General features: G+C 35.8%; 2 long non-coding RNA genes across 3 annotated transcripts; both read right to left on the bottom strand.

Annotated features, from left to right (window-relative positions):
- Positions 1–426,621: 426,621 nt before the first annotated feature.
- LOC123580776 lies at positions 426,622–933,673 on the bottom strand. 2 transcript variants are annotated; one of them, XR_006703452.1, is made up of 5 exons: positions 933,140–933,673; positions 682,996–683,088; positions 588,708–588,834; positions 515,822–515,926; positions 426,622–427,082 (listed from the first exon to the last, which is right to left on the bottom strand). It is a non-coding gene; the product is annotated as an uncharacterized LOC123580776 (long non-coding RNA). The 2 variants fall into 2 exon arrangements; XR_006703453.1 differs by lacking the exon at positions 588,708–588,834 and having other exon boundaries at positions 933,140–933,665.
- A 54,474-nt stretch (positions 933,674–988,147) lies between these two features.
- LOC123579695 lies at positions 988,148–1,151,300 on the bottom strand. Its single transcript, XR_006702901.1, has 3 exons — positions 1,151,241–1,151,300; positions 1,072,750–1,072,933; positions 988,148–988,231 (listed from the first exon to the last, which is right to left on the bottom strand). It is a non-coding gene; the product is annotated as an uncharacterized LOC123579695 (long non-coding RNA).
- Positions 1,151,301–1,153,433: the final 2,133 nt, after the last annotated feature.

Below are 1,153,433 nucleotides of genomic sequence, written 5' to 3'. Positions count from 1 at the left end.
TGATGCCTTATTATTGTTTTAACTTGCTTTTCCATAATTACCAGCAAATTTGAGACTCTCTTTTTTATTGTCATTTCATAACATTTGTTCATCTTTTCTATTCAATTATCAATCTTCTTGATTTAGAGAAATTCTTAATGTAATTCACATCAGTTTGCTACTTGTTTTTAGTTTTACAAATGGTATCTGTAAAATTTTTTTAAATTCCTTTATTTAAATTTATTTTTTAATGTTTATTTATTTTTGAGAAAGAGAGAGAGTGAGTGAGCATGAGCAGGGGAGGGGCAGAGAGAGAGAAAAAGGAAGACACAGAATCTGAAGCAGGCTCCAGGCTCTGAGCTGTCAGCACAGAGCCTGATGCAGGTCTTGAACGCATGAACCATGAGATTGTGACCTGAGCTGAGTCAGAGGCTTAATTGACTGAGCCACACAGGTGCCCCATTTATTTTTTTTTAAACTTTTCTTTTTGGGAGACAGAGAGAGAAAGAATGAGCAAGCAAGGGAGGGGCAGATGAGAGGAAGAGAGAGAATCTATTTTTAAAGTTTTTTTAATTTTTATTTTATTATTTTTGAGAGAGAGAGAGAGTGCGCATGAGTTGGGGAAGGGACAGAGAGCAAGAGGGAGACACAAAGTCTGAAGCAGATTCCAGGCTCTGAGCTGTCAGCATAGAGCCCAATGTGGGGCTTGAACTCCTAAATCATGAGATCATGATCTGAGCTGAAGTCAGACACTTAACACATTGAGCAGCCCAGGTGCCCTGAGGGGGAGAGAGAATCTTAAGCAGCCTCCATGCTCAGGGTGGAGCCCAATATGGGCCTCAATTCCATGACCTTGAGATCATGACTTGAGCTGAAATCAGGAGTCAGACACTTAACCAACTGAGCTACCCAGGTATCCCACAAATGGTGTCTTTTAAACCTTAAAAAATCAAGTCTTCTTTGGAGTTTGTTTTGGGTATGGCATTAGAGGTCTAGGTATAGATATTATTTTCAGATGTGATTATTATTAAGTATGCTATGTTTTGTTCACAGGTTGAGTCTAAAAACTAGAATCCAATAAGCAGGTTTTACAATATTATGAGTATGTGAATGTGGTTTACTGTAGAACCAGTATATTTGGGCTCTTAGGAAAAGAAATGCCATCTGTTGATACTAACCTCATGCCTCAAAGGAACATGATATTAAGTACAAAGGATTCTGTCTCCCCCTCTCTCTCCCTCTTTACAATACTACAACACTTGCTCAAGAATGGTACTAGATTTTAGTTTGCTTTGTAACCATTAATTTTTGTATAATTGTTTTTTCTTGGTGTTTTTAATTGTCTCTCATAAGAAAACACTACCCTGGTTGTCAGTAGGAAAGAAAAAAAGATGAGTCATCAATATTAATGAAACCTAACTTTGAGATACCTGACTTTAATCTCTATATGCCTAGCATTAGGATTCAATTGGTAGATGTATACAGAGTATTTTATTTGTGAAGATGTTAAGGAATTTAGATCTGGAGGTACACATGGAGCTGGCATGGTTAAAAGGCCAAGATCATTGGTTCTTCTTGGTTTCATTTCAAGGACTTTTTAAACTTCCTTATCTTTACATGCGAGCACATTGTCAGTAATTCTTTCTGAAACCTAGGGTTTGGGTGGGAACTAAGTCTGGCATTCCCAGTGAAAGGTGAGCTCTCAATTGGGTGGGACCTCACAGAAACTATTTGCTTCTTCTTGGTGCATGAGGAGAAGGTACTGGGAAATGTACATTCTCCCCAGATGGCTCAGAAAAACAAGGAGGACATTTTCGAAAAAGCCATTAATCTCTGAAAAATACTTGTTATCAATATAGCAATGTGGCTATTATGTGGCACAGAATAACATATAGTAAGGCGTTTCAAAATCAGGCAATTGGCACAGAGTTATTTTAAGATACTGGAGACTTTCTTAGGTTTCTCAATGCAGCATTATTTTTAAAATGATAGATTACATGTTTAGAATAGGGGCAGGTGAGGAGAGAAATGGAGCATATATTGAGTAGAAAAGTATTTCTTAAAAGGTCTGCCCTAAAAGATGAAATGAACTAACATGCTGGTTGGGTCATTTGCTTCAATTTTCTCCTCTGGTTTCCTGCTACTGAATGGTGTACTAACCCTCTTTCCTGCCTGTGGGTTAGAAATCTTTGCCAATACTTGAACACAGGGGTCAGCCCTCCCCTCATTTATATCCTTTTTTTTTTTTTTTTTTTTTTTTGCTTAAAACAAGCAAGCCACAAAACCTGAATTCAAACTCATTCTCTTTTGGATGGGTTGGGAATCCTATGTCACATATCCATTACAGAAACTCACATGTCCAGCCTTGATATTAATGTCTACCAAAAATAAAGCATGGATCCTAAGCTTAATTTTGGTATATTTTAACTCTGCATGATTGTTATCATCCGCTGTTAAGTAAATCTGCAAGCCATGCTGAGGCCTGGGTGCACTTGAATAGCAATCATAAAAATTAGACTTTATAAAGCTAGAGTAATTGTCATGGTTGTCTCTGTTTATATACTTATTAAGTCCTGAATAAGATACCAATAACTGTGTGCCTCTGCCTTCTGAAGTAATACCAAATTAGTAATCTAGGGGAGGCATAGATCGGGTTGATAATACACTTTAGTTAATAAATAGTTCATTTCTGCATGTCCTCGGAGTTTAAATACTTGGGGTTGGCTGTGATTGAAATTACATAGCAGCAGGAATGAAAATATTTTCTGTAAAAAATGAGTGGCTGTGACCATTAAACTAGTTTTTTATGAGAGAAAATGTGTATTCTCTCACAGAGACCACTGTTGAGCACTTTAAGAACAACCTGAATAATGGAATGACTTGTCAAATTTTTATAAGTTGATATTTAGGGGTAGTTTTGATTCAAAGATGACAATTGAAAGGTGGTTTAATGCCATTTTAGGAAAAAATGGAACCTTTAATCTTACGCTATGCAGGATTACAGTTATGGAAAAGAAAATGACTTGAAATTATAGAACCAATTATGTTTATTTTCAGATGCTCTCTGGGGACAAAAGAAAAGCAAGTATTGGAATTGTTGGGTTTGAATAACTGAGAACCAATACGTGAGAATTAAAATGACTGATTACCATATATTTCTCTCCTTCAGGGACTAACCAGGCTTGGCCCTGCTTAGCTTCTGAGAGCAGACAAGATCAGACACGTTCAGGGTGAGATGGCCATAGACTTATCATATATTTCTACTTAAAACTTGCACACACAATTTTTATCCCTTGAAAGACACTTAAAGTTACCTGTAGGCTTAACATAGAAGCAGAATTTATTTAGCCTCTGATAATCAAATATTATTGCAGCTGTTTATAACATTATTATAGCTGTTTACAAAAGATGCTTGTCTGTACAAGGTACCTACTCATTATTGTTGATTTGACTGCCCTCAAACTGTGAGGTGAAACGTGTGCAGTCACATATGGAGGCTCTGGTCTTCTTTTCCTGATAGACATGTGTGTGAAGTCACTCACCTTTTAGGCTTTGGATCTGGCTGTTGGTTGGGTTGATGTCTGGGGTGATGGCAGCCATCTTGTGATCTTGATGTGACACACTTGCAGATGAAAGCAACATTCTGGAAAAGGCAAAGTAGAGAGAGCCCTCAGGTCCTTGATGTTGTCATTGTGTTACAAAATGAACCAGCTCTGGACAAATCGCTCTACAGATTCTTGTTTGTGACATAATAAGTGGTTTTAGCTTTTTAAAATTTTAGTTGACATTCAATGTTATATTAGTAGGAGTACAAAATGGTGATTTGATAATTTTGTACATTACACATTCCTCACCATGATAAGTATAGTTACCATTTGTCATTATATATGACATTATTATAATTGTCTATGTTCCCTATGCTGTATTTTTCATCTCTGTGCCTTAATAAATGGAAGCTTGTATCTCATAATATTACTCATCTATTTTGCCAATCACTCACCCCTATCTCCTCTGGCAAACATCAATTTGCTTGATGTATTTATAGGTCTGATTCTGCTTTTTTTTATTTATTCATTTGTTTCACATTTTCAATTTCACGTACGAATGAAATCATATGGTATTTGTCTTATTCTGATATATTTTACTTACCATAATATCTGCTAGGTCCATTCATGTTGTCACAAATAGCAAGATCACATCTGTCTTATGGCTGTGTAATATTCCACTCTATGTATGTATGTATGAATGTATGTATGTATATGTATGTTTCTTATCCATTTATCTATTGATGTTTACATGTTTGCTTCCATATCTTGGCACAATAAACATAGGGGTGCATACATACCATTTTGATTTAGCATTTTCTTTTTTTTTTAAATTTTTTTTCAACATTTATTTATTGTTGGGACAGAGAGAGACAGAGCATGAACGGGGGAGGGGCAGAGAGAGAGGGAGACACAGAATCAGAAACAGGCTCCAGGCTCTGAGCCATCAGCCCAGAGCCTGACGCAGGGCTCGAACTCACGGACCGCGAGATCGTGACCTGGCTGAAGTCGGACGCTTAACCGACTGCGCCACCCAGGCGCCCCTGATTTAGCATTTTCATTTTTCTTTGGGTAAATACCCAAGAGTAGAACTATTAGATCTTATAGTATACTAAAACCTTGGTTTGTGAGCATAATTCATTCTGGAAACATGCTTGTAATCCAAAGCACTTATATATCAAAGCAAATTTCCCCATAAGAAATAATGGAAACTCAGATGATTCATTCCACAACCCAAAAATATTCATACAAAAATGATTACAATACCATAGTGCAATACAAAACAATAAATAAAATACAAAATATAAAGAAATAAATTAACCTGCATTTACCTTTGAAATACTTCATGTCTGCTGTGAGGGAGACGAGAGAGGAGGGTTATTGTGAAGGATGACTTTCACTATTAGTAACAGAATCACTGCTATCTATTGGCTCAATGGAATCTTTTTCTTTTCATGTAACAAGGAACCTATCCAATGGTGCTTGTTTTTGCCTTCTTTTGAGGATTTCGTGGAAATGTGACATTGCATAGTTATTAAACAGATTCATTGCTTGCACCCCTACAGCCTTATCTGGTGGTGCTTTTCAACAAAATTTTGTACAGTTTCCCATGTTTTACACATCTCCCTAATCTCATTTGAAGTGAGGGATTCCTCCACCTTTTTCTCCTCTTCCTCCGCAGACAAGATGCAGATGTGGACTTCTTTTAAAATCTTGCAATTTCGGCCACTTGCATATCTCGTTCATTTTCTCAATGATTTCCTTCTTAACTTCTATCGTGATCATTTCCTCCTTCTTACTGCCTTTCTTTTCAATCTTTTTCTTCATGAGGGCCATTGTATACTCTTGCATGGATGTTGACTACAGTACAGTATTAATAAACTCTTGTCATATACTGTATTTAATGTAACTGACAATAAGGCAGCAGAGGAAAGGGTCTATATTTGCAGGCAGCCTGACCTAGAATGAAGCAGAGCATTCCTAAGCTTACTCTTACAGGAAAAGGACTATCCATAGGTGCTTTGAAGTGACAAAAAATTAGTGCCAGTTGTGGGTACCTTCCAACATTCTGAAAAATCACTGATTTCTGCCAAACACCGTGGCCTGAGACCAAGCTTCCAAGCATGGGAGACAATCACCCACAATCCCAACAGTGAGAGAGGGAGGGAGGGAGGAAGGGAGGGGGAGACTGAGAAAGAGAGAGAGAGAGGGAGAGGGAGAGAAGAATCATTGATTCAGTTGTGATCATGTGACATTTGGTGTCACATACTTGTATTTAAAGACATCGCTTGTTTATCAAGTTAAAATTAGAAATGTTTGATCATCTTGTGGAAGACTCACAGAACAAGTTACTCATAATTCAAGGTTTTAGTGTATTTCTATTTTTAATTTTTTGAGGAGCCTCCATACTGTGTACCAATTTACATTCCTGCCAACAGTGAGCAAGGGGTCCTTTCTCTCCACATCTTCACCCTTGTTAATTCTTGTCTTTTTAATTCTACCATTCTGACAGGTGTAAGGTGATAACTCATTGTGGTTTTGATTTGTTGTTCCCTGATGATGTGTGATGTTGAACATCTATTCAGGTGTCTATTGACCATAAGTATGTCTTCTTTGGAAAAATGTCTATTCTGGTCTTCTGACCACTTTTTTTTTTTTTTTTTTGAGATAGAGGTGGGGGAGGAGCAGAGGGAGAGGGAGAGACAGAATTTTAAGCACACTGCATCCTGATACAGAGCTTGATCTCATGAACATGAAATCATGACCTGAGTCTAACTCAAGTCAGACACTTAACCTACTGGGGTGCCCTGATCCTCTGACTACTTTTTAATCAGATTTTTTGTTTGTTTGGTGTTGAGTTATTTCAATTCCTTATATATTTTGGATACCAACCCTTTATCAAATAAGTAATTTACAAATACCTTCTCCCATTGAGTAGGTTACCTTTTTGTTTTGTTAATGGTTTTCTTTGCTAAGTAAAAGCTTTATATTTTGATGCAATCCAAAATGTTTATTTTGTTTTTGTTTCCCTTACCTCAGGAGACATATCCAGAAAAATATTACTAAGGTTGATGTGTAAGAAATAACTGCCTACTTTTCTAAAAGTTTTATCGTTTCAGGTTGCACATTTAGGTCTTTAATGTGTTCTGAGTTTATTTTTGTGAATCGTGTTAGTGGTCCAGTTTCATTCTTTTGCTTGTAACTGTCCAGTTTTCCCAGCACCATTTATTTGAAGAGGCTGTATTTTCCTCACTGTATATTCTTGGTTCTTGTTGTGGGTTAACTGACCATACAAGTATGCATTTATTTCTGTTCTTGCTATCCTGTTCCATTGACCTATGTGTCTACTTTTGTGCCAGTACCACACTGTTTTGATTACTATAGTTTTGTATCTTGAAATTGATATCTTGTCATAATTCCTGCTTTGTTCTTTTTTCTCAAGATGGCTTTGGCTATTTAGGATCTTTTGTGCTTCCATATAAATTTTAGTACTATTCTAGTTCGATAAAAAATAGTATTGGTATTTCGATAGAGTTTTGATAATTGCTATTACTCTTTAAGATCTGTTTATGTGGCTATAAATTTTGTTGCTTGTTACTGAAGACATTTTAATTGGCACAGTGAGCATTTTATCTTTTCCCTCTGCCTATGCTAATTTTGTCTTGAACATGATTATACTCAGTGTTGTTTATACTGCCAGCCACTGGCATGCTTTGGAATTCAATTCATTTGGAACTGGTTTCATACATTTGAGATGAGAGGATAATATCACTGATAGCACATGAAAATATTACAACATGAATTTCCAGTCTTGTGAAACATGTGTTCTAATTTGTTTTTACCAGAGGCAGCTTTGGTGCAAATGTCAGTTTGCAGGATCCACTTTCCTTCCATGAGGTGCACACCATGCCATAGGAAATAATGACAAAGATACATTTGGATTTTGAAATTTTACTTGCAACTCCCACATGAAGTCTTTCCAGTTCTATGAGGTCAAAGAGCTTCTTTAATCTCTTCTTCCAGTTGGGTAATGTTCTCATTAACTAGAGCAGCTCAGATTGTATATGATGGAAGGTCAAAACCAAGCTGATTTTCTTATTTTTATTCCTCCCACATTATTTTTCAAACAAAATTGGATCTAATCATTTTGAGGAGTTTGATATGTTTTAGCAATAGTTTTGACTTACCAGAGGTAATCAGGGATTTATACATTGTCAAACTCTACAGTTGACTATGATTATATAGCATAATTAACACAGTCAGTCATCATCTCCTAATTATTAGGAAACTTTTAAGTTTATGTAATGTTAACAAAGTTATTTATTTATTTTTTAATTATCTGAAGATTTTGCTATTAGGGATTAAAATGTTGGTCAAGTAGAGATGTAGATATGCAGCCTTTAAAAAAATGTTGATTCCACATTGTGTTGAGTTACACTAAACTATCAGACCTTAAATAATAATCCTTTACTGAATGTGATCTTTTATTTTTTAAACTCCCTGTTGTTTTTACCAAGGAATGTTCTCTTGAACTGGGTCCAATTGGAAATGTCTTATTTATCCTTCATGACTCAACTTCGGGTATTATCTTTTAGATGGAGATTCTACCATTCCCTCCACCCCCATTTTATTCATTGATATTTAATAGATACTTTACAAGTATTTGTTGAATAACTTAAGAAAAATGGTCTTGTATGGATCAACTTTGGATTCCTGTAACAAATATACAAAATAATTGTGATGAGTCAAAACAGCTATCGTGTTCAGTTGTGCACACACCATTCCCTTAAGTCAGGCAGTAGTGTATGTGGGTGGGATTAACTTCTGGACTGGTGGAGAGTGAACCAACTGGTAAACTTAGTCTCCCACAAAAACAAAGGAACATGTGGCAAAACAACAAAAACAACCATTTCAGAGCTCTGGAAATTAACCAAAGACATAGAAGAAACCATCAAGCATATATTTAAGAGAAACTATTGGCTTTAGGTAAGATAGGCAGGTCCTTGATGTTTTAACTTTAAGCTATTCGCATCCTCTCTACTTTCTTAGCTTAGTGGCATAGTAGTGGCTGGTAACCTTGTAACCACTGAGGACTGACATCTTTTAGAGCTCTATTAAATGCTTTATCCCCAGTAAATATATATATTCTAAATTTGTGGCTTCCTGGAAAACCTCTTTTTTCAGGATATTATGGTTTTTTTATTTAACTTAGTGTTCAGTTTGGTGGGAAGGCTCTGCCCCCAGAATTTTACTGAAAATAGTAATAGCTAGCAACATCACAGCTGCTTAAGGCTGTGGTTTTAGTACGGATAAATGAGATCGTGAGTGGGAATTTAAAAAGATTATAAACTATGACCAAGTGAGATTTATCCCAATAATGCAAGGCTGGTTTAACATAAAATCAACAAATAAATAGAAAAAAGGACAGAAACTACATGGTTATCTCAATAGATAGAGAAAAAAAGCATTTGATAAAACATAACATTCTTTCATAGTAAAACCAATGAGTAAAGTAGATAGAGAAGGAATTTTCTTAATCTGATAAAGGATATCTGCAATAAACCCCAAATTAACATCATACTTCATGTGAAAGCATAAATTCCTTCCCACTAGGATCAGAAACAAGATAAGGATGTTTGCTCCCATCACTTCTAATCAACATTGTGTCATAGATTCTAGCCAGGGAAAGTTGGCAGCAAAGGAAATAAAAGGCATCCATATTGGAAAGGAAGAAGCAAAATTATTTCTATTTGCAAGTGACATAATATCATATATAGAAAATCCTAGAGAACACACTAAAAATTGAACTGATTGGCAAGTCCAATGACGTTGCAGAATACAAAATCAATGTGCCAAATCATTTTTATTTCTATATGCTATTGATACACAATCTGAAAAAATTAAGCAAAATTGATTTACAATAACATAAAAAAATCTAACAAAATAATGGCAAAAGTTGTACAGTGAAAGCCACAACACGTTGAAAGAAATTTTAAAAAATATCTAAATAAATGGAAAGATATTCCTGGTTTGTAGATTGATAGGCTTAGTATTGTTAAATGGGAATGCTCCCAAAATTGCTCTACACATTTAATAAAATTTCTAAAAATATCAGTTACCCCACCCCACCTTTTTTTTTTTTTTTTGCAAATACTGGCAAGCTGATCATAAAATTCATATAGTATATAAGGGGTCCAGAATGGAAAAGAACAAAGCAACTTGAGAAGGAAAAACTATCCTTCAAAACTCACCCTCTGTGAATTCAAAACCTACCACAAAGTTAAGACATTGTGATGCTAGAATAGGGATGGATATAAGGATTAATGGTGTAGACTTGAGAGTCCAGAAGTAAACCTTTTATATTTATGGTGAATTAATTTTCAGCAAGAGTGCCAAGACATTTAAATAGGAGAAAAAACAGACTTTTCAACAAATGGTGCTGGACAAGTGGATATCCATATGCAAAAGAATGAAGTTGGATCCCTACCTCATATCACATATAAAAGTTATTTCCAGTGGTACCTGGGTGGCTCAGTTGGTTAAGCGTCCAACTTTGGCTTAGGTCATGATCTCGCAATTTGTGGGTTTGAGCACTGCATTGGGCTCTGTGCTGACAGCTCAGAACCTGGAGCCTGCTTCAGAGTCTGTGTCTCCCACTCTTTATCTGCTCCTCCCCACCGCACACTCTGTCTGTTTTTCTCTCTCAAAAATAAACTTTAAAAAGAGGTTTTTTTCAGTAGATCAACATCTTAAACACATGAGCTAAAACTAGAAAATTCTTTGATGAAAACATAGTAATAAATCTTTAGAACCTCTGGTTACACATGATTTCTAAATTATAACACAAAAGCACATGAAACAAAGGAAAATATTTAAATTGCCTACCTTACATTAAACTTCTGTGCTATAAAAAATATCGTCAAGAAAGTGCAAAGACAGGGGTGCCTGGGTGGCTCAGTTGGTTAAGTGTCTGACTTCAGCTCAGGTCATGATCTCATGGTTTGTGGGTTTGAGCTCTGCCTTGGGCTCCAGGCTGATTGTGTGGAGCCTGCCTAGGATTCTCATTTTCTTTTTCTGCCCCTCCAACACTCACTCTTTGTCTTTCTCTCAAAATAAATAAATAAACAACAACAAAAAAGAAAGTACAAAGATGACCCATAGAATGAGAGAAGATATTTTCTCATCATGTCTCTGATAAGAGGTTTATATGAAGAATAATAATGAATACTTAAAACTCAATAATAAGAAAATCCAGTTAAAAACTGGGCAAAGGATACAAATAGACACTTCCCTAAAAAGATCTACAAATAGCTAACAAGCATGTGAAAGGTGACCAACATCATTAGTCATGAGGGATATGCAAATCAAAACCACAATGAGATACCAGTTCACATCTATTAGCATGGCTGTCATCAAAAAGACAAAAAATAGTTAAGTGTTGGCAAACATGTAGAGAAATCAGGACTCTCTCTTTTGCTGTTGAAAATTTGAAGTGGAACAGCTGTGTTGGAAATCATTCTTTCCTTGAAATTTTAAACATAGGGTTACCTTATGTTCCAGAAATTCTACTCCTGGGTACATTCTCAGGACAAATTAAAACCTATGTCTATCCAAAAACTTGTACAAACATGTCCTTGGCAGTATTATTTATAATTATTAAAAACTGGAATTATCCCAATTTTCTAAGAACTGGTGAAAGGATAAACAAAATCAAATATATCAATGTAACAGAATATTATTCAGCCATAACAAGTAAGTTTCTTCCTTAACACATACTACAGAATAGATAAACCGTGAAAACAGGTTAAGTAAAAGAAGCCTATTACAGAAGACCACATATTATATGATAAATCTGTATGAAATTCCCAGGGTAGGCAAATGTATAGAGATGTAGATTAGTGGTTGCTTGAGGCCTTAGGGGGTGAGGGATGGGTTGGGATAGAACATGGAGAATGACTGCATATGGGTACGGGCTATCTATTGAAGTCATGAAAATGATAAAAATTTAGATTGTGGTCATAGTTGCACAAAGCTGTGTATATACTAAAAAACCATACACTTCTAAGTGCGTAAAGTTTTTAGCATATGAATTATATCATTAAATCCATTAAAAATAATATATGGCTATTTTTTGTGCTACAGTGTTGTTCCATTTCAACAGTGGCAATCAGGCGACAATACTTTCTGTCTTTGATTTGAGTGTTTGGTGAATCTTCAAGCAATGTAGTTGAAAATCACTTCTGTGTAGTTTTAGAAGATTTGTCCATTAGGGTTTAAAAATTCAGAGGGGAAGGAATATCCTTTTCAGCTTACAAACCTCTCTTCACTCTGGATCTTGATTGGTAATGCTTTTTCATACAGCTTCTTGTGCTTTAGAGATGCTATATTATGCAGAAAAAGTAACATATATCAAAGAACTGGCAAAGAGATAGATCCTCTTTCATTTCTGTATGAATTTTTAAGATTTTAAGTGTGTGTGTGTGTGTGTGTATGTATGCATTGCAAAGTACTTGTGGGTGTTTTTTAAAAATTTTATTTCTTTGTGGTGTTTGCATGGAAATGATGAATAAAGGGAGTCTCCCATTCTCTCATCGTTTATATATTTATTCAAGAAGCATTTATTAAGTGCCTCTTAGGTATTGAACTAGACTTTGAGAAAACATAATACTATGTGAACTGAGACTTTGGGAATTTCTTAATCTAGTGTTATCACTCTATTTGTAATTCGGCAAGACAGATCTGATGAATACTCACTGCCAGGTTAAACAAAGAGAAACTTGGTGAAACTTGTTGGTCACTCTACTTAAGCCACTTATTTCCCAGGATTCTTAGCACTTTATACTGTCTTTGCAGTTTTGCATTGATGAGACAGTGAAATAACCTTTGTTAGAGATTCTAAAATACTCCCCAAACCCCTCAGGATGTAAATGTAGAACACTCATCAAATGTGATATTATCTGTTGACTATGAACTGAAAACAACTAATCTAGTTCTTTGGAACTAGAGACAAGGTAGTTACCACAAGTCAGGGGGTCTTAATCACAGTATTGTAATTTATACAAGGCTTCTTGACTTGTGCTTCTTGGTCACTTACCATGGAAAGGTGATGTGCTGACCGATTGTAAGAAGTACCATGTATGTACTATGTTCTTTCACATTTCCTCAATCTCAAAAATCTTCAGTCATAGTTTATTTTTTAAAAGAAATATTGACTAGATACTCATATGTGTATTCATACCTGTATTTATACCTGATGAGTCTGCTGATGTATCATCTTTATTAAATCACTTAAGGACTTAAGTGAATGCCCTGAGTGATCTGACCCCCCACCCTAGGGGACTTAGTAAATCAGTGGTTAAGATCATAGGGATCGTGGTAGAAAACTTTTTTTAAAATTATTTTGGGAATTGTTATCTTATTCTGTGTTTTCTCTTCCATGTGCCAATATTCTTGCTGTGATAGGTATCTCCAATGCAGCCAAATAGATGCCAAATGAGTCACCTTCATGCTAGTGAAACCCTTTGCTGCCTGCTTAAGGTGCACTGTAGGAGAGGGGTTGTAAGATTGAAAGAGTCAATCCCAAGGGGTGAAGTGTTGTAGGATATTGAGAAGACATGACTTATGGTTGACTGATGTGCTGGATCTGGGTCATTGAGGCTTCTCACCCTTTCCACTGTCCTTGGGTTCTCCTTTCCATCCATCATTCCCACAGCTGGAGCCTTTTTCAAAAACACAGACTTGAGAGAGTAATGTGTTGTTGAGATGATCTGGATGGGTATATGTGAACCCTGTTAAAGCCTCTAAACAAAGGCTTTTGTGGGCAGGTGCAAACTTCTACTTGTCTCATGGCCATTCAAGACAAGCCTTGTATATAAGTTGCCTTATTAAAACTTTCATCTACAAAAAAATAAGGCATGTCTAAGACTTTTGTGCCTATTTTTAAGTTGTGTTGGTTGTCCTCCTTTTTCTTACCTTTTTTCTCAGTGATTGGCAGGACTTTTTTAATGCATTCTTTAAGTGTTCCTCTCCTTGATGGTGATTGGGAATATAATCTCCTGCTCTCTGGGTTGGCTTTTTATTATTCTTGATTTTAATATTTTTATGCATATAAGAAGTTCTTAACTTTAAGGTAGTCAGATTTATCAATATTTAAATTTATTATTAGACCTTGTGTTTAATAACATCTTCTTTATCATGAGGTCATAAAGATATTCTTCTATATTACCCTATAAATTCTGTACAGTTTGCCTTTCATATTTAGGTACTTAATCCAGTTGAAATAGATTGTTTTGATTAGCATGTAAAGTGTGGGTCAAGGTTTATTTTTTTCTGGATGTACACCCAATTGTTTCAGCATCATTTTTTTTTTTCAACGTTTATTTATTTTTGGGACAGAGAGAGACAGAGCATGAACGGGGGAGGGGCAGAGAGAGAGGGAGACACAGAATCGGAAACAGGCTCCAGGCTCTGAGCCATCAGCCCAGAGCCCGACGCGGGGCTCGAACTCACGGACCGCGAGATCGTGACCTGGCTGAAGTCGGGCGCTTAACCGACTGTGCCACCCAGGCGCCCCTCAGCATCATTTTTTAAAAAATCTGTTCTTTCCCCAGAGTTTGGCACTGCCGTTTTCATATGTCAAGTGTTCATATATGTGTGATCTCTCTATTCCACATATTTTGGGTGCTCTGTTCTACTCTTATTTATTATTTTTATATTGTTATTTAAAAATGTTTTGCTATTGAAGTACAAGCATTAGAGTACAAAACATAGTAATTTGACAATTCTACACATTACTCAGTGATCCCCACATTAAGTGTAGTCACCATCTATCATACATTGTTACTATACAATTATTGACATATTTCCTCTGCTGTGCTTTTCATCTCATGACTTAATTATTTTATAACTGGAAGTTTGTACCTCTTAATCCCCTTCATCTCTTTTTCCCATGCATCCAGCTGACTCCCCTCTGGCAAACATCAGTTTATTCTCTGTATGTTTCTGTTCCTGTGGTTTTGTTTGTTTTTTAGATTCCACATATACATGAAATCATATGGTCTTTACCTTTCTCACTCTGACTTATTAATTAGCATAATACTTTTCAGACCCATCCATGTTGTTGTAAATGGCAAGATTACATTCTTTTTTATGGCTCAGTAATATTTGATTTATATTATATTATTTTATATTATATAATAATAAAATATAAAAAAGCCTATTACAGAAGACCACATATTATATGATTACATCTGTAGGAAATGCCCAGAGTAGGCAAATGTATAGAGACGTAGATTAGTGGTTGCTTGAGGCCGTAGGGGGTGAGGGATGGGTTGGGATAGAACATGGAGAATGACTGCATATGGGTACGGGCTATCTATTGAAGTCACGAAAATGATAAAAATTTAGATTGTGGTCATAGTTTTATATATATATACATATATATATATTCCATATATATGTATATTCCATATATATGTATATTCCATATATATGTATGTTCCATATATATGTATTATATATATATACATATATATATATATGTATATATATATATATATATATATATATATATTCCATACACACACATGCCACATATATCTTGGCTATTATAAATAATGCTGCAATGAACATAGGGGTGCATATATCTTTTTGAATGAGCATTTTTGCTTTCTTTGGGTAAATACATGGTAGTGGAATTACTGGATCATATGGAATTTCCATTTTTCATTTTTTCAGAACCTCCATGCTGTTTTCCGAGAGGCTGCACTAGTTTACATTTCCACCAGCAATACACCAAATCCTTGCTAACACTTGCTATTTCTAGTCTTCTTGATACTAGCCCTTCTAACAGGTGTCCATTGGTATCTCATTGTAGTTTTTTTGCACTTCCCTGATGATTAGTGAGCATCTTTTCATGTGTTTGTTGGCCATCTGTATGACTTCTTTGGAAAAATGTCTATTCAGGTCCTCTGCCCATATTTTAATCAGATTGTTTCTGTGGTGTTGAGTTGTCTGAGTTCTTTACATATTTTGGATTTTAACCCTTCATTAAATATATCATTTGCAGTTATCTTCTCCCATTTGGTAGGTTGCCTTTTGTTTTGTTGATAGTTTTCCTTTTATATGCAAAAGTTTTTATTTTGATGTACTTCTAATAATTTATTTTTGCTTTTGTTTTCCTTGTCTGAGAAGACATATCTAGAAAAAGAGTGCTAAGGCTGATGTCTAAGTGATTATTGTCTTTGTTTTCTTTTAGGAGTTTTACAGATTCAGGTTTCACATTTAGGTCTTTCATATATTTTGAGTTTGCTTTTGTATATGGTACAACAAAGTGGTCCAGTTTCATTCTTCTATATGAAGCTGTACAGTTTTCCCAACACCTATTATTGAAGAGACTTTTTCCACTGTATATTCTTGCCTTCTTTGGCATGGATTAACTGGCCATATAAGTGAGAGCTTATTTCTGGGTTCTCTGTCCTACTCCATTGATTGTGTGTTTCTGAGAATTTATCTATTTCTTCTAGGTTATCCAATTTGTTGACATACAATATTTTTTAGTAGTCTCTTACAATCTTTTGTATTTCTGTATTGTCTGTTGTTACTTGTCTTTCATTTCTGATATTATTTATTTGAGTTCTCTCTCTTTTTCTTGAGGAGTGTGGCTAAAGGCTTATCAAATTTATTTATCTTTGAAAAAGACCAAGCTCTTGGTTTCATTGAACTTTTCCTTTGTTTTCTTAGTCTTTATTTATTTCTATTCTGACCTTTATATTTTTCATTCTTCTGCTAAATTTGGGTTTGTTTATTCTTTTTCTAATTGCTATAGGTGTAAGGTTAGATAGTTTACTTGAGATTTTCCTTGTTTTTTGAGGTCCCAAAAGTTTTAGACCATTGTATTTTCATATTCATTTGTATCCTTGAATATTTTTAGTTCTTTTTTGATTTCTTAGTTGACCCACTGATTATTTAGTAGCATTTATTTTTTGTCCTACACATCTTTGTGTTTTTTACCAGTTTTTTTCTTGCAATTGATTTCTAATTTCATACTGTAGTAATTGGAAAATCAGCTTAATATGATTTCAATTTATTGAGGTTTGTTTTGTGGCCTAACATGTGATCTATTTTGAAGAATGTTCCACGTGCACTTCAAAAGAATGTGTATCGTGTTCTGTGTATGTCTGTTAAGTCCATCTGGTCTAATGTGTCATTCAAAGCCATTTTCCTTATTGGTTTTCTATTTGGATGATCTATCCAGATAGATGTAAGTGTGATGTTTAAGTTCCTCATTATCATATTACTGACATTTTCTCTCTGTATGTCTGTTAATTAATTTGCTTTATGATTTAAGTGCTCCTATGTTGGGTGCATAGCTATTTACAATTGTTAGATCTATTCTCTTGTTGGATTGATACCTTTATCATTATGTAATGCCCTTCTTTGTCTATCAATGTCTTTGTTTAAAGTATGTTTTGTCTAGGGGTGCCTGGGTGGCTCAGTCAGTTAAGCGTCTGACTCCAGCTCAGGTCATGATCTCACAGTCCGTGGGTTCGAGCCCCGTGTCTGGCTCTGTGCTGACAGCTTGGAACCTAGAGCCTGCTTTGGATTCTGTGTCTCCCTCTCTCTCTCTGCCCCTCCCCTGCTCATGCTCTGTCTCTCTCTCTCTCTCTCTGCAAAAAATAAATGAAAACATTAAGAAAATTTTAAAGTCTGTTTTGTCTGATAAAAGTATTGTCCCTCTGACTTTTACTTATTTTTTTTTTTTACTTCCAATCTCATGGAATATCTTTTTCCTTCCTTTTCAGTCTGTATGTGTCTTTAGGTCTAAAGAGAGTAGAGAGTCTCATAGTTAGGTGTGTTTTTTGTCCATTCATTCATCCTGTGTCTTTTGATTGGAGCATTTAGACCATTTACACTTAAAGTAAATTATTGATAGGTATATAAAAAATTATTGATAGATGTATACTTACTACCATTTTGTTGATTGTTTTATTTTTGTTTTTGTAGTTCTTTGATGTTCCTTTCTACTTTTCTTGCTGTTCCCTTATTATTAATAACTTCCTTGAGTGTTATGCTTAGATTCTTTTCTCTTTATTTTTTGTTTATCTTTTTTAAGTTTTTGGTATGTGGTTTATATATAATATCCTTAATATAAAGCAGTCTAAAGTTGATGGTTACTTAAGTTAGAACACATTCTAAAAACACTAATTTTACTACCCTGTCTCCGTGTTTCATGTGTATGATGTCATATTTTACATTTTTAAATTTTGTTAGTGTCAGCTAATATTTACATATAATTGAATTCACTTCTTTTGCCTTTTGACCTGTTTACTAGCTTTATAAGTGATTGATCTACTACCTTTTCCTTCATTTTAACTCATGAGTTTTTTTCTTTCATATGTGTATTTTTTACTCTCATTATGGCCTTTCTTTTCCACTTAAGGAAGTCCCTTTGACATTTCTTGTAAGTCTGGGTTGGTAGTGATGAACTTCTTTAATTTTGTATCTCTGGGAGGCGTTTTAGAGCTCTCCTTCAATTCTAAGTTATAACTTTGCTAGGTATAGACTTTTTCTTTACAGTGCTTTGGATATATCATGCCACTCTTTTTTGGCCTGTAAAATTTCTGCTGAAAATCTGCTTATAGCTTTGTGGGGTTTCCCTTGTCTGTAACTAGTTGCTTTTCTCTTGCTACTTTAAGATTTTCTCTTTATCTTTAAGGTTTAGCATTTTAATTATTTTGTGTCTTGTTTGGACCTCCTTGGGTTCATCTTATTTTAGGCTCTTGTGCTTTCTGGCCCTGAATATTTATTTCCTTCCTCAGATTGGAGAAGTTTTCAGCTATTATTTCTTCAAATAGATTTTTTGCCCCCTTCTCTCTTTTATCCTTCGGGGATTCCTATAATGTGACTGTGAGTCTGAATGATGTTGTTCCAGACATCTCAACCTATCCTCATTAAAAAAAAAATTCTTTTTGTTTTTTAGGTTGAGCACTTCCCATTACCCTGTCTTCCAAATCACTGATTTGTTTTTCTGTATTTCTAATCTGCTCTTGATTCCCTCTAGTGTATTTTCATTTCAGTAATTGTTCACTTCTGATTGCTTCTTTCTCATATTTTCTATCTCTTTGTTGAAATTCTTAGTGAGTTCATTCAGTCTCAAGTCCATTAAACATTTTTATGACTATTACTTTGAACTCTTTATCAGGTGGATTGCACACACATCTCTGTTTTGTTTAGTTCCTTTTCTAAAGTTTTGTCTTATTCTTTTGTTTGGAGGATATTCCTCTGTCTCCTCATTATATATTTTTTTCTTTTTGGTTTGTTTTCATGAATAGGCAAAAGAGCTACTTTACCTAGTCTTGAAGGAAAGGCTCCATGTAGACTACATGTTGAAAACTTTGGATGGCTGGAGCTGTAGGGGGTGGAGGCTGGGGGTCCTGGGATACTTTGTACTGGGGCTACTCTGGTGAGATAGCTGGAAGTAAAGCATGGGGCGTGGGATCCCAGGGTTCCCCACACAGAGGGCACCCTGGCAGAACAGCTGAAGCTTAATGAGGTGCAGGCTGGGGTCTTAGGGCATTCACAGGGGGCCCCGTGGCAGGATGGCTAGAGCTGAAGCAGGCACCAGCCAGTGGTCCTGGCACAGTCTACTCAAGAGGCACCCTTGTGAGGAGACTGGAGCTGAAGTAGGAACTGGCTGGGTGGTCTTGATGTGATCCATGCAGAGGGCTCCCTGGTGGAACAGAAAGAGTTGAAGCAGAAGCAGGTCAGGTGGTCCCATGGTGCTCCACACAGGGATGCCCTGATGAGTCACCTGGAACTGAAGTAGGTGTGGCCTGGTGTTTCCTGGGGTGTTTTGTCCCTCTGCCACCTTGGCAAGATAACTGGAACTGTAGTGGATACTGCTGAGGTGTCCCAGAATGTGCTGAACTGGGTCTGCCTTTGTGGGATGGCTGAAGCTCCAGTGGATGTAGGTGATGGGGCTACCTTGGGAAATTGTCTAGGGCTGGTGTGGCCTAGGGACATATGGCTTGCTGAGGCAGCAGCCTGGCTAGGACACCAGGACCTTGCTTCCATCTATAATATCAAGTGAGGTGGGGGTCATAGACAGTGATGCTTTCCTGCCCCATGACTCCATATCTCCCTTTAGGAGATGTTCTGGGATTTTCCTTTATGTTCTAGTTGCCCTTTTAAACTGTGGCTTTTTTTTCTATGCCCCAGGGCAGGTGGATCTGCTCAAGATCCCTAAGTACCATCCCTCCCTACTGCAGTTCCCATGGTGGGAGGTGGGGTTCCCATGGTTACCATAATTCTGTTTTTCCTTCCATTCTCTTTGTGGTCCCTCTGTCCTTCACGTTGAAGTTGTTAAGTCAACCCTCAGTTCTTCTTCATAGGATAATTGCTCTATATGTAGGTGCAGACTCAGTGTGTCCATGTAGGGGGGAAGAACAAAGTCTTCCTACCTTGTCATCTTGCACCCTAAGATTTTTTTAACTCTGTGCTATTCTTTTTAGAGTTTATTTATTTATTTTGAGAGAGAGAAAGAGAGGGAGCCCACTAATGAGGGCAGGGCAGAGAGAGAGGGAGAGAGAGAGAAAATCCCAAGCAGGTTCTGCACTGTTGACATAAGCCCAATATGGGGCTTAAAATCATGAACCATGAGGTCATGACCTGAGCCAAAGTTGGATGCTTAACCAACTGAGCCACCCAGGCACTCCTCTTTTTAGTGTTTTACTTTTTGTAAGGTCAATAGCAATGTTCCTTCTTTTATTCCTGATTTTAGTAGTTTGTATCTTTTTGTTTGTTTGTTTTGGTGAGTATATTAGTATCCTGTGGCTACTGTAACAAATTACCACACACTGGGTGGCTTAATAATATTTTATATTAATTACATGTTGAAATGATAATTTGAGTATTATTTAAATTAATTTCATTTTTAAATGTGGCTTCAAGAGTCAGATGCGTAATTGACTGAGCCACTCAGAGGCCCCTAGTGTGGCCCCTAGTGATACTATTATACTTTTCTGATCACTATAGTTTATTTTAATGTTTTGATATTATTAAAGCAAGTCACTGAGTTTTAAAATTTTAACTATTATGTTTGGCATTTCTGGAAGTACTTCTAACTTTTTTTTTTCTCAGATTTGCTAGTCATTCTTTTGGTCTTTTGGTGTTTGTTTGTGTTTTTCATAATTTTAAAGAACATACTAGTTATATGTTAGATGCCTTTGGGTCCAATTCTGCTCCTGTTTCTGTTGGTTTTCACTCATGGTGCCCTTTTTCCTGACATGTTGTATGATTTTTGACTTTGGTCTCATGTCTCCAAGAATTTAATCTGTGGGAATCTTTTGAGGTTTGTTTTGACGGTGGGTTTTTCTAAAGATTTGTGTCATTTTTCTCATTTCTCTATTTTGTGATTACTTTTAGTTAAGGTAGCATGAACTGGGACTGGAAAATCATTGGGATACCACTTCAAGGTAAAAAAGGACTCAGCACCAAATTTCTATTAGGGTTTCCTTATATTCCCTGGTGGAGTAGTTACTTTCTACTCAATATTGAATGGTGGCCCTGGCACGCTTTTGGGAATACCTTATCCTATTAAATTTTATATTTCGGTTTTTTCTCCAGTCCTTTGTTTTCTGTGAAATTGAAAACCCAAGTTCATTTAGTTTCACTATTGCCCTCTAGGTAATGACCAACTTTTGTGAAGAAAGACTTTAAAACTATTTTTATCTGGTACTTTTTTTTTTCCATCAAGTGATTCAGGGTATCTGGTCTGCCTGGCTACATGAAACAGAAACTTCCATATATAGATTTACCAATACCATCATGAAATTAACTTCTTTTTAAATGTTTTTTAAAAAATTCCAGTTAATTAACATATGGTGTAATAGTAGTTTCAGGTGTACAATTTAGTGATTCAGTACTTTCATACAACACCCAATGTTCATCATAACAAGTGCACTTCCTAATCCCTATCTCCTGTTTAACCCACTCCCCACCTACCTCCCCTTTGGTAACCATCAGTTTGTTCTCTATAGTTCAGAGTTTGTTTCTTGGTTTGCCTCTCTCTCTTTTTCCCCGTGTTTATTTTTTTCTTAAATTCCACACATGAGTACAATCATAGGGTATTTGTCTCTCTGACTGATTTATTTTGCTTAGGATAATACTCTCTAGCTCCATCCATGTCATTGCAAATGGGAGAATTTCATTCTTTTTGATGGCTGAATAATAGTCCATTGCATGTATATGCCACTTCTTCCTCATCCATTCATCAGTTGATGGACCTTTTGGCTCTTTCAATAACTTGGCTGTCATAGATAATGTGGGTATAAGCATCAGGGTGTATGTATTCCTTTGAATTGAGTATTTTTGTGTTCTTTGGGTAAATGCCTGGTAGTACAATTGCTGGATTGTAAGGTTCTATTTTTAATGTTTTGAGGAAACTTTATACTACTTTCCACAATAACTGTACCTGTTAGCATTCCCACTAACAATGTTACCCTTTCTCCACATCCTCACCAACACCTGTTGTTTCTTGTATTACTAATTTTAGGCATTCTGAAAGGTGTGAGATGCCATCTGATCATGGTTTTGATTTCTATTTCCTTGATGGAGTGATGTTGAGCATCTTTTCATGTGTTTTTGGCCACCTGGATGTCTTATTTAAAAGTCTATTCATGTCTTCTCCTTTTTCATTAAAGTTATTATTTATTTTGAGAGAGAGAGTGCTGGGAAGAGGCAGAGAGAGAGAGGGAGAGAGAGATTATCAAGCAGGTTCCTTGCTGTCAGTACAGAGCCAGACGTGGGACTTGATCTCACGAACACTGAGATCATGACATGAGCCAAAATCAAGAGCTAGACATTCAACCGATTGAGCCACCCAGGCACCCCTTCTGCTCATTTTTTTAAAATTGATTATTTATTTTTTGGGTGTTGAGTTTTTACATTCTTGATATATTTTTAGATACTAACTTTTTATCAGCTCTGTCGTTTGCAAATCTCTTCTACCATTCTGTAGGCTGCCTTTTAGTTTTGTTGATTATTTTTCTTGCTGTGCAAAAGCTTTATATCTTGATGAAGTGCAAATAGTTTATTTTTGCTTTTGTTTCATGTGCCTCAGGAGACTTATCTAATAAGAATTTGCTATGGCTGATGTCAAAAAGGGTACTGCCTGTGCTTTCCTTCAGGATTTCCCTGGTTTCCTGTACCATATTTAGGTCTCTAATCCATTTAGAGTTTATTTTTGTGTATGCTGTAAGAAAGTGGTCCAGGTTCATTCTTCTGCATGTTGCTGTCCAGTTTTCCCAGCACCATTTGTTGAAGAGACTTTTTTTCAATTGGTTAGTCTTTCCTGCTTTGTTGAAGATTAACTGACCATATAGTTGTGGGTTCATTTCTGGGTTTTCAATTCTGTTCCATTGACCTATGTGTCTATTTTTGTGCCAATACCACACTGTCTTGATCACTATAGCTTTGTAATATAACTTAAAATCTGGAATTGTGATGCCTTCTGACTTGTTTTTCTTTTTCAAGATTACTTTGGCTATTTGGGGTCTTTTGTATTTCCATATAAGTTTTAGGATTATTTGCTCTAGCTCTGTGAAAAATGTTGTTGATATTTTGAAAAGGATTTCATTAAATGTGTAGGTTGCTTTTCCTAATATAGACGTTTAACAATATCTGTTAATGCATGAGCCTAGAATGTCTTTCTGTGAATTTAATTTCTACTAGGCTGCACACAGTTATTGAAACATAAAAAATAGCTCTCATGAGTAGAGTGACCATTAACTTTTTTACCATAAATAGAATGCTCTTCAGAGTGAAATAAGCCATGTTTAATAATTACAGAAGAATCATAGGCATAATATGGGACTATCATAGGCCACCAGGACATAGTTCATCTCCCTTATCGAGAGAAGTCAAATTGTGGGGTCAAAGGTGAATTAATTTCTTCAACTGTGTAATTTAATGCAGAATCTGTGGATTTGAACTACTTAAAGAGATGAGAAGCTGTCCAATGGAAGTGATAGAATATAATCATTCTAGAGTTTTACACGTTTTAAATTCTGGTTTTGCCATTGACTACTTGTTTGTCCTTAGGTGAATTATTTAACTTTACTGAGGTTTAATTTTCATGTACATTGTATATATAACATAAGAGTAATAAACTATCTCAAGATGTTATTGTGAGGATTATGTAACATGCCTGATGGGGTAATTCTCACCCTCAATAATAGTTGCTATTACTTTACAAACATGACTTTTTAAAAAATAAGAAATGGCTTCCATACAGGTGATGTAGAGTAAATGATTCATGATCTTGAATGTGAAAGAATTAAGAAAGAAGATACAACTGCTTAAAAAGACATTTGTGATCAGCACCACAAGTTAAAGTATGTGTAGAAATAATTTTAAAAGCTCTTGATTTCTGTAATAAAAACTTCCCATTTATAGGAAGTCATCCCTTTCTGTATATCATTGCTTTATAAACTACTCCTGGGTCCCAGAAGGAATATTATAGTCTTGAGACAGCAGAAATTTACAGTTTAAAAAATCGTGCTTCATCAAGATATTAATTGGATTAAAATTTTTTTTTTTAAGTTCATTTATTTTTGACAGAGTCAGACTGCGAGCATGAGCTGAGGAGGGGCAGAGAGAGAGGGAGACACAGAATCCAAAGCAGGCTCCAGGCTCTAAGCTGTCAGCACAGAGCCCCACATGGGGCTCGAACCCACGAACTGTGAGATCATGACCTGGGCCGAAGTTGGACGCTTAACCGATTGAGTCACCCAGGCACCCCAAGGTTTTAATCTGATTTAAAAAAAAATTTACATATATTTTCCTTATATCCTGAATATTCATGACTTTTCCTAGACCTAGATGAAGCAAGTACTTTGAGAAACTTACTGTAGTACATATTCAGGCCCCTTGGATTTTCAGTGCTTCTTTATGAACTTTAGGATAGAATAAAAGAGTAAGAATATCAGAAAGAAGTTAACACCAAGCCCTTCAATATGTCTCAAAGCAGTAATTTGAAACATTAAGTTGGAATTAACAATAGTTCATTTAAGTATTTAAGAGAGTGTATACTGCTATCATTGGGTACTTCAAAATTTTATTTTGAAGAAAATATTGTATGAACACTATTAACAAGAATTTTAAAGTGAATTTATTCACTAATAGATTAACATACTTATGGTTTTTTAAAATGTTTATTTTGTGCGCATGCAAGAGAGAGCGAGCTGGGTTGGGGGGGTGTGCAGAGAGAAAGGGAGAAAGAGAATCCCATGTAGGCTCTGCACCATCAGTATAGAGCCTGATGCGGGGCTTGAACCCACAAACTGTGAAATCATGACCTGAGCCAAAATCAGGAGTCAGATGCTTAACTGACTAAACCACCCAGGTACCCCCATATTTATGTTTTTAGTAACATTTACAGCCTTTGTACACCCCTGTGTAATCTTTAGAGGTTATAATTAAAGGGTAGATACAGTTTCGTATTTCATACTGTGATACAGTATAATTTCTAATTACCATGTGGTCCTTTCTCTATTGTGAAAGGAGCTTTATCACTAACAGTGCCTCATCCTCACCACCAGAAAATGTAGCATGTCATTTCAGGGAACAACTAGACTTGGAACAACCACCCTGCCTTAAAAATGGAAATGATTGGGACTAATCCCATAAATCTCTGTAAAATAAAACCCTAGCTCTCTCTCTCATACACACATGAATGGCAAAACAAAACAATGCTGTGTCTCTGGCAAGGAACAAAAATACAAACTTTGCAATACAGTGCATTTTGTGTACATACTATGCTTCCTGGCATCCCTGTTGCAGAATCAGGAAAGAGAAAACTCACTAAATCTTTTAATTTTTTTAAACAAGCAACTGGTTCCTAAGATCTTGATTGAGTAGTAATGTGATTCAAAGTGACCACAAGGGAGGAGAAATGGCTTGCTTTTCTCATCTAGTTTTCCATCCCAACTGGCAATGTTGAATGCCAGATGCATCTAGGAAAGGCTTAAAATTCCATCAGTATACCCACTTGTCCAATCCTACACAACAGTAATGGCTGAGGTATATAGTGCTAATGATAAAAATAAAAAATAGGCTAGTAATCTCTGCATGAAACCTGAGGCTGAGAAACAATGCTCTTCTCAGTAATGACCCCTTGGAGTCTGTAGCAGTTGAAGGCAAACCCAGTGCATGTGGTTGCCATATTCTTTTCTCCATCACTTCCTCTTTTAATATCTAAGGATTCTACCCTTATGATTTTTATCTTCTTTAAGCTCTCAAATGCATTGTCTTAATTTGTATGGAAAGGCTATTCCATCTTGGGGGATTTTTGTGAAGACGCTGTAATACCCAGTGGGTATGGTAAGGCCCTCACATTAATGCATTGCATTACGAAGAAAGGTTCTTTTTATTGTTTTTAAATTTAATATCATTTCTACTCTTCTCAATATAGAGACAACCAGGGAAAATGTTAATACATTACTTGCCCAATATTTTGAGATGAACTTTTTCATGTCATCGACTGTTTAGCTTTTGTGAGTAAACAATCAGTAGTTTTCTAGTAAATCATTTATTGCCTTATTGTCTCAAAAATAATACATTTTTTTCTATCAGGTATCTCTTGCTACAGCAAACTACTAAAAAGTTAGTAGCTTAAAACAATGATGAGATAGTTGGCGATTTAGGCTAGGCTGAGTTGGTGATTTTTCTTATCTGGGCCTTGTATTTCATACTGTGCACAGCTGGTTTGGCTCATGGGTCTAAATTCAGCTCTTGCGGCAGCTGGGGCTAGTTGGTTTCCTCAGCTTGGTTGGCTGGGATGACTGGGGTTCTCTCCATCTGATGTTGTTCTCTGGCAAGCTAGCCCAAGCTTGTTCCCATGGTGACCAGCATGCAAGCATGAGAGAGTGAAAAAGACAGCAGAAACTCACAGTCTCTTGAGGCTGAAGAGACCTCAAATGGTATAAAGATTACTTAAAACTGAAGAAATCTGAGGTATAGCAGATATAGAAAGAAGCTTTTCCTAAGCCTGCCTCATCTGATTAAATACAGAATTTTCTGAGAATGAAACTGCCATAAATCCTCTCTCTGAGGGAGCTTCCAGCCAGGAAGGAAACTGACCATTAGCACTGGGATGAGAAATTGCATAAACAAACATTATCAGAAGCTTCCATATTCCATTTGGTTCCCCCAGAAGTGTTTATGTTTCCCAAAGAAGCCCTATCTCCCCTAACGTCCCCTGTAAAGCTGGTATATAAACCTTTAGGTGATCCATTCCCTATGGAGTGATCCCACATGGATGTGAGTTAAATTTTTCTCTTGTTAATCTGTATGTTGTCGATTAATTCTCAGGTCCCCAGTCACCTTAAATTGGTAGAGAAAAAGTTTTCCTCCCTACAAGGCCTAGATTTAGAAGGGACACAATGTTACTTTTGCCACATTCTCTTGGTGAAAGCAAGTCACAGGCCAGCTTGGATTCAAGGAAATAGACTTCATCTCTCGACAACAAGAGCTGTACAATATTATTATTTTCCAGTCCATGACCCTATTTCTAGTGTAAGGATAAAGAGAAACAAAATTTCTTGAAAAAAGAAAGAAGTCGGGGCGCCTGGGTGGCACAGTCGGTTAAGCGTCCGACTTCAGCCAGGTCACGATCTCGCGGTCCGTGAGTTCGAGCCCCGCGTCGGGCTCTGGGCTGATGGCTCAGAGCCTGGAGCCTGTTTCCGATTCTGTGTCTCCCTCTCTCTCTGCCCCTCCCCCGTTCATGCTCTGTCTCTCTCTGTCCCAAAAATAAATAAACGTTGAAAAAAAAAATTAAAAAAAAAAAAAAAAGAAGTCTATACTTCTACTCACATTTAGTGATGATTAATGTCTTTGTTCATTAAAGGCCCTGTCTTTTTCTTGCTTATAAAGATAGGATGATGTGCATAGCATCTTTACTTAATATATAGTGAGAAGTGTTCAATAACAAAATTTATCCGCAGTTTCATATTTAATATGGCTATTCAATAATACATACTAGAATAAATTGAACTGTTGTCCTGTTTCTGGATATTTTGACTATTTTTTGTTTGCTCCTATAATAAATAATGCTAAAAGGAAAACATGACTTTAGGTGTACTTTTGTGTTTGCCTTCATTTTTTCCCCATAAGATAATATTCAGGAAGTAGACATGAGCCTTAAAGATTGCATCCATTAGGAGTGCCTGAGTGGTTCAGTTGGTTAAGCATCCGACTTCTGCTCAGGTCATGATCTTGCGGTTGGTGATTTGGAGCCCTGCATCAGGCTCTGTACTGACAGCTCAGAGGCTGGAGCCTGCCTCAGATTCTGTGTCTGTCTCTCTCTGCCCCTTCCCCCCTCACCCTCTGTCCCTCAAAAATAAATAATACAACATTAAAAAAAAGGTTATGTCTGTTAATATTCTTTTCTTAAGGTTACCAAAATACATAATTTTATAAAAGTTAAATAATTATAGAATTCTTCTCTCAAGGCTCATTCCACAAAAGTAATTACTTCTAACAGTTTTATATGTTTGGTCTGGAATTTATATTTCTATTTATTATATCTCTATTACATAATATGTTCCTATTCCTATTTCTTGATTTTTTAATATTTGATTTTATTTCTATGAAGTCATAATTATTTTCAAAATAAATTCCTGGAAAGAACTCTATAACACCTTTATTGTGGTTATGGATATCAGAAAATCTATCAGTTACAACTTTTTTTTTTTTTTTTTGAGTACATTCTTCCTGGAGCTCTTGAGGTTTTCTGTACACCATTGTCATTCATTATTCTAGCAACCCCCTTTGACTTGAGCTTGATACAGATTCCTGGTATTCTAGATATTAGATATTTATCATTATTGATTTATTCAACTTTTTTGAATAGAACATACTCTCCAATAATTTTCTAAGAAATTCAGAGAAGATAAATTTGTTGAAAGCCTCTCATAATTGAAAATATTTATATTCTGTGCTCAAATTTGATAGCTGGCTTGATTTGTTATGGAAATGTGTTGGAAATATTTTTTTTTCTCCGCAGTTTAAAGTTGATTTTCCATTGTCTTCCAGCTTCTAGTTTTGTTGCCAAAACTTCTTTTGCCATTTTGATTCCTAATCCTTTGCACATTTAAATCTTTCTTTACAAGCTTTGAGAATATTCCCTTTATTCCTAGTGCCTTGATATTTCACGATTATGCGCCCTGATATAGGTCTCTTAAAATTTATACTTTGGGTCACTCTGTTGGCTCTTTGAATCTATAAACTCATGACTTTCTGATCTGGGAAACGTTCTTGAATTGCTTCCTTGAAAAGTTCTCTTATTTTTTCTGTTCTTTCTATAACTCCTGTTGTTCGAAGATTGGACTACTTGTGATATCCTTTTGTATTCATATCTTTTCACTATTTCTGAATATTCTGTCTTCATATTTTTCTTTATGGGAGACTTTCTCAGTGTTACATTTAAATTTTAATTAATTTTGTTTTATAATTATCTACCATGATATTTTGAAATTTCTTGGAGCTTTCTTTGTGTTTTTAACTCTTCTCTCTCTCTCTCTCTCTCTCATTTAGTCATATTATGTTGTTTTCCTGACTATAACACTAGTTTTGCCCTTTAAGTTTTCTTCTGTCTTCGCTGCCTTTGTGTCATCACTGTTATTTTTGTTTGTTTTTAGTTTCTGCCTTATGTGAGAAGTGTGCCTCAAATGTCTCCTGATTCTAGTTTCCATTGACATTTAAGAATGGAAAGCTCACTGTTCGGGCAAGGCTGGATGATAGATGTATTTCTTATAGAGTGAGTCTTGTGTGGGGTGCCTGGGTAGCTCAGTCAGTTAAGTGTCTGATTTCGGCTCAGGTCATGATCTCACAGTTGGTGAGTTTGAGCTCCGTGTCAGGCTCTGTGCTGACAGCTCAGAGCCTGGAGCCTGCTTTGGATTCTGTGTCTCCCTCTCTCTCTCCACCGCTCCCCTGCTTGTGCTCAGTCTCTGTCTCTCCCAAAAATAAATAAGCATTAAAAAAAATTTAGATTTGTAGGGTGAGTCTTGTGGGTCAGAGTAACCAAGCTATTTTGTTAAGGAGTATCTAAATTTTAATCTCAATATATATATCTTTAGGTCAGTCATTTCTCTTGGGAAGACCCCTCAATCTCCTTTATGCGATAGTAACCTTGGGGAAAATTTTCTAGGACTCAAAGGGGTCAGAGAAGTGGAGGATTCACTGTTCTGAATGCAGATTTGTGATTATCCTCTTTTCAGTAAGAGACCTAATTTGTATATCCAGCTGTATTCCTTGTACCCCAGCCCAGAGACACAGTTCAATCCCACCATAATGCTACACCAGAATGTTTACATTATTATTTTTTAAACTGGAGGTACCTTTTGGTGTGAGGATTCCAAAGAACAGTTGTATGCATAATCTTTTCATGCAAGATATTGAGGTCAGCCACATAAAGGATGTATTTTGTAGGGGGTACACTAACAGTTATCAGGGTCCTATTATGGTCTGATGTTTGGACAGTGACAGATTTTCTAAATTTAGATTACGCATATTCTATCACCTTTGCATCTGGCTATATATAAATATATTATGTAAAATATTACATTTTATGTGAGGGCAGTTATTCTATCAATGTATTTATAACTGTACTGCTATTCTGAAATTCTCAGTTGGTAGAGCTCATTATGAGTCCTAGTTTGAACATGAATGGGACATGTATTTTGAAATAATACATTTAAGGAATCCAGATGAATTTGGACCAAAGTTAGCAGTATGACTGGAACACTGAGGAGGTACATGCCTCAATCTCCACTGGCTGGGCAATGGGCACCTGAGTCACGCTGAGGAAGAAGTTCTATTTCTTTCTTTTTTTTTAATGTTTATTTATTTTAAATAATAAAAATAAAAATAAATAAAAAAAATTAAGAATGAGAGAGAGGGTGAGCAGCGGAGGAGGACAGAGAATCCAAAGTGGGCTCTGTGCTGACAACAGAGTCCAATGCAGGGCTTGAACTTGTGAACCCGAGAGCATGACCTGAGCCAAAGTTGGCGGCTTAACCAACTGAGCCACCCAGGTGCCCCAGAAGTTGCTCTTCTGTTCCCTTTCAGTTGTGAGCAGAGATAGGAAGAATATACCTGGGAAGTTTATGATTTTGTTCAGATTATTTATTTAACTTACTTTGTTAGGATCTACTATGTTTTGATCAAAATTAACAATAATTTGAGACCATTCCAAGTTTGTAGATTTTTACTTAAACTTATTTATATATTTTGAAATGAGACTTGAGTGCCAGGTTTGTGAGAAGCTTGCTTTATTGAAGGTCCACTCTGGACAGTTTTGGGGAGCATAGTCAAGTTAAAAAAAAGAATATAAATATGGTTGAATAATACTTTTAATAATAGAATGAGCAAGATAGCAGTTTGAGTCTAGTGTTCTGGACCAACTCAGCCCAGTTTCGAGATGTGGGTTGTTTGTAGTCAAATAATACCACTTGGCTGGGACATATCAGGAGAGATGTTAGAAAACAAAGTAACAGGGAAAGCTTATAATCTAAGCTACAGTAGGATAATATATGTAAATGCAATCAAGTACTTGAAACTTTTAACCAACAAACATTACTCAGCATTGTTTGGTCTATTCTACACATAGTACGTTTGGCCTATTTTTCATGTTTCTGTTGTCTGGTTTTTCATTCCATTGAACACCATCTTAATCCTAAAAGACCAGTATATTATGAAAGATGCCATTCATTTACCAAAGGTGAAATTCACAGTGTACCTCTTTCAAATGCTGCCTTTCCAAGAAAAGATAAGATTTCCATCTAAGCAAACTGTAGAGGAGTGTTGCCACTGTTTTGTTGTCAGTGTTACTATGTTGACTTCATGATGAAAAGTAAGTGTCTGTCCAGCATTATAGACTTGGGTGGGAACTTTCTCTGCAGTGGACTGTGAGTGTGTATGTTTCTCTAACGTGGCAATTAATGACAATGTGAGTTGTTAAGAACAAGACCTGGTATGGTCTGATTCAGAAAGGGTCAAATGAAACTTTATGCATATTCCTTATTTGGACTCAATGTCTAGGTTAGATTTGGGGACTTTGATGGATGTGACTCTGCAAAGGCAGATTTGGTCTGCAAATGATAAGGCTGAACAGTATTTATGAAAGCTTCACTATATAAAGACTATGATTATCAACAACTGAAATGGAAAGATTTTAGTTGGATGCAAAAAACCTCTTGGGTCTGCTTGAATTATTTTATGAGTACGATTTAGTTTTCCAAGTTGATATGGCCTTTTGCGTGAAGATTTGTGCAAATCAGATCTTCAGACCAAGTTAAACTTGTCAGAAATTTTAGACATTGTTTTCATTAAAATTCACTTTTTCCCCTCTCAACTGCTCTTGCAATGTGAGGATGATGTGGATCATACAGGAATTTTTTTATATTAAAGAATTGGCTCATTTTTTTTCTGACCTGATCTGTAGGATGATTCGGAATAATGTAAATAGAAACAAGAAATAATTTTGTCATTGCAATGAAATCAACTCTTCTGTGAGGTTGGGCTTCTATAAATCCAGAAATTAAATACACCATCACTAGATAATGGTCATATCAATTTCCTTGGAATATTAAATTAAACCTATTTATAAATTTATGAAAGGTTTCATCTACTTGGGCTTGTTGTAATTCATCTTACTGGTTTTTTTTCCTATATCATGAGCTTAACAGATCATGCTTATGAAATGATAGTATTTAGCAATTGTCATGAAATTGGGGGAAAATTAGTATTTCTTACACCATTTATTATTTTCCTTGCCTATCTGAGACATACAGTGAATGAACAAGATGCAGAAAAATAATCTGAGGAGAAATCAGGCTGTCATTTGGGTTTGCTGCAGATTGTCAACATTTAAAAAAAACACTTCGGTGGACTCGAGGGTAGACCTTTAGAAGAAACTCCCTGAAAAGCACTAAGACTATTAAGAGATATATTACATTTTCCTCTGTCAGGAAACTGAGGAATCAGAAAACTGCTCATTTAACTTCTGACTGCAGATTCAAACCAATTTAGTTTCAGTCCAGAAATCAGGAAGTGGTAGATAAACTGCTGGCTATAGGCCATCCTTGCCTTAGCTGCAATCTACACGTGAGCCCACTACTATTTTCACCACGAAAACTTCGATGCTATCTCTATGCTCACATAGCACAACTTCAAATGCACTTTCCATAAAAGCATATCCGATTGGTGGAATGTAATTCACATCTACAACCCGAGACTTAAGGGTATATTGAAATGTAGTCTTAAGTTTTCCATCCTGTTGGCATACATGCTGAACAAACCAGCATGTATTGGTACTCTTTATAATACTTGGTATTCTTTATAATACTTAAATTTTGAACTATGAGATTGAATTAGTTAATTAAAAATTTAAATAAAAAAATCAAAGTAAATAAACAACCTGATGGATTTCTGCCACTGGCCATGATAAAGAATCTAGTACTAAACTGAGCCCTACCATCATTACAACTAGAAAATTGGACAAAGTGTATGAAATAACTGTTTTCAGATACTGATCAACAAGCAGTACAGGACTTTGACCCCTGAGGGAATATAATCACATAAGATTAGCCTAACTTTTGCCTGGAGTCAGTTTCCCAACTGTGGCACGAGGCAGTAGAGTCCAAACAGGGTTCAGTGTCTTAATAAGGTAACAAGACAAAAATCAGAGTCAGGGCTGCTGAGACATTTGGAATTTATGGGCAGAATACCGGAGGAGAGGATGTTACTTAGTAAAGAAACTGGAAATCTTTGCTGAATCCCTTTGGGTCTTTAGGAAAGAAATCATACTAATAAAAATAATAAAAATAAATTTAGGGATAAATTTAAAGATGTAGAAGACTTACCCTGAAAATGACAAATGTCTTTTGAGGGAAATTAAAGAAGACCTAAATAAATGGAAATATATTTATGGCATGGAAAATTCATTATTGTTGATATCAATTATATACAAATTGATCTATAAATTTATACAGTCTCAGTCAAAATCTGATCAATGTTTTGTTGTTGAATGACAAGTAAACTCTCAAATCTATTTTGAAATGCAGAAAACCAAGAGTATATGAAACTATTAAAAAAAAACCCCAAGTTTGAGTATTTTCCTTTACCTTATTTTAGATTTATTATAAAATTACACTGATTAAGATAGTATTGACATGAAAACTATCAAACATCATTGAAAATGAAATGGGGTCTGGAATTTATGCCAAAATGTGTGGAAAAGAACAGTTTGTTTATTTGTTTATTTTTTAAAAATTTTTAATTGCTTTGTATTTATTTTCTAGAGGGAGACAGAGTGTAAGCATGGGAGGAGCAGAGAGAAAGGGAGACATAGAATCTGAAGCAGGCTCCAGTCTCTGAGCTGTCAGCACAGAGACCCATACGGGGCTTGAACCCAAGATCTGTGAGATCATGACCTGAGCCAAAGTCGGACTCTCAACCGACTGAGCCACCCAGGCACCCCAAGAACAGTTTATTTAACAAATAATGAGGGAACAACTAGATATCCAAATGGAAAAATATAAACCACAATCTCAATCTCATATAAGGATTAATGTGATATGAATCATACACCTAAACACGAAGTGCAAAACTATACAACTTATAAAATGAAACATAGGAGAATATTTTAAGCCTTAAAAATTTTCTGAACAGGACTCAGAAAGCACTAGTCTTTAAAAGTGATAAATTGGACTTTGTAAATATTTAAAAAGTTTGCATTATCAAGAAAATGAACATGAAAGCCAAAAATTAGGAGAAAGTATCCACAATACATAAATATGGCCAGGAACATATATCATAAATATATAAAAATTTTCTACAATGCAATAATAAAAAGTTAACAACATAATTAAAAATGAGCAAAAGACTTGAGCAGACATTTCACAAAGGATGCTGTAAAAATGATAATGTGTCCATTAAAAAAAAATGCAACATTATTGATCATCAGGGAAATTAACATTAAAGTTACAAAAAGACATCAATATAAACAGCCATTGGAATGACAAACAGCAACAAAACAACAGTACCAAGTATTGGTGAATACATGGAGCAACTGGAACTCTTATAGAATTAAAAATGGGTATTTTTAGAAATTAGTTTGGCAACATCTTATAAACAAATTCATTGTATAAATTAGCAATCAGCTTTTAAGTATTTATGCAAAAGAAATAAAAGCACATGCCTACAAACGAACTCGTCCAAATATGTGTCTAGTATACAAATTATAAAAGAAGTAAAATTATCTCTTTGCAAATAACATGATAGTATATAAGAACACACTAAGAACTTCACCAAAACTATTAGAACTAATCAATGACTGCACCAACTTTGCAAGACACACATTCAACATACATGAATCAGTTCTATTTTTATAGCCTAGCAATGAAAAATGTGAAAATGAGATAAAAAGAACAATTCCATTCATAATGGTATCAAAAATAGTAAAATGCTTAGAAATAAATTTAACAAAAGAAGTGCAAGATTTATACCTTAATAAATTCCTAAACATTCCTGAAAGAAATTAAAGAAGACTTAAAGAAGATAGCATGATCATAGACTGGAAGACTTAATGTTGATAAGATGCCAATTTTTCCCTTCAGATACAATGGCATACCTATCAAAAAAAAAGGCATACCGTTTTTGCCTTGGTCAGAGGAGGGGGAGCATATAAATTGACAAGCTAATCCTAAAATTCATATGGAAATTCAGAGGCCCAGATTAGTCAAAACATTCTTGAAAAAGGACAAAGTGGGCATACTCACATTTTCTGATTTCAAAACTTATTATAAAGCTACAGTAATTAAGGCAGTGTGGTACTATCAATATGGTACTATCATGACAATATGGTACTAGGATCTAAGGTAAATAGACATGTAGATCAATGGAACAGAATTGAGAGTCTAGAGAGAAATCCTTACATTTAGGATCAATTAATTTCAACAAAGATACCAAGAACATTCAATGAGGAAAGAATAGTCTTTACAACAAATGATGCTGGAATAAGTGGAAATCCACATGCAAGAGAATGTAGTTGGCCTCTTCATCATAGACACAAAAAATTAACTCAAAATGGAGCATGAGCCCAAATATTAGAGTTTAAACTATACAACTTTTAGAAGAAGGGCTAGTTTAAGTATTTACAACCTTCAGTTAGGAAATGGTATTTTAGATAACACATCAAAACACAAGCAACAAAAGATAAATGGATAAATTGGACTTTATTAAAATGAAAAGCTTTGCTCAAATGCTACCATGAAAGTAAATATGCAGTTCAGATAATATGAGAAGATGATTTCAAATTATATATCTGATAAGGCACTTCTATACAGAGTATAGAAAAAAGTTTTACTTCTTCTTACCAATTTTGATATCTTTTATATCTTTTTTTTTTCCCTTAATTGCTGCAGCTAGAACTACCAGTACTATGTTGAATAAAAGTGGTGAGAATGGACATCCTTGTCTTGCTCCTGATCTTAGAGGATCTTAGAGGAAAACCTCTTTTTTAAATTTTTTATTTATTTTTTTTACTATTCAGGATGAGGTTAGCTGTGGGACTTTCATATATGGTCTTTGTTATTTAAGGTGTGTTTCCTCTAAACTCATCTTGTTGAGAGTTTTTTTTGTCATGAATGGATGTTATACTTTGTAAATGGTTCTTCTGTATCTATTGAGATGTTCACTCAGTTTTTATGCTTTCTTTTGTTAATGTGATGTATCACATTGATTGATTTATGAACTTTGAACTATGCTTGCATCCCTGGAGTAAATCTCACATGATTGTGGTGAATTATTTTTTTTAACGTATTGTTGAATTTGGTTTGCTAATATTTCGTTGAGGATTTTTACATATGTGTTCATCAAGCTTGTGACTTATAGTTGTCTTTTTTTTTGGTAGGGTTTTTATATGGTTTTGGGATCAGGGTAATTCTGGCCTTATAGAACAAATTTGAAAATTTCCCTCCTTCTTCTATTTGTTTGGAGTAGTTTGGGAAGAAAAGTATGAACTCTTTTTGAAAGGTTTTGTGGAATTCACATGTAAAGCCATCTGGTCCTCAACTTCTCTGTTTGTTAGGAGTTTGTTGATTACTTATTCAATTTTGTTACTAGTAAATGGTATGTTGAAATTTTCTGTTTCTTCCTGATTCAGTAATGGAAGATTATATGTTTCTAGAAATTTTATTCATTTCTAGGTTGTCTAATTTGTTGCCCTATAATTCTTCACAGTATTGTTATAATTCTTCATATTTCTCTGGTGTCAGTTGTTACTTCTTCATTTCTGGTTTTATTTACTTGAGTTTTCTCTTTCTTCATGAGTGTGGCTAAAGGTTTATCAATTTTGATGATCTTTTCAAAGAACTAGCTGTTAATTTCATTGATTTATTTTTATGTTTCTTTTTTGTTTTTGTTTTTTGGGTTTTTTTGGCTTTGTTTTTACTTCTTTTTCTAGTTCCTTTAGGTGTAAGTTGAGATTGTTTATTTGAGGCTTTTCTTGTTTCTTTAAAAAAAAATTTTTTTTAACATTTGTTTATTTTTGAGAGAGAGTGTGAGCTGAGAAGGGGCAGAGAGAGAGGGAGACACAGAATCTGAAGCAGGCTCCAGGCTGTCAGCACAGAGCCTGATGTGGGGCTCAAACCCACAAGCTGTGAGCATCATGACCTGAGCCGAAGTCTGGCACTTAACTGACTGAGCCACTCAGGCACCCCAGCTTTTCTTATTTCTTGAGATAGGCCTGTACCACTATAAATTTCCCTCTAGGATTGCTTTTGCTGCATCCCAAAGATTTTGGACTATTTTGTTTTCATTTTCATTTCTCTCCATGTACTTTAAAAAAAATTTCCTCTTTGATTTCTTGGTTGACCCATCTGTTGTTTAGCCTCCATATGTTGTGTTTTTTCCTGGAACTTTTCTTGTAATGGATTTCTAGTTTCATACCATTGTGGTTGGAAAAAATGGTTGATATGGTTTCAATCTTACTAAATTTATTGAGACTTGTTCTATGACCTAACATGTTAACTATTGTGGAGAATGTTCCATGTGCACTTGAAAAGAATGTGTATCTGCTATTTTTTTGATGAACTGTTCTTGTATATATGTGTTAAGCCCATCAGGTCTAATGTGGCTGTATTTCATTGTTTTTCATTGTATTTCATTGTGTTTCATTGTGTTTCATTGTTTCAAGGGAACAAGCAATTATTTCCTTATGATTTTCTGTTGGGATGATCTATTCATTGATGCAAGTAGGGTGTTAAAGTGTGCTACTATTACAAAGTACTGTCATTTTCCCCCCTATATGTCAATATTTGCTTTATGTATTTAGGTGTTCCTATGTTGGGTGCCTAGATATTTACAACTCTTAGATTCTTTTGTTGGACTGATCCATTTGTCATTATGTGATGCCCTTCTTTATCTCTCATTACCGTCTTTGTTTTAAAGACTATTTTGCCTGATTTTTTTTTGTTTGCTTTAATTTGCATGGAATATCCCTTTATATCCCTTCATTTTCAGTCTCTATATGTATTTAGGTCTGAAGTGGATCTCTTACAGGCAGCACAATGTCACATAGATGGGTCTTGTTTTTTGGTTTTTGTTTTTGACCCATTCAGACACTGCATGCCTTGTGTTTGAGATACTTTGTCCATTTGCGTTTATAGTAATTATTATTATTATTTTTAAATTTTTTAATGTTTATTCTTGAGAGAGAGAGAGAGAGAGAGAGACAGCATGAGTGGGGCGGGGGTGGGGGGGGGAGGCAGAGAGGAAGGGAGACACAGAATCTGAAGCAGGGTCCAGGGTCTGAGCTGTCAGCACAGAGCCTGGTGCGGGGCTTGAACTCACTAACTGCAAGATCATGACCTGAGCCGAAGCTGGATGCTTAACCAACTAAGCTACCCAGGCACCCCTGCATTTATAGTAATTATTAATAGATATGTACTTACTGGAATTTTGTGTATTGTTTTTTTTTTTTATTACATTTGTAGTTCACTGAATCTTTACTCTGTTGCTTTCTTCCCATATGGTTTGACAGTTTTCTTTAGTTTTATACTTGGATTCCTTTCTCATTATTTTTTTTTGTGCATCTATTACAGGCTTTTGATTTGTGGTTACTACTTGGTTCACAAAAAAGATCCTATGTAATAGTAGTATATAAAAGTTGATGATCAGGGTGCTTGGCTGGCTCAGTTGGTTGAGTGTCCTACTCTTGATTTTGGCTCAGATCATGATCTCACAGTCATGAGATGGAACCCTGCATCGGGCTCTGCACTTAAAGCACAGAGCCTGCTTAGGTTTCTCTCTCTCTCCCTCTCTCTGCTCTTCCCCACCCCCTCACTTTTTCTGAATAAATACACATTTTTTAAAAAAAAGTTGATGGTCACATAAGTTCAAACATATTATAAAATTATTAAATTATTCCTCCACTGTCAATGTTTTGTGTATATGATGTCATATGTTTTGTCTTTTTATTCTGTGTATCTAATTTTCATATAAAATGGATTTTTCTAATTATGTGTTTTAATCTCTAAACTGGCTTGATAAGTAATTGATCTAATGCCTTTATTATATTTTAGCTTCTGTCTGTGATATTTTTTCTTTTCATAATCTTCTTACTTCAAGTTATAGTCTTTTCTTTGTGGTTAAAAATTTCCTTTTAACTTTTTTTTTTTTTTTTTTTGGTAAGGCTGATTTAGTAGTGATTACCTTTAACTTATGTTTGTCTGGGAAACTGTTCATCTCTCCTTCAATTCTAAATGATAACCTTGCTAGTACAGAATTCTTGGTTATGGGTTTTTTTCTTTTTAGCATTTTGAGTATATCATGCTACTGCCTTCTGGTCTGCAAAATTTTTGCTGAAAAATTAACTGCTAGCCTTATGGGGGTTTTCCTTGAATGTATGTCTTTTCTTTTCTCTTGTGCTGTTAAGATTCTCTCTTTATCGTTACATTTTATCATTTTATTTTTTCTTTTTTTTTTTTTCAACGTTTATTTATTTTTGGGACAGAGAGAGACAGAGCATGAACGGGGGAGGGGCAGAGAGAGAGGGAGACACAGAATCGGAAACAGGCTCCAGGCTCTGAGCCATCAGCCCAGAGCCCGACGCGGTGCTCGAACTCACGGACCGCGAGATCGTGACCTGGCTGAAGTCGGACGCTTAACCGACTGCGCCACCCAGGCGCCCCATCATTTTAATTATTAGGTATCTTGGTGTGGACCTCCTTGAGTTAATCTTTTTCTGGACCTGGATGTATGTTTACTTCCTCAGATTAGGGAAGTTTTCAGCATTTATTCCTTCAAATAAATTTTCTGCCCCCCTTTTTCTCTCTTCTCCTTCTGGGATTTCTATAAAATGAATGTTATTATGCTTCATGATGTCACAGAGTTCCATAATCCATTCTTACATTTTACTATTCTTGTTTTGCTTTGTCGGTCATCTTGGTTGCCTTCCATTGCCTTGTCTCCCAGATTACTGATTTGTTTTCCTACATCCTCTAATCTTCTGTTGATTCTCTCTAGTGTATTTTTCATTTCAATTATTGCATTTTCCTGCTCTGACTGGTTCTTTTTAATATTTTCTTTCCTTTGTTTTTAAGTTCTCAGTGAATTCTTTCAATTTCCTCAAGTGACATCAATGTCATTATGGACATTATTTTGAGGTCTTTATAAGGTATATTGCTTATTTCTGTTTTATTTAGTTTGTGTGTGTGTGTGTGTGTGTGTGTGTGTGTTTGTGTGTGTGAGTGATTTTGTATTGTTCCTTCATTTGGGACACATTCCTATGTCTTTTCATTTTGTCTAATATGAGGTTTTTTTAAAAAAATTAAATCTTTATTTATTTTTGAGAGAGAGAGAGAGACAGAGTACAAGTAGGGGAGGAACAGAGAGAGAGGGAGACACAGAATCCGAAGCAGTCTCCAGGCTCTGAGCTGGCAGCACAGAGCTCTAGGCAGGGCTCAAACTCAGGAACCACGAGTTCATGACCTGAGCCAAAGTCAGACACTTAACCGACTGAGCCACACAGATGCCCCTGATCTGAGTTTTTAAATTTGTGATTTGTGGTGTTCATATATACAGTATATGGTATTGACATTTTTTTCATATTGGAGAAAATTTTTCTGTGTGTGTGTGTGTGTGTGTGTGTGTACATATGGGTGTGAATGGGTTAACAACAGTCTTGATCATTTTCCTCCCCAGATCCAGGAATGCCTTCGAAGATGAACTTAACTTACTGCGATACTGTTCCAGGAGTTAAAAGTTAATATAAATATAAAATGTTAACAATATCAGCATCTGGTTGTTGCCTTTACTAAATTTACAATACCTGATTTATGAACTGCAACTGTGTGAATTGACACACAGACCTGGTTAGGCTGCATGACTAGTGTGTGTAAAAACAGTTGGGAAAAATGTTGGCAGATTTTCTTTGTGGAACTTGTCTATCCATGTCAGCCTTATTTATCTCTTGCAACCAACTGTGCCCATCAAGGAATGGAGTCAAAGACTTCTTGATGAAAATGCCATTGATTTACATGATACTCAGTACTTGGCTAAACCAATTTTACTGTGTGAATTTTCTTTTTATGTCAAGTATAAGGTAAGTGTTGATTGTCACGCATGGAGTATTTTAATTACATCATTATGTCTTTTTCTGGTTATTATACAGGGTGTTGTCTTTCCAGTACCAGCAGTAATAGTTAATTCTATTGTAGGTTGGTAAGGGCTTGGGTTTATTAAGTTTCTTAGTTCAAGCTACCTCTTGGTTGTGTTCCAGATATGGCTGCATAACCAACCCCCCAAATTCAGTGACTTCAAACAATGACAACATTCCTTTTGCTCATGAGACTGCAGTTTACATAAGACTTCATGGGATAGTTCATTCTTATTTTACTTTATGTTAGTTGGGGCAGCTCAAAAGTTAAGGCCGAGAATCAACTAACAAATTTCTCAATCACAAGTTTAGTGTTGGATGGTAACTATTGCCTGGGATCTCAATCTTTGCCAGGTGGGTTTTGTGTGTGTGTGTGTGTGTGTGTGTGTGTGTGTGTGTGTGGTCTTTCAGTATGAGCTAGTTTGGACTTTTTCAGATATTGGTGAATGAGCTCTAAGAGCAAGCATCCAAAAACAAGAGTGGGTCGAAACCAAATAATCTTTTATGACTTAGCTTTGGAAGTCATTCAGCATTATTTATGGCACATTTTATTCATTGAGGCAGTAATAAAATTCTAACCACGTTTAAGGACTGAAAAAAATAAACTATAACTCTTGGTGGGGAGTGACAAGGTTCTAGAAAGCATGTGGGACTGGAAATACTGCTATAGCCGTTTTGGGAAAATACATGAGAGGAAGACCATCTGGAATTCAGAGAATACAAACAAAGGTAGGAAGTTGGGCAGGTAAGCAACTGTGCTTCAAATGGATGAGAAGTTACTGAACTAATATCTCAGTGAGAATGTATGGTAGGAAGCCATGAAAAACAGTAAGGAAAAAGTGAAGGAAGTGGGAGATTTTAGAATAAAAATTTAAAACATTCAGTGTTTTCCAGGCACTCATTTTTTTGAGCAATTAGTTTACTGTGATGAAAATTATTGTGCTAGTAAGTCCTTCTAAAAGGAATTAACAAATTTGGATGAAATCACAAAATTGGCTTAGAATCTAGAAAAATATTTCTTAAACTTCTATCTATAGACTAAATAATGGTCATAGTGTATGTTTTAATATACAACCAAATCACCAATTTTGGATAAATTAAAAAAAAACAAGTTTAGAGCAATAAAAATACATGCATAATATTTATAAAATAAAAATAATTTTTATTTAGTTACTGGGATGATATTTGAGTCATTGAATAATGTATATATTATTAAATTATAGCTACCTGAAGCCATAGATCACATTTCACATCCAGATATTTTTTTCTCTTACTCCTTTTATTCTTCTACATTAGAAAACACTAAGTATTAGAGATCATCGAAAAAGGCGACTGTCATAAGTTGGCATTGTCAGATAGTTCAACTTTTAGGATAGAATATAAATCTAAAAATTATGGGGAGATGTGTAAGCAAAGACCTCAGCTTTGGGTTAAATGCTCAAAATGAACATATCACCTTTGAAAGCAGAAAGATTGAACGTTTCTTAGAATAGATGGTGAATGATAGTCAGCATTGGTTTCATTCAGCTTTGGAAAATTTCACACTCTTTTGAAATGTTTCGTTTTGCCTACAAAATATGCCCAAGAATGCACTATCATCTTCTTTTCCCAATGGGTGAAACACAGCAAGTGTTAGGAAGGAATGAAATTATCTTAGTTTGAGACACTCATATCATAGATTTGTCTTTTTAAGAAAGTATCTTATTTTCAACATATTATAAAATCATAATATTTTAGAAACCTTAGGTTCAACCTACTAAATATTCTGAATATATTACTGAAGTATGCTACCTAATCAAGTCATATAAGGTAATAGAATTTTTTAAATTATTGCTGTAATGAAGGAATACTATTTTTTCTCTATTTTTTAAAAAGTTCATGTAAGTACATTTCCACTCAACAGCCACTATAATCCAGTGTTGACCAGCAGAGTTGTGCATTGATGTTTATTTTTTCCAAAGCCACTGAAATGTCATAGACTCAGTGGCTTCAATTTAATTCTATTTGTGTCTATGCTATTTCCTTTAATACTGAATTAAGAACAGTGGACCAAAACCTGTTCTTTGAAAAGGCTGTGTACGGAATGACATTCAGGAAAAACTATTTCTTCCCTTAGTAATATTATTCCATGCTGTATACATAGTAGATGCTGATCAGTACTATTTCTGATGTATCTTTCCTCAGTCAACAAAAAGTTACCCGGCACATTTCCCTTGTACATGAATTATATCTATGTCAACAGCAGATTCATACTCTGAGCGTAAGTGATTTTGTATAACTCTAAATTTAAATGTCTAATGGCATACATACCATATTGGGTCAGGGTAGATTGAGGGGAAGGGTAGTAGATCAGGTCAGAGAGATAATAGGGGGCAGATTATGTACAGTTTTGTGGAGCATGATAAGGAGTTTTGGAGTTTCTATTTTATTCTAAGTATCAAGGGAAACAGTGGGGGAGGGGCTTGAGGAGGAGTCACATAAACTGTGTTACATTTTCAAAAAATGACTTGACCTGTTATGTGAATAATAGTCTGCAGGAGGCATGGGTAGGAGCTATGTGGTGTCTGATAGGTCTGTTAAGCATAGTTTAGATTAAAGTTGATGATAGTTTGGTCTAAGGCAGTGTTTCTCAAACTTAAGCTTCAGAATCGCATGGGTCCTCATTAACACAGATTACGGGGCTCCATCCTCACAGTTTGGATTTGATGAGTCAAAGATAGTAGGATCAGTGCATTGTCATTCTCAGTGTGGATAATTTTGGTCCTTGAGGGGGTGAGGTGGATTGATAGGCGGGATTTTGAAATTGATGTTGTAGAAAGTGTTTGGTTATGAGTACAACAAGCTTCAAGATACAGTAACAGAATAGGTGACTAAGGTGTGATGGAGGGTAAGATTACTAAAATAATGTCAGTGAATTTACAGGGCAGGTTATTGTTGTGACAACTTATGTGGATGCAGAAATAATAAAAAATTAGGACAGGAGTAGTGGTAGAGAGACAGTGGGAACCAAGAGCTGGAGTCTTTAGGGAAGGAGAGAGAATTACTCTGATGTCTGTAGTTAACAGCAGTAATGAAGGGTTGGTAGTGCTATGATCTGATGGAATGAACCTTTAGGAGGATTTATGAAGATTTTAGGAAACTATAAGGCCTCATGTCATTGAATATGGAAAAATAGTAATTACTAAAGAAGGTTGTTGGGAGACAGAAAGATTTTGTTTGGAGCAAGAAGGTGAAACATGTATTTGGGGTGAAGTGGTATGATAGACGGCATTTTGCTGATGACAGGTGATTACTTAGATGATCAAAGGCTTTTAGAATGTTTGGGGTAGGTGGCTGGTCTATGGTAGGCAGAGTATAAAACTGTAACCAGGTGAGAGTTCAGGTGAAAAGGGATAGCCTAGAGTCTAGGGCTTCTCGTGATAAGAAGTAAATAGGGACATAAGGTATGATTTAGGTGGGATGGTAAGATTCATGGCTATGGCTTTGACAGCATCAGCAAGAGCTCAGAGTCTTCTGTAGAGTGACTCTTGTAACAGGGAATAATACTCAGCTCCATATTTCATGGCTCCATGTGGTAAAATATTCCTGGCCTTTCTCATTACACTGTACTGACTCTCATTTCTGTTAGGAAGGAGAGGACTATGTGATTTGGGAGTTTGAAGAAGGATATGGGTATGCTCATATCAGCCCTGTTTTTTGTTCTTTGGAGAGCTGCCCTCAGCTCTGCTCCTGCCTTATAAGAATGGCCTTGCCTCTTCCAGGGAGACCTGTGGCTGTGCAGCTTTGGAATAAGAGAGGTAATAGGTCTAATTTGAGAAGATTGTTGTCTAAAGTCATCATCTCCAACACAGTTTTTTCAGTAATAACTTTGATAATTTTCTACCTAGATCTCTTAACTCAGAGAAGGAGAGTGTTTTTTTTTTTTTTTCGCATTAGCATCTAATGCAGAACCCCCAGGAATGCTTTTGTATCAACCCATTTTCAAGTCTATTTCCTCAGGCTGTACTGATTCTTTACTAAGCTCTTAATTGTCCTTCAAAAAATCCCCATATACTTATTATAGACAGAGTCAGTTTCTGTTGCTTTAAACCAAGCACCATAACCAGTACAATCATTTAGTCCTTGTTCTGGACATACTTAATTGGTTTGCCGGAAAGGTTGTCGTGCTTTGCTTGAAAATGGCTAAAATGGCTACATGTTACTCTTTGACATTTCAGTACAGACAATGCACAGTGGAATGGATCATCAGTCCAGGAAAATCCAATTTTCAGATAATTATCATTGTACTTTGTATTCCTACTCTGCTGTTTTGACTGTTTATGCTAAATCCTCATACTTACAGATAGATTCACTTGACTGAGCATGTACAGATTCACTTTCTATGGTCGTTCTGAAGTCAAGTTCAACTATGTTCATGACATTCTTATGGGTTACACTTTTTACATTATAGCTTTCAAACTTAAGTTTATTCATCCACGTACAACATTAGAGCCATTGTTCTATTTGGGGAAATTGGTGGCATAATGATGTACTATAGTACCAATGAAAGTATAAATTTAACAACTGGAAACAATTACAGACAAATGTGAATACTTTGGCACAGACTGACTGTATACTGTCAACAAATATCAGCCAAAATAAACTAACCAGTGTCCTCTTTGAAGCCCTTCTGTGACTTTTACAGACTTAATGATTGGTAAGAATCTCACAGGAAGTCTGTGAAAATCATTACTAATTTTATTGTTCTGGATATCTAGTGCTAAAAAACTATCTCCAAGCTCAGTGCCTTTAAACAACCTCAAACTACATCTTACAGTTCTGTGACTTTGAATTTGAGCAGCTTGGCTGGTTGACTTTCCTGCTCCACATGGCACTGACTGGGTTTATTCCTTGGCATTCAGTGATGATGGCTGGGCTGGGGGTTCCAAAATGCTTCACTGATATGCCTGGTACTTTAGTGGGAGTGACTAGAAAACTGGGATTAGATGGGACCTCCTCTTTTTCCAAGTGTCATAAAATCTTTGCTTGTGGGGTGTATAACAGAGTAGGTCGGTGGTTTCTAATAAAGTGGTTTAGGGACCCAAGAGTGACTGTTTCAAGAGATGCAGGTGAAACATTTAAGACTTGTAGTATTAACACAGACTTAAAGGTCCCTGATAGTCAATTTTATGTTCTATTAATGAAATAAGTCACTAAGACCTGGCTGGCTTCAAGGGCAGTAGAATTATACTACCTCTTAGTGGCAGAAATGTCAAACATGTTATGGCCATCTTTTATGCACACTGTGAAAGTAATTAAATGAATGTGAACAGCATTGTTCCATTGCTTTGTCTATGAAATAAAATTGCCTGAGGACTGCTTGACCCTTGGAACTACCACTACTCTGTGGAACACATTTTGAGAAAAAAATTGTCTAGAAAATGAAGGTGGCCTAAAAAAACCATAAAGCTCCTGAGTACAAGTGCTAATTAGGACCATGTGATATGATCTTCAGCTCTCTTAGGGAGGCAGTGGAGTGTAGTGGCTAGTGTGGTCTTTGGAGGCAGATTGTGTGGAGCCAGGTACTAAGACTTTTTAGCTGTGTCATGTGGGCAAAGATCTTGATTTGCCTTTTTTGTATCTCTCATTTTCTTCCTCTCTGTCTGGAAATAATAATATCTCTCTCTTCAACAGGTTGTTTTGTGAATTAAATGAGAAAAGAAAAGTAAAGAATTAAGTACAGTGCATGGCACATGGCATTACTCAATATATGTTAATTATAATTATTAATATTGATACATTTATTTAGGCTCCTGAGTCTCGCTGAGTTTTTCCTTAAGAACAACAGATACTTAGGGTATGAGCTATTGAAAATGCTAGGCTTTTCACTGATTGTTTTGTGTTGCCAGTTAGATTTTGTTCTCTTGACCTCTGTAGCAGGGAACCAAGATAGAGTTAGGCTATTGGGACTCCTGGGCTGATAGAATACAATGGAGAGATAGATATAATGGGTGAGAGATAGATATAATTAAGAAACAAAAACCCTTGATTTCTTAATTTTTAATTTGTTGTTTTGTTTTAAGTAAGTTCTATACCCAACTTGGGGCTTGAACTCAGGACCCTAAGGTCAAAACACACATGCTGTGTGCACTGAGACAGCCAGGTACCCCAAGAAACAAAAAACAACTGAAACCAAATAAAAACAAAGCATACTCTAGTGTTTTAGGAAGATTCTGTGTATGATCTTCCTTTCTTCTAACTTGAATTTGTTCATGGACCTTTTTCTGTGCTGAATACTTTGAGCATTGCATGGGTAGTAAAAAATCCCATATTAAGGTCTCAAAGCTTTTGTTCTAGGGTTTGCTTTATCACTTGGTTTTGATTTGGCTCTGTATATGACACAAATCTACACAAATACTGGCTTAAGCAAGATAAAATTTCTTTCCATATCATATAGAAATAGGCACTTGAGAGCTAGTATGGCAGCTTGTAGTTTATAGACCAGGTTCCTTTCATCCTATGAGTCTGCCACATATAAGTTATAGTCCTAAGGACAGGCTACAGAATGACTTCTTGAGCTCCAAACATTATGTTTGCTTTCCTGGCATCAGAAAAGAGGAAAGGATAATGGTGTGCCTCCTCACTTTAAGAATACTTCCTGGAGGATTCAAAAGATACTATTCTTTTTATAGCCCTCTGAAGTTCTTTCTGACACCAAATATGTGGTGTCTTATTACACTAATTCTCAAATTCTTGGACGCCAAGGGTCTTAAAATTTAATTCACTTTAGACAGTATCTACCTGGAATTAGTATCAAACCTCACAAGACTGCCTTCAACTTCAGAAGCCAGCTGCAAAGGGTGTGCTAGGCTACCCACATGGAAGTGTGTGAAACTTAGGTCTCACTGACTACAGATTTGGAGTTTCCCATAATTCCCCCCTAAGATATACTAATTAGCTAGAATACTCACAGAACCCAGGAAAATATTTTACTTAACGTTTACTTGCTTATTATACAGGATACAAATGAACAATTAGGTGAAGACGTACTTCTTAGAGTGGGCTCTGGAAGGGTCTTGAATGCAGGAGCCTTTGTCTCCGTGGATATGGGGTATATCATCTTCCCAGAATGTATATATGTTCACAAATCCAGAATATCCCCAGTCTCATTGCTCGAGAGTATTTGTAGAGTTCAGTCTTCACCCCTCACCTTGGGTGTCTCAGTGGTGCTGGAAGTTGCAATAATCCTACTGGATGTTTGGTTTTTCTTGTGGTATTGAAGCTCAAATGGAATATTAATAAACAATACTCAAAAAAAGGTACAACATGCCTTTTAGGTCCTGGTTTTGGTAATATGTAAGAAATGAATTTTTGATGTATTACCATAAAATTTTATTAATATATACCTCTAAAATGTATATACACTTGTTCACTGCTCTAAGACATATCTCCTCCTTTCACCAATTTTGACATTACTAAAAATGGCTTCATGTCATGTTGTAGCTTAATTGGAAACATGTTTTATTTCTCAGTAGTACATAGAATAATGGTGCCCCTTACATTTGATGGATTTTTAGATTTGATAAGATAATATATATGTATATACAGATTTAAATGTAGTAGTAGGGTAGCCAAAGACAATTCTAGCTGCCTAGTTCCCTATAATACAAATTTCATCCCCAAATAACACAGAATGGTAAAAAAATAAAACTGTACAAAAATGACTTAAAATAACTTGAAGTCAGAGAATGCCCAAATTTCAAAATAACTAAAAGGAAAAAGAAAAAAGGAAAAAAAAAGAGAAAGATCAAATCCCAGTGAGTGATCTCTTATCTTCCTGCCCTCCTGCAAGGCTTTGTGGCATTAAGAGACAGGCTTTAAAAAACTGCAGGAAAGAGGAGAGAGGAGCTAGCAATTGGCCTAAGGTTGGTTTAAAATCACCTGCAGAAAGAGCAAGTCCATGCTAAATCTGAAAATGAGAAAAGAATTTGGGGCATATTAGGGCATGGTCTGCAAGGAAATGACTAAAACATATATATGATTTGTTTCCTTATTTCCTTCCCTCCCTCCCCGCCCCCACCCCCCGCTTTTTTTTTCTGGGTCATTGCAAAATACAACTATTTCTTATATCCAAAATTAAGAAATTCTTTGAGAGACAGGAATCTTGCCTTTTATTAAAACCCCTTAATTGATAAAGACAAGTTTAAGTATAAATGCTTTCATGTGTAGTAAATGGATCAGGAAAACAGACTTAAGGGCATAATTCACAGATGGTTAATGAGCTCAAAGTATTTAAAATTAAGTCTGGTGAAAAAGCAACAACTTTCACAAAGAAATGTGGTTGCATCTTTGGGCAAACTGAGGTACATGGAATCAAATAGTTTAAAAAACTAAGTTTTGGGGCACTTGGGTGGCTCAGTCAACTAAGGATCTGACTTTGGCTCAAGTCATGATCTCATGGTTTGTGAGTACGAGCCCCGCGTGCGGGCTCTGTGCTGACAGCTCAGAGCCTGGAGCCTGCTTAGGATTCTGTGTCCCCCTCTCTCTGCCACCATCCCCACTCACCCTCTGTCTCTCTAAAAAATAAACAAATATAAAAAAAATTAAAAAAGAAAGCAAGCTTTTGACACAATGTATATAGCCAAAAAAAAAAAAAAAAAGAAAAAAAAAAAAGAATCCTCTATCTTGTATTAAAGGGGCTGTGACTATTCTAGGTTTAAAATAACCTTTGAGCCTCCAACATTATACAGGCAAGAAGCCTTGTAATGCTCCTCATAGATGTGATCAAGAAAAAAAAGCAAGTGGAAGGATGTACCAAAGTGTAAAGCTAAGAACCACAGACAACAACAGATTATGGTGATAAGACCAGGATCTAAAAGGGAACATTTCTTATTTCTTACCCCTAGAGATGGACTCTGAGGACAAAATTACCCTATTTTGATTTCAAAACTGCTGTGGGTCAGGAATAGCTATGTGACTTGCATTCTCTTTTCTTTTTAGAAAACCTTATTTTACTTAATTATTTTCCTGGCTTTGTTGAGATATAATTGACATATAACATTGTGTAAATTTATGCTGCTCAACATGATTTAATATATGTATATATTTAAAATTGATTACCACAATAAGGTTAACTAACACATTCATTATGTCACATAGTTACTTTTGTGTGTGTGTGTGTGTGTGTGTGAGTGTGTGCGTGTGTGTATGGTGAGAACCTTAAAGATTTACTCTCTTAGCAAATTTTAAACTTTGTGGATGCCAAAGGGAAGTCTTCAACATTGGTGTGTAAGATGATGGATTGTAGTGAATTGTATTATTGACTCCAGTCATTTGCTGACTTTCTTGAGAAAGAATTGTGCATATTCACTGTTTGTAACATAATTTGCATTGCCTCAAATTTGTAGTGCCTTCTGTGGGAGGTGTACACTGTTCTATCCCACCGATGAGGAGTTTTCTTAATGAGGCTTTCTTTAGGTGTGGAGTATAAGTACAGGAGAGTTGAGGATAAAAAAAGACACATAGAGCGGAGAAATTCTGACTTGCAGCTGACATATAATTGAGAAACAAATCTTTTTTGTTTCAAGCCATTGAAATTTTGGGTTGTTACTGCAGCAAAACATAGCAAAAGCTGACTTATCATGTATGATAAGATTTAGGTTTTTGAAAGAACACTCTGGTTGACATGTGGGAAATAAAGGATAAAACTGTGACATTGGAAACAAGTTAGAAAAACATTTTAATATTCTCTGAGAGATGATTGTACCTTGAATTTGGGTAGCTGTAATGGAATCAGAATGGGAATAAACAGGACTGGGTAATGATTATATGTGATAATAATGAGAAATGTATCAGAAATTAATTTTATATTTTTGGCAGGAATGACTAGATGGATAGTGGCAAGATAGCAAACAATGAAAGAAGAATAGAAAAGGAAGAGGAGAAGCAGTTATGAAGACCTAAGTTTAGTTCTAGTTATTGATGGGATATCAGTGCAAAAGTGAATAGGAAGTTAAATCCATAAGGTGAATTCAGAAGAGAGGTCTCAAAGATATCCAATTGGAATTCATTTAGAAAGAGGTCATAGAAGTGGTTGAGACATGACAAGGAAGAGAATATAAACAGAGAAGTTAAGATAGGCTATGGAAAGATCCTCCAAAACTGTAACTTTTAGAGATCACGGGACCAGTGGCTCCTAAAAAGTGAATAGAATAAAAGCAAGAAACGTTCCTTGGAGAAGTGGCTGGTTGTAGGAAATATATGTGGTGAGCCTGGAGTAATTTGTAGTTCCCTAAAGTAATCAACAAAGCTGGATATTTGAGCAACAAAATAAATATAGTGGTATTGGATTATAATGCCCCAAAATAAAAAAAAAAAAACTATGAGCCCGTAGTAAGAAGAAGGAAGATAGGAAGCAAGGAAGGAAGGAAGGAAGGAAGGAAGGAAGAAAGAAAAATTTTAGTGACTGTAGCCTAGAATATCCTTGTCAAATAGAACTTTCTGCAGTAATGGGAATGTCTGATAACAGCTATCCCACACTGAGCCCTTAAAATGTAGCTATTGTGACTGAGAATCTGAATTTTACATTTTAATTAGTTTAAATTTAAGTACCAACATATGGCTAGTGGTTACCATATTGGGTAGTGGCAGCCTATAAACCAACTATAGTTTTATCTCCTAAGGGGAATATAAACATATATTGAACACTAAAATCTCAATTACAAAGAAGAACAATACCTTTGTGTTAATAATATAGATTAATATAAATAACTACGCCTTACCAGAGTTATTCATTCATTTCATTCATCTTTTCCTTCCTTCAATAAATATTTATTGGGCACCTACTATGTAAAAGTTGATGGCTGGGTGCCCAGATCATTTTATTAAGGTAAATAAAAAAGAAAGAAAAAAGAGACAACTCCCCTGTGCAAAAGAAGTCCAAATAATATATGTAGATACTCTGCCATCAAAGACATAGAACATAATTCCTCACTGCATAAATGTGGCTTGTCCATGGTGTTTTCCTTCCAAAGAAGGAGGTAAATAAAATGAGTAATTTTACAATGCAGAAACTTGACAAACATTACTTTAGCCAGGTGATAAAGGTCAACATCAATAGTGACAAGTCATGTTGACAGTACATTTGATACAATGTGATAAAAATGTCACTTAAATTCTGTAGTACTCCTCCTCAAAACACATAACCCAAGTCTAATCATGAGGAAAACATCAGCAAAATTGCAATAGAGAGGCATTCTAAAAATATTCACCTGTACTCCTCAAAACTGCCAAGGTCATCAAAAACAAGTAATGTCTGGTAAACTGACCTTATGTAGAAGAGCCTATGGAGGCATGATATCCAAAATGCATGTGATAACTTGGCTGGGACTTGGGACAGAAGAAAGACCTGAGGTAAAAACCAAGGAAATCTGAAAAAAGTATGAATTTTAGTTAATAATAACATATCAATATTGGTTCATTGATTATAACAAATACACCTGTTTTTTTTTAATTAAAAAATTTTTTTAGTGTTTATTTATTTTTGACAGAGAGACAGAGCATGAGAAGGGGAGGGGCAGAGAGAGAGGGAGACACAGAATCCAAAGCATGCTCCAGGCTCTGAGCTGCAGCACAGAGACAGATGTGTGGCTCAATCTCACAAACTGTAAGATCATGACCTGAGCTGAAGTCGGACGCTCAACCAACTGAGCCACTCAGGCACCCCTATACCTGATTAATAGTAAGGGAAACTGGATATGTGGTCTATGGAAATTCTCAGTACTGTCTTTGCAATTATTATACAAATCTAAAACTATTATTTAAAAAAGTTATTAATGAACAAGCATATAGTGAATGTGAAAGATGAAAACCAAGATAGGGTAGCCAAATAAAGAGAGTGGTCCTACAATTACAAGTGATAAACTTCTGGCCTAAAGATTATCAGTGATCAAGTAAGTTGATAGAAACTTGTTCTTTAGATTTAGTAACATGGTCATTTATGACCTGAACCAGAGTAGTTTCAATGGAGGTGTGTTAATGGAAGCAAGATTAGAGTAGGATGAAGAGCAAATGTAATTTGAAGGAGTAAAAGCATTTCGTTGAAACATTGTTAAGAAAGGTGGCACAGACTTGAAGGAGAAAGATAGTAGGAGAGCTGGGGGATTCAGGAAAGATGAGCTTTTTCTTTTCATAAATTCAAGATGGATGGGAAGGTATATGAGAAGTATCCAATAAAAAGGCAAAAAGTGAAAATACAGGATAGTGGAGATTTAATAAATGGATTAATGAGGAATAGGATCAAGAGCGCACTTGAATGGATTGGTTTCTTTAGGAGGGTGGGCATGATTTCTATTACAGCAGGAGACAGAAAGAAAGCTGAAAGATGGAAGCTAGTAGAGTTGATAACTCCAGGTTAAGGGAATGTTTGGGTTGAATTGTATTTCCCACAAAAATGTTGAAGTCCTAACCTCCAGTCCCAGTGAATGTGACTTTCCTTGAACGTAGATGATGAAGTTGAGATCATTAGAAGTGTTCTGATCCCACATAACTATGTCCTCATAAAAAGGAGACATTTGGACCCAAAGACATACATACAAAAGAATGTTCATTTGAAGATGAAGGCAGAGATTGAGGTGATGCCTCCATAAGCCAAGGAACACTACAGATTGCCAGCAAACAACCACATATGTGAGGAAAGAGGCATGGAACAAATTATTTCTCATAGTTCTCAGAGGAACCAACTATTCTGACACCTTGATCTCAGATACTGGGCTCCAGAACTGTGAGACAATAAATTTCTATTGTTATCCTACCCAGTTTGAGGTACTTTGTTATGGCAGCCCTAGCAAACAAATACACTACCCGATGGTTTTTGTTTTCTCTATGAAATATTTGACAAGAGCATCCTCTGGAAGTAAAGGGAATGGGGATGGGTGTGGGGATGGAGTTGGAGGTTTAAAGAGAGGAGAGAAAATATAGGAAACACAGTTTTGTAATTCTTTAATAATAAAAGGTTTGAATAAGACTTTAATACAAACCGATATTTCTTCTAAGCATTGACAGGGTTGTGTGAAACTCAATTAATATTTTTATATCACTCTAATGTTTATATTCCATTGGAACCATAGAGGATTTAAACCAGTGTGATGGTTAATTTTCTTGACTAAGCTACAGGGTCAAGATATTTGGTCAAATACTATTTTAGATGTTTCTGTAAAGGTTTTTTTTTTTTTTTAATGAGATTAATTGGTGGCTTAATGGCTGAGTAATTTGAGTAAAGCAGACACCTTTGCTTAATGTGGGTTGGCCTCAACCAATCAGTGAAGGTTTTTGTAGGAAAAGTACTGATCTTTCCTGAAAAAGAAAGAATTCTACTAACAGTGTGCTTTTGGACTTGACCTCTGACTCTTCCCTGGGTCTCCACCCTGCTAGTCTAAATACAGATTTTGGAGTAACCAAGCCTCCACAATTCTTAAATTGTGATCCAGTACTTTAAAATAAATCTCAATCTCTTTCTCTTTCCATATGCTGTTGGTCCTATTTGTTTGGAGTGGCCTGTCTAATACAGCCAATAAGCATGTGTTTCGTTCTTTCTTATTTGTGAACACAGTATTATGAATTTTGAAGAAAATAATTTATCCTAGATATAAAAATTCAGATAATGCAGAGAAGTAAAAGCAATGTGTAAAAACTACCCTAAGTATCACAACCCTGTGATAACCACTGTTACTATTTTGGTGAACATCTTTTTGAAACTTTCTCTTTCTCTCTCCACACTCTTTATGGCCTACTTTTTTTTCTTTAGTCAACAATATATCATGAGGTGTTTTTTTTTTCCTATGATAATACATACAGGTAATTTAAAATGAAGTATAGCATTTCATGGACGTATAGGTTCTTTCCAATTTTTGATAGTGTACACATGTGGGGCTACTATGAAATCCTACCCCTTAAAATTACATTTTCTTCTTATGCGGTTTTTTCTTCTGCTGAAGTCTCTTAAGTGGGATTTCTAGATAAGGTTATTTCTGAAATGAGAAAACTCAGGGTCAGAAAGATTTTTCAGGTGTCACTAAAGAGTATAAGTTTGGTAGAACTCCTAGCCAAGGTCTCTCAAGTTTTTCGTCTAGACTACTAAGTAGCTTTTTTCTTAATACATGTCTCACTGGAAAAGTTCCATTCACACAGCAAATTTATATAATCTATTGAGGCCACAGCTTTGACAGAGCCTCAAATTTTATTTAATCACCTACTAGAAGAGCGAGGTAAATCTGCTGGTGGAGTGGTTTCCTAGAGCACTTTGTATTTATATTTCAAAAGATGATAGAAATCCAGAAGGATTGCTTATAAGCCTCTTTTAGACTGAATGCATGTGGAGCTACTGGGTGTCTCCTTGTGAACATTTTAAGATCTGATCACCAGTGCTTGTTGTTGGGAAGTAAAATTTTGTGAAACAATAGCATTAGTATGGAGAAAGGTCATGGAGTCTTTAAAGAGAAAAACTGACATATGTGGGTAATAAGCAAGTTTTCTGTCTTAATCAGGATTTTGATGGTATTGAATAGAATATTTTGCATTTCATTCAACCAGATAATCAACATGTCTTAAAATTTTAATCTACATACTTTTACTTCTCTTAACAAAATGATCTGGGTGCCCGGCCATCAACTTTTACATAGTGGGTGCCCAATAAATATTTATTGAAGGAAGGAAAAGATGAATGAAATGAATGAATAACTCTGGTAAGGCGTAGTTATTTATATTAATCTATATTATTAACACAAAGGTATTGCTCTTTTTTGTAATTGAGATTTTAGTGTTCAATATATGTTTATATTCCCCTTAGGAGATAAAACTATAGTTGGTTTATAGGCTGCCACTATCCAAAATGATAGCCACTAGCCATATGTTGGTATTTTAATTTAAACTAATTGAAATTTAAAATTCAGATTCTCCGTCACAACAGCTACATGTTTGTTGTTGTTTTTTTTTTTTTTTTTTTTTACTTTTTTTAAATGTTTATTTATTTTTGAGAGAGAGAGACAGAGCATGAGAAGGGAAGGGGCAGAAAGAGAGGGAGACATAGAATCTGAAGCAGGCTCTGGGCTCCCACCTGTCAGCACAGAGCCCCACGCGGGGCTCGAACCCATGAGATGTAGGATCATGACCTGAGCAGAATTCAGACTCCCAACGACTGAACCACCCAGGTGCCCCACAAAAGGTATGTTTTAAGGGCTCAGTGCAGCATAGCTGTTACCAGACATTCCCATTACTGCAGAAAGTTCTATTGGACAAGGATATTCTAGGCTACACTCAACAATTAAAACTTTCCTTATACATCAAATAAAAAGGCATCAAATAATAAAGCTATTTTAAATAGCTTTAAATAATGAATTGCCATTCACTGACGATGAGCTGGGGTTTTTTGTTTGTTTTTAATAAAAAAAAAATGTAAGCTGCTTCCATTGACGCTGTAGATCTTTACATCTGTGATTAATTATTTTTAGATCTGGCAAATTTTTGTTTAATTTCCCCAATTTATACCATGTCTCCATATGCTTGTTACCATTTTTCTCTTTTATCTAACCAGACTGTTCCCTTAAGCGTATGTCTACAGTGAGTACCTTTCAAATTCTGTGCCCCACCCCCGAAGAGTCCAGCACAGCTACAGAAGAGACTAAGCTCTTTAAATAGCACGGGCATCCAGAAACTGAGTTCATGGGGTCTATTCTAATCCTCTATTATAAGGTTCTTTTCATGTGGCCTTTCACAGTTACCCAGTTTGAAATGTAGCTTATTTATGCAAGTATAAAAAAACATTTTCTTCACCCTGGATTAGTCATTTTAAATGGAAGATTAGACTCATAATTGGCATAGTCAAAAAGGATCCAAGAATGTGAGTTTATTTGAGATTTTCTTCTTAATTATAGATGAAACAACACTGGGCTTCTAACTAGACCCTGGCACTCTCAGTGTATCCAGGTAGACAGCTATTATCTACTTTGCCCAAGATTGCATCTCCTTTATTTTTCTTTCTTATGTAAAGAAAAAGATTTGGTTGTAATGTTAAAGGCAGTTTATGAATACTCTGTTCATAAGAGCAAACAAAATTCATAATGTTTTTTGAATTAATTTGGAGAAGAGTTCATGCTTTATAGCTGACATGTTTTTGTCCTTCCTCTTCCCAAGTTTTTAGTACAATGAGGTTATTCACACTAAATGTGTGAAGAGAAACCATTTTAATTCATTTATATACTTTATATTTTATTTTGGCCCAAACAAAACAGAAGCCATTTGTTAAGGAATAAAAAAGCAAGGAAATTAAAATTAGCTTGCACTGTAAGCAAGTGGTAATTAAAAAACTTCTTTGCTTGAGATATTTGTACTTTTTTTTTTTAACGCTGAAATTCTCATTCAGCTATTCTCATTCCCTTGTGGAGTTTTTCAGAAAGCAAACCTCAGGAAAGTGTTGATGAATTTAAGTAGACTCAACTTTTAGTGGGAACCATTTTATTGTGTTGCCAGAATTATTTTCCAGTTTGAATTAGAGACGATGAAAATGAATATTGATAGAGTCACTGATTGACTGATTTTGCCAAAGTCATTTTGAGAATTACTTTGTTTCTGGGAGCTGAGCTTATTCCCTGCACAAGGTCCCAACTGAAATTAGGGAAAGAGTGAACATGTTATTTCATTCTAAATTTGTCTCTTTGCTTATATGAACAGGAGTTGGGTATGCACAAATGGACATTGGTGTCCCAGGATACTCTTTGTAATACTCCATCTGCCACAGTGGAAAGAGTGTAGCCTTGAAATCATAGACTTGTTTTGCTTTTTACTAGCTGTTCAACCTGGAAAACTAATTTAATTTCTTTATTTCTTTTTTTTTTTCTTAATAGGGATGGTATATTTACCTTGTAGGCCTGGTGTCAGGATTGTGCATACTAAATAAAACATCTGAACAACATCTGGCCAATAGTATGTTCTCCATTAAAAAAAGAAAACATGTTGCTATTCTTAAAGAGATTACACAGTAGCATTGAGCTTATAGCAGTACAAAAGATTAAATTTTTTCCCAAATGTTTATTTTTATTTTATTTTTTTAAATGTTTATTCATTATTGAGAGACAGAGACAGAGCATGAGCATGGGAGGGGCAGAGAGAGGAGGAGATACATAATACCAAGCAGGCTCCAGGCTCCAAGCTGTCAGCACAGAGCCCTACGCGGGGCTTGAATTTCCAAACCGCGAAATCATGACCTGAGTCAAAATCAGACGTTCAACCGACTGAGCCACTCAGGCACCCCTATTTTTAAAAATTTGAAATGCTTTCATTATGATGGCAGGAAAAATGTTTGAAGCACACAAAAACATCATTTTTTGTGTCTCTTTCCAAGCATCTGAAGTTACTATTTTAAGCTTGGGAGAATAATTAGTGATTTGAGGCATCAGGATGCTATCTATACATCTATTGTGGGAAACATCAATTTGTTAATTTAAATGAGATCCTGTATAGTGATTACAATCATTCTTACATGAAAATATTGACTGATTCTAGGTCCTGGCTGACAAGTGGAATTGAGGCACACTAATATAAATTGATGACCACTGAAGATTGAATAAAAAGTATAGAAGTATTATTTAATATAAATGAGGAAAGTTGAAGAGCAAAGTGTAAATAGAATACTAATTAATGTATTTATTGGTCATTTAAACTTCTAGCTATTAGCTTTTAGCTATGTTATAACTCTTTGAAAAATATATCTTAGGTACAGGTTAATAATTTTGGAACAACTATGCATATATACTGCAACTGAAGAATTAAGTAAGTGGCTGGTGGATTCTTGCTCTCTGTTAGAGTAGAGGACTGCAGATAAGCAATGGGAACAAGGCTGGAATGATGCAGGTGGTAAAAGATGAGAGTTGGAGAGGTCACAATGTACTTCTCTTTTTGTTTAGTAGATACTTATGGACAGATATTATAGATAAGTGTACATACACAGTTTAGTATATACACATTTGTATCCTAATTGTCAGGAAGGCCTTAGAAGCAATGACAGCCCATCAATAATGAGCACACTCAGTGCCCAGACCTTCAATTACCATTCTCCAGTAAAAGGAATCAGAGCTCTTTTGGAGATATAGATGATTCTAGAACTGGAAAAGGGATATACAAGATGAGCCAGGATCATCTTACAGTTCCGGAAAGTAAGGAATGCCCAAAAAACAAAGGAAAAGAAATGAACAAACAAAAAACCAAAATGACACTGATGGAGGTATGTTAGAGTCATAGGAGCTAACTGAAAGAGCTTGCAAAGGCCAAAGCTAAAAAAAAATTGAGCAACTAAATAGTAGTGGATTCTATCCCGAAGTATAAATAAATATCCCTGTGCCTATACTAATATCAATAAAGATTGAGTGAATGAATGAATGAATGAATAAATAAAGAAGAATTGACAAATCTCCTCGGTACAAGAATTCCGAGCAAATATGCAGATAACTCTGCTTTAAGACGTGGAGTATAACCTCACAGGCTGTACGCATGGGCTGTGCTTAGTGACTTCCTCCCCAAGGGTACAGTAAGGAAGTAGGGGGGAGAGTAACTTTACAGTAGAGAAACATGACAAACACTACCTTATCCAGGTGCTGAAGATCAACATTAACACTAAGTCATGTTGATAGTACGTACTCTTGATAGGATGTGCTATAAATGGCATTTTGTCTCTGTGACCTTCCTCCCCCAAATCCATAACCCTACTATAGTTATGAGAAAAACATCATACAAATACAAATAGAACGATATTCTACAAAGTACTCATCATCACTCTTCAGAACTGTCAAGTTCATAAAAAACAAAGTTTAAGAAATTATTTTAGTCTAGAGGAGCTTAAAGAGATATGATGACTAAGTGTACCATGGTATCCTGGAGCAGAAAAGGGATATTAGGCAAAAACTAAGGAACTCTGAATAAATTAGGGACTTTAGCTAATGATAATATATGGAATTAATTAATAATACTGTATCAGAGCCAGGTCACTAACACCCAGTCATATCACAGAGTTAAAACTGGTGGCCATTTGGAGAATGTAGCTTGCATACTTGAACTGAGAACTTAAAAACATTTTTTTTACTGTTTATTTATTTTTGAGAGAGAGAGAGAGCACACAAGTGGGAGAGGGGAAGAGAGAAAGGGAGACAAAGAATCCAAAGCAGGATCCAGGCTCTGAGCTGTTGGCCCAGAGTGTGGTGCGGGGCTCAAACTCATGAACTGGGAGATTATGACCTGAACGGCAGTCAGATGCTCAACTGACTGAGTCACCCAGTTGCCCCTTGAACTAATAACTTTTAATTGAAGTATGGCCTTTTGTAATTTTTTTCTTAAAGTATCTTATATTTTCTTTGGATTTTTTCAAGTTTTAAAAAGATGAATCTTTGTTCTCTTTGGTTCTAGATAATCTAAAATAAATTATAATGACCTTCTTGATGGTGTTTTGTAAAATTTTAATTTTGCAAATTTTGAGAGAGAGCATAAACATGGAAGGGGCAGAGAGAGGGAGACAGAGGATCCGAAGGCTTTGCACTGACAGCAGCAAGCCCTAAGTGGGGCTTGAGCTCACAAACCAGGAGATCATGGCTTGAGGAAGTAGGATACTCAACTGACTGAGCTATCCAGGTGCTCCAAAACCTGAGCGTATTGGTAACTTTCTTACTGTATGTTTTCTTTGCAGTTATGTTACATACTTTTGCAAATTAAACACAGACTGAATGTTTGTGTTTACCCTATCCCCGAATTCCTATATTGAAATTTAATCCCAATGTGATGATATTTCAAGGTGGTAAAGACTTTGGGAGGGCTCTACCCTCATGAATGAGATTAGTGCCTTTATAAAAGGGATCCCAGAGAGCTCCCTCACCCCTTCCACCCTGTGAGGGCACAGAGAAATGGCAGTAGTCTGTGAACCAGGAAGTGATCTCTCATCAGACACCAAATATGCCAGTACCTTGATCTTGGGCTTCTCACTATCCAGAACTAGAGGAAATAAGTTTCTGTTGTTTATAAACCACCCAGATATGGCATTCTAAGAGCCTAAACAGACTGACACTAGCTATCTATATGTTCCATATGTTCCATATCTATATAGTCCATGACACTAGCTATCTATATGTTCCAAGTTAGAAGGAATCCAACTGTACCACTGAACTCAAAAAGCTGAATTTAATTGAAGAAACTTTATGAAATACATACAGAGCTAGGCATTTGATATGGCACAAGACAGAGTTAGTCCCTTTTCTCATGAACCTTCCGTTATAATTGGGAATAAGTCTTCCAAAAACCAATTATAATTAAGGTAAGTATTGTGGGTTAGCAAGACTGGATGCCAAAGGATCTTAACTTTGTCAAAGGATCATCCCTTTGAGGGATGAAGATGGGGCAGAATCTAAGCCAGTCTAGAGAATCTATCCTTTTTTCTTATTTAAATTTTTCAAATGTTTATTTTTGAGAGAGAGAGAGAGAGAGAGAGAGAGAGGGAGGCATAGAGAGTGAGACAGAGGATCTGAAGCAAGCTTCGCATTGATAACAGAGAGCCTAATGAGGGGCTTAAACTCAAGAAACGTGAGATCATGATCTGAGCTGAAGTCCGATGCTCAACCAACTGAGTCACCCAGGTGCCTCTACAGAATCTATCCTTAAAGAAGTAGTAACACTCCATCTGATGATGATAGGCATTAACTAGGTCAGTGGTTCTTACCAAGGTGTTTGGGAAATTTGTGGGAATGTATTGGTTGTCACAATAATGGGAATTACTACTAGGATTTAGGGTGTGGGTTCAAGGATGATAGAAGTACTACGATGTGAGAGATGGTCTCCCATAACAAAATCAACTCCTGTTCTATATAACTTTCTAATTTCCCACTGGATGTTTTCATATAGGTGTACAGCTTGTTTTCAGAAATACCATAGTACTTCATCTTTTCTGCTTGGATAATCTTGCTCTTAGGGATGGAATGTAGGACAATAACAAAAGTGTATTAGGACAGGCTAACAATTATAACAAGTAGCCCTCAAATCTGTGGCTTAATACAATAAAAGGTCATTGTTCCCTCACTCCATAGGCCAATATAGTTGTCAGGGGGAGGCTTTATATCAAATTGTCCTTTAGAGATTCATGCTCTTTTTATAATGTGATGATTCAATACATGGCCTCTCTTTTTGACATTCATTTCGATTCAATACATGGCCTCTCTTCTATGAATTTTTTACAGAAACCTTACCTTTGCTCTTTCAGACACTTACTTCATTTTTCTCTTTTAAACCTCAATATCCCCCCTTTTAAAAAATTATCATTAGTGCATATTAAAACCAAGATTCTTAGAACTGCCCAAACATGTTTAGAAATAAAGGCATGTATATTAAAAGGTCAATAACAGGAAACCTGAGGTTGGAGAAGAGTATTATAAAGTAGGAGTAGTAAGAAAGGGGATATTATAGTCAATGAAACTAAATTAATTGCAAACATGTAATTGAAATGTGAGCAAAAAATCCTGGTCATTTGTGGAAATACAAAGCATAACAAATGCAAGTTTTTTGTGCAGTTCCCATCATTTCTATTTTAAGATGTATAGAGTTATTTGACCAAATGGTGATGTTGCTTTACTTTAGAGAGTAGAAAAATGTATATTATGACTGTTAGAATTTCATCTGGGATCTTGTGGCCTATCGCTATTTCCCCCAAAACACATTTCATCTTTCAACTGCCAATTTTCTACCATAGGAATTATCATGACCCTAACCCTCAAGTTTGTGAATAAGTAATTATCTATATACTCTGTCAAAGCAGTCACAAAATTAAAAATGGTTCATAATCTAAAAAGTCAGCTAAAATCCAGATAGATGTTTGGAATTAAACATAACTAGGGGCAACTGGATGGCTTAGTCGGTTGAACATTAGACTCTTGATTTTGGCTCAGATCATGATCCCAGGGTTGTGGGATGGAGCCCCCATGTGGGGCTTCATGCTGAGTGAGGAGCCTACTTAAGGTTCTCTCTCTCTCTCTTTCTCCCTCCTCTCTCTCTCCCTCCATTCCTCCCTCCATCTCTCTCTCTTTCTGCCCCTCTTGCCTCTCTCCCCTGCTTGTGCGCTCTCTCTCTGAAATAAAAAAAAAAAAAAAAGCATAGCTATAAATAAGATAGCAAATCAAAACAGCCCTAAAATGCTCATTCAACACCCACTAAGGAAATAGTGTAAGTTTTTTTCTTTTTTGGAATCAGAAGAAAGAAGAGAAACATGTCCCCCCACCCCCTTTATTTTGTCACATGCCACTAGGAAACTTTGAAACAGAAATTCTTTCAGATACCTTCCCACCTTCCTTCTGTATTCCTCTCCCATCTCCTGGTATTCCTCATCTCATGCACCTGGATCTCATCCACTGTGTTGCCTTATGTTCCCTATGGGGACATTCTATTGAGGGATTCTTCACTGCCCCAGAAATAGCAATAAGTAGGAGTCCTGAATTGGCTTCCTCATTTTCTATTCCCCTTCTTCCACCCTTCACAAAACTTAATTATGTTTGCAGGACATAATGGGTGGACAATAAGGGCTCTATTCTCTCAGAGGAGTTTGTGTTTTAAAAAGATGTTTGATAACTCCAATGTGTGTCTGTAGTGGAAGATTATATTATTAAATTAAAAAACAAAAGATACATAATGTACTGAGCACAACGCCTGGAGCTTCCTAAATGTTCATTCTCATCCAATTTCTAGTATAACAAAGCGAAAAATTTTAAAAAATGCATTGTGGGGAAGATACTATAATGCATTAGGATATGTGTCATATTTTAGATCATGTGAGGAGCATAGCATCATGGTGGAAAAATAGCTGTATGTAGGGGGAAGGTGGGCCTCAGGTAATGGAATTACAGTATTTGGATTTCTTTATAAGGTGGCACTCAATCTTTCCTTGTTTCTATTTACTTTTTCTTTTTTTTAAAAAACTATTCTTTAGTTTTCAAATATTTTTTTTTATTATTTGTGTCTATTTTCTTTAAAGAATAGAGCCATGTATTATTACATAGCTGTTTTTATGTTTCTGACAAAATGTTTGTATGTTTGTTTGTTTATTTATTTTGTATTTCGGAACATTGTGCAAGAATATTAATTGGTGTTCTAGAGCCCTGGTATTCTTCCACATTTTACTCATTCCTTACAGTTTACTAAAAGTTTAAACTGCCCACACTTTTTGGAACCCATAGAAATTTAAATTCCAATACTCACTGTCAATCTTTAATAGGTTTAAGTGGAGATGGGAGGAGCCATTTTTATAAGTTATACCTAATTTGGAATTGTCATGTATTTTGCGTATGGTTTCATTCACTTTCTTGTGCACAGTTAAACATCTCTTAACCTTACACCCAGTTGATTAAAAAGTATGTGAATTGAGAGAAAACAGTTATACACATAGTTGTGCACAATGTGTTTTTTTTTTTTTTTCTTGTGGTCATGATTCTACCTTGTGATTTCTTTAGAGGATACTCCAGCGTCTCTGGATAAGTTGGATTTTCTTCTCTACAGGTTTCTTTTATGGATCTTAAGATGTTTTAAATGTATTGTTAATAAGTAGCACAATTCAATATTTATGGGTCCTCCACGTTATACTAGTCAGAATGCATATCTTTTGTATTTGCAGTTTTATAGGAAACAATTTTAATTTTTCCATTTCATGTATTCTTTCTCAACTGCCCATTAAAAGCCATTCTATTAAGCTTCATTCAATTTTCAAATATAAATCTCACTCTTCAAAACTTTTCCTGCAAAGTCCATCATTTCTCATGTTGTTGCAGTTTCTACAGACACTCATCAGTATTTAAAAGCTGTTATATTATGAATTTTGGCCGCCTGATCTTTCCAACTTAGATATCACATCTGGTCCATTTCTAGTTATAAGTGCATTTGACTCTTCTGACTTTTCAACAGTCTGGGTAAAAAGAAATCTTGCATTAGTTTCATAAAAACAGCTTTCCTTTGTTTTTTTTCCCCCTTAATAATAGATACCTGCAAATTACAAAATCATTTCTTTCTTTTTTTTTTCAATATATGAAGTTCATTGTCAAATTGGTTTCCATGCAATACCCAGTGCTCATCCCAAAGGGTGCCCTCCTCAATACCCATCACCACCCTCCCCTCCCTCCCACCCTCCATCAACCCTCAGTTTGTTCTTAGTTTTTAAGAGTCTCTCATGCTTTGGCTCTCTTCCACTCTAACCTCTTTTTTTTTTTCCTTCCCCTCCCCCTTGGGTTTCTGTTAAGTTTCTCAGGATCCACATAAGAGTGAAACCATATGGTATCTGCCTTTCTCTGTATGGCTTATTTCACTTAGCATCACACTCTCCAGTTCCATCCACGTTGCTACAAAAGGCCATATTTCATTCTTTCTCATTGCCACATAGTACTCCATTGTGTATATAAACCACAATTTCTTTATCCATTCATCAGTTGATGGACATTTAGGCTCTTTCCATAATTTGGCTATTGTTGAGAGTGCTGCTATAAACATTGGGGTACAAGTACCCCTATGCATCAGTACTCCTGTATCCCTTGGGTAAATTCCTAGCAGTGCTATTGTTGGGTCATAGGGTGGGTCTATTTTTAATTTTTTCAGGAACCTCCACACTGTTTTCCAGAGTGGCTGCACCAGTTTGTATTCCCACCAACAGTGCAAGAGGGTTCCCGTTTCTCCACATCCTCTCCAGCATCTATAGTCTCCTGATTTGTTCATTTTGGCCACTCTGACTGGCGTGAGGTAATATCTGAGTGTGGTTTTGATTTGTATTTCCCTGATGAGGACCGACGTTGAGCATCATTTCATGTGCCTGTTGGCCATCGGGATGTCTTCTTTAGAGAAGTGTCTATTCATGTTTTCTGCCCATTTCTTCACTGGATTATTTGTTTTTCGGATGTGGAGTTTGGTGAGCTCTTTATAGATTTTGGATACTAGCCCTTTGTCCGATATGTCATTTGCAAATATCTTTTCCCATTCCGTTGGTTGCCTTTTAGTTTTGTTGGTTGTTTCCTTTGCTGTGCAGAAGCTTTTTATCTTCATAAGGTCCCAGTAATTCACTTTTGCTTTTAATTCCCTTGCCTTTGGGGATGTGTCAAGTAAGAAATTGCTACGGCTGAGGTCAGAGAGGTCTTTTCCTGCTTTCTCCTCTAAGGTTTTGATGGTTTCCTGTCTCACATTCAGGTCCTTTATCCATTTTGAGTTTATTTTTGTGAATGGTGTGAGAAAGTGGTCTAGTTTCAACCTTCTGCATGTTGCTGTCCAGTTCTCCCAGCACCATTTGTTAAAGAGACTGTCTTTCTTCCATTGGATATTCTTTCCTGCTTTGTCAAAGATTAATTGGCCATACTTTTGTGGGTCTAGTTCTGGGGTTTCTATTCTATTCCATTGGTCTATGTGTCTGTTGTGCCAATACCATGCTGTCTTGATGATGACAGCTTTGTAGTAGAGGCTAAAGTCTGGGATTGTGATGCCTCCTGCTTTGGTCTTCTTCTTCAAAATTACTTTGGCTATTCAGGGCCGTTTGTGGTTCCATATGAATTTTAGGATTGCTTGTTCTAGCTTCGAGAAGAATGCTGGTGCAATTTTGATTGGGATTGCATTGAATGTGTAGATAGCTTTGGGTAGTATTGACATTTTGACAATATTTATTCTTCCAATCCATGAGCATGGAATGTTTTTCCATTTCTTTATATCTTCTTCAATTTCCTTCATAAGCTTTCTATAGTTTTCAGCATACAGATCTTTTACATCTTTGGTTAGATTTATTCCTAGGTATTTTATGCTTTTGGAGCAATTGTGAATGGGATCAGTTTCTTTATTTGTCTTTCTGTTGCTTCATTATTAGTGTATAAGAATGCAACTGATTTCTGTACATTGATTTTGTATCCTGCAACTTTGTTGAATTCAGGTATCAGTTCTAGCAGACTTCTGGTGGAGTCTATCGGATTTTCCATGTATAATATCATGTCATCTGCAAAAGGTGAAAGCTTGACTTCATCTTTGCCAATTTTGATGCCTTTGATTTCCTTTTGTTTTCTGATTGCTATGCTAGAACTTCCAACACTATGTTAAACAAGGGCGGTGAGAGTGGACATCCCTGTCGTGTTCCTGATCTCAGGGAAAAAGCTCTGTTTTTCCCCATTGAGGATGATGTTAGCTGTGGGCTTTTCATAAATGGCTTTTATGATGTTTAAGTATGTTCCTTCTATCCCGACTTTCTCGAGGGTTTTTATTAAGAAAGTTGATGAATTTTGTCAAAGGCCTTTTCTGCATCGATTGACAGGATCATGTGGTTCTTATCTTTTCTTTTATTAATGTGATGTATCACATTGATTGATTTGCGAATGTTGAACCAGCCCTGCATCCCAGGAATGAATCCCACTTGATCATGGTGAATAATTCTTTTTATATGCCATTGAATTCGATTTGCTAGTGTCTTATTGAGAATTTTTGCATCCATATTCATCAGGGATATTGGCCTGTAGTTCTCTTTTTTTATTGGGTCTCTGTCTGGTTTAGGAATCAAAGTAATACTGGCTTCATAAAATGAGTCTGGAAGTTTTCCTTCCCTTTCTATTTTTTGGAATAGCTTGAGAAGGATAGGTATTATCTCTGCTTTAAACATCTGGTAGAACTCCCCTGGGAAGCCATCTGGTCCTGGATTCTTATTTGTTCGGAGATTTTGGATGACTGATTCAATTTCTTCGCTGGATATGGGTCTGTTCAAGCTTTCTATTTCCTCCTGATTGAGTTTTGGAAGCGTGTGGGTGTTTAGGAATTTGTCCATTTCTTCCAGATTGTCCAGTTTGTTGGCACATAATTTTTCATAGTATTCTCTGATAATTGCTTGTATCTCTGAAGGATTGGTTGTAATAATTCCATTTTCATTCATGATTTTGTCTATTTGGGTCATCTCCCTTTTCTTTTTGAGAAGCCTGGCTAGAGGTTTATCAATTTTGTTTATTTTTTCAAAAAACCAACTCTTGGTTTCATTGATCTGCTCTACAGTTTTTTAAGATTCTATATTGTTTATTTCTGCTCTGATCTTTATTATTTCTCTTCTTCTGCTGGATTTAGGCTGTCTTTACTGTTCTGCTTCTATTTCTTTAGTTGTGCTGTTAGATTTTGTATTTGGGATTTTTCTTGTTTCTTGTTTCTTAATCTATCCATTTCTGTAAGTGGAGTGTTAAAGTCCCCTGCAATTACCACATTCTTATCAGTAAGGTTGCTTATGTTTGTGAGTAATTGTTTTATATATTTGGGGGCTCCCAAACAATTGTTTTTGAGTAATTGTTTTATATATTTGGGGGCTCCTGTATTCGGCGCATAGATATTTATAATTGTTAGCTCTTCCTGATGGATAGACCCTGTGATTATTATATAACGCCCTTCTTCATCTCTTGTTACAGCCTTTAAACTCTAGTTTGTCTGATATAAGTATGGCTACTCCAGCTTTCTTTTGACTTCCAGTGGCATGATAAATAGTTCTCCATCCCCTCGCTCTCAATCTGAAAGTGTCCTCAGGTCTAAAATGAGTCTCTTGTAGACAGCAAATAGATGAGTCTTGTTTTTTTATCCATTCTGATACCCTATGTCTTTTGGTTGGTGCATTTAGTCCATTTACATTCAGTGTTATTATAAAAAGATATGGTTTTAGAGTCATTGTGATGTCCGTAGGTTTCATGCTTGTAGTGATGTCTCTGGTACTTTGTCTCACAGGATCCCCCTTAGGATCTCTTGTAGGACTGGTTTAGTGGTGACGAATTCCTTCAGTTTTTGTTTGTTTGGGAAGACCTTTATCTCTGCTTCTATTCTAAATGACAGACTTGCTGGATAAAGGATTCTCGGCTGCATGTTTTTCCTGTTCATCACATTGAAGATCTCCTGACATTCCTTTCTGGCCTGCCAAGTTTTAGTAGAGAGATTGGTCACGAGTCTTATAGGTCTCCCTTTATATGTTAGAGCACGTTTATCTCTAGCTGCTTTCAGAATTTTCTCTTTATCCTTGTATTTCGCCAGTTTGACTATGATATGTCGTGCAGAAGATCGATTCAAGTTACGTCTGAAGGGAGTTCTCTGTGCCTCTTGGATTTCAATGCCTTTTTCCTTCCCCAGATCCGGGAAGTTCTCAGCTATTATTTCTTCAAGTACCCCTTCAGCACCTTTCCCTCTCTCTTCCTCCTCTGGAATACCAATTATGCGTATATTATTTTTCTTTAGTGCATCACTTAGTTCTCTGATTTTCCCCTCATACTCCTGGATTTTTTTATCTCTTTTTCTCAGCTTCTTCTTTTTCCATAATTTTATCTTCTAGTTCACCTATTCTCTCCTCTGCCTCTTCAATCCGAGCCGTAGTTTTCTCCATTTTATTTTGCAGCTCATTGATAGTGTTTTTTAGCTCCTCCTGGCTGTTCCTTAGTCCCTTGATCTCTGTAGCAAGAGATTCTCTGCTGTCCTTTATACTGTTTTCAAGCCCAGTGATTAATTTTATGACTATTATTCTAAATTCCCTTTCTATTATATTGTTTAAATTATTTTTGATCAGTTCGTTAGCTGTTGTTATTTCCTGGACGTGTTTCTGAGGGGAATTCTTCTGTTTCGTCATTTTGGATATTCCCTGGAGTGGTGTGGGACTGCGGGGCACTTCCCCTGTTCTGTCTTGAATAACTTGTGTTGGTGGGCGGGGCCACAGTCAGACCTGATGTCTGCCCCCAGCCCACCGCTGGGGCCACAATCAGACTGGAGTGCCTTCTCTTCCCCTCTCCTAGGGGCGGGATTCACTGTGGGGTGGCATGGCCCATCTGGGCTACTTGCACACTGTCAGGCTTGTGGTGCTGGGATCTGGCGTATTAGCTGGGGTGGATCCTCGAGGTGCACAGGGGTGGGAGGGGTAGCTCAGCTTGCTTTTCCTTCTGAGATCCGCTTTGGGAGGGGCCCTGTGGCACCGGGAGGGAGTCAGACCCGCTGGAGGGATGGATCCGCAGAAGCACAACGTTGGGTGTTTGCTCAGTGCAAGCAAGTTCCCTGGCAGGAACTGGTTCCCTTTGGGATTTGGCTGGGGGATGGGCGAGGGAGATGGCGCTGGCACGCGCCTTTGTTCCCTGCCAAGCTGAGCTCTGTCGTCAGGGGCTCAACAACTCTCCCTCCCGTTGTCCTCCAGCCCTCCCATTCTCGGAACAGAGCTGTTAGCTTATAACCTTCCAGATGTCAAGTCCTGCTTTCTGTGGGAACAGTCAAGCCCCTCTGCTTTTGCAAGCCAGACTTGGGGCTTCTGCTTGGCCGGAGGGCCGCTTTTCCGCCCCGGCTCCCTCCCGCCAGTCCGTGGAGCTTGCACCGCCTCTCCACCCTTCCTACCCTCTTCTGTGGGCCTCTCGTGGGTTTGGCTCTGGAGACTGCGTTCTGCTAGTCTTCTGGAGGTTTTCTGGGTTATTCAGGCAGGTGTAGGTGGAATCTAAGTGATCAGCAGGATGTGCGGTGAGCCCAGCATCCTCCTATGCCGCCATCTTCCCAGGCCATAATCATTTCTTATGGACTTTTCATGAGGAAACACTTTTTAGAGTTCTGGGTGATATTTGATAGCATATATAATAACAATCTGGAAATTAATCTTGTTAAATTTAGAATGTAGTTCACGTTAATACCTCATTTTTATCTTTTGGTGGTAATGGTGATGGTACTTTTTTTTTTTTTTTAATATACTGTGTAAGCTACATTAATCTGAACAGCAATCTTATTTTTTTCTGAAAGGTTTTAAAATAGTTACTAATATATGTCCATTGTAGTAAAAGCAAGAAACAGAGAAAACAAAAGTAAGAAATTATTTCCCTTCCAGATAAATAATAGTTATTAAAATTTTGTAGTATTATCTTCCAAAATTTTATGGACATAGATAAATATTTTTTGTTGGAAAATTAGATCATATTGTGAAGAGCCAGTCTTATTTAATTTAGAAATCTGTCACTATTTGTATTTGTAGCATAGATGTTCTTTCAATTTCTAAGATGGAAATGACATTAAATGAGTCAGTGAGGAATTTGATTAGGGAAGAAGTAGATGGTGTTAATATGAGGTTAGAATCTATGACAACTCCATTATGCTTCAAGGTGTCAAAAAAGAGGGCTTGCTATTTACTGGTGTCTTTGGTTTTGATGTAATCTAAAGTGAAACAGAATATCTAGAAAAGGTGAGATATATAGAGAAGATGGACTGTGTGCCCATATGTCTGACTATGCAGGCTTGAGCTAAATCCTTTGAAAGTAGCATATAGGGAAGTCTATAGTGGTAGTAATATCACAAGAGAAGGTATTGGGGCAATGGATAGAGTTAACATATTTATTCTGTCTTAATAGGTCTTTTAGGCTTTATTTAAAAGGACATGCTCACTAATTTCTATTCAGTGTAAACAATCCTATACATTAGTCTTATTAATACTGGAATTTCTTAGTTCTGAAGAGCACTTTGTTCACACACAGCATTCATTATGGCAATCTAATTAGTTTTTATCATTTTCTTGGATTCTACTGATTAAGGAAATTATTACAAAGCTTCATAAGGATGAAGATTCTATTTTTTGCCATTAAAGATATAGAGAGAAAGGAGGAAATGAACATGGTCAAGCATATCTCATTTTTGTAAATCCTTTTTCTGTAGTAACATAAATAATCATATACATTTTTATTTTCATAGTTGTCATCTGATACATATTATGTCATTTGAGTAAATTTATGGTGATGCCATTTATGAATTCTCTTCAAAAATTTTAATTCCAATATAGTTAACATTCAGTCCTATATTAGTTTCAGGCATACAATGTAGTGATTCAGAAATTTCATACATCACCCAGTGCTCATCACAAGGGTACTCTTTAATCTCTATCACCTATTTCAACAATTCCCCCTGTCCACCTTCCCTCTGGTAACCAATAGTTCTGTATAGTTAAGAGTCTGTTTCTTGATTTGTCTGTCTCTCTCTTTTTTCCGTTTGTGCATGTGTTTTCTTAAATTCCACATATGAGTGAATTCATATGATATTTATCTTTCTATGACTTATTTTACTTAGCAAAATGCTTGTTTAGCTCCATCCATGTCATTGCAAATAGCAAGATTTCATTCTTTTTTATGACTAACATTCCATTGTATGTATATGTACCACATCTTCTTTATCCATTTATCTATTGATAGACACTTGGGCTGCTTCCATAATTTGGCTGTTGTAAATAACAGCTACAATAAACATAGGGGTGCATGTATCCCTTTGTGGGTATTGTTTTTAAAATTTATTTATTTTTTTAGAAAAAGAACACAGTAGAGGAGGGTCAGAGAGAGGAAGAGAGAGAATTCCAAGCAGGCTCGGCTGACAGTGCAGAGCCCAACACAGGGCTCGAACTCACAAACCATGAGACCATGACCTGAGCTGAACTAAAGAGTCAGACACTTGACTGACTGAGACACCCAGTGGCCCCTGCATATATCCCTTTGAATTAGCATTTTTGTATTCTTTGTGTAAATACCCAGTAGTGTTATGGCTGAATTGTAGGGTACTTTTAACTTTTTGAGGAACCTCCATATTGTTTTCCACAGTGGGTACACCAGTTTGCATTCTCATCAACAGTACAAGAGGGTTTCTTTTTCTCCACATCCTTGTCAACATCTGTTGTTTGTTGTGTTTTGGATTTTAGTCATTCTGACCCATGTGAGGTGATATCTCGTAGTTTTGATTTACATTTCCCTGATGATGAGTGATGTTGAGCATCTTTTCATATGCCTGTTGGCCATCTGGATCTTGGCCATCTTCTTTGGAGAAATGTTTGTTCATTTCTTCTGCCATTTTTTAAATTGATTGTTTGGGTTCTTTTTTTTCCTTTGGGGTCACTTATTAATTCCTAAAAACTGTACAAGAAGTATTCTCCTATTACCAGATTTAGCCAGTTCTTTTACTAAATAAGAGTGGAGCTAACATGAGGCAAAATCCAATTTTTTAAATCAGCTCTACATGATTCTACACAGTCGTGGTTAGATAACTCATGACAACTTTCTAGATAATCCTAGGGTAGCGACCGACTGCAATGAATTTAATTTCCACATGACATTTACCTTCTAATTGTTTAACAGTTCATTAGTAATATTCCTTACAAATGGCAGGATTTCTAGAAGAAGGTGCATAACTCAATGTAGATTAGTTACCACAATGTTTCAGTTAAAATGTTTCTGAGATATATGGAAACTGAGGAAATATTTGAAGACATTCAGCATAAGAAAGTATCAATAAGTAACAAATGCATCAAATCAATAGTGAAAATGGAAAATTATTTAGAGGAAAATGCATTTGTTGAAATATAGAATAAACCATTCTTTTTCCTGTCCGTTCTTTAAAGTCCTTCAGTTTACACGCACTTCTGAGCCTCTGTCCTTAGTACAACCTGAGTACCTTATAGTTGTCAACTCGGGGCATATTTCATATCCCCAAACCTTGCCTTGAATAAAGTAGGTGTGGATCCTTCAGTTGAGATGACTAGTTTTTGTAATCTTGAAAGATGTCTGGAAGAAGAAGGAGTCCTCAAGGTCAGGATTGGGTCTGGAAAATTTCTTATGCTTCTATGGTCTTTAAACTTGTATACAAGATAGATAAGACTTACTTGAGAATATATCATTAATAGATGTTGTTTATTGGGCACACCGTATGCATTTACTTCTACAAATAAAATGGTGAAGAAAAGATTTTATAGAAGAGGAGACTGATGCTCAGAGTGGTTAAGTGTTCTCTAAATGGTTTCACAGCTAGAAAGTAGCAGGATTGGGATCAAATCCATATTGAACTGAGTTCAAAGCATGTGTGTATTTTCATGTAAGTTGTATATATAAAGTGAGGAGGTATGTAAATTGGAACAGCAAATGCTCAAGAGGGAGGTAATAATGCATATTATCAAAATAAAGCAGGCTTCCTCTTTGGAGACTAGAATGACCTGAGTGTGTGTGCACCACCAAAGGTATTGTTAAATAAAAGCATGAGTTTGTGTGAAGAAGATACTTAGAGACCGGCACATCTGCCAAGCAGGCCATGGTTCATGAGTCAATGCCTACTCTATGCTGAGGCAGAGAGAGATACCATAATGTGACATCTGACACCCAGATTGTTTAATTCTAGAAAATGTGGCCCAGTTTGTCTAGTTCACCCTAATACTTCCTAACTCACTTCTGTAAAGTGACTTTAGACTTGACAGATAATGCAGACACCAATGCTTTGAAGATGTCACTGTGAAAAGCTCTTTTCGCAGTTTTTCCATCCACCAAAAGGTTTATTATTCTAATCTTACAATTGCACAATAGAATATCTTCTGCATAGATGGATAGAACTGTTTAGACATAGACAAGCTATTTTTTTTTTAATGTGAGACAGAAACTAAGATAGTTCCAAAAAAGAAGTTGACTCATGGGTTCACCTTCCGGTAATCGCACGGTCAGCATCTAGCTCTGCCAGGCAGACTGAGAGTGCAATTCATCTTGTTGATGCTAGTCCTGCCTTGAAACTTCTGCTTGTGCTTTGAGATGAGCCTTATTGGTCAGATAGCAATTCGGTTAAATGAATTCAATTTGTTTCTTACTCTACAGGCCATACCTAATTTCATTCTCCACAGAGAGGGAATTCTGGTAGGGGTAGTTTTGTAGCTTCACCAAAATGTCTGGCAGGAGAAATTTTCATCCCTACACTGAGGACAAAGGTCAAAAGGACAATGGTCAGTTATGTTCAGAAGAGATTAATGACTATGCACTTGCTTTTGTGCAGAACAAATTCTGTCACTGAGTGCATAGCAAGATAAGAGGGTAAGCAGGGCCTCTGTCCTCTTGTGGATATCTGGAATAAGAATTCCGACATTATGCATAGTCTTTAATAAAGAGTGATTTGCAAGTCAGTCACTCAAATTCCCCTCAAGTATTGATTGATTAACTTAGAACCCACCTACCCAGAATACTTTTAGGTTTAGTTTTATTCCAAATAATAAAAGTTTGAAACCACAAGAATAAATTGCTTTGTTAATGCAACAGAATTTTTAGGGGTACAGGCATTTTCATATATATATATATATATGTGTGTGTGTGTGTGTGTGTGTATAAATATATATATGTATATATAATCGCTCATGACTGATGTCTTCCAATAATGAAAAGTTTCTTGGAATTTCTAGACTGTAATTTCTCTGTTTATTTTCCCATTTCACTTTGATTTGGGGTCTTAATATGTCAGGGATCAAACTGGATTTATTATTTTTTAAAAAAAAATTTTTTTTTTCAACGTTTATTTATTTTTGGGACAGAGAGAGACAGAGCATGAACGGGGGAGGGGCAGAGAGAGAGGGAGACACAGAATCAGAAACAGGCTCCAGGCTCTGAGCCATCAGCCCAGAGACCGACGCGGGGCTCGAACTCACGGACCGCGAGATCGTGACCTGGCTGAAGTCGGACGCCCAACCGACTGTGCCACCCAGGCGCCCCAGGGATCAAACTGGATTTAGTTGAATTTTTACTTTGGCAGAAAGATTCCTGTAGAAATATCAAATAGATACGTGAATTTTGATTGTGCATTGTGCATTTTTTTCCTAAATATTTATCACACCTCTGCCTCGGATTCCCAAACTGGGTACATATGAGCCCTGATACACTGCAGTAAATTCACAGGAGTGCCTCAGCATATTTTAGATTCTTGAAGGAAACAGCAATACTCAACATCTCTTGGATACTGCATGAGCTGCTGAAACAATGAAGTTCACAGTTTCAACTTTAGCTTGTACTCATTTTATGTTGTGTATTTATAAACAAGTGGTTCCTATGATAAAAAAAAAAAAGCACCTTGGGGAAAATCACTGTGGGGCAGTGTCGGAGGAGGTCATTGAGAAATCCTGACTACTGGTTGAGCCATGAGCTGGACCCAGGCACTTGGAGGCTCCTCATCCCATCCCCTGTCCTTGAAACGTACATTCCATCCACCATTCCCGTACTAGGAGCTGTTTTAAGAAAGAGTCCCCGAGAGAGAGAGAGTGAAGTGTTATTGAGACCATCTGGGCAGTATACATGACTAAACTCAGTTAAGGTCTCTACATAAAATGTGAAGATACTGGTGGGCGGCCACAGATAGCCACTTGTCTTGTGGCTGTTCAAGACAAGCCTTCTTAAATTCCCTTGCTTATTAGACTTGTCACCTACCCACCCGGAGTGGCCTGCCTCTTTCTTTAGTCTTGCCTTGCCCTCCATGCAAGAGGGCCAATTTGTGAACCAACAAGCCACAAATGAGGGTGGCAGAGTCTGATCTGACTTCCAAGTTTGAGCAACTACGTAATTGCCCATGAAGTGTACACCACACATTGGTAAGTGTGGCAGTACTATTTTTTAAATTTTGAGTTAGGTGTATTAATTTTTCAAATGTCTACTGAGTTGTTAGAACATAAATGTTTGTTGTCATCTGGACCTAACCTAAATAAATGGAATGATTAGATACTTCTTTGGGTCTAGTGGTGCCATAAAATTCCTGAAACAGGAAAAGAGCTCAAGCAAGTTTGGGATCCTTTGATCTATACCAACAATATGGTGATAGATTGGGATGAAAATATCTTATGGAAGAAAGATAGTTTGGAGTCTTGGTTTCTTATTAACCTTTTAAGCATCATTGTTTTCTTGTGAGATTAGAAAATTCATCTTAGGGCACCCAGGTGGCTCAGGTGGTTAAGTGTCTGACTTTGGCTCAGGTCATGATCTTGTGGTTCATGAATTCGAGTCCCGCATTGGACTCTGTGCTGACAGCTCCGAGCCTGGAACCTGCTTCTGATCCTGTGTCTCTCTCTCTCTCTCTCTCTGCCCCTCCTTTGCCTGTGCGCTCTCTCTCTCTCTCTCTCTCTCAAAAATAAATAAACATTGAAAAAATTCATGTTAATATTCTTATCAAAGACTGAATTGGGAAATTAAACTCTACTTGTCTTTAAATGTTATTTAACTGATGGGGAATGAAACAATGTCAGGCATGTAATAAATGTTCAAAATATTTGTGGAATGAATTAACAAAAGTGTATGAATTATGTCTAATCACAAAATAATTGTTTCAAATTACCAGGCTGTTTTCAGTTCCCATTAGATTAGCTTTTATAATCAGAATATCCCAAAGAATTTAAGTATTATTCAAATATCTGAGTTCAAACAAACAACCCACCCCCTAAGTCATTAGCACATAGTTTTGATGGTCAACAAACAAGTACTTTGTATATGTCTTCACCTAATGCCAAAAGAAGTGGTATCTTGTGTCTGTGGAAAAGTGTTCATTGCATCTGCTTCTGTCCAAGAGGCAAAAACATCAAAATATACATTAAAAATAAAAAGTATTGCACACAAGGGATCAAAATTCAAATTAGCCAGAGAGATGCAAATTAAACGGGAAAAGCTTTCTCCTCAGAATCTATTGTTCTCCACCCAAAAGTATGCCCCATTAATAATTTTTTGTTGTGTTGGACTCTAAGATGGCCCCCCAGCGATCTCCACCTCCTGGAAGTCCTTCTGTACTCTCCACCTATCGAGTGTGAGCAGCATCTGTGACTAGCTTCTGAACAACACAATATGTCATACTTTTGTGTGACTTAAGATGGAAACTTCTGTCTTGCTTGCAGACTCAATAGATTTTCTCCCTTGCTGGCTTTGATGAAGTAAGCTGTTGTATGGAGAGTCTCGTGTGGAAGGAATTAAGGGTGACTATCGCCAACAGTCAACAAGGAGCTGGGCCCTGGCAACAGCCATATGAACTTGGAAACAGATCCTACCCCAGTGACCTTCAGGTAAGATTGCAGCCTTGACTGACAAGCTGATTGTAGCTTTGTAAAAGACATGGAAGCCAAGGACTCGGATAAGCCACGCCAAGATTCCTGACCCACAAAAACTGTGAGTTAATATATGTGTGGTTTAAAACTGCTAAGCTTGTGACAATATTGCTATATAGCAAAACAGAACTAAGATGCGTATTCTTCCAGGAATACTCACAAATCGAATCACATTGTATGAACTCCAGTAATTTGCCTTTATTATTCTTTGAAGAAGGGTGCTTTTTAATGTAAAGTAACAAAAAAGAAGTAAAAGAGAAAGTTCTTAGGAAATATTCTATTTTCCTATTTTTCTTAATATTTTTGGACAGCAATACTATTTAGTAGTGGTATGGGAGAGAATAAGGCTTCACTTTGCTCTCTGATCATACACTGACCTCTAAATCCTCATTCTACCATGTTTCTTGCTAATCAGTGATTTCAGCTGGGAGAGATTTCACACAACTCCACACCCTCCCCGACCCATCCAGGGAGAGATGTTAGGTAATATCTAGAGATATTTTTGGTTGTTACAACTGAAGGAGGGAGGGGGTGTTAACGGTGCCTAGTGGGTAGAGGCCAGGGATGCTGCTAATCATACTACAGTGTGCAGGACACCACCCCCCACCCCCACGAAGAAAGAATTATTTGACTTAACATATCAGTAGTGCTCAGGTTGAGAAACTTTGATCTAAATCTCTCTCTGGTTGTTGAGAGGAAACAGGAGAGCAGATGATACCTAGAGGGGAATGGGAAGGGAGAAGGGCAGCAAGTATGTATAATAAATGGAGAGGCTAGTAGACTGGTGATGTCTGGAGATGAGACACAAAAGGGAAAATGTGTGAAGTAAGGTCCCTGAGGGGGATGAAGGGAGAGAGACTCCAGAGGGTAAGTGAAAGCACCGAATTTGCTCAGAAGTGATTTCTCTTCGTAGTGAAGAAGTGTGAGAGAGAACAAACAGATGCACGTGGGTTTGCGTAGCAGAGGCCGCCTCCCCATGGGGAAGGAGGGAGAGGTAGCTGCTGTAGTCTTCCTTGCCAGCTTCTTTTCCCACTTACTGGACTTAACCATGGTGCCATTTTCTGAGACCTCAGGGGGAAAAGGTGGAGTTGGCACTGTGAACGTTTGAAATCAAATTCCAGTGGGGGAGGGAATCAATGAGGAACCATTCCATTAGCTTTCCTTTGTTTTCTTTTTTCTTTTTTAAAATCCAATTTGGCTTTATATTTTTTTAATTGAAATATATTTGACATATAATATTGTGTGAGTTGAAGATGTCCCACATGTTGATTTGATTCATTTATGCAGTGCAATGTGACAGCCATTGTAGCATTAGCTAGTACTTCCATCACCCCATATAATTAGCATCTCTCTTTTTGTAGTGGGAATAATTAAGATCTAATCTCTTGGCAAGTTTGAAGCATATTGATACAATGTTGTTTGTATCCCTATACTGTCCATTAGATCTTCAACTATCTGCTGGTTGCAAGTTAGCCTTTCTTTCTTCCTGTTTCCTTTCTTTCTTTGTTTCTTTTTGAGAGATTGCAAGCTGAGAAGGGGAAGAGAGAGGACAGAGGATATCTGAAGTAGGCTCTGCACTGACAGCAGTGAGCCTGACCAGGGGCTTGAATTTATGAACTGCAAGATCATGACCTAAGCTGAAGTCAGACACTCAATTAACTGAGTCACCCAGGTGCCCCAGCCTTACTTTCTTTATAATCTTTCTGAGTAGCTTCTGGGAGGCTGAGAGGAAGAAATCTGGTCACTCTCATTTACAAGCATCAGACTAGAAATTCCAGGCTTTCACATTCTATGGTCCCCAGACTGTCTTTCCAGATGTCAGGTAGAGGAGATCAGGGGGTGGGATGGCAGCACTCATGCCTTCTTGCTGCTTCCTTGCCTCCCATGACCAAATTTCTGGAATCATTATCTCGCATGTCTGGCTTTTCTCCAAAACTTAACGTTTCCCATGTGTGATGTGAATTAATCTTGCTGCCTTTCCGGAGCCGCCGAGACTCTTGGTACCTTACCAGAGAACCCATTTTAGACCCAGGTGCATCATTAATAGTGCCTAGATTTGGGCAAACAGTATCTCCTTCACTAGTGCTTCTGAAAGCGTGGGTATTAAATGTGATGTTGTTTGCAGCCCATGTTGTTGGAGTTTCTGTGAGTGCTTTAATGGCCCATAGAGACAACAGGATGGAACATTTGAAATTGATGTCATACTGAGATGCCCAGGGAAAGGTGGCCCTAAAGGCAACCACCTGCTTCACTTCCTTCTAAGAACGGCTTTAGAATACTTTGCTCCACTGACTTGAGTTTTTCTGAAATGATCAAAGTGCTCACCTCTATGCACAAGCCCGACCACAAAGGAAGCTTGAATGTTTTATTTGCATCTCTAAATTCCTGCAAAGGTTTTAAAGTTATTTTACCCACTGGTAAATGTAATAAACAGTGATATTCAGATAGTGCATATTTAAGCTTTCCTTTCCTCTCTACGTAAAAGCACATGCTAATGGTCGCTGGATAATTAAAATTAAACCACATTCAATAGATAAACAAATTAAAGCAGAGCAAATTGTGTGCATGCCTCCCTAAGCAGCATACACATTATCAGAAAGGGCAGCTCTAATTATTCAAGGATATAGCAGAGCTATTGAAGGAGCTATTGATTTTTTTTAAGATAAGAAACTGTCTTCAGTATTAATGGGTAGTATTTGTTTACAGGCCAAACTCTTTGTAATACTGTAGGAATTAAAAAGGAAATTGAATCAAACCTACCTAAACTTTACATGCTAATCAGGATTTACCAGCCAATAGATCATGATCTGCCAGTGTAATGTTTAACATTTAATTACAAGGTAATACATGAATTTATTTCCTTTGTAAAACATTACGTTACTTCTAGCCATTCCCAAACATCCATCTCTTCTTCACAGGTAACACCAATAGGTTTGGTATTGACACTTCAGATGGTTTCTAATGAATTTTAAATACATTTACATATATTTACCCATACATGTTTTACAATGTTATATTGTGGATTTTTTTTTTTTTTGTTGATGAATTGTGCTTTGTTGTCTGACATAAATGGGATCATTCTATACATATCTTTTCCTAAAATGCATTTGTCATTCAATAATATGCCTTAGAGATTTTTGATAACAGTACATACAAATCTACCTCAATATTTCTCCCCTTTCATTTCCTTTTCTTCTGAATATATTTGCATCAAAGCAATAAATGCCTTTGATGAAAAAAGGAAAAGGGACAAGGAAGGCAGATAATAAGATGCAACAATCTGCCCCATGAACACCCACTCATCAGAGGCAACCTCTCTGAGCAGTTGCCTATGGTTATTAACTCCCGATGTCTAAATAATCTATGCCCATATCAATAATCAGTTACCAGTTTCAGAAACTATACTGATTTCCTGCTGATGGAATATGATTACCCTTAGGCTATTGCTACCTTCTATCCCCGTCTTTCCCCAATACAGTTCTAGCATTACATTTCGTTTCTCTATTGGTTATCTGTATAATTAAAATACTTAGGCTTTTATTTCTTATCTTATAATTACATAAATTACATCTGGATTCCTGACTGTATAATGATGATGCTGTCTCTTCCTTCAGTTTTTTCCTTTCCACTCTTTCACCTTACTTTATAATCCTGTCCTTTACAGTGTTAATTTCAGTTATGTGCTTTGTTTATAAGCTGAATTTAAAGTTGACAACCAACAGTGTGCCATTTATATTACTGTAACTATGCAAATATACCATGCACCAAGAGTACACTATGATTTTCTTTTTATATAGTGTTCACTTTTTTTTTGATAGCATTTTATTTTCTTTCATTATTTGCCTTTATCATATCCCTAAAAAAACCCCACAAAACTCTTTTCATTTAAAGGATGTATGGATTCTTTCTTCCCAGAGATTTTCTCTCAAGGCCATCCATCCATTCTATTGTTCTAATGGCAACTATCGTTCTCTAGGCTTGTGGACCAGCTTTAACTTGGGACATCTCCTCACTGCTTCTCTGGAACGTTCCTCTCATTTCTTATTCCCACATCTTTTTGCTCCAGGATATTCTCAGGGAACATACTAAGAAATGGCATGTAAAGGGTAAATTTTCTGAACATACCTGAAAATAGATATTTTTTTGTACTGTCAAACGTGATTGATCATTTGGTTGCATAAGAATTCAAGTTTTAGGGGCGCCTGGGTGGCGCAGTCGGTTAAGCGTCTGACTTCAGCCAGGTCACGATCTCACGGTCCGTGAGTTCGAGCCCCGTGTCGGGCTCTGGGCTGATGGCTCGGAGCCTGGAGCCTGTTTCCGATTCTGTGTCTCCCTCTCTCTCTGCCCCTCCCCCGTTCATGCTCTGTCTCTCTCTGTCCCAAAAATAAATAAACGTTGAAAAAAAAATAAAAAAAAGAATTCAAGTTTTAAAATTATTTCTCCTTAAAATAATGAAGGCATCTAGTATTGTAAGCACTCTGAAGGCAATCAGTTTATTATTCCAGTGTCAGTGACAGTGCTTTTTTTAAAAAGAAAATTAAATTTGAGTCGAAACACAATGTTATATTAGTTTCAAGTATACAACATAATGATTCAACTTCTTTAAATGTTACGCTGTGCTCAACTACAAGTGTAGCTGCCATCAGTCACCATATAACACTATTACAATATCATTGTCTGTATTCCCTGTGTTGTGCATTTTATTCCTGTGACTTCTTCATTCCATAACTGGAAGCCTGTGTCTCCTACTCCCCTTCACCCATTCAGCCCATCAAGCCACCCCCTTCCTTGCTTTTAGCATCTTTATTCTGAGTAATGTAACACGGTACAGATTTTTGCCTGAGTGTGGGTCTTTTTCATTTAGAGTGGGTTTTTAAATTTGGAGTCTCATGACCTTCACCTACAGGAAATTTTCTTGTGTTCTTAGGTATTTTTTCTCTTTCTCTGTTTCCTCTGTTATCTCTGTCTCTTTCTAGATTTCCTATTAAATTGGAATGTCTGCTGCTTAGGTCATATGAATTAATTCTTCATTCACATATTTTTTCATTTCTTTGCTTTATATTCTCTTTTTGGGGATATTTCTTTGACTTTATTCCTAAACTTCACATTGTTTTTTCTTTTTTAATTTAATATATTTTCTACACATCAGAATTTTTTGGTTATTCACTGACTTTTTAAAGTAATTTCTTATTGTTTATGGATAAAATATCACATTGAGATTTCTGAGAATAATAATTAGAGGTTTTTAGAATTTTGTTTAATTCTCCTAAATTGTTCTTTCCCTGTGGCATCATTTTTCTTTTCTTTTTAAATCTTTATGTCTTCTCTTTGGAGATTTTCTTCCAATGTTAGGTGATCATAATGGTAAGGTCTCTCTTCATTTTTTTTTTTTTTTAATTTTTTAAAAAAAAATTTCTTTTTTCAACGTTTATTTATTTTTGGGACAGAGAGAGACAGAGCATGAACGGGGGAGGGGCAGAGAGAGAGGGAGACACAGAATCGGAAACAGGCTCCAGGCTCTGAGCCATCAGCCCAGAGCCTGACGCGGGGCTCGAACTCATGGACCGCGAGATCGTGACCTGGCTGAAGTCGGACGCTTAACCCACTGCGCCACCCAGGCGCCCCTATCTCTTCATTATTTTAAGATGAGGATATAAAAAGCTGTTTGGGGAACTCTGTGTAGGTGGGCAGCACTTGTCCACTGGAGAGCTCTGCTTTAGAACAGTTGTTCTGAGAACTCCAAATTCTAGAAGGTGCATATCTTTTCTTTGTGGACATTTCATGAGGAGACAGATGACTGGGTGTTCTGTGTGCAGTAAAGTTGGTGGGTTTGCAGGGATGGCTTCAGAGGACCCTTGGCTCAGAAGGGTCCCACCTTTGGTTTAATGTTTTGTGTTTCCTGTCTTGAAATGATTAATATTTTTATCTTTGAAGTTGTGTTTTTTAAGTCAAGTTCAATGGGGGCAATGATGCATATGTAGAGGCTTATAGCCACAGTTTAAGGGGTCCCACCTCCTCCCCAGGACAGGTTTTCAGAGTCTAAGCAAATGTCCTATGGACCCCTGGCTTTACCCACCTCATCATGGTCTGGTGACCCTTGGGTTGTATGTATGTGTAGTATGCATTGAAGGGGTTAGAAGAAATGGGTGTCTTTCTCTGTTGCCTACTACCCCCAGAGAGGTCCTGTGCATAGATGTGGGGAGGATTGGGGTTATAGCTATAGAAGTCCTATAGCTCTGTCATGCCTGCCTGGGCCACTCTGTGGGGGGGTGGGGGGGTGGGGGGGACTGACAATTCAGCAAAGTGAGTTGGGGGACTTCTCACCCACATACCACCTAGAAATCTAGCATATCTTAGCATGGACATTACAATTTTTGGGGTCACCAGTTCTTCCTGGACATTTCCTGCCCCTGGATTTAAATTTGTTTGCATTAAGTCTCCCAAATTATGTAGTCAGCTCTGAGTGGAGATAATGAGATAATGCGAAATGGAATCACATGTCATGTGTGTCTTTAAAACTCATGTATATACCTTTTCTAGGCTTTCCAAACTGGTAACTCTTACCTGCATTACTACTGGAATTTTCCCACACTTTCACCTCAGTCAACATTACTACTGAAAAACAAATTTGCCATTCCTATGCTTGAAAAATTGTCTCCTATTATTTTACATTACCTTGTTTATTAGTGAACTTAACTACCTTTTAATATATTAATCAACCATTCTGTTGGTTAATATTTTGTGTTCAATCCTTTATCTTTTCCTTTGTGGCCTGAGTAGTTGTGTGTGCATATATTTTTATGTATATTTGTATACATAGCTAATATTTACCAGACAGTATTTTAAGTTTACATATATTCATTTCATCATTGCAATCACCTTACAAAGTAGTTATTTTTAGTATCCTTACTTAACAGATTAAAAAAGTTAGGGTACTGAGAGGCTAAGTAATGAGAATGAGGTGATACAGCTATTATATCTATTATTATATCTATCTATTAATAGATAGATTATTGTATCTATCTATTATATGCATTGTAAATGTTTTCTCCCTGGTTTTTGTTCGTATTTTACTCTTATTTATAGTGTCTTCTGTCTCACTTGAAAATTTGAAATTTTGATCTTATAAAATTTATCAAATGTTTTAAATGTCTTTTGGTATTTCATGTGTTGATTAAAAGGATTTCCAAACGTGAAGTCATGTACATTTACTCTTTGATTTTAAGCATAGCTATAAAATTCTGCTTTTTTATTGAGATATTAAATTTTTCTTAAATTTTTGTGTAAACATTTTTACTTTTTTAAAAAATGAAGTCATTTGTTCTAATAGATCATAATTTTTGAATAGTCTATTTTTTTACCCATTGATGTAAATGATGTCCATTTCATATTCCAGATTCACATATTTTTTTCTTTTGTTTGGGAGATCTTTCTTTTCTTTCTTTTTTAGTTTTGCACTGTGAGTTATTTGCAGCTTAGGATATATTTGGATATCTGTTAAATATTTGCCTTTTATTTTTCTTTTTCAAAATTGCCTTGCGTATTGTTCATTTGGTTTTCTCTATGAAATTTAATATCAGCTTACCAGTTTTGGTGAAAAGTTTAAGTTGTGAATTCTAGGTGAATTGCTTTGAAATTAACATGTTACTTGGGGACTATTAACTTTATTTATTTAAATATTTATTTATTTATTTTGAGAGAGGGCACAAGTTGGGGGGGAGCAGAGAGAGAGGGAGAAAGAGAATCCCAAGCAGGATCTGCCCTTGAAGGAAGATTGATGTGGGGCTCAATCTCATGAACCCTGAGATCATGACCTGAACCGAAGTCAAGAGTAGGACGGTCAACCGACTGAGCCATCCAGGTGCCCTAACATCTTTATTTTTATGAGCATTGTATGTTGCTGTATTTACTCAGGTATTTTTTATTTTATTTATTTATTTTTTAAGTTTATTTATATTTGAGAGACAGAGAGAGTGGAGGAGGGACAGAGAAAGAGGGAGAGAGAGAATCCCAGGCAGGCTCCATGCTGTCACTGCAGAGCCTGATGTGGGGCTTGAATTCAGGAACCATGAGATCATGACCTGAGCCAAAATTTGGATTTCAATTTGCATTAAGTCTCCCAAATTATGTAGTCAGCCCTGAGTGTAGTCAGTCTAAGAGCTGGATGCTTAACTGACTGAGCCACCCAGGCTCCCCCTACTCAGGTATTTTTTAACATTTGGAAATAAATATAAATAATATAATGTTAAATATGTAACATAAAATAAATATACTAATATAAGCAAATTTAAATATTATAACTTTTTAAATGAAGATCATGTATGTATTTGTATAGTGTTACTTTTATCTAGGTATTTCATAGTAGTTGTTATAGTAAGTGGCATTTTTCCTATTATATTTTCTAACTGGTTATGGGTGGTATATAGGAAAACTGGAGTTCTGCTTGCAGACCTTGTATCTGACCACCTTTTTTTTCTGTACTTGAATTAATTTTTAAGCTTATTCCTGTGTTGATAAATCTTCATTGAGTGTTGTTACCCAGGTCTTTCTTTTCAGTGACTTGTTATGATTTCAAAAATAGGCAACAAACGCTTCTGAAATTTACCATCACTAGAATTGCCTTTCGAGGACTTCATAGTCAACATGGCTGCCCTTATGCCCAAATTGACACTTAATGTACTCTACTCAATGGCTAGGTTTGTCGTTGTACTGATATGGTAAGAGTAATTCAATTATTAAATTACATTCTGGAATAATTAGTTATCTATCTTGCCAAAGATACTTGAATAATGCTTTTTCCATGGTTCTTAACAAGTTAGTTGACGAAATGTTTTTACTTAAACGTGGCTTACTTGGGCTAAAAAACAGGGCCTAGTTTAGGGTAAGGGAGAAAATAAACTTTGAAATAGCTTCAGAAATGTTACATGAAGTTAATTTAGGTCAGCTTCTTTGATTAGTTGGTTATGGGAATAGAGTTGCCCAATAAAGTACAGGATGCCCAGTTAAATTTGAATATCAGATGAACAACAAATAAGTTTTTAGTATAAGTATGCCCTGTGCAATATTTGGAACATACTTCTACTAAAAGCTTATTTGCTTATATAAATTTAAATTTAACTGGGTATCTTGTATTTTTCTTTGCTTTTCTAGTGACCTTATCTGGGAAGGCATTGTGAGCAGACATGGTGTGCAGACACCAAGAGTATCAGTATGACCATCTGTTCTGATGAAGGAGGGAGCAGAAAAAAACAGGATAAAGTCTCATTCAGACAAAAAGGCTTTCAAGATTTTAATTGTATACTTTACTCTGTTCAGGGTTTGAAATGATTAATTTTTCAGGTTCTGTCTTCAACTTAAGCCCCTAGGAAAGTGTGTGTGTGTGTGTGTGTGTGTGTGTGTGTGTGTGTTTGTGTGTATACATACATATTCATACATATATATACATACAACTGCCACTTTGGAGTTAAACGTTGGCACTAGTTTCATTATAGTTTTTTATATGAATAATTAAAGCAAATGAAAAAACTAAAAATCATAGACCTGAATTTCAATATTACCTCTGTGACTATATAACTAAGTGACTATGGTAGTCATTAATTGGGACTGTTCACAAACATACTGGTTCTCCTTTTCCCAGGTCTGTGATGGGTTAGCACTTCCCAACCCAAAAGACTCATGACTTGGTTTGATTAATAAAAGATGACTGGAAACTTTCAAAGCCAAAGTTCCATTTATTATGTCTCTACCGCTGCTATAATGATCTTGGAAATGTGTTAAGACAGAATCTTGGATATCCTAAGTCTCTGAATGACTGTGATGAATAGAGGTAACTCTTCAGATCTACACTGAACATGTAGTGTGGGTGAGAAAATTTAAAGCAGCAATATAAAGGCTGTTTGTTATTGCTGCATAACATAGCCCATACTGACAGAAACAAATATTAGACGTTGAAATGGGGATTGCTGCGTCAAAGCCTATCAGATGTGGCTTTGACCTTTTGGTTGGGTGCTGGTTGGCAGAAAACTATTACTAGAGGCTAGACAAATGGTAAACTGTCTTCTGTGATAATTTGAAAGGAAGTTAATATAGCTACTGGTTTGTATCTCTAGAAGAAGAGGTAGAAAATAGAATGTAAGTAATGTGTGTTGGTTGCTGTTTACTGTTTGCTGTATCAAGATACTTCAAAAAAGATGAATTCAGATAAGAACTGACCAATTTGCAAGCAAGAAGAATAGAGAAAGTCCATAAATTCCAGGAATTGTAGGATTGGAAGAGGCAACTTTCTCCCAATATCAAAGAGTAAAAAATATACTTAAAAAGGCTTTTGGGGCACCTGAGTGGCTCAATCACTTAAGCATCTGACTTCATCTCAGGTCATGATCTCACTGTCCATCGGTTCGAGCCCTGCATTGGGCTCTGTGCTGACAGCTCAGAGTCTGGAGCCTACTTCGGATTTTGTGTCTCCCATTCTCTCTGCCCCTCCCTCTCTCATGCTCTGTCTTTTTGTCAAAAATAAATATTAAACAAAATTTTTGAAAAAAAGTCTTTTAATCAAGAAAGGCTGATTTAACTCAAGCCATTGCATTTGTTGTTAAGTCCTCTGAGTGGATAAAATTATCTGATATCCAACAAAGGTATGGCAACAAGTAAATCTTTTCAATTGGACAAAAGACCTCAGGAATAAAAGACTAATGTGACCAGATTCATCTGTTAAACTTAGTTGAACATGTAGTAAGAATAAAAAATAGTTTTTTCTAAGTCACTGAGTTCTTGGGCTGCCATGACCGAATGGTTGACTTTAACTTCTTGTCTTTTACTTAGTCTGTGAAATGGGATTAATTATACTTGTCCTGTGTACTCCATAAGAGAATTGTAAAAATCATGGATTTGTTAATTAGCATACATTTATTGGACATCTTTCTTGTGCTAAGCTTGTGCTAGGCTTTAGGAAATCAAACCTGATATTTTCTTATATACTGTGTGATCATTAAACATAGCAGGCTTTGGCTCACAAAGGAAGCTCAACTTACCCAACATTGAGAAGGAAGCTATCAAATAATTCCTGGAGGAGATGAGGTGCATTGAATACCTGAGAGGTATGTCTAGGCAGAGACCATAGTGAGAATGATGGAAGAAGGTATAAAACAGGGAAATCAGTAAGTGCTTGGGGGTAGTGGCAGTGGGTATGATTGGAGGGGAAGGGAGAAGACATTATTAGTCTCTTGTCTATTAAGTCAAGGAATTAGACCTTTTTAAAATCAAATTATAAGTCATCAAAGGATTTTAAATATGAAGAGATACAGAATAAATGTTTCCTTTTTAGAAATACCACTATGGTAACTATGGAGGGTAGTTTGGAGGGGGAGAAATTACTAGGTAAAAGTTTGTTGAGGTAATACAAAGAAAATAATGTGGTAGCAGTGGGGATAGAGAGAGAAAGAGAAATAGTTGAGAGATATTTAGGAAGTAATATCACCAGGATTTGGGCTCTGATTGACTCAGAGATTTTTGTTGTAAGTGGGGGTGGATGAGAAGCAGTGCTTCTGTGTACCGAGGATGGAATTTAAGAAAGGGAAGATTTTGAGGGAAAGATAATGTGTTCACTGTTGTCTAGATAGAGTTTGCTATTGTGTTTTCATCATATAAGAAGAAAAGTTCAATGAACAACAGGCTTTATAGGACTTGCTCCTAGACCCCAGTTCTGAGCAAGAAACAGAGCTGTTAGAGTCCTTATCATCTAAGAAATAAATGAAGTTCTGGATTTTGTTTAGGTTATCTAGAGAGTAGGATAAGAGCAAAAGGCCAAGGGTGAAGCCATGGGGAACATATTTAATCATATATAACAGCTGACTTTTGTGGGGTACCTACCATGAACCAGGCACTGTGTAAAGGATTTACATGCATTATTTTACTGAATTTCAACTATATCCTACAAGACAAATTCTGCTAACATACTTGTTTTATAGAGGGAAAACAGAACCTCAGAGAGGTAGCTTGCCCAAGGTCATGGAGCTGGTTAAGTGGTAGCCTAGGGATTCAAACTCAAGTGATGTGATTCCAGAATCAGTAGGCTGAATTACTACGTTTAGGGAGTGAGCCATAAAAACAACCAGGAAGGTGTGACCCAGACATGAAAGGAAATTTTGAAGGGGGGAGGGGGTGCACCAGAAACAAAGGGAGAAAGGAATTTCAAAGAAAACTTAGTGGAGCAAGGATTGAATGCTATGGAGATTTCAAGGGAAGCAACATGCCTAAATGTTTCTGATGGCTGAGGCAATACTAGTGAACATGCAAGAGTGGAAGACAGAAGTTAGTGAGCTGAGTGGGGACCAGAGAGAACAGAGTAGAGGTGTGGGGTGTAAACTGCTTTCTAGAACACTTGGAACCATGATGACGAGAGATTTGGGGTTGTTGTGATTTTTAGTGGGAAAGGTATGACCATGTTTAGAAGTTAATCAGTAGGCAAGAGGAAAGAGATAAAAAGATGGTTGACATGGGGAGGATGGTCCTGGAAGCAGGTAGAAGAACCATTTGCATAGAAGAAAAGGCACTTCTACTGAGAAAGGAGAGAAAGAAGGAATTTCAGAATCAGGAAAGTTTGCAGAGAATGAATAGAAAGTTGAAGTATTTCTCCTTCTGATATAAAAACATTCTGAGAGAAGCAAATGCTATGCATACACAAAGTAAACCTTTTAAGGACTGATAATACAAAACTTTTTTCAAGTTACTCAGTAGAGTTAGAATAAGAAAGTCTTAAATATTCGTGAGTCTCTGGATCTAGAAAGGAGGTCCAGATTTTTCTTTTCAGTCTGTACAAGGGTTTCTTCTTTATGGCTACAGGACAGTCATTTGAATATGGACTTGGTTATAGTCAAGAGGACTTGCATTTGCTGCTCATGTTATAGGTTTAAATGAAGTCAACAAAAATTTTGAAAAACAGTCAACCCTGTAAATCCCCTCTAGAAAGGGAATCACCTCCATGTTCCTCACTCTGCCTTCCCTGGGCCCTTTTAATGTTGAATTGATGCCTGATATAGGAAACCCTGTGTCTTAGCTTGGGCTGCCATAACAAAATACCATAGACTGGGTGGCTTAAATAACAGACATTTATTCCTCACAGTTTTGGAGTCTGGGAGGTCCAATATTGGGGTTCTGGCAAGGTTGTATTCTGTTGACACTTTTCCTCCTGGGTTGCAGATGATCACCTTCTTGCTGTGTCCTCACATAGTAGGGAGAGGAGGTGGGCAAGGGGGAGGGGAAGCAAGAGAGAACATCAGCTCTTTGGTCTCATAAGGACACGAATCGCATCACAACGTTATCTAAACCTAATTACCACCCAAAAGGGCCACCTCCATTTGCCATCATATTTGGGGTTAGGGTTTCACTATGTGAATTCTGGGGGGACACAAATATTTAGTCCATAATACCCTATGATCCTGGAAGACTTTTTCCATTAGAATAATCTCTGTTCCTTTTGTTTTTATATTATCCTGTTAAATCAGAACCTTGGTTGATTTATACCTACTCAAAAGGCTTTAAGTGGTTTTATACTTAAAAAAAAATTATGGTATGTATTTGCTAAACCTATGTGAAAACCCATTTGTCTTTTTAAATCACCAAACCTCTTTTCTCTGACCTAAAAAGTTGTGAGATACATACTTGTCTAAGTTTAGCAGAACACATGACATAATGAACATATGTCTCTTTTTAACCCTTAAGTCTTTTTTAACCATTAATATTTTGGGCAGGCTTTTTGTTATTGTTGTTAAAATTTTTGCTGTGCCCTCACCCAGATTTTAATTTTCTTCAGGCAAAATTTCCTAAAATCAGATGCAAGAGCTTTATTGGATACTGCTTGTCTATGTTTTCATTAAAAAGCTGTTTTTCAGTCTGTCGTATGTCAAAATAGCACTCTCAACAGCTGAATTATTGGAATGTTTGGGGGTGACTAGGGAAGTGGACAAAGTCCTCCAGAGGCCTGGTTGGCATTTGGGAGAGTGGCGCCTCGGGCTACCTAGTGACAGACAAATTTGCTCCAAATGAGAGCTGTTTTCCAAGCTTGTTGCTGGCACATCCAGAATGTCTGAGTGATCCATGAGGAGTACGTTCATGTCTCCAGAGGACAAGGACAGTGTTTGAAAATTCAATGGTGGTATTTGATAGGAAAGGCCATTTCAGAAGAGAATTTAGAGCTGCCTTTTCACCCACAGAAGTAAATTATTGTCTTTATTTCAGAAGAAAGCACTTCTTATCTCAATTGAGATGATTTTATATAAATACTTAAAAAATTAGGGCCATGCTTTACCCCTCCCTCTTGGCCAAACATATTTGCAGTTTCAGTGTTTCAATGTGCCCCTGGGAACCACATGTGACTCAGTGTGATGGTGTGCAAGGGCTTGGAGGGCAAAGCTGGGACTCCGGGTTTTGAGTCCAACTCTGCCACTAAATTAGCATGAGACCTAGCACACGTCATTTCACCTGTGTGGGCCTCAGTCTTTTCCTCTGTGGAAAAAGGAATTGGATTAGGCGATATTAAAATTTGCTTGCTCATTCCTGTATATCTAGAATATTTACTCTTAAGCAATTTACCAAAAAAACTGCAGGAATCTAACAAAAGTGATATTTGAGTTAATAGAAAGGTTAAATTTGGCTTCCGAAAGATTAATTACAGTAGGAGAACTCATTTGGGGGCCCTGGTATATTACATTGATTTTCTTCTAGGACGCCATATGTGGACAATGTCTGGATCACATAAGAATGCATATAATGGAATTAGTGTCACCAAAAAATACCAATTTTATTTTTTATCTGCGTTGAGACAAGTTGTTTGTTGTGTTTCATTGTAACGTTAAATTAGGGCAACTGGATGCCACTAAATTATGTTGGAATCTCCTTTCAAAAAACAATCATGACTCTAAGTAGGCTAATTATTTTGAGATGGGGTAGACATCTATTGAGATGAGTGATTTGTTCAGCTCCTCACCTGAGCCATGAAGATGCCAGCCATACATCAGCTGGTCTATTTGGAGGTCTCTGAACCTTTAGACAATTGGAAGCATTTAGTAGCTTTTCAATCTTACCATCATCATCTGAAATGAAGTATAACATAGAAGTTTGTAGCACAAACACTGGCGTTAGACTTTCTGAATCTAATTCTGGTGCCACCCTAACTGAGTGAGTTTGATGAATTTCTTAGCTTCTCTCTTCCACAGTATCCTCCTCTGAAAATTAGTGATAATGGTAAGGATTAAATGATTTAATATATTATAAGGATTAAATGTGTTGATATATTGAAAGGGCTTAGAATAAATTACTCCTGTCACATAGCAGGCGATATCCAAGTGTTAGCTATTCTTATTGTTAATGTTATTGTTAAATCATCCCAATCATCATTAATCTCCAGGATTTATTAATTATTAATTATAATATTATAAGTATAATTACATTATATTTACAATTATTTAAATTGAGCAAAACAATATTGAGAAAGGACTATGTGAAGGATTGAAAGTCTGTCCATTTTTTGAGATATTCTATATTCTGCCCCATTGATCAAATCACATCTACAGAGAGCTGGAATTGTACACCCTGTATTGATGGTGCTTGTTGTTTTAGCCAGGGAAATTAACACATTAAGGTTTTGTTGCTTGTTAACGTCATGGTCTAATTCAGGTTGAATGGCTTTCCTTGGAGATTCTTGTCTGAGCTAAGGATGTAGGTTGCTTGTGTTGTGTGGCACGGCCATTTTCAACACAAGCCTTCACAGTCACTGAAAGAACAAAGCAAGGTTTAGATGGGAGATGCACTGCTGGGCCCTGGCCAGAACCCTGACACATGGCCCCAACTTAATTTCTTATGGTTCTGAAACAGAGTTTCTGTGTCTACAGGAAGAGGGAATGAGGTTGTGGCACTCTCTGTTACATATGGTCCTGTAGACTCATTTTTACAGGGCTCTGATCAAGTCAATACAAGAAACAGGTCAAGGCCACATTATCTTATTTTTATTGTAAAAATGCTATTGATTAGTGTTTTCTTCATGTGAATCCCAGTGCAGTGCTAAGCCTGACCTTAGTTAAAGAATAGTTGTTCCTCTCCTAGGAAATGGTTAGTTTTCTCATGGAGAGAGACCAGATTTCCTTTTTCAAGTTGGCAGGCCACTAGAAAGTTAAGGGCCAAAATTCTTGCCCATCTGTAACCACTACACTCCTTGATTAGTCTCATGCCCCATAGCATTAGTTTTCTTATTTTTTCTTTCACAGTGAATTCATATTTTTCTTTCACAGTGAATCATATTTTTGTTGTATTTCATAAATCCTGATACATCACAGAAAATCTTTTTTCCTTTTTTGGAACAAGATGAGACGTAAGTAAATAGGTAAGCACATTTATTTGTTTAGAGGTATGTCACAAATCATTATCATATAGATTCTCTTCCTTAAATCCTTTGAGAGGTAAGATACTTGGCATCTTAAAACAATTTGTCTTATAATAATTTGATAGTGATTCTCATCTCAGGAGGTATGGATAGAGACCCCACACGAGGCTCATCAGAACACCTCTATTAGCACTGGTAGAGACAGATACTTAAATAGTAATGTAGTCCTTCACTGCAATATTATCATAGCTCTTTCTTCTCTTCGTATTCTCATAAAGTGTTTTATATTTATCTCGTGTAAATATTTAAGCAAAGGGAGGGCCCCTTCTTCTCAGAATATCAGGTTACCTTACTACAGTTCAAGTTTCAAATGGTGAAATGAAGAGTAGTTCTTGTGTTGAATCAGGTATCTTCTTGGCTTGAGAGAAGCCAGATATAAGCCTTCTATGGACAGTCTCTCTTTTCTTTTGGGAAAAACACTGATTGAATTATCCTAAGAAGATGTTATTTTCCTTCTTTCTCCCCTCCCCCTCATTTTCATAGGAAGACAGTGTCATACTGTCTAAAGAACGGCAGAGGGCTAGAGAGGGAATGTACTTTGAAAGGCAACCACTTTTAAAGAAATTGTGTCTTGGCTTTTTCACCACACTGCATGTTTGGTGAATGTACATTGGAAATTGGAAAAGACTAACTGGCTTAGAAAATGCAGTTATGCAGACTTCACTTCTGTAGAGGGAGGACACAGATTTACCTTAAAGATAAGAGAGACAAACCTGGGTGAAAGAAGGTGTATTTACAATTCATTTACCTTGTGCCCAGATCCCATCACCTGAGCCTCCAGCCTTTTTGTGGCCCCCCTGTACTGTTTTCTTGCAGATGTATTATAAGCCAGCCTCCAGCATGGCCCCCAGCATTCACTGCCTATGGTAGTCATACTTTTGTATAGTCCTCTCTAACATAGTACCGGGTTTAGTCTATGTGAACAACAGCATACGGCAGAAACAACGGTAATTCACTCTGAGATTGGATTATAAGTTTTTTTTTTTTTCCTTTTCTGAGAGAGTGCAAGCAGGGTAGGGGCAGAGAGAGGAGGACAGAGGATCAGAAGCGGGCTCTGCACGGACAGCAGCGAGCCTGATGTGGGGCTTGAATTCACAAACTGTGAGGTCATGACCAGAGCTGAAGTCAGACATTCAACCAACTGAGCCACCGGGTGCTCCTGAGATTAGATTATAAAAGACTTCGCCTTCCATTTTGGGTTCTGACTCTTGCTTGGATCTCTTGAAATAGAGGAAGTAGGATGCCATGTTGTAGTAGGGGCCAGCTGTCGGTGAGAATGTAAGACCTCTTAACAACCACACAGGTGAGATTGGAGGCAGATTCTCTTGCCTCATCTTGAAAGGACTATAGTTGTAGCTAAAAGTTTGATTGCAACCTAGTGAGAAAACTTGAGCCAGAACCACCCAGCTAAGCTCCTCCCAGATTCTTGACTTTCAGAATCTATTGGGGATAATGAATGATTGTTGTTTCAGTTTGCTGTTTTGTGGTGATTTGTTGCAAGAACTAAATAACAAATACAAAAATGAGATAGAATGAATAGAAATCTATTCTCCCAAATATCAAAGAAGATAAAATCATTGTTTTCTTAAACATTGAAAGATACCTGGCTTTTCTTTCTATTTCAGTTTCTTTGCTCTTTTCTGCCTTAATAAATATACTTATCACCTGGCACAGTGAAGGAAATTAGATTCTCTACTAATGTTGAAAGCCATTTGATAGGATCTTAGAGTGGTGATTGAAGAGATGAGATTGCTCCCAGTGCTTAATGTGGAGAGAATTTCCTCCAACAAATCTCGAAGTAATGGTCATTATTAATTATCATCTATACAGCTCCCTTTTCTCTCCCACCTTCTTTTGGAGAATGAGAAAGGCATCTCCTCAAGTAAACTAAGGATTAAGACAGGATCTGCTTCTGTCCTAAAGTTAGCTTTTTCTCTCCCCATGTTTTATTTTTCTCCTATAGTATTTAGGATAATGAACAGAGAACACCTTTCAGGAGCCAGACCTTCTGCCTTTAATTTTGCCGTGAGATGCTTCAAAGAATCAAAGAATCAGTTTCACTTCCTCTTTTTTTGACATACAAGAGCCAAGGAGGAAACTCCCTTGAGACAACTGGAGCCCAGTGTCCATATTAATGTTCTATTTAGGTGAAAACTCTTTAATATTTTACTAATGTTTTATTTCAGAATACAACTTCTTTTGTACAACATGGTAAAAAAAATTTTACTTGCATCATCTCAAATACTCAGAACATAGTACCCTAAATTTAAAAAGTGGGAAAGTACTAAAAGGATCTTTGATTTTCCCTAAGTTCACCAAATAGAAGCATTCGTGAGTAGACCCTCTCTTTCTCACCTTCATTCTAGGCTTTCTTTTTTTCATTAGAGTAAACAGTCACTAAATTGAATTCAAATACATTTCCTATGTTTGCAAGGAATGGCTTTCATACATTAAAGATGGATGAGGTAAAGAGGTCCTGTGGAATTTCTTAAATGGGGGGTCATTAATTCTCTGAAATTGTGATTATAGGTTTTAAACAGCATGAAATAATTTGGACAAGTCCATGCAGTTCTATTGCTATTTAATATATACACATTTTTTGCTCAAAATAACATTTCTGCTAAAACTGAATGGTTCCTCTTTATCTTGGACAATACAGCATTATCATATTGTCACATGGTACTACAATATTCAGAATATGTTTGAGAGTCAGCCATCCTGTATAAATGAAACAGACCCCCCAAAATCACTTTTATTTGAGTCTGCCTGAATTTGCTCCATCTATCTTCGTAGCACCTCTCCTGAAGTGTGTCTAAAGGGTCACACATTTTTCACAGGGCTGCAGTGTATAAACAGGCTCTACTTCCATCATGAGCATGGTGAAAAGTAAAGTTAATCTCCATCAGGAATTTGCCTTGTTTCTGTTCTTTTTGTCCATGGAAGACATTAATCAGGGCTTCCTTGGAAACAGTGTTCTGGTGTATGAGTTAAAATTATAATGAACCTAAAGAGAAGCAAATGAATAAATCTAAAAATAGATTTCTATTCAACAAAATCCATACCCCTCTGCCTTAGACACATTGGTTGAGAATCAGCTGGCAGTCAAGGGCATGGAGCTTTGCAAGGGCTTTGCCCCTTGCTTGGTGCACACATAGGATCCTGCAGGATCACTGGTCTCTTGTGCAGAACAATTAAACTGCCAGATTCCATCTGTGTTGCACCTTTCAGATTTTCCTAACATTAATTTCTACATGAGCCAAGGCAAATGAGCAACTGGGAAACCTTATTAGTCTTCTAAAGGTTGCCTCTGTGGACTATCTCATTTCTCCCCAATGAAAGGAGTGTTCTACTGTTCTGCTTTGTGCATACTAAACGTTCATTTATTATCTTAAGAGAAGGAAGTACTCCTAAATAACATACACGTAATTCCCAATTAGATAATTTTAACTTTAATCATTATGCAAACCTAATGAGCCACCTTTAATTTTTGTTGCTCCGTAAGTTGAATATCTTTCAAAAATATTTAAAGAAATATTATTCTAAAACACCCACAACAATATAGAATATATTTCCTCAAGAATGCTGACCAGATAGGTATTAAATAACTCCAGGGATTCCATCATTTATGAATAAACACAATTTGGAAGTGTAATGTGTTGAATTGAAAATTTGCCAAGCTCATTACTGTCATCATTGATTTGGTTAGGATATGCTCTAACTGAGGGACTTTCTTGTCTGTTTCCATACTAAATGCATTGAGTTTGCTGAACCATGACCATCTAGATGCATGCACACTGTTGTTCGTAGAGTAGTGGCATTTACAGCCTCTTTGGTTGCTCTTCCTGGCAAGATGCCCCGGCCCATGTGATGGTCACAAGGACCATTTCATTCAGATGCAGTCAGGCGCTACCACTCCACTCCTCATGCGTAGGTTTTGAGGGATGGCAGGAAGTAGACGTCTAGAGTAGGAACTTAGTTTATGTGCATTAAAGGAAAGAGTGAGTCTTGTGGAAGAGAGTTCAAGAGACAGAAGTGAATATTTTCCCAAATCTAAATCTATTAATAACAGTTTTCTGTTTCTGCTAAAAGTTCTACCACTTAGTGATGTGGGGTTTGTATGTCTTCTTGAGGCCTCCATTGTATTCTTGTCTTTCAGAGTGGTTCCTTCTTAGGAAAGAACTGGAGAGGGAGAAAGATTTGAGTTCTCATAGTAGGGGTATCTAAAAGAGCCATGAACTAGTGGGGCCCATGAGTGGACTTTGTGACATGTGTAACTCCCCTGAGATATCATGTAAACTTGGGGTATTTATCCATGTATGCATGTAAAAAATTTTTTTAAATGTTTTTATTTATTGAGAGATAGAGGGAGAGAGTGGGGGAAGGGCAGAGAGAGAGGGAGACACAGAGTCCAAAGCAGGCTCCAGGCCTCAAGTTCTGAGCTGTCAGCACAGAGCCTGATGTAGGACTCAAACCCATGAACTGTGAGATCATGACCCAAGCTGAAGTCGAGCACTTAACCAACTGAGCCACCCAGGTGCCCCTTTGCATATGTGTTTTTTTAAGGAAGAAGAGCCATAGATTCTATCAGATGCTCAAAAGGACTTGAGTTCCCACACTCTCAGGAATCCCTGCCATGGATGTTATCAGCAGTATTTGCACACAGATTCCATAACTGAACTATTAATAAAACCCTGAACTATTAACTACTGAACTATTAACTACTGGGGTTTTGCAAATGCAATTCTGAAAATGATGTATTAGAAATAGTTCACTGTTGGACACACAAAATGTTACTGGAGTAAAAAAGTCATGTTATCCAAATAATCAAGACTGTGTGGAATGCCTCATGGTGCAAACTTTCACTTAAACTCCGAGCTGACTGATTTTTTTTTTCAGATATGCAAGTCCTTTACTTGTTATGCTCTTGCGGACTCTGGAACAGAAGTTCAGTGATAATGGAGCATTTGCAAATTATGTCTTTCAGTACATTGGAGACGGAGATTTCATTTTTCATTCTTTTCGGTCTAGTAGAGCTCTGGTCTCTCATGCCTGAAATATATTTTCTTTTGGAATCTATCTTTTCTACTGACTCAGTATTCATGATAAAAAAGAACTTTCTAGAAGCAGAATAAGTTGAGCACATTGTGTTTCATCTTTATGATGAAATGCAGACTTTCCATTAAAAGCAAGTCCTTTTGAAAAAAGTTGAATAGAAAGGCACTTAAAAAAGAGGCTTATGGATGAAAGTTGGAGGACTAATAAAAAACTTATAAAATTAATGTGGTGAATGGCATAAATTTCCATTTATTTTTTTTATTTTTTTATTTTTTTAATTTTTTTTTTTTCAACGTTTATTTTATTTTTGGGATAGAGAGAGACAGAGCATGAACGGGGGAGGGGCAGAGAGAGAGGGAGACACAGAATCGGAAACAGGCTCCAGGCTCTGAGCCATCAGCCCAGAGCCCGACGCGGGGCTCGAACTCACGGACCGCGAGATCGTGACCTGGTTGAAGTCGGACGCTTAACCGACTGCGCCACCCAGGCGCCCCTCCATTTATTTTTTTAATAACTACACATGTGCACACACACAAACAGCACATAACACACAATGTAGTAAGAAAGAGCACAGAGTGCCAGGTCACCTAGGTTTTGTATAGAGCTTAATAAACTTTGTCTTGTTTTTACCAAAAACTTTTAATTAATAAGTGGTTTAGCAAACATTATTTGATTTGTTTTTTTTCATCTGCTCATTTACTCATTCAGCAGTAACACTTGAGTGTTGAAAAGGGGCTAGGGTCTTTGTTAATCTCTGATGTGAAAATATGAATGAGAAGTCATCTCTCCTCAAAAGCCTGTCTTTCAGCCCAGGAGACAGACCACATGCAACCCAGTATGCTCAGAGTCAGTATTGCCAGTGGAAGCTGCATAACAGGGAGGAATCTAATGTGAGATCTCCAGGTGTAAACTTGGTGGCATTACATGTTAGCCTTGTGACCATGGCCGGTCGTGGCACCACCATAGGTCTCAAAAGACTAAGCAGAATGCCCATAAATCCTGAATAAATGTTAATTGTTATAAGTAATTTTATTATTATTAAAAACACAGCATGAACAAAATGGTAGCACAGAGATGGGCAACTATGAAAAATGGCTAGAAAGATTCTGGAAAGCTAATAGAGAAAATGTACCATCTGAGTTAAGGTGGGCTGGGGTGGGAAGGATGTTCAAAGAAACACAGATGGCCCTTAAAAGCATGGGTGCTGGGGGGTTCTGGATGGCTCAGCTGGTTAAGCATCTGACTCTTGGTTTCAGCTCAGGTCATGATTTCATGGTTTGTGAGTTCAAGTCCCACATCAGGCTCTCTGCTGTCAACACAGAGCCTGCTTCAGATCTCTGCCTCATCACTTTGTGCCCCTCCTCCCTCTTTCTCTCAAAAATAAATAAATGTTAAAAAAAAAAAAAAGCAAGCGTGCTTATGGTGAGGGTGGGTGGGTAGGATTAAGATTATGGAGAAAGAGGCTTTCTAGAATGCTCGTATTGTTTTCCATCATATATTCAACTCAGTTCTTAAAAGTTCTTTTCTAAAACTATAATTTGCCTTTTAAAGTCTTTGTTCTTGATATCAAAGAATACTTTAAGTCTAAGGAGTAATTGTCACTTTTGAGCCTCTTTATTTCTAACTAGCTAGTCTCCCAATGTAGATTTAGTAACTCCATGATTTCCCTAATAAATACAGATTTTTAGTTAGAAATAAAATTTATTCTTTTTATTAGATATATGTTCAAGGCCAAGTTTTTTTGTTCTTTGTCTTGATTTTTTTAAAAAAAATGTTTATTTTTGAGAGAGCGAGAGGGAGAGAGACAGAGAGGGAGAGCGAGAGAGCAAACGCACAGGGGAGGGGCAGAGAGAGAGAGGGAGACACAGAATCCGAAGCAGGCTCCAGACTCTGAGCTGTCAGCATGTAGCCTGACGCGGGGCTCAAACTCATGAACCTTGACATCATGACCTGAGCCAAAGTTGGATGCCTAACTGAATGAGCTAACCAGACGCCCCCATCTTGATTTATTTCATAGTATTTCCAAAAGAGTTCTACTTTCTGTCAGTCACCTTTTATTGAGCATTCTCTATTTTATACACTGTGTTGTTTCATATGAAATTTGGTACTAAATGCTCTTTCTTATTGTCTACTTTGAATAGTGTTATTTCAGTCTGCTATACTGCCTTAGAGCAACAAGCTTGTGGAATTTATGTGTGAGCATGTGTGCTTGTTTACATATATGTATCTTACCATTATGCAAATGTGAGACTGAAGTAAAAAAAAAATTTCCTAACTCCCTGAATCTTTTGTGAGATATTAAAAGAAACAGGGTATGGAAGTAGCAATATGGCAGTGACTGGCTGCATGATTTGTAAGAAAAATGCTCAATCTCTTCACTTGACAAATTTGTGCTATCATTTCTTTTAAGGTATTTTTGCCTGTGACCTTTTTTCTTTTAAATTTAGCCTAAACTTTCCAAGGTCATGAACCTATCACTTTGAAATTTGAATTGATAGAGGTAATGTATCCAATGTGGCAAATAACAGTTTCCTTGTTACTTTGAGGGGCACATCCATTTTGAATAGACTTAGAATTTAAAATAAAATCCTTATCAGTTAGTGTTTTCAGAATCAATTCATATTGTCAGTGCATTCAAATGCACTGAATATATTTTAGAGAATATAATACTCTCCATACACAAGGGTACTCAGCAAGTGTTAGCCTTAATTTTCAGATATATTAAAATCCAATGTACTTGAAATACTATTATTTTAGCAATACCTTTTTCACATTTAATAAAAATCTTATCTATGAAAATGTCTGCAAAGAATTCAGTGTTATTAATCTAATTGAAACTATTTGATTTCATGGAGATGAATGTTAAAATGACTAATATTTTTTGGAGACAAATTTAATTTGCTTTTAAGTACTATAGCAAATGACATTCTTCTAGATGGTTGAATGGTATTGATGTTTATGTGTTCAGGTGTTGAGCAAATTAAGGAGCTAAATCATTTTCAGAGGTAGGAGTTAAATGTGGTAGAGAAGTCATTAAAGTAATTTACAGCTGATGATATGTCAAAGCAGTTTCCTATGAAATTCTACAGAGATGGGAGGGAGTATGAATCATTGAGAATTAAAGATTTTTCATCTCTAATTACTTTAGCTCTCTTAGGAACCACTCATAAATTTTTAATGTAAAAAAATAAAAACAACAAACACCAGAGATGGAATATTACACTTGATATTGCCTCCCCAAGTTTTATTTCTCAAGACCAGAATTCTGGGATCAAGCCGAATTTGTGTATTTGATTTTTAGTGCCTCCTCTCTTCATCTTCCCTAAAATAATATTAGCTGCAAATTGTTCTTCAGGCCTGTGAGATTGCATTCCTTTGTCCTACTTATTTGAAAACGAATGGGAGCTGTCTTGAAAGCTTTCTGTCAATATTGGTTTTTCTTTTATCTTTAATGCGAGTTAAATAAACGCTTAGGATAGAAAATGATTTGGGTATCCCTGAATTTGTATATGAAATGCAAGGTTATGTTAATTTCTTCTATTGTTTAATTTAATTGAGGGTTGCAGTGGGCATCTCTTGTTTTGGTTATGTAGCATCTACTCACCATTTTTTGGATGAAATCACCCTATTTTTTCTCTGGGAAACCCTCTGTCACCTATTCTTTCTGCGGGGGTGCAGCAAGTGTGTGGCCCAGATTTGGCCAGTCAAAGCATGATATTCCTACAGCCACAGTGGTTGGCTCAGGGATGAGTATATGGGCACAGCTATTTTGTTATTAAAAGGACCTTGAGAATAAAGTGAACATAGAGAAAAGTAGAATAAATATCAGGGGGAAGGGCCAAGTTTCAGTGACTTTTTGAACCTCTGAAAAAAAGATCTAGATTTTTTTTTTAGTTATTTATTCCAAGAAGTTTCCCTTTCCATTTCTGCCAGTTTGAATTGGGTTTGCTGTCACTTGCAACTGAAAGAATTCTGACCAAAATATGCACAGAATTTTTGAGCTGGAAATCAGTGAGTTGCAATCGTAGTGGGGTTAAAATGAAGTACGGCTTCATTCCTGTGCCAAATTCAGACGCAGAGCTTTTTTTTTCCCCCTCTCTAAATATCATTTCTTTCCAAATAAGATTGCTAAAAGTTACACCTAGATGTAGACATGTATAAAGAATCAATCTGGCAGTTTGGAAATAAAAATCCTGACAAAGTAATCCAACTTCTTTATATTTTCTGAGATAAATAATTTTTTTTCTATATTGTGCCTGTGAGATGAAGACAAACCTAGATTTCATTTTTTTTTAAGTAGTCACAGGGGAATGTGGCAGTATCCCTGCCTGCTGTGCCCAATGTCCAGAGTAGCAGAGAATAGCCTGGAGGCTGGCCCTGATTCGTTGCCCAGGCTTGATGGCATAGAGCTGGGCAGGCTGTGGCCATGTGCATGCCCTGAACACAGCTCTGGGGCAGCCTGGCCTGAGAAGATGCCCAAATTTGTGGTGACATGGAGTTGTGCATGCAGGCCTTGGATAACCTGAGGAAAAAGAGGCCCCTGGCAGAACTGGCCTCATAGAATCAGCTTTCTGGAGATTGTTGTGGGAATGTCTTACCATGGACACACTTGTTCAGCCTGCCTAGTACTTCGGGGTCTCTCTTGATGCTATTCCTTGTTTAGGCCATGCATTTAAGTATATGTTAATTTTTCCCAGCATTTATTCATGTTTTTGGTATGACCAAGGTTCTGTTAACTCGGTCTGCCAGACTCTGACATACTCTAAAGTCTGCAGTAAGATTTTAAGAATTAATTTTCCCTAGTAGTTTTGGTTGTACTGGGGTTATTTATTTTAAAAAATATTTATTTATTTTTCGGAGAGTGCAAGCTGGGGAGGGGCAGAGAGAGGGGGACAGAGGATCTGAGGCAGGCTCTGCAATGCCAGGCTGGCAGCAGCAAGCCCACTGTGGGGCTCCAACTCATGAACTGTGAGATTATGACCTGATCTACAGTCAGAACCTGAACCAACTGAGCCATCCAAGTGCCCTTGTATTGGGGTTATTATAAGATTGTCAGGCGATTGTAAGACTGTGGGAAATAATTAGCTCAGAGCCTGGCCCAGAGAAATGCATGTTGGTGTGGGAGAGGAAGGGATGGATATGCATGCAGTCGAACAGGTGTACAGCTGGCCCAAAATAACAAGCTTTCCGAAAAGGACAGCAGTCAGGAGGCTAGCAAATCTTCTCCATTTCCTGCTTGGAGGCAGGAACCTGTTAACCTCTGTCCCTTGGTCTCACAATCTCTTCATCACTGGGAAGCACTCCGAGGTCACTTCAAGGAGCTAAGAGAAAATAACAGTCAGCCTAGAATTTCATACCTAACCAAATACTTCTTCCAAGAATGAGGGCAAAATGAAAAGAATGAGACAAAGACTGGGAGAGTTTATCCACAGTGCACAGTGCTTTATAAAGGAAATAGATTACTCTATCAAGAAGAAAAGTAAACCCAGAGGAAAGGTCTAAGTTATAAATACAGTGGGCAGAAACTAAAAAAAAAAAAGTCATAAAATTAAACCATTCATGGTGCTTTCCCCCAGTACAAATAAGGTAAAACTAAATTTTAAGATTATAGCAAGATACATTGTAAAGTTCAAGGGTGATTAAATCCTATTTTCAGAAGGAGTATATAAAGTTGAAGAATTTTAGATTTCAGGAAAAACTCAAAGGTGAGAGTATATCTTAACACTTAAAGAGAGTTTTAAGAAAAAATTCCAACCTTTAGCATTCCAACAAAGATATAAAAAGAAGGAGAAAAAAAAATTTTATCAGTCTAATCAAAGGCAGGATAAGGAGAACAGAAGAAGCAGTGAAATAAATGATAAGCAGAAACTATGAAATAAGATGGCAGAAATAACTGCAAATTCACAACAAATAGTGCCAAATAGCATGTAAGTATTGTCAAGTTGCATCATGTTGATTTTAGGTTGTATCAATCTGGTACACTGAGCTGGTAGATACCTTGATCTTACCCGGAACACTGATAAATTCTGGAAAAAAGAAATACTTAAAACACATAACCCAAACAAATAATAGCATAAAGAGGGACCCCGAAGCTAAGCAGTCTCTGTCAAATAACAAAGATATTTTTGTCTCCACACTCCTCACATATGGATATCTCTTAAATGGTTTTGAACTCTGGTGGAGAAGAAAGGGTTACAATGTATGAGGTTTCCTCTGTCCCCAGTAGAACAGAATAGGAACTTAGAGATACACACCCACGTATGTGAAAATTTGATATATGACAAGCATATCATAAACCAGTGGAGATGAGGAGCACCTGGGTGGCTCAGTTGGTTGAGGGTCTGACTTGGGTTCAGGTCATAATCTTGAGGTTCATGAGTTCAAGTCCCACATCGAGCTTGCTGTCAGCACAGAGCTGGCTTCAGATCCTCTGTCCCCCTCTCTCTGCCCCTCCCCAAGTTTTGCTTTTTCAAAAATAAATAAAACAAAAGTCTATTCCTGGTAGAATGTCAAAATATCAAACAGCAACATGTCAAAAAAACTTAACAAAGGTAGATGGGAGAGTATTTTATAATCTCAGAGTAGAGAGGAACATTTAAAATGATTCACAAAAAACACAAGCCATTAAAGAAATAGCTAAATCTCACTAAATTAAAATTTAAAACCTTTTTTATAGTAATACACAAATAACATTAAAATAAAAGTCAATCTGGAAGAAGATATTTGGAGGACAAATAACTGTCAAAGAATTAGTAGCCCAAGAACATATAAAGTTCATTGAAACCCAATGGATGGATGTGGAAAAGAGGAATAGAAGATTCACAGAGGAGGAAACTTAAATGGTCTCCAGAGGTTTGCAATGATGTTCAACTGTTGTAGTAATCAGGAAATGCAAATCAAAACATGAAATACAACTTTACACTAATGTAATTGCAGAAATAAACATAACAATGTTAAGTTGATATCTGTGCATTTGTACGAACATAAAGTACAATTGAGGACACAGGGAAATAGGAATCTCACTCAATGTTGAAGGGCTAGAAACCAGCTTTGCAGGGAAATTTGGCACTATCTAGTAAACCAGAAGATTGCCTTTGCTGGCTGTATACTGCACAAGGAAATACGAACAGGAGCGTTTATTGCTAAGTTGCTTACAATGGTGAAAAACAACAACAGTCTAAATGTTCTTTAGAGGAAAATTAAGAAATTATAGCTGAGCTGTCAGCACAGAACCAGACACGGGGCTTGAACTCATGGACCCCGAGATCATATTCTGAGCTGAAGTCAGATGCTTAACTGACTGAGGGACCCAGGCAGCCCTCTAATTCCTTTATAAAACAACTTGATAATGTATAACTTTGAAGATAACTGTATCTTATGTACGAACAACAATATTATTCTAAATATGCCTTCATGCAGGTGCACAAAGTGTTCATTGCACTATTGTATACCTGGAAAACTAAAAATTAACCTAAATAAACATAAATAGAGGAGTGTAAATATTAAAGTCTATTCACATCATTGAATACTACATAGATAAAATAAAATGACTAGGTCTGAATAATGTATCAACATTGGTAAATATAAAAACTATGTTTAATAAGAATAAAATTAGTCCGATGTTACATGTAACTTCATACTATTTATATAAATTAAAAACATACAGACTCTCTATTCTGCTTTTAGATCTCTTTATCATTAGACCAAAAATGTACTATCCTAATTACAACTGTTTTATAATAGATCTTGATATTGTGTGAGCATCTCTCTCTACCATGATCATTTTTAGTGATATTTTGTTTATTTCTGGTCATTCTTTTTTCAAGTAAATTTTGAAAGTAGCTTCTGAGAATTAATTAAAACATGTTGATATTTTGTTAGAATTACATTGATTCTATTGCTCTGATAATTTAGAGAGAATTGATACCTTAGTAACAGTGAACCTTCCTACCCGTACAGATGATACTTCCCTCTATTTTTAAATCGTCTTCACCAATGTCTTTCAGTAAAGTCCAACTTTCTCTAAAAGTACACAGTGTATCGTTTGGTATCCTGGACACCTTATCTATTTGTTTGGTGCCTAATATCTCTACTTGCCCCCACATTTGCCACCCACCCAATTGTATATTGTGTTTTTGTTCCTTTTTAAAATGAAAACAGTTCTCATTTGGGAGGTGAAAGAAGTTCTCTAACTTTTCTCTATTATTAATGAAGTTGTGGGTGAATAGAGGACCATTAATATGTGCCAGATTCTACCACGAATGCTGGTCAGATATTAAGGGAAAATTAATTGCAAAGATAACACTTCTATGGTGAACGTGTCAGAAGCCATGATTTACTAGCTGTGTCTAGACGGTCTGCTCCAGATAATGGTTGGCCGGACAGCCTGGGTTATGACAGATGCGGCTGACTGATCATCATTTAAAGGCAGCATTAGTAACACACTTTCAGAGAATGTAAACAGAGTTAAGTGGAAGGTGGCTTGTACAAGTAAAGAAGTTGCAGATACTGCCCTGATTTTGCACTTCTTTCTCCCCAGTCTGCTTGCATATAGGCCATTCTAATGTTATGATTTAGAACCTGCCTAGTTTTAGGAGTATTTTCATATTACTGACATAAACCCACCCTTAAACAGCCATAAAGACTTGTATTCATAAAACATATCCAAAGAGTGCTGATTTATTACAGGTCCCAGTGTGGCCTCTTCCGTCATCTTCGGGTCTGCCTATAGGCTCCTAGTTACCAGCTAAAAATAACAATTACTGCTGTGCCTCAACTGGAGATAAGGCCAGCCATCCTTAAGACTCAGCATAGTCTAGACACTTCTAAAAATGATGTAGTTTTAGTGAAGCTTTGAATCTGGATCCATTGCCTATTTATCTGGGAGGGGAAGCCCATTTTGCACCTGGTGGCACATTTCCAAGAATGTTTAATTCTGCCCATTTGTACCACTAGCACCTTTGGGTGGTTCAGGACTAAAGAAATGACACTCTTTGTAGAAAACTTAAAATATCCTAGCTTATGTCTATATTTCATATCAGGCAGCAATGAGTTGGAGAGAGCTCAGCTTCTGGTCACAAGGTGTGAAGTAAATCCTAGTGGTTATTGACTTAAAAAATACATGGTCTTTTGCTTTTTGTCCATGCACAGTTATAGTACAAACAAATTATAAAATATTCACCCTACCTAATATGAATTCTATTCAACTATTATATGTTGGCTGACACATTCCCTTATGTTCCTCAAATGCATTTTATGGTTTATCTGGGTCTTGGGTTGTAATTTTCAAGAGGATAGCATCTGTGGTGGTGAATTGTTTTGTGCTGTATCATAAGCAGGTAGTTGTATAACAAATGCTGTTTGAGGACAGTCATGGTAGTGGTGACTCTATATACATTTGTCTTCAGTATTAGCATAATTGACGTGATTGGGAGTTTGATGCGATTGGTTGGACTATAAACCTGGAAGTGTCTTAACATCTTTCCATGAAATCAAATAACTGGTTTCTAGCTTAAAGGCCAGACGGGAAGTTATTCTTGCTGGAGAGGTACAGGATAAATCTCCTGCAGAGCTTTAGAGTGTCAGAGGATACACGTGCAGAAACACAGTCTCAAAATGTGGGATAGAGGCAAGGCTGCAACACCATGTGGTCACTTCTAGAGGAGGAAGCAAGGCCAACAACATATACCTTGCACAAAAGCTCTTCCCAGAGAAAAGCCAAAGCTCCTTAGCTGTACTTTTGAGGAAGGCTCTTACCTTAAAAGGAATTTTAAGTGAGAGAAATCTGACTGCATGGACTTTTGTTAGTAATAATGTATCAATATTGGCTCATTAGTTATGGTAAATGTATCATACTAATGTAAGCTGTTAATAATAGGAGAGGCTGAGTGGAGGGGTACATGGGGACCCTCTGGACTATCTTCACATTTTTTTCCCTGTAAATCCCAAACTTATTTTAAAAATAAAAAGTTTATTTAAAAAAAAAAGGAATTTTAAACAGAGCCTAGGACCAAGAACCTTTTGGAAAATAGTAATATGATGAAAGTTTTGTTCTAACACACAAAAATAAAGGCTGCAAAACTTACCAAGACGTAAGTTGTCAAAAAGAAGGGGACAGATCTGATGTGTTGGGAAGATGGGGGAAGTTGATTAATGAGAAAATAGCCTTGGCTTAGTGTACAGGGAGGTTGGGATGGGAGGATGGGATGGGCTTAGTGCACCTGGGATATAGGGATTCCTGAAACTTTGGGTGTGGGGCAGAGTTGGAGGTGGGAATGGACAGAAATCTATCCATGAGAATTTCATGTGTCTGGCACAGGAGTATGGGAAAGTACTCTGGTAGAAAGTTCCCTGAGTTGGTTATGACTGGCAGGGATCAGCAAAGGCAAGATCAGGTGTATCTGTCCATTTGCCATACAAGGTCTTAATCATTCTCCTTGCTCGAGGGCTTTGTGTGTTTGAAGTTATCTGAGGCACATGTGTTAGCTGTGGCAGCAAGGGTGACATCTGTTACTTTGGTGAGAAGATTCTCTGTGCTTTCAAGGGATGGCCAGTTAGGGATGGCAGTAATAGCCATGTAAGAAGTACAAGAACAGATATGAAATACCTCAGTAATCTCTGTCCCACCATCTGACTCAGCGAAGGGGAGAATTGAAGGGTCAAACTTGTCATATTTCTCAACATCAGGACACTAGAAGTCAGGGGAACTTCCCAAGAAATTGTGATGAATTGCCTGATCTACAGCCCATATTCTCTCCACAGATCAGCGCATCACTTGATTCTTCACTTAATGACCTGGGTGACCCCCCTTTTTTTGTCCCTTTGGATTTGATTTTGTAGCTCTGGTGTTTACTCTGTTGGAACCTCCATAGGATCTTGGTTCCATGCACTGAAAGGTGTAATGAGGATAACATTTGCAAATATTTAAGTCATGAACTTAAAACTTCTTGGTTAAGTCACTGACTGAACCAAAGGTTTTAATCTCCAAGGACAGGTACTAGAGTAGAACAGAACTGTGTGAGTAGCCTAGTGGTTTTCAAACTTTTTTTGATGACCGTGACTTGTGGGAAGAAATTCATTATGGGTCACGACCCCATACACAAAACTGTACATATAAAAAACTGAAATGTTTACTAAAACAATACCAACAATGTGCCATATACCATGATTTTCTTGTCCTCGCCTATTCTAATTTGCTTTTGACAATCCCTTTTGTAACTCACAAAACTTACTTTATAACATTGCAGAAGTTTGCGTCAAAAAAAAAAAAAAACAATGGTCAAGAACAAAGGACAGCAAATTATGGCCAAGTATACTGACTCTTTTTATAAAGATTTATTGGAACACAGCCATGCCCACTCATTTAGTTATTGGTTAGAGTCGCTTTTGTGTAGTTGACAGAAAGATCATATGACCTAGAAAGCCTAAAATACTATCTGTTCCTTTTCAAAATAAGTTTATTGACCCCACGTCTGGAACAAAGAAAGGTAGTTTATTTATATAAATGAGTATACATATAAAATACATACTCATATTTATAATTGACTTTCATATTTTTATACATATTTATATCTCTATAGGTCTGGGTATATTTTTCAAGGAATTTTTTTTGTTGCAGTCAAAATATGCTATGGTCATGTAGAGTATAGTGTCCACTGAAGACATGTCTTGGGAATGTTTAGTGGCTGCTGTCATTGAAGTGTGTGAAAGGCATGAACATTTGAGGGTTGCCTGTTGAACGGGAAATATGGATTCTTACAACAAACAGTGCTGGACAACTCGAAGAAAGAATGATAATAAAGGATTCCTAAATTTTTGGCTCAAAAGATAGACTGTGTTCAGGGACCTTTTATGCCAGGTAAACAAATGACAACAACAACAACAAAACAAGTCATACATTTTAGAGCTTTAGGACTAAGAGAAAACGTGTAAGTTTGATCTTACCGTTGCTGACGTGCAGTTTGAGTTCATGGCTTCTACTGTCTATAAGACAGAGCATTGGTTGTTGCAAATATTGTTGTAAATTGTAAAAAATACTATTGAGGGTCCATTTGTGCTCTGATCTTCTGATCCACATGGTGGTATTGGTCACATATATGATGAAAGGATGGGAGGGGACTGGCAGTGCATGGTGATTGTCAAGCAAATGCAATGGACACTTAAGGCCAGGGGAGATCAGGACAAGAGGAGGTCACAGCTGAGCTGGAGAAATCACAGGGTGTTATGGACTAGGAATTAGGGAGATGTGGGCCTGGGGCCAGGCTATACCTGCCTCTTACACTTGAGCAACTCACACAAACTTTCTGGAACTCCTGAGTCTTTATCAGTAAAAAAGGAGTTCAGTCACAAATGATTTTCAGAATCATTGTATTTATTTATTGCTGTACATTTTGTAGTTTCACAGTCACACAAGAAACATGAACTAAATAAAACCTTGAGCAATTTAGGATTTTGTTTAGAGTACTTGGTGTAGGACATTTCACAAGCTGGGAATCACATGAACCAAAGTGTGGAGCAGAAGAGTGCAAAGTTCCTGTTTGGAATGCAGAGGGGTTTGTCCTAAATATTATCAATAAAGCATCAGAAGACAGATATTTGGAATTGTAAATAATCAATACTACATAGTGGAGGAAGGGGACAGCATAATTGGATTTGGGCTTATGGTGAAAGGTGTTGATTTCGATCTATCCCTTTTTAACTGTGGTTCACTTGAATCCTTAAAGTTTCTTACTGTGGCCTTTGGTCAATATCATTCCTCAAACTCTAGAAAAAAAAGGCACAGTAGAGAATTATTTCAGTTCTTGTATTTTAACCTTAGAGAAGAGTTCCTATCCTAAAGACATGTTTTTTGTAGATAGGCATTATTACCCCATTATTCAGCTGCACAAGAACATGTGCCAGTGGAGGAGTACGTGGGTCTATGTCATGATTTTTTTTGTGCTTATATATTTCGGAGAAATATATTGATTACATAATATTTGGTGTCCTGCCAAAGTGAAAAATACACAAAATCTTGTAAATTTTCAGAGTCTGAGGGAGATGCAGAGTGACATTTCATCATTAGCAAATTTACGCAATTCTAATTTAAGCAAATTAGCAGTACTCTGTTTTAGGAGGTTAACAGCTTTTGTGAAGAAATGAGGTTAAGTTGTTTGTTTTGGTTTTGATAAGTCATCCTCACAAGATTGCATTTTTCTTATTAGCCACCTTTTCATTTCAAAGGCTATAAAATAGTATTAAAGGGATTATCTCAAATACTTGATGTTGCTTTCTATTTATGGTTTTAATCATGTTTCCAAATGATTTGTATTTGACATTAAATTTAATATAACATTGAATATTGGATATTGCCATCTTGAAGCTCCCACCATGGCCCTTCTTGCTGTTTTCTCTCACAAAAATGCTTCTAAAGATGATAGGAATTGTATATGAATAATCACAGTTTATATATTCAAGTGTCACTTTCCTCTTTCAAATTAAAGCCTTTATCAATGGAAATGGGATTAACTCTATAACAGAAGTGCTTGAATAAACACCATTAGTAAGGAGAATATGATTTCTATTACACTTCTCAAAGAAGTAACAGAAATAAAGAGTAGTATGGGTTATCATGAGTAATTGGTTATACCATTATGGAGTAACAAACTAGCTTTATGTGTTTGCTTGGTAATGAAGACAAGTTGCTATAAAACACTGCCTAAGGTTTTATATTAACTCCTTAACCACAACTATTTGTAATTGAATAAGACGAGTTGCAGGATGTTTCAGAAACTGGTCAATATAGTTTAGGTAGATTACATGGATTTTTACCCTGTACAAGTTAGATGTCTCTAAAGTCCTATATCAATATATTCTACTCATCAACCCACCTAGCACCCTGGCAATCTAGAATACGGGTAGTTTGTCATATAAGATGTGGTAATCAGAAGACTCATCTAGATGTTAGAGTTAATAGGTATGTAAACTATCTTGAAGTTACTATCTTTACAGACAGAAATGGAAATACTGTAATACTCAAAGAGCTTGTGAATCACAGCACTCTCTTCACTGCCTCCCATACTTGGAGATGTTAATTTTCCACTGTTGAGTAGTGTAGGTTGGGTATAATTTCTGATATTGTTTATAGGTATGTTACAATGTCAGTATGGTTGAAGCATGAACAGTCATAATGGGAAATGGATTTCAGGGATAGTATGAACTAAAAGGAAATTTATTGTGGATTATGCTTTAAAAAATTAGTGGTCCAAGAACAGGTTTGGTTGTTGAGTCTGACATGCTACAGAGGCAGCTAAAAGGAATATAATAAATGATTTGGTTCAAGACATCTCAAGATGGTGTCAAACTGGAGATATAAGAGGGCACAGTGTTGCTGCCTGTTGGTTGCTATTAGGGAGAAACTCATGAAGATGCCTTGAGCCTTGCATGAAAGATTAACTAGTTTACTTATTCACTATTTCATTCATTCATGTTGTTCGTTGTTAACCACATTTGTTAACTGCATGCCTTCCATGTTCTAGGCACTAGATATATTTAATGGAACAAAACACACAGAGTCTCCCACTGTGAAATTTAGGTACCAGTGAGGATATACAGATGATAAAGAAATACACAGATTCTTTCTCCATAGTGTAAGAAACACTATAAAAAAATAAAGGAGGATAGATGGAATAGGGTGTGACAGGGGAGACAGAGGTTTTATTGCCTTCTTATAAGACTGGTAGGGATTGGGAGGTTGAGAAGCTTCCTTTTAGAATGAGAGATATTGCACCATGTGAATACAGACAGGGATGATGTAAAAGAAGGAAAAATGAAAGCTTCAGGGAATCAAGGGAAACACTCTGAGAGGAATTCGTGATTAAGTGTGGAACATGGGGTCTAGTATGAAAGTGAAGGCTTGGGCTTAGATAGAAGTGTGGATAAATGGGATGATTAAAACTGAGATTAGAGGAGAGGCCCAGGTAGTGGTGATGCCATGATTTGGCCAAGGGAGTAAGTGCTGATTTAGGTCAAGGACAAGATCATTGAGACAGAGAAGTTCATGGAATAAGGACATGGGGAATTATGGATAGTTATGTAGTGATTACTGAAATCACCAAAAAATTATGGCAGCAGGGGTATTGGAGAGCATTACAGTGAATCAAATGTTAAATTGCACATGGAATAGAGGACATGATCTAGGGGTTCTGCAGATGACTGCAACAATATTTACATGAACATAAACCCTTCACCACTTGGGAGATGGGTGCTCTTGTCTAAGATCTCTTCACTGAAGAGAAGGGGAGGGTTTGCATTGGTCCAGTGGGATTATCCTTTATCTGGAGCTTCAGGGACTTTGAAAACCAAAGTGTATACAAAATTGATAGTTGATTGGGATGAGCTGAATCAGTCAACTGGAAAAATGTGTATGTTTGGTTCATCAAAATGAGGCAGTGCTGGGACAAGGTATGAGGCATACAGCCAAGAGATTGGAGGACCAGGATGAGGGGAGCAGAGGAGAGTGTGGGAGTCAGGTAACTAGAAGGCTGCTTGGAGATAGAAAGGTTAGAGCATGGATACAGGAGGTTGCTGTTACATTTGGGCTTAGGAAGGGTCCCTAAATTGAGTGTGACAGAGGTTGTTCAGCCGTATTTACTTAAAGGGCCAAGATCAGAGTAGACAACATCCAAGTGCCAAAAATACTGTCTCTGCTCTATAATGGCCTTTTTTTATAATTATGAACACACCAACCACACCAGAACCGCCTCTCTCCATTCCAATCATTGCCTCTAAAAGCTTGTGTTTTCATCATTCCAGCAGCCATTTTGATTTGGGCATATTGGGATAAGAAAGTTGAAAAGCATTTTTCTTGGATTAAGACTGTTAAATAAGTTTTAGTACAAGGACTGAGGGTTTTTGTTTGAGATTGCCCCATCTGAGGGCCTTGGGAAAAGCAAGGCAGCATCTTCTTACTACTTCAGGCTGGATCGATCTTAATTAATGTAAGCAGGGAAGGCTGGGATGTAGAGAGGTCCTGTTTACCCCACTGATGCCCTTGGGACCCCAGAGACCGCTCTCATTTGCAATGACATTTAAAATTCTCTCTGCTCTTTCCGTGTTGTGGTCTGCTTTCCTCATTGAGTCTCTTTATGTTCACAGGCTGTGTAAGATTTTCTCTTGTCTCAAAAAGCTGCTCAAAATGCAGAACCTGGCTTCTCTCCTCTTTTTCCTCCCTGCTGTTCTTAAAAATAATTGCTATATATAGTCAATCCACAAAACATGAGAATAGGTAGAACCTTTACACATTCTACATTATAAATTTAAGATCGCAATCTCTTCATTTTCACAAATGCCAAAGATGAGGGTCTCTGCTTTCATTTCGTTCTTGTCAAAAGGACAGAATTTAGTTGGTTGACTTACTTTTTATCATCCAAACATTAATTTTGCAAAGCAAAGAAACTTTTCCAGATGGACTTTAAAAAAGATAATTTATCTGATCCCTAAAGCCCAAATCAGAGGTAATACATTGGGAAGTTTTTCTGGGAATCTTTTTTCTTTTTCTTTTTTTAACATTCTCATGTATCATTCAGTAGATTTCCTCTCCATATGCAGAAATAAAGTGTGTGAGTCTGCATTTTTGTTATTAAAGTAAAACAGGTGTATATCTAGAATGTTCTACCCTAATGTTCAAATTATAAATGGATCCTTAGAACTTTGATTCTCAATCTTGACATGGAAATATTAATCTATTTTCTTTAATTTTTGCTGCCTGTTTTTGAGCAAGATGACTTGATGGGACATAAAAACTCCTAAAGGTTGTAAATGTGGGGGTAGTAAAATAATTCTGAGTTGGTGCATTGTCAAGTTCTTATCATGGTCCTAAAGTTACTGTCATTCATCTGTTTAATTCCCTAGGGAGTTTCCCAGTTACTGTTCCAACCCTTCCTCACACATCTTCAGCTTTCATCCACTCATCATCCCTTAGGTAACCCTGCTTTCTCTTTACTTGGGGAGATTTTAAACCATCTTTGAAACCATTTGACTGCCTCAATTTCCTCCTATATTAAACTCCTTTCACCTTTCAAGTTAAACCACAGTGTTTTAATGTGGTCATGGTTTTGAAATGTTTCTAATTGACTGCTGTACAAGCTGTTTTTAGGGCTCCTGAACTGCACTTCAACTGAGATTCTTATAGAGGAAAGTCTGTAATAAATCTCATTTCATCTTAGTTCTATATTTATGTTGAAATTTTTTTTACATTTTTGAATTTTTAACTTGGATTCGCTTCTTAAGATATATTTTGAAGGAGCCATGGGTGTTGTATTTGCTGATGTCTAGTATGCTTGGGACTGTGTATTATGTTGCAAATTAGATTTAAAATCAGAGTTTCACAAGATCTTTTATAATCTGTAAAGCAGGTAGAACACTGAAGATGTATAAAAGGAAAGAAGACAGGATGAAATCTTAGCAGTATTAACTGAAAATTTAGTTCACAGTTATCCTAAGGAGCAAAACACAGATTCATTTGTTAATTAATTTAACAAATGTTTATTGAATACCTAATGTGTGCCAAGCATTATTTTAGGTACTGAGGATACAGTAGTGAATAAAAGGTGTCAAAAATCTTTGTCCTCATTGAACTCATTATCCTCAACAATAAACCAGATTAATAAATAAAATGCAGAGTGATAAGAGCTAAGGACAAAGAAGTTGAAGGGGAAAGAGGATAGAAGTATTGGTTTAGAGACTGAAAATATGATGGGCTAGGGTAGTGTTCATTGAAGAGATGATTCCTTTTTATTATTGAAAAAAATTTAGTTTATTTAGTTTTAAAGAGAGAGAGTGAGAGAAGGAGCAAGGGAGGGTCAGAGAGAGAGGGAGAGAAAGAATCCTAAGCAGGCTCTGCACTGTCAGCTCAGAGCCTGATGGGGGGCTCGAACTCATGAACCATGAGATCATGGATCTGAGCGAAAATCAAGAGTTGGATGCTTAACCAACTGAACCATCCAGGTGCCCCTGAAGAGATGATTTTTTTTAAAATTTTTATGTAATTTATTTTTTTAATTTACATCCAAGTTAGTTAGCATATAGTGCAACAATGATTTCAGGAGTAGATTCCTTAATGCCCCTTACACATTTAGTCCATCCCCCCTCTCACAACCCCTCCAGTAACCCTCTGTTTGTCTGAAAAGATGATTCTTAAGTGAAAGCCTGGAGTATGAAGAAGGCAAATAACTTGATTTTTAAAGTGAAGGTTACTGAAAAAGTAACATACCTTATAAGCATGTGAATAGAGATTGGGACTTTCTTTACTCTGTTTTTTGCTGAGTTGGAGGCGGAAACTAAAGCAGCATAAGATCATCCCAGGAGGTTTTGAGTCAATGGAGTGTGTTCCAGGTTTGAATGTTTCTTGCACACGACCTGGTGTATGTTTGGCTTAGATAAATGGTGACTTAGAAAGTAATGTTAAAGATGGAAATGACCCTAGAAACAATGTGGCTTAACCATCTCATGGTGTAATGGAGAAATGAAATGGTCGCCAAAATGCTTGTTAAGTTGAATGAACCAAAATAATATCTGTGAAGACCCAGCACTAAACCCACATATCTTTTCCAGACAGAGTGTTTATTTATAACATCTCACTTCCCAGTTCCACCCAGTGCAGTGGTGGTCATTAGAGAAGTATTTTAAACCATCTCATAAGATGTAGCTAGGGAATGTGGGAGAGAGTAGCCAAACAACCATTTCCTTTTTTCTGTCATTCCTCCTCTTTAAAAGTGATAAACTTGGGCATGGCACTGAATTCCAGAAGACATTGACAATCTCATAAAATCTCTATAATGAAGTCTCTATAATGGAAGTCCCCATTTCTTTTCACAAGATTTTCTTCTAAGGTTTTTGTTTTGCTTCATGTTTTCCACCTCTCTTGAAGTGGACAGAATAGTGGAACAACTCCAAGCTATTGCTTTGGATTTGGCTGCAGTTAGTGTTTGATTCTCTGCGCATCATTCAGCTCTAGCCTGCTCAGCTCCTCAAGAGACATTTGTGGGTGAATGAACGTGTACACCTGCATTTGAGGAAAGACCTGTTTCAAGCACAATGCATCCTAGAAGCTATTCTACTTAAGGCAAAACACCCCCTAAACTTTGTAATTGTGCATCTGAATTTTTACTCTTTTGTACACCTAATTTCGTGGTTCCATAGACATTGGGGTTGGGATTTGTAACATTTTGGTTTGGTGAGCAGGTTAAATGTGTATGAAGTAAGCCTTTATTAGTGCAACAAGCTGCTTCCTCTGTCTTACATGCGCAGTGCATTATAGAGATGGTTTCTACAATGTGTAGTCATAGAGAACATTTTCAGAGACTGCTTTCTGCCTACTAAAAAATTGTCAGGATTTTATGAGATAAAAATCATTATATTAGAAGAGCATTTATGCTGTGATTCATGGAAGGCTATTTGCCTTGTCTGAGCGAAGAGGTGTGTGTGTGTGTGTGCGCGCGCGCGTGTGCACATGCATGCATGTACCTGAATAGTGCCTATTTACTTGGTTTTCCCTTCCTTTGTCTCATTGTTTCTAGAACTGTCTAATCCTCCATTACTATCCTGGGACTTTAATTGTTAGAGACAAAAAAAAGAATACTTAAAAGTACAAATACCCTTAAAGTAATTAAGATTTTAGAGGCTGACACTGATTTATTTTAACTTTTGAGATATTTTTTACATGACCAATCCTAGGGGAAGAATGTCTTTGATATGGCATCATCTTAAATATGCAAAGTGTGGCTTTTCTAGTTACCTGGAATGAAATAAGGTGGCAGTTATTTCTAGCAGTAGTGTTCTTCAAAAGGCTCAGCTAGCATAGTGCTACATATCTAGAAAATGTTCAATACATAGGTGGGGCTTAGTTGACTACGCATGTTGTCAGTTTCTTTTCATTCATTTTTAAGTTTCAGCTGTGCAAGTATGCATGCCAGTAGAACATAATAACAGCCTACTATGGGTCTTATGGATTAGTTTCTGAGGTTTACAGTGATAAACAAGAAATAGTTGTTACTCTCAAGAGATTCAGTTATCATAAGATGATAAACTTCTAAGGCCATTAGATAAATTATATATACTGTATTAAGCATGGTGATGATATGACCCCATGCATGGTTCTAGAGATACAAAGAAAATTGATAGAGTACTTTTGCCTCCAGGGAACTTAACAGAGCAATTAGAGGCAAGATATACACATACAACTAGGTAACCAGCAAGGTAAGGCCCAGTACGCTGACAGATGAGTACTTCCCATCTTGTTTCTTCCTCTGTGTGTTCCAGATGAATGGATGTCTCCCTCATACACTCCACAGAGCCTCTTAATTCTTCCAGGAACTTAGATTTCCACACTAAGAGTTCTTCCTTGCTTCCCTGTTTTTATTCACCTTTCATTTTTAAACTTGTTTCTCACATTCTTTCATAGTTTCAGAGGGAGAATATGCAGTCCCTCTATTCTCAGACTTCTTTCTGCTTGGAGGAGTAATCATTCACAGAAGATAGATTTTTTTTCAGGTATATTATCTCCACTGAACCATTTGAGTCCCTTTTGCTCTCAATTTTTTTTGATCATTTCAGATCGCATCTGCAGCAGACCCCATTATTGCCATGAACTCTTTAATCAACTCAGTGACCTTCATCACACTATAGGCAAAGACCCATAGAGGTAATTTTAGCAGAAGTGAATCCCTCATATTTGATTTGATAAAAGGATAAAATCACTCTACTCAACCTAAGTGACCCTATATGGACTTTTTATTTAACAAAATCCTGGATTAGCTTCGATTGTCAGTGACCATCCTTACGTAAGATAAAATATAATTACAGGGCAATGTTGATGTCTTGAATTTTGTTTTAGAGGGGAAAGAGATACAATTAGCTGGAATAAGCAAGAGAGGACAGGAGGGAAAGTGAGTTTTAGAGTAGATTGTATTTTTAGTTTCTTTATTGCAGATACTAAATTCAGATTTCTAAATGTGAAAACAGTATGTCAGACTGCTTTGTGATGGTGCAGAGCACATCATTTATTCTATAGATGACTGAACAGGGGAATGGTCTCAGATTTTATGACTAAATCAGAAATACATTTCCTTTCTTGTAGATGACTGAATAACATCTACCCCATTAAGCCTTCTGATCAAACTTTTTTTTTTCTATGAAAAAGATGTATAGTCTTGTAAAAGGATCGGTTGTTCTGGTTTTTGTTTGTGTACAGAGATAGGTTTTATTCTTTGTCTGCACAATTGGAATTGCCTTTGAAGTAGGTTTACCACCTCCAATTTCCCCCTGTTCCACTAAGGTTTTCATTCTGGTATTGGATTAATCTTTGGGAAACTCATCTCTTTTATACTCATAATGCTGAATGACCCCATGTTATTTATATCACAAGGTTCAAACATTTTATCCTGGGGTTCTAAAATATTTTAAAAATATTACTTATGGGGGCACCTGGGTGGCTCAGTCGGTTAGGCGTCCGACTTCGGCTCAAGTCATGATCTCGTGGTCTGTGAGTTCAAGCCCCGCGTCGGGCTCTGTGCTGACTGCTCAGAGCCTGGAGCCTGTTTCAGATTCTGTGTCTCCCTCTCTCTCTGACCCTCCCCCGTTCATGCTCTGTCTCTCTCTGTCTCAAAAATAAATAAACGTTATGGGGCGCCTGGGTGGCGCAGTCGGTTAAGCGTCCGACTTCAGCCAGGTCACGATCTCGCGGTCCGTGAGTTCGAGCCCCGCGTCGGGCTCTGGGCTGATGGCTCAGAGCCTGGAGCCTGTTTCCGATTCTGTGTCTCCCTCTCTCTCTGCCCCTCCCCCGTTCATGCTCTGTCTCACTCTGTCCCAAAAATAAATAAACGTTGAAAAAAAAAATTTAATATAAAAAAAAAAAATAAATAAATAAACGTTAAAAAAATTAAAAAAAATTAAAAATATTACTTATGAGAAGTATTGGTTCTGTTTCAATCAAACGAAACTATTTCTATTTGCCACATCCTCTACAAACTATTTCTAATCTCTTTCTTTAATTGTACTTTCCATTTTCTTAAAATACACCTTTTCTGATCTCCTTACACCTAAAACCTTTTTATAACTTAAGACTGAAAGGCCATTATTTTACAAAGTCTTCCCAGGATCTACTTTTGCTTAAACTCCCAATATACTTTGACATTATGATGGCATAGTGCTTTCTCTCCTAGTATATATGTACATGAATATGTTATGTGTATGCATATATATACAAACACACACTTACACAGTTTCTGTGACCTAATTTACTAAAGGAAATAATGGTGAATCTTCATTGTACCACTTCTTTTAGTACTTTATTTCATGTAGTAGATATCTAGTAATCATTCCTAATTTAGGATTTGGTGTGAGGCTTATCTGTATTAATCTGTGGCCAAAGGTATAGAATTATGAAAATCAGAAGTTAAGGGATCCTCAACGTAAATTATTTACTGTGGAGACTAACTATAGTGATTCTCATGTGTTTCATGGTGAGACAACAGAAGATGGTATGTGGTAGCTATTGGCCCATCCGTATCAGCAAGAATTTCAGGATGAGAAACAGACCATAAAAATAGCTTTTGCCAGTCAACGGAAATCTTGAAAAACTTACTGAAATGTGATACAAATAAAATATGTGGTTTAAATCCAAAAGAGGATGGGGCGCCTGGGTGGCTCAAGGGGGTAAGCGTCCACCCTCAGCTCAGGTCATGATCTCGCGGTGTGTGGGTTCAAGTCCCACGTCGGGTTCTGGACTGATGGCTCACAGCCTGGAGCCTGCTTCGGATTCTGGGTCTCCTTCTCTTTCTCTGTCTCTCCAGACTCATGCTCTGTCTGTCTCTCTAAAAAATAAGTAAACATTAAAAAATTTTTTTAAAATCCAAATGAGGAAAAGAATAACAACATGTGATAGAGTATAATATGTGGTCTTGATACTATTAAGGAGGGATAATGGAGTCAGAAACTAAAGGCAAGATATATATATATATATATATATATATATATATATATATATATATATAGACACACACACACACACACACACACACACACACCCACAGCTCAGGCAGCTAGATGACTTGATTCAGAGAGGTGGCTCTCATTTTTCATGGAATTTAACTGTATTCATTGTTCAAGAATTTGGTTCTTGAGCATATTTGGTTACCCCGAAGAAGAAAGCCAAAGGTAAGACAGAATGAATGTCAAAAAGCATATTCAAGAAAAGTTACAGAGAGGGAGGGAGGCAAACATAAATGACTCTTAAATACTGAGAACAAACTGAGGGTTGATGGGGGTGGGGGAGAGGGGAAAGTGAGTGATGGGCATGGAGGAGGGCACTTGTTGGAATGAGCACTGGGTGTTGTATGGAAGCCAATTTGACAATAAATTATATTTAATATAAAAAATAAAGCAAACAACAAAATATCATAAATAAAAAAACAACATTTTCTTGTTGCTTTACAACAAGAAACAGTGAAAACATTACTTGAAGGGAAAGGTACAGCTTTCAAATACTTACATATTAAAAAATAAAGTGTGGAAACTAAAAAAAAAAATTTACTCAAATAAATGAAATTTGAATCTATATATTACAAAGGTCATTTTGTACCTGTAAAAATGGACCCAGGATGATCATCTCCAAAACATAGCAAAGAAAGAAGACAGAACCATTAATAAAAGAACATAAGTAGGTTGACATAAAACTTAACAAATATTCAAAACAATAGGTAAAGAAAGGAGTAATATCTTTATGATACTCAAGAAAGGAGACAAAGGATGTTACTCCATTCAAGTTGTTCTCTGAGTCTGACAGCTGTAGGAAAAGTATGAAACATGCAAGAACTCAGGGGATATTGTCCCCAGAAGCTCTTCCTAAGGAAACTACTAGAAGATGAACTTTACAAAAACATGTAGGGAAGAATTTGACAAAGAGATTGGTGGTGACTATTTTATATATCTAACTATAGACTGACGATCTCAAAGTTGAGGACAAGGGCTGAAGTTTGCTAGTGTTAAATGCAATACCAGAGTTAGAGTACCACAACTAAAACATGGGGGAAGGTGGGAGAAAGGAAGATTAAATGATAACTTTGTATATTATTTAAAGCTGACAAAGAAATCACAAAAGCTTAAGCATATTTAAGAGGACAGAGATGAAGCACCAGGAAAAATGAGTACTGACTAAAAGGCATGGTGGAGAAGAAAAAGAGTGAAAAAGGTATCATAGTGGTAAAACATTATCATAGTGGTCAAACTTTCTTCTTTCGAAGAAAAAGGGGGGTTCAGGCATTACCAAAAATACTAATAAAAAGGCAATCAACAGAACAAAACAAACTTCCTTGATACTAAAAGAACAGAAAACAAAACTTAGTGGCATAAGGCTGAAGATGAAAGGAACAGCCAAGAAATCTTAAACATCATTTGGTAATGTTGTTATTACTAAGTAATATTGATATTGTTATTTTGTGTTTTCTTATATATTGCAAAATAATCCAATAATTAACTGAGTTTTTCAGTGTATGAAAAAGAAGTATTGAGTCAAAGAAATTACATGAAAAGTTTTAATGTTATATTCATTTTAGTAATATCATTTTTAGCTTTAGTTTAATTCATGATAATAGGATGTATTTTCTATTTCTGTCCAGTGACAGGGCATGGGAGCAATGGTGCTTTTTCAGAAATTACCATTTTACTATCCAAATTTTGTTTTCTAAAAAATATTCATCACAGAAAGGAATCAGGTTTCTTTGGAGAAATGGCAGACTGCAGGCTGGAGGCCAGGAAAATACAAAATAAACTTTAGGATACCATGTTGTGCTAAAAGCAGGGAAACACAGACTAATAGGATGGGTCAAAGGGTCATGAGGGCAATATTTAAGAAGTTCTCATTGGCCAAATTTGGAACATTTTGTTCATCTAAAAGATTATCGACTATGTTTATTGAAACGAATGGTGTACATAAGTATCTAAGAGGCCATAAAGATATAAAACAAGAGAAAGCGTTAAAAAATGAGTTGAATTTGAATCAGTAGATTGAATAAAGCTGATTGCTCTCCCCCCATGTGGGTGGGCCACATCTAATTAGTTGAAGACTTAAATAGAAGGGAAAAGCTGACTCTGGAGTAAAGGGAACTCCTTCCGCCTAACTGCCTTGAATTGATATGGTCTGAAACATGATACTTTGTTGGGTCTCCAGCCTGCTGGCTTTTGGACAGAACTTAAACCACAGGATTTCCCAATTCTCAGGCCTTCAGACTCAAACTGCAACTGTACCAATGGCTCTCCCAATGGCTCTCCCAGGCCTCCAACTTTCTGACTGCAGATCCTGGAACTTCTTAGCCTCCATAATACATATGCCAGTTCCTCATAATAAATCTTGTTCTCTTAGGAAAAAAAAAAAGAGTTGATACTATTGGAAGTGACTGTTAAGTTCACTCCTTCTGAAAGTTCATAATGAAAGAAAAATTATTATACATTTATCCTGGCTTTTCAGTGGGAAATACAGTTCTGGAATACTAAACAGTCCAATTCATGAGTACAAGCTTTCTCTGCGGAAGAATGTTAGCTAATATATACAGAATGAATGATAGTATTTAAAGTATACACAAATATTAATAATATATATTCATGTATATATTTCCTGTATTTACATATATTTCTAGGGAAACCTATTATTTTAGAGGAAAGTTTCCTGTTGTAAAAAAAAAAATTATGCCTGGGTGGCTCAGTAGGTTAAGCTTAGGTCATGATCTCAAAGTTTGTGGGTTTGAGCCTCGCATTGGACTCTGTGCTGACAGCTCAGAGCCTGGAGCCTGCTTCAGATTCTATGTCTCCCTCTCTCTCTCTCTATCCTTCCCCAACTAGTGCTCTGTCTCTCTCTGTCTTTCAAAAATAAATGTATGTTAAAAAAATTTTGCAAAGAAGCATTTATTCATTCAACAATCATTTGAGGACCTAATATGTATCTTTGGAAAAATTGCAGAATGTTTAATATTTTTGTAATTTGTGAAGCTAGATCATTTCTTTTTTTTTTTAAATTTTTTTTTTTTCAACGTTTATTTATTTTTGGGACAGAGAGAGACAGAGCATGAACGGGGGAGGGGCAGAGAGAGAGGGAGACACAGAATCGGAAACAGGCTCCAGGCTCTGAGCCATCAGCCCAGAGCCCGACGCGGGGCTCGAACTCACGGACCGCGAGATCGTGACCTGGCTGAAGTCCGACGCTTAACCGACTGCGCCACCCAGGCGCCCCAAAGCTAGATCATTTCAAACAATGGTTATGAATGCCATTAAATTATATAATTTCAGAACTAGTAGGACCCAAACATGTCATTTGGTCACTTCCTTCTCCGTGTCCCTTCTCATTTATAAACAGGAATACTTTTTGGCCTATCAATAACTGAGGGAATAAAAAGAAAGTTGCAAATCTAACAAACTAAAAAATCATTGCATCATATGAAGGTTTGGCTTACACTTGAAAAACACTGGGCCCTTCTTCCACTTACTTGTTTTTAACCTTCAGAAAATTAAAACACAGATGGCCAATCTGGATCATTATAATTTTTTCTTTCTTTGACCAAATTGATATTTCATCTAGATTGATATCAGACTTGAGCCGTGTGGCTGAGGTGGTAGTTCAGGGACCAGGGCATACCAGTGCCCTCTCCACTCAATAACCGGCAAACTAATTTGATGTTCCTATTGACTTGAATCTGTCTGCTTTATATCTTAAACCTATGAGTGTGTGACCTCTTCTGCAGAGATCTGCTGCTTCTGGGCATTTTGTAAAGAGCTGAAATTGTCTGGAAAACTACTCTGTGTGCTTTGCAAAATAATGGAAAGACAGAGTATTTCCTTTCTGCTCCCTGTAGCAATTCCCCAATAATACCATTGAAAATGTGTGTTTTAATTTTATATCCATGTAGTTTTGGAGCACCATCTCGAGGTATTTGGGTTTCTAACTAGTCCTCCTTATCTGTTATCTTTTATGATTCATTATTTCTCTCAGCTGTAATTTATATTAGACTCTGCTCCATAACAAATAGCTCCATATTTTCCCAAGTCCTTCTATTTTTTTTTATTGTTGTTGTTGGAACAAAGTGGAAACAAAAGATAATATTAGGCCAGAGTCTCAATCTTGAAATTCCATCCATTTCCTAATGTGTTTAGCAATCAGGCAATTACGAAACTGGCCTTTTCTTTCATCATCTCAGAAAATTAGAGAGATTTTCTTCGTGGTTAAATTGCATTTCTGAAAGCAATTGAGAAGGCTTTTTGTAATTTATGCAGAAACTTTTGTTTTCCTCGAGCTTTTGTTTATAATTAGTCATTAAAGAAACTTAATTTTCTCTTCCTCCACTCCCATCTCCCCTCCCCCCTCTTTGCTCTCCCCTCTCCTCTCCAATTGTCCTTTTGAAACCTGCCAGGGCCATGGTGAGCTATTTTAGCATTTTGGCAAATACACCATTTAAAGAACAGCACATGTGTGTAAGGTTATGGAGTATCTAATAGAGTGTTCCATGACTCTCATAGCAGCAGGCTTTCCTGGAGACCTTGAACCCCTTTCTGGATACATTTATTTCCCCAGGTCCTGGGTTTTTACGGACAGCAAGAAGTCTAAGATGGCTTAGAGAGGAGACAACAGTTGTCCTGGGGTTTGCCCTCAAATCACTCTCCTCCCCCTGCTAGGACTGTTTTTTCTGATTCCCTGACTAGAGTCAGAGATCTTGGGGCTCTGTGTTGACTTGCTCTGTCAGATGGCTTCTCTAACTGAACTTGTTCTCCAGACTCCTTCTGCTCACTCTACCCTTGTGCTTTCTAGAAGGTTTTGCTAAGACAGCGATGTTGTTGTAGTCTGATGCTGTGTCCTCTTCCTTTCCATATTTTCCAACATAGAATCTTGTGCAGAGTGGGGACTTGGGTAAATATCTGCGGACTGATATTGCTGACTATAGCACAGAGTGAGTTGGTTAGGGTGAGTGTAGTGTGCTGGATTGTTGAGATTTGTAAGGAATCCTAGTGTGAGAAAACCAAGAAGGATGGAGTGGTACCTGGCTTATTTTCTTGTACATTTCCTCTCCTCTTCCTCTTCAGTGTGTATTCACATTGTGCTTAAGTGAGTGTTGGTCAGTGTAGGACTGGAAATAGACCATGTCTCTGAATCATACTTGCCGTGGCTACCATACTTTTCCGGTTTCTACCCTTCAATCCCCTTATCAGAATACTAGTGGAGGAGATTCTCATTCTCCTTATTTTAAAGATATAGTGAAATGTCTGCATGACCCTGGGGTAGAGGGAGAAATATGGACCATGAGAATTTCAGAGCAAAATGAAGGTGTATGGAACATTCAAATCTAAACTTCTTTGGGACAGAATGGTTTGGGAGGATCACAAGGCAATAAACACAAATCCGGCCTTCAGTGCATGGGACTGAAGGGTCAGGGAACGAAGGAGAGAGGTAAGAAATGTGCTGAAGGTTGAGATGCCTCAGTGCTGGTGTTCCTGGGTTCCTAACTGGAGGCAGCTACTCAGTTCTGCCTGTCTGTAGGAAGGCCACAGGGGAGAGTGATTCCACATTTGAGTAACCGAAGGCCTTAGAAATTAGCTTTTGTGCCTATGCACAAACATTCCATTGGCACAGGGTTCCCTATAAAAACATGTATGCACTTAGCCAACTGCTTGGATGATGGACATAACTCTGCCCTTCTGTGACCACCAAGGATCCCTTCTGCGAGACTCCTTCAGGAGCCAGGAAATGTCTTTCTCTTTATACTTCCAACTTAAATGCATCGTGCAGATTCATGTGGCTGCTTTAAGATAGGGACTTGTTTTATTTTGCTTCTTTTCTTTCCTGCACCTTATCTCAGGTTAGCCTTAGACTGGGTAAATGAAAACCCCGGGGGCAGTTGGGAGCTGCTGCTGCCCAGACAGCAAGGCTTGAAGAGCTCTCTCCTCTCTGTTTTTATGTCCTTTCAAAATGTCAGTTAGCACCTTTAAAATAAAGTCTGCCATCAAAGACACACTCTTCTCCTCCCTGTCTGGTGTGCCAAAGATAGACATTACTCTGTCTGCTTCAGTTCTCAGCTTCCTGTCATGTTTGGCAAAAATTTAATTGCCTCTCCTTTCAGAACAACTTTTATTTGTTTTCTTAGCCTCAACATCTCCTCTACAGGAGAGTTTTTGCAGCAGGGAAATGTAGACGGCTTTTGTTTCTGCCTCTTCATGATTGGCTTCCCAATGTCTTTTAAAATGAAATTCTGTGCCCAGAAAGGATGCCACGGGAGCCAGGCAGTGTTGGTTTATTCAAGGGTGACAGTTCTCATAGGGAGCCAAGTTTACTCAGCTTTAACTCTGGGCTGTGTCTCCACTGCAGACAACAGCATTTCTCTGCTGCCTTAGAGTACATGTCGTGTGCTATCTTTGCAAAGTGAATAAAATAATAATTATAATAACAATAATACTCCTTCTCATTTGGCTTCTCTTATCTTCAGTTCTTTCTCTTTAGAAGGTTCTTGCCCTCTATCCTGGTGATTTTATACTAATTCTTTGAAACCTGGATCAAATGTCATAGGGAATGAATACGGATTCTTCTCTGTGGTCATAGCCGTTTTCACACCCACTGATCATAGGACTACTGCAGTCAGTGCATGGAAGAGTGCCAACATGCACATGTACAGGTACCCAACAGCTCAGCACTCCCAACTGTCCCCTGACCCTGTCCAAGACTGCGAGATGCTTAAGGTTAATGAACAGGTCATTTATTTTATTCATTCCCAGGTCCTCAACATTTAGCCAGGGGGTTGATACACAGTAGTCAAAAGATATTTATTAACTGAATGAACAAATGTGAGTGGTATTTTCATACACATATATCACAATTCATACTGTCCTCAAGTATTATACCATGGTATGCAAGTTGATATCCCAACAGGAGCAAAGATTGGAACTGTTCATGGATGTACTGATTATGCAAGTGTTTACATAGGACCAAAGGATAAAGAAAAAAGACAAGTTTAAGAAAAGAGAGGTGACTAGCTGTCTTCTTTGGAGTTGAGTGAGAGAACTAAGAATTTCTTGAGATTGGCAAACAACAGGAATGATAAGACTTCACAACTGAGGAAATTAGAGAACATATTCACAAGTGTAAACTGATACACCAACATGAACAAACGAACGTGACCTTCGGAGAAGGTATGGAGAATTCAGGGTTTCCCGATCAAAGTTTCTGAAGCAGAGATGACCCTGGTCTTTAACAGAAAGGCGTAATCTTGAATGTAGAAGACCACTTAGGGAGAAAACATCTGGAGAAGTTGCACCTAGAACTGGGGACTCTGAAGTTTTGAAAGAAACTAGTGGAAATTGAGGTGATGATGAGCTATGCATGGACCATGCTGTTAACACTCTCACAGATGAAACCAGCAAGAACAATGTATCCAAATTCATGACCCTGGCACATCTCTCATCATTACCCAGTGAGCCAGTGTGTTGTGGAAAGAAGCTCTTACATGGAAAAGCAGACATCTCACCCATTAGCTGTGTGACTTGTATAAGTCAGTAACCCTTGCTGGGTCTCAGTTGATTTGTTTGTAATACGATAATGGCATTTTATCTGCCTGAGGGGAAACGATTGCACTGAATGATCTATCAAGCTCTTCAGCTACCATAAAATCCATTATATCTCCCTGGAAATTTGACATTGTGTCACTGGATTTTCTTAAGAGTCTACTGTTTAAATGATCTCATTATCGAGGTTGATGATAGAGAGGTGTCACGTAGTTCAAACAGATCATGTTATCCACCCTGGGTGACCTAAGAATGACTACCTTGGAAAGGACTTTATTTTGGTAGTTTTGAAAACCTACATTTAAGCCAGATGAGCTTTCTATTTTAACAAGAGGGTTGAATGTTAAAAGTTGCCTTGTCCTGAAAATATGGAATGTATAGGGCTGGAATGATAACTGAATATTACATAGTAGTAGGAGTGTTACATGAATGTGATTTTCCTTTCATTTGAAGAGGTTTTGATACTTTGGAGCTCTTCAAAGATACGTCTAGTTTTCTGAAGAACTAGAAGTTCTACTCATTATTTTCCTTCCATCTTCTCCCCCATTCCATTAATTTTACATCATCAGCATGTTTGGCATTGTTATGTTGACCTGAAACCATAATTGTATTTCCTATGCTTGGTTTCTAAGTTGATTATACAAATTAAAAACCAGTGAAATAATGTAGTTGGTAAAAGCACAGGCCCTGGAACTGTGTCTCTTGGCTTCTGCTTTTGGTCTGGGTGTTTGTAATTTTGGATAAGTTATTTAATGTCTCTGTGCCTTATTTTCATCATATGCAAAATGCTCACATAATAGTATCTACCTGATAGTGATATGATGAGCATCAAATGAGTACTTGCTGAGCCCCGAGAATGTACAGTGCATGGCAAGTTGTAAGTGCTCAGTATTTCTAATATTTCTTGGTGATCCCCATACTATGAATGGACCCATTTCACTAAACCTGTGCCATTCAAACAAAGATGTCCTAGGAATTTAAGTGAAATCATTTTTCATCTTGTTAGTAGAAGAGAGAAATGCCCTTATCGCATTATTAACTTCTTTCAGGAACTTAATACATTAATTGAAATAGGGTTTGAAAATACAGCAACAACTGAAGAGGCTTTCTTCTTGAAAATTATTAAATTTGACCTGATGTCTGTCTTAAGACCATTGCAGAACCATATTTGATTCTCTGGGCCTCAAAGACCAACTCAACATGGCAATCCCAAGTAGAGCTGGTTGACGTTTTCTCTGTGGTGTATTCACCATCTCTCATTATTCTGGTTTAATGCATCACATTGGCTTGTTGTTACCCTGACTTCTCAAGAGTTTTCTTCCTTTGGGAAAAATTTCTTGGAGAAGTAAGGTAGGTGGCTTTTTGGAACTGATGTTGGTGGTTCAACTTTTATTATCTATGCACTACTCCTCTAGTACTTTATTCAAGGCCGAGGCTTCTAGACTGAATTTGGAGTTATTCAAATAGCCTTAGTGATGTGCTTCCCTGAAAAGAGCAGTGCAGAAAACCCTATTTAGAGGCATCCATGTGTAGATAAGCATTTATGTTTGGGGAACAGTAAACAGTTCAGCATGTTGGCAGTTACGGAGTGTCTGAGGGAGTAATGAACATGAGGATGGATAGGTAGATGGGCAGGGGGAGATGATGAAGAATGTTGAACAATTTGCCAATGAATTTTAAATTTATTCTGTGCTATCTGGAGGAAATAATGGAAAGAATTTTAGTAGAAGAACTCCATGATCAGATTTGTGTTTTCAAAAAAAAATCTTTTGTGAAAAGTTTCAGGATGATTACAACAACGAGACACTGGAAAGAGAGAAAGAACTGATTGGAGGCTATTGACTTAAAATTTTTGGCAGAGCAAACTTAACATCAAACAATTTTTTTGAATGTTTTATTTATATTTGAGACAGAGAGAGGCAGAGTGTGAGCGGGGTAGGGGCAGAGAGAGATAGGGAGACACAGCATCCGAAATAGGCTCCAGGCTGTCAGCCCAGAGCTCAACGTGGGGTTTGAATTCATAAACCATGAGATCATGACCTCAGCCAGTTGGACACCCAATCGACTGAGCCACCCAGGCGCACCAACATCAAGCAATTTTTTTTAAAAGCTTATTTATTTATTTTGAGAGAGAGAGAGAGAGAGAGAGAGAGAGAGAGAGAGAAAGTGTGAGCTGGGGAGGGGCAGGGAGAGAAGAAGAGAGAGAATCCCCAGAAGACTCCACATTCAGCATGGAGCCTGACATGGGGCTCGATCCCATGACCCTGGGATCATGACTTGAGCTGATATCAAGAGTCAGATGCTTAACCGACTGAGCTACCCAGGAGTCCTAAAACAATTTTTAGTGGTAAGAATGGGACATACTATTCAGCTAGGTGTGACAGATTTTTTTAAAAAAAGGAACTGAAGATAAGTTTATAATGTGAGCATAATAGCAGGTCTGGAGGAAGAAGATAAAGAATATTGATGTTTGTATGCATGTAAGATATCCAGACAGAGATGGATAGTTGGCAGTTGGAAACAAGGACTGGAGATCAACAGAGGGGAGGCCTGGAGACAATGATGTAAGACTCATCCATATGTAGGTTGTAGCCTGTGACACTGGATAAGCTCTTTTCAGAGAGACTCTATTGCATAAGAGGAGCTCTGAGGACAGGAAAAACCTATGGACCACAGATATTAAACAGATGATTATAGGACGAGGAATCAGTGGTAGGGGAAGCGTTTTTTTTTTTTTTTAATCTCTGTATACCCTGTGTCTAACATGGTCTCTCAATACAACTGCCTATTGGGGGACTCTATGAGACTAAAAAGAGAATTTAGGAATGAAGAAATGAAATCAAGAGTGCTAGTGACCTGGAAAGCAAAAGCAGAAATGCAAGCAAGAAGGAAACATTAAGCAAGATGATAACTATCCTTTGGATTTATACTTTGGCCATTTTCTCTACCTTAACAAAAGTGTGTGTTTTAGTGGGATGGTAGAGCCAGAAGCATGTTGCAATGAACCAAGTGGTTCTTGCTAGACAAGGAGAATGAAGAAGTTATCTGTGAAGGGAAGAAGGTGGTATTTATAAGATAAAGGCTAAAAATCTTTATCGATTAATAAGCATTTATATTTGATTATTTTTGTGGGGGATGGAGGGACCTGAGAAAGAAAGAAAAGACTATAGAATGGGGAGCAGAGGGAATGACCTGTCACTTGATACTAAACATCCATTGCCTGGTGTTGGTTACGTGTGTGTGTGTGTGTGTGAGAGAGAGAGAGAGAGGGAGGGAGGGAGAGATTTAGTGTAAGAAGACCAGCAGTTGTTAAGAGGCAAGGTCTCACCCCATACTTCTATTCTTCCTCAGCCTATTTAATACATGGCATATAGAAGGTTATTATTGCTTGAGTTATAGCCATTTAACATCACCATATAAGGAAATATTTGGAAGAAATTATCTGGATAATTCCTAAATTGTTTGCTTTTAAAATAGACTCAATGTTAAAACAGTGCCATGGATCTCTTAGCAGTCAGCTAAGACCTGGGGCCTCTTGCTATATAAGTTGGTATGTAGCTGTGCACTTGAATTGGCCCATCTAGTTTTGATATTTGAATAATGTCACCTCTCTTTAAATGGGAAAATTGGCTCCATTTAGGTAGGATTAGGGAGTTGCTAACTCTAGACTTTGGCTTGGGAACACATGTTCTCTCTACAAAAAGATAAAGAAAAGTATGACATTATTCCCATTTCTCTCCATTTAACCTGGTCTAAGTCTTTTTTTTTTCTTCCAGAGGCCAAGGACTTTCCTGAAGCTCCAGGCCCACATAAACTTTTATGATTGACTATCTTTTCAATCTCCTGCATATCTTTGCACAACCATATCTCTGCTTATATTTACGGCAAAGGGGAGAAATGTTTTACAATTATGCCTTGAACTTGATGATACCAGTAGATGTCACTCTGGACAGCAGGATAAAGTATCCCTATTCTTAGCTCTGGTTCAGAATGGACTGTGATATTCCTGTTCCCAACCACTTTGAAACATCTCAGCACTGACACATCTGAATTATGACATTCTCTGCATTGCCAGTTTTACTTCTATGTTGTGAAATAAGAGGGCTGGGAGAACTGCCATTTCATCTCGTTCTCATTCAGCTGGAATGCCAAATGCTTACACAGTTAAACCAATCAAGTAGCCAAGAAAAAAATGGTTCAGGGAAGAATGGAGGAAATATATATTTTAAAGCAGCATATCTGAATTCAGTGTTCAGGCACCTTAAATTCTGCTGAGACTTAAGGCAGGGGAGAAGCAGTAAATACATAATATACGTGGCTGGATCCAGACTAAGCTGACCTTAATCTATGTATATAATATCACTTTCCAGTATTGCCCCAAATCAGTGATTCTCAACCAAAGTCCTAAATTGAAGAAAAGAGGAATCTTCCTAAAATTCTCAGAAGTCAATAAAGATAATAAATAAACTTTCTTCAAATTGATCTTTTCCTTCCATACTCCATTCCCTCTCCACAAACCTTTGGAGTCTGCTTTAATACATAACAAGATCATTGGGCAAAGAGCAAACAGGAAATGTTGAGAAAAGGATGAGTCTAGTTGGATAGATTTATATTTTGTAGATATAGGTTTGTGGTTGTCATTCTGTAAATAATTTCATTTCATCATATTTTCTTTTAAAAGTGTTTCCATTCTGGGCATTTTATACATGTATATGAGATTATATGTATCAGTTTATGACATTCTGTCATCTGAACAAGAGTGAGGACTGTGCCGTACATGAACCACCCCCCACAATTAGTCTTGGATACTCATTTAACCCTGTGAGAGTCCTGCCCACATCTAGGTCAAAGTTCCTGGTGGAGCTTTAATCCTTGACTTAGAATTCCCTTCCACTTTCCTTACCAAATGTATATAATCCAACCACCACTTAGGACCCCTCTCAAGTTCCCCCCTTTACCCTAATGAAATGAAGCAATAGGAATTAAGAAATGGAGTAACAAGATGGTATGTGCAGGAATAAAAGACTTTTCCTTGGGAGGTAAATGTGTGACAGATTGAGGGGCCAGAGTTAATGGCTGAGCTCCTGGGAGGAAAGCTCACTTCTAGCAGGTGTGATAGGCCACATTTGATGAGGAGGTAGAATTAAGACTCAACTTCTTGAAGGCTTAGAAGTATGTGGCCAGCCAGTAAATTGGAGGTACATCCTCTAGGAAGAGAAGACGTAAAGAAAAACAGAGGTGGGCAAGGTTCAAAGGGGGATAGGTGATAGTGAGGTCCAATTATCTAGAACCCAGGGCTCATGACTCAGAGTTGTTACAACTCAGTTGTAATATGACTTTCTACTGACTACTTTTCTCAGCTGAGACTGAAGGCATGTGCTTTTTCTAAGCACATGTGACTTCCTTCTCTATGTCAGCTGTGGGTCCCTCCATCAATCCCATTTTCCATATGTTCTTTATGTTACCTTCTTGTATGTGAACCAATAAGAAGATGAATATTTAATAATAATAAATAAAAGATAATACTTGACTTTTCTATGTATCTTGTTAAAGTTTGAAAGACTTGGACTGCCACTGATCTTATAGTGTTGTATTAGCTCAAAATATGTTATAAAAACAGGTATATTGAACTCAAAAGGAAAGAACTCTTAAAGATATAATCTTATGGAGAAGGAAAAAGAGACACAGATAATGCTGCTTTATTTAAGTTTTTCTTAGGGATGCCTGGGTGGCTCAATTGGTTGAGTGTCTGAATTCAGCTCAGGTCATGATGTTACAGTTTATGAGTTCAAGCCCCACATCAGGCTCTGTGCTGACAGCTCAGAGCCTGGAGCCTGCTTCAGATTCTGTGTCTCCCTCTCTCTGCTTTTCCCCTGCTCACATGCTGTCTCTCTCTCAAAAATAAATAAAGATTAAAATTTTTTTTTTTAAATTAAGGTTTTCTTAGTATCTCCATTATAATTTCCCTTTTCAAAGGTTACAAAGGTGTTAAATCTGTGACATTGCACTGAATAAGTGAATGCCTTTAAATACTGGGAACAATATTCTCCCTAATAACTATGTTCTCAAGATGTTACTTCAATACTGTTGTTATTTTTTTTTCAAAGGCTAAGGACTCATTTCTGTTTTCCTATGTAAAGATGACCTCAGTGTTTTACAAAATGAGAATAGGTGTGCTTCCAGGGTGTTTCTTATAAGATTAATATTATTTAATCCTCAGAAATTAACATATTTACTTGAGAAATATCCTACAGACTAATCTGCAGTTTAGATCTGCAGAGAAAGAAAAGGATGACTTTCATTATGTGAAAAGTTTCAATCTAAATCTCAGTCCTCTCTGTTGACTATCCAGTTATATAATGCAGTGAAGTACTAGATTTTCTTATAAGTTATTAAATCCTTATTAGTCAAAACATGTCAGTAGAAATCAGAGAATTAATTATTTGCTTTGAAATTAAGAGCATACAGAAGACAAAAAGATATTAAATAGCATATTTCACTCTGTTCAGAATTAATGAGCATCCTGATCATCTTATTTGAATTTCTGACCTTTACCATATTATCAAAATTCATTATGTGCACAGAAATCTGTGGAGATTTCAGATACATTTGTTATGGATCTAGCAGACGTGAGAAAGTTGTGAACCTTTAGAAACTTTGTTATAAGGATTCTGTGATGTCATTTAAATTAGGGCACATGGGCAATATCTTTTAGTATTGAGTTGTACAGTATTGTTTGTAATACAAAGTTGCAAAATCATTTAACTTCAAATATTAGAAAAGATATAGGCACCCTTTTTATAGAGGTTATTTTATAGAAATATTTTTTCCTTTTAGAACCAGAGCACTTTGCACTTCTTACAATGAATGACAAGTGTCATCTAATATGTGAGGACAAAGACCATGAATTTTCCACCTTCCTATCACCAACACACTAAAATAAATTGAACTTAGAATTGGTAAATAAATGTTTGTAAAGGAAATGTCATGATCACTTGACTGTCAAGTATTTAAAATCCAAATGGCTAAACATAAAATTATATTTTGATCAAATGAAACCAGAATCACGCTGTGGAATCTTTTGTATTCTAACTTAACCCTTTAGGTCGAAACTTTTATCTTTAAAAATTGAAACCAGCACATGTAAGAATGCAGAAAATTTTAATTTCCATGCCTTCATATGTTAGTATATCTCTTTCCTCCCCTTCCATATCCCTTCTGCAAAAGCAGTACATGAGCACACACTTTACTACTGTGCCTCTGATTCTTTTTTTTCTTTCTGTGCTTCTGATTCTAATCTGAAATAGTTTTCTAAGATCCAAATATGAATGCATATTAAAATTCCAACTTCACAGTATATATGTAGGAAGGGGAAAAATCACCTATCAATTATATCAACTAGATCTAAATTAGATTCAATATTGTCAATGATTTTCTTCATGCAAGGCTTTAGATTGGGAACTTCTTGTCATGATGACCCAAGAGCAGAAATTCAGTCTTTCCTGACAAAGATCAATTTCTTAGGTAATTTTCTCTATAGGGCTTGTCTATATGAGCTAGAAAGGCCCTAGCAGTTACGATTTGAACCCTGATAATGCTCTTTAATGCAGCCACATCTATCAAGAATATTAATATTTTCTCTGCTGTTTTAGATGTACTTCTCAGGTACTCTCAGGATAATAATAATCCTAATATTCACTAATATTTGAGTCTTATTTATGTGCAAAGCACTGTTCTAATCTCTTAACAGATATTACATCATTATAGAAAACCAATGAGCTGAGTAATTGTATTATTTCATTCTCTGGATGAGAAAACTAAGGTGTACATCATCCAGTCTTATTGCTTCATGTTCTTTCAAAAAAGCATGTGTAGCAACTAATTACCCTGGCTAAAGCTAACTCAGGGTTTATGTGTCAGGGATTAGACTGACACCTTAATAGGACAGACAGATTTTAGTTTGAGAAAAATGGGGAAATTGTAGATTTTCTTAGGATGCTGATCTAATAGTATGGGTTCTTAATAATATCAACTTTTCTCTTTGCTCCAAATTGTAAAATCAGTTTAGTGTCATTAAGTACTCCAATCGTTAACTATAGATTATAAACTAAACTGTTCTTTTTAGTACTTATGCCTGCTCTTTTTATATTACTTTAATTTCATATGAAATTTATAGCACAGATGTAGTTATTGTGCATATTTTAAAAACAATGCTGATTATGTCTAAATAATGTAAACATTCATTTTTTTTGGAAAAAAACTAAATCCTAGTTCAAGCTTTGACAAACATATAAACTATATGACAACCTATAGATTTGATAGAGATATTTTTGTAAGTTATTTTTATAAGACTTTTTACATTTAAAATGATGCTTTGGTTTTGATTGCTGTTTGGACCCTGAAGTTGGTATAGAAACTTAAAGCTGTATATGATATATACAACTCAGATGTTTCTCATTAAAAAAAAATTGAGATTTAGAATCATCTGATTATAAGGAAAACTGAAGTAGGAATAAAATGTGAATTTGAGATTTCCTGTAAGATGCAGCTTGCATATGGCGAATTTCGGGGTAGACAACTGAATAAGGCCTCCTGATAATTCTTTGTGAAAGGACATTTCTGCTCTTAAAATTTTGGGAATCCAGAGTCCTGAGTTCTATTTCTGTGTGTGTCATGACTTTGGGAAAGTTACACTACCTGTGTTTCAGTTTCCTCAACCACAAAGTGGAAGGGAGGAAGAATTGGATGGATCAACATCTTCAAGGCCCTTTCAATAAGTGGACAATTTTACTCTATTCTCAGCCAAAAATGGCCCAGATAAGTTTTACCTAGTGTGAAAGGGAGCAAACCAATCTAAAATGACGGTGGTGAAAAAGTATGTAACATTTATTAAGCGTGTGGTATAAACCAAGTAATATTGGTTGTGAAGGCCTAGTTAGTATGTATTTACGGATCGATTCCTTCTACGGTACTGAGGTTTTGAGAGCATCTCGATTTAAAATTTAGAAAGTTGAGACACAGAGACATAGAGAAAATTGTGGAAGTTCTTAGGGTTTGTAATAAAGTGGTGAAGCAGAGATTCCAATCCACTGAGCAGGGTTCAAGAGGCCAGAGCCCAAGTCATAGCACTGCCATCCTAGAGGAATGAGAGGACCTCAGTGGAGAACGGTCCCTTCCCTGCATTTTCATCTTTGGTAGGGATATTAGAAAAGATGAAGAAATACTTAATAGCTGAAAAATCAACTCTAAATATCTTTGGGGACTCCTTTATCATTTTAAATTATTTTTGAAACATTCTTCTTTAATGCTTAAGCAAGATTCTGATATAGTGTATTGGCAGAGGTTGTAAAGTGTCTGTCAGGTTGGCATTATAGTGTTACCCTGGGCTTTTCCACTGTCCAACTCAAAGTAATATATATATAAAAGATCACAGAGGATGAATTGCAAAGCCTTTCTCACTCAGGCCTTGCTGGTGGCACTTGAATATATCAATTTCAAGCAGCCATGGGCCATGGCAAATAGGCGGGGAAACAAAAGAAAGTCTGCACAGATATGCTCATCTTTGATGGAATTAAAAGTACAAAAGCAGGTTTCTTTAAAACATTTTGTAGGAGGTATGTCCATGCGTTATAAATGATGTGTTAGTTTTAAATTATTTGCTATGTATTTTTTTTCACTATAGTGATTTCCTGGCACTTGTTCATCCTTGATTACAGATTATGAACTATTTTTAGAATGACATGAATTAAAATTTAAACGAGACATATATGGCCAACCAGAGTCAAAATCACTCAAAAGTGAAAGCTTGGCCCCACCAATGGCAAATGTAATTTGTCATTTCATTTAGAGAACCTCCTATAATATGTGAAGGGATGTCTACCTCCAACTGCTTCATGCCACTTGGCCCAGCACTCAGACGGGAGAATCTGATTTTCTGTGACATTTTCAAAAAATAGTCTAATCAGCTAGTGGTAAAAGTTTGTTCTAATAAATTGGACCTTTTGAGTGTCTGTGGTGGGCAGATCCACCCCTGTCACTAAGTTTTAATCTCCTCAGCTTTATTCCCCTAGTGAAAGAAGGATTCCCACCCTATGGCTATGGCCCAACACAAAACACCTAATCCTGGACAGGTGCGATCACCATCAGTTTACTGATCATATATTTACTGTCCAGGGGATCTGGACATCATATGCCATGCAGGGCCACATGCAGTTTGTACTTGGTAATAGAGTGAACAACCAGGGGCTGTTGAAAGCAGGTTGTCTAGTACTAAGAGGTTGGAATGACTCTTGGAATTTTTCTGAAACCACTCACATCACCCTATGAAAACCATGAGGTAGAAGGAAACTGAAACTCACTACTGAGACAGGCATGATCTGTGGGAGTGGAGTGAGGACAGGCACTTGTAATTAGTGCATTTGAGAACTTGAGAGAGGAAGAAATGGAGATGGGATGGCTAACCCATCATGTGCCATGAACTTAATGTTGGAAATTGGACTGAAACCTAAGGCTTCTGGTATTTATTCACATCTCACTGAAGCAGGTGGGCTTGTGTACATAATATATACCACCCATATATGAAAATGATGCTATTGTTTCATGGCATTGAAAATGAATTTAAATGTGTTGGGCTTTGTGAGCATCAAGGGCCAAATAATTTCTTCTCCTTCTCTTGTACTTCTGGTATTCAGAAATTAATGGAGGGGCCAGAAAAGATTGGGCCACCCTGCCTGGTATGTGTGCTTCTCAAAATTTCATCCCATGTTTTGTTCTCAGGTCAATTTCTGGGAACATGACTGATGAGAAATTTATAGGTTTATGAGAACAGAAATAATTAAAAGCCTCCAAATTCTATTAGAGATTAATTTTAGATAAGGGCCAAGAAGTATTTAGACACATTAATGGAATTTACTTAATGGAATCAACCAGATACATATGTTTTCTTGATGTGTATTCATTAAAAAACAATGTAGAACATTGAAACACAGACAATTATTGTTTTGAGAGCTCTAGATAATTAAAGAACAATCTCAATTTATTATTAGCACAGAAGTTTTAAAATTCTTTTTGTCTTGGTTATTGGTTATGCTAGATCATAAAACTCTTTTTTTTAAAAAAAGAGTAAGGGTTATCTTAAGTCATAGGATATTTCAAGGTACCCTTCAGGTAGAGAGGTACTTAGAGAATTCAAGAAAGGAGTTAAGTCAGTAACAAAGTCTTTGCATTTTGACATTAGCAATAATCACTCTCTCTAGGTATTCCCTAGTCTGTAGTGTTATGGCAGGCCAAGCAAACTAAATACAATTACAAATACAGTGATATTTCCTCTTCTTCCTATGTTGTAAGGATTTCAGAATCTCTTGAAATTTTATGTAAAATATTTATAAGCACGGGGCCGGCTACAAAATTTGGGATTTCAGTAAAAATGGAACTGTTGAGCCCTTTATTCAAAAAGTTTTTGGAAAAAAGTCCCATGTTTAGAAACTGTAGTATCTTTAAGGTACTAAAATATACATTTTTTTCCTTTCTCCCATGGTTTGTCTTTTGACTGGCCATGTTTAATTTCTAAGAAAAATGAAATAATTTTAAATTATTGGCATGTGAATCTCAAAATTGTATGCCTGACACTAATATTACATTGTATGTTAACTGGAACTTAAATACTAACTTGGAGAAGCCTAAAAAAAATTATTGACATGTATTCTACCATGGTTTGAACTGCACATTTTCCCCTGATAAATATGGTGCAGTGCTATAAATGTATTTCCTCTTCCTTATGATCTCTGTTTATATTTTTAACAATCATATACATCACTAAATGCTTACCATGGTAGGTGCAGTTATCATCTGTCACCATATAAAGTTATTACAGTATTATTAAATATATGCCCTATGCTGTACTTTTCAACTTATTTATAACTGGAAGTTTGTACGTCTTAATCCCCTCCCCTATTTTGCCTATTGCCTTACCTACCTCACTGCTGGCAACCGTTAATTAGTTTGTTCTCTGTGAGTCTGTTTCTCTTGGTTGTTCATTTGTTTTTTTTTAGATTCTACATATAAGTGAAATCATATGGTATTTGTCTTTGTCTGACTTATTTCACTTAGCATAATACCCTCTAGGTCAATCCATGTTGTTACAAGTGGCAAGATCTCATTCTTTTTTTTATAGCTGGGTGATATTTTGTATATATATGCCATGTCTTCTTTATCCATTCACCTATCAATAGACACTTAGGTTGCTTCCGTATCCTGGCTATTGTAAAAATGCTGCGTAAACATATGATACATGTGTCTTTTCAAATTAGTGTTGGTTTTCTCAGGTAAAGAGCCAGAAGTAGAATTACTGGATCATAGGTATTTCTATTTTTAGTTTTTTAACTAATCTCCATACTGTTGTCCATAGTGGTTGAACTAACTTACATTCCAACCAACAGTACACCAGAGTTCCCTTTTCTCCATGTCCTCACCAACACATTTTATCTCTCATCTTTGTTATTAGCCATTCTGACTGGTGTGAGGTGTTATCTTGTTGTGTATTTGCACTTCCCTGACAATGAATGATGTTGAGTATCCTTTTATGTGTCTGTTGGCCATCTGTATGTCTTCTTTGGAAAAATGCCTATTCAGGTCCTATTCAAGATCATTTTTAAATCAGATTATTATTATTTTTTTGGTGTTGAGTTGTGTAAATTCTTTACACATTTTGGATATTAGTTCTTTATTAGATACATAATTTACCAATATCTTCTCAGCTCACTAGGTTGCCTTGTCATTTTGTTGGTGGTTTCCTTTGCCATACAAAAGGTTTTCAGTCTGATGTAATACCAAGTGTTTGTTTTTGCTTTTGCTTCCTTTGTCTGGGAAGAAAAATCCAAAAGTATATTACTAAGGTTGATGTCCAAAAGATGACTTCCTTTGTTTTCTTCTAGGAGTTTTATGGTGCCACATGTTACATTTAGGTCTTTAATCCATTTTGAGTTTATTTTTGTATATGGTAAGCAAGTAGTCCAGTTTTCCCATTACCATTTATTTACTTGACTATCTTTTCCTCACACAGTATATTTTTGCCTCCTTTGTCATAGATTAGTTAACCATATAAACATTGGTTTATTTTTGGGCTCTCAATTCTGCCTTATTGATTTATATGTCTGGTTTTTGGCCAGTATCATATTGTTTTGATTACCCTAATTTTGTAGTATAGTTTGAAATCTGGGATTGTGATGACTCCAGCTTTGTTCTTCTTTCTCAAGATTACTTTGGCTAGTTGTAGTTTTTAGTGTTTCCATACAAATTTTAGGCTTTTGTTTTTGGTTCTAGTTCTGTAAAAATTGCTGTTGGTATTTTGATTAATCTGTACATAGCCTTGGGTAGTAGCAACATGTTAATCCCTCCACTTCCATGAGCATGGTATACCTTTCCATTTGTGTTGTGTTCAATTTCTTTTATCAGCATAGTTTGAGAGTATAGGTCTTTGACCTCTTTAGTTAAATTTATTACTAGGTATTTTAGTCTTTTTAATACAGTTAGAAATGGGATTGCTTTAATATCTCTTTCTGCTATTTCATTATTAGTGTATAGGAATGCAACAGATTTCTGTATATTGACTTTGCATCTTGCAACGTTATTGAATTTATTTATTAGTTCTAGATTTTTTGTGGACTCTTTATGATTTTCTATATATATTGTCTTGTCACCTGAAAACAGTAACAGTTTTACTTCTTCCTCACCAATATAGGTGGCTTTTATTTCTTTTTCTTATCTGAATTTAATGGGTAGGATTTTCAGTACTATGTCTAATAAAAGTGGTGAGAGTAGACATACTTACTCTTGTTCCAGATCATAGGGAAAAGCTTACAGGTTTTCATTGTTGATATTTACTGTAGGTTTGTCATATATTCATGATTAAAACTCTCAACAAAATGGATTTAGGAAGCAAAATAAAGGCCATATATGTTAAATTTTGTGAAATGACTTTTCTGCATCTATTGAGATCATCATAATTTTTAATCTTTGTTTTGTTAATGTGGTGTATCATGTTGATTGATGTGTGCACATTGAACTATATGTGCATCTCTCAAATTCCATTTGGTTGTGGTGAATGGTTCTTTTAAGGTACTGTTGAATTTGGTTTGCTAATATTATACTGAGGATACTTCCATCTATGTTCATCAGGGATATTTGTCTGTAATTTTTTTAAAAGTTTTTCTCTGGTTTTGATAATACTTGCCTCATAGAATGAATTTGGAAACATTCCTCCCTTTTCTACCTTTTGGAATAGTTTAAGAAAGATAGGTATTTAATCTTCTTTAACAGTTTGGTAGAATTCACCTGTGATGCATCTCATCCTGGACTTCTGTTTGTTGGGAATTTTTGATTACCTGTTCAATTTCATTATTAGTAATTGGTCTGTTCAGATTTTTGTATTTCTACATATTTCACTTTTGGAAGACTGTATGTTTCTAGGAACTTGTCCATTTCTTCTTGGTTGTGCAATTGTCTGGCATATAATTTTCTGTATATCTGTAGTGTCTCTTTAATTTCCGATTTTATTTCCTTGAGTCCTCTCTATTCTTCTTGATAAGTCTCACTAAAGGTTTCTAAGTTTTGTTTATCTTTTCAAAGAACGAGGTTCTAGTCTCATTGATCTTCTCTATCCTTTTTTGAGTCTATTTTATTTATTTCCTTTCTGGTCTTTATTGTTTGCTTTCTTCCACTAACTTTGGGCTTGCTTTATTCTTTTTCTAGCTTTTTTTAGGTTTAAGGATAGATTTTTTGATATTCTTTTTTTCTGGAGATAGGTCCGTATTGCCATAAACTTCTTTCTTAGAACTACTTTTGCTGTATTGCAAAGATTTTGAACTGTAGTGTTTCTGTTTTCATTTGTGTCTCTGTAGTTTTTGATTTCCTCTTTAACTTTTTCATTGATTTTTTTCATTTCGTTTTAATTTTTTCATTTTTCATTTCATAAAACATTGACTGTTTTTTTTTTAGTAACAGGTTATTTAGCCTCCACATGTCTGTGTTTCTTACAGTTCTTTTCTTCAATTGATTTCTAGTTTTGTACCATTGAGATTGGAAAAAACAGTTGATGTAATTATGGTTTTCTTAAATGTACTGACCTATCCTGGAGAATGTTCCATGTGCCCTTTGAAAAGAATGTGTAAGTCAAAGCCACTATTTCCTTATTGGGTTTTTGTCTTGTTGATCCATCCATTAATGTAAGTGGGGTTTTAAAGTCCCCTTTTACGGTTGTATTACTATAATTTTCTCCCTTTATTTTTGTTATTTTAATTATTAGCTGTCTGGTGGTTCTCCTTGGATTCATTTTGGGGCTCACTGTGCATCCTGGACTTGGATAGGTGTCTTTCTCTAGTTAAGGGAGGTTATCAGCTCCCTTCTCTCTGTTCTCCTTCTGGGGTCCCTATAATGTGAATATCATTCTTGATGATATTGCGGGGTCCCTTAATCAGTCCTCGTTTGTTATTCTCATTCTTTTTGCTTTTCACCCTAGTTGCTTTCTATTACCCATTCTTCCCAATCATTGATTCATTCTTCTGTACCCTCTAAGGTCTGGGGAGTATTTTTTACGACCATTACTTGGAACTCTGTCAGGCATATTGCTTATCTCTATTTCTTTTATCCTTTTTCCCTGTGATTTTTGTCTTTTTTTTTTTTCTTTCATTTGGGAGATAATCCTCTCTCTCCTCATTTTGTCTAACTCTCCATGTTTGTTTTTACCTATTAGGAGGTCATCTCTATCTCCTGATCTTTAAGCAGTGGCTTTATGCAAAAGGATTTTTCTCCTGCCCTATAGAACAATCTCTTCTCGTCACCAGAACCAAGTGCTCCATCCATGTCCTCTTTGTGGTTATGTGTGCCCTTCTGTTGTGGCTGAGCTGTGACTGACTGCTGGAGTCAAGTCATACTGGTATGTAGGGATTTCTGTCTGTGCAGCTGGCTGAGAGGCCCAGTTGCACAAACCCTGGGTGCACCGATGGGCAGGATTTTCTCCCATCCTCCCCAGGTGTCATGGAGGAGCTGCTTTGGAGTGTTGTCTGCTGGAGGTGGGTTGGATCAGGTAGGAATGTCAGGGCAAGGCTCCTGGTGGTAGCAAGGTAGATGGAGAGTGTCAGCACTGGTTCCTGAAATTGCCTGGTTATCTAGGCTGGGAGAAGGTACAACAAATGATACCTACCAGTGCTTTTGTTCCCAGAGAAAGATCCTGCAGATTCTGCCCCTATAGAATTTATGCTAAAATTAGTTAATAAATATCCTTCATGTATATCCCAGGAACTTTGAAAATTGCTGCTTTGGGGCTGTATCTTAGGCCAAGTTATTTAGCATGCTGGCTCTTTATTGGTGGAGACTCAGTTTCCTTTTAGGGGTTCCAGATGTGGGGTCTATTCTCCTTACTCCTTCTTGCTTATGATGTCCCTCCTATGTCTGAGTAGTCATGCCAGAGTGCTGATTCCCAGTCAAAGCTTTGCCTTTCCTATCTTTTCTGATGTGGCCTTCTCTCCGTGTCTAGCTGTGGAAGATCTGTTTGGCCAGTCTTCAGATCTTTTTCAGAGTCAGTTGCAATACATGTAGTTGTTGCCTTGGTGTGTCTATGGAAGGAGGTAAGCTCACCATCCTCTCACTCTACTATCATTCTCTGAGATCGCTCCCTTAGGATTTTCTTTTAACATTTTCTTTTCTACTGAGAACAAACTGAGGGTTGATGGGGGGTGGGAGGAAGGGGAGGGCAGGTGATGGGTATTGAAGAGGGCATTTTTTGGGACGAGCACTGGGTGTTGTATGGAAACCAATTTGACAAATTTCATATATTAAAAAAATAAAAAAATAAAAAGCTTAAAAAAATTTTTGTAGCTTACTTTATTGTAATAATACAGCATTTAATACATATTTTGTATGTTGTATGTGTTAATCAATTGTTTATGTTGTGGTAAGGCTTCTGGTCAACAGAGGGCTATCAGTAGTTATTAGGGAGTCAAAAGTTGATGTGGTGTTTGTTTGTTTGTTTTTTACTGTGTGTGTAGTGGGGAGTTGGCATATTTCAAGGATCATCTGTATACTGTGCAATACAAATATAAAAGCACTTAACCTGTATGCAAAATGACCAAACTTGCATAATTCTTATTTTGTAGTTTGTAATTATGTATTTTGTTCTCACCAGAGCAGCAAAAACACTGTACAAAACTAACACAACTGTTTTTACTTCACTTCTTGGTATAAATACACTCTGTCTACACTCATTACTTATGCCTTTCTGACATGTCAGGAAGGACTTAATGGAAAAGGGACTATGGGTTGCCCAATCTTTTCTTTCTATGTCATCTTTTTCAGTGTAGGTTATTGGTTAATACAAGTAAGTAGAAGAAACAAGAAAGGATACCACAGGGGTCCTGGTTAATTGTGTTTCTCAGAACACCATTGTCACCTTTCTGTATTTGGAGCAAGTTGTGGTTTGATTTGAAAGTTTGGCTTCTTGGCTTCCCTGCTTATCTGTAGTAGATGTACACATTTACCTTGTCCTCGATTTGAATCTTGCTTCACCCCACATGCTGTGGGTCCACTGGAATCCCATGCTTCTTGGGTGTTGGGTATTCTATATACAAATAGAAAGGCAAGCACAGGGGACACACCTACTTCCCATTCTTCTCTGCTCATGTTGCATTATCCCATTGGACTTCTTTTACAAAACACAAATTCAAAAGTAAAAGTTACTAAGAATTCAAGATAGTGACAGCAGATGTTAAAGTAAGTGTGAGAAACTAATGAGCAGCAGACCCTGTGTGACTGCAGAGATCACATGTCCATGAAGTCATCATGGGTAGGTATGCATGTATACCTATGAACATTTTTGACAGGAAGATGCAGACCATTTTTAGATTTTCAAAGGAGTGTTTAGCCACACAAAAAAGAAAATATAGTTCAAATAAAAAAACCCTCATCACTATTCAGGGAAGGTGGTAATTCTTATTTTTTTCTCTTTCAACAATCTAAAGAACTAATACAAAGCAAATGGAAAGGAAAGGAAATATGGGTATTACAATATCATAAGATATCTGAGTTAAAATATCCATCAACCCCCTTTTTATGTATGAGGAAAAGAGACTCTGGAAAGGCTCATTGCTTGAGAGCTTGTGACTATTTAAAAGCATGACCTGATCATTGTCCTTTAGGACTATAAAGCTAGAGGAAAAGGGTGCTCTAGGATGGCCAAAGGAAAGCTTAGACTCTTAAATTTTTGAAAATAATGCTTTTGGCAAAAGCAGTCGCTGTTCAGTGATGAGTAACATCTTGGGTTACATGTGGCTGGCAAAATAAATTGCCTGCATCCTGTCTCATCACCTCTGTTAGGCATTGATATCACACAGTGTAAAAATGGGTGTTTTATGCAGGGAAAGGACACTAACATTTGTGTGCACCATTCTGGAGTCTTTGCTGCTGGTGGATGCTGTGATAATTACACACAAATATTCATTCAGTCTGCCAACCATTTCTTTGTAATTGACAGTTTCTGACTCCTGGGCTCACTGGAGAATTGTACACTTGGTGCAGCCCAATAAAAGCTAGGAACGGGTTTGTATACATTGCTCTGTCAGGCAGACACAGTTCTGGGATGTTGGAGTTGTTCATTACAGCCTTTGCCGCATCATCCCACACAACTCCAGCCAGGATTCGGTTGCATGAAGAATTGCTTTCAAGCTTTTAAAATAAGATGGTTTGTACTCTGAGATAAAAACTGGGGGATTGTGATGGTAGCAATATTTTTCTTACCTACTTAGTGTGGAGGTTAAACAAAATTACTAGTCAATATTAGAGGTTAATTTAGAGGTTAATTGTGTAAAGCCTTGACTGATCACTTCCATTTTATATGCTTTATCAAATACTCCTTTTTCTTATGTGTCAGAAAATAAAGGCAAAGGCTATAGATGAGTGCATGCCTACAGTGGCAGGGAAAGAGAAGGACGACTGACACACTGAGATACCTAATTCTGTGTATGCATTGCTTCCTGCCTACTTAAATATTGGGGTGAATGAAAACTCTAAGGTCCTTACAGGTGTCTAATGTTACGATAAGAAGTGTATCCCTTGGTTACATTTTCAATCCCATTTCTTCATCTGCATCTAGAGACTTCATCTTCAACATAGAGACTAGGAGATTTGCATGGACTCCTGCACTCTGTTCCTCCTCTTTTTGGACACCAGGGTTCCATCTGTAAAAGGGTGTTAATATTTCATACCTCACAAGAATACTATGAACCTTACATGAGGGAATACATCCTTTGGACTCTGCTTGCTTCACATAATCAGCAGCTAAAATTATAGTAATAACAGGGACACCTGGGTGGCTCAGTTGGTTTAAGGTCTGACTTTGGGCTAGGTCATGATCTTGCTGTTCCTGAGTTCAAGTCCCACATTGGGCTGTGTGCTGACAGCTCAGAGCCTGGAACCTGTTTCAGATTCTGTGTCTACCTCTCTGCCCCTCCCCTACTCATGCTCTGTCTCTCTGTTTAGAGGATAATTTTTCCCTCTTAAGTTTCGAACTCAGTGTCAGAAACAGTCAACGTAATGTATCATTGCTATTCAACAAATGAAGCAGTCCCTGTTTATAATAAAAACATATGGTAATTTAGAAACATCAAAACACATGCTATAAACATTCTGGAATTAAAATATTTGTCTAAAGCCTTGTCTGATCACTTGCATTTTATATTCTTTATCAAATATTCCTTTTTCTTATGTGTCAGAAAATAAAGGCAAAGGCTACAAATGAGAGCATGCCTACAGTGGCAGGGAAAGAGAAGGATGACTGACACAATGAGATACCTAATTCTGTGTATGCATTGCTTCCTGCCTCCTTAAATATCGGGGTGAATGAAAACTCTAAGATCCTTACAGGTGTCTAATGTTACAGTAAGAAGTGTATCTTGGTTACATTTTTCAATCCAATTTCTTCATCTGCATCTAGATAAATTAAAAGGTCCAAGAACTACTGGCAATAACTTTTTCCTTATAGGGCTTGCCATTTCTACTCTACTTTTGTCCTATACTTCCAAGTACCCCTTTGATATTATAGCACAGTGGCTAAGAGCATTCACCATAGACACTAGGAGATCTGCATGGACTCCTGCACTCTGTTCCTCTTTTTGGACACCAGGGTCCCATCTGTAAAAGGGTGTTAATATTTCATACCTCACAAGATTACTATGAACCTTACATGAGTGAATATATCCTTTGGACTCTGCTTGCTTCACATAATCAGCAGCTAAAATTGTAGTAATAACAGGGACACCTGAGTGGCTTAGTTGGTTAAGTGTCTGACTTTGGGCTAGGTCACGATCTTGCTGTTCCTGAGTTCAAGTCCCACGTTGGGCTGTGTGCTGACAGCTCAGAGCCTGGAACCTGTTTCAGATTCTGTGTCTACCTCTCTCTGCCCTTCCCCTACTCATGCTCTGTCTCTCTCTCTCTCTCTCTCTCTCTCTCTCTCAAAAATAAATAAACATTAAAAAATAAAATTGTAGTAATAACAAATAAAAGGCAAAGTTTAATTTAAAAAAATCTTGTTTAAAAAGTTTTCCAAAGGTTTCAATTTGGCCTACTCCATCTTTGGTTGCTTTACTTTACAACTTCAGTCTATCTCTTGCTACTTCTGAAATTGGCCCTTGGCATCTCTTCCTCCATTATTATGTTTCTGCCTCCTTTCCTTGATAGGGGAATCCTTTTCCCTTCTCCTCAGATATTACATGATTTTGTTTAATGAAATTCAAGATGGTGCACTTCAACGAGTCTGCACTGCTTGAACGTTGGCAGTGATCCTTCATGGCTTTTTGTTCCCCAAACACTTTCTTATGTGCTTACATTTGTTTTGGCTTTCTGATATTTGCCTATGTGTAAGTTTAAAAGGGCTATTATTTTCTACTATCATCCCTGTTAAAATAGTGCTGAATAGCTATCTTCTATCCATACACACACAAATATGGTACTTAATAAATGCTTGTTTAATAATATACTTTCAGTATGCCTCATCTGGAAGTTAGAATAAAAGAATTCAGATTTGATGATCCCTTAGCATAATGCCTTTCACGTAGTAGGTGTTCAAAAACACTGTACTGAATTCAAAAGCCACTAATACCCAATTAGCAGAATTTTTCCCTGAGATCTTGTTGGTTCTTGAAAAGACAAAGCACAATCCTACTAAACAATTCAGTGAGAGCCTAAGGAGAAAGTTGACCCTTGGACAATGCAGGGATTAGCGGTGTCAACTCCCCCCCAACACAGTTAAAAATATACAACTACAAATAGCCTACTGTTGATCAGAAGCCTTATCCATAACATTAATGATCAATTAACACATATTTTGTATATATATAGTGTATACCATATTCTTACAATAAAGTAACCTAGAGAAAATGTTATTAAGAAAATCATAAGGAAGGAAAGATATATTTACAGTACTGTACGGTGTTTATCAGAAAAAAAAAAATCTGTGTTCAACTGGACCTGCACAGTTCAAACCCATGTTGTTCAAGGGCCAATTTTAATATGCACAATTAATCAAACCACTCTGACCAGGTACCAGTATGATGCTAAAAATGTAGCATCAAAGCATCAGCATCTTTTACAAGTATCTTAGTAAATTGAAAGCTAAGAGACAAACAGTTCTGTGCTAACATTTACTTTTCCCAGGATGTCTACATTTCTCTCCTAAAACTCAATGTAACACTTCACTTTCTGTGGAGGCTCCTTGACTAGAACCAACTTTCCATTTCATTTTTCTAATTATTTCATGGGACAATTCATTTTTGTACTGTTTATAGTTTCTATTTCCTACTTTTATGTTTTGACTTTTCTGGCAGGGGAGAGGCTGCCCCTCATAGTGCTACCCAATTCTTAAAGATAGCAAAAGGCTCAGCCTAGAGCGTGCCTTTGATAAGCACACTAATCTACCTCCTTTACCTGGCTGATAACCCAGGAAGCATTATTCCTCCCTCTGCTTTAATCATCCAAGGACTGGGTACCAGGCAACTAGACACTACACCTATGGATTAGAGCCCTCAGAAATTATTCATTGTAGCCAATCTTTAATGGTTTACTCTGCCTCAACTTTCCTATGGAAACTCCAGTAGAGACAGTGGCCAAGGTTCTCCCCTTGATCTTAACCCTAGGACCTGCAGGTATAACAAACTTTGTTTTTCCTGAGCCTCTCCTGTATCTTCTTTTGTGGTCATGCCTGACTGAGCACCACAAAAATGAACACAGAACAATTTCTAGTGGACAATTAACAAAAATGCTATTTAAAAATAAATACAGACTGGGGCGCCTGGGTGGCGCAGTCGGTTAAGCGTCCGGCTTCAGCCAGGTCACGATCTCGCAGTCCGTGAGTTCGAGCCCCACGTCGGGCTCTGGGCTGATGGCTCAGAGCCTGGAGCCTGTTTCCGATTCTGTGTCTCCCTCTCTCTCTGCCCCTCCCCCGTTCATGCTCTGTCTCTCTCTGTCCCAAAAATAAATAAACGTTGAAAAAAAATTTTTAAAAATAAATACAGACTTTGCTTTAGGTAAATATGACAATGGAGAATAGTTGTAGTTACAACACATGATGAATACCATAATAGAAGCATTTTCAAATGAGAGAGATTCATTACAGTCTGGGTAGTATCTAAAGGAGGTTTCTTGGAAGGGGTGATATGCTGAGCTTACCAGTTGGGGAAAGGATAATTCAGATACAGACAACACATTATTCAAAGCAAGGAAAATGAAAGAATGCTAGGATTGTGTAAAGTGATGGGAAAAGAGGACAGTAAGTATATAGAGAGCAAAGGACTCATTCAAGGCTTTTCTTCTTCTTCTTGCTAAGAAAATGTACTTTTATATTATGATCCTTAATTTTCTTTCTCTGCCCTGACACACATAGAAGATGGTGTTCACATGGAAAGAAAAAACAATCCCCTGGTAATATCTAAAATGGTTAATAATACACTAGCTACATTTTACCCTTTTCCCTAGCTCTCAAAAAATTAAAATAAAAATTGCCTAACCAAAACAATATTAGAGCATTATTCTAGTATCTTCTTTATTATATAAAACATGCATATTACTCAAAAGCTTTGTAGCTTTGTTAGCAGTAACAAAATGATCATGATATAGTTGCATCTTGACATGTAGTTTGAGAATTTCTGGAAAATAACATGATTGGGTGTGGGAGAACACTGAACATGGGATATCAACTAGATAATATTTGTAATTGTCCATTTCGTATTTTTGAATGACAGTGGGAATGGAGGCAGGAAAAGATCAAATATATCAGGGGACCATTGTCATGCAGGTTGAAGGAGAAGAATGAAATCACAGTGGTTAAAAGGCTTTCGCTACTGTATGGATGATGAAATAATTGTCATTTGAGAAATAAATATGAGGGGATTTAGAGGTGGAAAGAAATGTTGGAAAAAGGAAGATGAATGTATCATATAGGAATGCATTTAGCTGCAAATCACAGACTTTCCACTAATATTAACTTTATAGGGGCTTTTTTTTTTTGCTTTCATAAATGCTGCTCAGAAACACCTTCAGAGATGCAGACTCTTGTCATAATTTGAATCTATTATCCTTCCTATGTTTGCCTTTGCTCTTGAGATTATAACACAGCTACTACAGCTTCCTACACTATGTTTCTTTTTAAAGCAAGAAGGCAAAAAAAGGTTAGGTGTGCATATTTGGTAGCTTAAAATATTATCTCTGAAATAAATTATATATTGGGCACAAAGATTAAACATATATGTGACTAATTATTCTGTTTCTCAGAATAGTTTAGGGATAGAGAATATTAGTGATTAGAGGTATGGCAGTAGAAGCTATCAATTAGAGAAAGATTCCGGAGACAAAAGAGAGAATTGAGAGATCAGTAGGGTATACAAGTGTACAAGGTACTTGATTAGGAAGAGAACTCATGTTTGGAGATGAAGGAACAACAGTGTAAGAATTAGAAAATGAACTAGAAGACAGTGCTATTAAGGATCTAAAGGGAAATATCCTAGTACTACATGGTCAAGTGTATCATAGACCACACAAAGGAGGAAGCAGGAGACTGAACAGAGCTATGTGGTAAGATTGACTTCAGTAGCTGCTGTAAGAACTATTTTCATGAAGTCTGAAAACAGTTGCTAGTGTACTGAGCCATGAATCAGAAATGTTAAATAAATATGAGTGTGCACAACAATTTCCTAAAGTTTGGTAGTGAAGGGAAAGGAGGAGAAATTCAGAAATAACATGAAAGAGATGAAAACTGGGAGACTAGAGAACAACTGTAGACTGAGGAGCAGAAGTGTGAAGAAAACAATTGAAACTAGAAATAAGAATAATTTATCATTTTCCACAAGAATTATGAGCATTTGGGTCAAGAGCATAGGCAGGTTCTGGGTTTCAGAGAAAACTCTTGTTTTCTTCAAGTTCTCTCTAATGATCACATATAACAACTGTAATAGAGGAAGATTGTTGTTAAATCCAGCTCATGTTGAACTTGGTATCAAATACAGATCATACATGTACAAAGACCTGTGCAATGCTTGGCATGCATTCACATGGTTCCTCTTCCACTGAGATAAAAGAGAACAATACAGGGGTGGGTACTGATTTAGATACTTGTACAAATGTATATGAAGACTATAAATAGTGAATTCCTTTAATTTTCCACCTCTCAGAATACTGCTAAGCTTAAGAGAAGTAACAAATTTATTACTACACTCTCTAACCCTATTGAAGAAGGTAATCATCTGTACTTGAAGAGTAGCTGTTAAAGTGATGTTTATGATTAAGGTCTTGTGAGAATACAACTCAGCTCATAAACTGAGGAGTTGAAGATCTTGGATACAGAAATGAAACCCTGACCCTTTTCATCAGAGCTGACTACCCCCCAGGTTTAGAAGCTCAGATCTTACCATGTGAGAAAATACTAAAGCCAGAGACTACTGTATGTATGTATGTACGTATGTATGTATGTATTTTAACGTTTATTTATTTTTGAGACAGAGACAGACCATGAATGGGGGAGGGGCAGAGAGAGAAGGAGACACAGAATCGGAAATTTATTTTTTTATCCTGTAACTAAAAATAAACAAAATAATACTGAAATGGTTTTTGTGCATGATCTCCATGGAGTGATTTCCCTGGGAGTCAGAGACAGGTCATCTTTGGATATCTGAGAGAGATGTTCAAATTTTCTAACTCTAAACTTATTAAATTCCTAAAGCAAACTTACACAAAAGATTACAGACCATGAAGAATGTTATCACACAGATAGTGCAAAATACAACCCAACCACTTCAAAATGCCTCAATAACTGTCCATTATACTTTACACTTCAGACTCCAATTACCTCTTCATAGCTGCACAGGGTAAGTGTCCATTTACCTGAGAGGTATGGTACTTTTACATTCCCACATAATTCTATCCCTTCAGTGTGCTATGGGATTGCTAGCTGAAAATAGCTTTCTTTTTAAAGAAGGGAGAAATTTTCTTTCATTGTTACATCTTGCAGGTATTTATTGAATAGACCAGGGAGGAAGATCCAAGCTTTGTCTTAGCCATTTACTATATCAAATCTGTAGAGCACAAGTCCTCTACTGCTGGCTGGAGAGAAGTCATTATGATGAAAATCAAGGTAGGATCCCATTGCTGTCCCAGAGAAAATATTAATCATTTTCTGGACTGAAGTATCACATGCTACTCACTTCCCTTATATCTTTGTATATTTCACAATAGAAAAACCTCCAACTTCTCATATAGGACTAAATTAAGCAACTTTGCAAGACATTTTAAACTTTCAATATGGCTTATGTACATGATGAAATAAGCATAAATACCTCATCTGTGGCATTTGTTCTAGCACTGTTCAAAACCAATTAGGAAAACAACAGCAACAAGGGGATCTAACTGACAGGATTCAGGAGACAGGAGACAGACTGACAGGAGACAAAGAACTTAAGAACCATTTCTAATAGAAACTATGCAACTTTTCTAATTGTAAATCTAATCAACATATATCAGCTTAGACATACATAGAAAATAAGTGATCTGGCAAACATACTTCTGTCTTCATGTCAGCCACACTGGTAAAAGTAGAAATAGCTACCTCTTAATACACTTAAGTTCTTCCACAGGTGCAAGTGGGCCTTTTGGGAAGTAAGCACTAATGGAATCAAAATAGTTGCAAAAATATCAGGAAAAGATTGTTGGATAAAAAATATGAACATGGTTCTCAGGACACATTTGTCATTTATGGAAGCCCCAAATCTTTTGAATATCCCTGTCCACTTTGGTGGTTCTCCAATATCATGAATCTAGGCTTCCCTAGGTAGAATTATTAAATGATCATTCCCAGGTTCTCTTAGGTGTAGACATTTGGCCAGCATCCAAAAACAGACTCATCTGCAGAAGACATGAAAGGTGAGAGCTAACATTCTGTGACTAAGGAGTCCTGGCAAGCATGGCCTCATGGAGTTGTAGGGTTTGCCTCATTGGCTAATAAAAGTGCTGGCCTCTAGTTCCTGTTGCATAGACTCAATTAACCAGCAGAAAAAGAAGTGGGATTTCCATGGAAACAGTTTTATGGTATGATAGGCATTTTTCCTGTTTCAAGCTGTATAGCATCCAAGCTTGGTACACTGTCCCTGTAGACATTTTGTAAGATATCAAATAACTTGGAATAAATCAATTTTCTACTTATGTAGAATGAATTCTTTTGTCTGAAACAAAGCACTGACTGATAATTGGTTTGGAAAAGACTAACGTATGGCTAGGTTTCTTGGAGAAAATAGCTCAGACTAAACTATAGAAGTACTTGGTTCTAAGTTGGACCCAGTCTGACCCTGGACCCAGTCGGATTTTGAAGTTATGCCCAGCCTGATGGTGGATTCAGTACTGTTTTCTAAGTCAGACCCTTTGCAACCCCAGCCCCAGTCCCACTGTGGCCAGTTTCTGGAACCAGTCGGGTGAGGAGGCTGGAGGTAGGGGTGGGTAGGGGGAAGCTCAAATAAAGTCTGAAATTGCATAATGCAAAAGTTTTGGAACTAGGATCCAAAATCCATGAGTGGCTCACCTGCCAAATCCAGAGGCAACAAGAAAGCAGCAGATTTCAGGCATTACTTATGAGAGCCAAGCCATAGAGACAACCTAAGTGTCTTAAGAGATGCGTGGATAAAGAAAACATAATGGGGAAATGGAAAGAACAACTGACCTTTTACAAATGTGGCTAAGCTTCATAAAGGCTACTTCAGCAAACAAATCAAAGCACACTTGGTGGAGGGTCCAAAACATCACTATGAGTAGGGAGATAAAATAACCAGAGTCACAACAACTGAGAACAAGTGACACAGTCCAAAAAACCCCTCCTGAAGGGCCAGGCTGTGGAAAGTGTAGGACCCCTTTAATATAGTAGTGCTCATAGGTGCAGGACACATAACAAGCTTTTAAAACACATAAGGGGCAGAAAACTAGCCAAAATGATGAAATGGAAGAAGTCTCCTCAAATGAAATTCCAGGAAGAAATGACAGCTAAAGAATTGATCAAAACAGATATAAACAATATAGCTAAAGAAGAATTTAGAATAATAGTCATTAATCGCTGGCCTTGAAAAAACATAGAAGACAGCAGAGAATCTATTGCTGCAGAGATCAAGGGACGAAAAAATAGACAAAATAAATTAAAAAATGCTGTAAATGAGGTGAAAAATAAACTAGAGGCAGAGTGGAGAATAAGTAAAATAGAAGATAAATTGTGTAAAAAGAGGAAGCTGAGAAACAGAGAGATTAAAAAATTCTGGACCATGAGGGGAGAATTAGAGAACTTAGTGACTCAATGAAATGGAATAATATCTGTATCATAGTAGTTCCAGAAGAAGAGAAAGAGAAAGGGGCAGAAGGTTTACTTGAGATCATAGCTTTCCCAATCTGGGGAAGGAAACAGACATTGAAATCCAAGAGGCACAGAGAATTCCCTTCAGACATAATTTGAATCGATCTTCTGCATGACTTATTGTAGTGAAACTGGTAAAATACAAAGATAAAGAGAGAATTCTGAAAGCAGCTAGGGATAAAGGGGCCTTAACCTACAAGGGTAGACACATCAGGGTAGTAGCAGACCCAGCTACTAAAACTTGGCAGGCCAGAAAGTAGTGGCAGGAAATTTTCAATGTGCTGAATAAGAAAAATATGCAACTAAGAATCCTTTATCCAGAAAGCCTGTCATTCAGAATAGAAGGAGAGATAAAGGTTTTCCCAGACAAATGAAAACTGAAGGAATTCATCACCATTAAACCAGGCCAACAAGAGATCCTAAGGGGGACTCTGAGTGAAATGTTGCAAAGACCACAAAGGATCAGAGACATCACTGTAAGCATGAAACCTACAGATAACACAATGAGTCTAAATCCATATCTTTCAATAACAATACTGAATGTAAATGGACTAAATGCTCAAATCAAAAGACATAGGGTATCAGAATGTATTAAAAAAATAAGACCCATCTATTTGGGGTCTATAAGAGACCCATTTTAGACTGAGGACACCTTCAGATTGAAAGTGAGGGGATGGAGAACTATTTACCATGCTACTGGAAGTCAAAAGAAAGCTGCAGTAGTCATACCTGTGTCAGACAAACTAAATTTTAAGCTAAAAGCAGTAACAAGAGATGAAGAAGAGCATTATATCATAATTACAGGGTCTATCCATCAAGAAGAGCTAACAATTATAAATGTTTATGCACTGAATTTGAAAGCACCTACATATATAAAACGATTAATCACAAACATAAGCAATCCTATTGGTAAGAATGTGGTAATTGCAGGGGACTTTAATACTCCACTTACAACAATGGACAGGTCATCCAGACAAAAAAAATCAATAAAGAAACAATGGCCCTGAATGATACACTGGACAAGATGTATTTGAGAGATACATTCGGAACTTTTCATCCTGAAGCATAATACACATTCTTCTTGGGTGCACATGGAACATTCTCCAAGATAGATCACATACTGGGTCACAAAACAGCCCTCAATAAAGATAAAAGAATTGAGATCATACCATGCATATTTTCAGATCACAGTGCTATGAAACTTGAGATCAACCACAGAAAAATCTTGGAAAACCTCCAAATGCATGGAGTTTAAGAACATCTTACTAAAAAATGAATGGGTCAATGAAGCAATTAAAGAAGAAATTTTAAAATATATGGAAACAATGAAAATGAAAACACAACAGTCCAAATCCTTTGGGATTCAGCAAAGAGTCCTAAGGGGAAACTACTTTGTAATCCAGGCCTATCTCAAGAAACAAGAAAAATCCCCAATACAAAATCTAACAGCATACCTAAAGGAACAAGAAATAGAACAACAAAGAAATCACAACGCCAGCAGAAGAAGATAAATAATAAAGATCTGAGCAGGAATAAATGATATAGAATTAAAAAAAAAACAGAAGAACATATCAATAAAACTAAGAGCTGGCTTTTTGAAAAAATAAACAAAATTGATAAACCTCTAAGCCAAGCTTCTCAAAGAGAGGAGAGGACCCAAATAGACAAAGTCATGAATGAGCTGGATTTATCATAACCAATCCCTCAGAAATACAAGCAATTATCAGAGAAATTATAGGCCAACATATATGAAAAATTATATGCTAACAAACTGGACAACTTGGAAGAAATGGACAAATTCCTAAACACCCACACACTACCAAAACTCAAACAGGGAAAAATAGAAAATTTGAACAGACCCATAACTAGTGAAGAACTTCAATCCATTATCAAATATCTCCCAATAAGTAAGAGTCCTGGGCCACATAGCTTCCCAGGGGAATTCTACCAGACATTTATTTTTTTTATTTGTATTTTTTCCTTAAAAAAATTTTTTTTAATATATGAAATTTGGTTTCCATACAACACCCAGTGCTCATCCCAACAGGTGCCCTCCTCAATACACATCACCCACCCTCCCCTCCCTCCCATCCTCCATCAGCCCTCAGTTTGTTCTCAGTTTTTAAGAATCTCTTATGCTTTGGCTCTCTCCCACTCTAACCTCTCTCTTGTTTTTTTCCTTCCCCTCCCCCATGGGTTCCTGTTAAGTTTCTCAGGATCCATATAAGAGTGAAACCATATGGTATCTGTCTTTCTCTGTATGGCTTATTTCACTTAGCATAACACTCTCCAGTTCCATCCACGTTGCTACAAAGGGCCATATCTCATTCTTTCTCATTGCCACGTAGTACTCCATTGTGTATATAAACCACAATTTCTTTATTCATTCATCAGTTGGACATTTAGGCTCTTTCCATAATTTGGCTACTGTTGAGAGTGCTGTTATAAACATTGGGGTAGAAGTGCCCCTATGCATCAGTACTCCTGTATCCCTCGGGTAAATTCCTAGCAGTGCTATTGCTGGGTCATAGGGTAGGTCTATTTTTAATTTTTTGAGGAACCTCCACACTGTTTTCCAGAGTGGCTGCACCAGTTTGCATTCCCACCAACAGTGCAAGAGGGTTCCCGTTTCTCCACATCCTCTCCAGCATCTATAGTCTCCTGATTTGTTCATTTTGGCCACTCTGACTGGCGTGAGGTGATATCTGAGTGTGGTTTTGATTTGTATTTTCCTGACAAGGAGCAATGTTGAGCATCTTTTCATGTGCCTGTTGGCCATCCGGATGTCTTCTTTAGAGAAGTGTCTATTTATGTTTTCTTCCCATTTCTTCACTGGATTATTTGTTTTTTGGGTGTGGAGTTTGGTGAACTCTTTATAGATTTTGGATACTAGCCCTTTGTCCGATATGTCATTTGCAAATATCTTTTCCCATTCCATTGGTTGCCTTTTAGTTTTGTTGACTGTTTCCTTCGCTGTGCAGAAACTTTATCTTCGTGAGGTCCCAATAGTTCATTTTTGCTTTTAATTCCCTAGCCTTTGGGGATGTGTCAAGTAAGAAATTGCTGCGGCTGAGGTCAGAGAGGTCTTTTCCTGTTTTCTCCTCTAGGGTTTTGATGGTTTCCTGTCTCACATTCAGGTCCTTTATCCATTTTGAGTTTATTTTTGTGAATGGTGTGAGAAAGTGGTCTAGTTTCAACCTTCTGCATGTTGCTGTCCAGTTCTCCCAGCACCATTTGTTAAAGAGACTGTCTTTTTTTCTACTGGATATTCTTTCCTGCTTTGTCAAAGATGAGTTGGCCATACGTTTGTGGGTCTAGTTCTGGGGTTTCTATTCTATTCCATTGGTCTATGTGTCTGTTTTTGTGCCAATACCATGCTGTCTTGATGATGACAGCTTTGTAGTAGAGGCTAAAGTCTGGGATTGTGATGCCTCCTGCTTTGGTCTTCTTCTTCAAAATTACTTTGGCTATTCAGGGCCTTTTGTGGTTCCATATGAATTTTAGGATTGCTTGTTGTAGCTTCAAGAAGAATGCTGGTGCAATTTTGATTGGGATTGCATTGAATGTGTAGATAGCTTTGGGTAGTATTGACATTTTGACAATATTTATTCTTCCAACCCATGAGCATGGAATGTTTTTCCATTTATTTATATCTTCTTCAATTTGCTTCATAAGTTTTCTATAGTTTTCAGCATACAGATCTTTTACATCTTTGGTAGATTTATTCCTAGGTATTTTATGCTTTTGGTGCAATTGTGAATGGGATCAGTTTCTTTATTTGTCTTTCTGTTGCTTCATTATTAGAGTATAAGAATGCAACTAATTTCTGTACATTGATTTTGTATCCTGCAACTTTGCTGAATTCGTGTATCAGTTCTATCTGACTTTTGGTGGAGTCTATCGGATTTTCCATGTATAATATCATGTCATCTGCAAAAAGTGAAAGCTTAACTTCATCCTCTACCAGACATTTAAAGCAGAATTAATATCTATCTTTCTCAAGCTGTTCCAAAAAATAGAAAGGGAATAAAAAATTCCAGACTCATTCTATGAAGCCAGCATTGATTTCCAAACCAGAGACCCCATGAAAAAGGACAATTACAGGCCAATATCCCTGATGAACATGGATGCAAAAATAATTCTCAAGATACTAGCAAATCGAATTCAACAGAATATAAAAAGAATTAGTCATCATGATCAGTGGGTTCATTCCTGGTCTGCAGGGCTAGTTCAATATTTGCAAATCAATCAGTGTGATACATCACATCAATATAATAAAGGATAAGAAACATATGATCCTGTCAATAGATTCAGAAAAAGCATTGAGAAAATACAGCATCCTTTCTTAATAAAAACCCTCAAGAAAGTTGGGATAGAAGAAACATACCTAAACATCATAAGAGCCATGTGAAAAGCCCACAGCTAATATCATTCTCAATCTGGAAAAACTGAGAGCTTTCCCCCTGAGATCAGGAACACGACAGGGATATCTACTTTCACCACTATTGCTTAACATAGTGTTGGAAGTTCTAGCATCAGCAATCAGACAACAAAATGAAATAAAAGACATCCAAATTGGTAAAGAAGAAGTCAAACTTTCACTTTTCACAGACGACATGACACTCTACATGGAAAACCTGAAAGACTCTACCAAAGGCTGCTAGAACTAATACATGAATTCAGCAAAGTCACAGGCTATAAAATCACTGTACAGAAATAGGCTGCATTTCTTTTTTTTTTTTTTTTTAATTTTTTTTTTCAACGTTTATTTATTTTTGGGACAGAGAGAGACAGAGCATGAACGGGTGAGGGGCAGAGAGAGAGGGAGACACAGATTCGGAAACAGGCTCCAGGCTCTGAGCCGTCAGCCCAGAGCCTGACGCGGGGCTCGAACTCACGGACCGCGAGATCGTGACCTGGCTGAAGTCGGACGCTTAACCGACTGCGCCACCCAGGCGCCCCAATAGGCTGCATTTCTATACACCAACAATGAAGCAACAGAAATAGAAATCAAGAATTTGATCCCATTTACAATTGCACCAAAAACCATAAAATACCAAGGAATAAACCTAACTAAAGATGTAAAATATCTGTAGGCTGAAAACTATAGAAAACTTATGAAGGAAATGGAAGAAGACAAAGAATTGGAAAAATATTTCATGCTCATGGATTGGAAGAATAAATATTAGTAAAATATAAATACTACCCAAGCAATGCACATATTCAATGTAATCCTAGTCAATATTGCACCATAATTCTTCTCAAAGCTAGAACAATCTTAAAATTTGTATGGAACCACAAAAGACACTGAATAGCCAAAGTAATACTGAAGAAGAAAACCAAAGAAGGAGGCATCACAATCTCAGACTTTAGCCTCTACTACAAAGCTGTGATCATTAATACAGCATGGCAATGGCACAAAAACAGACACATAGACCCAGAACTAGACCCAAACTAGACCCAAAACTAGACCCAGAACTAGAACCCAGAACTAGACCCAAAACTAGACCCAAAAATGAATGGCCAACTAATCTTTGACAAAACAGGAAAGAATATCCAGTGGAAAAAAGACAGTCTCTCTAACAAATGATGCTGGGAGAACTGGATAGCAACATGCAGAAAAATGAAACTAGACCACTTTCTTACACCATACACAAAAATAAACTCAAAATGGATGAATGACCTAAATGTAAGACAGGAAGCCATCAAAACCCTCTAGGAGAAAGCAGGCAACAACCTCTTTGACCTCAGCCACAGCAATTTCTTGCTCAACACATCCCCGAGGCAAGGGAATTAATAGCAAAAATGAATAATTGGGACCTCATGAAGATAAAAAGCTTCTGCACTGCAAAGGAAAAAATCAACAAAACTAAAAGACAACCGATGGAATGGGAAAAGATATTTGCAAATGACATCGGATAAAGGGTTAGTATCCAAAATCAATAAAGAACTTACCAAAAACAACACACACACACACACACACAAAAACAAATAATTCAGTGAAGAAATGGGCAGAAGACATGAGTAGACACTTTTCCAAAGAAGACATCCAGATGGTCAACAGACACATGAAAAGATGCTCAACATTACTCATCATCAGGGAAATACAAATCAAAACCACACTGAGATACTACCTCACACCAGTTAGAGTGGCTAAATTAACAACTCAGGAAACAACAGATGCTGGCGAGGCTGTGGAGAAATGGGAACCCACCTGCACTTTTGGTGGGAATGCAAACTGATACAGCCTCTCTGGAAAACAGTGTGGAGGTTCCTCAAAAAATTAAAAAATAGAATCACCCTACGACCCAGTAATAGCACTACTAGGAATTTATCCAAAGCATACAGGAGTGCTGATTTATAGGAGCACATGTACCCCAATGTTTATAGCAGAGTTTTCAACAATAGCCAAATTATGGAAATAGCCTAAATGTCCATTAATGGATGAATGGATAAAGAAGATGTGGTTTATATATACAATGGAAGACTACTTGGCAATGAGAAAAAATGAAATTCTGCTGTTTACAGCACTGTGGATGGAACTGGAGGGTGTTATGTTAAATGCAATAAGTCAGTCAAAGAAAGACAGATATCATATGTTTTCATTCATATGTGGATCTTGAGAAACATATCAGAAGACCATGGGGGGAGGGAAGGGGAAGAATAGTTACAAACAGAGAGGGAGAGAGGAAAACCATATGAGAACACTTAAATACAGAGGGTTGATGGGGGGAGCATTGGGGGAAAGGGAAAATGAGTGACTGGTATTGAGGAGGGCACTTGTCAAGATGAACACTGGGTGTTGTACGTAAGTGATGAAGCACAAGAATCTACCCCCAAAACCAAACGCACACTTTACACACTGTATATTAGCCAATTTGACAATAAACTATATTAAAAAAAAAAAGTAATACTTGGTTGATGGAAGTACCTCTACCTATAGTAGTCTTTTACTATTTCAGAACCTATAAGTTTGACAGGCAGTGTTGCTGTTGTCAATCTCATTTTGATGTCCATTTGGTGTACCAACTGTGAGGAGACCTTTCCTTATCCTTAAATAGTGTATCAATGTAAACAGGATAAAATATGATAGGATTTTACATAGGCCAACCCTTTTTTCCCAGAGGTGCATTTTTACCTCTGGATAAATTGACTATTATTATGTTCAAAGTTTTTCACTGACTGCCATATATATTTCTATAATGACTTTTACTATGCCTTAGAAGTCCCATATCCTGAACCTGTATGAGCAGTTTCTTAGGACTTAATTTCTAATATCACACTACTACCAAGTGAAAACCTTGGTAGATTTTGGTGATACACCGCTCAGTAGCCCTAACAGCTCAAAAGGAAAAAATCATGGGAAAAGACCAAACATGTCCAAAGTATCTGCAATACTGCTTCTAATACCAGGATTTAAAATGGATTAGGTTTACTCTTTAATGTCTGCTTCAACATAATGTAAGTACTATGAGGACAGGAGTCTTCATGTTGTTTATTGATTTAACTAAGCTTCTAGAATTGTATTGAAACACAATTGAATGAATGTTTATTTAATGAAAAAGGGAACTGCTTTTAGCCTCCAAATAAGTGGAGAGCTACTATCACTGTGACTTTCAGTTTACAATACTCCACGTGATTAAGTCTTACTCAAAAGTAATCCCTGGGGTGCCTGGGTGGCTCAGTCTGTTAAGTGTCTGACTCTTGGTTGGTTTCATGGTTTCGTGGGTTCAAGCCCCCTGTCCTGCTCTGTGCTGACAGTACAGAGCCTGCTTGGGATACTCTTTGTCTCTCTCTCTGCCCTGCCCACACTTGTGCTGTCTCTGACTATCTCAAAATAAATAAACTTAAAAAAATAAAAGTAGTCCCTGATAGATATTGCATGGGCAATGCTGAGTTGTTTTGTGTGGTTTTTTTAAAAAAGTTTTTATGTAAATTCCAGTGTAGTCTACATACAGTGTAACATTAGCTTCAGGTGTACAATACAGTGATTCAACAGTTCCATAAATCACAAAGCTGAGTTTTCTCCATTCTCACAAAATAGACTTTGACTTCCTAAAGGGTCAAAATAGTAGTTGAATATGGGCCATCTTTTTAATACTGATTTTGTTCTTCATTTTTTCTTGTATTCCAAAATATTTTAATTCATTATAAGATAGAAGAAAGCTTTATAAAGTATGGGTATTTATTTTCTTTTTATTTAAAAAAATTCTGAGTATTTTGTCCTTTTTATGGAAGTTTGGAGTAGGAAATTTTTCTGACTGGTATAGGTTTTTTGCCCCCTTTACCCTATGGTTTGGTGTACTTTAAATGTGGGTTGGTTATTTTGATGTCTTTCAAGGCAAACTATGGTAGAGAGCAGATAAACAGGTTGATTTTTAAGCCCTCAAATAACTTATCTGTGGTGAAATGTTGTTGTAAAAAACCTGGACATATAAACTTTTTAAACAAAACTTAGTGACCCTATATCATGCACTTTTATGTGCATTAGTCTATTTAGTGCTGATAACAGTGCATTAGAATGATCATGGTAAGATAAAAATTTAGACTTACAAATGGTACTCTATACTTCACTTTTGCATATGTTTTTAATATATGCTCTAAAACATAAGACTAATATCATTATGATATTTTATTTACTCTAAATCTGAAGTAATTTTATTGGGTAAGACAAGCTGGATCTGTTATCATAAAGTAAGTCCATAGAGCAGTTGACAATGTGGAAGCTGGTGTCATCAGAGTTAGCAAACTAAAAAAGCCAGAGAGAGAATCCCAACATTACAGACGTTTTGGCATTTTGTAACCTCATCTTGGAAGCAACATTCTATCACTTTGACAATATTTTGTACATTAGAATTAAGTCACTAGATGCAGCTCACACTCAGAACATTACAGAGAATATAAATATCAGAAGGTAAGGATTATTGGGAGCTTTTTAGAAGATAATTTGGACCCTTTGCCTCCTAGAAAGACTTATGAAGTAGTTACGGATGTGGTTCCTATCTTCACAGACCAGCCTCAACTTCTTTCCTTTCAAAGGGAAATACAAGAGATGAGTTCAAATCGGATACTCCCAACAATGGAACCTACTATGTCCTCATGCCATGACTCCATTATTAGCTTGCTGCTCATACCTACTCTAGTTTTGGTTGTTCCACATCTCGGTTTTATGGTTACTGTGCCAGTAGATGGTTCTGTTTATACCCCACTCTATATACCTCAATCCATTTCTTCTCATCTCCCATAGACGTATATTTATGAAGGTGAATCACAAGAAAGATACACACTCTACCATTCACTGAGTGCTTTTTGTATGCTATGTGCTAGGAGATACTATCTAACTTAATACCAACAACCACTGATGATGTAGGCATTGTCCTCATTTTACAGATAAGAAAACTGAGACTCATAAAAGACATACATCAACATTGCATGGCTAGTGAGTGGAAAACTTGGATTCAATCACAAATCTCACTGAATTCAAAACTCAGGTCCTTAACCTCTGCTTTTTGTCCCAGTAAATCTCTCCACTAATATAATTTCCATATGCTGTTATTACATCTTATACACTGTATGATTTGCTTCTCATGCATTAAAAAATTATATTTTGATAAGAAATGTTTCTTGTATTTAGTGACTTCATTGGCAGTAATAACTACACCGAGGTTATAGTAATCCTCTATTTATGACCCTTTGCATTATATTTGGTGCTATAAAACATCATTACTTATAAATGGGAGGGAAAAACACAGAGGGATAAATCATTTGCACATTTCACACCATTATTATGGAGTAAACTGTCAGTTGTGCCTCACTTCTGTTCATTTGCTCTTTGCACTAATGTATGCTGTCTCTTGATAATCCTTTCCTCTTGCTTGTGAATTGTCAGTGTGATTAAATGACATATGATAACTCTGGCAACTTCAACTTGTTACCTTCCAATCCATCCTTCATTCATTACCTCTTTAATTTGCTAAGCAATCACATATTTGTGCTTACAATGTGGCAACATAATTGATGCCAACTTTTTTCCTTAGGGCTGGTGTGACCTCACTGCTTAATACAGCTTCCATCTGTTCCATTTCAGCCACTGTCCTGTAGTCTAAAAACTCCTTCCTCAGCTGTTGTTAACTGACCCCAGGGCCCCCTGCATAGACCATTTACCATATGCAGTGCCTTTCAGTTACCCTCAAAGTCAGGGTTTGAAAGCATTTCCATTACCATCCCTCTCCTATACTCCACCACAGCATCACCACCTGCCTACTAGTCAGAGACCCTTTCCTTATCTCTGAAATGTGAGTGTCCTGAGGAGAGGGCAAACCATACCTCTCCATTCTAGTCAGCTCTCTGGGGCCCAGTTCCCAGTCATCAAAAACTTCAACTTTATCTATTGAATCTATTAGCCACAAAGCACTGAGGGAATCCTTAGAAAACATCTCACATTGACTAATTTGCTCCCCAGGTAGCCAAAGAAACAGGGAAAAGTTATATATTGTCATGGCATTTATTAAGCCCAATGCTGTCCTCAGTTTGGAGGAGAGTATCATTTACGGTTAAGAATACCCCAAAGTTGCCATTTATCTTACTCTTTCTTAAAAAACTCTCATTGCTTCTTTGAGTTTTGTGGAATTGTTAGACTCTTTAAAAATATTATCTGTCCCCATCCCCCCACCCCCAGCCCCACAATGCTTTTTATCCCTGTGCGTACTATCTATCTATTATTCACTGATTGCAACTGCACCCAGCACAATCAGGGCATCTAAGGAACATAGTCAATACCAATGCTTCACCCTTCAGCTATCTGTGCAAGCCTGAAAGTCTGATTTATTGTCCTCTTATTTCTCTAGACTCCAAACATATGGCTTCATATTTTAGTATCATTGATTGTACCTGTGCAGGTTAAAGCTTGTGTGGGTGCAGTTTTGTTTTTTTATTTTTAAGGAACGGCTATAAAAAAGCTGCATTTTGTATTGCTATTCTCTAGGACAATAAGCAGAGGATATATACTTACCTTAGCCTAAAAGGTTCCATTTACCTAAGTAAAGGAGAATATAATGCAGTCATTATAATTTCTATCTGACAAATCAAACTTCAATGTCTTTCTTATGGGCACCATAGAATAACTGGTAATACTAGATGTTTGACTCTCTTACAAGGAATAACTTGTTCATGTCACTAACCACTATGGATCTCTATCAAGTTTACCACTGGATTTGCTTCACTTTCTTTTAATTTATTGTCGTCTTATTAGGGATGTGACACTAATGAATACAGACAAATGCAGTCCCCTAGGCAGAGCACATGGGCTAACATTGATGGACTTCCATTTCTGGAATACAATCTCTTATTCCCTGCTGGAGACCAGGGGCAAATTGAGCAGTTTTTCTGAGCCTCAGTGTGTTTGTGTTAAAAACAAAAAGTAATAATAGTACATTCTTCACATTGTTTTTGTGAAGATTAAATAAGCTAAATTAAAGAAAGGACCAAGTATAATCCTGTCACAAGTAAGTGTCCCAAATATATGACAACTTTTATTGTTAATAAAGGGGAAGAGAGGAACAGTGGAAAGCTTCTGATTCCCTAAAAATCTCTGTCTGGTGTTAGCTATGGCCGCTGAGGAAGTACTGGGAACATCCCCACCTATTCTGTACTGGTCTGTACGTCCTATATCACACAAGGCCAAGCAGTGCCTGTCTCCCTTTGTGCCTGCACTTTCAAGCAAGGGGCTGATCAGATCCAGAGTGTAGACTGCAGTGGCACTGCTAGCAGGTACTCACTCCAAGTTTGCATCAAATCATTGTAACAGGTGCTTTATATTATTGCCTTTTTCCTAGAGCAGAATATCAGGAAAGTGCACCATTTTAACAATCCGGTAAGTATGTATGGAAAAACCTCTTGACCAACCCCAGATAACGTATGATTCTGTATCTTCAGAGACTCACGAGATAGGCTTCATGAACTTATTTTCACTGGAGGGCTTGACAACAAGAAGCAATCAATATCTACTAAGTAGCCCTTCTGAAAATGGCTCAGGAATCAGGAGATATGGGTCACCAGGGCTTCTTGAACTGAAATGAGTGACAGCAGGGTAGAATGAAAAGCATTGGACCAGGGCCCAGCTTAACGACCAGTCAAGGCCTCTGATCTTCCAATTGCTTTAGCTCTAACGTGAGAGGACTATGTTAGTTCAGCATATTTCAAAGTGTGTTCCATGGAACATCAGCCCAAAGAGATGGGCCATAGACAGAGGGTTCTGTGGTTAAGTTAGTTTTGGAAATGCTGTATCTAAAGTAAGTTTTAAACAATTTTTTTTTGAAATCTATACTGTTTATTAGGACACAGTCCTTAAAGCTGTTTAAGATTGTTTAATTTAGTTAAACTAACCTGTTTGATGGCTTTTCCTTTTTGTTTTTCCTCCTATGTACTGCTGTCATTATTCATCATACCTGGTATCCACAGACTCTTCTTTGAGAGACACTGGTCATCTCTAGAGTATCATCCAATTGTTGGCTCCAAATTAATCTCTGCTTTATGAGATTTCTGATTCTGATTTAAACTAACCTCTGGGCAGAAGGATATGCAATTGGGGCACATTCAGTGCCTTGGCACTCATTTCAATCTTCCTGAAAGCTGCTTCCCAGAACTACTCAGCCTCTCTGTATCTGAAAGCTTATCTTCAGGTATGGGATTGGACCTACAAAAGCACAGAGCAAGCCCTAAGTGGCAGAGTTAATGTCCCTGGAATCAACTAAAGACAAATTACAGAAAGGGATTTGGTAGATAAAAGCTCCAGCTTTGTCACTTTTAGGTGAGATAACTCTGAGGCATGTTCTCCACTGACCCCCAGAATTCCCCTGTGGGATGTCTTAAACTCCAGTTGTCCTCAGTAGTAATTTTGTGGGTGAAGAATGATGTCACCTTATGTTTTCTTTCACTTATTTACTCTCCAATGATATTTTCTGGAATCACCTCTCAAATCAGCTTCTGTATTAGAATCCTTGTCACAATGTCTGCTACTGGGAAAATCCAAATAAAGACAACCACAGTTCATGCTGTATGCCCCAGGTTGTAAGGCTCCATTGACAAAGGTATGCAAAACAAATCTTAAATAGCCTGAAATCTTAAAACTCAGTTCAAAATCAGGTTCTACAAGCAACAAATATCACCAGAATTACATGAAATAGAAGTTAATAAAGAGAAAAGGCCCTTGGTAGATTTTTAAACATCCTATTAAACTTATGGGCACCAAGATAGCATGCAACAGGGTCCATGGGACTGTAGTATTGCCTATCTGATATTTCTGCTTCTCATAAATGTATACATGTATTGGAGGGGGGGTTGCTAAAATGAATTAAAGAAAATATTTAGTTATATAGGACATTCTGATTAGAGTCGAAGTTAAAAAGACTAGAAGGCAATGAAATAGAGATGCTAATGATAACTTTCCCATTTTTTCACACTTCTATCATCTCATTGAAAAAGTCTTAGGGCACCTGGGTGGCTCAGTTGGTTAAATATCTGACTCTTGCTCTCAGCTCAGGTCATGATCTCATGGTTTGTGAGTTTGAGCCCCTGAATCGGGGTCTGCACTGATGGCATGGAGCCTGATTGGGATTCTGTCTCTCACCCTCTCTTTTTGCCCTTCCCCTATGCCTTCTCTTGTCTCTCAAAATAAATGAATAAAAGTTAGAAAAACAAAAAAGTCTCTAAAATTACTCTTAACCCATTGGTGTTAAAAATAATCTGAAGTCAAGAAGGAAATCTCTTACATGTAAGTAATTATTATAAGGAATTTTACATCAGTAATTATTTATCAGAAAGGAAGATATAAGGGCACAATGTTTCCTGGGTTGTTGAGATTACTTACCATGAAGGCAACAATATTGGGAACATGGCATCATAGAGTTGAAAGGGTCTAATCAAATGTTACACACTAGAACCTAACCTCCCTAAAGCTTTTTCAGAATATATCTCAAGTGATGAGATGTTCACCATTTGACTAACACAGCCTATTTTATTGTTGAGTGGCTTTTTTTTATATTGAGCCCAAATCTGTTTGATAGCAAAATCATTTTCTTTTTCTGTGTAAAACGAGAGCTATTTTAATAATCTGAAAATTATAATTTATAGATTGCGGGAGTTTCTATTTTGATATTGAAAATACTATTTCCTCTTCTCTCCTGAGAGGTACTATTTAATGGACATTGCCTATTATAACCCATGACTGCTGATAGTATCATTCTAAACTTATCAGAGTGACTTACACCTAATTTTAGAGAATTCTGAGCAGACATAAAGGTATTCTACAACTTCACTTAGTCAGAGTCCTGAGCTTAACTGTATTATGGTGGTCTAACTTGTCTGTAATTACCTAATTTGATGCTTTGAAATGTGAGATTCCAAACAGGAATTGGGAATTATTACTAAGAACTTCATAGAAATTGAATCTGCAGAGCATTAACCAGGCATTTTAAACAGATGAGCTGACCTTCCACAACTTGCATACTTAAACTATGAACTTGATCCTCTAAGCTTCGACACATTTAGAAATTTTGGAAGTAAATGCCTGCTTGATAGTGTTGTGCTTCCATGACAGATTGTAGCCTGGATCCCTGCCAGCAGGGTAAGTGGGAAGACCACCAGAGTTGGTGGGGAATTTATAGGCGTCAATGTTACATGATGGAAAAGGGATAGCTTTTAATGATAAAATACATGAATATGAGTAACAATATTACCCTTCAAAATGTATGTGATCTTGGAAAATATGTGAGCCTTGGTTTCCAGATCTATGAAATAAAAATAATTAAAAAAATTTGTCTTTATTATTTCACAGTGACTTTTAATGCTTAAATGCCTCTATAAAAACCTTTCATTATGAAGCTCAATGCAAATACATACTATTTTTCAACTTAAAAGCCTTTAATATCACATAACTATAACTGGTCCTTCCTTAAAGAAACACAACAACAATTAACCTGATCCTGGACAAGAACTCTTTTTTATATCTGAAAATTATTAGTTTTGTATTTTGTACTCTCAATTTTTATATACCTTTTATCATCTTTCCTGACCGTTGTCTTTTACCAATCTCTGTATGCATACTGGCATCCCAGCATGTTGTGGATGAACATAGAAGTGAGGATGCATTACAGCCTTAGAGATGGGGTTTTCCCCTGGCATTGAAGGGCAAAAGACCAAGTGAGTTAAAGAGATGGGCTCCTTTTGGGTTCTTATCCTCTGAGAGCCCTTTGAGGAGAAATTAAAAAAACAAAGATCTCTACACTCCTGGTTGAACAATTAAGTTTGATAACGTTTAAAATAATACTGCTCATCTTTTATTTGGTAAAACATTGAAGGTGTCACCTCCCTCTCACATCTTCAAGTACTTCTATTTGCAAGGACCCAAGTCCAATAATCATGTGCCTAAGGAGCTAGCAGATTATAATCAGCAAAAATTGTTTGCAAAGTATACTGTGTTTGATATTTTAAGGTGAGTATGAAAAAGACCAAGACCTTGGGCATTCTTTCTCAGTAAGTATGCAATTTGGTCTGGGCATTGTTTTTTTTTGTTTTTGTTTTTTTTTTTTTTAATGAAACAAAACAAAATAAAACAAAAAAAATCCTCTAGATGATCATAATGAAAAAAAAGTTTAAGCATCACTGCTTTTGGTTAGCTACCACCATGTGTTTTGTTTTCTTTTATAGTCAAGTTTACTTCTCCCTGTGATTCAGATTCTTTGTAACAAACTTAATTGCTTTCCATTACTAGCTAGAAGGGCAAGTTTTTGCACAGTTGAGATAGGCCACATTTCTTCCCCTCTTTTAAACTTTATTAATTGAGAGTCTAGACAATGTCCAGAGGAAGATTCACCTAGTGAGAGACAATCAAACTGCTAAAACCACAGAGATCACTGACACTTCTAAATGTAAGGTACTCTGGAAGGCTGGAGAATTGATACTGAAGATAGGGAAGACATTAATTCAACCACAGTTAAAATTTTTAATCCTCCAGGTATAATTTCTCACAACTATTTTCTACCAATGCAAAACAAACAAGAAATACTCTAAGAAATTTAAATCAATCCTAGAGAGAAAGTAAAGACCTCTATAATCTAACAACGTAGGTTTCCATAGCACCATGGGTAACTTATTGTCTATGCAATCTAAGGCATGCCTACAAATATACAAGCCCTGAAAATGTATACAGATTCCCGAGTCAGCTTCTTTTTCATTGTCTCTTTCCTAAATATGAACAGATAAGCAAGTATCCGCTGATATTTGATGAAAGCCTAAACATTAAAAAGATTTAAGATGAATAAACAAGTAAAAATCATCCATAAAGCAGAGATGCATCAAGAAACATAGGACTTAAGAATCAAAATATTAAATGCAGAATAGAGACATCAAGAAATATAGAGGACTTAAAAATCAAAATATTAAATGCAGAACAGAGTGATGCAAGTAGACATTTTATTGATACAGTATTAAGGTCCTCCTGCCATCTGAAATAAATAAGAAGTGTATCTGGAAAAGTAAAACTAATCACCAAAGTAACAAAGCAACTGAAAATTAAGATGATTACTTAAAAAATATGGGGAAGATATTTGAATAAAGGCATAAAGATGTATACAGAGTTATAACTTATAGTAGGGATTCCAGTAAAGGAAAGCAGAGAAGTGGAAAGGAGAATTATATCACAAAAAATGAAAGAGAGATCATTTTTATCTAGATTAAAAGATTATACCAAGTGCCAATATTAATACACTTATTAATAATTAATATACTTAATAATTAATATATTTATTAATATTTATGTTATTATAAATATACTTACATGTATGACATATGTAATTTGGGACACTCAAGAGGAAAATTTCTTTCTGTTTTTTAAACTTTTTAAACATTTATTTATTTTTGAGAGACAGAGCATGAGTTGGGGAGGAGCAAAGAGAGAGGGAGACACAGACTCTGGAACAGGCTCCAGGCTTTGAACTGTCAGCACAGAGCCACACTTGGGGCTTGAACTCAAGAACTATAAGATCATGACCTGAACCGAAGTTGGACACTTAACTGACTGAGCCACCCAGGCTCCCCCACAAAGAAATTTTTTTTTTAAACTTGGAGGTAAGAAGGTTAAAGATTGGGAAGTCACTTCTTCAAAAGAATAGAAATAGAGGCAACAATGCTGCATACTCAGAAACAATGGCACTATTTCTTTAAAGTACTAAGAAAAAAATATTCTTAAACTGTCATTAACTCATTAAAATAATTACTCAGCTATAATGTTTTGAGATTGAGGAGTCAATGGATTCTATGTAGAAGACTGGGTACTGAAGACCTAGAAGGAGAGTTGTATGGTAAAGAAATAAACCCAGGCTGAAGCAAGAAGCTTAATGGTCCTGGGGCAGAGTCTCCACAATAAAAAGGCGAAGATAACAGTAAAATATTTGATATATTATGAGGAAAACCGCTGAAGACATATAAAAAACTGAAAGCATATAAGAAAAACATTAAAAACATGAAAAACAAAAGCTTGTACAAAAAAGAAAAGAAGAAAGTCATGGTATACAACTTACCGCTACAGTGAACCACAATTACATAATATTCTAATCATTGTTCATTAATTTGATTCAACAGGGATGTGACTGTACTGCAATATAGAGGAAGGGCTATAAGAGGCTGTGTAAAGTACTACAACTAGAGAGTTAAGGGAAGCTTATAGTGTAGGAGGTTCCTGAGCTTACCTCTTCTCATGGACACATTGTACTACAACTACATCAGTACAACTAACTCTGAAAATGACCTGAAGACTGGCTGGACAGACATTCCACAGTTAATCAAAGAGAGGAGGCCACAACAAATAGGGCAGAGGGACAAAGACGTAGTTGGCAACCAAAGCTCTGGGAATACTAACCAAAAATGGAAGGTACACCACAAGCATAGAGAAGGGACAGAAGCAGACACCACACCAGGCACCCCAGACACAGGGGACCTGTACTGGAAAGATGAGTTCCCATAAAAAGGGGCTTTGAAAACAAGTGGGACTTAACTGGAGTACTTTAAAAATCAGCAGGCTTAGCTCCAGGAAAGCAGGTGAGTCATAGGAAACAGATCCTGCTCTTCAAGAGACAACATAATAAATACCTCAGCCTGAGACACAGCACAGAATCAGCAGTTTGAAAAGTGCCAGGGGTATATATGAAGGAGATTATTTACTAATCTCAGAACACACTCTGGAAGGGCAGGGATCTTCAAATTTCTCCAGGAAGAAAAGTGTGAATGGGTGACATTACTCTTTCCCTCCCCAACCCTAGTTAACCACACACTAGTGGGAGCCAGTGCTAACACTCTCTACTTATCTTGCTGGCACTGTATGCCATGCCTTCACATTCATTTGTGAACCCATTCCATCCAACCCATCTGATTAGCAGGTGTCCCTCCAAAATGGCTCCTGCCTCACCACACCCTGAAAGCAGTCCTGTCAAGAACCAGACCAATCCAATGCAACTGTGCCTTAAGGAGAGAGGAAGATAATCCCACATACCAGTGTGCCTGCAGTTCCAGCAGCTGAGCCTTTTTGCTGGCTGTGCAGGAAGAAACCTCTGCTATTGGGTATGCTTGTAACTGTGGCAGAGAGGCTTTTTGCAGACAGCTAGTTTGACTGCTGACTCCGCCTACCTATGAGTCGGCTGTGGCCTCAAGACATGCCTCTCAACATCACAGGAACCAAACCCTGCCCAGTGTTGCCACAACAGACAAAGTGGGTCATTGAGGTTGACTGGGCTTAAGGCAAACATGGTTCAGCCACAATAGCAGAGTGCATGCAGCTCACACAGGAGACACTACTGGAGTGCTTGGCTCTAGTGACAAGGGGGATTTCACTACAGGGTACCACAGGACCTCTTCTACATAAGGCCACAACTGTCAAGACCAGAAGACAGGTGACCTAACTAATACATAGAAACAAGCACAGAGAGGGGCGCCTGGGTGGCGCAGTCGGTTAAGCGTCCGACTTCAGCCAGGTCACGATCTCGCGGTCCGTGAGTTCGAGCCCCGCGTCGGGCTCTGGGCTGGTGGCTCAGAGCCTGGAGCCTGTTTCCGATTCTGTGTCTCCCTCTCTCTCTCTGCCCCTCCCCTGTTCATGCTCTGTCTCTCTCTGTCCCAAAAATAAATAAACGTTGAAAAAAAAAAGAAACAAGCACAGAGAGTTAGACAAAGTGATGAGACAGAGGGATATGTCCCAAAAGAAAGAATAAGACAAAATCAAAGCAAAAGAGCTAAGTGAAACTGAGAGAAGCAACATACATGATAAAGAATTCACAGTAATGGTCATGAAGACACTCAATGAACTTGAGAAAAAATGAATGAATTCAGTTAGGACTTAGCAAAAATATAGGCAATATAAAAAAAATAACCAGTAAGAAATAAAGAATTCAATAAATGATGGGGTGCCTGGGTGACTCAGTTGGTTAAGTGTTCAACTTTGGCTCAGGTCATGATCTCGTGGTTTGTGGGTTCCAGTCCTGCACTGAGTTCTGTGCTAGCAGCTGAGAGCCTGGAGTCTCCTTTGGATTCTGTGTTTCCCTCTCTCTTTGCTTCTGTCTTTCAAAAATGAATAAATGTTAAAAAAAATTTAAGAATTCAATAAGTGAAATAAAAAAATACATGTGAAGGAATCAATTGCAGATCAGAAGATGTAGACGAATGGATCAGTGATCTGGAAGACCAGGATAATGAAAAACAATCAAGCTGAACGGCAAAAAGAAAAAAAGGATGATAAAAAAAATAAGGATAGGTTAAGGAAACTCAGTGACAACATTAAGTGTAATAACATTTACATTATAGGGATCCCATAAGGAGAAAGACCAGAAGGCAGAAAACTTATCTGAAGAAATGAAAGAGGAAAATTTTCCGATTTTGGGGAAAGAAACAGACATCTAGGTCCAGGAAGCACAGAAGACCTCACAGAAGATGAACCCAAGGAAGTCCAGACCAAGACATATACTAATTAAAATGGAAAAATAATGATAAAGAGAGAATTTTTTAAAGCAGCAAGAGAAAAGCAAACCATTACATACAAGAGAAACTCTATATGCCTGTTGGCTGACTTTTTAGGAGAAACTTTCCAGGCCAGAGGAAGTGGCATGATATATCCAAAGTGTTGAAAGGAAAACAAACAACAAAGCTGTAACCAAGAATACACAACAGGGTTCTCATTCATAATTAGAGAGATAAAGAGTTGCACACAAGCAAAAGTTAAAGGTATTCATCACTACTAAACCAGCATTAGAATAAATGTTAAAGAAAATTTTTGAGAGGAAAGAAAAGCCTATAACTAGAAGTAAAAAAAAATCATGAAAGAAAAAAAAATAGGTAAAAGAAAACATGTGGTAAATGTAGCAGATCAATCATTTATAAAGCTAGTATGGATGTTAAAACACAAAAGTAGCAAAAAATATAGCTCTATAAAAATCAGTCGAGGGATACACAAAATAATGTAAAATATGACATCACATGCATAAAGCATGAAGGGGGGAATAAAAACTTAGTACCTTTAAAATGTATTTAAACTTAAGTGACCATCAGCCTAATATAGACTGCTATACACATAGGGTCTTGTATATGAAGCTCATGGTAACCAAAAACCAAAAATCTATGATAGATGCACAAAAAATAAAGAGAAAGTAATCCAAGCATAACACTGAAGAAAGACATCTAACTACAAGAAAGCAACAAAGAAGAAAGGAACAAAGATACATTAAAACCTGGAAAACAACAAAATGACCATAAGTACATACCTACCAATAATTATTATTAATGTAAATGGTCTAATGCTCCAATCAGAAGACATAGGGTGACTAAATAGATTGGAAAAAAGAAGGGTGACTGGGTTGCTCAGTCAGTTAAGTGTCCAACTTCGGCTCAAGTCATGATCTTACAGTTTTTGAGTTCAAGCTCTGCATAGGGCTTTGTGCTGACAGCGTGGAGCCTGGAGCCCACTTCAAGTTCTGTGTCTCCCTCTCTCTCTGCCCCTCCCATGTCATGCTCTGTCTCTCTCTCTCAAAAACAAAAATTTCGGGGCGCCTAGGTGGCTCAGTTGGTTAAGCGTCCAACTTTGGCTTAGGTCATGATCTCACAGTTCATGAGTTTGAGCCCCGCATCAGTCTCTGTGCTGACAGCTTAGAGCCTGGAGCCTGCTTCAAATTCTATGTCTCCCTCTTTCTCTGCTCCTCCCCTGCTCATGCTCTCTCTATCCTTCAAAAATAAATAAAAACATTTAAAAAATTAAAAAAAAAACAAATAAAATTAAAAAAAATTAAAAAACAAAAAACCCCACACGACCCATTTATATATTGTTCATTGGAAACTCACTTTAGACCTAAAGACATGCAGATGGAAAGTGAAGGGCTGGCAAAACATACCCATGCAGATCGAAACAAAGAAAAGCCAAAATAGCAATAATTATTTCAGACAAAATAGACTTTTAAACAAAGACTGTAGCAAGAGCTAGAGAAGAACACTACATAATGATAAAGGGAACAGTTCAATAAGAGGATATAGCAATTATAAATATATATGGACCCAACATAGAAGCACCTAAGTACATAAAGCTCATATTAAAGACATAAAGAGAGAAATTAATGATAATACAATAATAGTAGAGGACTTTATAACCCCTCCACTTCCATCAATGGGTAGATAATCCAGACAGAAAATCAACAAGAGTGGCTTTGAACAACACATTAGACCACAAAGACCTAACACAGAATATTCTATCTCAAAATAGCAAAATAAAGATTCTTTTCAGCAGAGATATGAATTCAAGGCTGAGAAGGCTGCATAAATAAACCTTGTTACTGCTTTACTAGGTTGCTACCCCAAGCCCAAGTCCCTTTGTCTTATCAATTCTTCACAAATTTATTCTTTGTCTAAAAGGCATAAAAGCTGCCTGCTTCTGTCACTTTTTTTTTAGTCTCATGTTTTTATGGGATCTTGTACATACAGAATAAAGTAGGCTTTTCTCTTGTTAATCTTCTTTATGTCAATTTAATTATTAGACCAGCCAAAGAATCTAGAAGGGAAGAAGAAAAAAAGTTTTCCTTTTCTACAAGTGTCTACATGTTAGATTGGCATGTGTCATTTTAGGCTTATGCTTAGTAGCTTTGAAAGAGATTTATGTGGTTACTATGAACAGATATTTAAAAAGTTAAACATTAAAAAAAAGATTCTTTTCAAGAGCACATGGAATATTTTCCATTATATATCATATTTAGGCCATAAACAATTTCAATAAATTAAAGAAGATAGAAATCATAGCAAATATCTTTTCTGACCACAGCAATATGAAGTCACAATTCAATTACAAAAAAATCTGGAAAAAAACAAAAATCCATGGAATCCAAACATCATGCTGCTAAACAGTGAATGAGCCTACCAAGAAACTAAAGAGGAAATAAAAAAAATACATGGAGACAAAATGCAAATGAAAACACAATGGTCTAAATACCTTTGTGATACAGCCAAAGCTGTTCTAAGAGGGATATTTATAGTAATGCAGGCCTATGTCAAGAAATAAAATCACCTAATTTTAAACCTAAAAGAGCTAGAAAAAGAACAAAGCCCCAAGAGAGTAGAAGAAAGGAAATAATAAAGATTAGAGCAGAAATAAATGAAATAGAAACTAAAATAACAATAGAAAAGATTAATGAAACCACATGCTGGTTCTTTGAAAGATAAATAAACAAAATTGATAAACATTTATCCAGACTAATCAAGAAAAAAAGAGAGGACTCGAATAAAATCAGAAATGAAGGAGAAACAACTATGACATGACAGAAATACAAAAGAGTAGAAGAGAGTATTATAAAAATTACATGCAAAAAGTTGGACAGACTAAAAGAAATGGATAAATTCCTAGAAAGATATAATCTTCAAAAAACTAACCAGGAAGAGGCAGAAAATGTGAACAGACTGCCTACCAGTAATGAAACTGAATCAGTGATCAAAAACTCCCAACAAACAAAACTCCAGTACCAGATGGTTTCACAGGTGAATTCTACCAAACATTTCAAGAAGAGTTAATATTTACTCTTCTCAAACTATTTGAAAAAATGGAAAGAAAATTTTCAAATTCATCGTAAGAGGCCAACATTTCCCTGATAACAAAACCAAAGACATTACAAAAAATCTACAGAACACTATTTCTGATGAACACAGATGCAAAAATCCTCAATAAAATATTAACAAAACAAATTCAATAATACATTTAAAAAATCATTCACCATGATCAAGTAGGATTTATTCCAGTATACAAGGGTAGTTCAATACTTGCAAATTAATGTGATACATCACATTAACAAGAGAAAGAATAAAAATCATAAGATCATCTTAAGAGATGCCAGAAAAGCATTTGACAAAGTACAATATCCATTCATGATAAAAACCTTCAACAAAGTGTGTTTAGAGATAATGTGTCTCAACGTAATAAAGGTCATATATAACATATGACAAACTATTATAGCTAATATCATACTCAATGGTGAATAACTGAACGCTTTTCCTGAAAGATCAGGAACAAGACAAGGATGTCCACTCATCACTTTTATTCAACATTGTATTGAAAGTCCTAGCGATAGCAATCAGACAAGAAAGAGGAATAAAAAGCATATAAATTGGTAAGGAAGAAGTAACACTGTCATTATTTGTAGACGTGACACTATGTGGAGAAAACACTAAAGAGTTCATCAAAGGAAAAAAAAAACTATTAGAACTTATAGACTGAATGCAGGACACAAAATTAAAAAAGAAGTCTGTGGCATATCTATACACTAATAATGAAGTAGTCAAAAGAGAAATTAAGAAAACAGTTCCATTTACAACTGTACCAAATAGAATAAAATATGTAGGAATAAAATTATCCAGGGAGTTGAAAGACCTATATTCTCACAACTGTTAAACACTGATGAAAGAAACTGAAGATGGCACAAACAACTGGCAATATATTCTGTGCTCTTGGATTGGGGTATATTGTTAAAATTTCCATACTACTCAAATTAATCTCAAGATTTAATATAACTTCCATCAAAACTTCAACTTCAATTTTCACAGAACTAGAACAAATAATCTTAAAATTTGAATGGAATCACAAAACATCCCAAAGAGTTAAAGCCATTTTAAGAAAGAAGAACAAAGCTGTAAGTATCACAATCCAAGATTTTAAGATATATATCAAAGCTGTAGTAATTAAGCATTATGGTATGGACACACTGATCAAGAGAACAGAATAGAGAGCCCCAAAATAAATGCACATGCATTTTGTCAATTAATCTTTGATGAAGGAAGCAAGAATACACAACAGGGAAAAGATAATCTCTTCAATGAATGGTGCTGGGAAAATTGGACAGCTACATGAAAAAGAAGAATGAAACTAGAGTACTTTGTCATACTACAATAATAAACTCAAAATGGATTAAAGACCAAAATTTGAGATCTGAAACCATGAAAATCCTAGAAAAAACATAGGCAGTTATCTCTTGGACATCAGTCTTAGCAATATTTTTTTAAGATAAGTCTATTCAGGCAAACAAAAAGAAACTATCAGGACTACATCAAAATAAAAAGCTTTTGCACAATGAAGGAAAGGCACTGAACAGTAGAAGATATTTGCAAATGATGTATCCAGTAAGGGGTTATTATCCAAAAATACACAAAACTTATATAAGTCACTACCAAAAAACAGGTTAATTAAAAAATGGAAAGAGGAGCTAAACATTTTTCCAAAGACATACAGATGGTCAGAGACACATGCAAAGATGATCAACATCACCAATCATCAGGGAAATGCAAATCAAACCACAATGAGATATCACTTTACACCTGTCAGAATGGCTAGTAGCAAAAAGACAAGAAATAACAAGTGTCAGTAAGCATGTGAAGAAAAGGGGACCCTTGTGCACTCTTGGTAGGAATATACATTGGTGCAGGCACTATGGAAAACAGTATTGAGTTTTCCCAAAAAAAAAAAAAAAAAGAATAGGAATAACATATGATCTGGTAATTCCACTACTGGTCATGTACCCAAGAAAAACTAAAACACTAATATGAAAAGATATATGCAGCCCTATGTTTATTTCAGCATTATTTACAATAGTGAAGATATGAAAGCAACCCAAGTATCCATTGAACAGATGAATAAAGAAGCCGTGGTATATATACATATAAAATATTAGTCAGCCATAAAAAAGAGTAAGATTTGCCATTTGAGACAATATAGACGGATGCCAAGTAAGTCAGAGAAAGTCTAAAAACATAGGATTTTACTTATCTGTGGAATCTAAAAACAAAACAAATGAACAAAGAAATAGATAGAAAACGGACTCTTAAATACTGAGAACAAACTGGTGATTACTAAAGAGGAGGTGGGTATAGAAATGGGTAAAATAGATAAAGGAGATTAGTAGATACAAACTTCTAATCATAAAACAAGTCACGGATAAAAAGTACAGCATAGGGAATAGTCAAGTGACTACACTTATTGTGGTGAGCACTGAACAATGTATAGAATTGTCAAATCAATATGTTGTACATTTGAAACTAATTTAACATTGTATGTTATATTTTAAAAAAGCTAAAACTAATCTCTTATGGTAAGAAGTCAAAAAAAATCTTGTCTAAAACCATTAAGATAAAAAATATTGTAAATAGTACACAAGTTAAAAGGATCACATTTGGAGATGAAGCCTGGGAGATGATGGAAGCTTACAGAAGGAAAACCACTTTTCAGGAAAAATGTTTAGTAGTTTGTTTTAATCAAGTGCATTTTAATCACAATTATAAAAGTACATTTTGAAAAAAAAAGTATATATGACAAATCTGAAAGAATGGAGGTGGAGATGAAGAAAACTTCCAGAAGCTACTGCAGGTTTTAGAGGAAAATCTCTTTGTCATTAGTAAAGGACAGAGTTTAAACATCATTTAGCTGTTATTTACAAAAGAAGTTTTTATTTTTTTTCCTTCTTTTTAAAATTTGTAAATAGAAGTTTATTTGACAAAAAAAATATGGTAGTTTAATTCTTCTAAGACAGTTTACAGACAGGTATGCTTTGGGATAATTTTAGGTGTTTTTTTTTTTTTTTTTTTTTTTCAGGAAGAGAATTTAGTGATTCATCACTTACATATGACACCCAACGTTCATCCCAACAAATGTCCTTCTTAATACCCCTTGCCCATTTAGCCCGTTCCCCTACCCAACACCCTTCTAGCAGCTCTCAATTTGTTCTCTGTATTTAAGAGTCTCTTATAGTTTGTCTCCTCTGTTTTTATATCATTTCTGCTAGCCTTCCCTTATGTTCATCTGTTTTGTTTCTTAAATTCCACCTATGAGTGAAATCATATGATATTTATCTTTCTCTGACTGATTTATTTCACTTAGCATATTGCTTTCTAGTTCCATCTACATTGTCACAAATGTCAAGATTTAAATTTGTGATTGCTGAGTAATATTCCACTTTATATGTAAACCACATCTTCTTTATCTATTCATTAGTTGATGGACATTTGGGCTCTTTCTATACTTTGGCTATTCTTGATAGTGCTGCTATAAACATTGGGGTGCATGTGCCCCTTCCAAACAGCACTCCTGTATCCCAAAAGTTTTTAGATACATTTACTTCACTTATGGGATACATAAACTTGTTTATCTATGAAATGTGTCTTATTCCCTAGTTATTTGAAAATAATTTTAGATTTATAGAAAAGTTACACAAATAGCATTGAGCTCCCACATAACATGTCACCCAGCTTCCCCAGAAGTCCCCACTATTACTTCTTTTTCAGGCTCAGGATCCATCCAGATTCCCACATTACATTTAGTTGTCATACTCCCCTTGGTCTTTTCTAGTTGTTCCCCACCCACCACCCCCCTCAGCAGTTTTTCAAACTTCCTTTGTATTTTGTGAACTTGATTCTTTTGAAGAGCCAACTATTCTATAGAATGCTGCTCACACTAGGTCTATCTAATGTATTCTCATGATTACATTAAGATTATGCATTTCTGGCAAGAGTACCACAAAAGTTATATTATATCCTTCTCAAGGTTAGAATGGCGTCTGCCAGATTTTTCTACACCCAAGTTATGATTATTCCTGGTGTAATTAATATTTTATAGAGATAGGTCCTCAGCCTTTCTTAAATCTAACATTTTTATCTAAGTCATTAAGTGTGTAGTGCATAAAAATGCTAGTTATTTAACTATTATTACTTGAAGCCTTATAAATATTAAAAAATTTTTATGTTTATTTACTTTTGAGAGAAAGAGAGAGCATGAATAGGGGAGGATCAGAGAGATAGGAGACAGAATCAGAAGCAGGCTCCAGGCTCTGAGCTGTCAATAGAGAGCCTGTCATGGGGCTTGAACTCACAAACTGCAAGACCATCACCTTAACATGGTGTTAACATGGATGCTTAAACAACTGAGCCACCTAAGCTCCCCTTAAATATTTTTTTAAACATTCATTTATTGGAGGAGCCAAGATGGCGGATAGCATGGAAGTTTTTTTGCATCTCGTGTCCATGAGATACAACCAGATCAACACTAAGCCATTCTGCACACCTAGAAAACTGATTTGAGGATTCACACAATATGCACAACCTGAACCACAGAATACAGCAGGTATGAGGCACAGAGAGATGAAATGAGGGAGAGAGAAGCCACGGAGGGTAGGGAGCTGTTTTTGCTTGCAGAGAGAGGATGGAGATGGGGTGGGGGGGGAAGAGTATGGGAAAAGCACCCACCTCCAAAAGCAGCTGGAGAGAAAGTGGAAACAGGGACTGAGCTAAAAAGGGAGAAAGGAGAGGGTGTAAATTCCATTATGACTCTATAAACAGTGGGGAGCACAGAGTCTCAAACTCCACAGCTCGATACCTGGCTGTGCTCTGGTGGGAAGGGCAAATCCCCAGGAGCAGAGTAAGGTCCAGGGTCCTTGGGCCACACAGGGAGAGGCAGTTCCACTGCTGGGAGTATGTTGGGGAGAGGCTGTGTGACCACCCCATAGGCAAAGGTCCCAGTGGACCCCAGTAGAACAACCACATTTGCTGGTGCTAGAACAAGGTCACTGGGGGTGAAGCCTGGTGCCAGATGTGTGTTGTGATTTTCCATAATCCCTGAAACACCGCTGCTACATGATCACCTGAACTTTTTCTGGGGAGGGCTGGCACCCAGCTGCAGTCTCTGGGCATTGGCAGCAGCATGGTCCCACAAACGTTCCTGGGTATGGCCAGCACCTGGCCATTGCTCAGTGAAACCCTCTGCCAGAAGGCCAGAACAGGTCAAAGCTGCAGTCCCTCAGAAGTAAGGGGTTAGGAAACACAGCAGCATCTGAGATAAAACTCAGGAGGGAGGTGCCACCTGGCAACCTGACGGCTTGGTCACAGACAGTGTAAAAGTGGGGAGTGGATGGAAGCTGGAGACAACAGGTGTGCAATTGCTGACTGGGGAGAACAGAGTTCCAATACTAGAGACTGGATAGCTGGGTGACACCATTTTCACCCCTCCTATGCATTCACATACACACCTATAAGCACCGCAACAATCCACCCCAGTAATCTAAGCAGAGCCATATACTAGAGAACAGAGCTGTTACACTAAGCCCTGCCCAACTAGGCCAGCCTCACTCCTCAGGAACACCACAAGTCTCTATACCTGCTTAGTTTATGGACTATAAATTGCTTCATAGTTTGATTTCTATCAGTCAAAGGCTAAGTAAAAGGCAACCAAATTGGCCAGGAGTAGGTCAAACTTTCACTCTTTCCAGATGACATGATACTCTATGCGGAAAACCCAAAAGATTCCACCAAAAAACTGCTAGAACTGATTCATGAATTCAGCAAAGTTGCAGGATATAAAATCAATGCACAGAAATTGGTTGCATTCCTATACACCAACAATGAAGCCACAGAAAGAGAAATCAAGGAATCGATTCCGTTTACAATTGCACCAAAAACTATAAAATACCTAGGAATAAATCTAACCAAAGAGGTGAAAAATCTATATACTGAAAACTATAGAAAGCTTATGAAAGAAATTGAAGAACACACCAAAATTGGAAAAATATTCCATGCTCCTGGATTGGAAGAACAAATATTGTTAAAATGTCAATACTACCCAAAGCAATCTACGTATTCAATGCAATCCCAATCAAAATTGCATGAGCATTTTTCACAGAGCTAGAACAAACAATCCTAAAATTTGTATGGAACCAAAAAAGACCCCAAAAAGCCAAAGCTATCTTGAAAAAGAAAACCAAAGCAGGAGGCCTCACAATCCCAGACTTCAAGCTGTATTACAAAGCTGTAATCATCAAGACACTATGGTACTGGTACAAAAACAGACACTCCGATCAATGGAACAGAATAGAGAACCCAGAAATGGACCCACAAACGTATGGCTGACTAATCTTTGACAAAGCAGGAAAGAATATCCAATGGAATAAAGACAGTCTCTTCAGCAAGTAGTGCTAGGAAAACTGAGAGTGACATGCAGAAAAATGAACCTGGACCACTTTCTTAACACCATACACAAAAATAAATTCAAAATGGATGAAAGACCTAAATGTAGGACAAGAAGCCATCGCAATCCTCGAGGAGAAAGCAGGCAAAAACCTCGTTGACCTTGGCTGCAGAAACTTCTTACTCGACACATCTCTGGAGGCAAACGAAACAAAAGCAAAAATGAGCTATTGGGACCTCATGAAAATAAACACTTCTGCACAGTGAAGGAAACAATGAGCAAAACTAAAAGGCAACCAACGGAATGGGAGAAGATATTTGCAAACAACATATTAGACAAAAGGTTAGGATCCAAAATCTACAAAGTACTTATCAAACTCAACACCCAAAAAATAATCTGGTGAAGAAATGGGCAAAAGACATGAATAGACACTTCTCCAAAGAAGACATCCAGATGACCAACTGATGCATGAAAAAATGCTCAACGTCACTCATCATCAGGGAAATACAAATCAAAACCACAATGAGATACCACCTCACACCTGTCAGAGTGGCTGACATTAGCAACTGAAGGAACAATAGATGTTGACAAGGATTCAGAGAAAGAGGTCTCTTTTGTACTACTGGTAGAAATGCAAACTGGTGCAGCCACTCTGGAAAACAGTGTGGAGGTTCCTCAAAATTTAAAAATAGAACTACCCTATGACTCAGCAATTGCACTACTAGGCATTTATCCAAGGGATACAGGTATGCTGTTTCAAAGGGGCACATGCACCCTAATGTTTATAGCAGCACTATCAACAGTAGCCAAAGTATGGAAAGAGCCCAAATATCCATTGATGGATGAATGGATAAAGAAGATGTGGTGTGTATATATGTGTCTATATATATATTATATATATATATATATATATATATATATATATACACACATATATACACACAGACACATACACAATGGAGTATTACTCAGCTATCAAAAAGAATGAAAGCTTGCCATTTGCAACTATGTGGATAGAACTAGAGGGTATTATGCTCAATGAAATTAGTCAGGGAAAGACAAATATAGGACTTCACTCATATGAGGACTTTAAGACACAGAACAGATGAACATAAGGGGAGAGAAGAAAAGTAATATAAAAACAGAGAGGGAGACAAAATATAAGACTCTTAAATATGGATAACAAACAGAGGGTTACTGGAGGGGTTGTGGGAGGGGGGATGGGCTAAATGGGTAAGGGGCATTAAGGAATCTACTCCTGAAATCATTGTTGCATTATATGCTAACTTGGATGTAAATTAAAAAAAAATAAATTATATAAAAATGGGTTTAAAAATAAAACAAAACAAAAAAAAAGAACAAAAAAAAAATCATTTGTTGTTCCTTAAATGTGTTTTTAATTATTTAGGTCACTCATCATAAAATCCTGCCTTCAGGCTGTGGTCATTTGTGATGTTGACTGTGTTCTTGCCCAGACTAATATAAATTTGATCCTACTCTGCATAATGTCTGTAGATAGGAATAGTCATTTTAAACAGATCTTTTGGCCTTGCCTGTACTATGGGGATCTAGTTTATTTTTCCCTTTTCTGTAGTGATTGTTATGGGGGTAGGGGGGATTCACTGCTTTCAGAATGAGCTCTACATTATGAAATCCATGCATAATGGAGCAGATCAGAGATATGCAAACTCTCTTAGAATATTCTCAGATCAGCCTTCCTTGACTATAAATTGATTGAATACATTAACATACTTAAAGAAAGAATGTGTCAGTCAGAAAAAGATGAATCAGGCTATGGAAGCATAGAGAAGAGTCACTGTGCAAACACCAGCAGCATCTACCTAAGAGAGAGTTTTAGTCAGCTGTATCCAGGCTTGTTGCAATAAAAACTCCAGTTATTAGAACTAGGTCCTCTCATTTTGAGCGAGCTGACCAGTTGTGTGTTTGAGGACACCAACAATCCAAGATCAGAAAAAAAAATTGGTTTTGTAAGAATATATTTGATGTTTCAATGAAAGTATAAAAGCATTCATCATGGGATAAATCACAACTTTGTTGGACATTTCATATTTTTGTAGTTTTGTACTGTTTTTAATTTGAATAACATAAGGGAAGTGGGGAGGCATGCTAAAATGCTTATGGCGTCAAAAGGTCTTAGTCTTGCCCTGTTGTGATTTCATACTCACCAAGCAATTTTTGTGTTATAATTTAGCTTCCCAAGTAGGAGCTGTTATGTGGTTTTCTAGAATAGAATGTTGGCATTAGTATTCCAGTCCAGGTAGCAGCTATTTTTCTCATTGTAAATCAATAAATAGGCATTCTGGTTTTATGCATCGGTCTGTGAGCTTGTTTAATTTAAGTCTGCCCCTGAGATATGAGGTACTCTTAGTGAATGACAATATCAGGTCTCCAGGTCTGCCAAATCTCAAATCCGGAGTGTGGTCAATGTAACAAACAGAGACCTTTTGCAGAAGTATCATCTAGTGAATTCCTCCTAGGGACAATTTCTAATTAAATTTTTATTTATTAAACATCCATCTATGTTTGACAATTAACTCTTCAAAATAAATAAAAAAAGCTCTATATCAGGAAACAACATACGTTCATGTGCAAGGAAAGAGAAGAAATATCAATGCCCAGCAAGACAAAATGATGTGGATTCTAAGTCTATACCTTCCATATACCTATAAGGAAGAAGTGTTAACTAACCTTTTAGTAGCAAGCTTAATTGGGAATACAGACTTAGAAATAAACAACATAATGACTGAAGTTAACACCCAAAGAAAACCATTCACTGAATACCAGTAGTGGTTTTAGTGGACTTGATAATCTCTTGTTCCAAGGAGTTTAAAATCTAATAACCAAGACAACTACACATACAAAAATCATAGGGCAGAAATGCATTAGTATCTATGATGAAATATAGACTACGGAAGCTAGTTTCATGTAAAAGATACTTTTGAGAAGAACACAGATTTCAAGGCTTTTACGGGAGATTTCAGTCATGGAGAGTGATATTGGAGTCTCAAAAAATAATCTGGGCAGTTCAGAAATGGTGAGGTGTAGAAATAATCAGATGAAATTCATTATGTGTAACAGCAAGAGACTGCAAACCTGACATGTTACTGATGGATAATGAATAGTCTTGAAGCCATGTTTGTGTTCTCGATGTCTCCTGCACAGGTAAGTTGGGGAGGGACAGCAGTAAATTTTTGGATAATGGATGCTTGATGTATCGTAAGTCCCTTGTCCTTTCCCTCCAAAAGGGAAACTGCTAAGTGTAGAAACAAAGATAAGAAGGTTCAAAAGGCAGAGAGGCAGACTGGAGTTTGGTGAGTTTCATTTTTTTTTGAATAGTAAATATTAGTTTATCTTTTCTGAGCGCCCCAAATGCCTCTTCCTCACTTTTAAGAGAAATGTATTCCAGAAAGCAAGTGCCCTGCTCATCAATCTGCAAACTCATATTGAAAACCTATCATTTGGGCAATTAGTCAACATTGTAGAAGGGAAAGGACTGATAATGTGGAAGTCAACCATTTATTGTTTATAATCTGGTTGGAGAGACTAGATTTACACAGGTAAAATGTTAACTTGAAATGTAAAGAAGAATATAAAAAATGCTCAGTAAATGATATTATCTCTCTGGGCTTTATTTTCTTGATCTGTAAATTTAGAAGCTTTCTAAAAAACTATGAGGATTCTGAAGTATCAAAGGATTGTCTCAGGAAATTAGTGGTTCATAAAAGAGAGGAAAGTGTGGGCTGGGATAGTCAGATAATTTTAGGGGTTTAATAACAGGTGGACTGGGGTTGGGAAATATCAGGAGAGACTAGTGTTCAAGAGAATGTATAAAAATATTTTCTCTTTTAAAAGGAAAATTTATAATAGCCTTTTTAACATCCTATATCTACCTTGACTCAAATTTTCTCTTGAACACCCTTTTAAAAATAAACATGTCTGCCATCTATTTTTCAAAACCAGACATGTTTTCAAGGTCCCCGTCTGCAATCTCTCCAACAACCTGTCCACTGTTCCCCTGACTTCCTCTGCTCCTGCCATACTGCACTGCTCACTCTACCTTGAACTCCAGATGTTCTTTCCTGCCTCAACTAGCTCTTGCTTTGTGCTTCAAATGTTTCCCCACTTCACCTTTTTTTGTTTGGCAAACACCTTCCAAATTATCTTTCAGGGGACCAGCAGAAGACACTAGCTTCTCTATGAAGTCATCCCTCCCCTCCCCATTCCTCATCCCTTGGCAAGTTGATTACTTCTTCCCTTGGCCAACAATGCTGGTACACATACAGCATACTGGATCATGCTATATCCCATTACTCGCTTACACAGCAGCTCCACTATTCATCTGTGAGTTCTCTTATATTAGGTGTCATATATCTCATTTGTCATTGTCTCCTCAGTATGTAACAGAGTACATAGCATATAATATTTGCTCATTGAAGTAAATATATACAAATGAGGAAGTTGAGTGAAATAAGTGAATCTTTGGCGTGTCTGTTACTCATCCCTCTCTTTCTTGTCTTAGGAATTTAGACCCCATGACAAAGGAGACAAGGTGTCTCTTTTTGCCATACTTAAGTGTTTTGATACTGTGCGTGCTTGCCTTCAAAAGACTGTTTCAATAATAGATTGCTAACTAGGCATAAATGAAAGCAAAATGAGAGCTCCACAAAACCATGGCCTTTTTACAAGAAAGAAATTTTATGAATCATTGCCATTTTAAATTTATACCCCAGTATTTTCTCCTAAGGGCTTTCACTCACTAATGACTTGGAAAAAAAGACTGCAAAAACAAAGTTATCAGATCTATCAATTGTGCTTACCACTAAACCTATTGTCATTCCCCCCACCCCCAACCCCGCACCAAATGTTAAATAAAGTCCAAATCAGATAATAATTTAGCTAAAAATTTTCCTTTCAGAAGAAGTAAAATAGGTGCCAAGTAGAGCAGAAACTATTGCTTTTTCTGTTGTCTAATGGCCTGGTTACTGCCTGGGAGGGACTAACTAGTGTTTTGGAAACGACAACTTTCTCACTGCCCAGGACATGTCAGGCTTGATGCCATCTCTGCCATTTGAAGATAATGAACCATCATACTCTGTCAGAAACAAAAACTTACTTAATGAATAGTAAAGCTAGCAATCATAAGCAAGAAAAGTGCTTCAGTAGCATTTCACACCATTAAAACACATCTAACTTGATTTTTTTTGTCCTTTTGTTATATTCTTGCCATTTTTACAGGGCTCCTTCCTGATGCTTCTTATTTCAGTAAGTTTCTTTGACCACTTCTATCATGTTCTCCCTCATTCTAATTCTTTTAAATCCAACTTCCCCAACCCATGTACAATTTATAATTACATACATATGCATAGTAGTGTTCTAAACAATGGACAAAGGAACATTTTAGGCTCCCTCTCTGAGCTGATCTTAGAACTACTATGAAAATAGTACTTTAAAATTCCATCAAACTTACAAAAGCAGTATTGGGGCACCTGGGTGGCTCGGTTGGTTAAGTGTCTAACTCTTGATTTTGGCTCAGGACAACCTCACGGTCAGTGGGATGGAGCCCCTCATCAGGCTCTGTGCTAGGAGTGGAGCCTGATTGGGATTCTCCCTCTCCCTCTGTCCCTTCCCCCATGCACTCACATGCAGACACATGCACTCTCTCTCTCTCTCTCTCTCTCTCTCTCTAAAAACAAAACAAAACAAAACAAAAACCCAGTATTGCTCCAATATTTAGATGTCACTGTGAAACACTGCCCTATCTAATTTATCACTATTTGCAGCACCCTTTAGCAGGGCCTATTCAAATTTTGAACTAAAGATAATATGGGAAACAAACAAAAAAAGGTAAGACATATGTATATAACAATTGTTTTAAATTGCTAATTTAGTGTTATTGTATGTGATAATTTTTTTGCATAAGCTAAATAGGCTCGCTGTGACCTCTTATAAACCTTTAGAAGAACAATGTAATGAAGTTCTCCTGGAATACTGAAAGCCTGGAAATCAATCCTGATCCACCACATCCTAGAAAGACTCTCTAGAGCTTATTTATTCAAGGTAAAGTGCAAAAACTTTCAAGCCAGTCATTCAAGGATTAATTCCCAGCTCTAATGTGAACAGACTCCTTTGTGTGCTTCACTTTCATGCTCTGTAAGATGGAGATGGTAACTGTATCTATATCACAAGTTTGTTGTGAAATAATACATTTATAGCACTAAGAGCAGAACTTGGCATATGGTGAGCATATTATTAGGATTTGTTATTATCTGTGTAATGGTCATATTAATTCATACCACACAAGTTACATGTAACATACATTAAATTACAGCTAGGATTTTCATGGTGATTTAGTTTTCAGAGCACTTTTCACATGTCCACCAGGTATATATTTAACATTTTAATATCCCTCATAAATCAAATATTTCATTAATGTACAAACTGAAAAAACTTGAATGTGTCACCCTTTGTATTTATTTATATTTATTTATTTTTTAGTGTTTATTTTTGAGAGAGAGAGAGAAATGGAGAGGGAGTTACAGTGCATGAGCAGGGGAGGGTCAGAGAGAGAGGGAGACACAGAATCTGAAGCAGGCTGCAGGCTCTAAGCTGTCAGCTGGAGATGGGCACGAACTCATGAACCGTGAGATCATGACTTGAGCTGAAGTGGGATGCTTAACCAACTGAGCTACCCAGACGCCTCAATGTGTCACCCTTTTTAAAGAACCACTTATAGGGGCGCCTGGGTGGCGCAGTCGGTTAAGCGTCCGACTTCAGCCAGGTCACGATCTCGCGGTCTGTGAGTTCGAGCCCCGCGTCGGGCTCTGGGCTGATGGCTCAGAGCCTGGAGCCTGTTTCCGATTCTGTGTCTCCCTCTCTCTCTGCCCCTCCCCCGTTCATGCTCTGTCTCTCTCTGTCCCAAAAATAAATAAACGTTGAAAAAAAAAATTAAAAAAAAAAAATAAAAACTTCTAAAAAAAAAAAAAGAACCACTTATAAAAATCTATGCCCAATAAAATGTAAATTAATTTGTTTAAAATATATTACAAAATAATACTCATGATAATACTGAGTTATCTCTGTATGCCAGCCAGACATTGTGGTAAGTGTTGTATTTGCATTGCCTCATCTAAATGATCATATAAGCAAGCCTCTGAGGAAAGTGCTGTTAGTAGTTAAAGGATAAGTAAATGACTCAAGGTTATGCAATTAGTTTGTTGCAGACAAAGCTTTGAACTTAGGCTCTCTGATTCTAGTTCTTGTGTTAATAATGTGCCAACCTTTCAGAGGTCATATATATGGTCTTTAAAATAAACCATATTAATAATTAAAACCATGTGTGGTAGAATGATAATTGTGTATTTGAGTCAACTCGTTATGCTTGTTTCTATTATCTTTGATTTTCTGGCTTACTTCAAAATTATATGCTTTGTCTTTAGTTTTCTGTAGTTGGATATTATGATATGCCTAGGTATGAATTTCTGTTTACTTATCTGGATTAGGATTCTATGGAGTTCTCGAAGCCTTGGAATGGTGTCTTTTGTTTCTTTTGTAAAATTTCACCTTATTTAAATTCACCATATTCACCTTAAATAATGCCTCCATCCTATACTTTGAGCAGCAAAATTCTAGGTAACTTCTTCTGACCTATCTTTCTATATACTAATTGTTTTTTCAGCAGTGTTTAATTTGAAATTAAATCCATCAACTAAGTTCTTCATTTGAGCTACTTTGATTTTTAGTCCAACACTTCTATTTCATTATTTCTCATACCTATTTTACTTTTTATAACTTCCTGCAGATATTTAGAAGTGTGTCTTTGATTTCTTTAAAGACAATATTATAATTTGTTTTTAATAATTGTCCAATTATTTCTATTTCTCTTTTTTTCTGCTGCTTTTTGTTTCTGTGTGTGCTCAGTAAACTTTTATTTGAAAAATTATTCATGGGAATATTTTGAGGCTTATAATAAAGCTCCATTGTTACTGAGAAGATTGTTGTTTACTTCTGTCATTTGTCCAGGGCTCTTTACCAGTTTATAGACATTTCCCAGTTAATCCAGAGTGTGAGCATCTTGCCTTCAAGTTTATATAAGTTTATTTACAGTTTAAGTTTCTCCTGACAGTATAGCAATTCAGAAGCTTACTATTTCAGATAGACTCTCGGCTTAAGGATACTCTGTCTTTTAAGTTATGTCCTCTTAGTCTGATTAGACCACCAAAATGAAAGCTCAGTTTCTTCCTGTTTCCCACCCCCCCCCAAAAGGGAAAATGTCCTCAGGGAAAGGTCATTTGACCTCTGGTTTCTCATTTAGTCCAGGATTTTGTCCTGTTAACTCCTTGCTTTTGTAAAAATCTCTTTAGTGCTTTGTTAGTTTGTCCTGATTTGAATACTTGCTCCAAATTCTTTATTCTGTTGTAACCAGAAGTTTCAGTTCCATACAGTGGTATCTACTTACCGATTTTGATTTTTTTTTGTTTACTAATTGATTTTAAGAGAGACAGAGAGCGTGTGTGAGCACTTGCATGAGTATGCAAGTTGGGGAGGGGCAGAGAGAGAGGGAAAGAATCTCAAGCAGATTCAGCACTGTCAGTGCAGAGATGGGCTTGATCTCACAAAATGTGAGAAAATGACCTGAGTTGAAAAGAAGAGCTGGGCGTTTAACCAACTGAGCCTCCCAAATGCCCTACCAGTTTTGATTTTTATTCTCAAGTTCTAAGTTGTCTTTCCCTTATACCAAGATCTAATATTTCTTAAAAGAACATCTATTACTGGTGCTAATAGCCTCAACAACTTATTAGACATCATGCTTAGAATCCAGCTTTTGGCTTTGTGCTCGCTCCAAAGGAGCCAACACTTGTTCAACATTTCAGTGTCTTTGCCCTTTTCTAGCTACATTGCTCCAAGGAAACGCCAATAAACCCAAGTTAGAGAATTTAAGACAGGGAGTGCCTCTAAGAAGAAAGGGGCCAGAGAACATATGATCTTTAAAATCCCTTGAGAAGGTACTGATACTACTGGGGAACAGATAAAAGTTATCAATGTGACAGCATGTACCCAAACAGTGTGCCTATTCCCTGGTTCCTAGCAGCACTGGATTGGATTAAGGCCAATCTGATTCCTGACTCAGTTTTACTCTTTAGATATTTTCTTGATTCCTCCCTAAATGTTTCTCCTTTTGTCTTTTGATGAAGGAAAGTTACTATTAATGAGAGAAAATTCTGATACCAAAGGGTCTCTTTTATGTTCATCCTAGCAAACACTCAGGCTTTGGCTCTGCCTCAAGCCCCAGAGCACAAGGATACTAGTAGAATTCTTTCACTTGGTTATTTCATCAAAAATTTTAGCCATTTTACCAAGGGTCCATCTCATAATGAAGATCTTAATTCCCATTAGCATAGTTTTAAAAATAACATTATTTCGGGGCGCCTGGGTGGCGCAGTCGGTTAAGCGTCTGACTTCAGCCAGGTCACGATCTCGTGGTCCGTGAGTTCGAGCCCCGCGTCGGGCTCTGGGCTGATGGCTCAGAGCCTGGAGCCTGTTTCCGATTCTGTGTCTCCCTCTCTCTCTGCCCCTCCCCCGTTCATGCTCTGTCTCTCTCTGTCCCAAAAATAAATAAACGTTGAAAAAAAAAATTAAAAAAAAAAATAACATTATTTCATCTACCACTGATTAATCAATGCTTTCCTAGGTATATTGCCTTATTAAAAAATGTTTAAAAAGCAGTAAACACAATTTTTACCCTCATTTTTCTTAGAATGATAACATTTCTTTTTTTTTTTTTAGATTTCATTTAGCAACTGCTCATAGAGAAAAGTGCTTATCACATTATATAATTATCACTGATTTCATCAATTGTCTGTTGATGAACCCAAAATTTGATGGGTACTGAGACAGGTACAGATTTAATGAGTACCAAGACAAAAGGAAGAATTAAATCAGTGTTTGATAAATTGAGAATATTAAAGTACTCTTTTGTTAGTCAAATCCACATGCTTTGACCTGTCCATTGTTTTGACCTGAGAGCATACTCAGTATCATTTAACAAGGATTTACTGGACCACAACATTGTGCTTAGAATGATGGGGATAAACAAAAGGTATAAAATATGGCTTTTCTCTTCAAAAGATAAAAAAATGATTTATGTCTCTGGAAGGAGGAGATATACACAGGGCTAAAGAGAGAAGAGGTCAGAGGTGGCAGAGGTAAGGAGCCCCAGGAGGAATAACATAGTGAGCAAATACATGAAGTATGTATAAGTATATTGAAAGCCTATGCTGGAGAGTAGTGGGACAAAAGTCTGGATGAAAAGATCTGACATTACTAAGGAACAACATGCTTCATCTATGGAATTTGTAACTGACCCTCTACTATGGAGCCATTCTAAAATTTCCGGATAAGAAAAAGAAAGATGAGTAAGAGTTTATTAGAAATTTTCCCAGTATTTCCATTAGAAAGTAAAGAATGAGTTGTTGGGCAAATCTTGGAAAAGAAAAAAAACAATTTGGAGAACACTTTGATAACACATGCTTTTACTTAAACACACTCTGTCAAAACGGTACAAAGTTTTCAGAAAAAGATTACCAGCCTCAACTCATGGATATGCAGATTTACTAAGTCTGGTGCAGTACCTGGGAATCATGAAAACAACTTTTGAAATCACCAGTTGTGATTAAAAAAAAATACCAGTCTAGGATAATGATAGAAATGGAGAGGAAACTTATCAAAAATGTTTTTAAAAAGTAGCCTCAATGGTATTTAGATTCTAGACATGAAAAAGCAAAAGAGAGAAATGCATCAAAGATGATTTTGAAACTAGCACATAATAGGTATAAAACAAATCTTGATTTCCTGAATCAATGCCCTTAACATTTTAAAGTTAGATTTCAGTAGAATAATGGCAGGAAGAATTGAAGAAACTCAAGCTGTTAGTCCCTAAATATACAGTGAGACTGGGAAAAAGCAAAACTAGAACAGAATAACAAACCCTCAACCTCCCATGTGACAAGTGGTAATTTAATTATCACTGGCAATCAACTACATAGAAAAAAAAACACACCCTATAATCAGGGAAAAACCTGATTACATTTTAATTTCTCTAGCTGCACAGCTCAAAAAAGAGTGACTACTCAGATAGTATTATCAAGTGGAAATTATTCCTAGCCTGATTTTTTAAGAAAATTCTTTTCTTTTTTTAAAATTTTTTTTTTCAACGTTTATTTTTTATTTTTGGGACAGAGAGAGACAGAGCATGAACGGGGGAGGGGCAGAGAGAGAGGGAGACACAGAATCGGAAACAGGCTCCAGGCTCTGAGCCATCAGCCCAGAGCCCGACGCGGGGCTCGAACTCCCGGACCGCGAGATCGTGACCTGGCTGAAGTCGGACGCTTAACCGACTGCGCCACCCAGGCGCCCCAATTCTTTTCTTTTTAAAGGCAGTCTTAAATCATGTTAATCTTTAAAATGGGTCAATCTGGAAGCAGTGAAGGTAAATAGAAAAATCAGTTTATAGTACATGACTATGGTTCAGAACATTAGGCTCTTTTATTATTTTGGAATAAGGGATGAATATACAAATAATCTCACTGGATTACCCTAATCAAGTCTCTAATTTTCCTCAGTTTATTTCTTAATCTACAAGTGGGAAGAATTGGACTAGTATTCTTTGGATCTATTCTGGTTCTAACTTGGTTTCTGTGATGTCCACGGGATGACTGATATTCTTAAATTACCAAATATATTATTTATATTAGAATTAAATAAATATGATGAAGGCTCATAAAAATCCCAGGAAAAAGAATAATAGAACTATATCTATTAATAGTATTATCCAATTCTTACCTTTTCATGAACCAATGTTTATATTCTGTTCTTGAAAAAGCAGAGAGAAAGGATGTTATTATCATTATTACTATTAATATCAGTCATCATTTTTTGAGTGTGGCAATGCAGCATTTTTATTATTTTTAAAATCGCTATTGTATAAATTTCATTAGCACAAACAAATCTTGAATTTCCTCAGGGATTTCCCAGATATAAATTAGAGTTTCCCTATAGGATATCTGGTTAATCATTTGGTACAGCCACTGAAATGAGTTAATTCTATTTTTGAGAGGAAAAATATGAAAAACTATAATTAACATGGTATCCTCACTTAAACACCTATTAATTTCAGTGAATAAGTTCATACAGATATAATTCATGAATATGCATATGTCTTGCATCCATACATTTAATGTTACCATTACATGACTATGCACAAAGTCTATCTCTACTGATGGAAAGAGACATAAATAGATACTCCACAGATCCTGATAGTTGCTTGTTTTCACAGATTACCATTTCTTCCTCATTAGTCCTCCCCAGTGTCTTTCCTTCCACTAGTCACCTAATTCTGTTATTACCCATCAGAGGGTGATTCACCATCAACTTCCTTCCATCTCTCTTTAGTCTGTACACGTGTACCAGGAGATAGTCACATACAACTACGAATGTTTCGTTTTCAGGCCCAGTCAGTTGTCTTCAGTCATTTTGGATAACACATAAAACATAGAGATATACCTACTGATGAAAACTCATGGAACACACTATTTTTGCTTCATTTATACCAAATACTTGAGTTGATCCAAAGGTTAGATTATCAGAGAAAAGTGGAGTTAGGCAATTAGTTAAAAGTATTCTGTGTACTCTAGGTAGACAAATTCCCTAATTGCTAGAATCTTCAGGTTAATTCCTAACATTATTAAATGGTAAGGCACACTGAAGCACATGTCAGAGGTCCTAAGAGATCAGTTGGAAAGACTTTGAGACTGGTCCAGAAATGTTTTTCAGAGATTCACAGACTAGTCTGATGGACTAAAGAACCCCAAAGGAGACTGGACTGAAGGAAAATACACAAGAGTTTCTTGGACTGAAGTGCAGGAAAAAAAAAAAAAAGTGTGGTGAAGTGGACCACACCTATTATTAGGACCTAGCTAGTCAGAGGGAGCAGGGAAAGTTCCAAGTACATTATGAGGCTGGGCCACAGCTTGCCTTGGCATGTGGTCTCTGGAGGAAAAGCCCTTTGCCATAAAGGAAATAACTGTGTCACTAGGATTCAACAACTATGCCATCAGAATACTCTTAGAAAGAGCTGGTAAAAAGATGCTCACTCCTAGGAAATTAGGGAAATATACTGTCTTCAGGAGTCCTGGAAAGGTAGGCAGGGATGAACATAGGCAGTAGGTTTGGGCTCATTGCAGTAGGACCCCACAGAGAGCTCTGACTACACATTTTACACCCTTGAAAAAACCTTTAGTGTTGGGGTTGTTCAGTTATACATGTCATCTGTCAGTATTTTCTTGAGCAGAAATCACTGGAAAATATTACCTTGTTGATATAAGTGAGGTAAGGAAGCTGAAGGGACTCCATTTTAGAAAGTCTCCATCTCTGTTATTTTTCTGCTAGGCCCCATTTACCCACATTCTATATTTTCTTCTGAATAGGCCAAATAAGCTATGTTCCCACTTCGAGGGAAAAGTCAAAAAAAGATAATCATTCTCTGAGTTTTGTCTGAGGCTCCAAACACCTGAAAACATCTAAGCAGAGCCAGATCCTAAACATGTTCTAAGATGTTGGGAAACAAACCTTGGCTGATGCTGGCTTCAACACTCCCTACCTTCAGTTGTTGATAGAATGACATGTACTGTTTACCTGACACTCACCTTTGATTCGAACTTACCCCGGATTCCTGAAGGAACATGAACCCTAGACCCCTTTCTGATAAAAACCTCTAACCCCAAGTGATGACAAGACTGATTCTCCTTTCCTTTCCAAGTCTCCCAGACACTCCAACTGCTATTCTCTGTCCATCACTCACACTACTCATTAAACTATGCTTTGACTTTCTCTGGCTTATGTTTGATTTCTATCCTGCATGAAGCCAAGGACCCTCTTGGCTGATCCTTTGGGACCCCTCTCCTGGTCTGTGGACCCAGCCTGCCTGCATCATAAGGATTGGAAATGTTGACCCTGGGATACTGGGATCTACCTTTACATACCAATGGGTAATACTGGAATCTTGGTGACACATAATCTATAGCTTGATCAAAATATTAAAAGCTAGTTTTTGGAGATTTCATAATGTGCAAAGTTCATTTCTAAGTTTTTACATGGACTATCTAATGGAATACTCAAGATTAAATGTTTGCCTCTCTTTTTAAGTAAGGTTATTTGCATTTTACAGGTAACGAACCTGAGGCAGAGTGAGTTGAAGTAATTTGCTGAAGACCCAACAATTGCTAAGGGTGAATCAAAATATATCTCAAAACAAAAGAAAGAGAAAATGTAATATTCTAAAACCTATGAGATGCAGCAAAAGCAGATGTTAGAGTGAAATTTATGCTATAAAAGCTTGTATTAAGGAAAAAAGTTCAATAAAAAATATGACACCACAAGGAGATTTGCTGTTTGATTTCTTATTTGGCCCACTGCTTGAGCAGTAGTGTGTTGTTTAATTTTTTACATATTAAATATTTAATATTTACATTGTAGATTTTCCAGCTTTGTTTTATTGTTGATCTTCAGTTTTGTACCATTGTGGCTGGAAAATATACTTGGTATGATTTCAGTCTTCGTAAATTTATAATATTTGTCATGTCTCTTTTTTATGTGATTTAACCAGGGGATTCTTCTTTGAGTACTTGAAGAAAATGTGTATTCTATTTTTCTCGGATGGAATGTATTATATATATCTTTTAGTACCATGTATTCTGAAGTACGCTTTCAGTAAAAAATTTTCTTGTTAAAAAAAAAGTTTAACTGAAGGTACTTATTTAAAATAAAGCATATGAGAGGGGATGTGGGTGGGAGGATGGGTGAAATAGGTGAAGGGGATTAAGAGTATGCTTATCGTGACGAGCACAGAGCAATGTATAGAATTATTGAATCACTATACTGTGCACCTGAAACTAATAGAACACTATATGTTAACTCTGCTGGAATTAAAATAAAAAGCTTAATAAAAAAATAGCTGCTAAGAGTGGAGATAGAACATAAATGTGCACAGCCTAAATCCAAGGGTTGTGTTTTTATTCATAATACCATACTGCTTGGCAATCAATTGATTATTGTTTTGACTAAAAGAGGAAATTGGAATTATTTCTCTAAGACCACCATCTTTGTCTCTGCAGGTTGTATAGAGCAAACTATATGTGGTCATTTTTTTCCAAGTTCTTTTTCTAACTGCCCCTGACTACTGTTTGCTTCTTTAATGTCCAGTGAATACAAAAGACCATTGCATAATGTTAATGGCTCAGGCAACCGGTTCACTGGTGCAGAAAGGAAATATACCATTGTCTCATAGGAGATACAGTTGTTTACAGTGATAGAGTCCCTTTTTAATCTAGTGCCCACTGCTGTCCCAGGACATTTTGTAGGTATCTTTAATTTACAAGTTGCTGTCTTAATGTCTTCTATAGGAGCTCTCAGAGCTATGCCAGATAATTGTTTCTATTTAAAAAAAATTTTTTTAATGCTTATTTATTTTGAGACAGAGAGAGACAGAGCTTGCGCAGGGGAGGGGCAGAGAGACAGAGGGAGGCACAGAATCCGAAGCAGGCTCCAGGGTCTGAGCTGTCAGTGCAGAGCCTGACAAGGGGCTCGAACTCAGGAACCGTAAGATCACGACCTGAGCTGGTCAGCCACTTAACCAACTAAACCACCCAGCTGCCCCAAATTGTTTCTGTTTTAAATAGTTTGTCTTTTTAAATAGCAGTTAATTTAAGAAGCAATATGCTAGACAACTTTATTATACAACACTCCTTAGTACACATATTCCTTGGCATATATGTACTGTTCACTGTTGCTATCATTGCAAAACACAGAGTGGAGCCCAGGACTCTACTCAGCCTAAGCAACAATAGAATCTCCAAAGCTTTCTCTGACACCATTTACCCAAAGTGCAAGGCCCTGTCATTGAGGACATCAATCATCACCTCGTGTCCCATTTGCTGTATGTGTCTTTGGTGAAGTCAGTTGTAGCTATCTTTACTACTCTTAAATAGCTGGTTTACTCTGGATTCATAAAGATTAGAAAAAGATAGGGGCGCCTGGGTGGCTCAGTCGGTTGGACGGCCGACTTCAGCTCAGGTCATGATCTCATGGTTCATGGGTTCAAGCCCCGCGTCGGGCTCTGTGCTGACAGCTCCGAGCCTGAAGCCTGCTTCAGAATCTGTGAGTCCCCCTCTCTCTCTGTCCCCTTCCCAGCTCATTCTCTGTCTCTTAAAAAATAAATGAAAAAAAAAAACGTTAAAAAAAAAAGAAAAAGATAAACTTCTGCATTTTTGCACCATTTTAAGCCTTATTGACAAAAGGAATTAAAGACTTCCTAAGTAGACTAGGCAGGGAAATAATCAAACCACACTATAGCTGTTTTAATTTCACTTCCTCCATTTCTCTTGAGCTAGTGCTAATGTCTACATCATGTTTGAATTTTTAATACAGGTAAATTAGTGAATTAGAGCTCTGTCACTTTACCTTCAAAATCACCTCTCAATGAATCTATCAGTTATGTCTTTAATGAGAATAGTGAGCTCTCTTTTGACTTCTAAAAGGACAAAATCATATGGTCAATTTGCAATTCAGAGTTAGTTTTGCTGTTGCCTGCTGCCACATTCTTGACTGGCATTGATATATTAGAGAGAAAAGTTACTGAAGCCTTGTTTCAGGCACTTCTGCATCCATAGAATGTGAGCTGAATATATGAATTAGAAAGAAATCTCTCCAATACAAGTTAATAAAAAATACAATCTAGTATTGTTTCACTTATGATCAGGCAAGGCAGTAAGACCCTTGTATTACATTCCTCCAAGTTCTGTGTTAACTTATTCCAAGTGTGTGTGTTTTAGGTAAAAGACTGTTTTTGTATTTTCTATTGAAATGAACAGCTCCCTGCAAGGGATCAAATAGACAGAGATTTACATTCACCCAAAGGGGGAAGCTTTAAGTACAATGGTGTTACTATAATCAGTAGAATGCAAATTGTGTACTCCAGGGACCAGAAGGCACAATTCTAACTTCAGAGGTTTCCAAGTAAAGGAATAGCACTATTCATTTCCTAAGGTTTTCAGATAATATTATGGCAAATTTGGGAGAGGCTGTGATAGCACCTGATCCAGATAGATGTAAAGTTGTGAATTAATAACAAAAATACTGGGATATTGCTTTTTTAATATAAAGTGTTTCTATCCTGGAGAGGAAAATATAATTCAACACTGCTCAGAAAAATACAACTTACTCTTTTTAGTAAATACACTCCTATTTTATAGCACTTTGTTAGTGTTGTTTCCTTCTCTATATTTATTCTTCCTCTTTAAGTTTTTATTTAAATTCTAGTTAGCTAACATAAAGTGTATTATTGATTTCAGGTGTACGATACAGTGATTCCAAACCTCCATACAATACCTGGTACTCATCACAACAAGTGCACTCCTTAGTCCCCATAACTTATTTAATCCAACCACCTACCCACCTCCCCTCTGGTAACCATCAGGTTGTTCTCTGTAGTTAAGAGTCAATGTGTTGGTTTGCCTTTTTTCCCCTCTTTGCTTATTTGTTTTACTTCTTAAAATTCTCATATGAGCGAAATTATATGGTAATTGTCTTTCTCTGACTTACTTCACATAGCATTATACTCTCTAGCTCCATCCACATCATTGCAAATGACAAGATTTCATTCTTTTTCATGGTTGAGTACTATTCCATTTTATGTAAATATCATATCTTTCTTATCCATTCATCAGCCAGTGGATGCTTGGTCTTTATTCTCTCTTTAAAAATTATTTGGGAATATATCAATTTCGTGGGCCAATAGAAACCTTTTTAACGAATGTGGCCTAGAAACTGTGTTTGTTGCATGTGGTATAAGACATTATTAGATATATGGCATATGTTGAGCACTAGGTACTGTTCCAAGAGCTGTACATACATTTAATTATCACAACCCTGGTAGGCAGATGCTATTGCCGTCCCCTTTTTATGAATTAGGAAATTGAGGCATAGGTAAGTTAAATTGCTTTATCACATATTCAGAAAACAAAGGAACATGAATTTGAATACACACAGGCCAGTTTCAGAGACTGTTCTTCTAATTAGGGTGACTATATATAATTTATCATTCTGAGATAATTTTAAGAGTTAAAGGGTGTCCTAGTCATAATCACATTGGGACAATAAGTGTAAATGGAGATACTCAGGAAAACCAGGGCATATGGTTACCCTTTCTCAGTTGCCACTACAGGTGGAATATGATCTGCTATTAAGGGTTCCACTTTACATATTTTCAGGTGTACCCCAACTTCCTTCTCAGAGGAAATTTGCTGTATCTTGCTTGCTTCAAAGAGATTCCTCATTGTGGGAATGAAGTCCAACTACATAAATTGTTGTCAAAGAGTCTCCCATCACAAAATAAAGTGAGTAGTGACAAGTCAAAACAAATTAAGCAACGTCAGCTTTGTTAGTCTTTGGCCATAACAACATAGTTTCCAGAATGCAGATCAGGCAAAATGATCATAAAGGTAACAACACAATACTTCCTTTTGATGAAAATACATTCACTTATTTATAACTGAATAGAGTTACATGCTAAGAGGCTGATGGAGTCGTTCCCAAGGACAATGAGGATTTAACTGGAAAAATCTCATTTACAGACAAGAACTAAACCTCAGATAATGATGGCAGAATTCAACTACTCAGAGTATTTCTCGTACATGGGAAATTTTCTTCAAAGGGAACATATGAAGCAGCCATAAGTCAAATGCAGAGTCATCACGTGCACAAGTTAGTTTTGTAATAAGTAGGATTAAAGTCTCTGAACATTAAACAAGGCCATTGGAATCGACAGGCACATGAAAGAACTTTAAGACTAATCATTTACAGGTTAGTCTCTGTGAAAGCCTGTATATACTCAACCATCATTTACTTTGAGCTTAGGTGTCAAGATCTAGCATGTATCTTAGTAGTTGAACTATAAGAAACAGTCATTCTAGTTACATTGCCATTTAGTGGGGGTAAGGGGAGGGAAATAGGCTATTTGCCCTAGAAATTTTGTGGCACAGTCATTTGGTTATAGGGTAAAATAGTGAATGTTAGAAGTTATCAACAGGAATGGTGGAGTAAAGATGCCTGAAAATCTATACTCTTATAAAATCATGAGAACATTAGAAAAATTGTCAAAATTATCTGGATACTGAGATGTGCATAAAGTACTATTAAAAGTTCTGGCATATACTTGGGAATCTAGAAGTCATTGCTATGTACCTAAGAAGGCCCTAAACTCTCACCTCTCGCTAACCTTGAGGATCATGTGAGCAGGCAGTGAAAGCTAAGGCTGAACTGTAAACTGTGGGGTCAAGTGTTAAAGGGTTGGCCCAACCATCATAGGGAGTTCCTATATAGCTCTCATTTCTCCTTCTTTTTTGCTGTTGTCACAAATTCTATCTATAAATTGTGTGCCCATCAACAGAGATTTTTAAGAATTACCTTATATAGTTGTCTTTTAAGTTAGATAGGAGATAAAAGGTCATCAACAACAAAATATACACATACACACACTTTATTCTAAACTAAATTGTTATACACTAGGTGTGAATCATTAATCATAATCCTCTGGCATTTACGAAGAAAATAATTCTTAAAACACAGCAAATGAAAAACAAAATTAAAATAACACACTGAAATCCATCTCTTTAATACTAGTAAAGGCATTAATAGAGGAATACAGAAAAAAAATCCTTAAGACATACAGACAACAAATACCAAAATGGATGATTTAAATCATACCTTATCAATAAGTCCTTTAAATGGAAATGGATCCAACAGTATAATCAAAAGGTAGAGATTAGAAGAATGGATTAAAAAATACAATTATAGGGGTGCCTGGGTGGTTCAGTCGGTTAAGTGTCTGACTTCAGCTCAGGTCACGATCTCCCAGTCTGTGAGTTCGAGCCCCACGTCCAGCTCCATGCTGACAGCTCAGAGCATGGAGCCTGCTTCAGATTCTGTGTGTCCCTCTCTCTTTGCCCCTCCCATGCTCATGCTCTGTCTCTGTCTCTCAATAATAAATATACATTAAAAAATTAAAAAAAATATGATTATAAAATAATGAAACCTATATACCAAACAAACAGTAAACAAAGGGATTTGGAATGGCTATGCTAATGCTAGACATCAAGTTTAAGACAAAATACTGCTACTAGAGAAAAGGAAAAAAATAGTTCCTAATGATTAAAGTATCAATCCAAGAAAACATAGGAAGTATAAGCATATACAAATCTGACAACAGAGCTTCAAGATACATGTGGCAATATCTGACAAAATTGTAGAGAGAAAACATAATTCAACAGTGGTAGTTGGTAATGTCGATATCTCATTTTCAATAATAGAGGGTCTAGTTATAAAAAGTGCCAGAGGGTTAACAACTTGAACACTATAAACTAGCTGGACTTCAGAGACATTTACATGACACACCGCATAACAATAGCAGAGTACATATTGCTAAGTGCACGTGAAATGGGATCCAAGATAAACCATATGTTGTCCCATGAAATAAGTCTTAATATGCTTAATTTTTTTTAACATTTATTTATTTTTGAGAGACAGAGCATGAGTGGAGGAGGAGTAGAGAGGCAGACACAGAATCTGAAGCAGGCTCTAGGATCTGAGCTGTCAGCACAGAGCCCAATGCAGGACAAGAAACCAAACACCACGAGATCATAACCTGAGCTGAAGTCAGATGCATAACCGACTGAGCCATCCAGGTGCCCCTAATATGTTTAAAATAATTGAAATCATAAAAGGTATGTTCTCTGACCAAAATGTAAATAAATTAAAAACCAGTAGTAAAGGGAAATTTGGATAAGTCACAAATATGTGGAAACAAAACAATTACAATTATCAAATACTGAACTCTGCACATTGAATAAAACAAAGGAGAAAGAAGAGTTTAACACAAGGCTTTCGACCTGCAAGCGGGGAAAGTCAAGGTTACGAAAACATTAAATTCCCAGTTGCTCAGAGACTAAGGGATTTTTATGGAATAAATACGGAAGTTATTTGACTTTTCAGTGGATTGCTTGCCTCAGGGTCTTCTTTCTTATTTGGATCAGGGTCACTGTGTCTGGGGAACAAGGAAGTCCAGAGATGGCATGAAAAGACTAGGCATTTGGGGACTGGCTGGTATCCTATGTTGATTTCTAAGAAGGGCTATAAATTCTCATAAGGTTCTGTTTCCTTTACATGTGTGTTTTGATTGTTTCTACTTTGTTCCTAACATAAGTGACTCCATTTTAGTTAGGTTGCACAGACTCCTAAATAAGCATTGGATCAAAGAGAGAATCACTAGGAAAGTCAGAAAATACTTTGAGATGAATGAAAATAAAAAGGCAATATACAACACTTAATGAGATTCAGGGAAACGATTCCTGCCACATGAAGCTTTGATCGCAGTAGGTAGAGACAAACAATAAAAATAATAATAAATTGACTTATCAGGTAGCTTCCTTAGAGGCCATGATCTATGCCACGATGTGTTTTATCATATAGTTCCGGCCATTTTCCACTCTGTCACATGGTATGATTCGAGGAATGGACTTTTGGGGGAAAGGAAATACTGACAAGATTTTGTTAGTAAAACAAGAAAAGCATTGGATCTTTATCTTCCCTGTTTCCAGAGAGCCTGGCTAGGGCCAAGATAGTCTGCTGGATGTGCAAGACACATCCATATACCAAGGGAGGGATTCCACACCCTTGCATTCTTCCTTCTCATGGGTAAGTGTGGAAAAAGCATTGTTCTTACTGGAAGAATATTCAGAAACTTTTGATCTAAGACAGTCTGGCTTTTTGTGCCACCTGTTTAGTTATTGTCTGGGAAGCAGGAACTTGTACTTGGAACCCTTTCCTAGCGCTGGTTCTGTGTTCCCAGAGAGTAGGAATTACACTCACCCACCGTCCACCCCTTTGTGTCTTATCTGGGGTGGGGGTGGGGGTGCGGGAACCATCAAAGCATGGGAAGTGGACATGGGTACAAGGTCCAGAACTGTACCCTGCTAGCTCATTGTTCAGGCAAAATGGTAACTACTTATATATCTCTATTCTGGTTTTGGCTGAAGGGATTTTGACTATTAACTGAATCAATGTCCTCACCTTCATATTACTTCCTACTACTTCCTGTTACTTGTTAGCATATCTCAAAGATCTTGAATATCATATTTTAAAATAAAGAAAAATATAGGTAAGTGAGCCATGGGGCTAAGGAAACCTTCCTTCCATCTTGAAACGAAGGGACTGTTCATGTTGACAACCACATACTGACTAAAGACATTTCAGTCTTAGACTCTCACTCTCTCTGGAAACGCTATTTTCATGGTGCATTTAGCAAATGCTTTATTATAATTGAACTTCTATGAAACTACATATTATGCAAATAAATTAATTACCATTTGTAGCATTACAATGGCTAGTAAATCAATTCATAATTATATGACACTTAAAATAAATAGAATAACACTCTTTAAATTTCCCTGCTGAAGTGCTAATGCATAATATGCTCAGTAGCAAAGCAATAAAACAGTAAAAGGCAAAGCAACGTTGTATGCTGAATCATGGGTACTGAGCATAAAATGAAGCCACAGTGACTGCAAGCTTTGCTCTCCATCCCTCTACACAGAAGCGTTTTGAACACTCCAAATCCCTGAACAACTGCCTTTAAACATAACCAATATACCTTTATTTTCATAATCAGTAGCTGACATCTAAGGCCAGAACAGAGTATTTGTTGAGATAAACTTCTCAACTTTTATTGTTCTCTAATATCAAATACTGTTCATAAGTAGCCTCCTGTATTGAGAGCATTGCTTTGCCAAGCAAGAATTGATAAGGCAAAATTTAAAAAATAATAATAAAGGAAAACCCCTACCCTAGCTTTGCACTTGCAAAACACATAGGGGGGACACAATACTGCTAGTGGCATTCTCTTAAGCATTTCAGTGGAGAAAGCCTCTCCAGAAATCAAGATATAAGTCAGTTCTAAAGACAGGCATCACAAATCAGGGGCTCTGGAGAGACAGAGAGAATAAAGCATCAGTAAGGAATTATTCCTTATTTTGTGTTTCTTTATTTCCTTGTCAATATCTGAGGATCCTGTAATCCAAAGAATAGCTATGATCCAAATGTCTAGGGAAGCATTTGGCATATCCCAGAGGTCACATACATTTGAAGGCCTTCAACAGGTAAAAGAGCCAAACTGGCTTATTTTATTTTATGGCTACAATAGCAATTGCACATGTACATATACACTAGGAGCCATGCTTTGAAGAGCAAATGGAATGTATAATGAGATGTGGCTTTGACATGCTTGGTTGGCAATGTTTTCTCCATTCCATAGTAAATCACAAGAATGGCAGCAACATGCTGTCAGAATGTATGATAAATAATAATTTCCTAAGTCCCAGTCACTCTGAACCTCTAGATGAGAAGAAAACCAATTTAGAAGCAGTTTTATTTTGTGGTGTGTGGTCACAAGAGCACAGTCCTAACGGCAGGGGGCCTGGGCTCTCCAAAACACTTATCTGTGGCCTTGGAAAATTCACTTAAATCCTCCAGTTCTAAAATCTGTGAAATGTAAAGATTTGAAACCTTACCAATTCACCTCTAATAAGATGTCATAAGCTTGAAATTAAATATTAAAATAACGGTAATTATCATTAATTGACAGATGCAATAACATTGTAAGTAGGACTTTTGTTAATCAAATCTCATGTCCGTTGATTCATTACATAATTTTAGAAACACTCATGGACAATTGTTTCTAACACTTTTAATATTTGTCAAATATTCATGAGTAGAACTAATCTGAAATGCAGTAGAAAAGATCTCTCTTGAAGCCAGTAAAGGAAGAGAAAAAAGAAAAAACAAAAATACAAAAACATCTCCTTCTCTGCAGGGTGTCAGGAAGAAACTGGAGGAGGGTATTGGTGGAGTCCAGGAGAGTGGAAGTGGTGAGCCTGCAGGAATGGATAGAAACCTGGCTTGACTTTTAAAATTTGGGGAATAAAGAATAGCTACTTGTGTGTGCGTGCTCCTGTGGGCGTGTGTGTGTGTGTGTGTGTGTGTGTGTGTGTGAAAATATCCTCTTCTGCTGTGTGACCCTGGTTGCACTGGGGCCACCATCAAGTCAGAAGAAGTTGGAGGACCTCACAACTCAAGCACTGAGGAAGCACCATTAAAAATTGAAGCCCAAGGTGAGTGACAGAGAGTGTTTGTAAAGTTGAGGGAGCCTAATGCTGACCTGCTGCACTGAAAGACATGAATGAAATTCAGTCATTTTCATCCCATTTCAGAAATCAAAACTGAGATGAAGATACTCTTGCTCAAATTACTCAGCCCCTTTGTTGCCTCCCTTTGAAAAAAAAAAAAAAAGAGAGGTTGTGGCAGAGAAAGTCTATTGAACACACATAAATGCACGAAGGGTCAAATTTGTTTCATGGACTCATATTAGGTTTTTGTGGAATTTACTCAATGCTTTCTTTATCTAAAGTGAAGTGAAGGGTTTAAAGTAGTAATGATAAGAGCTATTTTACTAAAATCTCTGTGATTGGGCCCAAAGCAGTGCAACATAAAATTTGAGGAAGGCATTCTCTACAGAAGAGCCAGTATGACCTTTTAAAAAGTTGAAACTGAGCACATTACTACCATACTCAGTGGTGTCCCGCCACTCTTAGGGGAACAGCTTAAGTCCTTGCCACAGCCCAGATGCATGGCCTTGCCTGCCATATTTCTTCTGCCTACTTCTTGGTTTCCATTTCCTGGCTCACTGTACCTGAGGGGCACCACCTTCTTTTTCTCAGACTTGCAGACACACTTAAGCCTTTGAGACTCTGCCTTTACATCCTCTCATTGGAATTTTCTTCCTTTGTCTTATTCACATCTTTCAGATCCTAGACTAAATAGCTCATCCTGTGAAATGCCTTCTCACTGACCCGATCTAAAATGATTTACTCCAGTTATTCTACATGTTGCTTTGTTCACTTCATGGCACTTAATAATTATTATTCCCCACTAAAATCTTACCTCCATGATCAGGGGTCTCATCCTTTTATTTACCATGTTATCTTTAGTGCCTAAAATAAAGTTTTGCACATAGTACAGACTCAGTACTTGCTAGTTGAATGGAGTTTGAGAACTAACCTACCATCCTTATTTTACTAGAGATGAAATGAGATGTTATGTAGTTATCCCTGAGCCTATAGTTCTACTACTACCATATTACTGAAGGAAACATGTCCCTATAGAATTCTACTGGGTGAAGCATACATCTGTCTGGTCAATATAAATCTTTGGTGGCTTAACACCATGTATTATGAAGGTCAAGCATGTTATCAGCATTTATTATCTGAATAGAAAAATCAGCCTTGATCCTGTATTGTTCCTAGAAATAGAAGAAAATTTTCTCAACTGGTATCAGCAATTATCTAATGAAGTCACACCCCTTTTCTTATCATCTCTGGAAGTACTATTCAAGAACCCACTATAGATCACCACAACTCTAAAACATCAGAAGACCCAGCTCTTTTTTTAGGTTATATGCACCTACTGTTTTCTATAAATTTTCTGTTCCTCATGTGGAACAAGGGAGTAAGGCTTTGTATGTGTACAAAGCTCTAACTGTAGGTGAAGAGACAGAGGATGGAATTGTCATCACTCAGATGTAATTACAGTTGCCATAAACATTTGAAGTTGGACTTATTTACCTTCTGTGGACATATGAATAGAACTCACAGTTTATTTCTTTATTTTTCTTAGGAATGCTGCTGGGATAGACCTGGAATAGGAAAAAATAATGGGGATGTTCTATGCTACATGTATGTATTTAATTTCATATTAGTGTAATATAGTCCAACTGATAGATGGCACAGAAACTACTCAATCAAACCACATCAAAATTCCTGGATCACCAACACACTGAAGTCAAATACACCTGTATTTTCAACAATCTCCTCTTACCCTTTGTTTCTAGAACTTATCTTTTTCTCTTTTTATTACGCTTTCGTAATATATTTTTTCAGGTCACAACACTAGGAGAGATTTGGTTTAAATTAACATTTAACAGGGAAAATATTAGAATACAATGTAATATTTGGTTGAAATTAAATTTAATTATTTTCTTCATCAGAATAACTGTTTACTGCGTAATGAAATTCTAGTAATGCCATATAAGCTGAATTATAAAGACGAGCATAAATCACAAAATGGCATCAAATTTGTGTAGATTAAAATACTTTTCAATAAAACTCTGAATTATTTAAAGCTAGTATTTAGAATCCTATGAAGTTTCTCTTTAGAACCTTATGCTTGCAGCAGAATGAGATGTCTAGAGGTCAACTAAATTATCTCTTTTCCTCCAGACAGAATTCTAAAAAAATATAATGACCACATACAAACTGAACAAACATGTTTGGAAGCTTGAAGAGAAGGAAAGAGAACTTTACTACCTTCCTCAGTTATGCCTTAGAATATTGAAGCTTCTAATATCTAACTATAGAGCCTCTCACCAAGGCCATGACTAGTTTGGTTGCTGGTTATATTTAGAATCTTCCAATTACTTACATCACATCAAAATTGAAACCAAACGCAAGTTGAGATCAAAACTTTAAATGTTTAAACAATAGCAAACGGAGTTACAAACACATTTGAGAAATAAAATCATTAAAATAATTTGTGAGGTAAGTATGTTTAACATAGAAAAGTTATAAATTGGTCAATCTAAGCATAAAAAGAAAATCAAGTACAGAAGAGTTCTATGCACTTGGCTAGCACTGAGTAGTTGGTGTTCTCATTCACCGTTTCATATTCTGTAAAACTGTCTCTACGTGAGTAAGTATGCTCAGTGACTGTGTTTCCTATATAACAGAGCTTTTGTGAGGAATGCCCAATTAAGCGTATCAGTTAGGCAATGTCACAAAGCAGCCAAAAGCCTTTCATACATACACATATTAACTGCACAAAGCAACAAATTACTTTTAATTGCTTTTATTTCAACTTGTGGACAATTTTACAACATTAAAGATGTATAAAAGATGTGAGAAACATAAATGAACTATCTGTTGCTTACACTCTGTTTCTAGAAACTTAGAAAGGAAACCCAAGTCACATACTATTCTATAACTGAGATCACTCAGAAAACCAGTCTTTAAACAATTAAACTGAATGGTATCTCTTATTGCTACCCAAGTACAGATTTTCTGGATTAAGATATTCATGTATGTGATAGCATCTTTTTAAAAAACATTTTAATGTTTATTATTTATTTTTGAAAGATAGAGACAGAGCAAGAGTTGGGGAGGGGCAGAGAGAGAGGGAGATACAGAATCTGAAGCAGGCTCCAGGCTCTGAGCTGTCAGCACAGAACCCAACATGGGGCTTGAACTCACGGACCACGAGATCATGACCTGAGGTGAAGTTGGGCGCTCAACCAGCCGAGCCACTCAGGTGCCCCTGTGACAGCATCTTTATTTAACATTACATTCAGGTTATGGAAGAACCCTGCACTGCTATGCCATAAGGCCATCCTGAACTAGGAAGACTAATGGCTAGAATCTAGGTTTTTCCCTTGACCATAAGGATACCACTCTGACCCTTGCCTCCAACTTATCACAAGGTATTCTATTTTGACTCATCTCCACTGTAATGTAACAAATTAGCCTCAGTGGAACATTTGGCCATAGTATTCTTACAAGAAAGCTGGACTTGATTCATGTACACTTAAACCTGTGCCATTTTCTACCTATTTGCCCTAAGAATAATGATGGTAATGAAAGAATAGAATACCTATCCTCACTTATGGATAATCCATGAAAAGACACACAAAAAAAGCACAATGTTGACTTTCCACTTCAATGTGAAGTCTACAGTTCAGGAAGTAACCAGTGAGAGATAACATTTGAGAGAATCCAGCAAATTCTAGCATTTTTCTCTCTCAATTTGGCTATCCAAATGAGATGAAAAGAACTATTTGCCTCAGGAGAGATCCTATGAGAACATGGAAGATGTGGTTGTTCCAAGTATATTTTCAGCTGCTAAACACATCATCATTCAGTCTCAAGATAGACAGATAGACAGATAGATAGATAGATAGATAGATAGATAGATAGATAGAGTCTTTGGGGATATGCAATTCCAAAAGTTGGATGATGGACAGAATAGAAGAACAAAACCAGTTTTGTATTTCAGAGGAAAACAAAGAAATAAAAGCAGCTTAAAGTCATGAGAATTTATTGGTATAAAGTCACATGCATAAAGCTGGATTTCTGGACCTGATTTCAGGTATTTATCTTCTCTGGAAGCTCTTTGCCTTCAAATCTTCACTTCTGTCTCAAAAAAAAAAAAAAAAAGATAAAAGAAAGAAAGAAAGAAAGAAAGAAAGAAAGAAAGAAAGAAAGAAAGAAAGAAACCTAGCTCCTATTAGGTGGGAGAAGTACCCACTTAGTAGCTGAGATTTTTACTTTTACCCCATTTTCTTTTCACTTAATTCTCCTCCCTAAATAAATTCCCTGTATTGCTATTCCTTTAATTTAATAATGTCTGTGAGATGTTCTTTAGAATGCATATTACTTGAAGGAGGCAGAACTGGAATTAAATGTAATAAGAGCATTAGTCATTCTAGTGAATGATTATGCTCCCTGTATGGTCAGTTTTGTAGACATACAACTCAAATTAGCAGTGCCAAAGGAATGTACTGCTTTTATAGATACTGAGTGATCATTTCATTTTTACCAGAAAGCCTGAAATATTTCATCCCTGTGGGTGATTTCTAATAAACCTAAATGTTCTGTACCATCTTCCTATTATCACTAAAATGTAAAAACCTTCTAAAAGAAAAGGAACTTTTCCCTCTATCTCTTTGTGATTTCTCTTTTGAATCCCCTCTTTCTCTTTTGAATTCTCGTATCACTGGCAGATATCCTAGAACATATACTATCTTACATAGTCCATTTTTAATTGTCTTAAATTTACTTTTCAATTAAGTTATAAACTTCTTGATAGAGATTTTATGCACTCCTCCCAGCACCTTTTAGTATAAAATAGATTCATAACTGTTAAGTGGGTTATACCATTAAATTCTACTATCTTAGTCTTTATCCAACTTGCACTGAGGTTCTTTTTCAAGTTACTCATGTCCTCATCATCCGTCTAGCCCATCCTCCACCCATCTCCTTCTAACAACCTCAATTTGTTTTCTATCATTAAGAGTCTTTTGTGGTTTGTTTCCTTTACTGCTCTCTCCCATATTAGTGAAATAATTATACATATTAGTGGAATAATATAGATTTTTGTCTTTCTCTGAACTTATTTCACTTAGCATAATACATTCTAGCTCCACCCACGTCATTGCAAATGGCAAAATTTGATTCTTTTTGATGGTTAAGTAATATTCCATTGTGTATATATACAACATCTTTGTACATTCATTGGTTGATGGAAATTTGGGTTGTCGCCATAGTTTGGCTATTGTTAATAATGCTGCTGTAAACACTGAGGTATATATAACCCTTAAAATCTGTATTTTTGTATCCTTTCAATAAATATCTAGGAGTGCAACTGCTGGATCATAGGGTAGTTCTATTTTTAGTTTCTTGAGGAACCTCCACACTATTCCCCAGAGTGGCTGCACCATTTTGCATTCCCACCAGCAGTTCAAGAGGGTTCCTCTTTCTCTGCATCCTTGACAACACCTGTTATTTCTTGTGTTGTTAATTTTAGCCATTCTGACAGGTGTGATGTGATATCTCATTATGGTTTTGATTTGTATTTCCCTGATGACGAGGGATGTTATCCATCTCTTCCTGTTCCTGTTAGCCATTTGGATGTTAATTTGCAAAAGTGTCTATTTATGTCTTCTGCCTATTTATTAACTGGGTTGTTTTTTAGGGTGTTGAGTTTGGATAGTTCTTTACAGATTTTTGATACATTTATTAGAGTATGTAATTTGCAAATATCTTCTCCCTTCCTGTAGACTGCCTTTTAGTTTTGTCGATTGTTTCCTTCACTGTGCAGAAGTTTTTATCTTGATGAAGTCCTAATAGTTCATGTATGATTTTGTTTCCCTTGTCTTCAGTGACATCTCTAGTAAGAAGTTGCTCTGGCCAAGGTCAAAGAGGTAGCTGCCTGTGTTTTCCTCTAGGATTTTGATGGTTTCCCATCTCACATTTAGGTCTTTCATCCATTTTTAGTTTATTTTTGTGAATCGTGTAACAAAGTGGTCCAGGTTTATTCTTCTACATGTCGCTGTTCAGTTTTCTCAACACCATTTGTTGAAAAGACTGTCTTTTTTCCATTGGATATTCTTTCCTGCCTAATTGAGGATTAGTTGACCAAATAGTTGTGGGTTCATTTCCGGGTTTTCTATTCTGTTTCATGGATGTATGTGTCTATTTTTGTGCCAGTACCATACTGTCTTGATGACAACAGCTTTGTAATATAACTTGAAACCCAGAATTGTGATGCCTCCAGTTTTGTTTTTCTTTTTCAGGATTGCTTTGGCTATTCAGGGTCTTTTCTAGTTCCATACAAATTTTAGGATTATTTGTTCTAGCTCTGCAAATATACTGATGGTATTTTGAAAGGGATTGCATTAAATCTGTAGATTGCTTGAATAGTATAGACATTTAACCATGTTTATTCTTTCAATAAATGAGCATAAAGTGCTTTTCCATTTCTCTGTGTCCTCTTCTATTTCTTTCATAAATCTTCTATAGTTTTCAGACTATAGATCTTTTACTTCTTTATTTGGTTTATTCCTAGGTATCTTATTGTTTTTGCTACCATTGTAAATGGGATTTATTCCTTGATTTCTTTTTCTGCTGTTTTGTTATTGATGTATAGAAATACAACAGATTTCTACACGTTGACTTTATAACCTGCAACTTTGCTGAATTAACGTATTAGTTCTAGCAAATTTTTTTTGGTGGAATATTTTAGGTTTTATACATACAGTATCATGTCATCTATTCTGAAAGTTTAACTTCTTCCTTGCCTATTTGGATGCCCTTTGTGTTTGTTGTCTGACTGTTGAGTCTGAGACTTCCAGTACTATGTTAAATAGTTATGGTGAGAATGGACTTCCTTATCTTGTTCCTGATTATAGGGGAAGGCTCTCAGTTTTTCCCCATTGAGGATGATATTAGCTGTGGGTCTTTTGCATATGGTCTCAAATACATAAAGGTTAGAGGAGATCCTACTAAATAATGAATGGGTAAACCATAAAATTAAAGAAGAAATAAAAAAATACAAGGAAGCAAATGAAAATGAAAACATGACAGTCCAAACCTTTGGGATGCAGCAAAGGTAGTCCTAAGAGGGAAGTACATTGCAATAAAGGCGTATCTCAAGAAGTAAGAAAGGTCTCAAATACACAATCTAATCTTACACCTAAAGGATCTAGAAAAGGAACAGCAAATAAAGCCTAAATCCATCATAAGAAGGGAAATAATAAAGATTAGAGCAGAAATAAATGATATAGAAAGAAGAAATCCAGTAGAACAGATCAATGAAAACAAGAGCTGGTTCTTTGAAAGAATAAGCAAAATTGATAAACCCCTAGTCAGACTTATTAAAAAGAAAAGATAAAGGACACAAATAGATAAAATCATGAGTGAAAGAGGAAAGATCACAACCAACACCACAGAAATACAAACAATCATAAGAGAATACTATGAAAAATAATATGCCAACAAACTGGGCAATCTCTAAAACATGGACAAATTCCTACAAACACACCAACTACCAAAACTGAAACTGGAAGAAGTATAAAATTTGAACAGACCCATAACCAGCAAAGAATTTTAATCAGTAATCAAAAATGTCCCACAAAGTAAGAGTCTTGGGCCAGATGGCTTCCCAAAGGAGTTCTGCCAGACATTTAAAGAAGAGTTAATCCCTATACTACTCAAACTGTTCCAAAGAAATGGAAGGAAAGCTCCCAAACTTGTTCTATGAAGCCAGCATTACCCTGATTTCAAAACCAAAGACCCCACTAAAAAGGAGAAATAGAGACCAATATCCCTGATGAATCTGGATGCAAGAATTCTCAACAATATACTAGCAAATCAAATTCAACAATACATTAAAAGAATTATTCACCATGATCAAGTGGGATTTATTCCTGGGTTGCAGGACTGGTTCGATATCCACAAATCAATCAATCTGATACACCACATTAATACAGGAAAGGACTAAAACTATATGATCCTTTCAATAGATGCAGAAAAAGCATTTAACAAAATACAGCATTCATTCTTGATTTAAAAAAAAAACCCTCAACAAAGTAGGGATGGGGTGCCTGGGTGGCTCAGTTGGTTAAGCATCCAATTCTCGATCTCAGCTCAGGTTGTGATCTCACATTTTGTGAGATCAAGCTCCACTCTGGGCTCTATGCTGACAGCATGGAGCCTGCTTGTGATTTTCTCTCTCCCTATCTCTCTGTATCCTCTCCCCCTTGCACTCTCTTTCTCTCAAAATAAACAAACAAACTTAAAAAAATAAGTAGGGCTAAGTGGAACATACCTCAATAACATAAAGGCTAAATATTGTTTAACTCCACGACTATGTGACAATTTAATTTGGACATCAAATTCCATGAATTTATAGTTTGTATTTTATTATTCTTGTAACCAATCATGATAAAAAGAAGGATGCCAAGCACTCGTCTGGTTTATAACATTGTGACAAAGAGGTTCTGGAATAGGACAGCTTGGTATAATTCCATACAAATATACTTCTACCACTCATTTCCCATTAATTCTATATAGGTCACTGGAGTTCACAAGTATTCCACTAAAAACTAGCACTCTTCTAAAAGAAAAAGCCAATCCAAGAATTATTGGTATAACTAGAGTAGTGAGAGCCAGAGTCTCTTATTTGACTACTTACTAAAGCAAAGCTCCTTGGGGGTGGTAAAGAAAGAGGAAAATTTTATGTTATTAATATTCGTACCACCATCCTGCCCCTGTAGCACCTACCACCTACTGCTGCCCATTAAAGACTAAATGTGTAAATTAAAGAATAATTGATCTTGGGAAAATAAATTTTTCCCCCAATGTTTAACATAAGCTTAGCTAAAAGAGTAAATATCAGAAAAGGCAAGAGGGATCATTAGTCTACCTTTTTCTTTTTTTTTTTTTTTTTTGCATGACAAGATCTTAGATCCATAACAATTAGAAGACACCATACTAAAAATGTTCTGTACTTGTCTTAACTCTGGCATTCTGTAAGTGTTGTTTTCCAAGGCAATTGCAAATCAAACTCTGATGCAAAATCACAACACCTCACTCACAAAGTTCACATCAAATTACCAAGTAAGCACAATGTTTGTCCCTATGTGAGCCTGACAAATGACAAGTTGGAAACTGCCCATGGGGAAGATTCTGAGGTCTCTCCAAATGACGCCAATGCTGGATTGACATCACCACCTCTGTTATTGCTGATTAAGTGACCTATAAAGGTGTGGATTTTGCCTCCAGATATCTCTTAATTCAATATACATTAATTGTATTTCTATGATGTTCTAACAGATATGAAACTGTAGGAATTTCAAAGGTTATTAGGACACGATTCCACTTTTAGATGACTTAAAATACAGTGAAAAAGACATGCACACAACTATCTGTAATTTAGTGTGACTGGTTTATGAGATTAATGGTCTCATAATTTCATTTCCAAAAACTATGAAATACTAGGTAGGACTGATTCAATGACCAAGGCAGAGCTGAAGGTGGGTGCCATGACTTGGCATCAACTGGCCTCAGGGGAAAAAAATCCTGAAGTTGATAAACTGATAGGAAGTCAATGGTAAGAAAGCTCTATTGAGATAATCCAACAAATTGGTACTTTTGGCTATGATATTCCATATTTTTATTCTTATTGAAGTTAAACTGCTAAAAGCTGTGAAATAAAAAAAAAGTTAAACTTCTTGAAAACATTTTGGAAGGTCAGGACTTGTTCTCAAAATTCAAAAAATCAAGTTTGTGTTGGATCCTGAGGGAAAAGGCTTTAAGCAGCTAGTATAAGGTAAAGAAATTATCTGATTTTTGTCCTGCTTATGGAAGTTCTAAAGGGCTGTATTTTAAAGACACAGGGGCAAATATCAGAGCAGTATATTCATCCTCTTTTTGAGTATAATACCCCCAAGATGTGAGAAGAGTCTATATTTGAATGAGACATTTGTCAGTCACTGGCATCTTAACGCAGACTAAAGAACAGTATCTTAAATTTAAAAATAGGAAAGAAGATTTTCTTGTGATAGATACTGACCTTTGTTGCATTTTATTATCAATTCAGAGACAAAGAAATAAGACAAATGGTGGGCTACAATTAATAAAATCAAGACCATGATTTAGTTGGTTAATAAATAAGCAATTACAGAAAAATAAAAAAAGGACAATGATCTAAAGGCAATACATGTAATGAGAGCTTATAGGACAATGTTATTTTGTTATAGTGTTATTTAGTTTGAATACTTGATTTGTAAATTTTTAAGAGTTGCTTGGGATATCATAAGAATCCCAGATACTTAGAATTTAATACCACTTGAACTTTATGATCCAGCTCAAAGTGACTGTGACAGAAGGGAATACTGTAGAGAAACTGTGGCAGGCCCTAAAAAGACAATCACGAGAGTAACCTTGAGGGTTTTAAAGCAAAGTCATGCCTGCTTCTTCAAATAACTATTTGCTTTCAATAAATCACTCCTGGGTTAGAACTGAGGCTGCACAGTGCAGGGAGGAGTTAAGTGTGTAATCCTTAGAGCTATATTCTCTGAGTTTGAACCTTAGATCTCTCCCTTACTAGCTGTGTGACCATGGACATGACACTTAAACTGTGTTATATTTTCTCTTTGAAAAATAGGGAAAATAATAGCACTTACTTCACAGTGTCACTGTGATGACTTAAATAATTAATACACACAAAGTGTTTGTGAAAGTGTCTGACAAATAGTACATACCATATCCATGCTTTCCATTATTATTACAACTGGATCCTGGTAAAAACTCCATGTCTGCCCTTGGGATACTGAATGCAAACTGAGCTGTTCGACATAAAATGCATTTTCTGATTCTCCAAATGCTAACATGTTCAACCACGCCCCATCATCAAATGGCCATGATGCATACCCAGTCAGGCTCAGTTAAGGCCTCAAGGACTCACCAGCAAGTGTCATGAACAGGTGATTAATACTATCAGTGCACCTACTCTTGCTTCATTGCATTTCTTCCCTAACTCTTTTTAAGTTCCTTAAAACCAGTAAACTGGAGGGGCGCTGGGTGGCTCAGTCAGTTAAACGTCTGACTATGGCTCAGGTCATGATCTCGCGGCTCATGAGTTCGAGCCCCACATTGAGCTCCGTGCTGACAACATGGAGCCTGCTTCAGATTCTGTGTCTCCCTCTCTCTAACCCTTCCCAGCTCTCTCTTTATCTGAGAATATGAATAAAACATTAAAAAATTAAAAAACAAACAAACAGTGAATTGGAAAGGGCATATTTGAACCTGGTTTAAAAATGGTTCCACATGATACTCTGACCCCAGATGGAAGTAGAGGACTGCAACACATAAGATTGTCTTCTTTGACAAAGGTTGGTTAGGGAATAAGGAGACGGAAGCTTTGAAAAAAGGGATTCTTCAAAAGATACTTGTAGATAAGTTTCTCAGAATGGGTGTAGAGTGTAAGGATATCCTTATTCCATGTGAACGTTCATCAAAGAATAGGAACAGCAGAAAAGATTCTCACTAGTCCGGTAGGTAAATGATCTATTCTCTGGTTGTAAACCTTTTTACATGGAAACTCCCATCTTTGTTCAAAGGCTCACAAAGTGGTCATGATGGTTGAAAATAAGTTTTACAAGCGTTTAATAAAAAGGACTTCTTTACAACATAGCTGATCTGACTACTTTTACTGTTCACTGCCCAGTCTACCAAAGGTAGAGATCAATGTAGAGTCTGAGATGGCAGCAAGACTCAAGGGAACCTGGTCATAAGTTCATTACTTTTTGACAATATCACGACAATTCTTTCTTCCTGGACCAAATACCTCTTATGGGTATGTATATGCTTTCTTGCATACCATGCTTCTGCCAGCAATGTTTCTGCAGTGGTAGGTATTCAAATAGTATCCTGTATCCGGCTGGAGAATTTAATAGGAAAAGAAGTAAAGAGTGGGTTTATACTCATGTCATTCACAGATCTTAGCATATACTCAATCATTCAGACACCATAGCCTTTATAAAAAGTGGAAATGGCTTATAAAAGATCCAGTCATCGTGCCAGCTATGAAATACCATCTTGCAACATTGAATTTGGTTCCTCTGAAACCAGTATATGCTATTAATTAGGGATCTATATCCATTTTTTGTCGACTCTTAATCTCTACCAAAGGAAACCACTAAAATGAGAAATTATAAAGCTTTGCTGCTAAACAAATTTTTAATTTTTAAAAAATGTTTATTTTTCAGAGAGAGAGAGAGAGACAGAGTGTGGGCAGGGGAGAGGCAGAGAGAGAGGGAGACACAGAATCTGCAGCAGGGTCCAGGTTCCAAGCTTTCAGGACAGAGCCTGATGCAGGGCTCTAACTCACAAACCACAAGATCATGATCTCAGCCAAAGTCAGATGCTCAACTGACTGAGCCACCTAGGCACCGCAATGCTAAGAAAATTTTTAATTCTAGTCACAATTACCACTATCTTTTATATACTATATAACGTTGCTTTCCAAAGTGTATTTCACTGGTCAGTATCTCCCCAGGGTGTGTTGGTAAACATTCTATTTCCAAATTATTTTGGAAAATTAGAGAATAAGGTGAAAAATTTTATTATAAAACATGTAATATGGCAATATGCTTTATGAATTTCCAAAAGGAGTAGTATATATTAGCAGCATAGTCCAAATTTATTTGATCATGAAACTCCATTTTCTTCTTTAATATTTTATTATTGTGTTACAGGGAAACATTTAATGGAAAATTTGAGAAGATGTTTTAAATAATGGTATCTGGATAGGAGGTCGTGATGAGAAAATTATGGCTATAATGTTTACAAAGAAATTGTCAAAATTGGAATAAAAAAATCCCTGGACAAAGAAATTTGTTGGATTTTGTAAACACATAGTGTTTGGCCACATTCTTTAGCTTCAAGAAAGCCAGTACCTAGAGATGACAAATTATCGACCAAAGAGTAGTTGTATTCCTACATTCTCAGTAACTCCATATATTAGTGTGAACATCAAAGCAGAGAGAAAGATGCTGTCTGCTTGACTCACAGGCATTTATTCAAGGATACTTCACAGTTTATAAGAAGTTACTGGAGGCCTCTTTTCTCTTTTAGTCAAGCATAAATATATGCAATTTTTTTTTTGGTAAAAATTAGGAAGTATTTGGTCAACAGATTTGTCAAGCACAGTAAAGATACAAACATCTGCAATGGAAAGACACATTTGTTTTTATTTCCAGAACATTTTGAAACAAGGAGATGGTATTCAATTCTCAGAACCTGACAAGCTACCAGGTAAAGAAATGGAATTGTCAATCTCCCACCTGTGACAGAAGATACAAAAGCAACTAATTGAACAATCCTGCTTGATTGGTTTGTTTTTGTATTTCTAATGTAAGAGAAAAAACTAGGGGAAATTAAGTGATAGGCATGAAATGTTACTTACAAAAGAACAAGTACTTTCAAATCCATGTGTTGACAGGGGTATTTGATTTTTGTCTTTAGAAGAAGAAAATCATTAAACACTTAATAGTGCTATTTTGGAACTCATAAAACCTGACATCTTAAACAAGTGATGCTTGTATAGCCTGTTCTGTGATGAAAGTACCACATATTTCCTATTTCCATTTTCTCTCTTCTTTGCTTATAGAAGTCTTTCTTTCCAAGATCTGTTGACATTATTTTAAGAGTTAAATTGCATACTCCTTAAATATAACTTTTTGAGTGGGAAATTAAGTCATTTAAAATAGGCCATCAATTAATAGAAACAGTTACTTCATGTTGTTGCTAATGTTGTTGCTGGGTACGGTCAGTCCCTTAGCCAAAAACTTGAGTTTTTAGCCAATTAATAATGTGTCCATTTGTTAATTATTAAGCAATCATTATGGATGCTGCTTGGCCAAAATTTATCAGTTTGTTTCCTCAATGAAGAGAGCTAACTAAAAGGAGAAAACATATAGCTTCCTTCTAAAGTATACTTTTGTATGCCCCACTACAGAAAACCATGACATCTCCATCAATGACTATAGTAGGCCAAGCAAGGAATTTTAGCTGGGAGAAAGGTGACTCATATAGCCATACTATATTCAGCACTTTAGAAATTAGGCCTTTATCCTCTCTGGTTCAAATGAACACCACTCTGATTTAATTTATTTTAATTAAGAACCAAGTAAAATGAACTAAGGACAGACTGAGAGATAAAAAAAATAAGTAAATTATACAGAAGATTTTTTAACACATTCACTTATTTTATATTGTCTCTGCGCTCTTGTTTTCTTTTGTATTATTTCTTTACTCTCACAGATCTAGTAAAGTTAGTAAAAAAAAAAGTTATTTCTTCCCTTCTGTGCTACATAGCTTTCTAGGTTCCATTCTATAGCACTTATCACACTGTAGTGGAGTCACTTGTATACTTGCCTGACTCTCCAGTGGACTGTGAACTCTTTGAAAGGAGTCCTCTATTCCATCTTTTTAATGTCTTCAATACAAAATACTGAATGAATATATGAATGAATGAATAAATGGAATTTTCTTTCCTGTACTAGGTACTAATTTAAAAATGATTAAAAAGCAAGCTTTCAAACTCTCAAAGACCTTATAATCTACTAGGAAGAACAGATATAAAGAAATAATTACTAAGATATAATTGTATTAATACAGCACATAAGAAAACAAAATAAAGAATTAGTTGTAAAGTCTTTGGGAGGAGGGTATGGGGAAAGATCCTATTGAAGATGGCCTAAGTGGGTGATGAGAAATGAAGGGGAGACTGTGGGAAGAAAGAACACCCTAATTAAAGGAGAAAACATGAACAAGGTCATGCAGGTGAGAAGTGGTGTGCTGAATATGGCAAATAATAAGCAGTTCACATTTATTGGAGCATAAAGAGAAGAGATGTTTAGAGATGAGACTGGAGCAGTGGACCAGGTAGAGCTCCTGATCAGGAGGTTTAGATGATGGGAAACCCTTTTAAGTCTTTAAGCTGGGCAGCGACATGGTCAGATATGTGTTTGAGTGGGGACAAAGTTAAATAAGGGACAATAAGCTATTTTACTACTTCAGGTAAGAGATATAGACAGGCTAAATCTAGGATGGACATAGAAAAGAAGAAGGGGAAAGCCTTATAAAGGCAGAATACTTTTCTCTCCTCTGTAACGCATCACCTTCTATTATTTTATAACACATATTGCATTTAATTGGAGTCAAATTTGAAATTCAATAAGCTGTGGGAGATATGTGAATGGGACAAGTCAGGAATGTATCCCAGGTTTCTAGCTTGGTTAGCTGGATAAACAGTGATAATGAAATAGAAAATACAGAAAGATCAGTATATTTGGACAAAAGTTAGGATTCAGAATGAGGTAATGATTATTGATCCATTTCTGGACATGCTGAGTTTCAGATTTCTGTGGTATATTAAGGCAGACATGTTCCATGGGTAGTAGCTTATGAAGCTGGGTATGAATGTGAAGTGCAACCAAGTCATCTAGAATTAAGATTGAGATATTAGCAATATCTAGATGTTGAAATTATAGCAGATGAGGAGATGCAAGAACAAAGTATAGAGAGGAAGGTAAGCAGTCTGAGGAGATAGCCTGGAGAAACAGCTCTAGTTAAGGTGGACACAAAGAGAGTTTGTGAAGAAGACAGACATGGTAGGACATGGTAAGTATACATGATATGTTAAGACATATATAGTTAAGACATGACAGAGTTAAGATATACAAGACAATCAGAAGTGTTTGGTGTCAAGGACCCAATGGAATAGATAATTTTACTTGAAGCTTATTGATTTATTTTTTGAATGTTTATTTCTTTATTTTGAGAGAGATGGAAGAGGGAGAGAGAGAGCGAGCAAGTACAAGTTGGCGAGGAGCAGAGAGAGAGGGAAAGAGAGAATCCCAAGCAGGCTCTGTGCTGTCAGCATAGAGCCAGAGGTGGGGCTCGATCTCAGGAACAATGAGATCATGAGCAGAAATCAAGAGTTGGATGCTTAACTAACTGAGCCACCCAGGCACCCCCATTAAGTTTATTTATTTACTTTGAGAGAGATGGACAGAGCACAGGCAAGCAGGGGAGGGACAGAGAAAGAGATAGAATCCTAAGCAGGCTCCATGCTACACAGAGCCCAATGTGATGTTCACTCTCACAAACCATGAGATTATGACCTGAGCTGAAATCAAGAGTCGGAGGCTTAACCAACTGAGCCACCCAGGTGCCCCAAGGAATAGATAATTTTAATACTGAATGTAACAAATGATGTCCATGCAATACAATTCCAATAATGGCATCTTTAAAAATATGCCTGGATTTGGCAGGTTGGGAACCATTGGTGTCCTTCCTTCAAAATAGTTTCAGTAGAAAATTGAGGTAAGGACCAGGTTGCCATGGTAAGACAAAGAGTCTTGGAGGTTCTCACACCACTGTGGGACATGAAAGCCTCAAGAAGGACTGCGGTAGAAATCCTGCTTTTATTTATTTTTTTATCTGGCTTTTCACACTTCACCAACTCTACAAAAGTTTTTTCCATGTAACATGAATTAATTTAACAATGGATCTATGTTAATTAGAACACACTTTAAGAAAGATGGTTTGGAAGCTATATATATTTATCTCTAGGATGGACAAAATGATGCTGTGAAAGAAATAATCTGAAAGGGAGAACAGTGAAGAGTTTCTAATGAGGAATAAATCATTTCTCAAAATTAAGAAGTGATTATTCCTAAATCTCAATTTTTATGGGAATACTAGCATGCCCTGACATTTGGCTCAGCTATATATAGAAAACATTTGCTAAATAGAAGAGTGAAATAATATTGCTTTTGGGGGGATGTTTAGATTTGTTTATGTAGATTTGAACAGAAATTAAATAACTTCTTAGTATATTGTCCTCAGCTAGAGACCAGTGACAATGCTTGTAAGAGGAGTAAAAACACTATCAATCGCAGCCTTCTGCAACTTGTCAGAAACAGCTATTTTCTTTCTTATAAAATCTCTTTCACTAAATTGGCAAATACAATACTGTCAAGCAGCCAGGCACCTGTGTATTCGGAGTCCATTACACGGTTATCATGGGGCTTCTCACTCTGAGGTGGGTAGCTTAGAGACAATATTTTTAAATATATATATCATAATACATTAACAAGTAAAAGAAGCTAACAAGAATATTGGTTGTTTTTCACATCTTCCTTTCTTCATTTTCTTTTTTTTTTTTTTTTTTTTTTTCAACGTTTATTTATTTTTGGGACAGAGAGAGACAGAGCATGAACGGGGGAGGGGCAGAGAGAGAGGGAGACACAGAATCGGAAACAGGCTCCAGGCTCTGAGCCATCAGCCCAGAGCCCGACGCGGGGCTCGAACTCACGGACCGCGAGATCGTGACCTGGCTGAAGTCGGACGCTTAACCGACTGCGCCACCCAGGCGCCCCTCTTCATTTTCAATTATGAGTGTATTTATGTGTTTGTATGTGAGAGAAGGGAAGTCATGTTTTGTTTTACTTCTTTAGGAACAAAATAATTTGATCCCATGTCAAGAGGAAAATAGGAGAGACCATAACCAAAATCAGTGATATTAGTAATGCTGGCACCACAGTGAATTTACCACCAAATGAGATATATTTTTAATGTTATACAGATAATGCAGATTCTCCATACATCACTGATGCCCATTGTATTTCAAGGAACTTTGAATCTACATAATTTGCTATTAGTAGCTCCTGGAAGAAACTGAAGAACCTGGGAACAAAGACTGAGCAATTCTCCTCAGTCAAATGCATCATCTCTTCTCTCAGTGCTGGTTGAACCCTTCCTCACACACTGTTTCATAATTAAAACCAGAAGTACAACTGAAATATCAGATAACTGCTGTGACACGATATTCGCTCTGGAATGAAGAATTAGATTTTACACAATTATGGAAAATCACCCTTACATTAATTATTTCTTTACCTAACACTACTAAATAGTTCCCTCATAAAAAGCAAGAATGAGAAGTAATTAAAAATTAGTTAATGCATGTATAAATATCTATGAAGATCACTCACCAGGTGCTATGGGGAATAAATAAATAATGCAATAGTTCTCGCCATCAAGAACTAGAAATTAAATCAAGGCATGAATGCATAGATATGCACGTTAGAGTTAATTCTAAAACTGCATTTTCTCTCAAGCTCATATATAAAAAGTATTACCAGAGAACACTTAAGCTGTCATTTTTTTCTTTATTCCTGCAACAGCTAGCTCATAACAAATACCAAATTTTTTTTCAGTGATACCATTTAATCACAATGGGATTAAAGGGCAAGAGAAAAGCAAACAACAATGCATTTACCTTAATGAAAAAGGAAAAAAAAAGCCTGGTTATTTTCTTAATGGTAATAGGAGTGGAAATGACAGTGGTAATAAAAATGTTATCATTTCTTAAGCACTTATTATCAGCCAGGCAGGAGACCTGATGCTTCACAAACTTTAATGCATTTAAGCCTGTCAAGAACTGTTTAAGTCCAAAAAATCCTTATGTCACTAGCAAGAAAAACAAAGACAGTAACTATTAGGCAAGTAGTCCAAAGTTATATAGTTGGGATTGAGGGAAGTGTGGGCCCAAACCCACATTCTTAAATACTACACTTTACTATACAAAAGTAGGTATGCCACTCTACACTTTTAAAAATCCAAATGACATATTTAAACAGAGTCCTAAACTATCTTAGGTCTACTCCTGAAATCATTGTTGCACTATATGCTAACTAATTTGGATGTAAATAAAAAAATTAAAAGTTAAATTAAAAAAAAAATATCTTAGGTCAACTGCATCATAGAGCGAGCAATCCCCCTGTTGATGGTCTGTCATCTTCATCAGTAAAGCTGGATCATATTACTGCAACATTGCCTTTCCCAAAGGTGGCCAAGTCAGTATATCCTACTGAACAAGCTCTTTTTAAAATGCAATGGTGACTGTTTTTCAAAGAGGAGTGTGGTCTGTCCTTCCCTTCCTTGGATATAGCCAGGTCTGTCACAAGTGACCCTATGTGACTTCCAAGGCTAAATGATAGAAGGTTATTGGGCTTCTACCTTGTTCTCGTAAGATACCCACCCTTGGAACACAGCTGCCATGCTGTGAAGAAGTCGAGAAGCCACATGGAAAGGCCAAGTGTAGATGGTCTGGACCCAGCTCTAGCTGAGGTGACAGCTGTGTTCCAGCATCAACCGTCAGACAAAGAATGAGCAACCTTTCGATGACTTCATTTCCCAGCATTTGAGCTGCTCCCAGTGATATCTTGTGGAGCTGAGATAAGCTGTGCCCACTAAGACCTGTTTAAATGTCAAGTCAGTGAATGAAATAAATGTTGTCATTATTTTTAGCACTCATTAAATTTTGGGTATGTTATACAGCAATATATAGCCATAGCGTCTACTTTCAAAATATTGTGTTCTGAGATAACACATGCAAAATCATGTTTTAAAGAGTTAAAAAATTATGTGATTATTACTGCTTTTATTTGTCTTTAAAATCACCCTGTGGAATCACTTCAAATGGCTAAACATTTCCAAAACCTTCTATTCTTGCTACTAAAAATATGGTCCATGGATCAGTAGAATCAATGTTACTTGTGAAACAATTAGAAATGCAGGGTCTGAGGTCCCATCCTAGACCTGCTGAATCAGAATCTGCACCTTAATAATATCCCCCAGGAGATTTCTATGCATATTAGAGTTTGAAAAACACTAATGCAGACCTCCTGAGCAGGTCCATGATAGTGTAGGCTATGTCTACGATCAATCATATGTATTGGTTAGCCTGAGGGAGTCACTGCTCCTGTGGATAGACACTAGCTCCTCATCTTATACAGAGAGAAATGTTGAACCAGGAAGAAACCCTCTGCATTTTCATGGGGAAATTCATGAGAAATAACAGCCTTCAAAAGCTGTCTCTCTTTTAAGATGAGCGGAAGGCTGACAGAAGCGACCCAGCATGATCTGACAGATGGTGTATGTCAGATGGATGAGTGGAAAAGAAGAAAGAGAGTCTTTCAAAGTATCTGATTGTAGTTTTAGCTAAAAGCTGCCTTTAAGCCAATTTTCCAGAGTCCAGTAGCTTCCAAATGTTTTGGATCAAAGGTCTACTATTCCAGTATTTTGTGGGTAATTGGCTAGCTGCATTGCCAATTACCTGCATAGGTAAAAATGACCATCCTTATCTGTGCTTTTCCCTAATTAAAACTGCTGGTTTGAATGCTCACTTCGGTAGCACATATACTAAAATTGCTGGTTTGAGGAACAAATATTAGTCATTAATATGGTACAGTGAGAAAAGAGCCTTTTCAATTTTAACTTAATCTGGTGTGTCAACTCGAAATTTCCCATCCGATCTCAGTTTTTTTGTAACTCTTTTTGACCCTCACCCTTAATCTAGATGTTAGTTTATACATTTTTATTCAGAAAAGAAATGGATGTATAAAATTTGTACCACTGCTTACGTACTCTTAACATTATTAAAACCAAGAGAAAAGTACCTAGGGCTCCAAAAATAGCAAATATTTTTGAAAGTAGACTAAAGAAAAGCCAAACTCACATGTTTTCTTTAAAATGGGTTTTAAAACATGACATCCTCTTTAATCATCATTATTATAGTAATTAACTTCATTATTATAGGGTACTTTTCAGCTTTCTGGTTGGCCCTTCAACAGCCCTGTGAGAACAGTTAACCATCTATTTTCTCTGCTTTACAGATGAGGAAGGTGAAACAGAGAGATCAATACAGATGACATCACTAGTCCATTGTTTTATGGTAGAGGAAAAACTAATGTTTACATTTCCTTGCTCCTGTGGACAACTCTATCGAAAATAGAATAATTGCCTTCATTTTAGGTAAAAATTACAGCTAAGAGCCACATACGATAGAATAGAACCACAGTTTCTTGCCTAACACTGATCCCAGCAAGGCTTACTGTGACAAGAATTCTCTGTCTACACTGGCCAATATAATAACTGCTAGCTGTAAGTGGCTATTGAATGCTTGAAATGTGACTGTTGTGATTAAGAACCTAGGTTTGGGGGGGGCGGTATTCAATTTTAATTAAGTTAAAAAAGTTAAATTGAACTTTGCTCTCAAGATTAGAAGCATGAAGGGCTGAGGGACAGGCTTTGAAAAACTCATGTTCCAACACTGACTTCTAGCCATCTTCTTGCACAAAGAACACTATTATTACCTCTGCAGAGGCCCCAGGACAGAAAAGAAAGAAAAGTAGTAGAGTGGCCAAGGGCCAATGACATGAGAGCCCATGACTAGAGCTCTGAACCAGCCAGACTAGAGCTCTGAACATGGCTCTGTCTTGTGAACAGTAAGAAAATTGGAGCTCAAAAGTACTAAAGCATTTCTGATTATAAAATTATGTGATTTTAGCAAGATCTCAACTTATTTCTCCTAGTCCTCATTCTGATTCTTATTTTCTTTCTGTAATATCATCTTAAGATTCCTTCTCACCTCACCAAATTCAAGAACACCACTCCAATCTGCAATTTCACATTCTCTTCTCCTAAGCCAATTAAGTATAATTTCCCTGTATCATTTTCCACTTTAAAAGAGCCAGGTAACATACACATCCAGCTTCTGAGATATGGCGAAAGCAATTAATTCAAAGCATGACTTTGTTCTTCCTATTTTCTTGTCCTTTCAGAGTCATGAATCACAGTTATTTGGACTTGGTACTTAGATTTGCTTTGCCTTAGGATGTTCCAATCTTTTATTACAATGGTCTCTTCCACAGCTACGCTAGGAAATATGCTCTGTGCCCTAGGCAGCTCTTTTTTTTTTTCTGACTTCACATTAAATGCAAAAAAGAAATAGTGATATAAAATCCCCCATTTCCTGATAAATTCTCTTTAATTCTCCACTCTTCAATTTTACTAGGGCTATTTTTCTTTCATGTATGTTTCAAATACATTTGCAATATCTTTTCCTTAGTAAGAACCTGGTCTGAATGACATATATTTCTTTTCCCATCTCTAATTATCCTTTTAACTTGTTTCTGTTCACTCTCAATCTATCTCTTTTCCTATCAGCCTCTTAGATTAAAAATAAAACAGTTATTCATCAATTTCAATCAGATCTTTTTACTTTCCTATGCTATTCTGCTAACATTCAAATTGAACCCAATTTAAGAAAATTTGCATCTCTTCCCGTTGAAGAAATGTGCTTCAGGGTTTAGAGTAATTTTGAAGATGTTTCACTTTTTGCAAACAGATTTCCTACAAGATATCACATCCTATGAAACATATTTAGGGCATTAATTTTCTGAAAGTCAATATCAATCTAGTTCCTAGAGTTCTTTTTTAGAATCTTGGTCCTTAAAAGCAGGAAATAGGTAATAATAGGAATCCAAGATTCAGCTCATATACTCTTGATGGTTAGCGGACAGGATAAAGAGCATCTCAATTTATGCAGGCAGTTTCAAAGGGTTCTAATTGACCCTCATACATTTCCTGTCTGGAGAACTCTGGAAGAAATAAGATGAGTTTCAGAGGTCTCCAGATCAAGGTAGGCTTAAAAGGGATCTTCAGGAGAAATTCAGACTGACTCAGCTCCCTAAGAATCTTGAACCCAGCCTAGATCTGACTGAGGGAAACACTGTGTCTATGGACCTAGACTGGTTCTGGAGAGAGTAGCACAGGGGAGAGAGCTGTACCCAAGCTTTGAGCTCTCGCAATATGCCATACCTTCCTTTTTCTGAATGAGGAGTTCAGTCCTTTTCCTTTACCTTCCCTTTTTCTTTATGAGGACTTCAGTCCAAAGTACTGAAAGCCAAGAATTCCTGTGAATACTGCTTTAAGTCTGAATAATCAATAGCTATGTTGCTATGGCCCCACATTTCAGCCTCCCAGAATTCCAACTCTATTAGGAATTTTCTCCCTTCTCAATTATTTTTTTACTATTTTTAATGTTTCATTTATTATTTTTGAGAGAGAGGGTGCAAGCAGGGGAGTGGCAGAGAGAGAGAAAGAGGGAGACATATAATCTGAAGCAGGCTCCGGGCTCTGAGCTGTCAGCACAGAGCCTGATGCAGGCTTGAACCCAGGAAACAATAAGATAGTGACCTGAGCTGAAGTCTGATATTTAACTGACTGAGCCACCCAGGTGTCCCCCCACCCCCATTTTCACTTATTAAGTTTTCTCCGGTGCTTTTTGAATAATTAAGAAACCTACATAACCTTGTTTGCCCTCATAGTTCATCACAAAAACATTTCTGGCAACTGTCTTACAGCGTTTCGAATATGAAAAGCCTGCCACTTGTGAGGGCAGCTATTTTTATTGTTTTCCCTCCCAACCAGCTCTGCTTTGTCAGCTGAAGTATTTGTATCCTTTCATTCTGCGCTTTCAAATGGTATCACCTGCATCTTCTCCATCCTCCAGGCACAGCCTGAGGGGGCAGCTGCCCTTTCCCACTGCATTTGATCTAAGAAAACTGGTGATCACCACGTCAGTGAACAAGGGATTCTGGATCCACACTCTGGATATGTCTGTTCACTCCTCTTAGAGTTCCTCTGAACCATCCTCCACAAGCCTCATCAACCTGTTCCATCAATCACCACCCAGGGGCCAAGCTTCCTCAGTAACCCATTACCCCTGAAACTACGATCATGTACTGCTTCTGTTGCTCAATTGGAGCCAATGCCCCATTCTACCCAACTTCACTCCCAAACACTTCATCTGGATCTCTGGGACTTCTGTTCTCTGATTGCTGGATTTTAGTATATTTTCAAGATTTTTCCTGAATTTATGGTCCATCATCAACCCTCAAGAGAATACCTGTGTAACTTTTGGAAAATAATTCCCTATGAGTAGGTGAAAGCTGCTTTTCCTTTCAGGAGGTTGGCAAGGTTTCCTCCTTTCTCCTGTTTGATATTTATTACTCTTCCTGTCTCTTGCCACATCTTCTGTAAGACATGGTGCTTACAGGCACAGGTTCAAGTCCAATTGCTAGGTTTCAAGTCTCAACTCTCTGCTTGCTGGTAACTGTGCCCTTTGACACTTATTGGCCTCATTTTACCTCAACCTTTTTGTTTTTAAAGTAAGATGACATAAGTACCGTAGTCACAGGGATGATCAAACCTTGTATTATAATGATTAAATAAACTTGTGCAAAGAACTTAGAGAAGAGTTACTGACATAAATAAGACCCACTTATTATTTATTCATCATATATATATATATATATATATATATATATATATATATGGAGAGAGAGAGAGAGCGAGAGAGAGAGAGAGCGCGAGGGCATGCAAATGGGGGATAGGGGCAGAGGGAGAGAGAGAGATGGGAAAGAATCTTAGGCAGGTTGTGGGGCTTGATTCCATGACCCTGGAATCATTATCTGAGCCGAAATCAAGAGTAGGATGCTCAACTGACTGAGACACCCAGGCACCCCCAGATCTACTTTTATTGCTGAATTAAAGGTTTTGAGAAAACCTGGGATTAAATAAACACACACACACACACACACACACACACACACACACACACAGATCTATATCTATATCTATTTTTTTTACTTAAGTCAAACACATTTGAAGGCCTAAGAAAACCATTTTTTCTTCCTCATCTTTTTCTTTTTCTTCAATGTAACTCTTACTACATTTTCTTGAAATCCCTGTTACTGAGCATGCACTTTGGGAAACCCTGATCTTGAGTTTTAAGCAAAAACAAACAAATTAAAACCAAGGAAAGGTAAAATCACTTCAGTAATATTATGATGATTAATATGGACAAACCCTGAAATAGAATCCTGAACTCCTGGTACTTAAAAATGCTAACATTCGATCCATAAAAAAGGAACTTTAAAAAGGGAACTTTAAAAAGGGTTGTTGTGAGGGTTTCATGAGATTTCTTTTTAAGTTAGTCAGTGTTGCACAAATGCTAGTTTGTATCATTTTCAAGGAAAGAAATCATTGAACATTTCTTGCTTTCCAATTCTGGTTTTACTAAGTGTTTCTGTCCTTTTATCTTACAACTGACTGTCACAGTTGTTTCTTAGATTATATTATATTCATATATTACATACAGTAAATGGACATATGTATTATAAATGCACAAATATTAAGTGATATTTGACATTTACATACACTTATGAGTATAATCTACATTCCTAACAGATTACAGAACATACTAATCGTTTATACTACTTCCCCATCTATTCTTACGACCCCAGAGAAGAAACAACTTTTCTGATTTTGATTTTCTTTACTATAGTTGTGCCTCTTCTAGAACTTCATATAAATGGAATCATACAGTACATATTCTATATGTTCAGCTTCTTTCTCTCAGAATATTGTGAAATTAACCTATATTTGTTGTGATATGAGTACTTTCTTCCATTTTAGTGCTGAGTAGTTTCCACTGTGTAAATATACTGCAATCTATCTATTCTGATGTTGCTTGCCCTTTGGAGTTTCCCATTCCGAAGTCCCATGATCTTTAGTTGGCAAGCTAGAGACCCAGGAGAGCAATGGTTTATTTTTCCAGTCTGAGTCTGAAGGCCTGAGAACCAGGACAGCTGATATAAATTCTAATCCAGGTCCAAGTCAAAAGGCAGGAGAAGACTGATGTTCTAGCTCCAAGACAGGCAAAGTGAGAATTCTCCCTTACTGATCATTTGTTCTGGTAGGGTTTTCAATAGATTGGATAAGGGCCTATGTTAGGGAGGGCAACTTGCTTTACTCAGGCTACCTGTTAATCTTGCCCCCAAATACCCTGATGGACACACCTAGAAAAATGTTTAATCAAATATATGGATTATGGATATCTTCTGGCCAAGTCGACACATTAAAAAAAAAAAAAAAAAAACCATCACACCCAGTTTGGGGCTGTTAATGAAAAAAATGCTCTAAAATCCTTGTGTGTTTTTGTGGGAATACACTTTCCTTTCTGGTAAGTTCTTAACAATGGAATTTGTGGGATGCCCCTCTTTTTCATTTTAAGCATTCTAGTAGGTATATATTGCTACTTATTCTGGGTCTAATTTTCACTTAATTAAGTTTCATTTCTCTGATGACAAATCCTGGTGAGCACTTTTTCATATGTGAATTGGCCATTCAAATGTGTTCCTTTGTGAAGTATTTCTTTCAGCTTTTGCCTATTTTTCATTGGGTCATTTTTCTTCTTACTGTTGAGTTTCAGAAGTTGTTTTTATATCTTGGCTACTAGATCTTCTGACAGATATAGGTTTTGCAAATATGTTCTCCTGGCATGTGTCATGTCTATTCATTTTAGAATGGTGTCTTCAATGAGCCCACATTTCTAATTTTGATGAAGTGTCATTTTTAATTTTTCTTCAGTGATTGTTGTCTTTTGAATCCTGCTTCAATTCTTGATCCCAGGTTGTAATAATATTCTTCTGTGTTTTCTTTAATAAATGTTAGCATTTAGCTTTTTAGTTTAAGACAATGTCAAATTAACTTTTCTGTATCAAGTGAGGTAGGGGTGAAATGCCCTTTTTCCATGTGACTATCCTGTAATTTCAGCATTTGTCGAAAATTCTCTTCCCAATAAGTTCAATCCCAAATATATGTGGGATTGAACTGTATATATGTGGACCAATTTATGAATTCTCTATTTTGTTCCACTGACATCTTTGTCTATTATTATGTCAATACCACACTGCCATCTTAATTAGTGTAGCTCTATAGGTCTTAAAATCAGATGCTGTAAATTCTACCAAATTATTCTTTGTCAAGATTATATTAATTACTTGGTTATTTATTTCCATGTAAATGTTAGAATTAGCTTCTAAATTTGTATTAAAAAACTCTACAATGATTATTTTTGTGATTACATTTATTTCATAGATCATTTATCTTGTATTTATCTTTGTTTAATAAAAGAAAAGGCTAAATGTCTAGATCCCCATTGGCCAGAATTGCAAGAACCAGGATGTTCTTTGTAGTTATATGGTTTTATGGCATTTATCATGTTTTTTTTTTTTTTTTTTTTTTTTTTTTTTTGTAGTCCAGAATCTGAGCCCCATTCTTACTTTTCGGGAATTCCTCACATATGAGTCTTAGAAAATGGCAGAACTTGCCTTTAATAAACAACAGATGTTGAAAATGTCAGATGCTCATTTATTAATCTCCCTTGTCTCAAAGGCCTGAGTACTTGACCGAGAATGTACTACCTCTGAACTTGGAACCGGGAGACAGTCACCGAACGGGAGAATGCACCATGGGGAATATACTTTGATGCACATGGCAGTGATAGCGACAGCAGCAGCATCAAAGAGTTTCCAGGGGCAGCAGTGGAAGTTTCCAGGGTCAAGCAACAATATATGGCAGATTTGCAAGCTGAATGCAGGGTTTAGCAGCAGCAGTGTGCACACCATGCTGATTTTGTGGGCATGATTTTTTGCCCATGGTCCTCATTGTTGTAAAACTCCCTAATCCCCACGTATTATCCAGGCCAGGTTCAGCCACCTTTCTGGCAATTCTTTCAATACATGCATTGTCTTCTTAAGTCAGCCGTAGTTTTTGTTGCTTAAAAATAAGAACTTGACTGATTAAAAATTAGTTTCAGGTGAGCCTATATCTCTTCCCAGTAAGGTATGTGTATGTGAAGGCAGAAGAAAGAGGGCATTCTAAGAATAAATGGAATCTTTAAAGTCTTTTAGTATATAAAATGGTCACATAAAACAAAACCAAACTTTTTCATTTCCTTTTATGGCTCAGACCTGGCCTAGCTTGTGTCCAATAGGACTCTTAAAACCAGATATTCAGACAAGGACAGATGTATTTCTCAAAAGTATACCAAAAGAGGTGTAAGAGATATGTGAGAATAGATAGCTGTAAAATAATTCATTATATACGTATGTATACACATACATATATAAAATATCTGATATATGCAAGTTTTGCAAAATCAAAGTATTTTAACCACAAATGGTTACCGCTGCACTGTTACCTCTTCTCACTTCGTCTCTTCCCCATCGCAATTCTTTTTGTGTGTCAGCTGATTTTGGAGTAGCCACCGAAAGTATTTATGTGGTTTACAGTCACTTCCTTGTGTTGTAAAGTTATTACTAGTCCTGACATCATAGTTGCCATAGGTGGTTTCCAGGAATACTCACACCATACCCTGAGTCACCTCATCTGGCACTGTGAGACACCAGCAAGAAGACAGAGCCAAAGGTCCTTCTATCATATGAAGATATCGTATAGTGTCTAGCAGCAAAAGCACATGGTTATTGGAGCAGGAAAAAAAGGCTGTACATTTATGGACCCAGGAGCTTGCCTTCTCTGGAGAATTTTTCCATTCTTGAGATGTATGAAACTTTAAGATGACTATTCACCTAGTGTTCCTTATCAATACCCAATCAAAACTGAAATTCTCTTCTGTCAGGAATATACTTATAACGCAATATAGGTAATTATAATACACAACATATTTCTTCTTGTTGATGACAATTGTGCAAAGTAGACTTGTCAGAATTGCTGCTTTTGTAGGTCACAAACCTGTACCATCTCTAAAAATAGTAAATAGGTTTGCATGAGGTAAAAGATAAAAGAAACTTGAGATTTCTCCCTAAATTTGCCCATTAATGTAAGAATTTTAGATTCTTAATAATGGCTTGTGAAGTTAAAAGAAATTCTTCTATACTATCAAAATTGGTTTTGATTAACCATCCTAGAGAAACCAGTGACTAACCTGTCTATCTCTCTAATAACTAGTTATAAAATGATTGTCACATGCAAAGGAGATCAAAGAGATGTCAGACAAAAAAATGTGGGGAAACCAGTAAAATGTGTGAGGCAGTTAAGAAATAAAGAGGGTCGATGATTTGGGGGGGATTTTGTAATGTCTGGTATTTCTCAGCCTTTATTTAAAAGTTGTATTGAGAAGCAGGGCACCTGGGTGGCTCAGTCGGTTAAACATCTGACTTCAGCTCAGGTTATGATCTCATGGTTCATGAGTTTGAGCCCCACATCAGGCTGTTCTGACAGCTCTCAGAGTCTGCAGCCTGCTTAGGATTCTGTGTCTCCCTCTCTCTCTGCCCCTCCCCTGCTCATGCTGTCTATCTCTCTCTCTCTCAAAAATAAATAAACATTAAATTTTTTAAAAATTGTATTGAAGAGTAATTGAAGTACTCATATAAAGTGTAATCGTATAAAGCACTATCAGTTTTGAAGTATGATGTAGCTATAAAATTATTAGCATGATCAAGATAATTGTATTTCCATAATGCCCCCAATTTTCTTCATGGTTCTTTGTAATCCACTGTTTCCTTTCTCACAAACATCTCTGTCAAAGTACCACATGAATAAGTCGAGTCCTCTTGCTGCTTTCCTCCCAACTGAATACCATCAAGCAACCCTGGCAAGTGACATGTAGAACAGAAGAGCCAGTCATGTGAGTATTGCTCAAATTCCAGACCTATAAATTCATAAAATATAATACAATGACTGTTGTTACAAGTCACCATATTTTGAGGGTAGTTTGTTACACAGCAATAGATATCCAGGCTATGTACCACTTGTGTGTCAGCCAGAGGACTTACTGAGGTGCTATGTATTATAGATAGTTGGTAAGTATTTCATTATTATTTATATCAGCTAGTATTTACTAAGCGTCAACTATGTGCCAGAGATAGCACTTTGCATACATTGTCTCATTCAATCCTGACAACTTGAGTTACAAAACAGTGCCAATCAATTATCCATTGTCTCTCAACAATATGTATATCTTTAGTACCCTGTCTTATGATGCTAGGACTCAGCCATATTGTCATACTCATTTTCCAATAAAGTTCTGGTTAGATTCTGCCATGGGGAGGTCTCAGAGGAAGACTGTAAGGTGAGAGAAGGAAAGGATGCCCATTCTGTTGGCCATCCCCATCAGCTTTATCACGTCAGCAACAGCAACGGTTTCTAGCCTCAAGTGTCTGAATATCAGCACCTCCTAGTACCAGCCTTAGCATACTCCCTCAGAAGTACCAAAAGGAATATTCATTCTGTACCCTATCCTCAACATTCTGAGCACTAACCTGTAGTACCCTCCAGCAAATCCTGAGGTACGTTTTTCAAATTTGCTTTAAGCCACTCAGTAACAAAATAAATGATACCTTAAAGTTGAAGTTCCTTTTCTTTTCCAATACGATCTGCTCTCCAAAGGAACTCCTCCCTTCAGGTTAGCAGATATTCTTTATTTGATAACTATACTACCTGTTAAGTTTGTTTTTAGAAAGCATTTTATCAAAAAAAAATCTACGTATACATGATTCCATGAAAAACTCCTAGGTAAAATTGTGTGCTTTTAATGTAAGTAGTACAATGTATCCATAATTATCCTCTACATTGTTTTAAAAATTCTCACTTAATAAACATGTCTAATGGTTCATTTATTGCATAGGTAGAATTCCATTATATGAATGTACTCACATTTATTCATTTTGCTATTGCTATTTTTAGGTGCTTTTCACTTTGCACATCTAATAACTTGGTTTTAAAAAAATTCACTTTTTCTGAGACCAATGTGTTGTTTTAATTGGAAATAAATTTTGCTTTGCTTTTGCCATGCACTTTCCAAAAATGTTAAGAAATTGTCATAACCAAAAGCTTCTAAAATGTTAAGCTTTCTTAACTTGTTAAACAAAACATATGTCCCCCCCCCCCCCCCCAAGAAGACCCATCCGTGCTGCGAGATCTTTGTGGCATGTCTCAACTCACTGACTCAGTTATGGCAAGAAAAGTGTTCAAAAATGGAAAACCTCATCCATGAAGCAGACATGATCAACCGATTGCTTGTAGTGTCTTTTCTAGATTTTACTAATACTTGACCTACCTCCTAAAAGACACTATTGAACAAAATCTTCTATCAACTGCAAAATTTCTTCTGATACTCAATACTGCTCCTCTTTCCAGAGGGACTAATTATAAAGCTCACAAACAGCTGTCAACTTCAATTCCTAGAAGTTGGAGGTGATACATGAAAAATGTCTCATAGCAAATATATTTTCTTTCAGGTGGCTACTTATCCCAGTTTTCTCAGGAGCATGCTGATTTCCATAGGTTTGGACTTTATAAGTGCGGGAGAAAAATAACCTAAATTGGGATAAAAGATGAAAATCTTGACTTACCCCAGATTGTTTAGCCCTATCATGTCAATATGCCACATATGTGCTTCGTGTTCTCTATGCCACGATGAAGAATTACTTAACAGTTGACCGTGGCATTATTCTTAAAGAGCTCAAACAAGGCTTAATAGTTCTTTAATATAGCAAGGTGACTGTAAAATTCATCTTTCAGACCAGGACATTTTAAGAATGAGAGTGCTACTAATAATTGCACTAAGAAAATACAGGTGAAAAACGCTTCCCAAATAAATGTAGCTAGCTTAAAAATATTGAACATACCTGTCTGTGATAAAACAGCTTTATATTGTGTGTTATAATGAACTTAGTCAATCCTCACCACAACACTACAATGTACTATAAATATTATCTCCCTTTTACAGGTGAGAATATTAAAGACTAGAGGTGTTAAATAACTTGTGTAAAATCATACAACTGGTAAATAGGTTGTCTGTAATGTAAATCCATTTTTTCATATTCTTTAGCCTGTGTTTGAACTGCTACAGTCTGTTGTCACTTAAAATCTGCACCATGTTTCATCAGTGATTAAATTGCTAGTCATCTACAGGATGATTTCAGTGATTTTACAGGGAACTAGTCAAAACTGTTTTCCCCGACCAATTTGAAATGGTTCCATTCACCATGCTGCTTAGTAAGAATTACCGAAATTTCTTGATGAAGCAAAAACAACAATAGCAACGACTGGAAAAAAGAAAGAATGTGGCATCTTCTCTAAAATGGCTTGATTTAAAGGTATATATTCATTCATTTACAATGCTCATTACTCATGGATTCCATGTTTTCAAATTTGCCTATTTGCTACAATTGTAAGTCTAAATTCAATACTTGGGGTACCTGGGGTTATTTTTGGACATGCACATAGTGGTGGACAATTCGTTGCCTGACGCAAAGATTTTCAGGAGAGGTGAAATAAGGCAATGCTACTCCTTTATGTTTCAGTTCTTCAATTCTTACAAAGTCTTTTCCTTGGCTTGTTAAATGCTAATTTTTCACAAGATGTACTTTTTTGTTCTGTTTTGTTTTAGTGATTTTGCTGTTTTTTTTCTATCTTTATTTATTTTTGAGAGAGAGACAGAGTGTGAACAGGGGAGGAGCAGAGAGAGAGGGAGACACAGAATCCAAAGCAGGCTCCAGGCCCTGAGCTGTCAGCACAGAGCCTGACTTGGGGCTCAAACTCACGAACTGTGAGATCATGACCTGAGCTGAAGTCAGATGCTCAACTGACTGAGCCACCCAGACACCCCTGTGATTTTGCTGTTTTAATGGCCATGGGGCACCTGGATGGCTCAGTCAGTTAAGCATCTGATTGTTGATCTCGGTTTAGGTCATGATCTCATGGTTCATGACACTGAGTCCCATATTGGGCTCTGAACTGACAGCATGGAGCCTGCTTGGAATTCTCTCTCTCTCCTTCTCTCTCTGCCCCTCCCCTGCTTGTGTGCATTCATGCCCCACCCCCCCCCAATAAATAAACTTTAAAAAATGTTAAAAAAATAAAACAACATAAAATGGCTTCCAAGCACAGTGCTTAAGTTTTGTCTAGTATTCCTAGGTACAAGAAGGCTATGATATGCCTTATGGAGAAAATACATATGTTAGGGGTGCCTGGGTGGTTCAGTTAGTTAATTGTCAGACTCTTGGTTTCAGCTCAGGTATGATCTCCCACTTTGTGAGTTTGAGCCCCATGTTGTGCTCTGCACTGACAGTGTGGAGCCTACTTGGGATTCTCTCTCCCTCCCTCTCTCTTTCTGCCCCTCTCCCATGCTCGCTCTCTCTCTCTCTCTCTCTCTCTCTCTCTCTCTCTGTCACACTCAAAAATAAATAAATAAACTTAAAACAAAGAAAATATGTATGTTAAATAAGCTTCATCCCGGCATGAGTTATATAGTACTTTGGCCATGAGTTCAATATTAATGAATCAACAATATATATTAAGTAAGGTATCTTTAAACAGAAACACATAAAACAAGGTTGTGTTTCTCAGTCTCTGCTGTGACCAGAGGCTCTCAGGAACTTATCCCTACATTTCCCCTAGGAGTAATGTACAATATCCACTAATTCGGTATTTGTGGCGACTTTATAGAACATAACTACCATGAATAATTAGGATCATTTATCCATTTATTTGTTCATCATTCATGGTTATAAGGGAAGAGAACCAGTCTTCTTCCATGTTTGTATTGTGTAGTGAGGAGTTAGACTCCATTTTTTGATATTTGTTGACAGCTTTTTAGCTTCGCCTTCCTCCTTCCTCTTGTGTCCTACATCTGACAAGTTAGTAAGTAAGCCCAGGCTCCCTTTTGGGCCCGGGTGGCCGATTCAAACCACACAACCCTCTGCCCATGCATTGTAATCTCTCAAGTGGCCCCAAACCATAACCACAATAAGAAGCCTGACCAGCCTCCTTTCTTTGTTCTTTCAAGCCATTTGGATCTCTTTGCAAGGCCTACCCTGCTCTTGCTAGAGACTTTAATGAGTAAATAATAAACCTTTTTATACCTTCTTGGTAGGAATGTGGTCTCCTTGGTTCTGACACTGAAACCAAATTTAGGGTGGAAGGCCCATCTGCCTCTTCAGGTGACCATAATGTATTAATACACATTCACTTGTCCTTTTAATGATCTTATGTAACATGCTAGTTTATATAGCAAGGAGATCCTAATTTTGAGGGACACAGTATATAATACACACAATTCAGAGAATCAAAATGACATGTGAAAAGGCGAGGCTCTGAGTCAAAGACAGTACCATGGGGATTAGAAGTATATTTAATGAACACAGTATCAAAACACTCTGTTTAACCAAGGCATTAAAATTATGGCTTACCTTTTATTTCAGTCTCTATTTACTGTTCTCTATCTTTACAGCCCCTGATTTCATTTCTTTCTTTTTTCTGTTAGGAAGGCAGGTGGAAGTGATGGTCATTTAATAAGTTCCCCAGAACAACATGAATGTGTCAGAATGAAAACTTGGCAAATAACTTCCCTCAAACCATGAAACATCCAAATCTGTAGGGGTTAGAAACTAAACTCTTGAGCTAAACACATGCGGGTCTTTGTAATGCTCTTCAGGTAATGTGTTGCTACTTAGTCCCAAGCATGGATTTTACCAAAGCTGAAAACACTCACACCATACACAGAGGGGTCAGCTATCCTGAAACACCCTCCAGTTTATAGGTCAATTCTTGCAGTCTCTCTACACCATTAGGGCAAGCCTAACACTCAGAACTCACTCCAAATTGCAAAAGCTACCTACCATAAGAACCAAACAGGTGTCAGAATCCAAAATGTGTGTAAACACTTCAATATTACCCAGAAGGATTTCTAAATAGTTTCTGTTTTCATCAGAAAAAAAAAAGCTGGCATATATTGCTGCTGCCATTGGAGAGAACAATTAAGAGTTTGCTAAATGAGGGGAAAAAACCACCTCTCCAGATGCATAATTTAAAGCACTGGAATTAAGAGCATCATTATCCAATTTTTTAGAAAGAAGAATTGCTCAAGCTAGATGATATTGCTCACAAAGGTAGCAGGAGAGGCTTCTGCTGTCTTCTCCCACAGCATGGCTTGCTTCCTGGCTAATAGCATTATGTTACTTTGAGCCATTACTTTGCATTTATTACTAAGCTGCTTCCTGAAACATGATTAGGTATAAATCAAAAACACTTACACACTGGATTTGAACTTAGACAGGAAGCCTGGTGTGTGTGTCTCCTTTTTGTGTCCCTCAGATTTAGATCAATCATTTAAAGGCATGTTCTTCCCTGGGAGTGAAGTGAAATGTGGAGACTGCTTTTCCTTTAAAGGCATGTTGAGTAAGATACTTACAAGTCTGAGGTTCTGTGAGAGGTACAGGAGAAATTTTTTTCCCTTTTCTTGTAGACCATAGGACATGAAAATTATGGAGAGTTCCAGATATTTTCAAAACTACAGTCTCAACTATAGTAGCTATAATGCTTTGATTTTTTATAGTTGAAAGTTATCATAGGTCACAAAGATTGTAGCAATCTCCAAATGCCCCCTCATAAAAACTACCTCCTTCTTTATCTACACTAATGGTGCCCTCATATCATTCAGCTATCCAGTGGCTATGTGCTCCAGGGGAAACTAAGTTACTCTTCAACAATCCTAATATTATCATTCCTTTTCCTAGTCATGGTGCACAAGGATTAGAATTTAGCTATGAGACATTGGGTGCAAATTTCTGGTAGGGGGTTCTGGGAAACTTTACTCTTAAAAGTGATCAGAGGAAAAGGCAGCCTCCTTTCCGACTTATCACATTGGTGTATGAGGATAAAAGCCTTGGAATTGTACAGGAACTTTATGGCTAGGAGGGATAGTCTGTAAACAAGAAGCCACTCTGGGAGGATGGTCTAGTAGAAAAATCAGGAGAATCTGGATCCTTGATTGAGCTATGTGATTCTCTTTTTATTTGCCCTTTGATGATATTGCACTGATTAATAAATTTTCATTTTAGCTCAAGACGTTTTTAGCAAGAACTTTTCGTAATCTGAGGACAGAGCATCATAAATAATATGTCAGTTAAGTAACAAAACCACATCATATATAATTTATTAAACTTGATATTCAAAGTCAGATTTTTCTGACATCAGATTCTCTGTCTATTTTAATAATATAGTTACTTTTAATTCATTTTAGTGTGAAAAGGCTATTGAGAAGAAGGCAAAATATTGATCCAGATTTCCTTAACAACATGAAAGCAGAGTTCTGTGAATTATTTCTTTTTAAAGCTAGACACATCTGTTTATGTGATTACTATATGAGATATATCTTATTCAATATTCATTATAGATGATGAGGTTACTAAATTTATCATCATTAATTACAAGGGGTTTTAGAGATCTTCATTTAGCATTCACTTCTAATTTCATATTCTAGGTCCTCAATGCTTCTTTCTAACTATCTCTAGTTCTCAATTACAAGTTGTCTTAATTATCCTATTTTTCTATATACTCTTATTTTCCTGTATCATCTTATTTTCTCACTTCATGTGTGAGTCCACTGAACAAAGAAAAATCTCTTAAAAAATTCCTTTGCATTTTACTTCCTTTGTATGTGATTCAATTTATATCCAACAATCTCTTCTTCTTTAAACTGTATCTCCATTTTCCTTTCCTCCTTATGACATTGTTGCTATAATATCCCACCTCTAGGCAACTCTACATGGCTGTTTGCACAGTACTGTATCACAAATCACCTTCTCCACATACATTTTCCTGACCCCTCCAGCCCAGCAGGTACCATTCCTTAACATTCTGAGTGTAAGTCCACATGCCTCAGGATTTTCTGTGTCCCCATCATGGAAGTAAACACATTTAGACAAATACTATTTAACACGCTTCTCATTATCTCCCATACTTTTTTCCTCATACTTTGTTGATTTTATAAATATATATATATATGTATATATATCTGTGTGGGTATATGTGTATGTATAATACACAAAATCCAGAAATTGAACAGATTTCAATGTAAATAATATACAGTATGCACATACCAAAACTACTATTCTAAGAGCTTTATTCAAATATATTTATATAAAATCTCACAACAACCTATATAAGATAGGTAATCTTACTACTTCCTTTTGTAACAGGGAAAAAATAGAGGTTAGATAACTTGTCCCAAAATCACACAACCAGGAATTGGTAGAGTCTGAATTTGGATGCTTGCAATCCAGCTTGAGTCTACAAAACTGTTATGCTAATGCTGTCTTCATGTGAACATTCATCAGCTACTCCTATAACTCACGCTGCACTCATCCCTAGTAGTTAATAATGCTTGCTTCACTTAGTGAGAATCTAGTTCAGTAAGAAAGGAACATACATCTAAAAAGAACCACTAATGGGGCGCCTGGTGGTTCAGTGGGTCAAGAACTGACTCTTGATTTTGGCTCAGGTCATTATCTCACAGTTGTGAAATGAAGCCCAGCATCAGCCCCACACTGGGCATGGAGACTGCTGAAAATCCTCTCTATCCTTCTTCCCCTTCCCTGCTCTTGTGCGTTCATTCTCTCTCTCTCTCTCTCTCTCTCTCTCTCTCTCTCTCTCCCTCTCTCTCTCTCAAAAAACAAAATTAAAAAGAACCAGCAATAATTACTGAACATCATAGATCAGGTGAGTAGTTGCCTTCAAAATGTGTATTGTCTTCCTGAATATCTATTTGTTTCTGGGAGGTGACTATCTAACAGGGGTAACATCTCCCAGATAATCCCTGTACCTGGGTACAGCCATATACTAGTTCTCCTCAATGGATTCTGAGCAAAATTAATTTGCATCACTTGGGACCAAAATTTTAAAGACATTAGTGGTCTTCTTTGTCCTCCATTTTCCCTTCTACCAGCTAGACACAGATGATTATAAGACCTAATTAGATGGTAAAAGTAAATGATAAGCAAGAACATGGTCCTACAGGGGTCATTCATGGAGAGAAGTCATCAGCTACTCAGAATATTCACATCTGACTTTGAATCAAACACCACATAGTCATCTACTGTGTTTTAGCTTTCATTCAATTTCAAAGTCTTTTACAATAACTAGGTTTTCAGTAATGTAAGCATTTAATAGATACCAGGAAAAGCACATGTATTTGTTCACCTGATTGATACTATATTCTGTAAGGCAAGTAGTTTTGTTTCTGTAAAAACTATGGTTCATTTATATTAAGTTTGTCCAAAGTTATATAACTCAAGACTATCTGTCTTTGACATGTTTATCATATTAGCACAATGTGGTGTCTGTAACATGTCTCTTGTTTTTGAACTTAAGCATTACAAATTGCAGTACTCTCTACTGGCATATAGTCACAGCACTTTGAACAAAAGAACTTCCTAACATCCATACACCCCCTCCTGGTTAACAGAACCATGCTTGGTTTTAGTGCAGCCCAAGGTGATAGATTTTATTTGTCCTAAGCAAGTGATGACAAGGTGTTCTTCAGTTCCCATACTCCCTTGGCGGTCTAAGTAACTGTTCATCTACAGAAGCTTGAGAAACTTTCCTTACCTCATTTTGTAACCACAAAGGAAAAGCAAAGACGATTTCAGAGAGGCATGAGTCAATTACAGTAATAACTCACTTCTCAATAGCTTTTTGTATGAAATGCAAAAATCCCTATATGTGTATGCCATAGTGTGTTATGTGTTCCGTTACTGAAAACAATCCTCATCAGGAAAACGATCATTCAGAAATTATTTTTTTCAGTATAGTCTGTACAAAAATAAACCAACATCTCATCAGGGTATGTTATGGTCTTTTTAACATTCTAAATTACTTTTTATCAATACCGAAAAAATTTTATATTTACCATAAAGCCATTATTTTCTATAAAGTATCTTCATCGAAGGAATTTGATTTGTTAAATATAAAGAGTTTAACTTGTTAAATATGCATCCATTCTTGCTAAGTGAAATAAGCCATACAGAGAAAGACAGATACCATATGGTTTCACTCTTATGTGGATCCTGAGAAACTTAACAGAAACCCATGGGGGAAGGGAAGGAAAAAAAAAAAAAAGACGTTAGAGTGGGAGAGAGCCAAAACATAAGAGACTGTTAAAAACTGAGAACAAACTGAGGGTTGATGGGGGGTGGAAGGGAGGAGAGGGTGGGTGATGGGTATTGAGGAGGGCACCTTTTGGGATGAGCACTGGGTGTTGTATGGAAACCAATTTGACAATAAATTTCATATATTAAAAAAAATATGCATCCATTCTATTTGTGGCTTTTTGTATAATGAGAGATTAGGGAAAAACGTAAGAGTAGAGAAATATACGAGGTACGAAGTACCAAATAAATACTTCAATATTTTATATTTGAGATAGTGAATCAGACAAGTTACAGAATTCAAATAGAGCGATAGAGAACCTTTTCCTATTTATTAGCTTTTGCTAAGTTTAGCTTCCATGTCTACAGATGATACAAATGACAATAAGTATTGAGTTACCCAATTATGCAGTGTCATGCAAATGGAAAGCCCTTGATAAGTAAGAGCTGTTGTTTACATTATTATTATAATCATCTAATAAAGATAATGCTTCTGGAATGTCAAAATATCTTTGGCAAAGAGACTGATTAGAGTCGCTGAAGTGATTAAGGAGCATGGCTATGTTCTCTAATTTACTTTATGTGAAAGCTACATGGTAACTTTAGGATTAGCCGTTGGATTCATCTATTTACTTGGCTACCTTTTAACTTCAAAACTCACTTAAATTTCAAACTACATTTTAACTTCAATAAAAGAGACAAAAACAATGTGCAACTTATGGCACTGAACTAACAATGTGAATGTTAAGCAGCTTTCTTTCTACTCTCTCTGCAAAGTTACTTTAAAATATATAGCAACAAGGCAGCCAGAAAGAAATTCTAGTGGAAATAAGTTGGCAACTTTCAAAAGAAATTAGTCTATGGAGAATATTTGTCCTTCATATAAACTACTTTTAATTCCATGCTTTATCCTGCTAGGTTAAGGGTTATTTTAACCTCTATGGAGTATGAGAAAATCTAGATGGCCCTAGTCCCTTTTAAATTACTTTTCCTTGCTTTTAAAATAATAGAATAAAATTGATCCTTTAAATGGATAAGACATCAGGTTAAAACTTGATAAAATACTTTGAACTATTAAAAACAGACTCTGTAAAGTCATTTGATCTTTGCCTCTTTTGTAGTTTATTTTAATTTCAAGAAGTATTTTAAATGCCCTGCCTTTTAAATCAGTTAATTTTGTAACTTCAAAATTTGTGTGGGCCAACTTTCTATTGCTTACAAACTAGATTACTAAATATAATCTAGAAATAAGTTTATATCTAATGGATTCAAAATTATCTGCTTGGGGCACCCATGTGGCTCAGTTGGTTAAACCCCCAAACCTTGATTTAAGTTCACGGCATGATCTCCTGGTCACAGGATCGAGTCCCATTTCCTATTCTGCCCTGGCCCCTGGGCATGGAGACTACTTAGAATTCTCTCTCCCTTTGTCCCTCCCCTGCTCGCACATGTGAGCATCATGAACTCTTGCTCTCAAGAATAATTAAAAAAAATAAAATAAAGAGATAATTCTTTTTAAGTTTATTTATTTATCTTGAGAGAGAGAGAGAGAGAGAGAGAGAGAGAGAGAGAGAGAGAGAAGAGGGGAGGAGCCGAGAGAGAGAATCCCAAGTAGGCTCTTTACTGTCAGTGTGGAGTCCCACGCAGGGCTCAAAATCACAAACTGTGATATCATGACCTGAGCCAAAACCAAGAGACGGCCCCTTAACCGACTAAGCCACCCAGGTGGCCCTAAAAAGGCTCTTAAAAAATTATCTGCTTAATTTAGTGTGCCAGGCATTTAGAAATCCAGGTTCAATACCAAATGCTGTCACTAATTTCACTGTTGACATGTGGGAACACATTTTCCTTCTTCTTGTCTTAATTTCCTCCAATATAAAAGCAAAAGAATTGGAGTCTAACTCTATTGCTTCAGTTTCTTCCACCTATGAAACTCTATTTTTTTGCAATGCTTATATAATAATATATACTAGTATATATTATTATAATGTTACATATTATAGTATATAATAATACAAACCTAAGAATTCATACAGTCCTTAAAAATTTTTTTACCCATAGAAAAATTGCTAAAGCTAATGAATAGGCAGTTTACAGAAGAAACACAGTGAAAATACTCAGGTTCACTAGTAGACAAAGAAAATGAATAACCATAATATAGGTTTTGACCCATCAGACTGTGAGCAACTTAAAATATTATTAAGTATTAGTGATGCTGTGGTGACAGACATATCTCATACATTCTGGGAGGGCATACTGGCTTAGCTACTTTGGAAAATTTGAAAATATAACTTTGTAAAATTAAACTGCATATAGTACACCACCTATAATAATAACTGTAGTATATATATAATAACTGTAGTATATATATATCATGAAATATATCATGAATATAATAACTGTAGTATATATATATCATGAAATGCTGTGTAGAAAAGAAGGAGGTAAATTTACTGTGCTAATTTGCACAAACATGCAACATCTGTTGTTCATTTAACATACGGGACAATATAATAGTGATAGTATGTACACTTGTGTGTGTATGTTGGTAAATAATATTCCAGATTCTTTGAAATTTAAAGACCAAATTAATGACAATGTTTACCTCTGGGGAGACAGAAAGGGGGCTAGTATTTATGGTAAAAGGGCCTTCTTTATAGTAGCTACAATTTAGTTAGCATAATATAATCATGTATTACTTATGAAATTAAACATTACATTAAAAGAGGGTTTAATTCTTGTATGTTACCGTGAATTTTGTCAAAAATTTGTCAAAGTCAATTTTTCAAAAATAAATTACCATAGATTTAGGGGTATATTTATGGACTTTCGATTCTACTCCATTTATCTATACATCTCTCTCTACACTAGTACGACACTGTCTTGATTGCTCTATCTTTGTAATTCTGGTATACCTAGTACAGAAACTTTCAGCTTTCGATTTTTTTTTTTATATTATACATACTACTTTTTTTTTCTAAAGCAATATGGATGAATAGGTTTTTTTCCTCAATGAAAAAAAAAAGCCAAAGATAACAAATGTCAGAAGACATAGGGAATATGCTGGTCTATGGGACCTTTAATGGTGCCATATTTTTTTTCCCCTGATTTCATGAAATGGTTAAGTGGAAACTCCAAAAGACTGTCCAGGAATGTCTATCCAACTTGGCATCTCTTGTGAATTATTTGAATTTCCTCTCTCTCTCTTCCTCCTACTCTGTTTCCTCTCAGTAACTGGCCTCATTAATTTCTTCTACATTACTTACATAGATACACTTCAATTTGCCACTTAGTAAAATATTCATTCATTCAATAAGGACAATCGTAAGCCATCTATGTACAACACTTTAGAATTTACAAAGTAGTTTTAAATTTTATCCTATTTATTATTGTGTTATATCCAGGCAGCTGTTATAACTATTTTACACATGACAAAACTGAGAATGATTGCATAAACAATTTGAATGATTTTAAACAATGAGTATGTGACAGATAAGGAACTCAAAGGTAAGTTTTGGGTTCCAATTCCAATTATTTCTTCATTGTGGGCTTACTAATGGGATAATATACAGAGAAATAATTAGTGAACTATACACACCATAGAAATTGTAGGTGTTTTTTTTTAATTGCTATTAACTTCATTGTTGTCATGCAGAAGACAATTAATCTACAGTAGAAAACACATGCCTCTGGAGAAAACTGCATGTGCAGGAGGTCCTCCTGAAGCAGGCTCTAGGAGATACCACAGTGAGACTGTTTCATTAGGCAGGTGAAAGTGAGATACAGGAAAGCAGGAGCTAAAAAGCTGTAAGGCTATGGGTTCCATATGAATTAGGACATAATAACTATATTAGAAACAATGGTTACTGAGCAAGTGGCTTCACATTATTCAGATGGAGCCAATGTTTCCAACTATCTCACTACTGAATACAAAATATATTTAATCCACAAACTCCTGAGAGAACAGGGCACTTCATACAATGATGCAATCAACTACCAGTGAGACTAACACGTTTCTCAAAGGCTTAAAATACATCTCATTTTTACTGTATGAAGTGTAAACAACATCAGTCATAATATTGCCTATCTACCCAAATGCCCCTTTAATGGGCCTCTTGCTCAAGGAGCCACATGGCCTAAAGAAAGCCAATCCATCTGCTGCTGAGTGACCTGTTGTGGTAGTTATCAATTTATTGCCTCTTGGCTTCTAATCCATTCTTCATTGCCTGCTCTGTGAGAACACAGGCCCTGTAAATATTTCTCCTTATGCTTTTGATTTTAACTTTATTTCCCTCATTAGTAAGAAGGAAAGAAAAAATCTATCTTGTAGAATTGTTATTATGGTTGAATGATACTGTCTATGGGAAATAGTCGTTAATGTACTGACCACATTACCTGCAATTGTTAGTTCCTCTTCTCTATCCATGTCTACCTGCTCCAAGTCTTACTTACATGGATCCAGATAAAGTTCATCTTCCATATGAAAGTTTAAATTCAAATGTCATTTTCATAAAGGCCAAATAAGGTTCTATTGTCTAAGATTAGATTGCATAAATAATTGCATCAATGTACATAAAAGCACATCTGGCATACCAATATACTCCCTAATATGTACTAAATTAATTGATAAGTGACACCTTCCATACAATTCTAGACTTTGGTGATTTACTCCTATATATTATAATTTAATGTTGTTTAAGGGTATTAATTATTTTTCTTTCTCTTGGGCCCAGATAATATGACTTTTTTTGCAGTCTTCTAATAGCAGACACAGTGTAGGCAAAGAGCAAGCACTCAAAAAATACCTATTGATTAAATGATATTTCACAAATTCTCACATTTATTATGATAATAATACTGGATTTATTATAAAACTTAATTAAGCCTATCTCTTTTCTGGACGCATTTAATACATGAGATGCCACTTTTGCTCTGTAAAGGTTGAACTACAGTGCAATTTTCTTCTCTAAGTTATCTTTCTGTACCTCCTCCTGAACTTCTGACATTAACTGTCACTCACTGTCAGGAGAGCCGTCTCTAGGCATGAACCAATCTTTAAGCTAAGGATAAATATGAGCTGAATTGCACAGAGTAATGTGTCTCTCTACTTCCAAAAGGATTGCCTTCATGAGAAGGGAGATTCCCCTGAAAGAATAGTGTCTGAATTGTCAAGCCCATCTAGCAGTTCAATTTTCAATCAGCTGATCATGTGAATGTACACAGCCACAAAGAAGAAAAGTGAGTTCTCTTGGAGTTTCAAATATAGCAGTGAATAGCTAAGCATAATTCCAATTTGAACTTCTCATGACAAGGAGTGAAAAAAGAACAGGAAGGATTTTCAAGGGTGACATTAAAAGAAAGAAGAATTAGCACAGAACTTGGGAAAATGGTGATTGTAGAGAAAATTTAATTACATATAGCTTCAATGATAGGGATTTCTCACAAATGCCTATGAAAGCCTGAAATTGATTAAGTGTGTGTTAAATAGCCTTAAAGTGTGTGTTAAATTTAGCCAAGCAAAAGACAGGAAAGACAAAGCAGAAGTAAGTTGTTAGACATGAAGATAGCAAAAAAAATAAATAAAAAAAAATAAGAGACAGGCCAGATGTCCTATCTGGAATACACATGACATCACCTGCCCTGCCTCCCCCACCCCCACCCCCATATTGTCTTCCCTCTGGAAAACACAAGTGATTTACATCCCTTATCAGGATCCTGGTGCTAATGCAACACCATTGCCATGCCATTTAAATTCTACCTGTAAAATCAGCCACAGTCACCTACTGTATTATAAAAACAAATTATTTCACCACTTAGTTTTGGGTTGAGAAGTTCCTAATTCCCATTTACTGTTGAAAACCCTCCAAAAAGTGGCTATATCTAGCCCACTTGGGCTTAAACTAAACTATGATGGTCCAGCTACTCAGAATAAGAGAAATCAGGGATTTCTCTTAATATTACGTTTGAGTAAAATGGAGGAAGAGGGAATAGTTAGCCAGAAGCAGGAAGACTGATTACAGCCTTTAGTTGGTGAGACTGAAATTAGATTTGTCTCCACCTGAGAACTTAGACCCCCACCTGGGTAAGAGTTTGAGAGAAAATCATACAAGGCAGCATGATTAGTTTGTTTGTACATCTTGGTAGGATGTCTTACACCTTACCTCACACCTCTTTTTATTGAAGAGTTGCCCCTTGCTGCAGATTTCCCTATGTAAAGTGGAGATTCTTTTGCTTAATTTACAATGGACTAAAAGAGAGCATTCAATTCTCTATTAAGAGATGAACTAGTGCAGAAAATTAAGACTCTATCACGCTTTCTCTGCACATGGATGATCATCAGTTTAATTCTATCCCAATACTTGCAAGAGCAATCTGAAGCTTGAGGCAGCCTCATAGGGCAATGTAGAGGAATGAAATGAGGCTCTCATGGATAGAAAATAGGGATTTCTTGCCTTTGGAAAAATGCCAGTACCTGGATTAATATAATATTTTGGACATCAAGCTGATTTAGAATTGAGTTCTTTAAAAAGTTTGCATTCAACTCCCAAAAATCTATCTGCCATCCCAATGCCTAACCAAAGCTTGTCCAAGGCCCAGCATTGACACTATGTTCTGCTGAGGACTTGATTTCACTCGGTTTGCCACTCCCACAGCCAGCTGCCTCAGGCATGCCATAGCCCGTCAGGTTACGGTCTTGCCTTTTACAGGCAACAAGTGCAGGCTGTGGCAGTGCTAGAAGGGAGCAAAGTGGGGTGGGGGGAGAAGGGAGGGGAAATATAGAAAATGTAGCAGAAGAAGAAATAAACAAGAGAAAAGGAAAATAAGAAGGTTGGTATAACAGGGAGAAAATATACTGTAATTTGGATTAGAGCCATAAAAAAGAATGAAACCTTGTCATTTGCAGCAACATGGATGGAACTAGAGAGTATAATGCTAAGTGAAATAAGTCAGTCACAAAAAAACAAATACCATATGATCACACTTATATGGGGAATTTAAGAAACAAAACAAATGAGCAAAAGCAAAAGAGACAGAGACAAACCAAGAAACAGACTCTTAACTATAAAGTCTCCAGAAGGGAGGTGAGTGGGGGATGGGGATTAAAGAGTATACTTATCATAATGAAAAATAAAATAAAATAAATTAAAGCACAGGCTCCTTGCTTTTTAGGGAAATTTAGGAAAATCATTTACTCTCACTTGCTTCATGTGTAATTTAGAGACAATATCTGCCTGACCCACTTCCTAGGGTTGCTATAAGAATCAAATGTGACAAAGTAGTGAAAGTAATCTATGCCTTATAAAGAACCACTATCATACTTGCTCTAAGTTTTCATCTTTATCACATTCAAGCTATGCTGAGGCTGGGACTAGATTCTAGTTCCAGAATCAATGTGGGTCCAGAAAAATACTAATAAATAAATGCATACCTAGGTAAATATACAAGCAAATAAGTAAATATATAAATAGAGTAGAGGCAACTTTATTAAGGTTTCCTGGGAGTATAGAGAACTATAGAGGGAGCATGAGAAGAAGATAGAACCCTAGAAGCACAGGAGTGAAGCTCTCTCTGGAAGGGACTAATCCCAACAATTGAGTGACAGAGAGGAAATCTTTTTCACTAGCGTAAGATACAAACTGAAGGCCAGTGGCAGAATTTAATCTGTAGATGACTATTTTTATTTTATTTTTTTATTTTTTTTTTTAAATTTTTTTTTCAACGTTTATTTATTTCTGGGACAGAGAGAGACAGAGCATGAACGGGGGAGGGGCAGAGAGAGAGGGAGACACAGAATCGGAAACAGGCTCCAGGCTCTGAGCCATCAGCCCAGAGCCCGACGCAGGGCTCGAACTCACGGACCGCGAGATCGTGACCTGGCTGAAGTCGGACGCTTAACCGACTGCGCCACCCAGGCGCCCCTGTAGATGACTATTTTAACAATATTTAGGATTTGAGTAACTTTTTTTTTTTTTTTTTTTTTAATTTTTTTTCAACGTTTATTTATTTTTGGGACAGAGAGAGACAGAGCATGAACGGGGGAGGGGCAGAGAGAGAGGGAGACACAGAATCGGAAACAGGCTCCAGGCTCTGAGCCATCAGCCCATAGCCTGACGCGGGGCTCGAACTCACGGACCGCGAGATCGTGACCTGGCTGAAGTCGGACGCTTAACCGACTGCGCCACCCAGGCGCCCCAGGATTTGAGTAACTTTAAGCAAGCGTGTGTCCATTCAGTTGGTACTATCTAGCTATTTTCCAGCTTCACCAATTTGTTGTATATGCCTGAACTCTGAGAACATTCAGATTTTTTGGCCTCTGGTTAGAGACATATTCCAAATTATGGTAGTCTACAATTGGATCTCATTTGAAGTAATGTGGTAGTTGCTTATATGTTTGATCAAGAAAAAAGTGAGAAGGCCTCATAGGACATTCTTATCTGTCTGCTGCTTCCTTGAAGCCAGTCTCTGCTCTCTCTCTTTAGGTTAAGAATGGCTTCTGAGAAAACAGAATTCCCTCCTTTTGGTACAGGAGACTATAAGAGGATTCAAGCAGCTCAAAGAAGGGCAGCATCATAGAGGAGAGAATTCATCAAGAATAAATTTTGTCTACGTCACTATTTCTCTCCTATTTCCTATCTTCTTGTTCAGAGGTGATGAACCTGAAGAGAACATGATGGATTATCCCAGGATTACAGAGAAGAGAAAAGAATGTCTACATATTCCCTCCTCCTCCTAATCTTCTATTTCAAGTTCTGCCTTGGACTCAATATCCCGAAATTATAAGGCTTTTCAGGGCACATTTCTCTGGGTGCTCTCTAAATTGGAGAGTGATTTAAGAGTAAAATACAGTAAAATATTTAGGATTCCACTAATTTTTATTTGAGATAACCCCAGCATAAATCAGGATAGATATTTTACTAAGCATAGGCAGTTCTGAATTTTTTACAGTCTAATTTTTGAGAAAACAGAATAACTTTAAATGGCATTTTCAGAATCATAAAAGTGATTTTCAAAATCACTAAAGACATTAAGACTCCTTTTACATGCCTTCATTTTCTTTATTCAGCAATTAGTTCTCCATTGTTAACATGCTTTTGTATTTTGAACCCATATTTATGTAAAGGAGATCTGTTTCAAATTGTTATTTTCTCATTAACTTATCTCAATTTACTTATTAGTATACAATTATATGTTCTATGTGCTTGAAAATTAAAAAAATTGTCTTTGTAAATGAACATTTTAATTTTTCAGCTATTTACTAGGTAATTCTGAATTTCCCAGATAATAAACTAAACACCCAAGTCTTTGACCATATCATTTACTGATTTATTTTTTTTTATTCTTAGCACTGCCTTTACCCCTTTAGGTCACTGGAAAATCCTTTAGGCAATTGTTTTTTTTTTCTACCAAAGTACTGGGATACTAGCTGAGCAATAACTTCTCACTGGTTCCTGAACAGATGAAGATTTGACAGCTCCATGGCTTTGCACAGGCTGTTTCATGGGCCTGAAATGCTGTTCCCCAACTCCTGTCTCTCCCTGTAAAGTTCTTATTTATTTCTCTCTAATGCCAGCTCAATATCACCTTTCCTGGCAAGCCGTTATCAGTTTTGTGAGATTAAGTTAGCTGTCACCACTTTGGTCACACACTACGTCTCTTTGGTACCTTATAATTATTTCTCTTGTTTGTGTCCCACATAAACTGAACTCATTAATAACAGACACAGAGTCTAGTTCATCTTTTTAACCCATGAAAAACACTAACTATCCTCTTGGTGGTAGACTTTGAGGGACTATGATTCTGAGACCTTAGTTTTATGAAACCCCAAATTTTCTGTTAATTCATGAGTCTAAAGTACATGATCACTAGTGGAAATGATATATTTTTATTCTGAAAGAAGAACACTGCACTCTGAAAACAGTTCAGAGGTGGATGGAGGTTTTCATTGATGTTCCAATGTGCAGTTTTGGACTCTTCCCTCGTCACCTCCACGACTGATAACATTTGACAAAGGGTTTTAGTATTTGAAAAGAAAAATTAGCAAGATGAATGGAAGTTGGAGGTCAAAAGAGCAATATCTAAGGGCAAATTTTATTGCCTATGACTATTGCCAAGTTTGGTATGCTTAGGAGGAAAAGAAAAACTTTTGAAAAGGTATAATTTAGAAGAGACACAGGGAAGAAAGCACTTGTGCATTAAACACAAGTGTTTAGGAAAAAAAGAGACTATGTAAGTAGGTAAGAGGTCAGTCACAGATACTAAAACTTCCTTTATGAGCAATATAAGGGAAAAATAAGCCTCAGAGTCCTAATAATTACACAGAAATCAAGAGAGATTATAGCCCTTTGATCACCAAAACTTCATAAAATCACCTAATGCTTTTCTCTAGAGCTTGACTTTTAGTCAAGAATGACTAGAATTGGCCAGGATGAAAACACAAAGATTATAGGCAGACTGCAGACTTTATCACTAAACTCACTGGCACATGTACTCATACACTCACGTGTACACACACACACACACACACCATTTGGTTTCCCATCTCTTGCCATTGATGCTGTTTTCTCTGACTAGTCCCTCATTTTTTAATCAAAGTTAACATGGCACTGAAGTTCCAATATTCAGCTTGTAAAATCATTATAGAGATAAAAACACATACACAGCTGGGCTGTCAGATTTCTAGAGAGGAATCTTTTATGCTCTTAAATTAAATGATGCTTGCTTGCCTCTCTCTTTTTTCCTCCTACAACTCATTGCTGAAAAGTTTTGACTAATTCTAAGGAGTCATATAATTGGATATTCACTATTCATCTATTCAGCTGATAACCTAATCAGTCCTTAGGAAATGTCGACTTACCCATCATCTTGTTTTACTGGCTACATATTCACAATCCAATTATCAACCCACACCTTATGTTTGAATTCAGAAATTCACTAATTCTGTTCTTGACCATGATTCTATAGAACCATGATAAGCGTCACATCACATAGACTACTGGCTTTTAAATTGGTACTCCCAGTTTTCTTAAGGTTTGTAGATTTTGCATTCAAAACTTTTTGGGAAGCCTTAATTACTGACATAAAACAAACTGAAAAAAAAGACACACAAAAATTTGCCCCCCAAAAGGAAACATAAACACAGATTAAAGCCAGTTAAAGAAACTGCATTAGAAATAAAGAATGATTTCAATGGCAAATTTTAAAGATTATTGGTTAAGATTTAAGAACATAAAATAGATTGCACTTTTTCTGATAGTTTGTATAATAAACATTGAATTTGGAACTTATAATTAAATATCAGTAGGGCTTTTAGAAATAATGTATTATTTGTAATATAGGATATGTTTGTATTAAGTTAAAATCTTAAGGAATGGCTATACAAAGGCAGGACAAATAATATTTTCTTTAGCTCTTTGCCCACAACAAAGGCCAACTCACATGTGTTAAAAACAGTTGCACCTATATCAAAGCTCTCTAAAAACACTTGACATAAAGAATTCTTTTTTAAAGGATGAATTTTAAGCATAAAACAACAGGAAATGATGCTTTAAGTGTTTAAAGCAATGGAAAAATTAAGATGAAAGGAAATCATATGTTCAAGGCATTAATTTCTTGACTCAAGAACTCACTTTGGTTTAATCTGAAAAGTGCTTCAGTGAAAATATACCTCCCTGATTGGATGTCTTGAATGGGAGCAGAGGAAAATAGGAATAATTATTGAAGAGTAATCGTGTGTTGGTAATGGGGCTAGGACCCCTGCCTTCATCTCCAGACACATCTTGCATTGTTCTTCCCTCTTCTATTATACACAAGATGTATTGCACAGCTGTGGTTAACTGAACACACCATTCAACTTCATGTCTCCATGATTTTTACATACTAGTTTATCTACCTACATTCTCCCATGTTTCCAATGTCTGACGAGTTGGCATCTCTTGCTCTATCACACATCAGTCTTCATCTTTTATATTAAACCTTCCTGGAGCTCTAGAGTAATCACTCCCTCTACCAAGGTATTCCTCACACTACACGGTAATGTTTTGTTTATGTGCCCATCTTGCCCTCTACCATGATCTCCTTGGTAGGACATTCTAGACCTTTTGAATTGCCTATCACTAGAAGAAACATTTGTGCTACCTGTGAGAATACTGGCACACAGAAGAGCATCCAAGCTGGTTTCCATTTACACATGTCATCTCAGAATGCCCAGGACTTAACCTAAGACAGTGACTCAGTGACTCTGTCTATGCTTTCCTAAATAAACGTCTCATCCTTGGAAACTGTATTTGTTTATCAAGAAAGTAAAACATTTTAACTTCAGACCGATAATCTTTAATTTCCTGCATCATGGTATCTTTTAGTATGAAAGTGCATAACTAAACTTGATGTAAAAGATACACTTTCCACTTTAGCCAGAGGCTAGCAGGAGGATTCATTGTATGTTGGGCTTTTTTCTAGGCCCTTCTCATACAAGATCTCATTTTGTCTTTGCAATTACCTAATTCATTTATTCAATAAGCATTACCAAGTTCTCCTCTAATGTAGCCACTATCCTAGGCACTGCAGCTATATGTATAAGATATATGGTGTCTTGGCCCTCAGGATATTGACATTCATGTGGACCAGACATACTTCAATCAACTATACACATTTGTCAAGTATCATCAAGAAAAAAAAGCAGGGGGGTGCCTGGGTGGTTCGGTCAGTTAAGTGTCTGACCCTTGTTTTTGATTCAGGTCATGGTCTCACAGTTCGTGAGTTCAAGCCCCACATTGGGATCTGCGCAGCTTGCTTGAAATTCTTTCTCTCTCTACCCTTCCCCTGCTCATTCTCTCTCTCTCAAAATAAATAAGCTTTTGGAAAAAAAGAAAGGAAAGAAAGCAGAGTTGACTCACCAAGAAGTGTGTGTGTGTGTGTGTGTGTGTGTGTGTGTGTGTGTTATGTTATCAGGAAAGGTTCTATAGATAAAATGACATTTGAAGACACATGAACCATGAGAAGGCGCTAGGTATAAAAATATAATGGTGAAAAAAATGCCAGGCTAAAAGAACAGCAGGCACAATGGCCCTGGAGAGGACACAAGCTCTCTCTGTTTGAGAAATAACAAATATCATAGTAACACAATGGCATAGTAGCACACAGTAGGAGCCTGATGATGGAGACCTAGGAGATAATTACATGACATTTGATAAAGTGGAAATTGTATTTTTCAAAATCTACTCATGCTATAGAGAAGAAAGTGGGGACAAGAATGGAAGCAAGAAATTGACAAAATTGCATAACCAGATAAGGGGGGATGGAGGTTGTACTATAAATCACAGGATTCAAGATGCTTTTGGTAAGTGGGGCTGAAATGCTACTGGGTGGTTTGTGGAGTGATGTGTAAAGTGTTAGGGAAAACCAAAGGTGACTCCCAGGTTTTTGGCGTGAGAATTTGGGTACCATACTATGATACTGTAAGCAGGAGAAAGAGAAGCCTGATGAGAAGGGCTGAGAGCAGAGTAGTGAAAAAGTTGGATGGATGATCTTTGTTAAATTCTCAGTGACAATAACACAGACAGTGATCAGGAGGAAGAGAACAAAGCTGTTGCTTATATTTAAAGAATAGCAGGATACAGTTAAGTGGTCCATGAAGACAGCAATAAAGATACTTAGTGGGGCACAAAGTCCAATTGCACAAAACTACTATGCTCCCAATTTATTTTGGTTCAAAATAGAGGGGAAAAAAACCTATGTCAACATTTGGATTTAATCTATGAAAAAAAAAAGACCCTTAGACTTGAGTAGTTGGATTTTTTAAAAAGTGTTCTAATCACACAGTGTACACGTCAAAATACATCTTAGAGAACATACAATGGGTCAGCTTCTTTAAAGTTATTTCAAAGGGTCTTATATAGGCAACTTCATTTAACTTTATATAGGTGACTTCATTTACTAGGTAAGTGGAGTGTTCAGAACAAGATTAAATTGACCAAATGAACAAAGATTGGATTAGATGATTTCTGTCTGAGTTTCCCTTTTAATTCTCAATACAATGTGATTCTCAGATCATCTCAGAACAATAAACAATATCTGTGTAAAGGACAGATGCTAATGGCACAGATTTTATGAAAATAATGTTGGTTTTCCCTACACAGAATATGGTTTATGGCTCTGAACTAAGCAACACTGTATATGTAAAAACTGTGGGTATTACAACTACAACAAGGTTTGTTTAGAATAGTCCTGGTTGATGCCTATTTGGTTTAATTTGTATTAACAATGCTCTCTTATGCTTTCAAATTTGTTGTGGTTTGGCAAATAAAGTATATCGTCATGCCAAGTAAAACTGATATGTGGATCATCTTGCCAGTTAAGGCAAAGAAGCAAATATGAATGAAGGAAACTAAAGCATCTCAAATGCCAAAAAAATAGAGTATCACAGAGAATTTAATATGATCCTTCTGAACAAACACCTATTATCAAAATAGGGGAAAGAACCTGAAATAAGTCTGTTCCTTTCCAGGGATGAAGCAAATTTCCATCTGCCCCATCTATCTATACGCTTGATTTATGACAGAGAGTGTATAATAATGATTAAGTCACGTGCAATAATATCAGGGAAAACTGGATTTAAATCCAAACTTTAACACTTCATGGCTGCATGACATTGGATAAGTTACTCAACCTCTCTAAGTCTCACTTTGTCCTCTGTAGGTTGATATGATAGGACCTTTCTTACGAAGTGTCCCATTGTTGGAATTCCATAAATGAGAGATGGTGCCATTATAGTAATGATCATGACCGTCACTATTATTGTCATGAGCATGATTACGCTCCCACCTTCTCCAAGACCCCTAGTCAACGTTTCATCAGTTATTCCATCTTCTTTCTAAACCAACTATATCCCTTTCATATTTGTCTTCTCTTTCACAGCCAATGCAAATACAAAACAAAACAAAGAGAATAAAACTGTATAACCCAATCTGGTAGCTTTTGATCATCTTCCACCACCAGCAAAATAACTTCAGAAGAGAGCCTTTTCTTACTATCTCTTCTTTATTTTTTCCTTTCTTTCAATTTTCAACCCAATGCAATTTGGTTTCCACCCCTTCAGTTATGTTGAAAAAGTTCTCCAAGGAGTAACCAATGATTTAAAAGTTGTCAAAGTGAATTGCTCACTATCAGTTTAATCTTACTTGACATCTTCAATATTTGACACCACTGAACACAGGCTTCTGTTTGAAACTCCCCTGGATTCCATGACATTGCCAGGTTATCCCCCTATATTTCTGGTCATTAACTTTTGGTCCAATTGTGATATACCTATGTTTATTTGAATATTTCAAAAATACCTGAACCCCATGGATTTAAAGCCAAACTCATCTTCACAGACCTGCTCATTCTCCATTCTCTCCTATCTTATTAATGTGGTTTGAGATGCCCAAAAATCATCCACCAATTAATCGCACCAAGTTTTTCTCCTCAATCTATAGCCAATAAATCCCACCAATTATTTCTCAAATCCAACTCTTCCTCTTCATTTTTACTATAGTTGCCATATACCAAACTCTAATTCTCACTTGGATTATTGTATACAATTTCCTAATCTGGATCTTTGCCTCCAGACTTGTTTCTATGTTTATATATATTCTCCTAATTAGTGACACAACAATATGCCTAAGCTGAAAATCCTTCAAAATTTCTCACAACATATATAGGCCCAAGTTTCAAACTTCTTGGTATGGTCAACAAGAAGAACTGCCACTGCTCGTGGAGTGCTTTTGTTTAAATTAGAAAAGATTGATGTTCCTCAAATTAAAAAAAAGTAAGGATTTTTCTGTTGCACAGCCTGATCAATTCTATGCTTTGACTTAGAAATCCATGGGAACCACTGCTGTGGGAATCCTCCCAGCTGGGTCAGAGTCTGTCTAAGGAGCTTTCCATGAATGTAAAATGTTTCTACAACAGTTAGCTGTTCACCCACATCCTGGATGCCAAGATGCCTATACCTCAACATTCCTAACATTCCATGCCTACCCCTATATTTTTCTTGAAGATGAGGTGACCTTGTCAGGTTTGAAGTGGGGAAACTAGATGTTCCGGAGTGACAGTGGATGAAAGAAACCTTAGTGGATGTCCAGAATGAGTTTATAAAAGGCCCCAGTAGCACACACATACATGTGTGCCAGTGTGTGGTCTCTTGCATGCTTTTCTGAGTTTAGATATGGATAAACTATGTTGCTTCAGGTTAATATATGCCCACTCTGTCAATGTGTTCCCTTAACCAATAGTTATACAGAGTGGCTCTAAGCTTCACTCTGCCAGGGCTTTAACTTCCCATCTATTTTTCATACCACCTGCTGCCTTAAAATGTATGTGCTCATATTACTGAGCTGCTTGTACATTCAGCTCTTACGCCACAATTTAACAGTCCAGCATCTTCACTCATGCCTCTTCCTCTCTTAGCAATTCCCTCTTTCCTCATCTTTACATGCTTACGTTCTTTTTCATTTTGAAGATAAAGACCAGGAATCATTTGCTTTCGAAATTCTTTTTTGAAAATCACACACACACACACACACACACACACACACACACTCACTCACACAAACTTAACAGAGCAGACAAACCTCCCAGTTTCCTCTCCTACATTCCTTGGGAACTTGTTCCTATTTCTTCATGTTTATTAATTTAAAACTACCTGTTCATATATGTCCCTAGAACTAGTTTTATGCTATTTGGATAGTTTGGATGTATTACTAATTTTTATACTCTAGACCTTGGCACTATTTTTGTCTACACCGCACTTGGTGAATAAAAATTTGATGATACAAACTGAAAAGGCATCAGGGAATGGTACTTTAAGTCTAGTTACTTTGTAAATTGAGCTCAAGTGATGGGTATTGAATAACATACTATTAAATGAACTCCAGCATTAGTGAGGCCCCAATGAGGATAAACACATGCTTTTCCCATTTTTTTTGTAAATATTTTTCTATAAAAAGAAGTCTAGCATGTGAAGAATGCTAGAAACAGTGAAGAAACCCCAAGTTGTGCAACTTGATGAACTGCCAGAAGTGAACACACCAGTTCCCAGAAATGAACATTCTCAGCTCCCAGATAATTATATAGAATACTCCCAGTGCCAGAGTGGTCCATTTCATGCCCAATACCTTCAAAGGTAGCCATTGTTTTTATATCATATGATTAATTAGCCTGATTTTGAATTTCATGTGCTAGAATATTGTATATTTTCTTTTATGTCTGGCATTTCTTCACTCAAAATTTTATTTTTGAGCATTTGTCAGCTTCTGTTAAATCACGTTCAATGCTCTATAGAATCTCACTGTACGGTTATGCCATAATTTATCCATTTTATTCTGGATAAGCACTTTGTTCCCAATCTTTGGCTATTATGAACAGAACTGCTATGTGTATTCTTGCGCATGTCCTTCGATAAACAAATGTAACATCTTCAGGCAGGTATATTCTCAGGAGCTGGATTCCTGGATTAGAAAGTGCACATGTTGAGATGAGTCCATGTTGCAAACCATTCTCCAAAGCAGTAGTACCAATTTACACTCTAACCAGTGGGATATGAGAATTACAGTCTCTCCATATACTTACTAAGCCTTAATATTGTCAGTTAATTGTTGAAGATACTTTTTTTAAGTTTATTATTTATTTTGAGAGAGAGAGAGAGAGAGAGAGAGAGAGAGAGAACGCACATCACCAGGGGAGGGGCAGTGAGAATCCCAAGTGGGCTCCAGAGCTGGATGTGGGGCTTGAACCCATGAAACATGACCTGAGATCATGACCTGAGTCCAAGTAAAGAGTCAGACACTCAACCAACTGAGTGACCCAGATACGCCCAAAATACTTTTTAAAAGAGAAGCTGATGTTCACAGCAAAAATGAGAAGAAAGTACCGAGTTCCTGTGTACTTCTTACCCCCACCATTGAACACTATCTCCCCAGCTCCATAGTTTATATTAGAGTTCATTCTTAGTATTGTATATTCTAATGGTTTTGTTTTTTAATAGACCTCACTTTTTAAAAGCAGCCTTAGATTCACAGCAAAACTGAACAGAAGATACAGAGATGCCCCATCTTCCTGCACTGTCAAAATCCTGCACCAGACACAGCAGAGGAAACAATTAACAGAATGAAAATGCAAACTATAGAATGGAAAAAAAAACTGAGACCATATCTGTTAAGGGGTTAATATCCAAAATCTACATGGAACTCCTATAACTCAATAGCAAAAAAAAAAAAAAAATCAAATATCCTAATTAAAAATGGGCAAAAGACTTACACAGACATTTACCCAAAGATGACATCCAAATAGACAACAGATTTATGAAAAAAGTGTTCAACATCACTAATCATCAGCGACATGCAAATCAAATCCAGAATGAAATATCTAATAATAAATAAAACATAGTAAATGTTGGTTGGAATGTGGACAAATTGGAACCACTGAGTAGGAGTGTTGAAAGGAGTGTAAAATGGTGCAGTCACAATGGGAAAAAGCATGGAGGTTTCTCCAAAAATTAAAAATAGAAATATAAAGTCCAGCAATTCCATTTCTTTTTTTTCATGATTTTATTTATTTTTTATTTTATTTTATTTTTATATGAAATTTATTGTCAAATTGGTTTCCATACAACACCCAGTGCTCATCCCAACAGGTGCCCTCCTCAATACCCATCACCCACCCTCCACTCCCTCCCACCCCCCTACCAACCCTCAGTTTGTTCTCAGTTTTTTCGAGTCTTAGGCTTTGGCCTTCTCCCTCTCTAACCTCTTTTTTTTTTTTTCCTTCCCCTCCCCCATGGACTTCTGTTAAGTTTCTCAGGATCCACATAAGAGTGAAAACATATGGTATCTGTCTTTCTCTGTATGGCTTATTTCACTTAGCATAACACTTTCCAGTTTCATCCACGTTGCTACAAAGGGCACTATTTCATTCTTTCTCATTGCCACGTAGTATTCCATTGTGTATATAAACCACAATTTCTTTATCCATTCATCAGTTGATGGACATTTAGGCTCTTTCCATAATTTGGCTACTGTTGAGAGTGCTGCTATAAACATTGTGGTACAAGTGCCCCTATGCATCAGTACTCCTGTATCCCTTGGGTAAATTCCTAGCAGTGCTATTGCTGGGTCATAGGGTAGGTCTGTTTTTAATTTTTTGAGGAAACTCCACACTGTTTTCCAGAATGGCACCAATCCCATTTCTTAATATTTACCCTAAAGAGTTAAAATCAGAATCTTGAAGATGTGATTATTGTAGGACTGCAGTGGTACTCACAGTAGCTTTAAGATACAGAAATAATATAAAGGTCTATCAGTGAAGAAATAAATAAAATGTGGTATATACATACAAAGAACAAAATAGTAGAATAGTGGTTTCCAGGGGTGGCAGAGGGGGCAGGAAATGAAGAATTGCTGTTCAATGGATATAGTGGTTCAGTTTTGCAAGATGAATAAATTGTATAGATCTGCTGTATGACATCATGCCTATAATTAACAATATTGTGCTGTCGATTGAACATTTGTTAAGATGGGTAGATATGATGTTAAATGTAATACTGTAATTCTGTAATAATAATAATAATATATTACTCTCACATCAGAGTAACACATTTATTGTAATATCAATTTTTAATTTATCTATTCCAGTATGCATGTTTCTTAGTGCTGTGTAATTTGAATTTTTTTTATCATCAAGTTGACCATAATTTTTATGTGTTTATTAGCCATTTAGTTATACTCTTTTGTGATATCTGAGATTTTTGTTCAAATTATTCAATGGGTGATTTTTTTTCTGAATTGATTTTTAGAATTATTTGTATAACCTGGATATGAGTCTTTCTTGGATTGATGCACTGCAAATATTTTTTACTAGCTTCTGCCTTTTTTATCCTATAATCCAAAACATCTAGGGATAATTCTATTATCTGTCTTTTTTATTTTTCCCCATGAATCATCTAGTCCTGGTTTCTGGGATGGCTAATAATTCTTTATTGAGTGCTATACACTATGTATAAAAAAATTATAGCGACACTGGATGGCGTTATCTGCCTCTAGGGAGGGTTTAATTTTCTTTTAAACAGAAGATAGCAAATGAGCAGATCACTTTGATTCTGTGAAAGCTGGTCCATTTCTGTTTTGCCTTTTTCTCCTAGGGCATAGCCCTTCTGCGATTCTAATTGAATGCCTGGGGTGTATACCAGGGCTCTCTCCCTTGGCAGTCTCTCTAGTCTAGTTTTTCCTCTTCAACACCATGAGACTGCTAATTCTCTGCTAACACATTTAGCCTCTTAGCAGTTGCTCTCTGTTTAAATTCTATCTCATCCCGAGCATGTGTAACCTTGGAGTGTGCAACTGCCTTGAGAAAAAATGAAATGTGGGACTTAAACTTCACTTCTCACTTGTTGCCTTTTCCCCATGATCTTGGCTACCTGGTGGCCCTGAGTTTCTGTCGTCATTGTTCCAGCTGAGTGAAAGAGCTTCTATTTGTAGCACCCTACATTCGTTTCATCTTTATGCCCCACACTACAAATCAACAAATAGTCAAAGTGTCCCTCATTATGTATCAGTTAATTTCATCATCTTTAAGGTGAATTATACCATAGGGGTGCTTGGGTGACTAAGTCGGTTAAGCTTCCAACTCTTGGTTTTGGCTCAGGTCATGATTTAACGGTTCATGAGTTCAAGCCCTGCATCGGGCTCTGTGCTGACAGTGCAGAGCTGCTTGGGATTCTTTCTCTCCTTCTCTCTCCGCCCTCCCCTGCTTGCTCTGCCTCTCAAAATAAATAAGCTTAAAGAATTCTTTTTAAAGAAGGTGAATTATACCTAATATTTGTAGACATTAAAAGCATAGGAATTAAAAACATATAAAGGGCTTGATGTTTTTAACACTGAAAGATAATCAGACATAAATGTCGTTTCCTTAACTGAATTGTTCCTATCAAGATTCAAATTAAATGCCACGTGTCCCATAATTTCTTTTCAGATCCTACCAGGCAGTGTTCAACCGTCTCACTGTGCATTGTTAATTCTATTTACAGACCTGGAAAATAAGTGTGCCTTGCACTTTATAGGGCCTGTTTCTGGTCCTTTCCTGTGTCTCTAAGGGGCACATGCCTAAATCATGTGTACACATCTTCTAAATCATACTCTGCATACCCTAGATTACAGAACTGTATGTCAAAGAAGCCCCAAGATCATTCCAGGATTTGTGTGTACCTTTGATCTCCTCCATTCCAATGGCAGGTTAGAAATAGTCATGAGAATATGTATCAGTGGGCCTGAAGTGTGGCCAATGGGCAAATGCATATCGGTAGAGTTAAATACAGATTAAATCCAGAATACCCAGTTAAAGTTAAATTTCAGATAAACAACAAAATGTTACATTAAAAATTTTATACTAAAAATATATCCATCATCTTTGTGAAATTCATATTTAACTGGGCATTATGTAGTGTTTTTGTTGTTGTTTTCTAAATCTGACAATTCTTTTAGGAAGGAATATCATTGAAGATGATAAAATAATGTGTCTATCTTGAGTGTCCAAGGCCCCTCACATTCCAGGACAGAGACGAGAGTGGAAAGAGAAGGAGAGCAGGCTGTGAGTCAGGGGCCAGTGAGGAGTCAGGGAACCCGTCCTGGCTCTTCTCGAGTACCCTGGCTCAGGCATGAGACTCTAATGTGTTGGAGAACGCTAACTTTGAATTTGGACTTCCAGGTTTTTATGGAAGTATGTCTGTCAAATTAAGAGGTTAGAATATATCTTCATTAGCTTGATTTATGCATTTTAATCATGTAGAATGTAGACATAGGGCATGTGGGCCTGAGTTTGTACTTTTGCCTAGATATTAGGAATGTTGGAGGCAGGACTCCTGCCTCTGCTCTAGAACTTAATCTGTTTACTTGTGTGTTAGTTAATCTGCATATTCAGTTTCACTTTCCCTACTAAATCACACACAAACACTAAGAAGGTGCAGGGCAGAAAGTGACATTCTTTCCATTCTCTTTATATAGATTGAGATGCATTTTACCAATGATGAAATTGGGCCAGGAAAGTAAAGAAGCTGAACACACCTTGCCAGGGGTTAACAGGCTGGATTTAAAGTGCAGAGGGTGAAGGAGGTCCTAGAGGAATTACCTAAGTCATTTTTGTGTCTCAGTTACCTAATCTGTAAAATCAGAAAAATGAAAAGGACTTCTTCATCAGTTATCACAAGATTAAACAAGTTAGTGTATGTAAAGCATCACGAAAGTTAGTTGGACCATATTAATTGGAGAACAAATTTGAGCTACTTTTTAGGTTTTGGCTTTGAGGAATAAAGAGAATCATCAATTAGGTTATCCTGACCTACCATCCAGGCCCCTGGATCTAAAATATGGAGAATTCTAATGTATTCTTGTTCCTCTGCATGTCTCTTTCTGGGAAAGCCCTAGAATTCCCTGTGACTCTCAAAATGACAGCCCTATGTTCACCAAAATCTCAAGAACATTTTTTGGGGAGGGGGTTCACTTCTAGAGTGAGAACTGCCTGAAAGCAAGTTATAGGCACATAATCTCACAAGAGAAGGCAAAGAAGTTTGAAAATTTTGCATCTCAGTAATGCTGCTGAGGAAAGTGACAAGGGAGTTTGAAAATAGAAGATATGCTGCTTTACAAAAAAATGGCTTGCTCCCCCAGGCTGTGTTCTCTCTTATAATAGCTGTACATAGATATCTTAATGGGCTTCTTTGTACTTTGACTATAGCAGATTTCTAAATAAATAAAGCACTTATTTAAAAAGAGAAACAAATGACTTTTTAATAGACCCCTTTCTCTATAAAAAAAATCTTATAAAAAAAGTCACTGGGTAGTGACTGAGCTGTGCCAGGGTCTGATCCTCCCCACTTGGTTGATGTCTAGAGAAACACCAGCCTTGTTCTTATCTAGTTTTCTGTCAGTCAGAAGGGATCTTTGACCCTGGCAACTGTCTGCCAAATTCCCTGAGGGTGTAACTATTTTGCAGATTGCAGTTATTCTGAGAACACCATCCATGGGGAATTTTCCATTTCTCAAGGCTGCTGCCCTCCTCACGCCTGGTACCATGTTACATGTCAAGCAATGGAAATGGGGGATAAAAAAGTGTAAACAGCTGTTTTTACCCTCAAGGACCTTATGGTCTAATTGAAGAAACAAAAGATTTATACTGGAAAACAATTTTGACTGAAAGTATGATACTCAGCATCAGAAAATAGCATAGAAGGTAATAATAATAACCATAATGATTGCAATACATAAACGAAGTCTCACAGCTGTGCATTTATGACATCAGCAACTATTCTAAGCATTATGCATGCATTATTGCAAAGGAAGGTATAGTAGTTTCCTAGGGCAGCCATAACAGCTTATCATAAACTGGGCAGCCTAGAACAATAGATTTTTATTCTATCAGAGTTCTGGCAGGTATATGTCTGAGATCAAGGAGTCAGCAGGCCATGATGCTTCTGAAGGCTCCAGGCCTTGTCTCTTCAAGCTTCAGATAGATCTTGTATTCCTGGGCGTTCCTTGACTGGTATCTGCCATCACTGTAATCTCTGCATTTATCATCACATGGCTTTCTTCCTTATGTCCATTTTTGTCTTCTCCTCTTCTTCTAAGAACACTAGTTAATGGACTGAAGGTCCACCCAAATCCAATATGACCTCACCTTAACTAATTATAGCTGCAAAAATCCTATTTGCAAATAAGTTAATAATCTGAGATTCTGGGTAGACATGAATATGTAGGGACACTATTCAACCCATTGAAAAAGGTTAGACTGAGCCTAATTAGAAAAAAAAAAATATAACATTTTCATAGAAGTATGGTCCCTGAAAGATGAATGGCTTTGGGCAGAAGAGAGCTTGGACATCAACAAGCATTGAGCAAATATTCTATGCCAGGAGCCAATGGAGATTCAACACTAAGTCTGTGCTAGTATTTATTGGACTTGGCTTCATATAAATGAAAAAGGGAAAATCCACAGAAGCGTAAATAAGGTTTATTTTTCTTATCTCTTCTAAGTTAAAACAGTCCAAGGGTTGGCTGTCCAGGGCAGATACAGTGGCTCCAAACTCCATCAGGAACCCATAAACCTATCTCTTGGGACTGCCATCCTCAGAGGTGGCTTCTATGTTCCACATTCTAAATTACACACAGCCAAGCAAGGCTGAGGGAGCTCCAGCAGCAGAAAGAAGCAGGAGATAGACAAATCACTTTTCCTAGCTGAGTCAATCTGCTTGGGAAGTTTCCCATAGCACCTCCTTTTTATAATATAGTCACACGGCCACACTTAACTGCAAAGGAAGCTGGGCCTCCTGTATTCCTGAAAAAATGACTAGGATTCCATTACCAAAACCAAACAAGAGAATGGATGTTAGAATGCTGCTTCTTAGTCCTGACCTCAAGGAGCTCAAAGTCCATTTGAGGAAGATACTAATTTAATAAATATGTTAGTTTCCATTTACTGTTGTAACAAATTGCCGCAAACTTAATATCTTTATTATGTTATAGTCCTAGAGAACAAATTCAAAATGGATCGCACTGGGCTAAAATCAAGATGTTAGCAGGACTAGGGGAAAATCCATTCTGATGCCTTTTCTGCTTTTAGAAGCTGCCTGAATTTCTTTTTTCTTTTTTTAATGTTTATTTATTTGACAGAGACACAGAGAATGTGATGGGGGGGGGATGGGCAGAGAGAGGAAGAGAATTCCAAGTAGACTCCCTGCTGTCAGCATAGAGCCCAATGTGGAGCTTGATCTCATAACCATGAGATCACGACCTGAGCTGAAATCAAGAATCAGAGGGTTAACCCCTGACTGAGCCACCCAGGTGCCCCAAGCTTCCTGCATTTCTTAGCTCACAGTCCCCTTCTTCCATCTTTGCAGTCAACAAGGTTAAATCTTTCTGACCATTCTTCTGTAGTAACAGCTCCCTCTGACTTTGAACTCAGCTGGGAGAGGTCCTCCTCTTTCAAGAACTCATATCATTACACTGAATCTGCCTAATTAATCCAGGATAATCTCCTCATCTCAAAATTCTTAACATAGCCACATCTTCAAAGCCCCTTTCACTGCGTAAGAAAACATATACACAGGTTCCAGGAATGAGGACATAGACATCTTTGAGCTGGGCCATTATTCAGCCTCACCTAATAGACAAGTAAAATGTCATAAAAGAGGTGTAACGATAAAGGAAGCACAAATGAATTTGACAAAAACAAAAAAGGTCTGGCCTCATCGATGAGCATGATTTTTGAGGAGAGAAATGTTCCACGTACAAAATGCAGGCTTCATATAATATGGAAAGGAAATTTATGTTTGGATGAAAGAGAAAGAGAAATTGAGTGCTTTCTCAAATGTCAGGCCTGCCACCAAATGCTGACTTGTATACAATGGGAAAGTAGAGGCAATTATTTACTGAATGAGTGATTTGATACAACTGGTAATTTAGAAAGATAACTCTGATAAAGTGAATAGAAAAGAGAGCATTTAACAGATTAAGGGGCAACTACACAGATTTATGTGTAAATGAGAGGTTTTCAATTAGCCTGGAGATGGAGTAAAAAGGACAAATATTTTGGAAGAGATAGATAAGGAAGGTAAAGGCAAGTGAAAATTGATGATAAAGTTTTAAATTTGAGTGACCAGGAGAATGGGAGAGAGAAATAGTTCATAAAATAGGGAAAGCAACTTGGTGTATCAAATAAGTATGGTCTTTTAGCAAAATTAATTCTCATCTACTAAGCTTTATATTAAAGGACTGTCAGATAAATTTATATATATAAAAAAGACAAAACCTCCATTTTTGCATCTAAAAATGGGTAACAGTTATAATACCTTAACATTTTGTGTGTGTGTACACATTATCTGACCTTGGTTCGCTCATGCATTGAGCCCCCTCTCCCTGCTTGTTTTCTTCAAGATCAGTCCTCCTCTCAATAAACAACATACACCATGGCCCTGTCAACAGACATAGCCTGTGAATATATTAAAACCCTCAATAGGTACACATGGGAAAATAAAAATCTAAGTAAAATAGATAATAATTGCAAATCTGGTCTATAAGATAAGACAATACATGGGTGGAATAATTGATTAGCCTACTATCATTAAAATAGTTTATCTTATTGGCTACAGTATATTCTTAAAAATTCAACTGCAGGGAGCATTTATGTCAGGGACAAAACACAAATTCTTTATTTGATAAACCCTTGAGAGAAATTACGTGCATTAAATTGCACTTTGTGGAATCTATAAATTATTTGTTATGCTTTCAGAGAGAATTTTGGTATAATCGAATTTCAGTCATCTTGAAGTTAATATTTGTGGGATCATCTTTAAAACATGCTGTGCTAGGGTCTGTCAGGCTTTTAAGTCCCTGTAGGCTTCCGGAAACAATAGAAACATTTAAAGGAACTTCACAGGGAGACTGCAGGAAGGACCAGAAAGGAATGGAATTCTTATTATTGCCAAAGGAGGGAGTGCAATGCCTACAAGAGTAAAAACGAAGTCACCAGAGCACCTGATCATGCTGTTGAGCACTTCTGCACCATTCATCAAGAGCTGTGCAAATAGTTGAGCAGGAATTTCAATGGAACTCAGGTCCATTTACACCGATAGCGGCCATAAGCCAGAGGAACTGGAGCTATCAATGGCTTCAAAAGAAGCCATTTATATTCTTAGGCTGATACACACACAGAAATCTAAAGACCCACATACACAAACATAATAAAAGCAACAAAACAGTTCGAAATATGTGTTGAAAGAAGAGCACTTATGATCTTTTGAATGTGTGAGCCAAGTTCTCCTTAGCCATCCACCAAATAAGCCGAGATTCTTTCCTATTTCCATGTCAGAGCACTAAAGTCAGACATTTCTGCTTCAAGTATCAACCCTTGTATTAGAGATGAACTTGAGCAAGCTATTCAACTTCTCTAAGCCTCGGTGGCCCTATTTTAAAATGAATATAGTAGGAATATGTTCTTCATAGGGTTTTCATGAGAATTTAAAGAGATAATCCATGTACAAGAGCTTGGCAGGGGCTTGAGAGATAGATACTGCTTAACAAATGGTAAAAATGATATAAAAACTCAAGACAAAGCTTCCCAAAGAAAGATTACCCCCCGCTAAAAAAGGAGACATGGAGAGAAACATAAAATTGTAAAAAATACTTTTCTATTTTTATATTGCCATATTATTTCATTCAACTCAAATACAACTATCCCCAGCCAGCAGCCCTTGGCATTCTAACAGTTCACCACCACACTGACAGCTGGGAGACCGCAAGTTTGGAGCATCATGAAAAATGTTTTTGCTGTCAGTACAAATGGATATTTACCAGCTGATATCTGTTGCAGGCTTCTGGAAGGGGGTGTACTGGGGTAAATATTGGTTTTACCTGTAAAACTGGAGGCTGTAATTATAAACTAGGAGTCCACACACCTTAAATGAGGAGATTAATTAATGATAAGGCCTCATTAAAAGTCAAGCTACCCATTAGCTTAAATAGCTATCATATGAACTCTCTTGATTTATTGGAACTGAGAAATTCTAATAGGACTTTCTTTCTTTCTTTTTTTTTCTTTCTTTCTTTTTAAGTTACAGTGAAGTGACTAATTACCAGCTGAGGACAGATTATCCATTCTGGCTCTTACTCGTTTGTCTATTTGCCACTGGTCAAGAAGAGGAAAGTAAACATTTTATTCTTATGATTGGTGTCACGCTCTGGATCCAATATCCTCTTAGAGTTGGGAACCACATAATCCCATTACAATAAATCACTTTCATTTTTAATGAATCACTAGAAAAATAGGTGCCTATGATCAATGAGCTATTCCAAAAGTGAGGCAAAGGTCCTTTATCTTTGGTCAAGTAAAGAAACACTTGTGTTTCAAAGACCCAAAAGCTGTGCTACAAAAAGACTGGAGTGTTCAGTGAAGTGAGAAGTAGCAGAGTTTGCCACATAGAGGAATGGACTGAGAGCTGGTAACAAACTCAAAGCATTGCTCAATCAAGTTTCCTGCCCTCACATAAAACACTACCAAAGGCTTGCCCAATTTGGGAAAATCTTCAGTGTGATCTTGCAGGGCTTCTCATTCTATTCTAGATGAGTGAATTATGATGGATTTGAAGACTGGTATCTTCAAGAACCAGAACAAGAATGGCAAAGAGCCGAAATAGCGTGAAGAACTCCCACTTGCTCCCATGGGAAGATTCTTAGAGACTATCAAGATGCTTTTTCTGATTTAGAAAAAGTGGAATTATTAAAAACAATAATGATAATAATAAACAGCAACAGCAAAAGATTTATTTTTGCCTCAATATCCAACCACACCTTTTTTGTATTAGTGTCCTAATACCTCTTATCATTAGTTGACTGTAATATAGTCAACTGTGTACTACAGAGCCCATCCTTGTTTGTACCAGTTATTCCTGAAACAATATTAAGTATCCTTTCTACTCTTAAATGTAGACTTGTTCAAATAAATTATATGGCAACCTTACTTTTAGGGGACACCACTGCTCGTAGTCTTGATGCAAGAGAAATTTCCAGGTCCAGTGCCTTTTGCCTTTTGATCTCTCTGCCTAGGGCTATATTAAAAGAGGTGGCTATCAAATACAAACATAGCTGGTCAGATACTCTCAGAATTTTGAACTGTGAGCAAGTGACAACAATTTGGAAAGTACTAACGATTATATTTAATAGTTGGTGTAGAGGAGCGTATGATCATAAGGGTGCTGAGGTATGACCTGACAATAATTCTGACAGCCCACCCTCTAGAGGTCATGGGGTACCGCCCGCTCTTCACATCTGGTCATCCAAATGTCAGTACCAGGAGACTCCCAAGTTTTTCTAAAATAACTCCCCCTTTTTTGGTTTAGAGTAGTGTCTGTTGCTTACACAATAAAAAATATATGTTTGCCCTCTGCTAGCGGAAGTCAAGAAAGTAGTAGACAAACTACTAACAGCTAAGCAAAGAGAATATATACAGTGCTTGATCTCACAGAGCTGACATTCTATTGGAGGGGGATAGGTAATACACATAATAAGCAATTCATATATTTTATTAAAGGAGAAAGGAACTTGCAAGAAAGAAACAGAGAGGGAGAGAGGAAAGGAATGAGAAAACAATTAACAAGGGAAGAAAGGAAAGAAAAAGAGGGGGAAGAGAAGGAAAAATCAAGATTAGAAGACAAAGTGAGGGTAGGATAAAATTACACTTTCTATGGTCTATGTGGTGTTCACGGAGTAATTCTTATAAGTAGAAATGCTAAATAGTTCTCTCACAATAATAAAATATAAACAATGATTTAAATACTATCATGTACACTTGAATCTACACGTGGGATTTTCTCAGTATCGCCATTAATTTATAGGCATTTAAAAATATTTTGGTCTCTTAACTTTAGCTAAATTGATACTCAAAAATGTCATTGGTTTGATCAATAAATGAATAATTTGTAAAGACTTGAGATACCTATTGTGGACTGAATATTTATGTTCACCCCGGTCCAAATTATTTCTGTGTTGAAATTCTATCCCTGCCCCACAATGTGATTGTAGTAGAAGGTGGGGACTTTGGGAAGTGATTAGGTCATGAGGGTATAGCCCTCATAAATGGGATTAATACTCTTACAAAAAAACTCAGAGAGCTCTATAGCCCTCAGTCATGTGAGGACAAGGAGAAAATGGCAATCTGCATCCTGGAAGAGGGCTGGTACCAGAACTGCACCATGCTGGCACAGTGATCTTAGACTTAAAATCTTCAGAAGTGTGGCAAATATTTATAAGCCACACAGTTTATGGTATTCTGTTATGGCAACCCAAACTGAGGCAACACTTAAAAACTGAAGCAACACCTCATATTTTTTATTTTCCATCACAAATCATTTATCAAGATTCTATAGTGGGGCGCCTGGGTGGCTCAGTCAGTCATCCAACTTCGGCTCAAGTCATGATCTCACAGTTTGTGGGTTTGAGCCCCGCATCAGGCTCTGTGCTGACAGCTCAGAGCCTGGAGCCTGCCTCAGATTCTGTGTCTCCCTCTCTCTCTGCCCCTCCCCCACTTGCACTCTGTCTCTCTCTCAAAAATAAATAAAACATTAAAAAAATTTAAAAAAACCTATATTGATGGTGCCTTGTAGTCAGGAAATAATAAAAAAGAGTTATGTAGGGGACTCTAAGAAAATTACTTGCACTTTGAATTTAATGTTCTGAATAATTTGTTTTTACATGCTCTGAAAGTGTAAGTGACATTTAATAGCATGAGCATATTTAAGATGTATAATTTTTTTCATTTTTATCTGTATAACTGTGAAACTGTTATCAAAATCAAGATATTAACTCATCTATAATCTCCCTAAGTTTCCAAGCATCCCTTTGTCATCCATCCATCCATCCTCTATTTCATTCTCTCCCATCCCCAGGAAATCGTTGATCTCTTTTCTGCTTCTATAGATCAATTTGTATTTTCTAGAATTTTATTTAAATGGAATCATACAGTATGTACACTCTTATATTTAAAGGAGCCTATTCAGGCTCTATATTTAATAGAGCCTATTTTTCCTAGCTCTTTTTACTTAGCATAATTATTTTGAGATTCACTCATGTTCATACATCAATCAGTAATTTGTTCTTTTTTATTGCTGAATAATATTTATTTATATGGATATACCAAAATTTATTCATCTCCTCTCTTATTTACTAACACTTTACTTCCAGTTTGTATCTCTTGAAGATGTTATGATTATTTGTGCACAAGTGTTTGCATGGTTGTATGTTTTCGTAAATACCTATCAATGGATAGCAGTGTTGTACCGTAGCTGTATGATTGACTTTTGAAGAAACTGCTAAAATATGTTCCAAAATAGTTATGTCAGTTTACATTCCCACTGCTAGTATAGCAGAGATGCAGTTCCTCCATACACCTGCCAACACTTGGCAGTCTTTTAATATCTTCTCAGGTTCATTACGATATAATTGACAGATAACACTGTATAAGTTTAAGGTGGACAAGTCGATTTGATACACAGGTATTGCAAAATGATCACCACCATAGAGTGAGCTAACACTTCCATTATGTCACATAACGACCATTTCTTTTTGTGGTAAGAACATTTAAGATCTACTCCCAGTGAGTTTCAAATAAAGTATTATAAACACCATGTTTTATTTATTTATTTCTTTTATAACTGAAAGTTTGTACCCTTTGACTCACATTTCTTTATTTTCTCCAACTCCTAGCCTCAGGTAACCACCATTCCAGGCTCTGTTGATCTAGGTTGAGCTGTTTAAGATTCCACATATAAGTGCTATCATACAGTATTTCTCTTTTCCTGACTGATTTCACTTAGCATTATGCCTCCAAGGTCCATACTTGTCACAAATGCCAGAATTTCCTTCCTCCAGTCTCTAATTTTAGTTGTTGTAGTGGGTTTTTAATGGTATCTCATTTCTGGTTTTCTAATAGCTAAAACTGTTGAACATTTTTTTCATTTGCCTACTTGATGTTTGTACATCTTCTCTGGTGAAGTGTTTCTTCAAAACTGTTATCAGCTTGCTTTCATCCTATTACTGAATTTTAAGGGTGTTTTACATATTTTAGGCACAAGTCCTTTTACTGATATGTTTTGCAAATATTTTCTACTATTCTGTAGTTTGAACTTTTTAAGCTTATTTATTTATTTATTTATTTATTTATTTATTTATTATTTATTTGAGAGAGAGAGAGAGAGCAAGGGAGGGAGAGGGGTGGGGGGAGAATCCTAAGCAAGCTCTATACTGTCAGCACAGACCCCGATGTGGGGTTTTATCTCATGGCCACGGGATCATGACCTGAGCCGAATTCAAGAGTCAGACGCTTAACTGACTGATCCATCCTACTTTGCCTTTTCTTTTTAACAAGTGCCTTTTGAAGAGCCAACGTTTTAAATTTTGATTAAGTCAAAATTTTTTTCTTTTTATAATTCATGTTCTTTGTGTTCTGCTTAAGAAATCTTGGCCTGATATTACTAACATTTCTCCTGAATTTTTAGAACTTTTATAGTCAAAGATCTAGTATTTTGGTTTATAAACCATTTTGAATTATATGTATACAGCATGAGAAAAAGGTTAGGATTGTTTTGCATATGTATTAGTTTCAGCAACACTTGAAGAAACTGCACCTTCCTCATTGATTTGGCTTGTGTTATGGAAAATAAATTAACCATGTATGTCCAGATCTTCTTCTGGCCATCTTTTCCTGGATTATTGAACTATACTTTATATTTAAGCCAATGCCACACTATCTTGATCTTGGTAGCTTTATATTAAGTCTTGAAATCAGGTAAGTTCAGTGACTCTTCTTTTTTTCAAACTGTCCTGGTTATAGATCCTCTCTTTGCATTTCCATGTAACTTTTCTTTTAACTGTTTATTTTTGAGATATAGAGCATGAGTGGGAGAGGGTGAGAGAGAGAGGGAGACAGATGATACCAAACAGACTCTGTGTGAACACTAACTGACTGAGCCACCCAGGCACCCATGTAACTTTTAAAGTTAGCTTGTCAAGTACTACACAATCTGCTCAGGCTCTGCTGGGAGTGTTTTAAATCTATAGATCACTTTGTGAAGAATTCACATTTTAACAATATTGAGTCTTCCAACCCATGAACAGAACTATGTCTGCATCTCTTTTGAGGTCTCTGTTAGTTTCTTTCTGCAATGTTTCACAGTTTTGAATGCACAGGTATTGAACATCATTTGTTTATTCCTATTTCATAATTCTTGATACTATTGTTAATGGTGTTTTTAATTTCAATTAGTAACTGCTCATTATTTCAATAAAAAATAAAATGGATGCTTATGATTGGCAGCCTCTAAAATGCCTCCAAATGACCCTCACTTCCAGGTATTAGTGGCTTTGGGGGTCAGCTGCTTATAGTGACTCACGTTTAATGAAGAAAATGTGAAAATTGATGAACTATCACTTCCAAGATTACATTTCAGGAAGATTGTAATTTCCTTCTTGCCCCTTTTCTCTCACTCCCTCATGAAGCCCTCCCACTGAGGGAAACCAGTTGCCATGTTAGAAGCCGCACTGTGGAGACATTCCCACGACCAAAAAAAAAAAAAAAAAAATGTGAGTGTTGAAACAACATTCAGCAAGGAACTGGAGCCCCGGTTCACCAGCTCACAAGTATTTGAATCAAACTAACCACCACGGGGAAAATGTTTGTAATATCCTCTTTCTAGTCTTCTGGTAAAGCCTTCAGATGAGATCGCAACTGAGGCCGACAGCTTCATTGCCTCCTTGTAAGAGATCTTACAAAGGTGGCATCCAGGTATACCTGAGATTCCTAACCCACTGAGTGGTTAGATAATAATTGCCTACTACTAACACCACAAATTTTGAAGTAACTTGGTACACAGTAATAGTTAAATAGTAAGATGTTTATATATTAATCTTTTAACCTGCAATTTTGCTAAGCTCCCTAATCAGTTCTAGTTATTTTGCGGTTTCCTTATGATTGTCTACCTATGTGATCATGGCATTTACAAATACAGAAAGTTTTTATTTGTTCCTTTCCAATATGTAGGGGTTTTCTTTCTCTATCCATATTGGGCTGGTCAGAACCAATGGTAAAATGTAGAAAGAGGTGGTGAATATGTACATCCTTACTTCATTCCTATCCTTAGGGAAAAACATTTAATAATTTACTACCAGTAATGAATATTAATTGTAGATTTTGTGAAGATTTTCTTCTTCAGATTCAAAGATTTCCCTTCTATTCCTAATTTACTAATAGTTTTTATTTTTAATATTGAGTGGATATTCAATTTTGTCAAACGCTTTTATCATAATGACTGAAATGATCATGGTTTTGTTTTCCTATTTACTGTTACTATAGTGAAAGGTATTAATTTTTGAGTGCCAGTCCAGATTTCCATTCCCATGGAAAACTCCATTTGGTCATGTGTACTGTGCTTTTCATATACTGTTGAACCAGATTTGCTAAAATTTTGTCAGATATTTTCACATCTATGGTCATGAGAGAAATTGGTCTAGAGTTTCTTTTTTTCTTGAAATGTGTATTAGTTTGGGCCTCCATAAAAAAACATCATACAATGGGTGGCTTAAACAACAGAAATTTATTTCTCACACTTCTGGAGGCTGAAAAGTCTAACATCAAAGTGCCAAGCAAGGTAGATTTCATTCTGAGCCTTCTTGTCTTGGCTTATATGCTCACCTAACCTCTTTTTTGGGCAGGATGGAGAAAGAGAAAGAACAGTATCTCTGGTGTCTTTTTCTGCAAGGACACTGATTCCCATCATAGAAGCCCATCCTCATGATCTTGTCTAATCCTAAGTACCTGCCAAAGTCCCCATCTCCAAACGCTATCACACTGGGGGTTAGGGATTCAACATATGAATTTGGGGGGAACATAAAACATTCAGCACATACCATATACTTTGGCTTTCACAAGTGGGCTTCAGGGACAAACTGTTGGAGTTTACCTCCTCATAAATTTTTTGAAAGAATTTGTCTAGAATCAGTATTATTTTTTCCCTTAAGTGTTGTATAAAATTTATCAATGAAACCATATGGGCTTGGATTTTTCTTGTGGAAGATTTTGCTCTTTGTAAACAGCTTTACTGAAATACAATTCACCTACTATACAATTCATTCTTTGAATGATGCTTTTTAGTATATTCACAGATATGTGAATTCATCACCATACTTAGTTTTAAAACATTTTTATGTCAAGGTCAAACCTTGTATCTTACTTATTAGTTTTCTTTTCCCACACCCCTCCTAGCCCTAAGAGACCAATAATCTACTATATGTATAGATTTCCCTATTCACTTTCCTATGAATTGAATCATACAATATGTTGTCTTTTTCAACTGTCTTCTTTCACTCAGCTCAATGTTTTCAAGGTTCATTCATGTTATTTCAGTACTTCATTCTTTTTTATGGTTAAATAATATTCCTCTGTAAGGATAGACCACATTTTCTTTATTCATCAATGGGCATTTGGATTGTTTCCACCATTTGGCTATTGTAAATAATGCCACTGTAAACATTTGTGTATAGATTTTTGTGTAAACACATGTTTTCAATTATCTTAAGTAAATGCTTATGAGTGGAAGTGCTGGGTCATTTGGCAACTAGGTTTAATTATTTGAGGAACTACCAGTCTTTCAAAGTTTCTGGACAATTTTGCCTTCTGGCTAGCATTATATGAAAATTTTGATTTTTTCACGTCTTCTACAAGCCCTTTTATCAGACTTTTGACTCTTGTTATCTTAACGTGTGTGAAGTGATACCTCGTTGTTGTTTCAATTTGCCTTTCTCTGATGACTAATGATGTCATGCATATTTTCATGTACTTAATGGCCATTTGTATATCATGTTTGGAAAAACATCCATTCACATCCTTTAAACCCATTTTCAAATTTGATTGTGTTTTTATTACTGACTTTTAAGTGCTCTTTATATATTCTAAATACAAGTCGTGTCAAATATGATTTCCAAATATTTTTTCCCATTTTGTAGATTATGTTTTTACTTTATTGATGGTGGGTTTTGAAGCATAAATTTTTTGATTTTGATCAAGTCTAATTTATCTACCCTTTTCTTTTGTTACTCATGCTTTTGGCGTCATATCCAAGAATCTTTTGGCAAATCCAAGATTATGAAGATTTATCACTATATTTTCTTCTAAAGTTTTATACTTTCCTTCTTATACTTAGATCTTTGATCTATTCTGAATTAATTTTTGAATATGATGTACATAAGGGTCCAACTTCATTCTTTTGTATGTGCCTTATTTATAATTTAATTTTACTCTGGTCACAGATAATACTTGGTATGATTTGAAACTTCTGAATACTAAGAAATTTTAAGTTCAGCAAATGGTCTATCTTAGTCAAAGTTCTCTATGCACTTGAAGTTTGTTTCTGCTTCATGTGTTTTACTCTGCCTTTTTAGAGTCTTTTTTCTTCTTTGCTTTAGTTTTCTAAGTTTCTATTGAGAAATCCTCAAGCAGAAAGATTCTTTCCTCAACCATGTCCAGTCTACTAATGAGCTCACCAAGAGCATTTTTTTAAAAAATTTCTTTTACAGTATCTTTGATCTCTAGCATTTCTTTTATTCTAAGTATTTCCATCTCTCCGCTTATATCGTACATCTGTTTCTGCATGCCATCTACCTTATCCATTAGAGCCCTTAGCATATTAATCATAATTGTTTTAAATTCCCACTCTAATCATTTCAACATCCTTAACATATGGACGCTGGTTCTGTTGCTTGCTCTGTCTCATCAAAGTGTGTTTTTCTGCTTTTTAGTATGCCATGTGATTTTTTTTCTTGGTAGAAAAACAATGTATATGTATTTTTTCTTTTTTTTCTCTTACAAATTTTTTATTTTGTGAAATTTTTATTTTAATTAATACAGAGTGCAATAGTGCTTTTAGAAGCAGAATTCAGTGATTCATCACTGACTTACAATACCCAGTGCTCATCCCAAGAGCCCCCCTTAATACCCATCACCCATCTAGTCCATCTCCCACCCACCTCCCTCTGTCAACCTTCAGTTTCTATTTTTAAAATAAGATTCATGTTGAAAGCACAGGGTTAGGTCCCATTTTTAAATCCAATCTTTATCATCTTTACATTCAAATGATGCTTAGAGAATTTATATTTAAAAGAATTGTTGATGTGATTGTTGTTGTGATTGTGAATTGTTGGTGTGATCTTGGTTTTTTATGTTCTATTTTTCAGTTATTTTCTTTGGTCTCTTTTTTTCCTGTTTTTCTGACTTCATTGGACTATCTTTTATGATTCTATCATATGTCCTATTGGCTTAAGTATACTTTTTTTTTCCTTTTTATTGGTTGCTCATAGTATGCATCTTTAACTTACTAAGTCTATTTTAAGTTGTATTACATTTCTTAATGTATACCTTGTAAGTCTAAAATATTGTAATTTCATTTCCCCTAATCATTTTACCACTGTTCTAATTTAACTTATAAACCTCACATCACATTGTTATTTTTTATTTTAAACAATTATGTCATAAGGAGATTTTCAAAATGAGATAAAAGTTTTTTTGATATTAGCCATATATTCACCATTTAAAGTACTCTTTATTTTTTTATACAGATACTATTTTTAACTAGTATAATTTTCCTTTTGCACTGTACACTTCCTCTTATAATACTTTTAGTTATGATCTGCTGGTAGTGCATTCTTGCAGTCTTATATATTTGTATATACAATCTTGTATATCTTTATGATCCAGGAATTATGCTCTAAGTATTTAGTCAACTAATGTGAAAATACATGCTTCTATAAGAACCTGCACACGAATGTTTTTAGCAGCTTTATTTATAGTCATTAAGAGGTAGAAAACCAAGATGTTCTTCATTAAGTGAATGGAAAAACTATAGTAGATGTATAAAATGGAATATCATTCAGCAATAAAAATGAATGATCTATGAGCCACAAAGAGACTTGAGCAAATCTTAAATGCATATTGCTGGTTGGAAGCAGCTAATATGAAAAGACTGCATACATAATTATTCTAATTATAAGACATTTGGGAAAATAAATAAGGTAATCAGAGCAGTGGTTCTTAGGACTTTATAAGGAAGTAATGAGTTAAATGAAGCACAGCAAGTATTTTAGGCCATAAAAACTATTCTGTATGATATTATAGTGTTGGCTACATGACACTATACATGTGTTTAAATCCACAGAAATTTATAGAAAACATTGAATGTTAATGAATACAAACTTAAGAAAATGATTTAGGGAGTCAGAGGATCCCCAAGTAGAATGCAAAATGTGGCAATTGTGTCTGATTTTATAAAAAATGTATGAAACATTGTCCTTCATGGGAATGGGAGGGGAAAGCTGATGGTCCAAGTAATATTAAAAATGAGGCAAGTCTGTAAGACTAAAGGGCAAATAAACTGTAATAAGCACTTTGATGTTGATAGAGTTGTTTCCCATAGGTGTATAAATTAACTATCATGGAACCACTGTACACATATGCTGGAATTGAACAATTAAGTAAATAGATGTTTGATGGTAGATGCCAGAATTCTGACTACTAAGAATGGGAAGCTACAAATACCTAAGGGAAGGAGGCTATAACAATCCATGTGGTAGTACATTGGAGTTGGAGACATCAGTACAAATTCATGTTTAGCTTAACATAGATATAGTTAGTTATAACAGAAATAGCAATTATGTATATATGCACTTTTTAGTAAACACACATCTATTTCCTTGCTATGTCAGCTGAGAGGCCTAAAAAGCAATGACAACCCAGTAGAAACAAGCACACCTAGTACTCAGATCTTGGTATCTAATACCATCTAATGAAAGGAACCAGACCTCTGTGTTGAAATGGCTCATCCTAGACTGGGGTGGGAAATATACAAGATTAGTGTGGAGCATCTTGTGATACCAGGAAAAAATGGTAACAAAACAAAACAAAACAAACCCCTACAGTGATGAAGCTATGTCCAAGTGATACAGAAGACAACTGAAAGAGCAATCATGGTACAAGCTGGAACAATTTGATCAGCAAAAGAAAAATAGGAAAGAAGTACTATATTAAAACTAAAAGTATAGGGGCGCCTGGGTGGCGCAGTCGGTTAAGCGTCCGACTTCAGCCAGGTCACGATCTCGCGGTCCGTGAGTTCGAGCCCCGCGTCGGGCTCTGGGCTGATGGCTCAGAGCCTGGAGCCTGTTTCCGATTCTGTGTCTCCCTCTCTCTCTGCCCCTCCCCCGTTCATGCTCTGTATCTCTCTGTCTCAAAAATAAATAAACGTTAAAAAAAAAAAAAATTTAAAAAAGAAAACTAAAAGTATAAAATAAATACCCATGAATCTGTGCTGGTGTAAATAAGTGATTGAATATACAAGTATTCTTTTGTAAAGGAGTATGTATTTCTACAAAATAATTTGAAATAATTCTCTCATACAAAAGAGTTCTAAATAATTCATTTAGATATTATTCTCTCAAAGAGTAAAGCATAGCTCCCCACTTTTAAAATATGGGCTGAATATAGCAAATTCTTTCCAAAGAACACCTTATAAAAAATGGGGAAAAAAGGTAAATTTACAATGAAAAATTCTGACAAATGTTATCTCAGCTGGGTGATTAAAGTCAACATCAACACTGGTAGTGATTTTGAAATCATATACACTTGATAAGTTATGATAAATTTATCACTTTATCTTTGATCTCCCTCCCAAGAACACAAAACCTCAGTGTGTAGGCTGTTTTAACAAAATACCATTGACTGGGTTGCTTATAAGGAACAGAAATTTATTTCTCATAGTTCTAAAGGCTAGCAGTCTAAGATCATGGCACTGGCAGATTTAGTATTTGGTAACAGCCCACTTCCCAGTTCATACATGGCCATCTTTTCACAATGTCCTCACAAGGTAAAATGGGTGAGGGATTGCTCTGGAGTCTCTCTTTTTTTTTTTTTTTTTTTATTTTATTTATTTTATTTTTTTATTTTAAATTTTTTTTTAACGTTTATTTATTTTTGAGACAGAGAGAGACAGAGCATGAACGGGGGAGGGTCAGAGAGAGGGAGACACAGAATCTGAAACAGGCTCCAGGCTCTGAGCCGTCAGCACAGAGCCCGACGTGGGGCTCGAACTCACGGACCGCGAGATCGTGACCTGAGCCGAAGTCGGCCGCCCAACCGACTGAGCCACCCAGGCGCCCCTGGAGTCTCTCTTAAAAGGGCTTTAATCCCATGAAGACTCCATCCTCATGACCTAAATAGCCCCCTAAATTCCAACTTCCAAAACAATCACATTGGCAATAAGCTTTCAGCATATGAATTTGGTGGGGCAGCACAAATATTCAGTCTGTTATAGCCAGTGTAATCACGAAAAAACAAAAAACATCAAACAAATCACACTTGAAAGATATTCCATAAAATACCTGAGAAGTACTGAACATTGTCAACATTGTCAAAAACAAGGTAAATCTGAGAAAATGTCACAGCTAGAATATAAAGAAGGATATTTGGTGAAAACTAAGGAAACCTGGATAAAATATGTTTTTTAAATATGTCAATAGCAATTAATTAGTTGTGAGAAATGTACTATAATAATGTAAGATGCTAATAAGGCAAGCTGGGCGTAGGGTATGGGAATTTTTATTCTATAGTGGCAATTTTTAAGATAAAAGAAATATTATAAAAAACTAAAAATTCATTTAAAATTTTATTTCACCTTTCTTTTTTAAAGATATTTAGTTGGACATAGAATCCTAGACTGATAAAATTTTTCTTTCAGTACTTTAAAGACTTCACAGTCTTTTCTGGCTTGCGTTATTTCCTAGAAGTTGGCTGTCATGCTTATCTGTTTTATGTATCTATTTTTCATTTTTCTCTGGTTGCTTTTCACTGGTTTTAAGCAATTTGATTATGGTGTGCCTTGGTGTAGTCATATATGACACCCTCTCAGAATTCAATGGTAGGTATTTAAACTTGAATATTAACACACAGAGGATCATTTTTTTTCTTTTTATTTCTTTTTCTTAAAGTTTATTTATTTTGAGAGAGAGAAATAGAGAGGGGCAGAGATAGAGGGGGAGAAAGAATTCTAAGCAGGTTCCAAGCTGCCAGCATAGAGACGGATGAGGAGCTCTATCTCACATACCCTGAGATTATGACCTGAGCTGAAACCAAGAGTCAGAGGCTTAATGGCCTGAGCCACCCAGGTGTTCCAGAATGGTTTTATTTTTTTTTTTTAAACCATCAATTTAAGCCTACAGAATAAAGGATAAAACAAATTACTCAGGGAAAAAAGAACCAAATGCATTTTCATGTTCATGAGGGCAACACTTAAAATACTACCAGTATTGAGGTACCTGGGTGGCTCAGTTGGTTGAGTGAGGGACTTTGGCTCAGGTCATGATCTCACTGCTCTTGAGTTCGAGCACCACATCCGGCTCACTGCTGTCAGCGTAGAGTTTGTTCAGATCTTCTGTCCCTCTCTCTCTGCCCCTCCCCTGTTTGCGCTCTCCCAACAATAAATAAATCTTAAAAATACTACCAGTATTAGGTTAGACAGGAAGTTAAATTGCATGCGATCTCCATTTTTTACAAATAAACTTATGACCAAGGATGACTAAGCAACTTATTTAAAAAAATTTTTTTTTAAGTTTATTTTTGACAGAGTGCAAGCATGAGCTGGGGAGGGGCAGAGAGAGAGGGAGACACAGAATCCGAAGCAGGCTCCAGGCTCCAAGCTGTCAGCACAGAGCCTGACGCAGGGCTCGAACCCAGGAACTGTGAAAACATGATCTGGACTGAAGTCAGACGCTTAACCAACTGAGCCACCCAGGCGCCCCATAAGCAACTTATTTTAGATCTCACAGCAATTTAATAGCAGAATGGAAATTGAACTTCCTTCTTTTTGGTTACTAGATAGTATTCTTGCATCTGTAGCTCAGAATCTGTCCCTTTCAGCCTGGTTGCTGAATGTGGATCTAAAAGCAGATATGAGCAGCAGGACACCACCTGTGCTTGTGTCACCTGGGCTTCTTTCTATGCAATTAGTTTCACACCTCCAAGAACATAGGGAGTCAAGGACTTGGAGCATTCAGGTCTTCTTGATAAAGACCCATTGGCTCTCAGCCTTCCAGTCTTTCCTCTCTGAATTGACCCTAGATTGAGATTGTGGTATGAACCTCAGTTGGATTAATGTCTTCTCTTTGGACTCTGACCCATGCTGTGCTGCCAGGCTACAGTTTGACTTTTACTTAACCAGGGCCTTGATTCTAATTTTCAACTTTAACTCTGTATTAAACACAAACAGCCTTCATCACTTATGCCGCAGGTTCAGTTCTTATAAGGAATGTCAATGTGCAGCTCTGGCCATGAAACCTGACCTGTTGGGAACACTACTGGGAGGTTTCCCACAAAATCCTCTATCTTGCTGTGGGAAATAGCTCATGAAAATTACTGTCACTGGGGCGCCATGGGATTAGCTGCAAAAGTCCTTTTTGTCCACCAAATTTTCTGAAAATTACCTCTTTAGTCATAAAGAATAGCTATTTCATATAGAAAATAGGCTTTTGAGAAATTTAGCTAATGTCTATTCAAAAGAGTTTATTTATTTGAAAAAATGTATCTCTGTACTCTTGAACATGTACTGCCATTGCAAAATATCTCACGCATACTAGACACACAATAAAAATTAGTGAAATACATAAACCTAAGCAGACTAAGGGATGAGCAACTCAAAATAAAATATGCATGTGTTTTTACATAGTAGATGGCATACATTAAAAAAGTCAAAGCCATTCTTCATAGGGGAGCACCCAAAGCAAAAACTTCTGTGTCTGTTCCATACTCAAATTCAGTTTAGAAGCATGATACAGGTGGATTGATGTAGTTTGCATGGATGCAAAACATCTGCAGCTCTTAATAGGCCTAATGGTAGGAACCGTATCTGGAGATAAAATGTTATGGGGCCTCTGGCTATAGACACCATTAACCATAGATCTTTAAATTTTTTTTTTTCAACGTTTATTTATTTTTGGGACAGAGAGAGACAGAGCATGAATGGGGGAGGGGCAGAGAGAGAGGGAAACACAGAATCGGAAACAGGCTCCAGGCTCTGAGCCATTAGCTCAGAGCCTGACGCGGGGCTCGAACTCCCGGACCGCGAGATCGTGACCTGGCTGAAGTCGGACGCTTAACCGACTGCGCCACCCAGGCGCCCCAACCATAGATCTTTATAGAGGAAGAAAGTAAAAGTGAAGTTCACATGAAATATTACCTAAGTAAGGGTGTATTCACATACATATGCATTTACTTTTATAAATATTTCCTATGTTGCTCTAGCAAACTGGTGTAATTAATTGTAAAGTAATCCTCTCTGAGCTATGACTACTCATGCACCATAAAACAGAGGATTTTGGTTATTTTGGAGAAAGGAGTGGTTAAGATGGAGAGGAAAAAATAAAAGCAAAAGCGAGGTCTCTTTTTCAGCTAAGCAATTCAATAGCTGTCTATTAATGTCTGCTTTCTGCCCCATTACTAAATTCATAAGTACTGGACTCTGCACACTTGAAGGTTATCCAGACAAACACCTGTCTACTTATGTTTTACAAAACAAACAAACAAACTTCAAAAAGATAACCTATATTCTCTGTCCTGGAAAACCTACAGAAATAAGATGAAGGAATAGATTACTGTGGGACCTCTATCATAGAATTTTGAAACTGGGAATAGGCAGCATGTGTAGCCAAACACATACAAAGATATATGGATTCAAGGAGATTTATCCATGTTTCTGTATAGACAGCCTCATAAAGAGCAGATAAAAAAGGCTAAAGAAGTAATGCTTGAAGCAGCCTTCCAATTTTTAGCAAATTATCTCCCCCCTGTGTAAGAAATGGCACAACCAAATGGGAAGTCTTGCTGCCTAGTGACCATTTTTAAAGGCACACCACTAATCTGATCTATGTATTTTGAGTGCCAGAGTCATATACATTATGGGCAAAGCCCTCCCCAGTTGGGTACCTTTCAGTACCAATAAAATTGCTAGTATGAAAGTAAAATGAAATGCTATTTATTGAATATTTCTGGTCTCCAAGTATTCTGTTACTTCCTTTTGTTGTCCACACAAATTTTTCAAGATTATACAAACAGAAACTACATCTGTTTACTTAATAGGTGTAGCTAATGGTGTGACAGAAAAGCCATGCTTCTGCCCTCAGGGAAATATCTGCTTTCACTCTGATACCAATTAGGAAGTGATTCTCCTAATTTACTGAATATCTTCCAAGAGCACAGTCAACACCAGTGAATTGATAATGACATTTTATGATCGTGGTACAGATTCACAATTCCTTATTTATACTCTACACAATTGAAAAAGTTCTGAAAAACAAGTATTCCCCAACTGTTTTGGAAGCAGAACCTAACTTGAATCTGTATTTATTTATTGTCTTAAAAAAATCACCTTTCAAGGTGCCTGGGTGGCTCAGTTTGTTAAGCATCTGACGCTTGGTTTTGTCTCAGGTCATGACCTCATGGTTTTGAGAATCAGCCCAGTGTGGGACTTCGTGTTGACAGCATGGGGCCTACTTGGGATCCTCTTCTTCCCTCTCTCTCTTTGTCTCTCTGCCCCTTCCCTACTCTCCCTCTTGAAATAAATACACGTTTTAAAAAGCCATTTTTCCAAAAAAAAAAAAAAAAAAAAGAAAAAAAACCACATTTCATGTAACTTCACCCATTTAGTTGTAGAAATATTAATATATGACTATGGGACCCCAGACCCCACAAGAGCTATTACATAATATAAAGTTTATGTTTATAATAGTTTTCCAGTATCTGAAAAATTTTGAATGTTAAAACACTTTTGGGGCAAGGTGCCAATAATGGGTGGATCCTGTGCTTGTATGGCAGCAGTGGCTTACAGGAAATTTCTGTACCTTCCTCAGTTTTCTTGTGAAAATTAAACTCCTCTGAAAAATTAAACTAGAAAAAAAACCCACATTTGATCTCAGCAGTTTTAGGCAAGTGATTTTTTTAAAGTGTTTATTTGTTTATTTATTTATTTAGAGCACACGAGCAAGCACACATAAATGGGGGAGCAGCAGAGAGATAAAGAGAGAGAGAGAGAATCCCAAGCAGGCTCTTCACTATCAGCACAGAGCCCAATGTGGGGCTCCATCTCATGACCCTGGGATCATGACCTGAGCCTAAATCAAGAGTTGTAAGCTTCAACGACTGAGCCACCTACACCCCTCAGGCAAGGGAGCATCTACTGACAGGATCATATGGTTCTTATCCTTTCTTTTAAATACAGCATCTTTTCTTACTAAAAACCCTCAAGAAAGTCGGGATAGAAGGAACATCCCTAAACATTATAAAAGCCATATATGAAAAGCCCACAGCTAATATCATCTTCAGTTGGGAAAAACAGAGCTTTCCTCCTGAGATCAGAACATGACAGGGATGTTCACTCTCACCACAGTTGTTTAACATAGTGTTGGAAGTCCTAAGCATCAGCAATCAGACGCAATGAAATAAAAAGCATCCAAATTAGCAAAGAAGAAATCAAACTTTCACTTTTCCCAGACAACTTGATACTCCATATGGAAAACCTGAAAGACTGCACCAAAAAGCTGCTAGAACTGATACATGAATTCAGCAAAGTTGCAGGGTACAAAATCAATGTACAGAAATCAGTTGCATTTCTATACACTAATGATGAAACTACAGAAAGAGAAATCAATCCCATTTACAACTGCACCAAGAACCATAATATATCTAGGAATAAACCTAACCAAAGATGTAAAGGATCTGTATGCTGAAAACTGTAGCAAACTTATGAAGGAAATTGAAGAAGACACAAAGAAATGGGAAAAACATTCCATGCTCATGGATTTGAAGAATAAATATTGTTAAAATGCCAGTAATACTCAAAGCAATCTACATAGTCAATGCAATCCCAATCAGAATTGCACCACTTTCTTCTCAAAGCTAAAACAAACAATCCTAAAATTGGTATGGAACCACACAAGAACCTGAATAAGTAGTTGGAAAAGCAATGTTGGAAAAGAAAACCAAAGTGGAAGGCATCACAATCCCAAACTTTAGCTTCTACTACAAAGCTATAATCATCAAGACAGTATGGTCTTGGCACAAAAACAGACACATAGACCAATGGAATAGAATAGAGAAACCAGAACTGGACCCGAAAATGTGTTGCCAACTAAACTTTGACAAAGCGGGAAAGAATATCCAATGGAAAACAGACAGTCTCATTAGCAAATGGTACTGGGAGAACTGGACAGCAACATGCAGAAGAATGAAATTAGGCCACTTTCTTACACCATACACAAAAATAAACTCAAAATGGATCAAAGACCTAAAGGTGAGACAGAAAACCATTGAAACCCTAGGGGAGAAAACAGGAAAAAACCTCTTTGACCTCGGCAGCAGCAATTTCTTGCTCAACATGTCTTCAAAGGCAAGGTAATTAAAAGCAAAAAACAAAAACAAAAACAAAAACCTATTGGGACCTCATCAAGATAAAAGCTTCTGCACCGCAAAGGAAACAATCAACAAAACTAAAAGACAACCAACAGAATGGGAAAAGATATTTGCAAGTGGCATATTGGATAAAGGGCTAGTATCCAAAATCTATAAGGAACTCACCAAATTCCACAACCAAAAAACAAACAACCCAGTGAAGAAATGGGCAGAAGACATGAATAGACACTTTTCCAAAGAAGACATCCAGATAATCAACAGACACATGAAAAGATGCTCAACATCACTCATCATCTGGGAAATATAAATCAAAACCTCATTGAGATACCACCTGAAACCAGTCAGAATGGCCAAAATTATCAACTCAGGAAACAACAGATGCTTGCGAGGCTGTGGAGAAAGGGGAACCCTCTGACACTGTTGGTGGGAATGCAAACTGGTACAGCTTCTCTGGAAAAGAGTGTGGGAGTTTCTAAAAAAAATAAAAATACAACTACCCTACCACCTAGCAATAGCACTACTAGGAATTTATCTAAAGGATACAGGAGTGCTGATTCATAGGGGCACATGTACCCCAATGTTTATAGCAGATCTTTCAACAGTAGCCAAATTATGGAAACAGCCTAAATGTCCATCAACTGATGAATGAATGAAGAAGATATGGTTTATATATACAAAGGAATACTACTTGGCAATGAGAAAGAATGAAATTCTGCCATTTACAGCAACATGGTTGGAACTGGAGGGTATTATGCTAAGTGAAGTAAATCAATCAGACAAAGACAGATATCATAAGTTTTCACTCATATGTGGAACTTGAGAAACTTAACAGAAGACCATGGGGGAAGGGCAGGGGAAAAAATAATTACAAACACAGAGGGAGAGAGGCAAACCATAAAAGACTCTTAAATACAGATAACAAACTGAGGGTTGATGGGTGAGGGGTCAGGGGAGAGGGGAAAATGGGTGATGGGCATTGAGGAGAGCACTTGTTGGGATGAGCACTGGGTGTTGTATGTAAGCAATCAATCATGGAAATCTACTCCCAAAACCAAGAGCACACTGTATACCCTGTTAGCCAACTTGACAATGAATTCTATTAAAAAAAAAAAGCAATACTGAGAACAAACTGAGGGTTGATTGAGAGAGGGTGGGGGAGAGGGAAAAGTGGGTGATGGGCATTGAGGAGGGCACTTGTTGGGATGACCACTGGGTGTTGTATGGAAAACAGTTTGGCAATAAATTATATTAAAAAATAACAATACTTCTCAAGAATTAGAACTTAGAGAAAAACTCATAGTCTATATTAGATTTTAAAAAATTCACATCATAAAATAAATTGTAATCTAGAGATAGTTTACCTATCTGCCAAATCCTTTGTAATTATTTGTAAAATAGCAAAAACATTATTCACAAAATCAGAGACCTCCTAATCACATTATTAATATGAGCTTGCACTCTCGGACATCAAGTGGCTTGAGAGTGATTGGTTTATTGTCAAGAGCTGATTTTTTTTGTAGGCAGCAAATAGTCATTTGGTAAATTACTATTTATTTTCTTTGGGATGTAGGCACACAGGGACTGGAGGTCAAATGATTCTTAAACTAGGAATTATACTTCCCACTTAAAAACTTTGGCATCAAGGCTGTGATGCAGGATTATAGGCAAGTACCAGAGATCTCAAAGAAAGCAGATTTATACAGAGTTGTGATGGGTATGACATATCTCTAGAGGATCCCCAGTATTCGTAGAATACAGAAACAGTAATGATGTTGGCATCACTCTGTGAGTAAAAAGGAGCTTTAGGCTCTCAGGGGAGGACAGGGATGGCTAAATGGGCAGTGCTCTCTTTACCCTGAAAGGAAGAGGTCTGAGGGTGAGCCCTACCCTCTGAAAGACATCTGAAGAGCAGGCGTGCTTTACACTAATCCTGAGATTACACGGCTGTGACACCACACCTAGAGAATACAGTGCTGATAAAGCCTATCGATGAAAATATAAACAATTATCAACATTCTTACCAAATATAAGCTTGTAATGAAGTTTTGATCCTTGAACAGTCCTTTTTACTGACTTAAAAAATATAGATGGCTCATTTTCAAATAGCAACTTAGTAAAAAAGATAGCACAGGTCTCCTTTTCTGGATATCATTTCCCTGAAGTTTCAAAAGCAATTGTTAGTTTCTAAATAATTGATTAAATGTGAGTCACTGTAATACAGGCCACTGGAGTTGATGCTTATATTCTCTGGTAGCAGCCCTGTGGATAATGGGTAAAAGGAATGAGAACAGCTCTAAGTGTCTAGGAGCTCCATATGCCTTGAACAAACACAAAAGGAGATATCAGAGAAGAATCTGAATTTATCTCCACAATGTAAGTAATGACACTTACTGTTTCAAATAGCCAGATATTCAATCCCCCGTTTTATTTCTTCTTTTTAGATTCTGAGTAAGTACCTTTTTTCAGTCAGAATCTGAAAGACAGCTCTGAAACTCTCCCCGCCCCCCCCCCCCCAACCCCCGCCAGCCCAGTGATGGCTCCACTGTGATCTCAATATGAATAGGAGTTGTCCTTTGTGGTTCCCTGTGTGGCTCTTGGACCAACAACAATCATAGGAACCTCATACAATTAAGGATCCATTTGAGACCTAATGATTCTAGATATCTGGAGATAGAAACTAGAAATCTATAGTTTAAAATGCCTTTCAGGTGACTGAGGTACTGACACCTGAAACTTGATAGGAGACAAAGATGAAGATCAGGAAAACTACTGACTTAAGGAATTATTAGCTGGTTGAAGTTTCTGCCTGCAAAATAATCTACAAGATGTTAATACCTGAGCTGAAGCCAGTGTACCCTCATGCCTCCCTGACTACAGCCTCACCAGGTGAATAGCAAACAGGTGTTTCATAGAACTGCCTGCCTTCCTGCTCAGGATGAACACTCACCAAGCCATAAGGGAGGATCACTTTTAGTTTTTTGTTTGTTTTGCTTTATGCAGTTTTTTTTCCTTCCTGCAGGATCACGTAAATACCTGAAAGCAGTCAAGAGTAGGGGAACTTGATATTGTGCCTTAACATAATTAACCCAAGCCTTTGGTACCACACAGGTGGAGTCCCACAGTTTTGTTCTTCATTGTGTGTTCTTGCTGGTCAGAGCTTGTGTCAGAACATATATTAACATAGAGCTTTCATTATTGAGAATGTATTCCTACCATCCTTCTCCCCAAAATATCTACTGGATTAAAGAACACACTTAGAGACCATTTATTTGCAATATTATTTTGGGTTTTGGTAATAACAGTTTTCAGGCAGACAATGATCCATGGATCACACTTAGAATAGCGCTGCACAAAAGCACCTGTGCATCCCTTGTAAAAAAAAAAAAAAGCCCTACAAATCCTCATCTAGAATTTTATTTGCTTTTACTTAGATTTTAAATATGAATTGGCAGGAAAAAAGAATAGAGCAAATTTTCTCAATGGGTATAATCTGGCATAGAGTTATGGGTATATTTGGATATACACCCCTCTTAAGCACTGGGGTTGCTTGATGGGGCTTGGAAGACAATGTATAATGCAGACATAATCATCTTCTCTCTGAGTTAAAAAGTGAAAATGGTTGAGTAGCACTTGGTTAGAGATAATGAGACCATTCCCAAAAGATGATCCCAGTGAGGAGGTCTAAAAGATCCAATTTGTGAGTTTGCCTGGAGAGATGAGATGAAGAGTAGGAACTGGGTTCCGTGAGAATCCAAAAAGGCATACTTGGCCTTACAAGAGGATTCTAAGTGGAATGTATTCAGGTGTAATCTTAAGAAGAAGAGCCATATATATTAGAACCCCAAATACTGGTTTGAGAACAGCAAGCAGAAGCCAATGTTACTTTCTCCTGAAGGGAAGATTCTTATATGAGGAAAGAGACTTCCCAATACCATGTATAAATTGGGTTATGAGGAAGCTATGGTTAAAATAAAGTACAACGATTTTATTACATCATTGCAAATAGTTTAGGATGAAGCATCACTGCTTTGGACAAAAGGTAGGAGCCCTTCTCTGAGGAGGAAGATCATCGCTGATTTAATCAGCACATCAGGATGTCCTCCTGAATCTGAAACTGGACCTGATGAGATACAGGACTCAGCTATATAGACAACAAATTTCAGATGGGCCAAAATATCTGGAAAAGTGCTGTTGGCAAGTGGGGAGTAAAAGTTTCATCCCTTGAAAGATATGAGGTCTGTATCTCTGAAGAGCAAACTAGGGGGAATCCAGTATCTAATCTGCTAACTAAATGATGACAGTCTTTGTAAGTTCTGTATTTACCTCTGTTTAAAGGCCCACTAGTACTTGAAGTATCATTTTGATAGTTTCAGCCTATCTTCATCATGCTGAAGAGAAGTAAGGACCACAATATAAAAAAGAACTTCACCACCTGGGGGCAACATGGTAGTCAGAGGAAAACAGTCTCACAAAACCTCAAGAAAACAAAATTCAAGAAGGCAGGTGTCATGAACTGAGTGACTCTGATTAAGAATATTTTTCATCCTGTGCCCAACCTTGTCTGTTTTAAGTCTTCTCCTATTCAGCAGAACAACATTAGCTTATATCTGACAAGATCCAGAAAACCTGCATAGCACAGTGATGAAGGTCAAATCAGCTCTTCAATTCCAATCAGAAACTAGAATTCAGGGAAAAGGAATTTACCAACAAGTTGAATTCTGTGGTCTTATCCATAAGCAGAGAGCAGGTTAGGTTCCCATGATTCACCGTAAACACATTCCACCCCAAATCTATGACTACCTGATGAATGTCAGACCTTCCTGGATATCATCTGCCCTAGATGACTCAGAAAAGTAGTAAGATTGAACCCGCAGTGAAAACAAGCACAGAAAATAAAAGAGAAACATCAACTCAAAAGCAAGGCAGCTGGGGAATTCTTCCATTTGAGAACAGAAAGTTATCCTACACCAACAGAAACTTGTAATTTCATAGTATCACAGAGGAGCAAAGTGACACTTTGACAATAATATGATATGCAAATAAATGTATAACAATTTTAAAATTGCAGAGGGGGTACTATAAGTCAAATGTGGGTTCCAAATCAACTTATGTTCTAGGAAAGTAAGGTTAAAACCACAAGTAAATGTGGTCTTGGTATACATTGCATGTTATATCAAGGACTTAATATATTTAAAATTAAATTTTAAGTATCAATGTAAATCATTATGTAAAAGGACAGTTTTCCCAACTCTGACATTGAATTTTCCCCCAGCACATTATTTTTCTAGCTCCAGCATTAATACATATACACAAATTTGGTCTTTAATTCTATTTTCTACTAAAAGAAATCAGGGATCCTTATAGAGTAGCTGTTTCCATATCCCAGTAAGAGAAATAAAGATGATCCTGGAATATATTATTACTATCATAAGGTAAGTCAAGTCTAATCTGTTTGGAGAAGTGAAAAAAATGGGAAAAGAAAGTAAAATAAATGGACACCCACTGGACAACTTCTGATAATTTGAACATAAGCTTAGAGTACTTACCTTGCTTAAAAAACTATCAAAGTGATTAATAATACATACTCTACAAAAGAAAGGACAGGTTAAAGTTTCCAAAAATATATATAGAAAAAGTGGAATGCTATGTGATTCAATTATACATCCACACTACTCACTATTTGGTCAATACCTACATATATCATCATAGTTATATAATCCAACCCAGAAGCTTTAAATAATTCTGTTAGACATGAGGACAGCATTATATATAAATGATAGGACTCTGTGCCATAGATCTGTGATGAAATCTAAAACTGTATTTCAAAAAATAGAAATATGTGACTAACTGATACTAGGAAGGCCCAACAAAGAGTCATCACCTGAAAAGTTCCACTTAAAAGCTAAATTATTTTGCCATAATTACGGATTTTTTCTGCCACAATTACTATAGCACTGAGGATGAATGCATACACACATACACGCACACACATATGCACATAAATAAATCTAATGGCAATAATATTTTTATTCTAGGTTTTTGCATATGCTTTTGAAATTGCTCTGTATATTTATGTATGTTTTCTTTTCAGGTATTTGAGATACTTAAAAGAACGTAGTTTACTAGTTTTGTAAGACTAATCTATTAACTTTATGAAATATATTTAAATAGTCATAATTAATTTTAATTGATAATTTTGTCAGTTGATTTCAAGAGTTGAAGAGAATCTGACTTATGATTTTCATTTAGTACAGTCTAGTTAGTTAATTCAATAATAAGAGTTTAAATATTGAAGAGAAATTGATTCTTTAGCTACATTATAATGTTTTAATGATTCAACAATTAACTGTTTACTGAATCTACAAGCCCAATTCATTGACCATATATCAAAGTGCAAAGTGTTCATGAAGATTCTCCTGGATGCACAAAAACTCATGAGCAGTAAAGCACTCTCAACAGATCTGAATCATCAAAAAGAGTTTACATGCTTTTGTAACTTCAACTTAAAAAAAGATGAGAATATAAAACATATTTTTGAGAAATATTTTTGTAATAAGTGCTAAAAACAGATCTTTCGTCCTTAAAGGAGTACGTGTCCATCCTTTGGAAAATGCATGCACGTCAAACACTTCATTCCTTAAGTATATGGAACAAATGAAGTGTTGCTATACTCCTTGGTTAGTTTATTGAAGACATCCATCATATAATGATGCTTTCCTAATAGATTTTCACATCTGAAATGATAATAATTTACTACTTCTATAGCTATTTTCCAAATATAACCTCAATTTCCAGAAGACATGAGCCAATTCTGATAACCAGGAACAAGTTTGCTATTGAGAAAGAAGATGCCTTCTCCTATAGTTACAGAATCATACAGCTAGAAGAAACCATTTTAGCCCAATAATCTTGTTTTACAAATAAGAGAATCAGCTAAGGGAAGTTGAGTAATTTATTTGTTTCCACATTCATTAGTAGTAAAAAACCAAATGAACATTTCATGACTCCCAATCTTACATTTTTTCCCCTCCATTAGAAGCCCTTATTTTAGTTTCTATATAGTTGTCATTTTAGTTCACAAGTTTGTACTTAATGCTATTGACAAGAAAAAAAAAACTGCAGTGAGAAAAATATCTACTATTACAAAGATTGGAAGTTTTCAGCACTATTAAGCATAACTTCTTTACAGCTCTGTTCTTCTGAATTCCATGTCAAAATTTCATTAGAAAAGTGAAGTGATTTTGATTGTAATAGAGTGGTTATTACTATTCACTTCTACTGACAGTATGACCTTATTTTTCCTCCAGGCATTCATGTTTCTGGCATCTATCATCTGATTTTATCCCCTTCCCACACCAATATTGTAATTAGATCATTAAAAGAAAGCTTCATTATCCCAAAATTATTTAGGAAACTATTTAGGAGGGTGAGGGTAGCACTCTTTGAGGATGTTTACAAACTCTAATCCCTGTGGGGCCACAGAGCTAAAAAGAAATGAGAGGCAATGCCAGCTGAAAGAAAGGAGGAAATGATAAGACCATTGGGCAACTGATCCATTTTTACCCATGTAAAAGAAATTCAACTTAATTATATATGTGTATTATCAGGTAGAAAGATGGATATATCCAGTTCAAAGGCTGTAATTGTCCTTTTCACAGATCATCCTCACTTACATAGGATGTAGTTCTTGAATAGCAATTCTCAAACTTTGTGGTCTCAGGACCTCTTTACACTCTTAAAAATTATTGAGGAGCCCCAAATCTTTTGTTTACGTGAGATATATATCCTACTTATCATACCAAGTAAAATTAAGAAATTGAAAAAATAATTATTGATATATTTAAAATAACTTTCACATAAATACAAATTTTATGGTTTATGAAAAGTAAGTATACTTTCTAAAATAAAACATAATGCGAGAAATTGCAGTGTTTAAGTTTTTGCAACTCTCTTCAAGATTTGACTTAAAACAGCTAAATTCTCTTAACTGCTTCTGCATCCAGTCTGTTATTTTGATTAGTACATAAGAAAAAAAATTGGATTTGTGGTAGTAGTTGTATAAGGGGAGAATTCCTAGACCCCCTGAAATCTTCAAATCCCCTCAAGGATCCTCAGATCATGCTGTAGAACTATTGTCCAATAGTAAATAAGGAAACCAGAGAAGAACATGTTAGCTCAGACCAAGCTTCCAGATACTCATCTAAACTTATGGAATGGTCTAAATAAAAACAACAACTGATCGAGCACCATGTTGACTGTCTTTGACTTCCTGTTTTGGAAACATGTGTGCCAGAAGATTTCATGTTGCTGTAAGAGATCCATACCTACAGTTGTCTTTTTTACTGTGTTTGGTGCTGATGACAAATAGCCATTGTATACTTTTTGTAATTGTCTGTATCGCAGTCTCCACCTATCTCTCTTTCTGTATATATCTGTGTATCTGTATAAGTAAATATTTATATATATATATATATATATATATATATATATATATTTCTATCTCTGCATCTGTAGGTCTATCTATCTGTATGCTTGTATCTGTGTCTATAATAAGTGGCTAAAATCTATTTTAAAATAGATGTTTGCATGTATTTAAAACTAAAATGCTTCTCTAATATACATTCTGAGTTGTTTGCTAGTTGGTAATAACTCTGCAAAAGTGAAGATGTAACCAAAATGAAGAGTTGAAAAATGACAGCTTAAATACATGTCAGCAGTGAAGGCAAATACAGACTTTGCTCATCAAAGTCCAACACTGTCTTTAGGAGGATGGAGCAAGTCTGTGAAGACAGGCTAGAAAGACTTGGCTACCATGTCAAAAGCCAGGCAGGCTCATAGACTTGCTCTTTCCTTCAGGGCTTTATTATGACAACCACAATTACATGCTTTCTAGGTCTCAGTCAAGGCTGTAAGCCTTGCTGTAAAGATGAGCTATGGAAAAATCCAAGACTGCTCAGAGATTGAAACAGATTGTTCCAATTCCCTCCCACCTTCAATAGATCATACATGACAAATAGAATAGTGATGTCATTTCAAACCAAATACACACACACACACACACACACACACACACACATACACAGTTTCCCTCTTTCTCTCTCACACCACACACAAACACACAATCCTCACAGTTAAACAGCCTCGAGTCCTGTTTAGAATAGCAATATCAATTCCTTAATAAAATGTTTTAAATGCTACTCTAAATTTTGGACAACACTGGCTGGTATTTCAAAACAAAGTGTATTTGTCATCGTCAAACTTGTTTACATGAATCAGGCAACACTGTCACCATAGACGAAGCACTGTCATTTTTTCTTCCCTCCCTCTGCCCTTTTAGGTTTCAAAGCAAAGTCCACAATATTGTAAATACATTTTTTTTTACTTAAAAAGGACTGCTTTTTCTTAAAAAATAGGTGTAATTTAATGACATCCCCAATTCACAATCCCTCAGATCTGTAATGAGAATCATGTACCTCTATAAACAGAGGTGAATTGGGAAGTAGAGTGTTGAGTATTTGAAGACTATCTGCATTTCTGTTTTTTCAATTGAGCTGACACTTGATATTTTTACTTATCTTTGTTTCTTTCTGTATGTCTTCAGAAATACAAATAATTCATGCATGCAAATTTTGCAAGGTACTGCTAAAGCATGGTTACTAATTTGTTATGTCTTTAGGAAAATATTTCTCAGCAGGTTTGGATGATATGTAAAACCTGTTCTGCCCATGACCTTGTCTTCCTGTGGCTTTTTATAAGATCTATGATAATGACCATGAAAAGATTCAAATCAGATTTGTCTGCCCCAAAGTTTGTCTATTTGGCTTACGGTCTATAAAACCATCTTTTAAAAAATTTGAGGATGCATTCCAGAACTTACTGTCCAAAACTGTTTTTAGTGACAGAGACAAATGTTTCTAAAAAAGATATTCAGGGTGACATCAATTAAAAGCAGAGTGGATTTTCAGTTCAACCTGTCTTAAAAGCACTAAGTTATTTACAAACAACTAGAAGTTCTTAATAATCATTAGTTCATTCAACAAATAGTTTCTTGTTGCTGAGCTAAATATCTGTGACCCTGTAAGTTATTTAAGCTCTCTGAACCTCAATAGAAAGGTAATTAAAAATTGCTATGCTACTTACTAGGTGTTTGACCTCAGGCAATAATAATAAACTCAACAAGTGCATTGTGTTTTGTGGTAGAAAAATACATTAACATTCATTATCTTTACCTTTTTACACATTTTATCTGGCAAAGGCAGATAAAATACAGGTTGTCCAGTTAAATATGAATTTCATAAAAACAACAAAAATTATTTACTATAAGTATGTCCTAAGCATGGGCCTGTTGTATTGTTATTTGTTAAATCTGACAATTGTATCTCTATTTGGAGAAGATAGGGCTGAGAGAGGTAGGCAACTTATTTCACATTACCAGGTTTGGATCCTGTTCTTTTTACCTCAAATCCAGTTCAGTTTTGCTATACTACCTCTGTGCTCTTAGGCTTTCTGAACCTCAGTGTTGTATTTTCAAATAAATATAGTAGGAGTGGGTCTAAACCAGGTAACTGTGAAAATGTCTTCCATTTTTGAGAGGCTATGTTCACAGAGCTCTGAGGAAGGTAATATGAAACAATGCTCTACTGTTAGAGACACCATCAGTCAAAGTTTTTTGTGTAATCAAGAGAATACCTCTGAGCTCATTTAAGCCAAAAGAAATGCAAACATATAGGTAGCCTACAGAAAATCCAGGGGAACCAGACAATCAAGACTGGAGGCTACAGACCCATGAGCATTTCCAAATTCACCATTATGATTGCCCAGTGAAGACCATAGTGCCACTAACACTAGGCACAAGCACTGCAGGTTATACACTCAATGCTGGGAATGGAACTGTCCAGTAGACAACTGACCATGTCTCCCTCTGAAAGCTCCATGTCTCTTCACCACCCTCCATCATCTTCACCAGGAAGGATTTTATGCATAGCCTCCTACTTCATGGCATTTTTCTCTAGGTTGCAATCTCCTTTTTTGTCTAACTGGTGTTGCCTGGATTATTTTCTTGGGTATTAACTGCAAGACAAACTAGAAAAACAAGTGTCTGTGTATAACTCTGTACATGAATGACTCCTATAGTGGCCAATTCCTTCCATAGACATGATGTTCAATAAAAACTGGACAGCAAAGGAAGTATGCTGCAAGGTGACTTTAGAAACATGTCAACATCATACCTCTTTGTCCATCACACATATACCTGCATTAGCTGCCTTAACCCAAGCTATCTTATTTTCCTTCTTGTCAAATCCCAAGATAATACATATTTTATTTTATATTGAATCATCATCCATAATAGCAACCTGTCCCAAAGCACCAACCAATAATTGCATATTTCAACTCTATCCATCCAAGTAGCACTGAAAGTCCCAGAGAGTTTCTCATGTTTTTTCCAGACCCCTGGATTTTATTTCATTGTAGGGTAGAAACATACCTCTCTTAGTGAAATTCTAGTCACTTCAAATTCCAAAAATCTCCTAGGAGTTTTTTGTTTCTCAGTTAACACCCTGAAACACTAACAGTTGTTAATCTTTACTGTGAATTAAGACCTAAATCCGAGGTCTGTAATTTTCTTTAGGTATAGTTTTAATAAGCTACTCTTGGTACTCCTGTCATTTTATTACACCTCTAAAATTGACATTTTAAGTGCCACAAGAAAGGTCCTGAGAAGGATACACTTTAAAACACCAGTCCTATAAGGACTAGCAAAGGCTGGATATTCCATATGAAGTATTCAGCTAACTCATTTATTGAGTCAAACCCATTACCTTGCAGTTGTCCTAAACTACATTCCTCAGAAATCCCTTTCTTCCTGGTGCTGAAGAAAACAATCTTGGTCCACTGACATTCTAGGTGTTCTAAGCAAATTCGTGATTCTTCTGGGGTAAATAAACTTCAGAGAGAAATACAGGTATATTTTGAATTTTATCTATCTCTAATTTGGGATTCTCGGAAATTATATCCAAAGAAATGTGGGAAAAAGCAACTAACTGGAGCTGAAAAGAGCTTACAACTTTTTCCTAAATGCCTTCATTTCCCACTTAAGGTGTTATGTGGTCTTGTGCTCTGCACAGAAACAAATTTGAATTCTATAGTGTTTAAGGAAAACTCCAGGTTTTCTGTAGAGAATTATTCTATCTATTTCAATTTGGATATAATAGTAAAGGAATAGTTTTTTAGGGGATTTTTTTCTCTATGAATAAAGAGAAGAGTATCTTTCAGGCTGCCCCTAGTTAATACATTATTCCTTTTGGTAGCTCTGATTCAGTAAAGGGAATCTCCATTTCCTTCCATACAAGTGATTAGGATAATTCAATTTCTTGTAATAGCTCAAGTTTCTGCTAATCTCTTACCCAATAAAAATTTGACTTTTTTTCTATTTTCTTTTTCAGGTTAAGGACTAAAACATTAAGAAAAACCTGCAACATGTAAAAACTAGGTATATTCAATTTTCCCATTAATTAAGTGTTTCCCTATGATAATCAAGTATAGGGAAATTGACAATCAACATTTTTATTCTTCAATATCATCTTGCAGGTGAAACTTTGTTAAAATAAAAATCCAAATGAATCTTAAAGGCAAAACAAGTTCCTAGAAAGAAATTACTAGTCTATAACATATGACGGAAAGTAGTTGGTACTTTTGCTTGTTGGTTAGCAGAGTTTCTTGAAAGGAGGGAATGTGTGGTGGGAAGATGGTGGTAATGGTCTGATGATATATGCATTAACACCTAATGCCTTCCTTTCTTTTACCCAATTACTCTCCATCTTTCATCCATTTATCTGTATAAAGTTCCTAATAGTCTGACAATTTCTAGGGATGTCTTCATAAACTTCACTTGGACAAGGTGACAAATGGCTCACAATGAAAAACATGTATGTAAATTCATTTTCCTGCCAACATATGGCATGTGGTCTTCATTTGTGAAGTCATTTACTCAGAAGGAAAAACTGTTTCCATTATTGGCTCTGATTATGAATCCAAGTAGTATTGTAGAGAGTAGGTGTTCTCAATTAGCTTTATTTCTACACAACACAGGTAACTACAAACTCAGGTGTCTTTTTTGTTAGTATTTTCCTTAGATTTGCTGTATTTTCAACAAAATGCCACAAGTTTCTCAGAAAGCAATTAAAAACTCAATTTAATCACTCATACCTGTCAGTGTTAATTTTCTTATCACATGTGCCAGACATACTTATGGATATGACAATTATTTATCTCAACAAACCTGCTTCTGTTCAAAGAGCAATCAAGACTATGAATAAGGTTGTTGCATACCCTAATATGTAGTGACAACTAAAGCATCTAGGTACGCAGTGCTTAGGCACTAGGGGTGGAATTTAAATGTTGGAACAAACATCCCATTTCTTAAGTTTGGTATCTTGCTTGAACTTGTAAAGGCTTTACCACTAATGAATTTTCTTCATAAGTAATGGTAACAATGGGATATTTCTGTTCTGGTTGTTAAATATTGAATTCAAAACACATTAGCAGAAGATTCCTTTATTTTCTTTAAATATGCTAAAGGAGGTACTGATAGAGAATAGATCATGAGTGGGAAGTATATGCTATGTAGCTGTGGGGTATACAGAGGCATACAGGGGTATATAGAGATATGCAGCTGGTCTTTATTTAGCATGCCCATGAAGAATAGGCAAGGGGTGATTGATTTTTAACTGCAAAGTAATGATTTCCTTAGCCTCTCAGTCATTTGTCTAACTACTCTGGCTTGGTGTTTATCATCTCACTAGAAGCAGAAGACCTGATTGAATGTGCATTTCTGAAAGCTCCAGACATTATTAAAGTCCAATTGTCAGCCTATAAATCATTCTAAGTTTTTATATTACGTGACTCTGAGGCATCCATGCTACTAATTGCAGATTTCCTTCTAAGGCTTTTATGATAGCCAAAGTGCAATTCTCAACCCCCCTGGTGACTTAGTCTGCCATTTAAAGACTGAGTAATGTCACCATTGAGGCTGTAGAAAAAAATTTAAATTTTTTTGGAAGGCTAGTCAAATTATGGTTGGCTGAAACAATCTGCCCTCTGATTTTCTAGTAATTTATAACTTTAGCCATATAACTGCAACTTACATGATATTTCCCTTCATCCTTTATTTCAATTATTTCCATTTTTTTTTTTTTACATTTTTTAGTTTCCCTAAATTATTTGCTTGGCACTGATACTGTATTTGTACAGTATCCTCTTATTCAAGATAACTGGTATTCAAGAAACATTTCTTGTGGCACTACGATATTTTGGGATCTGTCCTAGGGCATCCCTGTTTGGAGGAAAAAGAAAAACCTATAATCAGCTGGACACACATAACTATGAAAGCCTCTCCTGACATAGTTAACCATAGAAAAGGAGAATTCCTCTTGGGATGCAAGAGATATAAAACACTTCAGAAGGAACATAGGCTAAATTTAGAGGAAAACAAGATCTATTTGGAAAACAATTGTCAAAGCAGAGAGCTTTATAGGAGGGAAAAGCCAGGATAGAAGCTTGAAAAGAAACCTGGGATAGGCTAAAGCCAATTACAGACTCTTATTGGTCCTTCCCTTTTAAAATTATCTCAGCCCTATCTATTCTCACCCACAAACCATACTGGGGCAATTATCTGTTCCCACGTTGCCTATTTTGACTGGTTTTCCTGTCTCTATACTTGTCACATGCTTTCTTCTCCATGCTCAATTTTTTTAAGCCCATGGGCAAAATGATGTAGCTATAAGGCATATATGATGATGGCACTCACTATACCTTCCACCTGCTTCAGCCTATGTGTCCTAGAATGTTATACATAGCCCTCTATGTTCTGACCCTTATCCCTTTTTCAGTTACATCTTGAGGGAATCTCCAGTTAACAATCCTTGAATTCATACCTCTGTGATTTAGCATGTGCTCCATGTCTCAATTTGAACTCTCCTCTACCCTCAGCACATCCCTGAAAGCTGCTGGTATTGTTAAGACTCAGCTCAGAAGGGCCTTCTTGGGGAATATTTTCTAGAATTCCCAATCCTGGACTAGCACTCAGGGTCAGCCTCTTCTTCCTCTCTGCTTCTACAGCACTGTGTATGTACCTTAATGAAAGCATTTATCACAATGATTACAATTATTTTTTATCCCTCCCTTAGCCTTTTAGTTATTTGAGGGGCAAAATAGTTCATCTAGCTCATCATTATTTTACCAGGAATGAGCAACAGTTCCTGTTCTATAACAAAGTGTCAGTATACACATAAATGAATCAATGATAATATTTAAGTCAAAGAAGATAAAATTTCAAGAAGGATTAAGACAATAATCATTTTATACAGAAAGGTCAAGTAGAATTAGGGTAGCAGTTTTTAATGATCTTTTTAATAGTAATTTCTCAAAAAATTACGGTGGTTTGAGAAGTAAATTGGTAATAAGGAAGTGCCAACAGGAGACCTTTTGTACAATATTTATAACTTGACCATATCAGTGAGACCAAGGAGAAGTAATTAGTAAAAAGGAAAGATAAAAAATACAACATAGATGGGATAAATTATGGTAAAAGTTTTTTCTTTTTAAAGATAATGAGTAAGATCAAACAGCATTTGGAGAGATTTATCTTGTAGGAGAGTATTTCTTCTTAGGCGGTAATGATATAAACTACACAGTGAAGAAATAGATAAGTTCAGAAGTAGGAGAAATGGAATTTAGCTTTTATGCATTTATCCTTGATGTCTTTATTTGTTTCATTGTCTGGCACATAATAAGAGCTCAATAAGTATTTGCTGAATAAATGTTAACTATTTTGAGAGAGAGAAGCTCACTATTGGTGTGTGAAAACAACAGAATCAAAGATTTAGAGAATTTAGAGTAGTGCATTCAAGTGGTGGCTTGGGTAGAATAAAGTTTTGCCTTTCAGAATATTTATCAAGTACCCACAAAAGTTAATAATGGCAATCAAAATTGATAGGGACTATGATTGGTCTCTCAATTCTAGTTAATGTGACTCAAAACATCTTCAGAAATTTTTGCTATTTTCCTGAATTTGTAATATACATACCAAATAAAAACACAATTCTATTATGCAAATACAGATTCAAAGGAAGTTCCCTAGTCTCCCTTTACAAACAGATCGTCAACCTTTACCCTTCCTGTAAGGAAATGCTAGAACTTCTAAACATTCATTATGGGGATCAACTAAGAAAATAAGGAATAATTTTTTTTTTAACAATTGAAGGACCTGGTTGAGGTAGCAGCTTTAAATCTATAACAACATCAACTGGTAATATTTTAAAGTTGTCTTGAATAGTCTTAGTGGGACAACTGCCAAGGCTCTCAAGGACTTAAGGGTGCTGCTAAGATTGTCTATGAGAACTCATGAGGAGAAAAAAAGAGCCAGAGAGGAACAAAGCAGGGTGGACAGGTGAAGAAACACAGTTAAACACAATTTGTTCTGCTAGAACTGGAAATTAAGGCTTTGAGTTTCTTTGGGCAGAATGTCAATGGGCAATTTAGATAATATTTGGGCAGAGAGCAGAATGAGTCTGATATGTTGTTAGGAAAAAGCATGTGTTTGGGTCTGTCAACCAGGTAGCTGGTTACTGTTATTTCCTATTTCTACTCATGCCACCCAGGCTCAGAAACACCTCTCATCATGGTTAGAAACCAAGATAGGCATCTAAAGGTAATTTAGAAATCCTGTGAATGCTTTGTCAGCATCCTTTCCTTTTGGTTAGATTTGTCCTAACTCAAGCATTTTATTGCTTGTTTATTCAACAATTTTATTTTTAGTTTGTATGTAAATTCCAGTTAGTTAAGACAGTGTAATATTAGGTCCAGGTGTACAATATAGTGACTCAACACTTCCATATATCACCATCCTTAATCCCTATTACCTATTTAATTCAACTCTCCACCTCCAACCTCCCTGGTAACCATCAGTTCTCTACAGTTAAGAGTCTGTTTTTTAGTTTGCCTCTCACTCTTTTTCTTCCCCTTTGCTTGTTTGTTTTGTTCCTTAAATTGCATATATGAGTGACATCATATGGTATTTGTCTTTCTCTGACTTACTGTGCTTAGCATAATACTATCTAGCTTCATCCATGTCATTGCAAATGCCATCATTTAACAAACAATTATGTACAACTGACTTTATGCCAGGCTTTGTTTCATGTGCTGGGTCATAACAGTAAACAAAGAGGCAAGATCTCTGGTCTCCTGTAAGTTAATATTCTAGACCATGGAAAAGAGATCCTCAAAGACTACACAGATACATGAAAAGAAAAATAAAAGGTAATTTTTGTAGATTACTGTAACAGATTGAAAAAAAATAACAAGTATAAGGTGGTGGTAGAAGGGGACTGCTTAGGTTGAGAGATTAAGACAATTCTGAGAGGTTCAAATGTGAGGTAAGAACGGATGGATACCAAAGAACTAGCTATGAGACAATCTGAATTTAGAACATTGAAGGCAGAGGCAAAGGAGGAACAAAGATCTCAATGTAGGGATGAGCTTGTCACATGGTTCAAGCCCAGGAAAGAGATTTCAAGAAAAGTAACATGCTTGAGTCACAATTGGCAAGGGAGAAAGGACTAGTAGATGAGAGCAAATGCAAAGACAGAACAGTGGTCTTTTTTGAAAAGCTGTGCAGGCATTGGTAAATGGTCTGAATATTATCCTAGCTAAAATGGGGAGCTGCTAGATAGTTTTAACAGAAGTTAGACATGATTTGATTTGTGTTTTAAGCAGCACTCCAACTTCAAGTAATGATTTAGAGAAAAAAAAAATGAAGAAACTGTTTAGGAAGCTATTGCAGTAGTCTGAGAAAGAGAGAACGGGTGCATTGTCAAAGATAGCAGGTGTACAAGTGGAATGGCGATAAATTCAAGATGTTCTTAGAGATAAAACTGGTAAGACTTTGTCACTGGTTGATGTGAAAATGAAAGAAAATGAGAAATCAAGCATCAGTTCTAGGCTTTGAGTGTCACCGAAAAGCTGGGGGTGCAGTTTATCAATATGGGAGAAGATTTCTCCAGTTCCCCCAGGCTAGAAGGTAAGCCCCAAAGAAGAGACTATATTCAACCATTTTAAAGACAGAAAGATCTATCTGAGACTCAGAGTTTGCAAATTACAATTGTAAACCGAATTCCTTTTTCAAACTCTTCCTCCTGTGTTTATCTCTTTAGCATGACCCTAAGATCTAAGGACCCCAGTTGGAAATGTTGTAGCCATCTATAACTGTTCCATTTCCTTTACATACCAAATCCAGTCCAACACTAAGTCATGTGGATTTTAGTTCTAAAATATTTCTTAAGTATGTATCTTCTGCTACATTGCTCTTGACACTGTCCAGATCGGCTCAGATTCTTCAGTGGACCATTTCTTAACACCCCAAGTCTCTGCTCTTCCTACAGTTTTCTTCTTCTCTGCCCACTCCCTTCAAGCTACAATCTGCTGCCCCAATTGTCTTTAAAAATCAAGGATTGATGTAGTTATATAAATATGTAGAACAGATAAAAATGTGGTAACTCCCAATTTGTAAGTTAAGGCTAAGTTTCTAGTCATGTAATTTAATAGACTTTTCCAAGGGTATATGATTAGAAAAGTGCCTATCTCTGATAAAATTTTAAATAGCCTAAAGAATGAAAACATAGACTTCTACATCTACATGTATATAGTTTTTTCAATTTAGTGGTATGTATTTACCAATTGTCCTGTCTTGAAAAGGATTATACATTATTTTGATAGTATGTCCTTTGGATCTGTTTAAAGATGTCCCGTCATTGGTCAGAAGATACTTATTAATACATGTCATACCAAAGGGAGTTAAAAGCATTTGGGACATCACTGGGGATGAGTGATCAGAAACAATGACAAGAGTTCCTACTCCAGCTACAAGTGATGCAAGGGAAAATGATGCAAATCAGTAGAGAATAATTCATCCAGAGGATGTAAACAATGCTGGGGAGGAGTTTTTGTAAGAAATTGAGACACCAAAACACTGGAGACCACTATGTGTTTCTGCTCAAGAGATCTGTTATCATTTGAAATCCTGTTTTGATAACACTTTCCTTTACGAAAGCTGGATAATTAGGCTTACCCATTCAATGAATGCTTGGGGGTTGTGGTTAAATGTTTAAGAGTGAATACATTACTATAAAATAATTACTATATTCTATGTCACAGGTTACTAACTTAAGTGGCATAATTTTATTATATTCAGTTGTATTCTTGCATTTTGATTTTTTTCATATGTCCAAGTCCTAGTTCTCAACAATTGGTAAACTTGTTTTTTAGGGCATAGATGTTGTCAAATACTAATCTATTTTTCATAAACATCAGGAGACAATTAGGGCTATTTTTGAACATTCACTGAGTTTATGTCAGTTGCTTGCAGGGTCAATTAACTTAACTATTTTCAGCTAAAGTCTTGTCTGGAATTAGCAGAGAGAAAACACCAGAAGGAGATGGAAGGAGGATGTCTGAGTTCTAAAAAAGCTTCCAATAAGAGGAAGGTGAAAGAAAATGTGTCAAAGATAAATTTGTCTTACTGGACAAACTAGTAAGGGGTAAGCCTTGGAAAGAGATATACTGCTTGGTCTTTCTGAGATGACAAGGCATCAAGGAAGCTTTATAAATTATAAACCTGTAAGAAATTACAAAAACAGCTTGCTGAATTTAAAGCAAAATGGACTTTGAGCCCTCACGAATCTGTTCCCAAGTTAACCTCAAAAATTACCCTTAATTTAAAATTTCACAGTCACTCCCCTGATGGGTACACATTAGAGGTGCATTAGGTAATTACTTTTTTTAGCATTACATACAGTGTAGACCAGATTCAGGCAATGTGGTATTAATTCTTTCCCTTGAATTTGACCTTAACCACAAAGTCTAATTATCTAACCAGGGCAGTTAGCAGGGCAGAGAGAACCTATTATCTAAAGCAGGTTTTTGCAAAATACCAGTTCACTCATCATTTATTGGCTAAAAAGCAATCTGACCTTGGGTATGAAGTCATTTTGTAAAATTCATCTTGGAATCCAGTAAAGCCGCTAAAAACTTAGCAGGAGTTGAGATTATGAGCACCAAACACATGTTTCCCAGACAAAGCCTGATATGATAGTGCAGAAAACATTTCTAATGTTAATATTCTGATGCCAACAACCACTGCACAAGTAGATTTGCATTCGCAATGTGCAGTCACAGAAGCAACGTGATCTAAAGGCTTGTCGTGAGTTAAATGGCTCACAGTGTTTTGCAGAAAACAGGAAGTTTCACTTGCACAAAGTCCTAGAATTAACGCGTCAAGGTAGCTGACAAGCTCTTAAGCTGATACATACATCAAGGAACTGCGCTCCTCATAACCAACCTGTCATACTTGATTATGTTCTGGGAAAATGTCCCACATACAAATGTGACTTTGTTTATTAAATTTAACACATTAAATGCAGTCTGCTGCTAAAAATTACTCCCATTTTTATCTGGGAGAATGTATTTCCATCAACTATATAATAGAGAATAATTTAAACAACATTAACTAGAAAGAACTTGGAGAAAATATTGTTGTAGCTTGCATTAAAATGTCATGAGATCAGAGAGGCTTGGAACAAAAAATATGGGGTCTTATTTTATTACAAGTCCACTTTATTTGAAGTGGGTAAATACTGCCCTAAAATATTGTCCTTTGTGAACAGAACCCGATTCTAAGATTTCCTAATGCAGATATTCTGAAATTGTTTATTTAGACTAATGGTAATAAGGAAGTAAGAGAGAATCATGTGTGCCTCAGGCAGAAGAAATTGCCAGGTGCTTGCTCTCTGAGGAGCTGCTTATTCAAACCACCTTGACAGTGACACCTTTCCAGGCTCAAGGGAATGGTGATTTGCACACAGGCAATATCAAAGACCTCATGGTAATGTGAGCCAGCATCAGCAGCAGGTCCAGTGTCCAGTTACTCTTACCAAGGAAAGCAAACTGACTCATGCAACCTAAGCGAGCTACTAATAGTCAGGAATTGGCGTAAATATTGTGGCAGCATCTGGCTGTGGAAGGCACAGAGCAACAGATGTGATCAAACCTTGAACTAGTCAAGTCCAGAGGGGTGGGAGGTGTGCACTGGGGATGGAGAAGGGATTGGGGAGCTGTAATGACCAACTAGTTACTCTCTGAGCCACTCAAGAGAGTAACTTTATTCTAAGGATCAAATGTTGGGAGTGAATACAGTGTTTGGATATAGGAACAGAGGTTTTAGTGTCAGGAGAATATTAAGCTCTTCCATGCATTACTTCAATGACCTTCAGCATGTTACTTAACTTTTCTAAGCCTCAAGTTCTCCATCTGTAAATGGGATAATACTTGAGATGGGGTTGTGATAAAGAAGCTCATAAGCACTTAGTGATGTAAGTAGCATATAGTGAGTATACTATTTATACTTTTATTAGTATTACTGTTGTGCTTTTTACATCACCAAAACTTACAGCAAATAAAAACAAGATTGATCCCAAGCCTGGAATCAGACTTGGGTCTATGGCCTTAAACAGGCCCCAGCTATGTTTAGTGGCATGTTGAGTGGCCCAAGCAATTGCTAGATGTAAGGTTTTTGTAGGTACAATGAGTCTCCGTATTGATTGCATTTTGCAGAAACCTGGGAAGCTTAATTTTTTTTTAAGTTTATTTATTTTGAGAGAGAGAGAGAGAGAGAGAGAGAGAGAGTATGTGTGTGCGCGCGCACAAGCAGGGGAGGTGCAGAGATAATCCCAAGCAGGCTTCACCCTGTGAGCACAGAGTTCAGTGCAAGTCTCCATCACATGAACCAGGAGATCATGATCTGAACCAAAACCAACACTTGGAGGCTTAACCGATGGAGGCACACAGGAGCCCCTGGGAAACTTTATAAAAACTGATTCTGTGGTCCCAATCTCAGAGATTCTGATATAATTGATGTAGGGTGCGACCCAGATATCAGCAATTTTAAAAGCTCCCTAACCAGGTTATTCTAATGTACTAGGAAGTCTGGTGTTACAATCTTGGAAGGGAAGGACATCTGAAAGACTAAAGATTTCTCTAAAGGAGACTTTGGCCAAATAAACATCTATTGAAACCAGCCCAGATAGGGAGATGAACTTAAAACTGACTGTAAATTGAGTAGAAAAGGAATAAACCAAAAACCAGTTAGCATCTTATTAACTGGAAAGTTTAATTTCTTCAATATCCTGTAGGATGGAGGTTTATGAGTAAAGTACAATCACTTGAAAGAATTTAAAATGTGTATTTTATATAAACACCTAATGGCTATATATTAAGAGAGAATGAAAGAGAAAGAGAGAAGAGAAGAAGGAGGGGGATGCAGAGAGAGAGAGAGAGAGAGAGAGAGAGAAAGAGAGAGAGACAGAGACAGAGACAGAGACAGAAAGTCAGCAGTCTGGAAAATGGCCTTGTGAATATTCTGTAACTCCTAGGTGCAAACGTTTCAAGTGCTGTATCTGATGAATTATACTCCAACCTTGGGTATCTTTCTGAGTTTAGAAGTAAATTTGACAGAGAAGTAGCAAGAGGCCTGGCAGTATTTGATGCAGAGGGAAACATGAAAGAAAGAGAAAGAGGGATGTTTAGAAATAACAATAGCAGCATTAGCAGAGGCAAGAATGACAGATGAGTAGACTAAGCACTGAGAAAACAATAAAATGATGAGGCTGACACGTAGAGTACAGAACGAATGAACTTAACATTTTAGAAGGAAGGAGAAAAAACAGAAGGCAAAGTGGGTAAGTGGCAGCACAGGTAGAAAATTACTTGTTATTTTCAGAGGACATTCTGATTAGGATGAGAAGTCTGTCCTCTCTCCTTGCTGAGAGGCCGATGCTACTAACACAAGTGTCTTCTTCATTATTAGCAGGTGCCGGGGGACTTAGCAGTCCATTCCATGTGTTCTTGTCTTTGAGTCTCTAACCAGAAGCACTGATATTAGAAAACAATAAGACTTATAGGTCAATGTTCCCCTAAGAGCAAGTAGAAGGGCTGAATCTGAGTCTTAGTTTTCAACAAAGAAAGAAATCTAATCACTTCTTAATCTCTGGTTTTGGCAGCTGGGACTTGTTTTCCCTCCCTTCTTCTGCAAATCTCAGAGCTAAAAGCCTTAAACTGCTAACAGCCTTGCCTTTGCAGTCCATTTTATAGCCTCAAGGTCATCTGTGATTTACATAATTAGCAGTTCTCATTTATTTTATTTCCTCAAAAATCAGAGTTGTAATAAAAATAGAAATATAATATTCTTGTTCTTCCAATAGTTTTCATTGTGGTGTGCAATTGTTTTTAGGTACTAGAAGAGTATTATAATTAGGATCCATTATCAAGATGATTGGAACACTGAATCACTATAATGACCTCTGTCTATATAAATCATGGTGGCATGTTCCTATAAATGATCGTTTTCTGGTCATTTCTGGAATCTAAATGCAAGGAAAAAATAATCCTGTCTTGCTGAGGCAGACTCTACCCCAAGAATGTTAAGTGAACTATCTTTTCTAGAAAGAAGTTACAAGTATTTTCCTTCAGAATATCAAGTGGAGGGTGATCACACTCAAACAGGGTGACCAGATGGTAGGCCCCACCCCTGCCAGATGTTCCAGTACCCCTGGCACCTATTGAGAAAGCAGAGAAGGAATTTTGTACACGGTTTACCAACTTTGCCACTAAATCACCAGCCTCTCAAAAACCACAACTCATTGTGTCTCTCCGGGGAGCAAGTGAAAAAGAAAGCTTGTGTAAGAAATGATCTTTCTTCATCTTTTTTAGAGTCTGTGCACAGAGACATGAGGGTTTCCATATGAATATTTTTTCTCACTTACTGACTTCCCTGATCACTTATTTCAATGTTTTCACCTTCATATTTCATGTAAAGATGACGTCCTTCAACATATTTTTCCTCCACTTTTATTGAGATATAATTGATATACAACATTATATAGATTTAAAGCATACAACCTAATAAGTTGCTATGTGCATATACTGTGAAATAATTACCACTCTAAGTCTATATAATATTCATGATCTCATGTAGTTATGAATTTTTGTCTTTGTGAAGAGAACTTTTTTCCCCATTTTGTGCAACCCTCCATCTCCCTCCCATTTGGCAATCACTAATTAGTTCTCTGTATGAGTCTAGTTCTGGTTTTTGTTCATTCTGTTTTTTAGATTCGACACAAGTGATATCACATGGTATTTTCTTTCCCAGACTTATTTCACTGAACATAATTTCCTCTAGCTCCAACTGTGTTGTCACAAGTGGCAAGATCTCATCCTTTTTTTATGGATGAGTAATATTCCATTATATACATACATATATGTGTGTATATGTATGTATGTATGTATGTATATATATGTGTGTATATATATATACATACATATATATATATATATATATATATATATATATATACACAGACATATGTGTGTATATATATGTATATTCCACATTTTTATCCATTCATCTACTTAGAGACACTTGGGTTGCTTCCTTATCATGGCTATTGTAAATAATGCTGCAAGGAATATAGGGTTGCATGTATCTTTTCAAATTAGTGTTTTTATTTTCTTTGGATAAATTCCATGCAGCAGTGGAATTATTGGATTGTATGGTATTTCTAAGTGTAATTTTTTGAGGAACATCCCTACAATTTTCCATAGTGGTGACACCAATTTACATCTCACCACGAGTGCATGAGGGTTTCCTTTTTGCCACATCCTCACCAACACTTGTTATTTCTTTTTATTTTATTTTATTTTATTTTATTTTATTTTATTTTATTTTTGTTTATTTTATGTATTATTTATTTTTGAGAGAAAGAAACAGAGTGTGAGTGGGGGAGGGACAGAGAGGGAGGGAGACACAGAATCTGAAGCAAGTTCCAGGTTCTGAGCTGTCAGTACAGAGGCTGATGTGGGGCATGAACCCACTAGACATGGGATCATGACCTGAGCCTAAGTCGGAAGCTTAACCAACTGAACCACCCAGGTGCCCTCTTTTTTATTTTAGTCATTCTGACTGGTGTGAGGTGACATCTCATTGTAGTTTTCATTTGCAGTTCCCTGATGATGAGTGATGTTGAGCATCTTTTCACGTGTCTGTTTGCCATCTGTATGTCTTCTTTAGAAAAATGTCTATTCAGGTCCTCTGCCCATTTTTTCATCAGATTGTTTTTTTGGTGTTGAGTTGTGTAAGTTTTTTTGTATATTTTGAATATTAACTCATTACTGGATATGTCATTTGCAAATAACTTCTTCCATTCAGCAGGCTATCTTTTCCTTTTGTTGATGGTTTCCTTTGCTGTGCAAAAGCTTTTTATTTCGATGTGGTACCAATTGTTTATTTTTGCTTTTGTTTTCTTTGCCTGAGGACACATATCCATAAATATGTCGCTAAGGGTGATATCCAAGAACTTGCTGTCTATGTTTTCTTTAGGAATTTTATGGTTTCAGGTCTTACATTTAGGTTTTTAATCCTTTTGAGTTTATTTTTGTGTGTGGTGTAAGAAAGTGGTCCAGTTTTCCTGTTTTGCAGGTAGCTGTCTAGTTTCCCAGCCCTACTTATTGAAGAGACTACCTTTTTCTCTTTGTATATTCTTACCTCTTTTTCCATAGATGAACTGATTATATAAGTGTGGGTCTATTTCTGGGTACTTTCTTCTGTTCCATGGATCTTTATGTCTATTTTGGGGCCAGTACCATACTGTTTTGATGACTACAGCTTTGTAGTATATCATGAAATTTGGGAGTGTGCTATCTCCAGCTGTGTTCTTCTTTCTCAAGATTTGCTTTGGCTGTCTGGGGTCTTTGGTGGTTCTATACAAATTTTAGGATTATTTGTTCTATGGAAAATGCTTTTTGTATTTTAATCAGGAGAATTTAAGATTTACTCTCAGGGCACCTGGGTGGCTTAGTTGGTTAAGCATCCAACTTCAGCTCAGGTTATTTTCCCACACTTCATGAGTTTGAGTCCCACATTGGGCTCTGTGCTAACAGCTCAGAGCCTGGAGTCTGCTTCAGATTCTGTGTTCCCTCTTTCTCTGACCCTCCCCTGCTTGCACTTTGTCTCTCTCAAAAATAAACAAACATTACAAAATTAAAAAAAATATTTACTCTCTTAGCAAGTTTCCAATATATAATACAGTATGGTTAACCACAGTCACCATGCGGGACACTATATTCCTATGACTTATAACTAAGTTTGTACTCTTTGACCACTTTCAATCATTTTGCCTACTCTCTACCCCTGCTTCTGACAACTACAAATCTGATCTGTCTCTAAGTGTTTTTTTTTTTAAGATTTCACATATAAGTGAGAACATATAGTATATATCTTTCTTTGTCTTATTTCTGTTAGCATAATGCAAATAAAATCAGCTACGGAGCAAAACCACAAAAAGACATCACCTCATACCTATTAGAAAGGCCATCATCAAAAAGGAAAAGAGATGAGAAATGTTGAGAGGATGTGAAGAAAAGGGAGCCCTCATGCACTGTTGGTGGGAATATCACTTGGTGCAGACACTATGAAAGACAATGCATTAAAATTAAAAATTTAAAATAGGATTACCATATGTTCTAGCAATTCCACTTCTGGGTATATATCTGAATGAAATGAAATTACTAACCCAAAGAGAAATCTGTCTATCAACAGAAGACTGGATGAAGAAAATGTGAGATATACATAGATAAAGATGATACAAATATAGATATATAGATAATGATGTAGATATAGATATAGATTCATACACACAATGGAATACTATTTAGCTATAAAAAGGACATCTTGCCATTTTTGGCAACATGGATGGAAATTGAGGGTATTGTGTTAAATGAAATAAATCAGAGAAAACAAACACTGTATGATCCTTTAGCATATTTGGGAAAGATGAGGAAAAGTATATGGAAGGAGAAGTCAGGATTGATCATGGTAATCCCAAATTCCTGCCACTGCTGTCTGCTCAGCCAGTTACTTTCTTCACTGGTGGTCACAACCTAGAACTCAGACTCAGCACTTTTCCATGCAAGTCTGTAACAAAAGAGAGTCCTCTACAGGTGTCATTTTTACGATGCCATATAGGTTTGTTTGCCTGAGACAATCCAGTTTTTGCCAGCTGTCTTGGAATTTTTATTAATTGTACTTTCTCTCTATAAAAATGTCCCTGTTTGTAGGACAATATATATGGTCACTCTACTGATTTCCCTTTATATTTCCCTCTCTTCTGCCTACTCCACCATCACACAGATCTGTCAAGATATTCCAGATGTACTAAATAATTGTAGGAAAATAAAAGAGCAAACAGTATGTTAAAGAATTGCAAATGAAATCTAATATGTTATGATATTCCTTATAGTCCAAGAGAAAAAGACATATATGTGTGCACACATATATATATGTATACATATATGTATATGTATATATATACATATACATGCATGTATAATATGTATTAATAAATAATAAGTATATAACATATAAATATTAATTTATATATAATAAAGACAACCTATGAGTTAGGTTCAATAGCTGAATGGCAAGAAGGAAAAGAATTTTAAAGGCAAGAGCATGTACAAAGACCCAGAGGCTTGAGCAAGTGCGCCACATTTGGGGAAGAACAACTAGTGCCTGCCTAGAGTGTACTTGTTGTGAAGTAGCATAATATATTATATAATATTATAATATAATGTAATATATAATCATTATATTAATAATATCACATCATATATTACATATATTATTTAGATTATATATTATATAATAATGCATATTATGTTGTTATATATATTACATAATGTACTATCATATATTATGTATTATATGTTATATATTATGTTATAATATTATACATTATATAACTATTATATATTTTTATATACTTACAGGGGTTCACCTATGGATGCTCCCCAGTTTCTAAAGTTTTTCCCATCCTAAAGATAACACAGAGTTGCACACAGTGGCTGTGTGTCTGTGTGTATGCATGTGCAGGTACAAGTGCGGTCAGTCTCCATGTTATTCTAAATATACACACCATCTTTATGCATCTAGATTATCATATATTAAGTGGAGACACAACTTTATGACAGATTCCTTTGGCTCCTTTTCCAACCAGGAAACCATGATGAGTCCTCACTTCCCAGAAACCTTGGCTCTTCAGCCTTCCACAGCCACCATGAGGACATTATGAACTACCTGCATAATCAGACCCCCCACATCTCCTCATGGGGGAATCTCACTGGAAGGCTACCTCTCTTCTCCCAGAAATACTCAGAAAACAGACCAGTACCCATGTAGGTATTTCCCAAGTCTGATTTAGTTACCATATTACAAAATACATTTGAGGATAAAACAGAGAGACAGTGCTGATGAGGCTCCAGTTGAGCAGCCCAGCATGGATTTTGGTGTCCTAAGTCCAGTCTCCTTTGAGGACTTATTACTCTGCACTGACTTTATTGTTTCTCTAAACACCCAGCAAAGAATTGTTTGAATACATCCTCATATGCACACGTACACAAAACCATCTGAGGTAATCACCAGCTCTCAGAAACAGCACAATCTCAAAAGAAGAGATAAAAAAAGCATATGTAACTGCCCTGCAGTTGGTGAGGCCATCTGATACCCAAGTGGAGGTAGCATTCCATATATTCATGCTGAGTAATGTCAGTTGCATTTCCCAGTCCTGTCTACTTTCACACTATGTCCCTTAAGCCTCTAAAGATTGAGAAATAAACCTAAAACATAGAATCCCCTGAATATCTTCTCCATTAGATTCGCAAAGATTCAGCTAATGCTTTGAAATTACAACCTGGAGATACCAGAAAAAGTGCATACAGAATGCCCTTTTATCCCTGAGCCACTGTCTAGAGGAATGATTCATTTGTACGGTTTTAATATGGGAAATTAAAAACAAGAGTGAAAAAATCTTATATTTATTCCTCTACTTTTTTTTATTTCTGTATTTCTTCTTCCATTTCAACTACTGCCTTAAGTATATCTGCATGACATGGGATGTTGTATGTAAATAAGTAGTTAATAGACAATGCCATGAAAAATTAAAACAAGAAGAATAAGGCTTACAGCCACGTCATGCTTTCTGGCACAAAAATACAATATGAAATATATGCCTAATGGTGTGGGTCAGCTCACATGTAAACACAGAAAAATTTTCATTCTTGCCAAAAATGGGAGTCAGCATAGGAGAGGGAGTAAGACACAATGAAGTCAAGGAGATACAGATAGAAATCCTGGGACATCCACTTCCTCTGTAACACTGGATAATTTATTTAAATTTCCCTGAGCTTCAATTATCCTAATTTAGAATGGATATAATATTCTGTATCTTGTAAAGTTCTTAGGGTAATTAAACCCTCTAACACTACGTGGGGTGTACTCTCACTGCCAAAAACAGTGTTTGAGGGACAGGCACACCTGACTGCCTGAATGCATCTCCAACTCTACACAGCCAATAATGAACCTGTCATCTTTCTTACAACCCACTTCTTTTTTTTTTTTTTCAACTTTTTTTTTTTTTTCTTACAACCCACTTCTTAAGAGAAATAACTTGTGACCAACATTTGTGGACAGTCAGTGGTTGTTTCTTCTGTCTTATGTTACATCTTTACAGTCCATCAATTTGGGGTCAACTTCAGAAAAAACTCTCAACTCTTGGATGGGGGAGGAGCCAAGATGGTGGCACAGCATGGAAGTTTTTTGTGTGTCTCCCGTCCATGAAAAACAGCCAGACCAACACTAAACCATCCTGCACACCTAGAAAGCTGATTGGAGGATTAACACAAAAATCTGCACAACCTGAACCACAGAATTCAGCAAAAAGAGAAAAAATTCATTTTTATTTTCTATTTTTATTGAAAATATTTTTATTTTTTAGTATATTTTTTACTTTTGTGTAAATTTTTTCAATTTCTATTTTACTTCCATCATTTTATTTTAGTCTACTACAGTGTATTCACTTTTTTAAATTTTCAAATGATTTCCTTTTTTGCTCTTTTTTATCTTTTTTGTTTCTTTTCTTTTTCTTGAATACAGCAAGAGAAAAAATTAATTTTAATATTTAATTTTTATTAAAAATATTTTTAAGTTTTTTTCTACTATATTCTTTACTTTTGTGTAAATATTTTCAAATTTTATTTTACTCCTGTCATCTCATTTTGGTCTACTTCAGGGTATTCATTTTTTCAAATTCTCTAACAATTTCCTTCCCCCCCTCTTTTTTTCCCCCTAATTGACAAACCACTTTCAATACCCAGACCAAAACACACCTAGGATCTAGTATCATTTATTCAATTTTAGTGTGTTTTTCATTTTTAATTTTAATATTTTTTTATTTTTAATTTTTCTACATGGTTCATTCCTTTTCTCCCTTCAATATGATAAAATGAAGGAATTCACCCCAAAAGAAAGAGCATGAAGAAACGACAGCCAGGGATTTAACCAACACAGATACAAGCAAGATGCCTGAACCAGAATTTAGAATCACGATAATAAGAATACTAGCTGGAGTCGAAAATAGACTATAATCCCTTATGCAGAGATAAAAGAAGTAAAAAATAGCCAGAATGAAATTAAAAATGCTATAACTGAGATGCAATCACTGATGGATGCAGCAGTGGCAAGGATGGACCAGGCAGAACAGAGAATCAGCGATATAGAGGACAAACTTATGGAGAATAATGAAGCAGAAAAAAAGAGGGAGATTAAAGCAAAAGAGCATGATTTAAGAATAGGAGAAATCAGTGACTCATTAAAAAGGAACAACATCAGAATCATTGGGGTCCCAGAAGAGGAAGAGAGAGAAATAAGGGTAGAAGGATTATGTGTGCACACCATAGCTGAAAACGTTCCTAACCTGGGTAAAGACACAGACATCAAAATCCATGAAGCACAGAGGACACCATGAGATTCAACAAAAAATGACCATCAACAAGGCATATCATAGTTAAATTCACAAAATACTCAGGCAAGGAGAGAAACATGAAAGTAGCAAGGGAAAAAAATTCCCTAACCTACAAGGGAAGACAGATCAGGTTTGCAGCAGACCTATCCACAGAAACTTGACAGGCCAGAAAGGAGTGGCAGAATATATTCAATGTGCTGAATCAGTAAAATACACGGCCAAGAATTCTTTATCCGGCAAGGCTGTCATTCAGAATAGAAGGAGAGGTAAAAAGTTTCCCAGACAAACAAAAATTAAAGGAGTTTGTGTCTGCTAAACCAGCCCTGCAAGAGATTTATATATATTAAATATATATATTTATATAAATACAAAAAGCAACAAAGATTAGAAAGGACCAGAGAACACCACTAGAAACTCCAACTTTACAAGTATCATAATGGCCATCAATTCCTGTCTTTCAGTACTCACTCTAAACATAAATGGACTCAATGCTCCAATCAAAAGACACAGGGTAACAGAATAGATAAGAAAACAAGACCCATCTATATACTGTTTGCAAGAGACCCACTTTAGACCTAAAGACACCTTAAGATTGAAAATAAGGGGATGGAGAAACATCCATCATGCTAGTGGTCAATAAAAGAAAGCTGGAGTAGCCATACTTATATCAGACAATCTAGACTTTAAAATAAAGACTGTATCAAGAGATGTAGAAGGGCATTATATCATAATCAAGGGGTCTATCCACCAACAAGACCTAACAATTGTAAACATTTATTCGCCAAATGTGGGAACACCCAAATATATAAATCAATTAATCACAAAGAAACTTGTCAATAGTAATACCATAATAGTAGGAGACTTCAACACCCTGCTCACAGCAATGGACAGATCATCTAATCAAAAACTCAACAAGGAAAAATTGGCCTTGAATGAGACACTGGACCAGATGGACTTAACAGATATATTCAGAACATTTCATCCTAGAGAAGCAGAGTACACATCCTTTTCTAGTGCACATGGAATGTTCTCTGGAATAGGCAACACACTGGGACACAAAACAGCCCTAACCAAGTACAAAAAGATCGAGATCATACTGTGAATATTTTCAGACCACAATGCAATGAAACTGGAAATCAACCACAAGAAAAAATTTGGAAAGGTAACAAATATTTGGAGAACTGAAGAACATCCTACTAAAGAATGAATGGGCTAACCAAGAAGTTAAAGAGGAAATTAAAAAGTATATGGGAGTCAATGAAAATGATAATACCACAACCCAAAACCTGTGAGACACAGCAAAGGTGGTCATAAGAGGAACTTATGTAGCAATCCAGGCCTTCCTAAAGAAGGAAGAAAGATCTCAGATACACAACCTAACCTTACGCCTTAAGGAGCTGGAAAAAGAACAGCAAATAAAATTCTAAACCAGCCGAAGACAGGAAATAATAAAGATTAGAGCAGAAATTAATGCCATCAAAACCAAAAAAAAAAAAAAAAAAAAAAAAAAAAGAACACATCAATAAAACCAGAAGCTAGTTCTTTGAAAGAATTAACAAAATTGATAAACCACTAGCCAGTTTGATCAAAAAGAAAAAGCAAAGGACCCAAATAAATACAGTAAAGAATGAAAGAGGAGAGATAACAACCAACACAGCAAAAATAAAAACAATAATTAGAGATATTATGACCAATTACATGCCAATAAAATGGGCAGTCTGGAAGAAATGGACAAATTCCTAGAAACATATACACTACCAAAACTGAAACAAGAATAAATACAAAATTTAAACACACCCATAACAAGTAAGGAAATCGAATTAGTAATCAAAAATCATTAGTGATGCCAAAAACAAGAGTCCAGGGCCAGATGGCTTTCCAGGGGAATTCTACCAAACATTTAAGGAATGGTTAACACCTATTCTCTTGAAGGTGTTCCAAAAAATAGAAATGGAAAGAAAACTTCCAAACTCATTCTATGAAGCCAGCATCACCTTGATTCCAAAACCAGACAGAGACCCCACTAAAAAGGAGACCAATTTTCCTGATGAACATGGATGCAAAAATCCCAACAAGATATTAGCCAACCAGATCCAACAACACATTAAAAAAAATTATTCACCACGACCAAGTAGGATTTATACCTGGGATGCAGGGCTGGTTCAATATCCGCGAAACAATGAATATGACTCATGACATAAATAAAAGAAAGGACAAGAAGAATCAATAGATGCAGAGGAAGCATTTAACAAAATACAACATCCTTTCTCGATAAAAACCCTCAAGAAAGTAGGGATCGAAGGAGCATAACTCGAGATCATAAAAGCCATATATAAATGACCCAATGCTTATATCATCCTCAATGGGGAAAAACTGACAGCTTTCCCCCTAAGGTCCGGAACAAGACAGGGATGTCCACTCTTGCTACTGTTATTCAACATAGTGTTGGAAGTCTTAGCCTCTGCAATCAGACAACACAAAGAAATAAAAGACATCCAAATCGGCCAGGAGGAGGTCAAACTTTCATTCTTCGCAGAGGACATGATACTCTATATGGAAAACCCAAAAGATTCCACCAAAAAACTGCTAGAACTGATTCATGAATTCAGCAAAGTTGCAGGATATAAAATCAACGTACAGAAATCGGTTGCATTCCTGTATGTCAACAATGAAGCGACAGAAAGAGAAATCAAGGAATCGATCCCATTTACAGTTGCACCAAAAACCATAAAATACCTAGGAATAAATCTAACCAAAGAGGTGAAAAATCTATACACTGATAACTATAGAAAGCTTATGAAAGAAATTGAAAAAGACAAAAAAAAAATAAATAAATAAAAATAAAAAAAGATTCCATGCTCCTGGATAGGAAGAACAAATATTGTTAAAATGTCGATACTACCCAAAGCAATCTACATATTCAATGCAATCCCTATCAAAGTAACACCAGCATTCTTCACAGAACTAGAACAAATAATCCTAAAATTTGTATGGAACTGGAAAAGACCCTGAATAGCCAAAGCAATCTTGAAAAAGAAAACCAAAGCAGGAGGCATCACAATCCCAGACTTCAAGCTATACTACAAAGCTGTAATCATCAAGACACTCTGGTACTGGCACAAAACCAGACACTCAAATCAACAGAACAGAATAGAGAACCCAGAAATGGACCCACAAACATATGGCCAACTAATCTTTGACAAAGCAGGAAAGAATATCCAATGGAATAAAGACAGTCTCTTCGGCAAGTGGTGCTGGGAAAACTGGACAGCGACATGCAGAAGAATGAACCTGGACCACTTTCTTACACCATACACAAAAATAAACTCAAAATGGATGAAAGACCTGAATGTAAAACAGGAAGCCATCACAATCCTCGAGGAGAAAGCAGGCAAAACCTCTTGAATCTTGCCTGCAGCAACTTCTTATTCAATACGTCTCCAGAGGCAAAGGAAACAAAAGCAAAAATAAACTACTGGGACCTCATCAAAATGAAAAGCTTCTGCACAGCAAAGGAAACAATCAGCAAAAGTAAAAGGCAACCGATAGAATGGGAGAAGACATTTGCAAATGACATATCAGATAAAGGGTTAGTATCCAAAATCTATTAAGAACTTATCAAACTCAACACCTGAAAAACAAGTAATCCAGTGAAGAAATGGGCAAAAGACATGAATAGACACTTCTCCAAGGAGACATCCAGATGGCCAACCTACACATGAAAAAATGCTCCACATCACTCATCATCAGGGACATACAAATCAAAACCACAATGATATATCACCTCACACTTGTCAGAATGGCTAACATTAACAACTCAGGCAACAACGGATGTTGGTGAGGATGCAGAGAAAGAGGATCTCTTTTGCATTGTTGGTGGGAACACAAGCTCTGGAAAACAGTATGGAGGTTCCTCAAAAAACTAAAAATAGAACTACCCTACGACCCAGGAATTGCATTAATAGGTATTTATCCAAGGGATACAGGTGTGCTGTTTTGAAGGGGCACAGGCATCCCAATGTTTATAGCAGCACTACCAACAATAGCCAAAGTATGGAAAGAGCCCAAATGTCTAGTGACAGATGAATTGATAAAGAAGACGTGGTATATACATACAATGGAGTATTACTCGGCAATCAAAAAGAATGAAATCTTGCCATTTGCAACTACATGGATAGAACTGGAGGGTATTATACTAAGTGAAATTAGAGAAGGACAAAAATCATATGACTTCACTCATACGAGGACTTTAAGAGAAAAAACAGAGGAACATAAGGGAAGGGAAACAAAAATAATATAAAAACAGGGAGGGGGACAAAACAGAAGAGACTCATAAATATGGAGAACAAACTGAGGGTTACTGGAGGGGTTGTGGAGGGGGGATGGGCTCAATGGGTAAGGGGCACTAAGGAATCTACTCCTCAAATCATTGTTGCACTATATGCTATTTTAGATGTAACTTTTAAAAAATAAAAAAAAAACTCTCATATGTTTTCTCCTCCTGTTTTTTACAGCCACTGCCTTAGTTCGGGTCTCCATCATCTCTCTCTGGGATTACTATAATTTTCACTGGTCTTTCTGCCTCCAGTCCCTGCTCTTTTTAACCTACCGTTCCCATTTTCCTAGAGTGATCTTTTCGAATCACAAATACGACATTTACTTATCCTCACATTTATAATCACAAATCACATTTACTTATCCTCCTTGAAATAATTCAATGACTCCACTTAGCCTACAGAATTATTTTCAGCCTAAGCTGAAAATACTTTTTTGGTCCTGCCTGACTCTTATTTTTCTGCTACTTCACAACAAGCACACTCTAGACAACCACTAGTTATTCTTCTCTGAATGTGGCACACTCTCTCAAGCCTCTGGGCCTTTGTATATGCTTTTTCCTTTAAAATGTTTTTCCTTCTTGCCATTCAGCTTTTGAACCCTACTCACCCTTTGAACTCAAAAGACTGTACCAGTCAAATGCTCAGTCTTATAATCTTAAGCCTCTTGTAAATTAGTTTGCTATAACAGTATGTAGTTGTCTATTCAAATTCCTTTGCCTAACTAACTAAAGAGCATGAGTATCTTGTCTGTCACTCATAAGTATCTAGCACAGAACCTCGCCAGGCTCACTGTCTGTAATGGGTAAACACATGAGTGAATGAGCAAGTGGAAATGGAAACACTCATTTATTTGAGCTGACATGTGTCACAGGCATCATTGTAAAAGAAGGGCTGGTAGTTATGAAGTGAAAATGCTGTGGACACATGAACCTGAAGACTGATAAGAATGATAACTACCCTACCAGAAAAGAAATGTCAAAATGAGTTTGCAGTCTTTATTTTAAACGTGGCCAGCCTGTTTTAGTTCTGAGAGAGATTTTGTTACTGTGTTTATCAAAATGCCTAAGTCAAACAAAGAATACACAGGGCTGTCATTGGTACCCTGAAATGACCTTGTAGGAAGCAGTATGTTAGTGTGGCAAAACTTACCCAAGACCCAAAAGGTAGGGTATTCTAAATTCATTCATTCGACAAGTATTTATCTAGGAATTTAATATATGCCATATAAAATCAGTGACTTCCTAGAAGGACTCATAGGACTCAGGATATACTTGTATTCATGGCTAAGATTTATTACAGAGAAGATATACAAAGTATGGTCAATAAAGGGAAAAGGAGAGAAGTTTGGAGTAAAGTAGGCACAAACTTCTAAGAGTCTTCTCCCAGGGTATCCACACAGAATGTGCTTCATTTCTCCGGGCACAAGTTATAACAACACCTGAGACTGGCTAACCTGTGCTTCTTACCATTCACAATATGATTGGGCAGTAGGGGAGAGGCTTGGTCACATGGTTGAAACAATGGTTACCAAATCATGCTACAAGTAAAATGATGCAAAAAAAAAAAAAATACAAAGCTCTTACACTTCAATGTAGTTCAGATCCCAACACCTCATAATTTATGATTCTCATTTACTTCAAGCCCCAACATTTCTAAGAATCATCTTCTGTTTCTTCTTTATTTATCTTTGGGATTAAACGTGAATAATATTCCTCATTGATATGTATGTGTAGCATTAATAAATTCTGCCCTCCTGTAAGAAGTAACTATACTCAATGCAGTGCTTTTCTGCATGACTAACTGGTTCCTAGACGATAGATACTACTTGAGTCCTCTTAAGGAAATAAATTCTTAACAGCTACTACCAGGGGTGAGAAAACTATAGCCCCCAGACCCAAACTAGCCCTAAGTGTGTTTTTATAAATACAGTTTTATTAGAATGTTTCCATTCTTTAAATATTGTTTATGGCTGCTTTCTTCCACAATGGCAGAGTTCAGGACAGATATACCTCATCTTGTTACACTTCATCTTACTGCCCTTTGCATATACTGCATTTTTTACACACTGAAGGTGAGTGGAAACTGTGCTGAGCAAAGCTACTGGTTCCATTTTTCCAACAGTATTGGATCACTTCATGTCTCTATGTCACATTTTGGTAATTCTTTCCATATTCCAACTCTTTCATTATTGTTATATTTTTTTCTGGTGATCTGTGATAAGTGATCTTTGAGGTTACTATTTTACTTCTTTTGGGGTGCCACAAACCTTGCCTGTATAAAATGGGAGGCTGAATCAATATATGATTGTGTTCTGACTGCTCAGTTGATCATTGGTCCCATACTTCTCCCTCTCCTTAGGCCTCCCTATTCCCTGAGACACAATATAGAAATTAGGCCACTGACTAATCCTACAATGGCCTCTAAGTGTTCAAGTGAAAGGAAGCATTGCACGTCCTTCACTTTAAATCAAAACAGGGAAATAAACTTAGTGGAGAAGGCAAGTCCAAAGCTCAGATACCCCGAAAGCTGACCTCTTGTGCCACATAGTTGACTAAGTTGTAAATGCAAAGGAAAAATTATTGAAGCAAATCCAAAATGTTATTCCAATAAACACATAAATGGTAAGAAAGTGAAACAGCCTTATTGCTGATATGGAGAAAGTTTTAGTGGTTTGGATAGAAGGTCAAGACAGCCACAGCATTCCTTTAAGCCAAAACCTAATTCAGAGCAAGGCCTTAACTTTCCTCAATTCTATGAAAGCTGAGAGAAGTATGGAAGCTATACTACAGAAGAAATGTCTGAAGCTAGAAGAGATTGGTTCATGAAATTTAAGGAAAAAAATGGTCTCTAGGACATAAATGTGTGAGGTGAAGCAGTAAGTGCTGATATTGCAGCAAGTTATCCAGAAGATATAGCTGAAATAGTGAATGAAGGTGACTATACAAAACAACAGATTTTCCAATGTAGACAACTACTTTCTATTGGATGATGATGCGTGCCATCTAGGGCTTTCATAGCCAGAGAGGAAAAGTCATCACCTGGCTTCAGACCTTCAAAGGACAGGTTAATACAGCTGGTGCCTCTAAGTTGAAGCCAATGCTCATTTATCTTTCCAAAAATCCCAGGGCCCTTAAAAATTATGCTAAATCCACTCTGCCTCTGTTCTAGAAATGGAGCAGCAAATCTTGGACAATAGCGTGTCTGTTTACACCATGGTTTCCTGAACATTTTAAGCCCACTGTTGAGACCTACTGCTCAAAAACAAAGTATTCCTTTCAAAATAGTCTACTCATTGACAATACACCTGATGGAGATGTACAATATTAATGCTGTTTTCATGCCTGCTAACACAACATCCATTCCACAGCTTATGGATGAAGGAGTCATTTTCTATTTCAAGTCTTATTATTTAAGAAATGCATTTCCTAAGGCTATAGCTGCTATAGATGATGATTCCTCTCATGTATCTGGGTAAAGTAAGTTAAAAAGAATTTCTGGAAAGGATATACCACTCTGGACACCACTAACACTATTTATGGTTCATGGGAAGAGGTCAAGATAGCACATTAAGAGGAGTTTGAAAGAAGCTGAATCCAACTGTCAGGAGTTCGTGACTTCAGTGTAGAAGGTACCCAAAGATGTGATAGAAATAGCAAGGGAACTAGAGTTTGAAGTGAAGACTGAAGATGGGACTGAAAGGTTGCAATCCCATGATTATACTTGAATAGATGGAGTTGTTTCTTATGGATGAGCAAACCAAGTGTTTCTTGAGACAGATTCTACTCCTGGTGAAGATGCTGTGAAGATTATTGAAATGACAACAAAAGATTTAGAGTATTACATAAACTTAGTGGATAAAGCTGTGGCAGGGTTTCAGAGGATGAACTCCAATTCTGAAAGAAATTCTGTGGGTAAAATGCTATCATACCACATCACATGCTACAGAGAAGTTGTACATGAAAGGAAGAGTCAATCAATGCAGCAAACCTCACTGGGGCCTTGTTTTTTTTTTTTTTTTAAGTTTTTATTTATTTTTCAGAGAAAAAGAAATAGAGTGCACGCATGTGAGCACAAGTTGGGGAGGGGGAGAGACGAGGGGGCGACAGTGGATCTGAAGCAGGCTCTGCATGCACAGGAGAATACTTGATGTGGGGCTTGAACCCACAAACTGTGACATCATGACCTGAGCCGAAGGCAGATGCTTAACCGACTGAGCCACCCAGGCACCCCTCATTGGATCATTATTTTAAGAAAATGTCTCAGCCACTTCAACTTTCCCAACCACCACCCTGATCAGTCAGCAGCCGTTAACATTGAACCAAGATCCTTCATGAACAAAAGGATTAAAACTCACTGAACGCTCAGAGGATGGTTAGCATTTGTTAGCAATAAAGTATTTTTAAATTAAGGTATGTACATTATTTTTGCTATTATGCACCTAACAGTCTACACTATAGTGTAAACATAACTTTAATATGCACTGGCAAACCACAAAAATTTATTTGACTTGTTTTGAATTTGCTCATTCATCTTATTGAAATGGTCTGGAATAGAACCCACAGTATCTCCAAGATATGCCTACAGTCGTGATAGAGACAGTGTGGACTGCAGTACTTACAATATTTACTATCTGGCTCCCCACAGAAGTTTGCCAAGCCTTCTACTACAGGCTCCAGGTTATAAATGGAGATTTCTGGAAACTCATTTCATAACATAAAAATACTAAAATAGATCACAGCCACAGACCAAAAGAAAAAAATTAAATGTATTTTTATAAAATTAATTTAATATGTCAAAATTAGATATGATATAAACACTACAACTTAAGAGCTCCCTTTTTGGTAGCACATTTCTGAATGAGCAGAAAGGACCTACGCTTTATGAAACAAGAGCTGTTCAATATAAACAATGCTTTCTTTTCTAGAACTGTGTGTCAAACAGAGCCCTTCCTCATTGCTTCAAGAATTTTCAAGCTGCATTAAAATTAATGTTTTCTCCTAAAAAATTATTATTGTATGACTTTATGCCCATTAATTACCTCATAAAATTTTGAGGTGCTAAATTCCATTGAGAGAGAGTTTCCTCACTGTCCTTATAACTGTCCCTTAGGTGAAATGTGGCAACAGATTGAGTATTACAGATTTATTCAGTGCTGCTATCAATATTATAGTCGTCTTATGGACATTATCATGGCAGTCATCTTATGCTGGCTGTTATTTTTGGGGTCTTATCAGAAATATAATTATCTTAAGAGCACAAAGGAAAAGTCCAACCGTAGGATCAAGAAGGGGTTGCCATTCAGAGGATGGGTTTGCTCTTTGCTCTAAGTCTAGTTTTTCAAGGATTCCCATGACCTAAATTCTTCATGCTAGAATCTGACTTTAATCACTCCTTTATATAGCCTAATTTTTTTATTGCAATAGCTGTATATCAAAAATGCTGCATCATGAAATAGATGCTATAGAAAATTCTATTTGTCCTAAAGGAGGATTCAGACACTGCCCAAACACTTTTTTGCCATCGCCGACACTTTTTCAGTCTGCCCTACATTTGGGTCTCAGGAGAGTGAGATCTCTACATGGATCCTGCCCACACACTCCTACATTGCTGCTCTGGCTCCTCACTGACAGATCTGGGTTGGCATTTTTCTGTTCTGGCTGCACAGCCTTATGGTATTGTTTGGATAAGGGGAGGAAACAACAGTTTCATCTTACCCATTCAGCACCTCTGATCTTGAGCAGGAGCTAAAGTGTTGACCTGTTCTTATGATCTGCAGAACTTCCAGATCTGTTACAGGGCATCTCGTTCCCACAAGGAGGCCTACCTGCTTTCTCCACAATGTTTCACAGTGTCTAAGAGAGGGCAGCCCAGACATGGGGCCAATTGCCTTGCAAATGGTGGTTAAGAAACCTCAGGGTAGAGCCTTAGGTAAACTGTTAGAAGTTTAATCTTTAAAAACTAAATATATGAATGATATTTTATTCATATTGTAGTAGTAGCAGCAGCAGTAATCATAATGGTAATTACATTAGTAATTCCAGATAAAATTTGAAATCCTTACTCTGGGCCAAGCATTACATCAAATTATATTGATAAAGGGACAGGAAGCTATAGTCCATGGGCTGACCACTCCTTTTTTGTAATAAAACTTTATTGGAGCACAGCCACACACATTTGCTTATGTATTAGCTATTGTTGCTTTTCCTCTATAGTGGCAGAGATGTAGTAGCTGTAACATAAACCATATATTCCACAAAGAGTAAAATATTACCTGGCCCTTCACAGACCATGTTTGCTCAACCCTGATATATATTATTTCAGTTGATTCTTGTGAGAACCCTATGACTTAGATAAGATTAGTATTTTCATATAAATGCAGAAATTGAAACTCAAAGTTTAGTGAACATTCCCATGCTCACCAAGTCTGTGGCAGAGCCTAGGATTTGATGTGCCAATGCCATCACCCTGTAAGGCATTACAAGCATTTATGGTGACCTTAGGCAACTCATTCTACCTCCCTGATCCTCTGCTCCCTCTTGGACAGAGGAAGGCTTTGGGTTACATGACACCCATAGTGTTTTCCCTCTGTAACTTTGTGCATATCCAGCCTACTTTGTCATTTCACAAAGCAAAGATCAAGTCAGAGTTTGCTAGAAGCATGATAGCCATTAATGTCAAAGGAGATTTTCTAAATGCCACTTAGGAAAGGAATTTCACACAAGTAACTAGAAGAATAAAATGAAATCATCACTGTTATATCAAGAAATGATGCCAGAGGCCCATTCTCTGTCATTAAACCACATGAATGCCTTGTTCTCCATAGTATGAATGTAATTATTTATTCTAAGATAACAGTTCCCACCATCTATAAAAAAAATCAGCATGGGGAGTCATGAGGTACACTAAAAGAGAAACTTCTAATGGCCTGGTCAGTCTTTCCTGTGAGCAGCTTAGTTTCCTAAGTTCTCCCTTAGGAGGCACATGGAGCACCACATGTGCCACTCTGTGACCCATTTGCTCAGAGATCCATTCTCACTCTCCCTGGCCGTGGTCCACAGAACAGAGGTGCTGCTTCTACAGGTGTGTTTCTGAGGGCCAACATAATTGCTGCTGGCTGGGTTCCCCCCCATGGAAGGCCCAGAGTGGTAGAAGAAAAATGTTTCCTGTGTGCTTTCTCTCTTCCTCCTTAGGCAGCATCTCTGGTAGTGAGTGTTTCCTGTCCATGGTTGCAGCTCCTTTCCTGCAAGAAAGACTGATTGCAATTCCAGCTACTTTTCTTAATATCTACCCCTGGGCTCCAGCAACCCTTTTCTGCTGTGGCTAATCTCTGATTGCTTCAGCATTCCTTTTTGTTTCTTGGTGATTATGTCACCTAAGTAACTAGGTCCCTGTATTAAATCCCTTTTGTTTTAAGCACTTAAAAATTCTTATGTTTTCCTATATTTCCTTTAGCAAATATGTAACTTTTGGTCAGATTCAAACTGCCCAGGATTCTGTCATGAGCAGCAGTCTTATGACAAGCCTCTAAATGTGCATGTTTTCCCTGTTCACCTTCAACCCAATCTTTAAGATGAGCCCCATTTCTCTCAGCAGTTGAAACAGCTCTGACCATTCATACATTTGTCTAAACCTCTGAATTTAATGAAAAGTTTTCCAGTGAAGAGCCCTTACTTGTCACAATTGACAACATAAAAAAAAAAAAAAGTATAGCACACAATACTCACTGTCCAGGCATTTATGTCTTTCTAGGAAGGTATGATTTATTCATATTAAAACAATAAAGGGTACAGCGAGGTATACGATTTAAGCACCTAAATGTTTAAGACAGTAATGTCTATTACTGCAGTCTGAAAGGAAAGACATCATTGTGGTTGGGATAGTAAGAAAAGCTTTTAGATCATGAGCCCTGTCAAAGGTAAATGCCATGGGTGGGCAGTGGACAGAAGAAAGGACATTACATTGAGGAATAGAATACACAAAAAAACACAGTTCAGTCCAGTTCAAAGCTAATGATTACCCATTTAAATGTGGATAGGGAATATACTGAAGTTGTATATAATAATTAGACATTTAATGATATAATAATGGGCAAAAACAAAGTGCCTTCTGACCTTACAAAAAGAGCATTGTGTGAGGAAAGAAGTCCTGAATACCTGTGTTTTGGTCCTGACTCTGTCTTTGTTGTTGGCATGATCATTAATTTTTTCCTTAATCTGCCTGTATCTAAGTTTCCTCAAATGCAAAGTAGATAGGATTCTTTACAAGGTTGATATGAACATGAGATGAAGAAGCATGTATAGAATATTCAACAGGGTGTGTGACAGACCATGAGCACTCAATTCATGAGCATGGGGGTTGGTATCATTAGTCATTTTTCAGTTTCAGTCAGTAAGCCTATCAGTTAGCCTCCAAGGGAACTAATAGACAACCCTATGATTCTCCCAGAATTCCTGTGAGGATTAAATAAGAGGATACATGTATAAGCATTCAACAAAGCTTTCTGGCAAAGACAAGATTTTCAATTTGGTATTTATCATTGATATTAATTATCACATATATGTGATCTCAGGGGTGTTATAATAAACATACATGACCTGTGACCTCAAGGAATAGGTCATTTAATCTAAGAATTTAAGATGTAAAATGGAAAAAGTAACAGTAGAACTTTGCATGTGTGTGTGTGTTGCTATCACTAAATTCCTGTGTTGAGGCATCAGGCATTATTAGAACACGCTGAAGTGGCCAGGGCATCTATTGAAAACTGAGGAGAAAGTCCAATGAGAGTTGAAGAAAAATTCTTAAGGACCAATACTGACATCCAGTCTATAGAATAAACAAGAACTGAGAAGCTCATCCATGACTTACTGTGTGGAAAGAAGGCTGATTGAAATGACATTTTTTATATTGCTGGGTTTGAGTTTGTATGTAAAAGTCGATGGTGCAAGGAACTGAGGTAGGAGGGATGAACAAAGTTTTGGGGCTCTGGCAACAATTACGAAAGAATGTACCAACAGCCTTTATTTTGGGGTTGGCATTCTTAGACAGATTTCCAAGGAGATATGGCCTTTCATGAGTTCTGTGGCTCTGAATGTTCTGTGGTCAAATTTCCTACTTGAGAGGCAAAGACAATGGGCATAGAAATTAGTTATGAACAAACTTTTGGACAAGCTCCTAAATAGGAAGACCTACTCCATTTTTAAGGCTAACCCAAAGATGGCAAACAAAGCCTGTGGTTGTGTTAATCCCCCTCAGGACAAAATTAGCTGCAGTTCCATCATTAATCCTGTCAAGAAAGGAAGTTATTTCTGATTGTATCTTGTCCTTTTAGTATCTAACCACACCTAGATGCTCTTTGAGGCTGTAACTATTTATTTATTTATTTTTATTAGACCAATTACTATGCCTTCAGTGCTGTGGCTAAGGACAAGATGACACTATTTCAACAAATGCATTTAGTTTTAAGAATTAGTAATAATTGAGTCAATCCCTACCCATCAATCAACATAACTAGTGGTCCCTGAAACATCAAAATAAAAACACTTTAGAATTCTGTTCCATGGAAGATTTACTTAGTTCATGTTTTATAATAAGGGTTATAAGCAGAGTACAACTGCAGGAAGCCTGTATGAAAGGATTTGTTATTTTTAGTTATTACAGTCACTTTACCATTTACAACTGGATCAAATTATGTTATCCCAGTGTGGTATGAAGAAAGAACACTAGTCAAGAAGTCACATCAATAAGCTCTAGTTCTATTTTGTATGAACTTCAAGAAGCAGGCTATTATCACTGAACCTTATTTTTTTCTTTTAATCTATAAAAATATAGGATTTGAATAAATGGTTGATATCAGCTTTTCAACTTCCCAATGCTTTGATTCCAAGAATCGGCCAATTAGATCATGTCTGAGTGTGGTTGTACAACCTGAATTTTATTTCAAAAGGAAATATAAACAATTTATAAAGAATTAATACTTTTGATCATGTATTCACTCATTGATTCAATGTGTGGGTCACTTTAAAATGGTTTATGAATGCTAGCTACGTTTATAACATCATGTTCACTGTTGAGGGATGGGAGCTTCTATTAGGAAAAATCTTTAGTCAAAGACTTGCAGTGTGTCCACGAATTCTATTATTGCCACCATGATAAACATGTAGATGTTTCTCACAATGTAGAGCCAAGAGATGAGGATCATAACCTTGACTTTGCAGTCAAGTAACTCTTACCCTGTCCCCAGAAAATAGGTCATTAACCATCAAACCCTTTTAAGTTGGGAACTTCTTTGAGACTGCAGTTTTGTCCTTGAATGTTCAGTATACACAAGGTTCTTTAAAACTGAGTGACCAAATAAATGATTCACAGAATAAGTTAATGAGAGAAAGATAGTTAGATGTTTACCCAGTAACTTGCAGAAGAACATTCTGCCTCACACATTCTTGGAAAAAAAGATGTATCAAATTGTCTACTCTCAATAAGCAATTTGCTAATTGCTCACAATAGAAGAAAACTGGATGTGGCTAAAATACTAATAGCACTTATTTACAAAGAAAAATGTCAAAACAGCCAATTGAAACATAGCGAGTTTAGTTATGTATTAATAATTGTCAAAGATGATTGACACATATGTAAGGTTCAATATACCATTCTTTCTACTTTGCATATATTGAAAATTATTATAATAAAGAATTAAAAATAAATATATATGCTGAGCAGGTATTTATGGTAGCTGTCATGTTTCACTCTGGTGATCATAGTCCATGTAGCACAGGAATCATAAAATGGGAAATTCAATGACAGTGATATTTAAATACGAAATTACCTTGGCCCTAGGCACTGTTATAGCACATAATGGTACCACTGTATTGTAATGAAATGGGAAACTAGAAAGGCAAGATAATGTCTCATAATGGCATATGTGGGGACCAGCAGCCAAAACAGGAGTTTTAACCAAAATTATGACATATTGATTCAGAGATAGCTAGAAAACAGGGAAGAAAAGGGAACGGGATGGATTTAGAGTCACATCATGAACTCTTCTTAAGCCAGTTTTTGATATTTTCAAGGGGAATGAGTAGCCTTGGTGGCTACTGATAATCAGTAATAAAGGCAGGTCAGCTTGATGTGAGCTATCATGGAGTCCATGGTAGATTGACCTACCTACCCTCTACATTTCACATAGTCGCAATTTTCCAAGCTGATTAAAGTGGTAGCTATCTTTCCTATGACACAGTCAACATGTAAAAGCCCCGGTCATCTGGAATGTTCATTTAAAACTCCAAACCTTCCAACATTCATTTCAATTACCACAATTTTGAACAACATTAAAATTTACTAAGTCCTCACTAACTATTTGGCTTTCTACTGGATTTATTTTTTTTAATGCTTATTTATTTTGAGAGAGAGGGAGTAGGTGGGGAGGGAAGAAGGGAGGGAAGAAGAGAGAGACAGAGAGAGACAGAGAAAGAGGGAGACAAAGAGTGCACGGGACGGTGAGTGAAAGGAGAGAGAAAATTCCAAGACGTCTCTACACTGTCAGCACAGAGCCCAACATGGGGCTCAATCTCACTAACCAAACCATGAGATCATGATCTGAGCCAAAAACAAGAATCGGATGCTTAACTGACTGAGCCACTTAGGCATCCCTCTCCTGGACTTAAACACATTCTATGAATTAGGCAAATGACACCAACTTAACTCTAGAGTGACTCAACAGGACAGAATCTCAAAGGATGCTCAGCAAAGAAAAGTACTCTCTCAGTCACTGCTTCCTGGAGTCCACGGACACACTGAACCTGCATCCCTCCAACAGTCACCATTGCATGGCTTTCAAAGATTTACATCCTTATTGAAATAAGGATGTCTTTTTCTGATCCATTTTTCCCTTTAAGTTGCCCATGATCTCCATTTGAAACTATTATTCACCTGGATACAGATGACAAATATCCAGAGACACATCTGATTTACACCAAGCACTGCACTTCTCCCATCAACCATGACAACTCATGAAGATAAATATGCTAGTGCTACAGGCTTTTAGAAAAAAATTTCTAATGTCAAATAATTTTGAAAATGGTTTTACAATCCATTTTCTAGGAAACAAATACGCTAAAAATAAAAAGATGATTAAAGCTGTGAGCGTTTGTGTTTATGTGTGGGAGAGTGTTGCATCACACCCTATATAACAAAGTTTATAATGATATGTTTTGCATTAGAACGATTAACTTTCTGGTGTCACAGCAAAGTTTGCTCAAGACAGATAATTGCCAACAAGACAGAACTCTAAATTCCATGGTAATGTTCTAAGGGATCCATGGTCTGACAGCTGAGGGTAGTCTTTTCAACCTCCTTTCCCCTTGAAATTCATTCTTTAGTGAGGTATAATAGAATTTTTTTCAGAAATGCATTTGAAAAGAAAAACATATTCCACCCTTAATTATGTGCAATTTTATTTGATAATTTCTTCGGAGACAACTTGGTGTCCTAGTCCCCATTGTGAAACGTCTCTCCCTCTAGTTTCTCCTTACTCCCATCTGTCTAGCTCACAGCTGCCATAGCCATTACCCTAACATGTTACCTGAATCCTGACACTTCCCTGCTCTTAACTGCTTAACCTCACAATATGTTTGGCTTTCCATCCTATGGATCCTCATAGTGAAGGCCATTTGACACTCATCCCTAAGTCCAGCTCCATCCTGACTCTGGGAGTAAACTAAATCCAAGTAAAGAAGATTTTTGTAAACACTCAAGAAGATTAAAAATATCATGCAGCAAGATTAAGTTATGGATTGCATTCAGAGAGTGCAAACAAGGCTGAAGTGAGGAGTTGTTTGAGGTTTCTCAATGGATAGCTGTGTCTTTGTGAACTATATGGAATTTTGGGTACATACATAACCTATGTAGACAGCTGAATATATGTTACTATACATTCAGGACAGAGGACTGAACTGAAGATAAGAAAGTAAATATTATGAGCAAACAGGTGAAAGATGAGACCCTGGGGTGAATCTATTAAGCCAAGCATATTAAGTCGAGTAAGCAGTGAAGAAGGCCTAAGAAGGGATGTGGGGAAACATAAAATTACAGAATGGAAAGATGAGAAAACTCCCAAGGAATCAGAAATGAAACAGCCTAGAGTTCTCAGAGATGCAACCTCACATACTCAACTAACTACTGTTTCACACATATTTCACCCTTTACGAATCACAACATGAACTTTTGACCTCTCCCTTAGGCTTTCAAATTCCATTTGGCCACTCAAACAAAAAAGCTTACTCTGCTTCCAGTCACTCCCTACATCCAACCCATCAGGGATTCCTGCTACTTCTAACTCCTGAAATGCATTTCAAACTCCTTAGCTTCTCTCTATCTCAACTGTCACCACTTCAGCCCAATTGGCCAGCATCTCTTACTCAAACAACCTCTTAGCAGTTCATACCACTGGCCTTGGGTTATTATCCAGATCATGTTAGTGCCTTGCCATGCATGAAAATTTTCAATGTTCTACTACATATAAAATTTAACCTCACCTCTTTCCAAAAATTATAAAAGGTATTGCATGACCTCCCCCTTGCTCTGGTTACTCAACCTCATCTCATACTGCTGTTTACCTCTTTCATTGTGCCACTGTCTTAGGGTGCTCCAGAAAAACAGAACCGATAGGATGGCTGGATAGATGGAGACAGACAGATAGCAAGTGATTTATTACTAGTAACAGAGGTCACATGGAGACCAAGAAGTCCTACAATCTGCCATCTCCAATTTGGAGAATGAGGAAAGTCTGTGGTATAATTCAGTCTGAGTCTGAAGGCCTGAGAACCAATGGTCTCATGTTGGTCTGAAGGCCTGAGACCATAGCCAATGGTCTATGTTCCTGAGCCCAGAAGCCTGAGAACCAGCAGTAGTGATGTCTGTGGACAGAAGACAGATGTCCCAGTTAAATCAAAGTGTAAATTTACCTTTGCTCCTTTTTCTTCTCTTCAGGCCCTCAAGAGATGGAATGATGCCCACTCACATTGGTGAGGGTAGCTTTTCTTTCCTCAGTTTACCAATTCAAATGGTCATCTTTTCTGCAAACACCTTCACAGATACATCTAGAAATAATGTCTCAGCATCTATCTGGGCATCCCTTAGCCCAGTCATGTTGACATGTAACGCTACTCAGCCACTACTCTACCTGCACACCAAACAAGTTTGCAAACTCTTTTCAGCCTCTGTGCCTTCATCAGTGCTTACACCTCAATGCTTCCCTCAAACAATTTCCCATAATTTTAATTCTTCCATGTGTGTCCCATGAGATCATTAGCCTTGTTATTAGGCAGTACATCCACAGAAACCAGAACATGCCTGAGATCAAGTTGAATGAATGGATGGACCTTTCTAGTTGCCAAATACCCACTTACCAAAATATATTCATGTTGAGTTTTCTAAACTTACCATCTCAGTGTATAAAGTTACAATCCTGCCCCCCCCCCATACATTTAATCAAGACATCAACGTACAAATTTAAGTATTTTGTAGTCTAGCAATTAAGTTTCTCTGCTGTCAGATCCCCAGCTCTCCTTCCTTTTTCTCTATAACTATTACCCATTATACACTATGGGCTACATCCAGGCTGGACCACTCCTTAAGCATCAAACAGATCCAGTTTCTGACAACCAAGCTACCTTGCATAGATAACTTCTACCTAAACTGTGCATCTCTGTCTTCTGAATTGATGTTTCCTTGGAGATATAACTCAAGTCTCCTCCAGGAAGTTTCCAGACTAACCAATGTTCAGTGATCATATCTTTCTCTTAACTCTTATGACTTATGTCTTGCTACACCTTTTTCAAAATGTTTCATGTGCTATTTTGGATTTTAATTATTTTGCCTTATAATGCTATTAGTATGCCTGCATTGTTTCTCCATAACTACCTTGTTACAATTTGAACGTAATTGTCCTGTTCAACTCTGCCTCTGGTAAACTGTGTTGCATATTGTAGTATGTTAAAAATACCCACTGTTTATGTAATTGATTCCTTAATTCACATGAAAATATTTTGGCAGTAATAACTGGGAAATATGTTAAGTATGAATGGAGAAATTTGGAACTAACACTTGTCATGTGTGGTCATATTTTATTTGGAAATACTTGGTTTATTAAACAATTCTAATGTAATAGAGAAAATTGTCTTTCTTGGTACTTAGTATCTTTACACATATATATTTCTTGTTTTATTTTAGGATGTAGAAAAAATGAACTACTTGGTCCTATCACAATTAATGAACAGTAAGAGGACTTAAAACTGCTAAGTAAACACTTGTCCATTGGAACCAATGTAATGTCCTGAGAGATTCCTAAGAGTGCTGTCCCACTTCTGCCCAGTAGGTGCCCTTCTATATCATGTTGCCTGGTGAATGGTCTACTGGGCATTCCATGCTAAATTTAGTGAATCAACAGTGCAGCTATAAACAACAAAGAGATATGTAAGCTTTGAATTATAGAGCAAAAATAAATGTATTGTGCCTAAAAACAATCTGATCCAATCCCTTTCTTTTCATTATTTGAATTGCAACTCCATAGATAATAAAAAAATTTCACAGATGAGGTAGTATTTCACTATTCTTTTCTTATAAATAAAATAATGGTAGTAAATATATCTCAAAGCCTGAATTTGCAGAATTGTTGATAGAGTCCTACATTATCCAGATGTTCCACAATGCCAGAGCTACTGATAGATGAAACAATTATAGAATACCTCCCACTGGATTCACAAGGAAAGATTAAAATGAGGTTTGGATATGTGAGAATAACAAAATACACTTCTGATTCAATAAGGTGCACTAACCATATGCATGTCTCCTGTTTTCATACTAAATCATCTAAAATAATAGATTCATTAAAATGTATACACTCCCATACATAACCATATATAATAAGCAGCAAACCAGAAACTTTGAGGAACCCCTAAAAACACAAAGCAGATGAGATAGGATGAAGAAGGGTATCATATCTCAAAATGTATGAAGCAATGACACCAAGGAGCTCCATGCCCCAAAGTGTAAATGCTGAAAACAGACAAGGAAAAACAGTCATTAGCAACATAATTTAATGGGAAAAAATAAAACAACCAACCAACCTACTGAAATTTCAGCAAAGAGATTTCATCTGTTTTAATCTCTCTTCCTCCTCTTTATTAAATAATTTTTTTAATGTTTATTTATTTTTGAGAGAGAGAGCATGAGGTTTGGGCAGAAGGAGGAGAAAGGCAGGGGCAGGGCATAAAGAGGCTGTATCAGCTGTCAGCACAGAACCCAACATGGGGCTCAAACCCACAAAGTGCAGGATCATGACCTGAGCTGCAGTCTGCCACCCAACCAGCTGAGCCACCCAGGCACACCCCCCTTCCTTCCTCCTCTTAAATCAACAATAATGGCACTAACTCCTCTCAAGCCAAAAACAGAATGTATGAACTTGACAGGACTCAGGAGCAGCCACACCGAGAAGAGTAAGTGTCTGAGTATCTTACTCATCTGTAAATCTCATTCTCCTTCAAAACAAATCACAGTACAAGCTACAGAAAAACTTCCTATCTCTTCCCCCAAGAAAGTTGCTGATCTACAACAGATGATAGGAAATACCCATTAAATATGGGTATGTGGTCACAAATAAGCACATATGAATGAATAAATGTCAACAGCAGGACAGAGAAAACAAACTCAACCTCAAAATTTAACTGGTAATAAAATGGGTATAATTAATATGCTCAAAAGGTAGAGATAATATCCCATGTAGGAAACAAAAGTAGGTTACTATTTTAAGAGTGAGAGATTTGGAATAGAAAAATGGAAATTTTAAACTAAAGACGTCAGTAAATGCGCTAGATAGCGTACTATGCAAAACAGAAAGCAAATTCATTAGGTAGATGAGCACATGAAGAAGTTACCTTAGTATGAAGCACAGAGGGGCAAAGAGATGAAAATCTACAAGGAATATTAAGGGAAAATGAGGATAAGCCTGTATTTTCTGACATCTGTTAAGCAGGAATTTTAGAAGGAGGAAATTGGGAGAATAAATGTTCATGTTTATTTATTTATTTTAAAAAAATTTTAATGTTTTTTTAAATTTATTTTTGAGACAGAGAGAGACAGAGCATGGGCAGGGGAGGGGCAGAGAGAGAGAGGGAGACACAGAATCCGAAGCAGGCTCCAAGCTCTGAGCTGTCAGCACAGAGCCTGACGCCGGGCTCGAACTCACAGACTGTGAGATCATGACCTGAACTGAAGTCGGACACTCAACTGACTGAGTCACCCAGGCGCCCCAAAAACGCTCATATTTAAACAAATACTAGTAAAATTTCCCAGACCGGATAGAAGGCAGGAGTCCTACGATATTAAAACACTACAGATACTTAGTTAATAAAAACAGCACAACTAGAGACAGTGTAGTGCTATTTCACAACATTCAGATAAAGGAAAAAAAGAAATTCAGTACTTTTTAACAATAATAGATTGCCGGAAAGGAAGACAATCAGATCAATGTCTGACTTCTCAGGAGCAGCACAAGTTTCAAGAAGCCAATGAAGCAACACTATCCAAGGACTCAGAGAAAATTGTATTTCTTCATTCCTCCCCTTGATCCCTCTTTCTCTTTTCTTTTCCTCCTAAACTTTTACAGCCCTTTGTTTTTGGTTTCTAACATTTGATATTCCAGTTGGCTAACACTTGCAGGAGGAGAAATGGCAACATACTAGCAAAGACAAATTAATGAATATAACCATAAAGTGAAATGCTCAGAAAATGAAACAGAAAGATAAACAGTGAGGGGAAAATAAAACTAAAAAAAGTAAACATAACTTATAAAAGACAAATGAATTTGCTACTCCTGGGTTATGCTTAGAGTTTGATAAAGGTAACTTAAGGTGACCTTTAGAAGCACTTAAATCCTTGTATATTTTGATTATTGGCAACCATTTATAGAAAACCATTAACAAGAATAAATTGAAGGAAATATGAAATGTTTATGCTTGAACTTCACTTCCAGTGAAGGTGGAGTAATAGGGACCAGATATATTACCTTCAAACTAAAAACAGTATAAAATATATGAGCCAATGGTTTCTAAAACATTGGACATCAGACAACTCAGAACAGAAGTATCTAAGAGAGAAGAAATAAATGAAAGCCTGACAATGGTCCCACTTACTGCCTTGAGATTGTGTCCAAGATACAGCAGAGAGAAGATGAATGCAGGTTGTGCCTGGAAGACTGTCCTATTGAGGTGAAGAAGCTGAGAGTCCAGGGAAATTGAGGTAGCTAGAATTTGTAGAGCGGAGTAACAGAAAAGAGAAAGCTGTGTGGTCAAAGACTGGCAAACTACAGCCTGGGTGCCACAGCCTGTTATCATATAGTCCATGTACTATATTTATTTATATTTAAAAAATACAAAGAAAAAGAAAAATGTGACAGAGTTTACAAAGCCTAAGGTATTTCTACCTAACCCATTGCCAACTTCTGATGTTGAGAGAATACCAAAGATTGCAGAGTCTTTCCCCTAAGTATTCCTCATCGTACTTATGAGGTCATGTGCTTGAGAAAATTCCCTGGGGCCAGGGAAAGGATTACCCCAAAGCATTTGAGGGGAGGACTGAAAGCCTACACCAGGCCAGGAATAGTTACACTGGGAAACGTTATCATTTGCTTGATATTGGGTAAAGGATGCTAAAGGATTTTACCTCAGGAGTGAGGAATAATTATCCCCAGAGTAAATACTACACTGGTACTAACTCTAAAAAGAAATATGTGAAAGGATCAAATCGTTTCCAAATAACTTCATATTATAACAAAACTATAGAGTATTTATAGGAATACAAAAATACTCATTTCCAAAAAAGGCTAAAAATGAATGATTTCTGGTATCATATTGAAAATTACCAAATGTGCAAAGATGCAGAAAATTACGAGGAGAAAAACCAGTCATATTGAAAGCAACATGGAACTCAAAATTATTGTACAATTAGTAGACAAAGAAATTAGAAATATTGTTTTAACTTTATTGATTTCAAAAAGCTGGAGGAAATGATAGAAATGTTATATAGGGGCATGAACTTCCAAAAACATCACATTGAACTTCTAGAGATGGAAAACAAAGTGTCATAGATGAAAAATACACAGGATGAGATTACTAATATATCAGACATAAGAAAAGACAGTGTATTTTAAAAGATGGTAATTGGAACTATTCAAAATAAAATAGAGGTAAAGACTTACAACAAAATGAAAATAATATTAGAGAGCTAAGAGACAAATTAAAGTAGTTTCATATATGTGTAGTTGTCCTCAAATAAGAACAGAGTACAAGTGAGGCACAGAAAATATTTTTAGAAACAATTACTAAAATTTTTCACATTTATAAGAAATAGAAGCCAACAGATCCAAGCAGTTCATTGATCACTGACAGCGTATTTCTCAAGAGAAACAATGCAGATGAAGCAACATCTTTAAAACACTGCAAGAAAAGTCTCTACAACCTTGAAGTGTATACTCAACAACAGTGTTTTTCAAAATGAAGGTGAAATACCTGTTTTTAAGAAATACAAAAGCTGAAAGAAATCATCACCAGCAGATCCAAGAACTGTCAAAAGGAGCCATTAAGGTGGAAGGAAAATGATACCCAATGAAAATATGGATCTACTGAAAGAATAACAAATAAAGAGTACTGAAAATGGTAACTGTATGGGCAAATATATAGGATTTTTATTTTTATTTATATCTCTTTGAAGGATAATGCCCTTTTTAAACAAAAGAATAAGAAAATAACAGGTCCAGGGGAGCAAAAGTAAACTGTTTTAAGGCTCCTGAACAATAAATGAAGTGGTATGAGGTTATTTGAAGGTAGACTGTATGAACTTAAATACATATACTAAAAACCCAAAGGCAATAATCAAAAATTAAATAATTAACGGCCATTAAAAGACTATTTGTAGAAATACTAAGAAATAATGGAAAGTATATAAATACTTGGCTGGCTTAGTTGCTGCAACTTGGTGCACTTGGCTGGCTCAGTTGCTGCAAATGGACTCGATCTTGGGCTTGTGAGTTCGAGCCCCATGCTGGGTGTAAAGATTACTTAAAAATAAAAATATTAAAAAATTATATGGGGTGCCTGGGTGGCTCAGTGGTTAAGTGTCCGACTTCAGCTCAGGTCTTTATCTCGCAGTTTGTGAGTTCAAGCCCAGCCTCAGGTTTTGTGCTGACAGCTCAGAGCCTGGAGCCTGCTTCAGATTCTGTGTCTCCCTCTCTCTGCCCCTCCCCTGCTTACACATCTGCTTGCTTTCTCTCTCTCTCTCTTTCTCTCTCTCAGAAATAAAACATCAAAAAAATTAAAAAAATTAAAAACTACATAAGTACACCACTTAAAGGAGGCAGAAAAAGAGGAAAAGGGGAGAAAAGAGGAGATAGGAAAGAAGAATATCAATTGCAAGATGGAAGATTTAATCTTGACTATGTAAAGAATCACATTAAATGTTTGAGATTTAAAACTCCAATTAAAAGGTAGAGATCATTATATTTAATTTTTTTAAGGCATAACTTAATATACCTGCCTCAGTTGTTTATTTTTCTAGTAAAAGTGCTTCAAAATTTATGAGGCAAAATCTGACTGAACTGCAAGGAGAAACAGACAAATCTACAATTAGAGTGAAATTTCAACAAAATATACTACAGAACCTTTGTGACATTAGGTTAGGAAAGTATTTCTTAGGTATAATGCAATCCATAAAATAAAAAATACTAAGTTGGACTTCATAGAAAGTAAGATCTTCTCTTTGAAAAAAACCAACAATGGCAAGACAACCCATAAAAAGGGGAAAAAATCTTTATAAGCCTATATCCAATAAAGGACTTCTATCAGAATATCTAAAAAACTCTCAAAACTCAAAACAAGAAAACTAATGCTTTTTAACAGGAAAATTATTTGAATAGACACTGCAACAAAAAAGAGACATAAATGGCAAAAATGCTCATGAAAAGGTGCTCAACGGGATTATTATTGAAATACAAATTAAAACTACAATGAAATATTACCACACATCTATTAGAATGGATAAAATTAAGTAGATTGACCATTGCAGGTTTGATGATAATGTGAAGCATCTGTCACTCTGCTACGCTGTGAGAATGTAAAAAGGTACAGCTACTTTAGAAAACAATTTGCCAGTTTCCCATTAAGTTAAACATATACCTACCAAATAATCCAGGCATCCAACTTTTACGTATTTACCAAAGAGAATCAAAGCATGATTCTTGTGTACAAATACTTGCATGCAAATATTTTTAGTAGCTTCATTGGTAATAGCTTTAAACTAAAACAACACAAATACTCATTAATAGGTGAAACGGACGTACAGGTTTAATATAATCATAAGATGCAATCTATTTACATTATAAAGCAATAGATCATTGAAACATGCAACAAATGCAGTGAAAGGAACCAGACAAGAAAATAAACTGTTATTTGATACATGGAAAATTTAAACCATCATTGATCCAATCCCAAACCTTTAATTTTCCAAAAGTGAAAGCAAGTTCTTAGACCACTAAGCTCCTCAGTGGTAAAACCAAAATTAGAACACAGGTCCTCTTCTTCCTAACTCAGTGTTTAACTTCATTCAGTAGATGTTCTCTATTTCTCAACATTTTATCACTGAGGGGAAATTTCCTACTGTGCCTTAACTTTATTTGGATTCCCATGTCTGTGAAGAAATGTGCATCTTCATGGACACCCCATCAGGTTAGAAATCATGGTACATGTATGTTCCAGCTAACATAAAGGTCACAAGATTTTCAGTAGAAGAAAAATGTGTGGAATTTAGTATAGTTAAACCATTTCAGATTAAGCATTAAGTGGAATTATGTATAAAACCATTAAATTATATTCATAAAAAAAGATCAGGAAGTTATGCCAATAATTTGAACACATGACAGGTAACCATGAATAACTAAAAGTTTCCAACTAAAGTGGAAAACATTATCAGAGTTCAAAAGAGGAGTAGAGAGAACTCTAAGTTAGAGAAAACAGGAATGATTAAATGGAAGAGATATTTCTAATTTTACTACATAGTGTAACTTATTTTTTTCCACTTCAAAATATGACATCCAGTGGCACCTGGGTGGCTCAGTCAGTTACGCGTCTGACTTCAGCTCAGGTAACGATCTCGCGGTTTGTGGGTTTAAGCCCCACGTCAGACTCTGTACTGACAGCTCAGAGCCTGGTTCAGATTCTGTGTCTCTGTCTCTCTCTGCCCCTCCCATGCTCATGCTCCATCTCTCACTGTCTGTCAATAATAAACATTTTTAAAAAACGAAAAAAATAAGACATCCAATTACAAGAAAACCTGAAAAAGCAGTAGAAACAAAAACATTCCTATAGTCTCACTCCAGGGTTACATTAGTCATTTCTCTGTAGTTTTTTGTTAAAAAAGAATTTTTACATTATGACTGTATTAGTAGCATGCACCTACTGATAATTATAAGAATTAAATAGCTTCTCAAAGTTAATTTGTAGCATGCTTACTGTAAAACATTAAGAAAATAATTAAGATAAAAATCACCCAGAGTCCCACACACATAAACAGTCTCAGTATTTTGATATACATTGTCATGTTTTTTTCTGCTTGGTATCTTTTCAGTACACTTGATCTTATACTGTATGCATAAATTCATGTGTCATTAACAAAGAAGAATCCACTGGTGAAATATTTAAGAACGCTTGTTGATAATATATCTGTCATTGAGAGATCTGCAAGTCATTTGGTTTATTCTAATATTACAATTTACATTATGTCCTGAATACCTACTTTGTATTAGGCACTGTTCTAAATGATTTCTGTGCATTAATTCATACAAATCATAACAAATGTATTTACCAATCAAGAAATTGGACACAAAAGATGTGTAAAACCAGCATTTGCATTCCTTAGGAAGAAAAATGTCCAATAATTGTAGAATGAAGTTCAGTTTTATACAATGAGGCCACTGAGTTTGTCCATTTTATGGCACAATGAACACAATCTCTCCATTTTGTATTTCTACCGATGAGTTTAGTCTTTCTGGAGTGACAGAGAACAGTCCTACTCATTGTTTTAAGTGATCATCAAATATTGCAAGAAATTCCACCTGAACTGTTTGAATAGTGAAGAATTATAATATTTTTTATTATTATTACCTCCAATGCACACTCATCTTTGTTCTACTTAATTTCAATCTTATCATTTTTTATTTCATTCCGTTGTCAATATTTTCATCTGTCTGTCTTCTTTTATTATGCTAATTTATACCTTGTTTTAGCTCTGATGCCTTCTGCTTTCAGGTCAGGGCTTCATACAGGTTTTCAATTAAGTCTTGTAGTTCCTATAATAGATTATTTTCAAAGTTTTAAAAAAATTTTTTTAATGTTTATACTTTTTTTTGAGACAGAGAGAGACAGAACATGAGCAGGGGAGGGGCAGAGAAAGAGGGAGACACAGAATCCGAAACAGGCTCCAGGCTCTGAGCTGTCAGCAGAGACCGAGGAGGCTCTCCGACTCCTCAACCACGAGATCGTGACCTCAGCTGAAGTCGGTCACTCAGCCAACTGAGCCACCCAAGCGCCCCTCAAAGTTCAGTTTTGTCGGCAAAGGTCTTTATAATTTTTCAGGCTGATGCTTTTTTCTTTTGTTCTGCAATATTTTTACTGGCCTTATTTCTTTAGTTTTATTTATTGATCATTGATAAAGGTATGTCTGTGCAGACATTGAAATTGTCCCATGCATTACTACATGGCTATGAGGGTAGTAAATTCTCATGTCAAATTTATTGTATTTACAGAGCATAATCTGGAAATTAAGGATGGACTTAAGGATGAATTGTGACCAAAGGCATTATGACCAAAAAGGCATATTTCAAACCTTCAACTATTTATCTGTATAACCAGATGATATCCAGACAAAGGCAGAAAATGTTTGAAATAGGCTTGTCACAGGGTGCCTGCATGGCTCAGTCAGTTAAGCGTCCAACTTTTGGTTTGGGCTCAGGTCATGACTTCATGGTTCGTGAGACTGAGCCCCGGATGGGGCTCCGTGCTATCAGCATGGGTCTGCTTGGGATTCTCTCTCCCTCTCTCTTTGCCTCTCCCTCAAACACTCAATGCTTTCTCTGTCTCTCAGAATAAATGAATTAACTTTTTAAAAAATAGACTTGTCATAGTCCCTCATTTCATAAACACTCATAGATCTCTAGACTTAGTATAAAGACAGAGGATGAAAAAAAAAAGCCTAATAATGTAAAACCATATCACTTTTGTGATAAGGGTACAGACACCTTTTGCTCAATGTGGAGAATTATTTCTTCTTCATGCTATTGGTCCAGATAGAGCTATTTTCAAAATGTGTCCTTTGAGAAGTGTGTTTATGTGTTGAAGCATACACACATACAGTCACAGTTAAGTTGCTACCTGATGAACATTGAGTCTATGCTAAATAGCTTATCTGCACTTCATACTAGTAGTGAATTTCAAAACACCATGGACAACAAAGTCTCCTTGAAATATCCTATAGATGCTCTTCCTCCACTTTTCATGGATTTTTGTTATACTGAATGCTCGTTTTAGAAAGTGACTTGCCAGGTGTTATTGTGTCTAAGGCTTTGTATATTTGATAGCAGACAGAGCCAAAGCCCTATGAATGAGGTATTAGAAAGTAATCAAGATTAGTCCTGAGGAAGTTTGAAAACTCACAGGCTCAGGACCTGAGGACAGATAACAACTTGTTGTGTCTTAGTAAGGCTATATTGTCATGCCATATTTAACATATTTTGTACTTTCACTTGCCATAGAACTTTAAAAATTGTCCCATCTTGTATTTCACCTTTATTTACTTTCAGTCCTGTAGAATTTAATAAACCTACTGCCTTGTATGCAGAAATTATTAAAAATTAATAAATAGGAAGGTAAGTATAGTTTGTCTGACTTTGCTCCCTCTGCTGAGGATTATATACGAATACCATTCCTGGACCAAGTCTCAGTGTTCTAGATGGTAACTTTCAATAAAATGATAAGTTCTCTGCAGCAGATTTTTGAGGAGTGAGGTAAAGATAATGGGGAGAGCCCTTACCTAAGCCCCAAGGACCCACTTTCATAAATATATCAAAATTAGGTAACCATTTGGCATAAGGTAGAGGAGTTGCAAGAACTGACACTTCTGGTTTGACAAGAGCCTACTGTGCATGTCCCGATTCACTGTCCTGTGCAATTAGTTTTTTTCTTTTTAAATGTAATTTATTGTCAAGTTGGCCAACATACAGTGTCTATGGTATGCTCTTGGCTTCAGGAATAGACTCCCATGTTTCATTGTTTACATACAACACCTGGTGCTGTGGAATCTTAAAGCCAATCCATCGTCTGTTTTAAAAAGACAAGTTTATGAATACGGGAATCTTCTTGACTAATTAAAAACAATTTAATGTTTATTTTGAGAGAGAGAGAGAGAGAGAGAGAGAGAGAAGGGAGGGAGAGAGAGAGGGTACCCAAGTAGGGAAGGGGCACAGACAGAGGGAGACACAGAATCCAAAGCAGGCTCTAGGCTCTGAGCTGTCAGCACAGAGCATGATGCTGGGCTCAAACCCATGAATTATGATATCATGACCTGAGCTGAAGTCAGCCACTCAACTGACTGAGCCACCCAGGAGCCCCAAATAATTTTTTAATACATACCGTGACTCTGTTTGACCAATGTAGGATCTTCTATTCTGAGTCGAACGCTTTCTGATCATCTCAAAAGGCCAAGTATATTAAACCTACAATCCCCAAGTATATTAAACCTACAATCCCCAGAGTCCTCCTTCCAAGGTTCTTCTTATCTTAGCCAGGACAGATCATAAGTTGAGAGAATGACACATACAAGAATTACAAGGGCTCCTATTAATCCCTACATTAACTATCGGCCTGTTTCGTTTCTGGAAGTATGATATCCAAATGGTCATAAGGATAAAGAAAGGCTAATCTCATTATGCTAAGAAATACCTCCAGGAACTAAAGGAATAATGACTGAATTCTCTGTTAGAGACCTTACTTTGCTGGACCAAGGCAGGTTGGCTCAGTAAAAATAAAAAAAATTAAAAAAATTAAAAAAGCAGAGTCTATCGATTGTTTCTATTCTTTACCACTGGTCTTCAATTTAATGAAAATCACTCCCCAATCCAGAGAGTAGGTTGAATCTATCCCTTAATTTGGAATTAGTGATTTTTCTAAAAAAAATTAGGAAGCTAGAATCTTGGGAAAATGAGAAGAAGGGAGGGGTATAGGGACATATTTTAACACATGCAAGAGCAGAATCTAGGAGAATTAATAGATATTGGATAAGAGGAAATAGATATTGCATGAAGAGGAAAACAACAAAATAAAGGGGAAAATGCCACTTAGATTTCAAGTCTGAGAGATTAAGCAAATTCTGGTTGTCATTAATAGGTGATGTCAGGAAAAGAGTTTGTTTCAGAAGTAAAGGGGTGAGTAACAAAACAGTAAATATATATTTTGCCTAAGTCAAATATCTGATTTTTTTTTCTGAAGTACGGTAGAGGTAGGAGACATTTTATTAAACCCATTAGCTGTAGTCACTTTAAAACTGCACATTTGAGGAATAATTTATGACAATATATCACAAGCTCTATTTCTTGCCATGATTTTCAAAGTATGATGACATAAAAATAATGGAAACAATCAAAAGGTAAAACTGCATAAATTCCCACATGCCCTCCGTCCTCAAATGCCTTATTTTTTTACAGAGATATTGTACAAAGCCTCCTGCAGTAGAGGCCATACTGCCCAATGGGAATAACCCTACTTCCTTTCTCTATTCCTCTATTACATATCATTACTGGTTTCGAATGTTTTCCAAGCAACATTTTGTTCTTTTCCTGAAGCAAAGAAACTACTTGTTAGGAGAATTATCTGCAAAGGATTCTAGTGTGCAATAAAAAAAAAATATTGCATGGTCACCTGGGTGATTCACAGTTAAGTGTCCCACTTCAGCTCAGGTCATAATGTCAGGGTCCTTGAGTTGGAGCCCTGCATTGGGCTCTATGCTGACAGCTGAGAGCCTGGAGCCTACTTCACATTCTGTGTCTCCCTCTTAACTCTGCCCCTCCCCTGCCGATATTCTGTAACTCTCTCTCAAAAGTAAATAAACATTAAAAAAATTAAAAATAAAAACATTGCAAACCCAGTTTCAAAGAAAAGTGTCCACCTGCTTTTTTGAGGCAAGTTCCTGGATTGGAAGGCATACTCCTTGCTGTTACACAAATTACATCATATTTTAATATTTTGAATAATCAAAAAATAGCTATGCAAAGAGAGAAAGTGGATGTTCAATGCTTATTACAGAAGAACTTTGAGCATCAAATGTCATTATAAGCAGGTTGCTATTTGAAAGAGGCATTCTAGGGGTGTCTGGGTGGCTCAGTTGGTTAAGCATCTGACTTTGGCTCAGGTCATGAACTCACTGTTGGTGAGTTCAAGCCCCATGTTGGGGTCTGTGCTAACAGCTCAGAGCCTGGAGCTAGCTTCAGATTCTGTGTGTCTCTCTCTCTGCCCCTCCCTGGTTCATGATTTATCTCTCTCTCTCTCTCTCCCTCCCTCCCTCTCTCTCTCTCTTTCTCTGTATAAAAAATAAAAGATTAAAAATTTTAAAAAACGGCATCCTAGGACTCAGCAATAGTGATGCCATGTCTAATTTTGCAGTCTTGTCAAGGAGGAAGTTATTTATAGAACTAAATTGTTATTTATTTGATGGGTAACACAGTATGGTCCATGTTCTTTATATTTATTTACATTCTCTTTCAAAAATAAATAAGCAAAATGCAAAGAAACTTTAAGAAAGGAATAAAGGAAAAGACTGACTGGAAATATAATTAAGATAGTGGAAATGTTAGTTGATGGAGACCTCAAGGATAATATAGTATTTAAGGGAGTTAAGGATATGGTTGAGAAGGTCACTGTGTGACCCTGTCCTGAGAACTCTGCTCTCAATTCTGAGAATAGTTTTACTCTCCACTGGTAATTGTTTTGTTTAAATCCCATGGGACTCAGAGTAGTCTGACTGGCAAGATTTTCCTACAATGTTTAGAAGCATTTTATGGTTTTACATTTTGTGCCTTCTTCCCACTTTCATTTCCAAACCTTTTTCCCCTGTGCACATACTTTCTTATGTAAGCTCACTTTAAATGTCTGCTCTCTTGTTATATGTTAGAAAATTTTGCAAGTTGTCTTAAACCCTTCCTGGAATAGAGAATGAGTATAACCAAAAGAATTCAAAGACCTAGAATTAATATTAAGTTTTAATTAGAATGTAAATGTATAAGAATTCATAAAATCTAATTAGAATATTGATCACTGTGCCTAACACAAAGTAGGCACTCAAAATTGTTTATTTAAATTGAACAAACCCTATCGGGTTTATAATTTCAATAGCCATATATTCATTCGAAATATATATGGTATGTGTATAATACCTGCAATATAACTTACAAGATATCAAAAGGAGATAATGACAAATTAGTCCTCTTACTCTTTTTATTTAAGGATAGTATCTAGCAGATGATACATAAAAGCACATATTTTAAAACAGGATACAGATTACTACTGACACCCAACCTCAGTTTGCTTGCCATTTCCAGAGCTTCTGAAAAGTTTATCTCAATTAATAGCTGTGGTAGAACTAGGGGGGCACATGGTCATAAATGATTGGTCTGGGTTAGCTTTTGATCCAAAGGCAATCTATGTAAGCCATAGGTTAGTGAGTTCTCAATAAAGTGCTCTGGTGGAAAAGCTCTGGTGAAAGGAGTAATGGTATCTAACTCAGATTCCACATCTGGATGATTCTGAATTTGAGAAGGATAATGAAAAATAGTGGTGGCTACAGCCAAAGGACACAGAAAGAAGCTGAGTTGGACACATTAGCTGAGACCGCAAAGTAAGTACACACTAAGGATCAGAAAAGTTCTAGAATGCAGCAGTTATCCAGACAACTGTACTATGAGAACAACTTTCTCCTACTAGGTTTTCAACACCTCATATTCTTCAGATTGTGGAGTAACTTTTGAGTGTGTATGAGGGATTCCTACCTAAAAAGGATTCCTGTGTTTTTCTCAATTTCCATTTCTCAAGATGAGCTTCTGTTCTTTGCATCCAAATATGTTAACTAAAATAACAATATTTTACCTAATTGACATATGCAGAAGTGGAGACGTGACTTGGCTAAAATCTGGTAAGGAGTATACATTAGAAATGCACCTATCTACCTCAATTGAAAAAATAAAGTGCTCTTGCAATGAGATTTGCTTGCCCCATGCAAATTCTACAAAGAGGTGTATGTGTAGATGAGACACTATGACTAGAAAGGACTTTGGAAGTTACTAATTCTAACCTTCCAACACTCTTCCCCCATTTTAAGTCTTGTCTAAAGCCAGGGAGATCATCATTCTCTCTCTCTCTTTAAATATCAAACTTTCCAGGATCATTTTACCCTACTCATGTGGGTAAAGTCCCACTCAAAGCCCCTTGTAGGGTTAAAAAGCACAGCCATTTGTTGTCTGTGAGAAAAGTTTTGCCTATGCCATGTTAAAAATTACAGGAAGACAAGATTTATCAATTAGACTTTGGCTACCAGAACAACAAAGACGATTTCCCATCTACATGACAATTCCCAATTTTTGATAATAACTGCGTAGTCTCTGTAATTCCTTAATTCTGGAAGGTAAACAGCTCCATTTACTTCACTCACCAGTCCTCAGATAAATACAGTTCCCTAATTGCTGTCATCCTGTTAGAATTTATGGGTTGCTTGATGAATTATTACTGAGTCAAACGACGATGATATAATTACATATTTTTCTACCTCTATGTTAATAAGCTTTCGACTTTACTAACTTATTCTATAGAAGTAAAAATTGCAATTTTATAACTATACAGTATTTTCCATCACATATTCCATGGTGAGCATTAATGCAAGACTCAAGAATGTTGAAGTCCTCCAGTAGTTTGTTTGCAAAAATGTTCTATCAAGTTTAGACGGTAATGAACATTTTACTTTGTAGTCACTACCTCTCCAGTTCTTTTTGCTTTTACATCTCTATCATCTACAGAAGTTGTGTCACTTTACTCAAGAGAAAATCAACAGTAGAGAATACTCAATAAAAAAGCAACAGATATAGTTCAAATAGACAAGAAACACTGAGGCTTTCACAAAAATATGGTTGCAGGACACCTCCAGATTTCCCCTGGAGGATTAGTAAGCCTACTGAGCATTTTTCCTTGATTTTAATTGAGGCTATATTCCCATTAGAAACTGTACTTAATTAGGGCATTTGTTAAAAGTCCATAATGTTAATTCAATGGAAAAATTCCAATAGCAGTCTATTAGATTTTTTTGTGTTAATACTGCACACTTCCTAGAAATGTATTAAAGATATGGTTATTAAAAGTTATAACTACCACAATCCAGTTCTCTGTTTCAAACAGCAAAATTACTTTTATTCCTAATTACTCAATGAAGGGTTATAAACGTATAGTTCATTTAGAAGTTATTAGCATGCTGTGCATTTGGTTGCTGTAATGCAAGAATTAGTGCTAATTTTCTTAAAAGTAAAGGAAGACATAGTTTGACTTTTAGCTCAATAACTAAGAGGATGGTTCTTTATCTTCCTTAGTATTACAGTATAAGATGCACAAGCATATAGAATGTCTTCTATCACCAAAATATTAGGGCATGTCCAATATGCACATTTTGCATACTGTGGAGATAAATTATTTGTAACACTACATTCAACTTTTCTTATGACTATTTTGATAGCAGGGTAGGTAATGACATGACTACCTCTCTGTTCTTAATCCTTCCTTATATCTCAGCTCTCATCAACTCTAATCACACAGCTCTTATGTTTATATTTAATTCTAAATTATGTACACTTACTACTCTGTTAACACACCATTATTAAAAGAGCAAGTAAGAAGAGGAAATGTAAACAATAAGATAAACATGAAATAAAAAGTTTTTTAAAGTATTTTTGATTTTTACATACTAACGTACAAGCTGTTTTGTCTCCAAAGGTGGGGAGACCATTGTGAGTGAACAATGTGATTGATTGTGGCATTCCTGATTAGATTAGCATCATACACACGTGTGCACGCGCGCACACACACACGCACACACACACACTCACACACTCTCATCACTGGGCTTCAAAGGGTTCCTGTACAAGTGTCATCTCCATCTGTGTCATTTTCCTTCTGTTTACTTATGCTTGTATTCTTCTTTCATCATCAAGTAGAGTTTCTTTGTACAATCTTATTTTGGGAGAGTTAGTTTAATTAAAACTCAGCAGTGTAATTCATAAATCTCTTTTGCTAGGTTGAAGTGAAACCACAATGTATTCTAAGGCACAGGATTGGAGCTCATAAATCTATTTTTAAATGAACTCCAAGGTGATTCTTGGTTTTCAAAGTACACTTTGGCATACTACTTCAGACTACTGAATTAATTAAGATTTTAGATTACCTTATAAAGTCCCAAGTATTTGGGTATCTTAGCATCAAGGCAAATTTACTTCTGGCCCTGGACTGATTTCACTCTCCAATGATAATAAATGGACTTCCTTACCATATGAATCCAAACAATAAACCAATTGTTCAGTCTAATAAGCAATTCTTAAGTTATTTTTTTGTTGTTGTTTTTTACCTTCATTCTATCCTCCCTGATGCTGACCAAAGTCTAACTAGATGGCTTCAGAGTACCTATTCTCTACTTGCTGTATTCTGCAACATCTGCTATTTGCTGAACTTCCTTAATGCCTGAACTCCCTCTATTGAGGTAGAAAAGAGACCTAACATGACTTGGTGTCTCATTTTGTGTGAAACATGGTTTTAGGCAATTTACATTTGTTATTTTTTTCTTTTTCTTTGTTTTGAGAGAGAGAGAGAGAGAGAGAGAGAGAGAGAGAAGGTCCAAATGACCAAGGGGTGAGGGTGGGGGAGAGAGAGACAGAGAGAGAAAGACAAAGTGGGACTCACCCAAAGCAGGACCCTAGCTCACATAATGCAGGTTTAGAACTGACAAACCATAAGATCATGACCTAAACTGAAGTCAGATGCTTAACCAACTGAGCCACCCAGGCTCCCTACATTTGTTATTTCAAGTAACCCTTATAATAATGCTAAGAAGTAAACTACCGAAGAGGTAGGTGTTCTTATCTTGCTTTATGCAGAAATAAACATAAATTCAGAGAGTTTAAATAATATCCTTAAGGTCGCTCAGCTAGTGCATGGCAGAGCCAGTCCACCTGACTCAGAAGTCTATGTTCTTTCTAGGACACTCTCCTGCCTTCTCATTAGTCTTTCCATACATGAACAGTCCCAATACCTGCTAAGCCATATGCTCCCATTTAGTCCTTTCAACAAGGATAAACACTTCTTTTAAAAAATTTTTTTCTAACATTTATTCATTTTTGAGAGACAGACAGAGTGTGAGACGGGAAGGGGCAGAGAGAGAGGGAGACATAGAATCCCTAGCAGGGTCCAGGCTCTGAGCTGTCAGCCCAGAGTCCAGCGTGGGTCTCGAACCTACGGACTGCGAGACCACGGCCTGAGTTGAAGTTGGACATTTAAACGACTAAGCCACTCAGGCACCCCAGGATAAACACTTTTCTAATGTAATTCTGAAATTAAAAGATAAAAATGCTGGTTACAAATCTTTTACCTACACAGATTTTTTTTCTTATGATTTTATGTCAGAGACACCACATTTACTTCCACTTTTCCCACCCTTCAAATTTAGGACAAGAATATGATAAACACGTATCTTTTGAAAATGAAATGAGATCTAATTTCATTACCCCATGCACCCCATGAAGTGCACTTACCTCACAATGGTAACAAAAGCAGTAAGTAAAGCAGGTGAAAACATCATAGGCTTTGAGATGGCAAAGCCTGAATGTCAGTCCACCCCTGACTAAACCTGTCAGTCTAGAGAGACTGTTTTACTTCGTAAACTTCAAAAGCATTGCCCGTAAAATTCAGATTATAACCTATACATTATAGAGTAATCAAGAGAATTAAATAATAGAGTATCTGAAGTATTTATAATGACATATGAAGTGTAGACTTATTATTATTGTCATTACTGTAAAAAACAGGGAAACCATTGATCATTTTAGTAACTAACTAGCTACTATTCAAATATTGAGATACTTATACTTATTTTGATATAGCCTCCTTACTTATTCCTAACTATGAATTAGAAAAAAGAAATTATAACCATCTCCTTCTTTAAACAACACTCTCCATGGTCTCATGCTATGTGTTTAAGATTTATTACAGCCAAAATAGGGACTCCTGGACAACTCAAGAAATAGATTCCTTTCTCTTTGCCCTCTAAATTACTGAGTGCAAAAGACCCATTTTCATAACCAAATGAACATGGAGCAGTCAGCAGAAACACTGATTGGAATCATGCTTAGAAAAAGGGTCAAGGGCACGGGAGAAGATTAATAACTGGCATTAAGTCTCAGGAGAGAGTACCAGACCATGGGCTAGAGAGAATCATTAGGAAGTGGTAATGAGGAACAGGTTCAGAGGCAGAAAGCAGTACATGGTACAAGGTTGGAAAAAAGTATCTATATACAGCGCAAAGAAGGCAATATCTTATTGTTAATGGATGCTGACTGTGTGACATGGGGACAGGCGCATAATTTGAATGGACTAAAAAATTAAGCCCTGCAATACACACACACAGGCGTGCACACACACACACAATTGAGCTAAAAGGACTCTAACACAGTTTAAACAAGATAATACAATGTTTATTTCTTAGAATTCATAAAATATCATTTTTTTCAAATTGTTTATTTTCATGTTGCTGTGATTCCCATGCTTTATGGTTCTATGATTTATAGGATGAGGGTTATTTGACTCAAATTCTGCTATATGCCAGGAGGCAGTACACTTATATTTTGTAATCAATGCTTACCAAAACTGTATGATATATACATTCCCTTTTCTATTTTTGCCACTTCTACTGATGAAGAAATAGACTGAGCTTTCTGTCAGCCCCAAGTTACATAAATAGCAAGTTCTGATGAACCACGAAATCCACCGTCTCAAATATTTTATACTATCTAGTAATATTTGTATATTATAGTAATATTTGTATATTATAAAGAAAATTCAGAGTTACAATCGTTATCTGAGAATTAAGATGACCATCCAAATAGGAATACTTTTGAGGTTAAGGACATTTAATAATTACACCAAAGTAACAAGAGTAACTCAGGACTCTAAAACCAGGACAAAAGGTCTAGATAAAGTATTCTTGTAAAAAATTATTACAATAGTCCCTTTCATCCTGCATGCTCTTTTTGCAATGTGACCTTGTTACTACCCCCACCCATTACCCCCTCCCCTTGAATCTGGGCTGGCTCTTCAATTTGCTCTGACCAAAAGAACGTGACAGAAATGACATTCTCCCATTTTAGGTACTGAACATGAATGACTCTGAAGCTCCCATTTTACCCTCTAAAATGACAGTTGCCCTGTAAAGATGTTTCAACTAGCTAGAGATAAGACCCTGAAGATAAAGACATACCACATGGAAGTTAACTAAAGTATCTAACATAATTAAGCCCACCAGGGAACTTAAGAAAAAAGATGCTCAGTTAATTTTCAGGATACAAAAAAATAATAATAAATTAAATAAAAAATCAACACACAAAAATTAAGTTCATTTCTATGCTAACAATGAACATTTCAAAAATGAAAGAGTAATTTTATGTGTAGTAGCATCAGAAATAACAACAACAACAAAAAACTTATGGGTGCCTGAATGGCTCAGATAGTTAAGTGTCTCTTTTTTACGTTTATTTTTGATAGAGACAGAGCACAAGAGAAGGAGGTACAGAATCTGAAGAGGCACAGAATCTGAAGCAGGCTCAGGCTCCAAGCTGTCAGCACAGACCACGAAACGGGGCTCAAACTCACAAACTGCGAGATCATGACATGAGCCAAAGTCTGACGCTTAACGGACTGAGCCACCCAGGCGCCCCAGTTAAGTGTCTGACTCTTGCTTTTGGCTGAGGTCATGATCTCATGGTTTGTGATATGGAGCCTTGCATAAGGCTCTGCGCTGACAGTATGGAGCCTGCTTGGGGTTCTCTCCCTCTTTCTCCTCCCCTCCCCTGCTTTCTCAAAATAAGTAAGCATTTAAAATAATAATAATAAAAACACTTAGGAGTAATTTCAATTCAATAGGTAAAAGACTTGTACATTGAAAACTATAAAATATTGCTAGAAGAAATTAAAGACAACTTGGATAAATGGAAAGGCATTCTGTGTTTATCAATTGGAAGACTTAATATTGTGAAGATGACAATACTACCCAAAACTGTCTACAGATTCAATGCAATTCCTATCAAATACCAACAGTACTTTTGGCAGAAAGCGGAGTGGGGGGTGGAATCCCAAGGTTCATGTGGAATCTCAAGGTACTCCAAATAGCCCCAACAATCTTGAAATAGAAGAACAAGTCTGAAGACCTAACACTTTCTGATTTCAAAATATGTAACAGCTAAAGTAATCAAAACAGTGTGACCCTGGCATAAAGAAAAACGTATAGATCAATAGAACAGAATAGAGAGTCAGAAATAAATCCTCCCATGATCAAATTATTTTCAGTAAGATTGCTAAGACCACACAATGGGAAAAGAATGATGTCTTTAACAAATGGTGGTGGGAAAAAGAGATCCACATGTGTAAGAATTAAGTTGAATTCTCACTTAACAGCATACTCAAATTTAACTCAAAATGGATTAAAGACATAAACATAAGGGCTAAAACTATAAAACTCCTGTAAGAAAACATAGGGGAAGCTTCAATACGCTGGATTAAGCAATGATTTCTCAAAAGTGACATCAAAAACACATGCAACAAAACCAAAAATAGACAAAGGAGGTGACATCCAACTTAAAAACGTCTAAACAGCAAAGGAAATAAAAGACAACCTACAGAATGATAGAAAACACTTGCAAATCATGTATATGATGATCAACATCCAAAATGTATCAAAAACTGCTATAACCCAACAACAACAAAAAAAACAAATAACCTGATTTAAAAATGAAGTACTTGAATAGACAATTCTTCAAAGGATATATAAATGACTGACAAGCTTATAAAAAAGATATGTAACTCATCCATTCATGGTATCAATAATTATTAGAAAAATTCAAATCAAAACCACAATGTTAATTCTATTTTTAACTTTTTGAGGAACCTCCATACTGTTGTTCACAGAGGCTGCCTCAATTTACATTCTGACCAAACAGTGCATTATGGTTCTTTTAATCACATCCTTGCCAACACTTGTTATGTTTTGTCATTTTTATTTTATCTATTCTGATTCATTGTGGTTTTAATTTGCATTCCCTGATGATTAGTGATGTTGAACATCTTTTCATGTGCCTGTTGGCCATCTGTATGTTCACTTCAGAAAAATATCTATTCATGTCCTCTGCCCATTTTTAATTGGATTACTTTCTGGTGTTAAGTTACATAAGGTCTTTATGTATATTGGATATTAACCCTTTATTTTATAAATCATTGCGAATATCTTCTATTCATTAGGCTGGTTTTTTGCTGGTTTTCTTTGCTGTGCAAAAGCTTTTTATTGTGGTATAGTCCCAGTAGTTTATTTTGCTTTTGTTTCCCTTGCCTGAGGAGACATACTTAGAAAAATGTTTGTACAGTCAACATCAAAAAATTACTGCTTGTGCTTTCTTCTAGGAGTTTTATGGTTCCCAGTCTTACATTTAGGTTTTAACCTATCTTAAGTTTATTTTTGTGTATGATGTTTTTACCCAAAGAAATGTAACATTAATTCAAAGATACTAATTTGAAAAGATATTATATACCTCTGTTGTTTATTGCAGCATTTTTTATAATAGCCAAGATACAGAAGCAACCCAAATATCCATCCATAGGTGAATGGATAAAGAATATGTGATTCATACACACATACACACACACACACACACACACACACACACACACACTCCCTCAATTATTACTCAATCATTAGTTATAAAAAAGAATGATATCTTGTCATTCATAACATGGATGAACTTACATGGTATAATGCTAAATGAAGTCAGTCAGTCAGAGGAAGACAAATACTGCATGATTTCCCTCACATGGGGGATTGAAGAAACAAAACAGAAGAAAAAAGAAAACAAAAAAAACCAAAAACCCAAAGTCTTAAATACAGAGAACTGATGGTTACCAAATGGTAGATGAGTCTGGGGATAGATGGAAAAGATAAAGGGGATTAATAGTACACTTATCTTGATGAATGATGAAAAATGTATAGAATTGTTGAATCATATTGTACACTTGAATCTAACAGAAGATTATATGCTAATTATAGCTCAATAAAACAAACACACATACACACAATGAGATAATGTCCTTACACTCATTAGGATGGCCACTATTCGAAACAAACAAAGAAAGAAAACAACAAACTGACAAGGACATAAGGAAATTCCAACCCCTGTGCATTGTTGGAGGCAATGTAAAATGGTTGGTTGGTAGGGAATATAGTATAGAGGTCCTCAAAAATTAAAAATAAAATCAACATGGGATCTAACAATCCCACTTCTGGGTGTATATCCAAAAAGATTGAAGAGAGGATCTCAAAGAGTTCTTAGTACTCCCAGGTACACCGTATTATTTTTCACAATAGCCAAGATGTGCAAACAACCCAAATGTCAATCACCCACTAGATGAATGAAGAAAATGTGGTATATATGTAACATAGAATATTATTCTGTTTTGAAAAGAAAGGAAATTCTGTCACATGCTACGACATGAATAAACTTGAGAACATTGAATATGGCAGAAGCCAGTCATAAAGATAAATACTATCTGATACTTCTCATATAAGACGTGTAAAGTAGTGAAACACAGCACAATAGAAAGCAAAATGGTGATTTCCAGGAGCTAAAGACAGCCCTCGTGAAATTTCAGTTTCACAAAATAAAAACATTCTAGAGATCTATTGTGCCATGTGAAAATTATTATCACTACTGAATTGCACTCTTAAAAATGGTTAATGTGGTAAAATTTGTTTTTTACCACAATGAAAAAATAAACAATAAAAAGAATAGTCATCTGTATTTTATCCTGCTGTATCGTTACAAAGCATTTATTTTGATAAAAATAAAAAATTCCCTTTTCCTCTGCTGCATCACACCTACATCCAGAGGTAAGTCATTACCTTTAGAATTAACTCCTCATAAAGTCCATCTTCACTGTCAATTCCATTTGAACTCTTTTCTTGGTATTACTTACTCATAATGACTTTGATTTCCTTGTAAAACTTAAAAATAGACCTCTCTTCTTCAAGCCAAGAACTTTCATTAGAAGATGATAGATAGATACATAGAGATAGGATTCTCTTTTTTGAACTGATTAGTCTTGGCTATTGTTATAGTAAAATATTTTAAGAAAAAGCAATGGTAATACTAGTGGATCATTGGTTCCTTTGAGGTTAGAAAGTCTATCATTTTTCTATGGAGAGTAAATTCTACATATTGAATTATGGGAATTTACACTGAAGTCAAAGAGCTTCACTATAATTTTTTATTCATTAAGGAACTTAATTATTCACCCATTGCAGTAATTTCTTCTTTTAAATGATAAAAAATCCCTAATACACTTGGTTTATCTGTCCCCTTAGAGTTCTGATCATTATTCCTTTGCATTTATAAGACATATTTTATTATTGAAGTTGGAGAAGTATGTTATAAACATATTCTAATCCAAAGCAAAGTGGAAATCAGGAGTATTTTATCCATAATTATGAAATGGGAAAATCAGCTAAAAAATGTCAGATATGCAGATGGTATCATGTAACTGGATTTTTAATCATTTCTGCCACATTGAGTAAATTAGCAACCTCAAACCTTAAGGGTTGAATGTGAGGACCCTTGAAAAGAGGAGTTCAGTAAACCCAAATATAAAGTGATGAGAGGCAAAAAGAGACCTTGACAAAACAGATGAGACTACACTGACATAAGTTTCCCAGAATTCCCCCTCCCCCCCCCCCCCCCCCCCGTAGAATTCCAGATTAATATTGGCCACAGAAAGTCCTGTGCATGAGACTTGGACAAAAGAAGTGAAATAGCCATCATACATTTGTATACTCTGAAGTTTGACGTGGAACATCAGGCAGCTCATGAATGGTCTAGGGCAATACCTAGACTAGCAGCTCCTCTAGCTCTCAGATCCTCTCCTTCAGTTAGATTTTTGGGCCAACGTGTTTGTAGCTTTTGGCAAAGACAACTACAAGTAGTGGATCACTACTTTGAAGCTACAGGTGGCTAGAGATAGATTTGGTTCTCAATTTGTCTTCCTGAGTGTGATCACAGATTTCTCCAAAATCCTGTTTTTCTTCCTGAATGTGAGTCTGGCTGAGCAAAATGCCTTCAGAATCAACACTAGACAGAGAGTCCTGCACAGCCTACTCTAATTGGTCCCACAATTATGTAAGATTTAATTCCTAAAATAAATCCCTTATTATCTCTCAGTTGATGAGCGGTAGAGGCTGTGCTTCTCTGATCAACTCATGACTAAAATGCCCTGCAAGTAACACTGCAAGGGTGGTAAGTAAATTGTACTAATAGTCCTGATTATTCATGCCTTCTGTTCTGTAGCTTTACAGCCCCTTCATATTGATTCAGTCATGTGACTTTGTGTGACCAATGAGATATTAGCAAATGTGATCCCAGCTGGAAAAGCACATGCTCATTTTTCCTTGCTCTATTTCACAACTGAGCTTGCTTGCTTGGAATCTTAGTCTTAGGACCAGATTGTTGAAAGGATAGGACAGACAGGGAACTAAGCCCATTCATCATTTACCAGGTCATTCTAAACTCATTCTCCCCGAGCTGGTCTATCATTGAGCACTTGACAAGCCCTAGTGAGATTAGTCAAGTCTAGCCAAGATTAGTAGAGCCACCTAGTTTTATCTTCATGAGAAATTTAAAAATGTTATTTAAAGAGTTTGTACCCTAATAACTAACAAATGCAGTAAGCATATATCAGGTTATCACAAAGAGACATTTCCCAAATATGGGGGCTAGGGAAGAAACTAACATTTACACACTATTTGCTATATCATGCCCTATTCCAGGCATTTGATATATTCTATTATGTTTAATTTACAATATAAATTTATAATAATATATAATAAATATAATCTTATTTGTCTACCACTGGAACCCAGAACTAAAGCCTATGCTCTCACCTTTGTATTTCTATCTAGTAAAAGACACAAACTCACATGTATATGCACACATAGGTAAACATGCATGCACTTGCCATTATAGGTAGGGACTAGATAACTAGTTAATGGAGATGAACACAGTGCTGTTAACTCAGTGGCAGAGAATGAAGGGTAGAACATCAGAGTCATATAGCAATCTTTTAAAATGTAGTTTTACCTCTTCATTCTGATGTCTTCTCAAAAGACTGAAGGGTTAGCAGAGTTTGAGAGACTATTCTATTCTTGAATCAGATATAGGAAGATATATTCTTGACTCCCCTTCCACTACTGTGAGCCACTAAACAAAGTGGTCTCCCTCCACAAACACCTAGAGAACAAAGATTTCCTCTTTTGGAATCAAGCCCACATGGCTCTGATCTCCTGAGAACTTCTGGACACTGCAGTGGAACCCCAAGCAAAGATGTATTTTCTCCCAACTATTTCTGGCCTATCCCTCATTATTTAAAAGACATTTATCTTTACATCAATTCCTGACATGAAGGAGGTAGGGAGAGGATTATGATAAAGGAGTCTTTCTGAATTCGAAGATATGGGAAGAAGGGGGGAAATGGATAGAGAAAACCCAGTATTTGAGCTGAGGCCCCCAGTTGTTTAACTCTGTGCTCTAATAAATATAGGCAACAAGGTCTGCTGATGGTCTACACAGAATAAAATTTGAAGCCAAACAAAATAATACTAATTTAGGGATATTTCACCTTTAGAAGGTAACATGAGGGATGCTACAATCATCTCTCTGAATTTCATCATTAGTGGAATGTCCAAAGATACAGAAGAGTGGGTAATATAAGGAGAATCTACTCTTGGAAAATGCAGAAAAGTTAAAGGGGGAATATTTAATTTCGGATTTATTTTGGCCCTGTTCAGAGCCTAACTTGCTTCAAAACGAGTTTGTTAAATTCAGGGCCAGTCTTTAAGCCAAGATCACTACTGTGACTTGCAACATTTAAAATTTTTAGACGAGAAACTAAGAACCATAGGGACTGAGTCATTTTAAAAAATGAGTAACATTGCTTTGGACTAATGTAGGGTCATTTTTCCAATAAGCTCCAAGCATTTGTTGTTATCTAATTCAGTACTCTTGATGCACCCAAGTCACAGATGATTGAACAGAGACAGATGACAGGAAGTGAATAAATCTTTTTCTTTCAGATTTTATTGATTGATTGACTACTCCATGCCCAGTGCAGAACCCAATGTGAGGTTCGATCCCATGACAATGACATCATGACCTGAGCCAAAATCAAGAGTCAGACACTTAAGTCACTGAGACACCCACTCACCCCACTTCAGATCATCTTTAAAAGACAAACCAAATCACCTGAGTGAGGTAAATGACTGGAAGACTGAAAAATATAGTAAGATAATGGTGTAAAAGGAAAGGGTTAACCACATTCCAGTTTTTTAAGGTGTTTAAGTTCCCTTCCTAGCTATTTTTTTTTACTAAATAAACATATGTTAACATGGTATAGCAGACAGTTCGCAGAAACAGTTGTCAGGATCACTTTGTTAAATTGTTAGGCCAAACCTGGATTCAAAGATAATGACATGTCCCGGTGTGTTAGGACAGCCGTGGCAGAGAATAATGTATTGACAATGCACACAACACATAGATGTCACCCATGCATTAAGTCAGCTTTCTGTTTCTATTCATAATTTCATTCCTTACTAGACTAGTGATCATATTCATAAACATCACATTTTTTAGAGAAAGCAGTAAATATAGCTGTAATAGTGAAATGAAAAATTGAACGAACAAAAAAGAAGGATTTTTCCATGTGTTTTCCCATGTAGGGACCACCTTCAGGCCCTGCTTAAATTTCCTGCAGAGATTAAAAGCTGTTTATAATGGCTGTGTAGTCCACTGAGTGGAAATCTCTTGAAAAAACAGACATCTAAACCCATTTCACTCAGGAATTACAAACTGAATAAATGAAATTAAAACTAACATTTTAAGTGAATTCTTTAAAGATTTACTTTTGTTCTTTTTTAGCTTGCCCAAGGCCATAAAAAATAAAGTCTTATGTGACTTTATTCAGATTAATTTATATCTTTTCAACACAGTCCACATATAAAAGTGTACAAACGTTTCAGTACCAAATTTTTACTATTTCATTACTATGTTATTTTGAAGAACATCAATACCAGAGACTACACTGTTCAAAATAGGTATTCTTTTCCCCCCTATTTTTTTACTCTTTATCATTTTATTTTACAAAGAAAATAATTATCTCAATATAATACAGGGATGTTAAGTTTTCTAAAACGAGACATATCAAGAAAAATGAGTTGAATTTTCTGTGTTCCTACAACAGTTCTCTGTTCAAAAATCTCTTATTTTCTATGCGTTTGCTCATTACTACGTTACCCATAAAATGTTTGCACAAGTAACTATTTAAAGGCTATGCTACTATTTTCTAAAACAACAACAAAAAAAAAACAAACAAACAAACAAAAAAAAACAACTAACATCCTTAAAAACACTCTCTTCCTCACCCATAGAAATTACCACCCAAACTCTAAAAGGACAAATGCCCTGCATCTAAAAGATTATTATTCATTTTGTTGCAATCACAAAAGAAAATACATTACGTTTAAGCATCACCTCTTATTACGGCACAATCTAAAGACATCACCTGTAACAACAGATTACAGACAACAGGACATTTCGTTCCTCTTTGGTTGCTGAGTAGCTGAGTCAGGCCATATGAAGTCAATTGTTGCTATGACAACATGTGAAACAGGGAGAAAATAACATGTCTGAATAGAGAATTCATTTACTTATCCATTTTTGTTTCTTTGATATGATGCACATACTTACCTAGAAGAGATGGACATGTATACTTTAATTACCAAATACCCGTTTACATTCATTAAGAAAATCAGGGGCCAATAATTTTTACTCAGGTATAAACATCAAACCATCTACTTTCACTACATGAGATTTTTTTCACCTCTTTATTTTGTTTTCTGATTAAAAGCTACATGAGTAAATAACACATCTTTAAGTATTCTTTTTTCTCCTGTCACAATGTGAAATAGACCCATATGTTAAGAATGTAAATAAGTTTTCACTATGGCATATTGCAATAAACATTTTACTATTCAATAGTTATATGAGGCTGAAACAGAGGCAGATAAACCAGGGAATGAAAAAGCCATTCAAACCCGTGATTCTCAAGTGTTATAATTCAACCATACAAATTTGTCCTGCACTAAAATTCATCATACAAATTACCTATGCACATACATTTATTTTCAATTTGTTAGGAAAAAATAGCTGCAGATAGTTTATACTCTTATGACTGCAAGTGATTACATTACCTAGTAGGTAATTACTTCCTTACTTATATATTATTTTATTTTATTACAAAAGTTGCCAAGGTATGGACTGTATCTACTGGTCAGTAGTATTTAGCATAATATCCTCAAAGCTCATCCAGGTCACAAATGGTAGGCTTTTCTTCTCTCTCATGGCTGAATAATATTCCTGTGTGCATGTGTGTGTGCATGTGTGTGTATTTCACATTTTCATATTTATTTCTTATTCATGCATAGATGAACACTTAGGTTGTTTCCATATCTTGCCTATCATGAGTAATACTGTAGTCAATATGGGGATACAGATCTCCCTTCAAGATTCTGATTTTATTTCTTTAAGATATATACTCAGATGTGCAAGTGCTGGAATAAATTAAATTTTTGAAGAGACTTCATAGTGTTTACTGTAGTTTGGTTGTACCAATTTGTATTCCCACCAAATGTGCACAAGACAAGGGTTCCCTTTTTTCTACATCTTTGCCAATGAATATCTTTGATACTTCCTTGTGGTGTTGATGTGCGTTTCTTTGATTATTAGTGATGCTGATCATCCTTCCATGTGCCTATTTTCCATTTATATGTCTTCCTTAGAAAAATGTCTATTCAAATTCTTTGCCCACTTTCTAATCTCATTACTTCTTATTTTGCTATTGAGTTGTATAAATTCTTATGTATTTTGGATACTCACCTTTATCAGATAGGTGGTTTCCCTTTCATTTTTATTTTATTGTGCAGAAGCTTTTGAGTTTTATGTAGTTCCATTTGTTGGTTTTTGCTTTTGTTGCTTATTTTTGATATCCTACCCAAATAATCATTGCCAAGACCTGTGTCAAGGAGCTCTTCCCTGTATTTTCTTACACCTCTCTCAACTTAAGAAGAAAACGAAGTTGAGAAAGAGAAGGGCAAGGAGGAGGAGAAAGAAGAGCATAAGGAGACCAACACTGTAGAGTTTTATACCTGAGAATAGTGGATATTCTCAGGGATTCTAATGAGAAAAAGCAACCCTCAAGCTAATCAAGTAGGTTTTATTTGGGTGCCTGGGTCTTCAAATTGGACTTTTATCACCTTCAGCCACATGTTAATTCAGTAATATACTCACAAGCACAGCCAGTTGTTTTTTTACTAAGTAGTTAAATCAATGTGACTTTTCTCATACACAAAACAAAATGTAAAACTAAAACAAACATACACTAGCATAGGGGTCATTTATCACCTCAGATAGAACTGTGAGAGTAAGGATTTTAAGCCTTTTAAGAATGAAAACTAACATTTGATGAAATGTAAGAAATACCTTAACTCTATGGTGAAAGTGGAAATGCAGCTGAGTATATGTATTTACCTTCGATCTGCCCTCAATCAGTTTAAAATGATAGAATATACACAAAATAAAAGTCCAGAAAGAAACAAAACTATACTAGACATAGAAAAGAATTTAAGAACTCTATAGATAAAACAGAGAAAATTATATCAACAGTTTGGACCCCAACTTGGATGATAAACTTCAATACAAAATCATTAAAGACAGGACCACTCTAAAGCCATTTTCCTGACAGAAACCTGGAATTATCGCAATTAGATGTGGATAAGCCTAGAAGCCAGAGTGGAATGGTCAGTTAGATAATTGGTTACAAGTCTGTGGAACAGCTGCAACAGTCTCCTACACTCACTGCTGATGGTTTTGATGTTTTCCTTCCAACTAAACACAGAAGAATAGGTTTCTGAATAAAGTAGTGAATCTGCTGTTGGATAGTCCCAAAGAAAATGTTGGAGCCAAACTGAAGCTAAAAGATTTTTTTAAATTAACAAGGCTAATTTACCTCATCCCCCAAGAAAAGACAGCCTGATCACATGTTACCACCTTGTTCTTTAACAGAAGTTCAAAATTTTCTCAGAATCTTAATGTGTTCCCAATGAAACTGAAAATATTCACTGCTGATGTGAATACACATTCCAGAAAAATATACCACTTTATCAAAAACCTTACACAGGAACACAGGCAAAGATGTTTCACTAAACATTAAAGAAAACAATAGCATGGAAGAAAATCATCAGAATGAAAAAACACCAACTGTAACTGTCAAGGCAACACAATCTACGTAGGAAACAGATTTTTAAGTAATTGCAATTAGTGTCCTGAGATGTGTAAAATAAGAGCTGGATGTTATGAAAGCAAATCTCTTAGAATTTAAAAAAATATGATTTCAAAAAAAATTTAAAAAGTAATAACACAAATTCAGCTGAAGATCAAAGGACAGCACTGGAAATTTAGAGATACTCCCAAAATGCCGTGCAAAAACCACAATGATATGAATGTTTTAAACAGGATTAAGAAACATGGAAAATGGATTCAAAAAATACAATCTCATATCCACCAAAAAGATAAAAATGAAGATAAAAAATGGGAAAGACCTTTGTCTCTATTAAGTCTAGTCCTACACTACTTCCTAGCACAAGATTATTGATAGCAGAAGTGTACATTTCCTTCAGAGAAAACTTGTCTTGCTCTATCACACATTAACATACTTTCGAGATGTGATCTTGTCTCCCTGACTCAAGAAAATAAATCATAACAAACAAGATTTATCTGGCTTATTTGGGAAATTTAATCCATTCATATTTATTATAATCACTACCATATTTGGCTTTATTTCAACCTTATTATTAGCAAAGTAAATGCTAATTGTATATAAAATAGACAAAAGCATGGCATAGTAAGTGAAATGTAATAAATTTTATTTCTCATTTAGTAGTCTTGAGTGGCTCCAGGTATCAAGGAGCAGAGGGCTGCTCCATAGAATCACTGAATTCATTAATAAAGTTTTTGCCATCTTCAGTGAATCAAGTCCATGTTGTCATGGTCATCTCTAACTAGCCTGAAGAAATAACAAAGTATCAACGAGGCTTCATGAAGGAACTTTTGGCACCATTCCTGCCACTGACACATCATGACTTTTTTTATACATTATTGTCTGGAAGTCAAGTGCTATAGCAACTGCACAGAAAGATGGAAAATAGGGTCTACTCATGCGCCCAGGAAGAAAAAAAAGACAAGGAGTTAATGAGAATCTGGTACATGTTATTTTTCAATGTCTAAAGTTTCTTTAAAATTTACTACTGCCTATGTTAATCATATATTATTTTTTATCTTCTGCTATATTAGATGTTTTAGTTTTTATTTGTATCCTACTAATATTATATTAAAATTGTAGGTATCATTTGAAAACAATTTCATATTAGTGTCAAAAAGTGATGATTATCTAGAGCCCCTTCTTTACTTCACAAAAGACTGTTAGCACACTTTTGCTTATTTTCTCCTTTTACCAACCCCTCACTTACTGGTTTTTAGAAGGTTACTGATTATTTTTACTTTGTGTCAGTATCTATGAAATATAGCTATTTTTAAATGCTTGTGCAACATCTTAACTTTCTTTTCATAGCCTATTTGCTAATTACTTTTTGTATATTATATATTTTTTTCAAAATATCACTGAGTATTCTCTTTGCTGGAGCACATTTATGAGTAACTTTCAAAGAAACTAATGTATTCAAAAAGCTTTTTCTTCCTAGTTGTGGGGAATATTTGGACTGCTTTTGTGGTTCTCAAGTCAAATTTCTTTCTCTGAAAAGGAGGTATAGTAGCAGTCACAGAGAACAAACACCAGCACAGTACTGTCCCGGTAAAGCAGGAAACAGGTGTTCTCAGCCATTGAGACAGGCCAATCACAGTAAATATAAGGCACAGGAGGACATTCAATGTTACATATAGGAGTTGATCCTATGATAAACACAAATAACTGGAGAAAATTTGATAGGGTCTAACACCTGGCATAGAACCCGGTAATGGGGTCATGCCTTATTTGTCTTCTCTTAAAAAGGAAGCGTAATCTCATTTCTAAGTTAGAACTATGGAGGGGCGCCTGGGTGGCTCAGTAGGTTAAGCATCCAACTTCAGCTCAGGTCACGATCTCACGGTTCGTGGGTTCGAGCTGATAGCATGGAGCCTGCTTGGGATTCTGTCTTTCACCCTCTCTCTGCCCCTTCTCCGCTCTTTCTCACTCTCAAAATAAATAAACCTAATAAAAAAATTACAAACTGTGGAGAAGCATAAAATGATATTAAGTAATTACAATAAAATAACGAGAACTGTTTATAGTCTTTATTGTGCACCTACTATGTATTGGACCCTATAGGAGACCTTCCACATTATTTCTAAAATAACCAAAAATACATCAAGGCCTAGATGACTATTTCTATTTTACACATGAAGAAATAGACTCATTGAATTACCTTGTTCAAAGTCACATAGTTAGTAAATACGATTCAAAATAGCTCTGCCTAACTCTGAATTTCATGCTTTTCTCTGTTAACCGCTTGTTTTTATTTTAAATCTGTTTTTTTGCTTGGAGTTAGTCTCTTTCAAATCAGGTTTTAACTGTTCATTGTCCAATAGATTACTAACATAAAGTGCTTAAAATGTAGCTTGTCTGAATATGCTTTAAGTGCAAAATGCACAAAGGATTTAAAAGATAGTACATATACATTATATATATATATATACACAAACACACACACACACTATATATATATACTTATATATATATATACATATGTTATATATAATGGATATATTCATTACATATTGAAATAATATTTTGGATCTATTAGAGTAAATGAAATACGCTACATCAATTTTACCAGTTGATTTCTTTTCCCTAATGTGGTTTCTAGAATATTTAAAATTACTTATGTAGCTCTCATATTTCTGAGCTTCTCTATAAAAAGCTAAGTTTTAAAAAAAATACAGATTAAATTATAAGATAACCTAGTTGGACGGTATCCATGGTAATTATATGATGAGTCCATTTATTCATTAATTCTCTTAAATATTTATCAAGTATCCATCTGTGGCTAAGTCTTGATTTTTTTAAAATTTTAATGTGGGGCGCCTGGGTGGCTCAGTTGGTTAAGCGTCTGGCTTCGGCTCAGGTCATGATCTCACACTCCTTGAGTTCAAGCCCCGTGTTGGGCTCTGTGCTGACAGCTCAGAGCCTGGAGCCTGTTTCAGATTCTGTGTCTCCCTCTCTCTCTGCCCCTCCCCTGCTTACGCTCTGCCTCTCTCTGTCTCAAAAATAAATAAAAACATTAAAAAAATTAAAAATTTTAATGTTTATTCATTTTGAGAGAGAGAGAGAGAGAGAGGACAAACGCACAAGCATGAGTAGAGAAAGGGCAGGCAGAGAGAGGGAAACACAGATTCTGAAGCAAGCTCCAGGCTCTGAACTGACAGCACAGAGCCCAACACTGGGCTCAAACTCACAAACCGTGAGATCATGACCTGAGTTGAAGTCTGACACTTACTAAGCCACCCAGGCCCCCCCATGGCTAAGCCTTGTTTTAGGCATTACGAATAGATCAGGAGGGAAAAGCAAAAAAATGTCCCCGACTTCACAGAGTTTACATTCAGGATCTGAGTTCTACCAACTAGTTTCTGGCTAGTCTTTCCCATGTGCTATAATATGGTCCAACACTGTCTTTTCTATGATTCCTAAAATTAAGAGTTCTAAAACTTAAAGGCGCTAATCAACTCAGATTAGGAAATAGGTAAAGCAGGTACATGGACTAAGGAGGGACCAAGAACATTTGTTTAAAAAGTCATGTCTTTCATGGGGTGCCTGGGTGGCTCAGTCGGTTAAGCGTCTGACTTCAGCTCAGGTCATGATCTCGTGGTCTGTGAGTTCGAGCCCGGCGTCGGGCTCTGGGCTGATGGCTCAGAGCCTGGATCCTGCTTCCGATTCTGTGTCTCCCTCTCTCTCTGCCCCTCCCCCATTCATGCTCTGTCTCTGTCTCAAAAATAAATAAACGTTAAAAAAAAATTTAAAAAAGTCATGTCATTCTTCCTATATTAGCAAAACTATTGTTGCTATGATCTTGGTCCTTTTAATGGTTTAGTAAAACACGAGATTTTAAGAGCTGTGCTACATGATAAAGATTATTATTCTTCACCTAATGATTACTATATAACATTCTACAAATTCCTCAGTGTTAAAATCTCTTGGGATACTTAATAATTATTTGTCAGCTGTTGACTATCGATGTCATTGAAACAAAATAAATGCTTACAGTCCTGTCAAGGAGCATTAGATGATGAAACTCTTATATATAGGCAATTTGTGTTTTTGTTTACAACATATATTGGGCACTGTGTGAGTTAGTTTATTTTCATATGATTGCAATTATCCCAGTCAACTAATGAGAAAACTAGCAGTCCCAGAAGTTAATTGTATTGCCCTAATTTCACACACTGATCAGCACATATATACAATTGGAAAATATACTTTTATGTTTTTTTCCCCATGTTATGTGGCATACTGTTTTTCAAAACTACTCCAAAAGTTTCTCGTAGTCAGTTTGCATAAGCTGCTTGCCTAAATGTCAATTATCCAACTTCTCTCTAATTCAGCTTCCATAATCTTCTCACCTGTAGGTTCAACATTGCCTAAGTGCCTTTTAATCTCCAAACTTCCCAAACATTTTTCTACCTCTCCCATTTTTAACAGCTCTTATAGGTATGACAGAGCTCCCTCACCCCAACATTCTAAAGAATGTTTTAACTTCTAAAGAAGTTGAAAAACTTCTCTCCTGACTTCTCCCTCACTCAGTGTTCAAAGGCACTTGCTTCTCCTCTCCCTTTTCTCCCATCTCGGCCTTTTATTTTATTTATCAGTTTAGATTCTCTAGGTTCTATTTCCCTATCTCTCAGGACACTGATTCTGCATAAGTTAGAAGAAATCCAGAATGGTGATCCAGTGAATAAGAACTTCTTCTGTCCAAGAAGGGGCACATAGGGAGTAGGAAGGGAAGGGAACATTTGTTACTTAGCATCTCATCTTTTACTCATCATGTCATTGATGTAATACTAAGACTACTAGAGGAGCTACAATGCTACTCTACATGTAAGTTAGTTTCATTTTGAATCATAATTTAAGATTTATAGGCCCTTTTCAAGTGAGCAAGTTAGCCCATTTAAATACTCTATACCCTAGCATTCGAGGCTAGCTTCACCTCTAACCCAACTTCATAGGGAACACCCTGCCAGACTCATCTACTGTTGCATTCAAAATATGTACCTTCCTATCATTCATCACTACCTCCGCCAAGTTTTATTGAGCAACACTTTCTTTTTAAAGGTTCTAGTTCATTAGGTATCCCCACCTTTTCTCACTGACCTATATATCCTGAAACAAAGTGGGAAATGATTTTGTCACCCTTTCACATAATAATTTTTAAAACTACGCTTATGGTAAATGGGACTGTGAAGAGCAGAACTAAATTACAGATCTATAGATAATTCTCCAATATAGTGAATTGCTTTGAGATCTCCCTTACTTCAGTTTCTAAAATAGACCCCAGCAAGCAGGTAAATGCAACTCATTTGAGCTTCAATCTTTTTTTTTTAATTTCAACCATATTCTTATAGTTACATGGTAAATGCCTAAAAGACCAGGAGAAGGGAGTAGACAAAGTAAAAGCCTAAACAATCTATAATCTAGTTAGTCATTACTCATTTGCTGTGTCTTTCCATTCCTACATTGTGTTAGTCAAAGCATCTAGATCCAATGCCAGCTCTTCAATTCCTCTTATATAAATTATTTTGCATAAAATATGAAACTGCTATTTTGTGACAGAAAAAGTCCTGAGTTCTTAATTTTGAAAACAAATTAAAAAAAAATCCTCTCCTCCTGCTCCTTTCTTCTACTCAGCTTCCCTCATCTTTATTTACTTTTTGACATTTGTCAATGGTTTTGTTTGCACTGAGACAGCCGAGTTGGTGTTACTACATCTAAGTGGATAGTTGTCAATATTTTTTTTCAGCAAAAAAGAAAGAGCTGCTGATGTGTCATCTAAAGCATACTACATGCACATGTGCACACATACACAAAAGGCAACAAGAAAGAAAAAGAACTGCTTAAAACTATTAGGGTTATTCCAGTCTTCCTTATTTTTGTAAAGTCATTCCTAGGCAGGCAATACAAAATCCAAACCTTGGGCCTTGCATGCAGAATCAGTAACCAACTGCAATTCCAGGCTTCACATCACCAGGTATCCTGTCACCAACCACCTGCCTGGGCTGTAAAGGGCCTGGCAGGTTGTCACCTCACTGTGAATGCGTCAGGATTTATGTGACCTTCATACTATCAGAGAAGGAGCCTACATATCAGATAAAAGGTCCGATAAAATTAACACATTGTTAAACAGACTTAAGATGTCCACAGACTATTAACCAACTTCAGGCATTACCTTTAATGTCCGTTCTCAATTCCATCTCTCTCTCACATTTAGTGTCCAAAATGCTTCTAAACCAGGTTCTACTATTTAGCTTACCCCCACAAAATGCACATAAAAGAAGACACACCATTTTCAGTTGCTGTCTGTATTGTACAACCTGCTAGACCACAGAAATGCCCTTCTCTAAGATGTATAAAAATACATGGATTAGGATAGATTCTGTTGTGGGTTTTTTAATTTAGTCAGACAATAAGTGAGTATTTGAGTTCTGACTGTGGACAAATTTTATGGTGTACAATAAGTGCTGCTGAATAAGAAGCATGACTTCTGACTTAAGATACTAGAATCAAATTAACACAAAAACATAAAATTAAACCAAATGTCTTATTGAGAAGCTTAGGGTGAGTATCTTTCTGCATTAACAAATGTATGTCCCTATATTCATTCTAATAGGTTTATAGTAACTATTTGATTAATGCCCCATAACATCATTAAAATAGATTTCTATCACAAAGTGTAATCCAAATGACATTATATGGATTAGAAAACAGAGCATTTTATGTAAGTTAAATGACACCTTAAGTTCTCTTTTGTATTCAGCCTCTTGGTCAAATATATATCTATATATTATTGTGTTTAGCTGTATTATGGATCACTTTCAACTCTGTTTAATGTTCTATTTTGTGAATACATACTAATTTACTTATCCATTATATTTGGTGGTCATTTAACGCAGTGGACATTTGAGAGATTTTCAGTGTGCTGCCATGAACACTCTTGTTTAGGTCTTTTGTGAACAGCTATATTTGCATTTTTGATGGCTTTGAGTGTAAGTACTTGGTGGTAGGGTATATACATTCAGCTTTAGTAGACCTAACCTGTAGTTGTTCTTTATTACTATGTGACAAATTACCTCAAAATTAATGATTTAAAACTATTTATGTTAGAGTCTCTAGGAGTCAGAAATCTGTGCACGGCTTATCAAAAAGCAATTAAAATTGGTCAGGTTTATAGTTATTTCAAGGCTTGAGTACACTCACTGATTAAAAATCTGTAAACCTCAGTGGATAGCAATGAAAAATCTGCCATCTAACTCTGTTTAATGTCCAGATTTAGGTACATGACAACTTGGCAACTATCTTTTGGTCTTGTTCATCTGGCCCATTCCCCTTGCTATATTCTTTAAATACATGTACACATTAAATAATTTGTGTATTTTTGTACTTAAGGAGCCATTAGAATTATATATGCATTATTTAAAGAAATAATAAATAACCAAGTCCAAAACATATGATTGTTCCAACACAATCATTTACCCTTTATAGCTTCAAATAAAGTTCAAAACAGGAGTTCTTGATCAAGAGAGGACACTTTTTCAAGTGGGGATTCAGGTACTCAGCCTCCTTCCATCTTGTATTTCCACCATCTTCCCCACCAGGTGTCAAAGATGTTCACACTCATCTTTATCCAACTGGTGAAAAATTGCTGATACAAGTTTTATGCCAAGTTTCTGGACAGTGACACCATTGATTTCTGCTCATATTCCATTTGCCAAAATTCAGGATTTATACCTAATTGTAAGCATGGGAAATGTGTTTTGTGTGCTCAGGAAGAAGCAGAATAATGTTTGGTTAACAGATAGCTGGTTTGCTACACAATTTTGTTGTATATTTCAGTTCCCCCTTTACCCTTCAATTCAAACTTTTTAAGAATAAGAAAGATCACATTAACTGTAACAAACCTGAGAGGCAAGAAAACACTGAGGACAGGAGATATCAAGGGACTATTTTCTTTCATTCTGGAGGTAGTATGAAACCATCAGGATAGTTGAGACAGCCAGGAAAAGCACATGCTAGTGAGGCTGTTCTGATACTCATCCTTATGAATGTTCCCACATCTACCTCATTAATTTATTGTTTTTTTTGTTCAGCAAGGATTTAAGGAGACTCTCCATATCATCAGTAACAACAACAACAAAACTATTGGTGCCCTTCAGAAAAATAGGATGATGAGAATTTTTACTTTTCTGTTTCTAGTAGGAGGTGGCTTATCAACACCAAGGAACAAGAGAAAGGTGAGATGTGAGGCTGGCACTGAGCGTTCTATTTAATAGTAGAATAACTGGTTGCCCAGAGTGCTTTGGAAATTTCATCTGGAAGGCAAGACAGCCACTGTTCTAGCTGTCAGGTTTGAAAAGAAACACAAACAAATGGTTATGTTTCTGCCTGGCTGTCTTTATGGATGCATAGCTCAGACAAGCCTCAATCCTCTTTTAAATTTTAGACTTAAAAAAAAAAAAGTCTCTTGTTGCTTTGGATCAGGAAACAGTAAAGTGTAACATTTGCAAAAGTGGCCCCAAGGACACAGATACTGCTGAAAATCCTTGAAAATAAGATGAATTACCAATTCTCATTATTCATTTGGCTTCCACTGAAGACTAATAGCTAAGTAATTTTCCATACATCACATTACCCAAGGTGCAAGACATAGTATAATATGTTAGCAATCTATTGACTAAAATGTTATTTCCACAACTTTTCCTCTAAGTTTGAGAAATGAACACACATTAAAAGTAAGAGAACAATATTTTTTCACTATATGTTGCTATAATTTAAGACTAATGTTGCCTGAATAGAAGAAAGGAAAAGATATATACTTATTTAAGGAAAAACAGATTGAGCTACATACACATTTCCTTTACAAAACAGTATCTGTAATCTTTCAGTTAAAATTAGTGTTGTTATTGCAATTAGATTAGGTTTGAAGTGTATCTCAACAGTGAGAAATCAAATCTTCCATGTAACATTCATGGATTAGCTAATAGTATAGGGGGGCACTCTAGAGAATAAGGAAAATAATTTTTTTCTTAAAACAAAACCCTAGGATGGAGGACCTGTGGGTGTTGCAGTGAGGCTGGCCAAATGGAGCATTCAAATGTTAAGGAATTTTGCCTAATGCCTAGTATGCTGCCTTCAAAGGAGTCTACGAACACCTAGAAGAAGAGAGAGTTCAGACGGATAGAGTAGGAAAAACGTTAATCATCCACCCTTCCCCTGAATGAATTTTCATTGTGGTGCCCAAACTTAACAGTCTGATAACACAGGAACAGGGAAAATTATTAAGCAATAAATTAAGGAGTTCTGTAATAGACTGCATCATTGTTGCTAACCATGCTGCCCTCTCAGTGTAGTGCGATTATTCACCCTATCTTTTGTCATGTGATGTTGCAGTGCCTTTCAGTAGATGGACCAAGGTTTCCCATCCCATGGATATGGGACTTTGTGCTTTAAGTTGCTGTCTTTTACAAAGATCCATCAGGAGAAAAGACAATACCAACATCAAGGTAATTAGAAATAAAAATCTTGTTATTGTAAATGAATATGATTAGATGGGTGTTTATTAACAAAAGTTAAATACACAGTCTAATTATTTAATCAACAGTTACTGAGAGCTTACTCTATGATTTATTAGATTACACATTGGGAAGATGAGAGCCAACAGAGCAAAGATGATTAATTTTTTTTTCCTTTTTTTCAGATTTCTTCTTTTTAAAACATTTTTATTTAACTTCTAGTTAACATGTAGTGTAATGTTGGTTTCAGGAGAATTTAGGGATTCATCACTTGCATACAACAGCCAATGCTTAATACAAGTCCCCTCCTTAGTACCCATCACCCATTTGGCCCATCCCCCAACTCATCTTCCCTCCATCAACCTTTAGTTTGTTCTTTGTCATTAAGAGGCTCTTATGGTTCCTGTACCTCTTTTTTCCCCCCTTCTCATGTGTTGGTCTGCTTCATTTCTTAAATTCCACATAGGATTGCAATCATATGGTATTTGTCTTTCTTTGACTGACTTATTTTGCTTAGCGTGATACATTCCAGCTCCATCCATATCATTGCAAATGGCAAGATTTCATTCTTTTTGATTGCTGAGTAATAGTCCATTGTGTGTGTGTGTGTGTGTGTGTGTGTGTGTGTAGATACCTCACATCTTCTTTATCCATTCATTAGTCAATGGACTTTTGGGCTCTTTCCATATTTGGCTATTGCAGATAATGCTGCTATAAATATCAGGGTGCATGTACTCCTTTGAATCTCTATTTTTGTATCCTTTGGGTAAATACCTAGTAGTGCAATTGCTGGGTCATAGGGTAGTTTTATTTTTGACTTTTGAGTCATCTGCATATTGTTTTCCAGAGTGGCTGCACTGGTGCATTCCCACCAACAGTTCCCCTGTTGGGGAAAGAGGGCTTCCCTTTCTCCATATCCTTGCCATTATCTATTGCTTCCCATGTTGTTAATTTTAGCCATTCTGACAGGAGTGAGGTGGTATCTCATTGTGGTTTTGATATGTGTTTCCCCGATGTGTGATGTTGAGCATCTTTTCATGTCTGTTGGCCATCTGGAAGTCTACTTTGGAAAAATGGTTACTCATGTCTTCTGCCCATTTCTTAATTGGGTTGTTTTTCAGGTATTGAGTTTGAGAAGTTTTCAAAGTACTAACCCTTTATCAGATATGCTATTTGCAAGTATCTTCTCCCATTCTGTAGGCTGCCTTTTGGTTTTGTTGGTTTCCTTTGTTGTGCAGAAGCTTTTTATCCTGATGAAGTCCTGATAGTTAATGTAGGATTTCATTTCCCTTGCCTTTGGTGATGAGTCTAGTAATAAGGTGCTCTGGCTGAGATCAGAGAGGTTGCTGCCTATTTTCTCCTCTAGGATTTTCATGTTTTTGTGTCTCACATTCACGTCTTTCTTCCATTTTGAATTTATTTTTGTGTATAGTATAAGAAGTGGTCCAGTTTCATTCTTCTGCACATTGTTGTACAGTTTTCCCAACAAATTTGTTAAAGAGATAGTCTTATTTTCATAGAACTTTGAAGTTCTAACTCACTTCCTCCCTCTTCCAAATGACTTATCTCAAAAGACGTCCCTGAGCTAAACCAGTGGGTTGATTAAATCTGTATACACCATTCTTTATCTCCTCTGCTCTATCACTAATCAGAATCCAGAACAAAAACAAAACAAAAACAAAAACAGAAAAACAAAACACCAACACAAACAAAAGATAAAACACAACAAAAAGGCAGACATTTCAACATGCCCTCAGGTAGAGATGACCCTGGTGAGCAGAATTCTACGATGTCCCCTATGGTTTCTGTCCCTTGGTGTTATCCCTCTGATTATTTTCTATTACATGGCTGAAAGATTTTTTTTTACATGTAATTCACATAATCTCTTTATTTTTGGGTGAATGAATTTATCTTCCCTAATAAAATCATGATTCCTTTAGGAGCACAGAGTTTTCTGTGGCTCTTAGCCTAAGTGGTTAGAGATGGAAGCTCAAGGGAGATTCACACCTAGTTTGAAGATGGAGGGTGGCATGAACCTAAGAGTGGCTTTCAGGAGCTGGCAAAAACCCCAGGATAAGAGGCAGCAAGAAAATGAAGACTTTAGTCCTGTAGCCACTAGGAAATAAATTCTGGTTACAACCAGCGAGCTTGAAAGCGGATTCTTTTCCACATTCTCCAGATCTGAGTGCAGCCTGGCTGACATCTTGATTTCAGCCATGTGAGCCCATAAGATAACAAGTCCACAACAGACAGCTCACCTACTCAACTTATAAGTGATAGTATTTCAAAATGATGTATTTGTGGTAATTTGTTACACAGCAATAAAAAAAAACAAATAAAATGATCCAAGCTAGATTTAAAATTTTAGGGCTGCCAGATTTCAAGCCAATATTCAGTGCCAACCTTTTGAATAAACAGTCGGTAGCCATCTATAAAGTCAGCCACCAGTTCAGTGTGATTTCTGGAGCACAAGAATAGCTGTTCTGACCCTAAAGCTCCTTCATTTTTGTACCAGTGCCTGAAATCCCTTGAATTGTGAGCAAAGGCTTTCATTATAAAGTAAAGCTTAAAAACACGCAATCTCCTTCAGAGAGGCACTGCAAAGACTTAAATTTATTCATACTGGGTACTGTAGAGAGCCCATGCTGATAGCAGATGCTCTCATCAGAGTAAGCTTTGACTAAAGGACATGCAGAAAATCTGTTGGCATGGAGCACCTAGGAAGGTGTGAGAGATGACAAAGTACAGAGGGACGGGAAACAAGAGAAAGACCAATGACCCTTTGTAATTGTGTCCAGTATTGGCTACACCTGGACACCTAGCCTTGCAATAGACTGAAATTAAACAAGTTCATAAAGTGAAATCTTTCCTGCTTTTTCATGTCTCTATTTTCTTTCCACTGCTGAAGCCAATTTTCTGACTTACATATGCAATATGCATGCTCCCACTTTCTTCTATTAAAACTGTATTTTGTCAAAGTAAATGAAGTACCCAATCCCAAGCAATGGACTGGTTGAGCTAAACTAATACCAAACCTATTTTCCCCTCCCCTTCCTAGCCTCCTTTTTTGTAGGCGTGATTCACATGTTCCAGTTGTGTCTGGGCCATGAGCCTGTTGGTGGAGAGGGCTTTTAAGAGGGGAGACATGGATGGCATGGTCCCTTCTCTCATCCAGGAGTTTAATCTTCAGTAATGTCATGGTCTGAATTTTGTTTCCCCACAAATTCACATGTTGAAGTCTTAACCCTTAAGACCTCGGAATGTGACTATATTTGGAAATAGAGCTTTCAAAGAGATAATTAAAGCAAAATGGGGTCATGAGGGCAGGACTTTATGCAATATGACTAATGCCCTTGTAAGAAGAGATTAGGACCCAGATACAGAGAGGGAAGACCATGTAAAGATTCAGGAAGATAGCCATCTACAAACCAAGGAAAGAGGTGTTAGAAGGAGCCTATGTTGCTGATACCTTGATTGGACTTGAAGTCTGCAGAATTTTGAGAAAGTAACTTTCTGTTATTTGAGCCATCCAGTTTGCAATATCTTGTTTTGGCAGCCCTAGCAAACTAATACAAGCAAACATCTTCTGGAATGAGGAAAAGTCAAGACAATCACAAGGATTTTGATCTGACATTGTTGAACCAGTGAATCAATGTCAGCCATTGACTGTATCTGGAGAACATATCACAAAAAAAAAAAAAAAATGAAAAATTTTCTGTAAGCTTCCAGGGTATTCTGTAACTACCAAGAGCATGCACTTTTAATTGATCCAAAGCCTTATCTTTATCATCTTTTAATCAAAGGGCATCCAGCTGTAGGCGGTTCTAGGAGAGCAGTAGGAGTATTCAAACTTAATTTCAGAATTCACAATGTGCCCACTGACATCAGAGATTACATAGTATTTCATTTTGTGGTTAGTTGGGTGCAGATAAGAGCATGTTAGAAAATATAGTCTCTTCTTTATGTGAATCCTACCACCAATTCACTTACTTTTTATACCTATTTAAACCTAATAAAGAAAACTATACTGGTAGGGTCTGGATATGGGCAGGTAGGAGACTTCGTGATTTATAAAGATGACAAAGATCCAGGACCAAACATTTTCTACAGCTTCTTAGAACTTATTCCTTCCATGTCTCTTCAGAAAGGGTGTGAAGCCAGAAACAGGTTTGTCAGGCAATGTGCTCCAGCTCAGAAAACCAGGGGCTTGGCTGGTAGCAGTTTAGCATTCCATGATGAAAATGCTTACAGAGAGTTTACTTAGATTGATCTTGGTGTTGGAAATCTTGTAAGATTAATTGTTCCTGTGCAATTTCCTAGACTTTGAAGCTTGGCTTGGTAAGTCCGCCTATCCAGGAAAGGGAAGAAACAGAGGTCTCTATGCCACCCCTTTTCCTCAGTTCACTAATGGCTCACTTTATCAACCCCTCTCGTTTTAGTAATAATAAAAACAAACAAGCAAACAAAAAACACAGACTTAGTTAAGGAGACAGTCTCCCTAGGAGAGTTATCACGCTTCTGGAATTTCAGGTCCCTTGTGATCTCAACATTCATCAGAGTAACTAGTTTGAAGGCTGTCAAATAAAACACAGTTCTTAGTTTGGCTGTGGGTTTTAGACTGACATTAAAAGGACAGAGTTTATAACTGAATATCTTTATTTGTATTTTTTCAGTCTACATTAGAAATCTCCCCACCACAGACTGTTTTATATAGAAGATTGAGCAAACACTTCAGTACTTCCTTAGTGCTCCTACTGATGTCAACATACTTTGGCTCAAAGTTCATCTGTGCTACAGGATCCTGGAATGCAGCTGAGATTTTCCCCTCAAAAATCTACCTGGCAGGAAGCAGAGAAGCAACCTCTGGCTCCTACCCCAAGTCTCCTGATTTATAGAGCAACATAATTGATAGAACTATAGCTCTCTCACCTGAAAGATTTCTTCCTGTTGACTCGTTTATCACATGATCAAAGCCTTCTGTGGCTGTCAAACCACCTCTTATTTCAGATACTCTTGTTGGAGGCTTTGCCTCTGTCATTTACCAAAATAGCTGTAGGAGAAGCTCAAGTCTGCAACAATTCCCTTATTCAGGGCTATAGAGAATCACTCTAAATCCTATTTAGGGGATAAGAATAAGCATCTGCACTGTACCTTCAGTGGAACCAAAACTGTTGTATAACAAAATGCATGGTATTATTTTTCATCAGTCAACTAATTGTAAGCTTTTTTAGCTCCTTTGCTACCATAAACAGATTACCATGCTTCTCTGTACTTAAAGAATTATTAACACACAGTAGAATCATTAGAACATCCATACAATTTTATAGGTCACAATTAATATTCAACTCTTTCAATGAACATTCTCAATTGGTGTTGGGTGGCTCCTGCATAAAGCACCAATACATTTGTCTTGTTCTGGCTTGTCAGGTGACCATTTGCTTTTCCATCCTAGCTTATGATAATCTAATTAGGGAGCTTGATCTGAGTTTGGAACTGCTATTTCTGGAAAAAAGGGAAGTAGCTAATTGCTTTTCATCCAAATGCCAAAGGAATACAATAAGGTTAAAAAGGTCAGAGCACTTTATCATTTCTCAGTCCCTGGAATGATCAATCAACAGCTGTGAGTGACCACTCTTCTGACAGCACGTTCTCCTTTAAAAACAATAATCATTGTGAACCAATAGAAAGGCAGATCTTTCCCCCCTCCACTGGAGATGATACTGGATTGAATCTTTTCTCTCCACAGTCTAGACATTCTGGTCATATAACCTATTTTTAAAAAGGTTTCAGTGGGAGAGTGAATTTTTACATTTCTAGCTATGCCCTTATAAACCATCACATCTATCATGTCAGAAGCTAAGACAATTCAATAAATACCCACATCGTAGAGATGTAGGGGGCCCTGAACACTTTTGTTCTACCCTACCTGTCATGGGGTGTTAGTTCCTATTACCACTGTGTGTCACATGGTTTGTGGCTGTGCTCCTTCATGACTTTCTTGTACTTTACTCTGCAGTTAAATGCAAAGTGCAATGGTGACATCCAAAGCTGCCATTCCTCCACTCCAAACCATTCACTGGCTCCCCATTTCCCTCAGCACAAAGTCTAAACTCTGTGGCATGGAATTAAAGGCCTTAACTCTCACCACACTCCCTCTACAGATCTGTGAGTTTTTTGGAATTCACTGAATACCCTGTGATCTCAGCCATTTCCCGAATCTTTGTGCATCTACTTCCCAGGCTGAAATACTGGAATACCCCTTCCAGCCTCCCTGACACAGGCCCTGCAGTGTTTGGCTAAACCTACTCAATTTTCCCTTCTTAGCCTATGCCTAAAAATTTTTCCCCATCTCCTCACCCAAAATGACTAGATGACCTTCTTTCTTCTCTCACAACACCCACTTTGTACTTTTGTCATAGAAACGTACTGCATTAAAGTATTCTCTTTGTTCACCAAACCACAAATTTCAGAGGACAAGAACCAGGGGTCTTTTCTTCACCATTTTATTCTCAACACACAGCAAACTACCTGGTGCATTGTATTAGGCTTCTTTTCTTTTTGTACACCTAATTAGAACAATTTCTGCTGTGTCATAAAACACACACTATCATATTTCTGCAAGGTCCAATTCTTAACCTGGCATAGCTGGGCTCTCTGCTCAAGGTATGAAAAAAACTGAAATCAAGGTGGAAACTGGGCTACATCACCATTTTGAACTCAAGTCCTCTTCCAAGTTCATTCCAGTTCTTGGCAGAATGGAGTTTCTTGCAGTTTTAAGACTAAAGTTCTCATTTTCTTGCTAGCTATCAGGTGTAGGTCACTCTCAGCTGCTAGAGGGTAGCCTTAAGTCCTACTTGTCCCTCTCACAACATGGCTCTTTATTTCTTCAAAGCCAGCAGGAGAATGTCTGTCTAGTCCACTGTTAGGAAGTCGTATATAATCTTGGGAGCCGCTAGTCTCTCATCTTCCACCTAATTTAATGTCAACAAGTCAGCCATTATCCCTGATATTTACAGGTCTCACTGAAGTCCACATTCAACAAGAGTGGATTATAAAGGGTATACACACCAGGGATAGGTTTCTTGGGAGTCACCTTAGATATCTGCCTACCATATACATTTATCCTCTATACACAATTACTAAATGAATTCATGAGATAACATAACTAAGCTGTAGCTGTAGCATCACCACAGATATTGGGTTAGTTCCTTGATCTCTGCCTCAGTTTCTCCTAATGAGGAGTAATAGTAACAGGGCAAATAATAATCCCTGTACTATATACCTCCAATGAGTGGCTATCAAATTAAATATTAATAGCTACTATATATTCTGTATTACGTTTAAGCACCATACTAATACTATGTCAGTAATTTTTCTTCAAAATGGTAAAAGAATTATCATGTTACAGATGAGAATATTAAGACTGAGGGATATTAGGTGATTTTCTCAAAGTCATACAAATAGAAAGGAGTGAAGCTACATATTGTACTTCGATTGATGTAATTCCAAATAATGTGTTTAATAACTTGTCTATTATATGAAGACATAGAAGAACTCTGTTACGTGAAGAGGATTATTTATTAACATCTTGATTATTTTTTTAAACTTTTTTTTGTTTATTTATTTTTGAGACAGAGAGAGACAGAGCATGAGCAGGAGTGGGGCAGAGAGAAAGAGGGAGACATAGAATCTGAAGCAGGTTCCAGGTTCCAAGCTGTGAGCACAGAGCCCAATGCAGGGCTCGAACCCACGAACTGTGAGATCATGACCCGAGCTGAGGTCGGACGCTTAACCGACTAAGCCACCCAGGCGCCCCAACATCTTGGTTATTAACGTGAAAAAATGTTCATGTTACCAGTTAAAGAATACTTCAGGGCAATGGTCAATAGACTATACCCACTGGACAAAATCAGCCCCATTGCTTGCAACAGTACAATCTGTGAGCTAAGAATCCTTTTTATGGATGAACACTCATAATTGATTTGATGAGAAAGAACAAAAATTTTGAACCCAAATTTAGTGAAATCCTATTCCTCAAAGAAATCCATTCTTCTCATCAATAGACTTACATTACGTGTTTCTTATTACATAACTGGCTCTACAATTGTTCTAACTTCACACTTTGCCACCAAAATATAAAATATTCAGTATCTGGTTCTTCACACAAAAATTTTGCTCATCTCTGCTTTTGGGCAATTCAACCAATAATACTCATGGCTAGGCAAATGTATTTGTCTGGCAAAGTGTTTCAACATAGGAAAGCAACACAATGAAAATACCCCACATGAAAAAAAGACTGAAGAATACTACTAATGAAAATATTCTCAGGACTACATGTTGGAACCATATTAGTGGCATGGAGCAAAGCATCCCTTTTGAGACAGAGCTACCAAAGTTGGCTTCGATTATTCCTAAGTGATTAGCATAACCCAAAGCCAAAACCTTTCAGTTCCTTTTGTCAAGCACTGGAGTCGCCTTTCTATATGCAGGCTGCATTGTTACATAATCACTGACAGAGACATAAAAGGCAGCAGAGGGCAGTGCATTTATATTCACTAGTGAGAATTTCTTCTCCTCTGAAAATGTACGGACCTTTCCCTGTGACCTCAGCAGATCTCTGATATATAACACCTTTATCATGACATTTACTGCATCATGTTGTCCTTCAGGATGTCAAAGCACAACAACAGGGTCAGTTTCCAAGGTGTCAGAGTCAACAGCTACCATTAGTGTAGCCTGAGGGGTAAAGCCCAACCTCATCACTTTCAACCTCTAGTCACCAGAACATTCCAGCCTGCTGCTGACACCTACAGTTGCCCACTCAACAGTCATTTCTTTGAGCACAAGTATTTTTCCTTCCTAAGAAGCAAATCTATCTGTGAGGCAGTTTTTGCATGTTAGTATTTCTTGCCTGAGAGCTTTGTTCACACCATTCTCTCAGCACACGAAGTTTCCTGTGTAATTCAGGACTCAACTCAAAAGCAAACTTCTCTATGAAATCATCCATATTTCTCTGAGAAAAAAAGTAATTGCCCAGCCTCTCAACAATCACAGCTTTTAGGTTGTTCATTTCAGTTGGGTAGCATCCTATTATGTAATTACTTGTGCATATCATATTTCATACCACTGGGAAACCCTTGACTGGCTTTCCATGGCAACTGAATTAAAAATCAAAACTATGTACCAGAATCCACAAGACCCTCTAGGAAATGGCCCTGCCTACCTCTTTGACCCCATCCTATCCTGTGGCTCCCTTGCCCACTAAGCTTCTGCACACTGTCCTACTTTGATACTTTTTGAGTACTCTGGTTTTGTACCTGCTTCCAGATTGTTGGGTTTTCTGTTTGACCCTATCAGAACACAGTGGCCTCAGATTTTTACATAGCTGTTACATCTATCACCTCTGCTGACTGACCGTCTCTGATCTCTATTTTCAGTGCTTCTCATTACCCAACATAATCTGATTTATTTAGAAATTTATTGTTGTACACCTTCAAAAAACTGCGATCTCCTTGCGAGGAGACATTTGTCCATCTTCTCCACCATTTTTTCCCCGAAGTCTAGCCTTGTGTCTAACATACATTTAATGTTTGGAAGAATCAACCAGTATCTTACTTTCATTGTTTTTAATTAATTGATTTTTAAGCTCCTTAAGGACAGGAAGTTTCTATTTTTTTTTTTTTTTTTACATTCTCCACAGAAACCAGGAACAAAATAAATCACCCCTAGTGCAAAATATTTGTGTATTGAATGTTGACTGTTGAACTAGTTAATTAGTCATTAACACTTCATATTGAAATGCTTTACTAACATCTTTCTAACTGACTTAGGTAATTCAAGAGTGAAAGAATCGTTTACCATTATTTTGTCCAAAGACACAGCCCTGTGAGATCTTCTCCATTATTTTTCTGGCAGTGAGGCTTGCTCCCTTGAAAAATACTCAGAGCTCATTATGTTCCTTCCACCTAATCTTCACAGAAGTAAAACAGTCTTTATTAAAGGTAAGCAGCTGAATGCTACCAGAGTAATAGGAAATATCACACAATTTTAGCAGTAGTTTGTGTCTAGGTCATGAGGCTTTATCGATTTTAAAATTATTTTAAAGCAAAATCAAAATTATGACTCTTTAAAGATATAAAAAATATTCCTCCAAAATGCAGGAAAACATCCATTATTGGACTAATCACTTTAGATTCTGTTTTTTTTTTTTTTTTCTCTTATGGGATACTTTTATACCCAAAGGAGATGTGGCAGTACTCACAAATATTTCCTTTTTCCTTTGAGGCCATCTTTGGTAATTACTAGAGACTAAAATGTGCTAACTAAAATGGTAATCAATCTTCAAGAAATTCTAAGAATAACCTTGCTTGAAACTGCTCAGTCTATATCTTCTTGATTGATATCTTCTTGATTCTGTTACATTCAGTGTGTGTGTGTGTGTGTGTGTGTGTGTGTGTGTGTGTGTTATCTGTGTGTTTAAAGGAGGGGCTGGTTTTCTTATACAGGTTTATATACTCTTTGGAGGTATAGAAAATTAACAGTGAATCTGCTTGTAGCCTTCCCAAAACCTAAATGGTAATGAAGATTAAAGAGGGAGCATGCTGGAGAGATGACGGTCCTGGACATCAGACAGTTCTAGATCCAAACCTGAACATGCCACCAGGCAGTCATGTGATTGAAGGAAAATTTATAAATAAGTATCTTTTAAAAAAGATACTTATTTTTGAAAGGCAATGAGGGAGGAAGGGGGGAGAGAGACACACAGAGAGAGAGAGCACGCGCCAGCATGTTAGCAAGTAGGGGAGGGGCAGAGATAGGGAGATAGAATCCTAAGCAGGCTCTGCACTGTCAGTGCAAACCTGAAGGGGGATTGATCTCAGGACCAGGAGATCATGACATGAGCTAAAACAAAGAGTCAGCCACTCAACCAAATGAACCACCCAGGTGCCCCTTCATTATCTACTCTTAATCTCCATTTCTTCAATTATAAAAAGCAACGTTAATTACACTTAGATCATATGGTAATTGTGAATAATTAACAACAATTCAAGGGAAACCTTCCTAAACCAAACTGAATGGACTTAATCACTTTCTCCCCCATGAGAACATTATATTGAATTAAGAGCTTTAATGGTGACACTGGCATATACAGAATTCTTACTGTGATTCCAGTGCGGTTATAAGTTTGCCATATACCTATGATAGTGTACCTACTTTATTGTACCATTTTTTTTTTTTTATGTGTAGGTGCTCATTCTCTACTTGGACTCCTTAAGGACAAGAACCTTCACTTATTCTTTTCAGTATCTAGCAGAGTGAAAGCAGTCGATCAATAGTTGTAATCATCTCCCTCTGGTCTCCTCAATAAGTGTGTCCAGATTAATTAAAGCCGTTTCATGGTCAGTGGATGCATACCAGAACCCTTCCTCACGGTAAGATTCTATACTTTCATTTTAAGTGAGAGTTAAGGCACTTCAGTGACCTTTCTGTGTGAATCAACCTGTGTGTTTTCAGACCACAGATAACACTACTAGAGTGGAGATGAATGGTGGAGAAATGTCCTTCTGACTCATGAGTCACTGGAGTGGCAATCTGCTCTGCAGTAGTAAAAGGCACATTAATGATTCATGGTAAGTGGTTGTTTGATGATGTCTCTGACTTTTAGATTCAGTCATTGTCTAAAAATGTAACACTGTATGTCAACTATACTTCAGTTAAAAAAATTGTCAGCCAAGGGTAAGAAGTGACTAAAGGAAGGTGGGATAAGTATTAGCCATTTTGCCCAAATCAGACAGTGGCTTTATGGTAATTATGGATGTAAAAGTGTCTATTGTATTACTGAGACTCCTCAATATTCAAATGGTTAGGATGGGTAGTCTGATGTTATACTCATCTGCAAAATGGTGCTTATCTGGGCTGAGTAATATTAGGCAGAAAATTAATTTGTTTCAAGTAGATTATTTCATGATGAACATGCTCCTGAAAGGTAGATCAAACTTAGTTTGTCCCTGATTGTGAGCAACTGCATTGCACAAGGCAGCAGGAATAATAAGAGATCTAGGGGTCATTCCATGGAGAAAATTAAAAAAAGGGAAAAAACAAAACAAAACACAAGGACCTCGGCAACAATTTCAGAAGAGGTAGTGAAGATTTATCCACACCATCAGTAGGTTGAAGCTTTACTTGCATTTCCATCTGGCTTCCTTTTAAAAAGTCAACTATTAGAATTCAAAGGGGATCAAGTAGGACAGAGGTATGTTTTACCAACACATTTAATGTTTGTCTGAATCTACCCAATATAGTTTATGATAAATCTAGATGAATTCTAATTGAAAAAAATGGAGGATTTCTCTTATGAGTCTTTTAAAAAAATTTTTTTTTAACGTTTATTTATTTTTGAGACAGCGAGAGACAAAGCATGAACGGGGGAGGGTCAGAGAGAGGGAGACACAGAATCTGGAACAGGCTCCAGGCTCTGAGCCATCAGCACAGAGCCCGACGCGGGGCTCAAACTCATGGACCATGAGATCGTGACCTGAGCAGAAGTTGGCCGCTTAACCGCTGCTTAACCGACTGAGCCACCCAGGCGCCCCTCTCTTAGGAGTCTTGAATCAAGAAAGTTTAAGAGGAAGCGCACTAGAGACTGAATAAGGAATTACCATGTCCCCAGATCCTTGCTTTCTGGTTTCTCTTTAACTCGGTTTCAGTTTTTACAGAGATCATGTCTAAGCTAGGATGAAAACACTTGAGAAAGAATTGAGATTAAAGTCTTTCTCAAGAATACATGGAAGTGGCATGGACTACCATGCCGTTTTCTGTTTCATATTCTTAATAGTTCTCTTGTCTTACTGCTTGCCTATCTTCTCCTCCAAATATTATCCCCAGTTTCCTTCTTAAATAGAATTAAAACTCCCATCTTGTTTGGAATTACCACTTGATTTACTCTCTCCGTAACTTAGGTCATTCTATTACTTTGTATTCTCTCAAAATTGGACACTAATTTTTATATCAAAGGAATATCTCAAGTGTTAACCTCCTTCATGGAACTTCTACTTATTGCAGCTCAGACTTCTGTCTCCACTAAAACTGAGTATTTTAAATCCATATTAAATCACTTAGCAGTAAGATTATATATTTGATCACCTTTATACTATTGTATGTAATACATTAGTTATATTACAGAATATATGTTATAAGCAATAGGATTATATATTTCATGATATTGTATATTTTCAGTTTTTGTACTGAATTTAGTCTTTTGATATAGTTAAAATTTCTTGTTTTATTAGTGTATTTTTTTTTCCAAAAAGATTATGGATTCAAATCTTTGGGCTTCCCATAATTGGCTAACCCAAATCAGGTGCCAATACAAGGATTTTCATTTGTTCAAAGTATAACACCACTTTGTATATTCTCCTCTATTTTATAGATTCTTAATTTAGAAAGATGAAGACAGACACTAATATTTGTGATTCTACTATCCAGAACACCTCCATGTCCGTAAGATGGGGAAAATGGGTATCAACTGGCAACATGAACAGGTATTACAGAAAATTAAGGTGAGGGAATTGAACTCAGTAAGTTAGAAACACTGTACAGAGGGCCATTGAGATAATGTTTTATTCTGCTTAGTGGTGATTATGCTCTCCTGAAAGTGGAACATCAGCCTGACTTTGGAAAACCATTTCAATTACAGTATCCATTTGTTCAACATAAAAAGCAACTGATGAATGCTGCTTATGTTCAGAGGCCCTGGCCAATGAAATTACACAGGTCAAGTTTATCCTTTTAGACAACACTAGACACCTTCCCTTTTGGAAACTCCTCTATTACTTTAAATAACTCTTTCCAGAATAAGGAACTGTTAGCTATTGGTGTTCTCTTAGACCTAAGACTTTATCAGCCTTCATCAACACATTCTAATACCATTCTGAACATATGTTCTTCATTTAAATGGGTCTAAATATGTTAATTTTGAAAAATGTGTGTCTCAATTTGGAACAGATGGGCACATTGATGATATTTTACGGGTAGGGACTTCTCAGGAGTTGCTTTCCTAGCGACCCATGCTTTATCTTCTTTGTTTACCTGCCAGTATGTTCAAAGTAGAAAGGTTGGTCAGTTTCAGAGAAAATACCAACATTTATTATTCATCTGTAGGTTTCCAGATTCTCTGCCCTTACATAGGCAGGTAAGGTATGGGGTAAAGGAGCTCACTCTGCTGTTGGAGCCAGAAGACCTGCATTCAGTCTTGGCTCCAACAATTGTTCAAGGTCATGGTGCTAACAAGTAATTAAATCTTATTTTATTCAATAAATTGGTCTCTCCTATTGCAGATATTGTTAGAGTCTGAGGATGGGGAAATGGGGAGAACACTTGCCATATTTTCATTTGTGTGTTTTTTGTTTTTTTTTTTTTTTTTTGTCTACTGGGGAAACTAACTGAAAAACAGGCAGTTAAAGTGTCCCACTATTTCATAACTTTTTTTCAATGAAATAAACATGGATGTATCCCAGTAAACTATAAAGGATTACATATATTATTTGTATTGTTTTATTGTACATGATTTGATAACCACAATTTTCCACATTCAGAAATCTTGGATACTAAGACATAAAAATTCCAAGAAAGGTTTAGGATTAACAAAGGAATTTCTTTGTGACAATGCCAAGATAAAGACAAAAAAGAACTTCCTGTAAATTGTCAGAGTTGCTAACAAATCCCCCTCTTTCTGCGTAATTTTAGCATGAAGAGGTTAATTTTTTTTAATGTTTATTTAGAGAGACATACACAAAGAGGGTGAGTGGGGGAGGGGCAGAAAGAGAGAGGGAGACACAGGATCTGAAGCAGGCTCCAGGCTCCAAGCTGTCAGCACAGAGCCTGACCCAGGGCTCAGATCCACAAACCACGAGATCATGACATGACCCAAAGTTGGAGACTCAAACAACTGAGCTACCCAGGTGCCCCAAGAGGTGCACTTTTAGTTAGGAGGTGCACTGTCTTGTTTATAAATGGCACTATTTGAAAATCTGTGCAGATTTTTTAATTATTCCAAATATTCTCTGCCTCTCCTCTCAGGTGATTATACTTCCATGTCCCATTGATACCAGGGGACATGCCACTGGTTGTTTAAGAGCTATTTTTAGCTCCATCATTCTTTTCTGTCTGCCAAAACACCCTATCACCCAGGTGAAGAAATAAGTGCTCTACAGATTAATTCACAGAATTAGTTAATGCATTGAAGAAAGTGGCTTTATAACTTCGTGGCTAACCAAGTCACTAATAACACAAAGAACTCCATTTAAAAAATGTTTCCAAATTCAAAGAGAAAACATTTGACATTTCAGCATTAAATTTAAGATGTTTTTCCACGTTTAGTAGATGTTCTTTTTACAAATTAGAGATAACTCACTTCTATTTTTTAAAATTGTGAATTGATAAGGCATTTATCAAGTGCTTTTTCTACATATATTAAGACTAATGATTTCATTTTCTCCTTCATTCTGTTAATGTGTTAAGTTATAATTATTGATCTTTAGATGTTCAATCCAACAACCAGCAAAAAAAATTTAGAAACTGATATATAAAAAAAGTATTATTCTGCCTATTTTGTAGAGGAAGAAACTGAGGCACAGGGAAAGCAGTAACTTGCCCCAGGTCACATAGCTCTAACTATTACAGCCAGGATTTGAACTTCAGTAGCCTACTTCTAGAGGTCCTGTACTTACTGACAGAGTTTACTCCCACTTATAGTTCTGGCATCTCATCAATTGTTTTTCCATCATAAAAAGATGGAGTCATACCTTATTACAGAGAGAAATTTATTTATCAACCAGAAAGAACACTTAAGAATACTCTATAAACTGGCAAAATTGTCCAAGATTAGCTAACACTAATCCAATTATACCCTAACCTCCCTAGATAACTTAGTTGACCTGTTAAGAAGCTAGTGATTGGGGCGCCTGGGTGGCGCAGTCGGTTAAGCATCCGACTTCAGCCAGGTCACGATCTCGCGGTCCGTGGGTTCGAGCCCCGCGTCGGGCTCTGGGCTGATGGCTCAGAGCCTGGAGCCTGTTTCCGATTCTGTGTCTCCCTCTCTCTCTGCCCCTCCCCTGTTCCTGCTCTGTCTCTCTCTGTCCCAAAAATAAATAAACGTTGAAAAAAAAAAATTAAAAAAAAAAAAAAAGAAGCTAGTGATTACTTTGGATTTGCAATAAATCAAATATAAAGTGCTCTAAATATCAATGAATATCAAAGGCCTATTATTGGTATGTTAGTTATCTTCTGCTGTGTAAAAATTGCTCTAGAGTTAGCGGCTTTAAACAACAAACATCTATTGTCTAACTGTTTCTATGGGCCTGGGTTTCAGGAGGGACCTCAGTCCAGAAGCTCTGGGTCAGGGTCCCTCCAGAGGTTGTAGTCATCTGAAAGCTAGACCTGGATTGAAAGATCCACTTCTAAATGGCTCTCTCACGTGATTACTGACAGGAGGCCTCAGTGTCTGAGTACATGGGCCTCTCCCCAGGGCTGCCTGAGGGCCCTCATTACAACTCAGCTGGATTTCCCTAAAAAAATGACTGAAGATCAAGAACAACCAAGATAAAAGTCACTGTGTGTTGTTTTTCTGCCCCAGTCTCTTCATGTCTTAACTTCTGCTTTTTTCTACTGATTAGAAGCATCACTAACTCCAGACTACAGTCAGAGGAGACTTCATCTCTTAAAGGGAGAAATACCAACAAATTTGATAGGTTTTAAAAATTAAAAGATTAAAAAGAAAAAAAAACAACAACTGGTAATGCTCCATTCCAAAATAACCCATTTTTTCCCCTCTTGATTCATTCCTACTATTATTAATGAGAAAAACTATCTCTTGATCACTCACATGTGAGTGCATCAGTGACTAGAAGCTTAATATCATTTTGGTTTTCATATTTTTTTTTATTTTGTATTGATATTTTTTTAAATCCTAATGAAAGAAAGGAAACTTGGATATATTTTAGACTTAGCACTGAATGTTGTTTAAGGAGGATGGGTTATTAATTTCTTATTTCCTTCTTAGTCCAATTTTACATTTTTCTGCATTACAACTGAGAAACTACCCACTTGTAAAAGAAAACTGTACTCTTTATTAACCACTGCAAATGTTAACTTTCCCCAAATTCAACCCAGCCTGAAGTAACTTTTTTCTATCAATTGTCTTTTATTATTTTTACTTGAGAAAAATATCAATTTCCAAACCAAAAATTTTTTGGAGGCATAGTAAACTGAAAAAAAAACAAGAGGAATAGCAAATCTCCGCCTATGAAAATTACTTGTCATTGGTATGAATAGAGAGGATGTTTGGACAGAAAATATTTATTTCAACATTTCCCCAGGTAAAGAAGTTTTTTCCCATTGCATCCTTTAAACATGTTATCCTTATCAAGAACTTTAGTTAGCTAGGAAGTAAAACAAATCTAGGATACACTAGAGGTTAAGATATATATGTATACTATTTCTAATTAATAAAATTAGCTTTCTCCTGAAAGTTAACAATGTTTGTAGTACCTTTTCTTACTACAAAAGGGCAGCTGAGATTGTTCAAGAGGTCAAAACAACACAGCTATGAACCATGTAAAAGAATGTTCCTCGATAAGTGAAGTATAAATGTGTCATATATCTTGAGAAATATTATTAAATGCGTATAAGTTATAATGAAAAGCAAATGGTGAGTCATATTGAAAAAAAGATGACAAAGATAAATACCCAGCTTGTTCAGTTTTCAGAGTTTGAATTCAAATTAGACTTCTCTGGTGGCCATTGTTTAGGACAGAAAAGGGAGACCAAAATCTAAGTTACTAAAGGGAAACACCTATCATTCTTTCCTTTGCATTGTAGCTTGCAAAAAAAGAATGCCTGAAGCAAAACTATTTTTAGCTTCATTGTGGGCCAGCATGCAGTCCAGGAGAAATCCCTGTTAAGAATTTTTGAAGTGTTACAGGAACATCTTAGACAGAAAAATAGATATTTTTATTCTCTTCTAGAGCATCTGTATGTGTCACTGTGTTCCAATCTTGAAAGTAATGGAGTGAGATCAGCATCACATTTCTTCTATAGCTTCACCTTTTGCCTCTGTATAATTAATCTCTATTTTAAAAGATGCTACTTTAAATACAGAAGGATTCAGAGAATATGCTCCTTGACTTAGTGCATAATAACAAACCTTGACTAAGCACACAATAACAAAAATAATTTCTAGCTACCCACTTAACCACTATACAGTACGCCCACAAGATAAAACCACAAGATTCATATCCAAGGTTAGCCTTAGGGGATATCTGTAGGTAATTTAGTGCATCATCATAGGTCTTGACAACAGTCCTGCTGTCCCCTAGATTACATATGGTGAATTTCTTGGGGCGTTTTTGGTTATCACAGGATTTTGAGGGCAAAGAATGGGGATTCTACTCTCATTTAGTGGGCCAGGGCTAGACGTTTTTAGCTTTCTGAAATTTACCAGGGAGTCCCATACAAAGAAGAAGAGTAAGACACCCCACATGACTTGAGTGCCGTGAACAGCCACATTTGTGAACAACCTGTTTATAATGATTACAGCCCAGAATCTAACTGTGTTTAATACATATAGATTATCTTTTCAAAGTTTTAACACATACTGAATTTTCCAGTATTGCAACTACATTGTAAATCAAGAGGAAAATTCCACTATTTTTTTCAGAAATGTATCAAGAACTTCACCTCTGGAAAAACTATGTACTTGAAGCAATGCTGCTCCAAGTACACTGGCTGCCTATATAATACATCTGTATCATGTGCATATATAGCTGTGGCATTCGGTGATTACAAGGTTAATTATAGGTATAAACAGCTGGTTACTTTATGACATCTCCCACGGTGGTCAGACCTGGGTATTTAGTCATGAAGTAAATAATGCGCTGCTTACTATTTTTAGTTTAAATTGCTTTCCTTTTATTTTTTTCATTCAGGGTTTTGTTTTTACTTTTTTGAAATAGATTTTGTTATGAATAAAAATTATTTCCAGATACTATAGGGAGGTTGAAAATATTTCTTAAAAAAATCAGGTTGAATCAAAGCATGAAAACCAAGAAGTTTGATCAGGAAGTGAAAAGCTTGACTCAAGTCCATTTAAATCCATGTCCTCACTTGCAACCTACCATTTAAAAATAACAAGTGGTGATTTCTGGGGAAGATGGCTGGGTGGGAAGATCCTAAGCTCACCTAGATCTATGGATACAACCAGGTAACACCCAAATCAGTGTAAATTACTCAGAAAACAACACAGAGACTGGCAGAATAGACTCTCAACAGCTAAATGTAGAGAGGAGGCCACACTCAAGAGGGTAGAAAGTGTAGAAACACAGTCATGACCAAAGGGACTTGTGAGGGATGCAGGGGGCAGGGAGATGACCAGACCCTCACACCCGACACCCCAGGCACAGGGGACCCACACAGGGAAACAGATCCTATAACATTTGGCTTTAAAAACCAGAGGGGCCTAACAGTCAGTGGGGCTTAAATGACTACAGGCTCCACCCATCAACCAAAGCTTCTCAGGGGACAATGCAGGGAAAGCTCCTTGCCGTTTGGTGCTACTGCATCCAAGGCATATGTCTAGTCGGACTCAACTCAAGCCCAAAGCTGCTCCAGACTGGCCCCAAACGATGCCCACAACAGGCAAAAAAAAAAAAAAAAATGCCATTGCAGATGACTAGACTGGAGGCATAGAGTAGGGTGCACACAACACATATAGGAGACACTCCTTAAGCACCAGCTTATGGTGAACAAGATACATTGCAATGCAATGCATTATAGGACTTCATCTTCATAAAGCCACTTCTTTTAAGAGCAGGACATGTAGCAGACTTTCTTAACACAGAAAAACAAACACAGAAATTTAGAGAAAATTAAGATATAGTTGAACATTTCTCAAATGAAGATAGAACAAAATACAGCAAGAGACTTTAACAAAATGGATTTAAGCAATATGCTTAATAGAGAATTTAAATAGTAATCATAAAGATACTCACTAGAATTAAAGAAAAAAGTGATGGATATCAGGAAGACCCTCAACAAAGAAAACATAAAAGAGAAGCAATCAGATGAAGAACTCAGTAAGTGAAATTAAAAATACACTAGAAAGAATAAATGGTACACTAGAGAAAACAGAAGAAGTTATCAGTGATCTGGAGGACAGAGTAATGGAAAGCAATTAAGCTGAACAGGAGAGAGGAAAAATAGATTAAAAAATGAAAATAGATTAAAGGAAATCAGCAACACCATCAATCATAGTAACATTCACATTATAAAGATCCCAGGAGGAGAAGATAAAGGGGCATGAATTTTAGTTGAAGAATTAATAACTGAAAATGAATCCAGGGAAGGAAACACCCAGGCATCCAGATCCAGGAGGCATGGAGAGTCCTCCACCAAATCAACCCAAGTAGGTCCACACCAAGACATATAGTAATTAAAATGGCAAAAAGTAGTAATAAAGAAAAATTTAGAAATAAGAAAAAAAAAACTTACAGCCAAGAATATTCTATCCAGCAAGTCTATCTTTCAGAACAGAAGGGATCAAGAGTTTCCCCAAAGAAAAGTTAAAGGAATTCATTGCCACTACACCAGCCCTATAACAAATGTTAAAGGGGACTATTTAAGTGGAAAGGAAAGATCATAATTAGGAATAAGTAAGAAGCACAAAAGCCTTAATATTAAGTGTATCTATAAAAATCAGATAGGAATTCACCAAATAAAAGAATGTAAAGTATGACATTTTTTTTTTACCTAAAACTTGTGGAGGGAGGAGGAGTAAAGAATGGATTCAAACTTAACTGAGCATCAACTAAATATAGACTGGTATATGCCTAAGATGTTACATATGAAGCTAATGGTAACCACAAAGTAAAAATCACTAATAGGTAGGGGGAAAAAAGGAATGAAAGTATATCACTAAAAGAAAGCCAACTAACCCTAAGAAAAGAAACCAAGAAAGGAATGGAGAAGAGCTACAAAAACAACCATAAAACAATTAACACGGCAATAAATATGTACCTATCAATACTCACTTTGAATGTAAAAGGACTAAACACTCCAATTAAATAGGGACACGGAATGGATAAAAAAAGACCCATCTATAGGCTGCCTACAAGAGACCCATTTCACACCTAAAGACATTTTCAGATGGATCTGATGGATATATTCAGAACATTCCATCCCCAAACCTAAGAATACACATTATTTTCAAGTACATATGGAACATTCTCCATAAGAGATCATATATTAGGCTACAAAACAAGTCTCAAATACAAAAAGATAGAAATAATACCATGAGTATTTCAACCACATGCTATGAAACTAGAAATCAACCATAGGGAAAAAACCTGGAAAGAACACAAATATATTAAGGTTAAATAACATACTACCAAACAATAAATGGGTCATACAAAAAATAAAAAAGTCAAAAAATAATGGAGACAAATGTAAATAAAACAGTTCAAAACTCTCTGAGGTATAGCAAAAGCTGTTCTAAGAGCAAAGTATATAGCAATATCCATCTACCCAGGAAGCAAGAAAAATCTCCATTAAACAACCTAACCTTACAACTCAAGAAGCAAGAAAAAGGAGAACAAACAAACCAAATTATGGAAAGAGCCCAATGTCCATCAACTTATGAATGGATAACGATGTGGTATGTATATACAATGAAATACTACTTGGTGATGAAACACAATGAAATCTTGCCATGTGCAACAATGTGGATCGAACTAGAATGTGTTGTGCTAAGCGAAGTAAGTCAGTCAAAGACAGATATCGTATGATTTCACTCATATGTGGAATTGGAGAAACACAACAGATGAACATAGGGGAAGGGAAGCAAAAAGAAGATAAAAACTCAGAGGGAGGCAAACCGTAAGAGGCTCTTAAGAGAACTGAGAGTTGCTGGAGCAGAGGCGGATGGGGAGATGGGTTAAATGGGTGATCGGCATTAAGGAAGTCACTTTTTGGGATGAGCACTGGGTGTCTTATGTAAGAGATGAATCACTGGGTTCTACTCCTGAAGCTAAGACTACACTATATGTTAACTAACTTACATTTAAATAAGTCGACAATACCCTAACAACAAAAATAATTAGCAAACCAAATCTAGCCTTACATTAAAAAATTATTCACAATCCACCATGATTTATTCCTAGGATACAAGTGTAGTTTAGTATTCACAAATGAACATGATCTATAATAACGAGATAAAAGATAAAAACCACTTATCATTTAATTAGATGCAGAAAAAGCATCTGGTCAAGTATAATATCCATGCATGAAAAACTCAACAAAGTAGGTTTAGATGGAACATACCTCAACATAAGAAAGGCATATATGAAAAACCCACAGATAACATTCTCAGTGTTGAAAAACAGATTCTTTCCACTAAGATTATAAATAAAGCAAGGATGTCCACTCTCACCACTTTTATTCAACCTAGTACTAGAAGTTGTAGCTACAATAATCAGACAAGAAAATAAATAAATAAAATGAATAAAAAGCAAATAAATTGGTAAGGAAGAAGCAAAACTTTCACTGTTTGTTGATGACACAATACAATATACAGACAACCCCAATGAATCCACCAAGACAGTACTAGATCTGATACATGAATTCAGATTCAGTAAGGTCGCAGGATCAAAAAAAAAAAAATCAAAATATAGAAATTCTGTTGTGTTTGTATACACTCATCATGAAATAGCAGGAAGAAATTAAAAAGACAATCCCAATTACAATTAATCAAAAATAATTTTTCACAGAACTAGAACAAATAATTCTAAAATTTGTATGCAATCAAAAAAGACCCCAAATATCCAAAGAAATCTTGAAAAACAGGAACAAAACTGGAGAGATCACAATTACAGATTTCAAGATATAGTACAAAGGTATAGTAATCAAAACAGTATGGCTCTGGCATAGATCAGACACAGATCAATGGAACAGAATAGACAGCTCAAGAAAAAATCCACATATATATGGTTGCTTAATATTCAACAAGGTAAATAATAGGCAGTGGGAAAAGTTTCTTCAACAAATGGTGTCAGGGAAACTGGACAGCTACATGCCAAAAAATGACACTGGACCACTTTTTATACCATACACTTAAATAAGTATAAAAACAGATTAAAGACCTAAATGTGAGACCTGAAATCATTAAAACCCTAGAACACAGGCAATGTGTGTTGCCATAGCAGCATTTTTCTAGATAGATCTTCTGAGGCAAGGGAAACATTAAAAAAAAAGAAAACTATTGTGACTACATCAAAATAAAAACTTCTGCACAATGAAGGAAAAAAAAAATCAACAAAGCTATAAAGCAACCTATAGAATGAGAGAGTATATTTGAAAAGGACATACCCAAGAAAGGGTTAATATCCAAACTATATCAAGAACTTATAGAACTCAACACCTCAAAAATAAATAATTCAATTAAAAATGGTCAGAAGACAAAAATATTTCTCAAGACATATAGATGGCCAACAGATACATGAAAACAATGTTTAACAGCACTCATAATCAGGGAAATGAAAAGGAAAACCATGATGAGGTATCACCTCACACTTGTTAGAAAGGCTAAAATCAGTAACAGAAGAAACAAGAGTTGGCAAGGACATGGAGAATAAGGAACCCTCTTGTACTTATGATGGGAATGCCTATAGGCACTGTAGAAAACAGTATGGAGAGTCCTTAAAAAAATTAACAGTACAACTACTCATAACTACCTTATGACACAGCAAATCTAGTACTGGAAATTTACCCAAAGAACATGAAAACACTCATTTGAAAAGATATATGCACCCTTATGTTTACAGCAGCACATTTACAATATCCAAATTATGGAAGCAGCCCAAGTGACGTGGTGTGTACACACACACACACACACACACACACACACACACACACACACACTGGAGTATTATTTGGCCATTAAAAAGAATGAAATTTTGCCACTTGCAGCAATATGGATGGATCTAGAGACTATAATGCTAAGTGAAATTAGACACATAAGGATAAATAGGTTTTCACGCCAATAGAATTTAAGAGAGAAACAGACAAGCAAAGAGAAAAAAAAAAAAAAAAAAACAGAGGGAGGCAATCCAAGAAACAGACTCTCAACTATACAGAATCAACTGATGGTTCCAAAGGGAAGGTAGGCAGACAGATGGTTTAGACAGTTGAAGGGGATTAAGATTACACTTATCATAGAATGTGGTAATGGCAGGAGACCTTAATACTCCACTTACAACAATGGATAGATCATCTAGACACAGGATCAATAAACAAACAAGGGCCCTAAATGATACATTGGATCAGATGGACTTGACAGATATATTTAAAACTCTGCATCCCAAAGCAACAGAATATACTTTCTTCTCAAGTGCACTTGGAACATTCTCCAAGTTAGATCACATACTGGCTCACAAAACAGCCCTTCGTAAGTATACAAGAATTGAGATCATACCATGCATACTTTAGACCACAATGCTATGAAGCTTGAAATCAACACAGGAAAAAGTCTGGAAAACCTCCAAAAGCATGGAGGTTAAAGAACACCCTACTAAAGAATGAGTGGGTCAACCAGGCAATTAGAGAAGAAATTAAGAAATATATGGAAACAAATGAAAATGAAAATACAACAATCCAAATGCTTTGGGATGCAGCGAAGGCAGTCCTGAGAGGAAAATACATTGCAATCCAGGCCTATCTCAAGAAACAAGAAAAATCCCAAATACAAAATCTAACAGCACACCTAAAGGAAATAGAAGCAGAACAGCAAAGACACCCCAAACCCAGCACAAGAAGAGAAATAATAAAGATCAGAGCAGAAATAAACAATATAGAATCTAAAAAACTGTAGAGCAGATCAATGAAACCCAGAGTTGGTTTTTTGAAAAAATAAACAAAATTGATAAACCTCTAGCCATGCTTCTCAAAAAGAAAAGGGACAGGACCCAAATAGATAAAATGATGAATGAAAATGGAATTATTACAACCAATCCCTCAGAAATACAAGCAATTATCAGGGAATACTATGAAAAATTATATGCCAACAAAATGGACAACCTGGAAGATATGGACAAATTCCTAAGCACCCACACACTTCCAAAACTCAACCAGGAAGAAATAGAAAGCTTGAACAGACCCATAATCAGCGAAGAAATTGTATCCGTTATCAAAAATCTCCCAACAAATGAGAGTCCAGGACCAGATGGCTTCCCAGGAGAATTCTACCAGACATTTAAAGCAGAGATAATACCTATCCTTCTAAAGCTATTCCAAAAAAATAGAAAGGGAAGGAAAACTTCCAGACTCATTCTATGAAGCCAGTATTACTTTGATTCCTAAACCAGACAGAGACCCAGTTAAAAAAAAAAAAAAAAAAAAAAGAGAACTACAGGCCAATATCCCTGATGAATATGGATGCAAACATTCTCAACAAGATACTAGCAAATCGAATCAAGAGCATATAAAAAGAATTGTACACTATGATCAAGTGGGATTCATTCCTGGGCTGCAGGGCTGGTTCAATATTCACAAAATCAATATGATACATCACATTAATAAAAGAAAAGATAAGAACCATATGATCCTGTCAATCGATGCAGAAAAAGCATTTGACAAAATATATCATCTTTTCTTAATAAAAACCCTTGAGAAAGTCGGGATAGAAGGAACATACTTAAACATCCTAAAAGTCATTTATGAAAATCCCACAGCTATTATCAGGGGAAAAACTCAATGGGGAAAAACTGAGAGCTTTCCCCCGAGATCAGGAACACGACAGGGATGTCCACTCTCACTGCTGTTGTTTAACATAGTGTTGCAAGTTCTAGCATCAGCAATCAGACAACAGAAGGAATTGAAAGGCATCAAAATTGGCAAAGATGAAGTTAAGCTTTCACTTTTTGCAGATGACATGTTATTATGCATGGAAAACCCAAGACTCCACCAAAAGTCTGCTAGAACTGATCCATGAATTCAGCAAAGTTGCAGGATACAAAATCAATGTACAGATCAGTTGCAGTTTTATACACTAATAATGAAGGAACAGAAAGACAAATAAAGAAACTGATCCCATTCACAATTGTGCCAAGAATTACCTAGGAATAAACCTAACCAAAGATGTAAAAGATCTGTATGCTGAAAACTACAGAAAGCTTATGAAGGAAATCGAAGAAGATATAAAGAAATGGAAAAACATTCCGTGCTCATGGATTGGAAGAATAAATATTTTTAAAATGTCAATATGACCCAAAGCAATCTACACATTCAATGCAATCCCAACCAAAATTGCACCAGCATTCTTCTCCAAGCTAGAACAAGTAATCCTAAAGTTTGTATGGAACCACAAAAGGCCCCAAATAGCCAAAGTAATTTTGAAGATGACCAAAGCGGGAGGCATCACAATCCCAGACGTTAGCCTCTACTACAAAGCTGTCATCATCAAGACAGCATGGTATTGGTACAAAAACAGACACATAGACCGATGGAATAGAATAGAAACCCCAGAACTAGACCCACAAAAGTATGACCAACTAATCTTTGACAAAGCAGGAAGGAATATCCAATGGAAAAAAGACAATCTCTTTTACAAATGGTGCTGGGAGAACTGGACAGCAACATGCACAAGGATGATACTAGACCACTTTTTACACCATTCACAAAAACAAACTCAAAATGGATAAAGGACCTGAATGTGAGATGGGAAACCATCAAAACCCTAGAGGAGAAAGCAGGGAAAACCTCTCTGACCTCAGCCACAGCAATTTCTTACTTGACACATCCCCAAAGGCAAAGGAATTAAAAGCAAAAATGAACTATTGGGACCTAGTGAAGATAAAAAGCTTCTGCACAGTGAAGGAAACAACCAACAAAACTAAAAGGCAACCAACGGAATGGGAAAAGATATTTGCAAATGACATATCGGACAAAGGGCTAGTATCCAAAATCTATAAAGAGCTCACCAAACTCCACACCCGAAAAACAAATAATCCAGTGAAGAAATGGGCAGAAAACATGAATAGAATGAATACACACTTCTCTAAAGAAGACATCCGGATGGCCAACAGGCACATGAAAAGATGCTCAACGTCACTCCTCATCAGGGAAATACAAATCAAGACCATACTCAGATATCACCTCACGCCAGGCAGAGTGGCTAAAATGAACAAATCAGGAGACTATAGATGCTGGCGAGGATGTGGAGAAATGGGAACCCTCTTGCACTGTTGGTGGGAATGCAAACTGGTGCAGCTGCTCTGGAAAGCAGTGTGGAGGTTCCTCAAAAAAATTAAAAATAGACCTACCCTATGACCCAGCAATAGCACTGCTAGGAATTTACCCAAGGGATACAGGAGTGCTGATGCATAGGGTTACTTGTACCCCAATGTTTATAGCAGCACTTTCAATAATAGCCAAATTATGGAAAGAGCCTAAATGTCCACCAACTGATGAATGGATAAAGAAATTGTGGTTTATATACACAGTGGAATACGACTTGGCAATGAGAAAGAATGAAATATGGCCTTTTGTAGCAACGTGGATGGAACTGGAGAGTGTTATGCTAAGTGAAATAAGCCACACAGAAAGACAGATACCATATGTTTTCACTCTTATGTGGATCCTGAGAAATTTAACAGAAGACCATGGGGGAGGGGAAGGAAAAACAAAAAAACAGGGAAGGAGCCAAAGCATAAGAGAAGAGACTCTTAAAAACTGAGAACTGAGGGTAGATGGGGGGTAGGAGGGAAGGAAGGGTAGGTGAAGGGTATTGAGGAGGGCACCTTTTGGGATGAGCACTTGGTGTATGGAAACCAATTTGATAATAAATTTCATATTAAAAAAACCTAGTTATATCAGTAATACAGAAACAGTAACCACGGCAAATAAAAGTATCACACACACAAAAAAGATTACACTTATCATGATGAGCACTTAGTAATGCATAGAATTGTTAAGTCACTATATTGTACCCCTGAAACTAATATAACTTTGTATTTCAACTATAATGGAATTAAAATTTCTTCTAATAAAATGAAAATAAAAATCAAATTAAAGAGAAAAAAAAGAAATGATTACCTTAACTTTGATTGTGTGTGTCCTTTGACAGGACTTAGGGAGCATTTGTCCATTTATTTAATGGTTCAGGTGAAGAATCCAAACCAAAGAACTTACTTAGGTCTCTAAGTATACAGCTACTCATCCAGGTCTCCATTACAATATAAGATTCTGACTCATGACATATGGATTGGGGCCTAGGCTCAGCTAGGTTTTAAAAATGTTTTCTAGATAATCCAATGAGCAGTCAGGTTTGAATACCATTGCAAGGAACAGTGGTAGAGGAACAGAAAAAACTAAGCTATCAGCAGATAGTAAAATATATGATTACATAGTTGGAAATATACCATTCTAGGATGTAATTAAATAATATGTTCAAGAACATTCAAATCCTTTGCAATTTTTTAGAGGATGTTACGAAGCTATTATCCATTCCAGCTTCCACATTTAGGTAAGGAAACTACCTTAGGGAAGGCTACCATATAGTAACTGATACTATATACTACATGGGACAGTGTACATTAGTGTCTATTATGGTGTACTGGGGTATTTATTAACTGTAATTTTATCTCAACTAATCTCTCCAATAAAACTCCTAAAGAAATTCCATCCTTTTTTCTTTATCTTGACCAAATTCCTATTCCTATCTAAAACACATTTTTTTTTTCTGAATAATTGTCTTGTTCTAAAACATTTCCAAGTTTCTAAAATTATTCTTGGAGTTCATTTCTTATCTGACAAAGACTAAAGGTCAACATTTCATTCCCAGATCCTTCCATCCTGCGGTATTTTAAATAAATATAAAAACCTTCTTCAGTTTGTGGTCAGATTGTTACAGGAGCTCATTCTCCCAGTCATCAGTTAAATAATAAACTCTGATACTCAAGAAAGCCAACAATGAGAAGCTAAATTTGTGCCTCCTAACAGGTGTTTTCAGGCGGGGAAAGCACTGATGCACTTAATGCAATGTTTTTCTGAGCAAATCACAGGTTTTTTTTCAAGCTCTGATCCATATTCACTGACTCAGTAACTGAAACGTGAAGGAGAACGACACCAGGAAGAAAGCCCATTTTGTGGGTAATGCTTCGTGGCTCAGACTGTAGCCAGCAAGGAAAGCTGAGTATCAGCTGGCTCCTTTCCATTCATCAGTGAGTTGTTTTGATTTGTTTTTAATGCAAGCAGATTCATTGGGATACATGGAAAAATAAGTGCATAATTTAGAAGAAACCTAACATTCTATAGAGATGAGTTAGGACAGTACTCTCAATATTAGGCTCTTTAAGAATTCAGAGCAGAGTTAATAGCAACTAGTATATATATATTTTTTTAGTTTTTTTCCCAACTTAAAAACAGAGAGAGAGAGAGACAGACAGACAGAGAGCATGAGAGGGGAGCGGCAGAGTGAGAAAGGGAGACAGAATCTGAAGCAGGCTCCAGGCTCTGAACTGTCAGCACACAGTTCAATGCCGGGCTCCAACCCATGAACTGTGAAATCATGACCTGAGCTGAAGTCAGACACTTAACTGACTGAGCCACCCAGGCACCCCAATAGCAAGTATTTTAATTTTGACAAGTAGGAACAGAAGAGATGAGAAAATTCTATAGATATATTATTAGTGTCTTATTCTTTTTTCAAAAAGGAGTGGGGAAAGTTTGTTGTGCTATACGGGAATATCTAAGAGATCCATAAAGTGGTGCAGATCCCCTAAGTGTGATTCTAGCAAAACAATAATTTCTTTCATGGTCTATATTTCTCCATGGAGTTCAACCAAAATGTTCTATCAATAAAATCGAATGCAAGACACGCTTCCATTTCTCTAACACTAAACTAGAACACATGTTTCCATGGTGATGTGGCCAGCAAATTTTCAGGTGGTAAAATAAACCATGGAAAAATACCTATAATTAATTGATTGCAACCATCTCTGGGGATTTAAGAGTCCTTTCTACAAATTACTTTATCAATCTTCAGAAAAGCCCTCAAGATGTCTATACCCATTTTTTTTTTTTTAAATTTTTTTTTTTTTTTTTTTTTCAACGTTTATTTATTTTTGGGACAGAGAGAGACAGAGCACGAACGGGGGAGGGGCAGAGAGAGAGGGAGACACAGAGTCGGAAACAGGCTCCAGGCTCTGAGCCATCAGCCCAGAGCCCGACGCGGGGCTCGAACTCACGGACCGCGAGATCGTGACCTGGCTGAAGTCGGACGCTTAACCGACTGCGCCACCCAGGCGCCCCTATACCCATTTTATAGAGAAGTAAAATAAACAGAAGGCAGGAGCTAGCCTGGCATGGACAGACAAATCTGATATGGTTATGTTAATTTTGAGTCATGAACCTTCTTCACAGTCCTTGAGTATCATGTTTGAATGACTACTACCTTTATATAAGCCACTTACATAGATTTGAGTTAAAGAGGTCTCTGATAAAGTCTCTAGATATGGGTAGCACTAACTCCACATTTTTTTTTTTCCATTTCTCCTTTCTAAGTCATTCTATTCTGTACCCTGTGGGGCTATTTTTTCACACCCATTTTATGTATCCTGATAGAATGAGGTAGAATGTGAAACAAAGGGAGTGACCAGTTTTCCCATTAATATATGAAAACCAGCAATATATTGTTAACTGTACTTGGCTTCCCTTGTGTAGATGAAGAAAGATCAAGATCAAGAGAATAAAGTAGCAAGGAGATGGATTTTGAAAGTACACAAGGGTACAAGATCCATTTCCAGTATTTATTATCTAATCGTCCTGTCAAAGTACCACAAGAAGGTTTCTGTGTTATCTTATCCAGATCTTTTCTAGCCCTTCAAATGTGGTTCAATTTGAGCCATGTTTATTTCAGTCACTTAACAAATTAAGCAGGGAAAGCCTGTTTGTTGAATATTGAAAGCAAGGAAAAAAAAAAAAAAACACTCACCAATTCCCTGCCTTCCCCCTACTCATCATCATTACCACACCTATGGGCTTTCCCAGGCTGGATGGTGTTCATGAGTTAGCAGAGGATGGGTACATTATGTGGATCCCCTTTTCCTATTCCAGAAGAGCCAGTATAAAAACACTGTGTCTCAGGTCTCAAAAACATGAATAGGGCAGGCTCCTTACCTGTTTAATTCCTCTAAAGTTGCTGTTTCCAACAACTATCTCCTTGGTTTTTCTCTTTCTAAGGCTTAACCACAAGATTCACAATAGGCTGTGAGACTAACCTTTATTAGCTTATCTGCTGCGTGCATCCAGTAACACAACACTTGGCAAATTTTGACACAGAGCATTCTTATTGTTAGGTCTAGAAAACTATAAAAAATTTATCTGTACTTTATTACATATATTAAAATCTACACTCAACCACACATATATCTGTATTGCTTTTTTATTTTTTTCCAAGAGAAATAATCATAACAAAATTCTGTGGGGGAATTCACACTGCCATAGGTTGACATTTGTTTCTTCTTTCCTTGTGGACTCTCTGTCCCAAGGAAGAGGATCATCACAAATTCATCTGTAAGAAATTCACTAGATATCAAGTAAAGTCTCAAAATTTCATCTGTGAAATGGAATGTTGACCTCTTGGGTATTTGTGAGGATGGAGTTGAGAGATATTAAGTGGTAAATACAGTGGTAGATGTCAACTACTCAAATACTAGCTTCATCATCCTCATCATCACCAATATCACTCTGCTAGACACCTTCACTCTGCCCTTGCAAGTCTACTTCACCTTCCCTATCCTGCTCATTGTCTTAAGGGACTGGCCTCACCTCCAGCTTCAGGTTTGGGTCCACCAACAAGGAGTTCCAGAAAGATCAGAGGAAGCCTACACTCCTCACACCCTTAAAAAGTAAACTTTTCTTATTAATTCTATTTCATGCCACAAGTTTGCTAAAGGCATTCTAACTTATAAATTCATCTTTAGATTCATTATCATTTTCATCAGAAAGCTTAATATTTATGAAAGAAAAACTGTATAGATAATTAGTTGAATTTATGAGTTTTCATCCACATGTATCATTTGTTGGAAGAATCAAACTGAGTAAAATTTACTTCTATTCAGACTCAATTGTTGCATAAGTCTAAATTATGATTTCAGTGAATCAAGGAAAAGAAGTACTTTAGCTGATGTTCAGGAAGGGTACAGTTTTCACAAATGTTTAAAGTGAGATTTAACATAGGACTTTACTCTAATAAGCATTCTGCCTTAATGGATTCTTTTCAAATGCCTAATAATATGGCCATTTATATTGTTTGTTTTAGGTGCTTAAAAACAATGAAAATTTATTCCCTCTGCACCTCATTCAAAATATTTGTTACAAAACTTCTATACCCTGATTTTGTGTTGACTTTTTAAAGTACTTTCATTTATTTTAACTTTCTTAACTATCTCCCATGACAAGAATAATCCTGGGTAAGGAATCAAGAGACTTAATTTCCATCTCTGAGTATACTAGTTGGCTATTAGTGCATAGATGAGTTCCTTAGGTATCTTTTTACCAAGCTGTGCCTCAATGTTGTAATCTGTTAAAGAGGGATATTTTCAAATGCCTACCTCCTTTGGGATATTTTAAAGTCATTATAAACTAATGTAGGTCAAGAGATCTTGAAAGGTTACAAATGTCCAGACTTCTGACTAAATATATAATTTATCACATAAACTTTTTCTTCTTTATCTATGTGACAAAAACAACTGTAATGCTTTCTATAGAACAGTACATTTTTATTGTTTCATAGATCTCAATAGGAAAAAAGGATTCTAAACACGTGTAAACTGACATAATTTTTGTGGGACCTGCTTGGTAGATACCTAAAAAGGAATTTTGCCCAGAGTTATCCATTAAAACTAAAGTTCTAGGGTGAATATTAATTCCAGTTTTTGCTTTCTCACTGTTTCCCAAGAGAAAACAAAAGAAGGTATAGACTAAGCCAGCCTGAAAAATCAGAAAAATTGTAAAAAGTGGTGGTTCAATGGAACAAAGCTAAGAATATTTCTCTCTCTAACTGTTCTACTTGAATCTACAACTGAGGATATATATACTATGTTCCAAAAAACAGAATCGGAGAAAATATCCTAAGAAAATTACCCAATCTTGGCGTTGGTTGGAACACAAGAATCAATTGATCTAGAAGATGAATATACATAAAGTATAGCAACATGTATTTGGGTCTAAATCATCACAAATATGCATTATTGACTTCTATACTCCATGATTTCCTCATTCAAACAGAGTGCATTCATCAGAGCTATGAAGAAAACAAATGGGGGTGATGTCATCAATAGCATCTAGCTGGAAGCACTAATTAAGATTGGATGGTAGTCAAGGATTCTGTAATGCAAAGCCATTTGACTTGAGATATGTATGAAAAGAGACAACCAAGGGAAGATCTGGAGACAGAAGATTTCAAGCAGAGGGAATACTCCACCCAACCCCCCTCCCACCAAAAAAGAAAGAAAAAAAAAAAAAACAGAACAAAAACTGGAGTCAAGACCAAACTTACTTTGGTTGGGCAGAGAAGGCTAATATGAATTAAGTGGAAACAGCATACTACACAAGAAAGGTAGGCCAAAAGAAAGTTCATTCAAGGTCTTGTGAGCCAGGGTAAGGGCTTAACATGTTATTTTAAGTACAAAGGTAAGCCATTAAAATGTTTGAAAGAGCTAAGTGACCTCCATCTATTCAATCAGTATTTATTTAACACCATCAATATGCCAGGCATTGACCAAGGCTGAGCATTTTCTAACTACAGACAGAAATTCCTGTCTCTGACCTATGGAATGTGCCTCTAGCCTCTGTAGAGAGGATACTTTACACAGGAACAGTAGTAGAAGCTGTTGGGAGCCCAGAGTAGTGTTTCAGGCAAGAGACAGATGATGGCGATTTGACTAGGGTAGGTATTGGGGCAATAATTTTTATTTACATCGTAGCTTTCCTGTGGGTATTAGATCATCTAACATTATGCCTTCATATAGTGAATTCAAGAAATTATAAGTATTAGTGTTACATAGCAGCAGAGGGATCATTCCTAATTTCACTGATTCTTCCAGAACCATTCATTGAATAGAAGCTGCAAATAACTGCGTGCATACTAATAGTCACTGGCATGGCTAAGAAATAAATTGACAATAGAGAGTCAACATCAACAGAAATATCTCAGCACTGTTTGTTTTTCTTTGGATGAGGGAATAGGACAAGGACAGAGGAATATAGAAGGATATAAGGACTAGAGTGATATGATTCATAATAGGACCCCCAAAGTATGTTAATAACTTTTATTGTTAATATAATCAATTCCAAGTTGTTTAAAAAATGAAGTATCAGTAACTTTTCCCTTTTATATCTTTAGTTGATATACCTATGTGCATACGTATTTACAGAAATATGTATTGTGTTTATTTTGCTTAACCCTTTCAAGTAAGTTGCAGATCCTAGCCACCCACCTCCAAAATGCTTCAGTATAGATACCGTAATACAGCCATGCTCCCCAATAACCAAATGCCATAAAAGCAAAACATCATCACTAATATCACTAACATATAGCCCATATTAAGTTTTCCTTATTACCCCCAAAAAGTAGTTCTATAGTATTTTTTAAAATCCAAGATCCAGTTCAATTTCCACGTGGCATTTTGTGTTTAAATTTCTTGTAGCTTATGCTGATGATTAATGAAGAAATTATTACACTCAAGTTTGCAAATGTTGATTTTAAAACTATCATTCCTTCTGCACTTAATTGTTGTTTTTAAAAAAAAACATTTATCTTAAGTTATAAAAATATGGCAAAATGTAGTTTCAATGTCAATACAATCTAAAATCAGTAGGATTGATTTTTCTATCAAATAAGGAAGATCTGTGCTGAATATCTGTTTTTCTTTCTAGGTATACCTTTTCTCTTTCCATTTGAGGTAACAGAACCTCAATTTTCTTTTATAGGAGCCACGTAATCCTGTTCACATGGTTTGCCAAGAAGGGGCATTTTTGTCTCCTCAACCTAAGGGCAGAGACATAACCCATGCCTAAGGAATTAGAGAATTTTATTTCCTTGGCCACATGACCCAAATCAGGTAAGTCAGTATCAATTCTAGGATTTTGTTGGAACATTAGAAACGAGATGTTTTCTTTCTCTGGCATTGTTCTATGTAGCATAATTAAATCTGGAACTTCATAATTAATGCATGAAAACAGCTGGACTAGAAGGCTTTTACGAGGCAAGAAATGGGCAAGGAAAAGTTGACTGTTGAGGTCCCCAGTCAGCCCTTGGATCCAGCCACCCCTGGAGCTGGTCTACGTCTGTACCTTCCACCAAGTTAACCAGGAAATCAATTCTTTTTTCAGTAAAAGCCACACTGAGCTGGGTTTCTGTCTTTTGCAACTGAATCATTTAGTTAATAGCGCACTTCTTAATCTTTATCAAGTTTACAGAATAGTCCTTTGGTGTGATCTTCCTTCACAGATCAAGAAACAGAAGCCCAGACAAGTCCTGAAGATTGAGAGATGGCACAACTTGTTAGTTGCACAACTACAATTAAAATCAGGTTTTTATACTTTATGTTTAGCACCATGTTCTAGCTCTTGCAATTTAGCTTCAAGGTATATTAAGTGTGTGAACCATGAACATATGCACTGCTTAGCTAGATTTTACTAATCTTTGTGTAAGCAAATCAAAACCAGTAACGAAAGTTTTCTTCTAAAAATAGATCTAGTGTTTTGAGCTTAATAATTCCTACAATCCTGGGAGTATTTAATATCTTAGTGACTGCCAACTTGAAAGTCCTCTAACCAAGCCAAGAATAGGCTACTACAATGCAATTGAAGCCGCTGGATTTCCTTAAAGATGAAATCTCTCTGGCTTATGGTAAGAAAACTGTCCCACTACTGTATTCTGTGATTGCTGTCTGCAAATATATTCCATTCTACAGGGAATTATAATTTAATGAAAATTCATTTTATTAGCTATTAACTACATAACTCATCCAGATTACTTGCTGTTTTAATAAAAAACAGTGAAAATTTAAAAGTTCCATATAATGCTGTTTAAAAAACATCTGTGATGATTACATTAATTCCAGAAATATATGGTCTTTTTCCCCATGTAGGTCACTTATTTGAAACGTAGATCTTGTGCATCTTTAAGTCACTTTTCATTTGTTAATTTTCTGAAGAACATTGCAAAAAATTTAACACTCGCAAATACACATATAAAATCTAGCAATCTGGAAATCCAGTATTTATGTCAGACTCGAGAAATAATACCATTCCTTTCTAGCTGCACTAGGGAGCAATATGAAAACAGCCATTTATTTTGTTTTGTCATTTTCCTGAGCAGGCTACCCACAGGGTACTTAAATAGTTGATTTTCTCTTTTGGCATCGCTCTAGGTTAACAACAAAAATATATTCAGCTACCAAGAAACTAAATACGTTATTTATGTTTCACTTGTCAAATCTATATTTTCCAAATATTCCCCTGAGCCAGATTTTGAGGAGGAAGTAAAGCTAGAGTAGGGGACATTTCATACATATTTAATTTGTAATTCTAAAGAGGAGCAATTCTTCCCCCCTCCTCCATTAGTTCCACTGGGCCTATACAATGTCAGCCATAATGGCATCATTGTGCTTTGAATTGTTTCTGTTGAATCCACAGGGTCAAATGGCCAAATAGAAGGACCTTAATTTTCCAGTTAGAGAATGTGGCATATTGACTCATCCACACAACAGAAAAGACTCAACCCCTCTGCCCACAACTCCCTCATTACTAAATCACACTACAGATGCCATGTCTACATGGATGACAGAATAAGATCTGACCAACTCTTGTTTTATCTTAGGTTTTTTTGCCGCTTCCAAAAACTGACCACCAAGAACTTATCTACTAGAAAACTACTTTTTTAATGTTTACTTATTATTTTTGAGAGAGAAAAAGACAGTGTGCAAGCAGGGGAAGGGCAGAGAGAGAGAGAGAGAAAAAGGGAAGGAGACACAGAATCTGAAGCAGGCTCTAGGCTCCAAGCTGTCAGCACAGAGCCTGATGTGGGGCTTGAATACACCAACCATGAGATGATGATCTGAGCTGAAGTTGGACACTGAACCAAGTGAGCCATCCAGGCACCTCTCCCAGAGAATTATTATTAGAATATCTGAAGAGTAATAAACTCAGCTCAATTAGATGCTTCTGTTATATGACTACTCAATGAGCAATAGCTCCATGCCAAAGTTTATTTCTTCCTCACTTCCAATATAAGCCAATTTTTCTACCCATTATCAAAATGCTGCCTTCTTTCCCTCATTTCTAGACTCAGTTTGATATTACAATATTCACCAAGTACAGGAAAGGCAAAGGAGAAAGCTGATGTATTCTTTATGATAAGATTTTAACCATGTGTTGGGGCGCCTGGGTGGCGCAGTCGGTTAAGCGTCCGACTTCAGCCAGGTCACGATCTCGCGGTCCGTGAGTTCGAGCCCCGCGTCGGGCTCTGGGCTGATGGCTCAGAGCCTGGAGCCTGCTTCCAATTCTGTGTCTCCCTCTCTCTCTGCCCCTCCCCCGTTCATGCTCTGTCTCTCTCTGTCTCAAAAATGAATAAAACATTAAAAAAAAAAAAAGATTTTAACCATGTGTTGATATATTAAAGAAAATGGGAATTTTGCCAAGGCCAACTGTACCAAACCAAAAAAAAAAAACCCATAAGCTACCCACAGATAAAAAGGCATGTGGTTCAAATGATGGCAATATATTGGGCTAGGCACCCTAATAATGTTCCCATTCATAACTTAAAATGTCTGAGATAAAATGTTTTTAAGGGCTATTTTTAAGTGCATTTACTCGTCTATAATAATAAAAGAGTCCTCTCCGACCAAAATATTAGCAAAAATAGAACCCACAGAGGTAAACAGAGCACTGAAGTTGGCTTTTGCTTTAGAGGCCTTGACAATTTGTATTGATTTTTAGCTTCTATGCTTTATGGGTGGGGGTAGAGAGTTTCAAATGCAAACAGACTTAGTTTAGGAACCTCCTGAAGTGGAGAGTCTAACAGAAGACCACCACATTTAACTGGTACCCTAAAACACCTGTCAGTGTAACGAATGACCATAAATAAATCTATGTCCTTCCTCAAGGTGGAAGTATGAAAAATGTCCATTTCAAATCTAAGCACTAGGTTAGGAAAAAAAAAAAACAAAATACCTCCACTCAAAATACGTAAGCATAGCTGGCCCTTATGATGGTAGGCAGCAGAAACCTTTAATTCCAGATTTGAAATCAAGTTTATCTCACGAGGGTAATACTCTGAAGCGCTTGTCCAAATTATTAGAAAATACATTCTAGAGCACCAACTTTTGACGCAGGTGTTAAAAGATCTCAACCAAAAAATTTTCCAGGAATATCAACACAGTCAATAATCACACACTCCTAAGGAAATAAAAAGCGAAGAGCAAACCCAGTGGAAACCATAGTCATTAGTATCAAAGCGTAAAAACACAGATGTTATATTCATCACATAATTAAAAACTTGTGTTTCATATGTTCCAAGAAATAAAAAAGGGGCCTGAAAATAAGAATGTGAAGTACGAGCATGTAAAATGTCCAAAACAGTTTTGAAAAGAAACCAAAATCTAGAAATAAAAATGATCATAATTTAAAGCTCAATGAACACATTAGACAAAGAGATTGCAGGAAACCAAAGCAAGTTTAGAAAACTCTTAGGACTTATCTAATAAATTACCCAGAAGCCAGGCTAGAAAAACAAAAAACCAAACAAAAAACTATAAAAGAGACATAAATAGATAGAGTAAAAAGATCTATAACATCTAATCAAGAGTTTTAGAATAAAAAGAGTTACTGGCTGATAACTTTCTGGAACTTTTTTTTTTAAGCCAAAATGGATGCTCAATTTAACAAAAAGTAATAAATTTAAGAACCATCCACATCTAGACATAATATTATGAAATCTCAAAAAAACAACAACAAAAACCACACAGGATTTTTATCACAAATATCATTATAATGAAAAAGGTGTTAAAACTACAGTGAATAAAAAGCCTATTACCAACAACTGAATAACAAATATAAAAAGTTTTTGAAATGGAAACATGACACTCAAAAAAAACATAAACATAGCATTACCAAAAGAACTGAACAAATATAAAACTTGAATGACCAATGTTAACATATACGCATAATGCCACGACAACAAAAAAAAACCCCACGGTAAAACTTGGCTCTGAAAGATAAAGTAACCCATTATCTGCGAAGTCAGTTCTGCTTTCCTCCCATAAATATCCACCATGTAATAAGCACAATGTGTTGTTATGTAACCCAGCTCGATGACTCTGCACCCAAAACCCACTTAAATTGTGCTCCCGCCAAAGTGAACTACTTACAGTGTGTAAATTCCAAGCCATCCTTTGTTCCTGGTCTTTAGCCAGGCTGTTGTTTCTGTCTGAATTCTCCATTTCCTCTTATACCCCTTCTTCCTCCTTCAGGGAATTTCTGCTCATTGTTCAAGATGTAACTCAGGTGTTGCATATTCCAGGAGGCCTCTGTAACTTTCCCCACCTGTTTCCATCTTGAGTAAAGGGCTGTTCAGGTGCATCCATGATTAAATGAGTTGTCTATTTCTTTGCTGCTTCTGCCAGCAAACTGAGAGTTTCTGAGGAGAGTAATTGTGTTGTTGGGTCTTTTGATTCCAGATTACTTCAAGATCTAGTGCAGTATATAAATATGATAGTTTAATATCAAGATATTCTATAATTCTTACTGGATGAATACAATTAATCTTGACAGTATTTTAGATAGACATTTAGAAATTCATCCATCTCATAGCTTTTGTTAACAAGCAACTTTCTGCTTAATTTCTCTAACTTTTTGATGAGGAAAGAAGATGTCCACATCAGAAGTGAATATCTAGTCTGATTAGTGGCCTAATATAAATTTAACATTTGGCCTTGTGTCTTTTATACTGGTGTCTTATGAGTGGAGTTAACAGTGGTAAGACAATCTGTTTTCTCGATCCAGTTCCTAAGAGCAGGTCCAGGATGATAGTAAACTCACCAAGATATGTGCCAACGGTTGAGGATTTGGGCACTCAGATAGCCTTTCTTTACAGATATCTCTGCACCTGGAGTCCCCTCACTTCTAGATAAGTCCTCATAGTAGTCTTTAAACAGGAAGGAGCTAAGGAAAATTCAGTTTCTTCCTCATATTGCAAATATTTATATTCTACTTGATTTGAGGCAGCCCACATTAAGGGATAAAGTCAAGATTTTAGTGCCAGGTAAACTTGAACTCAGTATGGCTCTGACACAGAAAATTATCTGGTGTCTTTGGAGAAATTTTGGAGACTTTTCTAAATTAGACAAGAATCTTTACTTCGCCTTTTTTTTTAAGTTTATTTACTTATTTATTTTTAAATTTTATTTATTTATTTTTTAAATTTACATCCAAATTAGTTAGCTTATAGTGCAACAATGATTTCAGGAGTAGATTCCTTAGTGCCCCTTACCCATTTAGCCCATTCCCCCTCCACACTCCCTCCTGTAACCCTCTGTTTGTTCTCCATATTTATGAGTCTCTTATGTTTTGCCCCCTCCCTGTTTTTGTATTATTTTTGTTTCCCTAACTTTATTTTGAAAGGGGGGGAGGACAGAGACAAAGATAGAGAGAGAGAATCCGAAGCAGGCCCCGCACCTTGATCAGCACAGAGACTCAGGTAGGGCTCAAACTCACAAAGTGTGTGATCATGATCTGAGCTTAAATCAAGAGTCAGATGCTTAACTGACTGAGCCACCAGATGCTCCTCCCTATTTCACTTAGTGTGGGAATTCCAAACATTTGGCCTACTTGCTTTGTACCTAACAGGCCCTTGGTTCACTCTGCTGATACGTGAACATGCTACACTCTTACAATAATTGAAGTGCATGAATTTCTTCCTAGCTTGATTATAAGCTACTGAAGGACAAGTACTTCGCATACCAATTGTGCACAGTATCACACCATGTGCATAATAAAAGTGCAATAGATTTTGGTGATTTGGTGAATTCCCATACTAAAATTATCTTACCCAAAAAATATATGCAGGAACTTGCTTTTTAACAATCTGGATTTAGTTTCTGTGATTTGGAGTCTTAGTGAATAGCAGAGAAGCATGTGATGGCCAGAGCTGCATTTCAGAATTAAATTCACCTCAGATTTCACATGGCTGGTGTTGCTTCTTGACCTCCTGACATGTACATCCACATCCTGCATCTGTCACTTCTGCCAACACTCATCAAGTATAGAACTCCTGACATCTTTTGCACTCCTAGATGTCTGCTGGTCTGCCTCATCTTCCTCTCTATTTCTCTCTCAATCCACTTCTGTCTTCTCCCCATAAATGAAATATTCAGTGTTACCTAAACAAAATATTCTCTTGCACAACATACCCTTGAGTGTGCTGTTTCCTCAGTTTCAACTGCTATTTCTCCATTTTTTTTGCCCCTGGAAAATCTTTATACACACTTCAAATCCCAGCTAAAATCTTTCCTTTCCTAGGAATTGTTTCCTGACTATACTTGACAGTTTCTCACATTCCCTCTGGACCTCATAGTACTGTGTATTGTTTTATTGATTTGGATTCTATTTAAATGTAATGTTAGTTTCTACATCTATATCCCTGTGTCTTTGTAAATAGTAACCATGACTTATTCTTCTCAGTACTCTCTGGATCTAGCACCCTTGACTCATAGCCCTTGTTTTTTCTTTGGAAAAAAAAAAGAAACGAAAAAATGTATAACTCTGCCAGGCAGGAAAGGCTTCCACTGATCCACCTCTGCATCCTCACTTCTCAGGTCCTGGCCAGATGCAAAAATTTGTCACTGTGCTTATTCCATTACATCTTCAGAGCTCATGTCATCGCATTTTCTCTGATCACCTCCCAAGAGCCTCTGGTCTGGATTCCCTCGGTACTTACTTCTCACCCTATCCCTCTATGCTACAGCCACACAGAGTCCCACAATGCCTCCAGGTATGTTATTTCATTACATTAATCAGTAAAACGGATTTTACTTTTACATACATGCATACATACATACATACATACATACATAAATAGGGAATTTGCAAGCACTGCAAACATCCAAAGGTCATTTCTCTGAGCATGCACAATATCTCCTTCTGGGTCCTAGAAACCTCACGTGCTGCCTTAGTGTCTTAGGTCACAGTGTTTCTCCCCATCTGTGTGTGTTATAGGGTCCCTGCTTCTCCACTCCTAAAAATCAAAGGCTATGTTTGAGCACTTTAAGTTTTGGTCCCTCACTGAGCCTTTAACTGGACTGAAGGCTGCAGTGGAGCTTCACACACAGAGTGGGGCTTTCCACACCAAGGCAGATACAAACAAGGAGAACATTAAAACAAAAAAGCAATTCAACCTACTTAGGATTTCCTGTATCCCCCCAGTGATTGTTAATTATCAGAAGACGTGTGTGGAGAAGCCATCTCTTTAGCAGTCTTCCTGTCTCTCAGTTTTCCATCCTGTATAATGTGTCATTTCATACTTGGCACTCATTCATGTAAGAGATAATCCATGGGTTCCACATTCCATGCCAGAGTTCTCTTGTCCACACAAGTAGGAAGTTGTGGCAGGGAAAATCTACATTCAAATCCAAATACTTCATCCTGAGATAGTGGCTAGGAAATTGGAAAGAGAATAGGGCAAAGAAGACTGAAAGTTCCAAGCTGGAGGGCTGTTTATTGTCATTTCCCTTCATGGTTTTCCATATTGGTTACCAGGAGGGGGCCACTTTCTTTGTGCCAAGGAGAAGGGCCTGGGATGTACAGTTGTTCTCAGGGAAAGATTTGTTTTATTTTTTTTTTTAATTTTTTTTTTAACATTTATTTGTTTTTGAGACAGAGAGAGACAGAGCATGAACGGGGGAGGGTCAGAGAGAGAGGGAGACACAGAATCCGAAACAGGCTCCAGGCTCTGAGCTGTCAGCACAGAGCCCGACACGGGGCTCGAAATCACGGACCGCAAGATCATGACCTGAGCCGAAGTCAGACGCTCAACCAACTGAGCCACCCAGGCGCCCGGAAAGATTTGTTTTAGAGAGGGTGGTGTGGTAGGAGGAAACAAGTAAATTGTAGAGGCACCAGAAAGGCCTTCCTGCTACCAGAATGATTTCCACCTTTTTATTAGTGGTGGAAAATGTATTCCATAATGGAAATTTTCCTAAACTGCAAGTATCAGAAAGAAACAAGTGATATTATAAATTGACACTATCTAATGTAAATAGTTGCAACAGAGCTTTCTTTCAGAATAAATTTTAAAGAGATGAAAGTTGTTAATAATAGGGATGAGAGGATAAAGAGAAAGAAAACATTTTCCAGAGAAGGGGCTCCCAAAATTAACCAAATCAATGTGCTGAGAGTCAGTTGATCGGTGGCAATTTTCAAGGATCTGCTTCAGGACACCATTTTCCTTATTTCAGAAATTAAAGGATAAACAAATATATAATTTTTAAGTGTATTTTTTTCTTAGAAAAAATAAATGTGAAAGGGAAGAGTTTTCTTTTTCTCCTGTAACATTAGTTTCCCACAACCCAATGTCTAGAATAAGAAGGGATAAATTTTTGTTGCACTTAGAACTTCAGAATGATATACAAAGAGGCACTGCTAAACATAATTCATCATTGAATGTTCTGATGAACAAGTGAGAAAAATTCTGGAATTTCTTCAATAGAAAATGTTAACAGAACAATAGATTTTCAGTTGATGAGGTTCTTTATGGGAAAAGCTGCACAAAGACAGGAAGAGAAATCAAATGATTTACCATTACTTTCCTGACTCAGTACAATATATCTTTTTTTCAGTACAATATATCTTGAAGACCTCTACCTCTATGCTTTTATAACTATAAAAATAAATTAAAATTCTCCATTTCATTGTTTCAAATTATATTTTCAAGACTTTTCTCACATTCTACTTTTTATTATGAAGCTTACTGTAATTACTCTCTGAACAGTGTTATACTCAGATTTTAGTGTGTAAATGAAAGAAGTGAGGAATTTAAGGCATTCTGAGATCCCATGCCCAAATAATTTAAGCTTAGTTTAATTTTCTGGCATATTCCATAAATTTGCATTTTATTAATTATACATATGATCTTCATGCAAATGGTCAAAAGGATCCACTTTGAAAGACTGATGCTTGCCTTACAGATTCCTCTCAACTGCTTAGAAGAGTAGACAGCAATATTCTAGATCCATATCTTAATTAAGACTGCAGCTTTTATTAAGGTAAATGCCTAAGACGCATTCTTCAAATCTTCCAAATAAAAATCTCCAAAAAGTAGAAGTTTGGTCAACGTAATTAAGCCAACAGTATTTGTTAATTGCTGATAATCAGAGTTGAATTCCTACCTTCGCAGAGAGAATGTGACACTGGGGTGTTCTTTCTTGGTGATGACAAAGGGATGGCTCAGGTCCTTGTGAATACATTCCTGAATTATGGATGATTTGTATCTCAATTAGGCAGAAGTTACAATTCAAGGTTTCGAAAGTGAATATTGTGCTTGTTTGTTTTAAAAAGGTAGGTCTAGGGCCTACATTCAGGATGAAACCAGAGGGTCAAGCTAAGGGAAACAATAAGGCTTCTTGGTCACTCTTGCTTCCCTTCTTGCCTCTCCTTTTTGAAAATGAGACAACTCTGCCTACCTGAGAGATACTCCTAAGTTCCTCTCCATTTTTAAGCCCCTAGCTTTAGACTTGTGGCCTGGAGTTTCCCACCGTGATTTCCCAGCTCCCATTAATTCTCCTTAGCAGAGAAAATCTCCAAAAGTAGAATTTGCCTACTCAAGAGTGACGATGAATAATCACTGTTAATGATGAGTGCTTTACCAGCACATCTTTAACCTCCATACAGTTGAGTAAATTAAACTTGGAGAGTTTCTAATGAAGAAAATTTGAAAGCTAATGTATTATATGCTGCCTTAAACTGCTGATTCTGTGACAACAGCAGACGATCATTCTCTGTTGGTGCTATTCAGCGTCTGTGGTAAGATATAGTCCATGCTCTTCATATAATCACCAAAATGTCTAGAATAAATGGAGGATATTTCAATGATGACAGATGTAACTTTTATTGCAGCATCTTTAAAGCAGTTAAAATTTTTTGAGATTACAGCAAAATAATTTTTAAACAGTTATGTAATGGTCTTGGTAGGGTGGTAGGTTGGAGACAGCAGGTTCAAATGCTGACTGTCTGCTGACAGAATCAGGGAAAATTATCAAATTATTATAAACCATCTAGGCAACCATGATTGCTCAGGAGACTTCAGTGAGCCAAGAACAGTCCAATTTTTCAAAATATCTTAGTGATTTTCTCCTTTCACTAGAGGTTTCTCTTTCTTTCTTTTCTTTCTTTCTTTCTTTCTTTCTCTCTTTTTTTTTGTAGAAAGGTAATAAAATGATTATAACTTGAGATTGAGATGAATTATCAATTCATCAGAGTGTATGTTTAATGTGATCTACTTGCACTAATGGTATGTGCTTTCTAATTAGGGAGCTATTCTCAAGGCAGGGAAAAATTCATTTTCTCAATAAAAATATTTTACACCCAAGATATGGTGCCTTAAAAAACTTAATGAGCTCTGAGGCTGACATTACAGCAATTAAAATATGAGTGAAAAAAAAATTAAGTCTGTCTTGTTGAGCAATCTGGATGATTGGAGATATTTCCCTTATCATATGGAACATAGGTCACATTTTGTATTATTTGCAAGAATGTGCAATTTACCTCAAGGGAAAAGAAAGCTAATTTTCATGAAGTGACAATGGGATTCTCTAGCTCTGGCTGATATACAAATATTGTATTCACTTAGGAAGTGAATATTTCTCGCAGTGGGTTAATAGGGGTTTTGCAGAAGTCTGGTGAATTATGAGAAGGCAATTTTACAATTTAGAGTATAAGTGATTATGCCTATTTAGTGATTAATGGGGCAGAATTGACCTTTTCTAAAAATGAGGCAATACTATTCTTGAATCAGTAAGCTTTGCTCAATGAATGATTTCACTTGAGTTTGAGAAAAACTAGGTAAGCCCATTAACTTTTCCACATGTCAATCCAATAAACATTTATTAAATACTGCTACATGGGCAGCACTTAACTAGACATAAATACACATAGGTGGGTACCAGGCTAAAGAATTTGGATTTAATCCTAAAATGAAGCTCTTCATTATCCCCAATTCGATAACTTGCTTCTTGTTCAGTTGTCCACATTTCTGTAAATTTCACATTCATCCATCTGGCCACTCAAGTCCCAACTGCAGAGTTGCCCTTAATCAATAATTGCCCTTAATCCCTCCCTACTTCATACTTCTATATCCAATCTACCAGCAAGACCTATTGGTAGTGCTCTCAAAACATATTATGAATCTGTCCAGTTTTTTCCAGTGCCACTATCGTCAACCTAATCCACACCCAAATCACTTCTAATCCAGATCACACTAAGAATTTCTTTACAGATCTTCACAGATCTCCCTCTTCTTGTCCTTTGCTTAACAATCCACTCTCCACCCAATAGTCACAGAGATTGTTTTACAGGCATATCAGATCATGTCACTTTTTTGCTGAATATATTCTAAATTTTCCCCATTGCATTTTAAATAAAATCTAATCTTTTTCTCAGGGTCTGCATTATCCCACATGATCTGACTCCTGTCTGCTTCCCCAGTCTTAGATTGTACCATTCTGTTTTCATTTCTCACTTTGCCTAAATATACTGACTTTCTTTCAATTTCTGAAACATGCTAGGTGTGTTTCAGAACTTCTTCGTGGTTGGTCTTCTAACCTAATCCACAGTGGGATGCCCATCTCTCGTAACTCAATTTTAGGAAAAATGTTTTCTTCATAAGTAGTTACTCCCTAACAGCCTCATCTTCTTAAATAGCCCACCCCCACAATTATATATCCATAATTCAAGACACATTCTGTCACTTTTTTTCCATCAGAATATAAATCACTACCTCTAATAATTTTGTTTGCTAGTTTTTCTATTTGAATTTTGTCCTGTTTTAAATCACAGGATCCATAAGGGTGCTAATCTCTCTTGTTCACAATGTTCCAAATGCCTAAAATACATAGTAGGCATTCAATAAATATTTACTGTTTATATATTTACTGACTAAATTTATAAACATGAAAATAAGAATCCAAAAAGAATTATTGAAAAGTGTCATGTTAACATCAATCTGACAGCTAAACTCCCTAAAGATCTGCAGATGGGAGGCAAGAGAGAGGTTAAGAACCCTAGACTTTGGAGCCAGAAAAGTCTGGGTTCAAGTTCTAGTTCTAGAACTACACATGCCAGTTGTTGACCTCATAACAGTTGTTAAACCTTCCTAAGACTGAATTTTCTAATTTGTAATATGGAGATAATAATGTTTTATTTGATTGCTGAAAATTAAAGAACTAAGTAGTATATAAAGTATTCAGCACAAAGTCTTACATTAAGATCTGGAAATTATTACAATATTACTATTATTCTACTTTTCTAATATTTCCAAAATTATTTCCTACCTTCCTTATCATTAAGAAATGTTAAAAACCAAACCATAAGAGTTCATTGTATGCTGATCGTAGGGATTAGAGTGAAAAGGGTGGTGAATGGTAGAAAATAAGTAATAAGAAGGCTTTGAAAAGTCCAAACAAAAATTCTGTTTCAGAAGCCATTACCAGCTTTTGGGAGCCTTTCAGGGGCAGCGGATCTAATCTTTATTCAAAGGAGTTTCAGGCAAATCCCCTGAATGGGATCGTGTGTCCCCCTCCCCCTTCCCCCCACAGGTCCCGTCCCTACAATTGAGCAAAGCACTCTGCCATCAATTTTCTCTTAGCATGTTGAAACTTATCGTGTGGGGTTGTTGAGGGAGTCATCAAAGTATGGGTAAAAGAGGTAAATGACAAGACACTGTTTATGGTAACACTATAACTGCTCCCTAACACAAAAAGGAAACCAAAAACCAAAAGCTTTGGGTTTTCTATTAGAAATAGTTCCAATCTTTAATCTGATAGGAGGTTACCTAAGAATCATAACCATTAGTTAGTTATACAAAATATGGCTTTAATGGTGGTAAATGATTCAATCGGTGATTTCTCACTACCAACTTGCCAATACCATTCCTCTAGATAGGGGATATATAAGCTGACAGTGATGGAGGACAAGGGCACTCAAAGCTTAGTTCGCTCATTGCTGGTTGCCATGGCTACAACCTCCAGAACCTGTATTTCACAACTAGGCAAAGTCTGAAGCTTTTGAATCAAAATTAGTTTATTTCATTTTCATTTGAGTCAGGTCTAACCAAACCCTTACATGTGTTGTTTGAAATAGTTAAGCTTTTAGTATATTGATATTTTTTATTCAATAAAAACAACTCGCCCCCTCGCCCCCTCCACCCCCCCAACAATACCCCCCACACCTCCCAGAGTGTGTTATGGTGCCAAGTCCCAGAAACCGAGGAAATGGGTCATTATATGACTTGTAAGTTCTGAATTGCCTAAAATAAAAAACAATTTTCAGACCAACCTAGATATAGGTTACTGTATCGAAAAGAAAAATTTTATACAGATTATTCAAAAAATACAGGTTTCACTTTTATATCTACATTGAAAAATAAATATTTTCTCAGAAAAGCTGAAGAATCTTTTAAATTCTAATCAAAGAAAAACTTTTTAACATCAATCACTTTTGTCTCTCTTTGGACATGCAAGACACTAGAAAATAATTTTTAATTATCCATAAAAGTACAAATAAGCAAAAGAAATCTAACATTGCCAGCCCTCAGTCCTTACCCAGATCATTGCTCCCCACCTGTTTAAAGTGCCATAACTTGGGGGGCAACTGGGTGACTCAATCAGTTAAATGTCTAACTCTTGATTTCGGCTCAGGACATGATATCACCATTTGTGGATTGGAGCCCTGAGTCGGGCTTTGCACTGCCAACCCAGAGTCTGCTTGGGATTCTCTGTCTCCTTCTCTCTCTGTCCCTCCTCTGCTTGAGCTCTCTCTCTCTCTGTGTCTCCCTCAAAGTAAATATAGAAACTTTAAAAAAAATAAAATGCCATAACTTTTTTAATCTAATGGGCAAATAAAATTAATAACTCTCTAAGATATTCTCAAACTATTGTTCCTACTACAGCAAAAGGAGGAGATATGCAGAATTATTTTAAAGCCATAATCTATGCATCTATTTATCCCTTCATATATTTAACACTTTTTTGATTGCTGACTATGTCCCAGGTACTGAGCTGAGTTCAGGACATATAAAGATGCATGTTTTTTCCTAAAGGAACATACAGTCTATTATAAAACTTGACCAGTAAACAAAGGACTACATGTGGTAATGGCTAAATGGAGACTAAGGGAAGGAAGATCCAGAGACCACCCAGCATACAGGCACTTTCCACCCAGGGCCTTGTGCAGAGAGTGTTTAGGCTAATTGTGAATGAGAGTAGGAGTCTGACTGTGGGTGAGCAGTAGGTAGGGGGCAATTTCAGAGTGAGAAGCATGTGCACAACCAGTAGGTGTGAAGCAGCACAATGTGCTCACTCTAGGGGCACTAAGTGATATGAGCAGAAGTGCAGCTGAGAAGTCTACAAGACAACAGACCACAAAGGGCTTTGTGTACACATAAATATGAATGCCATGGACCAGGCAATGTATAAATATTAGAAGGTTTTAAGAAGTGGAATAATGGGATCTGATTTGTGTTTTTGAATCATAATTCTTAGTATGGGGAGTGGATAAATTGGAGATGGAGAGGTTTAGAGCCATGGAGACATTTTGAGGTTATTACAATAGTCTACATGAGAGGGGATAAGAACAAATTCAGATGGAAATGGAGGGGAAGGGACAAATGCAAGGAATATTTAAGATGTGATTGATAGGACTTAAAGATTAATAAGATAAAAGAAGCTAAGGAAAAAGGAGGGGGCACCTGGGTGGCTCAGTCAGGTAAGCGACTGACACTTGATTTCAGGTCATGATCTCATGGATTGTGAATTTGAGCCCTGCTTCGAGCCCCACATCTAGCCTGTATTGGGCTCCACACTAACAGTGCCAAGACTGCTTGGGATTCACTCTCTCCCTCTCTCTCTGCCCCTTCCCCACATGTGTACTCTCTCCCTCTCCCTCTCTCTCCCTCTCTCTCTCTCTCTCTCTCTCAAAATAAACAAACTTAAAAAAATGTCTTTAAAAAATAAAAAGAAGCAAAGGAAAGGAATCTTATGGGTGAAATCCTGTCTGTTTGACTTACTGTTTTGGTGAATGATAGTACCATTAGTTCTGCATTAGAGGGACAATTATAAACTCATTTAGGGCAACTTGATTTTGAGATATCAGGGAAATAAAGACACAATCCTGGATCTCAGTAGAAAAGTTTGATCTAGAGACACACGTGTAGGTGTTACCAAATGTATCTGATACTGAACTCTAGGGAGACTCATCAGAAAGATCATGCAGAGAAAGAAGTAATGGTTAAAGACAGAAACATGGTGTACATAGACTTTAAGGATGTTGGAAGACAGAGAACACAGCAAAGTTTACAAAAGGCAGTTAAGGGGGCATTTGGTCAGTTTAGTTGGTTAAGTGTCTGACTTGATTTCGACTCACGTCATGATCTCACAGTTTCTGAGATTGAGCTCCTCCCCATCCCCAGAGGGCTCTGCCCTGACAGCACAGAGCCTGCTTGGGATTATCTCTCTCTACCTGTCCCTTGCTCACATTCACATGTGTGCTTGCTCTCTCTCTCTCTCTCTCTCTCTCTCTCTCTCAAAAGAAATAAATAAACTAAAAAATAAAATAAAATGCAGTTAAGAAAAAGAGTAAGGTTAAATGGGGGGGGGGGGAAGCCATGGAAGTAGTTGGTATTCACATATAGGATATCTCAAAGCTGCCATGCCACTACAGGTAATTGTGACCTGCACACAGCCTCCCAGTGTTCTCACACTAAACATACTGCAAAGTAGCGTGTTATTTACCATCCAAAGAGGCAAACACAGTTTATGTCTCAGTCTCCCACCATGGGTCTGAAATCTTTGCACAAAAATAGCAACTCCAAGCTTTATAACTGCTGAGCCAATGTACTTTATTAGGTCCAGCAGTAGGCTAGAACTGTGGGCACCTTCATGCTAGTCTTATTTATGATACAAAAAGCTGTATACTAGCACATAACTTCTTTGTTACCTGCATTCTTTGTGGATATCTTTCCATTCTTTAGCCACCTTGGAAGATAGACAGTTGACATACCAAGAAGTGTTACTAGGATTCTTTTGGTAAAAACTCCAAGGGTCATATGAGTTTTATGACTTATTATTTGGATCAGAGGCAATATGGAACATACTTATCCACTGATAATTTGGAGTGCCACTACCCATTGTAACTATTCCTTTTCCCATATGAATACTTTAGATAATAATAATTAATAGACACAATAATGAGGAAGAAGAAAAAAGTAGTAGTCTCCAAACTGAAGCAATGCCATCCAAGTCTTCAACTAAATACAAATCCCTCATTCAGGCATTTGACAGTTTACTCTCTATTATCTTTTTCCTTTTTACTACATTTATTTCTCATCACTTTCTACTTATAACAAACCAACCTTTTAATATTTCTCTCCCACCAAACCTTCTCTTCTTTGTACACATACTTCAGATAGATTATCTCTTCTGTTTAGAATCTCTACCCTATGTGTCAGTCAAATTTCCAACAGGAAGCCAAAAAACATAAAGTAGACCAGAATATGCTATATTATGCTGAAGTAACCTCATCATTTCAGTGGCTGATGACAACAAAATTCTATTTCTCACTAAGACTACTATTTCTTGCTAAGACTCCAACCACTATACGTTGGCTGGAGGTCTGCTGCATGATACCCCAGAAGTTTCTATTTGGTACATTCTCCATCATGGTAACAAAAAGAAAATCTTGCAAAGAACAAAGTGGTTCTTAAAACTTTGTCCTGATTAGGCATTTCTTTAGTCAAAGAAAATGACATGGCTCAAACTGACTTCACTGTAACAAGAAAGTATATTTCACCCAAGGAGTGAAGTATTTATAATAAAAAGTAGTTGTATTTATTACACATCTTATTTTTGACATTTTTCTTGCTCTTCTTTTAAGCTTTTATTTTCTCCTTTCTAACCTATCCTACATGTTCTTTCTTGTGGCCTAATTCTTATCTCTAATATCCCCTCCCTATTACTGAAGCCAAAAAATCTTGTCATATGTCACTTTGTGAACTGCTTTTGCTTTTTTACAAATTGCCTGTTCATATGCTTTGCCCAACTTTTTAATTAATGTATAGGCATATTATCCATATTAATTAGTAAATTGAATTCATATATTAATTATATCTAGCCCTTGTCTATCACAGTATTTTATGAATTGTTGGTTTCATTTTAAATATCTTTTTTTTTTTTTTCAACGTTTATTTATTTTTGGGACAGAGAGAGACAGAGCATGAACGGGGGAGGGGCAGAGAGAGAGGGAGACACAGAATCGGAAACAGGCTCCAGGCTCTGAGCCATCAGCCCAGAGCCCGACGCGGGGCTCGAACTCACGGACCGCGAGATCGTGACCTGGCTGAAGTCCGACGCTTAACCGACTGCGCCACCCAGGCGCCCCAGTTTCATTTTAAATTCATAGATGGAATTTAATAGTATTTGGCTTTAAATAATTTTAGTTAGTCATGTATTTTATTATTTATTTATTTATTATTGTTATTTTTTAATGTTCATTTATTTTTGAGAGAGAGAGGCAGAGCGCAAGCAGGTGAGGGGCAGAGAGATAAAGAGAGAGAGAGGGAGACACAGAATCTGAAACAGGCTCCAGGCTCTGAGCTGTCAGCACAGAGCCTGATACGGGGCTTGAACTAGGGAATGGCGAGATCATGACCTGAGCCAAAGTCAGACACTTAACCAACTGAGCCACCCAGGTGCCCCAGTAATGTATTTTAAATGGGTCAAAATGAGTAATTTTCTTAATGTTTTTATCTTTTAATTATGCTAAAGAATCCTCAAACTCAAGATCACACAGATGTCTACTTGCATTTTTCTTCTAGTAATTTTGTGGTTTTATTTTACATTCAATTCTTTAAAGCTACTTGAAATTTATTTTACATGTATTATGAAGTACATGTCTAATTTTATTTTTTCTCCATAGCAGCTCCTGTCCAATACTATTAACTCATTTTCCTACCAACTTGGCTCATATTCATCATGCAATAAATCCTGATATAAATTTAAATATGGTGATGATTTTTATTCTATTTCAGTAATCTGAATATTTATTACTGTACTAGGATCATTATGACTTTCTAATATATGTCAATATATAGGAAGACAGGGTTCCTTAGCATTTAAAATAGTTTGTTATATCATACTCTCATTCATTCACAATAAACATTTAGAATGAAATCATCAAATTAATCTGCTTGAATTTTTATTATAAATTAATTATGTCTATGGATTCATTTGGAGGGAATGGACAAATTACAATATTAAGTTTCTAATTCCAAGATAAACCTTTTTAATTATTTGTTTTTCTTTTAATTCCTTTATAGTTTTGTTTTTATCAGCTTTTTACATTGCTTTTTTTAAATGTTTATTTATTTTTGAGAAACAGAGGGAGACAGAATGTGAGTTGGGGAGAGGCAGAGAGAGAGGGGGAGACACAGAATCCGGAGACACAGAATGCCATGATATGGCATATACCTCCAATGCAGGGCTTGAACTCATGAACTGTCAGATCATGACGTGAGCTAAAGTCAGACTCTTAGTCTACTGAGCCACCCAGGTGCCCCCACATTTCTTGTTAGTAGCTCCTTACATCAGGTATTTCAAATAGTTAATTGTTGTCGCTGCCACTGCTGTAGTTTGCCATTATGTTTTCTAATAAATTATTTCTTGTATACAGGATAGCTATTGATTTCACACACACATTAATTCATTTATTAAGTATAGTGATTTTTCAGTGAATTCTGGGTTTTCTAAATGACTATCTTATCATCTACAAATAATAATACTTTTGGATATACCTTCCCAATATTTACTTTTTATACTTATTACATTGGCTATGATGTATAATGGGCATTTTAGTATGCCACACTTCACCCCATCTAATCAGTTGCCAAATATTGCCAACCCTGGTTCTAAAATATCTCTCTTCTATTTGCTGTCGGCTCTAATTTAGTCACTCATCAAAACTAACTGATATTCATAACTCCTAAAGATTTCCCTATCTAGGGAAAATTCATTGACAGCAGGCTCTACTGCAGGAAATGTTGAAAGAAATTTTTCAAGCAGAAGAAATATGACACCTGAAGGAAATTTGCATTTTCACTGATAAACGAAGATTATTGGAAATAGTAAATATGTGGGTAAAAGACAGTTTAAAGAGAAGACCTTAACAATGTTCTGTGGAGTTCATAACGTATGTAGAAATAAAGCGTATAATAAAATAGCACCAAACAAATGGAAGATGAGAAAAAGATATTATTGCAATGCTCTTATACTATATACAATATAGTATAATATTTGCAGCAGACTGTGGTAAGTTAGAGACACATCTGGTATAACTTAGAGCAGCCTTATAGTCTTAAAATTATGAAGACTCTAAAGAACTTATTTATATGGATTTTATCCATCAGTTTTTTATCACATTATAATTTAATTTTTAAATGTTTGCTTAAAACTAGTAATAGACTCATGTAATATATATACAACATATTTTAATGAAAATTACTATAACAAAACAAAAAATAGTGAAAAACATGTCATTATTTCACATTTTGCAAATTTCCTTAATGTTGACCTCAGAAAAAACAGATTCTCAAATCTCCTTCACCTTTAATAATATAACATGATATGGCATATACCTTCTCAAAAACCATCTGGTAAATTTGTGAAATAAAGAAAGGGAAATGCAAATGACTCTTAATATTACTGTGAAAATAATTTTTACCTTATGGACTCCTTAAGAGGCTCAAGAATCCACATGAGCCACTGCCCAAGAGAAAAAAGTAAAGAAACAAAAGAAAGAGGTATAGAAATAATAAACAAGTGAAGACAAAATGTAATCCTAAAAATCACTTACTGCAAAAAAAAAAAAAAAAAAAAGGAAAAGAGGAAAAACAGGAATGAGTAAAGATGAGACAAATAGAAAATAAATAGCAATGTGATATATTTAAATCATAATGGTAATTATATTAAATATAAATGGATAAGACATTAATAGAATAAAGTTGTCAGATTTTATAAAAATTCAAGACCCAACGATATGCTGTCTAAAAGCAACTCACTCTAAATATATACACATTTAAATTACACGTAAAATGATGGAAAAATATAAACCATGAAAAAAACACTAATCAAAGAAAAGGAAAATGACTATTTTAAGGTCAGATAAAATAGACTTCAGAACAAAGGTTATTAGTTATTACCTATCAACTTTTTGTTTATAAACTGAGATACAGTTGATCCTCATTACATGTGGATTCCATATTGTGAATTTGCTACTGGCTAAAATTTATTTATAATCTCAAAATCAATATTATCCATCATTTTATGGTCACCTGTGGACATGTGCAGAGTGGGGAATAATTTTAGTCTTCTGATGTGCACATTCCAAGCTGAGGTTGAACAAAATAATGCTTTGCCTTTGTGTTGCAGCTCTCATACTGAGATCATCAGAACAAAGAGATAGTAAAGGGCAATGTGGTGTAACGCAATAAGCTACATCTCTGGGGCCAGACGGACAGGGTTTAAATCCCAACTCTAGCACCTGTTGGTGGAGTGACCTCAGGCAAGTCACTTAAGACTTTTGAGCTTCATTTTTCTCTTTTGTACAAAAGAGAGTAAAATCTACCAGGGCATGTTTTTTAGGATTTAATCTATGTCATGTATGTACTTATATGTATATATTTTTCCTAGGAGCAATGGTTCAGTATCCAGTAATTCAGTATTCGCAGTGACATTTCAAAACATAACTACCATGGATAATAAGAACTGGCTATATATTTAAAAGGGCCAACTCTTGGGGCACCTGGGTGGCTCAGTCAGTTGAGTGTCTGACTTCGGCTCAGGTCATGATCTCACAGCTCATGAGTTCGAGCCCCGCATCGGGCTCTGTGCTGACAGTTCAGAGCCTGGAGCCTGCTGCGGATTCTGTGTCCCCCTCTCTCTCTGCCCCTAACCCACTCACAGTCTGTCTCTGTCTCTCTCAAAAATAAATAAACATTAAAAAATTTTTTAAAAATAAATTAAAGGGCCAACTCTTCAAGAAGAAATAAAAACCCTAATGTCAATGCAACTAAAATAAGAGCTTCAAAATAAAAGAAAACAAAACTGACAGACATCTAAGAAGATATAAATAAATTCATAGTAAGAGCTGGAAATTTCAAAAGCCCTGCCTCAGTAGTTCATAGAACAAGTGGATCCAAAAGAAGTATGAATCTAATTGACATTTTAGTGCACTCCACTCAGCAACTACATAATACATATTCCTTACAAATGCATATGAAATGCTCTCCAAGATACACCTGGGCTGCTCTGTCAACAATTTTCAGTAAATTTAAAATGATTGTAATCATACAAACTATGTTCTATGACCACAAATGAATTAAATTAGTAATCCGTAACAAAATGCATCTGAACATTCCTTATATGTATGGATATTAATGTATATGGACATTTGCACACTTCTAAAAGTACATGAATAAATAAATATCAAGGAAAATTAGGAATTATTTTCAGCTGGATGAAAATGAAAATACATCTTATCGAAATCTGTAGGATAAATCTAAAACAACGCTTAGAGGAAACCTAGAACTTTAGATATTTATATCAGAAAAGAAGAAATATCTAAAGTCAAATATCTAAATTTCTACCTTAAAAGCTAGAAAAAGAAGACAAACTCAAAGTAAGTAGAGGGAAGGAATAAAATAAGAGCAGAAACCAAGGAAATAGAAAAGCAAAGAAAAGGAAAAGCAAGGAAATTGGATGCTGATAAGAAATCTCTTTACAAAATCAAAATTTTTTTTCATATTCTAATATATTCCTCATCTTTGCTAGTATTTGTTCACTTTTCAAAGGTGGAGGTGGTGGAAAGGGATGCTCAAATAATCAAACCCCAGACAATGAATCAAATGACTCTATTTTTAATTGTTTGTAGAACTTAATGATTATAACCAAACCTGTTTTGATCACCACTGAGTTGAAAGAGACTAGGATTAGGACTTTTACTGGAGTCTTATTATTGTTCTGTTATTCATTAATTATATGACCTTAGATAAGTTATTTAATATTTTGTACCTCATTGTCTTCAAATGACAAATGACAAGAATATATTATACTCTGTATCTCAAAAGACATACAAAGATGAAAAGAGGTAATAAATTGGAAGAGCTTTTTGAAAAGTATATTAAATGTGGTCAGAGGAAGACTAATAATCAAATAATATTACTTTGCAATCTTAGTAGAATTTAGCTGAGTATGAAAAGAAAATTCCAGAGATTTAAAATATCTTAAACTTATAATGAGATTCTCTATTCTCCAGGCCCCTTTCTTAGCCTGTTTGACCTACCTGCCATTTATCTTCCTCAATCTTTTTTGGTTTTCTCTTGAGGCCAGCGTGCCAGCTGTGTTAAATTGTGTGATAATTCTGTGCTATAAACAATTCTCCTGAGGAAGCAAAGCCAAATGCAGCCTCCATGACTGGTCTGGGAAAGAGAAAAACTCCAACATGCAAACGCATATCAGTCCCTTGAAGTTGCTCTTATCACCATACTATTGATAAAGTTCTTTAAGCAGGAAGTAATAATCCTGTGATGAAAACTGGTACATTTTACAACCAAAATATGGTGAATGATTACTATTATCAGTTGAGGGTCTGTAAGCAATATGTGAGAGTTTAGTGGTAGACAGACTGAAATGTTTTTGGTCTTCATAACAAAGGATGCCTCTAAAATGGAAGATATTGGTCAAGCTTTGACCAGTAATCATGACAAACCATAGTATGGATCCATTTCCATTTGAGATAAGACACTAAGCGCAGGGCAGTATTAACCCCTTCCATTTATTTTTTAGAACAAATGCAAATGGGAATGATAATTGTTGCTTTTGTGATAGAAACTATGTGTGTGTGTGTGTGTGTGTGTGAGAGAGAGATAGAGAGAGAGAGAGAGAGAGAGTCTAGAGATTTATGGGATAAAGAAATTGCTATAAAAGTAATTCTAAAATCTGAGAAGTAAGCCCCATACATGCACAAATGCGGTTGCTTTTTCTGCTATTTTTATTTTTTTTAACTACGATGATCCCTTTTTTTTAACTATGGTGTTTCTAAGTCACAAAACAAAATCTTCAATCTCTCTTAATTTTTTTAAGTAAATGAAGAGATGTCTGTGAAGATGCTCCCTGACCAATTTCAATACTTTAATGAATAATAGATAAATTTCATTTCCTCTTGATCCTCTCTCTACAGGGCAGCCAAAGTGATCTTGCAAAAATCCAAATCTAATCATGTCACTTTTTAATTAAAATACTTGAACAGTTATCCATTGTCCTCTGGATAATGTGTAAATTATTATATTTTTTTGAACATCTTTACCACCAGTCCCTGTTTATCTTTCAAACTTTGTTTCTCTACACTTTGCCATGTAATGCACCCCTCTGCTGCACTGCTGTCTCTAGCACACACAACCAAGTACTCTGGGTTCTAATCAAACTGGCTTTCTTGCAAGCCCCTAAAGGCATCATACTCTCCCCCTATATCTGAGAAAGGTTAACTTATTCTTAATCCTGAGATGTATTACTTTCTACATGCCCCTCAAGCATCCTGTCCTCACCATCTCATACTTTTATAATTGGTGTCACTTAGCTTCTTAAAGTCACGGTCACCTTATATTCCCAGCACTCTTAGCCCAAAGTCTGGCACAAGGTATTGCTCCTTAAATACTGGAAACAGGGTCTATGAAGGATGGCTAGAACTTATGGAGAAAGGAAAGAAGAGAAGAAGAAAGATACAAGGGAGCTCAAGAACCTTAATTGGGTTTGTTACTGAGTCAGCTGTCACCACTTGTCTCTGCTTTCTTTAGTTCCTGCTGATTCTCAGTTCTGGAGGAAGTAGTTGGCCTCTGGCTTTTTCCCAGGCTTTAGGGCTTCCTCATCTCTGTTCCTTCCTTTTACTTGAACTGGCTACTCTCTAAAGCAGTATTTGCTTTTCACTGCCACATTCATCCTAGGTCTTCTCAGGTATGATTTCCCCTGAAATAAACATTTTTGGTCTCAAAGTCCCTAGGCTTTAAAAAGATTCCTTTTCTTGTTTAGGACTGGGAACCTCTGTAGTGGCTTCACCACAAAAATACAACACAATGAAGGAAGAATAGCCTAGTACAATCCAGGAAAGGCTGTGTAGCCAAAGAAAAAATCAGAATTTAATTGTGGCCAAGTAGCACACCATCTGGGAGAACCAATCTCTTAATTCAATCCCTTATCTGTTTACATCTATTTAATTAGACATCTCCAATGTGAGATAAATGGCGGTATTAAATGCAGCAGGGTACTTTAGAAAGATTAGACTTGTCTTGTTATTGCATTTTACTTTGTTAATGAAAGAAATTGCTACCCACATCATAGGATAGGCAGAGACAGGAGTTCATCATGGAAGGTGGCCTTTCTTACAAAAGAGAAGATACTGAATGAGGAGCTGCTAAATGAAGAGAGAAATAATCCTCTAAGGAAAAAGAAGAAAAGAGAGAGGGACTTTCTGTGGGTATACATGCAGCAAAAGACCCCAGAATTATTGTTGTTTCAAGATACCTTTGTCTATGTACAGCTGGCTGGAAAAACCTGGATTTATAGACACAAATATTGAATATGACCCTGAAGATCTGCACTGGCAAGTTTCTGATTATGCGACTCTCTTCTGAACCCAAACTCTTAGTATATAAACTCATAAATGTTAACAACACCCTTAACTTTGCATATTTTGTGGATTCCTTGCAATCAGTTGAATTGTAGATAAAAAGCACGTTATTTTGTGCTGATTCTGTTTTGGGGGGTATGCATTGCTGGTGAATGCAGCTGTGGTAAAAAGGCAGCATGCTTCACTTCTTATTAAGCCAAGAAATGGTAAATGTAAAGTCCTTTGTTACTACAGTCATCATTAAACAAACGTTCTATATGGGGCACCTGTGTGGCTCAGTCAGTTAAGCATCTGACTCTTGGTTTCAGCTCAGGTCACACATGATCTCACGGTTCATAAGTTTGAGCCCTGTGTTGGGCTCTGCTCTGACAGCACTGAGCTTGCTTGGGGTTCTCTCTCTCCCTCTCTCTCTGTCCCCCCACCCCCATTTGTACTTTCTCTGTCTCTCTCTCAGAATAAATAAACTTTAAAAAAAAAAACTTAAACACATGTTCTACAGAGTGCCAAAATAGAAGACATGCACCCAGCATTGCTAAATTAAATAAGAAAATTAGCACAAAAATACCAATAAGTAGCAATAATAAATTATAACTATTTGGATACCTGCTGGAAGTCTGGCTTTATGAAAAAAGAGCATCTGACAAGTTATTGAATATAAAAGATAACTTAAGTCACAGAGGTGAGAAGAGAACCATAGGTAGGCAGAATAAAGGTGGTTGCTGCTTAATATAATTATGAAATATATACAATATAATATATAGTATAATGATATAATATAATATAATATAATAATTATAAAATAATCCATGTGAAATGGAGTCAACGTCTCTCTTGTGATCTTCATTCAAACTCTATTATCACAACTTGGGGCACTATAAATGTTCTATTTTCTATTCATGCATATTTACTTCACCACTGTTTTCTTATCTCTGTTCCTGCCATTTTGTTTCAGTATCTATTTAGAAAAATTTACTAAGTCATGCATCTTGTGACTTTAATTAAATTCACTAAAGATTTGGAGGTTACAGAAGAGGTGTTAGGTCATGCTTCATATGATCCCATCTTTTCTGATTCTCTTCTCACTTTTCCTACACAGAATCCTGAGAAGTATAATCTGTCCCCCTGAAACCACTAACTGGGGAGAAATCTAGCCCAGAGCAGTTTCGTCACCCCAGCTTCTGAGAAACATAAAAAATACACTTTTTTCTACCTATAATGTAAACTAACCAATAGTCTAAGCAAGACAACTCCTTATCTCCTTCATCCATTTCAGTTTTTGAATGAATTCATTTCATACTACATCTATGCTTTCATAATTTGTTATAAAATATTGAAACTACTTGGTGAGTAGAACACTTGCATGTAAAAGATTATTGAAATGAACTACATACACACATGCATAATGGCATATCAGAGATCTCCTTAAATAGTTTGAGTCCCTTTGTGACCATGTCCAACCCAATAAACATGAATGATATATAATATTTTATAATGTATTTTCTTCAGGGGCGCCTGAGTGGCTCAGTGGGTTAAGAGTCTGACTTGGTTCAGGTCATAATCTTGTGGTTTGTGAGTTCGAGCTCCGCATCAGGCTCTGTGCTGACAGCTCAGAGCCTGGAGCCTGCTTCAGATTCTGTGTCTCCCTCTCTCTCTGCCCTTCCCCTGCTTGTGCTCTGTTTCTCTCTGTCTCTCAAAAATGAATGAGTGTAAAAAAAAAATTATAATGTATTTTCTTCATAGTTTTATGGTTGTCAGAATTAAAATTCCAAAAGCAAAATTCACACATAACAATCATTGATAATGAAATACCAGGGTGATTAAACATTAATACCATATACATGCAATTAGTGATATTTGCTTTAAAGCTATGTCTATAAATGAGAATAATTCAGTAACAGCCTGATAAGTTTATTTCATGTAGACATGTGATCTGTATTATGCTGGTCAAATTTCTCTACAAGATGCGTGTTCTTTTAGCAGTAATTATCAGGATAGTTCAGTATACCACCTCACCTGTTTTTTTTTTTTTTAAGTATATATCTCTTGTCTAACATTCTAGCATCTCTATAGGCATGTCAGTGAATGAAATTTTATTGTAAAATATTGTTACTCATCCAAATAAAATTAAATGGAGCCACTTTTGATGTCACAGTGCTTTCATGAGAAAGCCACAAATTGCCTATAGATTATGGATTTGTTTTCTTTGAAAGGAGTAGATTTTAGAGATAAAATTTCCAACAGAACTCTTACTTGATATTTTGTCTTAAAAGAAACAAGAGCATATAGCTTAACAGAAGCAAACCCTCATGCAGGTCATCAGCATGTATCATTCCCTATACCTTTCATAGTACAGTTAATCGATAAATTGCACACAGCATATAGTACAATTTCACTTAGGTGGAAGAGAAGAGGCATAAAATAGGCCACCCACAAATAACTTCAGTCACCAGAGGAATGATATAGTTCTCTGGAAATGAGAAGTACCCTGCCTTGCAAAGAGTCATCACATCAAGAAATAGAAATTGTTAGAGAGAAAAGGAGACAGGCTTTGCAGAAAATTACTAATAGAAACAGGGCATTTATGACAGCTACCCAGAAATCTCTATTGTGTTCTGATTCTTATAGCCATTTTTAATATTATCATTGAGACACTTCCTCCTCCTTTTTAGATCATCAATATTTCTTAACTCCACAACTCAGCACAATCCAATAAATTGCCTTTTGGCAGTACTGTATAAAATCTCATTCTCACTAGAACATAAGCTCCACTAAGAAGAGATCTGCTTCTGTTCTGCTCACTGATATATCATGGGCACCAAAAACAATTCGTGATGCACAGTGTTGCTTAATGGACATATGTTGAGGAATTCCCTCCATCTACTTGTTTTCTGATTAGGTATGAATCCAGAGAGCTTGAATTATGTTATCTATGTCTGGGATCCTTTTGTTTTTTTTACTTCCAAGGATTCTATTTAGTATTTATTTACATTAAATTTTATGTCTTAGAGGATTTGATCCACCAATTGGCACATACTGAATAATAATATTCCCATAAACATAAATGTGTGTGTATGTGTTTATGTTTTAAACCATTAATCAGGGTTTTTTAACTAATGAGACTATTTCATGAACTTTGCTACTTAAGTAGCCCTGTGAGTTTGGGAGCCATTGGTCAAAGCCAATGAATCACAAACATTATGTACATATGCATTTATGCCACAGTTTAATATATTTATAGTGAAAAGAAAAGTTTGAAACTTTAAAAAGATTCTAGTCTATTTTATATACTGAGATAGAAAAAATAGAGAAGTTATGTGAAGTGTTCTCCTTGCCTTCATGGAGAACATGAGTTCATAAAACAGCATTAAAAAAAATAGTCATGGGGCACCTGGGTGGCTCAGTCAGTTAAGCATCTGACTTTGGCTCAGGTCACGATGTCAGGGCTTGTGGGTTGGAGCCCCACAGCAGGCTCTGTGCTGATAGCTCAGAGGCTGGAGCCTGCTTCCAATTCTCTGTCTCCCTCTCTCTCTGCTCCTCCCCTGCTCATGCTCTTTCTCTCTCTCTCTCTCTCAAAAATAAAGATTAAAAAAAAAACTTTAAAAAATATTATTAGTATTAATGTCAGTTAGCATTCCAGTGACACATAATGGGTAAAACACTTAAACTTTATTGATATCAATAGCTATTATCAAGTCAGGTTTATTGATGTTATAATAAAGAGGGCCTAATTTCACAAAGCTTCTAGTAATTGTCAATATCATGTCAGGAAGCCTCTGGAAAAGGTTGACAGCACACAAGTATACAAAATACTATCAGGTCAAAATACTGGCTTGTAGAGATCTTATTCTGGTGTAATTGGTGAAGACAAATGAAAAATATTTACTGAGCAAAAACTGAATCCAGTCTGTGCTAGAAGTTATGGGGGATAAAAATGAAATAGGTATCATAGGATCAATCTCAAGTTGAGTACAGTCTGATTGAAGATATAGGTAAGCCATGAATGAAGAACTGAAGAATGCAGTGTCCACCTTTGGTTCCACAATTTCCCCTCACACCCTCTTTGATGGCTGTTTATAGCTGGATCTGCTTGTGATCCAGTCTCCCCAACCACCGCCTCTGTTGAGACCTGTCTCTTCCCTTTTCTGTTCCACTGGGACAGCCTTTTTCAATCCACTTTTATTGCCATAAGTATAATTAACCTAAAACTCAAACCTAACTACGTCACTCCCTTGCCTAAAACATTTCAATGTCTCTCACGTGTTAATTGTTTTATTACTCATGTCTTAACACTGTAAGACCCTAAAAGATTTAGTTCCCTTCTTATTCTACAAAATCATTTCCTAAGACTCCTTGTTTCCATTTCTGTGAATTTTTGCTTTTGTTGTTGTCATTTATTTAGCTATGAAATATAGATCCTACCTCCAAATGAGGCTTCTTATTTCAACCTTGGTACCACTTATTATAGCACTGTTCAGGTCTGCTGAGCAAAAGGTACTTTGATTCAATCACTTTCCTGGCCCTAAATGGTACTGTAAGTACTACAGTAGCTCTGACTCCAAAGCCAGCAGCTGAGCAATGTCTTATGTAGCAACTATCTATACTTAAGTATCAACATGTCAATAAGCGAGCATCATGTTCATAGAATTATAGATTTTAGGGAAATTTTAGAGATTATCTGTTCCAAAATCATTTTTGCATATGAAGAAATTGTGATCCAGAAAGGTTAAGTGACTTGCCCAGACTGACAATTACTTATCAGCAGGGTTTAGAGGAGTGTATATTCACTCTTAAATATTGGTCTAAGGTTACACTAAAGAAGAAATCAATGAGTTAAAGTTAGTTTTTATTACACAAAAATGAGATAGATGGATGGATAGATAGATAAAAATATAGTTTACTAGAAGAGACAGGAAAGCAATAGTGGTAAATAACAATTCTAATTACAGCTTCAAAGAATGCATATGATCCAAATCAGTCATTTATGTGTTAAGCTTCAGCTTAGAGTTAACAATAGATGACGTGAAGTTTCATAAAATGACAACCCTACTGAACAAGGATTAGGAGAACACATTCATTTAGTACTTCAGGTGTCAAATTACCAACTTGCACTTAATCCACCAGCAGTTGCTGGCAAATGCTGTTGGCAGAGTCCAGAGAGATAAGGCTACTGATGCAACATTAAAATCTTTGGAGAGAAAACCTTTGGAGTCCTAAGGTAAGAAAAACTTACGGTCAATCAATAATAAACTGTAATTTCACTCCTACCTCCACCAGAGGGCCTAAACATATCCTTCCTCACAGAATTCCCCACATATCAGCAACTTGCAAGGATCATTGAGCAAAGAACCATGAGACAATATTTCAGAGAAGTAAGCATGGACAAACGATACCCCCAAAATCAGATGTTGGTACCCATGCCTTTTTATTTAGAAGCAACTTCAGGAAGAATGGGGTGTAAGGCTAGCAGTCCTGAACTGGCTGAATTTACTGTTTTCATCCTGACAAGATAGCAGGGCACTGCATTGCAGAGCTCTGGGAGACACTTTGCATGGCATGGTCTTTGTGTAGGGCTTGCCTGGAGTTGTGCACCATAGAGGAGCTGGCAAGGGACTGATAAGGGGTGCTCAAAATAGAAAGTCTAGAAAACGGAAACATTGAATTGAACACTGAAAAACAGAATTGAAAAATCTCTTCAATTATAGAAAAGAACCTTTAGAAATCCTACTACTATTTATTTATCTGAAAGAATTGAAATCATGATCTCAAAGGAATACAAACACTCCCATGCTCTTTACTTTTTTTCAGTGAAACACTATTCACAATAGTTAAGATACAGAAACAACCAAAACGTCCCTCAAAAGATGAACGGGTAATGAAAATGTGGTATACATACAATGGAATATCATTAAGCTTTTAAAAAGAAGGGAACTTCGTATTACATGACAACATGCATGAACTTTGAGGACATTAGGCTAAATAAAATGAGCCGGACACAGGGACAAATACTGCATGATTCCACTTATATGAGATATCTAAAATAACCAAACACCTGGAATCAGAGTGAAATGGTGGTTTCTGGGGCTGGAGGTAGGGGGCAGTGAAGAGTTACTAATCAACTGGCATAAAGTTTCAGTTAATCAAGATGAATACTTTCTAGAGATCTATTGTACAACATTGTACCTATAGTCAACAATACTGTACTGCACCCTTAAAATTTTAAGAGGGTACATCTCCAGTTATTAACAGAATAAAAAAAGATTAAGTTTTTATTTTTGAGTCTATTTAAATCCTCACCTGCTACACTTCGGTACTGAAATGATTTTTTAACTGTCCTGCTTGGACTACATCATCATAAAATCACTCTATAGTGTTGGCCTGCAAATGGGCTGGTCACTGCTACTGAGAGCTTCAAGCCACAGTCAGCCATATGGCTGCCTTCAAGACAGATCATGAGATTTGGACTAAATGCGAGATCAGATGAGAAGAGAACACAACTTAAGGCATTTCCAAACAAAATATTGTACCCACCGCAACCGGAAGGAAACAGTAGTACTGATTTATTCCATCATCTCGAGAAATGGAGTTAGTTTTCTATTTTTCTAATACTATGTTAGTTTCCTATGACCAAGGGAGAGGTATGGAACATACCCATGTTTGCCTTGAACTACTTCTAAAACTTCACTTCCAGGGCTAGCAGTCTAGCATGGATCATAGAATACTGGAGTGGTATACATTTGGACATACCTCCCTTTGTATGTTTCTGCCCTGTGCAGCTCTCTCCACAATTTCTTAATCCTGGGTCTTTGGGCCTATTACTTTAAATGTACATGAAAAACAGTTGACTTGCTATCTCTCTCTTCTTAAAGGCACTTCAAAGTCATTACTTTATGAAAGTTACCATATAAATCTACTCTCCTGTTATTCTTCTGAATATCTTCTTTAACTTTCTGTGTGTCCTTCCCTAATCTTCTGGGCTATGTTGAAAACTATCTCCTACTGATAATGTGCTATTGATGGATCTGCACTAGTCTATTCTCAGCCCCTTATAAATCTTATTTGGAGCAATAAAAGTATCCTAAGATCCTTCCATGAATATATTACATTTAATCTAAAATTTAACTCACTTCCCCATTTTCATCAGTCTTTTTCCTCAAATTTAAAAACATTTCAAGTTAACTGCCTCTTCAAAATGGCAACAAGAACTATTTCATTATCCACAGATGTGATATGTTTAAATTCAATATTTTTGATTTTTCCAATAATAAGCACTTCAAAGTTATTTTAAAGCTAAATAAAATTTATTCTAAACTCCTATTATTTTGGAACTCAAAATGTCTATTATATGTCTTTATTTTTATTGTGCTTTAATGCTGTGCTTATTATTCATTTTTCTCACAGCAGTATGTTAATATATATTCTTAATTTTATTATTTTCTCATTTAAAGCACCAATAGCATTATTTTTGTATTAGTTCAGTAGCAACAATGATACAGTTTTCCTGTTAGCTTTGTTCTCCTTTTACAATTAGCTTGAACTTATAATTCTATATTAATAAATTAACCAAAAATATTTAAATCATAATGGCATAAAAGATACTCAGAAGTATTCCCTTTTAAAATGGGTAATAGCATTTAAGAAATTTCAAGTTCTTTAAGAGAAGAACTAAGGTAATCAACTACATTCCATTACATACTATATTATTTCCTTCAACTTCTTAAGCAAATCCACTGATAATGATACAGCTTTTTAAAAGGCTTATTTTGGAAACTTTCATTTTCGGAAGAATAAAACCCTTCTTTTGTCATTTACCATGCATTAACTGTTGCCCAGAATCGTGCAAGGTGGAAGAACATGAACTTTGAATCTAGATGTGCTTGAACCCAAGTGCCAGCTCTCTCTCTTACCAGCTGTGAAACTAGAAGAATAAATTAATTTCCCTAAACTTCAGTTTCTTATTTATGAAATGGATGATGGCAATATTGACTTTATAGGGTTCCTGAAAGGATTAAATAAAATAATTTATGTAATAAAATTTTACATACACTAAGTAATAAATATTAATTTAAAGGTTTATATTCCTAAATGAATTTGAAAGCTTGCCTTCCAAAATACTCTTAAATCCATATTGAAAATGAGTAATGGAGGGCTATGTTAAGGAGGATGATATTATTAGCAACATTAGAGTTTATCTCTTTAAAATGCTATCTCCCACAGCATTAGTGAGACACCTGAGTGGCTCAGTTGGTTAAGCATCCGACTCTTTTTTTTTAATTTTTTTAATGTTTATTCATTTTTGAAAGACAGAGAGACAGAGCACAAGCAGGGGTGGGGCAGAGAGAGAGGGGGACACAGAATCTGAAGCAGGTTCCAGGTTTTGAGCTATGAGCACAGAGCCTGACACGGGGCTCAGGCTCACAAACCGTGAGATCATGACCTGAGCTGAAGTCAGACCCTCAACCAACTGAGCCATCCAGGCGCCCCAAGCATCTGACTCTTGATTTTGGCTCAGGTCAGGATTTCACTGTCACTGAGACTGAGCTACGCATCATAGGGCTCAGCATGGAGCTTGCTTGGGATTTTCTCTTTCTCCTTCTCTGTCTGCTCCTCCCCTGCTCATGCTCACTCGCTCCTCTCTGTCTCATTCTCTCTCTCTCCCTCTCTCAAAATCAATAAACTTAAAAAAACATCCACAGCATTAAGCATAGTGTGACTTTCACTGAAGTATTTTGTTGCATTTCCCTAGTTCTAATGTCAAAAATGCCATTCAGTTTTATGTTTTCCAGAAAGTTTTATTGTAAATCACTGTAGCCAGAAACATACAATGAAACTGTCACTCTTACCAGTCACATATTTAGTGGTTCAGCATCAGTTAGACATAGGTCAAACAAAATTTCAGTTGAATTACTATGACTTTTTTTTTTAGAATCTAAAGTTAAACCCAGGGTGAATCACATTATAATTTCCAGTACATATTATTCCATATTTTCAAACTTCAGTGCTATATAATTAAGGTCATTTTAATGATTAATGCTGTTAAACAGGTTTTTAAAACTAGTTTACTATCAAAGTTTTCCCTCAATGCTATCACTGAGATATGAATGATGGTTTAGAGCCATCCATCCTTTCAATTTTAGATTTTCAAAATGTTAATACATAGCTCTGTATGAAGCTGATAATATTTATATGACTATAATATAAAGCCTCTTCTCCATTAATGAGTACAATCTTCAGAGTATCCTTTTGTTCCACATATTAATGATTTGATCTTGCTCCATGACTTACTTTGAATTGTTACCACCTGACTATATAATCTACCTGATGTATGAATTGATGCTTTATCACCATAAAAGTTCAGAATTAAAGTACCACAAATATAGGAATTTGGCTTTAGTTCACTGCTATATCTCTAACTTCTAGAACGATGCTTAATATACACTAGACAGTAAATGTGAACTATGTGAATCAAAAAAAATGTAAAACATCTAGTGTATATGAGTTCAAATACCATATGCTCCTCCAAGTAGAATTTCATCACTTCTGATCTTTAGCATTACGTTTAGTGTATTCGGTGCCTAAGGCTCAGGACATCATTGTGATTTTGCTAGTTAATAGACAGGAAATACAATTATTTCATTTGTTTGGCTACCAAAAAAGTAATATTTGATAGAGTTATCTTAGAAACTCACTATATATCTAGCAGAATTAAAAGAGTATGGGTTCAGGGGTGTCTGTGTGGTTCAGTAGGTTGTGTCCGACTTCAGCTCAGGTCATGATCTCACAGTTCACGAGTTCAAACCTTGAGTCGCGTTCTGTGCTCACAGCTCAGTGCCTGGAACCTGCTTTGGATTCTGTGTCTCCCTTTCACTCTGCCCCTCCCCTGCTCACACTATGTTTATCTCTCTCTCTCAAAAGTAAATAAACATAAAAAAAACCAAGAGTGTGGGTCCATTGAAAATGATAAAGTTTGTGTTACACTTAAGAAATCCTAAATAAAGAGATATAGCATGCTGAACTATTAGAAGACTCAATACTGTAAAATTAGAAGACTCAATAAAAACTCTCAACAAAGTGGGTACGGAGAGAATATGCTTCAACATAACAAAGACTATATATGACAAACCCACAGCTAACATTGTGCTCAAGTTTTCTCTAAATTAATTTATAGGTTTAATGCAATCTTTCCACCTCCCTGCAGACAATTTTGAAAGAAATTTGTAAGCTGATACTAATATTTCTATGGAAATGCAAAAAAATATGGAATAGCTAAAGTAATTATTAAAAAGATAAACACAATTGGGAGATGTCTGCTACTCAATTTTAAGACATACTATAAAGCTATAATAATCTAAATAGTGTGGTATTAACACAGGATATACAAAGAGAGCAGTGGAATTGAATAGAGTTCATAAATAGACTCATATGTACACAGTAATTGTTTTTAACAAACATACAATATTACTTAGTGACTAAAGGTCAGTATTTTCGATATTTGGTAATGGAACAATTGTGTAACTATTTTGAAAAAAAATTAACCTTGATCAGCACACCATGCACAGAAATTAGGTCAATGTTCATCATTGTCCTAAGGCTATAGGCTAAAACTATAAAAGAGCTACAAGAAAATGGAGAAAATCTTTATGACACTGATTGGTGAAAAGATTTCCTAAGTAGATTTCCCATCCCGGAAAGGACAGATGATAAAATTAAAAGGAAAAAAAAAAGGTAAATTAGACTTCATCCAAAAAAATGAAAAGATACTCATTAAGAAAATGAAAACCTATAGAATACAAAGGAAACAATCACATTACGTATATATGACATACACTTATACCCAGACTACATAAAGAGCTCTCAAAAATTAACAAAAATGCAACTAACCCCATAAAAATAGGCAAGATTTGAATAAATGTTTATCAAAAAAAGATACACAAAAAGATGCCCAACATCACCAGTCATCAGGTAAATTCAAGTTAAAACCACAATGAGTTATTTCTATACTACCATTAGAATGACTAAAATTAAACTATCTGACAATACCAAGGATCAATCAGGATATAGAGAAGACGGAGTTCTCATATGTTGCTGGTGGGAATGTGAAATGGCACAATACTTTGAAAGACAGTTTGGACGCCTCTTACATAATTAAATACATGCTCACCATATAATAATTAGCAATCTCTTTCCTAAGCATTTACCAAAAAGAAAAAGGAAAATGAAAAAAAAAGAAACTTATGTTCAAACAAAGACTTGTACTTAAATTTTCATGGCAGCTTTATTTGTAATGGCCCAAACTAGAAACATCATAAATGTCCATCAATAGTTAAATGGACATACTGTTTTATGTCCATAGGATAGAACATTAATCAGAAACTTAAAAGAAGCAACTATTAAAACAAAACAAACAAGAAAAAACAAACAGCACAAATAAACATAAAATATTATGTTAAGTGAAACAAGCCAAAGACTACACATGATGATCCCATTTGGATAAATCTCTAGAAAAAGCAAATATGACCAAAAGAAATAGGGTACCTATCCTTCTAAAATCATTCCCCCAAATTACAGTGGAAAGAATGCTTCCAAACTAATTTTATGAAGTCAACATTACCCTGATACCAAAATCAGATGAAGACATTCCCCCCACCACGGAAAAGAGAAAGTTAAAGACCAATATCCCTGATGAAGATAGACGCAAACATTCTCAACAAAATGTTAGCAAACCGAATTCAGCAATACATTAAAGAGTCATACAACACGATCAAGTGCGATTTATTCCACAGATTGAAGGATAAATATCCACAAAACAATGTGATATACCACATCAACGAAACAAAGGATTAAAATCATATGATCTTCTCAACAGATGCATAAAAGGTATTTGACAAAATTCAACAGTTAGTTATAATAAAAACTCTCAACAAAGTGGGTACAGAAAGACTATGCCTTAACATAACAAAGGCTGCATATGACAAACCCACAGCAAACATTGTGTTCAAGAGTGAAAAACTCAAAGCTTTTCTCTAAGATAAAAGAATAGAATGCACACTCTCACCACTTTTATTCAACATAATTATGAAAGTCCTAGCCACAGCAATTAGGCATTCATTACTTACTGGTATTCTGTAAGTCCCTTAGGCTTTCTTCACTCTTTTCCATTTTTTTTCTCTATTTTGCTCTTAGTACTGGATAATTTCAAATAAACTATCTTCAAGTTTGTAGATTCCTTCCTCTGCTTGATAAAGCCAATTGTTGTGTATTTAACTCTGGTGATATTTTCAGTTCAATTACTATACTCTTCAGCTACAAATTTCTCTTTGGTTCTTTTTTATAATAATATCTCTGTTTATATTCTCATTTTTTTTCATGTATCATTTTCCTAATTGCATTGTTACCTATGTTCTCTTGTAATTCACTGAGCTTCTTTAACTTGATTATTTTGAATTCTTTGTCAAATAATAAATAGATCTCCATTTATTTAGGTTGATTACTGGAGATTTATTTGTATTCTTTGATTGGCTCATATTTCTATGATTCTCTTTGTTCCTTGTAGCTTTGTGTTGATATCTACATATCTACATACATTTCTCCCAGTCTTTACAAAACAGCTTCAACTGAGAAATATATTCACCCCTCATCTCAGCTAGACATTCTGGGAGCCTCTCAAACAATTTCTATGCATGTATCTTCTCTGGGCTTTTGTGTATAAATTCCTACTTATAGGGATTTACTAGTTTCACCTTTTTTTTCAGGAGCCCATAATCTCTTGTTCCCTTAGGTGTCTCTGTTATATTACAACCCAGGATGTTGGAGGCATACTCTACTTCTCTTCCTCCTGTTTTGGAAAGAAGCCTCAAGTTCTGTACCTTATCTCAATCTTGCAGAACAATTCAGGGTATAACAAGCTTTCTGCCCATTTCCTTTGTTTTTAACTGTCTCTAGGCACCCAAACTATGCTCATCCCATCATCCCTCTATGTGAGGCAAGACACAAACCACCAGTCCTTTGGAAATACACCCAAAAACCAGGATGTTGGAGGGATGGTCCACTCCTCTCTCTCAGATATTGTGCCTCAAATTTCTGCACATTCTCCCAACCTTGCACAACTGTACCACCAGCAGCAAGCCACCACATCTTCCCTTGTTCATGGCTGCCAAAACTATGCCAGTTCTGTCACTGCCCCTGCAAGGTGAGACAGAAACTAGGCTTTGATGCAGTGCACTGAGTCCAGGGTCATTGGATGCACACTCCATGTTCTCTTTCTCCTTGAAAGAGAAGTCATAGACCAAGTCACTGAGCTGTGCTGGTTTGGAGAAGGGGTTGATATGGGTAAAGAGAGATTGCTCTTTTATCCATTTCAATGTAGATTTTGGGGGGGGAGGGGTTTGTGCTTGTCTCAAGTACTGCAACTTGTTAACTGGATTCAGAACTTCTCAGAAAAGTATTTTGGTCCGTATATTGTTAAATTGCTGTTTCTATGGGAGATAAGAGCTGAGACTTCCTATTCTTATTTCTTACTGACATTACTCCTGAATAGACATTCTAAATTGATTGAATTACAAGGAAAAGTAAGGTGTCTATCCTAAAAATACTCAGGAAAATCAGAGTGCTTCATTCTAATTACTCTAACAAGTTATAATTCTGTGCATTTTTATGTGGAAATTTTCTCAGAGGATGTCTTCAGAGTGGCTTATTTAACATGTACTTATAACACCCTTTGTTATTGCACATTTTTCAAAATTAGGAGTGTTTCCTGACTGCTATTTTGTCCAATTAATATTTATAACCTAGGTTGTCCATTTCTTTCAGACCCAGAGCCCAGCATCTGCTTAATGAGCTGATTCATGTCTTTGCTCATTTAGCACTAAAAGGTTTGCTGGGCTATACATGAGAATGGAACAGTGTCATCAGAGTCCTGCAGTTTTAAAAAATGAAAATACAAGGTAATGCAGATAGAAACAGAACAAAGAGGGGGAAACCAGGCCATTTGCCAGGATGCTATGAATACCTCCTCAGATTTAATCCACTATAACTTTAATTCCTGAAGTTACTGCACATCAATTCACTGACTCCAGACAAAGGCATTAGTCAGTGTCAGTAAATATTTATTGGATAGCAGTTGTGTACAAAGTGCTGGAGATTATTTGTTTTAAACTCTTTTGTCCCTGCCTGTATTAATTGAGGTTCTCCAGAGATCATAAACCCAGTAAAATATCTATCTATCATCTATCTATCTATGTCTATCTTCTATCTACTATATATTATATATAATGTACATATAGGTAATACATATATATATATATATATATATATATATATATATTACACGTATAATATATACGTGTTTATTATATTGACGCTGTCGTAAGGAACCGGCTCAAACAATTATGGCAGCTAAAAAGTCACACAATCTGCCATTTGCAAGCTGGAGACCAGGAAAGTCAGTGGCATAATCAGTTCAAGTCCAAAGGCCTGACAACCAGAGGAAACAATGATGTGAATTCCAGTGTGATGGCGAGAGAAAATAAGGTGAGATGCCTCAGATCAATCAGTGAGGTAAGAATAAAGGATGAATGTCTCCTTCTTCATGTTTCTTGTGCTGTTCAGGCTCCCGACAAACTGGATCATGCCCACCCACATTGAGGATGGCAATATGCTTTACTGAGTCCACAGATTAAAATACTCTTTATGTTCGGAAACACCATTAGAAACACACCCAGAAATAATATTTAATCCAGATACTACAGGGCCAATCAACTTGACAAATAAAATTCATGAATCTACAATCCTTATAATATTTTCAACTTACAAACAATGCAGGTGGCTACAGACAATTATATATTATTTGGAAAAGAAAGCATTAGGGTACTCCTTTTCTAGTACAGATTTATTTGGGGTTTTGATTCTAAACTTTCATCTTTTAATGAGCATCTTTCTTTTGAAAATGTATTGTACAACATGAATTCCCTTTAATATGTATTCCTATTCCATATATCCAGCCAGCTATGCTATTTTATCACTATTCATTGCATCCAAACTAACTGGGGAATCTTCCTGAGGCCTCTTTGCCAAAACAAAGCCAAGGGCCATCACCAGGAAACCCCTTTGCTAACTAATACTGATCAATTGAAAATAGAGACAGCTACTAGCACTGCAGCTAAAAGAAAATATTTTCAGCTTATTTTTTTCCTCTTACATGTTGCTAGGAAAAAAATGTCAATATGTTTACTAATATATTGTAAAGAATATAAATGATACTTAACCAAGAATAGACAGTTTCTAATAACATCAAGCAACCATAAACACAATAAAGAAGATCTTCATTTCCTTTCTATTTTTATCCTTGTGAAACAGCTGCATCAAAACTACATTTCAAGAAAATGGACTTGTATCAGCTTCCTCTCTGAGCAAGAAACTACAATATCAAATTAATTAAAAAAAAAAAAAGACCAAAGAACCTTGTAAAAGAAAAAAATACTAGAAAACAGAGACAATACAGAGAATTATTATGATCTCAGTAAATATGTCCTAATTTGTTAAACATGACTTTATGGAAATATAGACTAAGATATTGTGACACAAAGAAAAAACTATGCGTTTTCAAAACCATAATCCTTACAGTTCTAGCAGGGAGACATGGAAAAGATAACTAACTTCTCTGACTTCATGTTTTCATCTATAAAATCGAGATAATGACCACCACAGCAGTTGTTTTGACGATCCATTAATCTAATATAAGTGAAAATATCTATCAGTGTCAGTGTATGTACATTGTCTAATGTATGTACAAGTAATATTAATAGTATAACATATATACAAATATTATACTATAATTGTATAATAATAATATAATAGTATAATCATATGCTTAATAATAATAGGATTATAGTATAATAGTATAATCAGCTGTATGGTATGAGCTCAATCAATGTTAGTTTCCTTGATAGTATCTAGAATGTGAAGATAAAATATTTTAAATTATGACAAATTTAAAACCTTTTGATTATGGCCATTTCTCTATTCCTTGTAACACTGGAAAAACTGGGATAAAATTAAAGAGTCTCTAACATATGTTTCTTAAAAAAAATAAATTTGTTCTTTATCTATAATTTGGGCATGTACATTTTGAAAGGAAATTTACTAGGATGAATTCCAATAATTGAAAGAAATAACTACTATAATATTTGTCACAAACTTCTGTATATGAAGATTACCCCCTAATAGAAATTATATTATTATAATTGGCAAAGTCAATGGTGATCTTGACAATACCATCTTGATTCTACTTCAGTGATGCACATATTACTCGAAAGTATCTAAAATTACAAATTGCCCTACACTATATTAAAGTTATAAGACACCTCTGTGACTTCCTCAATAAAACAGTACAGGATTTTTAAGATTTTAAAATTTCTAATTTTTTATTTAAATAGTTTAACATTTGCAAGTAAGTTACAAAAAATAGTACCAAAAAATCCTAAATAAATAACTGAATAAATAAGCTAGAAGGGAGAAGGAATACTCTCCATTATACTAAAATTCCAATTATTAAATGTAGAATGATAGATGTAGAAAACTCACCATTTGGCAAACACCACAGAAATAATTATTGCAAGCTAAAATGAATAAGCAAATGTATGATCAGAAACAGAATATTTGCATGATCTCAGAATAGTTATTAGTTACAAAGTGAAAATATTAACTTTCTAGGGACAAAACCTGGAATATACTGCCTCTACTAAGTGATGAGAGTAAGTAACTAACAACCAACAACTAAGTAACCAACAATGGGACATGTGGATGTCAGGTGATTCTTGACATTGAGAAGGACACAACATCATTTTGTGGCATTCTTGCCAAGAAGATATTTAAATAGAAAAAAAAAAAAAAAGGTACTATCCCAACACTAAGGGAAGGAAAGCTAGTTTCACAAGAGTTTCACAATTTCTTTGTGACAATTTCTAAATGGATGAGATGCAAGGGTCTGAGATTATATAAAGAAAAGATAACTTGGGATCAATTAGAATGCATCAATTAGGGTCCTTGCTTAGCTGGTTGCTTCTGACTCAGGTCATTCATGAGGCTGTGATCTGGAGGCTTGACTAGGGAAGGATTCAGTCCCAAGTTCTTGGGAGACCTCAGTTCTTCACTGGCTATTAGCTGGAGACCTCAGTTCTTTGCCATATGGACGTCTGCATAGGCTACTGAGTTTCCTCACAGTGAGTGATCTGAGAGATACCAATCAGAACAACCTTGACAGTATCTACAGAGGCTTTTTATTACCTAGTGTCTCTAAATTTGCATACTATTATTTCCTGCATATTCTGTTAGAAGTGAATAACTTCTAATGAGGCCACACAACATGCAAAGGTAGGAGAATTAGGCTCTATGAATTACTGAATTCTACTCCTGTAACCACTATTGTACTACATGTTAACTAACTAGGATTTAAATAGAAATTTGAAAACAAAAGAGGGAGAGAATTAGGTTCTACCTCCTGGATGAAGAATATCAGGGAATTTGTGGACAAATGTTAAAACCACAAAAATGGCATTATGTTTACCCGAGGGTTATGCTCTGTATGGAAGTCGAGAATCCTTTGGCTGGCATTTTTCTCTGAGGCAGCTATCTTTCCAAGCTACTCAGAAAGCCTCTACCTCATATGCTTCATTGTTCCTCCTAATGGCCAGCACAAGAATCCTTCTCATTCTTATTTTTCCTCCAAAACAAATACTGGTTACATTTTCTTATTTCCAAATTTCCATTTTCTACCCTCTGGGTAATGCGTGCTGATAAATTGGTCTTGCTACTGATGACTAGAAGGAATTTATGAATGGTTTCTTAGTTTATTTCAGTTCAACACATTTCTCCTTATTTTGTTTTCTTTATTTTGCAAAATAAAATTTCTAACACTACCCCAGAGTTGGCTCAATTGTCACAGAAATAAAATTGATACAGTCAGAAGCACACAGGTCCCTAGATGGTTACTATAACTTAGCTTATAAAATAACAATTTAAAGTGAATGTTTCTGCTAACAGCCATCACTTCCACAGCCTGAAATGTCATAGGCTAATTTTTTTCTAAATCATACAAAAAATATAAGTCTTGATTTATTGATTCCTAAAGTGTTCAAACTTTAATAGTTCATATTCTATAAACCAGTATTTTTTTCAAACTTGGGATGTCATTTAAAAAGTTGCCTATCTTATTAATTAGCATGATACATACATGTTTATTTTGATGGAATGATACACAGGAAAATTTCATCTTGAAGTACAAAAATATGTACATCTTTATAAACCTGAATACTGATGATTAAATTATTCCTAAGTTTTCTAAAAACATTTTGACACCTTAAAATAAAACATCTAGTCCACATTGGTGGATTATATGCTATATACAAATTCATATGTGTTTCTTAAAATAGTGTTGCTACAATGATTATGATGGAGTCAATCACTAAATATATTGAAAATCTACCAGAAATTTAAAATGAACATTCAACACCATAGAAACAATCCTTCCCTCAAAATCAAGAGCCTTCTTACTACATCCTTGGTAGGTGAACAGGGAAGGCTTTCTCAGTTTCTTGCTCATAAAAAATTCATGATGTGCTGGCTTACATATGTGTGTGTGTGTGTGTGTGTGTGTGTGTGTGTGTGTGTGTCTGTGTGTGTGTGTGTGTGTGTGTCTGTGTGCTTTTTCGCTGACCTGTTGCATCAGAATTCTAGAAGAGAGTAAAGAAATCTGTATTTTTATCAGGGAGCCTAGTTTATTCTTTGCATGGAACAGGTTTGAGAGATACTGATTTAATCTTTACTGAAGCATTTCTGGTGGAAGGTACTTATCACTCTACCTAAAAATCCTTTTAAAAGAGCTCTAACTGTTTAGAATTATGCTTTGGAATTGAATGAAAATTTTTCTCTCTGGAACCTCAACCACAGGCCCTTGTTCAGTGTCCTAGGGCTACTCTAGCTACACCTAAACCCTTTGCTGTAAAGAAGGGCTTCAAATGTTTGAAGAGAACTTCCTGTTCTTTCCTCCCCCTGCTCCTTCAATTTGTCCTGTTCCTAGATTGATAATTTCCACTTTATTCAAATGTTCTACACACGATATGATTCCCTTCACCATTCCATTGTTCTGCTCCTCTTCCTCTAGCCATCTCACTTTTTTAACATTGTCCTTGTATATATCCTCACCCAGATCTGGGTCAGCCCCCATGTGGACTCTAATCAAAAAGAGGACACCATCATCGAGGTAGCAGTCTAAAATCCCATTTACTTTTTATCAGACTTGTCACACTTTTGGGTACACATTGAACTTATACTCAATTTAAAGATCTCTACCTTCTAGGATTGAACTTCTCATAACACACTATCAATTTCTCTGCCCTGCTATACGTGCCTGATAAGTTTCTTGGAACAAAAGACTTTACATTGAATTCTATGAAATTTCATCTTGCTGATGTTCATTTGTCCCAGTAATGCAGAGTGCTAGGGCCTGTTGGAAGGACAAATGAGGTAGATACCAAAGGGACTGGTGAGGATCTGTAGCTCAACCTCACTTTCTAGGTCTATCTCCAATTTTCAGAAAGGAAATGTATATCCAGGAAGATTAAGTGAATGAGTTAAAGACCACAACTAGAATCAAGACATTTCCAAGACTTGATCCCAGTGACTTTCCTACTACTACAAACTTTATCATGTCCAAAATAAAATAAAGTTACAATCTATGAGAGGAAATAATAATAGTGATGATAACAATAACAATGATAGTAGCTATCATCTATTGATTACATGACAGAAAATGTGTTAAACATATATTATATAGACTGTTTCATTTAATGTCCAAATGGTGCTATGAGATGAAACAACTACCATTTACCTTTTCAAATGAAGGAATATGAAGTTTTAAAATGGTAAGAAATGCACCCAAGCCAGTGGTAAAACAGGTTTTAGACAGGAAAACACCTGACTGCAGAAGCTATACTTTTAACCACTAGGCTATATATCATTCTTACAACAGTGTATGGAAAATAGAATTTACTTAAATGATGAATTTTATGAATACCACGACACTAAAGCTTAGAAACATAGCCTTCTTTCACCCTTTCATCAATATTCAACTCTGACTTAAGGTTAGCTTTCTCATATTTTAGTCAAATATGAGAAGGAGGTTAAATGTTCCTCACTATCCCCAGAGCCAAGGATGTGTATGTCTCTACCATAGTAGTTAACCTAGTTTATTATAATTGCCTCTATTGATGATTTCTCCCATACACTGAGTTTCTTGAAATCTGATTCTCTTTCATCTTTCTATCCATAGCCCACAGCTTATCAAAGGGCACAAAGAAGACATTCAAGAAATATTGTTTAGTGAATAAATGTATGACTTATTTAGTTTTATAGATGTATATATAAACCAAAATAAAATCTTGATTTTAAAAAGTATTTATATATGCTAGAAAAAAATTTACCATAGAAATTCCACTAAACAGATCAGGTAAGATTCCAAATCACCTATTTAAACTTTCATATATTGCATGTTTTGAAAGTTTGTAGATGTTCAAAGACTGAATAAATATCAACGGGAAAGAAACTTAAAGTTTCAGAATCTGATAAGTTTCAATCCAATAAGTTTCAAGTCCCCAGGAATCACTCTTATTTTTCAGTCAGTAAGAAATAAAAACACCCTGACAAAGTGTCACATCATAAGAGAAATAGATGTAGGAAAAGCTTTCCTTTGGGAGATATGTGTTTTAGAGTAAATGTTTGCTTATACACTTTCTCCTTTACATTATACCTTGCCTTATAAAGATAGCAAATTTCCATAGCTCCAGCACTTAGAAGCATGGATTTTGACAATATTCAATGATCCAATTTTTTTCTTTGTAAAAACAATGCTGTAAAAACCACTTGTTTTTCTTTTACACAAAAGTAACAGAAAGCTAAATTTTGGTAACTACTCCATCTTCTACTTAGAAACCTCTTACGTTGTGTGTGTGTGTGTGTGTGTGTGAGAGAGAGAGAGAGAGAGAGAGAGAGAGAGAGATTATGCGATGTATGTCAAATAATAAGTGGGAAAATTCAATTGGTTTAAAGAATTCAGAATCAAAACATGGACCAGAAACCTTGACAAAAATGGTTATTCCTTTGCTAACTGGTTAATATACTTCAAAAAAATTAGACATTTTTTTCTGCTTGAAAGACAAGCAGAAAGACAAGCAGAAAGTTCAATGGTTCAAGGCCATTGAACCAACTGGGAACTTTTCATTCACCTTCACAGTCTTATAACAAAGCACATGAGCTTTGAATTCAGAATGAGTGGTTTTAAGTCCCTGACTACCTACCTACTAGCTAAGAAAGTTTGGAAAAATTACTTAAACCCTCTGACCTTGAGATTCTTTATATATAACATGAGCATAGCCAGTCACCTGGGTGACTCAGTCGATTTGAGTATCTGACTCTTGATTTCAGTTCAGGTCATGATCCCACAGTTGTGGGATCAAGCCCTGCACTGGGCTCTGTGCTGAGCATGGAGCCTGCTTAAGATTCTCCCTCCCTCCCTCCTTCCCTCTCTCTCTTTCTCTCTCTCTCTGTCTCTCTCTCTCCCCCTCTCCTCTGCTCATGTTCTCTCTCTCTCTCTAAAAAAATAATAAATAAAATGAGGATAACAATATCTATTCATTACTATAAATATTTAAAAGTATTTAAAGCAAAATACTTCACATAGGAATGTTAGATATTGATTATAACGATAATGATACTGATGATGATCATGAGGCCATCAGGCCGAACCCAAGCGCCTCACAGAATTATTCACCAGGGGTAATACATGAATACCAGTCATGTTATAGTGCTTTACATACAACCTACATGTTGTTTATAACCCCCAGAAAATGTATGTAATATGTATTATTACTATTTCATGTTTTACAGTTGAGGAAACCGAGGTTCAACTAGCTTGCTACCATTCTCAATTTTGAGTATTTATTGGGTGCCAAGAAATTATACTGCACATTTTACCTATGTTGCCTAATTTAATTCTTAGAACAACCCTATGTACTAGACATTAATATACCTGTTTATATCTGAGCAAAGAGAGATAAATTACATTTTACTCAACTACTACACAGTGGAACACCAAATATGAAGCTAGGTCATATATTTCTGAAGCTCATGTTCTTAACCACTCTAATGCTTAGGGGTTTTTAGTTATAAGCAAAACAATATTTTTAGGTGGGCAGTGGCTGATGAGAGCTGTCATAATCAATAGGAAGAATAGAGGAAATCATTTGGCAATAGCAGGACCCAGGTAACTCCAGAGAATAAGGATAAAATATTTATCAAGGATGGACTCTTAGCAGACACAGACTGGTCAGGGTACTTTGCTGAAATAAATTATAGCCATTTCCTCTATTCTTTTTTTTTTATTTTTTTTAATGTTTATTATTTTTGAGAGAGAGAGAGAGAGACAGAGAGAAAGCAGGGAAGGGGCAGAGAGAGAGAGACACAGAATTGGAAGCAGGCTCCAGGCTCTGAGCTGTCAGCACAGAGCCCGATGCAGGGCTCGAACTCATAGACCACGAGATCATGACCTGAGCTGTGGTCGGCCGCCCAACTGACTGAGCCACCCAGGCGCCTGCATTTCCTCTATTCTTGTAACTCAGAATTCAGTACCTCACTATCCAATCTCAGAAGAGTTTGATTAGTAGAACAAACAAACACCATTTGCCCACACTAGGTAGTGAGAAAAGGAATCTGGCAGAGAAAGCCTTCAGGGATGACTTAGGTTTCTGCAGTAGGAATGTGGGGACATAAATATACAATTTGACCAAGAATAGGGGAGAGATAATCTGCCCACAAAAGAGAGGGGAATCAGTAACTTTCAGGATACAAAATTAATATACAAAATTCACTGCATTTCTATACACTAATAATGAATTATCAGAAAGAGAAATAGGGGTACCTGGGTGACTCAGTCAGTTAAATGTCTGACTTTGGCTCAGGTCATGATCTCATGGCTTGTGAGTTCGAGCCCTGAATCGTGTTCTGTGCTGACAGCTCAGAGCCTGGAGCCTGCTTCTGATTCTGTGTCTCCCTCTCACTCTGCCCTTCCCCTGCTTGCACTCTGTCTGTCTCTTTCAAAAAATAAATAAAGGTTAAACATTTTTTAAAAACATAAGGAAGAAAGAAAGAAAACAATCCTACTTACAACTGCATCAAAAGAGAATAAAATACCTAGGAATAAATTTAACCTGTGAAAGACCTGTACACTGAGAAAATATAAGACACTGATGAAAGAAATTGAAGAAGACACAAACAGAAACATGTAGCATGTTCATGAATTGGAAAAATTAATACTCTTAAAATGTTCATACTATCCAAAGGAATCTATAGATTCAATGCAATCCCTATCCCTGTCAAAATTTCAGTGCAATTTTTCACAAAACCAGAACAAATAACTCTGACATTTGTATGGAACCACAAAAGACCCAAAAGAGCCAAAGCAATCTTGAGAAAGAAGAAAGCCGGAAGTATGACATACCTTGATTTCAAACTATACTACAAAGCTATAGTAATCAAAACAATATGGTACTGGCATAAAAGGATACACATTGATAAATGGAACAGAAAAGAGAGCCCCAAAATAAACCCATGCATATATGGTCAATTAGTTTATGACAGAAAAGGCAGTAATTTCCAATGGGGAAAGACAGTCTTTTCAATAAATGATGTTGGAAAAACTGGACAGCTATATTCAAAATAAAAATGGACCACTATCTTTCACTGTACACAAAAGTTAACTCAAGATGAATTGAAGACTTGAATGCAATATCTGAAACCATAAAATTTCTAGAAGAAAAGACAGGCAATAAGCTCCTTGACATCAGTCTTAGCAATGTTTTTGGATCTGACTCCAAAGGGAAGGGCCACAAAAACTAATAAATAAATAAATAAATAAATAAATAAATAAACAAACAAACCATACAGGACTACATTAAAGTAAAAACCTTCATCACAACAAAAGAAACCATAAGCAAAATGAAAATGCAACCTGCTAAATGAAAAGATACTTGTAAATCATACAGTTGATAACGGTCAATATCCAAGATATATAAAGAACTCATACAACTCAATAGCATTTTTTTATTAAAAAAATAGGGTCTAGACAGACATTTTTCCAAAGAAGACATAGAGATTTCCAATAGAAACATGAAAGGATTCTCAACATCACTCATCATCAGGGAAATGCAAATTAAAACCACAGTGTGATATCACCTCACCTGAGTCTGATGGCTAGTATCAAATGACAAGAAATAACAAATGTTGGCAAGAATGTGGAGAAAAAAGAAACTTTCATACAGTGTTGGTGGGAATGTAAACTGAAGGAAACGCTGTGGAAAACAGTATGGAGATTCCTCAAAAATTTTTAAAAAGACCTACTATATGATTCAGCATTTTGTCTTTTGGGTATCTACCCAAAGAAAATGAAAATACTAATTTGAAAAGATGTATGCATCCTCATGTTTGTTGCAACATTGTTTATAATAGCCAAAATGTGGAAACAACCTAAGTGTCCACTGATAGATGAATGGATAAAGAAGATGTGGTATATATACAATAGAATACTACTCAACCATAATGGAGAATAAATTCTTGACGTATGACAACGTGGATGAATCTGGAGGGTATTAAGCCAAGTGAACTAAGTTAGACAGAGAAAGACAAATACCACATTGTTTTACTTGTAACTGAAATCTAAAAAGCAAAACAAACAAAACCAAATAAAACCCAGAGTCATAGATACAGAGAACAGAGTGGGTTGCCAGAGAGGGTGACTGAGGAAGCATGAAATATATGAAGGGAATCTAGAGGTACAAACTCCCAGTTATAAAATAAATAAGTCATGGGGATGCAATGAACACCACAGGGAATACAATCAATAATATTGTATTAACTTTATATGGTGACAGATGAGAACTAGACCTGTTGTTATAATCAGTTTGCAACGTATGCAAATGTCTAATCGCTCTTTTGTACATATGAAACCAAAAGAATATTATATGTAATTGTTATTTCAATTTTAAAAAAAGCATTGAGATTCCAAATGATCAGTTATATATGCTCTTAGGTTGATTGGATATATAATTCAGCAAATACTGTGATTTTTTCCATGTAAATTTACTCTATCCAATATTACTACTAAATATTGCATTCAGCCTGTTACGTGCAAGATACTGTGGTAATTTCTAAGGGCTCAACAATAAATGAAGCACAGCCTTGCCTTTAGGAAATGTATAGTCTATTGGAAGTATCAATAAGACTGCAGAACCTCACAAAATCAGCATGGTAAGTGCCGTCATGAGGTTCAGTACAGAAGGTCATGGGAACCTAAACAAGGGAGGCCCCATTGCTGGCCCTTACTCATCTCCTCCCTCCTCCATCCCCCCACCAGGATAGGTGAGTGTGATCTCAACATATAAGGATCCAACTGCTACTACCTGATGTTAATAAGCCTTTTTGTGCTCAAAAAGTCATAACTCAAAATAGGCACATTTCTTCTGAGTGAAAAGGCCAATTCAAATGTAGTTTGTCTGACCTTTCTTAACTTACCCAATTTTAATGCACTGTTCAGACTCTAATTAGTATGTTCATTCTACCACCAGCCTCTGGAGAAGAGATTGACAGAATGCTTTGGTAAATATCTCTTCTTTAAAAAAGACGATTTTTGTTTGTGTTGTTTTCTTCTAAGCTAGTGCTTATCAAGCTTTAAGGTAACCAACATCACTGGATTGTGTTAAATTATAGATTCTCTTTCGTACAGTGGGGTGGGCTTGATGTTCTGCTCTGATATTCTGTTGCTGCTGCTGCTCCTGGTTCACTTCATGTTGCAAGCATATTCATACTTATTATTCATACATCACATTTCAATATGCCTTATCTTTTTCAGTGTATTTTTCAGTAGCCCTACAACAAAATCTATGAACTTGGTAAAACACACACACACACACACACACACACACACACACACCCCTATCATTGTCAGAATTTTATTGATAGGAAAATTGATTATTAAACAAGCTAATAGTTTTGCAGAACATTGTGCATGTAGCCTGGTGACGGTGGAGGCAGCAATATACGAAGCTTTGTGTTCTCTCCCCCACAATGCATAGCTCTTTCCATTCTGAATAACAGCCTATTCAATTTTAATTCATACTAATTATACTAAGTCATTGCTTTTGTTTTGATTTGATATTGTTCATATTTGTCACTTCTTATCAATTCACATTATGAAAACAAGTATAATTAATACTTAAAATCTCAACTAGACTGTCTTTTGGACATTTCATGATCACATAATTAGAATTTGTTACAATATTGATTGAAGAGAAGTTATATTTACTTGTAAGAAAGTGAATTAAATTAATTTTTCTTCTGTTATGAATATTATGCTGTTGAAAAAGAGAAAAGAAATGCCCTGGGGAATCTCTTTTCATAAATATGAGTTTGGGCAAAGTTTGCAAGTATACATATATTAGAAGTATAAATGTATACATTTCTAGAACAGAATTTGGAAATTTGTTTTGCCATTATATGCCTCATATATGAATATTCTTTGACATAGTTATCCCATTTATAATAATTATGTCCAAGTAAAATAATTATTTATATATATTAAAATTTAACTATAAGATGTAACAATATAGCTTATAATGTAAATTTAGAAATAACCAGGGAATTGGTAAATCAACCTTAATAAGAGTCATGCATTGGAATACAGCTATTATGTTATAGGAAAATATTTTTTAAAGATGCTTATATTTTAAGCAAACAAAAAAGGTTACAAAACAATAATTTGGCAAATCAAATTTTAATAAGTGTATACACACACACATATATACACACATTTACGTATATTTATATAGCAAGTGGAAAGAGATGCATTAAAATATGAATAATCTTTACTTTCTTGAGTCATTTTTACTTTCTTATGTTATTTTTAAACATCCCCTGGTAATATTTCTCTTTATCTTGGGGAGGAAATAAAAATGAAGTAAAGAAGGGAGAGAGGAGGGAAGGAAGGAAAGAAGGAAGGAAGGAAGGAAGATGAAAGGAAAAAAAGAAGAAGGAAGAAAATAAAGAAAGAGACTCTTAATTTAAGTATAACTCACTGTAATTTATAGCTGTTTATATAGAAGTTCCACAAGGGTGAATGAGTGGAAGAGAAAGAAAACTGATAGCAATGAGATCTGAATTTACCCTGATGGGTATTGTTTTTTCTTTAAGAAAAGGTAAAACATAAAAGAAGAATGTACATGACTCCTTTCTGAACCAGATTAAGGGCAAGCCAGCTGGGCAGCTGCCAACTAACCCAACCTATAAAAAGTACTAAAATATAACTTCAGTAAATCTAAAATTTGTTGCCAGCTACTCAGATGTCTATGCATAAAGTTTTACATAAGTAATGAAATATAAAATGATCGATTCGCCTCCCTAGAATGGACAGTAACAAACAACAAGAAAACATGCTTTACTTGAGTTTCCTTTAACCCCATTAAATAAATGCTAAACCCATTCTCAAAGGAAACATTTTGAATAGAAACTAAATCATGAGCCTGCCTAAGGCCAAAGTATTTTGGAAGATTCTGCTTTAGTCTCATTTCAATAATCTTGTTTTTGAGTCTGGTAACTTGGCCTTGTTTATTAGAAGATGCTTAAGCACAATTATTTCAGCTAGTGTATTTGATTATGACTTTGTAAGAAAAGTTTAGATAAATCTGAAAGCTTTCAAATAGGAATTACATACTAGCCACCATATAGTAAAATTAAATGGCCTGAAAATAAAGTGAAACAACAGACAGATTAAGGACCTCTCCAAATGATACATAATTGTCTTTAAATTTATACCAAAGAGTGGTTTTTTAGACCATCTTTGATTTTATCTGGCCTTCTTGTGAGACTGAGTTTATAAAAAAAAAGCCACCTACATCTATCATTGTTTTAGGGCTTTGAGCTCCTTCAAAAGCACAAACCATGTATTTTTAATCTTTGTAATCACATAGCTTAACCTAGTACATTACACAAAATCAACACAGAATGCATACTAATCATTTGGATGAACAAGTGAATGAATAGATGGATGGAAAGAAGGATAGATATATGAGCCTATTTCTAAAGATTTTAGGACCTACCTACTCAGTCAGAAAATAACATGTTGTCATGGTACCTATTTCAAGCAAAGTAAGTAAAATTCTAAATGCTGTGACCAGTTTCTAAAGGACATGCCTTAATATAACCAGTGGGATGACAGACCATCTGTAATTCTGGTCTTGTTTCTTCCATCCTCCTAACACTTTACTCCACAAGCCTCCTAGAAAAGGTCTATAAATAAAATCCTCTCCTTCCCTCATTGTTTGCACATCAGGAATAACAACAACAACATGTCCTTTTATTTTGTACAACACTTTTGATTTATAAGTTACTTTCACACATCACTCATTTTGTTCTCATAATAACCATAGGAAATAAAAATAAGGAAACAAAAGCTGAAAGATGAAGGGAGTGTCAGCCTTTCTTTATAAGTGTTAGAGCCTATCTTCAGACTCACATCTTCTGGATGCGAACCAGCGTTCCTCCACATACCACAGACACACCAGCTCATCACAACTCCATCCAGCGTTGACAGAGTTAAAAGAATGGATTGAGACACTGCTGTATCTGCGTTCTTTATTTTCTGCTAATTGCCACACTTGCTGTCGACACTGTATATTTCAGGGAAAGTGACAATTTAACTTCTCTCAGACATTTGAAAACTTCCTGTCTAGGAAGACAGCAGGTCTGGAGCAAACTATGGGAAGGACTGTGGCAAGGATTTCTCTGAGTTGGCAGCCTGCCCTCCCCTCACTTTGAATGAATTCAAACATGGAAGAGGTAAGATGGGCTGGAGAAATGTACCGTATATGAGACTTATGCAAAATCTTCTACTTGGTGCCCAACAAAGTTGACATTTGGGGGGATTTAACTGGAATGTCGCCTGACTAAAAAGGTATAGGAAGAATGCCTTTAAATAAAGAGGATTTGTCAGGCAGTTAAAAACGTTATCAGAGAGAATGAAATTGAACAGGAAGCATGAAGGCTTCAAAACCGTTCTCACTGCTTAACTGGGGGAGCTGCTCCATTAGCTCAGCTAATTGAACACTCCGTTATCTCACCTGGATTGTCACTGCAGAAGAAGACGGGGCTGTATTTTTGCTCCATGAAACAGAATCTGAAACTGGTAGAGAGAGGCAAGGGACAGGATATATACTGATTACTTTATTTTGACATTAGATCTGTGCCTAGAATTAGCTGTGCTCAGATACAAATAACCTTTCAGACATATCCATCCACAAGCAATCTATATTATAATTGGCAAAACTGGTCAAGAAGAAAAAAAGTAGAGAAAAAGGAAACTTTACAAATTCTTAGTAAGAAATAAAATCCTGTGTAGTGTTTTATCTAATGTTGTAAGCATATAAAATAAGATGAGCAGTCATATCATACTAAACATGAACAATGGAAAGGTAGAAGTAGAATAAAATACTTGCCTCTTTTGTATATGTGTTTTAGCTTTGTACTCTTAATTTTCCAAAATTCTAAAGTAAAGACACATCCCATGATTCCAACTGAGTTTAAAGACAAAAACATACTGGGGCTAGTTGACTACCTATTAGAAATATCAAGCCAAATCCACATTTTAAAACATATATTAAAATATATTTTAACTGGAATGTATTTTTAAATGAAGAATGCCAATAATAAAAGGTAAAAAGGACTTTTGCAACCAAAATTCAATAGAAGAAATGACAACAGCAGCAAAAAATTAACTAAACATTTGAGAATGTAAAGACTGAAGTATTCGAATGCCACATCATTCAAAATCAACTAAACAGTGGGGCGCCTGGGTGGCTCAGTCAGTTAAGCGTCCCACTTTGGCTCAGGTCATGATCTCGCGCTCCGTGAGTTCAAGCCCCGCGTCGGGCTCTGTGCTGACAGCTCAGAGCCTGGAGCCCGTTTCAGATTCTGTGTCTCCCTCTCTCTGACTCTCCCCCATTCATGCTCTGTCTCTCTCTGTCTCAAAAATAAATAAACATTAAAAAATTAAAAAAAAAATCAACCAAACAGCAAATAAAGAACTAAAAAAATTTCACAAGTATTATGAAATTTTGACCTAATAAAGATTCTCTAAATGAGAACAAGAGCGCTAAACCAAGTAGAAAAATAGATAGTTTCATTAAAATTAGTAGAACAATAAATGACCTATGAGTGTATGAAAAATATTTAGTCTAGTAATTAAGTAAATTGAAATATAAATAGTAAAATACTTCTTTAGAAGAAATTTTTTAAATAAAAATAAGCAAGTATTTTCTTTTTAGTGAATGATTAATGAAGGAAAAACATAACTTGAAACATGAATAGTCAAATATGCTGGTGAGAATGGACACTTCCTCAAGTTGTCTGAAAAGCAATTGGGAAATAGTCATCCAGGATCCTTAAAAACATTCCTATTTTGAGTCTCAATGACTCTACTTCTAGAAATCTATACAAAAGAAATAATCTGAGATGCGGGTAAATATTTGTATGCAAGGAAAGTTATTATAGCATTATGTAAAATATACATATAAGAAACAAATTTATTCAACAGTCCCATTTTATGGAATGCATATGAAGGAAATGTATACATTATACAAATAATAATTTTGTAACAGACAAGACCAAATATATGGGATTGGTTTTTAAAAGTATCTTGCTTACATAAAATGGAATGTTAGGCAACATTTAAAATATTTTGGAAATACATTCAATAAATAAAAAACAAGCATCTGCAATATTTTGTTAAGTAAAAAAAAAAAAGTAAGCTGCCAGAGAACATGTATATTATAAACTCACATTTGTCATAAGATGAAATAGACAAGAGCTTCTATAGACAAGTGATGGTATATAGATGGATCACTATCTCCTCTATCTGTACTTTCTGTTTCCTAGATCAACATACATTACTTTTGCAATAAGAAAGTTAAGAAGATATAAAGAATTAAGTTTCTAAAGAAAGCTTAATAACATGACCAAATTCTTTCTTTATAGTAACTAGTGTTACAAATGCACATATATGTGCATGTATAAAATATATATATATATATTACACATGGATATATATGCGTGTATGCATGTATGTGATTGGAAAAATATACGTTCAAAATATATGCATTTTATATATGATCATTTAATGTTTACTTTTCTCTACAATCAGAATTCCATCTCCATACTTTTGTAAATGAGAAAATAAGGTATTATTACAAGATTACTTTTGAATAAATATGTAGCCACTCACATGGAAATAACAAAAAAGAAAACCCCCAGTTCCAAAGTTAAAGAAAAAAAGAAATGAATAAAAAGGTAATGAGAAAGAAAGAGGAAAAGGTAGTGAGAAAGTACGCACTCATTAGGACCCCAAAATTGGGGAAAGCTGAAATCGACTAGGTAAAACCAGTTCTAATGCTGGTTTTCACCACAAGGCAAATGCCAAATCTTGGTGAACTTGAGCTTTTGTTTTGATGCATATGTTTGAAGGGAGAATGACAAACAAGAAAAAAACCTATCCTGCTTAATGTTGACAATCTAATGGGAAACACTTACAAAATCCCAGCAGAAGAGCTACGTCCACAGTGTAAAAATGAACTTGAAGTAAACTGCTCCAGGACAGAAAAATAAGAAAACTTCTGAGTAACTTGCCACATGTAAAAACAAGGATAGTATGTATTTGAGCATAATGCACATTAGCATGTCAGACTACAGTGCTAGATTTTTTCCATTATGAGCAGGCACCTTTCTAAGCATTTGATAAAGATATATAGTTAACAATAATCAACCTGCCAGGAGTTATACAATGTATGGTCCAGTGGCCCAGAAAAAAGTAGTTCCTAGAAATTTCTTTCCAAATTATATTTTTCAAAGTATATGGAACCTGAAAAATAAGAGTCAAATGTCACTGGCACATGACAAGAGTTATATTCAGTCATCAAAAATTGGTCCAAGAGGGGCACCTGGGTGGCTCAGTTGGTTAAGTGTCTGACTTCACTCAGGTCATGATCTCACAGTTTGTGAGTTCGAGTCCCACGTCAGGCTCTGTCCTGACAGCTTGAAGCCTGGAGCCTGCTACAGATTCTGTGTCTCCCTCTCTCTCTGCCCCTCACCCACTCACTCTCTGCCTCTCAAACATAAATAAACATTTAAAAAAAATTAAAAAAAAAATATTGGTCCACGATACAATCATGGTGTATGACCAAAATGTCTCCCAGAATGATGCAGATTTATAGGCTTCCTGAACCTTGCCACGTTCCAAAAAAGTGGTGACCTTGCACTTGTGGCTTCACCCTTTTGGGCATCTAGTATAACTGTGCTAAGAGACAATATCATTCTCATTGTCTGAACCTCTTTCAAGGCACCAATGTCATATGGATTTCCCTCTCAGTATAACCTGTACTCTCAGGTACCATTTCTCCTTCCCTCTTTTTTTTTTTTAATGTTTATTTATTTTTGACACAGAGAGAGACAGAGCATGAATGGAGGAGGTGCAGAGAGAGAGGGAGACACAGAATCCAAAGCAGGCTCCAGGCTCTGAGATGTCAGCACAGAGCCTGACACGGGGCCATCCAGACAGTTTAGGGTTGCCTAGGAATAGAGCTAGCAGAGCTCACACTAGACAATATAGCTGCATTGACTGCTTTCCACATGGGGAAAGGCACAGTCCACCCCATCAGCTCCTTAAAAATTCTGGCACAGAGGGGCGCCTGAGTGGCTCAGTTGGTTGAGCGTCCAACTTCGGCTCAGGTCATGATCTCGTGGCGAGTTTGAGCCCCGCGTCGGGCTCTGTGCTGACAGCTCAGAACCTGGAGCCTGTTTCAGATTCTGTGTCTCCCTCTCTCTCTGACCTTCCCCTGTTCATACTCTGTCTCTATCTCAAAAATAAATAAACGTTAAAAATTTTTTTTAAAAAATTCTGGCACAGAGATTTAAAGATATGGTTACAGTTTCTTGTTTGGGGATTATCCCTGCTTCCAGCACCCACAGTCGCAGCTGTAGTCCCAAGACCATTGCATAAGTAGGAAGGAGAAAAAGAATGTTAATGTGATATGGGGAAGAATTGCATTGTCTTCCCTCATATTCCCTTCTTCAGATTCTTCAGAAAATTAGGTGAATCTTCCTTTTGGGGTGAATTCCCACTATTGGTCTCCCTCATACTGGGGAGTATGAACTTACAATTGTGAAGGAATGTAAGTCGGGACTTCATTCTTTTATATCTTCCCACTTTAGACAACAAATGTTTCAAGTGCCTGTTCCAGTTTTCTATCAAACTATTTCTTTGAAGATGATATGCAATGTGATATGTCCATTTGATGTTATAACTCTTCGCACATCGTTGACGCAAGGAACTGTAAAAATGTATTTCTTTATCTGAAGTGATATAACTCGGTGGTCCAAATTAGTACTGTATCTTCTGTTCTAGCTTTTTTTTATAGTGTTTTGAGCATTTGCATTAACTATCGGATATGCAAAACCTAGTACAGAATGTGTCTATTCCTGTCAGAACCCATTTATTCCCTCCCAGGGTTACTGGTATTTGTCTGATGTAATCGACTTGCCATCTATGTGTGATGGCCCTCCCCCTCTGGAGAGTCTACCCCATAGCCATCTGCAGATTGTCTTCACTGGTGGCACACAGGACAGGTCTTGCTGGCATTTTGTGCCTCTGAGAATGCAACAGGAATATGTCCATGCTCAGGCCATCTCTATATTGCTGTAGCTGCTCCATTTCCTCTTGTATTGTGAACCTGGATGACTCCCTCCAGCAAGTACACCAGAATGTCCACTTGCTGGTTTCAATCAGCTTTTGATCCTGGAAAAGGGTTCTTCTGATAGGCATCAATGCATCCTACCTTAATGCACCAAATAAGTTCCCAGAGTCATATCCCTAGGTCCATGCTTCATACAGACATTCCTCTAAGAGCGCAGTTTTCCATTGCTTACCTGCTTCAGCACATGGCTATGCCACTGGCCACTGCTCGTGAGTTTCTATATACACCTAAACAGCTGGATTCTTGTTGTTCAATTATTCCATCACTACAAGGAAAAGAGCATGCATTTCAGCCCACAGAGTTGATTTGTTGTTAACCTTCATCAGTCAGAGTTTCTACCAGAGTCAGAGTAGAAACCGTGGCCTTTCAAACAGGATGCTTGCAACCATTATCCATAAACTAAGCAGTTTTCTTTTGATCAGCTGAGATCTGTTCACAGGGTACCACTCATATGGCAATATAATCAGGTGCCAACTAAGATGGTACCAAGTCAGCCCTAGAGGAAAAGAGGTTATCTGCTCATGAATATGGTAAGCACCTCCTTGCATGTCTCAGGCAGCATGTTCCTACATAAATGATTTCCATTATATTATGGAACTGTTTTGGATACTGACTTCCTTCTTAGAATGTTTCTCTGACATTATCCAGGACATTGTGGATATTTTAGGTTTTAGGGTCAATTTTATGATCTTTAGTAATAGGGGTAGTTTCCAATAATGCCCAATAGCAAGTCAATAATTATTTATTAAATGACTTATACCACACTGTCACATCTAGAAAATTTCTGGTACAAATCCTAGCTGCTGCTGCTAAGAGGCACTCATGGGATTTTGCCATAACCTTCAGTCTATGTAAATGCAAGTTATAGATATATTCAGAATTATATCTGAGTATGGACCATAATGGTCCAAAAGCATTGACTAAATCACTGCATTTTTAAATTCTGATATATCCTGAGTTTAAATTTAGACACCCTTCTTTCAGGCAGTTTTATCAATATTCCTAGCTGTGGAATTTGCATCCTACAAAATCCCAACAACCTGAAAAACTACTGTTTTTCTTGCTTCGTATCAGAGATAGGAAATACAGTAGTTTACTTTTAGTTGCCCATGGAATGTCATGGATGTCTCCTGCCTATGTTATTCCCTATAGTAATTTCATTATTTGAGTGAGTCTTTAGATCTTTCCTGGACTTACCAACCAGCCATACTCATGTGTGTCACCATTACATTTAAGCCTATCCTAGCATATTCTTCAGTTTATGATATTAGAATATCAAGATAGTGTACTACCAAACTTGGTACTTGCCTTAAGTCCCAATCTCGTCTAGCCAAACTATGACAGTAAGCTGGTGAATCCCAGTAACCTTCCCATTTAGCAGCAACCTGCTTGGCTCTTTTATAAGATGGGAATCGAGCATCAAGCATTTGCAAGATCAAACATCAAGTTCCAGTCGTCTTTACATGTTTTACACTTTTGAAACCATACCAGGGACTGCTGATGCTAGAGGAAGTACTACTTTATTCAAGCCTTGATAATCTACTCTTCATCTTCATGAGCCATCTACCTTTCTCATATATCACACAGGTTAACTGTGCAGAGAATTGGACTATACCAGTACTCCAAATTCTAACTTGTCATTCAAGTGATAATTTATTTTTTTCCACCAGATATCTAATACTGGTTCTCAATTAACCACCAGTGTGTGATATTCTATAAATTTTCACTTAGCATGTCCAATTAATACTAACTAAAGGACAAACTCAAATGCCTTCTATCTTACAATATTAGATAGGAAAAGTGTTTTCCAGTCAGACATAATATTCATGCCAGCAATACATTCAATTTATAAGAGACACACCACATCATACAAAGTCTGTTCAAATATTTAAATTTTTATCCAAACTTTTACCTTAATCCCATCAACTGCTGCATCTCCATACCCGTCCATTATAATTGTGGCCCATTAGGATTTCACCAGTAGGTTTTAGAATCAGAGTACATGGGGCTTCCATATCAAGGAGCTCCATGAAGGTTTCTTTTCAAGTCACTGTTCATTTTGTCCACACATGTGCATATGGCCTTATGGCTCCAGACAAGGGTTAAGCAAAGAAACCAGGCCCTTCATGAATCTTTCTCTTCTTTAATTTACCAGACTATCACTTCCTGGCAATTCAAAGTCAGGTTTCTCATTGTGATCTTTGCCTTCTGTTTTTGTGTGTGTGTTGTCTTTTTCTTTAACTTCTCCAAACTAGGGTAAATAAAGCACATTTATTTAGGGCTCTTCAGTCCATCTGGTTCAGTCTACCAGGCTACCTCTGCCTTAAGGAAGTCTGTTGTGTGTTGGAATAATGCACAACAGCCAGTTTTGATTGTTCAATAGCAAAATAAAAGTTCTGCATTAACCCAAACGTGCTCCTCCATCCCATTGTATTCAAAACCAAAGATTGCTTCAAAGTTAGTTACTTTAATAACTTACTTTGGTAAAGGTTCTTCAGGAAGCTGACTATATTAATCCATAAAATAAGACAACTCTTTCACAATGTATCCCCAGTTTCAGTAGTTTCTTGGCTTTTCAAACCTGCTACCTGGACCACCGTCTTGATAACCATAAATCATAGAAGTGCTATATGTGTTTTCCAGAACAAGTTTTTCCACTGGAAATAGCCCTAAAGCAAGTGGTCATAGCTCAGACAAGCTAAAATTTGATGCCAAAACCTATTCCAGTCTTGTCCTTTACTTTCATTTTATCTATTATAGAAAAACATAACCAGGTAGTGCGTGCTGGCTTATTTCTCAATATTTTGTGTTTTTGTATATATTCAGTGAGTGAACTCCTTAGGAAATTGGTCTATCATTTCTAAATTCCATTGATAACTTTATCTATAATAACATCAGAGATCTGATGCTGCCTCATATTACTACTTTGTAGCCTTCCAGGTATCAAGTATTTGTATCCTCACTCCCATCATCCTTCTTTTTCCCAAACAATGTTTTCACCATATTTCAGTGAGTCAGTGTCATTCTAGTGAATTCCACTTCTGAAGCCAACTGTATCAGAGGTCCCTCAGATATTCTCAACTTCAATGATTAGCTAGAACAACTCATGGGACCCAGAAAAGTTGTGATACTGATGGTTGCAGTTTATTACAGTGAAAGGATATAGATTAAAGCCAAGAAAAGAAAAAGAAATATGGGCAAATGCCAGGAGAACCCGGACATGAGCTTCTAAATGTTTACTCACAGTAGAGTCTCACAGACACACTAAAATATCCCAGTAAGGATATATAACAACACATTAAAAGTGTTACCAATTGAGAAGTTCAAATGAACCTTGGCATCAGGAGTTTTTGTTAGGCATTTGTGTGACCTAATTTAGATACTCAGACTTTAGACCCTCAGATCAAAAATAGGCATTCACCATGAATCATGTTCTTGGCTTTAACTATCTGATCTGATCAAGCTGAAGTGGTCCAAGGCCTCAGGCATACAAAATACCTTTATCAGACAGAATATTCCAAGGGCTTATTATTCATCTCCCAGATGCTGGTCAAGAGCTAATACAAAAGACATACTTTTCTTGGGAACAATCATGGTTTCAGTAGCCTAGGCCTGCTTTCCTACACAATAACATTTACATTAAAAACAAGATAGAGCATTGCACAGCACCAGCTAGAAAGAATTCCCCTCACTGAGAAAGAAAGAGCAGGGTAAGCAACCAGCTTCCCCAGACTTTCACAGCACTGTACCAGGGTTCTGTTTTGATTTCAACCCACTCAGACTGACAAAGCTGATATATAGAGATGTTTAGAAACAAAGAAAAAAAGCAGGGGCTACCAATAACAGATACATAGTAAGAGTAATTGTAGTTCACAATGACCTATTCTACAGATAAACCCAAAAGCTTCTGATGGTAAAGAAGAAATCCAGGGCCAGCACAGCTGCCGTAGACCCCTTGTAAATGTCACCAGCTTTTGTGTCACAGGTATTCATAATCACTGATGCCAGTGGCCTGAGTTCGTCCCTATTTTTACCCATTCATTCCCATCAGAGCCCAGGAACCATGCTGGCAGCTAGTCCAGGTTTCCGTGGTTGAATGAGTGTTAAGACATAAGCCTAGAATCACATAACTGACCCCCACTATCATAAACTCACCCAGGACTAGCCCCTCCAGCTACACGTTTGCATGCTACCAACCTCATGCCAGCCACCAGCCTCCCCTGTCATGCCCTTGCCTAGGGGGAGACTGTACAATCATGGAATAACACATCTGATGGCCAGGACTCCCACAGCTGCTTGTGGGCCTGGATCAGGCACTGTTTTCTATTACTATCCAGCATCACTATACTCATCAGTAGCCAGCTCCCTCCAACTATGCACAAATATATAGAAACTAAACAACATACTTCTGAACCATGAATGGGTCAAAGAAGAAATTAAAAGGAGTGCAAAAAAAAATTATCTTGAAACAATGGCACCTGGCTAGCTCAGTCAATGGAGTATGCAACTCTTGATCTTAAGGTTGTAAGCTCGAGTCCCACACTGGGTATAAAGATTACTTAAAAAATAAAATCTTTTTAAAAAATCTTGAAACAAACAAAAATAAATTGAAACACAATATACTAAAGCTTATGGGATGGAGCAAAAGTAGTTCTAAGAGTTTATAGCAATAAACACCTACATTAAGAAAAAAGAAAAAAGAAAGTTCACAAATAAACAACATAACTTTAACATCTTAAGGAACTAGAAAAAAGAAAAGAGTAAGCCCAAATTTTGAAGAAGGAAGGAAATAACAAGACCAGATCATAAATAAAAGAAATGGGGACTAAATGTTGTGTGACAGCACAGATATACAAAGGATCATTAAAAATGATTATGAATAGGGGGTCTGGGTGACTCAGTTGTTTAAGCATCCAACTCTTGATATCCACTAAGGTCATGATCTCATGGTTCATGAGGTTGAACTCCATGTCAGGCTGTTCACTGATAGCTCATAGCCTACTTGGTATTCTTCCTCCCTCTCTCTCTGTCCCTCCCCTGCTCTTGGTCTCTCTCTCTCTTTCAAAATAAATAAATGAAACTTAAAAAAAAATGATTATGAATAATTATATGCCCCGAAATTGAATAACCTAGATAAAATGGATAAATTCCTAGAGACGTATGACCTACCATGATTGGATTATGAAGAAACAGAAAATCTGAACTGACCGATAAAAGTAAAGAGATTGAATCAGTAGCCAAAATCCTCCCAACAATGAAGAACCCAGGACCAGACAATTTCACTAGTGAATTCTACCAAATTTTAAGGTAGAATTGATGCCAATCCTTCTCAAATTTTTCCAAAAATTAGAAGAAAAGAGAACACTGTCAAACTCATTTAATGAGACTAGCAATACCAAAGTCATAAAAAAAAAAAAACTACAAGAAAACTATTGAGCAATATCTTTGTGAATATAAATATAAAAATTCTCAGCAAAATATTAGCAAACCAAATTCAACAGCACACTAAAATTGTCATATACCATGATCAAGTGAGATTTATCCCTAGGGTGCAAGACTGTTTCAACATAATCAATAAATGTGGTACACACTAATAGAATGAAAGATAAATATATGATATCTCAATTGATGGAGAAAAAGCACTTGATGAAATATGGTATTCTTCCTTGATAAAAACACTGAACAACTTGCGTATAGAAAGAACATATTTCAAAATAAAAAAGGCCATATATAACAAGCCCTCATGTAACATCATACTCAGTGGTGAAAGTTTGCAAGCTTTTCCTCTAACATCAGAAACAAGACAAGGGTGTCCATTCTCACCATTCCTATTCAACATAGTACTGGAAGTCCTAGCCAGAGGAATCAGGCAAGAAAGAGAAATACAAGAAATCCAATTCAGAATGGAAAAAGTAATTTCTGTTTGCAGATTATATGATCTTACATATGGAAAATCCTAAAGACAACAACACCAAAAACTGTTAGAACTAGTCAGTGAATACAAAATTTTCAGAATATAGAATGAACATGTAGAAATCAGTCATGGTTCTATACACAAACCAATGAAATTCTGAAAAAAATATAGAATACAATCCAATTTATAATAACATCAAAACAGTAAAATATTTAGAAATAAATTTAACGAAAGAAGTGAAAGATCTGTACACTACAACTATAAGACTCTGATGAAATAAATAAAAAGGTCAAACAAATGTAAAGATACCTTATGTTCATGGATTAGAAAATGGGGTACCTGGATGGCTCAGTTGGTTAAGCTTCCGACTTTGGCTCAGGTCATGATCTAACAGTTCATGGGTTCAAGCCCCGCATCGGGCTCTGTGCTGACAGCTCAGAGCCTGGAGTGTGTTTCAGATTCTGTGTTGCCCTCTGTCTCTGCCCCTCCCCTGCTCATTCATATTCTCTCTCTCTCTCTCTCTCTCTCTCTCTTTCTCTCTCTCTCTCAAAAATAAACATTAAAAAAAGAAGAATTAATATTGTTAAAATGTTTATACCACCCAAACTATTCATGCAGTCAGTGTAATACCTATTAAACTCCAATGGCATTTTCACAGGAATAGAAAAAACAATCCTAAAATTTGTACAGACAAAACACCCCAAAGCAATCTTGAGAAAGAAGAACAAAGCAGGAGGCATCACACTTCCTTATTTCAAACTGTACTACAGAGCTATAGTAATCAAATCAGTACGGCACTGACATAAAAATGGATGCATAGACCAATGGAATCAAGAGCCCAAAAGTAAATCCTTGCATATATGGTCAACATTTGACAAGATACTCAATGGAGAAAGGATAGTTTTTATATAAATGCTGCTGGAAAAATTGAATAGCCATATGAATAACAATGAAATTAGAACCCTATTATACACCAGTTCCAAAAATGAACTCAAAATGGATTAAGAATTTAAACATAGAGGGGCGCCTGGGTGGCGCAGTCGGTTAAGCGTCCGACTTCAGCCAGGTCACGATCTCGCGGTCCGTGAGTTCGAGCCCCACGTTGGGCTCTGGGCTGATGGCTCAGAGCCTGGAGCCTGTTTCCGATTCTGTGTCTCCCTCTCTCTCTGCCCCTCCCCCAGTTCATGCTCTGTCTCTCTCTGTCCCAAAAATAAATAAACGTTGAAAAAAAAAATTAAAAAAAAAAAAAAAGAATTTAAACATAGAGACTAAAACTATAAAACTGCTAGGAGAACACATAGGAAAGGAAATCCTTGACATTAGTTTTAACAGCCATTTCCTGCATATAACACCAAAAACAACAAAAGCAAATGTTAGTAACTAGAACTACATCAAACTGAAAAGCTTCTGAATGGCAAAAGAAGCAATCAATAAAATTAAAAGCCAATCTATAGAATGGGACAAAATATTTGTAAATCATATAAGGATTAACATCTAATCTATAGAATAGGACAAAATATTTGTAAATCAGATAACGGTTAACATCCAAAATATATAAATAACTCATACAACTCAATAGTAAAAACAAAACAAATAAACAAATAAACAAAAATTTGATTACAAAAATGGGCAGGGGAACTAAATAAACATTTTTCCAAAGAAGACATGCAACATTGCTGTGTGTATATTCCAGATTATCACAAAAATGTAAGGATTGCTAAAAGATATAGATACTCAAGTTGGCACTTTAAACAATCCCTCTCTTTCCTATAATAATTGCTTAAACTCCTAGACTAGAGAAGGATTTTGGTCAACTATCATAGGTCTTTTTATTAGGCTTCCTTTTTCTCATAATAATATTTATTTTGTTGTCTTTTCTGACAACAAATATTCATTTTGTTGTCTCAAAATAATATTTATTTTTGGTCTTTTCAGACATCTTTCTGCTTGGTGCCAAGGCTCCTTCACTACCATAACTTCAAGCCAACAGATGATCCTTTATACTTGAGGATATTCATACATGTTGTCTACCTTCGATTTGGCTGCCTCTGCCTTTTGTAACTACTATATCCCCAAATGACCAATGTTGACCCACAGGTAGCAGCCTCACTATGCCCCTATCCAGCAAGAAGTTACAGAAGTTAAGAGCTTTCACCCTCAGCAACCTTAAAGACTTAAGGGTAGAAATTGTTCAGGAGGGAAACTATGAGGAAAACAAGGCCAGAGAAATGTAAACAAGATTAAATCTCCTTACAATCTGCAGCCCATTGACAAATCCCTGAGACATGGAGAGAATGATGTTCCTTCAGGAACTCATGGCTGCCTTACTGTTGATGTTTCATTAAAGACTAAAAGCAATATTATCTTAACAATAGCTAGCCCTCCAAGGTCCTTGAGACCTTGCTTTTAACATGCACAAATTCCTGAGAGAATTACATTATTCCCAACCCCCATTAACTAAAAAGTATATAATCAGTTATTCCTCACAAACCCACAATCTTTCTGCCCATGGGCCCTGTCTCCATGCTATAATAAAAGCACCTTTTTGCTCAGAAGAAGAAGAAGAAGAAGAGGAGGAAATGTAAATGACCAATAGGTACATGAGAAGGTGCTTGACATTACTAATCTTCAGGGAAATGCAAATCAAAACCGCAATGAGATACCACCTCACACCTGTTAGAATGGCTCATTAAAAGGACAAGAGATATCAAGTAATATTGGCAACGATGTGGAGAAAAAGGAACGCTTGCGTACTGTTTGTGGGGATGTAAGTCAGTACTGCCAGTATGGAGAACACTATAGAGGTTCCTCAAAAAATTAATAATAGAACTACTGTATAATCTAACAATACTACTTTTGGGTATATATACAAAGGAAATGAAAATAGGATATTGAAGAGATAGTTTACACTCTAATGTTCTTTGTAGCATTACTCACTATAGCCAAGATACAGAAACAACCTAAATACCTGTCAATATATGAATGGATAAGGAAAATGTGATATACATATACACATACATATACATATGTAGATATAGGTATATCACATACATGAGTGTTTTTTTGATGCATATATAATGTGATATATATATAAGGTATATATTACTAATATATGTCTGAATATGTATCATATATATCATATATATATGAATATATACTATTACATATATATGAATATTATTTAGTCATGAGAAAGGAAATCCTTCCATTTGCAACAATATGGATGGACTTTGACAGTATTATACTAACTGAAGTAAGCCAGACAAAGAAAAACAAATAATGTGTGATATCACTTATATATGGAATCTAAAATTCCAAACTCACAGAAACAGAGAGAACAATGCTGTTTACCCAAAAGTAGAGGGTAGGAAATCAGGAAATATTGGTCAGAATATGAATTTCTAGTTATAAGATGAATAAGTTCTGGGGATATAATGTATAGGATGGCAATTATAGTTTATAATACTTTACTATATAGTTGAAAGTACTTAGAGAGTAGTAGATCTTAAACATATTTACCATGTACACACACAAATGGTAATTAAGTGATGTGATGGAGGTGTTAACTAATATTATGGTGGTAATTATTTAACAATATATAAGTGTACAAAATCAACACATTTTTATATCTTAAACTTACAATGTTGTATGTCAATTACATCTCAATAAAACTGGAAAAATAATAAAATAAAATAAAAACAGGATATAAAATTATAAAATTAGAAAACTATAGGGCTGGTTTAGTGGTGACAAATTCCTTCAGTTTTTGTTTGTTTGGGAAGACCTTTATCTCTCCTTCTATTCTAAATGACAGACTTGCTGGATAAAGGATTCTCGGCTGCATATTTTTTCTGTCTAGCACACTGAAAATCTCATCCTAATTCTTTCTGGCCTGCCACGTTTCAAAAGACAGATCAGTCACAAGTCTTATAGGTCTCCCTTTATATGTGAGGGCACGTTTACCCCTTGCTGCTTTCAGAATTTTCTCTTTATCCTTGTATTTTGCCAGTTTCACTATGATATGTCGTGCAGAAGATCGATTCAAGTTACGTCTGAAGGGAGTTCTCTGTGCCTCTTGGATTTCAATGCCTTTTTCCTTCCCCAGTTCAGGGAAGTTCTCAGCTATTATTTCTTCAAGTACCCCTTCAGCACCTTTCCCTCTCTCTTCCTCCTCTGGGATACCAATTATGCGTATATTATTTCTTTTTAGCGTATCACTTAGTTCTCTAATTTTCCCCTCATACTCCTGGATTTTTTTATCTCTCTTTTTCTCAGCTTCCTCTTTTTCCATAACTTTATCTTCTAGTTCACCTATTCTCTCCTCTGCCTCTTCAATCTGAGCTGTGGTGGTTTCCATTTTGTTTTGCATTTCATTTAAAGCGTTTTTCAGCTCCTCGTGACTGTTCCTTAGTCCCTTGATCTCTGTAGCAAGAGATTCTCTGCTGTCCTGTATACTGTTTTCAAGCCCAGCGATTAATTTTATGACTATTATTCTAAATTCACTTTCTGTTATATTATTTAAATCCTTTTTGATCAGCTCATTAGCTGTTATTTCCTGGAGATTCTTCTGAGGGGAATTCTTCCGCTTGGTCATTTTGGATAGTCCCTGGCGTGGTGAGGACCTGCAGGTCACTTCCCCTGTGCTGTGGTGTATAACTGGAGTTGGTGGGCGGAATCGCAGTCAGACCTGATGTCTGCCCCTGGCCCACCGCTGGGGCCACAGTCAGACTGGTGTGTGCCTTCTCTTCCCCTCTCCTAGGGGCGGGATTCACTGTGGGGTGGAGTGGCCCGTCTGGGCTACTTGCACACTGCCAGGCTTGTGATGCTGGGGATCTGGCGTATTAGCTGGGGTGGGTAGGCAAGGTGCACAGGGGCAGGAGGGGCAGGCTTAGCTCGCTTCTCCTTAGGTGATCCACTTCAGGAGGGGCCCTGTGGCAGCGGGAGGGAGTCAGATCCGCTGCCGGAGGTTTGGCTCCTCCGCAGAAGCACAGAGTTGGGTGTTTGCCTGGAGCGAGGAAGTTCCCTGGCAGGAACTGGTTCTCTTTGGGATTTTGGCTGGGGGATGGGCGGGGGAGATGGCGCTGGCGAGCCCCTTTGTTCCCCACCAAACTGAGCTCTGTCGTCCGGGGGCTCAGCAGCTCTCCCTCCCTTTGTCCTCCAGCCTTCCCGCTTTCTGAGCAGAGCTGTTAACTTATGACCTCCCAGACGCTAAGTCGCGCTTGCTGTCGGAACACAGTCCGTCAGGCCCCTCCGCTTTTGCCCGCCAGACTCGGGGGCTCTGCTTGGCCGGCGAGCCGCCCCTCCGCCCCGGCTCCCTCCCGCCAGTCCGTGGAGCGCGCACCGCCTCGCCGCCCTTCCTACCCTCTTCCGTGGGCCTCTGGTCTGCGCTTGGCTCCGGTGACTCCGTTCTGCTAATCCTCTGGCGGTTTTCTGGGTTATTTAGGCAGGTGTAGGTGGAATCTAAGTGATCAGCAGGACGCGCGGTGAGCCCAGCGTCCTCCTACGCCGCCATCTTCCCTCCTCTCCCAAAGTTAGAAAACTATAGGTCAATCTCTCTCAAACATATAGATGCTAAAATCCTATATATGTTAATAGAAAACTAAATTCACTGATAAAGTCGTAATATATAATGACCAAATTAGTCTTGTCGTGGAATGGTAAGAAGATAGTTTATTTTTAAAATAAAAGAGAAAAATAAAATGAAAATATCAATAAATGCAGAAAAGGTACTAAAAACATTTCAAAAGGAATCCATACAAAATTTATATCTATCTGTAACATAAGAAAATTTCCCTAATCTAAAAATGGATAAGTCAATAAAATGTAAAGCAGGTATAATTTTTAATGGTGGTAGTTTAGATTATTTCCCTTTAATTAGAAAAAAAAAAAAACTAGATATTCACTGTTACCCTTGGACTTAACATTATAAGAAATAAAATAAAATGAAGAATGATTACAGAATAACAAAGTTGTTTTAGTCACAAATGTAATTATAAATGCATAAAACCCAAAAGAATATTAAGCGTTTAGTAAGTTTTCTAAATAGAAAAATCTACATACAAAATTAGTTAAATTTATATTGACAAAATATGTGACTTAAAAAATGATACTAATTACAGTAAGAAGTAGATTAGAAAATATCACATGTAAGAACGTTAAAGAGAAAAATTTAAATCCCATATATAAATACTTACAAAATTCCTAAATAAATGATGATATAGTCAATTTTTCTTGGGAAAAAAAGGTATAGTAGTTTGAATTATCAGCTTTCTCTAACTTGATTCATAAAATTTAATGAAATCAAAATTTCAGCAGCATAATTTTATGGCACTTTACAATTTTTATGGCCTTTCTAGATACCAAGGTTTTTCCTAAAGCTATAGTAATTAGAATAGTTTGGTAATACGTCAGTAAAAATGAAAAGAACAATGGCCTAGAGTGGAGAATCACTTACACATTCACATGTGTAACTTAGTGGAAACTTAGTCTAGGACAGAACTGATATTATATCGTAGTTGGTAAAAGAGAGGCTATTCAAAAAATAATATTGGGAATATTATCCTACTTGATTATGCAAACATAATTTCAGTTTGCTAAAAGATCTAAATGTGAGTCACTAAATAGTAAACATTTTTGAATATAATTTAAGTGCATACATCCATCAGCTTCTCCAGAAAAAGAGAAGCAATGGATGAAAAATAGATTAATTTTAAGGAATTTGCTCACATGACTGTGGGAACCGGCAAGTCCGAAATCCAGAGCATATCAGTAGGCTGGAAACCCATGCAGGAGTTAAACCTGTAGTCTTGAGTCAGAGTTTTTTCCTCTCCAGAAAACCCCACCCAGTTTTCAATTTTCAATTGATTGGATGAAGCCCACTTACGTTATCAAGGGCAACCTCCTTTACTTAAAATCAACTGATTATAGATCTCAGCCATGTCTAAAAATACCTTCATAGTAACACCTAGATTAGTGTTTATTTAAATAAGCAGGTCCTGTAGCCTAGCCAAGTGGACACATAAAACCATCAAAGCACAGATGTGAGAGACTTGAGAATAAAGAAGAACCTCTAAAACAAGACACAAAATAAGACACAAGAAACATAATAAAAGTAAAGATTAATAAACAAGGAGAAAGTTATTAAACTTCATTGGTAATCAGGAAGACACAAATTAAAGTTTTCTAATAGAAAATATTTAATATCCACTGTATGGATAAAATTAAATTGTTTGATAATACCAAAATTCAAAATGATGCAGATCGAAAACCTTTATTGAATACTGGAAGAAGTTTTAACCACTCTGGAGAACAATTTGGCATATTTAGTCAACTGAAATGTGTTAACTCAGAAATTTTACTCCTAGTGACCCAGAAATTTTAATGTTATTCATCTACACCAGAGAAAACTCTTCCCTTTATGTACCAGAATGCACATCCAAGAATATTCAGAGCAACATTATTTTGTAATTGGGGAAAAAAAAGGAAATAAACCAAACGTCCATGGACAGAAGCTTGAGCTATAAATAGTTGTATGTTCATAGACTAGAATATTCTACTTTGACATTGAACTACTTATGGAAACACACATAGATGAACCTTAGAAATTCATCGTCAATAATTTTAAAAAGCAATCTTCAGAGCAATACACAATTGCAAAGATAAACATCGTAAAATTATAAAGATGAGCAAAAGAATTATATAAATACAATTGAGGATATAGTCATTTATGGGTGGAGAAACAATGATCAGATTGCAAAAGAAGGAATCAAGGAGTTTCAAGTTTACTGATAATGCTTACTTTCTTAAACTGAGCATTAATATGCTACTATTGGTTATATCTATATTTTTATTTTTAATTTGAAACATACCAAGAAAGAGAATGCATGCATGGGCACACGAGTTGGGGAGGGGCAGAGGGTGAGGGGGAGAGAATCCCAAGCAGACTCCATGCTCAGCATAGAGCCCACTGTGGGGCATGATCCCACAACCATGGGACCATAACCTGAGCTAAAATCAAGAGTTGGAGGCTCAACCAGCTAAGTCACCTAGGCAACCCTATTTTTATTTGTTTTATTTATTTATTTTTTGACAGTGTCTTCTGTCTTTTTTTCTTTTATATATTTATTTTTGAGAGAGAGGGAGAGTGTGAGCAGGGGAGGGGCAGAGAAAGAGGAAGACAGAGGATCTGAAGCAGACTTTGTGCTGATAGCAGACAGTCAGATGTGGGGCTCCAAGTCATGATCCATGAGATAATGACCTGAACCAAAGTTGGACGCATCACCAACTGAGCCACCCAAGAGGCCCTACTATTATTTGTTTTAAACTATGTATGTTTAAACATTATTATGTATATATTTAATATTAAAAGAAAATTTTGTTCCTGGAATCCTTCAAATTTGTAATGTTTAAATAACTTTAGTGCTTAAAAAATAATGTTAATTCTCACTCAGCAATACCCTTGCCAAAATGCAGTACTGGTGACTAAATATAAGCTTTTAAGAAAATATGTAAATTAAGAGCCTTCTAAGTTGCCCAAGATCATCTTTTCTCCTCTGAGTTCTCCTACTTCTTCATTTTCTTAATATCTCTTACATATTTCTCACTTTTACTTGATCAAGTGTACATTATTCCAAAAGCCCATACTTTATAAGTTTACAGTGTAAAGTTTACCCACTATTTTATATGCTGTAATGGGTGCCCTGGTCCTACAGCTGGGGTAGCTATTTATTTTCTGGTTTAGCATAGTGTTGTTTTCCACTTAGTATTTGACAATAAAATGAAGAAATCTTTAGCTTAAAACTTCAAATTTGGCCATTGAAAGTCATGTGATATCATTACATTGAGTTCAATATTATTCTCCTAACAATACTCTGTTGAAAATAAGAAGTTATGCTATATTTTGAACCCTTTTAGGTTATATTTTGATACTAACAATCCCTGTATAACTACACAGGAGAGCTGTGAAGATCAATATATGACTTAAGTTGTTTTGTTTTCCTTCATATCTTATTTCTTTGACCTTTAGAAGATTTACAATGGTGAATTTAGTTTTCAAAAAATGATTAAATACTCACAAGGTACTTCTGCTGCTGTTGTTTTGGGCCAGATCAATCTAAGATGTTTTATATTTGGGTTGATAAAAACATAGTCTTAAAACCATTGTCTCCCCACCAAATAATGTCAGGCTTTCCACTAGTAAGGTATCAGGGCTAGGATAAATAAATATTTTCTTCATCAATGAGTAAATATAAGAATGTTTTAAAAGAGAATGACGAGTTTTCTGTTTTGAAGAGCTATGGAAAAAAGATCAATCCAGGCATACCTCAGGTTTGGTTCCAGACCACCACAGTACATTGAATGTTGCAATAAAGTCAGTCTAATAAATATTTTGGTTTCTTTTTTTTTTTTTTTTTTTTTTTTTAATTTTTTTTTCCACGTTTTTATTTATTTTTGGGACAGAGAGAGACAGAGCATGAACGGGGGAGGGGCAGAGAGAGAGGGAGACACAGAATCGGAAACAGGCTCCAGGCTCTGAGCCATCAGCCCAGAGCCCGACGCGGGGCTCAAACTCACGGACCGCGAGATCGTGACCTGGCTAAAGTCGGACGCTTAACCGACTGCGCCACCCAGGCGCCCCAATATTTTGGTTTCTTAATGCATATAAAAGGTATGTTTATACTACACTGTAGTCTATTAATGTGCAATAGCATTATATCTAAAGAATAAAACTTTAATTAAATACTTTAATTAAAAAAAAAACCTCTATTGCTAAAAAATACTAACCATTATCTGAGTTTCAGCAAGTTGTAATCTTCTTGCTAGTGTGGGTTCTTAGCTCAATGCTGATGGCTGGTAACTAATCAGAGTGGTGGTTGCTGAAGTTTGGGTGGCTGTGGCAATTTCTCAAAATAAGACAACAATGACGTTTGTTGCATCAGCTGATTCTTCCTTTCACCTGAACACTTAAAGGCTATGGCAGGGTTTTTAATTGACCTAATTTCAATGGCATATATCTTTAAAAAAATAAATAAGAGGTACTAATTCTATACTTTATTCATATGTTAGCCACATATCTTTGACAAATATTGTGTCATATTTCTGTCTTCCTAGCTCCACAGAAGCAAAAAACAGATCCATTTAAACCACAGAAAGAAAGGCATTTATGTTATTATTCTTTGGGAGACAGAGGAAAGGGTAAATTAATTAATGAATTACCTTTGCAAAACCTAAAATAAGTTTGTATTTTCCATACTGCCCATTAACTGGTTACTAATCATTGTAATTAGAAACTTTTTGGCACATTTTAAAACATGATAAACTGATCATTGTGCGTTAAATAAATTGCACATTCACATATGAAAATCCAAAGATACCATTACTAAAACATAAATAAGAGTCCAAAGGTCAAAGCTATCATATAGTCACACAGTGATTCTAAAATTCAGTGTATTAAAATTCAGTTTATGATTGTGGTTAAAAAAATAGATGATAATATTGGCTCAGCATATATACATTCCATTTGTGATAAAAAGCAAGTGACTGCAGCAAATTAGATGTATGATCTACATCCCTAGAAGGAATGGGGAAAATTTTTAAAACTGTGTGGTATGGTAGGCAGAAGCATGGCCTCTCAAAAATGTTCATATCTTAATTACTGGAACATGCGAACATGCTATTTTACATGCCCAAAATGACTTCTCAGCTATGATTAAACTAAACATCTTGGGATCAAGTGATTATTCTGAATTATCTGGGTGGGCCCAACATAATCACAAAGGTCCATACCAGTGAAAGGGAGGCAGGCAAATGAGAGAAGGAAAAGTAACAACAGAAGCAGAGGTAAGACAAAGAGAAAGAGGGGAATAACCATCTGACAGTACTAGTTGCAGGCTTTGAAGATGGGGCATGGGGCCATGAGCCAAGGAATAGAGAATGCCTCAAGCAACAGGAAAAAGCAAAGGAAAAAAATTCTTCTCCAGAGCCTGCAGAAGAAATGAAGCCATCCCAACACATTGATTTTCACCCAGTGAAAGCCATTTCAGACTTCTGACCTCCAGAACCATAGGCGAACAAGGGTGTATTAAGCTGTTAAGTTTGTGGTAATTTGTTATAGCAGCTATAGGAAACTAGTATAACTAATGTGACATAGATACTTATGTGGCAAGTTGTCTACTAGAGACATAACAGGTTAGACAAATATTCAGGATTCTTCTTATGGCTTTATTATTCAAATTATCTTTACTCTCTTAATGTTTATATATTGTGCTGATACACTGTTATCAATCAGTGATAAATCAAACAGACAGAAATAAATTTGGCCATGGAGAATTGAAATAATATAATAAATAAGTTAAATTAATATCTTACATCCAGAATTCTGTACCCCAAAAACAAAGCACATGCCTTTCTTTCTCCCTAACACACATGGGAGAATCAGAAAATCTGCTATAATTTATGCAACAAATAAAATTTTGATAATGATAAAAGGCTAATTACACAGGACACATTCTGCCCAAAATGTACAAAACTATAAACTGATAAGAGATTTCACTTTCAAAACCCAATCAACCATATATTTAAAAAATACTATCCTACACATGTTTATGTACGTTATGCTTGTAGAGGGTCAAGGTGGTTCAGTAGAAGAGTTAGTGTATTTTAGCCTGCTTTGTTCTAGAAGGATCTCCTCTCCTAATTAATGATCATATCAAAATAAAATTGCAGAATGTCAACATCTATAAGATGTAGTCCAAGTTATATGTAAATGAAAGTTATATTCAGATAAAATTTCTTATCCTTTTGAAATTTGAGGCTCATGAAAAGGCAGAAAATAAACATTCAACTCAAAATATTATAAAAAAAGACTACGAAAGGAAAGTGAAGGAGAAGAAACAAAACAAAATAGAAGAAATAAAATGCTAAGTTATGAAAACTGAAATAGGTGATTTAGGAATTAGAATGACAATTGCAGCAGTCTACAAACCCAAGAGGTGGCTGTTTAAAAAAATTAAACAAGAATGAAATTAGATCCCTATGCTAGACCACTCACAAAATTAACTTGGAAAGGATTAAAGCTTACATGTAAAAACAGAAAACTTCTAGAAGAAAATGTAAGAAGTTCCTTGACATGGGTTTTGGCAATGATTTTTGGATATGACACCTAAACCTAACAAAATTAAAAATAAATGAATGGAACTATTTCAAACTAAATGGCTTCTGAACAGAAAAAAAAAAAATCAACAAATGAGAAGACAATGGAATGGGAAAAAACATTTGCAAATGCTCCATCTGATAGGGAGTTTATAGTCAAATTATATAAAGAATTCTTAGAACTCAATATTAGAAAAATAAATAATAAAATGACTATATGTATAATAAAAGCTACAATTTAGATAAAATACTATATACAGAGATCAGCAGATAGATCTAGATGGGTAGATAGGTAGATAGATAAATAGGTTTGTATACTTATGGAAGTTTAGAAGTCCCAAGATCTGCAGCCAGCAAACTGGAGACCCAGGAGAACCAATGGTCTAGTTCTAGTCCAAATATATAGGCCTAAAAACCAGGAGAGCTGATTATGTAACTTCCAGTCTGAAAGTCAGCAGGCTCAATACCCAAGAGAAGTTGAATTTTCCGTTTGAGTCTGAATGCAGGAGAAGACTGATGTCCCAGCTCAAATGGCAGGAGGATCTCCCTCATAGGCTTTTTGTTCTATTCTGCTCTTCAGTTTCTTGGCTGAGGCCAACTCACATTAAGGAGGGCAATCTGCTTTATTCAGTCTTCCTATACAAATGTCAATCTCATCCAGAAATGCCCTCTTGGACAAAACCAGAAAAATGTTTGGCCAAATACATGGGCATGCTGTGGCCCAGTCAAGTTGACACATAAAATAACCATCTAATAGCAATGACAAAATAAATTTGAGTATCAACTTACTTTAATTGTATATCAGCAGAACACAAGATGCACAAAAACTAAGGTAATTCAAGGATGAGTCACCATCAGGGAAATACAAATCAAAACCACAATGAGATACTGCCTCACACCAGTCAGAATGGCTAACATTAACAACTCAGGCAACAACAGATGTTGGCGAGGATCTGGAGAAAGAGGATCTCTTATGCATTGCTGGTAGGAATGCAAACTGGGGCAACCACTCTGGAAAACAGTATGGAGGTTCCTCAAAAAATTAAAAATAGAACTACCCAATGACCCAGCAATTGTACTACTAGGTATTTCTCCAAGGGACACAGGTGTGCTGTTTCAAAGGGGCACATGCACCCCAATGTTTATAACAGCATTATCAACAATAGCCAAAGTATGGAAAGAGCCCAAATGTCCATCGGTGGATGAATGGATAAAGAAGATGTGGTATATATATGTATATATATATGTGTGTGTGTGTGTGTGTGTATGTGTGTGTGTGTGTATATATATATATATATATATATAACATATATATTACATATGTAATATATATGTAATATATATGTTATATATATATTATGCTATGTGAAATAAGTCAGTCAGAGAATGACATGTGTCATATGACTGTAGACACACAGGTGGAATTTAAGACACAAAACAGATGAACATAAGAGAAGAGAAGCAGAAATATAAAAACAGGGAGGGTGACAAAACATAAGAGACTCTTAAATACAGGGAACAAACTGAGGGTTGCCAAAGGGGTTGTGGGTGGGGGATGGGCTAAATAGGTAAGGGGCATTAAGGAAGACACGTGTTGGGATGAGCACTGGGTATTATATATAGGGGATGAATCACTGGAATCTACTCCTGAAATCATTATTGCACTATATGCTAACTGGGATGTAACTTTAAAAATAATAAAATAAGTAAGTAAGTAAATAAATAAATAAAATCAAAATTGACTTTTAATTAAAATTTAATACATCAAGGCAGAGCAGTGTTTTACTCTATTTGAAAGAATTATAAATTATATTTAATAGTGAATTTCTATATTCATAAGATAAATTGGTATAGTCACTTGGAAAACATATGGAGGTTCCTCAAAAAATTAAAAGTAGAAAGGGGCGCCTGGGTGGCGCAGTCGGTTAAGCGTCCGACTTCAGCCAGGTCACGATCTCACGGTCCGTGAGTTCGAGCCCCGCGTCCGGCTCTGGGCTGATGGCTCAGAACCTGGAGCCTGTTTCCGATTCTGTGTCTCCCTCTCTCTCTGCCCCTCCCCCGTTCATGCTCTGTCTCTCTCTGTCCCAAAAATAAATAAACGTTGAAAAAAAAAAAAAATTAAAAAAAAAAAAATTAAAAGTAGAAATACCATATGATCCAATCATTTCATTATTGGGTATTTACTAAAAGAAAATGAAAACTTTGAAACTACTTTGAAAAGATATGCACCTTTACATTTACTGTAACAGTACCTAAGAGTCTATTAATAAATGAATGGTTAAGAAAGATGTTTTGTGTATGTATATACACACACACATACACATACACAATAGAATATTAGGTCTCCATAAAAAAGGATGAGATCATGCCATTTGTGACAACATGGCAGGATCTATAGGGTAAAATGCTATGTGAAATATGTCAGACTGTGAACTACAAATGCCATATGATTTAATTCATATCTGGAATTTGAAAATCGAAACAAATAAACAAATAGCAGAATCAGACCTTTAAATACAGAATACAAGCTGATGGTTGCCAGAGAGGAGAGGGTTGGGAGAGTGGGTAAAATGGGTGAAGGGGAGCAGGAGATACACCCTTTCAGTTATGGAATGAATAAGTCATGAAAATAAAAGGCACAGCATAGGAAATATAGACAATGATGTAATGGAATGTGATGTAAGGAAATATAGACAATGATTATAATGATATTATAATAGCATTGTATGGTAACAGATGGGAGCTATAAAAATAAATTTTAAAAAGATACCACACTAAATTAAGAAAAACACATGATTATTTCTATATGTACAATTAAGGTTTTAAAATAAAAGTGAATAAGGTTTTCTATAAAATCACAGAATAACTATAAAGAATGTATACCTACAAGATGAATAAAACCTAACACTTAGAATGTGGTTAAAAGTTTCTTTATTAAAATGTGTGTGGGGGAAACCTACAATGCTGTAGGTTTCATTATTATTTTAGTATTATTATGGATGATTTCTGCCTTCTTAGCTGGAGTGCCATATGTGTCAGTGAAGAAGGCATTCTGGTTAGTCAAGATCTTGCGTTCACCAAGTGAATAAGAGATGAGCCATTTCTCTGGGTCCAGTTGGCATTCCTGACCCACAGAATCGTGGAAAATTATAAAATAGTTGTTTTCTTTTAAGCCAGTAGGTCGGTATAATTTGTTGGGCTGACCAGATGTGAATCAAGGACTATAAGAGTGGCTTCAGTAAAAGAAGATGAGGCCAACACAGCAATGTATTGAGGACTGAGGGAGGAGGCAAAGAAAGAGAATGGGGGCTGGGGAACAGAAGGGAGCCCAGGGAAGAGAAACGGATGGAATAGGAGAAGCGAAGGGAGGGGAAGGACAAGGAGAGAAGGAAGCTCATAAATGAATAACTCTGACCTGATTTGTATCCCTAGATCTATCTGATCTGGAGTTCCCAGTTATTAGACACAGTAAATGTTCCCATTTTCAAAAGTGAGGCTGAGTTGGATTTCTATCACAACACAATTGTAACTGCTCCCAGTAGAGGGCCTACTCTGGCTATTTACAGAACTCCACAGCAGGATAACCGCTTGTCCATTAACCTTCTTAAAATATTGATGTGGATTAAAGTGAATACTGGGAACGTGAAATTCAGTTCAATTCCCACAGGTTTGTTTTGTTTTCCTAGGGAATGAATTATATGGCAAAACTAGGTCATCAAGGTTTGTGATTGGTGGAAATATAAACAGAAGGAATTGAAAGGGAGTTTAATGTTATTTCTCTTGAAATTAGAGGTTACTAGCAATGGGCATAAGTCATATAATCAATTATTTCTATTTTCATTTTAGTTCTTTTTCTAACTGTGTTACCATTGCTAGATCCATCTTCAGAAAAGACATTTACAATTCAGAACACCTAAGAGATTTCTTAGTTTTGATTCTGCTAGAACTATAGAGGAGAAAAAAGGTTTCAATTATTTTGATCTAATGAGACTACCAGAGTTCTTTGCATATGTAGCTTTTCTTCAGCCACTTTCAAAATGAAATAAAATAAAATAGTCTTTGAACCCTATCCTCTTACTAATCACTTCCATTTTCTATATTTTTGCAAACTGCTGTGTCTACTTACAGAAATGTATCACATTAGTCCTTTCACAAATATAAGGAAATAATAACGCATTGGACACTGTACTATAAAAACAACCTCATGTAATATTACAATGGAAATATCAATAAACAGGTTCTAAAGAAGGTTGACCGTAGAAGAGACAGAAGGAACAGGGAAATCACCTAGTTGCTTAGTCATTTTGAAGTCAGCTAGATGTGAAATCAATGGTCAGCGAAGAATATGGCAAATGCCCAAGAAGCTTGATCAAATCAATCAATCTAAAAATTTCCTTTTTTCATGTAACAAAGCCAACAAAATTTAAATGAGAATTTAATCAAGAATAGATTTATTACTAAAAAATTACTTTATTTGTAATTCATTCACAAAGGCTGGATAATACAACAACAAATTCATGTATTTGAGAATAACTTTTCAAGTTTTCAAATGTACAAGGTTCATTTTGAGAATAGAGAATTTTAAAATGTTGAAATGTATTTAAACTTTCAAAATGTTGCAGGTATTGTGCATAATAATGAATTAACCAAATCTATAAAAAAGAAAGGTTCCTTTCTTTTAAGCTTATTCATTTATTTTGAGAGAGACAGAGACAGTGAGTAGGGGAGGTGCAGAGCCTGACACTAGGTTCAAACTCACCATACAGTGAGATCATGACCAAGAGAGTCAGACACTTAACTGACTGAGTCACTCAGGCACCCCAAGAAAATTCTTTTAAAAAGAGGAATTGATATAAGCATATAAGATTATATATATTTAATATGACAGTTATTAGGTTAAAAAGAAGGAATCAAAGTATGCAAAATAAGTCTATCTGCATTCAGACCTACCTTTTTACCTGTGGATAATCAGTTAACTTTTACTTTAGTAAAAGAAAAAACATGCACACACAAACAAACATTAAAACAAAGGTTTAAAAATTGCAGACAAGACTATTTAAAGTGATACAGTACCCTGATTTGAACAATTTTTCTGAAGACAAAAGCTAATGTCTAATGGGTTTCAAAAGGCAAAAGCTAAGGTCTCCCTCAGGAATCAGTGTCCATATGACTAGAGCTGATACATGAGTACCCCAGCTTTTTTAGCCCTTGACCTGGATAACTCGCAGCAGCCAAGTGCTAGGTAACATATATTGACTGCCTTCTCTCCCCTGTTTGACTTTCCCACACCCAAGAATAACTAGTACCCTTCCCAGTAAACTACGTGAACAAAAATCTTTATTTCAGTGTCTGTTTTCAGAGAATCCAAAGTAAGGTGTATGATGAGAACAATTCTTATTCTTCTGAAATTATGTTAACATTTTACATTTCTCTAGGTATTCATAAATTGCATTTTTTCTAATGTTCATTGCACTCAAATTTTTAATTGCAAATGTAATAAATGTGTTTTTTAAGTTAAAAACATTAGAAAAAGTTAATAGTGTCATCCCCATTTTTATTCTTGCCTCACTGAGGTAACCCTATTTCTCCAAGGTCTAGTGTATAACTTTCCACAACTTCTTTGATGCTCATAAACATATACATAATCTTACAAGGGATTTCTCTTTTTTGTCTGTCATATAACATAAGTTTAAGATGTACAATAATATGATGCCTGTTATACTTTGAAATGTTTACCACAATAAGATTACAGGTATAAGGTTACAATATATTAAACTGGTTAAAATATCCACCAGCATACATAGTTACCATGTTTTTTATGTGTGTGGTGTGTTTTAAAATTTATTTTCTTAACTTTTAAGTGTGTTAATACAGTATGGTTAACTACATTCACTTTGCTGTACATGAGATACCCAGAATTATTCATATTATAGCTGGAAGTTTGTACCATTTTACCAATATCTCCACATTTCTCCACCCTCCCCAACCAGCATACTAATATTTATTTCCAAAATTCAGCTTTTTTAGATTCCACCTATAAATGAAAACACAAAATATTTGTCTTTCTTTGTCCAAATTATCTCACTTGTCATAATGGCCTCGAGGTCCAGCCATGTTGTCACAAAGGACAGGATTTCCTTCTTTCATATGGATGAATGACATTCTGTTATATAAATACATAACACATATTCTTTACCCACTTACCCACTGACAGACACTGAGCTTGTTTCCATGTCTTGGTTAATGTGAATAATGGAGTATAGATATCTTGTCAATACAGTGACTTCCTTTCCTTTGGATATATACCCAGAAGTGAGATTGCTGGATCATATAGCAGTTCTAGTTTTTTGAGGAAACTCCATATTGTTTTCCATAGTGGCTACACCAATATACATTCTTGTTAACAGTGCATAGGCTTCCCTTTTCTCCACATCGTTGCCAAAACTTGTTATTTCTTCTGTGTTTGATAATAGCCTTTCTAACAGCTGTGAAGTGTTATCTCATTGTGATTTTGATTTGCATCTCCCTGATGATGAGTGATGCTAAAACCTTTCATGTACCTGTTGGCCATTTGCATGTCTTCTTTGGAAAAAATGTTAATTCAAGTGTTTTGCTCATTTTTATATGGATTTTTTTCTGAGTTGTATGAATTCTTTCCGTATTTTGGATATTAACCTCTTATTAAAACATGGTTTGCAAATATTTTCTGACATTCTGTAGGTACCTTTTCATTTTTGTGAATGTTTGTTTTATTATGCAGGCACTTTGTAGTTAGATATAGTCCCAGTTGTCTATGTTTGCTTTTGTTATTTGTGCTTCTGACATCATACCCAAAAAATTGTCGCTAAGATCAGTGTCAAGAAGGATTTCCTCCTTGTTTTTCTTCTATTAGTTTTACAGTTTTGGGCCTTCCTCTTTTACTTTTGTCTTTAATCCATTTTGAGTTAATTTTTGTGAGTGGTGTTATTAGGGGTCCAATTTCATTCTTTTGCATATGGATATCCAGTTTTCCCATCACCTTAACTGGAGAGACTATTCTTTGCTCATGGAGTATCTTGGCTCCCTTGTCACATATTAGTTGACCATATATGCCTTGGTTTATTTCTGGGCTCTTGATTCCATTGGTCTGTGTTTGTTCATATGCCAGTGCCATATTGACTTACTTTAGTTTTGTAGTATGGTTTGAAATAAGGAAGTAAAATACCTCCAACTTTGTTCTTTTTTCTTGAGATTGTTCAGCTATTTGGGGTCTCTTGTGGTTCCATACCAATTTCAGGTGTTTTTTCTATTTCTGTAAAGAATACCACTGGAGTTTTGATAGGATTGCATTGAACGCATAGATGGCTTTGCTTAGTATAGATATATTAACAATATTAATTCTTCCAGACCATGAATATTTTTCTTTCATATTTGTGTCTTCAATTTCCTTCATCAACATTTTATATTTTTAATGTGCAGATCTTTCAGGCCTTTGTTAAATTTATTCCTAAGCTTTTAATTTACTTATTTATTTATTCTTTGGTTTTGATGCTACCATGAATGAGATTTTTTTTTCAGATATTTTGTCAGTGTATAGGAACATAACTGACTTCTGCATTTTGATTTTGTATCTTGCAACTTTACCAAATTCATTGAATAGATCTAACAGTCTTTTTTTGGTGGTATCTTCAGGATTTTCTCTATATAAAATCATATCTGCAAACAGAGACAATTTACTTTTTCTTTCCAAGTTGAACACATTTTTTTTCTTTTTTTGCCTGATTGCTCTAACACTTCTAGTACCATGCTGAATAGGAGTGGTGAGAGTGGATACCTTTTCTTGTGCCTGATTTTACAAGAAATGTTTTCAATCTATCACCATTGAATATGATATTAGCTGTAGGTTTTCCAAATATGGCCTTTATTATGTTGAGTTACATTATGTCTATATTCAATTTGTTGAGATTGTTTTTAATGTTTATTTATCTTTGAGAGAGATGGACAGACAGAACATGAGAAGAGGAGGGGCAGAGAGAAAGGGAAACACAGAACCCGAAGCAGGCTCCATGCTCTGCACTGACAGCTCAGAGGGACTTGAACTCACAAACATGAGATCATGACCTAAGTCGAAGTCGGGTGCTTAACTGACTGAGCCACCCAGGTGCCCCTAATTTGTTGAGTTTTTATCATTAAATGATATTAAATTTTAATGGTTTGCTGCATAAATGAAATAATCATGTTTTTTTTTTATTTTAAATCCAAGTTAGTTAATATATAGTGTAATAATGATTTTAGGAATAGAATTTAGTGAGTCATCACTTACATATAATACCCCATGCTCATCTGAACAAGTGCCCTTCTTAACGCCCATTGCCCATTTAACCCATCCTCCCACCTAACACCCTGCCAGCAACCCTCAGTTTGTTTTCTATATTTAAGAGTCTCTTATGGCTTGCCTCCCTCTCTGTTTTTATCTTATTTTTAGTTCTCTTCCTCCCTGTTCATCTGTTTTGTTTCTTAAATTCAACATATGAGTGCAATCATATGATATGTCTTTCTCTGACTGACTTATTTGGCTTAGCATAATATACTCTAGTTCCATCCACGTTGCAAATGGCAAGATTTCTTTCTTTTTGATTGCCAAGTAATATTCCAGTGTGTGTGTGTGTGTGTGTGTGTGTGTGTGTGTACACTCACATCAAATCTTCTTTATGCATTAATCAGCCAATGGACATTTGGGTTCTTTCCATACATTGGCTATTATCAATAGTGCTGCTATAAACATTGGTGTGCATGTGCCCCTTTGAATCAGCACTCCTGTATCCTTTGGATAAATACCTAATAGTGCAATTGCTGGGTCACAGAGCAGTTCTATTTTTATTTATTTGAGGAGCCACCATACTGTTTTCCAGAGTGGCTGCACCAGTTTGCATTCCTACCAGAAGTGCAAAAGTGTTCCTCTTTCTCTGCATCCTCGTCAACATCTGGTGTTGCCTGAGTTGTTAATTTTAGCCACTATGACAGGTGTGAGATGGTATTTCATTGTGGTTTTGATTTGTATTTCCCCGATGAAGAGTGAAGTTGAGCATCTTTTCATATGTCTGTTAGCCATCTGGATGTCTTCTTTGGAAAAGGGTCTACTCATGTCTTTCTTCCCATTTCTTCACTGGGTTATTTGTTCTACTAATGTGGTACATCACATTTACTGATTTGCATATGTTGAACTAGCCTCTCATCTCAGAGATAAATCCCGCTTGATTATGGTATATGATCCTTTTAAATATGATGTTAAATTCAGTTTGTTTTAGAAAGTGGAGCAGGGTCAGTAATGTATCTTCCAGACTGAGAAGACATTTTAATACCAAAAAGTGAAGCAAGTCACTCCATACCATTGACAAAGACTTTTATTCAGTGTAACTTACTGGCAAGGGGTAATCGAGTGGACAGACAATTCAGGTGGTATGTGGCCTCTATTCTCTGCCCATTATCTACACCTATCCAGACCTTAATCTCCAGCTTTTATGGATCAAGGGGCATGGTAGTGAGGTCACAGGATAGTGACACACTGTCAGTGTGCCACTTTAGGGACAATCAGGACAAGACTTTCTGCATTCCAGTCAGGGCACACATTAACCTCCAGGAGGCCTGGGACACGTAGCCCCAAGAAAGTCATTGTGAGGACATGAACAAGATGGAGAACCAAACATAGAGTTCACTAATAATTTGTTAAGGATTTTTGCATCTATATTAATAAAGGATATTAGTCCATAGTTTTCTTGTAGTGTCCTCCTCTGGCTTTGGAATGAGGGTAAGGCTGGCATCATAAAATGAGTTTGAGAATCTCCCCTCTTCCTTTTGGAAGACTATGAGAAGGATTGGTGTTAGCTCTTTTTAAATGTTTGGTAGAATTTACTGTGAAATCATATGGTCCTGAGCTTTTTTTTTTTTTCCTGAGAGGATTTTGATTACTGAATTAGCAGATACTGGGATGATTTGGGGGCCTGGGTTCACAGGAGTCTACATGGATTCACCTAGGGCTATAGGAGTAGGTCTGGTGCTAGGATGGGCTGGCTCTTGGGTCTGCCATGAAGTCAGATGGGGACTTCATTCGCCCTCCTCCATGAAGTGGGGGTCTCAATTTGCACTATGCTGCCTGGGCTTGGGGAAGGGGTGATGAATGTAATGTGCACCTATCCTTCTACCCTCATCAATAAATCTTTTCTTATTTCTGTGCTTGACCAGGTACTGTAATCCCTCACCTAGACTCCTTAGCTTTTGTGAAGGTATTTTTGTGCATGGAATGTTGTTCAAACTGACATTTCCAGGGAAAAGAAAAGCACTAGAAACTCCTATGTCACCACTTTGCTCTCACTTTTTTTAAATGCTTGCTTTCTTCTTTCTATTCCTTCATTAATGTGTAAAACTTAGTCTTATGTTGAATTTTTTTAGTTTTTTCTTTTACTGTTATTGCCACTATGCCAATTCTTCATCTGTGAATTATCATTATCTTATCCATTATCTATTGAATTGTTAAAAGTGTTTTATACTATTCTGTAGAGATTCTTCTGTATTATTTATATCTATGAGTTAGAATAATGTTTTTTTAATTTTTATAAGGTTTATTCATTTTTAAGAGACAGAGACAGAGCATGAGTGGGGGAGGGGCAGAGAGAGAGGAAGACACAAAATTCGAAGCAGGCTCCAGGCTCTGAGTTGTCAGCACAGAGCCCAATGAGGGGCTCGAACTCATGGACTGTGAGATCATGACCTGAGCCAAAGTCAGATGCTCAACCAACTAAGCCACTCAGGCGCCCCAGAATAATGTTTTATATATTATTTAAGTTGACTATTTATTGTGATCAAAATAGTACGATGTCAAAAAAAGAGTATAGGGAGGGAGTTCATACAGTATATATGCATGTATATGTGTGCATGTATAAATGTAGACTCAAATGAAGAGAAAAATTAATATATGATAAAAGTGATATTTCATTTCCAAGAGGAAAGATGGTTTATGTCACTGATATAATGAATAATCTCTAAGAAAATAAATTTAGACCTATGTCGCACATCACAAAAGTATATATTGGGTCAAGAAAAAAAAGTAAGAAATAGGAAAAGCAAAAGAAATCTTCAATTCTCTAACTCACATGTCTTATCAGAAAAATACGGATATATAAACTCTCACAGTAAAAGTAAAATAATGAATATGAAAGCTCTTATCAGAAAAATAGAATAAAGTCATCTGTAAATGCAAAACAGAAATCTTATATTTTAATGAATGAGTTGCTCCATTTTAGTGAGTATTTTGCAGCTAGAGCTATGTATTCAGTTGTAAGGTACAGGCCACTAAACTTCACATAAGTGCATACTGTAAAAGCTTCTCTCAATAAAAGAGAATTTACAACAAAAAAGAGGGAAAAAAAGTTGCTATACCTTGGTGATAATAATGCAGGCCATTTGCATAAAGGGAATATGAAGGAGAAATTTCTCTAGCAGATTGTAAGATATAAGTAAAGCAGAGGAAATTTGCTTTCTTCTCATTAAATCCAAGAGAAATTATTCATCTCCATGAATACAAATGAAAGCTTTCCAAATAGTGTGGTCATAACATGGTAATTAAATGCCTAGTGCCAGCCAAATTCCTTCATTTTTCTAAATTATAATAATTACAATTGACCATTACTGATAATTACAGTGATCAGAGTCAAATTCCAATGTTTCATTCTCTTTTCTGTAATAAATGTGTAACTTCCTTCCAGTAATCTCTACCAAGTTTTCTTTTTACTTACCCAAATCCTTTGTGACCTTTTACTTCATCTCCACACAAAACAACTCTCTCTTCATCCTCTCCTACATTTTTATTCACCTCATAATAATAGTTTATATTATTGGATTTCCCTCAGGAACTAATCAGGAGGTGTTTGGCTATAAAAGCATTGTATCAAGGTACACTTAAAAGATTAAATATATAAATTAGTATTTCAAAAAAGGTTCTATGTATTCTAAGTGTCTGAGTCATTTCAAACCCACATATTATCCCTATAATTAAAATAAGAACTGTCAATCAAAGATCCTAACCAATTTCTTGGGGAAAGCACACAAGTTAAAAAATAAATGATCAGATAACCCTTTCAACTTTACATAAATACCACATTTCTCTGCCCATATAGATGTATCGTTTTCCTAACTGGCATAAATGACAGAAGTGGTGGTTTCTGTTGTGGGACTTTACAAGGATTCCCCACAAATCATACCTTTAAAGTTTCTTTCCTCTTGAATTAATTCATTCCCTTCTGCAGATGTCTTCCTTGAAAATGTAAGTGCCTCTAAGTCTAGCTGCCCCTAATCATCCTTGGCATTAAGTTTATCAACTAGCGTCTTTCTGGTGTACTCACTCAGAACAAGTGTTTAAGGAATTCTGAAGGCCATTTTGGCAATCTGAATCAAAATTTTGATGCATAGAAATTTTAAGCCTGCAGTAATAGCTATGAAAAGGCACAGATAAATGAATATTTACTGTAGTGTGCTTTATTACAGTAAAAAAAAATTGAACAACTTGTATGTCCATCAATAGATAACTAACAAAATTATGGTATAAATATAGAACGGAAAACATTTAGATACAATAAAATGATTATACACACACACACACACACACACACACCCCATATATATATATATATATATATATATATATATATATATATATACATATATATATACACACTTATTAACATGAGAAGTTGTCTACAACATGTAATTCCATTTATATATAATCGAATGTGTTTGTGTATGTGTGTAAACAAAGAAAGGAAAGAATCACAACCACATGTTAACAGGGCTTTATCTGAGTGGCAGAGTCTCAAGTAACTCTAATCTTTTATAACTTTTACACAATTTTTATATTTTTATATATTTATAAAGGTGTAGCATGAGGCAATCTTCAAGTAGATCTAATTCAATTGCCTCTATTTATCATTTATAAATATATATCTACTGTTTACTTTCTGGATTGATTGAATCATGTCCCTATAAAAATCTACAACGTTCACAGAAGAAAAAAAAAACAACTATTAGATTCGTGTTCCCTATCTAGACCATTCCAATATATTTATCCTGTGATACAAAGACATATTTAACTGAAAAACTTATTCACAATTTTATATTGTGCAAGGCTTTGCCTCTTATTCAGAAACACTGTAGCCTTTATCAAACCCAATTCTCTGGGAAAAAAATGGAAGGGACCTGTAGCAGAACTGTGTTATTTCCTGTAGATAAATAGAGGCTTCAAGTGAACCTCCAGAAGCAGATATTCTGTGGAAATTTACTGCTTACTCAAGATCCTTGCAACAAGTTGCTGATGGCAATATTCTTCTATATGTCACACAATCCTTGGCATACTCTTATTTATTATTCTTGTCTTCATACTTTTCTGATTTATTCTAAGATTTTAGCCTTTCATATTTAGCCTATAGCGATCCCCTATCTAGGTCTAAGATTTGCTAGAAACACTTATCTCTCAACACCAATAGTTTTTACGAGGATGATTTTGTCTTGTCTCCCCAGCCCCACTGTGGACGTCTGGCAAAGTCTGGAGACGTTTTTGGTTGTCATTATTGGGAACGGAAGTGCCAGAAATACTGTTGAACACTGTTAAGCATCCTCCAATGCATAAAACACCCTCCCCACCATGAACACACACAACAAAGAACTATCTGATTCAAAATATCAATAATGCTGAGGTTGAGCAACCCTTCTCTTGACAGAAGCTCTGGCTGAATGAGAAAAAAATAGGGTACTGAAAAAGAATAGAGGATCCCTCACTCCATGGAAATGACTGTTATTCAACTATGTTAACACATAGCCACCAGAATCAGTTTTAAACCCATTCATCCTTCAGTGAAAATCTGCTTCTGTAAACACAGTTTTACAAGCCAAACAACCAGTGACAGTCTTTTGATTTTGAAAGTCAATCATAAATGAACTCATTCCAAACCCACTGCTCAACAGTAATCAATAGTTACTACACATATATAGATGTGATCAAAACATTTGCACCTCTGAAAATCTACCTATCTCTAAACTTTGTGCTCCTCAAAACCCTACATAAAATTAGCAAGTTTCTTTCTTTGGGTATATTGTGCCTGACCAACATAGTTCTATCTTAATCTAGTAAGCAGTAAATTTATCTTTGTCTTTATATTTCAGAGAGTGATAAATCTAGAATTGTCAAAGGATTATGAGAATACCTCTCAATATCTGAAATAAAACGGTAAATTATTGATTTTTATAATAAGGGAAAGCTATGCTGGTCAGGAAAAGCAGACTGCTGATTTTATTTATGTAATGATTTGGGAAGCCAAGAGTTCTTCAAATAGGAGGTTGTGGCTTTGACACAAACCAAAAAACAGATAAGAAATAAAGGTCATTATGATTGGTCAACAGTATGTGCCTGCAAACAGTATCTTGGATTTCTAAACCCAAGCAGAGGCTAGGAAGGGGCTGTATAATCAACAACCTGATGATGTTAATAATGGAATACAGACTAAACAAAGGAATTTTTTTTTCACAAATTGACAAAACAAGGAGTGTTCTCATAGAAGATTTATAGGGCACCTAGGGCAAAGTTTGACCAATTAACTTTTCATGAATTGTTCAGCAATGTAAAAAACCATTAGCCCTTAGAGCTACATTAGAAATGAGAGTTATTTGGCTTAGGTCTCCATGAAAAATCCTCTTAAACATTCATCATAAAGAATAAAATGCAGGAAACAGCAAAAATATATAAACCAGACTGCATGTATATATAGACAAGAGAAAAAGCAAATGAAGCAGCAAGAGAATAAAGAGGTTAGTGGGGAAAAAATGTCATACTTTCAAACATAAAGATCTAATGACCTTATACAAAAACCTAGATCTAAATATTTCCAGTATTAAATATTTGTGTAAATAACTTTATGTAAAGACTGGGCTTAATTTTACAAAGACCTTGGTCTATCAGCCTTATGTAAAGCCTTATTTGGTTATAGATTCTAAAATAAAATAAATTCAGCAATAAAAGCTCAGTGAAACAAGGGGGCACCTGGGTGTTCAGCTGGTTGAGCATCCAACTCTTGATTTCAGCTCAGGTCATGATCCTAGGATCATGGAATCCAGTCCCATACTGAGTGTGGAGCCTGCTTAAGATTCTTTCTCTCTCCCTGTGTCCCTCTCCCCAACTCATGGACTCTCTATAAATACATACATGCATATATACATACATACATACATACATACATACATACATACATACATAAATGCTCTATGAAACTGGTCAGAACTCAGAATCTGTTGATGTTAACTCATGTGGCCCAAAATAGAGAGTTTGGGCCCAATGGGACCAAGGAGAACACTTGTTGCTCTGAGCATCCCCTATAATCCTACTAAACTGAGATTTTGAAAATAATCTCAGTAGACCCTCAGATATTCTGGTAAATTTTTGACAAACTGTGGCTCTATCAAAACTCAGAAACAAATGATGCCTCTATATGCTTCTCTATCAGGAGAATGAAATACTTCACTGTAAAAGCCTTGACCCTCAACCTAGAATTTCTAGTAAATGTTTTTTTTCTCCTTTCTGGTCACTTTGCTGTAGTTATTCAAAGAGTATATCATGAGGTTGCCCAGATTTTATAGCACATTTCTTGGGAAGCATTTCATTGTTTAATTGATGAATTTATTGAAAAAATATTAGTGATTGGTAATTATGTAACAGAAATAACTTTGGGTGTTAAATGATCAGCCATATTTGTTCATCTATGAGTCATCATTCATCTGAGATTGGGCTATTTTCCTACAAAGTTCTAAAATTAATTTCAATAAAATTTAATTTTAATATCATGTTTAATTATTGTCAATTAAGCCTCAAAAATAAACACATAAGCTTTCTTATTTTATTCATATAAGAATAGAAAATTTTGGCATCCTGATTTTTTGAAGAAATAGAATTGCCAGAAAAAAAAGTAATTTCATGTTTTTGGAAATATTTGTCACTAAAAAGGCCTATTAGAGCAGAAGAAAAAAAAATTAACATTTTAATAAGACCATTTTTAGTACCTACATTCACAGGTTAGTCAATATTATGGAAAGTAATTTTGTTTCTAAAATACAATTTATTTTCTTTCCTAATATCAGAAGTGTCCACCCAATTATTGAACCAAAAATTTAAAGGGTCTTCTCGATATCCTCATTCACTTCCAGTCCTTCAGTTAGTCTGTCCTACCTAACTGCTTTACCCCTAAAACGTAAATCTACCCACTCATGTCCACCACTACACTAATTCCCTAATCCTTGTCCAGATTACTACTAGAGCCTACCATATCCTCCCATCTATTGTACTCTTGCCTTTCTGTAATCCACTTCTCAAAGAGCAGCAAAAAAGATCATACTAAAATATACACCATATTGTATAATATTCCAGTTTAACACCCTCCAATAACAAAATTCAAAATTACTTACCAAAGTCATGGCTGGTTCTAATCACATTGTTCCTAATTTGCTGACATGACTTCCTTCCTTTTTTCTTCTCATTCAAAACAATCCTGCCGGATTGACTTTCTTTTCCTAGAAGAGACCAAGCATTTATTTGTCTCATGGCTTTTGCATTTATTATTCCACCTGCTGAAAATGGTCCCTCACTCCTTAGATTGAAGGCTTTTATAAACTATCAAGTCTTACAGCAATAGTCACCTAGTTAAAGAGGACTTTCTAGAATATGCATGGCCTTTTCACATCGCTCAGCTTTATATGTCAAGCATACATCCTTCATGGCACACTTACTAACATATGATATTACCTTCTTCAATATTTCTTTTGCTCCATTATTGTCTTTCTCACCCACTAAAATATAAGCCCTAAAAATGTTTGTCTATCTTATTCACTGTCACCTTAGCGCCTACCACAATGTCTGCAAGATACTAAGTACTCAATAAATACGTATTGAGTGAATACATTTTATGTTTAATTGACTCATGAAATCATGCATGTAAATGGGACAGGTTCAAGGGAATCAGGAAAATATCTTACGTGTCTGAACTGGGAAGTGTCCCCCCACCAAGTAATGGCTGGACCCCCATTTCTGACTTTTATTACATTTCTTTCTTGGTACTCTCAACAATGATATTTAGATTTGGCTCTCCAGAGATTATTTGATAGTTTTCTCCTTTAAAACTCCTACAAGTTTCTAAATCATTATTTTCCAGTGGTGGAAGAGATTGGCACATACCCCATGAGCACATCTTCTTCAGGGTGTTTGGTAACATTGTGAACTGAACATAATTTTCAACAGTAGTTTATTAAGTGAGGAAACATTGAAATTGAAGACCAGAATGTTCTCTATGTCCTGGAATTTAGAGGTAGAGAACATCAGTCTTGAAAGCTCTTAGGATTTGGTGCCAGTCAGTAATTTATCTCCTCTGATATGCTGATATCCTTCTTCTTTGCATCAAAGAAAAGCAGGGTTTAATTTTTTTTTTTTGCAATTTATCATTCACTCATACAATGTGAATATATTATTTTCTTCCCATTCGATCATTGCCAAATGGACACTGAACTTTAATTTTTGTAGAAGTATGCGGTATGCAGAGATTAGCCTAGGAGTAAAAAGATTGACTGAATTAGGAACTAAATAATCAAGTGTTCAAATACTAACTCTACCTTTGCTAGCTGTGTGAACTTGGGAAAATTTTGTAACCTCCCTGGGCCTATTTTCTCATCGTTAATACTTAAGATATCTAACAATATTGTTATGAGTAACAAATTTGTACAAAGAATGTGTTCATTATAGTGCTTGACACCCAGCAGAAATAACATAAGTGTAATTTACTTCTTATAGCTTTGCTTGTCTGCCCTTAATGGAAAATGTTCTGAGAACACTGGAAAGGCATATACAAACAAAATTTTAAAATAAGAAATGTAGCCTTCTATATATCAAATATACATGTAGAAAAACAATATACAAATTCTAGCACCTCTGAAACACCAGGTGTTGTAAATAAATTTATAGGTATCATTAACTTAAGAGATTGCAAGTTGAAAATAGACTGTTTAAAATGCTTAAGAAGGGTTCAGAAGAACTAACACAGCTAGGAGGCTGTTCACAGAGGGGAGATAGGCAGTTCAAGGCCCAACACTCACCAGAGAAGGATGGTTCAGCCCCCAGAGAAGGATTATGATTCAGATCCAAGAGAAGGATTCAACAGAGGGACAAGTTTTTTAGTTTCTATTTTGGAATGGTTTCAAACCTACAGAAAAGTTACTAAGTAGTTCACATAACATTCTTATACTGTACTCTTTACCATTATTTTTAACATTTTTCCACATTTATTTTCTCTCTCTCTCTGCCTCTCTGTCCTCTCCCCCCCTTTTTTTCCCTCACCACATACATTTTTTTTTTCTGAACAATTTGGAAAAAAGTTGCAGACATCTTTCCCATTTACTTCTAAATACTTCACTGTAAATTTCCTAAGAACAAGAACATTTTCTAATATAATTTTAATATAATTTTCAAAGTCAGGATATCCACTTTGATATGAAATAGTATCTAAACTGTAGGTATTATTCAAAGGTTCACCAACTGTCCCAATAATGCTCTTTATAAGCAAAAGACTATCCTGAACCATTCACTTGTCCTATCTCTTTGATTTTCTTTAATCTATAAACCTTTCTCACCCTTTCTTTGTCTTTCATGTTATCAATAATGTTGAAGGGTAGAGGTCAGTTATTTTTTCAAAAATGCCCCTCAGTTTGGGCTTGTCTGATGTTTTCTCATAACTGGATAAAATTATAACCTATGGAGTCTGTGTATTCTTCTCAAGGACCATTTTCCTCTCTAAATCTTCTAGCTCTATTTGAAACCACACTGATCTCTTCATTCTCTGCACTCCTATTGTACTTAGAGTCAATGCCATTACATTAGACCTAAATCTTCTCTGACATAAATTTACCTGAGAAGACAGGGTGTCTTCTGTACCTGTCATCATATAGCCCTCTGTTATATAGGAAGAAGGCACGCAATTAGACTTCATGTAAGGAAAAAAATATATGAAATTGATGTTTCACAAGCTATGTTATCCAATGAAAAGTGAGCAAAAGTGTCCATTTCATCATTCAACTGGATCCTCTGAACCTTCCACTCATGTCCAAGGTCATCTATGGAAGAAGGCAGACAGAGCATTTTTTTTTAAATTTTTTTTTAACGTTTTATTTTATCTTTGGGACAGAGAGAGACAGAGCATGAACGGGGGAGGGGCAGAGAGAGAGGGAGACACAGAATCGGAAGCAGGCTCCAGGCTCTAAGCCATCAGCCCAGAGCCCGACGCGGGGCTCGAACCCACGGACCGCAAGATCATGACCTGAGCCGAAGTCGGACGCTTAACCAACTGAGCCACCCAGGCGCCCCCAGACAGACTATTTAAATTCATCTTATTCTGGTCATAATTGGCTTAGGAGATTCTGAGGAGACAATAATTCTAGAGTTGAATCTGAAATTATGACAGAAATGAGGATAAAATTAATGAAATTGGATTCCATAAAGGCAGGAGAAGAAACATTTACTCATGTTTTCTTTCACAGTTTTTCCAACTACTGCAAAACGTTTATTGTTACATTCTAGTCTAGTGTATGTGTATGTCTTTTAGCAAGCACAACACACAGCCTAGATCATCATTCCATACCCCAAAAATGCTTGTGACCTAGAAATTGTCTTGTGATACTCTAGTGTATGAGACTCTGGATATGGATGCTACTGTTTTCACCTCCATTTGCTGGGCTTCCTATTGCTTCTGAAGTGTCACCATGTAGAAACCTGCTTTCCAGGAAGCCCTTGCTTTAGGGAACAATTAAGATCATCTGTTCTTCATTCACAGCAGTTGGAGGCCCACTGGAGTTTAGGTAGATTAAAAATTTGGAGATTTGGTGACTTTAATATGCCCATTTTGCAATGAGAGCTGAAAACGAGGCTATAATAAGGATCCCCTTGTGCACAAAAAGCTTAGAGAATAGAGAAAATACGCAGAAACTGCAACATCTTTAAAAACAAAACAGTTGCATTTTTAAAAAATATATGAAGAAAGTAGAAAACAGCAGAATCCCAGCTGAGGCAATCATTGCATTTTATGGATACTCAGTCTAAAGCATTTAAATTTAACAATTAAAAAGACACTGGGGAAGAAGGTAATGTTCCATTTTGGTACTTTAAACCTGTTGTTTATGTTTCACTGAGTTCTCAAAATTTTCAGCTGTTCCTGCTTAAAACCAGAGGTGCAAATATTTGAATTCTAGAACAAGATTACGAATAGTCAAATTACTTTAAAGAAACAGAATACTCAAGATTTCAGTGGACTGAGAGGGAGAAAAAAATCATTTTAAGCAGTGATTCACACCATGACAGAGGACAATTTATGAGAAAATACAGTATCATAAAAATGGAAACTCAGAGATGCTATTCTTTAAAAGAATAATTAAAATAAGAGCATAATAATGCCTACTTCTATTTCTTTGGATTACATCATCTTATTAGCTCCACCAAATTCAGAACATATGATATTATAAATATTTTCTTACATATAGATTACTGAGCCCAGGCACAGAATTTTATTAATTATAATAATAATTTATGAAGGAACAAAAATGAAAAGTGGGACATTCAATCTCTTCAGTAAGGCAACACTTTTTCTTTCTAGTATATCCAGTATGTCATTAATACCATGAAGTATCTGTTAGGCACATGGCCTCATAGTAGATAATATATAAATAAGTTAAACTGTCATGTCCCTATTTATTGAAAAACTATAAAAGAAAATAAACAGGTATAAAAACTCTGCCTTCTATTTATATTCAGTCCTGGTCTACTTCCACATTCTCTGACTACCATATGTAGCTATCAAACTGAGTGAAACAAATATTGAAAAAAATACTAAAATCTTTATAGCAGAGATATTAGCTCAATATGTTAAGTTTGGCTATATATGCTAATACTGGATAAATACAGAAAAGGTACTAGTTTAAACATTTTGATTACTTTGACCAGGGAGGAGTGAATTACAAAAGTTATTCATGTAAATAATATTTGAGGAACTTTCATATGCTATGCACTATAATTGAGGCCAGGATATAGCAGTGAACAAGATGGTCAAGGTGAACACTTATCACTCATCTCAAGTATAGTAAGAAAAAGAAAAAGAAAAAGAAAAAAAGGATAATATAAGAGGAACTGTAGAGGGAGGGAATAAGAAGTGTTTCAAAGGTCAGGGGAAAAGTTTTTGAGGAGGTGACATTTAAACTAAAATCTGATTGACAGGAAGCTCTAACCACAAAATGACCTGAGAGCAGCGTATTCTTGGTAAAGAGAACTATAGGTGCAAAGGCTTGGCTGGATGGAGGGAAAGAAAAGAGTGTTATGGTTTAGTGCAATAAATGCAAGTCCCTAAATTCACTGGTGCATGCCTCTGCCAGTTCAATCAAAACAGTCTGATCAGTTGTGTGTAGAAATGACTTACTGTGGGGTTTCCTCCCCATAGAAGACAAAATGCACCTAGGATGGAGAACTTGAAAAAAACTTGATAGCCATGGTCCTTTTTGGTTAACCCCTGCTTAGTTCCCCTTTACGGGGTTCATGGCTGTCTCTGAATCTTGACTCTTAAAATACTGTCTTTGTAAAAAATCTGCAGAGATGAATATCAACACTTGGCATGCCATCTGCATAGAGCTAATTATATACACTTTGTTATTTGTCACTATAAGATATTTCAGAATGAAATGTGTGAACCATCTGCCAACAACTTTATTCACATTTCTTGGATCATCAACAAGAACCCTTATACTTCTTTTCCCCTCAGGAAACACAAATTGTAATGTGCACAAGGTGGGTAGATGGAAAAAAAATCTAAAAATGTTTTTGCCGTGTACCAGAAAATAGTAGATATTTTCAGTAGAATAACCCAGAATCATTTATATCCATTACTCTGCCATGTATCCTTGAGACATTGTTATACAAACTAAAGCTAACCCCCCAAGTGTCAGACAGGCACCAGTGCTTTTGGCATTATTTATATGATTGTTGGGTAAGAAAGAATAAAGAATCCATGAGCTTAAAATAAATTGCAGTTTGCCATTTGATTATGTAAATATGTGGTTGCATGATTCCCAAATTCTCCAAATCACAATTTATGCACAAAGGCAAAACCAGCTTTTGTGTTTTGAAAAGCAGGTGCACAATTATTCCTGCAAAGAAAAAAGAGAGTCATTTGCAGTGATTCTGGGGGGGAGATGATTGAGCAATTACAGGCGTACATGCTAATTTTGTTTCATCCTCTGACCATCTTCTGTTTATAAAATGGACAAGCCTTTCTCTCTTTTAGAAAAGAGAAAGAAGCTGCAGAAACAATGATAAATAAGTGGGACAATTTATGCAGTTGCCAGTGGACATCAACTTGGCACAACATGTTTAAGCATTTCTCATGGAGGACTTGTCATGGCCCTGCAATTAATAGAACACCCAAAGTTTAATATCTAACGTACTGACAGTGTTGTCCAAACACCCCCACAGAAAGCCAAGGATTCAGTATTACTTGCAATATTCATATATTTTTTAAATTTCTCATTCTAGTATAGTTAACATACAGTATTATAATAGTTGTAGGTGTACAAGATAGTGATTCAACAATTCACTTACTCAGGGCTCATCAAGTGTACTCTTTATTTTAAGTTTATTTATTTATTTTGAGAAAGAGTGTGAGTGAGCAGGAGAGGGGCAGAGAGACTGGGATTGAGAGAGAGAGAGAGAGAGAGAGAGAGAATCCCAAGTAGTCTCAACACTGTCAAGCACAGAGCCCTACACTGGGCTCGATCTCACAAACTGCAAGATCATGACCTGAGCTGAATCAACACAATCAAGAGTCAGACATTTAACCAACTGAGCCACCCAGGAGCCCCAAGGTAAGTGTACTTTTAATCTCTTTCACCTACTTCACCCATTCTCTCATCCATCTCCCATCTAGTAGCCATCAGTTTGTTATCTACAGATAAAAGTCTGTTTTTTTTAATTTTGCCTCCTTTTTTCTTCACATGTTTTGTTATTTAAATTTTGTTCATGAGTGAAATCATATGGTATTTTCTTTTTCTCTGACTTATTTTACTTAGCATTATACCCTCTGGATCCATCCAAGTTGTTGCAAATGGGAAGATTTCATTTTTTTTTTTATGGCTGAGTAATAATTGATTGTGTGTGTGTGTGTGTGTGTGTGTGTGTGTACACAACATTTTCTTTATCCATTCATCTATTGATGGACTTGGGCTGCTCCCATAATTTGGCTATTGTAAATAATGGTGCAATAAACATAAGGGTGCATATATCTTTTTGAATTCATATTTTTGTATTCTTTGGTAAATATCCAGTAGTGAAATTACTGGATTATATGGTAATTCTTTTAGTTTTTTAGGGAATCTCCATATTGTTTTCTACAGTGCCTACACCAGTTTTATTTCCTACCAACAGTGCATGAGTGTTCCCTTTTCTCTACATCCTTACTAACACTTGTTTCTTGGGGTTTATTTTTAATTTTTTTTAATGTTTATTTATTTTTGAGACAGAGAGAGAAGAGCATGAATGGGGGAGGTTCAGAGAGGAAGGGAGACACAGAATCTGAAGCAGGCTCCAGGCTCTGACCTGTTAGCACAGAGCCTGATGTGGGGCTCGAACTCACAGACTGTGAGATCATGACCTGAGCCGAAGTTGGAAGCTCAACCGACTGAGCCACCCAGGCGCTCCTCCTGGGTTTTTTATTTTACACATTCTGATAGGTATGAGGTGATATCTCATTGTAGCTTTGATGTGCATTTCCCTGATGATGAGTGATGTTGAACATCTTTTCATGTGTCTATTGGCCATCTTGTGTCTTATTTGGAGAAATGTCTGTTCATGTCTTCTGCCCATATCCAAATGGGATTATCTGGGGGTTTTGTGTGTTGAGTTGTGTAAGTGCTTTGCAACATGTATAATTTTAAATTCTACTTTCTAACAGGAAAGAAATTGAGAGATGAAGGTAGATTAAAAGAGTGTATACTTTGATTTGTAAATTCAACCCACTTCCTTGCTACCTGAGCTTCCCTCAAAGACAAAGGGGCCATGAATTCACTGTGATATAAGATTAGAACTTGGATGATTCTAGAAAGTAGAAAAGTGGCAGGAATCATGTCCTTGAGTTTTGAGCTACTTGTACTACTTGAATTCTAAAAGTTTTCCAGGACTAGAACTGTAATTAATACTATGAACAGTCAAATTTATATTTCCAAAATAAAATTTTATAATAGATTTCGATGGAAGATGGCGGCATAGGAGGATTCTGGGCTCACCTTGTCCTGATGATCACTTAGATTCCACCCACATCTGCCTAAATAACCCAGAAAACTGCCAGAAAACTAGCAGAACAGATTCTCTGGAACCAAGTGTAGAAAAGAGGCCCACAGAAGAGGTTAGGGAAGGTGGAGAGGCTGTGCGTGCTACACGGACTGGTGGGTGGGAGCCGGGGCAATGGAGGGGCAGCCCGCCCAGCAAGGCGGAATCCCCGAGTCTGGCTTGCAAAAGCAGAGGGATTGGACTGCGTGAGTTCTCACAGCCAGCAGGACTTAACATCTGGAATGTTAAAAGTTAACAGCTCTGCCCTCAGAGAGCAGGGAGGACAAGAGGATGCTGGGAGGGAGAGTTGTTGAACCCCGGAAGACAGAGCTCAGCTCGGCAGGGGAACGAAGGCACTGGCAAATGCCATTCCCCTCTCCCATCTGCCAGCTGAAATTCCAAAGGGAACCAGTTCCTGTCACCAAACTTTCTTGCACCGCACAATGACCAATGCTGTGCTTCTGTGGATCCATCCCTCTGATGGGCCTGCCTCCCTCCCAGTGCTGCAGAGCCCCTCCCGCAGGGGACATCCCATGGCAAAGCTAGCTAAGCATGCCCTCCTGCCCTTGTGCACCTTGTGGATCCATCCTAGCTAATAAGCCCTTGGCCAGATCCCATCGTGGCGGCACCACAACCTGGAAGTATGCAAGTAGCCCAGACAGGGGCCACACCTCTCCAGTGAGTCCTGTCCCCGGGAGAGAGGAAGATAAGGTACACACCAGTCTGACTGTGGCCCCATCGGTGGGCTGAGGACAGACATCAGGTCTGACTGAGGCCCCACCCAGCAAAACAAGTTACTCCAGACAGCACAGGGGAAGTGCCCTGTAGTTGGCAGCTACCACAGGGACAAGCCAAAATGACGAAACAGAAGAATTCTCCTCAAAAGAAATTCCAGGAAGTAGTGACAGCTAATGAATTGATCAAAAATGATTTAAGCAATATAATGGAACAAGAATTTAGAATAATAGTCATAAATTAATCACTGGGCTTGAAAAAACCATAGAGGACAGCAGACAATCTATTGCTCCAGAGATCAAGGAACTAAGAAATAGTCATGAGGAACTAAAAACTGCTATAAATGAGGTACAAAATAAAACGGAGGCGGCCATAACATGGATTGAAGAGGCAGAGGAGAAAATAGGTGAATTAGAAGATAAAATTATGGAAAAAGAGGAAGCTGAGAAAAAGAGAGATAAAAAAAAAATCCAGGAGTATAAGCAGAGAATTAGAGAACTAAGTGATGCAATCAAACAAAACAATATCCATATCATAGGAATTCCAGAAGAAGAAGACAGAGAGAAAGGGGCTGAAGGTGTACTTGAACAAATCATAGCTGAGAACTTCCCTGATCTGGGGAAGGAAACAGGCATTGAAATCCAAGAGGCACAGAGAACTCTTCAGAAGTAACTTGAATCGATCTTCTGCATGACATATCATGGTGAAACTGGCAAAATACAAGGAAAAAGAGAAAATTCTGAAAGCAGCTAGGGATAAACAGGATCTAACTTACAAAGGTAGACACATAAGAGTAGTAGCAGACCCATCTACTGAAATTTGGCAGGCCAGAAAAGAATGGCAGGAAATCTTCAATGTGATGAACAGAAAAAATATGCAGCCAAGAATCCTCTATCCAGCAAGTCTGTCATTCAGAATAGGAGAGATAAATGTTTTCCCAAGCAAACAAAAACTGAAGGAATTCATCACCACTAAACCAGCCCTACAAGAGATCCTAAGGGGGATTCTGTGAGTGAAATGCTGCAAGGACCACAAAGTACCAGAGACATCACTACAAACATGAAACCTACAGACATTACAATGATTCTAAACCCATATCTTTCAATAATAACACGGATGTAAATGGACTAAATGCTCCAAGCAAAAGACATAGGGTATCAGAATGGATAAAAAAAAAAACACAACAAGATCCATCTATTTGCTGTCTACAAGAGACTCATTTTAGACCCGAGAACACCTTCAGATTGAAAGTGAGGGGATGGAGAACTATCTATAACTCTAGTGGAAGTCAAAGGAAAGCTGGAGTAGCCATACTTATATCAGACAAACTAGACTTTAAATTAAAGGTTGTAACAAGAGATGAAGAAGGGCATTATATAATAATTACAGGGTCTATCCATCATGAAGAGCTAACAATTATAAATGTCTATGCACCAAATATGGGAACCCCCAAATATATGAAACAATCACAAACGTAAGCAACCTTATTGATAAGAATGTAGTAATTGCAGGGGATATTAATACCTCACTTACAACAAAGGATAGATTATCTAGACACAGGATCAATAAAGAAACAAGAGTCCTGAATGAAACATTGGATCAGTTGGACTTGACAGATATATTTAAAACTCTGCATCCCAAAGCAACAGAATATACTTTCTTCTTGAGTGCACATGGAACATTCTCCAAGATAGATCACATAATGGGTCACAAAACAGCCCTTAATAAGTATAAAAGAACTGAGGTGATACCATGCATACTTTCAGACCACAATGCTATGAAGCTTGAAATCAATCACAGGAAAAAGTCTGGAAAACCTCCAAAAGCATGGAGGTTAAAGAACACCCTGCTAAAGAATGAGTGGGTCAACCAGGCAATTAGAGAAGAAATTAAAAAATATATGGAAACAAACGAAAATGAAAAAACAACAATCCAAACGCTTTGGGACGCAGCGAAGGCAGACCTGAAAGGAAAATACATTGCAATCCAGGCCTATCTCAAAAAACAAGAAAAATCCCAGGTACAAAATCTAACAGCACACCTAAAGGAAATAGAAGCAGAACAGCAAAGACACCCCAAACCCAGCACAAGAAGAGAAATAATAAAGATCAGAGCAGAAATAAACAATATAGAATCTAAAAAAAACTGTAGAGCAGATCAATGAAACCCAGAGTTGGTTTTTTGAAAAAATAAACAAAATTGATAAACCTCTAGCCATGCTTCTCAAAAAGAAAAGGGAGAGGAGCCAAACAGAAAAATCATGAATGAAAATGGAATTATTACAATGAATCCCTCAGAAATACAAGCAATTATCAGGGAATACTATGAAAAATTATATGCCAACAAAATGGACAACCTGGAAGAAATGGACAAATTCCTAAACACCCACACACTTCCAAAACTCAAACAGGAAGAAATAGAAAACTTGAACAGACCCATAAACAGTGAAGAAATTGAATCAGTTATCAAAAATCTCCCAACAAATGAGTGTCCAGGACCAGATGGCTTCCCTGAGGAATTCTACCAGACATTTAAAGCAGAGATAATACCTATCCTTCTCAAGCTGTTCCAAAAAAATAGAAAGAGTAGGAAAACTTCCAGACTCATTCTATAAAGCCAGCATTACTTTGATTCCCAAACCAGACAGAGACCCAGCAAAAATGAGAACTACAGGTCAATATCCCTGATGAATATGGATGCAAAAATTCTCAACAAGATACCAGCAAATCGAATTCAACAGGATATAAAAGAATTGTACACCATGATCAAGTGGGATTCATTCCTGGGCTGTAGGGCTGGTTCAACATTCGCAAATCAATCAATGTGATACATCACATTAATAAAAGAAAAGATAAGAACCTGTCAATCGATGCAGAAAAAGCATTTGAGAAAATTCAGCATCCTTTCTTAATAAAAACCCTCGAGAAAATCGGGATAGAAGGAACATACTTAAACATCATAAAAGCCATTTATGAAAAGCCCACAACTAATATCATCCTCAATGGGGAAAAACTTAGAGCTTTCCCCCTGAGATCAGGAGCACAACAGGGATGTCCACTCTCACCGCTGTTGTTTAACATAGTGTTGGAAGTTCTAGCATCAACAATCAGACAACAGAAGGAATTCAAAGGCATCAAAATTGGCAAAGAGGAAGTGAAACTTTCAGTTTTTGCAGGTGACATATTATACATGGAAAACCCGATAGACTCCACAAGTTTGCTAGAACTGATCCATGAATTCAGCAAAGTCGCAGGATACAAAATCAATGTACAGAAATCAGTTGCATTCTTATACACTAATAATGAAGCAACAGAAAGACAAAGAAACTGATTCCATTCACAACTGCACCCAAAAGCATAAAATACCTAGGAATAAGTCTAATCAAAGATGTAAAAGATCTGTAGGCTGAAAACTATAGAAAGCTTACAAATGAAATCAAAGAAGATACAAAGAAATGGAAAAACATTCCATGCTCATGGGTTGGAAGAATAAATATTGTTAAAACGTCAATACTACCCAAAGCAATCTACACATTCAATGCAATCCAAATCAAAATTCAACCAGAATTCCTCTCAAAGTCAGAACAAGCAATCCTAATATTTGTATGGAACCACAAAAGACCCTGAATAGCCAAAGTAATATTGAAGAAGACCAAAGTGGGAGGCATCACAATCCCAGATGTTAGCCTCTACTACAAAGCTGTAATCATTAAGACAGTATGGTTTTGGCACAAAAACAGACACATAGACCAATGGAATAGAATATAAACCCCAGAACTAGACCCACAAACGTATGGCCAACTAATCTTTGACAAAGCAGGAAAGAATATCCAATGGAAAAAAGACAGTCTCTTTAACAAATGGTGCTGGGAGAACTGGACAGCAACATGCAGAAGGATGAAACTAGACCACTTTCTTACACCATTCACAAAAATTAACTCAAAATAGATAAAGGACCTGAATGTGAGACAGGAAACCATCAAAACCCTAGAGGAGAAAGCAGGAAAAAACCTCTCTGACCTCAGCCGCAGCAAGATCTTACTTGATACATCTCCAAAGGCAAGGGAATTAAAAGCAAAAATGAGGGGCGCCTGGGTGGCTCATCGGTTAAGCGTCCGACTTCAGCCCAGGTCATGATCTCCCAGTCCGTGGGTTTGAGCCCCGCATCGGGCTCTGTGCTGACAGCTTGGAGCCCGGAGCCTGTTTCAGATTCTGTGTCTCCCTCTCTCTCTCTGACCCTCCCCTGTTCATGCTCTGTCTCTCTGTCTCAAAAATAAAATAAACATTAAAAAAAAAAAAGCAAAAATGAACTATTGGGACCTCATAAAGATAAAAAGCTTCTGCACAGCAAAGGAAACAATCAACACAACTAAAAGGCAACCAACGGAATGGGAAAAGATATTTGCAAATGACATATCAGACAAAGGGCTAGTATCCAAAATCTATAAAGAGCTCACCAAACTCCACATCCAAAAAACAAATAATCCAGTGAAGAAATGTGCAGAATAGACACTTCTCTAGAAGTGAATAGACATGAATAGACACTTCTCTAAAGAAGACATCCAGATGGCCAACAGGCACAGGAAAAGATGGTCAATGTCACTCCTCATCAGGGAAATACAAATCAAAACCACACTCAGATATCATCTCACGCTATTCAGAGTGGCTAAAATGAACAAATCAGGAGACTATAGATGCTGGCAAGGATGTGGAGAAACGGGAACCCTCTTGCCCTGTTGGTGGAAATTCAAACTGGTGCAGCTGTTCTGGAAAACAGTATGGAGGTTCCTCAAAAAATTAAAAATAGATCTCCCCTATGACCCAGCAATAGCACTGCTAGGTATTTACCCAAGGGATACAGGAGTGCTGACGCATAAGGGCACCTCTACCCCAATGTTTATAGCAGCACTCTCAACAATAGCCAAATTATGGAAAGAGCCTAAATGTCCATCAACTGATGAATGGATAATGGAATACGACTTGGCAATGAGAAAGAATGAAATATGGCCTTTTGTAGAAACGTGGATGGAACTGGAGAGTGTTATGCTAAGTGAAATAAGTCATACAGAGAAAGACAGATACCATATGTTTTCACTCTTACATGGATCCTGAAACTTAACAGGAGATCATGGGGGAGGGGAAGGGAAGAAAACAAAAGTTAGAGAGGGAGGGAGCCAAACCATAAGAGACTCTTAAAAACTGAGAATAAACTGAGGGTTGATGAGAGGTGGGAGGGAGGGGAAAGTGGGTGATGGGCACTGAGGAGGGCACCTTTTGGGGTGAGCACTGGGTGTTGTATGGGAACCAATTTGAGAATAAATTTCATGTTAAAAATTTTATAAATGAAGTTGACTTAAATCTATGCATCTAAAATTTATGTGTACACATACATATGTACACATAACTGCACAAACACAGGCACTGTTTTTAACAATGTTTTTATAATCTATATTTTAAGGATCAGATGAACAATATATAATTGTAGAAAACCATTTTACATAATTCAAAATAATTGAAATGTCAATTACTCTTGGAAATTATCTCATTGAAACTACTTGGGAAATATTCAAGTGTAGATAATTTTATCCAAATAATTTGATGGGACTACTGGTAAACCATTAGAACAGAAACACTTGGTATAAATGAACTGCAGCCAAGAATTAGAAATAGTCTATCATAATATTTTTATAATAAGATGGAAAAAATGTATCTGTAGACTATTTAATCTAGATTAGATTAAAATAGGTGTATGTGGTAAATATCCTGATCAACAGGGTATGGACACATGAATCAATAATAATTGTGAAAAGGCTCAAGGCATATATTACTATAATATATCCTCGAACATTCTGGGCATCAAGCTCATGAATGTTTTTCATGAGTTAAAAGTAATATGTTTATTATTTGCCCATTAAAAGAAATGGACAGAAATTGTAAGGAAGGAGTCAGGATAATAAGTGACAAGAGGAAATAATGAACCAAGATTATCAAAAAGAAAGTGATACAGTAAAATGTAATTGGATGTCATAAAAAGTACAGGATAAGCTAGAATCTTTTCTGTGCCATTTACTCATTGTATACAAAGGAGCAGTTTGCCTAACTTCTCTTTCAATTTCTTCATCTACAAAATGGGTATAATTTTTAAAAGTACTGATGTGTTATGAATGTTATAGTATTAAATGAGTTTAAAGGATGTTTAGGCACAGTATTGTACCTGTAAAAAGAAAAACAAAAAAGAAGGGGGGTGTTTTGGCTACAAGTTCAGTGTGAATCAATAGTGTCATGAGATTATCAAAATACATTGACCTAGGGCTTCATTAAAAGAACAAAAATATCAGAGCGCCAGAGTGGCTCAGTAGATTAAGCATCCAAGTTCGGCTCAGGTCATGATCTCACAGTTTGTAGTTTGGAACCCTGTGTAGGACTCTGTGCTGACAGCTCAGAGCCTGGAGCCTGCTTTGGATTCTGTGTCTCCCTCTCTACTTGTGACTCCCCCCACCCCTCCGCACTCGCTCTCTGTCTCTCTGTCTCTCAAAAATAAATAAACATTTAAAAAATTTTTTTAAAGAAAGAAAGAAAATATCAACACTGAGAAGTCTATGAGAATGTAGGCACCTGCAAAACCAGTTCCCAGCTACACGTTCCTTTCTGGTACATCTGCCTTCTGCTGTCTTTTTTTGTTTCTCTATGCACACTTTTCTTATATGTATTTCTTTCTTTTTTTTCTCTCCTTTCCTTCCTTCCATCCTTCCTTCCATCCTTCCTTCCTTCCTTCCTTCCTTCCTTCCTTCCTTCCTTCTTATCCCACTTTCTCTCTCCTCTTCCTTCTATGCCACTTCTTTTCTGTCACATTAGAGGAAATTCTCACATTCTTGAGTGCATCTAGGGGAGAGCACTCCCCTAGATGCTGACAACTGGAACTGGGGCATCAGAATGGCAGCTCCAAAACAGACTGCAGGGCTCAGGGAGAAGACATGCTGAGGAGAAAAGTGAGCTATTTTCAAGATCACTAAAAGTTACTCTTTTTTTTAAGTTTATTTATTTATTTAAAGAGAACCAGAGAGAGTGTGAGTAGGGGAGAGGCAGAGAAAGAGGGAAAAATCTCAAGCATATTCTGAGCTGTCAGTGCAGAGTTCATGCGGGGCTTCAATTTAGAGACACTAAGGTCATGACCTGAGCCTAAATCAAGAGTTGAACATTTAACAAACTGAGCCATCTAGGTGCCCCTAAAGTTGGCCGGTTTAAACCACGTCTATAAAAATTCTCAAGGGACAAGAAGAATAAATGGAGAAATCACAGAAAAGATATTTGGATTAAAAAAATAAATTCGAACCTACAACTTTGGAATTAAGAATGGTCTCCTCAAAAGGGTAACCCTATGCACTTTCGGTGGGAATATAAATTAGTGCAACCACTTTAAAAAGGGTATGGGGGGTTTCTCAAAAAATTAAAATAGAACTACCACACCAGCAATCCCACTTCTGGGTATATATCTGCAGGAAATGAAATCATTATGTTGAAGTGATATCTAGACCCCCATGTTTATTGAAACATTATTCACAATAACTAAGACATAGAAAGAACCTAAGTATATATCCACTGATGAGTGGAAAAAGGACATTCTGCAATATGTGATAACATGGATGGACCCTAAGGGCATTTTACTAAATTAAATAGGTCAAATAAAGACAAATACTGTATGATTTCATTTATATGTGGGATTTATAAAAGCCAAATATGGGCACCTGGGTGGTTCAGTCAGTTAAACTTCCAATTCTTGGTTGTGGCTCAGGTCATGATCTCATGTTTCATGAGACTGAGCCCTGTGCATGAAGCATGGAGTCTACTTGGGATTTTCTCTCTCCCTCTCTCTGTCTCTGCCCCTCCTCCATTCATGCTCTCCTCTCTCTCTCTCTCTCAAAATAAATAAATAAACTTTAAAAAAAAAGTAAAAAAACCAAATTCAGAGAAAATAGATCAATGGCTATGAAGGGCTAGGTATTAGGGGAAATGGGGAGAATCGGTCAAATGGTATAAACTTCCAGTTATAAGATGAATAAGTTCCAAGGATCTAAGGTACAACATGGGTGACTATAGTGAATACTGTATTTTATGCTCGACAGCTGTTAGAGTAAATTTCAAGTGTTCTCAACACAAGGGGGAAAAAAGGTAACTAGGTAATAGATGTGTTAATTTTATTGTCATTTTGCAATATATATATGTATATAAAATCATCACTTTGTATACCTTACACTTACATAATGTAAGTTGTTAATTATGTCTCAATATAGCTGAAAGGAAAAAAAAAACAGAATAATCCCCTTATGAAGCAGTTAATTTCCTCTATCCCAGAAATTCAGAAAGGGACTGGAGAATCTATGATTACATGAAGCTGACTTAAATAAACTGGAAAAGGCCTCTCAGGTTTTTGATTTCTTTGTTTCTTTGTTTGAAGTAAGCTCTACCCCCCAAAAGTAACTTGAACTCAGGGCCCTGGATTTTAAGAGCTGCATGCTCTACTACTCACTGAGCTAGCTGGGGGCCCTCCTAGACTATCAAGTTAACCTGTGTTTGCTGTGACCTAAAGGGCAACAGAGGTCCTCCAGTAAAGTAAACAATTCATAACAAACAGCATTTTGACTAAAAAAGTGGAACAAGATTTGGATTGTTCTATTGATCAAGATGTCAAAGGCTCTTAACAAAAGTGGAAAGTACCACTTGGGAGTGATCTTTAATCATTACCATGTTACTGTGAATCTATTTCCCAACTGGACACATGAACATGTACATGAGCTGAAATGGGATTCATATTTGTATATAATATAGGCAATTGATGAGAAGATACGAGCAATAAAACACACTGGGTTACATGCTTCCTTTTGCTTTTATGTCCTTCCATTCAGGAAGGCCGCGGTTATTTATGTAATAATTGAAAGACATAACTTCTGCAAAATACATAAGCCACAGAAGTATTATCAATAACGTGACCACACAGATACAAGAAAGAATGTGTATAATTAAACTAAAATATTGCTATTTTCAATATACCAATGTTATTTCTTTGCTAAGTATGTCAAAAAGAAAGAAAATAAAACCACTTAAGCCTTTACTATTATCTGTAACCTCTGTGCAATTTGCAATGGTATTTAAGGATAACACATACAGATAAAAAGAAGGGAGGCATATACACACAGCATCCAAATATAATTACTTCTGAAACAGATTTCAAAAGAAACACTCATGATATATTTGCATAGAGATACAATCACCTTGAAATTTTACTACCTACTTGCTAATGAGGATATAAAGATTATTCACTTTATATGATGCCTTAGGAAAGAAGTTTTTTTTTTTTTTTTACAACATGCGTCATGGACTCTTCTAGTTGACTTAAAACTGCATTTTTGTGACTTGACATTTAGAAAACTGAGAAGACAAACATTCCAGGAGACAAAGATGTTTGAGAACAATGACATAGCGCTTGGTTTTTCTAAGATCTTACCCCTCTTCCTCTAGAATACTGAGCTACTATAGAAAAAGTTTTCTGAGAAGGATTTTGAACAATCAAATTTGAGGCTGTGTCTCTGGAAAAGGGAGCAGACTAAGCATGAGCCAGGGTTATGGAGTGATGTGATCCAGGCAAAATGGCAGAAATGGATTTTGGAGACACATGGAACAAGTAAGAGACAGAAACAGAAAGACAGAGACACAGAAACAGAGGGAGGCAAAAAGACAGAGACAGAGACTCCAAAGGTGGTTTACATAGAGAATAAAAAGAAACCAAACATGCTACCCAATAATGGTGTTACATTTCACTGTGCCCATTGTAAGGGGTATGAGGAACATCTTGAGTGGTTGCCAGGAGTTAGACATTTTTATTCTGTTCCTACAGCCCATGGTTTCATTTTGTTCATGTTCAGAACAAACAACTGAACTTTTCGAAGATAATTAATGAAGAAACATTTAAGGCCTTAGAACTTCATATTATTGCTACAAACATGATTCTGTCTCCTCCACACACAGCGATACTGGAATATATCTTTTATTTCTTTGATCCCAAAGGTCACTGCTGCAAATTCAAACATCAAAGGAAAGGAGAAACTGGTGGATTATTTTTCTTACTGTGGCAATTATTTCAAACAAGTTCCATTTTGCCTTCTTCCCTCCTACAATAGGACTGAACAGTACACACTTACTAAATCTTTTGCCATACCAGGCAATCAGTTCTTGCCATGTGGTAAACTTTTGCATTATAAGAGCAAGTGGTCAAAATATACTGAAGGTCAAGAGGTAATGGATACAGTCCTTCTCACCACCAGCACCATGTGATTTAATGATTTGGGGCAAATTATTTCCCCTTTCTGTATCTCTGTTCTGTCTACTGAAAAATAAAAATCCTTAATTCAGTGCTTGCTAATGTCACTTGTACTAATGAAATTATATTATTCTGTAGGTAACCATATCAACAACATGCTAATTAAATGATTTTTGAATAATAGCCATCTTATTCAATTGTTATTTGACTTAACACTTTATATAGGTGCCTCCTTAATGTATTTAGCATATACTTAAAAGCAAAATATATTATAACTTAAATAACATTCTCCTGATGGGTTTTTAATGCATTTAATTCTACTTTACTTTTATAAAAACAGTTGTGGCTTAACTACTCTGCTAACGTAGAAAGTAGTACAATTTCTTAAATGAATTACACACACACACGCCAAATGTATTCTTTCTTGCCATCAAAGTAATTTATTTATCATGCAAAGGGAGGGAGAGAGATAATGTCATCTTGATCAGACAACAATTCAACACATAATTAAGTATGCTATATCATCAAGAAAAATGGATCTCAAAAATTGTGAAAAGTTCTTAGCAATTCAAAGATACAGTGTAAATACTGGTTCTTTTAAGAAGGAAGACTGAGTGTGGTATACTATAAAGGTGTAGGGAAAAACAAATGACCCTTTCAAATAAGTACAGTTCTCCTAACCATAAATGTTTATATTGTAGGAAGTATAGGAGTCATTTCATGACAATAATCTGTGGGAAAATTGCAGCTAAATTCTGATATCAAAATTTTGAAAAATAATGTCTAGTCTTTAAATTATAAAAACTATAAGCTAACTCACTGACTTGATGTCCAAAAAAATCTGGATATATTGCTGAAGATGATAGTCTATTCACCCTTAGGGAGAGAAAAAAAAAAAAAAAAGATCTGGTGATCTGTATGAATCACCAGGTGATGGCATGTGCTAAATTAATTTTGCTTTTTTGTGTGTGAAAAGTCTATTATAATTTCCAAGCCAGACTATATTACATATAGTTTATTGTAAAGTTACTTTGGTCCCACTGAGTTAACATTTTTATCCATGACTTGAATGAACACTGCTATCTCTGTGTGCACAAGCATGATAACTATTATAATAGATAACACAAACAAAGGTAGACATAAGATCAAAAGAATCCAAACACATAAATGTAACCTCTGTACTGGTTTCCAAAACAATCACATATATATACAGTCAGAAGAGCATGCTTCAAAAGTTATTCTTGTGAAAATTACAGTGAGGTATGGCTTGAGCTAGAGATTGTTCTATATCTGCTTATAGAAGTGTGTTTTCAGAAAAATCCTACTTCAAGAATCAGAGTCAGAAAAAATGAGGTCTTCCTTAATCAAGCTTAAATGAAATATAGGAATACCACATCCTCAAAATAAAACTAACAGTGAAGCGAGTCCCGGGCAATGTGTTAAGCAGTTTGTATGCATAATCCCATTTCATTTTCACATCAAATTCATGAGGTAGAAACTGACCATCCTTATTTAGGAACCTAAAAACTGAGGCTTAAAGAGGTTAATTCATATGTTCAATGTCACATAGCCAGTAAGAGGGTAAGCCATGACTTAAAGATATTCCTGATACTCTACTTCCCATGTTCTTGTCACTGCAATATAAAACATCCCTAATTTTGAGGCTATAGAACTAGAGACGCTGAGCTAAATTTTTATATGAATTGTATACAAAAACTAAGGAATATAAACATCTCTTTTAGTGTTAATGATATGGTTTTAATAGTATCACCTACAAATGGCTTAGAGAAGCATTACCCACTGCTATCATAAAGAACTCAATATCAATTAAATTCGAATGAAAACATTTACTGGCTATTTTAAATTTTAGTTGACCAATTATAACACAGTACCACTTCTTGACCCAATAAATTACATTCTAACATCTCAATATTATATAAAAGAAATCAAAGAATCATTTCATTAGACCATTGTTTGAGTTTTTTGTCTTATTTTTGTTATTTTTGGTTTTTGTTATTGGTTTTGTTTTTATTTATATTGAAGTTAGTTAAGGGCGCCTGGGTGGCTAAGTCGGTTAAGCATCCGACTTCGGCTCAGGTCATGATCTCATGTGTTCGGGAGTTCGAGCCCCACATTGCTCTCTGTGCTGACAGCTCAGAGCCTAAAGCTTACTTTGGATTCTGTGTCTCCCTCTTTCTCGGCCCCTCCCCTGCTCTCACTGTTTCTCTCTCTCTCAAAAACAAATAGACATTAAAAAAGAAATTATATTCAAGTTAGTTAACATACAGTGTAGTCTCAGCTTCAGGAGTAGAACCCAATGATTCATCTCTTACATACAACACCTTGTGCTCATCCCAAAAAGTACCCTCCTTAGTGTCCATCATCCACTTAACCCTCTTCTTCCCCCCTCCAGCATCTCTCAGTTTGTTCTCTGTATTTAGAAACCTAAAATGGTTTGTCTCCCTTTCTGTTTTTATCTTATTTTTCCTTCCCTTCCCCTATGTTCACCTGTTGAGTTTCTCGAATTCCACATATGAATAAAATATTTATGTCTTTCTCTGAGTGATTTTGCTTAGCATAATACACTCCATTTCCATCTATGTTGTTGCAAATGGCAAGATTTCATTCTTTTACATCACTGAGTAGTATTCCATTGTGTATAGAAGATGAACACAGATGAATGTCATTCTAATATTCATAAAGGATAAGAATGAGTGCATTTCCTGTAATGGACCCTAAGTAATATAGTTTAAGTAATGTAAACTCTTCTGTTGAAAAAAATATATAAAAACTTGAAAAATACAGAAAAAGCCAAAAAATCCTTTTTAGAGGAAGAAAGCTCCATTCTAGCCCTCATATTATTTCCACAAACAATGTTCCAAACATAATATCTAGAAAACATATAATAGAACAACATAAAGAAAATTTGGAATAAACAAAAATTAATATCAGATTTAAAGATGGATTTGAATATGTTGTAATTATCAAACTCAGATTTTTAAATAACTGCTTATTCTATTCAAGAATCTTAAGAAAAAATAAAATTTCAGTAGAAAACTGAAACTACAAAAATTACTTTGTAAGTGTGAAAAAGAACCAAAAAATCCAAAATTTAAAATTATAATAAATAAAATTTTGAATTCAGATGTATTTAACAATAAATTAGACAATACTAAAGAGAGAATTAGAGAACTGGAAGTTGAGTAAAAATACATTGAGGATTAAGCACAGTGGGATGTCAAAAATAAGAATAGATAGGAGACATTGAAAACAGTGAAAAGTTCTCACATACAGATACTTATAACCTCAGAACGAGAGAACCATATGGAGCAAAAGCAATATTTGAAGATATAATAACCAAGAGTTTTTCAAAGCTGATGAGACACATCAGTTAATTGATTCAGACATCCAGTTTAGTCCCAAAGTACACTGAATTAAAGAAATCTTCTCATAGATACCTCATTGTAAGACTGTAGAATACAAAAAACAAGAGCAGCCTAAGAGAAAGAATTTTCTTTAAAGCTGGCTTCTTAATAGAAACAATGAAACCAAAAGAAAATGGGGTAATATTTTAATTGTGCAGAGAGAAAATAACTACTTATGTTAAATTCCATACCAAGCGAAAATAAGAACTCAAGTGAAATGAAAAAGTTTTACATAATTATAAAAAGAGATTGCAGACTTTAAGAAGAAATACATATATATACACACAAATAGGTATGTATTAACATAGAGTCACATATATAGACATATATATGAATGATATATATGGATGAAAGATAGATTTAATGTGTTGTAAGGTTTTTGCATTGCCTGGGAGAATGATAAAGTATCAATTAATATTAGATTTTTTTTTCAACGTTTTATTTATTTTTGGGACAGAGAAAGACAGAGCATGAACGGGGGAGGAGCAGAGAGAGAGGGAGACACAGAATCAGAAACAGGCTCCAGGCTCTGAGCCATCAGCCCAGAGCCTGACGCTGGGCTCGAACTCACGGACCGCGAGATCATGACCTGGCTGAAGTCGGACGCTTAACTGACTGCGCCACCCAGGCGCCCCAATTAATATTAGATTTGATATGTCAAATATGTAATCACCCCTAGCATAACCACTAAAATATGCAATAATGTATAAATTCCAAAAACATGGTGAACAAAATGGAATAATATAAACTAATCTACCTATACAAAGAAAGTAAGACAGAAACAAAAGAAAACATAAAACAGGCATAGGAAGGGGTGCCTTGGTGGCTGAGTCAGTTAGGCATCCTACTTCAGCTGAGGTCATGATCTCACGGTTTGTACGCTTGAGCCCCGCCTCGGGCTCTGTGCTGACAGTTCGGAGCCTGGAGGCTGCTTCAGATTCTGTGTCTCCCTCTCTCCCTCTGCCCCTCCCCTACTTGTGCTCTGTCTCTCTGTCTCTGTCTCTGTCTCTCTCAAAAACAAAAAACAAAAACAAAAACAGGCATAGGAAATAGGTAATGTACACACACAAAAAATGATAATTAAAAAGAGATTATTAATTACATTAAATGTACTTTAATGTAGGTGAACTAGAAACTCTGATTAAAGGTTTGCTTCTTACAGGAAGCACAGGTTTGCTTCTTACAGGAGGTGCATATAAAATATAAAGATACAGAAAGTTTAGTTGAAAATAAAAGGATGACAATTTAAAATTTACTATGTAAAAAATAACAAATGTTAAAATTGGAATAGCTGTATTAATTCAAACAGTAAATTTAAGGGCAACAGGCATTAAAAGGAATAAAGATCTATCTTTAAAATGAAACATTCAATTTACCAGTAGGATAAAATAATTCTAGAAGTGTATGCAACTAATTCAATGGTTTCAAATACATAAAACAATATTGACATAAATATAAGGAGATATTAGCAAAACCAAAATAACTGTAGAAATTTTTCATACAGATTTCTCAATAACATAGAAAAGATAGGAAAAAATATTAAGGGTATAAAAGATTTAAACAGAACAATTAACTAATTTCACCTCATAGACATAGATGAAATGTACTCCACAAATGTAGGATGCAAATTCTTTTCTTTTTTAAAGTGTTTATTTTTAAGAGAAAGAGAGAGAGCATTAAAGTGTTTATTTTTGAGAGAAAGAAAGAGATCACATGCCCATGTGCAAGTGAGGAAGGGGCAGAGAGAGGGAGGCAGAAGATGCAAAGTAGGCTCTTCACTGACAGCAGAGAGCCTGATGCAGGGTGTGAACTCACATACTGTGAGATCATGACCAGAGCTGAAGTCTGATGCTTAACTGACTGAGCCACCCAGACACCCCACAAATTATTTTCAAGGACACCTTAAATACTTACAAAAACTGACGAAGGTAAAACTCAATATAGTTCTAATTATTAAAATTATACAGAAAATGATCACAATGGAATTAAGATAGAAATCAGTAAGAATGTGTTTCCATGGGTCAAGGAACAAATTATAAGAAAATTAGAAAATATTTTGAGTTAAATAATAGCCAAAATACTACATTTCAAAGTTAAGAGAGGTGACTAAATCTGTATTTATTGAGCAATTTATAACTTTAATTTCATACTACAAAAAAGGGATGGGACTGAAAATTTATATGAATCCAACTTAAAATGCTAGAAATGTGACAAAAATTAAAAATATATAAAAATAATAATGATACAGATTAATGAAATAGACATCAATATACAAGAGAAAGAATTGGCAAACAAGAACTTGATTCTTTAAAAAGAGTCTTGAAATTAATAAACCCCTAAGGAGAATAAGAAAGAAAATAAGAAATAAGACACATACTTCAATTTCAGAAAGAGAAAAGGAAGCCCATTAAAGATTCTACAGATATTAAATATACATGTAATAAAAAAAATCATCATGCCAAAAAATGTAAATTTACCAAGATGTATACAGTCTTATAACTTTTCAAGAAACTGAATCCATAATTTGGAACATCCATATAAGGAAAACCAGCCCCAATAGCCAAAGGGTGAATTCTACCAAACATTTAATATCAGTTCAATTAGAATATCAAGACACCTAAAGATATTTTGAGAAAACTTATAGTCCAACCTCATTCAAAAACTGATAAAAAATCCTTACAAACTGTAGGCAAACTAATTGAGAAATACATAAAAAGGACAACAAAGATAAGTTTGCTTTAGGAATAAAGATGGGGTCAATGTTTTAAAACCCATCAATATTGTATACCACATTGGCAAAAGAAAAAATCATATCATCTCAGTAGATGCAGATAATGCATTAGATAAAACTCAACATTCATTCATACTTACAGCTCTTAGCAAACTAGGAATAGAAAGATATTTGCTTAATGTAAGCAAGGATAATTCCAAGAAATCTGTAATATTTAAAGTTGCTTTCATTTAGTGGTGAAAGTTGAAAACTTTTCCTTTGAAATCAGGTCCAAGATAAATATGTCTGCTATGACCACTTCTATTCAACCTTATACTGTAGGATATAGACAAAAGGAAAGAAAGAAAGAAAGAAAGAAAGAAAGAAAGAAAGAAAGAAAGAAAGAAAGAAAGAAAGAAAAGGATAAAAATTGGAAATGAACAAATAAACTGTCATTATTAGAAGACTTGATTATGTAAGTAGAAAATCCAAAAGAAAATGCAGAAAAGCAGTAAGACTTAGTGATCCACATACAAACCAAAAGCAGAAAATAAAATCAAAAGACACTATTTGTATAGCAAAAAAAAAAATCACACTAAAATATGTAAATTCTCTATGCAGAACTCTACAAAACAGTGTTGTAAGAATGTAATAAAGTTTATATATATTGAGATGTAACATTGTAATTGAACAAAAGACTTAATATTAAAAAATCAATCTCTCCAAATTAAACTATAGGCTCAATGCAATCACAATGAGAATTGTAATGGATTTTTAGTTTTGTTTTTGTGGATCTTGACAAGCTGTTTCTATAATTTATATGAGAATGCAGATCAAGAACAGCCAAGACTACTTATTTTCAAATGTTTTGTGCTCTGAAAAATTATTGATGACCACAAAGAGTTTTAATTGGCATGGGTAAGATGTATTTATATTTACTATATTAGATATTAAAACTGAGAACACTTTAAAAATATTTGTGATCATTTTTAAATAAGATCAGTGAATATATAACATTTTAAAATAAATAACATATTTAAAGATATAAAAATACTATATTTTCCAAAATAAAAAGCAGTAGCAATTAACTTCTACTGTTTTCTCACATTGTCTTCAGAATTAAAATCTGTTGCATATGCTGTTTGGTTAAAGTATATGAAGAAAATCCAATCTTTTCATATGTAGCTAGAAAAGATGGAATCATGTGCCTCCTGAAAAAATCTTGGAGACCACATGGGCCTCAGACACACTTTAGGATGAACTGGCTAAGATGACTAAAGAGTGATGATCTATTTGTTATATAGCAGCAACAATATTGCGTTGGTAGAAAGAGAGAAAATGGAGCAATGGAACAATATAAAGATAGCAATGGAACAAATGATAAAGAGATAGATAGATCTATAAGATAGATAGATAAAGAGATAGATAAAGAGATAGATAAAGAAGATAGATAAAGAGAGCAATGGAACAATATAAAGATCCTAAAAACACATATACACATACACATACCTGTACTCTTCATTGATAGATGTTATGTGTCATTATAGAGGCATAGAAGGATGCTCTTTTCAATAATTGGTGTTGGGATAACTGGATATCCATGTCAGAAAAAAAACAAAGCTTTACTTCTCCCTTCTACCATGTAAAAAATCAATTTCAGTTGGATTTTAAACTAAAACTATGAAACTTTTAGAAGTGTAGAAAAGAATGTTATAAAATTTTCAGGGAAGGGAAATGTGTTTGTTTGTTTGTTTTTACCTTTAAAATCTCTAACCATAAAAGTGAAGACTGGTATTTTTAACTGCATTAAAATTAAATTATTTTTCTCAAAAGATATCAAGAGAGTTGAAAGGAAAGTCATAGAATGGTGATGGTGTTTGCAATTCAAGGAACCAATGAAGGAGGTGTAAATACAGAATATAGACACCACACACTAGGAGATATTCAAATGGATCATAGTACAATGAAAAGCTGGTCTTCTTCTTTAACCATCAGAAAAATACAAATTCAAACCCTAAGGATATTATCACTACACATCCACCAGAATATGTTAGATTAAAAGAGACTGACGATGTAAGTGCTCACAAGGATGAGGAGAAACAGGGGCTCTCACACAGTTTGGTATTGTCTGCTAAAGCTGGACTCACCTTTTATGACTCAGCGATTTCATTCCTATGTATAGATAGACCCAACCAAAATTTATTCGTATGCACCAAGAGATAGATAAAAGAATATTCACATCAGCGTCATTATTAACAGCCAAAACCTAGTCTCAACCTAAATGTCTCTGCACAGATGATTGGATAATTTAATGGTATTCTATTCATTCACTAGAACACTGTAACAGCATGAGCATACAAACACAATAGTTCTATAAAAACATGGATGCATCTCACAAACATAATGCTGAACACAAAAAGAATACTTACTAGGAAAATCCATTTACACACACAGTTTCTTTATATGTGCTGTCTTTTATCAGAAAAGTTATTTTTTGAGAAAGGTTAATATTGTTGTGCAATGACATTTACAACCACACATGTACTAGAAGCCTTTCAAAGTGCTTAACACACATTATCTCAGTCACTCTTGAAAACAATATTTTGTAGATGAACAATCAGAGGCATAGAAAGATTAATCAACATACCACAATCATAAGCGACAGAACCAAAAATAAACACGGTTCTGAATTCAGAGCTTACAGAGTAGTGTATCTTATAGGCATTACCTCATTTAATGTTGTAAACTTGGAAGGAAGGAGCTATTATTTCTATCCTGTGTGAGAAAAAATGAGCCCTGAAGAAGTTAAATCATTGCCCCAGGGTCACAGAGCAAGGAGAAGTCCATTACACTGCCTTCTTGTAGTAAGACAAACAGGTACCTTTTTATTTGTTACTCTATACAAGTCCACCAAAATAAAGTACCTTCCTTGCTTACACTGAGTAATTTGGTGAATAAAACATGCTATGCTGAGCCACGTGACCTGTTTATTCCAAAATTGAGAAGTAATATAAATCTATTTCTGGATTTCCATGGTAATATGTGACTAATGATTTTGCTTTTGTGACATCGGACCCCTGGGGCCTAAGCAGGACTAATCTTGATAATTAGAAAACCAGTTTGAAAGGAAAGTGCCAAACAGCTAACCAGAGAGACAAACAGTCAATGCTACCTCTGGGATATAGGTGGCTAATTCTTTGGTGTTCCTAGTGTCTTTATCACAAACTACAACCATGAAATGGCAAGAAACCATGTAACAGGATCCAAGGAGAAGAAGAGAAGTAGCTTAGTCAGAGAGAAGTGGATAAAGAGAAAAGGAGTAATAAAGAGACAAAAATGAAGGGAAAAAAAAAATTAAGGAGAGAGAACAAAGTTTTAAAATGGAATTTCCATGTCTTGGCACAATGGCTGGAAAGAAGAAAGGAAGGAAAAAAGGGAGAGAGGGAAAAGTTCCCTCTACCCTAAGAATAAAAAATAGAGAAAGGGGTGATGATAGCAACTTCCATTCTGAATTCTGCCAGTTTGTAGAATTAGATCACATCCTCAGTGATTCCCAGCACTTAATCACCATTCCTTTCTAACTCTCTCGGCCTGAATAGAAAAACACCATCCCACATTCAGCATGATGTTACAATAAAATGACTTCTTCCAAGAACTTGCTTTGTAATTTGGTGAATTACAATGCCCACCCAGCAAAATAATGTGATGCCTGCTAATGACCAAAAGGCTTCAAAATACCATTCACTTGATTCCCTGCCCTGAAAATAAGTGGTTTGCCACCAAATTTATTATTTCAGAAGGGCCTAAGTACCACTATTTGAGTCACTGCTGCACACAGTAGTTCTGGTAATGTTGACAGCAAATACTTGGTGTCAGTTTTAAAAACAAGATGAGTTTTGCCCAACATCTCTTATCATCTTCCTTTTGAGCTCCTTTGACTACACTAACAATCTTTTAAGGTGTCATTTCAGCCAAAAGGAGATGTTCAGTCTTAGCTATCAATTTTATGCAGACTCTTATTCTAAGAAATGCCACCACTGGCATTGTGTTGTTTTCAAACTCTATACTGTGTGATCTGTAAATCTGCATTCCCAATGGGAAAAAAAAGAATTCATAGTTCATATTTTTAGAAGGCAATACAAGAAGCTCAGCTGCTTTCTGAAACTGATAGAATGGCAGAAATATCTCTTTGTCGTGTAAGGAGATATTTTCAATCTCCTCCAAAGGAACTCCAGCAATGGAGAAATGAACATTCTTTAAAATAGTAAATTAAGCTCCAAAATTTATAAATGGTTTGAAATAGGAAGTAGATATTTTGAAAATGTTATTTCCATGAATATCATAAGCTGTAGAGAATATCACTAAGAGATATCTAACATGGTGATTATTTTACGAGTATTTTCCCACCTCCGCCTACCCTTAAGAACTTTTTTATATTTTTTCTGTATAACTTTAAAAAACTTACTTATACTTTGAAGTATAAGTAGAACTTAATTGGAAGTAAAAGTATGCAAATGCCATCAACTAGAGGTTAGTTTAAGTAAAAACCAATATATTGTACCTGAAGTAAAAGGTCAGAAAAAGACATATCCAAACTTGTATCAAATGTATGTGGTGATGGAAAGCAGGAGAATTGTGTAAGTTTTATGAGGTAGAAAATCACCATCTCCAGAATTAGAAGAATGGGACACTCACTATTCTTTGTGTATGCCACAAGAAAAGGACTCAAATTGTTTTCCTGTGCCCACTTCCATTAAAGTAGAGAATGGGAAAGGAATCCCACTGGAGAATATTTCCATCACCATTTGCATAGGTCGGGGGCTCAAAGAAGGTCATCCATCTCTCCTAATATCATTAGGGATCAAACAAGGAAGAAAGAAATGACATTATTTTTCTGGATTCATCATTTGGTTTTAAGTATATTCAGTCAGGCAGCCTGGGATGGGCTGAACCAGAATCAGTTCCATTGGTGCAAAACTTCTGTACCAAGAGTGATCTTCCTCCCTGTCCTCCACCGCCACTGCCCCACTAAACATACATATTGCAATGTATAGAGACATTTTTTATTGTTAACTGGAGGCTTCCTCTGTGATGTAGTGGATGGAGGCCAGGGATGCTGCTAAATATCCTAAAATGCCCAAGATGGCCTCATGACAAAAAATTATCTGGCCCAAAATGTCAATAGTACCGAGTTTGAGAAACCCTGGCTTGGGGGTTACCCATGTATAAAAATGATAGGCAGCTTAAAGTTGGGTACATAATATATTTATTAAGTTCAATGAGATTTTCTTTTTTAGAGGTCAAAGGTAAATAAAAACTAACTGGACTACAGTTTAATTCTTTATTTGTTTATTATTTCTATGTTAAAGTGTATCTTAAAGAAATCAGTGCTTAATTTATCTTGTCCTTTTAAAATTAAAAATATTGCTCTAATACAATATCTAAAACCTGATCTATAAAAAAGCTAAACTGATATATTGTACCTCACCAAGATTAAAATGTTTGCTCTTCAAAAGACATTGTTAAGATAACGAAAGAACTATCTATAGACTGGAAAAAACATTTGCAAAGCATATGTCTTATAAAGGACTTGGAGATAGGAAGCAGGGAGTAAGAAGTTTCATACAGGAATGTGGCACTCAGTGGAAATAAAAGGCCAGTTATATACATTTGGGAATAGTTAGTGTATATATGTTACATACAGCCATGAGATCAATGATATCTCAAAACTGTGGGCGGAGAGAGTTATTGGAAGCCAGAAGTCTAACAGGAAAAAAAGATGTCTCTAAAAAAGAGGTTATGCAACAAAAACAGAAGCTTAGCGGAAGGAATGATTCAAAGAGATTGACTATTAGTGATTTAAAGACAGTCAGCATACAATAGATCCCCCTTGACTGTGGAGGATACATTCCAAGAGCCTCAGTGGATGCCTAAAGCCATGGGGACTACCAAACCCTGTATATACTATGTTTTTTCCTATACGTACTGACCTGTGATTAAGTTTAATTTATAAATTAGGCAACGTAAGAAATTAGCAACAATAACTAATAATAAAATAAAACAAGTATAACAATATATTGTAATAAAAGTTATGAAAATATCTATGAAAATATCTTAATGTATTGTACTCACCCTTCTTGTGACATGAGATAGTATGTGCCTACATGATGAGATGAAGTGAGGTGAGGTGAGCCACACAGACCATGACACAGTTAGGCTACTATTAACCTTCTGACAATATAACAGAAGGAGCATCATCTGCTTCCTAACTGCAGATGACCATGGGTAACTGACACCGTGGGAAGCAAAACTGCAGATAATAGGGGACTACTGTATTTCATTTATCTATTGCATCTTCAAGAATATTGGTCTAGTGTCCAAGAACATAATATAGTGCCTGGAAATCAGAAAATCTGAAAAAAAAAAAAGACAGGTGGTTAATAAGAAAAGCCCATGAAGGCAGCAAAAGGAAACTGTCTTTAATGGAAGGTGGGAGGCTGAGAAGAGGGATTCCTATTAGTGACTTTGCCTCAGGGATATCTGATCTTAAAAATGGCATGCCTACCTTCTTCCAGAGTGTGAGAGAATTTCTCTGGAACTGAAGCAGAAGGAATTTTGCAGATTCTCTGGTTTGGAATCAGTAGGTGCCATCAACTCTAGACTCAGCTACAAGAAATGTGGTAACTGTAGAGCTACCTGGAATTCTTTCTGGCACCGGGGTAGGGGTGGGGAGTAGATTCATAAGGCAAAGATAGAAAATAGATTCACAGAAGAGAGTGCTCAGGTCAACAAATGAGTCATGGTGCCTTGTAGACATTTTTAAAGTTCTATATTAGTGTCTTTTCTTATTTCAAAATCCTTTTGTTCAACAATTTTAAGTACTGTGTGTTCAGTGATGTGATAGAAATATTGTATAAAAACAAAATTTTAAGGTTTCTTTTCAGTACCGTGCCAGAGGTATTGCGGAAGACATAAAAAAGAAAGTAACATGTCTGCAAACAACCAGTGAAGAATTAGGAGTCAGTGTACAGCCACATTTTGGAAGTATTAATAAAGTTCATAGAAACAATATTTTAATACTGCTGTAAATTATTAGAAGCACAATTTTTCAAACACCTCCATAAGAAAACCCTGCTATACCCTGTTATACTTCAACCAGATGTAAATGTGCCTATACATGTATGAGGTATAAAAAGTAGCTTTTGGTCAAGTTCACTGAATTTGATAAATAAACATCAGGAATGACATTAACTGAATGTTACATGCTCATTCAGTTCTTTCAAGTGTTGAAAGACAAGTTCTTTCAAGTGTTGCTATGGGATAAATTATATACCGAAATAATGTAGTGTCAGGTATGTTTCTTTCTTGCTCCTTGGATGGATTTAATAACGTAGTAGGTTCTTTCCACCTCTAATTTATTGTTGGAATGGGATTTGACATTTTGTCTAGGTAAAATTATATCTCTAGAGGGAATTTTCAATTGATAAAGTTAATTTCAGTCATTTTGAACTTTCAACAAGTCTGGGAGGTTTTTAGAAAAAGAGTAACACTGTCAACAAATGAGTCGAGTGATTATATATTTTAGTTTGAGTTTTTTGAAAGCATATGAAAAGGCGATTCACACAGTTTTTGATACTGGGAAGAATACCCAGGGGTTATATGTCTATCAAGTGTATTACCAAAAAAAAAATAAGGCAAACATATAAAATATATGCCTTTCAAGTAAATACAGATTAAAATGTTCTCCCATTAAGAAATTGAGTAAACTGAAAGATTTAGAACCATACTAAGACATCTTCAAACAAATCACTGAAGTTTTGTCCATCCTTTGTGTAGATAGGTCACAGACACTGGGGTCTGTGGTTCACAACAGTGGTCATAGACACCTCCAGATAAAAATAAAAACTTAGCCAAAGAGTCTACTACTTTGTTATCCCAATGTCTAAGCTATGTAAGTACCCAGTTCTTCCACTGAAAAATTTCCCCTTTTCCTTTAGATATTGGACATTGTATATACAAAGACAACCGTGTGCATTTAAGCTTAAAGAGACCTAAGCAGACTGACACAGGCACAATCCCATTAGATAGCACTAATGTGATGAGTACATAATTGCATTCTCATAGCTAAAACCAAACAAAATGTTCCCTGCCTACATATGGCTTTCTGAAACTTTGCTCATTATACTTTTGTGCTAGTATACTTCATTCCTTATCAGGCTTTTATGAAGAACAATAAAATTTATTAAACTGTATTATATGCTCTAAGTATGTATTCTTGTTTAATATCCACAAAAATCTTATAAGTTGGAGATTTACATCCTGATTTTGAAGATGACCAACAGAGGCATAAAGATTAAAACTAATCAGCCAGTAAATTAATTCATAAAGATGAAAACTAACTTCACTCAGCTCTGACACAAAAGGCAATGATCCTTTAATCGTTATGTACTTATATAGCTTTAATACTTAAATTATAGGGAAATGCCACTTCTAAAAGTGAGGATGTCCTGGAAGTTGAAGCCCATGATATGTTCTTTGTTGGTGCTGCTCTCATGTAATGAGGGAGAACTAATTTTATTTTCTACATAAAATTTACAGATATAAGGAAATCTTTAAAATTCTGAAGATCCTACTTTCCCTCTTATGCTCAGCTTCACTGTATTCTTATAACATTCTCTGATTTCAGGGACAACCCCAATAAATGGTCTTTGTGTCATTACTGACCGTATTTTACCCCCCCCCCCAAATGGAATTCAAATTCAGGCTTAAGTTTAAAAAAAAGAATCTGAAAAAGTTTCTCCATTCAAATGCCTGCTATATCTCTGCTTTGACTACAACCTCCAAGTCACTGGCTATAATGGAGGGGAAAAAAAAGATAAATAAAAAAAGAAGCAAGAAGAAATAATGAGATAAGAACAGGTTTGGGGGAACCTGGGTGGCTCCGTTGGTTAAGTATCCAACTCTTGAATTTTGGCTCAGTCATATCTCACAGTTTGTGAGTTCAAGCCCCACATCAGGCTCTGTACCAGCTTGGAGCCTGCTTGGGATTCTTTCTCCCTCCCTCTCTCTCTGAGCCTCCCCCACTTGTGATCACACTCCCTCTCTCGCTAAATAAATAATTAATAAACAAACGAACAAACAAACAAACAAAAAAAGGTTTGACAGAGTTTTAAAGCATTTCAGAACTGGATTGGAATTAGGGGCTGGTACCATAGATTGAGAATTTTAGTTACTTTTATGCAAATAATGGATAAATAAACATGAATTGTTATGCAGATAAAATCTGCCACTAAAATTTCATGGGATAGAACAAGGGCTTCCTTGCATTAGACTGAAGGCCCTAGCCCTCCTCCGAATGATTTTACATTTTCTACAACCCCAGAGTCCTATCAAGTTTTGGATTGTAGAAAGGGAATGGATACTTTTAATTACTCACTCCTTCAAAGATCATAATCTTGTTTTGCTTTTCCGAGACTCTGGATGAGTTTTTTGAGTTCCTTTCTACATGTACAAATATGAAATAAGATTTAAAAGTGTCCTCATTCTGGATAACACCAATAGGTGCTTTTAACATAGGCAAAATCTGTCAACAATGTGGATGGAGCTAGAATGTATTATGCTAAGTGAAATAAGTCAATCAGAGAAAGACAAATACCATATGATTTCACTCATATGTGGAATTTAAGAAACGGAACAGATGAACATGTGGGAACGGGGGAGGGGCTGTGGGGAAGAGAAGAGAGAGAAATAAACCACAAGAGACTCTTAATGATAGAGAATGGGCTAGATGGGGGATGGGTACTAAGGAGGGTACCTGTGATAGCACTGTTATGTGTAAGTGATAAATCACTGAATTCTACTCCTGAAACCAATATTGCACTGTATGTTAACTAAAATTTAAATTTAAAAAAATCTTGTTAAAAAAATAAATTGTATACTTTGGGATGAAATTAGGTATTACGTTAGGGAATGAATGTCATAAGCAAGAAAGCAAAATGTCCACAATTGAAACATAAATATACATCCTTATATGTGTTACTTGAAAATAAAAAAATAAATAAAAATGTGTTACTTGAAAGGTTCTGATGAAAGCACAACTCAAGAGGTTAAAACAAAAATTAATGGGGTGACTGGGGAGCCTAGTTGGTTGAGTGTCCAACTCTTGGTTTCAACTCAGGTTATGATTTCTTGGTTAATGTGTGGGCTCTGAGTTGCCAGTGCAGAGCTGCTTGGGTTTCTCTATTCCTCTTTCTTTCTCTCCGTCTCTCTCTGATCCTCCCCTCCTCTTGTCTTTCTCTCTCCCTCCCTCCTTCTCAAAACAAATAAACTTTAAAAAATAAAATAAAATAAAAATTAAGATATTCACTTAAACATATACCCCATCTGTCTACAACATGGAGAAATATTCTGTCATTTACTTCAACATTTTAACTAGATGCTTTTTAAATTTTTTTTTTAATGTTTTTATTTATTTTTGAGACAGAGAGAGACAGAGCATGAACGGGGGAGGGTCAGAGAGAGAGGGAGACACAGAATCAGAAGCAGGCTCCAGGCTCTGAGCCATCAGCCCAGAGCCCGACGCGGGGCTCTAACTCACGGACCGCGAGATCGTGACCTGGCTGAAGTCGGACGCTTAACCGACTGCGCCACCCAGGCGCCCCATAGATGCTTTTTAATATGTCAAGGGTTCAGAGACCTCAGATGGTTTTTCACTTTTAACCAGATGTTTCAAGATGCAACCTCTTCTTCCCTCACTATGATATTTTGCAATCTGTTCCCTCCTGTCCTTCTACTCTCTCCCATCTAGCAACTCCACACTGCTAATTATCTTGGTCTGAATGTATAACATAGAGAAAAAGGAAGGATTTTTATTTTAGCAGCAAGAACTCTCAAGTCAAAGTTTTTATGGATATAAGTCAAAATATTCCTAAAGATATATCCACCATAGGGGTACCTGGGTGGCTCAGTCGGTTAAGCCTCTGACTCTTGATTTCCACTCAGGTCATAGCTCATGGTTTGTGAGTTGGAGCCCTGCATCAGGCTCACTGCCATCAGTGCAGAACCTGCTTCGGACCCTCTGTCCCCCCTCTCTCTGCCCCTCCCCAACTTGTCCCCCTCCTCACTCTCTCAAAAATAAAAATAAAACATTAAAAAAAAGTTACATCCACTATATCTTAAATAATTGTTAACTGCTGTTTAATGAAAATAAGATTAAGTGTCCATGAACAACTTAGATGATGGAAGAGAGATCAATTTTAGGTCAGGAAACCTATCAGCATGATTTTCCCACAAGTATGCAAACTGTCTCATGTGAAATTGTTATAATACCCATGATTGCTATACCAACAGCAAGTACTAGTGCCTGTATTTTCAGTCTCCATGAAATCTACTGACTTCCTCTACAAATCTGAACACTTTTACTATTATGTAACAAAAATTTATCCCTAAGTTTTTTCGTGGTCTAAAATCTGTATCAGGCTGTTGAGTGCTGCTAAATTAGGATGCATTTTCAGACAATAGACAGAAAAATAGAAATGTGAAGAGGAAACAGTTAGCCACAGCTAATATCATAAAGTTATAGGATCATGTTTCCATACCAATAAGTAGCAATAACAGATATTAGATCCAGAGTGGTTTTCAAGGGGACATACCGATAATTTAATTTTTCCTACCAAAGGAAACAAATTAAAACCATCTCACTAAAAATGAGTTTAACAGAAAAATAAATTCCAATTTATCTGTCAAGAATATTCTGTGGATATACAAATGGAACTATAATGTTCTAATGGTAGACCTGAAATAATGAAGCACATGAGTATTTACTGTTAATGATGCAAATAACTGACAGACCTAAAGAGTGGTGCTTCCATATTTTTTATTTTAACAATATTCTATTTATCCAAGTATTGATATCCCTTATTTGAAATCTTTACCAATTCGACAAGAAATCCAATGAAAAGTAGAGAAAGCACACCAAGCAACTTTTCTAGATAAATGAAAGCCCATGGGAGGAAAAATAAGATACACAGACATATAGATAGATGATATAGATGATGATATAGATGATACAGATAGACATAGACATAGATATAGATAGATTAAAAAAATTTAAGAGGGTAGATATCATGTTAAATACTCCCCCTACTCCACCCACACACACCCCCCAAGCAAGCAAACTTTTGGAAGTGATGGATAGGTTTATAACTTTGACTGTGGTGATGGTTTCATGAGTGTATGCATATATAAACTCATCAAATTGTATGCATTGATATGTGCCAGAATTCTCTGAAGACAAAAGTCAACACCAGCACTGGAGTGAAGACTCTGAGCTTTGGTATAGAAGCAAAAAGACAGAGATGAATGCAAGGACCTTGGATGAAGCCAAGGACCCTAAAAGAGGGCTAAAGATTTGCACATTCCCTGCTGCCAGGTTAAACAAATGCCATATATATGCACACAAATATATACCAGTTTTAGATATCAAATAACTTAAACTATTGTGTCAACTAGATATTATAAAATACTTACAGATGAGATATTTTAAAAAATAATTTAATTTTTAAAATAAGCAAGCTCTAAAATAGTGTCACAAGGGATTAGGGAAACCTGAAAAAAATGACTAAACAGAATTTTGAGAAATGAAAAAAAAATTATGGAAGAATTAGAAATGAAAATAAATGTCTACACCTAGATAAATGAATAAAGAAAATGTGTTATATATATACAATGAAATACTATGTAGAGTTTAAAAAGAAGGAAATTCTGCCATTTATAACAACGTGGATCAACCTTGAGGATGTTAAGGAAAATATGTCGGTCACAGAAGGACAAAGACTGTATGATCCCACTTATACAAGGTAACTAAAATAGTCAAATTCATAGAAGCAAGGAATAGAACTGTGGTCCTCGTGGCAAAGAGGAGAGGGAAATGGAGTTCCTAATTCATATAAAGTTTAAGTTAATCAGGATGAATGTGTTCTAGAGATCTGCTGTACAACATTGTACCTATTGTCAATAATACTGTATTGTACACTTAAACATTTAAGAGGGTAGGAGAGGCTGGCTGGCTCAGTTGGAGGAGCATGCAACTCTTGATCTTGGGGTCATGAGGAGTCTGAGCCCCATATGAGGTGCAAAGATTACTTAAGAAAGAAAACACTTTAAAAAATTTTAAGAGGGTATATCTCATGTTAAGTACTCCTCTTCCCACAAACCCCCTACAAGGAAACTTTTGGAAGTAATGGATAGGTTTATAACCTTGATTGTGGTGATGGTTTCATGGGTGTATGCATATAAACAAACTCATCAAGTTGCATGCATCAATATGTGTATTTTATTGTATATCAATTAAACTTCAATATAGCCATTTTAAAAAGAAAAAAATTTAATATTTAAAATAAAATATTAATAGATTAAATATCAGAATAGGCAAACTGAGAAGAAAAGTCACAAATTCAGAGACAGGGCTGCAGAAATTATTCCAAACGTAGCATAAAAAGAAAAGCAGGTGGAAAATTTGAAAGAAGATTAAGAGTCATGGATGATAGAAAGAGAACAACCATTCTATAAGTATTCAACAGCGTTCGTTAACCATCTGTTATGCTTTAGGGACTTTCTAGTCTCTGAGGAGAAAAAGAGTGGGAGAAAAAGATACAAAGTAGGAAGTAGGGAGTAGATCACATGGTGATGGCTGTTATGGAGAAAACTAATAGGACAGAGTCAGAGTTCCAGAGAGAGAAGAGATAAAACAGAAGAGAAGCTACATTAAAAGCAAGAATGGTTGGGGCACCTGGCTGGCTCAGTCAGTTAAGCACCTGATTGCACTCAGGTCACGATCTAGCAGTTGGTGGGTTCAAACCTGGTGTGGGGCTCTGTGCTGGCAGCCTGGAGTCTGCTTCCGATTCTGTGTTTCCCTTTCTCTACCCCTCGCCTACTCATGTTCTGTCTCTCTCTCTCTCTCTCAAAAATAAACATTAAAAAAAGTTTAAAGCAATAATGGCTTCAGGGCACATGGGTGGCTCAGTCAATTGAGCATTCAATTCTTGATTTTGGCTCAGGTCCTGATCTCAAGGTCATGGGATTGAGCCCTATGTTGGGCTCCATGCTGAGCATGGGGACTTCTTGGGATTCTCTCTCTTTCTCTCTCTCTCCCTCCCTCCGCTTTTCTCCCCCACTTACACATGCTCTCTCCCTCAAAAAAGAAATTAATTAATAAAAATAATAAAAATTTTAAAAATAAAACAATAAGGGCCATAAATTTTCTAGACTTAAGAGAGAAATAAATCCAGAGGTAAGGAACTATAACCTATACTAAGTAGAAAACATAAAAATAAATGTGTATGTAGACACTATGCAGTGAAACTTCAGAGGTCTATAAGAATATCTTTAAACTAGTCAAACTATTCTTAACTACAAAAACACCCAAATGGACAGATTTCTCAAGAGGATAGTGGAAGCCATAAGACAATTATTTATTCATTCAACAAATATTTATCGATACTATGTGCTATGTATTAAACAGTAAACAAAATAAAATTTTCTGCCCTCACGGGACTTATATTTTAATGGTTACAGACTGACAATAAGTGAAATAATAAACAAGACATATATTAGTGATAAGTAATGTGTTGTGGAAAAACTTTTAGAAGAAAATGGAAAAGACAGTGATTGATTGTGGGAAATGCGGAAAGATGTTTGCAAAAGTTGCGATTTTAAATAGAGTCTGGAAAAGCCTCAATGAGAAGAAAATTTGATCAAAGCCCTAAAGTGAGAGAGTAATCTTGGAATTTGGAGCAAAAGTGTTCCATTAAGTTTACTGACACAAGGAGAGCATGGACACCATTTTCCAAAATCAAAGGATCCTAGGGTGCCTGGAGTAGAAAAATAAAAGGAAAATTAGTTAGATATGAGGTCCAAGAAGAAAGAGAGGGAGAGGGCATATTGTTAAGAACTTGGAGTCCATTGTAGGAATTTTATCTTTTTCTCTGAATGATACATGAGGCAACTGGACGGTTTTAAACAGAAGTGGTATCATGGGCTGAATGGTGAACCCCCAAAAGATATATCTGAGCCCAAAGCCCCAAGACCCATGAACATTACCCTATATAGCATACAAATCTAGTAGTGAAATATATAATAATAACATAAATGATAGGAGGAGATGAATGGAAATATACAGTTTAAGGTTGCTATATTATATGTAAAGTAGTATAATATTAATTCAAAATAAACTGTGGTAAATTAAAATGTGTTATCATTATTCCCTAGAGAAACTTCTTTAAAAAATACAAAATGGTAGAACTAAAAGTCAAAAGATAAAATTATATTAAATATTCAAGGTTATTTGGTTAACCCTAAAGAAAAAAGGAACAAAAGAATGAGAATATCAATATTTATAGGTCTGATTCTGCTTTTGCTTTTTGTATATTCATTTTCTTAAGATTTGTTTTATGAGTGGAACCATATGATATTTGTCTTTCTCAATCTGACTTATTTCACTAAGCACACTATCTTCTAGGCCTGTCATGTTATCCAAATGTCATGATCTCATTCTTTTTATGGCTGTGCAATACTCCATTGTATATATGTACCACATTTTCCTTATCCATTTATTATTGATGGATACTTAGGTTGCTTCAATGTCTTGGCTATTATAAATAATGCTGCAATAAACATAGGGCTGCATATATCTCTTTGAATTAGCATTTTCGTTTTCTCTGGGTAAATATCCAATAATGGAATTACTGGATCATATAGGATTTCTATTTTTAATTTTTTGAGGAACATCCATACTCTTAGAACAAGCTGATGGTTGTCAGAGAGGAGAGGGGTAGAGGGTGGGCAAAATGGGTGAAGGGGAGAGGGAGATACAGGCCACTAGTTATGGAATGAGTAATTCATGGGAATGAAAGTCACAGCGTAAGAAATACAGTCAAGAACATTGTAACAACAATGCAACAGGACAGACAGTAGCTACATTTGTGGTAAACATAGCCTAATGTATAAACTTGCTCATCACTAAGCTGTACACCTGAAACTACTGCAACATTTGTTAACTATACTAAAAATAAAAAAAAACTATAAAAAAGAATCATTGTGACAAATAGAAAATAACTAGGAAGAAAGCAGGTTTAAGCATAACTACATTATATTAATAATTACATTAAATGATAATGGACTAAATACCCCACTTAAAATGATCAGACTGAATGAAACAAAGGTTGTCCTTTATAAATACACAAGAAATTAAAAATAAAACAACGGGAAAAGATATCCTGTGTATATCTGACCTCTTCTTCACTCTGGGTATGTTATAGTAATATATCCATGCTCACAAATTTATTAAATAGACAGCTAATCTTATATCTTCACGGTGTATCCAAAAGATAACTTGCCCAATAATTTTGAGAAGAGGATGTTAAAGGTTGCCTTTCTGCAGTGAAAATAGAGTAAAATTTCGAACCATATTCTAGGTCTGGTGAGTCAAATATGATCAATTAGTTTTTAATCACTTGTTTATATTTGCAGTATTAAATTGTGATCCAATTGACCCTCCTCAGATGTTCATTTCAAGACTTCATTCCCTATTGGACAAACCTGAGCTGGGTTTTCAACAGGCCCTAGTTCATGTTTTGATTTTTCCCACTCCACATTAAAAACAGCTTTTTGTTCTAACCCATGAATGAAAATTTTTGATTGATAGTGACCATCTAAGCTAGAGGGAAATATTTAGACACAGACATACCTATTATATAAGTAAGACACAATAAAAGAGCATGATTACTCTCTGCATAATATTGTCTTTATCTACAAATTAAATAAAAAATATTAAACAAATGTGAACAACTTCTTGCTTCTTGGTTAGCAGTATTCATTTAATTTTACAGCTGAATGGAATTTGAGATTACCAATCCAGTTACAGACCAAATTGTGCACCGCCAAAACTCGTACATTAAAAATCCCACGTTGAAAACCTTGGGATGTAATGACTGTATTTGGACATGGGGTATTTAAAGAGATAATTGAGTTAAAATGAGATCATTAGGGTGGGACCTAATCCAATATGACTGGTGTCCTTATAAGAACAGGAGATTAAGACAAAGATATGTACAGAGGAAAGACCGTGTGAGGGCACTCTGAAAAGATGGCCATCTAAAGCCAAGGAGAGAAACCTCAGAGGAAACCAAACTTGGTGACACCTTGATTTTGGACTTCTACCCTCCAGAAGTGTGAGAAAATATTTTTTGGTGACATCATCCAATACATAGTATTTTGTAATGGCAACCCAAGCGGATGAATACAAATCTCATTTTCTTGTTATTTAGCACTGAAACTGATGATGTTGAAATTGATGTACAGACAGTACTTTGACTTGGTCAAGTCTTCTAGAAACCAATCTCAGTTTTAAATAAAAACCAAGATGCCTTATACAAAAAACTCAAAGATGGATGATCTGCTGAAAGATTGAAGGAAAAGCTCACTGTTTGTGTAACCCCAAAGATGTTCCTAGTGATCCACAAAGCACTATTTGAAAATCAGTACATTGAGAAAGCTTGCATTTTACACAGGCATTCATAGAGAAGCTTGTTAATCTTCGCTTTTAACTTTAGATAATAAATAAATTTTGACTGTAAAATTGAACACATATAGGGAAGGAATATTTTCTGGGGTTGATGAAATAAGATATAAACATTTAAATATACACTTGAATATACCACTTGAATGTGAAAAATACCACTTGAATATACAAAAGTAACAAATAAAGAAACTGAAAGGTTTTATAACTATACCAGGAAGAAGGAAAACAGAATAGGATGCTTAATGTCTAAATCCAGAAATAGCTATATAAACATTCATTAACAAGGTATAAGTCATTGCCAAAAGAAACTAGAAATAGCCAGAAGTCATAACCTTTGAAGCTTTGTAATAGAAGCTGGGAGGAATGAGGCAGGAGATTATGTATGTATTATAAACACTCCTATAGTACTCAGTGTGTATGTTTGTGTGCACAGCTGTGCATGTGTGAGTGTGTGTCTCTTTAAAACAAAGATGAAGAAAGAAACCTCTGAGAAGAAAGCTTTCATGGAGCATATCTTCTTTCCATATCTACCAGAGGGAATAGTGAAGTCTGTTAGTACACTAAAAAAATATTCCAAAAAAGAAAACAAGATCAAATATGACAAAAATCACTAATCTATTCCATGCTGACTTCTATTCAGATGTAAAGGTCATCAAGCCCATTCTTAGTCTTAAAATTTTTCTCACTAAGGCAGAGAATCATACTCTATGCTCATGGGACAGTCAATTCAAATCTACTCTCTGCTATCACTCTTGCACTTCCCTTCTCCTCCTCCCCAATTTTTAAACATATGAAGAAATCTTCTTTTATAACAGAATGGTATCTGCCTGTATTCTGAAGTAGAAGACACTAAATTTCTACAGAATTTAATTCTAGGGCTACAAATTCAATTGTAGGCCATTCCATCATTTATTTTCCTTTGATGAGCTGTTGATGAATTGAAACAAAGTATGTATTTTTGTTTTTCCCCTAAATATGAAGGTAAAAAAGAATTGGCAATTTTACTTTCCAAAAAGCAAGCCCTAAAGGATACGTTAAATATAATAAGATAACTGAAAAATTGATCACCTTTAATTATATTAAGATCAACTAGAAGAACGTTTCTTGAAAATCACATGCCAAAACATAATACAAAATAATAAAACTTTGATATAATTTCTGTCATAAATTGATAGAATAGAAAGTACCTAGTTATAAAAACATTTGCTCATTTAGGATAACATCTGCGTACAACATAAATTTAGTTGTTACATTTCAGGTTCAAAATCTCTGTTAAGGATCATAGCTGTATTCCCCAAAACAATATATAGCACATAAAGTCAATACATCTTTTATTCCCAAGCAACCTAATTGTAATATTGAAGGAAAATATCTAGATTATTTTCAGACTAGGAAACTGAAAGGGTAATAAATTGCTTATGTCTGTGTAACTAAATTAAAGCTGTCCATACGCAGTACAAGTTTGGTTCATAACAAAAGACCACAAAATATGTCCTCTCTCCAGCCTTGATACATAAGGAAAACACAATATGCATTGTCCTGTCATAATCCGCATTATTATAACTGTCTGAGCAGTACCTTTTCCACAGGGACCTTTCCATTTGGCTCCCTTTTTTCTAAAGCACTGCCAATTTTGTTAAACTATTTGGATGGTTTCACTCCATTACGTTCACAGCTACCAAGTTTATGTGATCCAAATAATTTAGAAATACCTTGAAGCCACCTGGAAATTATAGACCAAAAGTGTGTTTCTGAATTGGTGGAATTCTCTTAAGAGAAGATATTTTCATAAAATAAATTTTCAAATCACCAAAGAAAAAGTTCTCAATAGCTTTCTGAACAGTTAAATTATCACGACAAAGATAAGCACCAAAAATTGACAGACACAAACGCTACACACTCTAGGTGGCACGAGGGACAGAATGCTTCTGAAGCCTCTAGCTGCTCATTTAGACACACATTCCAAAACCGTTTCCTGTAAAAACTGTGTTCTTATTCTCTGACTGGAATAAAAAACATTGACTTTTTTTTTTTTAGAAAAATTCTCCATCTCACTACCCAATCACTGAAGAGAACACTCTTAATTTGTTACTAGGTATGAAAGCACAAGGAACTTTTAACTCATCAGACAAAAAGTTTAATGTGGGCTATAGTTGCAGGCCAGAAAACATGGCAATATTCCTTAAGAGAGATTTATTATCTTTTTGAGTTACCTCCATTGATTTTTTCATGGCTACACACCTATGTTTCCTGCTGTACCACAATATTCTATTTTCTCTTTGGATACTTACATTTTCCATCTGCCTACTACTAACTCAGTCTTTAATAAATATTTAATGGGTTTTTAGGGTGACCTTAGCAGACCATGACTTTGTTTCTTTCAAGTAATCTTGAAAAAGGCAGAAGCCAAGGTCAGCTTCTCTATTTCTAACACAAACAGGACAAAAAAAACTGTTGGTTAAGCTACAAGTATTTTTAGGTGTTGTGTTTCTATCTCTAAAACAATGCTACACTAATGATATTGTTGATTTCTTAAAACCATTAAACAACTTGATTTCAATGACCAGAGAATGGTGTAAATGGGTAAAAATTAAATATCTTACTGAAAAAACTATTTCTAATCCTAGGAGAGGACTCAGACTTTAGAGGATTGTAATACAAAGAATGACATTCAGTAAGTGCTTATTCAATGTTATTGAATAAACATAATGATTATATATACATATATATATGTATATATCTCAAAAATCTTCTCAGAAAGGAAAAAATAATTTTTGGCTGCTACAGAGCTTGATCCAAGTCTGAAACCAGTAAAAACAAGAATATATGAATTTTTACATGGTCACAAGAAAGATAAAGACGATTCACATAGAAGGAGATCACTTTAAAACCCTATAAGGAGGGCCTGTTTAATGACCAAAGAGAAAAAGATATCATTTTTATCAGCAACTGTTGGAAGAGATCTTAGAACTCATCTCATTCACTCTTGCATCCAAAATATCACCACTATCCACCCCCAGACTGACCGTGGTCCTCAGCTCTGTTTGAATACTTCTGAGAAGAAGGAGGTCACTTCCTGCCATTAGCCCATCCAATCTCAATAACTAATTTCTTACTTATCAACAGAATTGACTGTACTTATTTTAGTTTTGATCTCGGAGACTCACAGGTAACTAAATGTCATAAGAGATTTTCACTGAAGCTCTTAAGTCAGCCAGATCTACTTTTGGAACCTAGCTTGAAAGTTTGCCTTATTCTCCATTCTATTTTAGGTCAATGTTGAATAAATTTACAATGTATTTTTATTGTAAAATATTTTAACCATAATGAAGACCCTAAAACAATAAAATTAATACTCATACAGCAACTAATTTTAATAATCCTCAAATTTATCCATATTTGCTTCAAATATTAAAATAAAGAAGCTCTGGGGCACCTGGGTGGCTCAGTCGGTTTAGCGTCCGACTTCAGCCCAGGTCATGATCTCGCAGTCTGTGAGTTCGAGCCCCGCGTCGGGCTCTGTGCTGACAGCTCAGAGCCTGGAGCCTGCTTCTGATTCTGTGTCTCCCTCTCTTTCTGCCCCTCCCCTACTCATGCTCTGTCTCTCTCTGTCTCAGAAATAAATAAACATTAAAAAAAAATTAAAAAAAAAACAAAGAAGCTCTGAGCAAAATAAATCAAAACAACCAAAAATTTCACAGATACTGTTCAACCGACTTGTGTGATCCTTCCAAATTCTATCTCCTTCCCTTTCTCCTCAGAACAAACCACCAGAATGAATTTACCTTGAATCAGTAATCTGGATTATATAGTTTTAGTCATATATATGTATCTATAAATAATACAGCAATAACTTTCCATTTCTGTATAAATATTCCACTCTTTATCTCCCTCTCTATACATGTATGTGTATGTATATGTATATCTATGTCACAATTTGCAACTTCCTTTGTTTTTCTCCTGTATTTTACTTAATTTATGAGATTTTCTGGTTGATATATATTTTGCTCCAGTTAATTTATTTTAACCACTGAATAACAATAACAAAAAATTAAATGCTAAAAAGAGAAGGTCTGTGTACTTGAGCCCATGTGGGAGAGTTTCTCTAGAGTGTAAACCTAGATATGAAATTACTTGGCTATATAAAAGAGCATCTGCAACAATTAGCACTATAAAGGGATTGAAACAATTTATACACACACCAGTAGCCCCATTGTTTTACTATCTTGAGTATTTGGTATTATGAAATCTTGTATTTTTTTACTAATCTAATGAGAGTTATATTTCATTGTGATCTTATTTCCATTTCCCTAATTACCAACAAGGCTGGGGGTCTTTCCTTACAGAACTTGGCCATTCAGCTTTTTTTGTCCATGGTCTGCCTATTTATACACCTCATCTTTTTTGTTTTGCTCTTGAGTTTCTGGTATGGTTTTACTTTTTTATTTTTATTTTATATATTCTGATACAATTCAGTCAAACCTTTCTCATGGGTGACATAACTTTATTCATAGTCATACACATATCCTTAGCACTAATGCAGTCAAATTTATGAATATTATTCTTTATGGTATGTGTTTACTGTGTGTAGTCTAAACAATTTTTCCTTGTCGTGGGGTCGTAAAATAACCTATCTTTTTTAAATTTTAATATTCTGGCTTCCGCACTTATGTTTTTAATCATCCTGGGACACATCCTTAGGCATATGGGGTAGAACCTGATGTTTTTTTTTTATCCAGAAAAATAAGCTTTGTCCCAGTATATGTAGCAAGTGCCCCAGTCTCTTCCACTGATTTATAATGTCGCCTCTGTCCTTTGTCATATTTTCATATTTGAATGGTTCATTTCAGGACTCTCTATTCTATTTCATTACTCTATTTAATCCCTGAAATAATGCTACATTTTTCCCTTATAGTTTTAATTGCTTTATTTTATGATGAACCTTGGTGTCTGGTAGGGAAGAATCCTCACCATGTTCCTCTATGTGATGGTTAATTTTATATACCAACTTGATGGGCCCAAGGGGTGCCCAGATTAAACATTATTTCTGAGTGGTCTTTTAGAGTGTTTCCAGATGAGAGAAACATTTGAATTGATGGGCTTAGTAAATTATCTCTCCAAATGAGTGAGCATCATCCAATCTTTTGAGGGCTTGAATAAAACAAAAAGATGAGGAAAGAAGGAATTTGCTCCTTTTACTTTCTGCTTGCCTTTTGAGCTGGGATATAGGTTTTCTCATGGACTCCCCTCCTGAAAGGTTTTCAGGCCTTCAGACTAACACTGGTATTATACCACCAACTTTCTTGGGTTTCCAGCTTGCAGATGGCAGATCACGGGACTGTTCTGCCTCCATAATTGCATGAGTCAATTCCTTATAATAAATATCTTCCCATATACCTTATGGGTTCTGTTTTTCTGGAGAACTAACACCCTCCTTCAAATTGCCTACATTGTAACTGGCTTTATATTCTTTAATTCACATTTTAGTATTAGTCTGTCCAGCAAAATTCCTCTTGGGGTTTCAATAGAAATTGCATTAAATATATAGGTTAATAAAGTGAAATTTTTCACATTAAATGACCCATACATGACAATTTTATATCTTTCCACTTAAAGGGATTCTTAAAACCTTCTTCAATAATATCTCATATTTTTTATCAATAAAAATGTTAAATACTTTTGTTGAATGTATTCCTATTTAGCATTTTCTTCCCTGGCCTCTTTAAAAAGAATATATATCTGAACAAATAGAATATAAAATTGTATATATATTTTAGATCAAGCTTGCTAGTTTTCTTGTTCAGACACTCTAAATCCTACTAATTTTTTGAGTGCCTGACTTCTCAATTTCATAGAGGCGTGATAAGATATTCCCCTACAATTGTAGATTTTTCAAATTAGCCCCTACTCTGTCCATGAAGACAGTGATTTCTGTCTCTTTCTTCACTTTTCCTCCACGGTATCCTGAATGATACTGAGCATATACTAGACACTCGATAAATAATTGTTCACTAAACAATTGTTGTATATTCTTGGTGATTTACTTTTTGTTAAGATAGAATATTCCATTTTTTTATGTACATCATTTTTGTCTTAAATTTGATTTTGTCTAATATTAAATGTGACACAGCAGCTTTCTTTTAATTCATACTTCCCCAATGCAACCTTTTTCCGTTCTTTTGTTCAAATTTGCTGTGTAGTTTTGTCTTAGGTCTTTCTCTCATTAGCATCATATGTCAGGATATTTTATCCCTATATCTGACAATGTGGTGATATTTATCTCACTGACTTCTATATTCCTAGTTTTTCTTCTATTTATTGACTTTTCTCTTTATTGGTTTTTATTTTCCCCTGTTATTTCCTCTATTGGATCTGATAAAGTATTACACTTTCCTTTGTTGGTAGGCTATCATAAATTATATACTTATTCTTTTAATAATTATCCTTAATTTATTTTCAATTTTTCATTGTGGTAAAATACACATATAATGTGCCATCTTAACCATCTTTGGGTTTACAGTTCAGGGCTAATAAACACATTCATATTGTCATGCAACCATTGCAGTCATCCATTTCCAGAATTCTTTCATCTCACAAAACTGAAACTCTATACCCAGTGAGCACTAACTGTCCATTCCTCCTCCTCACATTCCTCCCTGCAGCCTCTGTCAACCACCATTCCACTTTCTGTCTCTATGAATTTGACTGAGAACCTCATACAGGTAGAATCATGCAGTATTTGTCTTTTTGTGACTAATCTCACTCTGCACAACTGCTTCAGGTTCATCCATTTTGCAGCATGTGTCACAATTCCCTTCCTCTTTAAGGTTGAATAATAGTCCACTGTATGTATATCCCACATTTTGCTTATCTAGTCATCTGTCGATGGACACTTGAGTTTTATCTAGTGTCAATAATGCTGTCATGAAAATGGTGTACAAACATATCGAGATCTTGCTTTCAAGTCTTTTAAGTATATATTTAGAAGTAATATTGTTGGATCATATTGTAATTCTACTTTTCATTTTTTGAGGCACTGCCATACTGTTTTCCATAGCAGCTACACCATTTTACATTCCCACTAACAGTGCACAGCATTCAGATTTCTCCATATCTCCATATCCTTGCCAATACTTGTTATTATTTTGTAATAGCCTAATGGGTGTAAGGTGATAATTAGTGTTAAATTTTTAACACTCATGTTTAAGCCATAAGTTACTATAACAAAAGTTATTTTATATTTCCATCTCTTTCTCCAATACATCCTGGATCCAAGCATAGTTTAATTACTTATCAAAGATTATTGTAATGCCTCTTTTCATTCCTTTACAGGGTTATATATTTATCTCTTTTAAGTGTTGCTTTATAGTCAGTATACATTCCATACATGTTATTAATTCCTGTGATATTTCTTGCCCTAAAGTAACTTAATATAAATTTAAGCTCTCAATCATCATAGGTCTGAAAGAAAACTCTTAATTGATAACACAGTTGAAAGTCAAAGTCTAGGCTGAATATAATCTTATCAAACCACTGTGAAGTCACTGTTGTGCTATTTTCTAGTATCTACGAGTATCAAGAAGTCAACTGTCCATCTAATTTCTATTCCTGTGATGGAAACCTCTCTTGTCTTTCTGGTTTAAGAGTTTCCCTTATTTATTGACATTCTATAATTTCACAATAGTCTTTCAAGTTGTAGATTTATTTTTAAAAACTTTTCATTTAAATTCCAGTTAGGGACACCTGGGTGGTTCAGTTGGTTGGGCATCTGGCTTCGGCTTAGGTCATGATCTTGCAGTTTATGAGTTCGAGCCCTGCATTGGGCTCTGTGCTGACAGCTCAGAGCCTGGAGCCTGCTTCTGATTCTATATCTCCCTCTCTCTCTCTAACTCTGCCTCTGCCCTGCTCGCATTCTATCTCTCTTTCTCAAAAATAAATAAACATAAAAAAAGAACATCATTTAAAAAAATAAATAAATTTCAGTTAGTTATCATACAGTGTAATATTGAGTGTACAATATAGTGATTCAACCTTCCATACAACACCCGAGGCTCATCACAAGTGCAGTCCTTAATCCCCATCGCCTATTTCACCCATCCCCCCACCACTTTCCTCTCTGACCATCAGTTTGTTCTCTAAAGCTAAGAGTCTGTTTCTTGGTTTGCTTCTCTCTCTCAAGTTGTAGATTTATTTATCTTTTTAGTCTCAGGATTCAGGGCTTTAATTCTGGAAATCTATACATTTTAACTCTCTCTCTCTCTCTCTCTCTCTCTCTTGCAAGCAAAGGGGAGGGACAGAAGGAAAGAGAAGAAATCAGATCCCAATGTGGGGCTCAGTCCCAAGACCCTGGGATTATGACTCCATCCTCATGAAATACTTTGAGTCTCCCTTCTCCTTCAAAAGTCAAACAAAACCACAATTTACTGCTTGAGGTCCTAAGCCAAAAGGTATACTGTCCAGCTACATTCACCCTTTTCAGTCCTCTTCTGTTTATGTTTTTGCCTTGTTTTGTTTTTTAGCCTAGTTATATATTTTCTTATTTGGTCTTGTCATATTGTCATGGTTTATCTTGTGTTTGAAGCAGAGAGGATGCATTACAGTATTAACTCACAGTTCCATTTTGACTAGAAATCTATATCACAATTTCAAAAGGTGAGTTCACCTTTATACCTATTCTTTTATTCTAAGTTCCATTTATATTCAAAATTCCTTGGACACAGTTGTATTGTCAGTTACATATTTCCCAAACTATGATATTGTCACTCCCACATTATTTTACTTGTTATAGAAAATATCATGAGAAACTTTGGCAAATTCTGTACTAATATCAAAATACCTACATTATTTTATGTCTATATCAGTTACTATAAAAATGAAATGATTAAACTTTGGCCTGAGTGAATTCCATAATCAGTTAGTAATCTTTTCTAAAATCTTCTTAAGAGATATATCAACTTTGTAAGCCCACTTTTATGACCATTTAAACAGTATCATAAGTACTAATTTTTATGCTAGGAGCTGGGCAAGGCCCCTCTTTCTGAACACTTCTCCCATATTCTGCAATTTTTGATATTTAGCAATAAAGGCTCTTTTTCACCTCTGCTTCTTACTTAACTACCCTCCCCAAAAGTATTTATTTGATTCTCAAGAAGTGATTTGATTTAAAATAGCAAGTTTCCACAATTATGTGCCATGAGTTTCCATTTTCTCCTGATTATGTTTGTTTTTTTCTATATTTGTCAGTTTATTCTCCTTGGTAAGGAAGAACAAAGCATAATATAAATTGAATAGTTAAGATTTCTCACATCTCTACATAGTACAGTATCTTCCCCCAGTGGTATCTTTATCCTTTCTTCAACTTTTTTTTTTCTCATCTTAACCAGACTAAAACATCCTAATCATCCTTCTGGAATTTTGCCCCATTTCTATATTTCATACCCATATTTTTATAAATGTGTGCTCACTCAAGCATTTGTGATAGAGTTAGCTTAATTACATTTTATCAAAAATAGTCATGAGAATTCTGAAAGACTCCTACAAGTAATTGTTGACCTATGGAACTGTATCATGATAAAAGGAAGTCCTCCAAATCTTGATAACTGTTATCTTTTTAAGAGGCTGATTTTTGTCTTTATTAAATATTTGAGTTATGGATTTTTAAAAAAATTGAACAAGCATGATCAAATGGCTAAACCCTCCACTTTCATATACATAATCCTTTGAAGCGATCAGGGGGATTTGCCAAATAGTAATAACAGTAATAATAATATCAATATCTAACTATGTGAGTACTTACCATGTACCAATGCACTTAATCAAATGTTTTACATGGATTATCTCATTAAATCCTCAAACAACTCTTAGGTAATATTCTGGGTTGAATAGTGTCCTCCCAAAATTCACATCTACCTTAAATCTCAGAATGTCACCATATTGAAAATAGGGACTTTGCAGGTATAATTACTGAAGATAAGGTCATATTGAATTAGATGTGCTCTAATCCTATGATTATAACTCCTATAAGAAAAAAAAAACACACACACACAGAGAGCACACAGAGGGAATGCCATGTAAAGACAGAGGCAGAGATTGGAATGATATACCACAAACCAAGGCACCAAAGCTAGGAAGCTTCCAGAGGCAAAGAGAAAAACCCTTATAGCCTTAAAGACAACATGACCCACCTAGCAGCTAGATTTCAGACTTCTAGCTTCCAGAACTCTGAGAGAATAAATTAATGTTTTAAGTCACCAAATTTGTGATACCTTGTTATGGCAGCCCTAGGAAACTAATAAAAGTAAATAGTTTTGTTCTTCCATTTTAGAGATGAAAAAAACTAATGTTCAGGAAAGTTAGATAATTCATCCATGATCATATGGTTTGAAAACAGCAAAACTGGGATGAAGACTGAGGAAGCCTGACTCCCAACCCCGATATCCATGTATGTATGCGTAAGAGAGGTGTATATGTATGGGTATGTATATAAACACACACACACACACACACATACACATACAGACACGCACATGCGTACACACACTACAAATCACCATAAAGTTGTGTAGACATGAGTGCGTTGTTGAGTAGACAAAAGCTTTATAGGATAAAGTTATTTTTATCAAGGAGATAAAACTTGTATTGGACCTTAGATTTGATAGAATCAAGTAAAGCTAGTAGAAATTGGAGTGCTCAGGATGGAGAATGGATGAAGAACAACACATTTAAAGATGGAATGTCTTGGGGGCACCTGGATGGCTCAGTTGGTTGAGCGTCCAACTTCAGCTCACGTCATTGTCTCATGGTTCTTGGGTTTGAACCCCACATCGGTCTCTGTGCTGACAGTTCAGAGCCTGGAGCCTGCTTTGGATTCTGTGTCTCCCTCTCTCTTTGCCCCTTCTCTGCTCCTGCTCTCTCTCTCCCTCTCAAAAATAAATAAACATTAAAAAAAAAAAGATGGAATGTCTTGGCTGTCAAATGATTCTGGCTGTAGCTTAGGATCCAGAAAAGGATTAATGTAAGGACATGGTTGGGAATACAGACTAGAGGTAAATGGAGGAACACCAGGTACACTAGAAAAAGGAAGTGGGTCTTTATTCTAAAGGTGCAAATTGCTATGATAATTGAGTGTGAAAGAGTATTTGTTTTGCAAAGTAGGACTTAATGAAAACTGTACATTTGGAAGATTAATTTGGCTACTATATAGAATATGACCAATAGGGGAACAATATTAATAGGAAAGAAATTATTAAAAAAATTTTAATGTTTATTTATTTTTGAGAGAGAGAGAGAGAGACAGACAGAGCACGAGTGGGGGAGGAGCAGAGAGAGAGGGAGACACAGAATTGGAAGCAGGCTCCAGACTCTGAGCTGTCAGCACGGAGCCTGACACGGGGCTCGAAGTCACAAACCATGAGATCATGACCTGAGCCAAAGCCACTCAACCGACTGAGCCACCCAGGTGCCCCAGAAAGAAACTATTTTAGAAAACAAACAATAAACTAGGTATGAGGACGTAAAAGCCTGATTTGATTGGTAGCAAAGGAAAACAAAAAAGGTAAGATAAAGATTCAAGAAATGTTGCAAAAGAGATGAGAAGAATGTATTTCTGATGGACTTGATTAGTGGGGCTATAAAGAGAGAAGAAAGCAGTGAAAGGAACAATCCAAATGACAGCCCTACCTTAGTTTAAAGCTAGGTTCTCTTTTCTGCTTATTATGGATCTTTGATAAGAAATACAATTGCTGAGAAGTCTGTTTTGCTTGCTGTTTGCTATGAGCATTGTGAGGCCTTTCCTGAATGTAACCCGCTGTGTAGTAGAATGGGTTGTAAACCTTCCTAAATGTAATGGAATGAGTGGTTGTACATAAACTAACCGGCGTTTCTCGCTTCTGTAAACCTGCTTGCTTAGCACATTCCTCACCTATCCCCTTCCCCTTTTTTTTTTTTTTCTCTCCCACCACAAGTAACGGACAAAGCCTTCCCGCCAAAGGACAGACAAAGGACGCCCAATCAGAAAACCACAAATGTCCGTACTTTAAAATCGACTAATCAGGCCCCTCATAATTTGAAACCTCACCTATGCTGTTTGTCCCTGTCTATAAAAACCCTATACTAACTCTGATCGGGGCCTCTTGCGTCACCGGCGACGAGTGCGCAGAGGACCAGGTTCGAACCTGCAATAAACGACCCTTGCCGCTTGGCTTTGACTCACGACTCTGGTGGTCTTTTGTGGGAGGTTTTGGAACGTCGGGCATTACATTTGGAGGTCCCACCGAGACCTCCCCCGAGCCCACCAGACTTCTGATCAATGGGTCGTATCTGATTCGGATCGGTAAGTAAGCCGGCTCTAACGTTCTTCCTTTTCTCTCTGATCTGTGCTTCTTCTCTGGAGAACCGGTTCTGTCTGGAAGCTGGTGTGACCCTGGCGGACGCGCTATAGGGCACCCAGCCGGGGTCAGTTGGAGACGTCCACTGACATCTGGGGGCCTCCTTGGCCCATCTGGGGACCTGTTCGGTCCATCTGGGGCTGCTTGGCCCATCTGGGGACCTGTTCGGTCCATCAGGGGACCTGTTCGGTCCATCTGGGGCTGCTTGGCCCATCTGGGGACCTGCTCGGTACATCTGGGGGCTGCTTGGCCCATCTGGATTCTTTTCTGTGGGCTGCTTACGCCCAACGCGCCTGCGAACTAAATACTTTCATTTTCTTTATGAACCTCCAGAGTGCTAAAAAAATATCTCTAGGCGTCTAAAAAAAAAAAAAAAAGAAGAAGAAAAACCATCTAGGCATGCCAATTGTTACCGGTATTTTGATGTGATGTATGTCTGTGTGTCTGTCTGTTGAATGGAATGATTGTTGGGAGTCAGGGGCACGCGCCTGACTTACCCTATGTGTAGTCCCACAGCATAAGCTACGGGATTCGAGTGGGCTCTAACCCGATTTCCGCGGTGATCCTCATACGGCTTAAGGCGGTCAAAATCTTTTTGATCCGAGCAGGGGGTTTATACCTGCCCGCCCATGCTAAGAGGCACCTAAGTTCCCGCGAGGGACGCGGACGGGCGAGTACGCGAGTGCTTCTTTGTCAGTCTAAAGAGTGCTTCTTTGTCAGTCTAAATGTATTGTCACCCCGGGGCCCTTGTAATTACCGCCGTAACCCTTTCTGTCGGGCTAGCCAAGAAAGTTGGAACCGCTGCGAAAGATTTTTGTTAGTTCTTGTTTTTCTTTCATGGGTCGGATGTTTTATTGGAATTAAGTGTTTTCTCGGCTGATCAGAATTAATTATTCCATCCTTTGCTTCTCTCTCCTCCTTTCTCAGCTCCCTGCGGCTTTCCTTCCCGCCCCCTGGCCAGCGGCGCCCCCCCTTCTCCTCTCCTCTTCCTCAGAATTATAATATGGGCCAAACGCAGAGCACCCCTTTCTCCCTCCTTCTCGCCAACTTCAGGGACGTAAAAGCTAGAGGACACAGCTTAAGCCTAGACATTCACAAAAGGAAGTTAATTACCTATTGCCGCTCTGAATGGCCCACCTTTGGGGTTAATTGGCCTACAGAGGGAACCTTCTGCCTCCCTGTGGTCCTTAAAGTAAAATCAAAAATTTTCCTACCAGGGAAAGAAGGTCACTCGGATCAGATTCCCTATATTCTGGTGTGGCAAGATTTAGTAAAAAACCCTCCCAAGCCGCCAACTCCAGCTGCACCCTTTGATCTCCCCGACAACCAAGATTTACCTTTCCTTGACCCTCCCCCTTATCAGGTTCCTCCTCGCACTCCGCAAGCTGCCCTTATCCCTGCTGCGCCGGCAGAGCCTCCCATAGCCCAGCCCATAGGAGAACTGGAGAATAGAGAGGCTCAACCCGCGCCCATGCTTAGTGGGGGCGAAGTCCAAGGGCCGGCTGGACATACCCGTAGGCGGGCCCCACGTGAGCCAGGACTCCGCCTTCCTGACTCCACCGTAGCTTTACCCTTACGGGAAATAGGGCCTCCCGATGATACGGGGAATCCCCAACTTCAATACTGGCCCTTCTCTACTAGTGACCTATATAACTGGAAAACCCAGAATGCCCGATTTTCTGACAACCCTAAAGATTTAATAAGTCTCTTAGACAGCGTTATGTTTACTCACCAACCCACCTGGGATGATTGTCAGCAGCTCCTCCGAATCCTGTTCACTACCGAGGAGCGAGAAAGAATTCAATTGGAAGCAAGAAAGCTGGTTCCTGGAGATGACGGCCAACCCACTGCTAACCTTGATCTCATTAACGCAGCTTTTCCCTTGACCCGACCCCCACAGGATGGCTGGGACTACAACACGGCAGAAGGTAGGGGACGGCTGCACATTTATCGCCAGACTCTAATGGCGGGTCTCCGGGCTGCTGCACGCAAGCCCACTAATTTGGCAAAAGTGTATTCAATAATACAAGGTAAGACAGAGAGCCCCGCCGCTTATTTAGAAAGATTAAGGGAAACCTTCAGACAGTATACCCCCATGAACCCCGAGGCCCCCGAAAATCAAGCTGCTGTTGTAATGGCCTTTGTAAATCAAGCAGCCACTGATATTAAAAAGAAACTCCAGAAGCTAGAGGACCTGGAGGGAAAACAGATTCAGGACTTACTCTGTATTGCCCAGCGTGTCTATAATAATAGAGAGACTCCAGAGGACAGGCAACTTAAAGCCACCGAGAAAATGACCAAAGTCCTGGCTACTGTTGTCCAAAAGCCCCTGGATAAACACAAGCCCCTAGATAAGGACCAATGCGCCTATTGCAAAGAAAAAGGCCACTGGGCCCGAGAATGCCCTAAAAAGAAAAAGCCACATCATGGTCAAAAACCGTGGCAGCCAAAAACTACACCTGCCCTCTTCACTCAAGATGCAGAATAGGGGGGACGGGGTTCGGATCCCCTCCCCGAACCTAGGGTAATGCTACAAGTGGAGGGGAACCCAGTTCAATTCTTAGTTGACACAGGGGCACAACATTCGGTCTTGATCAGACCCCATGGAAAAATTTCTGAAAAATCTTCCTGGGTCCAAGGGGCTACTGGAATAAAAAATATCCCTGGACCACCCAAAGAACTGTGGACCTAGGAAATGGGAAGGTTACCCGTTCCTTCCTAGTCATCCCTGACAGCCTGTGCCCCTTATTAGGAAGAGACTTACTCACTAAAATGGGGGCCCAGATTCATTTTACGCCAGGGGGCCCCCAAGTGACTGGCCCTCACAACCAACCCATTACCATACTTACTCTGAGATTAGAAGATGAATATCGACTCCATCAGGGGCCACCCTCACAAAGTCAAAACATAGAGCCCTGGCTCCAGCGGTTTCCAGAAGCATGGGCTGAAACCGGGGGTATGGGGTTGGCTAAACATCGCCCAGCTCTATTCATAGAGCTGAAACCGGGGGCAGATCCAGTTCGGGTCCGACAATACCCGATGTCAATGGAGGCCAAAAATGGCATCACACCACATATCCGTCGCCTCCTAGACTTAGGCATCTTGCGGCCCTGCCATTCAGCCTGGAACACCCCCCTGCTGCCCGTACGAAAACCTAACAGTGCAGACTACCGTCCGGTACAAGACCTGAGAGAAGTTAACCGCCGAGTCATGGACATACACCCAACAGTACCCAACCCCTATACCCTCCTAAGTGCCCTCAGCCCAGAAAAACAATGGTATACGGTCCTTGATTTAAAAGATGCTTTTTTCAGCCTGCCTCTGGCCCCCAAAAGCCAGGAGCTCTTCGCCTTCGAGTGGTCCGACCCTGAGAGAGGCATAAATGGGCAACTCACCTGGACCCGGCTCCCCCAAGGATTTAAAAACTCACCCACCTTGTTCGATGAGGCACTCCACGAGGATCTGGGTGAGTACCGGAATCAAAACCCCGAAGTGACTCTCTTACAGTACGTTGATGATCTTTTAATCACCGCTGAGACTGCCGAAGCTTGCTTGCAAGGCACCAAAAATCTCCTCCGGACACTTGGTGCCCTGGGGTACCGGGCTTCAGCAAAGAAAGCCCAAATTTGCAGATCCGAGGTAACCTACTTGGGCTATCTGTTAAGGGAAGGCCAACGATGGCTCACTGATGCACGGAAGGAAACCGTTCTCCGCATCCCCCGACCCACAACCCGAAGGCAGGTAAGAGAGTTTCTGGGATCAGCCGGGTTCTGCCGCCTGTGGATACCTCGGTTCGCCGAGATGGCTAAGCCTCTTTACTTGGTCACCCGAGAACAGGCGCCCTTTGAGTGGACAGAGGAAATTGAGCGGGCTTTCCAGCAAATTAAACTCGCCCTGTTGTCGGCACCAGCCTTAGGGCTCCCCGATATCTCCAAACCCTTTCATCTCTTCGTAGATGAAAATAAAGGGGTAGCCAAAGCAGTGCTGACGCAACTCCTTGGCCCATGGCCCAGGCCCGTTGCCTATCTTTCGAAAAGACTGGACCCAGTAGCGGCTGGCTGGCCCCCTTGCCTCCGTATGATCGCTGCTACAGCTCTAATGGTAAAGGATGCTGATAAGTTAACTATGGGACAAGAGTTACATATCACAACCCCTCATGCCATCGAGGGAGTCCTCAAACAACCTCCTGACCGATGGATTAGTAACGCCCGACTGGTTCACTACCAGGGACTATTATTAAATCCCCTCAGAATCATTTATGCTCCCACCCGAACACTAAACCCTGCCTCCCTGTTACCAGACCCGGACTTAGATACCCCTCTCCATGACTGCACTGAGATATTGGCACAGGTTCATGGAGCTCGGGAAGATTTACAGGATCATCCGCTGCCGGACGCCGAAGTTACCTGGTTCACTGACGGCAGCAGCTTTATACATCAGGGTCAAAGGTACGCGGGGGCAGCAGTCACAACTGAAACTGAGACTGTTTGGGCAGAGCCTTTGCCAGCTGGCACCTCTGCCCAACGAGCTGAACTTGTGGCCTTAACCAAGGCACTGACTTTGGGAAAAGATAAGAGACTAAATGTGTACACCGATAGCAGATATGCTTTTGCTACGGCCCACATACATGGAGCTATATACAGAGAGAGGGGACTGTTAACTGCAGAGGGGAAAACCATCAAAAACAAAGAAGAAATATTGGCTCTTTTAAAGGCACTCTGGCTGCCTAAACGACTAGCCATAATACATTGCCCAGGCCACCAAAAACCGATCACACCGGTGGCCAGAGGAAATAATCTGGCTGACCAGGTAGCCCGAGAGGTGGCCTTACAGGTGGACTGTGCTTTAATGACCACCCTACCAGACCCCGGTTCAGCTAGTTTACCAGAAAGTCCCACCTACACTAAAAAAGACCTAGACTGGATCCAAAAATTGCCTATGACTCAGTGCCTTAACGGATGGTGGAGAGCAGCAGACTGTAGCATAATCCTCCCAGAGGAAATGGGAAATAAAGTTTTATCCAAGATGCACCGAGCCACTCATATGGGCACGAGAAAAATGCAAGATTTAATAAGACATGCTAGGATCACCATCAAAGACTCTAGGACAAAAATCGAACAGATAGTTACTAGCTGTAAAGCTTGCCAACTAGCTAACGCCACCAACCACGGGAAAAACCCTGGCTCAAGAACTCGCGGAACCAGGCCGGGAGCCTATTGGGAAGTAGACTTCACCGAGGTAAAGCCTGGAAAATATGGATACAAATATCTGCTAGTGTTTATAGATACCTTTTCAGGATGGACAGAGGCCTTCCCCACCAAGCATGAGACTGCGCAGATAGTAGCAAAGAAAATGTTGGAAGACATCATGCCCAGGTACGGATTCCCTACCCTAATAGGATCAGACAACGGACCAGCATTCATTTCAAAGGTAATACAAGGGATAGCGCAGTTTATTGGGGCCGATTGGAAACTACATTGTGCATATAGACCCCAAAGTTCAGGACAGGTAGAAAGAATGAATAGAACCCTAAAAGAGACCCTAACCAAATTGACCATGGAGACTGGCGCTAACTGGGTAGTCTTACTCCCCTACGTTCTGTTCAGGGTGCAGAACTCCCCTTACAAACTTGGATTAACCCCCTTTAAAATCATGTATGGAGTGCCCCCCCTTATAATTCCCAACCTATAGTCTAATGTGTTAACTGAATTTGATGATCATAAACTTCTTATTTCCCTGAGGGAACTCCAGCACACCCACCAGGAAGTTTGGCCCAGATTGAGAGCCATTTATGAGAACAGGCCCCCTCCTGAGCCGCATCACTACCGACCCGGAGATTGGGTATACGTGCGGAGACACCAGCAAGAGAACTCATTACTGCAGGGGCTCTAACTCTGGCCATCCTACTTCTCGCTCTCACATTCGGCCCCTGCATCATAAACAAAATTATTAATTTTGTCCAAGACAGGTTCAATGCTGTACAATTAATGGTCTTACGAACTCAGTACCAACCGCTCGAGACATTACAAATAGAAAACTGAAGATCCAAGATTGGCTCTTTAGGCACAAGAAAAAGGGGGGAATGAAAGGAACAATCCAAATGACAGCCCTACCTTAGTTTAAAGCTAGGTTCTCTTTTCTGCTTATTATGGATCTTTGATAAGAAATACAATTGCTGAGAAGTCTGTTTTGCTTGCTGTTTGCTATGAGCATTGTGAGACCTTTCCTGAATGTAACCCGCTGTGTAGTAGAATGGGTTGTAAACCTTCCTAAATGTAATGGAATGAGTGGTTGTACATAAACTAACCGGCGTTTCTCGCTTCTGTAAACCTGCTTGCTTAGCACATTCCTCACCTATCCCCTTCCCCTTTTTTTTTTTTTCTCTCCCACCACAAGTAACGGACAAAGCCTTCCCGCCAAAGGACAGACAAAGGACGCCCAATCAGAAAACCACAAATGTCCGTACTTTAAAATCGACTAATCAGGCCCCTCATAATTTGAAACCTCACCTATGCTGTTTGTCCCTGTCTATAAAAACCCTATACTAACTCTGATCGGGGCCTCTTGCGTCACCGGCGACGAGTGCGCAGAGGACCAGGTTCGAACCTGCAATAAACGACCCTTGCCGCTTGGCTTTGACTCACGACTCTGGTGGTCTTTTGTGGGAGGTTTTGGAACGTCGGGCATTACAGCAGGCAGAAAAAATTAAAGTGCATTTTTTTTAAAGGTAAAGTTGGAAAGGGAAATGAGGTTAGGACAAAGAGTGTTACTTTACCAAATCAAATTTATCTATACCCACGATCACCTTAATTATTATTCTTTTCTATCTTAAAAATATATTGATTCAAATTTTTCTCTAAAATTGTTTTTAAAATACATTGTCGTCTTTCTCCTATTTGTATATAAAATCATTACATTAAATTTAGAAACAATCTCTTAACACATTTTCCTAAACAGTGATTGGGTAAGCTAAAGAAAAAAAAAACACAGTTTCTCTTTAGACCACTTGGTCCCCCCATTAATTTATTCAATTATTAATAATCAAAAATGAGACTGGTATATTTTACAATTTGCCTAGAAAATTGATCTTTAATTTGTATAACATGGCAAATTAGGAAAGCATCAACTAGATTTCTGGAAGAAAGTTTTACCTAGTCAGCAAAAAACAAGATATCATGTATTATAAAAGCCTCTCTTTCAAAGCCATGAAAAAGATCAGGTTCATTAAATTTTTTGCACAGAGAAAACACATAGGAAATAAAATACAGTTTCATTGGGAATCTACTCCAAGAATTTTAATTTTTTGGCAAAATCATCCCAAGGCTACCTACAAATGCCTAGCTGAACTTGAGTTGAGTGGAAAACGACAATTACCAATATGTATTTCATCAACATAAGAACAAAAATTTTCCCTTACTTCCTTTCCCCCAAAGTCATGGGGGCAATGTACTAATGATAGAGACACTCTGACTTACAAGATATTTGGGACATTTATTGACCCCTTGTTACATGCTAGCATGATGGGAGTGGGAAGCATGATATATCAATTCCACACTAGGAAACTTTCACAGAAGGCTTTGTGATCCAAATATCCTCTACAATCTAAAATGAAGTGTAATTCCTTTCTCCTTCTCATCACCATAACAACTACAACTTAAAACTCTAACTACCATGAACACACAAGACAACTACCAAGCTAACATGGTTTTACCTAGTAATTACAGGAAAGGTGAAAAATCCAAGATCTAACTCTGATTATGAATTTAAACGTAGTTTTAAGATGAAAGGTTAGAATATGGCATTGCTTATTGTTTTTAATGACATAGTGTTCAGATACTCTTGCATATATTTCTCTAAAGTCAATCTGTGTTTCATTTGTGTTTTCCTGCTCCACACATACCAACCTTCCCACTACACACCTGTATACCCCTTCAGTAATACTAAGAAGGTTTAAAAAATTGACATATCCTCCTACTCAGGAGCATGTTTGTTATACAAGGAAGCTCTTATTTTTCTCCTGGATTCAGCATGTCCTTGTATCGCTGCAATCTAGACTACTTGATAAGTTGGTGTCACACAGTGGGACTGGAAGCCACTGCATTTACGTCAATCTTTAAATTTCTGTTTGAAGATATGAGCATATTGTTCTAACATTAAACAAAAATTTCCCAATGAAAACTTTCCACAAAGGAGCTTCACTTGACAAATTTATACTTGAGGTCTTATTCTACCAGATTCTGAATTGGATATATATTTATGTCAACAATATACCAAACCCAGCTAGACTGAGATACGGTACTTGACTCCAAGAAATGGACAAAGTATATTTATTTTTTTTCCACCATATCAAATGCAGTATTAAATGCATATTGGATGGATGGAACTAGAGGGTATTACACTAAGAGAAATTAGTCAATCAGAGAAAGATAAATATCATATGACTTCACACATATGAGGAATTTAAGAGACAAAACAGATGAACATAAGGGAAAGGAAGCAAAAATAATATAAAAACAGGGAGGAGAGAAAACATATGAGACTCTTAAATATGGAGAACAAACAGAGGGTTACAGGAGGGGTTGTGGGAGGGGGGGTGGGCTAAATGGGTAAGAGGCATTAAGGAATCTACTCCTGACATCATTGTTGCACTATATGCTAGCTAACTTGGATGAAAATTTAAAATTTAATTAATTAATTAATTAAAAATACATATTGGAATATGAGTAAATATTCACTAATTTTAAAAGACAAATTATTTTATTTTTTGGTCTAATGAAGAAGTAGTCTGGCATTACTCCAAATCAAGGAACATATTTCATGACCTCTAGGCATTCAAGGGGAAGAATTAGGAGACCGTTTCTGTATTTCCCTGATAAAGAAAACATTCTCTTTTCATTTTGTAATTTAGAAATCCACAGCAATAGTTTGATTTCAAATAGCAACCTAAATGGCAGCTCCATCTTCCAAATTCTGATTGCAGATGGCTGACATTCTAGTCAGTCTAGGAGAGAGCTCTGCATTTGTTAATTTGTAAAGGTCTCTATTAAATAGATCCTTTATTTTTTAAAAAAAAGTGCTGTCAAAATATTTTATGTTCTAATTATTGTTTTAATTATGAAAGTATAAGCATTCAATTGAATTCTGAAAATAATCACTCTTATATCTACACTCCCCCCTTCTCTACAAATTTATTTTTAAAAGTAATCTCTCTGAAAGCCAAACTAACACTAGAGATGTCACATCCATTAAACAAACCACATAACAAGTTTATTGTCTTGATTTCTAAAACTTTTGGAACCTTTAAATTATGAATCTATTAAAGAAATAAAAAGGAAGCAATAAAAGAGAAAGAACTTTGAGTCAGACACAAGTGGATTCTGTTCATGGCTCATTTACTGACTAGCTTTGAACCTGTAGGCAAGGGACTCTGGATTCCATTTTTCTCATGCATAAAATAAAAGTAATTGATTCTGCTTCATGAAGTGGTTGTATGAATTGATGTAATAATTTTTATGCAGTGACTAGTACAGGGCCTGACACATAATATCTACTCAATAAATGATAATGTCAACACCTTCAGGGAGGAGAGGATGGAGAGGAAGGATGAAAAAGAGGCAGAGGTATGAAGAGAAAGGATTTTCAACAGCACAGTTTTCTTCCTTAAGGAAATGGCACATACAGTCTCTCTGTCTCAAAATAAATAAATAAAATGTTTTAAAATGAGGAGGGGGATGGTGCCTGGGTGGCTCAGTCGGTTGAGTGTCCAACTCTTGGTTTAGGCTCAGGTCATAATCTCACTGTTTGTGTGTTCAAGCCCTGCACCAGGCTCTGTGCTGATGGTGCAGAGCCTGATTGGAATATTCTCTCTCTCTCTCTCTCCCTCCCCTGCTCATGTGCTCGCTCTCTCTCTCTCTCTCTCTCTCTCAAAATAAATACATAAAAAGAAAAAGAAAAAGAAATAGCATAAGTGGTCTGGTCACAGGCAGATAACTGTGGAGCTCAATACCTGGTCAGTATTTAGATGTGACTTAAGTGACCAAGTGAGTAAATGGAAGAAGAGAAAAAACAACAACAACAACAACGACGACAAACCTTAAAAGACAAAGAAAAGGAAGAGCAAGTAATAGAAAAAAAAAGAAAACAAATTACTCAGTAACTCTGAGTGTGCTGAGCACACTCACATACATGTGGGACAATTAAAGAAGGTACAGGGGTGCCTGGGTGGCTCAGTTGGTTAAGCATCTAACTTCAGCTCAGGTCATGATCTCATGGTTGGTAGGTTTGAGTCCCGTATCGGGCTCTGTGCTGACAGTTTGGAGCCTGGAGCCTGCTTCAGATTCTGTCTCCCTCTCTCTCTACCCCTTCTCCACTTATGCTCGCTCTCTCTCTCTTTCTCTCTTCAAAAATAAATAATATTTTAAAAATTAAAAAAAAAATAAAGAAGGTACAAACTACAGGTCAGTGTGCCACCTGCCACCACCATCAGTAAATGTTAGCACATGTAGATTTGCTTAAATGCAGTTTGAAAGACTGAACTGGATAACTGGGACTCAAACAATGCCTGAGAACCATTTACCAAATTAAAGCAACTTGTCTCTACTTATAAAGCCATAGGTGAGGTGAGGCAGCCACACACATGAGTGCCAGAACCTTTCCACATTCTCTATGGATGTGCATGTAGTACTTCAGTCTTTGTTGTCCCAGTCCTAAATTCAAGGTATGAAAAAGCCATGGGGGAAAAGTAGTATTTATGCCCTGGTTTTATTTAATCTATTTTCTCCCAGTTAAAAATTGGTATTTGTGAGCCTATATGCCCTTTATTTCCATTGTATAAACATGAACCTAAAAAAAAAAATAGATCATCTCATAGTGGACTATAGAAAGTGCCCTCAAAATGCAGTGGTTTAAGAAGGGAAGAAAGAATGACATTTATAATTTCTCACAAACCCAGGTTATTATAACCATATATTCTCAATGACCACTCTCCCCTTAAGAAATTAAGGTGCCATAAACGTTGATGATGGTTTTGGATCCTGGAATCTAAATTTATTATTATTATCTCAGAATATAGAAATACTTATGACTTGGGTAACAGCTGTAATTCGTAGATGATTTTCAAATGAGCTAAATACAGTGAGTTGGAGAAAATAAATTATGAACACATGCAAATATGTGTAGACAATTCAACTCACTGGGTTTCAAGTGAGGTTTGATTTTTCTGGAATTTTTTTAAATTGTATCTCATTTATTTAATGAATTATTTCTAATTTTCTGAGGTGCTTGCCATTACACTGGTTCGTGTTATATAATTTCATAATGAACATACGAAAATATTACGTTTTATCAACTACATTAATTAGAGCCAGGCTCTTGTTAAGGTAATATAATTCATCCACTTTATTAGGAATGAACCAGTTATTTATGCCACTGATTTTTGCTGAACAATATTCTTCTAGGTCCGCATTTAACTACATGCATCTAAAAAACATGGCAATTCGTGTACAGATATTTGGATAGAAAATTTCAAAGTATGTTTTGTAGAGTATACATAGATTCTTCTATAGACACAGACTCTTGACTCTAATAAAGTACAATGCATAAGAGGCAAACAATTCAATTCATTACTGATATATTCTTTTAGACCACTGCCAGTGTGATGTCCCATAGAGTCTTTAGACTGGAGATTTTGCTTTCACTCTCAATTATTAGTGAGGTTTCTGAGAACTTTGAGTCATGCACTGTGCTAGGTCCTGATGCTGCTTGAGAGGAATAAGACAAAACTGGCCCTCAGGAACTTACAAGTTAGTCGAGGAAGCTAGAAAAATAAAGAAGGAAATAAGTTATGCTTACAATGATAGAAATCTGAATAGAAGAGGAGGCAGAAAAGTATTTCCTACTATGTAAGCATACAGGAAGAATAGGAAGGGCATACCATAATGAGCTGCATTACAAAAAATAAAAGAAAATGATAAATTTGGAGAATTTCAAGTGGTTGTGTTTGCCTTCTGAATGGGATGCCAGAGAGTATAATGTAATGGAAAGTTGGAAATAGTAAGCAAGACGAGACCATGGATAGCCTCATGTGCCATACTAAAAAGTTTGGAGTTTTAAAAGGTTTTGAACAGGGGAGTGAACATTACATTACTTATTTTTTTTAAAAAGCTCCCTCTAGAGGCATCTGGGTGGCTTAGTTGGTTGGGCAACCAACTTCACTCAGGTCATGATCTCACAGATCCTAAGTTTGAGCCCCGCATAGGGCTCTGTGCTGACAGCTCAGAGCCTGGAGCCTGTTTCAGATTCTGTGTCTCCCTCTCTCTCTCTGCCCCTCCCCTACTCATGTTCTATCTCTCTCTTTTAAGAGTAAATGAACGTTACAATTTTTTTTTTTTTTAAATCCCTCTAGAGGCAGTGGAGAATTTGTGTTAAGGAAGTACAAGACTGCTGATCCGATGAGTGAGAGAACATTGAAGAATCCAGGAGCAAAAAGGTAAAGGCCTAGAAACAAAGCACTAATTGTAGGAATGCAATGAGAAAACAGGTAAGAGAGAGTTAGAGGAAAGACATCTAGGTTGAAACCTGAGTTTAGAGCTTACAGATTGGGTGGAGGCTCATGACAGAAATATCAGAGTGTGGAGGAAAATCTCTTCAGTTTTGACTTCTTGAATTTGAGGTTCCTGTATAATATCCAGCCAGAGATGCCCATAGACAACTAGGTATATGGAAGTAATAACAAATTTTCCTGCATTTGAACACCTTAAATTATTTCTGTGGTGGTACACATCTCTGGGAAGCAGATATAGGGAATGGTTAGGGAGCTCTCTCAAATTCACACTTAAACAATAAAAAGCCAAATCTAAATGGAAGTTGTTGAGGACAAATATGACACCCAGAAGGTAGTTAACCTTGTCCACCAGAAAGAAAACAGAGGCACTGGCAAGAGGTATATTGTAGAGTCAGCTCTGGGTCAAACTGAGTCAGGTCCCAGCTCTAGTATTTACTGCTGTATGAGGTTAGACAGTTGACCCTCAATTACTTTGTCTGTAAAGTAAGGATAGTAATATCAAACTCAGGTTTTTTGAAATAAATATTTTAGATCATGTACATAAAGTACCAGTATAGAGCCTTCAGCTGCCTAAAAATATTATCTAAACCTAATCACTGTGGTTAGTTCACAATTTCAGACCAGCGGTTTCCTTCTTGATGAAGGCTGCCTACAGGACAGACACCTTTCACACAAGGTCTGGCATGTTCATGACCGTGAAAGGCAAAAGTTGAGCTGTGACTAGATGAGTGGCAAAAACAGGTAGCTGACAGATGGCTCTTTCTTCCCCCAGATTCTGTTTCTTAGCTTTTCATAGAACTCCAATTGGTTTGTCGAATCTAGAAAAAGATGGAAGAATGATGTGCTCCTCGACACCATCCAACAGCATTTTGAAACTGCATCGTCACCTTTAATCTTTGTCCCTGACATAAATGAAAGCATTATTGCAGAGGTTTATGTGGTATTTGTACATACTTTTCTAACTAGGGATTCTATCATTCCTTCCCCCCACCATCTAAGGTGAGAACTACTTTAATAAGGACTGTACACAGAGCCTCTCCCAACATACCTCTCAAAACACACAAACAAACAAACAAACAAACAAACAAGTAAAAAGGGAACTGTTCAGAGGGGAAGGGAAGAAGGAGACTTGGAAGCTCAGCTGAAATAAGCCCATTATGTAAGTGCTGGAGTATGCCACTGAGACCTTCTCAAGACAGCACAGACATTGGCTCTCCTGCTGCTCTGCCTTGACATTTCATTCACTAGCTGGCTGTGTCCTTGGGAAAAAATATATAGACAACAGAAGGATCTTTATCTGCCTTTCATGCTTAACCTAAAAGAGAAATGTGTGGCATATAAGATGTGGGATAAAGTTCAAAGATGTCACTTGGATAGTTTTTTCATCAATTTTTAAAAGCATTAATTTCAGGGCACCTGGGTGGCTGTTGGTTGGGCGGCCAACTTTGACTCAGGTCATGATCTCACAGCTTGTGAGTTTGAGCCTCATGTCGGTCTCTGTGGTGACAGTTCAGAGTCGGCAGCCTGCTTCAGATTCTGTGTCTCCCTCTCTCTCTGCCCCTCCCCTGCTCACGCTCTGTCTCTGTCTCTCAAAAATAAATAAACATTAAAAAAAAGTTAAAACCATTAGTTTCAAAAAGTCCATGCTGTGCACGAACACATCACTAATTTACCTAGCCCCTTGCATGTCTTTGTAACAAAATGGTTATAAATATGTTTATCTAGGAGGAAATACGTGAATCATGTCCCCTTTATACCAAAAAACTGAAAAATGGGAATAATTTCTTCTCTACAAACCCTCATTTCCTATAATCATGGTGCAGTGCTAAACCATAAATCTAGTGTTTTGGTCTTTGTTGGGAGGTGGTTTTATAGCAATATGTTCTAAAGCCCACTCCCGGGAGTTCTTAGAAACCAGTTCATACCTCCTGACTCCTATTTGCAGTAACTCTTGAGGAAACACTTCTGAAGTTTAGACCCTTTCTAAATAACAATCTGTTGTCCACTTATAAGAAACACCAGTTTTGAGGACACCAAAAGAAGTTCCAGAGGAAACATATGGACATCAGGAAATTATGTTCCCTTTTGATCATGAACAAGTCATCTGCAAGTGTCCCTTGAGAGGTGAGATTGGCCCAGGACTTCATTTTCAAAGAAAATTGATGGAGCATTAAAGCCAAGAGCATCTGGGACCAACTAGACAACCCAATCAGCCTATCTTTGCATGAACTATGACAGATACCAAATGTAATTCCAAAAAACATCAAAGCAATTGCCTGTGGATTCTGCCAAAAAAGGAAAATGCTGCCAGTGAAAAAGAGCATTCCTAGCTTAGCAGTTGGAACTCCAAAATGCTTTTTTAAAGTGAAGAAAAATAGAACCACAAGGATAGGGTGGTCAGCAATAGTTCAGGGAATATAAAGTGAAGATATTCAATAAAATGTATTTGATAGTCATATTATAAATCTTCCTTTGCCTACTTGGATATTTCACATACAACAAAAATGCTTCGATATTAGTCAGTATATCCTATTCAATCACACAACTTTTATTTAATATATTTGCTTTAAGAGTCAAGGGAAGATAGTGATTAGGGAAAAGTTGTATGTGTTAGATGATTTATATATATTATTTAGTCTATGTATTTGCCCCAAGAAAAAAAAACTCAGTGATCTCTTCAAAAAGGGAATTCTTGAAACTAAAATGGTTGAAAAAAAATCAAAGCCACTCAGAGCCACAGTCTCCAAAAGGGCTTAGAGCTCCTCCCATGGTATTCCCCATTCAAGACAGAGTCTTCCTCTTGCACATTTGTAAAAATGGGGACTTCCCTGGTCATAAGATTGTTCATACCACCATTGCATAACCCTCATTATTAGAAAGCATTTCCCAAATATTTCTTGCTAACTTCTATGCACCCATTCTAACTGTGCTATAGGATGAAACAAAGACCAGGGCTGCTGATCCCTCCACATAATCCCCTCATTTGAAGTATGAGGTGACAAGAACCATGGCTTCACAATTTTTCTTTTTTTCTAGACAAATCTTCAACTTACATAACCATACCTTGGGTAACTCTTGACCTTCAACATCCTGATGAGCTCCCTTTCCATCTTTAAGAATTTAGTGAGGGCTCAGGTCTAGGTAACTTAGATAACTGAATATAATAAATATAATAAATATAGATAACTGAATATAATAAATATGGTGAAAAGCTCAGGTGCAGTCTGCTAAAATGGATTGGATTTATTGTTTGGTTGACTATGTCTTTGAGGTATTGCTATGTTGACCAGCATCAACTGTGTCCTGTGTGTTCTAGGATATATAAATCTGATGTGCAAGCTTGAGAGTGTTTGTGGGGCCTTTGTAGACTCATGGGTGGCTTCTTCCCATTCTTAGAATGCCCTAAACTTGCCTAAAGCTCACCCTACACTCATCTCAACATCACCTTGGGCATAGCCCATCCTCACTCCAGGCTCATTTCACTTCATTCTAATCCCAATTCAACCTTATTCCAACCTCACACTTACCTGCATTAGGAAAGGCATGTATAAACTTTATCTTATTGTTATAATGCATCTGAAATGGTCCAATACACAATCATGAGATTGGGTATCTAGAAGTGAACTCAGTGTGCAGATGCAGTAGAATCAACATGGAAAACAGAGAGAATATTACTGCATTTGATTAAGAAACAATATTTTATGAAGGTAACCAAAGTTTGCATTAGCTTTCTGTACAGTGGTAACATGCCCATAATGAATCCATAATCAACCTAAATGATGAAGTCTTTTTCACAATAGCATGTTAAAACACAATTTGCAAGTGAGCATATAATAAATGATATTAAATGATGGCATACAAATACTTTAGGGTAATATAGCCCAGGGCTTAATTTATAAAAAAAAAAAGAAAAAGAAAAAGAAAAAGAAAACAGAATGAGCAATTTAACCCTATATATACTTTCATGGTAACTAATTCAGTCTATTATTTCTTAACACACCTCTCACTTATCCAGTAGACCATTACTTCATTTGTGGGTTAATGGTTTTGATTCTTATTAAAACACTTGAGAAAAATAGAGCATTAAGTTTCCTGGTGTAGCTAGGAGAGGAAGTTTCAACAGAGAATGAAAGAGAAACATAAAGAAGAACACTAAATATCTGGAGTAAAATGAGTAGAAATTCTACTAAACAGGAGGTTGAAAGTGCTAAACAAAGCCTTACTGGATCCAGTGTTCTTTAGAGTTAACTCCATTGATGACCAAGGTTAAACCTCCTTTCAACACTCCTTGAGCTGCCTGGAGAGGCAGATGATAATTTCCACATTCTTGAAAGACACCATGCCTCTCCAAAGGTAAAAGTTTCAGAATCTAGCCACTGGAGAGGAAATATGCCCATCTTTCACTCTTGTAGGTTCCTGGGTATTACTGGGGCACATGCATGCATGTGCACACACACACACACACACAATTTGAATAATATAAACTATGTTGACTAATTTTTAAGATTCTTGTTTCATACAAGTTGGTTTTTCCTTTTTATTAGCTTCTGATGTGGAAAGGCCCTAAGGATAAAGGAGTAAAGGTAGAGGGGTTCTGAGGACTAAGGGGTATAGTATAGGGGTATAGGGACTAAGAGTTCATAATCAAGGCAAGATTACAAACCAGAAGTATGTAGTACAACAGGCTATGGATTTACACTCAGGATTTATCAAGCAATAGAAGCCAAAGGATCAGATTGGATTAATTTTACAGTGGAGACACTTTGTAGAAATATTCATTCAATGGTCTAGTCCAACTCTCCTTGAATTGCCTCAGTTTGATTGTCACATTGCAAATCCCTAATAACTATCATGTAGCTCATTCCATCAAGAGAATTATTTAGATTAATACCTGGTTGCAGGAATTAGATCCTACCAACAACAGTAATAAACACAGGAGGGAAACTCCCTCATCACTGTGAGGAAAATACATAGAGAAAACTCCTGTCTTATACAGATGCTTTGTTTTTCACTGAGATGTGAATATATTTATATGCACAACTTCCAACAGGGGTCATTGTATCTGCAGTGGTAGAAAACAGAAAATAGAAAAGTCAATCTTCTTTATTTTCTATTTCTGAAAGCACAGCTCAGATTGCTGTGAAGCCTTACTTCCTGGTTACTTCTAGATGCTCAGAATTGAGCTGTGTGTCTATGTCAAGCATGATGAGATATGATGTGATATGATGAGAGAGGCTCACCCCATGATGTGACATGATGCCATGGCCCATCACTCAGAGATGCACGTAATGATACATACATGCCTTCTGCATTCCATGATCCAGTCAGCAAAAGAGCAGAGTCAAATGTCACTGAGCTTTGCAATCTCTGTGGTAAATAAACAAGGAAGGGAAGGAGAGCGTTGTAGAAATGATTTACTCAATGCTTAATACACAGAAAAATCACCACTATCTAAAAGCAACCATACAAATTAGCAGTAAAGGAAAACAGCTGGACCTGAAGCTCTGCAGCATGGCTAGTGAGAACAAGGGCCTATGACACTGTGACCTTTGGCCTCCTGCCATTCTTTAACCGCATACCAGGTGTGCAGACATGTCTCTGTACAGAGACTGTATTTGTGGAATCCTTGAGTGCTACATCTGGTGAGCTCCTAACCTGTGGATCCCTAGGGAATTTAACGTGCCTTAAATAACATTTCAAGAGTTTGCATTTCAGTTTGCTTGCAGGTTGGTTTCTGTTAAGGGCCAAGTCCTGAAAATTATAATTTACCCTCAGTGTTACACTTTGATGAAAAAGAGTCCCTGAATTCATTGCTGCCTTAGTGACACAAATGTCATCTCCTAAGCCAAAAAGTTTTCATGGGAATCAGAATTAATAGTCTAGCCCAGCAAAGCTGGATAATGCAGAGATGCAGAGATCTATGTTTTGAGAGCAACTGAGTTGACTGAATTTTCTTAGTGTGGTCTACTTCCAAGAACTTTAGAAAGCCCCAAAGCATCACAGATAAAACTGATTTTTTTTTTCTGCTCAGTCTGGTCGGCAGTACTGGCAAGACCAACTGACAAATGCCAATTTAAAAAAAAATCCTGGGATTCCTGGGTGGCTTAGTCAGTTGAGTATCTGATTTCAGCTCAGGCCATGATCTTGCGGTTCGTGAGTTGGAGCCCCATGTCAGGCTCTGTGCTGACAGCTCAGAGCCTGGAGTCTGCTTTGGATTCTGTGTGCGTGTGTCTCTCTCTGCCCCTCCCCTGCTCGTGCTCTGTCTCTGTCTCTCAAATAAATAAACATTTTAAAAAAGTCCTTTGTTTCCCCCACTGAAATTTACTATTTGCACCACATCACTACACTTGTTTACTCTCTTTGTCCTTTGAAGTTTCTAGAATGTCCTGTTGGAACCTGATTTTGGTGCATCTTATTGCCTAAGAGTTTCAAAATACACTTCCCTCCTTCGGGCCATTTTCTCATGGGATTCTGGCATATGGACAGGTCTGTTGGTTCTTTTCCAAGCTGAATTTTATTTATTTATTCATTCTTATTTTGAGTATAGTTGATACACAATGTTGCATTATTTTTAGCTGTACAACCTAGTGATTCAACACGTTTACACATCATGCTTGGTCACCACAAGGGTAGCTACCTTCTGGTCCCATCCATTGTTATTATAGTATCATTGACTATATTCCCTGCACTGTTTCTTTTATTCCCATGACTTATTCATTCCATGAGCCAAGCTGAACTTTTTACCTTGATGATTTCAGAAACAAACAATTGGCCTATTGATAATGGTTTCCCATCATTTCAGGAGAGCTGATTAAAAAAAAAAAAAAAACCTTCATCTAGATTATGGTTATGCATTAATACTTTCAGTGGTTTATTTTGAGTATCTTCCACTTTATAAAATTCAGATATCAATCAAAGGATAATATTCTAGAAGCATATCTGAGAATCATACATTTCATATCATCATTGTATGGTTGAAAGTTCTGTTCCAACTTGCTTCTAGGGTACACAAGGTTCTGACAGTTGAACCAAAGACACATCTAATCATACTTCAAATAGAGCTGAGAGATTCTGCATTATGAAGCAACATTAAATAAACTTCCCTTTTTATTTCACTTTCAAGGTCAAACATATTCTTCTAATAAGGACAGAAGAGTCATGGACCAACTGATTTCTTCACTTAATTGTATGTGACTATTGCTTTTAGAAAACTGTTTTAGGTTTGCTTCATTGATCAAGACTCTCAGAAAAAATGTACAAAACAGTCTGTTCCATGTGTTCCCTACAATAATGAAATAATAAAAGCCTCCAGTAGATGAACAATGAAGTTTTCCAAATACTCTGTGAAATCAAAATACCAATTCCTTCTAGCTTCCTCTTGGATCACAAATTTTAAGATAGATCATTTCACCATAGGAATCCAACACAGTTTGATCAGCATAGTTGCTAAATATTTCCAAAATAGGAAAGCAAATGAAAGATGACAATAAATGTAAATTAGAGGTATCCTGTTGAATCATCAAAGCGTTCCTTTTAGCTTAAGAATTACTAGCATCCCAAATTACTGCAGTGACTGCTGCTGTCTACCTTGATTACCTCTTCACACAAATAGTATTTTCACTTTAAAAGTTATATATGAACAGCAAGCCCATGGAAAACTTAGCAATGTGCAAGGCTTTAAAAGGAAAATGACAAGCTTCCATTTTCTCTTCAGTGGTTATATTGTAAATAAAGTATGTTGAATGATTCACTAGGCTTCTGATTCCAGTTACAGGGTTGGCTCTTGCCAAAACTGATGAAATATATCTTCCATTAACTACCACAGCACTCTGAAAGAAATGAACTCAAAATTCAGGTCAGAAAAATCATATTTATATTTCACCAGGTAATAAGGATAAGAGAATCCCTTGGATCCCTAGATGTCTGTGGAATTTTTTTTTCTCTAGGAAGAAGATAGCTGTGATAATATAGTACTCATAAATAACACAAAAGGGTACATATGTAAAAACTAAGGTTCTTAAAATACAAGTAATTTATTCAGTTAGCAATTAGTGGAACCAGTTGAGATTTATCTGCAAAGCCATTTTCTAAGAGTAAAACATTTTGCACCCCCCACTCAGATATTAAAACATTAAACATTACTTAAGTGGGCATCATGAGACCTGGGTCTGAATCCATGCTCTAATGAAAACTGAGGGGTGTGTGGTAACTGTGTCTAAGCCTTCATTCCTTACCCATTCCTTACCCAAAACATAAAATATGCTAATACCCACCTTAGAGGTAAAGATAAAATAATTTAATATACATAAAAATTCTTGACAACCAATATACAAGTATTTCTAGCTATTATTCTTTATGGAGCCTCACTTTGTTATTTGTAAACTGAAACAGCTGTATCAGACAACTGATTTTCTACTTTGTGATTTAGCAATTTCATTACTTCTGTCCTGACTTGAGTAACATTGGTCCCCATGCCTAATCCAGTGATGGCTCAAAGAAGAGCTCAATTCTAAAAAATCATTAATACCAGATCAAGTTCAGCAAATAGAAATGGCATTGAGCAAATCAATTCCATTGTACAAGCAATGAGCATCTGCTCTCAGAAATGGCTACAGCATTCATTACTTTATTCATTCATTCAGTAAATCTCATTTAGTATATACTGTGTGCCAGTCTTACTCATGGGTGGTAAAAACAAAAACAAAACAAAAAACAAAAAAAACCTCCACTTACTTTGCATTCTAGGAGAGAAAAATGCTAATAAACAAATAAAAATATAATGTCAGGTAATGATAAGGGTTATAGACAAATTTAGAAAGCAGCAGGACAAAAAGAAAGAGAATGACTGGGACTATATTCAAATGTGTGAAGAAATAAGGCCTATCAGAGAAGGTAAAAAATTGAGCAGAGAACTAAATAAAGTGAGCAGTAGAGCCATTTGAAAATCTAGAGGTAAAGCATCTGGGGCAAAAGAAATATCAACCAGAAAAGCCATCATATATAAGATTGGTGTGCTCAAGAAAGAGCAGGAAGACAACATGGCTGGAAGGGAAGAGGTGGGAGAAGGCTGGGAGACAAGGTTGTGCAATGGACAAGGGCCAGTTCAGGTAGGACTTCCTTGCTTCCTGTTCTGGAGTGGAAATCTTCTATTAACTGTGGTCTTCATCCAGAAGATCTTTAAGTGCAGAAATTACATACAATGGTTTATATTCCAAAAATCCACTGGCTGCCGTATGGAGAAAAGCCTAAAGAGGAAGTAAGAATGGAAGCAAAGAGAGCAGGAAAGAGACTAGGTGAGGAATGGTAGTTTAAACCAGCATGTTGTTGTTCAAAGGTTGGTCAGGGATATGTGATGATGACTTACTGAAGTGCTGTCCACAGAGTAAGAATGAATACGGAGAATCAAAGAATGATTCCAGGGTTGCCACTTATCAAGGTGGGGCATGGAAGGAGGACATGTGGCCAAGATGATATTGTCCACCTGCTTGTACTGCCATTTGTGCATCTTCTCTCCTGATTTCAGCTCAGATCTGCTCAAGTATCTTGCTTCCTGCCAGGCTTTCTCAAAATTGCCAGGTACGACTACTTTGACCTCTTTCCTATATTAAGCCATGATCAGACCTCAGGCTGAATGGGAAGAGAGCATAGAAAGAAATACTCTGGAGATGCAAAAACAGTTATTGGTATTTCAACATAAGTAAAAAACTCTCAAAGTTGACCAAAAGGGACAATCAGTCAAAAGGAATTAACTGAGCATCTACCGTATGCTTTACCTTGTTTTAGGTGTCATTGGAAATTTAGTAAAGGGATCAAATGTTAATTGCTCAGAAATTAAAACTGAGTTGGAAAGCCGTGAAGTATGAAAAATACAATTTCAAACAAAGTTAAAAATTACAACAACAAAAAAACACTTAAGAATTTAGTGTAGAAAAAGTTATCTGAGGTCCTACCTGATAGTACCTAGCAGAGTGACTGGCATGCAGTACTCCTAATAATTTCTAAAAATTATCAATGCTTGAATTAGTTAATTTACTAATGGAATCAAACTAGTTTAGATTGCATTATGTAAGGGGGGACTTAAGAAAAAATTAAATTTATACAGTAAGATAATCTGTGCCAAAAAAACTCATAAAAATGTATAAAACAGGTCAATTATTAGAATAATGAGTTCCAGAAAAGAGCATCATGCTATTTAATTAAAGAAACAATATGCAAGAACCAGTCTTTTGCTCATTCTATCCTTATACCGCCTCATCAACATACAAAGTTTTATCTTTTCTACTCAGTTCAACTCCTCCCATTAGATAGATTTTTCCATGAAAGGAGATAAGACCCCTCTGGGATTTCTGTGAGCAGAGAGACAAAAAGCAGCATGCACTGGCTTCCCTTTACCCACTGAGCCTCACTGCCACCCAGGTTGGAGAAGCTAGGGTTCTGCTGCTGAGAATCTCAGGCAGGTGGAGAGGGCAGTCTTCCCTGAGTCTCCCTGAGAGGATGTAGTCCTTTCTATCTGGTTGGCAATTTTGAATATTCAAGACCATCTGAGATAAAATCAGAAAACTTATTTCCTGGAGAAGCTTTAATCCTTGGTATCTCTTCTATGGCCTAAAAGAGAAAAGCCAGAGCTATTTACCAGATTGTCAACTTCCTCTCTAAACTGATTTTATCTGCGCCCTCAACTTTAAATCAAATAACATAAGAAATGGACCACAAGTGGACTGGCTTAAAGGTGAACCTGAGACACAAAATAGTTTAGCTGACAGGAGGAATTCACCTACATAATCTCTGCTACCCTGCATGCTAGGATTTTGAAGTAGATCCGTGGTCACTTATACAAACAGCAGGGGTTTCTGACACTTTCCATGAAAAGGCAGAGTATACTCCACATTTCTTTCCCTTTGTTGCCATCATACCATAGCAGGCTGTTAATATCAATTTGATTAAGGAAAAGACTGGCTTCCCTGACAATCTACTTTCATTTCTTCAAATGGAGTGACTTATTTGCAAGCACTCTGTTTCAGGAAAGCCCCCAAATAGTGTCCTCCCTGTGAGACCCATCAGGAGCCTCAGATTCTACCCCATTTACAAGGTTAGATTCTATATTTAATCTCCACAGTACAATTGAGCAACCTGGGGAAATTCACCAGTTTATCAAAGGGAAAGCAAAAAGCTGAAGAAAATACTTTTCAATACATATCAAATGGACAATTTTACTTTCTCTGAAGTCAACAGAAAACTTATCTTCCAGATGGTCAAATAAGACCTCTCCTGTATTTGCTAGGAGAGCCACTCTATTCAGACATCTCATCCCCTTCTCTCTGTGCCCTGACAAACTAAAATTAGCTTTTGCACCAGAGAGTTTCCCTTTATTCATGGGAAGACCCAGCTATGGCCCCTAAAGGCATTTTAAGGTATAAGTCTTTGGTGGGATATTTTTTCTTCCTCCTTTATGGTGGAAAGTTGGGAAAGGTCTTGCCTGCATGTACAGAAGCCTCTCCAAGGAGTCAGATAATATTCTACTATGTGGAGAAGGCCTTCATGTCAGCTTTTACTTCACCTCTTGACAGCCAGGACCAGAAAGAAGATGTCTGCCTCACTGAGATGATTAAGTGGCTGTGAGCAGATGCTCTAGTGTTGGAATGGAACTGGCTTTTCTCAAGTATGTTCTCAGAGCAGAGAGATGAAGGATATGGTAAACTGACCCCAAAGGAAAAAAAAGCTAAAAATAACTTTCCAGCAATTTTTCTAGCACCCAGGTTCTGTTTAGAAACACAAACACATTCACAAATACATATAAACACATCCCCCACCCCACCCACATGCAAATGTGATTTAAATGCAATATCAAGGTTGCAGGTTCTCCAAAATAAGATAGGCTTTCTTTTTAAACCAGTTGCAAAAAAGCAGCATTCTACTTTTTTCATCATGCAAAAGCACTCTCAAGGCATTAATATTGACAGGCAATTATGGGTATTGTCAAAGAAAAATCACTCAGGACCAGATGAGCAGACAGACGTTGATTTTATTCTGATACCACTAATCACCAGCAATAGGAGGTAGAGAACAGTTCAAGCATAAATACTTAGCTTTGCTGATAGAAAAGGTGGAAGGTTTTTAAGCACTGGGGTGAGTTAGTAGAAAAGTACTGGAGATTGTGGGCAAGAGTTCGACCAATCGGATATGTCTAGTATATTGAGTTATTCATGAGTTTGCAACTGTTTTTCTCTGTGATTATGTCATCTGTGTTTGCTAATTGGTGCCCATCGAAGTTAGGCTTCTGGCATGCAGAGACGGAGATGGAGTACTAACTCCTTGTGTTCACATTTCAAAGAAATAGTTCCTAGGTCCTTAAGAAACACTTTTCCTGGGTTGTAAACTTGCAAGAGGCTGAGAGAAGATTTACATCTTCAAGGGGCAAGGAAAGAATTTACAATGGCAAGTTTTCTAAAGTATTTTTGATTACCTAAAAGCTTAACTACTAATTGCCTACTATTGACCTGATCAATTATATAGTTGATTAACACATACTTTGTATGGTATACACATATATAAATTATATACTGTATTCTTACAATAAAGTTAGCTAAAGAAAATTACAAGGAAAAGAGAATACATTTAAAGTACTGTACTGTCTTTATCCAAAAATATCTGTGTATAAGTGGACCTGTGCCGTTCAAACCCATGTCGCTCAACGGTCAACTATGTATATTTCTCTCAATTGGTGGATTCATATGTCATATTTCTTTTTTTTTTCCAGAATAACTTCTTATCAAATCAGACTGTATAAGAGAAATACTCTAAATGTCAAAGTATTGACTTTAATAGGCAATGTATTAGTTATAGAAGTCAAGAGTAAGTTTCTCTCTCCCTCTTTCTCAGTTTCTCTCTCTCTCTCTCCATATATATATACACACACACTCCATATATATATATACACACACACACACATTTCAATAAGTGGGCTTTGATTAACTATAGAAAACTTGAGCTCTTGACACCTCATGTACCCAATATCATTAAGAAATGAAAACAAAGCTCAAAGGTCCATAATGAAGTTAGAGTGTTCTCAAAAGAGGAACCACACTAAGAGAACACTGCTCCTCCCCACACCATTATCTTTACTATCCTATTCGGTTCTTAGAGGTTGGAGAGAACTATTAGCAACAACCAGAACAGGGCCTTTTATTTCTTCTTAGAGGACAAAATTCTCTGTTATGAAAAGGGGTCTAACTGCTAAATAGTTCTGAAAAAGGAATTTAAAAAAAAAACTAGAAATTTAAAGAGAAAAATCTCTCAGGGTACATTAAGACATTACCTGTATAATCTTCTCCTAAGGATTTTAGGTACCTATACAAAGACATTAACTTTCTGAGCAGACAAGAAGGACACATATTTATTCTTCTCAGAGCCATCATTCCCTCATTTGTGAACTCAGGAAAATAACATCTACCTTGTTGGGTGGATTTAATGAGACCATATATGTTAAGTACTTGTCCAAAAGTAGAGACAGTAGAGAAGGGTAGCTTTTATTTGGCAATAAAAAAAAAAAATCTAAGATTCTATAATAATTTGCAATGGAAATATTTTTTAAACATATTAAATATTTTATTGCATTCTTAAACCCAATCTGCTGGGGGCATCTGGGTGGCTCAGTCAGTTGAGCATCCGACTTCGGCTCGGGTCATGATCTCAGGTTTGTGAGTTCGAGCCCTGCGTTGGGCTCTGTGCTGACAGCTCAGAGCCCGGAGCCTGTTTCGGATTCTGTGTCTCCCTCTCTCTCTACTCCTCCCCCGCTTGTGCTCTGTCTCTCTCTCTCTCTCTCAAAAATAAATAAACATTAAAAAAATTAAAAAACAAACAATCTGCTGGACAAATAAAACTTTCTTGGTGGCTTGACATCACTGGCATTGCATGACCTAAGAGTGATGTCACTAAGATATTTAAAAATTCTACAGGGCGTATGCCTAATATCACAGCTCATTGCTCTGTCCAGAAGTCTGAAGTTGTCAGAAATCTAAGCTCCACATTAAGTAACCATGAATTTCCTTAATACTGATGCTACATCTAGAAATTAATAAGGGAAGGCATATTCCATTCAAAGGTCTAAATAGCAAAATAGAGTTTATTCAGATAACTCCAATAAGAGATAAGAAGTGTGACCTACACTGGGAATACAGAAACAATCATGTAGAAATAATTACAGTCCCAAAAAGAATTTTCAAATCCTGAGTTTTAATAAAATGTGGATCAACCTGGGAAATAAGAGATATCCAGGGGCAAAAGATATTGTTCAGCATATGAGGTTAACGGAGAAAAAACAGAGGTCGTAGACAAAACGTCTCAGTTAATGGCAGATGATTTTAACCCTCCAGGAAGCCTTTCAGACAAATTCATAGTTAGAGGGACAAAGTATCAGAGGAACTCAAAGCTCATCCTAGACTCAAAGGCTAAAACTCTCCAAAATGTATATTTAGAGCTACAGCTTGGGTAACAAGAAATTTCTTACTTTGAGGAAGAAATCAGGTGGCCCAAACAACATCAGAATTAAGTAAGATATCACAGTGGATAAAACAAATTAACCCTGTAGTCAGGCTTTACATAAAGATACCTGGTTTGGAAGGGGTTGGGCATTCCTCCAATGGCCTAATGCCAAGATGATAGCGCCATGGAGAAAGGGGAACATGGAGTTCACATTCCAGTGGGAGGCAAGAGATAAAAACATCACAAAGAGTTTTGTATTTTCCAGTTGTCAGAGAAGAGGGCAGCTGGAATCAGGACAAGGTTAAAGGAGAGGACCATTCTCTGTAGATTGCTGCAATAGGTCGATGCTGTCTGATTACCCATCAGGAGTGGGTTTAATTGTTTTTCGAAGCTGGTGGCAAAATAACAGATGCAATTACAAATAATGGGATATGCCATGCTTACCTAGAGCTTTGTATTAAAAATGACTCATACTAAAGCAACTTTGTATTAAAAACAACTTGAAGAAATCATTAAAAATAATCACAATTAGCATATATGTTACAATGGATGCTTGGAGGCGAGTATAGAAACAGCAGCTAGCATATGCTTGATTGGATTTCATGCTGGAGGAAGTTAGGGGAAAAATGAAATCTTGAATAGTTTAAATGTTCAGGCTATGATTTATAACAATTAGAGAGAAGGCAAGCTCTCAGTGCTTAGAGTAGGAGTATTTTCATCTTTAATCTGCAGTGTTTTCCAGAGGGAATAAGTAATTTAAGCTCTCATTGATAAAGTCTTTTACATTATTCAGGGAAGATTCTCAATCAACCAACAATTATTTCTGAAACATTGTTTATTCACCTAGTGCCAAGATAAATACTATGAAAGGTAAAAGAGAACTGTGAGATACTGACTGTTGCCTTTGAATAGCTCATAGTCTAGCTGAGAAGTAAAAATTGGTGTTATGAAATTATTGAAATGCACTAACAGATAACAAACTCTAGTGTGTAACATAAAACCAGAAGAAACTGTAAACAGGGAGTGCTCAGAGAAGATAAGGAGGGAGGCCTACTTCCATTGAAGGGGAAGATTTTGACTTGAGTGTTGGCAAAATATCCTAGGTAAAGTTAAGTAGAAATACCTTGTGGAGAGAAATGACGTTAAAAAGCCCATAGGCGAAAGGAATGTTATGAAAATTGAATACTGTATTCTTCTAACAATATTACACTCTTGAAAAGGCAAATCTGTGGAGACATAAAATGATCTGTGGTTTTGGGGGGTTGGTGGAGAGACAAATAGGCAGTGAACACAAGATTTTTTAGGGCAGTGATAATACTCTCTATGGTATTATAATGATAGATACATGTCACTAGCATTTTTTCAAACCCACAGAATGTATACCACCAAGAGTGAATCCTAAGGTAAACTACAGAACATAGGCAATCATGATGCATTAATGTAGGATCATCTTTCATAAAAAAATGTATCATTTTAGTGAGTGATTTTGATAATGGGTGAGGCTATGCGTGTATAGGGGTAGAGGGTATATAAGGGAAACCTGTGTACCTACTTCTCAATTTTGCTGTAAACCTAAAACTACTCTAAAATATATATTTTTTAATGTAAATGGAGTAATTTGGAAAATAGTTTCCATTCTGCTACAGAAATCAATAAGGGAAAAATGCATTCTTAATATTCAAAACTCAGCCTGCTGATAAAATATATTTGGTGCCAAGAATGTGTCCAAAACAGACATTCTCCAAAATCTCTACTTCATCTCCACTTTCACACTAGATTTCTTAAATCAAGAAAGAGAGAACCTTTTCAATGCTCAGTTTCATAGTGAAGGCTTTTTCTGAACATGTTCCCCTGGAGCTTTGCAGGGAAGATTTCTGGACCATTGCCTTTTGCAGATTTAGAAGTTGAGTTCATCTGTGAGGGGTGAACTGACAGATTCTTAGGTAACATCTCTATTTCATCTTTACTCAGTCCAACCCCTCTAGAGTTCCTCTTCTTTGCCTTTCAGATTGTCAGTCTGCTCCCCCTCTCTATCCACTGCCCTCTCCTGGTTTCAGGTGACTATAGTTAACTTACTTTATCTGAAACATAGATTCACACTTCATCAGTTCTGGTCCATTGTCCTGTTCCTAGAGGACCAGCTCTATCCTTCCATAGTATTCTCAGAAGAAGGCACTGGAAGTTTACTATTCTCAAATCCTTTTGATTAGGTGTTCTGACCTTATCTGCTGTGTATCTGTCTGTTGTACTACTTCAAACAACCCTGTGACATCTATCTTGTTTTTCCAGGTAGAGTAAGCACTAGAGAAAGACAGAAAGAGAGAGAGAGAGAGAGAGAGAGAGAGAGAGAGAGAGAGAGAGAAAGCAATCTCAGTTGTCCAATAGAACAAATGGATTTCAGAAAGTATGCAAGGGCCAGACTAATTGCTTAAGGATCTGTATGCTTTATGATCATCTCTGTGATATCAGAGAGCCCAGAGAGCCAGCCCAGAGAGTGGTACAAGTCCTCATTTACAATTTTAACACTTAGAATCAGACATGCAAAAATACTCATTTTTTTTGCAGATATCCAGTAAATAATACTTTTAAAATTGGAACAATATTTACATATTTCTAAATTATTTGTATGGTGGATCATATACAAATCCACAAGAAATTCTTAAAGGAAAAATTGTTCAAGAGCAACTGCAAAAATAACATTTGTAGACTATATCTTGACAGCATTAAATTTCTTCTCCTGAAAAAATGCATTTTCACATGTCAGATGGGGTAGGTGGGAGTTTTTAGGAGTTTCTAAGACATTATTCAAAAGGCCATTGTTCTTTTGCCTTGGGAGCTCTTCCATATTGGTATGGACTTAGGAAAAGTCATTCTTTTCATTCTCTCTTTACTAGCTGTCATCATATATTCAACTAATCTCTATAAAGTTAGGTTCTACCTTTCTAAAATTGATGAGGTTTTTTTTTCACACTTATTGAACATTTACAGTGCATCAGAATCCTGATCTAATGCCTAGGCAGGTTTTACATATGACATGAAATTACATGTAGTAGCTAGGTCAAGGTAAATTCCTAGCATAGTGGGTCCCAGTCCTGGGGGGGTTTATTCTCAGCTCCATCACAGAATAGCATGTAATCTTTGCCAAATTACTTAACCTCTTACAGTCTATCTCCATAGTAACTTGTGGACCCTGGTGACAGAAGGAAAAAATTATGGCATATAACTTTTCTTTTTAAGTGAAGTTGATTCTTCCTCTCAAGTAAATTACCATATCTCTCTCTCTCTCTCTCTCTCTCTCTTTTTTTGGAAATGATAAATTCAGCTGTGAATGTATAAAGTTACCCAAGGAGTTTATCCATGGAAAAACAAATAATAAAATATTCTAATATTTTTATACTTATAAGGACAAAAGAGCATTAAGACTTTTTTTAATGATAATATCTATCTCATTACCTGCAACTTGTTCAAAATACTTGCAAGATATCTAATAGGTGGACGGGAGTAGAGGAGGGTTTTGAAAAAAAAAGGTTTAGAAAAGACATGCTATTATTTATTAAGTCTCGAGCACTATAAATCCCAATTGTTTACCAAAATGGATAAGAAATCTGGCAACAATGAGCAATAAATTATTAAAACAAGGAAAATAAAATCTAGAGGGAAAAGAAAGCCAAATCAAAACAGAATAATAGCAGGTTCATGAGCAGATGCAGTCAGGGACTACATAAACAGAAAAGAAAGAAATGAATTCAAGACGGGCAGATGAAGGACATCGCAAAATGGTAGCTATAGTTTGGCTTCGAAAGTGTGGATAGAGTATTGATGTGAGAAGAAAGAGAAGAGGGATATATTTTATTGATGTTTGGAAAGAAAGAGAAAGGGAAGAGGTTCTAGTTGAGGAGGGGGGGAAGGAGGAAGGGCAGCAATTACTTCATAGGATATTTAAATAACTCTTCTTTTTTCCTCAAGAAGTAGACTCAGTATAGATCAATGCCTCTGTATTTGAAAATGAAGAAGAATCCCATGGTTTGCAAAGAGTCCTGTAGCTCTTGGGTGACTTCAGTAGGAGTGAAGAAGGGCTGGGAGTCCTCCTGCCTCACATTCCTTCTCTACCACAGGACACAGGGACCTCCTGAAGGGCAGGAGTTAAACAAGGAATGACGATAATTGTTATGCATCCATGAAAAGTATAATGGAGGGGAAAAAAAAAACTATGGCTCCCTGTGCTTTTTTTATTCTCTTTTCATTTAATTTAAAGCTGATACTGATCAGGAAACTATTTAGTGCTCTCAGACTAAATGGAAAATTCAAGTCCTTAGTACCATGATAAGATTTATTGTTTCAAATAAGTAAATACAACCTTTCGGCTGGCTTTTACCTCTCTGGGACCAAGCCAAACCATTGTGCTGTTTTGAGCCTTCTCATAAGAATGGAGATGAGGACTAAGAGTGGGTTGACTACATTTTTAGCCTCTGGCTCTTCACAGAGTCCACAATCCACACCTTATTCTTTCCTTGAGGACTCACCAGACTAAATTCCATTGCTTTTACCAGTTAGAAGCAACACATTAGCAGCATCATGATGATTTTTTTTCCCCATGGGGCTTAATGCACTATTAGCTCCATCTCAGATGGCTTTAACTAAATGCATCTTCAAATAGTTGTTTTAAAGGATAACCAATTGTTTTGACAACTATAGGGCAAGGCTTTCAATAGATAAAGCAGCATTAAATTTGGGGTTTGTAAAGCTACCAGAGTTAGGCTTTCAAGTATGCCACTGACATGCTCTCTCGCTAAGTGGCTTATTATTTCAACTACTATAGACACAGGGATCAGATCACCTCTCGGTTCACACCCTCATTATAATGGCATCATCTAGCACTACTATGGCTAATTTCCTGGGCTTCTCTCTTTCTGGCCCCTGTGGGAGTTTCTGTGAAAATGTCATTTTTGGAGCAAAATGTGGCAGTTATGAATATATTCATCTTCAGACTTTTGTGTAAATGCCTTTTGAGGAAATAGATAAGAATCAACTCTATGGAAAGGACATCTCACTCGGCTTAAGGCACTTCCAAGGACAGCTGTGTTAATAGAACATTTCCTCTGTTAATGAAGAGGATGTCTTCTAAAAATGCATTGTGAAATATATAATCTTACCTGAGCTCAAAGATGGGAGTTTAGTGAGGCATCTAGAAAAAATATTATCACTCCTCTTTTCCTTCCTCTGCTTCTAGGTGGGGCAAGACTCCTCTCTCCCCACACCTGGAATCTGCAGTCCTATAAAGGTAGTGCTCCTGCCTTCTTTAAGGCAACCAAAGGCAGCCATTCCTTGGAGCACAGTCCTTCTTTCAGCTGGGCCAGTGTCTCAGCAAATCTCTGGGGGTGGGGGTGGTCTATACTTAAGACAGGGTCAATGTCATTTCCTTCTTAGCAGATCTCAGCTCAGGAGCTGAGGAACAAAAGAGGTACCCTTGAATCTTAGTATGTCTGCCACTTGTTGACAAATTATAATGAAGATAACAACAGCAGTAACAGTGTTAACAGTACAAACAGCAGTTGAGGAGGAATCCTGACCTTCCATTTCCAGTGGATACAGAATGGCTGAGGTCTTGCTTCCCACCTCTTACTCACCCGTCAGGAGAAGATGATAGTTTTAACTGAATGGAGAGTTGACAAAAAGAGCCATGTTATGGCAGAGAACTACTGGCTCTCTCTTTTTCAGAGACTACCTGAATAGATGCACTCTGCTTTCCTCTCCGCTGTGTGGGAGAAGACTGTCCCTTTCAGGGGTACTTTAATAGAGTTCAGGAATATGATATTAATTAATTAATTAATTAATTCAGGAATATGATATTATCACACGTACTTTGCTGCAGTTCTAAAGCCAAGGTTTCCAATCAGGTTGTCAGTAGTATTCTGATCTGTATCTAATGTTTATGTCTACCTTTTAAATGATTCTGAATTCAGGAAATGAACCAGGGTATTATTTATGAGCCTCTAAAGACTTGCCAGTGATAGCATCCAATGCTAACAATTATGGACCATTCACTACATTCTGGATACCATACTGAATACTCATTATTGTAGCATAGGGGCTAATTGCTTAGATGCTGGAAACAAGCGTGGGTTCAAATCTCATACATCACATATTCTATAATTGGGGAATGTTACATTTTTCTTATCTGAGAAGGAGGAATTATACTAGCTCCTACCTCACAGGACTTTTGTGAAACTTCAGTGGATTACATATAATATGGTCAGAAAAATGCCAAGCACATGGTACATGACATTCCTTGCTACAGCCCAGTAAGTACTTAATTTGTCTTAATTTTATAGATGCAAGGACTGAAAAGTTAAATATATTTCTCAGGAAGTGGTCACTGTTGGCAAACAGCGGGCTAGGATTTGAAACCATATCTAACTAACTGTAGTGCTCTGGTTCTGACTTCTGGGTTTTTTGGGGGTGTTTTTTGTTTTTTTTTTTTTCTGAAAAGGGATGTTTATTATGACAAAACTAGTAAATTGAAAAAAAAAGTCCAGCAAAAAATAGAATTCCTTCATCTGTCTTGTTTTTCTATATAAAATGAATAAATGTCCACTGTTTCACATTGTAGCAATCTTCCCTGCATACTTTTCAATCAATATTGTCCTTTCTTAGTATCTATATGTAATCAAAAATCCACAACCATGTTTTAAGAATTGCTCACTTTCAGGCTGTCCCTAAAGTTATATCTAAACTATCATTCATATATTTGTAAGAAGTTTCCGTTCTTAAAACAAAAATTCTTGCCCCTCCCCTCTTGTACAATATATGAGAAAAATCATAGGTATATTTAAAGACATTCTTTATAGCTGAAATTGCCAAGTATGGCATTCCTTTTTTTAACAAAAATCTGTTAAGTAGTTTAAAATATGTCTTGGTGAGCTCACTTATTGAATTTTCTTTGTACACTCAAAGTCCGGAGTTGGGTCAGATTGCTTGGCAATCAGAGCATTATTATATCCAGATTTACTTTTTGGTGGAGTATTGGTTGTAGTTGAGTAGTAGGTTTTAAGGTCGTCAAGAGTCTTTAGTGAAGAGAAATGGCTTAGGATTATGGAACATAGTCATCACGAGACATGAATGCTCTACCTACATACGGTGTTCAGTCCTAATTCACAATGGATCCACCCAATTTATTCACTTTCAACCTATTGGACTGTAGAAGAAGGAAAGAGAATTATTAAAGTGTTAAAAGATTCTGAGGGCCCAGAGTGGACCAAGTATGGACAATACAGTCCCCTCAGTTAAAAATGTGGGAACATTCACAAACAACCTTGCTCTCCAATCTAGTTGCTTGACATATTTCTAAGGAAACCTTGACAAACTGTACATGCATTTGCTCTATATCCAGTGTGATTTTTTTTGCTAACCTGTATACCGTGTAAATAAGAAACTTCCCTTCCCCTATGACATTTCCAGTAGTTTCTATTTAGTTCTCTCCATACATAGAGGAGTGGGGCCAACAAAGTTGCTTAGCTAAGAAGAGTTTGACAGAAAGCAGCAGCTCTCCTAACTCCTGATGCCAGCCTTCACTTACAGGAAAACTTGAGCCTCTGCTCCTGAAGCTGAAAGTAAAAGGTTGTCACCAAAAGTAGACAGGTGGGTTGTCCAAGCTTATTAAATATGTCTATATCTGACAGTAATTGTTTCTATTACTTATCTCTACCTGAATGATGAGGACTTCTTAATTAGTGCCTGAGAAAGTAAATGAGGATTTAATTGACAGAAACAGTGTGCATGGTTTTGCTATAATGAAGTCAGTCATGTAATGAAGCATAAGCCAGTTTATTACCCTACCCAAACACAAACTCCTAAATTGCTACAGTAGACACTTTCTCAATTTCACCAATCATTATTATAAGCAGTATGGGACATCAGCAGGCATACTATATATGAAATTTCCTTGATACAGCCTTAATTTCAGCTTATACATTTTTTTAAATAAAGTATCGTGCAGGATAATGCCAAAAATCTCAATGAATAAGGAAAAGTTGGAGTTCCTGCTTCTAAAATGATCATTCCTACTTAAGGAAATGCAGCATGCAAGCCAAGCCATTCTGCAAAGTTATGAAAGACTAAGCCATGTTTAGGAAGAAAGCAGGCAAGGGAAAAATTAATGAAGCCAAAACAATAAGCCTCCAGAGAAAGAGAAATATATAAGAAAAAGACTAACATTGAGGTTTTTTTGGTTTTTTTTTTTGTTTGTTTGTTTTTCAATTCTTCCAGGCTTCCTTTTCTCCAACAGAATTCTCTTTTCTTAACCTTCTTGATAGAAGGCAGATTACATCTGGTCGACTTTTGCAAGCTCTGGTTCTGTCAACCTCAGCTCTCCAGGAGAGCTTATAATAGGGATAACAGACATAAACAGTACCTCCTATTTTTCTTCATGATTTACTCCTAAGGCTCAGTGGGCACCTGCCGTTTGTTAGACCAGTGTATGTTTCTATTCCTCTTTCCCACTACTGATTGCAATAACCTTATAGGTTATCCTATTCTTTCGTCTATATCATAGTACAGAATGCCATTTGAAACTCGATTATTTCACAAATGGTTCCTCATTGACATGGCAATATGACTTCTATCCAAATTTGTTATTAATTTACATTTCTTTTGTGCCATCAAATATACAGGTAGTGCTGAATCCATAAAAAGTGTACACGGATTGTGTTATGTGTTCAACAATCTACAGCAAGGGGACAGCAAACTAGAGCTGGGGGCTCACACCTTGCCTGTTTTACAGAGGGTTTATAATTCCCTCATTTTAAGTGCTGTTGGTGAGAAGAAACAAATATTCAATGCAACTGAATCTAAACATAGCCAGATGAAGCCAGATGATGTCCAAACGACAGTTTTCACAATTTTAGATCTAGAAGGCAATGTACAAATTGATTAGACCAGTTATCTCTGTCTGGTCTTTTTTTAATGTGAAGAGTCTCAAAGTCACAGATATGTTTGGACTTCATCAAGATTGTGATTGTTGAAGATCCAAGATTAGTACCTTGGTCTTCTTAATCTCTGTGGCTAGTATGGAATAGTGTCTTATTCTAATCATAGTTCTCCTATTTTATAAAAGTTGTCCTGTTTTTTAAATTCAGAGATTTAAAAATATTTTTAAATATAAAATAAAATCTAAGTTGGATATAATCACATCTTCCAGATAAAAAGTTTTTTATTTCTATTGCTTCATTATTTTCCTTATAGAAATATTAAAAATTACATATTTGTATTTTACTGTTTTGTCAGATTGACATCTTTCTTATTGACTGCATTATGTTGACTGTCTTAACCATGGCAAACTGAATGTAAGAGGAAGATGTTGGCTTATTTTGGTGAGCCTGAAGTTATGTTTTACAAATATGTTAAATGCTGAAATAATCTTAAGGCATGTAACTTTTCCTATATAGAAATATTTCACAATATTCCACAGCTTCAAGAACTAAACTATTTTGATCAGATCAGGAATGTGAAGTCTTAATCTTCATCCACTGCCCTTTCACACACTGAGCTTCCAAAACATCTTCGAGTAGTCCTAGGACTGTGGGAGGTTGGCTTAAAAAGCATTACCACAGGAAGTCTCTAGCTGATGCATGTTGATGATGCTTTCAGCCCCTGTTCTGACCCTTTTTATAAGAGTCCCAACCTTGCATTATCCTGACTTTGCACAGAAAGGCGATGCTAAAACCCAGCTTGGTCTGTAGCCCCAGACAGCTTTCTGTTGCCAAGGACACTGAGGAAGTTTGTCGGCAGGGTGTGTAGCAGTTATAGGACAGAAAAAAAAAAAAAAAAAAGATTCTAGAGAAGCAAGTTCTTCTTAGATGAAAGCTGGCAAACTCCACAATTTTATCTGAAATATATTACCATGACATTCCAGTAAGACCAATAAAATGAAATGAAACATCTCTCAGCCACTTCTGCCTGACCTTGAAAACATACAGGCCTAAAACAGATCACATGACAAATTTTAAAATTATATAATTGATTCATTATATTGTATACCAATTGTGTTTAATGAGTGGAATCTGCCTTCATTAGAACTATTTAGAATATTTATAATTGTGGCGCCCGGGTGACTCGGTCAGTTGAGCCTCCGACTTCGGCTGAGGTCATGATTTCATGGTTTGTGAGTTTGAGCCCCACATGGGGCTCTGTGCTGACAAGCCTGGAGCCTGCTTTGGATTCTGTGTCTACCTCTCTCTCTCTGCCCCTCCCCTGCTCACACTCTCTCAAAAATGATTATCTTAAAAAAAAATTAGAATGTTGACAGAAAACTAATAAACAGCCACTTGGAACATTCCTACACGTTCCTACATGTCCACGAGCATTCATCAATTTATAGATAATGACACTGGGGCTCCCGGGTGGCTCAGTCAGTAGAGTGTTCAACTTCAGCTCAGGTCATGATCTTGCAGTTCGTGAGTTTGAGCCCCACATTGGGCTCTCTGCTGTTAGCGTGGAGCATGCTTCAGATCCCTTGTCCCTCTCTCCCTTTTCCCCTCTCCTGCTCATGCTCTCTATGAAAAAATAAAAAATAATAAAAACAAAAAGTATAACACTGATAATATAAAATGCAAGAAATAAAATCAATTTAAAACTCTACTAACATATAGATTCTATAGTTTTCAGAATAAAATTACGTAACCAAGAAATATGCAAATAGAAATATATAATAAAAGAACCAACCAATCTATTTAAGTCAAAGAGTAGCCATATCTCAGGATTAAGGCCTATATTTAAAGTTTGTTTTAATGTTTAATTTTGACAGAGAGAGACAGAGCACGAGCGGAGGAGGAGCAGAGAGACAGGGAGACACAGAATCTGAAGCAGGCTCCAGGCTCTGAACTGTCAGCATAGAACCCGACGCGGGGCTCCAACTCATGAACCATGAGATCCTGACCTGAGCCGAAGACAGACACTTAACCAACTAAGGCACCCAGGCACCCCTAAGGCATATATTTTTGTATAGCATTTAGACTCAAAAATAAGAAAAAAATGTGGTCTGTAAAGGTCCTCTAGCTGGCTTATTCTATAAAATGATAGTATGACTTTCTCCTGGGAGAGTTAATACTTTACTAACTTTATATCAAACTTGCCACCAGACCAGAGAGGAAAGATGCCTCTAGGATGAGGAAACTAGTCCCTGAAAAGACTCTAAAACATATACCAGAGATTATGAATTCCAGTTGATTAGCCATATATCTTCACACAACCAAAGCAATCTAAACATGTTGAATCTAAATAAAACACTATGCAAAAGCAGTTGGCTCAGAACGCCAATGAAAAACCACCTATTAACATTTCTTTTATACTAAAAAAATACTATTTTTGAAAATTTGGAGATTATAGCAATATAAAAAAGAGCAAGATGCTAGTAATTATGCCCAGTAAAGGACTATGATCAAAAACAGATCATAAATGTTAGCAAGGATATGGAAAAATTGGAACCCTCATTATGCTGCTGGTACAGCTGCTTTGGAAACAGTTGGACAGTTTCTTTAAATGTAAAACAGAGTTACTAGAGAACTCAAAGGTTTCATTCCTGCATGTATACTCAAAAGAAATAAAGACACTTGCCTACATAAAATCTTACACATACATGTTCAAGCAACATTACTCAGAATAGCCAAATAAGTGAAAACAGTCCAACTATCCATCAACTAATGTGGTATATCCATAAAATGGAATATTATTCAGCCATAAAAAGGGGTGAAACATGTAAAACTTATGAAATATTACACTAAGTTAAGGAAATCAGTCACAAATAATCATATATTATATGATTCCATATATATGAAAGGTCCAGAATAGGCAATTGTCTAGAGATAGATAGTAGATTAGTGGTTGTCTAGGCCTGGAGTGCTTAAGAGGAAATAGGAAGTGACTGCTAATTGATCTGAGGTTTCTTTTGAGGTGGTAAAAATGTCCTAAAATTGATTTTAGTGATGATCACACGACTTCATGAATATATTAAAAAAAATTGAGTTTCACATTTTTAATGGGTGAGTTCTACGGTATATAAATCACATCTTAAGAACACTTTAAAAACTAAATGATGTTATCAAAGTAAATGGCCATTTCTTCCACCTTTTATTAGGAGAACAACAAACTCAGATGATTCGCTACATCATTGAAATGAGGGACTCTTTAAATTAATGGTGTTACATTTTCTTCATGTTATCTCCAATTAATAACAAAACACTGGGGATAAATAATCAATATAATTTTATCACCCATAATGTTCCAGAAATTAAGATGTTTAACATCATGAAGCCAGAATGGAGAAGACAACTGAAGATTTCATGAGTAGTTCACTATATTCCAGTGAGTAGATCTCTGTTACCATAGAGAATTAACATGACTTGTTTGGGGAGGGGGTGGGGGTGGGGGAAGTTAAATCTGTATTGTTTGTTTCCAGCCTAACATCAGAATCTGATCTTGTTTACATCTCACATAATAATGCTGAGATTTTTCCTCCCAAGTGTTTAAAGGAAAACCAGTAAGGAGAACTGAGTTTTAAGATGCCTGGTTGCTCTGTTTCATTGTAACCTTTAGACCACCTGCAAAAGGTACAAACTTGCAACATAAAGTCCAAGTGCTATTTGTAAACAGACAGCCAAGCTTCCATCCAGGAACAATGGTGATTGACATATACAGAGCTTACTGCCCATTTACTATAAATAACTGGAATGTTAGAATATGTTAGGATTTCTCCAGGAAGAATGGTCACCAAATCCTGTCAGAAAATACATAGTTATAGTCGAAGCAACAAAAATTACATTGCAGGTTGTTTTCTGAATATTTTTAATTCGTAAGTACCCTTGTTCAGCTTGAATTTGAGAGTCAGCAACAGGTTAAAAAAATATACTTTTCTATTGGATTTAATGAAATAAATACATGCGATTGTTGATAAGTAGGAAGTTTTATAGTAAAAAAAAGGGGGGGACACCTGGGTGGCTCAGTCTGTTCAGCACCCAACTCTTGACTTCAGCTGAGGTCACAACCTCACAGTTTGTGAGACTGAGTCCCACCTCACGGTGGAGCCTGCATGGGATTCTCGCTCTCCTCTCTCTCTGTCCCTTCCCCTGCTCGAGTGCTTGCTCGCTCTCTCACTAGCTCAAAGTAAATAAATTAATATTAAAAAAAAAAAAAAGACTGAGAGCTGAGAGATACCAAAGTCAAACCCACAGGATTTGAAAACCAATTTTTGCCTGAATGACCTTAGACAAGGCATTTAATCTTTATCTTTCAGCTAAAGGAATGGATTATTTTTTTACTTTACAAGCATCTGATAAAATGCCAAATGAAACTAAACAGTCAGTATTAAACCCTCTATAAAAGTCACTGAAATGCGCTAAGACTCCATTCAAATTATTATAACAATCCTTGAGATCAGTTTTGCTTTTCTCTTCATACCAACAGAAGAGGTATGACGTCCATCTAGAGAAATAAAGATGCTCTTATACTGTAGGTTTAACATAAAAATGCAAGGTTTGCAAATTTCGTTTGTATGTATGTATGTATATATGTCAAAAGTTAAATGGAATCCACTGGAGGCTAAAAAAAGATGGCATGTCAAAGACTTTCTTTTATCTTTCAAGAAATTTAAACCCTACTTAATCTTTTGGATACCACTTTGAATGCAGCTGAGTTATAAAAGGAGCTTTATAGAGATATAATTCACTTTCTGTAAAATTCACCCACTAAAGCATACAATTTGTTTTTAGTATATTTAGAGATATCTGAAAAACATCACTACCATCAATTTTAGAACATTTCCTCACTTCTAAAAAAAAATCCAGTACCCTTTAGCTACACCCTCATATCCCTTGTTCCCATTCCCCGTTCTTAAGCAACCGTGAATCTACTTTCTGTCCCTATTCTGGACTTTCATATGATTGGAATCATGTAATCCTTCTTCTGTGATTAGCTTTTTTTATTTAGCATGATGATTTCAAGGTTCATCCATCTTGTACCGTGGGATAGATATTCTGCATTTTATTTACACATTCATCTGTTGCTAATTAATTTTGATACAGTGCCTCTCTTAATTCTACACAAATTCCTGAGAGGTCTATCCATTTTGATCATTGGAAAATTCAAGTCACTTTTTATATCATACTAAATTATTAAGTGGAGCCACTGGGATTTAAATGCATATGGCCTTCTGCAGAACATGCACTCTGTAAATTTATGCTCCATCACCTTAAACATGTTTATCATAGGAGGACAATGAGTTTCAATTCCAGGAATTTTTCAGCAGGCAACAATCAACTGCTTAAAGAAATATCAATATACAATGGTTATTTATTACATAATTTATAGAAATAAAAATTTAAGCCTAACCGCCCTAAATAATAACTGTGGAGTTGTTAAATTGTGGTACATCAATGTTCTTGAATACTGTGTAGCCATAAAAATGGAGTTTTGAAAAAGATAATGATAGAGAAAATTGAAGAGACCATAGTCTTAACCGTAAAAACAATTTATAAGAAATGCTGTGTATAGTTACGTACAGCAGATCCCACTATTTCATGTGTTTATCATTTATCAAATAGGTATTATAATATCAACTCCATGAGGATGTTGGGAAGAGTCAATGTGTTAATATATGTAACGTGCTTAGAGAAGTAGGTATACACCTATCTATTAGCCACACACACACACACACACACACCACCCCCCCCCCACACACACACACACAAATACCAAAGGATAAAATGGATACACAAAAAAATTCCCAGCAGAAAGACTGTGGATGATCATGATATTTTTATATGTTTCTCTGTGTTTTCCATCTATTCCATAAAAAAACCCAAAAGGTTAAAGTTGGTGCAAAGAAATATCTTCAAGACAAGTAGTCAAGCAATAAAACAAAGAGAATCATTTTGTTTAGTCTTTGTTTCCCTAAGACTGAGAGGCAATTTGAGCCCAAGTAACCACTTCGGGTTTATCCTGAAACATGAAGCTGGCACCATAAAAATCATTCCAAAACTCTATCTAACTTATATCCCTAAGTGTGAAAAAGTGATTTCTGTTTATAGACCTAGGTCTGTTTTGAAAAGGAGATTACCAAAATGATCCCAGTAAAAAACAGATGCTTAGCAATCTTGAAATGTATGGGAGGATATGTGACAGAGCACTTTTGCCACTGTCAGATGTTGCTTATTAACCCCCCACCTAGCAAAGCAAGCAGTTAGACTGGGGAAGAGCCTGCAAGACTCTTTTCTTCCCAGGAGACAATTTGTTGGTATGTCAGCTGCAGAAGACAGTTTTCCAAAATCACTCATACCTTCTTCTTTTTAATAGCTCATACTTAATTAACACTCTTTCTCCCCCCATTTTAAACCAATATAAGACAGCTGTCAAAAGCTGATTTAACTTGCCCCAAGTAATATTTCATTAGAAATTAAAAGCTTTTATATCATGTTGCATCCTGCAGATACAGAGAAAAGGAAAAAGAAAGCTCCTAAGAGGAATTCATTTTCACGTATCCACTTGCCTTTCAACTGGCATGCCAACACTAATACAGGAGGCACTTCAATGGTTCGAACTTAGGGTGACAGGTTTCGTTTATTTTTCCAAATATATTTCTAGTGTTTTCTTTTCTGATTAAAAAAATAATGCAGGTATATAATTTCTTAACTGAAATTCCAAAAAGTAATAAATAAGGCTCTGAAAACCAGATTTTGCAGCTCATTTTGTGATGAAAGTTGACCTGACCTGAACTGATCTAAAAGTTGTATGAGTGTCTTATGTGGAATTTAAGAAACTTAACAGAAGACCATGGGGGAAGGGGAGGGGAAAGTAATAGTTACAAAAAGAGAGAGAGGAAGACAAACCATAAGAGACTCTTAAATACAGAGAACAAACCGAGGGTTGATGTGGGCAGGGGGGGCACGGGAGAGGAAGAAAATGGGCTATGGGCATTGAGGAGGGCACTGGTTGGGATGAGCACGGGGTGGTGTATGTAAGCAATGAATCATGGGAATCTACTCCCAAAACCAAGAGCACACTGTATATACTGTATGTTAGCCAACTTGACAATAAATTGTATTTAAAAAATTAAAATAAAATAAAAATAAAAATAAATAAAAAATAAAGCTGTATGAGTGCCACTTACTGTGCATATCCATACATTTTCTTGTGAAGTATTAATATGCTTGATTACAAGAGGCTCTCATATCCCATTGAAAGTATTTCCTAATATAAAGTATGTATACCATATAAACATCCTCAAGTTCAAAAATTTCTCAATTCCAAATCCTATTTGGCCACATTGGTTTTGAGAAAGGGCATGCAGACCTGTATATTGTTATTGAGAAAAACACTATACAAAAAATGTATGAAAAATAAAATTAAGGCAAAAATGTTATGCCACTACCAGAACTAACAAGTGTGAACACTGTGGTGATGTTTTTATGGTTTTTTTTCCTCTAGCTATACATGAAAAGATGAATAACTATAGAGTATTTTGTAATTTCTTGTTCCATTTAATACTATGTCATAAATCCTTTCATCATTAATATAGATCTACCACACCATCACAATGAAATATTATATACATGCACTATAACATATTTAGCCAAATATCTGATTTTAAGATATTTAGACTATTTCAGAGTGTTCACAACTATAAGCAACATTGTGCTAAGTAGCTTAAATGAATGTACCATTGTCTTATAAGATAGATTTCAAGTGAAATTGCTGGGTATGAGAACAGTACTCTATTAAATTTTGATACATATTTTTCAGATTGCCTTGCAGAAGCTCTATACCAATTTACATCTTCAGCTGTACTGCGAAACAGTGCTTCTTTTCCCACACCATCACCAGTACTGAGTATTAAAATCTTTCAAATATTTATAACACAAGCCAAACGCAGGCCAAACAAACAAACAAGCAAACAAACAAAAATAACATATCAGTTTTTACTCTACCATTACCCAGAGGGCGTGAACGTATTTCACACCAAAATTATCTAAGGAAAGAAATCTAGCCTAACCATCTAGCCTGTGTCCTATTCTAGCCTGGGAGCTAACCATCTAGCCTGTGTCCTATTCTGTACAACTTTTTAAAACAAAGTCTATTTTAATGGTTATTACATAAATGTTATTTTCTGCTGGACTTTTAAAATGAGGGAAGCATTGGGGCGCCTGGGTGGCTTGGTTGGTTGAGCGTCCGACTTCAGCTCAGGTCATGATCTCACGGTCCGTGAGTTCGAGCCCCGCGTCGGGCTCTGTGCTGACAGCTCAGAGCCTGGAGCCTGTTTCGGATTCTGTGTCTCCCTCTCTCTCTGCCCCTCCCCTGTTCATTCTCTGTCTCTCTCTGTCTCAAAAATAAATAACTGTTGGGGCGCCTGGGTGGCGCAGTCGGTTAAGCGTCCGACTTCAGCCAGGTCACGATCTCGCGGTCCGGGAGTTCAAGCCCCGCGTCAGGCTCTGAGCTGATGGCTCAGAGCCTGGAGCCTGTTTCCGATTCTGTGTCTCCCTCTCTCTCTGCCCCTCCCCCGTTCATGCTTTGTCTCTCTCTGTCCCAAAAATAAATAAACGTTGGAAAAAAAAATTTTTTTTTTAAAAAATAAATAACTGTTAAAAAAATTTTTTTAAATAAAAAAAAAAATAAAAAGAGGGAAGCATTAAAGAAGACCTCTGTGTCCAAACTTTAATAGCCAGACTTCATAATAAAGTAATTTATCAGACACACTAAAAATGCTACCTCCTATTTGCACCACAAAATTAATTCATGTTTTAAAACATGCAATGGTTCAAAGCTCTCAGGAAAAGTGTGCCTATGAAAGGGAAGATAGCTGTATATTCAAAGGACAAGCAACCACTGGGTGAAAGTGATAGAAGTCATTTGTTCCTTAATTTACTTACTGTCTTACCTTGGTAAATCTTTCTGTGTCTCATTTTCTTATAGGTAAAATGAGAATAATTTAACCAATAGCATAAAGTATTATGAGGATAGGATCAAATGAATTCTTTTATGTGAAAACAATAAGCAAAAAGTAAGTGCACGATAAATATTAGTTGGATTTGAGTAAAAGTGAATTTTACTGATTTTATGCATTCATTCAACAGGTATGTTTATTTAATTCTGCTCTGCAAAACACATTTGGAGAAATTCAGGTTCTATTCAAATTGCTACTCTGCCATTTAATGACCTATTCCTTGTTAAGTTTCTCACTTGCAAAGAGGGGATTTTAATGCCTATTCCAAAGAACATTAAAAGATAATAATGCTTTTGAACTACTGAGTGTGGTGTACATACTCTATCTCATCATCTTGGTAGTGGGGGTGGTAGGTAGTCAAAATCCCCACCTTGCTGCCTTACATAGAGCTGAAGCCATGCAATATCAATTTCCTTCCCTTTTCTTTGTGCTCATTAGTTCATGATCAAAAGTGCTGTATTTACTGAACAGCCATTGCACCAGTGTAGGATCCGCTAGTAAGTCTGAAAGGTAAGTTGAGAATTAATGAGTTAAATAAATTCCCACCCACAAATAAACAAAACAAAAGAAAATCAAAAATACATATCTTATTGAGGACAACCCATTCCTTAATGATACCAATAATGAAAAGATGAAGATAAGGAAATATAGAGATTATGAGGGGATGAGCCATGATTACCAGAAAACCTCAGATAGAAATCTCACTGAATAAAGAAGTTATTTTTAAAATAGCTACTCTTCTCACCAACAAAGAAAATATATAAAATCCTACAGTTTCAACAAAGTACTTTGCTCTCCAAGGGAAATCTAAGATTCCTAATTACATAATTATAATTTTCTAAAAAGACATAATTTATTCAAAGTTAATAATGTTGAAAGTCATTAATTTAAAAATGACAAATTTTTGTAGTGTTGTGTCTCTTATTCATAATGACTACATATTTGCCAACTATTAGTTTATATTCCAAAACCAGGGTCATTGATATTTAAAGAGCCATAACTATATCATCAGATAAAGCCCATAGTTGCTCAATTACCTGGAAAGCTTGAGTGCACAATGACATTCAATCTAAATCATTATAGCTCAAGAACAGTCAAGTGATTCTGGCATTCAAATGTCTTTTAACTTTGAATTAGCTATCTTCTTGGAGGAAACAAAGCCCCAATTTATTTATGGAAATACTGCCCTGGAAAAGGTCAGGGGTGAATCCCCAAGGAATCACTTGCACAACTAGTTCAATATATTGTTTTCACCCTTTTACTTTCTCATCCTGAACCACAATGGGACCAGTTCATAGTACAAAAAGGCACTAACGAGGCCTGTCTCTATAGCTTTAATAAGAAGAGACAGATCACTGAGTGAGCAGCAGTGACATTATGGGAATTAGCCAAACTCCTTTGTCGATTGTGCTCCTAGTTTTAATAATTGTTCCTAAAAGAGAAAGAAATGCAGTTCCTTGAAAATAAAAATGTCTAGATTTTGTTAGCATAGGTGGTCCCACCTGCTCTCCTGACATTTTGGCATTTGGATTTGCTCATGCATCTTGATACAATTGCTAGTTGTGCGAAAAATGCATTCTGAGTAATTGCTAGGTGTGAAAAACAGCTTTAGTATTTTCAGACTGTTAGGATGGAAGTATTCAATTCTTTTATATGAGAAATCGATATGCAAGATGCTAAAATGGGTAATGGCTAAATAATAAATTTTTATTTTTATGAATTTGACTTCTATATTAAAACCTCTTCCAGAGTTTTACAGAAGAATTTTGAAGCATGCTGTGGGTGAATTTCATCCCTCAGGGAGAGTTCAAGTGATTTTTAATATTCCATAGGTAAGTGAGGAAGTTTAGATATACAAAAGCGGTATCATCAAATCCACAATATATTCAGTATATTCAGAAATTTGTGAAATTTTCCTAATAATATGACAATTGGTATGAATTAATGTGAAATTTTCCTCATAATTAAATTTCTCTAATTTAGAAATATTCAGACTTCTTTCACTTGAGATCTTTAGTCTTATTGATACCATCTAAACTATTAAGCATTCTGATTAGGTTTAAGAGAGTTTACTCTACTGCTAATACTGCCCCCCCCACTTCTAACAATGTTTCCCTATCTATAATTACTATAGATAGAAAGGAGAACATGGAAATAGGCTGAAAGATGGAGTCAGCTTAAGAAACTGTTAACTATGCAAGCAGAATCAGTGTGGGGGAGAGCTGGCAGTTTCCACAGGAGAAAGGCATATGATACCATCAAGCTCAAATCAAGCAGAGTTCAAGGATGCAGTCAAAAGATCTTTACACCACTAAGTTGCTTTGAATCGTTCAGTACCCTGAATAGCAGTAGGAGAAGATAAAAATTCCATCCTTAAAGCCAAAACCCACTTTTGTTAAGTGGAAAGAACCTCCCACTTTATTGTGCAATAGAAAAAAATATAATCTTTATCTCTTAAAGTTGTCTGAACCAAGTTTAAAAGTTGTTTATACCTCTGATCCCTTGAGGCTTTGCAGCTTATTCTTATTCTTAGAAGCTCTAGCATATGATTTGAGGAAAGGATTATCTTCCTCTTCACCCTGAGGTTGATGTTCTAAGAGATTTTCTCCCTTATCCATGAACAGAGGTTTGGTTCATGGCCAGAACCCTAAGTGCTCTACCTAGACAGGCTTTGTAGCACACAACAGAATAGCAGACCTTCCTATAGTATAATAAGAGGCTAATTATCGTGAGGCGACTGCTAAGAAATTTAATTCCAGTGTTAGTGATTAACCAGTCCGTCTCTTCAAAATAGTATCTCTTTTGAGCTCCCCAAATTTTTTTGTCATGAAATTGCCAGTCCTTCCCCTTGTCTTCTCCCTTTCTACCATTCCAGGCTGTAGTCAAAGGTCTGACTTCCAAACTTTGAGGTAGTCTCAAGGAAGGTGTTGCTTTCATGAGGTAACATCCAGAAGGAAGTAATCCCCTATCTTCAACTCCCTGGGCCAAGTGTTTACTGTTTACTTCAAGCATGTGATTACTGTTTTGCCCACTGATTTGCCCAAGTAATGGAGTTGTGAGGTCAGCTGTTTGTTGGACCACAGGCAGAAGAGAAATTCTGGAATTGGCTGCTATCACCATCAGCAACATCAGCTGATATCAGGGACCAGTTAGAATAATCAAAAGTTGAGTGGTTGAGATGAGAGGAAAAAAATCACTTTTGTTGAGACATTTACACCAAGAACCAAAATCACTTATCTTGTGGTGAATATGTCTCCCTAGTTGCCTAGAATGAGCAGATGAGGAGCTCTGTTTCTATGGTTTTATGGGTAAGCTAATTGCTCAAGAGATCATGCTAAAGCAGTATTGCCAAATTTGAGTAATTATAAAAATTCAAGTTGGTCAGTTAGCTATAGTATGAGTTACAATGTTTTACATGATATTACACTTTGATCATTTTATCACAGATAAAAATTTATCTCAATAGATATAACAATACATAAAAAGTGTTATATCAAACAACCCAATTAAATACTGAGCAAAGGACTTGAGTAGCCATTTTCCAAAGAAGACATACAAATAGCCAACAGGTAAATGAAAAGGTGTTCAACATCACTAATCATCATGGAAATACAAATCAAAACCACAATATCACCTCATATCTGTTAGGATGACTATTATAAAAAAAAAAGAAATAAAAGATAAGTGTTGTCACGTATGTTAAGAAAAGGAACGCTTGTGTACTATTGGGGAGAATGTAAACTGGTACAGCCATTATGAAAAACAGTATGGAGTTTCCTCAAAAAACTGAAAATAGAACTATCCCAACAATCTCTCTTTTGGGTATACACTCAAAGGAAATAAAAGAGGTATCTTGAAGAGGTAGCTATACTCCCATGTTCATTGAAGCAATAGTCACAATAGCCAAGATATGGAAATGCCCCAAGTGTTCATCAACAGATTAGTGGATAAAGATATTGTGATGATAGATAGATAGATTAGATGATAGATAGATGATTGATTGATATATACACAATAGATACACGATAGATAGATAGGAAATCCCATCATTTGCAACAATGTAGATTAACATGGAACACATCATGCTAAGTGAAATAAGCCAGAAACGGAAAGAGAAAAATTCATGGTCTCATTTATATGCAGAATCTAAAAAATTTAAACATATGAAAGCAGAAAGTAGAAAGGTGGTTACAAGGGTGGAAGGGATAGAGGAAAGAAAGAGATGCAATGGGTGCTAAATTGCCATTATGTGGGATGAGTAAGTCTACACATTTAATGTATAACATGATGACTACAGTTAATAATACTGTATGGAATAGCGGATGCTAAGAGAGTTGATTTCAGGTGTTCTTATCTCTTTCTATCTCACACATGCACACACGCACACACATACACACGCACACACAGAATGACAACTATGTAAGAATATATGTTTAGCCCAAGTCCCCATCAATAGATGAACGGATAAAGATGTGTGGTGTGTGTGTGTGTGTGTGTGTGTGTGTGTGATGGAATATTCTTCAGCCATTAAAAAGAATGAAATCTTGCCATTTGCTACAACATTGATGGATCCAGAGAGTATAATGCTAAGTGAAATAAGTCAGAGTAAGACAAATACCATATTATTTCACTCATATGTGGAATTAAGAAACAAAAACACAGGAGGAAAAAAGAGACAAACCAAGAAACATACTTTTAACTATAGAGAATAAACTGATGGCTACCAAAGGGAAGGTAGATGGAGGGAATGGGTTAAATAGGGGATGAGGAGTAGGCCTATACTTATCCTGATGAACAGTGAGTAATGTAGAGAAGTGTTGAATCACGAGTACCTGAGTGGCTCAGTCAGTTAAGCATCTGACTTCAGCTCAGGCCATCATCTCTTAGTTTGTGGGTTCAAGCCCTGCATTGGGTTCTGTGCTGACAGCTCAGAGCCTGAAGCCTTCTTCGGATTCTGTATCTCCCTCTCTCTCTGCCCCTTCCCCACTTGTGCTCTGTCTCTCTCACTCTCAAAAATAAAAAAAAAAAAAACATTAAAAAAAGTAAAAAAAAGAACTGTTGAAACACTATATTGTACACCTGAAACTAATATAACACTGCATATTAACTACACTGGAATTAAAATAAAATAAATTAAAAATAAATATATTATCTAGTCAAAAGAAAAAGATTTGTTAAGTAGCTTGACTGTACTAATCCTCTCATTACGTATATCAGATCATGTTATGCATCTTAAAGATACACAGTTTGGGGGGCACCTGGGTGGCTCAGTCGGTTAAGCATCTGACTTCAGATCATGATTTCACAGTTTGTGGGGTCAAGCCCCATGTTTTGCTCTGAGCTAATAGCGTGAAGCCTGCTTCGGATTCTCTCCTACTCTCTCTGCCCTTCCACCACTCATGCACACACACTCTCTCTCTCTTTCTAAAAAACAAACATTTACAAATTATATACAATTTTTATTTTTAAAAAATTAAAAGGGTTATATTCCATTAGCAGCAATCAGTTTGCTTCTGCTTTTCTTCTTCCTCGTTTCACTGCCTTCAAATTACAGTCCCCCATTCTGAACAATGTATACTTCCTCTGACATAAAATATGTAGGAAGCTCCTAGCCTAGGCAGCTACCACTGTACTACCAAACTCCTTTATTGCACACAGTCCTTCCCTGACTTTCTCATAATTTATCATTAACTAGTCTCCTGGCTCATATTTCTAACCTATTATTCCTATTTGGTTGCCTGTGATTTAAATCCCTAGGCACCTAGGCTCTCTTCTGAGAAGTGATCTGAATTTTTCAATCTAGTCTACTTAGCTTTGCTTCTATTTCCAAAGAAAATCAAGGTTTACTCTACTTAATAGATGTAAGAAAGAAAAAAGGCGGCTTATCAAACAACACCTTCCCATTATCTGTTTCCATTAGGTATCTAGGCACTTGCTGTAGAACTAAAAATAAGCATGGAGATTTTAAATAGACCTGGATGGGAGTACATGAGCTTAGATACTGCTGATATGTTTCATTTGAACTTCAGAATGTAAAGAAAATAAGAGATCAACAAATTCCTAAGAGAGCCTACAGCTCTTATACCTTCATAATACCATAAACATCTAATCCATCAATCAGATTATATGAGCAAATGAGAAAAGGTTACTTGATTCTCTATTGTGATCACTTTCTCAAAGGCAATTGAATTTGAGAGTTATAAAAAAAAATCTCGCTGAAAAGAACTCTAGTACTCTTTAAAGTCTTTGTGTTTGAAAAGAAAGAGAATCTCACTTGGGTTTAGGTCAAAAGCTAAAGAACACTTGGGGAGAAATTAGAACAAAGTATTTTCTCTTCTCTTCAACAAAATAATTGTTAAACACCCCCCTACACCTACACACCTACACACCTACACACACACACACACACACACACACACACAAACACTCCTTTTATACCTTATAAAGACATACCTGGAGATTCTTCCATGCAACCACTCTTCTATTTAATCCCACACTCAAGGACCGGCCTTTTCCAGTGTAGCTTCCACATATAGGAAAGCTCTCATACCACTGTAGACTGTTGTCAGAATCTTCAAAAACATAGAGCTCTGACACCAGTTAGAACGGGCATCTGATTCTTCAATCTCAGAGCCCACAACCATCAGATGAATCCAATTTGAATATCAGTGTTTTCAATCACCATCACCTGCTATCTCACCCAGATTCCAATTTACTCCCTCAATTTGTCTTTTGTTTTTGTTTTATCAAACTTCTCTTTTCTTGTACACGGCCTATTTGGGGGTTTTCTCTACATAGCTTCTTGTACATTAAATGAAAACAAAAGAAATGCAGATGGTAAGTTATCATGTAACCCAATTTAACAAAATAGTAGTAGGCAACAAAGAATATCAGCTGGCACAGAGACAATCTTATAAATTTCTCTCAGATATGAAGTTCTGCGAATTATATCTAGATTAAAATCCAGTATTAAAGTCTAAACCCTGAAGGTTATATACTCTTTTAAACAATTGGCTTGGGGGGATTTTACAGAAACATCTTTCATTTCTGAAATCAAATATTTCCTTCTCCGAAATACCTTTCTCCGAACCTCATAGCTCCTCTTCCTAAGAACATCATTCTCTCAATTACCGGGGATAAAATCTACAGACTCAAATGTGACTGCTCATTCCTTGTCTCCTACTAAGTTGCAAAGTCTATAACTCTACTATACAACATGACTTTCTACTGTCTCCTTCTATTTCTCCTACCCTATCTCAGATCCCCCAAGATCTTCAGAATGTCTAAAATCTAAGTGACATCCAATATTTTCTGTTCTCTTTTCCAGTCCTGCCTTTCCAACCTATTTAGGGAGCAAATGGCTATGTTATTTCTTTCATCTGGGCCATGGCTCTTCTCAGAATACTTACCTATATCTTTTCCATCTGCTCAATTCTCATTCATCCCTCAGATGGCAGTACAAATGCCTCCATGCTGAAAAGCCTTCTTCTATTTCCACAAATGAAACGACAACCACCACTCATTCCTCTGACTCCCTATGCTTATAATCATTCTCTCTCTTGTTATTCATATATTATCTATATTCTTTACAGTAGAAACAATGATCAATTCAACTTCACTTTTCCATCATCTTCTGGAACATAAATGGGTATTTAATACATTTAGGTAAAAAAAAAAATACAGTGTAGTGCTAATACTTTAATAGATGAATTGGTCCTTGATGCTGTCTAAGTAATAAATGGATCCACATGGGCACGGAATAAATCAGCACAGCCAGGTGATGGGATTTTACTGTTTTACATTATTGCCATTTACCTGGTCACCTTTGTCATAAATGCCCCTGGCTCTACTCTAAATGGATCAGAAAGATGTAAAACCCCTCCATTGAAAAGGGACACTTAAGGTCCAGACTGGCATGAAATTCAAATAAGGTAAGATGGCAAGTAAGGAGGCTTATTTCTTGTGTCACAAGTCTAGACAATAGGACCGCCTCATTAATGCGTGAAGTTAGCCTGAGACTGCTTCTTCAAGTGGAATGGTATTCACTGAGGACCTTCAAAATCAGTATTCAAGTAGCCTGTTCACACACCTGTTTCACACCTGATGCAACTCTCTCAGTCCCTCAGAAATGTCTGGCCAATGCAGCAGTGAGTTAATAAATGAAAAGTTTCTGTTAACAGATTTTTGCATTCATTTGCAAGTTCAGTAAAAACTGAAACATCAATTACAGAAAAGAAATTTAAAGTGAATTGGGAGAAAAGAAAAGAACGTAAAATGGTGCACTTTTGATTAAATATAACATAAAAGCAGGAGGAATTAAAAAAAAAAAAACTCACTTGGCAAGCGCTGCTCCTCTGTTAGCCCTGCATTCTCAATCAGAGAACTGCCAATGGCTATTTGAAGAAGAAAAACAGGAAACAGAGCTTTTCACAAGAAAAAAATAATATTTGTCAAGGGTAGTTTATTATGGAATGTCAGTTCCAGATGACTCCCTTGTACAGAGTAATAAAAGTGATTTTAAAAATTAAATAGAGTCCTTGCAGACAAATATGAGACTTTGTGCGAAGGCAGACTATCAAGAACCATGGCTCACTTTTATTCACAGATATGAACTAGAGGAAAAAGAAGTCATATAGGAGAAAAAAAACATCAAAGGCCAGCAATATTAAGTGGCAAACACTGAAGGTTTAACTAGAAATATGTTTACTATATTAATGCATCAATAATGATTTCTGAGTCTTGCTTATATTATTAATACACTTTGGTGTTGGCATCCAGCACCAGAATTTTCAATTCAGAGAAAATAATAAATTTTGAAAAGTTTGTTTTCCTGAAAGCCAAATAGCAACAGAGAGAGACGGAGGAAGAGAGTGAGACAGAGACAGGGAGAAACAAACTGTAGAGTCTAACAGGAAGGAAAATGCTCTCTTGCAAAAGCCTAATGGTTTGCTTACAAAAGAGAAAAACAAAAAAGTTTCAAAGTAATAAGTTAACATCTGCTAGAAGAACAATTTCAGGTCAAGTAAGCTTAACCCAGGAGGATGGACAAAATTGTGTCCCCCACCCCAACAAATTCATATTTTGAGGTGCTAACTCCCAATGTGACTGTAGTCAGAGATAAGGTCTGTGAGGAGGTGAGAAAGGCTAAATGAGGTCTTAAAAGTGGGGTACTAATCCAATGGTATTGGTGCCTTTATTAAAAGAAGACCTCTTTCTCTCTCTTTCCCCAACCCCACTTCTGCTATGTGAGAACACCAAGAAGAAAGTGGCCATCTGCGAGCCACCAAGTAATTGGTTAGCACCCCGATCATGGACTTCTCAATCTCCAAAACTATGAGAAATTTTTGTTGTTTAAGCCACCCAGTCTATGGCACTTTGGTATGACAGCCTGAGCTGACAAATATATCCAAATAAAGTATCAACTTGATTCTAGCCTTATGAAAGAAGAAATTAAATATTTTTCCATCCATTCAATAAATGAATGTTTATCAAGTCTAGTCACTGTCAATTATCATGCTAGATGCTAGAATTTCAAAGATAAACCAAAAAGCCAAGTACCTTATCTTTGGAAGCTCAGAGTCTTGTTGGGACACACAAAAATTATTATTTAAATAATCACAAAAATATGTAATTATCCCATTATGACAGAAGTTTTAAAAAGCAGTGGGACCTAATTCAGTGTGAGTGGCCAGAGGAGGCTTCTCTGAGGAAGTAACATTTGAGGTGAGAAAAAAAATTAGCATGAGTGCATATGGCTAGAGAGAGAGAGAAAGACCAGGGCACTGGATAGGGCTGGATAGAGGGAAAGCTGGCTACGCTGGGGAAATGGCCATGCAAAGGTCCTACATAATGAGGCCATTTTTTGTCCTTGCTCTTCCTTGTGGATTTTATAACAGAGTATTATTTTTGAAGTATGTGAAAAAAAAAAAGCTTCCATAAAAGTTTTGTCCATGTCAGGAAAAACAAAGTGCCCCTTTTTAATGAGGAAGAAAGTAAAAACAATCTTAAAGTTCATCAGAGATATCCTGGGGACTCAAAGATGATGTGACCTATGAGGCAGTTGGTAGCATTTGGAAATGATAGCAAGTGGAGACAAAAACAAAATGAATTCCTTCAAGTTTCATTGCTCTTTCTGAGCTTCTTAACCCAAGTGGCCTGTGTTGTTGCCATGGGAACAAATCTCAGCAAAAGAAATCAATGACTTAAAAATAAGAGTGAGAACAATGAATAACAAACTCCATCTGCCCCAATGTCCGACCTCTCGAGAACATGACTCAGTATTGCCAGGAAAGTGAGAGAAGAAATGAAGGTTCTTCCCCCGAGAGGAATCTGCTTGGCCCAACTTTCTCTAGTATGCCAGGTACCCAATCCACTGCTTCTGCCAAGTGAGTAAATGAGATCTTAGAGCAGTTCTGTCTCAGGGTCCCATTGGCTGTGATTACAGGCAGTGGAGTGGGATCATGCAACAGTTTCTTTAGTGAGTGAGGCAGATTTTATTAGAAAGAGCTGTAAGGGAAAACAATGATTCAAATCTAGTACAATTTTACACAAAGTCAGACATATATGATCTTAGGCAATCTTTTAATTCTGCCAAATAAAGATTAAAAACATAGCTCTGAATCTACCACCGAAGCATCATTCACTTAGCTTGAAGTTTTATCCATCTATTCAAGTTCAGAGACACCGTTTACGGGTGACACTGAAAGTTGGGTCAGTCCTTTAAACCTTAATGTGAGATTGTTTCTAAGATCTTTTCCTGAGATTTTGAGGGGAGTAGGGTAATTTGTGGGCACTAAAGAGATTTAAATGTATAAAGTAAACACGGGCCGAGAAAGTATATACTGTCTGCATATGCTTGGTAATTTTGAATAGAGGCAGGCCTGAGTCTATTCCCCAATATCCTCCGCTTCATCTTTCCCTAGTCCTGGCCCTCCTGAGGCATTCTTTAAAAAGGAATCGCTAGGAAGTTTTTGCAGCACATGTTTTGTTCATAGACCTACTTTAAAATGGCGACTTACTTTATTTTCAGGAACAGAACTACAGTTCCTTTTTCAAAAGTCAAAATGGTACTTATTGAAGACTGTTACCTCTGAATCTGAAGCATCCAAATAAAGGAGTGTTCTGAGGGAGAAGGCAAGTTTCAGCAGTTTTATTTGCCGTTTATTGATTAACAGCACACACACACACACAAAAAGTAAAACAGGGCCCTGTCCCTGAAAATGAACACCCAAGAAAGCCAAGAGGCTGAGTGCATGTTTAATAATGCAGAGTGGCAGCAGTGCGTGGCAAATCTGTTCCATGGCCTATTCATTTTTTTTTTTAATTTCTTAATGTTTTTTTATTTTTGAGAGAGAGACAGAGACAGAGACATGGCACAAGTAGGAGAGGGGCAGAGAAAGAGGGAAACAGAATCTGAAGCAGGCTGCAGGCTCTGAGCTCCAAACTCATGGACTGGGAAGTCATGATCTGAGCCGAGGTCAGACGCTTAACTGACTGAGCCACTCAGGTGCCCCAATGGCCTCTTTGTTTCTCTCTGCACATCACAGGATGAGAAACTGAACGTTTTGTCTCCACCAACGACCAGAAGATATCCACGAAGGCCTAAACATTAGCATCAATGTATCAAGTGCTTGAAACATAGTTCATTAAGCTAAAGCAAATCGGCAAGTGGAGTGACATGGCAAACATAATGAAAAGTGAGAATTTACTATTTCTTGGGCCTGACTTCTTATCACTAAACTAATTCAATTTTTGTGAGAAGTCCTTAGCAATTTACTAGATGAGGATTAAAGAGAATTGCCTGATCATTTGGCTTGTCATAAGCCCATATGCTACTGGATTCAGTATAGCTCTGATTCCCCTTCCACCCCTTGCCCTGTCTTTTGACAGGAAGAAAGCGGGTAAATGAAGTCAAACAGGCAACTAAGACTTCTTTGCCATATGGGTTGATGAGTTTCTCCTTTATCCACTTAGAATCTTATGATGTTCACCCTTTAAAAGCAATGCTTCATTAAGGTCTGGCTACTTCCTGTTACACTAACTCCATATGTGCCCTTTAGAAAAATCACTCTAAACTTCAAAGTTTTCACGTGAAAAATGATGTAATGTTTAAATGTCTCAATAAATAAGCTAGACACCAACAAATGTTTCTTTTATGGCACATTACTATAATTTAAAAGTAAATAAATGCACACAAGAACACACATACACAAACCTTTTGTGCTCCAAAGGGCTTTTCAGTTGAGTAAAAGTTCTATATTTTGAATGTAGTGATAGTCATATGGGTTATAATTCAAAACCTGTACAATTCATTGACCTGTACTCTTAAATGGATGCATTTTATTATATGCTAATAATTTTGATCTTACAAATGAAAGAAAAAGATAGTTGTGGCTTTAAACAGGGCTTATTAATTTCAGATACATGAAAAATATACCTAAAATTATTCTTTCTGAAGTATTAGTTGTTAAAATTGTAGGTATAATTTCAGCCATATATATGTTATAGATTTTAGAAAATAAGCACATAAGTTTTTTTGTACCTTCAGTAGAAGCTCCAAAAGTGGTCTTTATCTTCCTTGAACAGGGTTTCTTCCACTTAGGAAAGTTAGATACATTTAAAAGTGTTTGAGTGCCTACGTGTTACAAAACCCAATGCTTTGAGTGATGTGCAAAGTATTAAAATTGGTCCTTATCTTAAGGAGCCTGCAATTAACTTTAGATAGGTTCTATATGCAGATTGGGCATAAAAATAACAAAATATTAAATAACAAAAGAACTGAGTGGTATAGGCAGTAAGTACACAATGGTGTCGTTTAGAAAGGAATAATTAAGTGAGTTTAGAACGGCAGAGCAGGAGAGGCTCCATGGAGATATGTGTACATGGGCAAAGTGCCAAAGACTACATAGGGGTGTTTTCAAGCTCTGGGAAAAACTATGACTATGAGTGAATGTACAAAATTTCCAAGAATGAAGGAAAAGGGAAAGTAGAATATTTGGAGCTTAGCAAAGAGAATCAAAATAATAACATTCAATCCAGCCGAACCATACTGCATGTGCTTAGAAATTGAAACCTACATACCATTAATGAAAGGTGATGACAAAGAACAAAAATAAATTCCAAGTTTTTTATTGGATTTTGTTCTGTTACTTACTATGGTACCTCAGGGACTGAAAAGAGAGCCTGTTTGTTGAGTATTTCCAGAAAGAAAAAAAACTATTTTCTAATGTTATAATGCATAATGCAAGGAATAGAGATTATTTCAGCTTTATTTTATTCTCATGCGCCACAAAACAATCCCACAATATTAGCAGATGAATAATTTATTTAATGTAAATGTACACACCTGTTTTCAGAATGATACAGACACTTTGACTTATTGTGGGGAAAAAAGGTTTATAAAACAAATCTCCACAGATATCGGTAACCCACACACATTTTTGTTGTTGTTTTAATTGACAAAACTCCTTCATCCGTCAGCTTACTACAGAAAAAATTGTTCCTTGTAGGGCGAGGGGGGACAATAAGGGGTAAAATCTGTTTCTAAGGGAAAATCTCTCTTCCCCTCCAAATCAGCGTCTTTCTTTACCACTGACATTTCAAAAGATACTGAGAAATCAAACAGTGGCACACGGAGGCCAAAATACTACTTCTTTTACTTTACCGCTAAGTTCAAGGTCATAGCTTTGTTGTGAGAATTAAATGGACTCCTAACACCAAACCCCAAACTGAGGCAGAGTTACCCACTCGTGTCTCTCACAGTCAGAGGAAGCAGAACGTCTGGAAAAACCAAACAACTTGTCCTCCTAGCGGGCAGCTTTGCTTTGCATCTAAAAGGAAGAAGTGGTAGCTCTGAGTGGAGCAGATAATCAGCAAATAAGCCTACGTTTTCCTTCCCAGGTAATGAGTTCATTCCACTGGCCCTGGGAAGGGAGGGAAGGGTCAGATTCTGAGTTCCTCTTACAGGCACGAAACATGAAGAGTGAGGATGAAGGGTTCCCATAAAAATTCACTTACTTTTTTCTTCAGAACCCATTAAAGTTTTCATAAAGCCTACAGTCAAGCAGAAGTGTGGCTGTCCTCTTGGAGAGAGGGGGCCAGCAGTCTCTCACGGAAATACGTTAGGACTCCTAACACCTCTCCATTACCAACCACTGCTCTTTGAGAATCATCTTGGGACCAATGAAAGTCACACTCGATTTTGCTAAACTTGATGAGAACAAAGCATCACCTAAGTCAGCTCCAGGGCTACTCTGTACCCGAGAGTAAAAATCCATTTCCTATTTAGCTTGCCGTGCCCCACGACAACCAACCACACGATGCACACAGCTTTCCAGAAAGTCTCTAAACACACTGAACACATTCAAAGGGGGACATTCCCCCTGTGAAGAAAAACAAAAACAAAAACAAAAACAAAAAACAAAAACAAAAAAAAAAAAAACCCACAACAACATTCCCCATTATCAAATTCCAAGGGAGAATGATTAAATCCACTTGCAAGCTAAAATCCCCAAGTATGAAAGTTCCAATGCCTTAATATCTAGACTCAAATCAGTCTGCCCTTTGGAGCATGAAGTCCAAACGTCCAAAGTTTTAAGTCCAAACCCCACCTTTTTCAGCCAAACGTTGGCGGTGCGAAATTAGTTCTCTCAGCACTCTCAGAAATGAGAGGACGTTCCTCTGGGGTCACGGACTGCGAAGCCCGTCCTCAGGCGACGTCGGTGTTAAACACCTCAGGGAGCGAATGGCCACGCGTGACGATGAGACGCCGACCGCGCTGTGGACCCACGAAGAAGGCAAGCCGAACCCAGGCCCTCCAGCCATGAGGCCCGGCACCACCATAGTCCCACCCCCCACGCTTCCTGTGGGAGACGCCAGAGCAAAGGCAGGTGGAGGGCGTCACGCTCTCCGCCTGGCTGCGATACCAGTCACTGGTGGACGCCGAAGTGTCCAGAGGCCCACACTGAGGGGCGAAGGTGTGGCTGCAGAGGCCAGATGTGCCCTGCACACGGTGGCCTGCAATTCTGCTCTGTCATGCCAGGCCGCACGCCGCTCGCAGGCCGCCCTCGCCGCCGACGCGGCCGCCATGATGCAGCCGCCAACGGCTCTGAGGCCGCTAACCGCCAGCAGCGAACGTTAGGCTACCTGTCGGTGACCCACTACTTTGACCGTGATGCTGGAGCTTTCAAGAACTCGGCTTAGTATTTTCTTCGCCAGCCTCCTGAGGGCAGGCCACAAACTGAGAAAGCCCTGAGGCTGTGCTGCGGGTCAGGGTGGTGGCCGCACCTTCCTTCCGGATACGCAGGAACCAGAGCCCAAAGACCTGGTTGGTGGACGCGGCAATGGAGTCTGCGTCACCCGTCGCGCTTGGAAACTAGCGTGAATCGGTCACTACTGGAACTGCACAATCTGGCCACCGACAAAAACGATGCTCACATGTGCGACTTCTTGGAGCTTCATGGCTGAAGGGCAGGCAGGTAAAAGCCATCTGAAAATTGGGCCGCTTTCTAGCAGAAGTCGCACGAGGAGGACCTGCCCCCTCCTTGTCCTGGCTGCGTCCTCTCAAAGTCCCCCAGACCCTGCCCAAGCTCCAGCCCCCACCCTGGAACCTGACGTGGCGGAAGTGTGACAAGTGCACCCTGGGAACTAAGCCTAGGCTGGCTTCCCCATAGCTGTGCGGTGACTCTGGTCACCAATACAGTGGGTGCATAATGAGCTTACATTTGCCCTTTCACTAAGTCGTACCAGAACATGTACTTACGTTTTATCATTTGTACCATTCCTTCACATGAAATAATTTGGTACCCCTCTCCTCCAAATAAAAGAAGGAAAGAAAGAAGGAAAGAGAGAAAGAAAGAAAGAAAGGAAGAAAGAAAAAAAAGAAAAGAAAGAAAGGTCCCCCAGAACATGATTCATTTTGTCTCAATGCATGTACCATATTTGGGAGGAGGTGGATGGGGAGACTTTCTTTCCCAAGCAGAAGATATTTCTTAAATTTTTAATGACCATTTCCTCTTGGGCCTGCATGATTTTGAATCCTGGTTCTTGAATACATGTGAACTCTAATGACCTACTGATTTTTAATTCATTATTATTATTACCTATTCTTTTCTTCCCTTTTCAGTTATTGACACTACTCTTTTTTTTTTTTTTTTTTAATATTTATTTAAGAGAGAGAGAGGAAAACAACTGGGGGAGGGGCAGAGAGAAGAAGAGACAGAATCCCAAGCAGACTCCACACCATTAGCACAGAGCTGGATGCAGGGCTTGAACTCAGACTTGAACTCACACACTGTGAGTCATGACCTGAGTGGAGATCAAGAATCAGAAGCTTAACCTACTGTGCCACCCAGGTGCCCCACCACTACTTCTTGCGATGGATACTCAGACCTAAGGCTTTCATCCCCTTCTCTGTATTTGGTTTAACTGCAAATCATCCTTTGCAGAATATAATAATTGCTGTTGTTGCTTCTGAAGCTTGTCCTTAGGGAAGTGTTTCTCAAAGCCTGGTCTCTAGACCAGCAGCATCAGCATCACTGGGAATTTGCTAGAAATACAAATTATGGGCCCAATGGAAACATCTGAATCAGAAACTTTGGAGATGAGGCATAACAATCTGTAAATTAACAAGTCCTCCAGGTAATTCTGATGTGTGTTCGAGTCTGAGAATCATTGCTGTTATCTAGGAGCGGTTGACAAACTTTTTCTGTAAAAAGCCAATGGTCTGTAACTTCTCTGTCACAACTACTCAGCTCTGCCCCTGTGGAAAGTTGCCTTAGACTAATAGATGTGGCTGCATTCTAATACAGCCTGATTCTTTTTTTTTTATTATTATTTTTTAACGTTTATTTATTTTTGAGACAGAGAGAGACAGAGCATGAACAGGGGAGGGGCAGAGAGAGAGGGAGACACAGAATCCGAAACAGGCTCCAGGCTCTGAGCTGTCAGCACAGAGCCCAATGCGGGGCTCGAACTCACGGACCGTGAGATCATGACCTGAGCCGAATTCGGACGCTTAACTGACCGAGCCACCCAGGCGCCCCTAATACAGCCTGATTCTAATACAGGCCTGATTTGACCTGTAGTTATAGTTTGATGACTCTTGACCTAGAGGATTAGCATAGAACAATACTTCTGCCTTGTGTCCCTCAAGATACTTTCTTCCATTACGTCTACCTATGAAACATGTTCTCTCATGGCACAGGAATACCATCCATAATAATTCAATCATCTTGAAATATATCCACTAATTTTTTGAGAATTATTCATAAAGAGATAAGATTAATTACTTCAACAGTTTTTCCTCGGCTCTGAATATGTGATAGGATTTGGAACAGTCATCTGGCATTGAGTTTAAACTAGATTTTGTGAACTGTAGAATTATAGGAACTTGGCTTCCTTAATGTTTAAATGCAGCAAATATTTTATACCCACAAATACCAAGGGCACAAGTAAAGGTTCTCTTTTTTCTATAATATAATATTTACCACAGATATGTCTGTTAGCAAAAGCCCAGCCTATGAATTAAACTGTGGTCACATATACCCATTATAGGCCTATCAAGGCCACCTATAGCAGAGCTAAGAAGCTTTGCCCAGGCAACTTTGCAATTCCCATGTATCTGTGTGATGCCTCATGTGAGCCATGTGCTTTTGCTGGGACTCTCTCTTGCTTTTGCCAGACTCTTTTGTGTCCTCAGTTAAGGTTTACACACTCTTACACAATTAAGCCAGCCTTAGTCTAGCCTGCAATGTGAAGGCAAGTGGTAACAGCTAAAAATTGATAATAAGCCTCTAACCCCCCGTCAGAACACTGTGATAACATATGAAAGCCCAAGATCCCAAGATACAGTCATGATCCCATCAAAATCTTCTCTTACATACTTTTCCTCCAAAATTCTACTCCTTATTCTTGATGCCCCTAACCAATGCACCAAATGTTGGAGGCTCTTAGGGGACTTAATTCTACTCAAATTCTAAACATGTTGAAATTAATGTAGAAAGTAGCTATCCACCTTACTGTTTATGGATGCAGGGTTAGAAAAATTAGCTTGGGTATCAGAGCCCAGTAGGCTTTCTAACATTTATCTTCAGAACTGGGTAGAGTTAGACAGAATCTCAATACCTGAAGGCTGGGGAAGACTTCCCTATTCTTCCACCCTTTCCCCGTGGAGATGGAGCCTCCCCATGGTAGAGCAGCAGGCATATGATCTCTCTAGTCAGCTCTAAAATAAGGTCATTCATTGCTAAGCTAACAGCCTCTTTCTTCCAAAATTTACCAACAAACAAATCACTTCATGCCATCTGGGGCAGGATGAAGCAAGGAATAAAGAGTAGAAGGAGTTAAATCAGGTGAACTCCTTTCACATGGGAAAAAAAAATCAGGAGTGGAAAGTAAATATCTCATCTTAACAGAAGATCTGTGTGAGACTCTGCTCACTGTCAACCAACAGTGTAATTGGACTCTTTGTCGAACCCATCTTTAAAATCTTCCCTACGAAATGAACCCTGACTTCACAGGTAGGATGAAACATTTTGATCTTAGAAAGGGAAGCTCCTACACAGGCCAGAAACAACTGTTCAATCAGTCACAGTAATCCTATTCCATTAACTTGAAATTCATCCAGGGATGGGCAAAGATCTAGCCAATGAGAAGTAAGATATTTTTACCCCCTGAGGACTTCCTTTCCCTGATAAAAATAAAAATGTTGATAGGAAAGTTTTTGCTCCCAATCCTTCTTTCTTGATGTGGCTGCCTGGAAGGGTACCAATCATATTTTGAAAAGGAGGACAAATCTGAGATTTTTAAGCTGAATCATACCTGAATGATTAACCCTAGTGAGTGATTGTTAACAAGCTCCTTAGTGAGTTTTTTGTCACTTGTGCCCAAAACACTCCTGATATAGATGAAAGCAATATATTCAACTACTTGAACCCTGTTGTTGTTCAGTTCACTATCAATAGACTTAAAAATCCATAATCAAATTATGTGTCTTGAAGCATATGAATTAAAGACAGTTTGAGCCTCTTCATTTGAAATACTGACCTCCCATTTTAAATTTCTTATAAGGCATAACTTAAATATAGTAAAATTCCCTAATGCTAAATGTACAGTTTGATGGGTTTTTACAGATGAATAAATCCATGGACACTTCTTCCTATCAAAATAAAAAAATTCTCATCTCCCCTAGGAATATCCATCATTTACCTTTCTGTTCTATCTTGGCCCTGTACCCAGGGGCAACCACTGTTCTTATTCTAGTACTATAGTAGCATAGATTAATTTGCCTATTTAAAAATTTTGTAGAAAAGGAATCATTCATTATGTACTCTTTTGTGTCTGGATTCTTGAAAGTGGCATCATGTTTTTGAGATCCGAGTGTGGTTTTGATTTGTATTTCCCTGATGAGGAGCGAAGTTGAGCATCTTTTCATGTGCCTGTTGGCCATCTGGATGTCTTCTTTAGAGAAGTGTCTATTCATGTTTTCTGCCCATTTCTTCACTGGATTATTTGTTTTTCGGGTGTGGAGTTTGGTGAGCTTTTTATAGATTTTGGATACTAGCCCTTTGTCCGATATGTCATTTGCAAATATCTTTTCCCATTCCGTTGGTTGCCTTTTAGTTTTGTTGATTGTTTCCTTTGCTGTGCAGAAGCTTTTTATCTTTATGAGGTCCCAGTAGTTCATTTTTGCTTTTAATTCCCTTGCCTTTGGGGGTGTGTCAAGTAAGAAATTGTTATGACTGAGGTCAGAGAGGTCTTTTCCTGCTTTCTCCTCGAGGGTTTTGATGGTTTCCTGTCTCACATTCAGGTCCTTTATCCACTTTGAGTTTATTTTTGTGAATGGTGTGAGAAAGTGGTCTAGTTTCAACCTTCTGCATGTTGCTGTCCAGTTCTCCCAGCACCATTTGTTAAAGAGACTGTCTTTTTTCCATTGGATATTCTTTCCTGCTTTGTCAAAGATTAGTTGGCCATACATTTGTGGGTCTAGTTCTGGGGTTTCTATTCTATTCCATTGGTCTATGTGTCTGTTTTCGTGCCAATACCATGCTGTCTTGATGATTACAGCTTTGTAGTAGAGGCTAGAGATCCATCCATATTGTACTTATTACATTTGTGAAAAGTGTTCCATTGTACAAATATACCACACGTATAATTTATTTATACATTTACCTGTTGAAGAATGCTTGTTTTTTTTTTTTTTTCTTTCTTTCTTTGCTATCGTAACTAAAGCTGCTATTAGCAAATGTGTAACAGTGTTTTTGCGGACATAGGTTTACATTTCTCTTAGGTAAATAGCTAAGAATGGAGTGTTAGGTCATAGCATTTAGGTATGTTTAACTTTATAAGAAAATGTCAAGATATTTTCAACGTGATTGTATTTTTCCATTCTTTTCTCAGCACTATATGAGAGCTCTGGTTATTCCATAACTTTTCCAATATTTGGTGGCATCAGTCACTTATTATTCATTCTGAAGGGATGCAGTGATATTTCCTTGTTATTTTAATATGAATTTCTCAGATGACAAACCATGTTGAGCATTTTTTCAGTTGCTTACTGGCCACTTATAAATCTTCTATTATGAAAGGTCTGTTCAAATTCTTTGCTTATTGTAATTGGATTATTTGACTTCTCATTGTCTATTTGTAGCAGTTATTTATATACTTTGCAAATGAGTTCTTTGTCAGTTATATGTATTGTGAATATTTCTCCAAGTCTGTGACTGCTCTATTCTTAATATTTTGATGAGCAGAAGCCTTAAATTTTTTATCGTTTCATCATTTTTTTTCTTCTGCTTATCATTCTTGGTTTATAAAACTTTTCTTATCCACCCATCATGAAAGTATTCTCTTATGTTTTCTTCCAGAAAATTAATACTTTTAACTTATTCATTTGGGCTACTGATCCATCCCAAATTATTTTGTATAGTGCAAGGTGGACATCATATGGATGTGTAGTATCATTTGTTGAAGAGACTTTTCTTCCTTTCTTCCATTGAATAATTTTCACACCTTTGTCAGAAACTGAGCCACTGGATATGAGTGTTTCTGGCATCTCTATTCTGTTCCATTTACCTTTTTGTCTATTTTTACATGAATGACATGCTGTCTTAATTAGTGTAGTTTAATAATAAGTCTTTCTTGAAACCAGGTAATACAGATCCTCTAACTTTGATCTTCAATTTCAAGATTGTTTTTTTTTTTTTTTTTGGCAGTATAAGCCATTGGCATTTCCATATAAAGTTGAGAATCAGCTTGTCAATTTCTACAGAAAAAAATAAGTGTTCTGGGTTTCTCATGAGGATTGAATAATAACTGTAAATCAGTGTGGAGGAAATTGACTTTTTAACTACTTTGTTCTACAAACCATAAATATGGTATAGCTCTCCATTTATTTAGGTTTTGTTCAGTATTTTTTAGAAGCAATGTTTTGTAGTTTTCAATGTGGAAGTTTGCACAACTTACATTAAGTTTATCCTTGCACATTTTACAATTTTCCATGCAGCTATTCTTGTATTGATATCATCATTTTAACTGTTTGTTACTCATGTATAAAAGTCCAATTGATTTTTGTATATTGACATTTATTCCATAAAATTATTAAATTTATTTTGTTAGTTACGTTTTTGTTTTTGTTTTGGAAGGTAAGTTAAAATTTCTACACACACCGTCATGTTGTCTGCTACAGAATTGGTTTTACTTCTCCCTTTCTAATCTCTATGCCTCCTATTTATTTCATTTGCATTGTACTACCAGTACAACGATGAATGAAAGTGATGAGTGGCTAATCTTGCTTGTTTCCAAATTTTCCAATTTTAGAGGAAAAACTTTGAATATTTAATTTTGTTAGCTCTAAGTTTTTCGTAGATGCCCTATTTCATTTTGTGGAAAGTCAATGCCATTCGTAGTCTGTTGAGAGCATGTATCATGAATGTGGACTTTTTTTCAAATGCTTATTTTGCATCTATTAAGATAAGCTATTTTTAAATGTTTAATAAATACTTCCCTTAGAATAGATGTGAGGAGAAGAAATCTAGCTTTGTTATTTGTCTGTCATATTTCAATAGGTTTTATTTTTTCCTTAATTTTTTTAATGTTTATTTTTGAGAGAGAGATAGAGAGGGAAACAGAGGACAAGCAGAGACAGAGAGACAAGAGGGACAGAGAGAGAGGGAGACACAGAATCTGAAGCAGGCTCCAGGCTCTGAACTGTCAGCACAGAGCCTAACGCAGGGCTCCAACTTTCCAGCTGTGAGATCATGACCTGAGCTGAAGTCAGAGGCTCAACCTACTGAGCCACCCAGGCGACCCAAGGTTTTATTTTTTCGAAGTTGAGTTTTGGATCTCTTGCATTTAAATGGAACTGAACTGATAAAGCAAAAGCCTAAGATTTGGTGGAGTAGTCAAACAAAATTAGAATGGGAAGAGCAAAGTAGTGAAATATTAACAGCTTTAAATGGAATGAATGACTAATCTTTGAAACAATCTATATTCTCAATTTCAGATTGGAGTCACCAATAGTCAGTTACTTTTTCCTTCCTTCATTTATATATTCAAGAAAAACTTACCAAGTACTTATATATTAGGTATAAAAAGATATATTTGTGCACACATGTTCATACATATAGAGAAGATTGACAGAATGTAAATCAAAAACATAACTACAGTTATCACTAGGTAGTGTGATTGCATATGGCTTATTTTCTTCTCTGAATAATTGTATTTTATGAATTCTATTCAAAAGAATGCCTAATTTTCACAGCTTGAGGAAAGTTATTATTTTTAAATCATTCCAAGATAAACACAGTATAACCTATGAATCTTAACATTTCCCACCTATGGTACAGATTAGCAAACTGCCATGCACAGTGCATAGTCTCTTCAGGCCCTAGTTCAACATCATCTGGAGCAGTATTTATCATGTCACTGCTGGATACCACACAACAGGTTTTTCCCCTTATACCATTATGCCCAGTAGTAAATTAAATGTTCAGCATATCACAAAAACAGAATGAAGAGATGGGAGTGTCTAATATCCAAACTCAGTTTCACTGCATACTTCACTGCATACACTGAATAAATTCACTCAATTTTATATACCCCTAAACCAAATGGACTTTCAGAAGGGAAAATCACAATGCCCATTTATTAAAGTCTGACTTTATGTCTTTATTCCTTAGAGACCTCATCAATTCAGTCTGTTGGATCTGATGATAGAAGTATCAAGAATGGGAAGTAACCATTTATTCCTTTAACAAAGAATTAATATCTTCCTGGCAATATTCTAAGTATTGAGGATATACTGGAAAAAGCAGCATACTAGATATATTGAGGATGAACCAGAAAGTTACTGTCCTCTCTGGATAGGTGATCAGTAATGGACTGAGTAGTGAAACTTAAGCAATTAAAAGAAAAAAATCAAATGTGGAAAAATTTGGATGAGAGCATTCTGGACAAAAAGAATGTTAAATACAGAAGTACGAGGTAGAAAAGAGCTCAGTGTGTCCAGGCACAGAAAGAGGGTAAGGCTAAAACATAACGAACAAGAAGGAACTGGAGGAGATATGGTTTAAAATGTAGACATGGGTGGCCCCATATGATTCTAAAATTACCACAGATCATGACATTTCACTAATTTCCCTCGTAAGCTTTACAAAAATGATCTCTCTTACACTTTCTAAAAGTAATTCATAACACTAATTCTGGGAATAACTATACACGGGTACAAAAAAATGATACAGGGTTAAATTCATTCTTAGGTGACTTAGAAATAAAGAGCAACTAATATTGGAGACTTCAGATGTCTGTTTCATTTCTGTCTGCTTTCAGTTTTAGACTGTACTTTGTGTCCTCTACTGTATCATGAACATGAGTCGTTGAACCTCTATACCCTCAATTTCCTCATCATTTCAATGTAGAGAATAATCCCTGTAATAGCAACTGGGCAGCCATGATGTGAAATTTTAGTGATGTAATGGATGTGAAAGAATTTGAAAGACCTGGAAGCACTAAGGCTAGCATGAGGAACTGGATTTTAACTGGAAAGTGCTAACCTATAAAAGATCTTCTGTGAAAGAGGAACTGGGTTTTTACTCCTCCCCATTTGTAGGAAACTATTCAAACTGTCAATGAAATCATCCACCTGTATTACTTGCCTATTGCTGTAATAACAGATTAGCACAAATTTAGTGGCATAAACAACACAACACAAATTTATTTTCTAAATGTTCTGGACATTAAAAGTCATAAGTGGATCTCAGTGAGCTAAAAATCAGTTGGCAGGGCTGTGTTCCTTCTGGAGGTTATGAGGGAGATTATATAACCTTTGCCTTTTCCAGCTTCTAGAGGCTCCCTGCACTCCTTGATTTATGGGACTTGTTACTACATCTGCAAGGCCAGCAACTTTGGGCTCAGTCTTCCCTATGCTGTCATCTCTCTGACTCTCTACTCTACTTCTCTCTTACACTTTTAACTACTTTTGTGATTACATTGGGGCCACCCAGATAATCCAAGATCAACTTTCCATCACAAGAGCAGCTGATGAGCAACCTTAATTCTTAGTTCCAGTACTGTTTCTGCCTTGAATGTAACCTAATATATTCTCAGGTTCTAGGGATTAGGATGTAGAAATCCTTGGGGGACCATGACCTGCATTTTACACCATGTTGCAATGGTTAATTAAGGAATTCATAGGTAGGCAGTCATGGATAACATAGGGTTTTGATGTGAGAGTGAGAGTGAGATTGTAGCTAAGGTTTCAGTGCTTGGAGGAAGAGAATATTTGATGTAAGTTTGACACAGTCACACAGGGAATCTGTTTCAAGGGGAGAAGGAAGCAGTTTCCCATAGGTGCTAGCTCAATCTATTCAAAGAATAGCACAAACCTTCCTGTGTCTAGGCTTTCCTGAGAAAGGTCATATGAGGTAAGAGTGGAAAAATATGGATTCTACCAATCAGAGATTTGTTTCCATAGCATTTCCATTTATTTTAGACAACTGCCCTGCAGTTTGAACTCAACCAAGCCATGCTGTTTCTGTAAATATCTTCTTGTTCAGTCAAGAATTCTTCCCGTTGGCTTTTATTTAATAGTTGATTATAATAAAAATTATTTTGGACCAAAACATCTACAATTGCTTTGCCTATCTTAACATACAGTCATGACAAAAACTCTCCCTAATGCCAAGAATGTGACAGACCAGAAACTTAAGTATAACATATGATCTGTGCATAACTAAAATTTATTAAAATCATCAGCATCAAATATTAATCATGAGCACACTACCCACAGGGATTTCTATATTAGGCAATGAAGATAAATAGTTATGAGACATGGTTTCTACTCTTAAAGGCCTGACAAGCTCTTTTGGGTGACAGGATCCATACATAAAGTGATAAGTAAAAATGCAGGGCAAAGTGCCAAGAGAGTGGTTGAGGCAATGAGTGCTGTAGAATTTCAGAGAATGAAAAGAACCACTGGAAGAGAGAGCATTTATTGCAGGCTTTATGAAGCTTGAATTCAGTTTGCCTTGCACAGGTATAGAGAAGCAAGTAGATCATTCCAGATGAGGAGGATACAGTTATGGGAGAAAAGTCACATAGGCAAAATCATATGTGATTTTTCTGAGGGACAATAAGAAATCTATTTTGACTGGCACAGGTGATATGTTACACAATAGAGGGAGGTCAGCTTGAAACTTGACTGTACAAGACTTTCTACATCGAGGTGATTAGGTTGACCCTTAAGCCTACACAAGAGGAGCAAGTTTTGATTAAAGGGATGTCAGTGGGAACAGCCAGTTCAGGAAGAAAACCAGCAAAATGCGTTAGTGAGAAGGTATTATTATAATGATGTGGCTCTGATTATATCATTATTCATATTATCGCCTCTGTTCCTATTTCTATATCTATGCCTATATCTGTACCCATAAACATACCCATATTTGTATAATTTCACCTATGTCACCCATTAAATAATAACCATTTGTTCCAAAGGATGCTGTTTTATTTGTATGAAGCTCAACCATGGCACTGATGAGGTACTAAGAAAAAACATTGGTATTCAATGTGTTTGTATAGTGTCTAATATTGCGTAGTTGAAAACTGTGGAAATAATGCCCTCTGAAGCTGACTGTTTTACTGAAAAAACAAATACTCCTCCAGCAAATACATTTCAGGGAGCACCAGACTCCTGGGAACAAGTGGAAAAACCATACTCTCAGTACCAGGTTTCAGTTGGCTCCCTGACACATTCTTCTGAATTAATGCACCTGACCATTTTCCCGATGCTAATACAGCCGTGCGGGTGTGTGAGTGTAGGCTTTAATTCCACAAAAACGCCTTCAGCTCAGGTGGCTTGGCTCTAGAAAAGACAGGAATGTGGCCCAAAGAAATGAGTGTAGCAAGAATCAAGCAAAGACTCAATAGTGCTTGAGAAAACAACCTGAAAGCTTATGGATATTGCAAATAAAAGAACAGGCAATGAAGAAAACTACAGCATTTCCATTGCCTATGAGTTTGTCTTTGCCTTCACATTGGAGGAAGATTATTTTTCTCTTACATGTAGCACTCTCACAAGTACTGATGGCAAAATATATGCACAAAATTAAAAGAACAGTAAGTGCACTTGTGAAATTATTAAAGAGACATTTCATTTCCAGTTCAAAATAAATGTTTTATGCTTTGCACTTGTAGCTTAGATATGATTTTAAATACACTTTCACATGCTATGTATATCAGATTTTAGGCTACATGGGATAATTTATATATGCCTAAGATTATCATGATAAACATGTGGGTCATCAGTTTTGTTTTATGAATGAGAAAAACGTTCACAATGGGGGTTAATGACTCACCAAGGTTATGTGGTCTTTTAACAAAATTATATGAAAACACATGAGTACACAGACTGGATTTTACCATATCTCTATAGCTTTCCTTTCCCCTTTTAGCCAGGAAATGTTCTAACTTAATCTTAAAGTGGGAATCATATCTAACCTATAAATTGGTGAAGATTTAATGAGATAATGAATGCAAAGTCTCTGGCACAGTGTCTGGTACATGATAAGCACTCAACAAATGAAGATATTTTTGTTTGCTATTACCACAAAATGAAATACCCAAATTCAGTACCCTATAACAAAAGTCACATATTATCCCTCAACAGTATGTAAGGTGACTATGTTCACCTGGGTGCTTCTACTGCAGTCTTCCCAAGCTTTGGCTAGTTGGGACATCCAAGATCACATGCTCACAAGACTGGCATTTGATGCTGGTGTGTTAGCTCAGAGCTCATCTGAGGCTGTCAACCAGATCGCCTCAGCAATCTTCCATGTGGTGTCTCTGTGTGATCTGGGCTTCTCTCAATATGCTGAAAGAGAAAATATTCACAGTGCACAAAAGCAGAAGCTGATAATCTCTTTAAGGCCAAATCTTTGATGTTGAAACAGAATCATTTTCTTCTCACTCTACTGGTCAAATGAAGTCATAAGGTCAGCCAGATTCAGTGAGAAAAGGAATAAACAAACCTCCTTTTGAGGATATGGCACAAAAATGCATAATCATTTTTCACCTACCATAGTGTTCCCTCTGGCCACAAGTTATTTACAACTTTCCCACAGACAAAAATACATACATCCTATATCAGTTTCCTAGGACTTCTGTAAAAAAAAGTACCACATACTAGGTGGCTTAAAACAACAGAAATTTATTGCTTTGCAGTAGTTCTGAAGATTAGAAGCAAGAAGTCAAGGAATCAGCAAGGCTATGACTCCCTCTGAAACCAGTAGAGGAGTGTCTTTTATTGACTCTTCCATCTTCCAGAGTTTACTAGAAATCCTGGGTGTTCCTCGGCTTGAAGATGCTTCATTGTAATCTCTGCCTCCATCATCACATGGCCAACTTCTCTCTGTGTGTCTCTTCTCTTCTGAAGATATACCAATCATATTGGATTAAGGGCCCACCCACCCAACTCCACTGTGACCTCCTCTTAACTAATGACATCTACAACAACTCCATTCCCACATAATGTCACATTCTGAGGTACTGGTGGTTAGGACTTCAACATTTTCTGTAAATTATCCTTTACTTGTTTTTTTGTTTGGTTGGTTGGTTTTTGTTTTTGCTGTTTGTTGTTGTTGTTTTGAAAGAGAGAGAGCATGAGTGAGCGAGGTGCATAGAGAGAGTGCAGAGTCCAGAGTGGGGCTCCAGCTCACCCAAAGCAGGACTCGAACTTATGAACCATGAGATCGTGACATGAGCCAAGATCAGATGCTTAACCGACAGAGCCACTGAGGCTCCCCACTTCATTTGTTTTTTTTTTTTGTTTTGTTTTGTTTTGTTTTAAGTTCAAGGAGGGGCCCCTAGGTGGCTCAGTCAGTTGAGCATCCGAATTTGGCTCAGGTCATGATCTCACAGTTCATGAGTTTAAACCTCACATCAGGCTGTCTGCTGTCAGTGGCTTCGGATCCTCTGTCTCCCTCTCTGCCCCTGCCCCACTCACACTCTCTCTCAAAAATAAATTAAAACATTAAATAAAAAAATAAAAAATAAAAAAGTTCAAGGATACTTATTATCTGAGGCACGTCGTCATATTTCTTTCAAACCTATAATTATATGGTTCTGTTAGCCTGTAGTAATATAATCAGATATTTATCTTAATCTCAAGGAAAACATATACATTCCTCTATAAGGTTTGGGTACAGTGTAGCATACTTTCAACAGATATAATTATAAAAGAATAATAATAATAGCTGACATGAAATGAATTCATACTATGCTCCAGACACTTTCTTGCACTTTGCTCTAATTAGTACATTTAGTCTCTGATACGACCTATGAGATATGAGTTATTACTACTATTATTATTACTACTAGGTAGTCACTATTACTGTCCTCTTTTCAAATGAGTTGGCTGAGGCACAGGAATGTAATTTGTCCAAGTTCACAAAGGTAAGAAGTGCCAAGGCCAGGATTTCAAGACTGATAATATAGTTACAACTATAACTACTTTTACTGAAGGAAATTTCTGTGCTGGTAAGTCCTTTGTGAAAATTAGTAACGCAAAAGAATGATTACATACACATTTTCTACTCCCGAGGAGTTTATACACATATGAAGCCAATTTTAGGTCAGCAAGTTGCTTCAGGATATAAAGGTAGATGTCTTAGTCAACTCAGGCCACTATCACAAAATACCATAGGATTGGGTGACTTAAACGGCATTTCTTTTTCACAGTTTTGGAAGTCCAAGAACAAGGTGCTGGCAGATTTGGTTCCTGTGAGATCATGCATCCTGTCTTGCAGGCTGCTGCCTTCTTGTTGTGTCCTCACAGGGCCTTCACATGTGCAGGAGTCAGGCATCTTTGTCTCTCTCTCCCTCTTCTAAGAACACATCTCATCATGAGTGTCTTCAGCTTGTGACTGAATCTAAAACTAGTCTCCTTCCAAAGGCCCCCACATCCAACGTTTATTTATTTTTGGGACAGAGAGAGACAGAGCATGAATGGGGGAGGGGCAGAGAGAGAGAGAGAGAGACACAGAATCGGAAACAGGCTCCAGGCTCCGAGCCATCAGCCCAGAGCCCGACGCGGGGCTCGAACTCACGGACCGCGAGATCGTGACCTGGCTGAAGTCAGATGCTTAACCGACTGCGCCACCCAGGCGCCCCAGGCCCCCACATCCAAATGCCATAACGTTGAAGGTTAGCACTGCAGCCTATGAATTTTGAGGGGAAAACATTTGGTCCAAAACAGTGAGTATATGCAGGATTACAGGAGTACAAAAAAGATAGGCCAAACTTCTGGAAAAACAAGCTAGGGATTTGGGTTCAGAAACTTTTTATATGGAAGAAATTCTGTTTAAATTAAGCCTTGGGGTGCCTGGGTGGCTCAGTCAGTTAAGTGGCCCATCCTGATATCAGCTCATGTTGTGCCCCGTGTTGGGTTCTGCACTCAGTGTGGAGCCTGCTTGGGACTCTCTCTCTCCTTCTCTCTCTGCCCTTTGTCTCTCTCTCTCTCAAAATAAATAAACATTTTAAAAGTGAATTAAGTCTTGGGGCACCTGGGTGGCTCAGTCAATTGAGCTTCTGACTTCGGCTCAGGTCATGATCTCACCATTTGTGAGTTCGAGCTCTGCCTTGGGCTCTACACTGGCAGCTGGAAGCCTGAAGCCTGCTTCAGATTCTGTGTTGCCCCTCTCTCTCTGCCCCTGCTCTCTCTCTCTCTCTCTCTCTCAAAAATAGATATTTTAAAAAATTAAAAAATAAAAAATAAATTAATTCTTGAAGAATGAATAAAATTTCATAAGGCTTACTATGTTGTAATCAGAACATTTCAATAAAAAAATATACAAAGCTAAGTGCAATTTCAAGAGTCAGATATTAGAAATAGCCAACATATAAATTAACATACATCCATTCAAAAATATTATAGGATGGGGCGCCTGGGTGGCTCAGTCAGTTGAGCGTCCTACTTCACTGAGTTCCAGCCCCGGGTGGGGCTCTGTGCTGACAGCTCAAAGCCTGGAGTCTGCTTCAGATTCTGTGTCTACCTCTCTGCCCCTCCCCCGCTCATGCTCTGTCTCTCTCTCTCTGTCAAAAATAAATAAACATTAAAAAATAATTTTTTTAATATTATAGGAAATAATTGTAAGTTATGCCTCTAAACCTAAGAAACTCCATGAAAAATAGCTATGTTTGGTAAATTTAAAAAAAAAGAATGTAAAATTATTTATTAATTGATTATGGAAATAAATCCACTTGAAAATAGATTGGAAAGAATCATAAAGTATAAAGGACTTTCCTTTTTTTCATTTAAAATGTATAATGTTGTAGTAAAATAAGGTAAAATATATACACAGTAAATATATGGATGAGTACAGGGGAACACTGTTATATTCATCTCTTAAAAATCCATATTTTTCATTTATTACAATAGTATAAACTTAAAAATATTGAGGGTATATCAAAATCCATTATAAAATAAAAATTTTACAGATGGTGTAGATTGGAAGAAAAAAATCATGATAGAAAATTATAGACACCATATTAAAAAACATAATATATGGCAAATAAGACGCATTGAAGCAGCAATTTTAAATCTTTCTTTTTAAAAGTTTTATATATTTATTTTGAGAGAGAAAGAGAGAGCATGAGCAGGGGAGGGGCAGAGAGAAAGGGTGAGAGAATCCTAAGCAGGCTCCACACTGTCGGTGATAGCTGAATGCAGGGCTCTAACACACCAACTGTGAGATCATGACTGGAGCCAAAATCGAGTCAGATGCTTAACCCACTGAACAACCCAGGTGTCCCTGAAGCAGTAACTTTATAAATCACATTTATGCAATAATTCCATAAGAAGCAGTGAGATATGTGTAAAAATAATCAATATGAATTTTACAAATTATTGAAACCAGAATGAACTGAATAGTATGTGACTGTCTTCCAACAGGGGTCAAGATGAACTAAGGTTAATGCTGTTCTATCAATGACACATTTCACAAACTTTGAATATATTTTAGAATCTATGACATATATGCATATATAATATATAATTAATATTGAATCAAATATATTTATTATGCAATATGTATTTACATATATTTAAATGAGTCAAATAAAATAATATGTAATATAACCAAATATTAACATATTTTAATATTTTAAATATTAAATTAAATATAATAAATATAAATAAATATTTTATTTTACTATTACTCTTTTTTTTAATGTTCATTTATTTTTGAGAGAGAGAGACAGTGCGAGTGGGAGGAACAGAGAGAGAGGGAGACACAGAATCCAAAGCAGGCTCCAGGCTCCGAGCTGTCAGAACAGAGTCCGACGCAGGGCTCAAACTCACAGACCACAAGATCATGAGCTGAGCTGAAGTCCGACGCTTAACCAACTGAGCCACCCAGGCACCCCATAAATAAATATTTTATTAAATATAAATTAATACTAATAAAATATTATGCCATGAATATATTGTGCATTATAGATATATATTTAAAAACGTATGTCTGGGGCTCATTTTTTGAAACACTTCTCAGCAATATCTGGACTATAACTACTTAATGGAATTGAGTACTCCATGGGAAAGTTGTCCTTTCTTAGCATTAGAACAACTTGGAGGACCAGGTCTTGGGCATAAAATCTTAGAAACCAATTCACTCCATTTAACTACTATTTTGGGGAGTTTAAAATTTCTGTGGGACTACAGACAGAGGATTTATTTGTTTACTCTGAAATGATATTAAATCAGACCTGGGAATTTTGAGACCAATAAATAAAACAGGGTATATTCCAAAAGATGAGGTGGCAGAAAAAGTCATGGAAGGGGGCATATTTCAAAAGGGCGCAATGTAAGTTTTAGTGCTGATGTATATGTTCATTATATTGATTGTGGTGATGCTTTCATGGGTGTGATCATATGTGAAAACTCATTCAATTGTATACTCTGCTTATATCTAATTTATTGCATATCAACTGTACCTCAAAAAGTAAAAAGTAAACTACAAGGATTAGATATGCATATTTGGGTGATAAAACTAAGGAAATTGAAGTGATTTCCAGAGAAGACAGGATGCTGGTTATCCTTAGCAGGAGAGTGGAGGTTATGAGAAAGAGAGGTATACTGAGAACTTCTGATATTATGAATAATGTCCTACTACAAACCTATGAATAATGTCCTACTACAAACCTATGAATAATGTCATACCTACAAACGTGGTAGTGGCTAGTTGGTGATTTCCTTAAGATTCATTAAGATGTATACTTTGAGGGGTGCCTGAGTGGCTCAGTTGGTTGAGCATCCAACTTCGGCACAGGTCATGATCTCATGTATGTGGGTTCGAGCCTGGTATCAGGCTCTGTGCTGACAGCTCAGAGCCTGAAGCCTGCCTCAGATTCTGTGTCTCCCTCTCTCTCTGCCCCTCCCCTTTTCACACTCTCTCAGTATCTCAAAAAAAAATACATAAATAAAATAAAATGCTCAAAATTTTTAAGATGTATACATTTAATGTAGCTTTTGGTATTAAAATGTAAGAGTTATATATAATGCAGACATTCAATAAAATCAGGAATGTATTTTGGAAGCTTTGACAGGAATTCAATATGGGGTTTATCTTTCAAGTATTTCAGAAAAACAACTTTTTCCTACATTTTTATTATCACAGTATTTACATTATTTTTTTTCCTCTATGCTTTATTATATTTGCCATCACTGAAAGGGATTCCAGTATTAGGAGATATAATTTGTCTGGTCTAGAGACATGAACTTAGTTGAGCTCTCTTATTTGCTTTTCCTCTATCCTGAACTTCAATTTCTTCATAATAATGTCTGTTCTATACTTAACAACATTTTCTATTAAATTAAATTTTTAATGCATCACCAAAAGAGTCTGAGTCAAAACAGAATGGCACTTTGGTGTGACCATTGCTCCTGAATTTTTTTTTAATATTTTACTCCTCATTGTTTAAATTGCTTTGAAAAATCTCAAAAGGATCAGTTGTTATGAACAGTAATTATAAAATACACCTTCTTTCTTTGTAATTTCCAAACTTCCTAAAAACTTCCTATGACACTGATAATAATATCTATAAAATTAGACAAAGAAGTACATCATGGAATATTGTTATTATTAATTCATTACCAATCGCTAACTAAAAGTTGGATCTGTGCTATGATAACAACTCTATAAAGTATTAGATGGGTATAGACAAGATCTAGAAGACAGTATTTTGAGTATGACTGTTCTTACCCCAGAGTGGGCAATTATTGCCCAGACCTGAGAAACAAGGAAAGATAAACTCTCCACAATCTACAATTGGATCAAGGTGTTCCCCTCAGAGTTTTTTAATAAGTTGCTCAACATATTCTTTAATCCCAACCATCAGGCCAGCCAACCCTTGCCTATTTTCTCCAAAACTAATGGAAAGCAGAAAGGAATTGATAGTTATAGAAAATAGGATCTTCTTAAGAGAATCCCCCCACTCCCCTCAACACCCCACCCCCAGCCAAGATAGAGTAAGCTCCGAGAGGCTAATTTGTAAAGATTGGACATACCTGCAAAATGAGAGGAAAGACTCTCCACACCTGCCAGGCAGGTCACTGACCAGAGATTTACAGGCCTATCATGGAATTGTTCTTAGTGGAGTCACAGGGTCAGAGAGGGAGACAGTGATAGTTTTGTTAGAAGAACTTGAAAGATGTTTTCAGAAATTTAGGATCTATATGATGATACAGTGTGCAACCTATTACTCAGCTGAACATTTCTAAAGATGGGAGGTTTGAGGGGTTCAACCTCTGCCTTGAGCCAATAAGGAAGGGACTATATAGTATAGCAGGCCCAGGGAAAAGAGTTCTCCATATTCCTTAGAGGGTACTTACTAGTCCCCAGGGTCCCAAGTAAAGGTGAAGAGCACAGAATTTAGGGAGATGGAAACAATGTGGAAGACATGCTTGGATGTCCGACAAAGTATGCCTCCCTTTAGTCCATCGCATGGAGGTGAGGCTGGGATATAGCCACAGATAAGGACTCAGTTTCCTGACTCCGTTTGTAAGTAGACAGGTAACTAAGGTCTTGTCAATAAAATGTAGGCCAAAGTGCTGTGCACTTCTGCCTCACTTCCTTTAGAGGAAATTTTGGACAATAGTACTTGATTTGGCAAAATGACAGTGAGCATGAACACATGAACCTTAAGTCATACGTTGATAGCACATCGACTTATGTATCTAAATGACTATATACAGCCGACTTGTAATATCCACACTGAACCACAATGGACCACTTTGAAAGAGGAAAATAATTTTTATTTGTTGTTAGAACTATCAAATTTTGATGTTTCTTTATTAGAGCACCTTTTAGTATACATCATTTCTAATCCAGAAACATAAACTATGGGCCAAAACTCTGACAGGAAAATTGGGCTACCAGCAGGACACAAAAAAGACATAACTGGCTGTTCAAAGTGATACATACTTCGGTGATTCTAGCAAAGTGAGTCCACTTATGAAATCAAACAACCGAGATACACATATTCTTTTGAATATTCAAATATTCTCTTGCCTCCAGTTAATAAGATTATTGTAAACTATCCGAAACGCTTGAGAGTATGTATACCCTAAGTGCTGAGTTGGTTTGCTCCACAAGGTTATGGAGAATTCCAGGAGCAGGGTAGGGAGGAGAATAAAAATCTCCAGGGAGGATACCAATCATTAAACTGAGATTTTGTGTTTCCAGAGCCAAGACATAGCTACGGGGGAATACCACCGAGGAACATTAAAGAAACATCAGGCTGACTAATAATAAGAATTTCCATCCAAATCCATCTACCAAATCAAGTGAATCTGCAATAAATATAAACCCACATGCAGTAGTCTATCTCCAGGGAAATCTAGCCTTTTCCCACCAGACAGAATTGTTCTGCATAGCAGCCGTTTTCCAGGGAGGATGACAGCTTGTCTGTCTTTGCCTGCTGGGATCACATCAGAATGCCAGCTATGCTACCAGTCAAGGCTCCTCTTCAGACTAACTGAGGTGACAATTTGCCAAAAGGAAACATTGTCACAGCCATACCATCCAAGGGCAGGACAATAAGAAAAAGTTCAGCCAATACAAATGATACGGGAAAATTCTCAATATGTATATAGGAAACTTTCAAATTTCAAAGTTTCAGAGAAGCACACGGTGTCAAGGGGGTCGTTAGTAGCAAGATATTATCCTGAGAAGAATTAGTGAACTATTTAACAACTATTTTTTAATTGAAGTATAATTGACATACGATATCCTATTAGTTTCAGGTGTACATCATAGTGATTCAATATTTTTTATACATTATGAAATGATCCCCATGATAAGTCTAGTTACCATCTGTTATTATGCAAAGTTATTACAATATTACTGACTATATTCCCTATACTGTATATTATAATTCCATTACCTATTTATTCTATACCTAGAAGTTTGTTCCTCTTAAATCCCTTTGCCTACTTTGCCTGCCCCACAACACCTCCCCACTCTGGTAACCAACGATTTGTTTCCTGTTTCTATGAGTCTGTTTCTGTTTTGTTTTGTTTGTTCATCTCTTGTTTTTTAGATTCCACATATAAGTGAAATCATATGGTATTTGTCTTTCTCTGTCTGCCTTATTTCACTTAGCATAATATCCTCTAGGTCCATCCATGTTGTCACAAAAGCCAGATTTCATTCTTTTTATGGCCAAGTAATATTCCTGTGTGTGTGTGTGTGTGTGTGTGTGAGAGAGAGAGAGAGAGAGAGAGAGAGAGAGCGAGAGGGAGAGATCTTCTTTATCCATTTGTCTATTTGATGGACACATAGGTTGTTTCCATATCTTGACTATTGCAAATAAGGCTTCAATGAACGTGGAGGTGCATATAACACTTTGAATTGATGTCTTCATTTTCTTTGAGTAAATATCCAAAAGTGGAATTGCAAGATCATACGGTAGTTCCATTTTTAATTTTTGAGGAATCTCCATACTGTTTTCCATAGTAGCTGAAACAGTTTACATTCCCACCAAGAGTATATGAGGGTTTCCTTTTCCTCCACATCCTCGCCAACCCTTGTTACTTTTTTTGTTGGTAGGCAATCTGATAAATATGAAGTGATATCTCATTGTGGTTTTGATTTTCATTTCTCTGATAATTAGTGATATTGAGCATGTACCTTTTGGACATCTGTATATCTTCTTTGAAAAAAATTTCTATTCAATTATCTATTTTTTAGTTTTTTTATATTAAGTTGTTTAAGGTCTTTGTATTTTTGTATATTTAACCCCTATTGGATGTATGATCTGCAAGTATCTTCTCCCATTCAGGTTACCTTTTCATTTTGTTGATGGTTTCTTTTTCTTACAAAAGCTTTTTAATTTGATGTAATCTTACCTGTTTATTTTAGCTTTGTTGCCCTTGCAAGAATGATTTATTATTTTATTCCTTAGAGATAGTGAGCCAGTAATGGAGCTGTAACTAACTTCTTAAAGGCTTATAGGTTTAAAATTGTTTCATACCTTCAGCCAAGGATCTCTTTTTGTCTAATGTAATAATAAAATAATAATAATAGTAATTATTTCAATGATTGGGAGTTAGTTGTTACTGAAATTAAGATGGATGGCTCAATTGGTTCTTTACATTATTCATATCCACAGAACATTTCTTCCCTTGTGATTATTCTGAGAATAATAATATATTTTAGGTTTTCTACATCTAACATTCCAATAAAGCAATGATATTGTCATATATTGTGTGTTAATACCCAAATGGCTTGATTTTGTTCAATATGCCAGTGAGTGAATTAAAATAAAAATATTTAAAAATAAAATAAACCTTTTCTGGAAACCCCTGTCATCCAAATTATATTGTGATATAAGGGTTCAATAGGAAGAAACCAAGTTATTCTGGTATATTTCCTACAACAGTGGTACAAAGGTATCAGATTGTGATGCTATGTATTTAATTTGCCACAAAGAAGTACACAGCCAACAAGAATTTGAACTAGCATTACTATTCAGTTTGGGGTTTTGTTTGTTTTGTTTTTCATAATCTTGGATGAGATGTTTTCCTTACGGAAGAGCAAATATCACTGTCCTTCAAATAACATAAAACCATCCATCATATATATTTTTCCATAAGTGATAGTATGATGCAAAACCATTTGTACTAACATTGGATTGGATTCATTGAGTACTGAGAACCTATGAATTCACTTGATCAAGTGAAGTTGTGGGCAAAAAGCTAGACCTCGAGCTTAGGCACAGCTCACTAGAGATTGTATATAAAGAAGACTACATTTCCTTCCAGGGAAATTAATCAGTATATGTCAATATGCGGTAATACAAAGTTGTTAGTTAATGGAAGAAGTTATATTCAGAATGTAGTTATATATTTTCTAAGTCTTCAACAGTGTTACTAAACAAAGTAAGGAAAAAAAATCAAACTTCCAAAACTGAAAAAAGTTAAGGGATGATTTGACAACTTATAAAGCTATACTATTTTATTTGTATTGATACTATCCTTCATTGTATACATCTCCTCCTTACCTGTCACTGGATAATGTTAAAGCATTCAGGATGAGTGAGTTGTAGGGACTAAAAAAGTGTGGAGGATTAAAAAAAAAAGAGGCAATAGCATAGCAACAAGAACAAAAAGAACTTTAAAAGTGCCTAAATTTTGTTAAGATTTTGCAAATGTAAAAATGACTAAGCATTTTCGTACTTAATATTTCATCTTTACAAAGCTTCTAGAAAAACCTTAGTATATATCATTAATTTACATAGTTTTATCTGAAGTTTTGCTCATTTTTGAAAAAAAAAACATTGAAAGTAAAAATAAGCAATATATAAACTGTACAACATCTCAAATCCCATCACCCACTTTGGTTATTAAGACTTATGATTCAACTGTCTATTAGAAGGAAATCTTTTTTCCCCTTTCCTGTTTCTCTAGAGGAGCAATTTACCCAGCACATTATTCTGTCCTCTTTCTAGGCCTTTCTCCACTTCATTTCTGGACAGAATGATTGGTAAATATGGGAAGAATATGTTGGCATGTTTGGCTCGATACTCCCACCCTTCTGGGGGTGAATAGGGGGGCTGCTCTGCTCCAGTGGTTAAATTTGCTTGATCACAGGATTCAGTTAACAGGTCCAAAGGCTGACACTAAGCCATAGGTTCTCACTGCATCATTACCAACACTGGAAAAGCTTCCATCTACCTCTCCTAGTTTTGTTTTTCAACTTGTTTAGAGCCCTGAAAGACTATAGGGGTGCCATTTATTTGGCCTTTTAAGAGACCTGAACTCTTATCTACTTTTTATTACGGCAGGGACAAGTTTATAAGTAACATCAAGACATATAACCTAGTCATTATAATCCAGAGTTTTATAATTAGCCCCATTCTGCAATTCTACTTAAATCACAGAACCTCTATAGGCTTCTATTCCTTCATACAGGAATCAGCAAACTTTTTTCCACAAAGAGCCAAAAAGAACACTTTAGTACATTTTAGACTTTTGGGGCTGTAGGGTCTTTGTCACAACTACTTGCCTCTGTCTTAGTTAGAAAGCAGTCACAGACAATACTTCAACAAATGGATGTGACTTCGTTCCAACAGAACAGAAATAGGTGGCTTGAAGATTTGGTCTATGGCCAAATTCACATTCCTAAATAAAACTGTTACTCTATCCCTGAAATTTTAGTTTTCCTTGTTATGTTATATTATTTTTATTGAAGTAGCTAAGTGAAATGTGATATGTAAGGTCTAAGAAATTATCTTGCATAACGGCAATCATAAGAGCAATAATTATATTGCTTAATTATATTGCATAATCTCTTCAAGAGAATTGAAACAACTTGGTTATGTATAAAGTTCTCCTATAAATAATTCTGGACCTAGCTGAGAGATCCAAACCCATAAAGTAGTTTGTTGTCTGCTATGTTGGGCCATATTGTACCCTAGGATGACTGACATTCCCAGGACAGGGGTAATGATTCCAGGAATCTCCCTCTTAGCTGGCACTTATTCTAAGAAGACTGGCTGATGGAATGAGCCAACCCTCCACTTTTCTACTTCCCTAGGGAAGGCTATCTGCTTGCCCAGATAAGTTTCCCACTCTCAACCCTCTTCTTGACCTCTGTAAAATCTGTGTTTAGTTCTCCTTGATTTAAAGCTGAAGCTGAGCAGAGTCTGGGACCGTCAAAGAAAGGGAGGACATCAGTGCAGAGGTTGATCAACAGGATGGGTTGAGCACACTGACTTATTCCTAAATTTGCAAATGTTTTTTCCTTATCATTAGGTCCTCTGTGTTTGCTAATTGATACCTATTTGTTTCCTACCCTCCCACAGAAACTTGGAGATAGACGCCTCATCTTTTTTCATGATTACACTTCAAAGGGATGGTTACCAAGTCCTTGAGAAAGACATTTCTGGCTTGTAAAGAGGATGAGACATTATATATATTTCAAAGGAGTAGAAAAGAATTTGCAATTACAAGTCTTTTTTAAATAAGCTCTAAGAAAAGGGAGGTAAGGGCCTAGAGTTAGGAATATGCCTATCTAGTTTGGTTAGAATGTTAATCTTATCTTGATCAGAGCCAATCAATACTGCCTATATATTTAAATTTCCATTACTTCAGAGAGAAGGGAGGGTTATTAAAGAGTTTTTACTACATATGTATCTACCAGTGGGTGAGAGTTTATTTTTGTTTCTTATTTGTACAAACAAATAGTTAAACAAATATATTTTGTATTTATTTCTAACAATAACCCAATAAATTGGTATTAACATCTCCACTTTTCAAAGAAAGAAACTGTAAAAGATAAAGGACCGTCCCAAAGTTAAAGAGATAATAAGTGGAAGAATCAAAATTTTAACTCAGATCTAATTCCATATCTTCTTTCTTTACTACACCAGGATGTTTCTCAAAGAAAAAAAAAATGTGCCCTTTTAGAAACAAAGAAAAATAATACCCACAGTATTGTAAAATCAATATTTTCCAGCCCTTCAGAAGAGAATTTAGAGCTGTTATGGAAATCATAGCTCTGTTTTAGAGCTGGGTTTTTCAACCCAGTACTATTGACATTTTGGGTCAGATAATTTTTTGTTGTGGAAACCGTTCTGTCCTGTGCACTTTAGGACATTTACCAGGATCCCTGACCTCTACCAACGAGATGCCTATAGCACTCTCAAGTTGTGACAACCAAAAAATACCTGTAGACATTATCAAATATCCCTTTGGGGACAAAAGAGCCACTATTGAGAATTACTGGTTTAGAGTAATTTTCTTGCACAATATTTTTAGCAGTGGAACTCTCTGAACAAAGAAATTTTTACAGAACACTGATTTTTAAAAACTGGATACAATGAGGGAGGTTCCCCAGGAGGTAGAGGTCTACCCACTTATTGTGTCCTCCCCTCCCCGCCAACCTCCTGAGATATTATACAATCCTAAGATTTCAACATAACAATGTAGAAATGGCTGCTCAAATAGAACTTACCTCTCTCTCTTGAGACATTGCTAAGCATGGTTGTCCAAAACATTCTATCTACCTTTCATCTCATTAAACAGATTTTCCAGTCATACTTTTGGCAAGGTAGATAAGCAAAGCTATTGTTACCGGTTTTGTTTTTAAAACCTCATTCTGGCCAACAAAATTTCTCCAGCTGTTCAGAAAAAAGGCTATTAGATCCACTTGGGTGAATAGAGCAACTCATTTGCCACAGAGAGATCTCCAACAGTGATGTTCCCAGCATGCCGTGGATCTGGCTCAGATTTTATTAAGAATAAGATGGATCCTTGACTCAGCTGGTCCCAAACTTAGTGTTCAAGTTATAAGCATTCTAATTGCAAACCTACTTCGTGTGTGTGTGTGTGTGTGTGTGTGTGGTTATTGTTCTATAAGGGCAATTTGTTGTGTGAAAATTGAAATATTCCATCACCTTCTGTTTAACAAGTGGGAAAAATTCAGAGAGTAGATTAGTTCCTATGGAAAGGATGTTTTACATTTCACCAAATCTTCAGGAATATTGGTATAAATTAAATTTAGCTAGCTGGATTAAGATAATGTTTGCTATTTAGCTAATTTTGTCCAAAGCTTATTTACATTACTAAAACCATGTTGAATGTTTATGTTGTAAAAATAGAAATTTAAATTTACCTTGTACAGACCAAAGATTTTTTGCAAGCTGTATACAGACCAGACAATAAGCATTGGGAGTTGCACAAAACAGATTATATACTGCACAGAATAAAATCAGTCTATATGATGCAATTTGGGGTTAATGAAATGTTTATGTCAACCCCCTCCAAAACAGCAGACACAAAACTGCCAGAGTAGTTGAAATACCACCATTAATCATTAAAAGCTTCTTTCCTGAAAGGAACAATACTTTTACTTACTTATCATTTTTTCAGTTAGTTATTTTTGAGAGAGCGAGCGAGCAAGAGAGCATGAGCAGGGGAGGGGCAGAGAGAGAGGGAGACACAAAATCCAAAGCAGGCTTCAGGCTCTGAGTTGTCAGTACAAATCCAAATGCAAGACCTCACAAGCCCTGAGATAATGACCTCAGCTGAAATGGGATGCTTAACTGACTGAACCACCCAGGAACCCCTGAAAGGGACAATACTTTTAGTCATTAACAATTCAGAGTGAATGAATACATTAGTGTTTTTTTATTATTATTTATCAAATAGTTGGTAAAATGGAACAAAGTTTAAAAAACAGGTTGTTTTTTTGGCAATAAAGGCATATTTATTAAGTTCTTAGAAAAGTCCTCAACACTTATTCTAGATAAAATTTAAAATTCTAGAAACTTTTTTCTAAATTCAGCAAAAATGAAAGACTTTCACCTATTTTTACTGTTTTTTATTAAAAACTAATGCCAGGGGAATCTGGGTGGCTCAGTTGGTTAAGTGTCTGACTTTGGCTCAGGTCATGATCTCACCGTTCCCTAGTTCAAAGCCCATATCAGGCTCTGTGCTGACAGCTCAGAGCCTAGAGCCTGTTTCAGATTTTGTGTCTCCCTCTCTGTCTTTGCCCCTCCCCTGTTCATGCTTTGTCTCTCTCAAAAATAAATGAACATTAAAAAAATTTAAAAAAAAACAAACTAATGCCAATTCTTAAAACAGACATGCTCAAACTTGAGTCATTTGAGAATTCTTAAATATTATACTATTATTATATAGTTGTTGTGGCCTAGACAAGACCAAGTGGAAAAAAAAAAAAAACAGTGAAAGAAAGAGAATGATGTTCTTCTGAATCTAGGACTATAAAGCACAACATATAAATTAGCTCTTGATAAACTTGATAATATTATGCTGTACCTACTTTTTTCTGCAAGTTTATTGATTAGTTGTTTTATTATTTCTATTTCTATTTTCTATTTATTATTTATTATTTAAATTCCAGATATTTCAACAAAACAACTTCTACTCTAACTACTGATTTTATTTATAGTAATAAAGCAGACTCTGTGTGAGACCAAATCAGACACAAGGTCAAGTCAAAATCTTTATTTCACCTATTTACCTCAGCATCTTTTTTTTTTTTTTTTTTTTCAACGTTTATTTATTTTTGGGACAGAGAGAGACAGAGCATGAACGGGGGAGGGGCAGAGAGAGAGGGAGACACAGAATCGGAAACAGGTTCCAGGCTCTGAGCCATCAGCCCAGAGCCTGACGCGGGGCTCGAACTCACGGACCACGAGATCGTGACCTGGCTGAAGTCGGACGCTTAACCGACTGCGCCACCCAGGCGCCCCTACCTCAGCATCTTTTAAGTGTTAAAGAATACTTTAGAGTTGAATGCTGTTCTCATAGAACTATAAAATCAAGACATCTAAGACTCTGTTTAACTCATTAGTGAAGGAATGAACAAATAAAATGTTACAACTGGTTCAAAGAAGGTTCAAAATACCACACTTCAGCAGATAAGGAAGGCTAAAAAGAACTTACAAATAGGAATCTGATATATTACACAGTAAGAGAAAGAGAGGTGTTAATTGCAATTCCACCCAACAAAACATATTTGTATGCTTATAGTCAAGAATCATTCACATCAGTTATTTACAAATTAAAAAGTTATAAAATAGCTCAAAAATAATGAAAGGCATAGAGATCTAGAGATCTGTAGAGTCGGATGACCAGGAAGAATATTCCTAGATAGGACTGAAATCTCTATAGAAGAAAAATAATAATTTTAGTCCATTTTAAATCTTTTCACAATTTTCTCCTATAAAAAATCTTATTTCATTTTCCTAGACCCACATGATGATAAGTGAAATGAGTGTTTTTCCCCTTCATTGTTTTTTATGAAGAAAGTAGTTTGATTAAGCAATTAAATGCCTTGCTGGCAACTAATAGGAAAAAGCTAGGATAAGGTGAGAAAGGAAGATTTTTTCATCTGGAATCATTAAAAGAATTTATTATTTTATCAATGACTGCTTCCTATTTCTTACGAGGCCACAAGACAGAAACTCACCTTTCATATCTTAAAATGTTGGTTGACAACCATTGACATAAGTGTGCAACTAATTTTAAAAACCCCTGGACTAAATCATCTGTGGTACTCAAGTTCCTTCCTTTATCACATTGTTTTGAATCTAGAAGTGACATGATCCATTTCTGGTCAATGAGAAATAAAGCCATTCTTCTAAGAAAACAATTCTGGGAAAGTTTTTGCCCTTTTCTTGGAGGATACCAGACATGGTTGGTATTGTTCCTCAGTCTCTTACTTCTACCCTAAATTCAGATGTAATGACTGAATCTGTTGTAGCCATCTTGTTACCGTAGTAAGACAAGAACAAGGATAAAAACCAGCAATCCAAACATGGCAAAGCATACACATGAAAGTAATCAGGGGCCCTCACAACAATGCTGAGTACCTAAATCAGTGCCAGAAACAACTGCCAATGTTTATTTTTTCCTTAAAACAAACATTTCTTTAAGTCACATTTATTGTTAAACAACTGCTACCTGCAACTTAAAGCATTTCTAAATGATACATGTCATTTTCTACCATGGATGGCTTTTTGCAACCTGTAATTGTCACTGATAACATTATTGTCATTTGGTCTCTCTCTCTCAGTTTTTCCTCATTTATCTTCTTTCTGTCTACACACACATACATACACACACACACAAACAGAAATTACATTGATAAATCATACTATAAATATTGTCTTGCCAATTTTTTTACCTTTAATTTGATATTTCTTTTATATTTTTTAAAATTCTAAAACTCAGCCTAGTACTCTATTATATGGATGAGTTTTAGATTGTCCAATCTCCCATAGGAGCTTTGTTTCTAATTATTTTTTATGATTATTGCTGTGGAGACAAATCTTGCATTTATGATTGTTTTTCTTAGGATAAATTTTTAGAAGTATAATGCCTAGAAGAAAGGATAGGCATGATTTTGAACCTACTGATACCAGGAACAAATTGAGTTCAAAAAAGAGGAACATTTATATAAGAGATTTCCAATCTTTACCAATAGAGAGTAATATAATTTTCTCATTTTAGAACTGGACTATCTGTTACCTGTTTTTTAAAAACCTCACAGAACAAAAATCCCTATTTATTTATTGAAATTCATTAAAAATAAGTTACTTTGGAGACAATTTACATCTTTACATCTTTATAATACTTAACATTAATGAAATTCAGGAACATGTTTGTCTTTTGTTGTTGTTGTTATGGTTTTTATTCCATAGATCCTAACATATTTTCTTCTGTTCATTTTTTTTGTGATTTTATCCATTTATTTATTTTATATTTCAGCCTAAAGAATGTTATGATAAGAGCATTGTTTTCTCATATATTTTCAAGAAAATGGCTGCCCCTCACCATCAATATGAGTACTTACCTAATTCTCCTCTCAGAACAAAAGAGAAAGGATTGACAATATACATGTAAAATGTGTAGCATTTGCAGGCACATATTTCAGCATTATAACTTCCATCACTACTTTGCATCTATAATTTGTCATCCCTTGCTCTTCTGTATAGTGAAATTGTTATGCTTGAAAATATTTTTAAATCAACGTACTTGTTTGACTCCTACTACAGAGTCTACAGTCCTAAATGTATGTCCAGGAGCACCTGGGTGGCTCAGTCAGTTAAGCCTCTGACTCTTGATTTCAGCTCAGGTCATGATCTCAAGGTTCCTGGGATTGAGCCTCATGTTGGGCTCCATGCTGAGCATGGAGTCCCCTTGGGATTCTCCCTCTTTCCTTCTCTCTCTGCCCCTTTCCCCCTTTGTGCACTCTCTCTCAAAATAAATAAATAGTCATTAAAGAAAAAAAAGATACGTCCAAACTTGAACCTCTGTAGACACAGGATAACCTATTATAACTTGAGTTTTGTTTTTACAAATGTAAAGGTATAATGTAATACCAGGAGATTTAGTGTTAAAAAGCTTGAAAAGCTTGTTGACCCTCTACTGCAAACCACTGTAAGTTTTCAGAAGGCTTGCCTATCTTAAGGCTCAACTCTGTGCACTCTTTCAACATGCTAAGTAGTTTTCTTATAATGCAGATGTCATCTTTAACATTATTGATGGAAGGGCACTCTCAAAGTGAGCTCTCATGAATATTTAGCATGGCTAGCATTGTAATGGAAGTTGGCTCCCTTGCCTTCTCCCTGACTTATCAGGACTCATTTTAGGGCATTCCTTTGAGTAACTCTTTATTAGCATACTAATGGGGGCTTTGTATTGATCTCAGTAATAAAGTTTTGTTTATTTTGTTTGTTTGTTTTTCTGACCGGATTTGAAACCAAAGCTAAGAGATTTTTATTTGTTCGGTTTTGTTTTTCCGTTTTCCCCAAGTAATAGTGAATCATTAGTGAAAGTTTTTGAGCAATGGTGTTGATTGCACAGAACAACAACATATGTCGAGAACTATTTATCTGTTTAAAAGTATGGAAAATGGATTCTCTGAGGCAATAATGACTTGTAGTAGGAAGGAATGTATGGAAGATGCTTGAAGGCAATGTTCCTCAAGACAAAGGATAATGTTGGTAGATGAGCTCCCTTGGGCTACAATTAATAAATTATATTTTAATTGTGACAATAGTTGATATGAAAAGTTTCCATTAAACTTGTCAAAAATGGGCATAATTAGAACGTCACATAACAGTGTTCTAAAATTTGTGGTTAGTAATTTTATGATAATTCTTTAATTATGTTTGAGATTGAAAGCAGATATTACTGCTTTATTATTCATTATTTTGGAAAGCATGAAAAACTAAAATATGAATTCCAACAATATAAAATTTTAAATCATGGGGCGCCCTGGGTGGTTCAGTCCTTTGGGCATCCAACTTTGGCTCAGGTCACGATCTCATACTTCCTGGGTTTGGGCCTGCATCGGACTCTGGGCTGACATCTCAGAGCCTGGAGCCTGTTTTGGATTCTGTGTCTCCCTCTCTCTCTCTGCCTCTGCCTGGCTCTCACTGTCTGTCTCCAAAATAAATAAATAAATAAATAAATAAACATTAAAAAAATTTCTTTAAATTTTAAAATCGTGCTACAACCATCCAGATTTCAAATGAGATGCTTCCTTATTTTGAATACTTCTGCAACTTGATTTTTAACCTTAAATCATTCCATTTTAATACTGCCAACCTTTAAAATTTTTTATTTTGACATTTTGAATAACTTGCACTAACATAAGTATGGGTATGTACTTTCTTTTGTCCTCTTTCTCTCTCTGTCTGCCTATCTGTAAATAACTCCAAATTTCCAGTTGTGTGAAGATTTTAAGGGAATAAATGATACAAAGAGACAAGATCTGCTGAAATATCTATTTGCAACACACACATGAAAAGTGATTTCCTGAGGAATATTTTCAGGACCCATATGAATTGGAACCATGAGTAATTATGATTATCTGTGTAGAAAGATTTATTGTCAATAGGCTGCTTGAGCTTTTTTAATTTAAAATTGACAATTTCATTACATATTATGTTCTAAAATTTTAAAATAGCCCTAATGTAAAATTAGTTTCTGCCATCAGAAAGTTTCAGGTTTCTATTTAATTAAAATATATTATTTAATTTAAAATGTATGTATATATGTTATATTTAATTTAATTTAATATATATACCTATATATACATATATATATAGGTATATATATATGTATATATACACATATATATATACACATACATATATATGTGTATATATATATGTGTATATATATATGTGTATATATACATATATATATACCAGCTAACTCCTTAAGGAATTTGAAATAGTTGCGCCAACGGCCTCATCAAACTCAAACAATAATCTGCTAAAAACCAAAAATAAGTAAACAGGTAATGTGATAAAATGCAAAAATGGACATAGTCTTTTTTCCCTCCCTTTGCACTGAAACTATGATACCCTGTCCAACAAGAGACAGAGTCTATTTTCCACTCTTGAATCTAGTTTGATGTTGGGACTTGCTTTGACTACAATAAAATGAAAATGTGCCAGTTCTAAGTCTAGGACTCTGAAAACTTTGCAGGCTTCCTTTCTCTCTCTCTTCCTCTTCTCCCCCCCTCCCCCCACAGACAGCCTTATGAACAATCTCTGGCTGGCTGCCAGAGGATAAGGGACTATGTGGAACTAAGGCCGCTATGGATCAGCCAGTCCTCACCCAAACTGCCTCTTGATTGCTGATATTTGAGTGAACCCAGCTGAGACCAGGAGATGCCCACAGCTTAATCCAGACCAAATTGCCAACTAATGGAAATGTGTGTTATGTAAATGGTTGTTTTAAACCACTAAGTTTTAGAATATTTTGTTATACAGTAATAGCTAACTACTACAGGAAATGAACAGATACACCATGGAACAGATGTCTTTAAATGAAGTAGCTTTAACTTCCAAATCTATCAATTCTCTGGCAAATAGAGTATATTATAAAAATACCCATCAAATTTTACTAAAGACAGGAACACTAGATCAATTTTCATAAGCAACCTCAAAGTTATATCCACTGGAAATTATATTTTTCTGAGTTCCATTAAAAACATACTTCTCATCTCTCAAAAATGATCATTATCATTTCTATTTTAGTAACTTACAAAAATATAATTACAAATTATATAAAAATGCTGGTCCAGTTTCCAGTTTTTTATTTAATTTAAATAATGTTCAACTTTTATTTGTAACAAATAGTGTCTTCAATTTAGACAACTCCACCTAAGCAAATACCAGACCAATATAAAGAGTTTGGAATAAAATAGCAGGTTCTAATGTTAGTCCTAACAAAAGATGAGATAGCAGCCAATTCACTGTCCCTCTACTGTCCCACCTGTGAGTGAAAGAGAATGAGTCTCTGCCTACTAGCCTTAGAAGGTGGTGATTAACTGATTAAGATGATTAGGTGAGATGGTTCATCTTAAAATACATCATAAAACACAATGCACTATGTAAATATAAGGTGATATCACTATCACATCAGAGGAATAGCCTTTCCTCTGGGCTGCATAAACATAGAGACACAGGAGAAAAAGTCCCTGGTTAAAAATTAATCAGTTACAGATACAGAAAGCACTTTCTTGTTCTCCCCTGAGAAGTTGAGGAGAGACTGTCTGGTGGGCCCTCTAAGCATTTCACAATCAATCTCACATTTCATTAATCAACCAAGGGCATTTAACAAGTCCACCTGTCCTCTTCTCGTTGTTGCTTAACATGAAAAATGCTACCCTGGGTGACTATTTTCTGATTAATCTGAATATTTATGACACTATTTCTCATATTGTCATCAATTCCCCACATATATATTTTATAAATATATAAAGTCAAAGGAAGTTTATAAAAATATTGTGCTCAGTAAAAACCACAAGGGGGAATAGAGGGGAAGATAGTAGAGGAGAGACAGGTAGAAATAAAGAGAAAGGAATGGGGGAGGGGAGATAAGTATTCTGGAGCAGAAAACTTTTCAAATGCATTTCTCCTAGTGAATCATGGTTTTAACTTTTTAGGAGAGTGGCGTACAACCCTTTGTTAACTTTGTAGGTTTTGTACTAACTTTTTGTTTTGTTTTGTTTTTAATTGTTTAATTTATCTACTTACCTCACACTGAAGTACTGATAAAATTAGGGTTTTGGATTCTATGTCCATATGGACCATTTTTTGGTTGTACACTGAGCTGAGGCTCTGACTGCAACCAGCTGTGAGAGTATGGGTTATCAGTCCCAGTGCGAATGTAGTGAAATAAACAGTCACATAAACCGCTAAACAGTCTGTGAGTCCAGGGGTGTATGCTCTTATTCCTTATCTCTCTCTCAACCACCTCTCCCTCTCTTCCCTGCCATCCCACCCCTTCCAGCTCACTAAGTTCAAAATTCCTTGACTTCTTTAATAGAGGCAAATCCTTCTGGACACAGTTAAAATAACACTTCAAATTAAGATGTCCCTGAGAAAGTTCATAAAATTTCATTGTAACAGTTGCTTAAGTGATCACTAATCAATCCTTTCTGAAAGCAGGATATCGTAGACTGGAGGCAGTCATAAAATTATTAAATATCTGAATAGGAAGTTGAGAGAAGGAAAGTGACAGTAAGAGAATGACACTGGCTTTGATTTCAAAGATGGACTTAATAGAAGTCACAGTTTGGGCAAGGAATTACCTACATAGGAGGTAATGTGGATGGATCAGCTTAAAGTAATATCCAATATAGGAACAACAGCTCAAAGGGAATGTGCTCCTGATAGTGGATCAGTCAAGCCATTTTGATTTCAAACACAATATAGAGCTTAGCAGCTTCTGATTTGTGTTTAGAGTCCAGTCATTGCATGGCGTAAACCTAGCTCTCCACCTTCCACTCCAACAGATTTAAAGTTTGTCTTCAGTTACATAGCGTACTTTATTTTATTTTATGAAGAACTCAGACCTGGGGAAAAGTCAAATCATAGATTGGTCTAAAGGTTAAATCTCTAGCAGAAGATTAAAAGGCAATGGAAGAGAAAGGTCCTTGAGGATATTTTGTGAGATGACCTGGAACAGATCCTCTTACTCACAATAACCAATTACTGTCTATACCTTGCTCTTTTCTAGCAGGTACTATCAGCAGGATTACTGCAGGATTCAGTCATTTCAGCAGCGACACCCAGATGTGAAATGGGTGCTGATTATGATAGGCATGTGGATGGGATATTCTCAAATACGACTGAAGAACAATTCCAAATTCAAAGTGCGGAAGCCCACAGAAATAAGCCAAAACCAAACAAAAACATCCCATCTTTGTTAAAATCTTGATAATCTCCTTTCTTTTGGCAGCTCCAACATCTGCCAGTTAGAAGAAAACTGTAGCCTCCCTATTGTATATGAGCAGTAATCTACAGGGTAATTACATAAGCCCTATGGTAAAAGTGTAGCTAACAAGTTTCTGCAGGGTGAAAAATGTATTATTTTACCTGTGGCAAGGTCTTAATATAATCTCAAAAAATGAATCCCATGTATTCTGTGTTTGAATTAACATAACCATTTGAAACTATAATTCTGACTGTGAAAGAAATAGGCCAGTTTCATTTACATCTTATGATGTTTTACCAATTTTTCATTCAACTCCATACTACAACTTTATGTAAAGCAGAGACTTTACAATAATATATAGACTGTCACTTCACTTCAAAAAGGGAATGATTAAAATAGGCCCCAACGAATTAATCATGTCTGCCTGTAATAAAACCTTATGCACAATTTTTGGTGAATACTGACATATTTTAAACTACATCAGAAAGTTGACTTGACAGAAAATAAGTAATATTTCTTGTGAAATCACTTTTTAGAAAGATTTTGGGGATGAAGATGTGTTTACTTTCAGTTACTTTTGTTCCATTATCTGTTCTTCTTTATAATTCACACAGAAAAATTAACTTACCTTAACACATGGTTCCTTTTGACACATGGATAACTTTGTTATCTAAAAGGTACTTTGGCCTGATTTAAAATGTTTGAAGCTAGAAGTTAAACCTACATTTTCAAATTGGGTAGTATCGAAATAAAACGAGAGTATGTCCTTGGGCCTCAAATGGTCAATTGAATAATGAAAAAAAAAATAACACCAGAATTGTTGTGGGAAGTAAATGACATACATTTTAAAACTTACATTAAAATTAAAAATGCAAAGTAGATGTTAGTTAAAATGTTAGTTACCACTTTAAAACACAGTATTCTTTTGATGAAAAAAAAAACAACAAATGATGCTATTTCCCACCTTTTAGCTGAAACATACCTCATGTTAGAGTTCACTGGATGACTATAATCAATAACAAAAACAACAACAAAAAGTGCAGCCTCTGCATTTGTATATTATACAAGAAAGGATTCTTTGAATAACTTACATGCCACAACTAAATTCTGAAAACAAATTCCACCATACTGTTCAAGTCATGATTAATTAGACAAAGGATGGGCACCCTAGCAATGGCAGCTATCATTAAGTTTACCAAGGGCATGAGATAACCTGACGTTGGAAATCTGCTCAGTTTAGGTTTCTCTATATTAGATAGATACAAACAAATTCCTCAATCCCATCTTGTAAATAGTTTGAAATTAGTCATGGATAATGGGTCAGAGAATAATGACATAGAAGCCAAGGGACCTGCTAAGTGATGTCCATAAACAGAGATCATAGGCAGAAGGTACCAGTCATAAGAAAACTGAAACCATGGATAAGCAAAAGTCAGAGGCCAAGAAAGTAGTGGGGAGTTCAATGGCCGACAGTGAGAACATAAACCATGAGATAAGTGCAATTTGTTGTAGAAAAAAAGAAGGGGAAGCAGAGATAGAAAATTCTCATCATTGTGTAATAAAGTAAGAAGTTACAGGTTCTTGGTGCTTAAAAGGGCCAACAAGGTAACAATTCCAAGAACTGCAACATATCATAAACTATGTCCAATTTAATCTAACTATATAGCTTTTGACCCAATTCCTTTTTCTTCATTGTTACTTTTCCACCCTCTTCTACTATTAGCCAATAATTCCTGTAAATTGAGGCAATGTCTCCACTCTTTACAACCTATTAAGTTTAGCTTGGTACAACGGAAACTTGGCAGTGATATCCATGTTCTTTACCTCTCTGTAGTTGGATAATCCATAAGTGGTCCAAACATCAGTTCATGGCTTTTCCAAGACTCTTATTTTTCTTCTTTTTAGTTAATTTTAAAAACAAAATAACTGAAACCTCAAAATCTATGATCTAATAAGATCTAACCACAAAATGTCTAATCTATAAATACTGGGTTGATTCTTCAGATTATGGCCTTTGCCTTACTGTTTTTTTTTTTTTCCTCTCTAATCTGAATTCAGACCACTGTATTTTGGAGAAGGGCAAACCAAAAGAATTAACATTTAAACCTAATTCTCTGTACCATTAAATTGACAATTATTCAGACGCAGCCTTTTCAAAGGGTTGAAATGTGGACAAAGCTTGAGGAATATAATGCCTTATATTTGTTGTCCATTATATTATTTGATACCTATACACACACCCACACTACACACACCCACACATCTACATTCCCATACTCTCCCCTCCCCTCCCCCCCCCCCACACACTATTTGACCTTATTTGTTTCTCACAACCTATATAAAATGGCAGACTGGAATGTCTTTATTGTTTATTTGTCAAATGAAGCAAGATGAAAAGATTAAATGCTTTGTCCAAGGTCCTGAAACAACTCAGGAAATGTAGAATTAAGTCAGGTGTCAAAACTCATGTCCCATTCCCCTTTATATGGGCCATACTCTTCAGTCATTCCTGCAACAGACATGTAAGCTTTGGAAGGATTTCAGGAATTTATTGGTAGAACTATAGTATATTTGAAGATGCCTGGATTTTTGGAGGTAAGTGAGAAGATGCTAAGAAAAGTGTAATGTATGGGAGGTGTTGGAGAGACAGAGTTCTGTGGGGAGGGAGGTAAAAGGCTGTGCTCTCAAAAATCCCATCCCTTTACTCACCGTATAATACCCACTGTGCTGTGGGTGCACTTCCTTAAACAGATTAGCCATTCTAAGTCTTGTGGGTGGTGGCCTCAAGCTCAAGGCAGTCAGTCAGGCCCAGGGAAATTTTCCCAACTCTCAACTAGTGCTTGTTTCCCAAAGGCAGGAAAATAATAGAATTTATTACTGAAAAGATAATAAAGTGTACTTTTCACAGAGATGTGACTGTGTAGATGTAGAATACTGTCCAGGAATCACAAATAACCACTGTGAACTGATGATGAGAAACCTCAGGAATCAAAATAAAATGTTAAGCTACCATTCTAGAAAAAAATCACAGTATAGTTTTAAAAAATAGGCACTGGACATAAATTTTTCATTACTTTGGAAGGCAACTGTATAGATTTTTGGCCGATGAATTCTATTGTGACAATTTCACTGTCTTTCAAATACATAAAGGGATAAAAGTGTTAATTTATTTCATAGGAGAATGATCAAGTTACATGAACAATTGAATTTTAAACATACAAGACAGTCTGAAATATTCTACCAAATCAATATGTGGTGTGATAAACCTTCCTTGATCCATACTAGTCATGGAGCAGTCTCTCCAATATGGGCTAGCTAGTTCCTGTCTAGATCTGCTGTAAAACTATTAATTTACACCTTCCTTTATCATCAACTTGGAGCCTGTCTTTACCATTCTGGTGTTGGATCTGGGGTCTTTTAATCATTTATCTTTTTCTTACTCTCCTACTTTTTTTCATTAGCTTCTTGAGAAAAGATTCATGAGAGGTAATGCTTTAGTTCTTTCATATATTAAAATATTTTTATTCTACCTTATGTTTATTATTGCTATCAGTTATGATAAGCAAGTATGTTAATTAAAGTGTTGTATGACACCAAAATCTTACTGAATTCTGTTGAATTTTTCACACTTGTCATCATATTTTTATTTCCTACACCCCTTGTTTATTCTCTTATTAATGCTTTTTAATAGCAGCCTGGCAAACTGCTCTTGATTCATGGATACATTTTCTCTTATCTCTGTGTGGATATTAATAATTTCTTTTAACTTTGTTATAAACTCATTGCCTGCATTTTTTCAAGGTGTATTATTCTGTTTGTTTGCTTTGGTGTCTGACTCCAATATTAGAGATCTTCCTCAGGATCTGGTGGTCCTTGGCTAATTACTAACATTTTAGAAGGGAAATTGAAAAGTGGACTGGAAACTTGGAGGGCTCCATGAATTTTGTCAACTGTGGTTTTTTGAGAGGTGATTCAAATAAAAAGCTGAAAAAATACCACTGTACATATCTGTAGGTCTTTCTCTTGAGCTCTTTTGATTTCCCAAGGTATAATAACAATAAACAGTTACTATATGCTTGTTATATACCAGGCAGGGTTCTAAGTACTAGTAAGGTATTATTGTATTTAATTCCCACACTCTATGAGAAATGTACTATTTTTATCCAGGCGTTATAGATGATGGCATTGAGATAAAAAGAAGTTAAGTAACTTATTCAAGGTCATACAGCTAACTAGTGAACACAAGTAGGCAGCCCAGCTCATGTCTACTACATCATATTGCCTCTTGAGTTCCCCCTGGAAAGATGTAAGCTTTGGGTTATGTGGGTGAAAAGAGCTGTGATATCAACATTCCATGGGTAGTTACTTAATCTGTTTTCCATAAAGTATTTCTCCCTTTAACACTGAGGCCTCCTCTTGTACTCACTTGATTCAGAGACTTTATGTTTCACTCTTGTTGGAAAATAAACCTCAAGTCTTCTGCAGAATCATACAAGTTGTCTAACTTCTTGGCAAGGAGGAAAGATTTGAGGTTCAAAGTCTTTTTTAAAGCTTTCAATATTGGTGTAGTAGCTGTCACCATTAATAACTTAGAATTATTTTTAGATGGGCTAACGTATTTACCATATATGTTGTTTGTTTCCTGTCACACAAATTTTATTATCATTCCTCTCATTTGGGGTAATTTATGCTTTAAAAAAATCCCTTCACTGTTTCAGTAAGATAATAGTAGAAAGCAGAGGCAAATTGTATTTCAATAGCCTATATCAACTGAAAGTTAGTTGCATTTTTTTCATTCACAAACATCTGTTTTAGATGAATTACCCTCCCAAGGTAAGCATTGGAAGTGATCTTGACAAACTCAGTTACATCTGACATTTGGGAGGGAGAATTATTATTTGCTAAGTATTCATCTAATACCAGGCAATGCAATGGGATAAGCACTTTAATAATCTTCACCAATTTCATTCATTAATTCATTCATTCAATATTTATATGTCAGAAATTATACATAGATTCTAATAAATAGTAATTTTAACCATGGGGGGTATTACCTCAGGAGGCATTTGGCAATGTCTGGAGACATTTTGGTTGCCACAACTGTGGAGTGGGCGGGGCGGGGGGGGGTTGCTACAGGTATCCATCTAGTGGGTATAAGCTAGAGATACTGCCAAATATTCTAAAAAGCACAGAACAGTCTCCACAAGACAGTATTATCTAGCCCCAAATGTCAATAGCACCAACGATGAGATAGATACTCTGAAATAAAGTCTTATGAAAATGGTAACTGAATGAAGTTATAAAGACCTAGTTTCTTATACCAGCACTGATTCAGGTCCTCTGATTCTTGTGTCTTGGTTCTTGAGCTTCAACTGCATTCTCATTAGTCTGTTAATTTCTCTACATGATCTTTTAGGTCAGAGGGGGAAGTTTTCCTGTCTATGTTACTTTTCATTATCCGTTTTTATCAGAATGGAGAAGATGGCTTTACTACAAAGACTGACCACAGCAGAGGCAATGAAGATCCATAAGAACAACTGAAGATAGTCTACCCCCAGCCTTAAGAACACCAGTCAGAAAGTACAGTGGAGTGACTATGGTCACATTTCTGTTCACAGATATGGGAGGAAGAAGCTTTTTTCATCAAAGAAAGCTGGTTCTCCATGGGTATAGGAATGCCCATGTTACCTCTGTTAATTAAAAAATTGGTCTCATTGGGCCCAAACTGTAAAATAGACCCCAAAACTGAAGGTCTCTAAGGTTGTTATACTTTGTGAAGAATATCTCATAGGAAAAACTTTATTTAGGAAAAAAATACAGTTTTCTTGAGTCATAAAAGATTAATTGTGCGAGGGATTTGTTGTACCAGAGACTGAAGATACTGTAACAGAATTCTACAACTGCTTTCAAAAATAATAAAAAATTCATAGCTCAATTTTTTTTCTTCAACAGAGTTGGTATCATTTTCAAGTAGAGTGAGAAGTCATATGTCCTACATTACCTTCAGTTTTAATGTGGGAAAGAAAGTGTTATTGTCCTGTGAAATCAGATGATAGTTTTATTTCTTCATAAATGTCTCTTCGCTGCTTTGTCCTGACCAACCTTCCCCTTCTGTTTCACCTACATTCTTAACGGCTTTGAAGTCTTTCCTATTATGACACGAGGGCTGTGGGTCTTCATCACAAGCTTGTATGTGTGTGTGTACATGTATGTGTTAAGAGGGGGCAACGTATTCTTTCCTGAATTTTAAAAGAACCAGCAGCTAAGTGTTGAAAATATACAGCTTTGTCTATCTTGCCCTATTTCTCTTGGGTTTTAAAAGATAGGCTTATTACATTGACCAATTTGCACAATACTACCCATAATTTTGAAAATAGTATGGTCACTTTTTTTTTCTTTTTTGATGAGACCTCAATTAAGGTAAATACTTCTATAATTATGTCATTCACATTTTGGCCCATTTTCTAACATAACTATAAAAATGAACATGAAATTACTTTCTACTATCTTGTCTAAATCTTTATCTTTTCTACTGAATACACTACTAATATTGTGAGTGCTTTTGCCCATTAAAATATGATAAGAAGTAGTCAATTTTCTCCCCACAGAATAGATATTTAAAATAACACAATGGATACTTAGGCAGAGCCCATTATGTTCTCCAAGTTGAACTAGAGTTGCCAGACCCAGCAGGAAACAAGAAAGCAGATTGGTGAGCATTTATGTTTCAATTCAAATATACTTAAATACTTAATCACTTCAAAATTTCAGCTAATTCTTTCAAAAGGAAAAGAATTTCCTGGGACCTTTTATAACTCAAGTAATACAGCTTTTTTAAGACCTTTTGGTACTTAAGTGAACATGAACATTTTCCTCAAATATTTTATAAATTTCAATAAGACCCAGTTAAAACTTTGCATAAAATTAATAAAAATTATTCCAAGAGTTCTTTTTATATAATTAGAATGGTTTATAATCATACTTCAATGGCAAGATATCTTGTTTTTACCAGATTTGTATTATATAACCTTGAGAATTTTTATTCTTTCCTATCCCCACTAAGATGATTAGCATGCCAATCACCTTAAAACTTGTGGGTTTTGCAAGTTGACAATAGTACCAATGACACTCATCTGGCTTGATTAGTTTTGTACAATTCATGTCTGTTTCTTCTCTAAGGTTAATAATATTAAGCTCAGCCTTTGTGATTGCTTCATTTAAGAGGGAGCCTGGAATAAATGCTTTGTCAACTTTAGGACCAGCAACCAAACAAGTGAGTAAAAATTCTAAAAGAAATACATAAGAACTTGAGTTGAATATAATCTTTCACTGAGAAAACTGGTTGACTGAACACAAAATTAAAAAGACAAACAACAATAACAAAAAGTTTCCAGAGGGGAGGAGGTAAGATGGCTGAAAAGCTTTGAGATCCCACCCAGATCCTCACAAGAAAGAATATGGAAGAAACACTAAATGTGCTTCCTTGACAGCAATCATATAACACTGAGGAGCACAGATTCTGAACCAACCTGCCCAGGTTAAATCCCATCCCCACTGAATTAATTGTGTGACCTAAGGCAAGTAACCTAACCTCTATTAGCTCAGTTTCTTCATTTGAAGCATGAAGATAATAATAGTACCTAAGTCAGAAGTTCTTGTGAGGATTAAATGTGGTAATATATGTAAAGTGGATAGAACCATGCTTGGTACATGGCCCAAATTCTGAGTGTTTGTTCTTATTATTATATCAGCTTGAGGGGCCTAAGTATGAGGGTAAACCATAAAATGACCAAGAGTCTGATGCAATGTGCACTGAATAGGCCTGGAAGTTTCAGTTCCCTGAGGGTTTTAAAGTGTGGGTGAGGGTCAAAAAAAAAAAAAAAAAAAAAAAAGAAAGAAAGAAAGAAAAAAGGACAGAAACAAGAGGACAAGACCAGGAATGAAGCTATAATGCTGAGTCCACTTGCTGAATCCTAATATGGAGGCTGCTTGCCCCAAGGACGGCAACTGCTTTCAACAAACCAACACTTCCCCTCCCTCTACTTCAAAGCTACGTAAACCCAAACTGTCTTACTAATTTTCTTTAAACATGTGAGGCCACAGTAATGGTCTTTAAACATGAAAGGCCAGGTGAAAATAATCAGACCAAATTAGTCATAATTCCAGATTTGTCCTCAGTAGCTCTGTGCATTTGGGGAAATTACTTATCTTGCTTGAATTTCTCCCATACCTATTACATAGTTTGTGTGGAAGATTAAATTATTTACATGAAATGCCTAATATGGGGTCTTGTTGAACAGTCCTGGCACATAGGAGGTACTCAATAAATATTAGATAATCTTGTCCTTCAGAACAAAGGTCAGGCAGTTTTGTTTGTAGCCCACTATAAAAGTTTAGGGTTCCTTCAGCTCAGGATTCTTCAGCTATGATACAAGACTACCTCTAGGGAATTAAGGGTTGAAAGAGACCAGCCCAAACATGAAATTCATGCTAGTTGCTGTGCTCTAAGTAATAAAGTCCTTTCTCTCTGGCCCATGAGTCTCATGTCTTCTGCCAGCATTCATAAAATTGTGAAAATTAAAATTGTTAGATCTCAATCATGGTAAAATCTCAACTATTTTCAGTTCTTGATGATAATTTTCCCTTTTCCTCAAAATCTTTCTCTCTGGAGCCCATCAGAAGTGGGCTAGGAAAAGCACCTAGTGAGTGAGGGAGGAGTTAGGTAAAGAAATGGGAAGAAATCTACCTCATAGCCTGGGTCAGGGAAGGAGAAGCTCTGAATTGGATGACAGACTGAGGCTTTGACATCAGACTGGAATTAATTTGTTAATCCCCCCTACCTAAGATATTCTAAGGGCAAGAAAGGGGGCTTTAACAGGTTGTGGTTGAAATTTACAGCAGGAAGACAAGGGAATAGGTTCATGCTTGTCTTCTATCAAATTCAGTTTATTCTAAACACTGATAACATGCTTATGAGTATAAATATATGTATAAATGGCTAATGTTTATTGAACAACTAATGCACATGACTAAAACACATACACATCACACACATATCAGGTACTGTTCTAAGAGTTTTGCACATATTGATTTATCCAATCCTCACAACAGCCAAATAAGCTAGGTATGGGTGAGGCAGAGAACAATTAAAATGCACAATCATGGTCATGCAGCTAGAATGTAGTAGATCCAGTGGCTGAATGGTTTTATTTAAAACAATTTTATTCTATAAATATGGCTTCATAATAAAGATATTTCCCTTTAACGAATTACAACACTTGCCCATAGTAACTTTTTTTATACTTAAAAATAATCTTATAACTTCTTTTTGAGTTTAATTAACTTTCAAGCCTATTCTTGTTACCCCCCCCCCCACCCCAACCTCCAAGGTTTTAAAGAAGCAGTTGATCTAGGCAGGCTCATCAATAGAATGCTCACCATATCACTATTATATATCATAGTAACCCAAATAATACATTACAAAAAATATCAATAAATTGTGAATGAATGAATATTTTAGTTATCAATTGCCACCTCACACACTACTCTAAAACTTAAGTGACTTAAAACTTCACATTATTACTTTTGCATTTTTTTGGGTTGACTGAGCTAAGCTGGGAAGATCTTGATGTCTCTCATGCAGGTGCCATCTAATAACGACTAAGCTGATGTCATCTGAAGGCTCCACTAGGCTGGACTTCCAAAACAGCTCCTCACATGGTTGGCAATGCTGACATCTGAGAGCTCGTCTGCAGCTATTAACTAGAATGACCTTTCCATTTAGCTTAGGTTTATCACAAACTGGTGGCTAGATTTTGAGACAGAATGTCCCAAGGGCAAATATCCCAAATGGCAGGAAGCAGAAGCTTTCTGGTCAATTATGAGGTGGCATTGTATCACTTCCTCAAAACCTGAATTATGATTTTCATGAGCCCGAGGCACTTTTGCTTTCATGGGCCTCTTCCTCCATAAAATGAATAAACAAACATAAATATATCTATCTTAAGTGATGGCATTAGTAGAAAGATGAATATATAAACCTATGTTCAAATATTTTCTTAAACCTAAATATTCATTTTTTTATTCAGATTTTAAGAGAAATTAAAACATTTTCATGCACTCCTAAGAGTATCATCGCCCCAGACATTGTGCTAGTTGTGTCTGATGGACAAGTTGACCCTGATTTCTGCCATTGCCTGTCTGTTGGTCAAAGCAATTACAAGATTCACCAGATTCAATGGGGTAGAGAAACAAATTCTACTTTTTGATGGCAGGGGACGAAGTAACATTGCACAAGAGTATGTGGATAAGAGATATGATTACAACCACATCTTTACAAAATAAAATCTATCAAAATGAATAAGCCTCTGAAAAACATAAGCCTCTTTTGCTTGCTTTTTTGAAATGCATGCAAGTAAAAACATTAAGCTCTCTTACTCCAATAGTCACTGTGATGGCTTAAAGTAATATTTGTTAGTGTTCAGGGTTTTCAAGGAAATGTAAAACAGCCATACTGTTTTCAAAATTCTGGCATACAAATAAAAAGATATATTGTAGGGGTAAGGAAATTATTGTTGAAGCAATCATAACTTTACAGTTTTCTAGAAATTTAAATGGGTTCATGAAGAAATATTCACCTCTATGGGCAAGTCAAAAACACAATACTAAGGAAATTGATGTTATGCTACATTGTTTCAATTTCAGTGCAAGGTGGAACCTAATGGAGTAAACATGCATTCATACCATGACATCAAATGAATAAATGAGTTATAAGTGAGTATCCATGTTGGTTTAATGGACCTAGTTGTTTCCTACCTCAAAGATTGATATACTTTGGTGCAGAAGACAACTCCTACCATGAATTTTCTGTGAGAAATTTTACACATGCACACACACACACATGTACATAAAATCTATTATACCAGTTTGAGTTTCTGTAGCATTTTCAATGTAATAGAAATACCAGATATAAGTGACAAAGTGCAAATTCAGTGTATGAAAGATTAGCCAGGAAATTTTTCTCTTTCTTCCACAGAAATACAAGGCCATTCTTATGCCTGGTTAATATACTAGACTGTGGTCTTAGAAGTCCACTTATTCAGGGCTATTTCAAAATACCAATTACAGCAGCACAGGGCTAGCTTGAAAGGCTAGAATGAACAGAGTGCCTAGTCTGTGGAAGATTGATTTTACATATATAAGACAAAAACTGTTTGAGTCAAAGGAGAGAAAAACAATTTCATACAAAATAGTTTATTCAAAAACAAAACACATAAGAATAGACTAGACTACCATATAATTTTTAAACATTATGAACATAAGCTAATGCTTAAACTAGTAGCAGTAAGTTAGACACCAATTTTGACATTACAAATATAGAAGAAATCAGTTTTTATCTATCCAGCATCCGTCTTTTCAGGAATTTCATTCCCACTATTGTTTCGGGAGACTGAATTCTCCACCAATGCCTCTAGGCCCCAGGATATGGTTCAAGTTCAAGTTTCCATCTTATCACCTTACCTTTACTGCCATAGAGCTGGTCTGTTGCAGAGCTAAAATCTAACTGATTTTACTTAGGGATTTTCTAAAATAAATCTAAGGAAATAATAATTGCAATGGATACTTGTTGAGTATTTTATTATGTGCCAAATACTGTTCTAAGCATTTTGCAGATATTAACTCATTTAATATTTCCAATAACTGCAAGAGAAAGCAACATTATTAGCCATATTTTACAAATGAGGAAACTGAGGCACAGAGAACATATAACTTGTTCATAAGTAAAATATTTACATCAAGATTAAAACCCAGGCAGGCTAACACCAGATACTGTGAACTTTATAGAGTTATCTTACCTTTGGGGCATCAAAACTGGAAAGAGCACACCTAGTTATAGGAAAATTCCAGGGGGAATGTTAGCAAATTGTTTAGGAGGCTTATGTTCACTACCAAAGATACAGGAATAATGCTCATAATAATTAACTCCTAATAATTACAGGTATATTCATAAACGTGAAGTTCAAATTTTCAAATATTTCAAAGATCCAAATTGTACTCCTTCTTCGAAGTCATTTACCTATACATATCATATGAAATTTTTTATTAGAAACTTAGCCATAAAAAAGCACCATTTCATTTTACTACAATTATGATAGAAATTAGCTTCTCAGCTGATTAAAAAAAAAATGTATCTTATTGCTCCAAAAGTAACATAAGGATCTTCATTGTTCATTAATGGTGGATCTATGCCTGATTCCAGCCCTCACTAGACTTGAGGATTTTGGGTAATGGGCAACCTCACTTGTCTTCAAAGTTCTCCAGAATAGAAACCACTCTAATTTCTAAAGAGCAACTCTGAGACTGGCCATAGGCCTACACTTGTTCTGTCAATAAATCAAAAGCCCCAGTCTCAAAAAAAAAAAAAAAAAGCCTCAGTCTCCTAAGCTATCAGTCCTATCTCTTTTCTAGCAACTATATTCACCCTAAATGATAAATCAATAGGCCTATTCTAAAACATTTCAGCAGCTACAAAAAAAAAAAAAAACAACACAGTGCATTTGTGGGTGCTAGACTTTGTGCTCCTTGCAGCCTCTATGGATACAAATAACAGAGCTCTCACTTTGATATGTGACGTTAAGAGAGAATACCCTGTATGTATACATGACACATCAGAGTCTATAAAATAAATGTGCCTCTTTACTTGAAACTGGTCTAAAATTAAAGTTGTGTAGTCATAGTGCAAAATAGTCTGCGGGTCCTGAATAGCCCAACTCTGGTGACTCTTTTGGTCCTTTTACTCCATAAGGTTTCTGATATTGTGTGTCTCTCCCACCCCTTCCACTGAGGTCAAAATTCTTCACCTTTGAGTGAGCTCCAAAAGTGTAGACTAAGTCAAGCAACGATCAGGATTGTTTTTTTCCCCCATGAATATCCTCTGCATGGAAGACACCAGGAACTGCTACCCATTGTCATATGTGAAAGGAATTAAAAACATAAAATATTTCTAAGAGACTTTTTTTGCCCTTTAGTTGCCTATCTAAATGTTCAGTTTCACTGTGGTTGTACATAGATAGTTCAATTGTCCTTAGGCATCTCAGTTCTTGAAATAGTGGCTTGTCTTTCTAGAGAAGAATTTTCTCAGAAACTTTAGTTTAAATGTCATGTACAAATTGTAATTTCTTGCCAATGTAAACAATAAAATTTATTTTTAAAGTACATTCTGAATTCAGACCAAAATGAAAAGAGGGTGGGAGGGGGTAGAAACCAAAGTCAAGGCCTTGACTATCAGTATTTCAGAGTAGGGTCAGGGACAAGCCAGAAGAGCTAGGAAATTGACCAACTGAATATACTGGTTACATGAGGCTTAGTTTGGAAAAATCTATTCTTGGCTGTCTTGTCCAGGTGATTTCTGTAAGACTTTATCTCCTAAATTACTTCAATAGAATTAGCAAATAAGGTAGATCCCTCAAGATAGTCATGTCTGTCATCTGTGTTTTAAAGGTTTTTTGTCTCAGGTCTAATCAGCAAAAGGCAAGGAGAAAAATGTTGTCTTCTTTCCCCCTCAGTTGTCAGTAGCAAAGAAGGAAGAAGAAATGAGGAAGAAAAAGGAAGTAAGAATGTAGATTGATTGGAGAAAAAATCCTTCCTCCTCTGCCATTTAGCATTGGTTTGATTGCCATGAAGAATAAGAACTATGAACTGATAATACTGATAGAAGCCATACAGAGATATTTGAGATATAAATGAGGCCTTGGTGTTGATAAAAAAAAAGTCAAGTTAAAATAAAGTCATGTTCTAACAGGGAATAAGAATTATTATTTTCACAAACATAGGCTACTGAAGAAGGCATGTCTAGCTAGTTTAATCATGGTGGCATTACAAGATCCTCCAATAGGGGCGCCTGGGTGGCTCAGTCAGTTAAACACCCAACTCTTGATTTTGGCTTGGGTCATGATTTCGTGGTTCATGTGTTCAAGTCTCTTTTCAGGCTCTGCACTGACAGAGCAGAGCCTGCTTGGGATTCTCTCTCTCCCTCTCTATTTGCCTGCATAGGAGTATCTCTCTCTCTCTCTCTCTCTCTCTCTCTCTCTCTCTCTTTCTCTCTCTGCCCCTTCCTCACTCATGCTAACTCTTTCTCTCTCTCAAAAATAAATAAATGAACTTAAAGGAGAAAGATCTTCCAATAATACATTCAAAAGGAAGCTTCTGAACTGACATTATGATTTTGACAATGCTAATGATGGGTACAAAGATGAACTCAGTATTAATACCTTTATAAATATGGATCAATTTCAGATTCAATCAAGTGATTCTATGACCAGTCACCAACTTCTATCAATTAATTGATAATAAGGCAGTGAGTCAGTTCTTCAGATATCATTATTTAGAGATAATTGTATTATATAATCTAGGAAAACAGTGAAGATATCCAGAAGGGAAGTATAGATTACATCACAACAAGGAATCTCATACCTTATCATTAACCTATTCTTTTTGTATTGAAACTCTTATTGACATTAATGCAACTTTTTGCTTGATGAGGACATAGTGTGATTGATCTTGTTTGTATGAATCATTTACTGGCACTTCATCCATTACCGTTAATTCACTACATAAAACTCAGAAGAACACATTCATGATTTGATTTTATCTCAATATGTTGAAATTGATCTATTTCTGGCAGGTTATATCCAGTTATAAGTGTTATGGATCAACTAAGCTCAATCTCTAATACAATAGAAAGAAGATAATACCTCATCATTCCACATGTCTGTCAAGTACTATATTTCACCATTTGCTCTCATCAAAACAAACACATAGCTATTGTAAGTAGAATAACTGTTTTTCCCAAAGTAGCTCTTCATATGCATATTCACTTTATTAATATGAATATATATTTTACCGATACATGGTGATGGTAGACAAAGCTTTAGGATGGATATTTTTTAGGCTACAAAAATTTAGTCCTGCATCCTAAAAATAAGTGTAATTTACTGACAATATAATGAAATAGTCACTTACTGGGGGTTCTGAAGAGTTTGAAGTCTACATGGCTGAGAAGACATAGTAGGCATTAGATAAACATGTTTAAAATAGTATTTATTACCCTAAGTAACATTTTGCAGCTCTTACATTCATGAATACAAGCATAGGCTTTCATAGTGGTTACTGAAAATCTCATAAAATATAAGAATGATAGTGATGCTGTTTTTAACTGCTAACACATTAAGAACTGGGCATTTTGTAAAGCACTATACATAACCTTTGGAGTTGCAGTTACCTAATAGGAAACTGAGAGTTAGAAAGGTCTCATGGGCAGTATAACGTAAAATCAAGATAATAATCTGACTCTAGAGTTGAAGCTAAATCTTTACGATGCAACAATATTAACTAATATTTATAGAGCTGTTGGTATGTACTGATTAATTCGATTCTAAGTGATTTACATGTATTCACTCATTCAATCCTTAAAATAACCTTACAGAAATAGGTAGTAGTATTTCCACTTTATAGATGAGGAAACAATGATAAAGTGAATATAGGTGCCCTGCCCAAATACAGACACTTAGTAAGTTGTGGTTCCAGAATGTAGATCTGGTTCTAGAGTCTTCAAATTTAACTACTATGCTCTAATGCCTGAACTTTTCTAAATTCCCTGGAGCTCAATGCTGGCTAGTAATTTTGGCACAGCAAGAATAAACATTCTTTTGTAATTGACAACATTTCTGTATTTTCTTGAAGACCAAGAGGATTGTGTTTCATCAAACCATATCTACCAAAGTGCAAAAATATAAAGGAAGAAAACTAAGGTAATTCAAGGAGTCTCGTCTCTTTAAAACTTCAGAGCAATGAGCAGTTCATGGTTGCCATTGACATTGGTCCCATGAAACTCCTCAAATGAAATGACTTCTTTGAATCTCACTTAGAACTCTAATGACTCTTTCCTAGTTCTCAGTCAGCTTGACAGTCAGGGACAGTCATTCTGCCTAACAAAAGGAGAAAGCCATTATCAAATGATGGCCTAGCCATGAAGTAGCCTTAGTCTTGGTGTATGCTGATATTTTTATAATCATACATGTAGCCTACATAAATCCTCTTACCCAACAAATCTCCCAAACAGATGTTGAATCATTGTCCCTATTCTTTCATGTACAACTTACACACACACACACACACACACACACACACCCACACACACACATTTTCTCTGCCCTTTGATGTACTTATTTAAATCTTTCTTCCTTTAATTCAGGTATCTCTTCTATGAAGGAAGCTAACTCAGAATTTGGCCCATACTACTTACTATTTGTTCTGTAGTTTTGGTAATTCCATAGTTTCACAATGTACTTTTCCAGGGATGCATATGCACTTTCTTTCCTGAAGGCTAGTACAATTCCTGTAAGATAAAGCACACATTAAAAAAAAAAGACAGTTAATCAAGAAACTATCCTTTCCTGACTATTTTTAATCAGATCTCCTGTTTTTATTTCAGTTTTCAAACAAATGATTTTTATTTTCTACATACTTTAGAGAGTGTTAATTCCCTTGACTATTACAGGCATTTTTGAAGTGTTTCTGCATAATTCATACTGAATGTAGTGCTCAGAAGCTGGTATTATTGGGGTATGCATATTAATTATTCATATGCAAATTAAGAACCATGGGACCCAGCACAGCTGGAATGTATAACTCTTGCAGCCTTTTCTAAAGTAGTACATTTCTTGTACCCTTGTGTTATCATTTCTTTCTATAACATTTTCCAATTCACCCAAACAAATGTCTAATTGTATTAAGATCTTAACTTTTGCATTAGCTAAAGCAATTATGAATGTGAGAAGATGGAAATTGTTAATATAAAACAATTACACTTTATGGCTCATCTTCTGCAGTCCCCAGAAACAGAAATATGTGAATTTTGGATGTTGTTCTTTATGAACCGTGTATTTCAAGCACTTCACCTTTAAGTCTATTTTTCTCTTACTTGAGCATTTTTTATTTATACCCATTGATTTCCCCCTAAAGCAATATTTAGAGAAACATAATTCCAAACTAAAGATGCAATAAGGGTTCACTCGATTATGACCTCCATCCCCACAATCCTCATTTCCTCAGTTGTGACTCCTTCACTGATAGGGATAAAGGGAATAGATATAGAGGCAGAGGGGTAATCATTAAAAGCAGTGGTCTCAGGATACATTACACTCCAAATATCAAAAGCATCCTCTGAAATAGATACAGAGGTGAAACTCTTGGCTTGGACTTTGGAATTGGCACAATCTCTCATTCTGAATATAACAAGTCATCCTAGACCACGCATCCCTGAGACAGAGAGGGATGTCAGGAGGCACTTTAGTCTTGTAGCCCCTGGAAGGCTTACATGACAATTATCAAAATGAGGTCAAGGGTGACAGGAAAGGAAACAAATGGCAAAAACATCAGCTGTGGATCTTCTATTTTAAGAAGACATACTTAGAAAAATTCCACCATTGTTCTGGATTAATATCTGAGTTCATAATTCACTTTTGACTAAAACTATATGGAATGAATAAATCACAGGAATAAAAGCACCAGCATAGGGGATATAGTCAATGGTACTGTAATAGCATTCTATGGTGACAGATGGTAGCTATACTGATGGGGAGCATGGCATAATGAATAAAGAAGTTGAATCAATATGTTGTACAACTGAAACTGATGTAACATTGTGGGTCAAGTATGTTAAAAAATTTTTTTCCAAACTATACGGTATTTTAAATTGAAGAAAGCTGGTCTTTGGCAGCAGTGTTGCAGTCACTCCACTTGGTATGCATTTCTTCTCTTAGGGTGCCTTTGCCAATTCCCTAGGCCTCTGGCTATTTGTTTCCTTTCTTCCACAAGTATTCTCTTATTAAAAACTGTACTCCGAAAAGACCTACACTTAGACATTTAGAGTAACAATCAGATTGAAATGGATCAGCTCTCCCAGACAATCTTCACAGAAACAAAAGGCAAAGCCTTAAGAAGAGAAAAATATCTAAGCTGCTAGAATTCCAAGGAGCAACATGCCTATGAGACAAATGTGTTGCTCAGGCAGAGCCTACAGAGCTGCTTCACGCAGGACGGATGACCCCCCATGGTTTGTTAAGGAAAAAAAAAAATTATTACTCTTGTTAATAAGACATATGAAGACAAGGACCAGTGTCTCTGGATTCTTATATCTTAAATGTGATGGAATGTCACATAAAAGTCACACCATTAAATTTGGGAATCAAAAACATTAGATAAAAGACATAAAAGCAAGAAGTGAAAAAAAAAGAAGTCTAAGCACAAAGATTATTCCATCTCATCTTTTAACTACTACTTCCTTATCTAACACTGTGTCTTCATACCTGATACTCCTCTTTTTATTTAGAATTATTGCCTAGTCCAGGCCTTCATCATTTGAAACTTAGATTCTGTCAACTGCCCTTAAACTGGACTCCTGGAGCCCATCCTCTATGACTCCATTAGAATTTGAGCAAGTAACTCCAGAGTGTGGCTCCTTAACAGAACAAAAACAAATAACAACAAAACAGTGGAAAAAACCTAGGTGGAATGAGAAACTGAAAATAGCCAGAGGCATACCAAGTTGGTACATATGTCTAGTACCATATGTCTCTCACTCCTGCTCATGATTGTCCCACTGGTATTGTAGTCCTGGGATTAAGATTACAAAATCTAGAGTTCCTGGGCTGATTCTGGTTTCCAGCTACTCTTCCCCAACCTAGCCATTCTTCAGGAGGCTTAACATACATTTTCTAAAGTATTATATTTATCATCATATGCCTCTAATTAGTGGTCCTCTGTTTCCATTTATGAATGTCTCTGTTTTCAGATGCATATACCTCTAGTCAACTCATGCTTTTCTACAGCTCCCCATATTTCTCCCACAAAGACCCACTGCCAGTCCAGTAAGAACCATCTCCTCATGAAATCCCAGAGTTTTCTGGGATTTTAAACATTCTGTCCTTTCACTTTAAATTTTTCTTCCCTTTCTTTTAAATTCTTATGCACTCTTCAGAAAGGATTATACCCATGCAATTTTCTACATTTGTCTGGGCCCTTGCAGAACCCACAATCTAGCCCTTTATTCTATACTGCCTTGAATTGTTTCATATTTTGGAGTCTTCTTTCCTTAACTACATTGTAAGTTAAACAAAGCACATTGGGCAAGTTATCTTGGGAAACTGAACACATGTCTTTACCTCTACTTTCTTGAAGTCCATTAAATTGAAATTAGATAAATTAAATAGATATACACTCATTAAAATAAAGAGAATGGGAGAAGAGAGGGCAATCAAGAATTTTGGAAGATGGATAAGTAAAAATCTGAATTGACTGAGTGGATAAAACCAAAATCTGAGTGTTTGACCCAGAAAAAGATAAGAAACAAGTTGACACATGCTATGGGGAGAATTGGAGGCATAACATACCTTGAGGGAAGGAATTTAACACTAATATTATTGGGTTATATTCTGGATTAGGAGTAGTAAAATGCCTCAGATATCCTCCTAAATCCCTTGTCACCGGGCAATTCCCCTCCCCCATCCCAGATGGAGGGCCTGGAGATTTGCTTACTGCAACAACTTAACGAGATACTCTGTGCTTATGGCTGCCAGGCAGTAGATACTGGAAACAATCACTTAGTTAACAAAGGGATTCTAGGGGCACCTGGGTGGCTCAGTCGGTTAAGTGTCCGACTTCAACTCAGGTCACTATCTTGCAGTCCATGAGTTCAAGCCCCGCATCAGGCTCTGTGCTGACAGCTCAGAGCCTGGAGCCTGCTTCCGATTCTGTCTCTCTCTCTGCCCCTCCCCCGTTCATACTCTGTCTCTCTCTGTCTCAAAAATAAATAAACGTTAAAAAAAAAAATAAAAAAAAAATAAAGGGATTCTAACAAATGCCAAAATGAACTGTGACTTTATCACCTTCCACAGTTTAGCTCCCAGATTGGTGGTATCCACCTGTTCAGAACCTGAAAGTATATACTTACTATTTCTCTTTAATTTACAATCCCTCCCAAAAGGAGGCATCTGGGTGGCTCAGTTGGTTAAGCTTCGCACTTTGGCTCAGGTCATGATCCCTGGATTCAGCAGTTTGAGTCCCACTTCCAGATCTGTGCTGACCACTGGGAGCCTGGAGCCTGCTTCAGATTCTGTGTCTCCCTCTCTCTCTGCCCCTCCCCCACTCATGCTCTGTCTCTCTCTCTCTCTCTCTCAAAAATATAAATAAATAGGGGCACCTGGGTGGCTCAGTCGGTTAAGCGTCCGACTTCAGCTCAGGTCATGATCTCACGGTTCCTGGGTTCAAGTCCCCCCCGCATTGGGCTCTGTGCTGACAGCTCACAGCCTGGAGCCTGTTTCAGATTCTGTGTCTCCCTCTCTCTCTGCTCCTCCCCTGCTCTCACTTTGTCTCTCTCTCTCTCTCTCTCAAAAATAAAGATTAAAAAAAAATTTTTAGGGGCGCCTGGGTGGCGCAGTCGGTTAAGCGTCCGTCTTCAGCCAGGTCACGATCTCGCGGTCAGTGAGTTCGAGCCCCGCGTCAGGCTCTGGGCTGATGGCTCAGAGCCTGGAGCCTGTTTCCGATTCTGTGTCTCCCTCTCTCTCTGCCCCTCCCCTGTTCATGCTCTGTCTCTCTCTGTCCCAAAAATAAAATAAACGTTGAAAAAAAAAATTAAAAAAAAAAATTAAAAAAAAAATTTTTTTAATAAATAAATAAATAAAATTTCTTATAAATAAATCAAAAGCCAAAGAGTACTTGAAATTTTGAAGAAAGCCTTCAGCATAAAAGAGAGATACCAATAAATAAGTTGGAAAACAAAATAAATGATTACAGCATAAATAAGGTAGAAAGCAGAATAAAATATCAAAATAAAATCACAATTCATATACTAATTTTTAGCAGAATATTATAACAAAAAATTAAGAAATTGGGTAAATTTTCATCTAACCACAATTGTTTCAACTGCTATGATAGTAATGCTCAAATAATTTCTTACCTTTTTTGCTTATCAGGTAAATGAAAGGTAAATTAATTTCTCTTTCATTTTTATTGAATAAGTCTGCTATACATTTTCTTGCATATCTGGATATCAAGAAATTGTTAAGGGTCATATTTGATGCTACTCAGAGCTTGCTTATAAAGCAAAACTCCAGTATTTTTCTAAACAAGGCTCTGAGCCCTCTGAAGCAGCTTCTCTTCTGTTTTCTTTTCCTTGCTAACCAGCCTTACTTCCTAGAACACCTGTTTTCAACAGTGAGTGCCATTATTACCTCAGACCTCTCTAACAGCACTTTTGTAAACCTCCATTCAATCATTTCTTGCAACCTATTTTTTGATGGAATATTTTAGAACAAATATAACAAGTTAAATATAGTTAAGTTATATATTTCTCCACACTGACACCCAGCTGTCCTGCTAGTAACTTTTCAGATGACAGGCATAATACTGTCAGGCATAATATCTCACTCTGGGTCTTCCTCAGGTTTCTGGAAAATTTAGAAACCGGACTGAAGTAACCAGCCCAACTTTTTTGGCTGATCATAATTACATAATCCTTGACCATATAAAATTTGAACATCTTCAGCTCATTGTCAATGAATTCATTTTAATAGACACTGGGTTGAATTATCTTTAATCAAACCACATCATGTGTTTATGATTTGGGTTAACCAAAGAGTAAAGGAAAGAATAATGTAACATTTAGAATTCTCCTATTAAAAATGGCTATACTATTCAAGTATTTAGTAGGTGAGCAACTGTCATGGCATCTAGGTTTTTCACGGAATTATACATTTACTACCTGGAAAGACTCAGCCTTGTTTTCTGATACGAGTTTAATAGCACTCAAAAACCCTAGGGTTTAGTAATAAGAATTTGGTGTTTATGGCCAAAATTTGAGCAGCTAGCTCATCATAAAAAAATGCCTTACCTCTTCAATTTAATAAAAAGTAAGTACTTGCAAAGAAAACATCTTTAAAAAAAAAACATGGAGGTGGTAAGAAAAAAAAAGTACTTTAATTATATTTAAGGCCTGAAGTTATTGTCTGATTTTAACCAGCAAATCAGCTATCACACTATTTCTTTAGCTGAGGTTTTGGAGTTTAAGGTCAATTTTAATTAACAGTTGAAGAGTGAATCCAAAACACTCAAAACATGAGGTTCTCTGAGATGATTTTTGTTGTATATAGTTTCCATTTTGGTATCTTGCAAAGATACCCCTGACATTTTTGTGGGTTTTGTATTATTTTATTTTATATTTTATTTTATTTTATTTTATTTTATTTTATTTTATTTTATTTTATTTTATTTATTGTATTTTTGAGGAAGCAACACTAAAGAAAAACATTGCTGGTATCAAAATTCCAGCTAATCTCTATTCACTTTGATTTACCCCATAACTAGATACAAAGTCAGCAAGTGATGTGAATTGGAGAGTTGAACAATTAGCTACTAAATATTGTCTCTGAAGCTACTTTTCTCCCAATCGTTTCTTAGTATCATGAGTATCAGAACAATTACTTCCTCTTTTCTATTGTAGATGTAGCCATATCTCAGTCCCTGTGGCACAAATGTTTAATACAATGGTCCTGGTGCGTTAGAATTTCATTGCTGGCAAAACACAGCATTTGATCAGATTCCTAAAATAAAGTCCTTAATTTTATGTATATAGTATCGTGCTTGAAAGCTACAACACAGGAGGTTTGTGATTTCTAACAAGAGTTTTAAAGTTGCATCTCTGAATGTATTTTCAGTGGAGGGATAAAAAGGTTTGAATCTGGGTTTTAGTTACTCTGTAAAAATGGGATAGAATCCTCACCAGTTACAGTTTGGTTCAGATGTCAATACTGATGACGCTATCCATATGACATGGGTATGAAAAGCTTTCCCACCCACATAATGAGCTTTCTTGGGGAGAACAGGGTGGCTCCTATTCAGGTCCAAAATGACTTGAAAGAGTAGGGAAAGGAGATTGGCTTAGGTGTTCACCGTGGTTAAGGATGGTGGATTGGGTGAGGGTGTGGGCGTGTGCCAGCACTTTTTGTGGTTGGAACTTCTTGCCAGAGGGAGCACTGTGCTTTCTTATCCACTTATGCAGATGTGGAACAGAAAGGGAAGAAAGAGGTGTGTACCTTAGGGGCTTTCAGTAGTCAAACATCAAAATAAAAGCAGACTACTTATTGCAATTTGCATATAACCTTCCCTTTATAATGAAAATATGGCATCAATTTACTGATCATAATTTGCAAATTTCCTAGACTTCATTAGTTGTTGATTGAGACTGATACATTATTTTAAAAGGTGAAGTCTTCATTAATTATGCTTATCAAATAGAAGTAAATGATGCGCAAGTTACTATAGATAGTGATGATTTGCCTATGGTTTTAATTCATTTTTACTTTTTAAAGTGTCTGTTTATTGCCCATGTTACTATAGACCAGTGGTTTTCAAACCATAACATACCCAAAAATCACCTGAACATCTTGTTAAAACACAGATTGTTGGGACGCCTGGGTGGCTCAGTTGTTGAGCATCTGACTATGGCTCAGATCATGATCTCTTGGCTACTGAGTTTGAGTCCCACATCCAGTGAGCTCAAGCCCTACATCTCTCTCTCACTTTCTCTCACTTTCTTTCTCTCTCTCTCTCTCTCTCTCTCTCCCTGCCCCCTGGGATTCTTTCTGTCTCTGCCCCTTGCTCACTTGTGCCCAATCTCTCTCTCAAACAAACAAACAAAACACACAGACATTTCTGGACCTCATCTTCAGAGATTCTGATTTAGTAGGTCTGAGGCAGGCGCCCAATAATTTGCAGTTCCAACAAGTTCCCAGGTAATGTTGATTCTTTTGGTCTAGGGACCATACTTTGAGAATGACCAGTCTAGAGTTTTTGAGGGCTAGTGTGTGTGTGTGTGTGTGTGTGAGAGAGAGAGAGAGAGAGAGTTTTGGGGTTTTAACAATTTGTTTCCCAGTATTGTGTCCCTTTAAGAATTTTTGGCTCTTTGAGTATCATTGAATAACGACTTTGGGCTGTTCATATTAAAAGGCAAATACCCTTTTAAAAGCTAAAGAGCTATTTTGTTACTTTCTAGGGTAGATGGAACTCATACTAGAATAGGCTCCTAACTATTACTATTTTGTGATATTTATACTAAAATATAACTTGATAAATTTAATTGTGACATTGGATATTCATAAAAATTATATGATCTGTGGGATTTTTTCTGGGGGTAATACTAAAGACTCCATAATTAAATTAAACTAGTAGCTCTTGAAAACTTTGGTGGAATTGAATAATTCCCATTTGTACTTGTAACTAATTTCTTCTTACCATCTTTGGATTTAGTCTTCAATTTCAACATTAGAATATTTGGTGTAGTGAGACAAGATGGTAGAATAGAAAAAAAACACATGAAACTAGGAGTCAGGAAATACAGATTCGAGATTAACTTTGCCACTAATTTTTCATGTGATCATGTGCAACCTATCTAAACCAGGTGGCAAATTTTTCTGAAAAGACAAGATAGTAAATGAAATATTTTAGGCTTTGCAAGTTACATGATCTGTCAAAATACTCAGCTCCATTCTAGTAGCACGAAAAAGCCACTGATAATATAGAGGAGTGGATGAGTTTGTGTTCCAATAATACTTTATTTATAAAAACATGATTGTTTGGATTTAGTCCACAGGCTACAGCTTGCCAATTTCTGATTTAAGCATAGGTTTTTTTTGTTTGTTTTCTTGTTTGTTTGTTTTTTGTAATCTGTGAAATGAATACGTTGAACTAGATTGTTCTTAGTTCCTCTTTGGCAGCAAACATTCTGTGATACTATATCTTGGTGAACCTTGCTCATTGCTTACTGAGTCTATTCTCACACAACAGAGAGATGCACGTACATATCAGAATCACTCTGTATAAATTGCACCATCCACTCGAAAGGGGAGATTTCAGCTATCATTTCTGGTAGAGACAATGCCTTATTCCAACACCATCTACACTAGTAGGCAATAGTAAAATGTAAAAGAGTAATTAGAAATTGTTAGAAGCAGATAGACTATAGTATGTAATATATCAGAATATGATACCATTTTATCATTTACTAATTATTAGCAGTGGTATAATTATTTTTATTGCTATAACAGAAAGTTACATGAGGGATGGTTCATAGAAAGAGAGACTGGGTTTGAAGTATAGAGGGTTTGTTTGTTTGTTTTTTTAAATAAGATTTCCTATGAGTAAACGGCAATGTTTAGAGTCTGAGAAGAAAGAATAAACACAATTGACATTTGAGCAAATAGCAAGAGTAACAGGACTAGAAGTCATGTTTCCGAGCCCATGTCTAGACGTGTAGATTGGTTCAGAGGGGGCACACATGCCAAGTTTCACCGAGAGACTGAACTCGTTCACACGAGGGTCAGACAAGGACGGGAATTTAGAAAGAAAGAATTGGAACAACTTCTCAGGTGAATTACTACTGGAAAGTGGAAATTGAGGTACGACTGTTGGGTTTATCGCAGGAGTTGCCTTCTGTCGACCCCCACTGGTTTTGAGGATCGTTTTTCCATATGGCACATAAGGGCTACTAAATGCTTGACTACATGAGAAAATGACCCATACAGAAGGCATCCTGTGAGCTCTGAAGGGCAGGCAGTCTCTTCTTTAGGTGCTCTGAGGAGCCAGCACAATTTTAACACCACCATGTAAATTCCCTAACAGACTTCTCGACTCTTGGCAAAGTAGGCTTTTTATTTTCTGTCCACTCCCCCTTTAATGAATCAGGAAAATATCTGTCCTCTGAATTATTAAAGACATTTACAACTTAGGTTCTTACCTTTTATGTGTGATGAGAGCCAGTGATGTGCCTTATTATTTTCTTTGTATATCTGTATCCTGTGTATCTAACAAAAAACCCAGTACTCAGTAAATGATACAGAACTTGGTCAAATGTTAAAAATTATCTTAAAAGTCTAGTGAATTAAAGTAAATTGAAAGATGAATTTTGCTGTTTCCAACATTCTCTGAATTTTCACCTTGGCTTTGATCTGCATCTGAAGTTAGTCTGGTCATCTGCCATGGAAAACAAAAGACTGGCTCCCTAACTTGTAAAATCTTCCTTCACCCCTAAGATTTAGGTATCTGTTGCAGTGTTTGGTATAAAAAATATACTGAAGAGTAAAGCTTTTAATCTGATGTTCAAGTTAAAATGGGAACATGTTGCTCCTTATCAGGGAAATACAAATCAAAACCACACTCAGGTATCACCTCACGCCAGTCAGAGTGGCCAAAGTGAACAAATCAGGAGACTCTAGATGCTGGAGAGGATGTGGGGAAACGGGAACCCTCTTGCACTGTTGGTGGGAATGCAAATTGGTGCAGCCGCTCTGGAAAGCAGTGTGGAGGTTCCTCAGAAAATTAAAAATAGACCTACCCTATGACCCAGCAATAGCACTGCTAGGAATTTATCCAAGGGATACAGGAGTACTGATGCATAGGGGCACTTGTACCCCAATGTTCATAGCAGCACTCTTAACAATAGCCAAATTATGGAAAGAGCCTAAATGTCCATCAACTGATGAATGGATAAAGAAATTGTGGTTTATATACACAATGGAATACTACGTGGCAATGAGAAAAAATGAAATATGGCCTTTTGTAGCAACGTGGATGGAACTGGAGAGTGTGATGCTAAGTGAAATAAGCCATACAGAGAAAGACAGATACCATATGGTTTCACTCTTATGTGGATCCTGAGAAACTTGACAGGAACCCATGGGGGAGGGGGAGGAAAAAAGAAAAAAAAAAAAAAAAAGAGGTTAGAGTGGGAGAGAGCCAAAGCATAAGAGACTGTTAAAAACTGAGAACAAACTGAGGGTTGATGGGGGTGGGAGGGAGGGGAGGGTGGGTGGTGGGTATTGAGGAGGGCACCTTTTGGGATGAGCACTGGGTGTTGTATGGAAACCACTTTGACAATAAATTTCATATATTAAAAAAAAAAAAAAAGAAAAAAAAAGAAAAAGAAAAAAAGGTAAAAAAAAAATAAAATAAAATGGGAACATGTTTTTTCATGTATAGAATTCACATTTGATTAAAAATATTTTCTCATGATGGGGCAAGATGAGATCAGATTTACGTTAGATGACAAAAACCTTGAGTGTGCTATACAAATTCTTTTGTACTAAAATATGAGATTATTGGATGTAATTAATTTTCAACATAAGGGTCTCTAATTCCAGATCCTTGCACAATCTATAACATGAGCAAAAGAATGATTGGGTTCCCACTGAGGGCAGGGTTAGAGCTAAGAATGTTTGTCATTTCCCTAAATATATTTGGTGTAAATAACAATATCAAGTTGATCTAAGAGTCAATTCATTGTAGATTTTAAATGTCATGGGTCAAAGAGGAATTCTTTCCTAGTTTCCCTGCTTCTAGCCTGAATCCTCAGCCATTTTTGCCAGAGAATTCATTCTAACTTGATAACATGATCTTTTTTTTTTCCTTGACCAGTATTTTTCAGTGTTTATACACTGCCCCAAAGATAACATCCAGATTAATTTTCACACTATACAATGCTTTTCACATTATGGCTTCCGGCTCTGTGTTCATTCTCATCTCCCACCATTCTCTGTCTCCTTACACTTTATAACTGAAGAATACAAAACTACTTCTCATTCACCAAAGAACCTGCTCTTTCCAAATTCCTTTGCAATGGGCATATTATTACTTCCACTTGAAATGCTTTTCATATCAACCAACTTAGATATTTCTTGACCATTCTATTTCAGTTCAGATGCTTGGCCTTCTGTAAATCATTCTCTGATTTCTAACAGACTTGGCATCTCTTCTTTGCTTCCATTGTTTTAGTACAAATAAACATTCAAAATAAGCATCTTGAATTTTGATTATTTTAATACAATATGTAGAAATGTTAACATCTGTTTTTCTAGTAGTTTATGTTGTGAGAAAATTCTCTATGGTTTTATCATATCCCTGCATAGTTCAGGCCTTTTGAGCAAAGGGCATTGTAAGGACGTTCGCATAACAGATAACCTTGGAAGCTAGATATTGCACCCTTCCAAAGATAAAATGTCCCTCTCCAGAGATGCCTTTTCTCTGTGCTGCAGAAATTTGTTTAATGAGTAATCTCTCTCTGGGACCCAGGATGGACGTGTGTGTCAGCAGCCTATAAAAGCTAAGAGCCTCCTAATTTTGGTATCTTAACCCTGTAATGACAATCCACTGCAGGCACAGGTAAACATTGGCCTTCATCCCATTGTTCTATGGGGATAGTGGCTTCTGGAGCAAGGCTAAAATTTATAGTTCTTGATACTGTTCTTCACTGTGAGTAATAAACTGTCTGTGCTTCTGACTCAGCATGTCGTGTTCCTCAGTATACGTATATGAAACTGTGGCAGGATAACATGCTAGGTTACAAGTAGTGTAAAATCTCAAACCCTTCACAGTTTCTAGCTTTATAAGGTTTGAGACCTGGCACAGTGGCCTGGCATGTAGTATCAGTAAAAATTATGAATGATGTTGAAATTGACTGTAAAGATTATTGATGTACTGTCTAGCATATATGCACATTTCATCATCTTTGAGCTATTTCATTTTATTAAAGCTTATTTATTTATTGTGTGTGTGTGTGTGTGAGAGAGAGAGTGGGAAAGAGAGAGAGTAAGAGCACAAGTAGAGAAGGGACAGAGAGAGAGGAGGAGAGAGAGAATCCCAAGCAGTCTCTCATGCTGTGATCATGGAGCCTGACAAAGGACTTGATCTCACAACCATGAGACCGTGACCTGACTGTGCCAAAATTCACAAATGGACACTTAAAATGACTGAGTCACCCAGGCACCCCTGAGCTATTTTATTGATCTGTACTGAAAATTAATAGTAATGCAAATGATTCTTTACTTAATTGCCTTGAGGGTATCGACCAGTTTTACACCCATTTATAAATTCATGTCAGCATGAATTTGCCTCAATTACCTACAGAATGTATTGTATACATGTATATACATGTATTTGTATTTTCCTTTGACTTGGTTTTAACATCTTATTGGCTCCACCATTAAGGTGGTTAGAAAAACCTTCGATGTGTTTATTTTGTAGTTATGTTAAAGTTAGGATTTTAAAAACATTATTCTTTAATACTAGTGACATATCCTTAACATCATTAAGTGTTGTCCAAGAATTTCCAGTGTGTATGTGCATGCTTGTGGGTGTGTATGTGTTTGTGTGTGTGTGTGTGTGTGTGTGTGTGTGTGTGTGTAGGGGTGTGTGTGGAAGAGCTATTCTATTTTGCTGTTTTAGACTTTCCCCATTCTCCTTTTATTGGCATTTTCCAAATCTACAGATCACAGAATGTCTATAGTCCTTGCAATACTTAGACTATCTTGTTTTTACTATGGACTGCAGATTTTGTAACATTTAAAAGGTGCTGGAAAATACATATGGTAAGGTAGACAAAGGAGCCTCCTAACCTGACCAACCCTTTGCACTATAAGTCAAAATAACACAGATTTTAGGTTTGTAAATTAGATAAGTGAACACTTATTATATATTTTTTAAAGGGAATCTAAGCATGGGAAATATCTTGGTAGAATGAGTCATATCCATGCTGTTCCAAGACTGAGCAAAAACATCCAGAAGGTACACACGTTTGAACAGCTGTTGGCTATGCATTTTGCCAAAAGCAAGCTTACCTCCAGGAAATTATAAAGTCCTTTATCCCAAGTTCCATTAAAAAGAAAACTGGAAAATAATATTTCCCACAAAAATTTTAATTCAGAAAATGAAATTAAAATGAGAAAACCCTTACTTGCTATCACCTATTCAGATTTACTCTTCTACTTGTGAGAACAACAAAAATAGAAATCCATATATAAAGAAATATTATATTGTAAAACAATAGCAACAAACAATAACCACCTTTAAAAAATACTATATTCAGAAATTATCCATTTCTTCACTAATGTCCTTTATTTAGGGATCGAATTCAGGACCTGATTAGACTTAGATATTCTGTCTCCTTAGCTTTCTATAAACTCTGACCATTACTCTGTCTATCATGGTTTGGACATATCTGAAGAGCACTGGAATTTTGTAGAATGTCCCTCAGTTTGGGATTGTGTGATGTTTTCTCATGATTAACCTGATATGTATGCTCAGTAATGACTTCCTGGGAAAAGTACTACCAGAGGTAACTTGGATTCATCACATCAGGTGGCTCACAATGATGATATGTTTTCTTACTGGTAATGTTAACCTTGATTGTTTGTCTATGGTGGTATCTGAAAGGTTCCTTCACTGTGTGGTTAGTATTGATCTCCTTGTAACTGAGGAGATAAATATTGTAAGAGAGCTCATTTATGTCTATGCAAATATCTTGTTTTCCCATAAAACTTTGACCCACTATTTTTAGTACCTATTGGTAGATGGTGCCTACAGCCATCACTGCTGAGGATTTCTCCTGGTTATTTTCTATGTTCCTCATTCCTTCTACATATAGTAATTGGAATTCTTTTCTAAGAGTTGGCTGTTTTCACCCATTTATTTATTTATTCAGTTAATTATAAATATTTTATACTTTGAATTATAATCCAATACTGTCCAAATTAATTTTGTAGCTCAAATAGTGCCAGCTTTGGCTATTTGGAGTTCTGTCAAGTTCATTCCTAAACTTTTCAACTTATTCTCATGTTTTTTCCCCTAGCACCATAATATGCACTAGGATCATTTTATATTTTCTCTGCCTACTCCTGAAATTAATGACCTCTCCAAAAAGCCCTGGTCCTTTTAATAGAGTAATACAGTTACCATTTCTTAAACTTGCACATTTGATAAATGATTCTTTTTCAAGGTTTTATGCAGGAATTTCCTAGTATTTCATAATGGTGTATGATTTTATTGAGATGTTTTTGTATATTTCCATTAAAAAATGTAAATAGCCTAATATACACGAAGAGGTAACTGATTTCATGTGTGGTCTTCTGTGAAACAATGTACTCCTCAAGAGAAAAAGGAATAGAAAAAGAAAAGAAATTATGAGTTTCCAGAAAAAGAGTCAATATATATTGAATTCTACCTTATAAAGAGTACTGTGGGAAATGTTGCTATAAGGAAAAGATGTGGCTCCTGCCCTTAAGAAGTTGTGCTGTCCAGGATACCATTTAACAAATGAGTAAGTGCTAGTATACCATGAGATCACAAAGGTCATATGTTGCATTGTATTCCAATGTTTCAACATATTTCTCTTTCAATTACTCTTTTTAAAAGTTTATTTATTTATTTATGTTAAGAGAGAGAGAGAGAAAGAGGCAGAGAGAGGGAGAGAGAATCTCAAGCAGGCTCCTCACTGTCAGTGCAGAGCCTGACATGGGGTTTGATGAGGGACTTGATGCAGTGCTCAAACCCACAAACTGTGAGATCATGGCCTGAGCTGAAATCAAGAGATGGACATTTAACCAACTGAACCACCCAGGAACCTCTACTTCAATTATTTTTATTAGATCTCCTCTCCTATAAAAGAGAGCCCACTCTTTATAAACACCATCTAAAACAGAATTCCTTCAAGAATTTTTTTCCTTATGAGTTTATTTCTTAGATGGTCATTGAACATCTACCGTTTGCAAAACAAAGACAAGATAGGTACAACATAACTAAGGCATCTTTCTTATTTTTAAAGAATTTTCAATTTATAGGGCTCAATCCTTCCTGGACTCCACCTGATGTGATGAACCCAATTCACTTCTGTAGTACTTTTCCCGGGAAGTCATTACTGAGCATAGATATCAGACTAATCATGAGAAAACATCACACAATCCCAAACTAAGGGACATTCTACAAAATTCCAGACTAGTGCTCTTTAGATATGTCCAAACCATGAAAGACAGAGTAATGGTCAGAGTTCACAGGAAGCTAAGGAGGCAGAATATCTAAATGCAATCAGATCTGAATTCAATCCAGAAATGAAGGACATTGGTGAAAAGATGGATGAACTCTGAATACAGTATTTTTTTAAGGTGGTTGTTTGTTGCTGTTGTTTTACAACATAATAATTTGTATTTGTTTTACATTTTAAATCCTGAAAATGCCTAGGTACAGTAATAACCCTCAGAGAAAATGTGTAATATTTTCTGTTTGCCTTATTTTCTACTTAGTCTCTGTAGGTTTGCTTCATCCTATCATCTTAGAGTTTTAGTATGCTTCAGTAAATGTTTTAGCATCATCTCATTTACTCTTACAGTACTGACCAGTGGTATTTAGCGGTATTATTGCTTATTTCATTGCCAACATCAAATGCATTTAGTAAAAAGAATACAAGTCTCTTAGAGTCAAAGAACCACCCTCTCTACTTTTCTCATTGGTAAAAAGTTGGTAATATTTCATAGGGGTGTAATGTAGATGAAATGAGCTCTTACATGTAACATTTAGACAGGAACTTGGAACATAGTAAACACCTAATGTTATTAATTTTTAACATGAGTTTATGAGTAACATTAATATTATATGTAATAAAGAGTACAGAGTATTTACAATGCAGCGAGTAGCACTGAAGAGGAGAGTAATATAGTCATATTTGGAAAACTGAAGTTTAACTGTGGACCAAAAGCCAATGTCACTTTTTTTTTATTTTTATTTTTTTAATTTTTTTTAAATTTCTTTTTATTTTAGAGGGAGAGAGTGCAAGTAGAGGGCGGGGACAAAGGGAAAGAATCTTAAGCAAGCTCCACACTCAGCATGGAGCCCAATGCAGGGCTCCATTCTATGACCCTGGGATCATGACCTGAGCCAATATCAAGAATCGGATTCTCAACTGACTAAGCCACATTGGTGCTCTCAATGTACTCTTCTTGACTGAACACGCTTCTGTCTCTTTTCATCCTCCTCACACAAATTTAATTCTTCTTGCTGCAAAAGCATTTGAAGAAATGAATTTTCAAATAAAATTAAGTTGATTACCATCTTTGAGCTCCACCTAGTTAGTGAAAAACCAAAGATGTTAGACTCACAAGTAAATGGTAAATGCCTTTTTCCTTCTAGTCTCCTCTCTCTACAAGGGTTTGGGTCCTATTGTGCAGCCCATGTTTTTTTTTTTTTTTTCCCAATGTTTATTTATTTATTTATTTATTTTTGAGAGAAAGAAAGCACAAGCAAGGGACAGGTAGAGAGACAGAGAGAGATAGACACAGAACCTGAAGCAGGCTCCAGACTCCAAGCTGCCAGCTCAGAGCCCAACACAGGGCTCAAACACATGTACTGCGAGATCATGACCTGAGCCAAAGTGGGACCCTCAACCAACTGAGCTGAGCCACCCAGGTGCCCTGTACAGCCCATGTTTTCAAAGATGCACACAATGGTATTTGAGATTACATAATTTTCAATTATTGTTATGTAATATTAAAAATAAACAAAATATTTATGAAATATATATAAAGTATGAAGAATTATCTACTAACCACCTCATTAAGTAAATAAATTATAATTACTTCGGTAAAGTCATTCATGTGATCTTCCTTCATTCCATGGCTTCCCTTCTCCATTATTTCTAAGTTGTTCTTATTCTTTCACTGCTTATCCTCATAGTTTCATAAATTAAATCTGTGTGCCTGAGTTGTCAAGTTTTGCATCTTTGATCTTGTATAAATGAAAACATACTGTATGGGTACTGTAACTTGTTCTTTTACTAAAAGAATAATGTCAAAATTTATCCATTTTGTCATGTGCATCATATTTTATTCATTTTATTGCAGTAAAAAAGTCTTATGTATGAATATACCACAGTTTATTTTTTCAATCTACTAAATGATAAAAACTTGGTTTTCAGGTTTTTTCATTTAAAACAGGCTTTGGTTTACCAGCTTTATTGTTTTATTGCATATGATTTTAATACTTGTGGATAAGAGTTTTAGAGTGAATGTGTAGAAGTAGTATTTTGCAAAGTTACCCACATTTTTAACTTTGTCATATAATGCCAAATTCTTTTTGAATTTGGGGTACCGATTTGCAATACCAGAAGTAGAACATTATTATTTCTGTTACTCCCCATTCTTGCCATTAGTTTTTTTCATTTTTGCCAGTATGTGAGGTATGAAATTATATTTTGTGATGTCTTAAATTTACATTTAACTATGTAGTAAAAAAGTGAAGAATGCTTATGTTTATTGGTCAGTTAAGGGTCATCCTTTTCCATGGATGATCATTCAAAGTTTTTATCAGTCTAGGAATTTGATTAGAACTGCATTGAAATAATAACGTGTTTCAGAATTCATATTTAATATGAATGAGACAAAATTGAGATTTTATCTTTCTGGGCTGTATTCTAGATAATTAATTCAAATTTTTATTCTAGTTTATCAATTGAGTATTCAGCTGATTTTATCCATGTCAAATCTGCTGTTGAGCTTTAAATATAAATATTGCATTTTTCATATTTAAAAGTTCAATGTACATTTATTTTTGATCAGCTTGGGTTGTTTTTTGTTTTGTTTTGTTTTGTTTGTACTATTTCTTGCAATTGACTTCTATTTTCAATCCCGTCTAGTATTTTGTGAGTCATATTGAACACGTAAATTTTATAATCTTTGTCTAATTATTCCAGTGTGTATAGATAGTGTCCATGGGTCTGATACTGCTATTTGTGGCATATTTCACTCATGGTGATTTCTTTGTGTTCTGTGATTTTTACTATAGTATCATGGTTTTTAAAACTTTGTAGGAGGGGCACCTGGCTGGGTAAGTTGCTTAAGCATCTGACTCTTGATTTCAGCTCAGGTCATGATTTCCTAATTCCCGAGTTCAAACCCCGCATCTGGCTCTGTGCTGATAGTGCAGAGCCTGCTTGGGATTTTCTCTCTCTCTCTGCCCCTCCCCCACTCATAATCCCTCTCTCTCTCTCTGTCTCTCTCTCAAAAAATAAATAAACATTAAAAAAAAAAAAACTTTGTGGGAATTACTTGAAGTCTGCATTGAAGGTGAGTACGTCAGCTTCTGCCATGGAGACCAGTCATCAGAGACCATCACAAGCCAAACTCCCTACTTGAGGCCACTCAGTCCATCCAGGTAATACGCAAAAATGCTGCAGTACCTTTGAATGTCAGATTATAGTTATAATTTTTCAGGGGACATACCTTTCTTCCCTCCACTGAGTACCAATGCAGTGATTTCCTCATTTTTAGGCAGTATGGGTTTCACTGCAGTTCATGCTCTAGGCCATTTCTACTGATGCACCCACTTTGGGTAGCCTAAGAGGAAATGAAAAACCCAAGTTCAAGTTCCCCAGATTTGGCAAATGCAAAAACATCCTCCACATGAAAATCCATTTCTGCTTTAGGTTTCTCCTCTGACTTACTTTTAAGCCTCTGAGATATATGTTACATTCTTGTACATGTTAAGTTATCAGTGTGTGTTTGTGTGTAACATGTACTCTAATATTTTTAGTTGTTTTCAGAGGACAAGTCTTCTAGGCTCTTAGTGATGGTAGAATGAGAAATGGAAGATTCTTCATTATTTTCTAGTGTGGGCAGACTTGTATTCAATTTGAAGAGAAATTAGCTCAGCTGTCCCAAAGCAGAGATCCATGCTCCAATGAAAAGAACTCAAATGAGGTTGTTGCTGCCAATTTGACACTGAGAAAAAAAAATCATGTTTCTAAAATATTAGTACCAAGATACTAGATTCCAAACTGGCAAGGCTCTACTGCTTCTACCTGCTCCCATACAATGTTTACTTAAAATCTTAGGAAACAGTGCATGATGTTTATTGTGAGAATCTGTCCTGTTATGAAATATGTGTTTTCCTCTGCTCTGGACCCCTATGTGTGGTGGTAGCTTTCATTCCACTTCTTTCTTCCTCATGTTTTGATAAAAAACAGATTAGAGAGTTAATTTCTGCATGTGCATTTTTTGCCTTTACCTAAATACAGGCAAACCTGCTGAAATTACACATGCAATGAATATTAAATTTCCAAATGCTTTCCAAATTATCTGGAAATAGTAAAGGAGAAAGGGTCAAAAGAGTTTAATGTCATTCATTAAAGACCCCAAGGTCTTTCTCTTAAATACTTCCGAGTCACAAGATAAATATCTATAATGACTTAACCCCAGTATGAAACCAGAGGATCCTCTATGCAGTGTCATGGCAAACATATCTATCTATTAATAAAATATGCCTTTCAATAGGCATGTTCTTTTTTTTTTTTTTTTTTTTAATTTTTTTTTTCAACGTTTATTTATTTTTGGGACAGAGAGAGACAGAGCATGAACGGGGGAGGGGCAGAGAGAGGGGGAAACACAGAATCGGAAACAGGCTCCAGGCTCTGAGCCATCAGCCCAGAGCCTGACGCGGGGCTCGAACTCACGGACTGTGAGATCGTGACCTGGCTGAAGTCGGACGCTTAACCGACTGCGCCACCCAGGCGCCCCTCAATAGGCATGTTCTTAAATGGACATTATGAAAGACACTGAAACTATCTCTCCAGCTTCTTTTATTGATGGTTATGATTTTTTTAAAGGGCCATGTTAGGTTTTTACAATGGTCATCTTGGAATTTTAGAGCAGCAAAGGCCTTTTCGTGGCCACTTTTCCCCATATCTGGCTGGCTAATCATCAGAATTAACTGGCGAGACTTCTGGGAATTCAAGAATTCACATTCCTGCCTCTCCCCTCTGACTATTATTGAAATAGTGGGGATGAGGTCTTGGCATCTGTAGTTTTAAACAGCTTCCCATTAAATCTTGGTGAAGAAATGATAGATCAAATCTAGACATCTAACTATATCAGTGAAGCAACTGAGGCGTTGGTAGAACATTGGCAGAAGCCACATATTTTTCTCTCCATTGGGCTAAGCTGATACTTTTTCACTACTTATGTAACTTCTAATATTGTTCTTGGTATATCACTGAAACAGGCACATCCAAAAGATTATTTAGGGAAAATTGAGTTACAATCCCTTGGAAATAGTTGTATTTACAAGTTTGTCTTACTATTAAGTCTAATTTATCCCATCTTGGTTCTTCAGAACATCAAAAAGCAGAAGATCTTAATAATGGGGTTGAGAGTTACCCTTTATTGCTGCACAGATTCATTTTCTCTCTCTTTTTTTCAAGTTTTTGTTCATTTATTTTGAGAGGGAAAGCGCAAGTCAGGGAGGGGCAGAGAAGGAGAGAGAGAGTCACAAGCAGGCTCCACACTCTTAGTGCGGAGCTTAACAGGCTTGAACCCACAAACTATGAGATCATGACCTGAGCCAAAGTCTGATGCTGAACAGACAGAGTCACCCAGGTGCCCCTGAGCAAATTTATTTTCAAAATGTTGTAGAATTGCTTTGAGTCTTAACACTTCTGGGAGTATAAACAATTTGTTAGACATCTGTTTATTGTCATTTGGGTCTCTAATGTCCATTGTGTGTACACAAAGAGGACTATTAAAATTGCTTAAGTTTATATTAAATTCAGCTTTTTAAAATTATAACCTAAATGATTTAATTTTTTAAGCTCTAAATTTAACTTATTCATACTTTTGTTCCATTCACAGAGATAGTCAATTTAGTATTAAAGGAGACATATATTTTTCACTTTTTCATTTTAAGAAATGTTTGATTTCTCAAGTTTAACAGATTACAATTCCTTGAAAACTAGTCTCATTTATAAATGTAGTTATACTCTCATGAATATACTAAAACCACATTCTAGATTTAATACATTAGGTTTTTAAAAAGCATTTCTACCGACTGACAGGGCAACCATAATAATCTAACAATCAAGTTCATCCTAGGTCTTAAGCAACTGTAGTGAATCTAACAACTAAAACTAAACAAGGTAATATAACAGTTTCTCGTATACTGTTAAATATAGTTAACCAAAAAGATCAAATTCTCTTACACCTTCCAAATTAAAATCAAAAGCTTGAAAACAATTTCAAGAATAATAATACTTAAAAAAATATCAGTAAATAATGCAAATAATTATCAAACAATGTTAATGTTAAACATTGTGATTACTTCAACTCTATACTATTTACATCCTTTTTTAAATTTTTTGATTCGTAAAGTTATAGCATTCACTTAAAAAGCAGCAGTTTTACTAAATTAGGCAAGCTGAAGTTACAGGGTGACAAATTGGGCCAGCTACAAAGTTACCTAGGTGCCAAGCACTCCTATTCAGAACCTAAGTCTGGCCAATATATATTGGATTCTTCCCCAGCATACACAAATGTGTTCAGTACCTTTCACAGCAAAATTCTGATTGCCACATCATGTAGAGATTCCAAGCCAAGATTTTAATACAGGATTAGATTCACATTTACCCAGATACCAATTTTCTTAACCATTTTCATTGGTTAAATTAATCTCTTTATTATGTGACTAGATCTTCCATTTTTTCTCTATCTTCTTTCTCTTATCACTCACTATTCTATATCCTTTTACTCCTAATTTGTACTCAGCAATGGCTTGAAAATCATACCTTGACAGAATTGCCAGATAAAACACTGAATAGTCAATTTATTTATTTAAATACATTTCAATTTAAATTCCAGATTAATAACAAATAATTTTTAATGTAAGTATATTCCATAAAACATTTGGAATATACTTTACATAAGAAGATATTCATTGTCTATCTGGAATTCAAACTTAACTGAGTATCCTGTATTTTTATCTGCTAAATCTGGCAATCTTTATGCTTGACAGATTTCCAGAAGCTATTGTGTAAGTTTTGCTTCTATTAATAATAGGCTATTCCCTTACCTTTTCCAGAGACTCAGTGAGGTTAAAACCCTGTCATTCTTTCCCATCTCCCTCTGGCAGGGCACACTGCCTCAAGTAGATGTTCAGTGAATATTTGTTTTATGAGGCCTTCAGACTCTAAATGATGTCAGTCTCCAAATCAGTTTGGAAAGTATACAACTGTTATGCTGGCCGATATTAGCCTCTAGAAACAAACAAACATACATCCAGGACATGAATTCACTGGAAGTTATGGTGTACCTTCAGCTCTTCTCATGCAGTAGCACGATGTGACAGGGAGGATAGATACTGTCTTTTACTCAACAAAAATAACTAATTGGAAAAGGGGCATTTTTTTTTCTTTCAAAAGATAAGATATTTATTTTTTGTGTTACATTTGGTTTATACCATATTGCTACCAAAGGTCCATTTAAGACCTGTTTTGAACAAGCTTGCTGTTAAGATATTCAGGAAGCTGCCCATTCTCTTCTTCAGGCAGGTCATGCACTGCTGGATGTGGTTTGCACAGCCTCTCATCAGGGGTTAAAAGCCATGCTTCATTAGCAGGCTCATCCTGCCCGGGTCCTCACCTCTGCTCTCCACACTGTAAAACGCATGCAGACTAGCTAGTGGCTCTGATTCCTGAGTGGCATTTATATGCTTGAGTTAAGAGACTAATGACAGGGAGAGTGATCTTTAGAATACGTTACAGATTAAATTCAGGACAGTCAAGGAGACAGCCCCCAGAACACCCAACGCCAAATGGGAATCTCACATTTAAGGAACTTACTCATGTTACCCCTGTGTAGTTTAGTTTGAAACTCTTCAGTGATCCTAGAGTTACTTCTCTTAGGATTTCGGGTAAGAGATGGAGAGATGACCTGGGAATCAATATTCTTTCTAGAAACAACCCCAAACCACCTTCAAATGACTGCGTGGGTGTGTGATGCTATCACTAACAATTGTGGGGATCAAGGGAATTTTATGAAGACATAAAATCCTCACCATTATGGAACTTATAGTTAAAGAGAACACAAATATAAGTTAGAAAAAGTAGCTAACTCTAAAAAATGCTTTCTTTTTCTCATTGTCTGGTAGAATATATTAATTGTGGAGTAATACAAAATTTTAGGGAAAAAATAATTGAACTTCCTCAAACTCCATATATGAAGATGCAAGCCCTGCTAACACATTTGGTTCATTCATCTTTGCAGTTTGTATAATTACACACACATATATGTACATATTACATATACATATACACACACATATACGCATTAAAATATATATGTATATATACATAACAAAATGGGACTGATGAGGGAGCATAAGGCAGAATGAGGGCAAAGTACAAGCTAGCACCCCCACCTTACCAGGTGGGACATGTATGATATTCCTTGGACACTTTCAGCTACCCCAAAATAGGAAAGGACAAAAACCGAATTTTAAACTGATAAGACTCTCCCCCAGTTTTCCAGAAAAAGGCAATCCCATCAATAGTCTAAAGTCCAGGAACTCCCTACTGTCTTAATGTTAATGCTTTGCTAGAGGGAAAAACAACCTTAGCTTGACAATAGATAGGCCTCCAGTAATCTGTGAGTCTTTACCATATGAAAGTCTTTTTGGAAACTTCCCTTTTGACTTCATCTAGCCCAAGTCCATCGTATATAACCAGTCATTCTTCACAACCCCAGTGCAGCTCTTTCTGCCCATGGGTCCTGTCCCTGTGCTTTAATAAAATCACCTTTTTGCACAAAGGTGTCTTCAAGAATTCTTTCTTGGCCATAAGCTCTGAACCCCACAATCACCCCAAAACTCCATTGGGATCATCTAACATATACTGTTTTATTATGCAATTATATGTACTGTTTTATAAATGCAAGTTACATTTATACTTAAAATTCATTTCTATATAGACAAATGATAGTTAAATATGTATTATCATATGAAGAGTTGCATGGTATCCATTTTCTGATTTTCCAAAACTTATTTAACCACTCCAATGTAATAGAACATTAGGATATTTTCTTTTTTCTTAATGTGTAATTAACATTTAAAATAATATCCTTGCGCTTACATCTTCGAACACATTTCGTTTTCTCAATACAAATTCCTGGTACGTGCCTTTAAGTTTTTTCATACACATTTCCAAATTGCCTTTCTGAAAGTTTGTCCTGGGTAATACTGACACCAGAGTTTAAAAAAGCCTCTCTCCACAAAGGAAGATTATAAAATAAATAAAGGAAGGGAATCCTGTGTTTGCAAGTGGGAATGTAAAGTTTTGTGGTGAATATGGAAGTTAATCCAGGATTAAAGAATAAGCATTTCATGAGAAAGAGGAGATGAACTGTAGGTAATGTTTTGATATTGTTGTTATTCCTCTTTGAAATCACATTTGAGTTGAAAGAATTTCGCTGTGCAAACTGGAAAGAAGGCTCATCCTTCTTGCTGCAAAAATCACCTCTTCTTTCCCCCTGGGACATCAGGGGACGCTCTCTCTCAGGTTCAAACTCCTGCACACAGTTCCCGAGAAGAGGGTGTACTTCTTTCTACTCACATTTCCATTTCAATAATTGTTAAGTTATCTATTAACCAAATCAATTTAAATGACAAAAAAAAACACAAGTATTTTCCCATATTTGGGTGAATGAAATACAATGATCAACTCAAATGTGCTTTTCCTAGGCCCTAACTTACAGCAGGACTTGATGTGCACATTCTGTTCCTTGCCCTTTCTCTTCTCCTTGCCTGTCCCCGGTACAAACTTCCCTGATTTCTTACATAGAGAAAATGCACCTACAGAAAATGAGAAGGGTCTCAATGGTAATAATGGTTCCCTTCCAATTCCAGACAAATCCTGTCCCAAGTACAAGTTTTCTCTCACTGAGAACCAAAGATGCATCCCAAATGGTATTTGATTAGGAGGATGAACAAGAATAATTTTTAAGCCTAAATAAGGTTGCCTTTTCTGGTTTCCCTGTTGTACCAAAAATGCTGTTACTGGTGAGCTACTAAAAATCTCCTCTTACTTCTGGCAGTCGATGTGGAGAAAGTAGAACAGCAGACAGAATTTGCTGCTCTTTTGCAATTTTAACAAATTGCCTTTTGTATGTGTCTAAGCAAATGCAAACCTCCTCCTTTTGCAGTGATCAAAACCTAAAAACAAAGCCCTGTTGATTGACTAAGTTTTTCAATTTCTAATTAGCAAATTTTGTTCTTACCTTTGTAGACACCATAAATCAACCCCTTTCACTTCGAAGCTAAAAGGCAAAGATCCTTTGAATCTCTAACTTATGACACTAAACAAAGACAGGCTAGGCTTTGATGTTCTCTTTGGTTCAAACTTATGCTGCAAACAAGAAGAAATAACACCTCAGCCATCAGCTCCTGAATCTTTCAAAAGGAAATTAACCCCTCTGAAGAAGAACTGTCAACTTCTTCCAAGGGAACGGTTTATTAAAACATGTTAACAAACAACAACAAACAAAAAGCAAACAAACAAACAAATAAAAGCTTCCATCAATGAGGACCTACTATGTTCAAGGCATTAAGGTTTAGCAGATACATAAAGAAAAAAAATATATACCCACAGAACTCTTACCACCATTCAACAAGTTGATTTTTATTAGGCCCCATTTTGAAAAGAATAAACTGGGGGTACATTGTTGGCTCAGTCGACTGAGCATCTGACTATTGATTTCAGCTCAGGTCGTAATCCCAGGGTTGTGGGATCAAACCCCATGTTGGGCATGGAGGCTGCTTGGGATTCTCTCTCTCTCTCTCTCTCTCTCTCTCTCTCTCTCTTTTTCTCTCCATTCCCCCCCCCCATCTAATAAAAATAAAAATAAAGAAGAAGGACAAACTGAATATTAAAGTGACTTAGAAACTTGTTCATGCTCACACAGTAAGTGACAAAGCCAACATTTGAGCCAAGATATATTTCACTCCAACATCTGTGTCCTCCCTACCATGCACATTGTAATGTTATAGAATTGGGTATAACACAGGGACTTCTGGCTTCAAATGGTTAAATGAATTCATTTTCCTCTAGGTAATTTTTAAGCAAAGAGAGTAAATGTGAATGGAAGAAATAGAGACACTTTACCTTTCTCTACATGGTAAAAAAGAGCTCACTGGGGCTTACTGGGGAATGTTTTATCCATGCTATAGAACAATAATATATTCTTGAAAAAGACAGAATGGCGACACTTGCATTTTAAAATGTTGATTCTTATCCTATGCAGGATGAATGTAGTATGCCCTACAAAGTAAGAAGATTCTGGATATGGTCTTGGTAATGGGAAGCAAGTGGAGAATCCAAGAGATCCATCTCAGGAAGATACAATGGGATTTGGTAGTAGATTACCTGGGGGAGTAAAAGAGGATGGCATAATTAAACATGAGTTTTCTATTTTGAAAATCTAGAGGAATGTGCGTGTCACTATTAGAAATTAGGAGATGACAGACAAGAGAATGCACATCTCCACCCATGGCAGTCCATAGCAGGGAAGATCTTAATGCTTGATTCCTCAGGGTAGTATGGAAATATTATTTAGTTATGAGTACTTGAAATTTGGAGAAAGGGTGTGAGAGTATTTTCAAGGATCTGAAGTTTATCCATTCTACAATGGAAAGTAAAAATTATAGTGTTCTTGTTCATAAAAACTCTGACTTTAAGAATTTCATCTGTAAGCCCTGGAAGCATGTAAAAGTGAAGTTTATCAAGAAGAAACACAATCACTTTCTCATCAAAAGTTCAACACTCTGCTGTACACACTCTGCTATAACTTCATAAGGTGAGGACTTTGAATTCAATCAATAAAAGAAACCAATCTGAACCAGTCAGCGGCCTAACCCTTTCTTCCTAATTAGCAATTTTAGCTTGCCCTCACTTATCTAGATAAATATTCAGGTCAACTGCTTGACTTAGGTTAGGTTTAGGAAGTAACAAACCCACCCATTTTTGTTTGCCCTTTTTTAATTCATACTGCTGGAAGGTTGACTATTAAGTAGTGATTTCAATCGTATTTGAATCACATTAGATGAAAGGAAAAGAAAGGAAAAAATTCAGATGTCCAGTTAGGCCATCCCTCAGATACATTAAATCAGAATCTCTACTGATGACATCGGGACTTGGGAATTTAAAAATGCTCCCCAGGTGATAATGATCTATAGCCAGGGTAGAAAACCAGTGCTTTAAGAAACTGCCCTTCTGGAAAAATATTCTTCATACTCTTTAATCTCTCCTTGTTAACACTCATGACTATGAGTTTATTCATTTTCATTTACATTTCATTTGGGCCACCATGTTTTGTTTGAGAAATATTTAACATGGAGTTTTATGTTTTGCAGAATTGAATCTGCAGAGTGGATCCATCAGCAGGCTGCCCTCACCTCCTGGGGTTTGATTGGCAGGAACACGTTTTCCTGTGGAGTTCTGCCAATAGCATTTGTGTACAACAAACAAGGCCAAGTCTCGGGAAAGGTTTGGGCTGGATAACATGACAGACATTTTGGCAGAAGCTTTCATTATTTAGCACAGTATTGTGAATTATTAATAAAATTGTATTGTGAGGACCTAGAAAGTTGAAATGGTACCATGAGTCTCGCAAATGAGTAGGTTCGATATATTATTAATTAGATCATTAAAGAATATAATATGCAAATATTGTATTGGAACCAGTTAGCTAAGGCCAACTGTGGCAAACTTTACTTGATAATTTGCATGTTATACACTAGGTGTAGAAAGTAATAGTTCAGGAATAGTTGGCTTTGCTGCAGGGGAGAAGATTTCAGGAATCGAAGCCCTAGGAAAACAACAGGTATTACTCCTAAAGCTTCAGAATGATTTCATAGGGAACCCTTCTTAAAAGGCATCATAGTAGGCTGATATGCCAGAATGGACTTCTTATATACTAACTATATTTTCTGATTTTCCTCATTTCTCCTTTAAAATTTTGTTTAACATTTATTCATTTTTGAGAGACAGACAGACTGTGAGTGGAGGAGGGGCAGAGAGAGAAGGAGACACAGAATCTGAAGCAAGCTCCAGGCTCTGAGCTGTCAGCACACAGCCCAACACAGGGCTCCAACTCAGGGACTGGGAGATCATGACCTGAGCTGAAGTTGGTCTCAACCGACTGAGCCACCCAGGCACCACCCTCATTTCTCCTTTTTACAGCCAAGGAAAAAAATATGTCCCATCTGAAGGTTTCCTTTCCTTCATTGGTAATATTTTCGTTCAGTCCTCTGTTCCAACTTCACCCCAGACCTTTAAAAAGCATTGAGCAGAAAGTCTAATGACCTAAGGTTTTGCCAGTAACAAAGTCTAATAACTTGAGCCTCCATTTTCTTATGTGAATAAATAGATACATTACTTTTTCCCACTGCCTATTATACACTGTAGTTATAAGTATAATAGGAGCCAAAATGTACAAACATGCTACTCTTAGAGTATGTATGAACATAATTCATAGTTATGATTCCTAATGCCACTTCCAGACTACTGCTCTCCTGTATTCTCACCAGAATTCCCTCATTGGTATTAAGACATGCTCAATCATCCTGACCTAAACACACACATTTTTATACATCTCAATACTTCCTCAGAAGCTACAGCCTCCTATCTCTTTGACCTTAACTCCCTCATCCCCATTTATAGTCAAATTTCTTAGAAGTTGGCAATATGTATTGAATCCTCACCTCCACTCCACTTTGGCTTCTGCTTCCATAACTTTGTTGACATAAATCTTACTAGCGTCACTAATGATTTTTATGTCATTAAATGTAAGGATGGGGGGGGCAGTTCTTGTCTTAATTCTTAGGATATTTTAATACTAATGATCACATTTTTCTTCTTGATACTCTCTCTTCCTTTAGATTCACTTTCTGATTTCTTCTTGTGGAAAGATCACTATTTTCATTCTAATTTGTAGGCTCATCCACATTTACCTGGCGATTAGCAATTGACATAGTGGCAAATTTAGAACTCTTGTATTTTCTTTACCATAACATATTGTCTTATATGGCATATATCATATATATTGCCAATCTTCCCACCCTAATCTCTAACCATGAAATTAATTCATTATATGCTTCTGACTTTCAGATATATATCCTCAGCAAAGATATTCCCTCTATGGTTCATACCCACTTAACTAATCAAAAATGATCCACAAAATCATCATGTCCAATTTAAACTCATTACTATTCTCCCTAGATCTTTGCATCATCTCCTATCTCAATAAATAGAACCCTATCCATCCAATTCTGTGGATTAAAAATTGCAGTCATCTCTGCTACCCCTATTTCTTTTATACTCTGTATTTAATTTATTATGTTTCTTTTTAACCTCTTAAGTCTCTAGTTTTCATCCACTTCGCTGTATTTTCACTGTCTATGCCCTAGTTCAAGATACTATTCTTTATCATCTGGACTATTAAAACAGTTTACAAAATATTCCCTCATAACCACTGTGCTATCCTGTTACTGGTTCTCCATACTGTAGTAAGACTGATTTTATCCAGATGTGATGCTGTTCATTTTATTTTCCTCTTTGCTTAAAATCTCTTAATGTTTTCACATTATGCCAAAGATAAAGATGAAAATTCTTAACATGATGTAAGAGGCCTATATAATCTGATCAACTACTGTCTCTCTAGTGTCATGTGACACCACCCTCATCTTCATTTACTGCCCATGACACCAGCTTCCATTCTGTTTTTTTAAGACCTTATTTTTTAGAGAAGTTTTGGGTTCACAACAAAATTAAGCCAAAGGTACAGACATTTCCCATATATTATCTGCTGCCACACATGCATAGCCTACCCCATTATCAACATCCCCAAGAGAGGGATATATTCGGTCCAATCAATAAACCTACATCCACTTATTATAATCACCAAAGTCAATAGTTTATATTAGGGATGACTCTTTTACATACAGGTTTGGGCAAATGTATAATGATATGTATCCACACTTACAGCATCATAAAGAATAGTTTCACTGACCTAAAAAACTTCTGTGCTCAGCCTATTCATCTTCACTTTCTCCTAACCTCTGGCAACTTTGATCTTTTTACTGTCTTCCTGGTTTGTCTTTTCCAGAATGTAATATAGTTGGAAACATACAATATTGTAGCCTTTTCTGCGTAGCTTATTTCATTTAGTAATATGCATTTAAGGTTTCTCCATGTTTTTTCATAGTTTGATAATCCATTTCTTTTTTTTTATTTCTTTAAGTTTTTATTTTATTATTCTTTTTCAGAAGAGAGAGAGAGATCATGTGAGAGCATGGATGTGAGTTGGGGACAGGCAGAGGAAGAAGGAGAGAGAATCCCAAGCAGGCTCTGTGCTGTGTTGTCAGCACAGAGCCCAAGTAAGGGCTCAATCCCACAAATGGTGAGATCATCACCCGAGCCAAAGTCAAGAGTTGGACATGCAACAGCCTGAGGCACCCAGGGGCCCCAACAACTCATGTCTTTATGTCTTTTTAGCACTGAATAATATCCCCTTGGCTGGATATAGTTTTTTTTATTATTTTTTAATATGAAATTTATTGTCAAATCGGTTTCCATACAACACCCAGTGCTCACCCCAACAGGTGCCCTCCTCAATGCCCATCACCCACCCCCCCTCCCTCCCACCCCCTCCATCAACCCTCAGTTTATTCTCAGTTTTTAAGAGTCTCTTATGGTTTGGCTCCCTCCCTAACTTTTTTTTTTTTCCCTTCTCCTCCCCCATGGTCTTCTGTTAAGTTTCTCAGGATCCACATAAGAGTGAAAACATATGGTATCTGTCTTTCTCTGTATGACTTATTTCACTTAGCATAACACTCTCCAGTTCCATCCATGTTGCTACAAAAGGCCATGGATATAGATAGTTTATGTATCCATTCACCGACTGAAGGACACCTTGGTAGCTTCCAAGTTTTGGCAATCACAAATGAAGCCGGTATCTGTTCACAGGTTTTGTGTAGACATAAGTTTCACCTCACTTGGATAAATATTAAGGACTGTAATTGCTGTATAAAATGGTAAGAATATGTTTAGTTTTAAATGAAAATAGTGTCTTCCAAAGTGGCTGTACTTTGTGTTTTGCTTTTTGCATTCCCACCAGTAATGAGTGAGAGCTTCTTTTGTTCCATGTCCTTGCCAGCGTTAGGTGATGCCAATGTACAGGAATTTGATCACTCAAATAAATGTATAGTGATATATTGTTGTTGTTTTAATCCCCTTAGTTTTAATTCCCTAGTTCCATAGTTTAGTTTGCCTTTTCCAGAATGTCATATAGTTTGCATCTTACAGTGTGTGGCCACATAATCAGGATGGGATTCAGCAGAACTTTGGGAAGATTGCCTATGTCCAATCTTAAAGTCCTTAAAGAAATGAGTTAAATAATAGAATCTTATTCTAAATAGGCATAAAAAATGTATTCAGGAACAAAACATAGCATAGAATAACAGATATCCTGACCCTTGGCAAAAGAATGTAACATATAACTGAATAATTACAAATATAAGAAGGGATCCACTTCCCCCTGGACCACTACAAAAGCATTTTGTTAGACAAAGCAAGTATGGCAGGGAGAAAGGTAGTAAGCTGGAACCAAGATTGTTAAGTGGGTATAATAATTTCCTAATTTGCAAATGGTGGACAAGATTGAAGACTTGCATAACTATATATCTTTGTTTACTTTAGAAGGACCTGAAAATTAAGGAAGCAAATTATTTATACTGAAAATTACTATTTAATTTTTAGTTATTAAAAACAATTAATAGATTTTGTTTTTTAGAGAAGTTTTAGCTCACAGCAAATTGCTAATCAAAATAGCAAATCAGAAATTGTCAAAAATATATTCTTGATCATGTGTCAAGAGCTTATTACTAAAATAACCTCTATTAGTTACATGTAATACTCAAACACCTAGTACAGTATCTGAAACTTGCTAAGCAAATGTTTAGCTAAACAAATCATTGCTAAACAAATGTCAGTAGAAATTTAAATTACAGGAATCCTAATTGTCTACACATCAATAACACCAGCTTTTTTCAGAGAAGAGAATTAGATAACTTGAATCCCCTTAGCTTTAAATCCTTTCTGAGTTTTCTTTTCCTTCAATGAAAAGAAATAATTTTAAATAATTTTTAATTATTGAAAAAAAATATTTAATGTTTATTTATTTTTGAGAGAGAGACATACAGAGCATGAGCAGGGAGGGGCAGGGAAAGAGGGAGACAGAATCTGAAGCAAGCTTCAGGCTCTGAGCTGTCAGCACAGAGCCAAATGCAGGGCTCAACACCAGGAACGGTGAGATGATGACCTGAGCCAAAGTTGGATGCTTAACCCACTGAGCCACCCAGGTGCCCCAATAATTTTTAATTATCTTAAATAATTATTTTTTTTTGTTCTTGGTGCTTCAAATATCAAAACGAAAACAAAAACAAAACCCAAGGCATTTTATGGTGTGTATATCCTACTATAAAATCTGTGCTTTCCAGAATTTTACCAAGCAGAAATGTAAAAAAAGCAAGGTCTTGATAGGGTGAAAAATGTAATCCTCTAGTGTAAATTTTGAAATAAGTGGCTAAATGGAAAGCAAAACTGATAAAAGCAGGATAACAGGATTTTATTTTTCCCTTTAATTCCTTGCAACCAAAAAAAAGAGAATACCGTAATGTCAAACACAACTAGGCTCTGCACCTCTTATGTTGGTTTTTAATACATGACAGGGCTTTTTTTCATCACAAAAGTCATAAACATTATTTCAAATGACTTACAATATACTTATTAGCTTTTCAGAAGTTCCCACCCTTTCCATTTCTCTTTCTACTTTTTCTATATGTTGACCTCATTATTTCCAGTTGGCATTTCAGTACCTAGAAGTAAGGCTACAAACACCTCAATACTTAAAGTTTTATATCACCAGAGAGGAAATGATCCTTTACTTCCAGGTCAAATTAGAAAATCCTAAAGAAGGACACCAACTTGCCAATAGTGGTTTGTGTGCCCACAAGTTGCACAAATCACTGTGGCCAAGGCAAGGGTTCTATTGTTTGTTTGGCTCTGGTCAAGTATCTATTCTTCATCCAGTCCAATGGTGACAGACAGCCAGGGAGGTGGGTCCCTTTGATAGGCCATCTTCATTTGGAACATGTATTTAGTGAGGGAAAAGAAAGCAAATTGTTGCCCCCAAAAAGATTTAGTAAAGCACAACAACTTTGGAAAGATCAGAGGAACAGAAAACCAATCCACTTAAGTCCATAATAGTTTCTAAGAACATAAAGCAAGTGTCTTTCCATTTCTGCACAATTAACTTATTATATCTAAAAATATGCCACATATGGAGAAGATGTATTGCTTTTACTTAAGTTTACTCATACTTCACAGTACACAAAAATCTGATCTGATGTAGGTTTTGACTAAATCTATATATTAAATTAGGCTGCCCAGTTGTGTACTTTTGAACATCCAGCTGATTGCCTTTTCCCCATCTCACAGTTTGGCTCTTAAATCTTCCCACCTCCAGCGTGTATCATGTGCATTTTCAGAATGCCCCATGGATGTTCCTAACCAACTGCCACAATATTCTACATACAGAGAGTATAATTTAGCTTTCTTTCCTCCAGTAATCCGTTAATGGATTATTTTTATTTAGCTCCATATATGGAGGCACCATCTTTTCTGCACAGTGGAAGAAAAATAGGAAAGCAAAATAAATGCTTGATTTTGATTGTATTCTTTGCACCATTCCCATAGAGATATAAGTAGCCCCTGGGGCGGGGAAATACTGAGCAAGGAAATGAATGAGCAGCAAAAAGAACTGCTAGATTGGGAGCAAGACTTTATTCTCCACTCCTCTGGATAGAAGCAGGCCAACCAAGATGCCTTTGTCTTAAAAGAAGCAAACATCTCTTCTCTGGTCCTATAACCACAGTGGTCTCCAGTGTTCTACCTTTCCCAGGGAGGATATGGACAAAGTTAACCAAATGAGTTCCTTTATACTTTTAAAACTGGAAGAATTTTAAAGATGTAACTACAGTTGAAGGAAAACCCCACTGTCCACTGAGAGAGCACCCAGTTAAGTGACCTAGTCACTCTCCTGAGGCTCATTTTGACAGAACAAGGGACATTCCTTTAGGCTAAGAACTTGAGGATTTCAGCTGCAGATGTTCGAGAATAAATCTCAATATTCTTATCCTGTTTCAGACTTGCTTCATGTGGAATTCAAAGAGAATGTGTCGCTCCATTGATATATTTTTATTACTAAGGAGGGAATAAAAGCACACAAAAATGAAGAAAAAAAAGTGATCATTTTGGCCAAATCTACATAAACAATATTGACAATGCTTTGGATCGTTTAAATGAAAAATGTTTTTCTCTTGTAGCCATTAAAACTATGTTTTCGGGATACCTCAGTGGTTCAGTCAGGTAAGTGTCTGACTCTTGGTTTCAGCTCAGGTCATGATCTCACAATTTGTGGGAATGAGCCCCGCATGGGATTCTCTCTCTCTCCCCATGTGTCTCTGCCCCTATCTCCATTGGACGTTGTCTCTGTTTAAATAAGTAAATAGATAGATAGATAGATAGATAGATAGATACGTTTTTAAAGACCATTTAATGATATAGGAAATATTCACTATATTTTTTGAAACGGAGAGAAACTATGTTAAAACTCCATTACTGTGGGTCTGATTTTGAGAGATATACACAAGCATAAATAAAGACAAGAAGAAAAACCACCAGCATGTTACAACTGTAGTATTTTGGTGGCAGATTTACTGGTGATTTTAATTACATTCTTTCTAATTATCTATATCTTCTAAATATCCTGCATCAAACTGGTCTTTCAGTATAATGATTAAAAGCTTGGGTTCTGGAGTTAAGAGTGACTGTGTTTGAATTCTAATTGACTCTTACTAGGTGGCTAACACTAAGCAAGTTACATTTTCCTCACTTTTCCAATGGCACTGTTACTTGTAACAATGAATGTGAGAAACTGAAACAATGTATATAAAGCACTTACAATGCCAGCCCACAGTAAATTTAATAATGTTAGCTATTTCCTTGCAACTGCTGATAAGAAAGCTATTTTTCAAGTGGTATTTTTCACCAATGAATAAACAAATATGTGTACATTGCTCAATCTAAAACATATCACTCTGTCTTAAATTTGTGGGAGGGGAACCTGGGGGGCTCAGTCAGTTAAGTGTCCTACTCTGGATTTTGACTCAGGTCATGATCTCACAGTTGATGAGTTCAAGTCCTACATTAGGCTCCATGTTAACAGTACGGAGCCTATTCGAGGTTCTCTCCCCACCCCTCCCCAAAATAAATAAATATCTTTTTCAAAAAAAATCATGGGAAATTAGGCCATTCAATATTGATTAAGATCCAAGTACACGGCTAAGGGTTCAAATGAATGCAGAAATTCCATTCCTGTGTAAAGTATAGCCAGAGCTTAGATGTAATGGGTGATATTTATGATGGGTTCTTACTGGTCACTGTAAAAGAAACATCTGACTGGAAGTTACATTTATAAGGAGTAACATGCCCCGTGAAGATGGTGTTCAGGGTTCCCACTTGTTTCAAAAAGAGAAAAATAAGACACTCATTACATTCCTAAAAGAACATGAGGTAGCTTGACAATCTTCTATGTAATAAATCCCACATTTGCAAGACACAATGTCTGAAAGAAGGAAAAGGGAAAAGTTAGGGAGAACCTGAGTTCCGGAGCTGTGAATAATTCATATTGCTTTAATGCTCACACATCTGAAGTTGGGCAAGGCCTGAGTGATTTTAAATCTTGTGAGTCAAAATGTCTGGGGAGAAAATATTGATTAATTCCTACTGGTAGGCCATATGCCAAAGTTTTACCATTGCTATGTTCTGATTTCAATTCCAATAATTAAATAGAGTTCTGATAAAGACCTTATTTAATAAACAATTTTTAAATCTTATTTTTTTTATGAAGGTAAAATTGTTCCTACATGCTGGATGCTTATTCCTTGTGGGACTGTGGGAAGAAAACTAATATTTTTAAATATCTTTGATTGAAGATTTTAAAGAAGATGAAATTGCTCTTTTTTATTTCCTTATTTTGTGTAACTATTATAGAATATTGGAAAAAGACAAACATTTATCTGGTATTGGGTCAAATATCATGAACAAGTCAAAATGATGTGGTAATTTGCTATCATAATTAATTTCCTTTTATATTTCTGATTAAATGGCTTTCATCCTTTTTTTTTATGATTCAACAGATACCATATTGATCAGATGTATTGTTTCACTTTATTTTCCCATCAGTGGATTACATAGATGTTGTGAACTGTTAAACTGTGTCTAAAAAATACTGTGTACAGCTATTTTGATCAAAATAATCCACTCATTACTATTTGCCTTTTAATATGCCCTGTGATTTTTGATGAATGTCAGATATGATATATTAGGTAAAAGGAACTCCTGTAAATAGACCTTTAATGGTATGGTGCTAAGGTTGTGCAGGGGAGGGAAACATTCTTATTGTCCTAAAACTAGGTCTCTGTCTTTTAGGGAGTCTGTCCTCGGGACTGTGAACTTGACACATGATTCTCAGACCTCTCCCTGCTCTCCCCACCCTTAGGTGGGACAAGATGGCTAGAGTGGGCTAGAGTTGGTATGTTCCTTCCCTCATGTTGGTCAGGCTTTGATAAAACTCTAATGGGTCAGACTCCGGTTAACTAGATTCTCCTGGGGATAGGTATTATTAAGAAGAACAGAATGTTCTGGCATATTTCAAAATGATTACCTCCCCCTGCTGAAAGCACTAGGAGAATTTTCTTTGATCTTCCCTGTGAGAAACCGCTGGAGCTCCTGGAGGTAAAAATAAAAAAGAGTGGGCTCCCCTCCCCTTAAGACTGGTTCCCACGCTGGAGTTTTTCACTCTCTGACTTGTCCACACTGCGCCTCCAGCAATTTTTTGGTTACAGTGTAGGTGTTCCTAAACTCATTCTAGTTCCTGCAGAGGCTTCAGTTCATGGGTTTCCGCCCCAGTTACTTGTGGTCTCTATATTCATTGCCTACCTGTCTCTCCAATTTGGGGACAGTGTTTTGCCTTGTGATCTTACTTCTCTGACAGATGTAAAAAGAGTTTTGATTTTTCAGATTTTTAGGATTTTTCGTTCTTGTTAGGACAGAAGGATGACTTTCAAGCTCCCTACATGCCAAACCAGATGCTGGAAGTCCATACTCACCACTCTTTAAAAATCAAAGTATACACACACACACACACACACACACACACACACACACGTTTACAGAGTCAAATGAAGCTCTAAGTCTTAAAATGCAAACCAGCAGCCACTCTCCCTGACCTGCATCTGAATCCACCAGATCTTCAATTCCCTGAGAAGATAACTTCCCACTCTTGAAGGTGTTTCTTCTTGAATTTACCTCCATTCTTCTGAGTTATTTCCTTGAACTTATTTTTTCTTTTTTGAAATAAACTCTATGCCCAGAGTGGGGCTCAGGCTCACAACCCTGGGATCAAGAGTTGCATGCTCCACTGACTAGGTCAGCCAGGCACCCCTTTTTATTTATTTATTTTTAATGTTTATTTATTTTTGAGAGAAAGAGCACAAGTCGGGGGAGGGGCAGAGAGAGGGAGATACAGAATCTGAAGCAGGCTCCAGGCTGAGCTGTCAGCACAGAGGCTGTTACCGCCTTGAACCCTCGAACTGAGACCATGACTGGATCTGAAGTTGGATGCTTAACCAACTGAGCCACCCAGGTGTCCTTGCTTTTTTTTTTTTTTTTTTTTTTTTTTTTTAGTTTAGGTGATCTCTATTGAATTTGGAAGATTTAAGATACTATTTACTGGCTGTGGAAAAAAAAAAAAAAAAGATCTGGCTCTCACTCCCCCAGCACTGTCAAATTTTCAAACCCTCCCCTCACTCCTTAGGAGTTAATATATAGTTCCATAATCTAATTTGGTCCAATTAATTATCTTTAGTCTCTTGTAATTTTGTAAATGTGGTTCAGAGCAGGGCCACATAGTAAAATAAACTATGATTGTATTTCCTTTTCTTTTCCTTTTTTTTCTTTTTTTGACAAACTCTTTTTCTCTTCCAGAGTTACAAAGTTACCTCATTTTTCCTTAATTATTTACTTACTTAGTTTCTGTCCAAGTATTTCTTCTCCAAACTCTGTGACAGAGTTGTGCCTACACTCTCAACACAGGTAATCGCATCTATTTTATTATTTTATTAACCAACATGCGTGGACTGTACCTTTCTACTAGTGAAAGGCAAACTGACTTAACACTATTTGCCGACTACACATCTTGGGTACTTCCTCAATTCTGCGCCAATCTTCCTGCTTGCCTTAAATGTATCCTTGGGTCTTTGTGAGCTATTGTTGCTGGTGATCTTGGGATGTCAACTCACACTGAAGAGTGAAGCATGAAGAGCTGATGAGGAGTTCTAGATGAAGGGGTTGGCTGTTAGATTCCAGACTTTATTGTGGAGTGATTAAATAGAACTCTGGTCTCTTGTGGCTCACCCTCCAGTTTTAATCTCTACGGATTTTTTTTCCTCTTGGTTTAGTTTCTTCTGAGAAAATTTGGCAGTTGGTGTTTTAAGACACAAATGGTGGGATGTGCTTGAGAAGCTTACAGTTTAACATTTGCACTTTCATGCAAACTGTTTCCAGTAAAATGCCTTGCCTTTTTCACCCTTGCTGTTCACTGTGTTCACATCTTGGAGTTTTTCTTTCTGGTAAGTTATTTACCTGGCTTTTGTCTCCCCTCACCACCACCACCATCCCACCCTCAGTGGTTTAAAATTATCCAAATAACTTGATTGTGTTTTATTCTCTCTTCCTGCCTCCCCCTTCCCTTTCTTTCTTTATATATATAAATATTTTTAATTTTTTTTTCACCATTTATTTATTTTTGAGAGACTGACAGAGACAGAGCGTGAGCAGGGGAGGGGCAGAGAGAGAGGGAGACACAGAATCCAAAGCAGGCTCCAGGTTCCGAGCTGTCAGCACAGAGCCTGACACAGGGCTCGGACCCACCAATCGTGAGACCATGACCTTAGCCACCCAGGCGCCCCATCTTTATATATATTTCTAAATGTAATTTTTTCATATTTCATCATCAAATGGTTAAAACTCCAAGACAAATTAAGGGCATTAGTTAGTTGGAAAATATCTCAGAGTAAAAGTAGTTTATGCTGATCGTGTTATTCAAACACAATAGTATTGATAAAAGATCCAAGAATTCTCCTTTGAAAAATAATGAAACCTCCATGAATGCAGCAATTTTAATTTTAGATTTCTAATTAACTCTTAATTCTAAAGGTGGTGAAGTGCCTAAAGCTTCAAAGAGTAGGGATGCTGTAACTGTATTTTTTTGAAAATGCAATAATTAAGTTTTAATTCATTAAAGCATTTCTGTAGCAGAGCTATTCTACTTGGCATTCAGAATATTCCCAGAATCTTTTCTTTTCAAACAAAAGAAATACTATTTTGCCACAAATAAATCAATGCCATATGTTTTATTTTAAATTTTAGTTGTAACCTAGTTCATGATATTACAATAATGTTCTCACTGGGTGATTTCATGAGTTAAATTTGTATTTCAATTTCCTTAGAATTTGAAATATTTGACTGCTTCTTTTAAAGTAGAAAACTTAAGTTCCATGTTCACTGTTCTATGGCTAATTAAATCCTGAATATTAAGGAAGAAGCTATTTTTTAATGTCAGCCACTTCTTTAATACATTTTTGTTTGTTCTCAGACTTAGTTTGTCATTAGAAACCAAGATAATATTCCTCAGTCAGGAGGAAGCACCACTGAAGGAGTAGGTATTGATGGCAATGTCCCTTGGCAAAATTTCTGTATTGAAACATTTTTTGGCACTCACTCCCAGGTCCCTGGAATTGTGGGCCTCTGTCCTTAGACCCCGTTCCTTCATGTTCCCAATAGATCTAGGTCTTAAGAATATCTGGTACCTAAGTCTTGCTGTCAGAGGTTGCCCATTTCTCCTTAACAGCATCCTTTTTACTATCCCTTCTTCTCTGGACCTCCGGCCCGGCCTTGTCTTAGGTTCCTGTTGTGAATCTCCTCATCTTACTTTCTAACTCTATCCCTTTCATCTCGAAATCAATCCTGCATTTGTTTGCCCTAGGATCTTTCTGAAGAATGCTTCTATTAAACCACTCTTTCTTAAAAATTTAAGTTTCTTATTTCATTCCTTATCCATCACATATTAGGTCTGAGCTTCTCTGTGTGATTTTTAATATTCCTTTTCTGTTATAGCCACACTGATATCCCCCCACCATTCAAACACCATACGTATTACTTCGCTATTTGTTTTTTCTTTGTTTACTTTCCTTTAGAAAACCCCTTCCACTTCTCTTGAATCTTTCAAGTCATACCCAAGTGTCAAATCCAGATCAATTTCTCTGTCTCTGTCTCTCTCTGTCTCTATGTGTGTATAGCTACATGCTAGCTGTAGTTAAAAGTATCTCATATGTATCAAGTTACATGTTACAAGTATTTCTCAAAACTATCTGTGAGACTGTTACTATTTTTTCCAATTTTATATAAAGCTATGGTGTCCAAGAAATATTAAATACTTTTCTCATGGTCATTATAGGTAGTAAGAGGAAAAGATGGGATCTGACCTTGCTAACACCAAATCTCGATCCCAAACCCTTGGCTACTGTGCTGTACTATGCAATAAGTACATTAAAACCTTTCCCATACCCATGGAACCAAGCCACACAGACAATTACCTACTCCACGTGCAACTCCACATCAGGAAATGGATCTAATCTACAAACAAAACACTGAAGTAAAGAAGTTTTACAGAATCACCTTGGGATATAGCAAGATGAAAGTTGAGAAAGTAAAATAGGAATTTAATATTTATTTTGGGGAGAAAGAAAATAATATTAGGGAGAATTTTTATAGAGACATTTTTTTAGGTTTTCATTTCTGTTTAATAAACATGCACCTTAGATGACGGTTTAGTTGGTTTGAGGGTTGCAGGAGTTCAGAACATGCCACCCCAAAATACACTGCTTGGTACATTGGTTATTTTGAGCTGAAGGCACTTGAAAACCAGCACATGCAGAGAGGTTTTCTCTGAACTCCCTGTATTTGCCTAAAGACAGACGCTCCAAAAGGAACTCAATTGCCATAAATCCCTCTTTAGGAGCCTCATTAACCAGGGAAAATTGATTCTTATCACAGAAGAGGAGACTGGAAGTCAACACCACACCCAGACAAACATGGTCATAAACTATCATATCCGCCATCTATTTTATTAAGGGCCCATTTATCTTTCCAAAAAAAAAAAAATGTTTACCCTACCCTAATTTGGCTGCATATGCCCTAGTAGCTATAAGCTCTCAAACCTCCCTGCTTTTTGGGTATTCACTTTTTTTTCTTGTGATGCACCCATGCATGTAATCCCAAAAATTAATAAACTCATATATCTCTTCTCCTGTTAATGTACCTGTTATCAGGTTTTTTTTTTTTTTGTTTTTGTTTTTTGATAAGTCCAGCAATTAAACCCAGTAGGATAGAGAGAAAATTTTTCCTTCCCTACAGGACCATGCTATTGGCCCCTACAGGACCTTAGATACTCAACCATCTTCTGTTCTTTCAAATTACAAATTTCTGTTAAGAACTGATACATTCATAGGGGCTACTGAACTTAGAACCTGGGCATCTTGGAACAAGGTTGTCATTCCTTAGATTCCCATTGTTTGCTTTTTAAGCAAACTGTGAGGTGCTTCCTGGCTAAAGGGAAGCATTCAGCAATGTTTTTTATTTTTTTTTAAGATTTTATTTTTAAGTAACCTGTATACCCATCTTGGAGCTCGAACTTACAACCCCATGATCAAAAGTTGCATGCTCTACTGAATGAGCCAGCCAGCTGCCCCCATTTTTTTTTTCATTTCTAAAGTATGAATATCAGGATGCAGCCAGCTTTTGCACATAGTCAACATTCTGGTCCTAAAATCATTTTTTGTACATGATGTCAATCACTCCATTTGATATGGACAGTTGACCTGCTCTCTGCTATAGGAAATGGGGCCTATAGAACTGGATCACACAAATGGCTATTTTAATTTAAATATTCATTAACTAAAATTAAAAGTAAATTAAACATTTAGTTCCTCATTTGAACAAGCCACAGAATCAAGTGCTCAATAGTCATAAGAAGTTAGGAGCCATTGTATTTGACAGCAAAGATATAGAACATTTCCATCATTATACGTCATGAAAAAAATTTTGATAGTGCTATTCCAGAGCTATGTTTCTACCTGGGTGGGAAGCTTTTAAAAATACAGATGTTCTGGGGCGCCTGGGTGGCGCAGTCGGTTGAGCGTCCGACTTCAGCCAGGTCACGATCTCGCGGTCCGTGAGTTCGAGCCCCGCGTCGGGCTCTGGGCTGATGGCTCAGAGCCTGGAGCCTGTTTCCGATTCTGTGTCTCCCTCTCTCTCTGCCCCTCCCCCGTTCATGCTCTGTCTCTCTCTGTCCCAAAAATAAATAAATGTTGAAAAAAAAAAATACAGATGTTCTGTTACTACCTCAGACGGATTTAACAGAATGTCTCAGGGTGGAGTTGAGGTATTGGAAACTTTTGAAAGTGCTCCACATTTAGTGATTTCAGGGAGCCAGGGTTGAGATTCAGTTCTATAAAGTAAAATTTATCTTTCCAGAATCAACAGCTCCCTTTTAAAATGCCTTTTTAATCAGCATTTAAGTATGGTAAAAATCTTTCTTCTTTTAAAAACAAAATCCTACCCCAAAATAGCAATAACTATAACGGCAACAACAATAACACCTCCTCTTAGTCCCAGATCCCACTTTCTCTATCACTTAGCTTTCTTCTTATTTGCAAGGTCAAAATTTTTAAATGCGTGCCTTAATCCAGGGTGTCAATTTTCTCACTTCCCCCTCAATCCTTATTCCAAATAGCCTGGCTTCTATCTCCACTACACCCCCAAAATGACTCCTGGTAAGTAGACCAATGACTACCACGTCACTCAGTGCAGGCAACATTTTTCAATGTTCGTTTTAGCTGATGCTCAGGAGTCCTTGAGATTTTTGGCAATTTTGTCCTTGATCCACTCTCTGCTTTGCCTCCTCTGATGCATTGTCTCCTCTTCTACTCTGTCTCTGAAGTTTCCTCTGTTCTCCTTTATTCAAGAGTTTCTCAAAGTTTCATTATAGGTTCTCTTTACTTCTTGTTATAGTCTCTCTCCTTAGTAAAATCATAGTTACATAGTATTTTACAATCTATAAAATAATTAATCTTGAATTAACTTTCAGCCAACATCTTTTCTCTAAGCCGATATGTAACTATCTGAGCAGGATGTGTACTGGGATGTTTTAAATAAATGCAAAGTTCGTGTGTCAAGAACACATTGTATACTCCATTTCAAATGCGTTCTGCTTCTTGTATTCTCTATCTCAGTTTAAGCCACCAAAATTCTCCCACTGTGTAAACCAAAATGCTAAAGTGTCTTTGAAATCTCATACCAATATCTACCGTATCTTCAGTGGATAACTTCAGAAATGTCTCTCAAATAGTATGTTTCTTTCTCTTTCTGCTACCTCTGTTTTAGGCCAAGCTACCACAATCTATTTCTTCTAAGTGACTTACTTACATTAATGATAGACACCTCCAACCCCCAACCTATCCAACTACAGAGATCTAAAATGCAAGAAATGTTATGTTCCTCACCTACAGAAATTATTTCAATAATTTTTGCTTTTAGAATATAGACCCAAACCTATTATTTATACTTCCAAAAATTTTCTGATCAGCCACTTCTTACCTCCCTAGCCATGAAGTATTCCTTTCTTCCTCACTCTAAGTACCTTAACCCAGTTGACTTTTTTTGAGTTTTTCTTACAAACATCTTTACATATGATATTTCCTTCTGGGAAGGCTTTCCATTTTACCAATTAAATACTACTTACATTTTAAATTCCAGCTCAAATAATGCATTCTCTCTTGATTTGGTAAATAGTTTAGGCTGTTCTATCATTCACTCTCATTACCCCAATAAGTTTATTCAGCATAATTAATCATAGTTTTAAAAATATGTTAATTTGCATGGTCATTTAATGTCTGCCTCCTCTGGTCAATAAGTTTCTGGACATCAGAAACTGTATCTACCCTACTCAAGATTTTACGTCCAGGGGCTCCTGGGTGGCTCAGTCGGTTGAGCATCCAACTTCGGCTCAGGACACGATCCTGCAGTCTGTGCGTTTGAGCCCCACGTTAGGCTCTGTGCTGACAGCTCAGAGCCTGGAGCCTGCTTCAGATTCTGTGTCTCCCTCTCTCTCTGCCCCTCCCCCACTCATGCTCTCTCTCCCTCTGTCAAAAATAAAAATAAGCATTAAAAAAATTAAACAAAAAAGGTTTTATGTCTAGCACTCTGGCATAGTACATGACTCACAGTAGGTATACAGTAAATATTTATTAAATAAATTTAAAAACAATAATTGAGAACAATATACAACTTTGTTCTTAAACAGTAAGAAAACAAGTTGTATAATGAGGAAATACTAGATACATGGACCTTCTGACATTCCTGGAAAAATAATGATCCTTTATCAAAGGTACTTTTTTAAATTTTTAAATGACATGATCATTCTGATTAAAAAGTGAATAATTCAGTTTCATTCTTACAAATCCACTCTCTTTATTTAGGATGAAAATGAAGGGAGTACAGCACAGTATCCCTACAAAGTATGTGCTGGAGGAGAATATGATGCAGAAGGGAAACGATGAACATGATCCTTTTTTATATGGATCAATTACCTGAATATTCAAAGCATTTCTCTCTTATCCAGTCTGTCCATGTAGAGAGAACTGACACCAATTTAATCCCAAGTAGATTAAAAATAATCTAAATGCACAGCGTGGTAAATTCTTTTTCTGATTTCCAAGAGCATGTACAGAATTATTTAGGACAGTGAATTCTTCTTGCAACAAAAACAATCAAACAAAAACACAATGAGGAAAGAACTGAAATCCTGCTTTGAAAAATGTCATTGTTTTAAATATGAACATTTGTTTAGTACACAAAAAAGATGAATGAATTCTGAAGCTTTTTAAAAGTCATTAAAATAATAATATAAATGCTCACTCCCTGCTCTGAGAGCCTATTTTGGCAATAGGGTACTGACAGTGTTCTCTTGGCAGAGGCAATAAATAGATGAAAAACAACATGTGGCCTGAGGTGTTGGAGGTAGGAAAAGTCAAGCATGATTTCAGAGACATACTAGGACTTTATTAAAGTCATTTATATATCAGGGGATTTTTTGATGCTTCCTTGGTTTAAAAATGCCCATGAATTCTTGCTTGGATGAAGTCATGGGAGAAATATGGACCAGTCCTAAAGTAATCTAATGCCAGGGGATAAGTAAAAAGTATTTCTATATCAGTGTCTGGTACTAAATTTCAGATATGTAAGTAACAACAGAATTCTATTTCCTAATGACTTCTTTGAACAGATGTTTGCCTACGTTTCTGAATGAGCCATGAAGATCAAGGTTATATGAAATGAATTCTTGTTACAAAAGTCAGTTAAGAAGTCGGTAGCATTTGCATATGGACACCAATTCCTTTAGGTCATTTTTTTACCCCATGAAGAGAGAGGCTTACATGAATGTAAATAGATATACTTAAAACAGCCCTAACGTAGGGCCAGCTGGTTTATTATACAGTAAAGAAATTTTAGTTCGCAGAGTACTTTTCTTCTTTCAATACTTTCAAAGAAATGAACCTTGTGTCCTGGAAGAAATATACTGACATAACTGTTCAAGTTTTTTGTTTCCAGGTACATTGAAAATATATTTATTTTCCTTTAAAAAATAATTTCCATCTATACAAGTATTTTGTAGTGAATCCCAATAAAGTTAATGTCCTAAGAAGGGTTTATCTTAACTATCAAAGAATGTGAAACAGTTTCTTTACCCTAAGGGATACGATATTTTAAAATAAATACAGTATATCCTACTTTGTATCTTTTCATGAAGGGCCACTTGACAGTATTTATAAAACTATCTCTGTAAATAATATGCTCTGTGTTAAAGTGTAATGAGATTTTCAGTTTAAACCACTTGATAATAATTCTTTGAACATTCCCTGGAAATAGATTAGAGTCTCCGAAGATTGGACTACAGGAGTGGTCAACTCTTTGTCTCAGCCTTCCAAGAAATTTTACTGAGGAAAGTTTTTCCTTGACTTTAACCAAAAGTGTTGTTGAGATGAGGTAGTTAGAAAAAACAGGGAAAGGGACAAGCTAGAGGCATTGGAATAATAAGACAGAAAGCCCAGAAGAAAATGAAACAACTGTGGATTTGTAGTCATCCAGTGATAGATAGTATCTTTAAAAGCTGTCATGAAGGAAGCCAATTAAAAAGAATAATTTACCCATTCAGAAAGAGCACAGAAAGAACATAAGAATGTTATTTTTGTAAGAGTGTTAGTGCAATACGAACCAGCAGATGAAAATGTTCTTTCGATATCTGGTGGTGATTGCTCACTATACCTCATCAACAACATTTATTTTCACTTCATGTTCCATCTTTACTGAGCACCAGTGCTGGGAAAAGCCCAAATTTTAACTTCTTAATTTTGAAGGAGATGAGAATATCTATAGCAAAATAGGACTGAATCAAAGGAAAAAGTCTCTACAGCATTCTTCACAGTTTGACCCTGGGTTCTAATTCCAGCTGTTCTACTCTACATGGAATATGTCCTCAAGTAAATCACTTGAGCTCTCTCTGCACTAATTTTCTTATGTGTAAAATAAGTGAGCAATTCCAGTGAAATTCAGAAGACCTTCCAGCTTTGGCTCTTTAGTACTGAATAGCCCTTCTCCTAGTATCTCACCAGCAACCACAGTGATGGATGCAGCTTTCACCATTTTAGTTTTGGCTCATTAGACCATCATCTTAATGCTCCACTTCATATTTATATTCAGTAGGGATTTGTGTCTACTCAGACTCAGACCAGAGCCTAAACAATGTTAGAGAGATAAGTAAAATATCCCTCCGTGCATATATAGAGGCAATAACACAACATATTACTACTAAGCATTAACTGGCCTATGTACATGTAAGAAAGCACAACAATGATTATGAAGTTAAGAAAAAATGTCACACTTGATATACAGCCATGAGGAAAAAAAGAAAAAAGAATCGCTATCTCCTTGAGAGATTAGAGGCTGCACCTCCTGACCATCTCTGACTATCTTCTACATACCCCACGATGAACTCCTGAGCTAGCTCTGGAGGTCTATTTTACATATCTAGAGGTTATTTGGTGTAGAACTTTAGAGATATCTCTACATTGTAAAATCTGGACAGTAGGCTTACTCCCTATAGAGATTTATCCCAATTTCAAAGATTATCATGAGGACTCAAGTTTACTATGTTTCTAAGGAAAACACTAAATAAAGGGAATGGGAAAACTGATCTATTTGCCCTTTATAACAGATAGAATTATTTTAATCACTCTTTAAAGTATAAAGAACCTCACATGAGTTTAATTACTTGAGCCTTAAAAAACAACAAAGACAAAAACAAAAACAAAAACAAAAATAAAATCGGGATAACATAGATTCCTGTTTTGAGGCTGGGATTTTAGTAGAAACAGTATGTATAATTACAAAGAGTAAAGTACAAAGAGAAAAATAACTTAATCTTAAATAGTCACTTCCACATAGGAATCTGTTGTAAACATTGTATAACTTTGCCACTGATTACCACTCACCATGTTTCATCCTCTTAGTTTTCTAAAATTACATTTGCCAAAGATCTCCCAGGTCTTATCATTATCCACCGCATCACCCAGTGATATCCCACTAAAATAAAATGTAAACCTCATGTGGAATTTCAATTTTCTAGTAGCTATATATAAAAAGTAAAAAGAAGCATGTAACATTAATTTTAATAATACATTTTATATTTAATTCAACATACTTAAGTATTGCCATGTTAACATATAATCATATAAAAATTGTTAAGATATTTTACTTTTTTAACGAAGTCATTATAATCTAGTGTGCATGTTACATTTACAACACCTCTCAATCCAGGCCACTCACATTTCAAGTGCTCAGCTGCCATATTGGACAGCATATTTCTATCCAAATTCATAAGATGCATGCTCTCTATGATGATGGTACACATATAATTTTATACTGAGATTTTATGTCACAGACCAATGGCATTACTTTTTCTAATTTCTATTGTTGTGGTTTGTGGGTAATAATTGCAAACATCCCTTTCTAGCCCTCTGAGTTCCAAAATGATTAAGAACCAGGCACAAGTTTCATGTAGATATAGATAAAAATATCAGCCTCATTTTTTTGAAAGATATATAATGTGGTTTACATCTGTGTCTACACTATACCTCTTAATCCTGTTCTCTAGGTCTAACTTTGGGCTGCCTGACTATATGGGGATATATAGAATAGACTGAACTCTTACCCAAGTGTGCCTTCCATAAAGAAGAAGCTGAGTGAACTAGATTCTACTGTTATGCACAAAGAACTTGGAAAGAGGTTGTTTTGTTTTGTTTTGTTTTTCCAACAATCTGAAAAACATTTTTTTTTTTTTCTTTTTCGGAGGAAGAGGGAGGGAGTTTGGAAAAATTCTTCTCAGTACTATTTCACCTCAGGGAACAGAATGGGCAGTGGAACAGTAAGTCTGTACAGCTACTCCTAAATTCCTAAGACGGATAAGATTTTAATTATACTGAGGAAAACTATATAGCCGTATATTAGAAGGAGGTACATTAAAAAGCTTTTAACTAGAATTATGGGTGATTTTACTTGCGGAAGTAAAAAAAACTTGCAGATCTATGTTAGGCAGAGATATGCTAAAAAGCTTTTAACCAAAATTATGGGTGAGTTTATTTGAAGATTTACCATACTATGCCAATTAAAAAACAAGGACATGCAAATAGCCTATCTTTCTTACCCAACTTTCTAGGTCTCGGTTACCCACAACCTTCAGGAATCTGTCAGAACCTGAGTGATGAGACTCTGAAAATAAATGCCCTGGGCCAGATGTATGCAGTTGGGGTGACTTATCTATTGTTGATTACAGCTCAGTGAAAAATGGTGACATTTCATGCCCCAAAGTATGGAAGTGACCTTATTTAAGCTTGTTTATATATTGACATGTTTGTTTGTTTACAATACTGAACAGTCATTGAAAAATGGGATGACTTAACAAAGATTGGTTTCTCCATTTGATCTCAAATATTTTATATTTGACCTCCCTATATTTGACCGCTTTCTATCTATCTATCTATCTATCTATCTATCTGTCTATCTATATCTATCTATCTATCTATCTATCTACACACACATACATAAAGCAGCCTTCTAAATCTAAGTTTGGCTTTGCATAATATTCCCCCAAAATCATAATAAATAATTTTCAGGTACTGTCACCAAAAAACCTGAAGTGGGAAGAAAACATGCATTTCTTTACTCTTTACTATTTTTCTTTGGTTTCCAAGCTTCACTCATTAAAAAACAAAAACAAAAACAAAACACTTTTTTTTAGTTTTTATTGTCCCTGAAATGGGAATAAAAATGCCAACTGATATATATGACTGTCTGAAATAAATGGTACTGAGCTTTCTATAGCTGAGAAAACATAGTGATCTTCAAAGATAGGGGATTAGAGCACCAAAATACTAACAGGGGATCAGTCTTGTCTCACCATTTAATCCCGATTTCATAAGTAAGCACTGCATTGAGGTTTTTCTTTCTTAAACACACACTAGAGACAGAGATCACTGTGACACTCATGAAATATTTAGACATAATTTTTAAGGATACTGAACTATTTTAACAGCCATTTTTGCATCCTTACTATGTGACATACACTGCTAGAGGCATTAGTGATATCAATAGAAAATATTCAGTCCTGACCTCCAGGATCTCAAATTGTATCAGGTAGACTATAATCGATATCTGGATATAATGTTCTGTTAACACAAATGAAAGGGGTTATTCTTCTCACAAAATATCTTCAGAAACTTCCTTTGGAAACTAGGAGAGAATATTTTACTACCTTCAGTGTGGCACACACAGAAGAAATGAAATTAAGTCCAAAGTAAATCTCTGGAAAGAAAAGGACCAATTGGAGGCTTCAGGTGTTTCCTTATACAGTCTGCTTAAATATTTGATGAATTTAATGAAAAAAGTCCATTCCTGTCTGTTCTTTGGCTTGTGATAGACAAAGCTTAAATATCTGATAAACTCGGTGTCTACAAATTGTCTGATGCCTAACAAATCAACAAAAAGTATATTCCAATATTTGAATCATGGAAAATATCCCTGGACAGATTCTTTGAGTGGGCCAGTGGAGGAGTTATTAGGGAGAGGAGTGGGGGTTCAGGAGGACAGGAATGTAAGAGAGAGAAACATAATAAAACAACATTTGTATTACACTAGTCCAGAAGAGTGGTTCAGATATCAGTGTTTTAGTGGGGAAGTAGTGAGTCTTTCGCTATTTCTACTGTGGTATTCTAAGAGCACTCCAGCAGGTCTTACGGGTTAACTTGCTTCAAGTTAACACACTCCTGGCTTGCTCACTCAAGGCTCCTGATCTGCAACAGAACTAATTTACTTTCTTTGAGATTTGCAGACGACTGGCCTTGGGGAATGAAGGATCAGAATTTCCCCAGGCCATAGAAGCCAGAAAGTCTGAAGCTGCCTAGGCTTTCCATCAGCCCAGCACATTTTTTTTAGCAAAATGTTTTCCTTTTTTAAGGTCACACAAGTGACTTTACTGACCTCCCTTTGTGTACCTGTAGACCTTGCCCTCCTTTGAAGAAAGAATACAGTACTCTTGCAAAACCCCAGGGTATCAGACTTTCCTGCAAATTCACCTCTGGGTATCAAGGAAACCAACCTTCTTGCACACCCACCCCATCCTGACACCAAGGAACTAGAACTTCTTGCACAACCTCCAAGCACTGAGATAGCTCTGTAAGCTGTCATCGAGTCTGCACGTAATCAAGAAATGTCACAGACCATGCTACTGCCTTAACTGATTAAATCCCTTTAAAAATCTCTAGGCCAGGAAGAAATCTCAGAGTTGGCCTATGGAGAAAAGTCCACCTTCTCCCTAGGTTGCTAGACTCACGTTCCTTCCCAATCAAACCTCGTCTGTTGAGTACTGGCCTTTCCAGCAACTGGCAGTAGAACTTGGGTTTCTGTAATAGTATAGCTACTGTAACAGTATAGTACAGTAACTCACATCAGAAATTCCTTTCCAGGAAACTAACATGAAAGATAAGCAAACTATGCTGAGTAATTTTCACACTTTCCCCCTGCTTTATACATTTTTTTATAGTATCCCTGGCTATATCACAGTGGAATGAAACTCTTCAAGCAGAACTTAACATAATAGAAGTATACTGGATTAAACATTCAAAAAAATTTTTAGCCCAAATTAGTTGCAGATGCTGGATGTTAGGTCTTCACATTCATTCGGGGACAAGTTACTACAAAGGCATTAACTCATTTTTGCAAAAATGACTATAATTTAATTGTTCCCAATATACAACTTCAGACATAACTGTAGTGCCACAGCCTATTTAATTTTTGCTTGCTCGTTCTTTCTTTAAACACAAGTGCACCTACATATGAAATGAGACCCTCATAGAGGCATTAGACAGCTCACATTAAATGGACATATCATCATGGAGAAGGGCACTTACCACTCGCCTGTAAAGGCAACAATATCTAACTGCTGGATTGTGGCTAGTTTTTGAGCATATGCAAGTTCTTAGAGCAAGATCTTTTCATTGTTTCTTTAATTTTTCTGAGGGGTAGGCATCAACCACACATGAGCTTATTTCTATTCCCCATGGTTTTAGAATGTGACCTTCCATCAGACAGTATCAGAACTCTGTATTACCTTCTAATACACCATAATTGACTTGTTTTTTAATCAATCACTATTTCTCCTTCACTGCTAGAATGCAAGCTTCACAGAGCAGGAACGTGTCGGTTTATTCCCTGATTTATTTGAAGTTTCTAGTAGTAGTGCTCAATAAATATTTATTGATCAGCTATAGAAAACTGACATCTGAGCAAGGACATAAATGTGATAAGGGATTAAATTATGCGGATATCTGAAGACACCTTGTTCCGGAAGGGGGAACAGAAAGTGCAAAGAGTCAAGATGGGAGTGACAAGCACCAAGGATGCCGTGTGGCTAGGAAGAGGTAGTGATGGGGAAAGTATAAGAAAATAAATGCATACAGCTGGTAAGTGATAGAACCTAAATTTAAACCCAAACACTCTGGCTCAGAGACTGTGCTCTTAACCATTAAACTTATATTAATATGCAACTTCATCACTTACTAGCTACATGATTTGGACCAAGATTCATGAATACCCCCCACTAGAGATCGAAGAGTAACCCATTCATAGAAGTATTACAGGAATTAGGGGAAATACTTTATTGTAAAATGTCTTACAAATGAATTAGTGAATGAGTTAGACCTCCTCCCACTCCACTTCCATTCCCTGACTTACTGGTTATACCTATTTGTTAGGGTGAGAGAAGAACTCAAAAGAAAAAAAAAAAAGAAAAAAAAAAAGCCCACCAGTCTCAAAATCTAAATCTGAGAAGCATTAGCAAATCTAATCCACCAAGCTGATGTCAAATAATACTCAGAAGGATTAGGAGGCAGGAATAAATTCTCAAGAAAATTCAGGTCAAAACCAGCTGGCACTCAATCAATTGTCTAATCAGGAAATTACCCAGGGATGGACAATAAATTTTGAGTAATGACTTAGCTTGCTGTTGGCCTCCAGATAGCTGAGTTTCCCATTTAAGAAGAGTCTGTGGTGAGAGATAAGCACCCAAGACAAAGATAATCCTAATTACAATCCCAGGCAGGGGACCTCCACTTTTATACTGAGTTGAAGCCAGCTATATTCCTTGGGCCTCTTTTTAACTCACATGGAAGAAATTAGTGAGCATTTCCGTACTGTGCTGGAGATTAACTTTGCCATGTAGAGTATGAACCCAACAACTTCAAGATTTAAAGGATTACAGGTCTTTATAAGAAATTCTGAGTTCCAATAACTCAGAATATTTCCATATTATAGTAATAATCCATGATTGTGGTCAACATGAAAGGTATTTAAAGTCTCACATATGGGGGGAGATCACATGTAAATATTATCTACAATGCTAGCTATTCAGAATTGTCTTAAATTGCTTTCCATACACAAGTCTTGCTCTCCAACTAGAAAGCAAACTCATTAAGTGCACTTTCCTGCCAAAGCTGCTTGTCCCTCCCCAACACTTACGGCTTTTGACACACATTCACAGTCTAGATAGGTTGAAAAAATGTGCTATTTGATTGACTCTGGAAGGAGAAAAAAAAAAAAACGCAAAACTCTTATTTTAGGTAAAAATCCAGAAGAAGAATTGTAGTCAGGTAATAATAATCAGGACTGACATCCATTAGGCAAGGCAAGGTAAACTATACCAAGAGTCCACAAAGCACTTTTAGGAGCCCAGAAAAAAATGTTTAAACTTCTTTTAAAATCAGAAAGAACAGTATATTTAGGATAAAGGAAATGTTTTAATATGTAGTATTAATATATTCTTTATACCAAAGTGATTATAAAATATAATCTTTATATTTTTTATGGAGGAAGGAGCCCACAAAGGCAAACATGTCTAGGGCCCATGTAAATCATAATGTGACTCTGAACTCAAAATTATTTTATGTTTGGAATATAAACAGCCAAGAGTCACCTTGTTTTAATGTACCTCTCCTCTTTTATAGCCCATTAAGGCAGGCAGTCACATGCCTAAGGATTCAAGTTGGAGGTAGGGTCGTATCAGCAAAAACCACCAGCACAGGAAGCCAGAGACCCTCTTCTCTCTGTCTCAGCTGTGGCTCTGCCGTCTTAATCCTAGCCTGTTCTGGTTTGGGCATCTAGGCTCTATCACTTCCTTTCTGTTCCTAAACTGGGTTCAGTAGTCTGACTCTTCCATGCCGAGGTGTTTTTGCGTTTTGGTTTTGTGTTTGTTTTACCTCTCTTTAATTTACTGGCTTTCCTTCACTCCAAATTTGTACTTTTAATTCAGAGATGTGGTCTTCGGGCTGGAACGCAAACCTCTATTGGTTTTGCAGGAATGGGTCATGTTTCAAGTCCTGAGTATAAGGGAAAATATTGTCCCTTCAGACCGATGTAACTCTAAAACAAGCTACTTCTCTGCTACGATCTCCAAAACTCACCAAATTTCTATTCATCCCTCATCAGAGATAAGGATGTGATGTTATTTTTAATTTTTAATGTTTTAATTACTATTATTTCAAAATCCTAGCCTTCGCTCTGCAGCAGGTAAGTGAAGGATGACATATAGTATTTGCTTAATATGTTTTCTTATAATGGACATAAGAAATCAGGCCTGAAAAGGCTAATTCTAAGAAGTGTGCCTTTTTATTTCATTATTTCATTCACTGACTCATTCAATCAGGTATTTTGTGAAAAAAAATTCAATATATATTCTATGCAAGTATTACTCACCTTCTGTGTTGTATTTATTTTGCACTATTTTGGTCCTATACCTAAAGTACTCATTTCCTTTGGATAACTGATATTTTACATCATAACTTTGAACATACCTAATATCAAGAAGTTTAGTTTACATGAGTCCGAGGAAGGAGCTTCTTGGACTTGATGGATGTTATAATTAGGATCTTAGACTTTAATATGTTACTCCTTCCCCGATATTCTGAGATGGAGCTAGGACACGTGTGATAGTCTATCCTAAGGAATCAATATTGGGCCTGTGGATCCAGGCCAGTAAGGGAAGATTCGAAGAAGAACATTCAAGATACTACATACAAGTCAGAAAAATAGAAGGCAAACATTACATAAGTTGGAGCTTTTTCAATCCTTTGAAAATCTATGAATATTTTAAGGCATGCAAGGAAGGGACAACAATTAGTAAATAATATTACTTATTGCATTTTCCAGAATAGGACATGTTATAAAACCTCTGTGTTGGTCATGGAAGAGGAAGAGACTGGAAAATTGGGAAAGGCTTTTTAGAGTCTGTCTGGAGGTGACACTCTATTTCTATTCACATTTAATTGCCTGGATCTAGCCACCTGCCCTGTTAGTTTCTGGGGCTAGGGAGTGTCTCACTCCTATATCCGGAGTAGGGTTGCCAGATTTAGCATATGGGCACAGGGACATCCAGTTGAATTTGAATTTCAGATAAACAACAGTAATCGACTTACACTAAAAATTGTCCTCATTCATCTGAAATTCAAATTTAACTGAGTACCCTGTATGCTTGCACTAAGCAAAGGGACATTTGTAGGCATTTGCTTTTGTCTGGAGTAACATTTTTCTTTCCTTGGGGAATTCTTTTGGCAACCCTCAAAGCATGCTCTGTTAGTCCTGTCTTGGGTGATTGAAGAAAGCTATTTATTATTTTGATTCCTTAACTTCTTTCTGTTCTTCTTTTCTAATAATAGAGTTTTTGTGTTTTGTAAAAATCATGGTTTACAAACTACTGCTGATATGGTAGTAGACTGAATTTAGCTTGCTAAAGTATGTCCTGAGGTGTCTGCAGATAGTACCTATTGACTTTTGTTGAAGGGCAAAGTTTGACTCACAGAAATAGCACAACTTGCCCCTAAGGCTATATTCCATGAACAGAGCAAAGTTTAGAATGGATGAACAGCTTTAAAGTTGTACTGGAACAGAGGCAATAGTCCAGGGAATCAAACTTTTAGAAACTAGCTTAAAAAGTTGGTCTGAGGAGCTGTGCATGAATGTGAATTTTAAGAGAAATAATTTATACAGAGAAAGAAATGTCTGGGGGAAAGAGGTGAAGGGACAGGTCATGCATTCAGGAAAGTGCATACCAAGACCATTTCTGTGGTTTGGGGAGAGATTAATTCCTAAAACCCAATAATTAGATGAAAGACAAAATGAACAAAATGAGTAAGACAAATTGAACAAAGGATCTGGTGTGCAACATTAATTGAGATAGTGTGTACAACCTGCTTAGACCAGTTCCTGACTTAAAAGGCTTATATAGGCTTAATAATTATTAGCCATTATTATTCCCTTTCATAGATTTCTAGGTAGAGTTTTTCCACAAGTAAATCTTTTTAAATTCAAGTGTATTTAAAATTATAAAGTCTTAAAATTTTCTGCTGCCAGGTGGTAGTTCTGACCTAGGGGTGCAAAAACCCTCCGTTGACAACTTTGGTAAGATCAGAAATTACAACAAAATGTCTATGACTTAAAAGACACACACACACACACACACACACACACACACACACACACAAACGGCATTATTAAATGGAACATTGCTAGATTACTTGCAAGAAATACAGTAGTGTAGAGGGGGCAAGTAAAAAATAAATAAAATGTCCACATGTTGATCCAAGCAATGTTCACCCAATGATTCGATCTTAGTCCCTCTCTCAAAGTTTCCACTTCTTTGGGGAAAGAGCAGATGAGCAGTAAAATGGATAGGAGGCAGACAATTAAAGTGTGGGACCAAGAATTCCAAAACCCTGGAAAATGAGATAGTGTATACTAAGAGTTGACTGTTTTTCCTTGTGCTCCAGCACTCCTGATCATTTCAATTAAACTAACTGTAGTAACAATATTTTTAGTAACCGCATAGTTTGAGGTGATTATAGAAAAGAGTTATTGGGCGCCTGAGTGGCTCAGTCAGTTAAGCGTCCTACTTCGGCTCAGGTCATGATCTCACAGTCCGTGAGTTGGAGCCCCGCATGGGGCTCTGTGCTGACAGCCCAGATCCTGCTTCGGATTCTGTGTCTCCCTGTCTCTCTGCCCCTCCCCTGCTCAGGCTCTGTCTCAAAATAAATAAAAACATAAAATAAAATAAAATAAAATAAAATAAAATAAAATAAAATAAAAGGGTTATTGTGCAATATAGTTGAGGTAATGCATGTAAACCAAGAATGTGGTTTGCCACAGCATGAGGAGCTGTTATTATTATTTTATTCATATATTATATCACTATTATTTTCATATAATGGCTCCCCTAATCTATTCTCATGGAATCAATACAAATATTTACTTTATTTCTTTCTGTCACACCCTACCAATCTGCCCAAACCCCTTTAGGCAAACTTCTAGTCATTATCACCTGATGGTTCAATTTGCATTTTTACCTCTTCTTCCTTTAATTGGGCCCATCTCTGTTCTTTTCACCAAATTAGGTTTTATTTACACTTGGAGTGGAATCCAAATTTCACAATTTCAGAGCATCTATCCTGAGGGTCCCCCAGAGATCTCTCTCTTCTCAAATCTCATTTGACACATAGTCTAGACAGATTTCAATTCTAACTCCGTGTATTACTAACTAAAAGAATTACATTTTTTCTCATCTATAAAATGGGGATAATAATTATACCTATCTTAAGAAGTTGTAAAAAAAATAAAAATAAAAATAAAGAAGTTGTAAAGATTGAATTATAATATAAATATGCTCGATGCATAAAGATACTTATTAAATGTTAATTTTCCCCACAAGTCTCGGTGCCATGAACAGCCAACATATTCTTCTATATGTATGTTCCCATTTTGGTCCCTAGTACTGTGCTTTTCATTTAATATGTTAAGCCAATACTTGTAAGACCTGCTGATCTGGAGATTTTAACTGCATTGAATGGCCAGGGGTCTTCTCGGTGATGGAAATGTTCTGTATCTTGCCTGTGTCAATAACAATATCCTGGTTGTGATACTGTACTATCATTTTGTAAGATAATACCATTGCAGAAAACTGGTAAAAGGTATTCATGATCTCCTGGATTGTTTCTAACAATTCTATGTGAATCTACAATTATCTCCAAATAAAGTTTAATTTAAAAATATGTTGCAAGTTGACTACAGTTGTGTGCTGTTTTTTTTCTTTGGCTGTGGCAATATCCTGCTTTTATTTTACATAAATTGAGGGGTTGAATATAAAATTATCTTTAATAAAATATACCTAAAAATAATAAAGTAAAAAAACGATTTAAGTACTGACCCATATAAGTACATTTGCCTCTTATTGTAAACTGTGAAAACCATTTAAGTCATTTAAGATTGTTGGGCACCTGGGAGTTGTATATATTCAGAGGCTCCAGTTAGTTTGTGTGTTTTAATTTTCACTTCCTTTGCCAATTTAATGCCTTATTTGCCATTGCCGGCTCCTCTCCTCGGGAGTCATTTCACCTTCCCAAGCATTTTATCACCTCGCACACAACCCATCTGTGTGGTTTCAGGCCAACTTCAGCAGAAGAGAGCCATGCCAAGCCCTCTGTGGATTCAGGCACCTTCCTCTGCCCTTGAACACCTGGGCCTTTGGAAATGACTTTATTTGCCTTTTTTTTTTTCTGAATTAAATGCAAAGTAGTTTTAATCATCCAGTGTTGAAGAGCTGAACAAAAGAAGCCAGAGTGATTAGGAAACCATTTTACCAGGATCTCAACTGTCACTTCAGACAGCCAGTGGGGAGGACTCTAATTGAAGCTCAAACATGGGAGATACACCTCTGGGGATGCTGTGTCCAGGAACTGGGGTCAGGTTCCATGATCCCAACTCAAATTCCATGGCATTTCTGGTATTCTTTTGTATTATTATCTAAAGTAAGTGCACCCACAACATCCAGGAGAAATTCGATCACTAGCTCTATGTGTTTGGCTATATATGCAGGGACTAGTGATTTTATACTGTCGCTTCAGGTACAAGTGTTTTACTAAAAAGTGTTCTTTTAAAAATAAATTCGGAATTGTAACAGGATTGTGAGCTGTATTTTTGGAGAATAGTACTCCTGTAGTAGTAGTAGTGATGTGGGACACAAAGGCGGAAGGAAATGGCAGATAAAATTAAATTTCCTTATAACCTGCTGCCCATTGACAAATACTTGAGGCTGACAGAGTAAAATATTTCTCTAGGAACTCCTTACTGTCTTTGCTAGAGGGGAAAAACAACTTTAGCTTGACAATAGCTAGGCCTCCACTATCCTACGAGTCTTCTTCAGTATATGAAAATCCCATTGGAAACTTCCCCTTGACTTTACCTTCCCAAAGCCACAGTATATAATCATTCTCTCCACAGGGTCCAGGACAGCTCTTTTGACCCATGGGTCCTGTCCCTGTGCTTTAATAAAATCACCTTTTTTGCACCAAAGACATCTTTAAGAATTCTTTGTCGGCCGTTGGCTCCAGACCTCCCAAACCCCCCATCACCCCCCAAAACTTCATCAGTAGTAATAGTAGTAATACCAAATATCCAAAGAGACAGCAAATATTACCATACATGATCTATTTTGGAAGATTTTTTCTTCCAAGGAGGTTCCAAATTGAGATAGTCACTTGACTTTCTGAAAGCTGCCCTACTAGAAATTTTGTAAAAACAGGAAAACAGGAAAAGGAGAAGGAAGAAAGAATTGCATATGTCAACCTCCCTCATTTCCACTTCAACCACTCTTACCATTGGGAAAATAAAACATTACACACCTTACTCTCACACTGCAAACTATAGAGCAACCTTCTGTAGCTTATTTTCTTCTTCAATGAACTGTGTGTTATGTTTCACTTAAATAAACTTGGATAAAATAAGGAATGTGGCTCCGTGCACAATTTGAATTGCCCCAGGCTGATCTTTCTTTAGGTGACCTGGATAATGGAAAGAATATTAGAGTGGATATATAGAGTGTGTTTTGAGCATAGAAGGATATGTGGAAGGATACACCCAGTTGGATAATTTTATAGAGTAGGAGGATGAAAATTGAGGAAGGAAATTAAAGGATTTTTACCATTTCTTTAATTATAGAAGAAAATAATTAGGTGTTATTTTGAGAAAAAAAATTAAATGAAAGATATTTCCAAGGCAGTCTTACTCTGATATGCCATACTTGTACCCAGACCTTAGGTGGATAATCCCAGAGTGTACTTCCACAGAGGTGTGCACATAGGAAATACTAATGGTGGGGTTAAGAGATCACCTTCATCATTTTTTTCCTCAGATCCCAGGTCCTAGCAGTGATTCAGTCCTGCTTGAAGATATTTAGACAAATGAGTTGATAAAGGCAATTGATTATTGCCATTTAATTCTCTGTTTGGTGGTCTTTGCATGTTTTTGTGATGGCCTCTTTCTTTCTGTTTGGTTAATCTTACTGTTGTTTCCAAACTGAACAGACTTCATCTATAAATATAAATGAGTATGTCCGTGAGAGTCAGGACTTCTACTACTACATTATAATAAAATGACTATAAGATTGTCAAAGGCAAGAACAGCTATGGTTGTTATGGGGCAATTTATTATCTGAAAAGGTATTCTTTTAACTGCTTCTAAAATCTTTTGAGAGATAAAATAATATACAGTGACCAAAAGAAAAGAGATAGGAAATTTGGGACTTAAACTCATCAATTTAATTTAAGCTGATCAAATAGAAAAAGTTTAAAATTAAAATATGGAAAATTTTAAGAATATATCATAAAAAATTTCATAATTTTCTACTTGTATTTTCTTATGTTTCCCAAATGTTTTGATCCTTTTTGCCTGTGATGCAAGACCATCTAAAATATTCTGATTAAATTGTGAATTTTTCTAAGACGACTTTAAAAATTACCTTGATTTTTCACCTGTTTTTGCCACTTCTTTAAGTATAGCCATGATACAGAGAATGGAGGCAAATATTATGCTTCCTTTTATTGTTTTTATTTTAGATGTTGTTATTTATGACTGTCGTTATTACTTTCTAAAATACCTGAATGATCCACAGCAAAAGACATATAGGTGTAGAAGAGAGGAGAACACACAATGGCTCAACTTCTCTTTTCCCTTCCATAATTACTAAACTCAAGAGTATTGCCTAATAAGCCTCCTATATACCTATTTCTGTCTCAATCTTTGTGTACTTCCTGAGGAACTCAATCTGTAAAATACCTTAAGCAATGTCAAAAGAAAACAATCTGGAAGATGATATTTATAACATTTATCACAGATAAAAGACTAATATGTTAAAGAAATCTTTTTAAATGTTGGAGACAAAAGCAAACACAAATTTAAAAACAAAACAAAACAGGAAACAGATATAAATTGACTATTCACATAAAATATATAGAAGTGGCCTTTAACAACTATTGCGAGATGTTCATTACTCATGATTTTAAAAATGCAATTTAAAACTGTAGCAAGATATCATTTCTAAGCTACCGTACTGACACAAACTAAAAAGCTTAACGATACATTATAATGGTGAGACTGTGGGAAAACAGATATTGTTGGTGAGAATGCAAATCAGTACAACCATTATGGAAAGCAGTTTGAAGTATCTAAGTAAAGCTACCTGTGTATTTACTTTTTGAGCCAGAAATCCTATTTCCAGGAATTTACCATGAAGATACAACTCTAACAATATAAAAATGCATAGGCAGAAGGTTATTTTTCCTATCATTGTTTGTCATTGCAAAATATTGTAGATGACCTACATGCCCGAATATAAAATATTGGTTAAAGAAAATATAGCATATTCACACAGTTAGTATAATGCATTCATTAGGAAAGATGAGGGGGAAGATCTTAAGTGATATGGAGTGATTTCTTAATATGTATTAAATGCAAAAAGCAAAGTATATATAGTATGCTACTTTTTGTGTAGGAAAGAAGAGGAAATAAGAAAATATATATGTATTTGCTCATATTTGTAAACAGAAACACCAGAAGCATGAAGCAGATATTAACAAAATTATTTAACTACAGGGATGAGTAGGAATAAAGTTGAAAGATTTAGGCGGGTAGGGTTACATTTCTTTGCATAAAACTTTGTACATAAGATTGACTTTAGAATTCACTGATGTTTTATATACTCGACAATCAACAAGTAAAAGGGAACAAAATAGAACCCAAACAGAAATAAATGAACTTGATTCTATTTCAAGTGAATATACAACCACACTAAGGGGAAGTGAGAATTAACTAACTTGAACACAGTTTTGATGATTGTTGGGGAAATATAACTGAAAACAGAATCTTTTCCTCACCCCCCAAAACCTCTATGAAGGTAGTGGAGAAAAAAGAACAGTTTTATTATTGAATAAGTGTTAAATCAGAGTGTAAGGTGTACCATAGGCAATCCCCTAGACATCACCAAGACAGAAAGAGATTTTACCTTTTTTAATTACCAAGCAGACACAACCCATTCCATACATGTTCTCCAGATAAAAAGTAACTAGTCCTCAAGTAAGAGTACTTGACTGCACAGTTTATCACATATAGTTCATCTTACATTTACCTGGTAATTGGGATAACCATCATTGTTAGTTAAGTGACCTCATACAAAAGAAGAATAAATTTCTTATATCTCTATGAAAGCAGATAAATTTGCCATTTAGAGCCAGGTGCCAGCTGAAGTTAGGATCCTGCCCTTCCATGGAAACTGCCTTTCCATGGAGGATAAAAGCATTTTTTCAATTGCTATTTGTTTATAGTCCCAGGACCTTAAGAAAAATGTTCCTAGATTGTGAAACTAACAAGAACCTTAAAAAAAAAAAACAGATTTACACACATTTATAACAAGTTTACAAAAGAAAACATCCTAAGAAAAGGGAGAGGTGGGTTGTTTCTGTCCTTTTTTTCTTTCTTTTTTAAGTTTATTTATTTTGAGAGAGAGAGAGAGAGAGAGAGAGAGAGAGAGAGAGAGAGAGAAAGGGAACACGCAAGCAAGGGAGGGGCAGAGAGAGAGAGGGAGAGAGAGAATCCCAAGCACTCTCTACATTGTCAGCACTGAGCCCAATGTGGGGCTGGAAGCCATGAACTGTGAGATCATGACCTGAACTGAAATCAAGAGTCATGCTTAACTGACGGAGCCACCCAGGTGCCGCTGACCATTTGTTTTTTTTAATCATGGAGAATTAAGCCTCTTATTTTAAAATTTTTGTCTTTACAATATATACTATCAGTCTAAAGACAAAAAGAGCTATAAACAAATACTGAGCTATGGTTAAGTAGGTTTTTTTTTCACAGTGGTATGGAAGAGCAGTCCTATTTTCTGTGTTTTGTATTGCTGGGAGAATAATCACATATAGTAAGGAAAATGGGAACCAAGTTTCTCACTATTTGGGAAGTGAGTTAAAAATATGAAAAGGTGAAAAGCTAAAATGCACCCTATGGTGTTGGATGGAATTGGAGATATCAGTATCAACTCATGGTTTTAGTATATAAAGGTAGATATAAAGGAATAGATACATGCTTATATCTGTCTTCATAAACACACACCTCCCTAGCTCTGCCACTGAGAGGGCCTAGATGAAATAATGGTCCAGTAATAATGACTTATAGCTCTGGTCCTGACTATAAAATATCATTTTTCCTTAAAAGGAGTCTGGTCTCCTTGGAAAAATTGCTTATCTCAGGGATGAAATGGGAACATACAGGATAAGGCAGAAACATCTTTTTGATTCAGAACAAAAGGGAATGCTCACAGAATATGAGAACAAGAAGCCAACTTGAAGAGATCTGCACTGGCTAAATTTTAGATAACATGAGAATCAAAATTAATACCAAGTGTAATGGATTAAACTCATTGAATAAAATAATATTCTACATGTCCATATTGATATAAATATATAAATGAAAGATCAGATAAATGCATAGAAAATGGAAATCTCTTCAGGAAAGATAGAAGGAATAACTGAGATTGTGATAAGAAAATCATAATTTGGCAATTATCAGAATAGTTATTTATCCTGGCAAGAATAATCAATGGATGCTAATGGGGAAAACTAATACAGGAAGGCTTTGTGAGGAATGAGAGTTCTCAAACTATTTTCCCACAAATCTCTTATTAAATAGAGGAAAAAATTAGCAACTGTAAAGTGAAAAAAACTGTCAGACAAATTACCATAGTGATCAAAATTAACATAATCAATAATGGGACATACTGACCACTATCACGCACCTCTGAGAAGATACACTAAAGAGTGAATAGCATCAATTCTGTGGTTTTACTGGCAAAATTGTATAACAGTCTAATCATATATGGCATTCTACAAAATACATATTTACTCTTCGAAATGTCCATGTCATTAAAAAAAAATTGAAAGAACAAAGAAGAGCTAAAGTATAGTTCCAAATTAATGGAGACCATAGAGGTTCTTAGACTGGGGTGTGAGGCTCTGGAAAACAGTATGCAGGTGCCTCAAAAAATTAAAAATCAACTACCCTACAAACCAGCAATTACACTACTAGGTGTTTATCCAAGGGATACAGGTGTGCTGTTTCCAAGGGACGCATGCACCCCAATGTTTATAGAAGCACTATCAACAATAGCCAAAGTATGGAAAGAGCCCAAATGTCCATCAATGGATGAATGGATAAAGAAGATGTGAGATATCTGTATCTATATCTATCTATATCTATATCTGTATCTATATATATATATATATATCTATATCATATCATATCATATCATATCATATCATATCTAGAGATAGAGATAGAGATAGAGATAGAGATACACACAAACACATACATATATATATATATATATATATATATATATATATATATATACATATACACACACATACAGTGGAGTATTCCTCAGCCATCAAAAAGAATGAAATCTTGCCATTTGCAACTACGTGGATGGAACTAGAGGGTATTATGCTAAGTGAAATTAGTCAGAGAAAGACAAATATCATATGACTTCACTCATATGAGGACTTTAAGATACAAAACAGATGAACATAAGGGAAGGGAAGCAAAAATAATATAAAAACAGGGAGGGGGACAAAACATAAGAGACTCTTTAATGTGGAGAACAAACAGAGGGTTACAGGAGGGGTTGTGGGAGGGGGGATGGGCTAAATGGGTAAGGGGCATTAAGGAATCTACTCCTGAAATCATTGTTGCACTATATGCTAACTAACTTAGATGTGAGATTTAAAAAAATCAAAAAAGAAGAAGACTGGGGGTGTGAGGGGTGGATCAAAATAAAAACTACAATTATATACCAGGACAATAGATACAATTTAAATATTGAGTATGGATTAGATAATAGAATTGTATAAATAATAATCCACTTGATTTTAATTATATTTTGGTTCTGTAAGAGAATATTCAGATTCCTAGGAAATACACATTATATCTTTTTGAGTAATGCACCACAATGTATACAAATTACTCTCAAAAGATTTAGGAAATGTGTGTATAAATATTATATAAGTATTTTCTAAATTATTATTAATAAATATATATAATAATTATATAAAAATAATGTATTATATGTCATTCTCTGAAAAATGTATATTCACAGATGCAAAGACAGAAAGAGAAAGAATCATGGGGTGCCTGGGTGGGTCAGTCAGTTAAGCGTCCAACTCTTGGTTTCAGCTCAGGTCATGATCTCATGGTTTATGAGTTCAAGCCCTGCATCGGGGTCAACACTGACAGCACGGAGCTTACCTGGGATTCTCTCTCTCCCTCTGTCTCTGCCTCTCCTCTGCTCTCTCTGTCTCTCAAAACAAATACACTTAAAAGAAAATTTAAAAAAAAAAAGAGTGAAAGAATCATAACAGCAAAATACACATAACTGGTCAATCTGAGTAGAGTACATATGATAGTCCTTGGTACTGCTCTTGTCAATTAACTATACATTTGAAATTATATTAAAATGAAAAGTTACAAGATTTGTGTTGTGATAAATGGAATGTGGTTAATATTCCAAAGCCTGTGTTTTCTAGTATGTATGTATGCATGTACATGGGTGTGTGTGTGTGTGTGTATATATATATATATATATATATATATATATATATATGTTTAGTAACAAATGAGGTGATACTGTGGTAGTTGTCTGTTCCTGGGAGCCATTAAAAATAAAAATAATAACAAACATGTACTGAACATTTACTACATACCAGTCACAATTCTCTTTATTTGCATTGTGTAATTCCCACAACAATCTTTCGATATAGATAGTATCTTCCTATTACAGAACAGGTTTAAAAGAAGTTAAATAATTTTCCATAGGTCACTGAACCAGACTGACAGAAAGATTTTAATTCTAAGACCAATTAGTTCATAATTATAATGCTTCATCTTTTGCTTCTTTGTAGAATTATTTTTCTTTCTAGCGTAGAATCTGTTTCTTTGAACACAACAAAAATAATGTATAGATCAAAAAGATAAAGGGGTGTGATTAGGTGAGATATATTTTTAATAGTTTATCTTGGAATTCTGCTGAGAAAATTTGGAAAGCCTAAGGATCTAGACATATTTAGAAGGTAGCAGACTAATGGTTATGTTCTGAATACTTACTTTTATTCTTTGTCAAAAAAGAAAAGCAGATTACCTATGTCCAAGGTATCCAAATGGCAAAGTTTCAAGGAGGTATCTATGCAAATTTACCCAGGTATCTCAAGGTACCCAGAAAACTATCCTTCTAACCCTGGACAAATGAGATGTGTCACAATTTGTGTCTTCCATTTTTCCTGCTACGTCGCCTATGACCTGTGTAGTGCTACGGGGTAAAGTAATCCCACACCTGGACACAGGGTCATTATTTAGATCTAGAAAAGTATTCTACAGCTGGAAACATAACTACAATACAAAAACAAAGTTGTATATATTAGCAGAAAGATCCATTTAATCAGGAATGAGAGGTCAGAGGGGAAGGCCAGTGTCCACATATGTTAGTGACAATTATATGTGCTTGTACCATATTTTGGATTTTTTTTTAAATTATTGTTACAAAATTACCTTATAATGACATTGAGTCACTTCACTCATTCATTATTAACTCCTTTACTCACTGTGCTTTGAATGCTTACCATGTCTACTTTTTTCCTTTGAGAAAGTTCTATCAAAACACAGAGAAAAAACAAACTTTCAGAATTATCCTATAGGGTTCTTTGTATTTTTCTAAGCCTCCCAAATGCTTTTGTACAATGTTTTCCTCCTCTATTTGCAACTCAAGTTCACCTGACGTTGCCTGACAGCATTTCATGATCAAAGGCAAAGAATGAATCCTGAAGACCTCCTGATGTAGTTGGGAATGTTCATACCTAGACATATATTATGACATTATATTAAATGGGCTTGCTTTGATTTAGAAGTGTAGTGATAAAGTTTGGAGAAGAGGAAACCACACCACCCTGCTGTGGCTATGATGTTTGGGTCTGGGCTTAATGTTGAGTGACATTCAAGAGATGGATGGAGAAAGAGAATTCCAGGAGAAAGGACTCCTATCCTGAGGGACCCAGTTAACTTTTAAATAGGATTCCAATTCAAGGATGCAGGAAGAGACCTTAGGAGGTCTGAGTCTCCCATCCAAGTACTAGCCAGGCCCGACCCTGCTTAGCTTCCGAGATCAGACAAGATCAGTCGTGTTCAGGGTTGTATGGCCATAGACAGGAGGTCTGAGTCTCAACAATAATCACATTTGGATACAAATCAGACAGTTAACCAGGGCAGCAAGCTGGATGTTAATTGAGAAGGACAAAATAGAATATTCACCTCAGATGACAGAGATGTCCAAGTAGAAGCATCTAGTTGCTAGAGTCTAAGGAGAAGAGAGAAATCCTAATATTAAATATGCCACCCAGATCCTCACAGTCTTTGCATGATGAGGACTTTGCCACCTCTCAGAGATTGCAGCCCTGAGTTTAAAGCTACACCACTGTATTTCCAAATCCCATCTATTAATAACTGAGACTTAATCAATTAAGTACCAATACTCTTTTTTAGGCATCCAATGTGCCAACATGGCAGTGATATGTTAGAAAGGATTAAAAAGAAAGGGCAAAGGTTCATTTTAAATTCTGTGTTCAAATATATGAACTAGTTGCAAATTTTGATCAACATGCCAAAATGTTTCTCAAAATACAAATGAAGGAAAATTCTCATAGAAAAGGTAAGTCCTAGAGATCAGTAGTGTGTTTGCCACTAAGTAAGTGGCAGTATTTTTAATGTTTATTTTTAACATGTATTAACAGGGAGACTCCACACTGTCAGCACAGAGTGCCATATGGGACTCAAATCACAAACGTGATGTCGTGACCTTAGCTAAAATCAGAGTCAGACACTTAATCAACTCAGCTATCCAGGTGCCCCCACGGTAAAGTAAGTTTACTGCAAAAAATATTGTATTTTGAAAAAAACAAACAGCAGAATGGAACACTTATCAATTTGCAATCACATTCTTATTCATGTATAAGTAAAATGAGTATCTTGAAGAAATTTAGTATCTTGAAAGATAAATTTCTATTAAATGTAATATTTTTAGAATGGGAAAAATTAAATTCACTTTCTTCAGCCCTGTACAGCATGTTATGACTTTTGTTATGACAATGAATGTTTTTGGTCCAATTACTTTAAATTATTTTTTTAATGTTTGTTTATTTTTGAGAGAGAGAGAGACAACATGAGCAGGGGAGGGGCAGAGAGGGGGAGACACAGAATCCGAAGCAGGCTCCACAGAGCCTGACACAGGGCTCGAACTCACAGACCATGAGATCATGACCCGAGCTGAAGTTGGATGCTTAACTGACTGAGCTGCCCAGGCACCCCACTAATCCAATCACTTTAAATTTGTTAGTTCTATTTTCATCTGTAACTCTTGAAACTTAAGGCCAATTCAGTTAGGAGGCTAGGAGAATTGAGTACAAAATGGCTCAAATGATAAATGGTCTAAAGCAAAATACTTTACTGATATGAGAAACCACATAAGACAGCAAAATTAACTTTTTAAATATGCCCTTTTTGTTTTGAGCCTACAGGTTCTAAAATGTTTCGGCATATCATATTGAAATAATGACATAATTATAATAACTCTTCTAGTACTTACAACGACAAATTTATTTCTAGTTAATTCATTTGTTTTTATGTAGGGACTTCCATTGGATTGTGCTTTAATTCAGTATTAACCAGGCTATTATTCGAAAGTGTTTCTAACTCGGCAATAAATGTTGGTGATTTAGTTATAATTAAATAGAAATGAGTATATGAAAGCCTAATGAAGTTCAGAGAAATATTCATTATGTTTCAATACATTTATATTATCTACTCGCCCAATAAATTGTCATACCTCTATTGTAATTAACTGGGAATTAGCTCATTTAATTTTTTTTAAAAAAAACTATTTCTGGTCTCAGAATTCTTACTTTGTTATATATCCATTGAAAACCTAATTGAGAGTGCAGGAAACATATCTTGTAATGAGTCAAAACAAAACAAAACAAAAATAGTTTCGCATTGCAAGTGAATTGTAATTGAAGGCAACTGCGTACAGAATCATGATGGGTCTGTAGCATCCAACATTTTTCTGCATTGAATGTCTTTGATACTAAATGTCTTTCCATATTTTAGAGTTCGATGCTTTATCAAATACTGTACATTCTATTATTTTTCTCCTGTCTTTTGTTATCAGATATGAAGGCGTTATCACATGAGCTCTTGTCGGTGAGTCATTTTCAGTTTCTAAAGGATGAGGTCTTTTCCTTGTTTCATGTTGCTGTGCTTTAACACATTTGCCTAGCTGGGCAGGGCATGTCTTTCCTTCCCTGCACCCCACCATCTCAGCACCAAAATCTGGAAGATGTTAGGAATTAACTGGGTGGCTACAGATTTTTTCTTTTGTCATTATGATCTTCTCCTTCCCCTCCTCCTCTTCCTCCTTCTACTTCTCATTCTTCCTCAGCAGCTTTATTGAGATATAATGCACATGCCCTACAATTCATTCATTTAAGTTATTTTATTCAACGCTTTCTAATGTATTCACAGATGTGTGCAACCATCACCACAGTCAGATTTAGTTCATTTTCAAACAAACAAACAACCCATACTTGTAGCTATCACTTCCCCTATCTCTCCCTTCTTCAGCCCTAAGTAACCACTAGTATACTTTCTGTCTATGGATTTCTCTATTCTGGACATTTTCTATGAATGGAATAGCATATCATATGTGATCTTTTATGAGTGGCTTCTTTCACTTCTAATGTTTTCAAGGTTCATCCATACTGTAACATACATTAGTACTTCATTCCTTTTTATGGCCAAATATTATAGCATTATCATTATATGGATATACCATATTTTCTTTATTCACTTGTTAGTTCATGGACATTTGGTTTGTTTCTATCTTTTGACTATTGTAAATAATGCTGATTATATACATTTATATGCAAGATTTTGTGTTTCATTTCTCTTGGATATATGAATAGGAGTATAATTGTTGGATCATATAACAACTCTATATTTAACATTTTGAGGAAATGCCAGCCTGTTTTCCAAAGTGATTGACTCATTTTACATCCCCACCAGCATGGTATGAGGGTTCCAAATTTTCCACATCTTTAACATTTGTTACTATATAACTTGTTGATAATAGTCATCCTAATGGGTGTGAAATGGTATTTCATTATGTTTCTGATCTGCATTTTCTTGGTGACTAATGGTGTCAGGTGTTTTTTATGTGCTTACTGGCTATTTGTATATCTTCCTTGTAAATATGTCTATTCAGATCTTTGTATATTTTTAAATTGTTTATTCTCCTTTTATTACTTAGTTGTAAGGATTTTATATATTTTAAATACAAGTCCCTCAGCAGATATATGATTTCCGAATAACTGAAAGGCTATAGATTATTCTTATTCATCAACAACTAGCAGATAGTGCCAGGATTAGTTGTGATAAATGGCTACAGTCCTCTAGTGACACTTCAGTAAATATTCTGAACTCAGTTACTAAATGAATTCAGTCTTCATTTGGCATTTATTTCTTGTGTCTGCAATAAATTTTAGAATACATTTGTAAACAACAGCCAGTCCTTCTTAGCCTAATATATGGCAGTTAAAAAGTCCTAACTCTAGTATTAAGTCCCTGGCACTTTGTATAATGCACTGAAGAGAATAGAATACTTGGAGAATTACAGTCTCCAAAAATGGATTTTCTTCTTTACTGTTTCTTGAGAGATCTCCTGCTGACCCTCATCAAAGTAGGGACTTGAAATATTACAAGAAAAAGAAATATTCCATATCTCATAGCAATCATGTAGACCTCACAGTTATTTCTCACATCTAACTGAATTGATACATATACATATTACTTCGATATATTCATTCACAAGTACATATTCTACTTAAAATCTCTTCTTTGTAAAATAAAAAGGGGGAGGGTTCAGCAGTTGGATCTGGAAATAGTTTCTGAAGAAGGCTGATGAGTTTACATCAGTCCATTCATATGTCTTTATTTTGTTTCCTATCTTTCCATAGGATTCAGTGGATAGAAATGGAGCCCTTATCTCTATGACACAGCAGTAGAGCTTGGGTGACACCTCTTTTTCTCCCATTGCCTCTCTGGCATCAACAGATGCCATGTCTGTTGTTTTCATACTGGTCAGTTGGTTCAACCTAATCACAGATCCTTTGCTAATGATTTTTCTGAAGGCATCCCTCAACCATTATAGTTTAGAAAGTTTCAGTATATTTTTGTCATTCTTCATGAGGCTTTATGTTGCCACCATCACATAGCTTATGTGAAGCTTTCATGGATATGTTTCAATGGCCCGTTATGTCTTTTAGATGTGGTCAAACTAGGCCTCTTGTTAATCAACAAGTAACTCTCCTTAGTCCACATGGACTCTCACTTGCTCATCTCTACATTACCACCCTTTACCTTATTGGGTAGTCCCAGTGTTTCATCCATCTGTACTCATGGTTGCATATGCTTATGGAAACAACTTCCTTCGCTTGTACACTTTCTCTAGTGACAAGAAATCTTTAACCCTTGACCTTGTTTACTGGTTTTGCTTTTTAAAAAATTGATATCTCAAGTTCGGGTTTAAATTAGACAGACTGGAATAAGAGTCTAGTCAAGACGACACATGCATCCTCTTACAAAATGAAATCCCACGAGTGGAAACTTAGTATACCAACTGTAATATTAGGTGTATGTATTATTATATATAAGGAATAATATTATGAGCAAGACGAGAAAGACCAGTGTCTTTCTCTTTTAGGATGTTGTAGTATCATTGTGGAAAATAAGCACTGACATTCAAAATATTTTCTGAAATTTTCGTGAGCTTGTTTACTTTGCAACTCGTCACTGCAGCTACTATACCTTCTGAACAGAAAGATCTTCCGAAGGTCCTCTGCTGACTAAATAGCCTTCTTTCTGCAATGTTATTGATTTTGCAGTGCTGCATTTTAGTTCCCTTCAGGCCATTTCCTCCAGGCTACCCTTTACTTCCTAAGGCAATAACCATTTTTAATCTTGCCAACCAAGCAAGAGATGGCTTGCTGACAAGAACCCAGCTGCCAAGCCCCTAGCACTCTCTCAGTTCTTTAAATGCACTCAAAGAAAAATGTGACAGATCAGCAGCAAACTTCTTGTTTGTTTTCAGATTGACCTGCTACTCATATTTCAGGGAAAGAGAAATATGTTCATATTTGAAAAGATGGAGTATGGAAACTTTGCCTTAGATAATTTAAGTTGCTTCCCCGGGAGTCAAGTATTCCAAACCATTCATTTCTCTCTCTCAAACTTTTTTCTTTTTCAATTCTCACCACCTGTGTGTCCTTATGCTTTTTCTAACAGTAAAGGTTGGAATGGTCTAGCTATAGGTTGATAATTGGTGTTTCCCCAAAATTCATAAGTTGAAAACCTAATGCCCAAGATGATGGTATTAGGAACTGGGGCCTTTGGAAAGTGATTAGGTCATGAGTACAGAGTCCTTATGATTGTAATTAGTGCCCTTATAAAGGAGATCCCAGAGAGATCATCACTTCTTCCACCATTTGAGAACATAGTGAGAAGTGGGAAGTTTGAAGGCCAGAAGAGGGCCTTCTACTAGAACCTAACCATTCCAGCACCTTGATCTTGGACTTTCAGCTTCCAACATTGTGTTATAAGCACCCAGTCTCAGATATTTTGTTATAGCAGCCCAAACATACTGAGATAGGTGCTCAGAAATATGATTACTCTCCTTTTCAGATAAGAAAAGAGGTCCCAAATTGAGAATTTTTTTTGAAGTGAAACAATCCATAGAGATTACCATGTTTATAGTTTTGAAAACATGAATTTAAAAATGAGAACAAAGTGTTACTCCATTATATTAAAATATTTTGATGTTAAAATAATTTCTCACACAACATTGGGTAATATTTGCTGGAAGAATTGAGAGACTGTAAGTATCTCATAAATAATAAGAATATAATAAAGATATTCTATTAGGATTTAATAAAGACAGCAAAGCAATTCATTTGAATTGCAGCTTATGATGCAATCAGATATTTTTAAAAAATTGATTTTGAAATACTTATAGATTCATAGAAAGTTTCAAAGAAACATGTAGTGTAGTCCCTTGCATCCTTTTCCATGCCTCTCCCAATATTAAAATCTAATATGATTAATATAATATAATATAATATAATATAATATAATATAATATAATACAATATAATACAACAACCAGGTAATTGGCATTAGTAGTATCCACAGAGCCTAATCTTATTTTACCAGTTATAAATGCACTGATGTGAGTGTATGTATACACTTTTACATACATTTAACACACGTGTAACTTCCTATAACTACCACATGTTCCCCACTCTAAATCCTAGCAATCACTACATATACAATTCTGTAATCTGCAAATAGACAGTTTTATTTTTTCTTTTCCAATTATATGCCTTTTCTTGCCTTGCTGTGCTGCCTAGAGCTTGCAGTGCTATGATAAGTATGAATGGTACTAGCAGAAGTCCACGCCTTCTTCTCAAGTTGAGACATAAGCTAACTGTAGGTTTTTAGTAGGTAATCTCTATCAGTTGAGTGAGTTCTCCTTTACTGATAGTTTGCTGAAAATTTAAAACATGAGTAGGTATTGGATTTTGTCAAATGATTTTTCTGCATTGTATGATATCATCACATAAGTTTTCTTCTTTAGTCTGCTGTTATGGTGAACCATGCTGACTGATTTTCAAAAAAAAAAAAAAAAAAAAGGAACTGTCCTTGTATACCTGAGATCAACCGCCATGGGTCCAGGTACTTAATTCTTTATACATCGGTGGATTCAATTTACTGATATTTTGTTCAGAATTCTGGCATCTAAATTCACGGAGATATTGGTCTGTAGTTTCCTTTTTTTGTACCATATTTGTGTGGTTTTGGTATTAGGTAATATCGGCCTCAACGTGAGTAGGAAGTGTTCCCTCCTCTTCTATTTACTGAGCTAGTGTAAATTTGTGTTAATTCTTTAAATTCTCCAGTGAAAACATGTAAGCCTACAGGGGTTTTGTTTTTGTTGTTGTTATTAATTTTTGTTTTTGTTTTGGTGAGGAAAGAGCTTTATAACTACAAATTAAATTTGTTTAATGATAACAGCACCAGTCAAGTTAATTATTGCTTTTTCCTCAAGTTTACCAATTTTATCCTATGTAGTGTTTACTGTGCTTTGAGATAATCCAGTGAGGTCTTTACTTGTTTATTATATTTTTCACTTCTAAAATTTCCATTTGTTTCTTCTTTTAACAAATTTCTTTTCTAAGATTTTCTCCTAATTTTTAAATTTGTTTCAAGAAGATTTATAACTGCTTAAAGCATTTTTATGATTGTTATAAAATTCTTGTTACATACTTCCAACATGTGAATAATCTCAGTGTTGATGCCCATTGATTGGTTTTATCTTTCCAGCTGTGTTTTTGTTCATTGTACTATAAGAGATTTTTTGTCATCTTTGACATTTTTCACATTATCATAGGAGACAGGTGATCCCAATTAAAATGCCTGGGTTAGCAGGTATTCACACTATTAGGCACTGTATGTAGATCTTTGACTACTTTTGTTAGCTGTAATTCCAATGAGGTTAGTTTCTAGAGCCTTGGCAATGGTTATTCTGTGTGTTTTGTTCTGCGCTGCTTACAGTTGCCAGTTGGGTTTCCCAGTAGGGATGAGCTTGGGATAAAACTCCACCCAAACTCTGCTGATGCTGCCACTGTGGCTTGGCTAACCTGCTGTCTCTGGTATGTGACAGTCAACCTGCTGATGTGGATACTGCAGCAGACCAGGACTGTCATCCTAGGCATGCAACCTGCCAGGCAGGGATTGTGCTGCTGCTGCTGTTGCTGTTGCTGCTGAGACAGACTGAGCTGTCACTGTCACGGGTGTAGGCCAGGAGAGTTCACTTTGCCATCGTGCACAGGCTCTCAGAAGATGTGGTGTGGGGAGTGGGTTTGCTTGCTCGGCTCTGCCATTGTTCTTAATGTGGATATATCAGCCTGTACTTCTGGTGGATGAATGAATAGTGGGGATTATTAATATAGTAGATTAATACTGTAGACTTTATTTACTTATTAATAAGGAAGTTTCACTTTTCTTAAATATGTTCTGCAAAGGTCTACTGCTACTTACTTCATTTTCCTAAATGTACTGTGATACACTTTATCTAATGCTCCAATATCTGCCTCTGTCTATTTTATTTAGTAATGGGGGTGGGGGCTGTTTGGTGTGGGAAGTAACTTTCTGGTTATGGTCCAAAATTTACTCTCTGTTGTGAACAGAAATCTATCTGTCATTGTCTTTTATCTTTTATCATTGTCAACTGTCTTATGGAAGACATTTAACAGTGGAACCATTGTATACACAATGAGAAATAGGCTTGATAAACACACATATGTCTAACTATGTAGCTAGATAGATATGACTGTTAGCCAATGTTCATTTTGCATTATTTTGCTTCCTTCTACCTTTTCTAAACATGACTATTCAAGATTTACTTTAAGTGTTTATGTTTCTAAATTCACCAAACACCAATTAAAGTGATGAGAGCTAATTTCATTTATTTTACTTTCTACTCCAGTACTGTCAATTAGTACTTTTATCCAATTTAATACTAAATGTATCCTAGATTGTTCTATATTTAACCATTTATTTGACTCACTAAGCCTACAGTATTTTTTTTTATTAGTAATTCAGGAGAAACGTTATTCCAGTCCACTGTACAAAATGACACAGATAATTAAACCATGAATCAACTCAATTATTTTCCTAAAAATAGGAGAAATTTTATAATCATTTTTTGTTTGTTCCATAATTCTATTTTCCAAACCACCTGGTCAATCCAGGAGTTAACGTAGGAGACCTTGAGGAGTCGATACTATTAGGAAGTTTTATTTTCATTTTTTAAAATCTATAAGAAGATACATTTTGGAGGAAAGTTGGTATTGAATACATTAAAAAGTGATTGATGTTTCAGTTTACACATATCAAATCAGGAAAATGCCAAATCTCTGTGTTTAAAAAAAATTATTAAAAAGAAAAGATCCAAATGAATTGAAGAACAAAGCAGAGTCTTGGTTATCCATGTTGATACTGTTTCCTTCTCTTCAGCAATAACTGTATGATATATTATGACTTCCCCCACTTTTGCACCTCTGTTTTACACCTGTGCCTGGTCTGAAATGGCCTTTTGAGACTCAGCTAAAACACTTTGCACAGAAGGAGACTTCTCTGTTCAGCCCAGTGGAATATTAACTCTCTCTCTCACTGAGTCATTTATTATCTGCTTCTCTTTAATTTGACCCTTCATTGAAGGCCTACATCATTGTAGTTGTTTGCTGCTTACCTTTGTGAAATGGAAATGATAACACTTAAACTTTATTATTGTCATCAACTTTGAGAAGCATTTTATACACACACAGACACAAGTATATATGTTGCTTTGGTATGAATGAGCATACACTAATTCACCTCCTTCTCCTTCACAAACTTCTTAGTAGTTATTTAGCATTGAGGTTGACCAAATAAACTTTGGAAATTAATGCACATTTCACAGACCTATACCAAAAGTTATAAAGAATTGTACGTGAAACATAACATAGGCACATACTATGTATTCACAAAAGTATGTGTTCGAATAATGAAAGATTTAAGTCTTGATGGTATGGCCTGGACTTACAGGCTGGTTGTAGGATGTTGGACTATTCTCCAATAACCAGAAGTGTGGGCAAGCCCTATTTGATATTTGGAAGGCTATAACATTCCTCCTCTTTGTTGGCACGGTGTAGTAAATTTGCAGTACGTCCAAATGGTTAAGAGCATGGATGTTAAAAAGAAAGACTTCCCTTTGACTGCCAAAATTGTGCAATATTATCGTATGACCTCAGCAGTTTTTTCAACCTCTCTAGACCTTAGTGTCATCAGGGAAGACACTCAACATCACTCCTCATCAGGAAAGTGCAAATCAAAACCACAAGATAATCACCTTACATCAGTTAGAATGGCTAAAATAAAAATGACAAGAAATAACAAGAATAGGTGAAGATGTGGAGAAATAGAAACTCTTGTGCATAATTGGTGGGGATGTAAACTGGTACAGCCACTGGGGAAAACAGTATAGATATTTCTCAAAAATTAAAAATAGACTTGGGGGCATGTGGGTGGCTCAGTCGGTTAAGCATCCAACTTTGGTTCAGGCCATGATCTCATAGTTCTTGAGTTCAAGCCCCACATCAGACTCTGTGCTGACACCTCAGAGCCTGGAGCCTGTTTCAGATTCTGTGTCTCCCTCTCTCTCTGCCCCTCCTCTGCTCATACTTTGTCTCTCCTTCAAAAATAAATAAACATTTAAAAAAAATTTAAAAAAAAGTAGACTTACCATAAGAACCAGTAATTCCACTACTGGGTATTTACTCAAAGAAAACAAAAACACGAATCTGAAAAAATATATGCACCCCCATGTTCAAGGCAGCATTGTTTGCAGTAGCCATGATATGGAAGCAACTTAAGTGTCCATCAGTAGATGAATGGATAAGAAAATGTGGTGTGTGTGTATGTGTGTGTGTGTGTGTGTGTGTGTGTGTGTGTGTGTATGTATGTCTATGTATATCTATCTATCTATCTATATATATATATATATATATAGACATATCTATATATCTGTATCTAATATCTATCTAATGGAATATAATGCAGCCATAAAAAGATGAGGTCAGGCCATTTGAGACAATATGGATGTATCTAAAGGGTATTATGATAAGTGAAATAAGTCAAACTGAGAGAGGCAAATACCAATATGATTTCACTTATATGTAGAATCTTAAAAAAAAACAAATTAGCAAGTGAATAAACAAAAAGCAGAATCAGGCATATAAATACAAAGAACATATTGAGGGTTGCTAAAGGGGATGTGGGTAAGGGGCTGAGAAAACCAGGTGAAGGGAAGTGGGAGATAAAGGCTTCTAGTTATAGAATGAATTAGTCACAGGAATAAAAGGCAGAGCATAAGGAATACAGACAATGATATTGTAATAGTGATGTAACAGCACAAATTGTAGCTACACTTGTGATTAACATATCATAATGTATAAAGTTGTCAATTCTGCATTGTCCACTGGAAACTAATGCAACATTTTATGTCAACTATACTTAAATTTAAAAAGAAAACTAAGGAAAAATTTGGGGCACACGGGTGGTTCAGTTGGTTAGGCATCTGACACTTGATCTTAGCTCAGGTCATGATCTCATGGTTCTTAGGATCAAGCCCCATGTCAGGCTCTACACTGACAGCACAGAGCCTGCTTGGCATTCTCTCTCTCTCCCTCAATCTTTACCCATCCCCCACTCATGTGCGCACACACACTCTCTCTCAAAATAAATAAATTTTAAAAAACTAATGAAAATTAAAAAAAAACAGTATATTAGGGGTATCTGGGTGGCTCAGTTGGCTAAGCATCCAACTTTAGCTAAGGTCATGATCTCATGGTTCGTGGGTTCAAGCCCCATGTCAGGCTCTGTGCTGACAGCTCAGAGAATGAAGACTGCTTTGGATTCTGTGTCTCCCTCTCACTCTGCTCCTCCCCTGCTCATACTCTGTCTCTCTCTCTCTCGAGAATAAACATTAAAAATTTAAAAAAAGACAGTATATTAATATTACAAATTAATAAAAAAATTGTAAAAATTAAATGAAAGAAAACATGCAACACGCTTAGTATTGTTTGTTCCCATTACAAGAACCTATTGTTATTAAGTATTAACCTTTGGATGGCACAAAAACAGACACATAGACCAATGGAATAGAATAGAAACCCCAGAACTAGACCCACAAACGTATGGCCAACTCATCTTTGACAAAGCAGGAAAGAACATCCAATGGAAAAAAGACAGCCTCTTTAACAAATGGTGCTGGGAGAACTGGACAGCAACATGCAGAAGGTTGAAACTAGACCACTTTCTCACACCATTCACAAAAATAAACTCAAAATGGATAAAGGACCTGAATGTGAGACAGGAAACCATCAAAACCTTAGAGGAGAAAGCAGGAAAAGACCTCTCTGACCTCAGCCGTAGCAATCTCTTCCTCGACACATCCCCAAAGGCAAGGGAATTAAAAGCAAAAGTGAATTACTGGGACCTTATGAAGATAAAAAGCTTCTGCACAGCAAAGGAAACAACCAACAAAACTAAAAGGCAACCAACGGAATGGGAAAAGATATTTGCAAGTGACATATCGGACAAAGGGCTAGTATCCAAAATCTATAAAGAGCTCACCAAACTCCACACCCGAAAAACAAATAATCCAGTGAAGAAATGGGCAGAAAACATGAATAGAATGAATACACACTTCTCTAAAGAAGACATCCGGATGGCCAACAGGCACATGAAAAGATGTTCAGCGTTGCTCCTTATCAGGGAAATACAAATCAAAACCACACTCAGATATCACCTCACGCCAGTCAGAGTAGCCAAAATGAACAAATCAGGAGACTATAGATGCTGGCGAGGATGTGGAGAAACGGGAACCCTCTTGCACTGTTGGTGGGAATGCAAATTGGTGCAGCCGCTCTGGAAAGCAGTGTGGAGGTTCCTCAGAAAATTAAAAATAGACCTACCCTATGACCCAGCAATAGCACTGCTAGGAATTTATCCAAGGGATACAGGAGTACTGATGCATAGGGGCACTTGTACCCCAATGTTCATAGCAGCACTCTCAACAATAGCCAAATTATGGAAAGAGCCTAAATGTCCATCAACTGATGAATGGATAAAGAAATTGTGGTTTATATACACAATGGAATACTACATGGCAATGAGAAAAAATGAAATATGGCCTTTTGTAGCAACGTGGATGGAACTGGAGAGTGTGATGCTAAGTGAAATAAGCCATACAGAGAAAGACAGATACCATATGGTTTCACTCTTATGTGGATCCTGAGAAACTTAACAGGAACCCATGGGGGAGGGGGAGGAAAAAAGAAAAAAAAAAAAAAGAGGTTAGAGTGGGAGAGAGCCAAAGCATAAGAGACTGTTAAAAACTGAGAACAAACCGAGGGTTGATGGGGGGTGGGAGGGAGGGGAGGGTGGGTGATGGGTATTGAGGAGGGCACCTTTTGGGATGAGCACTGGGTGTTGTATGGAAACCAATTTGACAATAAATTTCATATAAAAAAAAAAGTATTAACCTTTGGATTGTTAATGTGATATCTGGACACCCTTTATTTTACACTGCATTTTTGTTGGTTTAAAACAAAGAAGGATAAAGCACCTGGGTGGCTCAGTTGGTTAGGGTCTGACTCTTGATTTGGGGTCAGGTCATAATTTCACAGTAGTGAGCTCAAGCCCTGTGTCGGCTCCACACTGAGTGTGGAGGCTGCTTGGGATTTTCTTTCTCCCTTTCTTTCTGCTCCCCATCCCCTGCTTGTGCTCTCTCTCCCTCTCTCTCTCAAAATAAATAAATTAACATTTACAAAATAAAACAGAGAAGAATAAAGAGCATATTTGTTACTACTCTTGCAGATGAAACTTTCAGAGGGGTTAACAAGATGTGATTTTCTTCACCTTCTCTTCTAAGATTCATTAATCACAGATGTCATCATCTAAGTCCAACCAAATTTTTGCATATATGATTTGCAATCTATAATCTGATTAAGACTCATGAAAAGGTAAAAGATTATAGGATTCAAATATTTTAAAATATTTATATAACATTAAAAATAATTGTATTTAAAGCCAAGCAAAAATAATAAATAATAATATTACATGTTGAAATGGGAAAGAAATCACACAATTATAGAAATATATTATGGTTGGGCACCTAAGTGGCTCAGTTGGTTAATCATCCAACTCTTGATTTCAGCTCAGGTCACATGATCTAATGGTTCATGAGATCAAGCCTCATGTCAGGCTATGAGCTGACTGCCACAAGCCTACTTGAGATTCTCTCTCTCTCTGCCCTCCCTACTACTTATGTGTGCACACTCATGCATGCTCTCTCTCTTTCTCTCAAAATAAATAAATACGCATTGAAAAAAATAAATATATTACGGTTAATGTACATTCTTTTAACCTGCCAAGAAAACCAGTTCCTGGGATTGTTTTTCAAGTCATGTTAGCATATCCTCTCAAATGGAAAGATAAGTGATTTGGGAATTTTAGACCATTTGTGGATTACAAGTGGGAAGATCTGATTTGATGATTATGCCCATTGGATATTTCATGAACCCTTAAAAACAGATTATCCCTCTTAAAATAATTTGATCAGCTGATCCCTTATGGTAGGCGTGGGAGTAACTAAGTTTGGCAGGAGAATTATTAAGTCATTTTTTTGTATCCCCATCTCCGCTTTACAATGCACTTTAGGTTTAGTTAGAAGAAGAATTTGAAAGGTATAATATGGGTAACTTATTTAACAAACATGTATAGAGTACAAGTATAAAAATTATAGGCTCGTGGGATACATGGATGGTCAAGACAGACATGATCTCTGCTTTATTAAAGCTTATATTTCAGAAAATATAGAGGGAAAATAATAATTTAAAAATCTGAATATGTAGGTAGCAACAATACAAAAAAATAGAAAGAAAAGAAAATACATGATGTGATTAAGAGTCATTGGGGAGATGACGATAATTTATATTGGGACAGTCAGGGAAGACCTTACTGGCGAGCTACAGTCTGAATGATAAGAAGGAACAGTTGAGGATTTGTCTGGTAGGGGAACATTTGTACAGAGGAAGCAGTAAATATCAAGGTCTTAAGGTGGGCATAAGATTGCTGTGGATGGCCAATAGAAAGGTAATTGGTGGTTGATGAGATTGTAGAGAAAAAGAGCCCAGGTCAGGGAAAGAATTTGAGGCCATTGTAAAAGAATGGATTTTATACTAACTATAATGGAACACAAACAGGTGTATCAATTTATTAATTCAATAAACATTTTAAAGCATCTAATCTATGAAAGACACTATGCCCGGTGCTATAAGGAGATGTAGATATGAAATGAAGACATAGGAAATATCATACAGAGTTACTACATGGGAGACGATATATAAAGTAACTCCTCACATGAAAAAAACCTGTGAGCAGAATACCCAGAGAATTTAGAAAAGATATATATAGTTGAGCATTGATGCATCTTTACTGAAGAGATGATACTTGCATTGAGTTTTTAGTATTTGTAGGACTTTGTTAAGCTGAACGAAGACAAAAGAAAGTAGAAAATACACAATTTCAGAGAGTGGATGAGACATTTTTTTTTTTTGCAACAACTGTTTGTTGTTTTATTTTTTTTCCAGTTTCTTCAAAGTAAAATTGACCTAAAAACTGCATATATTTATGGTGCATAACTTAACTGTGGTGATTATTTTACAAAGGAGAGACTACTTTTACTGCAACACAAGGTAAACTTAGAAATGTAACAAGTCCAGAAAGGTAACGGAACTAGATCAGGATGGCTCTTTAAATGCCAAGTTAAGATTGGGTTATTTTTCTTTCAGTTATGGAGGAGGAACATCGGTAGCTTTGAGTAGAAGACTGCATAATACAAGATATGTCTTAAAGAGGAATGATGAAAGCGACAGTTTGAAAGGGGACAGCAAGGCAGATAAGGAAGAAAAGTGATTGAGGGACGCTGTGGCGTCACAGACACAGTCAGGTGCTACCTAACCTAATTCTAAAATACCTATTGTGTCACCCTTTCATTTCCATTTCCCTTTGACCTGTATCAGAGCTTCACAACTGGAACATCATTCCTATCTGTCTCTTTACTTGGTCTTGCTCTAATCACAGGGTCACTAGAAAAGCAATCCAAAAGTAGAGGTATTTTCATAATACGCAGTAGGTAAAAAATAGTAAACTTTCTGGGACTAGCAGGATAAAGTCCTACTCTCATGCAGTTTTAAAAATCCTCTACAATCTTGTTTCTTTTTTTTTAAATTTTTAACGTTTTATTTTATTTTTGAGAGACAGAGAGACAAGTATGAGCAGGGGAGGGGCAGAGAGAGAGAGGGAGACAGACACAGAATCTGAAGCAGGCTCCAGGCTCTGAGCCTTCAGCATAGAGCCCCACACGGAGCTCCAACTCACAAGCAGAGAGAGCCGTAAGATCATGACCTGAGCAGAAGTCAGACACTTAACCAACTGAGCCACCCAGGTGCCCCTACAATCCTGTTTCTTGCAATTTCATCCACTGTCCTCACCCATTGTTTACTCGATTACTTACAATTTCATAAGCATAGTATGCACTTTAATTCCTCTTGGTCTTTGTTTTTAATCTCTCTACAGCCTGGGATGTTCGGTACTGCTTTCTTCACCTGTTGCTAATCAGCTCATGTTTCAAAGACATGAGCTGATTTCACGTCTTCTCTGGTAATTTCTCAAACCCGTCAACCAAATGCATTTGTTCCTTGCTCTTGTTACCCCAACACTGTTTATACGGCTACTATACACCAATCCATGTTGCTCTTCGAAAAATGTTACTTCCGGCCCAGACTCTCCTCAGAATATCAACAGGATTTTTGATTGGGAGGATGAAAAAGTTCTGGCAACAGATAGTACTGATGGTGGCACAACACTGTGAATGTACTTCATGCTACAGAATTGCACATTTAAAAACGATTACAATGGTAAGTCTGATGGTATATATATTTTACCACCAAAAACAAAATAAATATCTTGCACCAAACCAAAAAAATGGTGAAATATTATTAGCATTTTCATTAGGAACAAGAGAAGAATACTTCATCATCAGTACTTATCAATATTGCATCGGAAGTCTTACTGAAAGAAGGAAGCCAAGAAAAATGAATAAGAGGCTTATGGGTTAAAAAGAAAGAAATCATAATTTTCAGTAAAAATGGTTGCCCACGTATTTTAAGCAGCTAAGACATGCAACTGATGTATGTGAAATCTCTTATTTAAAATTTCTTATTAGAAAAACACTGAAGTCAAAAAAGAAGCAGAATTGCAAGATATAAATGAACACAAAAATGTTCTTTTGGAAATAAGTGATTGTTATATTGTTCTGTTACTCTGTATCTTTAACTTTTACCACAAGAAGGGGAAATGGAAGTCAGTGGTTTCATGTGTAAATTGTTTCATACATTTAAAAAAAATACACATGCACTATTTAACACATTCCCTAGCAAACAGAAAAAAGAAGATTCCACAAAAATTGCAAAAAAAAAATGGCTAAAGTAGTATTTACATACCATGTTTAAAAGCCTAAATAAATTGAATTTCAGGAGTATTATGACCAAGCATTATCATTCTCGGAATTAAGAGTACAATATTAAGAAATTTATTAATTTAATTCAATATACGAATAAATTAACAAACAAAAAGGTATCTTGAGAGGTATCCAAAAGAAAGAGCCAGTGGATGAAAACCTAAATTATTTCTAGCTAAATATGAAGCCTCCAAATGAGAATACTTAATGGATTTTATTATGCTTATTATAAAAGACAATGCCTAAATTCTCAGTTTGTGGTAAAATGACAAATTATCCCACATGAATAAGGAAGAAGCAAAAGAGTCTCTATCATTACCATTAACATTTTCTTCAAAAAGTTTCAAACAACGTATAAAGACAAGATATCCAAATAAAAGGGATAGGTGTTCTTAGAGAGTAACTTTATCTATATTTGCTACTGATGTTATTGCATGCCTAGAATATCCAATCAAAACAACAGAGAAGCTATTGCAAATAAGAACATTCAATAAGGTGACTGCCAGCACAGAACAAAAAATCAAAACCATTTTTATGGTGCAAATGTAAATGGTGTAAAAGTTCTATTTTACAAAAGTAATATCAAAAAGTCAGTTTAGCAAGAAAATTATCAGACCTATGTAAGAAAATGTCTATACAATAGAACATTAAAAAAAAAGAAATTTTGCCCTAAAGTTGATTAATACTGATTGAAAATTGATTGGAAATATTGATCAATTGCTTTGAATATTGTGCATTTTCACGTTAGTTATGGTTTTGGAGTAGGAAATCTACAAGTAGTAGGTATGCAGTAAAAATAGGTACAACAACAACAAAAACAGAAACAAGAACCACATTATAAAATGTAAAATCTTACAGATATCTTTCTTCAATTGAAAATCCACAGCAAATAATGAAATACACTTTATCTGTCTATATAAATATCTGTTATTCATCAAATTTCAGAAGACAGTTTACTTGTGTGGCCTTTGAGTAGAATTTAACTTTAAAATAGCCTCTGGGGCGCCTGGGTGGCTCAGTCAGTCAAGTGTCTGACTTCAGCTCAGGTCATGATTTCATGGCTTGTGGGTTCAAGCCCCATGTCAGGCTCTGTGCTGACAACTCAGAGCCTGGAGACTGCTTTCGATTCTGTGTCTCCCTCTCTTTTTGCCCCTCTCCTGCTCATTCTCTCTCTCTCAAAAATAAATAAACATTAAAAAATAAAATAAAATAGCATCGGATTAAGTAACATATTTTTATTTACATCAATTCCATTTACATTTCAGGTGAATTCTTAATTATCTTATGACAGTGCTAAATAGGGGTAATGTGATTTAAAAGATTTTATTTTCCAATAGTTTCAGTATTTGCAACTGAGGAAAGAAAAATGTGTAATCTTCTTAGAAATGATCGGCTGTTTACATGTCTTTATGTGTGGGCAGTGTTTCTACACATTTTGTTATAGTCTAAAAATATAACACTTGAAAATTCAGTTCTTTTTATGCTTATAAACTAAGTTTGCACTTTTTTTCAGAATGAAATAAGACTATGACTTTTTGAAATCCAAGTAAATTGAACTGTGGTATAATGGGACAAGGTAAATATTCACGGAATCTAACTATAATTGAGACATCATTCTGAATTAATCCAAAAGCAGGATGTAATCAATCCACAGGAAATGTTACTTATTGTGCATAATAGATTCTCAGTACTGTAACATTTAAAAATGATAACCAATGTTACTCCAAATATTTGTTTTTTTGGTATTTATCTATTTGCTTACCTTTCTATAATATATGTATTTATTTATGTTTTCCTTTTCATAATAGATGCACTTTATGAAAACAGGAAAAGCACTGAATAAACATTGTCGATACAATAAATATCCTACTGCTAAACATGACAATGAGGTGTACGTAAATTTTTCAGTAACAGTGGAATAGTGAACTTGTGAATTATACATTATTTTGACTCTACTCTTATGGATTTAAGGATGTTCTTATGCAATCAATGTATTCTGCTCATAATTTTTATTAGCAAACTTTTTGTCTGAACAAGTAATTTTAATATAACAACAACTGACTATTCAACAGGTTTAGGCAGAATGTAACACAAATAAGTTTAGAATGGGCATCAGAAGATCATATTGGATTCACTTAATGAATAAGAAAGTAGAAAAAGAAGAATAGAAAAATAAAAGCCACAGGATACATCAAAACCAAAATCAAAATGGCAGATGAAATCAACCATATTAATGATAAAATTAAATGTGAGTGGATTAAATAACATAATCAACAGGCTGAGGTTATAAGACTGGATTGAAAAATAAACAAAAAAACTAGATCTAACTGTGTATCTGTATTCCCTTTATAGGTGATACAGTTTAGATTCAAACATATGAAGTAGTTGAAAATAAAAGGATGAGGGGCGCCTGGGTGGCGCAGTCGGTTAAGCATCCGACTTCAGCCAGGTCACGATCTCGCGGGCTCTGGGCTGATGGCTCAGAGCCTGGAGCCTGTTTCCGATTCTGTGTCTCCCTCTCTCTCTGCCCCTCCCCCGTTCATGCTCTGTCTCTCTCTGTCCCAAAAATAAATAAACGTTGAAAAAAAAAAAAAATTAAAAAAAAAAAAAAAAAAAGAAAGTAAAAGGATGAAAAAATATATACCTGCTAACAGCAACCATAAGATACTAACCTGGCTAAACCAATATCAGACAAAATGGTGTTTAAGATAAAAAAAATAATAATACTCTAGGGGCCCCTGGGTGGCTTAGTTGGTTAAGCGTCCGACTTTGGCTCAGGTCACGATCTCACTGCTCGGGAGTTTTAGCCCCACGTTGGGCTCTGTGCTGACCAGAGCCTGGAGCCTGCTTCAGATTCTGTGTCTCTGTCTTTCTCTGTCCCTCCCCAACTCATCTCTGTCTCTCTCTCTGTCTCAAAAAATAAATAAACATTAAAACACATATTACTCTCAGTAAAAAGGGACATTTTACGATGATATAATGGTCAATAAATTATGAAGAGAAAATAATTATAAACATATGGACCTAAAAAAGAAGAACTCCCTAATACATAGAACAAAAGCTGACTTAACTGAAGGGAGAAAGAGATAATTTAACACTAATTGTTGAGATTTCAATACCACGCTTTTAAACAAGGACAGAAACACTAGGTTGAAGATCAACAAGGACACAGAATACTTCAACAGTGGTATGAGCCATTTAGATCTGGAAGACACTTATAGAACATTGCACACAATAAGAGAAGGTACATTTTCTTCTCATGTGCACATGGAACATTCTCTAAGATAAATCATAAGTTAGACAATAAAACAAACCTCAATAAACGTAAAAGGATTAAAATTATACCAAGCATGATCTGTAGCTAAATACTACTAAACTTAGAGTAAAACTTCAGCAATATTGCAGGGTACAAGACCAAAGTAAAAACTCAATTGTATTTTTATAGGCTAGCAATAAACTGTAAATTATACAAATATAATTCCATTTTGAAACTAAGGCAATTAAAATAATTTCCATAAATTAAATAAAAATAATTTCATTCAAAGTAACACAAAATGGAATAAAATGCCTAAAAACAACATTAACAAAAAAGTACAAAAATTTTACCCTGAAACCTAAACAATATTGTTGAAAAACCTCAAAAAGACCTAAATAAATGGAAAGATATGCCAATGATATTCTCAAAGATATTGATGGGGAAACTTAATATTGTTAAAATGATAATATTCGTCAAAAAAATTTACAGATTCAATTCAAGCCCTATCAAAATCTCACCTAATTTCTTAAAGAAATTGACAAGTTGATCCTAAAATTCATACAAAATTATGAATAATAGACAAATAATAGTCAAAATAATATTCAAAAAGAAAGACAAAGTTAGATGATTCAGAGATCCTGATTTCAAAACTTACTACAAATATATAACTATCAAGATAGTGTAATTCTAGCATAAGGATAACAATATAAATTAATGAAATAGAATTTGGAATCCAAACATTAACTCTCATATTTAGTGGTTAATTGATAAGAATGCCAAGGCAATTCAATAGGAAAAGAATATTTTCAATAAATGGTGCAGGGACATATGTTTACCTACATGCAAAAGAATAAATTTGTTCCCGTAATTCTTCACCCATAAATTACAAATTATTAGAAATAATTCATAGACATAATTCAAAAGCCAATACAATTTTAAAAGAAAGATATGGATAAATCTTCATGAACTTTGATAAGAAAATTTCTTGCATATGAGAAGTAACCAAAAGCAAAGCAACAAAAGAAAAAATACATAAATTTGCATTTCAAAGAATATCATCAAGAAAATGAAAGGGTTACCCACAGAAAAGTAGAAAATATTTGCAAATAATATACCTGATAAAAGACCAGTGTCCAGAATATATAAAAATCTCTTACAACTCAGCAAAAAAAGACAGATAAGCTATCTACAAAATGGTTACAAGATATGAAGAGGCATTTCTCCGGGGAAATCAGCAAATGTTCATTAAGCACATGAAAAGATACTCAAAATCATTAGTCATTAGAAAAATGAAAGTCAAAACCACAATGAGATGCCACTTCACACACACTAATATGACTATAACCATAAACACATTTAATAGTGAGTGGTGGTGAGGATGTGGAGAAATTTCAACCTTATACTTCACTGGTAGGACAGTAAAAGGTGCAGCCTGGCATGCCCTTAATTGGTTCAACGTAGACTCCAGTTCCAGTTCTAGGTATATACCCAAGAGAAATAAAAACCTGTGTCTATAAAAACACTTGTATATGAATATCAGAGAAACATTATCATAATAGCAAAAGAACTAAAATGATTCAAATGTCCATTAACATGTGAATAGATGAATAAAATATGGCATACATATAAAATGAAATGTTATTCAGCAAAACAAAAGGAATAAAGTGCTGATATCTGCTACAACATGGATGAAACTTGAAGAAGTTTGCCGAAGATGAAGAAGCTAGACTCAAAAGGCCACATACTGTATAATTCTATTTATTCAGAATGCCCAGAAGATATAAACATATACAGACAGAGTAGATTTGTGGTTGCCTAGACCTAAAGAGGTGGGGGCAGGGGTGGGTTGGGGTAATGGGAAGTCACTGCTAACGAGTATGGGGTTTCTTTTAAGAATGAAAAACAATGTTTTACACTTAACTGTAGTGATGGCTGTACAATTCTGCAAAAAACTAAAATACACTGATTTGTATACTTTAAATGAATGAATTGTATATTGTGAATTTTATTTCAATGAAGCTGTTACAAAACGAAACAAAAGATTATAATAATCAAATGCAATTCTTTTGAATCTATCCCCATCTAAACTTTCTAGTTCTGTTTCCCAGGTTTCTTAGTCATGAAATTCACTCTTGACAAAATTGGGTTTTCTCACTGCTACTTTAAGGCTGGAATGCCTCTGCCCTTATTTCCACAGTCAGATCCTACAAAGACTTGAAGCCTTTCCTGATCTTCACATCCATTTCTGAGCTCCCACATACCTCTACCCCTTCTATTGAATAATAGTACTGTATATATTCTATACATTTATGATAATTTGGAATCTCTACAAATTCTCAAGTGCAGGATTTGAGTGTTTTCCATTTATTTATTTCCCTCATTGTTAGCATAGCGCCGGGCACCTTGTAACCTTTCAACAAATGTGTGCTGAGTGAATAAACTAATATTTAGATTAACAGATCCACTGACTATAAACAAAGGAGGTAGCACAGGGGCTCCTATCATAGACACAATTCTAGGATGATCCACCAAGCTGGCATTCACCCTCATAAACAGTATCTAATTTATTCTCTGAGCTAGAAACCTAGGTAGAGCCCCCCCACCAAGCAGAATTCCCATCCGGGGCCCCGATACCATCCATTGAATATACTAGTCCACAGCCACTTGCCTTAGATGGAGGCACTCATCCCACTGAATGTTTCTGATACAGTGCTACAGTAGAATGCAGTTACATGTTATCTAAGTGGTCATAGACTTTATTGATTAGATTCGTCTTTATATCATTTAGTGACTGGAACTGTGTTTTATACATAGCAGCCCATTAGCAATTACTTCTCAAATGACTAAATAAAGTATACACACCAACATGGGTACAAGGTATTTCCCCCTATCCATAGCTTCTTTTATTAGAAACACTGCTTCGCAAAGATTGCTTATTACAAGAGTTCATGCAATATGGTGTATCTTTTTTTGTGAGCCTATCTTGATTAGCCCTATCAATGTGAGTATATGTGAGCTATATATATAGGTAATTTAATGTTTTATTTTACTTTGAGATAAGGCAAGGTTTCTGATTTATCCTGACTTAAATTAATAAAGAGTGTCTCTTAATCAGGAAATGCACACAATATCCAGCTTTTTGTTTTATTTTTTGGAGGAACAACAGCTTGAGTTTTATATGTTTGTTTTTAGTATGTTTTGTTTTATTTTTAAAAACATATTTATGTTATTTTCTACTTGTTTTTTACTTAACACTATTTCTCACTAATTTCTTAAACTTTTTGGGGGTAAGGTTCAAGGAGATATATGTAAACATTAATATAAAAGAGATATTTGTTTATGGTCATGTTTTATAAAAACAATCTGATTTTTTTGCATTGTCTTGAGATAATAGACTTTCTTTTTTAATGATAAAAATGACTAAATACAACTTTCTTTTATTATTTAGAGTACTAAAATGGTATTCATCCTATGTTCCCTAAAAAGACATATTACAAGGTAGCCATCATACAATAATTTAAAACTTACAAGCTAATCAAAGCTATAAAAACTAAAGTCTATATTCTTTCCCTCGATGATGTTGAAATAATGTAATTTTTCTTTTGAAAGTGTGATGACCTAAGACTTGGTGTTGATATTTTCTGAGAGAGTCTACCCACTCTAGATGTTCAAAGCTGAGGAAATCGCTTTCTAATCTTCAGATGACAAGAAATACCCCTGCTTTGCTTCTATAGGATGGTTCATGGTTCCCTTGACATATTACACTCAATTTTGTCCTGTGATTTTTGAGAGAATGAGCACAACATTCTTTGAAATATAATACATCTTTATAAATGGCCATCACAAATGACAAAGTTAAAATAAATTTTAGGTTGAACTATAATTTCTATTTATATGAATATGTATCTGTTAAGTACCAGACACTACACTCGCTACTAAATATGCATATTCTATATGAATATGATGGATATTTAATAAACATGTAATACATGAATAAATGAGTGAATAGATACATAGATAACAGATTTTAAAAATTCCTTTTTTAATTAATCAGCACTAGAAAACTGAAACAAAGTAATTCTATTTCTTTAGTTCATCTTCTCATTACAAATAGCCCTCCACTAGGATCCTAAACTTGCTATCTTTAACTGTGGAAAGACTAAAAACAATAAAAGGTAATGTAACTTCTTAAAGCACTTGGAAACAAATTATTTTTTTTTTACTAATTTTTGCTTTGGGTAAAATATATATTGCTTTGATGTCCTTAGAAAATAGAGCAAAAGATAAAGTAGGTACTGATCATGTTCTCTAGCACTAATACGTTCCTCAATAATCTCAAAGCAATTTAGATAGCATCACAGAGTTTGCAATTTTCTTCCAGAAATGAGAAAGGTTTGCCCACCTCCTACTCCCCCACCCCTCACTATAAAACCTTATTTAGTTCTTTTTTGCCTTCAATCAACAGCAGGACTCTTTATCTCCAGGTACTTACTGCTTCCTATCTTGCCTGTAGATGTGTACAGTGAAGCTGATACGAATCTCTGACACACATAGACCTCCATCACCTCAAATTCAGGACATCCAAAGATCTAATCTGAATTCCCATCAATGAGAAAACCAACTGTTTGTTAAGCAAGTCACAAAATTCAAATGATACGTGCTCACCAACCTTCTGTCTACAGTATCACCTGTTTATTTTCTATCTCAATTTCATACTTTTTTGGCTAAAACCACCAGGGAAATATATTTCAATGACAATATATGATAATGCTGCTCTCTGCAGTCCATCTCATTACAGAAGCCTTGTCTTTATAAAATGGAAAATGGATTTACGTCTCTCGTATTATTTCTGCCACACACTGATCAGTGAAACAGCATTTGGGTGACTTGAAGTAAATTTAATTTTCTTTGGCTGCTTCATGAAGCGTGAGTCACTCTCACACAAATGATGACACTTAGAAAGTGTGGGGTTTTTTTGGGATGTGATGTAAGTGTCCCATAACTTTTTTTTTAAACAAGGGAGCAGGTATCACATGACATTTTCAAAGATCTTAAAAGTCATTTCACTGTGTGACTCCCATTTGAGGAGTTTAAAAACATCAAGAGTATATTCTAGTATATTTCCCTGCCTTTAGTCAGGAAAGTATTTAAACCAACATAGGACACAGTCATTTCTAAAAAAACTACCCCAGTTAGAGTCAAATAGGCAAGGAAGACTTTATTTAAGCTATTGAAATAGGAGTTAAGACTATTGCAATAAGGTAGAGAGGTTGAATTCAAAAGCCCTGAGACAAAACATAGAACATTTTTAAGCACTGAGATTAGCTAGTGGAAAAGTACTGGAGGACATTAGGTGGAGAGTTTGGTCAATGTGTTTGGGTCATCTATGTTTGCTAATAGGCACTTATCTAAGTTAGGCTCCTACCCTCCCACAGAGACTGGGAGACAGGGTGATAACTTTCTTGATGATTACATTTAGAGGGAGAAGCCCCCAGGTCCACGGAAAGTTAATCCTGTTTTACTAAAACTGGCAAGATCTTGGAGAGAAAATCTACACTTCAAAGGAACAGAGAAAGAATTTACAATGCCAAGTTTTCTAAAGTAAATACTTTAGGACAAATGAAGTCAGGGGTCTATAGTCAAGAAGAAAACCCTTTAAGCTTTAGTCAAGCTAAGGGAGTCTTAAGGCAGTCTTGGTCATTGTCCTTTATGAATACTATGTAGTTCTTTGTATAGTGACTTTACCTATCACTTCCAAGACCAGATTTTTTTTTTCTTCCACTTTGTATTGATTTTTCCCACAAAAATTTGGAAAAATGGAGTGCGTAAAATACTTGGGGTAAAATAGGTGCACCAGTTAATAATGTGTACAATTGAACAAATCTTCACATTTTGATCAGATTCTTAGTGTCTAAAAATGCTGTCTTAAGTAAATTTTGCTAGGAATTCCTTTTGAGGATATAGTTTAGAGAGGACATTTGTTGTGTGTGGACCTAGAGATGTAAATAAAATATATATGTTTAAATTCAGTATTGTTCAATATTTATTTACTCAATCCTTCCACAGTAACAATATGCCAAATACAATTTAAAAAAATTATTCCCCAACAATTTACATCCTTCAATTAAAAAAGTATTTATCTAAATTTTTTTAATGTTTAATTTTTTTGAGAGACAGAGAGACAGAGAGATAGAGTACAAGCAGGAGAAGCAGAGAGAGAGAGGGAGACACAGAATCTAAAGCAGGCTCCAGGCTCTGAGCTGTCAGCACAGAGTCCAATGCGGGGCTCAAACTTACAGACCATGAGATCATAACCCATGGTGAAGTTGGATGGTTAACCAACTGAGCCACCCAGGCACCCCTGAAAAATGTATTTAGATTAGTAACCTGGGTGGTTCAGTCAGTTAAGCATCCTAATTCCTCTCAGGTCATGATTTCACGTTTCATGAGTTTGAGCCCCACCTCAGGTTCTGTGCTGACAGTGTGGAGCCTGCTTCAGATTCTCTGTCTCCCACTCTCTCTGTCTCTCTCAGAAATAAATAAACAAATGTTTTCTAAAAAGGTTTAGATTATATAATATGGCATGAAATGTACCCAACGTAGCCCTAGAGTGTTCTACCACCTCCTTTTGTTTCATTATTCTCTGTGGAAGAAATATAATGCCTATATGATTTTTTAAAACGTACGTACAATTACATACTTCATCTTCACTGTTATAGCCCAATAAATTACACTCATTGCTACATACTACATATCTGATTTATATTGAATATTTTGGGAACTAGAAATCATCATTTATTGGTACCATATAAGAAACCGGATGTAAAATAACATTTATTGCTATATATGTATTCTATATCAAATATTTTGAAGTTTCACTTATCTTATTTCAACCCTTTTAAAAATCCTATAAGGTAGATCTATTTTTCTTTTTTTTTAACTGTATAAAAAGTCTAACTGTAAATCTGTTTGGTTAATTTAACCAATTCTTTTATGTTCTCACAGTCTGATTATAATATAAAAACTGATCCGAACTGTTTAACAGTTTTTGAATTTTGAGAAATGAAGACATTTGGCTAGGCTAACACCAAGGATACTTAATGAACGCTAAAGGTGGATTAGGTGGGGTGATGGGCATTAAGGAGGGTACTTGGGATGAGCACTGGGTGTTATATGTGATGTGTCACTAAATTCTACTCCTGAAACCATTATCACACTATATGTTAACTAACTTGGATTTAAATAAAATTTTTTAAAAAAGAATACATGTTGAATATATATCATAAATTATATTATTATTCCCCACTTTTTTTGTATTGTTAGAGGCATATACAATCCTATCTTTTGCCTTGTGACTTGCCATATGTTTGCTGGAGGAATCTATATCTCCATGACATTGTTAGGCTTGTCCAAGTGACTGATTTTAGACAATGAAATGTGAGTGGGTATGACATGTGCCACATCTGAGCAGGGGCTTTTAAAGTCATTGTGTTTTCTACCAGGCCACGTACTCATTTCTCTTTGCTATAAGAATATTATGTTCTAATTAGAGAATGCTCCTGAATTCCAGAATTAAAAGACACATAGGGCAGTGCTATAGCAACTGAGTCATAGCCCCTACCATTTGATAAGAATATACATAAATGTCTGACATTTGGGGATTCTTTGTCATAACAGCAAAACTAACAAATACAGTATATACCTTTGATTAAATAGATGTAGTATACTATTGATCTATCTATCCAAAATAGCAAAAAGTAAAATGTTGTAATAAATTCTATGAGGTCATGGAAATTCTTAGTGTCACCAGCTGGACCTTAACACCTAACCTTTACTGCTTACCTGCCTGTACCCACTGACATTTGTACCACATTTTCCTTATGCTCTTTGTTTCAGCTTATTCCTTAACTCGGGCAAAAGATCCTATGAGCATAGTACTCCATAATGGAAACCAAAACTACCCCCCAAGCAATAACGAATGCCTGGAGGAAGAACTCCATGGCCCAGCACACCCAGACCAGTTTGAGCTAAAGTCCCAACTTGCACCTGTGCAGATGGATCATGGGTACCTCTGAAATGACCAAAAATTAACTACCTCATTATAATACTGACATTCCCACTCAGGGAGGAGCACAGCCTTATCTACATAATATGCAATGTATATACAGGCATGTTTCCTCAAGGCACATATGTGATCTTATGTCCACCTCCACATACGATGACAAGGCTCTCCCATCTAAATATCCATCCTAACCCGAAATAAAAGGAACCTTTTCACCCTTGCTCTGGGAGTCACAGCTTTGGAAATTATTCTCCATGATCTCCTACACATATAGTGTAATATTAATTTCAGGAGAACTTAGTGATTCATTACTTACATATAACACCCAGTGCTCATCACATCAAGTGCCCTCCTTAATGCCCATCATACATTTATGCTATCTACCTGCCCCTGCCTGTGTCCTCAGTTTCTTAAAAAAGTAATCAGCTCAAAATATCCTTATGCCAAGAGACATATTTGGGATGGCAAACTCTGTTCCCCTTCCCTCTTTTTCCATAGGCAAGTAACACAAAAGTACTGAAGTACTGAATCTGCATCTGATTATCGTTTGTATAGGTTTGAGGCTCTTAAAATCATGATTTGCCCTTTTTAGAAGGAGGGTGGCATTACTGCTTAATGTTATGCTTTATTACCTAATATGGGCCAAGTATTATGCAAGACTGGTGATATTTTATCTCATTTACACTTAGAAAACTCCAGACAGTAGGTGTAAATGCCAAAATAAAACTCAGACCTGATTTCCTAAAAGTCACAAACACATAGAAGAAATAGTGAAACCAGATTCTGTGTAAATGTTGTAATCTCTCTACACATCTTTTTGGATTCCACTAAAGTATGTTGGGCTGGGCAGGAAGAATGCAGATGTCATAAATAATGATGCTTTATTTTTCTCCTTTGAATCCCAGGTATGAGACTGAGACCTCAGGATAATTACTTCCCTGGTTTTGTTGTTGTTGTTGTTGTTGTTGTTGTTGTTGTTTTACTTTAAATCTGTAACACTAATTTATATGTAACTTTGAGATTGGAAAGTAAAAATAACAGTAATTTTGTGCCAGAGAAGTATCACAAAGCTACTTGATTGGATCCTAAGTGCTGATAATTACAGTTTAACCAATGTTAGAAAATATCACTCTAATTGCCTAAAACATGCCTACCCTAGCAAATGGTGTGTAAAATTCCTTCTTGTCTTTTCAGTTGTTTACCCCCATAAGCAGTCAGCAATATAATTCCTCTCAAAATGGTAATGCCATTTAAACTTTCCATAAAACACAGTTTTCCTTCTGACCTAGCTTCCAGATTTTTGTTTATACACATTCACAGATCTAGCCTTCTAAGAAATTTCTTTTTCTATTTTAACTCGTTTTCACTTCAGGTTGACAGGCTTCCTTCCCTGTGTAATACTAGCAGACTTAGCAAGCAGCTACTATCTCCACCCTATCCCCAAAATAACAGTAAACATTTACATAGTCAATAATATGTGCCAGAAACTCTTGTGCCAGTTAGAAAACTATGATATTTAAACCTTACAACAAGTCAATGATACAGTTACTTCTATGATTCCCATTTAATAGGAGAGGAAATGGAAAGACAGAAATGTTAATCAATTTGTCAAACATCATACAGTTAATAAGTGACTAAACCAGGATTTGAACTGGGACATTTGGCTGCAGAGTACACATTCTTAACTACTGTCCTAACTTGCTTTAAACCCAATAACTCTGGTAACATAACTCTCACAAATATAGAAAATATTGTAAATAACTCTGATAACCCTGATGATATCTGTGTTTTCATCCACAAAATTTTTCCCATGAAATGTTTTCAATAGATGCTTGCTGAATGTTGGTCTTGTGTTATAAATGATCATTTAGGGCTTCTCGAATTGAACCTAGGCAGAACCTAAAGATAAACATTGTGTTGAAAACTTTGTGTGCACTTTCTGTGGGTGGCTTTTGAACCTCTAAATCTATTTAGAAATGTTCACTGGCCCTATTACTCAATGTAATAGAACATGCTGACTCCAACAATGTATAAGATTTCGGGAATTTTAAAGTGGTAAGAGCTAAAAAAAAAAAAAAAAAAAACCTAAAAAAAGTGTTAAGATCTATCGCCAGGCATATTTCTTTTGTTTTGTTCTTAAGTATACATTGATATGCATTTTAAAAAACTATTGCCATTCTTTTTTCTCTTCCTCTACCTCTTCCCTTCTTTTCTGTTTTTTTTTTTTTTTCTTTTGTTTGCCCCTCACCTCCCTTTCAAAAGCCAATAGTTTGGCTAAGCAAATTAAGCATCCATGGTGTGAGAGTGGGGACAGGAACCTCCACAATCTGCCACAAGATTTGAGACTAAACAGGATGAAGATAGCAATGTAGGGCTCCAGCCTGGGGCACTGGAGACTGAGTAGGGTAAAGAGAGTGTCACCTTAGGAGGGCAGATAGAGCAAGGTGTAGAGAGTGTCACTGATGGGGTAGCAGTGACAAAAGCCTGGTGCAGGATGTTCGTGTCCAAGCAGGGTGAGGAGGGCATCCACGCAAGAAGGCAGTGGTGGTGGTGGCCTGGCATTGGGTGTTGGATTCAGAATAGGATGAACAAGAAATCTTGATGGGGGGTAGAGCAGAAGTAGCAAAAGGAGACTGGTTACATGTAGGAGAGTGTCAATCAAATAAGTAAATATTGAGGATAATGGATTCCAGATGTTGTCAAAGAATAGTTACAAATATGGAAGGAAGAAAACTGGAATGACACCTGTAATATTGGATTTAGACTGTTCATAGAGTAAACAGAGAGATCAATACAGAGAAGTAGATACAGAAATAAAGATGTAAATGTGAGTGTATATACATATATAGGGTATGTCTAAATGTATTTTGGTATGGGTTCACAGTATCTTCTCCAAATTTGTATGATGAAGTCCTAATCTCAATGTGATGGTACTGGAGGTGAGGCTGTTGGGAGGTAATTAGGTTTAGATTAGGTCATAAAAGTGGGACCCTCATGGTAGGATTAATGCCCTTTTACAAAAAGAGACACAAGCACATGCACTCTCTCTCTCTCTCTCTCCATGAGCATATGTGAAGAAAGTTCAAGTGAGCACACAGAAAGGAGGTAGCCATCTATAAACCAGGAAGTGGATTCTCACTAGGAACTGAATCTCCCGGAACATTGGTCTTGTGCTTCCCGCTCTCTAGAACTGTGAGACCCAAGTATCTGTTTTTTAAGTCACCCTGACTACAGCATTTTGTTATAGCAGTCCACACTAAGTGATATGCATATAATAATATGAGCATGAGTACACACACACATGCACACATGAGAACACACAAGTATATGTATATTCACTAATTCTGTCCTCTGAGCCTAGGAGCTCAGATAATAGAAATCGGGATAACTATCTTCCACATCTTGGTTTCTATATGTCATTCTCAACTTAAGGAATTATTAGGGTTTCTGGAGAAATTTTTGTTTTGTTGTCTGTTTGTTTTCTGGCAGGGATACAACAGGGATAATAAAAGGTGATCCTGGAACTTTTTTTTTTTTTTTTTTTGCATAAAGACTGCCCCAAAATGATGCAGACATATCAAAATGATACAGAATCTAGCTTGAAAAACCTCCCAGGAGCCAAATCTTAGGCAATTTGAATATCAAAGTAATTAGTTATAATAAAATAAAATAATAAAAGATAACAATTCATTGACTACAATGTAAGCCCTGAGTCCATATTCATATAAATAAATGTTTAAAAGAATGAAGAATAGAATATTTACATATTTTCATTAAGTTTACCCTTCAAATTACGTATTAAAAAGGATGAAGGAAGGAGTAACTTCACAGTGAAAAAACCTACAGACCCTACCTTAACCAAATGATCAAAGTTAACTTTATCAGTAATTTTACAAATTGAAGTTATCTGCTAAATGATAGGAGAAAATGAAAACCAACGTTATTTCACTAATACTCTTGCCTTAGATGCATAATTGTAATGTCTTCATGAGGAAAGATCACAGAAAGCCAAATTGAGAGGCATTCTACAAAATCATTTTCCTGTAATCTTCAAAACTACAAGCTCATCAAAACCAAGGAAAGACTAAACAAAACTAAAATGACATGGCAACTAAATGCAATATTTGATCCTGGGCTGGTTATTTTTTCTCCAAAAGACATCATTGGGACACTTGGCAAAAACTGTTGATGGCTGCAGGGTAGATGGTACCAATGTATCAATATTAATTTTCTGATTTTGGTGATTGTAATATGACTAGATAGAAGAATACACACTTATAGGAAATACACTAAAATATTTGAAGATGATGGAACATCATGTCAGTAATTTACGCTCAAAAGGTGGGGAAAAAAAGTTTTTGTATGTTTTATGCAAAGTTTGTGACAGTTTTAAAATAAAAATGAAACAAACATATTGCCACATATTTCATGAAATAAAGAGAAATTTAAGGGCTATTTACATTCATCCAATGCCACTCAGTGACCCTTTTTATCTGATATATGCATTGCAAGATTTGATAGTCACATTCCTTATATAAACATATACCAGCTGTTAATTTTAGGCAAATGGTTACTGTTTCATGCAGCCCTAGACTTCAACGGTTGTGAAAATTCAATTTCCACTTTGGTGAGGTATTAAGTTCATCAATGTAGATAATCGATCTGAACTTTTTAGTTTGCAGAATCCATTTTGATGCATACTGTCAAGGAAGAACATCTAATTAGTACATTTCTATTTCTCTTGGCTATGACAAACTGTTGAAAAATTCTTATGTATGAACACTTGCTCTGTTTTGGCCTATAGATTTTGCATGCAAGAGTTCTGACTATTCAATCAATGAATATTTACTGTACAAAATAAGTAGAAGAAAGCATGATAAGTGTATCATCTTATATATGCGTGTATCTGTCTTTATTATTCATAATGTCCCTTCTTCTTATGAAATCAAGAGCATAAAGGATTAGGATACAACTATAACAAAGAGTTTTGATTTTTTGAGATACTTATTCATTTTATTATTTCATTGACATACTGTCATATATTTGCTATTCCCCTAATATCCTACACATTCTTAGATACCTAATGTGTAGTTTTTCTGGTCCTCTCAGAGTAATTACCTCTGGATGGCATAAAGCTGAATATACTTTTCAGTGGGTAGTGATGGGATTGTTTCAAGAAAACATAATTTAAAGCACTTTTAAACATTTTTCTTTTTTTTTAATGAATATAATGTATTGTCAAATTGGCTTACATACAACACCCAGTGCTCATCCCAATAAGTGCCCTCCTCAATGCTCATCACCCAGTTTCCCTCTCTCCCATCACCCCATCCACCCTTAGTTTGTTCTCTGTATTTAAGTCTCTTGTGGTTTGCCTCCTTCCCTCTCTATTTGGATCTATTTTTTTTTCCCTTCCCTTCCCTCATAGTCTTCTGTTCAGTTTCTCAAGATCCACATGTGTGAAAACACATGATATCTGTCCTTCTCTGACTGACTTCACTCAGCATAATACCTTCTAGTTCCATCGACATTGCTGCAAATGGCATGATTTCACTCTTTCTCATTACCAAGTAGTATTCCATTGACTATAAACCACATTTTCTTTATCCATTCATCAGTTGATGGACACTTAGGCTCTTTCTATAATTGGGCTATTGTTGAAAGCGTTGCTATAAACATTGGGATGCATGTGCCCCTATGCATTAGCACTTCTGTATACCTTGGGTAAATTCCTCGTAGTGCTATTGCTGGGTCATAGAATAGCTCTATTTTTAATTTTTTACTAAATTAAATTTTCCACACTGTTTTCCAGAGCGGCTGCACCAGTTTGCATTCCCACCAGCAGTGCAAGATGGTTTCCGTTAAACATTTTTTGAAGTGGACCTTGCTCAAATTTTAGAAGTGAGAATATGCTCAGTTTTGACTGTTTCCTAAACCTTGAATGAAAATGTGAGATCCTTAACCTCTTTGAGTTCAAACATAGATTTGTTTGTTAGGCTATTCAGTTTTCCCATAAATATTTGCAGATACGTGTTTTCTATTTTTTTTTTTTTTTTTGGTTTTTACAAATCACACTTCCTTCTGTGAACCCAGTCAACTTTTAAAAAAATTTTTTTAACGTTTATTTATTTTTTAGACAGAGAGAGACAGAGCATGAACGGGGGAGGGTCAGAGAGAGGGAGACACAGAATCTGAAACAGGCTACAGGCTCTGAGCTGTCAGCACAGAGCCCGACACGAGGCTCAAACTCAGGGACCGTGAGATCATGACCTGAGCCCAAGTCGGCCGCTTAACCGACTGAGCCACCCAGGTGCCCCAACCCAATCAACTTTTTAATAGGCTTAAGTACTAGTTTCCATATACCTAAGAATATAAATTGATAACATGCCTTATCAGTAAAGAAATTACTGTTTAACTACCTGTTCACAGTTATAAATAGCTTTCACAATAACTTGCTTTTGGTTTGGTTTTGTTTCATTTTAGCTCTTTTTATGGTACAGAAAGAGTTCAGTTTTTTCTTAAAATGTGACATCCTACCACATTTTCTTTATCCATTCATCAGTTGATGGACACTTAGGCTCTTTAGGCTAAGATAGCCATGCAACAATTTACTAATAATGTAGGACCATATAAGTAAATAATAGGTCCTTTACATGTTCAGAGATTGATAAAACAACTCTGGGTAAATTTTCATAGGTGACAGATTACATTTGAACGTGGAATTTGGTTAGATGGTGATTTTTTTAAAAAAAAAAATGGGCACTTTAGGAGTAAGTAATAGCAGAAACACAGGCAATAAAGTAAAAAATGGTTCTAAATTGTTTGGCACAGGTCACAGGTTCCACTGTAAAGCTACTAAAGAGCTATGGACTTACTTTCCAGGGTAAAAATACAATGTGTATATCATTTTACAGAGTCTGTGAGGACCCAAATGCTCATCTGTTGCCCCTATTCAATCCTCACCCAGATGTCCTACATACTATGTATGGAGATGTGCAAACTCCTCTAGAGAAAGTAAGTTATGCTGATTATTAGAAGCTAAGGTAGACAAGTTAACAAGTGGGAGGGTGGCAGGCCTTGAATGTTAGGATGATAATACAGAGTTCCAACAGATGAGCTCTCTGAGGAAGCTGAAAAAGCTGCTCAAAAAGCTGAATCAGAGTATCAGCCAAAGATACAGAAAGGTTACACTCAAAAGATAAACAAAGACTGGTCCTTAAGCTCCTTTGGCAAATCAAATGAGCAGGATATTTTTTTCTTCCTAGCTTTATTTAGCTATAAGCTCTCCTATTCATAGACATCTAGAAATAGAGTTCACTTATTATGAATAATAGGAATATTTACCTCAATGAAACTTGAATGGGACTAAAGGGGCCATGCAGATTTAATAAGGAATGATTAACATTGATTTTAGGCCACAACACATTACTATGGTTTTGTCCTTAACCATAGTCTTTATTTCCAAGGCAATGCAATAATTCAGATCATCCTAAGTAGCAATTAATTCGTTCATCATTTCATATTCTAAGTCAAGAACATTGCTGATTAAGTATAGAGATGAATGAATAGGGTCTTTGTCCTTAGGGATTCATGGTCTAGTTAAGGATGCAGGTATATAAGCCAGCTACAGGATGAGACCTACTGTCTTATCCTCACTTCCTGAGCATCAGTTAGTATTCTCCTTGCCTGGAAAACTTACAAATACATCTTTATCTCCAGGGAATAAAGAAGTAACCAAAGTTACTACGGGTGTGGGGCAGTGGTCTTGTTACGGCAGAACTACCCTCTAGTGAACACAAGATCTGAGGCATAAAAATACTACTTGCGTGTAAGTTCTTTTCTGTTGCCCTAAAATTACTAATTCTACCACTAGTAAATACCACTTGTCCCCATGTTCTGAACATCTGACTTATATCAATCAGGGGTTTCTAAATGTCTTAATCTGTGAATACCAGAGATCAATTTCAACAAAATATTCCAGAATTATTGGGTAGCAATAAAGCAGAGCAAGAAAGTTTTATAAAAGACATGTTAAAAATTAAGCACAGTTTTAGAAGTAATAGCATGTCATTTTGAACTAAGGCAAATAATTTTACTAATGGAGAAGAGAGTGATTCTGATATGGTTGATTTTGTAGAATCTAAAATCTAATATCACTTTATTTAGCTTTAATTTAAAAAAGATAATAGTACTGACTTGGCAAGAGAAAGGATACCTCACACTCTTTTAACATAACTGTCATCAATCATCTTTCATGATAGAATTTCATCTTTATATCACATGCATTTAATTTAGTCTAATGTAAACTCTTGGTAAATGAATTTATCTAAAGAAAGTGAAAACTTTCTGGTAGAGAAATATCTTTTTAGCTTTGAAATCCAGCTCCTTTGAATTAGTTCAGAAAAACAAGAACACCATGCATATTTTATTAATTACTGTCTTCAGTGGATGAGCTAACCTCTAAATGCTGACCAAAAGCTAAGAAAAATAGGTAATAAGAAAAGTAATGGGATCAAATAAACAGAAGCTATCAAATGCTGATCACCTAAGCAGTCAACTTTAATTCTACTTTTTTCTTGTTGCTTTGTTTTTTCTTAAAACAATATGCACTAACATTGGAATTTTCCAAACTTTGGATAAACTAATGCATGTTTGTATGCATTCCACAATAGAATGGTAAGACAGAAGAATTACAAAGTATATCAACATATGTATCTCATTGTTTTTCTTTCTGGTACTTCTATATTTGAATTTCTGAAGATAGAGAATCATGTTGCATAAAGTATAAAATCATGCAGCCATTATTTTCTTTACTATCATGTCCCTTACAAAGTTAATATAACATTCAAACAAGATGGATTTAATTGCAAAATTATCTTTGGGATATGTTAAGGAAAATTAAAAAATTATTGTGGCTACTCCCCCAATTTTTAAAACCTATATGCATGATGATAGCATAAATAATATCTATGCAATAAAATTTAGTCAGGTATGTAGTTTACTTTTTTGGGTTAACAAAGTATCATTGATACATTTTCAGATCTATACATACAGAACTAGCTTATTCTTTCTTAATTGGTTTTCCAGTATTTCTTAGTGTGTGTGAACTACAAATTATTCAACGTTTATATCAATGAATTGTCTCCAACGTTTGCTATTAGAAATAGCCAAGAACATGAATATATGAGCAGCTTCCCTTCCTTAAATAGGATAGAGTCCTAGTAGTGGGTTTGTATATTCAGAAGTTATCCATTCATGTATCTTTTCACTCATTTAACAAATATTTACTGAATGTGCAGTATGAACCAGGTACTACTATAGTTGCTGAAGATACAGCAATTAAGAAATGCTCTTTTGGACCCTACCTACTATTAGAGGGGGAAGACAGTAAATATGTATGCACATAGATAGAGAATATAATGGCATGCAGTAGTAGTATTGTGAAAATTTTAAAAAGAAAGGCAAATAAAGCAAGTAGATGATGATAGGGTATAGGATTGCTCTGTTAGATAGATAGGGAAAATCTGAGGAAATAATACTCAGGGTCCTGAGTTACTTGAGGCAGACAGCCACTATGAACAGAGGAAAAGGACTCCAGACAAAATGACATAAGTGTGAAGGCCAGAAAGAGGATGCTGGTTTGAGGTATAGCAAACAGGTGAGTATGTGTGGACTACAGAGAGCAAGGGCAAGAGCAGTTAACACATGAAGTCAAAGAATTACAAAGGGCTGGATCATGTAAGTTCCATGTCAAAGGCAATGAGGTCTTGCAGTTAAATGTGAAAGGAAGATACATGGGAGTTTTAAAGGGAAGTTAGATGCAGGATCATGGTGGGTGTGGGAGGAGGTGACATGACCTGATATGGCTGCTCCGAGAACTTATCACAAGGAAAGTCATTAGATACAGGGGACTCTTGGAAAGCTACTGTATGAGTCCAAGCTAAAGGTTATGAAGTTAGACTGGTACTAAGTATTAGTAAGTATTAGTGTGTTCAGAATATATTTTAAAGATAGAGTTAGAATTTTCTTATGAATCAAGTATAAAGTGTGAGAGAAAGTGAGGAGGAAAACTTCAAATTATGCATATTTTAAATTTTAAATAATGCCTAATTATTTAGCAAATTTTTTTTATTTATGTACTCATCAACAGTGGACCAAAGAAGTCACTTAACTTCACCCTATTAGTATTGGATTTGTCAATATTTCCAACTTTTGCCAATCTAACGGCAGAAAAAAGCATTATTTTAAAATTAGTATTTTGGGGGCACCTGGGTGACTCAGTTGGTTAAGTATCCAACTCCTGATTTCCGCGCAGGTCATGATTTCACAGTTTGTGAGATAGAGCCCTGCATTGGGCTCTGCACTGACAGCATGGAGCCTGCTTGGGATTCTCTCTCCTCCTCTTTCTCTGCCCCTCCCCCAAGCACTCTCCCTCCTTCTCTGTCTCAAAGTAAATAAATACACATTAAAATAAAATTAGTATTTTCATAAATATTATAGGGATTGGACATATTTTGTGTGGTTATTGGCATCTATTATTTTCAGGTTGCCTTTTTTTTTTTTAACTTATGTTAGGGACTATTTATTGATGTTATTAATTTACAGAAAATGAATATATTATTGATATTAACCTCTTTTCTTAAATGGTTTGTAAACATTACTTCATTGTCAATTGATGTAAACCTTATAGTAACTATTGAAATAAACAAATTTTAAATTTCCATATAACCAAACATTTTTTTCCTCATTTTCTAACTTTGTTTTGGTTTTGTTTTTTGATTATTGTTTTTGTTTGATTTAGTGTTTTTGTTTTTGTTTTGCTTTATTATGGAGACTTCACCCTACTACAGATTATTATTGAAAAATCCTATTCTTGGGGCATCTGGGTGGTTCAATCGGTTTAGCATCTGACTCTTGATTTCAGCTCAGGTCATGATCTCATGGTTGGTGGGATCAAGCTCTGCTTTGGGCTCTGCACTGACAGTGTCGTGACAGTATGAGTCTGCTTGGGATTCTCTCTCTCTCCTCTTCCTCTGACCTTCCCCCATCACTCTCTCTCTCAAAATAACTAAATAAACATTCAAAAAAAATAATAAAATAAAAATCCTAATCTTTTTAAGAACACATATAGTAAAATTCTTATAGACCCACGACTCCAAATAACCAAAGCAATCTTGAGAAAGAAGAAAACTGAAGATATTACACTTCCTGATTTCAAATGATATTATAAAATTAGAATAATCAAAACAGTATGGTATAGCATAAAAACAGTCACATAAAACAACAGAACAGGATAGAGTTCTTGGAAATAAACCATGGATTTGCAGTGAACTAAATTTTAACAAGGGCACCAAGAATACACAATGTGGATAAGATAGTCTCTTCAATAAACAATGTTAGGAAAACATTCAAAACAGTGAAATTGGATCCCTATCTACACATTTCGGAAACATTAACTTCACATAGATTAAAGACTTAATGTAAGATCTGAAACTATAAACGTACTAGAAGAAAACATAGGAAGAAAGCTCCTTGACATTGGTCTCAGCATTGAGTTTTTAAATATGATACTAAAAACACAGGTAACCAAAGGAAAAAATAAACAATGGTATAATATGAAACTAAAAAGTTTCGCACAGCAAAGAAACCAATCAACAAAAAGAAAAGGTAAGCTACAGAAAGGGCTAAAATATGTGGAAAATATATCTGATAAGGGGTTAATATCTAAAATATATAAGGAGCTCATACAACTCAATAGTAAAAAAAAAAAATCTGATTACACAAATGGGCAAAGAACCTAAATAGACATTTTTCCAAAGATGATATACAAATGGCCAACAGTTATAAGAAAAGATGCTAAAAATCACTAATCATTGGGGAAATGTAAATCAAAACCATAATATCACCTCACCCCTGTTAGCTATTATTTAAAAGACAAGTGATAATAACTGTTGGTAAGGATGGAGAAAAGGGAACAATTTTACACTATTCGTGGGAATGTAAACTCATAGAGCAGTATGGAAAACAATATGGTGATTCCTCAGAAGTTTAAAAATAAAACTACCATATAATTCAGCAATTCCACTCTGGATATGAATTCAAAGAAAAGAAGAATACTAAATGAGAAAGATATTTCTACCCCACCATGTTCATGGCAGCATTATTTATAACTGCCAAGACACGAAAACAACCTATGTGTCTGTTGACAGATATGTGGATAATGAAAGTGTGATACATGCACAAACACACACATAAAATGATATCCATCCATAAAAAAGGAGGAAGTCATACCATTTGTGACAACATGGGTGAACTTGGAGGTCATTATGGGTAAACTTGGAGGTGAAATAGGCCAAACAGAGAAAGGCAAATGCTGGTATCACTTTTGTGTGGAATTAAAAAAAAAAAAAAATCAAACTCAGAGAAGCAGAGAATAAAACGGTAGTTGTCAGGGCCTTAGTGTAGGAGAAGTAGGGGTGTTGGTCAAAGGCTACAAACTACTAGTCATACGATGAGTAAGTTCTGAGCATCTAATGTACATCATGGTGACTATAGTTAATAATATATATTGAATACTTGAAATTTGCTAAGAAAGTAGATCTAAGTTTCTCACACACACAAAAAGTAACTGTGAAGTAATGAAAGTGTTAATTAACTTGATCACGGTAATCATTTTGTTAGATAGATGGATAGATAGATAAAATCATGACATTGTACTCTTTACATACATACATACAATTTTATTTGTTAACTCTACCTCAATAAAACCAAGAGATCAATCATCAGTAAACAGAGAACATTCCACAGGTAGTTGAAAAAGAGTTAAAACAGAAGGATAATACTGAGAAGAGAGGGTACTTTAGAGCAGATAAGAGAGTGTTAGGTAACTCCTCTCTTGGGCTTTTGGTTAGCAGCAAGAATTATATTTCTAGGCTCCTTCAGTGAAGCCAAGATTTGACATGAAATCATTTAAGTGCCCTTATGCACCAGTCACTATATGGGGATATAGGTGACAGAGTCAAAGGAGAGTCTGGCTTATGACTTCAAACGGAAGGAGAGTCTGCAAAGCTGTCAACCAGAGGGAAAAATCCCCAGGCTTTAGCAGCCTCTGCAGCTGCAGAGACACTTTGAGACTGAATCAGGCCCTGAGTAATTATCTCAGCATCCGTGGTAATCATTCAATAATTCAGCAAACAATCAACAACGCTATGTAATTAAAGAGTAGTTACATGATATTTCTGCCCATAATTTAGTAACTAAAATTAGTGTCTCATGCAATTGTTTCAGTCATTGTAGACCTATTTCCTTCAATACATGTTAGCTTATACTAACCTTTCAAAAGATACTTGTTCTTTATAGTATCTATATTAAGATTGTAATAGCATTAGGAAACCAGAGACAGATGACATCGTTCAGTCCTAATTCCCCTTCCCCAAACTCTAGCCCCGATTTATTTTCTTGAGAGAATAACCCCAAGGGGTGAGTGACTCACATGGGGTCAGTGGGCAAGTGGGAAGTTACAACGCACTTTTCGTGAACAGTTTTTACAAACTGAGGTCTATATTCCCATCCAAGGGGAAGTTACAGAATCAGTAGGGATAGGTAATTTAGCTCTTCTTTGGTAAATAATGATACTCTGCTTTCAATAACAGAGAGTTAGAATCAATGTATAACAATGGGCTTTGAGTAATCCGATGGATGATAAACAGAAATATGGATGTTAATAATGTGTCAGCCTTTACACATGTCAAATTCTTTTGACTCTAAATTCATACAGATATTAAACATGTTTTCCTCATCAGAGAAAAGAATATTCTTATGCTTTTGATCAATTCAAATCACCTTTTTTAAACCTTAACTTTCTTACCTTCAGTGAAGATGCTGAGTGTGCTTCTTCTGTTTCAAAAGGCCCTATTCCAAATTATCATTTAATTAGTTTATTTTTTTTTTAATTTTTTATGTTTGTTTATTTTAGAGTGAGTGAGAGAGAGACAGAGCGTGAACAGGGGAGGGACAGAGAGAGAGGGAGACTCAGAATCTGAAGCAGGCTCCAGGCTCTGAGCTGTCAGCACAGAGACTGACGCTGGCCTTGAAACCACAAACTGTGAGTGTGATCACGACCTGAGCCGAAGTCAGATGCTTAACTAGAAGAGCCACCCAGGTGCCCCCAAAATGCCATTTAATTTAAATAAATGACTAATAGGGGCGCCTGGGTGGCTCAGTTGGTTAAGCATCGGACTTCGGCTCAGGTCTGTGAGTTCGAGCCCCACGTCAGGCTCTGTGCTGACAGCTCAGAGCCTGGAGCCTGCTTCAGATTCTGTCTCCCTCTCTCTCTACCCCTCCCCTGCTCATGCTCTGTCTCTCTCTGTCTCAAAAATAAATAAAAACATTAAAAAATTAAAAAAAAATTAAACGACTAATATCAGAACACTAGCACAGTTTTAGATGAGTTTAAAAAATATTGCTGTCTACATGAAATGAAACTATGTAACCCAATCCATTTTCCCTTTATACCTAAGACAACAAGTCCCAGACACTATGATCTAGCCAAATGGGTATAGAAAGATATAGAACATTAGCTGACCACTCATCTTTTAGAGATTGCCTTTTCGACATAATCTGTGACTATATATGAACAAACTAAATGCCATCTCACAAGCAAAAACTACTGAATGCCAACAGGAAAAAAACCTTTGTGTCTTAGATTCTTCATATCACTTGTTAAAATAACAGAAGTCTTAAATATTGCATGAATGGAATTAGCTCACATTTTGGCTTCATACCATTTGCATTTTATTAAGCCAATTATAATAACTAACACAGCCCAGTTACTTTGGGAGTTTTTTTCCTATTTTGGTGAATATTGCCAGAGATAAAATAAAATAAATGCCCTAGAAAGTTGCTAATACAAAGTGTGGTCCATGTACCCAGATCATGAACATCATCTGGGAGCTTGTTAAGAGATCTCAGGCTTCAATTCAGACTTTGAGATTCCAAATATGCATTTTAACAAGATCCCCAGGTGATTTGTAGATACTTCAAAGTTGAGAAGGAACATCCTAGGAGATATGAATAAATACAGATTCTGCTCCTCTCTGTCAATTTCCTCTACTGCAAATCTCTGATAGGTCTCCATTTCCACTCCCACAGCCCCTGGTTTATCATATCAATCTCCTGTTTACAAAAATTCCCTGGGTCCATTTACTTGTTGTAGTTCTCCTCTCTTTCAGTTGACTGTCTGGGTTCATTGATGATTTATCCTATCCATTCTCTGAGTTCATAACCAGTCTCTATTCTTCTCATGCTTTCTTGGTTTCTGTTGTTTTACCTTCCCCATCCTCTGCCTCTCCCTGGCTTACCCACCTCTAGCACACACATGCATTCTTACTCTGATTTGCCTTTCCAGCCTACAAAAGACAATATTATTTTTTTAATGTTTATTTATTTTTGAGAGAGAGAGAGAGTGACAGAGACAGAGTGTGAGTGGGGAAGGGGCAGAGAAAGAGGGAGACAAAGAATCTGGAGCAGGCTCCAGGCTCTGAGCTATCAGCACAGAGCCCGACGCAGGGTTCCATACTATGAACTATTAGATCATGACCTGAGCCAAAGTGCAATATTTAACCAACTGAGTCACCCAAGTGCCCCAAGATAATACTTTTTGATTGTGTTCAAATATATTGAAGTATTAACTTTATAATTAGAATAAGAAAAACACATGTGAGAGATTAAAAAGAAACACCATATGTTTTCATGCATACCTAACAATTTGAAGAAAAACCAAGATGAGAATTCTTTGCTGCACTGAAGACTTTAAATTGCCACTTTGGAAGCACAAATACAAATATGTCTTTAAAATAAAATGCCAAATAAAGTTTAAAACAAAGATGAACAATTCTAGAATTTAATAGTGATGTTGGTATACTTCAATTCCAAAAGCCAGTGTTAATTGGTCAAGCATGCTTTATCTTCTGTCTCTGGCATTTTGAAAACTTGAGCAGTACTTTCTAGAGTGAAGCCAACACACATACTGATTCAAAGGTATTTATCAAAGCTACTAATAATCTATACACCAAATAACAATTAATTCAATTTAAAAACTAACTTGCTTGTTGGGGAGAAGAGTTTTTATTGATTTGTGAATTGTTTCTATTTCAATATATGTAATTATTTTTTTTTTATCTAATAGAGATACATGTCTGTAGGGAATTTACCAAAATTTTTATTGTAGATATGACAAAATATAATAATAAAACAAAGTACTTCATCAGTAGATTTCTGCACCATATTTATCACTCTTATGAATGTATCTTAGTTGCTTATATTGATGTGTCCATTGTTTATGATTTATTTTGTCTATCTAAATCCTGCTATGGAACTGCATTTCACCTATCTATAAAGGAAAGGAAGCCATAGATAAAGTTTTTAGCTGTGTAGATGAAACCACAACTGGCACTGAGGAGACTTGAACTCTAGTTCAAATCTCAAGCTCTGGCAAGTATGATATCATTTCTGATCATCAATTTCCTAATTGCTAAATTAAAGGATTCATATAGACATTCTAAAAGGTCTTTTATTGTGGAAAACTCTTGCAATGTTCAACCCTCTTTCAATTTGGTAGAAAGTATTTTCAAAGCACTATTTGTGCGTTTGAAAACTCTTCCTTTTTGGCCATATTTTTCTGCTGCACTTAGTTTATTGCTTTGGATTTCTGGGCATAGAGCCTACTTTGGTCTTATTTTTGTTTATGTTCATCATCTCTATTTCTATATTTGAAGCTAAGGCTTCATAAATATATTATTATACACTGTAAAATTGGATAATAATACTATAAAATTGATTTTCTATATTTGCACATTCCTTGAGAACCTTGGGTGTTTACTGCAATTAGTCTAATTCTTCAAATGGGAGCTGTCACCTCCTCCCTTGCCTGAAGCAAAGCAGCAGGAAGTACAAATCACACTCAACAGCTTGACATCAGGAGGAGGAAACAAATACCTCTGCATAGAATTTACACATTTGACAGTGTGTCACCCATACAGAAATGGGAAGACAGCTTTTATTTAGAGAATCCTGGCACTCTTTCTATTAATTGGGACAGCAAGAAATCAGCAGCTACCTTATGAGTGGAAAGGGATTTTGAAGACGCTGTCTGATCGGCTTCTCTTTATGGCCACTACATTTATTACAGTGCCTGACATAGATGAGATGCTCAATAATAGTTGGCAGAATAATGTTGTTTGGATAAATATATATTGTTAAAAATCAGCAACAACTCCATGTAAAGATTTTGGAGGTCATCATTCCCATTCTTATAACAACAAAAAGCTAGAAAAATGAAAAACCAAAGCATTTTATTGCTTTCATCAGAAAACTGAGGTTACAGGGCAAACGGCCACCTTGACACACGAGACAAGACTACAGAGAGTCATAGCTGAGATTTGGTTACCTGGAGTAGAAACTTCTAGAACCATAAACTGGGAAGAACACTTAAAAGGTAATTTTCACAAACTGCTAGAGGCTGAATGTGGATCAGAGTCAGAATGAAGGACTCCTGGGGGTTGCAGGCTTAGAGGAAACCCCACACTTCTGCCAGGAACCTCACCAGGTTCTTACTGTCAATACCTGAGGAAGATCCCCCTGTGGCTCTGACAGAGGAGGCAAAGAGTAATCCCTGCAAGATATTCCCAGAGCGTTGTCTGTAGCAAAGGGCTACTCTCTGGGGGGAAGAGTTCTTACCAGATCCTTGTCCAGAGCCATGGAGAAGAACATTCTTCTAGTCCAGTTTCCTCTAGCCTTCCTGTCTTGTCTGATGGGCTAGGGGCTGAAAACTTATACAAGAACAAAAACTTGTAAAGGTCATAGGCCACTCACAGGCCAGAAGCACAGGCTCAATAAAAGAGATTTAGTTGAGAGATTATGGAATAGTCCTTCTTCCCCACACATTACCACCATATCAAAAGGGCTTCAGGGTAATAGTAATGAATCACAACTGAGACCTCTGCATGACACAGATTATCTCTGAAAGAAAAACCCTAAGTCAGGAGAAGAGACAAAAATGGGAACACTAGAGGAATTTGAAATCTCTGACACCTATACCTACAGTAAACATTCAACAAAGTCTCACTCTTTTTTTTTTTTTTTAATTTTTTTTTTCAACGTTTATTTATTTTTGGGACAGAGAGAGACAGAGCATGAACGGGGGAGGGGCAGAGAGAGAGGGAGACACAGAATCGGAAACAGGCTCCAGGCTCTGAGCCATCAGCCCAGAGCCTGACGCTGGGCTCGAACTCACGGACCGCGAGATCGTGACCTGGCTGAAGTCGGACGCTTAACCGACTGCGCCACCCAGGCGCCCCAAAGTCTCACTCTTAAAAGCACTAAAAATACAGCCTCACGATTAGACCCATTAACCTCAGTTCCTATTACCTGATAAACCATGTCTGGCTTTCCACAAAAAATTACTGGGTACACCAAAGGGTAAGGGGGAAAAACACACTTTGAAGAGATAAATCAAGTATCAAAACTAGAAGAGATATGACATAGATGTGGAATTTTCAGACATGAAATTTTAAATGACAGTGACTAATATAAGTATTCTAATTGAATAAAAAGTTGGGTAATATAGGCAGAGAGATGAAGATACTAAGAAAAAAAAGTTAAAAGGAAAGCTAGAAAAAAATGAACTATAACAGAATGTGTTTCTTTCAGGGGCCCATCAGCTAACAGGACACAGATTATAAAAGGATCAGTGAGCATAAAAATTGGTAACTGGAAGATCCCCAAACTGTAAAAATGAATGGGGAAAAAAACACACACAGAGAGGACAATCAAGAACTATGGGACATTTTTTTAAAGGTGTGGTGTATGTATAAATGGAATGCTTAAAGAGAAAAAAAGAAAGGAATGGGAAAAAAAAGGAAGAGATAATACTAGCATTAATAAAGTATGATGGCCAATAGAAGAAATAATGGCCAAGAAATTTCCAAATTAATGACAGACACCAAACCACAAATCCAGGAAACAGAGAACACCAAGAATAAATACAAAAGCTACCCTGAAGCAAATCATATTTCAGTGACAAGAAACCAAAGGCAAAGAGGATATCTTGAAAGAAACCAGAGAAAAAAGTCTTATTATATATGGAGAATCAAGGATAAGAATCACTTCTCTTTAGAAATCATACAATCAACATGTGGATGGAGTACTGGGTATTATATGTAAGTGATGAATCACTAAATTCTACTCCTAAAACTAATATTGCACTATATGTTAACTAACTAGAATTTAAATTAAAACTTCAAACATAAAAAAAAAAAAGAAGCGAGATTATCTATTTATCTATCTATCTATGTATTATCTATCTATGATGGAATATTACTCTTCCATAAGAAAGAATGAAATCTGGCCATTTGCAAAAACAAGGATGGAACTAGAGTGTATTATGCCAACAAGTCAGTCAGAGAAGGATAAATATCATATGATTTCACTCATATGTGAAATGTAAAAAACAGAACAAAGAATCACAGGAAGAAAAAGAGACAAACCAAGAAACAGACTCTTAACTATAAAGAACAAACTGATGGTTACCAGAGGGGAGGGTGGGGAGCTGGGTTAACGAGGTGATGGAGATTAAGGAGGACTCTTGTTGTGAAAAGCACAGGTTATCATATGTAAGTGTTGAAACACTAAATTGTATACCTGAATATAATATTACACTGTATGTTAATTAACTGGAATTTAAATAAAAACTTAAAAAAATAAAAAGAAAAAAAAAAAAAAAGAAGTGACTGGAGTGAAAAATTTAAAGGATTGAAGAAAAAAATCCCACCAACCTAGAATTCCACATTCAGTGAAATTATCCTCTAAAAGAAAGGAGAGACTGTCTAATACAAACGAAAATTTAGGGAATTCATTGCCAGCTGATTTCCTCTATAAGAAATATTAAAAAATTTTCTTCAGAAAGTAAGAAAATGATACTGATCATAAAGTGGATCTACATTTATTTATTTTTTTTGAGGGGGAGGAGGGGTGGAGGGGGAGAGAGAGAGAGAATCCCAAGCAGGATCCATGCCCAGCACAGAGCCTGACATGGGACTTGCTCCCACAACCCTCTACATTTATTTTTTTAAAGAGTATTGAAGGAATAAATCAAGCCATATGATAACTACTATGTGAAAATAATTTGTCTTATTAAATGCCACCAAATAAGTTCAATTCAGTATTCAAAAGTACTAGACTTTGGAGTGAGAACTATTTTCATTAGGATTGAGTGACCTAGAGCTTGTAAAGAGCTTCACATAATGCCTGTACTTGAGTATGTATGCAAAAGAATTTTGTTCAATATCCTAATTTTTAAAAAAAGTGTCAGTAAGCTTTCTTGATAGTCACACATTGCTTAGGTAAAATAAACAAGATCTATATATAACAATCATGCCAGACTAAAAAAACAATTAATATTTGGAGTAAGAGTCAGTAATATCGCTGTAAATAAGAGAAAACATGGTCTCAGATTTCTAATTGTCTTCAAACGTGAGCCACAAGAATTTAGAAAAGGTAACTAATGATAAGCTATGTAACGCAGCGTAACATTCTAATACAATGAACTAAACAGCATATTACCATAAATGGAGAAATGATACGAAAAGGAAGGAAGAGTTAGCTGAGGAAAAACAATGAGATTCAACAAAGTAATAAAGAAAAGCAAAGAGCCTTAGTTATCCAAGGCAAAGTTAAAAAGCAGGTAACCTTAATTCATGAGACTTAAGGGTTAATATGAAAAGCTTGTTTCATACCTTCAATAAGCAATTTAAATTCTAGGGCTACAGAAAGATAGTTGGTGACTAGTATCCCTTTCTCCTCCCAACTAAACTAATGCTTTAAATGAAACTAAAATATTTAAGTCAGCAGACAGGAAATATATTTGAGATTTACCTAATTACCCTTTCCCTGTCCTCCTCTCTTAATGTTATTTATGAATAATTAAAGTTTTAAAATATTTTTGTACAATTTTCCACAGAAACTCTTTCCCAGGTAATAGCTCACTTTTTAAAATGTTATTATTTTATTTAAAAACAAACTTTTTAAATAAATAAATAAATAAATAAAAAATAAAAACAAACTTTTTTAATGTTTATTTTTTAGAGAGAGAGAGAGAGAGCGAGCGAGCGAGCAGGGGAGGGGCAGAGAGAGAGGGGACAACACAGACTCTGAGGCAGGCTCCAGGCTCTGAGCTGTCAGCACGGAGTCCAACATAGAGCTCAAACTCACCAACCATGAGATCATGACCTGAACTGAAGTTGGACGCTTAACCAACTAAGGCACCCAGCTCACTAAAATTAAGCCCTTAGCTCACTTTTAAACTAACAGAAACAATCTATCAGGGGCCCTAATTGAACGCCAAATGTGTGTAGAATGCTTTGTCCAGGTTCAAGAATGGTACCAATGAGAAAGATGCTTATCTTCATAATACAGGAAGGGAAAATCTCTGAGGGCTTGTAAACATAACATCAGGTACAAAAGATTATCAAAACGATTGATAAGAAGGCAAAGGCTGACACAGTAGAAGTGAAAGGCAAAATATAAAAATAGACATCTGTAATAATAGATTTATCTGGGAAGGCTTCCTTCAGGAGGTAAGTTTTAAGCCAGCCTTTTTAAATTATCAAAACCTTTTTCAAACAGTTCTAAAGAGTTATTTTATTTTAGGAGCAAGAATACCTCAGCCACATTAACTTCAGTCATCTTCCAAGACTCAAATGTAACAATAAATTTGTTCATATGTGGCTAACCTTGTACATTTCCAGTCATTAGCAGAACAATTGTTCTACAAGCCTATCTCTAATATTTGAAGTCAGATTTTTAAAATCTTGCCTATTAATACAACTAATGGCAGATTTTAGTAATTTTTTTGCCCTTTTTTAAAATTAAATTCTTATTCATAAAATTAACTGTCTTTGAATATTTTGGCAGCCAGTATGAAATGAGATAAGAAAACTATGTAATTTTTATGAAAATGTATTAAGCCTTACTTCAACTTTGCTTCATTTTAACAACAGAACTATGAAAGTTAATCAATATATATTATCACATTACCCTAGGGGAATTTCATTCAACTAAATTCAAATTTTAGTTAAAATAAAATTTATCTAAAAAACAAAATTTATAAATTATAAAATCTAAGAGAAAAATCCAAAAGCAATTAATGTCATATGATCTTTCAACAGGTAGGTAAGACAAACAGAATAAATTCCTTTTCTTTAATTTTTTAATGTTTATTTATTTTCGGGGGGGAGGGAGGGAGGGAGGGGAGGAGAGAGAGAGAGAGAGAGAGAGAGAGAGAGAGAGGAGAGAGCAGGGGAGGGGCAGAGAGACGTGGAGACCCAGGATCTGGAGCTTTCAGCACAGAGCCCGATAGGGGGCTTGAACTCCGAAACCGCAAGATCATGACCTGAGCCAAAGTCGGACGCTTAACCCACAGAGCCACCAGGTGCCCCTAGAATAAATTTCTTAAATGAAAAACATATTTATAAAGATATGGACACAAGTATTTAATTTGTCGAAATAGAGGGGATACCAAATGTAAGTGTTGGCTCTGAAATACAGGGTATGTTATTTTCAATTGAAAGAGCTAAGGGTTTTAACCAGAGAACAAATAGCAGCCTGAATTTAGGATTGTGACTGGGGAGAGGAGCAAGGAGAGGGTGGAAAGTAGGAACTAGGGCCAGAGCCATATAAATTAGATATTGCTGTCAGTGGGGAGGCAAAGTTATAAACTGCTAATTCATGTGAAAATCCAAAGACAATAAAGTAAAGCCACTGGACTTAAGGTGGATCAGCGTCATGGGTAAGAGGTGATGGATAAAGTCTCCAGTGATGGAGGACCACTCTTGTGTACTTCAGTCAAGTGGGACAGGAGGGAGCCAGGCAGGTGAAGCCATCTATAAACAGCAGATGGTGTTGAGATCTGCTCACCATGGATTGCCCACAGTGAAATCAGAACAGACTCCAGCAGCAGTCCTCAGCAGGAAGTCTGGGAACACTGACGATCCACAGTATTTCCCCAGATTGAAGTTATACTAAAAACTGCTTCCTCTCTTTAGAAAGCAACTGTAAAATGAGACACTTGAAAAAGGGTAGTCAGACAAATGAGTTAATGGTTCTGGAAAAACTATAAAATCCTCTACCTGCCCTTCTTTATTTGGTTCTTCCCTTACCTTTGACATTTTTTTTTCTTTCTTTTTTTTTTTTTTTTTTGTATGTGTGTGTGTATGTGTGTGTGTGTGTGTAAATTCTCAGGAGTGTAAATGTGAAATGCTGTGAAAGTGAAGAAGTCATTTGGCTTTTTAGAACTTGGACTCTTTAACTTAAAAATAGTCACATGCCTTGCTTTTGTTGGACCACAGTAACATTGACACCATTCACTGGTTTGGGAACATATCTTTATCCCTTTAACCCTTATGGAACACTAGAAAATGTTAGTATTAATTTATTTAGGCAAATTCACTTTGAAAAAACTGGTGCCAGGTTACTGTATCAGTCTGCATAAACTGTACAAATAATGGGTGACATGATATTTCTCTACCCTGTCATAGACTGATCACCATGTGCTGAACTATGAAAGAAAGAGCAAAGAACCAGGAGGAAGGTTCTAATATATGGCCTCCACACATCATAAAATATTTCTCTAACGTAGTAATTTTACGTGAGAAAAATGAAATAAAATTCAAGTCAACTGCACAGAGTGTATCACCCCTTCCCACCCCACCCCTCTCTCCTCAAAAGCTGAGATACCATCACTTTTTCTTACTTTATTTCTTAATATTTTGAAGCTGAGTGATGCCGATTTCTACTCTGGACTTCAGTTTTATGAGTTAGCAGAAAGGCAACCCTTCAAGCAACACTTTCCAAAGGATATAATTACAAATATAACATAAGACTCTCTGCTCTCCAGACTTTTAACATTGTCGTTTTTAGAAAGTAATTGGTTTTTCTTTTGCTTTTTCCCCCCCTCCCAATGCTCAATGCAATCTATACTGCCTGGAAGCCAGACTTTAAATGAAGCAGATGCTCCAAGTTTAAACTCTGCACTGATGGTAAAGTTGTTTCCTAGCAACGCAAAGTTATGAAAAGTTCAAGAGCACTACTTTGCTCAATACAGTTTTTCCCATTTAGTTTCATGCACTCAGTGGGTTATTATAAAGAACTGAGTATCAAGTCAAAACCAACTTGATCCTGCATTAATAAGAATGAACCACTCCATTGATTTTGAACTAGAGACATTTTCAAAGCTTGGACAGACCAAATTAGGCTTTGTACAGGTTCTTTGAAAGAAGGTTTTTCAGAATGAATTTTGGGAAGGACTTTATAGAAGGTGATAGACTTAGGCCATACATGTATCTCAAATAAATTATTTAAAAATATCTATCCTTTCTAAATAATGCCACTTAACCCAGGCATGTGAAATGGTGTTTAGGTGAAATGTTCTATATCAAACATTTTGGTCTTAGAATCCCTTTACATTCTTATCAATTATTGGGCTTCCTATTAATAGTTACCACATTAGAAATTAAAACTTAAAGATTTTAATCTTGTCTTATTCATTTTGAAATAAACACATGTTAAAATAAGTAACATATTCTATGGAAATTTTCAAAAGAAAACCAGAGACAGTTTGGTGAGATGAGTGGCATTATTTTATCTTTTACAAATCTTCTTAATGTCTACCTACATAGGAGACAGCTGGGTTTTTAGATCTTCTCTGGCATTTACTCTGTTGTGATACCACACATCACAGAGACAGACCCCCTAGAAAACTCTGTCGTGCACTATAGAAAGAATGATAGTGAAAAAAGGCAAATAACTTTCTCCTTCTCCTCCTGCCCTCCCCCACTGCCTTCCTCCATCTTTTTCTTCTACTTCTTCATCTTCCTAAACTAATTTGGATCATAGTTTGATAACTGCCGTCAATAAGAATATTTATTCAGTGTATAAGATTTAGATGATTTCCTTTTCCTTAGCCAATTAGCATCAGGCGGTATGATAAAAAGATTACATTCTGTTATGCTATAGTCAGCTTGCTTGAGTTTGACTGCTCTCTTGCTCTATGGCTCTGATTAAGTCACTCTAGGTCTCACTTATATCTCAAATAACCAAATAACTTGTACACTCAAATAACCACCACTTCCCCCCCCAATTTCTGAAAAGAGGAAATAATGTGAGCCTGAGATTATCAGACGTTCATACATTTTCATGTATTTAGAGTTGAAGTTTGTTTTGTTTTTTAATATCAATGGAAACACACCTAAAACTATGTGCTCATTCTTTCTTATTTGCTTCTGACCCAGTACAGTCTTTTAATATCATCTGGTGGAGGGAGAGAGGGGTGAAGATGGTGCCTTTAAAGAAATTGTGAAAGTGAGTATTAATGCAATTTGAAAAAAACCCCACAAAAGTACACAATTTGGTTTTGATGATTGATTTTTGGTAAGTTGGTAACTAATTCTTGCTTTGACCTTTGTTCTGGTTGATATAATGGCCAAAAATAAAAAATCAAAATGGGTTTGAATCATATGCTGATTTCTCTCACTTACAGGCTAGATCCCAACTATACCATGTAGTTCATGGTTTCTGGCAGTTGCAGGACTGATCACAATGTAAATATCATCTTTCATTCCATAATTTCAAAGCACTCTTGGTATTAGCTCAGTTTTCATTATAGCTTTGCAGCTAGATATATAGTAAACATTTTTTTTTTCTTTTTGCCTTGGGATGTAGCTTAAGCCAGTGAACGGACTGAGATTGCCCAGGGTCTTGCTAAGACCCAATGGGGGATTCCTAAACTCTATAATAAACATCTCTTCTTCAAAGGAGAATAAATGGATGTTCTTGAAAGTCAAATCCTTAAACAAGACCTTAAATGTTTTTGAACTTCAAATATTCATACTTCTTTCCTATTAGGCGTCGTAAAAAAACATGCTACTGCTTGTTATACCAAATCAGTTTGACAGCCTTTGTTAAATAAATGAGAGGTTGGTAGGCTGTTTGAAAGCTGGGTTTTTAGCGTGTTTAGGAATAATTTAAAGAAGTCTTGGAATGTCTGAGCACTGAATTTGAATTAATAAGAAAATAACGTTTAATTTTTCTGCCACATTATGACGAATTTTTACTATGTCAGAGTGGAGATTCAAGAAAAATAAAAGCTCATTGGGCATTCTCTCACCTATTTTCTCTGAGAGAAGCATTTGACTAACGTGTCACCCTTAGGAAAAATATGGTATAGTTAGAAACCTTATTTTCAGATGGTTGGTAGAATAACTTATAAAATGAGTGTTCTGAAATGTATTTCTGAACTTCTCCAAACTTCACATTCCTATAAAATAGTATGATAAACATAGCTGCTTTGTAGTTTTATTATAATAACTGAGTGGGTTAACATTTATGAAAGAGCTACTCAATTCTCAAGAAGAGTAGTATTTCCCTGATTCTTTGCTTTCTTTTTTCTTTTCCTACTCTGTTTTTGCAGATATATCTTTGTCCTTTTCTTTTAGTGTTTCGTCTTTACAACAGAGGCCAGTAGTGATCAGATTCCACGTGCCCATTTTCTTCTGCAGTGCATTTAAAGAGAAACTGTAGCCACAGTTTCTTGAATTAAGTTATAACTTTGTTAGGACCTGTACATTTTTCTTTAATGTTGCTTAACTGTTTTAATTAAGTTGAATTAAGTGCAAAATGTTTTCAAATAGTGGGGCACCTGGGTGCCTCAGCTGGTTAAGCACCCGACTCTTGATTTTGGCTTAGGTCATGATCTGATGGTTCATGAGTTCAAGCCCCATGTCTGGCTCCATGCTGACGGTGCAGAGCCTGCTTGTGATTCTTTCTCTCTCCCTCTCTCTCTTCCCTTTCCCTGCTTGTGCTCTCTCTCCTTCTCTCAAAATAAATAAATAAACTTAAAAAAATATTTTCAAATAGCCACAATAGTATTATTATTGTCATTCCATATTTTAATACTATAGTACTATATATATTATTTACAATATTATAATATTATCTATAGTACTATATATATAGTTCTCTATAGAACTATAATAATATAGTAATAATATTATTTTGTTATTACTATATGCATTATTATTATAATATAATAATAGGAATTTAACATAATGTTCTCTCAATTTTATAGAAGGAAGCCCTGAGACCCACATGGGTACATGTGTTTCTTTCAAGTCACAGAACTGATAAGTTTAAGATACCAACTGAAATTGTTTTGTTTCATTCCAGGCAATTAACTGCTGCACTAGATTAACCATGTTCTCACTTTTGCTTGAATAGCTGCCTCCAGAAAATCAGAAAGACTAAAAGACAGTTTTCATACTCTTCAGTATACTTTGAGGAAAACATGGTAACAGACTGGTTTGGGTTTGGTAAAGGTTACATAATAATCAATACTGAGACATGTACTAATGTTTCATAGGATGAGGTTTTATCCACAGCTAGAGGTTTCCACTGACAAAAATGATCATTCCGAATGTCAACCATCCTGAGAGGAAATCAAATTCAAGGACTAAAATCAGGACCTTGAAAGATGTGCTATAGACTAAGTGCAGGAGCAAGGACTTTCTCTCTGGGCTTTTCTCTACATGTTTTCCTCTTTTCTAAAGCTTGTCCGGAAACTCCATAAATTTGGTAGAAATGTGCCTCTGCCCAATGGAATCAAGATAAGAGCTCCTGGGAATGGAGTCTGGAGGTAGGAGGCAGGCACATTCCAGAAAACTTCAGAAGGATATTTTATAGCCTGTGGGTTTTGAGAGAAGCTTGAGATATTGAAATGAGGTGTAATTTACTTCCCATGCTGTCATTTACTTCCGTTATACAAAGTAAGCATCTTCAAATATAAGTCAATTGTGACCCACACCTTGATGTATTGTGAGTACAAGTAAGATCAGAAGGAAAAATTAAACTTGGAATCTCAGGTTCAAAGGATCTATGAAGATTTTTATTTATAAATGTAAGTATACGAGAAAGTAGGAGGATAAAGGACATGTAATTATTATCGAGAAGCAAGAAGGATTTCCAGTTTGGGCTATGATGCATTAGGAGAGACTGGATTTATAGTTCTACCCTGAACAACTAGAAAACTGGAGGAAACAAGAAAATATAGCTTTGGGACTTGAGCAATGCATGATTATGATCCATGAGAGAATAATATTCCCTAGAAACTGCCTAGAACAAGATTTGTCAACTTTGGATGCTATTGACATTTTAGACCAGATGATTCTTTGTCATGGGGCTGTCTTGTCTATTATAGGATGTTTAGCAGTATCTTTGGCCTTGGCCCGTCTATTACATACAGTGGCATCTCCCTATTGTAACAAACTAAAATGTTACCAGATAATGTCCATTAGGGGGCAAAATCATCTCAGATTGGAAACACTGGCCAAAGGTAGTCCCTACAATGCAATATAGGGAAGGTAAATCCAAGTAGAAGAACCAAGAAAACTTGTCTCTAAAGAGAGAGATTAAACATCAAACAGGGTGGGGTAGCTAGATTTTGCAAAACAGTCTACCAGAGAGGAGGAAGCTCGGAGAGAAGGAGAACAAGAGAGTAAGAGGGAGAAAGGGAAATAAAAGCTCTAGAATCTACCCAGGAGTCTCCAACCTCTGATCTGTACATATGTAAGAGGAAACTACTTGAGCAGGGAAAAGGACCACGGGAAATGAGTAGGTAGAAGAATTTGCAGAATCTACACAAAGCTGGGATGTTTTTTTATTTCCACTGGCCAAAGCAGAAAGATCTTTAACAGATGGGGAAATCTCAGAAGGTACCTTAATAGAGGGATTAAATGTACTCTCAACTACTGGCTGCTTGAATGTACCTTAAGAAACTTAAAAGTAAAGGTTCAACTGATTCTGAGTAACTTAATGGTGTGACAGAAAAGAGTTCAATATTACTTAAAGAAATGCAACACAATCTAGCATTCAACAAGATAAAATTCACAATATTAGGTGTCCAATTAATGAAATTGGAAAATATTCCTTAAAGCCATAAGAAAATTTAATTAATAGTAATAGGCTCATAGATAAGAGATGACACAATAAAGACATTTACAAATATAAAAATATTATAAATATGTTCCATAGATTCAAGAAGGTAAAAAAGAATACAAGCATGGTGAAGAGAGAAATAGGAGATATAAAACATTATAAAATTAGCATGTATAAAGAAGAAAATACATATAAAATAAAAAGTACACTGAATGGAATTAGTAGCAAATTAAACACTACAGAAGAAGAAATCAGTGAACAGGAAAGCACAGCAGTAGAAATGAAGCACAGAGATTAAAGAAAAAGACTGTACATAAAAAGAGTCACAGTGGATTGTGAGACAATAATTATATTCTAACATGTGTAACTGGATCCAGTAAAAGGGGAAACTGTAAGGTAGTTGTGAAAACAAAGAGTAGAGAATTATCTAAATTTGTTAAAACTAAACTCACACATCTAAGAAGCTAAACAAACCCCAATCAGAATAAACATAAAGAAAACAACACTAGAACACATGAAAATCAAAATGTTACAGGAAGCCATCAAAATCATAGGGAAGCACAGAGGCAGTAACCTTTCTGACATTGGCCATAGTAACTTCTTACTCAAAACGTTTCCTGAGGCAAGGGAAACAAAAGCAAAAGTAAACTATTGGGACTTCATCAAGCTAAAAAGCTTCTGCACAGCAAAGGAGACAATTAACAGAACTAAAAGACAACCTTCAGAATGGGAGAAGATATTTGCAAGTGACATATCAGATACAGGGTTAGTATCCAAAATATAGAAAGAACTTATAAAACTGAACACCCAAAAAACAAATAATCTAGTTAACAAATGGGCAGAAGACATGAATAGACATTTTTCCAAAGAAGACATCAGATAGCTAACAGACACATGAAAAGATGCTCAGCATCCCTCATCATCAGAGAAATATAAATCTAAACTATAATGAGATATCACCTTACACCTGTCAGAAAGGTTAAAATTAACACAGGAAACAACAGATGTTGGTAAGGATGCAGGGAAAAGGGAACCCTCTTACACTGTTGGTGGGAATGCAAACTGGTTTAGCCACTCTGGAAAACAGTATGGAGGTTCTGCTAAAAGATAAAAATAGAACTACCCTATGATCCAGAAATTGCACTGCTAGGTATTTACCCACAGGATACAAAAATACTAATTCAAAGGGATACATGCACCGTGATGTTTATAACAGTATTATCAACAATAGCCAAGTTAGGGCTATATAATATAGTGGCTATATATATGTAAACACACACACACACACACACACACACACACACACACACACACTGGAATATTATTCAGCCATTAAAAAGATTGAAATCTTGCTCTTTGCAGTGATTTGGATGGAGTTAGAGGGTATTATGCTAAGCAAAATAAGTGAGTCAGACAAATACAAATATATTTCATTCATTCATATGTGGAATTTAAGAAATAAAACAAATGAACATGGGGTAAAAATAAGACAAAGGCAAACCATAAAGCAGAATCTTAACTATAGAGAATAAACTGAGGGTTGCTGCAGGGGAGGTAGGCTGGGGTATTTGTTAAATGGGTGATGAGCACTGGGTGCTGTAGGTAAGTGATGAATCACTAAATCTTACACGTGAAAGTAATATTACACTGTACGTTAACTAAATTTAAATAAAATTGGAATTTAAATAAATGGAATTTAAATAAAAACTTGGGAGAAAAAAATAAAGTTAGTGATGATAAGAAAAATCTTAAAATCAGTGTTAGGTTAAAAACAAAACAAAACAAAACTGTTAAGTACAAAGAATCAAAGTTAAATGTGAAAAAGCCTTCTTTTAAAAATTTATGCAAGTTAGAAAAAACTGCAATGATACCAATGATGTACCTGTGAGGGGGGAAAAATATAAAATTGCTAACCTGGCTGTTTAAAAAACAAAAAGCAAAAACAAACAAACAAAAAAAAAAACAAATGCTTCCAAAAGTAAAAGTGAAATAACAATTTATTCAGAGAAATAAAATGTGAGAGATCTTATTACTAGAAAATTGGAACTATAAGAAATGTGAAAGGAAGTTCTTCAGAAAGAGGACAAATGATATCAGGTAAGAATTTAAATATATGCAAATTAAAGACTAGTGCAAGAAATTATAATTACATAATAAATATATTTATTTAAATCTCTTTAACCCCAATGTTTATAGCAGCCCTGTTGACAGTAGGCAAAGTATAGAAAAAGCCCAAATGTCCATCAACAGATGAATGGATAAAGAAGACACAGTGCATGTGTATATGTATGTGTGTGTATATATATATATATATATATATATATACTTGGCAATCAAAAAGCATGAAATCTTACCATTTACAACAACATAGATGGAACTAGAGTGTATTATGCTAGGAGAACTTAGTCAGAGAAAGACAAACATCATATGACTTCACTCATGGGGAATTTAAGATACAAAACAGATGAACATAAGGGAAGGGAAGCAAAAACAATATAAAAACAGGGCAGGGACAAAACATAAGAGACTCTTAAATATAGACAACTGCTGGAGGGGTTTTACGTGGGGGGATGGGCTAAGCATTAAGGAAGACAGTTGTTAGGATGAGCACTGGGTGTTAAATATACACAGGGGATGAATCACTGGAGTCTACTCCTGAAATCATTATTTGTGCTATATGCTAACTAACTGGGATGTAAATTAAAAAAAAAAAAAAAAAACTCTTTAGAAACAACTGATTAAAAGCAGTTAATTATGTGAACAAAAAAATAAAATGTATAGTTTATAACATGGAAATAAAAATAATATCAAAAACACAGGAAGGGTGAAATGGATGTTAGTCTTGTTATCTACTTTTTATAGCTAGGCAGTGGCATTATATTTAAAGGTAAATTACAATAAATTGAAGATGTATACTGTGAACTCTAGATTTTCCTATCAAACAAAGAGATATGAGTGATAAGACAACAGTAAAGAAAAAGTATAATTGTAAAAAGTACACAACTAACCCAAAGAAAAGTAAGAAAAAAGGGGGGAAAAGGAGCAGAGAACAATAGAATAAATAGAAAACAAATAGCAGAATGGTAGGTTCAAAGCCAACCATACTGATAATTATATTCAACCTAACTGAAGTGATCTAAAACTCCACATTATTGGCAGAGATCAAATTGAATAAGAAATAAGACCGAACTATATTGAGGTATAAGAAACCCGTATTAATATACATATACCAGTATCTTAAAAGTAGGAGGTTTTAAAAGATATACCGGAAAAATACTTAGCAAAGAAAACTGGATAGAATATATTAACATCAGACAAAGTAGATTCTGAGCTAAGAATATTACCAGGGAAAAGAAACACATTTTATACTGATAGAGGGGTCAAATCAACAAGAGGATATAGTAACCTTAAAAGTGAATGCACCTAATAACAACAATGAAAAAGCTTCAAAATCCATGGGGCAAAGAGATATAATTAAAGGAGAAATATGCAAATATAGTTGGACATAGTTCAAGCTTTTTTCTCCATAATGGATGAAACAAGTAGTGAAAAGAATAAAGACAATTTGAGTAACACTGTTAACCATTTTCCTTTCGAACTCAACAACTGCAAAATAACAAAATAATAGCAAATTGCATCTAGCAACATATAAGAAGAATAAAATATGACCCACTATGGTTGATATCTGAAAATCAACAAATGCATTCCATTATATTAATAGGCAAAAAAGAAAAGAAAAAAATATATCACTGTCATAATAGTTGCAAAAGAAGTATTTCACAAGACTTAAAACTCATGAATTACTAAGAATTTCAGCAAAGTAGGATTAGAAGCTAACTCCCTCAATATGATAAAAGGTGTCTTTGAAAAAGGTATACCTAACATCAAACTTACTGCTGAAAATTTACTTTATCCCACAGTAAATGACTTGATGAGGTTGTTGAAAATATTCTACACACCCTGTGATATAAATGACTATCTCCAACTTGCTTGGACATAATTAAAATACCACTGGGGCATTTCTGCCAGGAATCTACTTTAATGCATTTAGGAGCCTCTTAGGAAATGACTCAGCCTGAAAGAAGAGAGAGTGTTGGCACTGAAGTTTGTCTTTGTTGTTTAACAACACAATAAAATCAAAGGGAGGTCAGCCCCTATATATTTTATTCATCCTACCCAAATGTTCAACCACTGAAAAACCCTGCCCTTATCTGGCTACTGAGTCTTAAGATGAAAGGCCAGAATAATAACAACAAAAGATTTAGTAAATGTTAATCAAAAGATTGTAGCCTATTTTTCATGAGAAAATGAAGGCTCAAATATAAGCTGCATTGATTTCAACAGTTTTGCAGATATAGAAAACTTTGTTAGTGTTTTTGAAAATAGTAAAGCAGTGATCTTTTATTCAGAGGCTTAACCAACTGAGCCACCCAGGCGCCCCAGTAAGACCATGATCTTGATGTTGATATGGCAACTGTGATGTCAGAGGGCTTCTTTCCCCAAGCCCAGTTCAACCTCCCTTCCTCCATGTCACCACCACTTATCCCTGCTGTCAACAGCAGTGAGTGCACTCTCATCATCACACATTCATTACAGAGCTGAATCAGCTGATGGAAATTACTTGTTATTTGGGATTATTATTGTTCCATGTAAAAACATTGAAAAAAATCTATTGATAGCAAGCTATTTTATTTCAGGAAGCATTGAGAAAGATGCTTATAGAGGCTTTTATAAGTTCACTCATGATCTTCCCTGTATGTCTTATTTTTTTGGTAAATTCCTCAATCACTTGTACTTTTTTTTTTACTTAAATTTTTTTTTTAATGTTTATTTTTGAGAGAGACAGAGAATAAGCAGGGGAAGGACAGGGGCCGAGAGAGAGGGAGACACAGAATCTAAAGTAGGCTCTAGGCTCTGAGCTGTCAGTACAGAGCCCGATGCAGTGCTCGAACTCACAAACTATATCATGGCCTGAGCCAAAGTTGGACACTTAACCGACTGAGCCACCCAGGCGCCCATCAATCAATTGTACTTTTATCATGAAATTTGGGGAAACCTAATGGCAGAAGTGGGAATATTCTAACTTTTCTGTTCATTCCATACCATTAATAAAGCAATAGTTGTGAGTAAATGGCTTCTCATACTAATGTTTAATTTATTTTCAACTTCTCTGTAGTGGTCAGAAAAGTCTATATTACACCATTTTTTTCAGCTTTATTGAGATATAATTTTTCAGTTAGATTATTGAAGTATAATTATCATACAATGTTATATATATAATACAAAATATATATAATATATCCTATATAGTCTCAGGTATACAACATTGTGATTTGATAATTCAACATATCACTCAATGCTCCTTATGATAGGTGTAGTTAACATCTGTCACCATACCACATGATTACAGTATTACTGACTTTATTCCCTATGCTATACTTTTTATCTCCATTCCTTATTTATTTTACAGTTGGAAATTTGTACCTCTTAATTCTCTTCACCTATTTCATCCATCACTCCACCCTGCTCACTTCTGGTAACCAGTTTGTTCTCTGTATTTGAAAGTCTGTTTCTTGTTTTTTTTGTTCATTTATTTTGTTTTTGTTTTTTTTTTTTTTTTTTTAGATTCCACATAGAAGTGAAATCACATGGTATTCATCTTTCACTGTCTGACTTATTTCACTTAGCCTAATACCCTCTAGGTCCATCCAGATTGTCACAAATGTCAAGATTTTATTCCTTTAATATGGTTGAGTATTATTCCATTAAATACATACCACATCTTCCTTACACATTCAGCTATCAATGCACAATTAGGTTGCTTCCATATCTTGCTTGGTTACTGTAAATGATGCTGCAATAAACATAGGGGTGCATATATCTTTTTGAGTTAGTGTTTTGTTTTCTTTGGGAGAATATTCAGTAGCAGGATTACTGGACTGTACAGAATTTTCTATTTTTAATTTAGAGGAACTCCCATACTCTTTTCCATAGTGGCTGCACCAATTTACATTCCCACCGGCGGTACATAAGGATTCCCTTTTCTCCAACATCCTTGCCAACACTTGCTATTTTTTATCTTTTTGAATCTAGCTATACTGACTGGTATGAAGTGATATCATTGTGGTTTTGACTTGCATTTCTCTAATTAGTGATGTTGAGCATCTTTTCATGTGTCTGTCTGTTGGCTATCTGTATGTCTTCTTTGGAAAAATGTTTATTCAAGTCCTCTACCCATTTTTAAATCAGATAATTTGCTTTTTTTGGTGTTGAGTTACATAAGTTCTTTATATACTTTGGGTATTAAGCCCCTATCAGATATACCTTATGCAAATATCTTCTCCTATTCAGTAGGTTGCCTTTTCATTTTGCTGATGTTTTCCTTTGCTGTGCAAAAGCTTTTTATTTTGGTATATTCCCAATAGTTCATTTTTGCTTTTGTTTCTCTTGCCTGAGGAAACAGATCCATAAATATCTTGCTGTGGCTGATGTCTAAGAGTTTACTGCCTGTTTTCTTTTAGGGGTTTTATGATTTCAGGTCTCACATTTAAGTGTTTAATCCATTTCAAGTTTATTTTTGTGTATGGCCTAAGAAAATGGTCCAGTTTCATTCTTCTGCATGTTGCTGTCCAGTTTTCCCATCACTATTTATTGAAAATTCTGAATTAGTGTAGAAAAAAATAAACAGTTCTCACTTTGTTAAACCCTGTGAACATCAAATTCTCAGAGAATGTACAGAATTTGAGTATAGAATGGACCTGACTCATTAAGAAATTATTAATTGATGCCCATATGCTCTGTTTAGGAATGCAGTAACACATTTAATTTTGAAATCATTAAAGGCTTCTGCATCCCAAATGCATTTAAATGCAATTTAAATAAAATCTACTTATTCAGAAGTCTCTGCTATCCCTTGTCTCTCTCACCTACATAATATAATTCTCCAAGAATTCTTTACTAGTAAGATTTCACTGTAATTTGATAAGAAGATGCTTTTGTATGGTGAAGTAGTCGGGGAACAACTAAGTAATATCAGTGAACAATTCACTAAATGTATATTGTATGTATAGATAATTGGGATAATAGGTTTAATTATTACATATAAGTCCTTTTGGACACATTAACTCCTACCTTGTGGCAGTATAGAGGGTTTCATGTTTGTTCAGTTTTCTTTTTAATTTGTGTTTCCAAAATTTCAGGAAGATAAGGAACATTAATCGATATATTTCCATGAGAATATACTCTAATAATAAAAGGGAATAAAGGAATTTCTCTCTCCCTTTGAATACATTTTAGAGATTTCACATACAAAAGGGCTTAAAACACAATCTTTCTCCTTGAAGGTATACTCATATGATCAAAGAAAAACAAAAGAAGGAAAAACTTTTGATTTGGCATTTTAAGCATGTTAAACAGGATTCTGCCTGTAGAAACTATGAAAGAAAAAAATCATGACAGTAGATATTTGTGCACTTTGCTCCTGTTTTGACTTCCAGAGAGGGTATTCAACCTTTTACAACTGAAGATCCACTTCACTGTTGAATAGAGTCACAGAGGATCTCAAAATTGTAAGATATATTTAGCTTCATGAAAGGGCTGTGTTGAACTGCATGTGGTTTCAGAGTTTGGTGGTAACAGGAAAACACCAGGGAGTATATCTAGGAAAGATGTCCTGAGGTTTGCACTAAGAGACTACAGCAAACAAAATAGAAACAGATGGGTAGCATCCTCAGTGCCAAGTGATCTGGGGATTCTACAGATCATCACCTGGTGTCTCTTTCTGTCTCTCTCCCCCCCCCCTTTCTCTCTCACACACACATACACACACATAAAGAGACACACACACACAGCTCTCTCAGCATGAGAGCTGCTTTATTAAAAGCTGATAAATGTCCTGGTGAAAGAAAAACAAGAACCATAGATATTGTGAACTTGCAGGAGCATATTAAAGAAGCAAGGGAATAGTCAAATTGATGTACTCTTTGTAATTATGTTTTCGGTACTTTCCATCATCAGCCAGCACTCTGACTATCCAAATTATCTAGAGATATTCCTGCACACATTTTCTGAGGGTTGAAAGATAATTATATTGTTTCTGATTTATATTGATCAGGCTAAGAAAAACACTGCACAATAAAAACCAAAATTTTAAAATGAACAATAGTATAGAATGTATTTGTGTGTGTGATCTGTCTAGAACCTCCAAGTGGGGGGCAGAAGATTTTCTAGTCTGATATCAATAATATGGAAAATTCTTACATGAGATAATTTCATAATTCTTCTCTGAGAATAGGAGGAGAGAGGTAACCTATAAAATTATAGGTTTTAGGTGTTGAAAGATATAATTTGGTCCGTAAAACACCGGCCTCACCTCACAACATTGGTCTAAAGAGTGTGACTGGTAAAACTGATGGCTCAAAGTCATTGATACCTAAAGGACAACTTCAAATGAATCTCGAACAATGTATCCATCTGTTGTGTTCCTCCAAAATACCCAAGCCAACGATTGTCTTCAAAAAGCATTTTGAGGGGTGCATGGGTGTCTCAGTCAGTTGAGGGTCCAACTCTTGATTTCAGCTCAGGTCATGATCCCAGGTTCTTGGGATCGAGCCCTGCAGCAGGGCCTCTGCACTGAGTTGGAGCCTGCTTAAGATTCTCTCTCTCTTCTCCTGGTCCTCTTCTGTACTCGTACACCCTCACCCTCTAATAAAAGAAAAATTAAATTAAATTAAAAAGCATTTTGAAATGCCCATGAAGGATTTAATGGGCTCACCATGACTAGATAGTCCTCAGGCTGCTCATCTAATAAAAGAAATGGAGATTAAACATCAACTATCATAGCTTTAATGTGACACAGTAGCTTCATTTTTCTCCATCTCCAGATTATAGGGGAGAACAATAGAAAATTTTGGAAATAGACTGTAATCTGTTCATGAAAAATATAACGAGAATGATGTGTTTTTTCATCAGTAAAGTCATGATGTTAATTAACGACTCCTAAAAAAAAGACAGGAAAAGGTCATATATACCAGTAAGATGAGCTTATTAAGGGCCTAGGAAGGTTTGAATGTGGTTGTAGGGAATAGGGCAGGGAGTTAATGGAGGCACAGGGAATATGAGAAGCAGTTTAGTATTTTCTAATGTGTATTGAGGCTGAGCACACAGGTTGAGGTTCTTATGCTCAGCTAAATAGCCAAATCCCCATCATTTCTCCACCTGAAAACTCCTACCATCAGGGGGAAAAAAATCATTCACTAGGTCAGGGATAAGGCTTCAACATAAATATTTTATGACTAACTCCTTAGGTAACTCCAATGCTCAATCAGGTTCTGGGTAGGAGAAAAGCTTATACTTGGGGAAAAAAAAGCAAGATTTCTTTTCAGTGTGTGGTCTTGTCCCTTGTTCTTCTGAGATAATCCTTATAACAACCATGTGTGAAAACAGTCTGGGGAATGCTGGTACTGGGAGCTGAATGCGATGGGATTGCCTGTTCATCCCCACTCTTCTCAGCCAACTTATTCTATGACTGTACACATATTGTCACAAAAGTCATGCATTCACAGCAGATAGATTTTCAATCTTAATCTTAGGAAAATTATTTTTTCTCTGCATTAATGGTATTTTACTAAAATTTAAAGGATAGCTGCATAATGAAATGTAGTTATAGTACCAGCAGATAAATAGTACTAAATAGACCTTAGGATAACTGGGAGGTTTTCAATTAGCTTTACATACAAGATGCTTTTGTGCCTTTTTTGGTCGGTTCTTAACATTTAAAACACATCCGGCATTTTTGAGTGATGCTTGAGCACAAATAAGAAAAGAGAGAATGGAGGATAATAATAGATGGAGACATGAAATGCCTCAGCCAAATGAGGCCAGAGGAGTCCTGACTTCTCTTGAGACCATAAGTCAGTAGAGAGAGGCCTGTAGTGCAAGACAGGAACTAATCTGGTGCATTTAAAAAGATAAAAACTCCATTTCACATATTAGGGGAGAATGTCTCTCTCTGACTCGTCTGATTTCCATGAGGAGGGCAGTTCAGTCTAATTCTGGCTCTGAGCTTTAGGAATCTTATTCCAATGCCAGATTTATTGGGTAATAGAGTTGATATGTGCCTCTCCATCTGCCCACTACATTGTTTTTCTATTGCTTCCAAATGTGGGAATGAAAACAGAAAGAAAAAAAAAAAAACATCGCAAAATAGTTTTCCTGAAAATCTATTTTTGTCTGAAAGCAAAAGCAGAAAGCCAAGTCACTCTGAGAAATGATAAACCAGTACACAAATTCATGGCTTTCTTTAATCATTCAAGCACTTTTTCATAAGCTGTTTACTAAAGTTGATGCTTGGGAGTACAAATAAATACTAATTGTCATTACTTGAAGAGAGACCTTGTTTTACTTCATCATGCCACTGCTTGTTGGCTTCTCTGTCCAGCATGACTTTCCTCCCAGAATCTAACCATCTTTCATGTCCTACATTAAATATCCTGGTGTTTATAAAAATTTCCTTAATCCCCCTTCCTCAGCTGGAGATTCATTCATCCACAAAAACCTTATTAAACTTTGTTATTTCTCTCCTAATTCATTTTGTATTTTTATTAATTTATAGATTTTTTCCTATTAGTTTTTTTTTCCTACTATTATAGGATCTTGAAGGAAATAACTGAACCCTACTGAACTTTATGATCTCCATGGTTTATAACAAATAATTGAACTCAGAACATGCTCAGCAAATATGGGTCGAATTTAATTGAATATGTATAGGATCCAGATTTGTTACATAATAGAATAATGACATGTTTAGGAGGATAATGTGATAGTGAAGCAGAGTGCCTTTAAATGAGAAGAAATGAGAACATTGCTTTAAACAGTGCCTGACTCATTTGAAGAAATATTTTGTCAAAACACACATTTATAGCCAGTATCTTTAGCTATATTAGGGAAGTGTCAAATGTATATGCCTACCATTCTGCATTTTGTAGTCTAGTTGATTTGTTCCTACTCTCATCCTTTCTTTTCCCACAGTCACCTAATTCTCTCAGAAGTATTTTCTGATAATAAGTTATATTATGGATATAAAGATACCTAAATGGACAAGTTTCTGGAGTTATACAAAATTAAAGTCACAACTAAGATAGCTATATTAGCAATGATAAATATATAGTAATCTTTTCTTCCTATTGAAATAATTAAAAATGCCATAAGGAGCAATATTAACACTTCATGAAATAATAATATAAAATTCAAAAGCCTCACTGATAAAGAAAGCCAGTTATATAATCTAGTTCATACCCAACCTGACCATTCATTAATTTTGTGATTTGAGAAATCATCTGATTTAAAAACAGACAGACAGGAGCACCTGGGTTGCTGAGCTGTTTAAGTATCCAACTCTTAGTTTCTGGCTCAGGTCATGATCTCATAGTTATGGAATCGAGACCTACATTGGACTCCATGCTGAGTGCGGAGCTTTCTTGGGATTGTCTCTCCCCCTCTCTCTCTGCCTCTCCAGTCTCTACCTCTATCAAAATAAATAAATAAACTTCAAAAAACCCACAGATAATACATATGCAAACTTATCTTTTCAGTTAATTTCTCTTTTGTTTTCACTGATTTTTACATTATTTATTTATGTAATTACATATTTTGGTTAGGAGGAGCTCTCTTTCATAGAGTTTTGAGGGTTCTAATTCTGAGAAATGAAAATTAGAAAAATAGTTCAAAGACAGGAGGACTGCCATAGTGACCCAAGATTAACACTAACATCTTTCCTATTCTACAAGTGTCCACATTTGGAATTTTATTATTCATCGCTTTTCATTTCTCCCCCCTTCTTTAGAAAGAGCCATGTAACTACTTCCTGTAGTTGTTTGGACATATGTCTGATGATTTACTTGTAGATGACACATTAGACTTACTTGCAGATTAGATAAGGCATTTCATCCCCAGTGTCAGATGCATTCTCAAGTTTTCATCATAGCAGAGAATACCAGTTGGACTGGCATGGCATACATTAGGCCATAAACTTGTTTACTTGCACAAAACATAACTGCTTCACTGTTCATCAGATGACATCATGAGCAGAGCTCATGAAGTGACTTGAAAGGGCATATGTTTGAATAGTCTTTTGGTCAAGGGTTTGGCCTCACTTTTTCTGGTCTTTCATGTTTTACCTTTAGCAGTGTTGCTGAGAGGAGGAGAAAAGGACCACTTATAATCAGATAAAAGGCTTAGGGGCAATGCTGTAGCCACAGTATGACAGATGTTCTCTCTCCAAGGAAGCAGCCTTTGCTCCAAAACACAGTAGCCAATGATTCAACATGAACTTAGCCATGGGTCACAAAAGCTATGCCATTCAAAGATATTCATCCCATGTTTTGAGCAGATAAGCAGGAGGTTCTAGGATGAGAATGGATTTGGGCCAGGCAGTGACATAATGAATTTGGGGGATTAGTCATTTAAGGAGAGAAATTTAGTTATAGGTTGAGTGATTGGAGATGGAATAACCTAGAGAACTAGAGTGGTTCAGATTTGCGCTGTTCTGGGGGCCATGGCTTGACTGCTGGGGACAGCATATATTCAGTTCTAGAAAGGAACTTTAACTTGAATAGTTAACTGAAGACTGAAGGCTAAGGATTAGATAACGCTGAAGCAATAAGCTGGTTGAAGTCACTGATTACATCTCCACCACCACACTTTCAGCAGCATCACAAATCCTCACTTGATGCCCAGTCAGGACAGGGTTTGTCCTGTGGTACAGCCAGCACATCAGTGATTTTAACTGAATGGGCTAGCTAAGGCAGAAACTCAAATGGGGTTGGCAAACAAGTCAGGCCCTTCATACAATAATCTAGTCAGACTGGTTACACTTTAGTTTTTTTAATATACCAGGATCTTTCTTTCATAAGCTAATGAAAGAAAGTCTCTTGACCTGAAAATGAGGTCATAAACAAAAACAGAAACAAAGTCATGTAACTTGTATTTTAGCTGTGCAGATCTGAATGATCACATGTGGACATTGGGCAACTGGTGTGATTAACTTGTAGATCTCTATCTACCCAAATTTTTATATACACATTTCGTTTTATTTATTTGAACAAAGCAGTAGTGAGATGGTCTGTATATGTGTCCTATGAAAGAGAAGAGCGAGAAAGGAGGGCAGCGAACCTGCTCTTCCATCATGGACCATATTTGAGACTCTATAAAGGACTTTGTTACCATGGAAGATGTGATGATGTTGAGAGCATACACAGGGCTCCTTTGGATCAAGAGACAGTGTGTGGAGCATTCTCACCACTTCTCTATGGACCAAAACATATCTTCTGAGTTACAATGAGGGTATTATATCAATATGTGAAAATTTATCATTTTTACAACCTTCTAGAGAAGGAGCAACTATGGATTAGGTGAGTGTTCAGCACACAACAGGGAGAAGAACAGCAGTGTCCTGCTAGAGTAGATTTGTTTTGTGTAGGCACATGGGTAGCATATACTAATTTCTTCTGCTTATTTCATAATGCACAAGACGAGGAGAAGAACAAACACTTAAAAATACTACTTTGTTTTTATCAATAGTGTCCTTTAATTCAGTCTTTTAATTTGATTTCCCTAAGGCCTTATGAGCCACTTTAGAACATGTGTTCTAAAGGTATTCCCATGTCCACTTTAGAACACCTTGCCTAAGATCTCAAAATTAGTAAGGCAAGGCTTTTCAGTTGTACTCTGTGTTTGACCACACAGTCAGATTTGCCTGGGCTTAAATGTTAATGCCACTTCATTCACTTTCAAAAATGATCCAGCGCAAACAGTAAATTATATGGTCACTCCTCTGTGAACCATTTGTATCCCATCCTAGAGCAACTGAATCAAAATACGCGTGGTGCTTGGGAACTACATTCTAAACAAATAATGTAATCAATCTTTATGTAAACAATGAATTTGGTATTTCAGCCCAAGACTCTCCAAATTCAAAGCCTATGTAAGTTTTATTATACAACACTAGCCCTTAACACAATGTCTATATCTGTGTTGGTACTGAATTTCAAAATGTAGAAGTTGATGGTTTTACAATGTTTCTATCTGTGTTTTCAAATAGTAATCCAAAGGTGCATTTAAGACTTGATATATTTTAGACAGAAGGCTAGAAGCTTTCTTATGCTAGAGCAAAGGGCCATTTTGCATGATTTGCTCATATAAACTTTCCTATGATAATTCTTAAACAGGTGCACAGGAGAGGCCAAATTATGACTGTGTAAACATGTGATTCATATTTATTAAATATATTTTGTTTTTCTTTTTATTTGTGTTAACAGTTGAACAAAATAGAAGACTAGGTGTAAGAGATTGATCATTAGTTTTTCTATTAATTTATTTCATCATCACTGAAATTCCTTTGAACTTCTCATTTCCTAAGATAGGATATTAAGACAAATAAAATTTTTAAAAAACCTAATATTCCCCAGTAGATGTAAAAAATCGGAATTTATTACAATCTGTAAATAAGATTGATCAAGAAAAGGCATGTATTCTTTGGAATGATATTGAGTACAGTCCTGGCCCTCCATCATTTAACTTTCCATTGCTTTGGTAACATATGCTTCTTGGTTTTGTTTATTCTTTTCTCTCCCTTTTCTTGACATTATCCAAAATTTGAGAGCTTCAGATTTCAGTATCCAAGCTGGGCTAATTATCACAGTCCAGCAGATGGTGTGCTCCAAATGCTATATAACTGGAGCTGTACAATATCTTTTCAGACGAGGCAGGCCAACAGAGCACCATTTCCTTCTACTTATCTACTATGAGGTTTAACTTCAGAGTGTTGGGTGAGAGGAAAAGGAACAGCAGCAAAGAAAAATTCCTGCCTGCCCTTTGGGACAAAAACCAGGAAATTCATAGCTCCCTAGAAGAGTCCAGCTGTCAGGGGCCTTTGGACTGTCCAGGAGTCTCCACCAGCTGGTTTGTTGCGGGAATAACTTGGAGAACGTTCCTGACTTGCTAATGCTGGTAGATCTGGAAGTGAACTGCTTGTGTGAAATGAACTAGTCCTAAAATGTGGGTCTTCCTGAATGCCTTCTCCCTGTACATCTAGGAAAAACAAAACACACACACAGAAAAAACAAACAAAACACAAAAAAACAAAACAAAACAAACAACACAGAACAGAGAAGGCTGTCTTTGACATCTTAGCAAAAAGTACACAAGTGCACTGAAAGAATGAATAAACACAATGAAATAAATGCAGAGCAAAAACTAACAAAACCACAGCAGTGCCCTTTATTTTACACCACAAGATACTAGACTGAAGAGTCTGATTTGTATGCATGTTGAAGAAATACAGATCCGAGAGTAGGTTTAAAGACATATATGTAAAGTCTTGTAGGGATTTTGAGCCATGAAAAGGACAAAGATCAAGATGAATAACTATGGAGCTAACACAGTAAAAGCACAAAACAAAAAATTTAATAAGAAAAATTGAAACATCAAAATGATGCTACTAGAGCGCAAAAATTAATTTGTAGAAGAGGACCTCTGCTAAGAACAAGTTGAAATCCTATAATATCAAATGGGGAAAAATCATACCAGAGGACTTGAAAAAGGAAATAATAGGAGCTCAAGGGCCACAGGTGGGGGCAAAGGCGCAGGGGTCCCAAGCTGTGAGCTTCTGGCAGACTAGCCCTCTCCACCAGTACTGTGGGGCACCCTGTGGCCTGGTTTCCGGTGGGCAGGGGGCCCAGGGATCACTGTGTGTCCCACCAGCCACGCTCTCCAATTTCTCCTGGACTCAAACCCACCCACCGTGAGGTCAAGGATTGGCAGCGACGCGCGGGTCGCTGCCTAGTCCCTGCCTTCCTTCAAGTATGACTACTGGGGGAGGAAGACCTCATGCAGCTTACATCTGCCCACAGTGAGAGGGGAAGGTGAGACAGCTACTGTCCAGAAAGGGGAAGGAGGTCTGGCGGTTGCACAGCCCTCCATGTGCATTTTCTTCACTCAGTGCTGACTAGAGAATACCTCAGCACCTTCCTGTCCCCCAGTACTCAAATGACCGATCTCAGAGGGGAAACACTTGCTTCTGTGGGGACAGTGGACACTGGACACTTCTGACAGCAGGAACTCCTTGGCCGGGAGCCTCTGCCCCCATTACTTGCCTCTATAGCCTCGTGCTTCCACGGTCCCTAGAAGCAGAAACCTCTTTGGTCTTTGTTTTAGCCCTTGTCAGAAAGTGTAAATATAAAAGTAAAGCTGTGCCTCTGACCCTACAGAGGAATCTCTGATGCTTCCAGCCATGAGAACCAGGGGCCTAGGGGCAAGTGTGCTTTTTAATAAACACCTCTGAAGAGCAATGAATGAATCAATCAATCAATATTAAAAAGGAAATAATAAAACATAAATGAAGAGTGGTAGGACAAGTCAAGGAAACTAGTCATTTAAATAATAAAAATTCCAAACTGGGAAACACAGGGAACACAGAAGGAAAGCAGTTATGAATATTTTAGTATTTATTACTATAAATGATGTTTCCTAACCTGAAGAACAAGGAGACTTAAATATATGTTGAAAGTGCTTGCTGATGGGGTGCCTGGGTGGCTCAGGTAGTTAAGCCAAAGACTCCTGACTTCCCCTCACATCATGATCTGGTGGTGTGTGAGTTCCAGCACAGCATCGGGCTCTGTGCTGACAGCTCAGGTAGGGCCTGGAACGTGCTTTGGATTGTATGTCTCCCTTTCTCTCTCTGCTCCTCCCCTGCTCGCACTCTGTCGCTGTCTCTCTCTCTCTCAAAAATAAACATTAAGAAAACATTAAAGAAAAAAAAAAAGAAAGTGTTTGCTGAGTCTATAGAAGTGAAATTTACTAGTCTATATCTTAGACATACTTTTGAACTTCAATTATAAAGAGAAAATTTCACCCAGTTACCTATAGAAAGAACACATTATTGGCAAAGAAACAAGAACCCAAAACAACATTAAAGTTCTCATTTGCAGAACTGCAACTAGAAAATGATAAAATAATGATGAATGACTGTTCAAGAAAAGAAATATAATTTTAAAATGGTTCTGTACAAAGTGTTACTCTTTGAGGAGAAAACCTCGAAGAAAAGAATATACCACTGGGTATTCTAAGAAAGAGACACAGTCTGTACTCCAAGTAAAGTGCATTCTAATATATAATCAATATATATAATAAATCTAGTCAAATAGAAATGTAGGATGAAAATATGACTGGAACTTGAGGTATGTGTTCACTAATATTCTTAAAACAGAGTTGGAATATTTATAGCTAGGACCAAATAATTCTAAACTATGTCAACACAATCTCGGGGGTTTGGGGTGGAAGGAAGTACAGATTTCTTAAGTTCTCACTCTGTAGGGAAATGGGTCTGGAAGCACAATGTCTTGCTCTTAGAATGAGCATGGCACAAATCATAATTTAATGTTGGTGCATTAATGCATAGATGTAGATTCAGTAAAACTTTGGTGCTAAGAAGAGAATCATCCATAGACTAGAAAGCCATCGACATTAACATGGCCTGGTAAGAAAATATAATCAGGACAAAAGTAGAAAAAGGACAAAATTGAAAATAAGAAGTAATGAATCTAGGTAATTTTAACCATAAAATGAAACAGAACAGTAATTCCAAGCATATTTTTCGCAAATTATCAGCTGCCTTGACGCTCGTGTCACAAGAATGTCTGGAATGATTTGGAGGTAGGCTCTGGTTAGACCTGCTGTACTTACCGGTCATCTAGGCAGACGATTCAGCAAAAAATACAATGCAAAAACGTGTGATGTAGCCGTGACACAGCAGGAATGTCTCCTAGTTATGCTAATCTTTGAGTTTTGACGTGCCCATCTCACTATTCCAAATACAAGGCTGAAGGTGTATCAGAATTCTCTTCAGAATTCTATTGTTCTTTTGAGACATTTATTGCCTTTCTATTCCTTATTTTGTAAGTAAACATTCCTTTTTTCCGATGGAATTTCTAAGTCTTCCTTGATTCTCCCTGTGTTTTATGATTCTGAAGTCTTGTGTCTTTTATCAATTCTTGAAAAAAAATCTAAGCCATTATTCTTTCAAATATCGCATCTTTCATTTTTGGTTCCTTCTATTATAACTACATGAATCTCTTTCTTAGTTGAATTTTTAGGACTTTTCATTTTATCTAACACCCACCTTAACATTTTTGTAATTTCCTCAGATTTATCATCCTGTTCACAATTCTCTTTACTTTCTCTTTGAATTACTACCTCATTGATAACATGCAGATGTTACCAATTAATATGTGTATGTTATCAATATACATGTGATGTGTAATTACTTTTCAGAAAGCCTTATTAGTATTTCACAGTGTTTGCAGAAGCTGGTTCTCACTTTGTGGTTTAGATGCCTTACTTAATGAATTTAAATAATTTAAACACATCTATTTAATATTCTTTTTTTTTTAAATTTTTTTTTCAATGTTTATTTATTTTTGGGACAGAGAGAGACAGAGCATGAACGGGGTAGGGGCAGAGAGAGAGGGAGACACAGAATCGGAAACAGGCTCCAGGCTCTGGGCCATCAGCCCAGAGCCTGATGCGGGGCTCGAATTCGCGGACCGCGAGATCGTGACCTGGCTGAAGTCGGACGCTTAACCGACTGCGCCACCCAGGTGCCCCAATCTATTTAATATTCTTTTTCATATATTCAAGAATCAGTTCAAACTTGAAGGGTTCTAATTCTTCTAATTGTGTCTGCTTTCTCCTATTCAACATGGATTACTTTAATAAAGGGATTTGGAATTTTTAAGTTATGACCACATCTTTTGTGTGGCTTCTTATTTCTACTTAATTCCTTTGTGACTTCAGTAAGAGATACAGTCATCTAGAATAGCATGACTTTTGCCTGTCAGAGCCGTTGAAATTTTACCATCCCAGAAGCCATTTAAAAGTTATAATCTTAGGATGGAAAGAACTTTACCTTTTGGCCAGTGTAACTTAATCTCGATCCATGTAGAACTTTTGTCCTGTTTTTAGATTTCTCACAGATGTTTATTCTTTTACTTTGAGACCTGGAAGAAATGAAATAGTCTCTGACTTTCTTTTAAACAGTGTAGATTTGTTTTTAGTCTACCCTTTTACTGTGTATTCAGATCTCATAGAACCCCGAAGTCATTGATAGTGTCTTAATTCCCTACTTACCAGGACTGATTCTTTCTCCACCACCCAGAGCAGCTCCAGAATGAGGTTAGGTATCATGTACCCCAGGGTTTCCTTTGTGTCTGTGTTTCTAACTTGAGCATTTAAAGCTTTCTTAGGTGAAAGCTCAACAATGTATTTATATGACATTTGTTACATTGTATTCATTATTTCTAGATATTTGTAGCAGGATGGCTTTCACATTAATCTTAATCTACCAAATATCCAAAATTAGGAAATATCTAATTTTCGATGTAAAGTTATTTATTTTGGCAAATATATATATATATATATATATATATATATATATATATATAGTACCTCTTTTATCCATGAAATATTTCATTCATATGTTTGTGTATGTACGTGTGTATGTGTATCTCCAAGTAGAAAAGTTTAACATGATAAAATTAGCTACATGACAGCACACATTCATTGATCAGATTTAAAAGTAAGAAAACATGAAATTAAAAACATTATAAATTTTTAAAAATGTGTTTTTTTCTGAATAACCCAGAGAACAAATGTGAACTGTAAGTTACTCAGAAGTTGAATAACAGGAAAAAAAAAATAACTTCATATCAATACTTTAAAAATGCAACAAAACAGGGGTGCCTGGGTGGCTTAGTTGTTTAAGTATCTGACTTGGGCTTAGGTCATGATCTCACAGCTTGTGGGTTCGAGCCCCGCATCGCGCTCTGTCTGACAGGTCAGAGCCTGAAGCCCACTTTGGATTCTGTCTCCCTTTCTCTCTGCTCCTCCCTGCTCATGTTCTTTCTCCTTCAAAAATAAACAAACATTCAAAAAACTTTTTTTGAATGCAACAAAACCGCTTTTCAATGAGAGAAAAAATGCATAAATTTTATGTACTTTAATAATTAGAAAAATAAAAGTGAAGTAGTGTAATATTCAAGAAGTTAAAAATTAATAAAAAATAGAGGAATTAAGAAACCATTAATGCACATTAAATGAATACATATAACAGAAATATTAAAATTAAACAAATATTGGGACACCTGTGTGGCTCAATTAAGTGTCTGACTTCAGTTCAGGTCATCATCTCATGGTTCATGGGTTCAGGCCCTGCATTAGGCTCCGTGTTGACAGCTGAGAGACTGGAGCCTGCTTCGGATTCTGTCTCCTTTTCTCTTCCCCCCTCCACCGCTCTCACTCTGTCTCTCTGTCTCTCAAAAATTAACAAACATTAAATAAATAAATAAATAAATAAATAAATAAATAAATAAAACTAAACAAATATTAATAATTTTTTAAAAGCCAGTGAAGTAAATAGACATCCAGAATTTGCTCATATAAAATAAGAAAAATATAGAAATTTGCAAGAGAAAAACAAATAACCAAAATGATTACATTTGTGAAGAGTTAGGGAATATTTCAATTTATTTTAAAGTATGAAAGTGTAGACTAGTTATTAAATTGGGCCTCAAGTTGATTTTTCTGTCTGGTTTTGTTTTCATTATTCCTGTTGTTGTAATTTAAAAATAAATTAATCAAAATATTTGTGAAAGTTTTGAAAATGATGATTTCGTAGGGCACATATCTTACAGAAAACATAATTATAAAAATATTATTAACAAAATGGAGTAACATTTACATGGGAGACGACAAATTATTAAGCAGGATAAAAAGCCTTCATAAAATACATAAATTTAGATTAAAACTTGAGATATGGCATTGTGTGACTAATTTAGAAAAATGTGGTGTACTTAAAAATAATTTATATTTATTATTTATAATGTGTAAGTAATTTATAAAGAAAAGTCTTAAAAAAATTTTAACGTTTTTATTTATTTTTGAGAGACAGAGAGAGACAGAGCGTGAGTGTGGGAGGGGCAGAGACAGAGGAAAACACAGAATCCCAAGCAGGCTCCAGGCTCTGAGCTGTCAGCACAGAGCCTGTCGCAGGGCTAGAACTACAAACCATAAGATCATGACCTGAGTTGAAGTAGGATGCTTAACTGACTGAGCCACCCAGGTGCCCCAAGAATAATCTTATTCATTCCTTGAAACTACCCAAGTGTTAGGTGATATTATAATTCCAGTTTTTAAATGATGACCACAAGGTGAGACCAGACAAAACGGATTGTGAAAGGTCACAACCAAGTGGTCTGCTTCCTAAACCTGTTTTTTACTCAAGGTGTTACTTTGACCGGCTGTCGCTGAAAGGAAACAATGTTAATCCTCTACTCAGTGTCAATTATTTTGCTTTTCTAGACAGAATAAAATCTTTAATTCAAAAGAAATAAAAGTACACAAAAGAAAAATTATTTAAAAATTGTGGCTCAAAAAACTAAAATAAAATAAAAACTGGGGTTCATGTAAACTTTTTCAAGTAAGATACCTTACCAGACCTCATGAGGTAAAAGAAAATCACATTTGACAAAATGGTAATTTGATATTTTGAGTGCCAAAGGATGTACTGGACATGAGAAAAAGTATAGACTTGAAAAACTACTTTCAAGTAAAAAAAAATAAAATGGCAAACATCTTCCCTGTATATAAATTCTTCTACATCTTTTATCTAGTTATTTATTTTTTTAAATGTTTATTTATTTTTCACAGAGAGAGAGAGAGAGAGAAAGAGAGAGAGAGTGCATGATCTGGAAGGGGGCAGAGAGAGAGGGAGACAGAGGATCCAAAGCAGGCTCTCTGTTCTTAGAGCAGAACGGAGACATGAGGCCCGAACTCATGAACCATGAGATCGTGACCTGAACCGAAGTCTGACACTTAACTGACTGAAGCTCCCAGGCACCCCTCTTCTGCACATTCAAAAGAAATTTTTCAGTAGAAACACTAATAAAAGATGTGGACAATAAAGTTAAAAAAAGGGTGAATATAATTCAGCAATAAGCACTTCAACATTTGTTCACTCTTATTAATACGCAGGAAAATGAAAACTAATCCAACTAGCTACCGTTTTTTCTCATCATTTAAACAAATTTTAAAAGAAAAATTAGGATCACTTCTGAGGCATATAATGACTTTCATACATTGTTGATGGGAGCAAGTAGCTTAAGGAAAGGAAAGTAGCAATAACTGGTAGTTTTTAAAATACACAAATTCTTTGCCATGCATTCCTGTATTTTTAAATCTACCTTATATTTTAAAACACTTAGATATAAATACCTACACATAATTATTTAGATTGGAAAAAATCTGAAACACTTCTGCTGATGTGAAAATAGATAATTAATGGTATATTATAGAATTTTATACAATTATTAAAATGAATGTGCATCTTTGTCTAGGAAATGCCCAGAGAAAACTGTTAAAAGTAGTGTTAGATTATATTTTAAAAAATGTTTTAATGTTTATTTTATTCTTGAGGGAGAGAGAGGCAGAGTTTGAGCAGGGTAGGGGCAGAAAGAGAGAGAGACACAGAGTCTGAAGCAGGCTCCAGGCTCTGAGCTGTCCCCTCAGAGCCTGATGCAGTGCTCAAACTCACGAACCATGAGATCATGACCTGAGCCAAAGTTGGACACTTACTCGACTGAGCCACTCAGGCTCAAATAAAAAAAATGTTTTTTTAATTGTATTTTTAAAATGTACAAATGTATATATCCTGTGTTTGTGTGTGCACATACACCAATATATACATACTTTCCACATCCTTAAAGGTTTTCTCTATCTAATTTTGTGGCTTATCTTAAGAATGTAGGTAGTTAAACTTCCCAAGTAGCTGGCCAAACATACGGAGATAGATACAGGGCTATGGAAGAGAAATGCAAAGCAGAAGACGTAGGAAAGCAATCCAGGATAAAATAATGTCAACTGCCTCAATGTCAGGCCATGCAAGCAGAGAAAAATATCAGGTAACTCACACACTGAGAACATAGGGTTTCTGAGAATCTGAATTTTCTGGTTAAAGTTAGCGTAGGCGCTTCTGGGTGACTCAGTCAGTTAAGTGTCTAACTCTTGGTTTCAGCTCAGGTCATGATCTCACAGTTCATGAGTTTGAGCCCTGCATTTGGCTCTGTGCTGACAGTGTGGATCCTGTTGGGGAATCTTTTTATCCTTCTCTCTCTGCCTCTTCCCTGCTCAAGCTCTTTCTCTCTCTCTCTCTCTCTCTCTCTCTCTCAAAATAAATAAATAAATAAACCTTAATTTAAAAAAAAAAAAACAGTGTAAAATGTCTTTTTGGCTGTAACTGAGGCTAAAATATCTGAGAAATGTGTGCATTTCTCTTACTGTCTTATAAAGTATAACAGAAAACCTTTGATATTTGGTTGCTTTCTTAAGATCTTACAGTGCTGCTTATGTTTATAAATGTCATTTTTCTGCAAAATGTTACAGCTATAGACATGAGTGTGAATGAACATGAATTAAATACAACTTAACCCTATGCCATAACCGAGGGTATCTCAGGTCTTGAATTTTTGGTAGAGTCCAAACAGTTGGAAGCTCAATGAGTTGTGTGGTTGTCGATGTAGTTACATATCACGATATAACTGCAGAACTTTATATAAATCCAATTTTTCAGGCCTTAATCTTTTTCTCCTGAATTAGATAAATCTGAGATGGGCAGAATCCTGTTATGTTTTTTCAAAACTCTCAGTGAGTCAGATAAGCTTTCTTTGTTAACAACAGCTCATTTCTTCAAATCCTTCCAATTTATCTCAGATGACGTCCCAGAGGTGCTGAATAGGAAACAACTGCTTCCTGACTCTCCATCCATTTAGTCATTTTAATAATTTGTTCTTGGTATTTTGTTTCATTTTTATGTTCAGGTACCTAGATTCTGAATGTTATGACTCAGTAAATTAGTGTTGTTTTCTAAATCAGTGGTGCTTTCAATGATGTGGCATGTATACAAACATCTACACAGGCGAACACAAACATTCTCATGCTACATCTTCTGCTTCAACTCAAACCATCATCTTTGTTCACATGCATCAGTTCACCAGTACCAGCTGTTTTCTGTCTTTCTCTCTCTGTCCCTCCCCTCTGCAATGTTGCAGAAAACACTGTCTAACTCTTCCCTAATTCCCATATTTACACATCCCCCTTTATTTGGCTAGTGCCTGCTCCTGCCTCAGGTCTCCAGTTAAATTAATTCCTGGAGGAAGTCTTCCCTGTCACTGGATTAAATTAGGTACCACTGCTCCCTACAGTAATTTTATCTCTCCTCCTCATAACATACATCTGAGATGTAGAAGATCATACATTTGGATGCCGATTATAGACACATCAGTGATGTAGTGGTTTACTCATCATCTCTGTTTCTGTATCAATCAACTAGTTAATATAAATCGGTAAAGTATTTCCAAATACATTTCAGTGTTATGGTGATATCCCAGGAAATTTTCCCACATTCACAAAATAAGTAACTTGACATGTCCCTTAACTAACAGCTAGATAGATGGGTGATGGTAATTCCTAGGAAGAGAGCACAGTCAGAAGTTGAGACAGCAAATTCCCCTGCATTATGTGCCCCCTGCCTAGCATGACATGGTCCCCATCTGCCTTTCTAGGCTTCCATAGAAATATCCTGTATACTCCTTGGGTTCCCACTCATTTGGACTAATTTTAATTTTTGGTACCTAAGCTGCCTTTCACTTTTTACCTTTGGAACATGCACTCATCAAAATCTGGTCTGAGATGACTGGGGTGTTTCCCCCCACGTCCTCTCCTATCTCCCATATCCAATTCCCCACTTTTGTCTATCAGTATCTTTGTTAATATCAAGGCTAGCACTGGACCTTATTCATCTCTGTATATACTTCAGTGCTCAAAAGGATTGCTGGGATGTAGGAAATTAAACTCTCTAAGTTACACTTGATATGAGTAGCAGTCATGATTTTTTTCTCCAATTATATGCACTGTGCCCAATCAACAAACTATTTTGTGCCTCTTGTTTCCCTTCTTTGTGCTAAATTCTCCTGAGGGGCAGGAGAGATACCTTGCTGATTTCTCCACCCCCCTGTATAATCTAGCATAGTGCCTGGCAATAATAGTACTTCACTCTACTTAAATACAACTATTTGGATAAGGAAAGATCTCATTTCTTGGCAAGTAATCCTCTCTTGAATATGGAAAATATTGGTATGATTTATAAAAAGCATAAGAAAAATAAGAAATCTGCTTAGAAAAGCCATTGAGTTCTTTCAGAGTGCCAAAGCCTGTTTGGTCCTAAGGAGCATGCCTCCAAAAATGAGTTAATTTCCAAGTTACTTAATAGAGAGGCAAGGGAAAATATTAACACATTGACAGAGTTGAGCAGAAAAAGTCTAAGTTGAATTTAGTTCAAATAGTGATGTTACGCACACACACACACACGAAGAATTGCCATGAAGTTTTTTTTAAAAAATGTAGATAGTTTATTTGCATCTTGGCAAAGACTTTTGAGACTGCTGAGAAATCCTCCTACTATAGACAATATATGTTTTTTTTAAAGAACAGGTAAGTAGGATTGTGATGATAATCAATAATCTTGAGAACATGAACACTTAGAAATATTAAAGATTAAACAAACAAACAAAACTTCTTATTAAGAAGTTGTGACTTTGGGTGCCTGGGCGGCTCAGTTGGTTAAGGGTGCAATTCTGGATTTTGGCTGAGATCATGATCTCACAATTAGAGAGATTGAGCCCCAAAATGGGCTCAGTGACCCCTCCTTGCTCACTCTTTCAAAATAAAAAATACACTTGAAGTTATGACTTACTGACCCTGTATACATAGAACCAAAAGTAGCTGTTTAAATGTGAAAAAAGTTCAATTATCTAGGCATATTGCTTTCAGTATGCTATGAAATGAAACTGGTTTAGTTTTGGCTGAAATAGCCATATTGAGATCATGTGAACATGGATTAAATGTCATAAAAACAAATATGAGCATTGTTTTTCAAGTTAGAAAAAGGCAAGAAGGCATGTAGTGTCAGATAATAATGATTAATGGAGTTACATCTTAATTAGTAGGCAAGCAGGAAGGAATTTAAAATGAACAGCTTATGGCAAATGCAAAGTACACTGACAATAAAGATGAACAATTTCTCTGAAAGATTGTTACCTAAGGAAAATATAAAAAATTCTTATCATGAAGTTGTATTGACTTGTCAAATGAATAAAAATATATGAACAATATAGCTTTGATTACTCTAAGACTTGAAATGTTTAAGGATATAAAGCATGTACTATCCCTCTGGATAATGGTTAATTATTTAGGACCAGATATTGAACCAAATGGATTTTCTGATATTTTATGTTCACATTTTCTCTGGCAATAGTGTTCTAAATCTTCTATCTGCTGGTCTGAAATTGTGTTTACTATTTTATTTTCTAAAGATTAGCAAATAATACCTACAACATAGTTAGGACTCAGTATACCCTTGGAGATGAACAAAAATTGATAAGTAGTACTCTAAAGTAAACGTTACTCCTAGACTTTCTAAATTTTCAAATTTATAACTTCCTGGAGAATGGCCACAGATTCTACTGTTATTGTCTCTTCTACTATGTAAGTTGGTTGGTAAAACAAAAGAAATCCTGGTTATTGACTTTAAAGGGGGATGAGTAGCCTTTTAAAAGATATAACACAATACTTTTCTGTTACTCACCAAAGGGCTAGGAAGAAGGTATAAAATGAACTCAAAGGTCAAAGGCAGACACCTGAAATCTTTTACCAGTTTAACCATCTTGGGAAAATTAATAATCTCTTAATACCCAATTTAAAAAAAATGTAACTAACAGCTCCTATATTAACGTAGAATAGAAGCTGGAAAGGTGACTGACACATGGTAGGTGATTAAAAAATTGACTGTGTTGAGTATTTAGTAGTATTAATGGATATTTTTTCAAGAAGTATTGAATGAGCTTTGTCCTACATGACAATGACAGGTAGAGTTTCCTAGGATCTTGCATTTGAAATAGTGTTGACATTACATCTAGACTCACAGATGAGCATGGGTTCATGCAAGGGTGTGGCAACATGCAAAATCTATTTTGTTTTTGTTGAGAAAGTTGTTTGATTTGCTTAAAGTGATACAGCACCATCATAATAAGAGTAAGTTCTCTTGTCTTTGGATTTTGTAGACATTCAGGATGGATTGTTATTGTTGTCAAGACAGACTTCACCAGTGTAACTGGAAATGATAGACAATGTATGAGACATGATAGTAAGAGAAAACTGTTACTAAATCTCTGAAGACAGGTGAGTGCATATGACCATCAGACACACCTCAAATAAAACAGCGTATCTGCTATAGATGGTGTTTAAAGTCTATTAGATCAAGTGACATTGTTATAAATCTTGTTAAAAGAAAGGTATTATTACAGTTATTTATTTCTCCAGTTATCTATTTTAAGAAATATTTGAAGCAATATGTTTGATTTAAGTCAAGGAAATTGGCTAGACCCTGAAATAAGTTTACATACTGGTAGTTGCACTCAGGTAGGAATAACGGTAAAATAAATAGCATGTTTTTTTCTTTTAACTTTAGTTTTGCCACTGGACTGGTTCATTCTTAATATATACTTTCATTAGCAGCTAATTAGTATGCTAATTTAGAATTTTTTAAACCAGGCATAAGTTTTATTTAAAAAGACTGAAGTATTAGTTATATCTTGAATAGTCCCTGGAGTATCACATCTTTAGACTCCTCAGGCAATGCAGTATTAACTCAGAAAATACTTATATGTTCCTCCTATGTACCAGGCACTATTCTTTATAATTGGATTGCAACAATGAATGAAATAGACACCTTCACCGTGGAGCTTATATTTTGAAGTGGGAGCAGATAATAAAATTAAGTGTAATCGAAAAGTAAATTATATAATGTATTAGAAGGTAGTAAGTGTTATGAAAAAAAGAGGAAAAAAAAAAGAAGAGAGTCAGGACTAAGTTTCAATATTAAATAAAATGGTTGGGTTAAGCTTTGTGGAGGAGAGAGATGAGAAGGTCAATTTGACAGATGTGAGGAAATTTCACATTAGCCATTTCATATATTCTTGCATACTTTCCATCTGGAATGAACAGCTAGAGCAGGGGGCCTACAGATACAGTAGACCTGGCATGAAAGGGTCCAGTGTGGCTGGAGCAGAGTGAGGGAGGAAGGACAAGTAACAGATAAAGTCAGGAGGGCCAGGGCCAGGTCCTGCAAGGGTCTTAGCTGTTTTATGCGCTTTGACCACAAGAGGGTTCTCAGCAGAGCAGTGATGTGACAGGGCCTGATAGTATAAGGGTCATTTGGTCTTCTGTGTGCAGAACAGACTAGGGAGGAATAAGAGTAAAAGTTAGAATAGCTAGGAGTCTATTGTAATGATCCAGGCAAGATATTGTGGTAGCTTCAGTGAGTAGTAGTGCAGAAGGGAAGGAATAGAGTCAAAATCAACAGGATTTACTGGAAAATGTAATTTGACATATAAGAGAAAAAACTCAGTAAAATTTAATGTTTTTGATCCAGCTCAATTAGTTGGGAAAAAATGAGTAGCCTCTACCTTGCTAACGATGGTTAGGAATGGAGCGCACTTTTTGTTTTGTTTCGTTTTGTTTTGTTTTGCTTTCAGATCAGGAGTTCAGTTTTAAACTGGCTGTTAGTTAAATATTCGATTAGATATTTTCCACTTAATTAGATATTCCAAAGAAGCTGTTGAGGAGACAGTGGATATATGAGCCTGGAATGTGGAAGTGATGTCTGATCTGAAGATAGAAATTCGGAAGTGATTGGCAAACGGAGGATGTTGAAGCCCTGAGTTTGGGTGAGACACCAAGACAAATGAGTATACAGAGAAAAGACCAGAGGAATGGTTTCTAAGAGCATTGTAAGCTTTGAAAGCTCTAATCCTATTCCTTGCTTCAGAGACATTGTGCAGTGGAAAAATAATATTATGCTAAGTGAATTATATTTACCATTTGGATATTGTGTATAGAATAAAGTTTCTTAATGCAGTGGTTAACTCTCCATAGGAAGCACTGTCTTTTGTTTAGAGCCTATGTACTTTCTTTTTGACTTTCCTATTGAAAATAAGTATTCTTGTGTATCTTATATATTTTTATGTAGAAATATATCCCTATCTAGAAACCTTACTTATTTTGGAAGTCCAAATGTTTATAACCTACTATACTACTCATTTACTATTCACTACACAAGTGTAAACATGTACATTCTATGCTTGGGTAAGTAACTCACAGTGGAGTGGGTGACAAATATTTAGAGGAGAATGGGTATTAAAAGCAAATGGATCTGAATATAAATACACAGTCAACTAAGTTACCTTAAACAACTTATTTAGCTTCCCAAGCCTTAGATTTAAGTGTAAAATAAGGATAATAATAAGCAGTTTTCAGATTTGCCAAGAGTATTGATATTAGTAGATGCTAACTCATTGAGACACTGTTTTTGTTTTTATTGTTTTACCATGCTCATGGTAAAACACGCACTTCCTCAGTTCCAAGATTCATTGCTTCATCACTCTATAACTGAGTTTTACCTGGTTTGGTGTCTATGTTCTGATTTGGAAATTTTTTAAATGTTTATTTATTTTTGAGAGAGACAGAGAAAGAGCACAAGCCAGGAAGGGGCAGAGAGAGGGGAGACACAGAATCTGAAGCAGGCTCCAGGCTCTGAGCTGTCAGCACAAAGCCTGATGCATGGCTTAAACCCACAAACCAACAAGATCATGACCCGAGCTGAAGTTGGACGCTTAATCAAATGAGCCACCAAGGAGCCCCTGATTTTGCATTTTTTAAAAAAATACATATCTACATGATTCAGGGTCATTTTTGATAAAAATACCTTTTTTTAAATACAGAATTTATTTTTCCCTAGCTCACCTGGGCATAAGCAGCGAAATCCATTATATTCAGCACTTATTTTTAATGTTAGCCTAGATGACTTTCATAAATGTAAATTTTTCCCAAAACTGACTCCATACTTCCCACTCAACTTTTCTTTGTATTTAAAAATTATTATAATAAAGTGATAAGGAAAATATTTCATAATCCTTGAAAATAATGGACAATTCTGAAGTATAAGAATAGAGCTTCAGCTGAAACACAGAGATTCATATTCTCTCATATAACTTTGACTATTAAAGAGTCTTTAGAACAGCAGTAGTAAGATAATGGCTTGGTTGTCTTGCAGTTCCTCTCCATAAAAGACAGGAAGAAAATCAGAGAACCTATGGACCTCCCCTCATCTGGATTCAGTGTGTCCCGTCATACCCACAGTGGATGTCAGTGCTGCCTATCACAACAAATTGATCTCAGAATGGATCACAAAGAGAAAGGCCTGTAGGGCTGGGACTCAGCCAACATTTCTCCTGAGTGGTTCACTTTGCTTCAAACCTCTTATTTCTTTCTGAAAAAAGAGGTTACTTTGCAGAGGTCTTCCTTTATAAAAAGAATCTCTTGAGATTGGAAAAAAATATATATAACCACATAATTACTGTCCCCATTAACTTAGTCATTCATTCATTCCTCCAGTATTTCTAAACATGCAATATGTATTAGGGATCTTGCCATGAGCAAGAGGGACAGAAATCAAATAAAATGTGCACTTTGCATCATGGATATGTATTCTCTATTGAGGAACAAAAAAAGAATCTTGGAACTGAAGAAGCACAAGTGACCATCAAGTAAATCAAGTGAGATTCCATTTCAGGGGACATTGTCTAAGCTGAGTCACAGTGGTTAAAAAGAAGTTGGCCAGGTTAAGAGGTAAAGAAGATGGGAAGGTATTCCAGGCAGAAGTACAGATATGACACTAAAAAACCCTGGCACATTCAATGACCATGCAGGCTTGGCAAATTTTATTAGCACTCTTCCCAGTGCCTAACACTACATGCGACCTATAAAATATTGCTGCAGCTACAGGTACAGGAATTGCTCATGCTGGTACCCCCATCCTCTGGTTTAAATATAATGCCTTCTTTGCAAGGCCCAGTTTCCACCCTACTCCTCATAAGTGAATCCTTTCTCTTTCTTACTTATTCAAAGAGATGACATTTGACAATATTAGTTTCTTTGTTTTTTATTTGGCTTCCATTAAAACTATTGACCCTTAATTAATCTCTCATTTGCTATAGGTCTCTCTGATGCATTGTAACCCACAGGAAACTCCTATTCCGCTCAGGCTGTGAGGACAATGCACATAAATTAAAACCTCAGTACATAGACCTTCAGTGTTTAAAAGAGACACCATCATTCTTTTAGGTGTCTCTGGTTGCTCCTGTACCTGAAAATAACTAAAATGTTCTAAATGCTATTATCAGTTTTTTTTTTTAAGCAGGATATCACCATCTCACATTTTGTGCCTAACTGAAAATACATATAATGCAAATACTTAACAAGAATTTGTAGGACTGCATTCCTAAGCTCCATTATTAGGCATTTCAGTTTATTGCCTTCTCTGTAAATAAGCCTCAACTTCTAGTTCTCACTTTAGGGCAAAAACTGGCAACGGTATGGACAGAACTCTCTTATTCTAGAGGATTAGGGTGGTCTCTATTAAAATGGGAATGATAAAATTGTGACTGTCATGATGATTTGCACCCACCAAGGATCTCCAGTAGCAAAACAACTCACTTTCATACAGAATCTTTTTACTGTGGGTCTTCGCCAGATGCACAATGGTGGCAAGAGAAACGAGACAAATTTGTGGCAAGGACTGGAAAATGAGAGATGACCAAAACTTGTAGGCTTTCACCAAGTACAAGGCATCATCTTGCTGAATGCTGGAACCAGGAAGAAAGGGCAGAGAAAAGTAGTAATGCGTGTCAGGTCTTCCGAGTGCACTGCATAAGATAACCATAGGCTGAATTTCGTGAGAAAGAGAAAGACAAGGGTAGGGATTGAAAGCAAAGAGAATTCCCTCAGAAAGTCAAAAAGCTGTTGTCTATAATGTAAAGGACAGAGAAAAAGATTGAGAAACTAGAGAGAGTGAGAGAGAGAGCAGGAGAAAAATATTTTTGGAGTTTCTGAACTACTAATTAGGTTGTAAAGAATAAAGATTTCTGAAAAATCTTACCAGTGCTCACAACCCTGATAAGGAAAAGTTTTACTACTTTAAGATCTTTGAACTGGAAATGAACTGAATCTACCTAATGACACAATAAATCCAAGACTGAGCTCAACCACAGACAAAAATGACATAATCCCTTTCATTAGCAGCCTGACAAAACAAGAAGAATGCTCCTTTCTAAGGAACATTACATCCATTTTACTTTCTACTCATTCTTTTAAAATGCAAAGATTTTAATTAATTCCATTTATGAGGCTCCACCCTTATGATTTAATTGACCCCAAAATCCCTGCCTCCTAAATCCATCACACTGGGCATATTTAGGATTTCAACAAATGGATTTTGGTGGCAAGGGCATGAACATTCATAATATGTCTATAAAGAGAATTATTATAAAAGGATATACAAGAAGAGAAGCAAGTTTCTTTAAAATGTTTATTTATTTATTTTTGAGAGAGAGAGAGAGAGAGAGAGAGAGAGAGAGAGAGAGAGAGAGCGCACAAGCCAGGGAGGGGCAGAGAAAGAGAAAGAGAGACACAGAATCCAAGCAGGCTCCGGGTTCCAAGCTGTCAGCATAGAGTCCGAAGTGGGGCTCGAACCCATGAATCATGAGATCATGACCTGAGCCAAAGTTGGGGACTTAGCCAACTGAGCCACCCAGGTGCCCTGAGAACCAATCTTCAAATACAAAATTCTAAGCATCTACCTTAAGAAGCTAGAGACAAATAAAAATACATCATGTTCTAAGTAAACAGAAGAAAGGAAAATCTAAATAAATGGAAATCACTAAAAAACAGATTAAAATAGATTAAAAGATCAAAAAAGTAAAATAAAATTTAAAATATTAATACAATTTTTTTAAAAGAATCAAATAACCCAAAGAGAAAGCACAAATAGCAACATCAAGAATCAGAGGAGGGGCACCAGGGTGGCTCTGTCAGTTAAGCCTGTGACTCTTGATTTTGTCTCAGGTCATGATTTCACAGTTCATGAGATGAAGCCCTATGCTAACAGTGTGGAGCCTGCTTGGAATTCTCTCTCTTCCTCTCTCTCTCTCTGCCCCTCCCCCACTCACACCCGTGTGAGCTCTCTCCTTCTCTCAAAGTAAACATTCAATTTTTTTTTAATTAAAAAAAATCGGAGGACATTACTACAGATTCCACAGATATCAGAAGGAAAAAAGATATCAACGACAACTAACTATATAGCAATATATTCAATACTGAGAAAAAATGTGAAAGTTAAAAAAATGGAATTTTAATAAAAAACTTACTACATAAAAAACACAAAAACCTCTGATCCCAGGTGGCTTGACCAGTCAATTCCATCAAAGATTAAAGAGGAAACTATCAGTATTTTTCAATGTCTTTCAGGAAATAAAGGAAGAAAAAGAAACACCCTAATTCATTTTATGAGCCATTGTGTTGCTAATACCAAAACCAAATAATGTCATTGTAAGAACAACATAAAAATAACAAAAATTCCAATACTCATCATATGTACGGACATATTACCTTCACAAAATCTTTATAAACTTAGTCCACCAATATATAAAAAGGATTATACAAGTATATTTTTCACAGGATAGAAAGATTGGTTTAACCTTCAAAAACAATGTAAATCATCACATTATAGAATAAAGGGAAAAATTATATGATTAATCAATAAATTTGGAGAAAGTGTTTGATAAAATTCAGCACTCGTTCATTGGATTGATCTTTTAGCAAACTAGGAATAGATAATATTTTTCTATTGTATAAAAGACATCTATGAAAAAAATCTATAGATAACATCATACTTAATGCTGAAAAATTGCATGCTTTCTCCCTAGAATCAGAAACAGGGCAAGAATAGCGTCCATAAAAATCACACATATATAGTTGACTGATTTTTTGACAAAGGGGTGAAAGTAATTCATTGAGAAAAGGAAAGTCTTTTTAAAAAGTACTACTATAACAATTAGATATCCATAGGGAATAAAGTAAACTTTGACTTTTATTTCACTCAATAGTCAAAATTTAATTTGAAATGGGTAATAGATGATTCATAGCTGAAGTCATAATATTTCTTTAAGAAAACATAGCAGAGTGTCTTCAAAACTGTACCCTAAATAGATCTTTCTTATATAGGACAAAAAAGTACTGTCATTAATATAAGAAACAAATATTAAAAATTATCAAAATTGAATATATAAATCCAGAAAAAGACACAATAACAAAAATAAAGCAGACAACCCACAGACTGTGAAAAAAATATTCTTTTCTTAGTACATGTATTTTTTCTTAGTACATGTATTCTGTATCTTAATACAGAATATACAAAAGCTGTATAAATATCGTATTTATATTACTAACATTATTAATATTTTAATAGAAATATATATATTAATAATAGAAAAGCAGACAAGTGTTTGACCAGATACTTCCCAAATAAATATAAAAAAATGACCAATAAATCCATGGAAATATACTTCACATCATTATTCATCCGAAAAATGTTATTTAATTAGGAGAAAATAGTTTACACTTACACAAAAGGTTAAAATAAAAAAAGTCATACAGTCAAGTATCAATGAGGGTGTGGAGCAAGTAGAACTTATATAGTCTACAGGAAATATAAAATGGCACAATTACTTTGAAAAAAAATTTTTTTTTCAACGTTTATTTATTTTTGGGACAGAGAGAGACAGAGCATGAACGGGGGAGGGGCAGAGAGAGAGAGGGAGCCACAGAATCGGAAACAGGCTCCAGGCTCTGAGCCATCAGCCCAGAGCCTGACGCGGGGCTCGAACTCACGGACCGCGAGATCAGGACCTGGCTGAAGTCGGACGCTTAACCGACTGCGCCACCCAGGCGCCCCTGGTACAATTACTTTGGATAAATACATGGTAGTTCTTATAAAGATAAGGACACACCAATCCTATAATCTACAATTCTACTCCTTGGTATTTACTCTTTAAAATGAAATGTCCATATGGGCGCCTGGGTGGCTCAGTTGGTTGAGCCTCTGATTTCAACTCAGGTCACGATCTAACGGTTCGTGGGTTCAAGCCCTGCGTGGGGCTCTGTGCTGACAGTGCAAAGCCTAGAGACTGTTTTGGCTTCTGTGTCTCCCTCTCTCTCTGCCCCTCCCCTGCTTGCTCTCTGTCTCTCAAAAATAAACATTAATTTTTTTTTTAATTTTAAATGAAATGTCCATAAAAAACTTATGAATGTTTGTTCAAAGCATCTTTATTCACAATAATCTCAAACTTGAAACATGCCAATTGGATATCAACGAGAGCATGGTTTAGAAAACTGTAGCCTATTCATACAATGGGATATTATTCAACAATAAAAAGGAATTAATTATTCCTGCCCACAAGAGGTGGGTGTTTTCTAATTATCACTAGAGTGTACATATCCTCTAGTAATTAAAAATCTAAGGACTTTAGTTTTTGCTTGTATATAAATGACCACTAAAGGTACAATTTCCACATCAGGCCTTAATTTACATACTAGCTTTCCTGATTATTCATTCATTCAATAATTTATTTTTTTATTGCTTACTACAGAATAGGCATTCTTTCCATAGCTATATTTGGAAACATATAAATAAGATTCCCATTCACACAGAGATAACATTGACCAGAAAACTATAATAATAATTTTACATTTATTAAAGGTGTTATACAGAAAACAAAATAGAAGAAATACGAGGAAGTATGGTAGCAAGAGGGTATATGTGACAAGAGCAGATTATTTCTTTAGATAGCATAGAGATAAACTCTATAAAGATTGAAACTTTTACCCTGGTGCCTGCATGATGCCCTGGTGCCTTTGCATGTAGTGCAAAGAACTACAGAACAAGAAGTGAAAATATTATAATAATTTAATAGGTAATTCAATCATCAGTGATATTTCTGAATATGGTTGACTGTTTTTTTCCTAAATGACCCCTGATGTTGTCATTATGTTATCATTTCAATAATAATGTACTAATTTAGTCCAGTCTAAAAAACATGCAACAAATACATTTTACCAGTTTCAATTCTATATTTTAAGAGGTCATCAGCTAATAAATTTGTAATCAAATAGTTATCCTAAAACATTTTAAACAATTAAAGATATATATATTTTATAAATATAAAATTTTATATATATCTGAATAGGCCAACCAAGATAATTTCAAGAGAACTTGAAACAATTTAAAGCATTAAGCAGGCTAGGCAGTAAATTTTCTTTATAGTATCCATTTTCCCAAAAAGAAAAAAGTTTCTATTATTCTAACAACATGGTAAAAAAAGAAAATCTGTCATAGCCTTCCAAAAGAGCAAAAGTAAATTACTATAAAATTTGCCTATGACAACAACATTCTAGAAACAAACAATAAAAAAGAAACACCATTCCAAAAATACGAACCTATTAGTTAAAACTGAAATAATTTCTAAGACTTCTAGAATTCAAGAATCTAGACTAAATAACTCTAATAACTCTATCAGTATAAATATTTATTCCTGAATACATATCACCCTGGGATCATTTTGTCATGTCTCTTCATTAATCAATTCAGTGAGTTTTTCCTGGTACACAGAAGCACACTAGCTACAGAAAACACAATTCCTTCTGGCCATATTTTGTTTATTTTCACCAGTAACAACTGTACACAGCAACATGAGCTCAGACACAAACTATTTTCTTTCTATTCTTTGCTTGTTATTTCTTTCACGTTCCCTGAGTTTAGAAACTTCACTATATCATGCCCATTTTTGAGGCTTTAGGTAGCAGGTTATTCGGAAAAGCCTATATAAATCATGGAATAGCCAGTTTCCTTTTGATATGCCATTGACTCTGTAGCATGTCCATATTTTTATTTTTAAAAGCCAATCTAAAGATCTCTATACAAAGTTTTCCTCTGTAAACATGAGCAATTCTGGAAGTCCCTTTGTTGGTGTTTTGCAAATCAAAGTAGTTCTTTTGAGTCAATGAAAGCTCTGAAAGTAACTCTTTTATAAACTTGTAAATTGTGGAAGGTGGACTTACAATCCCTTTGTACTGTCCTAAAATCATGTTGTGGGCTAAATGTGTTTTGACACATTTGACGCATAACATTTAAGTTATGAGATACCAAAACTATCAATGAATTATTATCTTGTAATGAAATTGCTCAGTAATTGTACAATAGGTATATTTTCAGACTTACTTATCTTTATATTACAAACTTTACACTTTAGGAATAACATCATTTTTTTCTATTTCAGTAGCATTTCATACAACTAAAATAGATACTGTCATGTAAGCTGCTGGGGTCATTCAGAATGTACTTGTTTATTTACTTTTATCAGAAAACCTCTAAAGAATTTACTCTCTTAAAGCTCATAAGCTTCTGATGAGCCTCCAACCAAATTATTTATCTAGTCTATTGATGAATAATAAACAATATGAATGAAGAAAAGAGCAGAGTGGGCTCAAGCAGACTAGGGAAGATGGAAATAAAGCCCCAAAGGATTTTTGGAGAACACAGAATATTTTCTCAAGGTGTATTGTGGATGTAAGCTGATCTTATCCTACATCCTACCTTTCATTTCTTTGACTCTTAGTAAATGAAGAAAAGGCAGCAAGTATATGGATCAGAACCATGGACAGCACTATGCTTTCTCAGGATCAGAACGAAAACCATAAAATTATCAGAAAAGTAGGCCCAAAGCATTCAGAAAAAAGTAAGTGTTCTAAATTTTTAGATTTTAAAAGAAGATAGCATTAAAGCACAGTCTAATACAAAACACAGACTAAAAGTAGTAATAATGATGTTAACCGGGTAAATACATTCATTCTCTCCCATTTCTCATGTAACCCTTCACAGTAGTATTTTTATCTCATTTCTTAATGTATCTTTTCCAAATTCCTGGTATTCTTGACTTTCCATTCACTTAAGCATGAGCTTACATGCTGTCCTTGACTTATTTTCCACTGTTCCTCAACATGCACATATGCATGCAACATACACATGTAGAATCTTCTCTGGATAGGCCTTTGTCATCACCTTCATCAACACATGCATAATCCTTTAGCTCTGTTCCTCTCAACAGGGATACCTAGCACTGTATCTTCTAATTCTCCAAATGCTATCTCTCCTTAGAAACTCCACTAAATTCCTCATATACTAAAAGCTTTCTAACTTTCTAATTCTTTATAATATTTTATTAGTATTTTCTAAAGTTTATTGTCAGGCTGCTTGGGATCTAGTGTCAAGCAGAAGTAATTCAGCAGATGAAATTGGGTGGGTGCTCACAGGAACAGTGGTGAAGTCAGGACTCAGAGACAGAAAATGAAAAAAAGATGAAAGACAAACTAGTGTCTAAACCAGCACCAGAAGTATATGACAAAACAACAAAGGGCCTCTGCAAAGTGTGAGTACATTGCTTCTTACTGGTCCTTCTTGCTGCTGTTTTCAATTTCCATATTCAAATGTTTCAAGCCCTTAGAATGTGTTAAAGGTTCTGAAAAACTCTTGATATATTTTTCTTTATTAATCTTTTTGCCTTAAAGTTTTTAGAAATCATTGCATGATTAGTATAAAAAAAACAAACTATGAGAGATCTAGGTAATACTTAGATGCTTAAAATATTATATCTGTACAAGACCCTAGAGATAATATAGTGCAGGACTTTCCAACTTTTTTTTTTCTTTTGTCTTGTATCCCTTTGGGAAAGTCTGGCAAACCTTACAACTCTATGGGCCATTTTTCAAATAATGTTCTTACATGTATAAAATGTAATACATGGTATTATAAAGAAACCAACACTATTATAGTACAATTACAAATATTTCTAAACATCTAATTTGTGATATGTTAATATAGTGCTTAGATATTAACATATATAAGCGTGAAAATTATATCAATAATATTTTCAGAAGTCTGCAATATCTATAATGTGATATGAAAATATATAGGATTGTGATTTCTCATGGCACCACATTCAGAGATGCCATAAATACTTCCAATATTATCTGTCTACATTTATAATGGAGGGACATACTAGATTCCCATTAGAAGCTAGTGAATGAGATTTTTCCCCATTCCAATTTACAGGCCCTGTGAATTCTATTCAGAGGTCTATCTGTGTGTGAGTCAGTGGGTCCCAGATTTAGAACCCCAATCTAGTAAAACCTTTTCTCTTATCTGTGAAGACATGATGGGGGTTGCCCAACATCATAAATTCTAGCTGGAAGCATTCCAATTAACAGAAATGACATGTTCTCCTACGAAGGTCAGAGTTCGTAACACCGTACTCTGCTAATTCAGGAACTGTCATTTTCAGATGGTCACAAATGTAGTGTGCAAGTTGGAGGAATATCTTCATAAATCCTCAGAAAGTATCTTGTAAATAGAGGATTTATTACATTGTGCTCACCTCTGTCTGTTAAATTACTGCCTTACACTGGACTGATCTGGATATTAATCTATCTATCCTAGTAGCCGGTAAACTCTTGGAGAAAAGTCATTTTCTGCAAGATACTTATCAAATTACCCCTGGTTCCTTGTATTGGGCTTGGTGTGCTTGTTGGAGCTGAATTTAATTTACTAATTTGTTGTTTATTAACCCACTGTCCTTCATGGTTTGTTTTTATTTCCTGGGTCATATTGCTGTTTTCTCACTGGACAGAATGCTCCTGATGACAGACAATTCTTACAGATCTATACCACTGCAGTACTCAGCACAATGGTGTAAACACTTACTGAAGGTTTCTACAGAGAAAGTAAAGTATTTATGAGAATGTAATTTAGTGATTAAGATAAATTAAAACCTATAGTTTTAAATAAGTTTCTCAAAATACTATAGAAAAGTTAATATAAAAATTTGATGTTAATGAACAGCTTTGCCTATTTTATTTGTTAATGTATAATTAAGACATAATATTTTAGAGGTGCCTGGGTGGCTCAGTCGGTTAAGCATCCGACTTTGGCTCAGGTCATGATCTCGTGGTCCATGAGTTTGAGCCCCGCGTCAGGCTCTGTGCTGACAGCTCACAGCCTGGAGCCTGCTTCGGATTCTGTGTCTCCCTCTCTCTCTCTGACCCTCCCCCGTTCATGCTCTGTCTCTCTCTGTCTCAAAAATAAATAAACGTTAAAAAAATTTTAAGACATAATATTTTAAAATTCTTGTATGAATATATTGGTTTGGAACGGTCAATACTTTAAAATTTTTCTCCAGATAATGTAGACAAAGGACATTTGCTAGTTTCACCCTTGGCAGAGAATTCTCTACTGTATTTCAAAATGTGGTATTCCATAAATAAAAGTACAATGATTCTTGGGATATTTAACAAATAAATTTGAATTTTCCATCAACCATATATTTCTCACTGTTTCTATATTTGAAAGCCATCTAATTTCCAAAGCTTTATTTTCATTACTATCTTAGGGGAATTAGCTTCTTCACAAGTACGATTACCTTTTCCATCATGGTGAGTGGTTTTATATCTTATTCTCACACTGTTAGCCAACTGACTCCCCTAAGATCCTGTTATTGCTATTTCAGGTCAGGATGAGATTCAAAAATAATTAACAAAGATAGCCCTGGATATTGGGTTTTAAACAAAGCACCATTCACTTGGGTAGTGTGCTCCTGTCCTACTACCAGCTTTATTTATTAACAATTTTTAATACCCTTTCTAAGTAAGGATTATTTTTTAATTTAACTTCCATTTAACACATGGCAGTAATAGGAGTTTATAATAGGTCAGATAGCTTTTGCCTGTTTTTCTATCTTGTTGATTGTCTTTAAATATGGAGATTCCATTATCTCACTTTTAACCAACTGAGCCACCCAGGTGCCCCTCTCCATTATCTCACTTTTAATTAATTTACTCAACACCCAAGTCAATGGATTTTATTCTATTTGATGGTGAGAATCATATTTTATTAAAATATTTATATACATTATTTTTATTTGAATTATAATTGGCAAATTTCAAATGTAATACCAACGTTTGAAAGTAAAGGGTTATGAGATGCTCAAGTGAGAGTGTTTGATATGATTTTGAATTATTCTAATGATTTAATAATTAGGATGAGACTTGAAAGTTTTCATTGTATTGCAGAATCTTTTTGGTTGGTGGAAATAAGGAACTGCTACTGTTTCACTACTAGGTTTCTTTCTTTTATTTTCTTTCTTTCTTTTGTTATTTCTCCTATCAAACATTCACAACATGGTGGTGGTGGTAGTACTTCCACCAATTCCACACAATTATTTTCAAATGTTATATCATTTTATTCTAATGATAATCTTATATGGTAGATCTGTTTCTCTCTATCACTCTCTCTCCCTCTGTCTCTCTCACCTTTATTTTTTCATTACTCCCTGATTCTTCTACATTAATAAAAAGCTTGGTCACTTAAAACTGTTTTGAGTTTCAATTGTTATTTGATCTTTTAATAAAGCCATGATCTTTAGGATAATAACTACTTATATCTAGTATAATAAGGTAAAATACATATTTAAGCTACTAATGCAATTTATAAAATTTCCCCCAATTTTTAAAATATGTTACTTATAAAAACTCCATATATTTTTGTTTTTTAAAAGTTTATTTATTTATTTTTGAGAGAGAGAGAATGAGCAGGGGAGGGGCAGAGAGAGAGGGAGAGAGAGAATCCCAAGCAGGCTCTGCACCATCAGTGCAGGGCTCGATCCCACGAACTGTGAGATCATGACGTGAGTCAAAATCAAGAGTCAGACGCTTAACTTATTGAGCCACCAAGGCGCCCCAGAAATTCTCTATTTGAACATCATAATTTACTTCTAGATTTCTTTTTTTTAATTACTGTAGACAGAAGAGTGACATGATTATGTAGGATACCACATGTGGTATAGGGGAAGCGGGTAATTCAAAGAACAATGGTAATAGTTTAACTGCATAACCTCTCTTTATGCATTAGGTAAGAAATAGCAGTTTAAAGTTAAACTACATAAACTACATAATATCACAAACTCATACATGCCAGAAACACTCCTTTCATTCTGTTTTCCTTTTTCTTTTCAACATTTTGCTATTGTTTTAAAAGAAAAAAGATTTCTCATATCAGACCTACAAGTCAAGGGAAATTACTAATCCACTTTTTAAAAAGCTGAAAAAAATCTGATTTGTTACACAAACATTATTTTCAACCTTTTGTCCCAATCTCCCTTTAGAACAAAAGTTCTTACTTTCCTTTAATGTTGTTTAAAGTTTCAAAGTGTGTTACTTCTTGGTCAAAAGAAATCAAGGCTTTGAAAACTTTTAGAATATTTGTTTTCAAAATATATGTGTACGTATTGCAATAATGGATTAGAAAGTCAACTAGTACATCTTACTATCAGACTAAAAATCACCATCATAGGTAGATACATAAATTCATATCAAACAAACTTACTCTATCATTCAATTTAAACATTATATTGTATTACAATATTTATTTGTTCAACAAGTATTTATTGACCATCAACTATACAACTTTCTAGGTTCTGGGGATACAACAATAAACAAAACAGACAATTATACGTGGATTATTCAGAGCTTATATTTGAATGGGTAATGTCAGAAATGAAAAGTGCTCTGAACAAAAATTAAGTAATGGATAAGGGATTGCTCATTAGACTCACCTCCTCCAAATAGATTATCCAGGAGTTTTCCAAAGAGGGTACAGGTCCCCTCCCACAGCACATCTGTCCACATCTTCATAACAGCACACTCATACCCATATCCTCCTGATGACCCCACCCATCCAACACTTCCTCAGCAAGAGTACATTCCACAAGCATGGCAGTGTGCAAGTAGCCTGGAGAGGGACCAGCACTATTGCACAGTGACTCCTGCCCAAGGGAGAGGGAAAGAAAACCACACACACCAGCAGACATCTGTTCTGCAGGCTCCACCCACCAGCGAAAGCTTCTAGGAAGACAACAAAAGAAAGTGCTCTGCAGTTTGGCGCTACCACAGCTCTGGCAAACACCTTCTCTCACTCAGCTCAAGCCCAAAGTGACCCAACTGTTCCATTAACAACACAAGGACCAAACCCTGCCCACAATAGGCAAAGAGAACTGTTGCAGATGACTGGACTGAGGCAAATATGGCTCAACCATATTTGTAAGTTGCATGCCGCACTAATAGGAGACACCCTGAAAGAGGTTCTGGTGAACAGAATACACTGCACTGCAGGGCACTACAGGACCTCTTCTTCATAAGGCCACTACTTTCACAATGTAGCTGAGGTTCCTAACGCAAAGAAATAGACACAGAGAGTTGGTTAAATGAAGAGTTAGAACATTAAATTCCAAATGAAATAACAGGACAAAATCAAAGCAAGAGAGCTAAAAAATGGAGATAAGTGATATATCTGATAGAAAATGTAAAATAATTGTCATAAAGATACTCACTGGACTTGAGAAAAGAGGGAAGGATCTCAGGGAGACACTCGAAAAAGAGGTAGAAAACATAAATTAAAGATGAAGAACTCAATAACTAAAATTAAAAGTACATTACAGAAAAAAAAAAAATAACCTAGAGGAAGTGGAAGAACAGACCAGTGACCTGGAGGACAGAATAATGCAAAGCAATCAAGCTGAACAGGAGAAAGAAATAAAGAATAAAATATAAAACTAGATTAAGGGTAATCAGCAACACCATCAAGTATAATAACATTTGCATTACAGGGATCTCAGAAAGAGAAAAGAGGGTAGAAAGAGAAAAAAGAAAAATTCCAAAATCTGAGGAAACAAATTCATATCCAGGAGGCACAGAGATCCCTTAACAAATCAACCCAAGGAGGTTGATCCCATTTCCCATATCCCATAAGGATATCAGCTGATTCTTCAGCAGAAAGTTTATAGGCCAAAAGGAAGTGGCATAGTATATTCAAAGTATTGAAAGAAAAAAACAAACAAACAAACAAACAACCCAAACTACAACCAGAAAGACTCTATCCAGCAGGAGAGATAACGAGATTCCTGGATAAACAAATAAAAAAAGGAATTCGTGACCACTAAACCAGCCCTACAAGATATGTATGTTAAAGGAGACTCTGAGTGGAAAGTAAAGACCACAAGCAGGAGTAAGACAAGTAGGAAGCAACAAAGCAGTAAAATTAAGTATATCTATAAAAACCAGCCAAGGGATTCACAAAATAAAAGGATGTAAAGTGTGAAACCATATACCTGATATGTGGGTGGAGAGAGGAAAACTTTTAGTGCTTTTGAAATGAGTTCAAACTCAAGTGACCACCAAATTAGTATAGACTGCTTTATGCATAAGATGTTATATAAAACCTAATGGTAACCACAAATCAAAAATCAGTAATAGACATTTAAAACAGTAAAGAGAAAGGAATCCAAGTATATCACTAAAGAAAGCCAGCAAGCCATGAAAGAAGAAAGCAAGAGAAGAAAGGAACTAAGAAGAATTACAAAAACAACCATAAAACAAGTAACAAAATGGGAGTAAGTACACACCTATCAATAATTACTTTAAATGTAAATGGACTCAACACTCTAATAAAAATACACAGGGTTATAGAATGAATTAAAAAGCAAGATCCATCTATATGCTGCCTACAACAGATTCACTTCAGACCTAAATAAACATGGGAACTGAAAGTGAAGGGATGAGAAAGCATTTATCATGCAAATGGAAGTGAAAAGAAAGCTGGGATAGCACTACTTATGTTGGACAAAATAGATTTTAAAACAAAGACTGTAACAAGAAACAAAAAAGAACATATATAATCATAAAGGGGACAATCCAACAAGAAGATATAACAATTGTAAACATTTGTGCACCCAACTTGGAAAAACCCAAATACAAAAAGCAGCTAATAACAAACATAAAGGAAATACCTTCTGGTAATACAATAATAGTAGGAAACTTTAAATTCCCAGTTATATCAATAGATAGATCATCCAAACAGAAAAATCAAAAAGGAAAGAGGGTTTCAAATGATGCATTGGACCAGAGAGATCTAACAGATACATTCAGAACGGTCCATTCTAAAAGAGCAGAATACACATTCCTTTCAAGTGCACATGAAACATTCTCCAGACTAGATCACATATTAGGCCACAAAACAAGTTTTAACAAATTCAGAAAGACTGAAGTTATATCATGCATCTTTTCTGACCACAATATTATGAAACTAGAATGAACCACAAGAAAGAATCTGGAAAGAGCACAAATACATGAAGGTTAAATAACATGCTACCAAACAACGAATTGTCAACCAGGAAATCAAAGAAGAAATTTAAAAATACATGGAAATAAATAAAAAAAGGAATATAATGATTCAAAATTTGGGGGATGCAACACAAGTAGTTCTAAGAGGAACATTTATACCAAACAGACTTACCCAAGAAGCAAGAAAAATCTCAAATAAACAACCTAGCTTTACACCTAAAGGAGCTAGAAGAACAAAACCAAAAACTAGTAGAAAGAAGGAAATAATAAAGATTAAAGCAAAAATAAATAAAATAAAACCAAAAAGAAACCCAAAAAAGAAAACACAAAAACAAAAACAAAAAACACAAACAATAGAACAGATCCATGAACCCAGAAGCTGGTTCTCTGAAAATATCAACAAAATGGAGAAGCCTTTAGCCAGGCACATCAAAAAACAAAATAGAGAGAGAGAGAGAAATAAAATCAGAAATGAAAGGAAAAATAATAACCTATACTACAGAAATATTTAAGATTATATGAAGGAAATAGAAAGGATTTCATAATTTAATTATGAAAACTTAAGTGCTAACAATTTGGACAACCTATAATAAGTGGATAAATTCCTAAAAACATATAACCTACCAAAAGCAAATAAGGAAGAAATAGAAAATTTGAACAGACTAGCAATGAAATTGAATCAGTAATCAAAAAACTCCCAAACAAAAGTCCAGGACCAGAAAACTTCATAGCCAAATTCTACCAAACATTTAAAGAAGAATTAATACCTATTCTTTTCAAACTATTCCAAAAAAATAGAAGAGGAAGGAAACCTTCCAAATTCATTCTATGAGATCAGCATTAACCTAATACCGAAATCATATAAAGACACTATGAGAGAGAGAGAGAGAGAGAGAGAGAGAGAGAGAGAACTATAGGCCAATATCTCTGATCAACACAAATGCAAAAATTCTCAAAAAAGTATTAGCCAACTGGATCCAATAATACATTAAAAATGTCATTCATCACAATCAAGTAGGATTTATTCCTAGAATGAAAGTGTGTTTCAAATTTGCAAATTAATCAACCTGATACATCACATTAAGAGAAAGATAAAATCTACATGATCATTTCAACAGATATGTAAAAAGTATTTGGCAAAGTGCAACATCTATTTATGATAATCCTCAATAAAGTAGGTTTAGAGGAAACATACCTGAACATAATAAAGTCCATAGATGAAAAAGACAGAGATAACAACATATTTAATGGTGAAAAACTGACAGCTTTTCTCCTAAGATCAGGAACAACACAAGGATGTCCATGCTCACCACTTTTATTTAACATAGTACTGGAAGTCCTAGCCACATCAATCAAACAAACAAACAAAAAAAGGAAGTAAACAGCATCTAAATTGGTAAGGAGGAAGTAAAATTTTCACTATTTGCAGATGACATGATACTATATATAGGAAACTCTAAAGATTCTACCGAAAACAGCTAGAAGTGATAAGTGAATTCAGTAAGATTGCAGAATACAAAATCAATATACAAAAATCCATTTCATTTCTATACACTAACAATGAAGTAGCAGACAGAGAAATTAAGAAAACAATCCCATTTACAAATGCACCAAAAAGAATAAAATACCTAGGAATAAACTTAACCAAGGAGATCAAAGACCTAAAGTCTGACTATAAAACATTGAGGAAAAAAATTGAAGATGACACAAAAAGAAAGACATTCTATGCTCATGGATTGGAAAAACAAATATTGTTAAAACTTCCACACTAACCAAAGCAATCCACAAATTTAATGCAATTACTATCAAAATATCAGCAGCAATTTTCACAGAACTAGAACAAACAATCCTAAAGTTTGTGTGGAACCACAAAGACACTGAATAGCCAAAGCAATCTTGAAAAAGAATAACAAAACTAGAGGTATCACAATCCCTGATTTCAAGATATACTACAAAGTTGTAATAATCAAGACTGTGTAATACTGGTACAAAAACAAATACAGAAATCAATAGAACAGAATAGAAAGCCCAGAAATAAACCCATGATTATATGGTCAATTAATACTACAACAAAGGAGGCAAGAATATGCAATGGAAAAAAGACTGTCTCCTTAGCAAATGTTGTTGGAAAATTGCAAAGCTACATTGAAAAGAATGAAATTCAACCACTTTCTTACACCACACACAAAAGTAAACCCAAAATGGACCTAAATGTGGTACCTGAAACCATAAAATTCCAAGAAGAGAGCATAGGCAATAGTTTGTCCAGTATCAATGGTAGCAACATTTTTCTAGATATGTCTCCTGAGACAAGAGAAACAAAAGAAAAAATAAACTCTTGGGAATACATCAAAATAAAAACCTGAACAGCCAAGAAAACAATCAATAAAACAAAAAGATAACCTATGAATAGAAATTTTGTAAATGATATATCCTATGAGGGGTTAGTATTCAAACTATATAAAGAACTTGTACACCATACAAAAAAACATAATCCAATTTAAAAATGAGCAGAAGACATGAACATAAATTCTTCCAAACAAAATATACAGATGCCTAACAGATGAAAACATGCTCAACATCACTAATCATCAGGGAAATCTAAACACAATGAGATATCAACTCATATCTGTCAGGAGGGCTAACATCAACAACATAAGAAACAACAGGTGTTGGCAAAGATGTGGAGAAAAAGGAACTCTTGTGCATTGTTGGTGGGAATACAAACTGGTGCAGCCACTGTGGAAGACAGTATGAAGTCTCCTCAAAAAATCCAAAATAGAATTACCATATGATCAAGTAATTCTTTTGGGTATTTACCCAAAGAATATTAAAACACTAATTTGAAAAGATATATGCACCCCTGTTTACTGCAGCATTATTTACAACAGTCAAATTATGAAACCAACCTATAGATGAGTGCATAAAGAGGTGGTGTATATATAAAATGAATATTAGCCATAAAAAAGGATGGAATCTTGCCATTTGCAACATGGATGGATCTAGAGGATGATGCTCAATGAAATGTCAGAGAAAGACAAATACTACATGATTTCACTCATATATGGAATTTGAGAAACAAAATGAACAAATAATAAAGAGAGAAACAAACAGAAAAAAAAAACAACTCTCAAATATAGACAAAAAACTGGCTGTTACCAGAGTTAGGTGGGTGGGGAGATAAGTAAAATAGGTGAAGGGGATTAAGAGTACACTTATCATGATGAGCACAGGACAATGTATAGTATTACCGAATCACTATAGTGTACACCTGAAACTAATATAACACTGTATGTTAATTATACTGGAATTTAAAAAAAAGTAACGGGTGCCTGGGTGGCTCAGTCGGTTAAGCGGCCGACTTCAGCTCAGGTCATGATCTCGCGGTCCGTGAGTTCGACCCCCGAGTCAGGCTCTGTGCTGACAGCTCACAGCCTGGAGCCTGTTTCAGATTCGGTGTCTCCCTCTCTCTGACCCTCCCCCATTCATGCTCTGTCTCTCTTTGTCTCAAAAATAAATAAACGTTAAAAAAAAAAAAGCAAAAAAAAAATTAAAAAATTAAAAAAAAAAATGTAACAATGATAATACAGGATAGAGACGTGAGAATTGCCTGAATGATGTCCCTGAGTATTCAAGGAGGAGAAGGATATAGTGCTCAGGTGGAGCACTGACCTTGGATAGGAGACACACAGTGTGCACATAGCATGTATTATATTAAACTGGTGACTAATGCTTTTAAAAAACCGGCTTCATGAATATTTAAGTTTTCTATTCCAAAGAACTGGATCTCATAAAAATCATATAGGAAATGAGTATTTTTATTTTCCCTATGAGAAAAACTATAGGTGAACTGGCTTCAGGAATCCATTATAGTAACAAAATATTTCAACAAAAATATTTTTATCAAATATTCTAATACTTATTAGAGATTTTAATTATAAATTGAGAGTAGCACTAATTATAAATTTAGATCCATCTGATACCTCTAGTGATAACACTGTTCTCAAATTTGGCTGTACATCAGAATTACCTGTTGGATTTCATTTTGCTTCATTTTGATACAGAATCTCTGGTCTCAACCTTTGGATATTCTGACTCAGTGGGTTTGGGGATGGATGGGTCATCTATGCTTTAAAGTCAAGCATCACAGTTGTTTTCAGAGTGGCTCCACAGTTGAGTGCCACTGTAGTGTCAGACATGCAGAATGTATTGAGTAGTTTTCTACATAAAGATATTCTCTGCAAGCTAGATACACTTTTCATCATGAGGAAAGATGAAGTTAGGAAAAGTTCAGAATGTAGATTTTATGATAAAAAGACCTTCAGCAGGGGCACCTGGGTGGCTCAGTCGGTTAGGCGTTCGACTTCAGCTCAGGTCATGATCTCACAGTTCATGAGTTTGAGTCCGGTGTCGGGCTCTGTGTCGACAGCTCAGAGCCTGGAGCCTGCTCCAGATTCTGTGTCTCCCTCTCTCTTTGTTCCCCCCCCCCCCCACTCATGCTCTGTCTCTCTCTGTCTCTCAAAAATAAATAAAAATGTTTTTAAAAATTTTAAAAAAAGACCTTCAGCAGACTCTCTTTCATAATTGTCATGTTATATACATGAATTTGCTCTTTATAAAGATTGGGGAATTAATTTGGTATCAGAGAGTGATAAATTCTAATTCATGGGGGCCCTAGACTGGTGAGGAAGTGTATCAGGAGCTTTCAGGGGCTCTACAGAAGATGGGTCCCATTCTTAACCATAATTATTTTGCTTTCAAGGGTCCTGTTTAATATTTTATTCCAAAGGATATTTGTATTTTATTCAAATGTTTTAAAAGAATTAAGTAGAGAGATGGTATTCATTCAGAACTCAAGACCCCAAACACTCAAATGCTCAATCGGCTTTCTAATACCACTGTGGTCTCCCTTCAGAACAGTCTTGTAAACATCACTAATCAATCAAAAGATGCTTACCAATTTGTCTTTTACTCACTGTAACAACACATTAGACAAATTGTATCATCAAATGGGGACACCATTGAAATAAATCTGTTTGATACTTTTCCTTAGGGTAACTGGAGAGAATTACATGTACTGAGATCAAAGTAAACAAAAGTGATCCTTATTTCTAACTTGATTGTTACCTCCTAATTCTACAGTACCCTTCTGATAAGCTGGGCTAGATACAGGTAACTTTAAGTATTATTGGCACAGAGTAGGTAGATCTTATGCTTAGAACAAAAATCAAACTTTCACCTTTCTCCCACTAAAATCTCACTTTTATTCTGGTTATTTAAATTGTACAAATCTAATTAATAAATCACTGAGAGATTTACTTTAAAAATATACAGAAACATTTTATGTTAGTATAGGTTCTCTGATAAGCAGAAACCAAGGTAGAAAAATTAAATATCAAGAAACTTATGGAAATACTCTGAGAGATAAAATGGGGGTGGGAGTCAGGAGAAGTTGAGAGACCCTTCAGACCATCTTACAAGGCTAACCCAGAATGAAAGAGAAAGAGAAAAAGAAGGAAGGAAGTTTGGATGGAAGCAGTGCAGTTCTAAGGAAATGTGGCAAGGTCACCAGTGAATCCTTGAGCCAAAGTTGCCCATGAAAGGAGATCACCTTCTCCAGAAACAGGCTGCATGAGCATCTCTACCACCATCAGTCATTGGCTGAGAACAGCTGTGGGAAAGTGGCCTCTGCAAAAAAAAAAAAAACCTGCAACAGCTTTTAGGCCACTGGAGCACTTGGACAGTTACACTTTCTGCAGTTGGAGATTTGAGAGGCACATTCTCATGAACATTACACATTTATATTCTAAAGATGTGTACTTGCATGTCTGAGTTTGTGTTATTTATTCATCCATTGTTACTGACTGCAGGTTAAAACTTTCCTTCCAATAGCTGTGAAGGCTGGAGATTATCCTGGATTTACCCCAAGAACTGGACCAGAGAAACTGACATGTCTTTTCATACACTACTTGAACATATTTCAATGTCTAGTTTTTCTATTTCTCCCTATTATTATCTAGAGTCAAAACCAGAGAAAAATAGAATGTACTCTTTCCCTATAAAGGGAAGGCATTTTTCCCAGTAGTCACCATTAAGAAAGACTGAGAAGGTTCCAGTCTCTAGACTGTGTGAACTGAGCATCTCTTCACACAGCACCAATTCCTCTCATTCCTCAACCTCACCAGCTAATGGAACACGTTCCTCCAAGGGGCAAGATTTATTCACAAAATGCCTTCATAGAAAAATGTACAGGAGGGAAGCAGTTCTCTGTTAGAGTGATGGAATTCTTTACGCTCTGTTTGTGAAGTGATTGGTGTTTACTCCCTGCTATCTCTGGGCTTGTCTTTAATTTAAGATTACCAGGTATCTGCCATTCTATGGAATAAATTTGAAGACATTTGAAAGGAATGAGAAATAATCCTAAAGTTACATTCCTTCACTCCAACCACAAACCTGGACTGGTTCTGGAGACACAAAGATGAGGATACATGCTCTCCAAGCATCTGGTTGCTCACAAACTTCTTAAAGATTTAGAGAATTTGTATTCTGGAAGGTAGATAAATATAAGGAAGCTAGTAGTCTTGAGATTTTTGGTTTAGTCTCAGTTCTGCTTGTGACTGAGGAAATAATTTAGACACTTTGAATCAGAGGTTTCTTATCTAAACTGGCTAACCTAGCAGACCAATGTGAATGGTACCTCTAGGAATTTTATAACATGGCACCCTACCTCGTAGTTTTTCTCCCATCTTTCAGAATCTATTTCAGTTGGTAACACAGGAGATCACAGAGAGGAATTTCTATGGCAGTGTTCAACTGAGCATGTGTGTGTGCATAGAAAGATACATACATACATACATACATATATATGTGTATGATAGTGGGGTGTCTTTAGGAATGAAGAAATATTCTCTAATTATAGCAGACTTTCTTGAAATAGCTTATGCGGATGAAAATAAATGAGGGATTTTTAGAGTCAGGAGATACCTAGACCAGATTTTTATTTAAAAAAAAAAATGGTTTTGGTCCACTTATACCATAAGTAACTATGATGTTTTTTAAAGTATGATTTCTGGGCCTCACCATAGATTTTCTTAATGAAGATTTGTTCACATGGGGCCCAGGAATCTTAATTTTTAATAAAGTCTATGGATGGTTCTTTTAAATATGACTGTTTGAGAATTGCTCGTCTCATCTAAATCCTGCATTTTACAGATGAAGAAATTCAGGCTCAGAGGTGACCATATACATTTATTGGAGTGAATTGATCAAAGTGATCTAAATAGCTAGTATTTCAATTCCAGTTGAGAGTAATATCATTCATTCATTCATTCCTCTAACAGCAATTTATTGAATGTTTAATCAGGTATGATGCTAAGTTTCTGATATAGATCAGCTTATCTAATTCTTAAAATATCTCTATCATGGTGTGCCTGGGTGGCTCAGTCGGTTAGGTGTCTGACTTTGGCTCAGGTCATGATCTCATGGTTCATGAATTCAAGCCCCGTGTCTGGCTCTGTGCCGAAAGCTCAGAGTCTGGAGCCTGCTTCAGATTGTGTGTCTCCCTCTCTCTCACTCCCCCTACCGGCTCATTCTCATTCTCTCTCTCAAAAATAAATAAACATTAAAAAATTTTTAAAAATATCTCTGTATCATAATAGCTCAGAAGTTGTAATAATTTCTCAAGAAACTGAAGATAAATACTTTCAATAGTTTGCCTATATTCTGACCCCTAGTGAGGTGGTGGTTTTAAATCTAAAATTCACACTCCTTGACTCCAATTTGTACTTGCTCTCAAGACAGAAAAGAACTAAAATTTATTGAATGCCCATAATGCAGAAAGAACTATGTAATTTAATCTTTTCTTCATTGAATTAGATTACGTGGGTAGGTAGGTAGGTAGGTAGGTAGATAGATAGATGGATAATTTTTACAAAACAGGAAATTGAGACTCAGAAGTTAGAAGGAGTAGGACGAAGGTCACACACGCCCAAACGTTCGACTTCCAGTCTTCAGTAAGTAATTTAATGTGATTTTTAGGCCTTAAGACTATGATTAGCTGCTTGAAATTTCTACAGGTGTGTATGTGAGGGTCAAGACCTGAAAGAGTTAGTTTAGAACCTAAACTTCTGACTCCTGAACAGCATGCATTACTGACAATGTTTCAGTCCTGTCCCACTGTGCTGGAAGGTCCCTCCAGCCTGTCAGCTGAGTTATCGATGGCTATGTGTTTCAATCAAGCAGTGAAATGGAGAGAAAATGAATGTGGTTATTTCCCCATATTTTAGTTAGCTGCCTAGGAATACTGTCAGCTGGGACCATACATTATGATAATGTTATTGCAGCATTGTCTTTGCATTCCAGCGGGGACTGCTTGTGTTCTCCCAAACTGTACCTCACTAAAGTCTGGAAGTACCTGGTTTACATATTCACTGCCACTCCTGGCTTCCTCAGGGACCATTTCAAAGTACTAGACGATGGTAAGCAAATTAGTTATTTGATTCCGATGAACTGAGGTCACTATAACATCTGTTTTTCTCAACTTTGCTATCACCTTTATTTCTGCAGTATTTTCTTGTGCCTGTGATTTATTCTGTCATCTAAGAGCTATTTCAGTGACCTGGAGCCTCTTGTCTTTCTTGTCAATGTTTTTTCAAGTTGTTTTTTGCCATAGCCTGGCCAGCAAACTATAACTGACTAACCAATGAAAATTCGTCAAATTCTGCTCTTTTCAAACTATACGCATGTCCTTTCCCTCCATCGAATTGAGCAGTGATATTTGAAACAGTGGATGTAAACATTTTTGTTGTCAGTCTGTGGACAGGAGGACAAAAGTCCTTGGGTCACCTACTTCTGTATCAAGTCACCCTAAGGTGATGCATTCATTGGTCAAGTATCTAATAGAACAAAACATACACTAAACAAAAGTTTTAGGAATCATTTTATTTATTTTTGAAATCTATGCTCTTTAAGAATTAGGAAACTAAGACAAGTTTTTGTTTTTTTTTTTTAAATACGCCATTACCATTGCCCCCCAAAGTCATCAGCTTTCAAATGAAAATCTTTTGGGTAAAATGGCTGCTCCCAGGGGTTAACATGGTGGAAGGATAAGACTGGACTGAACTAGGTTGTTATCAGAATGCAATAGAAGCAGTCTCAATCCAAAAGGTAAGTATAAGTGCAGTCTTAAATGAGAGCCAAAGTCAGAATGAAAGGAGAGATGTCAGCTTTCAGGCTCAAGAGGTAAGTACCTCTTGAAAAAAAAAAAAAAAGCAAAAAGGTCAGAAGCAACAATGTGGAATGGACTGGAAGGGGGAGTGTATTTTTTTTTTTTTTTTTATAATATATGAAATTTATTGTCCAAATTGGTTTCCATAAAACACCCAGTGCTCATCCCAAAAGGTGCCCTCCTCAATACCCATCACCCACCCTCTCCTCCCTCCCACCCCCCATCAACCCTCAGTTTGTTCTCAGTTTTTAATAGTCTCTTATGCTTTGGCTCTCTTCCACTCTAACCTCTTTTTTTTTTTTTTTTTTTTTCCTTTTTTCCTCCCCCTCCCCCATGGGTTCCTGTTACGTTTCTCAGGATCCACATAAGAGTGAAACCATATGGTATCTGTCTTTCTCTGTATGGCTTATTTCACTTAGCATCACACTCTCCAGTTCCATCCACGTTGCTACAAAAGGCCATATTTCATTTTTTCTCATTGCCACGTAGTATTCCATTGTGTATATAAACCACAATTTCTTTATCCATTCATCAGTTGATGGACATTTAGGCTCTTTCCATAATTTGGCTATTGTTGAGAGTGCTGCTATGAACATTGGGGTACAAGTGCCCCTATGCATCAGTACTCCTGTATCCCTTGGATAAATTCCCAGCAGTGCTATTGCTGGGTCATAGGGTAGGTCTATTTTTAATTTTCTGAGGAATCTAGGGGGAGTGTATTTTTGCTGCCATTCTTTGATCCTCTCTTTCCAAGATTTCTGCTTCACCCCATGGAGTACCTCATCATTTTCTGTCAGTCCCACCTTGTGCTATGCCTTGAATACCATTGTTTTCCTCTAGCTGACCTACAATATCTGTCAGTCTAAGTCAGAGCAGACTATTACATGAGCCCCTAACTTGTTTTCCAGCCTCTCTTATTACAACATATCAATTTCATGGTCTAAACAGCACTTATAGTCAGTTGTATATTTGGAAAGTAAGCCAGATCATTTTCTTATCCTGAATGCAATTTTTTCAATAATTGTTCATTACTCTTTTATGGCTTGTAAGGTCCAGCATGGTTTTACTTCTATCTGCCCTTCCCTCCTCATTTGATATTTTCATGCCTCGATCTCTTACTTTGTTGCATGTGAGCCACACTTGGTATCCTTCTCTTCCTCAGGTATGCCCTTCCCAACATCATGTCTCCCTCCTCATTATTCATTATTTCACAGTTCTTTCACCAGCTCTTCAAATGACTGACGTTAGCACCATTCTTCAGCCTTCTGACTAAATATCAGTTTCTTGAAGAAATCTCTCTGACCAGCCTTTCATAATAATCTAACACTGACATTTTATTCTCTTTCACATCACTTAAGTTACTTCCTCATACCATTTATCTCCATCTGCAATGCAAGGAGTTCTGTGTAATGGTCTACTCATCCTCCAATCGGCCTTCCCTTTAGGTTGCCTTCCTATTCTACAAAGACTGGCAAGCTAAAATCTATACTTCCTAGACTCCTTTTTACTAGGATTCTAGATGAAACTAAATATCTTTTGATATCTGGGAAACAGAAATGAGGCACCTGCTATTTTCTGCTGCTTTTGCTGATAAGCAAGTTTGTAGAGATGAGAATGCCAAGACAGTACTGAAAAGACTGAACTTTGGGTTTCAGTGCATACTCTCTGGTTTTATGAATGTCAGGGGCAATAGTGGTGCAAAACCAGCTTCTGGAGTGCAGTTGAGCAACACTGGAGTGCCGTGGAACATAAGAACACCAGTAGCAAGCCTCTGATTTTCATCAGCCTGTCAACCTATTTTGTATTTCACTTACATGAATTTCTGTTTTAAACCTCTTCTGTTTAAAGTACCTAGGGTGTTTTCCTGCACTGACCACTCACCATTTAATGTACCAATTTTATTTGTTTACTATGTATTTTTTGTCTGCCCCCAATAGAATGTAAGCTCAGAAAGGATAGGGACATGCCTTGTCCAGCACTGTACAACTGTTCAACACTAAAACAATTTGCATAAAGTTAAGGTTAATGACTATTGATGGCACACAGGGATGAATACATAATACAAATGAACTAAGTTCAATTCATTCAAGAAACAGGTCAAAGATGTCTACACCTATTGTTTTTGGTACTGATCTTCTCTGTGTATTTATTTTGGACTTATGACACTGTAGGAAAAGAAACTACTTCAGAAACCAAGATTATGATGCCCATGTTTTTGCTTTTCAGGATACATAAATGTTAACAGTTTCTATTGAATAGGTTTTCATTTAGATGTCAACGAATCCCAGTGAAAAAATATGAGAACTGGATTAGAAGCTTTCATCCACAACAATGGCTTTCAATGCAGTTATTGCTTTTCTGACAATCTGCATATTCATCCTGGTGAATAAAATCCTATTTTCATAACTTGTGTTTTGCATGAGAAATCTGGAAATAGCATACACACTGGCTGTGCTGCACGCTTGTGAGTTACTCTGGCTCAGGCTTCTAGCCTTCCTTCACTTCCAGGTTTGCTTTCCCTCCTCTCTTCATCTATTCTCTCTTTTCTTCCTTTTTTTTTTTTTTAGTATGAATTAATATCACACAACAGGCTGACTAATGCAGCTTCATTATCATTCGCGAAAATGAGTCAGCATCTTTCCCTATGCCTCTTTGTGCCAGGAGGAAGTTTCAGATGTTTTAAAATATTTGACTTTTTCAGATGGAAAGTGTCCCCTCCAATCAAAATTGAATTGCTGTGTCTCTACTCTCTCACCTGCAATGCTTAATCAGGTCACAAGGGCCTCTTCTCTTGTTTGGGGTATTTCAAATTGATGCAGTGCCCCTCACTAATGGGCAGAGTCTAAGGGTTGGAAGCTGCTAGTGTTAATGAATACATTTATGAAGGCTCTGTTTTCTGTTTGTTTCTTTATTTTTTAAGTAACATGTAACTTTCTCGTACCTACAAAGATAATACATTTTTTTTTTTAATTTTTTTTTTCAACGTTTATTTATTTTTGGGACAGAGAGAGACAGAGCATGAACGGGGGAGGGGCAGAGAGAGAGGGAGACACAGAATCAGAAACAGGCTCCAGGCTCTGAGCCATCAGCCCAGAGCCCGACGCGGGGCTCGAACTCACGGACCGCGAGATCGTGACCTGGCTGAAGTCGGACACTTAACCGACTGCGCCACCCAGGTGCCCCAATAATACATATTTTTAACTGACTCTCCTCAAAAAAAAATTGTAAAGATTTTTATGATAAAGAAAAACATATCATGTCAGACTAGTCCAAAAGCTGCATAAAAGGGAAAAACAATCAAACTGCTTTTTTTTTTTCCTAAGGCACTTTTGTGAGCTCTGAAGCAATGAGCAATTTTAGCCAATAAAAACTGATTCTCTCAAGTGCAGCAAGAAAATGTGGCTCATTGCAACAGAGGAGGGAGCTGGAAGCCAGAGGATTGATGTTGCCTGCTTCCATCGGCTTTCATGAGCTCACTCAATGCCCTTGTGATGAGGAGCATTCACTGTGCAAAGAGCTGAAAAGGGACACGAGTGTGCATGCTGATGAGCATAACCACTCATCATTCACCAACCACAGCCTGCTCCTTCAGATCTTTTATGTTGAGAGAAGAGAGAACACAAGAATGTGTGTTTAGAACTTTTCTTTCTATTTATGTTCGAAGATATAAGGAAGGGAAACTGGCTGGGGAATTGAAATAAACCAACAAACTAAAGAAGAGCTAAGGGAGAGCAAAGGAGAAAAGGGCAGAACCTAAGGAAGTACATTTCTCAAACACTGATGAAATTTGCTCCTTATGTTCTTTGTTCAAAAGAAACAAACAAGAGGGATGATTTGGCTTGGCAGGCATGGAAGGAGAAGTGGAAGAAAGAAAAAGTGGATTCTGCTGGTACATCTAATCTTAATACATATCTCCATGAAAAACGATTTTTATCAACCCTAATCATTTCCTTCCTCTCTTCCTTCCTTTCTTTCTTTCAATTGTAGGACCGCATCTAGAAACTACGTGGCCCAGTCTCCAACCCCCGCATATAATGGATCAGACACTTCTGAAAACACTAAATGACCTACCAAAGATAGCACTATCAATTGGAAATATAATTCAGGCTCCCAGAATTCCATTCCAGTACTCATTTCATTGTGCAATCCAATATTATTATTATCACTGATAGTAGTTGTTATTTCTTTATGGAATTCAAGTATCCTTGAGCTTTAACTGTAATGATATTTTCCTAAAATTTAGCACTGTGTGAAAGACACGACTGACACTGATAAATGTATGTTTTAAATAAATTTTCAAAAAATCAGTATTGAAATGCAATAAGAAATTAAAGAGCTCTATTTTCTGTTGTCAGGAACTCAGTCCATCTGGAACCAAGATCAAACAGTAAATTTTTAATCATTTGAAGTAAAATCCATTCCATGTCTGATATTTCTGAAGTGCAAAAGAGAAGATGAGAATTACTGTAACTTTTTAAATTTCCTGCTAAAGAGGCCATGACTGATCTCTGAAAAGAGATGTTTTTGGTAGAATTGAAGGATGTGGTAGGTTTCAGGCATAAGAATGAAGACTGGCAGTGAAAAGGAAGTGCCTTGTATCATGCTACTGGTGATTTTTATGTTTTTGGAAACATTTTGTAAAAAATAATGCTATTCTTTAAAAAAATTACGTGATTAAAATGCATATTAAAGCAATGCTCTTAATACCTCAGGTCAAATAATATTTCCACTTAAAATATACAAATAAATGAAACAAAACGTTTTATTCTAGGAAGAAATCAATCCAACAATGTGAGTCAATATCCAAATCTTCAATTTATATGTCTTAACACTACCATAATAACAAGAAAAGTCTCAACATTTAAAAAAATTCATAAAATGGATTAATGTACCAAAAGGAGATGCTAGAAGGGATTCTTAAAATCATGTATTCCAGACCATTAATTTGGTAACGAAGAAAATTAAACCTAGAGTGCAAAGTATATCACAAGATGTTAATCAACTTGCATAAGTTATGAAAATAATTATTTTCAAAAGTCAAGCGAAAGGGGCTCCTGGGTGGCTCAGTCAGTTAAGTGTCTGACTTCAACTCAGGTCATGATCTCACAGTTCGTGAGTTCCAGTGCCGGGTTGGACTCTGTGACCCTGGAGCATGCTTCAGATTCTGTGTCTCCCTCTCTCTCTGCCTCTTCCCCACTTGTGCTCTATCTCTGCCTCTCTCTCAAAATAAATAAATAAGTAAAACTAAATTAAAAATCAAGCTAGAAACCAATTCAATTGTGTTCTCAGCAACACTGGATACCAAACGGTGGGCAGAATTTATCGCAAGTAGTCTGTTAACCCATATGTACAGCAAGCTTTGTCTGTAGGCTTGAATACAAACTTTACTGAAATATATACTATATTTCATAGATATTTTTATATGTATTTACAAGTATATTTACAAGTATTTACAACTATTGCCAAGCATTGTTTTGCCAACTACACTGCATTTACAACTATTGCCAAGTACACTTTTTTTTCTTACTATTACTGTTTATAGTAGTTTCCTCATATTTTTTAAAGTCCATTAAAAATCAATATATTTCCCAAAGTGTGACCATTATCAATTGGAGAGCTCTCAATATTTTTGATACTTAAAGGGGCTCTCATATCTGACAATACTCAGAAATACTGTTCTATTCCACGAATGAATTATCCTTACCAAGTCATAATTTAATGGTAGAGTTTATCATTTAATTTTTTGGGTAAAAATGTTGCCAGGAACCTGGTTTTGGGCTAAACCATAATTTAAAATCATCTGGAAATTGTCCTTGTTGGTTCCTATTTGTTTTCTACTTTTCCAAGCATTGCCATGCCCAAATTTTTGTTATATTTTATTTATATGATATGACTAAAAATCACAGTCAAATTTCTTTTTTTTATTTTTTTAATGTTTATTATTAGTATTTTTTTATTTTTGAGAGAGGCAGAGAGCGCAAGTGAGCACACAAATGGGGGAGGGGCAGAAAGACAGGGAGACACAGAATCCAAAGCAGGCTCCAGGCCCTGAGCTGTCAGCACAGAGCCTGACACAGGGCTCTAACCCACCAACTGTGAGATCATGACCTGAGCTGAAGTTGGACACTTAACCAGCTGAGCCACCCAGGTATCCCACATTCAGCCAAATTTCAGATGACCTTATACATCAACTGGTAATTTTTTGTTTCTTTCGAGTCAATATTTTTGTGAAGTCTATTTCTCTTTCTTGCCTGAATTCCCAGATATGTGGGAAAATAAGCATGTTAGAAGTGGCTATCAGCATTGCACAATGACTTTCAGAATGTCTTAGGAAGTAAATTTCAAAAGTTTGGTTTTACATAATATTAAATAACATTTTTATTCTCTGATTCCAGGATTGTCCTGGGAAGCATCTAAATAGGATTTAGGCCCTGGGCTGTGGGAGTTCCAAAGTCTTTCAGTGCAGGGACACCTGGTGAGCTAAGACTTTGTGTTGGAGTTACACAGTGGCACCCAACTTATTTCAAAGTGATTCATTAAAAGCCAAGCTTGGCAAGAGTAAGAAAATTTTCAAAGAACTTTGATCACCTCAATTAACAAAACCACAGGGATTCAAAATAAAGCAATTAACAGACTTAAATAACACAGGATGGTGGAATGCAGTCATTATTTTGGCTTTCATAATATAATGTTTTTAATCACTGGTTGAGTGAAATGCAGCTTCTATAGAATTACATGTAAAAAGCCAATGGAACATAACACTTTAAAGTCCACCCCCCCCCCCACAGCAATTGCATCTTCAATCTTGGCACCTCTGACTGTGTCAAAATTTTTAATTATCTAAATATATGTTTTAGATATATTTAATATTTAGAATGTTTAATCTAGGATTTCACTTCATCTCGGATTTCACAAAATCCTAGAGGAGAAAGCAGGCAAAAAACCTCTTTGACCTCAGCTGCAGCAACTTCTTACTCAACACGTCTCCAGAGGCAAGGGAAACAAAAGCAAAAATGAACTATTGGGACCTCATCAAAATAAAAAGCTTCTGCACAGTGAAGAAAATAATGAACAAAACTAAAAGGCAACAGATGGAATGGGAAAAGATATTTGCAAATGATATATCAGATAAAGGGTTAGTATCAATAATCTATAGAGAATTTATCAAACTCAACACCCAAAAAACAAATAATTCAGTGAAGAAATGGGCAAAAGACATGAATAGACACTTCTCCAAAGAAAACATCCAGATGGCCAACCGACACATGAAAACATGCTCCACATCACTCATCATCAGGGAAATACAAATCAAAACCACCATGAGATACCACCTCACACCTGTCAGAATGGCTAACAGTAACAACTCAGGCAACAACAGATGTCAGCTGGTGAGGAAGCGGAGAAAGGATCTCTTTTGCACTGCTGGTGGGAATGCAAACTGGTGCAGCCACTCTGGAAAACAGTATGGAGGTTCCTCAAAAATTAAAAATAGAACTACCCTATGACTCAGCAATTGCACTACTAGGTATTTATCCAAGGGATACAGGTATGCTGTTTCAAAGGGACACATGCACCCCAATGTTTATAGCAGCGCTATCAACAATATCCAAAGTATGGAAAGAGTCCAAATGTCCACTGACAGATGAATGGATAAAGAAGATGTGGTGTGTATATATATATATATATATATATACACTCCATTGTGTGTGTGTGTGTGTGTGTGTGTATATATATATACACACAATGTATATATATATATACACACAATGGAGTATTACCTGGCAAAAAGAGTGAAATCTTTCCATTTGCAACTATGTGGATGGAACTAAAGGGTATTAAGCTAAGCAAAATTAGTCAGAGAAAGACAAATATCATATGACTTCACTCATATGAGGACTTTAAGATACAAAACAGATGAACATAAGGGAAGGGAAGCAAAAATAATATAAAAACAAGGAGGGGGACAAAACATAAAAGACTCTTAAATATAGAGAACAAACAGAGGGTTACTGGAGGGGTTGTGGGAGCGGGATGGGCTAAATGGGTAAGAGGCATTAAGGAATCTACTTCTGAAATCATTATTGCACTATATGCTAACTAACTTGGATGTAAATTAAATAATAAATAAATAATTTTTAAAAATTCAGGTCCAAAAGAGTGTTCCTAGTATGATAGTAGGGAAAAATTTAGAATATGACTCTGGGGTAAACCTTAGATATATTTTGTTAAAAGTACACCTAGGTTTGAGATTGGGGGTGGAGGAAGGAAGGTGGGGGAGGAAGATGCCCTAGATGATCTAGAACTAAATATATATGTATTTCACATTTATATTAAATTTGGACATTGTGGTTTTTAAATAGAATGTGAAATAACTTGTCACAGATATACATAATGGGTTCCAGAAACAGAGAGAGATAAGCTTTTCTTTATTTTTAATTTGATGATATGTTCATTATCTATCATCTGCAATACATTATTATAATAACTTTTGGAAGTAAAAAGTATATTATATAAAAATAACAGACTAGACATTATTTTAGAATGTGCTGCTTCTCCCTTTTGTTTCTTTATTTTAATCTAACAGGGAAGAATACCCTGGTATATCAAGGTCTTTCATATAAAGTGATTTAAAAATTAACACAAAAATAATTCATGTTCGACATGGAAGAGGCATTAAAAAGTCACTTGCTCCCTACATTTAAAGGTACACAAACACACACACACACACACGCACAAACTTGAGGTTTAGAGTGGTGTAAGAAAAAATTAGTTATATTTATTAAAGTAAGTAAGGCAGATGTTATTCAGGGGGACTGTTCAATGGGTTTTGTTGCAGGGGGAAAGATATCTGGCTCAACTTTGAAAATAATAAGGAAAAGGGGAAATTTATAGCCCAGGAGCAGAGTGGTAGTCAGTGGACAAAAATTACTGAAAGAAAACATCAGAGGAAAGGAGGAATTCTGGCTAAATGACCTAACGGAATTCTTGCTGAACACAGGCCAGCATGATTAGACATTATGGAGGGATGCTGGAGTACGAGGAACCCAGATAGATTTGAAGAATGATCACACAGCAAGGCTGGGGAATTCTATCAAACGAACTTAGCAGGATGCTTCCTAAGATTGTAGAATAAAAAGATGATTACAAAATCCCAAATGTCTAGGGCCTAGTTGAGAAGAGTTCAGAGGAGCCTGACTAGTTTGGTCAAGGGAAGAACTTCTTTCAGTGGTTAGGTGACGTATCTATTATGGGCTTAAAACAAATGTCCTAGAGAACACTGGGCATTGATTTTGGTTCAAGCCATAGCAGTGATAAAGAGATTTAAATGTTGTCCCTTAGATTTTTCTTAATTCTTATCAACTACAAGTATCATTTTAAATGTGATGCTCCTTGTTTCCCGAAAAGATATCTAACTCTGCCAAAAAAATAAATGACTGGAAATTTCACAAATATCATTTCATAGATTTTTCTCTGTTGATTTAAACACTATAAAAAATATGCATTTATTTTAAGTTTGACTTCTTTTTTTTTAAATGTTTGTTTATTTTTGAGAGAGAGAAACACACAGAGTGTTGAAGCAGGCTCCTGGCTCTAATCTGTCAGTACAGAGCCCAATATGGGGCTCAACTCAGGAAATGCGAGATCATGACCTGAACAGAAGTCAGAGGCTTAACCAACTGAGCCACCCAGATGCCTCCTAAATTTAACTTCTTAATATTTCTTTCTTCCAATGAAAATTTTTAAATAAAATAGCACTTAATTTTAAATAATTCTTTTAAAATGAGTAACAAAAATTGCTTATTTAAAAAATACTCAAACATAATTCTTATTGGTAAAAAAGGTAGTTTTAATTCAGCTAAATTAAGGGAATTAAGGTACTGTATACCAAATAATCAAAATAACATTCTTTTTTATGGCAAAGCATAAGATAAAACAAAATAAACCTTAAAATGCTTTCAATGGTTACTTTTCTAGATTCCATACAAACATTCTACGTACACCAGAAAACACTTACTTTCTACTGTTAAGAGACATTCATTAATGTTCACTGAATTACCTAAAATTCATAATATCCGATCAAATTGATTTTACAATGAAAATAAGAGCTAGAAACTGAATACACAGAGGGATCCAGGATGGCCTAATGCTTAAACAAACCTACAGTTTATATAAGGTATTGGGCTTAAATAGTGTAGGGGCTTAATGGCAGGCCACCACCCAGATGGGTTACTTTGACATAAAGATTATTCTGAATTGAATGTAATTGAGACCCTGAGGGCTCAAGAGAAACTTTTGTCCCTCCCTTAACTACAGAAGAGAACTTGAATTGAAAGATCTTTTCAAAATAAAGGTTATTACCAGAGATAAATTTTATCTGAATAGCCCATCTATATAGCAAGTCAAACATTTGTTTACCAAACATTTACTCTTTTTCATCTTCCTATGAATGGCATTTCTTTCCTCTTAAGTCCTAGGCTCCTATCCCCTTCTCCATCACAGTGACATACACTTCATTTCACCGGACTGTCTTTGGAATTTCCATGTCTATATGGATTCCTCATATGTATGTTATTAAATTTGATTTTCTCTTGTTAATCTGTCTCATGTCAATTTGATTCTTAGTCCAAAAAAGACAGGAATTCTCAATGACAATAGCTAACCACAATACAATATGATAATTGCCATTATGGAACTAAACTATAGTATAGTAATAGTAGAAAGAAGGATCAATCAATGGCCTTAGAAAAACAGAAGACCTTCATAAAGGTGGTGCTTAAGCTTGAGTTTGAAAGTTGAATGTAATATTCAAATGAAATTAAATTTCTGGGGGTTTACATTTTTCATAAGAAATGAATGAGGCCATTTTGAGATAATTTGCTTTCAGAATTTTATATGATTTGTTGCATTAGAGAGGAAGAGGTAGATGGTCAGGTGATTTGAGCTAACTTATTTCAAGAAAGTTTTAAAATTTCATCTACACGTTGAAAGATTTCAAGAGGCAAAATAAACCAGCAATATTTTTAAGTGATGAGATTTTTTTTTTTACTTGAGTTTCTTCTTAAAATCATTACAAAATTACACAAATTTTAGGCTGGAACTAAAATTCCATTCTACTAGTATTTGTTGACTTGTTTCATGTCACTAGACCATAGAGTAGCAATTCCATGCTTCCAATTTTACAAATCAGAAAGGAAAAACAAAAGCGTGCAATGTGATCTGAATGCACATGTTTTATCTACTTGTCATGGCTGTACACCTCTTGGAGAACAGATATCAATATCTGCTTCACACACATGTTTTTAATTACTCTTGGAATAGTATCTTACACATCAGAAGTGATAGATAATAAGTTCCACACAAGAGTATTAATGTAAGTCAGAGCAAAATCCTACCCGGACAGCAGAATTAGAAAAGACTTTTTGCAGGAAGCAGTATGTGAGATGGACTTTAAAGACTGATAGGTCTGAAAAACATATGCAAATAGCCAGTAAGAACATGAAAAGATGTTCAACTTCATTAGCCATTCAAGTAATGCAAATAAAAATCCCAATGAGATACCACTTCATACCCACTAGGATGGCTATTATCAAAGACATATAATAACAAGTATTGAGGAAGACATTGAGATATTGAAACCCTCATACAATGCTGGCAGATATACAAAATAGTACAGCTGGTTTGAAAAAATAATTTTACAGTTCCTCAAAAGTTTAAACATAGGCCCAGTGTGACCCAGCAACTTCACTCCTAGGTATATACCTAAAAGAAATGAAAACATGTGTTCACATAAAGACTTGTACACAAATGTTCCTAACAATATGTTCGTAATAGATAAAAAGTGAAAGCAACCCAAGTCTCCATCAACTGATGAATGGATAAACTGTGGTATATGCATACAATGGAATATTATTCAGTCTTTAAAAGGAGTGAAATTCTGACATGTTCTACAACCTGGACCTTGAAAACACTATACTGAGTAAAAGAAGCCAGTTACAAAGACAGCAAATCATATGATTTCATTTATATAAAATTTCCAGATAGGCAAATATAGAGAGAAAGGAAGTATATTTGTGATTGCACAGGACTAGAAGGAGATAATGGAGATTGAATGCTAATGGATACCGTGTTTCTTTTTGAGGGAATGAAAATGTGCTAAAATTATTTGTGGTGATAATCACACAACTCTTTGAATATAGTAAAAAATCATTGAATTGTACATATTAAGAAGATGAATTATGTACAGTATGAATTATTTGTCAATAAAGCTGTTAAAGAGAAATAGAATTTTAAGATTTCTACTAAAAGGGGAAAGAGGACATTTCAACTTGGAGAATGGCATCTCTAGGCAGAACAGAATTTGAGAAAGGTTAGTACCTTTTGAAGAAATAGTAAATAGTTTAATGACTAGAGTACATGGTAGGTAGAATTCTAAGATGATCCCCAAGAGTCTCTGGCATTGGCACACATATATTCAACCCGATTGTTTCCCCAAACATGAATCTAGGTGTTGATATAAAGACATTTGCAGATGTAACTGAAGTCCCTAATTAGTGGACTTTAAATTCATCAAAAGGAAGATAACCTGGGTGCACCTGGCCAAATCAGGTCAATCCTTACAATAAGTTACATTTTAATCAGGAGTGATTTTTCTCCTGCAGGCCTGTTTGCAGAAACAAACCACATGTTCTGAACTGCCTATGGCGGCAGTCCATGTTGTAAAGACCTAAGGTGACATCTCTGAGCTGATAGAAGTCAAAAACTGACAGCCACAAAGTAAATGGACCATCAGTCCTACATTTGCAAAGAATTGAATTCTGACAACAACCAGTGAGCTTGAAAGAGGAGCTCAGATGACAACAGGGATTGGCTGTGGTTGTGATTTCAGACTGATGAGATGATAAACAGAGAAGCCACAGGGCCTGTACCCAGATTTCTGACTCTTAAAATCAATGAGATAGTACATCAGTGTTTTTTTTTAAGACACTTAATTTGTGATAATTTGTTACAAAGCAATAGAAAACTAATACAAATGCATAGTGAAAAAATGCAAGACAAGTCCAGAAAAACATAGATTCACTCCTGCTTGGAGCTTTCAGAGATGAGTTGTTTGTAATTAATTTATTTCCTTCAAATCTGTTAGCATAAAAATGATGAAGGTGTTACCTAATTTAATGTGTCTGCCTTTCAAATTGCATTTAGAATACACGTGAACACTTTTATTAATTTCAACTCTTTTTTTTGGACTCAAGCTGTGAAGCTATTTTTGCCACCGCTTTTCTTATGATACGTATATATGTTTTCTTCTCCACAATTAGATAAAAAATATATTGGACATTACCGATAATGTGCTTAAATGTGTTGTTCACCTTTCCACTTTGGAGAATTTGAAAACATTAATTTTCACATATTAATCTTTGATTTTAAAAAGATAATTGATTTGTTAATGTCTCTGTCATCACCTTCTATGAGTAGTCTATAAAATCCAAATTATTTTTGAAATAAAAATGCTTATTACTTTTTCTGAGCATTTTACATGTACTGCAGGTATACTGTAGAAATTTTAAAAACTTTAATAAATAAAAGTTATTTAGGACTGGAAAATGTCATTTATCTGAAAATATGATTAATAACCTGGTTGATTATTATGTGTCTCAAATTCTTCTACATGTATATGTGCCTCTCCACATTTAAATATTCTGATAAGTTCTAAATGTTTTGTGTCTGCTTTTTTACCTAAATGCCATAAATATTGTACAGGTTATTTGTTTTAATTTTTATTTATTTTTTAACTTATTTTTTTTTTCAGAGAAAAACAGAGCACAAGCAGGGGAGGGACAGAGAGAGAGAGAGGAAGACAAAGAATCCGAAGCAGGCTCCAGGCTCTGAGCTATCTTCACAGAGTCCAATGCAGGACTCAAACTCATGGACTGCAAGATCATGACCAGAGCTTAAGTCGGACGCCTAACTGACTGAGCCACCCAGGTGCCCCAATATTGAACAGGTTATTATTATTCCCTAATATCATACTACATATAGATGTAGATGATTATGTAGTCATTAAAAATGTTCTTTAAAGAAAAGTGAGAAAATATAAATGAACCTAAAGAGGATAGGACTTTTATTTTTTTAATGTTTATTTTGAGACAGAGAAAGAGAGAGAGAGTGAGTTGGGGAGGGACGGGCAGAGGGAGAGAGAGAACCCCAAGTTGACAGCTCGGATCCGGACATGGGGCTTGATCTCATGAACCATGAGATCATGAGCTGAGCTGAAATTCAGTCTTATGTTCAACTGACTGGGCCACCCTGGTGCCCTAAGAAAATAGGATTTTTAAACTGTGTGTAATATATATGCTTTTATATATAATGGAGTCATAGCTCTCATATTTGGTATATTTCCTATTAATGCTATAATAACCTTGGTGGCTTGAAACAACACAAATTTATCTTACAATTCTATATATCCAAAGTCCAAAATGAATTTCACTGAACCCTAAGTGTTGGTAGGGCTACATTCTTTTATGGGGACTCTTAGTGAAAATAAGTTTCCTTGTCTTTCCCACCTTTTATAGCCTGCCAGTACTGCTTGGCTTGTGACCTCCTTCCGTCTTCAAAGCCAGTCCTGTCCCGTAGCATCTTTAGCTCTCCCTCTGACTCTGACACTGGCTCTCCTGCCTTGTAAGAACCCTTGTGAAAATATTCAGTCTACCTACATAATCCAGGACAATCTCCCCATCTCAAGGTCAGCTGATCAGCAACATTAAACTCTATCCACAACCTTAATTCCTACACACCATGTAACATAACATACACATAGCTTCTGAGGGCCAGGACATGGCCATTTTTGAAGATCTATTAGTCTACATATCACTCCTGATACTGGCTTTTTGCCTAGCACTGTTATTCTCATATCTACATACATTCAATTACATGATTTTGCCAGTATAACTCATTTGAGTTTTTCCCTTATGATTTCATCAGCTAGTACTTACATAGTAAGGTAAAATGGTTATACACATAAGCATTCTAGTGTTGGTTCTAAATGTAATGACAATGATTTAATGTGACCTGGTTTCAAAATTGTGTTGGCAGTTGATTCAGAAAAAAATAATTTCTTCATTTATGGAAATAAAACTCTTGATAGGATTTTAAATTATTTATATGATTCATTATTCAAAAATGTGTATTGACTTTCACTGAATTTGCATCTGGAATCTACTGGGATTTTTATGATTTTTTTTCTTTCTCCATGATCTATGAATATAGCAGATATTAATATATATCCTAATATGTAATTGCCTAGAAAAATGCTTACTTTGTCATAGGCTTAGCTCTGTGTTTTCCTAGAAAGCAATGCATACTTGGTAATATTTTGTTGGATATTGCAGCCTCAGTGTGGCAGACTCAGAGAGAACACAAAATGAGGCAGGAAAGGAGGAAAGTAAATATAAGGAGGTCTGTTCTTGAATGGCTTGGGCCTACTAATAAGTGACGCTAATTTTTGGCTTTGCAAGGCATCTTCAGAGGCTTATGAGGCCAGAGGAATATGACATCCAGGGAAAAAGAAGGGAAAGAATGTGTCCCCCACACACTCTTTCCTTTTACACATATCTCGTTGGTAAGGTTCACTGGAAAGTGCCTTAAGTCACATGCACTTTCATGTTGCCAGACTTTCCTCTTCAGGTAGCCACTGGAGTAAGACAGAATCTCTGGGTGACAGTGTTCCCAGTAGATGGATCACCATGCAGCCTCCTCGTTAGGGAGTGACATACAGCCCGTGAGACAACCTCACCTATAATTGTGGCCTTAGAAGCAGTAGCATGGTCTGTATTTAAGAAACAAGCCTGGCAAAAATGGGAGTGTATGTATGTATGAACGCAGTGGTGATGAGGATGGAGAAAGTGACCACGTGATTTTTTAAATAGATTATCAGTACAATTATGTGGCATTAGTCTTTGAATATTTGTCAGATGGTTTAAAAAAATGTTTTAATGTTGGGGTGCTGGAGTGGCTCAGTCAGTTGAGGTCCCACTTCCGCTCAGGTTATCATCTCGCACTCCGTGAGTTCGCGGATCCCACATCGGGGCTCTGCGCTGACAGCTAAGAGCCTGGAGCCTGCTTTGGATTCTGTGTCTCACTCTCTGTCTATACCTCCTCCGCTCACACTTTGTCTCTCTCTCTCTCAAAATTAAATAAACATGAAAAAAATTTTTTAAAAATGTTTTAATGTTAATACAACTGCACTTTTTTATCCTTTCTCCAATTTTTTATTTAAATTCCAGTTAGTTAACATACAGTGTAATATTAGTTTCAGGTGTAGAATTTAGTGATTCATCACTTACATACAACACTCAGTCCTCATCACAAGTGTCCTCCTCAATGCCCATCACCTCTTTAACCCATCTGCACCCCACCACCACCCCTTTAGTAACCCTTGGTTTGTTCTCTGTAGTCAAGAGCCTGTTTCTTGGTTTGCCTCTCTTCCCCCCACCCCCCACCATGTTCATTTTGCCTTGGCGCATTTTCCAAACTCTCTATTTTTATTTTAATTAGTATGCATGAATATTTTAGAGTTCATTTTTTTTTTACGATATTATTTTTTTAAGTAAACTCTATACCCAGCGTGGGGCACAAACTCACAACCCCAATATCGAGCCACATGCTCTACTAACTGAGCTAGCCAGGCACCTTGACATCATGTATTTCATCTATATTGTTTGTTTTTACCCAATATGAATTTTAATATATGTATTTTTTAATTCTTTAACTGTTATATTTGATATGCTGGTAGTTTTAGGCAATGATATTTTTTATCATCCTTTGGTCATCTAAAAGAAAATTTAGGAGGTACTTGCTAAGTAGCTTAAATTTATATATGAAAATAAAAGAATTCTTAAAATCATTGCAAAGTTTATGCTCAAAATTATATTATTTTAATTTGTATTCTAAGTAATATTTTATTTTCTATTATAGTATACCATGACGAAATTAGTTTTATCCTGTCACCCTTTGTCATTGCTGACATGGGGTATAAAGTTTACTGAAGGAAAGCCATACCAAAATGGTCACCCAGGTGGACTGGTAAACCATTTCTGGCCATTCTGAGGAAGAACGCCAGGCAGGGTACATTTTATGATAAACCTAATTTACATTTTGCTTCATGTTGTTTGGAAAGCTAAATGATTCAATTTGGGGATGTGAATTCTAGACAGTCTGCCAGACATCAGAGTTTGCCCCATCCCAAGGCTGGGACCACTCCCTTTGAAGAACTCAGAGTCTCAGGTTAATCTTCCCTGACTTTGCTGCTTAGTAAGTGCCCTTTCTGACACAGTATGCAGTTTTCATGTAATTTTTTGAGGGATGGGACAAATTCTTGAATATTTCCTTTATTTTTCTTGGAAGCTCAATAATGCATTTTGTATTGAGAAGTTCCCCTCCTAGTACTTGGTCTTTTTTGTTTTTTTTGAAATTTTACATGGTAAATTTTAAATATATACACAAGAAAACAGAATAATATAATACAAACACACGCCATGCAACTATCATCCAGCTTCCACAATTATCATGAACTCATAGACAATCTTGTTTTATTTATGTACAGCCCACTTTCCCACACTGAATTGTTTGAAATAATCTCAGATATCTCACTGGCTACCATAGATCTAGGTCAGGGAATTTCAGCCTATGTTCTATCATGATAAATACAGCCATCTATATATGTGATCCACTTACAGACTCTAGTATGGGACCTGTTACATTAATATTTTTAAATGTATAGTTGATGCATATAATTATTCATAATTCTAAGATGATTAGCCCCAAATTTTCTCTCATTTCTATCATTCAGGAAACATACTGAAATGCAAGTAAATGAGAGCAGTGTTATAAGCACAATCATTAATCAGAACCAATATAAGCCAAGAAAGTATATCATTCTTTTATATATAATATTGCATAAGGTATTTACAGTAGCCTTAACATGATGTGTTAAAACGAGTAAAGCAGTAAGATCAGAAAGAAGCTTTCTTTTTCTACTCTCTGTTTTCTACTCTCTACTCAAACCTGTTCTTTTGTGTCTCCCTTTCCAACATACTGGCAGATTTCATAGCTTTCCAAACACTTAAAACTGTCACAACGCTATCATTTTTAGGTATTAAAAAGGCGAGACTATGGGGCACCTGGGTGGTTTGGTCGGTTAAGCGTCTGACTTCAGCTCAGGTCATGATCTCACAGTTCATGAGTTCGAGCCTGAGCCCAGCTCCATGCTGACAGCTCAGAGCCTGGAGCCTGCCTCAGATTCTGTGTCTCCCTCTCTGCCCCTCCCCTGCTCACACTCTGTCTCTCTTTCACTCTCAAAAATAAATAAACATTAAAAAGTTAATAAATAAATAAATAAATAAATAAATAAATAAATAAATAAGGCCTGGGGCCCCTGGGTGGTTCAGTCGGTTAAGCACCTGATGGGTTCAGGTCAGAATCTCATGGTCTGTGAGTTTGAGCCCCCATCAGGCTCTGTGTTGACAGCTCAGAGCCTGGAGCCTGTTTTGGATTCTGTGTCTCCCTCTCTCTGCCCCTCCCTTGCTTGCACTCTCTCTCCCTCAAAAATAAATAAGCATTAAAAAAAAATTAAAAAAAAAAAAAGGTCAGACTAGTGATCATCCCTCTCCCACTTACTTTAGAACCATAGGGGAAGGGACACATGGTTTTTGGCCTTTTTTCCCCCTCTTTGTGCTCAATTTTCTCTCTTTTACATCTCTTCCAACCCTTCCCCACCACCCAGGGCACTGGGTTCAGGGTAGGGAAAAAAGATAACACTTAGGTAATATTTGTACTTTTCACTTTTAGTTCAATGTCCTGTTTCACGTTAAGGATCCCAATGCTTATTCATTTGGGAGAAACATTATGATTTTATTTTTCAGAAATATCAGGAGGCACCTCCACACTGTAAAATTATTTTATATAGGTAAAAAAACAAGGTACAATTGTACTTGCTTCTAGAGCTACTCCCTTTCTCTCCTGCACTTCTGTTGTGCCTGGATTATCTTCTACCTCCAGACTTCTGCATCTGAGAGGCTGTCATCAGTCTCAATCATTCTAAACTCCAGAAAACTGCTGTCAAGCCTTTAAAAAAGATTGTATCACATACTACATGGATATCATGACAGGGTAGATTAGAATTTTCTATAGGTCATCAAACCCAGCTGGAGAGTAGGAGGATGGTTCCCTAGCCTCTCCAGGGGGATGACTTGGACACCCTCTCATGTGGCACAGGTGAGTCCCTTCTGTCCTTACTCAATGGGGAGGGAAGGAGAAATATAACACTGCTCTCCATGCCTGCACATTTCTTCCAAAAACTTCCACCCTCTCTAATAGTGTCAGTTTTCTGTTAGATAGTATGGAAAATAGTGAGTAGAGATAGATCAGTTGAGTCATTTAACAGTGTCAAGTACTTCTCTTTTGAATAGAGAGTTTCACATCCACAGTTGTTATTAACTTTGGGGTCCAGAGATAATAGGAATCATTTCTTCCACTTAATGCTGTAATTATTACATATTATTTGCAATTTTCCTCACAAATGATCTTGGTCTGTGCGATACAGCACCCTACACTGTGTTTTATCTCTTTAATAATATACAAATGCAGCTCATTTTTTATTATTAAAGAAGAAATAACTACCAGCAACTGAATACTTTCTAGATGCTGGTACCATCCTAACCACTTTCACAGATTATCTCATGTAATCTTGAAAATAGTATTTTGAGGTAGATACAATAATTATCATATTTATCCTCTTTTAATAAAGTCAATTAGGGCACACATATTGCATACTACTGCAGTTAGCCAATGGATGAGGTAAGATGTGGACCCCAAGAATGTTTGAATATTCTACGTGTCATCTTAAAAATCATAGTATATTGCAGATGGCTTTTAGCTATATGATATTTGCAAAAAATTTTTTAATGTTTTATTTTTAAGAGAGAGAGAGAGAGAGAGAGCACAAGTGGGGGAGAGGCAGAGAGAAAGGGAGACAAAGAACCAGAAGCAGGCTCCAGGCTCTGAGCTGTCAGCACAGAGCCCAACACAGGGTTCGAACTCATGAACTGCGTGAGATCATGATCTGAGCCAAAGTCGGACACTTAACTCACTGAGCCACTCGGGTGCCTCAAGCTATATGATATTTCTTTTTTTTTTTTTTTTAATTTTTGTTTAACGTTTATTTATTTTTGAGACAGAGAGAGACAGAGCATGAACAGGGGAGGAGCAGAGAGAGAGGGAGACACAGAATCTGAAACAGGCTCCAGGCTCTGAGCTGTCAGCACAGAGCCCGACGTGGGGCTCGAACTCAGGAACTGTGAGATCATGACCTGAGCCGAAGTCGGACGCTTAACTGACCAAGCCACCCAGGCGCCCCTATATGATATTTCTTAAGAAAAGATCCTATGTGCTGTGTTTTAGGAGTTCTTTTTTTTTTTATAATTTTTTTTTTTTTTTTACTCTTCATTATTTTTGAGAGACAGAGAGAGACAAAGTGTGAGCAGGGGAGGGGCAGAGAGAGAGGGAGACACAGAATCCGAAGCAGGCTCCAGGCTCTGAGCTGTCAGCACAGAGCCCGACGTGGGGCTCGAACTCAGGAACTGTGAGATCATGACCTGAGCCGAAGTCGGACACTTAACCAACTGAGCCACCCAGGTGCCCCCTAGGAGTTCTTAATATGATCACCCATTCATTCTCTTGTGAAAATGAAAGGATCTTCTAATCTTTGGGATTTTTAAAAAAATTTTTTTTTAACGTTTATTTATTTTTGAGACAGAGAGAGACAGAGCATGAACAGGGGAGGGTCAGAGAGAGAGGGAGACACAGAATCTGAAACAGGCTCCAGGCTCTGAGCGGTCAGCACAGAGCCTGACGCGGGGCTCGAACTCACAGACCGCGATATCATGACCTGAGCCAAAGTCGGACGCCCAACCGACCGAGCCACCCAGGCGCCCCTGGGATTTTTAAACTTAAAAAAAAAATACTGTATTTTTTTCTTTCAGGAGCAGGCTAATGGGTTTGATTGATTGACTTTATAATATTCTTAGGGACACATATGATGAATTATCTCTATGCTTTTCATTTCTAGCATTGCTTCTTCAAGTTTGGATTCCTATTCCAGGAGAGTAGAAGGCTTGAGATGTTTGGTAAGATTCTTATCATCACTTCAACAATAAACATTTATTTGGCAACTCTGGTGTGCAAGACACTTTACTAATTACCAGAATGCAAATAAATCTATGACATGACCTCTGGCCTCGTGGAGTTAACAATCTAGTTAAAAATAACATGAAACCTATGTAAAGAAAAAGGCAAAAATATAAGGTAGCTTACAATAAGTTACTACAATAAAGGAAATAAATACTTTAAGAATTCAAAATCTGAATGAAATCAGTATGTACTGTTCAATCAGGAATAACTTCTTAATCAGGATAATTATGACTGGCCATTATATCAGGAAATAATGGGCTTGAGAAAGGCATTTCAAACAAAGAGAACAAGGAATGCCAAATACAAGGGCAGGCTTACACAGATAATGTTTGAAGAAAGGCTAGCATAGTTTCTGCTGTAAATCAGTGGAAATGAACTTGGAAAATTGGACCTAGATTTTAAAGATTGAGTAACAACGTAAAATGTGGAATAATTCTAGGTTCATTAGTATAGAGAGAAGGATAGGTTCAAGAATATTAGACTATTGGGGGGGGGGGGTAGGAGAAAAAAAACTGAAGGAGAAAAATAATGGGAAGCTATTTACCATAAAGAAAAAGTTTGCGGGAATCTGCACTTCCTATTTGTGTCATTGACATTCTTATCCTTTTATATATTTGTTACTTTCTTACTTCCCAATACAAATCATACTGGTGATTAAGAACACACACAAGACCAGACTACCATGTTTGAATCTCTGTGCATTAATTTTCATCTGCAACCTGGGGATAATAAAAGTAGTATCTCATAGGGGTGTTTGAGGCTTAAATGAGTCAATATGTGTCATTAACTACTACTACTAATAATAATAATGTTTTAGTCATCTAGAAGAGTGACTATATCAGTGTAAATATTCATTCATGGTTGACTATCATCATTAACATTTCTCAAATAATATTTCATAGGTTTCAAGGTTTTTAGCAGAAAGTGAGACTTAAGATTTTCATGTCATCTTCCCATTCCAGGCTCTTCCACACATTTATTTATGACTAGAGCAAGAACCATAACCCTAAAACTCCTCCATTAAAAGGGAATGTAGTTATTCATCTTACATAACAGCTTTTATACTCTTTGAACAACTTATCATTTCCTACTTCCCCCAGCCCCTAACAACCACCATTCTACTTTTTGTTTTTATGATTATAGTTATTTTAGGTATCTCATATAAGTGGATTTATATAGCACTTATCCTTCTGTGACTGGCTTATTTAACTTACATAAACTCCTCCATATTCATCTATGATGTCACAAATGACAGGATTTCCTTCTTTGTAAAGGCTGAATAGTACTCCATTATATGTATATAGTATCTGTTGTTCAATCTAGTACCTATAGTTACAGTACTGTTTGTGCACTTAAAAGTTTGAGAGGGTAGGTCTTAAGTATTTTTTTTAAGTTTATTTATTTATTTTGAGAGAGAGGAGAGAGAGCATGCATATATGAGTAGGGGAGGGGCAAGGAGAGAGAGAGAGAGAGAGAGAGAGAGAGTCCCAATTAGGCTCTACACCATCAGCTTGCAGCCCAATGTGGGGCTCGAACCCATGAATCATGAGATCATGACTGGGCCCAAATCAAGAGTTGGATGCTTAACTGACTGAGCCACCCAGGTGCCCTTCATGTTAAGTATTCTTAACACACATACACACACACATACATACACCAAAACAAAACACCAAAGAGGTACAAGAACACTTTGGAGGTGACAGATATGTCTATTACCTTGATAGTGGTACTGCTTTCATGGGTGTACACATATGTGCAAACTCATCAAATTGTATGCTTTAAATATGTGCAGTTTTTCATTTATCCATTATACCTTAATAAAACTGTTAAATAAAGGAAAATGCCATAGCAACATTTTTCTAGCTATGTCTCCTGAGGGAAGGGCAATAAAAGCAAAAATAAACTATTAGGACTACATCAAAATAAAAAGCTTCTGCACAGAAAAGGAAACAATCAACACAACTAAAAGACTGCTACCCAGTCTCTTTACAGTACTCCCTATTGACAGTAAAACCAGCCGGTAAAGGAGACAGTGGTTTGTTATCAACTCTAGCATCAAATTGTAATGTAGATTGATGGGTCTGAAATTGAGAAACAGTAACTTAATAATTCCCACAGAATTTTTCCCTCTTGATCTTCCAGTTCATCACATGATGGATGTGTAAGTAAAAACTAAAATATATGTTTGTGTGTACGTGTATATGTGTTATGAATACCTTTGGAGTCACAGGGTTTACAATGTAGTAAATGCCTTTCGAGGAGTACAACATTCTGGAATTTATGTATTATGTATTTGGCAAGGATCTCATCAGTTTGATAGAAGCAAACTCAATCTCTGACATGCTCATGTAAAACGATTCAATTATTATCTTACTTTTTTAGGAACTAAAATGATATTGTCAAAATTAATGTTAAAAATCTGAATGATTATTATGTAATCAAAGGTCCATTGCACAGAGAAGACAGAGGTTTGAGAGTGAAGAGAATTGGATTTTGATCCAATTTTTGCTAAATTAGTGGATATGGAATGTGGCATAAATTGCTTACTCTTTCAGGTCCTATTTTTTCATCTGTTGAATGACTGACCTAGAGAAGGTGATCCTTAAAGTCCTGCTGGTCATAATATGTGTACATTTCCCACAAAGAACTTCAGCAGGGTTCATTTGTTTATTAATTAGTTAAATAATTAATTTTAATTTGAAATAAGGATTTTATACAATCATTTCTGGGCCCTAGAAAGTTGGTGAAAAACATAGTTACATTGTATTGAAAAGTTCATTTTTTTTTATATTTTTAGGTTTCTTTTCATACTTATTTTCATCTTTCAAGCTACTCAATGGTGTCATGACATATTTTTATTTTCCCTTCTAAATTGACCACAGATGAATAGGTAGAATGACTACAGATGAATGGCTAGAATGACTACTGTAGACACTGTCTGGCTCTCGTGAAGGTATTTATAAAATTACTTGTAAAAATGAGACATGTGTCAAGACCAAAATTAAATAATATCTGCTGCTAACATGTTGTAATGCCTTTATGGTCTATACTTTTTACATATTTCTCTAAACCTCTTCAGAAAAAAAGTAAATAGGAAGGGCTTCTTATCAATGACTAAACAAAACCTTTTAAAAATATTTTTATCAATTTAAGAGTTGTTTTGGTTCAGAGTCTAGACACAGGCAGTAATTCCATTTGAAATGCTTTCATAGTTTTCCCATTCTATTGTTAAACTTCAGGAGCAGATCCACACTTTCCCTCAATTTTACCTTGTCGGTAACAAGACATTTAATCCCATAGACTGTGATTAAATTTATATAAACATGTGAACTTATACTAAACATATATTTTCTAAGATGTTTCAACTTTAGTGTCTTGTTTATAACGTATTTTGCATTGTTTTCTTTTCCTGTATATTTAGAATTATTTAAGAACTATACCAAGATACCTTTAAAACCTAAAGCCGGTGAATCTAGTATCCTTTTCATGTAACATTGATGCAATCACCCTAGATATTCTTTTCTTCAGAAGATATGAGCTGTGGTATGATCTGTAAGGTCACTTATCATTTGCCTTTTCTTCTTCTTCCTAGATGACTCTCTGCTTTTAAACGATACTTACTGCTCCGAAGCCCCCTGTGTATTCTAGTTTTCTTTTCGTCTAGTCTTTGAGTATGTATTATTCTGTTTTAGCGAGAGAATGTAGTCCCAAGTTATGATAAATGGTAATATGTCACCTATTGAAACACACAACTGGTATTTATATACTTTGTACATATACAATAGGTGGAGTTTAGTAGAAACATGAGGATGGAGCAAGACAATGGTGGTTGGATAAAGGCTGTATTCTCTGAAAGTTTTGTAGACAAATGAGTTTTCAAACCCATCTGCCTATCAACAAAATAGAAATAGTATAAATGTCTGGGGCAAATGAAAAAGTCTAAGCAATAAAAAAGCATACTTCGCGATTGGCAAGAAAATTAAACACACTTTCTTAAGGCCACGACTTCCAGTTTTCTAATTTTAATTTGATTTAAACTTTCAACACTCCCAATTAGATATTTCATTCAAAAGCCACTGCAGTTCTTTAAGAAGAGCAACATATTTCTTCATGGCCCAAAGTATTGAGAAAATGCTCTTATTTTTGTTAACCATCTTATTTAACTGGCACATTGGTAAAGTAGAAGAGAAGGGAAAAGTTAAATCAATATAATGTTGCTGTAGTTACCTATGCCATCATCCTAAACTAATTGTTACAACAATCTCAAATGTTAATGGCTTATCTAACTACAGGACTATCTCTCACTCATGTCACAGTCCAGCTGACTATTTTGTGGCTAGATTGGCATGTAGGAGAGGACTCAATGATTCAGTCCGTTTCTGTTGGGTGAGTCTATCTCTGTTGTTCCCTTATGGACATTGGATCTTTGGCCTCTAGTCAGGAAACCAGAGAAGAAAGAATGTGGAGGAAGGCTTACAGGGGAATATCGTGATCCACGTCTGTAAATGATGTTTATCACTCTATCCACATTCCACTAGCCAGAAGGCTGGGATGTGTTTAGCTCTCAGTCTAATATCTATGTTGATTCCACTAAATCTCAGTATTGTTAGGAAAATATTTCCAGAATTTTTTCTTAATATAAAAACTGAGTCTTAAAGACACTTGTGGAGATTCATTCTTCCTACTTTGCCTGGGACTACCTGATTTTAAATCTGAATGTAGTACTTCCCAGAAAACCCATCCTGTTCTGGATAAAGTGGGAGGGCCAGTTATGGTGCAAACCATCTCATGTCTAAAATGTCAGCAAATTGGGGCGCGTGGGTGGCTCAGTCAGTTAAGCGTCCGACTTCAGCTAGGGTCATGATCTCACACTTTGTGAGTTCAAGCCCTGCATCGGCCTCTGCTGACAGCTCAGAGCTGGAGCCTGCTTCAGATTCCACATTGCCTCCTCTCTGTACCCCTCCCATGCTCATGCTCTGTCTCTCTGTCTCTCAATAATAAATAAACATTAAAAATAATAAATAAATAAACAAACAAATAAATAAATAAATAAATAAAATGTTAGCAAATTGAATCTGTTTCTAGATCCACTACAAAAATGCTACGTCTATCCTACTATGGGTTCATTAGCAAATAATAGGGGGGAAATGAGAGACTCAGAGTAAATCTTAAATACTTTTTATTATGGAATAAATAACAGTCATATCTTACTTTAGTAACTGGCCCAAAAGGAACCTAGGATCATATTACTCTAAGCATCTAGAATCCCCAGAAAGGAAAGAGCTCATCTAATGATTACCACTAGGGATTCAGTGCTAGAGAAATTCAGAGAATCTCTAGGGAAAAATGTCCCTGCAGAAAGATTTATGTAGATCTATGAAATAGAGCCAATTTTGCAATCTTATTAGTTCATAGGAAATAGAGTCAAATTCTGGGCTTAGAAATATTTATCAACTCCTCTCAAGGTAGGGAGACTTTCCTCTTTCTGTTCCTGTTCAAAAAGTTCCATTTGTTTTTAATCCTAAATGTTCTATTTTTCAGATTAAACTTTTAAACTGCTTCAGTGGGCGAGTGGGATATTTGAGTTTTAAAAAGAAGAAGAAGTAGAAGAAGAAGAAGAAGAAGAACAACAACAACAACAACAACAACAACAACAACAACTCAGGAGAAAAGTATCTTTGACTTTTGGCTCCTGACAAGTTGGCAAAGGAGCATAGGAATCTGGATCCTTTCCCAGACCTTATCCTTGGAGATGCCATGAAAGCAAGAGGGAAGTGGACAGATCTCAGAACAGTAAAACCTGGAAGAGAGAGGCCTCCCAGAGAGACAAAGGTGCTAGGTTTCTGGTCCTGTATTAGAAAGCCAGAGACCCCACAGGGGGACTGAGAGAAGAGCATTATTTTTGTTCCTTTGTTTCCTCTTCCCCAAATTTCCTGAGGGCATCACTGCTCACCCATTCTATCACCAACACGATCAAAAAAGAGAATAATCAGTGAAAAGGGGGGGGAGGAGTTAGGGGATAAAAGAGCTGGCTGTGCTGAAGGACAAATAAGAACAGATGGAGTAAAGGAAGCAGCCTCTGATATTTCAATCCTTTCTGTCCATCACCCTCTCTGCCCTCAGTCAAAGATTAAAATACATTCACCTAATTTATAAAGCACATTTAAAATTCCAATTTGTAACTTATGAAGATAGCATGGGAACAGCAAAGCACAGGCTCCTTTCATTTATGAAAACAAATGTGAAATTTCCAAGTAAAATATTCGTTTTCAGCAGTATTAAGAATGTTTAATGTGTGTTTAAATTAGAAAAATTCCAGGGGCGCCTGGGTGGCTCAGTCGGTTAAGCGGCCGACTTCGGCTCTGGTCATCATCTCACGGTCTGTGAGTTCGAGCCTCGCGTCGGGCTCTGTGCTGACAGCTCAGAGCCTGGAGCCTGTTTCAGATTCTTTGTCTCCCTCTCTCTGACCCTCCCCTGTTCATGCTCTGTCTCTCTCTGTCTCAAAAATAAATAAACGTTAAAAAAAAAAAAGAAAAAAAGAAAAATTCCAGAATCACTTCTTTATTCTAGAACAAATATGTACCATCAGAAGAAAAAATAGTTTACATGCTAAAGATACCTTTTGTGCACAAAATGTGTGCCAAGTATCTAGGTCATCTTCTCAAACATAAAGATGACATTGTAGGTGCTTTTTGATGCCTACACATTGAAAGTATTTTGACAAATTGAATATAAAGAATTTACACACTTACGAAATAGTTTTTGTTTTTACTTTAGTATAGAACAAGGAATCTCCCTTCAGGTGATTAATCAGCTACTCTAAGATCTTTCTTCAGTTTTAAATTTCTTTTTAATGTTATTTGTATAAATCTATTTCTTACTGAATATTGTTCTTCACAAAAGGAAATGTTTACTTCCACACTGTTTGACTTCAAAAGTATATTACAATTTATCACATTCCCTTATGTTTTATTGCTTGAATGCAAGCATGATTTGATGTCTTAGAAATCTGGTAATATAATTTGCCACAATAGTTGTGTGAAGGAGGAAAATCATGTAACAATTTTCCCAACTGTAACAGGAAAAAAAAATTAAACACCAACTCATAATGAAAAAAATCATTCAAAACTGAGCAACTTGCTTTATTAAATTTACCTACCTTTTGTGTGTGAGCATGTGTATCATATCAACTACAAGCCTAATACTTAAGATAAAAATAATTAATACAAGACACATTACCTCTAAGGGAAAAAAAAGAACATTATTACCACTATTTTTCACCAAATAATGAAAATCCTGGCCAAAGTAATAAGTCAGAAGAAACAAAAAATAGAGGTATAGAATCCAAATGATAGAGTCAAGATTGCCTTTACTTAGCAAAGATATAAATCACTATATACACAGCTGTATAAATTCAACAGTTACTCTAGCCAAGATCAAATTCCAAAAATCAATTTTGTTCTAGGAGTTTTACTTCTTGTATGGCCAATTACCTCCTATCAAACCAACTTTCTCTGACAAGTAAAAACATTAGACAAAAAAATAAAAAAAAAAAAAATCTACTAGAAAGCACCAGGGAGTAACCAATAGCAGGCAGGTGTTGGTGGGGTGGAGCAAAGTTGACATTTTGAAGAAGGAAATGGCACTGAGTGAATTTCTTGTGTTTACAACTTTTATTCTAAGGACAGCCTGTTGAATTCCATTAGAAAATATGCTGGCTTGGAGAACTCAAGTTCTGTGGTTCTGGAAACTATGGCAACTTGAAATTGAGGCCACAAAATTCAAGAAAGGAGGCAGGGAGAAAAAGGAAGTCTCAACTATTGCTACAAATTCTGCCAAAACTAATGACTAAGACATAAACTGTAAATGCATAGCAAAAAAGACCAAACAGTCCAGGTGAGAGGGAAAAAAAAGCTAAAGTGTTTGAGCTGCTTCTGAAAGGGCGGGCCTATGCCAGCCGACTCCATCTTGTTCTGTGTCCTTCACCTAGACCACGCCTCCTCCCCTTGAGTAACCTCCCGCTCACCCGTTCAAACTTCCTGATCAAAACATGCCCAGCGACCTGCGTAACAGGACTCCGACCTTCCCCAGCCAATCGGCCGAGGCCACGACCCTTCCCCAGCCAATCGGCTGAGGCCACAGCCATTACCTCACCAACTGCCCCTAGACCCCAATAAAACCTTTGTGCTTTTGAAACTCGCTCTCTCTCCCTGGTATCTCACCACTGCATCGGTGCAGGTAGGGGATTGAGCTCGAGCTAGCTCGAATAAAGGCTCTTTTGCTTTTGCATTGGACTCGGCTCCCTAGTGGTCTTTGGGGATCATGAATTCTGGGCATAACACTTCCTACTGCAGGGTCAGAAAGTTTGCAGAGTTTATCCAAGTTACGTGCCTGTTGAACGAAACAAAACAAAACAAAACACACCACAAAAGCACACATAAAAAGTCAAGAGAAAGGGAAGTACTCTTCAGAAGAACAAATAGAATTCAGTTTCTAAAACATATGTACAGAATGCAATCTGAAATTTCCCAACATACGTAAAACAGGAGAACATGACTATTCACAAGAGAAAGGCAATCAATGAAGAGCAATCCCAAGATGATGCAGATATTGGAATTAACAGACAAGGATTTTAAGGCAATAGTATAACGATACTCAATGAGGTAAAGAAAAGTCTGGTCATAATAAATAAGCAGTAGTAAAACCTTATCAGAGGAATGGAAAATATACAAAGAACCAAATGAAAATTCTAGAACTTAAGCATATACTATCTAAATAAAACATTCAGTAGATGGATCATAGAGTAAAATTGAGATATCAGAAGAGAGTTAGTAATGTTGATGATTAATCAATATTAACAATGCAATCTGAAAAAAAAAAAAAGAGGGGGCTGATTTCTGGCTTTAGCTCTGATATACAAAGATGATGGAAGTCACCAATTCTGTCCTCCCCAAAAGAAAAAAGCTGAGAAAACTAAAAATCAATGACTCAGATGAAATTAACCAATTCCTTAAAATATCAAAATGACCAAAACTCACACAAGGAGTAATAGATAATCTGAATAAATGTGTATTTATTAAGGAAATTGAATCAATAATTAATAACCCTCTAAACAAGAAAGCAGTATGTCCAAATGGCTTCAGCGGTGAATACCACCAAACATTTAAGGAAGGGATTAAAATTAACTATAATTTTCTATAATCTCTTCCAAAAAACAGAAGCAGAGGAAGCACTTACTAACTTTGTATGAAGCAAGCATTATCCTAATAGCAAAGTCAGATAAAGATAAGACAATACAAGAAGGAACATTATAAAACCAATAGCTCTCATGAACATAGATGCAAAACCCTTCAACAGAAATTAGCAAATCAAATCCAAAACTGTTTAAGAATAATTATACAATATAACCAAGTGGGACTTAGTCCAGTTATATAATGTAATCCTCACATCAATAGGCTAAAAGGAAATATTTATACCAGTATGTGCAGAAAATGAGTTTGAGAAAACCTAATACCTACTTATGATAATCTCTCAGCAGACTAGGAATAAAGGGAACGTTCTCAACTTGATAAAGATATCTACAAACACCTCCAGCTAATACCATACATAATGGTGAGATATATGGTTGAGATGGTGAGATGGATGTTTTTCCCCTAAGATCTGAAACAAGGCGGTATGTACCCTACCATCACATATAGGCAATATCACACTCGAAGTCCTATCTAATACAATAAAACAATAAAAGGAAATAAAAATACACATATTGGGAAGAAAGAAGTAAAACCATTTTTGTTCATATACACATAATTATATGTAGATAATCACTAAGAATTGAGAAATATACTCCTGGAACTAGTACGTCGTAGCAAGGTTGCAGGATACAAGGTTAATATACAGAATTCAATTGCTTTCCAATACACCAGCAATGAAAAATCAGAAATACATTTGAAATAAGAAAAACAACATTAACAACAACAAAAATAAAATACTTAGGTATAAATATCACAAAATATGTATAGGATCTATAGGAAGAAATTGACAAAATTCTGATTAAATAAATTTTAAAAATCTTATAAAAAGTGGAGAAATAGCCCATGTAAATGCACTGAAGATGTCAATTCTTCCCAATGTGATGTATAAATTCAATGCAACCCCACTGAAAATTTTTGCAAGTTATTTTGTGGATATCAACGAATTGATCTGGAGTTTATACAGAAAGCCACAAAACCCAGAAGAGTCAAAATAATATTAAAGAACAACAAAGATGGAGGATTGACTCAACCGTACTTCAAGGTTACTGTCAAGTTACAGTAATCAAGATAGCATGCCATTTGTGAAAAAACAGACAAACACTGATGGGAACAGAAGAGATAGCTCAGAAATAGGCTCACACAAATATAGGCAGCTGATCTTTGACAAAGGAGCAAAGATGATACAGAGGAGAAAGGACAGTCATTTCAACACATGGTGCTGAGACAACTGGACATTTATATAAGACTTAATAAAACAAATATTAAGAGATAACCATGAATTAATTCATGTATCTATTTTTGTATTCAATAGTTACTTAATGAGTGCCTTTAAAGTGTCAAGCAGTATTGGAGGCACTAGGGATATAGCATTAAGGAAGACAGCAAAAGTCCTATGAGAGAAAATCAATAGGAGGAAAATATTGGCTGCATGTTTAGGACACTCAGTTAAAAAAAAATAAAAAAGGTCAAAAGACTTGAACAACAATTCTCAAAAACAGTTTATACTCCAAACTACAAATAAATGAGTGCTTAACTAGTTATTCTTCCTCAGAAATGCAAATTAAAAAGGAGACACCAATATACATCTACTCAAAGGACCGAAGTTTTAACAATAATTGACGATATCAAGTTTTGGGGAAGCCATAGATGGGTTCCTTCTACATTTCTAGTAGACATGTAAACTTGGCAGTCCCACTAAAAACAAATACATGTCTACACTTTTCTTCAGTATTTCTACTCCTAGGAGTATACCCAAGAGAAATCAATGTTCATATCTTGTAAAAGATTAGCAGAAGAATGTTCACAAAAGCTTTCTTCACAATAGCTCCAAAATAGATACAACCAGATGCCCATCAACAGATACAAGGATAAACAAACATAAAGTTCAAGAAGAGATAAAACTAAACGATGTTCATGGAAATCAGATGGGTAGTTATCGCTAAGGGGAGTGTGAACTGGCAAACAGCACTGTGACAATTTATTAAGTACTGGAAATATTCTGTCTCTTGTTTGGGGTAGTTTCAGAAGTACAAATATATATGTGTATGTATGTGTATAATCATAAGATATACATTAGACACACACACACACACACACACATATATATATATATATATTAGAGAAAAAGAGAGACAGAAATTGGTGATAAAGTGTAATTTTTCATGAACTAGTCCTAGACATTGAAAACAGTAGTTATCAGTGACATATCACTATTCAACAGAAATTCTGTTTATTTTTTTTTCTTAAATGTAGGTAGAAATAAAACAAAGAAAAAAAAAGAGAGAAACAAACAAAACAAACTTTTAACTATAGAGAACAGATGTTTACCAGAGGGTATCTGGGTAGGGGGATGGGTGAAATAGGAGATGGGTATTAAGAGTACATGTATTATGACTGAGCACTGACTAATGCATACAACTGTTCAACCATTATATTGTACAACTGAAACCAATATAACACTGGATATTAATTATACTTGAATTTTTAAAAAGTAATACACAAATACATTATATTGACTTAAAAAAGAAGTCAAATTTATCAATGGTAAATAAATTTGGAGTTTTTTTTCTGATTTTCTCCAGAGGGTTTTGGTGTTGTAATAGGTTTTCCACTATTTGTTAAATGCCAGGTGGATTTCTATATGTTTGGTTATATATTGAGTATGAGGCTATGGAAAGAAAATACCAAGGGAATAAAAACAAAATGCTATGAAAAACAGAAATTTTGAAGACGACAAAATTTACTGGCTGTGGGTTAGGGAATTTTTAAAACATCTTGGTATAATTTATGTTTACTGTTGCTAAAAATCAGCATGTGGTTTTTTAGAATTATTCTTGTAGCACAGTAAGATTAGAATAATGCCACTAAAGGAGCAGGAAAATTTTAACTCTTTTCTATAAATTGACACATTGTGACAGTTCTCAACTCAGAAAACTACAAAATGAAACAAAACAGAACACCTAAATAAACCAGCTTCTACTATGCTTATGTATTGGAAGACTCAATATCATAGAGATACCAAATCTCACCAATTGATCTACGGAAAAGTACAATCTCAATAAAATCTATGTAGATTTTTTATGGTATGGAAACTGGTAAGTTTATTCTAAAATTTATGGAAATGCAAACAGTCAGGCAAAGCGAAGGCAATTTTGAAAAAGAATAACAAAGTTAGTTAAGTTGCACTGTTAGGTATCAAGACCTATTATCAAGCTATAGGAATTGGAGGAGTTTTTGACTGGCCCAAGTTTAGACATACTGACCCTCGGAACAAAGTAAATTACAGAAATAGTCCCAGTCACATATAGGCACATGATTTATTTTTTAAAAGTAAAATTAAAGGGCATATTTCAACATATGTTTCTGGATCAGATAAAAATCCAAAAAGGAAAAGTAGCTATTTGAGCTCCTATTTCACATCATACACAAAAATAAATTCCAGTTGGATTTCAGATCTAAATATGAAAAATAAGAACGTTATCAAAAGCTAGCATAAGATCTTTGTGAATTTGAAACAGCAAAGATTTCTTAAACAAGATGTAAAAAGTGCTATCCATGTGGGAAAAAATGATAAACTGAAAAGTTTAGAAGAATGAAGTACTTTTGTTCATCTAAAGATTTCATTAATAGAATAAAAAGGCCAGCTGCAAAGTGAAAGTAGATATTTACAATACAGGTATTCGTGAAACAACACATTGTATGTAGAATTTGCAATCCAACTTTTAATGTCTATATAAAGACTCAAAATTAATCCATAAATCCTATAAATCAATGAAAAGAGAAAAAAAATCTAATGGAAGAAAGGGCAAAAACTTCAAACACACTTCACAGTACAGAATATGAGAACCAGAGAGAAGATACTTCCCATTACCAACTCCATATTAATATTAAAGTGTTAGGAATGCTTTTCAAATCTCTGATCATTGGAACCATTTTTTTTTTAAATAGGACTTCAGACAGTATGATTCTCCCACACATACAAAATAGTTTAATATTAGTTTTTTTGACTCCTTGATCAGCATGTTTCTTTTACTTTCTGCCTCCATCTTCTCTTTGCTCCCCTTGTCTGCTTTTCTTTACCACTTTCCCTTCCTCTTTGCACACAATAACGTTTTAAATAAAGGGAACAAGTACTCATAAACCAATTACTCTGATCTCACGTGATGTTCACTCCTGAGTAGCTACTTTTCTCCTCTTTATTGTGTAGTTGAGGAACCAATCAGTGATGTTTATTTGCTCAAACCTTGTAGAAAGTAAGGCAGGGAGAAGATCCAGTTCTCTTGACTCTAAGAACCTTAGTAATGTCCTTGCCTTGCTATAAATTGTAACCATGCTGTATATTTAGTATAATAGAAGCATTCACAAAGTTTCACACTTCACCTTTTTTATCTCTTCAATTTTCAGGAGAGTTTTAGGAGGTAAGTGCAAACATCTTCCTTACACATACAAAAAACAAAACAAAAAAAATAATTTCTCTCTCATATATATATATATATATATAGGCATATGTATATATGTCTTTAGGTATGTATACTTTTAATACATAACCACACACATATATGCATCTCTCTATATAAATAAATTTATATAATACATATATACTTATATATGAGAAAGAGAAACAAAACAGACACAGAGAGAGATCTCCTTTTTCAAGCTAATTTTGTACTTCTAGTCTGTACTATGTTAAATAGTTTCTGATAGTTGGAAAAGTATAACTAAAAACAAAACTTCTATCACCCCAGAAAACCTCTCCACTAAGGTAGATTAGAAAGCCAAGAGTTTTATTATTAAACACACATTAAACCAGAACATGGTATATCTCACAGGCAATCAGCTAAGAGACAGGAAGAAACCTCACCCTTTTAGAGCTAAGCAGCTACAACCCATTACCTATGTTCTCAAGATAAACAATAGCTAGTCTTCAAGTAAAAGGATTTGACAATACCATCTGTCACACACAGTTTATCCTAAATTCACATGGTAATTTGGGTGACCATCTATGTTAGTTAAATGGCTTTATCAAAAGGAAAAAGTAAACTTCCCCTATTGTTATGCAGGAGATCATTTTGCAACTGGAACTAGGTGTCCATGGAAGTTACCCACCTGCTATCTTACACAGACTGAAAGATAAGAGCTTACCTTTCTTCATTACTGCCTTTCAAAGAGATGCTTCTCAGATCCTTGAAAAAGATGTTAATGTATATTAAAGCTGGTAAGAGATTTACCTTGTTTGCCAAAAAATTTACATATATTTCAAAGAGACAGAGAAAATCCTTATAATTACAAGTTTTTTAAAGTAAATGATCTAAGACAGGGAGGGTGGGAGGAGTCTCCCTTCCAGTGCCAAGGAATTTTTTTTCTTTTTAAATTTGTTTTAACCCTTACATTGTCTCTAGTCTATAATATGTAATTTTACTGTATACTGTATACTTCTTACACAACTTGTTTAATTCACATCAGTCCCAACTAGATTTTTTCTAATTATTTTTTTTATTCAAGGTAGACATGTATTACAAAAATCTCTGCTATGATAAATTTTATTGAGAATTAGGGAAGATAAAAAGAAAAGAGCTGATAGATGTCCATCCTTTGAATATCAAAATATTTGAAAAAATTAGCTCAAGTGAAATAGTTTCCTAACAGTGGAGGAGGGAGGGGTCATGGAGGTAGGTTGGAAAGTATTTTGAAGGTCAAGAAAATATCTGGATAGAGGAGAAGAGGCAAAAACAACACAACATAATATTACACGGTGAATATATGCAAAGATTGAACAGCAATAGCCAATAGTCATGAAAAAGTGTTAGCCAAACAGTTTATAGAAATGTATCTTTGTAAAGAATAGAAAATACACAGGATAGAAAGAGATAATCATGAGCCTCTATATTATTTGGAAATTACTTGAAAGAAATCACATTAAGTAAAATATATCACATAAGGCCATGGAAATTTACTTTAAATCTCCAAGAAATTAGGTAAACTCTGAAGATTGAAAACAATAGCATTCAAGACTGCATTCTATAGTAAATGCATTCTAAGGTAAATGACATAATGCATATCATTCAATAAATACATGACTATAAGAATCCAACTTAGAGTCATTTGATAAAAATAATAAAACTATAACATTAATAGGCTTTGAAAAACCAACTACTTGCTTATTATACATTCTCGTTTGCATTTCTATTTCCCTTCAGATATATTATTGCTTAGGTATAAAAAAATGGAATTACAGATGAGATAGAGGGAGATATATTTTGGAGAACTTTTGGATGATGCCAAGTGTTTAAATAAATTAGCATCTTACTGTTTGATGCTATCATGTAAAAACCAAATCGTGTTTGTAAATGAAAATGTAAGAGGACATTTTTTTCTTTTTTTCTTTTAGTTGGCCTGTTTGAAGTTTGCAGTATTTTGGGTTTTTTTCAGTCTTTCATATAATGCTAATAGAAATATGAAATTCTAGAAATGTCACCTAGATATTCTATAGTCATTATATAGAACGACTTCTATAGAAGCTGAAGAAAACTGGGCAACCAACACAAATCAAGGGTATGAACACATATAACATGCTGTAGCTCAATGTTCTGTATTTATTTATTCATTTCCACTATAGACTGTGGCCAGAGGAAGAGGTTTTCAGTCTCAAAAAAATGAGGGTAAAGAGTAATTCTTATTGCCCCGATACTACATTTTCATTGAGATAGTAATTTAAACAAGTATTGGTGACAATTAGCTATGGTATGGTTGTTTTTATTTTATTTTATTTTATTTTATTTTATTTTATTTTATTTTATTTTATTTTATTTTATTTAAGAGAGAGAGAGAGTGGGGGAAGAGTAGAGAGAGAGGAGAAAGAGAATCCCAAGCAGGCTCTGCAGTGTGGAACGCAGGGCCCGATGTGGGACACACAGGAGGACTCTGATCTCAGGAACCATGAGATCACAACCTGAGCCAAAATCAAGAGTTGTATGCTTAACCAACTAAGCCACCCAGGCACCCCTGGGATGGTTTTAAGTATCGAAAGGTAAAAGAAATGAGTCTACCTACAAACGCATACAATGAGAGACATAATTGCTAAAAGGAAAAAAAAAAGGCTGCTGGTAATTACTAAAACATTTTTAAAAATTAGTTCAAAACAGATCTCCTCAATCAGCGATGTGTAAGTTCTAAAGACTAACTATGCTAACTAAAGAGGTAAAGAGCAAATCATAAGATAGGAAATGCAGCAATACAAAAAATTAAAATGAGAAAGGACTCAAAGGACTTAAAAATGTGAAAAGAACACAGGATTAAACAGCATAGCCTTATCTTAGTGTGCTGTTATAAACCAAGCACAACGTTTAACTTAAAAATATATATATACCAAATCCATCTTCTCCAGGACAGGATGATAAAGCAGATCAAGAAAGTTTGTAAAGATAAGATTGGCCTTGGAAAGACTAGAGGAGCCCTCAAGGGGGATTTCTTTCATTCCGATGCTGCCCAGCATACAAATGGCTAAAACTAGCTAAGAACTGGGAACTTTCACATCCAGAGAATGAATGAACTTCGTGCAGAAATGTGTAAATGAGCAAGGGAGATGACTTTAGGATGTGAATCACTGATAACCCAAACAGCCTTATTCTTAGTGAGGAAAAGGGACATATGTTGCCCTTTTCATGCCCTGAATTATGATTTCATGGAACCTTTGAATGTTCTCTCCGTCCAAATCAATTTGTTCTCAGGCAGTTTATAAATGCTGACCATCTTAGTTCTAGTATTTCTTGCAAAATCCTTAGGATTTACAACTCCCTTTATATTTTAGGCCTACTTATCTTTGATCATTGTAATTTGGGGAAGACCAGGTGATTTTTTTTTTAATCATAAATCATCTCTAGTACTCTCAGACTCGGCATCAAATGTTATAATTGTGGTGCCTAAATGGAGTGTCTGTTGATCAGATGGGGGCCCCCCGAATGTGGGCAGAAGATCAGGTGGAAGCCAATCGTGCTGGAGGTGAAAGAATTCACCAGAGGCAGAACAAAGGAGATAAAAGTTTATTGAATACACCACAAGGGAGGAGCAGGACAGCAAAGGAGTCAGTGTGCCAGGAGGCAGTGGGAGGGGCTGCTTTGAAGGAAGGAAAGTGAGGTAGTATGGCAACGGATGGAATTTTCCCCTTTTTAGTAATTATGCCCAGGTGTAAGTAACCCATTGGCTAGTTAAGGCTTTATGGATATTTTGGGGTGGGTCTCCTGATGGGCCTGTCTGTATTTAGCCAGGTGGTCATTGTGACCCTTTCTGCATCCCATTGATTCAAGCCTGTTTGCCTAAAAAGTGGCCTCCACAATAATGAATAAAGCAAAAAAAAAAAAAAAAAAAAAAAAAAAAGACTTTAAGGAATATTATATGTTTTTTATATTTTAAGATAATATTGTCTCCTGATCTTCCCTAAATTAAATAATACAGGTCATTATAAAATTAGGTCAACTCTCAAACAGTAGGTTCCCATTTTTTTTACTGCACATCAAAGATGCACTACAAAAGGCAAAACAAACAAACTCAAGTAAGAAATTGGTTGTTTTTATTTTTTTTTAAGTTTATTTTATTTATTTTGAGAGAGAGAGAGAGCAAGCCAGGGAGGGGCAGAGAGGGAAAGAGAAAATCCCAAGCAGACTCTGCACTGAATAGCACAGAGATCCATTAGGAGCTAGAACTCATGAACTATGAGATCATGACCTGAGCCAAAACCAAGAGATGCTCACTTAACAAACTGAGACACCAAAATGCGCCTGGATGTTTTCTTTCTTTTTTTTTTTTTTAAATAAAAAAAATTTTAAATAATATGTTTATTTATTTTAGAGAGAGAGAGAGAGAGACAAAGTGTGAAAAAGGGGGGGGGGGGTGCAGAGAGAAAGGAAGACACAGAATCCAAAGCAGGCTCCAGGCTTTGAACTGTTATCACAGAGCCTGATGTGGGGCTGGAACTCACTGTGAGATCATGACCTCAGCCAAAGTTGAACATTTAACCAACTAAGTCACCCAGATGCCCCCCTGTTTTTCTTTCTTAATCACAAAAGATTTGAGAGAGATACATCTTTTTCAGTATCTATATTTCTTAAGCTCCCATGTGGATAGATGTGGCTTTATGAAATGGTCTGGCCAGTTAGAAATAAGCTGATGTTATTAGGAAGAGTGTTGAAGCAACTATTCTGGTTTTTCTCCCCCACATTTCAGGACATTTAATTCCTAACTGATAAGATATGATAGTGGCAAAGTATTGCCCAAAGGCCACATATTGTCAGGCACCTGTTTCTTAAATAAAGTAATGTTAGAGCACAATCTCACCCTTTCCTTTCCATGTATCTATTTCTGCTTTCAAGGTACAATGGCAGAGTTGTGACAGAGACCATACAGTTACAAAGCCTGAATTATTTACTATCTTCTTTTGTATAAAAAATGTTTTCTGATTCCTGCTCTAGAGAACCTCTTACACACATACAAAAGGAGAAATGTTTTTGGAGGACAGAGAATTTGCAATGGCCATTTCTTACCCTCTGCTTTTTCTTGACCAAACTTTAGTCAGGCTTCTCTCCTTTCCACAGAAGGAAGTCTGCATGCTCCAAAACATGAACAAGCACTAAAAAACCGGAATCTGACCCCTCTTATCAGCTTCTCAATAGAATCAAGTGATCATAAGATCCTTTTCTTGACAGACCCTCCAGTCATTTCCCTTTGCTTGTCCAGCTGCCCGTTAAAAGATTCTCCTTATCTCTGCTGCCCCTCCCTAGTCCTATAAACAAAGAAGCTTTTTTCTGCCAAATAGAGAAATGCTTGTTATTTTCTGAAACTGGAGCATTCTCCCTATTGTAGTAGTGTGTGTGTGTGTGTGTGTGTGTGTGTGTGAATATGTATATATATATATATATATATATATATATATATATATATATATATATATATGTATGTTCTGAACAAAGCCTCTAAATCTGGATTTGTTTTTAATTCGATAGTTTCTGGTGCCATGACATGGATGGAGGGCTGACTGACCCTCATCCTCTGCTGTCTTAACCCAGGCATTCATGCTGCCTTCTCCAAAGAGAAGCTAAGGAAATCAGAATCTATGGTGAGTCACAACTCCTAATCCAGTGCTCCAGGCATTTTTTCTATAGTAGCACAATAGGAACTTGCTTTAAACCATTAAACTTGCAAAAACCATTAAATTGGGCTTTCCCAGTTCTTTTCTATTTGAGTAGGACTTCTCATTCTTTTCTGTTTGAGGACAATTTTTGCTGGCTCTTTTTTGTTGTAGTGAGAATCTTACTATATGGGGGTTTTCTTGGTTGTTTTTGGGTGAGGATTTACAACTTGACTTTCCAGAGAGAAATTCCAGCTTTTTTTGTGATTTTCTTCTGCCTTTCCCAATTCCATGTTCAGGGATGCACAAAGTCTTTCAGCTTTTCAACAAGGATTGCATGAGGGGTCCCTTTGGCTCTCAAATGAGGAATGTGCACAGAACTGTTTTGTTATTACCTGCTTCCTTTATTTACCTGATCCTGCTTCTCCCATGGATAACTCTCAATCTAATGGAATTGAGAGTAGATTAACTCCACCTGACTGTATCATTCACCATTAAGGCACTAATTTTGCCAATACTTTAAAAAATGGCAAAGTTTTACTAAGGATAACTTGGAACTGCAATAGCCACATTGGGGTTTTGGAGATCTCCCTAACTTAGTACACCCTCAAGGATTTCTCAAATCCTGGATGTATAAAATACTCTTCAAACAATGTTTCTGTTTTTGTTTTGTTTTGGTTTTTTTGGCATGAAGAAGCTAAAAAACTGTCCTCCCAATCAAATCTCAATCACACCCTTCAAAATCTCAATCTATTTTATTGGAAGCTATGCTACTCATCTCTTGGAGACCATGTGGTTTTCTCCAATGTTACTCCTTATATCCTTCTCTAAGATACTTGTGCACCCATCACTTTCCACCCCTTTCACTTCTGTTCCTCCAGATTTGTTCCAGTCTCTCCCACAACCTTGTTCTTCGTCACTTTTTGTTTGTCCTCCACTTCCTGACCCTACCTTAACCTTACCAGCTTCTCAATTCCACATAGTGTCTTGTGATCTGAGTACTGCTCCTACTGAAAGGAGCAATCCAAATGACAGCCCTACCTTAGTTTAAAGCTAGGTTCTCTTTTCTGCTTATTATGGATCTTTGATAAGAAATACAATTGCTGAGAAGTCTGTTTTGCTTGCTGTTTGCTATGAGCATTGTGAGACCTTTCCTGAATGTAACCCGCTGTGTAGTAGAATGGGTTGTAAACCTTCCTAAATGTAGTCTGATATGTAATGGAATGAGTGGTTGTACATAAACTAACCGGTGTTTCTTGCTTCTGTAAACCTGCTTGCTTAGCACATTCCTCACCTATCCCCTTCCCCTTTTTTTCTCCCACCACAAGTAACGGACAAAGCCTTCCCGCCAAAGGACAGACAAAGGACGCCCAATCAGAAAACCACAAATGTCCGTACTTTAAAATCGACTAATCAGGCCCCTCATAATTTGAAACCTCACCTATGCTGTTTGTCCCTGTCTATAAAAACCCTATACTAACTCTGATCGGGGCCTCTTGCGTCACCGGCGACGAGTGCGCAGAGGACCAGGTTCGAACCTGCAATAAACGACCCTTGCCGCTTGGCTTTGACTCACGACTCTGGTGGTCTTTTGTGGGAGGTTTAGGAACTTCGGGCATTACACTACAACGTCAAGACTCTAAGAACAAGAAACTCTAAGGACCCAATTATCCCTGTCCCAATAGATTATTTTTTAACATTGGTCTCAAGCTGCTCTGCATGCTATAATGCAGAATTTTCTTGATCCATATAAAAATGGAGAAGAGTCTCTATACAATTCAAATTAATCTTAGCGGCATATTCTCTGGGACTCAGATCTCTACCAATTGGCTTGAGTACTTTTAATCTGGCTACACCTTACTGCAGTTTGAAAAATCTAAATTGAAAAAAAAAGAATAAAAGAAAAATCTAAATTGGACAGACTTAACAAGAACCTACAAATATGAGGACTATATAGACAGAGCTAAGGAAATGGGAAAAACACTCTTAGACTCCTAAATAATATCTGGAAACATTATTTAGATCCAACTCTTGATGGGCACATGGCATCTGCTTTGGTTACCAGCTTTATTAATGGATTCCACATAGAACTGAGAGAGACCATTCAAGAATATTAGATTAATTGGAAAAAATATCCCTGTCTCTGAAGTCCATGCTTTAACACAGCACCATGAGAATATACAGGATGATATATACAAAATACAAACCCATGACTCTCCAAATTAAACAACTTGAGGAAAATTATTCTAAGACTTTAATGCCCCCTCAACTTCACCAAAGTCTTTGGTAGAGACACCTTTAACTTTGCAAGGAGATAGGAGAGTGGGCTAAAAAATGCCTTAAGACCTCAGGGTCTCAATGACTCTCTTATGACAGATCAGCTCATGTATGTCCCAAACTGGGAAAATAATAATCCCAGTCAATGGGCGCCCTACCACCTTTCTGGTAGACACCAGAGCCACTTGTTCCACATGTGATGTTGTAGGATTTTTTAGCCAGGATTCGTTGTCTGGCCACTTCAAAGAATGAAGTTTATTAGAGTATAAGATTAGAAAGGAAGAATAGTAGGAAAGTTCTCTTAACAGAGAGAGGACATTCAAAAGTGAATGCCTTGTTTTTATCAGGTTCTGGTAGCCACCCTCCCATCCCTTTCCCCTTGTTCCTTCTCAGGTTCTACCCTTATTAGCTGGAAAACTCTAGGTGCTGGGTTGTCCATTCCCGATTGGCTCATTTCCATTGTATGATGGGTGGTCTATGGCCATACCATTCCCTGCGGGTCATGATTTATGGTCTACTTATTTTTAGTCAGGTCTTTTGTCAAATTTTTGAGGGAACCTGAGGGGGAGTAGATGGTATCTGTTCCATTCTTAAGAGGAGCCTTAAGCCTAAAGGGGATTGCTGTGGTCAGACACTCCCAGCATTGTTCCAAAATATGTCTTTCCTCACCCAGGGACCTCAGGTCCTGATCCTTTCCCTCTCTGCCTATTTTATCCTGCTTTTTTTTTTCTTATCATAGTGACACCTCACAATTTCCCACCATAAACCCTCAGAGTGCAAAAACAATCTCTATGTTGCAGTTAGAAAATGGACTACTTTTGTCCCTTTTTTAAACATCTTTCTTGGGGTGACTGGGTGGCTCAGTCCGTTGAGCGTCCAACTTCAGCTCAGGTCAAGATCTCACAGTTTGTGAGTTCGAGCCCTGCATCAGGCTCTGTGTTGACAGCTCAGAGCCTGAAGCTTGCTTCCCATCCTGTGCCTCCCTCTCTCTCTCTGCCCCTCCCCTACTCTCACTTTGTCTCACTCTCTCAAAAATAAATAAATGTAAAAAAAAAATTAAAAAAAAAAGTCTTTCTCTCTCAGGCCTCATCATAACTTGCATGGCTATTTATTAAGTTCCACAAATCAGTTCATCTAATAGGCAAAGACATACTTTCTAATTAGAATGTTAGTATTTCATGTTCATGTGAGATACTAATTCTTGAAGTTCAGGATTCCCTTCTCACTCATCTTTGTTCTCTGATAGTTCTAATAGATAAGCTCAATTTTCTTGCCCCTTTCATAGCTCCCAAGCCATTGACAATCCCCACATTCAAGGCATGCTCACTCACATTCCTGACACACTTGAGGCTATAGGAACAACAGGCTTGGGACATATCTGGGAGGTAGAGTCCTTAATGGTAGGTGTATACCCTGCTATGTCTCTCCCTAATATTATTTTTTCTTCCAATCCTGTCTCTGATACCACTTATTTTATTATTGTTTTCTTATATTTCAGCATATCCTTTTATACTAACTCCCAATATCTATTTACTTTTTACATGGGAAAATCAACCATACACTTAGTCATGCCCCAAGAATTCACAGAATCCTTTACAAAATTTTCCTGAACAAGAAGTGCAAATCTAGAAGATTTGATCTTTCCTTGTAATTCAACCTTCATTCAATATGTAGATGATCTCCTTTGTCCTAAGACATTCAGCAACTCTTTTCAAGACATCTGATACTAAAAGACTTAGTTCAAATGGGCCATAAGGTTTCAAAAGATGAAGTTCAGCTCTGTTACCCACAAGTCTATTATTTAGGTCATGATATTCCCCGAGGGGGGAGAAAAACCTGATCTCCAGATTATATCAAAATCATATTTAACAACTTTCCATCTGAAACCAAAAGACAACTTCAAGACTTTCTGGAACTTACTGGCCATCGTAGCATGCAGATCCCTAATTTCTCTGTTATAACATCCTCTTTATAAGGCATGACTAAAGAAATTATATATGAACTTCTAATATGAGACTTGCCTTCTGTCACATCATTTGAATCCCTAAGATATCGCTTTCTTTTATCCCACTTAGGGCTTCTTGACTAATCTTTGCTTTTCTATTTGTTCATGAAAGAGAAGGACATGCCTTAGGAGTTCTGTCTGAAAAACAATAGAAATCAGTGGTCACTCAGATACTGCAGGTTTAGTCTAGATCCTTCAGCTTAAGGTTTTTGTCCATCTTTGCTTCTGGCAGTAGTGGCAAGTGGAAAATCAGTTCAAACCACGGGCGACACTGTGCTTGGTCTTACCCTGAACATTTATGTCCCTTATGCAGTTAGGGCCCTTCTCCTGACCTTTTGATTTCTCAAGCTCACCTGTTGTGAAATTCTTCTGCTTTCTTTTTCTCACATTATCATCCACCCATGTCAAAATCTCAGTCTTCCTATTCTGCTCCCTCTCCCAGCTGAAGGATAATTGCATGATAATGTTATGGACACTCAAGCCTCAATCTTATCCCATGCTGACCTCTTAGACATCCCTTGCAAATCCAGATCTTACCCTCTTTGTTGATGGTTCCTATCTTCATAACTCAGAAGGAAATTTTCAGGCAGAATATGTCATTCCAGATTTTCAAAATCCCATTGAGTGTAAGTGTCCACTTGGTGCAAAGTCAGCTCAGCTCTCTTACATTGTGGTTCTCAGGACAGCCTGATCTTTGGTTACAGGTAAGAAATTTGGCATATACACAGACAATAAATATGTTTTGGGGATAGTATATTATTTGGGTATATTATGGAAAATCAGAGGATTTAAGTCAATAGCTGCGACACCAATGGGAAAATGGAAAACATTGATCTGACCTCCTAGAAACTTTATTACTGCCACAAAGATAGCCATACTTGAGATAGAGGGTCTTATGGGCCACAAACCCCTGAAGCAAAAGGAAATTCACTGTTTGATAGATATACTAAATTGTCATAAAGCTATTACACTTTCACTTCAATCAGATAAGATCCTAAATCTGCTCTCATTATACCTGATCCTCTAATTGAGGTGCTTAAAAGCTCCTAATTCAAAGCCTTTGAATATTAAAAGGCCAATGGGAAACAATTTGGATGTCTTATCTAACCAGGTTGAACTTTGGAAATACCCAGATAATCGCTTGGTCTCTCCTCAGTCCTTCACCAGAAATTTAATTTCTGACCTTCACAAAATTACTCACCAAGAAAGGATAAAAGTAAATCAACTCTTTTGTCAGCACTGCTGAGAAAACTTCAACTCCCCATCTGGAACAAGTGTGGCTTCTTGCCCTATCTCTCAAAAATATAATCCTGATAAAGGTGCAAAGGTGGGGCAAGAAAAGAACCCCTCCAGCAGGACCTTCTCTTCACTGCAATTAGATTTCCTTAGTTCCCTAGAAATCATGGATATGAATATATTCTTATGCTTATTATCATACGCTTCTCTCACTGGTTTGAAGCTCTCTCTGTAAGAGCACCACTGCCACATTGATAGTAAACTATCTTTGGAACTAGTATTTCCTGCATCCTAATTCCATTGCCTTGTTCATGGATCAAGGGATCCATTTTATTGGTAAAGTCATCTAAGCTATCCAACAAATTCTTTCCTTATCCCCAAAATGATACTGTCTCTATCATTCCTAGTCATTTGGAAATGCAGAGATAGTTAATGGATCATTAAAATTAAATCTTGAAAAACTGATAAAATAACTCAATCTCTTATGGCTTAAGGTTTTACCTTTAGCACTGATTGCCTTCTGGGTCTCTCCTGCTGGATCACAGAAACTGTCCCAATATGAAGTAATAAGTGATGACCTATGACCATTCATTATTCTCTCTGGGCTCTCAAGTATTCTATTCTTATCCTAATATTCTATCCTAAACATTCTATTATATTCTATCCTAATATACTGCAAGGGACTTATTAAATATATCCACCCTGTTCATCCATAGGATGAGGCTGCTATTTTTCAAGTTCTTCTATCCAAAACACTCTCCATTTTAGAAATTAGGGATTTAGTTCTCTGGAGCTCACATCTACTGAAAATTATTATTTCACCCCATTGGAAGGGCCTTTATGTTATCTTCTTTACCACTAACACTGCTGCCAAACTCAGGTGGTCCAAACCTGGATTCATGTTCTTTAACTGAAAAGGTATAAACGCTACTCTGAATGAAAGTCTAGTCTAATGGAAACCTTAAACCGAAGCTTCTCAAGGGTTCCTAGAAGCAGAAAGATCCACGGTGTAGATATCTTTATGACAAGTTGATGACATCATGAAGCGGTCAGTTTCCACCCAAGATGTCAAAATATGGCCTCCTAGCATTCTCTTATCTACATCTTCTTCTCATGACTTTTATTGTCCTCTTCGGCTTCTCCTTCTTTATCCCTAGTTCCATCACTTTTCTCCATGTTCCTCCTCACATTGCAACCATAACTTTCCACAATGAGCTTTATATAGTACAATCTCTTCCCCCTCACACAACCTGTTCCCCCTTTAATAATTCCTCCTCTCCTGCAAGGCTGCAGAATCTAATATGATCTCAAATTATAGCATGATCTCAAAACTTTTCTTTACTTTTCTTTTTTTTTTTTTTTTTTAATTTCTAGTATATTTAATGTTGCAACCCTACTTTTGATTGCTGGTTATAAACTCCCTTTCCTTTGCAAGTATCTGGCTTCCCCTAAATTTCTACACTGCCTCAGATTTAAGGGCATCCTTTGTTTTATCACTCTGGGTAACTTTCACTTTCTAGTCTAGATTTTAAACAGAACTTCTTTCAATTTCAATAGTTTTCAAACAAGGCAATCAATGCTTCTATGCAATGTAACCAAGGGCCCTCCATTGCCCTAAGTATTTGCAATCATACCTACTTTGCCATAAACACAAATACCAACATTATTATTATGGGAAGCAAAAATACACATTTCTTGCTTCATCATATGAATTTAATACACCTAGATGATCCTAAACATAATTTTACCCAGTATGCTTGGGACTGTCTGATCTGTAAGCAACAACCTGATCACTTCCATCTTCCCAGCATGATGAGACAACAACTCTATCAAAAGGGTTCACATGGCTCCCAGGGTGAAAATCCATGGGACAATTATTTCATGAACCCTGGATAGCCCCTAATGAGGCATAGTGGTGCCTATTGGCATCTGCCTGCTAATTGAACTGGATCCTGCTATCTAGCTAATCTAATTAGTGCTTATCAAAATTTTAACCAGACTGCCTTCTTTTCTTACCTTAACTATTCCATTACAGGTTTCTTCTATCTGAAAACAGAACATTTCTATAAAATCTTTCATAAGTGAACAGTGCAAAGTGAAAAAGTAATTACCATTAATTTATATGGAAAATTTGTTAGCATTCCCAGGCCCAAAAAATAATCTCTTTTGGGTTTTTCTGATACCTTAGGCCACATGTTGCTAACAAGTGCACAAAATAAATCGAGATAAAGCACAGATGCTCACTGACATAGTTAAGCTATGGCAGGGAGAAGATGAATGCAGTTCCTGGAGAAGGAGCTTGGTGGTGCCACTCCAGCTGCTGGCTGCCTCTGTAACAGCTTAAAGTAAAGCAAACACACCAAACTATCTTTGCTTTTGCCTCTTTCTTGACAAGTGAAAATCCTCTGGATTTCTTTCAGTTTGTGAAAACAGGTACTAATGTAGGTCTTTCATAGAAGAGTAGTGGCATAATTCACACTTTTGAAAAGTGAGAATACCTGTACTTGTAAGCTTTCTAGGTACTAGATGAGCCCAAAGGTCTACACAACCATGTTAACTACAAACTTAGACATATACCAGTCCTACAAGAAGGCTGTGAAATTTCCTTCCATTTATTTATTTATTTATTTATTTATTTATTTATTTATTTCAGAGAAAGAGAGGTCATGCTTGCAAGGGGGGGAAGGGCAGGGGGAGAGAGAGAGAATATCTGCCCATTGCAGAGTCTGGGGCAAGCCTTGATCTACTGACCTTGAGATCATGACCTGAATCCAAATCAAGAGTCAGAGACTTAACCAACTGTGCTACCCAAGTGCCCCAAGCTGTGAACTTCTTACAAGGTTCTCAAAAAGCCTCAGAAGAAGAGATTAAGAGATTGAGAGAAAACCTAAAAGACTTGAATGTTACCGTAGACCATGATGGACAATCTTTGTGTCTGGAGCTATTGTTTTGTGGGCCACTTGAGAAGTTTGCCAAAACTTCCTTTTTTTTTTTTTTTTTTTTTTTTTTTTTTTTGCATCTCCTTTGCTCTACTCCAGGAAATATCCATTACACTATCAGCAGAAATTCCAACATCACTGCTAATCAACTATGCTGACTCCAGCTAGTGGTCCTGCACAATTGTCTGGTATCACACATGACTCTGGTGTTCTGAGGGGGCACTTACACAGTGGTTGAAAGAGAATGCTGTGCATATTTTAGAATACTCTCTGATGTCCTATGCCATCACCAAAAATATTCAGACTGTCAACAGGTGATTTGTCAGATTGCCACTGTTAACCTCATTCCACCATCTGAATAAATATGTTTCAGACCCAACATCTTGGGATCTTCTCAGTTGGCTGCTCCAAATTGTTCAAACTCTACCAGTTATCTTTTTATTTTATTCCTAGATGTATCTCTCATTAAATATCTCTCTAACAGATCTCAGTCTGATGAAATACTCACTATGTAACACAGCTAGTCCTTCATGGCCAATAAGAATGTGAGGGGTGCCTGACCCCTGAAAGCTGTATGGACCCACCTCAATCTCACAAGGGCTCTTCCTATTAGTCCACGAGTCAATTCCTAATAGTGTCTAAGGACAAACTTTGTCTCTAAAGCAGTTGGGAGAACTGACACAATCACTACTGCCCATCTCTTATCCTCTGCTTTGTTTTAACCAAACTTTAGTTACACTTCTCTCCTTCCTACAGGTCCCTGAGCTCTGTATGCCCCAATCATGTGCAAACACTAAAAAGGGAAATCTGCCCCCTTTACCAGCTTCTCCTGGGACTCGACTGACCACAGCAAGACCCTACTGGTCATTCTCCTTACATGTCCAGATTCCTCTAAAAATATTCTGCTTCTCTCTGCTTTCTTTTTGTTTACCCTATAAAATGAAAAGGTTTTTGTTTCTTTGTTTGTTTGACTGTGAGATGCTTGAAGATTTCTGAGACCAGAGTGTTCTTCCTATGGTAATTGTCTTTCTTCTCAATCATAACACTCCTTTCTAAGTCTGGATTTGTTTTTATTTGGTGGCAGTATTCACTGCAACATGATTTGTAATACCAAAACTAAATAATTACAAACATAAAGATGGGGAGAAAGCTTAAATATCTGCAAAGAAAAATAATTAAAAATTGTGGTTTATTAATTCATAAAATGGAGTAGTATTCAGTAGATAAAATGAAACAGTTACCTTAATTCTAAAACAATACAGCTTAAGTGTATACTGTTGACAGAGGAAAAGAAAATAGGGAAAAACAGCATAGTATGATGCAATTTATGCAAAACCTGAAAGTCTCCAAAATATTCTGTATTTTTTGTTTATACATATGTACCTATGTAGTAAAGGTATTAATATAGAAATATCCACCAAATTCCTCTGAGGAGAAAGGGAAGACAATGTTTGGGCAGGGAGACAAAGTAGGTATAAATTGGGTTGATAAATCTTTTATTTCTATAAGAATGATATAAAAAAAAACCAGCACAATGTTAACATTTCTTAAATCTGGGTGACAGGCACATGGGAATTCATTATGTTACTCTTTTCATGTTTTGTGTATTTCAAATATTTCATAACAAATCAAACCAACATAGAAACAACTCTAGAACACCAGGGACAGCTGACAAGTAAAAAGTTGTCTCAGAATCAATACTCCCTTAGCAAATGCAAATGCAAGAACTATACCAGCAACTCCTGCCCTGGGCCTAAAAAAAGAATCCACAGAATTCCTAGTACCTTGTAATCAAGTCTCTGTTGAAGCCTAGGCTAATTTTTCCATCACTTTGAATCGTTTCGTAAAGGTATGAGTTGTTCATGTGTGAGTATTTCCAAATTAACAGCCTCTTCTGTTTTATTGCAATAAAAATCAAGCACAGATTATTTTTATTCAAATGATGATTTAAGAAAGGAGTATTAGTGGGGTGTCTGGGTGGCTTAGTCGGTTAAGCATCTGATTCCTGATTTTGGCTCAGGTCATGATTTCACAGTACATGAGTTCAAGCCCCAAGTTTGACTCAGCTTTGGACTCAGCGCGGACAGTGTGGAGCCGGCTTGGGATTCTCTCTTTCTCTCTGCCCTTCCCTTGCACCATGCATGCTCTCTTTCAAAATAAAGCTTTAAAAAAAAAGGCTTTAAAACAAAAGAAAGGAATATTTGTTTATGCCATTTATTTTGGTCCCTTATTTCAAATAAGGGATTTTGCTAATGGATAATAGAAAATAGTTATAGATTGTTTATTCCGTCTGGTTTTACTGGGCAAAAAAATCCCATGTAGGGTACTGAAGGGCAGCTACCTTAAAAAGTTTTGATCATATACCCTTCAAAACAGTATTTTAAAAGTATGCGCTTTTTCAAATGTCTTTAAATTTGCATTTATATATTATGTATATAATATAAATATAAAATCATGCCCTTAAATAGATGCTAAGAATGTTTTTTTTTGGAGACAATTAACTCTGTTGTTTCCTGATTTTTGCTTGTATACCTTTTCAGTACATGCAGATGAATTTCAAAGGAATTAAAGTAAATTTAGTCCAATTACTTTGCTTTTAACATTAGCAAAAAAAGGTGGTTTAATTTTTTTTTTAATTTTGTTGGTCATCATGAGTGTAAAGGAGTAGACCTAGCTTTTCCTTGCTAAAGGATCTAACCCAGCAGCCATTATTTTCAAAATTTAATTTATAGAACATATTAGTACTTGTTAGAAACAGAATTGACTAAAATAATAAATAAACTATTATATATCAGATGTAATTAAATGAAAGAACTAATGGAGGTATGCTTAAAAAATTAAATTTCCCTGCAAGTGAGACCATTCACAATGTTTTATACATTATTGTAAAAAGGCAATGCTTCCCTCTTCCAAAATACTTATTTTGCAAGTCATATTCAAGAGGCTGGAACTGTAAAACAACAACAACAACAAAAAACAAAAAACAAAACACTTTCCTATGCCCATCACGACATAAGTATATCAACATAGATAAGTTACTTAACTTCTCTAAACCTTCATTTTTCAGTCTTGTGGAATATAAAAGGAGGTACTATATGTGGAAACGTTTTATAAATGTGAGGTGCTGGTGTTATCCTACTTAGATCTAAAAATAAATTTATTTTTCTTTATCTGATGGATTATAGGAACTTATTTCCCTGGGAACAATAATTTTAACATGTTCAGTCATGAAACGATAGATGGACACATTATTTTTTGTAATTAATTTTGATAATACTAGTTTTACCTGAAAGATTATGTATGTTCATATAGTATTTGTAGGAGTAAATTGTGTGTAAGTAGGTGTGTGTATGTTTATGTTCTTGGAGGATGGCAGTGTTAGAAAACACTAAAAAATGAAGTAAGATATGTTAAAAAATGTAACAGTTAAAAAGAAAACAAAAAATAAAGCCAACAGGGGCAGCCTGGGTGGCTCAGTTAGTTAAGCATCCAACTTTGGCTCAGGTCATGATCTCCCAGTTTGTGCCCCTCATTGGGCTCTGTGCTGACAACTCAGAGCCTGGAGCCTGCTTCAGATTCTGTGTCTCCCTCTCTCTTTGCCACTCGCCCACTTGTTTTCTCTCCCTCCGTTCCTCCCTTTTCTTTCTCTCTCTCTCTCTCTCCCTCTCTCTCAAAAATAAATAAACATCTAAAAAAAGCTAACAGAATAAAAGTTTGAACCATGGAAATTTATCAAGATTTTATTTTTCTCAGGAATCCTGGTTAACAAACAAAAAGATAAGAATCAGGGAACTGTAAAAATAAATCAACAAAAATGAAATTTGCTAGGGAGAAAGATATCTGTTAAAAAGCTTTCATTTAGATCCCTAGAGCATGTACTATTGTACTATTATTGTTCATCTGCTTCTCAGCCTTAGAAAACTTAGGAAGTACAAACTAAAGAGTCTTACAATGATGAATACAGCTTGAGCAACAAAAAGAAAAAAACTAGAAATTGATGGGGAAGACAAAAATTATCAATTTGAAAATAAAATGTAAACATTTTAAAACTTACAAAAAAAAGTCTGAGGCCAGATACTATATAATTAAGTCATTGAAAGACATCAAAAACAATAGCATGTGAATTTAATTGTGATGATCTCAGATTATCAAGCAAATAAAAAAAATATATTTACTGTTCTCAATTTTCAAAGCAATTTTTAGAGAGATTTCAATGCAAGCTCTAGTAGAAAACCAACATAGTATGTCTTGTAACAGTACCAATTTGGATATCATTGGTATTCTCCACCTAATGCTCTTCCAAATACCTTGTGCTATGGGGTTGGAGGATGGGTGGGCAGAGGAGGGGAGGTGAGATCAGGGAGAAGACAGTCCACAGATAGACAGGATGTGGATTGCCCTGTATCCAATATTTTCTAGGCTTTATATGCCCACATAAGGCCAAAGGTTGGAAACAAGTTTTAAGATTTCCAACAGATGCTACTCTCCTTCAAGTCTCAGGCAGCCAGAAAACTCACTATCATTCCTTCCACAGTTAACTCTGTTAAACCGAAACCCACTGACAGATAGCTCCCAAATGTAGGTAGGGCTGCCATTTAAATAGCTCCACGAAAAGCCTGGACTGGAAACACTCAGCCAGCAGCTTACAGAAGTTTCACCGGTGCATTTCCCTACCTTTGCAATAATAAAACTCTGTGTTTAAGTTTTGTACTTCATGAACTCTACTTGTCATGTATTTTTGTGCCCCCCAGCCCAACTCTCATTTTACTTCAGCTGTGTTGAGTCACTCCTATGCTGAGAGAGAGCATTGCACTTTAAAAACCTGCCAAACCCCTCCAATTTTTTTTTTTTTTGCCTCTGCGTTTTCCCAAAACCATTAGGTATTGCTCAAATTCATGCAAGGCAATCCACAAGTTCATGAGATTTAACCCATTGGGTATATGGAAGGGTAGAGGGGAGTGGGGGGTTGGGAGGCACTCCTCCGCGGCAAAGCTCATAATGTAAACCCTTGTCCTGCTCCCCAGTGGAACTGAACCCCAGTTGTCCATATAAGTAACTAGCTCTGTAATGACAGTTTATTTCCTCTTATTTCTTCTTTGTTTTAGCCTCCAATTTTCTCACTCTTGCTGCCAGGTACCAGCTGCTTAAATAAACTACTTGCTCCCAAGTCTTTGTTTCATGCTCTGACTTGGCAGAGAGTCAAACTAAGACACTGTAATAGCAGAGTTTTACTGTATGTTTTTGGTACTAGAAGGTCTAGCACTAATTACTTACAAATACTCCTGATTACATATTAATTTTACATTACAAAAAGCAAAACAAAACAGGAGGGTGGTTACAGAGAGATTGGCCGGAACCTTAAGATAGTTAAGAGAGATTTCAATATGGCTTAATATGTCCTGCATGTTCTGGGGCTCACCGCTTTTCTGATCTTATTGTTTATATTTATCTTCCTTGTTTATTGTATCCTATATTATCTGTCCACTTTCTTCGTTAGAGTTTTTCCATTTGTTCTTTTTTCAGAAACCTTATTGCTCCATCATTCAAATATCTGCTTTTTTGACATTCCTCAGAGAAGCATAACTTGACAAGCCTATCTAAATAGCGAAACACTTTATTTTTATCTCCTTGCCCTACTTAATTTTCCTTCATCTCCCTCAGCATTACTGACATTTTGTAATAAATTTTTTCTAAGTTTATTACACAACCCTTCCCTATACTATATGTCTTCTGGGAGAACATTAATACCTCTCTGAAGAAGATAACAGCATCCCAAATCTCTACAACTTTTGGTACACAATATCTGGTAATCAATAAGAAAGTACCAGGTGAATTTCTCAGGATATATATAGTCAAGAGACATAAACTACACAACAAAATGTATGTTTTAATAATTAAAGAATTAAGAACTACAACAGGAGATTAGTATAATGTGAGATTAGCTATTGAGTTATAAAGAGAACTCTGAAGAATACAAGAAGAGTAGATATTGCAAGCAACCACGAGCCCTTAGGACTAAGAGAACAAGAAGCAAAGCTGAGAGAGGGGTCCTGCCTCCAATGTTTGGCATCCAGACCTCAATGGAGAGACAGAGACACAGAGAGATAGAGAAGGAAGGAGGGGACGGGGGAGGGAGGGAGAGAGAGAAAGGTTAAAGCCAATAAAAAGGCAAGGGAAGTTCTGTGGAGGATCTATGCTTATTGAATTTTCTGGTACTCCACCTTTGGGGATGGTGGGAGATGCCATATATGGGGAGTTGTTGTGCTATGGAAATCACCCTCTAAATTTCAAGGGAAAACTGTCTTAAAGGGAGCAGTACAAAGAAAACACATTCACTGTGGTGGTGCATTAAGTGGCTATGATCTAGCATGCTGGGGGAAGCTGTCATGGGGAGCTAATGCACACTGCCACAGACAGGAAGTTAAGAGAGAGCATAAAAAACAGGAAGCAAGAAGAAGAGGTCCTCTTTCTTCAGGTCCATTGAATATTCTTTGATGACAATGGTTAATTTTATTTCCATTGACAAGAGAGAAATATTCCAGTATTACAAGCTCAATAATTAAGAGGGAATTTGGTACCTAGAGGCAATATATTTGTTAAATAAGCAGCTTTTGGCTGCTTATCTTCATACACACCCTTCTGCTACAACTGAATTTCTGAGAAACAACAAAACCATGGTAGTTCTATCAGCAAGATACATTTACCTTTTGTACAAGTGAAAAAGTTATCAAACTTTTCCCAAATGCAATATCCCAACAGTCACTGTATTTACAACTTTAGTCACAGAACCCCTGAATATTTTGAACATTAACTGGTAAAGCTGTCAAAAACCTTATATTGGATTATAATGTAAATAAGACAAAAAAGAAAATGGCATATACAAATAAGCACACACGAGAGGGAGGAGGGAAGATGGCGGCGTAGGAGGACGCTGGGCTCACCGCGTGTCCTGCTGATCACTTAGATTCCACCTACACCTGCCTAAATAACCCAGAAACCGCCAGAGGATTAGCAGAACGGAGTCTCCGGAGCCAAGCGCAGACGAGAGGCCCACGGAAGAGGGTAGGAAGGGCTGCAAGGCGGTGCGCGCTCCGTGGACTGGCGGGAGGGAGCCAGGGCGGAGGGGCGGCTCGCCGGCCAAGCAGAGCCCCCGAGTCTGGCGGGCAAAAGCGGAGGGGCCTGACGGACTGTGTTCCGACAGCAAGCGCGACTTAGCGTCTGGGAGGTCATAAGTTAACAGCTCTGCTCGGAAAGCGGGAAGGCTAGAGGACAAAGGGAGGGAGAGCTGCTGAGCCCCCGGACGACAGAGCTCAGTTTGGTGGGGAACAAAGGTGCTCACCAGCGCCATCTCCCCCACCCAGCCCCCAGCCAAAATCCCAAAGAGAACCAGTTCCTGCCAGGGAACTTCCTCGCTCCAGGCAAACACCCAACTCTGTGCTTCTGCGGAGGAGCCAAATCTCCGGCAGCGGATCTGACTCCCTCCCACTGCCATAGGGCCCCTCCTGAAGTGGATCACCTAAGGAGAAGCGAGCTAAGCCTGCCCCTCCTGCCCCTGTGCACCTTGCCTATCCACCCCAGCTAATACACCAGATCCCCAGCATCACAAGCCTGGCAGTGTGCAAGTAGCCCAGACGGGCCACGCCACCCCACAGTGAATCCCGCCCCTAGGAGAGGGGAAGAGAAGGCACACACCAGTCTGACTGTGGCCCCAGCGGTGGGCCGGGGGCAGACATCAGGTCTGACTGCGACCCCACCCACCAACTCCAGTTATACACCACAGCACAGGGGAAGTGCCCTGCAGGTCCTCACCACGCCAGGGACTATCCAAAATGACCAAGCGGAAGAATTCCCCTCAGAAGAATCTCCAGGAAATAACAACAGCTAATGAGCTGATCAAAAAGGATTTAAATAATATAACAGAAAGTGAATTTAGAATAATAGTCATAAAATTAATCGCTGGGCTTGAAAACAGTATAGAGGACAGCAGAGAATCTCTTTCTACAGAGATCAAGGGACTAAGGAACAGTCACGAGGAGCTGAAAAACGCTTTAAATGAAATGCAAAACAAAATGGAAACCACCACGGCTCGGATTGAAGAGGCAGAGGAGAGAATAGGTGAACTAGAAGATAAAGTTATGGAAAAAGAGGAAGCTGAGAGAAAGAGAGATAAAAAAATCCAGGAGTATGAGGGGAAAATTAGAGAACTAAGTGATACACTAAAAAGAAATAATATACGCATAATTGGTATCCCAGAGGAGGAAGAGAGAGGGAAAGGTGCTGAAGGGGTACTGGAAGAAATAATAGCTGAGAACTTCCCTGAACTGGGGAAGGAAAAAGGCATTGAAATCCAAGAGGCACAGAGAACTCCCTTCAGACGTAACTTGAATCGACCTTCTGCACGACATATCATAGTGAAACTGGCAAAATACAAGGATAAAGAGAAAATTCTGAAAGCAGCAAGGGGTAAACGTGCCCTCACATATAAAGGGAGACCTATAAGACTCGTGACTGATCTCTCTTTTGAAACTTGGCAGGCCAGAAAGAATTGGCATGAGATTTTCAGTGTGCTAGACAGAAAAAATATGCAGCCGAGAATCCTTTATCCAGCAAGTCTATCATTTAGAATAGAAGGAGAGATAAAGATCTTCCCAAACAAACAAAAACTGAAGGAATTTGTCACCACTAAACCAGCCCTACAAGAGATCCTAAGGGGGACCCTGTGAGACAAGGTACCAGAGACAACACTACAAGCATAAAACATACAGACATCACAATGACTCTAAACCCGTATCTTTCTACAATAATACTGAATGTAAATGGATTAAATGTGCCAACCAAAAGACATAGGGTATCAGAATGGATAAAAAAACAAGACCCATCTATTTGCTGTCTACAAGAGACTCATTTTAGACCTGAGGACACCTTTAGATTGAGAGTGAGGGGATGGAGAACTATTTATCATGCTACTGGAAGCCAAAAGAAAGCTAGAGTAGCCATACTTATATCAGACAAACTAGACTTTAAATTAAAGGCTGTAACAAGAGATGAAGAAGGACATTATATAATAGTTACAGGGTCTATTCATCAGGAAGAGCTAACAATTATAAATGTCTATGCGCCGAATACCGGAGCCCCCAAATATATAAAACAACTACTCATAAACATAGGCAACCTTATTGATAAGAATGTGGTAATTGCAGGGGACTTTAACACCCCACTTACAGAAATGGATAGATCATCTAGACACACGGTCAGTAAAGAAACAAGGGCCCTGAATGAGACATTGGATCAGATGGACTTGACAGATATATTTAGAACTCTGCATCCCAAAGCAACAGAGTATACTTTCTTCTCGAGTGCACATGGAACATTCTCCAAGATAGATCATATACTGGGTCACAAAACAGCCCTTCATAAGTTTACCAGAATTGAAATTATACCATGCATACTTTCAGACCACAATGCTATGAAGCTTGAAATCAACCACAGAAAAAAGTCTGGAAAACCTCCAAAAGCATGGAGGTTAAAGAACACCCTACTAACGAATGAGTGGGTCAACCAGGCAATTAGAGAAGAAATTAAAAAATATATGGAAACAAACGAAAATGAAAATACAACAATCCAAACGCTTTGGGATGCAGCGAAGGCAGTCCTGAGAGGAAAATACATTGCAATCCAGGCCTATCTCAAGAAACAAGAAAAATCCCAAATACAAAATCTAACAGCACACCTAAAGGAAATAGAAGCAGAACAGCAAAGACACCCCAAACCCAGCAGAAGAAGAGAAATAATAAAGATCAGAGCAGAAATAAACAATATAGAGTCTAAAAAAACTGTAGAGCAGATCAACAAAACCAAGAGTTGGTTTTTTGAAAAAATAAACAAAATTGACAAACCTCTAGCCAGGCTTCTCAAAAAGAAAAGGGAGATGACCCAAATAGATAAAATCATGAATGAAAATGGAATTATTACAACCAATCCCTCAGAGATACAAACAATTATCAGGGAATACTATGAAAAATTATATGCCAACAAATTGGACAACCTGGAAGAAATGGACAAATTCCTGAACACCCACACTCTTCCAAAACTCAACCGGGAGGAAATAGAAAGCTTGAACAGACCCATAACCAGTGAAGAAATTGAATAGGTTATCAAAAATCTCCCAACAAATAAGAGTCCAGGACCAGATGGCTTCCCAGGGGAGTTCTACCAGACGTTTAAAGCAGAGATAATACCTATCCTTCTCAAGCTATTCCAAGAAATAGAAAGGGAAGGAAAACTTCCAGACTCATTCTATGAAGCCAGTATTACTTTGATTCCTAAACCAGACAGACACCCAGTAAAAAAAGAGAACTACCGGCCAATATCCCTGATGAATATGGATGCAAAAATTCTCAATAAGATACTAGCAAATCGAATTCAACGGCATATAAAAAGAATTATTCACCATGATCAAGTGGGATTCATTCCTGGGATGCAGGGCTGGTTCAACATTCGCAAATCAATCAACGTGATACATCACATTAACAACAAAAAAAGAGAAGAACCATATGATCCTGTCAATCGATGCAGAAAAGGCCTTTGACAAAATCCAGCACCCTTTCTTAATAAAAACCCTTGAGAAAGTCGGGATAGAAGGAACATACTTAAAGATCATAAAAGCCATTTATGAAAAGCCCACAGCTAACATCATCCTCAACGGGGAAAAACTGAGAGCTTTTTCCCTGAGATCAGGAACATGACAGGGATGCCCACTCTCACCGCTGTTGTTTAACATAGTGCTGTAAGTTCTAGCATCAGCAATCAGACAACAAAAGGAAATCAAAGGCATCCAAATTGGCAAAGATGAAGTCAAGCTTTCGCTTTTTGCAGATGACATGATATTATACATGGAAAATCCGATAGACTCCACCAAAAGTCTGCTAGAACTGATCCATGAATTCAGCAAAGTTGCAGGATACAAAATCAATGTACAGAAATCAGTTGCATTCTTATACACTAACAATGAAGCAACAGAAAGACAAATAAAGAAACTGATCCCATTCACAATTGCACCAAGAAGCATAAAATACCTAGGAATAAATGTAACCAAAGATGTAAAGGATCTGTATGCTGAAAACTATAGAAAGTTTATGAAGGTAATTGAAGAAGATTTAAAGAAATGGAAAGACATTCCCTGCTCATGGATTGGAAAAATAAATATTGTCAAAATGTCAATACTACCCAAAGCTATCTACACATTCAATGCAATCCCAATCAAAATTGCACCAGCATTCTTCTCGAAACTAGAACAAGCAATCCTAAAATTCATATGGAACCACAAAAGGCCCTGAATAGCCAAAGGAATTTTGAGGAAGAAGACCAAAGCAGGACGCATCACAATCCCAGACTTTAGCCTCTACTACAAAGCTGTCATCATCAAGACAGCATGGTATTGGCATAAAAACAGACACATAGACCAATGGAATAGAATAGAAACCCCAGAACTAGACCCACAAACGTATGGCCAACTCATCTTTGACAAAGCAGGAAAGAACATCCAATGGAAAAAAGACAGCCTCTTTAACAAATGGTGCTGGGAGAACTGGACAGCAACATGCAGAAGGTTGAAACTAGACCACTTTCTGACACCATTCACAAAAATAAACTCAAAATGGATAAAGGACCTGAATGTGAGACAGGAAACCATCAAAACCTTAGAGGAGAAAGCAGGAAAAGACCTCTCTGACCTCAGCCGTAGCAATCTCTTACTCGATACATCCCCAAAGGCGAGGAAATTAAAAGCAAAAGTGAATTACTGGGACCTTATGAAGATAAAAAGCTTCTGCACAGCAAAGGAAACAACCAACAAAACTAAAAGGCAACCAACGGAATGGGAAAAGATATTTGCAAATGACATATCGGACAAAGGGCTAGTATCCAAAATCTATAAAGAGCTCACCAAACTCCACACCCGAAAAACAAATAACCCAGTGAAGAAATGGGCAGAAAACATGAATAGACACTTCTCTAAAGACATTCGGATGGCCAACAGGCACATGAAAAGATGTTCAGCGTCGCTCCTTATCAGGGAAATACAAATCAAAACCACACTCAGGTATCACCTCACGCCAGTCAGAGTGGCCAAAATGAACAAATCAGGAGACTCTAGATGCTGGAGAGGATGTGGAGAAACGGGAACCCTCTTGCACTGTTGGTGGGAATGCAAATTGGTGCAGCTGCTCTGGAAAGCAGTGTGGAGGTTCCTCAGAAAATTAAAAATAGACCTACCCTATGACCCAGCAATAGCACTGCTAGGAATTTATCCAAGGGATACAGGAGTACTGATGCATAGGGGCACTTGTACCCCAATGTTCATAGCAGCACTCTTAACAATAGCCAAATTATGGAAAGAACCTAAATGTCCATCAATTGATGAATGGATAAAGAAATTGTGGTTTTTATACACAATGGAATACTACGTGGCAATGAGAAAAAATGAAATATGGCCTTTTGTAGCAACGTGGATGGAACTAGAGAGTGTGATGCTAAGTGAAATAAGCCGTACAGAGAAAGACAGATACCATATGGTTTCACTCTTATGTGGATCCTGAGAAACTTAACAGGAACCCATGGGGGAGAGGGAGGAAAAAAGGAAAAAAAAAAAAAAAGAGGTTAGAGTGGGAGAGAGCCAAAGCATAAGAGACTCTTAAAAACTGAGAACAAACTGAGGGTTGATGGGGGGTGGGAGGGAGGAGAGGGTGGGTGATGGGTATTGAGGAGGGCACCTTTTGGGATGAGCACTGGGTGTTGTATGGAAACAAATTTGACAATAAATTTCATAAAAAAAAAAAAACAAATAAGCACACACATGTTAATCAAGAAAGAATGCAAAACTATTACAGCGTTCACTTGTACAGAACATTATAGTTGATATTTAAAGATTCCTTCCTCTACTATCTTTTCTTTATTTCCCCCAACCTTAGCCAGGACCTTAGCTGGTTGAGTTTCTTTACTTGGTTGATTGACTCAAAACTTTACTCCCAAAGGTTATGTCTTCTTAAATTGCTATGTCTTCTTCTTTCAGTTGCTGTGGTTTTCCTTTAACCTTTACTATTGGGCATTTGAGTACTAACAGCGATCCTAGAGAATCCTCTGGATTGCAAATATTGTTCTTGTCACCATTATATAGCAGCAACCTTATTTTTCCTCTGTAATTAGGAATGATCTCTTCAGCCAGAAGAGGAAGCTTCTGTGCTGCCTGTTATTTCAGTGGCACAAGGATCCAAAATGGTTAGGTATCAGTCTGATTTTCTAATATACAACCACTGCTGTGTTCAGTAAATATGTATTCCCTCCTTGGGAACCAGCAAAGATTTCTGATACAGGAAATAAACAATTCTGATAGTAGTTACTGGATATGATAGTGAGAAGAGCCACTCCCGCTTCATGATTACCAGGCCTCTGTACCCTCAGTACTGGAAAAGAGCATCATATAACAGTATCTGATTCATAGACCATAATGCATCCTATTAGAACCCTATCTTCTCAGGGTATTTTCTACCAATTGATGCTACAAAGCAGACACGAGTCAGCCGTTTACCACCTTCCAATTAGTTCAACTGCTTTCAAGTGATGTGGCATGTTTTAGGGTCATTTAATTCCACTGATTTTAGCACATTGCTATACTTCATTTGGTAAAGTAAGTTCCTTGGTCAGAAGCAATGCTTTGTGGAATTCCATGATGTGTTTGCAAAGCATTCTCTGAGGTTTTGATTGGTAGTGTTGTCAGAACATTACAAGAAGGAACGAAAATCTAGATCTAGAATATGTATCAATTCCAGGAAGGAAGAAGAGTTTCTTAATTCATGATGAAATAAACGTAAATAAGTTGCCACAGGTGACTGGCTTTTATATCCAGGCAATGATGACAAATTTAGAGCTCAATACTCATTTCAACTGTTGAAAAATAAGGTATTCAGCAGGATCATTACTTAGGTCATTCTTGGTGAAAGAAATCACATCGTTATTAAGCTTATGCATAGCCCCTATTCCTGTCCACATGGCTCTTTGTTCATAGGTTCATTGTTCAAACACTAGGAAGACCATGGAAAGAGTATGACTGACATCCACAGAGTGTGCCATTTTGTCCAATTGATTATGAAGAGCCTACCCTCCAGGAGACACTCTTTATTGGACTTTAATGTGATATGCAAATTTATTCACAGTTTGTGCCCATTCTGAAAGGATCATCCAGTCCTCTTCTCAATACTTCTGTATTACTAATTTTCTATTCTGTTCTTTTCAAATCTTTGGCCATTCAGCCAAACAGTTGTCAACTCCTTATGAATTCATAGATTCATACTTCTGGCTATCTCTTATTCAGACAAAGTAGACAACCAAATGTAAATGTAAATTGTTTTTGGTAATCCTTGAAAAATGTTATGGGTGAAAAGGTATTATTTATTCCAGTAAAGGTTTTACATTTGTCAGAACAGCTGCAATTGGAGTCACTATCTGATTAAGTTTCTAATAATCTACAGTTATTCTGAGACCTATCCAATCCCTGCAAAGGCCAAACTGGTGAGTTGGACAAATGTTAAGATAGGCATCTGCCCCAGGTGATATTACTACAGATTTTCGAGCAAAGGAAAGCTAGTTAACTGAGAAAACAAGGCATTTCTAGTGGTAAGAGAGGACCAAGTGATTTGAGGGTTCAAGATTGTTTCATGTTTTCAGGATCCCTCTCATTCAGAATCAATGTGCTAAGCTTCACACACAAACTCTGAAGACTGAATTCAACTGACAATGTAACTCAGCAACCAGTATAACTGGATTTTGCATTTGTTTCTTCAGCAATATTAGCCTCGTGGGTGGAAGAAATAAGAGATTAATTTAGGACTGTCATGGAAGTTCTCTTGTTATCAGTTTCTGAAATTGAGATTAAAGGATCTTGTCATTTTCTTTCTGTAAGTGATCCTATGCACTAAGTGTTCAGTTGATGCCTGCCCTGCACACCACAGTCCTGGCAGTCATTGCTACTACCACAAAAGTCAAGTCTGGCATCCAACTGGGCTTCCAAGAAACTTGCTTCATGGGCATTCCATTATAACTATAGTTTATAGTTTTATTATTTGTAATGTCACTTTATGTCATTTGTTACCAGCAACACATTTCGAGGATTTCAAAACTAAAAGCCAAAGTCAAGATCAAATCAATCCTCAGATCCCATCTTCCCAGTACCAAGTTTGGGGCCAATCAGGGGCCACAAACCAGAGAGCTATTTGAATGTGGAAATATTTTTTATCAAGAATTATTAACAATAACAGGAAATTATAGTAATGGAGTGTTAGCTGCAAGATGTGAAGATAATTCTAAAGGAAACAGGGATATCTGATATAAAAAGAAGTCATTACTCTTAGGGTTAAAGCAGAGCGAGCATTTAAGGAACAAATCTGAAAGAATACTCTCCCTTTAGAGCTTCTGAGAGATGGTGTAGCTATTATCCACTAGATAGTAAAGACATCCTTTGAGTTGTAGCACGGGTAGAAATCTCTAGGAATCCCTCTGCTGGGGGCTTGGGGAAACCAACCACATAAAGGTACTGTGCTATGGAAGTGGTTAGCAATCTACCCTCTGGGGTGCCAGACAATGCTGTCAGTAGGGAGCTGCTGTACCTAGAATCCACTGACAACTATTGGGGTGTTGAAGGGAATTGTCCACAGGAAAGTGGCAAGCATAAAACTCACTGAATTAGTAGCAGTACCTTGAGAAGATTCCCTTTGGGATTTGGGGGGATGCTTCCCATGGGGAGGTGACTGATGACTGCTACTTGATGCAGGAGACTATCAAGAGAGTACACAGAGGAACCAGAAGTTCCCCTTCCCTTTCCCATATTCCTCTGGTGCTGTCTACTAACAAAGCTTAAAATTATGCCACCCAACAAAGAAGAAATTTCTCAGTATCACAACCAGAACAATGAAGGGTATATTTGGAGCTGACAAGCAGTATACTGATAACTGACATATGAGGCATTTTAAGAAACAGGACCAAATACCACAAAGCTAAGAGAAAAAAAGCAGAATAAACTAACCAATAGTGATACAGATGATTTGGCATTATCAGAACAGTTTTATGATTATTATTTTCCAAAAAAAAAGGGAAAACATTGATAATGTTAAGTTCTGAAATCTATAAGAAATCAAATGCTTATTCTAGAAATAAAAATAATAAAAATTCTCACTAAAACATAAAAACACAAAATTTAAGAATACAGCAGATGGAATTAATAACTATTATTATTTTTTAATATATATTTATTTTGAGAAAGAGAGAGAGAGAATGGGAGCTGAGGACAGGCAGAGAGAGAGGGAAAGAGAGAATCCCAAGTAGGCTCTGCATTGTGAGCATGGAGCCCGACAGGAAGGTTGATCTACAGTGGATCATGACCTGAGTTGAAATCAAAAGTTGGCTGCTTAACCGACAGAGCCACCCAGATGCCCCAGTAACTATTATTAAAAAGCATACAATTAGGAAACTTGATCATGGTCAGTAGTAAATATCTAAGTGAAATATAGAGAAGGAAAAAAAGGAATAGAAAAGCCAGTAAAGCCTTTATGACATGACATGGTGAAAAAAATTAACACATACTTAATAGAAGTCTCCAAGGGAGAGGAAACGGAGCTGGAGAGAGGGAAAAAAACAAAAACAAGCAAACAAAAAAAACAAAAAAACAAAAAAACCTGAAGAAATACTAACTCTGCTTAACTTACCTGGAATGGTTGATCCTAGCTTAAAATTATCTCTCTCGGATTCTGCAATCAGTCCTTTCATACAAGATCAAAAGTATCCACTTTCCTCACCACATCAATTTAATAGAGTATGTATAATTTTAGAATGTGATGGACAGAATTTGAATAGGTAGGAATTTAGAAGAGTTCAATGACTGGAAAGTTGTTCTCTGAGGTTTAGGGGCCATTAAGACAATTTAATAGAGTTTCATTGTAATTATATACTAAAGGAATTATTTTTGTGGTCTGTGTTTGCTTTTCTATTGTGTGGAGTGACCACCAGTATAAAAGCTTCTCTATAAATTAGGTGAGTGAACAATGAATTTTGCAGTGTCTATTCCCAGCGGTTTGAATGATAACTAATGATTTCCTAATTACCTGAGAGAAATTAGGATACTATTGAGCATATAAAGCTTATGAAGATGGGATTAAATGCTAGTATTTGTCTTTAGACCAAGTAAAGTTAGGGGGTAAAATCCTAAAGGCACCGGCACCACATATAATTCGTTTCTGAACAAATATATTTCCTGTTCCTTTTCTTAAGGATTTCATTTTAGATAAAGCTTTTAACATAGCAAAAAGTACAATTCTTGGATCTTTCTTTGAATTCAAGTAAATGCTGATTCACAGATAGTACATAGAAATATCATTTATTTGTGGTTTAAGCAAGGAATAAATTATAAAATTGCCTACTTATCTCAGGAGAGTTAGTTTTCTTTGATTTAGTGTCTCAAATCATTGTGAATAGAATGTACCAAAATGTGACTCAAAGACATTGAAATTGTTTACAAATGACTCGAAACGTAATTTCAACTTTTCTGATTGTTGTCTACTAAGTATGTGGAAGGAAGAAATTGCTACTGAATACTTGAAATCCAACTCTTGTTTATTTCTTGCTCAGCAATGGAGAGTTGTGCTTCTAAGACACAGTATCTCTGAACAAAGACCATTGCTGATCTTACATATGTGTTTTTGGGAAACATGCGTATCAAAAACTGATAGGCTAGTAGAAGCAGGAGTGTTTAGAAACTGGGTGACTTTTGGCCTCTGTTAAAGAATTGTTACTGCCACCAACTGGTTGACTTTCAGAGGGTGGGATGATCTCTGTGGGACAGTGGAGGTTCTCATTGGTTGATTGGGAGGGTTTTAAAATCAGTTTTAGAAGTTTCTTTTTTTTTATGTTTATTTAAAAAAAAATTTTTTTTTTCAACGTTTATTTATTTTTGGGACAGAGAGAGACAGAGCATGAACGGGGGAGGGGCAGAGAGAGAGGGAGACACAGAATCGGAAACAGGCTCCAGGCTCTGAGCCATCAGCCCAGAGCCCGACGCGGGGCTCGAACTCACGGACTGCGAGATCGTGACCTGGCTGAAGTCGGACGCTTAACCAACTGCGCCACCCAGGCGCCCCTAGAAGTTTCTTTTTATTAAAGCCAAATAATGATAAATATTTCTATAAAAGGATAGAAACTTTTTATTTTAAAATATAACAAAAAAGAATGCCTTTGAAATAATTAAAAAGGCATCTCCATTATCTGATATACTAAATGATAGAAGTAACAGAGGAAAGGAGATTGCAGGTTAGTTTACAGATAGGGAGATAGTAAACAAATCTGTGCGAGAGCACAGTCAATAGTCAAGTTTCTTAGATCTCTGATAATTTATCCTTGCTGTGAATTAACTGCAATAACTTGAAATTAATTTAAAGAAAGCACATTTACATAGAATGAAAAAAGAATGAATAAAGCTTTTTACAGAGAATGAAAAAAAGCTATACAAATAGTGTATTTTTATCATTTACACGGTAATGAACAGCCCATCATCATATTTTGCCGCTTCCATTGGGATATGCCACATTACCTTATTGATACCTCTCAATTCCAAATGTACACAAGAAGCCAAAGCCACGATTAGAAATTTAGTTTCTCTGTATGAAGAGATGACTTAACAAACGTTTGTGCGATGTTTTACCAAGAGGCTGAACTTTGGTTTTCCTGTAGAGACCCCCTATTTCAATCTAATTAACGTTAATATAGAAAGGTATCTCCCATCTAATTATATTCAAAACTTAATGGTTGTGCTAAAGAATTAAAGAATGTTTTTGTGTTAGAGATGGAGAGAGGGAATAGAACTAAATTTTATTTTTTTAATTTTTTTTAACGTTTATTTATTTTTGAGACAGAGAGAGACACAGCATGAATGGGGGAGGGGCAGAGAGAGAGGGAGACACAGAATTGGAAGCAGGCTCCAGGCTCTGAGCCATCAGCCCAGAGCCCGATGCGGGCTTGAACCCGCGGACCGCGAGATCGTGACCTGAGCTGAAGTCGGACGCTTAACTGAATGAGCCACCCAGGCGCCCCAGAACTAAATTTTATTGAAGCCCCTGGTATTTTTCCAGGTGCTGTTTGATGTAATGAGCTTGTTTACTCATGTTATCTATTTAATTTTCACAGTAGATGCCCTGTTTTTTTATGAAAAACATCACATAAATAAGTAATCATTATTATTAGACATTTTATTGATGAACAATCTGTAACTCAGAGATATGATAAATTTCTGTAGTCAAAAAATAGATTGTGGGAGCTGGGACTGAAATCCAGCCAAACATCTAAGCCCTTGAGAGCTCTATGATAAAATAAAATTAACACTCATGTCTTCTATCCCGTTGCATTGCAAAGTAGTGTTATTCTTGGTGAATAATTCTGTGCTATGAGTATCAAGAATGTTTAGCTATGTGGCTTTTAATTTCTGTTATCCTGTATATGATTTTGTGGGAAAAAACTGAACGGGCCAAGTAGGTCATATTGACTGTGACTCAGTTACCCTCTCGGGCAAACATTATTTACTGAGTTGCCCCTTGTCCTGCAAATTGAGTCATATACCATGCACACTAAAGTGCTTGCCCTGGAGGAACTCAAGTAGGGCAGCTCTAATAGTCTATTTTGTTCTTTTAAAGTGTTGGCATTCAGCTTACTGGAAGGTACGTGATAGAACAATGCTTCCCCCTTTTCAGTAAATGATGCCACATTTGTTGTTTTCCAATTTTCTAGTTCTCTGTAGTGCTCCATGACTTTCCAGCTGCAATTGTGACTGTGCTCGGAAGTTCATTAGTCAATTCCCTCAACACCCAGGGACCCATTTTACTTGGTCCTGCTGGTTTATGTATGTTCACATTTTTAAAAAAGTATTCCCCGGTGAGTTTTAGTCAGTAGTTATTTTTTCATTTCTTTCCAATTCTAACTTCATTTTCTTTGCCAGCATTGCTTCTTAGGTTGTTATACTGTCTCCAGTTCTTATCTTCTTGTTTCCTATGAATCATGGGCTTTAAAAAATTAGCTATTTTTTTTCATTTCTTCAGACAAACTGCTCATTTCTCTATTTTTTTTTCTTTTTGCTACTGGAATTTTTTTTTCTGGCATTACTTTAAATTCTATTATTATAAGTACCCCTTTGCCCTTATCCCAAATTCTGCTTTGTTTATTCCCCTTATCTTTATTGTTTTACTATTGTTTTACTACTTAAACACATTGGAGTTTACCCTTTTGCTCATTAACATATGGATACTTCAGCTCACAACTTTTATACTTAAATTCTCTATTAAGTTGCTTGATATGGGGCACCTGGGTGGCTCGGTTAAGCCACCGACTTAAGCCACCGAAGTCGGTTAAGCCACCGACTTCAGCTCAGGTCATGATCTCACGGTCTGTGAGTTTGAGCCCCACATCAGGCTCCGTGCTGACAGCTCAGAGCCTGGAGTCTGCTTTGCATTCTGTGTCTCCCTCTCTCCATTCTGTGTCTCCCTCTCTCTCTGCCCCTCCCCCACTCTTACTCTGTGTCTCTCCTTTTCAAAAATAAACAAACATAGAGAAAATTAAATTGCTGGATAGAATAACATCCATAGTAGAAAAAAGACCAATGCGGTATATGGTATACATACACACACACACACACACACACACACACACACACACACCTAAGTAATTAACACGGCGGGGCGCCGCGGTGGGGGGAGGGGGGGGTTGTATAAATCATGAAAGAACTTTGTGTTACCTGCTATAAGTCTAAGATTCAAATGACCACTGTTCATGAAAAATGGCCCCTACATATTAACTATGTTTTGTCTTTTGTATTAGGATGCTTTCACATATAACTTGTTTTGTTTGAGGCAAATTATGCTCAGAAACTAAGAATGTCTTTGCCAATAATTTAATATAGGTTCACTACAGGAATTATAACCTATAATAATATTTCCCAAGCCAATTACATATTTTAATAAGCTAATAAAAATAACATACTCCAAACCAATAAGAGATTAATTACATTCTTGTTCAAGGCGAAGGATAGATGGAAGAAACAAAGTCAAAATTTAGTTGTACCTTTCAACAAGTTGGTTCTCCGAAGAGTCGGCTTTGCCAACCAAATGCTGCGAGAGCCAGAGCAAAAGACCCTTGTTGCTGGAGCAGGTTGCTAGGGAAATGAAGCTGCCAGTTCTGGTGGGCAGGATGATTTCCTTCAAGGGGCCGCTGCACAATTTTCACCACTACTGGAAAAAAGTTGCCTTGCTGTAGCAGAAACAAATGGCCCACAGTTGTTGGAAAGCTATTTAGATCAGCAAAGGGTAGTCTTGCCCAGACTGAACACTTGGTAAGTCCTCGCAAATTCTTGATATTTAAAGTTTAAATATCAATTTTGTCATAGCTCCTCTTCCATATGTTCTTACTGATACGTTCTTAGCAGCACCTGTTAACAGTTGAGCTACTGAGTACTTCTTGACAATTAACAGATGTTGATAACAACATCCCAACACACCTTCCTCAATGTAAAAAAATTCACCCTTAGATGAAAACAACTTCACCTGAGTATTAAAAAGTGGATTTGAAACCATACCAAACCAATATACAACACCTATTTAGCAAGAAGAGCAAAGCTACTAGCAGTGAAAGAACTGAACCAAAGATAAGCAAGACTCCTTTGGAGCTCTTTCTGACCTCATAGACTGGCAATTACTCTTCCATTTAAAAAATTATTTTTGGGAACCAGCCAAGTTAATTCCAGTGTGATTCACACAAGTATTGGCATTCCTTTCAGGTTCCAGAGAAGTTTACAGCTGCCTTTATAATGTCAAATGTCTTCCCACAATCTATACTTAGCTTCTAAACTGTATTTTTTTTATCTACCTAAAGATGCTCTAGAATTTGCATTTGAAAATATAGAATGATATTTTTCCCGGGTTTCTTTTTATGTATTTTGTCAGTCTTGATGAGTCAGAAGTCTTTGCTAAGACACTGAAAACAGCAGAATGAGACCTCACAATAGAAGAAGCTACACACATAAGCATACACTGGGGGGAAGGAGGGTGGTGCCTGGTTGGCTCAGTTGGTTGAGCATCCGACTTCAGCTCAGGTCATGATCTCACAGTTTGTGAGTTTGAGCCCAGCGTCCAGCTCTGTGCTGACAGCTCAGAGCCAGGAGCCTGCTTCAGATTCTGTGTCTCCCTCTCTTTCTGCCCCTCCTCTGCTTGCACTCTGTCTCTCTCCCTCTCAAAAATAAATATCCATTAAAAAATTAAAGAAAAAGTAATACACTCAGGGGCCACTTGGGTGGCTCAGTCGGTTAAGCATCCAACTTCAGCTCAGGTCATGATCTCATGGTTGTGAGTTTGAGCCCCACGTTGGGTTCTGTGCTGACAGCTCAGAGCCTGGAGCCTGATTCTGTGTCTCCCTCTCTGCCCCTCCCCACCACACTTGTGCTCTCTCTTTCTCTGTCTCAAAAATAAACATTACAAAAAATTAAAAAAAATAATACACTCAGGATATCAAGGTAAAGCACTGTTGGCAGAGAACACTTCAACATAGAATACTGACTCTCACTTGTTTAGAGCTTACAAAAGTAAGAGTATAGTCTACGGGGCTCACTATAACTAAGAATGTAAGACTGCAATCAAAGCATGGGGAAATTCTGTGTTGGTATTGTCTTTTACTGGCATGTGCATGTGTATACATTTAAGCATATATACTCTCTCTTCATCTCTCATATGTCTATATTGATATTCCTATACATATATGTATACATATATACATGCATGACATTTGATGAATGTATTTAAATACTATTTTGGAACTACTTTAGAGACAAATAGAATTTTATGTGATTTGAAAATATGGAAAGTTTAAAAATATGGTATGTGTGTATATTTTTGTTCATAAATTCAATTAACATTTATTAGGTGCCTAACCTATACCATTTGAATCACATATATTATCTCTCTTAATAATTATGATTACACTGAGTATGTGATCATATCATCAGAGCATATTATCAAATGAAATGGAATAAAGCAGAACATTCCTTGTGTGAGTTACTCTCAGGAAAAGTGAAAGACAACTAGATATGCAGTTTGAAAAAAAGAAAAGAAAAAAAGCATCAGTTCTTGAAGTCCAAAATAACAAACGTGAGTTCCCCAAATAAGAAAGAAAATAGGAAAACATTATCAAACATATAATACAAGGGATGTCTGGATGGCTCAGTCGGTTAAGCACCTGACTCTTGTTCTTAGCTCAGGATGTGATCTCACAGTTCCTGGGTTCCACCCCCACATTGGGCTCTTCCCTGATGGTGTGGAGTCTGCTTGGGATTCTGTCTCTTCCTCTCCCTCTGCCCCTCCCCTGCTCATGCTCTCTCTCTCTCTCACTCTCTAAATAAATAAATAAATAAACAAACAAAACAAACAAACAAAAACAGATATAATATTGCAGAGTTAAAGTTCAATTGACATGCCCACCATATGCCCAGACAGTAATGCAAAAGCCATACCTAGATATAGTATTTTGGGAATCAAACTTCTAGAGTATAAATTAAAAAAAAAAAAAAAAAAGTTCTGTCAATAAATAATCAAACAAAACAAATAAAATAAATAAAACAAAAATGCAATCTACAAAACAAAAAGAATCAGTCCAGCATCAAACATATCTCCAGCAACACTTGATGCTGAAATCAAGAGTAATCCCTTTAAAGTACTACAGGAAATTAATATTCAAATCTATACTCAAAATTTTCATTCAGATATGAAGGTATACTAAATACATTTTAAGATATGCAAAAAACACTGAATGTCTCACAAGTTTTTTTTTTTTAATTAATGTTTATTTTTGAGAGAGAGAGAGAGAGAGAGAGAAGCGGAGCAATAGTGGGGAAGGGGCACAGAGGAAGACACAGAATCCAAAGCAGGCTCTAAGCCCTGAGCTGTCAGCACAGAGCCCGATGTGGGACTTGAACTCATGGACCGTGAGGTCATTACCTCAGCCAAAGTCAGACACTTAACTGATTGAGCCACCCAGGTGCCCCAGAACAATGGAGATTCTTATACATTACTAGTAGAATTATAAATTGGTACAGGACTTTGCATAACAGTTTGGTCATATCTATTAAACAGGCTAAAAATATAAGTAATTTATGATATCCGTGTGCAACCAAAGGACACATACAAGAATGTTCATAACAATTTTATTCATGACAGGCAAACACTGGAAAGAGCCTAAAATTCAATGACGGAATGGCTATATTCCTCAATTTTCAAACAATGGAATTGTAGTCAGGTATAAAAACAAACTGTAGCTACATGTAACAACACAGATTCATCTCACAACCATAATAATGAGAAAAAGAAGCTAGAAACATGTGTGTGTGTGTGTGTGTGTGTGTGTGTGTGTATGTATATATATATATATATATATATATATATATATACATATCTCCGTTCACATCCTAGACATCTAGATTGCTTCTTTTGTATTGTTCCTTGTACATGCTCTTTTTGTATTTTCTATGGGATATTTGGCCTAAAGTGTCATATACAAGATATATGATATAATATAATACAAGATATAATATTCAAAAAGAAGAAAAATTAAAACTGATACAAAAGGAACTGTAATCAATATACTCTGGCTATACAGTAAACTATATGTTCATATTCACAGTAATTTAAACCTTTGTTGATTTTCAGCATTAAAATTAGCTCATGGACAAATTATATAAGGATTAAAATGGTTTAGGACAGAATATATACTTTACATATTTATGTATGTGTATGTTATGTGTGTATATTATGTATCTTTACTATATGGAAGTAAAATAAAGAGGCCAGCATATGGGCAGTGGAAAGATAAGAAGAAAGGAAGAGAGAAGTATTTTCAACTAATAAAGGTGAATTCAAGAGAAGATGTCTTTATGTGATGGAACTAGAAATAAGGTTTTTATACTGTGTAAAGTTATTGATATATATGGTGCACTTATTAATTGTAGTGACCAACTATGTTGAGAAAAGGAAGTTGGCAATCAATCATTTGAGTGACTAAGAATGTAATAACGTATGAAAATCCCCATTTGTCATAATAGCCATGGATTACATAATATCTAAAATTTGTTAATCAATAATCTTAGTAAAACATAATTTAGAGATATAGGTCCTGATTCCAATTCTTAGAGTGGAGGGGTTTCCTACCACCAATAAGCAATTGGATACCCTGCTGCTGTCAGAATTTGAAACAATTCCAACACTCTCCACCCAGAGACAGTATCAGATTCCACAGATTAAGGATTTAGACCTATAAGACTCTCCCTGAACCCCTATCAGATGCCTATCACAAGGTTAGGTGGTCACCTGTGGCTATAGACTGGAGGTTCCAATGAATGACTCCCTCCAACTCAGGATACCAATTGCAAACTTAGATTATTACCTGTACTTCTGACTTACTGACTATAGATCAGAAGTGCCTATGATACTCTCCGTGGGTTTGATTAATTTGCTAGAGAGGCTCTCAGAACTCAGAGAAACATTGTACTTGCTAGATTACTATTTTATTATAAATGATCACAACTCAGGAACAAACAGATGGGGGAGGTGCATAAAGCAAGATGTGGGAAAGTGTGTGGAGATTCAATGTCCTCTCTGGGCATGTCATTCTCCCAGAACCTATGTGTGTTCACCAACCCAGAATCTCTGAATCCTCTCCTATTTTATTTATGGAGGCTTTATTACATAGGCAGAATTGATGAACTCATTGGCCACTGGTGATTGGTTCAAACTCCAACCTCTTTCCCCTCCCCTGAAGTCAAGGAACTTTCAGTCCCAACCCTCTAATCAAATGGTTGGCTTCACTCGCAACCAGCTTCTTCTTAGGTGCTTTCCAAAAGTCATTCATTAACATAACAAAAGACACCTTTATAGTTCCTTTACTTTGGAAATTCCAAGAGTTTTGGGAGCTTTGTGCAAGTAACCTGGATGAAGACCAAATAGATTTCTTATCATAAATCACAAAAACATAGGAAGTAATTACCAGAAGAATTTAGCACAGAGATAAAAGAGTTAAAGTTTCATTTCTTTTTATAACAGAGAATGCAAAAAACAAAGGCTTGTTTTTATTGTGAGGCTTTCTTTATTATTTTATTATAATGAAAATATTATTAAATATTTTAATGATGCACATATTTTATTTTGATTATTAAAAAGCTATTTATATAGTTTCTTGCCAAACATTCTCGCACATAAATAGCACAAAGGGAAAAATGTGTTTGGTAGGTAGTTTAATAATAACTATTAGAATTAAAATACATATACTCTTTGACCCAGTAATTCCACTAACAAAACTTCATCATACAGATATTTTTCCATGAAAGTACAAAGATATAGGTACAAATATTCACTGCAATGTTGCAATAAAGGATTTAAATATCCTTCAATAGAAACTCATTAAGTAATTTTGCCACATTCATGCATCGGGTTATTGTGTTCTATTTTATTCTCTCTGTACTGCTTTGGAGTATTTCAAGATTTATTGTTATTACATTAAATGAGAAAAGATGCAGAACATTATTAGAATATGGTTTAATGTACATAAAATAAGTTTATTATAAGTATACATATGTATATACACAGCAGTTGCAAAAACATTTTTTGGGTGGAGGAAATTGAGGAGTAATTGTTAATTGAGAAGTAATTGCTAACTGTAATTCAGAGAATGACACTGTAACAAGAATGGTAGAGGAATTTTGTAGGGTGGAGGGAATGATTCCCTCTGCATTGTTCAAATTACTACCCTGAAAATGAATTATGTTTTCTATTATACAATAATTAAAAACTTTTTAGAATAACCTATTGATCATTGTATTTTTGGGCTCAATAACTCAATTCTTTGTATGCAGCAAGTGCTCATAATGACTGATTATATGAATTCCAAATGAAATATGCAAGCAGACAGAGCCACATGGCCCAAAATGGAGCCTTCTACACTTAGACTGAAGACACAGCAGTGATTTCCTGTCTGAAACATTCTCTCATCTAGGTAGTGGTTAACCAAAATAAAGGGCCTTAAGAACTAATTGGAAGGACAGCCAAGGTCTTTGTTAGAAAACATGTCTGTGAACTACATTGTAATTAGGTTTAATGAGGCTTTTACCTCTCTGTGTCTACAATACCATATTATTGGTCAAAGGTGCATGTAGTTCTGCTTGATTTGAATCAAAACTACTCTTTTTTAGGAGAAATTTCATTAAGGTCAGAAATATCATAGGGAAAGACATAAAGGTAGGAGTCATATTTTCCTCCCTCTCAACTTTTTTTTTTATAGCCAAATACCCATCTGTGGCCATTGTCCTCCGCATTCATCATGAAATGAGGTCAGTTCATCACTTTCACCTATTAAAACCTTAGGTTACAGTATAACCCTTGAGCCCAATACCTTTACCTATTTCAGAGATAAAAATGAGGTACTTATTTCAACTAAAAAGCTTATAAGAGTATAAGCTTTGTTCAGCTTGATGACCTGGTTTTGAACGTTAGCTTCATCAGTTACCAGCTGAAGAATTTCAGGAAGGTATTTAATGCTTTCATTGAGTCATTTGTTGAATGTTGAAAATAATTCCTAAGCCAACAGAGCTGTGGTAAATAATACAGTTTTTAGGAAAGTGTCTGCACAGAGCTTTAGATTTGTAGTTATATATAAATAGCAATCAGACACAAAAAAGGGAGTACTTTTTCTCAGTAGAAAAGTACACCTCATAGCTTCTCTTGGGCAAGTGATATTTTTAGCATTAAAAAAAAATGGGTTTGGCAGGATGACATCTCTTAGAAGAATCATCATATATTCTAGGCAGAGGTTAACTGTCCAATAATAAACTTAGAAATAGAAAAATAATAAGCCTGGAAGAGATATTGAAGATTGTAAAAGGACTCCTTGGGCTTGGTGTACCATATCCTCTTCCAGGTACCAGGTAAGTACATGCAATACCCTGAAAATCCATAAATGCAGAAAATGTACACAAAACTGTCAAGCAAGACAGAAAAAAAAATTAGTGACCAAAACTTGAGAAGCTTGCCTCTGAAGCATTAACTAAGTGATCTCACATCTTGATTCCAAACAGAAGATAAAAACTTTCTGTTTTGATGGTTGTATTGCCTGATTAACAATTATTAAGTCAACAAATGTGTACTGAGCACTTACACTATGCTAAATACTCAATGAAAAACAAAACAAATCATAAATGATGCTTGTCATCATGCAGCTCTCGGTTTGCAGGAAGAAAGAGAGGCAATGAACAGGTAAACACAGAAATAAATCTACAAAGACTAATTCTAATACATGACATGAGGTCAAAAACAGAGCTCAATGACAGGATGAGAGCTGTGGTGGGGTGCACTGTTATTTATATAGAGAAGATTTTATATAAAGTTATCCAGCACCCCGGTCAATTTATTCTGTCTATATTCAACATAAATTAGAAATGCCTTAAATTCTAAAAATTTACATAAGCCATGTAGTTTCATAATCATTCATCTTCATAAAAAGGAATGAGTGCTTTTCAAATTCTTATTTTTTTATTACCACTAAATTAAAGTTCAGTGCACCAAGAACCCTCAGCTTTCTTTCATTGTATACAATTGAAGTTCCATCTGTCACTTAAGAATGTCATTGATTTCATTTTAAATCCTCACATAATGACTAGATGCCAAAATTTTCTTTCAGCTGACTAATAATGCTTAAAAATTAAAGGAAAATGTTAGAAGTAATTATTTGAAACTACTAATTTATGTTTTTCCAAGAAATTTTGCTCTTTGACCCTTTACTGGAAAGCAAGTAAGGAAAGAAGAACAAAATGTAGGTCCCAGGAATTGATACTGACAAATCTAACTGCTGATCGAAACCCTCTACCAATGTATATGATGGCAACCCTCTACCAATGTATATGATGGCAACTTGCGGCTGTTTGTAGAATCCCTTAGCTGGTCCATTACTTGCTAATAAATCAGGTTCTAAATTACTGATTTTCTTTGCCAAGATCTTTATTATTGCTACCCCATCTTTTAAAAAAGACTTATTTAAAAAGAGCAAATAAATAAATAGATAAAGACTAAATGAAAGGCAATGAAGCAATTGATTGTAACTTTGATCCCCTCTTACAATTAGTTCTATTTGTGCTAGAAAGCTAAATGAATCATTTGAATATGTACTAAATAATTGCTGTTCCCACCTCCTCCTTCCTTTCTCTGTCATCTTTTGCTAATTTGAAGAATTTAATCTTTCATTTTCTTGTTTTGAACATTCATTCCTTGCTCCACCAAAAATTTGAAGGAATATTAAGCAAAATGGGTTTCTCTCTCTTAATTATCCATCACCCTTCCCTCAATAAAGGCCACAGACATGGTTGTTTTCTGGCCTGTTGCTTTGTGGTTGTCTGTGATTCATGGATTGACAGTTTTGACTGTACATTTTCCTGATGATTTCTGTCCAAGTCTGTCATTTCAGTCAATTCAGGGTTGAAACTTTGTAGAAATAAATAGTTCTGTTACCAGAAGAATCTAAAAGGCTTTCGAAAGACTTCTTCTAAAGTAGTCAAATCCATTTTAGTATTCAATTGCTCTAACTTCCATGGTTAAAGCTCCATTTCTCACAGGCATGACTTTGAATGCTACAGCAGAACACCCTGGGTCTCTAAGAAGTAGCAAGTGACTGATGATGCTATTGATTTTAGCCTTGGTTGGTTTTCTACATGGAGCTTTACAATTCTCATCAAGTATATAAAAAGAAACCAAAATAAACTTCCCAGAGCAACAAAAAAATTGAACATTATTTTTAATAAACCACACAGATACTGACACCTTCCATATCTACAATATTAATAATATACAAATGGATTCAATTTCCTTGAAGCTCGAATTAGTCATATAATTTCGATAAACATGTTTTTTCAATTTATATCCCATGAAAACTCAAAATTATTCTTTTATCATTGTTATGATATGTGTTATATATTTTATAATCCAACCACACCCAAGAGACAGGTAACAAAGATGGCACAGAAGGCATCTATGTCTATTATTTTATAATTGTTATGAATGTCTGAAGTTCTTCCATCATAAAACACTTATAGGGGTGCCAGGGTGGCTCAGTCAGTTAAGCCTCTGACTTTGGCTCAGGTCAGGATCTCACAGTTCATGGGTTCAAGCCCCACTTTAGGCTCTGTGCTGACATTTCAGAGCCTGGAGCCTGCTTCAGATTCTCTGTCTCCCTCTCTCTCTGCTCCTCCCCCATTCATTCTCTGTCTCTCTTTGTCTCTCAAAAACTCAAAAAAAAGTTAAAAAAATTAAAAAAATAAAACACTTATGAAAGTAAATACTTTAAAAAATAAATTATGAATCTTCTTTCCATTTTATATACTTTTTTTTTTACTTCAGTTGTCTATAGATTTTGTAAACATTACATATGTAAATAAAATGGTATTTTTATTTAGGCCTTATTTTATTATTTTGGATTACTTTTAAATTCTGAATGAAAATTTATATTAAAATCCCAGCACTATAAAAGGCATACAAAGGAAGTCTTGTCCTAATCTTCATCTTGTTCTATCATACCTACTCCCTATGTAATTACTCCTATTTTTAATTTGTGTTTTTTTCTCAGCATTTCCTTATGTAAATTCTCAGAAATACTAGTATATATTCTCTTCCCTTCTTTGTAACTCACTGTCCTAAAGCTTTTTATTTTTTCATTTAAAAATATATTCTTGAGATCATTGAATATCAGGACAGAGAGAGTTTACATTTTTAAAAATGCTGCACAATATTTTGATGTGGTGTTATACCTTAAATTTTAGTTTGCTAGAATTAAAAAGATGCCACATGATTAACTTTATACATTTATTATTTTATACATGTTCAGGTATCTCTAGGAGGATAGATACCCAAAAGTGAGATTGCAGAATCAAAGGATGGTGCGTTTGTAATTTCGACAGATGTTGACAAAATTTTTCTGCAATACGAGTTGTTTCAAGTTCACTTTCTTGACGGCAGTGTAGGAGAGTACATTTACTCCATTGTCTTATCAACAGAATATGGGGTCAACCTTTTGGATTTTTGCATTTCTCATATTTGGAATTGAGTGAAACATCTTTTCATTTACTAAAGGACTGTTTGTATCTCTTTTTCTGTGAACCAGGTCTATACTGTGTTCAGTTATTTAATGAGCTATCGGTCTTTTTCTTGCTGAATTCTTGAGGATCTCTATTTATAGGGATATACTTCTTTTAACATGAAAATTTTTCAAAGTGTTTATTCTTATTTTGACTTAGTGATAGTTTTTACCATGTAGGCATGTCTTTAAAATATGTACTTATAGTTGAATTTTTTCAGTTTATAGTTCTTTTTATGGTGTTTAGGTTTGGGATCATAACTAGAACATCTTTCCCTACTGCAAGGTTATAAAATGATGCACTCATTTTCCTCAAGCACATGGATGGTTTTATTTTTTTCCATGAATCTTTATTAATTTCGAGTTTATACATGTCTTGAGATAGAAATCTAAATTTTCTAACCGGTCGACTCCAAATCATTTATTCACAAGTCCGTAACTCCACTAATTTGAGATATTTCCTTTCTTATATACAAAATTTCCATGCGCGTTTGGATTATTCCCAGTCTTGTTCTTCTATTCCTTTGGTCTACATATCTATTCATGCATATGTACCATATTTTAGAAAATTATCGTGATTTATTTTTCATAGTTCTTCTGAATATTCTTGCTCCTTTATTTTTTTCCATAAGTAATTTAGAATTTGCTGATTTTATTTTTATCATTATTTTTAAATTTTATTTGAGAGAGAGAAAGAGTATATGCATGAGCAGGGTAGGGGGTCAGAGGAGGGGAGAGAGAGACAGAGAGAGAGAGGGAGAGAGAGAGAGAAACCTAAGCAGGCTCCATGCTCAGTGAAGAGCCCAAGGCAGGACTTGATCCCACAAACCTCAGATCATTACCTGAGACAAAATCAAGAGTTGGATGCTCAACTGATTGAGCTACCCAGATGTCCTCAGAATCTGCACAGTTAGAACTCTTCCGTTTAAATCTAATTATTAAACCATTACTATTTATATTGTGGATTTTCTTATTTTTCTAGAGTCAGTCTTTCATTTTCCTGGATTTTCTTCAACATTTCCAAATTTGGTGACTAACACATTAACATCTTATAGTGGTGTGCTCTTTTTTTTTTTTTTAACTTTTGAAAGCGACTTTATTTCTGTCCTTCTGATTCTGTGACTTGGCAGCTAAAAATCTTTAGTAACTCTCTGTAGCATTTGGAGTCCAAACTATCTACCTGTCATGTAAAAACCTCCAAAGCTCTTCAGTCTCTTCACACACTGTGAACCTCCTCTCTACTCATAGGAATTTATTCGTTCGAAAACAGTATGTCTTATATCAGGATGTTGGCTAGAGACACCCTAATCCATTACTCTTCAAGAGACTGTCTCTAGCCCTTTTGGAGTATTCAGCCAAGGCATCAGCTTGTCTAAAAATGTTTCCATACCTTTCACTGTATTATCTAAGTACTTTCCATCTGTGCTCCCTCAGCTTCCAGATTATATCTCTCATATAGATCTCACCAAACTTTGATACAAATGATTATTTAGAGGCTTCACAATGTTTCTCAAGTGTATGATTTTGTTTTAATGTATGCACATTCCCACGAGACTAGCATAGTAAATGCCAAAATAATCACTAAATCCCTGATGAATGAATGAGCTAATGTAATATAATCCTTGCAATAGGTGAGGCATGATATTAATTTTTCTTTAATTAGGAGCTCAGATGTCAAACTCACACCCCAAATTTCACACTACTGAAAGTAGACTTGAGATGGAACCCAAAATCCTTGGCAGGAGCTTAGTTTCTTTCCATCACAACACCATAGACTGTTGGTGCAAATCCACCGTGAAGGTGGATAACTACTTGGAAGTATGTGCCAACACATGGTATTGAACAGCAGCCATAGGCTATTTCATTGCATTTACAGAATGGTGTTAGTTTTAAAGTCATTTTCTGCATGTATGAATATTCCTTACTAGATCATATAGATGGATTATAAAGGGTTAGCTAAGGGTTATAAAGGGTTAAGGCTATGTGGTTAATAATGCCTAAATATATATAACTCAAGATTAAATCACCTTCAGAGAAGTAATAATTCCTTTCAGTGAGCCAAACAAAAGTACTTCCAACAGTAGACACAAGAAAGGGTTAGAGTGTTTGTGTAATCTTAGTAGGGAAAGGCTAAATATGATACCCAAGTCATAAAGCATAAATGAAACATGATAGATTTGACTGCATGAAATGAAGCTTCTGTATATCAATAATAGCATTATCTTCCCTCAGAATCTAGAAGGAAACTACTTATAAAATGTGACAATAGGTCAATATATTTACATATAAAATTATTTTTAAATTGATGTTAATAACATAGCAGGCAAGGACATTCCCAGATAATTTATAAATGAGTAAATCGCACCAGTAATCAAAGAAACATACAAAAAAGAAAGAGTTGGCTATGTCATAGTGGGATTAAATATGTATGCATAATACAAAGAAAAGGCAGTTTCTTTTTTCTTTATAACTAATTTAATCTTTTCCCAGTCCTCCAATTCTCTGAGCAGTGGGAAAATGCTAATTTTACAATTAACAATATTGTCACTTTTTCTGATATAAACTGGCTAAGTCTTGGCAAAAGTCTGAATGCTTCCTGTCCCTGGAACTCTTGCTTCTTAGCCCTTTCTCACTCGAACTAATCAATCCATCCTTTTATTCATCTTTCAGACATTAGTTTCATTGTCACCTCTTCAGGGAAACATCTTGTCTCTAAAGTGTCTCTGCTAAATGTTCTTATTCAGCCTTACTTTGCTTTTTCATGGTATATATTAGGATGCAATTATTTGATTAACCACCTATCTCCTCTATTATACTGTATTTCCATCTATAGGTCTGATATTGTGTCTATTTTCCTCACTCATTTACCCTACCATGGAGCATGTGCCTGACTCAGAGTGGGCATCCATTAAACATTATTTAAATGACCAAATGAATAAGAGCCCTTGAATAGTAGAAGCATAAGGTGGTATAAAATTGTTAAAGATAAAAGTGAGCATACTCTTTGACTTACCACTCGTTCATAGTAATTCATTCTGAGCTGTAAAAGAGAAATATCATATTAAATAAGCATTATCGATAATAGCAAAAATCAGAAACAGTCTAAACATCCAAGAACAGGAAATTTCTAAAATAAATCATTGCACTTTAGCAGAACACATTATAAAATATTCTTTAAAATGTGATAAAAGTATAGGGAGCCTGGGTGGCTCAGTCAGTTAAGCATCTGACTTCAGCTCAGGTCATAGTCTCACAGTTTGTGAGTTCAAGTTTCGCATTGGGCTCTCTGCTGACAGTTCAGAGCCTGGAGCCTGCTTCAGATTCTGTGTCTCCCTCACTCTGTGCCCCTCTCCTGCTCATGCTCTGTCAGTCTCTCTCTCTCTCTCTCTCTCTCTCTCTCTCTCTCTCTCAAAAATAAATAAACATTAAGAAAGATTAAAATGCCATAAAAGTATAGTTTTAAATGTGGAAAAATAATCACTGTAAATGAAGAAATGAAGAAAAGATTTTGTAATGATGCTTCCATTTTTTTTATAGAAAGGCCCACATACACACGTACACACACAGATATATACAAATATTTTCAAAGCCATTGAGTGAATCGTGTGTCTAGATGATTTCTTCCTTTTGTGCATTTTTAAAAAAGGTTTATTTATTTATCTTGAGAGAGAGAACATGAACAGGGGAGGGGCAGAGAGAGAGAGAGGGAGAGAGAGAATCCCAAGCAGGCTTTGTGCCATTAGCACAGAACCGACCTGGGGCTCAATCCCACAAACCATGAGATGGTGACCTGAGCCCAGATCAAGAGTCAGCCACTTAACTGATTGAGCTACCCAGGCACCCTCTATGTTTATTTCTGCACTGAACATGTATTCTTTTTTAAACAATATTTTTATATTAGAAGGGAAAATTAAAAATAATATTAGTTCCAATTATGGGAAAATTATATTTTATTGTATTACACTTTAAAATCTGATATGTCAATATTGTATGATAAAAATAGCTAGACAAACTTTGGCACCAGAGAAGAAAAAAAATCACTGTGTTTCAGAATCACTGCATTTGCTATATCTAGCTGAAATTTCAGAAACATCTTTTTTCTACCCAAGGCAATAAAAATGTAGAGAATAATCTAACGGATTCAAAAGATAAACACATTTTTAAAAGCTTCCTTTCTGGCACAAAAACAGACACATAGACCAATGGAATAGAATAGAAACCCAGAACTAGACCCACAAACGTATGGCCAACTCATCTTTGACAAAGAAGGAAAGAACATCCAATGGAAAAAAGACAGTCTCTTTAACAAATGGTGCTGGGAGAACTGGACAGCAACATGCAGAAGGTTGAAACTAGACCACTTTCTCACACCATTCACAAAAATAAACTCAAAATGGATAAAGGACCTGAATGTGAGACAGGAAACCATCAAAACCTTAGAGGAGAAAGCAGGAAAAGACCTCTCTGACCTCAGCCATAGCAATCTCTTACTCGACACATCCCCAAAGGCAAGGGAATTAAAAGCAAAAGTGAATTACTGGGACCTTATGAAGATAAAAAGCTTCTGCACAGCAAAAGAAATAACCAACGAAACTAAAAGGCAACCAACGGAATGGGAAAAGATATTTGCAAATGACATATCGGACAAAGAGCTAGTATCCAAAATCTATAAAGAGCTCACCAAACTCCACACCCGAAAAACAAATAACCCAGTGAAGAAATGGGCAGAAAACATAAATAGACACTTCTCTAAAGAAGACATCCGGATGGCCAACAGGCACATGAAAAGATGCTCAACGTCGCTCCTTATCAGGGAAATACAAATCAAAACCACACTCAGATATCACCTCACGCCAGTCAGAGTGGCCAAAATGAACAAATCAGGAGACTCTAGATGCTGGAGAGGATGTGGAGAAACGGGAACCCTCTTGCACTGTTGGTGGGAATGCAAATTGGTGCAGCTGCTCTGGAAAACAGTATGGAGGTTCCTCAGAAAATTAAAAATAGACCTACCCTATGACCCAGCAGTAGCACTGCTAGGAATTTACCCAAGGGATACAGGAGTACTGATGCATAGGGGCACTTGTACCCCGATGTTCATAGCAGCACTCTCAACAATAGCCAAATTATGGAAAGAGCCTAAATGTCCATCAACTGATGAATGGATAAAGAAATTGTGGTTTATATACACAATGGAATACTACGTGGCAATGAGAAAAAATGAAATATGGCCCTTTGTAGCAACGTGGATGGAACTGGAGAGTGTGATGCTAAGTGAAATAAGCCATACAGAGAAAGACAGATACCATATGGTTTCACTCTTATGTGGATCCTGAGAAACTTAACAGAAACCCATGAGGGAGGGGAAGGAAAAAAAAAAAAAAAAAGAGGTTAGAGTGGGAGAGAGCCAAAGCATAAGAGACTCTTAAAAACTGAGAACAAACTGAGGGTTGATGGGGGGTGGGAGGGAGGGGAGGGTGGGTGATGGGTATTGAGGAGGGCACCTTTTGGGATGAGCACTGGGTGTTGTATGGAAACCAATTTGACAATAAATTTCATATATTAAAAAATAAAAAAATAAAAAAAAAGCTTCCTTTCATACAAAGGTTAAATCAGGCAGTGTTTCATTGCTGGACAAATCAGACTTCTTGTCTAGGCTGGATTAAAGAATTTGGGTTTTAACTTTCCTGTCCATGCTCGGTAGTGACAATCTCGGTCAATTGGCAAAGATCAGGAAAATGAGTGAGAATCAGCTCCTTGATCCTGATGAAAACACCTTATTTCTGACAGGGCAAAGTTGAGAGCCAAGGGTGGCCCAACTCTTCCTGAGTCACTCTTCCTGCTGAGGTGTTCTTTGCTGCCCACCACAATGGATGACTGCTAGTCTTCTGTGCATGCCAGTAACTGCCGTTGTGAGGTACAGCAGGTAAAGCATGTGGTTGATTGCCTGCAGGTGTCTGACCGCAGGATGTCTTCACAATTCATTGAAAATCAAGGCATGTATCCTAGATGAGCAAATTGACTGTAAGTCACCTTGCCGCCTCTCATATTTTTAGATCCATAATGATAGGAAGTAAAAACAAAATTAAAATGTGCTTTTTTGTTATATCTGTGAGTCAAGAAAATGGCGTCAGGGGAGAAGGAAGAATGTCAGTGTTTTAAGAGCTGTGGGCAAGACGTTCATAAGCTGTGGGCCAGACATTACCTCTTGTATAAACATGATGCTGGGTGAATCTCACAAATGGCCTCGGTCTCCTTTTCCTTTTAAATAAATGATGGCTTATGCAATCTCTAATGTCTTTTTCACTTTCTGAATCTTATAACATAATTTAATTTGTGACTATATTAATCAACCTTTTAATAAAATGTATTCATTGCTAGATTGTGCTCACATCCTTTCTCAGTGACTGCATTCTTGAAAGAAAGAAGATAATCTCCCAAACTATAATTTTAGCTACATTTTATTGGTAATAACTCCAGTTAACAAGCACAATTTGTTCATTTATTTAATTTTTATCCTTGTGCAATAAGGCATTACTAATTTGAATTTTTAAGTCTGAAAAGGAAAAGTTGTGGAATTGATTGTAAAACCAGAGGTTGAATAGGAAGAATGGTGGTTGCCAGGGGCTGAGGGTAGAGGAAATGGAGAGATGTTGGTCAAAGGGTACAAACTGTCATTTATAAGAGGAATAAGTTCTGGGGATCTAACACATAGCATGGTGATTATAGTTAACAGTACTGTATTGTACACTTGAAATGTGCTAGGTTCGTAAATGGTTAAGTGTTTTCACCACACACTCACACGCACAAAAGTAATTATGTGGAGTTAGTTTCTTCAATCATACCTCAACAAATTTGGGGGAAAAAAAAGGAAAATCCAAATCTGAAGGACCATTTTGATTTCAGATTTATGATCCTATCAGTTTGAAAATCACCAAAGTGAAATCTATCTCTGAAATAACTGAAACAAAATAAACTAATCCTTATATCAATTATACTATAATGTAGAAAAAGTAAAAGTGTAGAGCAAAGGACATGATATAGACTGTCTTATACTTTGTAAGATGAGGGAAAACCTCAGAAACCAAGGGGAAAGATATGGAGGGGCCAATAATGAGTTCGTTTGGCTAAGATGCCATCTTTTTTATTTTTTTATTACTTAAATGTTTTTTAATGTTTATTAATTTTGAGACAGATAGAGTGCAAGCAGAGGAGGGGCAGAGAGACAGAGAGAGAGAGAGAGAGAGACATAGAATCCAAAGCAGGCTCCAGGCTCTGAGCTGTCAGCACAGAGCCCTACATGTGGCTCAAACTCACAAACCACGAGATTGTGACCTGAGCTGAAGTCAGATGCTTAACTGACTGGCTCAGATGCCATCTTGACCACAGCCAGAGACCTTCTATGTTATTCTGTTATGATCTATTTGTTTTCTGAATGTCCAATGTAGAATGATAAGAAGTGATAAGTTCTTCCTGGAGGGACTACCAACTGAAAAATAAAACCACTTCCCTTACCTAAGTCTAGATTTCTCTCCAATTCCTGGCCCTGTGGCATCATCATATGGAGGACGGGACACAACCATTTGAATTAGAAAGTCTTGAAATCAGATAACAAGTCTGGTATTTGTCAGACAACTAATCTAAAACAACTTCTTCCATGAAATTGGGGTAACCCCACTACATAGGATTGCTGAACCAATACATAATATATTGTTGCAGGCAAAAATGCCTGGCACTTAGTATTTCCTCAGTAATTTTAGTTCTTTTCCTTTCTTTATTAATTCCATGATATAACTAGATGATAATAGATATATGATAGGTAGATTGATAGATAATCTTGCTTTAAAAACCTGGAAGAAATCAAAGTAGATGTTTCTATACATCTAATAAAATATTTATTACATCTAATAAATAAATATAATCTATTTATATTTTATTACATCTAATAAATAAAATGTTCTATGCATCTAATAAATTTTATTACATCTAATACATTTTTATTTATTACATCTAATACATATTACATCTAATTACATCTATTATATTTTATTACATCTAATAAATACATTTTATTACATCTAATAAATAAATAAAATGTTCTATACACCTAATAAAATCATGATGTTTTTCCTTTCTGGATCCCCCAAGTATTTTCCAATGAAATGAAAAGTAGAGTACAAATGATTATGATGCATTAGATTATAAACTAAAACATTGGGAATAATTAGGGAGGGTTAAATTTTATTTAAATATAATCTGGCCCTTACATGTTATTCATGGAATAATACTGAAGGTCTCAGGGGACTAGTAATCACATGGCTTCCCAATTGAGAGTGATTTAAGTAGGAGTGGGAGCTGGAGAGTCAGATAATCCATTGCTGTTCAGTAGTGTCCAGTGCTGATAACCCACATTACCTTCTACATTGTGCAGTTAAACTATTTGTAAGCAAGGCAGGCACTCATTGTGCCTGAGTTATCAAAGCCATTACATAAGACAATATTTGAGAAAAGCCCTCACAATACAACACTAAAGAGGGCAGAGGCAGAGCACTTTAACTGGAGAATATGAAAGGGGAAGATTTACCATCTAGTAAACGTTCAGTTTCAAGAATGTTCTGGGGCTCTCATCATTTCTGACTATTTTAAATGTTTGATAATGTGAGCAGAGGTACAAGGAGGCTGAGATTTCTTCTACCTCATGTGAAGAAGCTTGTATTCTCTGGAAGGAGTGCTCTATTTGGAAATACTGAGGCAAGATGCTTCCTTTGTGACACTGTTAGCCTACCTGTCACTTGCGCTTAGCATCTCATTTGGGCTGACTGCCTTGAAGCTAAACAACTGGGAAGAAGTCATGCCATATTTATAGCCTGAGGGTATAGATGTATAGGGGGTATGCCAATTAGTACACTCTAGATATCCTGAAATTCTCTTCTGACAATTGATTTCTATTGTAATTTATTATTGTCCCTTTGCTTTATATTCCTGCCTAATAAAATGGGTTTTGGTGTCAAAAGTCAAGAAATGCTTCCGAGAATGGGGATGATGAATCATTATGGTTTTCTAACCAATGAACTCGCAAAACTTGGAAGGCAGTCCTGGAAAGATTTTGGTTTGAGGACTATGGCAGCAGAAAGGATATCCTACATTGTTTATGCTGTATTGATATGAATTAGTGGTAGGTTTTCGGACAGATTCTAGGTGAGTAACAGATTTTATTTCAGTGTAGACATTGAGGTCTGAAGCTTGCCTTCGTGTTAGCAAATGTGTGTCACCAGCTAAAGGTAAATAAATTAAATTTCTGTCTTTGGTTTCTTTAATACAAAATAAGGATAATGATATCTGAATCATTGTTTTTAAGTAAGGTTCAATTGAAATATAGAAAAGACAATGCTTTTAGAAATATGATTCAAGTAGAGACCAAAGAAATCAACGTGCTTCTGATAAGCATCGGTGTCACCATCACCAAGAGTGAAAACAGAGTGCCAAAACTCTGTCATCTTGGAAAGATCCCTTTCTCTTTCCCAACCCTCCAAAACTCATAGGTATGCCATCATTATCTGCATAGAGACCATTAAGACTAATCACTTTATGTCCTTTACCCACATTTAGATCATCACCTTAAAAATCTCAAGCATCTAAAGGTAATCTTCATGACTAGATTCTGGGCCCTATAAAGTTCGAAGAAGCAACATTCAGCCCCTACCTTTTCCCATTTTTCTCTGCATCCCTGATCACCCTTAATGCTTTATTTTTCTTCAGAGCAAATATTGCTATATCATTTACCATATAGTTTTTGGTATGTTTTCCCAACTAACATGTAACCTCCATAAAAACGTATGGGTTGTCTTGTTCACTGCCATTTTCCAAGCACATTGAATATAACTTGGCATAGAGTAGATAATTAATAAATATTTTTGATTATATGCATGAATGGAATTACTAAAATTATAAATGATATTAATATATATTTAGCAAGCATTTATGAGAATTTAATATACTATGTATAACATATCAAATGATATTAAAATGATACATGTCTAAAATATATATCCTGAGACAACAAATAAATTAATATTTATCTTTCCAATAAATCAGGGATCTACAATATTAAATGTAAATTCTGAATGTTGGAGAGTCTACTGTTTTGGGGTCCTATGAAGTATTTAAAAAGTCCCTATATTCAAGTACTTCAAAGTACTGTTTAGCAAAGAAGGTTTATACGTAGATAACTAAAATGCAAAGTAGGAAATGGGATTCAAAGAAAGCAAAGTTACTTACTGATAAAATTACTCCTCTTAAGAGGAGGGAAGTAAGGTAATTATGTTTTGGTGGTCAAAAATACTCCAGAATTAGGCAATAAACACTTTCTCTTAGTGTGTTATGATTGAATAATTTAATATTTAGTATTACATTTTAAGCTTCATGGCCTTAGGTAGTTTCAAACTAATAGAACCCAGAAAATTATGCTTTGTGATAGTTTACATCAGTGCCTCTCAAACTTCAATGTGCATTTGTATCAACTGAAGATCCTGTTAAAAATTCAGATTCTTATTCAGCAGGTCTGGGGTAAGACCTAAAACCCTAAGGTTCTAATGAACTCTCAGGTGATTGTGGTAAAGCTGCCGGACCATGAACTAGACTCCATGCAGCAAGGACCTAAACGGCACCACAGTCATTAAGGAATGATTATTATAACAACTGGACTTTTGAGAAAATGTATCATATAGCAAGTTTATTGAACTTCATTTTGTAATTTGAGCATTAACACCTAAAACATGTTTCATTGCATTTTCACTAATATTGCAGTCAAGCAGCAGTTTCATTGTGCTGTTCAAAAAACTCAGTGGGGCACCTGGGTGGCTCAGTCAGTTAAGTGTCTGACTTCAGCTCTGCTCATGATCTGCCGGTTTGTGGGTTTGAGCCCTCTGTCTGGCTCTGTGCTGACAGCTCAGAGCCTGAAGCCTGCTTTGGATTCTGTGTCCCTTCTCTTTCTGCTCCTTCCCCACTCACACTCTATCTTTCATCTCTCTCTCTCCCTCCCTCTCTCTCTCTCTCTCAAAAATAAACATTAAAAAAAATAAAAACAAAAACAAAAACAAAACTGACTTAGGATGAGCACATGGTAAGATTACAAATTTCCCCTGCCATACTGTTTCCTTATATATTATCTTGAAATAAAGCTTGTTAGATACCCACAGGGTTCCCATTGTAGAACCAGGTACTGTACAAAAGAGAACAGCCGACCAGTCCCCGCCCAAGATACTCAGTTGTAAAATCTGACAATATTTTTATATGATCCGAAGCTCATTTCGAACAACTTTAAGAGTCTTATTAAGGATTTAGAAAATTTTTCAAAGCTGAATTCCTTGTGAAGCTTCATTTTCAATTTGATCTTTTACCAAATTTCTGCTAGTAAATTCACTGGAAGACTGAAAGCATTCAAAATTTGAAAGAAAAGATGCAATTACTCTTCTCATTGCTAGAATAAATAAATGCAAATGTGAATAAAGAATGGTATTTTTATTTTGTTTACAATAGATGTTGTGTACCCATACCAGGAACAGTCAATGCAGCTATGGTTTAGAACAATTAACTGCCTCTCCCACAAACCCATCTTTTTGACAGAAGTCTCAAATGTACACTGGTTATAATATAATATGAAACATGCTATAAAATTGAACACATATATGAGTTCTTATGGGGGGCAACTTAATATGTCTGAGGTCTGGAAAAGACACTCCAGAAAATTTCATATATATATATATATATATATATATATATATATATATATCAGAAGAGGTGATGTATAAGCTGGGAAAGTAATACCTGATAAGAGTTTTCAGGAGGAAATATTTCTAGAGGGAATGCATAATTTCTGTTAACCTTTGCAGTCCCAAAATAACTGGGCATATATGGGGAATAGTGAGTAGTTTGCTGCAATTGGGAGAAAATCGCTTATAGATGGCCAAGGAGGGCAGGAAATGCTGAACATAGAATCTGGAGGCCAATTACAAGGAATTTTGTGTGCTTTATTTGTTAGAGAGTTGATGATTTATCTTATAACCAAAGAAGAATAATTAAAACATGTCTCATATGTGGAAGCTAAACAAATACATGAATAAACAAATAAAAAGCAGAGTCAGACCTACAAATACAGAGAACAAGCTGTCGGCTGCCAGAGGGAAGGGTTGGGGGATGGGCAAAATGGATGAAGGGGAGTAGGAGGTCCATGCTTCCAGTTATGGAATGAATAAGGGAATAAAAGATACAGCATAGGCAATATAGTGAATGATATTGTAGCAGTGTTGTATGGTGACAGATGGTACTATACTTGTAGTGAGTTTAGCATAAAGCATAGAGAAGAATTATATGTACACTATATTGTACACTTGAAACTAATGTAACATTGTGTGTAAAGTATACTCAAATTTAAAAACAAATTAAAAATATTTATAAATATTGTGTTCTAGAAAGCTAACTTTAGTAGGTATGGAGTATTGCCTAGCTAGAGAATGTCTCGAGGCCAACTATCACCTAGAAGCCTACTGACCCAGAGAAAGAAAGATGCTAAAAGCCAGAATCAGCACATTAGCAGTGGGCATAGAGAGAAAGCAAAGAGCATATATCTGTGTATTATGTGTATGTGTATGTGTGTGTACATTGTGTTTCTCTGTGTGTATGGATTGGTGTAGATATATACATATATGTATATATATACATGGATACATATGTATATATGTATATGTACATATATGCATACATATGGATACATATGGATATATATATATATATATATATATATATATATATATATATATCATTGAGTAACTGGGTCTGTGTGTTACCCAATAGTTGCCTATAAATAAGAAAAACTTATAGATGGTAACTTACTCCTAATATAAGATAATGATGAAAGCTGTTAATATGAATGTGAATCGGGGCACCTGGGTGGCTCAGTCTGTTAAGTGTCTGACTTCAGTTCACATCATGATCTCATAGTACATGGGTTCGAGCCCCGTGCCGGGCTCTGTGCTGACAGCTCAGATCCTGGAGCATGCTTTAAATTCTGTGTCTCCCTCTCTGTCTCTCTCAAATAAATTAACAAAATGTTTAAAAAAATATGCATGTGAAGCAATAAGAAGTTCTCTATTTACATGACATAATTTTGTGTGTATCTTGTCAGAGTGTTAATATCTTTTTCATTAGTATCCTGAGACAGATTTATTGGGGACATGGCCTTGCCTTCCTTATTTTTATAGACTCTTCAAAGATATGAAAAGTGGCAAAATTTACCACCCCAAAATATTCCACTTTAGCATAGAATTATTTTGAGCTAAAGATGCTGAATAGCATCATTAGAATACAAATTGAGGGGCACTTGGGTGGCTCAGTTGGTTGAGTGTCTGACTTTGGCTCAGGTCATGATCGCAGGGTTCATGAGTTTGAGCCTGGCAATGGGATCGCTGCTATCAGTGCAAAGCCCACTTCAGATCTGCCCCCTCTCTCTCTCTGCCCCTCCCCCACTGGTGCGCTCTCACTCTCTCTCTCTCAAAAAAAATTAATAAACATTAAAAAAAAAAGAACAGACTGAAACTTTCATTGGAAAGATGCCCTCCCTTTTCCGGGAGGAAAAAAACCCAACATTCTTTGACAGAGAGTGAAAGCCTAGAGAATTGTATACAAGCAGACCTTGTTAAAATAATTACCATCTTTAGCCGCCCCCCCCCCCCCCGCCCCATATAGTTTAGCTACATTTTCATTCATGTCTGTCTTTGTGAAACTTCATATAATAGTGTGTAGGTTTTGCTGTTTCTTTCAGTCTTTATTCCTTAGGAGGGTTCCCATATCACACGTAAAGGGTATAAATGCGTATGTTTTTTTTCCTACTAATCTGTCTTATGTCAGTCTAATTTTTCAGGTCCAGCCAACTCTCCATGTAGAATAAAAAGCAATGTTAGAATATAATTTACCAGAGTGTACTGTAGCTTCTGATGTATTTTCTACCTGTCCTGTTTTGAATATTATATAAATGAAGTTAATACCAGGGTCTCATTTCTCTGTGAGTTCCACTCTGTTTCATAGCTGCAGACCATGAGATCATTTGGTGCAATGTGTTGTCTCAAATATGTATACTTTTAATAAAAAATAAGTCTGCATAAGAGAATAAGAATTGTCCAACCCACCACATCCAACTGTGAAAAGTGACATGAGCTCTTATGTTGGTTTAATAGTGGCATGTTTATATAGAGAAGTGATGACACTAATTCATGAATATTGCTATTCCTGGGGAATGTGCCAATCAGGCAAGGAATCAGCATGGGTAGAGGTTTAGCAAGATCTTAGAGAAGAGTGTAAAATGTGCCAAGTGTATGCTCTGATACCTTTCAAGGCTTCTGGAGGGGTTGCAAAGCTGATGAATGCAATGACGTGTGAGGGTACACATACCCTCATGACCCTATATCCAGTAAACACAGGTTACTGCTGTTTCTCTTGTTTTGCTCATCTTTTCAATTTGCTGGAGATGTAGACTAAAAGAACAGAACTGGTAATAAGTTATTATTGTTTTCTGCAATAAACCTAGGGTAGATTTGGGTCAGAAAATTGTTTCATGCCATCATTTGTTTGCAAGTTATTTGTCTTTCAATACATTTTGTTCATTGTTGAGAAAGTCTTTTAAATAGAATATCTCTGGGGCGCCTGGGTGGCGCAGTCGGTTAAGCGTCCGACTTCAGCCAGGTCATGATCTCGCAGTCCGGGAGTTCGAGCCCCGCATCAGGCTCTGGGCTGATGGCTTAGAGCCTGGAGCCTGTTTCGGATTCTGTGTCTCCCTCTCTCTCTGCCCCTGCCCCGTTCATGCTCTGTCTCTCTCTGTCCCCAAAATAAATAAACGTTGAAAAAAAAAATTAAAAAAAATAAATAAATAAATAGAATATCTCTGTCAAATTCCAGATAATTATATTCTTCCTCTGAAATAACCACTGATATATTCCTTTTTTTAATGTATAAAGAATCATGGGGTTTAAGTCTAAGATAATAAACTTATCCAAACTCTTGCTATCAGGGGAAGATTGAAAAGTCAATAGGTCATGTTAGAATTTGTCATATGAACAAAAAAAAAAAAATGAAAGCAAGGGGGAAAGGGGATAGAGAAAGTGACTTTGTTGTAAAGAAGTTGGAAAAGATAAAAGTATTCCCCAAAGTGACTTCTTACCAAAAAGTGTGGTTTAAAATTTTTTGCACAAATGTCTCTGTGTGAATCTGGCTGTGAGATTTTTAGCTCATTGCTGCTCTATAAATGCAAAGCAACTCAGATTTATTTCATTTTCTCATACAACAGGAATACTACTATTTCATTCTCTAGTCCCATATGCTAAGAAATGGCTCCTCTTGCATGCCTCAATAATTTTTGAATTTAAATTAGGTCATGAAGGTAAGTGAGGAGGAAGAAAACGTTAACATTTTTCAATGTTTATTACCTGAACTTCCAAATTACATCAAGAAAGTCACACACTTCTCTGAATTTGAAGGTAGGCACAGACCAAAAAGTGTATTCTTATCCAGGTAACACAATTATATTGGAAGTAGTTATCTTTGCAACTCCAATTTTTGTCATTCTTCTAGTGTTTGAATTCTATGTGATCTTGCAGAAGACCCAATGGATTTTGTGTCCTGTATCAGATGGTCTTGAGTATTATGCTCACATTACCTGGCTGAGTCTAACAAAGTGAATTGTCATAGCAAATTTTGTCTACCTAGCAAAGTAGAAGACAATAGCATTATCTCTAAACTAGATAATTTTAACAGTGTAACCCCTTAACTGCTATCTTTACCATCCTAAACAGCAGGAACAGGAATCTTAAGATATTGATTGCATTGATGAAAACTTAACATCTTATTTCCCGAATTGTGATTCTCTTGGTTCTTAGTTATCTCTCTCTCTCCCTCCACCTCTCTCTCTCTCTCTCTCTCTCTCTCTCTTTCTCTGTGTCTTCTCTCTATTTCTTTCTATCCTCCCTGCTTTTGCTCTTCTAATGAGTAAAAACAACATAAACATAGTGTTCGGCATAATTTGCTTGACAACCACTTACCTAACACTTACTATGCTCCGTTCTTCTAAATGTTTAAAAAATTAATTCATTCAATCCAGCATAATCCTTACAACAATTCTACTAAATAAGGATTATTGTAATTGTCATTTTACAAATGATGAAACTAAAGATATAATAAATTAAATCAAAGTCACAAAGGTAGTAAGAGATTAGGAATCCAATTCAGGTACATGGGCTTTCAAGGCCACTGCTATTTTCATTATTCAATGTAACTGTTTAAATAAACTGATAAGTATAAATAGGCTCATGAGTTAAATTGTAGACAGTTCCCTAGGGGAATAATTCTACGTCACTGTTTAAAATAAGTCACTAATTCTACTAGTTAATGAACCATTTTTTGTTGATTTATTCTGTGGATCTAGAGTCTTGTTGTCAAAGAAAATCCAACCCAAACTCGTAACCATTATCAAGTATTGATTAATGTGAATTTCAGTAGTAACTTACGTTTATTAAATCTTTACTACCAGCTTAATGCTATTATGCATTTTATCTGAGCTTCCTCCAATAATATTCATAACAATCCAATGAGGTAGGCACTATTGTTATCCCAATATTCCAAATTAGAAACTCAGCCTCACAGAAGTATATAACTTCCTATATTCAGTTGCTCCTAAGTGGCTCAGTCATGGCTTGAATTGGATCTAATTTATTTCAGAGTTCAAACTATTAACTTCAGGACTTGTCATTTGCGATAACACTTAGAAATGTAGTAAAACAGTTCATTACTGACTTTAGAATTTATTCAACATACCTAACATGAAGTAATTGGGCATTGCTTTCATTTCTCCCTGAGAATATAATCAAGTTCAATCTTTGCTTCTTCTGGTCACCTTATTTGTCCCAAGGTCTGCACATACCAAAGGGATATATTTAAAAAGTGAAGATGACAAAATAATTCCTAAAAACCTTTTATATTTCATGGTAAAAGTCTTGCCTTTTTCCTCCCTTGTTTTCCTATATCCAGGACACTGCCCGACTTTCATGGACATGAGATAACAATTTATTCCTGCTTACTTTAGGTGACTGTTGCCGGCACAGCCACAGATTCCTACCTCTTCTTCAAACCTTGTATCTATCTCTGCTACATAATCTTGGTTCTATCAGACTCTTCCTGCACTTTCTCTGTTGCTATCACAAGGGGGCAGTTGGCATGGTAACACTCAATGGCCTTCTGAAAAGTGTCACTTATTTTTATTCCTTTAATGACAAGCTAGGTGATCAAAGTATGGCTGTTTCAATTTTTACCTTTTTTTGTATATGAAATACAAAGTATCTTCCACGGATATTAGTGCATAGTAGGCATTCAATAAAGATTTCTACAGGATTCAGAGTGTCTCTGAAGCAGGGGTGGAAACTGGTGTCCTCATTTGTATATCTAGTGCCATGTCTGGATGGGGGAATCTCAGTAAATATAAATCGTATTCATCAATTAAATGATCTTTAAACTCTTGCTGTTTCTTTTATATGTTACTATTCATTATTTATTGATTAATGTATTTCATACTTAAAAAAAAATATTTTATTTTTAAGTAATCTCAATGCGGAACTCGAATTTACAAACCCTGAGATGGAGAGTCGCAGGCTGTAATGAATGAGCCAGTCAGGTGCCCCAGTGCATTTTATACTACTTATGAATCTAAATTATTTTCTTCTCATCCTAGAGTGTTTATGTCATTATGGGACTTTCGAATCATTAACAAAGATCTGTACTGATAGGGCTTTCTTTTGTCTACCTTCAGAAACATAAAAAATATATATGCATTGTATTTGAATTTGGTTCTCTAATAGCAAGCAGAAATAACTAGAAATTTTCTTTTCAGGTAACAGAACAGGGGCACCCGGCTGGCTCAGTCAGTAGAGCATGAGACTCTTAATCTCAAGGTTGTGAATTCGAGGCCCACATGTGGTGCAGAATTTATTTAAATTAAAAAAAAAATTAATAATAACAAAACATATTAAGCCAGTAAGAGCTGCACTTACATTTTGGATAAATATTTTAAAATTTTTTTTTCAACGTTTATTTATTTATTTTGGGGACAGAGAGAGACAGAGCATGAACGGGGGAGGGGCAGAGAGAGAGGGAGACACAGAATCGGAAACAGGCTCCAGGCTCTGAGCCATCAGCCCAGAGCCCGACGCGGGGCTCGAACTCACGGACTGCAAGATCGTGACCTGGCTGAAGTCGGACGCTTAACCGACTGCGCCACCCAGGCGCCCCTGGATAAATACTTTATAGTTAAGTCAGAATATCTGTGCAGGAGCAAAATGTTACATTACTCTTCATTTTCTCTAATAATAGATTCACTCGTGTCTGTGAAGAGAATTTACAAGATGAAGATACGGTGACTGAATTGGCAAAAACTAGAGAACACACTCCACACATAGACAAATGGGAAGACTTCTGGGCAGGAAGTAGGAGGACCTGTGGTCTCAGTTCTACCACTAATTAGCAGTTTGCTATTGAAGTCATTTTACTCTTTTCCAATTAAATATCATTAAAAAAAACAGTGAGAGGTCAGTGACAAATTATTTTTAAAAATGTAATCAGGTCTATTACTAACAATCAACAAGATACTGTGGAATTAGGTTTTATGTGTGTGCAAAACTGTGTTACTTATTTCAGTCTCTGAGAAAACCAAATCCATATTATCTGTTCACACAAAGGATGGGTTTAGTCATTGCTTGAGCTTATGGTATTTGCCTAGAGATTCTGGCCTTTCAACAGACTTAACCTGGAGGTTTGAACTATTGACTTAATTTCACAAAATCTCATAGTTTTCTGAACTATAAATTGGGGAGATTCATGTTTACTTACCTGCTAAAGTATTGCATGGATTAGTTAACAGAGGAAGAGCACACATTTTGGAGTCCCACAGTTTCTATTCTTTCTTCATGTTTTAAATGACTTCTATCTTGAAAGAGATATTTGCTTTACATCTGCCAAGACTGCTTATTTCATCATCTATTTTTTTTTTATTACCTTAGTACTTTGGAAAGTCCAATTTACTTAGTAAATAGCTAGCACCCTCACCCTCCTACTGTTTTATTACTTTAGCAATGAAAGTTTATTAACCTATTTTAATATTTATTCTGAACATCCCTAATAGTTACTTCTTTTTAAGTTCATTCCCTTTGTTGGTTTAAATTGAACACAAAGAGGTTATAGGAAAATCTTGAATTTTCCCGTAGTTCCTGTTATGAACATATGTAAAATGCCATGATAAGCTAGTAATTGAAGTAAAATGGGCAATTAGATCAATTATGTATGTGCTTTGGTGATAGTCTGTGTTGACTAAAGGGAATCCAGGGTTAGCCAGCTCCGTAGTAAAGAGACAAAATAATCTAATGTTTGAGACCATAGGTTCCGTGATCATGCAGAACCTATTTCCAAATTGAGTTTATCCCTTTTTATCTGTATGACCTTGGGTAAAGGTCTCAATTTTCTAGGCAAGGCTCTTTGTTTGTAATATTAAGATACTAATAATTTTCTACATATAGATGTTGAAAACATTAAATCAAATGTTGTAAGTTAAGAATGAAGAATAATATTTAATCCATAGGAGATGATCAATAATTTTAAGCAATTATTATTATTATTTTATTATTATTGTAGTTGTATCCTTCCAAGAAATTTTCAGTGATAAAATTTAAAGCATTTGAAGCTGAAACTGATGCGTCTATATTTTATGGTATCAAATGGCATCCTAAGAAAATTCAGCTCTACAAATTATCAGGGTCTTTTGTACAACAGTTTTAGTGTCTAACCTAAGAGAGTGTATGTAGCACCTGGAGTAGGTTGCAGTATGCTAACTATTCTAGACCTCCACCTAAGGATGTTGATCTCAATTACACAGAACATACTCTTCTTCTTTTTTTTTAATGTTTATTTATTTTTGAGAGAGAGAGAGAGAGAGAGAGAGAGAAAGTGTGAGTGGGGGAGGGGTAGAGAGAGGGAGACACGGAATCTGATGCAGGCTCCAGGAGCTGAGCTGTCAGCACAGAGCCTGATGTGGAACTCGAACTCACAGACTGCCAGATCATGACCTGAGCTGAAGTCAGATGCTTAACCGACTAAGCCACCCAGGCACCCCAGAACATACTCTTCTGTGTATTAGTTTCCTAGTGTGTTATTTTGTACTCATGAGTATTTTCTGATTTACCAGAAATTGAGTATGGAAAACAAGTGAAAATGTATATCATAACTTTTTTCCATGTTTTCTTTATTTTTACAAAGCTATAAATAAAAATGTTCTTTGTACATTTAAAGATATATTATTTTTAAATGAAAAGCATAGGCACTTTCAATTTAATAGCAGGCAGACAAATATATCTGATATTTTGCAACATGTCCTGTACCATATACAACATAATGATAAGTTCCAAATGGCACCTAACTATTTTCAACAGACCAGGAGTATTTGAGACTTGAACAATGATTGTATCTAATATTTATTGTTCAGTAGATACAAATTATCTTACACTCCTCTATGCTGTGTTGTGCTATGTGGTATGTCATAGCACACTGATCTACACTGCTTTATTTATAATCCCAATCCAAAATGCTCCATAAACTAAAAAAATCTACAAAATTCAGCAAATTCATTTGATGGCAAACATGAAATGAAGGATGTGAGGTTCTTTGTAGTCCTTATTTTTCCTGGTTAGGTAGCTCTGTCTATGTTTCACTGCAGCGATATTATGCCATCTGATTATGAAGTGCTGTCATAGATGTTACTGGGAATATTATGTAATACACAATATATGCACTATATTTCCTTTCTAAAATCTGAAGGATTCTGAATCCCTGTAACATGACTTGCTCCAAGTATTTTGGAAAAAAAAAAAAAACATTTTGGACCTCTACTAAGGATATTACTATATACCTAAACTTTAGAGGATTAAATGAGAGAAGTAACCAGCATCATTAAAAAGACAAGAATTTCAAGCGCCCCCAAAGTCACTTTGAACAACAAGAGACTCAATTTGGGGGAATTTCTGTCCCCCAAAGTCATTTTGAACAACAAGAGACTCAATTCTCCTTATGTAAATGTATTAAACTGGCCAAAAGTTGTCTAAATTCACACCATTTCCTGATCAAACTGGTGTAAACTTGACTTTCCATAGTCAATAGCATCTAGCACTTCTCCAAGAAGCTTGTCAATTTTTCTATAAAACAAGACTGTCACTCTTCTTTCTGTCATATGTCAAGATAAAGTCCAGAGAGTATTGCTTACTCACAAAAGTTGAAACTACATTCCATATCCTCCTGATGATTTGTCTTGCTCTTGCTTTTTTGGGCACATGGATATTCCATGTGCTGAAGGAAGTGATAAAACTATGAATGATGTGTGCAAACATCATACTTGTCATAAGCATCTATCATCATCTTCTCAGGAATAAAACTATATATATATATATATATATATATATATATATATATATATTCCATCAAGAATTTCTTTCCAAATAAGTTGTGTTTGAAGTGAGGACTGTTGTTGTGTCAGTTATTTTTAACCTCTCTGGTATCCAACTTTCTCTCACCTTTATTATTATAATATGAGTCACTACTGGGCTATATTTAATGTTATGTGTTAATACAGCCCCAGAATTGGCATGAGCCTCTACAGCTGCATATAGAGTAGGCTAGTTAGCATGGACTTCAGTGGGTAAATTGGAAGGTATAGATATAAGGTGAAAGAAACAATAGGATGTTTCCAACAATAGAAAATTAGTTGAATAAAAAAATTATGGCAAATCCTTAAGAGGTAGCAATGTACAAGTGTTAAAAACTATCATGCAAAATGAAATATATTTAAAGATGGAAAATTATCAGAGAAATTTAAAAAGTAATATTTAAAAGCAATATGGAAGTTCAATACCAACTTTCCTACACACATAAGCATTCACATATATGCAACTTATATATAATATTTGTTTGAAGAAAGGACCATGAAATCTTTTGACTCTAAAACATTTGTGGCAATAATTCCAATGGAGCTGAGTTAGTAGTGATTTTCATTTCCATTTATTTGCCTTTCTTCATGAGCAGGAGTTTCAGGTACTTAGCATTCTTGAGAACATGTGGTATTCCTATTTATTTCTTTTAGCCATTTTCCACTGTTTTTTCTTACAGATTCATCAGAATTCTTCACATTTGGGGCTACTAATTAATGGTCAGTAATATATGTTGCAACGATAGTTCCCAATTCATGGCTTGCCTTTTCATCCTTATTTTATTTTTCTTCATTTCATTTTTATCTATCATGATCTTAAGTTCCTTATTTTATTTTTACTGTTATTTATTTTAAAGTATTTATTTAAAGTCAAATTTCTCATTGTATAAATGTTCTAATTTATGCTTCATAACCAATGCTATATATGTGTAGACATATGTAGATAAATGTAGTATATATGTATATGATAAGTGTAGATGATGACACATATGTAGGTAATAATCAACTGCCCTTATCTAGTTTTACCTCATGGATCAATAGTAAATCTATCAAACACAACTGTTCATATATATTAGTTGGACCCCTTTCACTACATTTATCTATTTGTCCATTCCTATTCTGGTAATAAAATTAACAACCATAGCTTATAATAATAGTTAGCATTAAGTAAGGCAAATATTCTATCCAATTCTGATTCTTCATGGATGTTTGGTGGCTCTGGCTCCTTCTTTCCCACACAAATTTAGAATCATTTTGTGAAATCCTCTCACATACTCATCAAAAAGCATGTTGAGATTCCTACCAGAATGACATTGAATCTATAGTTTAATTTAGGATGAATTAAAACATTTAGAATATTAAGCCTTTGATAACTTGAACATAATATATATCTTCATCAATGTAGGTCTTCTCTTATATATTTTAATAAAAAGTACAATAGTCTCTATAAGATCTTAAATATATTTAATTCGATTTATTTCTAGTTACTTTGCATATTTGCTGCAATTTTAAGTTGTATGCTTGAAATTTCATTTTCTAAATGTTTGTTGTTGATGTATAGGAATGTAATTGAGGAGTGTCTTGGTTGAGAATCCAACTTTTGATTTTGGCTCAGGTCATGGATTCACGGTTTTGTGGATTTGAGCCCCGTGTCAGGCTCTGCACTGATGGCATGGAGCCTGCTTGGGATTCTCTCTTTCTTCCTCTCTCTCTGCTTCTCCTCAGCTTGTGTTGTCTCTGTTTCTCTCAAAATTAATAAATCAATAATTTTTTAAGAGAAATATAGTTGAATTTCATATATTACCTTTTTATTTAAAATTTTTAAAAATATTTTTATTTATTTTTGAGAGAGAGAGAAAGAGAGAGAGAGAGAGCGCGTGCTAGTGGGGGAGAGGCAGAGAGAGAGACACACACAGAATCTGAAGCAGGCTCCAGGCTCTGAGTTGTCAGCACAGAGCCTGTTGCAGGGTTTGAACTCATGAGCTGTGAGATTACAACCTGAGCCAAAGTCGGATGCTCAACCCACTGAGCCACCCAGGCACCCCCATATATTGCTTTTGTACCCAACAAACTGTTAGTTTTAGCTCCTTATCTATAGTTTCTTCTGGATTTTTACACATAACATATCATCTGTAAATAATGACAGCTTTTGCTCTTTACTATTTTTGTAATAGTTTTTGTTTCTTTTCCTTGCCTTATTGGACTGGCTGGAGTATTCTGTATGGTACAGAATAGAATGGTGTCAGTGGGTGTCATCATCTTTCCCCTGAATTTGAAGAAAATGCTCCCAGTATTTACACTTAATTATTGTAATTTTAGTAGTTTTTTTCATTAATAGCTTTTAGATAGTTTAGAGAATTCTTTCTTCTTCAAACATTCCTAAGAACTTTATTTTTAAATTACCATTCTTATCAAAAAAGTAAGCTCCTGAAGGCAGGAATTTTCATCTGTCTATTTTGTTCATTGGTTATCTCTAGTACTTAGAAGAATGGCACATAGTAAATGACCAAAAAATAGTGTGTTGTTAAATTGGATGTTGAGTTTTATACACCTTTTTTTCTGCATTTATTTTGATAATCACACAAATCTTCACATTAATCTGCCAATATACTGAATTACATTAATATATTTTCTTTTTTAAAATATATTTTTTTAATATTTTATTTATTTTGAGAGAGAGAGAGAGAGAGAGAGAGGGCAGGGAGACACAAAATCTGAAGCAGGCTCCATCCAGCCTCTGAGATGTCAGCACAGAGTGTGATGCAGGGCTGGAACCCACGAACCATGAAGTCATGACCTGAGCTGAGTTAAGGACATTTAACAACTGAGCCACCCAGGCGCCCCCATTAATATATGTTCTAATGTTAAACCAGCTTTGCATTTTTAAGTTTTCCTACAAGAAAGCAGATGTTAAGAGGTACGACAGACATTTCTGTGGCTGTACAAATTCTGTAGCAAAATATATTATTTTCTTTTTTATCCTTCCTTCTTTCCTTCCTTCCTTCCTTCCTTGCTTCCTTCCTTCCTTTCTTTCAAGAGTACGAACAGGGGAGAGGGACAAAAGGAGAGAGAGAGAGAGAGAGAAAGAGAGAGGGAGAGAGAGAGACAGACAGAGAGAGGGAGAGAGAGAGAGACAGACAGAGAGAGAGAGAGACAGAGCAAGAGAGAGAGAGAGAGAGAGAGAGAGAGAGAGAATCTTAAGCAGGCTCCATGCTCAGTGCAGAGCCCAACGTGGGCCTCAATCCCAAGACCCTGGGATCATTACCTGAGCCAAAATCAAGAGTTGGACACCTAACTGAATGATCCATTCAGGTGCCCCAGTAGCAAAATAGATTCTTATCATCAAGGAAAATATGGTATCAAGCTAAAACTATCATTTTAGGGTATACCATACTTTCTCTTTCTCCTCAGTTATCAATGCTGAAAGAAGACAGGGCAGTATGTTACTGCACACAAAATAAAAATGTATTCACTACCTTTCAAATATTTGTTTTCCAAATTAATGTGTGAAGATATGAGCTTATGGGGTAAAGTTCAAAACCATAATTTTGTTAATTAGTGTGCTAGAACTAGATGTGATACACATCAGATATGCAATTTGCATGGGAAAGTCAATGATGAAGATGAGCTAACAAGGAGATGGATACTAAAGCACGTTTAAGTTATATTACCAGCTCTAGCCTTGTTTTTCTCTCTGACTAAAGTATTAGAAAAAATTAAAACCCTCGATTAATTCTTCCCTATTAATAATTTTGCTGTACCTTTTTCTCCTTCCAAACCTGAGATTGTATATTGTCTTGCTGTTTGAGACTTCATAAGAAATATTCTTCTGATAAGCTATATGGTGCTTCCCATGTCTAATCATGTCTTAGAATTATGAGTTGTTTTCCCATTAAATATTCCTCTGCCTGGTTATGTTCTTGAATTTTTAAATAGAAAATCAGGCTTTCCCTTGCTCAGCAACTCCTAGACATGAAAGATGCCTCAGAAGGAAGTGATCCTTTAACTGCATACATGGCAAAATATACATGTTACTCACATACACAAAAATAGACTTTCTAACCAACTTCACAGGCACTTTGATTGTCAGGGAGGTGTTTCTAAATTTGATATTGGTAAATTTCATTAATTTTGCAGCAAAATAAAATCTAGGATATTAGTATTGCTTATTGACTACTTTAATGGTAGAGATTCATACCAGCAACATATATTTAACATTAACATTGGTTAATTACAGAAGGAAGAATAAAATTAGAGTGCTCACAGCATCCCTTTTTCCTAAATGTCATATGAAACCCAGTCTGTGGCAGATGCAAATATCCCTTGGGTAATTTCTCTGGCCCTGATTAAAAATTTGTGACATCATTATTAATTTTTATACTAACTATCACATCTGTTTGATAAAATGTCCTTTAGAGGTGTTATAAATTAGGGCAATCCCAGCCATGGACAAAATATCAAATTGGGTATTATATTTCTTTCACTCATTCATCACTAATATCATGCCCTAGTACTTTTTCATGTTCTAATCCCTGAATTTCTACTGCTGTCCTCTGTCTGGATCCAGATCTCCTGCTTCCCTCATTTACCCTAACAAAGCCTAGCTATGTCTCATTCACAGTTGTATATAGATGATTGTATTTGATATATTTTTTCTTGGAGGTGTTTACATTTAATAGAGACACAGGTTATGTGTACCCAATATTTCCCCCTTTCACCAAAATGTTGGCTGTGTAAAAGACTATATCAAGGTACATGGAGCTTTCTGTACTCCCTGGTCACCAGAAAGGAGCTTGGAGGGGTAAAGTGCAAAAACAGATAGCATCCTGTAAAAGTATTTTCAAGCTGAACTACAATGACAAGGACATTTCTGAGATATCTTGTTTGAAAGGTAGGAAGACTAATGATGTGGGACCTTTACAATATTTCATTGTCAGTTTCATTTGTAACGACACCAAATATAATTTATTTGTCTACTCTCTAGGAGCAACATCTCTTGGGCAAAATTTCTTTCACATTGGTAATCAGATATTTCTCCCTGAACATTCTTCCCAAGGGTGATGATATAGCATATGTAGTTGGCTCAGGAATATTGATTAGGGAAAAAAGGTGGGGAAAGTGTTGATTGATTCTTTTTTGATATTCCCACTCTTAACACACCTTGCTTAAGATTCTATCAAGCTCTCTGATGGTTTCGGCCATAGTCTAAAGAATAAAGCTAAAATTGCTGTGTAAATTGCAGTTGTTGGATAATTGCTGCCAATAGAGCATTGTAAAAGTCTTATGAGACTTCATTCACACTACAGCAGAGTACCATGATCAACTACTTTCTCTACCATGGGTGAAGAGGGGAGATAGGGCAGTTAATGTGTCAAATTACTACTGGCTCTTCTGGATGATATATGAGGGATCATAACCTGGTGATCTATTTGGAGGGTATGGCCTTTGTCTTTATTGTCAACAAATTATAAGAAGTTGTAATGCTTTTGAAACAAATTATTTCTTTTCTTTGCATTTTTTATTTGAAGGGTTTGCCCTGTCCACAAAACTGAATGAACTGTTCCAACTATATAAATGTGGAAGTGCTCCCGAGAATTAAGGAACAGAAAGAGTGCATGAGGATCAACTTGTTTTGCTTTTGAATAAATGAATCTGGCAAAATCATAAAGTGGACATTATAAAATTAAATATTACTTTGTTATATTTATGTATGTCAGTGTAGGTCTTTACACTTTCAAAATATTTCTCCATTAGATTTTTTGAAATCCTAATCCCCATAACAGCCTAGTGAGATATAGAAGGGGAGTGCTAGTATCCCTACCTTATGAAGCATGAAACTGGATAAACATCAAATCAGTGATTGTTCAGGGACAAGATCTAAGGCATTCAACCTTAAAAAATAATAATATTTCTGTTATACTACTTTAACTTCTGTTAAACCACATAAAGAAGGAGGAACACCAAATGTGAAAGCCACTTATATGTCAAACACTATACTAGTAGCTATTTAATAATTATCTCCTTTAATTATCATCCTAGCTCTCTGAGGTTGTTGATAATTATTTTCATTTTATGAATTTTATGAATAAGGACACTAAGTTTCAGAAAGATTAATTAACTTACCTAATGAATACAACAGGTATATGGCAAAGGTAGCATGCAGCATTAGGGGTGGATGATGCCAAAAACTACTACTTTTCAGGGATATTATCTAACCTTCAACTGATCCATCATTAGCAAACTACCCTTTTCCTAAATGGGCCACTGGTTTATGACCTCTTTTCTGGCTTCTCTTTAGATCTTCTCTCTGCCAAGTATTATCTATATGCTGGCATTGGCAACCAAGATAGTAATTTTCCTTTGCTAGTGGTGGAGGTTGTGCTTTGCTCATGAGTCACATCTTGTTCAAACCTTTATTATGCCACTTACAACAATGGACAGATCATCTAGGCAGAGAATCAATAACGAAACAATGGCTCTGAATGACACATTGGACCAGATGTACTTGATAGATATATTCAGAACTTTTCATCCCAAAGCAGAAGAATACACATTCTTCTTGAGTGCACACAGAACATTCTATAAGATAGATCACATACTGGGTCACAAAATAGCCGTCAACAAATATAAAAGTATGGAGATCATACCATGCGTATTTTCAGGTCACAACACTGTGATACTTGAAATCAACCACAAGAAAAAAATTTGGAAAGCTGCCAAATACATGGAGGTTAAAGAACATCCTACTAAAGAATTAATGGGTCAACCAGGACATTAAAGAAGAAATTTAAATATATATGGAAGCAATGAAAACATGACAGTCCAAACCCTTTGGAATGCAGGAAAGGCAGTCCTAAGAAAAAAATACATTGCAATCCAGGCCTATCTCAAGGAGCAAGAAAGGTATCAGATATAGAACCTAACCTCACCTCTAAAGGAACTAGAAACACAGCAGCAAAGAAAGCCCAAAGCCAGCAGAAGAAGAGAAATAATAAAGATTAGAGCAGAAATAAATAATATAGCATCCAAAAAAACAAGTAGAACAGATCAATGAATCTAAGAGCTGGTTTTTTGAAAGAATAAACAAAATTGATAAACCTCTAGTCACACTTCTCAAAAACAAAAGAGAGAGGACCCAAATAGATAAAATCATGAATGAAAGAGGAGAGATTACAACCAACACCACAAAAATACAAACAATTATTAGAGAATATTATGAAAAATTATATGCCAACAAACAGGACAACCTGGAAGAAATGGACAAATTCCTAGACCCCCACACATTACCAAAACTCAAAAGGAAAGAAATAGAAAATTTGAACAGACCCATAACTAGTGAGAAATTGATTCAGTTATCAAAAATCTCCCAACAAATAGGAGTCGTTGGCCAGATGGCATTCCAGGGGAATTCTACCAGACATCTGAAGCAGAGTTAATACCTATTCTTCTCAAGCCATTCCAAAAAATAGACACACAAGGAAAGCTTCCAGACTCATTCTATGAAGCCAGCATCATCTTGATTCCTAAACCAAAGACCCCACTAAAAAGGAAGGTTACAGGCCAATATCCTTGATGAACATGGATGAAAAAATTCTCAACAAGATACTAGCAAATCGAATTCAACAGCATATAAAAAGAATTATTTACCATGATCAAGTGGGATTCATTCCTGGGCTGCAGGGCTGGTTCAATATTCACAAATCAATCAATGTGATACATCACATTAATAGATGAAAGGATAAGAACCATATGATCCTGTCAATAAATGTAGAAAAAGCATTTGACAAAATGCAGCATCTTTTCTTAATAAAAACTCTCAAGAAAGATGGGACAGAATGAATATACCTTAACATTATAAAAGCCACATATGAAAGACTCACAGCTAATATCATCTTCAATGGAGAAAAACTGAGAGCTTTTCCCTGAGATCAGGAACATGACAGGAAGGTCCACTCTCACCACTGCTGTTTAGCGGTGCTAGCAAGTACTAATCTCAGCAATCAGACAACAAAATGAAATCACAGGCATCAAAATTGGCAAAGAAGTCAAACTTTCAGTTTTCACAGATGACATGATACTCTACAGGGAAAACCCAAAAGACTCCACCAAAAACCTGCTAGAAGTGATACATGAATTCAGCAAAGTCACAGGATATAAAGTCAATGTGCAGAAATCAGTTGCATTTCTATGCGCCAATAATGAAAGAGCAGAAAGAGACATCAATGAATCAATCCCATTTACAATTGCACCAAGAACCATAAAATACCTAGGAATATACCTACCTACCCAAAGAGGTAAAAGATCTGTATGCCAAAAACTATAGGGAGCTCATGAAAGAAATTGAAGAAGACACAAAGAAATAGAAAAACATTCCATGCTCATGGATTTGAAGAAATCCAAAGCAATCTACACATTCAATACAATCCCAATCAAAATAACACCAGTATTATTCACAGAGCTAGAACAAACAATCTTAAAATTTGTATGGAACCAGAAAAGAAAAGCCAAAGTAATGTTCAAAAAGAAAACTAAAGCGGGAGGCATCAGAATCCTGGACTTTAGCCTCTACTACAAAGTTGTAATCATCAAGATGGTATTGGCACAAAAGAGACACATAGACCGATGGAATAGAGAACCCAGAAATGGACCCACAAATGTATGGTCAACTAATCTTTGACAAAGCAAGAAAGAGTATCCAGTGGAAAAGACAGTCTTTTTAGCAAATGGTGCTGGGAGAACTGGACAGCAGCATGCTGAAGAATGAAACTGGACCATTTTCTTCCACCATACACAAAAATAAGTTCAAAATGGATGAGAGACCTAAATGTGAGACAGGAAACCAACAAAACCCTAGAGGAGAAGAACCGGCAACAACCTCTTTGAGCTCAGCCACAGCAACTTCTTAACTGAACACATCTCCAAAGGCAAGGGAAATAAAAGCAAAAATGAACTATTGGGATATCATCAAGATAAAAAGCTTCTGCAGAGCAAAGGAGACAATCAACAAAACTGAAAGGCAATGAACAGAATGGGAGAAGATATTTGCAAATGCCATACCAGATAAAGGGTTAGTATCAAAAATCTATAAAGAAATTACCAAACTCAACACCCAAAAAACAAATAAAACAATGAAGAAATGGGCATAAGACATGAATAGACACTTTCCAAAGACATCCAAATGGCTAACAGACACATGAAAAGATGCTCAACATCACTCCTCATCAGGGAAATACAAATCAAAACCACACTGAGATATCACCTCACACGGGTCAGAGTTGCTAAAATTAACAACTCAGGAAACAACAGATGTTTGTGAGGATGTGGAGAAAGTGCAACCCTCTTGCATTGTTGGTGGGAATGAAAACTGGTGCAGCCACTGTGGAAAACAGTGTGGAGCTTCCTCAAAAACTTAAAAATAGAATTATCCTATGACCCAGAAATAGCACTGCTAGGAATCTACCCAAAAGATACAGGAGTGCTGATTTATAGGGGCACATGTACCCCAATTTTTATAGCAGTGCTATCAACAATAGCCAACTTATGGAAAGAACTCAAATGTCCATCAACTTATGAATGAATAAAGAAGATGTGGTATATGTACACAATGGAATACTACTTGGTGATGAAAAGAATGAAATCTTGCCATTTGCAACAATGTTGATGGAACCAGAGGGTGTTGTGCTGAGTGAAATAAGTCAGTCAGAAAAAGACAGATATCATATGTTTTCACTCAAATGTGGAATTTGAGAAACTTAACAGAAGACCATAGGGTAAGGGAAGGAAAAATAAGTTACAAACAGGGAGGCAAACCATAAATATAGAGAACAAACTGAGTGTTGTTCTAAGTCTCTATATTTAGACTCATAAATATAGAGAACAAACCGAGTGTTGATGGGGGTCGAGTTCCCCGATTGGCAGGGAAAATGAGTGATGGGCATTGAGGAGGGTACTTGTTGGGATGAGCACTGGGTGCTGTAAGTAAGTGATGAATCACAGGATTCCACTCCTGATGCCAAGACTACAGTGTATGTTAGCTAACTTGACAAAGCATTATTTAAAAAAATAAATAAAATAAAATAAAATGTGTTTTGAAAAAAAAACTTTGTGAGATGCTACATTTAAAATTGTAAATACCTCATCCAGAGTCAAAAAAATAAGAGTGGATTTTATATAACTAAAAACATTGTGAAATTTTAATTTCACTTACTATAAAATATATGTAGAACTTAAACAAGATTATACATTTAAAGTGTCAGACAAGATGCCAGGTACATTGTATTTTTTTCCCCTTTTACTTTGAATCCTTACCTGATTTTTAGGGTTTCTGGCTAGTAAGTTCCATGTATTGTTTGCTATTTGGGCTGGGTTTTTTTTTTCCTGTTTTGTAAACAAAAATAGAAACTAAACTTCATCATATTACATATTAAGAGGCTATTGTATGAATCCCCATAATAATAAGCAATCTGTTTGATAAATTTGATCTTGAAATTCTCCTAACCATATTTTTTAGACAATGCATTATGCTGGTATCTTTCAAAAAAAATAGAAATTTGACATTTTTGGAAAACATTCCGTACAGCCTTGATGAAAGGATGTTCCTAAAAGATATGAATCTAATATCTGATTTACATCTTTAACTCAATCTTTGAGACTCCTTCCATTATGGTTCTGCAAATGTGACTGGAATATAAACCTTGAGTAGCAATCCTGGAAAGCTTCTGAAAACCAGTTTTTGCCACTTCTTTAGTGAAAGCATTTCTTGGAGTTGCCCTTCATTTTTGGAATATGGTTTTGTTTTAACGTTCATAAATTTCTCAGATTTGTTATTAATGTAAATGTTTTATTTGAGAGAGAGAGAGAGAGACAGAGTGCGAGTGGGGGAGGGGCAGAGAGAGAGGGAGACACAGAATTTGAAGCAGGCTCCAGGTTCTGAGCTGTCAGCACAGAGCCTAATGTGGGGATCCAACTCACGAACCATGAGATCAAGACCTGAGTCAAAGTCAGACACTTAACTGAGGCACCCAGGCTCCTCTGACAAATTTCTCAGATTTGAAAGCCTTCCCAAACCTACCTCTGTTTCTCTTATGCCCTTCTGAATCATTTTAGACCAATGATAATTCCTTCTAAACGTAAAATTAGCAATCTATACCACACCTTGTACCACTTAGTTCTAATTACACTATTAGGGTTATTGCCTCTCTCTAACTAGATGTATATTTCTTGGGTGCTCTGTAAACCCTAGGCCTAAGCTTAAATCAGAACTATGACTAGACACCTTGAAGTATTTGTTCTATAGTACTTAAATTGCAGTCATTGGGGAAAATTATAATGCAAAGGGGAACTTTCCTCTGTAGTATATGCCATGCTCCAACTTGGCTAAGAATGGCAAATTAATTTGATTTTTTGTACCATTTATTATAAACTGATGGTAAACTGCTATGTTGAAGAGTATTTAGAGACTCTATCAGCATTCAGTAAGTAATGATTAGTTAGCAATCCTTTCCTCAACATAGGAAGTAGGGGTGGGGTAAGTGCTAGAATACATGGACACCCTTTTATTATTATCACCATTTCTTTTCTACTTTCTGAGTTACTTTCATATTTTTCATACCAGTTTTTACATAGAGGAATTAAAATTATTAATGAAATAATAAAAAATATAAGCAAATTATTTCCATATTATTTCAAAAGTTAAATCAGAGTAATTACTTCTAAACGGTATGCTTCTCATAGCTAGAGTCAAAGAACAAGAAAATAAGAAACCATAGAAGTATGATTCAACTATTGAATTTCTTCCCTTCAATCCATGAAGACAATAATACCAGGTCTTTTAGATGCCATAAAGAATAAAGCCTTCTTTTGTACCCAATTTATAGTCTGTTTTTCCCCCTACAAACTAATGAATTATTGAGACATTACATTCTGTTATGTATAAACAATATGTGTCATTAATTCATAGAAACTTAGCCCATGTAACAAGACATCATCTCACTATGGGAGGGGCATTTACACACACATTCTCCTTTCTCTCTATTATCCTCTAGTTTACTTCCATTGGGAATCCTTCCTTGTTTCACCCAACATGACTTAAGGCATCTCCAGGAATCATAGAAATCTCTTAGTACATGACTGTTTAAATGTATCTGTCTATCTAACTCTTTCATTACTGACATGTTCTACTTTCCTTTATTGTACATTCTATTCCACCCTCCCCATTATTTGTGACTTCGATGAGAACATAAACTGCACTTGAGAGTTCTTTTCAGAGTAATTATTATCAACTGAATGGGGAATTCTCCGATATATATGCAATTTTTTCCAAAATGAATGGGAGTAAACAAGTTGATCTGGTACCAGGAAAAAAAAAAAAAAAAACAACTATGGATAAGAATCTGGCTTCTTATTCAGAATTCAACTTGGTATCACTTCTTACAGAAAGGTTTTTTTGAACTTAACAAATTTATCTTGAGGTTGTGCTATTTTCTGTTCTTGCATGCCTTCATAAGATTCTATGCTTACCTGAATCAGCACATATAATGTATTTTATGTTTATTAGCTTATGGGTTAGCTCTGAGTTTTTTCTGTAGGGAAAAAAATCTCATTTGTTTTTGAATTACTTGGCATAGTACTTGGCATATAGTAGGCTCTGTCTTTGTAGTGAGGGGATAATGTTGCAATCATGGTCAACATGAGAGATACTTTTGGTAGAATAATAAGTAAACAAGTAATAAATTTTTGTATCACTGAAATAATTTTATTTCAAAATTTGTTTTAACATTAGGATTTATACCAATTCTCTATAAACCAGCACTTTCATTTTTATAATGATAATAAAATTTTTACAATCACAGAACTATTTTGCATTACTGGAATACTTCTTCTTTATAAAGCCCCAAGTGTTTTATAGCCAATGATATAGCACTCTAATTACAATGTTTTGGGGGACAATAAGTTACTAACAATTCCTTACAGCTCATTAGCATCTGGAATTGAATATTGTAGTGAAGAAGATCTGTGAGAAAGGGTAAACCAACAACCTATTCTAACAAATGAGCCTATGAAACCCCAGCGATGTGGCATGACCTGCTAAGCTCTTATGGTTGGTTAATTATGGTGTTAAGGCCAAAACTTATATTTCAAATCTAAAATATGGCCCATGAATCTCTGTCTGCTAGGCCTCCACCTATATTTGAGGAAAGTGATTACAGAAAGAAGATCTGCATAAAGTAGAATTGCCAATGACATGAAATCTACCTTCCTGTCTACAACAGAATGTACTAGGAAGTGCCTATTAGCCAAAGGCAAGATTTGGTGGGCTAAGGAGTTCCATGCCAATGAGATGGATTGCTTTAAGACTGTTCTCAATAGTGGAAAATCAGGTTGGCAGCTGACAAATTCACCTCATTCTACTTTCTCTTATACAGTGTGAATGGAAAATGCATATGGGGAGGGTGATATGGAAAGAGAAATGGGTGCTTGCTCAATGAAATCATTCAGCTCATATGAACTGATGAGTTATATTGTGCCAGGCACTGTACCAGTGGCATACAAAAAACTGACATGGTCCCAATACTCAAAGTCCTCATAGATTATCAAGAAAAGTGAATATTATTCAGGCTATCAGACAAGAAATTATAAATGTAAAAATGTTTAAAATTGGTACTTAGGAAGCATATTACACAAACACTTGGCTTTATCAAGGTGGTTAAGAAAGTTTTCTCTATGTAATTGAATTAAGTTTGAGAATGAACTTAGTACAGGTTAGGACAGAGGGAAAGAACATTCCATGTAGAAAGAATAATATGTTCAAAGACGCTTGGGTGGGAGAAAGAAAGGCTCTTTCAAGTTTCTGAAAGATGGGCAGTACAGCTACAGTGGTGTGAGGAGGGATGTCCCTGCATCTACCTGCTGAGCAGACAGAGCTAAGAATTATATGTGTGTATACTAATCTACATGAACCCGCATCTATATTACTTTCTGTACCATACTGTATATATATTTTTTAAAATGTTTGTTCATACTAATAATACCCCAATTTCAATCAAATACAAGATTCATTCTAGTTTTTCCACTTTCTTTACCTGTAATTTCCTTCCCTGACACTGGGAGCCATTGCTCTCATCATTTATTTATTTATTTATTTATTTATTTATTTATTCAACTGTAGTATTTTCTTAAGTAGTATCAGGATTGCTAATCCATACAGCTGTGAGTAAAAAATATACTAACTAGAGCACAGTAGTTGTATACAGTTCTATCATCTTTTGTCTTACAATATGGAGGCAAAATATTGTTTTCCAAATTTACTTAGTGTTTCTCTTCTCCACCCCTTCAAAGTTGTTGTATTAATCATTAAAGATAGATCTCTTTGTTACAGTTTGTGTTCCATTTTTTATTCCCCCCTCAACCTTGTTATTTCCTTTTAAAATTTATATACTATGAAATTAAATCTTTTGGTATATAGTTCCATGGGTTTTGGAAAATTCAGAGTTTTGTGTCCACTACCACAGTTGGGATACAGAAAATTTCCATCATCCCAAAAGTTCCCTCATGTTCTCATTTATAGACAACCCATCCTCCGCCCCCAACATATGAGTGGTTGTAACTCAGAAAGGGTACATTGGAATTCTATAAAAGAAGCTGAAGCTGCATTCCACAGGCAGAGTTTTTTCTTCAGGAAAGCAAGCTTCAGCTCTGTTCTTAAGGCTTTTCAATTTCCTGACTCATAGCCACTCTCATTAACTAGGATAAACTCCCTTACTTAAAGTCAAACATTATAGCCTTGGTTTCTGCAAAATACCTTCATGACAACACCTACACAGCATTGATTGAATAACGAGTCAAATTAAGTCATAAAATAAGCCATCACAGGCATATTATTATTTCAGGGAATTTGAAGAAAATGAAAGAGATAGTGCAATATATGTTTTCTTATGGATATCTACTCTCCTTTTCTTCCTTGTTAATAAAAATACAACTAAAATATATATATTCTCAGCCTGCATTTTAGTTAATGTGTCCAAGTCACAGAATTCAGACCAATAAGATATAAAAGCAGACCATATCGACTGCTTCCAGACAAGTACTAAAAAAAGACAGGCTCCTTTGGCAATATATCCACTTTGCCTTCAGTTTCTATAACTTTTCTACAGCTTGGACCTGGATACAACTGCTGGCTTTCTAGTATCTATTCTGTGTGTGTGTGTGTGTGTGTGTGTGTGTGTGTGTGTGTGTGTGAGAGAGAGAGAGAGAGAGTGAGAGAGAGAGAGAGAGAGAGAAATGGAAAAGGATAGAAGGTAAATCTGAAAGAACATGGTTCCTGATAAACCATGGAACATCCATCTCAGTATGGTACCACCTACTTGTGAACATCACTTCACCTAGACAATAAACTTTAATCTTATTTCAGTTACTGTTATTTTGGCTTTCAGTTTCAGGGCTAAATGGTACTCACATGTGCAAACTTAAGCCTCATATATTTGTCTTAAGGCTAAAATTCTAATCATATACACCTAGCTAAACTTACTTTTCAAATAACATGACATAAATCTTGAAATCATCATTTGTTTAAAATGTATTGAAACTTTACTTTCACACTTTAAACAAAATACACAAAGAAGAAGAACCAGACAGTATTTTTCAAGAAAAAAAATTATATTTCAATAGAATTCTGGAAAACTTAATTGAGATGTACAATAGGACCAACATTGGGTACGTTATTTTTAAGATATAACCAATTGTTTTCATGGAATTAGAAATTTGGGTCACTGAGGAATCACAGTGATTATTTAAAATGAACTACTTATTTTACAGGTAAGGAAACTGTGCCCAGACAGTTCCACGCAACACATGTTATAAACATCAGAATTAGATTTAAAGTGTAGTGTTTTGGGGCACCTGGGTGGCTCAGTCCGTTAAGCATCCAACTTGGGCTCAGGATATGATCCCACCATTCGTGAGTTTGAGCCCCGCATTGGGCTCTGTGCTGACAGCTCAGAGCCAGGAGCCTGCTTCAGATTCTCTTATCTCCTTCTCTGCCCTTCCCTCACTCATGCTCTCTCTCAAAAATAAACATTATTTTTTTTTAAATAAAGTGCAGTATTTAGAGTTATTTAAAGATATGGAGGGAGAGAGTGAGAATAAATGAGTGTGCACTAAAAACTACCCTAATATCTAAATTCCCAGCTTAATTACTCTTCAGTTAAATCAACAGGACTCATGAATAGCTACTATCATCTTACCTACCTTATACTATGTGTCAAAATTTATGTGATGATATCTGTACTTAAGAGTAATATAAGAAAGAGGGTAGTTTTCAAAGTGAAATGATGATTTTACATTAACTCCATTTTCTAGAAGCTTTAAGTTGCATCTATATCCTTTGTATATCTTGATGGTATTCTTCTAATCAATTTTCTGAGTGGTGTTTTAGGATTTTATTTATAGCTAGGATTTTTTAAAGTTTCATTAGAATATTTCCATATGTGTTTGGGAGTTTAGAAACATATGTACTTGAAAACCATTTGGCTTTCCTTATTTCGGTTATCTGTCACTATTCTTGTACCTTTGAAGACTGTCAAATCCTGATTTGTTTCTCCCCAGTTCTGATTTTGGTTTCCTCTTCATCCATTTTGGATTGAAATGTTCTTTTATCAGACAGATCTTTCCTTGTTCAATGGAATGGTTAAGAGTGCACAGAAAGAGAGGGAAGAAGACAGAGTCCCAGAACTCCTGTGACATAGTTTGAGATTGGTCTGATCCATGGAAAGAATATTCTCCTCCTCTTGTGAATTCCCAGTTTCATTTCTGTGGCTTATGATACATAGGTAGGACTTGGAAACCTTCAATCACAAGGCTTATGATTGACTATAAGCAACAGTTTGAAGAATATATTTTATTTTATGCAGCTATTTTCTTATGTTTGTCTCAGTTTTCATGGCAGTTATACATTTCCTGGGGTTCGGAAATTACTTAAAGCTCTGGTTTCACTGAAGTAAAAGCAAAATGTCTATTTTTCTATGAACATTTATCTTGAATTAAAAAATCATTTTGTTATGGTATTTTTTATACTTATACTTATTTTTTATGAAACGACATACTTGGTTTTAGTACAAGTTTTATGTAGAAAAAATGCTAAATATTTTATACTTAACAATATGCTTTTTATTTAAATAATATTTATTGCTTACCAGGTGCCAGAAACTGTGGTAAATGCTTTAAAATATTTACTCAATACATGCAATAAATCAATAAAGTAGGTGTTATTATTATTCCTCTTTTACACATGAAAAAACAGTTAAGTAAATAAATCTGGTTACTGAGGTCCTACATATGCACACTCCTTGAATTTACTGTCTTAATGCAAAATCTCTGATTAAAAATAAAATGAAATACCTGAGAAAGATCCACTGGAAAATGGCTGCAAAAATAAGTGTTCCCTTTAAGTGATGATGATTCTGTCATATTGTTGAAGAATGCTTAGAACATCATAAGTATTCTTCCTCTATTTCTTAATTGGAGTTTGTAGTTCAAGGTAGAGTTATTTTATCTGAATTATAATGGAAAAAGTAGAATGTATTTTACAGCTGTGTGTGGTATGTGGTGAACCTGGGGTGTTTCTCTTATATGGAATGCAGAAATCCCATGCACAGCAAGAAAAAGGTGATTATAATTCACTTCATAAAAGAATACCTCTTAGATAGGCATCCATCACAACATGGAAAAACTGAGAAAAGACTACTAAATAATTGATGTGTCAAAGATGAAATTGTAATGGAATTTATAAAATATTTAAAAGTGAAAGATAGCAAAAATATTTCATATAGACCTTTTAGATTTTACTAAGAAATGCTTAGATGATTTCTAAGCTTAGAAGCATACAACAGAAATGATACTAAGTTAACGTTAATGAGGGGCGCCTGGGTGGCTCAGTCGGTTAAGCCTCCAACTCTTGATTTCAGCTCAAGTCATGATCTCACAGTTTGTAGGATTGGGCCCTGAGTTGGGCCCTGTGCTGACAACATGGAGTCTGCTCAAGATTCTTTCTCTCCCTCTCGCTCTGCCCCGCCTCCACACACTCACTTTCTCTCTCAAAATAAATAAATAAACATTAAAAATTATTTAAAAATAAATGAATATTAATGCAATATATATTCAAGTAAAAAAATCAGAAAGCAAATGCCATGGCATATTCTAAAAATACACAAATATAAAAGTTTAAAAGTAAGAATTAATGACTTGAGAAACAATGAAACCTAGTAAGGATCAAGCAAAACCTGAAGACGCATAAAAGTAAATGATCCATAATTGATTAAGGAAAACGTGACATTTAAATAAACCAACACCACCCCCCAGAGAGAGAGAACACGCATTCATGTGCAATGGAGATCAGAATATCATAGGCGAATATTCTCAATAAATGTATATAAATGTATTTGAAAACTAGATGAAATAGTTTAAAAGAAAAATAAAATTTGCCAAAAATTTCTCAAGATGAAATTAAATTGAAGTAAATGTACATTCACCAAGGAAATCAAATTAGGAAAAAAATTATACAAAATAAACTTGCTAAGTTCTGAGAATCTTCAGTCAAGTTTGATCAAAATTTGAGGAAACACTAAGAAGATACAAAGAAATGGAGAAACATCCTGTGCTCATGGATTGGAAGAATAAATATTGTTAAAATGTCAATACTACCCAAAGCAATCTACACATTCAGTGCAATGCCAATCAAAATTGCACCAGTATTCTTCTCGAAGCTAGAACAAGCAATCCTAAACTTCGTATGGAACCACAAAATATCCCGAATAGCCAAAGTAATATTGAAGAAGATCAAAGCAGGGGGCATCACAATCCCAGACTTTAGCCTCTACGACAAAGCTGTAATCATCAAGACAGCATGGTATTGGCACAAAAAACAGACACATAGACCAATGGAATAGAATAAAGACTCCAGAATTGGACCCACAAAAGTTTGGCCAATTTATCTTTGACAAAGCAGGAAAGTATGGAAAGTACTTTTTTCAGACTCTTTAACAAATCATGCTGGGAGAACTGGACAGAAACATGCAGAAGAATGAAACTAGACCACTTTCTTACAACATGCACAAAAATAAACTCAAAATGGATGAAAGACCTGAATGTGAGACAGGAAACCATCAAAACCCTAGAGGAGAAAGAAAGAAAAAAATCTCTCTGACCTTAGTCGCAGCAATTTGTTACTTGACATATCTCCAAAGGCAAGGGAATTAAAAGCAAAAATGAACTATTGGGACTTCATCAAGATAAAAAGCTTCTGCACTGCAAAGAAAACAATCAACAAAACTAAAAGGCAACCGACGGAATGAGAAAAGATATTTGCAAATGACATATTGGACAAAGGGCTAGTATCCAAAATCTATAAAGAACTCACCAAATTCCACACCCAAAAAACAAATAATCCAGTGAAGAAATGGGCAGAAGACGTGAGTAGACATTTCTCTAAAGAAGACATCCAGATGGCCAACAGGCACATGAAAAGATGCTCAACCTCACTCCTCATCAGGGAAATACAAATCAAAACCACACTGAGATATCACCTTACGCCAGTCAGAGTGGCTAAAATGAACAAATCAGGAGACTATAGATGCTGGAGAGGATATGGAGAAATGGGAACCCTCTTGCACTGTTGGTGGGAATGCAAACTGGTGCAGCTGCTCTGGAAAACAGTGTAGAGGTTCCTCAAAAAATTAAAAATACACCTACCCTATGACCCAGCAGTAGCACTCCTAGGAATTTATCCAAGGGATACAGGAGTGCTGATGCATGGGGGCACATGTACCCCAATGTTTATAGCAGCACTTTCAACAATAGCCAAATTATGGAAAGAGCCTAAATGTCCATCAACTGATGAACGGATAAAGAAATTGTGGCTTATATATACAATGAGAAATGAATGAGAAATGAGAAAGAATGAAATATGGTTTTTTCTAGCAACATGGATGGAACTGGAGAGTGTTATGCTAAGTGAAATAAGTCATACAGAGAAAGACAGATACCATATGTTTTCACTCTTATGTGGATCCTAAGACACTTAACAGAAGACCATGGAGGGAGGGGGAGGGGGAGGGGCAGGGGAAAAAAATAGTTACCGAGAGGGAAGGAGGCAAACCATAAGAGACTTTTAAAAACTGAGAACAAACTGAGTGTTGATGGGGGTGGGAGGGAGCGGAGGGTGGGTGATGGGCATTGAGGAGGGCACCTGTTGGGATGAGCATTGGGTGTTGTATGGAAACCAATTTGCCAATAAATTTCATATTAAAAATAAAATAAAATAAACTGACCAAGTTCTGAGAATCTTCAGTCAAGTTTGATCAAAATTCAAGGAAACACTAATCTCTCATTTATGCAAATTATTCTAAACAATTGAAAAAGATATCTTCCTATATAGCACTTTAAGGGGCTTTTTATAAGCATAATAAAAACAATAGAAAGAGAAAGGAAAACTAGAGATCATTCTATGAAAATATTTGGAAAATTTATACATCAAATAATAGCAAAGTCAAGTAATGTATAAAGTATATGTAAATTTTAAAAAGTATTATAGGCATGCAAATACAGTTAAAGTAAATATATCTGTAAATACAGTTCAATGCCTTAAGAAAAAAGAAAAAACATAATCATCTTAATAGGTGTAGAAAAAACACTGGATGCAGTTCAGTGTCCATCATGTTAAAACTCAGAACAAAATTAAGAGTATTTCTTGGGGCGCCTGGGTGGCTCAGTCGATTATGCATCCAACTCCTGGTTTCGGCTCACGGTCATGATTCCATGGGTCGTGATTTCAAGCCCTGCATTGGCCTCTGCTCTGAGTGTGGAGCCCGCTTGGGATTCTCTCTCCCCCTCTCTCTGCTCTTCCCACATTCATGCTCTCTCTCCCTCTCTCAAAACAAATAAAATTTAAAAATTTTTTAAAAAGCATGTCCTACAATTATAATTTTTTTTCCTAACCTGTGATATAGATAATATTAGTGAAATATTAGATACTTTTATTAATAATCAGAAAATACATGTCTACTCTTCCACTTATATTTTTCAATGCACTAAAATTCTGACCAAAGCAGTAAGACCAGAATCTTTGTTAGAGATAAAGTATGAAGTTTAGTAGAAATAATGATTGTCTACATAAAATCTCAGGAGAATATAAAGAAAAATAGACTTAATAAGTCTATTAGACTGCCGGACGCAAGATTTCCATTAAGAAATAAGAGATTTCCTATGTATCTGAAAATAAACAAGTAGAAAAAACAAAAATTGCAAATCTATAATGAAGATTCCATTCATAATAGAAACATTTAAAATTATATAGGTATAAACCTTAAAAATATATGTAAGACTTATATGGAGACAACATACTCAGACAAAAAATGACAAACACACATTGTCTAATCACATTCGAATATGGGAATACTTATTTTGTGGAATTTCACACACTAACCAAAAATTTATATGGAAAAGTAAGAGCCAAGATAGGGGTGCCTGAATAGTTCAGTCAGTTAGGCATCCAACTTCGGCTCAGGTCATGATGTCATTGCTTCTGAGTTGGAGCCCCGCATCAGGCTCTGTGCTGACAGCTTACAGCCTGGAGCCTGCTTCCAATTCTGTGTCTCCCTCTCTCTCTGCCCCTCCCCTACTCACACACTCTGTCTCTTTCTCTCAGAAATAAATAAACATTAAAAAAAAAAAGGGCCAATATAAGAATGAAAAATTTAAAGGAGGTGACTTTCCTATATATATTTAGACTAATTGTAATGCTTTAGTTAGTTTATTTATTTTTTAATTTAAGAGAGAGAGAGAGAGAGAGAGAGAGAGAGAGAGAACAGTGGGGGAGAGGGTCAAAGAGAATCCCAAGCAGGCTCTGTGCTGTGCCTTGAGCTTGATCACACGACACTGGGCTCATTGCCAAAATCAAGAGTTGAACACTCTACCCACTGAACTACCCAGGTGCTCTTAAAAAAAATTTTTTTTTAATATTTATTTATTTTTGACACACAGAGAGAGACAGAGCATGAGCAGGGGAGGGGCAGAGAGTGAGGGAGACAGAATTGGAAGCAGCCTCCAGGTTCTGAGTTGTCAGCACAGACCCAGACGCAGGGCTCCAACTCACAGACCCTGAGACCCTGAGATCATGACTTGAGCCGAAGTCAGACGCTCAACCGACTGAGCCACCCAGGCGCCCCCACCCCACGCCAGGCGCTCTTAATGCTATAGATCTTGAAGAATGAAATATGACACAGGATACAAATCATGGAATTAAAAAGAGAATGCAGGAAGAAATCTACATGTATATAAAGCTAAATGAATCACAGAAGAGATATTAAAACACATTGAAGAAAGAATAACCTGTACAAATTGGAATAGATAAATGGACTGCATAATAAATGATTTGGGGCAGCTTGCTATCCAAAAGCAAACTAGCTAAAACATATTCTAAATATGTGGTGCCAGATTTTACTTTGTTTAAAATGCAGAATATGTGCCCAATGATCAAACTAGCTAACTGGTTTGCATATACTAGTTCATATATATTTATGTAAAAAGTAAGCACTTAAATGCCTGCCAATTTTAATTTAAATTATAAAATATTTTGATGAGTGGAGACAAAAATGTAATCTGACTACAGATGTCGCCTTAATTCTGTCTTTTCTATTCATATAATTTTACCACTCACAGCTTTATTATTTTATTTTACTTTATTGCAGATTTATATATATATATATTTATTTATTTATGTAAAGTTTTTATTTGAGTATAGTTGACACACAGTGTTACATTAGTTTTCAGTGTACAACATAGTGATTCAATAAGTCTACATGTTATGCTATGTTCATCACAAGTGTAGTTACCATCTGTCATGTCACCATACAATTCTATTACGATATCATTTGATTTTATTCCTATGTGATACCTTTTATTCTTATGTCTTATTCATTCTATAACTGAAAGCCTGTATCTTTTACTCCCTTTCATTCATTTTGCCCATTCCTTCACCCTGTTCCCCTCTGGCAACCTTCAGTTTATTTTAAATGGAGATATTCTGAAACAATGATATAGAGGTGGAGATAGAGACAAAATGTATATTTCAACTTTCTACAGTTTTGTTAACTACTTATAATGGAGTCACTTATATGCTATTAGCAAGAACACTACGAACAGCATTTTTTTTCTTGAAATAATTACATTGAACACTTAATATGTCAATTGAAAAGATTTGTTTCTATATAGTTCCAACAATAGAATAATAAAAGCTTGCATTTATATAGTAAGGATTGGCTATGTGGGAAATCTCATTCTTTTCTCTATTAATATAAAAACCTTACCAAAGGTTGGGGAGTGAGGTAAATCAGGAAATACTGGTCAAAGAATACAAACTTCCACTTACACGACGAGTGACTTCTGAGTATCTAATGGGTGGATAGGAAAAGAAAGAGTAATTATGTAATGTGATAGAGGCTTTAGCTAATGTTATGGTGATAATCATTTTGCAATATATAATGGTATCAAATCAACATGTTTTACACCTTAAATTAAAAAAAAAAAGAAAAGTAAAAGAAAGAAAAAATAAGAGGAAAGACTCGTGTGATGTATTTCTTAGCTCTTGGGGTTTCCAACACTTTAAAAGAAAAAAATCTCCCTATTTTTCCTTAATTAATAATAAATTAATATTAATATTATTAACTCTCCATGCCTCAGTGTATTTAAATCTTAGCTTCATAATAACCAATCCATTTCAAATAAGGAGTCTTAACATAAAGAGATTAACTTGAGCACAAAGTTAATAAATGGCAGAATTGGGAATCAAATTTTGGCAGTGTAAGCCAGAGCTGAGTTATTTGTTCTCTTTTTTGGTTTTCTTCTTGACTTTGTTTGTTTCAAGTTTTTATTTATATTCCTGTTAGTTAGGATATAGTGTAATATCAGTTTCAGGAGTAGAATTTAGCGATTCACCACTTACATATAACACTCAGTGCTCATCACAACAAGTGCACTCTTTCACACCCATCACCCATTTAGACCCATCCCTCCACCCACCTCCCCTCCAGCGACCCTCAGTTTGTTCTCTACAGTTAAGAGTCAGTTTTATGATTTGTCTCTCTCCTTCTCTTTTTTACCCCCCTGTTTATCTGTTTCATTTCTTAAATTCCACATATGAATGAAACCATATGGTATTTGTCTTTCTCTGACTGACTTATTTTGCTTAGCATCATACACTCTAGTTCCATTCACATCATTGAAAATGGAAAGGTTTTATTTAGTTTTTTAAAGTTTTCCTTCTTTATTTGAGAGAGAGAGAGCATGAGCAGGGGAGGGGAGAGAGAAAGAGAGAGAGAGAGAGAGAGAGAATCCCAAGCAGGCTCCACACTACCAGCACAGAGCCAGATGTGGGGCTTGAATCCATGAATCATGAGATCATGACCTGAGCTGAAATCAAGAGTTGGAGGCTTAACTGACTGTGCCACCCAGGTGCTCCAAGATTTCATTCTTTTTTTGTGGCTGAGTAATATTCCATCGTGTGTGTGTGTGTGTGTGTGTCACATCATCTTTGTCCATTCATCAGTTGATGAACATTTGAGCTCTTTGTATAATTTGGCAACTGTGGTAATACTGCTATAAACATCTGGGTGCATGTATCCTTTTGAATCAATATTTTTGTATCCTTTGGGTAAATACATAGCACAATTGCTGGATTGTGGGGTAGCTCTAGTTTTAACTTTTTGAGGAACTTCTGTATTATTTTCCAGAGTGGCTGCCTCAAGTTCCATTCCCACCAACAGTGTAAGAGGGTTCCCCTTTCTCCATATTCCTGCCAGGCCCTGGTAACCATTATATTCTACTTTCTATTTCTTTGAATTTGACTTTAGTGTTTTTTTAACCAGACTTATTTCACCAAGTGATTTCAAGATTATTTTAAAGCTATAATAATCAAAACAGTATAGTACTGGCTCAAACAAATCATTAAACATAGTAGAATAGAGAACCCAGAAATAGGCTGATACATATTTAGACAAGTAATTTTGAAAAGCTGAAAAATCTGTTGGAGTTAACATCTTGGGATTGATTTTAAAATTAAGATACAACCTATTTAACTCTTAAATAGGAATGGAAGCCTACTTTTCCTAAATGTACTTTAACCAAATATATACATAATTATACTCATTTCTGACAATGAACACCTGTGTTTGAGTATCATAGGCAATCTATAATATTTATATATAACAAGCTATAAATCATGTGCTGTTAACTCCAGGCAATTGATTTAAAAACAAAAACAAAAACAAAAAACTACATAGGAAAACAACAATGGAAAATAAAAGTACAGCCGACCCTCAGGAGTAACCTCCCCCCCCACCGCCCATGTAGTAAAAAATTTGTAACTTTTGACTCCCTAAAACCTTAAGTACTAATAGCCTATTGTTGACTGGAAACCTTACCAAAAATATAAAGAATTGAGTAACCCACATTTTGTATGTTACTTGTATTATATACTGTATTTTTATAATAAATTAAGCTACAGAAAAGAAAAAACCTTATAAAATGGACCTTTTTATTTTTAACTGTTGGTGAACATATCAACAAGTTGATATGCCAAAAATTTTTAGTGTGAAATTTGATGTCATTCGCTGGACTTCTATATGTGCTTATCATTTGACCCTTCAACTTACTTACAAAAAGTTTATTCTATAAGATTACTCAAATGTATCAAACATGTTTTTCACAGGATGGTGTGGAATTATGAAGCAATGATAATAACTTAAAATCTGTTGGTAAATAATGGGAAAATATAGTGCTTCCATAAGTAGAAATACTTGTATTGACATTAAGAGATGATTAAAATGCATTAACTGGAAAAAAAAAAGTAAGAAGAGCATGGACCTTTTAATAAGACCTTACTTTTTATTTTGTTCTTAAAATAAATTTAGGGGTGGCATCGTGGCTCAGTCAGTTAACAGTCAGACGTGATTTTGGCTCAGGTTGTGATCTAATGGTTTATGAGTTCCAGTCATGTATCGGGCTCTGCCTTGACAACACAAAGTCTGCTTGGGATCCTGTCTCACTTCTCTCTGCTCCTCCCCTGCTTGCTCTCTATCTCCCTCTCAAAATAAGTTAAAAAAAACTAAAAAAAAAATGAATTTAAGGGTTATGGGCATTGAGGAGGGCACTTGTTGGGATGAACACTGGGTATTGTATGTAAGGGATGAATCAGGGGAATCTACCCCCAAAACCAAGAGTGCACCGTACACACTGTGTGTTAGCCAATTTGACAATAAGTTATATTAAAAAAAAGAAAAAAACATAAATTTAAAAAAAAAAAGTAAATTCAAAAATAAATCAAATTAGATTTATGTCATGTTAAAAATTGAGTGAAATGGTAAATTATGAATGGATTTAGTGAAATGGTGAATGGTAAATAAATTGACTAAGCTGGTATTGGCATGAGATCCCAGATTTTCCCATTAGAAATCATCATCAACCTAATGGGTGAATTTACTTTTAATAATCTCAGTTTAAAAAATGTAACTCATGGAAGTAAACACAATATATTAATGGCATGGAGTGGAAAAAGACATTTTCTAGATCCCTGAATTGCCTTCCTTAAAATATATGTAAAATATCTTTCTGAGTATATAATCATGCCTGTAATTTGTAAAAACAAACAAAGATATATGACATAGAAAGTGAAAACCTCTAAATCCTACATTTCAGATACAGTTACTGTTAATACTAAAAATTCACATGTAAATTATGATTACTAAGATCTTTAAAATATGGAATTTCAATTGTATCCTTCAAGCCTATAGGTTTTGAAATAATACATAAAGCTCCTTTTCTACAACATAAGGTCACTATTAGTTTACCGTGATTAGCAAATATGAAAATAATGGCGTCGTGAGGCAGAAGTTGTATTGATTCCTAAGCAAATTCCAGTGCAAGATGAACTGCAATAGAAGACAGGTGAAGATATCTTAAATATAGCCTTCATCAGGAAGAAAAAAAAAGCCCTTAATTCTGCAGTTACAGCACTATTAACAGTATCCTTTTGTATTGTTCTTTAATAAAATCAGAAATAAGCATGTACACCAGGTTTGCATTCCCAGCCTAGTAGGGCACTGGCCTTATAGCAGGTTGTACTTCAACACCCACTCCAGTGGCTCGGAGCTCCACTTCCTCATGTTTCAGTAACTGCATTTCCAGTCTATTGTATTTCATAATCCCTATATTATATAAATTATACAACTTTAGTTTTTATTTTCACTTGAAGCTAAGTTTATTAAATGAAATGCTTTCTATTCCTCTAATATGATAATACTCTTGAATTTTATTTTATTACAAAAAGTGAATGCTGTTTGTAAAAGCTATTGAGAGTTTTTTAAAAGGAAGACATGGAAAATTCTTGGGAATATTCCATGTGTGCTTGAAAAGACTGTATATTCTCTAAGTCTAAATATATTCTTAGAAGATCTACTTATTGATCATGCGGTTTGGTTCTTAAATATTTTTAGTTATTCTTTATCCAACTGATCAATTTTGGACTGAAAGTAGTATATGAAATTTTATTATCAGTGTTTCTTGGTCTATTTCTCCTTTTACTTTCTGTTTTATATATATAAACACACTCATTATCTTTGAAGGTGCACAAATATTCAATATATTTGTATTATCATTGTGAATTTTAGTCTTTAGCATAATGGAGTGTTCATTTTTTTCTTTTTAATGCTTAATCTAGTTTGCCTTAATTCTTCCTTCTGTGATATCAAGATTATATCCATTTGATATTATTCTTTCCAACTCTTTTTTTCATTTTTACAAATTTATTTATTTTTGAGAGAGATAGAGTGAGTGAGCAGTGGAGGAACAAACAGAAAGGAAGAGAGAGAATCTCAAGTAGGCTCTGAGCTGTCAGTGCAGAGCTTGACACAGGGCTCGATCTCATGAACTATGAGATCATGCATGACCTGAGCCAAAATGAAGTGTCTGATGCTTAACCCACTGAACCACTCAGGTGTCCCTCCATTTCCTAAAGATAAAATTTACATGGTATAATATTCACCCAATTTAGTATAGAATTCTACTAATTTGGTAAGTGCATACTGTCAGGTTAACTGCCACCATAATCAAGGTATTGAACAATTTTATTACCTCTGAAAAATTGTGTCATGTCCTTTTCTAATTCAATCATCCCATGACCTACAGTTCTTGGAAATAACTGATATGTTTTCTGATTCCATATTTGCCTTTTTAAGAATGTTATATAGGGGCGCCTGGGTGGCTCAGTCGGCTAAGCATCCAACTTCAGCTCAGGTCACGATCTCCCAGTTTGTGGGTTCGAGCCCCACATTGGGCTCTGTGCTGACAGCTCAGAGCCTGGAGCCTGTTTCAGATTCTGTGTCTCCCTCTCTCTCTGACCCTCCACCGTTCATGCTCTGTCTCTCTATGTCTCAAAAATAAATAAACGTTAAAAAAATTTTTTTTAAAGAATGTTATGTAAATTGAATCATACTGTATGTCACCCATTGAATCTAGCTTCTTTAATTTAGCACAGAGGTCAGCAAACATTTTCTGTAAAGGACCAAAGAGTAACTATATTCAGCTTTGTGAGCAATACAGTGTCACAGCTACCAAACTTGGTAATTATAGCTTGAAACAGATTTAGACAATAGGTAAATGAATGGTGTGGCTATATTTGGCTCTTAGCAGGCCAGATTTACCTGATGGATTATAGTTTGCCAACTCGGGACTAGTATAATGCATTTAAGATCCATCCATGTTATTATGTTTTGAGTTGGTATTTTTATTGATGAGTAATATTCCATTACATGGATGTACCAAGTTTTCTTTATTTATGTCCATGGAGGAATTTAAGGACATTTGGGTTTTACCAAATGGTTCTAAGTCAATTCACCATAAACACTCTTATACAGGTACTAGATAAACATACTTTCTCATTACCCTTGTATAAACACCTAGTATTGACATTACTGGGTCATATAGTAAATGAATATTTAACTTGATGACAAATTATCAAATTGTTTTCTAAAGTGTTGTGTCATATTACATTCCTATCATCGATGTATGAGACATCAAATTGTTCTATAACACTGTCAGCACTTGGTATAGTCAATTGTTCTTACTTTTAGCAATCCCAATCAGTGTATAGCAGTATACTATTGTAAGTTTTAATTTGCTTTACCTAATGCCTAATGATGTTTAGCATCTGTCATATGCTTACTTTGCTATCCTTTTATCTTCTTGAATTGTCTGTTCAAAGTATTCAGAATTCTTTATTGGATTGTTTTCCTTTGTTGAGTTTTAACTGTTCTTTGATTATAATTTATAATATTCACTATCTTTCACTGTTTTGTTTTTATTTTTCATATGTTCTTAAAATATATACGTTAAACCTTTGATATATTTTATATCCATAACTTTCTTTTGTTCCTTTTTTTCCTCCTTATTTTGTTTTCCAATTTTTAGCATTATTTGTCCTTTTTAAAGAGTTCTTTACTGTGTTTTTCATCTAATTTATTCTCATATGGTATCCTGCAAAAATATATATCAATATCTATATATTTATATTTATGCATTATTTTTGAGGTGAATTTATATTTTACTTTAGTTTATTTTCTGAGTTTAGTCAATTCTTATTTCTTACGTCAACTCTTTAGTATTTATATTCTGAATCTTTAAAGTCTAATTCAAGGAATTTTTTGTAATATCTACAAAAGTTTTTAAGAACATTAAATCAATTTAGGGCAGGGATTGTAAAACTATGGCCTTGGGCCTAATTTGGTTTACAATCTGTTTTTGGATAGTCCATGAGCTCAGAATGTCTATTACATTTTTGAAAGGTGGTAAAACAAAACAAGGAATATGCAGCAGAGACTAAGATCTAAAATGTTTCCTCTTTTGCATTTATAAAAAAGAGTTTTCCAGTCTCTGGCTTGGGTTTTGTGTTATAGCTTTACTTACTCTGGATTATAATTGAGTTTTGACAGGTGAATTTTCAGTGACTTGGCATTTTTTTATTATTTATATTTTTAAATTATAGTAGTTTTGTATATATGTGGCCTGCTATTTTCTGTTAATTTTTAATATTTTATATTTGATTAGACCACAGATAATAGAAAGATGTGATAGCTTTGGGTAGGATATTGGAGTTTTGAGGTTTGGGGGGTTTTTGTTGTAAGCATGTGAAGTTACTTTAACTGATAACAATTTTGGGGGAAGGTGGTAAGTATTTTGACTTTCAATTCTTTTTCTCTTTCTGTAGAAACTTTAATACCTACCACTTGCTTCCTCTTCTTCAGTATCAAGTGTCCAGGTGACCACGTTCTCCTTTTAACTGACACTAAAGGCAATGCCTTCCTAAGACCATCACTTTTTGCTCAGTGGCTTTAAAACTTCTCTTTAGATTCCCCAGGAAACACAACTCTCGTCCACCAGGTCTCTGTTATTATTTTTCACTCAGGGTTGAACTACATCTTTTTGGGTATCATTTTCTCAATTTTAAGAAATAGTGTTTTCTCATCATTATCATGTATTCTCCATTTGATTCTGGTCCTGATTTGCAACCCAGAGATGGTTCTGATCATTTTGGAATACTTATCTACTTCTTTACGCAGACATTAATGTTCATAGAATTTTCTGTCTCTTTGCTATGGTATAATTATTGGCTATGATTGGTTTTATTTGCTGTCCTCTTGAATTGTTTGTATTTTTTGGAAAATACATAGAACTAGATTTAGGGGGCTGCCATGAACATGGAGGAAACTGGACATGCTTATTTATTCGAATTACTAGTATTTATTTATGAAAAACAAACATGGCTCTTTCTTTCTTTCTTTCTTTCTTTCTTTCTTTCTTTCTTTCTTTCTATATTAGAGAGAGAGAGTGCAGGGCAGGGGCAGAGAGAGAAAGAGACAGAAGATCTGAAGCAGGCTACATGCTGACAGCAGACAGCCTGATGCGGGGCTTGAACCCACAAACCACAAGGTCATGATCTGAGCCAAAACCTTGCACTTAACTGACTAAGCTGTCCAAGTACCCCCAAACATGTCACTTTTTAGAAGCCCCTCTTATTCCACACTACTTTATTTTTTGATAGCAGATATACATGGTATATGTACGTGTGTGTGTGTGTGTGTATACATATATGCATATATATATAAATGCATATAAGTGTGTATCATATCATGTGTATTTATCTGTATACATATATAAATATTTATGTATTTTTTAATGTTTAGTTTTTGAGAGAGAGAGAGAGAGAGAGAGAGAGAGAGACTGAGTGTGAGCAGGGTAGGAGCAGAGAGAGAGGGAGACACAGAGCCCAATGCGGAGCTCAAACTCACAGACTGCAAGATTATAACCTGAGCCAAGGTCAGACACTTAACCAACTGAGCCACCCAGGTGCCCCTATAAATTTTTAAATGCTAGCCTCGTTTTTGAGAAAGCTTAAGCTCTATATTATTTGATGAATACATTTTTTTCCACTTGAAAAAGACATTTTCTATGCCTGAATTTGTACTTACACATTAATTTGAATGCTATCTCTATCTGAATTCCTCTGTAGACTTGATAGTTGACTTGAGCAGTTGTCAAGATGTGGTGCTCCGTTTTTTGATTATTTTTTCTAATATGCTAAGCTTGTTATTTTTCTTCTTTCTCTCTTTTCCTGGTCAGTTGACTGGTCAATGTCCTCCATTTTACTTATATTAATTTTCAGGGCAGTTTCTGTCACTCATAATTGAATCTCTTCTTCATTTTGTCCATGTATGTTGGCTATACCCAAAAGATTATTATGGAGGGTGTTTCAACTTTTAGTTTGAGTTACAAAATCAAGTTTCACAGCATCATGTATTTTCACAGATTTGGGTCCACTTTTTTTTTTTTAAATGTTTATTTATTTACTTTGGTAGAGAGAGAGAGTGAGTGTGTGAGTGGAGTGAGGGGCAGAGAGAGAGAGGGAGAGAATCTCAAGTAGGTTCCATGCCGTGAGGGTGAGCCCAATGCTGAGCTTGATCTCACAAGACATGAGATCATGACCTGGGTTGAAATCAAGAGTCAGATGCTTAACTGACTGAGCCACCTAGGCATCCCTGGTCCACTGGTTTTCTAGGTAGTGAGATACTTTCTAAATTTAGGTGTTTTCAGGCACCTAATCAGTAAAACAGATGACAGAGAATTTTTTATAAAAGTCCTGAAATAGGTAAAGATTTATAGATTAGATTGTTGTCCATTTATAAGTTCTCTTGCATGGACGACTAAAGCACTTATCTACAACTTGTGACTCTGCATATTGCTGACTGGATCTAGTCCTAATCTTTTCTTAAATTAACAAAACATTGTGTCCAGACATCTTAAGTGACTTGTACATTGTAATGACAATGCTGGTACTACAAATTAGGCTTTTTGATTACTTCTGAAATGAATTTTCTTATATACTACTGTATGCTAGACATTTGAATGGTAAGTCAACAATTTATATTTACCAATGAAAACCATACAAATTGTTCTATACTCTTATTCTAAACAACAAATTTCATTGTTTTTAAGTAAGTAATTAAATATTTTAGCAATGTCAGACTTCAAAGAAAAAAGCAATTTACAGAGATAAATTAAATTATGTGAGGAAAAACAAGCAAGGGATTAGGGAAAGTGCTTAGCAAAGTTAGGAGTTATGATTCAATAATCATATAGCCAATGGAGCCCTTCATATTTTAAAACATAGAGAATTAAAAGTCAAAATCCCAACTAGAATGAACTGTATGTGTCTCTTGCTTATTGTTTTTGAATTCTAAATATGGAGTTTATTTGATGTTTCATATTATTTTGGGTAATCACAACAATATCCTTAGAAAATGGTGAGTCTACTTGTCCAGTGTCATATTATTAGAAGGCACATCTTCTGGGAAACTTCCTATTTTGCAATATTTTGTCCATACAAAATTCTTGCTTTTCATGTGGTTAGTGGTTTTTTTTGTTTTTGTTTTTTGTTTTTGTTTATTTTTAACACACTTTTTAATATTCATAAAGGACAACTTTTATCATAAGCCTGTGATTCAGTGGGTGACCACACCTGCTAATCTGCCTTACACAGCCCTGGCTTATGCCTGTTTTCCAGGTGTAATTGTTAATAGCACCCACTTTACTCTCAAAGGATTCCTCAGGGAGAATAAATTATAATGCTGTCGTATTTATGCCAACTCAGATCTCTTTAACCTTATCTGTTGTTGAGGCCTTTGGCCACTGTTTTGTATAGTTGTCACCATAGCAACCAGCTCTAAGTGGACTCAGGCCCACTGCTGCCACAGCAACCACCCTCACACAGCAAACTTCAACAGCACCTCATATTGAGATCTCATTCTGTGACTCTCGCTTCCCTTACTGAGGTTTTGCTGTTGATTCTGAAGCATAGATTCCAGAAAATGTGAATGACACTCACACATACAGGAAAAAAAAGTTTGACCAACAAGAAGGGGATCTGAGGGACAAAGTATTCTTTCATCTTTTGGGATGGACTTCCTGAGGAGGAACAATATTCTTAGATTCTCAAAGAAGGCAGTTCTGTGATATCAAGTCATAATTTGAGCACGATTCTAAGCAGTAGTCAGCTAGTAATAAACCAACATATTCGCTTTTTCTCCTCCTTTCATTCCCCTTTCCTCTCACTTCTGCTTCCTTGGGATTGCTTTCCCTAATGAAGAAGCAAAAAATGAGCTTTTGTTTAAATCTCTGCATTTGTTAGAAACACATATAACTGTAAGTTGTAACTGTTGGAAAGAGATTTCAAAGGTCCAGAAAAAATTTTAAGTATTTTTGATATCAGGTAGGACTCACTCAACCCGAGAGATGATATTATATGTATTGCACACACACACATGCACAAACACAAGTACACATATGTACATGCATATGCACATATATTAGATACATATGTATATACGTGTGGGTGTGTGTAGATGGGTTTGAATATGGGTATGTGTGCATGAAATGGGGTATAACTTCACCATTATTAATCTTTACTTGAGATGGCTTTCAGTGTGCAGGAAGGTGAATTATTTGGAATAACAAGTTTAAGAAGGAATATCATGGATATCCAAATATGCCAGGTACTGTTAGATGTTTTGACATTCATCCCTGCTTGCATTTACATGTCATGGCCACTCTGAAAAATGGAGGAATTAAGTCATCGGTTTTAGTTCCTATCACTTGTGGTGTGTTGTTATTACCTTTTTGTCAAAATTCTTATTTTCATGCCTTCTATGTTCCTTGCTATGAGTAGATTTATCTTCCTACCCACACTGATGTCACATTTGTCCATATGTCTTGATTAATCTAATGAAAAGTGAGGGTAAGTGTAACTAATGCCGCTTATGAACAAAATGTTTGAGGGCCTGCAGAAGGTTTCCCATATGCACCTTTCCTCTTTTTCAAAATCTACATAAAACAAATTCACAGCTCACCCACAATGGACATACAGTGTGAGCTAGAAATAAACCTCTGCTGCTGTGAGCCACAACTTTCAGGTCATTTGTCCTGAAGCATACAGACTATTCTGACTTATATTCAGTTAATAAATGGTGGTGAAAACATCTAAGTGTTTTGATCTTACACAGAGAAAGTTAGAATACCTATCCTATTCTTAAAAGGTATGGAACATCATTTGGGACACAAGAACACAAACATAAAATGTAAAGGAAAATGTTAGGAAATTCCTATAAAATCCTGAACAAGGGACAGTCAATAGTTGTTAGAGGATTTCAGATGACAGAATGATCTTAAATTATACTACCATTTTTCCCCCATGACATAATTTCTTCTTTTCCATACCCTGAATTTACTATATTTTATTTCATGCATTTTTGCAAAAAATAAGTAAGCAAGCCTCTATTTGAATCTATTAACTGTATGCACATCTCACTATATTAACATATCATACACATTGTAAAAATACAAAGACGAAAGGAAAAATCACTGGACCATCTTGTTGACTTATTTGGTTCCTACTTAAGACTCCTAATGATTGTGCTTCTATTAAAACCTATAGACTTTCAATATGTATGAAGACTTATGATTTGGTTACAAGAAACAAAACACTGTCCATACTAAGCACAAATATAAACAATTAGATGAATATTGGGGCTCCACAGAAACCAAGGACGCCCAAGTTTAGACAAGTGACTAAATTCAAGTTTGTTCTAGAGAGCCAAGAATCTGGTTTTGCAAAAAAAAAAAAAAAAAAAAAAAAGCAAACAAAAAAAATGTATACAGTGGTCAGCATAGGAATTGACTTCCACTCAGCCTACAAAAAATAGGGACTGTTTCAAAATACATAACAAGTTTGAATAAAGGACTGAGGGAGAAAAAAGTCAAATTCTAACAATAGCCAATTGAAAGTCTCTATATCCCCAGTTTTTGCAACTTATTCACATTCAGGCTTATGCTGTTTAGCATATCTCAAAACTTTCATTCCAACCCATTGGATGTTACCCTAATAACTCTCACTCACCTAATCCACTTAAGTGTAGAAATAGTAACCATGTTACTTGATAGTAACATTAATCACAGAACTAATGGGAAATGATAAAGTGGTAGTTCAGATTAATGAAAAATTAAACTTCTGCCTCAATATTTAGTACCGTTCAGCATCCATTTAAATATCTCACATATAACAGACATAAACATTAGGAAAATATTTACAAAATAATCTCATAATGCTGGTAATATAATTCTCAGAGAAGATTTCGGGAAAAACCATACTAAGTCTGGGTATTGAAAAGCCAAAGTTGCATTAATTTATTTGCTCACACTCAAGATTAAATTTATCATACACAGACTGCAGAGGGGAAACTGACAGGACTATTCTTCTTTTGGTTGCAATTCTTTATTACCTTTCCCTAAAGATCAACATCACTGTTTCTGTGTTATTAAAGACATTAATCTAAAAATATCTCAAATGACCCTAACAATTGACTTGCTAGTGTGAATGGTTTGCTCAGCTGACTGATCATGTTAATTAGATTGGTGAACTACAGAAAATATTCTCAGTTTTAATATGATACTTTTTGAGAGCTTGGAACCTCCAGACAATTAATTTGCTGTGAAAGAAGATCTTCAGAATCAAAGTAAAAAGAGCTAATGTAAAACTGAATGGTTTATAGAATTAAATATTCTCATCCATGGAGTTCTTTAGGACCTAGATACCATTCGAGGAAGACCTTCCAATGGAGTGTATTAATATTGGAACACTATGTCAAAATGTCAGACTCATTTTATTAGAATGCTTTGTACTAGGTGGTTTATATTTGGAAAAAAGAAAAAGAAAAACTAATGTAACAACAAAATAAATTAGCTTTCTACCTATTTTGATAGTTATGGGGTGTCACCTGCCCTACATTAAGAGACGGTAGCTCTACACGCACTTCATCCTTACACGTTCTCAGTACACGTCGGTTGTTGTCTATAGTGAAGGTTTAACGGAAACTGGGTGAGGAGTGATTCAATTTGGAAAAACACATAAAGACAAACTGTAACTCAGTGATGTAAATAAAGAGTGGCAGTGTTAAAAATATTGGTAATTTCAGGTAAGTACCCAGGGGGATCACATAGCAAGTGGACATAGATGTAGCATTTATGAAGGATCAAAAGACAAACAAGATGAACATTTTTTTTTTGAGGAGTCATTTCAATGTATTTCCTAGTATTGTTTTCACGGTTCAAAAGTCAGAGATCTCTTTACATTAATATCACTTTACATTATGAAATGGCAACAAAATTCATGCTTGTTCTTGACTTGCTACTGTCTCTTTGAGTAAATGCAAACATCTTATCAGGTGTTCATGGTCTCTCTCTAGCATTGTCCCTCACTTACCTGGCACTTTATTTCCATGCTGTAGCTATACTGAATATCCAGGGATTCCTAAAATACTGCCAGTCCTTTCTGCTGCATGAACTCTATACATTCACCCCCACACCCATTCCTCATCTCTTAACATGGCTGACTCCTATTCTTCAAATACCAGCTTAAATATACTTTCTCAGAGTAGCTCTCACCCATTTCTTAATCCCAAGAAGTTTCCTCCTGCTATCTGCCCTCAAGTACCATGTTATGTTCTTCAAAATCTTTAATACAATGTGCAGCTATGTGTTTGTATTAATTAGATACAAGGTAAGCTGATGGTAAAGAAACAGACAATATAAAAAACCTAACATTGAGAGTCAGTGCTTGAATGAGGTAGAATTTGATTTCTTACTCTTCAAACAGTACGAAGGTGAATGGTACTGTGTCTGGGGTGGAGGCTCTGTAATCTTCATCACTTGTTTTTTTATCTTTGCATTTGAAACAGTTTTAATTTTTCACCAGCTACCAGGCAAAGGGACAGAAAGAAGCTGAAAACAAAGACCATGAGAGTGGAAGCTATACAATGCATCCCTACTGATCAAAACATAACTAATTAATTTAGTGGTCACATGTCCAATTAATTTAGTGGCAAGAAAGAAGGGGAGAATGAATAGTGGAGGACAGAGGAGTCTTGCTAAGGTAAAGTTTTTAAAGGATTTAATGTCTGCATTCTCCATTAGACTATAAGCTCCATGAAGGCAGAAACATAATTATTTTGTTAAATTATTATTTAGCTTAGTGTCTGGAACAGAATGATACTTTAATTCAATAAACAATTGAGAATCATTACGCTAACATATTTTATTATAACGCTCATAAGTATCTGCTTTTATGTGCATTTTCTGTCTTCCCTACCAAATTGTAAGCTCCAAAAGAGTAGGGATCTTTGCTATTAATTTCAAACTTTGTTTCTAGTACATAGTACACTGTAGACATTCAATAAATGCAGGTTGAATTAATAAATAAATGTAAAAATACAGTCTGTTCCCCATTTTATAGGATTTTAACAAGGTTGAGCAGCTGACAGATTCCAGAGCTCTTTCTTCTATACCAATATTTCTCAATATTTTTCTCATCATCATTCCTACGCATTCAGGCGCCAGGTTAGACATTTTTTCTACTCAATGCGCCATGGAAGTTTAATCTGCGTGTCTGTTTATGTGATGTGGCCTTTTGGGAGGCCACAGACTATTGTAACATTTAAGAAATTTTCGCCTCTCTCCCTTCCTCAGAACCAATTTTTACACCCTTTGGGGATAATATAGACTCTGTTAGAATGCCCACTGTATACCAGGACACTTAATATTTTAGTTTATATTAAGGGTTTCAAGGGATTTCATTCAGCGATATCATGGATAAAACATGAAAAATCAAAGTAAATTTTGCTAAAGTAATGTGCAAAACTGTGATTTTAAAAGCCTAGTACATGACTTAACAAAAATTCAACTTGGTCTACCTTTCCATTGTTTTTAATTTACACATTTGTCTATGGATATCTAGAGGTATCATTACTTGAGTTATCATGATTTGTTAGGCACAGGTCCAGTGCTGCACACAAGTTTTCTGATGAGAAGCCCATTCTGTAAGATAAATTGTTTGAAATTTTTGGGTTCAGTATACTTCAAGGTAGTATAAAAAATGAAAGTATCTACTGGGATAGCTGGAAGGGGCAAAAAATACTATAAAATATGGGTATGGAAAAGATTATTTGAAGTTTTTTTTTTTTTTTTTTTTTTTTATTTATTTTTTTTTTTCAGCGTTTATTTATTTGGGACAGAGAGAGACAGAGCATGAACGGGGGAGGGGCAGAGAGCGAGGGAGACACAGAATCGGAAACAGGCTCCAGGCTCTGAGCCATCAGCCCAGAGCCTGACGCGGGGCTCGAACTCCCGGACCGCGAGATCGTGACCTGGCTGAAGTCGGACGCTTAACCGATTGCGCCACCCAGGCGCCCCTATTTGAAGTTTTTTGATTAAAATCATTAGTGCTTATGTATAGTATAACAATTTTATGATATATATATTTATAATAAATGGTATTCAAATCTGCAATTTCCTTGTCATATTGCATGACTTAACAAGAGGAAATTTTCAAGTCAGTGAAATTGCATCTACTGTGCCAGTATCTTATTAATTAATTACAAATCAAGATTTTTATTAATTGTACTTCAGAGTAGATGATGATGATGCAACATTACTGGGACTAAATCTTTAAACAACTGATGTAGTTCTATAGAACTCCAAATTGTGATGCTATACTCTACTTATGAAAATTTTTTTTTTGCTTTAAAAAAATTCAATGTTTCATGAGTTAATTTTGACAGTTTGTCTCCTCCATGCATTTTTGTAAATATATTTTAATAAAAATAATTAAGGTTATGTTCAAGGATGGAAAAGGATATAATTTCAGAACAACAATGGTGAACCACAAAAAATAAAACAAATTCTGACAACAGAACAAAATATTGGTTTGAATAGTCTAAGCACTAACATGCTATTTATTAAAAAATCATTTTTCTGGCAACCTGAATATTCTGGAATAGCCAACAGGCAACAAGAAAATTAAACAAAAAGCAAACTGCTAAATACCAGTCACAACAAGTGTATATTTGATTCATATTTTAAAGTTCTTATATTGGGGCTCCTGTGTGGCTCAGTCAGTTAAGCATCCAACTCTTGATTTCCCCTGGGGTCATGATCTCATAGTTCGTGAGTCTGACACCCATATCAGGCTCTGTGCTGACAGTGCAGAGCCTGCTTGAGATTCTCTGTCTCCCTCTCTGCCCTTCCCCTGCTTGCATTCTCTCTCTCTCTCTCTCTCTCTCTCTCTCTCTCAAAAATAAATAAATAAATAAATAGATAAATAAATAAATAAATAAATAAATAAATAAACATTGTAAAAAAAATAAAGTTCCATATTCAAGCCTCATCCATGGACACATAACTGTGATAGTATTTATCACTTTAGTTACAATCGGTGAGTTATTCTCCTTATCTTATTAACTTAAAAATTCCTTAGTGGTAAGACTATTAAATTTAATATCACCTAGGAGAACAGAATAATATTGAAATTAAGATGTAGAAAATAAGTTTCATCCAAAGATGACTAACTCAGGTAGCATATCTTGTTCATCTTTGTTATCCATGTAATACTGACCTCAGTGTTTGCATATTATTATCTGTGCTAATTTAATATACAACTACAATAAGTGTGACAGCCTGTTTTCCTAAGTCACACCTAATTAAAGGGAGTATACCAACAAAGCTAGGCATAGGCATCTGGGCCAAGACAAAAAAAGAGGAGGAAGAGAGGGAAACAAACAAACAAGAATAAAAGAAAATGCTAATAACACAGCCGAGAAGAAAAGGAGAAAGTCCTTATAGTTACTGAAGTCTTTCAGAAAAGTTTGAATGATGTTCCATTTTATACCTTTAAAAGCAGGCAAGTATATAATACAATACAAAAATATTCTCATCCAAAATGTGTAAAATTTAAAGGTATTAGCTCTTAATAAATTTCAGTTATATGGAAATTTAGTGTCTTAAAACAGGTTATTCACATATGATGCTAAATAAAAGATATTACTGTATTGCTAACACAAGAATCTATTTTGGTTCATTTCAACTTTTGAAGAAAGTTCATGTGAAAAGCCTAGGATGACTTCTTATCAGAAAAATTACATTTGCTTTGCAATCTTCTCTGACACCATAAATCCTCACTTAAATTCTTACTCTATGCTGAAACTGGATTGTAATTGATGGATAGTGTGACATTGTATTTGCATTAGAGATTATCATAAAAAGATCATGAAGAGGATCTTAGTACTTAGAAAAATCCTGCCTTCTCAATTAATTAATTGGTAGGGAATAGGTAAGTAACTCCTTTAGTTACATACCTCGATATGGTATAATTTTATTCTGTAAAGTCCTACCAACCAATTTTCTTTGTAGTGCTTCTTTAAAAAACTAAAACAAGTGCATCTCTGAGATTTAGGCATACATAGCCAAAGTTTTTAGGAATCCTCAAATCTCAATATTGTTTTGTCATTTCTACTACAAATTTAATATGAGGAAAGTATACAATTTGATGAACCCTTACTCATAGGAAAATGCTCAGCAACATAGGGCTAAATAAATCCAATCAACTGGCTGTCATTTATGCAAATTCAGCACAATATATTTCTTTGTGAGTGTCTAATGTTGGCCCTTTTATTATTTTTAAGATGGTTTCAATGGTTTTCTCCAAACTTGACGAATCTAAGTAAAATCACAAGTATGAAGAATTTAAAAAAGGAACTTATATACTCCCTGCCATATAAGTGATAGTTACATTAATGTGATTCTCTATTAGCAAATTTCAGAAGGATCCACCTAGTTACCAGGCAATCTCTAAGTACATAATCATATTCTCAATTATCATGCTTTATAAAATATTCAACGTGCTACCCTCCAACCCTCAAAAAGTGAATCTCCCAAGCTATTTCTGTAAGAAAAATAAAAATTGTGCTCACTTTGGCAGCACACATACTAAAACATAAGAAAAAAATTATTTGAAGCATTACAACATTCTTTTCTCACCTCTAGGTTCTGATATCTAATCTTGGGGCACCATAGCATTAATCACTATCACAAAACCAAAAACTACCTAAAGATTAAAATCATTTTTAAGAAGTTTTGAAACAGTGAAAGTAACCTAGAAATGATCTTTAATATCATCCTTCTTTTGCACAAAGTGTTTTTAAAGCTCAGAAAAGAAATTTGCTCAAATCATATGTCTAATAATAACAAGCATACAATGAATTCTTCATAGGTATTCACTATAGATAAGTGCTTTACATGGATTGTTCCACTTAATCATATCAACAAGGTAGGTATTATTACTGTCCTCATTTACAGATGCATCTTGGTGAGGATACAAAATTTTTTAAGTGTGAAAGGCTACAGAACTAGAAATCAAGTGGTTTTTTTTGGGGGGGAAACTTATTTTTTATATCACCTTTTAGTGTGTAATTAATCTTCTATCTAAACAAACAAAATAAAAAATAATTTTTAATTCAGGTTTTATACTTAATTTAAGAACATTTATAGAATGTTGAGCTAACAAATTTCATAGAATTGGAACCGCCATAATTAATCTGAGAGCACATGCTAAAGTTAGGGACATCTGATAAACTGAAATCATAACATGACTATCCATCTAGTTCCATATACATAAAAATAGTTAAATCTTATTTCATTGGTTCTTACAGGCATTTTTTTTTTCACTTTTTAAACTATGAAATCAGGATGCTCCTTACAACTGAAGGCGTGTTATAAATGATATTGATCAGGAGGCAGATATTACAGTCACTGTTGCATGACAGGTGTACATGAACTAGCTGGAAGACTGAAACTTTTTTTTTTAAGTTTAAAAGTAAGACCATTCGTGGAAAAATACGAATATATTTTATACGATTATATACAATTATATATACGATATACATATATATATATGAATATATGTGATTGCTCTCTGAATACTTTTCTTGGCACTTTCTTACCAGATGAAGAAAGTTTCAGAATCTAAATTTGCAATATAGTGGCAGGCAGTATGCACTCCTTGAAGAAATGCTACACAGAAAATATGTGGACAACAGAGGCTTTGACGCTGCATAAAAAGCCTTTGGATATGGACAATGTTAACTCTAAGTGAAAAAAAAAAAAAAAAAAGGCACCAAATCCTGCCTATTAAGAAATTAGAAACATCTCAGTAACTTCGTTACACTTAAAATTTTCTCTTTAGTATATGCACAGAAATAATATATGATAAAGTATCAATGTATAAATACATCTACAAGAGATCCTTAAATATGAGTAACAAAAATTTAAAGTGATTTATAGTCAATATTTCTATTTTTTTTCTTTTTTTCTTAATGACATAGAATGATGGGGCATTTTTCAATGATGGTGCCCTACATATGTTAAAGCATGTTAGTATATGACTTGATGATGATGATTTTGTGACTAAATTGCATCAAATAAAAGAGCACACTTCTTTAAAGATGACCAATAATTTTACATTTCTAAATGCTAACAACCCAAGTTCAGCTAGGAAAATTTTGTGAAAGAAAAGACCAACATGGACAAATCTTACATAGCATACTATTAAAAAGTAGGACCAGTGTTTGATTTTGGTGGGAGGAAGACCAGGACAGTTTTGAAAAGGATTATGAGGAGATGTTCCAATTGCTAGTAATGTTTTATATTTGAACTGAGTTGGTAGCTGTGTGGGTATTTGCTTTGTGATTATTCACTCAGCTGTGCATTTTGGTTTTGTTGCTATTTATACCTGTGATAATATGTTTCAATGAAAAAGGGAAAACATTTTAATACTTTAATAGGCATGGAACAGATACAAAATAGTCATAATAGTTATTAAAATTTATCCTGAAAGCAGTAGTGCATATTAAAATTTATCTTGAGGCAGTAGTGCAATTTCCACAATGCTGAAACTAAGAAAAAGTAATATTTGATGTACCTAATATCATATAGGTAATCAGTACTAGCGATAGACTGACTCTATATGAATAGACTCAGACTCTATAATGCCACAAACAGTAAAGTAAACAGTATTAACTAATGTACAGGATATAGAAAAAAGTCCGAACACTTAGGGTATGAGGCAAAGAAATTAACAAAATTCTCTGAGAGAGAGATTACAATTTTCTGGCCTCAAAGACTCCCCTGTATGTGAGAAATTATAGATGAAAATCTTTGGAGGAGGGGGAATCACATCAAAATTTCTACATGCCTAAATCTCCACACACCAAACCCAACATACGTAAGAAACACAAGTTTGGGGCATTTGTGTACGCAGGTTTAACTGACTATGTGTGGGAGACTTTCTCACCTATGTGTTCCTTCTCCGTGATGTATACTGCTCCAGATATAGCCAGGGAATGATTTATAAAAACATTCATATACCGTTACACATTTATCCACAGGCTCTAGTTTTATCAATTATTTTTCTTTCCAGTTTAATTCATGACTTTCTTACTCACTTTTCCTTAGAAACTATGCAGAGGGCAGTGCAACAAAATCTTTGAAGTAGTATTAGGAAAAAGAGTAGTTCAATTTAGGATTCTGTAATCACTGAAAATACTTTCAGAACTAAAGGCAAAATAAAGAGTTTTGAAAATATACTATCAGAAATGAAGAGAATGTGCCATCTTGAGACGTCTACACTAATAAATGTTAAACAAGTGTATTTCAGGGAAAATGAACAAACTAATGAATAATGCCAGAAGTGGTAAATATGTGTGTACACATTCAAGATAATTATTCTCATTTCTTTATTCTCTCTAAAATTAATGACTCATAAAACAAAAGCTGTAACAACGAATTGGGATTTTCAAAAAGTATGACTCCCAGAAACCACATTGCTTCTACATGTATCCTATACTATCTTAGTTCCAATTAGTTCTTTATTTTTTTTCAATATTTCCACACTCAGGTTGTATCCACTTAAGTAACTGTATTTTGTTTATGAATACTATATGGCCATCCATTTCAGACAGACTTTAACCAACTCTCTTCTGAAGTACCCAGTAATGAAGGATATTGTCCTCAAGTGTGTGTTGTGGTGTGTATGTGTGTGTGTGTATGTGTGTGTGTGAAAACTGGGGATTCTTATTTTTTTTATGTGTTAAATAAAAGCCATAGCCAAGGGGCGCCTGGGTGGCGCAGTCAGTTAAGCGTCCGACTTCAGCCAGGTCACGATCTCGCGGTCCGTGAGTTCGAGCCCCGCGTCAGGCTCTGGGCTGAAGGCTCAGAGCCTGGAGCCTGTTTCCGATTCTGTGTCTCCCTCTCTCTCTGCTCCTCCCCCGTTCATGCTCTGTCTCTCTCTGTCCCAAAAATAAATAAACGTTGAAAAAAAAAAAAGCCATAGCCAAATGCAACATACTGATTTGACTTAGTTCTTTCTTCTAGGAGAATATTTACCTTAGTTGGATGATTGTCCACAGTCTTTGAGATATAGCTCTTCTCAGTTCAAGGAACACTGTAATAAGTAAACCAGACTCATTTCCAGGTAATGCATGGATGAATCTTAGAAAATTTGTGCTATATGAAAAATTCCAGAAATGAACACTATATTCTCTATAATTGATATTATATGGAGTTCTGAAAAAAGCAAATCTATAGTAATGAAAAGCTGACCAGTGATTGCTAGGGACTAAAGATAATAGAAAAAGATATAAATGATTGACTTTTTATATGATGGAAATAGTCTATATCTTGTATGTGATAGTAGTTACACATCTGTGTGTGTGTGTATATATATATATATATATATATATATATATATATATATATATCCAATGGAATTATACACTAAAAAGGTGAACTTTATTATATGTAAATTATACTCCAATATAACTAACTCCCTAACCACCCCATCCCAAATAAAATTCTTATAATCATATTCCTCATACCTTTCTTCTGGAGATAAATTGTCTGGAGATTTAGTCAGAATAAGGCTTCCCCTGTGTCTTGTCTATTGGTTGTATAAATAGCTCTGGATCCACCCTTATTTATTATTCATGTCCCTGAATATATTATCTGCATATTTAATCAGTGAAATCATTTGGAATCCTTCTTCCTTCGCAGAATCTTTTTGGTGTTGTTTCTGACATCACTCAGAATATTATTGGAATCTTTTCTTTCCACTGTTTAATGTCTATGTTTGGTTAGGTGCAGTGTCAACTAATGCCCAAAAGCAAACCAATAGCTGCTATTTCCTGAGTATCTCTTAGGTACCAGTCACCCTTCAAAACTCTTTACATGTACTTATTATTTGTTGTTCATGATAACCTTGGCGAGCACATTATCTTCATTTCATACATGAGGAAACTAAGACACAAAGAGGAGAGTAACATGCTCAAGCTCAAAGAACTGGAAAAGGTGAAGCTGGGGTAATTGTCTTTCATAATGTAAGTAGCAAGTAGATTTGTCAGTCAATTATTGGGCCTCACATTCCAAATGTCACTGTTTTTATTCTCCTGGATTTTACCAGAAACGTCAAACAACACAGTTCTTTATAGTCACACCTTTAATCTGATAAAAATACAAAAATTTAAATATCCCTTTATATGTGACCTGATTTACCAGCCAACGCAGAAACATCAAGTTGCACACCACAGTCTGTCAATTAAGAATGGGCTGTTCAACGGGTGCCTGGGTGGCTCAGTTGGTTACGCGGCCAACTCTTGATTTCACTCAGGTCATGATCTCATGGTTTGTGGGTTCAAGCCCTGTGTTGGGCTCTGCACTGACAGTGCGGAGTCTGCTTGGAATTCTCTGTCCTCCCTCTCTCTGCCCTTCACTCTCTCTCTGTTCCTCACTCTCTCTCTCTCTCTCAAAAATAAGCAAATAAACTGGAAAAAAAAAAACCCAGAATGGGCTGTTCATGATGACTGTAGTTAACACTACTATATGATATACATGGCAGAAGTTAAGAGAATAACTCCTAAAGTTCTCACCACAAGGAAATATTTTTCCTTTTTATTTTTACGTATTTATGTGAGATGATGAATGTTAGCTGAACTTAATGTGGTAATAATTTCCCACTATATGTAAGTCAGACCATCATGCCATACTCCTTGTATGTCAATTATATCTCTATAAAACTGGAAAAAATAAATAAAAATGGAAAAAAAAGAATGCATTCTTCCTGAGAAATTGCTTTCTGCCCCCCAATATTAAGTCATCAAGGCCTACCAGCTGTTTATTTTATTGGTCAGACAGGCCTATTATATTGAGAATCTGAAGGTATCAATATATCTACATGTATCATTTCTTTAACGAAAGAATCCAATATCCTCTTGTCCTCCAGGGAGTCTGAGCTATTTGAATTTTATCACGGTTTTGTGCTTTAGTAACTCTAGACGTCCTCAATTAGCATGTTCTCTTAAAATTTGGTTAAGAGCAGGGGCACCTGGGTGGCTCAGTCAGTTAAGCATTGACTGTTGTTGTGTGCAAGGGCATGATCTCACGGTTCCTGGGTTTGAGCCCCCACATTAGCTCTGCACTGACAGGGTGGAGCCTGCTTGGGACTCTCTCTCTTTCTCTGCCCTTCTCCCTTTCTCAAAATAAATAAATAAACTTAAAACAAAGCTTGGTTAAGTACAGATTTTGATGTCTCCTAGCTACTTGAGCAGTAGTGGCTGGATTTCCTAGTCACTCATAATACCTACACCACTGACTGTACTTCTAGTATTAGAATAAATATCAAATCTCTCAAAACAGAGATGTGATTAACATTTATATTGCTGTTACTTCTTTTTCACCTTTTTATTCCTGCATCCTTTTATTCTGTCAAAGACTACTGTGGAGTATCTGTTTAGAGCATCTAAAAAATAGTGTAAATTGAAACTGAACTCCAATATTTGGAGATCAAAGAAAGCTTCCCACCATGAGCTTTCCTACGAAGAAATCAGCACATGGCCCCAAATCTCTGCCCTGGCATCAATTGGCATTGTTATCTCTCTTCCAGGGCTATTCTCCCTATACAGATTTCTTTTGTTGGGGATTTCTATTCCCAAGTCACTTGCTCTCACCCTTGCTAATTATCAAAATTAAGTTAGATGCTGCAAGCAAGTTTTAGTCAAAACAGAGTAATCTTCACAGTCAGAGAGCACTTGATCCTGTGGTCCATAATAAGGCAGCACTGCACATTAAGGGATTGACCATTAATAACTTGTTTTCCCATTTCATATGGAAAACAGCCACCAAATTTATCCAGTTTTAACTAATACTTTCTTTGCTCCAGGTCTTTTTTTCCCTCCAATTTAATTTTGCTTTATTTGCTTTATCAATTAGTTTCATATTTGGCAAAATTTCTCCAAACCCAGGCCTTGAAATGATAACTTGAGTGTCCATTTACTTGGGAGGTGAGTCCAAGATCACCAATTAGACTGTGGGAAAAGTCAGACAGAGAAGAAAGGAAAGCTCCACCAAAGGGTGTGTTACTGAGTGTAGTAGAGGGTTGCCAGATAAAATGATGGATGTCCAGTTACATTTAAATTTCAGATAAAGAGTAAATATTTTTAAACATATAAGTATGTACCAAAATTTGCATGGGATATATTCACGCTAAAAAATATTTGCTGTTTATCTAAAATTTAAATTTAACTGGGAAATTTGTATTTTTATTTGCTCAAGCTGGCAATTCTGGCATGGTACCACCATGGGCAACTAGAGATCAATCCTGAGAAACCAAATGGAATATGTTTCAAAATCATCTCCTCAAAGGACAAGATAGCTGACTTCCCAATTTTGTTTAGGGTTTTTCTGATTGCTTAACTCTGTTCTCCCTTTCCCCTCTCTGGACTTCATTCAGAGTTGTGCCTGCCTGCCTCAGCAAGCTCCCATGCATCGTATTGGAGAAAGCCCTTGGCAGAGAAGAGACACATGGGCTTGAAGGGAGAAAAGTGCATCTCTGGCCAGGGCTTCATTCTCCTGAATACAGTTCCCAGCAGGAAGCCCTGTCTCAAGGCTGCAGCTCCTGGTGAGCTCTTGTCTTCACTATTTCTTCCCCCTTCTTCAGCCCAAGGGTTGGCAATGGCTTTAAACACATTTTGGTTCCCCGATTTCTTAATGTCATTTGTCTGTCACTTTAATTCTTCATCCCTCTGTAACTAGTCACTTAATAAAGTACTAAGAGATTTTCACTTAAACTGAATGAGGCAAATTTTATTTCTTGCTCAGACCTTGAGTGACAGCTTATATAATTTTATGTATTTTTCTGAATACGCATACTATTGTTTCTCAAAATAAAACAAAAATAAGCAAGAGAGGGGAAAGAAACACACAAACATACCCAGAGCATGCCTTATGGGTTTAATTGGTGGTGTGGAAGGAAGAATCTGTTTAAGTAGGACTTGGTTCTTTCTTTCCTTGAGACTGGCCAATGTACAGGAAAGTTGAATTCTGGTGTAGTAAGTGAGCTTTGTGGACAAGGTTAAAATAGTGGTGAGTATCCTCAATTCAAGGAGATAACAGCAAATACATCTGGATGCATGCCTAAGTCGCATCCTCCAATGTTTTCCATCAATAATAAATTTGATTTCTTATCCTCATTGGTCTGAGTACCATTTTATATATTTCAGTTATTTTGAAAATAAGTTGAAAAGAGAAATTTCACATGGAGCCTTTGAAATTGGATTTGAGGAACAAAAACAGAGGGAAGAAGGAATTGTGGTATGCATAAATCATGCTAATTAAGCCATTTAGGACCACACAGATTATTTTACTTTAATAATGTTCACTGAATTATATTGTGCCAGGAGGTTTGTTTTTCACTTTCGTGGTTGACTTTCAACTGGCATAGCAAGGGCAACATTGATATGATCATAAGATATTTCTTCTTTAACCTCTTGATGTGATGGATTATATTAATCACGTTTCATATAATGATTAGCGTTGTATACTTAGAATAAATCCCACTTGGTCATGGTTTATAAGTCTTTTTCTACATTGTTAGATTTGCTAATATTTTGTTGGTATCTTTGCACACATTTTCATGAGTGGTACTGGACTGTTGTTTTCCTACTTTGTAATGTCTTTGCTTGATTTTGGTATTAGAGTAATTCTGACCTCATAGAATGAATTAGAAGGAGTTAAAATGAGTATACTTTCTGCTTCTATTTTCTGGGGGAGATTGTAGAGAATTGTCATAATTTTCCCCTAAATATTTTGTAGAATTCATCAGTTAATTCATCTGCACTCAGTGATTTCTGTTTGGAAAGTTATTAATTATAGATTCAATTTCTTTAATGGATATAGACCTATTAAAAGTATCTCTTATTGTGTAATTTTTGATAGCTTGTGCATTTCAAGTAATGGGTCAGTTTCATCTAGATTGTCATATTTGTGGACAAAGACTTGTTCATAATAATCCCTTATTATACTTTTAACGTCTTGGGAACAGTAGTAATAGTCAGGTACTGCCTTTCATTTACAATATTAATAATTTATAGCTTTTCTCTTTTTTTCTTAGTTGGCCTGGCTATAGATTTATTAATCTTATTGATCTTCTCAAAGAACTAGCTTTTGGCTTGGTTGTCTAGAGTTGGTCTTGTAAATCTACAATTGTAAACAGTATTTGGGAAAATAACTTTAGAGATTATGATAGCTATAGTAGGTAGTTACACATAAGATTTTGATAAGATCTGAGATAGGCAGAAAAGGAAAATCAGTACAAAATACTCAGAGAAAGAGTATAAATGGATGAGTTTCAAGATGGCAGTTATTATATATGCAAATTCAGGTACTGTCTTCCCAGGAGGTTACATGGTAGAGAAAGGTCTAATATTATGGATGGGTTAGATGTTCTTCAAACAAGAGACTATCTTCTGGGTGAGGTAGTCCTATTCAGAAAGATAAAAAGGACAAGATACATTTGATCAATGAATTCTTGTAATGGATCATAATGTCATTGATTTTACACTTTCTAATCATGGGAAACTCCATAAGATAATATACAGAGAAATGTTTTAGACAAATAAATTTCTGGGCCATACAGTGAGAGAGAAAGAGAGTAAAATAAAAGACATTCATATTCAGAAAGAAGCATAAACCATATTTAAGATAGAAAAAAAGAAAAGAACCTATCTAAGCAATTAAAAAAAAACACTTTTCCCTGACATGAGTAGGAGAATATAAGAAAAATATCTATATCCTAGGGGGACCTGATTAAGCATCTGACTTCAGCTCAGTCATGATCTCACAGTTCGTGAGTTCCAACCCCTCATCAGCTCACTGCTGTTAGTTCAAGAACCCACTTTGGATCCTCTGTCCTTCCTCTCTCTGCCCCTCCCCAACTCATGTTGTCTCTATCAAAAATGAATAAACATTAAAAAATATATATCTATATATCTACATATCTCTATCTCTACAAACTAAAAGTATAGGAATATGTGGAAGAAAACAATGTTCTTGTCACCACTGAAATAACAAAAGCAGAGAAAAATAAAAACCATGATGTAAATAAATACCAGAGAGGCATTACTCTTAACATGGCCTCTAGGACTTATCAAGAATCAACAGCATTTGTAGACCAAGAATTTGTTGAGTGTAATTCTCCAGCTGTAATGAAAGGGGGAAAGTAAAGGTAAGCAATTGTAAGACTAAGGATTCATAAAACCAAGGATTCATAGATCCGAGGCATCCAATGTCAAATGAATTTAACACAAAATGGCAGTGACAGAAGCTATTTGGACAAGAAACAGTAGAAATTGCATGTAAAGATGGAACCCATATGATCTGTGCCCCAAACATATGAATCAAAGGGAAATGAAAATTAAAACTTCTTCATCTGTCAGAAATGTGCTTTAAATATTATCTTGTCACTGAGATTTTCACCATTGCAATTACTATACTTTTTATTATGTTAAGAATGTCAGAAATATTACAGTCTTAGAGAAGAGGAAAGATTTTTTTTAGTGCTTTTCTACCCTCTGTTTTTTTTTTTTTTGTTGTTGTTGTTTGTTTTTTTTGTTTTTTTTTTTTTTTAATTTTTTTTTTTTCAACGTTTATTTATTCTGGGGACAGAGAGAGACAGAGCATGAACAGGGGAGGGGCAGAGAGAGAGGGAGACACAGAATCGGAAACAGGCTCCAGGCTCTGAGCCATCAGCCCAGAGCCCGACGCGGGGCTCGAACTCACGGACCACGAGATCGTGACCTGGCTGAAGTCGGACGCTTAACCGACTGCGCCACCCAGGCGCCCCTACCCTCTGTTTTTTAAATAGTATATATAATAGTTTCTTTGGTGAGATATTTCTACAAATAGAATTAATTTCACAGGCTGAAACAAAGAAAGTCTTCGCATTTTATTCTCCTCCTTGCAGGTACCAATAATTTTTCCCATAATATTTGGAATGTGATAAGCCAATGCTGTGATAATACTTTATATTCTATTTAACTCCGGGTTCTTCAAAAGATGGAATTATGAGAGACCAGATAACTGCTAAGGTCTTAAAGGATTTCATTGGAAGACATTCTGTATTACAGCTGCTAAAAGAATCTAGCTCTACCAGATATCAAGAATCACTTTTGCTGAGTTTAGTAGAATAAGAAATTAGATAGGATTAATTTTGGATTCAATTACTTTGAACTAAGATAACTGGACTACAGTCCATACTAACTAGAATTCATATAAATGTCCTTTATAATATGGTTAGGAACATAAACCAATTCAGATGAAGGGAAAAAAAATACATCTACATTACTGTTATTTTTTAAAATCAAATAATTTCCTGTTTAGGATTTCTTACTATGCAAAATTTAATGGTAGGAATAGGTAATGTGTAAAGTTTCTCCTAGTTCCCCAAACTTGTTTTATATGTTTTAATATGAGAATAAATTTACCTTAAAACAGACCATTATTCTTGATAACATAAAGTACAAAAAGGTTCATTTCATTAATAACATATATAATAATGTATTTCATAAAGTTTTATAACTGTATTTATTCCTACATGTACACATGGGGTTTCTGAGGCAGGCAGAGATTTCTTGTTAGAGCAGTAAGCACTCCCAGTCCCGCCTCCCCACCCCTTCCACCCCCAGTCTCCAATTTCCCCCTTCTGGGTGACCTTCTATATGTATTAGGGTTTATACTATAAGTGAGGAAACTTAATGGTTACATAGGAAAACTGGTACAGTAGCCTTCCTTTCCTCTTGAGTGAGGGGAACCTATTTCTCTAAGGCAAACAAATTCTCCTTAGAACAAAAGGGAAAAGATCCATGTTACTTATCCTTTGGAATGTAAATGCAGGCAGAAGATAAGCCAAGCCTTTCTGAATTTATAACCCTGGAATGCCTTCCTGGCTCCAGTTCTGGTACCTTTTGAAATGCAAATACATTCCTCAGACTGGTAGATCTCTCCCAATGGCCTCATTATTTACTTACCCTTTAACTTCAAAATCTCCTCCTTGACCCAGGTCCCAAATTTCTGTTCTCAGAAAGTCCTACGCATGCAGAAACATAAAAACGTCTACTTCCTGACATATGAAACTATATTTTCAAACTAGAATAACTTTTAGAACTTTTTCCTTTGGATCAATGATTCTCAGTGTGTGGTCCCTTGACCAGTAGCATTAGTTCCAGCTGGGAAATTGTTAGAAACATGAATTCTTGGACCCCCACCCTGGCCTTCTGAATCAGACACTCTCTGGATTGGATCCAGTAATCTGTTTTGTTTTGTTTTTGTTACAAGCCCTTGTGATTTGGATACAGATTCAAGTTTGATAATCATTGTTTTAGATAAATAATTAATAATATTAACTTTCCCTCCCAATTTATTGTGACAAAATATACATAATATATGTATTTACCCGGGCGTCTGGGTGGCTCAGTCAGTTAAGCATCTGACTTCAGCTCAGGTCATGAACTCATGGTTCATGGGTTTGAGCCCCACTTCAGGCTCTGTGCTGACAGCTCAGAGCCTGGAGCCTGCTTTGGATTCTGTGTCTCCTTCTCTCTCTCTGCCCTTTCCCCTTTTGTTTTCTCTTCTCTCTCTCTCTCTCTCTCTCTTGAAAATAAATAAAACATTAAAAAAATAATATATATATGTATTTACTATTTTAACAATTTTAAGTGTATAATTAAGTGCTATTAAATACAGTTAAGTTTTTGTGCAACTATTTCCACACATCTCCTAAATTCTTTTCATCTTGTAAATCCTGGAGTCTATACATATTAAACAATAACTCTTCATTCTCCTATACCCTTAGCCTTTGGCAATCACCATTCTACTTTCTGTTTTTATGATTTGACTACCCTAGGTGGAATCACACAGTATTGACCTTTCTGTGACCAAACTATTTCCCTTAGCAAAATGTCCTAAAGGTACACTGATGTTGCAGCATATGTCAGAGTTTCCGTCCTTTTAAGGCTGAGTAATATTACATTGTATTATAGGTTCTAAAGACAGGCTGTCCCAAGGTGGGTCACTTCAGCGTAAAGATTATATGTTGAACTTGAGGTAATGAGACTCTGTGGACTCAAGAGAAATTTTTTGCCCCTTACTTAGCTATTTGGCCAAATTAGGGGTCTTTCCCAGAATAAATTCAACTACTAGAGTTAAATTTTATCTGAGTGACCCATCTGTATGGCAGAGCAAACATCTAATTACCAAACATCTGCTCTTCTTATTGCCCTGTGAATTACATTCCTTTTCTTTGAAGTTCTAGACCCTTGTCTCCTCCTTAGTTCAGGATGACCTAAAGACTTCATTTTGCCTGACTGTCTTTGGAATTTCCACGTGTATGTGGATTCCCTGTAGGAAATTAAATTTTATTTTCTCATGTTAATCTGTTTCATGTCCAATTTAATTCTTAATCCAACTAGGAGGATCTAGAAAAAGACAGAACATTCTCACTCCTTGGCCTTACGAATATTTCACAGTTTGCTCGTCTCTTTATCCACTTGGGTTATTTCCATTTTTTAGCTATTTTTGAATAATGCTCCTATGAACATAGGAGTACAGATATCTCTTCAAGACCCAAGATCCAAGATTCTCTTGGATATATAGCTAAAAGTAGAATTTCTGGATCATATGGTAATTCTATTGTTAATTCTTTGGGAAACCATCATACTCTTTGTCACAGGGGCTGCACCATTTTAACATTAGCACCACAGGAATTGCACAAGAGTTTCTTTCCCTTGTGTAATCCTTGCCAAATTTTTATTTTCTTTCTTTTTTTAAATAGTGGATATCCTAGGGGGTATGAGTTGATATCTCATTGTAGTTCTGGTTTGTGATTCTCTAATTATTAGTGATGTTGAGCATCTTTTCATGTGCTTATTGGTCATTTACATATTTTCTGTGGAGAGATGTCTATTTGATTCCTTTGTCCATTTTTAATAAGTTGTTTGTTTTTTGTTGTTGTTGAGTTTTAGGAATTCTATATATATTCTGAATTCTATATATATATATATATTCTGTATATATTCTTAATCCCTGGTCAGATACATGATCTGCAAAAATATTCTCCCATTCTGTGGGTTTTCCTTTAACTCTGTTCATAGTGTCTTTTGATGTATAATTTAAAAAAAATATATGAATTCTAAGTTGTCTATTTTTTCTGTTGTTGCCTATGCCTTTGGTGTCATATCTAAGAAATCATTGCCAAAACATACGTTGCAAACTTTTTGCCCTTTGTTTTCCTCTAAAAGTTTTATAGTCATTTAAATTTTTTTTTAACATTTATTTATGTTTTGAGAGACAGAGACAGATTGCGTGGGGGAAGTTTCAGAGAGAGAGGGAATCACAGATTCTGAAGTAGGCTCCAGGCTTTGAGCTGTCAGCACAGAGCCTGTTGTGGGACTTGAAACCATGAACCATGAGATGATGAGCTGAGCCAAAGTCAGAGGCTTAACCGACCTAGCCACCCAGGCGCCCTTAAAAGTTTTTTAGTTTTAAGTCTTACATTTAGGTCTTTGATCCATTTGAGTTAACTTTTGTATATGATATTGTATAAAGGTCTAACTTCTTTCTTTGGCATGTGGATATTGAGTTTTCTCAGTGCCATTTGTTGAAAACATTGTCGTTTCTCATTGAATGGTCTTGAGACGATTGTTAAAAATCATATGACTGTACCTATGAAGATTTACTTCTGGGATCTCTATTCTTTTCCATTGATTTATTTCTCCTTCTTCATGTTAGTACCACACTGTTTTGATCGCTGTAGCTTTGTAGTAAGCTCTGCAATTAGGAAGTAATAGACTTCCAGCTTTGTTGTTCCTTTTCAAGACTGACTATTTGGGATTGCTTGAGAGTCCATATGAATTTTAAGATGGATTTTTTTTTTTTTAATTTCTGCAAAAAAAAATCGCTGAGATTTGTTAGGGATGGCATTGAATCTGAAGAACACTTTGAGTAGTATTTACATCTTAATAGTATTAAGTATTCCAATTCATGAACATGGGATGTATTCCCATTTATTTATGTCTTCTTTAATTTCTTTTAGCAATGTTTTATAGTTTTCATTGTACAAGTCTTTCACTACTTAGGTATAGTTAATTCCTAAGTATTTTATTCTTTTTGGTGCTTGTGTAAACAAATTTGTTTTCTTAATTTCCTTTTTGGATTTTTCATTGTTAATGTAATAATAATGAAAATTATTTTCGTGTGTTGCCTTTGTATCTTATTATTTTGCTGGATTTGTTTATTAGTTCTAAGGGGTTGACTTATAAATGTAGGAACTAGTGTTGATTTATTTCCCTTGCAAGGATATAAGTGCTACCATAATATAAAATACCTAGCACTGGTTGGTATGGTAAGAAAGTCACAAGGGGCACCTGAGTTGTTCAGTCAGTTAAACAGTTGACTCCGGCTCAGGTCATGATCTCATGGTTTGTGGGTCCAAGCCTCGCGTCGGGCTCTGTGCTGACAGCTCAGAGCCTGGAGCCTGCTTTGGGGTCTGTGTCTCCCTCTCTTGCTGCCCCTCCTCTGATCATCTTCTGTCTCTCTCTGACTCTCAAAAATAAATAAACGTTAAAAAAAACAGTCATGAAATAAATAGGTGGGACAGCAAAATAATCTAATAATTATAAGGTAAAGACAAAATATTCAGAAAGGACCTTACAGAGAAGATGAAATTTGAGCTAGATCTGAAAATAAAGATTATTGAAAGTGTTGGGATTATAAGTCAAATCTTATAGGAAAACACGTGTCTGATTTCCGACTGATTATTGCCCTACTATGATCAATACTTCTATTTCCCTGAGACAAAGATAAAAGGAAATTATATCACACATCATAAAGATAAAGTGGAATTTAATTCAGTTATTTTTTTTTTAGTATGGGCAGTTATACTCTAGAATTTAGGAAAGGAATGTATGGAAATTTTCTTCTGAAGATATTTTAAAAATAATATATATTTGTGTTGAAGAAATTTTACATAGAGCTTTGGGTTTATTATAAATATGACTTATACTCTGATAACATTGTGTTGATGATTCCTCAGCAATGAAAAATTTATTGTCAAGTATGGCATTGACAAATCCAATATTTAAGTACTTCATATGTATTTCACACTGTAGCTTACACATCCACAGGTTGGACATTGTATGATTTAAATAATTGCAGAAAGATTTCACTGTAAAATCCTAGATTAAAATTGCTTCATTACACACAATATTTGAAGTTCAAGTTAATATATTACACAATGTTCCTTATCCTAATATTTTTCAATATTTGCTCCAAAATGACCATTACACATTCCTAATAAAGGTGCTTAAAGACATAAAATTTAATTGAATGAAATAATGAGCTACCATAGATCTGATCATTCCATTCTACATTTTTTGACAATTGTGAAGATGAAATTTAAGATTCCATTAGTAGTCTCCTAGAACATATGATTTATAAATAAAAATAAAAAGCTTGCAAACATTTATGATATTAGTATTTCCTGTATGTAAAATGAATTAGTTAATGATACTGTATAGGTGAAGAAATTTAATCATCCTTTAGAATAATTTGTTCCCCACTTAAATTTGATATTTTGACCTACTCCTTATTTAGGTTTAGTAAATAGGGAGAGAAAGATAATAAACAAGTATGTTTATTTATTAACAGTAAATATCTGTTAATTCCATTATATCATGTTCTTTCCTATACAGATGAAGGTGTCTTGATAAACCAAGTCGTGGTTGCATTTTATAGAACCTACAGATGTATTTAAATTGTTGTTCTCATACCTGGCTGTGACTAGTTTTAAAATCCAGTGTAAAAGACATCCAGACTAGGGAAACTGTCTGAAAAATAGATAACGTAACTCAGTAGGAGAAAACAAGCTCAGAACTTACCAAAGTTAGTGCTTCTGAATGTATCTCAGAATTCGATTTAATTTAAGAGCATACACAGAATGGGCTAACATAGAGCTGAAGCATATTTTACCTGTCAAGGAAATATTCCACAAAACTACATCACCTTTGTGTTTTACTGCTTTATACATCATAGTTCAATGTGTGTGTGAGTGTGTGTGTGCGTGTGTGTGTGTGTGTGTGTTTGTGTGTGTGTGTGTTTGGTTTTACAAAGCACAATAAGCCTAATTTTTAAAACGACCAGGGACAATCTGTTTCACTCTTTGTATCCTCAGTAGACAGCTCAAAGGCTCAATGCCTGTCTGCAAGACTAGGGATATCTGGACTCTGTTACTATCTTCATAACCATTTCACATGCAGTCACCAGGGCTACATGACAGCTGCCTTGATGGATCACTCACCACCATTACTTAATATCTGAGTTACTTAATATGGTAGATTCTATTCATTCTTAATTATTTTCAGGCATGAAGTGAATTGACTTGAAAATTATATTCATTTTTTAGGCCACAGAGTACTATGTAGGCACTGTGCATGTAACTAGAAATATAGTCTCGTATTAAAAGCAAAAGGATCTATTAATTTCTTCAATTTCAGTGATGTAGTACTTTTATACTTGCAAAAGTATAGCTTTGAATAAAAATGCCACCAAACATTTAATAAGAATAAAAATAGTTGAATGCATTTAAATAACTTGTATTTAAGGAAACAGTTATTTTGTCAATTAATAAAATCTAATTGGCTACTCTGAAATAAATTCAGCATGGTGTGTCAAAGTTATTTGTGCTCATCCCCAGGCTTTAGCACAAGGTTTCTTCAGCAGGTTGACATTTATATTCAATGGAGAAAAAAATAGAATTATAAATATTTTACATACATCTGCTTTTATTCTCAGAATACTAAGTTTGTAGAATCTGTGAAAATATAATATACTTTAAATATCACCAGGTCTTCCTGAAATACCACATGCTGGGTGATTAAAATCTTTTTTAAAAATAATTTTTTTCTGCTAAATTTTAGTAAAATGAAGAAATGTAGAAAAATAGGAAATACATTAAAGTAATTTTAAATCTACTTTACTTGGACATTTTGAGCTAAGTTGTATTACACTGTTGAGGTACTTTATCAGTCTGATTGTTTTAATTAAGAGTTCTGCAATTTTTTTCTTTGAAAGACCAAGTAGTGATTTTCTTAGGATTTGTAGGCCATAGAATCTCTAGTGTTTGATGTTTCTGTTCAGGGACAAGACTTTGGATTTACTTGCTCTGCCAAATTTGCTGCATTACCCTACTCTGCGGTATTTGAATCATACAGTTTGGGAGGAGGACCCTTAGCTAGCTAACAAGAATGCCAACATTAAGCACTTCTCATGCATACTAATGTGAGATGGTTGATTCAGGGGGAACAATTGTGCAATTGAGTTGCAAGATGAAGTAGCTACTCTTGTAAAACTTCATTTTTAATTAAAAAAATCATGTAAGTTCAAGTTATGGTACTTGGTCTTGGGTATTTGACACGTATTTTAGAAATGAATGCAGTGAGCACCGTATTTGTGGCCAATGGTAAAAGGTGAGATTTTAAGTAAAAAATTTATGGAAAACTTATATCTGCCACCATTACTTGATAGTTCCCAGTGAATAAATACTTTTCTGTTTATATCTATGCTTATATCAACAAGTATAGTTTTTCAATATTATATGTAATGTGTTAACATTTGGGAAATCTGGATAAGTCATCATACAAATATTTTCTAAATGACCAAAGTACAGTGTTATAAAATTATGCATGGGTAAAACATCCATGCAATGTGCAACACAGGCCAATGAGTTTTAGTATAACAGAGTAGGAAAAGTTTATTTATATGGTTCTGAATTCCACACTGCAACCCTGAAAAGGGTTGGTTTAGTATCAAAGAACATTTGTAGTTATATGAAGTGGTTATTAAAATACTCTTCCCTTTTCCAGTTAATGTCTGTATGAGGCAAGATCTTCATATATATCAAGCAAAATAACATGTCATAATTAACTGAATGCAGAAACGGATGTGAGAATCCTGCTGTTCCCTATTATGTAGGATAATGAATAGATTTACAAAAATGTAAAAATGACACATTTCTCAATGATTTTTTGATTGGAGAAAATACATTTTTTTAAAGTTTATGTGTATTTATTTTGAGAGAGAGAGAGAGAACAAGTAAGGGAGGGGCAGATAGAGAGGGAGAGAGAATCCCAAGCAGGCTCCTCACCATCACAACAGAATCTCAAATGGGGGGCTTGAACTCAGGAACTAGGAGATCATGACCTGAGCTGAAGTCAAGAGTTGGACACATAACCAACTGAGACAGACACCCAGGCACCCAGGAAAATGCAGTTTGTTTGTTTTTTATAAAAATATGTTGTTTCTATTAACATGTAATGAATTTGTATTTATTGTTAAATGAGTTAATAAATTATTGCTCTTTAAATTTCTACATTGGCAAATACAAATATATAAAATTCAGGCAAATGCAAGCTCTTTAGAGTCCTTGTTATTTTTTAGGAGAATCAATGTTCTTTTTTTAAATGTTTAATTTTGAGAGCGAGTGAGAGAGAGAGAGAGCACAAATGAGGGAAGGTCAGAGAGAGAGGGGGACAGAGAATCTGAAGCAGGCTGTGTGCTGACAGCAGAGAGCCTGATGTGGGACTCAAACCCACAAATCATGAGACTATGACCTGATCCAAAGTTGAATGCTCAACTGATTGAGCCACCCAGGTGCCCCAAGAGCATAAATGTTCTAAGATGAAAAGATTTGGGAGTGTTACTTTAAGAGATCCTTTACTTCTCTGGTTATGTTCACTTTGGCATCAAGATCTTGAATCCCAAAGGCAGGTATCTAAGATGATAATAAACAAACTTGTAAGAAACTGAATTTTTTACATATATGTTTTATTCTATGCAAATATGTGTATAATTAATTTTATAGGGAATACAATGTTTTCTTAAATTGGATTTCCTTTTATTTTTTTTTTTTTAAATTTTTTTTTTTCAACGTTTATTTATTTTTGGGACAGAGAGAGACAGAGCATGAACGGGGGAGGGGCAGAGAGAGAGGGAGACACAGAATCGGAAACAGGCTCCAGGCTCTGAGCCATCAGCCCAGAGCCTGATGCGGGGCTCGAACCCACTGACCGCGAGATCGTGACCTGGCTGAAGTCGGACGCTTAACCGACTGCGCCACCCAGGCGCCCCTGGATTTCCTTTTAATTAAGAAATTGATAAACCCTTAACCAATGGGAATGTCCAGGTCCCCTCTGCTCCTCTTCTATGAGTGGAATTGTGTTCTTACTCCTTAATATCTTTATCTTGCGGTAAAATTATTACTGGTTCTTGGTTTTTTGGTTAATTTTGATCAGGGAATCTTCAAACCTCACAATTATTGAATGACGTGGGGGTTGATGATCCTGGTTCATATGCTTTGTCAGTGACTATAACGTGAGCTGCCTCTGCAGCTTTTTCTTTTCAGGTCAGAGCTCCAATGGAACATGTTCTAAGTGCTCTCAGGCACTTGTCTCGCAGCATTCTCTGACAACTGCAGCAAATAAAGGGAGTTCTATATGAGAGGACATGTGGTGCATCAGAGTGTTTATTTCCTTTTGTTTGGGAGATTTCTTGAGGAAATGAAGACAAAATGAAGACAAACTTCTTATTCATGGATGAGGATTTTTTATGCATGGGTGAAGTATGGATGGATGCCATTGTGCTTCCTGTGTACTCATTAGTTATATCATATCTAATGAAAAAATAACTACAAGTGTCACTGCTGAATCACTTCATAGTGATGACCATGTGGTTTATATGTGCAAAACTATGGATTCAGTATAACAGTTTTAAAAGTATGTTTATATTGAAAAATAAAAAGTATGGCAAGCTGCAATTAAAATTTTATAGAAATACTATTGCATATTCTAAAAGTAAACTATCTCCCCACTGAAAGACAGACAGACAGACAGACAGAAAGAAAGAAGAAAGGGAGAAAGAAAGAGAGGGAGCAAGGGAGGAAGGAAGAGAGAAAGAAACCAATGAGAGAAAGAGAACTAATGAAAGAAAGAAACTAATGAAAGAAATAAAATGAAAATAAGATTTTTGCTCTCACTTTTCTTGTGAGGAGGCCGGTTCTGGTCAACCTGTGGGTGTTTTGGTGGCAGAAAGAATTAGTCTAGGTCTTTATTTTGCCTCAGATGGAGTGATCTATACCTAATGGAAATGTGACTATTTAAAGACAACCTATCATGTATTCTTTAACAGGCTTTTTGTCTTTTGTCACATACTTTCCCCCCTCTTTGTCCCTAATGTCAAATCAATCTAGGAAGCTTATCTCAATAGTACTCAAGAATTATAAACTTGCTAGTCAAAAATAATACTGGAAAACAGATTTTAGTGAAACAATGCTGACATCCAGTGACTACTTAAGCTAATGCAAAATTTGTAAGTAACAGAACTTGAGAGTGCTTGTTTATTTAAAGGTCTAGTCAATGTGAAATACTACTGTTATCAGCCTGACTGATCAATGTATCTAGGTCACAATCCAGGAAACACCTTGCCGTAGTCAATCTCTGGAATATCAAAGACTACTATTCAATATGTCTATAAAATAATTGAAATTAAAGTTATTGTGCCTACCACATATGATATATTCAAACTTCCACAATATAGAAGTGGATATAAAAAGATATATAGGGGCGCCTGGGTGGCGCAGTCGGTTGAGCGTCCGACTTCAGCCAGGTCACGATCTCGCGGTCCGGGAGTTCGAGCCCCGCGTCGGGCTCTGGGCTGATGGCTCAGAGCCTGGAGCCTGTTTCCGATTCTGTGTCTCCCTCTCTCTCTGCCCCTCCCCCGTTCATGCTCTGTCTCTCTCTGTCTCAAAAATAAATAAAAACGTTAAAAAAATTAAAAAAAAAAAAAAAGATATATAAATTATTTTAATTTTTTTTTTAATTTTTTTTTTCAACGTTTATTTATTTTTGGGACAGAGAGAGACAGAGTATGAACAGGGGAGGGGCAGAGAGAGAGGGAGACACAGAATCGGAAACAGGCTCCAGGCTCTGAGCCATCAGCCCAGAGCCCGACGCGGGGCTCGAACTCCCGGACCGCGAGATCGTGACCTGGCTGAAGTCGGACGCTCAACCGACTGCGCCACCCAGGCGCCCCTAAATTGTTTTCATTTTAAGAAAATGGACACTATCCCCTCTTTGAGAGAAAAAGAGACAAACATTTCTATCACTGACTACACTTATAAAATATGTATATATCGATATATTTTATTAGTAAAATCATGTATAACTTACTAAAATAGATGCTTTATGTATTGAATATAGATTTATCCCTGCTAAGTTAAATGCAAAAGCTATTAGCAAAAATACTAACAAGAATATTAAATAAATAATAAATTTTAAAAACACTCATTTCTGGTGTATCCACTTCTCATAAATAATCTAAAGTTAACATAATTATTTTAAATACCTTTATAATAGTAAATTAATGGTACTGATGTTCGAATGCAAATTTTAGCTGTTTTCTTTAATCATTAATTTTATGGATACAAAAACAACTTTGTATAGAGATTCTCATTTGTTGGTTAAATGTAGAAAATGCTTATTAATTGCAACACTTGCATTCCTAGTTGATTAATGTTTGTTCTACACCTGTTAGATGCCAGGAGATGTACAGACTACCAACAAAGAAACTTGGCATTAATATTAGAAGTTAGTTCTATGATTTCTTATATTTCCCATGCAATTAAAAAAAATGATTCTTTTTCATCCATGTTGATGGTTAGAAATCATTAAAGCAAGTCCTGGTACTGTTTTTAGGATATCAATTCCTATTGCACAGAGTTGGTATTTTTCCAATATTTCACCCATAGTTATATCATGATTTCTGATTTTAAAGATTTATGCTTTTACATTCAACAATTACTATAAATACTTTTATCATTCAACTATCAATACTGATATACATTTTTGGGTGTGATTATATATATCATGTGATAAATATTATATGTACACATGCATATATGTATATGTATGTGTATATATAAATATATACGTTGACAAAATATGCATGTGTTCCTTTTTTAGTAACAGCCTTTTAAAAATAAAAATGAATAATTTTATACCATTTTTGATGCATAATAAAAATGGTAATATAGAATTTATTTCTTGGCATTGTTATGATTAATCTTACTATTAATAGATTTTCTACTATTGAATCATACTTCCATACATAGGTTAGTTTGCTTAGCTAGTTTGCTACTTACAAAGCCCCCCAAAATGCAAAAAAAAAAACGTGAATAGCTAAAGATAAGGCCAAGAGAGTGTGGCAATTTCTTAGAAAGCAGAACAAGATGGATTTGTAATAGGTGGTATCCTGGCTCAATCTACAGGAAATTATCTGGTATGCTCTGTGCAATGTCGGATTTTGTTTCTTGCTTAGCACCTGTTTAAAGTCAAGGAATTTTAAGAAATTCTCTGTTTTAGTAAAATACTGTTTATTTTAACCCATGGGCTGTAGGGAAAATGACTAGAAAAGTGATCAAAACAAACATTGGAGGGGCGCCTGGGTGGCGCAGTCGGTTAAGCGTCCGACTTCAGCCAGGTCACGATCTCGCGCTCCGGGAGTTCGAGCCCCGCATTGGGCTCTGGGCTGATGGCTCAGAGCCTGGAGCCTGTTTCCGATTCTGTGTCTCCCTCTCTCTCTGCCCCTCCCCCGTTCATGCTCTGTCTCTCTCTGTCCCAAAATAAATAAACATTGAAAAAAAAAAAAAAAAAACATTGGAAATGTCTTCATTAGTCTTATAATGGATTGTTTTTGTCTTAAATTCAATTTTTATAGTCTTAAAATACAAAATATGAAGACTTTTATATTATTAACCTTAAATTTTGGAATGTCCTATAAATATTTACCTTGTTTATCACATTTGCCCTGATATCAATATCTCTTTCCCAGATTCTATAAAACTTACACACCATTCATTAAAAACAGTATCTAATCCATACATAGTCCACAAATCCTGTATCTTCTCAACCCTGACTTTAAAGTCATTGTTTCAAAAAAGTCATTATTTCTTTCTCATTGTCTTGTTTTCCCTCATGCTATATAAGAAAAAGAAAAAAAAAAGTGACTTTGCAGTGAGTGCTATAATTCTCAATTAACTGCAAAACAGTAGTGAACAGTTGTCAGAACCTTACTCATCAAAAAATATAATACTATTTCAAAGTTTAAAGTTCTGAGATAACTATGTAAATATGAAACTTTCAGTAGTATTTCCTTTTTTGACTACCTTTTATTCCTTCTTTCTTTCTTTCTTTCTTTCTTTCTTTCTTTCTTTCTTTCTCTTTCTTTCTCTCTCTCTCTCTTTCTTTCTTTGTTTCTTTCTTTGTTTCTTTCTTTCTTTCTTTTTCTTTCTTTCTTTTTACTTCAGAGAGAGAGTGCCTGAGTAGGAAAGAGGGGCAGAGAGAGAGAGAGAGAATCTCAAGCAGGCTCTACTTTCTGCATGGATGTGACAGTAACCCGTGACCCTGGGATCTTGATCTGAGCCGAAAGAGAAAGAGTTGGGTACTCAACAAACTGAACCACTCAGGCACCCCTTTCCTTTTTTTTTTTTTTTTTTGACTGGCTTTTAGAATGAAAAAAAAAGAAAGAACTCTTGTGAGTTCTTTAACTAATTAAGTTAGCATTGCAAAGGAATTGGTAAGAGTTTATAAATGAAAAAGAGAATTTTTTAGCAGTTATTTTAATTGTTTTGTCCTTATACAGTAATATATTTAAAATTAAATCATCAATAATTGCAGTTTTAAGTTTTCAGATAGATACACTATTTGCATAGCACATTCTAAAGAAAAGAAAAACTTTTTAGAGGTGAAGTGAAAATAACTTCTTAGTCAATAAAACCAAACACAGTCTTTCTTCTTTATTACTTATAAAGAAATAAGAAAGACATAAAGATTCATTCTATGCCATCATTATTCACCTCTTCAGTAGAGCTGAAAAGAGTTCATGAAAATTCATGTTCACAAAAGTTAAGTCTTAATAATTAGAATAAGGAAGAATAGAAGTCTAAGACACCAACATAATTGCCTCATCTTCAGTCTATTATTACTTGCAAGATTTGACTGTCATGTTAACTGGTTATCAGCAGCTTACAATACACATGGGGATAACAGACCTAAGGGTCAGGAGGCCCCACCTTGATTATGATGGATATGTCCAAGTGCCTGGCAGAATGCCTAAAACTAGCAACGATTCAATAAATCTGAATGAATAGATCATGTCCTGTAGAATGATATTTTTAAAAAAGAGTTTACCATGTTCTTGATTTGAGAGTTTTTTTGTGTTTGGATTTTTTTCTTAGTTGTCTTCCTAGATATATGCCCTGATTTCTCCAACTGGAAATTTGGCTTTCTAAAACTAGGCACAATGTTTTCCACCAACTTTTCACAGCAAAAGAGCACATAGAATCTGTTTGGCAATGATTAGTTGGATGACCAATAATTTTTCTGACAAGAAAGAAGTTACTTTGTATGTTCCTAATGATATTTTGAATAATATCAGATAAATGATATTGTGAGTAAAAATTCATAATAGAGTATTTATTTGCAATTTATTATACAGCTCATATACATGGGCAATGTAGGAAATATCCATTTTACATAACAAGTTAGATGGATTGTTTTTATGCTTAATATATTCTAATTTCCAATTAACTTTTCATTATACATTTAATTATATCACAGATCATTTTAATTACTTAGGAATAGTAATGGATTATCTATTTTTCAGGGTACTTCCCAGAGAATTTCCAAATAAAGGGTTATTCTCCTTTTGTATCCTGATAGAATTTGTCTCTAGTTATATATAATGAATATTTTCTTAAACTAAAGTAATCTTTTCTTTTAAATATTTTAGAAAACATCTCTTGTCTTGACAATGGAAAATACCTAAGAAGCTGAGGGTCATTAATGAAGTAATTGTGAAGACTAATCTTGCTTTGGATTAAAATTAAGTTTCCAGAATCTTCAAGAGTATGTAACTATATAATTTAATTTATAATATAAGTTTAGAGCCAAAAGAAACCACTGAATTTAGAGTCTGACAAGGTGTTTTACTAAGAGAAGTTCTTATCTGAATGGCAAACAGGTGAAGCTTTGACTCTCTTAAGATTAACTTCCATACTATCCAATATTTTCATGCTGAGAAAGCATGGGCATCATCCTGATTTAGAAGGATTTAGGAATTTCCATACACAAAACCCATGAAACACACAAATACCCATTTTTCCTTCAAAATGGAATTTTAGACATAGGTTTGACTTGTACTCATGCTATTTGTAAATAATAAAAGAGCTAGTTGGTTAAACACTGCCAAATCACTGAAAAATAAAATTATTCCTTAAATATTTATTTAAAATAATATACTTTAAAATTTTAGGGGATGTAAACATTTGAATTTAATTAGATGACAGTAGGAAAGAATCAGGATGAAAATCCCATAGGGGTTTAAAAACTGTAGATCTTTAATGAACATTTGTTACTTGTGCAAAACATTTATATAACTTAGCTGTATTTCCACAGATTCAAAAATACATCTGGTGTCAAAAAAACCTCAGAGTATCAGACAACTTGAAATGTAGAACTTAGAAGCTGATGGAGAGTAATGGAAACAATTTATAGATATTGGATCATTAGAAGATCCAAAATGATTAACAAAAATAAAAATAACATAGCAATAGTTATTATTTGCTAAGCATTTTTATGTTTATCTTTCCAAGAGTTTCTCATTATTAATTTATTTAATGCCAAACAACTTAATGAGGTTTGTAACACATGAACAACCTGAGTTTACAGATAAAGACTCTGAAGCAAAAGGACATTAAGATACTTGCCCAGAATCATGTAAATAATAATGTCAGGACTCTGGATTCAATATCTAATAGTGTGGCTTAACTATTTCTCAATAGTAATAAGATAATGTGAGACAAACTAATAATTAATAAGATAATATTAATAAGGGGTGCCTGGGTGGCTCAGTCGGTTAAGCATCCAACTTCGGCTCAGGTCATGATCTCAAAGTTTGTGAGTTTGAGCCCCGCATCGGGCTCTGTGCTGACAGCTTAGAGCCTGGAGCCTACCTCAAATTCTGCGTCTCCCTCTCTCTCTGCTCCTCCCCTACTCATGCTGTGTCTTCCTGTCTCCTTCAAAAATAAATAAAAACATTAAAAAAATTTAAAAAAGATACTATGAACAAGATAATACTAATAGTTGATTTCTTAATATTAATCTGATACTACTAATAATGATATTGCTTTTCAGAAATAGGACCCTTGCTTATCTCTGAAATGGTTATAACACTAATATAGACTCGATACGTTTGTTGTCAGATTTAATAATGCTAGCACTTGTTTTAACATTTTTATATTCTACAAATGTTCACTCTTATCTTAATATATACTAATGTGCATCACTCATACAATTGTCAGTGTGCTTATGTGAATGTTTGTTTCATTACTTAGATTGGATGTTGTCAAAGTTTTTCTGTACAAGGATTTATAATATATATGGGGGCTTTAGGAATCACAAATTCTCTGTCTCAAATTAGACAACTCTAGTACTAAACAGCCATAAACATACGTTTATGTTTACTCATAGGTAAACAAATGAGTGACTGTGTTCCAATAAAACTTTATTTAGAAAAATAGACAAGGCTAATTACGTTCACAGGCAATAATTTGCCAAACCCTGGCTTAGATAATATTGGTTTAAACATGATAGAGATAGGTTAAATTTAAGTCTTGTACTTACAGACTCTATAACTAATGTGTAGCTGCAGATGCACATTATATTGAATCTTACCTATAATATCTCCATTATAATATCTTTAGATAGAGCTGCATGCCAGCCTGGTAGCTTCCAAGCATGGCTTGCTTATGGGATTCTTATTATATGATAACTGTTTCAACAACTCAAATGACAAACATATATTTCCAAGGCCCCAAGTGAGCTAACAGGTTGACACCTGAATTAATGATTAGATGAACAAAAGCTGCTTTCACATATATATCCCATGCAGCTATTTTAAATTGTACATAAGACAACTAGAAGATGGAAATTTTATACACAATGTCAAGAAGCACTTTGGAAAATGTGATTCTATGTAGAAGGAAATTTCTGGGGAAGTCTCTATTATATTTAACTGGCAGCTTGACTGCTGAGCAGATGATACTAATGCAGAAGGTGCTGCATAAATTTCTCATTAAAACAGAAACATGAACTTTTTATGTGAAAGCACTTTAACTCCCTACTCCTGTATCTGCAGTTTGTTTTCTAGTGAACATCAAGTTTAAAAGAGAAAACTTATATGTGTTTTTATTGATATGAATGAAAAACTAAAATGATACATTTGGAGAAACACATAGAAAACAAATATTTTATGTTTTTATATGTAGGATGATGCTTGATTGAAATGATACTTAACTTTATTTTGTCTACCTTCAAAACATAGTTATAATTTCATTTGGTGGTTCCATCCCTTGTGTGACTTCAATTTCTATTAAGTTAATGGAAATTTCATATTTTGGACTTCTTACTTCTCAAATGCCCTCACCTGCAACTTTACAAACTTTATACGTAGACTAGATCACCTTTGTGGCATTCTGACAAAAAGACCTCACCTACAAACGTACAAATAGATGCACATATTCACTGTAAAAAATGTGCATTTCCCCCAGCCTTGCTTGCTTTATTGTGTTCCTTAAAAGAAGAGGAAGTCTTCTCATCCAGAGCTAATGCCTCTCGCATCTCCTTGTTAGTCCTTTAATCATCTCATGGCTTGATGTTCTCTTACTCTCTTCCTGATTCTGTCTCTAGCTCCAGAATCCTGAGTCTCCCTTTCATTCACTCATTCTCCTCAGTCTGAAAAAATCAAAATTCTACTAGATCTCCTGTCTTAGACACTGAAGCTCCCCTAGTTGTCATTTTAATTTTCTTTTTTCCTTCTTTGCTAAACATCCTAGAAAAATAGTCTCTATTTTCTTACTATTTTTAAAATAAGGTATCATCTGATGCTGCTTATAAACCCGTAATATAGCTTCTTAGTTATTTCAGGACCTTGGATCTTTTAACAATCTCATGAAAGTTATGGGTTTTCTCCTTCAATAATGCACATTCTTAGAGAATTCTTTATATAAGTTTGGGGTATTCAGACCCCTTGAAGCTCCTCTATGATAACAAGTGATACAATCATCTTAAGCTAAGCATCCCTGCACTTGTACCTGGTCCTTCTCTTTCCTTGATCTTTGTAGTCTCTGTCCTGTTTAATTTTGATGCCACTTCCAGTGGATGTCCTCTATGTGGGTCCTGAGTTGAAAAGGAGCCCTGTTTTCCTTTTGGAGCACTCAGAGCACCTTAGTACCTACTGTGGACTCTTTATCCGACTACTGCTGTGGACAACACTCTTCCTAGATTCTCTGTTGATTTCTTTCTGTAATCAACCCCCATAGATTCCAATACCACCTACATAGTCATGAAACTTAAATCCATGTATCTTTCCTCAATTTCCTCCATGACTCCCGGGTCTTGCGCTGGACATCTCTTCTTATACATTGCGCGGTGAGTATGTCAAAAATTACCTATAATATTCCCTCCAAATCTACCCCTACCCTTACTTCCTATCTGGATGAAATGAAACATCATGGCCAAAAACTGGGGGAACCATCCTTGCTACTTTTAGCCTTTATATCAGATCTATGAGGAAGTCATTTTGACTATACTCCTAATTTACTCAGATTCTTTCCATATTCTTTCAATCTGTTGTACAGTTTCTGGATGTGTCATTTTCAACCATACAACCTTAGTTCTATAACCAACCATTGTCATACATCCACACCTCCATTCTAGAGTCACTCTCTACTAACATCCACTTAGGTAACCCATATACTAAACATAATACGTTCAGCTTAGCTCAGTTGTCAAGGTGATTTACTGCTGCCTACACTTTCAGCCAAATGTCCTGTCAGTCATTAATATGTAGCTTGACATCTAGTCATAATGAACTACTTGTGATTCCCAAAATATAATATATAATTTCTAGATAGTTGGCCCTGCACCCATGGTTGGGAATTTTCTCCCTTTCCCTGACAGAGAAACTCACTAAACACTTAAGAATCAATTCAATGATCAAAGCCCCAGAGAAATTTTGCCCAAACTACCTTTCCAGACTTTGATGTTACCCTTTCTCCAGATTCAACAGACCTTCAGTGAGGAAGCAAGACAATTCAAAGAGAGAAAATAAAATATTTAAGCTAAAGTTTCATTAGGGGTCAGATTTTTTTAGCTAGTTTTTAGTTTTTCACATAATTATGAAGGTCAGTTTTTATATTCTTTTGGTTTTTGATATTTTTTACTACTCTTATATGGATGTCCCAAATAGCATGTGTACTTTAATTTTTTATATCTAAGTATTAATAATTATAGTAGGCAATGCCACCCCCAGAAACGTGCCCACATCCTAACCCTCAGAACTTATGACAGGATATATGGCAATGGGGAATTAAGTTTGAAGATGAAATATTCAGTTTGCTAATTAGCTGAACTTAAAAAGCTGAACTTAAAAAAGTTGTCCTTACTCATATTCTTTGTGACAACTGAGTAAGTTGCTACAGGTCAAAGAGCTAGTAGTGTCTTGCTTCGTAGATAAAAAGCATCATATAGATGTTGGCTCCTATTATTGTTCTTCTTTCTATTATTATATTTCAGGTACCATTTTAGACACTGAACTTAAAAAGATAATTACACTGGGCTCAGTGTAATTATAGAAATCCTTATAAGTTGAAGAGAAAGTAAAAGAGTAAGAAAACAATGTGCCATGGAAAATGACCAGAGAGATACCACATTGCTGGTTTTGAAGATGAGCTATGGGGCAAGGAATACAGACAAAGTTGGAAAGGGCAAAGAAATGAACCCCTCTGAGAGCCTTTAGAAACGAATATAGCCTTGTATTTTAGCCAAGTGAGATCCATGTTGGACATACAACTTACAAAAATTAAGGTAATAAATTTATCTTTAAGGCACTAAGTTTGTGGTAATTTGTTGAGAATAGATACAAAAATCAACATATACCTTTCCCTATTCCTGTGTTTAAATCTCTCCCACTGGAAATGCAAAATTGTGGAAAACATACCATTAGAAAAATTAGGAGAAGGGGCGCCTGGGTGGCGCAGTCGGTTAGGCGTCTGACTTCAGCCAGGTCACGATCTCGCGGTCCGTGAGTTCGAGCCCCGCGTCAGGCTCTGGGCTGATGGCTCACAGCCTGGAGCCTGTTTCCGATTCTGTGTCTCCCTCTCTCTCTGCCCCTCCCCCGTTCATGCTCTGTCTCTCTCTGTCCCAAAAATGAATAAACGTTGAAAAAAAAAAATTTATAAAAAAAAAAAAAAAAGAAAAATTAGGAGAAAACAGTAAGTAAATTAATGTTTAAAAAGGTAGCAAATAACTGGAAGCCAAAAGAAAGCTGGAGTAGCCATACTTATATCAGACAAACTAGACTTTAAATTAAAGGCTGTAACAAGAGATGAAGAAGGACATTATATAATAGTTACAGGGTCTATCCATCAGGAAGAGCTAACAATTATAAATGTCTATGCGCCGAATACCGGAGCCCCCAAATATATAAAACAACTACTCATAAACATAAGCAACCTTATTGATAAGAATGTGGTCATTGCAGGGGACTTTAACACCCCACTTACAGAAATGGATAGATCATCTAGACACACGTTCAGTAAAGAAACAAGGGCCCTGAATGAGACATTGGATCAGATGGACTTGACAGATATATTTAGAACTCTGCATCCCAAAGCAACAGAATATACTTTCTTCTCGAGTGCACATGGAACATTCTCCAAGATAGATCATATACTGGGTCACAAAACAGCCCTCCATAAGTTTACCAGAATTGAAATTATACCATGCATACTTTCAGACCACAATGCTATGAAGCTTGAAATCAACCACAAAAAAAAGTCTGGAAAACCTCCAAAAGCATGGAGGTTAAAGAGCACCCTACTAACGAATGAGTGGGTCAACCAGGCAATTAGAGAAGAAATAAAAAAATATATGGAAACAAACGAAAATGAAAATACAACAATCCAAACGCTTTGGGACGCAGCGAAGGCAGTCCTGAGAGGAAAATACATTGCAATCCAGGCCTATCTCAAGAAACAAGAAAAATCCCAAATACAAAATCTAACAGCACACCTAAAGGAAATGGAAGCAGAACAGCAAAGGCAGCCTAAACCCAGCAGAAGAAGAGAAATAATAAAGATCAGAGCAGAAATAAACAATATAGAGTCTAAAAAAACTGTAGAGCAGATCAACGAAACCAAGAGTTGGTTTTTTGAAAAAATAAACAAAATTGACAAACCTCTAGCCAGGCTTCTCAAAAAGAAAAGGGAGATGACCCAAATAGATAAAATCATGAATGAAAATGGAATTATTACAACCAATCCCTCAGAGATACAAACAATTATCAGGGAATACTATGAAAAATTATATGCCAACAAATTGGACAACCTGGAAGAAATGGACAAATTCCTGAACACCCACACTCTTCCAAAACTCAACCAGGAGGAAATAGAAAGCTTGAACAGACCCATAACCAGCGAAGAAATTGAATCGGTTATTAAAAATCTCCCAACAAATAAGAGTCCAGGACCAGATGGCTTCCCAGGGGAGTTCTACCAGACGTTTAAAGCAGAGATAATACCTATCCTTCTCAAGCTATTCCAAGAAATAGAAAGGGAAGGAAAACTTCCAGACTCATTCTATGAAGCCAGTATTACTTTGATTCCTAAACCAGATAGAGACCCAGTAAAAAAAGAGAACTACCGGCCAATATCCCTGATGAATACGGATGCAAAAATTCTCAATAAGATACTAGCAAATCGAATTCAACGGCATATAAAAAGAATTATTCACCATGATCAAGTGGGATTCATTCCTGGGATGCAGGGCTGGTTCAACATTCGCAAATCAATCAACGTGATACATCACATTAACAAAAAAAAAGAGAAGAACCATATGATCCTGTCAATCGATGCAGAAAAGGCCTTTGACAAAATCCAGCACCCTTTCTTAATAAAAACCCTTGAGAAAGTGGGGATAGAAGGAACATACTTAAACATCATAAAAGCCATTTATGAAAAGCCCACAGCTAACATCATCCTCAACGGGGAAAAACTGAGAGCTTTTTCCCTGAGATCAGGAACACGACAGGGATGCCCACTCTCACCGCTGTTGTTTAACATAGTGCTGGAAGTTCTAGCATCAGCAATCAGACAACAAAAGGAAATCAAAGGCATCAAAATTGGCAAAGATGAAGTCAAGCTTTCGCTCTTTGCAGATGACATGATATTATACATGGAAAATCCGATAGACTCCACCAAAAGTCTGCTAGAATTGATACATGAATTCAGCAAAGTTGCAGGATACAAAATCAATGTACAGAAATCAGTTGCATTCTTATACACTAACAATGAAGCAACAGAAAGACAAAGAAAGAAATTGATCCCATTCACAATTGCACCAAGAAGCATAAAATACCTAGGAATAAATCTAACCAAAGATGTAAAGGATCTGTATGCTGAAAACTATAGAAAGCTTACGAAGGAAATTGAAGAAGATTTAAAGAAATGGAAAGACATTCCCTGCTCATGGATTGGAAGAATAAATATTGTCAAAATGTCAATACTACCCAAAGCTATCTACACATTCAATGCAATCCCAATCAAAATTGCACCAGCATTCTTCTCGAAACTAGAACAAGCAATCCTAAAATTCATATGGAACCACAAAAGGCCCCGAATAGCCAAAGGAATTTTGAAGAAGAAGACCAAAGCAGGAGGCATCACAATCCCAGACTTTAGCCTCTACTACAAAGCTGTCATCATCAAGACAGCATGGTGTTGGCACAAAAACAGACACATAGACCAATGGAATAGAATAGAAACCCCAGAACTAGACCCACAAACGTATGGCCAACTCATCTTTGACAAAGCAGGAAAGAACATCCAATGGAAAAAAGACAGCCTCTTTAACAAATGGTGCTGGGAGAACTGGACAGCAACATGCAGAAGGTTGAAACTAGACCACTTTCTCACACCATTCACAAAAATAAACTCAAAATGGATAAAGGACCTGAATGTGAGACAGGAAACCATCAAAACCTTAGAGGAGAAAGCAGGAAAAGACCACTCTGACCTCAGCCGTAGCAATCTCTTAATCGACACATACCCAAAGGCAAGGGAATTAAAAGCAAAAGTGAATTACTGGGACCTTATGAAGATAAAAAGCTTCTGCACAGCAAAGGAAACAACCAACAAAACTAAAAGGCAACCAACGGAATGGGAAAAGATATTTGCAAATGACATATCGGACAAAGGGCTAGTATCCAGAATCTATAAAGAGCTCACCAAACTCCACACCCGAAAAACAAATAACCCAGTGAAGAAATGGGCAGAAAACATGAATAGACACTTCTCTAAAGAAGACATCCGGATGGCCAACAGGCACATGAAAAGATGTTCAGCGTCGCTCCTTATCAGGGAAATACAAATCAAAACCACACTCAGGTATCACCTCACGCCAGTCAGAGTGGCCAAAATGAACAAATCAGGAGACTATAGATGCTGGAGAGGATGTGGAGAAACGGGAACCCTCTTGCACTGTTGGTGGGAATGCAAATTGGTGCAGCCGCTCTGGAAAACAGTGTGGAGGTTCCTCAGAAAATTAAAAATAGACCTACCCTATGACCCAGCAATAGCACTGCTGGGAATTTATCCAAGGGATACAGGAGTACTGATGCATAGGGCCACTTGTACCCCAATGTTCATAGCAGCACTCTCAACAATAGCCAAATTATGGAAAGAGCCTAAATGTCCATCAACTGATGAATGGATAAAGAAATTGTGGTTTATATACACAATGGAATACTACGTGGCAATGAGAAAAAATGAAATATGGCCTTTTGTAGCAACGTGGATGGAACTGGAGAGTGTGATGCTAAGTGAAATAAGCCATACAGAGAACGACAGATACCATATGGTTTCACTCTTATGTGGACCCTGAGAAACGTAACAGGAACCCGTGGGGGAGGGGGAGGAAAAAAGGAAAAAAAAAAAAAAAAGAGGTTAGAGTGGGAGAGAGCCAAAGCATAAGAGACTGTTAAAAACTGAGAACAAACTGAGGGTTGATGGGGGGTGGGAGGGAGGAGAGGGTGGGTGATGGGTATTGAGGAGGGCACCTTTTGGGATGAGCACTGGGTGTTTTATGGAAACCAATTTGGACAATAAATTTCATATATTATAAAAAAAAAAAAAAAAGTAGCAAATAATAACCCAAAGTAACCAAAAATAATCACAGCCTTAGTTTTTAATAAAATTAAAGTATTTATAATGCAACTATAAAGGCAAAATGAAACCAGTTACTAAAACTTCAGACAAATCTTCCCAAATCTTCTAACATTTAAAGCTATTTCATCTCATACATTATTATCTAAAATCTATGAACTGTTAAAAACACAATTTTTGAAAAATTGATTTATTAGTTGAAACGCATGAATTTGCCACTTGGAAAGTGGTAATTATAAGAAATAATTTTATGAGAATTTACCAATAACTTTATATTAAGGCAATAGTATCAAAACACTGGATGGGCTTACTAGTATACTATCAGAATATTCCTGACTAGTCCTATATTGACACGACAATACAGATTTTTTCTTTTGTGCTTATGAGCAGATGAGGCAAAATGATATCATGCTCCCTATTTATTTGACTAATATCCTATCTCTAGTTGCCTACTAATTAAGTTTTAACTCTTACTAAACTTTGAATTCATAAAATGAAATTAGAGCATATAGAGTTTGTGCAAGAATTATCATTTAAAATTCTCTAGAAGGGTGGAGTTTATTTTCCAAAATGGTTTAATTTAGATATTTTTCTCTGTCTGTCTTTTCCCCCCTTTTTATCCTGCTTCAGATTTTAGCAAATATCCTGATGGGAACAGTATGCATTTAAGGAAGGCCCCCCCAACTTCCTGTCCTAAGTCATGTTTCTCTGAGCCTTCAGTATGGTGTGGCTATACACCTCAGCAGGTGTATTCTTCTTCCTTTAAATACCCTGGAGAAACCATGGCTTCAGAAGTCATTTTATTTCTCCTGTTGTATCATTTCTCTGAAGTCTTAACACTCCAGTTCTTCAGGATCTCTTTAAAGCTTCAAAGAAATCATTTTTGGGTTTTTATTTTATTTTGTTTTGTTTTGGCTTCTCTTGTTGATTGGGTGGGGGCATGTAGTCACTTGACCCAATCCAGAAGAAAAACTCCTCTGATTAAAAAAAAATTAATTATATGAAGAAAAAATTTCCTGTGCTGTTCTCTAATGAGTACTTCTATGATACTTTGGCAATAGAGCTTATTTAGAAACCAGTATCATGTATACGCCACGTGCTATTTTCAAAATGTTATATACAGACAGACTAAATATAATGAGATAAAAAAAGGTCTGTTTTTTAAGCAGCCACTATTTTCCCCAATTACTTATTGTTTTATTCTTCTGTCTTGGCACTTCTAGTCACTGGCCGTTTTAATTGCCTATTATATTCCGTTTTAGTTAGATGGGAAATTAGTACATCTTTTGGTTGGAGGCAACAGAAATATAAGACATTAGCTCATGAAGTTCTTATTAATACAGAGAAATTAAGGTGTGAAAAATAATCCATAATCTTTGTATGCAAAGTACTTGTACAAAGTCAGAAAATATGTACAGTACATAATATAGAAGTTTATTCCCCTCATCACCTCTTATCTTCCCCTGTCCCCACTCTTCTTCCCAAAGTTTACCAGTGTTACCATTTTTTGTAATTCCTTGCAAAATAATTTAAAAAGAGAAAGAAAATATACATGTCTATATTTAATTTTATGCAAAAGAGATAATTACGTACATAAAATTACTTAACAAAATCATTTGGAGATTCATTTATTAAGCAAATGTTTTCTGAGTGTCTATCATGTTTCTGGAATTGAATTTTAACTTTGTCATTTCCAGCTTAAGACTCTGATCAATTTTCCTAGTCTTTCTGTCTCAATTTCTTTGTATTTATAATAGAGGAAATAGTTGTCCTTACTCATATTCTTTGTGACAACTGAGTAAGTTGCTACAGGTCAAAGAGCTAGTAGTGTATTGCTTCGTAGATAAAAAGCATCATATAAATGTTGGCTCCTATTATTGATCTTCTTTCTATTATTATATTTCAGGTACCATTTTAGACACCAAGAACTTATTAGTAACAAAGTTGACAAAGATTTTGATTTAAAAAGCCTACATTCCCATGGTGGGAGGAGCAGATGACAAACAAGTAGACTAATAAGTAGAACAATAATATAAGCTACTGACATGTACCATGAAGATAATACAAAGTTGATACAACAGACCAGGACCAGGTAGAGATGGGGAAGGTAATCAAGAAATTCTGGCACAGTGGTTGGGGAAGGTCTCTGACATACTGATATTTGAGTTTGGATGTAAGAAATGCTAGTACCAGGAGGATGAAAGGAGATGTATTTCAGGTAGAGAAAAGAGAAAGTAAAAAAAAAAAAAATCTCTGGTTTACGTGAAAATGAGTTTGATGTTTCATGTTAAAAAAAAAAAAAAAAAAAGGAAAAGTGTAGCTTTCTGAAAAGCAGTGAGCCGGGGACAGTGGGTTAAGAGAGAGGTTACATAAAACCTGGGGAGAAGGTCTTTTATTGGCCATAGTAATACAGCAACCAGTACCAGAATTGCCTTCCTACTATATACAACTATAAGTTGGACAAGCTCTATAAAGTGCTTCCAGTTGTTGGAAAATAGGTAATGTCAAATTGTGTCTTGTGTTTAACTAGAATATCTGATGAGGGGCACCTTCCTCAGTGCAAGGTAGTGGAGCCCAGAGAGGGGCTCTGTTGATAAGCTGAGAAGACAGACGTCATAGCTGAAGTGGCTCCAAAGTGCAAAGGTCAAGAGAAATCTATATAGGAGGGTGAGAGGTGGAGGAATGAACTCGGAATCTGTACATGGGATTCAACAACAAATTTTTGGCAGAGACCTTGTCTTCAGATATACTGGATAAGACTCCATAAGGCCCAGAAGAGTAGTCACTATGGAGCTGAGAGCAGAACAGAGATACCAGAGGTCATACATTTTGTGAAACTTTGGGGTTCCAGCTTAGTGCCTAGAGGGATATTCCTGTGCTTATAGGCATTCAGATAAGACAAGGAACAGAAGACCAGGATGTTGTAGAAAGAACAATAGGGACTATTCCCTAGAACAAGGTTTGGCAAACAGTGACTGGAAAGGGACAGATAGTAGATATTTTCATTACATATTTCATCTTGTTTTTTAATAAATATTTATCAGTATAAGAATTCCTTAGCTGTGGACAAAAACAAGCCACTGGATTTTGTCACCTGGCTTTAGTTTGCCAACCTTTAGTATAATATAAATCTACATTCTAAGGCTAAAATCAACACTAAAATAGGCCTATCACAATAAAGAATAAAATCAAGTCTGCATGATCAAAATGATTCCCTCAAAGTTAAAAACTGCTTATCAGAAAAATCAACATATATTAACATTAACTTATGGTTTATAACTGACTATAATGTATCATCAACAGGGTGGAGCATAAACTCTAAAATACTTATAAAAGCAAGAGAATGCAATCTATAATAAAAGAAAAATGAAGGAGCCAATAGAAACAGATGCCAAAATTACCCAGATGTTGGAATCAACAGACAGGAATGTAAAACATGTGTTATAAATATGTTCATGGACTTAAGAAAAAAGATAGTCATATTGAGTGAACATATGGGGAATCTCAGCAGAGAAATGAAAACTATTTTTGAAAGAACCAAATTGAAATTTAAAAACTAAATTATAAAATACAGGAAATGAAAAATTTACTTGATGAGCTTAAATCAGATTGGAGACATCAGAGTAAAGTGTCAGTGGCCTAGAAAACAGATCAATAAAAAATATATGAATAACAGAGAAATAGAACAAAAAATAAATGAACAGAGCCACAGTGACAAGTAGGACATTACCAGGAAGCCAAATTACATGTTACTGGCATCTCAGAAGAAGAGGAATATACAGTTGGGCAGAAAAAATATCTGAGGAACTGACGGATAAAAATATTCTCAAAATTGATGAAAAATATTTGCAACTTAGAAATGCACAAACTTTAGTGAACCTCAAGTAGGATGCATACAAAGAGAGCATGCCTGGGAAAATCATAGTTTAGTTACTGAAAAGCAAAGATGAAGAGAAACACTTTGAAGTTAGCCAGAGAAGGACACGTTGTAAAGAGGCAAACTAAGAGCATTTCCTCAAAAAAGGTTTATACAGCTTTTATTCAGTCACCGTGATTCATATACCAGTTTATAATGCTTCTGTCCATCTAGGCACATGAAACAATAAAAAGGATAAATTATGTGTGCACACATGTACACCCACACATACAACACATGTAGCAATGTGATTGATGCTGGAGAAGTGTTTCACTCCTTTATGTTTTGTTGAATTTATCCAAAATGTTGGATTTGCTTTAGACAAAATTTGAATGAAATATTTCCTAAAGTCTGCCTTAGCATACTTCACTGATTCTAAGGTGTGTCCATGTTCTTGCTGACCTTACTAAAGGGAAATAAAATTTTATAAACAAAATGGCATTTAGTTTTTTTAAAAAGTCCTTTGTCAACTTCATATATCTACAGACAAAAAAAATCATTCTCTGTTCTTTTTTTTTAAGTTTGTTTGTTTGTTTATTTTTTTAAGGAGCCAGGGAGGGGCAGAGAGAGAGGGAAACAGAGACTCTCAAGTAGGCTCCACGCTGTCAGCACAGAGCCCAACATGGGGTTTGCACTCACGACCTGTGAGATCATGACCTGAAACCAAAGTCAGGTGCTTAACCAACTGAGCTACCCAGGAGTTCCCCAAATCACCCTCTATTCTAATTCTCCTAATGGAAACTTTTTAGGTAAGCTAAAGTCAAATTAAAATGATTTTAACCTGTCATTTAAAAAGTAAATGAATAATAATGCCATACTGTTATTACTTTAGTTTTTCAGATTTTATTATAAACTTCCCCTTCACATCAAACACAGCATATATGCAAAATCTATAAAATGTTTCTTTGCTTATTGTATAAAGCAAGTTAATGCCTCAAAACATATGTTATACTGAGCAATCTCCAAATGCTTTTATCAATACATCCTATTTTGTATTAGGTTTCAAAAAGGTCATCAGTCTACAAGAAGTTGAGAAAGTGCTGCCAATTTTTATGTCTTGGCTTGGCATTAGCAGTCACACTGTCAAATGTGGCCTTTAGAGAGAATTTTGACCTACTGGAAAACAGGCAGTTCAGCTGGAGACTGTATGAAGGAAGTCACCTGACAGGCAGGTCTAAAAGAGAAAAAAGAAATCCTTTTTCTGGCTACTTCTCAGAAAGATTCTTTACCTGCTAATTTTTCACTTTCATTTAGGGAAAAAAAATGAACAAAGAAGTGAATATATTCATCCAGGAATTATAGTCATTATGCAAACTCATAAATTTCAAATCTTTAGAGCTTCTCAGTTTGGTCTACTCTATTGTTCATTAATTTGAGTGTCATAAAAAAGGAAGCATTGGAATAGGAAAGGAAGACAAGCTGAACATTCGGGTTTGCATTCCAAGTGCTCTGTTCATATTAAAAATGAGACCAGCACCATTTTGAAAATCTTGACTTTAAAAAAAATATCTAAAATAGGTAAGTGGTGAATATTACTAGGGGAACCCTCTTTGAATAAAGCCTATATTTTAATGAACATGTTTTTCTTGCTTGCCTATAGGTTTTTTTTTCAAAAATGGAATGTTTCTTCTTATTCCTAATAGGTTATTATCCTCGTTTTATATTAACATTTCATAAACATGTTTTACATTAACAATTATATTTTTTCATTTTTTTCTGTACTTCTGCAATATCTACAAAAAATAAAATTGATAATATACTGATAGGTGCTGCAAGCGATGAAAAGTAGAATGCTAAGAGGGAAAGTAAATATAGACAAATCTTGAAAGTTAAAATGCCCACACTACCCAAAGTCACCTACCAATTAAATGCAATCCCCATCAAAATACCAAAGGCATTCTTAGCAGAAATAGAAGAAACAATTGTAAAGTTTCTGTGTAACCAAATAAGACCCAGATAACCAAAGCAACACTGAGGAAAAGAACAAAGCCAGAGCATATCACACTTCTGGATTTCAAATTATATTATGAAATCTTAGTAACTGAAACAGTGTGTTACTGTTGAAAATAGACACATCAACTAATGGACAGAATAGAGAGCCCAGCATGTATGGTCAACTAGTATTTGACAAGGCAGTCAAGAATACCCATGGGGTAAAGGATAGTGTCCTCAATAAATGATGAGAAAACTGGAAAAATGCATGGGAAACACTGAAACTGGACCTCTATTTTACACCATTTGCAAAAATTAACTCAAAATAGATCAAAGACCGAAACATACCTTATATATTTTGGATACCAGCCTTTTATGGGATATGTCATTTGCAAATATATTCTCCTATTTAGTAGGCTGTCTTTTAGTCTTGTTGACTATTTCCTTTGCTTTGCAGAAGCTTTTTATTTTGATGTAGTCCCAATAGTTTATTTTTGCTTTTGTTTGCCTTATCTCAGGAGACATATCTAGGAAAATGTTGCTAAAGTTGATGTTAAAGACATTACTGCTTGTGGACTCTTCTGGGATTTTTATGGTTTTTAGGTGTTACATTTAGGTCTTTAATCCATATCCAGTTCAATTTACATATAATGTAACAAAATGATGCAATTTCATCCTTGTGCACGTAGCTGTCTAGTTTTCCCAACACTATTTGTTGAAGAGACTGACATTTTCCTATTACATATTCTTTCTCCTTTGTGAAAGATTAATTAACCATATATTGTGGGTTTATTTCTGGGGTCTCTATTCTGTTCCATTGATCTCTGTGTCTATTTTTGCACCACAACCATATTGTTTTGATTACTGCAGATTTGTAGTTTATCTTGAAATCTGAGATGTGATATCTCCAATTTTATTCTTCTTTTTCAAGACTGCTTTGGCTACTTGGGGTCTTTTGTGGTAGCATATTTTAGGATTATTTGTTCTAGTACTGCAAGAAATGCTGTTGGTATTTTCATAGGGATTGCACTGAACCTGTAGATGGCTTTGGGTAGTATGGACATTTTGACAATATTTGTTTTTCCAATGCATAAGCATGGAATATCTATTTGTTTGTGTCCTCTTCAATTTCTTTAATCCATGTCCTGTAGTTCTAAAAGTATGGATATTTCACCTCCTTGGTTAAGTTGATTCCTAGGAATTTATTCTTTTTGGTGCAATTGTGAATGGTATTGTTCTTGTAATTTCTCTTTCTACAACTTCATTATTAGTGTATAGAAATGCAACAAATATCTGTATATTGATTTTGTATCTTGTGACCTTGCTGAATTCATTTATCACCTCTGTATCTCTAAGCAGAAGTCCAAAGTACATTATATTGATATATTTAGTTTTCCTTTGTTTTTGCAACAGGCTCTGCTTACCTTGAGAGTTAAAACTTAATCTTAAATCTTATTTTTACAGTTTCAACACTGAGCATAGGATGGGTTGTATGCGGCCCTCAATAAATATTTGTTTCATCAAACTGAGGTTAAAATAATAAAGGAATATAGCTGCTTATTTCAGGACAGTGTCTTAAACGGCTTTTAGCATTAGTCTCAATGTCCTTTGATTCTTCGACAGTATTGGACTTCATTATCATGTTTTAGAATAGTTTATATATTTTCTTTTTTCTTATTTAAAATTTTTTGTTTATTTATTTATTTTTGAGAGAGAGACTGAGAGAGCAAGCAGGGGAGGGGCAGAGAGAGAGGGGAAAAGAGAATCCTAAGCAGGCTCTGCACTATCAACATGGAGACTGATGGCGGGGCTTGAACTCATGAACCCTGAGATCATAATCTGAGTGGAAACCAAGGGTTGGATGCTTAACTGACTGAACCACCCAGGCGCCCCTATTCTACATATTTTCTAATCAGATTTACATACAGAATGGTAATTTAATGTTTTGATGAACCCTGCATATTATAGAAAGTCTTCTGGAAAAAGCCAAGGATAGTGAAAGGTTCTGGTAAGATGAGTTCATGTAGTCACGTTGTGTTCTGCTTTTATTATCAATGGTAGCTGTTTTGACCAATATTAGGATCACCTAGAGAACTATTAACTGTGGCTTAACTCTAACTCAGAAAAAAATTATATTAGAAACTTAGAGATTGGACAATAGTATTCTTGAAACTCCTCATGTGATTCTAACCTGTAGTTAGGAAGGATAACTATTGTACTAATTTATGTAGTAGAAATTAATATTATATATATCCTTAAGTATCAAAAGTGCAGTTCTACTGAAAGACAGATTACTAAAACTTTTACCTAGATTCAAAAATTATCCCTTCAGTGATATTTCAGTAACTGGTAAGGTATTTACCAGAGAATCTTCTATAAGCTGTCTTCAAAAAATGATAATATTAGGTTAACCTATCTCAAAAAAAAAAAAAAAAAAAAAAAAAGAAAGAAAAAGAAAAGAACAAGAAAAAGAAAAAAAGAAAACTAAATAGTTGCAAGACTTCTGGCTATATCCATATTTATTTAAAATGAAGGAGAGAAGGAACAGTCAGCAAGGGTAGGTGAAATGTGAAATTAGCTTTGTAATGTCATTCTGGTATCTGATTCCCCAGAGAGGGCCTACATACTATTACCCCCCACCATCACATAGGTTCTTTAGTCCCAATAGCATTGTTTTAAGTTTCTAAGTTATGTAGGATAGGTTAATTTATCCAGTGGTAACAAACCAATCTGCAATTTCAGTGAACTAGTGCCAGTAAAACTTTTTCATTCTCACCAACCCTGCTGCACATCTAAATGATTTTCTAGGATAAATGTTCTCCATACTTACACAGTCAAATATCCAAACTTCTGGGGTGCCATTACCCTACTGCTGAACAATTACACATGCATGGCCTATGTATTTTATATGGTAGAAAATTGTGCATGGAGTTTCCATTCCCTCAGCCCAGAGGTAGAACATATTGATTCTTTTCACTGCCCATTGTCTAGTACTGGACACAAGGCTACAAGATACTGTAGGTTACTAAAATTTCTTCCCCAAACAGTTTGGTTGTTTATTTCCAGGTTTGTCATTCAGTTCTGAGTGATTTTTTTCCCCCTCGTAATTGGGAATTTCTAAATCATCAGATTGCATTAATGCATGTAATTCTATTTATGTGATGTTTAGACTCTGTGTCTTATAAATCAAAATTTCAATTTTGATTACTGCTTCAAATAAAATGAATATTCAGTACTAAAACACAGATCCTCATATCATACTAAGATATATTAAAAGACAAATGAAATAATCTATCAAATAAACTAGTTACCACATCCACCTTTATATATTCTAGCCCAGATCAAACCATATAAGAATGCATTGTAAACCACTGGCCAATAATAGGATTAATTTCCAGATTCTGGTCACTAATTCTTTCCTTTTCCTACAGGTTTCCAATACAAATACTTGTAAAAGTCCTGGAAAAGCCTTGGTGGTTATCAACAACTGAGATTTTTAATTTATTTATTCATGGTGATATAATACAGATTTTAAAATTTACAATAATGTCCCCATTTCTCATAGGTGGTTATTTTTTAAAAAGTTACATTTTTAAAGAAATAAAATATTTTCTAAATAGCTTGAATTTAACAAACACCATCATCTAAAGCTTTGCAGTGTTTATATGCAATATCTATTATGCCGTATAAGATAATACCACATGACCAAAAACCAAGATAAATCTATGAAAACATACTTATACAGATAGTGGAGTTAGCTGACTAAGAATTAATATGTCACAAATATAGAATGGGAAGGTGTAGAAAATAGATTAAAAGGTAGACATTTCTACCAGAGAACTTGAATCTATATAAAATAGTCCAACAAGGACTATAGAACAGAAAAATATAATTTATGAAATTACGGAAATCTGTTAGAAGGGTTTAACAGTAGCTGATACACAGCAAAAGACAGGATGAGTAAACAGACATATCAATGACTGAATTGACAGATATCATATCAATTGAATAGACTGAAGCAAAATAAGAAAAAAATAAATGGGCCATATACAAAAGTCTACTAGGAATATGTGGATCAGAGTAAAACAGCCTAATGCAGATATAACTGTAGCTTGAGAAAGAAAAAAATATGTGTTGCATTGACTATATTTGAGGAAATAATATAGACTAAATAAAAATATCAGCTCATAGATTCAAAAAGAACCTCAACCGGAAGCAAATAAAAAACACCGCAGATAAGCATAAGATAGCAAAACTACTGAAAGCAAAACAAAACAAAAATCAAAGCCATACTCAATATCTTCCTGAGAAAAAGACACAGACACATTGCTCTCCAAAGATAATCAAAAGATTGATAAGCAAAAATTATAAAGGTCAGAAAACAATGGAATAAGAACACTGTAAAAATAACATAACTGAGCCAACTTAGAAGTTTATGCTAAGAAAAAATATCCTTTCGAAATAAGGTGAAATGAAAACTTATTCAGACCAAAAACAAAGAAACAAATTCTGAGAATACATCAGTGTCAGACCTTCACTGGTAGATATACAGTAGAAATTTCTTCAAACAAAAGGAAAATGATTGCAGAAATTTAGGAAAGGATGAAAACCAAAGAGAATGAAAATGAGTAAATGTAAATAAAGATAGTAGAAACACAATAATTAAAATGTGTATGCATAAAAATGTGTAAAATAAAAATGTTAACAATGCGAGTTGTGGTAAGAAGTAACTGGAGTATAATGTTCTAAGTTTTACCATTTTCAGAGACATTTTAAATTAATAAATCATGTATGGTTATGAGAAGTCAAGATATATTTTTAATCTCTGAAATATTAAAGGATTTAACTACTCAATGAATATTGATTCATGTAAAACTAGTAAGGAAAAAGGAAAAAAGGAATAACATTTAATTACTCTGAAAGACAGAAAGATTGGAAGAGAACAACTGTAAAACAGAAAAAAGTAGATATAAATTCAAATATATATGTTATTACATATACTCTAAAAATACTAAATATTCATTAAAATTATGATTATGAACTGGGTAAAAAATATGTGCTGCTACTCAGACACATCTTTCATGTGAGTATGTTACCTGTTTGAAAATGAAAGAATTTTTAAAGTAAATGAAAACAATAATCAAAAGAAAATTGGTTAGCCATACTAATATCAAACAAGGTAGCTATTTATGTCAGAATCACAAGAGATAAAGATGGACATTTCATAATTATAAAAGGGTCAATCCACTAGGTACATATAATGATTATAAACATGTATGACTCTGGTGGCTTATTTATTTTTATTTATTTATTTTTTTGAGTAGGCTCCATGCACAGAATGGAGCTCAATGTGGGGCTCTAACTCACAACCATGAGATCAAGACCTGAGCCAAGATCAAGAGTCAGACACTTAACCAACTGAGTCACCCAGGCACCCCAACCTCTGGTAGTTTAATATAGATAAATAATATGTGAAATAAATAAGTGAAATGAAAATAATAGTCATACCTATAGTCAATGTGGGAGATATTAAACTCCATATCTTTTAAACCTTGTATAAGCAAAAAAAAAATGCAGTAAGGATATAGAAAATATGAAAAGCACAAATAAAAATGTGTATAAAGTTATGTGAAACACCTATCCAGAAAAGACAAAAACATTTTTTTTCATAAGGACATTAGACATATATTTTCCATATGTCTTGGATCATTAAGCACATCTAAACAAAACTCAATAGATGAAGTCATAGTTAGTATGTTTTCTGACAAAAGAAACATACATAACAAAAAGATAATTAGAAGGTCTCCAACTGTTAAAAATTAAGCAACATACCCTCAAACAACCCGTGGGTAAAAGGAAAAATCACAACAGAAATTAGAAAATATTTTAAACAGATAATGACGACATAGCTTATAAACATTTATGGGAAATAACAAAAACAATGCCTAGTGGAGAATTTATAGACTTAAATACATATATTAGAAAAGAACAAAGACTGAAAATCAATGATCTAAACTTCTATCAAGATGCTCAGAAATATATAGTAAACCAAGGAAAGTAAATACAAAAAAAATAACAAAGATAAGAGAACTTAAAGAGAAAAAATGCGTGGAGGAGTATATTAGCACAAGAGGTGGTTCTTCAACAATATGAATGATCTTAATAAAATGCTAGCAAGACTAATCAAGGAAAAAATAAAAATTTGCAAGTAACTAACATTAGACATAAAGTAATATTACCTCAGAGTCTATACACATGAAAATAGAAATAAAGATATATTTTAATACTTTACATCAATACATTTGACAAGTTTTGAGAAGAAAAAAGTCCTTTAAAGTGAATTGAGATTGGCACAATTAGAAAAATAAATATTAATAGCCCTGCATCTATTTAAAAGAACCACATACACACTCTATTTTTTTAAAGTTTATCTATTTATTTTGAGAGAGAGAGAGAGAGTAGGGGAGGGGCAGAGAGATAGAGGAATAGAGAGACTCCCAAAGAGTCTCCCCACTGTCAGTGCAGAGCCCCATGTGGGACTTGAACTCACAAAACATGAGATCATGCCCTGAGCCAAAGTTGGACACTTAACCGACTGAGTCACCCAGGCACCTAACACACATTCTATTATTAAACTACTCTTCAGAAAGAAGATTGCTTGACCGCAAAATTATTTCAAATACTGAAGAAAGAAATCAAGCCAAACTTATAATCATAGTCCAGATTGTGGGTGTGTATGTGTATGGTATTTTATGAGATTTACATAACCTTGATACCAAAATCTAGCCAAGAAGATTCATTTAATTTTTTCCTCATGCAATTCTTCCATCTCTTTACTTGAATATTTTAATGAAAATTATTTCAAAGTTCTTATCAGTCAAGTCCATTAACAAGCCATCTGTGAGTCGATCTGTAGGTATCATGTGATAATTCTCAGAATTTTCTGGATTTCATCAGTTGGTATTTCTAGTGTTTTTTTTTTCCATTTATTTTCTAGCTATGCTGTGTAATAACATAGAGGCTCTGTATTATGCAGTCTTCCACCAGAGGAGGCCCACTCTTTCCTTTTCAAGGTAGACAGAATATTAAGCAAATCAATTTAAACCTATCTTGGAGTCTAGTGGAGACAGGGGTTCAGTCGTTGGAAGACTCGCATTCCAGTCCTTAGGACATGGTTTCCAAAGTTTTTAATTTAGAATTTAGTGCATTCACCAGGAGTACTTCTCTGAGACACCAAGACTCTATCCCATCACCACCAGGATACTTTGGAAAACTCTTCTCTGCTTTTCAGACTGTTACAGCTAAAACTGTGTCTCCCACACCACCAAGATTTGGCTAGTGTCATGAAGGACAAATTGACAGTATTTGAAACCATTTTGAAGAATGAAGCCATTCAAGTGTCCAAAGTTGTCTCTATAGCCCAGGAGTCAGCAAACAAGCCTATGGTCCTAATCTATCCTGACTTTTTCTATAGCCTAGGGGCTATCAAAAGAACATCTTATGAAATGTAAAATTATATAAAATTAAAATGTCAATGTCCAAAAAGTTTTATTGGAACACAGACACACCCATTCATTTGTTTACTATCTAAGGCTATATTTGCTGCAAGGGATGAACTGAGCATTTACCACAGAGACTGCAAAATACCACAGTTGAAAATATTTACTCTATGGTTCTTGGCTGGAAAAAAAAAATCCATTCCCTGCTCTAGTCTATAAGACCAATAAAAGTTCTGGCAGTTTCTGTGTCCCCTAGTAGTGGTCCTCTGCCAAAAGTCAAGATTCTCATTGAAAGCCTATACAAAAAAATATATAGTTTCAGATTGTAAATTTATCACCTACAGTTCTCTCTCTCCAAAATTTTAACCCTCAAATGCTTTTTGTTTAAAACTGCTCTGATTTATTTAAACATATATATTTTTTCTATTTTATGTATGTTTTGCTATTTTATCTAGTTTTTCTTGACAGGAGCAATCATATACAACAAACTACTCCATTCTATTTGCAATTGGAAGACAACCATTAATTTTAAGAATTGACATTTTTCTTTTTGCTCATTCCTAGTAGTGTCCAGAAATTTAAAAAAGTAAAAGTTGAAAATATCTGGCTCATCAGAAAGTATCTGGTTTGAAAGGAACCAACAAAATCTAGTTCAATCCTTTATTTCGTAGATCAATAAATTGTAGTTTAGAAGGAAGTGTGAGCAGAGCGCCTGGCTGGCTCAGTTGGTGGAGCATATGACTCTTGATCTTGAGGTTTGAACCCCAAGTTTGAATCGCATGTTGGGTGTAGAGATTCCTTAAAAATAATCTTTAGAAAGAAGTGTGAGCAATTTGTCAATATCTATATCTGGATTTTGGTAGTCAGGACTTGAGTCCTAAAACTCATATCTAGGGGATTTCTCTGTGGCCGTCTGTCCTTTGTGTGATCTTCGTTGTACGTGCTCATATGTGTGTATAAGTTTAGTTGGAGTGATAGGCCATGTGTGTTTGTGTGTGAACCTTCCAAGACCTATGTGTATATGTGTTACTGACATAATTGGATGATGCTCTGATACTTGAAGTTATTGAAAGTTATCTTTAAACTCTTTGGCCTATGTTCTTCCCAAGAGAGAATATTATCTTCCTGCCTTGTTTAGTACAATGAAATCACCAAGGATGTTTTCAGGTCAGTTTAAATTTATCCAAAGTGATTTAAATATTATTTTTAAAGTAAAAGTATAACGTGTCATTAAAAAAAATAGGGTTAATGAGAAAAATGCTGACATTCATAGTACTAGTGTCACTGCATACTAGTTTTTTATTCAAAGCACCAATTAAGTACAAATTTACACGTAACTTGCCAAAAAGAAATCTTTTAAAACATTTTATTCAGCTTTTATAATTTTAAGCAGAACTTATCCTCTAACGCCAGATCATGTATGCTTACGTTTGTTTCTGTATATCATCATATCTAGGTAGATTGGTATATCCTTTATAGAAAACAGTGGAAGCCCTAAAATAAATACATTTAGTATTGTAGAAAACGACCGAAAAATTAGACCAAGACCAAAGCACATCAAGTGTGTATTATAACCTTCTCATTGGCATTAAATAGTTTTAACCAATGTTATTAAGTTGAATATATTTTAGCATCCAGGACAGACGTATCAATCTATCATTGATAACATATTTAGGAATATATCTATACTTAAAAATCCATTCAAATGTCAAGGTTTTCATGAAATCTTTTGTAATGAAATATCTTAATTCTGTTTCATATTATTATATCTGATTATAATAGGGTACAACTAGGGACTGGGTATAATTAGAAAATATTTATTATGCTGGTGTTCTCCTTCCTATTGACCTTAGTGATCTCAAACAAGTATGTATTATTTAAATATGGGTTTTCAGGCTTAGCCAAATATTTCTTGTTTTTCACGCTAATGTTAATTTGCTCTAAAGGTAGCATAATATTAGCATGGTTAAGCTTAGTTGGGAAACAACTGATGAGTCTCCATTATTTGCCACTTCCATTATATTGACTTGTTATTTACTTTATTATTAAAACAACATCTCATTGATATTTGTATTTTTTAAAAATCTGTATAACAAAAAATTTTGAATAGATTACAATGAATTGTTTCTTCAATTCCGGGAAAAGTTTGTGAAATCTCTATGTCTCCAGTATTTGTAAGGAAAGATATCAAAATTCCTTTTTTATTATTGATCTTCCTGGAACTGGAAAAGACAGGAGAAATGAAGCAGGGTACACATGTGATTCCATATAAAATATGCACATACGATAGATATAAATGTGGAAAAAACATATATAAATTCTTAAATTTATTCAAAATTTAGTTATTTTCCACAGCAAAGAGCATGTTTTAAATATTGATCAAACAATTTTCTGCTAATACACCTTTTGTGAAAGGATAATAGCAGGCAGAATAGGCTCACAATAAACATTTATTGAAGGATTAACAAAATGAATGGATGCAAAATTATGAAGAACAAGATAAACATAAAGAAAACAGAAGGGATTAATAAGTAACAAAAAAAACCCACTTCCTAGTTTTGAGTTTTGTGACACATTTTAAATGACTAATACCTACATAATTCAGAAGAAGGTAGATATGCTGCAATTAAGAATAATGATCATATTTCAGTTGCTTAAAACAACAAAGCTTTATTCCTAACTTATGCTATCTGCCTAATATGTACTTGCCACAAACTCACTGTTTCAGATTGATGAAAGGTTCATCTTACATGTTCCCATGATCATTGTGGAATGGGAACAATAAAGCTGTAGAATGTAGCACTTGCTGCTAAATGCTTCTATCCAAAATTTGGTCCACATCTATGTCCAGGACTGGTCACATGGTCTCATTTAAGATGCAGGAAAGTACAATTATATGTGTGTCAGGAAAAGAGAGGAACTGGATATTAGAGAGTGGTAATGTCTGCCATGGTGGTGAAATTTTCTAAATCAGGAGGGAAATGGCACAACCAAAGCCTAAGGGCTAGAATTAATTGGGACTAGGAACGAAGGAAGGAAGTAAGGAAGGAAGGAAGGAAGGAAGGAAGGAAGGGAAGAAAGAAAGGAAAGGAAGGGAAAGGAAGAAAGAGAAAGAAAGGGAAGGAAGGAGGGAGGAAGGAAGGAAAGAAGGAATGAAAAAACTTGAAAATACATCCAGACACCCCCATAAAAAAAAAAAAAAAACAACCTCTGGGCATTTAGCCAATCAACACCACATGGACTATGATACTTTAAGAAACCTCCATTATTAATTATGGGGTTAATGGATTTGGATTTGATACAACGAATTACAGAAAATAGACTCTTAAAAATAGTGAATTCCAAGCATAAAAATATCAACCACTACTATATATATATGTATTCAGTGCTTGATAAATCTGGCATTTTTGCTTTGGGTAATTGGAACAGGAGAAGGCAGAGTTATATAGTACAAAAAGCTAATAAATTAGTTATAATAATCCAAGTAAGGAGTAAGATTTAGAATTAGGCTTGTAATTTTGCTGAGGAAATGGAAAACATACACACATACTCACACGCAGGAGAAAATCTAGACCTTTCTAAAGAGGGAGACTCCCAGAACTGATAACACATTTAATTTTAAAAGAAAAAGAATTAGAAAGTCTATGGTTATATATTTTAGGGATTGAGAGAAGTGTATTAGTATGTTTATACATAAGTACAAGACAGATAAGACAAAACAAACAATTTTTTAAACAAATCAAAGCATTTGAACAACTTCACCATAGTGAAAATTATATTAAAGTAGAAATAAGGTAAGACAAACAAGGCTCTCTCTGTCTTTGAATAGCAATATGAAATTAAGGGTGAGATAATTTCCTATTCATGGGAGCTATTCTGCTTTGAAATTTACTCATATGCTCAAATATGTTAGAAAGGTAATGCACTCTGTAATGTGGTCTTTAAAATGCACAGTGTGACGGGCATGGTTTAAATAAAACGTTTAGTTGCAATATCACCCCAAATTATCCTAGCAGGGAGAGCTGAGGCAAACCACCAATTTTGACTCCACATGTATTCCAGATACAGAAAAATGGATAAATTGGTTTCTTTTGTGCTCTCCTTGCTGCTTGTCTTTATGAGCAGTAAAATTGCTTGCATGGAGATATCAGCTTGCAGAGAGGCTTCCAGAGGAAAGCTGCAGGAGTTAGCACTCACAGGGTAGCCCAGACTGCAAATGGAACCCAGAAATCACCATGCTGAAGAGGGTGGGTGTAGATTAGAAGGTAGGAGGTAGTTATTTTAAGCAGCAAGCTCCAAGTGTCTGAACTCTGATGGGGGAAATGGAGAGCCCCTGGATAGTGGGCATTCTAGGAAAGATTAATTTGGCTCTTCAAACGTTGTTATTCAAAAGATTATCAATAGGTTTCCAAGACTTAATAAAAAAAGTGATTTTACAGTTTTCTATCACTGTGACCATATGGTCTTTAGTGAGTCACTTAATCTCTCTGTGCCTCAGATTCTTCCTCTGCAAAATGGAGATAATGTCTAGAGATCAGAGAGTAAGTCAGAAGATTACATTGGTCTCTCCTTACTTTAGGATGTATAGTTCTATGATTTGCAAAGGCCTCTACATAGTGCACAAAGGCCTCTAACTATAACGAGTTGCCACTGTAACTCTTTAACCTCTAAAATTGTGGCCACTTACCTTTCAGGATTGAACACCATTCTGGATTCTCAATTAGCTCTGCTCTGACTTGAAGGTAATTTAAGAAACCTTTGATAAGTAATGGCTAAGAATTAGGTATCTATAACTTGGGGTGGTCATGGAAATCAAATGTCTTAATGGTTTAAAGTTCTTAACCTACAGCTTAACATATACCAACTATTCAGTAAATACTAGTGTTGGTGGGTGTACTGATGCTCATCATTGAAATGGCTCACTGTGCTAATGGTGCTGTCAACCTTTCTGCTGATCCACTCCAACATAATACACAAATTCCTTTATGCCAGTAATAAGTGCTGTAAGTTTCTTGTCACCAAGTTACCGCTGTCCATTATTTTTCTGTATCTTGCTTTTGTTTTGTTCCTTGGTCTCCTCTCTTGTGCTCAATCTTAAGCTTAACTAATCAGTTCTTCAAGGCACAAAAAAATCTGTGCAAGAGCTCCACGGTATGTGATGTGATTGGATTCCTCATGTCTAATTTGACCAACCTGATGCAGGTGATCATGTGGACCTCTACTGGCTGGAGTCTGCAACCTGGTGTTCTGCGATTCCCTCTGTTGCAACATCTTCCCTCCAATGTATTATCATTGTCACTATACCTGGCCAGATTTTATGGTCTCCAGTGAACCTGCTAATAGATCACACTTCCTTAATTTCTCAAACATTTACAAAACAAGGGAGACATCAGAATCCCATCTTTCATATTGGCGCTATTAGTGAGTATGGGTTTAGGTTAAGAGATCAATAAACCACCTAACAGGAACCTCAGAATTAGGCAAGACCAGATGGGAATGACTGCTGCAGGAAATTAGATTGAAAAGGAGAACAGCGTGGAGCCGAGTTCAGGATGCCCTGGTTTCTCCCCAAATGTGCCAACTGACGAAGACAATAAATGAATGCTGACAAATTAAAAGTGTCTTCAAAGGGAAAAAGTCTCTCTCTGGGGAAACTAGAAGTGGCTCTCCCCTGACTGTTTGCATTTTCCACTATGAGTGGTGACCTCTAAGTCTTCCACATTTGGACAAAGTCCTGATAGTTATTAAGATCTGTATTTGATTTTGGGTAGCACTAAGAGACTAATATAAACCCTCCGTAAAACCTTTTTGAGGTTACTTTTTGAGGAGCTTTACATAAGAGTAAACGGAATACAAGTTTGTGTTCATAATATGAATTTAGCAAACATAATATTTGGTGTTAATTAAAAACAGACTCTGGAGAGAGATGCTAAAAGTGCAGCATCTTCCCTTAAGACAAAATAAGAGAACATTTACTTTTAAAAGATAGGTTTATTTGAGTTCATATATAAAAGCAGGAGATAAAATAATTTTCTGTGTAATGAGCATTAATTTAGGATTTGGCATTTTCCCCCATGTTACAATCACCTCCTTTTAAATATGTGAGGTAGGGTATCATTTCTGCTGGTTCTTTGTCCCAGACTAATGTCCTCTAAGAACTTCTCTTTTTCGTTGTGTAGGATAGTGCTGCTGGTCATCATCAAGCACTTTTAGGATTTGAATTCATTAAAATACTTTAATAGGAATGAAAAAATATTTCATTTTGGAGTATACCCTAAGGGTCGCAAAGGGATCAGTAGCAACAATAAATGAACTTAACATAATGTCAAGCAGTAAAACAAGGCAAATAAATTACACGGGACTTTTCTCTAGTAATTGTGAGTTAGAAAAATAGAACAGGAAATCTGACAGCGCTTGCTTTTTTGCTTTCTTCTGCTAAAATCTCAGTAGCTGTATGGTGGTGGTGGTGGAAATGGAGAAGGTCAATTCTGTTTCTGTAACTATATACTTTTATTCACATTCACAGCTGTTAACAGTGTCCCAGAGTCATTGCAGAGGCATACAGGACTCTTGCTGACCTACAGCAATAATAGGTAGGCTTCACTGAGTATTACCCTAAGCAAAGCATGTGCTGAGCGGTTTGTGTGGGACCTGTCAATCCTTCAGTTACTCAATAACATAGGTATGATTATTTTCCCTACTTTATAAAGTAATTTCTAAAGTGAAATTTAAAGACATTATATGATATTGTGCAATAACAGATTACTAGAAATAGTCAAAGATAGGATTTTAAACTCTTGACTGTCTGGCTCCTTAGCCATCTTCTAATCCAGTGACTTCCAAATTATTCACCAGGGCATGAGCGAAAAGATACATTAGGGAGTGGATAAGATACATTAGGATACCCACTTTTAAATTTATTCATCTTTTTAAAGTTTAATTTTTGCAAATGTTTTAGAGCACACCTGACATATTAGTAAATTATTATTCAGGCATTTATAAAGTATGTACATAAATATAGTGTATTGGCTTGATTTTTATTATATTTTTGTTTTTTATTGATGTGGATACATGATAAACCTGAAGATGGCTCTGATTCAATTGTACTTGCAAAAGTAACAAATTGAGTTTTTGGGGTTTACCCTACCTCTTTCAGCTCTTCCACTTTTTGACATGCTTGCTTCTGTAACCTCCAGGCAGCCTGTATCCTCATGCTATGTACCACATACATACAAATGACTTCAGTGTCCCATAAAAGTCTCCTTTAAAGTTCAGGTTTTCCCTTCTTGCTCTACTTTCTGTATGTGAATTGTCTTTGATCAATGCTGCTGCCTGGATCTCAGCATAAAACAAATAAATGATCCATTAATGTGATCACACATTACATGAGTAATGGCATGACATCTTCAGGGTATCAATAATGTAAAGTGAAGTCTTTCACATCAAAGAAAACTTTTGGAATGGAAAATAGAGGGAAAACTCATTTTTCCCCCTTACCTCTTCACTCAAAGGTATGGATTATCACTTATGTGGTATGTGTCAACAAATTTAGGAATACATGCATGTTTTTGGTGGTGTTTTCACTTTGCAAAACATTGGTCAAATTTGAAAAGAACCAGACCATTTAAATATATGTTATTAAATTTAATTTATTTTCTTTTTTAAAGTGGGGGTTTTCATAAATGCTGCCTTCCGTCATTAACAGCTTTTCTCCAGTGACTATTGTTATTTTGCTTGTGATATTTGATAATTTCTATATGAAAATATAATAATGGCTTTAGCATAAAAAAAAAAAAAAAACTTTGCCAAAGCTCAAGGAAGAACATTCTTAGCTGTACCTTTTGCATGGCAGGAATTAACTGCTAATATCATTAAGGTCCTTAGAAAAAAAGGTCTACAGTGTCTGAAATTTCGATGTCATGCCAGTATATACTAGTTGTGCAAATGATCAGTAGGCTAAAATAAAAACAAGTAGATATTTGATATATTTTGTTTTCTCTGAGAACTTCTTTCTTATAATTCCATCTCTCTAGGAGGATATCAAAGCTATGCAGTGAAGGTAAAATTTTTCTACCTTGTAGAAGGTACAATGAAAGAGAAAGAGAGCAGAAGAAATCAATGATATTTGAATAAGTCTTTTACTTGTATGTCTTAGAGGAGATAGACAAATAAATTTAACTAACTTCAATTTCTTGGTAGAATAATAACCCCTTTTCCAGCTTGACATTATTTATGACTAAAAGTGTGTGTGTGTGTGTGTGTGTGTGTGTGTGTGTGTGTGTGTGTGTGTGGTGTTACATAGTACATAGTTTAGATAGACTGGAATTGAAAAGAAAAAAATATCATTCTATAGCTAGTCTCTCTAACGAAAATTGATTTTTCTGTATTTGTTTCCTGGATAAGAGGTTAATTATCTTCATTTTCGTGTACTTGCAATTTAATTTATTAAATTCTGTGTTGAGCACAAGTTGTAGCCACATTATTTTATAATATCATCTTGTTTGTTGCAACCTTTTCGTGCCACTAAATAATTATATACAAAAGAATGATTCTCCTCCTAATTTATTGATGTGTTGGTACAGGACACATTAATAAAAAACAAACTTTGAAAATATGAAGACAGATGGGAAGAATAGAGAAGGACCAATTGTAAAGGGAAATCATCAGTTATTTCTTGAAATGAACATTATTTATTTTGAAAAATATGCTTTTATTTATTCAATTTCTATGTGAATAAGCTTTATAAAACCAGAATTTATATAAGGGAATAAACAGAGCACAAACAACACTATACCTTCAAAATGCCAGTTATTTCTATTTCAGATATTGAAGTAAATTCAATTTAAACTATTTCACACAGATTCAGATTTACATGCTATGGGCAGAAGAGTTTAATTTTTTTTTCACTCCGAAAATTGAAATCATTAAAATGCATTTTCCCCAAATAAAAAACAGGGTCGATTTACAGTAGATATTTTTATGGTCACTTTTCTTTTTGTGTACTTTTGCCTTGGGAAAAAATGGAATAGTGAGAATCTAAAAATAGTTTCTTCAATCCTTTATAAAAAATTTATCTATATGAATTAAAACCAAACCTGATATTATCTCAGAGAGAAGTATTGATATATTCCGTTTTATAAACCAGTATAGAATTCTGATCATTTATATAAAAATGATACATTTTTATAGTTAATAAAGGAATATTGATACATTATTATAAGTAGGTCCGCACGTTATTCAGGTTTTCTTTGTTTTTATTTTTGTTTTATTTTTTCTGTTCAGAATCTCATTCAGGACATATTACATTTAGCTGTCATGCCTTTTTAGACTCCTCTTGGCTGTGACAATTTCTCAGACTTTTCTTCTTTTTGATGACCTTGACTGTTTTCAAGAATATTGGTTAGATAATTTGTAGAATGCCCCTCTCTTGGAAGTCGTCTGATGTTTTTCCTATGGTTAGACAAAAGCTATTGATTTTTGAGAGGAAGGCCACAAAGAGTGCCATTTTCATCACAGTATACCAAGTGTACACATTCTCACACATGATTTTCATCGTTAATATTGACCTTGACCACCGTGCTGAAGTAATGTTTGCCAGTAATGTTGTCTCCGTTGTAAAGTTACTCTTTTTTATCCCCCTTTCTATACTGTTCTCTTTAGAAGGAATTTGCTATGCACAGCCCAAATTTAAGAAGTGGAAATTCATTTTCTCCTTCCTTTAGGGTAGAGCATCGATAAAAACTATTCGTAATTCTTCTGCATGGGATATTTGTCTCTTCTCAGACATTTATTTACTCAATTGTTCATTTACATCTATATAGACTTAAGAGTATTTGATTTATGCCAGCTAACCCAATATTACTTTATTTATTATGTTGTTTCATTTTTTTCCAGTTTTGCCCATTCAGAGCACTTTCAGATAGTTTCCGTACTCATTTGACTTTAACCCATCAATGTATTTTGATATTATAATAATATATAATAATATATATTATTAATTTTAATACTTCCTTACTTCCTAACACTACAGTATCTTCCATATTTATCTTATATATTTGTATCCCAATCTTAAAATCAGTCGTTTGTCTGAGAAGTTCTTCTTTAATTACATAACGGTATTAAAAATCAAACTGTGGAAGCTAAGTGTGCTTGTTGCTACCGGGTTTCACTGCTTTTAGTCCATCTCTACTGAAAAAGCAGACAAGTGTATGGTTCATGCATATATACATACCCATAAATACTTTTATATGTAACCATCTGTATCTAGATTCAGCTAATTATGAGTTCATACTGGTATCTCCAACTCTAATCCATTACCATATGCATATTCTTGCCTCCTCCCCTCTTTTATTTGTAAATTCTCATTCCTACAATGAGTAACCTGCCTCCCACTTACATGACATTCATTTATCTGATTGTTTAATTCCAGTATACATATAAATAACATAGAATTGTTAACCTATACCCCCATGCTGAAACAATTATAGACCAGGGCTTGTGTGCAATTTCTTATACCTCTAGCCTTACAGACCCCACCCATTTCCTCTCTCCCTGCTCCCTTCAGTGGAATTGTTTCCTGTATTTGTAACAGTTACATTGTTATGCCACATTCTGAATTTCTCCTGGGAATTATCCAACTTCCTAAATATGTTTTTAATTGCATTTGTTACAGTTTACTTTGTACTGTAACTTCTGGGAATTTTGATAAATGGATAATTTCTTGTATCCACCATGACTGTATCATACAGAATAGCTTCATCACACTAAGAAATCCATTGTGCTTGACATAGTCAACTCTCATGCCGTTCCTTTGATCTCTCAGCACCACAGATCTTTCTTACTCTACAGCTTTGCTTTTTCCTTCTGATATTCGGAAATATACAGTATGTATCCTTCTTCATATCGACTTCTTCTACTTAGAAATATGTGTTTTAGGTTCATCCATGCCACTTTGTGCCTTGAATGCTGATTTCTCCTTGCTGCTGAAAAATTATACATTGTATGGCTATACTACAGTTTGTTTATCCATCCTGTTGAAGGATAGCTTGGTTCCTCCCAGTTTTTGACTCTCATAAATAAAGAAGCTATAAATGTAAGTTGCAGGGTTTTGAGTGGACATTTTAGTCAGTTCAAATATCTAGAAGTGTGATTGCTGGATCATACAAAATGATTTGCTTAGCTTCCAAGAGACTATCAAATTCTATTCCAAAGTGGCCATACATTTTGTATTCCAACAGCAATGAATTAGTTTCTCTTGTTCCACATCCTCATCAGTATCAGATATTGCCAGTTTCTTATTTTTATTTATTTTATTTATTTTTTAAGATTTTAACCATTCCAATAGGTCTGTGGTGGTATCCTATTGGTGTTTAATTTGAAGTTCCCTGATTATGAATGATGTGGAGCTTCATTTGTCATATGATTATTGGCCATCTGTCTATCTTCTTTGGTGACGTTTCTGTTTAGATTTTGCCCAATTTTTTAATTAAATTGTCTATATTCTTATTGTTTAGTTTTAACAGTTCTTTGTATGTGTTGGATACTAGTCCTATATCTGATAGGTGTTTGGCAAATATCTTTTTCCCAGTCTATGACTTATATTGCCATTTTTTTAACTGCCTTTTTTCAGAGAAGCAGTTATTGTATTAGTGAAACTCAGCTTAACAATTTTTCCCTTCATGGATCATGCTTTTTGTCTTTTATTAAGAAGCTTACTGCCTCACAATGAGATGACATTTTACATGCGCTAGGTGGCTATAACAATATTAGGAAAAAAAATGGAAAATGGCAGGTGTAAATGGTGCAGCCACTGTGGAAACAGTTTGTCCATTTCTCAAAAAGTTAGAATTTCATATGACCTACCAATTTCACTTCTAAGTATAAACTCAAAATAATTGAAAATAGGTATTCAAACAAATACTTGTACGTACAAGTTCATGATAGCACTATTTATAATACCTATTAAGAGATGAATGGATAAGTAAAATGTTGTGTGTGTGTGTATATATATATATATATATATATATATACACATACATATACATATAATTAAATATACATATATATAAAAATATATATAAATATATATATATTATATATATATATAATGGAAGATTATTCAGTCCTAAAAAAAAGAAGTATTAATACATGCTACAACATGGATAATTCTAGAAAACATGCTGAGCATAAAAGCAAAACACAGAAGGTCATATATTGTATAATTCCATTTATATAAAATATCCCGATACGTAAATCAGTAGAAACAGAAAGCAAATTAGTGGTTACAGGTGAATGGAGAGGGACAGCTTAATGTGTACAGGGTTTCCTTTGGGGTGATGAAAATATTTGGGAACTAGTTATAGATGAAGGTTGCACAACATTGTGAATATACTAAGCACTGTTGAAATGTACATTGTAAAATGATTAATCTTATGCCATTTGAATTTTGCCTTAAATAAAATAAAGGGAAAAAACCCTCATTGCCCAAACTGTGGTCACCTTGTTATTCTCTTATGTTTTCTTTTAGAAATTTTATAGGTTTTTCCATTATTATTTAGTGAGTTTTAAGTTAAAAGATATTTTAAATGATGATAAATGTTCTAATTTACATATATCTTAAAGTATATTTTTCTTAGTGAACTAATAATGTAAATTTGAGTAGTCTTTTAAAATTTTTTAACATTTACTGCACTTAGAATTTAATAAAACATTTTGTATATATTAATTTCTTTTTTATATCTCCTTTCTTTATTCTTATATATCTATGTTTGGCTTTATAATAAATAATTTCTAATTGTTTTAATAAAAGATGAGCGTATGGGGCAATATGGAATAAAAGCAACTGTGTTAACACACAGTGCCTGTTATAAATTAAAATAGACAGAAGTGGAAGTTTTCTTGATTGCCTTAAACTTGAAAGACAGTTTTGGTTAACACTTGTTGATAAAAAAAAAAAATGTTTCAATAAAAGTGTTATGTGATTTTTATACCTACCTAATTATTGGATCTGTATTACAAACACATAAAATTAACGTTCTAATAAGTTACATAAAAATTATGTTTTAAAATTTTTGTGAAAGTCTAAGCAATTCAAAATAATATTTTCCCAGCTTGATTGTTTTCTTTGGAACAGAAAAAAAGTTATAAATATGCAATGCACATTCAGAGGGATAAACCTAGAATATACATTTTACTCTATAATGGGAACCTGCAAATTATTACTAGGATGCTGAAGCTATCCAGTGTGGTATGAGTAAGCCATTATGAGTTAGTTTTAATATTTATCATCCTTTAGCAACATTTTTCATCTTTAATATAAACCTTTGAATTATCCAAAATGTTGTATTTTATTCTTTGTTTTTTTTAAATTTTTATTAAAAACATTTTTTTTAAATGTTTTCTTTATTTTTGAGAGAGAGAGAGAGATAGAACGTGAGTGAGGCAGGGGCAGAGAGAGAGTGAGACACAGAATCTGAAGCAGGCTCCAGGCTCTGAGCTGTCAGCACAGCTGACCTGAGAGAGCATGACCTGAGCCAGAGTCAGATGCTTAACTGACTGAGCCACCCAGGTACCCATATTCTTTGGATAAATAGCTAAGTCTATTCAAGTTAGAAAAGAAAGCAACAAGAATAGAAGTGACTAGAAACAAAGATCATGAATTCATTAATAATACCAACATAGGGACCTTATCTACATTGCATTCTAGCTAGACTGGCAGTCCTTCAGTAGAATGCAACAGCTAGTTCATTGGATGACATATGTTCCATTGAATATTTTATAAAATATTGGGCTATTTAGGGTAGTGTATGTGATTCAATGCCTGTCAAATTTTCAGAAGTCATGGTGATGTTAATTTCATTAATTAACATAATTTGTGATTGGTTATAGAAGAAGAATACAATGTTCTAAAGGAGTCTATTTCATCATGTATAGAGAAAAAACATTTCAAGAATAAGGATAATTTTATTATAAATGAATATGAATGGATATAGTAGCTTCAACAATAGGAGTCATTGCATCTAGCTATATCTGAAATCCTAAGAAACAGAGATCTCAGGATACCTCAGATTTGTCATACTTATTTTTCTATATAAAGTTGCTTATTTTGAAGCACCTTCTGCCATGTTAGACCTAATGAGAGCTGCATGTACCCCATTTACTGATTCTGTGCCATGCTGCCCTTGGCACAAATCATATAGCATGACCCAGAAGAAACCTGAGTTGTGCTTGCTTCCTGCCCTCAAGCCCTGAGCTCCTAGGTCATTAAAAAAAAAAAAAAAAAAAAAATAGACTGGTTTCCTTGCAAAGGTCTGAATATACATGCCTTTAGAAATGATCCACTCTGTGGGGTGCCTGGGTGGCTTGGTCAGTTAAGTGTCTGACTTCGGCTCAAGTCATGAACTCATGGTGTATGAGTTCGAGCCCCGCGTTGGGCTCTGTGCTGACAGCCCAGAACCTGGAGCCTGCTTCAGAAACTGCGTCTCCCTCTCTCTCTGCTCCTCCCCTTCTCTTGCTCTCTCTCTCTCTCAAAAATAAATTCAAATTTAAAAATAATAAAAAAAAAGAAACGATCCATTCTGATCTTAACTGTATATGAATTTTTTTCCTGCTTTACTCCCTATATTGCTTCTTGGCCTAGTTACCTCATATCAGAGCTTGTGATTGGAAATTAAATGTGATCAAATCTATAACGCTCAAATTTTATTTTGAACAGAATTCCATCTCTTTCTAATATATGCCTATTCTTGCTCTAAGCTCTCAACAACTGTTACAGTTTGAGAAAGCTAACTGATATCAGTCTTTACTCCTTCCTAATTCTAGACTAATTGAAAGATAAAGTCACAAGTAGAGGCCATTTTTCTGGTGAGGAAATTTCCACTCTCGCCAGCACATTTTGTAACCACTGAGATTGGACTGACTTACTTGGATTTAGTGTGATAGTTTCAATTAAGGACTGCAGCATTTCTCATGCTGAAACACTGGGGCCTTCTCTTAGACTACATAACAGTGCAGTAGTGCAGACTCACTTCTCACAAGGCTACACACGACACAAGTTTCACAAGTAGCAATACTTATCTAGACACTTAAAGGTAGGAGTGGCTATTAATCCAGGCTTGGATGAACTACCCGGAGGTAAAGTTCAGCTTTCTGAAGAAAATAAAGATTACATACTACACATTTATGTTTTCCTGTGTTTTTTTTAAAAAATATATTCATTTATTTTTGAGAGAGAGCATGCCTGAGAGAGGGAGGGGGGCACAGAGAGAGTATCCAAAGTGGGTTCTGCATGGATAGCAGAGTACCCCCATGCAGGGCTCAAACTCAGGAACCATATGGTCATGACCTGAGCTGAAGTCACAAGCTTAACCCAATGATCCATCTAGGCACCCCTGTTCTGTGTTTTAAAGATGAGGGACAAGATAATTTAATTTAAAGGGGGTCACTTCTCTCCTTGACATTAAATTATCTTGTCCCATATCTTTAAAATTGAGTAAAAATTGAGTAAATTGAGAGAATGACACAATTGTGACCCCAAATCTCACACTTTGTTCTGGGTAAGCAATGGTGTACCAAGTGCTGCATGTGTCGACAGGAGGAAAGAGGTAGAGATGTTTGCAAACCAGGCATCTGTAGCAGATGTGTCAATGGAATCTACTTCCTGTTTCTAATACAGCTGCACATGTTTCTGGCAGGCAGCTTGAATTTATGCCCTCAACCTCAGTGATTCTGCCTTGCTTGGCTCTAGATTCTGGCATGTCTATGCATAAATTGTCAACTTTATTAGAGTTATAAAAGGCCCGAGTGTTAACATCAAGCATGCAGATGCAGTGCTTGCCTAGCCAAGCACACTTCCTGGACCACCAAAATAGTGCAGCTGCAACCATTGTGTGCCATTAGCAGTGACACTCTATAAATCTTAATCTGTTAAACTGTGGCACCGTCATAAGTTAATACAAGATAAACATTTGCTACTTTAATTAGGTAGATGGAAGATTTCTATACATGTGCTATTTTTCCTCATTGGAGGCTGAGTTATATATTTAAATTCAAAATAGAATTAATAAAAAATGGCTGATATATAAGTGTTTATTTAGCAATAATTTGGTGACTTCATTTAGCCCGTGTCCTTTGATTCCTCAAGGTGTTTTGGAAAGTTATTTTACGGTTAGGACTTCTATTCTATTTCTAATACATACAGATGTGTGCTGATTCACTACACTTGAGGGGAAAATTTGTGGGTCTTCTTTCATTTGGTTGCTTAAAATTGACTTACAACTTTCACATCATTCTGTTAAATAGCACCATGAAGAATAGGATCAGCCAAGATATAGTAAATTAATATCATTTAATGATACTATAAATATGATATCAGTGTCCTATTTGAGAAACAATAAGTCAAACATGAATGTTATACTAATTCATTTCAAGTATTCAGTAAAAAAAAAAAACTGGTGTTAAGATGACTGAGAAAATAATATTATTGGCCTGAGGGAATAAATCTTTATAAATTTAGGAGTCACTAATAGAAATTTGGTGTATGAACTGAATATCATGAAGATCTATTATTAGAACATCTTTCACAAAACTATCTCTTTGAAACCTGGTATGTGTTATTTATGTACTATGCCCAGGGGATACAGTGGTAAACAAAATATGTAGCATCTGGCCTTCCTCCTGAAACTTGTATTCAGTCTACCATGCTTACTAAATGCACTTCGAAGTTCATAGAATGTCATTTCTCTAAATATGACTATAGTCTCAATCCCCTAAATGAGCAGGAATTTATTTCTTTATAAGTTGTCTATTGCTGCTCTAATAAATTGCACAAATTTAGCAGCATAAAACAATACACATTTATCTTACAGTTCTCGAGGTCAGAAGTCCTAAAGTCAAGGTGTCAACATGCTGTGTCCATTTAGCACACTCAAGGGAAGAATCTGTTTTCTTGCCTTTTTCAGTTTCTAGAGGCAGGATACACTCCTTTTTCTTTGGTTTGTGACCTCCCTCCTCCATTTTCAAAGTCAGAAGCACTATAGCATTTTCAAATTTCTTTCTCTCTGTCTCTTTCTCTCTTTCACCTCAGCTTCTATTGTCACAAATTTGTTCTGAATTTGACCCACCTGCCTCCTCTTATAAGTACCTTAATGATTACATTGGTCCCACCTGGACAATTCAGACTAGTCTCCTGATCTCAAAAGCCTTAATTTAGTCACAACTGGAAACTGTCTTTTGCCATGTAAGGTGGCACATTTGCAGGTTCTAGATAATGATATAGACATCTTTGACAAACTATTATTCTGCTTGTCACAATCTGTCTTTACATTAGGGTGATTCACTCACTTGTAAATTGATAACCTATTATATATTACACAGCATGCAGATGAAAAGTCCAGTCATCTAAGTATTTTTCTTAAATATTACATAATCTGAAATTATTTTGAAAAATTTGGATGGATTAAATTAAATTTTTTTTTATAACAAGTTGGTTGATGCTTTTATATTTATACATATTTATTTCCATGGAGTGTATAGCTTTGTGACCTGAAATGTTAAGAAAAACATGTTTCCAACCTTATTCTTTAATCTTCATAATCATTGCTTTGTTGTGTGATTGTACCATTTATCTGCTTATATACCTAGATTCCTTTTTTAGGTAGCTGAGTGTGAATCCAAGGAAACTGAATTACACTCAGCACGTATTTCATTGATACTGGATGAATTCAAATTTAAAATAATCATTTTAGTTAGCCCTAACTGTGATGGTTAATTTTATGTGTCAAATTGGTTGGGTCACAGTGCCCAGATATTTGGTCTAACATTATTCTACATGTTTCTGTAGGATGTTTTTGGATGAAATGTACATTTAAATGTGTAGAATTTGAATAAAGCAGATTGCCCACCATAAAATGTGGATGAGCTTGTATTTAAAGAAATCCAATCAGTTGAAGCCTTGAATAGAAAAAAAGGCTGACCACCCCTCTCCTCCGGCTGAGAGAAATTCTGCCTACAGACTGCCTTTGGATTCAAACTGCAACTCCTTCCCGAGTCTTTAACCTGCTGACCTCCTTAATTAGATTTTGGACTCACCAAGTCTCCATAATTGTGTGAGCCAATTCCTTAAAATAAGTCTCTTCATATATATATTCCCTTCTGGTTCTGTTGCTCTGTATAACCTTGACTAACATACTAGCTAAGACTAAAGTTATCTGTAGTTTTATGATAACCAGGTTAAATTCTTACAAAATAACATATTATAATTACAACTTTCTAGTTCTCTATTGTTGCATAGCCACTTATGTCAAAACATAGCCATAAACATTTAATGTCCCGTGGTTTCTGTGAATTAAGACTCTGAAAGCGGCTTACCTGGCTGGTTTCTGGTTCAGAGTCTCTCATAAAACTGCAGCCAGGATGATAGTCAAGGCTGCAATCATTTGAGGATTGACTGGCTTGGAGGTTCTGATTTTAAGTTTACTCAATTGGCTATGGCTGGGCCCTCTTCATATGATTGCTCAAGGCTTGGCAGCTGGCCTCTCCCAGTGCATGTAGTCTAAGAGACAGAAAACAAAGCCATACTGCTTTATATTGCCTAATATCCTTGTCACGTACAATTGTTGTTGCTTTATTTATTCTTTAGAAGTGAGTCACCAAACCCAGTCCATACTTAGAGGGAAGGGACTACATACAGGCATAAACACTTAAAAGGTAGAGATCATTGGGATCATCTTAGAGGCTATCATACATAAAGAATAAAATGCGTAAAATCTTTAATAGTTATGCCCTTTAGTTTACTATATCAATAAGCAGTGGGTAGCAAACCACATCCTGGGGATTAAATCCACCTGAAGTCTTGTATTTTTATGGCCTTCAAGTTAAGATTAAAAAAAAAAAACATTGTAAAAGGGTAAAAAAAAAGACAAAGAAGAATATATGACAGTAACCACACATGGCTAGAAAACTTAAAACATTCACTATCTGGTACTTTACAGAAAACTTTTGCCAATCCTTGCTCATCGAGAACAATATCTGAGGTAATACCAATATCTTCACAGTTCCCTGAAATAAGGTAAGCAAATATGAATTTGTTAACTACATTATTTTATTTTCATTTATATAATCCATCAACAAACTTTTGTTGCTGTTGTTGGGTTTTGTTGTTGTTATTGTTTAAAAATTTTATAATGTCAACTCCCATGAATAGTTATGGCACTGTTATCAACTCAAAAATGAAATCATTCTCTTTTAGGAAGACTTTTGGTATCAGTCACACTAACTTTCATTATTTCTTCAGCAGAGCCAACTCAAGAGGGAAATAAGCACAAAATAACTGCAATTAATATTGATCTTAAGGTTTTAGAATTCCTTGTGTACAGCTCAATCCTCCCCTTTGCCATTATCTTTTTGGGGCTAATGTGTTCATAGAATCTTCTTGTGTTTATTTCTCAGAATGACTATTACACTGTGGATGAAAATTGTTTAAACTAGTTTTTATTCCAAAGATATTTATTCCTACATGTCCTAGACATTCCACTATACAAGATATTTCTCCTGCCCCTAACCCACTCACATTCTGTCTCTGTCTCTCTCAAAAATAAATAAACTTAAAAAAAATTTTTTAAAAGGGGCACCTGGGTGGCTCAGTCGGTTAAGCATCCAACTTCGGCTCAGGTCATGATCTCACAACTCATGAGTTCTAGCCCCACGTTGGGCTCTGTGCTGACAGCTCAGAGCCTGGAGCCTGCTTCGGATTCTGTGTCTCCCTCTCTCTCTGCCCCTAACCCACTTGCATTCTGTCTCTGTCTCTCTCAAAAATAAATAAACATTAAAGAAATTTTTAAAGATATTTCTCTACTGTACAGAAACACAAAGTCAATCAACAAATATTTACTAAAAACAATATATTAAATATTTTATGTACTGTGGAGATCACAAAGAAAAGGCTGCCACAGTGAATTCATAGGATAATGTGGGAGCAAACTTTTGCAGATGTAACATTTGCTAACAACCAAACCAGTAGAGTGAAATACTAAGTCATTTCTGCAGAGAAGAAAGGTATGGAAAACTTGTTCAGTTGAGTTGTGTACATTTTAAAAGTAGACCACTGTGTGATGTTTAACCTCAAGGTCATGCTAGAACCTTTTCAAAATCCATGAAGACTGAACACATTTTTAGAAACAGAATTGGGGCAATGAAAACTCAATTTTGTGATTTTGCCTAGTTCAACTTTAATATTTCCTTTAGCACCAATGGCCCAGGATGACTAAAAATTTAAATGTCCCAAATATATTTCCAGCAAGTACCTAGTAATTATGCATATCATAAAAAATCAAACATAGAAACCACTGCTTTGATGATGCCGTGAATATTTTTATATTTTCACCATCCTTAAACAGTAGTCCAGCTAATATAATATAACTGAATTGCTGAGAAATTAAACTCCAGATTGTTTCAGATGCAATGAATGAAGACACGAGAGACTACAGATAGAATTAAACAAGGGATTATTTAAAAATGCCTTTGTGTATGTATGTGTGTGTGTGTGTACTTAATTCAATTTTAACACCTATATACAATGATAATATTGCTTGTGTTCAATCCTTTCATAAAACAATAAATCAGACACTATTCATTCTTTTTAAAACTTTTCTTACTCTTTCTCTCTTTCTTTCTTTTCCTTTCTTTCTTTCTTTCTTGGAAGCTCATTCATTTGGTTTCCTAAGGTAAGGCTTTTCTGTAAATTTGATGCATACGCTGCTCTGAAACCAAGCATTATAAAAGAGCAAGATGGTTGTTGGAAATAAAACTTTTTCTATCCCCTCTAAAATTTAGTTAACCTCCTTTCCCACCTTATCAAAGCAATTATCTGATACATATAAAAGTTAAATTGGTAAGGTATAAATGTATATTTGCAGGTCTGCCTGAAATTTCTATCTGATTTGAACCTTGGAAATGCTTGTTTAAAAGGTAGGCTTGTTTGTGGTCTTCTTAGGAGAAGATTTAATGCCATACACTTTATTTCAGGCAGAAAGAATTTTCTGAAAAGAACACTGAAGAACTAAAGGCATGATGAAGTATTCAGTTCTAAAAGTTCCTAGACAATTTGAAAATGTCAGGACACACATTATTCTGTTTATATTAAACAACCTGTCAGCCTAGCACATTTGTGAAAAATAACAGTAGTTATTTGTTTGGTATTTTCAATGTTTCTGCATTTAACTCAAAATGCAACCCCCTCTACCCAGAGCCCACATTAAAAAAAAAAAAATTCTTTAACACCATGTAGTACTTTCCAATCACATAGCAACATTACTAATACTTAAATTAAGAGAGAGCTAGTGATAATGCCCTTGCTATAGGCTGAATGTTTCTGTTCCATAATAATTCATAAGCTAAAACCTAATCAATCCCCAATGTGATGGTATTTGTAGGTGGAAACTTTCAGGAGTGATTTGGTCATGAAAATGGAGGCCATATGAATGGGATTAGTGCCCTTATTTTTTTGGGGGGGGTGGGAATCAGTGCCCTTATATAACAGACCCCAGAGAGCTCTCTTACCCCTATTTGCCATGTGAGAACACAGCAAGAAGATGGTAGCATGGGAACCAGGAAGCAGGCTTTCACCAGACACCAAATCTGCCAGTACCTTGTTCTTGGACTTCGTAGTCTCCAGATCTATGAGAAATAAATTTCTTTTGTTTATAACACACCAGTCTTGATAATTTTTTCTATAAGCAGACTGATTAAACTAAAACAATCCTATAATTCACAAGCAAAGAAGTGCAGAATATGGAGAGCAATATAACAAAACACAACAACAACAAAAAAAGAGGATTAATTTAAAAAGAAAACAGTCTTCATGTCACATGTAGTGTGTAGGCTATTGACAGTGTCAATGTCCACATGCTACTTATATTAAAAATACCTAGATGCCAGGGTGTCTCAGTTAGTTAAATGTCCGACTCTTGATTTCAGCTCAAATCATTATCCCAGGGTTATGGGATTGGGCCCCGGGTCAGGCTCTGTGCTGATAGCCTGGAGCCTTCTTGGAATTCTTTCTTTCACTCTCTCTCTTTCCCTCCCCAACTTGTGATCTCTCTGTCTGTCTGTCTCTCTCTCTTTCTCTCTCTCTCTAAAAACAAAACAAAAAACTTAAAAAAAAAAGTAACTTATCTAGGGGTGCCTGGGTAGCTCAGTCAGTTGAGCATCCAACTCTTGGTTTTGGCTTAGGTCATGATCCCTGGGTTGTGGGATCAAGCCCTTCATTGGGCTCCATGCTGATCATGAAGCCTGCTTGAGATTCTCTCTCTCTCTTTCTCTCTCTCTCTCCCCCTCTCCCTCACTCATGCTCTCTCTCTTTCTCTTTCTCCTCCTCTCCCTCTCTCATGCTCTCTATCTTTCTCTAAAAAACAAAAACAAAAAACAAATCTAATTCACCTAATGACTTTTTATAATGTAAGTTGTCTTGGTTCAGCTGAATCCTTGGATGCAAATTTTCAAATCAATTAGTTAATATGTCTTGAAGATGTACTCTAATGTACTCTAGCCAAGACATTATACTAGGTACACATCATGGAGGAAACAGAAGACCCTAAGACATGCCTTGTCAATCTGAAATCTCTGGGAAATTGCAGAGACAAAATAGAAGACAAAATTAAGTCAAAATAAAGGTGGGAGAAGTTAAATCTGCAATGTTCCTGAGAACTGAAGTTATAATGAATGAGGATATAAGGTCACCAACCAAATTTTCAGGAATATCTGTGCATCATAAACCAAAGAATATCTTCCACTACTCTCAATTGATAGTGGATATTCTAATATATCTTCAAGGTAAAAATTAACTCTAGGAAAATGAGTAAAATATAGTCAACAGGTTTTTAAGAACATAAGTTTATTCATAAGAAAGCAAGGAAAGCATTTAGGAAATGTCAATCTGTTTGGGGTGCTGTAACAAAAATACATTTTTAAAAAATTGTTTTAAATGTTTATGTATTTACTTTGAGAGAGACAGAGAGAGGGAAAGAAAGCTGGGGAGGGGCAGAGAGAGAGGGAGAGAGAGAATCCCAAGCAGGCTCTGTGCTGTTAGCTAACAGCACAGAGCCTGTTGTAGGGCTCAAACATACAAGTTGTGAGATCATGACCTAAGCCAAGAGTTGGAGCCTTAACTGATTGAGCCACCCAGGCATGCCTAGATAAGAAAAATGTCTTAAACTTGATGGCTTATAAACAACAAATATTTATTTTTCACAGATAGGGAGTCTGGAAAGTCCAAGATCATGGAGCATGTCTGATGAGACCAAATTCTTGTTGATGGCCATTTTCTGACTGTAACCTTACATGGAATAAGGGGCAAGGAGTTTTTCTGGGGCCTCTTTTATAAGGGCACTGATCCCATTCATGAGGGTTCTGCTAAATTCAAATTATAGAGTATACAAAATAATTTATACAAAAATATATATAGTATAGTGCAACGCATTTTGCAATATATACAATATATAATATGGCATTTGTCACATATGCATAATAGCATATACGACATATATACTTAATATAAATTATAGTAGATACACATATTTAGAAAGAATTTGACATATTAGTGAGAAGGAATGATGTAAGGGTAACCATGATGATCTGCATTAGACTAACATTGACATTAGACTAACATGACATTAAATTGTCATTGACCAAAAATAACATATTATAAGAGTATACATAATAATGCTACTGTGAACATTTTGTGCATGTCCTCTGGGGTACGTTGGCACCCATTTCTATTGCATACACATATAGGTGGTAAATTACTGGATCATATAGTATGGGTACTTACTTTTATTTATTCAAAAGAATCTGACAGTTTTTAAAAGTGATTATACCTATTCACATTCTCAACATCAAAATATAAGAATTTTAGTCACTCCGCATCCTACTAACACTAAATAGTCTCAGTTTTATAAAATGTAGTCAAATGTACCATCTGAAATATGGTCATAATCATACCTTTTCTGTTAGTCTGAATATCACTGTGGCCATCCAACGGTCCCAGAAATTGCTACCTTCTCCCCCTCTATTTTGAAACTTTAAAAAACTGAAACTAACAATATTTACTTCTAATTTGTCCATTAATAGTCTGAATGGATAATCATATCTATTCACTATTCACCTATACCATTATCCCTTTAACAGTTTAATTTATGAACACAAAACGCAATACATATAAGGCCTCAAGTATTCTTGATATCTAACTTATCCTCCATAAAGTCTTCTTCATTCAATAATGATTTTCTAGTTTTCTGTTATCTTTCACAATAGAGACCTAATTCCTCTTCAGTAAAATTTCTCACTCTATAGCAAGCTGTCAACAAAGAGAAAGTCTATCTCCCGTATCTTACTTTGGATTTCACTCTTTCTAATGTGTTATATGTATTCAAGGACTAGGTCTGGCATATTTGGGGACTAATTTCAATCCACAAGCTTTATTAGCTATTTTGGAGTTCACCGAAATGAGCTAGCATAGAATGAGTCAATTCAGATTCTGCTGCACTGAAATATCTGGCAATTGCTTCCTGAGGCTCTCTCATTGTTGGAACTTACCCCTCAGGTTTTACCTTGTATCTCTTTTAAAAGAGATGTTTGGATCAATAATGAAATCATACCCTTTCTCAAACCTTGCCTCAGGCCTTGAAAAACATACATGATCTTTAAAAAAATAAAAAAGGCTTCACTCTTTTATACTTTGAGTTTTGCTTTGCTTATGATTGAAATAGTCTGGGTTTTAAAAAGTGATTCATTTTCTTAAATGCTTAAGGAAAAGTACTAAAGACAAAACAATTATTTAAGTCCTACACAGATAGGACTTTATTGTCCACAATAAATTCATATATCAGTTCTGCTGGGATTTCATTAAATGGCTTTTGAATGTAAAACATAAAACCACCCTCTGTTAATACCTGAAGATTTACAAAGAAATCAACTGCTATTTTTTTAAACATTCTATGTGCCAAGAAATTTCCATTGATTATCTTTTTAATCCTCTAATTAGTTATATTAGAAAAGTACTATTGTTTATATTTCCTAATGGGAAACTAAATGGGCAATATTAAAATGAATAGATTTCATAAATAGTAAGAGGCAGAGTTTACAAGTAATTTTTTAAAATTATGTGTGTTTAGGGGTGCTTGGGTGGCTCAGTCAGTTAAGCATCTGACTTCAGCTCAGGTCATGATCTCATGGTTCATGGGTTTGAGCCCTGCGTCTGGCTCTGTGCTGACAGCTGGGAGCCTGTAGCCTGCTTCAGATTCTATGACTCCCTGTCTCTCTCTGACCCTCCCCTGCTCACACTCTGTCTCTCAAAAAATAAATGTTAAAAAAATAAAAAAAAAACTATGTGTTTATTTATTTTAAATATTTATTTGTTTTGAAAGGGGGAGGGGCAGAGAGAGGGAGACAGAGCATCCCAAGCAGGCTCCGTGCTGTCAGCACAGAGCCCAACGCTGGGCTGCAACTCACAAACTGTGAGAGCATGACCTGAGCCAAAGTCAGACACTTAACCATCTGAGCCACCTGGGTGCCTCTTATGTGTGTTTTCTTAAATCAGGTTTACATGTTGTAACTGTTCAGACTTTAAAGGTAGCAAAACTGTTTTTCCCCCCCCACCATCGTATCCTGTGTGTTTGACATAGTGCCTGGAATTTAGTAAATATTCAATAAAAGTTTTTTTAAGTTAAATACATGAAATGAATAATGTAATATGATTTAAAATCTGGCAGTAGTATATAAAAATGTGAATAGAAAGGCAGGAAGAATAATTAGATCTGTAGGGTACTATTTTGAGTGTTAAAGTGTTAAGAATCTTAACCAAGGTCACTTCAGTGGGAATGGAAAAGAAAGGCCATAAATAGATAATAAAATTGGCAGCCATATAGAAACTTCATATGGCTTAAACATTTTTGAGGAAAATAACAATGTGAGCTACTAGTTGTTAGATACACTGATCGCACTGCAATTATTTTGCTGTTCTTTACTTGTTTTGGCATTGTACTACAAAGAACTTATTTTATTCATCACATCTTTACTCTGAACTCCCCAAAGACTCTCTTTCTTAGGTCTCTTTTTTGGGTCTCAGTCTGGAATATTTCTGGTGGTAATGTGGATACAAATTTTTTAAATAATTTACTGTGGTTATAAAAATCAGTTGCATATAACATTGAGATATAGCTTTAGTTTAACTCATGTTAGTATTTCCCTACCTAACATAAAGCCCAGACCTTCAAGGAGCACATTTATTTATTTCACTTTATATTTGTAATTCCTGGACATAGTATGTTGTTTACAAAATACGTACAGTTGTTTAAGTGAAGTAATATTTTTGGCTCTTAAGAAGTATTTTTCAAAGACAGCCAACTGATGTAAAACTTGAGTATCTAATATGAGTTAAAGGAAACCATTTTCCTAATATCTGAGGGAGTCTGCTTGGGAATTCATCATTATCATTATCACCAGGCAGTATGTTGAGCACCTGAAAAGCTGGGTATTATTCACTCTGAAAGCTTTGAGGGCATACTATACATCACCTCATTGCTTTTTAATAGACTTGAACACAGGAACTGGGTGTATGGAGAGCAAGAGTTGCAATAGTTTCCCATATATTCAGAATTTTTAACCATGAATATCACATATTAAGTAGACATTTTTTTTCCTGGTATCAGGAAGGAAATATAAATAGATCCATTTTATACCATATTGTTTAGTGTGTTGTCAACAATATTACAGTTTTTACAGCAAACTGAAAGTTAGATTGGCTATCCTGTTTTATTGTAGAGATGAAGTTAAGATTGAAATATAAATTCCTCTCTCTGTCCACTAGTTATGGCAGAGAAATGATGTTCTCTAATCTGCTTAAATCTTCGTGACATTAAAAATTAACGTATTTTGGAAATAAGTTAATTTGGAAAACAATCTAAAGTAAATAAGCTATTTAAACAACTTGTCATGATTTTGTTTATTTTGTTTATTGTTAAGTTATATATGCTTTGAAATAGACTCAGGGAAGACAATAGGTAAACTACAGATAACTATTGACTTGGAAATAACATATTTTACATTTTTTTCTTATTTCTAATTAGGTATTGGGGAGAACTTTACCTCCCTCTTTTTCCTTTCGGCCAGTGATTTTGAAACTTTAATATAAATAAAAATCACTCAGGGAACTTATAAAACTCCTAATGCCCAGGCCACTCCTCATGTGAATTAAATAAAAAACTGGAGATAAGAGAATCAGTAGTTTTTAAAGTTTCCTAAATGATTCCAATATGCACCTAAGATGAAAAACCGATGCTCCAATTTCTGAATTTCCTCTTTACCAGTATGGTGCGTGCTGTGTGAGAATATTAAATGCTTAGTATAAAGCTAAAGGTCTAATTTACATATTCAAGTGAAGTGTCAAAAGCTCTGAACCTTTTATCCAGATGCTCTTGCTCTTGGATTCCTCATTTGCTTCATCCTAAAGCAGATTTCTTGCTATGCATTTTTCACTCAAGGCATCTGAGATAAAGAAGAAACACAGTCTACCTTTTTTAATAGAAAGGGATCTACCTGCTCTTTGTATTTCAATTACAGTTTTCAGGAATTGATTATATCGAAAAAAATGGATGAAATGATTAGCAACTAATGTTGGCTTGAGGCTTGAAAATCTAATTCAAACTGTATTTAATTTTAAACATGTAGTGATTGAAATAAATGGCAGATATTCACCAGAGTTAAAATGTCTATATGTCAAACACCAGATTGCTGATAACTCTTCTTTCTGTGAATATTAACTTCTGTGTTAAAACTTTGAATAAAAATGTAAGCCACCACAGGAAAAAAAAAGATGTGGAATGAAAATCAAATATGCTACATGCTATTTTTATAACCTTTATTTATATGGGCATATGTTTTCTAGTGGATTTAATAGTAGAAAAAAAATAATATCTGCTTTGAATCAAGGATTTCCTAAGTGCCTGACAGTGTGCTCAGGGGCTTCATATTAATGAATAATTTTACTTTTATGACTAATTATTTCCACTTTACAGGTGAGGAAACCAATGTTTATAGACTTTAAACAGCTTGTCTCCAAGGGATCTGTGGCACATTTAAAACACAAACTTGATCATGTATAATTCTAAAAGTACTTCCTTACAATCACTATGCTACCCTAATTAAGGACATCCTAATTAAGATTGTCAACCTACCATAATAAAGTTTATAAATGAAAACTGAGGTTAATGAAAAAAAGGGAAATTATGAGATTTTTAACATTCTTTAGAGTTTTATATCCTTTCATTTGTGCATTAATTAATTTATCTCACAGGCATAGTGTCAGATCCTAGGAAAACAGGGATTAAATACAGGGTCCTTTCCCTCAAGGAGCTCACAGTGAAAGCTTGAAAGAGCAATTTTTCATTTATGGATTGTTTTTTGTAGAATGAGGAGGAATACAATTCAGATGGCACAGCTGACATAACTTAAACAAGTAAACAGTCAACTAGTTCACTGGGGCCTTGTAGAAATGGAGCATATGGATACAAATTGGGCCTCCATCAAAACTTCCCAAATATTGTTAAGTTCGTTGGTGGCTAATTATTATTTTCAAATGTAACAACAGACACAAAACTCACAAACACACATTCATATATATGGTGAAATATATTTTGAACATGAAATTGGCCATTTGTCTTAATACATACTAACATATTATAGAGCTTCTTATCTGTTTTAATTATTTTTCGTTGATGTAAAATTTAAATGTGTTACAAGTTGACCATTTTTAGAATACATTTCTATGAGTGTTGACAGATGTGTAAAATCATGTGCCACCACAATGTTTTCCCAAATTTTTATTTTAATTCTATAGGTCTTCTTCCTTATTATTAATGTTAAAACATAAGACAACAATAGAAAGTAATTATAATATGTAACCAAAGTCACAGCAAATATATATATATATATATATACATATATATATATATATATATATGCATAATTTCAACATGAGTCAAAATTTGGTATTAAATTAGTCTTCTTTGATGGAAACTGATCACAAAGGAAGGTGTTATGACATTAAATTATCATATGTATATTTCAACAAGTCATCATAAGCAGATATAGGTTCCTTAAATTACAAACTTCTAATAAAGAGAATAGTAATGTGAGCCAAGAAAATGAAGTGTACACATGGCCTGATAAGTTAAGAACCAATACTAAGAATTAGAATTTGCAAGAAGAGATTTCTAAGTAATTGGAAAAATTATACTTTTCTTTAACTGGAGAAGGTCATGGCCTACATTTTAATATATGATATTGAATTAAAAATTATTTCTGTTCCTTGAGCGATATATGTAAGTGAAAGCATGAGGTATTATCGACCACTGTATAGTTGCATGTGTCCATTTCTGGTAATCATAGCTTTACTAACATCTTTTTTCCACTCATTGGGAAATGATTTGCTCTTTAGAAAATAATCAGATCACTTGTTCATTGAAAACCTCTTTTCTTGGATGTTCCGTCTTTGACTTTATACAGTTTTGTCCAAAATCTCCGTATTATGTATAGATATACGCTCTTACAGTAGCAGAGCATTCACAAAAATTTTCATTTGATTTCTCATTATTGATAAGTTTTCCAAATGGAGTTGAAGATCATTTTCAAATAGAGAATTGTCATTTTCTCTGACAAATAATCTAGTCAGCCTACTCAGCCTCATTATTATTACTTTTAATTCGCCAGTCACAGGACTTGGATGTAATTTGCCTCCTCCTGAAACTTTGCACTTGCTATTCTTTTGTTACAATGTTATTGAAATATAGTGAAGAATTTTTGACACTCCTCACTTTAAATGTGGCTTACATTTAGTTACTTGCTTCAGACATATTGAGTAAAAATGTTATAAAGGATGCTATATAACTCGGAGGCTAGGTCAAAAATGAATAATTTCTGCTTGTTTCTCTTTTAAATTGCTCATTGTGGGGGAAATGGGTTGTCATATCAGAGGATAGTTAAAAAAGACTATGGAAAGTTTCATTTGGAGAGAACCTGAGATGTCCCACCAGTAGCCAGCTCCTACTATGTATATGGCCATCTTGCAATCAGATACTTCAGTGCCAGTCAAGCATTCAGATGACTGCAGCCCCGACTGATACCTTGTCTACAACTTCATGAGAAAACTGGGGACAAACTGTCTAGTGGAGATTCTTCTTAATCATTAACCCACAGAAACTATGAAAGATAATTAATAAATATTGTTTTATGAGATTAATATTTGGGATAATTAGCCAATAGCAATAGATACAATACAAATGTTGGCATCTAATAGTAGAATGCTCCTTTAACCCTAAAAATGTGAGGAATGACTTTGGAACTGAGCACTGGGAAGCAACTGGGAACACCTTGAAGAGAATGGGCATTGTCCCTGCTATGCCCTCAGCCTGGAGTACCTTACCCTGAGATGAGAGAAACGTTGTTTTTTCATCTCTTTTATGTCTTATTTACTTGTCACCTTAGTAAGACATTCTTTAACCATCCTATGTAAAGGTAAACAACAACAACAAACCTAGAAGTCCTATTTTTCTCACTGTATTATTATTTTCCTTAAAATTAAATATGATTCTAACACATTATGCATTTTGCTTCTTTATGACATTTTGTTTGTCTCCCTCCTATAGCATATAACCACAATCAGGGCAGGATTTTTGTCTTATTCATTAACTTTTTTATTCCAGTTCCTAGACCTGTGTCTGGGACATAGTAGCACTCAACAGATTATTGTTGAATGAATGAATGACATTAAGGAACAAAGTGATGTTGCATGCTAGTGATTTCAAGGGCAAGGGTCATCTTCTGAGACAGGCGTGGTTCTCTATATGTGTTTTCCTAGACCCTGAGAGTAAGTATGAGTGAGGAGTGAGATTAGGGATAGAGGGTGGCAGAGGATAGACACTTTCAAGATTCACTGTTTCCAAGTATAAGGGACATGACAGCTAGAAAGTTTACATAAGGGCAAAAAAGGAGGATGAAAAGTTTCTACTAACAGAAATGAATGCTTAAATTTCTGTTTCCCACTTATTTTTTAACCAACTAGTTTCTTTCTTTGTACAAATACATATGTAGTATGTATAAAGTCAAGTAAAATGTGATCTAGCCCCGTTGTCTTATTGTCCCCTCCCATCCAATCAGGAACAAATCCACACTGATTTTCTGCTAAATGTAGTAGGACCACACCCACCTCCCCCCATGTTCTTGGACGTCAATTACTTCTTCCTTTCAAACTTCGGTCTCCTTAATCTTTACTCAAATCATGTGCCAAGAAAATTTTAAACTTACATATAATTTTATCACTCTCATGTTAGTTTTTCAATGTTATAATGCTGCTTTGAGGATAAAGCCCACACCTTAACATCTGTACAGGAACCTGCCTCTTCTGGCAGTCAACAATTCAGCAATATAGACTTCCTTCCAGAGCTATATATTCTGACAATATTTATTAAACCTTAGTCCACGTATTTTGTCCATTTAACTCTTGGCTTTATCATATTTCTCTTCTAATAAGCTTTTCTTTACCACACCTTATTCAATGACATCTCTCAGATTCTCCCAGTGTTTGACTGCTAGTTGAGGCTAGGTTAAATACTTTGAGTGCTCCTTCTGATCTTTTGGCACTCCAGAGAACCATTCAGCATATTAGAGCAGTAACTAAATAACTGAATAAAGAAAGTGATTACAGGGAGAGTTTGGCTCAGTATATATTTCTGGAAGCTTCTTTTCCTTAACAGACATCTAAGGCAGTGTTTAAGGGGAAAAACTCATCAAACTGTGATAGAAAAGAATGTGACTACTGTTCTTCATATCTGTATGTTTAAGAAATTTAATGGTTGTCCATAAATATAAGCCCTAACGACATACTTAGTGGTTTAAATTTTAAACAAAGAACACACACACACACACACACACACATACAGAGGGAGAGAGAGGGAGAGAGAGAGAGAGAGAGAAAGAAAGAAGCAAAATGTTGTGTATCTATTCTTTTTAATTCTTAAGTGTTCTAAAAATGTTTCCTTAACAAAAGGAAACGTAACACTTATTTTAAAAAGCTTCTGATTTCTTTTGGAGGTCTCTCCACTTTATTTCTTAAGGACTATTTAGAGCTTCTTTATTTCAAAGTTAAAAATGACTTTGAATTATATTTATTGATGTATTAGTAAATTTGTAGGAAGAGATAAAACCTCTCGTTTCGACCTCTTCTGAGAGGGAAACAGTACCAAGTGACATCATAAATCTCTATGATATGACTCAACATTTCAAGGCTTAGTAAAAAAGGATGTATCTTTAAATAGTGTTGCCAAAGACATTGAGTTATAAGGGAAATTTTTTCCTTTTTTAAAACCACAGCCTGGAGAACAATGTTTCCATAAAAACACTGCTTGGGACACAGTTTGTCTCCTTCCAACAAAAACATAAGGAAATTGTTCTTGGGGCTCTCCTTGTCTTCCCTCTGGTGTTCTCTTCCCCCAGTCGTGTTTCTTCCCCTCCTAATTAGACCATTTGAGTGCATATTCTCAACAAGTCGCTGTCTCTCCAAATCCTGAGAGGAAAGAAATCAACGAAGCTGAAAGGGAATTACAGACACAAAGCTGGTCTTCTGTCTCTCTTATTTCTCTACCTTAATTAACCCATATTTGAGTCCAAATTCTAGTTTCTCTTATATGCTTCCTGGTTGCTCTGATTATAAAGCATATTACATAATCTCTTGTAGTTATATGAAACAAAGCATATTTCTTACATCATATCTACCTGAGAATCTCCAGAAATTCTGCATGTATAACTTTGCTGACTCTGCTTGTTTTCTGTTTTCTGTTTTGGTTTGGTTGCTTTTTTTTAACCTTGAAAAATTGTTTTTTTAATTTTAGTTTTTAAAATAAGGCTTTATTTTTACAGCAGTTTTAGGTTCACAGCAAAAATGAGAGTAAAGGACAGATATATCCCACATACCATTCCCCACACATGCATGAATTCCCCCATTATCTTCACCCCCCACTGTAGTGTACATTTGTTACAATGATGAACCCACACTGATACACCATATTATCTGAAGTGCATATTTTACATTAGTGTGCACGATTGGTGTTGTACATTCTTTTTTAAAAATATTTTTTAATCTTTACTTATTTTTGAGAGAGAGACAGAGTGCAAGTGGGGGAGCAACAGAGAGAGAGAGGGAGACAGAGAATCCAAAGCAGGCTCCAAGCTCTGAGCTGTCAGCACAGAGCCCGACGTGGGGCTCGGACCCACGATCTATGAGTTCATGACCTGAGCTGAAGTCGGACGCTCAACCGACTGAGCCAAGGAGGCACCCCTATGTGCTGTACATTCTTTGAGTATATAAGGACATAACCATCATTACACTATCATGCAGTGTATTTTCACTGTCCAAAAATCTTTCCGTCCTTTGCCTATTTGTCCCTCCTCTACTCCCCAACTTCTAACAACCACTGATCTTTTTATTGTCTCCACAGTTTTGCCTTTTCCAAAATGTTAAATAGTTAGAATCATTCAGAATGTAGCATTTTCAGATTGGCTTATTTCATAGTAATGTAAGTTTTCTCTGTGTCTTTTCATGATCTGATAGCTTATTTCTTTTTAGCGTTCTCTCCTTTGTTTGGGAAGAAAATATTTATTTTTAATAGAAACACATTTCTAGATATACATCTTCCAAAACTAGTCACTAGTTAAAATGTATGACACTCCATGAAACTTCATGAAAAATTCATATTCTGAGAAAAGAATTGTTAAAGTTTGAGACAAACCCACCATGTAGATGCCTACCTGCAACATTATTAAAGGAATCATCATAGTCTCAAAATTGCATGTCTGTTCATTTTCTAAAATATGAAGAAGGGAGAAGTATTTTAACTTTATGTGCTTTTCACCCTCAAGGTAAACACATATTTACCAGGAAATATTGGGTGTGCATAGCTATAAAGTTCAAAACAACTCATAAACTGCTGTAGGTGTGAACCAAATATAAAAAGGAAAAAAAATCTTAGAAGCACTGTATCTCACTGACATAAATGGATGTTACTTTTTGTCTTTTCAAAAAACTGGACTAGTTCTGGCAAAAAACTATCTTTCAATTTATTGAAATTTCTATTGCCACTGGTGACTAGATACTTCTATCAGAGCATTAGGAGGACACACTGTTAGATAAAGAATTTGGGGCTCATTTTTATTCCTTTAATTACTCTCCATTTTTGGTTGAGAGTAGATTTTTTTGTACTATTTTTAATACTATCCTTTATAAAAGTAGACATATTTGAACATTAAAGGACAACATTGATTTTATCCTTTACCTTCATTCCCAGTTTTTTAAATCTACCCACACTTAATATTTGTGAAAGCTTATATACATACATATATGCACACAATACAAATGTAGCACTAAGATTTAGCTCTAGTTTAAACAATTCTTAAACTAGCATATTCATATGTGTAGGTGTGTATGTGTATGTGTGTGTGTGGAGAGAGACAGCATGTTTATACTAACTGGGTTTGGAGACTAGCTAATAATACAGTTACAGTACAATGGATTAAAAGTAATGAGGAAAAGAAAATAATTTGCATTTTTTGTTCCATATATATTATATATATACATAAAATCAGAGAAATATATGTGTTTCATATATATTATATAAATTATATTGATATATATTATATTTATAGTATATATTATATTTATATGTAATATATGATTCAACAACACTACTATACAACATTGGGTGTTCATCACAAATCTAATCCTTTTTTTTTCTTTCCTTTTTTTTCTTTCTTTCTTTTTTTTTTCAATATATGAAATTTATACAAGTATAATCCTTAATCCCCATCACCTATTTAACCTATCCCCACCCACTTCTCTCTGGTAACCATCAGTTTATTCTCTATAGTTAAAGTATGTTTCTTGGTTTGCCTCTCTCTCTCTTTTTATCCCTTTGCTTGTTTATTATTTTGATTTAATTGGTCTGGTGTAGAAAAAAAAAAGAGTGTATAATACTAGTTTTTAAGAAATAAAATTTTGAAAATATTCAGGGTAAGAATTCAACACAGTTTCCTATATAACCAAATTCTGTATCAGTTTAGCCCTTCAAATATATATACAATTTTCTGAGCTTTAAATTAGATGTCAAAATTTTCTAAAAACACCATTTTATCAGGTTTCTGTGTTCACATGGGCACTTTTTATAGATTAAAAATAAGAACAGCAGACAATGTATTGAGACTATTATGAAATAATGTGAAAATGACTTCTATTTGTATGATTTAATCTATTTTACGTCATATTTACATATTCATATCATATGATCCTTTTAGTAAATTTGTAATTAGGAATCAGTTTTATTACACAGATATCCTAAATGGAGTAACTATTGCCCAGTAGAAAAAATATATCTACAAATATATATTTACCATTTTAACAATTTTTATGTGTATGGATCAGTGGCATTAAGTACATTCACTTTGTTATACAGTTATTACCACCATCCATCCCCAGAACTTTCTCCATTTTAGCAACTGAACCTGTGTACTCATTAAACAGTAACTGCCCTGACCTCTATTCCTGGCAACCACTATTCTACTTTCTGTCTCTATGAATTTGACTACTCTAGGTACATCATATAAGTGGAATCATATAATATTTGTCCCTCTGTGTTTGACTTGCTTTGCTTAGCTCAATGTCATCTCTGGTTCATCTATGTCGTAGCATGTGTCATTTTAATTACTTTTTAAAGCCTGAATTTTATCCCATTGCATGTATATACCACATTTACTGATCTGTCAATAAACACTTGGGTTACGTCCATCATTGGCTGTTATGAATAATACTACTCTGAACATGGACATACCAATATTTGTTTGAGTCCCTGCTTTTAACCATGAGTATCTACCCAGAGGTTGAATTGCTAGATCCTATGGTAATTTTATATTAATTTTTTTGAGGAACTGCCATAATGTTTTCCACAGTAGCTATACCATTTTAGATTTCCATCAACAGTGCACAAGATCCTGTGAGTCTTCTTTAGCATATGAAAATCCCTTTGAAAACTCCCATTGCCTTTATCTCCTCCAACTCCCAAGTGTATAGTCAGTCATTCCTCACAATCTCTGGGCAGCTCTTCTTGCTCATGGTCCCTGTCCCCATGCTTTAATAAAAATCACCTTTTTGCACCATAAATAAATAGATAAATAAATCACAAGAGTTCCAATTTCTCCACATCCTTGTCAACACTTTTTATTTTCTGAGTTGTTTTTATTTATTTATTTATTTATTTATTTATTTATTATTTATTTATTTATTTATTTTTATGTTAATAGCTATCTTAATGGGTGTGAAGTGATCCTTCATTGTGGTTTTGATTGTGATAATGATTAAGGATATTGAACCATCTTCTTGTGTGCTTATTGGCTATTTGTTTATCCACCACCGAGAAATGTCTATTCAAGTCCTTTGCTCTTTTTTGGAATAGGGTTGTGTATTTATGGTTTAGTTTTGTTTTGAATTGTAGTAATTCTTTACATAATCTGGTTATTCATCCCTTACCAGTTATATGATTTGCAAATATTTTCTCCCACCACATGGGTTGCCTTTTCCCTTTGTTCAAAGTGTCTACTGAGGTTCAAATTTTTTAATGTTGATGATGTTCAATTAATCTATATTTTCTTGTCATAGACTCTGGGTCTGAAGTTCTCTCTTGTCCAGAAAGAGAGTGGATGCAGGGTTAAATAGAGAGAGGCTAATGTCCAGGAGGAGACAAGAGCACCAAGTAAGGGTCCTTGCTCCATTTTTATTAATATCAGAAGGCTTACAAGCATGATGGGAACGCACAAAGAGACAATGAAACTGTGAACATTAACTCACTGACTGACTGTGGGGGAAGGAGGTTTTGAAGATATGCGGTGTTAAGGGTTTGGGTCAATACAAAATAAAATTCTGGTACTGGGTGGAAGGTTGTTAACAGCATGAGGCACCACCTGTGTTTATCTGAACTGGCCTAAGGGACAAGAAAGAGCATGCTACCTCAGGGTCAACAAGGCACCTTTCTTTTGCTAAAATGCTTTCATCCTGAGGCTTTTCTATTCCTATACCTTTGTCTTATACTGGGGGCCTTTGCCCTGTTTATCTAATCTTTTTTTTACCCAAACTTGGGTGTGTTAATCCTGTGGCTTTCTAATTCTTTATGCCTTGTTAACCCATTGGTGTAAATTCAGGGAATGCCATGCTTATTCCCCACATTTTCTTTTGTTGCCTGTATTTTTTGTCCGATATCCCAGAAATCATTGCCAAATCCAGTGTTATGAAGTTTTACCACTAGGTTTTCTTTTAAGAGTTTTATAGTATTAGCTCCTAAATTTAGATCTTTGATTCATTTTGAATTATTTTTTTCTGGATGATGTAAGGTGTTTGCCCAACTTGATTTTTTTTACATGTGAATACCTAGTTTTTTCCTAAGACCTGCTATCCTGGGGCACCTGGGTGACTCAATTGGTTAAATGTCTGACTACAGCTCAGGTCATGATCTCACAGTTCATGGGTTTGAGCTCCGCATCAGGCTCTGTGCTGATCTCTCAGGACTTGGAGCCTGCTTCGGATTCTGTGTGTGTGTGTCTCTCTGCCCTTCCCTGCTCATGTTCACTCTCTCTCTCAAAAATAAAATAAACTTTAAAAAGAAAAAAAGACCTGCTGTCCTTTCTTCATGATTTTGACACCTTTGTTGGAAATCATTTAACTATATATGCAAGGTTTTATTTCTGAGTTTTCAAATCTAATCCATTGGTTTATATGTCTGTCTTTGTAACAATATCACTCTCTCTCTTTCTTATTTATTTATTTATCTATGAGAGAGAGAGAGAGAGAGGGAGAGAGGGAGAGAGAATCTTAAGACTCCTAACTATATACACAAGGTTTTATTTCTAAATTTTCAGTTCTAATCCATTGGTTTATATGTCTGTCTTTATACCAATATAACACTCTCTCTCTCTCTCTCTCTCTCTTCTCTGAGAGAGAGAGAGAGAGGGAGGGAGAGGGTGGAGAAAGAGAGAGAGAGAGACAGACAGACAGAATCTTAAGAATGCTAAGCATGGAGCCTGAGATGGGACTCTATCCCATGACCCTGGGATTATGACCTATGTCAAAATCAAGAGTGGAAGCTCAGCTAACTGAGACACGAACCACCCTTCTTTTTTTAAGTTTCTATTTTAATTTCAGTTAGTTAGTACACAATGTAATATTAGTTTCAGGTGTACATATGGTGATTCAACATTTCCATACACAACTTAGTGTTGATCACAAGTGCACTCCTAAATCCCCATCATCTATTTAACCCATCGCCCCACTCACCTCCTCTCTGATAACCATCAGTTTGCTTTCTATAATTAAGAGTTTGTTTCTTGCATACCACAAGTTTTTGATGTTCACAGCTTTGTAATAAGTTTAGAAATGAGGAAATGTGAGACCTCCAACTTTCTTATTAATTTCCAAGATTGTTTTGGCTATTTGGGTCACTCAAGATACCACACTAATTAAAAATTTTATTTTCTGTGAAAGATTTCATAGGGATTTTGATAGAGTGAATCTGTAGATCACTTAGGATAGTCTGACAACTTAACAATATTATGTCTTTCAATCAATGTACTTCAGATGTCTATTGGTAACTTTTAAAATTTCTTTCAGCAATGTTTGGCTGAGTCATCTTTGCATTTCAGGTATAAATCCCACTTAGTCATGATGTGTAATACATTTAATATGCTGTTGAATTTGATTTGCTAGTAACTTGTTGAAAATACTCAACCATGTTCATCAGGGATATTGGTAGTTTTTTCTCATAGTGGTTTGGCTTTTATAACAGAGTGATTTTCCTTCTAGAATATTTTTAAGTGTTCCTTCCTCTTCAGTATTTTAAGTTGGTATCTTGTGTTTTCATTTCCAATTGTTGGAAAATGTTTTCTAATTTCCCTTCTGATACCTTTATTATCTATTATCTATTATCTATCCCTTCTGATACCTCTATTATCTATTATTATCTATTATCTATTAGATACCTAATTATCTATTAGTTATTCAGAAATGTGCTGTTTAATTTTCAAATATTTGTGACCTTTCCAGGTTTCCTTTTGCCATCAATTTCTACTGTCATTCTATTATAATCCTACAAAGTATTTTGTATAATTTAAATATTTTGAAATTTATTAACACTGGTTTTGTTGCCTAATATATAGTCAATCCTGGAGATGTTCCTTATGCACTTAAGAAAAATTCTTATTCTAGGAGTGCCTGGGTGGCTTAGTCAGTTAAACATTGGACTTAAGTTCAGGTCATGATCTTGTGGTCCTTGGGTTCAAGGCCCACGTCAGGCTCCTTTGTGCTGACACCTCAGAGCCTCAGGTACTCCTGCTGGATCCTGCTTCATATTCTATGTCTCCCTCTCTCTCTGCTCTTTCCCCACTCGCACTCTGTCTCCCTCTCTCAAAAATAAATAAACATTAAAAAAAGAAAAATTCATATTCTATTATTATTTGGTAGTGTGTTCTATACATGTCTTCAGGTACAATTGGTCTATAGTGTTTTTATGTACTTTATTTCATTATTAATCTTCTTTTGGTCATTCCATTCATGAAATTGGAGTAGTTAAATATCCTACTGATACTGTAGAATTGTCTATTCTCCCTCAATTTTGTCATTACTTGCTTTCTATAATTCTGGAGCTTTGAAGTTTGGTGCATATATGGTTATAGTTTTTTATATCCTCTTGGGAATTTTTTTTTTCATTTTTATTTATTTATTTATTTTGAAAGACAGAGAGAGACTGGAGGAGGGATAGAGAGAAAGGGAGAGTCCCAAGCAGGCTCCATGCTGTCAGTGCAGAGCCTGACATGGGGCTCGATCTCACAAACCATGAGATCATGACCTGAGCCAAAATCAAGAGTTGACACTTAACCAACTGAGCAACCCAAGTGTCCTGGCCAATTGGTTCTTTTATCTTTATACAGTGTCCTTCTTTGAATCTTGTAACATTTTTTTTTTACTTACAGTCTATTTTTGATGATTAGTACAGGTACTCCTGCTCTCTTTTGGATACTATTTGCATGAAACTTTTTCCCCATGCTTTCATTTTCAATCTATCCATGTTCAAAAGTACAAAATAAATCTCTTGTAAATATTGCATAGTTAAATCTTTTTTTATTATTCATTCTTCTGATCTATGACATTTGATTGGAAAATTTAATCCATATACCTTTAAAATAACTACTAAGAGGGAAGTATATACCTTCACATTTCATTATTTGTTTTCTGTATGTAGTAAAGCCTTTTTATAGCGCATTTCCTCCCTTAATGCCTTCCTTTATGTTTAGTTGATTTTTTTGTAGTGACATATGTCTGCTGTTGAGTCCCTCTAGTAAGTTTATCAATTACTGTATTTTTCAGCTCTGGAATTTCTGCTGTGTTTTTTTTAATATTTATTATATTTTTGTTGACATTCTCATTTTGTTCATGTATTGTTTTCAGGAAATTCTTTAGGTTTTCATATTGCTTTTAGCTCTTTGAGTATATTTAAGAGAGTTACTTTAAAGTATTTTTCCAGTAACTGTGATATATATATATATATATATATATATATATATATATATTTCTTCAGATAGTGTTCTTGGAGATTTAGTTGCTCAGAATGGACCATGTTTCCCACTTTCTTTGTATCCTTATAGTCTTTTGTTGAAAATTAAACATTTGAAAAAATAACCATCTCTTTCAGACTTTAAAGACTGCTATGGAAGGCCTTCATGGATTAGCAAATTCCTGAGCATTAAGATCAGCCTGGAGTAGAGGCTTAAGGTCTTCTCAGGTCTTTTGGGCATTGTTTCCATTTAAGTGTGTGCTTTATATGTTTGTTTATTCATTACGTTTTAATGTCTCCAGCTGCTTTTAAATATCTTAATTTCCTAGAATCTCACCCTATCTTTTCTCCATGGCCTTAGGTGTTCTTTGTATTCCTCTTCCCATAATCTCATTCCCAGAGGTGTCCATGGTTCTGCAGCCCCCCTGCAGTTTTTACATACCTCAGTGCCCACCAATGTCTTCTGCAGTTCCCACCTTGATATCCAAATACACTTCCATTCACTGTCTGAGCTCTAGTCAAATGAAACAACATACAAACAAACAAAAAACAATCCCTGGGGAATTCCCCAGACAGGTCAGACATTTTAAATAAGTTCCATTCTGCTTCTTCCCTCCTGAGGGAGGAAACTGGGAATCAAGCTACTTCAACCAGAGTAATCTATATCACACTGTGGAGGGAGTAGGGCAAAGTGTAGATACAAATGGTGTGAAATTTCCTACCATTTGAGTGTGGCTTTTTCTTTTTCTTTTTTGTTTTAACCTTAAGGGCCAGATTTATTGTGGAAGGTTCATAGCCTGGAGCAAAGCAAGAAACATGTGAACAGATTTGGTGCTATAGGTCTTCACTTTCTTTTTTATTTGTTTGTTTTCTAGTTTTTATATAAATTCCAATAGTTAACTTATAGGGTAATATTAATTTCGGGAATAGAATTTAGTGATTCAGCACGTACATATAACACTCAATGCTCATCAGAAGTGCCCTCCTTAATACCCATTTAGCCCATCCCCTTGCCTACCTCCCCTCCAGCAACCCTCAGTTTGTTCTCTATAGTTACGAGTGTGTTTTATGGTTTGGATCTCTTTTTTTTCCTCCCTATGTTTTGTTTCTTAAATTCCAGATATGAGTGAAATCATATGGTATTTGTCTTTGACTGACTTGACTTACTTTGCTTAGCATAATACTCTCTAGCTCTCTCTACATCATTAAAAATGGCAAGATTTCATTCTTTTTTATCGCTGAGTAATATTCCATTGTATATATAAATACTACAACTTCTTTAACAGTTCATCAGACAATGAATGTGTTGTTTTCTGATTGAGCATTTACCTGATTGCTATATATCTTTGATTGGTTTCCAGAGATGCTATAACATTATCTGAACTTGTTTATTTGATATTTTTGTGGAGGACAAAGACCTGGTGCTTCTTAGTCAACCATCTTGTTGATGTCTAAGAATAAATATATTTTTAACTCACACAAATAATTAGTATGACAACTGAATAAGAGTCTTATTCCTGGACTCCTGACTTGCTACTCTGTTCTTATTATAATGTAATAGATGACCTTAAAAATTAAATTGCCTTTGATATCCATACAAAAAATACGCAAGTATATAACTTGAGTGTTTTTTATTTCAAGGGAATACTGATTTCATGCTTTAAAATATAATTTTGCAGAGTTCCACAACAAATATCATAATCACATCTTAAGATATATAGATGCAAAATGTTAGAAAAATAAATAAATTTCACTCTATGCGTACAAAGATTTGTAATTAAACATTAGTACTTCTGTACCAATTATCTATTCCCCCAAATCAGTGGCTTAATGTATTCAATATTTATGCATCCCACTAATCTGAATATCTGAAATTTGGACTACGATCAACTAGTCAGTGTTTTTGGTGTTGGCTGTGCTCATTCACATATTGTGGTCTCTTATGTTGTATGTTCACTCACAACAGCTAGACGTTGGCTGATTTATGTTGGTCTTGGCTGGGAGCTCTTTGGTGATTTGGCTGTGTTCCAAGTGTCTTTTATCTTTCAGCAGATTAGTCTGGGCATGTTCTTATGATGATGGCAAAGGTTCAAGACAGCAAAATTCAATGCACAAGGTAATATACCATTCTAAAAAACAAACTGCATGGTTGAACTCACTGTCAAGTGATGGAGCAGGCCACTCTGATCTCAGGGATCAGAGAGTATTATATTACATGGTAAAAATGATGAATAAAGGAAGAATAAAAAAATTAGGACCATCTTTGCAATCATTCACAACCTGAGAAGAGCTTTTCTACAATCTTAAGTTTCCTCACAAATGAATTTTAAAAACTTTTTAGCTACTGAAACATTTTTGGTATATCTCCTGGTTATATATTGGTAATCTAATTAACATTAATCTTCTTCTTAATTTGAACTAATAAAGTTTAATTTCCCATCGTCTTAATCCTTTAGCACATAAAAGAAATAATTAGTTTTTACTACTAATATTATAGAAATAAGTAATAATTGGGAAGGAAAGGAGTCAGTACAATATATTTCAGCAGTGTGTCTTTTACCTTCATAATTTTCAGCTTGCTTTTGAGTTCAGGAATAACATATTGTTGATTCTTATTATTTGCATCATATTGTATTTTGCTCCCAGTGGACATGAATACATGACCTTTCCCCATCTTACTTCTTGACTCAGTGACAGACATCAATACTTTCACCAACTGTGTTCAAGCATTTAATATGATAAAATGCAGATACGGTACTTAAACATGGAGTCCTTCTCATTGAGACCACTATACATTAAGAGAAGACAGAGTAAGTTACGGTATCGCCTGAAAATATCATATATTAAAGAAGAATAATGAATTTGAGACTAATAAAAGTGAAAAGCATTGGAGAGGGTAAAAGAAAATTTATTATGGATGACTGATGATTTGAAAATAAATAGCTATTTATTCTATATCTTTTCTCTGCCAACACTGTATCATATATTGCAAGGAAAAATCTTATATAACTGAATTATAAAGCTAAGAAGAATTTCACCTTTCATTTTTATTATCAGACCTTATTTTCCCCCCAAATAAAATAATAACCAGGAACCAAGCTACAAAAGAGATAAAAGTGAAGAGGCTTATTGAATCCCTACTCATTCAGTTTCTTATTCAGTACTTTTCCCTACCCCAGCACTCAGACCAAGTCAGCAAAACACTTAACTGTAAGTAGAACGCATTTCAAAAGACTGTTGAATCCGTTGTGTTGTAAAGAAACTGAGCAGTAGAGAAAAGATTTAAGTGACCTAAATTAGCAGGGCTATTTATTGATAGGACTGGAAGTTAAAGGTAAGACATCTAACTCTTAAGTGTTGTTTATTAAGGAATGCTGAGAAGTGCCTTCATGTTTTTGTTTAGGTTTTGTTTTATTGTCCATAACTGTGATTCCTTCAAAGTTTCTTTATGGAGATATAATGACTATGAGTTTATTTGGAGTAATTGAAATCATAAGCCTGTTTGAAAGGAAAGTAAAAGCATTTCATGTTTTAGATTTTTCTGTTGCTCCTTTCCCATGCAAGTTCTCCCTCAGCTTAGAGATCTTTAGTTAGTTAACAACACTGACTGCCACACACCTTCCCCTTGAAATTGCCCAACTCTATATTTGATTGTTGACAGGGCTGAATAAGTGGAAAAACAGAAAACCCTTGTCTTTCTGCAGCTGTCATTTCTAATTTGTATTGCAAATACATTTTAATTTCCTTTTAGTAGGTTTGTTTTACTTTAACTCTGATATTTGTAATTCTGAAAATCATGATGTAGCTAGAGATGGACTAAGAGTATTGAGTTCAACTACTTTTTTTAGTGCCTGAAAATTACCTAATATTGTTCTATTTGTTATGAATAAATTCTCTTTTTGAAAAGTAACTGCTTGTTTATCAAAAAAAAATTCTACATAAGAGAAGAGAAAATAAGGCAGGTTTTTTACTCAACACAACATGCAAGGCTAGATAAAAATATTATCACCAAAGTTGTAGAAAAAAATAATTATGATCAGAGGTTATAATACCGGCAAGTTGTGAATCAAGTGAATAGGAAGATATTTTCATAGAATTCTTGAGGAAAAAAAGGTGGCTTATCATTAAATTATTTGCAATTCACCAATTCTTTTAGTTCACTTTATTTTTCTTCCTTTAAATTCAATACAATATTTACTTAATATATTACACCCTTAGACTACATATACAGAATAACCTAAATAAGAACAATCTCTCACCATTCATTTTTCTAGCTTTCTCAATACAATGATAAAGAAAGACACATTGATATATTTCTGAAATCAGGTATGCCACATGTTATAACTGCTATCCCTCAGTAGTCATTTTGGGGTTCATTTTCTTCTTTTTTTTTCTGTAGTGTTTTACATATTAAACAACTGTCATGAAATACTTTCATTAACAGAATTAAAGCACATTCCTAAGTCACAAAATTTCCTTTAGTTAGAGCTTATCTTAAGTTAGCTACACTGCAGTCTGTAGGCACAGTCACTTAAGACTTTGGACACAATCCTTAAGGACTTAGGGTCTAATTACAAGGTTAAAAGGAAGAGTCCACAGAAGAAACCCTCACCTCAGAAACCAACTGCAAACTCAGTGTGCAGGATAGGGAAGGGAGAAGACCAAAATCACACTCAGTTTAAAAGTTTCCACCTTCTGGAATTAATGTGTGACAATATGCATAAAGTATTATCAATCATAGGAAGCTCATACAAGCACCAGTGTCTAGAATTCTTTTGAGGCTTCATTCCATATGCATGATTGAATGATTGCTCACATGGTTGAACTTCAGATCAACTGATAACACGTGATTTAAAGTCCTCAAAAGTCTAAATCACCCTAAATCACATGGTTGGTTTTTCTGACATGGTCAGCCCCATCCTAAGACTGTAAGAGTGTTCAGCCCTCATCCTAAGTCACATTGTTACTATGTGGCTACCTCAAAATTCCCATGAAAATAAACATTACCTCTAAGGAAATGAGGGCAAAGATGGATCTCTGTTTAGGGAAGGTCAAATTCTTTACTGCACAGAACCCTATCTTATGCATCACTTTAAAAATTTACTTCTCAAAAGAATTACCTATACTTATTATCTTCACTTACTCACCTCCCTTTGACTTATGAAACCTATAATAGATGGCTTGTCATTCTTCATCATCATCACCATAATTTTCATCATCACAACAACACATACTGGACACATAGTGTATGCCAGATAGCAAATTACTATTAACAACTCACTTAATAATTTCAACTTCTGGGTTGTCAAGGTGTTATTATTATACCATTCTACAGATGAAGACAGATGTTATATTACAACGCTTAGGTCAAATAGCTGCTAGATGACAAAACTAGGATTCAAACCCAAAATGTTGGACTCTGGTGCATACCTATAAACCTATACATATCAATGGGAAAAACCAAACAATATTCCCAAAGGTCAATAACTTTCATGGTACTTAATCTAATATATACTTAAAAATTTTTTTTAATATGTATTTTTGAGAGAGAGACAGAGTGCAAGCAGGGGAGGGGCAGAGAGAGACGGAGACACAGAATCCGAAGCAGGCTCCAGGCTATGAGCACAAAGTGGGGCTTGAACTCATGAGCTGTGAGATCATGACCTAAGCTGAAGTTGGACACTTAACCAACTGAGCTACCTTGGCACTCCTCCAGTATGTACTTTTAATTTCACATCTCATTTGTCCTCCTACCATATTTCATGCGTGTACAAACACACACACACACACAAGCACACACACACACACACACACCCTTAGGTTTGAACTCAAATACTTGAATTCTAGTTTTTACTCTGAGACATGCTGAAGGAATTGGGACAAATTCCAAAGCTCCATAATTGTCGCACTGTTTTTGTAAGAATTAAGGAAAAGGTTACTAAATTGCATCCATTTTGTATACTATTTATATTCCAAAACATCCAACATGCTCTTGAGTTCCAATGTCTAGACCACAATCCAAGCCACCATCATCTCTCATATGATCCTATTTAGTTTTCCCTTCTCCCTAATCCTGTGTGGCTCTTTCCAAGAAACTGATAGCACTGTATTAAAAATGAATACATATAAAATGCAAAACATATCATGGCACCACTCTTTTCAAAACTTTTCAATTATTTCAATTATTATTTTCTCCTATTGAAATAATATGCCAAATCCTTAACATGATTGGCAAAACTCTGTTGCCTCCACAGCCTTTGCTACCTTTGCAGCATGGGATATCCTTCATTCTCTTTGCTCCTCTGACATATTGGTCATCATTCAGACCTTTCAAAATGGTAAGGTCCTTTCAGTCTAATGATTGTCACTTTGTGTGGGATACATACTCTCTTGATTTCTCTTCATATAGATAATGCCTATTCATTATTGGGACCCGCTACTGAGAGCTTAATATTTACATCTATCTGTATAATACTGTATATTATATATAATGAGAATATATATTATATAATATATATTTTTAATGTTTACTTATTTTTGAGAGAGAGAGAGAGACAGAGTGCAAGCAGGGGGAGGGGCAGACACGGAGGGGGACACAGAATCTGAATCAGGCTCCAGGCTCTGAGCTGTCAGCACAGAAGCCAGACGTGGGGCTCCAACCCACGAACGGTGAGATCATGACCTGAGCCGAAGTCGGATGCTTAACCAACTGAGCCACCCAGATGCCCCTATAGTATATATTTTAAAACAAATAATTATAAAAAATAATTGATTGTAAATAATCTTTCCTAGACTAGGCTTTATCTGAGTACAGAAAACATTGCCAATCTTCCTTACGCATTGGTTTGGTAATACCTCTCAAATAGTATGTGACTAATAAACTGGTGTTAAGTATGTTGAATGAATGACTTGAAGAATAAATTACAGACAATTCTTCATTCTGTCTTTGCTTCACTAAGGAGAAAAAAAAATCTGAGTATCCTAGGTCATATTAATGAGGAGATGGGGGCTAGTTAATGAATCAGAACATACATAAACAATTTTAGGATCCAGATATTATTTGACTTGAGATTTTAGGCAATTTTCTCTTTGTAGAAATTTCTATCTTATACCCTACCTTTCATAATTATTTTGAGACAAAATCTAGTAAAGTAGAGATAAGAGGCAGATGTATACTAGGAAAAATAGACTAGATTTAAAAAAAAAAAAACTCTCTGCCATTCTCTGCTTGATTTTTTTACTTTCTGACAGAAAGCTGTCATGTAGTTAAACAGTTATACTTTGTGCTATACTCCATGGAAGCACAAAGAATAGTTATATTTTTACTGTCAGGCAGAAGCAGACAGCTATATTCAGTGTTTGAAATAATCGGGTTGATTTTACTGTAAAAGTGGAAAATACATACATTTAAGATTAAAAATAAAAATACTCAAAATATTTATTGTTTACAAATATGTTAGTCTGACTTATCTTCTCAAAATTTATTATTCCATTTCTTATTTCCAGGGACCTCATGAGAGTGAAGTGAATAGCTACTATCTACTTAAAGAAAGGCTTTTCAACATCAAGTTGTTTATAGTTGATTGTAACTAAAAAGTATTAGATGTATTTGTTAAAATGAAAATCACAGCCTTTGGTGTCTAAATTGGTTACTGTCTTTTTCAGTTTATACAGAATGTGTATTCAGTGTTATAATCTAAAATCAGTGAATCTATGCAAAAATTCTCAGTAATCTTGGTATTTGTTAAAAGTTGAAAGTGTACTTTTAAGGGTATTTTATTTTGTGTCAGAAATGAATAAGTTTAGTTATCTACCCACTCACAGCAATATCATCAAGAATCATTAGGTCCCTTAATATATTAGTAAGCTAGCATATTAATATATAGATGCTTACATATTGACATTATAAGGCCACTAAAGTGACCAGTAATAACAGCAGTTGAATGCCCTCCCCAAATATACATATTTCTTATCTAACCAAAAGAAAAATGAGGAAGAGCTCAATTCACATCATGGAATGGGCTATATGCAGTTCATTAATTTGCAAACTAGTCTGGTTCCTTTTCACAGATGCTTCAGTAGGATTGTCTCTGACCTATCTTGACTTTTATTTCCATTATTTTTTCTGTTGTTTTTTTTTTTCCCTCTTCCATTATTGTGGTAGGTATTTGTATTTTAGAATGTCACTTATCCACCTTCTCCTATTTTTGGACAGCAAAACTCTGATTTTTATTTAGAGTTCTTTCTGTCCTAATGAAATCTGTGTACTTTCAGAAAAACTGCCTTCTCCTCAGATTTTTCAATCACTCAGCACAATCCTCCTGGCTACAGGCATAAAAACATGAATGAGTATATAATGACACCTAAGGAAGAGTTCAGATAAGCTTCGATAAGCTCATGTAAGTTAGCTTTTAATTGTATAGTTTGCATGTTATATGTAAAAGAAAATGATTACCCACGTTATATATGTTAAAGATCTTATATAAAGTATGTAAGACTAGAAACTGAACATATATACTCTAATTCCAAAATAAAATAGGCAAAATATAAATATTAACTTTAATTCTATAGGTTAATCTGAATTTATATACATTTATGATAATGACGGCAATTAACTGTAACAGAATTATTCTCATTAGAGGACAAACCAGGCTTGCTGATCACTATGCTGGCTCTAAGCCTTCACAACTTAATGAATGCTAAAATATTAAAATCTCATCCAGTTTACCATGGAGCCATAATTTACAAGAATAAATGCATAAGAATCCTTTGGACTTCAGAAGTAATTTATGAACAGTATTCTCACAGTGGATGATGATAATTCACTCTCAATTAGCCCAGCTTGATTTAAATCATTGATTGCCCCATGTTTAATAATAATTTAGTAATAATGAAATTAATACCTCCCTCTATTTTTGGATAAAATTTTTAGACTCCATGGTGAATTTTAACTTTAAACATGAAGGATTATAAATATTTTCTTACAACTTTTCTATTTTGGATTGGTTTCCTTCGAGGTGTTGTTAGCTTTATCAGAGAAGTCTGATTTCCTTGAAAATGTTGAGGGTCTATGTAATAAACTGTGCCCTACTTCTGCTTTCAAAGTACTTCCAGAGGTGCCAGAATCAGGTTTGCAGATGTCTGATTCTTCCAAAACTACACTGACAATATTCACTTTCAGAGATTTAAAGAATACAGCAGTAGAATTAGTTATTTATTAAGATTAGACATTTCAAAATAAAAAAATACAGTTCACAAATATTTTTTAAAAACATTACAAGTCTATGTATAAAATGTATTATAATCATTATTAATTAAGTAGATATTACCCTGATTCTGTTAAAATGGGTTTATGGAATAATTTATATATTCAATAATTTTAGAAAATGAGGAAAATTTATCAAAGGTGGCAACATCTAATGAGATTGGATTCATTCCAGCTATACTATGGCTTTTAATATGATGTTTTCTTTTTCCTATGGGTAGAGTACCTATTTAGAAGACATAATATGTTCTATCTGTGCAACAATTAGGTCACCTTGTTTGATTCCATCTTTTCATCTGAGTTAGGATTGAGGAAAATGCCAGTGCAATCCCATAACTCAATGAAAAAAAAAAAAAAAAAAGAAAAGAAACCCTGACTGTTCCTAATGTTTGATCGGGAACATCAACTTCAGAATAAACATCTGCCACAGAGCCATTGTGCTTCCCTGATGATGTTGACAGCCTCATAAATCAATGCTGCAGTTTATTTTTTTTTAAAAAGATAGTGTTTGTGGAAAAATGCAGATATGGTAGCAAAATAAGAAGGAAAAAGAAAAATTCAAAATGCTTTTCTTTTCCTCTACTTGGAAGCCAGTGTCAGTAAAGAGGAAAGAAACATCACAGAATAGTGTCACAGAAAAGTTGAATTCTATTCCTACCTCTGTCATCAAATTCTTCTATGACCTGTGACAAGTTACCTCTCAGGGTGTCAGTTACATTTTTAAGAAGGATAGGAAGGAGGTGGTCAGAATTTCCCAAGGAGAAGTGTGCATCAGCATCACCTTCAGAAATTAAATAAAATGCAGGAGTTGGACCTTCACCACAAACCTACTGAATTGGAACCTCTGTGGTGGAACCATATAAGTAAATATACTCAAATTCCACAATTGGTATTTCTGAACACCTTGGCGCAGATGCATCCTTGATGTTTTTTTCTAGCTCTGGTATTTTTCTCTTTCTATGATTCTATATAATGAATGTTAATTAATGGCGCAATATAACTTAGAGACAATAACTGATCTACAAAAGTTACCTTTAAACATTGTGTGTGTGTGTGTGTGTGTGTGAGAGAGAGAGAGAGAGACAGAGAGAGAAAGAGAGAGAGAGAGAGAGAGAGGAAAGAAGAGAGTTGTCTCTGTAATAGGTATTCTGCTAGTGCTGTATAGATAAGTAAATGAAATATAATTTCCTACTTTCAATTTGTTTAGTCTATTTGGGTGAAAAATCTAACAGACAATAATGGAAGAAATAGTTAAAATAACAGGTCAGGGACAAAGATTTGAAAGATGGTGACATATCCTATTTAGAGTTCAGAGATACTACTACAAAGAATCAGGTGGATTTTTTTTTCAGGTAAAAATAGAAAGGTATACTTTGGAAAGCCCTGACACAAGAAAAATTCATATAGAGATCGGAAACATTAAAAAAATTAAGAAATTAAAGAAGATATCTCTGCCCATATTGTAAAAATCTTTGAATATCTATCTATAAACTTTGTTTTTAATTTAATGGGCACTGGGACATTGTTGAATATTTAGTATAAGCTCTGGAATTGCATTTAAAATGGTTTGAGGGTGTAAGCTGAAAATTAATTTAAAAACATAATTCTTTGAGAGCTTACTAATGTCAGTTTCAAGTTAACTAGTATTTTTTTTTTCACTTGATACAATAATTGTTTTCAGTAGGTGTTGTTTTCCTTCAGTTGCAGGTTCAGAAAGGTTACACACTCCTATTACAGCGGATCCAGTTATACATGTTCCTTTATATTCACGAAGCTGGTGGGGTTAGAAATTACCCAGATTCTGTTTCCCGTCGGGAAATGTGTCCATATTCAATAAAACTAATAAAATTGTCATTTTAAAATAATTTTTAAATTATAACACTCTTTTTTTTTTTAAGTATAACACTCTTAAGTGATCTCATCCATTCCCTTGGCTAAACTACCAACTTATGCTAAGGATATACATATCTTCTTCTGAAATATAAGAAATTAGGGGCACCTGGATTGCCCCCAGTTCATTGAGCTTAGGACTCTTGATTTTGATTCAGGTCATGATCTGAGGGTCATGGGATCGAGCCCTGAGTCAAGCTCTGCGCTGAACATGGAGCCTGTTTAAGATTCTCTCTCTTCCTCTGCCTCTCTCCCCGACTTGTACTCTCTCTCTCTCTCTCTAAAATACATCTATGTATACACACATACATGCTTTTCATATATATATGAAAGTAAATACTCTTTATTGCTAAACATAATAGAGCTGAAGGAAAAAGAAATGAAGGTCCTTTGCTAATATTCAAAATGGGGCTCCCTGTGACCATCCAAAATGAGGAAACTTTCAGGCTTTTCAGTTGACCCTCCAATATGTTCTTCTGGGCTTTCTAAAGTGAGTATTTATCACACTGTATTGCAATTGTTAACAAACAAAACCTGTGAGGTCTGGAATTAAGTCTTTTTGTTGTTTCTTATTCTCTTAAAAACTGAATAGCACTTAGACCTACTGTTTAATAAATATTTTTTGAATAAAGGTAGGATTAAATAAATGATTATTGAGGCTAGTTATATTCACATTCTCAACCAGGTTATCTCCTCAATTTAAACATTAAAAATAATGGTAAAATATTTTTATTAATTCAAATATATTATTTGTTTATTATGTCCCAAGCAATATTACAAGATCTGGGGATATAACAGCAAACAAAAGGCTTAGGTTCCTACTTTCATGGATCTTATCACCTAGGGAAGAAATACATGATAAATATATTGCTTTTAAAATAGAAAAATTAGGCAAAACTCATTAAAAAAACTAAACAGGGGAATGAGGCAGAATGTTGATGTCAGACATGGAGTGACTTTAGACCGAGTAGTTTGAAGATGCAAAATTTTAATTAAAGTGTGAAGGACACAAATAAGCAAGTATTTGCAATATTGGAAGTAGGACATTCTGGGCAAATATACAGTGTTTGTGATGAAAAAAAGGGCCTGATATTTCAAGAACAGTCAAGGAGTCCTGTGGACCTGAACTGTAGTTCATAAAGAGGGTAATGTTGTAGGATTACAGAAGTAAGCAAGTGTCAGATCATATAGGGACATGCAATCCATTTTAAAGAATTTGCATGCTAATCTCAAATCCATGGGAAGCCACAGGCATTAAGAATGGTCTGAGTTAAGAGTTAAAATTAAAACTTGGTTTTTTGTACAATGAATGATTATAGGTTCATAAATAAAACTTATTTATATAGGGGCAAAAGTTTAGTAGTTGTAAAGAGGTGATCATAATTTGAAATCTAGTTAGTATAGTAAAATTCACAGAATGACATTTAAGACCCGCCTTTGGCACTGAACACAATGTTGGTATAATACAGGAAGGTTTCCTCTTTTAGCAAAAGTGACTTATGTTTTAATTTAAATGTTTCCTTTTATTTCTGTCATATTTATTTTCCATGAGCACAATACATGTTTGTACAAAAAATAAAGTCAAAACAGTACACTAAATTATATAATTAAAAGAGAATATTCCTCCCAACTCTGATTCTCTCATCCTCATCTAGTCTTATACGTGAAAGATAATAATACAATTTTCTATTTATCTTTCCACAATAGATTAAATTACACGTATGTATGTATGCATTATAAATTAATATCTTGTTCTTACTATATTGTATCTTTTTTGACATAACAATACATTTTTGAGATTGATGCACATACATCCAGAATTGTGTCAATTTTTAAATGCCAGATATAGGTAAACCATAATTTATTTAACCTATACTCTATTTATAGGCACTTAAATTGCTTCCATATTTTTGTTTTTACAAATATTAATATTATTTTCCTACATCTCTGAACACATATAAAATATATCTGTAGATTATATAATCTCTACTTTAAAATATATAAACAGATGAGAATCTATACCTAATACTTTTAAAAGTCCAATAATTATATTTGAACCCTTCCTTTAATTAGCATTACCTAAAATCCTTAGAAATTAGTTTCTACATTTAAAAAGTCCTTCATATTTATAAAAGTCCTAGAAGAAAAGGAAAAATTATTAAGGGGAATAAAACATATTTGAAGTAATAATGCCCTAAATTTCAGAAATATGATGAAAAACATGCACCTATATAGCCAACAAGTACAACAAAGTTACGGAGAATTAAGCAAAAGTACCCATACAAAAATACATCATAGTCAAACTACTAAAATAAAGAGAAAGTGACAAAGAGACAAAGAGAGTCATAAAAGCAACAAGGGAAAACAGCTTATCCTGTGAAGATCAACAATATCACATCAGAAACAATGTGGAACAAAAGGCAGTGGTGAGACATACTTAATATGCTAGAAGAAAAAAAAAACTGTCAACTAAGAATTCTATACAGAGCAAAATAATCCTAAAAAATGAGGTAAATAAAGACGTACTTTAAATTTTTGGAGGAAACACTCTAAAATATATGTATTTATATATTTATATACATAGTAAAACCTTGGTTTGTAAGCATAATTCATTCTGGAAACTTGTAATTCAAAGCATTTGTACATCAAATTCCACAATCAGATGATTCATTCCACAACCCAAAAATATTCATATAAAAATGATTATAATACTGTTTTATGATACAAAATAATAAAGAAAATAAAAATATATAAAAAAAATAAAAAAAATTAACCTGCATTTACCTTTGAAAAATTTCTTGGCTGGTATGAGGGAGACAAGATTGAGGAGGGTTATTGTGTAGGGCAACTTTCACTATTGCTAACAGAATCACTGCTATCCATTGGCTCAATCGAATCTTTCTGCATGGGCCATTGTATATGTTCACCTTGATGTTGACTATAGTACAGTACTAAAAAACTCTTGTCATATACTGTATTTAATGCAACTGGCAATAAGGCAGCAAAGGGTCTATCTGCAGGCCGCCTGACCTAGAATAAATCAAAACATTCCTAAGCTTATTCTTGCAAGGAAAAGCAAAGGTGCTTTTGTCCATAGGTACTTTGAAGTGACAAAAAATACACTAGTGCCAGCTGTGGGCACCTTCCAATGTTCTGAAAAATCACTGATTTCTGCCAAACACTGTGGCCTGATACCGAGCATCTGAGCAAGGGAGACAATCATCCACAATCCCAGAGAGAGAGAGAGAAGAACCATTGGCTCAGTTGTGATCATGTGATATTCAGCATCACGTACTACTCATATTGCAAGAAATAGCTTGTTCATCAAGTTAAAATTTATTAGAAATGTTTGCTCATCTTGCAGAGCAGTCCCAGAACAATTTGCTTATAATCCAAGGTTTTACTGTACTTTCTAGATACCTATATATGATATATAAATAGATAATATAAAATTAAAATGGTATACTAGCAATTATTTAACACAAGGTAGTAAGGAAGAAGAGAGGATGACAAACAGCCATAAATTCTGCACGGAAACAAATTTAAAAAGGCCAGATATAGAGCCAATCACATTAATAATTAAGGTGAATATAAATGAAATAAACATTCTATTCCAAAATTATATATTGTCAGATTTGTTTTTAAAAAAGTTGTTAGCCATAGAGATATATACACTCCTGATAGGATACACATAGGTTGAAAGGAAAAATATGAGAAAGCTATATGCTTTCTAAGGAAAGCATATATGTGCCCCCTAAAATAAAATAATAGAAAAATTTAAAAAAAGAAAATGTTTTTTAAAAAACCAATCCAATTTATTGACTTAAAAACAGGCTTATTGTTCATGAACATCTTCACTATGATAAATTGTCCTTCAGAATAGATAATCAATTTCCCCAGAATATCCACTAAAACATTTGAGACTGAATTCAAAATAAAGACCTAGATAACACCCAAACATTAAATAAACAAAGTAGAACTGTCTTACAATAATTTGTGCTGGATAGGGGAACCTGGCAACTAAAATTTATAAAGTAATACAGTCTACAATACATTTGGTGAATGATTCTCAGGGGAGCACCCCTGTTGGGCTGACTAAGCTGAAAATTATTCTAGAAACCATAAAACTTTGTTGGAATGCTGAAGAGTTTGGAAAGAAATTTGGAGAAAAGTTACTTATGGACTAAGTCTGCTATGATTGATTTCAGTAAGTTTTAGCAGATACTCGGTGGATGTTACACACTCTACAGTAAAACTCAGATATTGACATGCATTTTTTATAGCATTTACTATTTTGCAGTTTTTTTTTTTTAGTTAAAATTCTTCTTTTTTTTTTTTTTAATTTTTTTTTCAACGTTTATTTATTTTTGGTACAGAGAGAGACAGAGCATGAACGGGGGAGGGGCAGAGAGAGAGGGAGACACAGAATCGGAAACAGGCTCCAGGCTCTGAGCCATCAGCCCAGAGCCCGACGTGGGGCTCGAACTCATGGACCGCGAGATCGTGACCTGGCTGAAGTCGGACGCCTAACCGACTGCGCCACCCAGGCGCCCCTAGTTAAAATTATTCTGGGTAATGTACAAAGAAAGGGTTAAACTTTATGATATTCTATAATAAAATAATTTGAATATGTTAAATTATGCCTAACTAAAAGGAGTAGCACAATGGAGGATGTGGAGTTCATATTGTATGCTCTTGCATTTCAAGTACCTTACATTAAATCTGTATTGGTTTTACAAACCTAAAAAATATAAGGATTGAATAAAAAGTTTAGCAGTAACTATTCAAAATGAAAGCAGCTAATAAAAATATAAAGACATTAATTCCAAGTGTATTCATGCATATTAGGGTTTAATAATCACTTTAGAAATATGTTAGCCAAAATACTTTAGCCTCTTATATTTATACAGTTTAATAACATTTATTTTGAGTTATTCATTTTATTGTGCATGTTCTTCACAAAAATGTCATTAAAGTCAATATCCTCTATATGGAAAGGAAAATATCTCTATTGGATCATTTAGTGAAGTAATTCAAACTTAGGCTTTTGGCAGACTGTATATCAGGGTACATATGGATACATTTTACTAATAGTATAAAGGAAATATAATACCTAGTATTCCAAATAAGTAAAGCATATAAATGAAGAAAATATTGTCTATAAAGGGAAAAAAATAATGAACCTATTTTCTTTGGTTAAGGTAAAAAATGGTAAAATGTGAAGTAGTTAAAGGTTTATAACACAGCACCAAATGCTGAAATTGATAAATGAATCAAATTAACCAATCTTTTACCTATATCACATGAAGGTTCATAATCATCAATAACATTCAATAAATTAAAGGTAAACTATAACTTGAACAAATATTTTTCTCTATGTGTGTGAAAGCTAAGCAAAAGATCTTTGTTTCATTCAGAAATTAAGATAAATGAATAATAAAATTCTGTCTCTGTCAAAATGCACATATTTGAAGGGATAATGGCCAATACCAGACTCTGTTCCTTTAGTCTCTTTTTATACCTTCTGCTTAATAGATGGATCATTCCTGCTAAATTCATAAATTCAAAGAGCATGGGGTGCTTTTCACACTGGCTACATGATTTTGATTTTATTTTGGATATGTCTGTTGGAAGTTATCATAAGTTATTTTGCAAGCAGTTTCAGGACAAGGGCTATGTCTCCAATTATTCCATCATGTCCTTAGCCCTATTTCCTGTGGTTACAATTATCTGTAAACTTGATAGCAGATGATTATAGGATGTGGTGTTCACAGTAGCCAGGGTGATTTCCAAACTGTCAATATGCCCCTTAAGTGTTAATTATTGAGTATGTGTTTTTAAGAAAGAAAAAGAAAAGCAGCAAGAATCCAGTGTTAAACCCCACAGTTCTACTGAGTTTTAAGGATCCAGATTCTGTGGTATCAAATTACTCTAGAAACATGAATAATGTCTTGGTGGTATTCACTGTGTCCTCTCAGTTATGAAATCACTCATGCAACCACTGGAAATGCATTTCAGTAAACTCACTCTGTCATGTATTCAACTATTATCTCCATACTTTTATTGTACACCTACTATGTGCCATACACTATCCTAAAAACACTGTATACTTAAGGAGTTGAAGCAAATGGAGATGGCCTCTGTCTTTTAAATAAAGTGCTATAAAGGAAAGGTAATGGTGCTGTGAGCTGTCATAGGGACTAATTACCTAAGTGGTGAGAAATGAGGAGAAACTATTAACTTAGATTGAATATCAGTGAGGGACTCTCTACAAAAGAACATGATGTTAAAAATGCGACCTAAAGTAAAAGTAATAGTTATCTAGGGAGAAATTCAGTGACAGAGGCAACATATATAGAGTCTCATGGGTAGAAAAGAATTCCAAGTGTTTTAGGAACTGAAAGACCACATGATTTCCTGAACATAATGAACAAGCAGGTAAATGATAAGATTAAATTGAAGAGGTTGGAAGGAGCTGGTCATACAGACAGTTTCTAGACTACATTTTTATAGTATGATAGACTTTATCATCTATGAAAGATAGGCTTTTTCAATAGCCTTTGAAACTATTTAAGAGAGGTAGTAAGTAATATTCAACTTATATTTTTTAAATAACATTCTTGTATAGAAAAATCAATTGGAGGGGAGTAGAAGGGAAGGTGGGTGTTTAATTTAAGGAGGGAATTGCAGAGGCAGCAGTAGGAGATGATGACATTTCTATGGTGTTAAAATAGAGGTGGAGAGAAAGGGAAAGCAAAATTTGGGAGGTAGACAAAGAGACCTTGGTGGCATATTGCATTTTGATAACGATGGGTGTGAAAAGGAAGTGACCCAACATGCTTCCTGAGTAACAAAATGGGTGGAGATTTTGAAGTCTGAGGAGGAGAAACATTTGGCAGGTAAGATAAAACATTCAGTTTTGGATGTGTTAAATTTGAAATTTGTGTCAGACATCCAAGGGGAGCTATAACAAAATCTGTTGGTTATATAAGGCTTGATTTGAGAAGATAATTTTGGTTTAGAAATAGTAATTTTGGAACTGTTGAAATGTAAGTAGTATTTAAATCTGTGGATATGTATTAAATACCTATTTTATAAAAAAAATCTCCTGTGTTCAAGGTTCTCACAGTCATTAAGGGGTAAAAATGTGCTCCCATAGAAAGTTAATACCAGCGTAATGGAACTAATTGTAGCATATTATAGATTGCTGTTTGCTTGTTAGAACTACATCTGGTGCTAACAAAACGATCTATTACTGTGGCTTTAAAAGATAGAGGATTCATTGTCCCATGCCACAAAAGGTAGGGATATGTGAGATAACAGAAAATATATATTGGTCTCTATCCCGCTAGCTCCTGGCACAGAGCTCCTGAAACTCTTGTAATTTTCTAAGTGATAAGAACAATAGGAGAATTTTTTGTTCCAATATTTGGCCTTTAACCCTGGTTTCTGAAACCCTTGTGATTTCCTTGGTGATAGGAGTGACTTTTATTCTAATGAGGTGATTCCAGGTGAGATCCTTGATGACTCCCAGATGGCCAATCATGAGAAAGATCAAACCATGATTAGAAGACTGGAATTTTTTGACACCTCCTGACTCCACACACAGTTCTCATGAAAAGGGAAAAGGGCTGAAAATGGAATTAATGATTGTTGCCTAGAGACCTCCCAGGTTGGTGAACACATCTACTTACAGAGAGTAGGCACCCCATCTCCCCGGGATGGCATTTCCTGCCCTCAGGATCCTCTCAGACCTCAATCTATGTGTCTCTTCACTTGGCTATTTACTTGTATCCTTTATCATATCCTTTAATAAGCATAAGTGTTCCCCTGAGTTCTGAGAGTGGATTTAGCAAATAATCAAATCCAAGAAAGAGGAGGTCATTGGAACCTTCGGTTTGTAGCCAAGTTGGACAAAAGTTATGGGCAACCTAGAAGTTTTCCACTTGCAACTGGCCCTGAAAGTGAAGGGTATTATCTTAAGAGTGAGCTCTTAACCTGTGGGATCTGAGGCTATCTCCAGGTAGATAGTGTGAGAATTGAGTTAAATTGTAGGACATTCAGCAGGTGTCAGAATTGCTTGATCTGGTGGGAAAACCCCACACATCTGTTGTCAGAAGCGTTGTGAGTGTGTAGTAGTATGAAAGAAAGGAGAAACAAAGGGAAAAACTGGGTTTTCCTAATACAGGGTAAGACAACTCAAGGCTAATGTTATAGTGCAATATTATAACAGGATATATGTTACTTTTCATCGACTGTACTTCAGGTTATATGCCTTTAACATAATGCTAATCAAATAAGGATTATCAAAATGTTAAATCTGTAGTTTCATGTTTGCATTTCTATTTTCTTTACTTGGAAAGACCGATAATACAAGACCATTCCTGGCTACATGGGAACTTGGTATATTAAATAAGTTGAACTCAGACATGGCTAAAAGAGAGTTCTATTCATAAGGACAAAGGCAGGGGCCTCTTATTGAGTAGATAATCAGCAATCACCAACTTTGGCATATTCTATGGTGTAGCACTCTTCAAATTTGAGGATCATTATTTAACTTTCAACAGTCATTTCCATAATATTATTTTATTCATTTCATTTTTTCTCATGCTCTGTATTTTCCACTTTGTAATGAATTAGAATATTCATGAAATTTAATATCTTTGAATATGTTATAACATGCTGTAGTTTTTCTATAACATACAAAGAAATATATATCACACACTAGCTACTATTACTATGCACTTAATATGTGACTGTAGTATATCTTAAAAACTAGAAAAAGTCTAAATTTACACAAATGATAAGTTTACATATAGAATAAATTAATGATTTATATTATAATCTGAAATATTTTTTAATGTTTATCTATTTATTTTGAGAGAGAGCAAGAGTGAGCAGGAGAGGGGCAGAGAGGAGAGAGAGAATCCCAAACAGTCTCTGCACTGTCAGTGTGGACCCCAATGTGAGGCTTAAACTCACAAACCACTAGATCATGACCTGACCCAAAACCCAGTGTCGGAGGCTCAACCGACTGAGCCACCCAGGCACCCATAATTTGAAATAATTTAAATGAACAGGACACATCTATATATACTGACCTAGAAAGCCAACCATAACCCCGGGGTAAGTGAAAAATGTAAGCAACAGATAAGTAAATCAGTGTCAGCTTTTTTGATAAAGGGCCAGATAGTAAATGTTTTGCACTTTACAGTTTTGTTTTTTTAATGTTTATTTTTGAGACAGAGACAGAGTGTAGAGAAAGGGAGACATAGAATCCGAAGCAGGATTCAGGTTCTGAGCTGTCAACACAGAGCCCTACGTTGGGCTGGAACTCAAGGACCAGGAGATAAAGACCTGAGCAGATGTCAGAGGCTTCACTGACTGAACCACCCAGGCACCCCTAGGCATTACAGTTTTATGCTTAGTTGCAACTACTGAAACCTGTCATTGTGTCATAAAAGCAGTCATAGATGATATGTATACAAATGAAGGTGACCGTTTTCCAGTAAAACTTTATTTGTAACAACTAGATTCGGCTTACATGTGGTGGTTTGCCTGCCCCCAATGTAGGGGATAATTCCAAAAGGAAAAAAAAAACTAATTTAATAAAAATGGAGACAATAGATATAATCATTGGTGAAAGATACACTGAAAGAGAAAGGAGAGTGAGAAGGAGAGGACAAGAAAATTAGTTTTCTTCTGCAATGAAAAACTAGAGTATAGCAAACAGAGGCTTGGGAACAAGGAAATTAAAATTTTCAGTTCTTTATATAAAATTTAAATAGTGGGATATAATTTTTTACTTGTGTTTTTACACTTCACAAATAAAAATCTCTTTAAAAAGTATGGTTTTTTAAACTATATATATTGATTCACTTACAATTAACTGAATAAAATCAGTTATCAAATGCCTTCATTTGAACTGTAAAATGAGATATTTCACATTAAAAGAACTGACAATTAATAAAAAGATTTTACGATATACTTTTTTAGTTTTTCAACATGTAGTTATTAATGTTTGTAGCTGATGTACAGCACTTATGTAAGAATATATTACCCAGGTTAGGAGTAACTTTAGCTTACAGTTTAAGTTTAGAGGGACAAAATGAATTCACAATAAATGATAAAAATATATTAACAGAATTCAAAGAAAAATAACTATGCATTTCTTCTTAATCCTATCAGGAACATTAGTCCATTGGCAGTGCTATACTTCATTCAGTCACCAATATCAGGCTTATTTCCAATGCTTCCCATGGCCTTGTTTGAAAAACTGTTGCTCCTTTTGTCTCTATGGCTTAATTTCTTTAATTCCAAATAGATTATTATAATCCATTCTCATCTAATATTTTAACTCTCATTTTGTGTTGTCCTTTTACTGCATCCCTTTAATACTCACAAATTCAAACTATTATTAGTGACCATTATTTCCCCCATTATAATGTTTTTTTTAATTGAATATTTACTCTGTGCCAAACACTTCTTTAAATTCTTTATATGCATTCCTTCATTTAATCCTCACATAACCTTGTGATATAGGCACTCTTATTCCACTATTACAAATAGGGAAAGTAGAATTCAGACATGTCAACGATCTTGCCCAAGATCACATAGCTAGAAGGTAAGAGCAGAAACTTGAACCCAGCACAGTAGGATTCTAAAACACATTCTCTTTGTGGCCATAGTTTCCTGTCTCATACTGACACTTTGGCTGGGGGAAAGCACTCAACCCTATAATATGATGACACGAATCATGTTCTTTAACTTGAGTGAACTCTTCTTTTTTAAATTAAAAAAATTAACGTTTATTCATTTTTCACAGACAGAGAGAGACAGAGCATGAGCAGGGAAGGGGCAGAAAGAGGGAGACACAGAATCTGAAGCAGGCTCCAGGCTCTGAGCTGTCAGCACAGAGCCCAACGCAGGGCTTGAACTCACAGACTGCGAGACCATGACCTGAGCTGAAGTCGGACGCTCAACCGACTGAGCCACCCAGGCACCCCTAACTTGAGTGAACTCTTATAATGCCACCCAGAAACCTTACATGATTCGGACAACTTGCCCTTACTTCTCACAATGACTGATGCAAGCAGGTTTTTACCTGTCACCTCCATCTTTTCTGTTTTCTTGTTTGAGACTTCTTTGTCTCCATTTCAGGAGAAAATAGACTGTCAGGTGGGATTTACTAATACTTTCTGCTTATCCCCATGTGAAAATCTTACTGGCATCAGCATGCAGTCTCACTTCTTTGCATTTTGTCTGATAGAAAATATGTCTTTTCCTAAAGCTGATTCTTCCATCTCGATTTAGTATTTCAACTCCTTTTAACTTCCAAAGGAATTTCCAAAGAAAATTAGACTTTTTTCCTCTTCCTCCCAATTGGCTGTCACCTTTCAGGCTTGAGTCTGGTAATAGTGTATTGGATTGAAACCTTAGCCTCAGAAACCTTAGTTCTTAACTTCTCCAAGCCTAGTATAAAAAAGGAATGGACAGAACAAAGGCCTCACTGAGAAGGCACGTCATTCCTACTGAAAGTCACTTACCAAAGTCAATACATCCTTGGCTTATCATCAAAATTCATTCACAAGGAAGTTCATTGAAGGTGATATTTTATTAAAGGTAGTTTTGTAGAGGAAGATGTAGAGACAGTTACTGTTTTGTAGAGGTTTAAGTTCATATTTATACTCTTACTAACTGTTCTATTTTGTCCCCATCTGATATTTTAATTTTTTGACTGAAGATTTATTTTTGCATTATAAAGCCTCTTTTTAACTGTCTTTTGGAATACAAGCCACCCTTTAGCCTTTGCCTTTACATTATTTGGTTAGTTGAAAGCAAATTATTAGAAACAAATTGCTTGTTTTTGAAAGAAAAATTAAGTGTCTGTTCCTGAGCATTTCCTAGGAAAAACCTGGTCATGAAATTTATTGTTATGGTTGCGAATTCAGCCTCTTTGGAACCTGGATCTGTCTTCTCTACAGATGTTTCCTCTGAATATCATTATATTGTCAATAATTATGAAACCAGTTAATGAATATCCAAATAAGTGAACTGTTTGATATTTATTTGATTTTCTCACACATTTTGACACTGATTTAATCAGGTCTTGTATAAATAAAAAATCTGTGTAAAACATATTTTCCAATCCCAAAATGAAGTTAATCACATAATATAATGGTTGGAAGGTGAAGATTTCAATACCATTTGGATAAACTAGCCTAGGGGTTGTCTGATTATTGAATTATTAAGGCAAGGAAGAGATTTTATAAAATTCTGATTTAGAAGTTTATAAACATTTTTCATATTACATCCTGGGCATTAGTTAATCACTCTAGGTCCTATTCAAATCACATTTCTCCATGACCACACCTTTGCAGACATGTCTTGTCAGAAATCTCTTCCTCCACAGTCCCTATACTGTAATTAGTATCTCTTCTATAATAGTTTGCCTTCTGAAACCTTTTTATTTCCCATTAATAATACGGATGTTTGGCACTGTGTAAAGCCAACTCCTGTATCCTACACAGTGTCCAATACAGTGTCATATTTTCAGTAAATACTAAAACACATAACAATGGCTGATTAAGATACATTCATTTTGAGTAAGTAAGCCTCAGATTAACATGTTGGGGAAAAAAATAATTCTAGTGTGCTCTGTGAGCCCCTATCAGTTCATACATTCAACCACAGAGGGAAAACCTCTGATTACAGGGAGTGATTTTGGCAGTAGAATGAATATAGTTAAGTAGGTTACCTCTGGGTTGTATTTTGTTTGAAACCCTATGAGAGAGCTTTTATAGACATCTAAGTTTTCAGTTGCCTCATAATAAAGAAGCTTTGTATTTAATGAGATTAAGTATACAAGCTTTGCAAATAATTTACATTGTTAACATAGACTGATAGAGCTCAGCAAGAGATGGAATGAAAGCATTTAGAAATCTAATTATCAGTCGGCATTGGAGTGTGTCTGATCTGGAAACATTATTAAAAAAAAAATAGATTAGGTAAAATGCTAGGGAGAATCATGCTTGTGGTTTCAAGGACCAGAATAGGGGTACTTCTTTTGACCTCAATTAACTTCATATGTAAAATGTTTATAAAATGACTTCTTGTCTAAAGGTTAAAAGGTATGCCATGGTGACATAAGGGTTTTTTTCTTAAATTCTACCCAATAGAGATTTCAAACTGAAATATGGGTTCACAATTGTTCCCTGGTGTCACAGAATATACTACGTAAATATTTGACTGAGATAACTAGCTTTCATTTTCCCCTTCTTCCATATGACAGGGTTGAATAAGGAATGGCTGTATAGCTAAATGTTCTGTACCCTTGTACAGATATGACATATATTTAAGTTCTGGAGAACAGATGTCAATAGAAATGATGTGTTTCACTCCCAATGAATGTTGTTTAACTTAAAGTGGGCTTACTCCTTTTTCTTTTCTTCTTTCCTGACACTCTAGAAGCAGTCTTTGTGTAAAGAGTTGGGATAGTTGTTTGGACACAAATATGAAGACAAGAGCTGAGGATGATAATACATCCTTACTAGCCTAGACAACCTGCCTTTGTACTCTTAAATTAGGAATTATAAGGAACCAAAATATTCAAATTTAGCATGGCAGGTAAGTGGGGAAGAGAACTGATGGCAAATAAAGCATGAAAATAATAGTATTCAAAGAGGAAAAAATGAAAGTAAAACTCTACTTTATATCACATGCACATAAACACTCACACATACACATACACCACTCGCACATACACACACACATACACACACAGAGATGGGATTAAGTACCTAAACGCAGGTTTGACAGATGTGGTAAGCAAAAATAGAAGCTACCCAGTTAAGTGTGAATTCAGATAATAGCTTTTACTACAAATATGTTTCAAGCAATATTTGGAATATAATTATACCAAAAAGTATTTGTTATTTATATGAAATCAAATAAAAAAATGGTGTCCTGCATTTTAATCCAGCCACCATACTTAAATACAAAACAAATATTAAGAGTGACGTCAGCATAATGGACATGTCAGCATAAGATGTCCTTTGCCCTCATTTTTGTCCTTTCCTATAAACAAAAAAATTTGGCATCCACTCATGAACAAAAGTGCCTTTGAGGGAACTGTGGGATCTAGCATCATATGCCAAAGGGCTGGGGAAAGGTCTTGCTTACTTGTGCATAAAGTAATAGGCAGTCAGACTCTGGTCCTGGCTGTGGAATCCTATAGTGGCCTATGATCCAGCTCTAGCCTCTCTTGGAAGGGTCTGGAAGCCCCTAGAAAACACTGTCTGAGATAATCACCCATGGATGAGAGAGGCTTTGTGGAGGTCCTGGTTTCCAAAGGCAAATTTCCAGCACACTTGTTAAGCAAAAGAATAAGTGTCTGAATGCACTGGAGTGGGTAAGAAGAACAGCTTTATTTTATCTGATCACTCCTCTACCAAGCCAGCAGTTTGGGACCAAGAGAGATTTTTTTGACCTGCGATTTCCCTTGTTGGGAAAAGGGGAAGCAGATGAATGAGCACCTGGCATCCCCAACTTTATGAGTCCCAACCAAAAGGGCTCATTTCTCTCTCATCTTATCCAGGGAACTGAATGATAAGCTATATGACTGGGGAGCATGAAAAGAGCAGAAAAGGGGTAGATAGGGTTTTTGGAGGGTATGAAAATGACACAGATTCTATTAATCACTTTGTGGACTCCATCAAAAAGCCAACCCATGACTCCCTGGGAACACTTCACCCACATATCCCTCAGATGCCCATGGGCATACAGAGCACTCCCTGTGTCTCAACCTCATATACCCTCACTCTGTGACTGGCCCCCTGTGTGTTCTCCAGAAAGCAGCAGTAAGAACTAGTTTTGGCATATGGCTAATAAGCATTTTCAGAAAGCTGGCCTAAATCTGTGGGCCAGAGAGTGACCACAAAGCAGTGCTTTAGCACTAGCTTTGGGAAAGCAAAAGAGAGAGTGTCAGCACTTGGCCTGGTGCTTTTCAGGGTCCAGAAAAGGCATATAAGTGTAATAATACTGCAACAAGACCTATAGAAAGTCTGAGATAGCCTCAGTACCTTTAGCAGGGTAGAGGGAAGGTATTTTTCTCCCAAAGGCAGTTAGTAAAGATAAGAGGAGGTGACTGCTACTTCAAATGCAAAGGCAGTAACCTAAAATCTCAAAACATAAGAATCAAGGTGATATGACACCATCAGAGGAGAAGAAAAGAATGGGTGAAAGCTTATTTAAATAAATAATGAATGAGAACCTCCCAAATCTGAAGACATATTTCAATATTGAAGATCATCAAGCTCATAGATAACCAAACAAAATCAAGTTGAAGAGATTCTCTGCAAGACATAGTATAATAAAAATGTCAAAAGTCAAAAACAAAGAATCTTAGAAACAGCAAGAGAACAAAGCTAGTATCTTACAAGAAAACCCCGATAAGGCTATCAGACAGACTAGGAAAGAGTAAGATGATATATTCAAAGTGTTGAAGGAAAACAAAAACAAGAAAACTACCAACCAAGAATACTTTATCCAACAAAACTGTCTTTCAGAAATGAAGAAGAGATAAAGACTTTCCCAAATAACAACTGATGGAGATCATTACCACTAGAACTGCCTTACAAGAAATGCTGAAAGGAGTTCTTGAAACTCAAGTGAACAGATGCTAATTAGTAACAAGAAAACATATGAAAATGTACAATACACTAGTAGGGGTAAGTATATAGTCAAATTCGGAATACTCTAATGCTATAGTGTAATAGAGTATTACCATTTAACCTATAAAGGTTAAAGGACAAAGTACTAAAAATAACTTTGGTACAATAATTTGCTAAGGAATACACAACATAAAATCTAGCTAAATTATGACATCAAAAATATAAAAAGAGAGGAATAAAGGGTAGGTATGCAATAAAAGTTGTTATCAGTTTAAAATGGACCATCCTATCTACAAGATGTTTTATGTAAACCTCCTTGTAACAGCAAAGCAAAACTCACAGTACATTCACAAAAATAAAGATGAAGTAATTAGAAAATCATCAACTCATAAAGAAAGGCAGCAACAAAGAAAGGAAAAATAGAATGTGAAACAGTCAGAAAACAAAATACGATGGCATAAATAAGTCCTTACCTATTAATAATTACTCTAAATAAACATGGGTGGAATTCTCCAATCTGAAGACATAGACTGACTAGATGCATAAAAAAAAAAAAAAGACTGAAGCACATGCTGACTACATAAAACTCACCTCAACTTTAAACCACACAGTCTCAGAGTGGAGAGATGGAAAAAGATATTCCACGCATTTTTCACTTGGTCACCTTTCAGTGCTATATTATCTTTGCATAAAATACAGTTCACTTATCCTGCATTTCCTTATACATTCACAGAAGTATTTCCTGATTCTTGGTTGAGCTTATACCACACTTTATACTTTCAGTGAGTTGTACTTCTCACTATAATCTGGTATTTATAGGTTAATAAAAATAAGAACATTGTTAAAAATTTGACTTTATACTTGCGAAGGCTTCACAAATAAAATGACTCTCTTAGGAATCTAGATCTGTCTCATATTTTATGACCAGAAGGACTTATGAATAAACTGTATACAGGGGATGAAGTAAAAGAAAGTGAAAAATAAAACTTCTTAAAATGATTTCACATTTCCACTATTTTTGAGCTCAGCATTTTAATTTTCTTTTTATATTTTATGTAATTATAATCAGTTCTTATTACCTTATACTCAAATTTTAACTACCATATATCTAAGATAATTTAATTAATTTCTTAATTAACATTGATTTATAAATTGTGTATTATATTTCCTCTTCTAAAGAGGGAAAAAAGGAGGGTGAGGATTTAAGGGGTTCTATCAGCTTTCAGTACAGCTTCATTGGTTAGTTTGACAAAACTGTGAAGAAATGCCACAAATGAAATAGTAGCTATGGGAGTGAAAATATCTCTAGGAAAAAGACACAGTTTAAGTTGAGAGAGAATATAATGTGAAATTAATTTTATATATTGGGATTAAGAGAATGAGGATGAAATATTAGGAGGTTATTTGCCTTTGACGCAGCAAGCACTGTAATTGTGTTAATATATTTATATACATTCACTTATTTAATCCTTAAAATAAAAATTTAAAGCAGATAATGCTGTCACCATTGACAGATGCAAAATAATGGCTCCAGGAATATTAAAGTAACTGACTCAATGCTATATTGCACCTGTTAAATAAAGAGTAAAATTAAAAACAACTGGGTTATAAACTGAATGTTCTTTCTACCACACCTTGCTGCCTCACTTAAATAAGAGCACTTATTTTTATTAAGGGAAGCTTACAATGAATAAATGACAAATGCAGGTAGTCTAGTGACAATTTGGATGTAGGTAAGACTCAGATCACGTTTATTTTTGAAAGACTATATGTCAAAGTTAATTAGGTAAGATGAGGAATCATGTTTAAATTATTTGATTTATATGACTCTTTCTAACATATAGCAATTGTTAATTTTAATTAGTTTCATTATAGCTTTGAATCAAAGTTTACATCATAATTTACAGATTCACAAAGCATTTTGTAAAGATAAATATCTCTAATCTTGGATTGTATGTTCTTTGACACTGGGATATGCAAATCTAAGTCTGTCAGATATTTTATTCATTGCCAACATATAACTGACAACTGCTCATACTTGATGCATGCTAAATTAGCTTATATGTGAAAAGATAGTGAGAACCAATCTAAAATCCTCAGAAAGGGTCCTACGGGATGACAAGGAAGTCACATCCAGGCATCTGGATCTTCCTGTAATTTTCTCCAGACATCCTTGTTAATAAAGAAGCCCCAGACTCTGGTAAAGGACTACATGTTAACTGATCCCTCAGAAGAAATTGTTTTTTTCTTTGGCAGTTCTGTGAGCAAGTAGCAGTCTAATCATTCCACACTCAAGAGATGTTTAACACAGATCAGGAAAATTAAGGTGATACAAACAGATTTCTTCCTTTTTAAAAAGAAAAAAAAAGTTTATTCATTTATTTATTTAGAGAGAGAGGGCAGGGAGGAGCAGAGAGAGACAGAATCCCAAACAGGCTCCACACTGTCAGCACAGAGCCCAATGTGGGGCTCAAACTCACAAACCATAAGATAATAACTTGAACTGAGACCAAGAGTCAGATGCTTAACTAACTGAGCCACTCAGGAGACCCAGATTTCTTCCTTTTAATGTGGCAGCCCTGAATTAGATCCTTATTTTAACACTGAGAGGATTTTTAACCAAATAATAAAACTGAAACAACACCTATCCTAGGGATGACATTTTCCTTGTCTCCAAGTGAGTTTCTGAGAAGCTCAAGTTTTGCAGAATGTAATTTTATGTGATCAAACACCTTTGAATCATTTGTAAGCTGAACAAACAAGAAATGAGAATGGCAGTGATTATTTTTAGAGTGATAGTATTAGTTCCTGAAATTATGTCTTCTAATTAGGATGCTATAGGTGAATATTTAGCACAGTTGTAGAAAGCAAAATAAAAATATTTGTAAATATTTTCATCATTAAGTTGAAAAAAATGAAAATATGAGTTACAATAAATTTTTCAGTCTCTTTATAACATTAGCAAAAATGTTTTGAGAAAATTATACCAAAAAGAATGTATACACTACAGAAACAATAGTTTTATTCCTGGAAGGAACATAAAATATAAGTTCATTAAAAAACCAAACATTCGAGGATTGAAACTAAAATTTGTTCATTATGTAACTGGAACAACTGAGGCTGAGAAAGTTTATGTAACTTCCAATCATAGAAAAACATGAGTTCTAGTTCAAACTCATTTAAAAATTTGTGTATAAATTTTAGAAAAATAACTAGCTTTTAATCTTTCATCTTCATTTTTGAAATGAATGTAATAGAGCAAATTATAACCATATCAAAATGCTATCAGCAAAATAAAATTTAAGGAAATCACGTGAAAGATGTAATTCCAATTTTTTACAATAATGAATTGGTTCATAATCTATCATACTTTCTTCTATACATTTATTAATTTGTTTTAATTATGAGATGTCATACTAGTTTTGTTTAGGAATTGTCTTGGAAAACAGATAGATGTACTGAAATGCAAAATGAAAGTTTCTCATATTATTGAATTCCAACTCTTACTTGTGTTGACTACCTTTAAATTTTATCAATATACCTATATAAATTTTTTAAAATATATCATTCTCAAAACCTGCTGTGTTCTTGGGGGGAATCACAAAACATAGAAGAGCTAGGTAGACAGAAAAATTAATAACAGAAATGAATAAGGTTAATTTTGTTTTCCTTTTCTCCATTTATAGCAAGTAAAATGGCCACCAAGAATAGACCATTTCTAGCATTACTAGATGTGGACACACAACTAAATTCTGCCTAATGCCATCTAAAGCAGAAATATCCTGCTATATATTCCTGAATACTATTATCCTCTTGAAGATTGATAATAAATCTTCCTATTTATATCATGTAAAATGGCCACCAAGATGGACAACTGCTAGCATTATTATATGTGGACACATTAAATTCTGTCTAATGCCATCTAAAGCAAAAATGTCGTGCAATAGCTTTCAGAGCATTTCTTAAGAGAGAGTGGTGATATGCAAACCCTGTCCTTCCTTAGTCATTCCTTTCTCTATTCTAGTTTCAGGGACATAGATCTGTCTACAACTTGGTCCATTAGAGTGACCAAAGATCACCCTAAGGATACATGAAAAAAAAATTAACTGGAAAGAATTGGTTTGCCCAAAGACTTCACATAGTGGAGACTACTTATAGATTTTTATTTTGTTTACATCACTGTTATTTTTACTCTTTATTTCTCATAGCCAAACATGACTAAAGGACATAAACCAACAGTCATATGCACATTATAAAGTTAAAAGGAAAATAAAAAGAAAAATTAAGTTAGAGAAAATAGGAAATCATTTAAAGTCAATCTAGAACTTAGGCTAGAATAACTCCCTTTATCATAAGCAATCAAAAATATTATCCCCGAGAGCACATGGCTATATATTTTTGCAAGCCTGCCATAAGTCTGAAATTTCCACAATAAAAAACAAAACAAAAATAAACTAAAATTTGACACAGAGATAAAATCTTGCAGAACACTGGTATGAAGAATGAGAACTGACCCCAAAACTACAAAAGAAATAAAACAAATTTCATTAATAATAAATAAATAAACATAAATAACATTTATAGAGAATATTATCAAACTAAAATAAAAATATATAAACTTAAAGAGCTGTTACACATGACAAACTACTTAATGAACAAATAATTCTTACAAAAAATGGGCAAAACATATGTATTTATAAAGATAACTACAGGAGGACCCAAGATGGCAGAAGAGCAGGGAATTTTTTTTGTGTCTCATGTCCATGAAATATAGCCAGATCAACACTAACCTATCTTGCATACCTAGAAAACTGATTTGAGAATTAACACAACAATTTGCACAACCTGAACCAGAGAACTCAGCAAGTACACAATGCAGAGAGGTGAACTGGGAGAGAGAGAAGCCAGAGGGCAGGGAGCTGTTTTTGCTTGAGGAGGGAGGATGGAGATGGGAGGGAAAGTATGGGAAAAGCACCCCCCCCCAAAAAAAAAGCAGCTGGAGAGAAAGTGGAAAAGTGGAAAAAGATGCAGGAACTGAACTAAAAAGGGAGAAAGAAGAGGGTTTAAATTCTATTAAGACTCTATAAACAGGGGGAGCACAGAGTCTGAAATTCCGCAGATCAATAACTGGTGGTGCTCTGGTGGGAAGGGAAAATCCCCAGGAGCAAAGTGAAGTCTGGGGTCTTTGGGCCACCAGGGAGGCAGTTCCCCTACTCAGAGGACATCTGTTAGAGGCTGTGTGCCCCCACCGCCCCCACACAGTGGACCCAGGAGAACAACCACATTTGCTGGTGCTGGAACAAGGTCATTGGGGGTGAAGCCTGGTGCCAGATGTGTGTTGTGATTTTCCATAATCCCTGAAATGCTGCTGCTACATAATCGCGTGAACTTTCTCTGGGGCAGGCTGGCACCCAGGCACGGTCTCAGGATATCAGCAGCAGCTTTGTCCCATGAGCAATCCTGGGTGAGGGAGGCACCCGGCCATTGCTTGGTGAGACCCTTCCCCAGAAGGTCTGAGTGGGTCAAAGCCGCATACCGCCAGAGGTGAGGGGTCAGGAAACATAGTCGCATCTGTGTCTCTCAGGAGGGAGGTGCTGCCTGGGGCTTGGTCATGGACAGTGTAAAAGCGAGGAGAGGATGGAAGCTGAGGACAAAGGAAGGGTGCACAAATGCTGACTGGGGAGAATAGAGTTCTGATACTAGAGACTGGGTAGCTGGGTGATGTCATTTTCACCCCCCCCACATATGTGCATACACACCTACGAGCACCACAACAATCCACCCCAGTAAGCTAAGCAGTGCCACCCAGTGGAGAATGGAGCTGTATCACTAAGTCCCGCCCAATTGGGGCCAACCTTACTCTTCAGAAACACAAAATCTCTCCACCTGCTTAGTTTATGGACTATAAAGTGCTTCATAGATTGACTTCTATGGGAAAATGAAGTAATCTCAATAGTATTTCAGTCTGTTCACTGGTCCATCTATTCAATTTTTTTCTTTCTCTTTTTCATTTTTTTTCTTTTTCTTGAATACAGAAAGAAAAAAAATATTTTTATTTTCAATTTTTATTGAAAATATTTTTCATTCTTTTCTACTATATTTTTTACTTTTCTGCACTTTTTTCAAATTCTATTTTACTTCCATCATTTAATTTTATTCTATTTCAGTGTATTCATTTTCATAAATTTCCAAACAATTTTTTTCTCCCTTTTTTTCTCTAATCTACCAAACCCCTTTCAACACCCAGACCAAAATATACCTAGGATCTAGCATCATTTATTTGATTTGTGTGTGTGTGTGTGTGTTGTTTTTAATTTTTATTTTAGTTTTTTTTAATTTAGTTTTTTTTTTACCTCATTAATTCCTTTTCTCCTTTCAAAATGACGAAACGAAGGAATTCTCTCCAAAGGAAAGAGCAGGAAGAAATGATAGCCAGGGACTTACCAACAGAGATACAAGCAAGATGTTTGAAACAGAATTTAGAATCACGATAATAAGAGTACTAGCTGGAGTCAAAAATAGATTAGAATCCCTTTCTGCAGAGAGACAAGTAAAGGCTAGTCAGGTTGAAACAAAAAATGCTATAACTGAGATGTGGCCTCGAATGGCTGCCACGGCAGCAGGGATGGATGAGGCAGAGCAGAGAATCAGAGATATAGAGGATAAACTTATGGAGAATAATGAAGCAGAAAAAAAGAGGGAGACTAAGGCAAAAGAGCACGCTTTAAATATTAGAGAAAGTGACTCATTAAAAAGGGACATCAGAATCCTAGGGGTCCCAGAACATGAAAAGAAAGAAAAGGGGTATAAAGGTTATGTGAGCAAATCATAGTGGAAAACTTCCCTAAACTGGGAAAGACACAGACATCAAATCCAGGAAGCACAGAGTACGCCCATTAGATTCAACAAAAACCAACCATCAACAATACATATCATAGTCAAATTCACAAAATACTCAGGCAAGGACAGAATCATGAAAGTAGCAAGGAAAAAAAAAGTCCTTAACCTACAAGGGAAGACAGATCAGGTTTGCAGCAGACCTATCCACAGAAACTTGGCAAGCCAGAAGGGAGAGGCAGGATATATTCAATGTGCTGAATCAGAAAAATATGCAGCCAAGAATTCTCTATCCAGCAAGGCTGTCATTCAAAATAGGAGAGATAAAAAGTTGCCCAGACAAACAAAAATTAAAGGAGTTTGTGACCACTAAACCAGCCCTGCAAGAAATTTTAAGGGAAATACTCTGAGGGGAGAAAAGATGAATAAATAAACACACACATACATATATACATACATACATACATACATACATACATACATACTAAAAGCAACAAAGACTAGAAAGGACCAGAGAATACCAACAGAAACTCTGACTCTATAAGCAACTTATGACAATAAATTCATATCTTTCAGTATTCACTCTAATTGTCAATGGACTCAGTGCTCCAATCAAAAGACATAGGGTAACAAATTGATAAGAAAACAAGATCCATCTATATGCTGTTTACAAGAGACCAACTTTAGACCTAAAGATACAATCAGATTGAAATTCAGGGGATGGAGAACCATCTATCATCCTAATGGTTGACAAAAGAAAGCCAGAGTAGCCACACTTACAACAGACAATTTGGACTTTAAAATCAAGACTGTACCAAGAGATACACAAGGGCATTATATCATAATCAAGGGGTCTATCTACCAAGAAGATGTAACAGTTGTAAACATTTATGCACCAAATGTGGAAGACCCAAATATATAAATCAATTAATCACAAACATAAAGAAACTCATTGATAATAATACCATACTAGGAGCAGACTTCAACACCCCATTTACAACAATGGACATATCATCTAATAAGAAAATCAACAACGAAACAATGGCTTTGAATGACACACTGGACTGGATGGACTTAACAGATATACTCAGAACATTTCATCCTAGAGCAGCAGAATATACATTCTTTTCTAGTGCACATGGAATGTTCTCCAGAATAGACCACATACTGGGATACAAATCAGCCCTCAACAAGTACAAAAAGATCAAGATCATACAGTGCATATTTTCAGACCACAATGCTATGAAACTCAAAATCAACCACAAGAAAAAATTTGGAAAGGTAACAAATACTTGGAGACTAAAGAATATCCTACTAAAGAATGAATGGGCTAACCAAGAAGTTAAAGAGGAAATCAAAAAGTAAATGGAAGCCAGTTAAAATGATAACACTGCAGCCCCAAACCTGGGAGATGTTGGAAAGGTAGTCATAAGAGGAAAGTATATAGCAATCCAGACCTTCCTAAAGAAGAAAGGTCTCAGATACACAACTTAACCTTAAACCTTGAAGAGCTGGAAAAAGAACAGCAAATAAAACCCCAAACCAGCAGAAGACAGGAAATAATAAAGATTAGAACAGAAATTAATGCTATCGAAACCAAAAAAAAAAAAAAACAGTAGAACAGATCAATGAAACCAGAAGCCAGTTCTTTGAAAGAATTAACAAAACTGATAAACCACTGGCCACTTTGATCAAATAGAAAAAGGAAAGGGCCCAAAAATAAAATCTAGAATGAAAGAGGAGAGATCACACCAACACCACAGAAATAAAAACAATAATAAATAAGAGAATACAATGAGCAATTATATGCCAATAAAATGGGCAACCTGGAAGAAATGAATGAATTCCTAGAAACATATACTACCAAATTTGAAACAGGAATAAATAGAAAATTTGGACAGACCCATAACCAGTAAGGAAATCGAATTAGTAATAATAAATCTGCCAAAAAACAAGAGTCCAGGGCCAGATGGCTTTCCAGGGGAATTCTACCAAATATTTAAGGAAGGAAGAGTTAACACCTATTCTCTTGAAGCTGTTCCAAAAAAACAGAAATGGAAGGAAAACTTCCAAACTCTTTCTATGAAGCCAGCATTACCTTGACTCCAAAACAAGACTGAGACGCCACTAAAAAGGAGAACTATAGACCAGTTTCCCTGATGAACATGGATGCAAAAATCCTCAACAAGATATTAGCCAACCCGATCCAACAATACATTAAAACAATTATTCACCACGACCAAGTGGGATTTATACCTGGGATGCAGGGCTGATTCAGTATCCACCAAACAATCAGTGTGATTCATCACGTCAATAAAAGAAAAGACACGAACCATATGATCTTCTCAAGAGATGCAGAAAAAGCATTTGACAAAATACAACATCCTTTCCTGATAAAAACCCTCAAGAAAGAAGGGACAGAAGTATCACACCTCAAGATCATAAAAGCCATATATGAAAGACCCAACACTAATACCATCCTCAAATGGGAAAAACTCAGGCTTTCCGCCTAAGGTCAGGAACAAGACAGGGATGTCCACTCTAGCCACTGTTACTCAACATAGTATTGGAAGTCTTAGCCTCAGCCTTCAGACAACACAAAGAAATAAAAAGCATCCAAATTGGCCAAGAGGAGGTCAAACTTTCACTGTTTGCAGATGACATGATACTTTATATGGAAAACCCAAAAGATTCCACCAAATAAAACCCTGCTAGAACTGATTCATGAATTCAGCAAAGTTGCAGGATTAAAATCAATGCACAGAAATCAGTTGCATTCCTATACACCAACAATGAAGCAACAGAAAGAGAAATCAACAAATTGATTCCATTTGCAATTGCACCAAAAACCGTAAAATACCTAGGAATTAATCTAACCTAAGAGGTGAAAAATCTATACACTGAAAACTATAGAAAGCTTATGAAAGAAACTGAAGAAGACACACACAAAAAGGAAAAAGATTCCATGCTCCTGGATAGGGAGAACAAATATTGTTAAAATGTCAATACTACCAAAATCAATCTACAAATTCAATGCAATCCGTATCAAAATAACACCAGCATTCTTCACAGAGCTAGAACAAACAATCCTAAAATTTGTATGGAACCAGAAAAGACCCTGAATAGCCAAAGAAATCTTGAAAAAGAAAAAACAGAGCAGGAGGCATCACAATCCCAGACTTCAAGCTGTATTACAAAGCTGTAATCATCAAGACAGTATGGCACAGGCACAAAAAATAGACAGATAAATGGAACAGAATAAAGAACCTGGAAATGGACCCACAAATGTATGGCCAACTAAACTTTGACAAAGCAGGAAAGAATACCAATGGAATAAAGACAGTCTCTTCAGCAAGTGGTGCTAGGAAAACTGGACAACCACATGCAGAAGAATGAACCTGGACCACTTTCTTACACCATACACAAAAATAAACTCAAAATGGATGAAAGGTGTAAATGTAAGACAGGAAGCCATCAAAATCCCAGAGGAGAAAGCAGGCAACAACCTCAGTGACCTTGGCCACAGCAACTTCTTACTCAACACGTCTCTGGAGGCAAGGGAAACAAAAACAAAAATGATCTATTGGGATCTCATCAAAATAAAAAGCTTCTGCACAGCAAAGGAAACAATCAGCAAAACTAAAAGGCAACTGACAGAATGGCAGAAGATATTTGCAAATGACATATCAGATAAAGGGTTGGTATCCAAAATCTATAAAGAACTTATCAAACTGAACACCGAAAAAACAAATAATCCAGTGAAGAAATGGGCAAAAGACATGAATAGACACTTCTCCAAAGAAGACATCTAGATGGCCAACTGACACATGAAAAAATGCTCCACATCACTCATCATCAGGGAAATATAAATCAAAACCACAATGAAATATCACCTGACACCTGTCAGAATGGCTAACATTAACAACTCAGGCATCAACAGATGTTGATGAGGATGCAGAGAAAGAGGATCTCTTTTGCACTGCTCATGGGAATGCAAACTGGTGCAGCCACTCTGGAAAACTGTGTGGAGGTTCCTCAAAAAATTAAAATAGAACTACTTTAGGACCCAGCAATTGCACTTCTAGGTATTTATCCAAGGGATACAGATATGCTGTTTCAAAGGGGAACCTCACCCCAATGTTTATAGCAGCACTATCAACAATAGCCAATGTATGGAAAGAGCCCAAATGTCCACTGATGAATGAATTGATAAAGAAGATGTGGTTATATATAGACAATGGAGTATTACTCAGCAATCAAAAAGAATGAAATCTTGCCATTTGCAACTTCATGGATGGAACTAGAGGGTACTATGCTAAGCGAAATTACTCAGAGAAAGACAAATATCATATGATTTCACTAATATGAGGACTTTAAGACACAGAACACAAGGAAAGGGAAGCAAAAATAATATAGAAACAGGGAGGGGGACAAAACACAAGAGACTCTTAAATATGGAGCACAAGCAGAGGGTTGTTGGAGGGGCTGTGGGAGGGGGGAAGGGCTAAATGGGAAAGGGGTATTAAGGAATCTACTCCTGAAATCATTGTTGTACTATATGCTAACTAACCTGAATATAAATTTAAATAAATAAATAAATGAATAAATGAATAAATAAATAAATAAATAAAATATAAATAAAACTTGAAAAATGATAACTACAAAGTGTTAATTACCATAAATACAACTTCACTTATAATTGAAAAATACAAAATATATTGTATTGAAAACCAATTTCATATTTCAATGGCTTAAATTTTTGGCAATACTTAAGCTATGGCTCCTGTTGTTAAATGGACACTTGTGTATCATAAATGTGAGTGGAAGTGGGTGTAACCTCTTTGAAAGGAATTTGACAGTAAATATTAACATTAAAAATGCATGTGCTCTCTTATCCCCAAATCCCTACTTCTAGCTACCCTATAGACATACTTGTATAACTATACAAAGATAGTCTTTGCAAGGTGTTCACTCATGAATTCTTTATATTACCATAAAAATTCAGCAATATATTGTTCATCAAGATATGATAGTTTTAATTAATTAATTAATTCATTTGTTCACTTGCTTAATGAACAATTGTTTATTTTCAATATTATAGGTTCTTTTCTAGGGCTGAGAATCCAATAGTAAAGAAGACTAGGGAAGTCCCTGTTCTCATGGAATTTACATTCTAAAGACATAGAGAGAGATGGACAGGGACAAGCAATAAAATGTAAACAAAAAAATCCTCTTTTTGTTGGTAATTGTAAAGACAAAAAAAAAAGGGTGGTGTGAAAGCCACATATTAAGGGAATAGTTTTAATAGGATATTCAGGGGAAACCATTCTGAGATGATAATTCAGCTGAAACCTTAAGAATACTTTAAAGGTTGCTCTTCAAAGTTTGAAGGTAGCATGTTCAAGATAAGAGCCAGTTCAGGGGTGTCTGGGTGGCTCAGCCAGTGAACGTTCGACTTTGGCTCAGGTAGTGATCTTATCATTCATGGGTTTGAGCTCCACATCTGGCTCTGTACTAACAGCTCAGAGCCTGGAGCCTGCTTCAAATTCTGTGTCTCCCTCTCTCTCTGCCCCTCCCCCATTCATGTTCTGTCTCTGTCTTTCAAAAATGAAAAAATTAAAACAAAATTAAAAAATAAAAGCCAGTTCAAAGACACAGTTAATGAAGACCAGTTTGGGATATATTTCAGTAAGTTTTCCATACTAGTAAAAGGCAACAGTCTAGGTCATTTAAACAGAACAGGCTTTCTAAGGAGAATTAGGCCCTTTATAATCGTTGGAAGAGTAGGCTGGGTTTCCAGCAATGGCTACCAGTATACCAGAGAACCAGCCTTTAAGGGAACTTGTATCTAGAGACTACTACTAGATCTGCTGAGTTCCACACATACTGCCAAAGCTCTTATGTTGTGAGCCAGGATAAATTACACAGCTGTTGATATTTCACATCCACAAAGATGGTCCTAGACACTGGAAAAATATATCTGGCCATTGCTTCCACTACACCTGCCTCTCAACAACCAGGATTGGAGAGTGGATACTTGCATGTTGCTATGAGAACCCTTGGGTCCTCACATTTGTTTGGCAGAAGGAAAAGGCCAAATGGGCAGGAAAATGCCCACTGTCTCACTTCTATTTTCCAAATGCTTGCACAAGAGCATCTGATTAGCAATCCTAATACTCATTCAGAAATAAGGCTGAAGGGAAGTCCAGGAAATATAGTTCTTAGATCTCTCATCTTTAGAGGAAGGAATGAATTGCAGCTGGACAAGCTAGTTCACAGTTTTGGGAGAAAGTTTTATGAGATGGGTTAAGAAGGTAACTAAAGGACACTCACATAGGGCTATTTGGGTGGCAAGGAGTTTGGAAGTTATCCTACATACAGTAGAAAGGTATTGGAAATGTAAAATGGGGTTGGGAAGATCTCTAATCTGGTTTATATTTTGAAGTATCTCTTTAGGTGTAACAATGCAACATTTAGGTTGGATTATAAATAGAGAGGAGGAAAAAAGAAAACAGTCTATAGCTATATTATAGGAGAGAGGTGACAGTGACTTTAGTTATGGAGAAAAATCAACAGAAATAGAAAGATGTAGAATATGTTTTCAGGAACAGCTAATTAAACTTGAAAATGTACTGAACGTGGTAGGTGAGGTAATGAAAAGAATTAAAATTGGACTCTTAAGTTTTGATTTGAGGAACAGGGCACATGATGGTATCATATATTACCATGAGGAAGCAGAGGAATTGTAGGTGTGGGATGGGGGTTTGAAGTATGGAATACTGTTTTGTCTGTGAAATTTTTGAGATCCCTATTAAATACTGATGTACAGCCTTGATAGAATGTTGAGAGTCATTAGAATATAAACAATATCTAGAGGCACTGGGTTACTGGCTATCATTTAGAAAGAAGGTATAGATAGAGAGAAAAGGAGGACCTGTCCCAGGATTGTTTCCATATTAATTAGCAGAGGTGCAGACAGAAGGGTGGATTCAGAAGAGTCATGAAAGCCTGGAGAAGAGAGTGTTTCAGAAGGAGGATATAATCAATTGTGATAAATTAGTCATTGTATTTCCATATGGTATGTTCCTATGCACTCTTTAAAATAGCTGGAGCAAATCAATATAGGCTAATATAGAAAGAATGTCACATATTATTAAGTGAGAAAAATGTCTGTTTATGAATCTCTTTATGTGAACAAAATATGCTTGCATTTTCATGTACATAACGTATAATAACAATATATATTAAAAATAATAATGAAAAACTATTATATCAGCTTATTCATTATAACTCACAGACATATTAGAATTCCTAATTTATGAAACTACTTCATTTGTTTTTTTGGAAATGCTTGGACAGGTCTCTGGGTGACCTCTCAGGGACTCTCAGGACTCTTGGATAAGTGGACAGATGTCCTTGTGTGGTAGTCAAAAGCTATGGAGTTCTATTCCTGGATCCGGGGCTTTCTACCACTGTGACCTTAGGTAACTAAAACTTACAGAACCAGATAACCATATAGATAAGAGGGACTAGTTCAATTGTGCCTTTTAACCAGTTAAAAGCACCATGTGATGTGAAATACTGAACAATATAATTCTTGTTTATCAGGAAACAAAACAAAGCAAGACAACAATAATACTGATGGCAATGACAGCAGTGGGGAAAGCTTCCCTAAGACCTCCTCTTTTCAAGGATACCAAAAATTATTCTTAGTTCTTTCTGATGTTGCAAACCCACTTCTTCAAAACTGCTGTCATTTTTTTCTCTATCAACATTAGCTCACTGAACCAATACCAAAAATAACAAACAAACATTCAAACAAAAAAGTAGACTGGAACTGCTACCAATTACATTTCTCCAAATTCAGGGGAGCTTTTAGTTCTGCCTGACAATTTTTTAAACTATTCCTCATCATTGCTTTCTTTCCATCTCTCCTGAATAATTTCTGGACATCTTAACAACATACCTCCAATCTGTCTCCATTCACTCTAAATACATAAATTTCTTATAGCTTTGTGGAAAATTGAGAACAATGATGGTAATCATATATATTGCCCCACCCTCATAGGCAACTGATTTATGGTTGAGGTTGGTTCTATCTATTAGACTATATATCCTAACAGGTAAATATATAAAATCAACCTGTAGAAATTTGTTTTGGTGACTTCTAACTCTACAAAAAAAGAAGATATCTAAAAGCACATGGGAATTTTTAAATTAAATTTGCAGAAAAATAGTAAATTATAGGTAACATTTACCTTTTAAACTCCAGTTTCAGAGTATCCTGCATTCCAACCCTTGCCAGACTCAAATCCATCTGGATGCTTCTGAGAGCTGCTCTCTGTCCATTGGCCTTACTCTCATTTATACAGTCAATACTTCCTGAGCTTACCTGAGATATTCCTGTGTTCCCAGCCAAGGGTTGTAAGTTATGGAGAAAGACTCCCCTCTAACTGTCTAAAATCTGGCATAAATGGCTAGTGGCACAACCTCCCTTTCAGAAATCAATTAAAACAAGCAAACACTGTCAGATGGAATGATCAAAGATCTATAATGGTCTGTCTGCCTGAAAGAGCAATACAAAGGTTCCAGAACCATATGAGAGAAATTCAGACCTGGCATTTAAATATAGGGGTCAATATTCAGGAAATATCATATCATGGAAGGCTTGTGGCAGCTAAGGGGGCAGGATGATTGGAAACTTTAAACTATTTCTTGTGGAAATGACATAACTACACATATTTTGTTCTATTTCTGGTTTCTATGTTGGTTCACTAATATGCCTGATTATTCTTGCTTAAAACGTAAAGAAAAAAATAGGTTTTATTATGTTTTCTCACAAATCTCCTTCTAAATCTTTTTGGAAAAATGCACTGACCCCACCATGTCTTTCTATGAAATTTCCCCTTGCTTTTCTCCAAATATGTGATATAAATGACACTTGTATTCTTTCTAGATATACAGCATCCCTATAGTTTACAGGGTTGAAGAAAAGAGAAAAAACAAGTAGATGAATAATCTTGAGAAAACAAAACAGCGATTCTGGCAAAAACTTAGTTCTTAAAGAAATTCCAGATCCAATAAATTTCACAGAAAATTGTATCAAATATCCAAATAAGCAGATAATTCCTTTAGTATTGAAAGTGTTCTGTGGAAAATCAAGAAAGGATTCTTAATATTTTTACAAGACATCACTGTACTAAATAAGGAAATAAGAATAAATGAAATGTGCAGCTTAATTAAAATACAGAACATATTCTTAAAATTAAAATAATAATGCATTACATTCAAATTATTATCATTCCTGATGGCTCAATTTTAGGAAGTCTTTTATTAGAATATATATCAAGAAATAAAAGGAAAAGGGCCATTTTAACAGATGATATTTTGTTTGATTACATCCAATATCCTTGCCTAGTGAAAACATGTGGTAAAATAGAAATTTTGATAGGACAATTCAACACAACATAAATACCAGTTCTCCAAAACTTTAATTATAAATTCCAAGCAGCATAACTCAGAATCCCAATGGGTGGATTATTTAAACTCTGAGGGAGAGTGTTGTGTTAATTCTCAGATTGTATGAAATATAACATTACAAATATATGGATAAGATAAGATCCCAATCATTTCCTTTCTAAAGCATTATATGCCTCACAATACAAGGCATTAGGAAGTAGGCTGCATCCCCATTAAATTATCCTTGCCTGCAAAATTGAACATAAATCTAACTTTAAATGTAACTCCTAGAGGAACAAGATAAATTATACCACTGTTTTAAATTGTCTGACTTGTCTATTAATGTGTGCTGTCTTGATAATCAGAGAAAGAAAATAATTTCCAGGACACCTCTTGCTTCAAGGCAATTAGGTAATTGGAGTGTGATCTGCTCTTCTGTAGGGCAGATTGGAAACTCCCAGAGAATTCATACCCTGGGAAAACGCTCATGCATTGAAGAAGGAGAGTTGGTGGACAGATAAAGCAGATTTCTGGCCTCTCGGGAGCACAATTTTGGGGCATGTGCTTTAGGACCCACAGAACTGAAACACTGTTTTTTATCCAAACTTCTATACACAGGTGTCACAAAATTCCCTTCTTATTTCCTATTCACTCAGTCTACCGAAGCTTGGCCTCTCCAACCCCCAGAACAGAATTTGAAGAACTTACATTACATTAGGTGTCCCTCAATGCTCCTGATGAGCTCACCTTTTCCAGGCTCCGGCAATATTTTCCTTACTACTGAATAGCTAGGAATGTGTTTCTACAATTGCTGCTTTCTCCCTGAATCACCAATATTCCCTATATGTTTTATGTAACTATCATTTATATTCCCATCTTACACAGATAAACACACACACATGCAATCACACACACACACTCACATAACTCAAGTGCACACACTCTGACCTCACATGCTCCTCTTGCCATGTCAGTTATGCCCCTGCCTCCATTACCTTCTCCTTTAAGCACATTTATTATCCATATAGATATGACAGAGATCTGTGTCAACTACACATTTGATCTCATCACACTCCTACCAAAATCTTCTAATTCTGCCTGACACCTACAGATGGAGTCCATTTACTCATGTGCCTGTTGATGAACTGAATGCTGCTTACTTTTCCTGCTCCCTTCAGTTCATTCTTGCATTGCATATTCTCTAGAAATACTGAAAATTAATATGTTTTATATTTCCTTCCACTCTGTCTTTTTGGTTTAGGCCATTCTCTTTAGAACTATTTACTTTTTCCTTTCTTTTTTGCATTTGTCTTTTCCCTACTCTAACTGGCTAACTTCTGTTCAACTGTTTAAATTCAGCCAGTTGAAATGCCTTGTCTGTTTCTTCAGGGGTAGATACATTACATTTCATAAGAAAAATCTTCCACCAGATTTAATTTTCCCACCAGATTTTAAGTTCCTTATAGACTAGGACTCTGTTTTATTCTGTTTCTTATGTAGCACATGGTACATAGAGGCTTTTCAAGGAATATTAATAAACTAAATTCATGCCTTAATAAATACATTATAAATACGTTGATAACTAGAAAATTTCCCCACATTTCTAAATCATAGCTTCCCCAATTTGTAAAAAGTTGTCATTAATAACTTTCTTAGACAGTTGTGCAGTGTAGTACATATCTTAAGCCCTAGTGAAGTATCTGGCTCATAAAAGTAGAAAATAATATTAGTCCTTGTGGCAGACTGTATTTTTAAAAGATGAGCACACCAATAAATGCTCCATTCTACTTGTTCTCTTTAAATATGAGGTTTTCTCCATAGAAAGGTGGGATCTATGAACCTAATAAATCTTTATTGTATGCTACTAAGTTCTAGAGCAATTATGCAGACATAGTAAATGAAAGAGTTCTAGTGTCACTCCAAATGTCCTATTAGAGCAACAATCAGAATTAGTCTCATATGTAAGGTATTTGCAAACAATATAGTTATATCTTCATGTAACAATGATGGTGGTTTACCACATGGTCAGAAAGGCAAAGCACTAGGGCAAGAGAGACAGGAGAAAATTAAACAACTTATTTCATAATTATTTTCTCCATACATGTCAATTTTAGTCTAAATTGGTGCAAAAAAGAATTCCAAATTGTGTCTATGACATCTAGTTGGAGCATATAGCCTTAACGATCAAGATAAGTCCTTGATTTCAAACTCATCGATTTCACACTTAGAGTCAGTTTCCAGTAGGAAAAAATACAGGAAACTGTGGCAGTGAAGGTTACTTAAATGTGGAATATGTGGGAGAAGGCATGAAATTTCCTTTGCAAAGTCATTTAGAAGACAATAAAAGGAGGAAAAAATGAAACTGTTGACTGCTTTGAAGAAAAGTTACTAAACACCAATTTTCCTTCACAATAAACATTTATCATGTTTCATATATAGGTGGATACATACAGCTAAAGGAATCCTGCTACTAAATTTAAAATAAATCATTTGTTTTTCAGTGTTGTATAACGAACATTAATATGCAGGAAAAAATCCACATTGTTTTATTCCTAGTCTTCTTATTCCGATTAAATATTGCCTGTGATTCCTTAGAATTCTCTTAATATTTAATTAGGAGAGACTTCTCATTTCAGTCAAACACAGAATCCATGAAGAAACAAGAAAGTCCCATTTCTTTAGCATTACGAAATGATATGATGTTATTATCTCCAAATCTCAGGTAACACACATTCTGGGTCAATCCATGTCTTCATTTCATTCAACATTTCCTGAGCACTTACCATATCCCATAATGCTATGCACCACAAATATTAATATCCCATAGAAATATTATGTTTTAATGGGGGACCATCAGGTAACCAGCTAAAAAAATGTGACAAGTAGCATAATAATGACATATTCTTGTCCCTTTACAGTAAATACACAATCCTCTACATGGCTCTCAGGCATCTGAAACTATCATAAATAAAATAGCCTTTTTTTTTTTTCATAGCAGGGCTTTTAGGCAAAGGTTACTATAAATGAATATACATGGTGTCCTTTTGAACATTTGTAAAGAACAATGTGTGTCAGTTGTTACCTGTTGTCTTGTACCTTCAAATTCACTACTCTCCTCTGTGAGCTATGAAGTTGTGATAGGAACTCTGCAAACTACATTTCCTAAATACTTTTGCCATCTGACTTCCTGTTAGTTTCTGCCACAGGGAATTTTTAAAAAGGGGACGGAAAAGCATGAAGGAAGAAGCATCTTCATTTTCTTGGCAGCATAGTGCCAGCAAGAGGAATTAGCCCTACTAGCAGCAACTATACTTCACTCAGCAGTTGTACTTGACCGTAGACTCTTGCCATTGTTAAACTTTCTATAACAAGTCTCAATAGTCCTTGGGCTACACCCATGATCACCACCTAAGAACCAGCAGCAGCCATTCACCTGCTATATATACAGCCTCAACCATAGAAATCTAAGGTACATTTCACAATCAACTATAACAGATTCCTTATATTAAATCTCTTCTGTTGAAAAGCCTAATGTGTTTTTTTATTTTCCTTACTGAACTTTGACTCTACCACAAACATAGAAGCAAATATATATGATCACAAGAAATCTGCAAGTAATTGTTCACCTAAGAATTTGTTCTATCATTCTTTCCTTCCTGATTTTTAAAAATGTTCCTACACAAATTCAGTTTTCCAGCAGGCAATGAGTATTTTGTGGGTGTGAATGCAATAATATTATGCAGCGCTTTCAAAATACTTATACCAAATATTTTGGTATACATCCGCTCTAATTTTGAGGTTTTCGAGGTTCCCTGCCCCATTTTTTCTATTTATGGGAAACAAGTAAGAAAAAAAATAGTATTTAACAATTGATCAGAAATAACTGCTCTATTGCTTTTTCAATTATTTTTAGTAATACCACAGGAATAACTTATTTATATGCATTAAATATAATTTCTTTTTAAATTGAGTCTCTACTATAGAAAAAGTATAAGACATTTAGATATTTGCTGAGGAACCCTATATATCAATTAGATATTAATTGAAGAACATATAGACATTATATGAAAATTGACATGATACAAATTTTATATCTTACATTTTGTCTTGGAATCTCTAGATAAAGAGAAAATATGGGGGGTATTTTTTCATATTTTACCACCTCGCTAACAAGAACTTACTTATTTGGAAGAATTTAAGTCTTGTAATAAATTATAAATTGTAAATATATACCATTTTATATCCCTTAGGCACTCAATTCGATTAATTGCTATCAAGCATTTTATATGTAGAGATTCTGCCAAGCCAGCTTTGATGACTAGATAAGACCTATTTGGAATTAGCAGCATCTATTTTTCATTTAAATGATTCATGTGCTATAATATGCAAAGGAGATTTTCTTAAGGAAATTAAAACACTTTTTATTTGCCCTTTTGCAACATAAAATTGCTTATCAAAATTATTCTCTGAAATGGTGAGAATGTATTCATTCATTTCCATTAATATCACCTCTTACCAAATATAGTTAGGTGATTCTCTAATTTTAATAGTTAAAAATCATGTTGATTTATTTGTTAATATATAAATTATAAGGTCATAACCCAGTCTACTGAATAAAAATCTATGAGAGATAGGTAGAAGTGTCAACATTGTTAATGGGTATATTAGTTACTTTTAATACTAGCAGTCTATAAAGCATATTTATATAAACATTAGGGTCGTTTTGACTTTAAATCTTCATTACTAGATAAATAACAAAACTGGCTAAAACTAGTTGGAATACTGGAATAGAAACACATTCTCAGTAAATTAGATATAATTCAGTATTTATGAGCATTAAAAAATTAAACAAATTTAATTTGTTTATAAAAGACATGTTTATTCTCCAAGAAATTTTGATAATTAAAAAGCTAAACCTTAATTGCTTAAAAAATTAATTTCAGTGGAATCCAGCATCTTTGGTAATACTGAAAAATGAAATATTATCAAGTGAACATTGGTTACTACTATTTAACAGCATTTTCAATGAATTCTCAAATTATTAGTGAGGAAAATGTAATAGTGCTTCAACACAGTACTAAATGTATACCCCTGTAAATCTAAGAAGATGAATAATCTTTCATAGAATTTATTCTGGCTAATATTTGCTGAGACCTGTAACACTATTTCTAATTATTATCTGAAAAAAATTCAAACAAATATATATATATATTTTTTACTTCTAAGGCAAACAAATGTTATTCTAAAAATAAATTGTTTCAGGGTAGTCTCCAGACACTTGCAGACAAGGATTCTTATATATATATATATATGCAAAAAATAAGATTTGGGAGTCTCTTCTGATCTATATGCAAGAGAGAATGGAAGACAAATGATGGAGAACTAAACAGAATGCCCAAGAGAAAATCTGTTTCAAAATCTGAATATAGTCCTATTCCAAATGAATGTGTTGCCAACAACCTTTAAGGATAATTCACATCAGCTGCAAAGGAAATGTGATTACAGCTTGTATAATGGTGGCTGTAATCACATATCCATTGGTCTGGAAAAAAAAGTGCATTTTTCTAAGGTAGGTGCTATTTTCAGGCATTTTGTATGAATTTTGGAGAATTATATGCATATAAGTAACTTTTCCTGTCACACATCCTAAAAGAAAATAATTTGGTTCATTGCCAAGGAGTCTCAACACTATGGCAGCATTAGCAGTTTTTTCTCTTTGCCCTTTCCTAAAATGGAATCATTCTTTTTAAAATTTTGTATTAGTTACTAATTTTCTTTTGGTTATTTTGGGAAAATGTTGAACAAATTCACTTAACATTACAGAAGTTCTATTTAGGATGATCAGTTTTTATTTTTCTAATTTTAGCAATGTTCACTTTTTGACACATTCTAATTAACTAGCATCCTTTCTTTATGTCTTTCCTTCTGCTTTCTTTCTTCATTTCCTCCTCCTTCCTCTTCTTTTCCCCTTCTTACCATCCTTCCCTTCCTTTTTACTTACATTTTCCCCAAATGAATTCACAGAGAATATTGGAGATTTTACAGGGATCCTACCAATAAAATATAAAGGCATTGGTCCATCCATAAAAGTTGTAACAGACAATTAAATTTTCTTTTAGAAAAAGAAATTCATGTCATGTCATAATATACGCAACTGCTATTATATTTTTAAGAATGTTTCTAACATTTTTACTGGTTACTATGTAATATATATTATGTAATTGTATATATACAGTATATATGAATATATAATTATATATAAATGTATTTATATATTTAATCTTTGTATATTTTTTCATATAACTTATATATTATATATAATATACATGATTGTCTAGGAGTAAATATACTTTTTATTAAATTAATTAAAGCTTTCTATTGAACAAATGTTGACTGAGTACCTACTATGGCCATGCCCTATGTTAAGTAATTACTACAAATGGGAAACAAGATAAATACACACACACACACACACACACACACACACACACACATATATGCATATATGCATGCTCTTATGAGATGAGAAGGAGGCGGTAGTTAATATCATGGTGATAATCATTTCCCAAAAGAAAATGTTTCCAATTAACATATTTTGCACCTTAAACTAACATAGTATTTTATGTCATCTGTATCTCAGTAAAGCTGGGGAAAAATGTTTTTGTGTAGTCATTTGTTTTCATTTCTCATGGGTAAGTATGGAATTTATGAGCAGTATGGTAAGTGTATATTATATCTCATAACACACTACAATACTGTTTTCCAAAGTATTCAATTTTTCACTCATAAAAGTAGAATCATGCAATAAGTAGTTTTTTGTGTTTGACTTCAAGCAATGTATCTGGATTTGGACTTGTTCCCTATCCTAAACAAACCGTAGTCTGTCTTTTTATATTAGCTATTCTTATATATGTGTAGTGGTATTAAATTGTGTCTTTTTATGTTAGCTATTCTTATATATATGTAGTGGTATTAAATTGTGGTTTCAATTTACATTTCTTTGATAACTGGTGAGTATTTTTGTGAGAAGTATCTGATCAAAATTTTGCCTGTGGGAATTTTCTTTGTGGGGATCTTATTATTGACTTATTAAAGGAATCAAGGGCTCATTGAAGAAATGACTTATTCCATGGCTGGGAAAAGGAAAACACAAGATGAGCCTGAAGCAAAGAAAGGAGTGCTTTAAAAACTGAAAAAGGGGAGCATATTAAAAGAACACAGAAATCAAGCTGGAAGAATTCCCACTGGTTAAAGCTGGAAAATCTGTACAGCAAAATAAATCATTATTAATCAATTATAATCCAATGCATTAAATAAATACACCAGTTCATAATTATATAAGCAAATTAATAAATATACAAGTTGAAGAGAATTGACAACACTTCTTTATAGAAAAATTCCAAATACTGTGCACAGCTACTTCCCCTCAGTGACTGAGAAATTAAAGGTCTATCTACAGATGACATTTGTATTAGTTCATTCAACAAACATATATTGTATAGATAATTCATACCATATGTCAAGAAAACAGAAATTAAAAAATGTGGCTTCTGGCCTCATCAGAGAGATGCTTGCTTTTTCTTAGAATTTTTATTTCACTTGTGGTGTTTATCTTCATGCCTTGTATTATACATAAAGTAATTGAGGGCTGGAAATAAATTTAAGTCATTTTTAATTTGTAGCATTTAGCGAAAAGTTGCACACGCCTGCTCAGCAAGTATTTGCTAATTTTTCACATAAAATTGAGGAATGAACAAAAAATGAAACAATTTATTTCATACATCTGGTCTTACTTTCCACAATATAATTTAAGAAGAAACATGAAGGCTGACTCTGGCAGATACCCAACATATTTAGTATTGAACAGAATTTCTCCTAAGCTATGCAAAACTCTTCCTATTTAATATTTCTATTAAGATTTATTTTGGAATATGGGACTTTATTAAATATTAGCACTCTGTAGTTATCATAACATTGTAAATATGGATTTATTGCCCTTAAAAAGCCCTTCATAATGTGAATTCTCATTTGCATTTGATCAATTCATTTTTCCTTTATTATTTTTCCAAAAATGATAGTAATGGATTCAAGACTGGGTATATAATATTCTATTACCTTAATTAATATATCCTGCATTTGAGTGAATTCTAAAGCTAATTTGTAATCTATTGTTAGTTTTAACAAGTATAACACATTTGAGAGAGTATTGCACTATAACAATCTTTGATCTCTTATTTGGGTTTGTGATATTTAACAACATTTAGGAATGTTATTAAATGCTTAAAATTAATATTAATATGTTACTAATATAATATTAATATAATTATCTCTGAAATTCCTTTTTAAGAAATGATTCCACAGACTATTTTATTAATAGAGTTTTCTACTGAAATGTACTATATTTTGCCAATTTCATTGCATTTATACTTCTATTTCTTACTGTAATGATGTTATTTACTCAATATAATAATATCTGTTTCTCCTTCTTTTATGATAATCATACCAACAACTTAGTCTAAACTCTAAACTAATGAAAGACCTTAACACATCTAGTCCTCTTCAACTATTGAAAGTATTTCTGGTAAGTAAATATATGACAGAGCATTTTATTTGTGTGTTTATAGTGAGTGTATGTGTGTCTATATGTATTTTTTTTCATATGCTCCAAGAATGTTTCTCATTGTTCCTCAGATATTTTAAACTCTTTTGAATATGGAATAGTAGCTGCAGGCAGAGAGCAAAACATTTTTATTTACCCACTGTTACCTATTTTTAAAAATGTTCCATTTACTAAAATTAAAAAAAAAAATCTTATCTCTTTTCTTAGGAAAATTAAATGTCACAACCTTTAAAATGACATTTATTCTAAGACTGAAAAGCCTTTCATACATTTGATTTTGTTGCCTTCTATTGAAGAATAACCCGGTAATAATTTTTCACTTACATTCTATCAAAAAAACAAAAACAAAAAACAAACCTCGGTTCTAATATTGTTTCTAGCATTTATGTTCTGGACCCTTATGCCTATAATGCTTGGCTCCTATCTATTTCCTTTAGCATTTTCATCTAATATAGTCAGCAGCACCTTTCACAGAAAGGGAAAGGATGTCATATATTCTGCCAATTCCATTTTATATGAAGTTTGACTTGAGTGTTTTAGCTTAGCTGTGTAAATGTCTGATCTGATTTCACCTGTTGTCCAATATATATTCCTCATCAAGAATTGAAAAGCTTTTTCTGGTGAGTAGATACATGGCACAATGTGTTATTTGTTGACTCTTAGAATAAAAATCAATAAATTGTTTCCCAAATTATCCATCACTATAAATACAAACTTTATTTTTTATTTTTAGCATTTCTCATTCATTCACTTATTTTTTATTGTCAAACTATGAGCTTATCCTTACATTGCTAGTATATAATCTCATCATTTGTCTTATTTCTGTTGCTATTTTGAAGCTTCTCTTCTATGAACATTTTAAAAGTATATGGCCATGTGAATAATAGCACATCTAGAAAATACTTTGTTGTTTGTTCATTTGGGCATATTATGAATAAAGTAATTTTTTATTTCTCTAAGATAAATGGCCATTAGTGCAATTGTTGAATTGTATGTTATCCCATGTTCAGTTTTCTAGGAAACTGAAAAACTTTTTCAGAGTGGTTATACTCTTTTATATTCCCATCAGCAATTTATGAGTGATTTATTTCTTTCCATCTTTGCCAGAAGTTGATGTTGTCACCAATGTTTTTTATTTTAGCCTTTCTGATACTGTGTGCAGGAAACTCCTTGTGATTTTAAATTTTCTTAATGGCTAATGATGTTTAATATATTTTAATGTGTATTTCCCCTATATTTACCTGTATATCTATTTCTGTGAAATATCTGTGCACATCTTTTGCCTATTTTCTTCCTGAATTGTTTGATTTTTTTATTGCTGAGTTTGAGAGGTCTTTCTATACTAGACACAAGTCCTTTGGATATAATCTTTGGATATATGGTCTGCAAATACATTTTCCCAGCTTATAGCATGCCTTTTTATCCTCTTCACAGGGTTTTTGGAGAGTAAAAATTTTAAATTTTGATAAAGTCCAATTTATGCATGTTTCCTTTCATAAATTGTGCTTTGGGTATAAAATCTAACTTTTTTCCTAGTGTAATCCTGAAGATTTTTCCAATAATCTTTCTAAAAATTTCATACTTTTACATTTTATACTGAATCTGGTATCCATTTGAGGCACTTTTGTATAAGGCACAACACTTAAGGTTCACTTTTTGTCTATGAATGGCCAATTGCCCTAGTACCATTTGTTAAAAATGCTATCTTTCTTCCATCAAATCACTTTTCCACCTTTGTCAAAAATAAGAAATTGCTTGGGCATATTTTTGTGGTTCAATTTCTATAATCTCTATACTATTTCATTGATTTATGGGTTTATCCCTTCATCAATACCACAGCCTTGATTACGAAGATAATCACGTCTTGCAATAGGTTAGAATGTTTCCTCCTACTTCATTCTTCTTTTCCAAATTGGTTGAGTAGTTTTTTGAGCTAGTTCTTTGCCTTTCCATATACATTTTAGAATAATCTATATCTGCAAAAAACAATCTCACTGGGAAATTTCACTGGGAATTACATTAAACTTGAATTTTAATTTGAAGACAACTGACACTTTTATTATGTTTTTCCAATCAGTAAACACAATCTGACCTCCCTTTTTGACCTTTTTTTGTCCACACTTTGCAGTATGGATCTTTAGGGAATGTTCACACAATTCCTATTATATTTTAAGCATGGTACTGGCCTTTTCAATTTGTGCCCTCCGTGCAATTCTCAAAAAAAAAAAAAAAAAAAAAACAAAAAACAAAAAAACTTTTAAATTACTTACTACTTCCTCTAATTTGCCAATGAGAAAATTAAGACCAAAAGATGTCAATAAACTTGCCCATATTACACAGCTGGTAAGCAGCAGAACAAAAATTTCAAACAGTGTTTGTTTTATTCCAAATTCCATGCTTTTTCTTCTATATATCAAAGCTTCCCTTGGATGAAACTGGAATTTCTTATAATACATCCAGGACATACTACATTTATTCTCACTTCCTTATTGCTCTTATAATTCTTTTTCCCTTATATAAAATCATTCCATTTCTCTGCCTAAGAAAAACTTAACTATATCTTACAAGTGTTTAGAGAGTTTCACCAATCACATTAATCTTTCCATCTACCTAGGCCCAGCCAGGTCTCTACTTTTCTGTAATCCAATTTTGTCTCTAATAGCTACTATATAATTTAGAAGTTATTGAGCATCAAATAATACCACTTGTATATATTTACTTGAACAAAACACTGAGAATATTGAAGACAAGGACAAGATTTAATTTTCCTTTTGTATCCAACTTGTTCCACCTGGCATTGGCAACTTATTGTTAAAATAGTTAATGTCTTAGCACAAAAAGTGATTTTAGCAATAATCCCCATATCATTGCTGATTTGTGCCCATCAGATTTTTGCCCATCATACTGTCATGTTCTTGTAATTTCCTCTACAGGTGTGTTTATGAATTTATTTCATGCTCCTACCGTTTGCACCAAAACAAAACACAAAAATGCCAAAATGAAAGACTAACCAAAATCTGATAAACATGTATGTTGTTTTTAATTAAAGAACACCAGAGTAAAATATATTCTATGTAACAATGTAATGAATTCATTATATGCTTCATCATGAATTTTGTAATCATTTTCAGTAACAGTTGTATATGTGGTTACATTGAACATTACTGGTTATTGTCTATGTGAATTATGTGGATTTTATACACTCTAACCTGCTAAAGGCATGAGAGTTTTCCCTAGAGTTTTCCAAGTAGATCATGCTCTTGGCCAACTATACACATTTATGCTTAAAATACCATAATTTACGGGCACCTGGGTGGCTCAGTGGGTTAAGAGTCCAAGTTCTGCTCAGGTCATGATCTCAAAGTTTGTGAGTTCAAGCCCCACGTCAGGCTCTGTGCTGACAGCTTAGAGCCTGGAGCCTGCTTTGGATTCTGTGTCTCCCTCTCTCTCTGCCCTTGCCCTGCTCGTGCTCTGTCTTTCTCTATCTCTCAAAAATAAATAAAAATGTTTTAAAAATTAAATGAAATAAATAAAACCATAATTTATAGGTTTAATAGCATGCCATACCTGGTTTTGGAAGAATATTGTATATGTGTTCACATGTTATGTTTACATATAATGTTTTAGCATTTTTTAAAAGTTTATTTATTTATTTTGAGAGAGAGTACAAACGGGGAAGGAACAAAGAGAGAGGGAGAGACAGAGAATCCCAATGTGGCTCTGCACTGTCTGAGCAGAGCCAGAAGTAGGGCTTGAACTCAAACCATGAGATCATGACCTGAGTCAAAACCAAGAGTCAGACGCTTAACCAACTGAGCCACCCAGGTGCCTCCGTTTTACTATTTTCATAAGAATATTAATGTTTCTCCATATTGCGTTTTAGTTGCAGGAGGGCTAAAAGTGTTTCTTAGTTTATTCCCCACAATATCTAAATCATGTACCTTACTATTCACTTAATGTACTGAATATCTGATGTCTCACACACATTTTTCATTTTGAGCAGATTAAGGGAAAAACGAATGCCCACAGTGAAATAGAATTGTCATACTAAATTTTATGGTGACTTAGTGCCATGGGAATATATCTGTTACTGTGTATGACCTTGCTGGAGAGAACTGCAAAGAGAAGCAGGCTGCTAATTAACTATTTTCAAATTGATGTATCACCTCCATGTGGCTTTCTGTGAAAGTTTGCAATAAAGGTGAAAGTTAATGATAATCTGACCAGGCATGAATACTGGCATAGATCAAGAATGCCATTTAGCATTCATAAGCCACAACAGCATCAAAGGATTCTTTGAAAAACAAAGACTTTAGGTTTAGGGGCCTCAGAAAATCAATTTAACCATGTGTTTTACTGACCCCCAAGGAATAGGATCAAAAACCAGTAGATATACAGGAAATTATCATTTACTTTATAAGTGTTACCTCCTAGGCTCTCCGGGGAAGAGCAAATGCCAAATGAACATCACAGCGGTTCTTTAATCTAGAAGTGAGAGTAAGAATGGTAATTAGGAAAGCTGAGAAAACCAGTAAAATAAAGATTAGTTTTATCCTAAATGGGAATTTAGATTTTACCTTTTTGAGGAGATACATATGACATAGGCTCATAGGCCTTTTTGAAATAAAGGAAAATTATATAGAAATATAAGGAATCATTTGTACTGGTACATGTACACAATAGTATCTAAATTAGAAAATTATGAACAAGAAACAAAGTTTTTTAAAAATAATAATGTTCATTTATGGGGTTATGTTTCAGTCTATTAATGGATAAAAAAATAATACAGAAGGAAGGGTGATAAGATAAAATATAAGAGAATGAAATGCCAAATGAAGAATAGAACTGAAAGACTCAAAGGAAGGGAGGCTAAGATGTCTACATATAAAGGAAAGGGGGAAAAAATGAGAATGTAAAGGACTACTGAAGATAAATCAAGGATCGGATATTATGAACCATTAGTAAACATGTTACTTCCTTTCTATTTCTTTGAATTACAGGTCACAATGTATTAACAATTTTTATCATAAACCTTTGAACATCTGATTAATTCATCATCTACTTTCACAGCTCTGCAACTGCTCTTTAAACACATTTGGTCCCACACTGAATAATAATACTATTGCAACTCACCCTACTCTCTCTAGCTTGGGGTTTATTATACTTTCGAAGCTTTTACATTTAATATTAAATAGTAGTTTTTTGCCCGGAAAATTTTTATGCACAGAAAATTTCATAAAAATAAAGGACTATATAATTTTTGTAGGCATTTTTTTATTTTAATAATTTCCTAGAGTAAAAAAAAAGCCATATTGATGAAGAGATATATGACAACTAGTAAAAAAGTATATGGAGAAGGAACAGCTCAGCCTTAGTTAAATAAAATAGTTATATTTAATTCCCTTAGGCTTTTTAAGTAATACCATAATAAAAGTATCTGTTATTGAGTGCATATTTATGTACCTGACATGGTTCTAAGTGCTTTACATATATTAGCACATTCAATCCACTACAAGCTTATGAGGTAGGTATTACTTTTGTCCTCATCTTGTAGAGCAGTACACTAACATATAAAGTAAGTTTAATAACTTAGCCAAAGACACAGTTGATAAGAAGCAGCCCTAGGTTGAATAATTTCCAGATCCCTTGCCCTTTATTTTAGAAAATGATTATCTTAAAACTTATCATCATAATTAAACAATAAGCATTCTATTCCTTTTTTTTTTTTTTTTTTTTGGTCTGACATAAGTTCTGGTTATTCTACATCAAACTATTTTCTTGCAGTCCATAAGTCAACTAATTTATTTGTGAAAATGCCTAAGTAGTGGGAAAAAAATATCTTCACTGAAGATATTGGGACAAAGTTAACCACAGAGCAAATAAAACACAGGCATTATACACATTTTTGGTCTTTCATATTAATATTTTTTCCATAAAATTCAGAGAGATGGGTTAATTTCAAAATATGAGAAACAAGCACTTACCCATCTACCTGAGACCTTTAATGCGTAATTCGATATTCAACTCTGGCACATTGATAAAAGTAACTGGAGCTGTTTTTTTTGGAAAGTGCATTAAATACAAAGTCAGAATGTCTGAGCTTTCTTCCTAGGTCTGCCAGCATGATCTTAGGCATGTCACATAAACAACTGTCCCTCTGCTCTTCTCTAATTTGGGGATAACCCAGTAGAATGGTATCCATCCACACTACCTCTGTATGTTCTTGTGAGTAGCAACATAAAGGGTGGCTCTTTGAAAAACAATGGTAGTCTTTTTAGTTAAAAAAGAAAAAATTCAAATCCTAACCTAAATCTCAGTATACACACTAATAGCAAGGGGTGATTTCAGAAATAGATTAACTTGTGTTTATTGTATCCAAATGGTATGATTCAATGGTCTCAGTTAGGTCTAATTCATAAATACCCTTAATAACACTGATCAAGAAGGGGCAACTTTATGAAGTGACAATGTAGCCAATTCCTTTTGGCTTTTCCTCAGTGAAGGAGAAAGATCATGGTCATAGAAGTGGCTTGAGTGACCTTTACAAATGGAGGGATAAGTTACAGATACAAAAATAAATGTTTACAGTCACCTTTGTGATAACAGTTTTTTTCCCCCCA

Source organism: Leopardus geoffroyi, chromosome A3 (genome assembly GCF_018350155.1).
Source record: "Leopardus geoffroyi isolate Oge1 chromosome A3, O.geoffroyi_Oge1_pat1.0, whole genome shotgun sequence".
NCBI classification, from domain to species: Eukaryota; Metazoa; Chordata; class Mammalia; order Carnivora; family Felidae; genus Leopardus; species Leopardus geoffroyi.
Note: the sequence above shows the minus strand (reverse complement) of the source record. Positions and strands in the feature narration are given on the sequence as shown.